Source organism: Lissotriton helveticus, chromosome 7 (assembly GCF_964261635.1).
Source record: "Lissotriton helveticus chromosome 7, aLisHel1.1, whole genome shotgun sequence".
Classification (NCBI taxonomy): Eukaryota; Metazoa; Chordata; class Amphibia; order Caudata; family Salamandridae; genus Lissotriton; species Lissotriton helveticus.
The window spans coordinates 425315446-426368899 of record NC_136068.1 but is presented as its reverse complement, the minus strand read 5'-3'; the positions used below and the strand labels follow the sequence as shown (position 1 = coordinate 426368899).

The 1053454-nt window shown below is 46.4% G+C and overlaps 1 protein-coding gene and 1 pseudogene across 1 annotated transcript; both read left to right on the top strand.

Annotated features, from left to right (window-relative positions):
* Positions 1-103173: 103173 nt before the first annotated feature.
* On the top strand, positions 103174-973865 carry MTCL2 (microtubule crosslinking factor 2). Its single transcript, XM_078652323.1, has 10 exons — positions 103174-103394; positions 271889-272047; positions 399261-399323; positions 478540-479775; positions 557898-558023; positions 622891-623121; positions 672345-672593; positions 819866-819936; positions 945641-947051; positions 973087-973865. Exons 1-10 carry the CDS (start codon positions 103197-103199, stop codon positions 973243-973245), a joined length of 3903 nt encoding a protein of 1300 aa, XP_078508449.1. The 5' UTR covers positions 103174-103196; the 3' UTR covers positions 973246-973865.
* Positions 973866-995489: 21624 nt separating this feature from the next.
* Positions 995490-996320, top strand: LOC144766803 (small ribosomal subunit protein uS5 pseudogene; annotated as a pseudogene).
* Positions 996321-1053454: the final 57134 nt, after the last annotated feature.

Sequence of the window (1053454 nt, the reverse complement as noted above, 5' to 3'; positions counted from 1 at the left end):
GGTACGAGCCCCGTCTCCTCTGCACTGTTGCTGTGTAGTCCGGAAAAAACATCACGTGGCTGTTGCCCACTTTGAGGTCACCCATCTTCCTCGTTTCACGGAGCACCATATCCCGGTCTCGGTAGTTGAGGAGTTTGAAAAGAAACGGACGGGGTCGAGTCACTGGTCTCTGGGCCTTCGCCGGCACCCTGTGCACCCTCTCCACCACAAAGTGCGCGGACAATGACCCGGTCGGTAGAAGTGACCGCAGCCACGTCTCCACGTAGCGCTCAGGGTCCTTCCCTTCTCCCTCCGGCAGGCCGACCACCCGGACGTTGTTGCGCCGAGAGCGCCCTTCTGCGTCCTCCGCTCGTCCTCCAGCGCGTGAACTCTGTCGACCAAATCTTGTAGTGCTGAGGCATGACTGTGCACTACAGGCTGTACTTCTTGGACCGACTGGCGCTGCGCGGCAACTGACTCCGATAACTTACGGTGGTCCGCATGCAGCAGCGTGAAGTCAGATGTGACTTTGTCAATCCTTGCTTCCAGAGAAGTCTTGGTTTGCGCTAAGGTGGCTCCAATGCGCTCCACCGCCGCCAGAACCGTGTCCATTTTGGCCGCCAGAGTGGCTGTTGGCTCCATGTCTTCTCGTCTTTCTTCCTGCGGGAGGCCTGGATTGCTTGACCCCTGCTGCTTCAGCTGGGATTTATCCCAGAGCCTGCCCATTATGAGCTGCTGTGCTGTGGGCATTAACGCATCTCCCCTGGCATCCAGCGTCGGGTGTATGGGACCCTTCCGTTTGGTCAGGCAACGTTGCAGGTGATTGAAGTAGGAACCAACTGGGCCGGCTCCCGTGTCACTCCGCTAATGGCAAGTGGGGGCGAAGGTCAGTGGGAGAGGGCAACTGCAGCAGGAGGCATCCGCTGCCCGGGGCCAGCCGACTCCTTAGTTGTGCAACTGTCTCTGGTCGAGGAGGGCGTGCGGAGGTTTGATCAGCAGCCGGGGCTCCACCACCGCTACGCTGCCATGTTGAATGCCCCCACAAAGGATACCAGGTTGTGAGTATCTGTGCGTATGCAGGGCGGCAGTCGGGTGACCTTCCGCTCACTGGCGGCACTGTTGGTAAATGGGGTATCTCGGTGGGCTGCGACAGGGATCAATGCCAGACTATCTGGCAGCGCACATCAGAATGTGCCATGGGCTGCCATGTTAGGGCCAGGCAAGGCGTAGATTGCGGGGCGAGGGCAGTCATGCGAGAGGAATCATCCACCTGCAGGGCTGCTCATAGGTAGGTCACCGCAGCAGTCAGCCAGACCTGTCCGTCCCAGACGTGTTTAGAGCCACTGCGTCAGACTCTGCGCAATCTCCGGTGCGGCCTCAGGCGGGTCGGGGTATCAGCGACATTTTGTGCTGAACGCGCGGGGGCCGCGAGGAATCTAGGCCGCAGGCAACACCAGGGCAGACTGAGTGACCCCCGCCACCCAGCCGGGGTAGCACGAGCAGGTAGGCGAACCTCTGACGTGGCGAGGACGATATTCCAGCGAGGCCCCTGTTCCGGGTTGAAGCCACGCAGGCCACCACTTTCTGCGGGGTTGCCGGCCACCTCCCACCGTCTCGTCTCACCGCGCCGTCTGTGCGCCTCTAGTCCCAAAAGTCACTTGTGGGCGTGTATGATCCCGCCAATGCACCGCCAGCCGCCTCCGTAGCCCCCACGGGGGCCGCTCCGCTTAGGCCTCCCCTGCTCCTCCAGGCGTGGCCGCAGGGCCCTGCCCGTTCTCTCCCTGGGCACCCCCGGGCACTCGCCACGCGCCGCCCGTCTCAACGTCACTCACCCCCACGTGGTGATTTCTCTCGTCCGGCCTCCGACTCACTGGAGCTCTGGACAGGGTTGTCCCCAACGCTCGGCACAAGCTCCGTTATGTCGCCAGGGGCTCCCAGGGGCGCCGAGCCCGCTGATGCCTTTCGCGCCTCCGGCCGGCCTCACAGCAGCACCGCAGCTCCGATCTCAGTTCACTACCGCTGCTGCCGGGATTCAGGCCGCTCCGTGTCCCAGCAACCACACTGCGCTTTTACACACCAGCTCCGCGCAGTCTGGCTTGCGAGGGAACACCTGCACAAGATAACTTTAGGATATTAAGGGCCCGTGGACAGAGCTCTACAAAGTCGCGTCTGCGATGTTGGGCTGCTGGCCACGCCGAGCCTGAAGAATCTCCCTTGTGGTCAAGGAGTGACCACCCTATGCAAACAGGTACCACCAGTAACTTGCCGGTTTGCTTTGTGTCCGCTCCCGACGGAACCCGACGACCTAGCGACGCAGCCTCTGGACTTCCAGACTTCTCTGACTCCGACCCACATCCACAGGAAAGCTGAGACCCGTGGCGGACACGAGAGACGTGGGACCGGACATCCTGCAGTACCCGCTTTTTGCTAACTGTGCAGCTTCTGAGGCGTCCTTGAAGTTGTGCATTGGGGTTTGAGAAGCCCCAACCCCGAGCAGTAAGTTCACCAAAGCTCAGCCCTCCACACTCCACGAGTGCCGCGTGGGGCCTGTGCCTGCATTTCTCCTCGACGCCTCTTCGCGGTTTCTAGCCTGTTGGCTAGTGGCCCTCCTGAAGACACCATTTTGAAACGCCACTTGCCCGGTTGCTCTGGGCTTGCTCCTGCTTTCCTGTAACGGGAAAGCTCCTCAGACCTTGCTAGTCTGAACAGAAGCCGATCTTCCCTTTCTGCGTGGGTTGCCTTTGCCAAGGCTTGTTGACTCCAATCCGGAAGCCGACACCGCCAACAGCGAGATCCTTCGTGGGACACTCCATATCCAGCTCCTGGTCGTCGTCGACGCCTCCCGGTCCACGTGGCTGCAGAGACCAGCTTCACAACATCACCTGATTGCATCTCGACATCGCCTGGTTCCTTCCTGGTTCCTTCCTGGTCACTGGCTAGTGACCCAGACTCTGTCCCCTCTGCTTTCAGGTTCTTCACATCTTCGATCCACCCTTGGATCCGCCCGGACATCTTCCTCCTAGTCACCTGCAGCATCTTCTTGCAGCTCTCCATAGGATTCGACGACGAAACCCGACACGACTTCACACCTATGCATCCGGCTTCCCTGGGTGAGGTAACTCGAGTACTCCGGTGCTCCCGTGGGTAACAACAATCCAAGTGTCCTAGTTTAATTGGGTTTTCCCTTAGTCCATCCGGAAGTGTTCTAAATCAACTACTTTGTGACTTTTACGTTCCCATTGACTTTCTATGGTAACACGCGTGTGTGTTAAGACACTGCACACGCATCCTGTGGGTCTCCTACTTCCAGTCCTTTGGTTGATCAGTGTAGCCCCAGCGATTCCCTAGGCCCTAGGCCTATTCACCTTTCCTGAAGTGGTTCTTATACCACTTCTTTAGTATATGGTTCGTGAGGCCCCTAGGGCAGAATTGTATTTGTGCAACTTATAGTATGCTTATTGAGTAACTTGTGCTGTATCTCGAAATCAGACCTCATAAAGAGTGCAGGGAGGTTGTGTTAGTGATAAATACATATATATTTGATATATACCTTGTGTGGTGTCCTTTCATCTGGTATTCAAGGGGTTATTATTGGTAAAACAATTGGCTTCTCTGAAGTGTTAGCCTAAGACTGCTTTGTCCATGCTACCACTAGGGTAGCTGGTCTATAAGGTTGACTTTACAACCATCACCATAAGGGTCGTTTGGACTAGTGCAAGGTGCTCACTAGAATAGTGAACATCATATACCTGGCCAACTTCTCACAACCAGTAACTACATGTCTTCTCCCTCTCGAAGGGTGGAATGCTACCCCCGCTGCCAGAACTGGCGGGGGGGGGGTTAGTAATCCAAAGTGTTTGACACCTTACATGACATGTTTTGATAAAGCCAAACCAAAGTTAGCATTAACCGCGAGAGTTATAATGGACTTAAGAATATATGGTATGGCTATATCATAGAACAGCTATAAGGAGATGGTTCAGAAAGCTGCAGAGGGCCTTAGCTCATGCTAGGGCACCCTCACACATAAAACCAAGCACTCTGCCTCCAGCATTGTTAAGGCCTGCCATAGGAGTGACTTATAGGTGCATATGTGTCTATATATATATATATATATATATATATATATTACCTACTGGCAGTCGCCAGTAGGTAGTTATAGTTAGGATTGATTTCCATAGGGAAATCGCAACATTCTATTGGGAATAACTTTGGCGCCGGTTGAGGAATGCCTGAATTTGTCAGCAACTTTGCCTCGCGGCTCTCCGCTCCTTCCCTGAAAGTTTGGGGGGGATTCGTCAAGCGGGGGCCGAGATAAAAGGGGGGTCCCAAAACGTGTTTTCCCCATGTTAATTTCCATAGGGCGGTCGGTCGCACTTTTAGCTCGAATGGCTGAATGGATTTTCACCAAACTTGGCAAAATTGTAGGGACTGGTAGCCCGATGTGCCTTTGCTATGTCTCAAGATATGTGCTCCAGAGGATTTTGAGTAATTTAGGTTAAAACATTTTTATATATCTATAGCCGCACCCCGTACGCGCACTGGGGAGCGCTCCGGGCGCGCCACGCGACTTGCGCACGGAAAGCTGATTGGCTCTCGGGTGTCTGTAAACATTCGAAACAGTCCGCAGCGGCCGCCATCTTGTGTCTCGGTAGGATTGAGACACAAGAGGTGGCAAAAAACAAAGGGTGAAATAACCAAAAGGGGGCAGGGTGGACCCCCCCTAACCCCCTAGGTTTGATGTGGGGGGCCATAAAATGGTCCCTCGGGTAAAAACAAAAAAATTATTTGTTTCGGTTTTCGCGGGGGGGAGCGCCCGGTACGCGCACCGGGGAGCATACCGGGGAGCGTACTTTGGTGAAAAATAGTTAAAATAATAGTGTAAAATTATCATTTTGAGTGATTACAGGTAGGGTAGCTCTGAAAAGAGCTTTTGGGTTCAAAAGAGCTTTTGAGTTCAGTGGCTGTTTTAGGTACCTACCAGTACGTCCCACACACACCCACACGCACACAACCCCACACCCCCACACCCACACACTCCCCACAGACACCTCACACACGCACACCTCCACCCACACCTAAACACCCGACACCCCCACACCGACACCTTACACATCCACACCCACACCCACACATTCCACACACCCACACTCATACACACACCTCACCACCCCCCAACACACACACACACACACGCACACACAGATACCTCACAGACACACCCCACACATTCCACAGACACACCTCTGCCCCCACACATACACACACACCCACACCTCACAGACACACCCACACATCCCCATACATACACACATATCTTACACACATAACCCCCACACCCACACACCCCCACACACACCTCACACACCCACACCCCCACCCACACCCACATACTCCATACACCTATACACTTCACCCCCCAGACACATACACACACACACACCTCACAGACACACCCCACCATCCTCCACACACACCACGCCCACAGACACACCTTACACACCCACACCCCGACCTACAGCCACTGACTCCCTATAAGTCACACACCCTGCATTACTTATCTTTCTTTGCTGTTTCACTCAAATCCATTCAGGTACTGTTTTCTTTACTCTCTTTGTCATTTCTCTTTGTCACTCCCCATGTCTTATCCTAATTCAATTTTTCACCCTCTTTCACCCCTCTTTACTTACACTAACTGGTCTTTTCTTACCCTCACTCACCGTTCTTCATTTATCCCGGTTACGCCACTACCCTTCATTGTCAATTTTTTACTGTCCTTTCTTTTTCTTTCAACACCCACTCACATTCTTCCACTATCTCTACTTTAGTCTTCTTCCTCCCTCTTCCCTTCTTTCGCTGCTTTAGTCATTTTACTTTCTCACTTTCACCCTATTACACCTTCTCTGTTTTTTACTATGTAATAAACAATCCCTCTGTGTTCATCCTGTAGCTCTCTTTCTCTTAACATTGTGTTCTTCCCTCATGCTAAGTCCTTCATTAAAAAAAAATTCTATTTTTGGGGGGGCGCCCCGGTACGCGTACCCTAAGAATTTTTTTTTGACAGAGATTCATTAAAAATATAGGTTTATTCTTATAAATGAAAGGTAGTTCTAAAAAGAACTGTTTTTTTCTTCTTTTTGTTGTTTTATATTTTTTTTAAATGTTTTTTTGAACATTTTGTACTTTTTTTGGCTTTTCAAAACAGTTTTATATTTTTTTTGTATTTTTTATGGGGAGAAACAAAAAACAGGGAATTGTAAATGGCTCAACAGGAGCAAAAAACAAAAAACGGAAAAAATTACTGTTTTTTGGGGCATTTGTGATTGTCACCAGCAAGGACGACGAGCTTCATGCTCTGTTCACCATAGGCGATGAGCTTGCCACATTGAATGCATGTGATTCTGAAATCAGCAAATCGTGGCTGAATACAAGGCATCGTCTCCGTTGTTTCTGGTCCCGATTGAGCGGGTTCCTTTCTTTTGGAGCTGGTCCGTGAACACTGGGGGAGGTGACTGGCCAGTTCCCTGATCTCTGCACGAGAATAGTTGTTAGGGTGCTTCCGGGTCATATGCCTAATCATGGTATTATTACCAAATGAATATTTTTTGTCTGGATTGCCCCTTGAGAGTTGTTCGCCACAGATTAGGCAAGTTACCTTGGCCGCATTCACTTTTTTCTTTCCCTCTGGGAGTGAAATAAACTCCCATACAACATGTTCTTTTGGTTTGTATGGGGTATTTTGTTCAGGCAGCCATCTTCTCCCCTCCTCCTCCTCTTCCTCCTCCTCCTCCTCCTTCTTCACCACCAATGTATTGTTGTGGTGGTCCTCTTGATGATGGTGGTGGTGGTGGTGGTGCAGATGCTCCAGCTGTTGCTGCAACAGTAGCCATTTCAAAGTACAAAAGAATTGTCTCTGTAGATGAAACAGGTCTTCCTCAGTCAAAGGACAAAGTCAGAATAAGGAAGAAAGGTGGGGTTTTCCATCATTTGGGGAAAAAAACTGTCCTGAACCAATCAGAAGTGTTATTTTCAGGTCACAAGACCTAGGGTTTACTCATTTGGGAAAAACAACTGTCCTGAACCAATCAGAAGTGTTATTTTCAGATCACAAGACCCAGGCGTTTACTCATTTGGAAACCAAAACTGTTCTGCACCAATGACCCGACGCGCTTACGCTATGCGCTATGCGCCCCGGGGCACGCCCGTAGTCGCGCTCCGGGGCGCGCGGCGTAAGCGCATCTAGACGTTCCGCGATCGAATGCGCACGCGTGCTTCCGGGTGCGCTTACGCTGTGCGTCATATGACGCATCACGCGTCTACGCGATACGTCACGATGTTGTTTTCGTTCGCGAGAATAGCGCTAACGGGACGCTCCCCGGTACGCGCCCCAAGTTAAACATAAAATATATTTTTTTTTTAAATTGACATAATTATACAATATAAAATTTGTTTTAAAATTTATTATTTTTTATACCTATAAAGATTTGCTTTTAAAAAACCATTGAAATTCACTGAAAAAGCCATAGGTTTCACACCAGTTATAGTTAGGAATTAGCATTAAAAAAAACTATTAAATTCACTGAAAAAACCATAGGTTTTACACCAGTTATAGTTCGCTGGAAGTTTTACTCGCATAAAACCATTGAAATTCCCACGTTCTAGTTAGTTGGACTCAATATAACTTGCGCGTGCAATGCACTGCTGATGACGTCACATATTACATCACTCATGACATGGTCAGTGACATCACTCATGACATCACTGATGACACCATCCTTGTGACAGAGTGACAGACCTCCTTTCAGTGTAATGTAACCCTTGAAACACATATTCAAAAAGAGAAATTAAAATTTTCAAAAAAATGGAGAGACCCATACCAGTTACAACAACCAATTCAGTAATTCCACCATCTATATACACATCCACTCATTCACCAACAGTTCTATGTAGTCACTCATACATATACTCCCTCATCATATGTAGTGATACCTCTATGCATCCTGTTACACACCGACAGTCATCCAAAAGATACTCTCACACATACTCACACATGCAAAAAAAACTATTGAACATCCATTTATTTGCATATACAGCTATACACACCCTAGCACCTTACGTCTAAGGAACCTTACACATACTTACTCTCTTAAACAATCACTTATAGAAACACATACTTATTTAAACAGGAACTCTTACAATCCCTTACTCTCACATATAGTCACTTATATACATGGAAATTCACATATACTACATTAAAACATATGTAGTTACTGGTAAAGACACTAGTGAGACAGTCATTCACTCACTAACATACACATATACACACTCATCCACCCATACAGTCCCGCACATGTGCTGTATTCAAAACACATACAAACAGAGTCTGTCATTCATGCATCTATGTGCTAAGTAATACCCCCACCAAACCATACAAAAACTAATACTGATACTAAGAAAAACATCTAATAACCCACATACCTACACATGTAGCTACTCACCAACCCATGCAGCCACTTATACACAAAGTGAAACATTAATACGTATATTTAAATATTTAAACATTACTCACTAATATTTATTTTTCAGAAAGGCACACATTCACTGTATGGTGTCATCAGTGATGTCATGAGTGATGTCACTGACCATGTCATGAGTGATGTAATATGTGACGTCATCAGCAGTGCATTGCACGCGCAAGTTATCGTGAGTCCAACTAACTATAACGTAGGAATTTCAATGGTTTTATGCGAGTAAAACTTCCAGCTAACTATAACTGGTGTAAAACCTATGTTTTTTTCAGTGAATATATGTGTATATATATATATATATAATATCTAAGTAAGGGGTGATTACACCACCTTGCCCAAGCTGCAATTGCAGCCCTGTGGTGTCAGTCTGGAGGACCAACCAGGGTGGAACAATACATGCTGCAGCCCCTGGTAGGCCTTGGGTGCACCTATGCTCTGGGTACCTATGGTACACTATACAGGGAGTCACAAGGGTGACCCAGTACCCAAACTGGTATGTACCTAAAGTACATGGTATCAATTTAGAGAGAGAATAGCTTTGGTGTGGGCCTGATTAGCAGGACCACAGCCATACTAAAGTCGAAAAACCAGTGAAGCACAGCAAAAAGTGGGGGTAACCATAGGAAGCAGACCCTACTCTCCAACACAACACCCCCCCCCCCCACGCAGGGACATTAAACTAACCTTGACCAGTTGAGTCTTCATGTTCTAAGTGGAAATATCTGGAGAGTCCAACTGCATTGCATGGTTACTCCCAGGTCTATGTTCCACTGTAAAGTCAATCCCCTGTAGGGAAATGGACCACCTGAGCAGTTTGTGATTTTCACCCTTCATCTGTTTTAGCCACAAGAGGGGCTTATGGTCTGTCTGAACTGTGAAGTGAGTACCAAACAAGTATGTCCTCAGCTTCTTCATGGCCTAATCCACAGCAAAGGCCTCCCTCTCAATGGCTGACCAACGTTTCTCTCTAGGGGTCAGCCTTCTGCTAATACAAGCTACTGGCTGGTCCTGACCTCCTTCATTCATTCAATTATGATAGCACAGCCCCTACCCCCAACTCAGAAGCATCTGTTTGAACAATGAATTCTTTGGAGTAGGTAAGACTTTGCAGAATGGGTGCAGTGCACCTGGCCGGCTTCAGGTCATCAAATGCCTTTTGACAGCTTACTGTCCACTGAACTTTCTTGGGAATTCTTTTAGAAGTTAAGTCATTCAAGGGTGTCACTATGGAAACCATACCCCTTGACAAATCTATAGTACCCAGTCAGGCCCAAGAAAGTTCTGACCTGAGTCTGGGTGGTTGGAGCAACCCAGTCCATTATGGTCTGGATTTTGCTCTGTAGTGGTTGAACCTGGCCTCCACCTACAAGGTGGCCCAGGTACACAACCTGACTCTGCCCTATCTGGCACTTAGTAGCCTTGATAGTTAGGCCTGCCTTCTGCAGGGCCTCCAAAACATTTTCCAGGTGGATCAGGTGATCTTCCCAGGTGGAGCTAAAGACAGCAATATCATCAAGATAAGCTGCACAGTAGTCATCCAGGCCTGAGAGTACTTTATTCACCAACCTTTGAAATGTGGCAGGTGCATTTTCCAGACCAAAGGGCATTACCACAAATTGATAATGTCCACCAGGGGTTGAAAATGCTGTCTTTCTTTATTTATTTATTTATAGTGTTTTATATAGCGCGGACAAGACCCGTGGGTATCAGAGCGCTTAACATAAAAAGATTACAGATTACAGATTGACATTATAGTAGCAATTATAACAACAAACATATATGAGGTAGTAGGCGATATGCTATCAGGGGTGATTAGATAAATATATTCCTAACGCCTGTGTCATTAGCATTAGGAGGTGCATAGGCTTAGCTTGTGTCATAGTCATATCGTCAGGCTCGGTGAGGTAGGGTTACATAGTATTATCAGTACAATTCCATGAGTAATTAGCAATAAGAGTTGAATAGGTTTAGCTTGTGGCAAGGATTAAATAGATAAACCAAGTATATCATTATGGGTGTGAGATACAGTGTAGAGATCACATATATATGAGGTAGCCTTAAAGTGTATAGCCGAGGTTTGATCGGGAATCAGTCATTTGTCTAATTGATCTGCAAATTATTCATGGTGAGTCCGATCTTCTTTGTCTTGAGTGTTCATACTAATGGTCGGTAGGTATCTCTATGTAGGGTATTTACTCATCAAGTGGTTCTTCAGTTCCCGTTTGAATGTTACAGTGTTTTGAATCACCCTGATGTTAGGAGGGAGTGAATTCCAGACTCTGGGGGCGGCTCCGGAGAATGCTCGGTCATAGGTCTTTTTCTTCCGGAAGAAGGCCGGTCGTAATAGCAACTCTTTAGCGCTTCTAGTTGGTCTGTTACCTCCCGATAGCTTAATTTTCTTGGCTAGATATGTAGGCGTGTTGTAGTGAACCGCTTTGTGGGTAATACAGGCCATCTTCATTTTAATTCTAGCTTCGTAGGGTAGCCAGTTTAGTGCCTTTAGGTGGGGAGATATGTGATCGAATTTCCTCGTTCCCGTGATGAGTCTTGCCGCAGCGTTGAGACAGGCTTTTAGTGGTGCAGTGGATGTTTTCGGTAGGCCAGCTAACGTGGTGCAGCCATATTCAATTCTCGAGATCACTAGTGATTGGATAGCCAGTTTTAGATCTGCTTCTGAGATAAAGGGTTTCAGTTTTCTTAGATAGTTCAGGTGGAAACGGGCGCTCTTGGCCATTGTGTTGATGTGGTCTTTCATGTCTTTGGCTTGGCATCATCAGCTAGCCTGATCTGCCAGTGGCCAGCTGTTAGATCAAATGTGCTCAGATATTTGACAGAGTCCCACTTATCTATGAGCTCATCTGCTCTTGGTATTGGATGAGCATCTGTCTTAGTGACAGCATTGAGTCCTCTGTAATCCACACAAAACCTCATCTCTCTCTTACCACCCTGGGTGTGAGGTTTTGGCACAAGGACTACTGGACTAGCCCAAGGGCTATCTGAAGGTTCAATCACTCTCAATTCCATCATTTTCTGGACTTCTGTCCTGATACAGTCCCTGACATGATCAGGTTGCCTGTAAATCCTATTTTTAACAGGCAGACTGTCCCCAGTGTCCACTTCATGAGTGCATCAGGTAGTCTGACCTGGAGTCAGTGAAAACATATGTCTGTATTGCTGCAGAACTTGTCTGCAGTCCATCTGCTGCTGATCAGTGAGGCTGCCTGACAAGGCTACAACATCAACTGACCCATCATCAGGGTTCTGAGAGAGCAGGTCTGGGAGAGGGTCACTCTCTTCCTCCTGTCCTTCATCAGTAGCCATGAGCAAGCCCATGTCTGCCCTGTCAACATATGGTTTCAGTCTGTTGACACGAAGCACCCTATAGGTGCTCCTGGGAGTTCCAAGATCTACCAAATAGGTGACCTCTCCCTTCTGCTCAACAATAGTGTGGGGTCCACTTCACTTGTCATGGAGAGCTGCTGGGGCCACAGGCTCCAACACCCACACCTTCTGCCCTGGCTGGTAAACAGTCAGTACATCATTTTGGTCATGCCAGGCTTTTTTCAATACCTGACTGGCCTCCAGGTTTTTAGTTGCCTTTTTCATATAGTCAGCCATCCTGGAGCGGAGACCAAGTACATAGTCCACAATATCCTGTTTGAGCGGTAACTCCCATCCCTCCTTTACCAGACAAAGTGGGCCTCTGACAGGGTGCCCAAACAAAAGTTTAAATGGGCTGTAGTCAACCCTTTTCTGTGGAACCTCCCTGTATGCAAACAAAAGGCAGGGCAGCAGGATATCCCATCTCCGCCTGAGCCTTTCTGGGAGACCCTTAATCATACCCTGTAAGGTCTTGTTGAACCTTTCAACTAGACCACTGCATTGTGGATGATAGGGTGTGCTGAACTTATAGTTCACTCCACACTCCTTCCACATTGCAGTTAAGTAACTAGACATAAAGTGTGCATCTCTGTCTGATGCAACCTCCTTAGCGAAGCCCATTCTTGAGAAAACTCCCAAGAGGGCTCTTGCCACAACAGTTGATGTAGTGGTCCTAAGGGGTATAGCTACTGGGTACCTGGTGGCATGATCCACAACGAACCAGGATAAACTTGTGCCCAGAGGCTGTTTGGGGATCCGTTGGTCCAACAACGTCAATCCCTACATGTTCAAAGTGAACCCCCGCCACAGGTTGTGGTATAAGGGGGCCTTTGTAGTGCCACCTGCTTTGCCACTTGCTTGGCAGGTTACACAGGAGCGACAAAACTCCTTAGTGTCTTCTGACATGTGAGGCCAGTGAAAATGAGGGACAATTCTGTCCCAAGTCTTGTTCTGGCCAAGATGCCCTGCAAGGGGAATATCATGGGCTAGTGTCAAAAGGAAGCCCCTAAATGCCAAAGGTATGACCAACCTCCCGGAAGCTCCAGGCTTGGGGTCTCTACTCTCTGGATACAGAAGCCCTTCATCCCAGTAAACCTTGTGGGTTCCACTAGCATTCCCTACAGCCTTAGCAGCAGCTTGCTGTCTGAGGGGTTCAAGAGAAGGGCAGTCCAACTGTGCATGCCTCAGATCTGCCCTGGAAGGTCCCCTTGTCCCAAGAAACTCATCCTGATCAGGTTCAAGTTCTTCTAAGACAGTTCCTTCTTCAGGCTCACAGTCAGCTTCCTCAGAAGGCTGATCCTCATCCTGAGGCAGGGGGGAAGGCACTGCCTTAACCCCACTGCTCCTTTTCCTGGTAGGCAACTGGTCCATTATTCCAGAATCCAGTGCCTGTTCAGTATTAGACTTATTGACCTGTGACCTAGTTACTGCAAGGTCATGTGCTGAGATTCCTAACATTTCTGCATGGGTCCTAAACGCCACTTCAGACCAGGCTGAAGTCTCTAGGTCATTGCCAAGCAAACATTCTACAGGGAGGTCTGAACTAACTGGAGGTGTTTGGCTCCGCGAGGTACGGGGTCGAATAGCGGGTTGGGTGGGACGAAAGGGCGGGTCCACGCCGTGACCTGATTCCCTTGGTTGTTTCTCTTCCTGCACCTCCCCCCCTTACCCCCCCCCCCCCCCCACGACTTAGTATTGACTCACTGGTGCCTCTCCACTCCTTTTCCCCTTCACTTTTGAAGTTTGACCACAAGGACTGATACGTGTCTTTCCTTTCTCCTTCACGCCTCGAGCACGAAACAACACCACGGATCCGTCCAACACGAAACCCCGGAGAAACCCAGGACGAACACCGAGGGAAGGAGGGGACTAGAGGAGGAGAAGGCCGAGGGAACGAAGCACTGACTATTTGTTATCTCAAATAAATCCTGCTATATCCAAGACTCGCATCTTGCCCTTTACTGCCACGCCACACCCGTTACACACATCTTGCCCCATGGTTTCTTTGGGCCTTCTTTCTTTTTAGATTGTTGGGAACCCCCACCATTAGAAGCTTTTTAGGGACCTTGTGAAGACTTCTGGTCTTTAGCTTTCTACCCAGCTTTTTGGTCTTGCTTCTTCTGGTCACCACCTTGGTTCTGTACCTTCTGCTTCACCCTGTTTCTGACCCATTTGTCTGCCCTCTTACCAAATTCTTGTGGAGAGGTCCAATCCGAGTCAACCAAGTGTGGATGCAACATCTGGTTCTGGCAATTATTAAGAATCTGTTCTCTCATTATAAGGTTATAAAATCCTGTATAGTCACTGACTTTACTGCCCAGCAACCAACCTTCCAGAGCCTTAGTAGCACAATCTACAAAGTCAGTCCAGTCCTGAGTCTGTGCCTTCTGGGTCTCTCTGAACAGCAACCTATACTGATAAGTGGTTAGGCCAAACCCATCTATCAGAGCACTCTTCAGGACATTTTAATTGTCAGCGTCCTCTTCTCTTACAGTGAGGAGCTTGTCTCTACCTTTGCCTGCAAAGGAGAGTCAAATGATTGTTGCCCACTGACTCTGGGGTACCTGCTGTACTTTGCAGGCCCTCTCCAAAGCAGTTATCCATTTGTGGATGTCATCCCCAGTCTGTTTTGGAGGGACAATCTTGCTAAGGTTTTTATGGTCATAAGACCTATCCCTACCAATGGGATCTTGCTGCCACCAGAGGGCTCTAGCCCTGCTAATCTTCTCTCTCTTGCAAAAGCTAGGGTCTCTTTCTCAAGGGCAATGTCTTGCCTCCTGATCCTAAGCTTGACTTCTTTCATTCTAGCTTCATGTTCCCTCTTCTCTGGAGAAGTTCTCCTCCTTTCAGTGGAAGTTCTCCTTCTCCTATGGGAAGAGGCAGAGGACCCTATTGATGAACTAGAATGGTGAGATTTTCCTGAGGAGGATCTTGCCCTTCTAGGTCCACCAGTAGGTCTACTTGAGTGGATAGACAAAGGCCCTTGGCCTACTTCCTCTTTAGGTAGCCCTGTATCTTCCAGGTTGAGACCATTGGCACCAGCCTGATCTGCATCCTCATCATCTTCCTCATCCTGGTGAGGTGCCCCACTAGGATCTTCTTCTGATGAAGGATGGCCCCCCTCCCTACTACCTTTGGTATCTGGATCTGATGCTTTTGCTAAGTCATCTGCCACTAAGATATCTATCAGGTGGTGGGTGGTTGGACTCTGTCCATGCTTCAATTTTCTCATGGCACATAAACCACTTAACTCCTGGAAGGAAAATGTGTCACATTTAGAGGGCAGCCTTGAGCTGTCCTCTAGCAGAGGCACACTAGGCCCTGCTTTTGAAGCCATGATTAATGAGGTGTGGTGTGTGCACCTACCTACACTACTTGTTTTCCTACTAGAACCTCTCTAGGACTTGTAGTCAGGGTGTGCTAAGCCCTTACCACCTACAACTTCTAAGTTCAGTAGAACTTATGTATTATAAGTCTTGATGCATAGGTACCTACTGGTACCTTAATGTGATTTTTCAAATGATATTCTCAAGATTATTTGGTAAAACAATGCAAGCTGTAATCCCACACGCTGCACACCAATGTGAGAAGTTGGCCTGGTATATGATGTCCACTAGTTCTAGTGGGCACCTTGCACCAGTCCAATCGACCCTTATTGATGATGGTTGTAAAGTCAACCTTATAGAAAGCTATCCTAGTGGTAGCTGTGGAGAGCAGCCTTCAGGCTAAGACTTGGAGGCGAGTTAAGCAAGTTGTTTTACCATGTATAATCTCTTGAGTACCAAATGAAAGCACACCACACAAGGTATATATCAAATATATATGTATTTATTCTAAACACAATCCCTCTGTACTCTTTATGAAGTCAGAGGTAAAAGTACAATACAAGGAACTTAATTAGCTGACGATAAGTTGCACAGTACACGTTTTGCCCTAGGGGCCTCACAAACCATAAACTAAAATAGTTGTATAAGAACCATGTGAGGGATAGAAAACAGGCCTAGGGCCTGTGGAATCGCTGGGGCTGCCTAGAACCACTAATGGATAGGGTGTGTTGGACTGCAAGCTTCCACTCCGGCCTGTGAGGCCTGCAAAACTAAAGTTACATTGCCAAACCAAGTCAACATGGCAGGTGGATTGCAACACTCAGCCCCGAACACACCGAGACAGCCCCCACCCTAACCCTGTGGCTAAAGCCATTTTCAAAAGATTGTTTGCGGCTGTATGGGACTGGTCACTGAACAATGAGACTCTGATATGGCATGCAAACAGGCCTCGAGTGGGAAGGCTGTGAGCAGTGCATGAACAATCCCCACTTCATCTGGTGTGCAAACTGACCTCGAGTGGGATGGCTAAGAGCGATGCATGGACAATACTCACCTGATATGATGAGCAAACTGGGCCTTGAGAGGGGATGCTGAGAACGTGTGTACATAATGTTTACCAAGGATGTTGATTTCACTGACCAGCTGGGCGGGCTTATGTTTTCAATTATATAAAATTGTGCGCTGAGGAGTAAAGCAGCAGCCTCCGTAGAATTGTCTGAGGACCATTCTGGGAGTCTGTATAACTAGAGTTATTTCTGTAGTAAACTTCCTTCTCCCTTCAGCTGGTGTCCCGCGTCTCTGATTTGATAATTGCGGGTCCTCTAGGAGGTCCAGGTAAACCCAAAGATTTAAGGTGAACCCTGCACCGCTGACCCGACCCTTCCTTGAGGAGGGACCTTTGGGGGTCGGATGGCAGCCCAACGTGGGGCTCCATCAGAGGTCTGTGTCAAGCCCGGCGCTCGTGAGGAATCCGCGGCTTGAATTATGAAGGAGGCGCCCCACACCGAGAAGACTGGTTTTTTTCATGGACCCGAGGTTTTCAGCCGTGCACTTCCTCCCTCTATTCCGGGCTAAGTGACTGTGACCCTGACTGGAGCCCCTGTTTCGGTTCCTTGTTTCTTGGTGATTGAGACACGGACCCCGACTGAGTGGAAGAACGATAAGTCAGGTAAGTGTGGGCTCGCTACCCACCGCTTAAATCAGTTTGTTTGTTTAGGCATATTCGATCTTTGCAAAGACCGAAGCCAGTGGGTAAAAGCAGGTTTTTGCTTTACAAATATTGGATATATGGGTAAGTGACCTTTTCACTTAAATATTTTTGGTACCCACTGATGATTGTTGTAAGTATTTGATCATGCCCGGGTTTAGTAAACTAAGGAAATGGTGTTGTTGTTGTTGCACACAGGACTCCCTCCTGGAGGAATCGTGTCCGGTTCCCCCAATAGGGACTCCGAATTTTGAAGTATATACCAAGTATGGGATAGGACCAATCATGTGGAATTCATTATGGCACAATTATACAGAAAGAAGTGGAGAATTACAATGGCAATTACATGGCACTTTTGATCAGAGAAGAATAGCCATAGTAGAAGAAAACCTATTTAAGAGAAAAGTTCGACCAGCCATGTTTGATGCATTACACACTTGGCAGAAAGAAACAAACAGATCAAAGCAGAAAAAGATGCAAGGTGCCACAGAAATAAGTCACTTACACATAAAGCCCAAATATACGATAAAGAAAAGGTCGAGAAAGATATAGAAGAGGAGGATAGGAGAGTCCGGGGGCAAAAGGAAGGATGCTATCCTACTCGAGACAGTCAAAAGAGAGAGGAAGCCGATGACAGTGACCCTTCAGTGCCTTCCATGTTGGAAGGCAGGTTGCCCCCATCTTATGCTCCCACGCCTCGAGTATACTCCGCCCTTCCCCAGCAAGATGCAAATGCAGGTGCGGTTGGAGGGGTACCTGCTACTGCGCCCGTCCAAGACCAGATACAGGTCCATGACTCATCTCCTCCCCCACCTACTCCATTGGTACCGCCACCAATTACCCCTACCCAGCATCCGTTTCTTCCCCCGGTAACGGTTACACCCTCCGCAATGGGAAGTATAGCCGCCCGGGTGGGAAGTTATCTTTATGCCTTAGGAAGAAGTGTATGGTCCGCCCGTAGGCTTTGAGGCAGACAGTTGAGACTTACATTTGAGAATACTGAAGAACATGAAATGATCGATTGGCAAGTTCACCGATGGATGGACAGCCCCGAGTATTCTGCCAATGACATCTGCCACGTAATGGCTCAATGGGACGCGTTGGTTCAGACCGATGCTTTCCTGGACATGTGCACATTGCTACCAGAAATATGGGATGACCTGACCGGTGAGGATGCCCCGGACCAAATACAAACCATGTATCAAAATGTCCGAATTGGTAATATCCAGGGCGATCAACTATATGAGTATGTGGTCACCCTGTGCACCTTTAGAGATAAACTATATGGTTCTGACCTCAATCGCAGGCCCCATCTTTGCAAACACCCTCGCCAACTCCCTATGAGAGAAGTGCCACCTGTTTTTCATCCAGGTGCAGATGCGGTCGTAGGAGATGCAACAGTTAACCCCCCTATTCTCGCTAGACCAGCCATACTGCCACATTATGCACAAATGTGGGTACATACACCATGGAAAAGATCAGAGGTCTTACAAATTAAGGCTCAATTGCCCGATCCTAGGAAAAATCTGGTAGCCTATTATAAGGAACTTATGCAAACAGCACGATCTTGTAATATGACTTTGGATGATCTAGACATGTTTTTCGGTACTGTTGCACCTAATGATGTATGGTCACAGGTGCGTAATAAGGAACATGCCGAGCTCGGAAACACCTGGGATGAAATAAATAATTTGGACAAGGAAAGGAAGGGAGGTGAGAAACCAAATGAACGAATATTAGGTCTTCCAAATCGCATTATCACCCTCATGCAGACAATGATACCCTCTTGTAGGGTTAATTGGGATAAATTGGCTGCTTGCCAACAAAAGAAAGATAAGGCAGTTTCTGATTTTTTTCACTAGATTCGAAAGCACTTTCCAAGACTTCAGTGGTCAGGACACCTCCACTGAAGGAGGCCTGCGGTTGTTTGTAGACCGTTTTGTAATTAATCTGCACACAGACATATCCACTAGGCTTAAAGCAGCCGAACGTTCCTGGTCTACTGCTTCTGCAGCCGCCATTTTGACTATGGCCCAATACTATGAAAATAGAGATAATGAGGACAAAGAAAAGGTAGAGCAGAAAAATAAGGATTTGAAAACAAAAGTACTATTACTTCAAGCATACCCGCAACAACCAAGAGGAAGAGATGGGCCCCGATTTCAATTCCTTGCCCCCAGACAGCCCCAGCAACAGATGAGAACCCTATTAGGTAGCAATCAGTGTGCCTATGGTGAAGAGGAGGGACACTGGCGCAGCGAGTGCCCCGTCCTCCAGAAAAATGCAGCAGGCAGAGGAAGAGAGGTCCCCAGAGGCCGAGAAAGAGGTATGCAACGCCCATCCCAGCAGCAAGGTCGTACCTTATCTTCCAATTATTTTGACAATACCACAGACAGGAGTTATTATAATGACGACTACGAGCCCGAAGAAGGAACAGGATATGGTTTCCAATAGGGTAGCCTAGGACAAGGGGAGGGACCTATACATATACCAGTGGATCAACAGGGACCATATGTCTTCACAAATCTCTGTGGAATGTCTAAAACATTTCTTGTGGACACATGAGCCACAAAAAGCTCTGTAGTACACTCCCAGGTCCCAGGGGCTCCCTTGTCTGGCGCTACGAATACTTTGGTTGGATTTCCCGGTATTCCGGTAGTCTGCCCCATTTCCAAGCCCTTACCTTTAACAGTAGGTCCCTATACTTTGAACACACCTCTGTACTGACATCTATGTGTGGAGAGAATTTGATGGGTTTAGACTTGCTTAAAAAGTTACATGCCACAATACATTGCTTCCCTGATGGTGTATATATTACTATGGGCCCGAAGGCAGTCTCTCACCAAATGTTGGTCAAAGATGGTTCCCTGCCACCCGAGTTAAATGATATTCCTGCATCGCTTTGAGCATCTAGTGATACTGATGTGGAACTTTTGCAGATAGCTCCCTATTCTATTCAGGTAAAGAAAAATGTTGTCCTACCCAGGATACCTCAATATAAGATACCTCATGCTGGCGAGAAGGCTCTTCTCTCCATCATCCAGGACTTAAAGAAAAAGGGTGTAGTAGAAGAGTCTAGAGGGAATGTATGTAATAGCCCCATACTTCCTGTGCTCAAGAAATCCTTGGATCCGTCACAACCCGATATTTATTGTTTTGTGATTGACCTTAGGGAAATAAACAAACTAGTGGTTCCCCAATTTCTAGTTGTCCCTGACATTACTGCACTCCTTACCATGATTCCATCCTCTGCCACACATTTCTCAGTCATAGACTTAAAGAATGCATTTTTTTTAGTATTCCCATACACCCCAATAGCAGACAACTTTTCGGATTCTCCATCTGTGGCCAAAGCTTCAGTTTCTGTCGCGCTCCCCAGGGGTACACTGAGAGCCCTAGTATCTATAGTCAGGCCTTGAAAACCCAATTAGACTCCTTGGTGATTCCTCCTGGTACTACACTGATTCAATATGTGGATGATCTGTTAATAGCCTCTGACTCTGAACAAGCATGTAAGGAGGGCACAAAGACACTTCTGTTACATCTCGCAGCACATAAACACAAAGTTTCTTTGAAGAAATTTCAGTATTGTCGACAGCAAGTGACCTATTTAGGTCATCTCCTATCAAAGAAGGGTAGACTCCTTACACCTGAACGCATTCTTGCCATTAGCAAAATGCGATGTCCCAAGACTCAGAAGGATGTTAGAGCCTTTATAGGCATCCCCTCATATTGTCGCCAATGGATACCTAACTTTTCCCTATTAATCAAACCCTTATTGACCCTTACTACCAAAGATGTCCCTACACCACTCCCTTGGACACCTGAGTGTCAGCAGTCTTTTTTAGCTCTGAAACAAGCACTGTGCTCAGACCCAGTTTTGGGTACCCCTTCCACCTTTATGCTTGTGAGCTTGATGGATGTGCTTTATCTGTATTAACTCAAATATTTGGCGGCAAGCACCGCCCTTGATCATATTTTTCTGCTGTCCTGGACCCAGTGGCCCAGGCCCTTCCCACTTGCTTGCGTGCAGTTGCAGCGGTAGCCGTGGCTATTCGTCAATCAGCTGGCCTTGTGCTGGACCATACCTTAACAGTCATGGTACCGCACGCAGTGAACACCCTTTTGAACAAAACAAATACACAACACTTGACTAGTGCACGACTGACAGGTTATAAATTGACACTACTAGCCAGTCGCATTACTATACAAAGATGTACTACACTGAACCCTGCTACACTTCTACCCATTCCTTGAGGAAATGTTCAAGAAGACCCCCGTGATTGCATTATACGTACTGAGGAAGAAATTAAGGGAAGAATAGATTTGACTGACGTACCCCTGAAAGAACCTCAAGGAACATTGTACGTAGATGGTTCATGTTTTAAACTTGCTGATGGAACAAGTACCACTGCATATGCTATCACCACCCTCCAGACGGTAGTAGAGAGTAAGGAAATACCATACCAGTCAGCCCAAGCTGCTGAATTAATGGCCCTGACCAGAGCCTGAGAGTTAAGTGATGGCCTAGATGTTAACCTATATACTGACAGCCAATACGCATTTGGAGTTGTGCACAACTTCGGACGCCTGTGGGCTATTCGAAATTTCCTTACTTCACACGGAACTAGAAGACAACATGGGCCCCTCATACACAGGTTACTGACGGCTTTGGCACTTCCTCGGACCATGGCCATCGTAAAGTGTAGCGCCCATAAAAAGGTGACTGATGATGTTGGCAGAGGCAATGCCTTTGCTGTCCAAACAGCCAAAGAGACAGCACAAGATATGTCGAACAGAATGTATATAGCAGGTCCAGCACGATGGGTCCCTGAAGGAGGGATGTGCAAAACTACAACGGAAAGCGTAAAAGAGATACAGTCCGAAGCGACAGTGAGGAATTGGCGGTATGGGAGGAGAGTACAGCAAGGTTAGATGAAACTGGATGTTGGACTGATTTGTCGGGACATCAGAGGTGGATGCTCCCCGATGCCTATGTCCTTCCTGTGGTAACAATGGCGCATGGTCCAGCCCACACTTTTAGCCCCTGTCTGGCACAATGACAATATCCCTTACACAGCTTAACAGTTAGATAAAACTTGCATGGGTTGCATGATGTATAACCCAGGGAAAGGCACTCCGACACCTGGGGGCAATTTTGCACCACCTTCCCATCCCTTTGAAGTACTCCAGATGGACTTTGTAGAATTAGAACGTTGTAACAATCTACGGTATGCACTAGTGGTGGTCTGCGCCTTCAGTAAATGGGTTGAGGCGTACCCCACCAGAGATTGCACTGCCCTCACCACTGCTAAAGTATTGATCAAGGAATACTTCCCCCGATTCGGGATTCCTAGGATCATTTGGAGTGACAACGGAAGTCATTTTATTGCCCAGATCATGCAGCGCTTGAGGGATTAGGAGTCAAACAAAAATTTCACGCTGCTAATCACACCCAGTCTGCGGGATTGGTAGAGAAATATAATGGAACACTAAAATTAAAGCTAGCAAAGATACAGGCTAGTACCGGACTGAAATGGCCAGATGCCCTTCCCCTAGCCCTACTGTCCACTAGAGCTACCGCCCACTCCTGTACTGGACTTTCTCCATACGAGATAGTGTTTGGACGACCAGCAAATATCTGGGGGGTACCGAGACCTAAGAAATATTCTGACATTGAATACCCCCTGCTTCTTGACTATTTGAATGAATTAACTAACAATTTACGTTCTATACACCAACAGGTCAGTGACATCCTGCCCCCCAAACCCAACAGCCCAGGTCACCCCATCCAGCCAGGCGATTGGGTACTCGTCCGAAACTTCCAGAGGAAAAAGAACCTGGAGCCCCGCTGGACAGAACCATGACCGGTCCTTTTGGCCACCAGGACAGCTGTGAAAGTCGCTGGGGAAAACGACCTGGATCCACACGGTACATTGCAAAAGAGTACCATTACCACTGCCCTACGACCAGTGGGTAAGAGAAGGAAAAGGGGATTTTGAGTGCGAAAAAGTACCCAGGCTTATTCCATTCAGTGATGCCAGACTGACCTGGACAAGCACAAAGGAAGAGGATAACCATGTCCTGAGAGAAGCAACCCCAGCTGAAGAACTGGCACTCTGGGAACCCTTGTTCTCTGATCACACCGTTCCCGGGTCTGCCAGATACAACCTTCGACCCAGAATAAAGGACTTAGTAAAAAGTAAAAATGTTCTCTACCCTCTACCTTGCTGGGCCTGACACTCGCTGCAGGGCTGTGATACTTGCGGCAGAGATATCTGACCGGTGCCGGTACAGCGGACTAGAGTGTGTCAATAGGACTGCTGGAATCACTGTCCGGTGAAGCGACACCAATCACAGGCAGTAACTAGGGAGGGCCGGGCAAGGTATGACGGGGACACAAGTCCGCACTGTGAAAGAAATAATAAAGAGCTGGACCATGAAGAAAACCCGGAGACTTGATGTGATATTTGGAAAAAAAACGTTGATATTGTTCCTATTGACTATGCTGATATTCCTTCTTTCTAGTGGAGGATATGTTTTACATCAATTTCCCCAGCCGGTTCCCACTCCTACCCCTGCGGAACACCGACACGTAACCATGCCAGACCACACGCTAAGCCGACGAACTGAATTTCGCAGCAATACCTTTGTTCAAGTACTCCACCAGCACCAGATGGCTATGAATGTGACCAACTGCTGGGTGTGCAGCCTCCTTTCACACTCGGCCAGTAGAGCTGTAACGTTCCTCCCATTGCCATTTACGTACAACGGCTCTTGCAGCGCCTGGTGGGAACTCAATAATGTTTGTGCATACAACACCTTTGCAGGCACCACTGGCTCCACTCAGCTCAGAATTTGTCTGTTCTCTCTATGCTGGCCGACAGAGAGTAGGGTCTATGGCAATAGCGAGGAGTGGGAAAATACAGTGATTATGCAAGAAAAAACAAGTTGTTGTCCTATTCTCGCCACACTAACAATGCCAATGTGGTCACCGCCCCATCGCCGTCTACAGATGTAAAGCGCCATTCTGTGTTCAAGGGGCAGGTATCACACTCATGGGGACAAGCAACTGCTCAACAGTGGTTAAGTTGAATTGTACCTATGCCCCTCTATTGACAGCCTCCCCAAACTCATACTTCATATGTGGGGACAAGGGATACACCTGGCTCCCTGAGGGCTGGGGAGGGACATGCTATGTGGCCTTTATCATCCCGCCCATATATAGTGCTGGTCCGATGCACCATGTCCAGAAGAGAGCAGCAGCGGTGGACCAGACTGACACTGCTGGAAAGATATTATCGGACATGGCGAAGGGGTTGTTGCCTTTCTGGAGTCCCATGATGAATAGTGGGGCCATCCGACACCTGACCCGAGTGGTCGAAGCCACAATCAACGTGACCGTTGGGGCCCTGAGTAATATCACTGCAGAACTCCAAGCGAACCGCCTTGTTACACTTCAGAACAGACTTGTGCTGGATATCATCCTATCGGGTCGCGGAGGAGTATGCAAATTGATCGGGACCAGCTGCTGTATATATGTTCCAGATTATGCTCCAACAGTTTATGATGCCATCCAGAAGTTGCACATCATATCCTCGGAAGTACACGAGGATAATGGGACATGGTCTGTCACTTCCTGGTTCTGGGGCCTGGTGTCTACATGGGGCTGGAAGGTCCTCCTATTCCTCTGCATTATTATTGGTATCATATTCTCTTACTGCCTTTGCATTCATTGTGGCCCTGCACTCTGTGGCCTCTGTGTTTCTGCTATGCTCCCGAAACCTACTAATGCTCACCAACAGAATGAGAGGGTAATGCTCCAACAACAAGTGGATGACCTGATGAGTATTGAAATAGACTGAGATAGTTGCCTTGGTATGGCAAAAGGAGGGACTGTTGGACGGCAAGTTTCCACTCCGGGCTGTGAGGCCTGCATAACTAAAGTTACATTGCCAAACCAAGTCAACATGGCAGACTGATTGCAACAATCAGCCCCGAACACACCGAGACAGCCCCCACCCTAACCCTGTGGCTAAAGCCGTTATCAAAGGATTGTTTGCGGCTGTCTGGGACTGGTCACTGAACAATAAAACTCGGATATGGCATGCAAACAGGCCTCGAGTGGGAAGGCTGAGAGCAGTACCTGGACAATCCCCACTTAATCTGGTGTGCAAACTGACCTCGAGTGGGAAGGCTGAGAGCAGTACGTGGACAATCCCCACTTAATCTGGTGTGCAAACTGACCTCGAGTGGGATGTCTAAGAGCGATGCATGGACAATACTCACCTGATATGATGAGCAAACTAGGCCTTGAGAGGGGATGCTGAGAACGTCTGTACATATTGTTTACCTAAGATGTTGATATCACTGACCAGCTGGGCGGGGCTTATGTTTTCAATTATATAAAATTGTGTGCTGCGGAGTAAAGCAGCAGCCTCCGTAGAATTGTCTGAGGACCATCTGGGACTCTGTATAACTCGAATTATTTCTGAAGTAAACTTCCTTCTCCCTTCAGCTGGTGTTCCGTGTCTCTGATTTGATAATTGCGGGTCCTCTAGGAGGTCCAGGTGAACCCGAAGATTTAAGGTGAGCCCTGCACCGCTGACCCGACCCTTCCTTGAGATGGGGCCCTTGGGGGGTCGGTTCTTCAGGTGCAGGAGGCCCATGGGAGTCGTGTGCAGTGACTAAACACAGCCGCGGGTTACCATTGACTTTCTATGGAAAACGAACAAGTTACAATTTTAAAGATTAAGGAAACTTCTAGGTTAACTACGATGAAACCCTTTTAGACTAGGACACTTGGAGGGCCAATACCCTCGCACTATGTGTTACCTCACCCACGGAAGCCGGGTGCATAGGTGTCTTTTGGTGTCGGGTTTCGTCATCAATTCCAACGGAGAGCTGCGAAGAAATGCTGCAGGCGACTAAAGGAAAAGTGTCTGGGTGGATCTAAGGGTGGATCGGAGATCTGAAGAACCTTAAAGCAGAGGAGACAAGAGTCTGGGCCACTAGCCAGTGACCAGGGTGGCGGTAGGAAGATGCCACCAGATGTCGGGTGATTTCAGGTGAAAAGGTGAAGCTTGTCTTTTCAGCCACAGGGACCAGGAGCCGTCGACGACAACCAGGAGCTGGATTCGAGCTGTCCCATGAAGGATCTAGTTGACTGCGGTGTCTGTATCCGGATTGGACCCAACAAGCCTTGGCAAACGCAATCCACGCAAGATGTCGAGATTGGCTTCGGGGCAGACCAGCAAGGTCTGAGGAACTTTTCCTTTGCAGGGAAGTTGGAGAAAGCCTGGAGCAACCAGGAAAGCAAGTTAGATTCAAAGGAAAGTCTTCGGGGGCTCACTAGCCAATGGACTAGGAACCGCAAAGACGCGTCAAGCTGAAATGCAAAAGTGGGGCCCATGGGACACTCGTGGAGTGTGGGCCTCTGAGCTTCGGTGCAAATGGTGCTCGGGGCTAGGGCTTCAAGCACCCCAATACACAACTTTGGGATACCTCGGGCAGTAGGTGCAGGTTGCAAAATGCAGGATGTCCAGGAGTTCCGGTCCCACGTCTCTCATGTCCGCCACAGGACTCAGCTTTGCTGGGAACGTAGAGCAGCGTCGGAGATGTCTGGAGGTCCATGTCCTGTGTCGCAGAGTCTTCAGGTTCCGGCGGGAGCCTCGACAATGCAGACCAGCAAAGATGCAGTTGGTGCCTGTTTGAACAGGGTGGTCACTCCTTGACCACAAGGGAGATTTTTTCCGTTTTCCAGTCAGTATGGAATGTCGAAGGTCCAAGATATATGTTGCAGAGTTTTGTCCAGGGTAATCTAAAGTCCTAGGGACTGGGGTTCTATTCTTATAGTAAAAATAGGGGATGGACTAACTCTATAGCCCCACCTATGGGAGGGCCAGGGGTGGGGGTGGTTACACCCCTTCCCCTTTGTCTAGTTCGCGCCAGAGCTGGGGCCGAGTGCCCCAGCAACCGGTTTGAACTGGGAAATGCATGGAGCACCTTGTGTGCCCAAGGCAGTGTCTGAAAAGCATTCACTGAATGCAACCCACCCTGCCCCAACGCACTAAAGCCTGTCTGGGGAGGTGCCAGCACCTCCCTGGACAGGAAACCTATTGTCTAGGCCTCCCCTGCCAGAGTGTTGTCCAGCAGCAGGAGGGCAGACTCGTGTCTGTGGTAGCAGCATCCATTTTGTGATGCTGTGGCTCTGTTTAACTTTAACCGGGTAAACCAGTAGCTACATGTCTTCTCCCTCTAGAAGGGTGGAATGCTACCCCCGCTGCCAGAACTGGCGGGGGGTAGTTGTAACCAGGGGGACCCTCTGCCCCAGCGAAGGAGGTCCCGTGTAACCCCTTTTGGGGACTCACCCAGTGACTCCCCCCTCTTGTTTCCACAGCAGCCCGAATGGTGGCGGAGCGGCGAACCGCGGTGTATACCGGACGAGGAAGAGGAGTACAGCCCCTTTAACTGGTCCGAGCTGGGAGAATGGGCAGAGCAGGACGTGCCGTCCAAAGCCGACGATCACAAGGAACAGGGGTGCTTGTACACCGGAGGCGATTGGAGGCGAGGAGGAGAGAAGGCGTTGGAAGAACCGCAGGAAGAGGACGGAACTGCTGGAGGAGTCGTGGGAGCAGCGGAACAGCCGAGAACCGAAGGAACATCTACGGAAGTCGGGACGCAGAGGAAGGAACCGTCGGTGGTCCTGGAGCCAGGAGGCCAACGACATCACGAGCCGCCCAGCCGCATGCCAGGAGGAGGTGTGTGGCTCCGCGAGGTACGAGACCGTATAGCGGGTTGGGTGGGACGTAAGGGCGAGTCTGTAACTTGACCACTTCCCTGAGTTGTTCCCCGGTGTTCCCTTCTCTTCCGGGAACTCCCCGACCCCGTGAGCACCTGACGCCGAGCTGAACCACGAATGGTGTCTCCCTCACTCCCTCCCCTTTAATCTGTATATTAGTGCACTCGGACTGATTCTTCTCACCTTTTTCCCCGCCTGGAGCGTGACCCTGCAACACGGAGACCATCGAGACGAGACCCAGGAGAAGTCCAGCCCGAATACAACCGGCAGACGGCGTTCCCAGGAGAGAAGGCTGACGGAAAGAAGCCGTTCCCTGAGGAGGGTGTCTTCCCGTAAAACCTGCACTGACTATCTGTTGTCACAAATAAATTTACCTGCAACCAAGACACGTCTCCTGCCCTTTCCTGCCGCTCCCGTTACAGTAGTATTCCAAAGCGTTTGACACCTTACGCGGCATGTTTTGATAAAGCCAAACCAAAGTTAGCATTAACCGTGAGAGTTATAATGCACTTAAGAGTATATGGTATGCCTATATCATAGAACAGCTATAAGAGATGGTTCCAAAAGCTGCAGAGGGGCTCAGCTCATGCTAGGGCACCCTCTCACATAAAACCAAGCACTCTGCCTCCAGGATTGTTAAGGCCTGCCATAGGAGTGACCTATAGGTAGATATATATATATATATATATATATATATATATATATATATATATATATATATATTCTAAGTAAGGGGTGATTACACCACCTTACCCAGGCTGCAATTGCAGACCTGTGGCGTCAGTCTGGAGGCCCAACCAGGGTGGCACAATACTCTGCAGCCCCTGGTAGGCCTAGGGTGCACCTATGCCCTGGGTACCTATGGTACACTATACAAGTACTCACAAGGGTGACCCAGTACCCAATCTGGTATGTACCTAAAGTACATGGTATCAATTTAGAGCGAGAAAAGCTAGGCTGGGGGCCTGATTAGCAGGACCTCAGCCATACTAAAGTCGAAAAAACAGTGAAGCGCAGCAAAAAGTGGGGGTAACCATAGGAAGCAGACCCCACTCTCCTACATAGGACCCATGCAGAAATGTTCGGAATCTCAGCACATGTCCTGCAGTGACTAGGTCTTATGTCGAAAAGTCTAACACTGAACAGGCACTGGATTTTGGAATATTGAAACAGTTGCCTACCAGGAAAAGGAGCAGTAGGGCAAAGGCAGTGCCTTCCCCCCTGCCTCAGGATGAGGATCAGCCTTCTGAGGAAGCTGATTGTGAGCCTGAAGAAGGAACTGTCCTAGAAGAACTTGAAGCTGATGTGGTTGAGTTTCTTGGGACAGTGGGACCTTCCAGGGCAGATCTGAGGCAGGCGCAGTTGGACTGCCCTTCTCTTGAACCCCTCAGACAGCAAGCTGCTGCTGAGGCAGCAGGGAATGCTAGTGGAATCCACACGGTTTACTGGGATGAAGGGCTCCTGTATTCAGAGAGTAGAGACCCCAAGCCTGGAGATTCCAGGAGGTTGGTCATACCTTTGGCATTCAGGGGCTTCCTTTTGACACTAGCCCATGATATTCCCCTTGCAGGACATCTTGGCCAGAACAAGACTTGGGACAGAATTATCCCTCATTTTCACTGGCCTCACATGTCAGAAGACACCAAGGAATTTTGTCGCTCCTGTGTAACCTGCCAAGCCAGTGGCAAAGCAGGTGGCACTACAAAGACCCCCCTGATACCACTACCTGTGGCGGGGGTTCCCTTTGAACGTGTAGGGATTGACATTGTTGGACCAATGGCTCCCCAAACAGCCTCTGGGCACAGGTTTATCCTGGTGATAGTGGATCATGCCACAAGGTACCCAGTAGCTATACCCCTTAGGACCACTACAGCACCTGTTGTGGCAAGAGCCCTCCTGGGAGTTTTCGCAAGAGTGCGCTTCCCTAAGGAGATTGTATCAGACAGAGGTGCAAACTTTATGTCTAGTTACTTAACTGCAATGTGGAAGGAGTGTGGAGTGAACTATAAGTTCACCACACCCTATCATCCACAATGCAATGGTCTAGTTGAAAGGTTCAACAAGACCTTAAAGGGTATGAAGGCTACAGCCCATTTGAACATCTGTTTGGGCACCCTGTCAGAGGCCCACTTTGTCTGGTAAAGCAGGGATGGGAGTTACCTCTTAAACTACCCTAACAGGATATTGTGGACTATGTACTTGGTCTCTGCTCCAGGATGGCTGTGTATATGAAAAAGGCAACCAAAAACCTGGAGTCCAGTCAGGAATTGCAAAAACCCTGGCATGACCAAAAGGCTGTACTGACTGTTTACCAGCCAGGGCAGATAGTGTGGGTGTTGGAGCCAGTGGCCCCAGCAGCTCTCCAAGACAAGTGGAGTGGACCCCACACTATTGTTGAACAGAAGGGAGAGGTCACCTATTTGGTAGATCTTGCAACTCCCATGAGCCCCCATAGGGTGCTTCATGTCAACAGACTGATCCGTATGTTGACAGGGCAGACATGGGCTTGCTCATGGCTACTGATGAAGGACATGAGGAAGAGAGTGACCATCTCCCAGTCCTGCTCTCTCAGAACCCTGATGATGCGTCAGTTGATGTGTAGCCTTGTCAGGCAGCCTCACTGATCAGCAGCAGATGGACTGCAGACAAGTTCAGCAGCAATACAGACATATGTTTTTACTGACTCCAAGTCAGACTACCTGGTGCACTCATGAAGTGGACACTTGGGACAGTCTGCCTGTTAAAAATAAGATTTACAGGCAACCTGATCACGTCAGGGACTGTATCAGGACAGAAGTCCAGAAAATGTTGGAATTGAGAGTGATTGAACCTTCATATAGCCCTTAGGCTTGTCCAGTAGCCCTTGTGCCAAAACCTCACACCCAGGGTGGTAAGAGAGAGATGAGGTTTTGTGTGGATTACAGAGGTCTCAATGCTGTCACTAAGACCGATGCCCATCCAATACCAAGAGCAGATGAGCTCTTAGATAAGTTGGCCTCTGCCAAAATATCTGTGCACATTTCATCTAACAGCTGGCTACTGGCAGATCAGGCTAGCTGATGGTTCCAAGCCAAAGACAGCATTTTCAACCCCTGGTGGACATTATCAATCTGTGGTAATGCCCTTTGGTCTGAAAAATGCACCTGCCACATTTCAAAGGTTGGTGAATAAAGTCCTCTCAGGCCTGGATGACTACTACGCAGCTTATCTTGATAATATTGCTGTCTTTAGCCCCACCTGGGAAGATCACCTGATCCACCTGAAAAATGTTTTGGAGGCCCTGCAAAAGGCAGGCCTAACTATCACGGCTACTATGTGCCAGATAGGGCAGAGTCAGGTTTTGTACCTGGGCCACCTTGTAGGTGGAGGCCAGGTTCAACCATTACAGAGCAAAATCCAGGCCATAACGGACTGGGTTGCTCCAACCACCCAGACTCAGGTCAGAGCTTTCTTGGGCCTGACTGGGTACTATAAGAGATCTGTCAAGGTGTATGGTTCCATAGTGACACCCCTGAATGACTTAACTTCTAAAAAAAATGATGCCCAAGAAAGTTCAGTGGACAGTAAACTGTCAAAAGGCATTTGATGACCTGAAGCAGGCCATGTGCACTGCACCCATTCTGCAAAGTCCTAACTACTCCAAATAATTCATTGTTCAAACAAATGCTTCTGAGTTGGGGGTAGGGGCTGTGCTATCACAATTGAATGAAGGAGGTCAGGACCAGCCAGTAGCTTTTGTTAGCAGAAGGCTGCCCCCTAGAGAGAAACGTTGGTCAGCTATTGAGTGGGAGGCCTTTGCTGTAGTTTGGGCCATGAAGAAGCTGAGGCCATACTTGTTTGGTACTCACTTCACAGTTCAGACAGACCATAAGCCCCTCATGTGGCTAAAACCGATGAAAGGTGAAAATCCCAAACTGCTCAGGTTGTCCATTTCCCTACAGAGGATGGATTTTACAGTGGAACATAGACCTGGGAGTAACCATTCCAATGCAGATGGACTCTCCAGATATTTTCACTTAGAACACGAAGACTCAACTGGTCAAGGTTAGTTTAATGTAGGCATTTGCTACACACTACCGACAATTTTATGAGGCGAGAAAACTGGGAACGCAAGACGCTGCTATGCGCTATATGGAACACTTAGAGCTTCCGAGACTGGTAGACAAAGACCTAGAAGATTTAGAGGCCCCAAATACACTCGAGGAAGTTAAGAAGGCCATAGCTAAGTTACTTACGGGGAAATCCCCTGGCCCGAATGGGTTTCCGGCAGAGTTCTTCAAGAAAACGAAGAACCCCCTGGCTCATCACCTACTAGGTCTGTTTGAAGGGGTGGCCCAAGAAGGTGAACTCCCTCCAGATTTGCGCATGGCTACGATCATCCCGATATTTAAGGAAGGCAAGTCGCCGGATGATTGCTCCTCCTACCGTCCTATATCTGTTAGAAGGCGACCTCAGGGGAGGGCAGGAAGTGTACCTGACCACCCTGGTTCCCACCTCCCTAGTTATAAAGACGACCACTGGCGGGAGACTACTCAGGGGGGAGAGTCTCAAATCTAGGGTCGTACACACTACACAAGCACCACACGACAAAGAAACACCACACCGTAGCTTCTTGAGAACGTTTCTTTATCTCGTGATTCAAAGGATCTTTATGATCGACAAAGGCAGGTAGTTGCAACTAGAGCCAGGGCTCAAAGAGTCTCGGTCAGGGTAGGGGGTAGCGGGACAGTCTTACGGGATCAGTGTCAATATCGGTGCGTAACCGGCGCACAGCTCTCGAGCCGGGGGATACGATGCGATCTTTGGGGTCCAGCCGGACCAGGAGAGTCAGGGAGCCGCAAGTCACTCAGCAGGGCTCGAGCACGAAGTCGGAGGTCTTACGATCTTCAGGGGAGCCGCGAGTCACTCAGCAGGGCTCAAGCACGATGTCGGAGGTCGTACGTTCTTCAGGGGAGCCGCGAGTCACTCAGCAGGGCTCAGGTACGGTGTCGGAGGTCTTACGCTCTTCAGGGGAGCCGCGAGTCACTCAGCAGGGCTCAGGTGTTCCAAAGTTGCAAAGGAGCCGCGAGTCACTCAGCAGGGCTCAGGTGGTTCCAGCAGAAGTCCTTCTCTGCCAAGCGAGCCGCGACCACGTCAGCAGGGCTCTCGTCGTTCCAGAATCGAATCTCCTGATAGTCCCGGAGCATCCCCAGTTATAGGACGACTCCTCTCTGATCTCCGGAGTTCTGGTATCCTGGGGTCTTAGCACCTGAGGGCCGCTTGTTGGGGTTTCCTGCCACGCGGCCCTTTGATCCATTCATGTCAGGTTCGGGAGGGGTCCCAGACACACAGCAGGCGTGGAGCTAGCCCTCAGGGTGGCCGGAGGGCGATTGAAACCCATCTCTCGGGGGGAGGTTGGAGGTGTGAGAGAAACTGTTCCTCCCTCTCTCACTCAAGGGGAGCGCGCTGTCCTCCAGCCAAGGTGTCGCCTCTCGGCCTAGGACGCGCTGGATCGGGCAGCCATCTTAGGGGCTGGGAAGTGGGCACAGACGGGGGAGTCTGGGGACGTGTGTGTGTAACATGGAGGGAAGGGTCAGCTAGGCTGGGGGACTCGGGGGTCTGTTGTGGTGTAAAGCTCGGAAGGGTGTTGCTACGGGTCAGGGAGGACCACGCCACGAGGCCGGGTCTAACATGCGTCCCCCCCAGCTGAAAGTCGGGGAGAACAACCCATCCTCTTGGGGGTTCTCTTCGCTGAGGCGGAAGAACCTGGAGAGGCCGTCAGCGTTGGCGTGATTGGTACCAGGGCGATACTCTACAGTGAAATCCATCCCCTGGAGGGAGATCGACCATCGCAGTAGTTTGGGGTACTCGCCCCTCATCTGCATCAACCACCGCAATGGTCGATGATCCGTCTGGACTCGGAAATGGGTTCCGAACAAGTAGGGCCGGAACTTCTTTAGGGCCCAGACTACTGCGAACGCTTCTCGTTCGATGGTGCTCCACCTCTGCTCTCTGGGGAGTAGCCTCCGGCTAAGGAAGACTACAGGCTGGTCTAGACCTTTCTCATTCAGTTGGGATAGCACGGCCCCAATGCCGTGTTCCGAAGCATCAGTCTGTACCACAAACTCTTTTGAGTAGTCAGGGGCTCGTAGCACGGGGGCAGTACACATGGCTTTCTTGAGGGCGTCGAACGCCTCTTGGCAGGCGGGGTCCACTGCACCTTCTTGGGCTGCTTTTTGGACATTAGTTCTGTGAGGGGACCTACGAGGCTGCCGTAACTCCTGATGAACCTCCGGTAGTAGCTGGTGAGGCCCAGGAAGGCTCGGACCTCTGTTTGGTTGGTTGGTGGTTCCCAGGTTAAGATGGCGTCGATCTTAGGCTGTAAAGGGGTGATTCGCCCGCTTCCTACCTGGTGTCCCAGGTAGACCACCGATCCTTGCCCAATCTGGCATTTGCTAGCTTTCACTGTGAGGCCTGCCTGGCGCAGGGCCATCAGCACCCTCCGGAGGTGCTCACTCCATTCCGAACTGAAAACCGCGATATCGTCCAGATATGCGGCACTGAACTCTTCCAACCCGGCCAGGACTCTGTTTACCAGTCTCTGAAAAGTGGCCTGGATATTTTTCATCCCGAAGGGCATCACGCGAAAGCGATAGTGCCCATCCGGGGTGGAGAAGGCGGACCGCTCCTTGGCTCCCTCTGTGAGCGCAATTTGCCAGTATCCGCAGGTCAAGTCAAAGGTGCTGAGAAAATGAGCAGACCAGAGACGGTCAATGAGCTCATCGGCGCGTGGGATAGGGTGAGCGTCGGCTCGGGTGATGGCATTGAGCCCCCGGTAGTCCACGCAGAATCTCAGTTCAGGGGCGACACCAGGGGCAGCGGCTTTCAGGACCAGCACCACTGGGCTGGCCCAGGGGCTGTCTGAGGGTTCGACCACTCCCAAGGACAACATCTTCGAGACCTCGGCCTGGATGCAGGACCGGACTCGATCGGGTACTCGGTAGGCTCGGTGTCGCACCGGCTGGCTGTCTCCGGTGTCCACGTCGTGGACACACCAGTCGGTGACCTTGGGGATGAGGGAAAACAGGTCAGGGAAATGCCCCAAGAGCTGGCGGCAGTCTTCGCGTTGCTGGAGAGTGAGGGAGGAGGAGAGGTTCACTCCTTCCACGGAGCCATCTTTCTCTTTGGTGCACAGGAGGTCAGGGAGAGGCTCAGTTTCCTCTTCCGCCCCGTCATCTGTGGCCAACAGTAGACTCGGCTCCGTCCGCACGAAGTGAGGCTTGAGGCGGTTCACGTGCAGGACCCGCAGGGGGTTCCGGGGGGACTGGACGTCCACCAAGTACGTGACTTGGCTTTTCCGCTCGATCACCTTGAAGGGCCCCGTCCACCTATCTTGGAGGGTGCAAGGTTTTACTGGGGCCATGACCCATACCTGCTGGCCCGGCTGGAACTCGACCAGAGTGGCATTCTGGTCGTACCAGCGCTTCATTTCTTCCTGGCTCGCCACCAGGTTGGCCTCTGCCAGCTCTCGGAACTTCTGAGTCTGGTTTCGGAGGGTCAGAATGTACCGGAACACCTCCTGAGGAGGGTCTCGGGGCGCCGTCTCCCAACCTTCTCTGACCAGGCTGAGGGGCCCCCGGACAGGGTGTCCTGTCCGTACAGTAATTCAAACGGGCTGAACCCCAAGGATTTCTGGGGGACTTCCCGGTAGGTGAACAAGAGGCAGGGGAGCAGGACGTCCCACTTACACCGGAGGGGCTCCTCTAGGCCCATGATCATCCCCTTTAGAGTCCGGTTAAACCGCTCTACTAGGCCATTTCCTTGGGGGTGGTACGGAGTGGTGAACCGATAGGACACTCCACATTGCTGCCAAAGGGACGTCATGTACCGGGAGATAAAGTTCGTCCCGCGGTCGCTCACGACCTCTCGGGGAAATCCTACACGGGAAAAGATTCCCATCAGCGCCCGGCCCACCACGGGGGCCGTGACGGTGCGTAGGGGGATGGCTTCAGGGTATCGATTGGCATGGTCCACTAGGACGAGGATGAAGCGGTGACCTTGAGCGATCTTGTGGTCCAGTGGCCCCACAATGTCAATTCCCACCCGCTCAAAGGAGGTACTGACGACGGGGAATGGTTGGAGGGGAGCCTTGCGCTTTCCTCCGCTTTTTCCACTGGCCTGGCATGTGGGACAGGACTTGCAGTGGGCCTCTACGTTTGCTTTCATATTGTGCCAATAGAAGTGTGTGACCAGGCGGCTATACGTCTTGTCTTGGCCCAAGTGGCCTGCTAGGGGTACATCGTGGGCCAAGCCCAGGAGGAAATCTCGGAAGCGTAGGGGTACCACCAGCACCCGGGCTGAACCTAGCTCCGCTGACTTCTGTTCGCTGTAAAGGAGGTCATTCTCCCAGTACAGCCAATGTGTTCCGGATTGGTCGCCCGCGGTCTGGGCTTCGGCCTATTGCCGGGGTGCGACCAGGGAAGGACAGGTAGCTTGCTCCCGGCAGAACTCCTCTCGGTGTCACGGAGGGCCTCCACTCAGTGGCCATTCACTGTTACTAACTGGCGGTACTTCTTGGTGTTGGTAGGCAGGGCTTTCCCAGGGACCATCTCCCTATCTCCCAGGGATACTAGGGTCATGGCAGTAGGTTCCCATTCCTCGGTGTCCTCAAACTCCTCCCCTAGAGCTACATTCGCTATCTGCCTAGGGGAGTTGTGGTAGGGATACGTGGGGCCATGGGACACTGGGGATCACTGGCGTAGTGCCCGGGCTTTTGACATCTAAAACATGTGATGGTCACTCTGTGCTGTCTACCTGGGGGACCGGCAGTAGCCCCAAGAGCTGACGGCAGTCTTCGCGTTGCTGGAGAGTGAGGGAGGAGGAGAGGTTCACTCCTTCCACGGAGCCATCTTTCTCTTTGGTGCACAGGAGAACAGGGAGAGGCTCCGTTTCCTCTTCCGCCCCGTCATCTGTGGCCAACAGTAGACTCGGCTCCGTCCGCACGAAGTGAGGCTTGAGGCGGTTCACGTGCAGGACCCGCAGGGGGTTCCGGGGGGACTGGACGTCCACCAAGTACGTGACTTGGCTTTTCCGCTCGATCACCTTGAAGGGCCCCGTCCACCTATCTTGGAGGGTGCAAGGTTTTACTGGGGCCATGACTCATACCTGCGGGCCCGGCTGGAACTCGACCAGAGTGGCATTCTGGTCGTACCAGCGCTTCATTTCTTCCTGGCTCGCCACCAGGTTGGCCTCGGCCAGCTCTCGGAACTTCTGAGTCTGGTTTCGGAGGGTCAGAATGTACCGGAACACCTCCTGAGGAGGGTCTCGGGGCGCCGTCTCCCAACCTTCTCTGACCAGGCTGAGGGGCCCCCGGACAGGGTGTCCGTACAGTAATTCAAACGGGCTGAACCCCAAGGATTTCTGGGGGACTTCCCGGTAGGTGAACAAGAGGCAGAGGAGCAGGACGTCCCACTTACACCGGAGGGGCTCCTCTAGGCCCATGATCATCCCCTTTAGAGTCCGGTTAAACCGCTCTACTAGGCCATTTCCGTGGGGGTGGTACGGAGTGGTGAACCGATAGGACACTCCACATTGCTGCCAAAGGGACGTCATGTACCGGGAGATAAAGTTCGTCCCGCGGTCGCTCACGACCTCTTGGGGAAATCCTACACGGGAAAAGATTCCCATCAGCGCCCGGCCCACCACGGGGGCCGTGACGGTGCGTAGGGGGATGGCTTCAGGGTATCGATTGCCATGGTCCACTAGGACGAGGATGAAGCGGTGACCTTGAGAGGTCTTGGGGTCCAGTGGCCCCACAATGTCAATTCCCACCCGCTCAAAGGGGGTACTGACGACGGGGAATGGTTGGAGGGGAGCCTTGCGCTTTCCTCCGCTTTTTCCACTGGCCTGGCATGTGGGACAGGACTTGCAGTGGGCCTCTACGTTTGCTTTCATATTGTGCCAATAGAAGTGCGTGACCAGGCGGCTATACGTCTTGTCTTGGCCCAAGTGGCCTGCTAGGGGTACATCGTGGGCCAAGCCCAGGAGGAAATCTCGGAAGCGTAGGGGTACCACCAGCACCCGGGCTGACCCTAGCTCCGCTGACTTCTGTTCGCTGTAAAGGAGGTCATTCTCCCAGTACAGCCAATGTGTTCCGGATTGGTCGCCCGTGGTCTGGGCTTCGGCCTATTGCCGGGGTGCGACCAGGGAAGGACAGGTAGCTTGCTCCCGGCAGAACTCCTCTCGGTGTCACGGAGGGACTCCACTCAGTGGCCATTCACTGTTACTAACTGGCGGTACTTCTTGGTGTTGGTAGGCAGGGCTTTCCCGGGGACCATCTCCCAGGGATACTAGGGTCATGGCAGTAGGTTCCCATTCCTCAGTGTCCTCAAACTCCTCCCCTAGAGCTACATTCGCTATCTGCCTAGGGGAGTTGTGGTAGGGATACGTGGGGCCATGGGACACTGGGCATCACTGGCGTAGTGCCCGGGCTTTTGACATCTAAAACATGTGATGGTCACTCTGTGCTGTCTACCTGGGGGACCGGCAGTAGCTGGTGGAGGTGCGGGGAAATTCGGCGGTGGGTTTCTCGGGGGGCTACGCTGGCGACCGGACTGGGATTCCCTGGGTCCTCCCTGGTTCCCCCCCCTCTCTGGTGGGGTGGTCCTTGACTGGTGCGGGAGTAGTCTCCTACGGGGCCCCGGGAGACCCGGGTGTTCACCCAGCGATCCGCCTCGACGGCCAGCTTCCTCGGAACTGCGAGCTTGCTGTCGAGCCGATGCTGGCGTAGTTCCACAAAACAATTCGCGGACAAATATTCCCACAGCATGAGGTCAGTTAGTTCTTCCACGGTGGTCACTTTGCTGCCCTTGACCCATCCTTCGAATGCTCTGCTAAAAAAGTTTACGTATTCTACCCAGGTGGTGCCAGGAATCTTTTTGCAGTCCCGGAACCGCTGGCGGTACATTTTTGGGGTGAGGCCGTATCTCGTCAGGAGGGCCTCCTTCATGTGGCTGTAGGAAGTCTGCACGGAGGACGGGAGATCGAGCAGGGTGTCTCTCCCCTCGCTCAGGAATTGACCCCACAATCCGGCCCCCCAATCTTTCTGTGGGACTCAGTGGGAGGTCATGGCAACTTCGTAGGCCTTGAACCATTGCTGGATGTCGTCATTTTTGTAATATTCTTTGACCACCTCTTTGGGGATGTGGACTTTCGGCTCTGCCGGGGGTCCGATCTCTCGGTTCCCTGGGGGCCGGTTCTCTTCGCTCCTCGCCTTGAGCTCGAGCTCCCTCAAGCTTCGCTCGTGCTCCAGCTGAAGTCTCTTCCCTTCCTGCTCCCGCTGGAGTTTCTTCTCTTCTCTTCTAATTCTCCTTGTACTTTCATTTGCTCGACCGCAAGTTTCTTTTCTGCCAATTTTATTTCGCCTTCGATCTTCAGTTTTGCCATCTCGAGCTCATGGGGGCGATTTCTTTCTCGATCCGCGAGCGTTTCCGGGGATAGGCCCACGTCTGGTACGATGCTTCGTACCTGGCAGCTGCTGCTTTCTGTCTGGGGGAGTCCCGGTACGTCTGGCTGCGCCGCCGCTCTTTCTGTGCGGTGGACTCCGGACTCCACCCAAGCTTTCAATGCTTTCTGCATGTCTTCCTTTGTTTTGAGGCCAGTGGTAGCGATTCCCAGTTCTTTGCAGAATTCCTTTAGTTCTTTGTGCGTGTACTCCTCCAGTTGTTCTACCCGGAATGCAGTACTCGCGTTGACTTCAATGGTACTCATGGTGGTTTCTTCTGTCGTCTTTGCTCGGTAGTGCGTTAGTCGTGTACTGTACGATCTCTAGATTGCGGCTCGTATCCCGTCGCTTGCCACCAATGTTAGAAGGCGACCTCAGGGGAGGGCAGGAAGTGTACCTGACCACCCTGGGACCCACCTCCCTAGTTTCAAAGACGAGCACTGGCGGGAGACTTCTCAGGGGGGAGAGTCTCGAATCTAGGGTCGTACACACTACACAAGCACCACACGACAAAGAGACACCACACCGTAGCTTCTTGACAACGTTTCTTTATCTCGTGATTCAAAGGATCTTTATGATCGACAAAGGCAGGTAGTTGCAACTAGAGCCAGGGCTCAAAGAGTCTCGGTCAGGGTAGGGGTAGCGGGACAGTCTTACGGGATCAGTGTCAATATTGGTGCGTAACCGGCGCACAGCTCTCAATCCTCGAGCCGGGGGATACGATGCGATCTTTGGGGGTCCAGCGGACCAGGAGAGTCAGGGAGCCGCGAGTCACTCAGCAGGGCTCGAGCACGATGTCGGAGATCTTACGATCTTCAAGGGAGCCGCGAGTCACTCAGCATGGCTCAAGCACGATGTCGGAGGTCTTACGTTCTTCAGGGGAGCCGCGAGTCACTCAGCAGGGCTCAGGTACGGTGTCGGAGGTCTTACGTTCTTATGGGGAGCCGCGAGTCACTCAGCAGGGCTCAGGTGTTCCAAAGTTGCAAGGGAGCCGCGATTCACTCAGCAGGGCTCAGGTGGTTCCAGCAGAAGTCCTTCTCTGCCAAGCGAGCCGCGACCACGTCAGCAGGGCTCTCGACGTTCCAGAATCAAATCTCCTGATAGTCCCGGAGCATCCCCAGTTATAGGAAGACTCCTCTCTGATCTCCGGAGTTCTGGTATCCTGGGGTCTTAGCACCTGAGGGCCGCTTGTTGGGGTTTCCTGCCACGCGGCCCTTTGATCCATTCATGTCAGGTTCGGGAGGGGTCCCAGACACACAGCAGGCGTGGAGCCAGCCCTCAGGGTGGCCGGAGGGCGATTCAAACCCATCTCTCGGGGGGAGGTTGGAGGTGTGAGAGAAACTGTTCCTCCCTCTCTCACTCAAGGGGAGCGCGCTGTCCTCCAGCAAAGGTGGCGCCTCTCGGCCTAGGCCGCGCTGGATCGGGCGGCCATCTTAGGGGCCACGGCACGGACGGGGGAGTCCGGGGACGTGTGTGTGTAACATGGAGGGAAGGGTCGGCTAGGCAGGGGGACTCAGGGGTCTGTTGTGGTGTAAAGCTCGGAAGGGTGTTGCTACGGGTCAGGGAGGACCACGCCACGTGGCCGGGTCTAACAATATCTCTTTTGAATATCGAGGTAAAGTTACTGGCAACTGTACTAGCACTCAGGCTACGAAGGGTGATCCCGGACTTGGTCCATTTGGACCAGATGGGTTTCTTACCGGGTAGGGCCACTAGGTTTAACCTAAGACGGACTCACAACTGGCTGCAGGAGGTGGGCAGTAGACGGGACCCGCACTGGTTCCTTTCGCTTGACGCGTAGAAAGCGTTCGATGCGGTGCACTGGCCGTTCCTAGAGGGGATCCTGGTCCGGCTAGGCTTTGGTCCAAAATACCGGTAGTGGATACGACTCTTGTACACGGATCTTGGGGCAAGAGTCAAAGTGAACAGGGTCCTGTCTTGGGATTTCCCAGTGCGGCGGGTAACAAGACAGGGGTGCCCTCTGTCCCCATTGCTCTTCACGGTGACAATCGAGGTGCTTGCAGTTAGACAGCATCCGGAGATAAGAGGCTTTAGGGTAGGGCCCCTAGAGGAAACAGAGGAAAAAATATCACTATACACGTAAGATGTCCTTCTATATGTGACACAACCGGAGACAACGGTACCGGTGCTCTTCTCAGAGCTAGAGCGTTACGGAGAGCATTCATGATATAAAATTAACTGGCATAAATCGGTCATATACGACCCTAGCGGCAGACAACAATGGACAAACCTCCCAGAGAGACTACAAAAGACAGTGGAGGGGATCGTCTATCTTGGAGTGTTTGTGACAACGGATAGGAAAAGTTCATACGATAAAAATGTCAGATGGATAGTGCGCAACTTTATAGAGGACGCGGCCAGGTGGACGCTACTGTCCCTAATGCTGCTGGATTGTGCGGCCATGTTCAAAAGGTAGAGAGGGCTCCACCCTGCTTCTCCCCCTCCCCGCCTCCCTGCACCATCGTAACTCCCTCCACGGCCCGCGGCTGCTTATATCTCACCCTCCCTAATACACATATTATATTATTTGCTAAGAAGGTCTCTTTGTGTTGGTTTAGGGCGTGCCCATACTTTAGTGTCTTAGATTTGAAGGAATCACATCAGCATACACCAGCTCTCTCTTCATGTGAACCGCATCAACTGTTGTGTATGTGTGTTCGGCAAAGCAATATAAAACCCGCCTCATGCCCAGAATTGGCAGAAGTTGCACTTATGTTATGAGTATGAAGTCGTGGAGATCAGACCTCATAACAATTCTGTATCGTGTTGTTCTTGAAACTTTAGCACTCGCTGTACAGATATAGTTTAACAAGCAAAGCAGATAGTAGAGCAATAACATATTATTCTCATGTAAACCACGATGAACTACTAGGTGGAAAGCTAAAGCAACAACTAAGTGTCGTGTGCAGAAGTTGCAAAAAAGGAAAAATGGCGTTTAAACCGGTAATGAGCCCATGCTAACTTAACACGGTGTAAAGATATCCAGGACCTAGATGACACCTCCCCATGATCCGGAAACGAACTGAATAAGATAATAGAAGTGCCATCTCATGAGAGCAGATTGCAAGTTTATATGTGGACGGTCCGCAAGGTAAAGCATTAAAAACTAGGAAAATTTAATGCTAAAGAAAAATAAAACAGCCAAGTACTTTATCGAGTCTTAAGCCAATAGGCAAGGTAAATAATAAAAACTTGACAAATAAGTCAATGAATTGTCAATGAAATGCTAGTACTCAGCATATCAAACATGAAAAAGGTCTATGACATAACTGTGTATGCAAAATAAGCTGCAACAGCCTCCAATAGGAAGTCACCGTCTTCATCCGAAAACAGTTCAGCCATCCAATTTAAAAGCGGAAAAGAACATACGTGCTCTCCCAGCACCGGATCCTCTATCACCATCAGAGGACAGCTCGGTGGGTTTTCAAGAAAGCTCTGTTCCAAGAAAGACTGTGCTGCCGCCAGTAAATTCCAGGGACCAAGTAGTCCATGCATCAATGCCACAGCCATAATCCTTTCGCCAGGACAAACCAACTCGTGAGTAATGATAGGAGTCATCAGCTGATTAAAGTCGACGTCAGGAGAAACCGGTCCGCAGAGACACAAATCAATGGCCCAATCGAAATCACAGGTCAGGCAGTGAAATACAGGCTGGACACAGGTGAAGTAGGAGAATCGAAAAGATAATCCATATGCCGTGCTTAATATCGCCAACGGCATTGTGCCATAATATTCTAGCATGCGATTGCGGAACAGTGTCAGCAGCTGCAGGGTGGGAGGTTGCATAGGAGGGACATCCATATTTAAAAATGTAAAAAAGCACAAGAGCGTCCGCTGGTAATGCAAGTAAAAATGCCAATCCACGAACCAGAGTGGAGAAAATAGAATGAAAGGAAGCAGGGATGACTCCAAAGATTTTCTCAAATGAAGTCACGAGACCACTGGTAACAACTTTAAAAAAGTGCGCCAGGGACTTTGTGGAGGATGCGTTAAAGATAGTCGGTAACATGTTGCTGAAATTGAAAGGCAAATCTTAATTGAAAAGGGTGTGCACCTCTGTACGGGTGTTCGCTATGTGAAGTACGAAAGTTTCACGGGCCGAACTCAAGGCCACCTCTCTCTGAGACAAAAGAGCTCTTATTCTTGCCATGCCGTTGAAACGTGTCCCAAGGTTGGTATTTGTGGCCAGATTGAAAACTCCCTATGTTCATGTGTGGGAGGAAATAGAACATTTCTGCAGCAAATAACCAGTTCACTTACTGTTACGATAAAAGGAATACTTTTAATTAACTCAGAACAATCTTCATTATTGAGCATCAAATAACTACCATTTTCCAACAACTTGAACGTGGGGATGATAGCAGGAACTGGCGTGCCTTGCAACACGCAAGCCATATTTGGTCGGTGTTTGTTGCATGAACCGTGTAACTGTATGTGCCTACACATTAGTGAATGATCTGGCGTCTCAGTGCATTCCTCTCCATTCAGATAAACTTCTTGATCATCTTTGAAACATCTGTATGTGTATGGAAGCGACCAGACCTCATGAAGAAAAGCACTACCTAAAGGTTCATAACGACCTATTGGTATATATTTCATACAATTTGAAAACTTATATAAAGCAAAAGGCAGCGTTATTAAACCGTGGATAAGGCATGTTGCCAAAAAACCCGCAATCCTCTGCTGATGATGTCACTGAGCATGTCATGAATGATGTAATATGTGACATCATCAGCAGTGGATTACGGGTAATAGTATCTCTAGTTTACTCCCCTATAGCTGTCTTTCTTTTAACATAAGTGTCTGTTTCCTTCCCTTATACTTACTGTTTTTGGTTCGCTTCCGGTTCGCGTACCGGCGAGCGAACTGGGAAGTGAACTAAGAGAAATAGAGGTTGGCACAGTTCCAAATATTGTACCAATTTTTTAATAACGGGGAGGTAGTTCTGAAAAGAACTTTTTTTTTTTTTTTTTCTGAACATTTTTTTACTGTTTTTGAATTTTTCGGAACAGTTTTATATTTTTTTGGGTTTTTCTTGGAGGGGGCAATGAAAACGATTCATTGTAAAGGGCTCAACAGGAGCAACAAAACAAAAAAAAGAAGTATTTATTATTTTGGGCGTTTCGTACAAACTTGCATATGATAGTCAATAGCTCTGTTGATCAGAGTGATGCTTTTTTCTCCGTAGGAAATGAATCCATCGCAAAATACGCAGATGTGTTTTACATCACCAAATCTCATTTGTATATTTGGCACCATCTCCCTGCCCTCTGGTCCCGTTACTTCCGGTACAACAGATCTTCTGGCCATAATAGGGAGATTATCTAGGTCGTTCCGAAACTGTGCAGCACTGTAGTTGTTAGGATGCCACCTAGTCATATGGCGATGCATTGTGTAGTTTCCGAAACTGTATTTTTTGTCGGTCCCTCTGGACAGTCTATCTTGACATATAAGGCAAGTTACGTATCTTGCATTTACTTTTTTCTGAACTTTGGGAATTTTAAAAAATTGCCAAATGAAGTTTTCTTTCCGGTGAGACGTCCTGGGCTGCTCAGGCAAAAACTGCCTCTCTTCGTGCTCGTCCTCCTGTTCCTCTTCTTCTTCTTCTTGTTGAATTATAACTTGAGCAGGTGGTCCACTCTTCCTTGGATGTGGTGGAGGTGGTGGGGAAGCACCAGCTGAAGCTACTAAAGAAGCCATTGCTCAGTGATCACAAAGGGTCTTTCTCTCACAATGATGAAAGTCAGAGTGAGGAAAGAAGGAGGGATTTTCATCATTTGGGAAAAACAAGAGTTCTCAACCAATCAAAAGTGTTCATTTTAGATTATATGACCTAGTCTTACATCATTAGGAAACCAAAAGTGAAATGAACCAATGAAAAGTGTTATTACCAAGTCACATGACTTGCTGTGTTTACGTTAAGCGCTTTGCAGGGCCTCCCGGTTTGCTTCCAGAAACCTGCGCTTTGCGACTCGCTTCGCGTACCAGTTCGCTAACGTAGTACGTCATATGACGTATCACGCGACAACGTGAAACGTCATGCGGACGGGAGGCGTCACGATGTTGTTTTGTAACGCGGCACTTGCGGTAAAGAAACGTTTACCGGCTCGCGGTCTATTTCGCGGCATCAAGGTCAGCTAACGGGAAGCTTCCCGATTTGCGAAGCGGGAACGAAGAAAAAAAAATATTTTAAAAAAAAATTATTCATAAACATATAAAATATATTTTTGGATTTAAAGAAGAATACATTTTACAGCTACAGATATTAGCTGTTAAAAAACCAATGAAATTCACAGAAAAAACCATAGGTTATGGACCATATATAGTTAGGAATTAGCATTTACAAAACCTTGAAAATTCACTGAAAAAACCATAGGTTATAGACCATATATAGTTAGGAATTAGCATTTACAAAACCTTGAAAATTCACTGAAAAAACCATAGGTTATAGACCATATATAGTTAGGAATTAGCATTTACAAAACCTTGAAAATTCACTGAAAAAACCATAGGTTATAGACCATATATAGTTAGGAATTAGCATTTAAAAAACCTTATTTTACTCACACAAAACCATTGAAATTCCATATATAGTTAGTTGCACTAACTATATATCGCGCACCCGCAATCCACTGCTGATCATGTCACATATTACATCATTCATGACATGGTCAGTGACATCACTGATGACATCACTGATGACATCTCAAATGACATCACTGATGAGATCACTGATGACATCTCAAATGACATCACTGATATCACTGATGACATCTCATTTGACATTACTGATCACATCACTGATGACATCATTCATGTGATAATACGATAAACCTCTTCAGACTCTAATATAACCTTTAGATACACTCAGTGTAAACAGACACTCATAGACTGTCACTCATCCATGGAGTTACTCAGACACTTAGTCAGTCATGCAAAGAATCAATCACACCTCCATTTCCTCAACTATACAGTTATACACACCTTACTTATTCAAACATATACTAAAACATATTTACTCACTTATACAATCCTGGATACAAGTTCACAATGATCCATACAGCCACTCACACATTCACTGGCTCTTATGCACAGTTATTTATATATGGTAACTCTCACATGTACTGTGTTTTACATATGTACTTACTTTGACATGTAGCACTGAGATATCCATTCACTCACCAATACACTCATGCACACAGTCATCCGCCCATACAGCTGTTTCCACATGCACTTTTGAACCCATACATCCAGTCAATCAACTGCTCACACATCTATGCAGAGAGTGATACACCTCCCAGCCACCCACACACACACTCAGTCTCCCATACAAATGCTTGGCAACCAATCAATAACCCATACAGTTAATCATATAGCTAATGATCAACACATGCAGCAGTTTACAGAACAACAGACATAATGATGCACAAATTAAGACAGTTTAGTCACTAACCCATGCACTCAGTGAGACACATTTAATCAGTCACTCATACAGTCAGCCATGCCCCTACTAAATCCTTCATCAAGACACTTATACATCCATTCATTCTTCAATATGTAAGACATATTTTAACTTTACAGAATTATACAGTCACTGGATGACGTCATCAGTGATCTCATCAGTGATGTCATTTGAGATGTCATCAGTGATGTCACTGACCATGTCATGAATGATGTAATATGTGACATGATCAGCAGTGGATTGCGGGTGCGCGATATATAGTTAGTGCAACTAACTATATATGGAATTTCAATGGTTTTGTGTGAGTAAAATAAGGTTTTTTAAATGCTAATTCCTAACTATATATGGTCTATAACCTATGTTTTTTTCAGTGAATTTTCAAGGTTTTGTAAATGCTAATTCCCAACTATATATGGTCTATAACCTATGGTTTTTTCAGTGAATATATATATAGATATATATATATATATATATATCTCCTCTGTGACACCAATCCGCATAACACAAGGAGACGGCACACCAGGAAACGGCACAAAAACTTTATTGTGCACTAATATGAAGGACAACGCTTTTCGGCGTTTGCCTTTTTCGAGTAACTTCCTGAACTTCCATCGCCCATAGAAATACATTGCAACAGTGTATAAACATAGAAAACACACTATGCATCAAATTCACGAAAATACGAACTATTTACATTTTCATTGTTCATAATTTCAGATAAAGGCAGTTATTGCTCCACCTATTTGTAGACATAAAAAGAGCATGATCAGATTGCAAAGGATGACAATTACGAATGAATTCATAGAGCAACATCAGTGTGAAGCTTACAATCGAAACTGAAAACAGACTACTGAAAAGAGAGAGAGACTCTATCAATTCTTCTCCATTAAGAGTTACATGATCTGCAATATTAGTTTCAGTGACATAGATGTTCCCCAATCGTGTGAAACACTGTATCAAGCTCTATTATTTCATTATACATCCAATGTGACACCAATACGGGCAGTACATTTCTTCATTCTGAAGTTCAGGTCGTTTCCTTATTCTAGTGCTGGGTTAGGGGGAAATTGATGTGACGGGAAACTGTGTGTTAGTGATTGATATTATATCAGTGTATAAGTGTTTAAGGTGGAAAAGAGATGTATTAGGAGAAAATGCGTGAAAACAGGGGTCAGTGTGGCCCCTATATATGAGACTCCACAATTGTGGTTTCTAACTCATGTATTTTCCAATTGGAAAAAGTTTCAACACATCGAGTTAACCTATTATGTACCATTTATCTCTTGTCCAAATTAAAAGTGAAAAATGACTATCAGGCATATGCATCAACAATCGGTAATACATGTCGGTAATAGCGAAAAATAACGAATCGCTATTAAGGACATGCAAACCGCGATGCATCAAAATAATCGTTAAAAATTACCGAATCGGTAAAAATCGCTATTAAATACCGAAAGTACGACAGCGAGAGTAGCAAATACCGAGTTAGCTAATGCCAAATCGGTATTTGTGAATCCGGTATTAGCGAAATCGGTAATAGCGAAAACTGTAAATTTACGCGACGCCTCGGAAGCAGGCTGATGACATCACAACCAGGAAGTAGGACAGCCACGCTGCATTCAGTGTTCGGAGTAGCACAGAGGAGGAGGCAGAGCACAGGATTTGAGGACCCTGACAGAACCAGTAGCAACCAGGACAAGGCAAGCAGGACAAGATGGAGAAGGAGGCCCCCCAGCAGGGAAAGGACACACCCCGAAAGCGAAAACGCAAGTTTTCAGATAAGGAGCTGGAAATCCTAATAGAGTGTGTGACCAGCAACAATGACCGACTGTTTGGGAAGTTGTCGCTGAAGGTGCCAGAGGCAGAAAAACGGAGGACAAGGTAAGAAGCATGGCAGCGTAACAATGCAGCGCGTACTAAGTCCCTGCCCAATCCCCCATGCCAGCCCCAGTGCACATGTAGCGTTGCCCTAAAACACATACCCTCACCACTGTGTTGCACCATGGGAGTTGTAGTCAATACATGAATGGGTGCATGCCAGAGCCCAGATATGAATATAGCAGCAAAGGGCAAAATGTCAGTCAGAAAAAGTAATTTATTGTGAGATGCCACAGCTATTGTGACATACTATACCATGCTAATAACTATGCACTGTTTCACACACAGATGCATCCCCCATCGATTCTGACGACAGTGCCCGCCTCGTCATCTCAGAGATGCCAGTGATGTCAGATGCAGAGTGCTCACAGGGAGCTGAAGCCATGTCATCCCCTTTACCACCACGGCGGACAACACCTCCACCATCCCTGCGGTCCAAGCCAACACCACCACCACCACCACGGTCCAAGACACCACCACCACCACCACCAGCACCACCAGTGCGGGCCACTCCGCAGAGCAGATGTTCCCTCCCTGCCCGTGATGGAGTCGGATCACAGTTCAGCACACCCAAATGTTCCACGCCAGGCTGTCGTCACTCCAACCAGCCAAACTGCAGCACGACAGCGCATCAGGCAGAGGGCTGTGCCCCCGGTTAGGGCTGCTGCAAGACCAGTCGATCTGTCCGAAGGGTACGGAGTTGTGGAGACCCGGATGCTGCGTGTCCAGCGCCTGCAGGGGAGACACATGGGTGCCATGAAACTCTCCATGACCAAACTTTGCAACAAACTAGGCAACATGACTGACGCTGTGCGTGAGCACACCACTGCCGTAGCTGCCGGCAATAATGAAATCAAGCTGTGCCTGCAAGAACTGACACGTGCCGTGGTCGCAGGCCAACGGAGTGAGCGCCTGCGCCACAGGCAGATCATGCTGGCAGTGAATACAACAAACAAGGCCATTAATAAGCTGTGCAACAGCACGGCTGTGCTGTCCCGCAGGTCCGTGTCCCTGCAAGTGGAGCTAGGTCATTATTGTGGGGATGTGGCAAAGGCCCTTGAGAGGGTGACCACTGCAGTGGAGCAACTGCAGCCTGGGTCAGCCAGTGTCAGCAGTCTGGGAGCGGAAGAGGGGAGTGAGGCAGCCTCCAGTGTTAGCAGCATCTCCCTGTCGGAGTCCAGCGGGAGGAGGCGCAGTGGCCGCAATGCAACTGCCACTGACTTCCATCGTGTAGAAGCCGAGGAGTCACAGGACAAGAGACTGGGGGTATGTGGCAAACGGAAGTGAACATGTGGCAAAGTCACACTGTCCTTGGTGACGTAACCAGGGTCAGACTGAGATGCCGCACGCATCACCCGTTCTGAGAAGGGACAATTTTAGTTACTTTAACTGCAGCAGCAGCAGCATGTTTGTGTTACGTATTTCTGCACCAGTCAGATGTCCATGCCCATTAAACCCTTGCAAACCTGCTCCTGTTGTCAAGTCACTCTCTTACCTGTCTCAGAAATGATTCCGTGTGATGTATGTCCGCCTCCTTTGCCCTTCAGCTGTGTTGGGCACATGCGCCTGTTGGTGTTGGGGGGGGGGGGTTGCTGTGCACGTAGTTCATCCTCTCCGTCCACCTCTATGGGTATCCCCCTGCGTGTGGCGATGTTGTGCAGGATGGCACACACAGCAATGATCTGGCAGCAGGTCACTGGGTCGTACTGCAAGGCACCTCCAGTCTTGTGCAGTATTCGGAAGCGGCTCTTGAGGATGCCAAATGTCCGCTCAACCACATTCCTGGTGCTAATGTGTGCTCTGTTGTAGCGCTGCTCTTGCGGTGTAGCTGGGTTGAGATAGGGAGTGAGGAGATATTCACGCAATGCATATGCGCTGTCACCTGCAGGATGGGGAGAGAATGGTAATCAGAATGAATGAAAATATACATGTGGGGATGGAGTGGTTGGAGAGCACGATGATGCATCTATATGTACCTAGTAGGTGTCCCTCTCCGAATTCACCGTTGATCAGGCGCCTGTGGAGGCCCCAGTGACGGAATATATAGGCGTCGTGTGTGCTCCCGGGGAATTGGGCTACAAGGTCCGTAATTATGTACTTGGCATTGCACACCACCTGCACATTGATAGAATGGTATGACTTCCGGTTACGGAATATGTATTCGGTGGCTGATGGAGGACAGATGGCGACATGCGTGCAGTCAACACACCCGATGACATGGGGGAATTGTGCCACCTGGTAGAATTCCCGTTTGGTGCGGGTCAGCTGCTGGGGTGTTGTGGGGAAGGTAATGTGGCGATTTATTAATGTCAGCATGGCCTCTAGGAACCAGTGGAAGAATGGTGATAAAGCACTTTGCGACACGCCTCCAGTCTCAGCTATTACCCCCTGGAAGCTTCCAGACGCAAGCAGGTGCAGGCAGCATAGGACCTGCACATGGGCTGGTATGGCGTTGGTCCTACGGGTCTCGTGCTGCAGTAATGGTTCCAGGTCTGCTATTAGGCGCATTATCATGGCACGGCTGAGTCTATACTTGTCGTACACCTGTTCCTCGATCTGCCCCAGCAAAGTTATGCGCACCCTGAAGATCCTGTCCTGTATCATCCTCCTGCGCTGGGCCTGGGCAGCCATTTTGGTTGACATGTTGGGTTTCCAAGGGCATTTATGAAGGGTTACTGATTGTCAGCACCTGCTGATGGGGTTGGAATTTTTTTTCTGTCCTTCAGTTAACTTTACCTCCTGATTGTGATTCCCCTTATTTTGCTCATGCTAAATAGCGATTTTAGGGATTTTCGGTATTAGCGACTTTTCATGCATAACATTGCGGTTCGTTAATAACGATTCGGTATTTCCGAGGTTTGATTTGGGGTTCGGTAATTCCGATTGTCTGTTTAGTGATTCGGTAATTTACCACGTGGGGTTTTAACGATTCTTTATTTTTTTCCGATTTATTGTTTGATGCATAGCATTTTCTGGTTTTGCGTTCGGTATCGGCCTGTTTTACCGATTCGGTGTTTTACCGGGAGGTATTTTCGTTGATGCATCTACCAGTAAATCGTTAAAATCTCAACAGGAACTATCTGACATGATGCACAATGTTAATGAGAGTAGTGGCAGCGTATTACAGGCCTATATGTGTTGCGAGCTCCTCCGCACAATTGAGCCCCTTTGGTATCTTACAGTCTAATTCCACAATAAGCCTGGATTCAAGAATCCTCAATTTCCTCTCCCTGTCCCCGCCTCTTACGTTCTTTGGTATTCTTTCTATTCCAAAGAAGCATAAGCTGCTGTTATGATAGTCTGAATAATGGCGCGCCACAGGATAATTATGATCACAATTTGTGATGGCGCGTAAGTGTTGTAGAATCCTCAGCTTTAGAAGGAGTTTGCTGCTGCCCACGTACTGGACGCCACATGGGCATTCCAGTACGTATACAGTATAATCACTGTTGCAGTTGATAACATGTTTAATTTGTCGTTTGTGCTTTGTGCCTTTATAGTATTCTTTACAGTGTTTTCCATTGTGATCTGCCTTACAGCTACCACACGTGGTGAAGCCATTAAGTGGTTTCAACCATTGTGATTGTACTGCTTCCTTTTGGTAGCTGTGGACCAGTCTATCGCGTATGGATCTTGCCCGCCGATAGGTTACTTGTGGTCTGTTGCCCACCAGATCACCAATTATGGGATCTTCCATCAATAAGTTCCAGTGCTTTTTCATCAGTTTTTCTAAAGCCCATGCTCCTCTACTAAACTGCGTTATCATTCTTGGAGGACTTGGTTTATTGAGGGTTTGATATATATATATATTCACTGAAAAAACCATAGGTTATAGACCATATATAGTTAGGAATTAGCATTTAAAAAACCTTATTTTACTCACACAAAACCATTGAAATTCCATATATAGTTAGTTGCACTAACTATATATCGCGCACCTGCAATCCACTGCTGATCATGTCACATATTACATCATTCATGACATGGTCAGTGACATCACTGATGACATCACTGATGACATCTCAAATGACATCACTGATGACATCACTGATGACAACATCCAGTGACTGTATGTTTCTGTAAAGTTAAAATATGTCTTACATATTGAAGAATGAGTGGATGTATAAGTGTCTGGATGAAGGATTTAGTAGGTGCGTGACTGACTGTATGAGTGAGTGATTAAATGTGTCTCACTGAATGCATGGGTTAGTGACTAAACTGTCTTAATTTGTGCATCATTATGTCTGTTGTTCTGTAAACTGCTGCATGTGTTGATCATTAGCTATACGAGAGGCTATATGTGTTATTAATTGGTTGCCCAAGTATTTCTATGGGAGATTGAGTTTGTGTGGGGGTGGCTGGAAGGTGTGTGACTCTATGCATAGATGTGTGAACAGTTTATTCACTAGGTGTATGAGTTCAAGAGTGCATGTGGAAACAGCTACATGGGCAGTTGACTGTGTGCATGAGTGTATTGATGAGTGAATGGATATCTCAATGCTACATGTCATAGTAAGTACATATGTAAAACACAGTACATGTGAGAGTTGGCATATATAAATAACTGTGCATGAGAGCCACCGAATGAGTGAGTGGTTGTATCGATCATTGTGAACTTGTATCAGGGATTGTATAAGAGAGTAAATATGTGTTAGTATATGTTTCAATAAGTAAGGTGTGTTTAACTGTATAGTTGAAGAAATGGAGATGAGATTGTTTCTTTGCATGACTGACTGGGTGTGTGAGTAACTCCATGGATGAGTGGCAGTGTGTGAGTGTCTGTATACACTGAGTGTATCTAAGGTTATATTAGAGTCTGAAGAGGTTTATCGTATTAGCACAAGAATGATGTCAAATGAGATGTCATCAGTGATGTCATCAGTGATGTCATTTGAGATGTCATCAGTGATGTCATCAGTGATGTCACTGACCATGTCATGAATGATGTAATATGTGACATGATCAGCAGTGGATTGCAGGTGCGCGATATATAGTTAGTGCAACTAACTATATATGGAATTTCAATGGTTTTGTGTGAGTAAAATAAGGTTTTTTAAATGCTAATTCCTAACTATATATGGTCTATAACCTATGGTTTTTTCAGTGAATTTTCAAGGTTTTGTAAATGCTAATTCCTAACTATATATGGTCTATAACCTATGGTTTTTTCAGTGAATTTCAATGGTTTTTTAATAGCAAATATCATAAGCTGTCGAATGTCAAGTACGTGGTAAGTGAAAACATTTTCGTGTTTATGCACACTGATCTGCTTTGAATGGTGCCCCCCCCCCTCATTTCTATTAGGAGTACTCTCTCTTTGCAGATAGTGAAAGGTAGTTAACGCAGGTCTTTGCCCCCATTGTAATCCGTCGTGCCTGCTTCTCTCTCCATTTGATTGATTGTTATCCAAGTATTTACTGTTTTAGAATTAGTTCTCTTTGGTTCATTCTCTATTTACAAACAAACACAGAGTCGCAATACTCTGTTTAGTCTTTGCAGATAACGAAAAATCGTGTAAAAAAAAAAGAAAAGGAATCGAGCAAAATCAGTAGGCCACTAATGGGATCTCTTTTTGACCTCGCTAAAATAGAAACATTAGGAACAACCCCTCATGACAAATACAAAACTAGTGAGATGAACTGAACTCCACACAATGATGGCTGCAAAACAGCTCGGCTCCGCCACCCACCCCGCCCAAAATAACGATAAAGAACGGCTGCCATGATTGGTTGCGGAATGACCACGACGGAGCTACGAAATGGTGCTGCTCTCATGCTAACCCCAGCTTCAGTCTGAAACATCCAGAAACACTGTAGACTACCAATTCGATCAGTTCCGGTAGCGCCCCAATGTAACCCGGTAGAGAAGAACTAGCTCTCCCCTCTTTGACTGATGGTTCTTGTTGCCTGTCCCTTCTGTTGTCATTTAACAGAACTATTTAGCCTGCTGAAAGGGGTTGTGTTCCGACCGCTGGTTGGTGGAGACATTTTGACTATATTCTGTACCTGCGTTGTCGCGTAATGCGTCATATGACGCGCCGCGTTAGCGCATCCGGAAGTCATCCGGGGCGCGCAGCGCGTAACGTAAGCATAACAAGTCATGTGACTTGTTAATAAAACTTTTCATTGGTTCATTTTACTTTTCTTATTGTAATGATGAAAGGCTTGGTCATATGACCTAAAAATTACGCTTTTCATTACTTCCGAACATTATTTTTTCTTAAATATATGTTATAATGTTCCAGGCTAATGTACTTTCCCGGAAATTTTACAACTGTCCTGCAAGTAAAATATATTCTTTTTTCGAGAAAAAGAGCGTTTCTTCGTCCCATGACGGAGCCGTTGAGCAAAAGAGGGTCGACCTGCTGTCTTAGTCGCCGATACGCCTGAATATTAGATTCTTATCGATCACTTTATGTTGCAGGAATAGAAAACACAACAGCCCTTGACCATTTATCTTTACTGCGTTCCTTCGTATTATACCTTTTACCCTTCATGTAATTGGTCTGCTTTATTTCACTTGCCTTTTAATGATTCTAAAACAGTCACTATTATTAAAAACTTTACCAATGTATATACTACTACCATGTTTTCTTTTAAAAACCTTTATTGTGAAAATTTCATTATACAAATACGAGCCTATAACCACGTGGGCCTGCCACAGAGCAAACTGTAATCGTATATGATGAATAGACATTTACACTGTAGAGGAACGTAACGGGCGGGCCATTAGGTTGCAAGAACTAAGGTGTCTAACAGTTACGGAATCGGTGGACGTACATTTTATAATTAAAATACGACAGGGCCAGTTACAATAAAATTATCTAGATATACATTTGCGGGCAAGTACCATGGGTGACGTTAATTCGAACTTTCAACAGTACAGTAATCAATAACACATCAGAACTTAATATCAATAGGGATGTCGAAATATTCAATCAATTCTCGTCCCCGCCCGCCATGTGCTTCAAAACTGCATACGTATCTCGTGATTTCAAGGTTCTGCAACCAGTACACAACAAGGAGTTACGAGTCCCATTTATTCCGGCGCCATTTTGGGCGAGGACGGGCAGGTCCAGGATATAGTCAAAATGTCTCTACCAACCATCGACTATGATGATGTTCATATGCTGTATTTATTAGAGTAACACTCATCTGTCCACATGAAATTAATTTGCCACAATCTAAACATGTCATTTTAATCTTTCCAAAGTTCTTCTAAATATTTGGGACCGTTTCCCTTGCCTCTGAAGCTCTCAGTGCCACTTCTTTGATGAATGTACTAGCAGGTCAGGGGTTCTCCTCCAAATCTCTCTTTTATGCAGCACTATAATTAATTGGTGCCACCTCTCCATATGACGATGCATGGTATAGTTACCACAACTATATTTTTTTTCGGTTCCTCTGGAGAGTTCATCGTGGCAGATGAAGCGTGTAACGTACCGGGCATTTACCTTTTTTTGCATGTACAGGAAAGGAAAAAAAAATCGAGCGTCCGAGTTCTAAGGTGTCCCAGGGCCATTTTGGTGGACCAGGCCCAAATCCAAAGAACAGCCATCTCACAGGCTAATGGGGCGACCCACGCCGAGTTTCAGCATTGTAGGATGACCACACAAGTACAGCAACTTGCTAGACATCACCTCGGTGCCATCCGGATCTCGGCGCCCCACTGCAGATGAAGTGCCTCTCAACTATGAAACCACCACGGTGACATCCGGATCTTGGCGCGTTGTGCTGCCTTCGGCCTATTCGCACATCGGTCCGCTACTGACGCCATCTCACAGGCTAATGGGGCGACCCACGCCGAGTTTCAGCATTGTAGGATGACCACACCAGTACAGCAACTTGCTAGACATCACCTCGGTGCCATCCGGATCTCGGCGCCCCACTGCAGATGAAGTGCCTCTCAACTATGAAACCACCACGGTGACATCCGGATCTTGGCGCGTTGTGCTGCCTTCGGCCTATTCGCACATCGGTCCGCTACTGACGCCATCTCACAGGCTAATGGGGCGACCCACGCCGAGTTTCAGCATTGTAGGATGACCACACCAACTTGCTAGACATCACCTCAGTGCCATCCGAATCTTGGCATCTCAACGCCTAGTGGTATCTTCCATACAAAAAATATTGTTACGCTGCCTTTGGCCCCATTCGCACATCAGTCCGCAACTTAGACATCACCTCGGTGCCATCCGGATCTTGGCATCTCAGCGCCTTGTGGTGTCAGTCAGAAAATATTGTTGCGCTGCCTTTGGCCCCATTCGCACATCGGTCCGCTACTGACGCCATCTCACAGGCCAACGGGGCGCCCCACGCCGACTTTCAACATTGTAGGATGGCCACAGAAGTGCGACAACTTACTAGACACCACCTCGGTGCCATCCGGATCTTGGCGCGTTGTGCTGCCTTCGGCCTATTCGCACATCGGTCCGCTACTGACGCAAACTCACAGGCCAACGGGGCGCCCCACGCCGACTTTCAGCATTGTAGGATGGCCACACCAGTGCTGCAACTTGCTGGACACCACCTCGGTGCCATCCGGATCTTGGCGCGTTGTATTGCCTTCGGCCTATTCGCACATCGGTCCGCTACTGACGCCGCCTCACGTGCCAACGTATTTTCTCCGCATTTTATACCCTATGCCGCATAACAGGTCATGTGACTTGTTTATAAAACTTTTCATTGGTTCATTTTACTTTTGGTTTCCGAATGATGGAAGGCTTGATCATATGACCTAAAAACAACACTTTTCATTGGATGAAAACTTTTTTTTTCCCCCAAACGATGAAAGCCCCACCTTGTTTCTGGATGTTTCAGACTAAACTGGCGTCAGCATGAGAGCACCACCATCTCGTAGCTCCGTCGTGGTCATTCCGCGAGCAATCATGGCAGCCGCTCCCCACCAGAAGCCTGCAGGAGTCGAGGCCCCCAAAACTTTTGATGAATTCTCAAGGCGGAGGGGACGCTTTCGAGAATGGGGTCCAAGACCTAGCAGACAAGCGTCCGATTTCCAAGGTGTCCCAGGGCCATTTCAGTGGACCACGCCCAAAAAGGAAAGAGCCTGCCGCCATTTTGAGAGTCCTGTGGCAGCCGCCTATCGCTGCACCGCAAGAGTGGGCGCAACTCAGCTGAATGGCGGATTTTGACACAGTGGACCAAAAGCGGACGGAATGGCAACTGAAACGGTAAAGGGGCGCCCCACTAAAACAGATGAGACTCCACCTGGAGAGGCCCGTTCACGCCGCCTCCCCCGGGGCGCTCCACGCCGTTATTCGGAGCAGCATTGTAGGATACCAAAACCAGTGCGGCAACTTACTGGACATCACCTTGGTGCCATCGTTCTGCTGCCTTGGAACTATTCGCACAACAGTTTGCTACTGATGACCCACCCCCTGCGACGCCCCACGCCGTTATTTGCTGGGTGGCAACTTACTAGACATCACTTTCGTGTCATCTAGATTTCGGCGCGTTCTGCTGCCTTGGAACTATTCGCACAACAGTTTGCTACTGATGACCCACCCCCCGCGACGCCCCACGCCGGAAATCTGGACGTTGTGCTGCGTTGGGACTATTCGCACAGCCGACCGCTACTTCGTTGTTTTTCCCTAAAAATGTTTATATGTTATTACTATTTTTGTTTTCTTGTATATATTTATAAATTATTAAAGTTTTATAATCTTACTACTTTGTCGGAGTGCTATATATTTTTAATGTGACACATAATTGTAAAAACTTTGATGTACAAAGAGTCATCCCTGGAATCTTCCGCTTCACGCTCGGTCCCCTCCCCAATCACAATACAGGATGGTTTTCAGATAATAGCAACGCTTCTGCTGTGACGGATCTCATCGAGTGTGGGCCTTGATCTACTATAACTCCTTTGAAGAGGGGTGATTCTTTACAGCTGTGGCCATAAACTACATCTGCAGGGCTAGCTGATAGCCTAGGACCGGCCTGGACAATCGGACACAGAGGAAAAGGAGTGTCAGAGGGTGCGGTAGTGAATAGGGCGAAAGGGAGGTGTCGGGCGGGCACAGGGTGTGATTCTCAGGGAAGAGCAGCGCAGATGGGGGGAGGTTTATTACCCATGCATAAGACAGAGAGCGGGGGTGACCACTGCCTGGGTGAGATGCTTGCGAGGGTGGGGAGCCATGCTAAGGATCGACAGCGTGCACAGAGTGGGTCTGGTCAAGGCATCTAAAATGGCTGCCGTGCACGACAAAAGTGTGGCATTTGAAAAAAGACAAGATGGCGCACACAATGTTTTTCAACAATTCCTGATTTCCTTCGAATCGAACGTTAACAGACGTTGGGGCATATTACCAAAGTTAAGCGATATTTATCCCTAACGATGCATTGCAAAGATTTTTTTACCGTCAGAAATTATCGCAGATAAACCTTGCTATTATCAAGGTTTATCGCAAATACGATAAAAAACGAGCGCAATGCATTAATATCGCTGAAAACTCCGCGATATTCATGCATTACCGAGCTAATGCTCTTAGCCATGTTATCCACCTCCCATTGGATAACATGGCTAAGAACTGCTCAGGGCAGCTGTTACTTTTTGGAGATATTCGCGCTTATCTCGAATATTTCCAAAAGTTGATAATAGGAGATAGCGATGTGAGCGACTGTTTCCAGTCGCTAACATCTTGGCATGCCCACTTTGCATGTCATTAGTGATAAATATCACTCACATGCAAAGTGGGACCCAAGATGGTCGCTATCTCCTACTAGCCGTCGCTAACTGGTGTTAGCAACAGCTAGGTAATACAGATATAATTTTATCTCCGCGAAGCGGAGCGCTGTTACAGATATATATCTTGTTTTTGAACGTTAATTTCTCAAAATGCACTGAAGCACATATATTGAGACATAGCAAAGGCACATCGGGCTACCAGTCCCTAATATTTTACCAAGTTTCGTGCAAATCCATTCAGCCGTTCGATTATTATTATTATTTTTTTTTTTTGCCCCGCGGGGCCCTTTTAAAACCTCCACATCAAACCTAGGGGGTCAGCGAGGATCTACTATGCCCCCTTATGGTCATTTGCCCCTTCGCTTTGGCCTCCTCTTGTCTCTCGATCCTACCGAGAGACAAGATGGCGGCCGCTACGTACTGTTTGGAATGTTTACAGACACCGGAGAGCCAATCAGCTTCGCTTCGCAAAGCTCCGTAACGCGAAAAGTACGCGAAGCGGTGCGCTGTTACAGATATATATCTTTTTTTGAACGTTAATTTCTCAAAATCCACTGAAGCACATATATTGAGACCTAGCAAAGGCACATCGGGCTACCAGTCCCTACAATTTTGCCAAGTTTCGTGCAAATCCATTCAGCCGTTCGATTATTATTATTATTTTTTTTTTTTGCCCCGCGGGGCCCTTTTAAAACCTCCACATCAAACCTAGGGGGTCAGCGAGGATCTACTATGCCCCCTTATAGTTATTTCCCCCTTTGTTTTGACCTCCTCTTGTCTCTCGATCCTACCGAGAGACAAGATGGCGGCCGCTACGGACTGTTTGGAATGTTGACAGACGCCGGAGAACCAATCAGCTTCGCTTCACAAAGCTCCGTTGCGCGAAAAGTCCGCGAACCAGAGCGCTGCCCGGTCCGCTGTTACAGATATATATCTTTTTTTAAACGTTAATTTCTCAAAATCCACTGGAGCACATATATTGAGACCTACAAAAGGCACATCGGGCTACCAGTCCCTACAATTTTGCCAAGTTTCGTGCAAATCCATTCAGCCGTTCGGGCTAAAAGTGAGGCCAACCGCCCTATGGAAAACTCAATGTTAAAAACACGTTTTGGGACCCCCCTTTTTTCTCGGCCCCCACTGGACGAACCCCCCCCCAAATTTTCAAGGGCTGCTCAGAAACAAAATGTGCCATTTTCCTGAAAATTTCAGCCAATTCCGTCCACAAACGCCAAAGTTATTAGACATAGAATTTTCAAAAAACCCATAGAGAAAAAATCCTAACTATATATACCTACTGGCGACCGCCAGTAGGTAATATATATATATATATATATATATATATATATATATATATATATATATATATATAGCGGACACACTTCCTTTATTTTAAGGCAACAACTTACCGTGACTCATTTCTCTGGTGTTGGGCGCTGAAGAAGGCCACGCCGAAATGCATTCGCCGCCACCAGACCTGTCAGGATGAAATAAAGCCTTTCCATTCAGTTCCCCTCAGGGCTTCTGCTTCGTTCTTTGAAGGGAGAGTTTCTGTTGATATATATATATATATCTATCTATATCTATATCGATCTATATCTATATCTATCTATCTATCTAAGTCACTCCTATGGCAGGCTTTAACAATCCTGGAGGCAGAGTGCTTGGTTTTATGTGAGAGGGTGCCCTAGCACGAGCTGAGCCCCTCTGCAATTTTCGGAACCATCTCCTTATTGATATAGCCATACCGTATACTATTAAGTGCATTATAACTCTTGCGGTTAATGCTAACTTTGGTTTGGCTTTATCAAAACATGTCGTGTAAGGTATCATATGCTTTGGAATCCTCCCCCCCCTCCCCCCCCCCGCCAGTTCTGTCTGCAGGGGTAGCATTCCACCCTTCTAGAGGGAGAAGACATGTAGTTACTGGTAAGCCCGGTTAAAGTTAAACTGAGCTTCGGCCTCACAAAGTGGATGCTGCTGCCACAGACACGAGTCTGCCCTCCTGCTGCTGGATGAAACTCTGGCAGTGGGTGTGAGAAGTTGGCCTGGTATATGATGTTCACTATTCTAGTGAGCACCTTGCACCAGTCCAAACAACCCTTATGGTGATGGTTGTTTAGTCAACCGTCTAGACCAGCTATCCAAGCACTCTTAGGCTAACACTTCAGAGAGCATGTGAAGCCAATTGTTTTACCAATAATAACCCTTGAATACCAGATGAAAGGACACCACACAAGGTATATATCAAATATATATGTATTTATTACTAACACAACCCCTCTGCACTCTTTATGAGGTCAAAGTTTGAGATACAGCACAAGTTACTCAATAAGCATACTATAAGTTGCACAAATACAATTCTGCCCTAGGGGCCTCACGAACCATACACTAAAGAAGTGGTATAAGAACCACTTCAGGAATTGTGAATAGGCCTAGGGAATCGCTGGGACTACACTGATCAACCAAAGGACTGGAAGTAGGAGTCCCACAGGATTCGTGTGCAGTGTCTAAACACACAAGCGTGTTACCATAGAAAGTCATTGGGAACATAAAAGTCACAAAGTAGTTGATTTAGGACACTTCCGGATGGACTACGGGAAAACCCAGTTAAACTAGGACACTTGGATAGTTGTTACCCATGGGAGCACCGGAGTACTCGAGTTACCTCACCCAGGGAAGCCGGGTGCATAGGTGTGAAGTCGTGTCGCGTTTCGTCGTCGAATCCTATGGAGAGCTGCAAGAAGATGCTGCAGGCGACCAGGAGGAAGATGTCCGGGTGGATCCAAGGGTGGATCGAAGAAGTGAAGAACCTGAAAGCAGAGGAGACAGAGTGTGGGTCACAAACCAGTGACCAGGAAGGAACCAGGCGATGTCGAGATGCAATCAGGTGATGTGGTGAAGCTTGTCTCTGCAGCCACGTGAACCAGGAGGCGTCGATGACCAGGAGCTGGATACGGACTGTCCCACGAAGGATCTCGCTGTTGGCGGTGTTGGCTTCCGGATTGATGTCAACAAGCCTTGGCAAAGGCAACCCACGCAGAAAGGAAAGATCGGCTTCTGTTCAGACCAGCAAGGTCTGAGGAGCTTCCCCGTTACAGGAAAGCAGGAGCAAACCCAGAGCAACCAGGCAAGCGGTGTTTTTTTCAAAATGGTGTCTTCAGGAGAGCCAGTAGCCAACGGACTAGCAACCGCGAAGACGTGTCGAGGAGAAATACAGGCACAGGCCCCACGCGGCACTCAATAAAAAGGTGTTATTTTATTGAACAGTCTTCTTTCTCATACAAGAGAAATGAATTGCTATAATTGCAATACTTATCATAAAGTAAAGTGCGTACAGTAAAAGTAGTATTATGAAATAATACTGTAAAAGCATTGATATGGTTTCTTAGCCATATGATACTTTAAAATGGATAAAATCTATACATACATAAAAACATTGACTAACAAACTCAACTGGTGCTTCTAAGATACGCCTACCCCAGTGTACCTGACCTAAGCCTAATATGTGGGAAGGAGTAAGTAAGTTGCAGCTTTAAGTTAAGTTTAAGTTTTGCCAAGTATCGGAATCAAGAATTCTCTTAAGGGTTTAGTCCGCTCCGTACCTTGGTTATAGAATGAAGGAGGTCTTGTATCTCGTTTCTCAGGACTCGATCTCCCAGCAACCCGCGAGAGTGACTTGGGAACACCGGAGCTGGATTTTCTCGGCTGGAGAAAAAGACAGCGTCTCTCTCAGTGCGTCAAAAGGGAGGGGCGGTTTCCTTCGGCTCCCCGCAACAGCTGGGCTCTCTGGCAAGTAGAACGTCGCTCTGCTCCCAACCACCGTGTGTTTGCTTAAGGCAACGTTGGTATATTTATACCTGAAAGGTGCCGGGTTTGACGTAAGGTTGGACATAAGACGTCAATAAAAGATGACACTAAGAACTGGCCGTTCTTTCAGTGCTCTCAGGAGTTCTAGGACAAATCAAAACAAATGCATGGGGGATTTCCCAGGTTGCTGGAGGTTTGGTTTGTTTAAAGAACGCATTGTACTTTCTAGGAGTCTAGTGAAGTAGCCTTGCCTAATTTGGACTGCAAGGGCTATGACTAAGTATGGATATGATTCTTATGCCTTTATAAGGATATTATTTATTATAGCCATGTAAGGGCATATATTGGAATATCGAATTAGGGTCCTAGATAGAAATACAACACCCACTCCACGTATGAATGTCCATCAGTACTAAATCTAAGCAATATCAAACATATAACGATGAATGTGTGTTAACCAACCCACCCCAAAATACATAATTTCGCATTTGTAATGGTGTATGGTAAATACACGAAAATGAGTATTGGTACTGTCGCTTTTCAAACAGTGTTATCGTTCAGTTAAATGCATATATATCTCAGCTGAATGAATTGCGAAAATTACACATGAAATGGCTCTGTATACAGAAAAGAAGGTCGAGACCATTTCATCACATATTAATACAAATGCTGTACATATGCTAGAGGCTGAGGTAAAATATTGTCTCTAGAGTTCCTAGATTAGAAGCTCTGTTCTCTAACAATAGTTCTACTTTAAGCAGATTACCATGGGCCAGAAATAAGGGTAAATATTATGGAAGTGAAAAAAATAATTTCGCTTTCAGGGGAGAAAAAAAAATAGTTCCAAATGTTTTCAGTAGCTATGTTTATCAAAAACTGAAGGCCGAATTCAGAGTTCAGGGAACGCTGTGTGCTTGTTGTTTTTAAAAGTTATTCTCGTTGTTCAGGGGAGAACATCATTTCAGACAGACTCACAAAAAATTGGTCTACAACATCGGGTGAAAGTTAAACCAAGTTTGAAAATACTGCAACTGTGCAGTTCTGTGCGTGATTGCTATCGTCGATGTTTGGATCAGCAATGCTCACAGAAGGTTGTACCTGCTTGGTGCTGCTTTCCTCTCGTACTTTACTGCCACATACTCGTAATGGTGAGGTCTCAATGAATGCCGTCATCAGAATAGGTAGCCGCTGGGGACAACACGTTGCATGAGTCGTTACAGGACAAAGCAAAGCGTCGATATCCATTGGTACTGCTGATGGTAGTGTAAGACAGACGTCCAACACGCATTCTTCTCCGCATAGCAGACATCGAAGCACAGGTAAAACGCAATCCTGCCAGATTGGTCTGAATGAAAGAAACCAGGTTGTATTCAGATCTCTTAGCCGGGCCAATCCGAGGACCTTAGTGATACGGTCTCGGTATCGTATTGCTAGGATCGTTTTTTCCATCGTTGCCGGAGTCTTGTCTGTGGATTGGCTTGCCATATCGGAGCAGAAGGAACAAAAATAAAATCCCTGCTGTGAGTCCCAAGATTAAGGGTAGGCCGCCAAAGACAGAGTGGCCAAAATTCGGGAAGATGCCCAGAACTGTTTCAAAGGGTGCTAACAGTCCCGAAAAAACTGTCTTAAATACATGTGCGATGCCACTGGTATCAGACATGTTCAAGATTTAGCTTAACATTTCTACGAAATGTACGGGGCAATTTGTTGATAAAAGGGTATGTATCTCTCCTGCTGTCCTTGTGACTTGCAGATCATAAGTTTTTTTGGACGAGGTCAAAGGCACAGTAGTCTGTAAAAGAATAGACTTCATTCTTCTTAAAGTATCAATTCGAATAGAATAGATATTCACGTGAGCCATATTGCCGCCTCCATGTCTGGATTGCTGTTTGGATACAATACTTGCATACATCAAACGACCCCGGAAGTAACAGTTACGAGATAGCATTCTCCTGGCACCATTCCACAACAGCTGTGGTCATTTATTAAAATATAGCTACCGTTAGAAAGTGGTTTGAAAAATGGCTCTATCTGTTTTGCTGGAGTGCCTTGCAGGTGACACGAAAGGTTATTCGAAGACCTTTCGCAAGCTCCATGCAAGTTAATACCTTGACACAGAAGTGTACCGCTTAGTGATTTTTTACAATTGTTACCACTAAGGAATACCTCCTTTTTCCTTTCACTATAACATTTGTGTGTGTAAGGTAAATCCCAGGTTGATTTTATGTATCCTTTACCCAACCTTTCATACTGACCTGCTGGTATATATTCTTGGCAATATTTAAACTGGAAAGTTGTTATCGGTATTGTGATTGTTCCGTGTATTATCCATTCAATGACAGGTCTCTCTGACATTGGCACAAAAAGGAGCAGACTATACGATTCTGAGCATTGAAAAACTCGAGAGATTACCATTGACAAACTGATTTGTTTATCAGTAAGGTTAAAGATAGAAAGTAATGACATTGTGTTGATTAAACGCCACGGCACGTAGCCTGAACGTAGGTTTTGCAACGTCCAGCCAAGCTGTACAATAGAACGCAATTGGGACTGACCATGTTGTAACATTAGCAAGTCCTGCTCTATTATGTCAAAGGCAGATGATACAATGCTGTCCAGTGAATATATTCCGGAGGACAGAGTTGTTAACCCATTGTCCACTACAGAAAGTGATTTTTCCAAATTTATACGATCAATTTCTCATATTTTCTCCGCAGTTTCAATTTGCATTACTTTCCAAGCTTCGTTGTATGCAGCGTATATACCGGCCGCTATGAAACGTTTTTGACGCTGTTTGCGAGGTCCCATTATGAAATCTCGCAAGTCCTTCTTTAAGTAAAGTCAAGTGTTGTTTAATTTCAGCCAGTGTGGATGTTTGTAGCCACTCAAGGCATAATCTCCCTACACTGTATGTTGTAACTATCCCTGGATGTTGTCTCTGGGAATATCTAGGGTCTGTCCTGTTCTGTTTAAACCCCTGTATTTTGTTCAGGAATCTATCTTGACAGTTATTTGTGTCCGTGGGCCAGATGAACCATTTTTTCCAATCTGGATGTGTTCTGTTTTGATATAAAATATAGGATACGTCTATCTCCACCTCTGTAGTGCTATTACTATCAGGTATGGGTTTCGGAATAGACGGTTTGTTTAAGTCTTTTATCTTAGCTAAGCCAAGACAAGTTGTTTGTTGAATTGTATCATTCAGGAATATTATTTGATCTGGGATCATGCAGGCTCTACATAATGATTCTAGACCTTGTACCTGCCAGTCTCTTGTGCCCCAGATGGTTTTTGTTTCAATGTTGTTTTTCCAGTAATCAAAACCAAATGTAGACATTTTGTCATAACAATTTTCAGAATAAATCAATTTAGTATTTGTCAACATTGTTTTCATTCCTGTCTTATTTACCATTTTAAAATAAAACTTTTCTGGATCACTATTATTAAACCCTGAGAAATATGGAAATTTCTCATAAAATGTTTTCGAGCTGCCTTTTGGCGGAGTTGGACAATGTTCCCATTGATTATAATTATAAACATTTCTAGGTTCTGCCGATTTATGCAAATAGTGATGTCCATAGTGATTGTAACAGTATAATTCTTCATAATTTGACGAACCCTGTAAGTAATCATGTTCTGTGAATTTAGCTGACATTACTAAATCTGACATCATATTGTTAATATTTTCAAAATCCCAATCATCAGAAAAAGAACTGGGTATCACAAAGTCACTTAAGGAAACTTTAAACTGGTGTGGATACTTCAAGAGCTCAATCGGGCCATAAATATCATAGTCAGTTCTGTCCCATGCTATACCACCAGGTATAGGCTTTGCTGTGATGTTCACTGATGAAAGTTCCCTTTTCTCGATGTGAGAGGATCTGTGAGACTTTAGGACCAGGTTGATGTTCTGGCTTGCTGTGTCCATTTTACTGTATTTTCCCTCAATGAATCTACCCAAGCATAAAACCATGATGAGCCAAAGGAGGAATAAAAGTACGCCTAACACAATCCATAGTTCAATCCAAGGGGAAATCAAATGTGTTTCTTTTAATTGGTGTAAAAGTTTGGTAATTTTCACTTTTAAAGTTTTTGTTGCTGGCTTGTCTCCATGTTCACTTGGATCATCGGAAAAGTCATCAAAGTTGATAAAATAGCCAGATGCAGTTCTGTCAATTGGTGGGATTGCTTCCGGATTTCCATTTGCTTTCGGATTTTTCTTTGTTTCATTAGCATAGTCCGAGGCTACATCGTTGTAGACTGGTGTTTCTTGACGAACTGTTGCAATTTGGGTTTCAAGAGGCACAAGTTCCATGGCTTCGTTGCATAGTCCTTTTTTTATTCACTGCAGGTTTATCAAATGTGATTAGTCTCTCAGTTTGAACCGGATGTATGACGTTACAACGCATACTTTTACCACGCATACCTTTACAACGCGGTTTTTACATCGCATACCATTACAACGCATAGTGCTTTGGGGCGCTGGATAGTGAATAGTTTAATTTACTATTCCAACTCCAGTCCCCGTGGACACTAGGGAAGGTTATTGGATAGTAAATTAACCTATTGCCTATCCTAGAGCGCCCCCAGCGCAATGCGTTGTAATAGTTTGCGTTGTAAAAGTTGCGTTGTAATGGTAGGTCGTTGTAAAAGTTTCCTTGTAAAGGTTGTATACCGTTTGAACCTCTTGTATTGTAGCAATATTTGGTCTTCTGCTACATCTTGGGAGTCCACTTGGCCTACTACTTATGATTGGCCACATGATTGTGGTTTAACCAGGTCGATGGATACAACTCGGTTCTCCTTTTTACCAGCAAGGGGCGGTAGTACTACTGATCTTGTTCCGTGTTGGCTAAGAAAGGTACTGCTTTTCTGTAGGAAGGCCCAAATTCCTTCTTCACCGCGATCTTCTCTCTGACCAGATCCCCAATCTTTGGAATCCAGACAGGTCTTGCTGGGACAGGTGGTTTTTCTTCAGTGGTTGTTGGCTTTAACTTAATATTACTCTGACTTTTTCTTGTTTCATTCAAGTCCTGCAAAACAGCCAAACGATCTTTGATATCAAAGGTTTTTTCTTTTACCACTGAAGTTTGACGATCCAGATCCTGGATAATCATTCTAGTACCAAACAAAAGTTCATACGGACTGATACCTCCTAGAGAATTTCTTGGCATATTGTTAAGACTACGTTGGACACTTATTAAATGTTTGACCCACCCATCACCTGAACCTAATACCCTCGCCGTTATAGATTGCTTTATGTCACAGTTTTTTCTTTCCACTACCGCATTTCCCTCAGGATGGAAGGGAGAAGAGTACCGCAATGCAATGCCCATGCTGTTCATGGCCTCTTTGTAAGCTCGAGAGCTAAAGGCAGGAACCTGGTCAGAATGTAGCATGCCAATTGCATATGTGCCGATAAAGACTCGCAAATCTTTTATAACAGTTCTGACGTCAGCCGAGTGCTGGCGGTCTATATTTTCAAGTGAGTTTTGTCTTAATAATTATGTGGACGCATTTCTCCTGCTGGATTTTTGCGTATAGATAGCCTGATGCTTTCTAATAAAAGTGTCCTGGCAATAGTCTGGTCCAGTTCACAACTGCGATCTCTGTTGCAGTCCTGACAGTCCATTGCAAATTTGTAAATTTGCACGCTCATCCCCGGCCACTAGTATTCTGATTGTAATTCTATTAGAGATTTCAAGATCTCTTGGTGCCTTGAACCCAGTCCCATGTGTGCGTTTTAAATCAAGAAAACTCTCCGGTTCGTGTTTGGAATTACTCTATCCCCCACTCCAGGGATTTGAGCAAAAGGAACGGAGTTTGCATCAATCATGTATGTATTACTGAGTGGATAGTTGAGAGGTAATGCTGCTTAATCGCCTTTTAAGGAGGCTTTTACTGCCAGCATGGTTTCCCCATCTATGTGTTTTTCTGAATGCTTTTTTCTTGCTACGGGAGCCGGTTGAACCGCTTCCGCTGTGGCTGTGTTAGCCAATGAATTCCCTGCAACGTGAACGCCATCACGTTGATGACTCAGTGTATATATCACGTGAGTCTTTTGTAGTTCTTTCTGTAAAAGAACTACTTGTTCCCAAAGCTGTTTATGCTTTATTGTGGTACCTGTGTCATCTCTGTAACCGTTTTGAATCCAGGTCTGCAAGCTCTTATTGTAAGACTGGACGCAGTAATGCGAATCGCACACTATCAGTGTGGGGAATTCGCGATCGGCATTTTCAAGCGCCATCTTTAATGATCTTATTTCAGCTCGTTCAGCTGAACAGTTTCTGAGTGATTCAGTTTTGGTAATCATGGGTCTGAATTTACCAGAGCGCCAGCGACCTTTAACAATCGCGCATGCTGCATTGTAGGATTTTTTATCTACATCGTAATGTTGTGCGAATCTGTCCATATAGATTACACAGGTATATTGTTCGAGAAGCAGAATTTTGATTGGCAGAGGACATTCCTGTTCGTATTCTAGATCATCTAGTTTTTTCAGTTTCGGGTCAAAATAGTATTTCACGTCTTCTGTAGCCAGGGAATTTTCCCCTTGTATCCATTTTGGATCTAATGCCACTTGCCAAATTGCGTGGACTTGTTAATGCCTCAAAGGCTGATTCTGCTGTAAAAACAGTTATCCTTTTGCCTTGCGCTAGGGCTCTTTCTCTTGCTACAGCAGTTTGAACCGCTGTCAGAATTTTCTCTGTAGAGCTGAATTTCATTTCAGCTTGAGTGTATAAATGTGATTTATAAGCTATTGGTACTTTTTCTCCCTCATTAGAGGTCAGGTACGTGAATCCGCATCTTCCTGGGATGACTTGGATTACAAGGTTGCGTGTGTTTTCGCGAGTTTGTAATTTTGTTTTAGCTAACATGTCTGTTTGCAATGATCTCAAAATTTCTGTGTGTTTTTGAGTCCAATTTATTGGTTTGAAATCAGGTTTTATTAATTCATAGAACGGTTTAACCCTCTCTGCGTAATTTAGAATGTATGTTCTTCCAAAATTCAGGAAGCCTAGTATTGATTGTAAGTTCCTCAGCGTTTTAGGTGCTTGGAATACCGCGCACTTCTCTAATAAGTTGTCAGCTAGGCTCTTGCCTTCACTTGATAATTCGTATCCTAAAAACAGTACAGTTAGATGGGCAATTCGTGACTTTTTAAAGTTGAATTTGTAACCCTCTGACGCGAACCCAAGTATTATGGTGTTCACTCTTTTCAAGTGAGTCTCCAGGTCATCATCTGTGAGGTATATGTCATCGACATAAGATAATGCTTCATCATCATATATTTGTAGTAACTCTGTTACTCTTGCTGAGAATAGTCCTGGGCTATTCTTGAATCCCTGTGGGAGTCGACAGAATTGTTTTTGTGATCCCATTATTGAGAAAGCGGTCAAATACCTGCTTTCAGGTGCAATATTCTGACAAAAGAATCCATTAGAGAGGTCTAATGTCGTTTTATATTTCTTGCGCACGATGTTATTCATTAGTGCTGCACTATGTTAGTTTTGTACTGCAAATGTCTTGCAGCAGGAGTTTAAATGTCTGTAGACCAAAACTAGGCGATATAAATCATCTGGCTTGGAGACAGGAAACAAAGGATTGTTCATTTGTGAGGTGCATGTTTCAATCACCCCCTGATATTCAAGTTGATCTAAGATCTCCCTGACTTTCTTTTTAGCTTCTTGTTTAACTGGGTACTGCCTTTGTGCAGTGGGCTGATTTTTTAACTGGATTTTGTGAGGAGGGGAGTCCTCATCCCATCCTACATGATTTTTATACAAAGCAGGGGCTTGAGCCACTGCCCATTTTCGTGCCAATGTGTATTTTTTATGAATTGGAATTTGATTTGAGAAGGCAGGCATAATCATTTCTTCGCCATGAGGGCACTCCCTGACAAACTCTGGTGGCCAGTCTTTTTCAGCTAACAGGATGTCATAGCCTTTAGAAAGTTTCTCCCAAAAGAGACCTTTTATTTTCCTAGTTTTATCTCCCTCTATACGTAATGTTATTTCATATAGTTTATGGGGCACACTAACTCGTGTGTCTGCAGTTTCCACCTGAATGTATTCATTTGTGTCCACTGTCTCCAGAGGATTCATCAGGATCTTGCGAGCTATGGTCACTTCTGCTGCGCTGTCTAGCACTGTCTGAGCCTACTCTCCGTTTTTCAGTTGTGTCCTCAGGATTCTCTGCATGTTTAAATTTAATACTTGCTACCTTCTTTCTGGGAAATTGTGATTTCTTATTTTGATGAGCAGGTTCCTTGTCTTTGGACTTGACGTGCTCTTCCTTGTGTTCTGACCGTCCTCTTCTTTCCGATTTCTGTGAGGAAGATCGAGAAAGATTGAGTGAGAAGGATCGAGAGGGACGTGTATCAATATCTTGATATCTGTCAGGTTTTTTCAATTTATCCCTATCTCTGAGATTATATCTCTTTTCTGAGGGTTCCCTTTGGGAAGACTTGCCTCCTCGGCCAGGAGATCTTTCTCTCCTTTGAGGAGACCTTCCTCTGGACTGGAATCGTTTTTCCTTGGGAGTGGATTGTTTATTACCATCCCAGCTCTTTTTTGGAGTATTCAGATTATTTTTAATAAATGTTTTTTCAGGATTTTCAATTAGTTGGGGTTTTACTGGTTTTTCACCCAAACTATCTCTTCCTAGCTCTTCATAGGATTTTTCTATGATTTTAGCAAGTTCAAATGGTTGTTCTGCTATATCTGTCCCCTTCAATTTCTGGAGGTATGTTATATCGTCCATTGCCAATTGAACTAATTCTCTATATGCCTTTGTTAATTCTTTTATTTTAGCTAAGAGTTCTTCGTTTGACATTTTATGAATGTCTGGATGTGGTGTGTAGCTGGCTAGAACCGGCCACGTGGCTCCTGGTCTACCTAGTGGACCTAGCCTGGTGATGTGATTTTGATGTTTTAGGGCGCCTTTAAACCAGAGCAGGTGCTCTTGGTAAGTTAGTGGTATTTCAACATCCTCAAAAGGAGCGTATTCCTCTGGAGGTTCCTCTATTTTGTAATAGTGGAAATTTTTTGTCACAGCGTGTGCTGCTGGAAAATGTATCCATGAATAGAATACCTCTGTCTGCCGATATTCATTTAAAACATTTTTTTTTCATTTATTGCAGACCTATATTGTACAACCAATTCGTGCAACAATCCAGCTGTCAGCCGTCGCAATACACAGTTCTATGAGTAAAGCATCACACGGCCATTTAGCCCACACCCCGGAGGTCGGGCGGCATTAGACAGAAGAATGCTCGGTGCTGGAAAGCAAGAATCAAAACAAGTACAGCCATTCCGCAGGAAGTTCTCATAGCTGCTTTTTTGTCCCTCTGACTGCCGATATTCATGTGCCTCTATCACGCATATGACCGTACCACCTCTTGGTGATAGTCCATTTTCTATAGTTTAAGCGTTGTGGTTCTTCTTACATTGCCCGGAATGAGTATAGCATTCGGGTCATTTTCTTGGATGGTTGTGTCATCCGCTAGGAGTTGAGCTGCTAATGCTTCTCTATCTCTTTCTTCTTCACTTTCTCCCATTTTACCGACAAAGTTTTGGTGCAGATCAAGTTTCAAGGAAACAAAGATTAGGTGCACAATATTTTGGAACACTGTATCCTTTAACGTTGACTAAACCAAGAACTAATACATAGGATTCCCATCCTACTAAGTTCCGGCGGATTTAACCTTTCACCCACTCCAGACGTCTATTGGAGTTTTTTATAGGAGAAAGGGGTCTGTGTGAAAAGCACGACTGAGTTACTCTAGTGTCTTGCGTTAGATTATCGCCTTACCAAACGTTGGGCGCCATGTAGTGTAGTTCCTATATTCCCAATAGGCTCTGCGCATTGGAATAATATAATCGGCAGTGTAGACGTAGGACTGAGGTCGACTAGGTCTCTACTGACTATATTAGACTGAATTAGTTTTGCCAGCTAGCTCAGAGGTCACTAGAAACTTTCTCGAATGAACCGGGAAGGGTTAACTTCCCTGACTCAGACAAGAAGGGATTAGCTTCTGACAACCATAGGACATGACCACTTTGCTCCCCCAGAATAAAGAGTGTATCTCTAGAGTCGTGTGAAAACAATAGACGGCTATTTTACTCAGTCAATCGTGCATGCTTAGTTCCACCAGAATGCAGAGAAATAGAGAGACGGGCGTTTTCAATAAAAAGGTGTTATTTTATTGAACAGTCTTCTTTCTCATACAAGAGAAATGAATTGCTATAATTGCAATACTTATCATAAAGTAAAGTGCGTACAGTAAAAGTAGTATTATGAAATAATACTGTAAAAGCATTGATATGATTTCTTAGCCATATGATACTTTAAAATGGATAAAATCTATACATACATAAAAACATAGACTAACAAACTCAACTGGTGCTTCTAAGATGCGCCTACCCCAGTGTACCTGACCTAAGCCTAATACGTGGGAAGGAGTAAGTAAGTTGCAGCTTTAAGTTAAGTTTAAGTTTTGTCAGGTATCGGAATCAAGAATTCTCTTAAGGGTTTAGTCAACTCCGTACCTTGGTTATAGAATGAAGGAGGTCTTGTATCTCGTTTCTCAGGACTCGATCTCCCAGCAACCCGCAAGGGAGACTTTGGAACACCGGAGCTGGATTTTCTCGGCTGGAGAAAAGACAGCGTCTCTCTCAGTGCGTCAAAAGGGAGGGGCAGTTTCCTTCGGCTCCCCGCAACAGCTGGGCTCTCGGGTAAGTAGAACATCGCTCTGCTCCCAACCACCGTGTGTTTGCTTAAGGCAACGTTTGTATATTTATACCTGAAAGGTGCCGGGTTTGACGTAAGGTTGGACATAAGACGTCAATAAAAGATGACACTAAGAACTGGCCGTTCTTTCAGTGCTCGCAGGAGTTCTAGGACAAATCAAAACAAATGCATGGGGGATTTCCCAGGTTGCTGGAGGTTTGGTTTGTTTAAAGAACGCGTTGTACTTTCTAGGAGTCTAGGGAAGTAGCCTTGCCTAATTTGGACTGCAAGGGCTATGACTAAATATGGATATGATTCTGATTCTTATGCCTTCATAAGGATATTATTTATTATAGCCATATAAGGGCATACATTGGAATATCGAATTAGGGTCCTAGATAGAAATACAACCTACTTGGGACACCAAGTTGGGAGCGGCCAGGTGGCGCCTCTGCAACCAAAGATTGAAACCATCCTAGCTTGGGAACCCCTCAAAACCCAGATAGAGGTGAGGGCCTTCTTAGGACTCACCGGGTACTACAGGAGGTTTGTCAAGGGGTATGGCCACATTGTTGCACCCTTGACAGAGCTGACTTCCGAGAAGCAACCAAAGAAAGTGGTTTTGGACTGACACCTGTCAGAAAGCTTTTGAGAACCTGAAGACTGCCATATGCACGGCGCCCGTGCTCCTGGCACTCAACTCCTCCAAAGAGTTCCTTGCGCAGACAGACGCTTCAGAGCATGGTATAGGGGCAGTTCTCTCACAGATGACTGAGGAGTGCTTTGACCAACCTGTAGCCTTCATCAGTAAAAGGTTACTTCCACGGGAACAGAGGTGGAGCATAATTGAGCGTGAGGCATTTGCTTTGGTCTGGGCACCGAAGAAGCTAAGACCCTACCTGTTTGGGACTCACTTCCGGGTTCAGACCGACCACAGGCCCCTCCGATGGCTGATGCAAATGAGGGGTGAGAATCCAAAGCTTTTGAGGTGGTCCATTTCCCTACAGGGTATGGATTTCACGGTGGAACATTGCCCTGGTACAGATCACGCCAATGCTGACGGTCTGTCCAGATTTTTCCGCCTTAGTGATGAGAACTCCCTGGGGTAGGGTATTTCTCCCCACATTTCAGCTGATGGGGACACGTGTTAGACCTGGCACCTTGGCGTGGGTCTCCCTTTCACTTTTTGTTTACTCTGCCTCATGTGTTTTGCTGGTGTTAGCTGTTCAGAGCACTGTGCCACAGCCAATCAGTGCCACAGTGCAAGTGCTCCTGTATAAAAGGTATATATTGATTGGATTCCATGATTGGCTTATTTGGTTTACTGTCAGACCTCAGTAAAGTACACCAGGAGTGCCCAGGGCTTGTAAATCCAAATGCTGCTAGTGGGCCTGCAGCACTGGTTGTGCCACCCACAGAACCAGCCTTGTAAAATGTGTCTAAGGTCTGCCATTGCAGAACCTGCGTGCAGTCTGGTACTGTCATGCTGACTGGGCAAGTGCACCCACTTGCCAGGCCCTAAACCTTCCCTTTACTTCATGTGAGTCACCCCTATGGTAGGCCCAAGGGCAGGGTGCATTGAAAGTATAAGGTAGGACAAGCCCTGATGTGTCTGGCATGTCCTAATAGTGAATTACAGCCATTTTCGTTTTTCACTATTGCAAGGCTACCTGTTCTCATAGGCCAGAATGGGCTGCTGGAATTGTTACATCCTATGATCATAACAGACTCACGGAACATGGTAGAAATTCGAGTTTAGTATGCCTGAACTCAGAATAATAAAATACATCTTTTAGTAAATTTTATTTTAATGTTCTGTGTTTGCAAATACCACTTTTAGAAAGTTGGTATTTGCTTGCCTGACCATTTCAGCCCGCCTCTGCTATAATGTGTATCTGCTGTCTGGTTTCTGTGAGTGACAGGGCTGGGGAATTCCAGGAGAAAGACTGGGGCAGCCAGGTGGTCAATAGGAAGATTACATCCAGATGGGTGGGAGGAGTGCACCTGGACTCTGAATAGGGCTGTGCTCTGCCACCTCCTGTGGAGAGTCTGATGTCTCTGCCCTGCAGACTGAAAGAAAAGGCCAGAGTCATGTAAACAAAGTACTCCAGAACTGGGCTGAACTAGGCAAGGGCACCCTGGCCTGACAGAACAAAAGAATTGTGGTATAAGTATTGGGACCCTGAGCCCAAGTAACCAGATCCTGCTCGACAAGAAGAAACCTCTGCCTGAGGAGAAGGAACCGGGAAAGCTGAAGGAGTACTGTCCCTGTCCGGGGGGATTGTCCTGCAGTGGTTGCCTTGCTACTGAATGAGGGGAAAAGACTACAAAGACTTTATTCCAAACTTGTGCTTAAAAGATCTCCAAGGGCTTGTAAGTGAGCTTGACCCCTGAACGAAGTCCCAGGACCAGTGGACTTCACCTGCCTTGAGAGGAGCTGCTGAAAACCGCCGTTCTCCCCGTAGCGTTGAAGCAGAGAGAAGTGTGCGCCTCGTAAGATCGACGTGTACACTGGAAGCCCGTGCCAAGCTGTAGCCCGAACAACACGACTTTGTGGCCCCCACGAGCCGTAGCTCGCAACGTGAAGGAAGGACTCGTCCGGCCCGAACAACGCGACTTTGTGGCCCCAACGAGCCATAGCTCGCAATGTAAAGGAAGTACCTCGCACCGCTACCCGCTTTTCTGAGCCGCACTGCTCACCGCGCACCCTGCCGCTGATGTGGAAAGGCAGCAGCGCGTAGAGCGGCTGGGTACGTCTCGCACCACCGCAGCGTACAGTCCACTTCAAACTGCGCTCAAAGGATTACCCGAGCACCTACTTTCAAGGTACAGCTCGTATGCGGCACCGGAACTCAAACGCACCGCACAAGGCACCGTCCCCTCGCACAACGCGACCCTGAAGTCTACGATCCGCACCCAGGACGTCTACGAGCTGGAGATTGCACCGTAAAAGGAGGACATCGCTGCCTGCAACGCTTCTGTTTTCCCACGCATCGTCCGTGTCGGACACAACAATCTAAGGTACTGTGAGACTCACACTGCATTGGTGTGCGCACCGGACCGTCCGCTGCACCTGCTTGACTCTTCCTAGGTACGTTTCATCACCAGGAGAGCCGGACAGACAGTGCGAAGCGCACAGAACGTTCAATTACGCATGGTTTAAGAACTCTTTTGCTAATAAGTATTGTGGACTATTTCTGACGTTTTTCTGTCTTGTGCTAAGCCTTTACATAAAGATTCACTATTTTTTATACAACCCTAGTGTGGTGTCCATTTGTGGTGTTGTCCCTGAGTTACTGTATGTGTTCACAAATGCTTAACCTATAACGCCTTTGAAAATAAGTCTTGTCTGCTCGCGCCAAGCTACCTAGAGGGTGAGCAGGGGTTATTTCAAGAGGGTGGTCCCCTTATCCTGACTAGAGGAGAGGGTTCCTGCTTGACACAATTAATTACCTGTGCCAACCAGAGACCCCCAAATCTAACACCCGGCCCCTAGTAATCCGGAAGAAGGCTACCCCCTCTTTCTTGGAACCCGTGCGCACAGAGTGACGGAGGGGACCCAGGGTGCAGAGGCGCCCGACCTCCTGGAGCCCTTGCTTGGATCGGGGAGGCAAATGGCACCTCATCAGGACTTCCAGGGAAGACCGGCCAGCTGGTCGCCCCATTGGAACGCATTCCGTGCGACCAGATGGCCGAGGGGGAAAGGTGCGACCAGATGGCCGGGACCGAAAGGACTTTCAGCTGCCCACCCCGAGCCTTCGTGGTAGGGCTCCAGGCCTGCCCACGCAGGGCAGGGCTCGGGGGCTCACCTTCCCGGGGGCTCGGGGACACTGGCTGAGCCTCTGGCACAGGAAGGACCACCGGAGCTCTCGGTCCTGGACGCCCAGGGGAGGACTGCCCTGAACCCATGGAGCCCGTCCCAGGCACTTTGCCACGCCGTTGGCCTGGAGGAGGGAGCCCCGGACGCCCAGGGAAGGACTGCCCGGGACTCATGGAGCCCGTCCTGGGCACTTTGCCATGCCGTTGGCCTGGAGGAGGGAGCCCCGGACGTCCGGGGGAGGACTGCCCGGTACCCATGGAGCCCGTCCCGGGCACTTTGCCATGCCGTTGGCCTGGAGGAGGGAACCCCGGACGCCCGGGACCCATGGAGCCCGTCCCGGGCACTTTGCCATGCCATTGGCCTGGAGGAGGGAGCCCCGGACGTCCGGGGGAGGACTGCCCGGGACCCATGGACCTAGTCGCTGGTACTTTGCCATGCACTTGGCCTGGAGGAGGGAGCCCTGGACGCCAAGGGGGAGGACTGCCCGGGACCCATGGAGCCCGTCCCAGGCCCGTGGGCGTTGTGGCTTCAATTTGCTGTGAGGAGCTCCGGGGTAGGCCCGACTCGTGCTGGTCACCGATCCACTCGCAAGGCCGCCAGCTGACGACGAGCCGTTGCGGCCCCCCAGGTGCCCCCCCGGCACAAGAACGTGAGGATTCTGACTCCCCCGCCCCTATGGATGAAGCGCTAGGGACCGGGGCTCGGTGGGGGTGTAAAGTCTGTCTGCAGCTGAGATGGGCTGTAGAGTTTCTCTTTTCACGTAAGCCAGCGGGGGGCGGCTAACACTCACCGCCTGCGCCCAGGCCGAGCGCGCAATATCCTGCAACTCTCTGGCCTCCGCCTCCTAGCCAGCACTTGGGGTGTCCGCCAAGTCCCTGTGACCTCCTGCCGCACGCACAGTGACGCACGGCGGCCTGATGCAGTGCCGTGGGTCGCGGCTCCGAGGCCCAGCCAATCCCAGGGCAGTCGCGACTGCCTATCACTGCCTCTCGGCTCTGGGATCCCTCTGGTCTGTCTCCGATAGTTGCCACAGCTGTCCCCGATCACGGGAGAGGGTCGAATCGCCACAGGGCACCGCTTTGATGCAGGATAATTTAGGATTTATAATGCTACTACGTGGAGCTCTAGGCTTAGGCGGCCATTACGGTCGCTGGCAAGCTCCGCCCCCCCACCCTCAGCGGCATATTCTTAACTTAGCAATTGAAGAAAAAATACCAAACCCCTCCCTGCCTACACCCCCCCGGTATTCCAACACCATGGCAATCCAAAAGTTACACCTCACAGTAAACTTTCCATCACATCATAAGACCATAAAGTTTAAAAAAAAACATTACAGCTAGCCAAATTATACTTCAGATTAAGTTTGCAATCACATAGAGAGACCATTAGCCACCCCCCTTGGCACCCCGCTCCGATGTGCTAGCTAAGACTCCTTGTCTCCTTTTAGCTCCACAAGGAATTCCTGGGAATTTACCTCAGAAAAGAACATTTTAACCCGCCCTTTATGAATAACCTTGAGCCGTGCCGGGAAGAGCAAAAAGGCTTCACAGCCCGCCCCTTGAAACAAAGATATCATTTGCCTAAGTCTCAATCTCCGCTCGACCCTTGTGTGGCTACAGTCCGGCCGAGCGAAGAAGGTGTGTCCTTCAAATGTTCGCTTTGAATCAGGTCTGGCCCGATCTATAATAGCCTGCCTTAACAAAAAATTGCCAATAAAGATAAGAGTGGCTCTCGGGCTCTCCCCTTGATTTTTCGACTGAGTTCTCCTGAACATTGGGAAGCGATGGACCCGTTGTACTTCCACCTCCCAGTTCCAGTGGGTAAGGTCCGGGAATGCTTCACCACGAAGGCCATGATGTCGTCTCCCTCTGCATTTTCCTCCACGCCGAGCAGCCGAACGTTGTTTCGACGCTGCCGATTTTCAAACTCCTCAAGCTTCCAGCATACATCTAATGTTTGTTTTTTCTGTGAAGCTTTAAATGATTGTAATTTCTCGACTTCCTTCTTCACAGCAGCGGTTCGTTCTTCCGCATGCGTAACTCGCTCAGCCATATCAGTGCACAGTTTGTTCGTTTTACGGATGGCCCCCTGCAGTTTCTTGGTGGCTTGTAACGATTGCTAACTCTCTTGTCTCGCCTCCCCCTGCATCTGTTTAAGCATCGTATACAGTAACTCCAGTGTTGGAGATGGAGTCATATGCCCAGAGTCATTGGCCCCCCCCCTGCACCACTGTGTGTTACATTTCCTAAATAGGGACCGCTACCGCTGCAGGTTGTCAGCGTGGAAGCAGAATAGTCCCATTCAAGCTTCCTACTAGTGGAATCCGAAGACCTAACTTTGTTCCTGGCCCGCCGCTTGGAGAGCATAGATCGACTTCGATGCGTCTTCTGTGTAGCCGACGATTCCCCCCGGAAACAGATTCTTGTTATGATTCTATCTCGCTAATCTCTGATGTCCCAGAGTCATCGTTCAGTGAGATGAATTTCCCTCCTTCCAGAGATTGCAGGGGAGCGCCAAGCCAGGAGGATATGGCCCCTTCTAAATACTGCTGGGGGTGCACAATTTAAAAAGTCCAGAGAAGCAAAAGGTATGTGAAAATAACTCTTCTTTATTCAATCAAGTTCCTCTGGATAAAAATTAAATTGCATCAAAAGATCAGCCAACGCGTTTCTCTCCCACACTGGGAGCTTCCTCAGGGCAAAATATAAATGAAACTTCAATCGGTCTGAACCGTTGCAAGCAATATCCAGATGTTGGATTAGAAATGTAGTAGACGGTGATAACGCCGATAGAAGTAGATACCAAATTAGTTCCAACGGTCCTATATATCATGTGCCATCAAGTCATATTACTGAGGCACATACTTTCCGAAGCAAAGATTCTATGATCACTGGTTCCAAACCTCAAAATATAGCTGGGTACTTCACGGGCAGAGATTCCGCCACGAGGTGGAATGTACGATCTCCAAGGTAGAATCGAATTCGGAGAATTCACAAGAAGAGTCCCAAAGTAGTTCTAGTCCGTGGTCCAAAGGGTATATGTATGTACAGCTACTTGTAACAGGCACGGCTTAGTATATTCCCGCTCTCAATCCACGGAAGGGGTAAAAGTATCAGAGACTTAATGTCTCACCTCGTCCAACAATCCGGACAGAAATCGTAAGGTGCAGCGTAGCGTGGTGTGTAGGACCGGTGCACATGGCCCCTTGATCATTCTGATCTTCTGATGCAGAGCTGCTACCTTCATTCTCCACCATATCTGGGGCTGTCGTTTCTAATTCTAAAACATTTAGATGATCTATCCTCCCGATGATTAGATCTAAGCTTTTATCTTTACTGTTACTGTTACTGTTACTAAGATTCTTATGTCCATTAGCAGTGGGCACTATAGGCACAGTGGGCGTAGTAACTATATTCTCGGGTTTGCCTCCTCCGAACCCCCCCTTGAACATGTCGTGGGGGTAACTCACCTACTCCATTTGTGTTGGGAGGACCTGCATCACTCTGTTCCAGACCGTCAGCTGAATTTCCTATCTTCTGAGATTTAGACTGAAGCTGGGGCACTGGCACTGGCTGGGGGATGGAACTACCAGACCCAGAATCCACCTGGGTGGCCATTGGAAAAGCATTACCTTGCACACCAGAAACTGTATCGTTTGCTGAGAGGAGTAAATTATCCGTATTGCCAAGCACTGCTGATGGAACTGAGACCAAATTGGGAGAGCCAGCAGCAAGGTCCGAAAAACTGAGTGTTGAGGATGTTACCCCAAACGCCTCCAAGACTGTTGGTTGCCGCATAGTGCTTTCCGTGATGGCAGTGGCTGCAGCACGTAACCTTGTGCCGCCCGCCACACCAACATCCTTCAGCTTGCTTTCCTCACCTTTCTTTTTAGAGGCAGCATGCCATGCTTGTCCAGAGTCAATATCCGTGCCATCTTTTAAAGCTTTAATTCCCTTAGCAGTCTCCTGCATCGCGTCCTTGACATCTTTACCATTCCTCGTGTCCTTTGCATCTTTTACTGCGTTTAGGTCTTTGACATTTTTGATTGCGCCATCTTATTCCAAATCTCAAGCTGAAGCAGCCACTCCTGGAGAGAAGCAGAAAGCCGCTGTAGGACCGCCGGGATCTGCAGCAGCTGAGGGAAAGCGCTGTGCCAAACACCATATGAACCGGAGCCGAGCCAGCCACCTCCAAAGCCACAGGGGTCCGCAGCGTCGAAAGTCCGGTGAGTCTGAATTTGAGCAATCTTGAGGTCAGTCCTGCTATGTAGCCAGCAAACCATTTCCCCTTTGATTAACCGCTCATTTTCCAAGAGGGTTCCTATCAGGGGAGAGAAGGGTCAGAGCTGCCCTCCACGAAGTTAGTCAGCGGCCATCTTGCCCGCTGCATCCAACTCACTGGAATTTCTAAGGGCAATTGAGCAGCTCCATGCTACGCCAAACTGTTCATGAAGAAATTTTAACAGGATCACATCTTATCCTTAGAGTACTGACACAATAATCCTGTAGCTTACCGGTAGTATACTGATGACCTATTCCTGTTATGGAAAGGTGCCAATGCAGAGCAAACAGAAGTCATTACCATTTTAAATTTTGTGAATAATCATTTAGAATTTGCACAAGAAACCAGTGAAAGTCAAATAACATTTTGTAGAAATAACTTTAAACAATATAAACACATTCATTTGAAACCCACTTATCGTAATAATTTGCTACACTTCGACAGCTTCCCTCAAAATGCCTTGAAAAAACACCTTCCCTATTGACAGCTATTGCGCATAAAAAGAATTATCTCGGACACAGAGAACATTTCACGATATTGGAAATGGTGAAAATTCAAAGTGACATGGATAACGTAAAAGAATTGTTACGTAAAGAGATCTACTGGATTAAAAGACAGGACACATTGGCACCAAAAGGGATATATTACCGGATGGAGTATAGCTGTTTTTTGTAAACCACTCATGAAAAGATAGACCACATAATTTACCATCTTAATGAAAGTCGCTACGACACAACTTAAACCAGTGGAATTCACATCCATTTATTACATTAAGAACTTTCAAATTAGTAATATGATTCTTAATATTTAGTTACAGTTTTCTTATTTGTCTTTTCGTGTACGCCTCCGATTGTAACGATTGTAATGATGGTTATATATTGAAATTCAAATTCACCTTTATTCGATTTTACAAACTTGAAAATCATAAAAGCACAGATTAAAAAGGTAATTTCATTTTGCTATGGTTTCACATTTAAAAAAAACATCACGATTCTATAGACAACATAGGTAACATGGGGATAGATAATCACATTGTGTTTCTAAATTTATTAACTGACTTTAATAAAGAGGAAACTGCCAATAAAATCAGTTGATTTTCTAAAATCTGTAGCTTCAAAAACGCTGTTTTACATTGTCTTAAGCCCATTTCCGTCAGAATCAGTTTAAAAAAGATTTTCCTGGGTTGTGTATAAAATTTACAAAATAGGACACTGTGTAACGTTGTTTGACTAGAAATATCATCGCACGGGCATAAGGGTAGATTTCTAGACCAGTCATTAACATTTGGAAAACGGAAACGGGTTAGGAGCATCCGACAGAAACTTTCCTGAGTCTGAATCAGATACGGTTGTATACCCCAAAATGTTAACATTAGTTGGTTCTCCATAAGTTTTTTTCTCTCTTTCTTTAAGCCAACGTTTGTTTTCCAGGTAAGTCAGGCAAACAGCTTTCAAAGATTTTCTAGAGATTGTTTCCATGTTCTCTGGAGCATCATAATATTCGGGGTGGCCAATGTCAATCGCAATTTCTGAGCCATGGAGCTTTAGCCACCTTCTCCAATTTAAGACAATCTTCAATTACATCACGACTAAAACCAGTCTCAGTTAATGGCCATACCTTATGCCAAAGTAAAAATGGATTTAAATTAATATTATCAGAAATGTAAGGGAGACCAAGTTCCATATGGCAATTAAAAGTAGCAGTAGAACCAGGAACCGCCAGGAGATAACGTATAAACGCGTTTTCACAACGTTGAATCTGGTCAGCCTCTACAAACCCCCAGATAACTGCGCCATAAGTCGCTGTGGACATACATTTTGCTTTGTAAATAGCTAGTAACTCAGGGACAGGTCTACAGCCTAGTTTCCTTGAGAAATTAGTAAATGCACCAAGGGCTCTAATGAACATCAGTTTTCTTGCCTGCATTGCCGCAGTCCAGGACCCAGACCGTTCAAACGTAATACCCAAATAGGAAAACTTATCTGTACTTCCTACACTACTGTTGTTAATAAAGATATCACATTTTTCCTTGTTTTTTCCCACAACTGATAGTAATTACTAGTATTACCTTTTAAACCCCTGTCATGCATAAAATTAACAAAGTTGGTGACTGTTCGTTGTAACCCCACCTGCGTCGCGCCATGATAACTGCGTCTTCTGCATAGAGTAGAATGGGAACTGGGGTATTCTTAATATTTGGGTAGTCCTGTCGATGCTCGATCAAATATTTACCCAAGCTGTTTATATATAAAGAGAAGAGGAAAGGTGCAAGTATACAACCTTGCCTCGCTCCCTTTTTTATACGAAATTTGGCTGAGCATTCCCCCTGCCTTCCATAACGGATCCTGGCACCTGCCTCCTTGTACAGTTCTTTGATAAATAAAAGCATGGATTGGGTCAATTTCCATGTCTTTAAGAACTCTCCACAATATTTCATGATTTACACAATCGAACGCTGAACTTAAGTCAACGAAGGACAGAAAAGTTTTCCTTCCTTAGCAACCATGTATTTACTTATAATCAACATTAAATTCAGACCTTGCTCAAACCGTGCCCAGCCCCACTCGGAACCCATATTGCAGGTTTGATAGGAGACCTGTCTCTTCGGCCCAAGATTGTAGTCTGTTAAGAATCACCCTCCCCACTACTTTCAGAAGGGAGTCTAGCAGGGAGATTGGGCGGTAGCAACTTGGTTCATTCCTATCTCCCTTTTTAGGTCTCGGCTAAAGACGCGCGGAAGCGCGTCTCCGCCGAGATCTTATGTTAGGGAGTGTGCTCCCCAGGAGACAGTTTGGGGCGCGCGCATCCCTGGAGCCGATTTGAAACGGGAACGCGCGCTGTGGCCAGGCGCTGTCTCCTGGGAAGCGCAAGCACCACACACGCATGCGCATACACACACAAGCACCCATGCACGCACGCACATACATACATACATACAGAGACACACCCCCCCTGACACATACGCGCGCACACACACAAGTGCACCGAGGCCCCCCCTCCCCCCTCCCCCGCCGTCACCGTCGCCGTCGCATACACACACGAGCATACACGCACACACACACACACAAGTGCACCAAGCCCCCCCAGCCTTTTGAAACTTACCTAGGCAATGTCGGGGACTCTTCTCTCAGCACGCGGTGCCCAACCTCCTGCTAGCGCGGCCCCGGGTCTCCACACCGCTCACAGGAGCCCCGGGCCGCGAGACGCATCGACTCCGCCTGCCTCCTCTTCCGGTCTGGACGTGGCCCCGCCCCCGTCACAGGCGACCGTGCCTGACTTCCGGGGCGGCCTCCGTGTATTCCGTCCGTGGATTCTTTCCGTCTTCTGTTTTTCTTGTTTATTGTCTAACGGGAAGCCATTGCACACGAGACGTCCCCAATTCGGTGGCAACAGTAACATCCTCGACCCAGCTGTGTGGACGCGGCAACCATTTTGAAACAATATGGCTCTCTGTCAGTGTTATTATCACACAAAGAGATATTTAGGCAATATATGTTTTAATCGTGTTATCCTTTCTTATGTGGCATCGTTTTACACCCCTAGGACAAGAGCAAAGGTAGCAGCCACGTTTTAAGGGAACATTTACGCTACCCAAGAAAGGGGTAACTGCTTCGAGCCCGGCAAGCAGAGATGCAAGCAGATATCGGGAGTGCGTGAGACAGCATCACCCCTCCGCCCTCTGGTCCCGCCGGCTCTCGCGTGCTCCGGTACATAAGTTTCAATTTTGAGAGCCTTTGCCTGGAAATGCATGGAGACCGTCACCCTCTCTGCTGCCCTATCTAGTGCCTCCGTTCATAGAGCGACTGCAAGCAGGTTGCTTCAGGTTTGGCAGCGCGCACCCCCCCCCCTATTTTCCCCCGATCGGCTCCGCTGAGCCAGCTTGTTGTCTACACTGGGATCACCGGGCAGATGCAATTGCATTTTCGCTGCAAAGCTGAAAATCTCCACGCTCTTTCTAGCAGTTGCTCCTAAGCGATAACTGCGCGCACCAAGAGCACTGAAGTCTCCTGCCACGGCGCCTTCAAAAAAAGTGGTTAATTGAGTCTAAGTGCATGCTGTGGTGGTTTATGAGTGTTTTTGTAATACTGTGTGAGTGGATTGCGCATGAAGCAGCGGGGTGTAATGTTTTTGTGAGCATATGTGTTGGATGCAAAAGTGTTTTTGGAGTAGTCAGGAGCAGGTTGGGGCGTGCGTGTGTGTGTGGATAGGTGTATGCGTGCATCGCGTGTCTGAGGCGGGTGTAAGTTTGCCCTTGTGTGCGCTTTTGCTCGTGTGTGTTTTTGCAATGTGGCCAGACCTGGACTCAAGTGGGTGTTTTGACAGTGAGATGATTGGTTAGCATGTGTGCTTTTGTGTGTGTGTGGGTGGGAGTGCGTTGTATTCCTTGCACTAGGAGGGCAGATGACGTCGCTGTGTGTGCATGGGACTGCTTTCTCTGGCCGCGTTGTTCAGGCAGAGGCTCGGTTTCTTTCATTCACGTGAGGCTGACGCTGGAATAACACAGATAATGGGTTTAGCTCTTTCATCTCGCAAAGCAGATGTGCGGGTCCCTGCACCTGCTGACGGGGTTGAAGTCTCTGCTTTGTCCTGCTGCTCACACACACACTCTTGTCCCCCGCCTCGGGAGACAGCCCATCTGGTGGGGACTGCCGGCTCTCTTTTGGGGTGTGCAGCCGGAGAGTGCCACCCCCAACCAGCATTGTCTGCCTCCACTCCTCGTGCTCCACGTGGGACCCACGTCCTCGAGCATGGATTAAAGGGACGGCGTCGCATTTAACTTGCTGCTCTAAAGGTAAAAAGATATTGGAGAGGAACAGCAGGAAACACTGGTTTTCAGGCTCAATGCACTGCTGTTCTGGCAGATAAGTGAAGCATTGCGCAGGGTGGGGATGTGCTGCCCAGGAGCGCACAAGTTTTAGTCGAGGCTGCCGAGATTAGAAGACAGGTCTGCTTGTTCCTACGTCAGCAACAAAGTCACTCAAGAGAGGCACGGAGTGCATGTCTAGGTGAATACGTGCTCTTGTGCCTACGGGCCGGATGTACTTTATTTTTTATTTTTTACAGTTTTATATAGCGCGAACTTGAGCCAAAGGTTTCAGAGCGCTTTACATGAGCACCAGTTGCGTGACAGTCGGACACATTAACTTCTAGGCCGGGGACGGGGAGATGAAGTGATTTGCCCAGAATCACAGGATGCTTGAGTCTCCCATCAGCCTTGAGCCTGGGCCCCAGCTTCAAAGTCGTCTGTTCTAGCTGTTAAGCCACATCCTTTCCCCTCCGAATATCCTGTCACAAAAATTGCGGAGCACTATAGTTGGAGGCTATCACAGGGATGGTGGCCTGGTCGGAAAAGCAGAACACCATGTCTGTTATTGACTTGCAGTAGAGTAGACTTGTTTTACTGCAGTCTGATGTACTTAAAAGAAAGAGGACTGCGTTTAAAATGAAAAGTTTACTTTTTGTTTGTTTCTTTAGTAGTTTTGTGGACCACTGCCTACCCTTTAATAGTTTTTTATAGCCCCCCTCCCCTTGCTGCCGCCCTCACCTACTCTTAAAAAAGCTTTTGCACGTTATTATTATTTTATTTACTTACCTATCCAACTTGGAGCGCTAAATAAGACAAAAGGTGCCGGCATAATTTACAGGACCATGCGTGTGTGGTGCACATGCCTACAAAACCACGTTTCAGTTGCATCATAGGCTATTTTGTATTCCTTTTTTTTGCCATGCTGCACAGCATGGCCAAAACCATTCACAATCCAAGAAGTCCCAGAGTTAAGATCTAGTGGCTTGGCCGCCAATGCTTCTTTCATCTCGTTATAGATAGAGACATAGCCATTTCACTAGCGCGGTACATTTTATCTTCATAAACCTGCTTTTGAAGGTCAATTGCCATATTCTTTGTACTCTAAATTATAGACTGTGTATTTTGGAAGGAATGAAAACTGATAATCATTGTCTAATGCAGATTTTTACTTATAAAGCCACAAAACAATTTAAGAAGAAGAAGGAAACGGCTTGCAAATGAAAAATATTAAATTATACATGCTGTCATTTTTTTTCCTTAGGAGATCAGGCAGTTGATTCTGTTAGCGCTTGATATATTCATGTTATGTATTTGTTTCCATTATTTAGTTAAATATTATTTTCTCCTTTTACATTTCAAACAATGTTCTTAAAATTCAAGGTGATTTGAAGACCAATTACATTTTAAATCAAGCATTGGCAAACTCAATCGGTCTGGCCCTGGAAACTGGTGTGATTTTTTTAAAATCTTTAATTTTTATTGCAAGCATACATAACTTAAAAAGAACAACAAACAAGCATTTGCTATGCAATAGGTCTCGCATTTACGCAAGTTTAAGCTATTGGCATTGTAAATGACAATGCCTTTTATTTATGTTTTAAAAACGAAAACGTAAATAAAAGGCATTGTTATTTGCAATGTCTCGCATTTGCGAGAGTTTAACCTTTTGGCATTGTAATTGACAATGCCTTTTATTTACGTTTTAAAACCCAAAACATAAATAAAAGGCAGTGCCATTTACAATGCCACTGGCTCAAACTCTAACAACTGCGAGACCTATTGCATTGCAAATGCTTGTTAAAAATGGTGATCACTATAGCATCCGACCATGTGGAAATAAAACCATAACGACTACATCTATTTAAAACATTAGTTAGGAGAGGGGCCCATAATTCAATATTACATTTATACACATCCACGGGGACGCCATCCAGTCCTGGTGCTTTACCAGAGGCACTCTCTTTTAAGGCCCTAGTGACCTCCTCCATAGAGATGCTAATATCTATGGGGAATACTTCCTTCTGCACTCTGTCGTTGGTGACCGCTACCAGTGAGGCTATCTTATTTTGTCCCGTATGATCATCATTATAAAGGCCCTCAAAGAATTAGACCCTCTTATCCTCAGTAATAGCGATATCTATCTTATCAGTATCACTCTGTGTGAAGAATGGGGCATTCACTGCTTTCCAGAAGGCGTAGTTATCTTTTCTTACACATGCCTCATGTAAAGTCTCCCATGCTTCTCTCTTCAATTGAATCTTTCTCCTTTTTAAGGCCTGTTGATTGGAATATCTTGCCTGTCTTATTTCCTCTCTAGATCTATTTGGGCTGTGCAATGCCTTCTTCAAGAGGGTATGGGCCTTGCTACAATCTTTGTCAAACCATCCCTCTGGCTTATGCAAACCCTGTTTCTGCTCCCTCGTCAGTAACTTTCGAGCCTTGCCTGAGATATTGAGAAAAGCATTTAAAACCTCTTTATCCTCATTACCCTCGGCCAAACATATTTCAAAATCATCCCAAGTACTGTTTATCAAATTATGTATAAAGGCCACTGGATCCACTTTTGCCCACTTTAGGGATTACCCATTACTACTAGCAAGATTGATCTTAAAATCATAGTTTGGCTGCTCTTGACTATTAGTTTTAACTGTCTCTCCAATTCAAGAGTCATGCTAACTGGATAATGATCACTCATTAAAAAAAAATCATGTGTTGTGAAGGAGAGAACTTTACGTTGATATCTTATTTGAAACTAGTATGTAGTCAATTATAGAGTCTTACAGTTGAAGCACACAATTCATTTGCGTAACCAAGGTCAAACTGAAACATGATTTCATTTAACAGGTCCCCCAATACACTGTGAGAAAAATGGGCAGATTGATCTTTTTTCTCTTTACCTAGACCACATAAACACAAAAAACAGTTAAAATCACCACCCCAAATAATCCACATATCACCAGACATTTTGTCGTCCAAGCTACATAGATTCTTGAGCATACTCATAGTCTGAGGTTTTGGAATGTTATTATAAAAGTTAATTAACACTGAACCATGTCCACCTATCTTGTTTATTAATAAAATCTGATAGTAGATACACTCACTTATAAATTTTGTATTACATACCCTTGCGGTTTTAGAAATATATGTACACAGGCCCCCTTTACTACGTCCGTGCTTGCTGCTAACTGCCGGTGTAAAAAAGGATTTGAAGCCAATAATGTGATGTTCCTTATTTGACGGGTTTCTTGTAGACAAATTATGGAGAAATGTTCTACAAAGGTTAGCCACTCAGGGTTATTAACTTTGGTGGACAGGCCCGCAATGTTCCAATAAAGTATTTCACATGCCTCATTGCTATATACCTTAGCTTGTCCCCCTCCTAACTCATGAGAGCACATATTTCCACTAGGAATATCCCCAATCGTATTAGATGTTACTACGATGTCAAGACTGGATTCAGAATTACCAACAGAGTTGGAATGATTATTAGTCGGCTCCATGCCCTCAGTAAGATATACCGAGAACAGATTTTGAACTATCCCACTCTCTCGTGGAGGAGTTTGAATACTCCCCAACCCTCGTAAGGGGGGCGCTAGGTGGCGCCAAACCAAGATGGCCGCACCGTAGTGAGGCTCTCGCCAGATCGAGCCACTTAACTATCCTTTTGACCATACTGACCGGGAAAAACTACCCAGTCACCTCGCCATTGTGTCTGCGACGCTTCACTGATCACAGCGGTGCCAAGAACGTCAAAATCGCCCAGCCGTAGGCGGAGATATCCATCAGCTTGTCTGGAGGCGGACTGAGGCGCCGGTCCGAGACCTGCCGATCCGAGGGTCAGCCTGCTGGGAAACTCCGGGGCTTTGCGGCCTCATCGGAACTGTGACACCATCTACCGACGGAAAATATCGGAGCCGCCAATAAACCTGTGCCAGTGTTTTGCTGTGTGAGGACCCTACTATATTTAAGGTGAGCCCTGCTTAACGGAGACGAGAGGTAAATAAAAGGAGGAAAACCAAAAAAGACAAAAGAGCGCGAACTTCAAATCCAAGGGCGGGGACCGCCAGCAAGCTTAACGAACCCGACAACTGCAACGTATAACGGCCGGCACTCCACTGCACACTTAATTATCGGCTGGGACGTTGCATGCGGAGTTCGGATCACAGTTTTCGCCGAGCGCTACGTGGCATTCTGCACAGCGGCGAACAGCGACCGAGCACGCCCGCTCACCAACCGCGACCTCCCCGCTGCCTGCGGATTGCCGGAAGCGGCCTGCGACCGTCCCGAGGCCTGGTGGCCCAGATATACTGCTTGTGGGGCCAGGGACGCAGAAAGTGCCACAACATTAATTAACACTCCGCATTGCCAAATAAGACAACGGGGCCCGTCTGCTCTCCTGCAGCGACCTTCCCGCCGCCTATTGCCCGCCGGCAACCGCCTGTGGTTTGGAGCCGCTCGGGCTCATCATTGTCATCGGCACCTGATTTAATTGACTAGGGGACGCGGCGGGCGGCTAGCGGCTAGCGGATCACCCACTTGCCTTAGGGAGGTTGTCTACCTGGCACGACGTGCCCCATCAGATCACTGCGCAGCTGCATGACCGCGAGATGCCGGGAGGAACCCGGGGACTGCTATTAGTATACACTCGAGCCACCTGGAATCACATGGTGACATACTAGCTACAGGTCGAGCAACTGCCGGCGGCTCCATCAGTCTGCAATATAACACCACCCTCATCTGTGTTGGCTCCCTCCACTCGTGGCACTACTTCCCCTTGTACTCACCTGCTGCTGCCTGGATCGTGGGGAACCTCACTGCGGCATTACCGTGAGCTCATATTTAACAGCGACGCTACAAGGAATAATCTGTCCCGCAGCCATCTCCTGCTCAAACTGAGGCTGGTGGGGGCGTACAGTTAGACCCACTGACCCCATTTACGTAGCGTGGGTTGCAGAACCAAATTGCGCCAAAAGAAGTCACGGCTGCTCTGAACTGTACTCCGAGTGCCACTCACTGGAGGATCGCTGTCCGCAGTCCCTCTCTGCCCCATCTACTCCCGGGCAGCTGGACAAGGAAACACTTCACTACACCCTGGCTGCTGCTGCCACATCGGCTTCGCGTACGCCAAGACGCGACATGGGCCGCAATGATGCCAAACAATCTAAAATACCGTTTGAAGCTAAGAAAAACCCTAGAGGTGCACAGGATCCCGAAGGTAGCCCTACCGCCCGAGGACCCCCTGACGAAGACTGGAAAGCCTTGCTGATAAGCATGCAAGAGAGCTTGACAAACATCGATTCCAAGATTGACACGATAAACACTCGCATGGACAGTGTGGTCACTAAGCTGGAACAACACGACACCAGAATTAAGGACGCGGAGGACCGGATCTCTGAATTGGAAGATGGCGCCACTTCTAATTGCAGACAAGTGACCCAAATGGACAGGCTCCTAAAAATCATTGCGGAAAAGAACGAGGATTTAGAAGCGAGGTCCCGACGCAACAACGTTCGCGTTCTGGGCCTTGCGGAGTCCACCAACACAGGGAAAATGGAGGTGTTTATCGAAAATTTGGTCATCGAACTTTTTGGTAAAGAATCATTCTCCTCGCACCTAATAGTAGAGCGTGCCCACAGATCCTTAGCCGCACGCCCACCACCAGGTGCCCAACCGCGCCCTATCATTGCGAGATTCCTAAATTACAGGGACCGAGACGCGGTGTTGAGACGAGCAAGAGAGATCGGCACCGTGGGATACTGTAATACTACACTCTCCTTTTTCCCGGACTACACCCCGGCGGTACAAGAAGCCAGGAGGAAATTCTCAGGTGTGAAAAAGAAGCTTCAAGATCAAGAGATGACGTACGCCATGCTATATCCGGCGAAATTAAAGGTTTCCTACCGGGGCAAGCAACACTTCTTGCAAAATCCTCAGCAGGTGGAGGACTTCCTCAAACACAAAAAAGACAAAACCAGAGAAGGTGCTGAAAGACATCGCTCCAGATCCCCCCTCGCCTATGAACCTGCAAGAATAGAACACTGCCACAACGGCTGCTACACCTACGATAGGTGGTGCCGAGCAAGACTCCAATCATCTGGTGAGGTACAATTTAACGCTGCTGCTTAACCTGGTCTATATACTTTTTGGGCTCGATCGCCCACCTCCGTCCCACGTAAAGAGACCAGGTACATGCCTGGCTCCAAGTGGGTGCAAGTAGGGAGGTGGATGGCAGGTTGGGTGCCCCTAGAACAGACCCCCGATGGGCGAGCCCCAATACCCCCCTTCTGTTCGTAGAATGGAGGGATTTGTGACATTAAGTCTGTTTTTAAGTTGGGGAGTGGGTGGGATAGTTGGGGTTGGGTGGGTTCCAAATGCCCGGCGAGTTGGGGTTGCCGGAGTGGGAGGGGAAGTGTTCCAACACGATGCTTGTATGAAAGGCCTGTTTATCATTCATTCTAGGTGTTGGGCATGCCAAGTGGGTAGTTGGGGATCACGTTCCATATTTGATACCAAAAGCTGTAAAAACATGGATGTTGTAGACCTTTGTTATACATATTTTCTGATGGAGATATGGGGGACGTAGCTGAACCGCAGTCAGCCTCGCAGTTCCAGGTGGCCTCCTGGAATATACGTGGGTTAAATAACCCTAGGAAGAAGAGACAGATTTTGGGGTATCTGGACAGACATGGGATATCCATTGCTATGTTGCAGGAGACACATCTGATTCCAGGCGGATCCCCCTCATTTGCTTCCAAATGGGCAACGTGCAAGGCGTTCTCATCTTACTCTAACTACGCTAGAGGGGTGGCAATTCTTGTGAGACGAGGAACACATTTCACTCCGGCTGGAACTGAGATAGACTCCGAGGGGCGGTTTTGTATGATCTGGGGGAAATTACACGCACATACAATATTGTTTGCATGTTATTATGGCCCTAACACAGATGACCCGACTGTCCTTCTCACACTGTGGGGGAAAATACAGGCCCTGGGGATAGCTCACGTGATACTAGGGGGAGACTTTAACACGGCTCTAATACCCGTACTGGACAGATCATGCCCGCAAGCCTCTCACTACACGAATACTCAACGCTCGCTATTGGGAATAGTGAATGAACACCACTTGGTAGATGCGTGGCGACACCTACACCCCACAGCCAGCAAGGCACCCATCACTCAGCATTCCACTCCACATGGGCCCGCCTAGACTATATATTTGTGTCAGCAGGACTGTCCCCATGGTTAACCAAGGCAAGTCATCTGGCGCGTACGTTTTCTGATCACTCACCGGTCCTTCTTTCCCTACAGATTCCCCTCAATATGGCCCCTTTCCTGAACTGGCGCCTGAACCCCGCACATCTTACAGATACTGCCTTTGCTGCTGAACTAGAACAGGAGATCACAGAGTTTTTTGAACGGAATGTTAATTCAGTTACTAGTCTCACTACGGTTTGGGAGGCCTTCAAAGTGACGATGAGAGGAAGTTGTATAGCCAAGGGAGGGGGAGTTCTCAAAGCATTGCGGGCAGACATACGCAAGCTAGAAATCGAGCTCCGACAGCTAGAGCGAGAGATAGCTCGAGGAGACAGGGACCGCGCGGCTCAGGCTCAGCTTAGAGAAAAACTAAACGAATACTCTGAATTGGCAGATAAAGAATGCAAATTTCTGGGAAGGTCCTTCACGGCTCGAGTATATGGAGAGGGAGACAGGCCGGGTAAAGCGCTTGCCACTGCAGTCAGAGCCCCTAGGTACCAAAATTACGTCCCTACTTTACTAGACAAACACGGCACACCACAACGAGATCTCAAGAAACAGCTCCAAGTGTTAACTGAACACTACACCTCACTTTACACCTCACATAGAACTGATGAACTCAACTTACAGGAATACCTGGATGACACCGCAATTGCCTGGTTGGGACCGACCCAGCAGAAATTCCTTCATCATGAGCTTGAACTCGATGAGATCAAGGATGCAATCATGTCCATGAAGTCTGGGAAGGCGCCGGGATCGGATGGCCTACCGATTGACTTTTATAAAACCTTTATACATGTGCTAGCACCCATACTGAAGCAAGTCTTTTACGCCGCGCTAGAGAAAGGCTCACTCCCGCTCACAATGCGAGAAGCACTAATAACGTCATTGCTGAAACCAGGTAAGCCACCAGACCATTGCGACTCCTTCCGGCCTCTCTCATTGTTAAATACAGACCGCAAGATTTTAGCAAAAGTTCTCGCTACGCGTCTCAATCTCCTTATGGAAAGGCTTGTTCTTCCAGACCAGGCAGGGTTCGTCCCGAACCACGCCACATCCCATAACCTGCGTACCTTACAAGCAGTGCTGCAAGATATTAATCCCAATTGTGAAGCAGCTGCTGTGTTCCTGGACGCCACAAAGGCGTTCGACTCCCTGGAGTGGGATTACCTTCTTACACTGCTCGAAAGGATGGGTGTCCCCTTTAACTTTTTAGACTGGATTCAGCTATTATATTGTAAACCCCAGGCTACGGTGTTGCTCAATGGAGCCCGCTCTGCTCCATTTGAGATTCAAAGGGGCACCCGGCAGGGCTGCCCATTGTCCCCGATACTTTTCGCGATCGCCATCGAACCCCTAGCCGCAAAACTCCGACAACAACACAAACCTCGCTCCCTCATCTACCCGGAACGGCAACTACTGATCGCATTATATGCAGATGACATGACCCTCTATGTGGACAAACCTCAAGAAAATCTAAATCCCTTGCTACGGGAGATAACCAAGTTCGGGGCAATAGCGGGGATACAGATAAACTGGGCAAAATCGGCTCTGTTCCCCTTGACTGACAGGACCGAGATGTTTCCTCTAGACTACCCCCTAGTGTGGGAATCTGAAGAAATAAAATATTTAGGAATCCGAATCACCAGAAACCGGAGGCCCTTATCAGAGCAAACTATGGAACGGCACTAGACAAACTGACAGACAACGTAACCAAGTGGATACACCTTCCACTGTCCATGGCAGGCCGCATTTCTCTTGTAAAAATGGTGGTTCTCCCCAAACTGTTATATCTTTTTACCAATATACCCTATAGCCCCGGCTCATGTTTCTTTCGCGCCCTCGACTCTCAGACATCGCGCCTTATCTGGGGAGGCAAACAGGCCAGACTCAGTTTGAAGACCCTAATGCTACCCTACCACCAAGGAGGGTTTGAAGTCCCAAACTTCAGAAAATACTATGATTGTGCCCAAGGACATTTCGCCTCCTACTGGTTCCATCCCCCTCCATTCGTGGCCCACCTGGCGGTTGAAGATGGATACATGAGGCCGGAAAAACCTTCGGGGTATCTTTACACTACAGTCAGTATGACAAACAGAGACCCAACTACAGTAGACTGTACTGTCAGGGCTTGGAAGCATATTGCAGAACATATGGAAGTGCAATTCCTTTACTCACCTTTGATGGTGTTGGCAAACGATCCCAGAGTGAGCGTCGCCCGTGAAGAAATAGGACGTAAATTCCTTGCCAAACTCGCTATTTACACCTGGCGAGATCTTTACCTCCAAGGCACTTTCCGCACGGCGGCTCAGCTTTTTGGAGACAGTTCCCCCACAATGATGGATACTTTCCTTTATGTTCGTCTCAGGCAAAGCATTAAATCCGTCACACCCAACTTCCCGGATGAGCCGGAACTTATGGCACCTCTGCATTCCCTGCTACAGGCAGATACCCCGAGACATGTGGTCTCTATGTTGTATAAACATGTTCAAGTAGCTCCATCTCCACCCCCCCTCAGAGCCAGGCAAGATTGGGACGCTGACTTAAACGATCCTATGACGGACGAGCAATGGGAGATGAGCTGTTCTCACACACACGCCGTAACAAGCAATGCTCGCCTTAGATTAGTACACTATAAATTCCTGCACCGGCTCTACTTCACACCTGCTAAATTGCACCGTCTGGGTCTCAGAGACAACGATCGCTGTCTCAGATGTGGCAGATCGGGCGCAGACTTCATACACCTAGCATGGAACTGCCGAGCAGTTGCCTCATACTGGATAGAAGTGTTTGAGGCTATATCGGTAATGATCGGAATACCCACGGACCCCTGTCCTAAAATAGCCTTACTTGGACTCACTAACCCTGCAATAAAAACACACTGCAAATTTTATGCATTAAGCCTCCTGTTGGCTAAGCGACTAGTGGCGTGTAGATGGGGCAGAGGACGGGCGCCTAAATTTAAGGACTGGCTTAGTAATATGTCTACTTGGCAGGAACAACTCCACAATTATGCTGACCTTTTACCACATAAGTCACGCCCCAAGGACCTATGGGGCCCCCTCACTACATACCTGCTTCAGTCACAAAATAATGATGAGTCCGATGAGGAGGATAGCGGAGGGATGAGTGACGGTAACCGCATCTCCGCCCCCTCACCCAGGCCCCACTCCCCTGCACAACGAAGCGATATAACCCCCGCACACACCCTCTAACTTTCCTCCCCCTTCTGGCAACTGCACGCCCTAGGACCTGCAAGAACGGACACACGATACACCGCCCTTGACACCCCTAAACGCGAGCCGCCAACTGCACGGGGGGAACGAATTGCGAGGCTGCTAGCACCCCCTTTAGGCTTTGCTTCGTTACGGCTTGTCTCAATCCGGGAAACACTCACTACAACACACCCATGGCATGGCACAACATCAGATTCTTTGACTGGTACGAAAAGTTATACCTTCCCTGACATTGAGTTATGTTTAAAGGATGTGTAACTGCACTACCGGGATTGCCCGGCACTACACACTGGTATAGGACAACAAATTTGCACTCCACACTACAAGCTCCATCACGTCACATACTCAGCATGGTGGCCTTCTTCGGGGAAGGAAAAGAGTATAATATGTTGTAAAGTTGATTGAAATGTTAAAAGTAACCTCAATGCTTTGTTGCTCACAAACTGCATTGTGATCATGTTGGTACGATAAAACTTCCTCTATGGCCCACGTCTAGATACATCGCGGCCGGCCCGAATGGGTTGTAGGCGGCATGCTGTGTTAGCTGTATGCCCCCACCAGAAACACGTGTACATCTTCATAAGAAATGTTATAGCTGCTGGCCTACAGATGTGGGTTGTAGGCATTAAGCAGTGTACCATGTGTTAATGACCAATAAAGGTTTTCCAAAAAAAAAAAAAAACCCTCGTAAGGGGACACCCACAGGCGAAGGAAGTTCCATCCTCACTTGGTCAACCGCCCCTGTGTGTTGCATTCTTGGTCAATCTAGATCTTCCAGAGTGGATAACAGAGCAAAACGGTTATGGAGCGGGACTTCAGTTGATCTCCTACTACCAACAGACGGGTACCTTACATATTTTTTAAAAGTCTTCTCCACAGGGGACAAATAAAAAGCACCAAGGGGTAAAACATTAATTCCTATATGATTAAAACATACATTTCCTATCCTCGTAAGTATTGCATGCACAAGCATGGGGTCGCTAAAGGTTAGGACAATACAATCTCCCTGAACGCTCTTTGGCCCTTACCCACCCAGGAAACCCGTCTTGCCATTTTGAAATTTTCAAAAAATGGGTCAGAGAGACAGTTTTTTTTTACCTAGCCATTGTAAAGATTTATTTAAAAGGCTCTCCCATGTTTCGTATTCTGCTTCATGCAAGGGGGGCATTTGCTAATATTAGTGCATAAAGTGTAGCCGCTGGTGGTAGGTCAAGGTATGTTGTAACTGGAGTTTCAGGGGGAGGTGCATGCCCAAAAGGAAGTCCCCCGGCTCTACTATTAATGCCATGCTGCTCTAGTGAGGGATGATTAGGAATACTGTGAGGAGGTAAATGATTGCAGTGCCATTAGATCTTTGAGAGGGCATACGAGTAGTATCATGCACAATATCTGACTTAGAGCTGTCTACGTTTGTAGTCCTAACAGGGGTCTGGAGGAGTGGGAGTCTACCTAGTCGGAGGTTATCCTTCTGTATAATGTTCATCCCCCTGTGGTAGCTCTAATATCTCCTCTCAGACACCCCTCTATATTAGCAACTCTATCTCCTAGTTTCCCTAGGGTTTCTACCACAAAGCTATGTAAATTATCGATCTTCCTCGCAATGTGGTCTAATTCCAGAGTTTGTCCTACAGTGTGCTTCCTCGCACTAGCTCTCCCAGCACAGGTGGAAGCACTTGCTCCCGCTATTTTGGAGTGATTACCCAGGGTCTTCTTTCTTTTGGGAAGTGGCTTTTTACCCTGCATCACCGGGCTTTTCTCAATATTGATATCCACCTGTACACCCTCCCTCGTTTCGGGGTTCTTACAAGGTTTTGGGGGTGGTTGGGGGACCTCTTCTAGATCGCTCTCATATAGAAGATCTGAGGTCACCTGAATACAACCGTTTTGTGCTCCCTGCACATTTTGCCCCCCACACATCAGCATAGCAGAGTTAATAGTTGAGCTCCCTCCAGTGTTACTTTCCACACTAAGGCCCAGCCGTCCTTGGGTAAGAGTCTCTACTACTGTGTGGATTTGCTCCTCGATGGCCCCCATCGCACAGGTCAAATAAGTCAATAAGGATTGTTGCCCTCCCAGCGTTCCTGCTGTGCTCGGTGTAGGGCCTGACTTTCTTTTACCCATGACTTTTTATAAATCTCACTCACAGTCTAGTCACAATAGGGTACAGGAACAAAAAGCCCCCAACAGACCTAGAAATGGCTAGATATCGGCACACCCACCATAAAGGGGTGGCCCAGCCCAGCCTCTGTCGGTCTAAGACGGGCCCGTCTTGGCCCGGTCTTCGCCCGGGCTGAGCCTGGGCACGCCCCGTGCGTTTCCCGCGCTGCGGGACCGCAAGCAGGCTTTTGTGGCGTCTCTCCCCCTCCAGGGGGTCGTCCCCAAAGTGCAGCGTGCTTCAGGGCTCAGGGACCAGGGATAGCAGCAAACTTTTCAGCAGCCTTCACCATCCTTCGGTCTCACGCGCTGCGGGACTGCAAGCAGGCTTTTGTGGCGTCTCTCCCCCTCCAGGGGTCGTCCCCAAAGTGCAGCGTGTGTCAGGGCTCAGGGACCAGGGATAGCAGCAAACTTTTCAGCAGCCTTCACCATCCTTCGGTCTCACGCGATGCGGGACTGCAAGCAGGCTTTTGTGGCGTCTCTCCCCCTCCAGCTGTCGTCCCCAAAGTGCAATGTGCATCAGGGACAAGGGATAGCAGCAAAGTTTTCAGCAGCCTTCACCAGCCTTCGGTCTCCCGTGCTGGGGGACCGCAAGCAGGCTTTTGTGGCGTCTCTCCCCCTCCAGGGGTCGTCCCCAAAGTGCAGCGTGCATCAGGGCTCGGGGACCAGGGATAGCAGCAAAGCTTACAGCAGCCTTCACCAGCCTTCGGTCTCCCGTGCTGGGGGACCGCAAGCAGGCTTTTGTGGCATCTCTCCCCCTCCAGGGGTCGTCCCCAAAGTGCAGGGTGCGTCAGGGTTCAGGGACCAGGGATAGCAGCAAAGTTTTCAGCAGCCTTCACCAGCCTTCGGATGGTTATATAAATGTGACCATTTTGTATTCGTATTTATACCATACTAACTTTTATTGGATGTTTTACACTTAGAAATATTGTTATATTTTTGGAAAAACACAGATTGGGACAAGTCTTTTGAGGTTTAACTACACAGAATCATACATTAATATATTCATTGGATGTGTCAAATCACTTCCTCGAATGGCACTTGGATACTTTTACACAGATGTATATGCAGTATGGGACCATTCCAAGACGGCATTTTTCTTAAACCTATTGTGCAGCAGGAGGATGGGGGGGTCGATTTGGGTTGGTGCACTGGAACGACTTCGCGGATGGGTGCAGGTCCGAGTGTTTCGTTTCTTGGATGTGCCGTGGTTCCGTTCATTGAGGTTGCTTTGTAAAGGAGCTGAACGTAATACACTTATAACCCGTGTGAATTGGCTGACGCTACATTGGAGCTTCGATTGGACGTTCTCATTTGTTTTGGATGTGTACAACAGGCTAGGAGGTTGCCTCGTCTATCTAGGATCCCCTGTCCTGTGGGCAGGTCCTTTAAGTACCCGTGTCCTGATGAAGCCTAAAGAAATATTTGGCAGAAACGCGACCGCGACTGCGTCGACACCATTCTAAGGAGTCCGCTTACATTGATTGTTGTGTTTCATTTCTGGCGCCTTCTTTCTTTTATATTATTGTACATAAAGAATTTATAACTTAGGCGCTGAGAGGACTTCCTTTGTAGCTTTATATCACTTGTAGATTTTGTGAATATAGTTGATTCCACATTATTTTTCTTTTTTGTAGGGTACACCAGGTTTGTTTATATGTAATGTATATAATGTACTTGTATGATGTATATAGATAAATATGTATAGCTTATTCATTATTTTTTCTTATGTTGTGTGCCACCTTGTCCTGTGATGCGTATATTTGTGTTTGTAAATTTGTGAAATTATATGCTGGACAAATAATTGTACACTACAAGATAATTAAATATATCTTGGGAGAGAAAAAAAGTTTCTTTGAATTTATCCCTCCACATCCCCTTTGTTCTATTTTTTCATCCCTGTGATGTACCTAGCCCAGGTTTTGGAGGGTCATTTGGGCAGAACCCCTACATAACTTTTTCAGGGTGCACTGGAACTAGCCGTGAAGAGACATTGCTAGAAACTAAAGCAGAGCTGTTTATTTGGGGCTGGAGGCAGAATCATGTAGCAGACGGTCAGTGCCTGCAAAATACTACGGGTGAAAGGGGGCTGGTGGCACCATTACCTACAACTGGTTGTTCACTTGATGTGGAAGTCTTTGATGTAGAAATGGGGAGGAGTTGGAAACTGAGTGGCATGCCACTGGTCACTAGGTAAGGGTTCTCAAATTTGAATAAAAATACTGCCTTCGTCATTAATGCTCACCCCAGTTTGGGGGGGGGGTTGGTTTAATGGGGATCCATATAGCAACTCCTGCTGCAGCGTTGATTCAAGTGAAGACTTTGCCATCATTAAATAAATACACATGGTGTCTTCAGCAAGGCCAGCTGTTAACCCCTTAGCTGCAGAGGTTTTTCCCCACCCCAGCAGGGTCAGCTAGTCCGCTATGGCGGAGAAGTGTTGCACCACTGCTTTTGAACAGTAAAGTAGGAAAAATAAATTGCTAATAATTTTAAGTTATTATCATTTAATGTTTCCTTTGTGGGTGGGTGGGGCTGCTCTGCTCACGGAGCAGGGCAGGAGTGGTTTGCCCACTCCTATGTGCGCAATGACTGTTTAGTCGGCCCTCTTGGGCGGTCTAAATCAGTCATGCGCACTTTCCCCGTTCTCCATTGAGGCTGCATTACCGCCTGCATGGAGAACATGCCCAGGCCCCCATTCCCTGGTTAAGCGTCGCACCAAGGGGCTCAAAAACAATCACAACGCTGCAATGCAGCGTTGTGATTGGTCAGTGGTGCCTTTTCTTTGCTTCCTGTGCCTCAGTCAGACGAGGATAGCAGGAGTAGAGACCCGGGACCGGCGTGGCAAGGTAAGTTTTGCTTTTTTTAAATGCTTTTTTTTCTTTACCATTTCCCCCTCTGCATGCCCTCACCCGCCTCGCCACCCATGACCTGGCTGTTGGAATAGACTCAGTTCATGCTAGTGCTTAGATACCCTTCAGGGTCATTAGCGCGCCATACAAAGCCTGATTGATTGATTTATTGATGGTGCGCAAAATAACGATGGACTGGGATGTGGCTGTTAGTAATTTCCATTGGCTGAGATTAATTCAAGCATTCTATCCAGCAGTTGTTTTGTATACTTTAGTGTCACCCATCTCAGGCTAGTAGTCACACAATGCTGGAAGACCTTACACAGCCTGCCCCTTGCAATGTCCCAGCTAAGCCAGCAGGCCTGGATGATAACTAAAAGTGCTCCTTCATCGATTGGTGCATTTGTGGTGTTTTGGAAGGGTGAATGCAGAAATAAGTGCCAGGATTCCCTTAGGAATGGGATTGTGAACCTTACAAATACACATAATATAGCATAACAATGAGTCAGAGGGTAGACAAAAGATGTAGGAGTGTAGTGTAGGGATAAGTGACTTAGTGCTTGGTGGTGAGCGATTAAGTGTAGAGATGGATGGATGAACGTCTAAGCATAGAATCAACCAGCACTTGCAATTAGAAGCCACGTCTGTTGGCTTTGCCCCTACTGTTTTTTGCAGTCTAGTGCTGCAGCTTTGATTTTCCATAGTGCCAGAATGCAAAGAAAATGAGGATAGGTGAGCTTCTCCTACTTAATATGAAATAAGCTGAGGTTTCTTCACCAGAGGTTTACAGCTGTTTTTTTTTAATCCCTTCTTGATTTTCCCATTTGAGAGTTCTACAGAGCAGAGTGGTAAATTTTGGGTCATTCTCTTTGTGTGCATTTATTCATTTACTAATTGTATGACTCTTATGTAATACAGTTTACTTCATTGGTGGTGTCCCTTAATTTGTTCACAGGACGAAATCGAGGAGGTGCGCTTTGAAATGCTGGAGATGAGGGATGTCTACACAGAGGAGGATGTTTATCAATTCCAGGAGCTGCGGCAGCAGCTAGATCATGCTAACAAGACCTGTCGCATCCTGCAGTACCGCCTCAGGAAGGCTGAGAGAAGAAGCTTAAGAGTAGCCCAGACAGGCCATGTGGATGGAGAACTCCTACACAGTCTTGAGCAGGATGTCAAGGTAAACAAAACATAATTTATCCAGTCTTGTCATGTTGATTTCAAAGCATACAGTGGAATGGCAGAAAATATAAGAAAGCTAGGTACAGATTTGTCTACTTACCTCTGCACTGGGGATGTAAGCACCGTCTAGTACCAGTCTGTACCTTGTGAACATGGGAAGGTAGGGCACACAATAATGGAAATATTGGGCATTAAAGTGAAAGTCTGTGTCCAGGACACAATTTTGGATTAATTTTTTATCTTTCTGGATGAATGTTTTAAGAAAAATTGTGGATTTATTGGGTTTGTTGTCAAAACACATATTGTTATAATGCTAAAGAGATCAAACCACCAGGGATTTTGATATGCTAGGTCTTGCTAGGCTAACTTTTGTGATGGTAAGAAAAAAATAAGAACCTCGGAAATTAGTTATCTTGCATGCTTCGGTATTGTGCTTTTCTACAATTTATATAGTCTTTTTTTTAAAAACATATTTTTATTGAAATCAATGCAGGGCACATGTTAATCAAGTAGCACAAACTCTGGGCATCACAGATTACAGTAGATCTTTGCGACATTTTACTCAGCAGTAGACTTAGTTGATTAAAAACCAGTAAAACAATAAAACAAACTCCTTCCCTTCAATACTACCTTGGATTCCCTCCCACTCCCCCACCCCATACTCAGTTCACCCTCCCCGTCTAGCGATGGCGTTTCACATAGATAACCTCTATATTTGTTCCAGGCCCCCCAGATTTTCTCCCATTTCCGGGGGCAACCCTGGTGCAGATAAACCACACTCTTTGCCATCATTGCTGCATCCAGGTCCGAGCACCAATCTGTAAGCGTCGGTACCTCCTCAGATCCCCAATACTTGGCAATATTTTGTTTAGCATACATTATATCCAGCGTCACCCAGTCCTGAGCGGGGTGTGTGAGATCATTCGGCTCCGAAAGGTTCAGGAGGCAACACCTCTGCTCCAGGAGAATGGACACTTCAACCACCTGGGACACCGTTCTCATGATTTTAGCCCAGTACACTGCAATTCGGGGGCATTGCCATATAGTGTGAAAGAATGATGTTCCCTCCTCCCCGCAATCCCTAAGGCAAAAGTGGTGCGCGGCCCTTCCTATGGTGTGAAGGGTGACCCTCGTTTAGTATACTCGGTGCAATATCTTTAGTTGTACTAATCTGAGCCTAGAGGGTAAAGCCACCTCCAACGGGGAGGACAGCGCTGTCTGCCAGTCCGCCTCGTCAAGTTCCACTAAATCCGTTGACCATTTGTGCTTCAATTTTAGTGTCGGGTCTGGTGTACTGTTGACTAATTTACGATAAGTAAAAGAAGTCGCCTTCTTGGGCATATTTTCAGTAAGCAATCTGTCCTCTAGTGGAGTGGCTTCAGGTACATCGGTGCCTGGTGGGAGAACTGATTCCAAGGCATGTTTGATCTGTATATATCTGTACTTTTCAGTGGGTGCTAATTCATATTGGGCCTGTAACTGGTCAAAGGATACCACCGCACCTTTCTTCCATAAATCACCCACCGTGGAGATGCCTATTAGGTCCCAGGCCCTGAATCCCTTACTATTGCGTAGTTTGCCCAGTTGCCGCGCTGTCCACAGTGGGGGTCATTTGAGTGATAGTGTCTTTACATTTCAGACGGGTCTGTGCCGCATACCAGATGCTCACTGTATGTGCTGTCAGTCCCACAAGGGAGGAGGAGCTACACCTATCAAACACCGGTTCAGCCTGAGGTGCATGCAACCACTGGTTAATTATTTTCAGTTGGGCTGCCCAATAGTATAACTGAGAATCAGGGAGGGCGATACCCCCATCATACCAGCTCCTGATCAATTTGCCCCTCGAAATACGTGCAGGTTTATTTACCCAGAGCAGGCCATAGACAATCGCTTCTATATTTTTTAAATATTTTAATGGGACTTGGAACGGGGTATTTTCCAGTACATACAGAAGTCGGGGGAGCGTCATCATTTTATAAAGGGCTGCCCTGCCCAGGAGAGTCAAAGGCAGGTTATGCCAGTGTTTCACATCCCGCCTAAATCGTTCCAGATGGGGCTCTAAACTTTTGACGAGGAAGGCGTCTGATCCAGGCGTTATCCAAATACCCAGGTATTTAAAAGAGTCTTCCGTAACCGTAAGTGGAAGGTCAGCCGGGAGCAGAGGGGGCGGGCCCTTGAGGACGAACAACACTGATTTGAACCAATTGATGGTATACCCTGATGCCCGACCGAAGATCTCACAGATATTTAAAAGCACTATTATTGAGCATCTCGGGGAAGACAGGTATAACAGCACGTCTATATATAGAGATATACGGTCTACCCAAGTCGCAGTCCAGTTAAGTCTCCGAATCATGGGGTCCCATCGGATCCAGGCCGCCAATGGCTCCAGCGCCAACGCAAACAGCAATGGAGACAAGGGACAGCCCTGGCGCATGCCCCGTCCCAACAGATATGACCATTCACCACCACGTGAGCGAGTGGACGTGAGTACAGTAATGTCACACATGCTCAGAATTTGGGGCCGAAGCCCAAATGTCTGAGAACTGCGAACATGTAAGGCAATTCCACCATATCGAACGCCATACGGGCGTCGAGAGAGAGGATAACTGCCGGCTCTTGGAGATATACCATACGCGCCATTACCGCCTGCACCCTTCTGAGATTAAGCGCCGTATTCCTATTGGGCATAAACCCGGACTGGTCTGAGTGAATCAGGGTTTCGAGGTGTAGGGTTAGTCGGGGGGCAATTAATTTAGCTAATATTTTTGCCTCAGCTTTGAGTAGAGCTATTGGGCGATACGATGAACGTTGGTCTGGGGGTTTACCAGGTTTAGGCACAGCAATTCTAGTAGACATTCGTTGATCACGTGGTAGCTCCCCCGCTTCTAAGCTATCTAAAAACATTGTCAGGAGATGCGGGGCAGTTAAGTCAGATGTGCGTTTGTAGAGCTCAATGGGAATTCCATTGGGTCCCACAGCTTTCCCTGACTGTAGGGAGTGAAAGGCAGTCAGCAGTTCGTCAATCGTAATATCGGCCTCCAGTGAAAGAGCCGCTTCAGCAGACAGGGCGGGCATTTTAATATCTTTAATATATATTTGCACCTCTTCTGTTGTCATGTGAGAGTTAGAAGTGTACACATGTTCAAAATACCCCGCCATGGTCTCTACTATGTCTTCAGGAGCGGTTACCACTTTGCCAGCCTGAGTACTAAGCTGCGCTATCGTTCTCTGTGTTCTTTCTTTCCTGTCCAACCACGCCAAAAGCTTGTCAGCTTCATCCCCCATTTCATATACTGTGTGTCGTGTAGTTTATATCCGCAGTTTAACCAGCTGATATTCCTTGAGTATGCTTTGCTTAATGCGAAGATTTTGTCCTGTTTCCGAGGTGGGATTCTCTTTGTGTCTGGCCTGAGACTCAGCCAGTTCCGCCTCCAGGGCCTCAAATTCCCCTTTCGCCTTTCACCTATTGCCAGTTATGGAGGCAATTGCCTGCCCTCTCACCACTGTTTTATATGCTTCCCACAGTATACTAGGGGATTGTACTGAGGACACGTTTTCATGGAAATAATGTTTTGTGACTGCTGTTATATCTTTCCGAATCTCAGGGACCTGAGGATAACCGGCAAATATGGGGGAAGCTTGCTTCCTCGCCCTAATGTGCATGTTGTAGGATAGGAAAATAGGAGAATGGTCCGAAATGCCACGTGAACGAATCTCAACTTCTGTTAAATGGGGCAGGCTGTCAGCTGAAAGGAAAAAATAGTCTATACGAGAGAGGCTATTATGCACTCCGGATTGGAAAGTGTAGCGCTGGGTACTGGGATGTCTGAATCTCCAAGCATCTGTGAGACCCAAGGCGTCTATGAACCCCCTCAAATGGGAACCACCCACGCCAGGTGTCTTACTTGGGTAGCGGTCCCTAGTACCATCTATGACTGTGTTAAAACGTTTCCCCTCCCACTGACTTGATCTAGCAGGAAAACGTCCCTGAGCGTCGGTCCAGGTGTGGTGTATTATCAGAGGGGACTGCTTACGTACCAGTATGCCCAACCCCCCCGAGCCTGAGGAGAACTCAGAGTGCACTACCATTTTGTAACCCCAACGATCCATTGCTCTACATGCCGAACCCACCAGATGCGTTTCTTGTAATATTGCCACCGCCGGTGCATTATGCCGTAAATACTGCAGCACCCACCCCCTTTTAATCTTATCTCCCAGACCATGTACATTCCAGGAAAGCAACGTTAGGGGGGCCACCGGGGACCTCGGAGGGTTAGTAGTACTCTCTCCAGAGCTGGACAACCGTGTCTCTACCGCCATGAGCAAAGCAGCAGTAGAAAGCGACCCCTATGTTGTGCGCCCACACAAAGATAACATGCACATTCTATAGTAATCATTGCCCTGAACATAAAAACAAGGAAACAAGAAACAATTTGAGTAAACGACCCTTCCCTTTCCACCCACCACCCGGCCTCCCTGCTCGACGGAATCAAAACTTCCCGCCACCCCAACAAAGCAGAGTGCTTAAAACCCTTTCCCAGTTCTGCAGCAAAGGGGGTAAGAGAAGACAGCCCCTGCTCCACTTTGGGCCATTACACCTGTGACTTCAGTAACCCAGAGCCCAATATTAAAGTCTGAAAACAGGGCCAGAGAGGAGTAGTCACCGCAAAGGTGTCCATATATCATCACTACAGGGCATCCCCCCAGTTTATAGCGTAAAGTACCTGTGAGCAGTAACCTTGAACTGTAGCAACATTATCACAGTGTATCATCAAGGGGGTGGGGAGGTAGAGAGAAGATCCTTTCAGTCTCCGTAGTTGACTCTTCTAATCACAAATGGGAAAGGATCACTTGTCCTGCTTAAACCATTAGGTTTCACAAGTCGAGGAAGTGGTATCTCCCAAATATAACTCTCATACACGTGTCATTTTGATGGTTCTTTCTCAGCGGTATATAGTGGGTACCCGCTATTTTACACGTGCGTGCGTAATCATCGAGTTATTTTTAGTATTGTGCACCCTCCACCAGGAGGTTTTGCCTTTGGTTTAAGGCAGTAGTGATCGTGAATAGTTGGGGAGGGGTTGTGGTGATGAAAAAGACTTAAAAAGTACCGGACAGCCAGACTTGGACAATTTTAATAGGTCTGGATTCGGACTTGGTTAAAAAATTAATGGTGCACTTTTAGAATTGATAAGGGATTCAAGTGCATTTCATGTCTAAAAAGAGGTCAACATGTTTCAGCCTTTGGTAGTCAGGAGATCTTAGGCTTTCGTCAGGACCAATGGGGGTGAATAAATAGTGAGAAAAGCAAACTTAGTGAGAAAGAAAAGGTAAATTGACCTGATCCTTCGGGTTTCAAGGTTTCATTGTACCTGAATGAATAAAAAACACACACAAACACACACAACAACAAATAGGGAGATGGGGTGCGGGAAAAAAACACATATTATGTACAGTAGTTCCTTATAGTTTGTTAGGAACTCGTAAATGGCAATGTAATATCTCATACTCATTTCAGGCGTCAACTCTTCCTTATTCATACTCCGATAGGTCGGGCTAGTACTGTATTTTGGTGCCCATAGTTCTAAATAGTACTCTCTCAGTGCGTGGTTTACGGTGAAAACTGAAGGTGTGGTCGGTCCGTGGTGGCTTTCATACCTCATACATACCATGCTCACTATCGCATATCACACGTGTGGTTATAAAATCAATATATATAAGCATGCTCGTTTTATTTTCAGCATACGTCTAACACTCGTCGTTGCGAAGTGAGTTGTGAAAGGCTATCGATGTGTCCCATGTGGAGCGTGCGCTAATGCATACCTTGTTAATGATGAAGAAATACTTCATCGGGGATGAGGGCTTGTCGAGCGAGGATTACTAGGAAAGTATTGGAAAAAGTAGTTACAAGACGCGGGGCATACTTGCGGTTTGTTTCCCGTGTTGCTGGCGGGATGCGCTACGCGTTACCTGTATTCCTTCTTACTCAGACTCAGCCGCATGTGCTGGCGCTGCCTCTCAGTCACCCGGAACTACCAGGAGGTGCGGTTCCGGGTGGAATTTAACCCAAGGACACTGGAAATGGAAGAGTTACTTTCCGCTTAACCTGGTTCTGATCAGATTTCGGGAACTATTTTCTAACTCTACCAAGAGGTATAAATGAAAAATTAAATAAATAGTTCTGATCAGATATTAGACGCAAATAATTTTTATGTGGGACGCTCAGTGATAGAGAAGGTCGGGTATTGACCTAATTCCGCCACAAAGGTTCTTGGTGGATTCAGAACCTCCATGATGGTCAAAGGTATGCTGTTCATGACGTAATATAATTTTCCCAATGGAAAAAAGGGTGGGCCTTGTTGAGGCACTGCTAATGCTTATTCCGAAGTGAGGGCATATTCGGACAGTTCCTTTAATGGGCATGGAGAGGCCAGTATTTTAACAGGCAATGAAGTGTTTATTTATACGACCTGAGTCAGTGGCCGGCTGGGTTTGATGCGGCCAATGATGTTTTCACTGTAGGTACTGTAGTGATGGGACTTTGGTTTATCTGCTAAGTGATAGCCACGGGACAGAATCGTTAAGGCCCTGGGTATCCGTTTTGAGCCTATGGACCCAGCGCTGCTCCTTCTCAAATAATATTCTGGTAGCATTCCTATCTACTGTGTCCAGGCTTTCTAGGATCACCCAGTGTAGGTCATTGGCAGTGTGTTGTTTCTCTTTGTAATGGGCCGACATCTTTGTCGTTGTTCTCTTGCAGTTCATGTTACTCCTGTGCTCACAGAGTCTCTGTTTCGCTTTTCGGCAGGTCATCCCGATGTATCGCATATCACAAGGGCATGTGATCATGTATATGATGTGGCTGGTATTGCAATTTGTGTGTTTTTTTAGTTTCCACAGAAAGTTTGGAAGAAGTTGTAGTTCTTTTGTCGGTTCTGTGGTTGCACACATGACACAGGTCCCACACGGATAATGTCCTGTGATTGGGGGATTGTTCCAGAGCCCTGGTTGTTGTTTTTTCTTTTTAGGAGGTGGTCGTGTGTGGACCAGGAGATCTTTTATATTGCTGCTCCTCTTGTTTGCAAATCTGGGTTTTGACCAGGTTAGAGTGTTGGATGTTATTATCTTCCAATTTCGATTAATAATCTTTTTCACCTGGTTAGTAATAGGACTGTATGTAGTGACACAAGTGGTCCTATCATCAGTCTGTTTTGGGTGACTTTCGAGGAGAGATTCTCTGGATTGGTTTCTTGCTCTTTTGGCACAGGAGTTGATGATTCTACTTGGGTAATCTCTGACTGTTAGTTTGGCACAGAGATCATCTGCTTGTACTTTGTAGTCTTTTATTGAACTGCAATTTCTCCTCAGTCGTAAAAATTGGCTGTATGGGAGATTTTCTCTCAAGGGGCGGGGGTGGAAGCTCTTGAAGGAAAGTAGGCTGTTTTTAGCAGTGGGTTTGAAATAGGTTTTTGTCTTGAGGGTATTCTCTTCAGCAAATATGGTTATGTCTAAGAAGTCAAGACTCTGGGCATCGGATGTGTAGGTGAAGTTGAGGCATTCATCTTGAGTGTTCAGCCATCTGTGAAAGTCCAAAAGGGATTCACTGTCTCCTTCCCAAATTAGCAGACGGGGCAACTTCAGGAACAAAAGAGGACAACAAAGAGGTCGTAGCAACCAATGGCGTCCCCCGTTCTACCACAACAATGGACAGGGCATGCCATTCCACCCATTCAACCCCCAGTTTCAAGGGTGGCCAAACCCATATTTTCCGATACCTATGAACCACCAAATGCCCCCACAAGGTGCCCAAAATTACCAACAAAGCCGTCCTTTTTTAGGGAATGGCCAGAACAATCGAAGGTCCAGACAGAAAGGCATAACCTGGTCCGATCAGACACGACAGGTCCAAACGAGAAGCGTCACCAAAGCCAACACGAACCAAGGCCCGACAGTCTAATAGTCAACCTTTCAGGGCAAGTTTTGACTGAGAATCAAACCAACGTACTGAATAAAGGACTGGGCTATGTGCCAACACCCAAAACGGACATTTTCAGAACAAAGTGCGAACTTGCCAATTTTTGTCGCACCCTCAAATTGAAGGCGTTTTTCAAAGGAGAACAGCAACCTCAAGAAGGAGATACATCTCTAAGAAACAAGTCCACGTTCTGCCCACTCAACTCACAGGTACCCATTGAGATCAGTACCTTCGAGCAAGCCATCTTGAAAGAAGTTGAAGACCTCAATCGACTAACCTCAAAACCTTTCCAGAACCTAACCAAAGCTGAAAATATCGCTTTAAATGAACTGAAGAACAACCATGATATAGTCATTAAGCCTGCGGACAAAGGCGGTGGCATAGTCCTACTATCAGCCGAAGGGTATGATGATCAATGCCTGACCTTATTGGCAGACCAAAAATTCTACCAAATCATCACGACTGAACCAACACCACGTCTTCAGAGGACAATAGCCTTAATGGTTGAAGAAGCAGAATGCAATAACTGGATATCCAAAAAAGAAGCGGACTATCTGAGAACAACAGAACCAGTTATACCATATTTCTACTCTCTCCCTAAGACCCACAAAAACAGAGTGCCCCCCCCGGGAAGACCAATTGTTTCTGGGATCAAGTCCATTTTGGAACCATTGTCTCAATTTGCAGACCAATATCTAAGACCACTGGTCCAAAGCACACCTACCTACTTGAAAGACACACGAGACCTCATTAACAAATTAGAGAATTTCGAGTACTCTACGACCAACATGCTCTTAGTAGGTTTAGACGTTGAGAGCCTCTATACCAGCTTACCACAACAGAAGACCTTGGAGACTCTAGAAACAATCCTGTTCAACAGCGATTGGCACCATCGAACTCCAAGACATTTTGTACTGGAGTGCTGCAGAATGGCCCTGATGGAAAACTTTTTTCAATACAAGGACACCCTCTATCTCCAGCAACATGGGACATCTATGGGGAGTGTCTTTGCCCCCAGTGTGGCAGGGCTCTACGTAAGCACTTTCGAACAGACTTACGTTCACAATGCACATAACCCTTACATTCGTCATATACTCTTTTGGAAAAGGTATATTGACGACATTCTGCTAATTTGGGAAGGAGACAGTGAATCCCTTTTGGACTTTCACAGATGGCTGAACACTCAAGATGAATGCCTCAACTTCACCTACACATCCGATGCCCAGAGTCTTGACTTCTTAGACATAACCATATTTGCTGAAGAGAATACCCTCAAGACAAAAACCTATTTCAAACCCACTGCTAAAAACAGCCTACTTTCCTTCAAGAGCTTCCACCCCCGCCCCTTGAGAGAAAATCTCCCATACAGCCAATTTTTACGACTGAGGAGAAATTGCAGTTCAATAAAAGACTACAAAGTACAAGCAGATGATCTCTGTGCCAAACTAACAGTCAGAGATTACCCAAGTAGAATCATCAACTCCTGTGCCAAAAGAGCAAGAAACCAATCCAGAGAATCTCTCCTCGAAAGTCACCCAAAACAGACTGATGATAGGACCACTTGTGTCACTACATACAGTCCTATTACTAACCAGGTGAAAAAGATTATTAATCGAAATTGGAAGATAATAACATCCAACACTCTAACCTGGTCAAAACCCAGATTTGCAAACAAGAGGAGCAGCAATATAAAAGATCTCCTGGTCCACACACGACCACCTCCTAAAAAGAAAAAACAACAACCAGGGCTCTGGAACAATCCCCCAATCACAGGACATTATCCGTGTGGGACCTGTGTCATGTGTGCAACCACAGAACCGACAAAAGAACTACAACTTCTTCCAAACTTTCTGTGGAAACTAAAAAAACACACAAATTGCAATACCAGCCACATCATATACATGATCACATGCCCTTGTGATATGCGATACATCGGGATGACCTGCCGAAAAGCGAAACAGAGACTCTGTGAGCACAGGAGTAACGTGAACTGCAAGAGAACAACGACAAAGATGTCGGCCCATTACAAAGAGAAACAACACACTGCCAATGACCTACACTGGGTGATCCTAGAAAGCCTGGACACAGTAGATAGGAATGCTACCAGAATATTATTTGAGAAGGAGCAGCGCTGGGTCCATAGGCTCAAAACGAATACCCAGGGCCTTAACGATTCTGTCCCGTGGCTATCACTTAGCAGATAAACCAAAGTCCCATCACTACAGTACCTACAGTGAAAACATCATTGGCCGCATCAAACCCAGCCGGCCACTGACTCAGGTCGTATAAATAAACACTTAATTGCCTGTTAAAATACTGGCCTCTCCATGCCCATTAAAGGAACTGTCCGAATATGCCCTCACTTCGGAATAAGCATTAGCAGTGCCTCAACAAGGCCCACCCTTTTTTCCATTGGGAAAATTATATTACGTCATGAACAGCATACCTTTGACCATCATGGAGGTTCTGAATCCACCAAGAACCTTTGTGGCGGAATTAGGTCAATACCCGACCTTCTCTATCACTGAGCGTCCCACATAAAAATTATTTGCGTCTAATATCTGATCAGAACTATTTATTTAATTTTTCATTTATACCTCTTGGTAGAGTTAGAAAATAGTTCCCGAAATCTGATCAGAACCAGGTTAAGCGGAAAGTAACTCTTCCATTTCCAGTGTCCTTGGGTTAAATTCCACCCGGAACCGCACCTCCTGGTAGTTCCGGGTGACTGAGAGGCAGCGCCAGCACATGCGGCTGAGTCTGAGTAAGAAGGAATACAGGTAACGCGTAGCGCATCCCGCCAGCAACACGGGAACCAAACCGCAAGTATGCCCCGCGTCTTGTAACTACTTTTTCCAATACTTTCCTAGTAATCCTCGCTCGACAAGCCCTCATCCCCGATGAAGTATTTCTTCATCATTAACAAGGTATGCATTAGCGCACGCTCCACATGGGACACATCGATAGCCTTTCACAACTCACTTCGCAACGACGAGTGTTAGACGTATGCTGAAAATAAAACGAGCATGCTTATATATATTGATTTTATAACCACACGTGTGATATGCGATAGTGAGCATGGTATGTATGAGGTATGAAAGCCACCACGGACCGACCACACCTTCAGTTTTCACCGTAAACCACGCACTGAGAGAGTACTATTTAGAACTATGGGCACCAAAATACAGTACTAGCCCGACCTATCGGAGTATGAATAAGGAAGAGTTGACGCCTGAAATGAGTATGAGATATTACATTGCCATTTACGAGTTCCTAACAAACTATAAGGAACTACTGTACATAATATGTGTTTTTTTCCCGCACCCCATCTCCCTATTTGTTGTTGTGTGTGTTTGTGTGTGTTTTTTCTTCATTCAGGTACAATGAAACCTTGAAACCCGAAGGATCAGGTCAATTTACCTTTTCTTTCTCACTAAGTTTGCTTTTCTCACTATTTATTCACCCCCATTGGTCCTGACGAAAGCCTAAGATCTCCTGACTACCAAAGGCTGAAACATGTTGACCTCTTTTTAGACATGAAATGCACTTGAATCCCTTATCAATTCTAAAAGTGCACCATTAATTTTTTAACCAAGTCCGAATCCAGACCTATTAAAATTGTCCAAGTCTGGCTGTCCGGTACTTTTTAAGTCTTTTTCATCACCACAACCCCTCCCCAACTATTCACGATCACTACTGCCTTAAACCAAAGGCAAAACCTCCTGGTGGAGGGTGCACAATACTAAAAATAACTCGATGATTACGCACGCACGTGTAAAATAGCGGGTACCCACTATATACCGCTGAGAAAGAACCATCAAAATGACACGTGTATGAGAGTTATATTTGGGAGATACCACTTCCTCGACTTGTGCAACATTATCACATTCAATTAGTACCCGAGACTTCGTTACCAAAGAAGATACAGTCCAAGGGAGGCCTGGGCGAAGCTCTCCCCCACAGCCGTCGAATCAGTCCGGGATGGACAGTTTATCTGCTGCTGAAGTGATGTTTATTCTTGCTCCATGTCTTCCTGTTGTTCGTTGCACCTCGCATCTCGATGCCCAGCACGGCCTGATCTTGCTGTCGTACGCCATCCATCCAACCAGTCCTGAGCCTCCTCTGGGGTGGAGAAGAACCACGCTTTGCCCTCCGCTTCTACTCTCAAAACTTGGCTGGAAATAGCATGGAGTATTTTAGTTCACGCCTCCGAAGCGCATTCTTCACCTCAAGGAATCCTCTGCGTTGTTTCGTAACTGCCGCAGTGTAGTCTGGGAAGATCGTGATTGTGGCGCTATCAATATGGATCAGAGGAGCCTGACGAGCAGCTTGTAGGTTTGCATCACGGTCCCTGAAGTTGAAGATACGCACAAGGATCGGTCGAGGGGGTGGCTCCTGGTTTCGGTCTACCGGGCCTCTTATGCCGGACAGTACTATAACTGTGGGTCCCGGCTCCCGTGTCTCAGTAGGCCGCCTGATGCCGCTCCTCGCCACAGTGTCTGGGAGTCCCACTGCCTCTCAGAGTTGGATGCAGATGATGCCAGCCAGCCTCCACCGCTTTCCCTCGAGTTTCTGGGCAGTTCAGGTAACTGATACGTTTACGGATAGACTGGGCCCGTTTATGGAGCTCGGAGCCTCTCTAGGCTGCAGCCATATTCATCGGCTGCTAGCCAAGCCACAATTTATATAGCCTTGTAGCCATTTCTGAACATGGCCACCCTTTGCTATTCTTGGACTCCCATTGAGAGTGGGAAAAGTGGTCTATTGGTAACTCATTTGGCAGTATTTTACAAAGTATGCAGGTGAATATTTTTGGATAGTGAACTGCAAGGTTTAAAAAAAAAAAATTATAACAGACATTCTTTATTGTAGTACAAGAAGACAGTACAGACAGTGTGTAATGACCAAGCCCCTAGGGACAAATCGTATGTAAGTGAAGACCTGCAAGGTTAGAATAGATTAATGTATTATTATTTTTTTTTGTAAATCTTTTTATTATTTTCAAGACAAAGAAAGAAATAGACATATCGGGTGTCATACATTCAGATACAATTATAAGGTGGACAGGTATGGAAACAGGATAGACACAGGCAATGCAAGAATAGTCGAGACGCCTACGCTAAACATTCAAGAAGCAGAATGTGCAACAGTACAATATATAATCCACGTTAAGCGCCAGTCCTCAGAGCCTGTCCACCCAAAAATCAGAATGATAATAGAAGCATGATCCCCAGATATTGGAAAACAATCAAAGTCAGGATGTTTCACCAACTATATTTATAAAGAAAGGTGAAGAGAAAGTCCAAAAAAAACTTCCACTTCGGTCGACCGGACCCTGTCACACAACCACAGCCGATGTTGTTCAACTGAAACCCGGCTGGGCCAGTACTCGAGACCCCGGCTTCCAAGCTGGTGTAGGCCGCAAACTGCCACACGACGTAACTTCGTCTACCAGACCGGTAGAAATCTCGGGGTCTCTCAAGTGGGGCCAACGTGTTTCGACCTTCTGTGTGGCACTTCTTTTTGTGAAGGTCTTCGTCAGGGAAGGTGGGTGTTCAAAACAGGACTTGTGTACCTAAGTGAGTTTAAAAACAAGGACAAATACTGACATATGTATCAGTGTTTTTAATGGGTATTATTTTTGAGGAGGAACTTGTCTCAGAGGGCTGGGAACCAAACACATACTGTGATACTTTGTTGGGGTCAAGTGGGATCTGGTTGTAAGATCCTTATGCTTCTTGGCTGTGGCGTAGGCTGGGAAAGAAGGGGAGGGGGCAAACGCAATAGTGTCAATTTGCTACGACATGTGAGCTATCCATCATGTTAAGTTCATGAGGTGGAATTCCTGTGTTAAAGCATGCAAGGGGCGGCGTGTTGCCAGACTTAGGATGTGTCACTCCCGATGGTGCATATGGGGCATGGTACACCAATGTGGCGGAGAAACCGGGGGAGGAAAAAGGATGGAAGGAGAGTCACAGATGTGTTGTATGCCGATTTTTGTGTATATCTCTCTCTACTCCGTAATCACCTTCACCCATAACGTGTTGGTTAACCATGCAGTGATTTTACAGGTGAAGGGCGATGCATGCGTGAAGACTATTCATAGCTTTTCATGGCATACCTCGTAGCTTCGTATTTCACTGCGGCCTGTTTTTCAACTTTAGAATGTCGCCATCATCCCTCAAGCTTCTCAAGGTGATGGTTGGTATGGCGCAGGGACCTCGATGCGTCCAGTACTTCCTCGTTCTCTTACGCGTCTCTTCTGCTGTGTATTCCAATAGCTTCTGCAGCTTTACCGTCCTACTTCTGTTTTTGCTCTCGAAGAATTGCGTCACGTCACTTCCTCTTTCTTGCGATGTGTACCTTCTTGCCTGACTATGTCTATCAGCCGGCCATCTTCAGTCAGGCATTTCGTAAAATGCCGTTGATTGGACGCGGCTTCGGTCATGTTGTCTTCTTGGATTTTTGTCATATTAACTGGCCCATTATGTGAATATAGTCCGTTTTAACAATTGTACGGACGGTCTGCTTTCTGAAATGCTCTTTACATAATGAGGTGAAAAAATGTATTTATGACGGACTTCAAAACTTGTATCCTGTTTTTCAGAGAATCTGTACTGTCCTCAAGATATATATTGATAATAATAATAAAACCATTTGTAAAGCGCCTGGTTACTCAAAACAGAGTGTCCCCGCGCTGAATACTGCAAAGAGGCTCAAGGGAAGGAACACGGGTACGCCAAACCTGGGCAAGGAAAGAGATCTGGATTAAGTACGTGGGAAAAGAAAAGTTTTAAGTTTTCCCCGAAACCTGATTTCAGAGGGTTCCATACGGAGCTCGAGTGGGAGCTCGTTCCAACACTTGGCAGCCAGGTATCTGAACGAACAACCACCCATCCTGGCTCTGGTGATTTTAGGGATTTTGAACAGCATCGTTCCAGAAGATCTCAGATTCCTGGTGGGGCGATGTATTGTAAGAAGGCATTGTAGATATCTAGGACCAGTGCCATGGGCGATACGGTGGGCAAAGCATAAGGACTTAAATTTAATACGTTCCTTGATGGGGAGCCAGTGGAGTTTGGACAAGGCATGATAATCATGACACAAGTTGTTAGGGTACATGCTGACTTTTTTCGACAGTGGGTCAACATGGGTGTTATAGGTGTCATATTATGTGGCTCATTTCATTCAACCCATTCTCAAATGTGCTGAGGTACATGATAGTTTTTGCCTCGAGTATTGCCAGAAGCGTGTCAATATTTTGGCCCATTACATGTTTCAATACAGTCCATTTTAGATCCTCAACGACATGGTGGTATTCCATGAAGTGTGGGACAATTGGTGCACTCAAGATTCCACATCTTATCCTGGATCGATGTTGTGTTATACGTTTCTTAATGGCCTGGGCGGTCTTGCCGATATATGCTTTTGGGCAAGGGCAGATGATTCCGTAAATAACATTCTGAGTGTTACAGTTTGTAAACTCTTCGTGTTTAACAAACTTGTTCCCGTAGGTGAAAATGGACCCTTCTATCATGCTAGCGCATGAAGAGCAGTTCCCACATCGTTTGTGACCTTTAATGAGTGGCAGTGAGAGAAGATTTCAGATTGGTTGGCTGCTCTTTTTCTTCATTGTGTCCGCTCTTACCAATCTGTCCCTTATGCTCCTGTTTTTCTTGAGTGCAAAAATAGGGACAGCAGCAAGTGGTTCCAATGATTTCACTGTGTTCCATATTTTTCTTATGATTTTCTTAATCGCATTGGTGCTGCCAGAGAACGTGGTCACACATACTAAGGGGAGCAATCTTTTTCATCTTTGGTGTAAGCAGGGACTCTCTCGGAGTGTACCACGCTCTCTTCATTGCTCGTTTAAGCAGTTTTCTCGGGTACTGGCGTTCTGCGAGTTTCTCCAGAAGTATTTTGGCATTGTGAAAATAGTCTGCTTTCAGGGTGCAGTTTCTTCTTGTCCTCAAGAATTGGCTAAATGGCAATTTTTCACGCAGGTTCCTCGGTTGAAAACTCGAAAAATTGAGTAAAGTGTTTTATCAGTTTTTTCGTGTACAAAGTTGTGTACAAGATGCCTTTTTCATGTTTGATTAGCAGGTCTAGGAAATTCATCTTCACATTGTTGACATTGATTGTGAATTGAATGTCTCTATTCCTATTATTGAGCCATTTTTGGAACTCCCAACAGTTGTTCATATGTCCCTGTCCACAACATGAAAATGTTGTCAATATAGCGGTACCACAGTTTTATGTGGCCGTCATATGGATTGCGACTGTAGATCCAGTTGTCTTCGAAGAGAGCCATGAACATGATTGCCATTTCTGGGGCAAATGGACAGCCCGTGGCTACTCCCTTGACTTGTAGGAACTGGTGTTCATTAAACTTGAAGAAATTGTATTTTAGGCAGATCCCTGCCAGCTGAAGTAAAAACAAGGTTGTTACATTGTGAGGTCTCTCCCTTCTGTCTAAAAAGAATTCCATTGATTCCAGACCAGCCTCTTGGGGAATGTTTGTATCAAGACTTGTGATGTCTAATGTTACCAAGTATTCTTCATCTTTATTAAAATTTTGACCCTCTAATAGAGTTATCGCCTGCATGGTGTCTTTTATATAGCTCATGGTTGTCCCTACTAATGGTTTTAGGAACGTGTCTACATATTTAGCTGGTCTTTCCAAAATCGAATTTACTCCTGAAATGATCGGCCTTCCCGGAGGATTTTGGGTATCTTTATGAATTTTCGGAAGAGTGTACAGGAGCGGTGTCCTGGGGTTGTCATTGATCATGTATTCTGCTTCCTTTTTGGATAGCCAACCCTCTGTAGTGCCCATTGATGTTAAATGTACCAATTTTTCTTTTATCAACTTCGTGAAGTCTTCATTAGATTTTCTGTAATACTCCTGATTGGATAATTGGCGTACTACTTCTGATTCATATAGATCCCTCTGTAGAATAACAATGGCTCCGCCTTTGTCCGCGGGCTTTATTATAATTTCATCATTTTTCATGAGTTGTTGTAATGCTCCATTTTCTGCTTTAGTCAGGTTCCACTTTGTATAGATTCTTTTGTTTTCCAATTTGTTGAGGTCCCTCATTACATTCTTCCCAAAAGTCAACAGTTCGATTGGCATTAGGTCAGTGGCAGGAACAAAAGTGGAAGGATTTTTAAGACCCGAGTAATTTTTGGATACTGTTACTTCTTTATCAGCGAAGAACACCTTTAACCGCATTTTTCTGAAAAGTTGTAGCATTTCCAGTTTGGTTTGACTGATATCAGGTTCAGTAGTTGGTATAAAGGATAACCCCTTTTGCAAAACTTTCATTTCCTCTTGCAATAGGACATAATTTGACAAATTATCAATTGGATTTTTCAGACCGTCTACCAGCGGTAGACTCTCCTCCTGGTGGTAATCTCTCCTTGATATTGTTGAGGTGGAGGTGAACCATTGTACCATTGTCTTGGTCTTGTTCTTCCAGTTGGTCTTCCCCAGCCTCTCTCTAAAAAAGGCCTTGGTTGGTAAAATTGTCTGGGTTGATTACCACTATTGCTGGTTGTTGGTCCCGAATCACTGGAATTATCAGAGTAGGAGGATGCGTCAGAAAAAGTTGTGTATTGTCTTCTGCTCCTACCACCGTAGAGGTGCGGAGCATGCCAGTATTGGCTGACTGTTTATAATAATCGTTGTTAAGATAAGGATAGGTCCTTTTTTCTGTGAAGTTGCTGAAATCTTTCTGAAGTTTTGATCTTTTTATATCTTTTGTGTTTTTAAATCTCGTTCTCTTTTTCTAGTTTTGTCAACAGTTCTTGTGCATTCTGTATCGCCGTATTGTTGAGAAAATCCGCTTCCAATTCTTTTATCAGATCCAGTTCCACTTGGCATAAACGTTCAGCTGTCTTTATTGAATGAAACATCCAATCCTTTGAGCATTTAGTTCCTATGTGGCTAAATCCATCCAAATATTCTGGTTGGTCTGTAAAAATCACAGGTACATTTTTGACCTGTAACCCAACTGGTATTGTACCTGCCCTAAGATGTTCGAGTAAAACTTTTCCCTGTAGAGCTGTACGTATTTGCTTCTTTTATAACCGGGTAATTTTCTCCAAATCTGATTGTTGACTTTTGTTCACTGATGTGTTGCCAGGATTTAACTTTGACGGGCGTTTCAAAAGTTCTTCAATTTCCTCCCTCTGATACTTAAGGTTTTTGGTTCTGTCATGAGAAAATCTGATGGACTAAACTAATCCAAAAATTACATGTGTGTTTTTAGTGTTTAGTTCCCGTGTTCCATCAAAATACTCCAGGAAAATTAAGGTAGCTAGCTTGGGGGAGATGGTGTGGTGGATTGGAGCTGTGCATAGCTAATGCATTGCTGATTGCATGAGTGCAGGGGTACTGTCTGGGGGATTAGAGGAGCGCATATGTAATGACTGGGTAATTGCATGATTGTAGGGGTAATGTCTAGCTGATTGCATGAGTGTAGGGGTAGTGCCTGGGTGATTTTATAAGTGCATAGGTACTGGTTGGGTCGTTACATGAGTACAGGGGGTAGTGCCTGGGTAATAGGATGAGTGCATGGGTAGTCCCTGGGTGATTGAAGGAGTGCTTGGGTAATGCCTGGGTGATTGCATGAGTGCAGGGATAATGTGTGAGTGTTCGGAGGAGTGCAGTAATGTCTGGGTGATTGCATGAGTGCAAGGGTAATATCTGGGGATTGGAGGAATGCATAGGTAATGCCTGGGTAATTGCATGAGTGCAGGGGTAATGTCTTTCTTATTGCAATTGATGATTTTATAAGTTCAAGGATTCTGGCTGGGTGATTGGAGGAGTACAGGGGTAGTGCCTGGGTGATTTTATAAGTGCACTGTACTGGCTGAGTGATTAGAGGAGTGCATAGATACTGCCTGGCTGATTGAAAGAATGCAAGGGTAGTGCCTGGGTTATTGCATGAGTGCAGGGGTAATGTTTGGGGATGGAGAAGTGTATAGGTAATACCTGGGTGATTGCAAGAGTGTATGGGTAATTTCAAGCTGATTGCATGAGTGTACGCGTAGTGCCTGGGTAATTGGAGGAGTACATAGGTAGTGTATGGGTGATTGGAGGAGTGTGGGAATAGTGCCTATCTGTATAGATGAGTGCATAGGTAGTGCTTAAAAAAAATGGATGAATGCAGTAAAAGCGGCTGTAAACATTAGTTCACATTATCGTGCTTATTACATTATTTCATCTTACCTTTTTTACTAAAGAAGATACAAAACTAAGTGGAACTATTTTACAGTAGTTTTGTTGTAAACTGAATTTAAAATCATTTCAAACTTTACCTTTACCTTCTGTAAAAATAAAGAAGAAAAACTGTTAATACATATAATATTATAGTTTTAAGAACGCAACATAATTTTTGAATTACATAACATATTCCGTTTCCCTTTTTTGCTGTTCTCAGAAATGTAGCCATACATAGTGATTTCAATGTAGATCATCATACAACAGCGGGGGGAAAAAACAATCAATGAGATTGTAAACAAAAAAAAACAAATCTGCGTTGAAAATATTTCCAAGTGTAACTATCTGTTTACCTATCTGCAGTTTATAAATTACATTAGTCAACTACATTAAGTCTTTTATTTCTCTCAAGTACTTTTTGTAAAATATACACTCTCATTTACATCGCATATAATATAAAGATCAAATATATAAACTACTTCTTTCAAACACAATTTTCCAAATGCTATATGAATTACCACATACAATAATCCAAACAGTAATTGTTCACATCTTCCCAATAGGCCGAATAATGTTTCCAAATCCATTTGCATTGAAAATATCTCAAATAAACTCTTTAATTTGTGTTCACATCTTACCAATAGGCCAAATTATATTTTCAAAACTTTGGCATCAAACATATCCAATATAAATTTGGTAATTCGTAAAGGAAACCTACATTTGAATTCCTATTCTACTTTCAATACACAGTATAGTATCTAGATGTTTTAGTACGTCCATCATGGAAAATAATAGCCACTGCTTTAGAAGTTCTTCCTGAAATTGATTCTTGACTTGCCACAACATTTTTAATTTTGGTTTCCAATTTTTTTCCATCCTCTGTACAACGTTGTAGCATTAAAATTACATACTGTCCAAATCTTTGTTATTTCTGATTTACAATGAGAACATTTCATATCTTGATGAGCTGTTTTTACTAATTTGTTAAAAGACCCTGATTTGCAATCTGGTATCGTCAAATATATGAATCGTTCAGTGTCTATTTCAGTGGTAGAAGAAAATGAACACTCTTCACATTTATAATACCATCTGTAACTTAGTCCAAACAAATTTTCAATTTCTATTCCTTCATCTTCCAATACTGCAAGCATAAACATAAGAAATTCTTGTGAATCTTGTGCATTCAATGTAAACTTCAATGATACAGTACATATATCCAAAAGATGCCGAATGCCAGAAGCAGTATGGATTTTAGTTCTATCAGTTACCAACTTTTGAAAAATATAATGTAGTAAAGAACAGAATCTTTTTTTGATTTTCCATAATTTCATGATGAGGATGCTCTAGATAAAACACAACATTCACAATTACATTAGCATAGCAGTTGATACCTCAACTATTTTCTAACTGGTATCCTACAATATCATCAACGGTGTCTGTTTTTATTTTCTTTGCAGTTTCATCATTCTCTTCAATTGTTTTCTTTTTTTGAATCTCAGTGTGATATTTGTCATATTTCCGTTTTGGACACTCTACACGTTTCTTATACACGGGATATTCACCTAAGTTAGGAGCATAAAGTCTTCTTAACCAATTGTACTCTCTTACACAATTTACATCACCACTAATCTTTTTCTCATCAAAATCAATCAAATACAAACCAGATAGTGTTCTTACTCGAGACAATGCAACATATGCCATGCCTTCTTAAACACTGTACTTCCAATATTTACTATAGCAATGTCAACACTTAAACCTTGAGATTCGTGAATGGTTACAGCATATGCTAAAGAAAGAGGAAACTGTTTTCTACGAACATACAAGTCTTTTTCAAGCAAAAAACGAACAATAAAATGTCCAATCTATTTTACCTCTTCAATCTGATCAAATTTAATCTTCAAAAATTCAATTCTTTCTCTGTTCTGTAAATTTACAAAATCAAGAACTTTTCCCATTGCTCCATTTACTAAACCTTCTTCTACATAAAAATTATGCCATAAAATTACTCGACAATTTACACATACATATAAAGTATATTCTAAACCTGCAGTCTTAGACACTGACTTTTCCAAATAATCCAATTTTTAACTGTAGTTTCTCTGAGAGAGGAATAGTAACTCCTTTGTTTTCCATTTTATGGATAGCTTCCATTTTCAGTATTGGTTGTTTTTCCAATTTCAAAAGTTCTTGATTGCATGTAGAACACTCTTGCAGTGTAGGCATTAGGCAAACTATAGACTTCTTTTTTCCAATTTTTTTGTATATTATTTCAGGTGCTATGTTTTCATTTGGAAACAAGTACGTTAAAAGCCGACTTTGTAAAGCTTCTTTCCATGTTTTGTTAAAACACCAATTCTTATATTTTGAAGAATATTTGTATAATGTTCATCACTTGCTGGTCACATATTCTTAATAAGTTCTTTATATTCAAAATGAGACCAAATGTTGACATTTCCTAATACTTTCCAAAAATGTCTTGGTGTCTTCATGGAAAAGTGTTTTAAAAACAGGTTACCCTTTTACAGGAGTAAAGTTGTAGCAGGTTGCCGAATAGAAATACATGTTTTCATCCAAATAGAACATCATATTCTGTTTTTAAAATCTGTTGCATTCTTAAATGTACGAGGCAAGTATTACGTTTGAGACCATGCTCACCTCATCAATGATTAAAAGTTTCATTATCTTGAGTATTCTTGAAACCTCATAACCAGCTTCTCCAGATAGCTTGTGATATTACAACTTATTTTTGTGTTCAACTGGTAGCATGAGCAATCGATGTAATGTAATCCCTTAAATGTTGTGTTCTGCTAACCCAGTTGGACCAGTTACAATACAAGATAAATGGGATTCAGTGGTTTTGTGTAGATAACTGGTCAAAACTTTAATTAAGAAACTTTTTCCTGTTTCAGCTTGCCTACTGATGTACATTCGAATAGGTTTAAATGATGTGCATTGGCATTCATTTTTTTATGCAGTAAACCATGCTGTATCGGTTGTCACTTGCTAATATACTTCTTTTTATTCAATATTTAGTTTTTGTTCTAAGTTTCCCAAATCAATAATAACGGTTGTGCTTGTTGCATTGTTGTTTCTACTTCATTCATGGCTATTGCTGCTTCATTTTCAAGAATTGGTTGTCTTGAGTATCTTGACTATCTTGAGAACTGCCTCTAGCTATTTCAGCTGCAATAGTAGTTTCTTGTTCAACCTCTTTATTTAACATTTGTAGATAAGTTGGAAAAATTGTGCATTGAATGCTATCATTACATGCATTAAAAGAATCCTCATGGCAGTAAAAATCTCCAAGTAATTCCATTTCACTACGCCAAGGCTTGAAGAGTTGCAAAAGTGCTAAATAAAAAAATTCCCTATTATCTGGAGTTTCACTACTGAGTTTCCTGTGGTTAATAAGATTTCCTTTGGCATGTTTTAACAAACATCCAAGTACTGCATATTTTTCTTCATTTATATTTTCTGTAACATTTCTCTTAAAACTGTAATGTTGCAGTGCTTCATAGAGATATATGTTTTCCAGATGTGGACTCCTTTTGGGATAGAACGTATCCAACATATTAGTTTAAACCATATTTGTACTTTCTGTTTCATTCAATGCTAAGTATTCAATTTCTTGTAGAGATTTCAATACTTGATTTTGTGTTGCAGCAAGACCTAGACTTACCCAAATGATTCCTCTTGACTTTGAATATAAACTCGCCGAGGTCAACCAATCCAAACATTCGTATGATACAATCTCTTGATGGGAAAGCATCTTCAAACTAAAGATGTACAATTTTTTACTAAGAGGCTTCTCTTGTGAAATTTCTTACCACATTTCTTTCAACTCCGTCTTTTTAGATGTGGTTATATATAACGTTACATAGCGAGCAACAGCAATCGAATTATGTGCAACATACTGGATATCCATGTTTGCATTCCACATTGTCAAAATCACTGGATTGTATTCACTAATATACTTTGAATCTTCAGTTCTTTTTTTGTTTTAAGTTTTTGTCAGGGATTTTCTAGCTATAGTACACCTTACTGCTGGCATGAAACTATTGACTTGCTTTTGAAATTACTGGACGTGGAAATCTAAAATGACATTTTGTATAAAAGTTTCCCTTTGACATGTATTTTCGTTGACAATATTTTCCACATCGATGACTTTAAAACAGTAAACGTGTTGTCTTAAGCTGTTTTCTCCTTCTTTTTTAGAATGGCACAGGTAACATAGTCTTCAATGAAAGATAAAACAGTTTCATCAGAATCAGTTCCAAATTTAGGTGCATTCGTGATCCATAATAGCATGTGTATATGAGGACCACATCTGGCTTTGTACTCCTTTCTCCAAAAGAAATCAGTACCTTCTCCAAGAGGTGGATTATTTTTATTTCAGATAAAAAACATCATAACTTGAAACCTATAACTAAAATATCTGCACACATTTCCAAGATCCAATGAATAGAGTTTGCCAGCTTCCTTCAATTCAAAGTTTTTTACATTTGAATTTGCTTGTCGTAGAAATTCAAGTAAATCGCCCCATGCGTATTCAACACAGCTAATCGTAACAAACCACGTAGGGGTTTCTAACTTACTTAACATACATTTAAGTTCTCTGTGACGATGATACCAATACTCATTAGTACATCGTTGACACACCATTAAATTAATTAACTGAGATTCTAAATGATTGTCTCTTTGTTGAACTTTGTCAAAAAATTCCTTTGCAGAAACATGTGTAAGATGAACTCCTATTTTTAATATGTGGTTCACTGCATATGAAATTCCAGACAAGTCACTATCAAAACAGAAGAGGAAATAAATATGGAATACACTGTCAAAATCTTGGATCTTCTGAGTACAATCTTGTCGTATGATATTCTGAAGCAGTAATTTGTACTGGTCATGAAACAACAAGCTTCTAAACTTTTTTCTCATACACTCATGGAAGTTCTCTTCGCTTTCTTTATTTGAAATAATTCAATAGTGCTTCCTATCACTTCTTTTGAATGTAGAGGTTGTATACTGTAATACTGTAATGTTCATGAGTTTCTTCACTCCGGGAGTTGGCCACTTTTTGTATTTGGCCTGTTAAAATTTCTCTTTCATCTTCTAAACATATTTCCTATTCTTCCATATTTACAGTTTATAATAAATATTGTTTTGTACAAAATATAATGTAGCCTTTTGAAGTTTGGTGACATCTACTAACTCTTGCCGTATTTTCCTACTCTTTGTTGGTACACCCTCAACTAGAATAACTACAGGCTAACTTTCCTCTCTCAACAGTTTCAATCTTTTTCTTAAAATCTAAAGGTAAATACACAACTCGTTCTTTTAAACCTCTTTGTAAATCTGTTGGAGGCAGCTTACCTGTTTTAGGCTCCATACGAACTATAGCCTGAAACAGGTGCACAGATTGAATGAGAATGGACTCATACATACTTAAATCTACCAGTCCGGAGGAATAGCTACCAACTCTAAGTTGTTATGTCTAGCTCTAGCTGGCCTTTTGTTCTCTTCTAGTTTGTTCTAACAATATTTACAAATACGTTGATCACTACCCAACTCAAAACGACCCTTCACCAACAGATAAGCACCAAATTGCTCCCACTTATCATTGTTTTCCTTTTCACTTTTTAATTATAGATCAACATTCCTTGTTTGACTTCTATAGTGAGTATGTCGACAACAAATACAAACAGTTTGGTTTTTCACAAGAAAGTACCTTAAACTTAGTAATTTCTTCTACAAACTTCTGAGTAGTACTATCTTCTACCTCTTCTTCAGCACCTACTTCCTTTTTAGGGCCAAAGAAACAAAACTGTATATGATCAGAAACTTTTTTTACATCCAATACTGAACCATGCAAAAGAGCTGTGTTTATTTTACTTAAAGATAATGCAGGGTGTTTCACATAGTACAATCTTCTTACTAACTTCCGCATTTCTGAATGATGTACTGCTAACATTCTTAAATGATGAAAAGTACTTTGACACAATTTTCTAGAAAGACAAGTCAGAGAATGACCCTGTATGTTCGCATATTTTCTCACTATACAAGGATTTAGTCCTTGCAACATCTTAATCTTCTGTTTAACACTTTTTTTTTACCATAATCTCATAAGAAATTTTGTAATATATCAATAGATTCCTGTCATATACTACAAATACTACTACAATCCCACTTATACACTGGAGCTTGTGTATATCTCCCTTGAACTTTTTCAGCTATACTTCTTCCACATTTCCAGGAACCATCTTTTCTTTTTCAGTTGGACAACCCTTTTTAACCTCATAGCAACGACCACTGGTATCAACTGCATGAACTAATGTATTTTGTTGCAAATAGCTTTCTTCGTTAAAAAAAGGTTCAGTACTAGAATTGTGCTGCCATTCACCCGATAAAAACTTGCAAAAGTTAATTCTATTAACCAGTCTTTTTCTTTTACTTTTCTCCTTCATAAAGTAAATTGTTTTATTCAATGTTTTCATTCTCTTCAATACTAATATAAACAATCTTCTTTTCAATTCAAAAGCCTTTTTGACTACACTTTCAATCTGTTCTTTTTTTTGTAAGAAGCCGATCTTTTATATTTTTTGTGACCTTTCAATACATTTTGTAGTACACTTTTATACATTCTCTTCCTAATGTCTTTATATTACTTCATTCTTCTTTCCACATAGATTGTTTTCCATTAACCTAATTTTCCATTAATTTGTTCTTTTTTTTCGTTTCGTTTTGATTGGTTGTACTACTTTTCTTTCTCTTTTCCCAATTCTGAAAATTCATTACTTTCTTTAAAAGTATTTTAACAAATTCATTAGTTCTCTTACCAGAAGTCTTTTTCTTCAATGCTTTTTTCTTTCCTTTAAATAGTACTGTTTTTTTTATCTTTTCATGCCTTACTCAATCTTTATTACTAATACTGGTGAATTTCTGAAAACAAAGAAAAGTTTACATAGTTTTGTTAAATAATTTATATTATTAAAATAATTAAATACAAATATTCTTATCTATAAATAAGGAAATATTTTAATTGCATTGCAAAACTGTCAGACACTGCACAATTCCTACAATTAGAAGACATCACAACCTTTACAAAAGAATCACAGAGCACAACTAAAAGATTTCTATACTGCTACCCAAATCAAATGTAAAGTGCAGTCTGTCAAGTTTTAAGGCATGTATTGTGTGGTGATTGAAGTATGTCCCTACTTGCACATGTATTCTCATGTGTCCTATACATTTGAAGATGCTTTACATATAAAACAGAAGTATACATATATTTGTATGCTTCTTTGATATATAGTACACTAGAAAAAAGTACAGACTCATGCATGCATGGTTTCAGAAAGATGGTGAAACTTACAGTAGAAACATGTAAAGGGTTGCTGCTTTGTTTTTGCCTATACTCAATACCTAACTTTTGCCCTTTTGTGTATTCTTCTTCCCTCTTTCTGCACCCCTCTTCCCGCCCTTCTCTTCACTCTTTCTGCACCCCATTTGAATGTTTCTGCACCACTTATGTCTGTTTCTGCAACTTTCTTGCCTCTTTCTTGCCTCTTCCTGTACTTTTCTTGCCTCTTTCTGCAGCTCTGTTGCTTCTTTCTGAACCCCTCTTGTCTCTTTCTCTACCCCTCTTGCTTCTTTCTGCACCTCTCTCGCTACTTTCTGTATCCCTGTTGCCTCTTTCTGCACCCTTCTTCCCGCACCCTTCTTCCCTCTTTGTACACATCTGTTGCCTCCTCCTACACCCTTCTTGCCTCTTTCTGCATCTCTGATGTTTATTTCCCCAATGTTCTGGCTTCTTTCTGCATATCTCTTATACATTTCTGTACCCATCTTGCCTACTTCTATACCTGTGTTGTTTCTTTCTGTACTGCTCTTCCTACTTTATGCACCTCTCTTGACTGTTTCTGCATCCCTCTTGCCTGTTTCTGCACCTTAGTTGCTTCTTTTTGTACTTCTCTTATTTCTTTCTGTACCTCTTTTGCTTCTTTTTGCATCCCTCTTGCCTCTTTCTGCACTGTTCTTCTCTTTCTTCCCTTTCTTGCCTCTTTCTACACCCCTGTTGCCTTTTTCTGCACCTCTCTTCCCTGTTTCTGCAACTCTCTTGCCTGTTTCTCTAGTTCTCTTCCTTCCTTTCGCACATCTGTTGCTTCTTTCTGCAAATCTCTTGTAAATTTCTGCACCCCTCTTGCCTCTTTCTGCACCTCTGTTGCTTCTTTTAACACTTCTCTTCTCTCTTTGTGCACCCCTCTTGTCTGTTTCTGCACCTCTGTTGATTCTTTCTGCACTCTGCTTCCTTCTTTTTCCACCTCTCTTATAAATTTTGGAACTCATCTTCCTTCTTTCAGAATACCTCTTTCTTCCTTCTGCACCTCTTTTCTTTTTTCCTCACTACTCTTACTTCTTTATACACTCCTCTTACCCCTTTCTGCTCCACTCTTCCCTCTTCCTGTATCTCTTGCCTCTTTCTGCACCTCTGTTGCTTCTTTCCACAGTTCTCTTGCCTGTGTCTCCGCCTCTCTTGTCTCTTTCTGCACCCATGTTCCCTTTTCTGCATCTCTCTTGTCTGTTTGTACACCTCTGTTGATTCTTTCTGCACTAGGCTTGCTTCTTTTTGCACGTCTTATAAATGTTGACACTCCTCTTGCTTCTTCCAGCATACCTCTTTCTCCCTTCTGCACATCTGTTGGTTCTTCCTGCACTACTCTTGCTTCTTTATACACCCCTAATGCTTCTTTTTGCACCCCTTTTCCCTCTTTCTGTACCTCCCTTGCCTCTTTCTGTACCTCTGTTGCTTCTTTCTGCACTTCTCTTGCTTCTTTCTGCACTTCTTTCTTCTTTCTACACTTCTGTTACTCCTTCTGCATCCCTCTTGTCTCTTTTTACATCCTTCTTCCCTCTTTCTGAACCTCTTACCTCTTTCTGCAAGCAACCCTCTTGCCTCTTTCTTCACCTCTGTTGCTTGTTTGTGCACTTCTCTTGCTTCTGTTTGTACTTCTCTTGCTTCTTTCTGTACCCCGTTGCCTCTTTCTACACCCTTCTTCCCTCTTTCTGCACCCTTCTTTCCTCTTTCTGCACCTCTGTTGCCTCTTTCTGCACCATTCTTGCCTCTTTCTGTACTTCCTTTGCTTCTTTCTGCAACTACTCCTACCTCCTCCTACAGCCTTCTAGCTCTTTCTGCATTTCAGTTGTTTCTTTCTGCAATGCTCTTGCTTCTTTCTGCACCTCTGTTGCTTCCTTCTGCTCTTCTCTAGCCTCTTTCTGTACCCACTTGCCTCTTTCTGCACGTCTCTTACTTCTTTCTCCATTACTCTTGCTTCTTTCTCCACTTCTGTTAATCCTTCTGTACCCTTCTTCCCTCTTTCTGCACTTCTCTTGCCTTTTTCTGTACCCCTGTTCCCTTTTTCTGCACCCCTCTTGCCTATTTCTGCAACTATCTTTCCTCTTTCTGCAGTTGTCTTTTTTCTCCTTCTGCACCTCTGTTGCTTCTTTCTACACCTCTCTTGCAAATTTCTACACCTATCTTGGCGCGTTCTGCACCCCTCTGCCGTCTTCTGCACCTCTGTTGGTTCTTTCTTCACTGCTCTTGGATCTTTCTGCACTTCTTTTGCCTGTTTGTGCACTTCTCTTGCCTGCTTCTGCACCTCTGTTACTTCTGTCTGCACTTCTCTTGTTTCTTACTTATTTATTTAGACTATGTTCAATACCTAACTACTAATAAAATGGTAAAGCAGCAGTACCAGAAAAGTAATGTGTAACATATGTTGGTGAGATTATGATACTTTGTAACACTCTCTGGAAAAGTTAATTTGAAGTGCACTAAATAAATCTAAGTGTCTCTTTGAAATATGAAGCACACTCTCTCAAGTTTTAAGAACTTCATGGTCTTCTGTTTGAGATATGTATGAACTTGCACATGTATTGTGATATGTCTTATACATCTGAACATACTACACATATAAAACACAGGTTTGCTAACAAAAGGTACAGACGTTGTGTAACTGTATGAAATCCGAAACATTTGAATTCGGGTCATGTCTTGCTCCAGTTAACTATATATAATTTGTTTTGCATAGTTTTATAATTCTATTAAGGGGTTTCAGCCTTCCAATGTGAAATTTGCTTGCACAACTAGTTACCATGATGTTACATTGTCTTATAACAGGTTTCTTTATTTCTGCCAAACCGTAGCTTTCTAATTAATTTCTGTGGGGTCCTAACATAAGACCCCTGAGATATCTTTGCTAAACTATTTGCTCTTTCTATTTATCCATGTAGCACGTGTATACAAAAAATTATCAGTTCTGGAACTTTTGGTCCACATATCTTTTTCTTTGCCTTGCTCTTCTGCTTTCTTTTTCAAAATATCCCTTACCACTCATCTTCCCCTTGGTTCTCTTATCATTCTTGGCACTTTGTTTTAAGGGGGAAGTCCGCCACTTTTTTTTTTTGTAAAACAATTTTTATTATTTTCCATTGTAACAAACATACACGTTGACATTCAACACGACCACAGTACAGTGCAGATTCAGATACACAGGCATCTACATACCGAGTTTCGAATTACATTACCATGTATGATATATCGCTGTTTATTTTACCTGGGTCACTAGCCCCTCAGTTACTGTCTCATTCTCCCTCCTCCTCCTCGTCTGAGCTTGTGACGTCATCCTTAGGCAATGGGTCTCATATTTCCCCTCCATATACATTCCAAGAAGTCCATACTTTGTTCCATTTGCGAGGGCAAGCCCTAGTGACATACACCGCCCGTTCTGTCAACATTAGTAGGTCCGTGTTCCTGCTCCACTGTACTAAGGTGGGCAATTCTGATGCGCCCCATTTTTGTGCTATATCTCTCTTTGCTACCATGATCGCCAACGTGCCCCATATCTGGCCATGTCTGGATAAATCATTCGGATTCCAAATATTCTAAATACATTTACGTGGCTCTGGTGTCAGGGAGACCTTAAGTGTTTGTGAAACAGTCGCATCACCTGTCGCCAGTATGCAGTTATGAATGGGCAGTCCCAGAGGGTATGGAGTAGTGTACCTTCTTCACCACAGCCGCGAAGACAATAGGGATGCGGTGCTCTTTGCAGTTTGTGTAGCGTGGTTCTAGTATAATATATCCAATGTAGGATTTTAAGCTGTACTAATCTGAACTTAGCCGAAATGCCTTCCTGTATCATCCATGTCACCCAGCTCCTCCACCCACCTCTCTCGTTATTTCAGTGTAGGGTCCGATAGGTTATTGAACAGCTTACGGTAGGTAAGCGAGGTTGCACTATGCTGCATGTAGTCAGTGAGTAATCTGTCTTCTAATGGTGAGTATTCTGGGACGTCGGTGTCTGTCGGTATTGCCTGTAATAATGCGGGCCTGATTTGCACGTACCTGTAGGTTTCATTCTGCCCTAGGTCATATTGCTGTTGGAGCAGGGTGAATGGGATAACGGTCCCCTTATCCCATAAGTCTCCCACTGTGGATATTCCAATGTTATCCCATTGTGTAAACCCTTTACTCCGTCTCAGGTGTCCCAGTGCCTTAGTGTCCCAGAGTGGGGTGAGCTTAGTGATCGTTCCCTTCTACCCCAATTTTGCCTGTGCCGCGTGCCATAACATGGCCGTATGCCTCGTGGGTCCCACCAATTTTGTCGCCTAGCTTCTGTTATAGAGCACTGATAGCATGCTGTCTGTGCCTAATTGCGCCCTGTCGGTTCTGAAGGCCGGGTCCACAACTTTGAGCTGTGCCACCCACTAGTACATCTGCAGGTTCGCCAGCCCAATCCCCCCTCGTACCAACTTCTGTTTAGTTTGATATGGGCAATGCGCGCCGGACGGTTACTCCACAATAGATTGGAAACTAGTGCCGTCACCTGTTGAAAGTATCGAGGTGAGACCGAGTATGGGGTGTTTTCCAGGGCGTACAGAAAGCTTGGAATAGCCATCATTTTGTAGAGCGCTGCTCTACCGAGTAGTGTTAGTGGCAAGGACGCCCAGTGTTTCATATCATTTCACAGACGTTCCAGGGTAGGTTTCAGATTTTTATCAAAGAACTCCGCCGAGTTGTCGGTGATATATATGCCAAGGTATTTGAAAGAACCCGAGGCCAGCATCAGCGGGCAGTCCACAGCCAGTGAGGGTTCCGGCCCCCTCAGAACGTATATTACGGATTTTGCCCAATTTAGAGTGTAGCCCGACGTTTTCCCGTGGGCATCACAGAGTGCAAGGAGTGCTGGGATGCTCCTGTCCAGATCCATTAAATACACCAACATATCATCGGCGTAGAGCGATACACGATCCTCCCACCCCTCCTTCCAGCCAATCCCTTTCAGTAATGGTGTTGCTCTAATCAGTGTCGCCAGTGGTTCCAATACCAGGGCAAATAGTAAGGGTGATAGGGGACATACCCGACGGGTCCCCCGTGCCAGCTGGATCGTGTGGGAGATGTGGCCGTTAGCAGTAATCTGGGCAACCGGATTGGCGTATAGGAGGCATATCCAAGCCATGTACTTAGGACCAAATCCCATATGGGACAGGACTGCGAATAGGTGTCCCCATTCTACCATGTCGAACGCCAATCTGGCATCCAAGGAAAGGATCACTGCCGGTTCAGATAATGACGGAGCTCGCGCCAGGACCCCATGCACACGCCAGAGATTGAGAGCAGTGCTCCTATTAGGCATGAAGCCCGATTTGGTCTGGGTGTATCAGCAGCGGGAGATGGGTCATTAGCCCATTGGCTAACAATTTCGCGAGAATTTTCGCTTCTGTATTGAGAAGGGAGATCGGGCGGTAAGATGAGCAGTCTACCGGTGGTTTACCGGGCTTCGGGATCGCTACTATCGTAGCGGTACGCTGATCCAGCGGGAGTTCTGCGCTCGCCAAGCTCTCCGTGTACATTGCCAGCAGTGGCGGGCTAAGCGTGTCAGACATGAGCTTGTACCATTCTACGGGGATCCCGTTTGGGCCCAGGGCTTTACCGGATTGTATCCCATGTATCGCCAGTTGTATTTCATCGATCGTAAGATCTGCTTCTAGGTCTCGGACTGCTTCCGGTGGAAGTGTCCTGATTAGTATGTGGCTGAGGGATTCTAATGCTTCACTTTCTGTGACTTTTCTCTCTGGGGTATAAACTGCTTGGAAGTGATCTGCCAGTGTGTTCACAGTTTCCTCTGGGCGTGTCTGTAGTATTCCCTCTCTTGTGTGCAACTGCTGTATGCCTCTGTTACCTCCCCTTCTCTTGTCCAACCAGGCTAGCATTTTCCCGGGCTTGTCCCCCACATCGTAAACTCTATGGGCTGTAGCCGAGATATTGTCTACTACCTGTAGTCTGAGATGTTCCTTATAATGCTGCTGGCGCATCTGTAGAGTGTGTGCAGATTCTGCCGTGGGATCCGCCATACGGGCCACGTTCGCCGTGTGTAATGATAGTTCCAACTCAGAAAGCTCCCTTTGGCGTGACTTCTTGTGCCCAGTAATGGAAGCTATTGCTTGTCCTTGAAGGACCGTCTTGTATGCTTCCCACAGGACCGAGGGAGAGGACACTGACTCTACGTTTTCATCAAAGTAATATTTAGTTGCTTTTTTGCGATCTGTCTTAATTTTGGGGATCTTCAGATAATTAGGGTATATGGGGTACATCCTTTTATGAGTCTTTTCCCAGCTGGAGAGCGTTAAGACCATCAGAGAATAGTCTGATATTCCCCTGGGCAGAATATCTATGGTATCTATGTTGTTCATTCCATTTCCAAGTGTCAAGAAATAGTCTATACGGGATAGACTGTTGTGTACTGGTGAGTGATAGGTGTATTGTTTCGTGGTGGGGTGTTTGTGCCTCCAAATATCTGCCAGGCCCATTGCTTCCAGGAATCCCTGGAAACTGGAAGGACCTGATGTGTGTGTCCGTATCGGGAACTTGTCTAATAATGGATCTATCACCGAATTAAAGTCTCCCCCAATGATGGTATCTCCTGTTGGGAGATTCAGTAGAAATTCTCCCAGTGCCGGCAGTGCAACCGTTTGAAGGGCTGGTGGTATATAAACTGATACTACGTTTAAAAGCCGGCCCTCCCACTGTCCATGGACCGCCGCAAAACGTCCTTGGTCATCCACCCTGTGTTGTATAAGAATGAACGGTGAGGTCTTCTTTACCAGGATGCCTGTCCCCCTTGATCCCGAGGTAAACTCAGAGTGCGTAGCCATTCTGTAGCCCCGCCTATCTAGCGCTTGGCAGGCCCTCCCTGTGAGATGCGTCTCTTGTAATAAAACCAGTGCTGGGCCTTGATGCTTGATAGCTTGCAGCACTAGCCCCCTCTTGATTTTGTCCCCCAGTCCTCTCACGTTCCACGTGAGTATTTGTAGGGGTGTAACCGCGGTTTGTTGCATTATGCCACTATGGGCAGTAGATTGTGAGTGTTGTGACATAGTAAGGTGTTTTGAATGCGCCCTTCCATTTCTCCTTCAGCAGTGCGATATATCTGCTGTCCTGTTGAGTGGTGTGTGCGTACTTATCGTCGTAATTGGCCGCAACGTGTGGAAACCTAACAACAACTATTGAACCCACCTCCCTGCCTCCCTGCTCCACGGACATAAAACCGCCCGCCTCCCCAACTTAGCAGAGTTCTCTTCCTCAGTCCCAAACCATTGCACTTGCTTGCGGGGGTAAGGAGTCTCTTGGTGGCAGCGGTCCCATTCGCCCTCCTTAGCTTCTCCCGGTCTAGAGTTCAAGGGCAGCACGCCCTACATAGAAGATGACAGCCGCTATGTCTGCCAGAGCCGGTCACTCAGCACTCCGTTCGCCGTCTTCGGAACCCACCTCCGACGGCTTTTCCAGATTGTCTCATCCCGTCGCCTGTGTGTCTGCGAGGACTTCGTTCTGCTGGTTCCGTTGGCCTCTGTTGGTGCGGCGAGGCGCTCCCACTTGTCGCCAACCCTCTAACCAGTCCTGTGCGGCCTCAGGCGTGTCGAAAAACCATGTCTTGTTGTTATCCACTACTCTCAGTCTTGCCAGGAACAGCATCGAGTAAGGCAGTTCTTTTTCTCTCAATGCTTTCTTGACCCCTGTGAAAGTTTTCCGACGACGGGCCACTTCCGCTGTGGAATCCGGGAAAAAGGCAAGTTTCAAATTTTGAATCTTGATTTGCGGCGAAACTCTTGCTGCTTGGAGTATTGCATCCCTATCTCTGAAATTGAACAATCTGGCCAGGACCGGTCGTGGCGTAGCACCCGGCTTTGCTGCACCGCCGGGCACCCTATGTGCTCTTTCTACGGAGAAAAAATGCGACAGTCCCTTGGGCTGCAACTTGGTTTTAATTAGTTCTTCGACATAGAGGTCCATTGCTCGTTTGCCTTCTGTCTCCGGCACTCCTAAAATTCGTACGTTGTTCCGTCTAGAGCGCCCTTCCTGATCATCCAGTTTCTCTTGAAGTTGTTTGTTCACGGCTTCCATACGCTCCATCGCCAACTGCAGCTCCGAGGTGTCTACCACTAGGGACTTCGTGACCACCTCCACTTGTGCAACCCGTTCCGTCATTTTGTGAAAGTCTGCTCGTAATGGGTTCACATCCGTGGAGATCGATCCCACCGTCGTCTGGACATTGGACAGTGTTTTCATTATGTCCTCCAACGTTACTTTCTTGGCCCCTTCTCCATCCAGGCTTTTACCCGTGGGGGTGCGTCCCTCTGTCTGCGGCTGATTGTTTTTATCATAGGAGTATTTGTCTAGCTTGGCTTGCGTCACAGTATTTCTCGGCCCCCTGCCCGCCATGGTGTTCATCTTCACGGAGTCGCAGAGCGCGGGCAACTCCTCCCCAGCACTTGTATTGTTCTCGGCACTCCTTGCTCCGAGTCGCTGTGACTTTCATTGCGCAGGGGCGCCCTTCAATGAGGTGCTGTTACCTCCGTATATAGTACACTGCCGCTGTATTCCGGGTCCCCAGAGACGTGTCAGCCTGTCACCTTCAGGGGTTGCTGTTATGTGCTCGCCGCAGGGAGGTACTCTCCTTTTATCGACTCTTACACTGGATATGTTATGTCTACTTTGCCTGATTCAGCATATATGCCGCGTTTTACACTGGGCCTCGCGCATTATCTCGTTTCCGTCTTACTAAGAGTCCGCAATCCGATGTTGTCCCTGAGCCCTTCTGCTGGTCTCTTCGAACTTCTGCACGAGCCGGTGCCCCACCCGGGCGCCCCGCACCTTCCCTGTGACCTGGTTGTGGAGTGCGGGCCCGAACTGCCTGGCACTATTAGTCGGATGGGTACTTCTTCCACTCTGCAGGGCCCCGGCACTCACCGGGCCTCCTGTGTGCTTCCAGTCAGCGGCCACGCTGCATCTGCTTACCGGCTGCCTTCCGAGGGGGAGGGAGAGATCGATGTGTGCGGCGGTTGTCCCGTGAGGAGGGATCAGTTGTTGTTCCACTCTCCGCTGGGAGGTCCGTCGGTCTAAATCGCGACGGCGGGGTTCGATCTTTGCCTCCGCCGCCTCTCATTGTTCCAGTGCCAGCTTGATGCCTCGATTACTTCCTGCGCAGTCTGCGCTGATATTGTGCCCCTGCTGTTACTCCGCTTCGGGTCGGGTCTCTTAGATCTTCCTCGCCACTGGAGTCCGGCTGGCTTCCAGTCGACACCCCCGCCTTTCCTTCACTTCCGCTCGGGCTGACGGCCACCTGGGTCCGGTGCTGCTGGATTGCGGGTAGGCCTCAATTAGATACTGTACGTCTTCTCTGGTTCCCGGCAGCGGATTTTCACCAGGGTTGCGCCGGACGGTGCCGCTCGGTCTCCGACCTCGGGATCTGCCTCCACAGGCAAACTGGTGCCGGATTAATGTACGGATTTATGAGATGGGGCCGCTTCGCTTACAGAGCTCCTCCGCTACACAGCCACCATGTTTGGCTGCTAGCCACGCCCCCGAAGTCCGCCACTTTTGACTCACTTCTGCGACCCTTGAGACCGGTATTTCAAGCGGTCTAGTCTTTTTAGAATGCACATCCCCGCCCCACGTCCACAGATAAGGAGGACACTTCGCTCTTGCTCCTTCCGTATCCGGTTTGAGCTTTTCTTTTCGGCAACTCGCGCAGCACCCGCAAGTAAGCGCTCTTGCTATATGGAATTTGACCGTCGCGTTATTTTTTTTCATCGGGCCATGCCATGTAATCCCTTCCATTAATCCTCCACCCTCCCTTTCTTTTAGCGCCACATTTACTCCGCAATTGACGGCTGTACCCGCCTGTCATTCACAAGGCTCCCTCCACTTTGGGACCTGATTTCACGTACCTTTCCTTGTTTGCGTTGGCCATTCTTTACCGATTAAATCCGTTCAGGACTGGGTTGGAATTAACACCGGTTCCCCGTTGAGTGTTGACATCCTTTTTTTCTTAAACTCACCTTAGTGTTTGTGTCAAGGTCAGTCTATAGCTCTGATTTTGTTCTCCCCTGATTCATTCATTCCACAGACCCCGTGCAGTTGGAATTTTATTCAGGTATTTCCTGCATTGCATCCGTTTAGACACAATTTTCCATGGCTTAACTTTTTACCGCCCCCTTCCTTTTTCCTTTCAGGTGCTCTTTCACCGCTATTTGTTCAGTCAATGTTAGGAGGGTGTTGTTTTGGCGGTTGAAAATTGAATTATTATTCAGGACATGTTGTGTTATCTATCTTTATCCAGTACAGCCTATTTGATATGCTTTTGTACACAATCTGAATTTTTTCTAACTCTAGATGCAGGAGTATCAGACATGTTTGCAGTTTTTACTCACCTTTTGGTACCTACTCCTTCAATCTGCTCATTCAAATTTTTTTTAATAGTACACTGATTTCCAGAATGTGCAACACCAATGTTTTTCCCCCTCTTTTTGTACAGGCTATTTATGTTGTTTGTCTCTTCATATACATCTTTTTTCTGAATTTTAGTGGTCTACGAGATGTGCATTCATTCTAAATTTCCCAGTATTGGTGTATGAATGTTATTGTAATATAAACTCGATTATTCATTTTATCTGGATGTCATCACCCACGTATCTCTGACTCTCATGTAACAGTAACCATTATTCTCAGATATCTCCAGCACTCCTTGATATTGTTATCCATTTTCGTTTTCACATATGAATTTCTCTTCTTACTTACCGTACTCACCTTCCCCCTTCTTCCCTTTTTTATCCCACTTCATCCCCGCTGTTTCTGTGTCATTTTTTTACAGATGAAATCCAGTTTCTTCACACACACTATGGGTACTATCTGCTGCTGTTTTGTTGTCACACATTTATTGTTCTGTCTACATTCTTATAGGGTTTCCACTCACCTGGAGGTGTTTTCCACGCCACATTTCTAGTCGTCTTTTGGCTAAGATTACCGTCATTATTGAAACCATATGCTGTACCATATTTTTTGTTTGTATCACCCCCAGCCCTGAAGAGTCACGGGTTACTACCCGTTGCAACATGACCAAGTCATTTTCCATGATGTCTATGGCAGAGGATACTATACTGTCTAAAGAATATATTTTGGACGACAGTCGTTAACCCATTATCAACTACAGAGAGAAATTTCTCTAAGTTAATACAATCAATTTCTCGTATTCGTTCTGCAGTCTCTACTTGCGTAATCTTTCATGCTTCATTATAAATGGCATAGATACCAGCGTATATAAAACGTTTATGACGCGGTTTTCTTGGTCCTAGCAAGAATTCCCTAAGATCAGCGCCAGATTTAAGTAAAGATAAGTGCTGTTTTACATCCTTGAGAGTAGATCAATGCAGCCATTCAAGACACAGTTTCCCTACACTGGATGCTGTCTCTGAACATATCTTGGATCGGGCCTAGTGAATGTGTACCCCCGTGTTTTATTCAGGAATGAGGCATACGAGGAGAGATGGAAAGCTACCTGAGGTCCTACAGGCTTGGGGGGTAATGTTTCAGGAACTGGTGGGACTAGATGCCCCTTTAACACAACACAGTATAGACCCCACAAACTCGGGCCAGGGGGAGGCCCAAACTCAGGGCGGTGTGGCGCGCGAGGACCCAACATAGAGACAGGGTGGCATTGACCCAATCTTTCGTGCAGGTTTTCCCCTTGTGGGTTTTTTTTTGTTTTCCTTTTCCTGGACCCGGCAGCATGAGGAGTTGGGGGGAGGGGGTTGGGGGAGGGGGTGGAGATAGGGGGAGCGGGGGGTGGGCAGGGGGGGAGTTCTTACACTGTCCAGTAGTGTTTTTATGGACGAGGTAACCAGACATATGGCGGTTGAAACGTACTTCAATATCCTTGCCGTCACTCAAGGGCTGGCCGCCTAATGGACTTTATATGCGGATTCTTATGCCTATCACGATTCTGGTGTGTACTGTTGACTACATTTGTATGCATACTCATGGTGCTCTGAATCGCTATACATGTGTAACCTTGCTATGCAACTTTGGTTAATAAAGGTTTTTAAATTTTTTTTTAAAAAAAAGGTGTTTGTGTCTGTTGCCCAGATTAACCATTTTTTCCAATCTGAATCTGTTCTGTTGTGATGCAAAATAGTATGTACGTCACCCTCCCCCTCTGAAGTGTTTTCACTATCAGGTTTAGGTGTAGGTATGGACGGATTGTTTAAACCTTTTATCTTGGCTTACCCAAGACAAGATGTCTGTTGGACAGTGTTATTCAAAAACATAACTTGCCCTGGGATGATACAGGCTCAAAACAAAGCTTCTATCCCCTGCACTTGCCAATCTTTTGTGCCCCAGACAATTTTCGTCTCAATGTTGTCTTTCCAAAAGTCAAAACCTAATGTAGACAGTTGAGCATAAAAGGCTGCAGAATAAATTTGCTTGGTATTTGCCAACATACTTTTCATTCCTGTTTTGTTTACATTTTTAAAGTAAAACTATTCTGGACTGGAAGTATTAAAACCTGAAAAGTATGGAAATTTTCCATAAAATGTTTTTGAGCTACCCTTTGGTCGCGAAGGACAATGTTCCCATTGATTATACAGTAATACATTTCTAGGATTTGTAGATTTGTGCAAGAAATGATGACCATAGTGATTATAACAATATATTTGTTCGTAATCTGATGAACCTTCTAAATATTCATGATTTGTAAATTTTGCAGACATTTCCAAGTCTGACATCATATTATTAACAGTCTTGAAGTCCCAATCATCACATAAGGTACTAGATGAAACAAAGTCATTCAAGGAAATCTTGAACTGGTGTGGAATCTTCAACAGCTCAGATGGGCCAAAAATGTCATAATCAGTTCTGTCCCAAGCTATACCCCCAGGTATATGAACGGCTGTGATGTTCACCAATGACAAGTCTCTTTGTTCACAATGAGATGATTTGTGTGGCTTAAGGAGTAAGTTGATGTTCTTACTTGCTGTGTCCTTTTTAACATATCTTCCATTTATCAGCATTCCCAAAGTTATTACCAGAGTCAACCAAAGTAGAAGAAAAAGCACACCCAACACAATCCAAAGTTCAATCCATGGTGAAACCAGATAAGTCTTTTCCAAGTGATGAAAAAGTTCTGTTGCTTGTTCTTTCAAAGTTCTTTTTACTGGCGTCGTTTCAGGTTCGCTGGGATCCTCGCAAAACGTATCAAAGTTAATGAAATAGCCAGAGGCAGTTCTGTCAATTGTAGGGATTGCATTAGGATTCGTTGAAATCGCTGGAACCACTTGATTACTTGTTACATTTGTATAGTCAGATGCTATTTCATTGTAGACAGGTGTTTCTTGACGAACTGTTATTTGGGTTTCAAGAGGTACAAGTTCCATAGCTTTGTTGCATAGTCCTTTATTTCGCACTGCAGATTCTTCAAAGGTGATGAGTCTCTCAGTTTGAACCTCTTGGATAGTAGCCAGATTCGGGCACCTGCTACATTGGCGGAGTCCACTTGGCCTACTGCTTATGATCGGCCACATGATGTGGTTTGACCAGGTCGATGAACCTGTTCTCCTTTTTACCAGCAAGGGGCGGCAGTAATACTGTTCTTGATCCGTGGATTGCTAGGACAAGTACTGGTTGTCTGTAAGAAGGCTCAAATTCCTTCTTGTCCGCGAGCGATCTTTTCTCTGACTAGATACCCAAGCTTTGGAATCCAGACAGGCCTTGCTGGGACGGTCGGTTTCTCTTCAGTGGTTGTTGGCTTCAGTAACACGTTACTTTGTTTCGTTCTTATGTCATTTAAGTCCTGCAAAACAGCAAAACGATCTTTGATATCAAAGGGTTTTTGTTCTACCACTGAAGTCTGACAATCGAGGTCCGATATTATCATTCTGGTCCCAAAAAGGACTTCATATGGAGTGATAACCCCTAGAGAACTTCTTGGCAGATTATTAAGACTACGTTGGACATTTATTAGATGTTTGACCCACCCGAGCCTAATACCCTAGCTGTTATAGATTGCTTTATGTCCCGTTTTTTTCTCTTCACTACCGAATTTCCCTCAGGATGGAATGGACTAGTGTGCCGCAATGCAACGCCCAATTTGGCCATGGCCTCCTTGGAAGCTCGAGAGCTAAACGCAGGACCCTGGTCAGAATGTAGCGTGCCGACTGCGTATGTGCCGATAAAGACTCACAAATCTTTTATAACAGTTTGAGCGTCAGCCGAGCGCTGAGGCCATATCCAAATGAATCTTGTCTTAACATTTGTGGGATTGCATTTGTCCATAGGGACGTCTGCGTGTAGATAGTCTAATGCTGTCTAACAATGGTGTCTGTACTGGGCTGGCTATGCTATAGTCCGGTATCTGGCGGCGTTCTGTCCTGAGATCTCTATTGCAGCCTATGCAGTCAATGACAAACATATGAATGTGAGCATTCATTCCTGGCCACCAGTACATCTCTTTTACCTTCAATATAGTTTTAGAGATCCCTTGATGTATCAGACCCTCTCCCAAATGTGCTTTGTATATCAAAGTTACTATAACTTTCCTGTTTGGAATCACTCTATTCAAACAAAAGGAACAGAGTTTTCATCAATTATGTATGAGTATTTGAGTGGAAACTTATTAGGTAACGCTGCACCGCTGCCTTTGCATGAAGCATTGACAGCTAGAATTATTTTACTGTCTATTTTCGTTTTTGAACGAGTGATTGCAGCAACGGAAGTCATTTGCACAGCTGCCTTTGCAGCTTCATCAGCCAGTTAACTCCTTTCAACGTGAACGCCATCACGTTGATGACTCATCGTATGTATCACGTGATTGTTTTGTAGTCCTTGTCGTAACTGAACTACTTGTTCCCAAAGCAACTTATGCTTGATTGTGCCACCTTTCCCATCTTTGAAACCATTTTGAATCCAGTTCTGCAAGTATTCATTGTAAGATTGAACACAATATTATATATCGCACACTAGGAGTGTGGGGAATTCGCGATCCGTATTCTCAAGCGCCATCTTGAATGCTTGTAGTTCAGCTCACTGAGCTGTACAATCTCCTAGAGATTGTGTTTTAGTGACCATTGGTCGGAATTTGCCATCTCGCCAACGACCTTTAACGATCGCGCATGCAGCACTATAAGCTTGTTTACCCCCAGTAGCGGGCTGTGCAGATCTGTCAGTATAAATTATACATCCATACTGTTCTAGAGGCAGAATTTCAGTAGGCAGAGGACATTCTTGTTCGTATTGTAGAAATGCTTGTGTTTTCAAATATGGGTCAAATACGTATTCAACGTCTGTTGCAGCAAGAGAATTAACCCTTTGTATCCATCTGGGATGCAATGCTTTGGCATTCGGAATGCTCGCTTTCAACACTGCCTCTAGGGCAGGTACAGGCGTTACGACCATAATGCGTTTACCCTGTGCGAGGGCTTTCTCTTTTGCTACTGTAGTTTGAACCGCTGTCAGAATTTTTTCTGTAGAAGTGAATTACATTTCTGCTTGTGTGTACAAGTGTGATTTGTAAGATATTGGTACTTTTTCTCCTTCGTTAAAGGTTAAGTACGTGAATCCGCATTGTCCTGGTATGATTCGGCTCACTAAGTTGCGTACGTTAACGGGTGTTTGTAAATGTTTAGTTGCTAACATGTCTGTTTGCAGTGAACACACAATTTCTGTGTGTTTTTGTGTCCAATTAACTGTTTTAAAATTGGGTTTGATTAATTCGTAGAGAGGTTTAACCCTTTCTGCGTAGTTTAGAATGTATGTTCTTCCGAAGTTTAAGAGTCCTAGAATTGATTGTAAGTTTTTCAGTGTTTTTGGAGGTTGGAGCAGCGCACATTCCTCTAGAAAGTTTGCTGCTAGGCTTTTGCCTTCACTTGATAACTCGTATCCAAGGAAAAGGACGTTCTAATTTTAAGAAATTCTCGATTTCTTAAAATTGAATTTGTACCCTCCAGAGGCGAAGCCAAGTATGATGGTGTTCACTTTGTTCAAGTGACAATCCAAGTCATCGTCTGTCAGATAGAGGTCATCCACATATGATAAAGCTTCAGCATCATATGTTTGTAGTAACTCTGTTACCCTTGCTGAAAATAACCCAGGACTATTCTTGAATCTCTGAGGGAGACGACAGAAGTGACGCTGTGTCCCCATAATTGAGAAAGCTGTCAAATACCTACTTTCATGTGCAATATTTTGACAGAAAAAAACGTTCGAAATATCTAATGTGGTTTTATATTTTTTACGCACAATGTTATTCATTAATGCTGCACTGTGTGCATTTTGTACTGCAAAAGTTTTGCAACAAGAGTTTAGATGTCTATAATCCAATACTAGACGATATGTATTGTCTGGTTTGGAGACAGGAAACAAAGGATTGTTCATTTACGAGGTGCATGTTTCAATCACCCCCTGGTATTCAAGTTGATCTAATATCTCCCTGACCTGTTTTTTAGCTTCTTGCTTAACTGGGCACTGCCTTTGTGCAGTCGGTTGATTTTTCAGTTGGATTTTATGGTGAGGAGAATCCTCATCCCATCCTACATGATTTTGTATAATGCTGGATCCTGGGCTACTGCCCATTGTGTGGCATAGGTATATTTTAGATGAATTGGAATGTGGCTCGAGGAGGCTGGCATAATGATGTCTTCGCCATGTGGGCACTCCCTGACAAATTGTGGTGGCCAGTCTTGTTCAGCTAGAAGAATGTCATACCCTGAGAGAGCCGCTCCCAAAAGAGTACTCTTATTTTCCTAGTTATATCTCCCTTCATCCGGAGTGTTACTTCATATAACTTATGTGGATTACTAACCCTAGTATCTGCAGTTTCAACTTGAATGTATTCATTCAAGTCCACTGTCTCCAGATGATCCTTCAAGTTCTTGCGAGCTATGGTGACTTCTGCTGCACTGTCCAAAATTGTCTGAGCCCATTCCCTGTTCGAGAGTTGTGTCCTCAAGATCCTCAGCATATCTGATTTTTAGACCTGCTACCTTCTTTTTGGTGAATTGAGTTTTCTTATTTTTCTGAACGTGTTGATTGTCTTTGTACTTCATGCGTTCTTCCTTGTTTTCTGACCATACTCTTCTTTCGGATTTCTGGGACGAAGTCTGAAAGGTACAAGAGGAACGTGTATCAGTATCTTGATCTATCCGGTTTTCTCAAATTATCCCTGTTCCTGAGATTATACCTCCTTTCAGAGGGCTCCTTTTGAGGGTTCCTACCTCTGGATTGAGAACGCTTCTCTTTAGAAGTTTGTTTAGTGTTCTCCCACTTCTTTTTAGGAGGAGTAGGAGTGTTTTTAGTTAAGACCTTTTCAGGACTTTCTGACAGTTGGGGTTTCTCTGGTTTCCCACCCAGATTGTCTCTGCCTAATTCTTCATGGGATTTTTAGTTCAAATCTATTTTTATTTTGAACACAGCGTTAAGCCTACAACCTCGTGCCGAGGCCGGCCGCGTATGTGATAGCTCTTGTGTTTCTGCGCCAGCTTGGACGGTAGAGGAGCCTTAACACAGCGCCTTGCCTACAACCCTCCAGGGAGGGCCGGCCGCGTGGCTTAGGAATGAGTTTCGCGGGGGCTAGTCACAAGCGAGCGTATATCCGCTTTGCAATGAGGATAACTGGCGGGCAACTAGCCCAACTGTCCAAACAGCCCAACAGGGCACAACTGTCTCATAGAGAGACGAAGGCGGGAGTGGCAAGTAGGAAGAAAGGAAGTAGGTGAGACACGGGAGCCTGAGAGTAGGCAGAGAGAGGGTGGTGGGTACGCGTGGCATGCCAGGAAGCAGGGTATAGGGGGGCGCGTGTGGTAGCAGCCGCATCTGTAGTGTGCATGGCATTCAAGGGCCTAGCCTGGCAGGGTCTGCAGTGACGATTGCGTCCTCAAAGAGGTGTAGAGCGCGGAGTCTAGGGGGCATATGGCGCACATATTCTGTAGAGCAGAGGTGCCGCACTAGGGGCTCCCAACCGCTTTGAAGCGTGTGTCCCGCGCCTGCAACCGTGCCGTGAGTAGTTCCATTGGCATGACCTGCCAAAGGCGCACAAACCAGGAAGCTATGGGCGGCGCCTCCGTTCGCTTCCAGTATAGGGCGATGAGTTGTTTAGCTGTACCCAGCATTTGGAGCGCAAGGATCCAGTCGCTGCGGGTGAGTGCCTTAAGTGCGGTAGGCCGAATGCCGAGTAGAACCGTGCTCACGGCCTCAGGCAGGGGGAAATGTAAATGTAAATGTACCCCTTTGATATGGCTAAGCACCTCCTTCCAGAAAACAGCCAGGGTCGGACACGTCCACCATATATGCACAAAGTACCCAGTCGCAGAGCCACATCTCCAGCATGTCGGCGAGGCATTGGGGAACATCTTGCTAAGGCGCAGTGGGGTGTAGTACCATTGAGTGAGCAATTTGTAGGCGTTTTCCCTCTGCGGGACACTGCGGTATATCTTGGGTATATCTCAACATAGTCTGGTCCATTGGGAGAGGTCCATGTCTGTGGCTGCCGCTGATTGCCATTGCCTCTGGTAGGGGTGTGCAGGCGTCGATGCAGGGTGCTGCAGTATATAGTATATTTGCGAGATTGGCCTCTTCCGCCCCCCAAGGGAGCACGCCAACTTCTCGAAGGGCGTGTAGGCCCGAGTGGCCGCTTGGTACATGTCATCTCCCGTAGTCCAGTGACGTAGCTGAGCGTGCTGTAAGCCAGCCGTCAGCGGTACCCTAAATTCCTCTCTGCAGTCCTTCCAAGTTTTGGACGAGCCCCCGAGGAAGAGGTCTCCAATAACTCTGCAGTCCCCTTGCGTCCAGGTGTCAAACACCCGAGACCGGTAAGCCGGGGGGAACTGTGGGTTCCCCGCTATCGGGGTGTGCGGGGATGGGAAGGTAGTGAGACCCCTAGACACAGCTACACTATCCCAGATATCTAAGACCGTTTTTGTGGGGACTGCCATGTACGCACTTCTGGAGCGTGCCGTCCGCGGGAGCCAGGGTAGGTCCCATATGGTGCGTCCTGTGACCGCCTGATCCATATGGATCCAATGTTTGTCGCTTTTGCGTGCGCCCCACTCCACCACGAAGCGGAGGTGTGCTGCCCAGTAATAGTGCACCAAATTGGGGCACGCCAGGCCGTCTCTATCCCTTGGCTCCATAAGAACCTTCTGCGAGAACCGGGGGCGCTTCCCGCCCCAGATGAAGGACGTGATTTCGCGCTGAAGGCTCCGAATGCAGTGGAGCGGGATAGGGGTGGGCAGACATTGGAATACGTATAGGATTCTAGGGAGGATCGACATTTTAACCGCGTTGAGGCGCCCCAGCCATGAGATCATCAGAGGCTTCCACTTCCGAAGGTCCTCCAGCACCGCTTTGCGGCACTCCGTCCAGTTTACCGAGGACCAGGAGTCTAAATGGGAGGTCAGGGTAAGGCCCAAATACTTGATGTGACTCTCTGCCCATTGGTAGGGCACAGCCTTCTTCAAGGTTGGGATTTCCTCCGCAGGTATAGTGAGGTTGAGCGCCCAAGATTTAGTGTGATTAATTTTAAGGCCCGACGCCTGTTCGTATAGGCAGAGCACCTCGTGGACCGCTGGTAGGGATTCACGAGGACGCGTGAGGGTGAGGATCAGGTCATCAGCGAATAGGGCCACCTTATTGTCTCTCCCCCCATGGGCTATGCCATGTATTCTAGGATCGCGCCTTATCATTGCCGCAAGTGGTTCCACTGCGAGGGCGAACAGGAGCGGCGAAAGCGGGCACCCCTGTCTCGTGCCTCTGTGTATCGTTAGCGGCGGTGTTAATTGGCCATTTACTCTGATTCCGGCTTGCGGCCCTAGATATGGGGCCATGATGCTCGCTATCATTTTGGGGCCTAGACCGAGCTTCTGGAGTACCTCTTTCAGGAAGGCCCAGTCTTACCCGATCAAAGGCCTTCTCCGCGTCGAGCGAGAGAAGACAAGCCGGGATGTCCCAATGCCACACCTTGCCTACTAGATGCGCCAGGCTGCGCACGTTGTCAGCCCCCTGCCGGTCCCGGATGAACCCCACCTGGTCCGGATTCACCAGCCCTGGCCTGTATGGGTCGAGTCGCTTAGCCAGTATCTTGGTATAGATCTTTAGGTCGGTGTTCAGGAGGGCGATAGGGCGGTAGGAGGCACATAGCGCAGGGTTCTTCCCTGGTTTCGGTATCAGTGCTATCTTCGCCATTCCCATATCAGGGGCCGGGCCAGATGCGTCCGAAAAAGAGTGGTACAGCCTCAGTAGATAGGGACGGAGTTGAGTCTGAAAGATTCGGTAAAAGGTTAGCGGCAAGCCATCTGGCCCCGGAGTTTTCCCCGCGGGGAGATCTTTAATAGCCGCAGAGACCTCATCTTCCAGTATGGGCTCTTCCAGCTCTGCCGCGCATGCCGGCGGCAACGGAGTCCCCTCATAGTCAGCGAGGACGGCCGCTCGTGCTTCCACTGATGTAGGTTCCCCCGCGTACAGGGAGGTATAGTAGGCCACAAAGGCGTCCTGTTTGGCTCTTTCAGTGACTGCACTAGAGCCATCCTGGCGTTGTATATTAACGATATGGGCTCTGGCTGCTCTCGCCCTCAGCCTTCCTGCTAGCAGGCGCCCCACCTTATCCCCTCCCTCATAGTATTTTTGCTTTAGTGCTAGTAGAGAGTGTTCCGCCTTGTTGGTGCGCAGGAGTCGAAGCTGTCCCCTAAGGTTAGCTAGCGTTCTCCTGGACGCCAGGGAAGGCCGGTCTCTGTCCTGCGTCTCTGCCTGTTTGATCTCGCCCGCTAGGTCAGTCTCCAGTTTATAGGCCGCCCATCTCCTCGCTATCGCCAGGGAGGTAATGTGACCCCGTATGGTGGCCTTAAAGGCATCCCACACTACCGGGAACGACGTTTCCGAGTTGTCGTTAATGGCGAAGTACGAGTCTATGGCTTCCCGGATGCTGTTAACATCCTCTTGGTCCCGAAGGACGCTCGGTGGGAGGGTCCATCGTCGTTCCCGGGGGGTGCGCGCTAACGGATCCTGTAGCAGTAGTTCCACATGTGCATGGTCCGAGAGCGAGATATCCGAGATGGCAACCCTCAGCATGTCTCGGGTCAGGTCAAGAGAGGTAAAGAGGTGGTCGATACGCGAGTAGGTGCGGTGTGAATGCGAGTAAAAAGTGTAGTCACGGACTCCTGGATTATGGTAACGCCACGCATCGACGAGCCCTAGGTCCGTAATTTGCGCCCTTAGCGTGGATGACATTGCGCCCGCGCCGCTAAACGCAGTCTCCCCGCGGTCTATTTCCGTGTCCCACACTAGATTGAAATCCCCACCCACGATTGTACGTGGTTCGCCGATCTTAAATTGTTCCCGCAGGAGCGACTGGAGATATTTATCTTGCGACTGGTTGGGTGCATATACGTTGCCTAGAGTGAACTGTATCCCTCCCACCTGAACCGTAGCTCGAAGGAAGCGTCCATCTCCACTCTTGTAGGGTTTTGTGGATCCCTGCCTAAAGCCAGCTCTACACAGGATTGCTACCCCCGCCGTTTTAGTGTCAGCCGATGCCCAGAATTGTGTGGGGTAGCTGGGATGCGCCATGCGTCTAGTGTCCCCCCGCAAAAGATGTGTCTCCTGAAGGAAAATGATGTCAGGGGAATGATGGAGAAGATAGCGCCATACCTGACTCCGCTTATTGGGGGAGTTAAGTCCTTTGACATTGAGAGTCAGGACCTTTAGGGGTTTGGGAACATTTACCGCCATGACGCTAAGGGGGTAAGAGCCGCCTCCTCGCCCATCACCCTCCACCCTGCGGAGTGAAGGGAAGTAACCACCCCCGCCCACCACTGTCGCGCAAATACCTGCAATAGTCTCCAGACCACCATACTACACAAAGGGAAAAGGACCCATGTACAGGGGAAGCTCAGGTGAGAAGTAGGAAAAGCAGAGCGAGCAGGGAAATGGAGAGTACGTAGAGGGTATACAACCATAACAGGCCAACAGGGCCATAGTATAATGTCCCAGGTTCCGGGCATCCTCTACCCGAGGGTTTGGATGGTCACAGGAATGTCACTTCCTATGGGACAAAGTGGGGGGTGTTCTACTGAAGATATGGGTCTCGGTTGCCCCGAGGCCCGTCTGCCCCGCTGCCCAGGTCGGGTTCGGGGGTAGTTAACTCAAGAGCATCGCAAAGGTAGGTGTGCCATATCAGTCAGCTCAGGAGCGTCAGGCTCCCGCGATGAGGAGTTAGTTCCTGAACGGAGAGGCCGCAGGCTCACGATCGCTGTCAAGGGAATAAGCGTACTCTATGGTGTCCTGCTTGACCTGGAGCGCGGGGCGGTCAGCGACCGATGGGGCACAGTGTCCACGGTCTCCGCCAAGGCGTATGACCCCCTAGGGGCGCAGGCAATCAGGAGTCGTTGTCCTCCCTTTCACGGGGCATAAGTCCGCGGGGTCGCCCTCCACGGTCACCTTCAGGGGAGCGAGTTCACTCCATGGCGTCCATCTCGGTCACGGACGTAGAGGACTTCGGACAGGGATTGCGGCGGCGTTCACCTCACCGGTCGCTGACCATCCAGAGCTGGGAGCTGTTCTGCTTCATGTCACGGAGTGGGAGGCCTCGAGGTGTGTCCCTCGCGATCACCTTCGAGGGAGCGGATGTGCTCTATGATGTCTTGCTTGGCCTGAGATGCGGAGCATTCATCCACTGGGGTGGTTCGGCGACGCCGATTTACCGTGGTCCAGTCCGGTCGGGCCGGGAGTCTCTCTTGGCGCCTGGGGCGGAGGGGCTGCGCTCTGGGGATTCCGAGAGTCGAAGCAGTGTTGCCGCCTCACGATAGGAGCTGATGACTCTGCGCTTGTCTTCCCAGCGAAAGATTAGGGCAAATGGATGTCCCCACTGGTAAGGAATGTCGAAAACCCGCAGCTTCTCCGTCACCGGGCGAAAGACTTTCCTTCTGTGCAGCGTGTTAGGGGCCAGGTCTTGGATCTTGTGCCCTCCGTAGCGTAGGTCCGGCTTGTCCGCTTTCAGTATGGCTTACCTCTCCGTGAAGTAGTGCACTCGGGTTATAATGTCCGGGAGGAGGCCCGACCTGCCTCCCGCCCCGAATACTCGATGGGCACGGTCCAAGAGCGGAGGGGGGGGCTTCTTCGTTGACCCACACCTCGTGTAGGAGTTGGGCCACATAGGCCATGGCGTCTGTCCCTTCCTCCCCGAGTGGCACGCCCCGGATACGGAGGTTGTTGCGGCGCCCCCTATTTTCAAGATCCTCCTGCTTGACCTGGAGCTCGATGTTTTGTTCCTCCAGGGTCGCCACTCGCTGCCACAGCTGCTCCAGATCCTCTGTGCGTGTATCAACAATTTTCTCGAGTCCATCAACCCTGTCTCCCAGCTCGGTCACCTCCTTACGCAGCTCTTTGACGCACGAGTGCACTTCCGATCTCAGGGACCCTATTTCCGATTTCAGGTCTGCCATGAAAGAGGACATGAAGGCCTGAGTCACCGGGGGGGAGTCAGCAGCAGGTGGCGGCACTTCTTCAGTTGGCGCTGATGCTCCCGCTTTGCCCCACATGGCAACTACCGATGTGCCCTTAGGCGCCGCCGCCGGGTCCGTCCTGCCCCGGGTCATCGTCGATCCGGAGCGCAACGTCCAGCCACCCGGTGTGTCACCCGTCGCCGTGGGCGCGGTTCCTCTATGTCGCTGCAGCAGTGTGGGGGGGATATTCAGTACACCACCGGCGGCCCTCTCCTCTCCCAAGCACCTCCTCGCTTGTGGATCCGCTCTGTCCGGCAAGTGGAGTTCAGGCCTGCGCCTTCGGGAGTCCTTGATATGCCACCAGTGCGTGAGGGATCTGCTATGATGGTCAGCCCTCTCCTAGAGCCCAGGAGGCTGCACCGCTCTGCCCCGCAGTGTGTGGCGGCTCCTCTCGAGGGCAGCGAAGTGCACCCCCGCTCCCTCACCACCATCGTTCCGTGTCTCTCAGGGGGCAAAGGGGCCACGCACAAGTCACCCCGGGGTTCCAAGGTAGAGGAAGGGGTACTCACACGTCTCCGGTAGCTTCTCCCCCCTGCTCCGGGTCAGCCAGCCAGGCTGTGGGGTGCAAACACCAGCGGGCGCAGCGGTTCACCCAGCCCGCCGACTACGATGTTCCCTCCAAATAGCCGGGTCACACACTGTCGAGTAGCCAGGCCCAGTCCGACCCACCGATGGGGGGGAAAGCGCTCAAGCCGTCTCCGCAATCTCCAGGGCAGTGTCGCCTACTCCGAAGTCCGAGGCGGTGGGAAGTGTTGCAGATCCAGCGTGGGTCCGCTGGCTAGGACAGCAGGGCTGGTTCACGATGTAGGGCCCAGGCTGATGTGTACCTCGCAAGGCAGGGCCCGCCTCCCCTCTCCAGGTCAACAGCGGCAGCAGGCAGGGCCAACTCTCCCTCACCCGGTTCCGCTCAAGCAGGCAGCCGATTCTCGCCGGGGCCCCCGATGATCAGCAGGGTCGGGCACCCGAGGTGAAGGTGCCGGTCGGAGAAGGCAAGATGGCGGACAAGGCCCAGTTCTCTCCGCAGGCGAAGGGGACAGCGCTCCAACCGCCTCTTCAGTCCTCCGGGCAGTGCCCCCCGCCCCGAAGCCGGGGTGCAGTGACCTCAGGCCCAGCTCAGTCCGGCGGTAATATAGGGACCAGCTATGGCTCTTAAGCCGGGGGTCCGGTCCCCCCCACCCCGGTGGCGGCGTGGGCTGGTGGGGCCGACTCCACCGCACCCGACTCCGCTTTATCAGGCGGACACCACCCGCCGGGGGCCGCAGTGCTCAGCTATGTCCCGTTGCAGCTCAGGAGGGCAGGCACCCGGGCGGAGGGCGTCAGGCGGGGGGGGGCAAGATTGCGGACAGTACCTTCAATGGGCCCAGTCGCGGCTCCGGAGTCCAGGGCGCATCCGTCGGCAGGCAGTTGGCGGGCACAGCGGGGACAGCTCACCAGGTCGTCTCTGCTACCGCTCGTGGTCCCGCAGCAGGGCCTCTCAGCAGCAGGCCAGCCGGCGGTCTTCCCGTGTCAAGTGCGGCCTTCCGTCTCCGCCAAAGCCGGGGCCTCTCGTAGGGTCCGCTGCCAGGCGTCTGCAACGCCCCTGCCCGGGGGCCGCCCCGGCGTCGGCTGCCCCGTCCCCTCCGGCCGCTGGTCCCCCGACGGGCAGGCGGTGGCTGGGGAATCCGCCTCAGGGGACCGCTTGTGCCTCCGGTCGCCGCCTCAGCTCTGGGAAGTGTCCTCCAGGAAAACGCGACCAGGGTGCCGGCCGCCGGGTGCCGTGGCAAAATGGCGGGAGCACCCTGGCAGGTGAGCGTCCAGATCTCTAGCTGGCCTCAGCTGGGTCTCCCGCACCGGAGCGGTCTCTCCGCAGGTCACCTCGTGTCCAGGGCGCAGTTAGCAGGTGGGGTCCCCCATGAAACCCCCCGAATTCCGTTTATGATGGCTTATTGAGGCAGCGGGGTGACGGAGCTCGCTCGAGATGCGCCCGTTCACATCGCCGCCTTGGCCACGCCCCCCTTCATAGGATTTTTCAATCATTCTGGCCAGTTCTTGTGGTTGCTCGATTACATCGATTTCCCTTAGCTTTTGGCGAATCGCCACGGATGCTGCTTCACCTTTAATATTAGCTAATATTATTGTTGAGACCTGTTTGAAATCCTTCAGTAACTTCATACCTAGATTTAAAGCAGGCTCTGCCCCTTATTCATTTTGAATCTGTTTCAGGACGTCTGGTATTACCGCCATAGACTGAACACTATGTGTTTTGGTGTAGATTGCAACAAAGACTGTACCCCAAGTGTCGCAGTCCCCCAGATGTGGTGCGATCCCCATTGGTAAATAGATTGTTAGCATTGTGTGTTTCTCATGGGGGTTAGTGTTAGGAAATACTACCTCAATTTGAGTAATTCTTTAGCTATCCAGAATGGAATTTATTCCCGTTTTGTGGGTAATTCACCAACGACTGAATGTAGAGTCTGTGGTGTAATTGTATTTGTATTCCCCTGGTAAGGACTGTAAGAGTCCGCCTGACATATTGAACCAATTGTCTATAGATTTTGATTAGCTCTTTGAGTTGAACTAATAGTTCTGCAACTGACATTTTTTTATTAGTGGCAGGATGTGGTGTATAACTGGCTAATACCGGCCATGTTTCTCCTGGTCTACCTAGTGGACCGAGCCTGGTAATGTGATTTATATGTTTTAGGGCACCTTTAAACCAGAGCGTAGGCTCTTGGTATGTTAGTGGAATTTCAATATCCTCGAAAGGAATGTATTCCTCTGGTGGATCATCTTCTTTGTAGAAGTGAAACATTTTAGTTGCTGGATTTGCTTCAGGGAAGATTATCCATGAATAGAATACCTCTGTCTGATGATATTCATGTGCCTCTATCACAAAAACTACCCTACCACCTCGCGGGAAGCGCTCTGGTGTGCGGCCTGCCCTGCCTTGCCTGTAGCTTGTACCGGCACAGTTGGGAGCCGTTACAGAGTTGCTGCAGGCACTGCGAATAGCAAAACCACAGCGGGCCGCGGCAGGAGTCACAGAGGCTGCTCAATCCCACAGAGGCTGCACAGACCACAGCAGAGCAGCGAGGTAGGCTGCAGGGGCTGCAGCAGGACTGTAGTGACCTGTTGCAAATCCAGGGGCTCTAAATTGGGGGAACTGCGAGGTCATCGGAAAATATTGGAAACCTTAACTATTACAACTACTACAATATTCTACAAACATTCCTTACCCCTCAGAAAATGATTCCAGAATTATAATGTGGGCACTGCAAGCCCCAGGGAGCCTGGAGTCTGGAAGATTTTTGCCAGTACCTGAGCCTGCTTGCCCGCATTTATTTAGCACCTCCCCGCTCCCGCTTCACGAAGCTTGGGCCAAGGGCGGCCCTGTTTGAACCCGCTAGAGACCAGAAGAGGTTGGGCTGGGCCCTCCCTTTAACTTCAGCGACAGCCAGGCTAGTTGCCCACTTATTACTTAGTACTGATATACTGAGGATACAAACTTCCTGGAAACTTTGAATTTATCGTGCCTGCTAAAATGAATGCCTGTGAGGGAAAGGGTAGATCTGCACTGACTGGGGGAAGTATCACTGGGACTCTGGACCAATTTTTATTCAGAGCCAGCTCGGTCCTAGCCCACGAGATTGCATTGACAGAGCGTCGACTTTCCCTAGACCCTTTGCAAACTAAGCAATCATCATTGGGTGGTTTGGTGTCTGCACGCGCTCCTGAGCGCCCCTTGGCCACAGACATTGACTCCCTTGATCTAGCAAGAGGCGCTAATGGAAATTACAACATTAATGGAGGCTCCAGTTAGTCCGCTACCTGCGGGGATGGCCAAAGAGGGCGCACCTTGTGGTATACCTCCACGCATTGCCACAAGGTTGGCACCCAAACCCTTAATTCCAACTGTGGACCTAACTCCGGACCCGGCTACGAAGAGGAAAAGGGGAGGGGGCCCTCTAAGGCATAAGAACGCAAAAATGCAAAAGACTAACAGGAATGGTGGGATCGTATCCACATTGTCATCAGTGCCTCCGTCCGCAACCTCTACCTCTGTTGCTTTAAATGTTGATTTACTGGGTGTTCTCCGGTCCAATGCCTATGAGGTTTTGTTGGATAAAGTGAGGGCTCTTATCTCGTCATCTTTGTCCCCAATCCTCAATAGACTGATATTGATAGCGGAAAGACTAACCAACTTTGAAAGGCTTGTATCATCTAGTTTTATCACTATTGAGGATACTTTCGGAACAATCAGTCGACCACCTGGATTCTTAATGAACGTTTTGTGTAACCCTAAATCCCCTTTCACCATTCGTTCATCATCTAACAGACCAAATGTAATTACTAATAGTGTGGGTAGTCATGTCTGATGCCAAACAATTGGGCCTCCTGTAGCTCTTCCAGGCTCTACATATGATACTCTCAGAATGTTGAGCCCCAATGTACCCAGAAATAATGGTAGGACACAGACACAGGCAGTGGCACAAGGTAGCCTCGAAAATATTGGTTATTTAAGGCCACAAGGTGAATCACAGACATCCATTAGTTTGACAGCTACTCGTCCACATAGAATTCCATCTGTTCCTCTAATTTGTCTGGAGGAAAAGTCAAATTCATCATGCTCAGAAATTAGTCTCTCAGCACCAAGATGATAGTGGCAACACCAAGTCAAGATTAGATCTCCCTCTAGCTGCTTGTCCATATGTTATAGTGCTAGCTAATATCCCAGAACTGAAATCAAATGTGACAGAAAATACGGAGCAGCTAATAAATAAATCCAAGCATTGGTTATCTAATTCCCTAGGGAAAAATGTTAATGCCCTCCATAACATCATTATGGCTAAGAGGGTCTCCTGGGTAGGACGAGCTCCTAAGAGTATCAAAGGAGACTGTATTGTGGAAAACTTTGATAACCATCATATAGTGGGTGAACTTTTATCTGTCTTACCTAATATGCCTTAATTTCACTCGCAGATCTTTGCTTTGCCTCTGGGTTTCTTCTATAAACCCCATTCTTTACAACAGCTGTCTACTGTTGGATCTAATGGTCTTTGGAGACCTTCACACCTCCCGTTAAATCTGCCATTTCCCTCCTCACTCCCATTGTTTCCCTTAAGGAACAGATTTGCTGCCTTAGAAGGCATGTCCGCCTGTGATTGACTGGAATTTGAGGCTATATTACCTAGTGGAGATGGTGTCTCAGATCTACAAAAGCTGTCTCCCCTGCACACTCTCTCTCCTATAAAAGCCAGTGTGACATTAGCCAGTCATCAAGACCGTTTAAACCCGCCAAAGATTCCACTACCTCGAGAGAATCTTTCAGAATCTATAGCAACTATGTCATGGAATATTGCTGGCTACAACCAAAAAAAGACTAATACTAATGGGTTGTCCCTGCTGACATTTATTGACATAGTGTGCCTTCAGGAGACCTGGGAAATAGATCCAATATTTTTAAATGGGTATCGCTCCTTTCATACTCCTGCTATACCGTCACCTGCTGGTCGGGCCAAGGGTGGTATGCTGACGCTGTTGTCTAATGCCTCTTCTTTTAAAACTGAAGTTATTTTTTAACAAGTCACCTTATTATCACATTATTTTAATTCATCATTGTGTGGATTACTACTGGCTCCTTATTAACTTCTATAATAAATTTGGAAGTAATCAAGCAGATGTGCTGCTCCCTTTGAAAAGGATATTAATGAGCTACAAGATAAATGTACCAAACCCTACAATATAATTTGGCTTGAGGATTTCAACATTCACCCATGTGATAAGATAAATGTGTTAGCTTGTGGAATACAGGATGATGATGGGGAGAGCGTTTTTCACTTTTGTCACACGGAGTAAGGTAATACCTTGAATAGATTATTAGTAATAAATAATCTTGTGTTTTTAAACAAGTCTGAAAAGTTAACTGGTCAGTTAGAATCTACTTTCTTAAATCATTTTTCTACTTCTACCCATGACTATGTGTTGGTCTCTGACTCAGTCAGTCAATTTCACTTTATTCGGTTTAAGTACAAACCATAAAAGCATACTATAAAACAATTTTACACAGTGAGTAAAAAGACATTGATTAAAAACAATACATAACATATGCATGTTTACAAATAAAACCATTCATGCTTATTTCATCTTAGAACTACGTTGCTAAAACATACATAATTTCATAGTATTAGTTCAATCTCTTTAGGGTTCTAACAGCAGCAGCAATGAAGTTGGCAATATTAAAAATTTCCCATACATTTGTCAGCATTTGGAGGTAAAGTAAGGCTGGCCTTGCTTGCATGAAACCCTTATTAGCTAGGATTGGAATGATAAAACGCTTCCTAATATCGGTAAGGTGATCACAGAAGAACATAAGGTGCAAGGTATCCTGGTCAGAAAAATTGTCACAGGAGCAGACCCCGAGGTCTTCAACCATCTTCCAGCCTGGCTTATCACCAATCAAACAATGAAGTTGGTTCAATCTAAATCTTGTCAATAGGAATCGGTGATTAGAATTTGTGACAATACCCAAATATGGTTCCATATGCGGTGTAGTTATCCGCAACTGGTGAGCCCTTACGGTTGCCTTACCCAGCTCTCTCTCTTCTCTATCTGTAATAGCAATACAGGGGTATGCATCCTTAGCCCATTTTATGTCGGCCTTGGATAATTTATCTGGGTGATTATAAAGTTCTGGTCTATAAAAGGTCTTTTTTCTCGTTTCGGGATTGTGTTCTATCCATTTAGTGATCACGCTGCAATAACCTTTTCCATGCAATCCGTAAAGAAAGTCGATTGTGCTTTTAAACGTCCTATAAACCCCGTAATTGCAAGAGAAAACTGAATTGTCCTAAGAAGGGAAAAAATAGACACTGTGAGTTTTTTGGCCAATCTAGTGTCTAACAGCCTTGCGGAGATAATGCTTTGCTTGGACCCAGTTTTACATGAGAGAACTATTTTAGATTTTGAGTAAATATTATCTGATGTTAAAAATAATTTAACTTGTGTTATTCGTAATGCCCGATGTAAAAAATATAGTTGGTTTGATGACGATTGTGATAAAACTCTGAAAAGTTTACATGTAGCTTTGAAGTCCTAACCCCGAGACACAATATTAGTTAAATGTCTACGTATAGCCTATAAAAAAGTAAGAATTACCAGGCTTAAAACCTTAAAATAAGAAGGGCGGGAAAACCTGCAGAAGGCGGCAAAACTAAAAAGCTCGCAAGCATTTTGGTCTTTGATCAATGCTCCGTTCTGAAAAGACGAACACGCTATGACCACAGATACCAACATAGATCAGGAAGATTGGGTGACCCACTTTGAAGTGCTTTTCGGAGTGGGTGATATGCCAATTCTACAATCTGATTCTCAATCTATAGAAAGTAATGAGACTCCTGCTAGTTTTACACTTGCTGAAACTAAGCATGCCCTAAACCAATGTAAACGAGCAAAAGCACCAGGACCAGATGGAGTCCCTATTGACCTGTTCCTAGATAATAAAGAACTGTGGGCCCCACTTCTTACAAATGTTTTTAATAAAATTGCCCAAACATGTTCACCACCATCGTGGAAGACAACCTTAATTGTCTCAATATATAAACAAGCATTTGCAATGCAATAGGTCTCGCATTAGGAAAGTTTGAGCTATTGGTATTGTAAATGACAATTTTTTTATTTATGTGTTGGTTTTGAAAATAGCAAAATTAATAGCTTTGTCATTTACAATGCCAATAGTTTTAACTTTCGCAAATGTGACACCTATAGCATTTGTAATGCAATGTGTTGTATTTACGTGACTTAGATGTATTGATATTACAAATAACAATGGCTTTTAATTTTTTTTAATAATTAATACTTAAATAAAAGTTATTGTAATTTATAATTGCAATGGCTTCAACTTTTGTAAATAACTTTTGTGTAGATTATGTTCAGTGTATTTTATTGTGACGAAAATCCAAAAACAGAAGTGAAATATTAACATCTTTTTGTGGCATTTGTAATAAAGGTTGAAACATTGAGAGAACATATTTGAACCAGTTGTTGTTGAATGGTTGCACAGATTGATGTTGTGGTGGCGCTGAGTGATGTTGTGGTGGCGACGAGTGATGCTGTGGCGTTCAGTGATGTTGTGGTAGCGCATAGTGATGATGTTGTGCCCTGAGTGATGCTGTGGTGGTGCGGAGTGATGCTGTGATGATGCGATAGATAGAGTGAGTGAGTGCGATAGATAGATAGAGGGCGATATATAGGTAGAGTGAGGGCGATAGATAGATTGATAGAGTGAGGGGCGATTGATAGAGTGAGGGGCGATAGATAGATTGATAGAGTGAGGGGCGATATATAGATAGATAGATTGAGGGCGATAGAGTGAGGGTGATAGATAGTGAGGGCGATAGATAGATGGATGGTTGTGTCTGTGGTTGTGTGTGGGGTTGTGTGTGTGGTGTTTGGGATGTGTGTGGGGTTGTGTGTGTGGTGTTTGGGATGTGTGTGGGGTTGTGTGTGTGGTTGTGTGTGAGCTTGTGGTTGTGTGTGTGGTGTGTGCGGGGGGTTTGTGGGTGTGTGGGGTTGTATGTGTGTGGGCTTGTGTGTGGGGGGGTTGTGTGTGGGGGGTTGTGTGTGGGGGATTAGTGTGTGGGCGAGTCTGGGGGTGTGTGTGTGGGGGGGGTGGGGTTGTGTGTGTGTGTGTGGTGTTTTGTGTGTGTGTGTGGTGTTTTGTGTGTGTGGTGTTTTGTGTGTGTGGTGTTTTGTGTGTGTGGTGTTTTGTGTGTGTGGTGTTTTGTGTGTGTGGTGTTTTGTGTGTGTGGTGTTTTGTGTGTGTGGTGTTTTGTGCGTGTGGTGTTCTGTGCGTGTGTTGTGTTTTGTGTGTGGTGTTCTGTGCGTGTGTGGTGTTCTGTGCGTGTGTGGGCTTGTGTGTGTGTGTGGGGTTGTGTGTGTGGGGTTGTGTGTGTGTGGGGGGGTTGTGTGTGTTGCCCATTAACGTTGGGCATCATAACTCAACTTAGACCCTTGTGTGTGTTCAAGGCACTCCCTTTCCTACATAGCAGTCATAGGAGTGAGAGAAACTATAAGAGAAAACAGAATGAAGCCAAGTAATGGCATTGTAAATGACAATGTCTTTTACCCCCTGTTGACCCCCGCAAAGCTCATCAGCATGTGGCCGCCACTGTTTGCAGCCCACCCAACAAATCCAGAATAGACAGCTGTTTCTCCCAGTGGAGCTATTTCATGATACTCACTAAAAGGCCATTCACATTGTATTTTAAGTGCTCGTTTACTGTATATTTGGACTAGTGGCTCAGCTATCAATAGTGCAGAGTGGAGGGAGCAATGAGGTGCGCACCTCATTCATTCAAATAATAGCAGTTTTTTGTTATATTATATTTTCTACTGCCAAACCATGGTTTCTGAACATTTTCTGTGCTTACGGTAGAACCCAGCCCTAATTAAGCACTGGTTGGTGAGAAGGAAGATGAGGAGGGTTTGTGTTCAGGTGATGACTGAGCGCACCATTATCTTTGTAAAGAGAAACGTCACACGTAAAAACGCACTAGGTGTTAATTTCTGTGAGAATCCAGCTCGAGCCAGTGAGCAGAGCCTCTTTCCGAAACCTAGGCACACGTCGCAGGGTAACGCCCCAAAGGCCATAATAGGGTTGTGCGCTTGTATAAATCCCCTGTTGGTCCTACTCTGTGGAAAAGCAAAATCATGGCGGAGCTGATGGCGTGGCACCGGTGTGTTTGTGTGTGTGGGAGATGGAATGGGTCAATGGGGTGTTAGGAACCAGCACAATTTAAACTTATTCACATACACTGAACAACAGAATAAAGGACACAGTGCTGCTGCTCCGGCTAAATTACAAAGCACAAAAACACGAGAGTGCACCGGATGAAACCAGATCAATATTTTTTGGGTATGGTTATAAAATCAAGCTCCGTTCCCCTACAAGATACGTCTCGAGGGTCGAAACACAGCGCTCACGCTAATCATAACCCTGCACGTTTTGATTGGCTGGGGAAATCAGGAGCCTAGGTGCTTCCTGGTTCCTGCTTTCCTGGAGCAAAAGGCGGTGAAGGTGGCGGACAGCCGGGTGGCCTGGCTGAAGGTAAGTGTTTTATTTTTTAATATATTATTTTACAACCCCTCCCCCTCAAGTACATAGTGGTCACCAATGTTCCAGATACTGTATAACTGAGTCTGTGTCATTACTTTAACTGTATGGGGGCTAGGGCCCTGACTCTTACAACTTATAGAAAACTTTGCCTCTAGACCGGACTAGGCTTCAGGGTTGAATAAGCTTATATCAAAGCTTGCCACACATCGCAGTTCCGGAAACTGAGCCTGCACCAACTTGTATGAAAGTGCGACCCAAGCATCAGGCTGGCACAGCCAGTCTGTACAACCTTCTAAATTCATAATGGGGCGTAGACCGTGTGAGCTCATTTTAAAGTGTCGCCCTCGGCACATTTGTGATCCGGGTCATACGTGGGCGTGCGGTGCCCACAAACAGCAGACTGCACCGCTGAGTCCGCACACACATATATCAGAGCGGGACACAGAGAAATATGCGTGGACATTGAGAACAGCACCAGCCAAGACACAGCTCTGGTGCAAGGGTGGCTCAATAAATCGCCTCACCACCCTACATCTATCAGATGCAACTGCACATCCGCTTCACAAATCATGTTCGCATTGCTCGAATCCACATTGTGTTGCATTCTGCTAAAATCCTGATAACGCGCAAAACCGCCGTGACTGTGATCTACAGTCAGCACTACAGCGAACCGTGTTTTACCAAATGTATGCAACATACCAATACTTATCACCAAGACTTATCACAGGCACAAATGGAAAAAACACTTGGCGCAAACAAAAACAACTGGAATCAGAAGGCAGAAATCCACCTTATAAAAGGCATGTAGGAACCCCTTTACTGCCACTACAAAACTCCAGCTTATTCGACACAGAGTGCTGCAACTAGTGAAACAAGCTTCGCGTGATGTGCCCGGCTCTAGCCACGCCTGTGCCCCTCACGTAGAAGAAAACAGCAAATTAAATAAATAACCAAGCGCGGCCTCTAAAGTGAGCAGTCCGTGCTGCAAATAAATTAAATAAATAAAAAAACGCGGCCGCTAAAGTGAAAGCGGACCACGCTACAAATAAAAAAATAACTAAATTAATTAGTACCGCAAATCACCGCCGTCACTGTGCCGGCCTGCGACCAGGAAGTCAGGCAGGCCGGCGCGACAACAGGAAACCGGAAGTAGGAGGGCGGGAGCCTACCCCGCCTCCAACGGAAGAGCCGCGATGGGAGCCGCGTTTCAAGCACCGGAGCTGGAGCCGCGTTTCAAGCACCGGAGCTGGCAGGAGCCTACCCTGCGGGTGCCAAAGGAGGGAAGAAGAGTCCTGCTGCCCTGCAGCTGAGGAGAGCCGCCGCAGGAATGAAGCCGGTGAGTGGGTTGCTGAGCGGGGGGCGGGGGGGGGAGAGCATGTGTGTGTGTGTGCGCGCGCGTGAGTGGGGGGGGCGGGCTGTGTATGTGTGTGTGCGTGCGTGTGTGTATGTGTCTGGAGTGCGTGTGTGTGCCTGTGGGGGAGGGGGGTGTTATGTTATGTTATGTTATGTTATAACAATTTATTATGCGCACAGCGACCCCAGCGAAGGAGCATCCCGGCGCAGTGATATGTGTGTGTGTGAGCGAGTGTCTGCCGTGTGCCTGCGTGTGCATGCGCTCGCCTGTGTGTGCGCATGCAGAGGGGTGGGGGCTGCCTATATGTGAAGCGCTCTGATACCTGATTCGGTTCGGGGCTGGGAAATAAAAAAATAAATAAATAAATAAATAAAAATAAATTGCTGAGTTACTCTGCGCATGCGCGGGTGAGACGCGCGCTCCCGCGGTGAAAACCGCGAAGGAAACGCTCGTCCACATCGGTGTCCACATTCCCATTAATGGGCAACAATAGTAGTCGAGCAGACACTCCGTCTGCTCGACCTAAAAAGGGGGACAGGTAAATTGGGAAAAACTATAGACCAATCTCTCTAATTGATTCGACCTAGGCCCCAAGTACCTCAACGACCGCCTGACCTTCTACACGCCCACCCGCCAGCTACGGTCTACTAGCCTCGCCTTCGCCGCCGTACCACGCATCCGAAGAGCCACAGCCGGAGGCAGATCCTTCTCCTACCTGGCGGCCAAGAAATGGAACTCCCTCCCCATCCACCTTCGGCTGACCCAGGACCACCTCGCCTTCAGGAGACAACTCAAGACCTGGCTGTTCGAGCAGTAGCAGACCCCTTCCCCCAAGCGCCTTGAGACCCTTCCGGGTGAGTAGTGCGCTATACAAGTGTTTGATTGATTGATTGATTGATTGATTGATTGATTCGACTGCAAAGGTAATGGGCCGTTTGATTTTAAATAGATTAGAGGACTGATCATGGAGGCCATGGGAATTGACCTGAATATCATTAATATTATTTGTGACCTGTATTCAGGAGCCACAGCATGTTAGTTATGGACGGGCCGGCGAGTGTACTAGATCCTTCAAAATTGCAAGAGGCGTAAGGCAGGGGTGCGTCCTTGCCCCCTTCTTATTTGCTCTTTATACCAACGGCGTACAATCCGCTGTCAGGTTCCACCCCGGATGTCCCTTATATAAACTTAGCGCAGGTGCCAATTTTATTGTATGCGGACGACGCAGTGCTTTTAGCTCGTACGGGCAACGCACTGCGCCGCCTAATTTTGGAGTATACCCAATTCATGAATAACCTAGATATGAAGGTTAATTATTTGAAATCTTTTATTTTAGTGGCAGGTGCTAAACAGTGAAGTTATTCACAAATTATTGCTGAAGGGGGCAACTGGGAGTTGTTGACTCCTTTAATTATTTAGGGATTACGTTTGATGCCCAAATTAACTGGCAAAAGATGATTAACAGAGGGACCCAGATGGAGAAAAGAATTGGGGCACTAACAAAATGTATTAAATAAACTGACCTAAAACCTATAGATATGATAAAAACAGTGTATCAAGCAAAGACTGTGTCTGCTGCCACCCATGGGGCAGCTCTTTGGGGAATAAGGGATTGTGTAAAACTGCAAATAATTGAAGATAATTTCTTAAAAACGGTTTTATCTTTACCAAACTCGAGATGAAATGTCGAAGGTCCAAGATGTATGTTGCAGAGTTTCGACCAGGGTAATCTAAAGTCCTAGGGACTGGGGTTTTATTCTTATAGTAAAAATAGGGGATGGACTAGCTCTATGGCCCCACATATGGGATGGCCAGGGGTGGGGGTGGTTACACACCTTCCCCTTTGTCCAGTTTTGTGCCGGAGCTGGAGCTGAGTGCCCCAGCAACCGGTTTGAACTGGGAAATGCATGGAGCACCTTGTGTCACCCAGGCAGTGTCTGAAAAGCATTCACTGAATGCAACCTACCCTGCCCCAATACACTAAAGCCTGTCTGGGGAGGTGCCAGCAACTCCCTGGACAGGAAACCTATTGTCCAGGCCTCCCCTGCCAGAGTTTCCTCCAGCAGCAGGAGGGCAGACTCGTGTCTGTGGCAGCAGCATCCATTTTGTGATGCTGAGGCTCTGTTTAACTTTAACCGGGTTTACCAGTAACTACATGTCTTCTCCCTCTAGAAGGGTGGAATGCTACCCCCGCCGCCAGAACTGGCAGGGGTAGTATTCCAAAGTGTTTGTCACCTTACACGACATTCACATTAACCGCGAGAGTCATAATGCACTTAAGAGTATATGGTATGGCTATATCATAGAACAACTATAAGGAGGTGGTTCCGAAAGCTGCAGAGGGGCTCAGCTCATGCTAGGGCATCCTCTCACATAAAACCAAGCACTCTGCCTCCAGGATTGTTAAGGCCTGCCATAGAAGTGACTTTTAGGTGCATATGTGTCTATATATATATATATATATATATATATATATATATATATATATATATATATATATATTACCTACTGGCGGTCGCCAGTAGGTATATATAGTTAGGATTTTTTCTCTATGGGTTTTTTGAAAATTCTATGTCTAATAACTTTGGCGTTTGTGGACGGAATTGGCTGAAATTTTCAGGAAAATGGCACATTTTGTTTCTGAGCAGCCCCTGAAAATTTTGGGGGGGGTTCGTCAAGGGGGGGCCGAGAAAAAAGGGGGGTCCCAAAACGCGTTTTTAACATTGAGTTTTCCATAGGGCGGTTGGCCTCACTTTTAGCCCGAACGGCTGAATGGATTTGCACGAAACTTGGCAAAATTGTAGGGACTGGTAGCCCGATGTGCCTTTTGTAGGTCTCAATATATGTGCTGCAGTGGATTTTGAGAAATTAACGTTTAAAAAAAGATATATATCTGTAACAGCGGACTGGGCAGCGGCCCAGGACGCGGACTTTTCGCGCAACGGAGCTTTGTGAAGCGAAGCTGATTGGTTCTCCGGCGTCTGTCAACATTCCAAATAGTCCGTAGCGGCCGCCATCTTGTCTCTCGGTAGGATCGAGAGACAAGAGGAGGCGAAAGCGAAGGGGCAAATGACCATAAGGGGGAATAGTAGATCCTCGCTGACCCCCTAGGTTTGATGTGGAGGTTTTAAAAGGGCCCCGCGGGGCAAAAAAATAAAATAATAATAATAATCGAACGGCTGAATGGATTTGCACGAAACTTGGTAAAATATTAGGGACTGGTAGCCCGATGTGCCTTTGCTAGGTCTCAATATATGTGCTCCAGTGGATTTTGAGAAATTAACGTTCAAAAAAAGATATATATCTGTAACAGCGCTCCGCTTAGCGTACTTTTCGCGTTACGGAGCTTTGCGAAGCTGATTGGTTCTCCGGCGTCTGTCAACATTCCAAACAGTCCGTAGCGGCCGCCATCTTGTCTCTCGGTAGGATTGAGAGACAAGAGGAGGCCAAAGCGAAGGGGGAAATGACCATAAGGGGGCATAGTAGATCCTTCCTGACCTCTTAGGTTTGATGTACCATTTTGCCAAGTTTGGTGTAATTCCGTTCAGCCATTCAGGCTGTAGACGTATGTAAATGTCCTATGGAAAATTGCATGGGGAAAACACATTTGAAAGTGTTGAAATTTAGAACCAATTAAAATGTTACTTTGGTTTTGTATTTGTGTGTGATGAAAGTTAATTGGTTATGTATATATGTCAAATGAGAGGAAACCACAGCCATTTTGTGATACTACTGTCTGAGGTACATTTGTGAGGAATTTTTGGTGGTGAATTTCTGGTGTTTGATTTACACAGTACTAACAGTTTTCCTACTTTTGAAAAGGTGAGTTGTTAATTTGTAAGGGGAACTATGTTGTACACTTGAAGATAATTTGAAAAATGTTTTCTGTTATTTATTTGCAGTCCTTCTGTTATACTAAATACTTGATAAAGTTAGTTTTATATTATGTATTACTAAAAACGATAAATGAAAGTGATTATTTTTTTCTGCAATTTACAGCAAGCAATTTCAAAATAAAATGGCTCACAATGAAGAGACCGTGGCAATTTCTTTTGAATTGTCCACTACATTGATTGAAATTGAGAGCACCAATAATGAAACATTGTCACAAGGAGGGCATGACTTGTATGATTCCATTAGATTGATTGAAATGGACAGCACCAAGAATGAAATATTGTCACAAGGAGATGACTTGAATGATTCCACTACGTTGATTGAAATTGAGAGCAGCAATAATGAAATATTGTCACAAGGAGGAGATGACTTGTATGATTCCATTAGATTGATTGAAATGGACAGCACCAATAATGAAATATTGTCACAAGGAGGAGATGACTTGAATGATTCCACTACATTGATTGAAATTGAGAGCACCAATAATGAAATATTGTCACGAGGAGATGACTTGAATGATTCCACTACATTGATTGAAATTGACAGCACCAATAATGAAATATTGTCAGAAGGAGGAGATGACTTGAATGATTTTTTTGATCAATCTCTTGATGGCGAATTTATCGAGTGTTTGGAGACGATAGAGTTAAAAGAATCATTATTGCAGACTTTTCATGAGGACATTGCTGATGAGGACATGTTACTAGTTCTTTCAAATTTAGAAAATTCTGAAGAATAAATTTATATTTAGAAATCAAAAATTGTTTGAGACATTATTCATTTTTATTTTTAATTCATGAGGTTGTAGCGAAGTGATTGTAGTATAAAATGAGACTTATAGTATAGAGTGCAACATTTTTATGTTACATGGTAAGTTTACTCATATTTACTTCCCTTCTGCCACTATATTATCTCCAATGTGTATTTGACATCTCTTCTTCATCTCCGGCCTCCTTTCTCTCACTGTGTGTCTCCGATGCATCTTATCGGTGCTATTTTGTGTAATTACAGAAGAGAGTAAAATAAAATAGTTCGGAACGTGAAAAGGGGGCAAAGTAGAGTACTCCTCACCCCCTAGGCCTTTTTAGGCGGTCCCAAAAGGATCAGTTTCTGCTTTCCTGAGAGATTATGGTATGAGTTCCATATACCACAATAACTTGCATTACAACATGCAAGATATCTATCTCCTATTACCAACTTTTGGAGATATTCGCGCTAAGCGCGAATATCTCCAAAAAGTAACACCTGCCCTGAGCAGTTCTTAGCCATGTTATCCAATGGGAGGTGGATAACATGGCTAAGAGCATTAGCTCGGTAATGTATGAATATCGCTGAGTTTTTAGCGATATTCATGCATTGCGGCCGTTTATTATCGCATTTGTGATAAACCTTGATAATAGCAAGGTTTATCTTTGATAATTTCTGACGATGCTTAGCGGTAAAAAATTCGTTGGTAAGCATCGTTAGCGATAAATATCGCTTAACTTTGGTAATATGCCCCAACGTCTGTTAACGTTCGATTCGAAGGAAATGAGGAAGTGTTGAAAAACATTGTCTGCGCCATCTTGCCTTTTTTGAAATGCCACACTTTTGTCGTGCACGGCAGCCATTTTAGATGTCTTGACCAGACCCACTCTCTGCACGCTGTCGATTCGTAGCATGGCTCCTCACCCTCGCAAGCATCTTCCCCAGGCACTGGTCACCCCCGCTCTCTGTCTTATGCATGGGCAATAAACCTCCCCCCATCTGCGCTGCTCTTCCCTGAGAATCACACACTGTGCCCGCCCGACACCTCCCTTTCGCCCTATTCACTACCGCACCCTCTGACACTCCTCTTCCTCTGTGTCCGATTGTCCAGGCTATCAGCTAGCCCTGCAGATGTAGTTTATGGCCTCAGCTGTAAAGAATCACCCCTCTTCAAAGGAGTTATAGTAGATCAAGGCCCACACCCGATGAGATCCGTCACACCACACGTGTTCCTACTATCTGAAAACTATCCTGTATTGTGATTGGGGAGGGGATCGAGCCTGAAGCGGAAGATTCCAGGAATGACTCTTTGTACATCAAAGTTTTTACAATTATGTCTCACATTAAAAATATATAGCACTCCAACAAAGTAGTAGGAATATAAAACTTTAATAACATATAAATATATACAACAAAACAAAAACAGTAAAAACATTTAAACAACGAAGAGACCGTGGCAATTTCTTTTGAATTATCCAATAGATTTATTGAAATTGACAGCACCAATAATGAAATATTCTTGTCAGTAGCGGTCTGTTGTGCGAATAGTTCCAAGGCAGCAGAACGCGCTGAAATCTAGATGGCACTAAAGTGATGTCTAGCAAGTTGCCGCCCAGCACATAACGGCGTGGGGCGCCGCGGGGGTGAGTGAGTCCAGTAGGCACCACAGCTATTCTTACCGGCATTGCAGAATTACTGCTGGGGACAATGCCTGTGCTGTAGCAGGGTCACAGCAGAAACAAAAAGGATTCTGTTGAAGATGTTGTTGGTTTTCAATTTGAAAACAGTTCTGGTGTCAACTGCTATGCTAATGTAGTGGTTAATGTTTTGTTTTCTCTAGAAAATGTAAAAGAGGGGGAGGCAGTCCAAAGTTCCGTTAAAAGGGCAAAGGAAAGGATCGGTGGTTTGAACTATCAGTCAAAAAGGGGAGGGGGTGCAACAATTTTTCCTACCGGGTCACACTGTGCTTTTACCGGAAGTGAGGTCTGCAGGATTCTAGTAATTCAAAGTGAGGCTGGCGCCGACGTCCCGCGAATACAGTTTCGTCACTCCACGGGTGATCATGGCAGTCATTCCCCATCGGGGGTCGGAGACTCCCGCGGCTCCTCTAGAATCTTCAAGGTCGTGGAGGACTACGGTGGTGGAGTCAACCAGTGACCGGGCCATTTCTTTATGCTGGGCCCGCTCTTGCAAGGTCGACCGCCATTTTGAGAGTTCGGTAGCTACTGGCGATCGCGGGGTCAAATGAGCGGACGGGCTCCACCCTGCCGGGCGAGACGTTGCAGCATGGCCACAGTGGAAGAACTCTTTTCCGGGCGCCTGGAGCGCTGAGGGTGCAGCTGGGAAGCCTCCACTGGGGAGGCGGGAGAGGCCTGTTCGCACCGTCTCTTCCTCCCAGTGCACCCCACGGCGTCTCGCTTGATATTTGTTATGGCCGGACCAGGCGATGAGGACGAGGGGGGGGGGGGGTCGGAGGCATGTGCAAGACATCCCCCCCCAGGGTTGTTGCAGCAATTATACAAGAAAGAAGAAGTGTCCCGTTCGTCTTCGGGCCGGGCTTCCGGTAGATGTCGGCCGGACGCCCCTGGCTCTGGCCCCATGAACGGGTTTCTTGGTTTATCGGCTGCAGCCGGATCCCGTCGGCCTCGGCCCCCCGACCGTTGGTGGCCGGACCGGAAGAGCATGTGGCGGGACTACCTGCAACTCTCAAGGGCCACCGCGGCCGGACTGGGAGAGAGAGGGGAGGGTCGAGGAGACATTTCCCCCCCCCCTGCAACTGTTCAGCGTTGTAAAGGCAATCCCCTGGCCGGGTCCCGCTGGTCTCGGCCTCTCCTCCGGCTACACCCTACGTTAGGATCTCCTGGCCGAGGCGTGGCAGCAGGACCTGCCTTATATGGGCTGCTCCCGGCTGGGCGTAGCCGGAACCCTGCTCCACCTTGGAAGTTTCCAGAGTGGGGGCGGATGTTCTACTGACTTGCATTTTCCCTAGTCTATCGATTTTTTTGGCGTGGCAGGCGGTGGGACAGCGAGGGGTGATTTGGTTTCTCTTACTGTTTTTCTGGTCTCTCACCAATGGCATATTTTAACGTTTTCTTGTTTCTAGGACATTAACAGGTTTTATCATTACGTTATGTTATCGTTTCTTTGTTCGTTGTTTAATAAAAGTTCATGTTCATCAGTGGCCTACTGATTTTCGTTTTCCTATTCTTTTCTTTCCAGGTTGTTTCATGCTAAAGTTTCTGTTAACAGGATACAGTGATCACTTCGTTATTATTGCATATGTCCTTTTCACTAGGGGTGCTCTCTGGTCGGGCCAGATGACGTATGTCTAGTAAATGGTCCGGGTGAAACAGGTGCATCAATCAGTGGGGAGTAGATAGGCATGACAGATTACAACGGGGGAGAAAGGTCCGCATTACGTACCCTTTCACTACTTGCAAAGATTTTCCTACGTTTATTTGCAAACAGGGAATACCTCCAAAAAGAACTAATTCCCAAACAGTCAATGTTCGGACAATCAATCAATCAATGAGGAATGAAATAGGTACGACGTGTTAAAGGCTTGCGTTACCTACCCTTCACTATCTGCAAAGGGAGAGAGAATATTCCTATTCTTCCTCGTTTGCAGGCAGAGAAGATTCTTAAGAGAATCAACTTCGAACAATTCAATGCTCGATTCAAACAATCAACAAGGGGTACTGTGAACACAAATGAACGCCGCTTATGTACATACGCATTGCTATTTTCAACAGGTTGTTCCTAATGTTTCTATTTTAGCGAGGTCAAAAAGAGATCCCATTAGTGGCCTACTGATTTTGCTAGATTCCTTTTGTTTTTTTACACGGTTTTTCGCTATCTGCAAAGACTAAACAGAGTATTGCGACTCTGTGCTTGTTTGTAAATAGAGAATGAACCAAAGAGAACAATCAATCAAATGGAGAGAGAAGCAGGCACGACGGATTACAAAAGGGGCAAAGGGCTGCGTTAACTACCCTTCACTATCTGCAAAGAGAGAGTACTCCTAATAGAAATGAGGGGTGGGGGGCAGCATTCAAAGCAGATCAGTGTGCATAAACACGAAAATGTTTTTACTTACCACGTACTTGACATTCGACAGCTTATGATATTTGCTATTAAAAAACCATTGAAATTCACTGAAAAAACCATAGGTTATAGACCATATATAGTTAGGAATTAGCATTTACAAAACCTTGAAAATTCACTGAAAAAACCATAGGTTATAGACCATATATAGTTAGGAATTAGCATTTACAAAACCTTGAAAATTCACTGAAAAAACCATAGGTTAGAGACCATATATAGTTAGCTGGACATTTTATTGACATAAAACCAATGAAATTCCATATATAGTTAGTTGCACTAACTATATATCGCGCACCCGCAATCCACTGCTGATGATGTCACATATTACATCATTCATGACATGGTCAGTGACATCACTGATGACATCACTGATGACCTCTCAAATGACATCACTGATGACATCTCATTTGACATCAATGACCACATCACTGATGATATCATTCATGTGACAATACAATGCATCTCCTCACATTTTAATATAACCTCTGTTTCACCCAGTGTTAAATACAGAGTATAATTTTTGAAACCATTGACACACCAATAGTAGTTACTACATACGTACTCACTGATTCCTACGTCTACACACACCTTCACTCATTCACCCATACAATCATTCATACATACAATCACTCATCTTTACAACACTATCATATGCACTCATACACCTATACAGACACTCACACTCTGCCACTCATCCATGGAGTTACTCACACACCTAGTCAGTCCTGTAAAGAATCAATCACACTTCCATTTTCTTGTCTATACAGTTAAACATAGAGCACCTTACATTTTCAAAAATATACTAACACATACTTACCTTCTTATACAATCATTGATACAAGTACACATTGATCTGCACAGAGTCACACACCTCCCAGCCAGCCACACACACACTCAGTCTCCCATACAAATACTTGGACAACCAATCAATAACCCATATAGTTACTCATATAGCTACTGATCAACACATGCAGCAGTTTACAGAACAACAGACATAATGATGCACAAATTAAGACAGTTTAGTCACTAACCCATGCACTCAGTGAGACACATTTAATCACTCACTCATACATTCAGTCATGCACCTACTAAATCCTTCGTCCAGACACGTATACATCTACTCATTCTTCAATATGTAAAACATATTTAAACTTTACAGAAACACACAGTCACTGGATGATGTCATCAGTGATGTCATTTGAGATGTCATCAGTGATGTCATCAGTGATGTCACTGACCATGTCATGAATGATGTAATATGTGACATCATCAGCAGTGGATTGCGGGTGCGCGATATATAGTTAGTGCAACTAACTATATATGGAATTTCATTGGTTTTATGTCAATAAAATGTCCAGCTAACTATATATGGTCTCTAACCTATGGTTTTTTCAGTGAATTTTCAAGGTTTTGTAAATGCTAATTCCTAACTATATATGGTCTATAACCTATGGTTTTTTCAGTGAATTTTCAAGGTTTTGTAAATGCTAATTCCTAACTATATATGGTCTATAACCTATGGTTTTTTCAGTGAATATATATATATATATATATATATTCACTGAAAAAACCATAGGTTATAGACCATATATAGTTAGGAATTAGCATTTACAAAACCTTATTTTACTCACACAAAACCATTGAAATTCCATATATAGTTAGTTGTACTAACTATATATCGCGCACCCGCAATCCACTGCTGATCATGTCACATATTACATCATTCATGACATGGTCAGTGACATCACTGATGACATCACTGATGACATCTCAAATGACATCACTGATGACATCACTGATGACAACATCCAGTGACTGTATGTTTCTGTAAAGTTAAAATATGTCTTACATATTGAAGAATGAGTGGATTTATAAGTGTCTGGATGAAGGATTTATTAGGTGCATGACTGACTGTATGAGTGACTGATTAAATGTGTCTCACTGAGTGCATGGGTTAGTGACTAAACTGTCTTAATTTGTGCATCATTATGTCTGTTGTTCTGTAAACTGCTGCATGTGTTGATCAGTACCTATATGAGTAACTATATGGGTTATTGGTTGATTGCCCAAGTATTTGTATGGGAGACTGAGTGTGTGTGTGGGTGGCTGGGAGGTGTATAACTCTGTGCATAGATGTGTGAGCAGTTGATTCACTAGATGTATGCGTTCAAAAGTGCATGTGGAAACACCTGTATGGGCGGTTGACTGTGTGCATGAGTGTATTGGTGAGTGAATGGATATCTCAGTGCTACATGTCAAAGTAAGTACATATGTAAAACAAAGTACATGTGAGAGTTGGCATATATAAATAACTGTGCATGAGAGCTAGTGAATGTGTGAGTGGCTGTATGGATCATTGTGAACTTGTATCAGGGATTGTATAAGAGAGTAAATATGTGTTAGTATATGTTTGAATAAGTAAGGTGTGTATAACTGTATAGTTGAGGAAATGGAGGTGTGATTGATTCTTTGCATGACTGACTAGGTGTGTGAGTAACTCCATGGATGAGTGACAGTCTATGAGTGTCTGTTTACACTGAGTGTATCTAAGGTTATATTAGAGTCTGAAGAGGTTCATCGTATTATCACATGAATGATGTCATCAGTGATGTGATCAGTAATGTCAAATGAGATGTCATCAGTGATGTCATCAGTGATGTCATTTGAGATGTCATCAGTGATGTCATCAGTGATGTCATCAGTGATGTCATCAGTGATGTCATCAGTGATGTCATCAGTGATGTCATCAGTGATGTCATCAGTGATGTCATTTGAAATGTCATCAGTGATGTCATCAGTGATGTCATTAGTGATGTCATTTGAGATGTCATTAGTGATGTCAAAAGTGATGTCATTTGAGATGTCATCAGTGATGTCATTTGAGATGTCATCAGTGATGTCATCAGTGATGTCACTGACCATGTCATGAATGATGTAATATGTGACATGATCAGCAGTGGATTGTGGGTGCGCGATATATAGTTAGTACAACTAACTATATATGGAATTTCAATGGTTTTGTGTGAGTAAAATAAGGCTTTGTAAATGCTAATTCCTAACTATATATGGTCTATAACCTATGGTTTTTTCAGGGAATTTTCAAGGTTTTGTAAATGCTAATTCCTAACTAAATATGGTCTATAACCTATGGTTTTTTCAGTGAATTTCATTGGTTTTTTAAAAGCTAATATCTATAGCTGTAAAATGTATTCTTCTTTAAATCAAAAAATATATTTTATATGTTTATTAATAATTTTTTTATTATTTTGTTTTGTTTCGCTCCCGGTCCGCGAACCGGGTCGCTTCCCGTTAGCTCAAAATGGTGCCGCGACCCGGTCCGCGAACCGGTAAACGTTCCGTTTGCGCAACTGCCGCGTTAGAAAACAACATCGTGACGCGTCGCGTCAGCGTGACGTATCGCGTTGTCGCGTGAAACGTGATATGATGCGCCGCGTTAGCGTACCCGGAAGTGAACCGGTACGCGAACGAGGCGCGAAGCGCAGCTTCCCGGAAGCGATCCGGGACGCGGCGCAAAGCGCGTAACGTAAACACAATAGGTCATGTGACTTGTTAATAACACTTTTCATTGGTTCATTTCACTTTTGGTTTCCTAATGATGTAAGACTAGGTCATGTGACCTAAAAGTAACACTTTTCATTGGTTTAGAAGTATTGTTTTTCCCAAATGATGAAAACCCCTCCTTCTTTCCTCACTCTGACTTTCATCTTTGTGAGAGGAAGACCCTTTGTGATCACTGAGCAATGGCTTCATTAGTAGCTTCAGCTGGTGCACCCCCACCACCTCCACCACCTTCAAGGAAGAGAGGACCACCTGCTGAAGTTATCATTCAGCAAGAGGAGGAAGAAGAAGAAGAAGAGGAACAGCAGGAAGAGAGGCATTTTTTGCCTGAGGAGCCCAGGAGGTCTCATCTGAAAGAAAACTTTATTTGGCAATTTTTTAAATATCCTCGGGGCCAAAAAAAAGTCAATGCACGGTACGTAACTTGCCTGATCTGTAAGAAGGATTTGTCCAGAGGGACAGATAAGAAGTACTGTTACGGGAATTATACTATGCATCGCCATATGGAGAGGTGGCATCCTATCAACTACAGTGCTGCACAGTTACGTGACCAGCAAGATAATCCCCCTTCTATGGCCAGAAGATCAGTTGTACAGGAAGTGACGGGACCAGAGGCGAGGGAGACGGTCCCAAATATACAGATGAGGTTCGGGGAAGTGAAACAAGTGTGCGTGCGTTGTAACCAATTAATTTGCTACAGAGAAAGTAGCATCACTCTGATCAACAGAGCTATCGACAATCATGATTGTCCAAAACGCCCCAGAGAATAAATTCTTTTTTTTTTTTGTTGCTCCTGTTGAGCCCTTTACAATGAATCGTTTTCGTTCCCCCCCCCCAAAAAAACCAAAAAAAATATAAAACCGTTCAAAAAATACAAAAAAAGTAAAAAAAGTTCAGAAAAATAATAAAAAAAAATATAAAACAAAAACAATAAAAAAAAAGTTCTTATCAGAACTACCTCCCCTTTATAAAAAAATTGGTAGAATATTTAGCAATCTGCCAACATGTATTTCTTTTGGTTCGCTTCCCGGTTCGCTCCCCGGTACGCGAACCGGGAGCGAACCAAAAAATTTTTTTTTTTTTAAAAAGAAGAGTAAGTATAAGGGAAGTAAACAGAGAGTAATGTTAAAAGAAAGACAGCTATAGGGACTAAACCAGAGATACTGTTTAATAGATTTATTTACCGAAGAAAAGATGGAAGAGGATATAATTGTGAAAAACAAAATAGATAAGGAAGTGAACGAAAAAAAGGAGAGTAGAAGAATAACAAAGAAGAGTTTCTTAGAGAATGTGAGTGAATGTTCAAAATAAGATTAAAACATGTGGAATAACAGAGAGAAAAAACAGAAAGCAGAAAAGAAGAAGTAACAGAAAAAGAATAATTGAAACAGCAAAGAAATCTAAATAACATAGGGGCATATTATCAACATAGGCAATAAAAGTTTTGAAGCTTTTATCGGCAGAAATGTGTCGCTAAAGCCGCTTTTGCGGCAGAAAACTGCCGCTAAAACCGCTGTTGCAGCAGTTTTCTGCCGATAAAAACAGCAATAATTTTATTGGCTGTGTTCATAATATGCCCCTTATTGTTCAACTACACAGAGAAAGCATAATGAACAAGTAGTGAAAGAGTGATCAGTCAGAGACACTAAGAGTAATAGAGACGGAGTGAGTGAACAAGAGTGAGGAACTATGAGAAGAGAGGGACTGAGAAAAGGAGTGGAAGTAGTAGAGTAAGTAAGTAATAGAGAAAGGAATGAGGGAAGTAGCAAAGGCAGGAAAGTGATGGTTAAAGAAATGAAGCAGTGGAACTAATAGTAGTTAAATGTGATAGAAATGTAACGAAAAGAGTACAAAACATTTACCTTATAATTGTCGTTAACTTAGTCACTTGTTATTTTTATACTTTCAATCTGTGAAAGAGAGAACAAACATTTGAAAAATATTAAAACATGTATTTAAAAATTAGAAAAGACAAGGGAAAAGATTGAAGGACAAACAGTTTTTCAACTTGGTTGTCCAAGTATTTGTATGGGAGACTGAGTGTGTGTGTGGCTGGCTGGGAGGTGTGTGACTCTGTGCAGATCAATGTGTACTTGTATCAATGATTGTATAAGAAGGTAAGTATGTGTTAGTATATTTTTGAAAATGTAAGGTGCTCTATGTTTAACTGTATAGACAAGAAAATGGAAGTGTGACACTTACAGAAGCTTCTGCTTCTTCAGGCCCCCTACACAGTCCTAAAGATATACATTTTAAACTAACAGTATCTTGATGCAGATGAAGTGAGGCCTATCTTGGAACATGGTGCATCTTTTGCACTGCTGTTGTCTCACAAAAGTGACGCAATGGCAGCGCAAAAGAGGTGCACAATCATCATAAAACTGTTCCTAACATTTTAAATGATTGTTTCAGGATGCCAATAAGGTGTGTCCTATCCAGACGTTGGTTTCAGGTGAGGCCTACTCAGGGTTGCAGATGAAATTTAGGCTTGTTGAAGAGTATAGAGGAGATAATACATGTGCAGGCCTAATAACGAAGTGAGTCATGTCCACTGCACTCTTGAACAAATGTCAGACCTCCTCTGTCTCCTGGAACAGGCCTAAACCTCATCTACACAATGTGATGTGTAATGTTAGGAAACACAGGTAATATAATTGAAAAACGTGCAATTTTTTTTGCTCATTCCACAATCGCATCACCTGTGTTTCCTTAGCTTAGGTATCTCATTGTGGAAATGTAGTCTATCATATGAAAGACTATGTAGAATGTGAGCACTGTATGCAACAACTTTGACACTTACAGAAGCCTCAGCTTCTCCATGTGTACTACACATTTCTAAATGTAGATCATAAGTACAAAAAGTACAGAATTAATTATACATGTTAAATGGTTTATTTTTGCTGTTCTCAGAATTTATCAAATTTCACTAAAAACAGTGACTTGAAGGTATTCATCATATAACAGCGGGGGAAAAAAAACACAATCAAAATGATAGTGTTAAAAAAACCCATATAACATAACCAATCAGAAATCAGAACTCCTCAAAAGTAACTTACTTTCCATGACGTCGAAGGATGTCCTATGAACAGCTTACACTCGGTTGTGCTGTTTTTATTTTCAGCCCGCCACTTTCTGAAAGAAAACCTCCATCGTTTTGAAAAATATGTTACATACAATAAATGACTTCTCGCTCTCTACCACATGTTTCCACAAGGCCAAATCATGTAAGAGCCATTTATAACTCTTGGAATTCTTGTAAGCAAATCCCGTCATTTTGTATTTCCGCAACTTTCAGAAAGAAAACGTTCAAGATCACTTTCACAATCCTGGACTAGTAATATCTTACCCTTCTTGCTCACTCATGTTCTACATTTCCTATGCCACTGATACTGCTTACTATGAAGCAGACTTACACTACCTCTATGACTACTACAATTATTTAATTGTCTACATCACTTTTAATCACAAAGCAATATAAAACAGTAGATAAAATTATATCAACCCCTAAAATCATTATACGCCAGTTACCTACCCTAAATTCTCTTTTCTGAAAACAGAAAGTAGGAATATTTTTAAATAAAAAGGCAACATTGTATCGTAGTCAAATGGGAATAATTTCCGAAACAGCAATTTTTTCTACATTTTCAATAAGCTGTGTAATAAGCGGATCTTGTCAAATGACCATCATGCCATATAATAGCTGCAGTTACAAATGTTCTTCCTAAAATCAACGACCGTGTAGCCACAACATTTGTAATTAAAGTTGAAGACTTACTTTCATCAGGTTTATATAGTTGGATTTTCAAAATGACATAATCAAAAGTTTGGACCAATAATCTAGACAGCATTGCAGACTTACATTCCCTCTACTCCATGTTTTGATTGGCTGCTTGAATTAGCTTATAAAAAGAAACAGTTTTTCTGAACTCATACAAAGTGCAGTTATTTTTCCATGACGTCAAGTGTTATGGTAAGAACACCGTTTGCTTTGGGAAATACTCTGTTGTCCTTCAACTAATCTCTGCCCACCACTTTCTGTAAGAAAATCTTCTTTTTTTCCAGGAACTATTTAAAACTCAAAAATAACTTTTGACTCTGTACTACACTTATCCTCAAGGCCAAATCGTGTAGGAGCCATTAGAACCTCTTGAAATTCCTCAGAGCAAATCCTGAGATTCCTTCCCTAAAATTTTGGTTTTAAAAACACCAGGTAAGAATTTTTAAGGTCAAAAGGCAATTTTTTTTTTAAAGTTAAAACAGAATCATTGCAGAATGACCAGCCATTTCTAGACTTTAAATAAGCTGTGTAATGTCCTGATGTTATTGAAGGACCGTCATGATATATAATTGCTGCAGTTACAAAAGTCCTTCCTGATATTGACAACTGTGAAGCCACAACATTTTTAATTAAAGTTGTCAATTTTGTTCCATCAGGCCTACATCGTTGGAAAATTAAAATGACATACTGGCCATATGTTCGTATAAATAATGTTGACAACATTTCAGACTTACATTGGCTACACTCCATGTTGTGATCAGCTGCTTTTACTACCTTATTAAAGGACACTGATTTACTGTCTGGCAAAGTTAAATATATAAATCTTTCTGAGTCTACACTAGTAGTACTTGATACCCTACAGTTCTCGCAGTCATGCTGCCATTGATAAGAAAGCCCAAACAGGTGATCTACATCTACACCTTCAGCATGCAATACATCAAGCATATACATTAAAAACTCCTGACAATCTTGCTGAATATTTTGAGAGAATTGTGTTTGACCTGAACATCTGTCTAACAGATTTCGAATTTCAGACACACTTTCTATTTTTGTTCTATCAGTGCTACATTTCTCTAACACAGAATTCAACAAACTGCAAAATCTCTGATCCGAATTGACCACAATCTCTTCTTTTACATTTTCTAGAGAAAACAAAACATTAACCACTACATTAGCATAGCAGTTGACACCAGAACTGTTTTCAAATTGAAAACCAACAACATCTTCAACAGAATCCTTTTTCTTTCTGCTTATAATTTCAGGTTCATCGACTTTTCGTCTTTTTGCTACAACCTCCCTAGTATTGGTCACATTTCTTCGTTTCCGGCCTACCACACGTTTCTCAAACAAAGGATATTGAGGCAAATGTGGCGCATACTCTCTTCTTAACCTATTGTATTCCTTAACACAATCTAGATCCGCACAAATGTTTGTGACATCACACTCAATCAAGTACAATCCCGATAAAGTTCTAACTCGTGACAATGCCACATATGCCATACCCTCCTTGACCACAGAACTGCCAATATTCACCAATGCACTGTCTACACTTAAACCTTGCGATTTATGGATTGTCACCGCATATGCCAAGCAAACAGGAAACTGCTTACGGCGAACATATAAGTCTTTTACAAGCAAAAATCTAGCAGAACAACGAGCAATTAGCTGTACTTCCTCAATGCCATCAAATTTAATTTTTAAAAATTCAATTCCATCTCTATTTCTGTATTTCACAAAATCAACAACATTACCCATTGATCCATTTACCAGACCTCTTTCAACATGTAAATTCCTTCTTAAAATTATACGGCAGTTTAAGCACACATTCAGAGTCTTTTCAAAACCCGCTGTTTTAGATATAGTCTTCTCTAATGAATCCAATTTTGTTTTCAAATTCTCAGACAACATAATTGTTGATCCCATATGCTCTACTCTGTCAATAGCTTCCAGTTTCACAATCTCTTGGTTTTCTAAATGCAACATTTTGTTGTTGAAGATGGCACATTCTGCAAGAGTTGGCATCAAACATATTCCAGATTTCTTCTCAGTAATTTTCTGAAAAATATTCTCAGGCACAACGTCTTGTTCTGGATATAAATTTGACAGTAATCGTGCATGTAAAGCTTCTTTCCCATGCTCGGTCACTTTTCCAATTCTAACATCTTGTAGAATATTCTTGTAATCTTCATCCTTTGCCTGACGCATATTTTCATGCAGTTCATGATAATTGAAGTTTAACCATATATTGACGTTGCCAATGCTCCCTAGGCACTTCCTGGTATCTTCATGTGTGAGCATTTTGAACACAGGTTGTCCTTTCACCGGTGTCAGCTGCAGAAGATCTCCGAAAACAATGATGTGTTTGCCACCAAATAACACATCATACTCTGTTTTAAGAACTTCTTGCATTCTCAAATGCACAAAGGCAAGCATGACATTGGAAAACATGCTTACTTCGTCAATGATAAGAAGTTTCATTTTCCTCAAGACTCTTGAAACTTCACAACAAGCATCTCCAGATAACTTGTGGTATTGTAATTTGTTATCATGCTCCACTGGCAGCATCAGTAGACGATGCAAAGTAATACCTTTAATGTTATGTGCTGCCAGTCCAGTTGGAGCGGTGACAACACAAGATAGCGATGACTCAGTCCTTTCCTGCAAATAACATGAAATTGCTTTAATGAGGAAACTTTTTCCAGTTCCCGCTTCTCCACTCACGTACAGTCGGACAGGCTTCAACGACGTACATGAGCACTCTTTCTTCTCATGACTTAATCCATGATCAATTTGCTTGGTAACTTCGTCATATATTTTCCTCTGCTCAACGTTGGGTTGTCTTTCCAAGTCTTCTAAGTTAACCACATCCTCCTGAGCATGTGCCATGGCTCTTTCCACTTCATTCATGGCAGTGGCAGCTTCATTTTCGATAACAGGTCCTCCTAGTGGATCCTGACTCAATGAAACAGAACTCTGACTGTCCTGAGAACTGTCTCTGGCAATCTCGGCTGCAATCGTTGCTTCCTGCTCGATTTCCGCATTCAACATTACAAGATATTTGGGAAAAGCAGGACATTCTATGGTCTCCTTGGCGGCAGTGAAAGAGTCTTCGTAACAGAGGAAATCTCCAAGCAGTTCCTCTTCTGCACGCCAAGGCTTAAAAAGTTGCAAAAGTGCTAAATAGAAAAACTCCTTTTTTTCAGGAGATTCGCCACTCAATTTTCGATGGTTTACCAAGTGGCATTTTCTTTGCTTGACCAGACATCCCTCACTTCCAATTACAGCATACACTCCTTTATCAATATCTTCGTTGATGTTCCTCTTGAATATGTAATTTTGTAGAACCTCATACAGACAAACATTCTCGAGGTGACTGCTTCGATTTGGATAATATGTATCCAACATGTTGGTCTTCAAAATATCGGTACTGTTTGGCTCCTTTTCCGCCAAATACTCAATTTCCCGCACAGGTTTCAGAACTCGATTACGCGTTGCAGCAAGTCCAAGACTCGCCCAAACGATACTCCTAGATTTGGCATAGAGACTTGCTGAAGACAACCGGTCAGAACATTCGTAAGCTCCGATTTCTCGATGCGACAACATCTTCAGACTGAAACTGTACAACTTCTTACTGAGGCTCTTTTCATGGGAAATGTCCTCCCACATATCCTTCAATTCTGTCTTTTCTTTTTTGGTGATGTAAGATGTCACATACCGAGCCACAGCCATACAGTTATCAGCCACAAACTGTATATCCATGTTAGCATTCCACATGGACAAAATCACTGGGTTGTAGTCGTTGATGTACTTGGACTCTTCGTTCCTTTTCAAATTGTATGTGTTTTTAGGTGATTTCTTCATCACATGTCGCAGCGAAGACATCAAACTGTTCACTCTTCCTTTAGAAATCACCGGTCGTGGAAAGGCGAAACGACATTTGGTGTAGAACTTGTCCTAGTTTCTGAATTTACGACGACAGTACTTTCCGCAACGATGGCTTTGGAAGCGTAGAACTTGTTCTCTTAGGCTTTTGTCCTCCTTTGCATTTGGAACAGCACATGTAGAATACTGTTCTATGAAACTCATCACTAAGTCTTCTGGATCCGTTCCAAATTTAGGTGCATCCTTGATCCACAGCAGCATATGTATATGAGGAGCACCTCTTGCTTGGTACTCCTTTCTCCAGAAGAAATCCAACACCTCTCCAAGAGGTGGATTTCTCTTGTTCATGATGAAAGACATCATAGCTTCAAATCTATGATTGAAGTACCTGCATACATTCACTGGATCCAAAGAGCACAGTTCTCCGGGTGTCTTGAATTCGATATTTTCAATGTTTCCATTTGCCTCTCGTAGAAATTCAAGTAAGTCTTCCCAGCCATACTCGGCACAGCTCAGAGTGAGGAACCATGTGGGAGTTCCTAAGTTCCTCAGCATACATTTTAAATCACCATGACGACGGTACCAGTACTCATTAGTACCACGCTGACACGCCATGAGATTAATCATGTGACAATCCAAAATACTGTCTTGCACATTGACTTTATCCATAAAGTCACTTGCAGAGATGTTTTGCATCTGTATACCACTTTTCAAGATGTGGTTCACTGCATATGACAGTCCAGACAGATCGCTTTCAAACAGGAGATGAAACCAATAGGGAATGCATTGTCGAAACCTAGCATCTTCTGCATACAATCGTAAAGTCCGGTATTCAGAAGCAGGAATTTGATGAGGTCGCTCATCATATCTTCCTCCTTGACCTGTTGGAAATAGCTGTGGGAAACACCGAGCTTCCAAACTTTCCTCCCAAACACTAATGGGACTCCCTTTGGCTTGTTTCATTTGAAACAACTCAATAGCATTCCCCATGACTTCCTTGGAATGCAAAGGATGAACACTATAATGTTCATATATTTCTTCACTTTTAGAGGGTTCTACTTTCTCAATTTGACCAGCACACAAATCGCTATCCTCTTCCTCACTTACTTCCTCTTCTGCAACATATACATTCTTATAGTACTTATTATTTTTTTTCAAATACAATGTTGCCTTTTTGACTTTCCTAACATCCACTAAATCTTGCCATATTTTCTTATTCTTTGTCGGAACCCCATTAACTAAGATAACCAGAGGTTCCTCTTCCACTTTTTCTACTCCAATTGTGTTAATGTTTTTCTTCAAATCTAGAGGCAAATAAACAACTCTTCCCTTTAATCCTCTCTGTAAATCTGATGGAGGCAATTTCCCTGTCTTTGGCTCCATTCTTACAATAGCCTGAAAGGGATGGATACTTTGAATCAAAATAGATTCATAAGTATTTAAATCCTTCAATTCAGAAGGAATCTCAACCAATTCCAAATTATTATGAACCGCCCTAGCAGGCATCTGGTTTTGATTTAATTTATTACAACAATAAGTACACACACGTTGATCCAATCCCAAATCAAAACAATTTTCTACCATCAAGTATGTTGCAAAATCCTTCCATTCACTATTATTTTCCCTTTCACTTTTTGCATATAAATCCACTAACTTAGTCTGATTCTTATAATAAGTGCGTCGACAACACACACAAGTGAAATTAGGCCTCTCACTTGATTTCACCTGAAACGTGGCAATTTCCTTCTGAAAATTATCTGTACTGGAAACCTGTACACTATCTTCCACATTACCCTCTTCTTGTGGGTCAATTTCAACATTCTCCTCTTTACTTCCAAAGTAACAAAACTCAATTTCTTCACACATATTCTTCACATCTATTTCAGAACCATGCAAAAGAGCAGCGCATAATTGTTTAAGCATAACTGCTGGACTCTTAGCATAATACAACATTCTAACTAATTTCCTCACTTTATTATGATGCACTGCTAGCATCCTGAAATGATGAAAAACACTCTGGCATACTCTCCTGGAAAGACAAGCCAGTGAATGACCATGCAAACCTGTCACTTCTCTCACTCTGCAAGGATCTAATTCTTGCAACAACATCATTTTCTGCTTCAAACTTTTCTTATTAAATGTCCGTACAAAATCACAAAGCAAATTGATGGAATCCTGTCGTACACTGCAAATACTACTACACTTCCAGGTGTACACAGGACCCTTAGGACGTCTTCCTAAAACCTCATTACCTAACACCTCTTCTGTCTCTGTTGTCACAAGTTTTTCTTTTTCAACTGGACAACCATCTTTCACCTCATAAGCTCGACCATTGGTGTCAACTGCATGCACCAAATCATTATCCTGGAAATAACTCTCCTCATTAAAAAATGCCTCACAACTTGAACTATGCATCCATTCTCCGGAAAAAACTTCACAAAAATTACTACGATTAACTATTCTCTTCCATCTACTATTTCTTTTGAAATCATAAATTGCCTTGTTTAGCTTCCTAATTCTATTGATTATCAAAATAAATAACTTTCGTTTAATTTCAAATGCCTGATCAATAACTTTCTCAACTTTTTTTTTCTCTTATAAAAAACCACTTTCTGTTGACCTTTCTTAATATTTTTTAACAAATTGCCAATTATCCTGTTGCGGAACATTCGTTTACGAATGTCCCTAAACTGTTGTTTCCTTCTACTATCATGCACAGAGTTATCTCTTGCTCTAGCAGTAACATTTTTGATTGGCCTTTCCTTTCCGTTTAAATTGCTTCTCTTTTTCTGGACTAAAACATTTTCTGTAGTACTACTTTTTTTTTTACAAATGTTTCTTATGAATGATTTCGTGGTCTTACCCGGTGCTTTCTTGGTGACTTGACGATTTTTTATTGTAGAGGACTGCTGCATTAATTGATGAACCTGCTGTCTTTGACGTTTTGTAGCCTTTCTGATTCTATCCTTAGACGGCATTCTCAAAATTTGAAATGATCTGCAGTTGAATCTGTGGTAAAATATAATAAAAAATGTTATTAACCACTATTACCAAACAGTAAATCAATAACAGTCATCAAAAACTTAACACACTACTTGACATTTTTACATAGAATATTTTTTAGTGCTTTGGCAAATTTAGAATACACAAATAGCAGAAAAGAAATGGAATTCTTCTTCATTTTACCTGTCCTGTTTTATATGTGAATCTGATCTAATTTTATGAGCATATTTTAATATTTTATTGAAGACACTACACATAACCTGTTTTTGAAGGTGTGTTTAATTTTAAATGAAACGGTTTACATTTTTACTTTTCATTTATTGTAAATTTTAAAAATAAATGTTTATAGTTCCATAGGCTCAAGCAGGTCAGCTTCCCACCCTATGTCATACAATTCTGACAAATCGGCATCCTCATCATGTTCTTCATCATCCTCAGGATTTAAATCATCCAAGGGATCTACTTCCACTGACGTTTCAATTACAAGTTCAATTATAAGGTCGAGATCAACTGATTGCTGATTGTCACTCATGGTTGATGTTGTCGTTATCTTTAAAGAAAGAGAACAACAATGAGATGTTGCAGAGTAAGAGACAAATCTCAGAGATTATAATAGTAAAATTGTTTAACAAGAGTAACATTTTGCAGCTATTATTTAGCCATGTCCAGCGATGCTGAGGAGGTGAGGCCTATGTCCAAGTTTTCAGTGAACAGGACTCATCTCTTCTTAACCTTGGATAAGCCTCACCGACTCTGTGTCCCCTGCTCATACTTAAATGTACAGGGGCAGATTTATGCTAAGTGGCGCATCCCCACGGATGCACCAGTTAATGTGCACCGCTGCTCTGCCACCCATAGTGTGCCGCATTTACAATGCAATTGGCTTGGTAGTTTGGTCTGCCCTGTTCCCCTGTTCCCATGATGCACTGGGCCAGGGACAGACTAATTTGCATATAGCCAGGTTCTGAGCTGGGATGGGGCAGTGAGCTAAATAACGGTGATGGATCAAGCCCTGATCTTTGGACTGGGTAAGAGTGGTCTGCTTAATTCAGACACTCTGTTCATCACCACCCCCTTGTCTGAATCGCATTTACAATGTGGAGCACCATTGAGCAAAAACAGCACAGATGCGTCACGCATCTGTGCCGCAAAAGCAGCACATTGCAGGAATCACGTCATAAGCGCGACATGTCTACTGCAATGCACAGGAGGAAGCCTCACATTGCATGGTGCATCACTTCTTATGCCTGTTTCAAACAGGCGTAAGGATTTGATTCAGCAATGCTATAAAGCTGACTCAGTGAAATCTTCTAAATTTCACTGTGTTAGTTTTACAGGGCTTTCATGCAAATTAATGCATACCTTGCAACAAAACACCTATATGAAAACTGACGCAGGTTTCATGTGGCATGGGACTTTACAGCATGACACATCTGCCTAGATGCATCAAGTTGGAAATATGTCGCCACATAGCAAATCTTTTGCACGGCCGCTGCGTCACAAAAGTGACGCACAGTGACGCAAAAGAGGCATACACCTATCATAAATCTGTCCCTAACATTTTAAATGATTGATTCAGGATGACGATAAGGTGTGGCCTATCCAGAGGTTTGTTTAAGGTGAGGCCTACTCAGGGTTGCAGATGAAATTTACGCTTGTTGAAGAGTACAGAGGAGATAATACATGTGAAAGCCTACCAATGAAGTAAGTCATGTCCACTTCACTCTTGAACAAAGGCCAGACCTCTTCTGTGTCCGTGGACAGGCCTAAACCTCATCTGCACAATGTCATTCGTAAACTTAGGAAACACAGGTGATGTAATTGAAAAATGTGGAGTTTCTTTTCCTCATTTCACAATCACATCACCTGTGTTTCCTTTGCTTAGGTATCTCATAGTGCAGATGGACTCTAGCATATCAAAGAGTACACATAAGTTGAGCAGTGTATACAACAATTTTGACATTTACAGAAGATTCAGCTTCTTATCTTGTTAGAGATGAAATGAGGCCTGTCTTGCAACATGGTGCATCTTTTGCATCACTGCTGCATCGGTTTCATGTGGCATGGGACTTTACAGCATGACACATCTGCCTAGATGCATCAAGTTGTAAATATGTCGCCACATAGCAAATCTTTTGCACCGCCGCTGCGTCACAAAAGTGACGCACAGTGACGCAAAAGAGTCATACACCTATCATAAATCTGTCCCTAACATTTTAAATGATTGATTCAGGATGACGATAAGGTGTGGCCTATCCAGAGGTTTGTTTAAGGTGAGGCCTACTCAGGGTTGCAGATGAAATTTACGCTTGTTGAAGAGTACAGAGGAGATAATACATGTGAAAGCCAACCAATGAAGTAAGTCATGTCCACTTCACTCTTGAACAAAGGCCAGACCTCTTCTGTGTCCGTGGACAGACCTAAACCTCATCTGCACAATGTCATTCGTAAACTTAGGAAACACAGGTGATGTAATTGAAAAATGTGGAGTTTCTTTTCCTCATTTCACAATCACACCACCTGTGTTTCCTGTGCTTAGGTATCTCATAGTGCAGATGGACTCTAGCATATCAAAGACTACGCAGAAGTTGAGCAGTGTATACAACAATTTTGACATTTACAGAAGATTCACCTTCTTATCTTGTTGGAGATGAAATGAGGCCTGTCTTGCAACATGGTGCATCTTTTGCATCACTGCTGCATCGGTTTCATGTGGCATGGGACTTTACAGCATGACACATCTGCCTAGATGCATCAAGTTGTAAATATGTCGCCACATAGCAAATCTTTTGCACCGCTGCTGCGTCACAAAAGTGACGCACAGTGACGCAAAAGAGTCATACACCTATCATAAATCTGTCCCTAACATTTTAAATGATTGATTCAGGATGACGATAAGGTGTGGCCTATCCAGAGGTTTGTTTAAGGTGAGGCCTACTCAGGGTTGCAGATGAAATTTACGCTTGTTGAAGAGTACAGAGGAGATGATACATGTGAAAGCCTACCAATGAAGTAAGTCATGTCCACTTCACTCTTGAACAAAGGCCAGACCTCTTCTGTGTCCAAGGACAGACCTAAACCTCATCTGCACAATGTCATTCGTAAACTTAGAAAACACAGGTGATGTAATTGAAAAATGTGGAGTTTCTTTTCCTCATTTCACAATCACATCACCTGTGTTTCCTGTGCTTAGGTATCTCATAGTGCAGATGGACTCTAGCATATCAAAGACTACGCAGAAGTTGAGCAGTGTATACAACAATTTTGACATTTACAGAAGATTCACCTTCTTATCTTGTTGGAGATGAAATGAGGCCTGTCTTGCAACATGGTGCATCTTTTGCATCACTGCTGCATCGGTTTCATGTGGCATGGGACTTTACAGCATGACACATCTGCCTAGATGCATCAAGTTGTAAATATGTCGCCACATAGCAAATCTTTTGCACCGCTGCTGCGTCACAAAAGTGACGCACAGTGACGCAAAAGAGTCATACACCTATCATAAATCTGTCCCTAACATTTTAAATGATTGATTCAGGATGACGATAAGGTGTGGCCTATCCAGAGGTTTGTTTAAGGTGAGGCCTACTCAGGGTTGCAGATGAAATTTACGCTTGTTGAAGAGTACAGAGGAGATAATACATGTGAAAGCCTACCAATGAAGTAAGTCATGTCCACTTCACTCTTGAACAAAGGCCAGACCTCTTCTGTGTCCGTGGACAGACCTAAACTTCATCTGCACAATGTCATTCGTAAACTTAGAAAACACAGGTGATGTAATTGAAAAATGTGGAGTTTTTTTTCCTCATTTCACAATCACATCACCTGTGTTTCCTTTGCTTAGGTATCTCATAGTGCAGATGGAGTCTAGCATATCAAAGACTACGCAGAAGGTGAGAACTGTATGGAACATGGCTATGTAAGTCAAATAATCAAAATCTAAATTTGCCAAGCACACATGGGGGCGTATTTACAAGGACCTTGCACCACAGGGAAAGGTCTTAAATTAAAATGGGAAAAATAACATCAGAGAGACACAAAGGCCTTATAAATATGCCCCAAGCAACCTATGAAGCTCTAGCATTACATATCAAGAAACCTAATTGATTTCAAAAATCGTTTATAAACACATCATCTAAATCAATTATATACCTACATTCATCGGGAAGTGACTTAAAATGCCCTAAGACACATGAAAGCATTTTTTTTAAGCCCTTGCTCCATTTATAGATCACTTTTAACATGGCTATGTAAGTCAAATAATCAAGATCTAAATTTGCCAAGCACAGATGGGGGCGTATTTACAAGGACCTTGCACCACAGGGAAAGGTCTTAAATTAAAATGGGAAAAATAACATCAGAGAGACACAAAGGCCTTATAAATATGCCCCAAGCAACCTATGAATCTCTAGCAGTACATATCAAGAAACCTAATTGTTTTTATAATTCGTTTTTAAACACATCTAAATCAATTATATACCTACATTCAAGGGGAAATGACTTAAAATGGCCTAAGACACATGAAAGCGTTTTTTTTAAGGCCCTTGCAACATTTTTGGGTCACTTTTAACATGGCTATGTTAGTCAAAGAATTAAAATCAAAATTTGCCAAGCACAGATGGGGGCATATTTACAAGGACCTTGCACCACAGAGAAAGGTCTTAAATAAAAATGTGAAAAATAACATCAGAGAGACTCAAAGGCCTTATAAATATGCCCCAAGCAACCTATGAATCTCTAGCAGTACATATCCAGAAACCTAATTGTTTTCTTAAATCGTTTTTAAACACAACATCTAAATCAATTATATACCTACATTCATGAGGAAGTGAGTTAAAATACCCTAAGACACATGAAAGCATTTTTGTAAGACCCTTGCACTATTTTAGCGTCACTTTTAACATGGCTATGTAACACAAAGAAACAAAATCTATTTGTAAAACACTTGACACAAATCAAAATTTTAAATACACAACTTTCTTCATAATGTTCTCCCTAAACCATACTATTCTCTATCTAAATTAAATGAATCTTTTCTCACCTTAGCAAATACTTTATGAGTTTCAAAACAGTCTCAGAAACACACCAAATTGTCTTTAGCAGAGCAAAAGGTATGCACTCCAGAGTCTGCAGCCATAAAAAGCACAGAAAAGCTGTAATTCATCACACATATCTCTCATGTCACCCAATCAAAACTCTTCCCTCACTTTTTTCAAATCAACACCCTTCCCCCCTCTGCCCTTTCTACCTTTTTTGTATAGCAACCACCTCCTGAAAGACCTCTCATGTTTGCAAGTTCACACAACAATGTTTCAATTGAACTCTGAACTCTCAGTACACCTGCATATCCAGTGCAATCTTTCATAAAATGATTTTTTTTGACCATTCAAATTACATCTTTCAAAGAACTCATCCATGCACCCTAACTTTCTGTTTTCAGCAATCAAAATCCACCAATCACTGCTACTGCTTCATACTTCATACTGCTTAACACAGAAACTCCACCGTTTTTTTCATTTTAAACTCTTATTTTTTCAACTCCCATTTCATTGCCACACTTCATCTGACTGCAGCAGAACCTCCTCTCACCATGTTTTCTGTCTGGATTGTTGGACATAGTTACATCTACTGGGCTCAGAGGTATGCTGATAACAGAAATTTACCTAACCTCAATTTACAAGATGTGGAAATTAAGTGGTTTGGCCACAGAGGATTAAAATGTCACCAATTGATACCATTGGTGAAAACCTTTATGCATTTGCCTAAACCTGACCTGTTAATTGTGCACTGTGGAGGAAATGACTTGGGCACTTTGACTGGGGTAGGTCTGGAAATGCTTTTAAAGGACACCTTTGAGCAATTGATGGCACTTTTTCCTCAAACTGCCTTGGTATATTCACATATATGCCAAAGACAGAAATGGAGATGGTCGAACCAATTTTGTCCACAAATTGAGAAATCGAGGAAGCTTGTAAACAAATCTGTTTCAGCTTACATGAGAGACCATGGAATGGGCTCCATCTACAACAATAACTTACGTTACTACATGCAAGATATCTACAGAGGAGATGGAGTTCACTTCTCAGATGAAGGGAACAGAATTTTCATTCTGAATTTAAAACTGTGCATTGGTACCTACTTATAAGTACCTAAATGTACCATAAACCCAAAAGCTCTACTCAGAGCTACCCTACATCTGATCACTCACAATTATTATTTTACTCTAACTTTTTTCACTAATTTTCAACAAAGTACGCTCCCCGGAGCGCTACCCGGTACGCGAACCGGAAGCTAACCGCGCGAATTTTTTCTAAAAAAATGATTTTTTTTTCACACATATGGGCCTCCTCAGCCACCCTCAGAAAACCTAGGGGGTCAAAATACGTCTTCCGTGCCCCCTTCTACCCATTCTGAACATTATTTGCCCTCCATCTTGTATCTTAATTCGACCGAAACACAAAATGGTGGACTCCCGTAACGCTGCCGGTTCGCATACCGGGGCGCTCACCGGGAAGCGCTCCATTAAAAAAGGTGGGAAAGTAATTTACAGAAGAAACTCTGGAGACACTTTCACCAAATATAGATTAGCTCATACTACATACCAATCCCTACCATTTTCACACATTTGGTTGGAATTCCATTTAGCCATTTAGCCTGTAGACCTCTCTAAATACCCTGAGGTAAATTACTTCACAAAACACATCACAAGTGTTGGAATTGACAACCAATTAAAATGTTACTTTCATTTTCTACTTTTTTTACCTGACATTTGATTGGTTATGTACCTGAATATATATAAAAAAAAGAGAGAGAAACAGCCATTTTGACTACTACTTCCTGAACTATATTGCAAGATCATTTTCACTCACAACTTAAACTTGTTTTTAAAAGGTAAGATATTATTTTATAAATTTGAAAACATTTTCAGATAGTTATATACTATCCCTCTGTAAGAGTTAGACATTGAGAAAGGCTTGTTTATTATAATTATGGATTGATTTAGGTTTCTGTGGTATTATTATGAATTTACATAGGCTTTCTCACAGGCACTTTTTAATAGTACTACTTCATGCCTCAAAAGTACCTGTCTGAACGTAAACCCAACAGTGCCCTATCTCTACTGATATATTTATTTTTTATTCAAATTTCAGTACAAAAATGCAAGGAGAACAGAACGTTTCCTTTGAAATTGTCCTAGACATGAATAATGAGGAAATAATTGAACCCATTGACTTGGAATTCATGGATGAATCACGAGACCATGAACTTCTACAATGTGTAGAATCTGTGGATCATTTACTTCATTATGATGACGGTCAAATGTGGGAAGTTATGTTCACTCAACAAGAGGACATATCGGACAGTCAAATGTTAGACGTTCTATTAAATTTTGAAAAAGAATCAGAAAAATAAAATTATATTTAATAATAAAAAATTGTTTGAGTCTTTAATCATTTTTATATGTAATTCATAAACTAGTACCAAATTGATTATAATGTAAAGTCAGACTTATAGTATACTGTGCACAATTCCAAAAATAAATTTATATTTAATAATCATAAATACTGCTACTTAAATAACAAAAAAAACAAAAAAAGACAACAAAAAGGACAATCAATAAACATACAATATTTCAAAATATCATAGTCTATCATTCTTTTTTCCTTATAGTACGCTCCCCGGACCGCTTCCCGGTGCGCGGACCGGGCGCTACCCACGAAAAAAAACAAAAAAAATTATTTATTTTTTTTGCCCCGTGGGGCCCTTTTAAAGCCTCCACATCAAACCTAGGGGGTCAGGAAGGATCTACTATGTCCCCTTATGGTCATTTCCCCCTTTGTTTTGGCCTCCTCTTGTCTCTCGATCCTACCGAGAGACAAGATGGTGGCCGCTCCGGACTGTTTAGAATGTTGACAGACACCGGAGAGCCAATCAGCTTTGCTTCGCGAAGTTCCGTTACGCGTCAGGTACGCGAACCGGGGCGCTGCCCGGAGCGCGCTTACAGATATATATATTTTTTTGAACGTTAATTTCTCAAAATCCGCTGGAGCACATATATTGAGACCTAGCAAAGGCACATCGGGCTACCAGTCCCTACAATTTTGCCAATTTTCGTGCAAATCCATTCAGCCGTTCGGGCTAAAAGTGAGGCCAACCGCCCTATGGAAATTAACATGGGAAAAACGCGTTTTGGGACCCCCCTTTTTTTCTCGGCCCCCCCTTGACGAACCCCCCCCAAATTTTCAGGGGCTGCTCAGAAACAAAATGTTCCATTTTCCTGAAAATTTCAGCCAATTCCGTCCACAAACGCCAAAGTTATTAGACATAGAATTTTCAAAAATCCCATAGAGAAAAAATCCTAACTATATATACCTACTGGCGACCGCCAGTAGGTAATATATATATATATATATATATATATATATATATATATATATAGAGATATAGATATATATATATAGATATAGATATATATATAGAGATATAGATATATATATATAGAGATATATATAGAGATATATTACCTACTGGCGGTCGCCAGTAGGTATATATAGTTAGGATTTTTTCTCTATGGGTTTTTTGAAAATTCTATGTCTAATAACTTTGGCGTTTGTGGACGGAATTGGCTGAAATTTTCAGGAAAATGGCACATTTTGTTTCTGAGCAGCCCTTGAAAATTTGGGGGGGGTTCGTCCAGTGGGGGCCGAGAAAAAAGGGGGGTCCCAAAACGTGTTTTTAACATTGAGTTTTCCATAGGGCGGTTGGCCTCACTTTTAGCCCGAACGGCTGAATGGATTTGCACGAAACTTGGCAAAATTGTAGGGACTGGTAGCCCGATGTGCCTTTTGTAGGTCTCAATATATGTGCTCCAGTGGATTTTGAGAAATTAACGTTTAAAAAAAGATATATATCTGTAACAGCGGACCGGGCAGCGGCCCAGGACGCGTACTTTTCGCGCAACGGAGCTTTGTGAAGCGAAGCTGATTGGTTCTCTGGCGTCTGTCAACATTCCAAACAGTCCGTAGCGGCCGCCATCTTGTCTCTCGGTAGGATCGAGAGACAAGAGGAGGCCAAAGCGAAGGGGCAAATGACCATAAGGGGGAATAGTAGATCCTCGCTGACCCCCTAGGTTTGATGTGGAGGTTTTAAAAGGGCCCCGCGGGGCAAAAAAAAATAAATAATAATAATAATCGAACGGCTGAATGGATTTGCACGAAACTTGGCAAAATTGTAGGGACTGGTAGCCCGATGTGCCTTTGCTAGGTCTCAATATATGTGCTTCAGTGGATTTTGAGAAATTAACGTTCAAAAAAAGATATATATCTGTAACAGCGCACCGCTTCGCGTACTTTTCGCGTTACGGAGCTTTGCGAAGCGAAGCTGATTGGCTCTCCGGTGTCTGTAAACATTCCAAACAGTACGTAGCGGCCGCCATCTTGTCTCTCGGTAGGATCGAGAGACAAGAGGAGGCCAAAGCGAAGGGGCAAATGACCATAAGGGGGCATAGTAGATCCTCGCTGACCCCCTAGGTTTGATGTGGAGGTTTTAAAAGGGCCCCGCGGGGCAAAAAAAAAAAATAATAATAATAATCGAACGGCTGAATGGATTTGCACGAAACTTGGTAAAATATTAGGGACTGGTAGCCCGATGTGCCTTTGCTATGTCTCAATATATGTGCTTCAGTGCATTTTGAGAAATTAACGTTCAAAAACAAGATATATATCTGTAACAGCGCTCCGCTTCGCGGAGATAAAATTATATCTGTATTACCTAGCTGTTGCTAACACCAGTTAGCGACGGCTAGTAGGAGATAGCGACCATCTTGGGTCCCACTTTGCATGTGAGTGATATTTATCACTAATGACATGCAAAGTGGGCATGCCAAGATAACATCGCTATCTCCTAGGGACTGGTAGCCCGATGTGCCTTTGCTATGTCTCAATATATGTGCTTCAGTGCATTTTGAGAAATTAACGTTCAAAAACAAGATATATATCTGTAACAGCGCTCCGCTTCGCGGAGATAAAATTATATCTGTATTACCTAGCTGTTGCTAACACCAGTTAGCGACGGCTAGTAGGAGATAGCGACCATCTTGGGTCCCACTTTGCATGTGAGTGATATTTATCACTAATGACATGCAAAGTGGGCATGCCAAGATGTTAGCGACTGGAAACAGTCGCTAACATCGCTATCTCCTATTATCAACTTTTGGAAATATTCGAGATAAGCGCGAATATCTCCAAAAAGTAACAGCTGCCCTGAGCAGTTCTTAGCCATGTTATCCAATGGGAGGTGGATAACATGGCTAAGAGCATTAGCTCGGTAATGCATGAATATCGCGGAGTTTTCAGCGATATTAATGCATTGCGCTCGTTTTTTATCGTATTTGCGATAAACCTTGATAATAGCAAGGTTTATCTGCGATAATTTCTGACGGTAAAAAAATCTTTGCAATGCATCGTTAGGGATAAATATCGCTTAACTTTGGTAATATGCCCCAACGTCTGTTAACGTTCGATTTGAAGGAAATCAGGAATTGTTGAAAAACATTGTGTGCGCCATCTTGTCTTTTTTCAAATGCCACACTTTTGTCGTGCACGGCAGCCATTTTAGATGCCTTGACCAGACCCACTCTGTGCACGCTGTCGATCCTTAGCATGGCTCCCCACCCTCGCAAGCATCTCACCCAGGCAGTGGTCACCCCCGCTCTCTGTCTTATGCATGGGTAATAAACCTCCCCCCATCTGCGCTGCTCTTCCCTGAGAATCACACCCTGTGCCCGCCCGACACCTCCCTTTCGCCCTATTCACTACCGCACCCTCTGACACTCCTTTTCCTCTGTGTCCGATTGTCCAGGCCGGTCCTAGGCTATCAGCTAGCCCTGCAGATGTAGTTTATGGCCACAGCTGTAAAGAATCACCCCTCTTCAAAGGAGTTATAGTAGATCAAGGCCCACACTCGATGAGATCCGTCACAGCAGAAGCGTTGCTATTATCTGAAAACCATCCTGTATTGTGATTGGGGAGGGGACCGAGCGTGAAGCGGAAGATTCCAGGGATGACTCTTTGTACATCAAAGTTTTTACAATTATGTGTCACATTAAAAATATATAGCACTCCGACAAAGTAGTAAGATTATAAAACTTTAATAATTTATAAATATATACAAGAAAACAAAAATAGTAATAACATATAAACATTTTTAGGGAAAAACAACGAAGTAGCGGTCGGCTGTGCGAATAGTCCCAACGCAGCACAACGTCCAGATTTCCGGCGTGGGGCGTCGCGGGGGGTGGGTCATCAGTAGCAAACTGTTGTGCGAATAGTTCCGAGGCAGCAGAACGCGCCGAAATCTAGATGACACGAAAGTGATGTCTAGTAAGTTGCCACCCAGCAAATAACGGCGTGGGGCGTCGCGGGGGGTGGGTCATCAGTAGCAAACTGTTGTGCGAATAGTTCCAAGGCAGCAGAACGATGGCACCAAGGTGATGTCCAGTAAGTTGCCGCACTGGTTTTGGTATCCTACAATGCTGCTCCGAATAACGGCGTGGGGCGCCCCGGGGGAGGCGGCGTGAACGGGCCTCTCCAGGTGGAGTCTCATCTGTTTTAGTGGGGCGCCCCTTTACCGTTTCAGTTGCCATTCCGTCCGCTTTTGGTCCACTGTGTCAAAATCCGCCATTCAGCTGAGTTGCGCCCACTCTTGCGGTGCAGCGATAGGCGGCTGCCACAGGACTCTCAAAATGGCGGCAGGCTCTTTCCTTTTTGGGCATGGTCCACTGAAATGGCCCTGGGACACCTTGGAAATCGGACGCTTGTCTGCTAGGTCTTGGACCCCATTCTCGAAAGCGTCCCCTCCGCCTTGAGAATTCATCAAAAGTTTTGGGGGCCCCGACTCCTGCAGGCTTCTGGTGGGGAGCGGCTGCCATGATTGCTCGCGGAATGACCACGACGGAGCTACGAGATGGTGGTGCTCTCATGCTGACGCCAGTTTAGTCTGAAACATCCAGAAACAAGGTGGGGCTTTCATCGTTTGGGGGGAAAAAAAAGTTTTCATCCAATGAAAAGTGTTGTTTTTAGGTCATATGATCAAGCCTTCCATCATTCGGAAACCAAAAGTAAAATGAACCAATGAAAAGTTTTATAAACAAGTCACATGACCTGTTATGCGGCATAGGGTATAAAATGCGGAGAAAATACGTTGGCACGTGAGGCGGCGTCAGTAGCGGACCGATGTGCGAATAGGCCGAAGGCAATACAACGCGCCAAGATCCGGATGGCACCGAGGTGGTGTCCAGCAAGTTGCAGCACTGGTGTGGCCATCCTACAATGCTGAAAGTCGGCGTGGGGCGCCCCGTTGGCCTGTGAGTTTGCGTCAGTAGCGGACCGATGTGCGAATAGGCCGAAGGCAGCACAACGCGCCAAGATCCGGATGGCACCGAGGTGGTGTCTAGTAAGTTGTCGCACTTCTGTGGCCATCCTACAATGTTGAAAGTCGGCGTGGGGCGCCCCGTTGGCCTGTGAGATGGCGTCAGTAGCGGACCGATGTGCGAATGGGGCCAAAGGCAGCGCAACAATATTTTCTGACTGACACCACAAGGCGCTGAGATGCCAAGATCCGGATGGCACCGAGGTGATGTCTAAGTTGCGGACTGATGTGCGAATGGGGCCAAAGGCAGCGTAACAATATTTTTTGTATGGAAGATACCACTAGGCGTTGAGATGCCAAGATTCGGATGGCACTGAGGTGATGTCTAGCAAGTTGGTGTGGTCATCCTACAATGCTGAAACTCGGCGTGGGTCGCCCCATTAGCCTGTGAGATGGCGTCAGTAGCGGACCGATGTGCGAATAGGCCGAAGGCAGCACAACGCGCCAAGATCCGGATGTCACCGTGGTGGTTTCATAGTTGAGAGGCACTTCATCTGCAGTGGGGCGCCGAGATCCGGATGGCACCGAGGTGATGTCTAGCAAGTTGCTGTACTGGTGTGGTCATCCTACAATGCTGAAACTCGGCGTGGGTCGCCCCATTAGCCTGTGAGATGGCGTCAGTAGCGGACCGATGTGCGAATAGGCCGAAGGCAGCACAACGCGCCAAGATCCGGATGTCACCGTGGTGGTTTCATAGTTGAGAGGCACTTCATCTGCAGTGGGGCGCCGAGATCCGGATGGCACCGAGGTGATGTCTAGCAAGTTGCTGTACTTGTGTGGTCATCCTACAATGCTGAAACTCGGCGTGGGTCGCCCCATTAGCCTGTGAGATGGCGTCAGTAGCGGACCGATGTGCGAATGGGGCCAAAGGCAGCGCAACAATATTTTCTGAAGAGAAGACACCAAAAGGTGCTGACATTCCAAGATCCGGATGGCACCGAGGTGGTGTCTAGCAAGCTATGCAGTTGAGTTGTGTGCGCACTTGCGGCGAATAGGTCGAAGGCAGCATAACAATGTTTTCTGAATAGGAGACACCACAAGGCGTTGAGATTCGGTTACCACCGAGGTGATGTCTAGCAAGTTGCCGCACTGGTGTGGCCATCCTACAATACTGCTCCGAATAACGGCGTGGGGTGCCCGAAGGGGGGGGGAGTCGGCGTGAATGGGCCTTCCTAGGTGGAGGCTCGTCTGCTGTAGTGGGGCGCCCCTTTACCGTTTCAGTTGCCATTCAGCTGAGTTTCGGCTGCTCTTGATGCTACAGCGACAGGCGGCTGCAAGAGGACTCTCAAAATGGCGGCCTGTTCTTTGGATTTGGGCCTGGTCCACTAAAATGGCCCTGGGACACCTTAGAACTCGGACGCTCGATTTTCTTTTCCTTTCCTGTACATGCAAAAAAAGGTAAATGCCCGGTACGTTACACGCTTCATCTGCCACGATGAACTCTCCAGAGGAACCGAAAAAAAATATAGTTGTGGTAACTATACCATGCATCGTCATATGGAGAGGTGGCACCAATTAATTATAGTGCTGCATAAAAGAGAGATTTGGAGGAGAACCCCTGACCTGCTAGTACATTCATCAAAGAAGTGGCACTGAGAGCTTCAGAGGCAAGGGAAACGGTCCCAAATATTTAGAAGAACTTTGGAAAGATTAAAATGACATGTTTAGATTGTGGCAAATTAATTTCATGTGGACAGATGAGTGTTACTCTAATAAATACAGCATATGAACATCATCATAGTCGATGGTTGGTAGAGACATTTTGACTATATCCTGGACCTGCCCGTCCTCGCCCAAAATGGCGCCGGAATAAATGGGACTCGTAACTCCTTGTTGTGTACTGGTTGCAGAACCTTGAAATCACGAGATACGTATGCAGTTTTGAAGCACATGGCGGGCGGGGACGAGAATTGATTGAATATTTCGACATCCCTATTGATATTAAGTTCTGATGTGTTATTGATTACTGTACTGTTGAAAGTTCGAATTAACGTCACCCATGGTACTTGCCCGCAAATGTATATCTAGATAATTTTATTGTAACTGGCCCTGTCGTATTTTAATTATAAAATGTACGTCCACCGATTCCGTAACTGTTAGACACCTTAGTTCTTGCAACCTAATGGCCCGCCCGTTACGTTCCTCTACAGTGTAAATGTCTATTCATCATATACGATTACAGTTTGCTCTGTGGCAGGCCCACGTGGTTATAGGCTCGTATTTGTATAATGAAATTTTCACAATAAAGGTTTTTAAAAGAAAACATGGTAGTAGTATATACATTGGTAAAGTTTTTAATAATAGTGACTGTTTTAGAATCATTAAAAGGCAAGTGAAATAAAGCAGACCAATTACATGAAGGGTAAAAGGTATAATACGAAGGAACGCAGTAAAGATAAATGGTCAAGGGCTGTTGTGTTTTCTATTCCTGCAACATAAAGTGATCGATAAGAATCTCATATTCAGGCGTATCGGCGACTAAGACAGCAGGTCGACCCTCTTTTGCTCAACGGCTCCGTCATGGGACGAAGAAACGCTCTTTTTCTCGAAAAAAGAATATATTTTACTTGCAGGACAGTTGTAAAATTTCCGGGAAAGTACATTAGCCTGGAACATTATAACATATATTTAAGAAAAAATAATGTTCGGAAGTAATGAAAAGCGTCATTTTTAGGTCATATGACCAAGCCTTTCATCATTACAATAAGAAAAGTAAAATGAACCAATGAAAAGTTTTATTAACAAGTCACGTGACTTGTTATGCTTACGTTACGCGCTGCGCGCCCCGGATGACTTCCGGATGCGCTAACGCGGCGCGTCATATGACGCATTACGCGACAACGTAGGTACAGAATATAGTCAAAATGTCTCCACCAACCAGCGGTCGGAACACAACCCCTTTCAGCAGGCTAAATAGTTCTGTTAAATGACAACAGAAGGGACAGGCAACAAGAACCATCAGTCAAAGAGGGGAGAGCTAGTTCTTCTCTACCGGGTTACATTGGGGCGCTACCGGAACTGATCGAATTGATAGTCTACAGTGTTTCTGGATGTTTCAGACTGAAGCTGGGGTTAGCATGAGAGCAGCACCATTTCGTAGCTCCGTCGTGGTCATTCCGCAACCAATCATGGCAGCCGTTCTTTATCGTTATTTTGGGCGGGGTGGGTGGCGGAGCCGAGCTGTTTTGCAGCCATCATTGTGTGGAGTTCAGTTCATCTCACTAGTTTTGTATTTGTCATGAGGGGTTGTTCCTAATGTTTCTATTTTAGCGAGGTCAAAAAGAGATCCCATTAGTGGCCTACTGATTTTGCTCGATTCCTTTTCTTTTTTTTTTTTACACGATTTTTCGTTATCTGCAAAGACTAAACAGAGTATTGCGACTCTGTGTTTGTTTGTAAATAGAGAATGAACCAAAGAGAACTAATTCTAAAACAGTAAATACTTGGATAACAATCAATCAAATGGAGAGAGAAGCAGTCACGACGGATTACAATGGGGGCAAAGACCTGCGTTAACTACCTTTCACTATCTGCAAAGAGAGAGTACTCCTAATAGAAATGAGGGGGGGGGGGGCACCATTCAAAGCAGATCAGTGTGCATAAACACGAAAATGTTTTCACTTACCACGTACTTGACATTCGACAGCTTATGATATTTGCTATTAAAAAACCATTGAAATTCACTGAAAAAACCATAGGTTATAGACCATATATAGTTAGGAATTAGCATTTACAAAACCTTGAAAATTCACTGAAAAAACCATAGGTTATAGACCATATATAGTTAGGAATTAGCATTTAAAAAACCTTATTTTACTCACACAAAACCATTGAAATTCCATATATAGTTAGTTGCACTAACTATATATCGCGCACCTGCAATCCACTGCTGATCATGTCACATATTACATCATTCATGACATGGTCAGTGACATCACTGATGACATCACTGATGACATCTCAAATGACATCACTGATGACATCACTGATGACATCTCATTTGACCTCATTCTTGTGCTAATACGATAAACCTCTTCAGACTCTAATATAACCTTAGATACACTCAGTGTATACAGACACTCACACACTGCCACTCATCCATGGAGTTACTCACACACCCAGTCAGTCATGCAAAGAAACAATCTCATCTCCATTTCTTCAACTATACAGTTAAACACACCTTACTTATTGAAACATATACTAACACATATTTACTCTCTTATACAATCCCTGATACAAGTTCACAATGATCGATACAACCACTCACTCATTCAGTGGCTCTCATGCACAGTTATTTATATATGCCAACTCTCACATGTACTGTGTTTTACATATGTACTTACTATGACATGTAGCATTGAGATATCCATTCACTCATCAATACACTCATGCACACAGTCAACTGCCCATGTAGCTGTTTCCACATGCACTCTTGAACTCATACACCTAGTGAATAAACTGTTCACACATCTATGCATAGAGTCACACACCTTCCAGCCACCCCCACACAAACTCAATCTCCCATAGAAATACTTGGGCAACCAATTAATAACACATATAGCCTCTCGTATAGCTAATGATCAACACATGCAGCAGTTTACAGAACAACAGACATAATGATGCACAAATTAAGACAGTTTAGTCACTAACCCATGCATTCAGTGAGACACATTTAATCACTCACTCATACAGTCAGTCACGCACCTACTAAATCCTTCATCCAGACACTTATACATCCACTCATTCTTCAATATGTAAGACATATTTTAACTTTACAGAAACATACAGTCACTGGATGTTGTCATCAGTGATGTCATCAGTGATGTCATTTGAGATGTCATCAGTGATGTCATCAGTGATGTCACTGACCATGTCATGAATGATGTAATATGTGACATGATCAGCAGTGGATTGCAGGTGCGCGATATATAGTTAGTGCAACTAACTATATATGGAATTTCAATGGTTTTGTGTGAGTAAAATAAGGTTTTTTAAATGCTAATTCCTAACTATATATGGTCTATAACCTATGGTTTTTTCAGTGAATATAGATATAGATAGATAGATAGAGGTGTACTATATCTAAGTAAGGGGTGATTACACCACCTTATTCAGGCTGCAATTGCAGACCTGTGGTGTCAGTCTGGAGGCCCAACCAGGGGTGGCACAATACATGCTGCAGCCCCTGGTAGGCCTTGGGTGCACCTATGCCCTGGACCCTATGGTACACTATACAGGGACTCACAAGGGTGAACCAGTACCCAATCTGGTATGTACCTAAAGTACATGGTATCAATTTAGAGAGAGAACAGCTAGGCTGTGGGCCTGATTAGCAGGACCACAGCCACACTAATGTCGAAAACCAGTGAAGCACAGCAAAAAGTGGGGGTAACCATAGGAAGCAGACCCTACCCTCCTACACTGACCTCCCATTTTGTCCATGTGATCAGCAATCTGCTCAGAATTACATACATTTTTTGTTTTTCTGTACATTTTATTGTGATGAAAGGAAACAATTTATTATCCCCATTATGCGTAAAATGAAGTTCAGACAGTGTTGTGTAGCCCTTTATTACATCCAATTATTACCTGACCCTTTTGTTTGTTGTTCTCGGGCGTACTTTTTACTATCTGCATTAAAAAAGAGACGTACAATTTGTTAAAATGATATACTGAACAATGAACTGATTTTATTGTATTGTGTAAATAATTATGAATTTGGATTTTTATATTACCATTTTTATATATTTTAACCGTACTGTAATGTTGTGAAACACTGTAAATGTCTTTTTTACTGTAGTATACTTTTTATGCCTATATTGTATTGGCGAAATAAAGTTATTCTGACTGACTGACAAATAGACACCTAAAATCATGTTAGATATATTTCAACCATACCTTTCAACAGACTCATACAAAATACCCTATTCACTAATTCTTCTGCCAAATTTTAAACCACAGTTTTGAGATACACAATTCTTCAACTACTTATGCTATTGGACCTACACAAATATAAACTAGCAACCCTTCACAAGTCGGCTGTAAGTCTCACCGTATTCCTAAAAGCATGCATGCATATGTCTGTACCTTTTGCTAGCAGCATCATATATAAAAGTAATATACATATAGATGTATACCTGTATTTTATACATTTATCATCTTCAGATGCATAACACGTGCCATAATACATATGCAAGTAGAGACATACCTCAGTCACAACACCATCCACAGCTTAAAACGTCACAGACTACACTTCAAATTTCAAGCAGACACTGAAAATGATGCAGTATATTTGAAACATAGCTTTCCACACACTCCTACAAACTACTCTAATAAATAATGTCTCTACAAACATATCTAAAACCTCACTTTTGTGCTGCTGCTTTACCATTCTACAACTACTTAGTGTTACACCTAGCCAAATACAAAGCAGGAACCCTTCACATGTCTGCTGTAAGTATCACCATACTCCTGAAAGCATGCATGCATATGTCTGTACCTTTTTCTAGCAGCACCATATATAAAAGAAATATACAAATAGATGCATACATGTGTTTTATACATCTAGCAGCTTCAGATACATAACACATATCAGAATATATACAGGAGTTAAAAAATATATTACAAATAATACCTCTATTTTTTAAGAACACACCACTTCTAAAGATAGTACTGACTTGGGAAATCTTACTTTAATAACATATAACTTATATATAAATTATAATTCCATACTTTAAAACCACAGATAACATTCAACCCTTCCCCCATTCTACTTAATCCCATTTTCCCTAGTAGCAGTTTATGTATCATTCAGCTGAAGAGGCAGGGCACAAGTTCACCATGTTTTCAAGTTCAGCACACAAGGTTACAAATGCAAACCACAGGTGTGGTTGACGTTTGCAAAATATGACCGTGTCCTATCTACTGTACCTTTCAAACTTTTTTTACTAACCAATAAGAAACATGCTTTTTAAAGAAAGTAACATGCACCCTTTTTTGGAGTGTACAATGTTCTTAAACAGCCAATCAATTCTCTACTTTTTTTAAAACAGCATCTTGTCCACCATTTTAGATACCTCTCATTCTACCAACTGACTACCTCAGCTACAGGCATCTTTTCATTACTTCCAGACATCACTTCAAGATGCTTACAGTATGGATTGTTGGGCACAGCTATGTTTTCTGGTGCAAAAGGAATGCTGAACACAGAGGTATTGACGAAGACCTAGCTTTGCAAAATGTGGATATCAAATGGATTGCACAGAGAGATTAAAGGGGCACCAATTGATGCCTTTGGTTAACACCTTTTGCACTCTCCAACCCCCTGACCTCATGATTGCACACTGTGGTGACAATTACCTTGGCACATTGACTGGGATAGGTCTGGAAATGATAATGAAGGACACCTTTGCACAATTAATGTTGCTTTTACCTCAAATTGTTGTTGTATACTCGCATATGCTAAATACAGAAATGAAAGTGGTCAAATCAATTCTGTCCACATATCGAGAAAGCTAGAAAAAATGTCAATAAAACTGTTTGTGCTTACCTCCGAGACCATAGGATGGGTTACATCTATAACAACAATCTACATTTTGACATGGATGACATCAACAGAAGTGATGGAGTACACTTCACAGATCAAAGAATCAGATTCTTTCCAACAAACTAAAGCTGGGCATCCAATGAGCTACAACAAACTCATAATTAAAACAAGGGCTCTTTTTAAAGCCACTCTTTAACACAATAGTGATTCACATTTTTTTTTACACATACATATTTTGTTTCATTTTTTGTTGCGTTGCACGCCCAACACGAATCTGCAAAAGCATGAATTCAGTGTACTACAACAGAATACACTTTTGAGGTTTAACTATTAATTTTTAATTTTATATTTGTTTACCAACTTGAACTTATTAACTTCAATCACACCACCTCTTTAAAACAATTTCACAAATGCAGCCCTACCCTCCAAATTCTATACTACCTAAATTATTTATTTGAGGTGAATTCGCGAATCCAATGCAACGTTACCCGGGTGCCGCGCTGAGAGCTGCATTAGGGTCTCGACTCCAAAATAGAACGAAATAGCCCCACTTCCATTATTCGGTATTCGCCCCAGGGACCATGCCCCGAGGCATTACCTCTCTTATTATTAATAATAAACTTTTGGCCCCGTAGATCCCATTCCCCAGAGCCTGGCCTCAACGGTGGAGACCACGGGGGAGCCCCAATGCCCCGTGGTCCCAGCTGGCTCCCCGCCTCCTGCAGGAGCGGGCATTGCTTTTGAACAAGAGGAGCTACTGACATGCAGCTCCTCTTGCCCAAAAGCAAGTGTGCTTTGCTTCTTGGAAGCAAGAGCAGTGTTTGCTATGGCAGGGTGGAAGCAGTGCTCCTGCCATAGCAAACGGCAGTGTCCCGGGGTGGGTACATCCGGGACATTGCAGGAGCCGTCCCTGGGGGGTGGTGGTCCGCAGGGAATTGGAGAGCTCCAAGAGGGGGGCCGCTGCCCCCCTCCCAACATGTAAATGGCCCCAGGCAGGTGGTGGTCCCGGGGCTTGGGAGGGCCTGCGAGGCCCATCAAACCCTAATTACTTAAAGCCCTGTGGAGGTGGTGGTCCCCGTGGCTTGGGGGTCCATGTGCACCCCGCATATAGTTAATAAGGTCCCGGGGAGGTGGCAGTCCCCGGGGCTGCAGGGGCTCCCATGGTCCCCGCATATAATTTCCACATAGCTCCCAGGACCTGGCCCACCAGGGGGCTCAAAGATGTCATCAGTGATGTCACTGACCATGACATGAGTGATATAATATGTGACGTCTTCAGCAGTGAATTACTGAGGCGCGAGTTATAGTTAGCTCAACTAACTATAATGGCCGAATTTCTCTGTTTTTGTACGAGTGAAATGTCCAACTAACTATAACATCCCTGTAACCTGTGGTTATTTCAGTAAATTTCGAAGGTTTTTCAAATTCCTTTTTTTTAATGCTAAGATGCTAAGTACGAACTAGAATGTCCGTGAAACCTATGGTTTTTCAATTAAATTCAAAGGTTATTTAAATGCTAATTTCTAACTATAAGGTAGTAGTCGTATTTGCAGAGTGGTGCTGAAAGGGGGCTGGGCCTCTGACCAGCGCTCATAAATTCCCCTGTGAAGGACTTACAGGATGTACCAGGAGGGCTTCTTGGCCGCCAAAGTCCCTCAGGAGTAAAGTGGACTTCATCCCCCAACCTGTAGTGTGCCAGGAAGTGCGTTTGCAGAGTGGTGGAGAAAGGGGGCGTTGCCTCGGAAGACCTCTATGCAATCCCACTGTGTGGGATGTACTGGAGATAACAGGAGGGATAGTTGGCCCCCAAAGAGAACCTTGGGGGCTAACTACTCCTCCTATTACCTCGAGTAAGTCCCGCACAGCAGCATTGGTAAGTTCTCATAGCAGGCCACGCCCCCTTTGCCCACTGGTCTGCAAACGAGCTCCCTGGCAATCTCTTGGAAGGGGATTAAAGCCCCTTCGATGCTGGGGGTCCTTAGGTGCCAACTAATCTACCTGATACCTCCAGTAAGCCGCAGATAGTGAAATTTCTGGGAGGTGGACACAGGCCACGCCTTCTTTTTCCACCACTCTGCAAACACGCCTCCAGGCACGCTCTTGGTTGGGGGATGAATTCCCCTTGCCTCCTGAGGGTCCCGGGGAGGCTAACTAGCCCTCCTCCTATCCCTTGTAAGCCCACACAGCTGGATTGCTGAGTGGTCTGAGGCCAACCACTTTTTCACACCAGTCTGCAAACGAGCCTCCTGGCGCACTGCTGCTCAGTGGATAAAGTCCTCTTTAGTCCTGGGATGCAGGGAGGCAGACTCTCTCCTCTGAGCATGATCCTTTGAACACAGCTGCACTGCCGTTATTGCCACTTTCTATCACCGTGCTGCTGGATTTCTATTTTGCAGGTCCCGGAGAGTTGAGGGACTTCAATTCCCAGCACCACTTGCACCAAGAGCATGCCACGGACGCTGAGGAGAGCGCCCGGAGGCGTTTAAATAACGTCCAGGGCTCCCGTAGCGTGGGAGCCTTTGAACACAGCTGCATTGCCGTTGTCATTTTCTACCACCGGGCTGCTGGATTTCTGATTTGCCGGTCCCGGAGAGTCGAGGGACTTCAATCCCCAGCACCTCTTGAGCTAATAGCACTCCGCGGATGCTGAGGATAACGCCAGGAGGCGTTTAAATAACAGCCAGGGTTCCGGCAGCACACGGGCGTGCCTGGGCAGCGTCCGGGCCAAGGGCGGGCTTGTCTGCACCCATCGCGACAGGAGGAGGCTGGGCTGGGCTACCCCTCTTGTTTGTGCCAAAGGATCCCAAGTAAGGCGCAATCTCGACTGCATTGTTATAATTGTGCCTTCCTCCACGTGAGGAAAATGGGTAAGAGGAAGTAACCACAATCCCTAGGGAAGTCAGTCCGATAATATGGCCATTATGAAATATTTAAAGGCAATAGTGGGAATGATTGATAATGAAATCGTCCTCGGGAAGGAACAATTGGCAGCGCGTTAGATGCGGCCCAAATGGCACCGGAACCAGAGGTTAGACAAGATCTATTGATACATGAGTCAATAGTAAATGAGAAGGCATCTAAGCTAGAGATAGTACCAGTTGGTAATACTGTAAATAAAAGGGACATGTCTAATAGTAGGGATAATCCATGTATTTTAACATCGCTACTGGAGATCTCAGAACTATCCGATAATACAGCCCTAGTCTCCCCGCCTGCGAAAAAATTAAACAACTGCCCAAAATGAAGATTAGTTCAGAAGAAATCAATGTGGTGAAGCAGAGACCAAAGCAGATGGTAAAGAAAGGTGGCAAACCTGTGGGAACGTCAAAGGGAGAGACATATGTAATTGATAGTCTACAAGGGATGCACAATTTTGAGACATTATTTTAAAAAGTACACTCAAAACTGGACAGCATTGAACGTCGAGTTATGTCAGAGATAAAACTGGTCCAAAAAGATGTAACTAATTTAACAGACTTGGTGTCGGGACTATTTGCCTCCAAAAACCAGAGTATTCCTACTATAGCTGATAAACCACTAATTAGGCCAAAGGAGGATGGTGGTAGCAGAATCGTAACCGAAACCAAACAAGGAAAGGTTTCTACCAAGCCTCCATTACGAGACAGAATGCCATCTACCCAAAGCAGAAGGTCGGCTAATGAACACAAAACACCCCCTAATGTAACGAAAGAAATTAATAAAATGGAGACATCAAGTAGGTCTATGATTTCAGGCAACACTACAGATGAACCTCTACATCTTCCGCCTCAGGCGACACCTTATGTCATCGTTCTTAAGAGTGCCCAGGTTGGAAAATAAGTCCTATGAACCCTATGAGAAACTAGAAAATCAAGTGACATACTGGCTCACTGTAAATATGAATACCAACATTAATGTATTACAACAAAACATTATAATGTTGAGGAGAGTGAGCTGGGTGGGCAGCTCCAGGAAATACTGTGCGAGAGATTGTGTAGTGGTGAACTTTCATAGTAGAGAGCTGGTAGAAGACTTGATGGAGATATTTACAAATATTAACATGTCCCTTGCAGGAGTGCACTGTTCGAATTGGCTCCAATGCCAGGGTTCTTTATCCACGTACTTTAAAAAGTGAACGTATGTATCTATGTTTAAACCTTCATTAAACCATCAGTACCTTCAAAAATCTCGATACACACACACAAGCCAAATTCATGTTCAAAAACGTCTCGTTTTTTACTTTAGTATTTCAAAGTACTATGATTATAGTATTTCAATATTTTTAGCTTTTTGTTAACATTTTACAAGGTATAGGAGCGGTGGAATGGATGCTGTTAAGGAGTCAGTACGAAGAATCACTAAGTGTTTTTTTACTGGAGATTTTACAATTTTGTCTCTATCACGGATATTTTTCATGGCAATCTCAGTTCTACTTACAGAAGACAGGTACATCCATGGGGTTTACGGGGGCGCCTACTTACGCAAATATTTTTATGGCCAAGTTTGAACACTCTCATATACTGGAGAATCCGGATTGGACCGAACATCTGAAATTGTATGTACGGTATATAGACGACATTTTGATCGTGTGGCAAGGATCTAAAATACAGTTGGAGAAGTCAATAGAGATTCTGAATGAATGTCATCCAAGGATTAAATTCCCCCACACTATTGATCAAAACACTATCAATTTCTTGGATATCACCATAACAAAGTTGGGAAATCAACTTAATACGAAATTATACTTTTTAAAGTACGTGGATAAAGAACCCTGGCATTGGAGCCAATTCGAACAGTGCACTCCTGCAAGGGACATAGTTGTGTCTGATGTTGCAGTTATCATTGGAACCTGACAGGGGTCAGTCAGGCAGCAGGTCTGCACCGATGGTCAAAAGTTAGAAACTTACTGTAAAATATAGGGTGTGCAGGTTACACAAATATTTTTTTGTATATAACTCTTACCCCCATTTGTGACCAGCACCCATAAAAAGGATTCGTAAGAATAGACAATCATTATGAATTTCGAAGAAATATCACATTTAACAGCCAATCAAGCTGAGGTGAAAGGTTACACAGATGATGAAGCTACTAGTATATATTCATTGATCAAGGAAACTAAGGCTTTTCAAGCAGCTCCAGGCTCTACTAGCAAAGCACTCAAGCAACTTCAATATACTCTCAGAAAAGAGGTAAACCAGAGGCTACATGCCTCTACGCTGATTCAGTACCACCGGGTAAAACGGATCCCACGAGGATTGAGGATCGCATTGAAACCGATGCTTTTTAAATTCAATAAACCATTCATGGTCAAATGGTATTCGATTCTCAACAAGTGCTCGCTTGACTTAATACTTTTAATAATAGAAGAACTAGCGGACATTTTGAAAGAATTGGCAACTGAAATTCAAGATTTGAAAACTGATTTGAATTCACGAATGACAAAGGAAGAGTTGGATCAAGCAATGAAAGACATTAATGAGACCATAGAGGCACATGAGAAAGAGGTTCATGAGAGGAAGTTGAGGAAATTTCGTAGAGATACGATTGACTATAAGTTGGATGAGGTGTATACATGGGCGGAGGTATACGCCCAGAGACGCCCGTTCAGAAAAACACAAGCTTCATCAGAGGAGAGTGTGGCGACTGAACAGGACACTCGACCCAACAGGCCTCCAGCACCGACGACGAGTCCCACTTCAATGACAGAGCATGGAGCATCCACCAGTGGAACTGACAGAGTCTTTTTTAGAGGCAGGCCAGAGAAGCGACCATCCACCTCAAGAGGACAGAACAAACAGAACAAGAGGGTCAGAAGGGGACAAGGCTCAACAAGAACAAAAAAAGCCCAAACTAAGGGGGAAAAACCGATAGGAGATTTGGTGGTAAACATCTCAAGCACAAATCTCACAGATAGTCAATTGATCATTCTTAATAAAGGAATGTCTTTCGTACCTACGTACAAGACCAACCCATTGGAAACTGAAATAGCATTGTACAAATTCACGAGGAAACTCCGACTCAGATGGTTCTTTCATAATTTACCTCAACTGCCAGAGAAGGAAACAACGACTAAAGTGTTTAAACCAAAAAGTACTTTCATTCCTCCTACGTCACACAAAACTTTGGACCTGTTTGAATTACTTGTGAAAAAGGATCTGGTAGATGTACATAAGAAGGAATCGAGGATCTCGAATTTGACCAAGAAAGTGTTGCAGGGTTTCCGTACTCACACAGAACTGTGCACAGAGGAGTGGAACCTCGGCAAATTAGGATGTCCCAAAACTTACCTTAGCAACCAACTCACCCCTTACCGAGCTAGCTACAGTGTCTCATTGGACATATCAAACACCCAATGTTTAGACAAACCAGAACATGAACTTACAGTACCTCAGGGTACGTGGGACTCATGAACACTCTTTCGTTATATTATCATTACAAACCAGAACATGGAGTAAAGAAGACACATGTGCATTTGAAATGTTTATTTACTAATGCCGTCTTCTCAGGCGCAGTATCTTTGATAATACAAGTATACTTATTATCAGTAGCAAAATTATCAGCATAGTTACTAAGACATAAAAAGCGAATGGTGACAGCATGTTAACATGCTGTAATGAATAAGAGTTAACAACACTTATATCTCACCCTCCCTAACACATATATTATATTATTAGCTAAGAAGGTCTCTTTGGGTTGTTTTAGGGCGGGCCCATACCTTAGTGTCCTAGCATGAAGGAATCACATCAGCATACACCAGCTCTCTCTGCATGTGCACCGCATCAAGTGTGTTAACAATTCTCGTGCAAAGCAATATCAATCCCGCCTCAAGCCCAAGTTGGCAAAGGCTGCACTTGTGTTATGACTATGAAGGCGTGGAGATCAGACCTCATAACAATTCCATATCGTGTTGCTCCTGAAACTTCAGCACTCTCCGTGCAGACATGGTTTATTAAACAAGACTGATATCAGAGCAATAACATATTATTCTCACATACACCACGGCAAACCACTAGGTTGAAAGCTAAGTCAACAATTAAGGGTCGTGTGCAGAAGTTGCAAGAAAGGAAAAATGGCGTTTAAATCTGAAATGTACCTATGCTAACTTAACACGATATAAGGATATATAGGAGCTATACAACACCCCCCCATGATCCGAGAACGGACTAAATACGGTAACAGAAGTGCCATCACATGAGAGCAGAATCCATTTGTAAACGAGCATGAATAAAAATTCAATTATAAAAACTAATGCTAAAAAATAGCCCACAAATATAATGTGGCTCAAGCCAATAGGCAAGCAAAAATAAAATGTCTTGACCAAAAGTCAATAAAATCAAGGAAATGCTATCAATCAGCACGTCAATTTGAGGCAGTGTCTATGATAAGACTGTATATGAAAAGTAAGCTGCAACAGCCTCCAGGAGGAAGTCACTGTCCTCATCCGAAAACAGTTCAGCCATCCAATTTAAAAGATGAAAGGAACATACGTGATCTTCCAGCACCGGATCCTCTATAACCATCAGAGGACAGCTCGGTGGGTTCTCAAGAAAACTTAGTTCCAAGAAATTTTGCGCTGCCGACAACACATCCCAGGGACCCATTAGTCCGTGTGCCACCGCCAAGGCCATAATCCTTTCGTCAGAACAAACCAACTCGTGAGCAATGATAGGACTCATCAGTTGATCAAAATCGACGTCAGAAGATGCTGGTCCGCAGAGACACAAATCAATGGCCCAAAGGAAATCGCAGGTCAGACAGCGAAATACAGGCTGGACACAGGTGAAATAGGAGAACCGAAAAGATAATCCAAACGCCGTGCTTAGAGTCGCTAACGGTAGTGTGCCATAGTAATCAAGCATGCGGTTGCGAAACCGCGTCAGTAGTAGCTGTTCGTGGTCTTGCACAGGAAGGGCATCCATATTTAAAAAGGCAGAAAACCACCAATGCGCCAGCCGCTAATGCAAGCAAAAACGGGAACCCTCCAAATAAGGATGAAAAAATAGAATGGAAGAAGGCAGGGATGACTCCAAATATCTTCTCAAAGGAAGTCACGAGACCACCGCTAACAACTTTAAAAAAATGTGCTAGGCCCGTTGTGGAGGATGCGTTAAAGATAGAACGGACCATGGCTCCGAAATGCAAAGGCAAATCAGTGTTTAATAGAGCCTGAACCTCCGTACGGGTGTTAGCAATGTGAAGCACGAAAGTTTCACGGGCCGAGCTCAAGGCCACCTCTTTCAGGGACAATAGAGCTCTTATTCTAGCCATGCCGCTGAATTCTGCTCCCAAGGTCGGTATCTGTGGCCAAATGGAAGACTCCCTATGTTCACGTGTGGGAGGATAAAGAACATTTCTGCAGCAAATAACTCGCTCACTAACCGTTACTATGAAAGCTATACCTTTAATTAAACCACAGCAGTTTTCATTATTGAGCATTAAATAACTACCATTCTCTAACAATTTAAACGTGGGGATGATAGCAGGAACTGGCGTGCCCTGTAAAACGCAAGCCATATTCGGTCGGTCCTTGTTACATGAACCGTGTAACTGTATGTGTCTGCACATTAAAGAATGATCTGGCGTCTCAGTACACTCATCCCCTGTTAGATAAACCTCTTGTTCATCCTTGAAACATCTGTATGTGTATGGGAGTGACCAGACTTCATGAAGAAAACCGCTACCTAAGGGTTCAAAACGACCTATTGGCACATACTTCATACAATTTGAAAACTTATATAAAGCAAAAGGCAGCGTTATTAAACCGTGGATAAGCCACGTAGCAGCAGTGGCTTCTGCCACAGAAAAAGGTAAAGATTCCAACCTTTCAATATGGAGCATAGAAAAGGAAGCATCACGCATTGAAAGCAAGCGTTGTTTGTCTGTCAAATTAAACGGTGCAAATAAAGAAGAAACATTCATGTATCCCCAGGGAACTTTACCCATTTTCAGAGTCTGAAGTGTCCATGCAAACTGCATGATTGAACGTAATTGATTTTGACCATGGTATAATACAGATACTTCATCATGTACAATATCAACAACAGACGACACAATATTATCTAATGTGTAAATTCTAGAGGAAAGCACGTTAATGCTATTGTCAACAACTGCAAGAACTTTCTCAAGATTTGCCTGATCAATAGCCCTAAGGCGTGAAGCAGCCTCAATCTGTGAGAGTTTCCAAATTTCATTGTAAACACCATATAACCAACGTTTCGACCTGCCACTAGCTGGGCCCTTAATGAAATCATTCAAATCCACGTCTGCATTCAGTTTGGAAAGGTGATACTTAACCGCAGGTAAAGTTGAATGTTTCAGCCAAGCTTGACACAACTTGCCCACTGAGTAAGAGGTGACAGTATGACTGAAATCAAAACGGGGATCAGATCTAACAGTCTTAAAACCGTCAGTTATATTTAAAAATCTCTTTTGGCAAGAATCAGCACTACGGTGCCAAAGCAGCCAACCCTTGGGATTCATACTGGAAATGTTAAAGGAGGAATTCAGAAGCAGAGCCTGTACATCTCTAATGGACAAATTAGTAAAATTACTCCAATTCTCATATTCCTCCAACTCCGGGAAAGACGGGGTGTTTAACCTTTTAGATGTAGCCAATCCAAAGCATGTGGTCTGGGAAATGGTTTCATTTGAAAACCACATATGATTTGGGATGAGACATGCACGGTGCAAAGCCTCAGTGCCTTGTACCTGCCAGGCCCTTGAGCCCCAAACTGATTTAAGATCTATGGTATCCTTCCATAACTCATACCCTCCAGTAACTAATTGATCCAGGAAGGCCTTTGAATATAACAATTTTGTATTTGTAAGTCGAACCTTGGACAGTGGCTGTTTGTGAAATTTAAAATAAAAGGACTCGGGATTGGACTGATTAAAGTCAGTGAAATAAGTATACTTTTTAAGAAACGTTTCTGAACTCCCTTGTGTTGGTGCTGGGCAATGTTCCCACTGAGTAAAATTAACCGCATCCCTTCGGGAAGATGTCTTGTGTAAGAAGTGATTGCCATAATGTTGGTAACAGAACAATTCACCATAATTAGCAGATTCTAAATATAAATCCTCAGCATCAAAAGCAGCATAATATTTCAAATCAGAAAACAAACTTTCCACAGCATTAACATCCCAATCATCAGAACGAATGTTTTGTTTCACCACATCCCCCATATTAACTCTTAGTACATTAGGGACATTAACGACTTCCGTTGGGCCATGAATCTGAAAACGAACTGCATCCCACGCGATTCCATCCAGAACAGGCCACGCAGTGATGTTAACCAAAGTCAAGTCTCTTTTTAATCTGTGTGTAGAATGTGAAGAGGAAAGTGGGGCCAAAGTTCCATTCAAATGAGTAATGCAAGTTCTCTCCTCGACATAGAGTCCATTCATAATCCGAAAAAAATAAAACACAAAACCAATTGACATAAAAAGGTAAACTGAAAAAAGGACCAGCCAAATGTATATCCAAGGAGGTATCAAAAAATGTTTTTTAAACAGGCTAGCATATACTGCAATTTTAGAGGGTTTTTTCGAGGCAAGGGAAGCAGAGTCAAATGAAAATCTGGATTCCGTGGCTAAACGAGCTTGCAGGTCAGGCATGGACAAATCAGTGGGGTATGTATAGTCTGTCTCATCAAGGTTAGTTCCTGGTAAATTATTCAATAAGGACTGGAAACAGCAGGTAATTCGATGGCCACCTCAGGTTCATTATTAGAAGCAGTGGGCATAATTGAATTTCTCACAATGGAAGGACAGGAAACAGCCGGTGTCATGCTAAGAAGAATCGGCCACTCTGTGTATCTTGACATTGTCAATAGAAATAAACCTGTTTTCCTTACGACCTGGAAGTGGTGGTAAAATGACTGTTCTTGTGCCCTTCACTCCAAGCACTGGGACCGGAGCTCGATAGGAGGGACCAAACTCTTTCTTGTTGTCGATCTTCTCTCGAACCAGTTCTCCAACTTGGGGTAGCCAGCCAACTACCGGGATCTGCAACGCATCATCCGATGTGGAGGGCAAATGTTCCTTTGCAAGAGTGTCTCTCGTCTTTTGTAGATTCTGTAAAACATTGCAATGTTCATCTGCGTCAAAGGAAGTGGCGCGAACCACCGAGTCTAGACCGTCAAGGTCAGGGACGAACATCTTGATGCCAAAGAGCATTTCGTATGGGGTCCGCCCACCCAGAGACCTTCTAGGGAGATTATTAAGAGCACGCTGCACGCCATAGAGGTGAGCCAGCCAGTTTCTGCCAGTGCCTATAACTCGGGCTGTCAAAGATTGCTTTAAATCACGGTTCATTCGTTCAACTACACTATTACCCTCAGGTCTGTAGGGTGACGAAAACTTGACTTGGACCCCCATCGAAGTCATGGCATCCTTATACGCCTTAGAGGCGAAAGCCGGACCCTGATCCGAATGGAAGGTACCACAGGCAAAAATCCCTATAAAGATACGCAAATCTCTGATGATAGTCCGTGAATCAGCGCTGCGATGTGGCCATACCCACACAAAGCGTGTGCATGAGTCAACTGCTACTAAGATGTATTTATACGCAGTATCAGATGAAAATGGACCGCAGTGGTCTAAGTAAACACAGCCTAGTGGTTTATTAGAAATGTACAACTGAGTCTGAGGCGGACGCGTAGCAGTTGAAGGTTTAATCTGCTGGCATATGTCACAAAGAAGGACATAATCACGCGTCTGTTTGTACAGTCCCCGCCACCAGAAACGTAATTGTAATTGAGTTACAGTGGCCGAGACGCCCGCATGCGCAGACGCCACACCTTCATGAGCCGCTGTAATCAAGTCTGCTCTGCGATCCGAGTTGGGAATCAGCCGTTCCCCAACATCAGGAATTGTCACAAAAGGAACCTTTTCGGGACTTAAGTGGTATTTATACTTCGAAGGGAACCCCGCAGGATGTTTACTTCCCTTCTCAGAGGCAGCAATCGCTGCCAAGATGTCGCTATCAATCTTGGTTTTAGACCTAGTAACTGCTGCAACTAAGTATGTAGATACTGCTGATTTCGCCGCTTCATCAGCAAGCGAGTTGCCAACAGCGTGAACTCCCACGCGCTGATGACCGAGAGTATGAATCACATAAACGAGTGGCAACATAGCCTTAAGCTCTGCCACTCGAACCCAGATCATTTTGTGTTTTATTGTGCTACCCTTGGAATCATGAAAATCATTTTGAATCCAAAAGAACAAGTTTTCATTGTAAGACTGGACACAGTAGTAAGAATCACTTACAATTAGAGTAGTAACACTTGGATCTGCGTACTCCAAAGCTAGTAAGAGAGCACGAAGCTCTGCCAATTGTGCGGTGCAATCGCCCAGGGGCAACGTGTGTACCTCCCTGGAAATGAACTCATCATTCAACATAGCACCGACCACAATGGCGCATGCGGAAACGTAGGCATGTTTAGAGCCATGCGCAACCTGCGCCGACCCATCAGTGTAAATGATGCAATGGAAGTCTTCCAAAGGTCGCATCGCCAGAGGAGCAGGATGAACGAATTCATACTGCAAGTACTCCTGCGACCGTAAGGAAGCGTCAAAAATAAACATGACATCTGCGGATGACAATGACGCAGCCCACTGAATCCACCTAGGGTGCAAAGCCTTTGAATTTGGTACACTGGCTTTCGTGACTGCCTCTAAATGAGGACAGGGTGTTACCACTAGCATGCGCTTCCCCTGTGACAGAGCACGTTCTTTTAGAATTGCCATCTGTACAGCAGTTAAAACCTTTTCCACTGTGGGAAACCGCATCTCAGCCGAAGTGTACAAGTGTGACTTGTAAGCAATAGGTACCGTGTCACCTTCATTAAAAGTGAGGTACGTGAAACCCACCGTCCCAGGAATTATTCTTATGACCAGGTTGGTGTGGTTATCACGAGTCAGTAAATATTTAGAAGCGAGCAGATCAGCCTGCAAAGATTGCAAAATGGCTGAATGCTCAGGCAGCCAGCATGATTTTGAGAAAGTTGGTTGTATCAAAGCATACAAAGGCTTGATACGTTGGGCATATTCCGGAATGTAAGTTCTGCCGAAATTCAAAAAGCCCAGTAAAGACTGTAATTTTTTCAGTGTCGTTGGTGCGCGCAATTGTGCGCACTTCTCTAAGAAGTGAGGAGCCAAACCTCTACCTTCATTGTTGAGCTCATAGCCCAAAAACAACACTGTGTGTTCAGCAATGTGCGATTTTGCAAAGTTGAATTTGTAACCTATGTCCGCGAAGTTGCAAACAAGAGAATTTACACGACACAGATGCTCCCAAATATCGTCGTCTGTGAGATATATGTCATCCACATAAGAAAAAGCATCAGGGTCTAGTGCCTCCAGAATAGAGACAATTCGAGCGGTAAATATACCAGGACTATTCTTGTAGCCCATTGGAAGACGCCGGAATTGCTTTTGGACTCCAGCGCTTGTAAAACTGGTCCATTGGGAGCTAAAGCTGTCCAATCTGTGGGCATAAAAACCATTGGATATGTCAAGCGTTGTCTTGAAACGCTTACGCACGAGACTATCCACTAGGGCAGAGCCGTGGGTATTCTGTACTGCACAGTTACGGCAATGCGAGTTTAAATGCCGGTAATCCAAAACCAAACGATATGATCCGTCAGGTTTATTCACAGTAAAAAGGGGATTATTCATCGGTGACACACACGTTTCAATAACTCCCTGATATTCCAATTGTTCAAGGATTTCCGCGACGGAAGATTTTGCTTCACGCCGAATGGGATATTGAGGTTGAGGCTGCGGCTGAGACCGCAACGGAATTTCGTGGCAAGGCGACAATTTATCCCAACCACATTGGTTATGGTACAGAGCCGGCGCGAGAGCCCGAGCCCACTCTTCTGCAAAATGCTGCGCATGCTCTTTCGAGACAGTGTTCGCGAAACTGGGTAGGATCACCTCCTCCCCTCGCGGCGCCGCGAGCACAAAAGGTGGGGGCCAGTCAGCCTCCGAAAGCAAAATATCATATGTAGAAGACAGATTCTCCCAAAATACACCTTTAACGGTACGCTGTATGTCACCTTCAATTAACAGGACAATTTCATATAGTCTTTCAGGGGGAGCAAGTCTCGTATCCGCTGTTTCTATCACAACGTAGACATCAGTCGCTGTCACCCTCAGTAGTGGACGCAGCGCCTCTCTGACTATGGTTATCTCCGCCGCGCTGTCCAGCAAGGTCAGAGCCCACGTCAGATTCCGAAGCCGCGTTCTCACTATCTGTGGCATATCGATGCGCTGTTAAGGCTGCGACTTTCTTTTTCGCAAACTGCGGACGCCTAGGCGTAGAATCCTCCTGCTTCACTGCGCCGTCCGTCTGGCGGGACTGACCACGTCCTTGTTGGCCACCACGTCCACGTCCACCCCCTCCTCCTCCACCGGTCTTCGGGGCCGATGTGTCCTGAAAGGAACGAGGAGAGCGTTGATCAGAACCCTGAAAACGATCAGGTGATTTAATCATCGCGCGGTCGCGCAAATCATAAACTTTTTCGGATGGCGCAGGAGCTTGTATTGCAGGAAAAGTACCCTGAGTCTGCACTGTCTGCTTCCCCTGTGTCTGTTTTTTAGGCCAATTCGATTTCTTGGACTTGGGCTGGGCATCTGTCACTGCAGATTGTCCCTGTGGTTGTTTTTTATCCTTCACTGGAAAATATTTCAGACCTCTACTTGTGCGGCCAATCGTTTTATAAGCGGCCACTACAATCTTTGCTAACTGGCGGGGTTTGTCGGCATCGGGCAGAGCAGCCAAAGCATTCGACACCTGAAAGTTAACTGCATCTCCTTTAACATTGGAGAGAATGAGATCACTTACAATCTCAAAAGAACCACACAGGCGCATACCCAATTCCACCGCTGCCTCTGGACCGTGATCATTCTGAACACGTCTAATGATTTCAGGCAGGGCATTCATAGACGGGGTGCCGAAGCACCTCGTATAAACTGCCGCAAAAGTTTTTCCCCAGCTTTCACAGTCAGCAAGTTCAGGAGTAATATCCTTCGGTAGAGTAATCGTCAACATTCTATGTTTATCAGCAGGAGTAGAATTCGGAAAAACCGCCTCCAGTTGATCAAACTTCTCCGCTAGCCAGAATGGGAAGTCATCGTTGTCAACAGGACGCGCACCAAAAACCGAATTTACCATCACTGGATTGAGACGCATTCCGCCTCGTTCCATGGGAGCGGCCGCACCCCCCTGGGGACCACCAGGAAGATGTCGACCAATGTATTGCACTAAAGCACGAATCACGGAAATGGAAACTACATGTAGCCTGCGAATTTCTGCCAGGGTACAAGCCCCGTGATTCGGGTGCGGGGTAAAGCCACCCAATGCAGGCCAATTCGTACCTGGAATCGAGAGTGGACCTAACCTCGCACGGGACAAAGAGTGGGGGAGGGCGCCATCAAACCAAACTCGATGCTGCCAATGATCAATAGGTATTTCCAATGCCCTGTATGGCGTATATTCAGCCGGGACATCCGAGGCGGTGTAGGAGTGGTACAAACCAGAATTAGCGTCCACAGCCGGAAACGTAACCCAAGAGTAAAACAACTCGTAAGGAAACGCCGGATCTGCACTTACCACGAAAATCACAGCCATCCCATCTACTGGGACCTGGTACGTCTGAAGATGGTTGCGTACCGCTACGCGACTATGCTGTGCAATAGCCACCGCTGCCGCCATCACAGAATTGGAAACAAGTAAACACAAAGAACACTTTGTAGCACAACTGGGTAGTAACTCAAAGAAACCGTTTAAGTAAGAATCAAGCTTGAATAAAGACCTATTTCAAAAAATAGGTAGGTTTCACCAACACCCCGTTTTCCGGAAACGGACGTGAAGGGGTTAAGGCATGAACGATAAACTACTCGAGTGTCATGATATAAGACCACCGAAACCGTTGGGCGCCATGTTGCAGGGTTTCCGTACTCACACAGAACTGTGCACAGAGGAGTGGAACCTCGGCAAATTAGGATGTCCCAAAACTTACCTTAGCAACCAACTCACCCCTTACCGAGCTAGCTACAGTGTCTCATTGGACATATCAAACACCCAATGTTTAGACAAACCAGAACATGAACTTACAGTACCTCAGGGTACGTGGGACTCATGAACACTCTTTCGTTATATTATCATTACAAACCAGAACATGGAGTAAAGAAGACACATGTGCATTTGAAATGTTTATTTACTAATGCCGTCTTCTCAGGCGCAGTATCTTTGATAATACAAGTATACTTATTATCAGTAGCAAAATTATCAGCATAGTTACTAAGACATAAAAAGCGAATGGTGACAGCATGTTAACATGCTGTAATGAATAAGAGTTAACAACACTTATATCTCACCCTCCCTAACACATATATTATATTATTAGCTAAGAAGGTCTCTTTGGGTTGTTTTAGGGCGGGCCCATACCTTAGTGTCCTAGCATGAAGGAATCACATCAGCATACACCAGCTCTCTCTGCATGTGCACCGCATCAAGTGTGTTAACAATTCTCGTGCAAAGCAATATCAATCCCGCCTCAAGCCCAAGTTGGCAAAGGCTGCACTTGTGTTATGACTATGAAGGCGTGGAGATCAGACCTCATAACAATTCCATATCGTGTTGCTCCTGAAACTTCAGCACTCTCCGTGCAGACATGGTTTATTAAACAAGACTGATATCAGAGCAATAACATATTATTCTCACATACACCACGGCAAACCACTAGGTTGAAAGCTAAGTCAACAATTAAGGGTCGTGTGCAGAAGTTGCAAGAAAGGAAAAATGGCGTTTAAATCTGAAATGTACCTATGCTAACTTAACACGATATAAGGATATATAGGAGCTATACAACAAAAGAATGGACAACATTAAAAGCATTGAGCGAGAATCAGGAGCTCACATTTCAAGCAGCAGACAAGGGAGGCGCCTTGGTGGTGATGGATACTGCTTATTACAATCGAAAAGTTTCAGCACATGTGGAGGACACCGACACCTATATCGCTCTGGATACAGACCCCACTGTGATGTTTCAAACTGTACTTATTGATATTCTGAAGAAAGCAAAGGATTTAGGATGGATCAACGAGAAGACCTACAGATATCTAGTCACCGAATATCCTAAAAGACCTCACATCTATATGCTGCCAAAACTGCACAAGAATGCGAGTGATCCACCTTTTCGTCCGATTGTGGCAGGATGTGGCTCGATCCACGAGCCAATAGGAACATTTCTAGATTACTATTTGCAGCCACTGGTGCAACAGTGGGTCTCCTATATCCAAGACACTACAGACTGTCTAAATAAACTGACTTGTTTACAAATGTCAAATGAAAGTGAAACTTGGTTGGCCACTATTGACGTAACTGCCCTCTACACGTCAATCCCCCATGGGGAAGGTATAGAAGCGGTGGAATGGATGCTGTTAAGGAGTCAGTACGAAGAATCACTAAGTGTTTTTTTACTGGAGATTTTACAATTTTGTCTCTATCAAGGATATTTTTCACGGCAATCTCAGTTCTACTTACAGAAGACAGGTACATCCATGGGGTTTACGGGGGCGCCTACTTACGCAAATATTTTTATGGCCAAGTTTGAACACTCTCATATACTGGAGAATCCGGATTGTGTGGTAAATAAATAATTAATTACCGGTACTATTTTTCTATGCATTAAATAAAACAGATAGCTCAATAAATAAGAGGCAGGATCCGGGGTATCTGAGTCGAACAGGCTTTAATCGGGCATAAGGGAAGGGACAGGATCGGAACAGCCTGAAATAGAATGGCATGGAATGGCAGCTGCAACGTTTCATTAACAGTACATGATATATATAGTAAAACAGTACAATTACATTGCATACAGTAGGCGTAACAAGTGACAAACGTAAGATAAGAACAAATGGGCGTAAAAAGAAGGCGTGCACAGGGCGTGCACGAAGACATGTGATGAGAACGTCACAGAAGTGTCATAAATGGGTGGATACATGGAGGGGGCTACCTGGGCAGCTGGAACCTTTAACCTAGTGGTGCGCGCAAACGGACCATGACGTGTAACTGGGGAGAGCTGGGGGCTCTGACTTCTGCACTAGAAGAGGAGACTAAAGTCTAAGATGTCAGGACGACATGTACCTATAGCATATCTGGTATCTGGTGTTTGGAGTACATGTTGATAGAATCTAGAAGCTATCAGGGCAAAGGCTACTTGACACTAAGGCTGGTGCATGCATATATTCTACGTGTATTGCGTGTGCTATGAATCTTCTATGGATACTAATTCAGTAATTCTCTTGCATGGAGACAGGAAGACTAGACTATAGCTGAAGATGTTTATGCGGTTCGTTAGCTTAGGAATGTGAAGACGGAAAGCTGAACTGATAACTAGAGGCATAACATATTCTTGGCAGACAGGCAGGCAGGCCAGGCCGGGCACCGCGCTGCGCGGCAAGAAGTAAGCGAAGGGTCAGGGATGCAGGTGGGGGCTGCATCGCTCCTCGGAGTGGGTTCAGGAGACTGGAGACTCGAATCTGGTGTCCGGGCCCTTATGAGGCCTAGAAACGGGGACAATTCGATGAATTAACGTGCACAATGTAAAACGTTGGCAACATAGGCCTAATACTCGTTTTCACGAGGACAGGAAACTAACATACTAACGTTGGACACAACTATAATTGCGTCTTTATTCAGTCAAGGGGGAACATATGCATATCGATCATGCACATATAACATATTATGGGGAACACGTAGGCACACATGACAAGGCAAAATTCAATTTTCCTCATTCCCTCCTTGTGCCCTACGTTTCCTTCAGGAAACATCAATATTCATGATACCATCTATCTGTTCATAGAGCATCATTTGCTCGTCTCGGATCTTCTTGGAACGGGACTTTGGACTTGGAATACAAGAGGTAGCGCACAAGCCGCAAATCGCAGGGCCACATTGTAAACATAGACAACAACTGAATATGATCATTACTACTATACCCAGGAATGACAGTACTTTCCATCCCCAGGCAGATATTATACTCCAGAGCCAACCGGACCATGTCCAGGTGCCTGGATTCTGGTGTAACTGATGGGCTATTTTATGAAGTCTGGTTATAGCTGAATAAACAGACGGTGCGTTATTAGGAATGAAAATGCAGCAACTAGATCCGATGACTCTACAAGCTCCGCCCCTATCGGCCAGTATGACGTCAAGAACGAGACGATTTTGGAGCACGACAAATCTCATAGCAGATTGTTCTTCGGTTAAGTTACCTAGAGCGGAAGTAGTCTCATTCACTACTGCTTCAAGGGTTCTGGTTAGCCTACGTATTAGCTTACTATTCTGGACAGGACCTATGAAGAAAAAGAAACCTTTATTGAAGTCTGTATACTGTTCTAAGGCAGTTTCAGTTTGATCGACAATTGGGGACTCGATCTCCCTTCTATGTCTAACGTGTACTAGATGTGTATTTCTGTGATAATCGGATGGGGCTAGGAAAACTGGTGGCAGTAGGAAGGCAATGTAACATGTTCCGTCCCAATCGAGAGGCAGACGAACATATGCGGTCTGACCACACACAAAGTAAAAATGACGTGAGGCTTTGAAATTAGATTTCCCACTGTCACTATACTCGACCACAGTATTACAATCACTATGTCCTAGATGTACTGAACCATTCTTTCTGACACATAATTCGCCTTTCACTGGTAGGACTGTAATAGCAGGTAAATCTGGAGTAGTTTCGGACTGAACATTCAAAACCATGAAATTTGAGGAATAATTACCTAGATCATATACTTCATTTTCTAGATCTAACCCTGTTCTATGGGAAAGACCTTCCTTGTCTGGGAAACATGTTCTATTCAGAAGGGACATATCGTTTGAGGATGACGTTAACGTGGACCATGCTCCACATGAACCATTGTGTGAAAACGGATAGGGAAAGAGTGGCAGAACTCCCTTTGGTGTCTGGAAAGGGGGGAGTCGACCACACACCCAACAATTTGTGGCATTGCTAGTCTGGTGTGAATAGTGTAACATACGGATAAAAGTATTATTGCGCATAGCAAGTCTATAGGATAACTCGTGAGGAGGTAGTTCACTAAAAGTGTGCTCTACTGTAACATTAGAGGAAAAATGTACATGTGAAACAGTAGGAGGAAAACATATATGTAAAACATAACTTATGCCTGTAATCGTAAGACTCAGAAATAACATAATTAATAGAGTAACAATGCATCGACTTCGAAGATTCTTTCGATAACGTGTTCTCTTAGAGTTTCGACTAACTCTCTCACTATGTGGGTCTATCTCATACATGTCAGGAACCTGTCTAACCGTTTCACCCGAGAGGGACTTAGACAATTAAACTGGCTGACTTACTAGACCTTAATTTTTCTTTATACTCCTGCTGCGGAGTGTTCTCTAACAGGGGAAGTTTAGAGTCAGTATCTGGGCAGTCCTTGAGAACGGGGCAGTCCTTGAGAAAAGTCTTTGGACGGAGTCCATGGAATCGTTTAACGTGACTGGAATGCAACCAGCCTTTGCGGCCCTCCACCTTGATCGCAGTCCTTGTTGTCATCAGAACGAGCTTTGGTTCTTTCCAACGGGGCTCCAGCGGACTTGAACGATCACAATTTCTTATCAACACCAAATCGCCTGGAACGACCTCGTGCGGTTTCACTTGCGTGTTGTCTGGAAAGGCAGCAGCGACCTGTGAACGACAAGAGAGTAGTGCAGACATCAAGGAAGCCAGGTAATCTGTCAGCATATTACTGTCAACATCAGTAATTGTACGTGATCTGGGTGTACGCCACATGTTTGGGGGACGACCAAAAACTACCTCGAAAGGTGAGAGACCTGAACGGGAGTGAGCAACCATTCTCATGTAAAAAAGGGCGACTGGCAGTGCTACCATCCAATCTACGCCTTTCTCTGCACATACCTTTGCAATGCGGATTTTCAGGGTCTGATTATGTCTCTCTACGAGACCAGCTGCTTCAGGATGTCGTACACAGTGGAACTTCCATTGGTACCCTAACAGTAGGGATACTTGTTTCATGAGTTCGGATGAGAATGGCTGGCCGTTATCTGAATACACGACCCTCGGTAATCCATAGCGAGGGAAAAATTCACGAACCAACTGCCTGGCAGTGGTCGCGGCAGTGTAATCTGGGACTGGATATGCTTCTGTCCATCTGGACAAAGCGCATACTACTACGAGGACATACTTGAAACCTCGGCATCGATCCATCTGAATATAATCCATCTGGAGGACTTCAAAAGGGTGGTCAGGAGGATGGAATCCACCTTGTTCCACCGGAACACCTTTACCTGGATTGAACTGACAACAGATCATGCAGGTACGCACTTTCTGTTTGGCTGCTGCTCGTAAATGCTTGTTAAACCAGAGGTTCTGAATACTGTCTAACATGGCTTTTTCTCCTAAATGTGCTGGACTATGTGCGGTGTTAATAATGACTTGAACCATAGAGTCGGGGAGAAACCATGTGGCTTTTCCCTTCGTCAACCATCCTTGATCTGTCTGGACCCCTCCTTGTTCAGACCATTTCTTGTTTTCGTCTGGGGTAGCATGTAACTGTATATCTAGTACGTCTTGTGTGGGGTCCTTAACTGTCATACAAGTAGTCTGATCTGGAATATCTGTCGTTGTCGTGTTAACTGGAATGTCTGGAGTCTGAGCTGTAAGCTTGGCTGTTCGATCTGCCAGGTCGTTACCCTGGGAAATGATGTCAGTGACTTTCGTATGTGCCTTGCACTTCATGATAGCGATAGCTGTCGGTAAATGTATTGCATCTAACAGAGCTTGAATGAGGGGGCCATGCTGAATCTTGGTTCCATGAGAAGTCATGAAACCTCTCTCTTGCCAGAGTACTCCAAAGTCGTGTACGACTCCGAACGCATAACGTGAATCTGTGTATATGTTTACTTTCAGGTTCTTGGCTCGTATGCAGGCTTGGGTCAGAGCGACGAGCTCTGCTGCTTGAGCAGACAGGGTGTCAATACGATGTGTTTCTATAACTTCGGTTTCAGTAGTCACTGCATATGCGGCTACTAACTCTCCTGTACTTGTCCTCATACATGAACCATCCACATAAAGTGTCAGGTCGGGATCAGGTAATGCAATGTCTGTCAAGTCTTGTCGTGGCTTTGTCATGGTGTTAACAACTTCCACACAGTCATGTGTGGCAGGATTTGAAGTAACTGAGGGTAACAGTGTAGCGGGATTTAAAATGTTGCAGCGTCTGATTTCTATGTGTGGCTGGAACAGTGTCAGTTCATAACCTGTTAAACGTGCAATTGTCAAGTGCTGAGTCTGTGTTCGGTTTAAAAGAACTTCCACGGAGTGTGGAACTTGTACTGTCAGGGAGTGTCCTAACACTATGGAATCACTTTGTCTGATAGCTAGGGCTGTGGCTGCAACTGACTTGAGGCACGCAGGCAGAGCCTGGGCCACCGGATCTAATGTGCTAGAAAAATAAGCACAAGGTTTGTGTTGTCCTGCTTGATCTTGTGTAAGAACAGATAATGCTGTACCATCACGTTCAGTGACAAAAAGTGTAAAAGACTTACTGTAGTTTGGTGTCGCTAGAACAGGTGCTTGGCATAAAGCTTTCTTTAACTCATTGAAAACAAGTGTATGTTCTTGGGTCCAGGGGAGGACAGTCAATGTGGCTGCCTCCTGTGTCGTTAACTGTATCAGTGGCTTGGCTAGATATGCGTACTGAGGAATCCATTGTCTGCAGTAAGAAGTGAGGCCGATAAAAGCTCGCACCTCCTTCTGAGTCTTGGGCTGTGGAAGATGTGCTATTAACTGGATACGGTCTGGTGTCAACTGTCTACCCCTCTTGGACAGTAAGTGTCCAAGGTACACCACTTGCTGGACACAAAATTGCAGTTTCGAAGGGGACACCTTGTGCCCCATCTCTGCCAGGAAATACAAGACTGTAAGCGACGCACGTTCGCAATCACGTTCAGAACGGGCTGTGATCAATAGATCATCGACATACTGGAGCAGGGCAGTGTCAGTTGGCATGTGAATACTGTCTAGTTGTCTTTTAAGTGCTTGACTGTAAATACTAGGACTTTCTGTGAAACCTTGAGGAGCTCGTGTGAATTTATAGCTTCTTCCATTTAAACAGAAACCGAAAAGGAATTGGCTGTCTGGATGAATGGGGATACTAAAGAATGCGTTCTTGAGATCAATAACAGTAAAGAACGTAGCTTCAGAATCAATGGCTGTCAATAGGGAAGAGATATCTGGAACCACTGGGTACTGGGGTATGATACATTTATTAAGTTCTCGAAGGTCGATCACTAATCGATAAACTGGAGGTGCATTGGGATCAGTACGTTTAAGAATCGGAATGATAGGAGAATTACATACATTGGAGTCAGTTTCTACAACCACCCCTTGAGCAATGAGCTCGTCAATAATTTTTGATAAGGCTGCTACAGCCTCAGGTGGCAATTTGTACTGTCGGATTCGTGGTAATACAACACCTTGCTTCAGAGTGACACGATAGGGTGTAATGTGCATATAACCTACATCAGTTGGACCTTGCGCCCATAAATGCTGAGGTACATTCAATAATCTTGGATCAAAATCACGTAATACATAATGACCTTTAAAATCACGTAAAAACAATCTCACACCTTCTGGGGAACAGCATATAACTGCTCCTAATTCTTTCAGGGTCTTAATACCTAGTAAATTTTCAGGACATGATTTCGTAAGTAACAAGTCTGTAGTTCGGGACAATGGACCAACTTCTAGGGAAACTGGTTTCGATATTTCATTAACAATAGGCTTTCCTGAAAATCCAAGGGAAACATTTCTTGAGCCTGAGAGTGGAGCCCCTGGAACCTCGTCATGACTGATGGTAGTCCTACTTGCCCCTGTATCAATCAGAAACTATATCTGTCTTTCCCTAATACTTGACTGTGTACATAGGGACCCTCTTGATCTACAGGAACCTCGATGAGAGGCAAGCCAACCTCCCTCTCTAGGCTGTTTCATGAATACTGCTGATATTCTGGATAATCTGACTGTGCATACTGGTACATCTGTTGTGTTACGTGTTGTGTGGCAGCTATAGGCTGCGGTACTGTAACTGTCTGTTGTGCGTTCTGCGGTGGCTGGGAATTCTGCGGAACATGTTCTTGTCTAGGAGGACGTGGTCTCTCTTTCGTCTTACCTGTAGCTATGTTGTGTTTCAGAACTGCACATTCGTTTATGTAATGACCTGGCTGTTTACAGTAATTGCAGGTCCCTTTAACAGGAGCTGTAGAATGACTAGTTTGACTCGGACCCCTCTTCTGACTGTCTTGTGGAACAGACTGTGCAACCAGTACTTTCATTTTCGTGTCTTGCATACGTCTCCTTTCGTGTTCTTGCTCTTCCCTGATTCGGTTCTGGTGATACTGTAGCATCTGGAGCATTTGTGATGGAGTATTAGCTTGCCAGGTACTTTTGACTTTCAATACTCTATTTTTAACTTGCGGTAAAGAATTCTCAACTAGTTTGGTAACAAAAAGATGTGGATACGATTCACTACTTGTTTTCAGGCCGCTATTTATAATGAAACATTTCTCAAATCTAGAATAAAAATCACTAGTGTCTTCATCTTGTTTCTGTTTACAGGCTGAGATGGCATCCCAATCTTCCTTTTTCGTGGCTAGTAATCTTGGCAAGACCTGTATTAACAGTTCGGGTAATTCTTTGGCTTTATCCCCAAGACCGGTACCTGGAACTCGTGTGTTATCTTCAGTCTCTAATGCGGTCCAATCTATCTTTTTCTCTCCCACCTCCCATTCTTTTTCTTTGAGTTTTTCATATATGCCCGCAGGCAACAGGACCTTTAACATTTTTATGATATCAGGATACGTGTATTCTCCCATACGGAGCATGTCCTTTAATTCACGATGGAACCCTGCTGGATCTTTATCGTGACAGGGTATTAACTTTTTCATTTCTAGAAGTTCTATTTTCGTGATAGGGGTGTAAACAAATACTCGTTCGAGATTTCCTCCCTCTCCCTTAACTGGATGTACTTCTCGCAACGGATTCTGTCTATGTAGAATGATTTTCTTACTGGGGGTGGAACAGGAACAAAATGTGGATTCAGGAACGTTCTGTATTTGTGGCGCTGTTCTAAAATGACGCTAATTAAATCGGTACCTAGACCTTTCCATCGGTTTAGGAGTAACTCGTTCAGTACATCATGTAAAGGACCTGGATCAGAATGCTGATCCTCATACAGTGTAATGAGGTGCTGGATCATATACATACCCACCAGACGCTGCTCGGCTGGGGGCAGCTTCAGAAACATTTGGGCCACTACTTCATCTGGAAACGTGGCAGAATCACTAGTCCATCGGACTGCTGATCGGGCTAGTTCTTGTTCATGCATGGTACTGAGTTCGCTGTAACCTATTCGTAATTTCAGAACTTTATCGGTAGCCTGGAATATTTGTTCAAGAGAACACTGTTCTGGTACGGAAGGAGGAAAAACTTCCTTGTAATCTAGGCGTGTGTGTCTGTCGGAAAATCTAGTTCTACCTACATACGCTATTCTGGCGGGATTCTCGCTGTCTACCTCTTCACTTGAAGAGTCATTCTCTTTCTCGGCTACTCTCTTTTCTTCCTCCTTCTTGTGTATACTTATTATTTCTTTACGAATCTTTTTATACATGGATTCTATACAATTTTGTGTTCTGTGTTTTCCTTCTGATATATTGTCACTCCATCTTGTCAGGACTTTCATATCTTCTTTGTTTTTATCAGGATAATCTTGTTCTCTTATTAAACAATTTATCAGAAATTGCAAAATCATGCCTTGAATCTCGACTTTCCTGTGTGCCATAGCTTCGTGAATACTTTCTGGATTCTCCCCTGTTTGAATAAAATGGTATATTCTGTCTAGATGTGGTTCCATATTCGATATGGTAACCAAGAAGCTTGCAACTCGACGTAAACGTATGGAATATATTAGCATGCTATCTTCTCCTGGCACTGGATCATATCTACAATCAGGTCCGCACTCTGTAAGATACTTTCGGAGGGCGTCATACGTAGCCAGTTTTGGCGTACGCTGTAACGCTACATCTCTGAGCGTCCGTCGCCTTGTTTGAGGCGGGGTGATAGGAGTAGCTCCCCCTGCTCTTCCTGAACTGGAATCGTCAACTAATGCTGAATGTGCGGGTGCTGGTAACGTGACTGGTACAGTAGGAGTACGTAATGTGGGTTGATCCTGGGGGACTGGCGCATGGACAGGACCAACGACTGGAGGCACAGGAATTACATTAACAGGAGGCTGGACTTGAACTTGGACTGGCGGAGTAGGATCTGTATTAGCATATTCTGGGACAGTGTCGTCTAAATAGGAAGAAAGAAAAATTTCAGCTGCAGTCGGTTTATGATGCAGTTTAGTCGGGACTAATGGTGGCGGTAAATTACAGGGTACTTCCGGGGTCGCCTTCGGCAAGCCCTCGGCGAGAAGAGGATACATACCTTTAATTAGGGCATTTCTCTGTCTGTCTGATTGTTCTGCTCTAACTCGTTCACCTTCTTCTAGAAGTTCCCTTTCTTGGGCTTTTCCTGAGGATTCTCTACTTAATTCTGCTTTTCTGAATTCTTTTTCGGTTCTTTTGTGAGATTCTTTGCGCCATAATTCTATGGCATCTTTCTGGGACTGTCTGGCTTTCTTTTTCCATAATGCTTCTTCTACTCGCATGATGCACTCGGCATCCCATGTACCTGATACAGGCCATCTATATTTCTCTTCAAGATTCTTTGTATAATCCACCCATAAGTCTAGATATAATATGGCATCTAAGCCATGCTTGTGATACATAAAGTGTCCAGGACTGTCCCTAGGAGGGACAGGAACTGATTCTTCGAGTAACCCTTTTCTGGTTTTTATCTGACGTAACTTTGAAAACAGAGGCATATTTGAGCCGTACTTGAACTTAAACTTAAACACAATACACGATAAATCACAGTAATGAAATGGCAAACAAATCACTCATACCACGACATAGAAATACATTAATAACAGTTCGAACAGAATACTACCTAATACACTGAAAAACATAACACTTGAATTTCTCGAGAACAGACTTACTAGAATTACTGGATGCACTGCTAAAACAGTACAGAACATACCGGTCTCATAAAGAGACACGTCATACCGTATCCACCTAGATGGACACGTCGGACTGGATCTGTGTACCCAAACCCATCGGACCGGAGACAAACTAATGACCCCGTCTAGATACTCCCCCAGCAACGGTACTCACCGGGAAGCAAAACTTGAAGGCCTCGGACTGGACTGGACTGCTACGACGTCTGGTTACTACGCATGCGCTTCGAACTTCGGGCTTCAGAAACAGGTGGGCCTCCGGATACCTCGGACCTTGCTCTCTCGGCTTGGGCTCTGGTCGGGACGAACCGCATTCCTCACCGCCTCGTCTGGATGCCGGACCGCAGTCTCCGTCTCCTCCGTGGGCCTGAGGGAGACTTGATGAAGCAGAAATATCTGCATGTGCACGGTAGAGTTCCGTCACGGCTGTAGAAGGGTCAGGGGGCCTGCGTTACATCGCCGGCGCGTGGGGAAAGGGCTCGTTCCTGTTCGGGCGCCATTATGTGGTAAATAAATAATTAATTACCGGTACTATTTTTCTATGCATTAAATAAAACAGATAGCTCAATAAATAAGAGGCAGGATCCGGGGTATCTGAGTCGAACAGGCTTTAATCAGGCATAAGGGAAGGGACAGGATCGGAACAGCCTGAAATAGAATGGCATGGAATGGCAGCTGCAACGTTTCATTAACAGTACATGATATATATAGTAAAACAGTACAATTACATTGCATACAGTAGGCGTAACAAGTGACAAACGTAAGATAAGAACAAATGGGCGTAAAAAGAAGGCGTGCACAGGGCGTGCACGAAGACATGTGATGAGAACGTCACAGAAGTGTCATAAATGGGTGGATACATGGAGGGGGCTACCTGGGCAGCTGGAACCTTTAACCTAGTGGTGCGCGCAAACGGACCATGACGTGTAACTGGGGAGAACTGGGGGCTCTGACTTCTGCACTAGAAGAGGAGACTAAAGTCTAAGATGTCAGGACGACATGTACCTATAGCATATCTGGTATCTGGTGTTTGGAGTACATGTTGATAGAATCTAGAAGCTATCAGGGCAAAGGCTACTTGACACTAAGGCTGGTGCATGCATATATTCTATGTGTATTGCGTGTGCTATGAATCTTCTATGGATACTAATTCAGTAATTCTCTTGCATGGAGACAGGAAGACTAGACTATAGCTGAAGATGTTTATGCGGTTCGTTAGCTTAGGAATGTGAAGACGGAGAGCTGAACTGATAACTAGAGGCATAACATATTCTTGGCAGACAGGCAGGCAGGCCAGGCCGGGCACCGCGCTGCGCGGCAAGAAGTAAGCGAAGGGTCAGGGATGCAGGTGGGGGCTGCATCGCTCCTCGGAGTGGGTTCAGGAGACTGGAGACTCTAATCTGGTGTCCGGGCCCTTATGAGGCCTAGAAACGGGGACAATTCGATGAATTAACGTGCACAATGTAAAACGTTGGCAACATAGGCCTAATACTCGTTGTTTTCACGAGGACAGGAAACTAACATACTAACGTTGGACACAACTATAATTGCGTCTTTATTCGGTCAAGGGGGAACATATGCATATCGATCATGCACATATAACATATTATGGGGAACACGTAGGCACACATGACAAGGCAAAATTCAATTTTCCTCAATTGGACCGAACATCTGAAATTGTATGTACGGTATATAGACGACATTTTGATCGTGTGGCAAGGATCTAAAATACAGTTGGAGAAGTCAATAGAGATTCTGAATGAATGTCATCCAAGGATTAAATTCACCCACACTATTGATCAAAACACTATCAATTTCTTGGATATCACCATAACAAAGTTGGGAAATCAACTTAATACGAAATTATTCAAGAAACCAACCGACAGAAACAATGCATTACACTATTCTAGTTTTCACTCACAGAATTTGAAGAACCATTTGCCATTCTCACAGTTTATCAGAATTAAAAGGATCAGTAGTGATGAAACACAGGCAATAGCAGACATAGAGGATTTGTCGCAACAATACAGTTGCAGAGGTTATCCAGAGCAAGTTCTAACTGAGGCAAAAATGAAAGTGTCATTGAAAACACGAGAAACTCTACTCGAAAAAGCACAGATAGCAACATCAAAAAGAGAGGTCTGTGTTTTGAAACAATCGACAATCACACCAAAGATTAAAAAATGCATACTGAGAAGATGGGAACTTATCGAGCAAGAAGAAGATTTTAAAACAGTTTTCTTTGAAACCCCAATTGTTGCACTGTCGAGATCAAAGAATCTCAAGGAGTTGTTAAAAAACAAGAAATCTAAGCCGGTGCAGGCGAAACCTAAAGGGATGCAGAAATGTTTTAACTGCGGTCATTGTGGTAATGTACTAGTGGGAGACATATTTACACACCCACACACAGGGAAACAGATTACACTGAGACACACTTCAGACTGTAATACTAGTTCTGTGATATATGCAATTAAATGCCCGTGTGGCCTAGTGTATGTGGGCCGCACCACGAGAAAAATTAAAATCAGGATTACCGAACATAAGTCAAACATTAGGCTTGGCAATGAGAAATCAAGCTTAGCGCAACACTGGAAAGAGAGGCAGCACACCATTCCTCAACTCAAATATACTGTACTAGAGCAGGTATTGGTTGAGCCCCATGTGGACCCCAATGTAAGAATTGCTCAAAGAGAAACTTTTTGGATGAGGTACCTCAATTCCGTGAAACCCGGGGGGCTGAACGACAAAATCGAATTTGCATGTTATTTATGAGTGCATAATAATCATACATCTTTCATCAAAATATAGATGTGTATTTGTGGTGATTAACAAGTTGTCAACACAGGATTGGATTTTTTTAAAAGCGCTACCAATGTTTGTGGATAAGATTATCATTACTTGCATTATATCACTTTTTTCTTTTTTGTTTCTTAGTTTTTTGTCTGTTGCATTGCACAGGGGTATCTGTGGTCATGGCCATAAGCTGTGGCTTGGTAATACACAACAAATGCGTAACTGGTAGCACGTAACCACCTGAGTTAAGGATGACAGTCGTGTTCTGGATTAGGTTTTAAATAAAGTTGCATTCGCGATAGTCCTCTTTCTATGCACACTGCGTGGTATGACAGCACTCGTAGGTACAGAAATCAACAAATACAATACATATAGTTTACGTATTTAAAACACTGCGATTCTATCATATCGAGGTGTAGTTGAAAATAACCTTGTTTAATTATGTTTGACGCGTAGAATATCAGGACGGCATGAGGCGGGTGGGAGGGGCACTAGTCCTACTTTTATGACGGACATTTAAAACACGTCCCGTCATGCACAGCTGATGCTCGGCTGACTTTCAGAGATCGGAGGAGAAGAGAATTACGGAGATTGTTGTAAGGTAAGGGTTAGTGTGAGGCTGTGTTATAGTGAGTACGCCGGTTGATAACTTGTGGAGTTAAAACTTGTGTTCTACTCTGCAGACGGTGCAGTTGTTACAGAAACGGATTTCGTGTGGTGTGCAACGCCATTTGGAAGTAAGCAGTGGGCTTATGTGAGGTGGAAAAGGTTTTTGGGTTATTAATACGACTGGATACATTTACGCTTATTTCTTTGTTTTTTTCGTCTTTTTTCTGCAGAAAGTGTTTGTCTAAAAAACGTACTTCAGGTACAATCTGTTTTGCGACAAGCTCACCATTAGTATATTCGACACATCATGGTTTGGTGTTGGTCACATGGGAGTCACGTTTGAGTAGGCAACAAACATGGGGTGCGCTTATCAGGAAATCGAATGGCATGTATAGGGAACACCACAGTAGTTTCACCATATTGCTTGAGTAGCCAGTAGGCTTGGACAATGTTAAATATTATCAATTGCATGAAATTTAGTAGCAGAGTTTTGATAAAGCATGTGATGTATGAACATAAATGTTGGGATTGAGATGAAATATGTTACGTTTCTGTTGGTCATGTTGTCTTACATTAAACATTTTTTCCATACAGTAATTCCCCTGACGAAGGTGCTTCGGCATCGAAATGCATCGGGAGGGAGTCGTCGCAAGTGTTGATACATTTGTTGCATTACATGTATATGATGTGAATAATGAATTCTGAAGAATCACATTAGATTGCATTATGTTCTCAATGAAAATGAATTGTGAATATGTTGTAAAATGTTAACAAAAAGCTAAAAATATTGAAATACTATAATCATAGTACTTTGAAATACTAAAGTAAAAAACGAGACGTTTTTGAACATGAATTTGGCTTGTGTGTGTGTATCGAGATTTTTGAAGGTACTGATGGTTTAATGAAGGTTTAAACATAGATACATACGTTCACTTTTTAAAGTACGTGGATAAAGAACCCTGGCATTGGAGCCAATTCGAACAGTGCACTCCTGCAAGGGACATAGTTGTGTCTGATGTTGCAGTTATCATTGGAACCTGACAGGGGTCAGTCAGGCAGCAGGTCTGCACCGATGGTCAAAAGTTAGAAACTTACTGTAAAATATAGGGTGTGCAGGTTACACAAATATTTTTTTGTATTTTTTTCAAATATTAACATGGAAACGAATTTCAATATGACTGAATATATAACTGCTGTCCCATTGCGCTATTTTTATAGGCCAAGCGACATAAATACAAAGGCAAATGGCCCTAATTTTCGTAGACCGTTTATAAATGTCCCTGTATATATCATGTATGAATTACTTAGACCTTGTAGTGAGATTGATTGAAATAGGGAAAATGTAGAAACTGTCTTGGATAGAAGATGCCCTTCCCTTTACCCTACGACCAATGGGTGCTTGACGGAGTCGGTGACTCTGAAACTGAGCAGGTGCCCCGTTTTGTTCCTATCTCGGATACCCAGCTGACGTGGGCACAAACGGAGGAAGAAAACAATGCAGTGTTGAACGAGGCAGTGCCTCCTGAGTTCAGGCCCACCCAGTCCGTTGGACCCTCTGTGTCTGAGCTCCTTTTCGCTGATCCCTCTGTCCCTGGAGTAGCTAGGTATAATCTGCTGCCCTTAAGGAGGAACAGTGCACCAAAGGAAAAGTCAAATTAGCCGGGATGGACTTGATAAGTCAGACAATAGTAGCATAGGAAGAGACGAGATTGGTGCATTGTTAGAACATTGGACAGGATTGATCGAGTGCGCACCCCTAGGAAGGGGGGTGCCTTATTGTGAATGACGTGGGATTCTTTAAGAAAAGAGCTGGTCCGACAGCTCCACCGCCTGTGCTCAACAGCGCAAATGATTGAAGAACAATAGGAGTCTGCCAGTAAGGCTCTGACGGACACTGGGAAAATTTGCCCCTTTTCTTGTCATTTTGTTAATGGCTCCATTGCATGTCCTTTCCTCTGGTTAAAATGTATCCATTTGGTCGCCCCATTATAGCGGAGGAACAGCCCTTTGCAGCCCCACGTTTGGGGCATAATGAGTCTGGTTGGTCCAGTTTGTCTACTAAGAGTAAAATAGTTTTCTTAGTAATTGTTCTGATCTCCCTGATAACAGTACTTGGAATAGTATGGTTCCTTGAGGAGAAAAATCCTGTGCACTCTTTGATTGGTACAACGCCTGTTCCCCTTAAACACGTTTGTTACTTTGGCCCCCCATAAAGGAGAACAAAGAAAACATATGTAGCCAATGTGTTTTTGCAAACACTCCACCAAGCCCATGATACATTGAATGTTAAAAACTTTTGGTTATGTGGACTGCTCCCTTCAGTTACACATAAGAGCGATAGCCTGTTACCGCTGCCTATGTCCTTTTTAGGCAGCTGTGAAGGACAGTTTGAATTGATCTCTATGGTATACATTCATTATCATTCTTGTACTATGAACATGACATCTGCTGGTTATCACACAGTGTTAAAATATATACATGTCCACCAAGGATTTACCCTGGGAGATCAAGGGACCCCTGATACATTATCCCCAATAGCCTGTATGACCGTAAATGAAAGAGAGAAAAATGTAACATGGCTTCAAAGTGAAATGTTGGATTTCCAGGGATTTAATGTAACTAAATACTTTCGATCATTTCAGATATTACTCAAGACGAGGCAATGCCCGTGCCAGTAGTCAACACAACAGCTGGATTTTGTTTTCAAGGGTTTGGGAAGGTGAACATGGGTGAGAGCAATTGCAACTATACATATACATTAAGCACAAGTAATAGCCCGACTTTGCTCCCACCGCATAATATTTACTTTGTATGTGGATCTCAAGCTTATGTTTGGGTTCCATGGGGATGGTCCGGTGTATGTTACCTCTTTTTCCTCCTTCACCCAGTGTACATAGCACCATCCAATTATCATAAGGACCATTGGTTGCAGCGTAGGAGTGCTCATCTGTCCCGAATTAGAAGGGGCATTAACACAGAAGACATAGACTAGACAGACACCACTCTGCAGCAGTTCACAGATGCTATGAAGGGTATTCTACCCTTTTGGGGCCATATGACCAATAGCCTTAACATTTGTCGAATCACCAGGGTTGTGGAAGGGGTCATTAATACCACAGCAGGGATTCTGACAAACATTCAGCTGAGCTACAGGTTACGAGGCTCGTTGCTCTTCAGAACAGGATGGTGTTAGATGTCATCCTTGCTGATCTGTGAGGGGCCTGCTGCATCATTGGCAGCAGTTGTTGTATGTACCTAACGGAAATAACCCTGAATGTATACACTGTTATACAGAAGTTACATAGGCTTGCATCTGATATCCACCAAGAGAATAGTACCTGGGCACTTCCTGGTTGGTTCTGAGGTTTAATAGCATCCTGGGTGGAAGATTCTTATCTTTCTGATAGCAATTGTAGGGTCATTTTCGCATGTTGCGTATGGGTGCATTGCCTTCCGGCTTGCTGTGCTTACTGTTTTGGAAAGTTGACAAACACACGAAGGCCCCAGTACATGATGCTAAGTCTTCGGCCATGATGATACAGGCTGTCCACGACCTAATGTCCATTGATGAGGGTATTTTTTAATATTGATAATGTGTGTATTGACATATAATAATAGTCCTCTTAATTTGCACGTAGTTAGGGTCTTTTGGACTGAAAATGTGTCTAGCTGACTCATTATAGCATTGTGCGAGTTAAGTTACCATTTGCGGCACCATTTTGTATTCAGCCGCTATTTTGTACCATGATTCAAATTAAGCTTCTATTTCATACTGCCTGCCTCAGCAGAAAACAGCCTCGATTTGTTTCTCTTTATTATTCAAGTTTGAGCTTCGTTGCACTAATGAATAGATCGTTCTGTTGTAGAGGTGGGCCTCAGCCAGGCCTACCAGTGCTAGGGGTTCGCCCTTCTCTGCACACAAGTCCTCAGACCAGTAAATAGAAGTTGGCACGGAAACTGAAATGTCAAAAGAGATATTTATTAAACCTCATGAGGTGGAACTACATTCACACAACACCCTTCGGTAGTGTATAAAGTAGCACAAGGAGTAGAAGAACCAGGGGTCTTTTATACCCACACAGGAGCTCAAAAGAAGGCAGTACAAGCACACATAGGAGAGTTGCATACATAGATGGTCATACAGAAATGCACAGTCAACAAAAAAGGAGGAGCTAACAGTTGCTGACTTTAGTAGAAACATCCTGACAGTAACAAACCTAAACACGTGCATGGGCAGCTACAATCTCAATTGAGCATGTGCAGGTTAGCAGAAACTAAGTATAGCCAATCCTTTGAGCAAGGCACAAGGGAAAACAGAGAAGGAAAGAGCACATGGCAGACAAAATGGCTGCCGGAAACAAGATGGCTTCAGCTAAATGCTAACACCGATCTCTGCCAAATTTCCACAGACGACCCTTTTAGCATTAGCTGAAGACATTCATACTCTAGAGGAGTCTAAATATAAGTCATGTACATCGATTTGCATCAATTGATCAATTTCTTTGTCTACTATGTGCTGGACATTCATTTGTGCAACATCACGTTTAGCAGGTGTACAAGCAGTAATACAGATGGAGCAAAGTATTGGGCCACATTGTATACATAGGCAGCATGTCAATAAAATTGCAAATAGTATACAGAGAATTGTTAACAGTTTTCAGCCCCAGGTAGTCAGTAATGTCCAAAAACAACTGGCCATGTGCCAGTATCAGGATGAATCTCAGCAGCAATCTTATGAAGAGATCGCATCAAAAACTGAAGGAGCATGATCCGGAATGAACACGCAGCAGCTGCTTCCGATAATGCGACATGCACCACCTCGATCAGCCAAAACCACATCTAGAACCATACAATATTGGAGCGCCACAATCCTTACAACTTGCAGTTCCACTGTGATGTTTCCTAGTGCCATGGCTGTCTGGTTGGTCACAGCTTCCAAGACACAAGCCAGACGCCTGATTTTCCTACTGTTTAAGGCAGCACCGACAAAGAAGAACAGCCCCAAATTGAAATGAATGTATTGCTGTAGTGCAGTGTCAGTTTGGTCCACCTCATCATTACTTATTGTTCTTTTGTATCTGTTCTTAGAAATGTCATTAAACAATTGATAGTCCTTGTGATATGATGAAGGTGCCAAAAAGACAGGAGGTTACAAAAAGGACACATAGCAGAGACCAGGCCATCCAACAGGCAGATGATAGTATCCCTTGTTCCCACAGATGAAATACGTATAATGAGAAGACGTAAAGCTGCTATTGTTGCTACCCTCAATGGTCAGAACCTGAGTACATTCGCTTCTTCCTACTGGAATTTTCCCACCACTGTTCACACACATCTGCTCGGGCTCTAGTGACATTACCCTTGGTAGTTTGAGCATGTGGGTAAACATAGTGTGTAGAAGCATTTCCTGGTCAGTACTCCTCCCATTCCCATTTAGTCCCTTTAGCTTGTGGATCACCTTCTTCATCAGGATAACACACTTTATTAAGATAATAGTTTATTCTCCCTACAGCCATATTAGTAATATTAGCCTCTTGGGAAGCCAATAGACGTGGAAACCAAGATTGGCAAGAGCCATTGTGGGAAAAGGGAAGAGGAATGAAAGGTGTTCCTCCCTTTTTAGGTCGAGCGTAGCGAACGGACCTCATGTATACTTTAGTATACTTTTGTAAATGGGACAGGGAGGTGCACGCGCTTTCCCTCGCGGATTTGACCTCGTGAGCGCGACTCTGGCATGCGCTTTGGAAAACGAAACCTAAGAGCCGCGCGACGTGAGCTGTCTACGGTAGAAGCTCACGCGCGCGGCTCTTAGGTTTCGTTTTGACTTCTCTTTTATATGGTAAAGAACAAAGAATGGAACAAAAAGAGCATTGTAAAAGTAAAGTATTCCTCCCTAACACTGGCAATGAAGTGCACCTATTTTGTGCCAGATCTATATTTGGGATCTGGCAAAATGCCAGAGAGAGCCAGTGGTCGAAGAGGATGATCAGTTACCCCACGCTGGGAAGGACAGAAGCTAAACGTGAAGGGCATTTGAACTAACCAATGGATGAAGAGGGCTGACCGAAATACCTTCTACGTATGTCTATGTGCATCATATATTTATTATTACTTCTTTTGATATATAAGGCTGGCAAACAGCAAAAGCTGTTTATTGGCCAGATCCAATAAGAGGGGTTGAAGTGCACTGGTGCACTTCTCAGGAGAAATGGCCCTGTCGAGATCACCTTGGTCCCAGGCCCGAAGCACTCAACGCGCCCGCGAGGAGTTACCTGTCCCCTCCAGTCACGAGCCAGACAATCTGACATGGGCGTGGCTCTGTAACAGAATCTCTACAAACACATGAATGACATTTGCACACCCAGGCCCTGCAGCACCGTGCAGTGGTTGCCAAGAAGCTGCACGCTGCTGCGCGCGCTGGGACGGGCCTGTTCTCCCACAGAATGGGAGCAGTCCCAGGCGGGAGCAATCTCAGGCGTGCTCTGGGGCCGCCTCAGCTGATGCTCTTTATGTGACACTGGCTGCTTGTTTGGTTGGCGCGCTCCAAGGCTGGCGCAGATGGCAGCCTTCCTTGGCGGGCTCCACGGGCTGGCGCAGCTGGCAACCTTCCCCAAGCTCCCGAAAGACTGAAGCAGCAGTCATTCCCTCCCTAGGGCCGACGGAGCGCTTCCCTTTTCTAAACTTCACGAATGTACTAGCATGTAATAGGAGTCTATGTAATCCACGACTAAGTGTTTTTCGCCCCTGCCCTTGATATTATTACATGATGCATTCTGGGAGTTGTAGTGTAGCTTCGGAACTATATGACGGAAATATTAGATTACAGTGATTTGTGAAAGGAAATGCCTGGACTGGAACTATAATGTCCCTGGTGAAATGGTGTCATATGGCAACACTATAAATAGTGAACAGCAGGGATTTCAGTTGCCAGGGAAGTCTTATTTGCTGTTATTAGTTGCCAACAAACTTCTATGGAGCCATAATTAGCGGTCTATGTTTGATGAGCCTGTATATCACGCACATGCTACATGGTGTGCTCTGCGCACATGGGCAGTGATATTTTTTGTGCACAATATAACACTATATTTAGTTCAGGTTTTTCTGACAACCACTGGTTGGTATTTGCCAGTCACTCTTATCCATAATTTGCTGATTATACACAGCAGGTTACCTGATTACTCGGTCGTGTGCTGAATTTAACAAAACAGAGTAACACTGCCTACAAATCATCTGATGTTATGACCAGAAAAGGGCAGTCTAGATACATTTTTAGGTCGAGCGTAGCGAACGGACCTCATGTATACTTTAGTATACTTTTGTAAATAGGACAGGGAGGTGCACGCGCTTTCCCTCGCGGATTTGACCTCGTGAGCGCGCGTGTGTGCGAGCGCGACTCTGGCATGCGCTTTGGAAAACGAAACCTAAGAGCCGCGTGACGTGAGCTGTCTACGGTAGAAGCTCACGCGCGCGGCTCTTAGGTTTCGTTTTGACTTCTCTTTTATATGGTCAATTCACTCCATCAAAGTAACTGGCTTGATTAGAGTTTTTTATCGAGTGACCGGGATAAAGTAAAGCTTAGATGTACAGAAATTACTGTAAATAACTACTGAATTTAATTGGCTCTATTGCTCACTAATTGTAGACTAGCTATGGAGTGTATGAATATCGTTTAAGGAGCTGCTGCCAAGCCTCGCCCAAGAAAGGCTAAAAAAAAAGAAGGCGTAGGAGCCTGTGACGTCAGCAGTCGAGGAGTGCGCTGAGCTTCTTTCACTCAGAGTTCAGCAGCAGTCAGAGTGTATGCATGCACGCTGCCAGACACAGGCGTCTACGCTTCCTCCCGCGTGCCTGGAGACAGCCACTTGCCGCAGAAGGTAGGGTTCTCCCGGCTCAGAGTTTACTGGAAAAAACCAGCAACAGGCGCCGTGTCTCACAAATGTTGGTTTCTGCAATATTTTGAATGTTTGGACTGAGACTGTACAGAAGGCTACAACTTTGGCAAATATGGTGACAATTATATGACTGATAACAATTACTAATGCTCCTATGTACAGGACGTTAGAACTTGAATTGCTAAGAGCTTGAAAGTTCTATAGTGCTAACTGTATTTGTGATTTTTTTCCAGCTTTTTAAGAACTGATTATTTGCGGAGCAGGAGTAGCTCGTGCTGAAGTGTGTAATGTCTTCTATCATCAATACTTATTTTGATTGGTATTATTAGTAGTAGTTTTCGAATTATTACAACAGTTATTATCCTTGTTCTTTTATTCTTGTTATTATTACTAATTATAATAATGAGAAGATGAAGATGAATAGTATTATGTCTAACAATAATAATCATATTACCGCACGTATAGGCTGTACGCTACAAACTGCGGTGTCCCAGGGCGCTGATAAGTGCGCTTGTGGAATGTTGTTACGTCCTGTTAGCGAGGTTGTTTATAGAAGAGTTGCGTGTTCGTTATTTTGTTAAAAGTCGGTTTTTGGCACGCAGTCAGGGCTGTGCAAAAGCGGATACCTATTCTCGTCTTTCCTTGTAGGTTGCTCGATAGTCCTGGCTCGGCCCAGGATGCCAAAGACTTCACTGTTTGGAAGTTTGAGTCGCGAGGACTGTTTGGTGTTCCCTCCCACGCGCTGGCACTCGCAGCTGAGCAACAGATTAGTGGAAGTAGCTTTCGACTCACTGATGGTCCCTGAGGGTTTCTTATGTACATAGAGGTGTATGGGTCCACGCTGGCAGCAGGGCTTGAGGGAAGATAAAAGCCTCGGCTGGCTTTAATAGACAGGCTACGTCAGTGCTCTGTGGTTTCCAAAAGTGCTGGAATGAGTTTCACAACAGGAGCGCTGGCCAGTGGCGCCGCTTCACTAAAGTTACATGAATTTTAAACACCCATAGTGTTATAGAACCAACACATTTAGAAAATGCCAGACCCTTTCCAAACGCCATTGTTATTTGTAATATCAATACATCTAAGTCATGTAAATACAAAACATATTGCATTACAAATGCTATAGGTATCACATTTGCGAAAGTTATAACTATTGGCATTGTAAATGACAAAGCTATTAATTTAGGTATTTAAAAAAAAAAACATAAATAAAAACTTTGCCATTTACAATACCAATAGCTCAAACTTTCCTAATGCGAGACCTATTGCATTGCAAATGCTTGTTCTGATGAGCTGGCCTCATTCAACCCACCCAACAGTCAGTAATGTTTGTAGCATTGTGCGTGTGGTGCAGCATCTGGATGAACGTGTTGTTCAGATAAGACTGTCTATGCTTCTGCTCATGATAAGGGAGAGTAAAATAGTGGTGTTCAATGGGTGCTGGAGTAGTGGCAGTCAGAACTTGTCGAGCAGGAGCCACTTCCTCTACAACCCAAGTTATCACTGCCATAGCAACCACAGTGACAATAAATCCAGTAATGCACATTATCTTCTTATCACAGATTCCTGCAGCAGTTGACGTTTTCTCCTTAGGCATATTCATCTCGTTGTCGAAGTAACGAAAATCGTTGGAGCTCTAAAGTCCTGGGCAACCGTTGGTTTCTTCACTGAGTGTTAAGACGGGTGTAACTACACAAAGGATCCCCCGCCCCTCCACCCCCCCTCGTCAGCTCAGTTTCTCACTAACCCAGGACGGTTGAGGGGGCGTGGCTGGCCGAGCAGCGAGATGGCCGCTGAATAAGCGAGCTCCGCCGACTTCGCTATTAATCCTGAAATAATCCTTCGGGATCGTGGGGCACATCATGGCTACTGGCACAGAGCGGTTGCAGAAGTCGAGAGGTACCTGCGGATACTCTTGGCAGACCATGGCGTGAAGGGACTGGCGGTCGCGTGCTCCGATTTCTGTCACCGGGACGAGGCTGCTGCGGAAGCTGTGGGCGGCGATATCCTAGCTGGGCACTTGAACCAAATTGAGCCCGGGGACGAACAGGCCGTGCTGGTGACACCGCCCCCCTGGCTAAGTGGAGGCTGCAAGGCGTGACCGGACTAGCGGGAGTGGAGCCGCCGCTCTGCGGGCCAACTGTAACCATCTCCTACGGTGTGTACTGCTTGAAAATGTTTTATAAAAACGGAGCTACGCCACTTATAGTGGGCGTCATCTTGGATTGGGCGGCACTGTAGTCCCGCGATCTGTGCTCCTTCACTGAAACCCCCGTCGCCGCATTGCTGGCTTGCATACATAGACCGCTGCCTATAATAGTCCAGAGACACTTTGCCTATCGCCGCTAGCAATATTGGAGCGACTCACGATGACCAGGGTGAACGCCGGACATCGCCGCTGTGCGTTTGAAATGGTGGCTCTGACTTAAGATGGCGGATACCTGCTGCAGGCGGGAGGAGGCGACTTACCGCTAGATCTGATTTATAAGCTCTGTGGAGGGTCCTGCGAATAGCGATACGAGCTTCATACCGCACGCCTCGCCTCCGTTCCACGAACCCGCGCCGGCGACCAGTTGCGGGGCCAGTGGGCTCCTGTGCCTACTTGGGTTGCCCCCCGGGTCCTTGGGAAGCACCTGATTCCTTACCGGGCCGCCTGCTCTCCCTGAGGCGCTGAGGTTTGGCTGGTGGAATCTCAAGATCGACAGTCATCGCAGCCACATTCCTATTTACAACCGCCTGCCTCACTGCCGACCGTCACACCCAAGTGCCGTGGCCCGGGAACCTTGTGTTCAGCTCCTTCTTTGGTCCTGTTTTGTAAGTGGCTTCAAGATATTACACAGAGCCTGTTGTAGACGAGGGGTTAGAGCTTGTCCAAGCTGGGAAGATGGGCAAGGGGGACCCCAGACAGTCGTGCCTCACCTTTGAACAGAAGCGCCAAAATAAGCAGCCATCTCAGGACTCCAGGGGTGCGGAATCGGAGGCACATGATGACGAACAGGACATAGATGTCAAGACATTGATGCTGGAGGTGCGTTCTAGCTTGCGGAGCATTGACACTAAGTTGGATTCAGTGACTGCTAGGCTTGAGGAGGTGAGAGCACAGGTCAACACGCATAAGACCAGGTTGGATGGCCTAGAAAATCGCAACACTGAATGCTGTGAATTCCAACACGACGCTAAGGTGCGATTAACCAACATGGAGAAGCAGATCGAAGATTTGCGCGCCAAAGCCGATGACCTGGAAGCACGTTCTCGGAGATGCAACGTTCGAATCACGGGGATTCCAGAAACCACGGCAATTGGGAAAATGGAGGTCTTCATAACCGACCTGTTGCAAGAACTCTTTGACCCTCACCTATCACCAGTGTTCACTGTGGAGTTTGCACATAGGGTGCTGGGGAAAAAAACGCCGGTTGGAGAAACGCCAAGGCCCATCCTCGTGAAGCTGCTGAACTATCAGGATAGAGATCTTATACTCCGGCTGGCGAGAGAGAAGGGTAAAAGAACACATAAAGGTAACAATCTCTCCTTCTACCCTGACTTCACGCCCCTGGTGCAGGCAGCTCAAAAAGAATTTGTACCGGCAAAGCGCCTACTGCTGCAAGCGGGTCTTCCCTATTCCCTCCTCTACCCTGCAAAACTACGAGTTGTCCATGAGGGGACTACTAATTACTTCACAGATGCCCGCTCCGCTCTAAAATTTGCGAAGCACGTAAGTGGTTCTAGGGCGAGGAAGAAGACTGTACCTGATGGAGAAGCTGAGGCAAGATTGAGTGACAATGACTGAATTCTAACAGCTCCTTGTCGTTATGTCTTCTACGACTGGGACTTTATTTCTTGCTAGGATGTAATGTTTCAGTGTGACTCCTGCTTCACCTTGCTGTGTATCACTGTTGTTGAGACTGTTCACCATGCCATGGTCTCCATTTGAATTATATTTCTGCTGTGTGGCTCTCCCACTATGCCATGATATGCTTTGATATTCTTTGTAAATAAGTGCCTTGGGTCTCACTTGCCCTAACGCAGTCACCCTGTGCAGACAGGGTTGTATGCTCGAGATGCCTAGCCCCCGAGGGGTGTCTCCCACTGTTTACTTGTTTAACTGTTTTTACGCCTTGTGCGCTTTGGGGGGGCCTTTGTCCCAACCTAATTGGGGGGTTGGTGTGGGAGGAGGTGGGTTGGGGCATTGGGTTGTTTGGCTGAAGGTCAGTACTTCAATACTGTGGCTGGCACTGCCGTTTTACGTGGTATTACTATGGCTGGGCTGGATTGTGCACACCATGGGTCAGATATGGGCAGATGGGGGTGACTAAGGAGTTAACATGGAACATCCGAGGGTTGCAGGACAGCAGGAAGGCGAGATTGCTGCATGGTTATTTGCAAAGACACAGCATTGACATATGCTTTTTGCAGGAAACGCATCTGAACACCTCGCCATCACCCAGACCTAAACATGCTAGATGGGGCCCTGTATACTCTGCTATATTTTCAAATTATGCTAGAGGTGTGGCGATATTGGTCAGGAGGGGCCTCGACTGGAGGGAACATTCAATCTCCTGCGACGCGGAGGGTCGTTACGTGGTGGTGCATGGAACTCTAATGGGTAAGCCGATTGTATTAGCGGTGATCTACGGCCCTAATGTAGACAACCCAGAGTTTTTCAGGAAGGTTTGGGCCCAGATTGCATTGTTGCATTGTCCGACAGTTATTTAGGGTGGAGATTTTAATGTAGTGCTTAATGACTCCCTAGATCGAAAAGGTGCCCCCAGACCCCTGCACCCGCACGCAAGCACGGCCCTAAATGACATTCTTAAGGATGGATCGTTGGTAGATATTTGGAGGGTGCGATACCCCGCAGTTCGGGAGGGCACTTGTCTTTCTAGTCACCATGGGGCCTGGTCCAGACTGGACTTCTGGTTGGTAACTTCAGATGTGGCTGCTTGGACGATCAGGGTGGAGGGTCTGGCCCGCTCGCTATCTGATCACGCCCCTTGCCTATTGGAAATGCAGATCCCTGATGCCCCCACACGTGCCTTTACCTGGCACCTGCCACCACATGCCTTGCTCGATGCTGCGTTCACAGAAGAAATACGGGCTGATATAACTAATTACTTTGATAATAATGTTGGTTCTGTGTCCACGGAATCTGTCCTATGGGATGCATTCAAAGTGGTAATCAGGGGGCAGTGCATAGCGCGTCAAGCAGGTGTTCTTAAGGCTATCAGGGGTACTCTAAGCGCGTTGGAAAGAGACCTAAAAGATCTTGAAAGAATGTTTTATGTAAACCCCACCCCCGAACTTGCGACGCAAATTAAAGCCAAGCTTTTAGATTACTCTGAGGAAGCGCAGCGCGAGCTTAAGTTCCTGGGCAAAGGAGCAGAGGCGCGCAGATATGGCGAAGGGGATAGGCCTAGCAAGACGCTTGCTAAACTCATTGCTACTGCCGCGGCCCCCGCCTACATACATACCATGCTTGACTCCGAGGGGAACGAGGTTATAGGCCAGAAGGAGATTCTGACAACTTTTGCCACCTTTTACTCTAAATTATATGAATCTACGCATGTGCTGACACAGGAATTGCTTGAGACCTATTTGAATTCCATCGCCCTAGTCTGGTTTAACGATGCCCATCGCAAATACATGGACCTCCCGGTCACTGTCCAAGACATCGCTAAGGTCATTAAAGGTCTCCCCCTGAATAAGGCCCCGGGCCCTGACGGGCTCACCACGGCCTTCTACAAAACATATGTGGATGAGTTGGCACCGAGGTTGCACGCTGTTTTTACCGAAACCCTGGTGATGGGGATACTGCCGGAGTCTATGAGAGAAGCCTTATTGTCACACTTTTGAAGCCGGACAAAGATAGCAAATCCCTGGACTCCTACAGTCCTCTATCTCTTATTAATGTCGACGTGAAGATATATGCGAAAATCCTTGCTGACCGCTTGCTGCCGCTGCTCCCAATGGTAGCCCTCCCCGACCAGTCGGGGTTCATCCCAGGCCGTGCAACCTCACATAACCTACGAACCGTTTTCTCAGTACTACACTACCTCCATCCAGATGTACAGCCTGCAGCGGTATTCTTAGATGCCACGAAGGCCTTCGATTCTCTTGAATGGCCCTATTTATTCAGTATTCTGGAGCGTATGGGGTTTAGCCCAATGTTTATAGCACTGATTCGTCCACTCTACACTGCCCCTAAAGCGCGGGTGAGAATTAATGGCCTAGTATCTGCACCTTTTTCCATCTCCCGGGGTACGCGACAAGGCTGCCCTTTATCTCCGCTCCTGTTTGCCATCGCGATGGAAGCGTTAGCGGCCAGAATCCGACAACACCACACTGCGCGAGGGCTAAGTTTTAGCACCCGCAGCCTATTGATTTCATTATATGCTGATGACGTCACCCTATATGTTTCGAAACCAGCTGAAAACTTGGACCCGCTGCTCCGCGAGTTTAAGTTCGCTGGGCTGTCGGGTATTTCAATTAATTGGACCAAATCGGTCGTCTTTCCACTAACCAACAACACCCTAGAGGTACGGTCCGAATTCCCCCTGAGATGGGAGGCAGATGCGGTCAAATATCTGGGAGTGTGGATAAGCCGCAAAATCCAAGACATCTGGACTCTCAATTTTGGTAGAGCCGTGGCCTGGCTCGAAGGGAAAGTAGCCATATGGACGAAACTGCCGCTATCTATTGCCGGCAGGATTGCCCTTGTGAAAATGGTGGTCCTGCCAAAATTCCTGTATCTTTTTGTTAATATCCCCATCCCTCTGACGAAACATTTCTTCGCCTGTTTGCGCTCCCATCTACTCACATTGGTATGGGCAGGCGGACAAGCTAGGCTGTCTTGGGCGCTCCTGACGATGCCATTGCGACAAGGAGGCATGGGTGCACCAGACATGCATCTCTATGCCCTGTGCGTGCAGGCCCAATTTGCGCACTTCTGGGCTTACCCCATGCCCTATCAACCACATGTGGCGGTGGAAATGGATTCAGTGTCTCCGCTTCCACTCATTGTCGCCCTCTATTGCAAAGCCCCGAGGCCATCGCTCGACATAGACACCGCGAGCATGCTGCGCTGGGTGTGAAGAGAGTTGCAAAGGCGTGCTGGTCTTTCTCTTTTATATGCGCCGGCAATTCCTCTCAGGCAAAACCCAATGTTAACGTGTCTGGAGGATAGTAAGGGAGACGTCTCCCTGGCAGGAGTGTCTTTACACATATTTGCTGATCTTTATCCCAATAGCATGTTCCGTGATATACAATTGGCGGAAGATGGTCCGGCCTCGTCCTTTACTGACAGGTTCATGCACCATAAACTGAAAGCCTCTTGTAAAGCTTTCGGTGACTGCTTTCCGGAGGAACCTCCACAACTTCAAGCTCTCCAAAACATTTTAGCCAGAGCTTCCCCGAAAAAGTTGATATCACGATTGTACAATGCAATGCAAGAGCAATCCCCCATTGTCACTCCAAACTCTATGCACATATGGAATGCTGAGCTTGACCCGCAACTGACCGAAGACCAATGGTCCTTCTGCTGCAGGCAGCTGTCTGAACTTTCCCCTAATTATAAACTCCGGCTAATACACTTCAAATTTTTGCATAGATTTTATCGAACCCCGGTTTCTCTCCACAGAATGGGTCTAAGAGAGGACAGTTTCTGTTGGAAATGTGGTGCTGAGAGTGCTCCTTCCTGCATGTGGCATGGAGCTGCCCATCCCTCAATAACTATTGGACAGCAGTCTTTGATGCAACGAACCAGATTCTAAAGAGAACTGACATGCCATCGCCGCTGCTGGGACTATTGGGGTGGTTGGCTGACACAGAACCCAAAAGTCGCAAACTGCACGCTCTATTGCTGTTATACTCCAGGCGTCAGGTGGCGATTCGCTGGGGACGCAGAACCCTCCCCAAATTTGCAGACTGGCTATTGGACGTGACCTATGGTCACACTCAACTTGGAACTTACTGGGAGTCCATGCCGACGGCCTCTCGCCCCCGGGACATCTGGGAACCGTTCCTCCAGTGGGTGCGAGACAGATGCGCTGCTGTCCCCCGGGCCCAATGCCACGTCACGTGATGGCATGGCTACCTAGGGGTGTAGTGCCGGTCTGGGCACAAAGGCGGGATTGTTCCTTCTAATATGCTGTTCGCCTTTGTGTTTTGCCTGTAGTACACACTGCTTGAGATTACCTTGCTTTCTCTGTTTTGTGCATGCATAAGATGCCTCCTGTCTTCTGATGCGAAAAAGAGAACAAGGGAAACCCTACTCACAACGGAACCAGGGTAATGCGTTTATCCAGAAAAACGATGGTTCCTGTGGCATATTACTTATCTGCTACTTAATGAAAATAACCGGCTTAATAGCAATTCAATCATTAGAGGGAGGGAGGCAAGGAAGAGAGAGACACAACCGTACCAGTTTAAAACACTTTCTTGTATTTCAAATGAAAACGAATAATACTGTAATTTGGCTGCGACATACATATATTGTACAAAGTGCAATGTGTCCCAAGTGATATAGTGAGCGAAACAAAAGACGTGTACAATTGAGTGAACTATACAAGTTTCAGCTGTGACTATTTACAAGAGAAGGAAACTTGACTCAAGGCAATTATTTCAACCAATTGTTAAACAAACGATCGGAGGCAGCGATTGAGCTGGATCATGAAAGCGCACAGGTAATTCCTGGATACACTGCGCAGCGACGGCACTGACCGCCATAATTTAAATAGGACGCGTTACCAGCTGTCATACACAGTGTGCCCGGTTGAGTTCACTGTAAGTAAATTTATTTTACTTTCTCACGCGCGGGTTACATACACCCCATTGCAAGACATCCCTCACTGCCCAGTCCTGACGAGACCCTCACTTTAAGGGTCGAAACGCCGTCGACGCACTAGGAAACGAACCAGACTAACACAGTGCCTATGATTGTATAGCCGCTCTTTAACAATTGGTTGAAATAATTGCCTTGAGTCAAGTTTCCTTCTCTTGTAAATAGTCACAGCTGAAACTTGTATAGTTCACTCAATTGTACACGTCTTTTGTTTCGCTCACTATATCACTTGGGACACATTGCACTTTGTACAGTATATGTATGTCGCAGCCGAATTACAGTATTATTCGTTTTCATTTGAAATACAAGAAAATGTTTTAAACTGGTACGGTTGAGTCTCTCTCTTCCTTGCCTCCCTCCCTCTAATGATTGAATTGCTATTAAGCCTGTTATATTCATTAATTAGCAGATAAGTAATATGCCACAGGAACCATTGTTTTTCTGGATAAACCCTGTCTTCTGATAGCACATATACGCCTTTGCCAGAGTTTTCTAAAAATTAGCCGAATGCCCCTCCATTGCTGCACTAGCCTGTAATGCCACGTTTCTGATGTACACAACATGTTTCATATATTTTGATATCTGGGGTACTGCCGATAGCCTACGTTGTTATGTTGTTTACTAAAAACTGGCATCCTTGTATGTAACATCGCAATTGTAAGGATTTTTCCGATAACGTTGAGTATGTTATATGTACATTATACAACTTGCTCTGTATGATACCATTATTCAAACAATAAAAAGAAATGTAAAAAAAAAAAACCAGGACGGTTGCTCAACCAGTCTTTTTTGACGATGGAGTTTCTTTCCGGGGTCGCAGTTGGTATCGGGATACACCAGGGATCGTGTGGTCCGGGAAGACTTCTGCAGGGGAAAGGCTTATTAGTGGAACGCTGCGCTCTACACTCTTTGTGCGCTGGAGCAAGCTTATCTGTAAGGTAGAGCGCGTTTTTTAAAATATCATCCCCGATTTGCTTATTTCATTTTAAAATTGTTTCTTAACCCCTGATTTTACTAGGACCACTTTCCACACACTTGCACTGTAATTGTGCCCCTCACCGCTGCCTTAGCGGGCTGACCTGTGGCTCCTCGCATTTTCCGCCATCTTGGGGGTAGCTGGGGAGGTCTGGTGGCGCCATTATGCTGAGCGCTCTAGTGCTCAGGCGTCCAGGTGAGGTGAGCTCCCTACTTAAACCTCCCATGCAGACGCGCAGCGGTGACGCGCAGCGGGCTCGCCTGACTCGCGCCGGAGTCGAGACAGAGTCCTGCCCGTCTGCGCCCGTCAGCGCCAAGGAGGCGGCAGAGGCGGGGGACTCTGCGCTGCTCCATGCCCCTCGTAACGGTAACGATATTTCAGGTATGTCTAGGGAGCTACTGTATTCCCATAACCTGCCTCATATGCATTGTCATGAGGTCTTAAACCCTGACAACTGGTATGGACCCGTGTGTTGTTGTGGTCAGTGTAAGTCTATGCTGACTCCAGAGTCTGCCCCGGAAGTGCCCTCACAATCTCCTGTGTTGCGAGGAGGACTTATTAATGCCCGATCACTCTGTAGAAATGCCCAAAGTATTAATGACCTGATTGTGGAGACTAATTTAGATTGGCTCCTGGTTACGGAAACATGGCTGAAACCTTGGTGTAACCCTGATTTAGCTGTAGCTCTTCCTCAGAACTTTCTGATACAGCGTCTGGATATGAGGGAACAACGGGGGGGGGGGCTGGCCATTATTTACCGCAACTCACTCAAATGTTCCACCTATGTAGCTGGTAGACATCAAAGGGGCAGAGGCCTTGGCCTTTTGTTTGGGTATCCATGACTCCTTCACCTTCTCTGGTGCCCTTATTTATCGCCCTCCTGGGTCTCCCACCGAGTTCCTAGAAAGTGTAGGAGATGCACTGAGAGATCCGGCGCTTAGATTCTCCCATTTTACGGTGTTAGGGGATCTGAATCTGCACCTAGACTCCCCTAAAGAGCCAGGAGTAGGTTGTTTTACAGACATCATCAATATTCTTGGCCTCACTCTCCTCAATCGAGAACCCACACATATAGCAGGACATTTATTGGATTGCATCTGCTCCAATTCGACTAGGTTAATAGTTAAACCCCCCTGTCCTCAAATCTGGTCCGATCATTATTTCATTCCGTTGAAATATAATGTCTCGGCAAATACTACAAAAAATAGAAGACCTGATGATAATCATAAACCTAATTGGAAGAAATTATCCAGTAGACCTGATCTCGTAGGAATGTTAAAAGAAAGCACGCCCGTTCTTACGGGCGATACTTCCACTGACAATCAGAAATTTTGTGATTGGATAGCAACTGCTGGCGTCTCATTAGGTCCAACTGGCAAGAATAATTCCGGTGTCACCAAAAGCAAAAGGAGTGCTCCATGGTTCTCGCCAGCCCTGAAATTAGAACTAGGGGAAGTGAGAACATTAGAGCGGAGGTGGCGCAGGAACTATGAGGTAGCCGCCCGCAATGTCTACAAATCGGCCAGAAGGCAATACCATGCAGGGATTAAGTTAGCCAAGAAAGCCCAATATTTGCAGGCTATATCTACTGCGGGTAACGGACAAAAAGAAATTTTCAAAATAGTAAATGTTTATACTAATCCATCAGCCCTTTCGCAGGAGATCCCTTCGTCTCAAAATCTTTGCAATACGATTGCTGACTATTTTGAACATAAGATTCTCGATATTGTGAAGATCTTTCCTCCGGTATCTTCTATTTCAGGGAATTTAGAACGGATAGAGGGGGAGAAGACATTAACTAGGTTTCCTCGCCTTGACTCATTCGCCCCTGTTTCCCTTGAGGATACCTTTAAAGCCATTCTGGTCAGTAAATCTGGATCCTCTTTTGTTCCTTGCCCACCTTTAGTTTTGCAGGCGTTAGTGGAGGTGGTTAACCCTACCATCAACAGCATCATAAACTCCTCGTTAGCCACGGCAGAAATCCCCAACGAATGGAAGCTCGCAGCAGTCAAGCCTCTCCAGAAAAACGCCCTATCTGACCCGACCACCCTCTCCAACCTGCGTCCTATCTCCCTGCTCCCACTGGTGTTAAAACTGGCGGAAAAGTTCGTTCATAGTCAACTCATGAACTTTCTGGAGGAGAATAATATCTTACACCCAAACCAGTCAGGGTTTCGGTCGAAACATTCCACCGAGTCTGCCCTGCTGTTCACAGCAGAGACCCTACAAATGGCCATGGACCAGGGAAAGAAGGCTGTCCTGATTTTACTTGACCTCTCGGCAGCCTTCGACACGGTCTCACATACCATCTTAGTGGACCGGCTGGTTACCGCAGGAATAGGAGGGGTGGCTCTGGCTTGGTTCAGAAATTTTCTTAACAACAGACGCCAAGTCATAGTTTTGGGCCCATTCCAGTCTGAAGCTAAAGTCATCAGCTCTGGGGTCCCTCAGGGCTCTAGGTTAAGCCCTGTACTCTTCAATCTATACATGGTACCCCTGATTGAGCTAATTGCGTCATTTCAGATTAGCACAATATCATATGCTGATGACACGCAGCTCATTCTGGTGCTGGATAGGGAACTGCCTGGTGCCGAGGAAAACCTGAAAAATTGCTTGACGGCTACGTTTGAATGGATGACCAGCAATCATCTCAAATGCAATTCCGGCAAGACGGAAATCCTGCCGTTCGGCAACCAAAATCTATTTTCCCCGAAACACTGGTGGCCTGATGATGCTGAAGCCCCCCCTAATACCATCTCGTCTGCCCGAAATTTGGGCATCAAATTTGATGACCAACTGTCTTTTAAACAGCAAGCGGTGGCCGTAGCTGGTATGTGCTTTCACATAATTAAATCTCTGAGGAAGTTCTTTGACCTTCTTCCTCTGTCAGCCAGGAAAACGGTTGCAGTCGCCTTAATAACCTCGAGGTTGGACTACTGTAATCGCCTATATGCTGGAGCTAATAAGTCCGTACTCCACAGGCTACAGATGGTCCAGCATGCAACTGCCCGGCTGGTGCTACGTTGGCCCCGCAAGTCATCTGCTTCGGCCGCGCTAAATGCGCTTCATTGGTTACCAATTGGCAAAAGGCTCCTATTTAAGATTCTTCTGATTACATTCAGAGCCTTTCAACAGCAAGGGCCCAAATATCTGTCCACTGGCTTTAAACGGTACCATCCTACCCGCTGTTTGAGGTCTGCTAGTCAGAACCTGCTAATAACCCCCAGATTTAGTCTGGCAACTAAAGGAGGGAAATCTCTTTTTGTTCTGGGTGTTAAGGCCTGGAACAAGCTTCCGCCGTACCTTCGGTCATTGTCCCATGAAAACCAGTTTAGGAAAGCCCTAAAAACCTGGGTGTTTTCCCTCACAGATGCCGCTTGCAGAGTACTAGTGTAAAGTATGTTCCACTGAGCTGCCTTCTTCCCTCCAATCTATTTCATCTGGATTGGTTGAGCGCCAAGATACTCCTTGGAGTGATAGGAACGCTATATAAGTGTTCATTACATTTACAGGTTCTTCAAGTGATATGACTTGGCCTTTCTCCGTGTCCCGAATGTCTCAATGGTCGATCAGGGAAGCAGGTTTCACCAGGGTAGACAGCACTCTTTTGCAATGGGTGGAATGAACCCAGTTTGTAGTGTAGTTCCTATTATCCCAATAGGCTCTGCGCATTGTAATAATATCTTCAATAGTATAGACGTAGGACAGAGGTTAACTAGGTCTTCTACTGTCGATATTAGACTTAAGTTTTGTGTGCCAGCTAGCTCAGAGTTCACTAGAAACTTTCTCGAATAGGCGAGGAGGAGTTTAACCTCCCTGGATAGACAAGAAGGGATTAAGGTTCTGACAACCATAGAACATGACAACTTTGCTCTCCCTAATCAAGAGTATATCTCCGGAGTCGTGTGAAAACAAAAGACAACTATTATACTCAGTCAGTACGTGCATACTTAGTTCCACCAGATTGTAGAGAAAGAAGAGATGGGCGTGTTCAATAAAAGGTGTTATTTATTGATCAGTCTCTTTTTCTCATACAAGAGAAATGAATCGCTACAGTAGCAATACTTAAGGTTAAGTAAAGTGCATACAGTAAAAGCAGGATTATAAAATAATACTGTAAAAGCATTGATATGGTTTCTTAGCCATATGATCCTTTAAAATGGATAAAAGATATACATACATATATACATTGACTAATCGTACTCAACTGGTGCTTCTAACTACGCCTACCCCGGTGTACCTGACCTGAGCCTAATACGTGGGAGGGAGTAAGTAAGTAGCAGTTTAAGTTAAGTTTGTTTTGCCAAGAATCTGACTCAAGAATTCTCTGTAAGGGGTTAGTCAGTTCAGTACCTGGGATTTAGAAGGCAGGAGGTCTGGTATCTCTGTCTCAGGACTCGGTATCCCAGTTACCCGCAAGGGCAAGTTGGAAACGCTGGAAGCTGGATTTCTCGGCAGGAGAAAAGGCAGCGTCTCTCTCAGCGCGTCAAGAGGGAGGGGCAGCGTCCGTGGGCTTCCTGCATCAGCTGGGCTCTCCGGCAAGTAGTCACTGCTCCAAGCTCATCACCACCGTGTCTTTGCTTAGGGCAGCATCGGTATATTTATACCTGAAAGGTGCCGGGTTTGACGTAAGGATGGACATAAGACGTCAATAAAAGATGTCATTAAGAACTGGTCGTTCTTACATTCTTTACAGGAGTTCTCGAACGAAATCAAAACAATAGCAGTGGGGATTTCCCAGGTTTGCTGGAGGCTTGGTTTGTTTAGAGAACTCGGTGAGCTTTCTAGGGGGCTGGAGGAATAGTGCTTGCTCAATGTGACAGCATGCGCTATGACTTAATCTGAAAACGGGTTTCTGTGCCGTTGTATGGACATTAGTGAATAATAACCGGACAAGGGTCAGAAAATAGGAGTATCGATACAGGTCCCTAGATAAACATACTAAAAGATTCTCCTTTTCGTCACTCGAACTGCAGTTCTCGTCGCGAGGAGTACTTGCTCTGGGCCCAGCCACCTGGGCTCCAAGCTGCTCGACCTCTGGAAGGATCGGACCATTACATGGTCCCCAGGCTGAAACCCATTGCTCTCACCTGCAGACCTGTCAAGAAGAGCTTCTCGAACCTGTTGATGAATAGAAATCAAACTGTCAGGCAAATGTGATAGGTAGTCACTCATCAAAACACATGGTACATCATGTATGGGGGATGGATTAGGAATTCCCCAAATATTCATAGGCCTTCCAAATACTACCTCATATGGTGTAAGACCAGATCGTGAATGTGGCACTGATCTAATGGACAACAATGCCAAGGGTAGTGCATCAGGCCATTTCAAGGATGTGGAAGCCTGAATTTTAGCTAGCTTCAGCTTGAAAATAGCACTGTAGCTCTCCACTAGCCCTGCTGATTGTGGATAGAAGGCACCATGAAACTTCTGCTTAATCCCTAATCCTTTCGGGACATATTCAACAATTTGCCCAAAAAAATGGGGTCCGTTATCACTCCATAAAAGTTTGCAAACACCGAATCTGGGGAAGAATTCTTTCAGAAACACCTCTGCTGTAGTAAAAGCTGTATTATCCTTCGTAGGGTACGCCTCTATCCACTTACTGAAGGCACATACCACTACTAGAACATACTTCAGATTATTGCAGCGTTCAAGCTGAATGTAATCCATTTGCAAAACTTCAAAAGGTGCAGTTGGTGTAGCAAACCCTCCTGTAGGAGTTCATGTCCCTTTACCAGGATTGTACTGGAGACAAATCAAGCAGGACTGTAATGTCTTTTTAGCTATGCCAGCAGTTTCTGGATGCTCAATAACTTGCATAAGCAATTTCGTTATCGAGGACGCTCCAACATGTGCCGGCCCATGTGCCATATGAATCATAGGTTGTAAATAGGCTGTGGGAAGTCTCCATTTGGTCATGTCTTTATTTCGCCAACAACCCTCATCATCCAATGTTCCTTCTTTAGACCATTGCTCAAGTCCTTCTGCAGAAACAGATCTCTGCATGTCTAGCACCTCCTGCCTAACATCATGCCAACGTTCACCCTCAGACCTCAATACGTACATGGATGTGGTGCTTCACTGCATTGCAGTTTCACTGGCTGTGTGACCTGCAAAGGCATTGATGTGAGAAGTTGGCCTGATATGTGATGTCCACTATTCTAGTGGGCACCCTGTATCAGTCCAAACAACCCTTATAAGATGGTTGTAAAGTCAACCTTATAGACCAGCTATCTTAGTGGTAGCATGGACAAAGCAGTCTTAGGCTAACACCTTAGAGAGCATGTGAAGCCAATTGTTTTACCAATAATAACCCCTTAAATACCAAATGAAAGGATACCACACCAGGTATATATAAAATATATATGTATTTATTACTAACACAACCCCTTTGCACTCTTTATGAGGTCAGAGTTCGAGATACAGCACAAGTGACTCAATAAGCATACTATAAGTTGCACAAATACAATTCTGCCCTAGGGGCCTCACGAACCATATACTAAATAAGTGGTATAAGAACCACTTCAGAACAGGTGAATAGGCCTAGGGCCTAGGGAATCGCTGGGACTACGCTGAACCACCACAGGGTAGGAAATAGGAGTCTCACAAGATGCGTGTGCAGTGTCTAAACACACACGCGAGTTCTCATAGACTTTTAATGGGAACATAAAAGTTAGAAACTAGTTGATTTTGGACAGTCCGGGTGGACTTGCGGGGAAACCCAGTTAGAACAGGACACTTGGATAGTTATTACCCACGGGAGCACCGGAGTACTCTAGTTACCTCACCCAGGGAAGCCGGGTGCATAGGTGTGAAGTCGTGTCGGGTTTCGTCGTCGATTCCTATGGAGAGCTGCAAGAAGATGCTGCAGGCGACCAGAAGGAAGATGTCCGGATGGATCCAAGGGTGGATCGGAGACGTGAAGAACCTGAAAGCAGAGGGGATAGAGTCTGGGTAACTAGCCAGTGACCAGGAAGGAACCAGGAAGGAACCAGTTGATGTCGAACTGCAAACAGGTGAAGAAGTGAAGCTTGTCTCTGCAGCCACGTGGACTAGGAGGCGTCGACGACGACCAGGAGCGGGATACGGACTGTCCCACGAAGGCTCACGCTGTTGGCGGTGTTGACTTCCGGATTGGAGTCAACAAGCTTTGACAAAGGCAATCCACGCAGGAAGTGAAGATCGGCTTCTTGTACAGACCATCAAGGTCTGTGGAGCTTCCCCTTTACAGGAAAGCAAGAGCAAGCCCAGAGCAACCAGGCAAGCAGTGTGGTTTCAAAATGGAGTCTTCAAGATGTCCACTAGCCAGGGGGCTAGCAACCGCGAAGACGCGTCGAGAGGAAATGCAAGAGCAGGCCCCACGCGGTACTCGTGGAGTGTGGAGGGCAGAGCTTTGGTGCACTTATGACTCGGTGTTGGGGCTTCTCAAGTCCCAATGCACAACTTCGAGGACGCCTCAGAAGCTGCACAATTTGCAAAGAGCAAAATGGCCAGGTGTCCGGTCCCACGTCTCTCGTGTCCGCCACGGGTCTCAGCATTGCTTGAGGGGTGGGTCGGGGTTGGAGAAGTCTGAAAGTCTAGTCCTGTGAAGCAGAGTCGTCGGGATCCTTCGGGAGCATCGACAAAGCAAACTGGCAATTCGCTAGGTGGTGCCTGTTTGCACAGGGTGGTCACTCTTTGACCACAAGGGAGATTCTTCAGTCTTCTAGTTGCAGTAGAATGTCGAAGGTCCAGAGTTTCCTTTCAGAGTTTCAGTTCAGGATAATCTAAAGTCTCTAGACTCAGCTCCTAGCTTTATACTGATTAAAGGGGCTGGATTACCTGCTAGGTCCCTCCTATGGGTGGGACCAGGGAAGGAGGTGGTTACACCCCTTTCCCTTTGTCCAGTTTCGCGCCAGAGCTGGGGCTGGAGTGCCCCAGCAACTGGTTTGAACCGGGCTATGCATGGAGCACCTTGTGTGCCCCAGGCAGTGTCTCATTTCATTCATCCCACCCTGCCCCAATACACTATAGCCTGTCTGGGGAGGTGCTAGCACCTCCCAAGGCAGGAAATCTATTGTCCAGGCCTCCCTCACTGGAAGGGCTCCCAGCTGCAGGAGGTCAGACTTGTGTCTGTGGCAGCAGCATCCATTTTGTGATGCTGAGGCTCTGTTTAACTTTAACCGGGTAAAGCTACAACTACATGTCTTCTCCCTCTAGAAGGGTGGAATGCTACCCCCGTCGCCAGAACTGGCGAGGGGGCAGTATACCAAAGCGTATGACACCTTACACGACATGTTTTGATAAAGACAAACCAAAGTTAGCATTAACCGCGAGGATTATAATGCACGTAAGAGTATATGGTATGGCTATATCATAGAACAGCTATAAGGACATGGTTCCGAAAGCTGCAGACAGGCTCAGCTCATGCCAGAGCACCATCTCACATAAAACCAAGCACTCTGCCTTCAGGATTGTTAAGGCCTGCCATAGGAGTGACTTATAGGTATATACGTGTCTATATGTAATGGTAGGTATAGGGATACTATACCTAAGCAAGGGGTGATTACACAGCCTTGCCCCAGTTGAGTGATCAGCCAGTTGTGTCAATGTGGATGGCCAGCCAGGGGTGGCATAATACATGCTGCAGCCCCTGGTAGGCTTTGGATGCACCTATGCCCTGGGTATCTATGGTACACTCTACAGGGGCTCACAAAGGTGACCCAATACCCAATTAGGTATGTACCTAAAGTACATGGTATGAATTTAGAGAGAGAACAGCTGGGCTGTGGGTCTGATTAGCAGGCCCACAGCCACACTAAAGTCGAGAAACCAGCATATCAGAGCAAAAAGTGGGGGTGACCATAGGAAGCAGATCCTACTCTCCTACAGATACACTAGCTCCTGCCTTTAAAACCATGACTAGTGAGGTGTGGTGTGCGCACCTACCTACACTACTTGGTTTCCTACTAGAACCTCTCTAAGGGTTGTAGTCAGGGTGTGCTAAGCCCTTACCACCTACAACTTCTAAGTTCAGTAGAACTTATGTATTATAAGTCTTGATTTATATGTACCTACTGGTACCTTGAAGTGAGTTTTCAAATGATATTCTCAAGATTATTTGCTAAAACAATGCAAGCTGTAATCCCACATGCTGCACACCAATGTGAGAAGTTGGCCTGATCTATGATGTCCACTATTCTAGTGGGCACCTTGCACCAGTCCAAACGACCCTTATTGATGGTAGGTTGTAAAGTAAACCTTATAGAAAGCTATCCTAGTGGTAGCTGTGGAGAGCAGCCTTCAGCCTAAGACTTAGAGGCGAGTTAAGCAAGTTGTTTTACCAATTATAATCTCTTGAATGATCAAATGAAAGCACACCACACAAGGTATATATCAAATATATATATATATGTATTTATTCTAAACACTCTAGACTCTTTATGAGGTCAGAGGTAAAAGTACAATACAAGGAACTTAATTAGTACACGATAAGTTGCACAGTATACGTTATGCCCTAGGGGCCTCACAAACCATATACTAAAATAGTGGTATAAGAACCACGTGTGGAATAGAAAGCAGGCCTAGGGCCTGTGGAATCGCTGGGGCTACCTAGAATCACCAAAGGGTAGGATGCAGGAGGCCCACAGGAGACCCGTGCAGTGTCTAAACACAGAAGCGGGTTACCATTGACTTTCTATGGAGAACAAACAAGTTACAAATGTACAGTTTAAGGACACTTTTAGGTTAACTACGATGGAACCCTTTTTAGACTGGGACACTTCGAGAGTCAAGACCCACGGGAGCATTGTAGTAGTTGTGTTACCTCACACAGGGAAACCGGGTGCATAGGTGTCTTTTGGTGTCTGGTTTCGTCGTTGATTCCAGTGGAGGGCTGCGAAGAAGTGCTGGAGGCGACCAGAGGAAAAGTGTCCGGTGGATCGAAGATCTGAAGAACCTGAAAGCAGAAGGGACAGTGTCTGGATCGCTAGCCAGTGACCAGGATGGCGATGGGAAGCTGCCAGCCAATGTCGGGTGATTTCAGGGGAAGAGGTGAAGCTTCTCTTCAGCCACGGGGTCCAGGAGGCGTCGATGATGACCAGGAGCTGGATTCGAGCTGTCCCACAAAGGATCTAGTTGACTGCGGTGTCGGAATCCAGATTGGACCCAACAAGCCTTGGCAAACACAATCCATGCAGAATGTCCAGATTGGCTTCGGTGCAGACCGGCAAGGTCTGGAGGACGCCTCCTTTGGAGAGAAGTGGGAGCACGCCTAGAGCAACCAGGAAAGCTCACTGAATCAAAGATTGGCCTTCGAGGGGGCTCACTAGCCAACGGACTAGGAACCGCGAAGGCGCGTTGAGCTGAAATGCACAAAGCGGGCCCACGGGACACTCGTGGAGTGTGAGCTTCAGTGCAAAAGGTGCTCGGGGCAGGGGCTTCAAATACCCCAGTGCACAACTTCGGAATACCTCGGGAAGTAGGGGCAGTTTGCAAAATGCAGGATGTCCAGGAGTTCTGGTCCCATGTCTCTCGTGTCAGCTACGGGTCTCAGCTTTGCTGGGAGCTCGGGTCAGCTTCAGAGATGTCTGGAAGTCCATGTCCTGTGTCGCAGATTCTTCGGCATCCGGCGGGAGCCTCGAAAAGGCAGACCGGCAAAGATGCAGTTGGTGCCTGTTTGAACAGGGTGGTCACTCCTTGATGCAAGAGCTGGGGCTGAGTGCCCCAGCAGCCGGTTTGAACTGGGAAATGCATGGAGCACCTAGTGTTCCCCAGGCAGTGTTTGAAAAGCATTCACTGAATGCAACCCACCCTACCCCAATACACTAAAGCCTGTCTCGGGGGTGCCAGCACCTCCCTGGACAGGAAACCTATTGTCCAGGCCTCCCCTGCCAGAGTTTCGTCCAGCAGCAGGACGGCAGACTTGTGTCTGTGGCAGCAGCATCCATTTTGTGATGCTGAGGCTCTGTTTAACTTTAACCAGGTTTACCAGTAACTACATGTCTTCTCCCTCTAGAAGGGTGGAATGCTACCCCCGCCTCCAGGACTGGCGGGAGTGGTAGTATTCCAAAGTGTTTGACACCTTACACAACATGTTTTGATAAAGCCAAACCAAAGTTAGCATTAACCGCAAGGATTATAATGCACTTAAGAGTATATGGTATGGCTATATCATAGAACAGCTATAAGGAGATGGTTCCGAAAGCTGCAGAGGGGCTCAGCTCATGCTAGGGCACCCTCTCACACAAAACTAAGCACTCTGCCTCCAGGATTGTCAAAGCCTGCCATAGGAGTGACTTGTAGGTTAATATGTGTCTATATATATATATATATATATATAAATAGATATATATATATATAGATAGATAGATAGATAGATAGATATAGGTATCCTATATCTAAGTAAGGGGTGATTACACCACCTTACCCAGGCTGCAGGTGCAGACCTGTGGTGTCTGTTTGGAAGGCTAATCTGGGGTGGTATAATACATGCTGCAGCCCCTGGTAGGCCTTGGTTGCACCTATGCCCTGGGTACCTAAGGTACCATATACAGGGGCTCACAAGGGTGGCCCAGTAACCAATCTGGTATGTACCTAAAGTACATGGAGTCCATTTTATAGAGAAAGCAGATAGACTGGGGCCCTGAATAGCAGGGTCCCAGTCCAACTAAGTCGAAAACCAGCAAAACACAAGGCAAAAAGTGGGGGTAACCATATAGTCAGATTCCACCTTCCTACAGTCACATCAGTGCTGGGACACCCGACTGCCCCTCTGACCCCCACAGCATCCAATTCACACATCTAAAACTTGTGAACTACTGCTACTCTGAGTGGTGTCTTCATGAGTGGCAGTCCACTTGTTGCAGGCTTCTCTGAACACCCCTGAAGGGGGATTGCTGCTCTTACTTCCCATGCACTCCCTCTTTCTTGTGGACCGCATTTTGCAGTATTTGGCAACGGTGGCCGCCATCTTAGTGTCAGGCACCCGGCTCTAAATCAGCCCTGCGCTGCATCTATGCCATTTAGGGTCCACCGTGGGGATACCAAATTATATATTAGGAGGACCCTCTATGCCAATGGGGTTCCCAGCCACAACAAGTGAGAGCTTCCTACCTGTAGCCTCCTCTGAGGGGTTGCGGGAGCAGCCTCCGGTCACGGGTCTGGGCAGCTCTTCGCTCCTTCTGTTGTCCTTTCCGCCGCTCCCGCAAATTGCCTCCTCCGCCTTGAGAACTCGGTGTGTGCCACCGCCCGCTGTTCCAAATTACACGGTTCCGCTGGTGCTCGATCGGCGCTGAACGAAAGCCCCGTGCGCCGCCGCTATTTTGAAGACTGGCCACTCCGCTCCGACTTCGATCTCAGGGGTGCGAAAAACATCCTGCGACTTCCAAATTATAAGTCACCAACTACTCCGTACCTCAGCCCTCTCACTCCGGATGAGTTTTGGGTCGAACTTGCACCTAGGAGCTCCGCAGACAGCCAAGGGACGACAGAGCTGAGGTGAATTACGTCCACCCTGCCATCTTGCCTGGCCACCTTGATTTTTATTCTTTACTTAAATTTGAGTTTTGTTTGCTATTCTGGGTAGGAAAACGATGGGGGAGTTACGCACATCGCACATTTGTGGGTTCTTCTGGATGTCTAGTTTCCAACAATATCTGTGTTTCACTAGATGGACGCCTAGCCCTGGAACAGAAATGCAGATGCCACCCTTGCAAAACCAGGTAGTTTTGCGATAGATAATTTTGATGTCTCCACAATAGGTTTTGAGCCCTTCCCTGTAGCACGCACTATGCCCACTCACATAAGTGAGGTACCATTTTTATCAGGAGACTTTGGGGTGGGGGAGGAATGCTGAGCGGGTGCAAGTTTCGGCTCCCCACAGGGTAACAGAACCTGGTGAGAGCCGTAGAAGTCAGCCCATTCTGGATTCTCTTGGTTGTCTAGGTTTAAAAAATGTAGGTTTCCCTAGGTGCCAGCTGAGCTAGGGCCCAAAATCGACAACTAGGCACTTTGCAAAAAAAAATTAATAATAAGATTTCACTGGAAACATATGATGTGTCCATGTTGCGTTTTGGCCAGTTTCCTGTCGCACACACTAGACCTACTCACACAAGTGAGGTACCATTTTTTTTAATAATCAATTTTATTGACTTTATGAAAAACAACAGAAAACAATACTAGCCATTGGTACAGTTGTCAGTGCAAAGAAAAGACAGGAGAATAGTACAACAGTGTACAGAATCCGACAGACAAGAAGAAGATAACATCGCACTCGCCCCAGTCCATAAGTGATCTTATGAGATTATCAAGCCTCTACCACCCCAACCCATTTGCCCCACATTCTACGAAACTTCTTTGGGCAGCCTCTGGCCTCATACATGGGCCGTTCCTGTGCAGCGCACCAATCCACCCCCCTGCGCCAACGCATCATGGTGGGTGCAGTCGAATTCAGCCAGTTGGCTGCAATATCTCTTTTGGCCACCATCATAGCTTTAGAAACAAAATGTCAGCTCTGGATCCATACATTCCCTCTGTAATACCCAGGAGCAAATTCATTGGGCTAAGGGGAACCACCTAACCCAGGACCTCAGTGAGCCCCCTGTTATTGACTCCCAATAGAGCGGGATTTCGGGACAAAGCCATACCATGTGATAAAAATCGGCCTGGGGGTATTCGCAGCAGCGACAGGATGCATCAGGTTGGAGCCCAGTGCAATGAAAACGCACCGGACCGGCGTGAGGTAGGCAACGTGCAGATAGTATATTTGGACTAGTCGGAGCCTTGCTGTGACTGTTTTAGGAGCCATTGATGCGTCTCTCCAATCAACATCATCCAGGGACCCAAGCCAGCCCTCCCATTTGCCCCTGAAGTGGGATAGGAAGTTGTGGGGGGTTATTTGTGAGGGAACAATAGATGCGGGAGATCCCACCCTTCCCCAAGTTGCCGGTCATGACCTGGGCTTCAGGCAAACTATATTCGGGCAGGGAGGTGTCCTCTGATATATGAGAGTGTAGGGCATGACGCACCTTCAGGTAGCGGTAAAACTGGTAAGCATGGATGGAGTACCGGATCTGCAGGTCCTGAAAGGTGCGTATATGGTTCCCGCCCCAGACATCCCTTGTGAAATCCCAATGAGATCCCATGCTCTAAAGCCTGAGGTACCATTTTTTATCAGGAAACTTGGGGGGGGGATGCTGGGTAGTTGGATGTTTGTGGCATAGATTCCAGAACTTTCTATCACAGAAATGTGAGGAAAATGTGTTTTTTGATTTTAGATACATTTTGAGGGTTGCAAGGGATTCTGGGTAACAGAACCTTGTGAGTGCCACACAAGACACCCCATCCTGGATTCTCCTGGTTGTCTAGGTTTAAAAAATGTACAGGTTTGCTAGGTTTTACTAGGTGCCGACTAAGCCTGGGCCCAAAATCCACAGCTAGGCACATTGCAAAAAAAAAAAATCTGATTTCAGTGGCAAAATGTGATGTGTCCATGTTGCATTTTGGGCTGGTTCCTGTTGCATGCACTAGGCCTACCCACACAAGTGAAGTACCATTTTTAACGTAAGACTTAGGGTAATACAGAATAGTAGAACAAGTGTTACCATTAGTCTTTCTATGCATAGATACCTTCTAAATGTAAGACAGTGTGAAGAAAAATAAGTCATTTTGAAAAATACCCTCTACTTCACATGCTTATATGGGTACAAATGCAGAGGTGCACACAACTGTTTCTAAACTCCATATCTTGTTGCCATTTTAGAAATACATAGGTTTCTTTGATACCTATTTTTCACTCTTCAGATTTTACCAAATAAATTGCTATATACCCGATATACAATGGAAAACAGTTGCAAAGTGCAACTCAGTATTTGGCTCTGGGTAAATTGGGTTCTTGATAAAGCTACAAACCTTATATATCCCCGCAATCAAAACGGCCCTCAGATGTAACTGTATATTGCTTTCAAAAATCTACCATTGTTAGAAGAAGTTACAGGTCAAAATGTAGGATCAAATGCCTGTGTTTTTCAATTCTGTTCCAATATCTTCTTATTTCCTGTTATTTTCTGTAAGAAAACCTTGAAGGATCTTGCTGAATTCAGAATGTCTACTTTTAAGAAAGGTATAGCTTTTCGGGAATCATTATTGGTTTCATACACATTTCTACCACTAACTGGAAGGACAATTAAAGCACCAAAAAACAGGGAAAATAGGCTATGTCCCAGTAAAATACCAATACTTTGTAGAAAATTGTGGTTTTCTGACAAAAGTCAGCCTGTTCCTGAAAGCTGGGAAGATGCGCCACAAATCCTTTGTTGTTGCCATTTGCAGAGAAAAACAGATGCTTTCTTCTGCAGCACTTTTTTTTACCAATTATCCCAAAAACCCAATAATCTATCTGTATTGTGGCTAATTTCTCATTACCCTCCAGGGGATTCCACCAAACCTGGATACCTTTAGAATCCTCAGGATGTTGGAACAGAAGGACGTGATTTTGGCTTGGATACCTTATTTGGACAAAATGTTATGGGGGCCTAAAAGCGAACTACCCTAAATAGCCCAAAACGGCGTGGCACCAGGGTGGGTGGCTGACAGCGAAAGTGTTAAACTAATTGATTGATAACTGTGTTTTTTATATTAACTTCAGTGTATATTTCATCTTTTTATCCTATTCATTTGTTTTCTTGCGCCTCCCATGTTAAAGTTGCACTTGCTGTTTTAATTAATTGATAACCAGCTCCATGTCTTTGCAGGTGGCGAAAGACGTGTCTGTTCGGCTTCACAATGAACTGGAGTTTGTGGAAAAGATGAAGGTTAAATTAGAGCAGGAGAACGAAGATCTCCGTCAGAGACTCATCGAGACAGAGGTGGCCAAGCAAGTGCTGCTTAACGAGATGGATAAACTTAAGGAGGTGAGATGAAGAATACTTCAGTAATGCGCAGCCCTATCAAGAAAATACAACTGTGCAGCATGCATTCTTGTGGATTTAGGTGAAGCAGCTCTGAGAAAAGAAGTGTGGAGACTGAATGTGCACTCATGAACAAGATTGATAATTTGTAGCTTGAAGATGATACAAACCAGACATGTAAAGCATGGACAGGGGATGTACACTGCTGGGGTTACAACATGTAGTGCAGGGAGAGGAAGTCTGGTCAGTGACATAGAGCTTAGTTCAACAAAAACCTGGAAAACCTTGAAATACCAGTAATCCAAGAGGTATCATTCTGCATTTAGTGGCCATAGTCCGATTATGGTTAACAAACAGTGTTTGGCTTCCTCCTGCCATTGATGTTCTGTGTACTTCACATTCGTGCAGCTGCCATGTGGCTTCTTGTGAGTGACATACGGTGCAACCAGCCAGTATGTGACATGCTTTTTCCTGCATCCTTTCTTGGTGACCTACTGCCTCCTTTTGCACCTCCACCCAATTGGTGCCCTTGCTGCATGTAACCTAGTCCTTCATGCCTTAACCTTGAATTACAAACTGCTTTCTTTTTCCTTTTGCTTGTTATGGCTGGCTTCCAGCAACCCCAGAGGGAGACGCTGTTTCTTGAACCCTCACAGTTGTCAAGGTTCAGGGTTGCCACCTGGCCAGTATTTTACTGACATGGTTGGCGTTTCATATAAAATACTGAGGAGGCTACCCAAAACTGTATTTTTCTCTTTGAAAATATTAACTTAAAAAGCAATTATATCAAGACCTTACTTCAAATGTGTTGTAGAACTGTCTAAACAATTTCCAAACATTTGTTAAAGAAAATAGAGGCCACATTGCCATGTTAAAAATTAATGCAGAAAATTGTGCACAAATTGTATTCTAGCTTTGGGTGCCGCCTTTTGCGTGATTGTTTATGACCTGTTGTTATGGACTCTCCGGCAAGTGACATACTGCTTCCTTCACTTTTCTGTGGATGGCTTGTTGCTTCCTGTGCCCTTGTGCAGGGGGGCATACTGCCCCCCCCCCCCCGGCATACTGCTTAATACACGTCAGGTCACATCCTTCCTCCTCCAAACCCCATCTGGTATGTGAGGGGTGCCCCCCCCCTTGAATGGACATGTTGCATCCTGTGCTCTCCGGCAGGTTACATTTCTCCGTTGTAGATTACATACTTCTACCTGCATGTTCATCTCTTGGCCTTTTCAAGCCATATGTGGGTCTTATATTTAAGTATAGACTTCCCTTAACATAAAAGGTTTGCATCAGATATTGAACTCTGATAACAAATTTAGTTAGTCTCATGTTACAAGGATAGGAGAGCATTCGGTTTGAATTGGCTAGGAAAGATAATGATCTATAAATCTGCGGGGGCATCATACAGCTAGCATTAAATAACTTGTGACTCCTCTTCTCACAGAACAGACAGTCTTAAAACCTTGCAGTCAGGAAGGACTTCGATCCAGCTACCCAAGGAGACCCACTAACCAGATCTATTGCTTGGTGTCTCTGCACAAATTATGTGGATTTTGTTCCATATTTGTCAAACCTATTGATTTAAGTGGGAGGCTACCTCTTTTGCTGCAGATCGACCACCTACCAATTCAGTTGTCCCTTCCTGTCCTCCTTCAAGATCTTGGCAGGATGCAAATCATTCCTGACACAATGCCGTGAAAAATAAACTATTCCTGGCTCAGCCTAACTGTAAGGAATGTATTGAAAGGTTTGGTTGTGTAGTACACTTACCAACCCCTTTAGGACTAGTAGGTTTCGTTTGTCAAACCTTCAGCTCAACCCTAGGTAGCTGTGGCTCTGAGCACCTTGGCATATACAAAGGGCCAAACGTAAAGCTTTTAACATCACCAAAACAACTGAAGAAGAATTCGACAAGACATTCAAGGAATATTTTATAAAAATAGACTGTATTTTTATGTATGTTTAGACACCACAACGAAAAAGGTCCACTGGAGGGTTCAGGAGATGTACAATTTACAGGGTATAGTAAATCAAAACATTTCACTCAACCGTGACCAAGAATTGCCAAATTCAATTAATTTAGCAGTTAGAAACTTTATCACCAAAAAGTTGGGCTGGTTGTATTGCGGTCACTTTAGGCAGCCAATTCTAGGAGGAAGTCAGTCAGGGTGACCAGCGAGATACTCAGAATCAGTTACCTTTACAGGTGACGCAGTTCCTGGCACTTTATCTCTTTTGGAATAGGTTCCCATGGAAATGGTCCTGATGCAAGGGATGAAGAACGCTGTAGATGGATGCGATGAGACATGCACTTCACTATATTCCAATTACACCCAGGGCATCACTACACTTCTGCGTAAGGGTCTGCAGCGGCATATGCAAGAGTACTATGCACTGAAAACAGCCCCTACGTGCTGGTAGCCGGGACACTACATAAGCCTGTGATATTAGCAGCAGTATACAGCCCCAATAATGATGGGCCTGGCTTCTCTGAAGTATAGCGGCTCATTTCCAGCCTTGACCCAGGGGCCATACTATTGGGAGGAGATTTCAATGTCGTGCTAAAAGACCAGGTGGACTGGTCAGGAACATCTAGGTGCCCACACCCTAACGCAGCACTGACCCTCAACACTATCATCCACGACAGCTACTGATAGGATGTTTGGCGACACACACGCATGGTGCACAGACTGTGTCATGGCAGGTCACAACGCATGGTTTAGGATCGATTATTGGTTGACCTCTTGCGGTGCCCTGACCTGGGTCACTAAAATATCACACCTACCCATCACACTTTCCGATCATGCCCCCCCCCCGTATTGATGGAGCTCATTATCCCTCAGTCAGATCCCCGCGCTTTCTCCTACTGCCTGCCCCGCAGGCACTGCAGGATTCGCTTTATCGTGAATAGATCTGCAAGGAAATATCTGAGTACTTTACACACTAAATGGATTCATAGAGTCTCCCTCCACACTCTAAGAAGCCTTCAAGGTGGTTATTCGTGACGCATATATTGCAAAGCAATTGCCCGTCTTAAAAATTATCCAAGGATGACTTGCCCTGCTGAAGTGGGAAATTTGGGTCCTCAAACTGGAGTATTTCTGTTCCAAAAATACTGCCTCAATGGCTCAATTCAAGATAAACTGGATTGCGAAACAACAGCCCATCGTTATGGGGAGGCCGATCGGTTAGGACTCTTGCGTTGCTGCTGCGCGGGCCACGGACTTCCACATGTCCTTCAATCCTCCCCTTAAGCCATACTTGACATCGTGACCTGCATCTACGCCAACCTCTACACTGCTACCTCGCTTGAATCAGATAGCTACCTGAAGGCATACCTAGAATATCTACAGCTCATCTGGCTAGACCGAGCCCCTCAGGACTATCTTTTTTTTATTTATAAATCTTTTTATTATTTTAAAACAAGAAAAAAGTAATAGACATATCCGGTGCCATACATACATATGTTGATAATAGGGTGAACAGGAGCGATAACAGGATAGACGTGGAGCAATAGAAGAATCTCTGAAGGGCCAGCGCGAAAGAATACGAAATAAGACTTGCAACATTACAATCGATAAGCAGTTTAAATGCGGACCCTCAAGACCTTCCCACCTATAAAATCAAAACAGCAGAAGAATCATGGCAACCAGACATTGGAATCGAAAAGACAGAACCAGGATATTTTGCCAATATTACTAGTAAAGGAAAAACTAAAAAGAGAGTGAAAAAAAGGGAAACCATATGAGCGATAACAAAAAGAAAACAAAAAACCCATCCCCCCCACCCGGCACCCCTGCAACGGCTATCGCCTAACCCCCACTAGCAGTGTGCCTGTCGCCCCAACTAACTAAATTCTAAAAATAGAAAAGAGAAACTGTGGAGGAGGGCATTTCCATATAAACTCCCGGTCCCCTCTCCCCCTGCCAGAGACCAGCACCCCCATGATGAAAAGTCAATAATATCTATAATCATCAATGGATAAATTAGGGGGAGCCGTAATGCACCGCCCAACCTCCCGTGAGACCAACAGCCACAAATTCTACATCCCTTGAGGTCTTAATACCAGCTACAGTCGATCACTCTCAGCCCTGGCCCTTCCGAACCATTAGTTTAGCAGGAGAATTAAAGTGAAGAAAGAGTCTGAATAAATGCAGTACAGTACAATTCAAAGTCAGCAAGTGGCCAAGAACTTCAGCAGCATAGGAACACTCCTTCACGGACGGAAAGTCCCAATATAGTTTTCTCCAAGATCGGAAAGTCACCAAAGAGGGAAGGAATAGTATAGAAGTCCAAGGACAATCACCCACAGGATTCTCCGGGAAGGGGACGCAAATCGATTTTCCCAAAGTCAGCGATGATGGTAGGTATGCCAATATGTTCAAAACACTGGGTTCAGGATTTTCCAGGAAACCAACCAAGGGCTGCTGCTCTTCTTGTCGCACGGGGTCCTCGTTCAGGATCAAGAGGGTCGTAGTTGAAATCGTAACTTGTGGTAATACCTGAGATGTAACAGGGTCCGGGTCCCCACACTCCATCGCCGATAAGCCCGTCATCATTTTGTGAATCAGGGCATTCACATGTGAATGCAATGCCCCGATGGCTGCCAATATCGTTTTTATCGACGGCTCACTCTCCATCCGGTCCATTTCTTCACGCTCAGCAACGGTATCGATCACCTCCCCCGGGGAACCGGTTACCTCGGGGGGAAACAGACAGGAGCGGACCGGACGGCGTCGGAGGAGACTGATCGATTTCTGCGGCAACAATATGTGTCTCGCTTCGTGAGCGAAGGCCCCGACTCACCGAACCCCGGCCGGGCCACACGGGGTCCGCGGGACAGGGACCTCCACCCCCGGTCACTGTCGTGCCACGTCACTCCTCCCTCAATGTTGGTCAGGCAAATTGAGCGCCGTCGTGATTGGGCGAAGAAAAAACCTCCACTACGGTGGACCGGACCCTGACTGCCACTCACGGCCGATGTTGTTCAACTACGACACGGCCAGGTCAAAACTCGAGGCCCTGGCTCTCCTGCTGGATTAGCCCGCAAACTTCAACTCGACGCAGCTCCGTCACCCAGGCAAATTAATTTTTCGGAGTTGCGCCATCGGAGTGAGCATCGGTTCATCTATGCGGAGGTCGGGCGTTAAATCAGCATTATTGACAGGATCTTCTGGCAGGATACGGAGGTCGGCGGAGCCGGGAGCCTAAGTGGCCATCTTGGTTGCTAGCGTAGCTCCTCCTCCTCCATCAGGACTATCTTGATTCCCCCATCACTCTAGAAGAACTTACGGGGGTTATCTGCAATCTCCCGGGTGATAAAGCACAGGGCCTATATAGTCTAACCAATGCGCTCTGTAAGGAGTACATATCCACCCTTGCACCTCATATGCTAGCAATGTTTTGAGAATCCTTAGCAAATGGCGCTCTACCTCTGTCCCTCTGCGAGGAAGTCATAGTGACATTTCTTAAGCCAGAGAAACCTGCACAACATTGTGACTCCTACTGCCATTATCTATGATCAACATAGACAACAAGATTTTTGCTAAGATTTTGGCAAGTCGTCTTCTCTTTTACCTAAAGTAATAAGACCGGATTCACCCCAGGCCACTCTGCTTCCCATAATTTGTGCACCAAATAAGAGGTCCTGCACCATTTAGACCCTCAGGTTTCAGCCGTGACCGTGTTACTTGACACCATCAAGACTTTCGATTCCCAAAAATGACCTTATCTCTTTCTATTACTAGGAGGAATGGGCCACGGCTCCCAATTCATTGGCCAGATAAAGCTCCTCTTTATCCAGCCAACCGCCCGTGTACAGCTTAATGGCATGTTGTCTGTCCCAGTTTCAATTAGCCATGGGACACAACAAGGTTGTCCACTGTCATCCATTTTATTTGCCATGGCTAACAAGCCCTTAGAGGCTAAACTCAGGCAATTTCATGCACATCGAGACCTTGACTTCGACACCAGTGGATTAGTTATCTCGATGTATGCTGTTGGCATCACTCTTTACATTCACAAACCACAGGTAAACCTGGCCCCATTGACTTGCAAGATCATCTGATTTGGCGGCTTCTCAGGTATACTAATCAACTAGTCAAAATCTATATTATTCCCTCTCATGGGCGATACCTTGTTTTTCCCTACATAATACCCGTTCAAATGGGCATCAAACTGGTCCGATGTCTAAGGATATGACTCAGCCTCAATCTTGACGAACTTTGGAGAGCTCACTATGGGCGTGTTATGTCTTGGCTCGAGGTCGAAATCCCATCCTTGTTTTGTCTGCCGCTGTCCATCTCTGGGCGGATAGCAAGAGCAAAAATAATCATCCCCCCACATTTCTATACCTCTTCCTCAACTTATCCATCCCCATCACCGCTCGATTTGTTTGCTGTTTGCGCTCCAGCTTCATTACACTAACATGAGTGGGTAGACAACCCAGCATCTCCTGGGAGATCCTAACTCTACCGCTTATTCGGGTGGTCTGGGCCCGCCAGACATGTTTCTCTATGCATTCGGTGCCTAGGCACAATACTTGTACTACTGGCTGCACCCAACACCTTCCAGCCGCACATGGTCATTGAGGCGGACCAGGTAGCGCCATAGCGTTTCACCACAGCTATCTATTTACTATACAAGGTATTTTGAACAGAAGTAGACATGGAGGCAGCATGAGATGGACCTGGGATAGTCCAAAACTCCACCATCTTTATTCCCCATCAGTCCCACTCGATCAAAACCCACAACTGCCTTTCCTTTCCGACGCGGGTCCTTCCACATGGTCATGATCTCACAGCATTCTCTGACCTTTATCCAGGAGATCAATTCATGCCACTCTTTGAGACCCACACAGCCTCACATCCAATGATATGGGAAATTATTTTATATCAGCTCCAGGCTACTTGCCATGCACTGCATAACACATTTTCGGCCCCTCCACTGACACTCCCAGTTCTTGACTTTACACTCACAAACACATCACCACGCTGGCTAGTATCCCAACCTTACTCCAGCATGCAGACCTCTGCACCGGCATCCATCCCACATGCTCACACTGCCTGGATGGCAGACAATGTCCCTCTCCTAACCGATGCACAATGGTTCTGTTGCTGTAACCAAACGACAACTCTCTCACCTAACAGGCTAAGATTGATGTATTTCAAATTCATGCACTGACTGTACCGCACCCCGCGCAACTACTTAAAATGAGGCCTACCAATGACGCACGATGTCTGAGATGCGCATCACCCAGGCAACTTTTTACATCTGGCATGGGGATGTCTGATGGTGGCAGAGTACTGGAGGAGCGTTCTCCTTTCGACTATACAAGCAATCACTGGCCACTGCCTACCCCGCACCCTCCTGGTGGCCCTCTTAGGCTATGTCAAAGATGTCCCGGGTTGTGACCGCTGACTTATTGCTATGCTCCTCCGATTAGCTAAGTGCAGAGTGGCCATGCACTGGGGCCAGCGTCCTGCTCCCTCATACAAACTTGGTTGCTAGACGCAGTGTGTTGTCAGGGGCAATTAACATACTATTGGGAATTGATGCCTGCATGGTCATGCCCCACAGACATTTGGGAACCGCTCCTCCCCCTCCTGTGCCATAGGAACTCCACCCACTCTTCTTCATAATATGCTAATTCTGGGGGGCGCTAGAGGGCACCAAGCAAGATGGCCACACTTGCGTAAGGCTCCTGCAGTTCGGGCGACCATCCTGTTGAAATCCTGGCCATCCAGACAATTTAATCTACAAAGCCGGCCACATATGACCTGATAACATATCAGAAGCTGCCCGGGCTCGGAATATCGACCATTCCCAACCTGCAGACGCACTATCTGCGGCCATCGGCCCTGGGCTCGCACTGCTCAAGATGAAGGCCGGACGGACTGCTTGAGGTGAAGCTACTGTGGGGAGGTGAAGCTACTGTGGGGAGGTCCGCCGCTGCTGCCAGGTGACCTGGCTGGGTCTTGCTGCTAAGCCAAAGACTTGCTGGACGCTGTGAGTGGGCCGGGGGCTGTCCCCCTCTGCCGGGCTGGTGCTGGTCCATGTGCCCCCGTTCTGCCGTGCTGTGCTTCTGCGGGCTGCCCGGCTGCTCCGGGTCTGGCTGCCGTGGCTGCCGTGGGGGGCGTGAGGCGGAGAGGAGAGGCTGCGTGGGAGCCACGGCATAGGGGGCGCCCCCCACCACTGTGTAAGAGGAGCGCTGTCCTGGCGAGCCTGCCGCGGCTAAGGAGGTGAGAGTCGGGCAGGATCCGGGCTACGGAGCCCCCGTGTGCGGAGCCTCCTCCCTGTGAACTGCTGTCCTCTGCAGCTGTACACTAGACCTGCTGCGCTCCTGACCGCCCGCTGCGGCAGAGACCGCGCTGCGGGCGGGGGGCAGAGTCGGTGTCGGGGGAGACTTGGAACAGATACTGTGCACTAGTCACACTTTTATGTCTGTACGTTACCTGCATGCCCTTACCACAATCCCCCCTTTGTTTCCTTTTCTTTCCACAGGTTTTAATCGAAACTAAACGGAGAGCAACACCTTTTTCACAAATCACCTGTTTGTGATTTTACTTGCACTTTAGGCTAGGACTGGATACACCTTAGCGTGTGTATACCACCCAGCCTAAGTTACACCTGGTCCTGACGAAAACCTCTATAATCACACGTAGGTTGAAACATGTAGACCTCCCTCCTTTTTAACACGTCTCTTTTGACACCACAGCCTACATAATTAGGCAAAGGTGCCCCATGTAAATACTACTGTTTATATTTTAATGGTTGTCCAACCACTCCAGAATAAAGTCTCTGAGTGGGCAGTGTTGAGGCAACTTTTAAACACACATTTCTACCCTTATCACATATAAAAACCAATAACCCGCTCCACTGTAATCCGGTGTCGCAGCACACCTGGATGGCATTCGGCTGTCCGGGTGGGACCCCGATGATGAAGAATGTCACCAACTAGGTTGGTGAGTGAGGGGTCTTCAAAGGACAAAGGATTGTCCCATACTGGGTCGCAGGGCATGCAACCCAAAATACCGTAATAATTATACAGGTATTCAGTACCGCTAGTGGTTACTCCTTCTTTTGTTTGACTGTTAGGTGCAACCCACCAGATATTAGGGAGAGAAGGCCCGCATCTGTGATCAACCGATCCCCCACGGTTCTCCGCGAAAGGGGCTGGCTTCTTATGACCGTGGGTCTTGGTGTGCTGGGGTTGCCTGGCCGCCCTCCGCGACCTGCGGCCCCCTCCCGCTGCCGATACTTGCTGACCACGCACACCCTTGAGCGCTCGCTGCAGCTGGGAGCGCTTTGCGAGCCGGTGGCAGCGGCATCTACGTAACAGCGCCGACGAGGAGGGGAGGCCGGACCTAGCGACACGGCCCACCAGCTATATTGCGACAGCCACATTGCCTGGCCCCTGGTCTGAAGTGCCTGCACCTACGGCCCGTGTGCCATCGCGCGTCCGCTACTTCGCGCCCTTTGGTGTCTACACAAACTGCATTTCGGGCGTGGCGGTATTACCCAGGAGTGGTGGGACACATTGGGGCCGGCTGAGATGCTGCTCGCTTCTGGGGCGGAGTAAGCACCCACAACTTGGCCTCGATAACATTGCGCCCACTCATAGTCTTTACCAACCGTGGCTGCTGGTCTGACGCGGAGCACCAGGAGAGGGAACGGGAGTGGGGCACACATATGGGGGCTGCGCCGAGGGACACGAGAAGCTAGACATACCCTCCAACCAGACAGGAACTACACGCGCAGGCGTCCACCCATCCTTCGCCCGCAGAATTAAACTAGCAGGAGAAGACACGGATCCCTCCGATCTCCCACTAGCCCGTAGACCCTCCTGCCGGCTGAGGATGGAGAAGCCAGACGGCAGGCAGCCGAAGCTCACCTTTGACACCAGGAAGACCCCCGGGCCCGGACGAGGAATAGGCCGACACTTCGACTCCCTCAACTGCTGATTTAAAGGATCTGCTGCTTTCGATGCAATCCAGCTCTATTGAATCTAAAATTGACTCCATGTCGATTAACGCATAGTGTCGAGAAGCACGATGATCGCTTGACTGAGGCGGAAAGGCGCATTTCTGACCTGGAGGACTCGACCAATGCTTCCAAAACTCGCACACTTGAAATGGATAGGGTGTTGAAGGTGATAGCCGCCAAAAATGAGGAGCTGGAATCGCGCTCAAGGAGAAGCAACCCCCGCATTTTAGGGATACCAGAATCCACCGCACGAATGGAGGAATATGTAGAGCGATTGCTTATAACTTTATTTGGTAGAGAGGAATTCTCGACGATCTTCGTAGACTAGAGAGCACATTGGTCGCTGACGAGCCGCCCTCCCCCTGGGACTCCTCCTCGTCCGATAATAGCTAAGATGCTAAACTATCGCGACAGAGACACTGCCCTCTGCCTCTCCAGAGAGAAAGGCCGCCTCTCTCACAAAGGGACAGAAATCTCCATATATCCGGATTTCACCATGGCTGTGCAGGAACAGAGACGCAAGTTTCTCCAAGTTAAAAAGAAACTCCAACAACTTGGTATCCCCTACGCTATGCTGTTCCCAGCTCGACTAAAAGTCCCTGCCCAAGGGAAACAACACTTCTTCACGAACCCGCAACACGCCCAAGACTTCATCAAAACCCTCCCCCGATCATCCGGAGGGCAGCAGTCCCCTATGAGACAAGACGCAGTTGACGGCGGCGCTTCGGACATTGAGTAACTGGCCTACACGTGACATGCTGTCGGGCCCCCGACTCGGCTGATCGCGCACTCTAAACAGAACTTCGGACTCCAAGTTGCAGTGGCGGGGGCCTCCCTTTCCAAGAAGCTACAGTCCTCATCACCACAGAAGCCCGGGACAAGGAACCTAAATGCGTGAGCCTCGACTCAGTGTCAATTTGGCACACCCCGAGCCCGGCCCTTCATGTCTGCCTTGTCCCCTAGCCTCGGATACTAATGTTTGATAAAACATGTTTAGGCTTCCGGGCCATTCCACTTCAACTGTCTGACTGGACCTAAGATTCTATTCCCGAACACCCTCGCACCCGCGAGGAGCACCTGGTTTGCCCTCTAGACGCCACCCACCAGGTGAACTCTAACACGAGACTCTGTGCAACGTGGTTGCAATGTTCTTCAATGTCCCCTGTTGGAACTGGGACTTGAGGGGTGGTTGGGATGGGGGGGGGGTCGATGCTGGTTGGGGATGCTGTTGTGGGAGGGGGGAGGGAATGGGGACTGTTTTTTATGTACTCTTTTTTTATGGCATTGTACGGCTCCACTACTTGTTGAATTCCCACACAATCACACACATCATGGCCTATTCCGATCTTCTCTATTACAAACATGACAGAGGCCCGTCCCATGGCGCTCAAATATTTCCTATCATGGAATGTGCGTGGCTTAGGTGATCCCCGTAAAGGCCGTCATATCCTTGCCTACCTGGATCGCCACAATATCCACTGCGCCATGCTGCAGGAAACACTACTCGTCTTATGCTCGGGGCACCTCAGTTTTGGTAAAACGCTCATTCCCTTACACTCCCATAGGATCCTATGCTGACCCGCAAGGGAGATACAACATATTGTGGGGAAGGCTAGCTGCACATTCCATCACAATGGTATCATGCTATGGACCAAATTCGGATGACCCAGAGTTTTTTTGGGTGGTGTGGGGTAAGATACGAGATATAGACACTACGCACCTGATATGGGGTGGAGACTTTAATGTCACAATTAACCCTAGCTTAGATAGGTCGCACCCGCAACTACATCACTACACAGCTGCACAGCGTGCCCTCAGGGACATTGTCGAGGACTTCGGCCTTGCGGACCCTTGGAGAACTCACTACCCAGATACACGCCAGGGATCCTGCTACTCTTCCGTTCATGCTTCATGGCTGCGAATTGATTACTGGCTAGTCGATAGGGGGTTGGCAACTTGGACATCACATACCTTTTCTTTACCACGCACATATTCGGATCACTCTCCTGTATTGCTGACTCTCACCCCGCCGCATGAGGAGCCTCCATACTTAGCTTGGGGCCTCAATCCGCAGTCTCTTCTAGATCCTGTTTTCAAAGATGAAGTGAAACAGGAAATATCGGACTTCTTCCTTCGTAATGTTGGATCCGTTCCTCTATACTCTACCATATGGGAGGCTTTTAAAGTCACAATACGGGGAATATGCCTGGTGAAAAGCGGCGGGGTGTTGAGAGATATCCGAAACACGCTACACAACTTAGAGGTAAAAATCAAACGTACTGAGTCCGATCTCCAGTCCACACCCTCTCCTACGTTACAGGCGCACCTACGCATACTGCTTGATGACTACCAAGAAACTGCAGGGCGGGAGTGTAAATTCAGGGGAAAATACCACAAAGCTCGTCAATACGGGGAAGGTGAGAGACGAAAGAGAGCGCTGGCCTCCACGGTCCGCTCTCCACGTCACACCAATACTGTGTTAGAAATAGAAGACGAGGATGGCCTGACACACAGGAACTCCTCGGACATACTAGCCGCATTCAAGCAATTTTATAAAAGGTTGTACTCTACTCATCGACACGCTCCAGTAGACTTTGAATCATTCTTTGAGGACACCGCCATAGCCTGGCTGGGGAATGGCCAAAGAGAATTCCTCCTAGCCCACCATGAGGATGATGAGATTGTCTCCGCTATAATGCAATTGCAGTCTGGTAAAGCTCCGGGGCCGGATGGCCTACCAGCTGAATTTTATAAATTATATAAACATCTCATCCTTCCGGTGCTGAGACACGTGCTTGAGGAGGCCCGTGAGAGCGGCATTCTACCACGTAAAATGCGTGAAGCCCACGCACCTAGATTCGTACAGGCCCCTCTCTCTTATAAATGTGGATGCTAAAATCCTCGCCAAACTCATTGCTAATCGTATCAGCCCCCTGATGACGGTGCTAGTCCTTCCGGACCAATCGGGATTTGTCCCGACCAGAAGCACAGCTCATAACTTGAGAACACTGTTGGCCCTGCTCCATGACATAGACCCTGAGGAAAACGCGGCTGCCATATTTCTCAATGCCACTAAGGCATTTGATTCCCTGGAATGGGATTATCTTTCCTTTGTCTTGGTACGCATGGGTTTTCCCCCCCATTTCTAGCATGGATCAACTTATTATACACAGGGCTCCGAGCCACTGTTATGGTGAACGGCCTACGCTCCTCCTCTTTCCCACTGGCGAGAGGTACCAGACAGGGATGTCGCCTCTCCCCTCTTTTATTTGCTTTGGCCATTGAGCCCCTAGCTGCGAAAATCAGGCAACACCATTGTGACCATGCCATCATCTACCCTGAACGGCAGATCCTAATATCTCTATACGCAGATGATATCACTCTATACCTGCGCCACCCTGACGTCAGCCTGAATCCCATACTGCGCTTATTTATTCTGTTCGGGCAACTCTCAGGGGTCAGTATCAACTGGACCAAATCTCAGATATACCCTCTCACTGAATCCACCACGAGATTTACCCCTGACTTTCCCCCCGTAAATGGTGCGACGACACTCTCACCTACTTGGGCATCACAGTGTCTCACGCTTGCGATGAACTCATGACCGCCAACTACGGGCGCGTATTGGACTCCATCACTGATAAAATCACAGGCTGGATAGCATTACCCATTTCCATGGGTGGGAGAGCAGCATTAATCAAAATGGTAATCCTGCCTAAACTACTATACTTATTTGTTAACATTCCATACGCTCCCAGCCGTCACTTTTTCTCTGCCATTAAGACTCAACTTATTCGACTGCTATGGGGAGGGAAACAAGCCAGGCTTAAATGGGACGTACTTACATGCCCCTTTAACGTGGGTGGGTTCTCAATACCAGACATTGAACTATATTTTAGCTGCGCACAGGCACACTATGCTGCATAATGGATGAAACCCCCCCTTCATGCCTCACCTGGCGATTGAAAATGGCTACATGCACCCCGTCACAAGCACAGACTATCTCAGCGTCCCAACGGTCCCCAGACACACTGCATCTACGACCGTGCAATATACTGTCAGAGCATGGCACGACCTGGCCAAATCAACTAACTGCACACTACTATACTCTCCTCTCCTGCCCCTTTTCGGACGGCAGGATCTCCCGGTCACACAGGAGGGCGGATGCCGCCAGCTCCTCTGCAAGCTATCTCTATACACTTGGGGGAACCTGTATACCAATAGGAAGTTTAGCACCAGCGACAAATTTTTTAAACATATAACACCCACTCCCTTAGAACGCTTTTATTACATTAGACTCCGACAGGACATTAAAGCCACCACACCCACTTTCCCCCTGGAACCTCCTGCGATGCCCCCACTACATGCTCTACTGCAACAAGAAGCCCCCGCACACGTACTTGAAATTATACAGAGTCGTACAAACGAACTGAGAATATGAACCACCAGCGGCCCAGAGCAAGTGGGAGGAGGAATTCGGCCACTCTATAACTGATGAACAGTGGACATATTGTTATATGCAGACCGGGAAAATTTCCGCTAGTAGTCAATTCCGAATTATACACTACAAATACATACATTGTTTATACTACTCACCTGCGCCACTGTATAAGTTAAAGCTGCGGCACAACGACCGGTGCGATCGCTGCAGACAGGAAGGGACCGACTTTAGACACTTAGCCTGGGATTTCCCACCTATACAACGCTATTGGGTGGAAGTACTCGCTGCCCTAGATCTCATGACAGGCCTGCATGTCCCCACAGACCCCTTCACTGCCTTGTTAGGCTACACTGAACCTATTGCTGCAAAAATGCAGAAATACACCTCCATAGCGCTACTACTCGCCAAAAGGAAAATTGCCTGTAAATGGGGAAGAGGGAGGGCGCCCAAATTTAAGGACTGGCTCCGAGATCTTACATATTGTCAAGAGCAGCTACATACCTATGCAGAACTTCAACCCCCCTCATCGCGCCCAAGAGATCTCTGGGGCCCGCTGCAAACTTATTTATTGGAACTCGCTAAAGACGGCAACACGGATGCCTCAGGAGCTGCACCATCTGCCCCCTGACGATGCCCCCCCCCTTAGGTCACGCACTTCTCGCCCATTGGTAGACACGGAGCGGTATGGGTCACAGCCTCTTTTATCCAAAGGCCAAGACTCCCCCCCCCCTAAATGTGGTCAAATTTTTTCACATAATGATACAGAAGTAGAACTGGTTCCTTATAGATGCCTCAGTTCTTTGTTAATGTTTAACTTACAACCTTTAACTGCAATGATATGTATGCCTTCACAATCAAACACTCCAACTGACGCGGCCGGCCCGGAAGGGTTGTAGGCGGCTTGCAGTGTATTTGCCTACCCCCTAATACACCTACTTTACTCACCCGCAATGTCGCTATGCCGGCCCGACAGTGGTTGTAGGCAGTAAGCTGCGATGTCTGTCTAATGTTGATTCTCAATAAAGGTTTTCCACAAAAAAAAAGATGCTAATTCTGGAGATTTCCCCTCATGTCCTGAATACCCCACCTCGCCACCCCTGACTCCTGCTAGGAATCCCGGCTATTCACGAAAGTCAAGACCGAGACCGACCAACTTGCCATTACCCTACCATTCTCTCTGAGGTTTGCATACAAGATCCACTGTAAATGGACACGTCCTGTTGTCACTGCTTGATTGGGATGGGGCATCTGGAAAGGATCTCTTCTATTATTGATAATGTATCATGTACCTATGTAACACCGTGCTCTCCTCCTTATCTCTTTCGCCCTTCTTCATCTCCTCCACTTTCCTACCCCTCACAGTTATGTCTGTTGTACCATGTTTGCTTTATCTTAAAATGGCAGTAAGAACAATAAAAATAAAATAAAAAATGCTGTAGATGCGATGCAGTTGATGGGGGTCTTCTTGCGGCTACTCCTCGATCCACGAAGGAGGCGAGGTGGCCCTGGCAACAGGGTTGGCATCCCTCAAAGCCCTCTCAGTGCTGGTAGTCCAGTCGCCACTGGGCTACCTGTTGCCAGGTATTGCATCACAGTCAAATCTGTAACTCGCCTTCTGGGCGACCAAGCTGCACTCCGACTCTTCAAGGCTCAGCAAACTAGGGTGCAACTTTTAGCATCTCGTACTGGTCTCTGGTGCTGCATGGCAGCTGTCTGAAGATTTTGGGCCACCACTTACCCCAGCAGGCTTTTCAGCTGTGGTGGCTCTGTACTGTGAACAGGAGGCCAACTAACTGACCTTGGAGTCTTGTATCTTTAGCTGGGTTCTGTGGATGACTTTTCAATAAGCAGGACATAGCAGGCACAGTCAGTCTTCTCTGCTAGCCACCAGCTACAGTCCACGCCTGTGCAGCCTCTATTTTCAGGTTCCACGGTGCAGCAGGGAAGTCCTTCGAGGGTCCTTCTTACAGTCCATTTGTGATCTGAGTTCTGGGTGCCAGGAGTCCCTATTTATGCTCAGAAAATGCCCTCAGAATAGGATGCAGTTGGCAGCCAATGGGCTACCAGGTTACCTCCCTCCCTCCTAATGACCACTTCCTGGGAAGGGTGGCATCTGGCTATCTCATGATGCACCATTCTGCCCTCTCCCAACATGGCAGATTCCATCTCTTGGCATCCAGAGATCCCTAACCTAACCCAGAGGTGTGGCTACCTAGGGGATTACATGCCCCTGAAAAGCCAGTTTGACAAAAGGTTTCCCCTCTTTTCACCGACTTCCAAATAGTCTGCCTAGAAAATGTGGCTACCATTCTCCCAAGTGTTTCCCATTTGCTGCTTAAAGATGACTTCATCATTCAAGCTCACCTTTTGGGCTAACACCCATGTGGCTTCTTGCAGGAAGGAAAGTAACCCCTCTGTCCAGTGCATGCCCCTATTGTCTACTTTGCTGGGAGTCATTAGCACGACTCCTTAAGAGGGCAGAAAGCTCTCTCTGGTTCAAGCTCCTTGTGTAGCTGTTAAGGGCACAGGAGATTGAAGGCAACAATGTGGCAACTTTATAAAAGTTACACACTGGTACTTGTTACGTTAATTTAGACTCAGTAATCAAGTTTGGCCTAATGTGATGATTTGTTGGATGCTTTGGGGTATCAACTTTGGTCGCACCATTTAGAAGGCAGCACAGCTGAGGGGGTCAGCGTGTAACCCTGTACTTGCCAGGGGCTCTAGAGGGCGCGCTGCGGTATGGCTGCACGATAGTGTTGCTCCGCCGGTCGGGGACAAAATCCATCAAGAAATGACTAATTTTGGCATTCTCTACATGCTTCAAGACACAAAATAATGAGTCAGAAATATGGTACAAGACGAAGCTGAGATTAAATATGCAAAAAAAACTGCTGCTGCAACGAAAACCAGCAAAAAAGTTGAGACTTCCTAAACGCTCATGTTCTCACAAAATGGTGGCGGCGAATGCGATGCATTAAAGGAAAACGAAACCAACCATACACCACCATGCCCGATCGTTACTGGAACTTCAGCGGACTGATCGTAACCTCGTAACACGGTAGCACATCATCTCAAGTGAACACAACCTACCTGTGATCAACGAGGGTGCGATCGCCACCTGTGAGACGCTGATCGGGGATGCGGAAAATGGCGATGGCGAGCGTGGGCTGATCCGCCACAGCATCTAACCAGCTGCACGGAGTCAATGCTGCCCAAACATCTACTGAGCCACAGAGTCATGGCTGATTATCGCCAATGCTTGGACCCGACATACGCAAAGTGAAGATCACACCATGCAGGCAAGTGCTGTCTCTTTATGGATCTGCGAGGCTCGGCGACCCTGACGACAGCATAACGCATTGCATATACCTACAGCACTGCGGCCAGAAATAAGAGTGGCCCTGTACTACCTACGCTAGCTGACAGTCACAGCAAGAAATCACTAACGGTGTGGGCATAGGAAGGCCCAAAGGGCACACTACTCGACCGGTGCATGCCCCAGCAAGCAGCGCCACGGACCATCGTCACAGAATAACTACAGAGGGGAAGTACATGTGGTGGGCCCGCCGAACAAGGCGCAGATCCACATTGTGGGAATAATAACCCCGGCATTTAAAGACAGTTTTACCAGCCAGCTATCTTTTGAAACTCACAAAATGTGAATAGTGCACTCCAGCACAATATACCAGTGGTCATAGAGGGCCGAGCTGTAATATGGTAAGCATATATACTGATTGCTGCATATGCCATACATACTGACCGAGCAATCCCCCCCCCCATCAGCACTGATGACAGAGATGTGAGACAAGCACACCCACCACCACGGAAACCAACAGTGTTGAATATAGACTGGGATATGGCCACACACTAAAGCTGCACAACGCATCCCCATATCGTCTAACAAAGAACGCAGAGGGAAACACGCTCAAACTTTAAAAAGTAAACTATAGCGGCATTCACTGCTCCCAACTGGACACCCCACCACAACAATATCCGTAACTACAGCTGCCAATAAACTATTTAACGATCAAACGAGTAGCATCACACGCATCACCTATAGCCGCTATTGCAAATTCGACAGTGTCATGGGTAAAATGGACAAACTACAAGTGAAACTATCGTTTGATACCTGCCACACTCCTAAAGTAACAACAGCGCACTCAGACACTGAAATAGACACGGCACATGCGACCAGCTCTACCATGGAAGCTACACTAGAGGTCATTCAGCAAAGCCTGCAAGCCATAAATGGTAAACTAGAAACAATCACTCAGAGTTGATAATATAGCCGCCAAACTAGATAAACAGGGTGAGAGATTGAACACAGCTGAAATACGCATATCAGCGGTGGAAGATGAATCCAGTTCAACAACAACAAAATGTGGTTGACCTAGAAAAGATCTTAGAACTTATAAAAAACAAAAATTAAGATTTGGAGGCGCGATCACACCGAAACAATGTACACATCATGGGGAGACCGGAGAGTACTAATACGGGAAGACTGGAAACGTACGTAGAAGATATGCTGCGTGACATTTTTGGGGCAGAAAATGTCTCTACTGTTCTAATTGTCGAACGCGCACACCGGTCGCTAGCGACTGCACCGCCCCCAGGCGCACCGCCGAGATCCATAATTTCCCACATTCTCAATTACAGAGATCGAGCTGTGATATTAAGACTGGCATGAGAAAAATGACAAATCACTTACCAAGGCAACAATCTTTCATTCTACCCGAACTTTACGGTAGCAGTGCAAACAGCACGGAAAGACTTCAACCCTGCAAAGCAAAAACTAAGGGAAATGGGTATTGAATATGCAATGCTCTACCCGGCGAGACTACGCGTAACACATAAGTGACGAGTGAAAATACTACCAACACCAAATGCACCCCAAGACTTAAAAAAAAATACACTTGCCAGCAGAAAGATACAAGGACATATGAACGCCGACCAGGATTCTGACCGAGATGGCTAAAGTAGGTGGTAATGTATACACCATGATTTGTACCCGCAGATACTGTAAGAGACTAAATTTGATTGCATAAGACTGTATTTAGAGATATAACATAAACCTTAATGATAGCAGAATAAGAATGTGGAGTATCACATGGAATGATACTGTGACTATATATATGCATATGAGTGTAAACCAACTATGTAAAGCATAAGGCTAATAGTTAACTGTGGCGGGAGGGACAAATATGTGCAGATCATACAAATTGTCAGAATCTCACAACTAGAAATGTGTTATACTGATGTAGTGAGACTGACGTATATAAAGACGGCAGGAACTATTGGAATATTGACCGGAAAAGGAAAACTGCTAAAATAATCCAGGGTTCCTCTAAATGCTAGTCGCAATTGTTGTATAGCTGGTATATAAGGCCAAGCTGCGAAACTAATACCCAACCGCATCTGTTTCTGCAGATGTAGATGCGAGCACTCAATGGCCCCACCGAGGGTGCTCCGCCTACCTGTTTAGTAAATGTTAATGTTGTTTCTAAGGGCATGTCTTTGACATGATTGGGATGTTAAAGTGGGTGGGGGGATTATGGGAATGTTTTTTGTTTCACACGGGCAGCCACAAACAAAGTACACTACAAAAATATATGCTATAAGTAACCTTTTGTATGCAACCATAATGCTGAGGTATATTGTATAGACTGTGCAAAGGAAAAGAAGATTAACACATTTGTGGTGAATAGACTAAAACCATTGTCAATTCGACTAATGTTCTGGAATATCTGAGGACTAAACAACCCCAAAAAAATATGACAGATATTTGCCTATCTTGACAGACACCGCATTGACATTGCCAAATGGGATTCCTGTAATAAAGTTAAGACAACCAAATGTACACTAGGTGGCAGGTGGGCTGAGACTGTTGTAACATCCTCATACTCCACAAACTCCAGAGGAGTAGTAATACTTGTGAAGAAGGGAACACAATTTCACTTAGATCATACCATAACAGATGACCTAGGCCATTATATTATTGTCACAGGCCATCTTAAAGGGCACTGCATTGGGCTGGTTAATGTCTATGGACCAAACGTAGATGATCTGGGTTTTTTCAGACCATATGGCAGAAACTAAGAGACCGGCCTGAAATGGAATTACTGTGGGGTGGCGATCTAAATTTGGCCCTAAATGAGGAATTTGCTAGATTAGGGATAACGAAGGAACCACACAAAAAGGCAGTGAAGGCGGTAATAGATGGCTTGACAGAAACTAAAATGGTGGACATATGGAGACTGCGTAATCCCCTCCAGATGGAAGCGACACATAATTCTACGATACATAACAGCTGGTCACGCATTGACTACTGGCTAGGGACTGAAGGTGCCGCTACATGGGAACGACACAAACAGCACTTGCCAAAAACACTGTTGGATCATAAAACAGGCCTCGGTGCACTTTGAGTCAAAAATCCAACAGCATCAGTCCATAAAAGAGGGGCTGACCATAGAAAAAGAGGCATGTCCTTACACTAAACAAGTCTAAACAAGACTGCTTTGATCTGGTATAAGCTGTTTCTTGCCAATGAGAGGCCATGATTGCAGAGCTAGAGGCTTGACAGTGACTCTTCCTCCCAAGGTTTCAGCCCTGATTAGGCCTCTCGTGCATAGGAGTGAGGCCTGGGGAAGTGACTGCTAAAATTTGGCAGTGAATGAAGGGTACGGGTGGAACACATCAAGTAGGTAAGTACCAGTGGATGTCGGAACCGTGGGTGGGGTCTGGTGGATAGCAGAACTTACGGGCTTCACTGCACCCTGGACAGTGAATACATTTTTGCCAGAAGCAGTGAGGCCACCTAGGCGCCACATCAGACAGGCACCAAGCTAAGTTGAATCTGAAACTGGTTATCTACTGACAAGAGGGTGGAAGTAGCATCCACCATACAAAACTTGAAAAGTGAACTCTCTTCCTGAGCCCTCACCCTTCTCCCTCATCAACCACACTCGAGTGCAAGCACGTCCTGCTATAGCACCTGAGAGAAAGATGTGGTTAAGGGCTGGACATGAGGAAAGGAGACAGAAGCATGGCATGGAATTAACAGAGGATGCAAAAGGAAAGTTTCAGAAAGCTGATTTGGGTGAAGAGGCAGAGAGAGGAGTTGAGGCAGACTGAGTTATTGTTTCATCTTTAGGTCAAAGTCAGTCAATTGAAACTTCCTGATGCGTGTGTAACCTCTCCTTGCAAAACACCTTTTAAGTACGGGCATCGGAGAAGATTTACAATGTATCCGCCCTGTTGTTGAGCCAGAAAATGGGCCTTGTGGGGAATTCTTTTTAGTTTCATGAAGGCCTGTGTATCTCCATGTGACTGACCTGAGGTAGCATTGCTGGATGAGTAATCTGTGCTAAAACCAAGGACAGATTGGACAACTAAAAACTCCCTGCTCACCTTCTTCATTTAGACTCCTAGCCTATGGTTTTCTTTAGAACCAGATCAGCACAAGGAACAGTCTGTCTTGTTCGCTGTCTTGATAGAGATCAGCGAGAGGCACATAGAATGGGAAAGCAGCATAATGTTGCTTTAGGGAGAAATCACATTTTAGTATACTCCAGTCTGACTCGGCTATACTCATGGAAAGGATCTGAGGGCTTGGCAGTGACTTGTGAGAGACAACTTAGTCCTAAATGACCTATCCCCGAATTGGGAATCACTTTCTCTTCTTCCTTGAGAAGGAAGAGATGGAGAGAGCGAGAGAGGAGGTTTGAAAGAGCGAGAGAGGGAGAAATGTGAAAGAGAAAAAATAATTTCTAGTTATTCCCCCTGCCCTCATATTCCTCAACGCCATGTGACTTGAAGCTCTTCTCACCTTCGCCTCACTACCAGCACCATTTGTCTTCAGCCCCTGTGAAGGGCAGACATATGCAAAGAGAGTAAAAGACAGCAGGATAGACAAACAAAATGCTCTGAAGTTGACTGTTTGAAATCTGGACTGTTACTAAAAGCAGTAACCCCCAGATGCATCAAGAACCCATTTTGCTATTCCTTAATAGCGAAAGATAACGATTCGCTATTAAGGAATAGCAAAATGCAATGCATGAAGAAATCACTAAAAAAATAGCGATTGCTTAAAATTCCTTAATTGCGACTCGCAAATTGCGATTCGCAATTAAGGAATACCTCCCTATTCATTCCTATGGGCCTAGAGGCCCATAGGAATGAATGGGAAGACATTCTCAAAATCAATTCGCAATTTGAGAATGCGATTTCAAGGGTGCAGGGGTGTCCAAAGGACACCCTGTTGCACCCCTGAAATTGATCTGTGCACATATGTTGCGCACACACATGCCCTTAGGGCATGTGTGTGCGCAACATGAAACTTTGATAAATGCACTTTAGTGCATTTTTCAAAGTTTTTGCAAATTACCATTAAGTTCAACTTCATGGTAATTTGCGAGCCCTATTAGCGAAATCGCTATTTTTTAAACTTTAATTCAATATATTTAAGGAATCTCAATTTGAGATTCCTTAAATGCAAGTAATCGCAATTTCGCGATTTCTTAATTTGCGATTTTTGCATTTGGGATGATGCATCCCAAATGCAAATATACTGGTCGCAAAGGGGCAGATTCTGAGAATCTGCCCGTTTGCGAGCGGATTCTAGCTTGATGCATCTGGGCCTTAGTCACTGTAAGGCCAGTGTGGCTAGGGCAGAGCAAGACAGATGGTAGATTTGTTCATAAAAGCCCAAAGAGGTTACACAAATGCCACCCACATCAATGGAACCAGACATGAAACATAGTCACCTTGATTGTTTCAGTGCTTTCAGGTCTAGGATGTTGGAAGTGAACGTAGATTTATTTTGAACTTGTGGAACTATGAAAAAAGAAGCACTTGGCATCCCGTGCCAGCCTCATGCCATGTCTCTTCATGCATGCCACCTCTAAGCACACACTACTGAGTTTATTTCTGTTGAGCTCAGGGTGCGGAATAATTGTCTTTGTTTGCCACTCTAGTGGTGGAATTGCATTGATTTTCCCTCCTATTCCTAGTTTACGAGTGACACGAGTTCCATATGAGTGAGTTAATCTTTCTGTGTGTAAAAGAACATTATACTGATTTACATTTTTAATCTTGTGTAGTCAGGTAGTTCATGTCGCTACTGATCCAGCACAACACCTAATCCGGGATCAATACTCGATAACACACAAATGGCCCATACTCATTCACCCAAATCCCTGATGCGCTGGAGGTCAAGTGTTAATGATGTGAAAGTTTATCTATATCACAGGTTCATTTAACATCTCTAATATAAGCTTCCTGGTTTGCCGAAGACCCAAGCTATACGCCTCTGTGGATTGATATTGAGAGATCCATCATGGGCAAGGCCCTGCTTTCTGCTGCACTCACAATGGACCTTTCACACCTTCCGCACTCTAAATACATTATGCTTAATACCAAGAGAGCCCTTTTACGTTTAGATCAAGTTCATAAAACTGGCCTGCAGATTCACAAATCTGCTTCTGCGTCCTTATGGCGCAATCCATTGATCAGAATTAGCGGTTCACCTCCCATATGGGACCATTGGTCAGACAAAGGTATCAATGTGGTTTCAGATCTCAGTGAGAATAACATGCCATTACCCTTCTCGACTCTACAGACTAGAGACTCCCTACTACCGATTGACTTCTATGCCTTCCTGAAACTCAAATCAGCTCTATCTACACGCACATTTAGATAAGCGACACCCTGGCTACAATCTATGCTGCCGCACTTCCAATCCTCGGGGCACTTCGTCTCAAAAATTTATAAATTACTTGCTCCAACGCCCAACAAAACAATGAGACGTAATGAAATAAAGTGGGAGACAGAACCGAATAACACCGGTATAGATATAGACTGGATCAGGATACACGCATCGGCACTTACACATAAGGTGTCACCGATACTCTCACAGACTAAGTATATGATACTTAACAGAACATTTTGGACCCCGCAGAGACTATTTAAGGCTGGCCTACGAGACACACCAACATGCTGGAACTGCTCAATAGGTACTGGAGACCTACCACACATGTTATTCAACTGTCCCATGCTTCACACATACTGGGGAAAAGTTTTTGATTACATCGAACACATTTTTGCCATACAACCCAAAAGAGAATTCATTTATATTATCCTGGGAGCCATAGACCCAATAGTGGGGGGAGACCATGACCGCCAGCTTCTGGACCTTTTACTAACACTGGCATGTAAGGTTGTATTATGCAACTGGAAGACAGCGACTGAGGTTTCCTTTAATGCTTGGAGAAAATGGCTGTCCTGCATTAGGGGCACTGACAATCCCGCTCTACATTAGTCACCGTGGCAGGTCACCAACAAAAAACTATAGTCATCCTTAGATGAGGCCTCCTTTACCTTTGATCCACCATGAGGTATTTATGTGCCTAAATCAACGCTTAATGAATGTGCAAAATAACTGTAGAATGACTGTACAGGATTGACAAGGTATCATATGGTATTACATGGGCTATTTCTGGTTGAAATACTTTTACGGAACTGCAAGATGAAGGAATAATGATAATTTGTTATCGTTTGGTTACTGGCGATCACCTCTTTATGGATCTTGAACGATGTTTATTGTATTGTTTATTTTCTCCTTTTATTTCATGTATCATTTCCTATGTATTGACCCATCTTTGTCTCGGCACTGTACCACTATGCTCATATGAATAATGATGCTGTATTGCCGCTCTCATTTCTGTTTTTCCAATAAAAATGATTTGAACACAAAAACATCTCTAATATACATAACAAATACCATATATCAACTCTCTTTCCTCTCGGTCGATGGGCCAATTAGTTGAGAAGTTGATGGTAATGTTAGTACTTATTTAACTAACTATCGAGCTAGCTAAATAACCACAGACTCTCTGTATGATTAATGAAGCTGTCTCTCAAATTGAAGTAAAATATTAATGCTCATTGCATACGGTCACAAATGCAAACAATGAAATTCACAAAAGGAGAGAAAAACAATCAGCAAATGCAAACAGTTTCATTCTCATCACAATTAACAATATGCACAATGAAGGAGTGGATCGATTAAGAGCCATAAGTCTCAGCAAATTAATGTGAAACAATATACATAATATCGTTTCAGAGACAAAAATACATTTGCAAATAATTATGCAAAGTACAAGTCAGAATAATACAAACCCAAAAGATCTGTGAAATACCACCCCCTTGGCTGAGGAGATGGTGGGGGCCCTCTAAAATAGTCAGGGAACAAACATTTCAGGACCCAGGAGCAGGACAAGGACAGGAACGGCTAGGCCTCTCAGCAAACTGATGAACAGTGACGCATCACCCCTCTCAGACAGCTGTCGGCTAAAGGCACACTTTACACCACACCCCTAAACACCCCCCCCGTTATACCATAAAACCTACATGTCCGTCTTACATCAGTTGAAACAATTCACAGGATTCAACAGCTTATTGTTGGGTTCAGGAGGTGGTCTGTCACACCACTGTGACTTCATTCATAATTTGTACGGGTCTATTGTACGACATCCTTTCCTATTACATCAATTCTGACTCATTCTTTTAATACAAGATCCAATACATTCACCTATATTCTCATGTGTTTCTTTTCCTGCGTCCACGGAAGAGGTCTTGGATCTAATGGCTAGTCACATCTCTTGGCAGGTGAACAATGCACTCTGTGCTGTGTAGTCTTGAACCTGTTCACTTTCTCTGCAGCGCTTCAGCACTTCCGTCTGTTTAGGTCATGTGTTCACTCTCGCTCATCTTTCAGCCCCTCATCTATCTGGCTAACTTAGAATAATAAAGGCCCATTTCGACTCAACATGGCAATTAAAACATAGACATTCATTAATTACGTAAAAAATTCACTTTTCACTGTTACCTCCCCCCTTTGCACTATTCCCTTTTAAATGTTTTCCTAGCAGAAGCTTAAGGCAAAAGCGGCATTATTTATTATTTTTGAAGCAAGATGTAAATTGTGGCCTAGTCATGCATTATTTCTCGTTTCTTTCAATGCACAGCGTAAATATGGTTTTAATTTTCATGCATTATTCTCACATTAGTGCATGCATTCGCAAAAGCAGTTTCCCTCGTGTTCATGTAATGTGTATGTTAGTCTTTACCGTACACTGTTAGTATGTATTAAGGGGGTGTTAATCCGAGCAGGTTTCTTTTTGCTAAATCCTGCTCCATCACTACTAAAATAGCTTTAATGTGGTCCGGGGGCAATAATGATTGCTAGCAATGTGGAAAGACCAGGGGCATCGTTGCTGATATCACCAGTGTAGATCACTTTACTTTGTCACCTTGCTGTGCTGGATTAGCATTGCAGCACTAAAACTTTCCTGTGCTGTATATACGCTAAAAGTGTGCCATTAAACTTGAAATGTGCATGTAGGAGTTTATCTCTTTTTTGGTCATTGTGCGCAGACTCCGGTGTTCACAGTCACCTGGAACTGTGACATACATTGATCTGCCTTCCCTCGGTCTCACCGCCTCGCCCTCCGCACCCAAACTTACAATGCCTGCGTGCTAGCACTTAGTACTTATTGTAGGAGCACCAGATAGTTAATTGAAATACTATATGATGATCACCAAGTGTACAATAATTTTTACAGAGAGATGTAGGAACTGTAGTGTTGATAAATACGATAGCTTTAAGGCAGTTGGCACTGGAGGAGTAGTTCACTGCAGATGAGCAGTTTAGAGCAACTAAAAGGTCATTGGCCTTTTCCAGTGCGGTAAAATAAAACTCTGGGGTGGCAGATTATTTAGAAATGTTTTAAACCCAAATCTGCTATGCCAGTTGTTACTTTGATGGCAGGGTGCATTTAATAATACTTACAAATTTTACATAAAAGGACCAGCTGGCTTTGCTGCCCCATGAGTTAGCACATCTGTTGCTCTTTTGTGCATTCGTTCTTGAGAACAGGAAGATATACCTGAAACCTTTGTTTGGCCTCAGGTCAGATCAGTGAAAATCATTGTGAGCTACTGAAGTCTAGGCAACTCACGCATTTTACCAGGCACCCACACACCCAGCTTCATTGACTTTAACCCTAATGTCCATGGGGCCAGATACTATGGTTTGAATAAAATACTTGGACTAGGGGCCCTATGACAGGGCTGCCACGTGAGTCAGTTGGAGTGTGGTCTTTGGAGATGTATGAACATGTGTGCGTAAGAATGGCATATACGTGTATGGGCGACTGAGAAGGTGTCATATGTACTTGAGGCACAGGACATACCTTTGGTCATGTGTTACTGTTACATGTACAACACAAACATTTTTATAATGGGAGAAATTTAAAGTGCAGAAAAATGTTTTGCAAAAAGTTTGTAACATGGAACATTTTACTGCACGTTAAATTTCTCCCACAAAAATAATGGCGCTGTTTTTCCGTTATAAATATGGCACAGTGTCTACCAGCATCTGTGAGCCAGATGCCTAGTGTGTGTGTGTGTGTAAAGGCAACTCTTTGAAATGGGAGAAAGTTAATCTGAAGAGTTAACTTTGTTTATATGGATTCCATTAAACTCCTCATTTACAGCTAGATTCATCAAAGACCCGTTTTGCGATTCTTTAATAGCGATTCATAAGGAATCGCTATTAAGGACTTGCAAAACGGGATTCATGTAGGAATTGCAAAACATATTGCGATTCCTACATCTTCCTTATTTGCGATTAGCAAATTGCTAATCGCAAATAAGGAATAACTCCCCATTCATTCCTATGGGCCTACAGGCCCATAGGAATGAATGGGGAGTTATTCCTTATTTGCGATTAGCAATTTGCTAATCGCAAATAAGGAAGATGTAGGAATCGCAATATTTTTAGGCCCATAGGAATGAATGGGGAGTTATTCCTTATTTGCGATTAGCAATTTGCTAATCGCAAATAAGGATGCGATTTCAAGGGTGCCAGGGTTGTCCAAAGGACACCCTGTAGCACCCCTGAAATGCAACATTACACAGGTGTAGCGCACACGCATGTCCAAAGGACGTGTGTGTGTAACATGCAACAGAGAATAATGCACTAAAGTGCTTTTTTCTATTTTTTTCGCTATTTACCACGAAGTATGACTTCGTGGTAAATAGCGGCCAAATATTGTGAATTCGCAATTCAAAATTGGTTAATGAATTGCATTTAAGGAATCTCAAATAGAGATTCCTTAAATGCAATTCCTCGCTAAAATGCGAATTCTGTAATAGCGATTTTTGCATTTGGGATGATGAATCCCAAATGCAAAAATTGCGCTCGCCAAGGGCCAGATTCTGAGAATCTGGCCCTTTGCGAGACTATTTTCCTTTCATGAATCTAGCTGTTAAATTGTATTGCAATTGCATTTATATATCGCTTTTTCGGCAAGTTGCACGCTACTCCTGAACCCATAAAGGATTATTGGTGAATAAGTTTAGTGAAATATGAAATTAATTTGAGCGGTGGATATGTTAGTCTGTTATTTGGATGGAGGAGGATAGTGGGAGGATAGAAGAAGGAAAATGTTTGCATTTATATAGCTCTTGCTAGCCCTGGTGAGGTGGTGAAGCGATTTTAGGTGAGTAGCACGCTACTCCAGAACCAAAAAAGGATTAGTGGTGAATTAGTCTGGGGAAATATGAAATTAATTTGAGCGGTGGATGTGTTAGTCTGGTATTTGGATCGAAAAGGATAGTGGAGGGATGGAAGAGGGAAGGGTTTGCATTTATATAGTGCTTTCTACCCCTGATGAAGTGTCAAAATGCTTTTTGGCAGGTGACACGCTACTCTGGAATGCACAGAGTATAAATGGGGGATTAGAATAGGGCGATAAGAATGTAATTTGAGTGGTGGACCTGTTAGTCTGTTATTTGTATTGAAAAGGAATAGTGGAGGATATCGAAGAGGGAACAGTCTAGAAAGTTGTTTTTTTGAAGTTCAGTGGAAGTAGGAGAGGGTTTGGGATGAGTAAAGGGGAGGTGGAGGGTGAGAAGAGTCGGAGAGAAGTTTTAGAAAGGCTTGTTTGGGAGATCTGAATAGTAAAAGAGGTATGCAATGAAGCAAGGAGGGCTAAGGGAGGGAAGAGTCTAGAAAGGGTTATTTTGGGGATCATAGTAGTGTTACAAGGTTTGGGATAAATGAGAGAGTGGAGGTAGAGGATATATTGATAAAGGGACAGGATGAGAAATAGGGTAGTGTATTGGAAAGAGTAGTAGAATGAGGTTTGAGATGAGAGAGTTGAGTTAAAGAATATATTTCGGGCGATATAGGGTGAGATATGGGGTAGTGCATTGGATATGCTGAATTAGAGCAAAGTAATTAATATAAAGACTCAGAAGTACATGGAAGGTATCTATCTATATATATCTATCTATATATATATTCACAGAAAAAACCATAGGTTATAGACCATATATAGTTAGGAATTAGCATTTACAAAACCTTGAAAATTCACTGAAAAAACCATAGGTTATAGACCATATATAGTTAGGAATTAGCATTTAGAAAACCTTATTTTACTCACACAAAACCATTGAAATTCCATATATAGTTAGTTGCACTAACTATATATCGCGCACCCGCAATCCACTGCTGATGATGTCACATATTACATCATTCATGACATGGTCAGTGACATCACTGATGACATCACTGATGACATCTCAAATGACATCACTGATGACATCACTGATGACATCTCATTTGACATCATTCTTGTGCTAATACGATAAACCTCTTCAGACTCTAATATAACCTTAGATACACTCAGTGTATACAGACACTCACACACTGTCACTCATCCATGGAGTTACTCACACACCTAGTCAGTCATGCAAAGAAACAATCTCACCTCCATTTCCTCAACTATACAGTTATACACACCTTACTTATTCAAACATATACTAACACATATTTACTCTCTTATACAATCCCTGATACAAGTTCACAATGATCCATACAGCCACTCACACATTCAGTGGCTCTCATGCACAGTTATTTATATATGCCAACTCTCACATGTACTGTGTTTTACATATGTACTTACTATGACATGTAGCATTGAGATATCCATTCACTCATCAATACACTCATGCACACAGTCAACCGCCCATGTAGCTTTTTCCACATGCACTCTTGAACTCATACACCTAGTGAATCAACTGCTCACACATCTATGCACAGAGTCACACACCTCCCAGCCACCCCCACACAAACTCAATCTCCCATAGAAATACTTGGGCAACCAATTAATAACACATATAGCCTCTCGTATAGCTAATGATCAACACATGCAGCAGTTTACATCACAACAGACATAATGATGCACAAATTAAGACAGTTTAGTCACTAACCCATGCATTCAGTGAGACACATTTAATCACTCACTCATACAGTCAGTCACGCACCTACTAAATCCTTCATCCAGACACTTATACATCCACTCATTCTTCAATATCTAAGACATATTTTAACTTTACAGAAACATACAGTCACTGGATGTTGTCATCAGTGATGTCATTTGAGATGTCATCAGTGATGTCATCAGTGATGTCACTGACCATGTCATGAATGATGTAATATGTGACATCATCAGCAGTGGATTGCGGGTGCGCGATATATAGTTAGTGCAACTAACTATATATGGAATTTCAATGGTTTTGTGTGAGTAAAATAAGGTTTTCTAAATGCTAATTCCTAACTATATATGGTCTATAACCTATGGTTTTTTCAGTGAATTTTCAAGGTTTTGTAAATGCTAATTCCTAACTATATATGGTCTATAACCTATGGTTTTTTCTGTGAATTTCATTGGTTTTTTAACAGCTAATATCTGTAGCTGTAAAATGTATTCTTCTTTAAATCCAAAAATATATTTTATATGTTTATGAATAATTTTTTTTTTAAATATTTTTTTTTCTTCGTTCCCGCTTCGCGAATCGGGAAGCTTCCCGTTAGCTGACCTTGATGCCGCGAAATAGACCGCGAGCCGGTAAACGTTTCTTTACCGCAAGTGCCGCGTTAGAAAACAACATCGTGACGCCTCCCGTCCGCATGACGTTCCACGTTGTCGCGTGATACGTCATATGACGTGCTACGTTAGCGAACTGGTACGCGAAGCGAGTGCCAAAGCGCAGGTTTCTGGAAGCAAACCGGGAGGCCCTGCAAAGCGCTTAACGTAAACACAGCAAGTCATGTGACTTGGTAATAACACTTTTCATTGGTTCATTTCACTTTTGGTTTCCTAATGATGTAAGACTAGGTCATATAATCTAAAATGAACACTTTTGATTGGTTGAGAACTCTTGTTTTTCCCAAATGATGAAAATCCCTCCTTCTTTCCTCACTCTGACTTTCATCATTGTGAGAGAAAGACCCTTTGTGATCACTGAGCAATGGCTTCTTTAGTAGCTTCAGCTGGTGCTTCCCCACCACCTCCACCACCTCCAAGGAAGAGAGGACCACCTGCTCAAGTTGTAATTCAACAAGAAGAAGAAGAAGAGGAACAGGAGGACGAGCACGAAGAGAGGCAGTTTTTGCCTGAGCAGCCCAAGACGTCTCACCGGAAAGAAAACTTCATTTGGCAATTTTTTAAAATTCCCAAAGGTCAGAAAAAAGTAAATGCAAGATACGTAACTTGCCTTATATGTCAAGATAGACTGTCCAGAGGGACCGACAAAAAATACAGTTTCGGAAACTACACAATGCATCGCCATATGACTAGGTGGCATCCTAACAACTACAGTGCTGCACAGTTTCGGAACGACCTAGATAATCTCCCTATTATGGCCAGAAGATCTGTTGTACCGGAAGTAACGGGACCAGAGGGCAGGGAGATGGTGCCAAATATACAAATGAGATTTGGTGAAGTAAAACACACCTGCGTATTTTGCGATGGATTCATTTCCTACGGAGAAAGAAGCATCACTCTGATCAACAGAGCTATTGACTATCATATGCAAGTTTGTCCGAAACGCCCAAAATAATAAATACTTCTTTTTTTTGTTTTGTTGCTCCTGTTGAGCCCTTTACAATGAATCGTTTTCATTGCCCCCTCCAAGAAAAACCCAAAAAAATATAAAACTGTTCCGAAAAATTCAAAAACATTAAAAAAATGTTCAGAAAAATAAAATAAAAAGTTCTTTTCAGAACTACCTCCCCGTTATTAAAAAATTGGTACAATATTTGGAACTGTGCCAACCTCTATTTCTCTTAGTTCGCTTCCTAGTTCGCTCGCTGGTACGCGAACTGGAAGCGAACCAAAAACAGTAAGTATAAGGGAAGGAAACACACACTTATGTTAAAAGAAAGACAGCTATAGGGGAGTAAACTAGAGATACTATTACCCATAATCCACTACTGATGATGTCACATATTACATCATTCATGACATGCTCAGTGACATCATCAGCAGAGGATTGCGGGTTTTTTGGCAACATGCCTTATCCACGGTTTAATAACGCTGCCTTTTGCTTTATATAAGTTTTCAAATTGTATGAAATATATACCAATAGGTCTTTATGAACCTTTAGGTAGTGCTTTTGTTCATGAGGTCTGGTCGCTTCCATACACATACAGATGTTTCAAAGATGATCAAGAAGTTTATCTGAATGGAGAGGAATGCACTGAGACGCCAGATCATTCACTAATGTGTAGGCACATACAGTTACACGATTCATGCAACAAACACCGACCAAATATGGCTTGCGTGTTGCAAGGCACGCCAGTTCCTGCTATCATCCCCACGTTCAAGTTGTTGGAAAATGGTAGTTATTTGATGCTCAATAATGAAGATTGTTCTGAGTTAATTAAAAGTATTCCTTTTATCGTAACAGTAAGTGAACGGGTTATTTGCTGCAGAAATGTTCTATTTCCTCCCACACATGAACATAGGGAGTTTTCAATCTGGCCACAAATACCAACCTTGGGACACGTTTCAACGGCATGACAAGAATAAGAGCTCTTTTGTCTCAGAGAGAGGTGGCCTTGAGTTCGGCCCGTGAAACTTTCGTACTTCACATAGCGAACACCCGTACACAGGTTTGCCTTTCAATTTCAGCAACATGTTTCCGACTATCTTTAACGCATCCTCCACAAAATCCCTGGCACACTTTTTTAAAGTTGTTACCAGTGGTCTCGTGACTTCATTTGAGAAAATCTTTGGAGTCATCCCTGCTCCCTTTCATTCCATTTTCTCCACTCTGGTTCGTGGATTGCATTTTTACTTGCATTACCAGCGGACGCTCTTGTGCTTTTTTACATTTTTAAATATGGATGTCCCTCCTATGCAACCTCCGACCCTGCAGCTGCTGACACTGTTCCGCAATCGCATGCTAGAATATTATGGCACAATGCCGTTGGCGATATTAAGCACGGCATATGGATTATCTTTTCGGTTCTCCTACTTCACCTGTGTCCAGCCTGTATTTCACTGCCTGACCTGTGATTTCGATTGGGCCATTGATTTGTGTCTCTGCGGACCGGTTTCTCCTGACGTCGACTTTAATCAGCTGATGACTCCTATCATTACTCACGAGTTGGTTTGTCCTGGCGAAAGGATTATGGCTGTGGCATTGATGCATGGACTACTTGGTCCCTGGAATTTACTGGCGGCAGCACAGTCTTTCTTGGAACACAGCTTTCTTGAAAACCCACCGAGCTGTCCTCTGATGGTGATAGAGGATCCGGTGCTGGGAGAGCACGTATGTTCTTTTCCGCTTTTAAATTGGATGGCTGAACTGTTTTCGGATGAAGACGGTGACTTCCTGTTGGAGGCTGTTGCAGCTTATTTTGCATACACAGTTATGTCATAGACCTTTTTCATGTTTCATATGCTGAGTACTAGCATTTCATTGACAATTCATTGACTTAATTGTCAAGTTTTTATTATTTACCTTGCCTATTGGCTTAAGACTCGATAAAGTACTTGGCTGTTTTATTTTTCTTTAGCATTGAATTTTCCTAGTTTTTAATGCTTTACCTTGCGGACCGTCCACATATAAACTTGCAATCTGCTCTCATGAGATGGCACTTCTATTATCTTATTCAGTTCGTTTCCGGATCATGGGGAGGTGTCATCTAGGTCCTGGATATCTTTACACCGTGTTAAGTTAGCATGGGCTCATTACCGGTTTAAACGCCATTTTTCCTTTTTTGCAACTTCTGCACACGACATTTAGTTGTTGCTTTAGCTTTCCACCTAGTAGTTCATCGTGGTTTACATGAGAATAATATGTTATTGGTCTACTATCTGCTTTACTTGTTAAACTATATCTGTACAGCGAGTGCTAAAGTTTCAAGAACAACACGATACAGAATTGTTATGAGGTCTGATCTCCACGACTTCATACTCATAACATAAGTGCAACTTCTGCCAATTCTGGGCATGAGGCGGGTTTTATATTGCTTTGCCGAACACACATACACAACAGTTGATGCGGTTCACATGAAGAGAGAGCTGGTGTATGCTGATGTGATTCCTTCAAATCTAAGACACTAAAGTATGGGCACGCCCTAAACCAACACAAAGAGACCTTCTTAGCAAATAATATAATATGTGTATTAGGGAGGGTGAGATATAAGCAGCCGCGGGCCGTGGAGGGAGTTACGGTGAGGCAGGGAGGCGGGGAGGGGGAGAAGCAGGGTGGAGCCCTCTCTACCTTGCCCCTCCCCCTCCCCGCCTCCCTGCCCCACCGTAACTCCCTCCACGGCCCGCGGCTGCTTATAAGTGTTGCTAACTCTTATTCATTTACAGCATGTTAACATACTGTCACCATTCGCTTTTTATGTACTAGTAACTATGCTGGTAATTTTGCTACTGATAATATGTGTACTTGTATTCTCCACCCTGCTTCTCCCCCTCCCCGCCTCCCTGCCTCACCGTAACTCCCTCCACGGCCCGCGGCTGCTTATAAGTGTTGCTAACTCTTATTCATTTACAGCATGTTAACATACTATCACCATTCACTTTTTATGTACTAGTAACTATGCTGGTAATTTTGCTACTGATAATATGTGTACTTTTATTATCTAAGGTACTACGCCTGAGAAGACGGCATTAGTAAATAAACATTTCAAATACACATGTGTTCTTCTTAACTCCATGTTCTGGTTTCTAAGAAATATATAACGACCGACTGTTCATGAGTTCCACGTATCCTGAGGTACTATAAGTTCATATTCTGGATTGTCTAAACATTGAGAGTTTGTTATATCCAATGTGACACTGTACCTAGCTTGCTAAATAGTTTTTGATTACTAACGTGAGTTTTGGGACACCCTAATTCGCCGAGGTTCCAATCCTCTGTCCACAGTTCTGTGTGAGAACAGAAACCCTGCGACAGGGGCACCCCCGACCCTTGCTGGAGCTTCATCACACTTGCGATACAACTCCAGCAATGCGCCACCTTTACGGCACAGATACATCACGCATCTGTGCTGTTTTTGCCCCGTGATGCGCCGCATTGTAAATGCAGCACACCATAGGTGACGGAACAGCGGCACAGAATGACTAACACATCCCTGGTGATGCGCCAGTCATCATAAATCTATCCCTATGCTTCTTATCTTGTTAGAGATGAACCGCCATATGTATCATCAAAGTTATTTGCATTTCCTAAATAGCGAACTTTAAGGAATAAATAGCGATTCTTTACCATTCCTAGTTTGCGATGAGCTATTTGCTAATTAGCCGAATGTAGCCCAATGAAGCCCAATGTAGCCCAATGTAGCCCAAAGATGGCCGCCAGACACACAAAAAAACAAATGTAGCCCAAATATCAGCCAGATGTAGCCCAACTATAGCCCAGTGACAGAATGACCAATCAGCTTCGCAAACCTCCGTTACGCGAAGCGGAGCGCTGTTACAGATATATATCTTTTTTTGAACGTTAATTTCTCAAAATCCACTGGAGCACATATATTGAGACCTAGCAAAGGCACATCGGGCTACCAGTCCCTAATATTTTGCCAAGTTTCGTGCAAATCCATTCAGCCGTTCGATTATTATTTTTATTATTTTTTTTTGCCCCGCGGGGCCCTTTTAAAACCTCCACATCAAACCTAGGGGGTCAGCGAGGATCTACTATGCCCCCTTATAGTTATTTCCCCCTTTGTTTTGACCTCCTCTTGTCTCTCGATCCTACCGAGAGACAAGATGGCGGCCGCTACGGACTGTTTGGAATGTTGACAGACGCCGGAGAACCAATCAGCTTCGCTTCACAAAGCTCCGTTGCGCGAAAAGTCCGCGAACCAGAGCGCTAACCGGTCCGCTGTTACAGATATATATCTTTTTTTAAACGTTAATTTCTCAAAATCCACTGGAGCACATATATTGAGACCTACAAAAGGCACATCGGGCTACCAGTCCCTACAATTTTGCCAAGTTTCGTGCAAATCCATTCAGCCGTTCGGGCTAAAAGTGAGGCCAACCGCCCTATGGAAAACTCAATGTTAAAAACACGTTTTGGGACCCCCCTTTTTTCTCGGCCCCCACTGGACGAACCCCCCCCAAATTTTCAAGGGCTGCTCAGAAACAAAATGTGCCATTTTCCTGAAAATTTCAGCCGATTCCGTCCACAAACGCCAAAGTTATTAGACATAGAATTTTCAAAAAACCCATAGAGAAAAAATCCTAACTATATATACCTACTGGCGACCGCCAGTAGGTAATATATATATATATATATATATATATTCGAAATCGGATTTCTTTTGTTTCATCAAAGAAGTCATCCGGCACTCGAACGTGGATATTTTCAAATTAGGCTTTTATTTAATAATGTTGTAGCATACATCAACGCGTTTCGGGAGTCATGCTCCCTTGATCACGATAATATATATATATTACCTACTGGCGGTCGCCAGTAGGTATATATAGTTAGGATTTTTTCTCTATGGGTTTTTTGAAAATTCTATGTCTAATAACTTTGGCGTTTGTGGACGGAATTGGCTGAAATTTTCAGGAAAATGGCACATTTTGTTTCTGAGCAGCCCTTGAAAATTTGGGGGGGGTTCGTCCAGTGGGGGCCGAGAAAAAAGGGGGGTCCCAAAACGTGTTTTTAACATTGAGTTTTCCATAGGGCGGTTGGCCTCACTTTTAGCCCGAACGGCTGAATGGATTTGCACGAAACTTGGCAAAATTGTAGGGACTGGTAGCCCGATGTGCCTTTTGTAGGTTTCAATATATGTGCTCCAGTGGATTTTGAGAAATTAACGTTTAAAAAAAGATATATATCTGTAACAGCGGACCGGGCAGCGGCCCAGGACGCGTACTTTTCGCGCAACGGAGCTTTGTGAAGCGAAGCTGATTGGTTCTCCGGCGTCTGTCAACATTCCAAACAGTCCGTAGCGGCCGCCATCTTGTCTCTCGGTAGGATCGAGAGACAAGAGGAGGTCAAAACAAAGGGGGAAATAACTATAAGGGGGCATAGTAGATCCTCGCTGACCCCCTAGGTTTGATGTGGAGGTTTTAAAAGGGCCCCGCGGGGCAAAAAAAATAATAATAATAATAATCGAACGGCTGAATGGATTTGCACGAAACTTGGCAAAATATTAGGGACTGGTAGCCCGATGTGCCTTTGCTAGGTCTCAATATATGTGCTCCAGTGGATTTTGAGAAATTAACGTTCAAAAAAAGATATATATCTGTAACAGCGCTCCGCTTCGCGTAACGGAGGTTTGCGAAGCTGATTGGTCATTCTGTCACTGGGCTATAGTTGGGCTACATCTGGCTGATATTTGGGCTACATTTTTTTTTTGTGTGTCTGGCGGCCATCTTTGGGCTACATTGGGCTACATTGGGCTTCATTGGGCTACATTGGGCTACATTTGGGCTCCAACATATATATAGGCCAATGTAGCCCAATATATATTTTTCAAAGTTAATTTTCGTAAAAACCACTGGAGCATATATCTTGAGACATAGCAAAGGCACATCGGGCTACCAGTCCCTACAATTTTGCCAAGTTTCGTGGAAATCCATTCAGCCGTTCGAGCTAAAAGTGAGTCCAACCGCCCTATGGAAATGAAGGAAATTAATGGGTAATTTGTAATTAGCAAATAGCTAATCGCAAACTAGGAATGGTAAAGAATCGCTATTTATTCCTTAAAGTTCGCTATTTAGGAAATGCAAAAAACTTTGATGATACATATGGCGGTTCATCTCTAACAAGATAAGAAGCATAGGGATACATTTATGATGACTGGCGCATCACCAGGGATGTGTTAGTCATTTTGTGCCGCTGTTCCGTCACCTATGGTGTGCTGCATTTACAATGCGGCGCATCATGGGGCAAAAACAGCACAGATGCGTGATGTATCTGTGCCGTAAAGGTGGCGCATTGCTGGAGTTGTATCGCAAGTGTGATGAAGCTCCAGCAAGGGTCGGGGGTGCCCCTGTCGCAGGGTTTCTGTTCTCACACAGAACTGTGGACAGAGGATTGGAACCTCGGCGAATTAGGGTGTCCCAAAACTCACGTTAGTAATCAAAAACTCCTTAGCAAGCTAGGTACAGTGTCACATTGGATATAACAAACTCTCAATGTTTAGACAATCCAGAATATGAACTTATAGTACCTCAGGATACGTGGAACTCATGAACAGTCGGTCGTTATATATTTCTTAGAAACCAGAACATGGAGTTAAGAAGAACACATGTGTATTTGAAATGTTTATTTACTAATGCCGTCTTCTCAGGCGTAGTATCTTAGATAATACAAGTACACATATTATCAGTAGCAAAATTACCAGCATAGTTACTAGTACATAAAAAGCGAATGGTGACAGTATGTTAACATGCTGTAAATGAATAAGAGTTAGCAACACTTATAAGCAGCCGCGGGCCGTGTAGGGAGTTACGGTGGGGCAGGGAGGCGGGGAGGGGGAGGGGCAAGGTAGAGAGGGCTCCACCCTGCTTCTCCCCCTCCCCGCCTCCCTGCCTCACCGTAACTCCCTCCACGGCCCGCGGCTGCTTATATCTCACCCTCCCTAATACACATATTATATTATTTGCTAAGAAGGTCTCTTTGTGTTGGTTTAGGGCGTGCCCATACTTTAGTGTCTTAGATTTGAAGGAATCACATCAGCATACACCAGCTCTCTCTTCATGTGAACCGCATCAACTGTTGTGTATGTGTGTTCGGCAAAGCAATATAAAACCCGCCTCATGCCCAGAATTGGCAGAAGTTGCACTTATGTTATGAGTATGAAGTCGTGGAGATCAGACCTCATAACAATTCTGTATCGTGTTGTTCTTGAAACTTTAGCACTCGCTGTACAGATATAGTTTAACAAGCAAAGCAGATAGATTCTCATGTAAACCACGATGAACTACTAGGTGGAAAGCTAAAGCAACAACTAAGTGTCGTGTGCAGAAGTTGCAAAAAAGGAAAAATGGCGTTTAAACCGGTAATGAGCCCATGCTAACTTAACACGGTGTAAAGATATCCAGGACCTAGATGACACCTCCCCATGATCCGGAAACGAACTGAATAAGATAATAGAAGTGCCATCTCATGAGAGCAGATTGCAAGTTTATATGTGGACGGTCCGCAAGGTAAAGCATTAAAAACTAGGAAAATTTAATGCTAAAGAAAAATAAAACAGCCAAGTACTTTATCGAGTCTTAAGCCAATAGGCAAGGTAAATAATAAAAACTTGACAAATAAGTCAATGAATTGTCAATGAAATGCTAGTACTCAGCATATCAAACATGAAAAAGGTCTATGACATAACTGTGTATGCAAAATAAGCTGCAACAGCCGCCAATAGGAAGTCACCGTCTTCATCCGAAAACAGTTCAGCCATCCAATTTAAAAGCGGAAAAGACCATACGTGCTCTCCCAGCACCGGATCCTCTATCACCATCAGAGGACAGCTCGGTGGGTTTTCAAGAAAGCTCTGTTCCAAGAAAGACTGTGCTGCCGCCAGTAAATTCCAGGGACCAAGTAGTCCATGCATCAATGCCACAGCCATAATCCTTTCGCCAGGACAAACCAACTCGTGAGTAATGATAGGAGTCATCAGCTGATTAAAGTCGACGTCAGGAGAAACCGGTCCGCAGAGACACAAATCAATGGCCCAATCGAAATCACAGGTCAGGCAGTGAAATACAGGCTGGACACAGGTGAAGTAGGAGAATCGAAAAGATAATCCATATGCCGTGCTTAATATCGCCAACGGCATTGTGCCATAATATTCTAGCATGCGATTGCGGAACAGTGTCAGCAGCTGCAGGGTGGGAGGTTGCATAGGAGGGACATCCATATTTAAAAATGTAAAAAAGCACAAGAGCGTCCGCTGGTAATGCAAGTAAAAATGCCAATCCACGAACCAGAGTGGAGAAAATAGAATGAAAGGAAGCAGGGATGACTCCAAAGATTTTCTCAAATGAAGTCACGAGACCACTGGTAACAACTTTAAAAAAGTGCGCCAGGGCCTTTGTGGAGGATGCGTTAAAGATAGTCGGAACCATCTTGCTGAAATTGAAAGGCAAATCTGAATTGAAAAGGGTCTGCACCTCTGTACTGGTGTTCGCTATGTGAAGCACGAAAGTTTCACGGGCCGAACTCAAGGCCACCTCTCTCTGAGACAAAAGAGCTCTTATTCTTGCCATGCCGTTGAAATCTGTCCCAAGGTTGGTATTTGTGGCCAGATTGAAAACTCCCTATGTTCATGTGTGGGAGGAAATAGAACATTTCTGCAGCAAATAACCCGTTCACTTACTGTTACGATAAAAGGAATACTTTTAATTAACTCAGAACAATCTTCATTATTGAGCATCAAATAACTACCATTTTCCAACAACTTGAACGTGGGGATGATAGCAGGAACTGGCGTGCCTTGCAACACGCAAGCCATATTTGGTCGGTGTTTGTTGCATGAACCGTGTAACTGTATGTGCCTACACATTAGTGAATGATCTGGCGTCTCAGTGCATTCCTCTCCATTCAGATAAACTTCTTGATCATCTTTGAAACATCTGTATGTGTATGGAAGCGACCAGACCTCATGAAGAAAAGCACTACCTAAAGGTTCATAACGACCTATTGGTATATATTTCATACAATTTGAAAACTTATATAAAGCAAAAGGCAGCGTTATTAAACCGTGGATAAGGCACGTTGCCAAAAAACCCGCAATCCTCTGCTGATGATGTCACTGAGCATGTCATGAATGATGTAATATGTGACATCATCAGCAGTGGATTACGGGTAATAGTATCTCTAGTTTACTCCCCTATAGCTGTCTTTCTTTTAACATAAGTGTCTGTTTCCTTCACTTATACTTACTGTTTTTGGTTCGCTTCCGGTTCGCGTACCGGCGAGCGAACTGGGAAGCGAACTAAGAGAAATAGAGGTTGGCACAGTTCCAAATATTGTACCAATTTTTTAATAACGGGGAGGTAGTTCTGAAAAGAACTTTTTTTTTATTGTTTTTGTTGTTTTATATTTTTTTTATTATTTTTCGGAACATTTTTTTACTTTTTTTGGATTTTTCTGAACAGTTTTATATTTTTTGGGGTTTTTCTTGGAGGGGGCAATGAAAACGATTCATTGTAAAGGGCTCAACAGGAGCAACAAAACAAAAAAAGAAGTATTTATTATTTTGGGCGTTTCGTACAAACTTGCATATGATAGTCAATAGCTCTGTTGATCAGAGTGATGCTTCTTTCTCCGTAGGAAATGAATCCATCGCAAAATACGCAGATGTGTTTTACTTCACCAAATTTCATTTGTATATTTGGCACCATCTCCCTGCCCTCTGGTCCCGTTACTTCCGGTACAACAGATCTTCTGGCCATAATAGGGAGATTATCTAGGTCGTTCCGAAACTGTGCAGCACTGTAGTTGTTAGGATGCCACCTAGTCATATGGCGATGCATTGTGTAGTTTCCGAAACTGTATTTTTTCTCGGTTCCTCTGGACAGTCTATCTTGACATATAAGGCAAGTTACGTATCTTGCATTTACTTTTTTCTGACCTTAGGGAATTTTAAAAAATTGCCAAATGAAGTTTTCTTTCCGGTGAGACGTCCTGGGCTGCTCAGGCAAAAACTGCCTCTCATCGTGCTCGTCGTCCTGTTCCTCTTCTTCCTCTTCTTGTTGAATTATAACTTGAGCAGGTGGTCCACTCTTCCTTGGATGTGGTGGAGGTGGTGGGGAAGCACCAGCTGAAGCTACTAAAGAAGCCATTGCTCAGTGATCACAAAGGGTCTTTCTCTCACAATGATGAAAGTCAGAGTGAGGAAAGAAGGAGGGATTTTCATCATTTGGGAAAAACAAGAGTTCTCAACCAATCAAAAGTGTTCATTTTAGATTATATGACCTAGTCTTACATCATTAGGAAACCAAAAGTGAAATGAACCAATGAAAAGTGTTATTACCAAGTCACATGACTTGCTGTGTTTACGTTAAGCGCTTTGCAGGGCCTCCCGGTTTGCTTCCAGAAACCTGCGCTTTGCGACTCGCTTCGCGTACCAGTTCGCTAACGTAGCACGTCATATGACGTATCACGCGAGAACGTGAAACGTCATGCGGACGGGAGGCGTCACGATGTTGTTTTCTAACGCGGCACTTGCGGTAAAGAAACGTTTACCGGCTCGCGGTCTATTTCGCGGCATCAAGGTCAGCTAACGGGAAGCTTCCCGATTCGCGAAGCGGGAACGAAGAAAAAAAAATATAAAAAAAAATAATTATTCATAAACATATAAAATATATTTTTGGATTTAAAGAAGAATACATTTTACAGCTACAGATATTAGCTGTTAAAAAACCAATGAAATTCACAGAAAAAACCATAGGTTATAGACCATATATAGTTAGGAATTAGCATTTACAAAACCTTGAAAATTCACTGAAAAAACCATAGGTTATAGACCATATATAGTTAGGAATTAGCATTTAGAAAACCTTATTTTACTCACACAAAACCATTGAAATTCCATATATAGTTAGTTGCACTAACTATATATCGCGCACCCGCAATCCACTGCTGATGATGTCACATATTACATCATTCATGACATGGTCAGTGACATCACTGATGACATCTCAAATGACATCACTGATGACATCATCTAGTGTCTGTGTGTTTTTGTAAAGTTTAAATACGTTTTACATATTGAAGAATGAGTGGATGTATGGAAGACTGAGTGTGTGTGTGGCTGGCTGGGAGGTGTGTGACTCTGTGCATATCAATGTGTACTTGTATCAGTGATTGTATAAGAGAGTAAGTATGTGTTAGTATATGTGTGAAAAGTATGGTGTTCTGTGTTTAACTATAGATGAGGAAATCGAAGTGTGATTGATTCTTCACAGGACTGACTAGGTGTATGAGTGCATATGATAGTGTTCTAATAATAACTGACTGTATGTATGAGTAATTGTATGGGTGAATGAGTGAATGTGTGTGTAGACGTACGAATCAGTGAGTGCGTATGTAGTAACTGGTATTGGTGTGTCATGATGTCATCAGTGATGTCATTTGAGATGTCATCAGTGATGTCATTTCAGATGTCATTAGTGATGTCATCAGTGATGTCACTGAAGTATGGTGTTCTGTGTTTAACTGTATAGATGAAGAAATGGAAGTGTGATTGATTCTTTACAGGACTGACTTGGTGTGTGAGTAACTCCATGGATGAGTGGCAGTGTGTGACTGTCTGCATAGGTGTATGAGTGCATATGATAGTGTTGTAATAATGAGTGACTGTATGTATGAGTGATTGTATGGGTGAATGAGTGAATGTGTGTGTAGACGTAGGAATCAGTGAGTGCGTATGTAGTAACTGGTATTGGTGTGTCATGATGTCATCTGTGATGTCATTTGAGATGTCATCAGTGATGTCATCAGTGATGTCATTTGAGATGTCATCAGTGATGTCATCAGTGATGTCACTGACCATGTCATGAATGATGTAATATGTGACATCATCAGCAGTGGATTGCGGGTGCGCGATATATAGTTAGTGCAACTAACTATATATGGAATTTCAATGGTTTTGTGTGAGTAAAATAAGGTTTTCTAAATGCTAATTCCTAACTATATATGGTCTATAACCTATGGTTTTTTCAGTGAATTTTCAAGGTTTTGTAAATGCTAATTCCTAACTATATATGGTCTATAACCTATGGTTTTTTCTGTGAATATATATATATATATATATATATATATATATATATATATATATATATATATATATATATATATTCCTTCGCACTCTGCCTCGTCGCAGGGGGAACACATTCACGCTGGTGCCACCATCGGGATCGAGGTCGTCTCCCGCTTTACATCCAACACAAGTTTTCAAAATTGATGGCACTCCACTCAGAGGTTGCTTTTCAAATTATTTAATAACAACAATTGAGATCGCCTACGCGTTTCGAACTGAAGCGTTCTTGATCACGGCATAATTTTAGACAGTCAGTCCTTCTTTGCTTTCCCATTAAATACACATGTGAGGAGCTGTGCATTGTGGGCCTTGTAGTGCAGCTATTTTACATGTGTGAATTTGAACAATTTAATTCATTGGACAAATCAGTGCATTAGCAATTATTTGATTTAAATACACTTGTTTTCTTAAGAACTAGGTTCTTGGGCTTAGTGCCCTTTATATATTTTTCTATTTACAGGTGTATTGTAGCAGATAAACAGATCTGAATATTTCTCCCTTTGCCTATGTGGCCTTGCGGCGAAATGCTTCCCATGCGCTCATATCAGTAGTTAGTGCATTATTCTCTGATATGCCCTTGTATGTTTAATCAGGGGTTATATTCATTATGAACAACTGTGTATATGTGTATATACTGATGTGATTGGGAGCATTAAAGATTCACGGGCTGAGTGCCCTTGTCACCGCAATTACTGGCCATAGGTCTATGGGAGTAGGCTGTAATGTGTTTGTCTTGGGGTGCAACAATTCGCAGTTTTAGCAAACAGTATTTATCAGCAGTTATATTTTGCAATAATGTCAGTAATTACAGATGTACATGTAGTTCAGCGTCTCCATTCAGTCCATGTGGTTGCATCGTTTTAAATCTCATGATGAGTCTCGATTCGAGTCGTCTCAAGTCCAATTTTCTATCCCCGCCACGTTCGTTTAGGGGTATCACCGCCAGGCCAGAGTATGTCATGTACTGCCATGATTTTCCAGGGTGAGTGGCCATGTGCTTTGCCATGGCATACGAGAAGTCTTTATTTTGGATCGCACGAGTATGCTCCAGGATTCGCTTTTTCAATGGACACGTGGTACTCCCTATATATTCTTTCCCGCATTTGCATTGTAATATGTATACCACAAAGGATGTTTCACATGTTATCACATCTCTTACTTCAAAGTTTTTCCCGGATGGATCACAAATATTTTTAAGATTTTTGCCAATCTGACATGCTTTACATACTAAGCATCTTGTAAATCCTCTTTGTTTGATTTCCAACCAGGATGGTTTTTTGCGTGTTTCAAAATGGCTATGTACCAGATGATCCGATAAATTTGGTGCTCTTTTATAGCTCACTAGCGGATTATCTCCTATGTCTCTGCCAATGTCACCATCCTTTTTTAGGACATGCCAGTATTTGGTTAATATTCTCTGTATTTTGTGACTCTCCTTTGTGTACCTCATTATTAATCTTGGTTGATCTTCTGATGTTGTTTCTTCCGTACGGGATGGTTGTTCATCTGTATTTACTGTTTCCGGTTGATTTCTTTTCCTTTTCTTTGGTAATGACCTTTTCATCTTTTCGCCAGATATCAGCATCTCGTCTCTGTGCATTTCCCTTGCTGCGTTTTCTCCTCTGACAACGTCCTTCATTTTATACCCCCTCTGCATGAAGCGAGTCTTTGTCTCCTTAAACTTCTGTTCCATTTCATTTGCTTCGGAACAATTTCTTTTCATGCGGAGCAGCTCTCCATATGGTATACTCCTTTTTAGACTTTCGGGGTGGAAGCTCTGTCCGTGGAGAATACTATTGGTGGCAGTTTTCTTGCGATGTACAGTTGTCTCCAGTTTGTTATTCCTCACATATACTTTTGTGTCCAGGAACTCTATCTCACTGGAACTTAGGTTGAATGTGAATTTAAGGCCAACTTCGTTGTTATTCAATGCCTCGAAGAACACAAGAAATTCCTGCTTAGTTCCCCTCCAAAGCAGAAACAGGTCGTCTATGAAGCGCAGCCACAACGCTACGTTGGCCATATGTTGGTCGTTTTCCTCTCCCCAAGCCACGCACCTCTCCCACCACCCCATCATGAGATTAGCGTAGCTTGGGGAGAAGGAAACTCCCATGGCCGTCCCGCAGCGCTGCATATACACCTTCTTGTTAAAGAGGAAGACGTTATTGTATAGGCACAGTCTTATCATTTCTAGTAGCATTTTTGAGTGCTCATATTGGCCAATTGGAAGTTGTTGAAAAAAATATTTGATTGCTTGGAGGCCAATTTCATGGTCAATTGAGGTGTATAACGAGATTACGTCAATCGTTATGAGTAGATAATTGGGTTGCCAGTCAGTATTGGAGATAATTCGGAGGAAATCCCCAGTGTCCTTTATGTATGACGTGAGTGTGGGGACAATCGGTGCTATGAAGTTGTCCACATAGTTTGAGATGTTTTCATACAGACTCCCACAACTCGATATTATTGGTCTCCCCGGTGGTTTGTTGAGTGTCTTATGCACTTTCGGGAGAAAGTATATAGTCGGTGTTCTGGGGTTATCCGTCATTAAGAATTTCCTCTCTTGTTCGGAGATTAGACCTTCGTTTTTCCATTTCTCCAGTTTGTTCCTTAAGTCCATTGTTAGCTCTTTTGTAGGATTTTTTGCAAGTTCAGTGTATTTGGTGGTGTCCTCCAGTTGTCTCATCGCCTCCCTCACATAGTCTTCTTTTTCTAGGATGACGATGTTGCCTCCTTTATCGGCGGGCTTTATTTCGATGGTTGTGTTTGCCTTCAATGTTTGTATCGCCAATCTTTCTTCTTTGCTAAGGTTTTCACGCTTATTATTGGTGACATTGGTCATTCTTTCTAGCTCTCCCAACACCAAGTCCTGAAAAACATCTATTTTGTTTCCTGGATATAGGGTTGGGCAAAATTTTGATTTGGCCTTGAACATTGTTTTGGGTCTTTTGTTGGTATCTATTCCCATTTCCGCCAGTATTTGTGTATCACCAAGTTGTGTACTTGATGTGTCATTGGCTAAGTCATGAGCAACCCGCAATTGCGGTATTTCCACCATTTTAAATACAGTGTTACTTGTCTTATTAGATTTATTTTTTTCTTCTTGTTCTGATGGTGTTAGGTCTGATTTTGGATATTTTTTGAAATGTTTTTTCAGTTTTAATTTCCGTACATATTTGTACAACTCAATTTTCGTTTCTATCATGTCTTGGTGAATTTCTGGACAGAATGACAGTCCTTTATTCAAGAGATTCCTTTCGTTCTTTGTCAGAGTGTATCTGGATAGATTGATGACCAGATCTGGGGTCTTTCTCTGTTTTCTCATCGCCTTCACTTCTTTGTTATCGTTCTGTTCCTTAGGTTGTATCCACCGCTTGTGTTTCCTGCTTCTCCTTGTTTTCCGGTTGGATTTTTTGATGCCTGGAATGATCCCCTGCCTCTTGCTCTGGTACGATTGTATCCCCCTCTTTGTGGTCTTCCTTTTGACGTTTGCTGCTCCTTGTGGAGTACCTGAAGTTCGTCTAAAAAACTCAGCTGTTGGCCACCAACTTGTCGTTGTTCCCCCTCGCTGGCTTCTGATTCTTCCTCGCTTGCTGATTTCTCTTCATTCCCAGCCGGGGTGCGCTTCCACTGTTTCTTGTAGGAGTCATATTTCTTTGCAAATGTCAGGATTGTTCCATAGAGGTAATCATCCTCGTCTCTCCTGAATTTTCTCTGTTTTCTATTCTGGATTTCTTCTTCATGTTTGTCCAGATTGATTTCCATTTCCATTCTCATTTTCTTCACATTTTCGGGATTTTCATTTTGCTCAGAAATGATTTTTTCCATTTCACCAATTGCCACATGTAATTCGTCAACCTCAATACGGGCATGTTTTATTATTATCAGTAGCATGTTTCTGGAGCAGGCCATATTGTTCCTGCCCCACTCTTCCAGCATTGCAGGTGTAGTGTCGGGATGATTGGGTAGCACAAAGATCCTCAGCCCTCTCGGGACCATGTCGCATTCGACATATTTTTCCAAAGTAATGATTTCCCATGAGCGAGAAATTTCCTTGCGTTGTAATTTCTCTAATTTGGCAAACTGTTGCTTTATATTTGTAATGGTTGTCGATGTGTTTTTGTTACTTTCATCCCTCCTTTTCGTGCCAGGAGCTGTCTTTTTAAATATATCCTCTGCTTTTGAGGCCCGTTTAGCGCTTCTTTCCTCCATTATTATTGCAAGATAAGCTGTAACTGTTTGTTATTTTGCTTTAACCTTCGACTTGCTTTTACAGTTCAGATGTTCAATTTCAGTTGTTAAACGAGCTGACTGTCTATTTTGAGGCACCAGTTAGCTGGTATTACCTAAATAACTGTGCCCGGAGTTTTTTCCTCCTAAGTCTCAATTGTTTATAAATCTCCGAGTGAGGTGTTGTCGTTTGTGGAATTATTATTCCAGACTTTTTGTTTCAGTGCAGCTGCTGTTAGCCTTAGTACTTTTTCACCTCGCTAACTTGTGTTGGATATATATATATATATATATATATATATATATATATATATATATATATATATATATATATATATATATATATATATATATATATATATATATATATATATATATATATATCCAATCCTGTGTTCAAGTTTTCCAAAAAGCAGGCACCGACTCCGTGGGATTTGTAATCAAGGGTCTTTATTTGCAAGAAAGACGATCAGACGCGTTTTGGCAGGCAGGTCCGCCTTGCTCACTACATATATATATATATATATATATATATATTAGCTTCCAAAACACCAGCCTGCTGCACTCTAGAATGGGTGCCTGCGTAACGGGGGTGTACCCGTCAACAATATCCAGCTCCAAACATCCTACAGGTCATAAACCTGTTAAAGACCGCAGCACTCACGGGGTGGTTTTCAACAGATATATTTTATTAGAAAACCGTCAGCACATCAAGACGCGTTTCGGCGTTTAGCCTTCGTCAATTGTTACACGGTAGGCGCCACGGCCATTAGTGATATTTAACTGTTGCATGTTTACCATTGACATCAAAAGAGGACACACCATGAACATTGTGGCTAGCCGCCATATTGTAACGGTCAAACCAATACTAGAAACGTTATATAACGTATGCCTGGACTGTAGGATTATATTCTATCATATGCGCACCATCACATTTAAAATAACCGAGGTTACAAAACAGATATAATATATCGCGATTCTAACCGCCTGAGTTTCTGTAGGCGATCTCCCCCTCTTACACTCGCGGGAATACTATCCAGGCACATATAGGACAATAGGTCCCTATTATGTCCATGTGCCTTGTTAAAGTGTCTCGTGACAGGGTAGGCTTCATCTACATTATTGATAGCTCGCATGTGTTCCTATATGCGCATTTTCACCGGATGGGTCGTGCTACCTATATATCTCAGTCCACAAGGACATGTCAGGCAGTAGATGCCATAAGGCGTGGAACATGTCACGAATTTCTGTATTTTCTTGGGTGTCGCTAGTCCCGGTACCTTATATGTCAGAGTACGTTTGCTGTATTTACAGGCTTTACAGCGACCACATGGGTAGAAACCGTTCAGTGGTTTCAGAGATGGTTGGACAGATTGTCCCTCGTGGTGGCTATGAACCAAATGGTCCTTAAGTGCCCTAGCTTTCTTAAAATTGACCAGAGGGTTCGAAGGCAGATCCTTTCTAATGATGTTATCTGTGAGCAGGATATTCCAGTTCTTACGTAATATCCTTTTAAGCTGTCCTGCATTATCAGAAAATGTGGTAACTAATCTAAACGATCCACCATTGGCTTTTTTACTCTTAGTGGTCAGTAGCTCGTCTCTCTGTATGTTGTTAACTTTCATTAGAGCTTGTGTCAGTACCCCATCACTGTAACCTCTTACTTTGAACCGTTGTATGCTCTGCTTTGCTGCCTTCTGAAACTCTTCATCACGCGTATTGTTTCTTTTAAGTCGTAACAGCTCCCAATAGAGTCTTTGTATCAGAGCGTCATGGTCTAACATGTCAAAGGCAGCTGAGAGGTCCAAGAGAAGTAGTGCAGCAACCCGGTTGTGGTCATCTGTGTTCTTAATGTCATCTCAGATGGCAACAGGGGCAGATTCTGGGATTCTTCCTGAACAGAATCACATTTGGAAGCCTGAAAGTATGGCATTATCTGCAATGAATTGTGACATCTTGGCGAATGCTGCTCTTTCTATCAGTTTGCCTAGGAAATGTCTAATTGTGATTGGTCAGCAGTTGTTTGGGTTCAGCAGGTCCAGGTTGGTTTACTTTAGTAATGGGCGTATGTATGACTTTTTTAGTTCTTCTGGAACTATTTCTGTAGTTAAGGAATTGTTACTGGTATGGCAGCAGAGGTTGTTAGAAGAATTCCCTTGAAGGTGTATGGTGAACACGGATCAGCAGGACTGCTGGCAGGCCTGCTTGCTTTGACCATAAATCTATTCTCATTTCAAAGTATCATGTTTACAAACAGCATGCATCTTGCTCCCAGTGGCCTATAGACATGGTGTCATATTTCTAACAAAAAATACAGCCATTTGTTTAAATGGTTGGAATTTTAAAGTGAAGAAACATGCTTCATAAAACATTAAGGTGTAATTGGCCTAAATGAAAGTGGAGAAAAACATTAACACTTAATTTTTCACAAAAATATTTTTCTTCACTTTAAATTTCTCCCATTTAAAAAAATAATAATACTGTATTGTTTAGTTATAAATATGGCATAGTGTCTACTGGCCACTGGGAACAAGTGGCCTGCTGTTTGTAAATGCAACACTTTGAAATGGGCAAAAATTAAAATGAAGAGTTAACTTAATCATTAAGGTAACTTTTCATTATAATGTTCTGCCATTTAAAAGCATTCATAAACATTTTGTTCTCATGGTCCAATATTGAGTTGATGAAGTGAGGGCTGTGCTCGAGCCACACACCTTCCTACCACACTCCTTCTTGAAAGGCTCTTTGCCCAACTGGCTGGAACATACCGGACCAATTGAAGACCGGCTGCCACTGAACAACAGATGTCATCTGATCAGGACCAAGAATCGGGCCTCAGCCCCCAAGTATGTGAAGCCCTTGTATTGTTTTCCTGCTACATGTTCTGTTTACACCATCCCAAACAATCCCTTCTGTGTCTTCGTGGCTCAAGGAAGTTCAAGAGTTTTCACCATTCATAGAGGCAGAAATACAGATATTGTCACAAGGTCCTCCTTCCTACCGGGGAGGTGGAGAGATGCACGCTGTAGGTGATCGGACGGAAATTGTTCCTCTTATCAGTTAATGGACTCAACCAGTGGAGAGTGATTAGTGATCACACCCACACAGTGGTACTACCAACAACGTTTGGTAAGATTGGAGCCCCTTTTTATTCTGGTCCTGACGAAAGCCACGTACCCACAGGGACAACTGGCAGAAACATGTTGACCTACCTCTTAAAATAATTCCACAGCAGTGACGGGATTATAGGATCCTTACTCACCGCTCTCTCCATTTTAATCCGACACAGGCTCCCTTTTCCATAAAGGATCTATGGGTGTACTGTGATGGCCTTTTAATTTTCACTAATTTTCACTTTTTGGGCCCCCACTCACTTAGAAGTGCATCCCTGTCTCCAGGTGCATGCCCGCCCTCCATCAAACGCGGTTTCTGGAGGGCGAGCACTGGCAGATGATGAAGCATGACACCAGGCGGTGTGTGATGCCAGTCTATCACTTTTTGTGAGATGCCTCATTATCACTAAGCACCTCACTGTAAATTTAATTTGGTCTATAGCTGGGAGCGGTCTCTATTGTGTTCACTACCTCCTTCCTACTAGACTACTTGCTGGACTTCTGTTTGTTTGCTTGGGTGGGATTACGTCCCGCAGCATTGTTCCTGCATGCTGCAGCAGTGTTTAAAAGTGATTTGAAACTCCTGCAGCACAGGACAACTTACCAGATTTCATGTTGTTGGCTGGGCTGGGACTACGTCCCACAGCATTCCTCCTTGATGCTGTATCAGAGCTTAGAAGCGCTTTGAAACTCTTGCAGCACCCGAATGAGATTGGGCCAGGCAACCGCTCTTGGCCTAGAGAATCCCAGGACTTGTATGAATCTGCACTAGCTTTGGCATATAGCTGGGGTGGGACTATGTCCCACAGCAGCCACCAAGGGGTGAGGACAGGCCAGCTCGGGAGATCTTATGGTCTTGTGACAGACTTTTGAACTTTGTTTTCTCTAATTCTTGATGTTGTACTTGTTGATTGATCTTACCTGTACCTTATGGGCAAGAGGAAGCATACTACTACCTCCACAGATAGTGCTGGGACATGGGATTTTTTTTATTGGGAGGTATGGGGGCATTGAACAAAGATCTATAGTGCTGAGGTTAAAATTGAGACCATCATCAAATCTGGCTCTACTTCATAGAGAGCACCCTAACTCTTCGGACCCAGGAAAAAACACTTTGGATCCTTCTTTTAAAGCTAGGGGCGTTGATGCAGATGGCGGTGCAATAGTCTGTGCCTAATCAGTTATCTTTGTATCTCCCCGCGGGTTCCTGGTCCACCTCTGTTAGATTTGGGGTTCTCTGGTTGGCACAGGTAGGTACTTGTGACAAACAGGGACCCTTTCCTCTAGTCAGGGAAAGAGGATTACACACCTAAAATAACCCCTGCTCACCCTCTAGGTTGCGTGGCGCGGGCAGTCAAGGCTTATTTCAGAGGCGTTGTAAGTTAAGCAGTTGTGACCACATACAGTAACCCAGTGGCAACACTAAAAATGGACACCACACAGGTTTTATATAAAAAAATAAGTAGACTTTATATAGAGTTACCACAAGACCATAAACAACAAAAATACACACTATGATTACTTTAAGATGGTAGATTTAAGCTTAGTTCAGTTCAGTTCTTAGATGCGACACTCTGCGTCAATGTACCTTAAGTTGCGTTGCGCTTCCACGACAAGCAATGTCGCAGCGATGGGAAATGTGGCAAAGTTCAGGTGCAAAGAAGGCGTGAAGATCTTCCAGATGCGGCACGCTTCTCGGTGATGCGAGAAACTCTCGGTTCGATGCGTGGACTGCAGCGGCGACACCCTTACGTTGCGACGGCAACAGCTCCAGCGGCGACGCTTTTCTCCACGATGTGTGACGCTTCCGCTCGATGCGACAACTACAGCAGCGACATTCAAGATGTGACGGCAGGAGCTCCGACGGCAGCGCGCTTCTCGGGGATATGAGGTGCTCTTGGTCGATGCGGTGCAATGCGACAGTTCCAGCTGCGACACCCTCCTTCTTTGGAGTTGCGACGGCAGGCACAGCGACGGCGAGACGCTCCGACCTCATTGCGAGATTCTTCTCCTGATGCGGTGCAGTGCGACAACCACAGCGGCGACACCCTCCTTCTTCGGAGTTGCGACAGCGACACGCTTCCTCTTCGTTGCGGCACGCTTCTCTCCGATGCGGTGCAGTGCGACAGTTCCAGCGGCGACACCCTCCTTTCTCCGGAGTTGCGACGGAAGGCACAGTGACGGCGACACGCTTCTCCTCGTTGAGTCGCGCTTCCAGCTCCTTGCGACACACAGTTCCTCAGAAGGGCTAAAACAGCAGCAGGCACTTCTACAAGAACTCTGGGGAGCTGGAGGGTGAAGTCTGTTGTCCCTGACACTACAGCAGGAGGCAAACTCTTTTCCAAGCCATTGGAGATCCTTCACAAGTTGAAAGCAAAGTACACACGGTTCCTTTCTCCTTCCTTTGGCAGTAAGGCAACCACTGCAGGCCAATCCCCCAAGCAGCACTTCAGCTTGGGAATAGTCTCTCCTCAGTTTCTTCAGGTTCCTCTCCTCTGTAAAGGTTTCTTCTTGTAGTCCAAAGTGATCATGGGATCAGGGTCCCAATATTTATACCCAGAAATCCTTTGTTCTCTGAGGGGAGAGGGTCTTTGCCTAGTCCAAACCAATTCCTGAGCACTTTATTTTCCAGACTTCTCCCCTCCTTTCACAGTGCAAGGCAGAAACATCAGACGCCCCACAGGAGGTGGAGCCAGCATTGTGGAAGGCAGGCACAGCCCTATTCAGAGTTCAGGTGCACTCCTCCCTCCCATCAAGATGCAGATCTCTCTATTCACCACTGGGTGACTCAGCCTGTCTCCTGGAATTCCCCAGCCCTGTCACTCACAGAAACCAGACATAGGAATACACAAACTAGCAGAGGCGGGTTTGAATGGTTAGACAAGCAAATACCTACTTTCTAAAAGTGGTATTTGCAAACACAGAATATTAAAATAAACTTTACTAAAAGATGTATTTTATTATTCTGAGTTCAGGCATACTAAACTCGAATTTCTACCATGTTCTCTGAGCCTGTTAGGATTATAAAGTGTAACAATTCTAACAGCCCATTCTGGCCTATGGAGAACAGGTAGCCTTGCAAGAGTGAAAAACGAAAATGGCTGTAATTCACTATTAGGACATGCCACACACATCAGGGCTTGTCCTACCTTATACTTACAATGCACCCTGCCCATGGGCCTACCATATGGGTGACTGATATGAAGAAAAGGGAAGGTTTAGGGACTGGGAAGTGGGTGCACTTACCCAGTTAGCATGACAGTACCAGACTGCACGTAGGCTCTGCAATGGTAGACCTTAGACACATTTTACAAGGCTGCTTCTGTGGGTGGCACAACCAGTGCTGCAGGCCACCGAGCAGCATTTGAATTACACGCCCTGGCACACTCAGTGCACTAGACTGGGGTCTGACAAGTAAACCAAATAGCCAAACATGGAACCACTGATCAATACATCAATTTACAGTAGGGAGCACTTGCACTGTGGCACTGAATAGCAGTGGCACAGTGCCCAAAGCATCTAATACCAGAAAAAAACACATGAGGCAACAGCAAAAGTGGAAGGGAGACCCACGCCAATGGTGCCAGGTCTAACACGTGTCCCCTCCAGCTGAAAAGTGGGGAGAACTACCCTAACTCCTGGGAGTTCTCTTCACTAAGGCGGAAAAATCTGGACAGACCATCATCATTGGCGTGTTCTGTACAAGGGTGGTGTTCCACCGTAAAGTCCATACCTTGTAGGGAGATGGACCACCTCAACAGCTTTGGATTCTCACCCCTCATCTGCATCAACCATCTGAGGAGTCTGTGGTCTGTCTGAACCCGGAAGTGAGTCCCAAACAGGTATGGTCTCAGCTTCTTCGGTGCCCAGACCACAGCGAATGCCTCACGCTCAATAGCACTCCACCTCTGTTCCCGTGGAAGTAACCTTCTACTGATAAAGGCTACAGGTTGAACTAGGCACTCCTCATTCATCTGTGACAGAACAACCCCCACACCATGCTCTGAAGCATCTGTTTGGACAATGAACTCTCTTGAGTAGTTGGGTGCCAGGAGCACGGGCGCCGTGCACATGGCAGCTTTCAGGGCCTCAAAAGCTTTCTGACAGGTGCCAGTCCAGATCACCTTTTTTGGCTGCTTCTTGGAAGTCCGCTCTGTCAAGGGTGCAACAATGTTGCCATAGTCCTTGACAAACCTCCTGTAATACCCTGTGAGACCTAGGAAGGCTCTCACCTCTGTCTGGGTTTTGGGCGGCTCCCAAGCCAGGATGGTTTCAATGTTGGGTTGTAGGGGCGCCACCTGTCCGCTCCCAACTTGGTGTCCCAAGTACACCACAGAACCCTGCCCGTTCTGGCACTTACTCGCCTTGATCGTGAGGCCTGCTTTCCGCAGCACCAACAACACTTCCCAGAGGTGGCGCAGATGTTCTTCCCAAGTGACACTGAACACTGCGATGTCATCCAGGTAGGCGGCACTGAATTCCTCCCGCCCAACCAACACCTGGTTCACCAACCTCTGAAAGGTGGCAGGGGCATTCTTCATCCCAAAAGGCATAACCCGGAACTGGAAATGCCGATCTGGTGTGGGGAATGCTGACCTCTCCTTTGCCCCATCAGTTAAGGCGATCTGCCAGTACCCAGACATCAAATCAAACGTGCTGAGGTACCGTGCAGCCCCTAGCCGATCAATGAGCTCATCAGCTCTGGGGATGGGGTGCGCGTCAGTCTTGGTGACTGAATTGAACCCTCTGTAGTCCACACAGAACCGGAGTTCGGGTGTGGCACCCGGCGCTGCAGCCTTCGGGACCAAGACCACTGGGCTGGCCCAAGGACTGCTAGATGACTCAATCACCCCAAGTGCAAGCATCTTTGAGACCTCCTCTTTAATGCAAGCCCTCGCCCTGTCAGTTAACCTGTAAGACTTGTGCTTCACAGGTAAGCTGTCTCCTGTGTCCACATCATGGACGCACCAATCTTTGACACTAGGAACCAGGGAGAACAGATCAGAAAACTGTCCCAGCAACTGGCGGCAGTCATTCTGTTGCTCAGGGGTCAGGGTGGAAGAGAGGTTAACACCATCCACTGACCCATCCTGCTCTGAGGCTGACAGGTGGTCAGGAAGAGGCTCAGTCTCCTCCTCCATCCCAGCATCTGTTGCCAAGAGCATGCCCACTTCAGACCTCTGTAAGTGGGGCTTAAGGCAGTTGACATGTAGGACCCTCAAGGGGTTCCTAGGAGACCGCAAGTCCACCAAATAGGTAACTGGACTCTTGTGCTCCACAACCTCAAAAGGTCCGGTCCACTTATCTTGGAGCGCGCAGGGCTCCACTGGGGCCATGACCCACACCTTCTGTCCAGGTTGAAGCTCTACCAGAGTTGCATTCTGGTCATACCAGCGCTTCATCTCCCCCTGGCTGGCCTCCAGATTCGCCTGAGCATGTTCACTGAAGTGCCTGGTCTGGTTCCTGAAGGCCAGCATGTAGCTATATACATTCTGGGGAGGTTTCCTGGGAGATTGCTCCCAGCCTTCCTTAACCAGACTCAGAGGTCCTCTGACTGGGTGTCCATAGAGAAGCTCAAAGGGACTGAACCCTAGAGATTTCTGTGGCACCTCAGGGTATGCAAAGAGCAGGCACGGTAAGAGGATATCCCACTTATGCCTCATGGGTTCCTCAAGACCCATTATCATGCCCTTCAGGGTCCGGTTTAACCTTTCAACCATCCCATTACCTTGGGAGTGGTAAGGAGTGGTGAACGTGTAAGTTACCCCACACTCCTGCCACAGGGACTTCATATACTTGGAAATGAAGTTGGTCCCCCGGTCAGACACTACCTCACGAGGGAATCCCACTCCGGAGAAAATTCCCATCAGTGCTCGTCCCACCACGGGGCCGTCACTGTCCTCAGAGGTATGGCTTCCGGGTACCGGGTGGCATGGTCCACCAAGATCAGGATGAACCTGTTGCCCAAGGCTGTCTTGGGGTCCAGTGGCCCCACAATGTCAATCCCCACCCGCTCAAAGGGTGTACTGACCACAGGGATTGGCTGGAGAGGAGCCTTGTGCTTCCTCCCACTCTTTCCACTTGCCTGGCAAGTCTGACAAGTCCTGCAATGAGTATCAGAACTCCTGCGGCCAATAAAAGTGGGTGACAAGCCTTTCAAAGGTTTTGTCCTGCCCCAAATGTCCTGCTAATGGCACATCATGAGCCAGCCCCAGTAGGAAGGCTCTGAACTTCTGGGGTACCACCAGCACAAGGGCTGACCCAGGTTCAGCAACCTTAGACTCACTATACAGGAGACCATTCTACCAGTAAATCAAGTGTGACCCCGACTGATCACCTGCTGCCTGGCTTGCAGCCTGTTGCCGCACGCTCACAAGAGAAGGGCACTCTCTCTGCTCCTTGCAGAGGTCTTCCCTGGAGGGAACTCCTTCTTGCTGCCAATGGGTCAGCTCAGGCAGATCTCCCAGTTCAGCTATCTGTTCCCCGGTAGGCTCCAGGGCATCCCCTCAGGGTCTACCTCCTCCTGGGCCGTGGGAACTTCGGGGGCCGGTTTCCCGCGCCCCCGCCACTTCTCTCTTTGACAGGGTCCTGGGCCTCCCTCTCAGGCTCCAAGTCCTCTTGAGAACCCCTACTGGCTGACATTGACTGGGTGGTCACACACGCCCAGTCAGGCAGTCCAACCATCTTCAAGTGAGTTGTCTTCTCCACCTTTTCCCAAGTGGAGCTCTCCAAATCATTTCCCAACAAACAGTCAACAGGCATGGCGGGCCTCACAGCTACCTGAAGAGTACCAGAGACCCCCCCGCCCCCACTCAAAGGGAACCTGAGCCATTGGACAATGACTCTCTGTGTTGTCGGCGTTAACAACTCGGCAAAATGCATGAGGGACAATCTGCTCTTGAGACACCAGGAGACACCTGACAGCTGTCACACTGGCACCTGTATCTTTAAGAGCCTCCACCTTTTGGCCATTGACGGTCACTCGCTGCCCATATTTCTTAGTGCCCCTGGGTAACTAAGCTTCAGAGACCATCTCACAGGCTCCTAAAGAGACAAGGGTCATCTGTGCGGGACCCCCCCCACCTTGGACTTCAATCTCCTCCCACAAGGCTACGCTAGCCATCTGCCGGGGCGGAGCACCAGGGGGTGCTTGTTTACCAAACAGGCGGCACCTCGGATCATTCGCCTTATGACCCAGATCACCACACTTGTAACATTTCAGGGGCCCCTGGGGAACAGGACTACCTGTCTGGGCCCCTTGCTTTCTCTCAGGGGGAGGCTGGGAACCTTTCACAGGGTTCCGTTGGGGATTACCTTAGGGCCCTTGAGGAACTCCTTTAGTTTAACCTTGTCCCCCCCACTCTTCTGCTGGGGACCCTGCCCACCTTTGGCTGAGTCTCCCATGTGACCCTTGTGGACCCTGGTACTGACCCAGCGGTCCGCCTCCTCAGCAAGCTTCCTAGGGTTAGTCAGCTTGCTATCTATCAGATGCTGGTACAGCTCTGGAAAACAATTATCGGACAAGTGCTCCCATGCAATCAAATCAAAGAGACCTTGAAAATCATTAACCTTGCTGCCCTTTACCCAACCATCCAGTGCTCTGCAAAAGAAAGTGACATATTCAACCCAAGTACTGTTTTCTAACTTTTTGCATTTCCTGAACCTCTGCCTATAGAGCTCAGGTGTCAAACCATATCTAGACATCAATGCATCTTTCATGTGGCTGTATGATTGTGGACATCATAAGGCAAGTCTAACAATGTATCCCGCCCCTCACTAAGGAACCTTCCCCACAACCCCGCTCCCCAATCTCTCTCAGGGACCCGGTGGGAAGACATGGCTACCTCTTAGGCTCTGAACCACTGACCAATATCATCATTTTTGTAAAAGTCTTTCACCACATCCTTGGGAATATACACTCTACTTTCTGTATGTACTGACGGTACGCTGCCACCAGAGGGAGTCATTTCCAAACTTTTAGCTTTTAACTCCAAATGCCTCAAAACTTTTTCATGCTCAAACTGTATTTTCTTTTCCTCAAGCTCTAACCTTCTATTTTCTATTTCTAGCTGCCTATTCACCTTGAACTTGGTCATTTCCATTTCATGCCTTCTTGATCTCTCTCTGTCCTCCAAGTCCTCTGGAGACAGACTTTTGTTAGAGCCAATGCTACCAGCAGGGGAAAGTGCCTTCCTTCCCCTTGAGCCCAATGGCTCTTCCTGTTGTACTTCTGCATCATCATCCTCCTCAATCACAGGAGTTTTCCTTGCTTCTACCCAGGCCCTCAGCGCCTTGTAGAATTCTTCCTTCACTTTAAATCCAGAAGTGGAAACATTAAATTTCTTGCAAAAGTACTTCATCTGCTTTACTGTGTAGCATTCCAGCCTCTCCTCTTCCCATTCGCAATTAAGGGAGGCTACAGATTCTGCTCTCTCTACTGAATTAGGCATCTTTCAAAAATAGGCAATCCAAAAATCAAAAAGTAATCTACCAAAAAGTATGCAGTATTGTTATGGTCTGCACTCACTAAGTAGTGTTCACTAGTCACTGTACATGAGTCACAAATGCAAATCCAGAATCCCTTCCACTGCCTACCAATGTTAGATTTGGGGTCTCTAGTTGGCACAGGTAGGTACTTGTGACAAACAGGGACCCTCTCCTCTAGTCGGAGAAAGGGGATTACACACCTAAAATAACCCCTGCTCACCCTCTAGGTTGCGTGGCCCGAGCAGTCGAGGCTTATTTCAGAGGCATTGTAAGTTAAGCAGTTGTGACCACATACAGTAACCCAGTGACAACACTACAAATGGACACCACACAGGTTTTATATAAAAAATAAGTAGACTTTATATAGAGTTATCATAAGACCATGAACAAAAATACAATATACGACGCTAGAAAAAGGGTCCTGGGGCTAGATTAACGACCCGAACAGACACATGCCCTGGTAACACTATGAAGACAAAAGTAGTGTCTGGGGGTCAAGAAATGCTGCAATTTTACTGTGCAAACGAAAGTAATGGTGCCAGGAGATGGACAGGAGTGAAACGAATGTTTACATATGTGTCATGCTGGACTTAATTCCTGAATTTGGAAGAAAGTGCCCATCAGTTCCCGTCCGGTTCCGCTCTATACATCATTTGGGCTCTCCTTACCCAGGAGGAGATGCAATCTGTCTTTAAGTGTAGTACTGACAGATAGACAACTCTACGAACAATCAAGAGTTGTGCAGTTGGTGGGACCGATATTCTGTATCAGGGTAACTGAATTGCAGTGCAAACAAATTGTGATGAAAACGTGGAGGTAATAAAATTAGGTAGTAATTGAGTAGATTGGAAAAATTATTTTAATAAATTCTCTCAATACTCCCAACATTAAAATATATATGTGAAAAAACAAGCAGATTTAACATAATATCTGCAAGTCAGTAGGGTCGACATGTTTCAGCAATTGTGACTCTGGATATATCACTGCTTTCTTCAGGACCTTGATGTTAAAAGCTACTGCAAAAAATTAGAAAGATATCACCTGTATGCTTCTAGGTGTTGCTCAGTCCTCTCCTCCGTAACTGAAAGAAAACAATGCACCAGAACAAACAAAAACACAGTAAATTCAGCATGTGGGCATAGACATTTAGTATAGCCAAATGATGTGAATATCACACCGTATATCCAAGGTATGGTCATAAATCACCATTATCTCAAATTTGAACATTTGGCCTTCTTACCTAATTGGTAGGAGGAAATGCGTCACCCTACCTGGCTACTGCTCAGGTATGAGGAGCACCGCTCTAGTGGAAACACAAGACAAAACAAAACACTTGAAATAACTCTTACATGACACACAGTTTCTACAATCCAAAAACAGTCTTAGTATGGTGTTTATAAACAAAACACAGCCAGCTCGAATTCAACGAGTTATGCTGTGCAGTAATCAACCACCAGCTCATGTTAGTCAGCCTTAGTGGTTTGTGGAAAATCTAACCACCTTAATAACCATGTGGGACCTAACGTATCTTAAATTTATACTTAATTTCACCGCGCATGCACAGGGAACTCAAGTTGCCATTCCTCATTAGTAAGCGTATTTTTTTATATCGGCCAAAATCCTCCTACGCATTTATTGAGCCATTTGGAGTGCAAAAAAACGATGGATTTAGGCCCAGATCCTTGTACTGGGGTGAATGTATGACATTGTTCTACATTCTGTCCATCAACTGTGTTTTTTGCAATTTTCACCCCGAGTGGGCTGGGTATGCTCAGACGTGAGCCCCAGGCTCTCCACACCACTGGAGTCAAGCTATCCAGGCTGATGAAGGCTGATAGCCAGAAACCGGTCCTTGGATGCTTGATTCCGGTCTGGGAAAGGCATGGCTTGGTAGTTCGGACTGGACTGTTCCCATGAGGCACAGGGTCCGAGCTGATTTGCATATAGCCAGTGTCTAGCCCAGGGTGGTGTGGAGTGCAAAAAAACGATGGATTTAGGCCCAGATCCTTGTACTGGGGTGAATGTATGACATTGTTCTACATTCTGTCCATCAACTGTGTTTTTTGCAATTTTCACCCCGAGTGGGCTGGGTATGCTCAGACGTGAGTCCCAGGCTCTCCACACCACTGGAGTCAAGCTATCCAGGCTGAATGAAGGCTGATAGCCAGAAACCGGTCCTTGGATGCTTGATTCCGGTCTGGGAAAGACATGGCTTGGTAGTTCGGACTGGACTGTTCCCATGAGGCACAGGGTCAGAGTTGATTTGCATATAGCCAGTGTCTAGCCCAGGGTGGTGTGGAGTGCAAAAAAAAGGATGGATTTAGGCCCAGATCCTTGTACTGGGGTGAATGTATGACATTGTTCTACATTCTGTCCATCAACTGATTTTTTAGCAATCCCCCAAGCAGCACTTCAGCTTGGGAATAGTCTCTCCACAGTTTCTTCAGGTTCCTCTCCTCAGTAAAGGTTTCTTCTTGTAGTCCAAAGTGATCTAATTTTATGGGATCAGGGTCCCAATATTTATACCCAGAACTCCTTTGTTCTCTGAGGGGAAAGGGGCCTTTGCCTAGTCCAAACCAGTTCCTGAGCACTTTGTTTTCCAGACTTCTCCTCTCCTTTCACAGTGCAAGGCAGAACCATCAGACGCCCCACAGGAGGTGGAGCCAACATTGTGGAAGTCAAGTACAGTCCTGGAGCACCCTGTTTACAGGACTCCTTCTCTTCTTTCAGTGTGCAGGGGAGAGACATCAGCCGCTCCCCAGGGGGTGGAGCCAGCATTGTAGAAGGCAGGCACAGCCCTATTCAGAGTTCAGGTGCACTCCACCCTCCCATCAAGATGCAGATCTCTCTATTCACCACTGGGTGACTCAGCCTGTCTCCTGGAATTCCCCAGCCCTGTCACGCACAGAAACCAGACATAAGAATACACAAACTAGCAGAGGCAGGTTTGAATGGTTAGACAAGCAAATACCTACTTTCTAAAAGTGGTATTTGCAAACACAGAATATTAAAATAAACTTTACTAAAATATGTATGTTATTATTCTGAGTTCAGGCATACTAAATTCGAATTTCTACCATGTTCTCTGAGCCTGTTAGGATTATAAAGTGTAACAATTCTAACAGCCCATTCTGGCCTATGGAGAACAGGTAGCCTTGCAATAGTGAAAAACGAAAAATGGCTGTAATTCACTATTAGGACAGGCCACACACATCAGGGCTTGTCCTACCTTATACTTACAATGCAACCTGCCCTTGGGCCTACCATAGGGGTGACTGATATGAAGAAAAGGGAAGGTTTAGGGACTGGGAAGTGGGTGCACTTACCCAGTTAGCATGACAGTACCAGACTGCACGCAGGCTCTGCAATGGCAGAGCTTAGACACATTTTACAAGGCTGCTTCTGTGGGTGGCACAACCAGTGCTGCAGGCCCACCAGCAGCATTTGGATTACACGCCCTGGCACACTCAGTGCACTAGACTAGGGTCTGACAAGTAAACCAAATAGCCAAACATGGAACCACTGATCAATACATCAATTTACAGTAAGGGGCACTTGCACTGTGGCACTGAATAGCAGTGGCACAGTGCCCAAAGCATCTAATACCAGAAAAAAACACATGAGGCAACAGGAAAAATGGAAGGGAGACCCACGCCAATGGTGCCAGGTCTAACAACCTCCTAAAAAGATACCAAAACCAGAGATGGTATGAGCCCAAACTATTAACCCGCCAATATCATCTGGCAGCTCCAGCCTTGAGACTCTGCTTAACCCGTATCTCCAGACCTTCCAAAAAGCGGTTGTTAAACAATGCCAGGCTTTGATTTCAGCCATGAAGCAGCGTATTACATTACAAACTATCTACCATCTCCACAAGTCTTTCCTCAGTTTAAACTCTCCTAGACACCTGTGTAGGCTGCCTGGGACTCTCAGTTAAGGTGCAGGATTTTAAATCCTGTAAGCTAATAGTATCATCCACCGAAAAATTGAACTGTGGAGGGGTTAAAAATTGAGCTTGGGTGGGGAATGCTCACTGTAACCCCACCTTAGAGTTCAGAATGGTACTTGGACTCTTTTAGATCAGGCAGCCTTTAACATTGGACTACACACCCCAACCTCACTAAGCCCCCGTCGATTAACCTGGACTTACCACCTGAGTCCACTCCCTACTTATTGGCGATGTTAGGGTTCCCCACTTCCAGGTAATAAACATGAATCATGAAGGGAGCTTAAATATAATGTATAAAATTGTTGGGGTGTAGGGTTGGCCTAACTTGTGCTATGTTTCAAAATGTGATAATGATCAGACATGTGAACTGGGTTGGTAGAGTAGAGAAAACATGAGGGGGATTGTTATTAATTTTGGTCAGCTTGCCTTGGTTGAGAACATTTTAAGTTAATTTTCTAGTGCCCATATACTGTCTAAGTCCATCATGGCTGTTCCCTTAGATTATTTCTATAGTACCCCCTATAATGGCTACTAGGGCTGGGCTGCGCAAACTGCGTAGTACCCTGTTCGCACTGTGCAAGATGCCGTTTTCAATGGTTGCAAAGTGGGGACATGCATCTGGCACTGCGCAATCATTGAAAACGGCATCTTGCACAGTGTGAGCTATAGTTTTCTGCCGCTCGAGTAGATTTTTACTCTAGCGGCAGCTTTCTCAACGCGGACTGGTAGTTTCTCATCGCGAGCATACACGACCACTCGCAATGAAAAAACAGTCTCGCTGGGATGTCATTTTGCTTGCACGCGGTCGCCAACTTGACGTTGAGGACCGCGAGCAAGCAAAAAATGACCGCTGCACTAAGCTACGCGTGTTTGCACTGTGCTACATGCAGTTTGCGAAGTAGCGCAAACTTCGCAAACTACACGAGCATAGCGTAGTGCTTTGCGCAGAGTTAATGGCTACCTCTTACGAAAATCAACACTCCTTCAGTCTAATGCCAGATACTGTTCACAAAACAAAGATAATGATTGGAAGAGGGGTAATCAGTCTGGCTGTCTGAGCGACCTTAATGGTTAGGACTGACTCCCTTCAAACAGGTTGTAGTGTGGCCGGGACTTTCCTCGCACTGTAGTCTAACCTATCCCTTTTTTCCGCACCTAATGTCCTACTCCAACTAATGCTGCTTTATCACCTCAAACATTTGTTAACTAACCCTGCTAAACATCTTAGCACTATGTGGGATTCAAACAAGATTGGAGTATTCTATCAAAATGTCATCATTTACAAGGCAAAGGTGAGGATGACCATTACCAAAAAGGGCACTTTTGTACACAACCCCCTCAAATGAAAGAGAACAAGACTAACCTTTCCCAAGAGAGTCCTCATCCTCTAAGTGGAAACACCTGGGAAGGCTATATGCATTTCTGCATTTGGTTCGGATGTGAATCGCAGCGCTTTGGTTCGACACTGTTTCTCGTGTTTCCCTCAATGTGCAATCCACTAGCCTCAACGGTATTGTTTCTCGATCGCGGATTGTTTTAACACAAGGTATTTGATCAGAAAACTCGTAGACCGGCGTTGGGCCTACCAGCGTCTGGCTCGCTAGAAGTTGATGGCACGGACTCCATTAAAACTTTGTCCCAGGTGTCGGGGTAAGTTTCTGCGCACCGTGTGCAATTTGTGTCTATCCCCAGAACACAACGAACAGGACTATGATGCGTGCCGATCATTTCGATCTAAGAAGACACTCCAAAGAGTTCCACGCTCAAGGACCTGAAGACGAAGCAAAAAACAGCACCGTGTCTAAGGCAGATTCCGACATGGAGGAGCAGGAGCAAGTAACACCGGGTCAGCGTACCGTAAGTACAGATACCCCCTTGCCCCAATACTTGACAAAGAAAAAGGCTCCGGCCCTTCCTCTGCCCTCGGGCCAAGGTCGGCACCAAGAAAAAGTGTTGGACGCACCGCCCTCGGGCCCGGCATCGAAACACAAGGCACTGCCTTCCGGCATGAGATCGAGTCGGCCCCATGCCGGTGTTGAACCGAGACCTTTGGCATCGAAACATGTCATTGTTGCCATCCCCTCGCTACCAAAGAGTAAATCTTCGGAGCTGAAAGTTTCGGAGTGTAAACTTTCAACGCCAAAAGCTACGGCGCCCAAAGAAAAAATTACTTTCCCATCAAAAGAGCCACGTTTCGATGTTCCACTGGCAAACACGGATCCGAAACAAAAATAACTGGTCATCCATCCAGACTCTGGCCATATTCACGCTAAACTACAAGAAAAGAGGAAAATCGACCTACAGGAGGACTACCACATTCCTTTAAAGCGCAAGAATGTGGGTACTAACCCTTCTCCTCCTCCTTACATTGCTCCTCCTTCACCCACTGACCCAAATTTGCTTAGCACGCCCACAAACTTTCCACAACCACCATCACCTGATCCACAAGATGAGGGGATGGGGATGAAGATAGGCAACAGGACATTAATGACCCACGGGAGGACTATGACACAGATCCGAACACTGACAATGATCTGGATCTATACCCTTCCAAACCCTCACCACCCGACGACAACATAGTGTATATAGAGCTACTTAATAGGGCTGCTCATTACCATGGGGTGGAATTACACAAGGAGGCTCTTGAAGAGGATTTCTTGTTCGAAACCTTAAGTTCCTCTCAGAGATCTACTCCAACATTACCTATGCTCAAGGTAATGCTTAACCATACGTATGAAATTTTTAAAGACCCAGTGCGGGCAAGAATTACTACGCCGATTGTAGAGAAAAAGTACAATCCAGCACCTACTGACCAAGCCTCTATTCTCAACCAACCATTGGATAAAGAACACCTCTTCGGCCCAACAGTGAAAACCTCCTTAGAGAAAATGAAGAAAGACACTGAGGTTGCAAAGTCCATGGGGGCATTTCAATTACCTTCCAAGAGATCCTTTTGTCGCTCCTTTTGCAGGGGTGGCTCCAAAAACATTTCACCAGAAAATCCCTCCTCCTCTTACAAGGGCAATAATGAATCGCCCTTATCAAGAGGTTACTTTAGAGGTGGATTTAGAGGCAACAACGGTAAGGGAAGAGGCAGAGGCAACTCAACACGCACTTCCCCTGCAAACACCAAACAGTGACTTCCTTCAGCTACTCCTGATCATTCCTCTCCAGTCAGGGGACTTCTCTCCCAATTTCTACCCGTCTGGAATACAATCACATCAGACAGATGGGTTCTACAAATTATCCAATATGGTTACTGCCTGGAACTTACAGACACACTCCCCAACATTCCTCCAAGGTCACATGCAAAGTCACAAGAACATCTCAACCTCCTCAAGCAAGAAGTACTCTCTCTGTTAGAAAAAAGGAGCTATAGAACCAGTGCCATTACTATATAAAGGGGCTGTTGTATACTCCCTGTATTTCCTAATTCCCAAGAAAGACGGCTCTTTCAGGCATATACTAAACCTCTGAGCCCTGAATCTATACATTCAATCGGCTCACTTTCATATGGTGACACTCCAACAAGTGCTTCCGCTCCTTCAGCAAGGTGACTTTTTATCCACTCTGGACTTGAAGGACACCTACTTCCACATCCCAATACACCCCGCTCACTGCAAATACCTCAGGTTTGTGATAGCTGGACAACATTATCAATTCAAAGTGCTCCCATTCTGAGTCACTACCGTACCCAGGGTTTTCACCAAATTCCCGGCAGCAGTCGCAGCTCATCTACGAAGACAACACATTCACGTCTTCCCGTACTTAGACGACTTGCTCATAAAAGCCACCTCGCAACAGAGCTGTATACGAGACACTGACATAACAGTGCAGCTGCTCCACTACCTTGGAGTCACAGTATATCTGTCCAAGTCCCATCTCCAACCCTCCAACTCACAAGCGTACTTGGGAGCTACTCTAAATACACAAAAAGCTCTGGCCTCCCCCAATCCGGCTAGAATCCGTATCATACAGACTCTGCTCTGTCAGTTCCAGCCTCAGCACTAATTGCCAGCTCGAGTGTTCATGCAGTTACCAGGGATGATGGTGTCTTGCAACCTAATAGTCCCTTACACAAGACTTCAAATGCGTCCCCTTCAGGAATACTTAGCACATCAGTGGAACCAGTCTCGGGGTCAGTTATCAGATCTAGTGTTGGTGGACGGCCGCACTCTTCGCTCTCTGCAGTGGTGAAATCCCAAAAACCTTTCCAAAAGGCGGCCCTTCATCGACCCTGTTCTACAGGCAGTGCTAACAGCAGACATCGCTCACTGGATAGGAAGCTCATGTCCAAACTCTCACAATTCAGGGCATGTAGAGCCTCCAGAAAAAGCAGCTTCACATAAATCATCTAGAGCTTCTAGCAATTTTTCTAGCGCTCAAAGCCTTTCAAGTTCATCTAGTAGGCAAAGCTGTCCTGACACGTACAGACAACATGACAGCAATGTACTACATATAGAAACGGGGGGGACACAATCTCTCCAGTTGTCACAACTAGCACAGACCATCTGGAGGTGGGCCATACGTCACAAAATGTATCTCCTCACAGAACACCTTCCAGGAGTAGACAATCAAATAGCAGATCTGCTCAGTCAACAAAGACAACAGATCCACGAGTGGGAACTCCACCCTCGAGTTCTCCTCCCATTCTTTCAGATGTGGGGCTTCCCGGACATAGATCTGTTCGCCACACACCTAAACGCAAAATGCAGAGGCTTCGCATTCAGGTATCGACACCCATTGTCCAGAGGCAATGCACTATGTCATTCCATAAGTGGTTCGAAAGCTCAGACAGGCGTCCCTGACACTAATCTTAGCTGCTTCCACATGGGCCTGTCAACCCTGATTCACCACCCAGTTGGAGCTCTCAGTAGTTCCTCACCAAAAACGACATCTACACCCAATCTTCTAACGCAATGCAGTGGAGAAAAACGACATCCAGATCCCAGTTATCTCAACCTTGTGATCTGGCACCTAAAGTCTTAGAGTTTGGCTATCTAAATCTTCTCCCAGGCTGCATAAACATTATCAATTCAATTCACAAAACTTTATTCGACAGTTAAGTCATAAAAGCACATCATACAATACAATTAAAACAGTTTTTTAAATTAGCTAAAAATATTAAAATACAATTAAACCATTCCTTAACCCTCGAATAAATAGTCGCACAGTCACCTTAAAACTATAATCTAAGAAATGTAAACATTTAATTCATTAAGCAAGTATGTTATTACTGAATTTACAGTCATAGGGAAACGAATAACGTGGTTGGATAGACGAAACTTCATGCAGACATAAGCCCAAAGAGGTTTAAAATGAAATAAGTATTCACTCATTAGAACCTGAATGCAATATACTCATCCGAATTCGCCAAGCCCACCCCAAGAACTTCGCAACGGCTATGGAGATTGGAGGCTCAGGATCAGAGCACAATATTCGCAAAGCAACTGCGTGCCTTCTAATTCCCATAGCTCTACAGATAGGCTTTAACCAAACTTTGCGGGGCACAGTGTACAAGGGGCAAAAGAATAATGCCCAACAGATTCAGATTAATCAATACACTTACAGCATTTATCATTACTCGCACCTCCCCATCTACAGGTGAATTCTCGAGTTGGTAGTGCACCCACCCTTAATTGAAAATAAAATTTGCGGTCATAAACTTTCTCGATCATGTCCCAATATCTTTAAAAAATTGGGTGAGACTTTAGTTCGAGAATGCGGCCTGTTAGGTGGGTTGAGAGGCCTTGAGAGGTTTCTACTGTGAATACCATTTCCCAATAGCGTTCTTTCAGTTTGTCCTTCGAGGGGAATATCGCATTAGATGGATCATTCCAAAGTTCTGGTAATCCAAGGTTCCCAGGAGGAGTCTAATTTAATTTAACGATTTTATTTTATGAGACAAGTCAGCTTTTATAACATCCATAAGACCGCTAGAGTAATGTGTGAGTTCCTCCGTACACCAAAGCCTCTGCCAATAAAGTAGGGGGCGAAGCTTCGCTAGGTGTTCCAGGGGCTTCTTACCAAGGTCAAGTAATAATGGTCTTAAGGGAGTGCTTTGGGGGAGGCTTGTTACTTTGCGTAAAAACGCATTCTCCAAAGCAGTCAGATACTTCAAATTTTCGAACCCCCATAGCTCTGCTCCGTAAAGGCATGAGCTTAAGGCTTTCATCCCGTAGATATCTAAAACTGGGCTAATGGGTTTTGTGAGGGAGGTTTTAAACGTAGTTAAAAGGATTCCTGCTTGCTGTTTGTTTGACAAAACGGCCCGATCAAGTTGGCAGTTCCATCGCATATCACTCTGTAACATAACGCCCAAGTATGTGAAAGAAGCAACCTGTTCCAGGGGCATATTATCCATAAATACATTGCCCTTGAACGACTTCGTTTTTGCGGTGTTAACCTCCAGACCACATAGCTTGCAGAATTCTTCAAAGAGCCGGAGGGCTTTTTGTAAGCCACTTGGCGTCTTGGAGATTATTAGGGTATCATCCGCAAACATGAGGATTGGGATGCGTGACCCTGCCAATCTCGGGGCATCCGTGGGGGACAGGGCGAGGAAATCGGCCACCCCGCTGACAAAGAGCGAAAACAAGGTAGGCGCCAGGAGGCACCCCTGTCTTACACCCCTGCCAACAGGGGAGTCTTCCGTCACCTCACCCACACCCCCCCACCGGACCCGGGCAAAGTTCCCCTCATGTAAACGGATGATTAGGGAGAGTAGTTCTGGGGCCATCCCCATTTCTCTGAAGACCTGCCATAATTTCCCTCGTGGTACTAGGTCGAAAGCTGCCCTTAAGTCGACAAATACCGCGAAAAGGGCTCCTCTATCTATAACCACCGTCCTCCAGTACAGATTGATAAAGCGGAATACTTGGTCTATCGTACTGGTGCGGCACCGGAAACCAGCCTGCACGGGGCTTAGGATATCATGGATCTCAATCCAAGTCTGGATCTTTTGTAAAACCAATCTACCCATCACCTTCTGCACAGAATCTATTAAGCTAATTCGTCTGTAATTAGCTGCTAGTGACATGTCGCCCTTTTTAAATACTGGGACGATCTCCGCTCCCTTCCAAGAAGGTGGGACGTCCGCTCCTTGAGCAATTGCGTTTGCAATATGCGCAATATAAAGACGCCACGTTTGTTTGTCATTAACGAAAAAAACATCTGCCGAGATACCATCTATACCCGGTGCCCTACCCTCAGTCACTGCGTCTAATGCCCTATCCACATCTGCTGAATTAAAAGTCGCCACTTCATAATATATGTGGGAGGGCGGATCACTAGACGCTTCGTCATCGCTCCTAGCATACTGTGGCTTAAAATAGTCAACCCAGGCGTTTTGAATCACGTTGTTCTGAGGGCGATCAGGACAACCCCCCCTATCCCATTTGACAACATCCCAGAATATTTTTGGGTTCTTTGCCGCACAAGCATCTTTGAGCTCCTTCCACATTTCTTCGTCCCGTTTTTTTTTTGCCTCTATCATTGTTTTCCATAGTAGGCACGAGCCTAGAGGCAATGCACTATGGTTGAACTGGTCCGGGCTATTTGCCTACGCTTTTCCGTCTCTCCCACTCATTCCATAAGTGGTTCGAAAGCTCAGACAGGCGTCCCTGACACTAATCTTAGTTGCTCCCACATGGGCCTGTCAACCCTGATTCACCACCCTGTTGGAGCTCTCAGTAGTTCCTCACCAAAAACGACATCTACACCCAATCTTCTCACGCAGAGCAGTGGAGAAAAACGACATCCAGATCCCAGTTATCTCAACCTTGTGATCTGGCACCTAAAGTCTTTTGAGTTTGGCTAGCTAAATCTGCTCCCAGACTGCATAAACATCATCAAAAAGGCTAGACGTCATACCACAAGGGCTGGCTATGCAACAAAGTGGAAGCAATTTGTAATTTATTGTAATAACAATCAAATCAACCCGCTTAATGTTTCAGTTCAAAACATTATATGCTATTTACTGTTCTACAGCGTTCAAATTTAGCGTACACATCCATAAGCTGCAATAGCTGCATACCTTAAAAATAGACAACATCTGTTTCTTTTCAGAGTGCCTGTCATTAAGGTGTTTATGGAACGACTTGAGTCATTCCCCCAAGACTTCCACCTGCTCCAGTCTGGAATCTCAATATTGTTGTCACCAGAATGATGGGTCCACCCTTTGAACCACTGCACAGATGTGAACTGCAATTTCTCACTTGAAAGATAGCTTTTCTCATAGCTATCACATTACTGAGGAGAGTAGGTGAGCTTCAGGCACTAACCATGGAGGAATCATTTTTACAAGTACACCAAAACAAAGTGGTTCTCCGGACTAACCCTACATTTCTACCCAAGTCGATTTCTGCCTTTTATATCAAGCAATCTGTTGAGTTGCCAGTGTTCTTCCCTCAACCAGATTCTGTGGTGTGCTCTACACACCTTAGATGTTAAAAGAGCATTACTCTATTACATAGAAAGGACAAAACATTTCTGTAAGACAAAACCACTCTTTTTGGCATTTGCTCCACCTCATAAAGGCAATCCCATATCAAAATCCGGTATTGCACTGTGGATAGTCAAATGCATTCAGACATGTTATGCAAAAGCAAAACGAACATTAACAATTCCCTCTAAAGCGCACTCAACCCGCAAACTAGGGGCTTCTATTGCTTTCTTAGGAAATATCCCCATAGATGACATCTGCAAAGCTGCAACATGGTCTACACCTCACACATTCATAAAACACTTTTGTGTAGATGTGTTAGCAAGACAGCAAGCTAGTGTGGGCCAAGCAGTTTTAAGTACACTATTTCAAACCACTGCAACAGCTACAGGTTAGCCACCGCTGGGAGATTACTACTATATAGTCTATTCAAAACATGTGATCTACGTCCCACATGCCACAAACGGAAAATGCTTCTTACCCATTATGTATCTGTTCTTGGCTAATAGAGCTGTAGATTCACATGCGCCCACTCGCCTCCCTGGGTACCTATACCTGTTACAGTGATATCTTACTTAGATACTGTCACGGGGGTCCTGTCTGTCCGGGGCAGGGCGAGGACTTTAATTCCTGTTCCTTATCACCCCGAGAACAGGACACATACGGTCCCTTTAATGCCGCTTGGACTGTACCAGGGGTGGAAACCTCGGCCGTGACGTCACCACCATTCAGCCAATCCAGGTCGGAGGAGGCGCTCAAACCCTCTACCAGGAAGAAGACGGCACGAAAGCCGACGGAGGAAGGGAAGCAGAGAAGACGGTGCCGACCAGCGTTTCTATCCAGGGGCCCAGGAAGGAGGACGAAGATACCGGAGACGGCCAGCCCAGCAGAATCAACACGCCAGGAGGCCACCGGCAACACGAGTCGCCCCACCGCACTTCTGGAGAAGTGTGGCTGGACAAGGTACGGGACCGCATATGGAGACTTGCTCTATCACGGGGTGGGACCGGGTAGGGGTGGGTGAGGGAGGTCACGGGACTGCGTGTGTGGGATATTTCACTCCTTCGTCCCCGAGCGCACCTCTAACGCTAATTCTTCCTTTGCTTGGCTGTATGCAAAAACCTGGTGTCAGTCCCTGGTGATCCCCTCACTCCCCGTTCCCCCTCTTCCAGAACCGGAACCCGGACACAAGCAGTAACCCCGAGGTTTCTTTATTTTTTTTTCATACCTTTATTGGAGAGCTGACGCGGACCCCCAGGGTGAAGCCCGAAGACAGAAAAGGGGATCCAGGAAGGACTTCTGGCCACGTCTTCCGAAACCCACGTTCCATATACTTCTCTTTGGTTTTCGTTATTCCCTTATTATTATTTCCTTATTGTTTACCTCTACAATAAATCCGCATTAGACGCTCTACAAGTGGTCACCCCTTATTTTCTCCAAGACCCCACCTTACATCCGAGCCGTCATCTGACACAAGATGGAGAATCTCATCCAGCAAATGAAGGAAGCTTGAGTGGGCTATAGTACAGACGTCCACACAAGCTGAAGCGGACCGCACAGCCTTCACCACTGCTATACAAAATCAATCTGATAACCTACTGAAACTAGGGAAGGTCAAACCCAACTCATGGTGGTCCTTGGGCAGGGAAGAACCAGTGCCCCCCCTCCGGGAACGGTCGTACCCCTACAGAAGTATACACCAGGGGACGACCCTTTAGCATTCTTTTTGAACTTTGAGAAGGCTGCTAGGGCCAGTGTTTGGCCCGGGGATAGATGACCCTTTTACCTCGCCCCTCTATTAACGGGTGAGGCGCAAGCTGCATACCAGATGGTGAATAAAGATGGCACTGCTAACTATGGGGTGGTGAAACAGTACATCCTAGACCGTCTGGGTGTCGATGAAGAAACTCACAGGTTGAAGTTTCGACAAGAACGGGGATCCCCAGGAGACCTCCCCAAAACACTTTTCTATAAATTAAAAGGAGCATCAGATTTGTGGCTCAAACCACAGGACTCAAACATGGAAGAGGTAATGAATAAAATATACCTTGAACAATTCTTGGAGGCCCTGCCTTACGGTACCCAATGCTGGCTCAAACAGCATGCAGGGTGGACTCTTGAACATGCTATTGAAATGGCTACCTGCTATGCCCGCGCCCAAGGTCGACCTCCCATAAAAGAACCTGGGAAAACCAACAGAAACCCACCCGGGAAACCAGACAAGAAATCCCCCAAGGCCCTAATAGAACCTCCACGACCTCGGTTGTCTAGACCGGACATTCCACCAACTTCATGCCCCCAATGTTATGACTGTGGGGAGTGGGGACACATAGCGCGGTATTGCCATACGAAAAAGAAGAGGAGCCTATGGATGTGAGCTACGCCCCTCGATCTCTCCTGTACGCCCAGGAAACTGGTCCTCTATTTTACGTGAGTGTGGTTATCAACGGGAGGGTGGTAAAAGCTTTGCTTGACTCTGGCTGTAAACATTCAGTAGTTAGACAGGAGTTAGTCATCCCTTCTTGCATTTTGCCAGGGAGAACCATTCATATTAGATGTGTACATGGGGACGTTAAGGAGTATCCCCTGGCCAAAATCACCCTTTGTAGTGCCTCAGGGAATGAGACAGAGGTGGTGGTTGGGGTTTTAGATACTCTTCCTGAACCAGTCATTATAGGAACAGATAATCCAGGTTTCATCTCCCTTATGTCTGACGCCATTAACCATACCCCATGTGACACCCTCCTGACATCAGAACCCTGGGCTCGGGATACACACTTCAGAACAGCCCAATAAAATGACGCCAGTCTCACCAACGCTTGGCAAACAGCTCGTTCTAATCAGGACCCTTTAACTAGGTCTTATCCTACTTTTATTGAAAGAAAGGGACTGTTGTACAGAACAACCAAACCTGATGGGGTTCCCCAGCTCCTGGCCCGACAGACTTCAGAGACAAAATACTTTTCTTTGCCCATGCGCATTTACTAGCGGGACACTCTTGTGCAGAAAAAACAGGGCAGGCCATCCTTCAACACTTCTTCTGGCAGGGAGTATACGCGCAAATACAGCGATACTGCCAGGAATGTCAAATCTGCCAGCGACGCAACCCCCATGTCCCTCCCACCGTGCCCCTGAATCCCCTGCCGATCATAGGAAAACCGTTTGATCGGTTGGGGATGGATCGAATAGGCCCATTGCCTAGGTCTGCTCGGGGGCACTAATACGCATTAGTCCTGGTAGATTATGCCACTCGCTACCCGGAGGCTTTTCTCCTCCAGGCCGCCACCTCCTCCGCCATTGCCAAAGATTAGTCGAGGTCTTCTCGCAAATGGGTTTTCCCCGAGAGATCATCACTGATCAAGGCACACCTTTCGTGTCTCGGTTAATGAGACAGGTCTGCAACCAACTATGGATCACCCATATCAAAACCTCAGTCTACCATCCCCAAATGGACGGGTTGGTCGAGCGCTACAATGGGAGCCTAAAGCTCACCCTAAAGAAACTTGTGTCTGGGGATGGCAAGAATTGGGATCAATTACTACCCTTGGCTCTTTTTGTCCTCCGCAGCCAAAAACAAGCCAGCCTAGGTACGTCTCCTTTCGAGCTATTGTTCAGACGAAGTCCAAGGACCTTACTGGAAATAACAAAAGACAGTTGGGAAAAAGAGGGAGCTCGGGAAGCCGAGGTTTTGTTGGATTACACCAGTCAGCTACAAACCAGGCTCCACAAACTAAGAACCTTGGCCCATGAACATCTAGCCATAGCCCAAACAAAACAAAAGACGTTCTATGATAAAGGCAAGAAATGGAGGGAACTGGATGTCTGTGATTGGGCATTGGTCCTCTTACCCACTTCTACCCATAAACTAAAAAAAGAATGGCAAGGCCCCTTTAAAATCGTTAGAAAAATAGGCAGAACCACCTAGATATTACAATTAACTGGAACCAAGACTCAAATGTACCATATCAACTTATTTAAAAAATGGCTGGGAAAACCCCCTCAAGCGATTCACACCCTTACCACCACCCCTCACACTGTTCATGACACCCCTATCAACCCCGACCTCACAGGCGTACAAAAAGAAGAGGTCTTATCCCTCTTACTCCGATACTCGGACGTCTTCTCAGACCAGCCAGGGAAAACACAGATAGCGGTACATTCCATTCCTACACCTCCAGGGGTTGTGGTCAAACAAAAACTCTACCGTATCCCCGAGGCCAGGCGACTTGCCTTCCAAGACAAAATCAACCGAATGTTAAGATCTGGGGTGATAGTCCCATCAAATAGCAACTGGTGTTCACCAGTAGTTCTTGTACCAAAACCGGATGGCAGCATCCGGTTTTGCATTGACTTTCGAGGAGTAAACAGGGTGTCCAAACAAGATGCATATCCACTTCCTCGAGTGGATGAATTACTAGAACGCCTTGGTGAGACTCGTTATATCACCACTATAGACCTCACCAAGGGATATTGGCAAATTCCCTTAGCCCCTGCCGACCAAGAGAAAACAGCCTTCTCTACCCCCTATGGACACTTCCACTTCACTGTCCTTCCTTTTGGATTGCATGGCGCACCTGCGACTTTCCAAAGGGCCATGGATACGGTATTGTCACCTCACCATCAATATTCTTCCGCTTACTTGGACGTTTTTGTTGTTTTTAGTAAGACGTGGGAAGACCACACCAAACACCTCGAGAACATCTTCTCTAGTCTCAGGGCCACAGGGTTTCACATAAATGCCAAAAAGACATGGGTTGCCTTAAGAAGGTGAAATACCTGGGATATGTACTGGGTGACGGGCTGATGGAACCCCAAACAGAAAAATTACGGCCATCATGAGTGTCCCTTATCCCAAAACTAAGAGAGATCTGAGAGCGTTTTTAGGTCTTGTGGGGTATTACCGGAGGTTTATCGCACAATTCGCTAATATAGCAGGACCCCTCACTGATCTGTTACGGAAATCGCAAACATCTTCCAGACTGCCAGCCCCCACTGACAAAGAAATGACTGCTTTTCAGACCTTAAAAACCATCCTCCCTTCCGCACTGGTATTGGTGTCCCCGGAGTTTCACAAGCCTTTCATCCTCCAAACAGATGCCTCGGGAGTTGGGATTGGGGCTGTACTTTCCCAGAAGGATGAGGAAGGTCTTGAAAGGCCCGTCCTCTACATCAGCAGAAAGTTGTTTCCCCAGGAGATGGCATACTCAACCATAGAAAAGGAGTGTCTAGCGGTTCGATGGGGGGTGGACAAGCTCAGATATTACCTCGAAGGCAGGCCCTTCATTTTATATACGGACCATGCCCCACTGACCTGGCTTCAGAGAAACCGTTTACACAATGAACGCATACTCCGATGGTTTCTGGCCCTCCAGCCACACCAAATTGAAGTCAGTCACAGGAAAGGCATGGATCAAGGAAATGCTGAATTTTTGTCCCGTTTTCCTCTTTCCCCCGATCGGGGAAATCCCGGGGGTGGGATGTGTCACGGGGGTCCTGTCTGTCTGGGGCAGGGCGAGGACTAATTCCTTTTCCTTTCCACCCCGAGAACAGGACGCATACGGTCCCTTTAATGCCGCTTGGACTGTACCGGGGTGGAAACCTCGGCCGTGACGTCACCACCATTCAGCCAATCCGGGTCGGAGGAGGCGCTCAAATCACTCCACCAGGAACAAGACGGCGCGAAAGCTGACGGAGGAAGGGAAGCAGAGAAGCTGGTGCCGACCAGCGTTCCAATCCAGGGGCCCAGGAAGGAGGACGAAGATACCGGAGACGGCCAGCCCAGCAGAATCAACACGCCAGGAGGCCACCGTCAACACGAGTCGCCCCGCCGCACTTCTGGAAAAGTATGGCTGGACAAGGTACGGGACCGCATACGGAGACTTGCTCTATCACGGGGTGGGACCGGGTAGGGGTGGGTGAGGGAGGTCACGGGATTGCGTGTGTGGGATATTTCACTCCTTCGTTCCCGAGCACACCTCTAGCGCTAATTCTTCATTAGCTTGGCGGTATGCAAAAACCTGGTCTCAGTCCCTTAGATCCCCTCACTCCCCCTTCTCCCTCTTCCAGAACCGGAACCCGGACACAAGCAGTAACCCCGAGGTTTCTTTCTTTTTTTTTTATACCTTTATTGGAGAGCGGACGCGGACCCCCAGGGTGAAGCCCGAAGACAGAAAAAGGGATCCAGGAAGGACTTCTGGCCACGTCTTCCGAAACCCACGTTCCATATACTTCTCTTTGGTTTTCGTTTCACCCCAGAGACGGATGTTATTTCCTTATTGTTTACCTCTACAATAAAACCGCATAAGAAGCTCTACCAGTGGTCACCCCTTATTTTCTCCAAGACCCCCCCTTACATCGGTCACAGATACATACACATGGTGTTAGAAGGGGCGATCCCAGGGGAGGCCAGAGTATGTACCTGACCACCCTGTGACCCACCTCTCCTAGGAACACAGCGGAGGACTGGCGGGAGACCCTTCAGGGAGATAGTCTCGAATCTAGGATCGCACGCGCTGAGCTAGCACCACTCGACAAAGGGACACCACACTGTAGATTTTCAGGAGAACGTATTCTTTATATCTCAAGTAAATGGATCTTTATGATCCACAGGATTCTTATGTACAAGTAGAGCAAGGGCTCAAAGAGTCTCGGTAGGGATTTGGGTAGCGGGACAGTCTTAATGTTCAAGATAGATGCAGGTGCGTATCCGGCGCACAGCTCTCAATCCTCGAGCTGGGGGATACGAGTAGATCTTGGGTCCAGCCGGACCAGGATAGTCTCGGAGCCCCGACCACGTCCGCAGGGCTCGAGCAAGGATGTGGCAGTTCTTACGGTCTTAGGGGAGCCGCGATCGAATCAGCAGGCTCAGGTGTTCTCAAGGTTGCGAGGGAGCCGCGACCACGTCTGCAGGGCTCAGATGGTTCCGGGCAGAAGTCCTTCTCTGCCGGGTAGGAGCCACGACGATGTCAGCAGGGCTCACATGGTTTCGGGCAGAAGTCCTTCTCTGCCGGGTAGGAGCTGCGACGATATCAGCAGGGCTCAGATGGTTTCGGGCAGAAGTCCTTCTCTGCCGAGTAGGAGCCGCGACGATGTCAGCAGGGCTCACATGGTTTCGGGCAGAAGTCCTTCTCTGCCGGGTAGGAGCCGCGACGATGTCAGCAGGGCTCTCGTAGTTCCAAGATTCAACTAACTTGATCGTCCCAGTGTACCCCTTGATATAGGACTGCTCCTCTTTGATGTCCGGAGTCCTCACAGGCAGAGGTCTTAGCACCTGGGGGCAGCTTGTTGGGGGTTCCTCCCACGCGGCCCCTTTCATCCCTTCAAGTTGGGTCTGGAGGGATCCCAGACACGCAGCAGGCTTGGAGCCAGCCCTCAGGGAGGCCGGAAGGGCAATCGAAACCCATCTCTCATGGGGAGGTGGGAGGTGTGATCGAACTACTCCTCCCTCTCTCGCTCATGGGGGCGCTCTACCCCCCAGCCGGGTATGGCGCGTGTAGGGCCGAGGTCGTGCTGGGCCGGGGCGGCCATCTTTGGTGCAGGGGAATGGGCACCGGGGGCCTTTGGGGCCTATAGGGTTTGGGTGCATCCGGTACCGGGAAGATGGAGGGGGAGGACGGGGAAGTCCAGTGTCGGTGTGTGGGTCATGGAGGGAATGGTCGGGTAGGCCGTGATAATTAGGGGCCTGGTGTGGTGCACGGGTCAGGGTTGGGTCCCTACGGGTCAGGGAGGACCACTCCACGAGACCGGGTCTAACACATGGACATCTCTATTCTACTACTCTTACTAATTCCATTATCACCCTCTGTGGGAAAACAATCTAACAATGGAGTAGGTGCCTGTGCTCATTATTACCGATAGGAGGAGTCACCTACCTCGTGACTGGGAAAGACTTCTTTGAAGAAAAAAAATGCAAACATCCGGACCCAACACCAGATGGCAGGCTATGAAAAGCATGTGATTCTACAGCTCTACATGCCAAGAACAGATGCATACTGGGTAAGTAGCATTTTTCATACCTTCTTCTCTCACTACCCCACAAAAACAAAACATAACGCGTACACCAATGCATCAACAACTCACACACACTTTCACCATACATCCCATCGCAAATTAGAAACATACACTTACTCCCATCCTCCTGATGACACAAATAATACCTGTCATTAAACCATCTTTACTCCCAAATATTCTCTCTTCTCCCACACCTAACACAAATAGTCCAACACAACAACTCTTATTCAATCCCCTCTTATCCATTGCATAATTCAGAGCCTTACAGCATGATCTTCATGCTCCACCACCACCTCAACTCATACACCTTCCACCTTAAACAGACGCAAACAAAACAACATGCCACTATTCTCAACTTTGCATCTCCATGTCTATTACACTACAATCCTACTCTATAAAAACACAGCTCACCAACTCACTCTCAACCACCATCTCCACCACCTACACACAGACCCATCAACATGCCTTCTAAGCCTGCTGGACGAGGAATACGATATAGAAAAACAACAATATTGCTATCCCATACAGCAAATAGCAGCACTAATAACAGACCTGCTACATGTTCCAAAAATGCTGCTCACTCTTCTACAAAACAGTCATAGCACCACCAAAAAACAATGTTTAAACTGCCTACTGATAAATGTTTGATCACTTTCTAAACCCAAGCACCACATCTACGACCCTCTCTGACACACAACCTGACTCACTCTTCATAACTGAATCATGGTTGGAAGATGACATGCCTCTAGTGTTGCATGAAGTCCTTCCTCTAGGCTCACACAAAATCATATAGGCAAAAGAGGAGGTGGACTAGCTGTTGTATTCAAGCAAATAATACATGTCACTAAAGCTGACAGCATTTCTATACAAGGTTGTGAGACCCTCTTCACCAGATGCAACCCTCCACCAACGTCCTCCTGTAACTTGGTTCTCCTTTACAGACCTCCAACTAGCAATGCAACATTCTCAGCCACATTTCTAGACACAATTTCAAACCCCATAACACTACATTTCAACATTTGTCTCCTTGGTGACCTAATCATGTGGTTTGACAAACCCAATATGCCCCATCCAAAAACTATCAGCACTGACCTAGACGCACTGAACCGAATCAGATCGTCCAGAAACCCATACATATCGGTAGGCACATCCTAGATGTCATTTTTGCAAATCCCAAACTAGTTACCATTAAAAGATTACCCCAGTCACATGGTCTGACCACTAATTGCTAGCTTTCCAACATGAAAAACACATCAGAAACACACACAAAACCACCTTACGTGCATCCACTATCATCCATGGAACAAACTCCATTGTGAATACTTAGAAACACAACTAACATCCAACAAAGAACTAGACTCAATATATTCACCTCAAATACTGAGGGGTTACGGGAAGGTTTTGATATCCTAATACCTGTCAGAACAACAAAAAAGGAATAAAGAAATCTAGCACCTTGGAGAAATACAGAACTAAAAGAAATAAAACAGCAAATTAGAAAGCTGCAACACACCTGGATCAAAACAAACAGCAATCAAGACAAGCCAACAATCAAAGAAGTTAACAAAGGTACAAGTCGGACAGAATTAAAAATGATAAATGTACAAATTAAGAATTTTACAAAATTCTCACAAACTTTCATAAACCTAAATTCACAGAAGAAAATTGCTATTACTCAAAAAGTCACTGGCAAATCATTAAACAACCAAAGCAGACACGCTGGACTTTAAAACAGAGGAAACGCTCCAGCACCAACCCATTTCCAAACATCCCCTCCACAAGTAAGTTATCCCATCCTCTACATTCCTTTTAACAAATATTGCAGAGTGAATTTATAGATCGGGTCAGTGCAAGCAGGCTAGCCGGCTGCCCTTCCGACCCTTGTCCACCACCAATATTTAAGAAAATTATTTTAACTACCTCGGCTGCCATGCTAGTACGAAGAATCATCACAAATTCTTTAACTATGGGAATTTTCCCTGAAAACCTGAAGAAGCATACATGCGCCCATTATTAAAGAAAACAAACCTGGACCCACATGACCCTAACAACTACAGACCGATTACAAATGGGCCTTTCCTGAGCAAACAGTTAGAAAGAGCAGCATTAGACCAGATGTCACAATCCATTGAAGATAACTGCATACTTTAAGACTACCAAACAGGATTCCACACTGGAAGAGGCACAGAATCTTCCCTCATCGCCATCTGGGATAACCTTAAAAACACAGTAGACCGCAACAGTTTCACTGCACTACTTTGTCTTGGACCTCTCAGCTGCCTTCGACAAGTTGACAATTTTTATTTATTCATTTATTTATAAAGTTTTATATAGCGCAAACAAGATCCCGAGGGATATCAGAGCGCTTTACAATAGGATGGAAGGAAGGACATAAATACAATATCGATATCAGGTAAGAATAGGAAACAAGGATGATCACATAATTACAGGACAATTGAATCAAAGAGAATAGTACATAAACCGGGTATATAGCGGACTACAAAGGGGGACACGTGATAGAGGAGAGCAGTATCAAATGTTGGTACAACGGTTGTAGGATCAATGACTTTGAGCAGGTGAACCTAGTCTAGTTAAGGTAAGAATTTATTCATTAAGAATCTTTTGGTTTCCAGTTTGAAAGCAGTTGTTGAGGAGATTCTGCGTACTTAGGATGGAAGAGAGTTCCATATCTTTGGGGCAGCGCCGGAGAAGGCTCGGTGACAAGTTCTCTTTTTGTTCAGAATGAGGGGTTTCAAGAAGAAAGTGTTTGCACTTCTTGAAGCTTTACCACCACAGGATAATTCAAGCTTTTGCGCTAGGTACCTGGGAGTTTTGAAATGAAGGGTTTTGTGCACCAGAACAGCAATTTTTAACTGAATTCGAGCTTCGAAGGGCAACCATTTAAGAGATTTTAGGGCTGGGGATATGTGCTCATTTCGTTTGGTGCCTTTATCCAGTCTAGCCGCAGTGTTCAGTGATACCCTTAATGGAGCCAGGGTGCATTTGGGAAGGCCACAGAGAGTAGCGCTGCCATAGTCTAGCCTCGGCAAGACAAGCGCTTGGACCACCTGCTTTAAATCAAATTGTGGAAGGAATAGTTTGATGTTTCTAAATGTCCTCATCAAGTGGGTAGCTCCCTTACATACATTGCTGATATGATTTTTCATATTCAGGTGCTGGTCCAGGGTGATTCTGAGAGATTTGCCCGAGTCTATGATGAGAGGAGTGCAGTTGAAAGCAGTGAGGGGATTCAGCAAAAGGACTAGCTTGGGGATGTGATTCGGAGGAGAGATGAACAGGAATTCAGTTTTTGAGGTGCTGAACAGGAGATGGTTCTCAGTTAACCAATTTTGAGTAGACGTCAGGGTAGTGTTGAGTGCGATGATGTTATCCGGGGATGAGATTTTCTAATAGAGTTGTGTATTGTCCGCATACATATGGAAGAGAATGTTTGTGGAATTTAATGAATTACCTAATGGTTCTAAGAAGAGGTTGAAGAGGATAGTAGATAGGGCGGGCCCTTGGGGGACACCCATGAGTACTGGAGAGGCCTGGGAGAGAGTGTAGTTTGCCTTGACTCTTTGTGATCTGTAGCAGAGGAAGGACAAGAACCATTGTAACACCTGACCAGAGAAACCCATCCTGTTCTTCAGGAGGGAAAGGAGGTTGTCGTGCTTAACCGTGTTGAATGCAGAGGAGAGGTCCAGGAGGATCAGTAGGCAGGATTCGTTTTGGTCAAGCATTCTCAAAATGTCATCAATAACGTGAGTAAGAGCCGATTCAATGCTGTGTCCCTTCCGAAAGCCGAATTGATGCTGGTCTAGGAGTTGGAAATTCTCTATGTGATCACAAAGTTGGGATTGTACAAATTTTTCTAGGAGTTTGGCTAGGGTGGGAATGTTGGAGATAGGGCGGGAGTTCTTGAGGTCTGCTTTGTCTGCGTTAGTTTTTGTTTAGTATAGGTGATACCTGAGCTGCTTTTAGGCAGTCGGGGATCGTACCTTGCAATAGAGAGGCGTTTACAATTTTAGTCCAGGTGGGGATGAGTACATTCTTGATTTCTTTGAAAATGGCCGGGGGCAACGGGTGGCTCAAATGGTTAGAGGGGTTGATATTCTTTAGAATCTTGTTGATGTCTTTTCCACTGAGTGGGGTAAAGGTGCCCCATGACGCATTGTTCTTGATGTTCAGGCTGTTAGGATTGCGCTTTACAAAGAGGTCAAGGGGTGCTGCGGGCCCGGAGGATGGCAGTAGAGCCTTCTTAGAGGGGAGGTCAATGGTGAGGAGTCTTGATTTCTCAGTGAAGAAAGCAGAATTTGCCCGCATGAGGGTGGGCTGCCTCCAGAGTCAGGGTGGTTGGACCTGCAATTGCTGTTTGACCAATTCGAAGAGTTTCTTGGGGCGGTTTGCAGCTTGATCAAGTTGATGTCTGAAGTAGTTTGCCTTCGCGCTCCTGATATGTTTGTTGTAGAGGTTCCTAGCATCTCTAAGAAGTTTTAGTTGGTCCGAGGAAGATTTGGATCTCCAGGAACGTTCAACTGCTCTAAGGTTGCAGCGGTCAGTGTTTAAATTGTCATTGTACCATGGATTGGATAGTTTTGTTGAGACATTGTTTTGTTGGCGTGGTGCAATGTCATCCATGATGTGGGAGATGGCCGAGTTGTAGGAGTCGGTGAGTGACTGAACCTCAACCATGCCCTCTTGGGAGGAGAGGGCAGATTCACAGCGGGCAGTTAGTTCATCTGAGTTTATTGATCTGAGGTCCCTTTTCTGGATATCTGCTTTTGTTGGTTGAACCTTCCTCATCAACACCTCCCTGTTAATATAAAAGAGGATGTAGTGGTGAGCGGTCCAATCGCAAAGGGTAATGGTATCCAAAGTGATGGTCTGTCCTTTCGAGATAATGAAGTCTAGAGTTTCTCCTTTATTATGAGTTGGTTGGTCACAATGCTGAACCAATTCTTGGTCATTTAAGAATGATTTAACCGTACTTAACAAAAGGAGTGGTCCCTCAAGGCTCTATCATCTCACCCATGCTTTTCAACATCTATATGAGTCTTTACCAGCAATGGTCAATTCATTTCAGCTCACATGTTATAACTATACAGATGACACACAAATAATCTGTAAACTGGAAAGCTTCCAAAGACATTGGAAACTCCAAAATCTACAGTTGCCCCAAGGCCATTGATCAGTGGATGACATGGAGCCATCGCAAATTGAATTCTTTTAAAACTGAAATACTAACATTGTGATTGGAAAAATTAGGACCCATTTGGCGCCTGGCCTGACGATTTGAGACCACCTCCTAAAGTATCTAAGGAAGTAAGACACCTTGGAATTGCCATGGACTACAAGCTATCAATGAATGCACAAGTGATAAATTAGCAAGATCACGTTTTTTTCCTATGAAAAGTGTGCAACGCATCTTACCCCACATGGGATTTCCACACAAGGTCCAGGCTACTATCTCTCTTGTACTGTCTAAGCTTGATTACCGCAGATCTTCTTTATCAACCAAAGACTAACACAGATTCAGAACTCTGCTGCCAGACTACTCCTATATGTAAAGCCACAAGCCCAAATCTCCCCTGCCTACATTGGTTACCTGTTGCCAGGCGATCCACATTCAAGCTGCTTTGTATCACACACAAAGCAATATGCGGAACATGACCAGATTGGCATCTCCGCTCAAAACCCCAGCATGCAAGAAAAAACCCATAAGTGGCACATCCTTCTCTGTTCAAGCAGCCAAACTAAGGAACCTGTTACCCCCAAGCATAAGATCCATGGATAACTATTTTATCTTCAGAAGACTACTCAAGAGTTGGCTCTTTCCTACATAACCACCATACTCAAACACAGATGTACAGCATATCCCAGTGTATATAAACCTTTAATTTAATTATATGTATGTATCTAGATATGTGTATTTCTTTGTATAAATATTTATAATAATTATGTTTTAAATATAAAGATATTCTTTAGGTCTGCTTGACAGATGTACATATAACTTGGTTACATATATTTAATTATTCTATGCTTAACATGTATATAGAATCCACAAAATGGGACAGGGTGGACCCTACAATGGAGGGGAGCACCCAGTGTGGTTTAAATACCCCTCACACACCAAAAGGGCCCTTGGTGTCATGCTTCATCATCGGGGTCTTCGCAAACCTCTACAGAATGCGGTGTGCTACGACTCACGGCTACGCAGGAGCACTTTAAGGTGAGCTATGTGTAAACGTGTGTGAGGGTAGGAAAATGTGAGTGAAGGTGAAGAGAAAGGTTTAAAAAATACCTGGCTCGTGGGCTAACACAAAAAATATTTTATTTAAACCCCGGCTGGTATTGTTAAAAAGTGCAAGGGTGGCGGCCTTTACTAGTTAGGGTAAGGCAACCTCACAAGTGCGTCGTCAACAGGTTTCGGAGTAAAGAACTCCTTCTTCAGGACAAGGATATGCACTAAGTATCCCCACCTTACTCACATGGATGTAGATTTAAAAGTGTGCTCTACAAAAATAAGTCTAGGTGTAATGTACCTATCAAATTGATACAAGTTTGTTGCGCCCAATTGGCGAGAAATAGGAACTTATGATCACAAGTTTAATAACCTCATGAGCCCGATGCGTGATATTGGGGGTCAGCTGTCCTGCCTACTGTGGCGACGGTTACAGCATAGCCTGCTCGACTTCCTTGTCCTGAAGAGGGAGTTCTTTACTCCGAAACATGTTGACGACGCACTTGTGAAGTTGCCTTACCCTAACTAGTAAAGGCCGCCACCCTTGCACTTTTTAACAATACCAGCCGGGGTTTAAATAAAATATTTTTTGTGTTAGCCCACGAGCCAGGTATTTTTTAAACCTTTCTCTTCACCTTCACTCACATTTTCCTACCCTCACACATGTTTACACATAGCTCACCTTAAAGTGCTCCTGCGTAGCCGTGAGTCGTAGCACGCCGCATTCCGTAGAGGTTTGCGAAGACCCCGATGATGAAGCATGACACCAAGGGGCCTTTTGGTGTGTGAGGGGTATTTAAACCACACTGGGTGCTCCCCTCCATTGTAGGGTCCACCCTGTCCCATTTTGTGGATTCTCTTTTGTTTATGCATAACGTTAGGAGAGACAGGATCCACTTCTCCTCTCCCTCCCTCCCTTGTTATTTGTATAACATGTATATAGGTCACTGCATAGTTTCATGTAAGTTACTTGATTAGATGTTTATGCTTCTCCGTTTATTTATCTATCACAATATGTAAATATTAGAACTATTTTATCTACAATTGCTTCACTTTTAAAATATTGGAAAAAGAATACACTAATAAATTAGCCTAAAGTACAGTAACGCTTGAAAGTCTGAGTTTATTAAATGCAACTTAAATCTTGATGTAGTCCTTCTTTATATATGTATACCCTCTATGTACTTGTGAATCTATATATTACTTTACTCTTACTGTGAAAAAAAACTGAGTTTCTCAAATGTACTACTCTATGCTTTACCCTATACCTCTCTCAATATATCCTCTACCTCCACTGTCTGATTCATCCCAACCCTCATTCTACTAGTATGATCTCCAAAATAATCCTTTCTAGACTATTCCCTCCTCATCCCTTCTTTAATCACCCCAAACTAAATGTTACCTCTATGAATGCCCAAACAACCCTTTCTAAATTCTTCCCTCATATATTCCTCCTTTAACTCTTCTCAAAACTAAGTTTACTACTATGATCGGGTGCCGCTCGTAGCTGAAAACATTTGCTGGGTTGCTGATAGTGGACTCCAAGGACCAGGAGCCCCGTAATCTTGTTCACCTGTGCCTGCCCGACCCGCCCACAAGCGCTACATAACTGATCGCGTCCCTCGCTTTGCGGGAGCCGCTCGTAGTTGAAAACTTTTGCTGGGTTGCTGATAGTGGACTCCAAGGACTAGGAGCCCCATAATCTTGTTCACCTGTGCCTGCCCGACCCGCCCACAAGCGCTACATAACTGCTCGCGGCCCCGCTTCGTGGAACGCAGGTGAGCGCGTACCGGGTGAAGCCCGGGAGAAGGGCGGGCCCGTTTGGGCCCGTTCGAGACTGAGAGGATGGGCTGGGCCCCCCCTCTGAGGCCTTCGATATCAACAGCCGGTTTGCCTTTCCAGTAAGTGGATACGATTGGTATCTGATCATATTTTTCTATTAAATTGAACTAAAAATGGCAGAACGTGAGGGAAGAGGGAGGAAAGCAGCTGGAGTTGGCTATGTCGCGAGAACTCTAGACCAATTCATACCGAGGGCTACATCTGTGCTTGCCCATGAGATAGCCATTACTGAGCGCAGACTCTCGATGGACCCCGTGTTTGTCAAACGGTCATCTTTGGGGGGTATAATGAATGTGCGCTCACCAGAAAGACATTCCCAGTCTGCCCCCTCTCCTGGCCCCCAGACTCCGAGCGCAAGTCTGCAGCAAGCTGTATTGTCCAATATCATTGATGAAGTCTCTTTACATCCCATCTCATTGCTGTGCGGCGCATTGCCAAATCCATCGAAGAGCACAGTTACGTGCACTGCAGAAGCCTATAAAGAGCCTACACAACCCATGGAACATGCACAGGGGGTTATTTTAAAGAGGAAACGAGGAGGGACACAGCAGAAGGGAAAGAAGCCTAAGATCTCTAAGCTAAGTAAATAGAGAGAGATTCCAAATGCAGACCCTCCAATCATTGAAGTCCCCCTGGAAATACTGCCTGCAGTAAACAGTGTGAAAAAGGTTGAAATTACAACTGGACTGCCGCAGATTGAGGATGCTTATTGGTTAAAAATAGGTGCTCCTATACCATCGTCTTTAGAGCCCCTAATAAAAAGACTTGTATTAGTTGAGAACAGGCTTGAGAAATTTGAAGATTTGATAATGTCCACTCTGGGAGGTATTGAGAACAAAAAAGTGAGTTGTGGTCAAGGTAATGAGCTGGTGAGGGAGGGAGGAAGGGATCCTGTGGCCTGCCCTGGCATTAATGTACCATCGACTGTGGGTTTGGGTGTGCAATCAACAGACCCTAATGAGTTAAGGGGCGAAATAATGAGTGGGAGAAATATAGTGGCCTTAGAGACACAGGGCGCCAGTCGTAGTAATCATGGGGCATTAGAGGGTCGGTCCCAGAAAGTTGGCCCAGTTTCGAGGGGGAACCCTCTTGGGAACGAGGCAAAGAATGTACACCACCATCTTGACCTACCCCCTGATTGCTCACTTTATGTTGTTGTTTTGACTGGTGTCCAGAATTGGAACATGGTAAAGCGGGATCTTATGATCAACTAAAAAATAAGACAATTAATTGGTTAAACAACAACAGACCACTTCCCGGAGAGGTACAGTCTAAGATTTTATTTGTGAGATGAGTGAGCTGGGTAGGCTGCAGACCAAAAAATACAGTAGGAGATTGTATTGTCATTAATTTTGAAGATCCTAAGGTGGTGGAACATATTTGTTGGGGCTCTCAGATATATTCACGATCTTTCATCCAGGCTAGGGATTTAAGTTACTTCTATATTCCGCCAGATTCTACGCCTAATTTTGGCCATCATGAGTGTTACAGGGGTAGGAACGTCCGGCCTGTTATGATGATCGGCAGGGCAAATGGGAAGTGTAGTGAGCAACTGTCAGCAGTACCCCTTAGTAATAGATTTAGTGTATTGGATCTGGTGGACTGACTGACAACCATTGATATTCACCAGGACATAACCCCTGAAGAATATGTTAATTTAGGGGAAACAGGGAGTTGGGGCTTAAATCAATATTTAAGGTTAAACAATGAAGTGGGGGATAATAATGATCCAACACCTAGTTTAGCTAAAAAAGTGGGGGAGTTGGAGAATACTATTGTCTCAAATACAATAAATTATGGCGGTGGCAAAGTTGACTACCGTTTAATGGAATCAGTGCCAACCTGCATTGGAATTTGTAGTCCTGGAGTGGTTGATAGATCTCAATCCGAGGGAAACTGTAGGACAAGTAAACAATTGACTCCTGGAGGCCCTAGAATTTTATCTTGGAATATTGCAGGCCTCATGTCTAAATTAGATCAATTGGACTGGGGGGACTATATTGACTCCCACGAGATTTGCTTACTCCAGGAAACCTGGGCGGTAGACCCCCAATATAGGGTAGGGTTTGAGGCATACTGTGAGGGTGCAGTGAAAGGTCCAAAGGGTAGATCATTGAGGGGGCTATGCATATGGGTAGCCACCCATTTAGGATGTAAGATTAAACGAGCAGAAACACACTCCCCGGATATCACGTGCATCCTCCTGACACATAATAAACTACCTAAATTAGCTATCATTAATATTTATTCTCGGCCAGTCCAGTATGGTGGGACATCCCCGACGCTAGATTGCTTACTAAACCTTCGTAACTCATTAGCAGGGAATATGTATTTTTTATTCTGCGGGGATTTTAACTGCCATTTTGAACCCCTTAATGGTATTATGCAACCCATTACCAGTGAGGAGGACGCTATTTGGTCAATTCCAGCACCTAACATGTACTCGATCAGGCGCTGGACTCCTTTGGTTCTTCAGCTAACCTCATTAACACTGACTTTTTCTTTAAGGGCTTGCAACGGACAATTCCCTGACGATAATCCTGGGTGCCCGACTTTTAAGAGGTTTGGACAGGCTACGGAAATTGATTATATTTTGACTAGCGAAGAGATCTGGCATAATGTGGCGGATTTTTGCGTTGAAGAACGCAGTGAAAGCGACCACAACCCCCTAGTTATGGTGTTGGATTCTCAGATGGGGGGTTTAGGTCGACTCCCTGAGGAGTTGCGCCAAAACAATTTGGTTGTTGCTAATGGAGGAGTCCGAATCCGTTGGTCTAAAATAAATCAATCGATGGAAACAATGTCAAAATTGTATGTGGGTATTACACCTCTGTTAGAGAGAGCAAGCCTTGTAGCAGAACATTTAACTAAGCCAGGTTTCGATAACGACCTAGGAAAAATCCATCAATAAATGGTCCTGGTACTGGCGGTTTTATCTTTAATAATGGCCCCATTAAACAAAAATCTGGTCGTGATAAAAAAATCCTGGTACTCGAAGAACTGTAGGGAAGCGAAACAAGTTTTGTTGACCTCATTAAAAGGGACAGCAGTCTCTGTATTAAGGAAGCTAGGGCGGCCTTTAAGAAAATAATTGCAAGGGCCAAATCTGAGTGGGAAACTGATAGGTGGCAGGCGATCAAGAAGGCTTTGGATTTAAAAGATAGTAGAAGCTTCTGGAATTTGGTCCACTCCGGGAAAGCGGAGGGTAGAACCACCCTTGATCTGAATATTGATGAAGACACCTGGCATTCATATTATAAGGAACTCTATTCAAGTTCTTTTGCTGATCCAAGTGTTAGTAAGATTCCAGAGTGTAATTTTAATTTTGAATCGTTATGGGATACACCCCCGTGTACTATGGAAGAGGTTGTATCTGCTTTAGCCAAATTACAACCTAATAAAGTCCCAGGATTGGACAGAATCCCGGGGGATCTGTTTAAAAATGAGCAGACAGTCTGGGCTCCATATCTATTATTACTATTTAATGCAATCTTACATGGTCTTCCAGCACCGCCCACGTGGGCTGGCGCTGAGATTGTTCCGATTTATAAAAAAGGGTCCCCGATCGAACCTTCGAACTATCGGCCAATTAGCCTTATCGATGTTTCTCAAAAAAAATTGGGGAGTTGGGAGGGTGTTATTAGGAAGAATACAGGAGTGGATGGAAGACCGTGATATATTAACGCCGTTGCAAGCTGGCTTTAGAGCCAAGATTTCAACTGTAGATCAGCTGTTTAGGCTGCAGTTAATATACTGGAAGCACGTGGTTTTGGAAGGTGGGAGTCTGTATCTTACCTTCGTGGATTTGAAATCTGCATTTGATACGGTTGACCGTGACCAGCTATGGACTATCCTGCTGGCCATGGGAGTTCCATCTTGCCTTTGTTTCCAACTCAAACACCTCCATTGGGGTACATACGCTAGAGTAAGATATGGCAAGAATGGCCAATTGACAGCCCCCTTCCCTGTTGGCAAGGGGGTGAGGCAGGTCTGTGCGCTCGCGCCCACCCTCTTTTCACTTTTTCTAAATGATCTAATTGAAGATCTACTTGCTGTGAAGGATTTGGATTTCCCTAAGATATCATCTCGCAAATTTCCTGCATTAATGTTTCTGGATGATACCCTGCTCCTCTCTAAGTCACCAATGGGGATGCAGCGAGCTTTAAAGGAATTCAGCCAGTTTTGCAAGAGGAGGAACCTTTTAGTTAATATTAAAAAAACAAAATACATGGTCTTTAATGCCAATTCTACTAATTGCCCACATCCAATAATGGACGATATGCCGCTTGAGCGGGTCCATATTTTTGAATATTTGGGCCTATCCCTAAACGATAAGATTGGTTGGGGCCCTCAGATTAACAAGGCTAATTTTAAGTTAACCCAGGCAATAGGGGGATTATTGAAAGTCTAGAAGAGCTGTGTGTCCAAGGTCATAAGCCCACCGCTAGAAATATACAGAGTACAAGCGCGGTCAGCCTCTCTATATGGGGCTGAACTTTGGGGGCATAGCTCAACAAAAGCATTGACCCTCACCGAAAATAAGTTCATTAGACACATTTTGGCTTTGCCAACAAATACACCCTTGGTACCCCTCAGGATGAATTTGGGTATCCTCCCAGTGGTGGACCTAATCTCGAGTCGACCATTGCTTTATTGGCGATGGTTATGGAGCACACCTGAGTTGAGACACTATAGGGAGGAACTAAAAGCAGTATTATCATCACTGGGGGCCGTGGTTAGTATACCTTGGTTGTCTTTCGTGTGGGACTCTTTTCGTGCTATGGGTAGGGAGGACTTAAGGGTTACCCCAGAAGAGTCCTGCTTAGCTATCCCCAAAAAACCCTAAAGCATTAAAAGACTTTAGATTGACTTGCCTAATCCAGGCAACTAGAGCAACGAGTTTAACGCATGGGTTTTTGGATTTTAAGTCACATTACCAATTTGAACAGGTGCTAGACTCAATACAGCCCGCACTAGCAAGGAAGTTGTTTCTCCAATTCAGATACGGGACCCTTCCACTTTTTGCAATAACTAATAAGTGGTCGGATGAAACCCATTACCTTTGTCCTGGATGCTTAGTGGAGCAGGAAACAGAAATTCATGTATTGTTCTCTGCCCAGCATATAAACAGGCTAGGTCTAAATGGGTTATACAATTGTGTAGAAACTTGGGTATTAGGGATTACTGTGTAAATTTCTACTAGCTATGTGGTTTAAACGAAGGCATTTGCTGAAAATTTATATTTAGCTAATTGTGACTGCCCAAATGTGTTACAATTATTTTGCATTAAGGTAGTGCAAGTTACCTTTGTGAGGAAGGTGGTCCACCTTTTTGTCACCTGGCTTACTAACAATGGATCTTTCTAAGGACTTTAGGATGCATTTAATAATGTTCTTAAAGCTTTTATCTTAAATTACATTTTTACAATCAATTTTTATTTGTATAATTTTACTATTAATGATGAAGTTCTCACTTGCTAAAATTAACGAAGTTTATGCATCCCTACACATGTATATACCAATGTTCCAACGAGATTCTACTGTATATGGTCCTGGGACATGTATTATTGTTTTGCAAATGTATATGTGCTTTTATGGCTGTAATAGCCGCAATAAAGTTATTGATGATGATGATTACTATGATCTCTCTGATCCACTTCTAGAGACTCTTCCCTCCTGTATCTCTCCTTTACCCATCCCAAACCTTCTCTTACTACTAAAATCTCCCAATAAACCCTTTCTAGACTCTTCCCTCTTCTATCCCTCCATTATATCCTTTTCAATCCAACTAATAGACTCACATGTCTACTGCTCAAATTAACTCATTTCCCTATGCTAATTCACCACTAATCCTTTTTGGGTTATGGAGTAGCGTGCTACTCGCCAAAAAGGGCTTAGACGCTTCATCAGGTAGTGTAAACACTATATAAGTACAATTATCATGGAACATATCAGGGCTAAACAAAAAGTTGGCTACGGTGACTAGATGGAATATATTTCAATATTTCAATATTTCACATTCTGTTTTCAAGAAACGTGGGCGCTGCAGGGAGGTCACATTCATCGGTATTCAATGTATTGTATTCCGGCTCAGCCTTCTCGCTCAAGAAGAGCGAAGGGGGATCTCTCAACATACATTATGAATACTTTTCCTGGGAAGGTGGATAAGTTTATTAATGCCCACCACTGCAAATTTGCCAACCAAGTTAGTGTTTGGGTTTGTTGATTCTAAAGAGGAGGATCTGACGCACTTCTTACATGACCACAATTGGAATACATTGAATAATCTATTAGTCAAGCATATTTTGATCATGACCAATGATATGGGATCAGCACTTACAAATATTGCTCCCACCTTTACGATAAATTTGTGCGCCTCAACTATTGATTTCATTTTGGTCTCAGAAACTGAGTAATTTTGACAGTGTTTTTTAGTCTAATTTCACCTATTATAGCGACCATGCAGCCCTAAAGTTGAGGGTGGGGATTGGAGCCTTGGCCAAATATGGTCCAAAGTTAGCTATAAACCGGTTCTGGCACAGAAAAACGATTTCACTATAAACTGGGCCAAGGTCAATACCACTAATCTTGTTTTATCTGTTATGCAACAAAAGCACTTGAAGGTGCAAGCAGAGGCCAATGAGAATATGCTAGCTTTTATAGAAATTGCAATGAATATTAGGTAGTCTTTAACTATCTCTAATAGACCTCCCTCACAAAAGCCATGTGGTTGGTTTGATAGCACCTGCACCAAAGCCTATACGTCTCTCCACATTGCACTTCATGTCAGACCTCGAGCTGTGGAGTTAATCAGGAAAGCGTGTGCATTTTATCCAATCAGCTTTGGTAGCAAGAAAAAGGCAGATCAAGGAGGATGACTGAAATGATTTCATATGGTCATATCTATTTTAGTGATCCTCGGGTCCTTCTGCAGAAGTTCATATTCCGGTTCACCAGTGGGTAGACCACTTTTCTAATATTTATTCTGCTCCGGAGTCCCTGGAGGATCAAGTAGATAATAGCCCAAGGGATCGTATACAGAATGCTAGCCCTCCCCATGTATTTGAGCATGCTGAGGTCTGTAGGGCACTGGCCGGAAGTAAGAAAGGCAAGCCACCAGGTCCAAAGGGAAGTTCCACTAAATGTCTTTACAAACCGGCTGGATCTGTGGGCCCCTTTACTTAACAATATGTTTAATGCAGTAGCTATGGTAGGCCCTCCTCCTACATGGAATAGATCAGTAATATTTCTGATTAATAAACAAGCATTTGTAATGCAATAAGTCTCACATTTGCGAGTGTTTAAGCTATTGGCATTGTAAATGACAATGCCTTTTATTTATCAGTTTTGATATTTAACCCATAAATAAAAGGCATTGTCATTTACAGTAATATTGAGAAAAAGAGGCGAACTGACGCCTCTGTCCGGGTGCACAGCGTTATTTACTTTCTCACAAAAGTGCCATACATTTTTCCAGTTTCTCAAAGTTTTTATTCACTTGTAATCCTTTTCTTTTCAATACAGCTTTATAGTTACTCCAATAACATGAGAGACACGTATACACTGTTTCCTTAATGCTGTCGGAATGCCCATCCAGGCCTTATTCTGAAGCATGGATTGTGCGTAAGTCATCCTCAAAGGTCAATCAATGTTTAACCAATGCATTTCGAGCCATACTTGGCTCTTCGTCTGGGCTTATCTACAAATTAAAACATTCCTGTTAGACTGTAATCAACCATACCGAAAAATATAATTTCAAAATGTTTAAAGAATACATCCTATTAAAAGTAACTCACTCTGCACTCAACGTCTGCCCTCTGAATTCGTTATTAACTTTTACCTGGGAACACTCTATCCCTAACTGCCACAGTACCACATGTTAATCATCTGCATATTCCCAAAAAAAAACCTATAATGCTCATTGGTAAGTTCGACAAACACTTCTTCAATACGTAAACCCTCCCGCATAAATTCTTCAAACAAGCACACACCTTAACAAACGGACCTGCCGGTACTTTCCACTCTTAATTGTTATCCTTCTTGTGCTTCGCCCTTCCCTCCACTTTAATACCTTTCTCCACTCCCCTCCCCTCCATGCTTAACCAATAAAACTTGCCGATTCTTCTGACATTCACTGACCTCCGTAGGCTGATTACAGCCTTGAGCACTTAACCATTTGTAAATGACTCCTTTCTCCCTCGGATTTCTATGTCTACCGTGTGAATCTACCCTCCTAATACAACTACCTAGTGTCCAGTGGAGTCAATTCAGCGTTATACCAACGTTTCCTTTAGTAAGAGCCAACCCTCCTAGTGCTCACTCCTACAAATCCCATAATGCATCACATGCCCCTGTCTCATCTCTCGCTCTGGTTCTTATCCTTGAATATTCTATACTTAAATCATCCACCGTAACTTTAATCTGTTCCAATATATTTACATGAATTCACCGCCCTCCCTTAGCTGCCATGCATGACGTAATGTTATTAATAAGTACAGTTAATCACTTATAACGTGAGCGCTTCACAAACATCATCTGTAAAACGGTAGATGTTTAAAACAGTCCTCCATATAGTTTCTCAAAACGTAGATTATGTCAATCACTCTGGGGAAATAGTTTTTTCGAAATCTCTCATGTGACTCTTTTTTTCAGAATTCATCACTGTCATCCGTGGGTGCAAGTCTCGATGGGCAAAAAAGTAATATGTCATTTGAATGGGGGGTGAGCGTGCACACCTGTTTTTTCACTTTTCATCCTTGGTATTCTTCAGAGGGCAGACGTTGAGTGCAGAGTGAGTTACTTTTAATAGGATGTATTCTTTAAACATTTTGAAATTATATTTTTCGGTATGGTTGATTACAGTCTAACAGAATGTTTTAATTTGTAGATAACCCCTGACGAAGAGCCAAGTACGGCTCGAAATGCATTTGGTAAACATTGATTGACCTTTGAGGATGACTTACGCACAATCCATGCTTCAGAATAAGGCCTGGGTGGGCATTTCGACAGCTTTAAGGAAACAGTGTATAAGTGTCTCTCATGTGATTGGAGTAACTATAAAGCTGTATTGAAAAAAAAAGGATTACAAGTGAATAAAAACTTTGAGAAACTGGAAAAATGTTTGGCACTTTTGTGAGAAAGTCAATAACGCTGTGCACCCGGACAGAGGCGTCAGTTCGCCTCTTTTTGTCAATATTTCTACAAAGCACGTGTTTGGGCAGATCACGAAAAAACGGGTTTGCACGCACATGGATGAAATGTGAAAAGAATACCAAGGATGAAAGGTGAAAAAACAGGTGTGCACGCTCACTCCCAGTTCAATTGTCATTTACAGTCCCAACAGCTGAAACTGTTTTAAATTTGTGACCTATTTCATTTCAGAGAAGGTGCCGCCGTTGTCCCGGCTGCTTGGAAAGTGAAAGCGTGCATGGTGCACTGAATGTTGCAGGAAAGCATGCCTGCCTGCTGTAGGAGAAACTCATTAAAGTAAAGAGTGCTTACAGACTAAATAAAACATACTGTGTAACAACAGAGGTAAGAGGGCCAGTCCTCATGGAAGGCTACAAATGGGACTAAAAAGCCTATTAAAGAATCAAAAGCCAGTGTTTACTAAGGACAATGACGCAAGGCAATGAAAAATATGGGCGGAGAGTGGACGGAGCCTCCACTCCACACTTGAATACAGCATGCCTCGCAGAGCAGCGCATGCTCTGACCAGGCTGGGCCTAAAATGGGATAAATCCCAGCCAAATATTTAGAAGCCCATATCCCTCTTAGGTGCTACTGTAAAGTTATGGGTTGTTGTGGCGACCAAGCATTGCTTCTACAATACGGTTTTAAGAAAGGTTTTGGCACTGCAGACCGATGACTAAACCTTAGCCTAGTCATAGGCAAACATACTGCTGTCAAAAGGGATCTATAGATTTGTCCTTTGCGAACTTCACAGCAGCCTTTGACTGTGTTTCACATTCTAAATTCTGGCCTGTAATGAGCAAGTTGGAAGTGGAGCATGGGAAAATGTCATTCATAAGACAATTGTATGTGGAAGCTTCTACTTGTGTCTGCTATGGTAAGGACGGAGACTGCGCTGACAATATTAGTATTAAAGGGGTAGTAAGGCAAGGATGCGTCCTTGCCCCCTTTTTATTTTCACTATATATTAACCAAGTTGAGATTTTTTTTTACATTGAGAGGACATACCTTATATCGGGACTCGTCCCCTCCCTATTCTCCTGTACTCAGATTATGCAGTTTTATTGGCAGGAACTGTTTGAGGGCTTCAAAATGCAATCAATGATTTTATTGTATTAAGGAATGAACTAGGTTTGATGGCAAATGAGACAAACATTTACAGTGATCTGTGGAGCAAGACCAGCTAAAAAAACACTTTCATATTTTTTTTTCTTTATTAAGGTATAAGTGGCTATTTCTTCCCATATCTAGGTATCCTAGTTGATGATAAATAGAACTGTAAACCAATGTTATTAAAAAAGAAAGCCCTATTTAAAAAATCTATTATTGGTTTGCAAGGTTTCTTTAAAAAGTTGAGCTCAAAATCCGTTAATGAGATCTCTGATTTATTCTACCAAATGTATGGCCATTGCAACCTATGAGGCAGGTGTCTGGGGCATGATTGACGTAACGTTGATTAAAAAAGTAGAAAGCAATTTTTGGAAAAATCTACTGGTGGACCTACGATGTTGTGCTAAAGCCATCTGTCACACTGAATTGGGTATCCCTGATATAGAGTACAGAATTAAATTATCCCCCCTCTTTTTGTGGTACTCTACCTGGGTAAAGGAGGAAACCGCACTCAATAAACTTATTATAAAGGATTGTTTCTGACTTCAATCTACCCTAGATATTCTGTGGCTTGCATATGTGAAAAGTGCCCATGAGATGATTAGCCAACCTGGTTTATTTACCACTCCAGAGTCTTGCCACCCCTTTGGAAAAAAGTACCTTAAAGCAACTATTCTATGATGAGGTCTCGCTGACAAGAGACTCTTTTGATATCTGTAAATCCAGGGTGTGTTCTTACAACCTGGTGCACATTCATGAGAGTCTTCAACAGTATCTTTCTTTTATCCTTAATAGACAGCAGCGATTTGTCCGCAACAGGTTTAATTTTAATTTTTTACTTCCTGATGGGTTTTCCTACTTATTGGTGCACCTCGTCGACCTGGAGATTTCATAGAGAACTTTGTCAGAAAGGTAATTCGCCGAGGCACTCTCTGGACAATTTGTGATCAAGAGAGCACACAGAATTCTTGAACCTGACACCCCCGGGGCTTGGGAGCAACCCGCCTTGCCAGCATTCTTACCTACAGGGACCGCTATGCCTTCCTTAGGGTGGCACAAACCAACACTCCTCTACAATGAGAGAACCTGACTATCATGAAACTGTGAAAGGGCACTGGGTGCAGTCGGGCGATAGCGCAGCTGGTGCCACAACTTGCGGAGAAGCTGAGGTGCGCCACACGAACTCGGTGCCAGGGCGGCTTGAGCCGAAGCTCATGGTGGCTGGTGGGCCCCCTGGGAGTGGTGGCAAGCAGGGCCGCGGTAAGAAGTTGAGTACAGCCGCCCCCCTTGTGAGTCTGGAAATATGAGGTCTTGCATGTGCGGAAGGCTGATTGTATGCAGACTCGCTGAGCAGTGCGGCCCGAAATGGCAAAGATGGCGACCCGCACGCTGTGAACGGAGAGCACCTGTGCAGCTGGAAGAGGTGCCTGGCGGATCTTCGGTCCGGAAATTGCAGAAGTGTCCCGAGAGCGAACACGCAAATGAGCGGCCTGTGCCTCCACTGACTGGGGACCTGAGATGCACTGTGCCGTTGCGGCGCCCGGCGCTGTGCCTGGCACATTAGAGGCCGGTGCTGGGGCTGCAGGGGGGTGCGGTGGCTGAGAAGAACCACATAGGCTACGGTAGAGGTGGTGCTGGCGGCAAGGTGCTAGTGTAGAGCCTTGAGACCTAATACGCTAGAGCTAGGCTGAGGCTCCCACGGGGCTCCTGGGGTGAGAAACTGCGGCCCTCAAAGTGCGGAAGATGTCCTCCAGCATAACGCTGCCCCCGTGGGCGGATGAGAGGTCTCTGCACAGATATCTCTGCGGTGAGGCCTGGGACCTGGTTTGCCTGACCCTAAAATGGCAGAGGTCAGGCGGACTCAGGCCTTGAAGGCGGCCTCTTCGCTGAGCATCAGACTGGGCTGGTTACTTTTGTTCGGTGCTGGGGGTCCCTCACTGTGCCCTGAGATCGACCCCCGGCGCACACTCACGCCCAGGAGCTCGGGCATTTAGTCCTCTCACAGTAGACGATCCAGGCACCTGCAGGTTCCCACGGTCAAGATGGCCGACATGTGAGGAGCTCTGGCCGGGAGCTCCCCGGCTAGGGATTCCTTTTGGCTCTAATCTCCTGTGTTCTACCCCCTCCTTGAGCCTTTGGACTCACCTGAGGTTATATTCAACTCTCCAATTCCCTTAATTTTGGTTTGTGATCTTACGATGGACCGTGAGTTTTGCTAACCGCGAAGCCCGAACAATCATGGCCGCTGCCCGTTGGAGCTGTTTTATCAGCTATAGAGGAGATTAGGCTCTGGTTCACCCCTTCTGCCATCATCTACCCAGGACATGGTTTCCCTCGTCTCTCCGCTGTGTCTCCTTTCCTCCCCCGCCCTCCGACAAATCCATCCGCTGAAATACTTTCCCCCCTGCCGGTCTGCCTGACCCGATCTGCTATCCCTACCCCTTTTTACCTTCCCCCCTCTTCCATCTATGCCCCTTAGGACGTGTGTCTTGGTTATGCTTTGCGCTAGTAACTCATGTTATTGTGTAACACTGTCTGTTTTCCCTATGTTATACTTGGCTCCTGTAACTGTTGGTAACTTTATTAACTTGTAACTCGCTGATCCTTCTGTAAAGCGCTCTGATACCTCCGGGTCTAGCCAGCGCTATATAAAACTCTACAACTAAATAAATAAATAAATCATGGTGTTCCCATACTTCACACAGGAAGTGCAGGCAAAATGGAGATCCTTTGAGAAGAGGAAGGCAGAGCTGAGAGGGACATTCAATACATGATGCTCTTCCCCACTAAACTAAAGATCATCTCAGCCTGGTGGAGCGGCAGCCGCTGGTTGATGCGGAGCCGGGGACCGTGGAGTTCTTCTGATACCCTTGGAGTGTCACCCTCCTGCAGAGCCAGGAAGCCTGAGAAGCTGTGTATAGTCAGCAAAAAGGAGCCACGAATCAAGAACAACCCCCACCCTGACTACCTTCTTTCCTTTTCTGTCTTCTTATTTCCACTTTTGTAGGTTTGTCAAATTGACATGTTACATGAAGGGAGGACGACAGACGCCTTATGAATTGGGGAGGCAGACAGTCTGCAGCGTAATGGGGCACTTAGATACATCATACAGCGCTTAAATGGTGGCACTCACGAGCATCTAGCCTTAAACATCCACACTTGGAATGATAATGGCCCCAGCCACAAGCTGAAGAGATGAATGATGGTCAGATACCTTAACAAACCGGCATCTTGACTTAATTGTGTTGCAGGAGACCCACCTCTTGGGCAACAACTGCGGGTTCACATGTAGGGGCCAATATAAAGTCCTGGCACACAATGGGTTTGCTTCCAGCTTTAGGGGAGTAGCCATTGAGATTCACAGCTCGCTCCCATTAACAATAGAATATGTCTGGACAGATAGAGAGGGCTGCTACACTGACATACAAGGGGAGTGGAAATGGGAAAAACTAGTGGTGGCCTCGATGAACTTCCCACTGGGAAGTCTACAGCCAATCATGTTGGGCCACATGGGGAGGTGGCTGGCACAGGCTCCCGTGGGACTGCTTCTACTGGGAGGTGACCTAAACCTGACACTGCAACAAAATCTCAACAGATTTACACTAACTGACACACAGGGGTGAGATGACACACACCTCCTACACTTCCTTACAGCACTGCGTCTCTTGGACATGTGAAGGGAAGCTCACCTCGAGAAGCGGGAATACTCATACATCGCCACCAATAGATGCTCCCTGTCTCGCCTCGATTATTTCTTTGCCCCAATCATTCAAGGTGGCAGATATGGGAACACTGGATTCCTACCCTATGGCATTTCTGATCATTCCCCACTCGTGAAACAAGAGGATAACTCATCGTTATTCAAACGGGCAAACATAGGGCTTGGAAGGAGTGGTTGCGGGCCTGGAACAGCAGCTTAGGCAGGAGGAACTAGAATAGAGCGAAGCCTTGGAAGGGGAACACCTGCACTGCTTAGAAATATTGAGGGAAGAGTGCTGACAGGTGGCAGAAGATAAGTCATGTGCTCACTCCTGCATCAAGCAATGCAACTTTTACGAGGCGGGTAACAAGGCAGGCAAACCACTGGCCCGATTGGCCCACAGGCAGAAGGGACAACGAAGGGTCTAGCACCTACGGCACCCCATCGGGGCCTCATTGAAACAGGGCCCAACATAGCAGAAGTATGTGAGAAGTTGGCCTGGCTTATGGTGTCCACTAGTTATAGTGGGCACCTTGCACCAGTCCAAACAACCCTTATTGGTGATAGGTTTAAGACAACCTTTAGTGAAAGCTATCCTAGTGGTAGCTATGGAGAGCAGCCTTCAGGCTAAGTCTTGAAGGAGTGTAAAGCAGCTTGGTTTACCAGATTATAACCCCTTGAATGACTAAATGAAAGGGGAACCACACAAGGTATATATAAAATATATGTATTTATTACTAAACACTCTCTAGTAATCTCTTTATGAGATTGCAGAGTAAAGTACACACTTTAAATGCAATAGAACTTCAGTAAATAGCACAATATACACTGGGCCCGGGGTGGGGGGCAAAACAACATATTAAGAAAGTGGTATAAGAACCACGACTTGACTAGACACAAGGCCTAGAGCCTGTACAATCGCTGGGACCACAAGGAACCACCCAAGGTAGTGACACAGGGGACCCACAGGGGACCCACGGGGGACGCATGCAGTGTGAGAACACAGCCGCAAGACACTGTTAGCTTCTATGGGGAAAGTTGCTGTTGGAATTTTAAAGAAAGGGACACTTAGGAGAGGACTTTGAGCAAACCCCTTTAGACTTAAGGGGTTCTAGGGCCAACACCCCCGGAAGCACCGGAGTACTCAAGCTAAAGTTGCCTTCTCAGGGACCCACAAGTCGACGGACCCTGGATCGCGAAGGTACCTGGAGCGAAAACACAAAGGGCCGGCTCACAGAACACTTGTGGAGTGTAGGCCAGCAATCTTCGGTGGAAAAGGTGCTCGGGGTCTGGGCTACAAGTAACCCAATGCACAGCCTCAAAGATAGTCGAGAAGCTGATGCACTTGCAAATGTGCACGGTGTCCAGGGGTTCTGGTTCCACGGTACCCAGGGGTTCTGGTTCCACGGTACCCACGAAGGCTATGGGTCTCAGCTTTGCTGGGGACTCGGGTCAGCCTCTGGGAAGTCTGTAAACCCACGTCCTGTGTTGCAAATACTTTGGAGTCTGGCAGGAGCTTCAGAGATGCAAACCGGTCAGATGCGTCTTTGGTGCCTGTCACGCAGGGGAGTAACTCCTTTACTCCAAGGGAGATTCTTCAGTCATCCAGCTTCGTGCTGATCGTCGAAGTTCCAGGATTCAGTATCAGAGTTTCGTCCAGGTGTAATCTAAAGTCCTGTTGCCAGGGGTTCCTATCTTATACCCAAGGAAGGGATGGGACAAACTCTGGGGACCCAATTATGGGAGGATTTGGAAAGAGGGGTGGCTACACCCATTTCCTTGGTCCAGTTTCGCACCAGAGCAGGGGCTGGTAGCCCCTACAACCGGTTTGAACTGGGCTATGCACAGGGGCACCAAATGTGCCCCCAGTGCTGACTTCAACGCACTCTTGGAGTGCACCCACCCAGCCCCAATACACTAAAACCTGTCTGTGAGGTGGTGACACCTCCCTGTGACAGGGAACCAATTGTCCAGGCCTCCCCTGCCAGAATTTCGTCCACCAGCAGGAGGCCAGACTCCCAGAGCCCAGGCTGTCCATTTTGTAATGCCAGGGTTCTTTTAAACTAGTACCAGGTGTACCGGTGTGTATATGTCTCTCCCAGCTCATGCCTCAGCACCTATGCACCTGGCTTCCCTGGTTTAGGTATCCTGGTTCCTGGGGTATTCACGGATGGGGTGGCTCTCCAACATTCCGTCATACACAGGGTTTCTTCAGGGTCCACTGGGAAGGGTCCTTCTTCTTTAAAATTGTTACAGCGACTTAACCATTGACTTGAATTGAGTACGCAGTCATGTTCCCATAGTGCGCACAACCTCCGTGGATTTCCTAGATACTCACCTTGGGTGGATCCTTGGGTCCCCGACTCTTCTTTGTCTTCTGGGTCCGCTTTTGACTTGAGTGGTGGTTCGCATTCCACTATTTTAGTATATGGTTTGGTCTCCCTTGGGGACCACTTTGTATTTGTGCTTCTAGCTTATTCTATTGACAAGTATTGTACATATATTTCCGGGTAGGAGATACTGCATAGTGTTAGTGAGTGTTAATCATAAATAGATATTTTTTATAACTACACTGTGTGGTTCTTTTTCACTTCCATACCATAAGATTAAGTGCTGTAAAACAGGCTGCTATACACTCCTTCTGAACTAAGCCTGGAGGCTGCTTTCCAAAGCTACCATTTAGAGAGCTTTCTATGGTTGTATAAGACCACTAAAATCACCGTAAGGGTTGTCTGGATGAGTGCAGGATGCTACACTTACATAAGTGAGTACCATGTAATAAGCCAGCCTCCTACAATGGTATATAGTTCAGAGATAAGTCGCCTTTCCCTTTTCTTTGAATTAGCCATTTTTCAAATGGGGACAAGGGCCGCTCTGCATGGGGCCGGATGGAGGGATGCAGTCCCCAATGATGTATTGGATGCGGTCCGCCTCCTCCAGGTCGTATTCTGTTTTTAGCTGATCAAAGAGAATCCTCCCTTGAGGGTAGAATAAGCAGCCAATCATTTTGCAGCCCCCTTCATACCATCACCGGAACCGATCAAGCTGGAGCTGTGGAGTTAACTCCGGGTTAGCAAAGATTGGCGTCCTTGATGAGGGGAAGGTTGTCAAGCCAGCCTTAACCACTATCATGTCCCAGACACAGAGCACCGAGATCATAACATGAAAGGCGTAGTGTCTCCAGGCCCTGTATCTCCTGGAAAGCCAGGGTTATTTCCAGATATGTGAATCAGCAACATCCTGGTCCATGAAACACCAATGTTTCTCGATGAGAGGTCTGCTCCATTCCACCAAGAATCGTAGTTGCGAGACTTAAAGTACAGCAGGAGGGAAGGCACTGCAAGGTCACCCTTGCGTGTTGGGTGGTAGAGAAGATGTGTGTGTGTAAGCTGGGCTTCCCCACCCCCAAACAAACCTGTTAATTCATACCTGCATTGAGTGGAGTGCATGCTTGGGTGAGGTCAGTGGTAGGGTTTGAAATAGAAAGAGAACGTGCAACAAAGTGGTAATTTTAATGGCCGCAACCCTGCCCAACTAGGAAAGGCCCATATGTTCCCAACTATGTATATCTGACCTATGTTGTTTGGTCAGTGCGCTTTAGCTGAAAGCAATGGTTTTAAGAATAGACTTTGCCAATTGGATCCTGATATAAAGAATGTAGTTAGAGGCCTAGTCAAATGGAAATTGGGCTCAGAACGAGGCTTCTGTCAGGGGAAAGACCGTAAGGTTCAGAATTTGTGATTTTTGCATGTTGACCTTAAAGCCAGAGAGGGTTTCTAAAATCTGAAGCTTCATAACTAAGGCACCAAAAGAGGTCAAAAGGTCTGAAATGGCTAAGATCACATTGTACGCATAGAGGCTGATTAAATGTTGTTACCTCCAAACATGCCGCCGGAGATATCTGGCTGCGCTCGTATGTGTTGGGAAAGCCGCTCCATGTCCCTCCAGAGTGATTTTCTGAGGCAGATATGACAATGAATTTTCAGAAGACCACTAATTTCAGTGCTTCCCAAAGAGAAATCAGTGTGACTTGACCGGTGGGGTTTGTCTGCGATAATCACCTATTGACTTCCGAATAGCTGTGACTGTGGAGGGTGATTGGAGTAGCTAGTCTCTAAGATGCAAACATGACGAATATGTTTGTTTCATGCTGATGCGTACGGTGATAGTGAGAGGGGCAGGTGTGTGCCAGGTAGAGAGTCGCGCCAGGGAGTAGCTCTTGGAGGAGCCCACAACAGCAGAGAATTTGCTTTCATCAGGTAGGCCTAGGAGTCGTCAGGCCTCTACTATCGACCGTATTTGGCGAAGTCAACCTATCAGCGGAAGATTGGTGGAAAGTGGTGTCCCCTCCCCACCCATAGGATACTTCTCTAGAGTGTAAAAAGTCAGTCAGTGGCTTGAATTCCTTTCAACGTTGAAAGGTAGAAAATGAAATGTCTTGGAAGAATAGTACTAATAATACTCTGAAGTTGATGGGTCGTTGAGATCTGGATGCTTTCTAGATGGCTTCCTTGATCTGAAAGATGTGAACTTAGGCCAGAATATCCACTGATGTCCTGTTCCTAGGTCAGTCGACCCAATGCCCCCTAGTCCAGGCGCAGCTCTGCAGTCTCATCCCATCCCAAAATGGAGCAAAAAAGTGCCTGTGTATATTCCCTTATGTCCGATCCTTCCACTCCATTTGGAACACCCCAAGGCATATCTTGTTCTAGCAGGATGTGTTTTCAAGATCTTCAGCATGCCCCCTCAGCTCGTCCTGTTGTTGAATGGAGACAAATGATTTCTTGCCTTAGGATCTCTGTCTTCCCCCCTTCGATGTCTCGTTGTCTTCCAGTGTAGCAACACGATCACCAAGTGAAGTCAAGTCCTGCCGCATGTCCCGTAGATCGCGTGAGAGTTATCTTTGGAGATCAACCTTAAGGGAGTTAAAGAGGGAAGCCAATAATCCCGGGTCACCAGGGCTTGATCCTCATCTGGTGGCCCTTCTGAATCAGAGTGCGTAGAGGGTTGATAAGTGTGCGAGGGATCTTTGGACAAAGCCGGTGTGGAGCGGGTAAACATGTCTCTGGCTGATTGGTCACATTTGAACTTAGAGGAGTCCATTGCGTGTTTCAGTACACTGTAGGAACTGAGGGCAGATGGTGCCTCCTAGGGTCTGCAGGTTATCACCAGGATGACTGTAAGGTAAGTCCCCCGGGTCGTTCTCCCACAATCTGCTCTGATATTTCTTAAGCGGGGAGGGAGCCCTCAGGTGTCACGGTCACATATTCCACCCTCCCGAAGCCAAGCTTCATCAGTGGGACATACAGCCTGTGCCTCGACTAACCCCCCACCCTAGTGGCTGGGCGGAGGTTACAAGGGACTCGAGGCTGCAAGTCGGGAGGGCTTAGTCACGGAAGCAGCAACAGGAACAGGAGATGCAAGCACAGTGAGGGGCGGAGGATGCGATGGACGCCAGGCCGCTGGCAAGGACGGCTCGGTCACCGAGACCATTGCAGGGAGAAGTGATGCTGGCAATATGAGGGGACCCAGTGCCCACCTTCTTCTCAGTCGGAGTCCAGGTTGTCACCTCCGGCTCTCCCAGATGACTCAGGCAGTCTACAGGCCCTCGGCTTGGGCATCATGGGCCAGAGCGCAGTTCCTCCGACACCGCAGCAGGTAAGTGCTTGTCAGTCTCTCAGGGGCAGCCAAATACTTAACAAAAAGGAAGGCGAAGATCTCTCCTCAGATACCCTTGGGGTGACAGCCGCGCATTATAAGTGAACCTTACTTTACATTACATTACATCTCCACAGTGGTGTCGGGATAGCAGCTCCGGGTGAGGCACAGTCCGCCGCTTGTATCTGCGCAGCCGCCATCTTGAGCCTTGCAGATTCAGTTCACTGTCAGTGATCCAAAACCATCCCTGCACCGAAAATCCAATGTCTGCCTCCGTAACACAGGACAGGTGTAGTGGCAGATAGGACACCTTAGATTACGAGAGGATGCCGGCGATGAGCCCCTCTGGATGCTATGTTGGCAGAATCGGGCTGTAGAGAGCCAGGATCCAAGTCCTACTCTGCCGCCATCTTGGCCACACACCCTGCTATTGCATTTTTAGTAGTGGGATTAGTTTGCTTTAGATACCTTCTTTGCTGACATATGTAGGAGGAGTGGATGCCATGTGTCCTGGTTAGGTCTGGTAGGAAACAGTGCCATTTTTCATGTAAACAGTTCTTTCCTAAAGTTGCCTTCAATTTGTTAGATCGATTTTTGACACATTTATATTTGTGACACAGGTTAGTTTCTTGAAAACACCGACCTAGCTAACACAGAGAACTTCGTGAGAACGCTATCACACTGCCTTGGCATTGTGTACAATGCCTTCACATGCGTGATGCAAATGTTTGTTATTACATCCATATGGCAACACAGCTATCTGTAGAATACAAACAATGGTAGCCTGATCACAATCTCTGCCCAAGGCAAGGATGCCTTTTTCTTTATATAACCTTTTGTTTCCAAATATAATCAGAAGAGATAATACTTCTGCTGACTCCGAGGGTCCGTACATGCTGAAGCTTTTGCGCAGCAGCTGACTGACATCTCCGAGAGGGGTGTCCAGTTTGTGACCAGGCGGGGTTCTATACTCTTACCAATGTGGTAATGGGGTTAGACCATCCAGAAGGAGCTAGCTTGGCACAACATACATTTGCACCCTAGACACGTAAGTTAGCGTCTGCATCGTACGAGTACACCTAATTGTTATATTGTTGCATAAGTTGTCTCAGCAAGATTGTGGAACTCTTTGTGTTATTCACTGTATTGACACTTACTATAGCTTTTGTCTTTTTCTGTCTATTGATCATTACATCTCATATTTTCTATATGAGAATCACTTTGGTTCAATAAATATTAAAAACTTCCCTTTGTGTATTCTTTGTATATTTGTCTGAGCGAAATGGAGAATGAGTGACTGAGCAAAAGGTTATAGGTCTGTCACCACGGTTCCTGAGGGAACAGAATTGTCATTTTCAGTAGTTGCCAGACTGTTCGCTCCATGGCACTGTGAGCTAGCTGGCCTAAGGTATAACATATCCTTGGGGGAATCAGTCTGGCACCATCCTAAGTTTGTTGTACACAAACGTGCGGTTTCTACTAATTAGTGGAAACTATACAACAGTCTCAGTTATCTCGCCTCCATGATGTTCATCTCATTTCATGTTTTCTTTTATTTGTAGTTACCCCTGACAAAGTTTCTTGCACCCGAAATACATTAGGTTACATTGTCAAAAACGTCAAACAACAATTTTGTGTATGGATATATCACTAATACTTCATCTACAAGTTTAGAGCAACCTATGTGTACTATCGTGAGACACGGTCTAGTGTCTCACTCTGATGTTAGTACACTAAACACCCACCCACCACCAGGCGTCATTGGTCAGATGACCCTGGCCAATAAAAGGGGCTGAGCGCACGTACTAAGGGCCTATTAGCTAACCCACTACCACTGTGTCCGCGTCTGATTTCTCATCAGCATAATGAGGGCCTAGCGCCCATCATCACATTGGCGACGAGGACGGAGCTGTGCCCAGCGTGCCACAGCTAAAGATTCGGGGGAAAAGGGGAGAGAAGTGCAGGGCGACGTCGTGCCCCCTCCCTCCCCCGCAGGATCGGCGCCGGCCGCCAAGAGGCCCGCGGGGCGTGTGCTGAGCCGATACGTTAATGAGACGCTGACCGGGAGCCCACCCCGCACCTCTCAAGCCTGCTGGACGAAGAGCGGACTGACCGGAGCCCACCCGCGTCGGCCGCGATGGAGTGAGCCCTGGCGTATGAGGAAATCCACGCGGAGCCCACGCGCGTGGATGAAGAGGCCCGCCGACATGAGGTGTGCCCCAGAGGGAATGCGGACCGACCGGAGCCTACCCGCATCGGCCGCAACAGCGTGAGCCCCGCCGGAGAGCTGCCCGCAGGCAAGAGGTCAGCTCGCGATAGTGAAGAGTGGCCCCCAAATAAAACAAGGCCCGCGCAGCCCACCCGCGTCTTGCCAGCAGTGACCCCTGTCCCCGCCGCGCATGTGAGGTGAAGCTGCGGTGGCGGGGTGAATATCCCTCAAGGAAGCGCCCGTAGCAGACTGAGAGCTGCTGGACACTCATACACCAAGCGGAGCCCACCTGCAACCACCGTGAGAGACTCTACCGAACTCCCCCGAACCCCCCCACGTGCGGCGAGAACTGGACTAGGCTGCTGCGGAAGGGAAGGGAAAGCGAAGCACGCGGCCTGCGGCCACCAGAAAAAGCGTCAGCCCCCACCCCCCCCGCCCCCCCCATGCGCGCGGCCCATGCAGTGAAAGGCCTGCCGCGTGGGGGATAGTGGAGGAAAGACTGTGAAGGCGCCACAGCGGGAGCCCACCCCGCTGCTTCCATCCGGCCCCGAAGTAAAGCAGCACCGTGTAGCACACTGAGACCCCCACCCTGCGCAGCGAGGGTATTGCAAGCTGCTGCCGCGGGTGCGGGAGGGGAAGGCACAGGAGGAGGTCTAGCGCCGCCAGCGCAACACCCCACGCAGCGTGTAGTCAGAAAAGCTGCGCAGGAGGGTGAGACACAAAACGGTGTCCCGGGGGTGCCTGCAAGCGGGTGTATTGCCCCAGGATACCTGCCGTGCACAGAGAGTAAAAAGACGCAGGAGAACAGAGTCTGCCCAGAGACCCCGCCAACGTCCAATATGCCCGAGCATGATGGCAGAAATGTAAGCGACTCACCGGTTGTGAAGCGGAGCCCTCCGGTGGTGCCTGCATGCGTGGGCCCCAATGAGCGTCCCGAGCAGCAGCCACCGGAAAAGGAGTCCCATCCACGAACCTGGAGAGCACAGCCAGCAGGACAGGAGCAGATCTCCACAAGCCCTACTGTTGGCCAGCAAGACATTCCACCAGTGAGGGAGAGGCCAATCCTGGAATGCACCTACACAAAAGCAACCAGAACCAGTAGAGACTCTGGGGCAGGAGGCGCGAGGCCCACAGCATTGAGAGCCTGCTGGGACTCGCGAGCTGTGAAAGAACGAGACACTCCAATTGAATACTCACTAGTGAGTGAGAGGCGCACTCAATTTACTCGCTATATACACTCTTAACTAAATTTATACAAGAGTGCTGCACTATAATCATGTGTTGGCTCCACATTAATATTTGTAATCAAGCCACGAACCGGATAGACCCGCTCTAGTGCGCACTGTGCCTGTTGAACTTTATGTTCACAATTTTCAGTCAATAATTGCTGTCAAACAATAACCATAATACCACAATGTTGATATATTGCATATCACTATTTACTCGTTATATCTTATTTTTTACAAATTGTTTGCTTTTTCATATTAATATTTCATTTATATGTTATCCCATCACATATATTTAACGATACAACTTCATGAAAAGTACTTCATCTCATTACAATACATAAGACATATTCAACTCTCAACTTTCAACGATGCTTCCAGAATTGCTACTGAACCATATTAAATCTCTGGCCCAATGCATTTCGGAACGCTTGTTCCTTCCTCAGGGGCAGTATTCGCTGTTGCAAAGAACCTCTTTCTTTCTAGAAACGAGGATACAGCGGGGAGTCTGCAGTAGCGGTCCCTAGGTTGAGCAGTTACCGAGAAGGGTTAAGCGACGCTGCATAACCGGATGATACAGAAAATAAGCCCCATATCTCGAGCACTTGATTCCTCGTAGGAAGTTTTACCGTACACAGGGACGACCGTTTCAGATACCTTAGGATTACTGATTCGTTCAACGTCTAATAAACACGCATACGGCGAAGAGACAGGTTCTTCTAATATTAATATGAAAAAGCATACAATTTGTAAAAAATATGATATAACGAGTAAATAGTGATATGCAATATATCACCATTGTGGTATTATGGTTATTGTTTGACAGCAATTATTGACTGAAAATTGTGAACATAAAGTTCAACAGGCACAGTGCGCACTAGAGCGGGTCTATCCGGTTCGTGGTTAAAGAACGAGACACTGCCATCTGGTGGCCGTATGGAGAAATTACAGGCAGGGAAAGGGTTCCAAGGAAAACGAACAAGCCTTGGACAAACCAACGTAAACAACTCAGTATAAGGCAAGCCTGCAGCAACGCATACTGGAGACTGCAGCCCACACCAGTTGCTAAAGCAAAACAGGGGACAGAGTGCAAGATAGGCACAGATGCATCCAATAAGGTACACTGGTGCTGGGCAAGTGACACAGAAACACAGCAGCTGTTGCAGCCAACAAGTGCCAAGTACACAGGGCACACAGTAACACAGGAAGAATAAAGTGATGCCACGCCATTAGAAGAGAAAGTGACCAAGAGCACGAGAGCACCAGTAGAAGGACGAGGGAGCAGTGGCACAGACCACCGGACGCACTGAGCCAAACGGAGACCTACCAAAGGCGGAGCGGCACCTGATGGCCACAGGTTGTCGTTGCACCGCAGGAAAAGAAACAGCAGCACCACAACAAGAGGCACGGTGGTTCCGGACCTGGCACTAGGCAAGAGCGACATAGTGACGAAGCGCGACAACCGCCGATACTGCTCCAGGGTCCCAGAAGGAAAGCAAGCACACCCCGTGAAGTAACGGAGAGCGACCTGAACACGAAGAAGCAAGAAGGAGTGGTGACGTAACTCTCTGCACCCAATGATGCACAGAAAGAGCGCGGACAGAAACGCGCCAACGCTACAGCACCGCAACAGAGTGAAGAGCGAGCACATGGAAGACGGCGAAGCATGAAGACTCACGCAGAAGGAGAAGCCGACCACCCAGATGGTCGCACCACGAAGCCGACCCCTCAAGCGGTCGCACGAAGAATTCTGACGGTCACACGATGTGACGCATCCAAGAAGCCGGCCAGCCAAGTGGCCACACCAAGAAACCGACCCACAAAAGGGTCGAGAACGGAGGTGACCAAAGCAAGGGCCAGCAAACAGTGACATGGCAAGAGGTCCAGCAGGAGGACCGAGGATGGCCTGCCAGCATCGGCAGAGTGGACCGGCAAGAGGTCCAAGAAGTTCGACCACCAAGACACAGTCCACGAACATGGACCAGCGAACGTCGACAACCACAGTTTAACATTCAGAGTTAAGAGAGAAGATCGCAACGACCGGTCCAGTCACAGACTAGAAGGAGACAGTGTCCAAGAACCAGGACAAGACCAGGGGGAAACAGGCGGATTGCACGCTGCCTGGAGAAGTCTGGTCAGGAAGACGAAGACAGCAAGTTGACCAGACCGCGTTGCGAAAAGGAAGATGGAGAAGTAGAGGCACGACACCAAAAAGGAAGAGGAGAGTGAATGGCATGACTCCTCAAAGGAAAAGAAAGGAGAAGAGGTCTGAGTGGCACGTTTGCCACCACCGAAGAAAAGAAAGGAGAAGAGGTCTGAGCAGCATGACGACAGGAAGACAAGAGAAAGGAGCAGAGCGAAGAGGAGTGTGGAACAAGACACTACAACACACCAGAAGGGGAAACACCGAGGAGAACATGAGAGGTGCACGACAGTCCACAAGCACGACCGGGACACATGTAACACCACTGGAAGCATGCATCCACGTGCGAACCCGACAGTCACCCAGGAATGACAGAAGCGAGCAGGCCGGTCTGTTGGCAACAACCACCTCTGGGATGGATGGACACAGGGCTGAGAAAATCCAGGGGCAGAGGCCTCAGGGACACCGGTGGCAGCGGATCCCACAACGAGAGACGGACTGGACTGTTGAAGCTCGCACTGAAGATCCTGGAGGACCGAAGGTCGCACACGACGGAACCAGTGCCAAGAACACCCTTTCAGGTGGAGCTTCGGACAAGGAGAGAGGACCCGTAGTGAAGTCCTTCAACACATTGGAGCGGCAAGGCGGCATGTCCTCCGGTCCAGTGGGAGCCTGGCAAAAAAGGGCCTCCGGGTCGTCCAGTGAGAGGGGACACCCTCGAGAGAGGGGTATCCGTGAGAGGGATAACCTGCAGCTGAAGATCCCATCAGGAACAGACACCAGTTTGAACCAAACACCTTGACCAGGACGGTCCAGCGGAAAGCAACACACTTGGGACCTGCTATTCTTACCTCGACACGTTCACAGGATGTGAAACAGAGCGAGAGAGACTGTACAGCCCACCTACAAGCTGCAAGTCTGCCAAGGCAAGAAGAGACACCATTGCCAGTATTTGACGTGACCAGCAGTGGAGAAGAGCACAATGGTACAGCACCCCACACAGTGTATCTTTTACAATAACATTAAATGCTTTCTTCCAAAAAACATTTCAGTAGGACTTGAGGTTCTTCTTTTTTTCTTTGCTTTTATTAACAATCTTCCAGTTTAAAAAGAAACGTAGCCAACGCGTTTCGTCCGTAGGACTTCTTCAGGGCGGGAGGTTTTTCTACGTATAAGTGGCCTTGCGAGGAAGGAACCTTTGGATCGAGGGAGACGGCAGACGCAGCGCTTAACCGTAAAAAGATGGGGTGTGGACAGTGAATAGATACGTCCTCAATGACCCGAGATCAGCACACATAGAAGGATTTGACTGCCATCCTTCCTCGCAAGGCCACTTATGCCTTATATATTCTTTGACGCTTAACAAACTAGAAATTAAAAGAAAAGAGATTTTTCTCAACAGCCACAAATGAAAAGGCTGTTAGTGATATTCAAAGCCGTACCGACAACTGCCTTATAATAAGCTCTGTGTGATAACTTTGAAATACGTAGAAAAACCTCCCGCCCTGAAGAAGTCCTACGGACGAAACGCGTTGGCTACGTTTCTTTTTAAACTGGGAGATTGTTCATAAAAGCAAAGAAAAAAAGAACCTCAAGTCCTACTGAAATGTTTTTTGGAAGAAAGCATTTAATGTTATTGTAAAAGATACACTGTGTGGGGTGCTGTACCATTGTGCTGTTTTGAATCATTGGGAGTCTAGGGGTATATGACTTCAGGTTAATAGCACCCACAACAAATCCACTGGACCACAATATATAGGATAAAGTGCAGATCGTTTGGCCCGATACCCCTGTTCTAGTGTTCTGTAGCAGTGGAGAAGACTACGTGGGAGTTGTCGTGTTTTAGTTATGGGTTTTGTGTGAACTATATTCTTTCCCACAGGTTGGACTTTAGTTAGTTTAATTTTCTTAACTAAGGTTGGGAGGGATGTACTATCGTAAGACACGGTCTAGTGTCTCACTCTGATGTCAGTACACTAAACACCCACCCACCACCAGGCGTCATTGGTCAGATGACCCTGGCCAATAAAAGGGGCTGAGCGCAACCGCTCAGGGCCCATTAGCTGACCCACTACCACTGTGTCTGTGTCTGATTTCTCATCAGCATAATGAGGTCCCAGCGCCCATCATCACACTATGCATTTTGCATCCAAAAGTTTGAACTTATTGTTCTTTGAATAAACTGTTTACAACAGATCATAAATAGTTCTTCAAGAAACTTTGAACTTTCACAAAAAGCAAAAAAGCCTTTGTTGTCAAAGCCCTTGGGTCTACAGTAGTGCCTTCTGGGTCGGGTTTACTTCATTGCTAAACAATCTATCTAAAGACTCTTACATGAGCACAGGCAATGCTCCTCCCCAAACTGCACACTATTACCTTCTTCGTTTTTGTATTTAATTTGTTATTATGATTCTATTTGTATAGATTGGTTAATGTTTGAGTGCATTATAACATTTCTTCTAAATGGCTGCCTTTTACATATTATTCAAAGCATGCGCTCTACAAGTTAACACAAAACGTGCAACCATTTAAAAATATCCTGCCTTTCACGTGTGCACAAGCACTTTTCAAGTCTTTGTAGTTACTGTTGCAGAGTTTAAGGTGAAATTGCCTTTCCCTGGTGCAAACATCTCTGCTGCCACACTGAATTTATTTATCTGTAAGCTTATCCTCTCTGTCTCAAATCCTCTTTATTTGCTTTGTTTTTGGCTTAACGTTTTCCTCTGCCTCCCGTTTTCGTTACTCTCTGTTCCATTCATTGGGTCTTTCCCTTCTCATTTCTTCAAGTTCCTGATGAGCTAAACCTTTCCCCTCTCAGGCTGTCTAATTTTTGCCTTTTTCTCAGGCTTAGCCTTCTGGAGCCCCAACTGCAAGTTCAGGGTCTCAATCAGACTGAACTCACCCAAGGGAATGACTCCTGGATTTGATGACAGTAGTAGCCATTAAATCAGGAGATGCAGGAGAAATGTCTCATAGAAATCACTACAGGCACATTTGGAGACACATTCCAAGAGAGCATGACTCCACAGCACTTCATTTGTGGATACCTAACATGGTACACTCCTTAGATTCCATCACAGTTCTTAACAACTTGTACAAGGATCTTTCCATCCTTGTTTCTGGGAGCCCTCCAACCACTCTCCAAGCACAGATCCCTATGCCAATCTAAGGACAGGGTCTTAAGTTTACCAACTTTGTATCTTCTGATTTAATGTGCACATAATACTGCGTTTAACCAGAACTTATGCTTCTGGTCAAGACAGTTAGACCTGGAAGTTATAGATCCTACACCACTTGCTGCCAATTGTCAGACACCTGTTCTTGGGCGTATAGGGGAGACAGGGCTGCTGGGCCACACAGGGGTCTGCCTACTATAGCTCTGCAACCGGGGCCAGGTATACCTATTTTGCAATCGGCTCTCAGGGTAGTGAGGGTGATCTGTCACAGGCTTCTCGGGTAGATAGTGTGGAGGGTAGAGACTTTTCATTCAGCTGTTAAACAAGACACAATAACATATTGGTCACCCCAGTACTTATCCTAGTAAACTAAAAGTATTTTAATATCACAGCAAAACAAAATACTATGCAGTTCAGGAGGGGTTCCGTTACAAGTTTGCGATCTCACGTGCGATGCCTAGTCAAATATAACACCCAATTCGGTGCCCTCTCCCGGTAGAAAGTTTTTTTAAATGTCTACGGTGACCTAAATAAGGGTACAGGCACAGGTCAAACACAGGTGCTGTTCACTAGTGATTACCCCACAGGATAAATTATAGATCAGTTCAAACCGTTCTTGCCAAAAGTGATCCCATTGACAACAGTTTTCATGACTGATAACCTGTGTGCAATCATTTCAGTCTTTCAGTTTTTCAAATTTAGCCTCTGGGAGACCCCTCATGAAATGTCTGCTCCAGCTATGCTCCCAGTAACTGTCAGCTGCTTTTATTTTGGTGTTTCTCATACTGGGAACATAGCTGGGCTCCTTCTGGACAGTCTCTACTCCTGCAGGGCCTGCACTCCTTCCCTTTCAGAGCATGCAGGTAAGTTTCTAGGGCCCCAAGCATATTTTCAGCTTCTCCATCAAGTTCTGCATACTTCCGATGACGTCCCCTCACCTCTGGGAGACTGACCTTCATGCAGACACCAGCCCTAGTCCCACAGTAACTCCTAAAGGTTTCTGTGGAGCACTTCCGTCCTTGGTAAAGATGAACTTGGAATTGGAACCACGTGGGGTTGTTTGTGTCTTACATTTATACTCCTTTTCGATGCAAGGATTGTTGATCCACTGTCTAAGGTTCTAGAAAGGTTTTTTTGTCATTTTTGTACTCTAGCGCAGACAACCTTTGTTTGGTGTGATGGCTCTCACTGGATACCTTCCTGATGCATGAATCAGGGAAAAACAAAAATTGCAGAGCTGCCTCAGAAACGTGCTCACCTTTAACAACTGATAACTGCTGACCCACCCCTATCCTCTACCATCTTCATGACAGAGCACAGGAAGATGTACCTGGCTGCCCATTGCTAAAAGGACCATAATGAAGGTGTCAGTCTGAAGTGAACCAATAAAGGTTTGTGGCCAAAAGAAGGCGTAAGCGTTCAGGAGTTTAACTTAAGAACTAAGGAATATAGAATCTGAGATTGCCGAGTTAGGAAAAGGTTTTTTCTCAACAGTCAGCCCAGGATTTGCTGAACTATTCTGAGACACAAAATTAAATGCATAGCTTTCTCTCTTCATGACTTCTTCCCACCAACTCCTCTAAACGTGCACCAATCAGGTTGCGCTGTCTCCTTGGAACAGGTAAACTCCCCTCTTTCCCAGCATCAAACAAAGGTACGCACAGCTGCAGGACCTTGAATGTATCATTGTTCCGGACTGCATGGTACAAGTGGAAACAAAACACATTTTTAATTGGTCCGATCTGCTCTAACATTCCTAAGAGCAACACAATGGGCTACTCTTAACTGATGTAGGTTATCTTGGTCCTGCAATGAAAAAGAGAATGTGAAGGCACATTCCAAAATCAACATCATGTTTAACAGTGTAAAAGCTTTTGAGCAACTGAGGCCTACTCGCAGTTAGGCCAATGTTAAAAATGCACATTTGGTTAAACAGAAAAATAATTCAAGGTAATAATTATACTTCAATTTACACAGTGTGGTTTCTTTATACGTTTATGGCCACACATTAACACATGGATTAACATATGATTAGTAAAATTATGGAAATGTGGAGAATGTTGGTTCTGTCGGGTACAGAATTTATTCTTGGTTTACTGAATAATAACAAATAGAAAACTGTACTCAAACCTTTCAGTGATCATCAATAAAAAGGAAATAGAAGAAAAGACAAAAAACACACAAAAAAAATAAATCAATCGAAACTTGTATTGAGGAATAAATCAATATATTTTTTTTACTTTTTTTGGTGTTGAAATAACATTAGAAGGCTGTCACTGTTCATGAACATACGATTTGTTCAACCGGCGCAAGTGATATGGTGAAAAAAGTGCGAAAAATGTGCTAAATGTGAACAAGATAAATACAGTGCTGTTCAAACTGGTCATTCAAATGGCATCCATCCCTGGTACATAAATCTCTGCACCTCTTGGGATTGAAATTTCCATCTCACGTGGGGCGGAGAGAGTAGGGTCAGGATTATCACAAGCACGTCGACGTTTTGACCCAGAGAAGTGCACGTAGTAGGCATAGCGAGTATTCCCCAGGACAAGGCGAACCAAGGGACAGCCCGAATTAAAGAAAGGAAGGTCTTCAGGGTATGGTCCACCGTAGGCTGGATTAAAAAAAGCAATGACTGAAGTGAGGTCCTTGATGGTAATGAATCGCATCAATGGGGCAGCACAGTTCTGTAGCTCTCTGGCGCTGTTCTGAGGGGCACTGGGTTACCCCATTATACTATATGTAGGAAAATTATGGAGCATTACATTTCACTGCTCCACCACCTTCTGCAGGCATGCAATCTCTATACTTCCACTGCCTGCCCAGGGAAGCTCCATCCACCCTCTGTCTTGTGCCATGCTAAACTATGGGCCATCCAAAATGATCCCACTGGCCCCAGCCCTCACCATACTCTGGATCTGGCTGCCATGCATTTGCAACTCAGCATGCCCACAGAGACTCAGCGCAAGGGGTCACACTAGAACTGAACTGTTCAAGGCATGTGGGCTGCTAAATTCATATCTGTAGCATAGATCGCCGCCTAGTGTTGGGTCTGGATCATTGCACATTGTTGTCCTGGAAGAGTCTTCGAAGTATCACGAGATAGGTGGCTCCTCCCCTGGACTACAGTGCGCATGGGCATCGACTCCATCCCCAGATTGTTTTTTTCCGCCATTGGGTTCGGATGTGATTTCGACGTCTCCTGTTCGGAATCGTAAAAGTACTTTATCTAGGCCTAAAGGCCTTCTCGGCACCGTCGGTATTGTTCGCGTTCGGTCCCGTCTCTCTTCCAGCTCGTAGAGTCGGATATCCGGGGGGTCGTGAGACTCTTCGGTGATCGGGGCCTAGTCGACGCAGCGAGACTTCGACGGCATGGAGCGGAGTCCATTCAAGAAATGTCCCGTGTGTGGGTCCAAGTACCCACACATCGACGTCCATCCTGTGTGCAACAAGTGCCTGTCGCCGGACCACGATGAGGCCAACTGTATGGCCTGTTCCAGATTTCGATCGAAAAAAACGATCAAGCTTCGGCGCGTGGCGCGCCTTGAGGCCCAGCGATCAGCTCCAGCACCGGTGGACATATTTGACGACCCCGGGGAAGACGAACAAGTGCGTCACCTGCAGATTTCCCCTACCCCGATGGAGGTCGAGTCCGAAGATGGAGCTGATGACCACAGTCCCGACATTGAAGAATTCGTCGAAGGTAGGGGACGACGACGAAGCATATGGGGCCATGGAAGATAGCTCGGAGGATGAGCTATGCCCCGTTCGTACTCTTACGAAGGCTCAGGTCACGGGATCGCCATGCGGCCTTACCCACGACCTTACACCTCGATCCACGGCCCCGCCTTCCGGCTCGGCTACGGACACCTCCGCGGAGCCGCCATTACAGAAAACGAAACCGAAACCCTCGGTACCGGTGAAAACAAAGATGACCGACACGCCATCGAAACCGAAGACGTCCGCTCCGGTACCGACGCCGTCGTCCTCGGGGGCCCCCAAACAGGCGCACGCTGCAGACCAGGCTAAGGTGCCGAAGGTGGTTGCGGAGCCAAGCTCGAAGAAGCCCATCGGGTCGGAGTCTACCAAGGGAGACAAGCCGACGCCCAAGAAGACTGCCGTTCCTGCATCGGGAAAGTCTGTCGCGCCGAAGACCAAGGGGCCCGTCGACGCGAAGTCGGTGAAGGCCGCAGAGCCGAGGTCTGGGGCCGTGACCCCTAAAGGGAAACCGATCGATCCGAAGCCATCGGCATCGACGTCTACGGTAGTGGACAGTGTAACGGACACACCGGTCACGAGTGCTCCTCGACCGGACAACCACAAGTCGGCCACGCTCGGGTCTTCCCCAGGGGGCGGACCACGGACATCAGTCGGATCGACGAAACCGTCAGCTTCCTTTACGAAGCAGGTCTCGGACTCCCTCAAGCACCTTAAGGTCAAGGCTTCAGCATCGGAACCGAAGACTCCTTCCGCGCCGAAGCTACAAGACGCACCGAAGACCTCATCGGCACCGCTCGTCTACACGTTGCCGCCTAAGGTGGCGCCAAAGGCCTTTGCACCGCGGTCGGTGCCCAAAGACACCGTGTCGACGTCCACTCCACCGGCTGGGACCGTGGGTCCTCGACAACCTTTGGTTGAAGAACGGTCGGAGCATTTCATCGATGCCGACACCGGCAAACTCACGCTCTACAAGAGGAAGATTACTTTGCAACCTTTGCAGTCCTTTACAATTCCTCTGAAACGTAAAAAGCCTGCAGCAGACACCCCCGTTCTGGTGGAACAGATTCTTCCTCAGCATAGGCGGAGTGCCACACCTTCACCCACGTACTCAGATGGGGATGGAGGGGACCAAGATGAGGAGTACAACTTCCCTGCTCATACAGAGCCTGATGAGCAGCAGGAATCATGGATGGATACTGGTGATCAAGGGGACCAGCAGACGGTCCAGGATCCACAGGTCTTTCACGTGAAACAGTCCCCCACTGAGGACTCTGCGGCGTTTAATGCCTTAATCGAAAGGGCAGCTACAAACCATAAGGTGGAGATGCATGCTGACCCCGTGGAAGTGGACTTCCTTTTTCACACTTTCTCTACTGCTGAAAAAACTGTCAAGACTCTCCCCATGTTGAAAGGGGTCCTTAAGCATGCGGCAGACATTTTCAAGGAACCCACAAGATCCCGGGTGGGAAACCCACGCATCGAGAAGAAATACAGACCGGCACCTGGCGACCCCACCTACATACGGGGCCAATTGCCTTTGGACTCTTTGGTGGTCTCTAATGCCCGCAAGAGGGCAAACTCCCAGACGACGGGTGAAGCTCCTCCCCCAGACAAAGAGTCAAAAGTGCTGGAGTCATCTGGGAAGAGGGTAGCAGCTCAGGCGGCCAACATATGGCGCATCTCAAACACGCAAGCTCTGTTGGCCAGATACGATAGGGCACACTACGACACCCTAGAGCAGCTGTTACAACACCTCCCAGACCAGTTTAAAGAGGGAGCTGAAATGCTTATCCAGGAGGGGAAGCTCATCTCCAACGCTGCTATAAAGTGTGCGCTAGATGTTGCAGACACAGCAGCGAGAGCGATGAACACTAGTGTGATGTTGAGGCGTCAGGCATGGCTCCGCATCTCGGGATTCAAGCCAGAGATACAAACTACTATCCTCAACCAACCCGTTAATCCAGACAGGTTGTTTGGCCCAGAGGTGGACACCACCCTGGAGAAGATCAAAAAAGATACCGAGACTGCCAAGTCCATGGGGAGCTCTCCAGTCACAACAATTTAGAGGGAACACTTTTCGTCGCTCAGGCACTCGAGGTGTTAACAGAGGGCACATGTCGCAGCAGACGCCATTCAATAAAAGTGGCGCACAATCCTCCTACAGCAAGCAGGGCAGAGGTGGATACAGAGGAAACAGTGCCAAGGGTAGAGGCAGAGGCAACAACAGTTCCCGTACCTCTGCCGCCAACAAACAGTGACTCCCTGTCACTGCCCCCTGACCATCCAACACCTGTCGGGGGGGGGGAGACTCCAACAGTTCCTGCCCGTCTGGAAGTCCATCACCACAGACAGGTGGGTCAGGAAACGTATCCAGTTCCTCTATTGTTTAGAACTGACATCCACCCCACCACCCATGCCCCCAAAACACCGTCCTATGTTAGCAGAGCACTTGCACTTATTGCTGCAGGAGGTTCTAGTGATGCTGCAAAAAGGCGCAATAGAGCTCGTGCCGGTGGAGGAGGAAGGCACAGGGGTTTATTCCCTGTACTTCTTAATCCCAAAGAAGGATGGCTCGCTCAGACCGATTCTGGACCTCCGCCCCTTAAACCAGTACATTCTTTCGGAACACTTTCACATGTTGACACTGCAGCAGGTTCTTCCCTTGTTACAACAGGGAGACTTCCTCGCAACCTTGGACCTCAAAGATGCTTACTTTCACATACCACTCCACCCCTCCCACAGAAAGTACCTCAGGTTCACCATCCAAAACAGGCATTACCAGTTCAAGGTGCTCCCCTTCGGAGTGACCACTGCTCCCAGAGTGTTCACAAAATGTCTGGCGACAGTGGCGGCACACCTTCGGAGACAGAGTATACATGTCTACCCTTATCTGGACGACTGGCTCGTGCACGCAAAGTCAGCCCAGCAGTGCGCCGCCGACATGACCCACACCATTCACCTCCTTCACAGTCTAGGATTTACACTGAACTACCCGAAGTCACACCTCCAGCCAGCCCATGTGCGGCAGTATTTAGGCGCGACTATCAATACTCTGGCTGCCACAGCTCAGCCAAACCCAGCGAGGATCGCCAACATCCAGTCGCTGATCCAAAAGTTCAGACCACAACACTCACTCCCAGCGAGAGTGTTCATGCAGTTGATCGGCATGATGGCCTCCTGCATCTTCATAGTCCCGCACGCGAGACTCCATATGCGTCCGCTCCAAGAATGCTTAGCGCATCAGTGAACTCAGGCTCAAGGACAACTAAACGACCTATTGTTGGTGACGGGTCGGGCATACAACTCTCTGCATTGGTGGAATCCACACAACCTTTGCAAGGGCCGACCGTTCCAGGAGCCTGTGCCACAGATTACTCTAACAACGGACGCGTCTCTCCTAGGATGGGGGGCTCATGTGCTCCACTATACGGTGCAGGGACTATGGACAACGCAACAAGGAAGATGCACATCAACTACTTGGAGCTGATGGCAATCTTCATGGCACTCAAGTCCTTCAAAGTACACCTGTGCAACAAAGTCGTGTTGATCCGGACGGACAACATGACAGCCATGTACTACATCCAAAAGCAGGGAGGTACGCACTCTCCACAGTTGTCTCATCTGGCTCAGAGCATGTGGAAGTGGGCCATTCAGAGGAACATCTTCCTCATGGCGGAACACCTCCCGGGCACGGACAATCAGATGGCGGATCTGCTCAGCAGGTACAGCCACCAGATGCACGAGTGGGAGTTACATCCATCAGTACTCCGCCCGTACTTCCAGCAGTGGGGTCATCCAGAGATAGACCTGTTTGCCACGGAGGAAAACGCAAAATGCCAAAGCTTTGCCGCCAGGTTCCCTCACCCACTATCGCAGGGCAATGCGATATGGATGAACTGGTCAGGCAGATTTGCGTACGCTTTTCCCCCAGCGCCTCTCATTCCGCTGGTGGCAAGAAAGCTAAGGCAACACTCGATGACGCTCATCCTAGTTGCTCCAACGTGGGCGCGACAACCGTGGTACACCACGTTCCTCGAACTCTCTGTGGTACCGCATCAAAGACTGCACCTCACACCCCGTCTCTTGACGCAGAACCGTGGAGACATTCAGCACCCAGATCCGCAGCAGCTCAATCTGGCGATCTGGCTCCTGAGGTCTTAGAGTTTGGCTACCTTGATTTGCCCCTTGAATGCATGGACATCATCCGGGAGGCAAGGAAGCCCACTACCAGAGCTTGCTATGCAGCAAAATGGAAGCGGTTTGTCATCTACTGTACGGAGCACGCTATTAACCCGCTCGATGCCTCCATTCCTAATATCATCTGCTATCTGTTGCATCTTTACAAATGCAATCTAGCATACGCTTCCATTCGGATACACTTATCCGCCATAGCGGCTTACCTCCAAAACAGGCAGCATCTCTCTGTCTTCAGGGTGCCTGCCATTAAAGCATTCCTGGAAGGGCTGAAGCGGGTCATCCCTCCCAGGACCCCGCCAGCTCCTGTGTGGAACCTCAATGTGGTGCTCACCAGATTGATGGGTCCCCCATTTGAACCTCTGCATTCATGTGAACTTCAGTTCCTCACATGGAAAGTGGCTTTTCTCATTGCCATAACGTCTCTACGACGTGTTAGTGAGCTACAGGCGCTCACCATCCAAGAGCCATTTATACAGATTCATTCAAACAGGGTGGTGCTGCGCACTAACCCCAAATTTCTCCCTAAGGTGGTGTCGCAGTTTCATGTCAATCAAACTATCGAACTGCCCGCATTCTTTCCCAACCCAGAAACGGTAGCAGAAAGGATGCTCCATACGCTTGATGTCAAAAGAGCGCTTATGTACTACATTGACAGAACACAACCTTTTAGAAAGACACAGCAACTCTTTGTTGCCTTCGCAGCTCAGCACAAAGGCAACCCCATTTCCAAAGCAGGAATAGCCAGGTGGATCGTTAAGTGTATTCAGATTTGCTATCAGAAGGCTAAGCGCACTTTAACGGTCCCCCCCAGGACACACTCCACACGCAAGTTGGGGGCCTCCATGGCATTCCTGGGTAACATTCCTTTGGAAGACATTTGTAGGGCAGCCACATGGTCTACACCACATACTTTTACCAAACATTACTGTGTGGATGTGCATTCCAAACAGCAGGCAGCTGTAGGACAGGCTGTTCTTAAAACACTTTTTCAGACTTCTGCAGCTGGCACGGGCGGCCGCCGTTAATGGAGGGACTGCTATGTATTCTATGCTACAGATATGAATTTAGCAGCCCACATGCCTCGAACTGAATATGCTACTTACCAGTATGCATCTGTTCTTGGCATGTAGGGCTGCTAACATTCATATCGCCCGCCCTCCTCCCCGGCGCCCGTAGCGGCTGCAGACTTTTTTCTTACACTTTATCTCTAGCATGGCCATCACTTTCACTGTTAAACTCCATCTTTGCCACAATGGCTAAAAACAATCTGGGGATGGAGTCGATGCCCATGCGCACTGTAGTCCAGGGGAGGAGCCACCTATCTCGTGATACTTCGAAGACTCTTCCAGGACAACAATGTGCAATCATCCGGACCCAACACTAGGCGGCGATCTATGCTACAGATATGAATGTTAGCAGCCCTACATGCCAAGAACAGATGCATACTGGTAAGTAGCATATTCATTACATGAGTGGGGTCAGTAGACAACACTCCTTTCCGACACAGGAGAAAGGTGTGTTCGGAGCTAATGAATCACTGACCTCTGTGTCCTGCCATCACCACTTGATGTGATCAGCCCAAGACATTGACAGAAGTGCCATATTGGTTGTGAGCATACGCTTGGTGCGTCCTCCATATCACAGGCGTAGGCCACACTGCACACTCTAAATAAGCATGTTGGCAGGGTCAACAATAAGTCAGGGTATCGGTTTCATATGCAGTTTGGTTAGTCCTATGAGGGGTACACACCTACATACCATGCAGGGAGCATTTCCACCTCAGTGATGATTTGATTTCCCTCCCTGTGAGCTTCTTACAATGTAGACTCCTAATCACCTTGTTGAAGGTTGCACTGTAGTACATGCAACAATATTGCATCCTTTATGAATGATTAATGTATTTATTATTCACGATCTACATAATGCCATTATGCCCACATTTTACTAAATTGACTGAATATGAACTGTCTTAATGTTTTGACTTAGAACTCCTTCAAGAAACGAGGAGGACGCCCTACGGGAAAATCTGAGAGGAAGTCTTTCCTGCAGGTAAATATTGTATTGTAGTATAATTGCTTTTATGTAGTGCTTACTACTCTGTTGAAACTATGAAGTACTTTATCATGAGTACCATGCAAACTCTATAACCACCAGTTAGTGCTTAATGTACGGATTTTCAGTTAGTCTGTTACTCTTGTATTCTCAGAAGAAACTAGCCCATGTTTTTGCCTAGTTTTTGTATTGAAATCAGGAGTGATATATGTGTGTTAGAAGCTACCTAGGTGTGCTCTATTAGCCATCGAAACTATCTGTCAGGAATACTACCTCATCCGAGTATTAAACTATATGCTCACAGCCGCCCTGTAGAGCACCTGAGAAGCGCTATCCATTGTTGTGCCCATCATGTTTGTCCAGACTGCTGACGGACGGTGTTTGGGTGCGGCTGAAAGGGGCCTAGTGCAGTGCGCCCTATTATTGGCGGCGGTGCGGCGACGCAAATTGCTGCTGCCTTGGACCCTGAGGTCTGGTCTGACCACCACCTGAGTGAGGAGCGTGCCCCCGACCCTGTCGGTAGGCTGTGGAGCGGGCGGCGCCTGACTCCTCGGCAGCCAGGCGGGACGCCGGCAAGCGGCCTGAATGAGGTGGCGTGGCCCTGCCTGGATCATGGGTGGCGGCCATGAGTCCTGGGGCCGGATCCATGCCCCCCTTGTGAGAGGGGGGTGAGTTCCCCGCCCAGCCAGCGACAGCGGTGAGATTTGAACCCAGTCCATCGGCAGCTGGGCGAGATACAGGAGTTCGGCCCAGAAGGATTGGCGCGGCCTTGCCCCGGCCGAGAACGCTGCCACGAGTAACCAGGGTGACGACTGTGGGGCATTTCTGCCGTAGCCCATCTGTCTCCCCTGCCGTGCTTGAAGCAGTGAGAGCCCTGCAGTACTGGCACCTCTGGCCTGGCAGCGAGTCGCGAGTTGAGGCCCGGTGCGAAGACCGGGGTCTGGTGAGTGCGCACATTGTCTGCTAGCGAGCAGATATGGGGCTTATTTGGACTGTGCTGCAGGATAAAGGGGAATTTATTGACGGCCCTATATTCGGAAGAATGCGTGGTGAGTGCCCATATCTATTATTTGGCCTGCTATAAACTGCTGTGCTCTCCTTGTGGTCTGTGGGTTGTCCTCCCCCCCCCCTTATTTTCCTACTTGATCTCCTGCTGTGTCACCACCTGCTGGCCCAGTCTATATAGAAGAATCCTGCCTTGCCCTGTGGTTTGAGCTGGAGTGCGGGGTGGATTGATCTGGGGCCCCTTGCTTACGAGCGCTGTTGGTTGCATGACTGGGAGGCTTGGGACAGCTGTAGTGCGACCTGATCTCTTTGAGACCATGGGCAAGGTGGATAAATCACAGCTAAGCTGCAGTTTGAGCAGTGCAAGTCGAGACATGAGGAGGTAGGTGCTGGCAAGACCCTTGAAGGGCAGAATTACACTGGTTTTTTTTATTTTAAGTTTTTATTTGTTTAAATAACAAACTTGCTGACAGCCAATGACATTTGTGATCTCAGTTTGTACAATTGGCAAGGTAGCAAAATTATTGACATAAGGTACACATTTACTGTACATTCCAACTTGTAAGACAGTAAAGCAAGACAAGAAATATCTTTTCCAAGCCGTTCATTTGATCCCACAGTAATGTGTGCAGTCTAGTCACTTAGATCTGGGTCTGAGGCCTCAACCGGGGGGGGGCGCAAGTGTAGCTGCGAAATGTATTCCATTTACCCCATATCTTCGCCCACTTCAGAATGACACTGTTGATGAGTCTGAAGGGTACATTCGCCGAATGTTGACGGCAATGCAGAACAGCTTATCTACCATTCATGGCAAAATTGACTCTCTGGCCTATCGGATAGACCACATGTTCGAGTGAATTTATAAGCATGCGGAGCACCTGGATATGGCGGAGAGGGGGGTGTCCGAAGTAGAGGATGCCCAGATGGAGAGAGCCAATGCCCAGAAACAGATGGGGAGGCTCCTAAGCGCTCTGCAGGACAAGGCGGAGGATTTTGAGGCTAGATCGAGAATATGTAATATCCGCCTCCCGGGCCTTCCTGAATTTACAGCTATGGGCAATATGGAGGCATTTGTCAAATAGCTCTCGGTGACACTCCTAGGTCGTGACACATTTCCTGCCATGTTTGTCGTCGAGTACGCCTATTCTGTCCCTCGGTCCTAGGCCCCCGCCGGGCGATCCCCCGTTTCCTGTGATTGATAAATTATTAAACTATAGGGACAGGGACGTCGCATTGAGGCGAGGTAGGGAGATACAGGACCTTCAGTTCAAGGGCTCTTCGCTCTCGCTTTTCCCTGACTTTACCATGAAGGTGCAGGAGACGAGGAGACAGTTTGCTCCTTTGAAACGTTGACTGCGGGAGCACAGGTTGGAGTATGCAATGCTGTACCCGGTCAGAATGAGCGTCATCATGAATGGCAAATCAAGGATATTCACGGACCCCAAGCCCCTATAGAAGGCCCTCAAGGAGTACATCAAAACTGATGAGCGGCAAGGAGATACGGAGGAGCTGGCTGGGGTGACTGGCCGCGACCTGGAGGAACAAGACTGATATTGTTGTACCTTAGTTCTCGTTCATTTATTTGAATAGGTATGTTGCAAAGGGTTTGTTGTTCGAGGTTTAATCAATGCTATGGTCAGTTCTGTTTGGGACAGACATTGTGACATTATGCACACCATTACTCTCTACTGGTTCACATCGACCTAGCCGGGAGCCCTTTAAGATGGCGGGCGGGGGACGTCCTCAAATTCTTTTGGGTCCAGTTACTCTCTGGATGTATAAATTGTGTTCTGATGGCTATGTCTTACTTCTGAGCTTGTAGGAATCTAAGTGGTGAGCTGGTAACATCCGCCCCTGTGTGTTACCCACTGTATGGCGTCATGCCAGAATTGTGTTTTTTTTTATGCTGTAATCTTTGTTGGAGTATTTATGAATATTGGGGGGGAGGGTGAAATTTCGACTATGCCATGTTGGGGATTGCATAGCATCATATTGTGTTTTGTTTTGTGATTGCAGTGTGTATATGGTACCTACTAATCTTTCGAACAATGCATGGCTTCCTGAGAGAGGGCTGGAGCAGCAGGACTGATCTAGATAGCGCTGACCTAGTTATTGTAGTCGGAATGCGGCAGGGCCAGGGTAGTTGAGTTCGCCTTTTAACATGGAACATCAGGGGCCTTAATGATTTTAGAGAGCTGTGAAAAGTGGTTGCTTATCTTACTCGACACAAGATTGATACTGCTCTACTGCAGGAGACCCATTTGCCCCTAGATAGTAAAATGCTCACACGTATGCAATTACACGGTCACTTTCATGGGGCAGGGTTCACTACACATGCCAGGGGGGTGCTCACCTGGGTTAATCCTAGATCAGGGATTATGTTGGAGATGCTTGGGGCGGACCCAGGAGGCAGGTACATCATTTCTAGATGCCGAGGGCGGGGAGTAGATCTGCTTATAGTAAATATTTACAGACCTAATTACGACAATCCGCAATTTTACCATGAGTTGCTTGGACGTTTGAGGGGGGAGACATCTCTGCTGCAGCTATGGGGTGGGGATCTGAACTGTGAGCTGGATCCGACTTTGGACCATTCCGGGGGCTCTGCACGGCGCCCTTGGTTTCTCTCATTACTCAGCCCTGTATGAGCTCCACACCAGAATCGATTATTATTTTGTCTTGATCTCTGTATCCTCAGATTTGCGCTTGCTCGTTTCTCTCCCACTCTTTTACCGACCACTCTCCAATAATGCTGGACATTGAGAGCCCACAGAAGAGGCCTGCTCCTTTCACATGGCGGTTTCCTCCATACTCTCTGCTGGACAGTGTTTTTAAGTCTGAAATGGCTGAGGCCCTAGAGCGTTTTTTTAAAAACGAATATTGGCTAGGTTTGTCAGTTTTCCATTGTATGGGAGACTTTTAAAGTCTGCTTCAGGGGGACAGCCATGGCTAAGCATTCTGGGGTCCTCCGTTCTATTAGAAGGAGATTGGCTAACCTTGAGGTTCGCCTGCTCAATCTGGAGCAAGCTGCTCGGCAGATGGTGATGCCCGGGCAGGGGAAGAATTGAAAAATACTTTAGAGGAATATCGCAAAACCTCTGACAGCGAGGTCAAACACTTGGAAAAGTGCAGTCGCCAAAACATATGGGGAAGGAGAGAGGCTGGGTTCAGTTCTGGTGGCTCTGCTGCAAGATAAGTGGGAATCGGGCTGTGTGACTGAGTTGTGCGCAGCGGGTGGTGAACTAATGAGGGATCCAACTGGAATAGCTGATAGGTTTAGTCAGTACTACTCTGACCTGTATCGCTTTAGAGCAGCAGCTGATGAGGCAGCAATCCAAGAATATTTATAGCACATTCATTCCTGTGGTTGACTCATGAACACAGGGAGCACCTAATGAGGCAGCTAGACTCCAGGGAGGTACTCCCTGCGCTAAATGCAATGCACATTGGAAGCCCCCCTGGGCAGGACGGCCTTAAGGTCGCTTTCTATAAGGAGTTTACGGAGTTGCTAATTCCACACCTGATTACACTTTTCGAGGAGATGGGGAGGATTGCAGGATACCCCTCTCATTGAGAGGGGACTTAATAGTTACATTATTGAAGCCAGGTAAACCCCCTAATGAATGTTAGTCTTTCAGGCCTCTGTCACTTCTTAATGTTGTGTAGGAAGGTGGATATCTGACTATATGGTTACCCCAACTTTTTGCCTAGTGTTTAGCTGGTTTTTGTCTTAGTTGGCCTGGGATCCTGCTATTCAGGGCCCCAGGCTATCTGCTCTCTCTGTAAAATGGACTCCATGTACTTTAGGTACATATCTAATTGGATATTGGGTCACCTTGTGAGCCCCTGTATAGTGTACCATAGGTACCCAGGGCTTAGGTGCATCCAAGGCCTGTCAGGGGCTGGAGCATGAATTATGCCACCCCTGGCTGGCCATCCAAACTGACACCACAGGCTGATCACCCAGTTCTGGCGGGGGGGGGGGTAGCATTCCACCCTTCTAAAGGGAGAAGACATGTTGGTTACTGCTTTACCCGGTTAAAGTTAAACAGAGCCTCAGCATCACATAATGAATGCTGCTGCCACAGACACGAGTGTGACCTCCTGCTGCTGGACGAAACTCCGGCAGGGGAGGCCTAGCACCTCACCAGACAGGCTTTTAGTGTATTGGGGCAGGGAGGGCTGAGAAATGAGACACTGCCTGGGGCCCACAAGGTGCTCCATGCATAGCCCGGTTCAAACCAGTTGCTGGGGCACTCCAGCCCCAGCTCTGGAGTGAAACTGGACAAAGGGAAAGGGGTGTAACCACCTGTGAGAAGATTGCCTGGTATATGATGTTCACTATTCTAGTGAGCACCTTGCACCAGTCCAAACAACCCTTATGGTGATGGTTGTAAAGTCAACCTTTATAGACCAGCTATCCTAGTGGTAGCATGGACGGAGCAGTCTTAGGCTAACACTCTAGAGAGCATGTGAAGCCAATTGTTTTACCAGCAACAATCCCTTGAATACCAAATGAAAGGACACCACACAAGGTATATATAAAATATATATGTATTTATTACTAACACAACCCCTTTGCACTCTTTATGAGGTCAGAGTTCGAGATACAGCACAAGTGACTCAATAAGCATACTATAAGTTGCACAATACAATTCTGCCCTAGGGGCCTCACGAACCATATACTAAATAAGTGGTATAAGAACCACTTCAGAACAGGTGAATAGGCCTAGGGCCTAGGGAATCGCTGGGACTACGCTGAACCACCACAGGGTAGGAAATAGGAGTCTCACAAGATGCGTCTGCACTCTTTATGAGGTCAGAGTTCGAGATACAGCACAAGTATATGTTAAGTTGCACAAATACAATTCTGCCCTAGGGGCCTCACAAACCATATACTAAAGAAGTGGTATAAGTACCACTGCAGGAATAGTGAACAGGCCTAGGAAATGGGTGGGGCTACACTGAATAACCACAGGTTAGGAAGCAGGAGTCCCACAGGATGCGTGTGCAGTGTCTAAACAAACGTGCGGGTTCTCATAGATTTAGAATGGGAACGTAAAGTTTAGAAACTAGTTGATTTCGGACAGTCCGGGTGGACTTCGAGGAAACCCAGTTAAATTAGGACACTTGGATAGTTATTACCCACGGGAGCACCGGAGTACTCGCGTTACCTCACCCAGGGAAGCCGGGTGCATAGGTGTGAAGTTGTGTCGGGTTTCGTCGTCGATTCCTATGGAGAGCTGCAAGAAGATGCTGCAGGCGACCAGGAGGAAGATGTCCGGATGGATCCAAGGGCGGATCGGAGAAGTGAAGAACCTGAAAGCAGAGGGGACAGAGTCTGGGTCACTAGCCAGTGACCAGGGTGGAACCAGGACGGAACCAGATGATGTCGAGCTGCGATCAGGTGAAGAAGTGAAGCTTGTCTCTGCAGCCACGTGGACCAGGAGGCGTCGATGATGACCAGGAGCTGGATACGGACTGTCCCACGAAGGCTCTCGCTGTTGGCGGTGTCGGCTTCCGGATCGGAGTCAACAAGCCTTGGCAAAGGCAACCCACGCAGCATACAAAGATTGGCTTCTTGTACAGACCAGCAAGGTCTGTGGAGCTTCCCTTTTACAGGAAAGCAGGAGCAAGCCCAGAGCAACCAGGCAAGCAGCATTGTTTCAAAATGGAGACTTCAAGATGGCCACTGGCCAACGGGCTAGCAACTGTGATGACGCATCAAGAAGAAATGCAGGCACAGGCCCCACGCGGCACTCGTGGAGTGTGGAGGGCTGAGCTTCGGAGCACTTACTGCTCTGGGTTTGGCCTTCTCAGGGTCCAATGCACAACTTCAAGGACGACTCAAAAGCTGCACAGTTAGCAAAAAGCAGGTACTGCAGGTTGTCCGGTCCCACGTCTCTCATGTCCGCCACGGGTCTCAGCTTTGCTGTGGATGTGGGTCGGGGTCAGAGAAGTCTGGAAGTCCAAAGGCTGCATCGCTAAGTCTTCGGGTTCCGGCGGGAGCGTCGACAAAGCAAACCGGCAAGTTACTGATGGTGCCTTTTTGCACAGGGTGGTCACTCCTTGACCACAAGGGAGATTCTTCAGTCTTCTAGTTTCAAATAGAATGTCGAAGGTCCAGAGTTTCGTTTCAGAGTTTCAGTTCAGGGTAATCTAAAGTCTCTAGACTCAGGTCCTACCTATATACTGATTTGAGGGGCTGGTAGGCCTTGGATGCACCTATGCCCTGGGTACCTATGGTACACTATGCATGGGCTCACAAGGTGACCCAATATCCAATTAGATATGTACCTAAAGTACATGGAGTCCATTTTACAGAGACAGCAGATAGCCTGGGGCCCTGAATAGCAGGGTCCCAGGCCAACTAAGTCAAAAACTAGCTAAACACTAGGCACAAAGTTGGGGTAACCATATAGTCAGATATCCATCTTCCTACACAATCCCCCCCCACCCCCCCCCCCCCCCCAACGAAAGGGTATAAGGCTATCCTTGGCCAGGTAAGCCTATATTGCCTAAGTAGTCATATAAGGAAGTACCTGCACTAGCATGGTTATCCCCTGTCTCATGGTCCACTAAGCAATCCCTCACCCTAGGGGTATCAGAGGGTCTCCACCATAGGGAATCTCTACCTGTGGTGTGTTTTGGCAAAGTAAAAGGCTGGTGTTGGGATGGAGTACTGAAGTGAGGCTCCTCTAGTGTAGGGCTCAGCTTCCGCCAATCACTTTCCACCTCATATGCCTTTCTTTGCAGGACTGAGTTGCACTGTGCTCCAGGGTCAACCTCTTGCTACCTACAACTGGAGGCTGGGTCCATTTTGTTGGCTTACTGGAGGGACAGGTCAGGTTTGGGGCATTTGGGTCCCTGGTTTGGCTGTGCCCAACAGAGTCCATCTGGGGGAGGTTCCTAACTAAAAGTAAGGGAGATCCCTCAGGAGTTTTTGGAATTTTCACCTTGCTAGGGCTGCTAGCTTTGGTGCCCCTGATCTGCTGATGGGGTGGTTCCTTTGGACAGGGGGCCCTTTGGGATCCACTGGCCTCCCTGACCTCTACCGCCCTGGGCTGACTGAGGCATGGTAGAGAGGGGCAGGTAACCTGCTCCAGACTGGGTTCCACCTTGGAAGGGTCCGATGACATCAGAGGCTCTGCCAGGCTAGGCCTGACTACCTCTGGGGCAGTTCCTTCACAAGGGGTAGGGTCAGTTCCCTGAGGAGGCTGACTCTCACCTAATGTCTGGTGGGAAGGAGACTTTTCTTCCTCCCGAATACTCTGTCTGAGTGGAGTGATCCATAGTTTCAGACTTCACAACACTAAAATCTGTTTGTGTTTGTGCTGTGACCATCACAGCCCTGCCAACCTTTTCAGGGAAGTCTGATTGAGCTTGGGCTGTGACCATCACAGCCCTTACAACCTTTTCAGGGAGGAAATCTGCTTGAGCTGGGGCTGCGACTATCACAGCCCCACTAACCTTTTCAGGAAGGCCTACCATTTTGGAATGGGTTTCTTGGTCCACCTCAGTCCAGGCTGAGATCTCTAGATCATTCCCCAGTAGACAATCTACAGGCAAGTTTGTAGACACTGCCACTCTCTTTGGGCCAGTGACACCTCCCCAGCTGATATTTACTACTGCCATGGGATGATCTTTCTGCACTCCATCAATATTGATCACCTGATAGGTGAACTCGGGTAAAAGTTGTCCTGAGGGGACTAGACTCTCAGTCACCATAGTGATGCTAGCCCCTGTGTCTCTATAGGCTTTGACTTTCTGGCCATTGCTTTGGGGCTCCTGTCTGTACTTGCCCAAAGTGTTGGGACAAGCAGTGAAATTGGCAAACCCCATGATATTCTCACAGACTAGAGTTGCTATGGTAGGGGACCTGGTTAGGCCAGAGTCCACCGAGTTCCCCAAGTAAACCCAGCCAAATTCTTGGGGGCACTCCCACCACCTGGGGGATTACTACTAATAGTAACAGGAGGTGTTGGAGTAGTACTTGGAGGGATATTTTCCGTATTGTTGGCTTTTGGGCAACTGCTGTCAGTTTTCCAGTGGCCAGGCTGCTTACAGACATGGCAATAAGGTTTCTTAGGGTTAGAGGAAGTGTTTTGGGACCCACCCCCACCATTGGAGTTTTGGGGCCCTGTAGGGGACTTGTCCTTGGATTTATCCCCAACTTTCTCTTGAGGCTTGGTAGAATCTTTCTTCTGGTCACCACCCTGATTATTAGGCCTAATTCTGGTTCTGACCCATTTGTCTGCCCTCTTACCCAATTCTTGTGGAGAGGTAAGATCAGAGTCCACCAGGTGCTGGTGTAGAAGCTGGTTTTGAAAATTACTAAGGATCTGCTCCCTCATAATCAAATTATACAATCCTGTATAGTCATGTACTTTGCTGCCCAATAACCAGCCCTCCAGAGCCTTAGTAGCACAATCTACAAAATCAGTCCAGTCCTGAGTCTGTCTCTTTTGGGTATCCCTGAACAGCAACCTATACTGTTCAGTGGTTAAGCCAAACCCACCAATCAGAGCACTCTTCAGGACTTTGTAGTTATTAGCATCCTCATCACTAACTGTGAGGAGCTTATCTCTACCTTTTTCTGAAAAGGAGAGCCATAGGATTGCTGCCCACTGACTATGGGGTACCTGCTGTACTTTTCAAGCTCTCTCCAAAGCAGTTATCCATTTGTGGATATCATCCCCAACTTTGTAGGGTGGGACAATCTTGCTTAGGTTTATATTATCATAGGACCTATCTTTATCCTTTGGGATATTGCTGCCACCAGTGGGTTCTAACCCACTTAACTTCTGCTCTCTTGCAAGAGCAAGTCTCTCTTTGGCTAGGGCAAGTTCTTGTCTCTCAATCCTCAGATTGACTTCTTTCATTCTGGCCTGATTTCTCTTCTCTCAGAGGAAGTCATTCTTCTAACAACATCTGACCCTACTGAGACACCAGAGTGGTGAGATTCCCTAGATAGGGATCTCCTCCTCCTGGGCTCAATGTTAAACCTGCTTGGGGGTCTGGAAGGTACTAGGCCCTCTCCATTCCCATGTAGGTTTAGGTTAGCCTGGCTAAGTTCTGCTACTCTGACCTGGCTATTAGCATCTCCATCAGAGTCCTCCTCTACCTCCTCATCATCAATTAGAGTAGGATCAGGGGAATCCTCTGCTGAGGGCTGTCCCTCATCTGCATTAACTGACAGGCCTGTATTAGAGGCTTTCTGAGCGTCATATTCTTCCATGAGCTCAATCAGGTGCTTGAGGGTAGGGTTGGAACCCTGTTTTAACCTCCTAATATTCAGATATCCACCTTCTTACACCACCCCCTTCCCAGGTTCCACCCATAGGAGGGACCTAGCAGGCAATCCAGCCCCTTAGTTTAGTATAAAGTTAGGAGCTGTGTCTAGAGACTTTAGATTTATCTTGGAAAGAAACTTTGAAACGAACTCTTGACCTTCGACGTTCCATATCGACTGGAAGACTGAAGACATCTCCCTTGTGGTCAAGGAGTGACCACGCTGTGCAAACAGGCACCAACAGTAACTTGCCGGTTTGCTTTGTCGACGCTCCCGCTGGAACCCGAAGACTTAGCGACGCAGGAAATGGACTTCCAGACTTCTCTGACTCAGACCCACATCCACAGCAAAGCTGAGACCTGTGGCGGACACGAGAGACTTGGGACCGGACATCCTGGACTACCTGCTTTTTGCTACCTGTGCAGCTCCTGAGGTACCCTCGAGGTTGTGCATTTGGGGTTGAGAAGCCCCAGACCCGAGCAGCATTTGCACCGAAGCTCGTCCCTCCACATTCCATGAGTGCCGCGTGGGGCCTGCGCCTTCATTTCAGCTCAACGCGTCTTCACGGTTGCTAGCCCGTTGGCTAGTTTGCCCTCTGAAGACATCTTTGTGAAACTACACCACTTGCCTGGGTGCTCCGAGCTTGCTCCAGCTTCTCTGCGAAGGAGAAGCTCCCCAGACCTTGCTGGTCTGAACTGAAGCCAATCTTCCCATCCTGAGTGGATTGCATTTGCCAAAGTTTGTTGGGTCCAATCCGGATACCGACACTGCCGACAGCTAGATCCATCATGAGACAGCTCGACTCCAGCTCCTGGTCATCGTCGACGCCTCCTGGTCCTCGTGGCTGCAGAGACAAGCTTCACCTCTTCACCTGATTGCATCTCGACATCGCCTGTTTCCTTCCTGGTTCCTTCCTGGTCACTGGCTAGTGACCCAGACTCTGTCCCCTCTGCTTTCAGGTTCTTCTCGACTCCGATCCACCCTTGGATCCACCCGGACACTTTTCTCCTGGTCGCCTGCAGCACTTTCTTGCAGCTCTCTATAGGAAACTAGGAAACAGTGACGAAACCCAACACGAAAGAACACCTATGCACCCGGCTTTCCTGGATGAGGTAACTCGAGTACTCTGGTGCTCCCGTGGGTTTCAGCTATCCAAGTGTCCTATTTTAACAGGGTTTTCCCGTAGTCCATCCGGAAGTGCCTAAAATCTACTACTTTGTAACTTTTATGTTCTTATTGAAACTTTATGGTAACTCGCGTGTGTGTTTAGACACTGCACACGCTTCCCGTGGGCCTCCTACTTCCAATCCTTTGGTTGTACAGTGTAGCCCCAGCGATTTCCTAGGCTGTAGGCCTACTCACCTTTCCTGAAGTGGTTCTTATACCACTTCTTTAGTATATGGTTTGTGAGGCCCCTAGGGCAGAATTGTATTTGTGCAACTTATAGTATGCTTATTAAGTAACTTGTGCGGTATCTCGAACTCTGGTTCAAAAGGGGGTGGTGATGGACGGAGCATCTGAACCAATCAAACACTCGCACCCAGTCAAAAGATCTGGGTTTGATCCATCACCGTTCTTTAGCCCACTCTGCCACCCCAGTTCAGACATGGCTATATGCAAATCAGTCTGACCCTGTGCCTCATGGGAACAGTCCAGCCCGAACTGCCATGCCATGCCTTCCCTGGACCGGAAACAAGCTTCCGAGGACCGGTTTCTGGCATTACAGTCGTCTTCAGCCCGGCTTGCTTGAATCCAGTGGCAAAGTGAGCAAGGGACTCACGTCTGAGCATACCCTGCCACACATATGGCGGCCAAAGCGGTTCAAAAGGGGGTGGTGATGGACGGAGCATCTGAACCAATCAAACACTCACACCCCGTCAACAGATCTGGATTTAATCCATCACCGTTCTTTAGCCCACTCAGCCACCCCAGTTCAGACATGGCCATATTCAAATCAGTCTGACCCTGTGCCTCCTGGGAACAGTCCAGCCCGAACTGCCAAGCCATGCCTTCCCTGGACCGGAAACAAGCTTCCAAGGACCGGTTTCTGGCATTTCAGCCGTCTTCAGCCCGGCTTGCTTGGATCCAGTGGCAAAGTGAGCATGGCCATGTCTGAACTGGGGTGGCGGAGTGAGCTAAAGAATGGTGATGGATTAAACCCAGATCAGTTGACTGGGGGTGAGTGTTTGATTTGCTCAAACGCTCCCTCCATCATCCCCTTCTGTATCGCTTTGTTCGCCCTAAGTGTGGCAGGGTATGCTCAGACGTGAGTCCCTTGCTTACTTTGCCACTGGATTCAAGATAGCCTGGCTGATGAGGATTATGAATCCGAAACCGGTCACAGGATGCTTGTTTCCGGTCCAGGGAAGATATGGTTTGGCAGTTCGGGCTGGACTGTTCCCATGAGGCACAGGGTCAGACTGATTTGCATATGGCCATGTCTGAACTGGGGTGGCGGAGTGAGCTAAAGAATGGTGATGGATTAAACCCAGATCAGTTGACTGGGGGTGAGTGTTTGATTTGCTCAAACGCTCCGTCCATCATCCCCTTTTGTATCTCGAACTCTGACCTCATAAAGAGTGCAGAGGGGTTGTGTTAGTAATAAATACATATATATTTGATATATACCTTGTGCGGTGTCCTTTCATTTGGTATTCAAGGGATTATATATGGTAAAACAGCTGGCTTCACATGCTCTCTGAAGTTTTAGCCTAAGACTGCTTTGTCCATGCTACCACTAGGATAGCTGGTCTATAAGGTTGACTTTACAACCATCACCATAAGGGTTGTTTGGACTGGTGCAAGGTGCCCACTAGAATAGTGGACATCATATGCCAGGCCAACTTCTCACAGTTGACACCAAACTTTTTTGCAAAAATCCTAGCTAATAGGCTGGTCTCGCTGGTTCCGTTCTTAGTTGGGCCAGAGCAGTCTGGGTTCGTGCCAGAGAGTAACTTGTCATACAATCTCAGGACTGTGTTTGGAGCAATACAGCATATTAGGCTGGAAATCAAAGCTACTGCTGTCTTTCTCGATGCAGAAAAGGCCTTTGACTGTTGAGTGGGCCGTCATGCAGGCAGTGTTGCGACGGATGGGTGTAGGAGAAGTTTTCCTACAGTTTGTGACTGTCCTATACAATTTCCCTACAGCCAGTGTAAGAGTTTGTGACATAGTCATTGCCCCTATCAACATCTCGAGGGGCACTCGTCAGGGCTGCCCATTATCACCTTTGCTATACACACTAGTGGCGGAGCCCCTGGCATGTGTATTAAGGGAATATCATGGCCATAGGGGGATCCGCTTTCCTAAATGCAATCTTATTGTGTCGTCCTGTGCTGATGATATGCTTCTGTATATCAGGGACCCAGTGTCCAATCTGTTCCCGGTGCTAGCTCCGAGGCCTTAAAATCAACTGGATTAAGTCAACTATTTTCACATTGTACCCGGCAGTGGAGCCTATTGAATTAGATTACCCCCTCTTGTGGAATTCTGAGCCCGTGCGCTACTTGGGCGCGCAAGTTCATACAGATTCCGAGTTGGCCCTTAGCGAGAACTATGGTAAAGTGAATGCTAAGCTAGAGGAGGATGTGGAACGCTCGATCAGTTTGCCCTTGTCTTTATTGGGTCGCATATCCCTCATGAAAATGGTGGTGCTCCCAAGATTTTTATTCTTGTTCTTTAATATTTCGATAGTGCTCCCTGCACACATTTTCAAGGTCATTCGTTCCTTATTAGTAAATGTAAATGTCATGGTACTTATAGAGCGCACTGTCACCAGACGGTCACCTATTCGGCTTCCTGGCGCTGATACTCATACCGCTGTGGAACCCCTTCTGGCTTTCCCTGTGAAGTGTTCACTCCTGGGCACCCCCAGGGTGAAGCCAGGCATCCTTAGCGCTGTTGGGGCCGGTGTGGAGGCTAAGCAAGCTATTGCCCAGAGTTGCAGCGTGGGGCCCGTGATTAGAATAGGCACCGAGGCGAGAATTAACTGGTCCGAGGAAATTGAGCCCGAGACCCCGCCGAGGCGGGAATCGAACCCTGGTCCCTGGCCAGAACTCTGCATCAGGGTCTGCCGCTCTAACCATTGAGCCACACTCCTCCTCCTCCTTAGTGAAGCTAGCCAAGGCCAGGAAACACAAGTGTGTCAAATGGGACACTCTCACACTACCCTATTCCATGAGGGGCCTCGGGACCCGGATCTAGAATTCTACTATTGTGTGGCGCAAAGTTCACATGCTTACTACTGGGTCCACGAGCAGGCTGGCCTCCCACATTTGCAGATTGGGAGAGTTGCGGCGGAGCCCTCTCCTTTCCGATCGCTGTTGTTTCATGCTCCATCTAGGCAGACTGGTATTTTGGATTCTGTTAATTCTACAACCCATGCATGGCAGAATCTGTTGCAGGCAGGCAGGCACGGTCCTGTCCTCCCCCTCGACTCCGGTGGAGTGGTGCCACTGGTTGTCGGCATGCAGAGAAAGGAAACTGGTCCATGCCCTAACGACAATTAACCTTACTAAAATTGGGGATCTGTTCTCTAAAGGCATGGCTCGCGGGTGGGCTGAGGTTGAGGATGAAGGGCCCACCTGTACTCCGCTTGCACAATTTCATTTTCACAGAGTGAGGCATGCCGTTCGTGAGATGCTCGGGGAGGATATGTTGGAGCCGCCTGAGTTAGCTTCCTTTTCTTTTCTGCGGTGTGCGAACTCCCCTAGTAAGCTAGTTTCCAGCATTTATAACATCACAGGATTACCGTAGGAATTATTTCACTAAGGCTTGGTTGGAATAGCAGAATGAACTTGGGGTGGCTCTCGATGACACCACATGGTGATATTGTTGTGAGATCACGCATCATTTCTCCTTGAATGGGCGACACAGTCTCATACATTTTAAATTTCTTAATAGAGTCTATTATATGCCGGAAAGGTTGCATCAATATGGCCTGCGAGATACCATAGAATGTGAGCGTCGCAGGGCCAGCCCGGCTGGGTTCTTGCATATCGCATGGTCGAGCCCAGCGATTCCGAAATACTTGGAACAAAATTTTCAAACGTTTTCGAATGCACGAGCTGCAACTTTATTGCACGGCAGTAGAGGATAACCATACTATATTTCATGGGATGCTGATAGCTTGGCATTTACAGCTGCATGTAACTGGAGGTACCTGAACATCATGCATCATAATTAAAACATAAGTACGTTTGTTAGGTCTCTCACCATTAGGTAGCTACATATATAATATCGGGCTGCTTTAGTGAATAATAAATACATGCACTATAATAAATTATTAAACCTCTATGCAAAAGTCTGTGTGAAACCAGAGAGCCACAGAATTAAATTGTGATTGGTGCAGTGGAGAATAGTGACTTGTGTATTTTTAGTGCTATGAAGCAACTGCCTGTGACAGAAAGCAATGTGAATATATGTCTTTATTTTATACTTGCATTACACACTGTATAAGATAGACCGCTACAAAATGAGCAAAATGTTTTATGATAAAATGGTGCTTCCAAAATATACAGGCTGCTTCCAAAATATAGGGGATTATTTAGAAGCCCCTTGCGTTGACGGTGTGTCATTTTTTATGATGCTCTAGTTGCGTAAAGTGCAGACTCATATCTACAAGGTCTTCTACTGCCCCCTCACCCCCACTTTTCAGTATGACTCCCCAGGTAATCTCTCCTTCTCTTTAGCCTCCCATGTTGGTTACATTTGATCACCAACCCCCAAAAAGTGTTTACTTTTTAGCCCATGAACTGCGTTCCTTGCACTGAGTTACATCTGCAGTGCTATGCCGTCGCCTTGTTATGCTTAAAGGGGTGTTTGGCGGTGGGGGCCATGGATGAATGGCTGCCCCCACCCCTTCTCCAATACACACTCATTGAAAAACGCACATCTCCTCGTGAGAATCAAACTGGATTGCCCTGATAGACCCTCACCTCCCCAAAAGAGCATTTGTGATGCCGCGCCTTCAGTTCGGGAGGAAATAGGTAGTTTTAAATGGCGTATTTGTGTGTATGTGTATCTATATATATATCGAACAACAGGAGAGGAAGGGAACAAAGAAACCACTCCTACTCCCCTCGAGCTAAGTACAAAAATCAACAAAGGAGTGTCTCATTAAAGTAAAGAGAGCAAGCATGTAACGATATTCACAGAATAGTGAATTAAATCACTTTTGGTTTTTCTGAAGGCCCTCACTCACCAACCTGGTTGGTGACATGCTTCATCATCGGGCCCCCCAGGAGTGGCCGAATGCCATCGTAGTGTGCTGCAACGTCAGATTACTGCGGAGCTGGTTCAGTGAATAGTGAAGAGTGATGAAAGTGAATTTAAAAATGCCCAATTGTTTCAAAAAAAATTCTTTATTAATTTTGCGAATTGAACATGGGTAAAAACAAAAGTGTGGGATAAAGGACCAAATTATAAGTCAATATTTATCCCAAGAGTGTTGTTCAACATGTTTCTGCCATGAATGAACAATTTGTCAGGCTTTCGTCAGGACCAGTGTAGTTTGTAGAGAACGCCGGCGGTATGGCCACGCTAAGGCCCACCCTAACCTGGGGTTGCTAGTGTTAAAAATTGTCAAAAAACACTAGAAGATTCCCTCAAATTTGGAGAGAAACCGAGTTTATTCTAAACAACGGGGGGACAGACAAACATATAAAAAGACAGAGAGAAAAAAAGAACCACATGGTTATTTCAATATGTCCGGATTGAATGTCCTTCAGAAAGTAACATGCTAGAGTGCTCAGCGAAGTGCTCTGGAGGCTCTAACAAGAGATACGAGTGTCAAAATTGGTGTACTCCTGCTCCTATTTAATTTAGAGATCCCATAACAGTTCACAGGATCTCAAAACCTCATCAGTTCAAGTGATGTGAGTGCTAAAGAAAATGAATCCAAATTGTGGGCAAAGCTGTGATTATCAATGCCCATTAAAAACTACTCATTTAAAACTACTGACTAATACGTGGACTACAGAAAATGCCGGTTCAAAATGGTGCTGTAACGGGCAAAATATAAGAAAATCAAGGTACACATTTCTTACAAAAGGTGCGAGCACTACGTGCACCATGGGTCTCGGGAGGGGGTGATGGCAACTTGGCACACCCTATGAGGCAAAAGACACAACAGAAGGAATTGACATTAGTAAATATCCCCGAGAGAATACTTATCTGCTGCGTGTATCGGGCGCCACTTACGCCCTTTCTGCCAAGCACCCGTTCGGAACCTGGACGTGACCTCTCTGACCGGACCCGAAAGTGTGTCCGCGGTGAAGAGAGCTGAGTTAATAAAGCTTACAGAAAGTGGAAAAACGCCGGTATGCTCGTGGAGCTCGAGGTGGGCGTGGCAAAGCACGTAGTGTAGCCTAACTCTGCTGCAAGCATCACCGGATTGGGTCGAAAGGTAAACAGAGCACCAGGGGCTGCACACATCACTGGCTGGACCGTCGCTCGGTGCAGCCAGAGAGATGTGTCTTACAGAGCCACTCATTGGCCTGTATCGAGTAAGATGTTAAAACTGCCAAACTCGTTGGTAGACAAGTGACTGCTGTGACATAAGCGTATAGAACAAAAGAGCGGAAGTGCTAATAATGTCCAAATATATTTAAGCGGAGCTTATAAGTATTGTCATATTTAAAAATGACAATCGAGCAAATCAACACAAGGGGTTGCTTTTTTATTATTGTGTTGTGTATCTATATATACACACTTTTTGGGCACTTGGTGCTGTAAGTAAGAACATCCCCTGTTTGCTTAATTTGTAGCAATGCTTTATATAGTCAGTTTTGACGCCCTCCCCATTTTACTCTTTTATTAACATTTGTGCTTCTTCCCACTCGCTCCCCACCATAAAACCGCCAACAATCTTTTCCGAGCATAACCAGGGGTTCTGCTTCCTGGGGTGCTCCTATCCCGATCTCCAAGCTCGGTATATGCCGGAGTTTTACAATGTGTGTTTCTTTCTTTTCTGTTAATTTGCTCATTACTTCACCCCATCATTGGTGCTCTTCGAGGACATGCGAGAAGAGCCGCCCTGTGCCCCTCTAGTTTTCTGACTTTAGATGCAGTTCACATGACCCCAACCCCCACAGAGATATACACAGAATCCTAGGTGGAAGGACATATTTTTAACTCGGACAGTGTTCAGCGCTTATTTGATATGGTGCATACCATCCACCCCGAGGTAGGGGATAGCAGTAACGTCATTACCTCTACGTCCCTCGTCCTCGACCCAGTCATCACTCATGAGGTATTCCACACGACAGGAAACAAAACAGGAAACGCTTTCTGACTCCACCCACCCTCCTCTCAGGTGCTATAATACACCCCACCACCAGAAACAAATTCTGTTTTGTTTCCTGTCGGTTGGATGCTGATGGGTGACGCTTGGGTGAGTGCCGGGCACTTACCTGCTTCGGTTGTCCTGTGGTGTTCCTCCTTTGCTGGGCCCTGGGGGTGCTCATGGACCTACGTGGGACCTTTTTGGAGGCAGGCTGCTGGGCTTCCTGCACTTCGCTCGTGGCGGGGACCCTGGGTTGCGGGGCTTCTCGGGTCCCCGTGGTTTTTGCCCCTGGATCCTGGACTCTTCCTTGTCTCCGCGCACGTTTGGGCTGTTGCCCTCGCGCCCTGACTTTGCCGGTCGCTGGGGTGTGGGCCATGTGGTGGAGCGCTCGCTTCCTGGACGGTTGGTGGCGGACTGGCTGCCCGCGTTCTCCGGTCCTTTCGGGCGGGGCGCGCTCACCTCCTGGCTCCGGTTCCGCCCCTCCCTTCGCTTGGCAGTGTGGGGGCCGTTTCTTCCTATGATTGAAGCCGCATTGTAGGGGCTGGACGCGGGATGCCGTTCTCGTCCTCGGAGCCTCATTTTTGCTTGAGCGGGCACCCGGGTGGGCTCCGGGTTCCCTGGCTTCCCTGGCTTCCTTCCTGGATTGGCTGCTCGGATCCTTGCGATGACGTCATCGTCTCCTTTCCGCATTGGTGACTCGGGGTGTTTTTCCTTCGTCGGTGCTCCTGGATGACTCGTTTTTCTGCTGCCTCCTTCTACATCCTCGGTTTCCAAGCGGCTGCAGCTGTGGGGTGAGTGTTTTCCTCCTATTTATGGCGGGATTTCGTTTTCTTTTCTTCAGTGCCACTTGTGGAGTTGCTGTGTTGCTTTGCTGGTTTGCTGTGTCTTTGCTGTTCATAATGGGGAAACACCATAGGAAGAGAAAGCATGTCTCTCCTGTTGGGTCATCCTCTTCCGACAGTGGTGATTCTGCCCCTGCTGGTCGGAGTGCTGGTCTGGGTGACTCGAAAAGGCTGAAGCTGTTGATTTTGGAGACGCTGTCCGAGCTCAAGGCTTCAAAGAAGGGTGCTGGGGGTCGCTCGGAGTCCCCTGCTCCCCTTTATTCTGATATCTCCTCCTCTGCTTCCTCTGATGAGTCCGCTTTGGGTGCGGTGGATCTGCAGGGCAAGTACGTTTCGAAGGAGCTGTTGCCTGATATTCTTGGTCATGTTAGGGAGAATATGGGCTTCCCTGAGGTCTCTGTGGCCAGTACCTCCCAGGATGCTGTTCTGCCGCAGTTTCGGAGGCCTGTGTCTTCTTCCATGCCCGTCCACCCCTTTGTTATGGATGTCCTTCTTAAGGAGTGGAAAGACCCGGACCATATTTCTTTGCCCAGGTTCATGTCTAAGCTGTATCCTTTGCAGGATTCGGAGGTTGCCCTGCCTGATTCGGTGCAGGTGGACTCTATTGTTGCTTCCCTGGTGGGTCGGCCTTCCATGGCTGATGATAATATCCTGAAGGATGGAGTTGATAAGAAAATTGACTCTGCGCTGAAGAAATCCTATGCTGGCTCTCACCTGGCTCTTCGGTCGGGTGTTTATGGTGCTTATGTTGCGCAGTCTTTGTTGGCTGACTTCAAGACTTTGTTTTCTACTATGCAGGAGGGGGGCACTTGTCCGGAGTTGCTGGAGTCTATGGAACGTCAATCGGAGTTCCTTTCAGACATTGCCTTTGACTCAGTCCGGGCTTCTGCTCTGTCTTGTGGTTCCTCTGTGGCTGCCCGTCGGAACTTGTTGCTGCGGGGTTGGAAGACGGATGCGGCGCAGCGTTCTATGGCCTTGCGGTTGCCATTTTCAGGTACTCTTCTTTTTGGGGACGCACTGGAGGACAAGCTCCATAAGGTTTTCAAGGAGAGGAAGCATTCTTTGTCCTTCCGTCCTGCCCCTTCTCATAAGGGATCCTCCTTTTCGAATGCGAGGTCCTTTCGCCAGCCTTCCAGGTTTCAGCAGTCCTCGTTTAGAGGCCAGCGTGGTGCTCGTGGGTCCTTTCCTCGGAGGTTCCAGAAGAAGCCCCAGCCGGATGGTGGGTCTGGCGCTCCTCGTTCCTGACTACGCCGCTCCGGTGCCCGTTCTCGCTGGTGGTCGGCCCGCGGTTGGTGGGAGACTGCGGCTGTTCCTCCCTGCTTAGTTGTTGACGACCTCCGACCAGTGGGTACTGGATGTTGTGTCCAGGGGTTACCGGATAGAGTTCCTGTCTCCCCCACCTCCCTCGGGTGTTGTGGTGACCCCATTGCCTTCGGATCCGTCTCGTCGTCTGGGGTTGTTGGAGGGTGTTCAGGTCCTGTTCGACAAACTGGCGATTGTCCCGGTCCCCCCCCTGGAACGTGGACTGGGGACTTATTCGGTTGTCTTTGTGGTCCCGAAGATCACGGGGGGTTTCCGTGTTGTCATCAATCTTCGGGCCCTGAACTTGTTTGTGCGCAAGATCACTTTCAAAATGGATACTTTGCAGAGGGTGATCCCATTGATCCAGGAGGGCTGGGTGTTCACCTCTCTGGATCTCCAGGATGCATACCTTCATGTTCCGATGGCGTTGGTGGATCAGCAGTTCCTGCGCTTCTGCCTGGAGGGTCGTCACTGGCAGTTTTGCGTCCGCCCCCAGGGTGTTCACCAAGGTGGCGGCTCCCTTGGTGGCTCATCTCCATCTCCTGGGGGTATCCGTTTTTCCTTACTTGGACGACTGGCTGCTGCAGGCTCCTTCTCCAGAGGTCATGTCTCGCCACCTTTCCTTGACCATGCGTACGCTCGAGGATCATGGGTTCCTGGTCAATCTGCCGAAGAGTCACCTGGAGCCTGCCACTCGGAGGACTTTCATTGGGGCCGTGTTCGACTCAGTTCTGGGCATGGTTTTTCTCCCGGAGTCCAGGATTCTGCGTCTTCAGTTGCTGTTGAGGAGGTTGCTTTCCCGGGATTCAGCTCCTCTGCTGCAGTGGCTGGTGGTTCAGGGCCACATGTCTGCCACCGTGTTCACGGTGCCCTGGGCCAGGGCTCATCTTCGACCTCTGTTGTGGCATGTTCAGAGTTGGGTCTCCTTTCCTGTCCAGGACTTCTCGATTCCTGTGCCTGTGACTCCGGAGTTGGTGTCTGCTCTCCAGTGGTGGCTGGACTCTTCGAATCTGTCGAGGGGCATGTGGTTCCATCCTCCAGCTCCCTTGGTGTTGACGACGGATGCCAGCGCTTTCGGTTGGGGTGCGACTCTGGGCCGTTGGTCGGTGCAGGCACGTTGGCTTCCTTCGGAGTCGCACCGCTCTTCCAATTGGAGGGAGCTGTCTGCGGTGGAGAGGGCTCTCCGCCTTCTCAAGGATCATCTTCTGGGGTGCAACGTGTTGGTGAGGTCGGACAACACTGTGACTGTGGCCTACATCAACCACCAGGGCAGTACCCGCTGCCTCTCCTTGAATTTGGTGGCCTGTGCAATTGCGAGTTGGGCCGAGTGTCATCTGGTGGCTCTCTCTGCTGTGCACATTCGGGGTGTGGACAACGTGGTTGCCGATTCCTTGAGTCGGAGGTTCCCGTCCTCTCTCTCCCTGTGCCTGGCCCCTCGGATTTTCCGGTTGCTCTGCCGGAGATTCGGGACTCCGGTTCTGGACCTGTTTGCCTCCCGGTCCGATGCCTTGCTTCCCCTGTTCTGCTCCAGGACCCCGGAGTCGGGGGCTTGGGGGGTGGATGCCTTGTCTGTCCTTTGGCCTCCTTGGTTTCTCTATGCGTTCCCCCCCTTTCCTCTGATCCCTGCTTTCCTGCTGAAGGTTCGTCGGGTGGGGGCTCAGGTGGTGGCTGTTCTTCCTTATTGGCCTCGCCGCTCCTGGTTTCCTCTGCTTCTGGGTCTGGCGGTGGGCCCTCCGTGGATCCTGCCCCGCTATCCCTCTCCGCTGTGTTCCCCGTCTCCCTCCCTGTTGGTTCCTCTCACCTTGGCGGTCTGGAGGTTGAACGGTTGTCTCTTGGAGTCCGGGGTCTGCCCGACCACCTCATCACTGTGATGCAGGCATCTCGTCGGAAGTCCACTCTGTCCTCCTATTCGAGACACTGGGCTTCTTTTTCTTCTTGGTGTGTTGCCCTGGATCTGTCTCCTACCTCTTGTGGTGTTTCTTCTATTCTGCAGTTTTTTTTGGAGGGTTTTCAAAAACACTATGCTTTGTCCACTTTGAAGGGTCAGTGGGCTGCTGTTCGGGCCTTTCGTGATCCGGCTTCTCTTCTTCCTTCGGACGGGTTGCTGGTTTCCTGTCTGTTTAAGAGTTTCTCTCTTTCTGCTCCTTCTGTCCGCTCACCGGTTCCTCCTTGGGATCTCTCTTTGGTTCTGGGTGCCTTGCAGTCCCCTCCCTTTGAGCCTTTGGAGTCGGTGGAGTTGAAATTCCTGTCTTTCAAAGTTGCTTTTTTGGTGGCTGTTACATCTGCTCGGAGATTGGGGGAGCTTACGGCTTTGCGTTGTTCACCCCCCTTTTTGAGGTTTCTGGACGACGCTGTGGTCCTTTCCTTGGACCCCGGTTTTATGCCGAAAGTTCGTTCCCGTTTCCATTCCTCCCAGGAGTTGGTTCTTCCTTCTCTCTGTCCTTCTCCTTCCTCTCCTTCTGATGTCTTGCTTCATTCTTTGGATGTGAGAAGGGCGTTGTCTGTTTATGTTGATCGTTCTGCTGGGTTTCGGTCTTCTGACTCCCTCTTCGTGACCTTTGGTTTGGCTGGTAGGGGTAAGGCTGCCTCTCGTCTTACTTTGGGTCGCTGGATCAAGGCTGTGATCTTGTTGGCTTACCAGGGCTCTGGTTTGCCTTGCCCGTCTGGGGTCCAGGCGAGATCTACCAGGGGTGTGTCTGCTTCCTGGGCTGCCTTCCATGGGGTTCCCCTTGAGGAGATCTGTAGGGCGGGTACCTGGGCGTCCGAGTCCACTTTTGTGCGACATTATCGATTGAATTGTGCTCTGTCTAGCCGCCCTAATTTTGGTTCTGGTGTGTTGCAAGCTGTGGGGATCCCCCCATCTGTTTGATTCTGTTTATTTCTGTTTTGTTAATAAACTGTGTCTTGCTGCACTCCTTGGTCTCTGTTCTGTTTCTGTTTGTGGTGTGCCAAAGGCCTTTGTGGGGTTGCTTTGGTATGCCTCATGAGTGATGACTGGGTCGAGGACGAGGGACGTAGAGGTAATGCTATGATTACGTACGGTAATCCCCATTACTCTTAGTCCTACTCGTCCTCGACCCAGTCATACGACCCGCCCGCCCTCCCTTTCCAGGCCTTTGGTGCTTGGTACATCAGGATTTGTTTCTGGTGGTGGGGTGTATTATAGCACCTGAGAGGAGGGTGGGTGGAGTCAGAAAGCGTTTCCTGTTTTGTTTCCTGTCGTGTGGAATACCTCATGAGTGATGACTGGGTCGAGGACGAGTAGGACTAAGAGTAATGGGGATTACCGTACGTAATCATAGCATTTCTTATCTAAAATGACCACCCCACCCCTTCTTTTGTGTGCTGGCATGTGTTGGGGTTGGGGGATTTAAAAATGCAATTGTTTCAGAAGCCTCCCCACAGGATAAGCCCCTCGCGAGTTGCATTACTTTCCCTTTTAACAACAAACCATAAAATGATTTCAAATGGTAAAGGCAGGGGAGGGCACAAGCTGTTCCTAACGCAGGCAATGGGCCGTTTTTGCCCATTTATAAAGAATGCTGTCTGAGTTGTTTCTATTTTATATGCCCGAAGATGCCCTCGCCCCACTGCTCCCCTCCCCAGGATACTCACACCAGGGTTGTGACAGAATCTTTTTTTTTTGCTTTTAAAGGAACAATGCTTAAATAAGCCTACCTCCTTCTCTATTTAAATTCTAAGCACTCTGCACCCCAATATTGTCCCGTTCTATAATGTTTCTTCTGATCACATTTCAAGTGCTATTTTTTTTTTTAAAATCCCTTTTCGCACATTCAATTTATAGAGCCCTCCTGGCCTCTTGAACGCATTGCACTACCACTCAAAAACGTCAAGTGATTTGATCAATTGAATGCAACTGCACTCTCCTGAGAAATAAAAGGCAGGCAGACATCCGAACACACCTTTCTAACAGTGTGCTGCTGGCCTAAAAGAAATGCAAATGTTCACAACGAGTTAATCTGCAAATCCTTTACATTTGCAGGTTAACTCATTGCACACATTTGCATTTCTTTCACAGGCCAGCAACACACTAGCAGAAAGGTGTCTTTAGCTGACTACGATTCCCCAGCACACGAGATCCCCAGAATTAAACGTCTGGGAAGTTTTCTTTTATAAAATGAAGAGTGCGACCCCCTTCCCATGCCTCCACGGCCCCCCTGGGGGTCGCGCCCCACAGATTGAAGACCACTGGTCTAGGGAGACGAATGCCCACCGATTTCAGGTGCGAAGAAGGGATGCTTGATTCTGCAGCCACAAGGACCAGGAGACATCGAGGATGACCAGGAGCTGGAGGTGAACTGTCCCATGAAGGATGTCGAGTGCTGAGGGGTCAGTGTCCGGCGGGAGCACTAACAAGCCTTGGCAAAAGCAACCCACACAGAAAGGTCAACAGGCTACTGTGTGGGCCAGCAAGGACCAGGAGACTCACCAAGAAATGGGGAGTCAGGGCACATCTGGTGCAACCAGGAAAGTCCAAGAACAATCCAGATGACCCTCAGGAGGACCCACAGGCCGAATGACCAGGAGTTGCGAGGGGACCTCTAGAAAGATTGCAAAGCACCAGCCCACGGAGCACACCGTGCGAGGAGGCCGGAGTTCTTTGGTGCAAATACTGCTCAGGGTCAGGACTATACGAAGTCCAATGCACAAGCTCAGGAAACACCAACAAGCATATGCATGTGCAAATGGACGCGGTGCATAGGGGTTCGGTTTACCAGCCCCCACGTGGGATACTGGCCGTAAACTTGGTGAGAGGGCAGATCGATCTCAGGGACCTCCAGGAACCCACCTGGTGCCTGCGAAGCAGGGGAGTGACTCCTTCACTCCAAGGGGGATTCTTCAGTTGTCTTAAGTGCACCACAGGTCCTGGACGGAGCCTGTATGGAGCAAAGGCACAAACTAAGCTTTGGTTCGAAAGGGGGACGAAGTCGAGCCCAGTCGAGGTCCAGCAAAGTCCAAGGTGTCCAGACGGTTAAAGGTCAGTGACTTCTTCTTTTTGAATCTTGTCCACATAAAATCTAAAGTCCTACAGCCAGTAAACCCTTTTGTACCCACAGGAGAGGGTTGGACAGGTTCAGGGGACCCTCTTAGAGGAGGGGCAGGACAGAGGGGTGGCTACACCCATGTCCTTCGTCCAGTTTTGTATCAGAGCAGGAGCCAGTGGCTCCCAGAACTGGTTTGAGCAGGACTATGCACAGGGACACCAAATGTGGCCAAAGTGCAGACTTTCAGGTACTCTCAGACTGCACCCACCCAGCTCCAATGCACTAAATCCTGTCTGGGAGGTGGTCACACCTCCCTGTGATAAGACGCCTATTGTGCTACCTTCCTCTGCTCGAGCTTGGCACAGCAGCAAAAGGGCAGAAATGTGTCTCTGGTCAGCAGAATCCATTTTGTGCTTTCCGGGTCGAGAAGGCTGGCACCGGTAAGACCAGTGACCCCAAGAAGCTCGCTTCAGAAGGGTGGAATCATGCCTCCCACGCCAGTTACTGATGTGGAGGTATGATTCCAAGGTGTTTGATACAAAACTCGATATAAAACTCGATATGTTTCTATGCAGCCGTTTTCTAGATAGAATTTACAGCGAGGTTATAATATGTCCGGCTGAGTCACAGGCTGCAACCGCGGTGTTCACGTACCTAACCCATATGATGTCTGTGTCAGATATGCTACTTCTCCTCTCCTCCCTCTAAGACTTCTGAGACTCTAAGGCTGACACGCCCCCTATGGGGTCATTTCTTAGGTCTCGCCTACACAGCGCGCATGTGCTGCATAGGATGGGGACCTCTTGGAATCGATCAGCTTTTTTGCCCAAAAACTTGCATGCTTGCATTGCTTTCAATTGCAACACAAGCACGTTTGGCGTTTCCCTTGCGGGAGCGAGCTTTGGCAACATCTGTTTGTAATTATCTTGCAAACAGATGGTGCCCCTGCTCGCTCCCGCAAAGGAAACACAGCGTGTGTCACAAAGCTTCACAGGAACCAGACCAGCTACGCCATATGAACAGCAGGCAGCCACAACACATCTCCCCCACTACTCTTTTCCTACCATTTTTTTTATCCCGTCCATGGTTTGTTCCTCATATGCTTCCTTCCAATATGCCCATATCTTTCCACACAACGTAAAGCACTTTCTATAACATCCTCCTGTCTCCTGTACCTTTTCTCTTCCCTCAAACACCTATTTCCCCTTAAACTCTCTATTTTTTTAAACAAAAACTCTCCAGTTCTCCTTTCTTGTTTGTTCTTATTCCCGCCACCCCCTTATGTTACAACTCCTTTTAATACGACACTAGCTCTTTAACTCTGTCTCTCTCACTCATTAACTCTCTCTCTCTAACTCTCTCTCTCACTATCTCTCTAACTCACACTAACTAACTCTCACTAACTAAATCTCTCACTCACTCTCTAACTAACTCATTCACTACCTCTCTCACTAACTACCTCACTTTCTCACTAACTAACTCTATCACTCTCAAAATAACTAACGAACTCACGTATTAACTAACTAATAACACAAATAATTATAACACTAAATTGTTCTACCATTTCAGCATACTACAAACTTAAACACACCACAGCGTAAAAACGTATGAAAAGTCATTAGCTATAGCTAAACACTTATAAGCTCCCAAAGGCGAGACCTATTGACTATGCCAATGCTTGTTATACTCTTAATTCTTGGCTGACTATACTAATAATGTTGTAGTTTCAGTAGAAACTCGCACTGTGATTGGTTAGCATAGATGACATGAGGGTCTCACCATCCTGTTCTCATTGGAAATCCAACCCATACCAGTTCTGACAATAGGGGCTTAATGCTAAGAACAATATACATAACATGTATCAGTAAGAACATTTCTTGCAACAAAATGTATCACTCAATTTCCTGTCTCTCTTTCACATAGCACACAAGGATGACACTTTCCCACAAATACTGGTACATTGGCACGATGACAGGAGTGTACAGTTCATTGGGCCTTGACCCGTGTGTCTTCACTTGAGGCACTTGGCAGTTCGTGCAGCTGGGAGAATCTTCTGTGCATGCGTCTCTAATTCAGCACACTGCTAACAATTCTTAGCCATGCTGGATTCCTAGGCAGCCATTTTTATGGTGGGCCCAAAACAAAAACAAACACAAAAGAATATTAATGTATTAAATAAAACCCATTATGTTTACCTCCCCCATACTAGTACCCTGTCTTAGTTATTATCTAGCAAAAGCTATTAGTTAAAAGCAGCTTTTCTATAATTTGTGCACAACATACAAAAATGTACAAAGACCAACATAGCATAAACATGCACCAGTTCACATTTTCAAAGCCCAGACAGTTAATACATACTCATAGCAACATGATCTAATGTTTTAGATAGCTATTCATGCAAGATGTGTTTGCCCCACATGTAGTGTTGGTGCATGGTTGATTATTTAAAACACATTATGATAAAGATGTATTATGAACTGAATATGCATTGTCTAAATATGAAACAAAGCCAAAGTCTCTTGAGACAGGAACAGGGAGTGTAGATTACAAGGAAAAGGAGCCGGGAGGAGAGAACACATTCCATGCTTATCTTCAAAGCTAAAAAGGAAACTGCAATCACGAGTTTCTCTACATTGCAAAAACACAGGTTAATTCAGCACAAGCATTTCAGACTGAAATAATTTTGACCAGGCCTCATTTCCTGTCTTTCACTTTGCATGCACCAAAAGTGCCACTTTCAAAAAGCATTTGACTAGGCCTCATTTCATGTTTCATGTGCCATTTGTTTTTACTTGCACCAAAATCTGATTGCCATTTTAAATGCAGTCTGTCTGAAACACAAAGCAGAGCGATGCTTAATCTTGATGAATTCTACTCTATCAGCAGGATCCCAGTCAGACTAGTCAAAAACAGTGAGACATCAAGCAAAAAAGTGGGGGTAACCATAAGAAGCAGATACAACTTTCCTACAACCACTGCATGTTTTGAAATTCTCTATGTAGTAGGCTCTGCTTGTAGTGTGTCGAACGCTGATGGATATATTTTCATGCACATATTATGCCCTTGGATGCATTGATGTATCTCAATATAACAGACTGGGTTAATGCTTTGTATCCATTTCATGACTGTATACACTGCTCAAAACTGATGTACCACTGTAATGATTTTTTTTTTGCCCTCAATAAAACTTTCATTTAAAAACACTGGGTTTTCGATGGGAAGGATTGTTCTTGCAAATGATTGGTGGGGTGAAAAGATAGAGTAGTTGAGTCTCGGTATTGTTAGATTGCAGGCAAGTGATTATCAAGTTTTGAGAAGGAAAGGGCTATGGTTAGAGGCGCAACCAATTCACACAGGTACATATAGAAACATTTCTCAGAGGGCATGCAATTTGTGTAGGAGAAGAAAATTACATTCAGTTTGAAATTTGAATTTAATAAGAGAAGTGGGCAATGCAGAGACGGGTAGGTATTTCATGGCCATTACCAAAGTCATTTTTGTTTGTGCAGGGTTAATGTAATAAATCAGCTGGAAGCCTGTAGAATTTCATACCTCATTTTGTGTTTTAAAGCAAGCATTGGCAAAGTCAGTAGGTTTTGCCTATGAGAGAGCTATTGACTTTAACAATGTCTTTCATCTGTGTTGCAGAGCTGCTTGACTAAAAGGTAGAAACATAGTGCTGGGTATCAGCATGTCTGTGAAAGCAGGGCATACATCACGAGATGCATACAGAAACTCTCAAAATGTTACTACTTGCAAAAAGATCAGCCATGCAAGAGTCTTCAGTTTTCCTCATCTGATCGGTTGAGAAGAGTTCTTCAAATGCAGTAAGTTCAGGAATGCCAGGGCTGATGGTCACACACTAGCTCATCAGGGCACAGGTTAAACCGCAGTAGGGGCAAGATGATGGGATTGCAGATGCTGAACATGAAGAGCGGGTGCCTGGCATGGAAAAGTGCCACATTTTACACACGATTAGGTCATTACTACGCTTGTAGGTAAGGTTTCTATCCCTTTAGTGAGAAAGGGCAGCCATGCACTGCTTTAATATAGTTTAAAAGGTAGAGTGCATCCAAACCTCCTTTGGGCTTTTATGCGTTTGGAAAAAATACCCGCTCTAACAGGCAGACAAATTGAGTCACCATGGTTGCTATGCTGTTATTTGGAAGTTACATTGCTTTTCGTAGCAGGTAAACTGTTTTTAATTTAACAGTACTGCTGCAACACAAATAAGGCGAGACTGAAGTGCTGCACAGAATATAGTACAAAAATCAGAATCATGTGCACTCCAGCATAGCCAAAGTAATGCCACTACACACTTTAACAAGAAAACAGCTGGTCCGGGCGGCTGCAAAGGAGCTGGACTTCCATATATTCCAGAGCATAGCTTGTACTGCAGCCTCCGCTCTCCCACATTACAAGAGCTACATTGAAGAGGAGGCGTCTCCTATGTACTTCAGGCCTCCGGCATACACAATTGCAACTCATGGCCCCTACTGTTGCCTTAAGTGCGCTGGCTAGAAATGCAGGTGCCCTTTCTGGGTGGGAAACGGTGCAGACAACTGCCTCTTCCCGGGAGCAACTCAGAAGAGAGCGGGGAATAGGGGTAGAGAGAAGCACAGATGGACTAGAGGAACACGGAAGCATATGGGTTAGCGAGGACAACAGGAATGCAGTTGGGGACCAATACGCACACAGGTTATAGCAACGCGAAGGGGGGGGGCAGGATCACCTGCGAGAGTTCCAATGGAAGACAAAAGCACGCTTGTAAGTGTGAGCAATGCTGAGAGGGGAGGCGGGCAGGAAGTGGTGTTGGAGAAGCCGATATGGGAGACCGCCTGAAACACAAGCCCTCACATGAAGTGCTTGAACTTAAAAAAAGGAAAAAAAACAGTAGCAGCTCTGAAAGCGGGAGCAGTGGAAGGATACAAGTAGTTGATCCATGCTCCTGGGGGTGCCCAAATAGAAGGATACCTGCATGTCTTCTTGACAAATGAGAAAAAAGCAAATGAGAACTAATCTGAAGCACACAGTTGACAAGCTGTGGGTGAGATTTAAGGCCACTGTATGTAAACAAAATGTTTAGCAGAGACAGCCCATGTGCTGTTTAGGTGAATACTAGAAAACGGGGGTTCAGCTATACAAAGAGAAATGGCGCATTCCCATCAACATTTGTGGAAAGCAACTTCAAAGTCTTTGAACCTTTGCATTGCGTCGGCAGGACTCCATAGTATGGATTTAAGTATCCCTCTATATATTTGTTACATTAATGTACCATTATTGTGAAGTAGGCGTGGAGCCACATTGCCATTGTTTTGCTCTTTGCACTACCACGACCAGTGGTTTCTTTTTTTGTGAAAACTTTTTGTTAAGAAATCAGGGCACTGGAAAATCACATGGCATTTACATTGATCACTGCGTACTGAAATAAATGCCAGCGACACTACACACATTAGTAATACATGTTGCAACATACATGTTTCTGTTGGCATCATGCTTAGCCCCGCCTCCCCACCCTCCCCCTCACTCAGACGCGTCGTCCATTTCCGGCATGGGCGGATCACAGATATAGCCCCTGAATTTGTTCCGTGCTCCCCACACCTTCTCCCATTTCCGGGGGCACCCTCGGTGAATGTACACCACCCTTTCCGCCATCATAGCCTCGTCCATATCTTTGCACCAGTCTCGGAGCGTCGGTGACTCCCCGGAACCCCATTTCCTGGCAGCATTATGTTTGGCAAACATCATCCCCAACGTTACCCAATCCTGAGCTGTGTGGGAAAGATCATTCGGTTCCCACAGATTTAAGAGACAACGCCTCGGTTCCGGCTCAAGTGACACCTCCATAACCTGTGACCTTGTTCTCATTACTTGGACCCAGTAAGCTGCAATTTGGGGCACTGCCATATGGTGTGATAGAAGGTGCCCTCCTCCCCGCATTCTCTTAAGCAAAACTGATGTGTGGCCCTCCCTATTTTATAGAGGGTCACTCTGGTGTAGTATGTACGGTGAAGTACATTTAGCTGCACTAAACGGAGCCTTATTGGTATGGGTACTTCCTGTGGAGACGACAGTGCTGTTTGCGAATCTGCATAGTCGAAATCTCCCAAGTCAGCAGACCATTTGTGTCAAAGTGGCAGCATCGGGTCAGGCAGGTTGTTGATTAGCTTACGATAGGTGAAGGAGGTGGCCTTTTTGGGCATATATTCAGTAAGCAGCCTGTCCTCTAAGGGGGTGGCTTCTGGTATGTCGTTACCAGGTGTGAGAACCGGTTGCAATGAATGCCTAATTTGCATTTATCTAAACATCTCAGTGGGTGCTAGCTCAAATTTGATCCTCAGCTGTTCGAACTAAACCATTTCACCGCTCTGCCATATATCCCCCACCGTGGAAATACCTATCATGTCCCATCCCTGGAATCCCTTACTGTTTTTAAGCTGCCCAAGCAGCTGTGAGGTCCAGAGTGGTGTCATCTGGATGATAACTCCCTTGCATTTTAGTCTGACCTGCGCCGCATACCATATGTGAACTGTGTGTGCTGTCGGTCCAATGAGGGAGGAGGATCTGCCTCCATCGTATAGTACAGACATGATTCCTGCTTCTCCCAGCCCCTGTTTGTCCGCCTGGAACTCTGGATCTGTGTGAGGTGCATGTATCCACTGATTGATTATTTTTAATTGGGCTGCCCAACAGTACAAATGTATATTTGGAAAAGCTATTCCGCCGTCGTACCAGCTCCTTACCAATTTTCCCTGTGCTATGCGCACCAATTTATGTCCCCAGAGTAGACTGGAAACAGCCGCTGCTATCATTTTGAAATATTTCAGTGGCACAACAAATGGAGTATTTTCCAAGACACATAAAAACCGGGGGAGTGTCATCATTTTAAAAAGTGCTGCCTTGCACAGCAAGGTCAGCGGCAGGTTATGCCAGTGCATCACGTCTCGCCTAAACTGTTTCAGGGGGGGGCAGCAGATTTTTCTGGATAAACTCCTCAGACCTGGGTGTTACATAAATGCCCAAGTATTTAAAGGTATCTTCCGTGATTTTTACTGGACAATCCTCTGGGAGCAGTGGGGATGGGCCCCACAAGACGGACAAGATCGATTTAGACCAATTAATAGTATAGCCTGACACCCGGCCGAAGATTTCGCAGATGTTTAAAAGCACCAAAATAGATCGTCTATGAGAGGTCAGGTATAGTAGCACATCATCCACATAAAAGGAGACGCGGGGGGCGTGGCTAAGATGGCGGCCTGAACGGACGTGTCCTGCGAGGCTCCCCGGCCCTGAACCCCGTATCGCCCCTTTAAAAGCATGCAATACCCCCTAAATTCACCGAAATCACGACCGGAGGTGCAGTACTCAACCCGGTGCTCCCCGATAGCCGAGCTACGCGGCACCGCCTGCAGAAGCAGTGGGCGTTTGGCAAGGACCCTCGCCGGTGGGAAGCGGCGTAATGGCGGCTGCGGGGACCTGGCGTTTGGGGTGATTTCGGTGCCCATGGGCCCTGTGCGAAGAGAGCGGCTGGTCGCCTGCGGAGGTCGAGAGCGGTGGACCGCCGGCGGCAGTCCCTGGGACAGCGGCTGGGTGGCCAAGACTTCCGACAACCGGGCCGCGGTCTGAGCGGGCCGCGGCGGTGTCTGGTGGCGGCCAGGCGGGCTGGAGCCCCCGGCTTTGGGCCTGCTCCGCGAGGGGGCAGTGACCGGGCTCCGGCTTCTGAGCCTGGCGACAGAGCGAGCTCATCTGGTGAACCGGCCAGTGCGGGGACAGCGGAGGAGACAGAGGACCGGGGCCCAGGCTGTGAGGAGCACCGGGGGCTCGCCGGAGGCCCGAGATCGCCGGAGGCCCGAGATCGGCGGGGGACTGCTTGCGCCGGGCACTGGGCCCCGGACCCCGGTGTCGTACCTACAGGGGTGCGCTCCGGTTGCCCCATAAGAGAGGGGAGAACATTACCATTCTTGCAGCGGGGTGACGGCGGCCGGCCCCACTGGAATTCTGCAGCGGCTGGTCCCTGGATGCTCGGCTGCTACACGTGGGGCCCCCTGCGCACATGTTGTGCCCGTGGTCCACTCCCCGGACCCCCCGCACATCCCAACAGGCCAGTCAAGTGAGTCCCCTACGAGGAACATACTGCTAACCGGCTGGAGCAGCTTCCGCCACCCTGCACCCTCGATTGGACGGGACTACGAGGTCTTTGGCTCATACATCAGGAGCACGGCAAATCTGGACCCGCGCTGGCCGACCCGGGGCCCTAGCAAGCCGGTGATAGCACATGCGGACATTCCGGCGACCTTGCCGCGCTGCCCTCCGGACCCCCAACATAGCTCACAAGCCTACCAGTTCTTATCCCCGGTTCCGCGGAGGTGCTCCCTGCGGCCTCGTCGACTACCCCCCTGGCCCCTCATCGGCTCTAGAGCTCTGACCTCATGGCCACGGGACGCAAAGGAAACCACAACATCGTGGACATGCTTCACAAAACTGCCACGAAAGGGGAGAAAGCCCCGGTGCCGTCGCCCCCTAAGACGCCAGTCGACACCTCAAGCCGAGATGACGAGTCGGCTCCCATCACGAGGGCCTTCCTTGCCTCCCTCTTCAACACTTTGAGGGACGACTTCCAGACCCTGAAGCAGGAACTGGCGGGAGAACAGCGGGAGCTGCGCCGAGACATAGATGGTCTGGGGGAACGCGTGGCAGCGGTGGAGGAGGCTGACTAGACCCCAGCATGGAGGTGGAACGGCTGCAGCAGGAGATCCTCCGCCTTCAGGATCAACAAGTGGATCTTCAGGCGCACTCGGAGGATGTTGAGAACCGTTCCCGGAGGAACAACATACTGGTCCGGGGAGTTCCGCTGAAATCGGAGGGGAACAGTATCGTCACCTACCTGCAGGAGCTGTTCCGGGAGATTCTTGGGGAGCCCGGCGAATTCGACATCCGTATTGACCGCGCACACAGGGTCGGACCGGCGCGCCGCGCACAGGCTCCCCCCTCCGGACATACTGGCTTTTCTCCCCGATTTCCCACTGAAGGAGCGCATCTTGAGGGAGGCCAGCTCGAAACAACCGATCACCTTCCGGGGGGACCCTGTGGCCTTCTTCCAGGAACTCTCCGCCATCACCCTGCAGAAGCGAAGGGCCTTCAAGGTAGCTACTGACTTCCTGAGGGACAAGGGAGTGCCATACACCTGGGGCCATCCGTTCCGCCTCATCTTCAAATTGAAGGGGACACTACATCAGCTCAGATCGCTCCGGGACACGTGTGCGGTGCTAGATATTGACCTCCCGGAGGAAGCTGGTTCGAGGGGGACCTCCCTGCGTCGATCGCCGGACAGGCCCACGCGTCGGAGACGACTGGCAGACTGTGCGGCGACGGCGATCCTCTAGGCCTCTTCCGAAGCCGGACCCCCTCGTGGCTGCTCAGGAACGAGAGGCAGCTGTGCAGGAGGTAGCTGACAACACAACGGCCAAACAGTAAGGTGTTTTTGTCAAGGGTTTTTCCCTCCTGTTACAGCTCCGTCCGGGGGGAGTTTATTACCCTCGTATAAGTAGAACTTGCTTCACCATCAAAGGGGCCGGAATTAATCAGTGACAAAACCCCTTAGATCTGACCGATCCCACATACTTTAGATCCTGCCGGAATGCCCAGCTGCGCGATAGCGATCATCTGCTAGGATCGGGGTGGGGGAAGATTGCTGCTGGGTCTGTGTTGGAACTAGCTTGAGGCGGGGATTCCAAGGATGTTTGACTATGCAATTAACTGATGCCATTAATATTTGACCATGTAATAAACTGACGGAAAAAACATACAAAAGGCCATGCCACAGAGATGCAGTTAGAGCACCTCCTGATAGCACCGGTGTCTGATGTGATGTGTCTCCTCTGGAGAAATAAACCTGTTCTTCGCCATCCAGTTACCAGCGCCTGCCTCGTTATTTTGATTGCTAATCTTAGGGTGAATTAGAGGTGGCTTGCACCAAGCGGCATCAAAAGTCTTGGGAGTCTCGCTGCTTTTCATCAATTGGCGCACCAACGTCGGGGGCCTATCAGCGACACGTGGGTCCGGTGAGAGGGAAGTGCACCTTCCTGAAAGAGACCCTCGTCTGGCGGCCGATCAACTGAACTTCACCGGTTCCGAACGGACCTCTCTCGATTTTTGGAGTGAGAGGACAAATGGGCGCTGGAAGGGGACAACGAAGAAACTGTCCGTAACGGTCCGGGTAAGGTCGTGATATACGACAAAATTGATTGTCTGATTGTATTGAAATTGTTTGCTCGAATACTAGTATTCCGTTCTTTGAAGTTATTGGTAGTAATTGAGACATTCCCTGCTTGCAAACCACGTAGAATAGGAATATTCCCTCTTTGTAGGCAGCGAAGGGCAGGTAGTGCGGACTGTTGTCCACAACCTATTGAGATTTTTTTTGTTGACCGCTTGTACGTCATGCTTGTCTTCTCAAAATTGTTTGATTGTTTTGGACCGGACCGTTTGTTAGAGGTCAGTCATCCAGCAGCGCTGGAAGGCACCCCTAACAAGGACATGTATGTTAAATATGGAGTAGCCATCGTTGCTTATAGCAAACTATGGCACAAATACACTAGAAAGGACTAGATAAAGAGATACGAAAAGCAGCTCACCAAACTTGTAAAAAGTTAGAAGAAGAGATAAAAGAAAGAGAAACTGATAAAAAAGAACAAGAATCAAAGATTTCGGGCCAGTGCCCTGGTAGAACGCCTTCGACTCTTTACCCTGAGTTACCAACTAAACAGAAAGTAGATGATGATTTGTTATTAGGTCCTCCGATCATCTACATGCCTCCTCCTTATGCCCCCACGCATCCTGTAATACAACGTCAGGAATCCCAAAGCGTATGCAGCACCATTGCCTTGACTCCCATAGCCTCAGCACCAACAGAGTCTCTTTTGCCCAATGCCTCATCAAAAGGCGGGTCAGTAGAAGTTGAATCAAAAGAGAAAGGGTTGCTGAGGATCCCACGATTAAGTAAAGACGAACGAGCAGGTATCGATAAAATAGTTAAAACGCTCGTAGATAGGAAAGAGACCGAAGAGTATATAACCGACATATGCAACTCCTATGTCGGAATCCACAAGCGACACTTCATTGTACGCCTGTGTTATCACACACTCACTGCTTACGAGGAAAAGTATAGAGAGGTAGGGCCCGAGCGACTAATGGCTCTCTATAGAAAGGTAGATACGGGAGATGAAAATAACTGTGATACCGCGGAACTCTTCTCGTACACACTAGAGGTATTCCGCCATCTCACAGAACAAGGACGGGTAGTTAAGGATAAGACATCTACAATTACAGGGCCCCCGATAAAAAAAATTGGATACCATGATGCCAATAAAAGAAGCTACCCCTTATTGGGTCCCCCATAGAGGACAAGGGAACAATGATGACATAAACCACCAGGATGCGAAAGGAAGGGTGGTCTACAATTGGGTATATCAGCCATGGGACAGACAGGACATCCTGACGTTCCGTAAATCTCTTCCAGATTTGCGAAAGAATCCCACCGCCTTTTACACAGAACTAGGTACACCACATATTCATGCAAAATTACATTGAAGGACTGCTGCCAGGGGTATCACAGAAGTTACAAACTAGCGAAAGTAGTTGGGCAGCCTCTAAACCAGCGGCCATCCTCCAGATGGCCCAGTACTATGAACACCAGAAAAATGAAATTGATAGAGCTACAGAAAAGAAGAAGAAAGATTTGAAGGAAAGGGTAATGATAGCACAGCTCCAAGGGGTGAATACAGGAAGAGAACAATATAAAGGAGGATACCAACAGAATGTCCCTAGAATACAGCCTCCTAGAAATGACTCATTGACACCATATGTACGGCGCCAGGACTTAGGACAGGATCAATGCGCATTTTGCAAAGAATACGGCCACTGGAAATCCGAATGCCCAAATGAACAGAGATGAAGAGGACGTGGGAGAGGGTACGCAAGTGAAGCTAGCAAAGGAAGGCCAGGAAGAGTGAACGCATTTGACCGCCCTAGACAGAACCAGTGTCAACAGACAGATTACGACAACATGTATGACTTTGCATAGGACAGCCAGAGGCAAGGGAGGGATCCAGTCGAGCACTATCTTGATCAGCAAGGCCCTTATGTTACGGCAAAGGTCCTGGACACAGAGTCGCCATTTTTGGTAGACACAGGAGCAACACGTAGTGCGCTATCCAAACGACTGATTCCAAGGGCACCCTTGTCTGGCTCACATATAACCTCAATAGGATTTGACGGTACACCCTCCACCAACCCTTTGTCCAAGCCGATCCCCTTCAAACTTGAAAACAATGTTATCGACATGACGTTCCTTCTCTCCTCCAACACTCCAGACGCCATTATGGGTCTCGATCTACTGAAGCATTTTCGTGCGACTATCAGATGTTCGCCAGACGGAGTACGAGTCATCTTATATGACAATCACCAACATCCGAGAGATAATCTATCCCAACACGTGTATCCCATTTCTGAGACAGACACATCCCTACTAGACGCTTTACCCTCGCATCTGTGGGCTAGGGCTGATTCAGACGTAGGACGAATGATGATTGGCCCAGTACACGTGACAATACGACAAGACGCAACCTTACCGAAAATACCCCAGTACAAGATATCGCCAGAGGGCGAGAAAGCCTTGACCCAAATCATACAGTCACTAGTAGAAGCAGGAGTGGTAGAAGAGGTAGTGAGCAATGTTTGTAATAGTCCCATTTTACCGATCATAAAGGGAGAGGGAGATGGAAAAGCCTACCGCTTCATCATCGACCTGCGGGAGATAAACTAAATAGTAGTACCACAGTACCCAGTAGTTTCTGACATCACCACCATCCTGACCCTAATTAATAATAATAATAATAATAATAATCCATATTTGTATAGCGCACAATCACCCGTAAGGGTCTCTAGGCGCTGGGGGGCCGTCGGGAAGATTAAGCAAGCTATTGCCCAGAGTCGCATGGTGCTTGGCTAACCTGCCGCCGGAGCCGGGGATCGAACCCTGATTCCCAGTTTCCAGCGTCAGTCGCCCTGGCCGCGGCGCCACACCTCTTCCGTCCACTGCTACCACTTTCACCGTTATTGATCTAAAAAATGCCTTCTTCTCCATACCCATTCACCAAGACAGTCGCTATCTTTTCGGATTCATTCTAAGATTCCGCTCATATAGATTTTGTCGAGCACCCCAGGGGTACACCGAGAGCCCGAGCATCTATAGCCAGGCGGTCAAAAGACAGTTAGATGCCGTTCAATTAACAGACGGGGTGGTGTTGCTACAGTATGTAGACGATATCCTTCTAGCAGCAGACACCACTCTACTAGCCGTCACAGCCACCATCCAACTCCTACACTTCCTTGCAGAAAATGGCCACAAAGTTTCTCGAAAGAAATTGCAGTTCTGCAAACCACAGGTAACATATTTAGGTCACCTCTTATTGAAAGAAGGGAGGAAACTCACACCCGACAGGATCCAGGAAATTCTAGACACTCCCGTTCCCAAGAATCAGAAGCAAGTCCGCTCTCTGATAGACCTCACCTCATTCTGCCGACAGTGGTTACCGAACTTTAGCCTCATTGTTAAACCCCTTCTCTCCCTCCTAGCCAAAGACACCCCCCTCACCTTTCCCCTGGACACCCGAATGCCAGTCAGAATTTAAAGAATTGCGAGATGCCCTTTGTTCGGCACCTGTTCTAGGAACCCCAGACTACTCCAAACCATTCTTCCTCTACACACATGAAAGAGAGGGATGTGCATTGTCTGTCTTAACGCAGTCAATTGGTCACAAGCATCGCCCATGTGCATATTTCTCTGCCACCCCCGACCGAGTAGCTAGAGCGTTGCCAGCGTGTTTGCACGCTGTGGAAGCTGCAGCAGTATCCATACGCCAGAGCGAAGGAATAGTGCTCTCCAATCCAATCACTGTGTTAGTACACCATGCAGTCGACACGCTATTAAACCAGACCAAAACACAACACTTGACTAGCGCGCGACTGACAGGTTACGAGTTGACCCTGCTAGCGCCACACATCACCTTGAAGCGATGCACCACTCTCAATCCAGCCACATTGTTACCTTTGCCCGAAACTGACCCTGGTGTGACTCCCTGCACGACTGTGTAACCCTCACTGACGAACAGACAAAGAGTAGAGTAGAAGCTTTGTATGCAGCGAGCGTTGGCTGTACCCTTGTGTGTGTGGGGATTTCCTTTATTTTAAATCTGGTTCGTGTTTGATTTTAAAAACTCTGAATCACTTCACTTCCTACCTTCTCCCTCGAAGGTCCGCTTCTCGCGCCGCACGCCTCCCGCTCCGATCCCAGTCCGCCGCAGCTGTTTGCTGTTTGAGTGGAGGGCGGACTGGGTAGAGCGAGACACACACCCCTGACACCTCCCCTCCGGGGTATTTGATCAACCCATGCCCAGGACGCGCAGCGGACGCGTCGGCGACGCGCCGAAGGCAAGCCCGTCTGCGCCCGGTCGGGACCAGGGGCCAGCCACTATGTCCATCTTACCTCCTACACCTCCTGTGAGCTCCATAAATTACAGGACAACTGGCCCATCAGCTCTAATACCAAGGCAGTCTTAAAAAAAGAAGGGATTCTGTGACCCAGACATACTCTCCCCGGCCTCCGTTCCCAGTGTATCGTTCCCTTGGGACCACCGATATCTACCACTCCCTGCCCCCTGGCAGCAAGCCCTCTTGCCATCATTTATTTAAACACCCGCTCGATGGTAAAGCACCAGCTTGATATTTTTCATTTACTAGACGCTGACAAATCTGACATCTTACTTCTGTCAGAAACATGGCTTACTGCCGACTCCAACCCCGATATCCTGGCAGCAATCCCCACAGGCTATTACATACTCCATGCTAATAGGGCATCGGGTAAGCCTGGGGGTGGAGTGGCAGCCATCATCCTACATAAACATAAATGCACTACCCTCCAGACAAACGCCCTACCTCATGTCGATAGCCTTATCTTAAAATTTGATTCCCCCAAATTCTCCTTTATCTGTGCCCTATTTTACCGACCCCCAGACCACATGCCTCTCTTTCCTCAACTTTTCGGCAATCTCATTTCCCAGCTAGTCATCAATCATGCTAGGATTATTATCCTTGGTGACTTCAATTACTAGCCCTCTGACACCCATGAAAGGCCCACTTCGGTTGAATTCACGGACTGTCTACACGGCATGAATCTCTTCCAACACGTGCACATGCCCACTCATGTCAAGGGGCATACCTTAGACCAAGTCTGGACCTCCAATTTAGAAATTACACCTCCTCTAGTCTTTCCCTGCACATGGTCCGACCACCACTGTATCTCCTTTACCCTAATTGATATTCCCCCCACTACGTCGCCTCCTACCAACAACCTCCTGGCCAGAAATTGGAAACGTGCCATCTTGGACGAGTTCCATGCAATCTTAACTGCCTCCCCCCCCTCCAGACCAGGCCCCCGTCGCCCTTCAAGTGTCTTAACGTTGACAGCTGGCTAGAAGCAGCCAGCAATAAGGTAGCTCCCCTGAGAAAAATCTCACTGAAACGACCCCATGACGCCCAACGTTGGTTCTCCGACGCCTTAAAAAAAGAAAAACTTGCCCTTAGGCAAGCAGAACGCCGTTTGCGCAGAGCCTATGCACCTGAGGAGAGAGTGACATATGCCGCCTTACAAAAAAGTTATAAAGATTCCATCCTTCAGGCTAAATCTGCCTACTTCTCCCAAAAAATCACAAACTCTTCAACGAAGGTTAAAGACATTTTCTCGATAGTTAATGAGCTCGCCCAACCCGATAGGGTCACTCAACAATCTGTGCCCTCACAATCTTTGTGATTCTTTAAACTAATTTTTTATCGATAAATTCACCCTTATAAAAAATAACATCCCTACTCCCACCTCCCCCTAAACCCTGCCTGTCATATGTAAAAATCCCCTCACATTTGATCAAATTCCTTTGATCTCTAGAGAAGAATTCCTGACCCTACTAAACAGAGTGGGATCTGGCTCCCCCAACAATCGTTGCCCTCCCCACATTCTGAAGGAGGCTTTCACCATCTGCCCGGACCCGCCGCTTTCGCTCCTGAACAACTCCCTCAAAACAGGCGTCGTCCCAGACATCTTCAAATGCGCTACTGTGCTCCCCATATTGAAAAAGCCCAATGTAGATCCTTCGATGTTAAGCAACTTTCGCCCCATCTCTCTGCTCCCCTACCTCAGTAAAATCCTAGAGGCTCATGTTACGAACTGCCTCAGCTCATTCATTGAGCATTCCTATTTCCTTGATCCCCGACAAGCGGGTTTCAGGCCCGCTCACTCCACAGAATCCGTCATTCTGGCAATTATGGACGAACTCAGGAGTGGAGCTGACAATAACATCTCCCAGGCCCTGGTGCTCCTGGATCTCTCTGCGGCTTTTGACACGGTCGATCATGAACTTCTGATTGACCGTGTCAGCAATGCCGGTGTCCAGGGTATGGCACGGAGGTGGATCATCTCCTTCCTCGACGGGCGCTCTCAGGCAGTCCGCCTAAACAACTTTCTGGCGAGTAAAACCAATCTGACCTGTGGGGTTCCCCAGGGCTCGCCCCTCCTTTTTAATTTATACATGCAGCCTCTTATTGTAGCCTTACGCAACAGCCCTGCCATTATCTTCAACTATGCTGAGGACCTCCAGTTGGTCTTCAACATAGATTCCTCTAATACATCCATCAGTAATTTTCAATCCACCATGACTTTCATCAGCGAATGGATGTATTCCAGTCAACTTAAACTCAACCCCGACAAAACTGAGCTGGTCCTAATCGAAGGTTCCACCAACCCCTTGAACCCTAGCTTCTGGCTGTCATCATTAGGCACCACTCCTCACCCTGTAAATTCTGAAAAGAGCCTCGGAGTCATCATCTGCAGCGATCTGTCCCTTAAGCCCCAAATCAATGCAGTAGTTTCCTCCTGTTTTTTCCACCTCCGCAGAATCCGTAAAATCTGCAGATTCCTTACCAAGGAAGCAGTCACCCTTGTCATCATGGCTCATGTCACCTCCCGTATCGACTACACGAACGTCTTGTATGTTGGCATCCCGGCATACCAACTCCACCGCCTGCAACTTGTGCAGAATCAGGCAGCCAGGCTCATCTTCCGCCAACCCAAACATCAACACATTAGTCCCTTGATGAAAAGCTTGCACTGGCTCCCGGTAGCCAAACGTTGTATTTTTAAACTTGGCTGCACCATCTTCAAAGCATTAGCCGCTCAAGCCCCTGCCTTGATCTCCTCCCGGATCCAACGTTATGCTCCGTCCCGTGAGCTCCGCTCCTCCCATCTTCACCTGCTCACCATTCCTACCTTCAGATGGAAAAAACATGGAGGTCTCCTGCCTAGCCCCCCGCTTCTGAAACTCCCTTCCTAATGAGCTGAGGCTGGTAACATGCTACACCAAATTCAGAACCCTACTGAAAACTCGCTTATTCTCACAAGCCTACGTTTAAAACTCCATTACGCTCATTGCTACAGTCCTTCTTTCCTCAGCGCCATGAATCCGCTTGATGTAAGAGCGCTTAAGAAATAATTTTAACATGACATAACAGAGTAGATCTCCGAGACACTGCCTTTCCAGAGCCAGATGGGGAACTATGGGTAGACGGCTCGTGCATCAAACTTCCCAATGGCACCACCTCAGCTGCATATGCCGTCACCACAGCCCAAACCATCCTAGAGACAGCCTGCATTGCCCAACGATCCGCCCAAGCAGCAGAGCTCATTGCCCTCACACGAGCATGTATTTTAGCAGCTGGTACGACAGTAAACATATACACTGATAGCCAGTACGCCTTCGGGGTGGTTCACCATTTTGGGCTCCTGTGGAGAGAATGAGGGTTCCTGACTTCACACGGCACACCCATCCTACATGGAGATCTAGTCTCTGCATTAACAGAATCAGTCCTCCTCCCCAAGCAGCTAGCAGTGATTAAATGCCAGGCACATAAGAAAGTGACCGACCTCATTGGACAGGGAAACGCATTAGCCGACATTACTGCCCGAACCACAGCCCAGGACAGAACGACGACACGAATGTACGTGACCAGGTCACAAGCAGAATAATGGACTGACGCTAGACCGACTGTAAGGGACATACAAATGACAGGCACACAGGACAAACTGACTGTTTGGGCTCGGGTGGGCCTGAGAGACGAGGAAGGCTGCTGGAGGACAAAAGACGGAAACAAATGGCTGCTACTTAATGCCTATCTGATCCCCATATTGACCATGGCACATTTACCAGCACACATGACCGAACTGATCACCAGAGTATGGCATAACAGCAAGATAGCAGAATCAGCAAAACGCCTAGTACAGCAATGCATAGTATGCCTGCAACACAACCCAGGGAAAGGGACCGTAATACCACGGGGAGGGTTTGGAGTCCCTGATCACCCCTTCGAAGTTCTCCAGATGTATTACATCCAGCTAGAGAGGTGCCATGGTCTAAAATACGTACTAGTAATCGTGTGCGCCTTTAGCAAATGGGTGGAGGACTACCATACCCGTGACAACACCGCCGTAGCTACTGCGAAGGTATTACTGAAAGAGTTCTTCCCGCGATATGGCCTTTGTAGAATTTTATGGAGCGACAATGGCCCCCATTTCGTAGCAGAAGTTATACAGAACATACTTTTTTTTTTTTTTTTTTTTTGGGTTAAAGACTTTTATTGAATGTTGCAAGTTAGCCCACAGCTATTTAGCCAACAACCCGGAGGCAGGCAGCATCAATAGGTACAGTTAGACCTCATCTTGCGGTCTCTTGTCTTATACACTTGCATACATTCTACGGCAATTCGCATGTGAAAGATTTAGAGAAGAAAAACAAAGAAACAAACCCTGTAAACTAAACCTAAAGCATCTGTGTTTTCAGTATGTTAGTCTTGTCGACCTATGGAGTCGCGTGTCAGTGGTTCTGGAGCAAGCTTGTAAGTTTTGTCCATTAAAAAAGAAAGGGAAGAGGGGGGGGGGGAGGAGCAGTGATCTGCTAGGTCTTCCACAGCAGGCAACCCCACCCTGCAACTAGTCGCAGTCATGGAGCTAGTGTCCACTCACATGCAAACACAACGTCCTCTGTTCCACGTCTCGCAGTCGTCACGGCACAATATCAGGCTCTCGCACTTCGGCCAACTAGTATCCCAACTGGTTCACGCCTCCACACTCTCCATACTCACTCATCCAACATGTTATCAGCCAGCAAGGACGCCAGGGGCTGCCAAATGTCAGCGGGTCTGGATCTCTGCGGTAGCAGTTCCCGGTAAGTAGTCAGCTGATCTCGACAATATAGTGCCGAGGTAATCCAACCCGTCACCCCAGGAGCGCCCTTTTGCTTCCAATGTAGTGCAATTTGTCTCTTCGCCAGTAGCAGCAACATAGCGATCAATTTTCTCGAAGCACATGGTATATCGGCCACCATTCCTAGAAGCGCCATCAGAGGATCTGGAGACAACCGCTCCCCTAACATTTGTCCCAACTTAGCGAACACCGCTGTCCAGTAGTGCTGTATTGGGGTGCACGTCCATGTCAGATGGAAGAAATCCGCATCCAGCGCACCACAGCGCCAGCATCGAGAATCAGCAATTAATCCTATTTTGAAGAGCTGCATCGGCGTACGGTACAGCCTGTGTAGAAAATTAAAGTGAATTAACCTTAGCCTGTAGTTGGGAGATAAGTGCTCCAACTGAGTGCAGCAAAACGTCCATTGCTTGTCCGTTATGCTTAGCCCTGTCTCCACTTCCCATTGTGCTTTCGAGCCAGGCTGTATCCACGGTGCAGTGTCTTGTGTTATTTTGTAGATCCTGGTAATTAATTTATTCGGAGATTTGTTCACTAGTATGTTTTCTAGTGCCGAAAGCGTGGGCGGCACCATCGGGAACATCGGGTATCTGGCCTTACACGCTGCTCTTAGCTGATAGTACAGGAGCAACTCGGATGCCGTAGGCACCTCCGCATTGCAGATGTCTCCCAGCTCCATGAATGCATCGTCCGGGTATAGATCGCCCGCGACCAAAAGCCCGCTCTTGCGTGCCCTTTCCGAAATCGCCGCATCTTGTAAGGGACTCAGTAACGGATTACCGCTCAGCGGCATGGAATGTGCATATAGTTCAGCAATGCCCGCCCGCTCCGCTCCGCTATGCGTTGCCAGGCTCATCGGGCTGTTTCAACTGTGTTTACATCTTCCGACGAACGTTTGTATTTGTGATAGACCGTCGTGTTTAAGGGAGTAGGGGACGATACGTCTGTCTCGATCGCTACATGAGGTTGATACGGGGTCGGGTGCTGCCAAAAATGCAGGTACTGAGCCTGGGCACAGTATGCATATAGCTCAAAATCTGGAGCCGCCAGCCCACCCTGTCGAAAGGGAAGCATCAGCACCTTCCATTGGATTCTGGGTTGTTTGCCCGCCCACACCAGGTGTAAAATCGCGGAGCGTATTCGCTTAAAAAAACATAGTGTAAGCGGCAGTGGTATGTTAGCAAATAAATATAAAAATTTTGGTAGTACAACCATTTTAGTTATGGCTATCCTGCCAGTCATTGACAGCGGTAACGTGACCCATTTCTTCACTTTTGTCTCGAGCCAGTCTACTGCCTTGCCGTAATTCAAAAGCCATAGGTCTTGTATCGAGCGGCTAATATGGATCCCCAGGTATTTCACCTCATCCGTCACCCAGGATATGGGGAATTCAGTATGGCAGTGTACCGTTCCGTCTGTCAGCGGCAGAATCGTAGATTTGGACCAGTTAATGGTAATGCCCGTCAAACCACCATAGCGCACCAATTCACGCATAAGGGGGGCGAAATTTTCTGCTGGGTCCTTCACAAATATTGTCATGTCGTCGGCTTATAGGGACACTAACAGCCCTCTGGAAGTGAATCCTATACTGCGCTGGGTGTGGTGTTGCCGCAATCTCGCCGCTAGGGGTTCCGTGGCGATGGCAAATAGCAGTGGCGAAAGGGGGCAGCCTTGCCTGGTCCCCCTAGAGATACTTATTGGCCGCGAAATCTGTCCATTTACCTTTACCCTCGCCGTTGGGCTATTGTATATGATACACATTTTTTGAATAAACAGCCTACTGAAGCCCATTCTTGTGAACAGTGCGTCGAGAAATTTCCATTCGAGGGAGTCAAACGCCTTGGTGGCGTCCAGCAAGGCAGCTATCTCTTGGACCTTCGGGTCTAAGTAGTGGAGCAGACCGAATAAAGTGCGTAGATTGTGCGAGGTCGATCGACCTGTCACAAACCCTGACTGATCTGACAGCGCTATTTGGGGAAGCATCGGTTTCAAACGCTCCGCCAACAATTTAGCGTAAATCTTGGCATCTAGGTTGATTAGCGAGAGCGGCCTGTACGAATCAGGGCTCATGGGATCTTTGTCTGGTTTTAAAAGTGTGATTATCATGGCTTCACGGAGCGAGGGGGGAAGGATCCCCGTTTCGATCGCTTCCATGTACATCCTATGTAACCTGGGGACAATGATGTCAGCGTATTCTTTATAGAAGGATGCCGTAAGCCCATCCGGTCCCGGCGCTTTGCCCGATGGCATGCCAGCTATGGTCGTCCGTATATCATCCTGTGTGATTGGCAGGTCCATGTATTCATGCGCCCCGTTGTTAAACCACGCCAGCGCAATTGTGTCAAGATATTCCGTTATCACCTCGTCCTCCGGTTGCAGCTTAGAGGCGTACAGGTCCTCATAATAGTCTGCCATAGCGTGTAAGATATCCGTCGGCTTCCTGACAGATTCGCCAGTCGCAACCGTAAGTTCCAAAATATAATCTGCACCCCTTGGCTTACGAAGCATCGCGGCTAGTGTCCTACCCGGGCGGTCTCCCTCCCCATATCTCCGAGCTTGGGCGTATTTATTTAAGAATTTCACCTCCCGGTCAGCTTCCTCCTGGTATTGAGTAAGTTTCGCCCTGAATGCAGCCTGGGTGGTAACGGTAGGTAATCTAGTAAGCTCAACCTCTAGAGCCGCCAATTCTCGTTCTAGCGTATCCAGTGTGTTTCTTATGGACCTTAAGACTCCCGTTTTTAGTGCCATGCAGTGCCCCCTCGTCACAGCCTTGCAGGCCTCCCATAGCGTGCCAGGCGATTCCACCGTGCCTTCATTGAGCTCAAAAAATTCCTCCATCTTAATTCTCAATTCTTCCTTGAACACCTGATCCAGTAGGGCCTGAGACGGAAATCGCCAGCTGAAGGTTTGTGCGTACGGCTCTGGAGTGGCCAATGTCACCACCACCGGTGCGTGGTCCGACAACGATTTCGGTAGGTGTACCGCAGTCACCACCAAGGTATGCAAATCTCTGGACAGCAACCAGTAGTCCAGCCGCGACCAGGCTGCCCTGTGGGCTGTAAAACAAGTGCCCGCCTGCGCATGGGGGTGCAATTGTCGCCAAGAGTCAACCAGGGACGCCTCCAGAATGATGCCTCCCAGTGCCTCTGCTGCCCTTGGGTGATGTTCCCGGGCAGTGCCCTGTCTATCTACCGCGTCAGACAGCACTACGTTGAAATCACCCGCCCATAAAATCGCTGCAGCACCAAATGTACGTATTTTATCCCACAGTGCCACATAGAAAGCAGGGTTATCATCATTCGGGCCATAGACATTCACCAGCAATACCTGCATTCCGCACATCATTCCCAAAATCAAAGTGTATCTTCCATCCGCATCTCTCATCACCCGCTGTGTCACCCAGTGTAGGCCTCGCCGGATCAAAACTGCCACCCCCTAGCGTAATTCGAGTAAGGGGCATGAAACACTTCTCCCCATCTAGAGTGTTTGAGTTGTGGGGCATCCGTGGAACTAAGGTGTGTTTCCTGGAGCATGCAAATATCCACATTCTTCCGAGATAAATAGGCATGTACTAGTCTCGCCTTCCTCCGGTCATTCATCCCTCTCACATTCCAAGACAAGCATGTTATGGACGACAATCTGGGCTCTACAGCTAGGGCAGTACGCTCCCCATTCGTTCCAGCGGCCATAGGGACAGTAAGAGGTGAGGGTGCAATCGACTTAGCATGGCTCTCGATACATTTTCGCCATAGCTCCAAAGCTCACAGGGTATCGCCACAGTGCTGGTGACCACCAAATGGAATATCTCCAGTGACACATTTAACACAATGCTTTTACAGGTTAACAGTGCAAACCAAACAGACCCAAGTCCCGTCCCTCCCGCCCCACCCGCTCCAACCCCCCAATCAGGTCGTGCAGTCATCCTCCCCAACCCCCACCCAACTGAGCCAGGTACCAACAGTGATAGATGGTCTAACCATAGTTTGGGATGCATCCCTCGGGGTACGCAGGTGTCTGCCTTCATACCCTGTACTTTTGACAGGGCGATCGAGTGCAACTCCGACTCTGTGCGCTATAGGGCCCAACACGCCCCCAATGCAAGCGAAGCAATGATTATCTAGCAACAAGGAACTGGTCAGGTCAACAGTAATGCCAACACCTCCCCGCTTAGGTGGTTAGCGCCCCCTCTCCCCCAGGGGCACGTTTACATTTCCCCACCCTCGAGTTAGTGTCCTAGCAGTGCCATATTCATAACATATGATATCATTTAACGTCACTTAGCTGGTCAGTGTCCCCACGCTTGTCGGTAGCAGTCTGCCTCCTCTGATCATTAGCAAGTTGTTTGGCATATTTCAACGCCGCTTTGGCGTCCGTGAAGAAGGTGGATTTGCCCGGCCCCTGCACCCTCAGCTTTGCCGGGTAGATCAAGGAGTATTTCGTGCCTGTTTGTTGGAACACCTTTTTCGCGGGCAAGAACTCCCGCCTGGCTGATTGAACCTGGAGCGTGAAGTCAGGGTACATTGCAATCCGGTTCCCTTTGTATTGCAGATCCGCCATGTTGCGTGCCAGTCGCAGTATCGTATCCCTGTCTCTATAGTTTAAAATGCGTGCAAGGATTGTCCGTGGCGGAGCTCCCGGCTTGGGCACAGGTCCCAGCGTACGGTGTGCCCTTTCCACCAGGAACATTGGGGATAATTCCTCTCCAAATAGATCTTTCATCTGCTCAACGTAGCGTTCCATATTCGCAATGTCCGTCGATTCCGCCACGCCCGTGACGCGTACATTGTTTCTTCTGGACCTAGCTTCTAAATCTTCATTCTTCATTTGGATCAGGGAGAGCACCTTGTCCATTCCCCGAAGCTTCTTGTCAAGGTCCGATTGGCATTCCTCCGTTTCTGTTACGCGCGTTTCTAGTACTTCGACAACTCCCTCCTGCTTGTCCATTCGTTTTGTCATACTATCCATTCTGGCAGCCAGAGCGTCCATCTTCCCATCTATGCCTTGCAGACTCGACTTGAGGTCTTGAAACATGGCTTTGATGTCGTCCGCCGGGAGTACAGGCCGGGCGTCCCCCGAAGACTCCTGATCCGGCGTTTCATTGCCTGACGGTTTCTTGGTCGTTTTTTCAAAAGCAATTTTGGGGTGTCGCTTGTCCGGCTTGCCCATGGCGTCGTCCAGCCCCGACACGCCTCCAATCGCTGTCCAGGAGTAGCGTGTGCCTAGCCCGGGCAACTTAAATAGCAGCGATCGTGGCCTTCTAAAGTTGTGTGTCTCGCTTCAGCGCCAGGTGTCTGCCACGTGTATCGGTGAAGGGGTCCACCGTACTCGTCAATAGGCAGCCGTAGCCCAAGCCCACCTCCCGACACCGTTGTTGTCTATCTCAGGGCTCTCAGGGCAGTGCATTCACAAAAATCAGCGCCCACCACACGCAAATAAGATGAAGGTGAAGCTATAGTCCGCTTCCAACTGTTGTAGCTGCAGTGTGTAGGATACTGGGCAAAATGGCGGTCCGCGCTTGCCAACCGCCACTAGCAGACCTAAGCAATGTCCATGGAGTTATGGCCAGGATTATCAGGCTTTGCAGGGTCTCCCGTCCCCCAGCGGGCATTCGCGCTAATGCAGCTCACCGGTTGTCTCGCCGTCTCTCCGGTGGCGTCCGGATGTCCCAGCCGCGCTCTCCGCCGTGTCCGCGCGCCTTTAATCCTGCGCAGTGCGGCCTCTCTCCAAGATCTCCTCGGTCGCTGATGTCTGCGCCGCAGGAGCGGGTGCGTGCAGCAACGCTTCTGGCCCCGGGCACCGTTTCCTGCAATCAGGCCAGGCTGACCAGATTACGATCCAGGCGGCACCTTCAGGATGGGCCAAGCCGGGCATCCACACACTTCCGGCCGGCCAGCTCCCACGCAAGCTCCCGGCGCCACACGCCGCAGCAGGCCCCACTACGCCGGCAAGTCGGGAAGCCAGTTCCCACCGCAAGTCGGGACGCGGTAGAATCAAACCCTCTAGTTTCAAAGCGGAGATGCCTCGCCTGCACCACGGGCACAAGACCCGAGCCCCAGAGTCAGTTATGGACGGATATTAGGCGGATTAATCAACTCGATCGGCGGAGCTCCTCACTTAGGCAGCCATCCCGCTCGGCAGTCAAGCCACGCCCCCATACAGAACATACTTAAAGGGTTGGGGGGTAAAACAAAAGTTCCATGCCGTTTTCCGCCCCCAGTCAGCGGGCCTGGTAGAAAGACACAATGCAACGCTAAAACTGAAGCTAGCCAAAATAGTCCCCATGACTGGGTTGAAATGGCCCGACGCCCTCCCACTGGCATTACTATCAATGCGCTCCACCCCGACCAGACACCAATTGACTCCTTACGAGGTTGTCTTCGGCAGACCAATGAACATTTGGGCGGCCCCAAACCCAACAGCCATTAATGATCTCCCGGACTTACTCATGTCCGACTATTTGCATAAATTGATGAGCGAACTAACTGTTATCTACCAACAGGTGCAGCAAGCCATACCAGACGTATCCAGGGGCCCCGGACACGATATCAAACCAGGGGACTTCGTGTTGATAAGGAACTTCCAGAGGTAGAAGAGTTTGGAACCCAGGTGGACGGGCCCCTGGCAAGTCTTGATCACCACCCGAACTGCACTACGAGTTGAGGGGAAGAAAAATTGGCTGCATGCCTACCACTACAAGCGGATAGCACCGGCACTGGCAACAGACGAAGACGTGGACGCCCAAGAAGAGCTGCTGACCAAAGACCGACCAGCCCTGAGTTGTTACCCAGAAACAGAGACACTTGAACTAACAGAGTTTCCAGACCCCACTGTGCCGTCCAAGAGAGGGTACAACTTGCGACGAAAGGAGAGTGCTCCGACGAAGCAGGCCACTAACTGAGTCAAAAGTCTCAGAACGGTAGCTAACAATACAAAGGCTACCCTGAGAAACGCTAGACGAAAGTATGTGGTCCTGCCAGTCATCAAGCCTCTTGAAGGTGATGGAAGAACCCGGACGACCGAAGAACAACCGCAACGACTCCAAACTTGCCAAATTGCACAGTACAAAGACAATAACCCTCATGGCAGCATCTCTCATCTACCTCTTGCTAAGGGTCACAGTTTGGATCATCGAAGAGAGTGCTCCCACTTACAGGACAATGTGACCCACCTTCTCCAGTATTGGGGTGTCTTTCATAGATTCACATGCTTGAATATTCCCCGTCGTCGAAGTGGGAGTCCAATGGTAAATATCATAGCAATAAGATGCTAATAACATAAGTATGTAAAAACATAACACATAAAATACACAGTAGAAATGCATAGAAATACCAAGACATAATTCCTACATAGGAATACATGGCAAAGAGAAAAAACACTTGCAACATCCATCCATGTCATTATGTTAGTCCAAACTGCAGCCAATCAGGCGCAAGCACCCCTCCAGAACCTTCTCCTCAGAGCTCAGTCCCTCAGATTTTCTACCGCACGTCGTGTGAAGGGAGTCTCCCTGAGCTCTGCTCAGTTTTTTCTCAACTTTTCTTCTGGTTTCCAGTGTTTGACATGTCTTCAAGTAAGAAGTCTTTATTTAGACCCTGTTCTTCCTGTGGGAAGCTGCGCTTATACTCTGAAGATCCCCACAGCAAGTGTATATATTGTCTTTACCCGGACAATGAGGTGAGCAAATTTAAATTTTGCAGGACCTGTTCTACTAAGACCCTTAAAGACAGGGAAGGTCGTCTCCTCCTCTGGTTGCAGAGACTTAAGGACAAGGATAACCCGCTTTCTGACGCAGACAGCCTTATGTCTAGTACTTCTAAAGCAGCCAGTAAGCGTAGCAGTGTGCAGGATTTGCAATTTCCATTTTTAAAGAAAAAGAAACTCTCTCTTTCAATGGCTCCTGCGGTGTCTTCACCTCCTCCTGCTACGCCCACGAGATAGGACTCTCAGGCGTCTTCTGCTTCTTCCAGTCATGTTTCCACCAAGAAACATGTTAAATCGTTGACGGGAGCGTTGACGATCGCCTCGACGACGAGACCTGCCGTCTCCGTCTCGTCGACGGCGACTGTGACGACATCTGCTGCTGGCTCGTCGACGACAGTTACGTCGACGTCATCTATGTCGACGAAGGTATCTATGGGCTCTAGACCTATCCTCTTGTCGACGAAAAAGAAACAAAAAATTCACTCGTCGTCGACGACATCTTCATCGACGAGAGCTGTTAAATCTTCCCCGTCGACGAGTGCTTCGTCGACGGCTGCATCTTCATCATCGTCGACGACTCCGTTGACGGCCACTTCGTCGTCGACGTTGAAGACCTCATCGACGCCAGACCCGTCGACGACAGCGCCGTCGACGGTGATACCGTCGACAACGGACTCCTCATCTGCCATTTCATCGACGCTTCTGTCGTCTTCATCAGCTAAGTCGACGACGACTTCGTCGACGGTGACTACCTCGTCTTTTGCATCGTTGCCATTGCTGCCACTTCCAACGTCAGGTTCTGGTCTTTCCAACTCCGGCCCACTACACCAACGTCGCCAGGTTCCGGTAGACCAGTTGTCTATTCAAGACGACAAGCAGCCACCTTCGCCATTGTTTGCCACTGGCTCTGAAGAGGACTCTGGTTCAGAAGAGGAAGACGGTGGCCCTTTTGGGGCGGCACACAGTCCTTCGGAATTAGTCATTAAGTGCCAGGACTATGGGGAGGAACCTGAAGGAAATTTTTTCAGGATGAAGAACAAGCGGTGCAGGTTCCAACAGCGACACTGCCTCTGTCTCTCCTTTCTAACCTACAATATATGTTGGAGGATAACAGGCGATTTTCCCCATCCAATCAGGGTTCGCCAGTACCAGCAGCACCTGTGCCTGTAGTACCTCCTCCTGTAGATCCGCTACCACCACCTTCTGCACCGTTCCCGCAAATCCAGACATCAGTTCGGATACACACTACTGTCTATGCCGATGACGAGGATTAAGTTTGCCCTGACCGTGAAGAGGGCGAAGTCCAGAATGATGACAACGACAACAACACCATGGCCGATTGGGACGACTACCAAATCCAGATGCCGTCCCCTCCTCCAGTGACACCTGGGGATTCCCCACCAGTGGACATTGCCAGCTTCCATCAGTTAATGGACAGAGCGGCTCAACGGTTTAAACTGCCACGAGTACAAAGAGAAGAGGACTGTTTTCTGTATGATTTTAAGAATCAGCCATTTAAGCAGGTCCATACAGTCCCCATTATTGATTTCATATGGAACGAAGGGTTGAAACTTATGCAGACACCAAATACCATCCCTGCACAAATGCCTCACCTAGAAAAGAAATATAAGGCACCCATTGGTTTCCCTGCGTGCCTGATTTCGCAGCCGAAGCCTGATTCGGTGGTCACTCAAGCTGCTCAGCGACGCTCAAGGAACCTAGCATCACCTATTACAGCTCCTCCAGATCTGGAGGGTCGTCGCCTGGACGCAATTGGGCGGAAATTTTCATCAATGGCCTCTACCACGGTGAGAGCAGCGAATGCTTTAGCTATTCTAGGGCGATACGATCGTCAGATGTGGTCTGATATGGCTGCCCTTGTAGCCCTCCAGGGCTGAAGCCTTGAAAATTTTGCAGGACGGAGAGAGAGCAGCTGAGGAGACTGCTCAGTAGACATCGTATCGACTGGTTTCCGACAGCTTGCAGGGGCAGCTGTGTTGCGGCGACAGGGATGGCTCCGCTCCACTTCATTTCGTCAAGAGGTACAGGCAAAGATCCTTGATATGCCGTACGATGGAGAGTCACTCTTTGGGGTACATGTTGATGAGGCTCTCCAAGCCATTAAAAAGGACACCAACACTGCTCGCTCTTTAGGGACCTTACAGTTCCGAAAACAACCTTTTCGTGGTGCACGTGGACGCGGCACCAACTCCAATTTTCGTGGAGGATCTCGTCAAACATACTCCTATAACCAGGGTAATCAGCGCTACTCTTCCCAGCAGCAGCAGTCCTCCCGTCAGCAGTCCTCCAAATCCTATCGAGGAAAGTCTGCATACAGAGGAGCTACCTCTAAACGACAATGACTTGCCTTGCCCCCCAAAAGTTGGAGGTCGAATCTCCCTGTTCTTTTCTCAATGGTCCTCCATCACCTCAGACCGTTGGGCTCTGGACATTGTAGCGAAGGGCCATGCTTTGGAGTTCGTCAAGATTCCTCCTCCCACTCCTCCATCCGGCCCGCCTCCACCCCACCTCAAGGAGTTGTTCCAACAAATTCGGATTATGATTACGAAGGGCGCCATCGAAGTGGTTTCAAAGTCTCAAAGAGGAAGGGTGTTCTATTCCCGTTTTTTTCTTATCCTCAAAAAATCAGGAGACTGGCGTCCGATTCTGGACTTACGAGCGCTGAACAAATATCTCAAATCCCAATCCTTTCGTATGCTCACGCTCATGGAGATTTTGCGTCTTCTCTCCCAAGACGACTATATGACCACCATCGACCTCCAGGATGCTTACTTTATGTGCCAATTCTTCCACATCACCGAAAGTACTTGCGCTTCCGAGTGGGACGGAAAGACTTCCAGGTCCGGGTGCTGCCTTTCGGCCTACGCTCTGCCTCTCGTGTCTTCACGAAAGTGTTAGCTCCTGTGATAGCCTACCTGCGGCTCCAGGGCGTCCAAATTTTTTCATACCTGGACGATTGCCTTCTCAAATCTCAATCTCGCATCCAGTTTTTTCGGGACACTCAACGCTGTCGGGAGGTCTTCCGCTCCCTCGGCCTCTCCATCAATGTCAAGCAGTCCCAGTTTGTCCCAGCTCTCTGCAGAACCTTTCTGGGCGCTACCTGTGGCTCGTATTTGCGCAAAACAGTCCTTTTCAGTCCGGATCTTGAAGTCCTTTCTGGGGATGGCATCGTCATGCATTTCTCTTATCCCGAACTGCAGATTGAAGACTCGCCCTATTCAGGAAGAACTGGGCGGGCAATGGCGTCAAGTCACCGGATCCTTCAACGACATAGTCTGTCACCTCTCGAATGAAAGCGGCTCTTCAGTGTTGGGCGCAACAGTCCAACATCGAGACAGGGGTTACTTTCCTGACCACCGCTCCGGAACTCGCGCTGACGACGGACGCATCCTTAGAAGGGTGGGGTGCTCACCTTCAAGGTCTGTCGATCAAGGGCAAATGGACTCTGCCTCAGCACTCTTGGCACATCAACTGGCTGGAACTGATGGCCATCTTTCTAGCCCTCAATTCGTTCCATCCTGCGATCAAGGGGGAGTCAGTCCTTATCCAAACGGACAACACGACCAGCATGCACTATGTCAACAAGCAGGCCGGAACCAAATCTCCTCTCTTGTCTCGTCTGGCACAGTCGACCTGGGATTGGGCAATCAGTCACCACGTCACCCTGACTGCCGTTCATCTGCCAGGAGTCTCCAACATCCTAGCGGATTCCCTCAGCAGATCCACGTCTTCCACCCATGAGTGGCAGTTACACCAACCAACACTCGACCTAGTCTTTCGACGGTGGGGTCATCCACCCTTGGATCTCTTTGCAACACCGGAGAACCGGAAATGCCCATCTTACACAAGTTGGCATCCCCACCCCGGATCGTGCGGGAATGCCCTTTTGATGAACTGGTGTGATCTATTCGCTTACGCTTTTCCTCCGATTCCACTAGTTCCTCGCGTGCTGTGGAAGATGCGGAGACAACCTTGCCACATACTCCTGATTGCTTCCAGATGGCCTCGACAAGCATGGTTCTCGGAGCTACTTCTCCTCTCCCAGTGCGAACCCATATTTCTGCATCCTCGAGCGGATCTCCTCACGATGGACAGGGTCAAGTATGTCATCCGAACCCCTCGTCTCTGAAATTATCGGCATGGAACCTGAGCACCTTGAATTTGCCCATTTAAATATTTCTCCAGCATGCAGGGACATTCTCGCTCAGGCAAGAGCTCCGTCTACAGTCAAAACCTACAAACTCAAGTGGAAGAGGTTTTGTCATTGGTGCGCAGATGGCAATATTCATCCTCTTCTTTCCACTCCGGATCAGCTTCTTCCGTTCTTTCTGCAACTGGCTCAATCAGGACTTTCACATTCCATTTTGAGAGTCTTCTTGGCGGCGATTTCCCGCTACCATCAAGATGGTTCCACCTCGCTCTGCTCCTCCAGAGTCATTCGCAAGTTTTTCAAGGGATTATTCCGGAAGTTTCCGCCCATTGGGCGTCCTCCTCCCACTTGGCATCTTAATGTTGTACTGGCTCAACTAATGAAAGCACCATTCGAGCCCATCCACAGAACGGACCTAAAATTTCTCACCTGGAAGGTAGCCCTTCTCCTTGCTCTGACATCCTCTCGAAGAGTAAGCGATATTCACCATGAAACTTCCATTTCTCCAATTCAAATCGGACTGTGTAGTGCTTTGCACCAACCCTACTTTCCTTCCTAAAGTACCTACTGACTTTCACATTAACGAACCTGTTTTCTTAAAAACTTGCTTTGCCAATCCTCAATCTCCGGCAGAGCAACGCCTACATTCCTTGGACATTAAAAGAAACTTCTCGCATCCACAGAAACAGAGCAGGTTGAAGAGCTTTCTCCTACATCGCAGCCAAGACCTGGAACGAGCTCCCAGCTAACATAAGACGCTCCCTGACCCTGCACACCTTCAGGAAGAACCTCAAGAGCTGGCTCTTCAACTGAACCGGAGCTGCACCCCACCTCCCCCCCTAGCGCCTTGAGACACTCACAGGTGAGTAGCGCACCTTATAAACCCCTGATTGATTGATTGATTGATTGTGCATAGGGGCACACTTTCTTCATGCTCTGCTTTCAGATCACATTGCCTCATTAGCTATCAACCAACATTTTCTTGCCATGGGTGTTGTACTCCAACTAGTTCAGACTCCTAATCTTAGCTTCAGACCAAAGACCAATTTTCCCCAGCCTCACTTCTGATACTCAATACCTTTTACCCATCTCTTTAGATGTGATGGGCTTCCAGAGCCTAGGCAGGCCTCACAGGGGGTCACTTCTGCCTACCCAGGCCACCAGGATGTAGTGTTACTATCTGGAACAGAAATAGGGTAACCCCAACTCGGTCTCAGACCTTCTCTCGACTCCCTTCTGTAGACTTCATTCTGCACCGCTTTTTTAACTCTATGAGACACTGTCCTCAGTCCCGACATCCTATTGGCACCACCTTGAATCCATCAATGTTGTTTGGGACATGCCCAGTATTCTCAGTTCTGAGTTGTGGGTCTCCTGAAAAATTAGCATTGTGCCCCCAATAGCTTCCAGCAGTGGCACAGGGGAAGGGGTGCAGATGGTCCGCATCCTGCCCCAATGGGCTCTAATTCATCAATGTTTTGGGTGTTCCTACATGCTGGAAGTCTTGTCACATATGGGTTGGCTCATATTTCTGTTAAATTTCACATGCAGTTGTCTCTGGCACACTGTGTTTCTTCTTACAGCACCCCTCACGTTATCAACAAACCTCTATTGCTAGAGTGACCCATCATCTATATTCACCCGGAGTAGAAGAATCTTCCCCGAATCCTCACAAAGAACCATTCTCGGGTGGGATACAAATATCGCTACATATCTTCCCACTCTGCCAAGTTCTCCGAGAGCTTTTCACATTTTCTCACTACTGTAATGTGAGTCCTCTGCTAAGTCACTTTCAGTCATATCACTTTCCCATGACCTTACCGTGAGCGCCTGGAACTAGAGCCAGTATACATAAGTGCTTTCTCAGGACCTGTGTCAAAGCTGTAAGTTTATGTGGGATCTTGCCCTACTTGGGACTTTGCAGCAAACCCAAGCAGGCATTATTTAATTGAGATCAATATGTTGCCAAAGTTTCAGACTGCTTATTTGTGACATTTTCATAGTTTCCTTGTACTTATGAGTGACATTCTGCGACTGAGTGGCACTTTCTCGCGAGCAAAATCAAGCAATTTAGGGGCATATGTAGGTAATTTCCAATTTACGATTCCCAAATAGTGATTTTTAAGGAATCGCTATTTGAGAATAGCAAAATGGAATGTAGGTAAAAATTCGCAATTTTTTGCGAATCTCTAGCATTCCTTAATTGCGATTCGCAAATTGCAAATCACAATTAAGGAATGAGTGTCCAATTCATTCCTATGGGCTAAGAGGCCCATAGGAATGAATGGGGATACATTCTCAAATTTCGATTTTCTATGACAAAATCGCAATTTGAGAATCGCAATTCCAAGGGTGCCAGGGTGTCCAAAGGACACCTGTTGCACCCCTGGAATGTGCCTGTAAGTACACGTGGCACACATACATGCCCTAAGTACATGTCTGTGCGCCACATGGCACTTTGAATTTTTTTTTAAAATGCATTTTTGAAGGAATTCGCAAAATACCATCTACTTTAAGTAGGTGGTATTTTGCAATTCCTTATGCAAAAATCGCAATTTTTAAAGCACCCCTACATAGCATTTAAGGAATCGCAAAATTGCGATTGCTTAAATGCTATAAGCAAAATAAGGAATCGCAATTTTTGCGATTCCTTATTTTGCTAACTGGCACCTACATATCAAAACGCCGTTTGCGATTCGCAAACGCCAAAATTCACCGACTTTCGGCGTTTGCGAATCGCAAACGGCTACCTACATATGCCCCTATGTCCATGGAAACAGTTAATTATCAGAAATTACACCTGTTTGAGCAACGAGAAACACTAAGATCTTGAAACTGCTGCAAAGGAGCTGAAATGGAAGGGAACCAACTTAGTGCCCTTGTTCATTAATTTTACTGTGAAACAATTGTGTAGCCATAATATTAAGCAATAAACAAGCAGGCAATATATTAATGCTATTTGTAGCTATGCAAAGAGACACAGTTAAATAAAATATAAAACAAATTACTGGATGTAAGAGATTGTCATTTCCATTATAAAATAAGTGATATACTATTAAAGTCCATATATACATACAGTCAAGACAGAGCTTCCCAACTGGACAAAACTATCAATGTCAAACAGCACAACATACATCACTGGCTCACTCTTTCAGAGCCGGCGTCATCACAGGAGGTGGCCCGTTTTTTGGCTGCTCCCAGGATCTCCTTTTTCATGGATTCCCTTATTTCCACCCTCCATCAGTGCCCTGTATCTCTTCATACCCCCTTTCTCACGTGCATTTAATTTGTTTTATAGCACTTCCAATTCCAGTGCAGAGTGTCTGAGAACTTTACATCTCACACACATTAAACAGAGACTATGAATAATTGGTGGGTAATTCGTTATAGAAATGTTATATAAAATAATGAGGATTACAAGGTGTAGGAATGAGTATCACATGTCATCCATACTAGTAGGCAGAACATTTTAAGCATGTCTGGTCTGGAGAAGGAGAAACTCGGTCTTTAAAACGTATCACCACAGTGGTTGATTTTACTAATAAGATAGCATTTGTACCCAAACTAACCCCTTTTAGAACAAGCATTTGCAATGTAATAGATTTCGCATTTGCAAGAGTTTGAGCTATTGGCATTGTAAATGACAATGCCTTTTATTTATGTGTTTTAAAAACCTGAAAGCAGTGTGTAAACACGCTCTTAAACACATAAATAAAAGGAATGTTCTTTTACAGTGCCAATAGCTTATCCTCTCGCAAATGCGAGACCTAGTGCATTGGCAATGCTTGTTGTTACTGGGGCCAGTTTTGCATCTTTCCAAAATAGAGCTTGCGTCTGCACCCTATAGCTGTTTTGCCCTTGTCATTCTTGATGTTATCTAGAAATTAATGGGCTTCTTCCATCCGAGAAAACACATAAGTTGTGTTCCCCCTGTACCACTCTTGGACAGGCCAGAGACAAAGAGAGAACCTAATAGCATAGTTCACAGAGTTCCTTTCGAGTTTACAGCGGTTTCTTCCTCCCGGCATACGTCCTATTACAAAGGTCTGGGAAAAGGAGTATGTGCAGAATCTGAATCTGTTGCTCATGTTTTAGGGTTGCGATGCTCAATAACTCATGCAAATGAGCACTGCAAAAGGTAACTATAACTGTGTCACCGATTGGTGATTCTCAGGCACCAGGGGATGTGGGGAGTAATGGATATTTCTTCAAAAGCATTATACACTAGCCACAGTTTTAAATAAAAATGGGCTGTATAAATATAATTGAATAGTGTTTCAAAATGAAAATATGAGATCCCTATGCTTAACATGACCAAATGAGCTGCACATTAGAGAAGTATCAAGACCTGTGTTGTCATAGAAAATTATTTATTATATGTATGGTAGATAAGATTTGTATGTAGTATGCATGTTTCTGGATAAGCGAAAATGTGATTTTATCAGAATTTACATTTTGTTTCCCTTGAAACCTGTGTTGAAGACATTTAGGATCTACTGCCGGGTCATATAATAGCAATATCCTTCCTGCATCGTCTGCAGCTTCCAATTCCTCGAGATGGTATCTAGGGTCTCTGTCCTTTTTTCCTGCCCCTTCATACCGCCCTTTAATTTAGTAGGATGTGCACTTTCCCTCCTTCTCGTCTGCTCCTTTAGGTTGAAAGAAGTATTGTGCATTCCATTTTTTTATGCTTTTCTGCCATCTCGAAGCACATTACCCGCGGTCCCTTTCTTTTGACACATCCAGAGCCTCTACTGTGGCTGCTATAATCTGTGACCCCTCCCTCAGAGACTTCAGCACCACTTACTTGTCCCTGAAGCAAGTGTGTGCCACGAGTTGGCGCCCTTCCTAGCTACACCAGCGTCCTCACAGAAAACTTAAGAAGGGCCCCAATCTCCGCTGGGTCGCTGCCACACTCCTGCATGTCCTATCACTGTCTGCAGCATGACTGACACCACCCTCGTCACTCGCCACCCACAGGGATATATGTCTCTTTTCCCGCAGCACCGCACTGCTACAGGCGTGCAGTTCTCCCTTGCTCTTCGCCTGACCAGCACAGCCTGCAGTGACCCTGGTTCTAACACTTGGCCCCGTCCCCCGTCACCAATGGCAGCGCGTGCAGAGTACAGAGAAGGGCGGACATGTTTGCTGCCCACTGCCTGGCGACAACAGAACTATTTGAGGAGCCCTGGACCTTGGAGCAATACAAATATAGTGGTGCCAGTGCTGCGGTACAGACAGTGTCTGAGCTTTCCTTCATTTAACATGTTTTTTTATTTTATTTCTTTATAATGCAAGCTTAGGCAGGACAGTAGATGGAAGTTCCTCACAGTGTTTGTTGGCAGGCATTAACTTGTTAAGTAGAGCACGTCACCAGTAAACCCAGATTCCAGTTGACTTTGTCAGTTTCAGTCTGACGATAAAAAGCGCTACTTTTTTCTTGGACAGTAAAACACGGTATTTCAGGAAGCGGAAAAGTGACTTCTGCCACGGATCCACATTTGGCTGTCAGCAGCAGACTTTGTAGCAATAACCAGAAACTTTATTTTTTTCTAGGAACAGGAACAACCTCGCTGTGTCGTTTCACTGCACTGCAATGTTGTGGCAATTTGCTACTGAAAGACGCTTGCTGTACTCTTTGTAAAAGTGGAAGTCATGTGGGGTCGAATCCCCCGACACTTGGCGCGGGGCTGAGATCGTTCCCATACTTAAAAAAGGCTGTCCCCTCACACCCTCCAACTATAGGCCGATCAGTTTAATTGATATCTCTAAAAAAAACCTCTTTGGCCGGGTGCTCTTGGACCGCCTTCAGGGTTGGCTGGAAGATGAGCAAATATTAAGTCCTTACCGCAACGGCTTCAGATCAAAAATGTCAACCGTTGACCAGATATTTAGACTACAACTACTGGTGCTGAGTGAGTTAGGGATTCCTCCATACCTCCTAAATGTCATTGAGAGGTTACACCTTGACAATTTCGCACAAGTACGCTTTGGAAGGCACAGGGAACTCACTTCATGTTTCCCTGTTTAAAAGGGGGTACGGCAGGGATGTGTTTTAGCCCCTACTTTATTTGATCTTTTTATTAATGGTCTTATCGACCATCTTAAAACAATTGAGGACAATCATGCTCCTAAGTTAGCTTCTGGGAAGGTCCCTGCGCTGATGTTCACAGATGATACTCTGCTCCTCTCAAAATCGCCTATGGGCATCCAGCGCATTTTAGATGGTTTTGAAATTTTTTGCAAGTTACGAGGGCTGGAGATCAATCTAGCAAAAACGAAATAAATGGTCTTCAACCCTCCCAAGACGACCCGGCCAAACCCTTCCCTACACGGTATTCCCTTAGAAAGAGTCAAGCTATTTGATGACCTGAGAGTTACCTTGGCAGAGAACTTTGAATGGGGTCCACAGTTAGACAAAGCAAGGCTTAGATTAACACAGACAATGGGTGGTGTAATGAAATTGTACAGAACTTCAGCTTTCAAACCAGCCGCCCCTGTGGTGGAAATCTATAAAGCCCAAGCGATGGGTGCCACACTTTATGGGGTGGAGTTGCGGGGGCATTGTCCTACTAGCAATTTGGTAAAGGTGGAGAATAATTTCATGCGCCAGCTATTAGGCTTACCCCGCAGCACCCCCCTCATCCCTCTCCGCATGGAGCTCGGAATGAGGCCGCCTGATGAAGAAATCACCTTGAGGCCCTTAACTTTTTGGCGGAGGATGTGGGTGACTCCAGAGGTGTCCGTCTATAGGGCTGAGCTATCTGAGCTTCTATCCATTTGCACCATAAAGAAAATTCCATAGCTCTGTCACATAAGAGATCTCACATTCAAGCTGGGCAAGCCGGATCTCTGGAGTACACCAGAGACATCGTGTGCCAAGATTTCGAGGTTGGACTTAGTTAATTCCTACAGAGTAGCTAAGCCAATGTCCATCCGAGAAAGTACCTCAAGTGGTCGTTTAACTTCAGAACTTCAGAATTTCTATTGGTAAAGGATGTATATAGCAGGGAAACCTTTTTAGAATTTGTTCAACCCCCACTGGCTAGCAAACTGTATATGCAACTGAGACTGGGGACCCTCCCATTAGCAGCATACACCAGCAAATGGGTGAGAGACCAAACTGGTGAATTTCCTGCATGTAAATACAAGGCGGAGTGTGAATTATATGTTTTGCTCCTCTGTCCTGCCTATCCGTTGCCGCACAAGCGTTGGTTAATCCAACTATCTAAGAATCTAGATTTTGTGCGCTCCATAGGGGCTTACAGAGTCCTAAAGTATGACACTCACCGACCAATTGTCTTTGCTGTATCGTGTATCTTAAATTGTATGTGGCAAAACTCGTCAGGCCTACCTCAAGTAGATCCAAGGGGGTTGAAGAATTGCATGAACCGACGAAGGGCGAGCAAGTATGTACTCGTGCCTCACGCCTCGCATCGCTGTTCCATAGTTCTATTTTAGCATAACATTTTATAACTGGTCTATTTTTTATACGGACGATTGTTTTAAAAAAAACTTTTATATGGACGGTTGTTTTAAATTGGTTTATATTATAGTACCTATTTCCACATCCCTGCTGTACCCTTGTATTGTGCGCTTTGTGCCTTTTATCTCCGGGTTGACTATTGATCCTTGTCAGTACTCATTGTTTTTAAACCAGGTGTGTATATTATTGTTTTATTTATGCACTTTAATGGCCCAAGAGGCTGAAATAAAGTATTCATGATGGTGGAAGTCATGTGAGTGACGCACAATTTTCCCGGAAATTGACGCATATTAGAGTGCACATTGGGCTACGCCTCATGTTTTGTTTCCACGTTTTAACACCTAGAAATGCGCTGGGTCAACTTTTGAAAGTTTGTCATTTTACTACATTAGAATGTGAATTTGTTTATTTATGTTTCGGTTGGGCGTCCAGGCAAAGTTATATTGCCAACAAAGAAGGTTTTTAAGATACAATTTGCCCTTGGGCTGAACTACCAGGGGCATAGTGTACAGACCGGGTTGAGCTCACGAGCACAGACCGGTATAGCATGCAGGTTTAACGGCTACAGGCCTGCCTCCTGCTGTAACCTGGGTAGGCGCAGGCTAATCAGAACCTCTGCGGAGCCTGACTCAACAAGGTGACGCGAGTTTTCTTCCGTGATTGCCAGGTGCTACAAGTAATAATAAACATGAGGGATGGGGTTAGACTTTGGCATCGACACCAGCAGCCCTTTTAAACAAGCGCGGTGAAAGTGGATAGGTCGGAGCAGCTTCGGGACTGCTTTCACGTTTAAAGCAAAACAAATGCAGCGTCCCTCGAGTGGTGGGAGTGTGTCTGTGTCTGAATGCGTATGCGTGCAACATTTTGTCCGTCTCTGAAGACCCAACAAGCACGCGTGCAAAAGAGACTACATGCGGTGTGCCCGCACATGAACTGAAAGCTAAGAGGAGACGCCATGCGCGTGCACATCGGCTGTCCGTGCACGCACATGGTTTGTCTCCCTTCGCTAGCAAAAGCCACAACAATAGGCTTGCCAAGGCCAATCAGCGCATGTGCTGCGTTTGCTAGGCGAGACCTAAAAATTAGGATAATGAAAGACTGGGGGGGCATAAGTCTATAACCTACAAATCTGCTTAGCGTTGAGCCTTTCAATTTATTTCAGGAATGCTCCCATGTGTGCTGCTACAGCTAACAAAATAAATTAAGAGCGAAGCTTGAGAAGCTTTAAAAAGGGCGTTTATCCAGCCTCTAGGGGTCCCCGTGCACACCCGATAGACACACACAAGCAAAGAGATCCTTCTTCAGTGTGTCGGTGTTTGATGTAGAGGTGGTACAGCACAATGACTTGTTCAGATCTGGTCGGCACGCTTTTTTTTAAATGTTTGCAATTAAAATAAATGGAGGAAAAGAAGCCACTTGAGATTTCATTTGTTGGGTATGCACCGGAGTCGCCTTGCAATGTCTGGCTGCGATAATTATATAATATTATTTTTATTATTCACATTTATTTATGGTTACACTACCTTTGCTGAAGGTGGAGCAGCTGCAGAATGCAGAGGATGGCTGCAGATGTAATCCTCAATGTAAAAAAACAGGCGCACCAGTGTGTCACACTTCTCAGGCCTAAAAATATTAAGTAAACCATAGCTCCAAACAAACAAGTTCTCAGGACGAAGAACTACAACCCAACTCTATAGCCTCCGAGCAAGGCACTCATGGGCCTTTCAAATGCATTGTGCCTGCCACTTGCACAGCCCACATGTCCCGCCGTAGCTGAATTTCATCAGTCAATGGGAAGTAGTAATAGATTTCTGATGATAATGACTACCTCTCAGGTTTGGAATTCAAAAGTGAGAGTGGGCATCTGATTGGCTTATTTCATCACCTTCTTGCAACCTGATTTGCATGGCAATCGGCCAATCAAAACATTTGTAATTCAACAGCAGTAAAAAGACTTACAGATTGCTGTGGCACCCACTTAGCCTTTTACTATATGCAGTAACCCACACCATAATAACTGCCATGATTCTGATGAGTAAACATGTTCAACTGTACCATGGTAGCACTCTGCCAGAGCGTGCTGCTTACTTGAGTTCTCCTATAGAAGGCAGCACTCCCATCACACTTGTGCCTGCCTCAGTCCCGATGGTGTCAGGAGGCGCTATAAATGTGTGACATGCATTTTAGTGATGTGATGCGGACCACCACACAAAAATGCGTTAGTCTAACCCTTGATGCGTGGTACTTGGCAGGGCTGATCTTGATACTTGAGTCGCCGCATTTTTATTACCACAAGCAGCCAAAATTTAGCAACTTGAGGTATCTATGGTGTAGGCAATTAAAATTTGTTATCCTAAACCTTTCAATACAAGACACACACTTTACCTGGGCGTGTGTCAGACTCTATTCCTCATCATCAATTAGTGAGTGTCTTTATCCTCCATTTGTTTAACCCTGACTAATGTTATTAGGGTCGAGGCTGTTAGAGCATGCCCTGGGCAATGCCTCTTCTTTGCGAGACACTATTGTATACAAAAAAAGACTTGGCGCCGGCCGGTTGCTCAATGTTATTTGACTTCTGTGTCACTTCTTTGGTGCCTCCTAATTGAACTGCACTGTTGTGACATCACTCCTGTTTCGTCTGAGCGCATGGACCAAGCACAGACTCTTATTGTATTTATTTTTTGTCCTCATTCTCCACCCAACTAGTTCCATTTTACCCTAGAGATATCCACACACTGCCTCAGTTTACTGGATATGTGGGCAACTGAAGAATATAGCCCTTGCCTACCAGTGTTACAGGATACTCAAAAAGGCTTAAATTGGGGACCCATGGGGAGCCGCCTTACCAGGTTTAGCCAACATATTGGTATCAGGGCACCACCTGATTTCACCAGAGATGTCTGCAGAAAATCAGGGCAGCGTAATCATAGGACCGGAGGAAAAAAAAAACAACCCCGTCCATCGTATCGAGGTTACCCCCACTGCAAAATTTTCCAGAAGGCTCGCTTTTTTTGAATGCCCGATCTCAAAAGGTCCAACCTAGAGACTTGTAGAACTGATGACTGCCAATCCGAAAATGAGGGAGATGCATGCTCCTTCCATTTTATAAATAACTCTCTTCTCGCCAGCAGAATTGCGTAGAAAAGGAGATGCTTAGCAAAACCTGTAACCCCCTCCAACAGGCCAAATATTACCAGCGAAAGATTAATTGTAATGGGGCAGTCAAGAGATATTGTTAATGATTTACCAATAGCGTCCCAGATGGAAGACAAAGCAGGACAGTCAAAAAACATATGAATGTCCGATGCGGCTATTGTCCCACACCTCATACAAGAAACGAGAGGGCCCTTTGAAAATGTTGAGAGTCTCTGAGGTGAATAGTAGGCCCTATGCAAAGTGAGAAGATGATTCCTATGGAGCCAAGCTGGTTTAACTACCTCCCAGAGTATTTTACAGGAGTTCAGCCACAGATGTTCGTTGTTTGGTCCGGTAGAGGACTGTCCCAAAGTTGACTAACCAGATGAAATTCACCCTCTACCTCTTCCAATATTGAATGGTACCAGAAGGAAACTTCCTTCTTTGCCGGGGCTTTGCTCATAAGCTGGAATTCTTGATGGTTTCCTCCTCCAACTGGGAATTTACTCTGGGAAACTGACTGAGCCCAACTAGTAATCTGCAGGTATTTAAACCTAGAGAGGCCAGAACCAACCCTCTCCCTAAGGGATTCCCACAGGATAAGGGTTCCTTCAACAAACAAAACTTCCACCCCAGCTTCCCTCAGGGGTAGGGCCAATCTGTCTTTAAGCCATCCCGGGCCTCCTGGTGTATCCCACAAAGGAGCCATGCTGGAAAAGTAACCTAATGCTACAGTGCTTCTCAACTTGGCCCAAGTTCTAGCTAGACCCTGTAATTCCTTAATTTAATTTTTTTGAAGAATTTAGATTCTCCAAATTTAAACAAGAAACCCTCCTGTGGTAACATGGCTCCGGTGAGCATGGTTCGATACATACACCCAACCACAACATTAGTGGGCATTTTCAGTAGCATGCGTGAATGGGAGAGTTGAAAAGCCCATGCATACAACTGAAGGTCCGGGGCAGCTAGGCCACCCTTCTCTTTTCGCCGCCTTAACTTCTTCCAGGCGATCCTAGGTGTGTGGTAAGCCCAAATGAATGAATTAATATCGCTCTGTAACTTAAGCAGTGGAACAGTCTCAAAGTGAAGGGGAATAGTGTTGAAAAGATAAGTAATTCTAGGCAGGATTGACATTTTTGCCAAATTTACCCTACCCAAAGCAGACAAGGGTAACAATGACCAGGCACCCATAAGTTTCCTACACTCCTTTGCCACAGCTGAGAGATTAAATTAATCTATTCTAGAGATATCTTGTAAGATGTTAATTTCAAGATACCTCATTATAGGGCTGAGCTGTACTTCTGGTTGAATCTCCCCCATGTTCCAAGCCATGATTTCTGTCTTAGATGCATTGATCTCATACCCAGAGACCTTTCCAAAATCCTGGGCTAGTTTAACATATGCAACTCAGAAGAAAAAATCAAAATGTCATCTGCGTACAGGGCTACCTTCCTCTCCCACTCTCCATACCTAAAAGGCTTGATCTTATGATCATCCCGCAATAGTTGGGCAAAAGGTTCAATATATAAGTTGATTAGGAGAGGGGAGAGTTGGCATCCCTGACGCGTGCCCCTCGTGATTTTCAGCGGGTCCGATAAGGCGCTATTCACCAGGAGACAAGCAGAAGGATTTTGGTATAGCAAAAGGAGAGGGGTTGGCCTAACGGCTAAGGCGTTCGACCTCGGGCCTAGGGATCTGGGTTCGAGTCTCGGTAACGACGCCAAAAAAAACCCTGTGATTCTGGGCAAATCACTTAATCTCCCCGTGCCTAAAATGAAAGTGTGTCCTCATGTAACGTAACTGGTGCTATGTAAAGCGCTCTGATAACTGATTCGGTTCGGTTCTAGTTCGCGCTATATAAAACTCTGCAAAAAAAAAAAACCCTATCGCTCGACGGAATTTGTCTCCGATATTGAACTTACCCAAGACTTCCGACAAGTACAACCAATTGACCCTGTCGAAGGCCTTGGTAGCATCGAGGGTCAAAACGGCCAAAGGAAGTGATTCGGCGGATGCAGCATCAATAGCACCGATCAAATCATATGTCAAATCACTTAATTGCCGACCCTTGACAAAGCCTCTCTGGTCCTGGTGCAAGATGTCACCTGCAACCAACCCCAGTCTTTTGGCCATAATAGATGAAAAGAGTTTATAGTCGGCATTAAGTATTGGTCTATAGGACCCGTAATTGGAGGCAACCTTGCCAGGTTTAAGAATCAAGGTTATAGATGCATTGTCCCATGAGACTGGGGGGGCTACACCCTCCTGAAGTATTTGATTAAAAAGAACTGTCAAAACAGGAACAATTTCCCCAGCCATAACCCTATAGATTTCCGAGGGGAGACCGTCTGGACCTGCCGCTTTCCCTTTTTTACAGCTTGCAATAGCCGCTTTAACTTCCTCCTGCGTTATCACCCGATCGAGGTGAGCCCGCTGATCTACAGTTAGGGAAGGTAACGAAATCTTACTCAACCAGGTCCCTATATAGGAGGAATTAATACGGCTATCTTCTTTATAAATCTCTTGAAAAAAGGACTGAAAGGCCCTTCGGATATCTTCATCAGAATTAAACATTGAATTGCCTTGTTTAATTGCCCCAATATTATTCCGAGCTTGGTCAGTCTTCACTTTCCAGGCGAGTAGCCTACCTACGCCTTCGCCGTACTCGAAATGGCCAATTTTACTCGCCTCCCACCTACGAAGTAGGCGTGTATTAAGCTCTGTTTCTAACTGACCTTTTGATCTTATTAGTTTATTTTGTATTTCGTTACGAATTTCAACAGAAGTACTATGGGTTGATCTAATTCAGCTTGCAATTTTTCAATTTCGGCCTCAATAGTAGAGATTTCTCTTCTTTTTGGACGAAACCCCTTTTGGTTTTCTCTAGTAAGAAACAGAGCACTATATTTAATCGACTTCTCATATCTTTCAATTTGCAGTGACATTGGCAACTTTCATAGCTTTCAAATCATTCGAAAGCTATGGAAGTTAGTTGCCAATGTCACGGCCAGTCGAATGCTAGGTCGGTGGTGAACACTTCTCGCCAACTTACGATTCTCGCTCACACACAGCCTTCTCTAGCTCCATCAACTCGCCCCAATGCCCCAGTGTGCAGCCAAAATACTTGCAGCGCACCAGAAACAACATAAGCATCGGGCGAAAAATGATAGGACTCTACACCATGTCCTTGAAGTTCATAGTGCTTGAATTTTCTTGTGCCAAGCGTGAGATGATGCTCAACCAGGTCTGCATTCTTTTGTTGTGTATTTTTTTTTTTTATTATGGCATTCAGGTACTTGCTAACTCTATTTAACAATGGAAAAAAAGAAAACTACAGGTACCAGAAAGAAACGAAAAAACAAAAATGGATAATCACCAACACATGGAAATTTAAGATCTGACATTTACACAGATTGTCCAGCTTAAGAAAGCACTTTGAGTTGAGCACTCGCTGCTGAGATCTTTGTCTGATTGCAGGTCACAGGCTTTCATCCTTATGAGGTCAATAAATGACATGCTGTCTAGTCTTAAAATGTGCAGAACAATATTATAACATAAGACACTATATAAATGACAAGTTATTATCATAGACGTAGGTGCTCTATAAATGATACGTTATTATTATGATTATATTGGTAGAGACTGACAAGTTCTTTATTTTGTGATGTCCTAACTCTGCATCGGAATAGTGCAATATGACTTGTTCCAATGTAAAATTATGTAGGAACAAGTTACCCTCTGAAAGTTCCTGCTGGGCTCCAACACACCCTCCCCCTGTCACTTATCCCAGCGTAATGTGCTCACCTGCTGGAGGAGTAATGTCACAGGCTGAGACTTTATCAGTCTCCTCCAATTAAACTGATATACGTACCTGCATGTTTACAGTCAAAGTTTCAAGCACAAAATGATGGACACATTCGAAATACTGGTTAATGAATGCTTTAAATTTCCAGAATGGAAAGTAACATTTTGAGGTCATTGGCAAATTATCCTAACATCACTTTTCAACCAGCTAGCAAGGGAGGGACATTGGTCATGATGGATAAATTGTATTACCGGAACAAAGTGACTCAACATGTTACACCAAAAAAAAGTAGCAATGGGTCAGAAAAAAGGCAAGCAACTAACTATGTATCTGTGCAAGAGAAGTGATCTCAACTAATAATATGAACTAGTGAAATCATGCCTAGGGTATTCCTTCTATGTGAAAAAATTCCCATCAGTCATCGACCGAAACCGCCCTTCATCATCTGGGCCCTTCACAATATTGAAGGCAAGATTGAATACCCACAGCAGATTGGCAGATGTATATGCCTAATCTGGCCTGTGGGGCCCAGTGATTGCTATGGTGTATGAGGGTGTAAGGTGACAAATGTCAAGCAGTGCAAAGAACGTGGAAAAAACAATAAGTGAAAAAGTGTGTATTCAACAGATAAAATTGGATAGTGAAGGGGTAAAAGGCTTTAATGTTCTCCTCTTCACTCCCAAACCAATAAAAGAGTGCGAAGATAGTAGTGTAAACAAATAACTACTATTGAGTGTGTTAGGTCAACATGTTTCTGCAGACTAGACGGAGCCAAAGGGTATCCTGCTGCTTCATCAGGACCATTAACGCTACTGCTCAGTAACAAATATAAAAGGTTTTTTATCACCTGAGTGTTATTTTCATCATCCTTCTCCTGACTATGTGGCAGGAGAGAAAAACTCCACCTCACCTGGCCCCAGCTCAGGTAATGGGAGCACCGCTCTTCCCGTCGGTACTCCAGATGTCCTTCTGGGCTGTCTTTGGGGAGGTGTTAGGCATGGATCTACCTGCATGCTATTGGATCAAGATCCCACTAAAGAGATGACATTGGTCCTCAATAACAACTTAGATAAGCCTTTGGAGTTGGAATGGATTAGTACTTATTCTAAATCTTTCTTCACTGTCATGAATCCACAAAGACCACAGCTATACATGCTGCCTAAAATTCATAAAAACAATCTGGATCCACCGTTTCGGCCCATAGTTTCTGAATGTAGCTCGGTTTTCTAAACTTTAGGCAAATATTTGTTTAGTTTCCGCAACCTTTTGTTTAAACATGAGTTCATATGTAAAAGACACCACAGATTTCTTATATTGGGTGCAGGCTCTTCCACCAAGAGGCACCAACCAAAGGTGTCTTTGTACGATAGACGTTGCAGCATTGTACACCGAGATTCTATGGAATCCATTGAGTGGGCATTACTTCAACAAGCGGATGTTAGAGCAGACAAAGCTCCTATTGGATATTTTGCACTTTTGCCTCTACCACAGTTATTTTCAAATGGGAAGAAGATTTTTTTCTACAACTGACAGGGATATCAGTGGGTTTTGGGTAAGCCGCTGCATATGCCAACATTTTATGCCAAAATGTGAGCACGTACATATCTTTCAAGATCCCACATGGCTTTAACACTTAACTGTTTTATTGATTACATTTTTCTCATTTGTAGTAGGATCAAATAGAGTTTGGAAAACAAGATTCCAGATTTGTACACACGGAATCCTAGGATCCAATTTACTCATGCCATCAGTAATACTCATATCTCATTTTATGACGTTTGGGTCGAAATGTTAGAAGCTGGAGTTAAGACAAAATTGAATAACAAACCCACAGACAGGAACAATGCGTTGCTGTATCAAAGTTTACACCCAACCAGGTTGATACAAAATTTGCCATACTCACAATTTTTTAGGAATAAAAGAATATGTTCGGATTCTAAAACATGCATGCATGCATACTATGCAAGAACAGAAGTAAAAGTATTTAACCACAGGATATCCCTGAGAGATTCTAGAGGAAGCAGAAGCGTGGGTACTGGCTGTGGATACAAACAATTTGCTATGTAAACAATCCAAACCTAAATCAGACTACAGTGTTTTTGTATCCAGATAATCAACCAGTTGAGTAGCAATCAGGAAAATTATCAACACACAAAGGAAGTTTCTATAGAGTGAACCAGATTTTCGTGGGATATTAAAGGACTAACCCTTGCATGCTTATATAAGATCCAAAGAGCTCTTGGCCCTCTCTGAGCCAACAAACACTATACCAGCTGACAGTACAAAGAAATCTTTTAATTGCATTAATTGCTATAATGTAACCAATGGATCCGTCTTCGCGCATCTCAGGACAAGAGAAGCAATGAAGTTGACTCACTCTGCAGACTGCAATTCCAGCAATTTGATTTATATCATCAAATGCCCATGCAGGCTTATGTTCATTGACTAACAGAACGAAAAATCAAGACCCGCATTACTGAACATAAAACCATATTTCAAACAAAAAAAAAGAATCCCAGTGTGGCGGTACATTGGACGGAATCATGACATACTAGTTCTCAAATGTGCTTTCAAATCATTGAAGTATTGAAGAATGTACTTGGTCAAAACATCACCAGATCATTGCTGCAGGGAGAAATATATTGGATCAAACTGTTTGATACTATGTCTCCAAAAGGTCTGAACGATAAAATCGACATTAGCTGTTATATTTAATTGACATGCAGCACATTCAAACGTACAGTTAACTCTTACAATAGTAGACTCATTAACCAATCAGCACTAGACACTCCATACAGTGAATACTTATACAAGTAAACAGATAAATAAATGAGTTTTTATTATCACGTTTGTTACATAGTCACAGTTCTCAGGGGCAGTTGTTACACAACCATTATAATGTAATAATTAGGATCTGACAAATGAAAGGACTGTTTTTATAATTCAGTACAAAATCTTTTTATTTTTATTTTTCATGGGCACACACGTTTAGTAATCCATTTGTTTGGTTTCACAGAAGATGTTTTTTTTATCTACATATTCTGCAGTTTCGATGGTCTTAGGTTGTGATTACACACCCGGTTTTGTCTACACAGAATGTTTATTTGAGTTAGAGTGTACTTGTATGTATTTGAAGGTTGCTTCTGATTTTCTTTTGACACACATTAGGATGCCTAATGCGTCTATATTGTAGAATATTTAGGAGCGGAGTCCAGGGATTTTTCCCGCATACGTATCTTTTTTCTTTTAGCATCATATGAAAATTCTCCAAGATCGCCCAGCCCAAGCACCACCATGGCAAACGATGCCCCCTCCTCCGTTGCCAGGTTAGGTGGAGACAGCTTGCCAGAATCCGAGGAGGTGTCCAGACCACTGGCATCATCCAGTTCTTCATACCAATCCATGTCTTGTGGTTGCAGGATTTCTATGGGATCCTGTTCCAGGCCTAACCCTTCAGAATAGCGCAGTTTGAATGGTATGGAGCCGTATGGCTCCTTTGGTGCTGGTCTCGGCATCCGAGGACGCCTCACCGGCTCCTTGTAGTTGGGAATGAGGAGTGGGGAGGCGCCACCAGTGGGTGCCGTTGACACCGAGGGCCTCTGCAGTGGAAGTGGCGCAGGGGAAGGCAGCTGCAGAGGTGTGACTGGCGCCGGTCCGGACCTGGAAACAGGACCAGTTGGAGGCCATGGCGCAGGGCTGCGTGGGGCAGAGGTTCCTCTGCCACATCACGAGAAGGGCATGGCAAAGTCGAAGCATGCGTCGACTTCTTGTATTTTTTATGGTACCTCTTACCTGACTTCGACTAAGAGGTCTTCGATTCATTGGAGCGGTTCTCAGACCTTCCTCTCAACCGAGACCTGGACTGGGATTAAGACCGATGAGGCAACCGATGAGCCCTCGGCGCCATGGCCCGACAATCAGGGCATCGACTTTGTGTCATGGTCGCAAACCAGGCACTAGAGACACACCAAGTGGGGGTCCCTGATACACACGGCATGGTGACAGGCGCTGCATGGTTTGAACCCCGAGGTGGCTTTACTGGACATCCTAGACTCCGAAAGGAGTCGCCAAAAGGTCAAAAAAGTCTGTCAAAAAATGACAGGGGGTAGCCCTCTTCAACGGATCTGTGTTTGCTGGCACGGAAAGAAAAGAACTGACGTCAGCTCGTGGAGTGGCAGTTATATTGACGATGCAGATGTCACGAAGAGGACAAACACGTTACACGGAGTCGACCGACACCACCTACTGGCGCGCAGTGGTACTGCAAGAAAAATCATCCGGATCGAGCCTGACGCCTGGAAGTTCAAAGGTAAGAAATCTGCTGCTAGATCATGTCTCTACCTGGGTTATATGATTTAACAACTACTACTTTAACAACGAATTCCTGAACCACGAATTCCAAACCACGAACAAAGCCAAACCACTACATTCTTAACAACGACTTCCTAAACTACGAATATTATTCAATTGGCTCATTCCCTGAATCTACCACTGGGTTCTTAAAAAACACGTATGTTTGAAACGCGGAAAAACATGTAATTAAATTAAACATGATTTTTATAATAAGCAATTTTAATTTAATAATCTTTAAAGTAACAAATTATCAATTAGATATTCATTTTTTACAGAGACGGGCGAATTACAATAAGACATTATTGTTTATACTCTTGTATTAGTTTTCATCATTATTTTCTTGAAATCTATGTACTGTTGCAATAACAACAAGGAGCAAAATGTTAATTTCTAGAATATTTTGAATAAATATCTAATTAGATTTCTGTATAAGAATCAATAGTTTTAAGATTATATTCTTGTATTTCATATATTCACACGCTGTGCGCACAGAGCCTAAGTGACCTTGAATACTTGGCCATATTCAGTTGGTATTCAGATTACGAATGCCGGCCAGCATACTATTCAGTGCAGCACGCACATGACAATCATTGTCACAGTTTAGCTATTCTGTACCCACAAGTAGTGCACAACATATCCTAATCATGTCCTTCGAATATTGCCATAGCTGAGAAAGGGCTTTTTGTGAAAGGCTTGCCTGGGCCTGTGTCACTCACCACACTGACTGTGGCTTGTAATCTTCACAAAACACTTCTCCCAAACCGCATCAATTTGCTGGGTTCTGTCATTCACATAAGGGTTGGGGTGACGGCTACGCTAACGTTGCACAGGAGAGGCAAGGGTGTGTTTTCTTGACCCTTAAATCTGTGTAATCATGGCTCACAGTGGAAGCCCGCAGTCTGCTGGCTCCACACTACATTTCACATGGCCTCCCTGGAAGTAGAGGTGGTCTAGTTGTCAATTATAACTCCAATACACTTGAACTTTAGTTCCAGCTTCACCTTTCTCAGATTACTGCAGTATAGTCCCCTATTAGATATCCGGGTGACACACACACAGTTTAGCTAGCGATCTTGTGTTCATTCTCCTTTCTGCTCTTTATTTCCAATGGTTTACTGGATATGCTTTTTACAATATAATTTTTATGTATTGCATGACATTTTTAGGTGAGGCTGTTATTTATGTGATTCTTGTACAAATACATTGTATCAGTTCACAGTTTATACTATGTATGGTTTTAGAATACTTTTTTGGTTTTATGCAGAAACTGAATAAAGTGTGTTTGATTGATTGATTACTGCAGTGATTGATCTTGGGCAAATTAATATTTCCATGTGACTTCTTTACCTTGTTACAGGGCGAGCACTTGGGTGCAGATGGCTGTAAATATTAATTTACTGGCAAGACAAAATACAATAGATTAACTAAATATAAAGATCAGGCAGTTGGGGCTAAGCAGAACAATACATAGATGATTTTTAGCCTGCATGAGCCATGCACTCTCGCTTGCTAGACCCAATTGTTTACAAAAAGGGCTTACCATTTGGCGGCTTTACTTTTTTTTAACCCTACTGCAACTTTCTCATCCCACCCACCACCTCTCTCTATTGCTGTACCCTGTCCCCCCTCTCCATCCTTGCACTTTCTTTGGGTAAATGGACGGAACACGACCACTCACCAATTCGTGCTGCAGGCTGAATGTCGGGGGATTCACATTCGGCTGACTATTCTCCGTCCTCCAAACCACACGGGCTTGTGTTATATTTTCCTCCAAAACAGCGCATTGAACTGGCCTGCTCCAGAGCAGTCAGATTCTGCCTTTTATCAGGTAAGTAAGCTCAGCCATAATTGATGTCCATCACATTGGATGGAAGGACTCTTGCCTATCGGTTCACTTTTCAAAACTGTTTTCTTTGCAGTTTCTTTCAAGCGCTCAGCAGGGGAAGTCCATTTGCAGGACTCGTTTGTCACTTGTGATTTTCATGTTACTTAGGGCTTTTCCGCCCTTAGTTTTAAGTTGTCCTTCATTTTTAAAACACTCTTTACTTTGTCCCTCTATGTGGCAGTGAACATAGGTAGCTTTCTTTAATAAAAAATTATAAATGGGGATGAAAGATTTTTTTTTTAATCAACTATTCTGAATCAGATGTTCCTAATTTATTTGTTTAGTTTATCTGAATCGATAATTCAGAAGTAACCCACAAAGTACTGATCACTGCAGCGGTTTCAACGACTGTTGATGAGCAGTACATGATGCATGATCTAATGCATTGTTGGCCTAGATATACTTTGAGTTTTTAATTGATAACGTGTTTTAGTTGAATAAAAGTAAAGTAGATACTGGTACTGGTTGTGCATGTGAGTAATGATGTTGCACCACTTATGCTAAGCACCCTATTTTGTCCATTCTCCTACCCACCCCACCCCATGTGTTGCTTTTTTCCTCATATGGCTTATTCCCTTCTCACCAACCTGTAGATTTTTCTTCTTCCCCTCATGTTGCTTCTGCACTAGCCACTTCATACACATTTGTAAATGTCCCAGTGATTGTTGGCCACCTTTGCCCGATTGGAGCCAATCGCTCCCCCATAGACAAAACCTATTGCCTTTGCCAATGCTTGTTTTTAATCTGCTTTCAAAGCCCTATACAATTCGGAAACATGTCTGCGTCTTTGTTCCATCTGCGGTATTAACTCTGGTATACAGAAGGAATGATACATTCTGGAAATCTGTCCAGATTTTCCTTTCTGACCTAGCCAACTTAGCATATTGCAGGCCCAACCAGAAACTCCTGCTGTGCTTTAAAAAAAAAAAGGAATTAAAGACTTCTAATGGATAAAGATCTCGAAGCGTAAGACAGGCCCCATTGCTCCAGCTGGTGAGCAACATATCTCGGCTAATGTGTTTGAATAGTTGAAGTACACACAATCGAGAGACCTGGGAAAGGGGACCCATTTGCCTCACAACATATGACTAATGTGACAGAATGATGGCTCCACTCATTAATACATCTGTAAATGATTCTGCCTGGGTAGAGATTTATCAGAGTTGTGTTCCTCTGAGTCCATTTCTTGGCTGCATATTTTAACTGGGAAGCTAAGTGCTAGAGCTCCATGTCAGCCAGGCCCAGACCTCCTATCTCAGGGTCTCAACTGGTTGACTTGGAAAGTGCTCTCTCTGTGAGCTAGGGAGATGGTGCTGAGCTGTGCATTGGTGGGCTGGAACATTTTCTTGGTAATCTGAAATGTACACCAGTAGTTTATATTGTAGAGTTTTTGTGTATTGTATTTCATGCCGGAAGCACCACTTTGACTAAATTAGATGTAAGTATTGTATATTCTTGCCCCTTGCATGGTATATTTTGGCCTGGAGAGGTGGAAGAAATTCCCTCTCTTAATGTTTTTTTGAATGTATTCTAAAATAAGTGCTAATCTGCTGAACCTCTGTCTTTTTAATCTTCAGGAGGACAGTGCTGATTTGAAATGCCAGCTCTGGTTTGCAAAAGAAGAATCCACTCTTATGTGCAGGAAACTAACCAAGCTGGCAAAAGATGCTGACAGCATGAGGGAAGAGTTATCGAAGTATAACTCACTGTATGGGGACTTGGACAGCACACTATCTGTTGAGGAGCTGGCGGACTCTCCCCACTCACGTGAGGCAGAATTAAAGGTCCACCTAAAACTGGTAGAAGAAGAAGCAAACATCTTAAGTCGGAGGATAGTGGAACTTGAAGTTGAAAATAGGGGTCTAAGGGCTGAGATGGATGACATGAAGGGACAAGGAGACAAAGACCTCATTGGTCCAGATGTTCTATTGAGCTTTTCAAGCACCAACTATGGAGAGTCTGGAGAGAAATATTTGGAATTGGGGAAGCATCTTCAGTTTGTCGAAGAAGAAGCAGAAGTCCTGAGGAGGTCGCTCATGGAGTCGGAGGACCAGAACAAACTACTTATGAATGAGTTGAACAAATACAAATCAGAACGGGACCAAGACATAACAATTTCGGAGGATAGCTGCTCTGTGATCAGTGAGCTTTCTCAGGAGGAACTTTATACAGCTAAGATTCAAATTAATGAGCTCAGTGGTAAAGTAAGGAAACTTCAGTACGAGAATCGTGTCCTGCTTACTAACCTCCAAAGCTATGATTTGGCATCCTGCCAAGCAACACGACCAGTGCTGGAGACCAGTGATGAGGCTGGAGATTCAGCACAGTGTATTCCAACGCCAGTTTGTAGGAAAGTACCTGCAGCTGGCGAAAACGGGACAGAAGGGTGTCAGGAGAAGACGAGCAGAAGTAGGACCATAAAGTGTCAAGATATCATTCACACCAGTCCATCCAATTTATTTAAAACAAAAGACTTCGAAAATCTCCTCCGTGTCCGAGACCAAGCAACTCTAGTTAATAACACTATTGAAGTATTGATTTGTGAGCAAAATGATATTAAACTTTGCATAGATAACGAATATGAAGACCTTTTATTGACTGATAAAGTTGATGATGAAAGGACCAACAACTCCAATATGAGCAACATCATTTTTGTACAACTAGGATTATTACAACAGGAATTACATTCTTTTATGAAGAGAATGGAGAGCGGTTTAAAAGGCAATGTTGACTCTTTAAACGTGCAACCAGCCTTGTTAACACCTTACTCAATAAAGGAATATTCATGCAAGGAGGAGGGCATGAGCTTACAGGTAAGATTGCTTTTCTCAGCTGCTTTAGCTGTACTAATTGCTTGCCTCCCTTTCCGATTTAATAATTTAACAAATACAAAATGTGATCCTTAATTCAACCCACTTATTCCCCTATGCATGATAGAAACACAATTAGGACTCAGTTAAAACACAGAGCACATGGGACTGATTTTCATCGAAACCATTTCATGTCAATGTGTATATAAAACGCTAGCTTCAGAAACAGTATGCTTTTCTAGTTTGCCTGATGTAAATACGCAAAGGGCAGCTTTTTCTAATCGAAACAAGCGTTTGTCCAACCCTTAGTGAAATAGAACACATTTTTAGGTCTCGCCTAGCGAAGTAGCGCCATGCGCCGCACGCGTAAGTGAGACTTATGGTTGCTGGGTAGCTTAACGAAGTGGGACAGGAGAGGTGCACAAGCTTGTAAACACATTGGAGACAATGGCTGTGACCGTGCGCTTTTGGAGACATGGGCTGTGAATGCACGCGTCTCTTCTCGCGCTCCCCCACGCTTTCACTTTCACGAGCGAAGGCGCCTGGACAGCCCATGTGCACGCTCACGGCGTCTTGTTTATTAAGTGACCAAGTCCATGTCCTGTTTTCACCGTATTTGAAGCTGTGAGTGCTGTAGTCAGGGGTGCTGCGAAGAGTGCCGTGAGAGCCGCAAGGTGAGCTCTGAGTGGTGAGCCCGGCCACCGAAGGACACCGATGGCAGCACTACTGCCGCCTCCGAGCAATGGGCGGACGGGTTGTTAGTGCTTTGCCCTCTGCTCTCGCAGGAGCTGCTACCGAGGCCTGAGGAGACACTGTTGAGCACAGAGCGAGGTGAGGAAGGCGGGGGAGCTGGACACCTGCAGTGTTTCCATTTGCCTTCCCCTCGCTCTGTCTTGCTTGTTTTATGTTGCTTCTGTGAAGGTATGGAGAAGTTCACATCCTACTCTCCTATGAGGTCACTTCCAGTGGCGGTTTCTGGCTAAAGGCGTTGGGGCTCCGCCCCCTTTACTTTCACCTTCGGTCAGCCATTCTCTTAACTATTCTAGTTTTAAATAAAAAGACATTGCTCACACACTGCTTGCAGCTTGCAAGTCAGTGAAAGCTTCCTGAATGTGCTGGCGCTGCCTGTGGGCAGGGCCACAGCCGAATATATTTGCCGGTCGGAGGATCCCACAGCCCTGAGGGTTGTGAGGTCATCAGCTCGGCAAATACTTTGCCTAAAAGACCAGTCTCCACCCCCTGAAGCCGTGCATGCAAAATTAGCCCCCGGCGTTTTATTCTTAAGCCCCGTAACACTGGGGATGCACGTCAGTCAGGGAGTGGAGGGATGGGTCACCTCACCCTTTGAGTTGGGAAAGGGTGTGGCAGGCTGCTGGCAGGCGGGAAGCAGAGACATCGAGTCTGCGCAGTCTGTCAGGACTTCTGAAGACCACTGCAAACTCGAGTTGTCTGCTTCCTGCGGCGCTGTTGTTGATGGCAGGGCCGTGATTTGGAGCCATTATTAGAGCTCCAGGTGATCCCTGTGTTTCAAACTGGCCGTCAAGAGCTGAGGAGCAGTGACAGCCCCGATGGCCCCCTAGTGCAGCTCCCAATCCAGTAAACTGATAAGGGCACGGCGGTAAGGAGTAAACAAAATAGCGTAGTAACTTAAGTTTACAGATACTGGCGTGCTGAATTCAGCTATAGTTACTCACTGAGTGTAAATATTCACAGCTGAGTCCTGGAAAACGCGAATGAATGAAGCTTGTGTTGTAAAGTTTACTCCACACTTACTGTGCTTGTACTGGCTGACCTTGGGTAACCCCAGTTCCATTGTTACAGGTCCCTCGAGAGAGTTCCAATTTTCCTTTCCGACTAATCTTTATAACTCATTGGAGCTGATCTATCGCTTTTAAAGATGTCTCTACAGTTTTCCTCTGCACTTCTGTTCTTTGTTCCCTCAAGTAAGCAATACACAATTAATTCACGGGAACTCTGTTAAAACCGGAGTCCGTAATCATAGTGAGAGATAATTGGTACCATTTCATTAGATGCTCTAAGGAAATGAGGCCTCTTGAAGTCAATCCTTCACTGTACTAACATTTAAAATCTACCACAAGACAGCGGTTCTACCAGTCACATGTCAAGCTGTCGCAAGACTGGTTCAATCCCAGCCCTTCTGGCCTCTATAGATCGCCCAGGCTGTGCGTGCAAATAGCATTTTAAACCTCCCCCACCCCTATTTATCCATCACTAGCTGCCCTCGAGATAATTTGGGCCGCAAATCACAATTTCCTGCAGTTTAAAAACTGTAATTTTGAACACCCCATTCATGCAGTCATGGATGTCAAGGTCACGCCTGTCTTCCCACTGAAGCACCAGCAAATTACTGCAGTATGTTCACAAGGCTGAAGAGTGGAGAGCCTGTCTGATTTTTTTAGCACTCCTGTAGGTCAAGGATGAGTGCCCCATGCTCCTGTCCCTCTGGCAATCATTTACTAAAAGTTCTGGAAAGTGTGGTATCAATAGAAATTAAAGACGCGTTCAAAGACACCCCACTCAGCCCATTTAAGAAGGAAATCACAGCATTTCACACGAGTTAGGGCACAATGAAAGGAGCACTTGTGTTACTGTTTATTCTATCTGTCGGCCATGCAGAGACCCCAGAGGTAAGACTCCAAACATAAAGACGTGATGACTATTTATTTATAAGTTCCTGCGTCATATGGTTGTATGTACAGAGCACCCTTGATGGAAATCCCAGCTGATGGCGGTTGCAGATTAGAGCTGATTTGTAATGTCAATAATTGTCTAATTAGTTGATGTTTAAATGTGCCTATTGGTTTCAGCTTTTTATTATTAACAAGTAGAACTTCCATAATGGGTTTTTTTCACAGTGGGCACATGCAGTAAAACGTTATTAAACCCATATGCCACAGGTAGGTCAGGAGAACCCATTTGTAACTTGTCAACTGGAATTTCCACAAGGGCTTTAACAAAAACTTTTTGGAAAATCATTAACACAGGATAGTTTCTTTCCATATTTAGAAAAGGGACTGGTTTGTAATAGACCCTCTACAGTGGCATAGAACGTGCAAATATTCTGTTCCTGGTGCTAAAACTGCATTGATTGTCACTCAGATTTTTTAATAGAAATCCTCTGACAAATGAAGTCATGTTTATTTATGTTTTTTTCATTGCTGGCTGCCAAATAGAAGTTCGCTCAAGACTGGGTTGCCTTTCACCTCGGAGGAGGAAAGTTTTATGATCAGGACATTTAGGCCTAATTACAGCCATGGTTCATGGGCTGGCTGAACAATTAACATTGAAGTGGTGGCGCAGACACACCATCTGCACGGGAGAAGCAGCTCTGCTTGATAAAAGTATCAGTGAATGAATCTGATTCGCGTCTATTTTTCGTTAGGCCACATTTTCGATTGCTGGTCCCTTCTTGCCGTTATACCAAATCCTGTCAACAAAGAGACAGCACACCGGCAGCAATGTGTAGTGTGTTTAGGAAATTAAAAGCGCCCAAAAGCCATCACTAAATTGCACATGTACAACACACATAAAACACATTCCGTGCTGTTTTACAAGAAATTAAGGGCCAGATGTAGGTAGCCAAATACCGGTCGGTAACACCGACCGGTATTTGAAAAATGAGATGTAGGAGTCAAAATAGTACCGAATCGGTAAATAAGAGTCGGTATTCTACTGATTCGGAAAATACCGAATCGGTAAATACCGATTCGGTAAATCCCATTCAACCCTATGGGCCTCCAAGACCATAGGGTTGAATGGGATTTACTGAATCTGTATTTTCTGATTCGGTATTTTCAGATTTGGTAAATACCGATTGGGAATTCCGAATGTTACCGAATCGGTAATTATTACCGATTTTTTTTTTACCTACATCCCGTTTTCCGATTCTGAAATACCGAATCAGTATGATTCGGTATTTAGGAATCGGTAAACTGGGATTACCTACATCTGGCCCAGAGTGTTTTGTTGTTATTCATCCACATTAAATTCGCAGTACCTCCGATTCACCCCCCCTAAGAAAAGAGCAAATGTTTAAAATGTTATCACCCTGCTTAAGTTTTAAACATGGATGAAAAATGAAACCCATAACTGCATAAAGTTGGTGCCTTTGCTGTAAATACATTTGTTTTAAAAATCCAGGCACAGATCAAAAGTAACCTGCCTCTGAGAGCTCCCTGCCTTCCTTGCTTGTCCCAGAATTCTCTAGTGCAGGTGCGTTTGCCAGGGGCTGTTACTGCCAGTGCAATTCACAGATGAGATGTTCCATTACTTATTACCCTATACACAACAGTGGTCAGGCCCTTTGGCAGGTCATTAAAGTCATATTAAGTGGGAAAAGCCAGCTCTCTCTCCCTGGTTCCATTTAGTTGCCCTTATAACTGCTCAGAGCTATGGAACAGCACGGTATTGCTAGGTAAATAGTTAAAAATTACTCTTGGAGGAAACATTTCTTAACTTATTCATAATTCAGGTGTTCTCCTGGAGTGAAACTACAGCTGGTGGTTGGTGCGCCTGTCACATCAGGGGTGCTGCATCACATTATCAGCTCGAGTGAATCCCCGTGTTGTTCATTACGTGCCCACAATGAGGCTCTGAAAGTTTATTTCCCTGACATGTGATGTGAAGGTGAATCAAGTAGTGAAGCCTGTTTGCTTCCGGCAGTCAGTGCACACTGCACACGCTGGAACTAATTTCCTTCATGTAGGACATTTCCGTAAACTCACTTTTGTTTTCTTACTGAGACCTAGAAGAGCAAAAAGCAGTGATTAGTTTGGAACACTCATATGTGTTGGTGTCGAAAATGGTTCTAAGGAGGCCACCACCCACTTTTAACCCCTGGTGTGGCTCACATTCGAATGGATCAATCAAACATGACAGCCTCATGAACGCAATAACCTCTTAGTCCACAAAGGCATGTGGCCATCCATCAAGACATGAAATAAATCAGAAGAAAACCTGCCACCTGCAAGGCTGTCTCTGTAGAACAAGCATCCGATGCAATATCAAACCATACATCGAGGTTATGTCAATGAGATTGTGAGAAAGATTTCTGATGCTTCTTTTCTGATTGATCCATTTAATGGGTTATTGCCCAAGGAGCTAGGGGGGGTTGATGCCAAATGCTGCTGTCTCAGCTGGTGATTTCTGTTTGAACAGCCTGTCGTCTGCTTTCTCTGCGAACTGATCCAGGATAAAACTATGAAGGAAAATTGAACATGAATTGTATTAAAGTGTGTACGATTTCCTTCAACAGTGTGCATAAGAAAGGACTAGGAGGTAACAACTGGCAAGGTTTTTTTTGGACATAGTGCAGGGTATTCCCACCTTAATTGGCTATATTCAAGGCCACTGGAATTATGCGACAGGGGAGGGCTAAATAATGCAGCTGGGTTAACTAAACTATGTGCCAAAAAAAGGCAAATTATGTGGCTTAATGTGGCACCTTGTCTGATAGTATTACTTCATACTGTTGTCATTTTATGCACATGTTAACACTGGGCGGAGGTTTGACCACATTAGTACCAGATTACACACAAATAGAGCAATAATCACCTGAAGGGTGACCAGTCAACGTTTGTGTGAATAGCTTTCAAGTGGGACGAGCAGTTTAAGTACGTTTCTTAGTAGTGTGGAAGCGCTCCAAGTATATACTTTTGTGCACTAAATAATAATGAATAATAATATTTTGATGTTACTATTGATTCTGAGTTTTGCTTTGGATTACCTTGACATGCTGATTTACTAGTGAGTTTTGTTGTACAATACTTACTATGATTGTGATTGTTATAAAAACAGAATGGAGCCTGAAACAGAACATCCTGATATTGTGACGAGCTGCTCTGTGGTGGTGTGATGTGTCTTATGATGTTACAAGTTGCCTTGAGCTCTGATGGGTTGCAGTGAGCTATGATGCGATGTAGTGGTGTCCCTTGAGTAGTGATATTGTATTGAGCTGTGATGTGTTCATATGCTTTGCTGGGTGCTATGTTCTGTCTTGTTGTGCTACATGGTGTCTAGCGATTTGTTTTATAGATTTGAGAATTGGCAAACATTTTTACTTGCAACCTTGAAATTTCTTGCTGAAAACTATAACTAGTGTGAAGCTTAAGAAGCTGTAAAGCTGAGCTTTTACATGTAAATCAGGACTTTGTGACTATGGTGTGTATAAGTGTATGTTTGATATGTAAACTCACTGATCACAGATGTCACTGCCATATTGATGGCCCTGCATAGGCCTCCAGCCAGACAAAGGATCCAGTTTAAGACCTGCTGCATCCGCATTAAGGTCCTGAATGGCATGGCTACTTGCTTTGTGGATAGGAGAGTCAAGAAATAAATCTCTAATCAGATTGGTAAAGAAAAGTAAAGGAGGCTGTAGCTTCTCTGTACAAGTTCCTGTCCTGTGGAACTCTCTCCCAGATCACTTATGCCACGTAGGAAATGTTATTCGCTTTAGGAAACACTTAAAAACAGTGCTCTTCAAATAAGCATTTCACTGTTTACCATCTACTTTGGCTCCGAAATGCTATATATGGATCCCCCTTTTTTCAACAATTTGCAGTAAATATGTGGTTTAAAACCCACCATATGAATGCATTTTTTTCAAAATTTTCTTGCGGGGCGAGAACCCCCCCCCCCCCCCCCCGCACCCTCCTTTTGCAGTGCGCGCTCGCTCGCTTGCTCGCTTATTACCTATGTGTACAACATTTTGTGCCTCACCACTTTCAAAATCCACCAGCCGCCACTGGTTATCATTAGGAAGATTTTGGCGAGTTCAATTGTATAAACCCCTAAGACGAGGAAGGAAAACACAAACCTTCCACTGTCAGTATATAGTAGGCAGGACTTGTAGAAAAATGCAGCAGTGGTTGAACAAACAAAGTTGCCCAAATGATAGGGCGGAAAAAAGCAAAAAGAATTTGCATAGAAAAGGATATTATGCAATATATGATGTGTATGAAGGCAAAATATTCGTCACGTTAAGTGATACTATTATTTAGTTGTTTTTACCAATTAACAGATGAATATAAAAGCAATTCCAAGCATGTGAAAAACACATATGCACCAGTTTATAAAGGTAAATTTGCACAGGAGTAAAACTACACGTGTAAATGTACTCTTACACTTTATAGTAAATTTACTCAGGGTGCACATCCGCACACAGGCTGTCTCTCTTTGTACCACATCCTTACAAGCATTTCTCATTCATACACGCATGTTCACACTCAGTCTCACGCCCAGCTCTCACGCAGAAACCGCACTCTCTTTGACACACACACACACAAACAGACAGTGACAGATACAAATGATAAGTGCACCTACACACTGTCACCAAAGACTTGGAAACTGCCCGTCCCTCCCTCTCCACCACACACATTCATACATGAACACAGACAGTCGCAAAGGGACACAATAAGATTTAATCACACTCAAAAAGATGCACACACTCCGCTCACATACAGCTCACACAGCTAAAACACATACACACACATATTATACAAATACATTTAGACAGGAACGCTCACTATCTATCTCATTCTCTCTCTCTCGCACGCACACACACTTTGCACAGGGTTTTAAGCGGGGCGGGTTGCAATAGGTCTGGCATTACTAAATGTTTGAGCTATTGGTGTTGCATTATTAATAGCAGTGCCAATAGCTCAAGCTTTTATAATGCGAGACCTATTGCAGTGCAAATGCTTGTTGCTGTTAGTATTCAGCATTGTTAAAATATATTATTACTTTTTATATATATATATATATATATATATTTTTCTTTGTTATTTGTTTTGCTTTTTTAGCTTATTTTCAAACTCCATATCTTGGTGCTTTCGATACTTCGTTAGGTCCCTTTTCAATTTTATATTCTTTTTCTCCGGGTCCGAGCGAACCATTTGCCCACCATGACCACCTGAATCCTCCTTCTGGCTACTTGGTTTAACGCTCCATGAACTGGACGGGGGGTGTTCCCGGATCTGGGCCATTAAATTGCCCATGACTTTCTGGCCTTATTCACGTGACTCTTTCAAAGCGATCGTATATGCCGACCTCATCAATACTTCACCGAGGACTGAGACACCTCACTTTGTTCCATCGAAGACCTTTCTATTCTCTCCTGCGATAGACACATTTGATCTTGAGGCCCAGCCACGCTAACAAAGGGGCTAGGCCCCAGATTTCTTCCGGAGGGCGGGGAGCCACATCACGACAGGTAAGAACGCCGAGTTGTTCGCTGTCCTGCCCCGGGCATTCTTTATTTTCTTTTTTTTCTGATCACGCCCATTTCCTCTGCACTACTCGATACCTGTATTGTTCCACTTTTCAGTGTGACAATATATTTGCGATACTGTATTCATGCTCTTTACGCCAGTATCCTAGGTTGTGCCCCATTTTTTATCACACCTTTTGGGGAGGCCGATGGTGGCTACGTACTCAGTGTGTACCATCTTCTGTGCTTATCCCTGGGCATCTCCTGTGAGCGCGACTTGTGCGTAAAGGGGATTTTTCCTGTTTTGTCTGGTTGCCCTCATTTTGTAGGAGCCCTCCCGTAGTGTAATCTATTTTGCTGTTCTCTTTTGCTAAGGCCTTTTGCGGCCACTATTGGTACTCGTCTTCTCTATCTACCGGATTGATCTCCCTCCTCGTGTGGAACAGGTACCCTACCTGCCCTGTCATCGAGTTACCCTTTCCTCACACACGTGGATGCTGTATTCCTCATTTCAAGGTAATATGTTAGGGCCCTCTCTTTCGGCTCATGACTTCTATTTCAGCTGTGGCATGATGTGTTCAGAAATGAGTTAGTCGCCTATGTTTACATTTTAAAAAAAATGTTTTTTTTGTTTTTTTTACTGTTTTTCAATTAGCCTGCCCCTGGATATCAGCCTTACAGCAAATACTGACCTCTTGATTCAGTTCGGACTGATCACGTAGAATCTAGATCCATCTCTTGTAAGTTATTTGTCGCTTGATGTATCTATCTTATCTGTTCGTTCTCCTTTATTCTTTTTGCTCACCATTTTTCAGGACATTGGCAGTAGGAATCTATCTCTGCTTAGACCTTGGTAACTTTCTCTGTGATTCTCCACATGTCACTATTAATTTGTTAATGTCAATTCTCTGACTGATCTGTTGCACGAGGTGGTCCATGGTTCACACACTTCAAGGCACTGGCGTGCTGGTATTGGAGATATTTATTAGCCTGTATTCTTTATACACTCACTTGGTTGGTTCTCTTACGGGGAGGACCAAGTATTTTTACTCTAAATATAATTTTTTCATGTTTCTTTGTTTAAAAGAACGGAGCCCTGGACTCTATTTCACCCTAGATGGAAAAAAAATCATTTTTTCCCCCAAACTTTACAGCTTATCCCCTGGTTTGCATCATAGTTGTGCCATGAACAAGGTGACGGCTAGACCTTAGCCCAACACCGAAACGCACGTCGGCACCATGACGGACGGGAACCACACAGTGGTACATGCAAAAGAACCACAAAGAACTTAGGATTGTAATGCAAAATTCATGCTTCAAAACTGATAATAAATTGTATATGATTTTTCACGACTAACAACGGTTGGTTTACTGTATTCCAACTACCTTGTGTATCTTCAATGCCTCACTGAGGCGCTCCTCTTAGATTCTTTTTCAATAATTGTGCATAATACCACATCGCTTTTCATTCAAGGTCCCTGTCTGTTTACTTATGCAATTCTTTTAAATGTATGACTGTTTATTTTATTTATTTATAAAGTTTTATATAGCGCAAACTTGACCCACGAGGGTATCATAGCTCTTTGCAGTATACAGTATAAAAACATCAGAAAAGAAAAGAAAAAAAAATGAGGCAGTATACAAACATTTGATATTTGTCATTACGTTCAGAAGGGGTGTATAGTAAACGAATAACGTAGATGACCGGTCTCCAGCAGGACATTGCCCTATATAGTTATTGAGCATTTGGTGGTTGTGATAATAAACATACTTATGATATTCTCCTTTGATCCACCCTAGCTATGAGGTCTATGGATAATGTAGGAGACCCGTGGCCAACAGAGCTTTACACTGACTATAGTTAATGAGCATCAAGTGGATGTGGTAATAAACATACATACAATATTCTCCTTCATTCCACCGGAGGTAGTGGACAGTCACAAGAGGATCGAATAGGTGACTCGATGTCAGCATAAAAATTAAGTCTTAGGACATGAATTTGTTCATTAGTAGTATTTTTACTTCTTTTTTTGAATGCTGTGAAGGAAGAGATTCCACGTACCACTGGAGGTAAGGAATTCCAAATCTTTGGAGCAATCCCTGAAAATGCTCTGCAGACAGTTCTCTTCTTATGGAAGGATTGTGGTTTCAGAAGTAAAGTACTCGCACTTCGTAGTTGTCTGCATCCTCCCGACCTTTCTAGCTTTAGCGCTAAGTAACTGGGCGTATTGTTATGTAGTGCTTTATGGGTCATGCAGGCAACCTTTAGGTGTATTCTTGCCTCATAGGGCAGCCAGTTCAGAGCTTTCAGGGTTGGAGACATGTGGGTATTTCTTTTAGTTCCTGATACCAGTCTTGCCGCGCATCAAGTGATGCCCTCAGCGGTGCCAGCTTGTTTTTGGGGAGACCGCAAAGATTGGTGCTTCCATAGTCTAATCTTGGTAGCACCAGGGCTTGCACTGACATTTATAGGTCGGCCTGGGGGAGGAAGGGTTTGAGTTTACTTAGCATACTCAACTTGTGATTAGCTCCCTTAGTGGCATTGGTGATGTGCGTCTGCATATTCAGGTGTTTGTCTACGGTGGCTCCTTGGGATTTTGCGGAGTCAATGATGAGGGGAGCACAGTTGAAAGAGGTTCGATGTATCAACCATAGATCTATCTTAGGTGTGTGATTGGTGGAGAGATGAGAATGAATTCAGTTTTTTTGATATTCAGCATGAGGTGGTTGTTAGTGAGCCAGCTTTGCGTGTTCTGTAGAATAGCGTTGAGGGAAATAAAGTCTTCAGGAGTGAAGATTTTCAAATACAGTTGGGTGTCGTCCGCATACAGGTGATATAAAATATTCTCTGATTTCAATGTGTTTGCCAGGGGTTCCATTAAAAGGTTGAAAAGAATAGGTGATATGGCTGATCCCTCTGGAACACCCAGGGTGACCACAGAAGGTTGAGAGAGTGAGTTTGTCTTCCTTTTTTTGTGTTCTGTTATTAGGAAGGAGGAGAACCATTGTAACACTGTCCCTGAGAGGCCCATCCTTTGTTCCAATAGTGACAAGAGGTTGTCATGCTTGACCGTATCGAAGGGGGAGGATAAGTCAAGGAGAATCATGGTCATCCATTATGTGTGTCAGTGCAGATTCTGTGCTATGACCTTGGCAGAAGCTGGATTGGTGATTGTCTAGGAGGTTGTAATTCTCTATATGGTTGCATAATTGAATTTGTACACATTTGTTGAGATCAGATGGGTTGGCGTCGGATTTCTTTAGTATAGGTGTGACCAGCCCTATTTTAAGACAGTCCGTTATGGAGCCTCATCTAAGAGAGGCGTTTACAATTTATGCCCATGTGGTAGGATAGTTGTTTTTAGCGTTTTAAATAGGGTAGGAGGCAGGGGGTCAGAGAAGTGATTGGAGGGGTTGATTGCTTAAAGAGTGTTAAAGATTTTTTGTTGAGAGATTGGCAAAAGGTGTGCCATGAGGCATTGTTTTTTGTGATTTCCCCTGGAGTATTAAAATGAGTCGTAGTACGAATGTGTTTACGGTGTGCCTCATTGTTTAGGTTGTGTTTCAATGCAACTAGTATGAGGATGTTTTAATTCTGTTGCCGCAATTCATCCTGTTGGGGGAGTCATATGTAATGTATATTTGTTCTTGTATGAATTTACTCGGACTTAATACATTAATGTTATTGTTAATTGCTTTGCTTTAATTTTCATGTACATTTAAAACAAGCACAATGCATAACATATTTCTGAAATTGTTGCATTCTGAACTCATTAAATCCTTTTTGTATCATTAACGGTGAGCGCGTTTATTAAGTACTTCTTTTGAAGTTTAGTTGTGCATTTGATTCCCCTCCCCGTATTAGAGACCCATCTTTAGCCATTGAGAGACGCTGTGCGCTCTTATCTATTCTTAGGCAGGTGACACTTTCCCCCTTCCTGTGGAGGGTTTTGTTTTCAGTGGATAACTCTTGATAACTGCTGTGCACCTCAGTAGACTGTTTCCTCATGTAAGTCTCCGTGCTAGCACACGGGTGACCAGTTTGCTAGTCTAAAAATTCTCAATTTGCTGCTACCGCTCTTCTGGATTTGAAGTCTCGTGACTGCGCAGGGTGAAAGACCTTGCCCTGCTGTCCGAAGCTGCTATCATAAGCACAGGTGGACTGTATATTTAATCTTTGTCGTCAGAACCCGGAATGGTATCACTTGATCTTGTCAGGTCACAAACCTTGCATTGTAATTACACATATGCAGTCTGACTCACGTATTTTGAATGCCCAAATCCAGGATTCTCATTGATTGTTACGGGAATATTTACTTCGGTGTAGATGCATATTTGAATAGTCTTTCTGTTATGTGTAGTCCTAACTTTTTAGCTAACACATTTTTCATGCTTGCATTTTGAATCCAAGTTTAGAGGAACTAGAATGCAATGTCTTTTTGGCTAAAGCCTGAACTGTTTGTAGGTGCCACCCATGATGCCAGGTGCATTTAGCAATAATGAGACTTCTTACAGGGAAATAGACTAATGCACTTTATCCACGGCCACCATTTCGATGTTGGAGGGTCCTATTACAATTCTTTGTGTTACCTTTGCATAAATATTTCTTACTAGCGGAATATTGTTTTCATTCATAGATACCCCTAGAATTATGTTCTTCTTAGCGGAAAGTATGAGATATCCAATGGCGCATGTATTTTACAAGCAGTTAGCTAATAATTTCTTTTCCCACCTTTGCCCTTAATTTACACTTACCTTGCAGTGCACCCCACAACTCCCTTATGATTAGAGTGTTTAGATCTTCTTCCCTACCAAACAGCACAGGTTGTAGAAAACCTATTGTGAGCTTAAAGTGGGCGTATGGCTCGCCCATTCCGTAACATTGCTTGGCTTTATTGTCTTTATTTACTGGCTTCTTATTCTATGGCTTGCCTTCCTCTTCTTGTGTGAACCCCTCCCCTGGAGTATAGCCTCTTTGAGAACTTTGCGACTGGCGTCCTTTTTTTATTCACTATTCCGTGTAGTGCATGAGTGTTTTAGCTCTTTTTCATGTGCTGCCCCTTGCACCCCAAATATCTGCCCCCACACACTGTTGCGGTGTTCCTCAACCCTCCCAGTTTGTCTGTAAGCGCACCAGCAAGAGGGATATTTTTGCTGGTATATAGCTGAAGTTCAGATTTTAGAGTTGGTGGTGTTTCCACATATTGCATGTTCACATACTTACAACCATAAAGGAGTCTGGTCCGTCAGCCGTCCCGTCCAGCCCAGAAAATGGCTGGCCTTAATCCAAGCATTTTGTACTAGTTGGGTATGTGGGGCTAGTCTGTCCCGTCTTCCCCGTCTATAAAGTACGCCTAGATAACCTTCTGCCCCCATTGTCCAGTGATCCACTCTATATGCCGGGTCATTCCTGTCTGCAAAGACCCAATCAATAATGACCATGAGTTGTGAGGCCCAGTAGTACTTTTGAAGGTCAGGTATGGCCAAACCCCCCTCGTACACCCCTATCTGCAGTTTGGCTAGTGCTATCCGTGCCCCTCCCCATCCCACAGTAACGTTCTTAACTCATTATCTGTGTCCCTAAAGAATTTCTCTGGTTCTTGACAGGGGGTAATTTGTAGGACATATAGTATCTGAGGTAGAGACATCATCTTGAAGAGCACTGCACGTCCCTCAGGGAGATTGGTAGTTTCCTCCAGTGCGCAACGTCTCTCTTCAAACGATCCAGCTGTGGCTTTAGATTCCCTATTATGAACGCTGCCGCAGATTTTTACATCAGAATGCCCAGGAATTTCAAAACTAGTCCTAGTCTGGAGTTTGGAGTCAGCGCCCAGGTCTGCCGGTGGCCCGTCCGACAGCATATATAAAAGGAACTTGTCCCAGTTAATCCGATACCCAGAGTACCCCTGGAACAACCCGAAAATCTGGATCATAAAAGAGGATGTCGTCTGCATACAATGATATCTTCTCCTCCCACTGGTTGCCCCCCGTATGCCTGATACAGTCGGATCCCCTCTGACCCACGCAGCCAAAAGGCTCGAGCGCCAGTGCAAACAGAATCGGCGAAAAGGGCATCCCTGTCTTGTGCCCTTTCGCAGAGTGAAGGAACGAGACACAGCGCCATTGACACAAACCCTTGCCATAGGTTGAGTATATAGCAACTGAATCCATGAGATGAACCGTGGTCCAAAGCCGAATCTCTTCAAGACCTGGAATAGATAGTTCCATTCTATGCTGTCAAACGCCCTCCGAGCGTCCAGTGACAGCAGGGCTGCCTCCACCCCCGTATTGGTTTTAACTAGATCCATGACCCCATACAGTCGTCGTAGGTTGAGTCTGGTGCTTCGGCGAGACATGAAGCCTGACTGATCCGGGTGGATCAGAGTCAGAATGGGCACCAGAAGTCTATTGACCAAAACTTTAGCCAGAATTTTGACTTCAAGGTTTAGCAACGAGATCTGTCGATACGAAACACACTGGTCCGTCGGCTTACCGGCTTTGGGGATCACAAGTGTCGTTGCAGTTCGCCGATCAAGTAGCTGCAACCCACCGTCCCTTGCCTTGTTGAACATGGCTAGGAGATATGGGGCTACCGTGTTGGCGGTGCATTTGAAAAGTTCCACAAGTGAGCCATTGGGCCCGGTGCCTTCCCCCCCCTGCACGTCCTGTATAGATTCCACTATTTCTTCTTTCGTGAGATCCCGATCTATCGACTCTATCATCGTCCGCTAGCACTGGGAGACGCATCTCCGCTAGAAGTTTCTTTACATTTTTTTAACAATACTTTAGAGACAAACAGTGGGAAAGCTACCTGATCTGCACAAACACTATAAAGGTGAGACCTATTGGTTTTGCCAGTGCTTGTTTAAAACGATCGACAGTGTCCTTCAAGGAGATAGCACAGGTCACACTTTTCGCCCAAGTCCTGTGAGAAACTGGTCTGGATCAGGGGTATATTTAATTCCAGAGTAAACAAGCACAATAACTGTTCCACTGCAGCTGACAGACCCTGGATCCACACTAGCCAGAGAGATATAGAAGACCTTGAGTTATGAGACAAGTACAATTGAAACAGAAGGACAGCATTCTGTATTTCTTAAAATAACTTGCCATACATTTCTTTCCGGGCAAAGCATTAGCTTTCATTAGGTCCTAACTGACAGAGGAAAACAGATTCTGCCTGGGTCAGATACAGGAGGAAGGATACCTCCAGGCAACAGAAGCCGGATGAGGAGATCCTGGGCTGTTCTTCCTCATGCAGCACCAGTATGAGGTGCCAGCGCGTAAGGTTGAACAAATTGGTATGAGAAATTGGATTTGGTACTAGGGGGTCTGTCAGATTCAGAGTCCTGGTAGCCATAACATTAGAAGTATTGGCATTTCACACTTTATGAATAATACTGTTGCTTACTCTCAACACTCAATCTTGTCAAAAGCCACAGAATGATCATCATTAATCTGTAGGATGCTGGGTTTCCAAAAAAGCAGTGGCCTACCACCTAAATGCAGGTTTGGCAAATATGGCTATGTAATGCATTTTGCTACTTTCTGTTGTATAGTTAAAATTTAAAAATATAGCATTGTAATAATGTAGGAGGCTGGATTAGTATATAGTGCACTCTAATTTAAGTGATGCACCTTACACTAATCCAGGCAACCATTATGGTGAGTTTAGGGGTTTTTGATAACCATAAAAAGCTCTCAAAGTGGTAGCTGTGGGAAGCTGACCTTAGTCAGAACCTATGTGATGAGGTCTCTGTATTTTTTGAAAATAAAATTGATTTAATTTATGAAAAAATTACTAAGGCATCAAATAATAGGGATGCCATCAACATCCCTAGCCATGAGTCAACGAAAAGTAGATTAAATAGATCCACTCTGACCACGATCCCAGAGATCAGTCTAACTGAAGTAAATACTTTACTCAACTTAATTAAATCAGGCTCACCTATTGACCTACTACCTGCCAAAAAGATAGCTCCCCTGGGTAGTATATTAGCGCCGAGCCTCAAAACACTCATTAATCTCTCTCTTAAAGAAGGAAAGATTCCCAAGGACTGGAAAAGGGCAGTAGTGAACCCAATACGCAAAAACACCGCGTTACCCTGGTCAGAACTTAGTAATTTACGACCTATATCCCTCCTACCCCAGCTGAGTAAGATGACTGAGAGACACTAACTCTCATCTTTCTAAATTCATCGAAGCAGCGGACGGCCTGGACCCTTCTCAATCTGGGTTCAGGCCAAATCATAGCACCGAGTCAGCCCTCCTCTCTGTGACCAATACCATCCGGATGGCACAGGATAGGGGAGGCTCAATGATTCTGGTGCTATTAGATTTGTCCGCTGCTTTCGACACGGTGTCTCATGACACCCTGGTAAGTCGTCTGGAGGGGATACGAGTGGATGGAATGGCCCTATCATGGCTAAAAAGTTTTATTTCCAATCGCCATCAAAATGTTCGCCTGGGCTCCCATTATTCCATCTTTAGGGAGCTCACAAAGGGGGTTCCACAGGGCTCATGCCTAAGCCCCACATTGTTTAATGTGTTTGTGGCCCCCCTGGCGAATATTGTTAGGGAATATGGGTTCACACCTATATCCTACACTGACGACACCCAGCTATTATTCCCATTCCAAAATATGACCCCTGCAGTTAAGAACTCTTTTGCTGCCGGAATGAGAGCGACAGCTGGATGGATGACCTCCAACTGCCTACAATGCAATGTGGGTAAGACGGAGGTCATGCTCTTTGGAGATGCCCCACTCCTCTGGTCACCTGAGTGGTGGCCTCCGGAACTGGGTATAGCTCCGTGTCCAAAGGAAAGCGTAAAAAATCTGGGTGTCAAACTTGACCAGTCATTGGTGCTTAAAGACCACGCCATACAGGTCACAGGGACCTGTTTGAGAGTGATCGGCCTACTCAGAAGGGTTTTTCCCTACCTAGCGGATCATCATCGGAAAACACTAGTGCAGATGCTGGTAATTAGCAGATTAGATTACTGTAATGGATTATTGGTGTCTGCTAATGAGGAACAGATAAGGAGGCTTCAGGTAGTACAAAATACAGCTGCCAGGCTAATTCTCAATGGGAACAGATAAGGAGGCTTCAGGTAGTACAAAATACAGCTGCCAGGCTAATTCTCAATGCCCCTGCCAGAACGCCCTCTCGCCCCTTACTAAATAAACTACACTGGCTCCCTATTCGTTTAAGGGTACAGTTTAAGATATGTTGTACCATCCATAAATGCCTGTATGGAATTGGTCCCAGATATCTGACTGAAATCTTTAAACTTTACCAACCTGGGAGAAACCTACGATCAGAAAACCAAGCTCTGCTTCAGATCCCTAGGATTAAAAGAGAAAGACAGGGAGGTCGAGCCCTTTCATATAAGGGCCCTGCCCTCTGGAATTCAATACCCACCACTCTCAGACTAAATCCCAATCTTTTTGCATTTAGGAAATGCCTGAAGACGTATCTATTCTCTACTCAGTAACTCTTGCATTTCCATACAGATACTTGGTTCTTGGCTCTACCAGCGGAAAAACAAAGCGCGGAGATATCTCCTTGGAGATCGAATTCCTGCGCTATACAAGCACCAAAATAAATAAATAAAGCAGGCTTATCTTAAAGGGGTATTAAGCAGCTTCTTCTACCAGTTTAATCTTGTCGTGTTTGTTAAAAAATAACCTAGGCAGTGTTTATAAAAATACTTCTATTTATTACACAACACTCACTAACACATTGGTATATCTCCTACCTGGAGACATCAACACAAACACACACAATTGCAATACGGAAGTAGCACAACATACTGTGGGTTCCAGGGAGAGAACAAACCATTTAATAAGAAAGTGGAATGTGAACTGCAGGAGAGGACAGGACTTGGACTAGAAGACGCAGAAGAGCTGGTGTGAGAAGTTAGCCTGATGTATGATGTTCACTATTCTAGTGAGCACCTTGTGTCAGTCCAAACAATCCCTTATGGTGGTGGTTGTAAAGTTAACCTTATAGACCAGCTATCCTAGGGGTAGCATGGACTAAGCAGTCTTGGGCTTAACTCAAGAGGGCATGTGAAGCCAGCTGTTTTACCATATGCAATCCTGTAATATCAAATGAAAGGACACCACACAAGTTATATATTATAAAAAATATATGTATTTATTACTAGAATAATCCTCTGTACTCTTTGAGATCAGAGGCACAAGTGTTTAAACAAAAGCACAGTTAAACATACAAAAGTTGCACAACAATGGATAGGGCTGGTGGCCACTCAAACCATATACTAAATAAGTGGTATAAGTATCACTTTACGAACAATGGTAAGGCCTAGGGCCTTGGGAATCGCTGGGACTACACTGGACTAACTGTAGTTAGGATGGGAGTAGCCCACGGGATTCGGGTGCAGTGCTGAAAGTTACTATTTTGGAAGTCTTCCGACTGCAATAGAATTAAGCCACTTTAAACTAGGACACTAGAGGTGTAAACCACTACAGGAGCACCGGTGTTTGATCGTTACCTCACCCACAGGAAGCGGGTGCATAGGTGCCAAAGTGTGTCCGGTTTCGTCGTGGAGATCTATGGAGCCTGGAGATAAAGATGCTGCAGGCGGCCAGGAGAGAAGAGTCCGGTTGGATCCAAGGGTGGATCGAAGATGTAGAGTACCTGAAAGCAGAGGGGACAGAGTCTGGGTCACTTGGCAGTGACCAGGATGGAACCAGGAAGGAACCAGGCGATGTCGGGCGCAATCAGGTAGTTGTCATGAAGCTTGTCTCCGCTGCCACGTGGACTTTGGGGCATCGAGGATGACCAGGAGTGGATCACGAGCTGTCCCACAAAGGCTTTCGCTGTCGGCGGTGTCTGCTTCCGGATCGGAGTTAACAGGCCTTGGCAAATGCAACCCACGCAGGATTTGAAGATCGCTTCTTACTCGGACCAGCAAGGTCAGAGAGGTGGCTCCTTTTCAGGGGAGCGAGGGCCAGTCTGGAGCAACCAGACTAGCAGAATAGTTTCAAAGATTCATCGTCGTACTGACCACTAGCCAACGGGCAAGTGACCAGACAGACGCGTTGAGCAGGAAAATGCAAAAGGGCCCCACGCAGCACTCGGTGAGTGTGGAGGGGTGATTTTTGGTGCACGAGCTGCTCGGGGCTGGGGCTTCTCAAACCCCAATGCACAGCTTCGAGGGTGCCTCAGGAGCTGCACGATCAGCACTTCGCAGTATTTTCAAGATGGCCGGACCCACGCCTCACGTCGCCTCCACGGATCTCAGCTTTGCTGGGACTGTGGATCGGGCTGTTGGAAGTCAGGGAAGCTGGTTCTTGTTGATCTCTGTTGCTCGAGCTCCGGCGGGAGCTGCAACAAAGCAAACCGTTGGGCGCTGTATGGTGCCTGTTTGTACAGGGTGGTCACTCCTTGACCACAAGGGAGAGTCTTCAGTCTTCCAATACGAGTGGGATGTCAAAGGGTCCAGAGTTTCATTTCAAAGTTTCAGTCAGGATTATCTGATGTGCATTGGCACAGCTCCTACCTTTATTCCAAATCAAGGGGCTGGATATCCTGCTAGGTCCCTCCTATGGGTGGGACCCAGAAAGGGGGTGGTTACACCCCTTTCCCTTTGTCCAGTTTCGCGCCATGATTGGGGCTGGAGTGCCCCAGCACCGTTTGAACTGGGCTATGCATGAGGAGCCTTGTGCGCCCCAGGCAGTGTCTAGTTTCACTCGCCCTGCCTGCCTCAATCCACTATCTCCTGTCTGGTGTGGTGTAACACCTCCCTGTGACAGGATACCTTTTGTCCAGGCCTCCCCTGCCGGAGTTTCGGTCAGCAGCAGGAGGCCAGACTTGTGTCGGGGCAGCAGCATCCATTTTGTGATGCTGGGGCTCTGGTTAGGATTAACCGCGTTTTAAGTAAAGTAACATGTCTTCTCCCTCTAGAAGGGTGGAATGCTACCCTCGTCGCCAGAACTGGCGAGGGGGTAGTATTCCAAAGTATATGACCTTACATGACATGTTTTGGTAAAGCCAAACCAAAGTTAGCAATAACCGCGAGGATTATAATGCACTTTAAGAGTATATGGTATGGCACTACCCTGGAACAGCTATAAGGAAATGGTTCCGAAAGCTGCAGACAGGCTCAGCTCATGCTAGAGCACCACCTCACATAAAACCAAGTACTCTACCTCCAGGATTGTTAAGGCCTGCCATAGGAGTGACTTATAGGTATATATGTGTCCAGATATAGGTTCAGATATAGGTATACTATATCTAAGCAAGGGGTGCTTTTACGACCTTGCCCCAGCTGAGTGATCAGCCAGTTGTGTCTGTTTGGATGGCCAGCCAGGGGTGGCAAAAGATATGCTGCAGCCCCTGGTAGGCCTTGGATGCACCTATGCCCTGGGTACTTATAGTACACTGTACAGGGGCTGATAAGGTGACCCAATACCCAATTGGTGATGTACCTATAGTACATGGTTATGAATTTAGAGAGAGAACAGCAGGCTGTGGGTCTGATTAGCAGGCCCACAGCCACATTAAGTCGAAAACCAGGGAAGCAAAAAGCAAAAATTGGGGTGACCATAGGAAAGCAGACCCTACTCTCCTACATACCCCCCCCCCCCAAACGCAGGGACATTAAACTTAACCTTGACCAGATAAGTCTTCATGTTCTAAGTGGAAGTACCTGGAGAGACCATCTGTATTGCCATTGTCAGTCGCTGGTCTGTGCTCCAACTGTAAAGTCCACCCCTTGTAGGGAAATGGACCACCTCAGCAGTTTGGGATTTTCACCCTTCATCTGATTTAGCCACAAGAGGGGCTTATGGTCTGTCTGAATCTTGAAGTGAGTGCCAAACAAGTATGGTCTCAACTTTTTCAGGGCCCAAACCACAGCAAAGGCCTCCCTCTCAATAGTTGACCAACGTTTCACTCTAGGGGTCAGCCTTCTGCCAATAAAAGCAATGGACTGGTCTTGACCATCTACATTAAGTTGTGAAAGCACAGCTCCCACCCCCAACTCAGAAGCATCTGTTTGGACAATGAACTATTTGGAGTAGTCAGGACTCTTTAGGATAGGTGCAGAGCACATGGCCTTCTTCAGGTCATCAAATGCCTTTTGACAGCTAACTGTCCACTGAACCTTTTTTGGCATCTTCTTGGATGTCAGATCATTTAATGGAGTCACAATGGATCCATAGTTCTTTACAAATTTCCTGTAGTACCCATACAGGCCCAAGAAGGCTCTGACTTTTGTCTGGGTAGTTGGAGGAGCCCAGTCCTGTATGGTCTGGATCTTGCTCTCCAATGGTTGAACCTGACCCCCCACCTACTAGTTGGCCCAGGTACACAACCTTGCTCTGCCCTATCTGGCACTTGGTAGCCTTGATAGTCAGGCCTGCCTTTTGCAGGGCCTGCAGAACTTTCTTCAGGTGGATCAGGTGATCCTCCCAGGTGGAGCTGAAGACAGCAATATCATCTAGATAAGCTGCACAAAAGTCATCCAACCCAGCAAGGACTTGATTCACCAACCTTTGGAAAGTGGCAGGTGCATTCTTCAAACCAAAGGGCATTACCACAAACTGATAATGTCCACTGGGGGTTGAGAATGCTGTTTTGGCCTTAGACTCCTCAGCTAACCTAATTTGCCAATAGCCAGCTGTCAAGTCAAATGTGCTCAGAAATTTGGCAGAAGCCAATTTATCTATGAGCTCATCTGCCCTTGGAATGGGATGAGCATCTGTCCTAGTGACAGCATTGAGACCTCTATAGTCCACACAGAACCTCATGTCTCTCGTTCCATCTTGGGTATGAGGTTTTGGCACAGGGACTACTGGGCTGGCGCAGGGGCTCTCTGATGGCTCAATCACTCCAAGTTCAAGCATTTTCTGCACCTCATTCTTTATACAATCCCTGACATGGTCAGGTTGCCTGTAGATTTTATTCTTCACAGGCAGACTGTCACCAGTGTCCACCTCATGGGTGCACCAATTAGTCTGACTGGGTGTGAGAGAAAACATATGACTGTGTGCTTGCAGAACTTGTCTGCATTCCAATTGCTGCTGGTCAGAGAGGCTGACTGCCAAGGCTACTCCATCCACTGAACCATCATCAGGGTTCTGGGATAACAAGTCTGGGAGAGGGCCACTCTCTTCCTCCTGTTCCCCATCTGTTGCCATGAGCAAGCCCATGTCTGCCCTGTCCACATATGCCTTCAATCTCCCTGTGGGGGCTCCTAGGGGTGCCAAGGTCCACCAAGTAGGTGACCTCTCCCTTTTTCTCCAGTATGGTGTGGGGTCCAGACCATTTGTCTTGGAGGGCTGCTGGGGCCACTGGCTCCAACACCCACACCTTCTGTCCTGGCTGGTACTCATTCAGCACAGCCTTTTGGTCATGCCAAGCTTTCTGTAATTCTTGACTGGCCTCAAGGTTTTTGGTTGCCTTCTCCATGTATTCAGCCATCCTGGAGCGGAGACCAAGTACATAGTCCACTATGTCAAGTTTAGGCTTTTTGAGAGGTAACTCCCATCTTTCCTTCACAAGGCACAAGGGACCCCTTACAGGGTGGCCAAACAAAAGTTCAAAAGGGCTGTAGCCAACCCCCTTCTGTGGGACCTCTCTGTAAGCAAAGAGTAGGCAGGGTAAAAGGATGTCCCATCTTCGCCTAAGCGTTTCAGGTAACCCTTTTATCATTCCCTTTAGGGTCTTGTTGAACCTTTCAACAAGCCCATTGCACTGTGGATGGTAGGGTGTGGTGAACTTATAGTTAACACCACACTCTTTCCACATTGCTTTCAAATATCCAGACATGAAGTTGGTACCTCTGTCTTAAAGTACGTCCTTTGGAAAGCCCACTCTGGAGAATACTCCAAGCAGGGCCCTTGCCACAACAGGAGCTGTTGTGGTCCTCCGGGGAATTGCCTCTGGGTACCTGGTGGCATGATCCACTACCACCAGGATAAATCTGTGCCCAGATGCTGTTTGGGGATCCATTGGTCCAACAATGTCTATCCCAACTCTCTCAAAGGGTACCCCCACCACAGGTAGTGGTATAAGGGGGGCCTTTGTGGTGCCACCTGATTTGCCACTGGCTTGGCAGATGTCACAGGAGCGACAAAACTCCTTTGTATTCTCTGACATGTGAGGCCAGTGAAAGTGTGGGGCAAGCCTGTCCCAAGTCTTGTTCTGGCCTAAGTGTCCTGCTAGGGGAATTTCGTGGGCCAAGGTGAGAAGGAAACCCCTAAATTGCAGAGGAATAGCCAGCCTCCTGGTAGCACCAGGCTTGGGGTCTCTAGCCTCTGAATAAAGGAGTCCATCATCCCAATATACTTTATGGGCACCTTGAGCATTCCCAGCAGCCTCAGCAGCAGCTAGCTGTCTGAGGGGTTCATGGGAAGGGCAAGTTAACTGAGCCTGCCCCAGATCTACCCTTGAGGGTCCCCCTGTCCCCAGAAACTCAACCTGATCAGGTTCAAGCTCTTCCAGGACAGTCTCCTCTTGGATCACAGAATCATCCTCCTGAGAGGGCTGATCCTCAACCTGGGGCAAGGTGGTGGAAGGCACTGCTTCACCCTCTTGCTCTTCCTCTTGGGTTGTGGTTGGTCTATAGTTTCAAGATCCGCCACAGGTTCAGGTAGGCACTTCTTGGCCTGGGACCTGGTTACAGCAAGGACATGTGCTGAAATACCTAACATCTCTGCATGAGTCCTATACTCCACTTCTGACCATACTGAGTTCTCTAGATCATTGCCCAAAAGACACTCAACTGGGAGGTCTGCACTTACCACAACCTTTTTGAGGCCAGTTACCCCTCCCAGGAGAAGTTAACAACAGCCACACTATGTGTAGTAGTGGCCTTGCTAGCATTGGTCACTGGGTAACTTTCACCTAGTACAACTTGTCCAGGGTCCACAAAGTTAGGTGTCACCATAGTGACACTGGCACAAGTGTCCCTGTAGGCCTGAGCCATCTTATCATTTATCAAAGGCGTCTGCCTGTACTTGCCCAAAGTATTGGGACTTATAGTAGTGGACATGGTCATGTCCACATCACAGATCAGAGTTGCCTGAGTAGGGATTCTGACTAGGCCAGACTCCATCTCAGTACCCATGGTTAACCCCACTATAATGTTGGTTGTTGCACTACCACTGCTAACTGTACTAGGGGGTGCAGGTGCCTTAGGGGCTGCAGTGGAAGGGGCTGGATTTTTTTTAGTGCACTCACTACCCCAGTGAGAAACTGATTTACAGGTATTGCACCAAGGTTTCTTTGGCCCATCATTCTTCTTCTTTTTCTTTCCAGTTTGTGACCCCCCTCATTAGAAGTATTTTGGGGGCCTGAAGAAGACTTCTGGTCTTTTTGTTTCTGATCTCCACCCTTCTGGTCTGCCTTTTTCTGATCACTTCCATGGTTCTGGGGTTTCTGATTAACCCTGGTTCTGACCCACTTGTCTGCCTTCTTTCCCAATTCTTGGGAGAGGTCAGATCTGAGTCAATCAGGTGTTGATGCAACAACTGGTTCTGGCAATTATTAAGGATCTGTTCTCTCATTATTAGATTGTACAATCCTGTATAGTCTGTGACTTTACTTCCCAGCAATCAACCCTCCAGAGCCTTAGTGGCACAATCAACAAAATCAGTCCAGTCCTGAGTCTGAGCTTTTTGGGTATCTCTGAACAACAACCTGTATTGCTCAGTGGTTAGGCCAAACCCATCAATAAGAGAACTCTTCAGGACAGTGTAGTTTTTAGCATCCCCAGGACTAACTGTGAGGAGCTTATCTCTCCCTTTCTCAGAAAAGGAGAGCCATAAGATTGCTGCCCACTGATCTTGGGGGGACCTGCTGTACCATGCAGGCCCTCTCCAGAGCATTTATCCATTTGTGGATGTCATCCCCTTCCCTATAGGGGGGCACAATCTTTGTCAGGTTTCTATGTTCATAGGGCCTGTCTTTCTCTTTAGGGATATTGCTGCCACCAGTGGATTCTAACCCACTCAATTTTTGTTCCCTTGCTAAAGCAAGTTTAGCTTGGGCCAGGGCTATCTCTTCCATCTCTATCTGGAGTTGGACAGCTTTCATCCTAGCCTTATGCTCTTTTCTCTGAGGGGAAGTCATTCCCATTTGAGAAGTTCTTGAGGCATTAGAATTGTTAGATTCCCTGGAAAGGGATCTCTCTCTTCTATTGCCTGGGAACAGTCTACTGTTAGGTCTGGAAAAGTGGTTCACCTCTCCATCCCCATGTATACTGACATTAGCCTGGCTAAGTCTTCTGGCCTGTACCTGGCTATCCCCCTGATCTGAATCTATATTCTCATCAACCTCCTCATCTTCTACTTCTGGGGTGATGGGATCATCAGCTATGGGGAGTGTTCCTTCTCCTGGATTACCTGAGAGGCCTGCTCTAGACTTCTCAAGATCATCTGTCTCTAAGATTCCTATTAGGATTGGGATGGTAGGGTTATGACCCTTTTCAGCCCCCTTGTAGTGCACAAGCTACTCAAGTCTCTGAAGCTGAATTTTTCATATCTGGAAGGTGCCTTGGTAAGGTCACCTGTCACAGGCAGAGAACTGGATTGTTCACCTGTGCCAGACATGATTCTAGTGAGGTGTAAGTGGTGCACTTACCTACACTATGTGTTTTCCTACTGGAACCTTGCTAGTGAGTTGTAGTCAGGGTGTGCTAAGCCCTTTGGTCTACAACTACTAAGTTCAGTAGAACTTAAGTATATTAAGCTTTGTTTATATGTACCTATGGTACTTAATGTGATCTGAAATCCCAACCGCTGCACACCAATGTGAGAAGTTGGCCTGATGTATGATGTTCACTATTCAAGTGAGCACCATGTATCAGTCCAAACAATCCCTTATGGTGGTGGTTGTAAAATCAACCTTATAGACCAGCTATCCCAGGGGTAGCATGGACTAAGCAGTCTAAGGCTTAACTCAAGAGGGCATGTGAAGCCAGCTGTTTTACTATATGCAATCCTGTAATATCAAATGAAAGGACACCACACGAGTTATATATTATAAAAATATATGTATTCATTACTAGCATAATCCTCTGTACTCTTTATGAGACCAGAGGCACAAGCGTTTAAACAAAAGCACAGTTAAACATACAAAAGTTGCACAATTATGGATAGGGCCGGTGGCCACTCAAACCATGTACTAAATAAGTGGTATAAGTATCACTTTACGAACAATGGTAAGGCCTAGGGCCTTGGGAATCGCTGGGACTACACTGGACTAACTGTAGTTAGGACGGGAGTAGCCCGTGGGATTCGGGTGCAGTGCTGAAAGCACACGCATACACCAATGCAAAGTCAATGGCGCTTAAAAGTTACAAAGTTACTGTTTTGGAAGTCTTCCGACTGGAATAGATTTAAGCCACTTTAAACTAGGACACTAGAGGTGTAAACCACTACAGGAGCACCAGTGTTTGATCGTTACCTCACCCACAGGAAGCGGGTGCATAGGTGCCAAAGTGTGTCAGGTTTCGTTGTGGAGATCTATGGAGCCTGGAGATGAATATGCTGCAGGCGGCCAGGAGAGAAGAGTCCGGTTGGATCCAAGGTTGGATCGAAGATGTAGAGTACCTGAAAGCAGAGGGGACAGAGTCTGGGTCACTTGGCAGTGACCAGGATGGAACCAGGAAGGAACCAGGCGATGTCGGGAGCAACCAGACTAGCAGAGTAGTTTCAAAGATTCGTCGTCGTAGGGACCACTAGCCAACGGGCAAGTGACCGGACAGACGAGTCGAGCAGGAAAATGCAAAAGGGCCCCACGCAGCACTCGGTGAGTGTGGAGGGGTGATCTTCGGTGCACGAGCTGCTCGAGGCTGGGGCTTCTCAAACCCCAATGCACAGCTTCGAGGGTGCCTCGGAAGCTGCACGGTCAGCACTTCGCAGTCTTTTCAAGATGGCCGGCCCCACACCTCACGTTGCCTCCACGGGTCTCAGCTTTGCTGGGACTGTGGATCGGGCTGTTGGAAGTCAGGGAAGCTGGTTCTTGTCGATCTCTGTTGCTCGAGCTTTGGCGGGAGCTGCAACAAAGCAAACAATTGGGCGCTGGATGGTGCCTGTTTGCACAGGGTGGTCACTCCTTGACCACTAGGGAGATTCTTCAGTCTTCCATGTCGAGTGGGATGTCGAAGGGTCCAGAGTTTAGTTTCAAAGTTTCAGGCAGGATTATCTGATGTGCATTAGCACAGCTCCTACCTTTATTCCAAATCAAGGGGCTGGATATCCTGCCAGGTCCCTCCTATGGGTGGGACCCAGGAAGGGGGTGGTTACACCCCTTTCCCTTTGTCCAGTTTCGCGCCCGGACTGGGGCTGGAGTGTCCCAGCACTGGTTTGAACTGGGCTATGCATGGGGAGCCTTGTGCACCCCAGGCAGTGTCTAGTTTCACTCGCCCTGCCTGCCTCAATCCACTATCTCCTGTCTGGGGTGGTGTAACACCTCCCTGTGACAGGATACCTTTTGTCCAGGCCTCCCCTGCCGGAGTGTCGGTCAGCAGCAGGAGACCCGACTTGTGTCGGGGCAGCAGCATCCATTTTGTGATGCTGGGGCTCTGGTTAGGATTAACCGCGTTTTAAGTAAAGTAACATGTATTCTCCCTCTAGAAGGGTGGAATGCTACCCTCGTCGCCAGAACTGGCGAGGGGGTAGTATTCCAAAGTATATGACCTTACATGACATGTTTTGGTAAAGCCAAACCAAAGTTAGCAATAACCGCGAGGATTATAATGCACTTTAAGAGTATATGGTATGGCACTACCCTGGAACAGCTATAAGGAAATGGTTCCGAAAGCTGCAGACAGGCTCAGCTCATGCTAGAGCACCACCTCACGTAAAACCAAGCACTCTACCTCCAGGATTGTTAAGGCCTGCCATAGGAGTGACTTATAGGTATATATGTGTCCAGATATAGGTTCAGATATAGGTATACTATATCTAAGCAAGGGGTGCTTTTACGACCTTGCCCCAGCTGAGTGATCAGCCAGTTGTGTCTGTTTGGATGGCCAGCCAGGGGTGGCAAAAGATATGCTGCAGCCCCTGGTAGGCCTTGGATGCACCTATGCCCTGGGTACTTATAGTACACTGTACAGGGGCTGATAAGGTGACCCAATACCCAATTGGTGATGTACCTATAGTACATGGTTATGAATTTAGAGAGAGAACAGCAGGCTGTGGGTCTGATTAGCAGGCCCACAGCCACATTAAGTCGAAAACCAGGGAAGCAAAAAGCAAAAATTGGGGTGACCATAGGAAAGCAGACCCTACTCTCCTACATACCCCCCCCCCAAACGCAGGGACATTAAACTTAACCTTGACCAGATAAGTCTTCATGTTCTAAGTGGAAGTACCTGGAGAGACCATCTGTATTGCCATGGTCAGTCGCTGGTCTGTGCTCCAACTGTAAAGTCCACCCCTTGTAGGGAAATGGACCACCTCAGCAGTTTGGGATTTTCACCCTTCATCTGATTTAGCCACAAGAGGGGCTTATGGTCTGTCTGAATCTTGAAGTGAGTGCCAAACAAGTATGGTCTCAACTTTTTCAGGGCCCAAACCACAGCAAAGGCCTCCCTCTCAATAGTTGACCAACGTTTCACTCTAGGGGTCAGCCTTCTGCCAATAAAAGCAATGGACTGGTCTTGACCATCTACATTAAGTTGTGAAAGCACAGCTCCCACCCCCAACTCAGAAGCATCTGTTTGGACAATGAACTATTTGGAGTAGTCAGGACTCTTTAGGATAGGTGCAGAGCACATGGCCTTCTTCAGGTCATCAAATGCCTTTTGACAGCTAACTGTCCACTGAACCTTTTTTGGCATCTTCTTGGATGTCAGATCATTTAATGGAGTCACAATGGATCCATAGTTCTTTACAAATTTCCTGTAGTACCCATACAGGCCCAAGAAGGCTCTGACTTTTGTCTGGGTAGTTGGAGGAGCCCAGTCCTGTATGGTCTGGATCTTGCTCTCCAATGGTTGAACCTGACCCCCCACCTACTAGTTGGCCCAGGTACACAACCTTGCTCTGCCCTATCTGGCACTTGGTAGCCTTGATAGTCAGGCCTGCCTTTTGCAGGGCCTGCAGAACTTTCTTCAGGTGGATCAGGTGATCCTCCCAGGTGGAGCTGAAGACAGCAATATCATCTAGATAAGCTGCACAAAAGTCATCCAACCCAGCAAGGACTTGATTCACCAACCTTTGGAAAGTGGCAGGTGCATTCTTCAAACCAAAGGGCATTACCACAAACTGATAATGTCCACTGGGGGTTGAGAATGCTGTTTTGGCCTTAGACTCCTCAGCTAACCTAATTTGCCAATAGCCAGCTGTCAAGTCAAATGTGCTCAGAAATTTGGCAGAAGCCAATTTATCTATGAGCTCATCTGCCCTTGGAATGGGATGAGCATCTGTCCTAGTGACAGCATTGAGACCTCTATAGTCCACACAGAACCTCATGTCTCTCGTTCCATCTTGGGTATGAGGTTTTGGCACAGGGACTACTGGGCTGGCGCAGGGGCTCTCTGATGGCTCAATCACTCCAAGTTCAAGCATTTTCTGCACCTCATTCTTTATACAATCCCTGACATGGTCAGGTTGCCTGTAGATTTTATCTTCACAGGCAGACTGTCACCAGTGTCCACCTCATGGGTGCACCAATTAGTCTGACTGGGTGTGAGAGAAAACATATGACTGTGTGCTTGCAGAACTTGTCTGCATTCCAATTGCTGCTGGTCAGAGAGGCTGACTGCCAAGGCTACTCCATCCACTGAACCATCATCAGGGTTCTGGGATAACAAGTCTGGGAGAGGGCCACTCTCTTCCTCCTGTTCCCCATCTGTTGCCATGAGCAAGCCCATGTCTGCCCTGTCCACATATGCCTTCAATCTCCCTGTGGGGGCTCCTAGGGGTGCCAAGGTCCACCAAGTAGGTGACCTCTCCCTTTTTCTCCAGTATGGTGTGGGGTCCAGACCATTTGTCTTGGAGGGCTGCTGGGGCCACTGGCTCCAACACCCACACCTTCTGTCCTGGCTGGTACTCATTCAGCACAGCCTTTTGGTCATGCCAAGCTTTCTGTAATTCTTGACTGGCCTCAAGATTTTTGGTTGCCTTCTCCATGTATTCAGCCATCCTGGAGCGGAGACCAAGTACATAGTCCACTATGTCAAGTTTAGGCTTTTTGAGAGGTAACTCCCATCTTTCCTTCACAAGGCACAAGGGACCCCTTACAGGGTGGCCAAACAAAAGTTCAAAAGGGCTGTAGCCAACCCCCTTCTGTGGGACCTCTCTGTAAGCAAAGAGTAGGCAGGGTAAAAGGATGTCCCATCTTCGCCTAAGCGTTTCAGGTAACCCTTTTATCATTCCCTTTAGGGTCTTGTTGAACCTTTCAACAAGCCCATTGCACTGTGGATGGTAGGGTGTGGTGAACTTATAGTTAACACCACACTCTTTCCACATTGCTTTCAAATATCCAGACATGAAGTTGGTACCTCTGTCTTAAAGTACGTCCTTTGGAAAGCCCACTCTGGAGAATACTCCAAGCAGGGCCCTTGCCACAACAGGAGCTGTTGTGGTCCTCCGGGGAATTGCCTCTGGGTACCTGGTGGCATGATCCACTACCACCAGGATAAATCTGTGCCCAGATGCTGTTTGGGGATCCATTGGTCCAACAATGTCTATCCCAACTCTCTCAAAGGGTACCCCCACCACAGGTAGTGGTATAAGGGGGGCCTTTGTGGTGCCACCTGATTTGCCACTGGCTTGGCAGATGTCACAGGAGCGACAAAACTCCTTTGTATTCTCTGACATGTGAGGCCAGTGAAAGTGTGGGGCAAGCCTGTCCCAAGTCTTGTTCTGGCCTAAGTGTCCTGCTAGGGGAATTTCGTGGGCCAAGGTGAGAAGGAAACCCCTAAATTGCAGAGGAATAGCCAGCCTCCTGGTAGCACCAGGCTTGGGGTCTCTAGCCTCTGAATAAAGGAGTCCATCATCCCAATATACTTTATGGGCACCTTGAGCATTCCCAGCAGCCTCAGCAGCAGCTAGCTGTCTGAGGGGTTCATGGGAAGGGCAAGTTAACTGAGCCTGCCCCAGATCTACCCTTGAGGGTCCCCCTGTCCCCAGAAACTCAACCTGATCAGGTTCAAGCTCTTCTAGGACAGTCTCCTCTTGGATCACAGAATCATCCTCCTGAGAGGGCTGATCCTCAACCTGGGGCAAGGTGGTGGAAGGCACTGCTTCACCCTCTTGCTCTTCCTCTTGGGTTGTGGTTGGTCTATAGTTTCAAGATCCGCCACAGGTTCAGGTAGGCACTTCTTGGCCTGGGACCTGGTTACAGCAAGGACATGTGCTGAAATACCTAATATCTCTGCATGAGTCCTATACTCCACTTCTGACCATACTGAGTTCTCTAGATCATTGCCCAAAAGACACTCAACTGGGAGGTCTGCACTTACCACAACCTTTTTGAGGCCAGTTACCCCTCCCAGGAGAAGTTAACAACAGCCACACTATGTGTAGTAGTGGCCTTGCTAGCATTGGTCACTGGGTAACTTTCACCTAGTACAACTTGTCCAGGGTCCACAAAGTTAGGTGTCACCATAGTGACACTGGCACAAGTGTCCCTGTAGGCCTGAGCCATCTTATCATTTATCAAAGGCGTCTGCCTGTACTTGCCCAAAGTATTGGGACTTATAGTAGTGGACATGGCCATGTCCACATCACAGATCAGAGTTGCCTGAGTAGGGATTCTGACTAGGCCAGACTCCATCTCAGTACCCATGGTTAACCCCACTATAATGTTGGTTGTTGCACTACCACTGCTAACTGTACTAGGGGGTGCAGGTGCCTTAGGGGCTGCAGTGGAAGGGGCTGGATTTTTTTTAGTGCACTCACTACCCCAGTGAGAAACTGATTTACAGGTATTGCACCAAGGTTTCTTTGGCCCATCATTCTTCTTCTTTTTCTTTCCAGTTTGTGACCCCCCCTCATTAGAAGTATTTTGGGGGCCTGAAGAAGACTTCTGGTCTTTTTGTTTCTGATCTCCACCCTTCTGGTCTGCCTTTTTCTGATCACTTCCATGGTTCTGGGGTTTCTGATTAACCCTGGTTCTGACCCACTTGTCTGCCTTCTTTCCCAATTCTTGGGAGAGGTCAGATCTGAGTCAATCAGGTGTTGATGCAACAACTGGTTCTGGCAATTATTAAGGATCTGTTCTCTCATTATTAGATTGTACAATCCTGTATAGTCTGTGACTTTACTTCCCAGCAACCAACCCTCCAGAGCCTTAGTGGCACAATCAACAAAATCAGTCCAGTCCTGAGTCTGAGCTTTTTGGGTATCTCTGAACAACAACCTGTATTGCTCAGTGGTTAGGCCAAACCCATCAATAAGAGAACTCTTCAGGACAGTGTAGTTTTTAGCATCCCCAGGACTAACTGTGAGGAGCTTATCTCTCCCTTTCTCAGAAAAGGAGAGCCATAAGATTGCTGCCCACTGATCTTGGGGGACCTACTGTACCATGCAGGCCCTCTCCAGAGCATTTATCCATTTGTGGATGTCATCCCCTTCCCTATAGGGGGGCACAATCTTTGTCAGGTTTCTATGTTCATAGGGCCTGTCTTTCTCTTTAGGGATATTGCTGCCACCAGTGGATTCTAACCCACTCAATTTTTGTTCCCTTGCTAAAGCAAGTTTAGCTTGGGTCAGGGCTATCTCTTCCATCTCTATCTGGAGTTGGACAGCTTTCATCCTAGCCTTATGCTCTTTTCTCTGAGGGGAAGTCATTCCCATTTGAGAAGTTCTTGAGGCATTAGAATTGTTAGATTCCCTGGAAAGGGATATCTCTCTTCTATTGCCTGGGAACAGTCTACTGTTGGGTCTGGAAAAGTGGTTCACCTCTCCATCCCCATGTATACTGACATTAGCCTGGCTAAGTCTTCTGGCCTGTACCTGGCTATCCCCCTGATCTGAATCTATATTCTCATCAACCTCCTCATCTTCTACTTCTGGGGTGATGGGATCATCAGCTATGGGGAGCGTTCCTTCTCCTGGATTACCTGAGAGGCCTGCTCTAGACTTCTCAAGATCATCTGTCTCTAAGATTCCTATCAGGATTGGGATGGTAGGGTTATGACCCTTTTCAGCCCCCTTGTAGTGCACAAGCTACTCAAGTCTCTGAAGCTGAATTTTTCATATCTGGAAGGTGCCTTGGTAAGGTCACCTGTCACAGGCAGAGAACTGGATTGTTCACCTGTGCCAGACATGATTCTAGTGAGGTGTAAGTGGTGCACTTACCTACATTATGTGTTTTCCTACTGGAACCTTGCTAGTGAGTTGTAGTCAGGGTGTGCTAAGCCCTTTGGTCTACAACTACTAAGTTCAGTAGAACTTAAGTATATTAAGCTTTGTTTATATGTACCTATGGTACTTAATGTGATCTGAAATCCCAACCGCTGCACACCAATGTGAAAAGTTGGCCTGATGTATGATGTTCACTATTCAAGTGAGCACCATGTATCAGTCCAAACAATCCCTTATGGTGGTGGTTGTAAAATCAACCTTATAGACCAGCTATCCCAGGGGTAGCATGGACTAAGCAGTCTAAGGCTTAACTCAAGAGGGCATGTGAAGCCAGCTGTTTTACTATATGCAATCCTGTAATATCAAATGAAAGGACACCACACGAGTTATATATTATAAAAATATATGTATTAATTACTAGAATAATCCTCTGTACTCTTTATGAGACCAGAGGCACAAGCGTTTAAACAAAAGCACAGTTAAACATACAAAAGTTGCACAATTATGGATAGGGCCGGTGGCCACTCAAACCAAGTGGTATAAGTATCACTTTACGAACAATGGTAAGGCCTAGGGCCTTGGGAATCGCTGGGACTACACTGGACTAACTGTAGTTAGGACGGGAGTAGCCCGTGGGATTCGGGTGCAGTGCTGAAAGCACACGCATACACCAATGCAAAGTCAATGGCGCTTAAAAGTTACAAAGTTACTGTTTTGGAAGTCTTCCGACTGGAATAGATTTAAGCCACTTTAAACTAGGACACTAGAGGTGTAAACCACTACAGGAGCACCGGTGTTTGATCGTTACCTCACCCACAGGAAGCGGGTGCATAGGTGCCAAAGTGTGTCAGGTTTCGTTGTGGAGATCTATGGAGCCTGGAGATGAAGATGCTGCAGGCGGCCAGGAGAGAAGAGTCCGGTTGGATCCAAGGTTGGATCGAAGATGTAGAGTACCTGAAAGCAGAGGGGACAGAGTCTGGGTCACTTGGCAGTGACCAGGATGGAACCAGGAAGGAACCAGGCGATGTCGGGAGCAACCAGACTAGCAGAGTAGTTTCAAAGATTCGTCGTCGTAGGGACCACTAGCCAACGGGCAAGTGACCGGACAGACGAGTCGAGCAGGAAAATGCAAAAGGGCCCCACGCAGCACTCGGTGAGTGTGGAGGGGTGATCTTCGGTGCACGAGCTGCTCGAGGCTGGGGCTTCTCAAACCCCAATGCACAGCTTCGAGGGTGCCTCGGAGCAGCACGGTCAGCACTTCGCAGTCTTTTCAAGATGGACGGCCCCACACCTCACGTCGCCTCCACGGGTCTCAGCTTTGCTGGGACTGTGGATCGGGCTGTTGGAAGTCAGGGGAGCTGGTTCTTGTCGATCTCTGTTGCTCGAGCTTTGGCGGGAGCTGCAACAAAGCAAACAATTGGGCGCTGGATGGTGCCTGTTTGCACAGGGTGGTCACTCCTTGACCACTAGGGAGATTCTTCAGTCTTCCATGTCGAGTGGGATGTCGAAGGGTCCAGAGTTTAGTTTCAAAGTTTCAGTCAGGATTATCTGATGTGCATTAGCACAGCTCCTACCTTTATTCCAAATCAAGGGGCTGGATATCCTGCCAGGTCCCTCCTATGGGTGGGACCCAGGAAGGGGGTGGTTACACCCCTTTCCCTTTGTCCAGTTTCGCGCCAGGACTGGGGCTGGAGTGTCCCAGCACTGGTTTGAACTGGGCTATGCATGGGGAGCCTTGTGCACCCCAGGCAGTGTCTAGTTTCACTCGCCCTGCCTGCCTCAATCCACTATCTCCTGTCTGGGGTGGTGTAACACCTCCCTGTGACAGGATACCTTTTGTCCAGGCCTCCCCTGCCGGAGTGTCGGTCAGCAGCAGGAGGCCCGACTTGTGTCGGGGCAGCAGCATCCATTTTGTGATGCTGGGGCTCTGGTTAGGATTAACCGCGTTTTAAGTAAAGTAACATGTCTTCTCCCTCTAGAAGGGTGGAATGCTACCCCCGTCTCCAGAACTGGCGAGGGGGTAGTATTCCAAAGTGTATGACACCTTACACGACATGTTTTGGTAAAGCCAAACCAAAGTTACCAATAACCGCGAGGATTATAATGCACTTTAAGAGTATATGGTATGGCACTACCCTGGAACAGCTATAAGGAAATGGTTCCGAAAGCTGCAGACAGGCTCAGCTCATGCTAGAGCACCACCACACATAAAACCAAGCACTCTGCCTCCAGGATTGTTAAGGCCTGCCATAGGAGTGACTTATAGGTATATATGTGTCCAGATATAGGTATACTATATCTAAGCAAGGGTGATTACACGACCTTGCCCCAGCTGAGTGATCAGCCAGTTGTGTCTGTTTGGATGGCCAGCCTGGGGTGGCAAAAGATATGCTGCAGCCCCTGGTAGGCCTTGGATGCACCTATGCCCTGGGTACTTATAGTACACTGTACAGGGGCTGATAAGGTGACCCAATACCCAATTGGTGATGTACCTATAGTACATGGTTATGAATCTAGAGAGAGAACAGCAGTCTGATTAGCAGGCCCACAGCCACATTAAGTCGAAAACCAGTGAAGCAAAAAGCAAAAATTGGGGTGACCATAGGAAAGCAGACCCTACTCTTCTACAGCTGGGTACCCAAGGAACCACCCTAGGCAAATACCCAGGAACCACAATGAGGCTGTGTGCAGAGTGGGAACACAGCTGAATGCCCAATGGAATTCAAAGGAGAAGTTGCGGTTGCAGTTTTGCAGAAGAAGGACCCTTCCGAGTGGACCCCGAAGAATTCCCTTGGAGGACTAAAGGTTGAAGAGCCACCCCACCTGTGGATGCCTCGAAGACCAGGTTACCTACATCAGGAAAGCCAGGTGCATAGGGGTGAAGAGATATCGTATACCTTCGTAGACGACAATGGAAGACTTGGAGAAAAGTGTCTCTGAAAAAGTAGATGAGAAGTCTGTTGGAATCCAAGTGTGGGTTCTGGAAGTGAAGCATCTGCAAGCAGAGGGGACAGAGTCTGTGCCGCACAGGAGTGACCAGGAGGCATGGAAGAGCAACGCCCACTGATGTTGGATGGTTAAGAACGAGTTGACGGTGACCTCGTCGCTGCAGCTGTTAGGGCCAGGCGATGTCGAGGAAGACCAGGAGCCGTGCACGTCGGATGTCGGTGACCAGGGCGTTGGCGTCCGGTGTGAGGCCCAACAAGCTGTGGTAGCCGCAACTGACGTGTAGACCACAAGCATGAGAGTCAGAGCAGGCAGGGAAGCCCACTGAAGAAGGAGAAGACCCGGCAGGAGGACCCATAGGCCGAAGGCTCAGGAGTCGCAAGAGGACTTCGAGTAGCTCACCAAGAAGGAAGGCAAACGGTGCAGACGATGTGGTGAGAACGCTGTACTTGACTGGATGAGATGCTGGAGCTTCTTGTAGCCCGAAGATCTCTGGAGTACAGAGCCAACAAGCCTTGGCAATGACAAGTCGACGTGGTGGGAAACAACCTTTACAACGCAACTTTTACAACGCACTACCATTACAACGAAACTTTTACAACGCAAAAACTTTTACAACGCATACCATTACAACGCATGTTTTTACAACGCAAGTACTTTTACAACGCATGCCATTACAACGTAAGTATTGGTAAGTATATAATTATATTTAATATTTTATGTTTTTTTTTTTTTTTACGTTTTCAGTTTTTGGGTAAAGGGGTATTTTTAGGGTTTAGGGTCAGTTTTCAGTTTTTGGGTAAAGGGGTATTTTTAGGGTTCAGGGTCAGTTTTCAGTTTTTGGGTAAAGGGGTATTTTTAGGGTTCAGGGTCAGTTTTCAGTTTTTGGGTAAAGGGGTATTTTTAGGGTTTAGGGTCAGTTTTCAGTTTTTGGGTAAAGGGGTATTTTTAGGGTTCAGGGTCAGTTTTCAGTTTTGGGGTAAAGGGGTATTTTTAGGGTTCAGGGTCAGTTTTCAGTTTTTGGGTAAAGGGGTATTTTTAGGGTTTAGGGTCAGTTTTCAGTTTTTGGGTAAAGGGGTATTTTTAGGGTTCAGGGTCAGTTTTCAGTTTTTGGGTAAAGGGGTATTTTTAGGGTTCATGGTCAGTTTTCAGTTTTTGGGTACAGGGGTATTTTTAGGGTTCAGGGTCAGTTTTCAGTTTTTGGGGTACAGGGGTATTTTAAGGGTTCAGGGACAGTTTTCAGTTTTTGGGGTACAGGGGTATTTTTAGGGTTCAGGGACAGTTTGGGGTTTTTGGGGTACAGGGGTATTTTTAGGGTTCTGGGTTAATTTGGGTTTTTGGGGTACAGGGGTACAGGGTAAAAAAAAAATTTAATTAATTAAATTATATTAATTACAATTAATAAAAAAAAAAATATTATATACTTACCAATACTTACGTTGTAATGGCATGCGTTGTTAAAGTGTTTGCGTTGTAAAAAATTTGTTGTAACGGTATGCGTTGTAAAAGTATGCGTTGTAACGTCATACATCCCGACTTGGTGCACAAGGGTTTAGTCCCAGCAGTTCAGACAAGGGATACAGGCCTCAAATTTGCAGCGGAGACGACAGGTCAGGCCTCGAGGGAGTTGCAGAACCACCACCTGTGTTACTGAGACTTTCGAAGTCTGTGGGACATCAAGAGCAGCAGACCGGTCAGCTTTTTTGCGGTGCCTGCAGATGCAGAGGAGCGACTCCTTCACTCCAAGGGAGATTACTTTGGGTGTCCTTGATGACCACAGGTCTGTCGAAGATCTTGGAAGAAGTACAGACCCAGACGACGAAGAAGACTTGAAGAACAGCAAGACAAGGAGCAGCAGGGGTTTTCCTTGATGCAGTCTCGGTTCCAAGTGTACAGACGGGCGAAGAGTGACGTGGTTTCAGGCTTGAGTCTCGTCCCATGACAAATCTAAGGAACCACCCACAGGTAAGCCCTTAGGTACCTTTGGGAAAGGTTTGGAATGACTCAAGGGTCCCTCTAAGAGGAGGGGCTGGATAGAGGGAAGTATACTTCCATGTCCTTCGTCCAGTTTCACGCCATAGCAGGAGCCAAAGGCTCTCTGAACTAGCTCAAACTGGAGTATGTAAGGAGGTCACCAAATGTGCCCTTCAAAGCAGTCTCTTGGCGCTGGCAATTGCCCCTACCCCAGCCCCATACACTAAGTCCTGTCTAGGAGGTGGTCACACACACCTCCCTGTGACAGAAAACCTATTGTTCTGCCCTTCCCCTGCTCGAGCTTGGCTCAGCAGCAGTAGGGCAGAATCGTGTTTGTGGTCAGCAGCAGCACATGCTTGCTGTTAGACCCTGAAAGACTGTTGCCAGTAGTACAGTGGGGTACCCCAAGTGAGCCCCTCAGTACATGGGATCATACTTCCAATACTGGAATGGGGGTTGGGGTATGATTCCAACATGTTTGATACCAAACATGAGCGGGTTCGGTGCAGCCTTATTATAGTTAGACATCTCGTAATGACGGGTGTTCAGTATATGTATTTGAATGGCTGACGTCACTTACAAAGGCAGGAGTATTTACTCTGGGGTTTGTAGGGGTGCCATGCTCATGCAGGGGCACCCTTACACTTCTAACCAAGCACCCTACCCTCAGGACTGAAGAGCATGCCGTAGGGGTGACTTATAGGTTTTAAGTACTGTGACCTCAGATATAAGGAAACATATATCCGTTGTGAGAGGTGCAAGCACCAACTCATAGATGCTGCAATGGCAGGCCTCTAGTCACAGTTTAAGTGGACTCCCATGGGTGGCAAAATACATGCTGCAGCCCATGGGAGACCCGGGGTGTACCTATGCCTTGGGTACCTTAGTACCATATACTTGGGGCTTACAAGGGTACACCAGTAGCCAATTGTGTATGTACAGAAGTACTTTTTCTTTTTTTTAAAACTTTATTTAGTATTTTCTTCATTACATCAAACAATGTCAAGCAATATGAGTATTCAGCCAATTACATCAAGAGAATTGTCATATGCCTTGTTATCTGGACGATCAATATATCACAGTCTTTCAATAAGGACTTGCATAGTGAATCAATTATTCTCATTGTGCCTTCTGCCTCACATTCAGTACTTTAGTAGCAACATTTCACATTATGACAGTTTCCACCATATTAAATCATGTAGTACATTACTCAATCAAAGACCTGGTAAGATGAGCAGTATAGTGCAAACAAGAGGGGTTCAGCGTGTATGCCTTTACATTTTACCTAATCCCTGTAGGTACAATACCCTGTTCTTGCTCCGTGGCCGGGTCAGCCTGTTGTGCGTTCAGTTAGCGTCTAAACGGTGCCCATATATCTTTGGGACTGGAGGCCGGAGGGGTCATGGCCGCATATAGCTCGCTGTTCATAGAACAAGGGGCTAGACTATTCAACCATCCCTTTTCTGTAGGGGCTTTCCTCCCACCCCAATGTATTGCCACTTCCCTTTTAGCTAACAATAAGCTAATAGCGGCAAATATACCGATATTTGGGGAAAATTGCGCAACCCAACAATGCGATTTCGGGTAGGGGTGACGTGTATGTTCACCATTTTGCTTGTAACGTTATGCACTAGCACCCAGAATGCAGATATGTGTGGGCAGGTCCATGCCAAATGGGCGAAATCTGCACCGGGGGCATTGCGTTTTGGGCAGCGATGTGATCTAGATTGATCAATTTTTTTTGTGTTGACATTTTTTATTGAATTATTCAATAAAATACATAGTAAGTATCAAAGTGATAAAATATCATAGTAATAAAAGTTAAAAAAATAATAAATACATGTAACAATAAACCTTATTCACAGGAAATCAAATGTAAGAAAAAATTAAAAAGTGATAAAATACCTTCCTAGTAGAAGAGAAAAAAATAAAAATTAACAGTACATATTCTATGACCTATTATGGAGTAACAATAGAAAAAGATATGGACTAAGCTTATCATGTAAAATCATAGTGGATGAAAAGAAAAGAGAAAAGAAAATATAGAAGCAGAAAGCAGGAAGAAAAAATAAGAAGAATGGAAGAGAAAAAGAAAAAGGAAGAAAGAAAGTAAGAAAGTACCAGAGTAACAGGAGAGGGAAAGGAGTAGGAGTAGGGAAAGGGAAAAGATAACCAGAGTAGAATAATGTAGGGGAAGTCAATGAAGGGATGAATTTAAGTAGATGTAGCGTATGTAGAAGAGGGAGTAAGTGTAGAATCATCATCTACCGTAGTTTCCAAAAATGGGGACGAGGTTTGAAGAAAAATGGCAGCTTGGTCCTGAAGATTGTAAATTGTGCGTTCGTGTAGGGCCGTTTGCATCATTGCTACAAATCATTCTTCCTGAGAAGGAGCTGAGGGAGATTTCCAGTGACGTAAAATGCAAATCTTGGCTGTGGCCAATGCAGTATGAAGAAGGGTAATTTGTGGCTTAGAACGTTTTGGGAAACCACGAAAATCATGTAGAATAATGTTGACAGGTGTAAGAGGCAAGGTTAATGACATTGTAGAGTTCAATGTCTTCCCCACAAAGAGCCAGAAGGATCTGGTACCTGAACATTCGCAAATGATGTGTGTTATGTCACAACCAGGAGCAGAGCATCTCCAGCAAGAAGTATGTGATAATAATTTAGCTTGATGTAACTTAACAGGAGACCAATGCCATTCATGAAGGATTTTAAAGATACCGAATTTAAGACGAGCTTCCCGAACACCTTTATGTAATCCCTCTAATATTTGATCCCATTGAGTGTTGGAATACATAATAGATAAACGGGATTGCCATTTAATCTGAAGGGAATGTGAGAGAGGCTCTGAGAAGAGAGGGTGTAAAAACGTTTTATGGAGACCAGAAGTCACTCCTTTGAAATTCCCCCACAATTGTAAATAAGATAAAATGGGAGATACCTCAAGCAACCAGGGAGGAGAACCTAGGTGTTTTTTAATATATTTTTGTTGAAGTTGGATGTGTTTAGAGGATTGCAAAAGTGGGAGCTGAAATTCCTCCCAGAGTTGTGGAAACATTTTGAAATCTCCATCATGCAGGAGCTGGTCTATGGAATAAATGCCAGCCTCCTTCCATAAAGGCTAAGACAAGGTACGGCCACCAATACGAATAGCTGAATTGTTCCACAGGGGAGCTTTAATGTGAATTCGCGAGTTAGAACTTAATATGCGATGACCTCTCTGCCAAGATTTATGCATTGCAGATAAGATAGGATTTTTAGGATCAGAATAACTAGTCCCAGTACCGTATAAAAGGGATAATCCCGGATCTTGAGTTAAAAGGCAACATTCAATTGCTACCCAGTGTGGAATATCTTTAGATTTGGGTAGAAAAAATGAGAGTTGAGAAATATGGAGGGCAAGTGAATAATGCTCAATAGAGGGAAGACCCATACACCCTTATAGCTGATGGGCTTTTAATTTAGCAACAGCAAGACGCGGTTTGGCTGTACCCCAAATAAAGAGCTTTATTTTGGAGTTAATGGATCTAAGAGTAGCTAAAGGAATGTGAAGAGGAAGCATACCTAAAACATAGAGGAATCTTGGTAAAGTGACCATCTTAACCGCCTGAACTCTTCCCCAAAGAGATAATCCCAAAGCTTTCCATTTGTCAAAGTCCCTCTGCATTTGGGTAAATAAAGGAGTCAAATTATCCATAATCATATTGTCCAAACCTCTATTGATCAATACTCCTAGGTACTTAAGGCGTGAGGGTTGCCAATGAAAAGGGAATCCAGAAATTGCTGACTTCGTAGTACCAATTGAAATGGGTAATGCTTCACTTTTATCCCAATTTATTTTATAACCTGAGAAGGAGGAGAAGTTAGTAATAATTTGAAGAAGGGCAGGAAGAGAACGGGGGAGATCAGTAAGAGTAAAAAGAATATCATCTGCATATAAGTAAATTTTGGAATAGCCAATTGGAAGAGGAACACCTACAACTTCATTAGATTGTCGAAATTGCCGCAGCCAGAGGTTCCATCGCCAAGAGAAAGAGAAGAGGGGACAACGGGCAACCTTGACGAGTACCTCTGCGAATAGGAAAGGAGGTAGATAAGAAGCCTCCACAAATGACTTGAGCTAGTGGACTATCATATAGTAAACATACTTTATTGATAAATTGGTCACCCAAGCCAAATCGTCGCATTATTGTAAAGAGATATTCCCATTCAATGCGATCAAATGCTTTTTCAGCATCAAGCGCGAGAGCCAGAGCATCTTCTGTCAGATGCTTAGCCGACCATAACGTGTGAGACAAAGTGCAGAGATGATTCCGGGATGAACGACCCGGAACAAAACCCACTTGAGAATTATGGATTAAAGAAGGTAAGGCTTTGCGAAGACGGGATGCAAGAATACTAGCTAGTATCTTGATATCAGAGTTCAAAAGAGATATAGGCCGGTAACTGCCACACAGCAGGGGATCTTTGCCAGGTTTGGGCAAGACAGCTATAATTGCTGTATTAGAAAGGGAGCCTAAAGAGGATTCTTTATCAGCTTCTAGAAACACAGCATGTAAAGTATCTATCATACTCTGACCGGTCCATCTATAAAATTCAGGAGGGAAACCATCCTCTCCTGGGGCCTTATGATACGGCAAGGCAGTAATAGCCGAAGAAATCTTGTCTCTCGTAATGTTGCCATCATCAGAAAGTCGTGGAAGAGTTACCTGATCTAAAAAGGTGGACATTTTATTCAGATCTAGTTGATCACTTGGGGAATAGAGAGATCTATAGAAGGAAGCAAATTCCTCAACTATTTCTTGAGGTCTGGTAAGTATTTTGTCGTGGATGGATTTAATAGCTGGGATTGCCATAGCAGCCTCCCTGTGACGCAATTGTGTAGCCAATAGTCAACCAGCTTTTTCTCCTTGTTCATAATCTCTCCCTTTCATCTTTTGCAAGGCATATTCGGCCATCGATGTAAAAAGACTATTAAGAGACATTCGTGCTTGTTCCAACAGTTTGCGATTCTGTAAGGTAGGATTAGATATATACAAGTGGGAATAATGTTGAATGTCTCGTTCGAATTATGTTTGCTTAGCAGCATTGTTTTTGTTAATAAGAGCAGCATCGCGCATTCATTGTCCTCTAATAGTAGCTTTAGCTGCTGCCCAGACTGTTCTCTTGGAAGAGATTGAATTCTCATTAATAGTAAGGTAATCTTGAAGATGAGATTGCAAAAGAAGTTTACCTCCAGGCGTCCTATATTTTTGCAAACTCATTCTCCATGGCTTTCGTCCAGGTCTACATAGACCCAAATCGAGAGACATAAGAACAGGAGAATGTTCGGAAGTGGCGGCTTCCAAGATTCTTGAATCTGTGACCAATTGGACTGCCTTGTGTGATAAAAGAAAATAATATAGACGAGAAAATGTGCCATGTAGGGAAGAAAAGAAAGTATACTCCTTATCCTGTGGATGACTAAGCCGCCAATGATCAGCTAGACTGTTGTCGGCGAGAATATCTTGCAAGATTGCTCTATCTGCAGCGTTGATGCTATCAAATGGGCCCGTTTTCTCAAGGATAGGGTCTTGAACCAAATTCCAGTCTCCTCCAATAAGGTACTGAGAAGCATTGATCTCTGTAAGAAGACGATTCAATGGAGAAAAAATTGTTTTATAGCACCAATTGGAGCGTATATGGAACCAAGACAAATGAAAGAGTTCCCAATTCATAATTTAGCAAAAACATAGCGACCATCCGGTTCAGACCATGTCTTGGAAATCGTGAAGGGAAGTGACTTTCGGACAAGAATGGCCACTTCACACTTACGCACAGGATTAGGGTTGGTGGGATCATTTTTGGAGATACTACTATGGATAACCTTCCCAACCCAATCTCTACTGAGTTTATTAGATTCAATGTCATCTAAGTGTGTTTCCTGTAGTAACGCTATGTCCACATGTTTGGAATGTAAGTATGAGAGAACTTTCTTTCTTTTAATATAATGAGTAAGACCGTGAACATTCCATGTAGCCACTGATAGAGAATGAGTATGAGACATGTTAAAAAAAAATAAAAAAGGAGTTCAAAGACAGAATAGAGAAAAGGAAGAGGAATAGGGGCACAGGGAAGAGTAGGGAGGGGTGTTACTCTGGTTATCAAGTGACAAAAGTATTGAAATTACAAGAAACTGATGGAATAGAAATAGAAAGGAAGAAGTAGGAAGAATAAAAGGGTGTGAGTAATTTAGGAAACGCAATGCAAACCTTACGTATAGGAAAGAATAAAAAATAGATAGAAGAAATATATAGGGTAGTGAAATTAGAAAAAGTGGATAGAAAAAGAAGATAGGAGGATAGTTAGGGAACCTAGGCTGTGAACCGCGGGCCTGGGCGTACTAAAGCAACGTCATGGGACAAGACCCCATCTGAGAGAAGAAAAGTATGGATCGTATAAGTAGAGAACAATATAGAATATATGAAAATGCCATAAATATCAAATATTCAGTGCAGTACTATAATAACCATAGTAAACTGTAGTGTAGTTCCTATATTCCCAATAGGCTCTGCGCATTGGAATAATATATGTCGACTTGGTCTTCCGAATATATTAGACTTAATTGTGAGTGCCAGCTAGCTCAGAGGTCACTAGAAACTTTCTCGAAAGTACAAGAAGGGATTAGTCTCTGACAACCATATAACATGACAACTTTGTTTCCCCAGAATGAAACGTATCTCTAAAGTCGCAGAAACAATAGACGGCTATTTCACTCAGTCAGATGTGCATGCTTCGTTTCACCAGAGTTGCTCAGAAATAGAGAGACGGGCGTTTTCAATAAAAGTATTTATTGAACAGTCTTATTTCTTAGACCCTTCGATGCTTGTGACGGAACCGTTCCGTCATCAGTCACGGCTGAGCTGTGCTGATGACGGAACGGTTCCGTCACGACCGCACCCTGTTCTGGAATGTCCAGCACAGGGGCGGAATCGGCACCGCACGGAAGCGGTTAAGGATAAGAAATGCACTGCTACAATTGAAATGCTAGTTAAGAAGTACAATGCATATAATACGAATAGTATTATAAAATAGTACTGTAAGAGCATGATATGGTTTCTAAGCCATAAACATAGAATACATAAAATGCATAAAATACATACAGTGATAAAATAGTGGCTAAAGGTACTCAACTGGTGCTTCTAAAATACGCCTACCCCTGTGTACCTAACCTAAGTCTAGTACGAGGGAGGAGTAAGGGTGGTGTAGCTTAAGTCTAGTAATTTTCTGCCAAGAATCTTCTGCTCCAAGAATTCTCCATGGGTCTAATCAGCTCTGTACCTTGGTTTTAGAATGATAGAGGTCTTGTATCTCTCTCTCAGGACTCGATCTCCCAGCAACCCGCAAGGGTAGCCTGGAAACACCGGAGCTGGATTTCTCGGCAAGAGAAAAGACAGCGTCTTCTCAGTGCGTCAGTTGGAAGGTCGGCTTCCTTCGGCACTTGCAGCAGCAGGGCGTCGGGCAAGTAGTTAGTCGATCTGCTCCTAAACCACCATGTGTTTGACTGGGCAAATGTAGGCATATTTATACTTTGAAGGTGCCGAGTTTGACGTAAGATTGGACATATCGTCACTAGTGCCTCAGTTCCTTGAAAACTCCAGGAGTTCTAGGATAAATTAGTATTCAAGCAGGGGGAAGTCCCTGACTGCTGAAGGCTGGTTATTCCAAGAAATCATTGTGGATTCGCGGAGTTTAGTGGAAGTAGCTATGCCGTATTTGGGCTCCACAGGCTAAGACTAAATAAGGCAATGGTTCCTATGCCTATATAAAGATTGGATGAATCATACCTATATATGGGCATGAATCGGGAAAATTACACTAGGGTCCTAGATTCCCACATAACAAAACCATAACGTACAACGTTGTATTGCAAATCAATGAAATAGGAACAATCAAAACTACAATATGATAAAACTATAATAAGATATTAAGAGAAGAGTGCAATAAGGGATGACAAAAGAATGAGAAATTGGGAGAGCAAAAGCGCATAACAGAAGAGGTATGAAGAAGAAAATGAACATCCATAAATAAACGAAGACAAAGGAATGAAATAAATTAGCAGCTGATAAACAAACTAAGACTAGAGAAGTATAAAATACAGTAATACAAGAAAATAGAACAGGTTGTAGAATGGAATAAAAAATGGGGATGGAGATTGAGGGGGGGAGGAAAACATGCATACTTATAAAATTATTGGACATATAAAGAAAGGGGATATCAAAACTTACCATAGGCATTAATCAATATAAAGTGGTAAGCGGTTTTCAGGAAAAGATAGAATTATTCTAATATCTCGCAAAGAAACTAATGACAAGAAGTAAACATACAAATTGTAAAGAAAGGGAGGGGGAATTATACATATTAATAACACTTGGACATATAAAGAAAGTGGATATCAATACTAACTACAATCCTTAAGATAACTGAGAGTGATAAAAATGCAGTACTAAATAAAATAATGCTAATACCTCTAAGGGAAGGGAACCGATAATGAAGGGAAAGCATGCGAGATGCTAGGTACTATGTCTAAACATGTAATAAACAATTTAGTATTAGGGAAACATGCATTTTTTAAAGTAGAAAATAGTGCTGATTATAAATTGCGTATTAACATTAGAGCAGATACTGCAATATGAGAAAGAAAGCAGAGTTAAATACAAGATATGATTAAAGATACAACAAAGCACAGAAGTAAACAATTGAACAATAAAGGATTATTCAGTGTAAATAGGAATAAAAGAATTCAATTGTCCCTAAAAGAAATGGAGGATGAAGAATAAACATGAAAGGTACTATAAACTATGTCTAAGCGTGCAACAAACAATTTGATAATAGGTAAATAAACATCTTTATAGCAGAAAAGCAAAACTGACAATACATTATCTAACAATATAAATAGATATAATAGCATGTAAAGGCAACCAAATTAATTCTAGTGGTAACATTGATGAAGAAATGTCTGGATTGAATACAAGATATAATAGAAGTACATCAAGTCACAAAAAATAGACCACTAAATAACATTGAATTATTCAGTCAGCATCCAAAGGAGTTTTAAGAGGTGACCTAGATTTGTCTCTCTGAGGATCCTTTGTGAGTGTAGAGACAGAATGTAAATGATAAAACTTCAGCCAAGTTTTATCATCCTGGGAACGATTGACTCTGTTCAAATCTCTACCTCGTCTACAATTACTAGATGATCGTGGGCCATGCACCAGCGATTGCGTTGAAAAGGAAGAAGATGGTTGGAGTTGTTCACAATGTGAAGACTGCGTTTCCATATCCTGTGAGTTGATGTCATTCAGGAATTTTTGCAGAAGATCAGGATCATGGATATCTTTTGATTCTCCATTTCTAGTGATCCGGAAGCGTGCAGGGTCAAATAATCCATATTTGATATCCAACTGACATAATTGAGGCCGCATGGATAAAAACGCCTTCCGTCGTTCATTCGTCTCCTTAGAAAAATCCGCTGCTATGTGAATGACATGACCTTTGAAAAGAAGAGAGCCTCGTGAACGAGTAGCATTCAATATTTGTCGGGCTTGCTCATGGCAAAGAAAACCGGCAATAATTGGTCTCGGACGTGCTGCAGGGCCTGCGTGTGGAGGGCCAATTCTGCGAGCTTGTTGAAGTTCAAGAGGTGGAGCAAAGGAGATGCCAGTCAAAATTGGAAGGGTATCACAGAGAAACATTTTAGTGTTATGCCCTTCAACATTCTCAGGAAAACCAAAAAAACGAACATTATCTCTTCTGCTGCGATCTTCTAAATCAATGATTTTGCTGTGCAGAAAGAAAAGATCTTGGTTGGAGCCTTGAACTAAATCCAGGCGATTTACCATGGCCATAATTTTAGAGTCAAGACTGTCAATTCTGGTATGAAAAGTTGTGAGGTCTGCCCTAATTGATTTAGTTTCTTCAGCCAGTGATGTAATTGTGATATCCATACCTTCCAAGCGACGATTAACCCCAGAAAGTTCCTGTAATATACGTTGCATAGTGTCCGTTAATACCTGGTCACTGTGAGAAGGCGAAGCTTGGGGCAGATTCGTGGAGGGCGACAAGTTCGCTTTCGTTGGCATAGTTGGAGACTGTTTCAAAACCTCTGTGAAGAGTGGTTGTTTAGGTATTTTACTCCCGTTCCGGTTAGTAGACATTTGTAAGCTGCGTTACATAGACACTTTACAGTAACGTATTGACGTAGGAACGTGGTAGGAAGCAATGTTGAAAAGCAATTGCACAATTTACAACAAAAAGCGAAAAGTAGCAATACAGTATATAAAACAGTATTGGAAACTGAACTTATCAAAGATATCATATGTGAAGACAATAAGAGAATTTCATAAGAAATACATGTTAAGGAAAGCATCAAAAGGTAAGCAACATTTGAATATTTCTCACTGAACAAGCTTATGTAGATTGTGCCAGGTTAATGATGCAAGAGCCTATGACTTTGAGGAGATTTCATTCATGAGAGAGTAAGGCTTAAATGCGTAGAATGTTCAAAGAGCGCATGGTAGTAGCTGTGACGGTAGTGAGTAGAGCCAGCTGATATGCCGCGCATAGAATAATGAAAGTATAACTCCAGCAGCAGTGAAGCCCGCAAAAAATTACCTGCGTGTTTAAGAGTCACTATCTATGAAAAAGGTAGCAAACTGACTGAAAAGAGGGTGGTGAAAGCACTCTGACGACACTACAGAGAGAACTGGCCCTGTCAGAAATATGGGGACACTCCCAGCAATGCAAGTCATTCCGTGCTATTAAAAGCAAATAAAGACTTAATACCCTCAGTGTTCAGCGATATTTGCAATTCCTCAATAAATAAATAAGGAAATAGTAGCATGCATAAATATATTGCAGACATTTGTAATCATAGGCAATGAAAGCATGAGTTGAAAGTTACGTGGAGAAGTCTTCTGTCTAAATGGTGTAAAAAATGAAAAACATATGTGGTATTATTATTGCCCATACATAACCACAATATGCAGCATTGTCAGGCTCCAGCTCATGTGAGGTGAGGGGCACAGCAACAAATATTAATGAGCATAGTATTGTGTGGTTGGTAAGCACAGTTCCAGTGAAGCAGAGAAAAACGGTGGGAAAAAGAAATGCTGCATGCCAAACAGAGAGCGCTGTTTAAGAAATGCCACTTATAATGAAAACGCTGAAGTGACGCCTGAAAAGCACCAGGAGGAGGCGTAATGTGAGCCGAGGAGTTTCCAATGTGCAAGGAAGCGCGGCCTTGTGGAGCAAAGAGGCGCGGCCCTGTGGAACAAAGAAGGCGCGGCCTAACGTCATGTGTGGAGCTGGAAGCGCGGCATACAGTGGAACTGCGCAGTCACCTCACCGGAAGACAGTGCGAGGAAACCGTCAGTACCAGCCACCACAAAACACCACCAGACCCCTCCTCATGTCGTCCGACAACAGTAGGGCAGGGAAGAAAAGCTCCGGCAATGCAGGTATGTGGAGGAATCCCGTCAGGGGTCCATCCCACGCAGAGCTCCGTCTTCAGGCGTCCATTTCCCTTCGTGGCCAGGCCACGCCCCCTCTAGATGGAGCAATTCTATGGACTTTAGCTGGAGTCATGTATGCCCTCCCTAAAAATTTAAAATGTATTAATTTATGATGGCTATTGATTGAGACTTTTTGGATGACAGAGCAGCAGAAAGACCATTGTACATCCGAAATCGGGGATCCTAAATCTTCTTCCCATGCACGTCGTATTTTATCATCTGCCACTGGGATAATCGCTGCACAAGTTCTGTAGAGCTTGGATATCAAGTGCATTCCTTTCTCACTTTCATATCACAATGGTAAGTGGAGAAAATGGCGGAGGTTCTAACGGGAAAGTGGGGGTGATAGTGCGCAGTGCAGATCGTATTCTCATGAGTGCAAACCTATCCATGAATGTAAGGTCGGTAAATCTGGATTTGTCACTTGGATCAAAAACATGACCATCTGGGAACAAGTCTCATATTTTTGTAATATTAAATTTGGATTAATGTTTCCCTCATAATAGGAAGCCATCTAGCGTTTGGGAGAGGCAATACTGAGGAATATAATGTAGCTGTGTAGGCGATACGACATAGTTTTTCCCATGCCCATCTGGTCGTGGATACTGGTTGGATATCCCTGGGGTCCCTGGGAAAACCTGTGGGTAAGACAGATTTCATTGGGTCTGGGCGGACCAAATCTGATTCTGGACGGAGATAGGGAATTCTGGTGTCAGGGTGATACCACGATTGAGCAAAGCTGCACTGGGCTACTAAATAATATAGTTTCAAGTCTGGTACACCGTATCCCCTCCCCCCCCCCCCCCCCCCCCCGGTCAGAGTAATGTCATAATCTGCCATCTAACCCTTGCATTTCCATTGCCCCAGACCAGTCGTGTTAAATGAGAATTTAGTGTTGCAAAAAAAGTATTTGTCAGGGGAATTGGAACATTGTTAAATAAATATAAAAATGTAGGTAGTACAACCATTTTGATAAGGGCCACTCTGCCTGCTAGTGACAAAGGGAGTTTGAGACATTTATCTATGTGTGTCTCTATTGTAGAACCGGCATGTCCGTAGTTCAGTCTGATAATTTGCACCGTGTCTAGATGTATATGTATTCCCAAATACTTCACTGATTCCGTGCACCATTCAAACGGGAACTCCAGATCCCATCTATTTGTACTTGCCGTAAGAGAACCTGCCAAAGCACAGAATTTCCCTAAGTAGAGGGTCAAGGTTGTTTTGTGGGTCGCGAACATACAGTATTGTATCATCTGCGTATGGCGATACCCGCAGAGGGCCTGTAGTGAATTGCATTCCCCGGTGTAGGTGTTTTTCTTGGAAATGGCGCATTAATGGGTCCATAGCTAGAATGAATAACCGGGGGGACAGTGGGCATCCCTGCCTTGTTCCTCGGAAAGGGTGAAGGGAGCAGTTAACGTGCTGTTCAGTCTCAAACGTATTGTAAATCACTATGGGGTAACTCAGTATCCCTCAGAACCTGGGCAGAACAGTTTAGTATATACAGTGGTTCTGTCGGGTATGTGAGCTGATTACTTCAAAAATGCATATCCATTTATTTCAAGATCGTTTCTTGGTTAAACATAGATTATTTTTAGGTTACTTTGTACAATCATTAAACAACAGCATTTATCAAAAAACAAAACAAAAAGCAAATCCCATACAAAGGAGAACAGAGTAACAATATACTTTTTAATCTCTGAATGAGTTTCATTCATGAATACTTTGTTTATGATACAGATAAATCAATCAAGACAATCCATCATTACTTAGTAACAAACGGCGCATATAAATAAAGTGCGTGCAATGTGACATAGTACACGCGTGAAAAAGTGAATTATATACAACAAGTGAGTGATGGGAAGGGGAAGGGGGATATTGTGATGTCTTCTATACACACTCACAGGTCAGTTTTCCTATTTAATTGTAAATCATTCAGTACGCCCTTTCACTTGGCCTTAGTAACTGAATGTTCTATACTGGTCTGCTGATGGAAATATCGTCGACGTTTCGACCCTAGGACGCCTTAATTCTGGGTCTGGGGCGGGTCTTCTTCAGGACTAAGGAGGATGGAGTAGTGAGTTAGTGCCTGTTGGTCAAAGGGAATAGGCCATCAGGATGGGATTTGCGTGAATGAATTCAAATTAAATTTAAAATTAAAAGCCACAGTGAGCACTCTAGTTAATACCGCACTCACCTATGGGCCCTTCTTGAATAGGAACCCAGTGGGTGTTCGGAGTAGTCACCCCTCAATTTGAGCCATCCGGCTTCTAAAAGGTTTGATTCTGTTGAATTGAATTAAGGAAGCATGATAAGCAATAATGCTTCAAACAAAATAATTCATTGAGTCAACCGTTTTTGGGATTACAAATTAATCCGACTGTTTAACATTAAGACAAGACTCACCCTGACGTTTAAAAATGGCGAATCCCTGTGTAGTCTTCACCGCTGGGCGTGTATTTAAACAGCATGCCGCCCGAATGTATCTGGGGCACTCCTTATTTAAAGAATCAGCCGCATTGATTCGAGCGATCTGAAAAAGATGGTGAAGGGGGCTATCAGTATGCCGTTCAAGATAGACATTAACAACACGCACTAATATCAGCATTCATAGAAGAGTCAGACTGCTGACTCGATGCGTGAAATGCAGCGGGGGATCTCACCTGGTATTCGAATAACAGCTTTAGATCGTTAAGTTGCAATCCGCACTGGATAACAATCCCTCTGTGCGCCGCACCCAAGCTCAGCAGTTCACGGAAGTGTTTGCCGGTTCCGGCCGGTATAACTTCCCTCGAGGACGCATTGACGCGGAACTCTCGTTGCTAAGCAACTGAAGGTCTCCGTGCACGTAAAGGAACGTCCTCGTCACTGAGGCGGCCACGCGTTCCTGGTTGCCTGGTTACACTCAGGTTTACTTCAGATTCAATTCCTGCAACACACGGAATGGTGTAAACTACCCTCAATCATTATGTCTTTGCATATAATACCCTCAGTGATTAGATCTAGGCCAATGTGAAAATGTATTATGTGCAGAAAATCAGACATTTCGAACGAGATTTAACATGATTTGGAATTGACAGAAATCACAACTCGGCACTTGTAAAAAGACACCGTGCATTTAGAATATACCTTATGTCATGTTATCACACTTCTAAAGTCACATGCCTGCATCATCTACAGACTAATGTGTTGTGTTTCTATCTAGGACCCTAATTCGATATTCCCGATTTATGCCCTTATATGGTTATAATAAATAGTATCCTTATAAAGGCATAAGAATCATATCCATATTTAGCAATAGCCCATGCAGTCCAAATACGGCAAGGCTACTCTCATAGACTCCTAGAAAGCACAACGTGTTCTTTAAACAAACCAAGCCTCCAGCAGCCCGGGAATTCCCCCTGCTTTTGTTTTGATTTGCACAAGAACTCCTGGAGTCCAGAAAGAACTGTTAGTTCTTAGTGACGTCTTATGTCCAACCTTACGTCAAACACGGCACCTTTCAGGTATAAATATACCAACGTTGCCTTAAGCAAACACACAGTGGTTTGGAGCAGAGCGGCTATCTACTTGCCCGACGCCCAGCTGATGCGAGAGCCGAAGGAAGACGACCCTCCCTTTTGACGCACTGAGAAAGACGCTGTCTTTTTCTCCAGCCGAGAAAATCCAGCTCCGGTGTTTCCAGTCACCCTTGCGGGTTGCTGGGAGATCGAGTCCTGAGAGAGATACAAGACCTCCTACATTCTATTACCAAGGTACGGAGCTGACTAAACCCTTAAGAGATTTCTTGATTCAGATTCTTGGCAAAAACCAACTTAACTTAAACTGCTACTTACTCCTTCCCACGTATTAGGCTTAGGTCAGGTGCACCGGGGTAGGTGTATATTAGAAGCACCAGTTAAGTAGGTTAGTCAATGTTTTTATGTATGTATATATTTTATCCATTTTAAAGTATCATATGGCTAAGAAACCATATCAATGCTTTTACAGTATTATTTCATAATACTCCTTTTACTGTACGTACTTTACTTCATGATAAGTATTGCAACTGTGGCAATTCATTTCTCTTGCATGAGAAAGAAGACTGCTCAATAAATAACACCTTTTATTGAAAACGCTCGTCTCTCTATTTCTCTGCACTCTGGTGAAACTAAGTACGCACGATTGACTGACTGAAATAGTTGTCTATTGTTTTCACACGACTCTAGAGATACACTCTTTATTCTGAGGGAGCAAAGTTGTCATGTTTATGCGGTTGTCAGAAGCTAATCCCTTCTTGTCTAAATCGGGAGAGTTAACTCTTTCCTAAACATTCGAGAAAGTTTCTAGTGACCTCTGAGCTAGCTGGCAAAACTAATTAAGTCCAATATAGTCAGTAGAGACCTAGTCGACCTCAGTCCTACGTCTACACTACTGTTTATATTATTCCAATGCGCAGAGCCTATTGGGAATATAGGAATCACACTACAAATGCTCGTACAACATAATTTACATGGTAGTATTTAACATACTGTTAGGGTAAAAAGTTTGACAGTTGAATTCATAACATCCATGCAAATTCCGATCTATCGAATGCTGGACTAGTAGTGTATAACGTCAGACCGTGCATGTTCTCTGTATCTATTACCTTACGCTGTAACAGGACTAACTGAAGATCCTAATGAACCAAGGGGGGATGGGGGGAGGACGGTTACAGTTGCCCCATTTGCCTGGCAGTCTCCTCCCTTTCGTTTAATCCTTCCTGTACTGTGTTCAGAGAGTGTATCCATCTACACTCTTTGTAATTGAGTGATCTCGAGATGGAACCGCCTCTTGCGCTAGGTATTATTTTCTCTAAGACCCTCCACTTGATATCTTCTGGCGCATGATTGTGAGTCTTAAAATGTTCAACCAGTTGTGCTCCCACAGTGTTGCAACGGATTCTACTCATATGTTGTAGAACCCGGGCTTTCACCTTTTGCTTTGTCTGTCCGATATAAATTAACGCACAGGGGCACGTGATGGCATAGATAACCTGTGCGCTATTACAATTCGTAAAGTGTGTAAGTTCGTACGTTTTGGTGTTGTGGGTGAACCTAGGCCCCTCCTGACAATACTCGCAGGCCTTACAGCTACCACATTTGTGATGACCATTCAGAGGTGGGAGGTTCAGCAAGTTTCTTAAATCAGGTTGTTTCGGGGGTTCTAGAAAGGCTTTTACCACTGTGTCTTTTATGTTTTTGCCCCTTTTGAAGGCAAGCAAAGGTTCTTGTGTCATCTGTAATTCACCTGAAACCAAGTTCCAATACTTTTTTACGATCTTTTTTATATCGTTGCTTCTAGTGTTGTACGTAGTGACGCACACGATGCCACTGTTCTTTTGACTTTTCCTTAGCCTCCAATAGGTCGTCCCTGGGTTGGTACCACGCACGCTTTTTGGCACGTTTCAATAGGCCACATTAAAGTTGTTGTGGCCACAAACCCGGTCGGCATTCCCATACGGTGCATAATAGAGATAATGAAAGGCCATGCCAAAGAATCAAATGCCTTTTCGGTGTCCAGAAGTATTGCAACTGCTGGTATCTCGGGGTTTATCCTGTGTAGGGTATTGAATAAGGTACGCAAGTTAAAGGCAGTTGAGCGGTGGGGTACTAAACCAGATTGTGCTGGTGATATTATGGACTCCATCAGTAGGGAAAGTCTAGTGGAGAGGACTTTAGCCAATATTTTGTAATCTAAGTTTAGTAGAGAGAGCGGGTGATATGACCCACACAACAGAGGATCTTTCCCAGGTTTGGGAAGTAGGATAATCACTGCCTCACGCAAGGTAGGGGGTAAGAGTTGTCTTTCTAATGCCTCAGCATAATCTGTAAGGCTTGAAGCTGATGTTGCCTCGGAAGTACCGCGGAAGTGATGCTCAGTCCACAACTTCCCCTAGCCGGTTCACCATATGCCAGAATAGAATAACTGGACACAAATAGTGATGCCCGCAAGGGGTAAACAGGGAAACAAAACAAGGTGAGTAGGGGAAACACAGGTTCTTCATACACAGTTGGAGTGGCTGTCAATCCTGGGGAACCAATGCACCTCTGTTAACCGTCTCCTAGATATGAGGACAAAGAACAGGCGTTAATGTAATCCTTGTTGGCTTGTAGGAGAAAATATAGGAAGAGTGATAAGTATGTGTACTGTTTGGTATGTAGAGGTTGGTATAGAAAGGAAAGGATGACTGGTCTGGTAACAGGAATGAAGTTACTCCGTGTGCCCTGCAATACCACAAGAATGGTTTTCCTCTCTGCTTGCAATTGACTAAACAATGTAAAGGGTATATCCCTTGGCCTACCTGTGTATGCGTAGGGTAGAACTTAGAAACTAGAATCGATACTCCTCTAGTTCCAAATAAAAAGGAAAGGGAGATAAAAGCTAGGACTAGAATCGATACTCCTCTAGTCCCAACTGAAATGAAAGGGAGAACGATCTTTTCTAATTACAAAAACAATACTAAACAATGGACAGAAAGTCCGTGGGGAATATAAAGTAGAAATCAGGAGAAATGCGAATCCCTTTAAGTATCAGGGATTAGCATCGGAAACTCGAATCTCATTAAGCGTCTCGAAGAAGAAACTGCCTTTGAATCACCAACCGCTATTAGCCAAAAGAAACAGACGAATGCTCAAGTCACGATCAAAGAAATTGAATACCTGGACTTTGGACATGGATAGAAAGCCTTCACTGTAACCAAACCGACGATAGCCGCAAACCCGACGGAACCCGCTGAACGCCACCACCGTGACCCGGACTCAGTAACAATCGACCCCGGAACCGGAAAGCAACGCGAAGCGTTCTTGGAACGGAAGGGAGGGACTAAATGCTGGGGAAGGCGCTCATACGCATGCTTAGATCTTCACGCGTGCGCAGCGTGCCTTGCCAACCAACTGGTTGCTGTTCTTGCCAACCACGACCCCGGCTGCAAGCACGACATAAACCTCTAATAGTTGCGGAATTAATACATCTTTGAAGGCTTTATGGAAGGCCCCTGTGAAGCCATCCAATCCAGGAGCTGATGATGGTTTTAAATCTGTAATGGCCTCATCAATATCGGTTGCTGATATTGCCTCCACAAGGAAGTATTGCATGTATTTTTCCAGGTACACAAGTGGCACTTCTGCGAGATAAGTTTCCTGGTCTGTCTTGTCCGAACCCACCTTGGAAGCGTATAATTTCTTAAAGTGTGTCAAAAATTCCCCCTGATTTTCTAACGGGTCTGTAATCCTATGTCCATAGTCCGTTTGTAATTGTGCTATGTATGCATTTTGATATGGAGGTCCAATCATCTGGGCCAAAATCCTTCCCGGGCGTTCACCTTCTCCATATTTCAAAGCTTTTTGATATTTCCCCATATATAGAATCTCTTTGTCAGCTGTGTCTCTATAGTCAGTAAGGATAACAGTCTCTGCTTGCTAGTTTCAGGGTTGGGCATTAGGAGTAGTCTGGCTTCCAGTGACACAAGTTCTTTTTCGATTGGTGTCAGTGTTCTATGTAAGTCTCGAAGTACCCCTGCGTGCTTAGATATACATACTCCTCTCATATAAGCTTTAAATCCTTCCCATAACATCGCCGCGGAGTCTACAGAACCTGTATTAAGTTCAAAATATTCTTCTATTGCTTCTCGAAGTTCATTGTGAAAGACTTCATCCTCTAATGCGCGATTTGGAAACCTCCATTGTCTCTCAAAGCCCTCTGGGCGTGGAATCTTCAGGGTTAGCACTACTGGTGAATGATCAGAATACGTACGTGGGAGCGTTTGGGTGGGGTTGCACCATCCGAGTATGTCTGGGGAAGCCAACCAGTAATCTATCCATATCCATGTACTGTGTAGACCTGTATAATGGGTGTAATCAGTGTGTTTAGGGTAGTGAATACGGCTGACGTCCATTAAGGAGAATTGATCCATAAGGGAGGTTAAGGCCTTGCGTGCTCGGGGTTTAGGGTCTGAAGCGTTAGATGTACTATCTAATGGTGGATCTTGTGTGACATTGAAATCACCCCCAATTAAAATGGAGACCTGGCCCAACGTTAATAGAAAAGAGAGCAGAGAGTAATAGAAATCAGGGGAATCTACATTAGGGACGTAAACTCAGACCAACACTATTTTGTTCCCCATTAACGTGCCAAGTACCACCATATATCTGCCTTCATTGTTTGCCTAACGTGCCAAGTACCACCATATATCTGCCTTCATTGTTTGCCAACTCGGAGTGGAAGCAGAAAGGAACTTTTTTGTGTATAAGTATGGCGGTACCCCTCGCATAATCACTAAAGTTTGCGAAGTATCTGTGCGTTCCCCAGCTGGAAGCAAAGCGATTCAGATCAATCTTGGATAAATGCGTTTCCTGTAGAAATGCCACGTCAATCCCATGTCGTATCAAATAGTGCAGTACTTGTCTTTTTTTACGAGTGTCATTTAGGCCTCTAATATTCCACGTCACCACAGACCGTACCAAGGGGGCAGAATTATGTCCTACTTGTGCCATATTAAATTGAACTTCTTATTTATGACTAGTGTTATTTGATCATTTCTATTTTTCCTGACCGTATTCCAGTGTGTAACTATCTGATTCACGCATCTCAACAACCAAAAAAACGCACCCCCGCTCCCAACCTCCTTGCCCTTCCTAGGGGGCAGACCCCACTTTGCTGAACGAAAACTGAACATATCGTACAGTATTATTACCAAAATTGTCTTCCGTAAAATGTGGTTAAACATAACATATATCATTCTTACGGTGATCACCAAGGGAGGGGCGACAATGCCCCGTCCGCCATTAGGCATTGTAAATTAAAATGAAGTGTACATTTTAGACCCATAGGTGCGAATAGTAGATGTAAGACAGCTCATCCATGGCCTGTTCCAGAGAAGAGTTCCATAATGGCGTATGACCCACTCAGCGGAGGGAGTTTCTGTGTTCCTCATTAGTGCGAGCATTGTTAGACTTAATTTTGTGGCAGAATTCTTGTGCTTCTGTAGGGTTATCAAAGATGCAGGTCCTCCCATTAGTGTCCACTCTGAGTCTGGCGGGGTATAACATGCCATATTTCAGTCCAAGTTTTTTTCTCAGGGTGGCCTTCACCCCGTTATATTTCTTCCTGGCTTCCTGCACCATGATAGTGAAGTCTGGGAATAGTGAAATTTTGGAACCCTGCCATATTGTTTTGCCTTGCTCTCGTACCATATGCAGTGCAGTGTCTCGGTCTCTAAAGTTCATGACGCAAGCTATTATCGGTCTTGGAGGGCATCCAGGATTTGGCCGAGGTCCAAGAGACCGGTGTGCCCTCTCTACCACAAAGTCTGCCATGAACACCTCCCTACCAAATAAGTCTATGAGGAACGTTTCTACGAAGGTGTCCATGCGGCCCGTGGCTGTTGATTTGGGCACACCAAGAATTCGTATGTTGTTGCGGCGGCTGCGGGATTCCAAATCTTTGTTCTTGATCGCCACATCTTTGAGAATTTTTTCAACCTGTGCTAGTCGTTTGAGTGTCTGCGCCGTACCGTCTTCAAGATCTGAGATTCTGGACTCAAATGCATCAAGGCGTCTATCATGTGCCTGTATTTTGACGCCCATATCTGCAATGTTTTTATCCAAGGCGTCAAAGCGAACATCCAGCGCCTTGAAACCAGCTCGCATCTCTTGCAGGAGGGCCCCTATCTGTGCTCCAGAGTCTTTGGGGGCCGACGTCTTCTGCCCACCTTCCGCCTTCTCGCTGGGCTGTTCTAGCACTGTGTCTGTTACTTTTTCAAACGGGTCTTTGCGGCCCATTCCTTGATTCGCCTGACTATTTAGGCCCAGGCTAATGCGTACAGAGCTGAGTGCAGTCGCCACAAATGTGTCTACAGGACCTCATAGGTTAAAGACACTGCCCACAGTTTTCGGCCATGCAGCGCTATTTCTCTTGCTCCCAGGCTCCGAGTTGCCAGGGCCAAACCCAGCTGAGTGTCCCCAGGTCAATGTCGCTAGTGCTTCCCACGTTTGTGTGCCCTTGTTTAATAGCTTGCACCCTGTAGTAGGGGAACAGGTCACTGTAGGAGTATCCACCTCATGTGGCAGTGGAGATCACTGTGTGGCTGCATGTAGAACATTATATGCCGAATCCACCTCCGGCATGAATGTATGTGATACGGGCGTCTTCAACATGGGGGGGGGGGGGGGGGGGGGGGTGGAGGGATCTGCAGGGGAGTGACACCGGCACCAAGTCTGTGTAGATTGAGCGCATATTCGCTCTCACAGACTGTATGTTTCCAGCGCTGATTTTAGCTGCGAGTATAGTCGTACATGCGGGTCCCGTCTCAGCGTCCCGATGCCAGGGTCAGCGCGCCGCACTGGAGTGTATATTTTCGGGCGGCTTATGGACCTCCCGCTAAAGTTCTTCAGTGCTTGCCGGCGTTTACTCCCTACGCGCACCAGTTCGCCCCTGTCCTCTCACCTCCCTGTATGTGATCCGAGGTCTGCCGATCACTCCGTGTCCTTTGTTCACTCTCCGGATTGTTTTCGGCAGTCGAACGCCGCCATTTTGTGGTTACGGGCTGTGCCGCCGCACTAGTCGAGTCTTATGTTCCAGACTGCACTTTCAGGCGATGAAGGGCTTCCGATGTTCAGGGTTCAGCCCGCAACTATTGACAGCATTTTCCGAGCCCTGGGGTCACTCCAACCTGCGGGTTTCAGGATGTTTGCCTATGTGGCCAGCGGATCTTCAGAGCAACGCAGCCATCTCTGCCTGCGGCTTGGCCACGCCCCCCTGTACAGAAGTACTTAGCACGGTCAATTTAAGGAGCAAGCACTGAGGTCCTGATTAGCAGGATCCCAGTCAGTCAAAAACATACTGACACCACGCAAAAAGAGAGGGTAACCATAAAAGCAGATCCTACTTTCCTACAGATAGTTTTACCCAAGTTGCACTATAAGCCCTCAATGCAAAAAAGATAAACTAATAAATTACTGAACATGGGCGATGTAAGATATAAATAATCAAAAATGCAATTGAAGTGTCTCACTGTCCCCTTCAGGGGTCTTCAGGCTGTGCACCTAGAGAGCCTTTCAAATCTCAAAAACCTACTATTGACCATTGAGTGGTACACATCTTTAGGATACTGGGCATCACAAGGTATAGAACTGAAGGGATTTTTTTTATCATATGCCTCTTTTATCCAATATGCTTAGGCTGTCCGGTTTTAGGTTTAAACATATTATAACTGTTGGACTTGGCCCTTCTGGCAGGTTCACCCCTGAACTTTTTGCCTGGTATTATTAAATAATTATAGTGATTTCTTGGTTTCTGCGCACTTTCACTGTGTCCCAGTGGAAAGTGCGTGCGCACTCTGAGTGCGTGTGGTGAGATTGGCCTGCCCTCCCATAGGAATGCATGGGGAATGTATGTGTCCCTAGTAGTTCCTGATGCAAGGGGTGTGCAGGCGCGAGTCTGGTATGTGCGGACTCGTGTGATTGAATGCTACGCAATGACGCGTGCAACGTGTTTGTGTCTAATATGGAAGCGCCACTTCTAGAAGTGTGCCTGTCTGTGCAGTGAATGTGCTGGCTTGTGATTGGCTGGAGCTGGATGGGGTGCCAGGCTCCATGAGTCATGATGGGTCTGCTCCGGTGGTGAGTGTTGAGATTTGTAGTGTAGTTCCTATCTTCCCAATAGGCTCTGCGCATTGGAATAGTACCTACGGCAGTAAAGGCCTAGACCAGACGTTAACTAGGTCTACTACTGTCGATACTAGACTTAATTTTTGGGTTTGCCAGCTAAGCTCAGAGTTCGCTAGAAACTTTCTCGAATGTTCAAGGAAGGATTAACTCCCCTGATTAGACAAGAAGGGATTTAGTTTCTGACAACCATAGAACATGACAACTTTGCTCTCCCCTAATCAAGAGTCAATCTCGAGAGTCGTGTGAGCACAAGGCAATTATTTTACTCAGTCAGTACGTGCATTCTTAGTCTCATCAGAATGTAGAGAAAAGGAAGAGACGGGCGTGTTCAATAAAAGATGTTATTTATTGATCAGTCTCTTTTCTCGTACAAGAGAAATGGATCGATATTATTGCAATACTTATAGTTAAGTAAAGTGCATACATTAGAAGCAATAGTATAAAATAATACTGTAAAAACATTGATATGGTTTCCGAGCCATATGATGTTTAAAATGATTAAAATATATTTACATACACATATACATTTGACTAAACGTACTCAACTGGTGTTTCTAAATACGCCTACCCCGTGTACCTGACCTAAGTCTAATGCGTGGGCGGGAATAGAAAGTTACAGTTTAGTTTAAGTTTGTTTTTGCCAAGTGAATAACTAAAGAATTCTCTAGGAGGGGTTATTCAGTTCTGTACCTGGAATTTAGGATGAATGAGGAATGGTATCTCTTTCTCTGCTCTCGATATTCCAGGCTGCCTGCGAGGGCTGCCCAGAAGCGCCGGTGCTGGGTCTCTCGGCTTGAGATAGCAGCGCGTCTCTCAGCGCGTCAGGAAGGCGGGGCTGCTGCCTGCGGGGTCTGCTTCTGCTCTCGGCTTCGGCAAGTATGGCTGCTCCGTCTTGTCACCACGCGTGTGTTTGCATAGGGCAAGGTCGGCAATATTTATACCTTAAAGGTGCCGAGATTGACGTAAGGATGGACATAGGTACGTCAATAAAGATGTCATACGACTTGCTCGTTAGCACATTCTTTACTAAAGTTCTCTGTGAAATCAAAACAATGGCCGCACGGATTATCCAGGTTGTCATAGGTTTGATTTGTTATGAGAACGTCGTATGCCTTATCAGGGGCTGGAGGAATGTCGCTTGTCTAATTAGATCTCAAGCGTTATGACCTAATCAGATAACACGTTCCTGTGCCGTAGTGTGACTGCGTCAGATAACGGTATCTGCATCATGGGGGATTTCTTGCCTCATGGGCTGACTGTTAGTTAACTAGCTAGTAAGTTTAACCAGAATAGGGTCAGGAATAGGGGGATCGAATCAGAACCTATAGAAATACACGACACCCACTCCACGCTAACTATGGTCATATCTACTAATCTATGCATAGTATAACATAGTACAACATACTATAGAGTATAGTGTATACCTTACCACCCCAAAATACATAAATGCATTTCGAAATTTTCAAATATACTGAAAAATTGCAGTCATATATATTGTATGCACTTAAGCTATGAATTAGATGCAAAAGTGAACACGCATTGTTATGCATTATTGATTGTTGGTATATGAGAAATACACATGAAATGGCTCTTAATATGGCTATACAGAAAAAAAGTCGAAACCATTTCATCACATAAAATCTATTGCGAACATACCAGCGGGCAGCTAAAGTCTATAAAGTCTATAAAGTATCTAAAATAGAAATCTTAGTTCTCTAGGAATAGTCTCTTACTTTAAGCAGAAAATCAGTGTCCCGGGAAAAAATATATAGAAAAATATTTTAGGGGCTTGCTGAAAAAAGTTGCTGTCCGTGAACTGGATTGTAATTGTTCATGTGACTTTATTTTTAAAGTTGAAGGCCGAATTCAGGGAACGCCGTGTGCGAGTTTACTCAAAAGTCTCTATTTCTGTTCCGGAGAGAACATCATATCATTCAGGCTTTCGAAAAAACTGTCAACAGCTTCATGGGAAAGTTCCTCTAAGTCGGAAATAGGGGTAACCATGCATTCATGCGCATGATTGTCTCCATTGACATTCTGATTTGCATTGCTGACAGAAGGTCGTACCTGTTCGATGCTGCTTTCATCTTGAACTTCACTACTCTTCAATCGCAGTGGTGAAGATTCCAGGAATGCCGTCATCAGAATTGGCAGCCTTTGAGGGCAGCACAGTGCGTGAACCTTGGTAGGAACCAACAGTGTATCTGCATCCACCGGCGCATCCGATTGTAGCGTCAGACAGGTGTCTAACACGCATTCTTCTCCGCATAGCAGACACCTTAGTACAGGTAAAACACACCTTTGCCACATTGGTCGAAATGATAGAAACCAAGTCATGTTTAGGTCTCTAAGCCGGGATAGTCCCAGGATTTTTGATATCCGGTCCCGGTATCCAATGGCTAGGATCGTATCTTCCATTGTCGCGAGAGTTTGATCTGTGACATGGGTTGCCATAACGAAAAATAAGGACTAGGAATAGGATTCCTGCAATTAGTCCTAGGATCAGGGGAAGTCCGCCAAAAATCGAATGGACGAAGTCTGGAAAAATACCCAGTATGGCTTTGAATGGTGTTAATGCCATCGAAAATACTGTCTTAAATACCTTTGAGACCCCAGTGGTATCAGAAATATTTAAGATTTCGCTCAGGATTTCCGCGAAATGTACGGGGGAATTAGTTGATAATAATGTATGTATCTCTGCAGTCGTCCTTGCGACTTGTAGATCATACGTTTCTTTAGATGACGTGAGCCTTGTAGGCGTCTGAAGAAGCACTGTTTTCATTCTGCTTAAAGTGTCTATTCGAATAGAAGTAATTTTCAAACTGGGCCATGCCCTTGCCTCCCTGTCTGGAAAGGAGCTGGGAAACAAAGAACGTCCACAGCACTTGACCTTCGCCGTCGTAGTGACGAGATAAGGAGTCCCGGGCATAAGACTACAGCATCTGCGGTCTACAATAAGAATGTAACTCCCATTATAGAGTCTTTGAAAGAATGGTTCTATTTCAGTTGCAGGTGCGCCTTGCTGGTGACATGAAAGGTTGTATGAATTCCCTTCACAGGCTCCGTGCAAACTAATACCGTTACACAGAAGCGTGCCGCTTAGTGACATAGCACAATTGTTGCCACTAAGAAACACTTTCTGTCCTTTGTTACTGACACATGCATGTGAATAGGGCAGGTTCCATGTTGTTTTAAGGTACCCCTTTCCCAATTTCTCGTACATGCCAGCCTGTATATATTTTTGGCAGTATTGAAACCTGAAGGTTGAGATTGGAATATTTATGATTCCGTGGATTATCCATTCACTGACAGGTCGTTCTGACATTGTCAACGGTAATCTTTCTAGTTTTTCAATGCTCAAGATTGTATAATCAGCACCCTTCTGAGCCATACCGATTTGTCTATCAGTAAGGTTAAAGATTTGGAATAGTGACGTTGTGTTGATTAAACGCCAAGGCACATAGCCTGAACGCAGATTTTGTAACGTCCAGCCAAGCTGTACAATAGAACGCAATTGTGACTGACCATGTTGTAATAACAGTAAGTCTTGCGATAATATATCGATTGCTGAAGACACAATGCTGTCCAATGAAAAAATTCTGGAGGACAGAGTCATTAACCCATTGTCCACTACAGAAAGTGATTTTTCCAAATTAATACGGTCAATTTCCCGTATTCTTTCTGCTGTTTCAATTTGAGTAACCTTCCAGGCCTCATTGTATGCTGCATATACAGAGGCTGCTATGAAACGCTTTTGACGCTGTTTGCGTGGTCCCATTATGAAATCACGCAAGTCAGCACCATCAGTAAGTAAAGTTAGGTGTTGCTTAATTTCAGGCAGTGTGGAAGTTTGTAGCCATTGAAGGCATAATTTGCCCACACTGTAGGTTGTTATTATCCCTGGGTGATGTCTTTGGGGATATCTAGGGTCTGGCCTGGACATTTTGAAACCCTGTGTTTTATTCAGGAATCTATCTTGACAGTTATTTGTATCTGTGGGCCAGATCAACCATTGTTTCCAATCAGGATGTGTTCTGTTTTGGTTAAGTATATGGTTTATGTCTATTTCTTCATCTGTTTCAGAGTTATTGCTAAACATTGTTGGCTTTGGAATAGACAGGTTATTTAAATCTTTGATTTTGGCTAAGCCAAGACAGGTGGTTTGTTGAACGGTGTCATTTAAAAATATCATTTGTTCTGGGATCATGCAGGCTCTAAACAAAGCTTCTAAACCCTGTACTTGCCATTCTTTTGTGCCCCAAACACTTTTCAAATCAACATGTTTGTCCCAATAATCAAATCCAAAAGTATTCATTTTTTCAAAGAAAGAATCTGAATATATCAATTTTGTGTTGGTTATCATGGTTTTCATCCCTGTCTTGTTTGACAATTTGTAATAAAATGTTTCAGCATTAGTTATGTTAAAACCTGAAAAATATGAATATTTGCCATACACGGTTCTAGAGCTCCCTTTTGGAGGTGTAGCACAATGTTCCCATTGATTAAAATTTAAAACATTTCTAGGTTGTGCAGATTTATACAAGAAATGGTTACCATAATGGTTATAGCAGTACATGCTGTCATAATTTGTAGAACCCTGCAAATAATCATGTTTTGTAAATTTAGCAGACATTACTAAGTCAGACATCATATTGTTTATACTTTCAAAGTCCCAATCATCAGCAAATGAGTTTGGTTTTGCAAAGTCACTCAAGGAGATCTTGATTTGGTGTGGATATTTCAGGATCTCGACCGGACCATAAATTTCATAGTCAGTGTTGTCCCAGGCTACCCCACCAGATATTGGAATTGCTGTGAAGTTGGCTGAAGAAAGTTCTGAAGAAAGTTCTCTTTTCTCGACGTGTGAAGATGTGTGTGGTTTGAGGACCAAGTTGATGTTCTGACTTGCTGTGTCCATTTTAGCATATTTTCCCTCAATGAAGCGTCCCAAGGTAAATACCATGATGAGCCAAAGTATGAGGATAAATGCACCAAAACCCACCCAAAATTCAATCCATGGAGAAACTAGATATGTTTCTTTCAGTTGTTTCAAAAGTTCCTTAGCTTTGTCTTTAAAGGATTTTGATGATGGCTGTGTCTTTTGTTCGCTGAAGCCGTCAGAGGAATCATCGAAGTTGATGAAGTAACCGGATGCAGTTCTGTCAATTGTTCCAATTGGTTCAGGATTTTTGTTTCTCGCATTTTCACTTGGTACTTCTGTATAGATTGGTGTGTCTCTGCTAAATGTCTTTATTTGGGTTTTCAGAGGTCTAAGTTCTATTACATTGTTGCATAGTCCTTGTTGTTCTTCCGTAGGCGTTTCGAATGTGATGAGCCTCTTTGATAGGACCTCTGTACTGGTAGCAAACCTTGGTGTTCTGCTACTTATTGGGAGTCCACTTGGCCTACTGTTTGTTATCGGCCACATGTTGTGGTTTTACCAGGTCGATGGATACAACTCGGTTCTCCTTTTTTCCAGCAAGTGGCGGTAGTACAACTGATCTTGTCCCGTTGACAGACAATACAGGAACTGCTTTTCTGTAAGAAGGCCCAAATTCCTTCTTTACCGCGATCTTCTCCCTGACTAGATCCCCGACTTTTGGAATCCAGACAGGTCTTGCTGGGACAGGTGGTGATTCTTCAGTGGTCGTTGGCTGTTCTTTCAACTGTATGTTGCTCAGGTCTTTTCTTGTTTTGTTTAAGTCCTGCAAAATAGCCAAACGGTCTTTGACATCAAAGCTTTTTTCTGTTACCACTGAAGTCTGACTATCAAGGTCAGAGATCAACATCCTAGTTCCGAATAATAATTCGTACGGACTGAATCCCTTCAGAGAATTTCTTGGCAAGTTATTTAGACTACGTTGGACACTTATTAGATGTTTGACCCACCCAGCTCCCGAACCTAATATCCTTTCTATTATAGATTGCTTTCTGTCTTGGTTTTTTCTTTACACCATCCCATACCCTCAGGAAGGAAGTGAGAAGATTCCCGCTGGGCTGTGCTCATTTGGCCATTCTTTCCCCCCCCAGGCTGGATTGCCTGAGAAAAGGAAAAAAAATTGGTCGAACGTAGCATGCTCTTAGCGTATATGCCATTTAGACTCGCAAATCTTGTATAACAGTCCGGACGTCAGCCGAGTGTTGTGGATCTACATTATAAGTGGGAACTAGCCTGTATATGTTAATCGCAAGCCATTCTTTTTAGTGGTGATGTTATCTGCCTTGATACGACGAGGTATTAAACTGCTTCTCTCCCCACTGCGATCTCTGTTGCAGTTTGGGCAGTTTTTTACAAACATGGTGTAGTGCAGGCTCATGCCTGGCCACCAGTACCGTGATTGTAATTCTTCCAGAGAATCCTTTAATTTAAGGTGTCTGAGACCCTCGCCCATGTGTGCGTCTGCGATTAACAAGTTTCTCCTGTCCATGTTTGGAATCACTCTATCCCCCACTCCAGGGATTCGAGCAAAAGGAATGGAGTTTGCATCTATGATGTATGTGTAATTGAGTGGATAGTTGATCGGTAACGCCGAGCAGTCGCCTTTTGATGACGTTTTTACTGCCAGCAATGTTTCGCCGTCAATGTATTTTAATGTACGCTTTTTTCGATCTACGGGAGCCGGTTTACTGGCTGCCGCTGCGGCTGTTTCAGCCAATGAATTCCCTACAACGTGAACGCCATCACGCTGGTGACTCAGTGAGTGTGTCACGTGAGTCTTTGGTAGTTCTTTTTTCAAAAGAGCTACCTGTTCCCAGAGCAGTCTCTGCTTTATTGGTGCATCCGTGTCATCTTTGTAATCGTTCTGAATCCAGGTCTGCAAATCCTTGTTATATGCTTTGACGCAGAAATATGAATCTGACACTATGAGCGTCGGGAATTCGCGATCCGCATTATCTAGCGCCATTTTCAAAGCTAATATTTCAGTTTGTAGTTCTGAATTAGTTTCTACTGAGTGTGATTTTGTTAATAGAGGTCTTAGTTTACCTCCGTGCCACACTTCTTTTGTAATCTCACATGTGGGATTGTATGCATGTTCTCCCCAAACGGAGGGTTGAGCATGTCCGTCTGTATAGATTACACAGGCGTAATGTCGTAGAGGCAGAATGTCGATTGGCAGAGGATACGTTTTTTCATATTTTAGATTTTTTAATTCTTCTAGTTCTTAAAAGACTGTTAACCAGGCAATACTTGATAATTCATATCCTCCGTACTGGATTTTCAGATGGGCAATTCTGGACTTTTTGAAGTTGAATTTGTAACCCTCTGCAGCGAAACCAAGTATTATGGTGTTCACTCTTTTCAAGTGAGTTTCCAAGTCATCATCTGTTAAGTAAATGTCATCGACATAAGATAATGCTTCATCATCATATAGTTGTAGTAATTCTGTTACTCTCGCTGAGAATACCCCCGGGCTGTTCTTGTACCCCTGGGCTAACCGACAGAATTGTTTTTGAGTGCCATTTACTGAGAATGCAGTTAAATATCTGCTCTCTGGTGCTATGTTTTGACAAAAGAATCCATTGGAGATGTCCAAGGTTGTTTTGTATTTTTTTGCGCACTATGTTATTCATTAGTGCAGCACTGTGTGAGTTTTGCACTGCAAAGGTTTTGCAACATGTGTTAAGGTGTCGGTAATCCAAAACTAGACGATATGAGTTGTCTGGTTTGGCGACCGGAAACAAAGGATTGTTCATTTGTGAGGTGCAAGTTTCAATCACCCCTTGGTATTCTAGCTGATCTAGTATTTCATTTACTTGTTTTTTAGCTTCTTGCTTAATTGGGTACTGCCTTTGTGCAGTAGGTTGTGATTTTAACTGGACTTTTTGAGGAGGAGAATCCTCATCCCATCCTACATGATTTTTATATAAAGCAGGTGCTAAGGCCACTGCCCACTTTCTAGCAAGTGTATATTTTTTATGAATCGGTATTTGATTCGAGAAGGCAGGCATAATTACTTCTTCGCCATGAGGGCACTCCCTGACAAACTCTGGTGGCCAGTCTTTTTCAGCTAGAAGGATGTCATAGCCCTTGGATAGGTTATCCCAAAATAGTCCCCTTATTTTCCTAGTCTTATCTCCCTCTATACGTAATGTTATCTCGTATATTTTGTGGGGCTTGCTAACTCTGGTATCTGCAGTTTCCACTTGAAGGTATTCATTCGTGTCCACTGTCTCCAGATGATTCATAAGGACTTTGCGAGCTATGCTCACCTCTGCTGCGCTGTCTAGCATTGTCTGAGCCCATTCTCCGTTTTTCAGTTGTGTCCTCAGTATTCTCGGCATTGTTAACTACCTTGATACTGGCTACCTTCTTTTTTGGAAATTGTGATTTCTTTTTCAGTTGAGCAGGTTCCTTGTCTTTGGACTTGGCGTGCTCTTCTGATCGTCCTCTTCTTTCCGATTTCTGCGAGGAATTCTGAAAAGATTGAGACGGACGTGTATCAATGTCTTGATATCTATCAGGTTTTTTAATATTATCCATATTTCTAAGGTTATATCTATTCCCAGAGGGTTCACTCTGAGGTGACCTTTGTCTCGGGTTTGGAGATTTCTCTCTTCGCCTAGGAGACCTTCCTCTGGACTGGAATTTCTTTTCTTTAGGATTGGATTGTTTATTTCCATCCCAGTTCTTTTTTGGTGAATTATTATTAAAAAATATTTTTTCTGGACTTGTAGTCAGTTGCGGTTTTACTGGTATTCCACCTAGACTATCTCTGCCTAGTTCTTCATAGGATTTTTCTATGATTCTGGCAATTTCAGCTGGTTGGTCTGCTATATCTGTCTCTTTTAACCTCTGGCGGATCGCCACGTTTGCTGCTTCACCCTTTATGTTGGCTAGTAATATAGCCGAGACCTGCTTGAAGTCTTTCAGTAATTTCATACCGAGAGTTAAAGCAGGTTCTGGACCGTATTCATCTTGAATTTGTTTTAGCACATCTGGTATCACCGAAATGGATGGAACACCGTGCGTTTTTGTATAGATGGAAGCAAAGACTGTACCCCAAGTGTCACAGTCCTCAATGTGTGGTGCGATTCCCATTGGGAGACATATAGTCAGAATCCTGTGTTTTTCTAATGGGGTGGTGTCAGGAAACACCGCCTCTATTTGGGTAATTTTCTGTGCCAACCAGAATGGTATTTGTTCCCGTTTAGCTGGAACTTTACCTAGGCAGGATTGGATGTTCTGTGGTGTGATTTTATTTGTGTTCCCCTGGTGAGGGGTCAGCTGTGGAATTTTAATCGCTGGCTGAATTGTTGAAGTCCGCATTACATACTGAACTAATTGTCTATGAATTTTTAGTAGTTGTTTTAGCTGTATTAATAGCTCTGCTGCAGGCATTCTTTCGATGTCTGGATGTGGTGTGTATCCGGCTAGGACCGGCCACGTTGCTCCTGGTCTTCCTAAAGGACCGAGCCTTGTAATGTGATTGTTATGTATTAGGGCGCCATCAAATAAGAGCAAATGCTCTTGGAATTTGAGTGGTACTTCCACCTCCTCGAAAGGAGTGTACGTTTCAGGAGGTTCCTCTACTTTGTAATAGTGGAAGTACTTTGTTACAGCATTTGCTGCTGGAAAATGTATCCATGTATAGTATACCTCTGTCTGCCGATATTCGTGTGCCTCAATTACGAATATGACTGTGCCACCTCTAGGTGTCAGTCCATTTTCTATAAGTTTTAAGGTTATAGATCTCCTTTTAATGACCGGAATAAGTATTATATCCGCGTCTGCTGCTTGCATGGTAGCATCAGCATCTGCTATTTCAGTAGCTAATCTAATTGCCTCTCTTTCTCCATCGCTGTCTCCCATTTTACTGACAGGATGGTATTATTTTTGTTTGCAGATCAGGTTTCTTTATGGAAACAGAGATTAGATGCACAATATTTTGGAACTGTTTTATCCTTCAACGTTGACTAGACCAAGAACCATACATAGGAGTTCCCTCCTGCGAGGTTTTGGAGGATATAATAACCTTTCACCCACTCCAGACGTCTTTGGAGTATTTGGGAAAAGGGGTCTGAGTGAGAAAGCACGACTGAGTTACTCTAAATGTCTTACGTTAGTTTTATCGCCCTTTCCAAACGCGTTGGGCGCCATGTATTGTAGTTCCTATCTTCCCAATAGGCTCTGCGCATTGGAATAGTACCTACGGCAGTAAAGGCCTAGACCAGACGTTAACTAGGTCTACTACTGTCGATACTAGACTTAATTTTTGGGTTTGCCAGCTAAGCTCAGAGTTCGCTAGAAACTTTCTCGAATGTTCAAGGAAGGATTAACTCCCCTGATTAGACAAGAAGGGATTTAGTTTCTGACAACCATAGAACATGACAACTTTGCTCTCCCCTAATCAAGAGTCAATCTCGAGAGTCGTGTGAGCACAAGGCAATTATTTTACTCAGTCAGTACGTGCATTCTTAGTCTCATCAGAATGTAGAGAAAAGGAAGAGACGGGCGTGTTCAATAAAAGATGTTATTTATTGATCAGTCTCTTTTCTCGTACAAGAGAAATGGATCGATATTATTGCAATACTTATAGTTAAGTAAAGTGCATACATTAGAAGCAATAGTATAAAATAATACTGTAAAAACATTGATATGGTTTCTGAGCCATATGATGTTTAAAATGATTAAAATATATTTACATACACATATACATTTGACTAAACGTACTCAACTGGTGTTTCTAAATACGCCTACCCCGTGTACCTGACCTAAGTCTAATGCGTGGGCGGGAATAGAAAGTTACAGTTTAGTTTAAGTTTGTTTTTGCCAAGTGAATAACTAAAGAATTCTCTAGGAGGGGTTATTCAGTTCTGTACCTGGAATTTAGGATGAATGAGGAATGGTATCTCTTTCTCTGCTCTCGATATTCCAGGCTGCCTGCGAGGGCTGCCCAGAAGCGCCGGTGCTGGGTCTCTCGGCTTGAGATAGCAGCGCGTCTCTCAGCGCGTCAGGAAGGCGGGGCTGCTGCCTGCGGGGTCTGCTTCTGCTCTCGGCTTCGGCAAGTATGGCTGCTCCGTCTTGTCACCACGCGTGTGTTTGCATAGGGCAAGGTCGGCAATATTTATACCTTAAAGGTGCCGAGATTGACGTAAGGATGGACATAGGTACGTCAATAAAGATGTCATACGACTTGCTCGTTAGCACATTCTTTACTAAAGTTCTCTGTGAAATCAAAACAATGGCCGCACGGATTATCCAGGTTGTCATAGGTTTGATTTGTTATGAGAACGTCGTATGCCTTATCAGGGGCTGGAGGAATGTCGCTTGTCTAATTAGATCTCAAGCGTTATGACCTAATCAGATAACACGTTCCTGTGCCGTAGTGTGACTGCGTCAGATAACGGTATCTGCATCATGGGGGATTTCTTGCCTCATGGGCTGACTGTTAGTTAACTAGCTAGTAAGTTTAACCAGAATAGGGTCAGGAATAGGGGGATCGAATCAGAACCTATAGAAATACACGACAGATTAGCATGTGTGATGTGAGGGAGTGGTGCACCTGGGACCTGAATAGGGCTGGGCTTTCCCCACACAATGCTGGCTCCGCCCCCTGTGGTGCGTCTAATGTCCCTAGCCTGGCCAGTGAAAAGAAAGGGTGGTTGAGCACATCACAGTGCTCCAAAACCAGCTGCGACTGGTTTTTCCCTAACCCTGCACCCTGAGACAAAGGAATTCACTGTATAAAAAGGGGCTGTGTCCCCTTACAAAATGTTCTTGTTTCTGACTGGAATCTACCAGGGGCGTGCTGCTGCTGGGGCCCAGGGGAAAGCTTGCCTCCCTGGGCCCTGCCCAGCCCCTGGATGCTGGAGGACTCTTTGGGACCCCTCTGTCTTTCCTAGGATCATTGGAGACTTTGCTTTACCCTGGAAACCTTGTCCTGTGTTGCTGGACCCTTCTTGCTATAGGGGTCATCTCTGGGGGGCCTGTTGGTGCTATCTATGCCCCCAGCGCCTTGAGAGCGCTGTATATTCCTTGCTGGGCAGAGCGCTGTCGTTTTCCCTAGGAGGGAAGCGCTCCTGCCCCTTTTATGCCCCTGAGTGCGCAGGTGCCCACCCTGCGTCATTATTTGCAACTTCTTATTATACGAGTGCCCACCTCTCTTCTACGTTTATTTTGCCTACTGAGGGTGCCCACCCCTCATTTGCCGATCTAGCAATCACCGGCCGGCGCGGCCCTCTCGTGCCGCAAACCGGAAGTCAGGCACTCTAGTGCCTGACGATGGGCGGGACTTCCGGTTTGCCGAAGGAAGTCCCGCCCGCTGCCGTGCTGTGATTGGCCGCCGCCGCTGGCAGGAAAGTGAAGCAGGCTGAGTGATGGCCGCCCGGGGCTCACATGAATTGGGGAGAACCCCGGGGCATCCCGCAAAGCGCAGCACCTGTGTTGCGGGGCTCCCATGTAATGGAGGGAGCCCCGGCCGAGGAGTCCGCCCAGAGCCACGAGGGCTCTGCCTCCCGAAGTCCCGGTCCCGAGATGGGGGAACGGGTGAAGCGTGGTGCACCCCCCTCGCCCCGGAGAAGCAGCTGGTGAGTAGAGCTGCATGGGAGGAGGGCGGGGGAGGAGAGAGCCCCAAATTGAGGCCCCACGCGCTGGAGTCCCTGTGTTCTTAAGCAGCCCCCGCTTGACAGTGGGGCTGCTCAACGATGGGGCATTTGTTTGTTTGAGGAGCAGGATGGTTCCAGAAGCGCCCCCCCCCCGTTATTTTGAGAGCCCGAGGGCTCACACATGCCCATGTTCGTTCCACATTCTTGGGGGGCATGTTTGTTTCAGGAGCCACGGTGGCTCCTCGCACTCCCCTAATTTGTTGAGAGCCTATAGGGCTCCGGTGTTTGAAGGGCCAGGTGTGTTTCCCGAGCCCAGGTGGCTCCAACGAGGCCCCAGTCGGTGTCAGAGCCTAGATGGCTCCCTGGAGTAAATTAGTTATTTATTTAGAGAGCCTAGGTAGCTCCAACATTGCCGCATTCCTGATAAAGGGTTCCAGAGGGGCCCATGTTTGTGCCCACACTTGTGCCTCATTATGCTTTCTGAGCCAGAGGGCTCCAGTGCCCCCATGCTTCTTCCAGAGGGCTCCAACCATTTGCGGGCATGTTTTGTGTCAGAGCCTGTGTGGCTCCAACATTTGGACGCAGTTTGGTTTCTGAGATCAGTGAGGGCCCTGTCGCAGTTTTGTTGTTTCCCAGCTGCCCAGCAAGTAGTGGGCAGCTGCACCGTTTAGGTCTTTCTTTCTAGGTACTTATTCTTTGGACTAGGAGTGAGACGCACTCCTTCGCCCCTACTTGGCCCTCCCCAGCTGCGCAGCACTTAGTGCCAGCTGCAGCGTTTAGGCCCTGTCTTGTCCCTCAGCTGCCCAGCAAGTAGTGGGCAGCTGCTACGGTTAGGTTTTTGGCGCAGTGGCGCAACCTGGACTTTGTTGTGAGTTATGTGCTTCTTAGGGTGCTAGGAAATGTACTGTGTGTATGTTTGGCGCACCCTGTGTTCTGGTACCTCTGAATGTGTTTTTATGCATCATGTACAAAGTTGCTTTCCTTACACCGCTGAATGTATGTTTATGCATCATGTGTTTTCTTCTCCTACACCTCTGAATGTTGTGATGCATCATGTGTAATGTTCTCATGTTTACACGCCTAAATGTATAGTGATACTTAGGTGGTTGTTCTTCCTAGTACAGGTGTTGCTAGTGAGGTCCTGGTTCCCTGCGCGACATTCTCCTAAGGTGGTTAGGGTTGCGTAGGTGGTACTTACCTCTTACCAGTGATTACTGGTTGTGTGCTACATGATTATTTGGTGCTTAACTATCTCCATGGGCTTGATACTGAGCTTGCCCCCTGACCAGAGTCCCAGGACCAGTGGACTCTATTGTGCCTTGCCTGACAAATTGCTGGGACTTGTCTGATCTCCTTGTGCCGCCGGGGCCTCGCCTGAAGTGTGCCTCGCTCACTTTCCTGTGGAGAAGTGTGTCTCAATGGTTAGAGCGGCAGAACCTGATGCAGAGGTCTAGCCCGGGACCAGGGTTCAATACCCCGCCTCGGCGGGTCTTGGGCTCAAAAATCCCACGGACCTGATAATTCTCGCGTCGGTGCCTATTCCAATCATGGAGTCCCACTCTGCAACTCTGGGCAATAGCTTGCTTAATCTCCACAACGGCCCCCACAACGCTAAGGATGCCTGGCCTCCAACTTGTGGGTGCCCAGGAGTGGACACCTCACAGGGAAAGCCAGGATGGGTTCCACAGCGGTATTCGTACAAGCGCCTTGAGACCCTTGCGGGTGAGTAGTGCGCTATACAAGTATCAATTTACATAACTCTATAACCAGCACCAACCGTTAAGAGAATTTCCTGCCTTGAGAAAGCCCTGGCTTTTTAGCCCCTGGGCTAAACACGTGTCGGCTGTCTTTCGTTTCCTGCACAGGACTTCAAATAAAAAAGAAAAGAATACCAAAAAATACCAAAGATGAGTTCTTATTTCCTCATTACATATGACTTAGAAAACTAAATTTGGGGATTCTATTACCCCTGAATTCTATATTCGGAAGAGTATAAAACCAATCACACAACACAAAACATGACAGCAGACTTTTGAAAAACATGGAATGCAGTGTCACTTGGAATGCTCTGCAAAAAAGGTTATTTCCAATTTCAACAAAGATTGGAGTGATATTGTTTGTATTTGCAGTGATTCAGCTACGTATATGAAAAAGTTGTGTGATGACCTTTCAAAATTGATACCTGAGCTGAAGTGCTAACCTGCAAGATATCCTTGCCACTTGTTAGATGGTATGCTGAAATCATCTTTACAAGCTTCAGAGTTAATGAGGAATGCTATTGACTTTTTAGTCCATTCTGGTGCACTGCTTTCCTATGCACAGGAACTAAAATGCAAATATGTATTATTTTGTGCTTTATGTGGCATCAAAGAAAGAGTCATCCCAACTGTGTCCCTTAGCTGATAGTTCTCAGTCCAAGGGGCTATGAATGCTATATCATCCTTGTGGCACCCATTTACAGAATCTTTGCTGAGTGATGATGCCAAAGGCAAGACATGTGAGGATCTTTGGTCACATATTAAAAGTGATGTGAAAAAAGTACACTCTACTGCATTCTTTGATTTTTACAGGAAAACATAACTGCTGTAATGGACATAATAAAAAATCTAGAGACTGAAAACACCCTTGTCTGCCAAGTGTTCAGCATAATTGGTGTAGATGTGAAACATCTCCTTGAGATTAGGCTGGGCGATACCTTTAGTGACTTTGGCACTGCAACATGTTCCATGTTAGAGGGCTTGCCACTTGGTAAGCAAAGCAATGATGAAGAGCAATTCAGGAACTTTTATTTTACAATGTATGAGAAATGGCTTGCAATGATGCAAAGAAATGCCCCTTCACCACAATGGCATATGGAGTCAATGAAAGCTCACGGTGGTACTCTGTTCTAGATCCCTTCCTTAAAAAGGAATTTCCTTCTTAATTTCAAAAGTACTGCTTTATTTTTAACAGCTTCAGTAACTTTGAGGGCATAAACGCCCAGAGCAGCTCAAATTCTGTTGAACCTGCCCTGAGAATCGCAATCTTCAAGTGAACCATGATTGACATGGAAAGCTATGTCAGTGGCCAGAGTTAACAAGTTGTGTATTGGCTGTTTTGGTGTTGCCCATCTCAAGTGCCAATGTTTAGAGGGCCTTTTCACAGACATTTACATGGTAAAGGAAAGAGCGAGCGCACATGACCAAAGACTCACTGAAGAAGTATTGTATGGTGTAATGCAATAAGTTTAATTTGCAAAAATCTATTTGGATTTCTTTTACACTATACTTTCACTGTCTATATACCATGCACTATCAGTGCAGAAAGCAAGCAATAATAAAAGCAAAACTTTCCATAAACACCAGAAAAACACTGTTTCTGTAGTTTTTAATGGCTCGAAAATGTGTAACCACTGATAACCAGTTTTTTTAAGGTATTGAAATCCCTTGAAAACACTGAAAAAAAAGCCCACCAGAATTTACCAAAAATAGAAACTGAAAACAGGAAAGCCTAAATATGCTTTAAGTTAAAGATTTCATATACTCTTATTATCCAATTTCAGTCACTCAGTGTTTCTTTGATCGCTGAAGAATAAAAGGCTGAGTTTATACCACTCAACCTTTTTTCATCCTGAGGTCTCTATAATTAATACAACTGAGTTGGATTATAATACACATCTATTATCAGAACCAAAAAACTGCCTTTCTGGCCTTCAAGGGTTGTACAAAAACTGTTATATTTTGTATATAATTAGTTGTTGTGGTGTTGTCTTACAATACGTTGTGGTTTGTTGGAGCTATGCCATTGCTTGCGTTTTTGTGCCATTCCCAATTTGCTGCCCTACCATTTCATGAATACTATGTTGGCAACTTTACCTATTTCCTGTTTTTTTCATTTGGTGACCAGATAAAGGAGCTGAAGATGGTCCTGTCTGAAACCAATGACCGCATTCAAGGGTTGCAGGAACAGCTGTCCCAAGAAAAACAGCTGAGGAAGGACGAGTCACAGGCTTTCAATCAGAAACTCATTCAGGTCAGTCAGACATGGTGGTGTGAGTAGCGGGGGATTGCAATGACTCCCACAGATTTACTGGGTAGCATAGTGGTACACATCTTTAGGATACTGGGGATCACAAGGTATTGAAATATAGGGATTTTTTTATCATATGCCTCTTGTTAAAGAATTTATATACTCTTACTATCCAATTTAAGTTACTACATGTTTCCTTGCTCTCTGAAGAACACAAGGCTGCGTTTATTCTGCCAAGATGTAAACCTGAGGCCTTAGAGGATGCAGCCACACCTATACAGCCCTTTACTCCCTAAGCTAAGGCTGTGTGGAGAGGCGGGAAGAAGCTGTGGTTGTTAAAATCTTTTCCCGCCTCCCTTGTTGCAGGAAGGAGTTTTGTGCCCACTGCCAGGGACATCATTGGGTGGCAATGGGGAGTTGGAAGACCTGCTCACAAATAAAGGAGAAACCTGTGGTCTGGTAGTGGAGTGAGGAGGGAGTAGGACCCCAGACTGCAGCAAAGCATAATTGTACCTCTTGACTGGGCACCTCAGGTGAGGGGATAGAGTACTGGTGTGAACCAGAATGCATCAAGGACATGAACGGGGGCATAGAAGTAAAGCGTTACAGCAACGACCAAATTAGCTATATGGGCCAAAACCTGAAACGCAACACCCGGCCATACCACCACATACTGAGATGTGAGGAAAACATTAACCTTGGCAGCATCTGACACTCTGCAAGCAATCGGAGAGGCTCGATGAGTGCTAGAAGACAATATAGGAGAAGTGCGGGATCGATGTAAACCTGTTCCGCCAGGACTTAAGAAAAGTAGCAAAAAGAGTCACAACTGCAGAAAAGAAGTTATAGAATCTTGAAAATGACATGGCTGGACCTAAGCTAAACCGCACAAAACTACAGGCTGTGTCTAAGATACTCGAGGACAGAGTGAAACAGGTGGATGAAAGAACCAAACAAAGTAATCTTAGAATGGTGTGTCTACTGAAGTGGAAGCAACTGATACAGTTCTTGAGAAATTACTTGGTTCACTTATGCCGCCTGGAGAACTTTTGTACTGTTTTGCTGTGGAAAGAGCCCTTGTGCAATGCCTACGGCTGGGAGCGGGCCCCAACTGATTGTCCTCAAAAGGCTCAAGTACAGGGACTGAGACATGGTTGTGGTTGTTGTTGGTTTTGTAGATGTTTGAGGTCTAAACTCAGAAGGGAGTAGCACATTGTTACTAGACCAGGGGTGTCCAATGGGTAGCTCAGGGGCTGCTAGTAACTCACCAGTACCCTGGAAGTACTTCCCTGAAATGCAGCCCAGCAGTTTGTGATTCAGAAGTTCTAGCCACACTGAAGAAGGCAGCACTATACATCTTCAGAATGCATACTGTGACAAACTGCAGGGCTTACAATATAACCACCTGTCTCTTCTTTCTAGTAACAAAGTTACATAGAGATTTGTGATATATCAAGCCTCACACTATCAGTCAAGCAGTGTGTGAAACAGACGTTTTTGCTGTGTTTTGTGTACTGTGAGAGAGTGATATGCTGATGTTTGAAAACAAAATGAATGAAATTCTTCAACATACTTCTTGGAATGATAATTCATGTGTGTTTGGGAGATTTATAGCTTTTGGTCTTTCCTTTGTGCCAGTGGGTTGCTGTGGGTAATATTTCATTAGTCATGTGGAGGCATTTTATTTTAATAAAGGTTTATTTAACATTACTGTTGGTAAACCCAACTTACTCTTGGGGGTGATTAATGTTCTATCATAATATTGAGTATCAAAATATTGTATCCAGAATATTGACAACCACAACATCATGAATGAAACTGTATATATGTAAGTTTAGTTTTATTTGTGACATACATCTGGGTGTTCACTGCTATAATCCTGCAAGGTGTGGTCACTATTCTAGTTGTATCTGATGTGGACACTGCTGCAACAAGGATCAAAGTCATTAGTAGCTCTGGACTATTTTCAGTGATCACAAGTAGCTCTCATAGAACAGGTCAGAGACCTCTGTACTGGACAGATGGGGGCATGGAGTGGAAAGGACGACAGATAGATTATATTCCTTGTCCACCTGCCTTTAGTAGAAACAAAGGAGGACCAGAAATTATTCCACTAGGAGACGGAACGGAAGCCAAATAGGAAATAATGATTTGGAATGTGAACGGACTAGACAACTAGATTTAGAGGTGAGTAGTAAGACAGTATCTGCGTAGGTCTTATGCCAGGAGACACATATGGGTTATGACTCTCTGGGACGCCTGCCTCAGCCGCTGACTCTCTGGGATACCTGCTCTTGCCACGGAACCACAGGGGCATTGCTGCTGACAGGCTCGAGGCGCCTGGGGTCCGCCATTGTTGCCCGCCCGCCCAGAACCAAAACACCCAGCATCCTGTGCGGAGCTGAAAACGGGGCCAGGGCTCCCGCAGCGGGCGGGCCCGTCCGCGCCTGTCATAGCCTGGAAGAGGCTGGGCTGGGTCACCCATTTATTATCTTGTCTTCTGGAAGAACATCGGTTGGATGCTGTTGCAGGAAGGTACTGTGCTCTGTGAAATCCCTCCACATTGTCATTTTGCTCCTTTGATTAACTAAGTTGCGCAGATAATTAACTGAGCACTTTAAGGAGATGGAGTAACGTAAGGGTGCAGTGGGGACATTAGTCGCTTTTTTGGTTAGGGCTGAGTCAATATTGATTCATGAGATTGAACTAACAGAGCGTCGATTATCTATGGACCCTTTATTATTAAGAGAATCTCAACTAGCGGGTACGGATTTGAGTGTAAATGGTGGTTTACTTATTAACTCCCCTACTATTCCTCCATCCTCGTCATGTTCCCCTTCTACTGTTTGTAACCGGGAATTGACGCCAGTAACGGCGGCGTGTAGAGTCACTAGGCCTAAGGGGCAAAAAAATGTGGCTGCCAAGGGAAAAGCTGCTGCCTCCGCAAGAGGGAAGCGGGTGGCGCCTGTAAGAAACACCAAACGTGGGGGGCTTCAGAGGTAACGGATAGTCTTGATATGGAATATGTCCCAAATAGATGTCAAACCTCTTCCATTTCTGTCGGTACACAGACAGACCCTGTGATCCTTGATGTAGGCGCAAATAATGTTAAGGTAGCTGCGACGGATGCCACTAGTAATGCCAGAATGTTATAAGTAATGGTTAATGAGATACAGGGTTTACTCAATAACGGTCTCACACAGCTATGGGATAAATTGAACAGTTTAGAAATAGTAGTAAAAAAATTTAGGGAGTAACAGAGAGGCCAGTTTGGCTGATGATTATACTGGGAGACACACTGAAAGGGTTGAAAGGGCGGATAGAACTACACAAAGAATTGCACATCAACCGATGGATGGAATTTAAGGTAGTACTACCCAGATCACGCAGATTAGTATAGGTGATAGAACCCAGGTGCCATCAACTGGGCCTGGATCACCAGCGACATTGAGGCACTGTACATCACTCCCTAAAGTGGATAGGATACACAATGCACGGATTTTGAGCAAAACTGCCAACACAGATATTTTAAACCTGCCCCCTGCTTCATGCCCATATACGATAATATTAGTTGGCGTCCCTACGCTTAGAACAAGTGAGAAAGAAAGCTGGGAAGATCTCCGGAATAAAACCATAGATTGGCTAGCTAAAAATAAGAACTTTCAATTAAGGGACATAAAGGAAATATTAATGGTCCGCAGGGTAAGCTAGCTTGGCTGTTCCCATAAAAATATAGAAGGGGATTGCATAGTGGTAAACGTTCGTCGACCATAGATGGTTCGCCATATTTTAAATAGAAGTAAGGAAATAAACTTGACGAATACTAATATCTGTGCACTTCCACTGGGTTTTTTTTATAGACCGCCGTCATGGAATTCAAAATCTAGGCAGTCTATAGTGCCACTCACAAACAGATACAATGCATTGTCAGACTTGGATGCCCAAGACTGACAATTATCAGTGCCAAGGGTAGAATCTTGTGCATTCCATCTGCAACCTCAGGAGGAAGGGTCTGCAATGGTTATTACCACCATTCTAAACATGGTTTCTGTTAGCAAAGTTAATTGTCGTAAAAATCATATTGAACCAGTCTGTGTATTAAGCATAGTAACAGGGTGTAGGAAAGAAAGTGAGGTAGGCAGCTTAAAGGAGATAGTATTGACCTTCTGGAACGTTGCAGGCCTTAAAAGGAATTTAGAAGATGTTGTATGGCAGGAATACATCGACCACAAAGATATAATTATGCTGCAAGAAACTTGGTCCGTAGAACCTCTACATAAAGTAGGTTACAAAACTTTTAGTAAATGTGCTATTTCTTCTGCTAGAGGGAGGCCTTCGGGAGTCCTCTGTATCTGGGTAAAGGATACTCTTGGTCTAGATGTTAAGCCGATATATGTTCAGAGGACATCCTGGGAGTAAAATTTCAAACACCCGACAAAAAGGAAGTCTATATAATAAATATATACTCTAGACCATATTTAACAAGTAAACAATTGACGGTAATTGAGCAGTTAGACAACTTTTTAAGCACTATCGAGGCAAGGGCATTGAAAATAGTGGGAGGGGATTTTAATTGCAATTTTGAACCTCTGGCGGGGTTAGAAAATATTTTTCATGAAGAAGATTCGGCCAATAATATTCCGTTCCTGGATAGCCAGTTAGTAGTACATTGTACAATAGCGGTTGCCCAGTTACTAAGAATTGTTTCAGGACACTGCTTGAGAGCTTATAATGGCCGTTTTCCATCTGATAGCCCAGCAGCCCACACATTCACTAGGAAGAATACAAAAAGCCATTTAGATTATATAATGATCTCAATTGAGCTTTGGCCTATGGCCTCTGACTTAAAAGTTGACACTAGTGTAGAGAGTGACCATTATCCACTATGCTTGTCGCTGTCAGCTCACCTTTTGAATTCTGCCACCTTAAGAAGGGGGGAATTTGTCAGTAGAATCATAGATCCACGTGTAACTAATAATAGGAGAGCTCTAAAATGGCCTTCGATAGAGAATAACCTAGTGGCTATTAAACAGATTTATGAAGCTCTTGTGGATAGGGCCTCCCCGTATGCAGATTTCCCTGTATTAGACATTCCAATAATGGATATTCATTACAATTTAGTCAAGGACTTGGAACCTATATTAAGTAAAATCCCGAAGGAAACTAAAAACGTGATTACAGTGGTGGCTGAGTTAAAAAAAAACATGGTACAACAAAGCATGCAGAACTGTACAAAATGCGCTCATTATGGCTTTTAAAGCTTAAAACGTAGTGGCTTTAAGGGAAAAAAGGATAGAGTACAAGCAATTGTTTTTTTTTTTATTTCCAAAACCTTTATTGTTTGCCATACAATAACACCGCTGTGCACCTACAACCCTGGGACCGGCAGTAATGTTGAAATGAACTTCTCTCTCAGAACACAGCCTGTGAGCCGACATCCCGGGGGCCCGGCAGCGGGTCTAGATTTGTATCATGAAAACTAATCGACTTGTGTTCAATTTGAATAACAAAGATAATCATTATTAATAAAAAAAATGTATTTATAAACTAATAAACTACTCTCGCCCCCGCTGCCATGTCATGAAGCAAATAGTTCTAGATCGAAACTGTTTTCAACTACCTGAGTACCTGCCATAGACCCCAACCGCACACTACCAAAGGAATCCATACCGCAACAAGTGAAGGGGATACACCAATCAATTAAATGCAAGCATTTCATGATGTTACCATAATCAGGAGCCATGTTTGATAGAGTGGTCCCTAATGTTGACCTGCACGAAGGTCAGAGCCCCCTTGCTCCAACCAGGTCATGAACGGCATCCAAATATCTAAGGGCCTAGAGCCGCTAGGCAATAACTCCCAGTAAGTCGACAGCCGGTCTTTGCAATATATGACCGTGTTTATCCATTCTGCTATAGAAGGTGGATTCGATTTCTTCCAATGAAGCGCCACCAGGCGTTTGGCAAGCAGTAGCAACATGGAGGACAATTTACGGGAACCCCTAGGCACATCCAGCGCAAAGCCCAGAAGAGCCACAAGTGGAATAGCCTGCAATTGTATACCTAAAATGTTTCCAACATGCCTAAAGATCTCCGCCCAGTATTGCGCTATTGGCCTGCAGAGCCATGCTAAATGGAAAAACGATGCCTCCAGTGCCCCACACCTCCAACAACTCGCATCTTGTTGTAGACCCATACGATATAATTGTATAGGCGTATGATAGGTTCTATGCAGATAATTAAAATGTATGAGTCACAACCTATAGTTTAGTGAGAGATGTTCCAATTGAGAGCAGCAAAATTGCCACTGCTTGTCTGTAATAGTAATATCAGCTTCCCTTTCCCATTCAGTTCTCGCTCTACTTAAAAAGATGGGGGATGATTCCTGTGTTACGTTGTAGATACACGTTATCAATTTCCGTGGGGAGTTATTGGATAAAATATTTCCCAACGCCAACAGGGAATTCAATACATCTCGCCCTGCACGCCGCCCATAGCTGATAATACAACAGCATGTCTGATGCTGAAGGTGCACCCGGGTCACACATCTTCTGTAGAGACAAGAACTCGTCATTTGGGTACAGATCACGTCCCACCAGTAAACCACGCCCCCTTGCGCGTTCAGTGATAGCTTTGTCCGTCAGTGGGCCTATTAACGGATTACTCCCCAGTGGCATAGGCGGAGCGTATAATTCTTTGTGGCCTGCCTGCTTAGCTATATTTCTCCACGCCCATCGTGTTGCTTCAACCGTATTTATGTCCGAGTAAGACCGCTTATAAGGATGGTACACTGCTGCATTTAATGGAGTGGGCGCAGTTATGTCTAATTCTATAGCTACATGTGGTTGGTATGGGTTTGGATGCTGCCAGTAGTATAATTACTGAGCTTGTGCGCTGGAGGCATACAGCTCAAAATCCGGAGCCCCGAGGCCGTCCTGGGAAAACGGAAGGGTCAACAATTTTTATGAGACTAGGGGTTGTTTTCCTGCCCATAGCAATTCCAGGACCCTCGTTCGGAGTCGATTAAAGTAATGTTTGTTTAACGGCATGGGTATATTTACAAATAATTACAAAAATTTGGGTAGGGTGACCATTTTCGTAATAGCAATACGCCCCGTTAAGGAGAGTGTCAGTTGTTTCCATCTCTGTATCTTTCCTTCCATCCAAGCAATCGCCTTCCCATAGTTGGCGAACCGTATTTCCTGTATGGATCTACTAATCCATATGCCAAGATATTTCGTTTCGCCTGACACCCACTGGTTAGGAAACTCCGTCTCACATTGGTCAGTGTTACCAGTGAGTGGCAGCAACATGGCTTTGGTCCAGTTGATCTGTATCCCTGTCTACCCACCATATCTAACCAGCTCACGCATCACTATATCAAAATTATCCTTGGGGTTAGTTAAGTAAATGGTCATGTCATCTGCATACATGGAGATTAGTAATCCTCTCAATGTAAAGCCAATACTGCGCTGTGTATGGTGTTGTCTAAGCCTTGCCGCCAAAGGCTCCGTAGCAATCGCAAATAATAGCGGCGAAAGCGGGCATCCCTGTCTTGTTCCCCTCAATATTCCAAAGGGGTCTGATATCTGCCCATTCACCTTCACCCTTGCGTTGGTGTAAATTATTTGTATTTGTCTAATGAATATGGGACTAAATCCCATCCTAGGCAGTAGGGAGAGAGGAACTTCCACTCGAGGGAGTCGAACGCTTTTGTAGCATCCAAAAACGCAGCTATCGCCTAGACATGTGGGGCTAAGTAATGTAATAACCTGAATATAACCCTGAGATTGTGCGACGTCGACCTGCCCGGAATAAATCTGGATTGATCAGGTAGCGCAATCTGTGGCAGCATAGGCTGCAATATATTAGCCAGGAGTTTGGTATAGATTTTGGCATCTAGATTGATCATTGATAGTGGGCGATAGGAATCCGGCTTCGTAGGATCTTTATCAGGTTTTAATAGGGTAATTACTGTGGCTTCTCCAAGAGTGGGGGGGATAACGCCTGTTTCCATTGCCTCCAGGTATACCTGCAGCAACCGGGGGGCTATTATATCTATATATTCCTTATAGAATGCAGCTGGGAGCCTGTCTGCCCCCGGAGACTTATCCGCCGGCATGCCAGATATCACCTGTCTAATATCCTCAACTGTAATGGGAAGTTCCATGTATTGTCTAGCACCATTATTGAACCATGCCAATGCCATAGTGTCTAAATATTCAGTAATATCCGTAGACGACGGGTTTGCGTGGAAGGTGTATAGCGACTGATAGAAGTGATTATAAAAAACGGTGATGGATCAAGCCCTGATCTGTTGACTGGGTAGGAGTGTTCTGCATTAATTCGGAATACTCTGTCCATCACCACCCCCTTTACTGTATCGTTTTGGCCACCATAAGCGTGGAAGGGTATACTCGGATGCGAGTCCCTTGCTCACTGCACCATCAGGATTCAAGCAAGCCGGGCCGAAGACGGCTGTAATGCCAGAAACCGGTCCCCGGAAGCTTGTTTTCCTTTCCAGTGAAAGAATTGGCTTGGTAGTTTGGTCTGCCCTGTTCCCATGATACACTGGGCCAGGGACAGACTAATTTGCATATAGCCAGGTTCTAGCCCTGATCTGTTGACTGGGTAGGAGTGTTCTGCATTAATTCGGAATACTCTGTCCATCACCACCCCCTTTACTGTATCGTTTTGGCCACCATAAGCGTGGAAGGGTATACTCGGATGCGAGTCCCTTGCTCACTGCACCATCAGGATTCAAGCAAGCCGGGCCGAAGACGGCTGTAATGTCAGAAACCGGTCCCCGGAAGCTTGTTTTCCTTTCCAGTGAAAGAATTGGCTTGATAGTTTGGTCTGCCCTGTTCCCATGATACACTGGGCCAGGGACAGACTAATTTGCATATAGCCAGGTTCTGAACTGGGATGGTGCAGTGAGCTAAAAAACGGTGATGGATCAAGCCCTGATCTGTTGACTGGGTAGGAGTGTTCTGCATTAATTCGGAATACTCTGTCCATCACCACCCCCTTTACTGTATCGACTGATAGAAGTGAGTCATGGTCTGAAGAATGCCCTGTGGAGTTCTGACCACCCCCTCAGTATCCACATGCAGCTCAGTTATATATTCAGATCCCCTCGGGGCGCGAAGGAGGTTAGCCAGTGTTTTCCCCGCCCTGTCTCCCTCGTCGTATCGCCGGGCCTGAGCATATTTGTGTAAGTATGCTGTTTCCCTCTCCGCCTCTTCCTGAAATTCGGTGTGCTTTGCCGGAAGTGCAGCCTGAGTGGTAGTGGATGGGTGTTCCCGTTGTTCCTTTTCCAAGTCTGCAATATCTCGTTTAAGTTGTCGTAACGTGTTTCGTATAGCTCTTAAGACCCCGGTCTTTAGCGCCATGCAGTGCTCCCTAGCAACCACCTTAAAAGCCTCCCACAACGTCCCAGGCGATGTCACTGACCCCGCTTTTAACTCAAAGTGTTCGACCTGTTTCTCCCTAAGTTCCTCACAAAAAACCTGATCTAGTAAAGCCCGTGATGGGAATCTCCAGCTGAAGGGCTGTATATACTGCGGTGGAATTTGCAGTTTCATTTGCGTGGATGCATGATCTGAAAATGTTCGTGGGAGGTGTGATGCCCCCGTGACCCAGGAGTGCAGATCCCGAGAGACCAGTCAATAATCCAGTCTTGACCAAGCATTTGTGTGTGGTGTCACGCACGTGCCTTCCCTAACAGCGGGGTGGAGAGTTCGCCATGTGTCTACCAACTGAAGGTCTTCCACAATGTCTAGAAGCATCGCTGTAGCATTAGGGTGATGGTCACGGGATGCACCCTGTCTGTCCAATGCAGGTGATAAAACTACATTAAAATCTCCCCCCCACAGTATCACCGCCTTCCCCGATGTCTGAAGTGTCTGCCAGATATGCCGAAATAACAATGGGCTATCCACATTCGGGCCATAGGTATTCACTATCACCATCGGAGTGTTACAGAGTGTACCTTGGAGTAATATGTATCTACCCTCTTTGTCAATTATGGAGGAATGGGTCTTCCATTGTAGATCTCTGCGGATCAGAATGGCCACGCCTCTAGAGTAATTTGAGAAATTGGCTTCTCCCACTCTCCCCCCCCATCTGTTGTGTCTGAGCATGTTGGTGAGTGCAGAACTTAAATGTGTCTCTTGCAATAAGTAGATGTCTACCTCGTGACAAATCAAATAAGAGTAAATCAGTCGCATCTTCCTACGGTCATTTAAACCCCTAACATTCCATGTAAGACATGTAATGGCCTTCACAGCTGCAGTGAACAATGGCAATATAAATACATGCTCCGTCTCTGTCTATTGACCAACATCAATGCAACAGGCAGTTCCCCCGATGGCCACCTGCGGCGGGGCAAAGGCCTGACGTAAAACTAATAGCTGGGTCATAGCAATCCAATCCAGGCAAACACAACTCGTCCGCACCAACAAAGGACATAGCAGGAATCTATGTATAGTAACAGCAAAGTGCATCATGACATGACTACCCCCCCAAGCGTACAACTGGTATGTACCTGTGCAGTCCAGGCACAGGTCACTCTCCAATTTCAACATGTGACATGGCAGGTTCAACAAACAGAACAAATCCCCCTCCCTCCCCTCTCCCACACCAACCCCCCAATCAGGTTGTGAGTACCCCTCTCCCTTCCCCATAAACAAATAACTTGCAGTCCTTAATGAGGAGCGTAAGGGAATCATCCCATGGGGTAACATGAGGTCGCTGGCATACTACTCCCACTCTTTGGTGGGGTGACCGAGACAGTAACACATAGCCGCAGTCTAGAACAATGAACTAATACATTATATAATAATAGTCCGTCAATATTATTCACTTTTTAAAACCTAATAAACTGGCCGCTCCCACACCTCCCCCCACAGTTCCATCAGTACAACGCGAAGAACGCTGATCACAAAACCAGTTGCCCATGTTGTGCACTTATCTGCGTTTCCAACGTATATGACTTGGTTCTTCAATCGTTGTCACTCATGGATCGTTCCGGCTGTGAATCATTTACCACACCCAAGTGCTTTTGATCTTTTGCCATTTGTTTGGGCAGCTTTAGCGTCCGTAAAAAAGGTAGGCTTTCCATGGCCTTGAACCCTCAGCTTGGCAAGATATATCAATGCATATCTAGTTCCGATCTGTTGGAATATTTTTTTTGCAGGAATAAATTCCCTGCGAGCCGCCTGAACCTGGAGTGTAAAGTCCGGATACAGTGCCAGATACCTTTTGTACTGGATTTCTCCTTTCTCGAGGATCGTGTCTCTGTCTCTATAATTAAGGACTCTTGCAATGACCGTCCTCGGCGGCGCCCCCGGTCTTGGTCTGGGATCCAGCGAGCGATGCGCCCGTTCAATGAGAAACATGGTGGACAGATCAGACCCAAAGAGGTCTCATCATCTCCTCAACGTATCTTTTCATGTTTTGAATGACTGTGGACTCCGCAATTCCCATAATGCGTACATTGTTCCTCCTAGACCTCGCTTCCAAATCCTCGTTCTTCTGTCTTATTAGCTGAAGTACTCCATCCATTCCTCTCAGTTTCTTTTCCATGTCGGTTTGACCTTCCTCCGTTTCTGTGATTCTGGTCTCCAGTACAATTACTCTGCCTTTTTGTTTCTCGACACGTTGCGTGATTCTATCCATCCTTTCTGCCAATGAATCCATCTTGGTGTCTATCCCTTGCAGGCTAGATTCTAGATCTTTGAACATTTCCCGTATGTCCTCGGCAGGGGGCTGGTCTGTGGCGCTATCTCCTGGCTGTTCCTGTTGACCAGCATCAGTTTCGGCAGCTTTGTTAGATTTTTTATCAAAGTTTATCTTTGGCTAGCGCGTTTCAGGCTTCCCCATCTTAGTGGCCGTCGCTGACTTGGCCAGTAGGTGCAGAACAGAGCGGCCCAGGTCCGATTACAGCCAGGCTCAATGGGCCTGTGCAGTGGCGCGTATCTTCTAGACACCGAAGCCTAGTATATCCACCACCTGCACCAGCTGTGGTTGACTGCTATCTCTGACCCTTGGGTTACTGCCCGACGGCGAAGTCCACTCAAGGGGACCGCAAATGAGCAGGTGACCTCCTCTCACCTCAACCTTTAATGCCCACTGCCCATGGCTGTAGCGATTGACCGCCGACCTCCTGCCCCCGGGTCATCACCAAAATGCGCAACCGGCGTGATGTAGGGTCATCAGTCTGACCACTGGCAGATCGGTAGTGAGGCCCGTGACCTACCATCCAGGCAAGTTGTACGCTCAATAGTAATTAAATAGCCTCACGGGCAGTCAGCTCGATGAAGGTCTCACCCTCGCCTCTTACTGGAGCACCTGCCCAGAAATCTCAGCTGTCCTCCAGTCCCTAGGCAAGTTGCCGTTATTGCTCAGTAGGGGGGCAAGTCACCACACAATGAGCACCACACAATCTCTGCGCAGAGCACAGGAGCTTCCCATGCTAGAGCGTGCTTTAATATACCACTGTACTCAGGGCCAGACTCTCACTCCAGCCGCCGCCGCCTTTCCAACGTCCGCACCTCCAGCATTCAATGGCAGCAGTGCGAACTACAACCGCTATTCTATCGTACCTGCTTCAAGTTTGCTGCACTCCAGTCCGCATAAACTACGGATTCAGGAGTGAACATCCAAGTCAGGCTCTCGTGCGTTCTCGCAGCGCACTGTTGCGGCAAGCACCCCCGGGTCAACCTTCTCACCGAATCGAACCGCCTCGACTAAAATGGCGGCAGCCCAATCTCCACCGGTTCGTGCGTCTCCACAGTTCAGGGCGACGAGCACATGCCCCGCAGATCCACTGCAATTGTTCTAGTTCGTCGGGTTCAGTTAATCCTGTCGGATTCCCGGCTTGCCCTTACGGGTCGCCAATGGCGCCGCAACCCTGGACCGGGCTCACCGCGCCATTATCTCCTCGCCGCAGCCTCGCAGCTTGCTTGTTGGTCCCTCCACTTTGGTGGGTCGAAGCTGCACCATCTACTCCACTCCACAATCCCTTGTTCTCCGGAAGGCCGATGTAAGGCGGTCTGCCATTCACCACTTTGCGATTGCCTATACAGGGGAGTGACACCAGAGTCTACGATCCAACGCCAGAAGCTGTCCCCAATCAAGCCCCCGGCACCACACAGCGGCACCGAAGGTAGGCCGCCGATCAGCGAGGCCAGCACAGGCTCTTTTACTTTCCGTCCTGCAGTGAAATCCCAGTCAGGGTTCCGAGGGCAGGAGCAGCGGCGTTCACGGTTCAGAATCTAGATGCCCAGTGCGTGTTGGGTGGATAAATACCGGATATTTAAGTCTCAGTCGGCGGAGCCGCTGTAATGTGCAGCCATTCCGCTGCTCAGCTTAGCCACGCCCCCGGGTACAAGAAATTGTTAACCTCAGCAAAGAAAGAATGGGAGGCGAACATTTGGGATGAATTATTACTAGCAGCGAAAGTAAAACATCAAATTGGTTTTTGGCTACTACTCTCAAAGGGCAATAAAAAAGGTAGATGTAGTAAGGACCTTTTTCTAGATGCTGAATCTTGGACAACACATTTTTCTAGTCTTTACTCCTCTTCCCCAAATGATATTGATTGCTGCCCCATGAGTTATGAAACAAAAATAAATGCTGTACCCCTATTTTTTAGTCTAAAGGAAACACTCACAACCATAGATGCACTAAAGCCAGGAAAGGCACCTGGTGCTGATAAAATGCCTGGTGATTTATGGAAGAATGATAAAGGTGTGTTGGGTCCGTGTGTAATTCTCTTGCATCAGGTGCACCATTACCTGAATCTTGGAAAGGGGCAGAGCTCAACACTATTTTTAAGAAGGGTGATCGGTATAACCCATCAAATTACCAACCATTTAGCCTTATTGATGTTCTGCAGACGGTATATGCCAGGCAAAATTTTAAATAGATTGAATGGATTGAGAAACATAATATTTTATCAAAGTATCAGGCAGGTTTTAGAGCGAAGACTGGCACGGTTGTCCAGGTTTTTGGATTCCTTTGTATGGCTTGGAAATATTTAATATTTAGGAAGGGGCATCTGTATATCACCTTTGTGGACCTAAAAGCAGCGTTCGACCTTGTCCCTAGAAATCTCCTGTGGAAGTCCTTAAAGGACCAAGGGGTCCCGGGGGTCATTCATTTACAGATTATGAGATTACATGAAGACAATTGGGCAAAGGTCAAATGGGGTCCACGAGGCTAACTCACTGAACCAATTTGGGTTATTAGGGGTGTAAGAGAGGGGTGCGTTCTAGCTCCAACTTTATTTTCTTTATATGTCAACGACATCCCTGATCATCTCTTGGGATGTGACCATGATTCCCCTAGGCAAGGAGGGCTGCCTGTACAGACACTCCTCTTTGCTGATGATATAATTTTGATTTCCCAAACACCGAAAGGGTTACAAAATTTAATAAATGCGTTTGGGGAATATTGCAAAGCCAAGGGGTTAGAAATAAATCGCAGTAAAACAAAATATATGTCAATTAACCCACACAAAACCTTTAGGAAAAACGTAACTGCGGACAATCAGACAATCGAGTTTGTGCATGATTTTAATTATATGGATATTACTTTGGATTCTAAATTGACCTGGAGGCCCCAGCTGGAAAAAAGCAGAACTATACTCCTCCAGAATACATTTCCATTAATAAGGAAAATAGAAAGTAGTACATCCAAAGCAATCTCACCCGCTCTTGAAGTGTACAAATACAAAGCACAGTTGGCTTCATTGTACGGGGCAGAGCTGTGGGGTCCCGCTGCAAATGAAACATTCAAGATGGGTGAAAATAAGTTTCTTTGAAAAATACTAAGTTTGCCCACACGGACACCACTGACTCCTGTATTGATGGATTTTAATCGTTTGAACGACCAGGCTAACCTTAGACCATTGTTGTTTTGGGTTAGCTTATGGAATATTGAAGAGCTTATCCACTATAGGGAGGGTCTAGAAGAAATTCTGGGATTAAAATGGTGTAGGTTTACCTTGGTTAAAGCACATTCACAATTGGTTGCTTAAATTGGGATTAAGGCACTACTGGGATGAGCCGTTCAATCTGACATTGGCCTCAAAAAAGCTTTTAAAGGAAAACTATTGGTCATTTATACACGACATGTCCCATTCCTCTAGGGTTGGGTCATTGACCACACGATTCCTTCAAATGAAAATAGATTGGAATTTCGAACCCTTAATAGATGAAATACAGCAACAATTGGCTAAGTCTTTATACCTTAAATATCGCTATGGTATCCTACAAATAAAGTCAAACACAGTAAAATGGGCACTGGGCAAGGAGGAAGGGGATAGATGTGTTTTGTGTGACTTAGATGTAATGGAGAGCGAGGCACACCTATTGTTCTTCTGTCCGGCCTATGCGCGCTGTAGGAATAAATGGATAAAAACTATTTGCCGTTTGCTTGGTACTAGATCCTGCTTTGAAGCAGAAAGACTACTACGTTCTGATACCAGGCAGACTGTGGTTTTTAGTGTTAGTCGATATTTGTTTGGTGTGAGTCCGATAAGGAAAAGGGAAGGTCTGAAACTCTAAGTTGAGAAAATGAATGGGACGTTACCACAAATCTGGCACGTGCACTTTACTAGAACAAAATGAAAAACATATTTATTTATATATTATGTAAAAAGTCTGTTTTATGAGAATATCCCTTTTAAAAAAATTATTTTATTGGTATTTATTTGTCTACACAGGTATTCTCTTTTAGAATGTCCTGAAAGAGGTGTTCCTCAAATCTGTTTTTACCAATATTTTATTAATTATTTAATATTTATGAAACTTGTAATACCACTAGAATATATCTAAAGTGGTTGGTCAGATCTAGGTTCACCTTATAATGAATTATGTAGCATTGTGTTTTTAATTCCCATAAGATGTATTGTAGAAATATTTGTATTGTTTTGTGTAATCTTTTATGTTTATTTTTTAACGAAATAAAGAATAAATGGTAAAATGGTTTATGAGGTAAATGGTTTATCCTAGACAAGGGAAATATGCTTTTCTTGCCCACTAAGGCAACAATCGAGGTTCAAGTGGGATAGCAGTGCTCCAGAAAAAAAAGCTCCCTTTCTATATAATGTGAAAATAGGAGAACCCCAGTGGTTGCAAAGACAGAGTGACGGGAAAATAGGGAAGACAAAAACTATGGATATATCCTCCCTCACTCCCCTCTGTTGCAGAGTACGGTGTAAAGCAGTTAAGCCAGATAATGTTGGAAATAGCTGAATCATTACAAATCAGAGCAGATGATTTAAATGACCTAATAGTCAGAGACAGGGATAGATCAAAGTGACCACATGGAAGCGGTAGTCTGGTGGAGGAGAATGGACACAGAAGAGATACAATTTTTAGAACTTGTCGGGGGCTCATAATATGTATTGCAGATTGGATTACATATTCATCCCCATGATGGTATGTCTTTGGGATAGTTGATTTAGGGTTCAAAGCAAAAAGTATATCTTGACTATTCACTGCTTATCTATACAGTACAGTTTAAATGGCAGGGGAAAGAGGCACCAGCATGTGGCACCAGCATGTGGAATCTTGGTGTCTGGGATTTCCCAGACACAAAGGTGAATGTTATATTGCGTGAGTCCACCAAGTTATACTTTGAAGAAAACAACGGTCAGTAGAGAAAGCTGAGACACTTTGGGTATGATACAAAGCAGTATTGAGGGACAGTTGATTGCTCAGACCACTTTAAGGAAAAAATGAAACTAGAAACAATGATAAACATAGAGCAGAATTAATACCTCAATCATCAACTTCACTTCCACCAACCCACCAGACAACTTCTCTCAGCATCACTCTTTCTCACAGCCTGCATCAACAGAAGCAGAACAAGAGGTCATTCATTCTCCTAACAAGCCGCCAAATCTTGGAACGACCGCCCTCAACACATCAGGGCCTTCAAATTTTTTTAATTCTGCAAGAAGCTGAAGATCTGGCTATTCAAGTAGTCTTCGTGCTATACCATCAAGACTGCCCTTATTCAGGCCCATCCTCACCACATGCCTACACTCATCTACTCAGCGCCTGGATACCCTCAAGGGTGACAATCAGCACTCTACAAATCTACCTTACATAATTCACAAAACCGCTGAAAGAGACTCACACCCTGAGCAGCGGCCCACTCATAATGAGACAAATTCAGTGCAAGAGAGAAGAATGTAAGTGCTTGGTAAATAAAACTTGTCGCACAACATTGGGTTTATAAATCGGGCTTTAAAGCTGGGAGGTTGGGTTTGCTTGGCTAAGTAGAAAGGAAGAGGCCTGAGATGAGTAGAAGCAGTCAAAAATAGTCGAGGACGAGAGTTTAGAGAGAACAAAGATACAGCCCAAACCTTTGCAGAATTTTATGCTGACTTAACAGTGATGAGGAGAACGTAACCGAGACTGACCCCGGAGCCCTGCTCCTTCACCTGGACATAAAAAAACTAACAAACTAGTCAGCTGTAGAATTGGACAACCATTTAGAGAAGAGTAAGGTAGAGCAGGCAATGCAAACAACTCTGGTTGAGGAAAGAGCCAGACCAAAATGACACACACTTGGCGAATTATGGAAGAGATTTGCCTTGTTTCTGACAAAACACGTTTGACACGTTTAAGGAAGCTAAGGTGGTAGTAATGCTCCCTCATGAGCTCCCAAAAGCATGGATTATGATGATACACATGCACAAGGAGAGCCTCGCAGGAAACGAATGTTCCTCCTACCGATCTATTTCCGCCCTAAATACTGAGACCAAAATATCAGCCAATATATTGGCAAATAGACTAGTGAGAGTTATATGTATACTGGCTCACTCAGATCAAATAGGAATGGTTAGGGAGAAGGGGAGGAACTAATAGCAATAGTATTGCTAAATGCCTAAAAGTCATTTTATACCTTTAAATTGGGATACCTTATCCAGGTAATTGAAAAGTTCTGCATAGGCTTGAAATATCAGTGGTAGTTGAAATGCCTGTATACCCACCCTGATACGGGATAAAGCCTGAATGGCATTCCATCCGGCAAGATAACTTCTCACAAGCATTTGCAGTGCAGTAGGTCTCGCATGTGTTCAAGTTAGAGCTGTTGGCGTTGAAAATAACAATGTTTTTTACTTTTTTTTCATGTGCAGTGGAGTTATTATATTTGCAAAGCCAAGACACCTCCGGGTATTCGTGTGCTCAATATGTTGGAATAACATAACATAGCACTATTGCCAATGGTATAAAAAAGCGAAAGTAAAAAAATTGTCATTTCAACACCAACAGCTCTCACTTTAACTAATGCGAGACCTATTGCCTATGAAATGCAATAGATCTTGCATTTGTTGGAATTAGAGTTACTGGCATTATAAAGGCCAATGTTTTTTATCTAAAGTCAAAGAACAGGCTGCTTGGACAAGGTGTGAACAACTAAACAGATGTACCTTGAATGTTTAAACAAATCATATTTTGACGCGCACACCTATTGTGCTACTTTAAAGTGTTCGAGGCATTGTTGTTAACAGTATGTTGCCTTGCGTGTTGCTGTGCATTGTACATGGTGATACGCACACCTTTGGGAATTAACCATACGGTAATGTGCACATTTTATTTCCTTACCTGTCACAACCTAGACTGCTATGTTTACTTATATTATATTGATTTGTACGTTTATATACGGTGATATGATAAACAAAGAATTCTAATACAAAACAATCACTCTTATCTCGCAATAGGTTCGTACAATCGTTGAAGCAAATATGTTTTTAAACAAGAACTTTCTTGAGATCTGTGATTGATCCACAGTTGTTACATGCCCAATGCATTTTGGGACATGTCGTCCCTTCGTCAGGGGCCAATCTGTAAAAGAAAAACACAAATGTACAGGGATAGCCAGCAAATATTCAACATGCTATTTTCAAAGAGACCACAATATTGTATAGAAAATCAAATGTTATGCCAGATGGGAGACGTTCTTTAGGACGAAGCCAGAATCACGCTGTGCCTTCACAGCGCCGGCAACTGAATGACTGCGTCTTTAGCACGCAATCGTTCTGTACCCAAGTTGTTTCAATGACTTGCTTTAGGGGGGTGGAGTGGTATTAAATTAAAGTCCTAAACCTTCCCTACTGTTGCACAGACTGGAGTTGAAATAGTAAATTAAACTATTCCAATATCCAGCGCCCCCTAAGGAAAGTCGTTAAACAACTTGCGTGCAGAACAAATGCGTGCTAAAGAACCGTTCATTCAAATTACAGAGTTCCTAAGGCATGTGTGAAAAATACATGTGGAATTCTGTCTATACATTCATGCCAGATACCCTGGTCAGGTATGGTATCCCGAACCACATTCCCCAGAGCCATAGTTACCTTAAACTTTGAATTGAGAGTGCTCTACATAAATACTGTGTGCTGTGTGAAAAAAATACCTTCCGTGCGTTTTCCACATGCTGGTAGTGAAAAGTATGCCAAAGTGAATCCTGAGCCCGCAACCAATCCTGCAACGAGCACACTGGTGACGTACTTACTGATGTCAATCGTGTGAAAACACAATCATTCAAAACAAAACGAATTACCAAATCTGAAAGGTTCTGAAGAAAGTAACCTCAACATCAATTCCAATTCTAAACTACCTGTGACAAGCCATTAACATGTTAGAGCTAAGCGGCATACCCCAACAGCTAGCACAATTTAATGTTTTTAGGTTGAGCCTGGGCAGGGCATGCATGCTGTACTAGGGTATCGACTTGAAGCTCCGCCCACTCTGTTTTTAATTTTATGTATTCCATTCTTTGATATGTGAGTGCTTTCCGTTCGTTGTCTTGCTCTGGTTGTCCATGTCAGTACGGCAATCTAGAGTGCTCTCAGTTGACGTTGGAGCTGGGCAGGAGCAGAGGCTGCTTTTATGTACCAGTGTTTCTACTGAAATAAAGCTCCTACTTAAGTTTACTCATGTCTGGGTCTGCTTTACACAGACACCGTTCATCTTTTCAATTGGCTCCTGTTGCTGTTCTTTATAAATGGCTGCTTCTAATTCATTAGCCGGCTTGTTAGTCCTGCCTTAGTAACGCCTTGTATACATTTGTAACCTCCCATCAGGACTGGACCCTTTGGGAGGGAGGGGTGGGGGGGGTGAGCAGACACCAAACCAAGATGAGTGTGAAAAAGGCCGCTTTATTGAAACAGGTGCATATTCACAACAGTACAAACTTGGCAAACGCCTTACAAAACTAAACCTCACTAATTAAACTTTCACCTTAAAACCCCAAACGTCAGGCCCGCCCCTAATACGTCACAAACCCCGCCCCCACCCTGCACAACATAATTACACTTCAACAATATAAAACCAGCGTAATCATTTACATTATCCCAACCCAAAGCATAACATCACATTCCCAAATTGTCCACCAACAACTTACGTTAACCAAAACAGTGTAACCACCTGTAGTGTTCAAGACACGGAGATAGATGGAGTGTTCAATAAGTATTTTATTAATCACAAGGGCCCGCGGTAGCGGGGAACAACTGATGTCAACAACGGCAGCTGTCATCTGTCAGCTAGCACAGATGACGTCACATAAATACATTCCTAACATTCCAATGTGACGTGTATGTGACGCTGCTAATAGAACTAGAGAACATACTAACGTAACATCGCCCCATACAGTATGATATACAACATCTCCCTTCCTCCATGAAAACAAAATCAGAAATTATTCCATAACATAGTCCTTCAGTCTGGTGGGCATTCTTATTACTCTGCCCGTTCTAGAAGTTCGCTCCCCCCCAGGGTGGTTGCCAACATCGCTCATACCGGCTACTGCATTTCCATTTCTCTCTGTTTCAATGTTTACCATTGAATCCTCCTGAGCAAAAGTAGCATCCTCCCTGGTAGAGGAGAGCCTGGTGAAGTTCTTATTAGTATCTAACATCTGTCCTCGACTTGCACTAGAATGTAACACCTCTGAGCAACTAGACACATCATCCCATTCTAGAATACTCTCATCAAGACCTCTGTCTCCCTCTTCAGCTTCTCTCATAATGATTTCCTCTTGGCCTGGTTTCAGTTTTACCATGTCATCTTTACTGCGCCATCCTTCTCCTTCAATGAACACCGCACCTCCTGACGCTTTATCAACCTTCATAGGTTTGCTGAGTCTCGACTCACCTTTGTTTGCTAACCCAGGCTTTTTCATTAGTACCCAATCACCTGGTGTGATGATCTTATCCTTAGCTCTGTTTACCTTGTCAGCATACGATTTATTCTGTGCTTGCTTGCATATTATGTTTTCCCTCACATTTAGTTCTTTGTCGCATATTTGTCTTGCCTCAACAGCTGTTTTCTCCCATACACCTATTTTTGGTGTCATTGCATTGTTGCATGACCTTCCCCTCATTAAGAAAAACGGGGTAAACCCCGTTGCTTCCTTTGGCGTATTGTTGTACGCATTGATTTTGGTTTTAATAAAGTCTTTCACATTCATGCCATTTGCCACAGCCATTTGAATTCCTTCTTTGAAAAACCTGTTTACCCTTTCTACCTGGCCATTGCTCTTGGGACTGTATAATGGAGTTTTTTCCTGTTTTATTCCGCGCTTATCCAGAAATTCGACCATAGCTCGTGATATCAACTGTGACCCATTATCAGATACAATGACCTTTGGTTGTCCTTCTCTTTCAAAAATCTTATCTAAGAACTTTATCACTACCTCTGTAGTAACTGCTTCCACGAATTTGTAACACACCCACTTGGTGTAGTAGTCTATTAGGACAATCAGATGTTTGCATTCATTTGTCAAAATGTTAAAAGGACCAGCAAAATCTATTGACACTTTGGCCCAGGGGCCATCTGGGATTTGTACCATCTGCAATTCATTTTTCTCCATTCTCCAGTGTTTGTCAGATCTCAAGCATTGCTCACATTTGTCAATAAGATTCCTGACTTCGCTGTCCACCCCCGGCCACCAATAGTGCATTCTCAGGACATTCCTAGTGGCCGTGGTGCCAGGGTGCCCTCTGTGAGCCATAAGAACAATTTTCTGTCTGAGCCCAAATGGTGGTATGAAGACTTCACCTCTCTTCAAAAACCCATTTTCAATGGTCAACTCATCGCTCACTTGTTGATAACTTCTCAGTTCATTGGGTATGTTTCTCACATGTGGCCATTTGGACTGCACATATTCTTTTACTTTCATCAACACATTATCTTCTTTCTCAGTATCTTCCCATTCCTTTTTACTTATTGATCCTTCGCACATTACCGTTGCATCGATGTGCGCAACTATGCACTCGTTGTCGTCATGTTCTTCATCTTTTACCTCTCTCACTGGCATTCTGGACAAGCAATCTGCTCTGCTGTTCTTTCCTCCCTTTATGTGCTCTATTTCGAAGTTGAATTCTTGAAGCTTCGACATTAGTCTGATTAGTCTGGAACTTGCATTGCCATTGCCTCGACCCTTGCCGTCCATCATGTGCACAAGTGGTTTATGATCAGTTACCAGTTTGAAACTTTTGCCCCATAGATAGTCTTTGAGCTTGTGTACAGCCCACACACAAGCCAACGTCTCCCTTTCAATAGTGCTGTAATGCCTCTCTGTTTCATTTAGTTGTCTTGAAATAAAAGCTATTGTGTTTTCTTCATGACCTTTCTTCTGACAAAACACAGCACCTATCCCTTCGTTGCTTGCATCCACAGTCACTATATTCTCCAGTTGTGGATCGTACAGTTTCAGCGCTGGCGCTCTGGCTATTTCTTCCTTGATCAATCTGAAAGCTTCAATCTGATCGTCATTCCATTCATATTTCATGTTTTTCTTGAGTAGCTTCCTGAGTGGACTCACCATTTCTGCGTACTTTTTGACGAACTTAGCATAATACTCACTCAGGCCAAGGAATGATCTGAGTGTATCCTTGTTCCTTGGTTCTGGAGCTTCCCTTATTGCCCGAACCAAATCATCCTTGGGCAAAATCCCATCGGCATTTAAGACGTGTCCCAGATATTCCACTTCTTTAGTCATGAATTTGCATTTGTCTCTAGCAACTGTCATGCCTTTGTCTCTCAAGATCCTCAGAACAGTTCCTATCAATTTTACGTGCTCACTTTCAGTTTTAGAATGTAATAAAATGTCATCTTGAAAGGCTTCTACCCCTTTCACCTTTCCAAACAAAACATCCATGAGTTTTTGAAAAACTCCTGAAGATGATGCCAGGCCAAATGGAAGTCTTACGTATCTAAATGCTCCAAACGGCGTGATGAAAGTTGTTAGTGATTTAGATTTCTCTGATAGGCACACCTGATGGTACGCGGCCCTCAAATCTATGAGTGAAAAATACTTTGACCCAGCTGTTGACTGAAGGATGTCCTGTATTTTTGGTAGGGGGTGACAATTTATTATAATGTTCTTATTGAGCGACCTCAGGTCCACACATATTCTGATGTCCCCTGTTTTCTTTTTCATGGACACCACAATAGCAGAAACCCATTCAGATTCCTCTGCTTCCTCAATCACACCTTCTACTTTTAATTTTTCTAGCGCCTCCCTTAGCTCATTTCTTACAGATAATGGCACTGTTCTTACCTTGTGCTTACACGGAATAGCATTCCCTTTCAATTTTATGTCGTGACTGAACCCCTTTACACATCCAATTACATTTTTGAACACATCCTCATACTTTTGAAAAACAGTATTTAAATCCATGTCTTCACTCTCCTCATTAATACTATTCACCCATTCTTCCCTCAATATTACAGGATCTTTTGCCCCCGGGACCAAAACCACTCCCAGTTGGGCTAAGTCTCTCCATCCCACCAGTATCCTTCCCTTTTCTGCAACATAGACCTTTGTCTCAATCACTCTCCCCTTGAAGGTTACCGTGTCGATGAAGTACCCCAACATATTTATGTCTTTTTCTCCAAATGCCTTCGGGTTCATGTCGGACTCTGTCAATTCCACACCCTTCCATTTGTCCTCAAAAAGGGTATCTGATATAGTAGTGATTGGGGCACCTGAATCAGCTGTAAATTTAAGTTCTACTTCCCCAATCTTTACATCGCTAATAGGACCCTTTATTTTACCATCTTCCATTTCTATGTATAAAACAATATTCGCACACATTTCCTCATCAAAATTTCCTACTGTGTTAATACTACTGTTACCGCTGCTCCTCTTAGTCTTACACAGTGTAGAATAATGGCCATATCTCTTGCATTTAATGCATTTCTTCCCTGTAGCAGGGCAATTTTTAAAATCTGCTAAATGGTCACTCGATCCACATCTAAAACAGCTTAGCTGCTTACCTCCCATTTTTCTCTCATTCATGTTCCTTTCAATAGTCTTACCATCACCCCTCTTCTTTTCCTGAAAATACAATACATTAGAATTATTTCCTGTAGAAGATATTTCTTTAGTGGAAGTCAAGGACCTCTCTATACCTCTAGCAATATCTATGACCTCCTGTAAAGTTGGTCTTTTGCATGCCAACAGTCTTTCTTGCACCTTTTTAGTGTAACAATAAAATACAATTTGATCTCTGATGTATATATCAGTCATTTCCTCATACTCGCATTCCACTGCCAAGACTCTTAAACATGCAACATAGTCTTCTACAGATTCTCCTTCTTGTTGTCTCCTCTGAGCAAACTTATGCCTTGCAACCATAATGTTGTTCTCCTCATCAAATTGCCTCTCCAATCTCTTTAATGCTTCCTGATATTCATTTAGGGGAATAAATGTTCCAGATGGACTTTCATATTCAGGCAGGCTATCAAAGATATCTTGACCTGCTTTGCCCAACAGTCCGAATAATAAAGAACATTTTCTTTCTGCATCAAAATTTTTCCCATCTATAGAGACAATGTAGTTTTCAAAAGCCCTCACCCATTTCTTCCACTTCATGTTGGGTTTTCCGGGCTCATCCAAGAAACGTGGAGGAGCACAAATATTATTGAATTCTGCCATGTTACTTATTTTTCAAAGGATATTCTCACTAGGTTTTTCACTTTAAATATGTCTTTACTGCTTCCGATTTATTAGTCTGTGGCTTACTTGTGTTATTTTCCACACGCTTCGTTATTTCCTTTCTTTCGCCTTATTGCGCGTGTGACAAATGCCTCAGCTGTTTTGCTCGAACGGTACTTTTTTTTTCCAAAATGGCCGCACGTTGTTTACGTCATGCAGCGCTCCAATCAGCGCTCTCCCGGCATGCTTCACGCGTCTCAGCTGAGGTAACAGACTGACGCCTCAGCTGAGCACTGCCATGGTAACGCGCGAAAACATTTTCGTCAAATTACACGCCGCCGCCGCCTGCTTTGTATCTTCTCCTTCGCGTCAGATCACACAGCGTGGCCGCTTACAATTAGCGCTGCACCTCAATATTATTTAGTTAAAGTTAGTTCCTTTGCTGCTTTACATTACATGCCGCCGCTTGCATATTCACGTGAGTTTTCCTTAAACTGCGCCTAAATCCAACGCTCAGTACTCACTCCGTGTAACTTCTGTTTGTCTCCCGCTTTCACTTTTCAAGGTTGACTCGATCCTCAATCATCGGTATTTCGTCAGTTACCTCCGCCGACCCTTGTGGTGACAAGACCCTCGTCGCCAATTGTAGTGTTCAAGACACGGAGATAGATGGAGTGTTCAATAAGTATTTTATTAATCACAAGGGCCCGCGGTAGCGGGGAACAACTGATGTCAACAACGGCAGCTGTCATCTGTCAGCTAGCACAGATGACGTCACATAAATACATTCCTAACATTCCAATGTGACGTGTATGTGACGCTGCTAATAGAACTAGAGAACATACTAACGTAACATCGCCCCATACAGTATGATATACAACACCACCCCACGAAACATCTCTTTAAACTTCTCCAGCCATAGCCCCATTTTAACAGAACCCAACAACCTTCATGTCCCTGCTGGCAAAGAACCCCCAATTTCCGCACCCAGAAACGAGGGGGGGGAAGAATTACACCCCTCTCTTTCCGCCCCCCAGAAACAACACAACTAATGACCGCTTAAACATCAACCAATAAAGTTCTGAATTTTCAAACACCTGGAAAGTACCTCTCTCAATTCTAACAAATACAAATCCATCCCCAGTCGAGACAGATGAACTCCATCGCCGCGAAAAAACTCCAAAGTGTCATAACGAATGTCTTTATGAGACACCCGCCCAAAACCTAAATCTCTGCAAAAACGGGAGACCTCCAAATTTAATTTTCTCCGCGCCTTGTCCACTGCCCTAGGCTTAATCGCACCCCTCCAAGATCTACGGGGGACCAATTCGGTCCACAAAACATGACAGCCTGACCACTGTTGTTTTATGAGGGAAAGATCCTTTTTCATAGTTCGCAAAAGAACCACCCCTTTTACCCCACAGAGATAGTTTTCACCAAGGTGTATAAGCAAAACATCCGGACAAATACCACCTACCAACCATGAATTCAAAGCAGGAATAAGCTCCCTCCAAATCATACCCCCCTTTCCTTTCCAAACAACATTAAACAATCGATGATTGAAACCAAGCGTAAGACCAAAATAACTCTGCTGAGCTTGAGCTGCCGCACGCCTTATGAAGGAATGCCCCACAATCCAGATCGTCATAACAGAAGAACGGGGGCCGGCCTCGGAACCTGAAAAAAGAAAAGCAGCATCAGACGTTAAGGAAACTTAGTAGACGCAGGCGCAGCACTAGGATCAGTCCGCACATAGCGCTGGAAACAGTTGGAAGACCATCACCCTAAAGACATAATATCCTGTTGCGACCAACCCCTATTGTGCGCTTCCGTCGCCGCCCCAATGCGGAAGGAATGAGTACCATAATGACTTTCATCTAAACCAAGAAAACGCAGGGCTTTCCGCAAAACCATGCGCAGTTGATATTCAGTCACCCTAGAACCATCCAAATGTTGAAAAACAGGGGCATCCCCAACCGTCCCTGAACAAGCCCTCCAACTCCTAGCCCACCTCAAAGGGCACGTCTCAGAAGGAGAAGATGCCTCTAGCCAAATACCCTTCCCTGTGCTTCTCTGATCAGTCTTCGCACGAGCCAACCAAATGTGCAACCCTCCCTCAGAAAATTGAACATCCCCCCCACCCCACCCCAGCAATAACTTTAGACCCCAACAATTCCGACACTCTAAAAGCGCCGAAAAACATCCACACCATGAGGGTTGAAAAAAGACAACCCTCAAGCTCATTCAAACAAACAGAGGGCAAAACCTGCAAAACTCGGGCCAAAGTCTGCCAAGACAAAGGTTGTCGAACCAACCGCTCCCTTCCCCGCTCCCTGGACCAACCTTCCAACATACGTTTACCAACTTCCCCCGCAGAAGGAGGATAGCCCCAAAGCAATTTGCCCATGAACGCAATACCAGCTAATTTACCTGAAATCGTCACACGAGACAGACCTTTATCCATCAATTGAAGAATAAACTGCACCACATCCTCAGAACGTCTCCAACCAGGTATGCGCCAGGAAGCTCCAGATTCTAAAAACTCTTTCCAGGCCAATTCATATGCCGACCTAGTAGAAACTGCCAAAGAACCTACCACCAACTGTAAGACCCTGTCTCGCCTACAGTCCACAGATGTTCCGGCATGGGGGTCGGCGTCCTGTCCGCCTCCGAGGCTAGCCCATGGAATCTCTCCCACTGTGAACGAGACAAAGCATCCGCAATGTCATTGTCCACACCAGGAATGTGCAAGGCCTTAAAACTGATGTCATATTTCAGGCACCCCAACACAAAAACCCTCAAGAGCTTCAAAATTTGTGCATCCCTGGCCGACTGTTTATTGATAATGTCCACCACAGCCTTATTATCAATACGAAACAAGACTTTTTTGTGAGCAAACTCATGACCCCACAAAGTCAAGGCAACCACCACCGGGAACAGCTCCAAAAAGGCAATACTCCTGCCACCATCCTTCCACGCAGCCGGCCACTGTTCTGCACACCATCTACCCTGCCAGTAAAGACCAAAACCAGCACTGCCGGCAGCATCAGAAAAAAATTGAACTTCCCAGACCCAATCTTCCTCCCTGGACAAAGGAATTCCATTGAAAGAATGTAAGAAGGCAACTCACATCCGCAGATCTTCTTTAACCCCTGCTGATAAGCGAACATGATGGTGAGGCAAATGGTGACCTGATAGAGCCCTACCTAAACGCCTGCAAAAAGTCCTACCTGCCCTAACCACTCTGCAAGCAAAATTCAGATGGCCTAACAGCACTTGAATTTCCTTGACCGTCACTTTTGACTTAATCAGCATGGAATGTACAAGCTCCAACATTTTAGCCTTTTTTTCCACAGGTAAACGTGCTTCCATAGTATGAGAATCTATCTCAATACCCAAAAAAGACATGGTCGCGCAAGGGCCCATTGTCTTTTCCGGAGCCAACGGTACACCTAAAAATTCCATCAGGGTCTGGAATGTCCACAAAGCCTTCTGACATGCCGAGGAGTTGGGAGCGCCCACAAAAAAGAAATCGTCCAAGTAATGTGTTACTAGCTGGTGTCCTGAACAATCAGTGAAAAACCATTGGAGAAAAGTGCTGAAAGTCTCAAACAGTGCGCAGGAGATGGAACAACCCATTGGTAAAGCCTTATCAACATACCATTTCCCATGAAACTGAATCCCCAAAAGGTTCCAATCCTCGGGATGTACCGGTAGCAAGCGAAATGCAGATTTAATATCGCATTTTGCCATTTCCGCATCAGGGCCGGCAGTCACGACCAGGGCCATGGCCACATCCACTGAAGAATACGACACTGAAGCAACTTCTTCATCAATGAAGTCATTAACCGAAGAGCCCTCCGGCCATGACAAGTGTTGAATTAAACGGAATTGCCCAGCCTCTTTCTTTGGGACCACACCAATGGGGGAAACAATGAGATTCATCAAAGGCCAATCATCAAAAGGACCTGCCATCCTCCCCTCTCGCACTTCTTTATCCAATTTGTCTTGCACTACAACTTTATGTTCATTGGCCGACAATAGATTTTTGGACCACCGCCGTAGCCGCGGTCCCGTATAGCCAAGCCAGAAACCCTCTTGAAAACCCTCCAACAACAACTTACAAGCAGCAGCATTCCCATAACCTCTCAGAGCCACTGCTAGCTGACTAACTTTAACCGGAGTACGAGCCTTTGGGCCCAACTCCTTGAGTGTTTTTTCCCCCCCTATGAGACTGAGGCTGTTGTGCAGGACCCGGGGCGTTGGCAGGCTGTTGCGACCATTGCTGACTCCCTGATACCCGAAGTCCCCAACATCTGGACAAAGCATGTTTCTGCCCACATTGAGAACATTCATGTCTGAACTTACAATATTCTCTGGGGCAGTAACCTCTGTTAAATTCCCAACAGGTCCCAGTGGCAGGTAGAGTGGACGTGGCTGTACCCACCCCTCCCCGGGTGGTCTTCCCCTGAAAGGGCCGGTAAATTAACGGCAAACCGCTAGCCGTAAAAATCGTTTTGCCACCAGCCGATGCACCCATAGTGTGTTGCCACAAGTCTGTGTCCAACTCCCCCCATTTAGCCTCAGGATCCCAAGCCAAACGTGCTCGGAATTCTTCGTCGTACTGCGCCCAAGCAAAACCACTCCCCGTTATCTGCGCTTTTCTAATTACATCCATATACTTAAAGATGGCAACGCAGCGCTCGGGGAATTTTTCGCAGTAGACACTAGCATATATCAAAAAGGCGGCTGTCCAATTTTCTATTGTCAAAGGAACCTTGGGGCGCTTGGCCAGCTCATACTCTTCCTCCTTAGACCCCTCTTTAGAGCGAACCTCCCTGTGTAAAAGTTTCAAAAGTTCGACATACTCCCCCTTCCAAATTCTCTCTTTAGTGGCTAACATTAAATGAGCGCCCAAAGGTTTCGTAACGCCTATGTAAGGTAATTTCTTTATCTTACGCTCTTTGCTATGAGGGGGATCTTTACCTACCTCTTTGGGCTCAGTACAAGTGCCGGAATCCACCTTTGAACTCAAATCCCCTTGACTCGTACCTACCCCTTGGTCTTGGACATAACGACCCTTGTGAAGTTTAACATCAGGACCCACAGCAACTGTTTCACTACCCGTCCCCACAGACACCATTGTCGGTTTGGCCCGTGGTACAGAACTCTCACCTGGTTGTAATAAAGGAACTTGAGCCGGCCGCGCTCTCCATGCCAGATGCTCCACCTCGACGACTGTCCGAGGAACCCTCGCTGAGGGGCCGCTCTCTCGAGCAGGTCTTGGAACCACAGGATTCGGGCGCACCACCACTGGTGCCTGTAAAACATTATCAGAAACGTGAAAATGCCCCCCCCTGGAACCCCCATCACGTAACTCGCCCTCCTCAGGGCTGTCATCATCATAATCCAGCACTAATGATTCTTCCAACCTAGGAGGGGCAAACACCACTGCCGGACTCTGAAAATCAACGTGGGCCTTACCAGCCCTGACTGAAACACGAGGCGGGGGAGCCGACTGGACCCGTCTGTACTCCCCCAAACGTTGACCACCTTTGTACAACTTATCCACTGACAAATTCCTGGTTGGGGCCAGCGAGGACGCGCCGGACCTGCTTCTGCCGACCCCGCCGCGAATTTGAGAAAAGGAAGTTGGGGCCAGCGAGGACGCGCCTGTCCTGCTTCTGCTGACCGCGCCGAAATCCTGAGGAAACGACGTTGGGGCCAACGAGGTCGCGCCAGACCCGCTGCTGCTGACCACGCCGAGATTCCGAGTGAAGGACGTTGGGGCCAACGAGGTCGCGCCGGACCTGCTTACGTTGACCGCGACGGGATCCCTCGCCGGTACGGGGTATGCCGCGCCAGGCTCCACCCTCCCTTCTACTCGGTGCCACTGGGTCGCACTACGCCCTACCGAGTCTGCCTCTCCCCGACACGCCGTGACCTGTGAAGAAAAAGGCTGGACTGATGTGCCGGGACCTTTACCACCAAAACTACCAAACATATCAATACCCTTAGCCACACTGAACCTAGACTCCTGAAAGTGAGTTGGACCAGCCTGACGAAAAGCAGACCCCTTAGACTGAACAGACCGAATCTGACAAGGAGGAGACTGTTCCACCACCTCATCACCACTACTCCAATCCAAGGCCTCTTGAATAATCCTAGACGCGGGACCTAAAACCTGCCCACCACGCTCCTCCTGCTGAGTATCAGACAAAGACTTTTCAACTCTCCCAGAAGGTCTACCCCCCACAGGCGAACCCGGAAATCTCAAAGTGCCCCCAAAACCACTGACCATGTCAGTCCCCTGGATAGGCGTAACACCACCCGCAGCACGAACCCCCTCCGACCAAGAAGGAAAAACATCCAGACCTTCCCAAGACCTAGCACCCACCTGTTTACTGCCAGTCCCTTGCACCGAGGAAACAACACCACCCCCCCCAACCGCAGGCTGAAAGAGCCCTGTACCAGACCCCAAAACATGAGAAGGAGTACTCAGCGTATCACGAACACCATCCAGGTCCTGAGAACCCTCCCCTGCCCTTCCTCCAACCTGTGCCCACTCCCCTTCCCCCACAGAGCCACTCAACACAGAAATCACCTCCCCACGAGTAGATGCCGGGGGGGAAAATAACAGGGGCTCACAGGTACAAAATCACCCCCAGCAAACATCTGGCCCGCCTGCACCTTCACAGTAGCATCGTGCTCCAAAAACAAGTGCGCCCTAGAGGCAGAAACCGGCGTAGAACACCGTTCTCCCCCAGTCCCCTCCCGCCTTGGCAACAATTCCACCATTTCACAAGCCCCATGAGCCTCAAACTCCGCCTGAACACCAAGGTTCCTAACCGGCCCTTGAACCGGCAACACAAAATCCCCACGCGCGTGCTGAGACAGTAAATGCGCATGCGCGCAACCGCCGGCGCACCAACCGCCGGCTCTTCCCGAACAAGAACGGAGGCAGAAGCAGAGCGCTTCCTGCCACCTCGTTTAGCGGTCCGCTTACCCCTTTCGGCGGGAACCGAAAACGAACGCACCGGCGGCACCACGGGGATAAGGGGAGCCGCTGCCCCTCCCTCCCCCACCTCCGCCACGTTCCCTAAAGCCGCACCAGCGTGCGTTGACACCACAGAACCAGGGGCCGCTCTCCGAGAGCGCGAGCGGCCCCTGTCACTTACCGGTTCGCGACGCGACCGTTTAGGCGACACACAAGCCGCGACCACCGCAGCAACACCAACTGAGGCCCGCCGCTGAGGACGCGACGGCCCAGCTGCATCACCAATCACCAAATCAAGGCGTCCCGCTTCACTTAAAAGGCGGATCGCCTCAAGCACGCGATAGTCCTCGCCTGCCATGCCTTCACAAAACGAAACCTACTCCTGACAAAAAAAAATTTCAACTAAGTACTCAGCTCCCGGCCACCAGGTCACCTAGCCTAAAATGGTGGCCGGGAGGAGGCGCCAGGAAATTATATATAATTGGGCTCCCCTAGTAGCATAAGGGGAGCCCAAAAGAAGCCCAAAAATAGCCCAACTGGCAGGTTCCCGCCCAGCTCTCCCCCCACGCGCCCCTCCCAAACAGCCCGGGGGGGGGGGACCTCCCTTCGGTCGGCTGCCCCCCCCAAGCCCCCCTTACCGTGTATTTACTGTTTAGCTTCCATTAGCCCTTCGGGAGAACTCTTTGCTCAATTTATCTAAAGAGCACGGATTGGACCCCAGCATTAGTAACGGGGGCACATTTTTTTTAAATTTGCAGCGCTCTATGCGCGCTTTCACTTTTACAATAGGGCCACACGCAGCGCCCAATCATATTTTTTTAACACACTCCCCCGCTCCACAGAGGTGTACATGGTATCTCTGTACGTTTTTTCTTTTAGCAACAGAGCGGCGTGCCGCAAGATTTATTTTTAAGAATGGCAGCCACACCCTTTCTTTTTCTTCAGCGTGGCAGCCCAAATATATTTTTTTAATATTAAATGCTTTATAAGCAGCGCTGTATGCCGTGCACCTCATCTTGAACAATGTGTGGTTGCCCAACACTGTTTTTTCACCCTTGTAGGTTTAAAAGTTCAACAGGCTCTTTCTTTAACAATGCCATATCCGAACCAGTTCAACAGTAGCAGCCACGCCCCTTTGGTTACTTTTGTGCAGCTGCCCAACTCCGTGTTTTTCAAACTTGTATTGTTAAAAACACAGCTGGCTATTTAACAATACTGTTACCGAACCGGTTCCACAATTGCAGCTGCTACCGTTTCTTAACTTTTGTGCTGCTGCCCAACTCTTTTTTTGCTAAACTTGTATTTTTAAAAATGTAAAACTGGAACCTGAACTGGGAGAGTTGGTGCTGGGAGCTCCAGGAAATGAAGTGGAAGGCAGATGAGTTCCGGGGCTGGCAGCCTGTGGGCCAAGTTCCCCACCACCCACGCATCCATAATCAATGCCTCTCTCGGTCACAGCCTAGCAATAAGCCTGCTTACTCCCCAGTTCCTTGTCGCTTTCAGTGCTTTCGCTTTAAGAGCTCCCTCCAGTGAAAGTCCCTTTCACTGGAGGAGAGCTCTTAAATAGGATATCTTCCCACCAGTAAATGGTGTGTAAGTGCTCTGTTTTCTTATTTCTACTCAGAAACAGACTAATTGCTGCTGATCTAGGAGGCAGCAGGAGCCATGTGTTTTCTTTCCCTTTCTCTTTATTTCAAATTATATGCATTTATTTATGATTCGGTTTGTTGTGGTGCACCCATACTTATGTTTTGTTTTACTGGGATTTTATATTTAGCGTGCGACTGTTGCTGTCATGCAGTATGGCATACTGTAATTTTCAGCCTCTGCGAACTTCTCTTCTACAAAGGTGAAGCCACAGAGGGCATTAAAGTTGGATGGTGCCATTTTAAAACTGATAAGTATTATCAGTCCTGAACTGGGCTCTCACTGGACGACTGGTGCCACCCTGAACTCAGTAGGGTAGCATAATGTGCGCACACTTTCCTATATAGTTCTGATTTGAAATGGCAAATATGGAACTATTGCTCTGTGCACTCCAAGGATTAAATGTGCAGTTTTCCGTCCCACTGACAGGCACAATAAGTAGTTCAGAATGCCTTCATCCTAATTTCCAAAGTTCTTAAATCTTGCCCCACCATGAACACTAATGCACGCCCTGAACCTTCAGGGCAGGTCGTCAATCTCGCTGGAGCTGTCTGCCCAATTCTCAGTTGTCCTGGTTATCCAGCGGTAATTTCACGGTAATTTCTCAATGCAAAACATCATTTACCTCTAGTTTACCGCTTTAAAAGTTATGGACCTCTGCCACCATGAAAAATCAGAATGCTATTAATATTTAAGCCAATAAAGAGAATTGTGAGTATTTTTAAAGGGTTTTATTTTAAAGGGTTTTATTTTCTAGTTAAGAGTTAAGGTTCTCTGACCCTTTATTCATTAGTCACATATCAATCAGGTTACAGAATTGAAAATAGGAAAAATAAAATGAATACAGAACATATTATAGATTGAATACAAGGCATTTCATAAAGGAAGGGAATGAGGTATCAAATGTCAGTCAGAATACTTTAAAGAGTTCAGGAAAATATAATTCGAGTGAGTTTTACAAGGCTAATCAATAATTAAAAATTGTCAAAAATCTCCCATAAAGAGAAATAAATGCATAAGACAAATCTCTTCAAAACTAGTTAGTCAAAGCATAAAATTAGAGTTTTAGCATCTAAATCTAAACCTGTTCTATCAGCTGCTCTCTCTGCCCTGGTCTGTACATCTGTCTCTCTCTGTCTCACACAGAGAGGCTGCCCTCCCTTCACAAGACCACAGAAGAATGTGATCTGCCTTGCCAAAAATATGACGTGCAAGGCTAGCCTATGCCTCTCTGAAAAAAATATGAGCAAGGCCCCCTCCACCCTCTCTCTCCTCGGACGCAATCTCCTCCCAGGCTGCCCCAGCGACGTTCACGTACCTAACCCATATTATGTCTGGTCAGATCTGCTCCCTCTTCTCATCTCTCCTCTAAGACTCTAAAGCTGACACGCCCCCTAAGGGATCATTATTTATACTCTAATTCTTGGCTGACTATACTAATAATGTTGCAGTTTCAATAGAAACTCGCACTGTAGTTGGTTAACAGGTGACATGAGGGTCTCATCATCCTGTTCTCATTGCAAATCCAGCTCATACCAGTTTTAGCAAAGGAAGCGTTAATGCTTAAAGCAGTCGTATGTTTCACCATCAATAATTATACAAATATTGCAACATTTAAGAGGAAAAATGTATCAGTCCATTTTCTTCTCGCTTTCACATCGCACGCAGGGATGACACACTCCCACAAACACTGGTACATTGGCACGATGACAGGAGTGTACACTTCATTGTGGCCTTGATCCATATGTCTTCACTTGAGGCACTTGGCAGTTCATGCAGCTGGCACAATCTTCTGCGTATGCGTCTCTCATTCAGCACACTGCTAACAATTCTAAGCCATGCTGGATTCCTAGGCAGCCAGTTTATTGTGGGCCCAAAATGTATACTAAAGTAAAACAAACACAAAAGAACATTAATTTATTAAGTAAATACCATTATGTTCACCTCCCCATACTAGTACCCTGTGTTAGTTATTACCTAGCAAAAGCTATTAGTTTAAAGCAGCTTTTCTATCATTTGTGCACAACATGCAAAAACGTGCAATGTACAACATAGTATAAAAATGCACCAGTGCACATTTTCAAAGCTCAAACAGTGAATACATACTCATAGCAACATGCTCTAATGTTTTAGATAGCGTTTCATGCAAAATGTGTTTGCCTCAGGTGTAGTGTTGGTATATGGTTGATTAAGTAATACACATTATGAGAAAGATGTACTATAAATTGAATATGCATTGTCTAAATATGCAACAAAGCCAAAGTCTCTTGACACAGGAACAGGGAGTGTAGATTACAAGGAAAAGGAGCTATGAGAAGAGTACACATTCCATGCTTATCTTCAAAGCTAAAAAGGCCACAGTGAGCCTTCTAAAGGAAACTGAAATCACAAGTTTTTCTACACTGCAAAAACACATGTTAATTTAGTACAAGCATTTCAGACTGAAAGCATTTTGACCAGGCCTCATTTCATGTCTTTCACTTTGCATGAACCAAAAGTGCCCCTTTTAAAAAGCGTTTGACTAGGCCTCATTTCATATTTCATGTGCCATGTGTTTTCACTTGCACCAAAATCTGCATGCCATTATAAATGCAGTCTATCTGAAACACAAATAGAGCAATGCTTAATGTTGATGAAATCTGGCTCCATCACTGGCGCTTTTCAGCCGCCATGCTCATCAGGATAAGCCATGGTTTTGCTAAAAGCATGGTGGTTGGGGTACTTTCTTTTCCTTACATGCATAAAAAATGTAAGAATGGATGCATTTATCTTTTATGTTTGTCACTTCAAACAGACTGCTGTTTTAGGAGGACACACAATTCCTTAACTCTCCTTACAGCCTGATTTATTGCTGTTTGGGTACAAGAATCGGGGAAGGAGGGGTAACATACATTTATTTCCTGGCTCTAAGTTGAGGCATTTTCATACATTATATTTAAGGATTAATGTTTTTACTTATGGGCGAGTAAAAGAATAATGTTTGGAAATCATTTTATTTCATGACCTTTTCTTGCATGTTCTTTTCGTTCCTATTTATAAGGCAGTAAAGCAAAAATGCCTTCTGCCTGCCATTTGTTTAATTAAGTGAGATGGTCTCGGGTTTGGTTTCTTCTATTTTAAAAGCATGGTGGTTGGGGCCCCTTAAATGCAGAAAATTGAAGCTTTTGGCACTTCAGCCGGCCTGCTGTTTTGTTTTTGGAGGACACATAATTCCTCAACTCTCCTTACAGAGTGAGTTATTACTGAAACTAGTTTTCTGTTCCTACCTCTTTATTTTAGAGTAATGGGGGACCTTAATTTGCCTCACACTGCTATTCTCCTCCTCATTCTCCTTCCTGATGCCTCATGCTTCTCTTCTCCTCACTCTTCGTCCTTGTGCCTCACGCTGCTCTACTCCTCCTCACTCTCCATCCTTGTGCCTCATTCTGCTCTTCTACTCACTTTCCGTTCTTGTACCGCACGCTCCTCTTCTCCTCTCGCTCTGTCCTTGTACCTCACGCTCCTCTTCTCCTGACTTTCCTTCCTTGTGTCTTACTCTCCTCTTCGCCTCACTCTCCTTTCTTGTTAATCATGCTGCTCTTCACCTCCTCACTCTCCTGCCTTATGTTTCATGCTGCTCCCCAAATAACAATTCCAATCCAACCCACTTAATTCCACTACATATACACACACATACTCCATAACACATGGGTAAAACACATTGCCATTTACAAAGCCAAAAGCTCAAAATCAAACAAATGCAAGACCTATTTCATTTCTAATGCTTGTTAACCTAGCCATGTTGCAGGGTGCAGTACCATAAGTGGCCAAAAGAGGTCCCATGGGACCCTGTTTTGGCCACATATAGTACTGCACCTTGTGGAGTTGGAGTTATTTGCATTATAAACGCCAGTGTTTTTTATGTAGCCATGTTGCAGGATGTAGTATTATATATGTGGCCAAAAGAGGTCCCAAGGGAACTCTTTTGCTCACATATGGTATTGTACCCCTCAAAAGATATGGTAAATCCACCCTACCCATAATGCATTGCATGAAAGACAATACCATGAGTACATTCAAATAGCTATGTCCATGTGCACAATTAGTATCTTTAAATGTGACAAAATAAATATTATATTAATTCCGGATTAGTTTGTACTCTGTGTGGAGCTGATGAAGGGAAATTTATAGAAGGTCTCATATAAATGTGAGATGGCTAGTGAGTAAAGTAACCACTGCCAGCTTTGCTTAGGACCAAGTGTGTCTTGCCTGGAGCCCTTTAAGAAAATAGTGCTCTGAGGCTGTAAATAAAACCTAGGGAGTAACAACACGTAACAGGGGCTGTCCTCATGAGAGGTTACAAGAAGTGACAAGGTGGTACTAAGGAGGGACTACTAAGCCTATTGGCCAATGAAAAGCCACCATGTAAAAAGGACAGGGACAGGAGCCGATTAAAAAGATGGGTAGGATGTGGGCTAAATGGCTGTGTATTAAGTTCAACGTTTAGGCCCCGGGAGGCGTGTATGTTAGAAAAAGTACTGTTATGTGTGCAGAACTATGTTTATCACGATTAAAATAAATAAAAAAATAAAAAATGAAAAAAGATGGGTAGCAGGGGTGCCCTGGACAAAATCAAGAATGGGCAATCCTCCAATATGCTAAGAGGGCCCATATCTACATACTTATGCTACAGGAAACGCATCTCATGGGATTGAAGGTGCTCTGCTTCCAGAGATATGGTTATACACAAGTGTTTCATGCCGGCTTTATACAAGGGTCACGGCGGGTGGCAATTTTAATTCACCGCCGCATCCTATACACCCACATTAAGACGTGGGTTGACGCCCATGGGTGTTATCTGTTTCTGCGGGGCACAATCAGGGAGAAACTAGTGATGTTGAAATGTGTTTATGCCCCCCTCCATTATCCTGGGTACTGGTTGAGCGGCTCATGGCCCTATGGGCGGATATGCCAGACGGCCTGTCCTTGATAGGGGGGGACTGGAACGATGTCTTGGACGTGGCCTTGGATCACTGGAGACCCGGGGAGGGCGCGATGGTTAACCATATCACAAAACTCTCCGCATTGGTATCTCGGCTTGACTGGGTAGATCCCTGGCATTGGATTTATGGCCGGGTCCAGGGTTACACATATCTCTCTGCGGTATACAATTCCTTCTCTCGTCTTGATTATCTTTTTGTTGCGCGCGCTGTTGCGGCTCGGGTGGTGTAGGCGGATATTCTTCCAAGGGGTCTGTCCGATCACTTGCCGATTACTCTTGCGCTGCAGATGGGTTGGGCAGGGCGGCCCTTCCGCTGGCGTATGTCGCCGTGGAATGTGCAGAAGACAGATTATAGTGAGTGCCTTGAGAGCGTGCTGGATCAATACTTGACGCTTAATGTGTGGTCGGTCTCGGAGGCTGAACCTATATGGGAGGCGATGAAGCCTTCCCTGCGGGGTGTGGACATCTTCTTCTGCGCGGCAGCACGTAAGGCTCGAAGGGAGGCCCTTCTGCAATTGAGATGAATATTGGTGACCTTGAGCATCGTAGCCGAAGCGGGGGGTACACCATATACGGCGGCAGTTGCTACTGCGCAACAGAATTATGCTGCCCTTCTCATGGATGAGGCCCGCCTTGCCGAGTTGGCCACACGCAGTCTAATCTATCAATGGGGGGATAAATCTAGTAAGATGCTCCACAGACTTTGCCAAGGGTTGTTTCATTCATCCTCTGCCTGGGATAGTGGGCCCAGATGGAAGGCCTCTTGCAGACTCCCTAGAGGTAGCCGAAAGCTTCTCTACATATTTCACTGAGCTGTACGCCCCAAAGAATGTCTCCATGAGGACGAGATTGGCCGGTTCCTGAATGACCTTCCAACTCGGGATTTATATGACGAAGTGAGCGCGGAGTTGGATCTCTTGCTCACTGAGGAGGAATTGGGAGCAGTCTTGGGAGACCTAAATTCGGTCAAGGCGCCGGGGCCTAATGGGTTCCCCTGTGAGATCTTTAAGAAATTCTTTTTGCAGCTAGGACCCCACTACCTTTTTTTTTGTGTTCAAACTACTTTTATTGAGTAATATAGACAGTACACAGCTTCTTAAGCCTCCAACCCGGAGGCTGGCAGCATGGTGTGCAACTTAGTGACGTAGTTGTAATAGGCATAACACAGCTGTAGAACCGGCATCCCGGGGCCCGGCAGGGTCAAGTAGCCCCCTATCATGAGTGTACAACAGCTAGTACTGGAGGCTGGAGCCTCAGGATTTACCGTAGCAGAACAGGGTGTTTTTTTTTTTTTTTTGTTTAACGTGTATTCCTAAGAAACAGTTCCCCAACTTGAAACAGAACAGTGAGGTCACACAGACACACTCAGAAGTAGAGTTCTAGGTCAACATATATAGCAGTATACATCCAGAGTCTTACAAGACAATATTTTGGCAAATGGAAGTCACAGTGGTGCACGTCCAGCTGAAGGATAGAAGTGTAGCGTAGTGCCATAGAGCAAAGTCGGGTCCGACAATAAAGGTGCATTGGAGTGACGGAGCAACTGAGAATACATGTCCGACAGGGGTCCGGCGACAATGCCTGCGTATGTAGTGTCAATGGATAATGTGCAGGGAGGTGCTATGTAGATGTGCAATCGGTGGAGCATCATGCGGGGTAGTATGTCAAGGTGATACACTGGGAGTGGTGTATGCATCTGCGGGGTAGCAGTCCGTGTCCCCAAAGGCTTATAAATCAGTTAATCATTATCAGTCCCTCCCTCAGGGATATCGTTTTCATCCGCCTGGGCAAGTAAATAGCCAACCAACGGGCTCCAGATATCCTTGGGTCGGCTAGGAATCGGTAGCAACTCAGCAAAGGTAAGGTGTTGTTCCTGACAGTAAACTATGTCTGCCATCCACTCTTTGAATTTAGGTGCCCTGCCTCTGCCCCAACGACATGCCACTCGACGCTTCGCTAAAAGCAATGCCATGTCTACAAATTTTCTGCTGGTTTTCGAGATGTGGGGCGTGTGTCCAAGTATAGCGAGGAGCGGCTCCGCTGCTACGGTTTCCTTAGTCATTGCAGTGAGAGCGTCCGTCACTTGTTGCCAGTAGAGCCGAACAGGGGGGCAATCCCAGGCCAGGTGCAGGAAGCCCGCGTGTTCGGCATGACAGCGCTCGCATCTGTCATCATCGGCCAGGTGGAATCTGTGTTTTTTTACTGGAGTATAATACAGTTGGTGCAAGAATTTGTAGTGTATCATCTTAAATCTGCTATTGGCCGATATTCGAGCCGTCAGGGCACAGCAGTATTGCCAGTTGTCGTCCGTGAGCTCTGTGACTAGATCAGAACTCCAGCGCGCTCGAGCTCTCGCCTCGGTTAGCGTGGTGACAGATCTGAGTTGGCGATAAAGGCCGGCAACCAGGTGTGTCCCGTCCTGCGAGCACAGCAGAAAGTGGAGTGGGAGAAAAGTCTCAGGTTCCTCGGGGAACATAGGTAGGATGTCCTTCATGCCCTGACGGAGGCGCAAGTAGTAGAAGACATCAAGCGGGGTACGGTCGTGGGAGGCGAAAAACATTTCCGCAGTTTTGAACTTACCGTCCACGAATAGCTCACCCCACGAGGTGATCCGCAGTCGTTCGCAAAGCAGCCGAAACCCTCGTTCTTGTAATAGGGCATGGTTAGGATGAAATGTCAAAGGCATTCTGGGGGAGTATGGTAGGCAGCAGGATATCCTCCTTGCTATGCGGCGCCAGGCATCCAAAGTGCAGGAGACTGAGGTGTTTGGTGTCTGTATTAGTGACTCTGGGCAGAGTAACAGGCCAATAAGCGGAATGGAATGTAGGATCCAATCCTCCACCGCCAGCTGCGGCATGCAGGGTGTCGGGGCTAGCCAGTGATATGCGTAATGCGCTTGTGCGCATAGATAATAGGCCTCGAAGTCAGGGACATCGAAGCCTCCGACCTCGCATGGTCAATGTGGACCACTTAAATCGTGGGTTCTTACCCCCCCCAGAATAACCTACAGAGTTCTGATTTAAAGGATTTAAAGAAGAACGCGCCCGGATAGTACGGGATGTTGAGGAAGAGATATAAGAACTGGGACAAAACCACCATTTTGATAAGGGACGCTCGACCGGCCATGGAGAGCGGCAATGTAAGCCAGCGGTCGACAGTTGCTGCAAGTTTCGTGATTGCTACTCCATAATTGGCACGGATCGTTTCATCTTTGTCGCGTGAGATCTGTATACCGAGGTAACGAGATCTGTCCGACACCACTCAAGCGGATAGTCAAGGGGGAAATCAGGCACTGCATCTGTGAGAGGAAAGAATTGTGACTTGGACCAATTTATGTGTATCCCCGACATCCTGCCAAATACTAAAAATTCCCGTAGCAAAGGATTGAGGTGAAGGTCTGGGTATTTAACATAAAGGGTAATGTCATCGGCGTATAAAGACACATCTATTTGTCGCTGGAGGCACTGTACCGCACCCGCTCGATGCAGCTGACGCAGTCTACAGGCCAGTGGTTCAACCGCTATGGCGAAGAGGAGGAGGGGGGAAAGAGGGCACCCCTGACGCGTTCCCCTTGTAATGGCTATGGAATGTGAAAGGCGACCGTTGATGAGGACCTTCGCGGTGGGTTGTGTGTAGAGTAACTGGACCCAAGAAATAAAGAGTCTAGGAAACCCCATGTTCGCCAGGACGGAAAACAGATAGGGCCATTCGACAGAGTCGAATGCCTTGGTGGCATCCAGGAAGACGGCGGCAACTGGTAAGTCAGGGTGGACTGTGCGAAGCAACGAAAACAGGGTGCGTAGGTTATGAGAGGTAGAGCGACCTGGAACAAATCCAGCCTGGTCGGGTAGAACAATCCTAGTCATAAGGAGGGACAGTCGAGTAGCTAAAACCTTCGCCAGAATCTTCACATCGCAATTGAGAAGTGAAAGCGGACGGTACGAACCACATGTGCTAGGATCTTTGCCTGGTTTCAAGAGTGAGGTGATGACTACTTCCCGCATAGAGCAGGGGAGTATGCCGTCAGCTAGCGACTCCTCGTATACCTCCCGGAGGACAGGGGCCATGATGTCAGAATAGGCTTTGTAGAACTCGGCGGGAATGCCATCTAAACCTGGTGCCTTACCGTTCCTTAAGGACATTATGGCATCGCGAATCTCATCTAGTTCAAAAGGGGCGGCAAGAAAGGCCCTATCCCCGTCGCTGAGCCAGCAGAGTGCTACATCTCCCAGGAAGTCAGCATATGGCGCAGCAGCCGTAGTGTCGGTGGTGTACAGCGTGCGGTAGTGAGTTGTAAAGGCATCGAGTAGTGCATCAGAGTCTCTAATGATTTGGTCCTGGTCATCGGTAAGTTCCAGGATAATGTTACGGTCCCGTGGGACACGTGTAAGGGCCGCAAGTGTTCTCCACGGTCTGTTCCCCTCGCAGTATTGCCTGGCCTGCCAGTGTTTCCCCCGGAATTGTGCCTCTCTATTAGCCTCTTCCTTGTACTTCGACAGCTTGTCTCTAAATTCTGCATGGATTTCGGGAGTATCCTCTTCAACCATGCGGAGTTCCAATGCCATGAGTTCCCTGTATAACGATAGGATAGTGTTTTGTATGTCACGCAAGACCCCGAAGCTTTTAGATATACAGTACCCCCTTACAGTGACTTTAAAGGCCTCCCAGATGCATTCAACTGAATCCACTGATCCCTTGTTTCTGGGAAAGAAGGCGGCGATTTCCTCCCCCAATTCAGCTCGGAACAGACTATCTAGTAGTGCCGCCGGCTGTAATCTCCAACGTGGCCAAGGGTTGTCCCACCCAGGAATACGTGTGTGTAGCAGCACAGGGCTGTGGTCAGAATATGTTCTCCGCAAGTGCGTAACCCCCAGGACCTCCGAGGTGACCCCTTTGGTGATGAGAAAGTAGTCCAACCGTGCCCATGTACCCATGTGCGATGTAAAGTGTGTGCCTTCCCTTCGGAGCGAGTGTAGGTGTCTCCATGCGTCCACGAGTCCGCCCTCAGCAAGGACACCCTCCAGGGCCTCCCTGGCCCTCGGCTTGTAATGATGTGCTCCATCTGATTGATCTAATGGAGGTATTAGTGCCAGATTAAAATCCCCTCCCCAGATGACATGGCTGGATCCCACCTCCATGACCTTGCCCCAAAGTGTGGTAAAAAAGGAAGGTGTATCTGAATTGGGGGCATAGCAATTGACGAGAGTAATAGTGTTGTGGCCCATGCGTCCCCATAGTAACGCATAGCGCCCCTCTCTGTCCAGTAAGTCTCCGTATTTATGGAAGGGCACTGCGCATTTAATCAGGATAGTTACCCCTCTGGTGTATGTGGAGTAGGAAGAAAATGTACGGAGTCCAGCCCATTTGCCTGCAAAAGTGGCTCTAACCAATGGTGACAGGTGAGTTTCCTGTAGCATGGCAATGTGAACATTATGTCTATTGAGATAAGCAATTACATCACGACATTTCCGAGCATTGTTTAGCCCTCTGACATTCCACGATATGCAGTTCAGCTGTGCATCTGACCCTAAGCCCTCCATAAGCAACTACATATCTGCACACCCCAGCTCAGAATTGGTAAGACAGCAGGTAGTTTACCATTTGAAGTAGATAGTCGACCGCAGTTTTTGGTGATTTGATTGTCATCCTCGTGTGTAACCTGTTTCTTCCGAGCAATCCCACCCCCCTTCCCACTACTGCATCCCAATCATGCCAGCAGTCGCCTATCCCCACCCTCTTCCCCCCCCCCTTTCCCGCAACTTGAACCTCCCAAGAGTGTGCATGGGGAATACCCGAAAGGGAAACAACAGCAAGGGCGCACAGCCACTTCTCCCGCCGGTCAACCTCCCAATCTGTACCGCCCTCGGTGGAGGTCGAGGCAGGGAGAGTGGTCCTTGGGATACATTACCATCGGTGAGTGTAAGTAGTCCAGATCAGTAGTGCAGGGTCTGCGTCTCCTACCCTCCCGAGGCGAGGGTCAACGGACACAGCGCTGGCGTGGAAATGGTCAGGACATGCCATGTTCATATGTTCACTGCTCCTCTGCTGCTAAGGACGGATCGTCATCCTCCAGATCTGCCTCAGCATTACGACCATTCCGCTGAGCCTTGCTGACTGATTTCAGAAAGTCTTCAGCTTTCTGGGGATTGGTGAAAAAACGAGGTTTCCCCCGGTGGGTGATTCGTAGTCTCGCTGGGTAGAGGAGGGCGTATTCCAGCTGAGCCTCTCTTAACTTCTTTTTGACAGGAAGGAACTTTCGTCTCTCTTCTTGTACTAAGGGGGTGAAATCAGGATAAATGGAGAATGCCACACCATTATATTGCAAGGCCTGTTGAGTCCGGGCTGCTCGGAGCGCGACATCACGGTCGCGATAGTTCAGCAATTTAGCAATGATTGGTCTAGGCGGCAATCCGGGCTTGGGGATAGGCGCCAATGATCTGTGCGCTCTCTCAACAATAAATTGCGGAGAGAACGCGTCTTCCCCTATCGAGCTTTTGAGGAGCTTTTCAATATATATTTCCATTCTGCCAGTGTCTGTGGACTCCGGAATGCCCGTGACGTGTATGTTGTTGCGTCTGCTACGGGCTTCCAAGTCCTCATTCTTAGCCGCTATAAGTCGGAGCAAGTTGTCCATGCGGGCCAATTGTGTGGAATGGGACGAGGTGATATCATCGTTGTCTGAAATCCGCTGTTCCGTGGCCGTGATTCGCTCCTCGTGCCGATCAACCTTGTGTACCAGGGCATCTAGTCTAGAAGTCATGCCATCCACCTTCTCCACTACGGTGGCGAACCCCTGTCTCATCTCCTGGAACAGGCTGTGCAGATCAATCTCTTTGGTGGGAGAAGCAATGGCCGATGATGTAGTGTCATGGGGCCCTGAATCTGCGGGCACCGACTTGGTACCTTTCTTGGCGCTATCAAAGCTAATTTTAGGTTGGCGATTTTCAGGGCGCACCATTCTGACCACTGAGCGTGTCCGCGCCGCCACCTCGTGTGTCATCGCCCCAGCCCTTGCAAGGTTGAGGCCGCTGGGTGGGTCGTCGATAGGAGGCAGGTAGTCTCAAAAGCAGTTATCGTAACGCCTACTCACCCAGCCCTGGCAGGGGGTAACGCTAGTTGGGGTAGAAGTCCTCAGCCCTCACCCGCACTGCAGAGGCAGGGAAGAACCGTGCAGAGGAAGGGCACTGGCGTTCCGTAATGGAGATCTGGCGGGTGCGAATTGCCGATCAGGAATATGGCCGCGGCAGGCACCAGACAGGGCTTTCCAGTGCATTCAACAGCCTATGATCCTCTCAGAGCGCTGCGGCAGCAGATTTTAGCTTGCGCCCCGGTACTGTGTTGTTTGCAGTATCCCTTGTGATGTGGGGTGATCGCCAGCGTGAGGATGCAGCAGGTGATTAGGCCCAGAGCCCCAATAACGTGCACCACTCTCTGCCCGAAGCAATGTTCCCAGCAGTACGGCTGGCAGAGGAGGGCGCGCAGCAAGTCCGAGTATCGAGACTCCTTACCCTGCGTTCAGCGTCGGCGGGTGCAATGAGCGTCCGGCACCTCCCGGAGTTCACGGGAGCCGCGGCTGCGGTTACAGCTTCCCTTCCGTAGCTCTCCCGTCCGCACCGAGAGTGCGGCAGCGCCTGCCGGCAGGAGCGATCACGAGCGCCGGATTTGGCACTCAGGGTGCAGCCGGCAGGTCGGGCAGCCCGCGGCTAGCAGAATCCTTCAGCAGTAGCGTCACTGAGGCTCGGGCCGACCGCGTCACAAGCGCCAAGTCCAAGTGTGCCGGTAGCTTGTCTCCTTTCTGGTGAAGAATTGGCTTGGTAGTTTGGTCTGCCCTGTTCCCATGATGCACTGGGCCAGGGACAGACTAATTTGCATATAGCCAGGTTCTGAGCTGGGATGGGGCAGTGAGATAAATAACGGTGATGGATCAAGCCCTGATCTTTGGACTGGGTAAGAGTGGTCTGCTTAATTCAGACACTCTGTTCATCACCACCCCCTTTTCTGAATCAAGTGTGCCGGTCCGGCCTGCTGCCTCGTGGCGAGCCCCGGCCTTGGGTGGTCTCCTGCGGCCGGCTCTCTCAAGGGGTACGTTCCGGGGTGGTCGCCGGCTAGGTGTCAGACGCCGGTCACAGTGATCTCGTCACCTCGAGAGGGCTGAGCTTCAGGTCGAGTGTCGGGGACCGACCACTGCACCAAATGGTAGTTGACTTCGTGAAATTACTCGCCGTTGGCAGCAGATAATTGCAGGATTATACACCAAGGAGCGGGAGCTGCTGAGCTAGGCAGCCATTCCACTTGTGCGCCAAGCCACGCCCCTAGGACCCCACTACCTTAGGGTGGTGGAGGAGTCTCATGAGCGGGGTTGCCTTCCACGGGATTGGAAACAATCTGAAGTGGTGGTATTCCATAAACCAGGCAGACCCCCGGACCGACATGCTTCCTACTGCCCCATCTCGCTCCTAATGTTGAAGCCAAAATATTGGACAAGGCGTTGGCTAACCGCCTGCAGACCCACATCACCACTCTTGTCCATCCCGATCAATCCGGGTTCATGCCACAGAGGGCGTCTCAGCACAGTATATGCCGTGTACAAGTGGCTATTGCGGCCGTTCGGGGTGGTGTGCCCAGGCGGCGTTGTTACTGGCAGATATGGACCGGGCATTCGACTCCCTTAGCTGGGTGTACCTCTTCGCTCTGCTACGCAGACTGAACTTCGACTTGCGCTTCATGTCCTACCTGTCTCTGCTCTACACTGATCTTACTGCATCGGTACGGGTCGCAGGCGGTGTTTCCTCCACCTTTTCCCTTGGGCGCGGCACCCGGCAGTGTTGCCCATTGTCTCCCTATCTGTTTGCGTTGGCGGTCGAACCATTGGCTGCCTGGGTATGTATGGATGCGCAAGTGACAGGCTTCGAGTGGGACCACGGTTTGTCAGACCGCATTGCATTGTATGCCGACGATGTGTTATTCTTTCTTACAAATGTGGATAGGACCGGTCCGCGACTGCTTCGCATTATGCACATGTTTGGGGAATCGTCTGGTCTTTATCTGAATCCAAGCATATCCACGCTATGGCTTCTTGGGAACACGTTGGGTGTGGGTGCTTGGGCTGACTCAGTCCGGGTGGTTACCAATGGACTGAAGTACCTTGGGGTATTCCTATCTGACTCTTCCGCGGTGGCTTGAGAGAGGAACCTGGCTCCGGTCTGGGAACGTGTCCGGGAGGATTTGAAAGTCTGGTCGCACATACCGTTGTCTATCTATGACCGGTCGGCCATATTTAAGATGGTCCCGCTTCCTCGCTTACTATACCAATTGCAGAATTACCCATACCCGATCCTCCCTCGATGGTTTAGGCAGGTGAATTCAGCATTGGGGCAATTTCTATGGGCAGGTGGTGTGATGAGAGTCGATCCGCGAACATGCTTCCTAGCTACGTATTGCATTGGCTTGGCAACCTCCGATATTGTGTCCTACTATATGGCCTCACATTTACTAAGTCCCAATTTTAAAAATACCTCCAATTTTGCCACGCCCTCTCTCCTAGTCTGGTGGGCCTAGAGTCACTGGCAGAATTCACTCCGGTGGAAGCCAAAGTATTTATGGGGGTTCTTCAGGACCACAAAATATCTAAGATGTATCAGTCCCTAGTAACACACAGCTCCCCCACATTGCAAAAACTTAGAGACTTGGGATTGGGATGTGGGTTTGCTAGATGAGGAGGCTCTGGCCTCCCCGCAGGTGGTGGCCATAGCGGTACCCCTACGTCTTATCCAATTCAAATATCTCCACCGGGTCTATTTCACAAGAGTCCGGTTGAGGAGGGCGGGTATGGTGGCTTCCCCGGTGTGCCTTAGATGTGAACAGGAGGAAGGGACCCTGATACATACGGTCTGGCATTGCCCTTCCTTGGTGCGGTTCTGGAGAGGGGTGATGTCCTGCCTTTCAGAGGTGTTGGGCTGGGACCTGCCCCGGTCACCAAAGTTAGTATTGCTACATGTAATGGAGGGGATTGGGGGCAACATCTATAAACGCCATCTTATGTTGTTGGGGTTCACATTGGCAAAGAGAGATATCGCCAGGGCTTAGAAGGCGCCGGTGCCACCTTTGGTGTCCCTGTGGAAGAGGGGCCAGGAGTTTTGTATGGGCTTAGAGCTCCCTCTTCACGGCAAGAGGGTGCCCCAGAAGCATATTAAAATTTGGAAGCAGTGGGCAGATTATCGGTGGCTGATGCTGGAGCCGGTTGCTGAGGGGGGTTTCCTTGATCCAGATTGATGTTGCCCCATCGGTGCTAATGGTATTTGATTGCATATATGAGAGTGTGAGTGCGGATGTTGGGGGGGGGGGGGTTCTAAAAGGTATTTTTATCTGTTTTGCACTTCTACATTCTTGCTCCATCTTTCATTTTTTTAAAAAGTCAAAGACATGATGTTGTCTATTGATTGTGCAGAGGCCTCTGGGGTACAGAGCCCTGCTCTATATATGTCATTTGAATAATAAAACCTGTTTATTAAAACAAAAGATAGGTAGATGTGGGCTGAGCTTTATGCCCATATCTGATTTGCATATGGCTGGGTTCAAACTGGAACGGCATGGTGAGCAAAAAAACGATGGATGTAGGCCCAGATCTCTGCACTGGGGTGAATGTATGACATTGTTCTGCATTCTGTACATCAACTGTTGTTTTTGCACATATCCTGATTACAGCATGTCTTGAAGAGCCTGCACAAGCGCTTCCTTGGCAAGACCTAAAAAAGGCACAAAACAAGGATGCCCCTTGTCCCGTCCTTTTTAACCTGTCAGTGGAGACCTTTGCTTGTTTGGTACAAGATTGTGGGGAGATTCATGGCTTCAGGCTGTGATATTGGAGGGAGAATAGAAAATCTCTTTACATGGACAGCATCATTCTTAACGACTATACCAGTTTTTATGGCTTTTGTCGAGTTTCAAATGATATCTGGATACAATTTATTAGGCATACATCTGCATTAATTATGACCCGAAATCAGCAACGAGGAGCTGACCACATCTAAAGGGAAATGGAAGATGGATTAAGATACCTTGGTATTTGGCTCACCACAGAATATTTCCAGGACAAGAATCTGAACCTTACCCTTGGATAGACTCCGGTAGGATACATCAAGCTGGCTTGTATGACCGCTGTTGCTGCTATGGAGAGTGACGCAGTTCAAAACAATCTTGCTGACACGCCTAGTCCATGTAACACAAAATATACCATTCTATCTGTTAACTTGTTCTTTAAGGAACTAGAGAGTGAGTGAAACTAACTGCTATGGGACAAAGGTAACCCACAAATTACACTGTCAACGCTATAGAACAACATTTATTGTCTAGGTTGCACTTCCCAATGTTCAGAACTACTTCTTGATCTCTCAGTTGGCAGTGGTCAACAGCTGTGCATTTCAGGTTCCGGAATACCTGTTCTTTAGACTTGATAGACAAATTGGAGATAAAAGCTTACTTGCATAATGGCATAGGTATGGGACACCTTCCATGTCCCGCCAGAAGAGTGATAAGAGTCAGGAAAATAACCACAGCAGCTATAGGGTAGGATAAAATTAAAAACACAGAATACCCCACTATGGAGGGGGAGGTGTCATACATCTATAGGAATTCAGTCTCTGGGACACAATAGGTATCTCAGAACTAGGTGACAGTTGGTATGGAAGGGATGAAAAGCTTTACACAGCTTCAAGAAGAATACAAAGTCTGCCCTCCTGCAGCAATATAAATACAACTGAATAACACCCTTCAAGCTCTGAACGAAGATTCTTGAGGTGTCCCCTCTAGAAAGAAGACTGCTAGGCGTATAGTTGGCTAAAGGGGCTATTCGCTAATCTACAGAACAATTCTTAATAACATCCCTGACAAACCTCACTGACAGCCAAAATGCCTCAGGGACAAATGGAAGAGAGACTTGGGAGAGAGAGACAATGACTACTGGGGGGATGCCATCTTGCCATTAGGTCAATCTTAAAACTGATTCAATTGAAAATCTTGTATAGGCAATATTTGCATTGGCGCCTTCTCTACAAGATCGAACTGTTCTTTTTGGCCTCTTATCTCGAATGTAACACAGAGAAAGGTACCCTCATGTATTGGCTATGAGAGGGTAGGAAAGTAGGATCTGCTTTGCATGGTTACGCACCTTTTTTGCTAAAGGTAATACTGTTTTTGACTAGTCTGACTGGGATCCTGCTAATCAGGACCCCAGTCTATCTTCTTTCTCCCTAAACTGTTATGTACTTCGGTACAATCCAGATTGGATACTAGTGTACCCTTTTCAGTCCCTAGTATATGTTACCCATGTACCCAGAGCATAGGTACCCCAGAGGCCTCCCATGGATTGAAGCATGTATTATGCCACCCATGGGAAGCCATGCAAAATGGAACTACAGGTCTGTCACTGCAGCCTGTGTAAGTTGGTGCCTGCACCACTTACTTTAGATATAGGTTTATTATATCTAAGGGTCACTCCACTTAAAACCTATCAGTCACCTCTATAGCAGGCGTTTACAATCCTGAAGGCAGGGTGTTTGGTTTTAAGTGAGAGGGTGCCACTGCATGAGCAAGACACCCCTACAGTCCATTCTCCCAGGTTGTCAGTGAAGCAGCCATATACGACATATAGAGGGGCATTATGCGACCGTGTGATGACAACTCTAAAGCGGCTGAGACAAACCCTAATGTGTTTGGTATCAAACATGTTGGGATCTTACCCCCACACCGATAAGCAGTAAGGAGGTATGATTCCACTCCTCGGAAGCTAGCTTCGTGGGGTCCCTGGTGTTCCCTGTACCAGCCTTCTAGTCCCGGACAGCAAAAAATGGTTGCTGTCGACCAGACACATTTCTTCCCTCCTGCTGCAGAGCCAAGCTCAAGCAGACGAAGGCAGAACAATAGGCATCCTGTCACAAGGAGGTGTGACCACCTCCCAGCAAGGATTTAGGGCTAGATGTAGGTAATTCTCGTTTACCGACTCTAGAATACCGAATTTTACCGATTCGGTATTCTAGATTCGGTAAATGAGATGTAGTTAAAAATTCGGTATTTTTTACCGAATCTGTAGGATTCTGTAATTACCGAATCGGTATTTACCGATTCGGTAATTGTCATTGATTCCTATGGGCCTTGAGGCCCATAGGAATCAATGTCAATTACCGAATCGGTAAATACCGATTCTGTAAAAATACCGATTTTGCAAGGGGGACAGGGTGTCACTTTGACACCCTGTTGCACCTCTGATACTGGCTTGTGTGCCATGTGGCACACATACATGCTCTAAGGGCATGTATGTTTGTCACATGGCACAGGTACATGCACAGATGTGCATGTACACAGGAATTCGTTATTTACCATGGAATAGTATTCCATGGTAAATAACGATTCGGTAAGGGCCTGTGGCACTGATTACAGTGCCACCTACATGTAGATTTACCGATTCTGTAAATATACCGATTCGGTAAATTTACAGAATCGGTAAATGTACCGATTTATCACATTTTCAGGCCCCTACATCTCCATCTGCAAATACCGGTCGGTAACGGCCGATATCGACCGTTACCGACCGGTATTTGCCTTCCTACATCTGGCCCTTAGTGTATTAGGGCTGGGTGGGTGCGCTTGCCAGCAACCAAAAGTCTGCATGAGGGGCACATTTGGCGTCCATGTGCATAGTCCAGTTCAAACCAGTCCTGCCATCTGTTGGCTCCCGCTCTGGTGCAAAACTGGACAAAGGACATGGAAGTAACCTCCCCCCTGTCCAGACCTCTCCTTGGAGGGTCCCCTGACTCTTTCCAACTCTCTCCCGTGGGTACTTAATGGCTCGCCTGGTTGAAGGGCCTTAGATTAGATGTGGACAAGATTCTGAACAAGAAACCACTGCACTTTGACCGTCTGGACACTGGACTTCCCTGGACTTCGTTTGGGCCCAACTTCATCTCCCTCTCAGTCTGTAGCATCGTCTGTGCCCGTGCACCATACAGGATCCGTGTAGGACCTGTGGAGCATCAAAGACAACCGAAGATAAGCTCCCTTGCAGTGAAGGAGTCACTCCCCTGCATTCGTAGGCACCTCATCGCTGCTGACCGGTCTTCTGATCCCGTGCTCCTATGGACTCCGAAGGATCCAGCAACTTAGAAGGTGGGTTTCTACGTTCCTTGAGGACTGAGCTGTCCTCTTACCGAGTTTGAGGACAGTATCCCTCGTGGAGGCTGCAGTATCCGAACCCCTGTGCACCGAACCCCTGTGCACCGTGTTCATTTGCAAGTGCATGTGCTTGTTGGCAATTCCTGAACAAGTGCATTGGGCTCCGAGTAGCCCCAACCTCTGGCACCATTTCCTAACAAGAACTTTGACCTCCTTGCACTGAGTGTTCCGTGGGCTGTTGTTTGGTGAAATCGCTCGAGGTCCTCTCAGAACTCCTGTGCCTCCGGCCTGTGGGTCCAATTGAGGGTCAGCTTTGCTGTTCTTGGGCTCTCCTCGTTGCTCCAGTCTCCTGGGCCTTGCTGGTCCGAATCGTACACTACCTTGACCTTCTGCATGGGTTGCTGTTGCTAAGGCTTGTTGGTGCTCCTGCCAGACACCAACCCCTCAGCACTGGACATCATTTGTGGGACAGCTTGCATCCGGCTCCTGGTCATCCATTGACGTCTCCTGGTCCCCGCAGCTGCAGAGTCAAGGACTCCATCAACCAACCTGAAGCACCCGACATCGCTGGTCATTCGTCTACCGAGCCCCTGTTCACTCCCAAGTGACCCAGACTCTGTCCCCTCTGCTTTCAGGTACTCCTCGACAAAAATCCACCTTTGGATTCCAGCGGACACTTTTCTTCCTTCCAGCAGCGGCTCTTCTTCGATGTCCTCCATTGGTTTCGACGGTGGTTTCCGACGCCACTTCAGACCTATGCACCAGGCTTCCCTGGGATAGTTAACTTGGGTACCTCGGTATCCACGGGTGGGGTGGCTCTCCAACCTTCTGTCTTCCACAGGGTTTCTTCGAAGTCCACTGAGAAGGGTCCTTAAACTCTAAAACGTCAACCGCGACTTCCCCATAGACTTGTACGAAGCACGCTGTCGTGTTCCCACACTGCACACACACTCCGTTGGGTTCCCTATCAACTCACCTTGGGAAGGTCCTTGGGGTCCCAGGAATTTTACATCCTCTTGACACTGTCTTGACTCGAGTCGTGGTTCTTATACCACTTATTTTGTATAGGGTTTGGTCCCCCACTGGGGTCCACTTTGTATTAGTGCTATGTCCTGTAATTTCTTTGCTCAAGTATTGTGTTCTTTGTAATAATCTCTGTGTAGGAGATACTGTGTCAAATAGTCTAACCACCGACACCGACAGGAGCAACTGGAAAGAAGCTCCCGGGCTTGGGATCACCTTCCTGGTGAAAATCCCTGATTATGCCCCCCCATCCATCCCGCTACCAGCTCCTTTAGAAAAAGGATAACGGCGGCAACTTTATCAACCCGGACAAGCACTGCTAAATAGTGTTTTCATACAGATTTTCTACCTGGATGCTCTCGACGCGACGACTGTTCCCCAGGACTGCCTCGGACCCAGGGCTGCTGGCTGAAGTGGACGCGGAGCACCGAGCTTGCTGTGAGCAGACCGGATTCTGGGAGACATCGATCTCGGGGTCTGGGGGACGAGCCCACTCCGATCTGTGAGCTCCGTGCCTCCTGAGCCTGTTTGTTTGTGCAGATGGTCGCCGCGCTGAGGCGTAGCCTTGGAACCTCGGTCTGGGGAGAGGGTGCGCTCGGGTTTCCGACCTCCGATCCTCCTGGAGCCTGCTTCTCTGGGGACGCGGAGTCCCGTGGTGGCCTTGATTCGTGCCTGATCGCGTCGAGCGGGCCGCTCTTCCCCCACCCCTCCGCGTTGGCTGAGTCTCCGGGAGCCTCTCGGAGGTTCTATTCAGACGCGGTATCACGTAACAGCCACTCGCCGGGCCGCAGGTCTTCTGAGGCAGAGCCCAACAGGAGCCGTGCGGAGAGTTTCCGTTGGGCCGACCCCTGATCGGATGAGCTGGTCTGCTTTCAACGTTTTCACGACCCGAAGGTTGGTCTCAGGCGAGACCGTCTGATTTGATTTGAATTACACATACCGAATCATTTACTGAGTGGGCTGAGTGCCCCATCAAGATAATAGACAGGGAGACCCCTCGACGTCCTGGCTCCAGGAGTCGGTCAGATTTTGGAATTTGTGACTGTACAGTACAGCTGTTGGTCGGTTGCACTGCGGTTTTTATTGCCCCCAGCCATTTTGAACACAAAACTGCTTCTCCATTCTGCCTCAAGCATACTCCCCGCGAAAATGGCAGCTACTGGTAATGGTAATAGAAACAGGACTGCACCAAAAAAACAAACAAGGGTCTACAGCAGCTCCCTGAGCCAGGCTCGACAAGGTGGCGGCCATCTTGGACTGGCTCTGACCCGGAACAGCAGTCAATGACCGATTTGTTGGATTTGAAAAAGCAGTGGACTGCAGTGTACTTCAAAGATGATGTCAATACTACAGGACCACCCCGGAGTTGTGCTTTTGAGAAGTTAGCCCGACATATGATGTCCACTAGCTCTAGTGGGCACCTTGCACCAATCTAATTCAACCCTTCTTGATGGTGGCTGTAAAGCCTACACTATAGATAGCTATCCTAGTGTACCCTAGACCAGCAATCAATAGGCTAAGACTTCAGATAGCATGTGAAGCCAGTTGTTTTACTACGTATAATCCCTTGATTACCAAATGAAAGGACACCACACAAGGTTTATACCATATCTATATGTATTTATTCTAAACACAACCCCTTTGCACTCTTTATGAGATCAGAGGTCCAGGTACATTGCTGGATTCTCAATTAGCATACCTTAAGTTGCACAAATACAGCTATGCCCTTGGGGCCTCACTAATCATATACTAAAAAATGGTATAAGAACCACGTCTGGAATACAAAGCTGGCATAGGGCCTAGTGAATTGCTGGGATTTCACTATACAACCAACGATTTGGAAGTAGAAAGCCCACAGGTGACACCTGTAGTATCTAAACACAGCAGCGGGTTACCATTGACTTATAATAGCGTAACCTTTGTGCGATATCTATGCAGCTTATACTGTATTTTCGCTGTTGTTTATTCTCTTTAGCCGACTCACTTACTTCCCATTTTTAGTTTACTGCACATATTTCTCAGTCCTATTATTTATCCTTGAATGCACTTTTTGACGTGTTCTATTATTTTTGTTTATTTTATATAATTTTGCTGTCTGTTGTTGTTTATTTGATCTGATTATGTTGTCCCCCCATTGGTTGTTCTCTTATTTTGCTCTCCCCCATTTCCTTGCAATTTTGCTTTGGTTTAATGTTTAATGTATCTCTTCCATAGTTCCGCCTTTCTATTTTCCTGTTCTGATTAATCTTATGGTTTAATCTGCATGCTTCCTCGCTCTCTCCATTCTCTCCTAGTCATGCCTCCCCTCTCTCTCTCTCTCCCCTTCTTCCTCAGTATCACCTATCTCGAAACTTGGCCACAATTCCTGGTCTATCCTCTACCCCTCCCACCTCACCAAGCATGGTAAGAAAAACTTCAAACACAAGCTCCTCAGTCTCCACCCTGAAATCTTATTTGCTGATTTCCATAATACACTTAACTCCTCCTTAATCACCAACTACATCTTCTTCTCCAAACGCCCTTCCAAATGGAAAAGCCTATTTCTTCAACACCTCCGATCACTAACTCTCGCAATATTCCGTACGGTCTAAAACTCTCCACCACCCCCTCCTCATCCTTTCCTGGAGAAATTGATATTTCCATCTTCAAATCTGGTAATATTCTCATCCAAGCGTCTGAAAATCACCTCTACATCTTCGAACTCCACTTTAGTGCCTTATCCCAATCCCCGCGATCAGTCCCTGAACCCCCCCTCCCACCCCTCATCCCCTAGTTCCACTATCTCCCCCCTGTCTCCTACCCCCTAACTCTTCTCTCGGATCTACCTACAACCTCTCCCAACTGTGACGTCTACTCCCAACCTACACTGTCTACTCGAACTCTCAATACCGTTACTATCATTGACACCCTACTCCCCCCAGCCCCACGTTCCCTCCTCTCTGATTCACCCACTCTTCCACCTAGCCCTGTTGTCCACACGCAACTGCAGCTGTCCCCCCTAGTTGACTGCTTTATTTCCAGCTTTGACTCCCTTCGCCCACGTTCCCCCTTATCTCTCCTTACTGTCTCCCCCTCCTCTTCCACTATCCATGATGTTCTCTCTCAATCACTACTAACCACCCCTACTCTTAACTGTATAAACGGTAATGACAACCTTATATCACAATCACCTAGTTTTTCTGCCTCTCACATCCACCTCCACCAATGATTCTCTCACCCCCTACCCCCCACTGTCCCTTCTCCACCCTCTTCCATCCTTGACTCCCACCCATACGTCCTCGCTCCCTCACCCCTCTATCCCTCAACTTCACCCTCTTCCATCCTTGACTCTCAACCCTACTTCCCTGCTCCCCCATACCTCAACACCCCAGAACCACCCTCTTCCTTCCTTGCCCCCCACCCCTACGCCCTGCCTCTACCTCCCTCAATTAGGGTCTACTTCACTCACTTCTCTTAAACCTTCTAACTTGTTTGATACTCCTGTTACCGACACGCCCACTCCTACTTCCCCTACAACCTCGCAGTCTTTAAGCTCTACCGAACACTCCACTCCTTGTAATCTCCCCCTGAACAAACCCCCTCCATCCTCCCCTTCTGACAACTCTCCCTCCTCTCCTCCAGCCTCTCTCACGGACCCCCCTATACCCCCTATTCTCAATAATACACCTTCGTCCATCTACCTCTCTACTTCTGACTCCCGCAACACCCACCCCGTGGATGCTCTATATCCTCTCCCCCCTCGTTTAATCACCCCCCATACTCCCCCAGCAACCCTCACATCTCCTCCGCTGACTATTCCCTCTCACACTCCCTTGATCTCTCCTGCAACCCTCATTACACCTACATCTACATCTTGTACTATCCCTCCACCTCATTTTACAAACGATCTTCTTAAACTCAATGCCCCAACCACTCCTATCTCCTTGTTCCCCCGCCCCAATACGAAACCTCCCACCCATCATAACTCCCTTCTCCTTCCCCCCCCCCCGGGTTACCCCCCCCCTTCTTCTCCCTAATCCTAACTCCTACTCTTCACCTCTCCCAAAAACTTTTGATCCACTCCACTCCTTACACTATCACTCCTTAATCTTGAACTTCTCCTTTCGTCCCTTGTTTTAGAACTCTCCTCCCTCAGATCCGATGTCTCACTCCTTACTAAAGCCCACTCTTCTGATCACGCACGCACATCTGTCCCTTCACCATACAGCATATCTTCACACATTAGCTCCCCTCTCACTTGTTCCAGCAACAGCTCCCCTATTACTGGTAACATCGATTACTTTTCTCATAGCTCACCCCTCCCTACAAACTCCCTGACCCCACCCAAACCCATCGATCCTACCAATGCACCCCAAACTCTCACAGCATCCATGATATCTACTCCTCAACATGTTGCATACCCAATATCCTTGGAGGTTAACTTATCCCCGAACCCTCCCCGTCTCCCCCTTCCCTCTCGTCCTCTAATCCCCCCTTCCCCCAGTCTACCATCCCAGTTCTCCTAGGAACGAGCCGACTCTCCCTTTACCCGACATCACCTAGACCCCCTCAAAAACTAACATCTATCCTCCCTGATCCCTTCTCTCAATACCCTGACTCCTCACCCCACTACTGCATGTTGATTAACTGCCGATCCGCATCTTGCCATGCGACTGATATTGCAGAAACCATTCTCAATGAAAACATAGACATTGCATTCCTTACTGAAACCTGGCTCCCCCCCCCACTCGACTCCTATCCTCGACTTACTCATTCCCCCTGGATTTTCCATCATTAGGGAAGACAGAATAAAGCAAATTGGTGGTGGCCTTGCCCTAATCTTGAAAAAGGAAATTAATCTCATGCTAGTTCATCTCCAGGACCCTTCTACCTTTGAATACCTTTGCGTTGATCTTACTGCTCCTGGCTCCCCCACCATTCGTTTACACACCATCTACCACCCCCCCCGGCAATCCCATCCCCTTTACCGAAGAGCTGTCTGATCTTATCACTCAATCTTTGCTCACCCACTCCAAGAATCTCTTTCTTGGCGACTATAACATCCACTGGAATACAAATGATGACTCGACTGTCATCCTCCTTAAAGATACCATGGACATTACTGACATGACACAACTCTGCCAATCCCCGACTCACTCTAAAGGCGCCACCCTTGATGCTATTATGACTAGCAAGGATCTGGCCTCTCTCTCAACGATTCTTTCAGACGACTGGTCTGATCATCACCTTATCCTCTTCACTTTGAACTGCTCTGTTACTCGCCCCACCCCTATCGGCACTTTACCCTTGAAACATACTCGTAATCTTCCCCTTATTCCCCCTGGCGAGTTGGAATCCTCTATCAAAACCCGCTTATTCCTCCCCCCCTCCTCTCACAGCACCAATGACCTAACTGAACATTACAATAATTCTATCCTTCAAGCGTTTGACCAAATTTCAAACTTAAACAACAACAAAAAATACCTCCCAAATCCTGGTTTAACTCCGACCTTAATAATGAAAGACGGGCCCTCAGACAGTCTGCACGTTCATGGAGGAATCATCACTCCCCTGATAACCTGATGTCCCTTAGAAATGCCAGAGCCAAATACAAGAAGCACATCCTCGCTGAAAAAGCATCCTTCCTCCGTTCACAACTTGACCAGGCTAAAAAACGTCACAGAGAACTCTTTAGCATTGTTAAAAAACAAACTTCCTCTGGTCTACTGTCCTTAACATCATTTCTAAACTCAATCCATCTTCACACACCAATGATCCTCTTCCCGCCCAATTGGTTCAGGAACTCAAACACATCATTGCCCCCAACTGGACCAATATCATCAATTCCTCCCTTGCCACTGGTTGTGTCCCAGCATCCCTTCAACTAGGTCAAATCTCCCCCATCCTCAAAAACCCCACCGCTGATCCTAATGATTTGAACAATCTACGTCCTATCTCGAATCTTCCCTTCCTCTCCAAAGCCCTTGAAAAATGTGTACTATCCCAGTTAGACAAACATATCACTTCCTTCAATCTCCTCGACGTTTTCCAATCTGGTTTTAGAAAAGGATGTATCACTGAAACTGCCAAGCTCAGTATCACTGATAACATTCATCGCTCTCTTGACAAAGGCAAATCCTCCCTCCTTATCCTCCTTGACCTCTCTGCAGCCTTTGATACTGTCCACCATCCCACCCTTCTTAATACTCTCAAAGACCGCTTTGGGTTTGAGGGCATTGTTCACCAATGGTTCACCTCCTATCTCCAAAATAGATCCCAACAAATTAAACTCAGTCACTGCCTCTCCAAACCCCAACCTGTCTCACTTGGGGTCCCACAAGGCTCTATCCTTTCCCCAACCCTATTTAATCTATTCATGGAACCACTCACCCTCATTCTCAAACAAGCTAATATCAGTTACCACCTCTACGCTGATGACACACAACTATATTACAAGATCAAGTCCCACCATGACATTCTTCTCCTCAATGATACCTTGAATAAAGTCCAAGCCTGGATCCATCTTAATCATCTCAAACTGAATCCCAAAAAAACTGAAATCATCCTTTTCACTCCCAAAAACAGTTATCTGCCTATTCAACTCTGGATCAATGATATCAAAGCACTCAACTGCTCCCTCTCCACCTCTAACTCTGTCAAATCCCTGGGCATCGGCATTGATAAGAATCTTTCTCTCATCCCTCACATTAAAAATGCTGCAAAAGGTGCTCTCTTCTCCCTTCTCCACCTTAAATAAATCAAACCTTTCATTCCAGCGGATGACTTCAAAATGGTTGTCCAATCTCTTATACTTTCCAGAATTGACTATGGCAACGCCACCCTTGTAGGCACCCCAAAAGTCCACCTTGCCCCGATTAAATCTGTTCTCAACCTGGCTGCCAGACTCATCTCTGATTGTAAACGATTTGAATACATTTCTCCTATCCTCAAAAACCTCAAATGGCTCCCGATTGAAGGTAGATCCACCTTCAATATGGCATGTATTACTCACAAAGCCCTTCACCAAAACACCCCCTCTTACCTCGCTGACAAACTACAAAAAGCTGGTTGCTCCAGGTCCTTGAGAAGCACTAACGCCCTTGTCCTCATCCCCCCGAAACTCAAATGTAAAAAGACTCAACCACGTGCTTTCTCTGGTAATGCCCCTACGATTTGGAACTCTCTCCCCAAAGATCTCCGCTGCAACCCCTCCTACCCTCTCTTCAAAAAAAGACTCAAGGTGCTTCTTCTCAACAAATATTGGGGTACCTAACGTTGCTATAATGATTCAGTCCTCTTTTTATTCTCCTCTTCCCACCCCTTCTCTCTCCCTTTCCTATTGTCTCTCCCCCTCTCCCTCTACCCTTTTCTCTCCTATCTTTCAACCGTCCCCATCTCCCTTAACTATCCCTTAATTACTCTCTTTTCTCAATTCCCTCGCCTAACTGAAATGCCTTATCCCATGCTAGTTTTTAGGTCGAGCCTAGACATGCATGCAAGCAAGCGAAGCTTGCTTGTGTCTGCTCGAAACCTATTGTCAGCCGTATTTGGGAATGTGGACAAGAGTCAGACGCGCGCTTTGCTATTCGCAGTTTTGACCACGGGAGCGCGCTACTTGCTTTGTGCGTCGTCAGTTTCGCTTTCGAGCCAGTGCCCCTGGGGAGCCTCGTGGGCTCTGGAGAGATGCCGGCACTATCGTTGGAGTCCCACACTGGGGACTCCAAATACCATGGCCCCCGCAGCCCTCAACATGCTCCGAGTACCTCCTGTCCCCAGTAATGCAAGCACGGAGCCCCACTCACCGGGACTTCTACTCCGCAGGACTCTTCCGGGGAGACAACGTGCCCAGTCAGGTCCCGCTCCGAGGCTGCTCCCTCCGGCGTCAACGGGCACAGGGACACTGGCACTCCGCTCCTTGGCTTCCCGGGCGGACGCCGGCTGCACACAGGGCTCTCCTCTCTCTGCACCGGAGCCTTGCGCCAGCCACTGCAGCCTGCCTCCTGGGAAGCTCCGGTCGCGCTCGACTTCCTGCTTCTGGTCAGGCCCCGCCTCTGTCTCGAGGAGGGCTGCCTGACTTCCGGTCTATTCATCATTCCCGGGAAGGTATTGGGAAAGAGTCTATTACCCAAGCGACTTGTGTTCCCTGCGGTTTGCAGAAGTGTTCGTATCTTTTGAAGAAAATCCCTAAAGGCCGAGAAGAACAGGGAGAGAAAGGGCGCTTTGATGGGTGCCAGAGAAGAGGATTAGCACAATGTTCAAAGTTTGATCACGCAGCTCGGATAACAGAGCCTGCAGTGTGAGGCCTGGAGCCCGACCCCTGTCACCTGTTGCTCGTCCTGCACCGCCCGCTGAGGCGCGCGGCCTCTTGGCCTAGCACAGCTTTTCCCAGCGCCTCATGCAGCAGGTTCCACCAAACAAACACGAGTTTACTCTGCGTGTGGTGGGAGTGGGAACTAAAGAACGGGAGGGACGGCTGTGGAGCCGAGCTGGCTGTGCTGCAGACAGTCTTGGGAGAGCAGGTCCGCCCCCGAAGAGACCCCCCAGAATGAATCACAGCTGCTTGGACCAATGTCAGTGAGTGACTCAAGCCCGCAAAATGTGTCTTGTTCATCTGCTAGCAAATTAAATACAGAAATAAACTTGCCTTTAATTGTTCTATTTCGGGGCTTAGGAAATAAAAAACATCATCTGTAATGGATTTTTTGATTGTTTCCTCCTGTCGACACTTTTTTCATCCCGCAGATGCTTCTCGTTGGTTGCATGTCCAAAGTGCAACATTATTGGAGTGGGGTGGGGAACCTCAGAGAGCGATATAACTCTAGAAAAGGCTATTTTTGTAATTTCATTAGCAGCAATGGAAAGTACACCGATTTGCCAGCCTGCAGCCCCATCTTTCTGAAGGCTGATATTACTGTTAGTCATATTTAAGCATGAAAACTCAGCCAATAACGGGCCATATCTGATGAAGTTCTGGTAACGGTTCGGCCAATCCTGTGACTGACTCGCAACACTATTTAGGAGCACAGGAACTAGTGGTAAGCTACACTGCACGTAAAGTGGTTGGTTGTGTGTGTTGATTCATTTTGACTAACTACACCCTTAAGTTATCGAACACATCTGCACTTGCTTGACTTCTATTTGGGTGCTGCAGAGCTCACAATGTTACCAACCTAGAGCAGCGCACCTACATATGGTTAAGGAATCCATACTGTATCTGTAAGAATCAAACAAACACCAGGGAACCAGCAGGACACAGGAACACAAGCATAAACTATAGCAATAAGGAAAGGTGATTTAAATTAAAAAAAACTCTCTCTCTCTACACTCCTCTCTCTCTACACCCCTCTCTCTCTACACCCCTCTCTCTACACACCCCTCTCTCTCTCTCTCTACACACCCCTCTCTCTCTCTACACCCCTCTCTCTCTACACCCCTCTCTCTCTACACCCCTCTCTCTCTACACACCCCTCTCTCTCTACACCCCTCTCTCTCTCTACACACCCCTCTCTCTCTCTACACCTCTACACACCCCTCCCTCTCTCTCTACACAACCCTCTCTCTCTCTCTCTACACACCCCTCTCTCTACACCTCTCTCTCTCTCTCTCTCTCTCTCTCTCTCTCTCTCTCTCTCTCTCTCTCTCTCTCTCTCTCTCTCTCTCTCTCTCTCTCTCTCTCTCTCTCTCTCTCCTCTCTCTCTCTCTCTCCCTCTCCCTCTCTCTCTCCCTCTCTCTCTCTACACAACCCTCTCTCTACACCCCTTCTGTTCTTGGATTTTCGTCACAATAAAATACACTGAACATAATATTCACAAAAGTTATTTACAAAAGTGTAAGATATTGCCATTATAAATTACAATAACTTTTATTTAAGTATTAATTATTAAAAAAAATAAGACATTGTTATTTGTAATATCAATACATCTAAGTCACTTAAATACAACTCATATTGCATTACAAGTGTCACATTTGTGAAAGTTAAAACTATTGGCATTGTAAATGACAAAGCTATTAATTTAGCTATTTTCAAAACCAACACATAAATACAAAATGTGTCATTTACAATACCAATAGCTCAAACTTTCCTAATGCGAGACCTATTGCATTGCAAATGCTTGTTTTTATTCCCTTTGTAATTTTGTTTCAAGATGTTTTACCTGTCTGTAAAGCTCTCTGATACTCCTGGGTCCAGTAGCGCTATATAAAACCTTTTAAATAAATAAATAAATACTAGATAGTGTTATATTAATAAATACATATTTTTATAACTACTGTGTGGTTCTTCTTTCATTTAACCAATATGTTCTGGTAAAACAAGCTGCTTAACATTCCTTCAAGACTAAGTCTGAAGGCTTCTCTCCCCAGCTACCAATGGGATAGCTTTCTAAAGGTTATCTTTGACCTCTTAAATCACCATAAGGGTTGTTTGGACTGGTGCAAGGTGCTCACTTTAATTTGTGGACAGCATATAACAGGCCAACTTCTCACAGTAACTATGTCAAGCAGTACTGGGGATGTATGGAAAGCGAGCTGAATGAAGTACTAGGAGTAACACTCCAGCTGGCACCTGAAAATTTCATATTGAGGATCCAAGTTACAAGAATTTTTTTCAGAACCTGGACTCAATGGCTGCGAACATTCCCAAAAATATGGGGATTATAAAGACAAATCGCTCTGCAAAATACAGTATGATAACTAATCCCTGTTGTATGGCTTCCAAAATGGAGCTAGTTTTGCTGCTTAAGCCTCTACCATGTTCTTAGGCTCAGTAACAACCTTGTTAAATGAATTAAAAATCGAGAAAATATGTTTTCATTATTTCAGTAACAGTAGCAGTCAAATTGGTCAGCAGACTTGGAGTGGCACAGGCTAGATGATCTAAACATGATGTGATACCATGTAGGCTAATTTGGTATAAAATGTCATGGCTCTGGGCACCCTAGGTAGAAAATGCTCAGTAAGGCCCAGGGGAGGCAGGTGGATTCATGGAAAGCAGGCACTTATACTAGTTCAGCTTGTTAGACTTCTGCTGTCCATGATAGTACCTCTTGACAGTAGTCTGCTATATTTTGCTTTAGGGATCTTGATGTTGATTGTCCTTTACCTCTTTATTCATAGCTGAATGAAGACCAACAGAAGGCCCTTCTCAGGCGTGATTTTGAACTGGAAAGCCTGAATCTGCTGAGGCGGCTGGAGCAGAAATTCTGGAGCCAGGAGAAGAACTTCTTGGTTCAGGAGTCACAACAATTTAAGCAGACCTTCCTTCTGCTCTTCATGAAGCTCAAGTGGTTTTTGAAGCGCTGGCGCTCTGGGAAGATCGCTCCCAATGAGGAAGACGACTTTCTAGAGGTAGGGTAACAGACTTTATGTAGTATACTCATGATCTCTGAGGAAGAAATCTTCTCCATTGAGGGAGCTTGTATAACATTAATGTTTGTGAGCAGGATCCTGACCACCTCATAAGAAAGAACAAAAAAGCTCTTTCTTGATAACTGTTTCAGGAACTTAAAAGGATCTTTGTTTGAGTGTAAACATATATGCATACCTACAGACAAATTTTCTTTTCATTTTGTTCTTAAAGATAATCGATTAAACTTAAACAAGGTGGAAGTATTTACGGCTATGGTTTGCGAAAGTTGTTTAAAAATATATATTTTATTGTGTTACCAACATTGCACATAAAATCAGACATGGCTATGCAGCAAAATATTTGTCAGTGGCTTGTGAGGTCGATACACCTGCAATTATTGTGTTACAATTACATTTTTGTTTGTCATTTCTTTAACTTGCCCTTCTAAATCCCATCTCCTGTAACGTGATTTGACCTTGTACCAGGGTGTCTGTATTCTTTTTCCTATTCACATTTTGTATAACACTCTTAAAATGTATTCTTTGGTTCTAGTCTTTAATGGCTGTCTAATGTCTGGTGAGCTGGTCAATTGTGCCAGAATTTCTGCTCATTGTGTCAAATCCTCTGTTAATTTGTCATCTTTCCTGGTGAGTTTCATATGCGTCTCAGCAGCTAGTGCCTACATTATTGGATCCCTTGTCCACTTATCTCATTTGGGTGCTACTGGTCTAACCAAATGAATGCCTAGGTGAATGTTGGCTAGAATGATACCCAGTGGTGCAAATTTATTTTTCATTTTATTACTCTTTTTATGTGAAAGAATTCCTAATAGACATTGCTTGATTACTTTGCCTGGTATTGCTCCTGTTGCCTTATGGCGCTTTCATTTTACTGCATCACAGAATATCAAGATGGTTGGGGAGATCTGTACCATGTATAGTAAGTCAGCAACAATTGCACTACAGCTGCTGAAGTCTGGGGACCTCCCTGGGTATATTTATGTCATTTTTAGGTGTGTTTTAGGTTTTATGGAGGTAATAAAATAGTGTATATCTTGCATTGGATGAAACTCTTCATTTGTTTGCAGGCCTTATTCCAGTCATTGTCTGTTAGTGGGTCAGGAAGAGTACAGCGGCCATCTCTCTCATGCTTGCGTCTCCTGCTCTGTCATGTTCTAGCACTGATGTATGAATTTGTTCCTAACTTTCTACTAGCTGTCAGGTTAAGTATCGTTGACATTGTGATGGTTGCTATATGCATGCCTGGGAACAATGTACACATTTCTCTAGTTGGATGTGCTGGAGGAATTGGTCTGGGCCATCCCAAACACTTCCCATGCCTCTTAGAATGTAAGGAATTTGTTTTTTCTGGTATAAACTCCTGTGAATTTATTATTGCTATCTCTTCCATCATAGTTTTCAAATGGTTTCATAGATCACAACAGCATATCTGATAAAACCATGGGCACTTAAACTTTCCTACTTCACCTTGCTCCTCTGCCCCTTCGTGCCACGACCCCTCTCTACCCCTCCCTACTCTACACCACCCTGACTCTATCTTTAAGGACACCCTTACCAAAAACAACGCCTCCTGGAATGAATTTTGTCCAGTATCTGAATCTACTGTCCTCAACATCATTTCTAAACTCAAACCATCTTCACACACCAATGATCCTCTTCCCGCCCAATTGGTTCAGGAACTCAAACACATCATTGCCCCCATCTGGACCAATATCATCAATTCCTCCCTTGCCACTGGTTGTGTCCCAACATCCCTTCAACTAGGTCAAATCTCCCCATCCTCAAAAACCCCACCGCTGACCCTAATGATTTGAACAATCTACGTCCTATCTCGAATCTTCCCTTCCTCTCCAAAGCCCTTGAAAAATGTGTACTATCCCAGTTAGACAAACATATCACTTCCTTCAATCTCCTCGACGTTTTCGAATCTGGTTTTAGGAAAGGATGCATCACTGAAACTGCTATGCTCAGTATCACTGATGGTTCGAGGCATGTGGGCTGCAGAATTCATATCTATGCATAGATCGCCGCCTAGTGTTGGGTCCGGATGATTGCACATTGTTGTCCTGGAAGAGTCTTCGAAGTATCACGAGATAGGTGGCTCCTCCCCTGGACTACAGTGCGCATGGGCATCCTCTCCATCCTCAGATTGTTTTTTTCCACCATTGGGTTCGGATGTACTTTCTTGACTCCAGTTCGGAATCGATATAAAACTTTTTTCATACGGCCAAAAGGCCTTCGGGGCATCGGTATTGTCTTTCGTTCGGTTCCACGTACTTTTTCCAGTTCTTCGAGCCGGACGTCGAAGGCCGCTTGCCTTTTTCGACACCAAAGGCCCCATCAACGGTCAATGGAACGGAGCCCGTTCAAACTGTGCCCCGTTTAAAACTCTAAATACCCTCACATCGATGTGCACCCGGTGTGTAATAAATGCCTATCACCGGACCACAACGAGGACAGCTGCATGGCCTGTTCTCGGTTCAGGTCGAAGAAAACACTTCGGCTTCGACGCGCCGCGAGACATTCGGTGCGGAAAACAGCACCCGACCCAGAGAACATCTTCGAGGCTGAAGACGACGAGGGCGTCGAACAAGAGGATCCTGAACAGCAGTCGGATCCTGCGTCGGAACAGAACTCTAACTATGATGACAACGAAGAAGAGGACTACGTCCATGATGAAGACGTCGTCGAGGTAGGAGACGACGCACAGGCCATCGGAGCCGTCTATGATGACTCAAGCGATGAGCAAGGCCCAACCGCAGTCGCGGGGCCCGATACTGACACTGTACCTTCAGAGGCTCAGGTCGAGGCATCGCCGAAAGGCCTTAGCCAAGATCTTAATCCACATTCTATAGCCCCGCATCAAGGCCCGGCTAAGAATATTTCGAAGGAGCCATCGGTCGATCAACCACAATCAGCGGTAAAATCGAAACCGAAACCAACAGATGCTAAATCGAAACCGAAGCTGCTAAAAACAGTCATCGGATCGACGGCCTCGGATTCATCGGATCCAAAAACATTGAAGAGTGTCATCGACCCCTCTGGGTCACAAGGAGGTGTCGACCCAAACATCGGGGCACCGAAGCCTGTATCTAAGGTCAAGCACGTCGCAATGACGCAGTCGACGTCAACATCCAAAGGTGGCGACACTAACAAGGGACTCAAGGCTCAGAAGACTCTCGATCCGAAGCTTCCAGCCTCCAAGCCACTGCTGGTCAAGGCCTTCGAGTCGAAGACAAAAGTCGGCCCGAAAGAGCATGTCAAGTCGAACCAAAAGAGCGTGCCTGCTGCGCACCAAGAGATCAAGTCAACACATGGCCACAAACAAGCTAGTGGTAAAACAAAGTCGGTCGGATCGAAGGCGGCGCCACCCTCGAAGCAGGTCGGTCCGTCTCCAATGCTTACGTCACCAATTAAGTACGGACTGCCCCCGACCGCACGCCCTAAGGCATTCCAGACACAAAAAAGCACCGACACAGCCACAAAGGTGTCGGTAGCCTCAAGTACTCAGCCCATAGAAGAGGACGTTGTGTTCCAAGCACCATCCTATGATAATCAGTCAAAACTATTCATCGACTCCGATTCTGGAAGACTCACTATTTATAAAAGAAAAATCATTCCAGAAAATCCTATGGAGTCATACAAAATCCCACTCAAAAAGAAAAGGGACTCTGCCACCTCACCTGTTCTTTTTGAACCTGTGGAGTCCTATGGACAGGAATACACCTATTCTCCCACACGTACCAATGAAGATGTGGGGGAAGGATACAATGAGGAAGAATTTACTTATCCTATTGACACATATCAAGAGGAGTCTCAACCCTGGACTGACCCTGTTGACCCTGGTGAGCCACACACCACGCCTGACACTCAGTCCTATACAGTCAAAACCTCGCCTACTGAAGATACTGCTGCGTTTAACGCATTGATTGAAAGGGCAGCTACTAACCATGATGTGGAAATGCATGCTGACCCGGTAGAAGAAGACTTTTTGTTTGACACTTTCTCAACTTCAGAAAGATCAGTGCGGACATTGCCTATGCTAAAGGGTGTCCTAAAACATGCTGGTGACATCTTCAAAGAAACCACAAGGGCAAGGGTGGTAAACCCACGAATTGAAAGGAAATACCGGCCTGCGCCTGTAGACCCTACGTATATCAAAGGCCAGCTCCCATTGGACTCCTTAGTGGTGGCTAATGCTCGTAAAAGAGCGAACTCTCAGACAAGTGGTGATGCTCCTCCTCCGGACAAAGAATCCAAAATCTTGGAAGCTTCTGGCAAACGAGTAGCGGCTCAAGCGGCAAATATTTGGAGAATCTCAAATACACAGGCCCTATTAGCCAGATATGATAGGGCTCATTACGACACGTTAGAGCAGCTACTACAACACCTGCCTGATGCTTATAAGGAGGGCGCAGAAATGCTGATACAAGAGGGGAAGCTGATTTCAAATGCATCCATTAAGTGTGCGCTAGATGCAGCAGACACAGCAGCTAGGGCCATCAACACAAGTGTGATGCTCAGACGGCATGCCTGGCTCCGCATCTCTGGTTTCAAGCCAGAGATCCAAACAACTATACTCAATCAGCCAGTTAACCCGGACTTTCTATTTGGTCCCGAGGTAGACACAACACTAGAAAAAATTAAAAAGGACACTGAGACAGCAAAGTCCATGGGAGCTCTGCAGTCACAACAGTTATGGGGCGGTTCCTTTCGTCGCTCCGGTAACAGGGGAGCCTCTAGAGGTCAAGCATCACAGCAGGCACAATACAACAAGGGAGGCACACAGACCACCTATAACAAAAACAATAGGGGTGGATACCGTGGAAACAGCACCAAGGGCAGAGTACGTGGAAATAATAATGCCCGGTCCTCAGCCACCAATAAACAGTGACGTCTTGTCACTGCCCCCAGACCATATAACACCGGTCTGGGGAAGACTTCAGCAGTTCCTGCCAGTCTGGGAAGGCATTACCACAGACAGGTGGGTAAGACAACTTATACAATATGGCTATTGTCTAGAGCTAACCTCCACTCCACCCAACATACCCCCAAGGCACCGTCCTATGTCCGCAGAGCACATGCACTTATTGCAGCAAGAAGTCATCTGTATGCTGCGAAAAGGGGCCATAGAACTCGTGCCTTTAGAACAACAGGGTACAGTGGTGTACTCACTGTACTTCTTAATCCCAAAAAAGGACGGATCTCTCAGGCCCATTCTAGACCTCAGACCCCTGAACCAATACATCTTGTCAGAACATTTTCACATGCTCACTTTGCAGCAAGTTCTACCATTGCTCAGTCAGGGAGATTTCCTAGCAACCCTAGACCTAAAGGACGCATATTTCCACATTCCAATTCACCCAGCACACAGGAAATATCTCAGGTTCACCATAAACAACCAGCATTACCAGTTCAAGGTCCTGCCTTTCGGGGTCACTACAGCCCCCAGAGTGTTTACCAAGTGCTTAGCGACAGTAGCTGCGCACCTTCGGAGACAACACATCCATGTCTATCCTTATCTGGACGACTGCAAGCGAAGTCAAACCAGCTATGTGCCAGCCACATGTCCCGCACCATTCACCTCCTACACAGTCTAGGATTTTCACTCAATTACCCAAAATCTCATCTTCAACCCGCGCATGTACAACAGTACCTAGTAGCGGAAATAAACACTCTGGCAGCAACAGCGCAGCCAAACTCAGCACGCATCAATAGCATGCAATTGCTGATTCAGAAATTCAAACCCCAACACTCACTCCCAGCGCAAGTGTTTATGTAGCTGATAGGCATAATGGCCTCCTGCATCTTCATAGTCCCTCACGCGAGGCTACACATGCGTCCGCTTCAGGAGTGCTTGGCACGACAGTGGAATCAGGCTCGAGGACATCTAAAAGACCAAGTGTTGGTGACCGGTCGTGCATACAACTCTCTGCATTGGTGGAACACACAAAACCTTTGCAGGTGACGACCGTTCCAAGAGCCTGTACCACAGATAGTGCTGACAACGGACGCATCTCTCCAGGGCTGGGGAGCGCATGTCCTCCATTATACAGTACAGGGACTCTGGACAACGGAGCAGCAGAAGATGCACATCAACCTGCTGGAACTGATGGCAATCTTCATGGCGATGAAGGCGTTCAAATTGCATTTGTGCAACAAAGTTGTGCTGATCCGGACGGACAACATGACTGCCATGTATTACATCCATAAGCAGGGAGGAACACACTCTCCACAGTTATCACACCTAGCCCAGAGCATGTGGAAGTGGGCCATTCAAAGAAACATGTTTCTCATGGCGGAACACCTCCCAGGCAAGGACAACCAAATAGCAGACCTGCTCAGCAGGCACAGCCATCAGATGCACGAGTAGGAGATACATCCCTCAGTGCTACAACCGTATTTCCAACAGTGGGGTCATCCAGAGATAGACCTATTCGCCACAAAGGAAAACGCAAAATGCCAAACCTTCGCCGCCAGGTTCCACACCCGCAGTCTCAGGGCAATGCGATATGGATGAACTGGTCAGGCAGATTTGCGTACTCTTTTCCTCCAGCACTGCTCATACAGCTGGTAGCACGCAAACTGCGGCAGCACTCAATGACACTCATCCTAGTTGCTCCAACATGGGCAAGGCAGGCATGGTACACCACGTTCCTAGAACTTTCAGTGGTGCCTCACCAACGACTGAAACTCACACCCAGTCTCCTCACTCAGAGCCATGGAGACATTCAGCACCCAAATCCGCAACAATTGAGCCTTGCAATATGGCTCCTGAGGTCATAGAGTTTGGCTACCTAAACCTGCCCCCTGACTGTATGAACATTATCAAGGAGGCTCGAAGACCTACAACAGGGCGTGCTATGCGGCAAAATGGAAGCGATTTGTCATTTATTGTTCCAGTAATAACATAAATCCGCTGGATGCATCAGCGCAAAACATTATATGTTATTTGTTACATCTACACAGATGCAATCTAGCATATAGTTCCATCAGGATACATTTAGCTGCAATGGCAGCTTATCTTCAAAACAGACAGCACCTTTCCCTTTTCAAAGTGCCTGCCATTAAAGCTTTTATGGAGGGACTCAAAAGAGTAATTCCTCCCAGACACCCGCCTTCACCAGTCTGGAATCTAAACATAGTTCTCACCAGACTAATGGGTCCACCTTTTGAACCTCTTCACTCATGTGACATACAATTTCTAACATGGCAAGTGGCTTTTCTCGTGGCGATCACATCGCTAAGAAGAGTTAGTGAGCTGCAAGCCCTAACTATTCAGGAGCCTTTCATACAGATTCATGCTAATAGGGTGGTGCTGCGTACCAACCCTAAATTCATGCCTAAAGTGGGGTCACAGTTCCACATTAACCAAACAATAGAACTGCCAGTATTCTTCCCAAATCCAGATTCAGTGGCAGACCGAGCACTACACACACTAGATGTTAAAAGAGCTTTCCCGTATTACATTAACAGGACAAAAGATTTCAGAATAACTAAGCAACTGTTTGTTGCCTTCTCTCCACAGCACAAAGGCAACCCCATTTCCAAATCAGGTATAGCCAGATGGATTGTTAAGTGCATACAAATCTGTTATCAAAAAGCTAAACGCACATTAACAGTTCCCCCAAGAGCGCATTCCACACGCAAGCTAGGGGCATCCATGGCTTTCCTAGGTAACATTCCTCTAGAGGATATCTGTAGAGCAGCCACATGGGCCACCATACATACATTCACCAAACACTACTGCGTGGATGTACACTCCAAACAACAAGCTGCTGTAGGTCAGGCTGTTCTCAGGACTCTTTTTCAGACTGCTGCAGCTGGCACGGGCTACCACCGCTGAGGACACTATTTATTCTATGCATAGATATGAATTCAGCAGCCCACATGCCTCGAACGGAATATGCTACTTACCAGTATGCATCTGTTCTTGGCATGTAGGGCTGCTGACATTCATATCGCCGCCCTCCTCCCCGGTGCCTGTCGCAGCTGTAGCACTCAGAATTATTCTCAGGCATGGTCATCACTTACTGTATCATAATCCATCTCTGCCACAATGGCGAAAAACAATCTGAGGATGGAGAGGATGCCCATGCGCACTGTAGTCCAGGGGAGGAGCCACCTATCTCGTGATACTACGAAGACTCTTCCAGGACAACAATGTGCAATCATCCGGACCCAACACTAGGCGGCGATCTATGCATAGATATGAATGTCAGCAGCCCTACATGCCAAGAACAGATGCATACTGGTAAGTAGCATATTCCATATTCATCACTCTCTTGACAAAGGCGAATCCTCCCTCCGTATCCTCCTTGACCTCTCTGCAGCCTTTGAAACTGTCCACCATCCCACCCTTCTTAATACTCTCAAAGACCGCTTTGGGTTTGAGGGCATTGTTCACCAATGGTTCACCTCATATCTCCAAAATAGATCCCAACAAATTAAACTCAGTCACTGCCTCTCAAAACCCCACCCTGTCTCACTTGGGGTCCCACAAGGCTCTATCCTTTCCCCAACCCTATTTAATCTATTCATGGAACCACTCACCCTTATTCTCAAACAAGCTAATATCAGTTACAACCTCTACGCTGACGACACACAACTATATTACAAGATCAAGTCCCACCATGACATTCTTCTCCTCAATGATACCTTGAATAAAGTCCAAGCCTGGTTCCATCTTAATCATCTCAAACTGAATCCCCAAAAAACTGAAATCATCCTTTTCACTCCCAAAAACAGTTCTCTGCCTATACAACTCTGGATCAATGATATCAACGCACTCAACTGCTCCCTCTCCACCTCTAACTCTGTCAAATCCCTGGGCATCAGCATTGATAAGAATCTTTCTCTCATCCCTCACATTAAAAATGCTGCAAAAGGTGCTTTCTTCTCCCTTCTCCACCTTAAAAAAATCAAACCTTTCATTCCAGCGGATGACTTCAAAATCGTTGTCCAATCTCTTGTACTTTCCTAGAATTGACTATGGCAACGCCACCCTTGTAGGCACTCCAAACGTCCACCTTGCCCCGATTAAATCTGTTCTCAACCTGGCTGCCAGACTTATCTTTGATTGTAAACGATTTGATCACATTTCTCCTATCCTCAAAAACCTCAACTGGCTCCCGATTGAAGGTAGATCCACCTTCAAGATGGCATGTATTACTCACAAAGCCCTTCACCAAAACACCCCCTCTTACCTCTTTGACAAACTACAAAAAGCTGGTTGCTCCAGGTCCTTGAGAAGCACTAAAGGCCTTGTCCTCATCCCCCGAGACTCAAATGTAAAAAGACTCAATCACGTGCTTTCTCTGGTAATGCCCCTATGATTTGGAACTCTCTCCCCAAAGATCTCCGCTGCAACCCCTCCTACCCTCTCTTCAAAAAAAGACTCAAGGTGCTTCTTCTCAACAAATATTGGGGTACCTAACGTTGCTATAATGATTCAGTCCTCTTTTTATTCTCCTCTTCCCACCCCATCTCTCTCCCTTTCCTATTGTCTCTCCCCTCTCCCTCTACCCTTTTCTCTCCTATCTTTCAACCGTCCCCATCTCCCTTAACTATCCCTTAATTACTCTCTTTCCTCAATTCCCTCGTCTAACTGAAATGCCTTATCCCCAGTTTCATAGATCACAACAGCATATCAGATAAAACCATGGGCACTTAAGCAGCATTTTGATTCAATTTTCCCATGCACAACACAAATGGAAAGGTTTTGGACACACTTTGTACTGTGGCTGGTGGATAGGTTCCCTTTAACAGGTGTTGGTCACAGTTAGGGTTTTTTGTTGAACTAGCTGACTCCATGCTATAATTGTCCCGGTATATTATAATAATTTAGGAAGTCACAACCCACCACTTGTCCCTGGAAGTTTCAATGCTACATTTTCTCATCCTTACCAATGTATTACAAAAGTGCTTCTAGTTCTTTAAAGAATTTCGAAAAAACCACTGGGCATGAAAGAGAAGCAGAGTAGCCCTTGATACATTAAGTTAGACCAGGAGGAGTGGCTGAGGTTTGACTAGCCAAGATGACTGTTGCTTCTTGCTAGAGCTCTGCACCACCAGCGCTAATATCTGCCATAATCTCATTCCTAGGTTCAGCAGTGGTAGGAATTACAATGGTAGGCAACAACTGCTGCAAGGGACGGCTTGCTAATTGGCCCCTCTTTTATGTTGGTGGCGCGGCTCTTCCGAGTCAGCGGGAGCTGCAGTGGCTGTGGCCTGCACTCATGGCCCGACTCAAGTGGTTTAGTGCTCAACACTTCGATGGATGAGGCCCTCCCGGGGGACAAAACAGACTGCTGCAAGGCAAAGTCCCCACATCCTCCTCCCTTTTGAAGCCAGAGCACAGCAGGAGGAGCAATGGGATCACGGAGAAGCCCTGGAACGCTGAGGGCCTCTGCTGGTGGTGGCGGATCAGGGGGGATCCCAGACCTGAGGAGACTGAGGAGTGGTACTGCTGGGACTGAGCTGGACCCACCCCACACTGAGACTGCTGCAGACCCAGCCCTGGGGCTCAACGGCCCACAGAGACTCTCACACCAAGGAGGTACCCATGACCTGTGTCTCCTCGACCAACCCACTATTGGACATAACTGTAGTCTTTCATAGAGGCCCCTTGGCCCACGCATTCTAAGGAGCATGCCGACGCCCACTGCCTGGAGCGGAAGTATTTAGCCTCTGCACCACTGAGTAGTGAGAGACCTCGTCTATGCCTGTTATCCCTGGTCACCATGCCTCTGGCAGCACAACAAACTTTGGGGCCACCTTAGCCTATGAACATCCGTTGCACACATGAGTGATGAAGACTACTGGAGGTGCACACGGTTAGGGGCTGATGCCGACTGACCAAGACCAGACGCCTATGACCAGACGTCCTTTACTTCAATGTCCTACCGATTACAGCATGTAACACGGGACGAATGAAGGTCCTGTATTGAAACGCCCTGAGGAAGCCCCAGGCCAGACGGACGCTTAAAGAGGATGAAACACATGTTGGCTGTTACCTTCACACTTTGTTTTATGGATCATTGATCCAGTATTTACTCTTGCATACAACTCTGAGTTCTGGAAAGAGTCCAGCCTCATAAAATACCTCAAAACACAACCTTATATTGGAATTTATTCTGGGAAAAGAGTGATGATCCTTACCTTCAAGCAAAGGGGCCATTTCTGCCTGCTCGCTGCCGGCATCGAGCACCCTGAGGCAGTGGGATTGAGGTCCGGCCCTTCCTGAGGGCGAACTAGACATCCTCAACCCTCCCTCCTCTCTGACCCACCCGCCAGGACTCCCAGGTCCCCAGCGATAGGCTGCTTGATATCGACCGGCTGATGCAGGCACCCAGGACGCTGACCCACTGATATTAGTGCCAGACACCCCTTTGTATGGAAACTTTCTGCACCCTTCAGCTCCCGCAGATGATAAGCTGGACATGGTGCTAGCAGCCATAGAAAGCTCACAAATCTCTATGGAAACCAAACTTGGCTCATTGGTGATGGAACTGGGACAGAGAGAAAGTGCTGGCTGCCCTGCAGCCGCAACCGACAGCTAGTCAACCTGCCATTCAGGACCGAATCTGGCTACGGGAGGGAAGAGCGGTGGATGCCGAAGGGCGCTTTTGTCATAAGATTTCGGAGGGGATTGAGGGCCTTTCTGAAGAACAATCTGTTGGCATTTCTGAAGAACCGGTTCAAGTCCTTTAATTCCCCTTCTGAATTTACTCCATTTGTCTTATTGAAAAGGGACCATAAGCTGCTGGCCCATTGGTCTGCCCCGGGGGCCCCGCCACACCAATGATGGCCAAACTTCTGCACTTTAAAGTTCTGGGTGTCATCCTGAATGATGACAGACTGAGCAAACCTCTGAAAATCGAGCATAAAACTGTAATGTTATTTCCAGACTACACTCAGGCGGTGCAATGTCAAAATGCCTCCTTCTTGGGGGTGAAAAAATGGCTCCAACAACTGGGTGTCCAATACTTCCACGCCTCAAAGTCCTCACAGTAGGCAAATCTTGTTTCTTCACAAAACCGGGAAGGCCTGGGCCGACAGCCACCAAGGTGGGTCACATGCTGGGACTATGGGGGATCTTCTTGCCCCTCTTTGAAGAGGCGCTGCCTGCCTCGGTGGGGCCCTTCTTCGATGTCCCCACCGACCAAGTCACCAGCCGTGGAGCAAATAATCGAAAAGCGCTGCTGGGCTCTCTGAGCGGCGCATCTCTGGTGGATACCACTGGCACCTGAGATGGCTAGAAGGGCCCACACATCTTCTCAGATGATGACGTCAACCTGATGGGCGACTCACACTGGGGCTCTCAATCCCCACCGCTGGTGACTCTGTTTTGATCCTGTAATTCTGCGTTTTTCCACTGCCATGGCAGCATCCCACTGCCTAGAGACTATGATACCTTGTGTGAGAAGTTAGCCTGGCATATGATGTCCACTATTCTAGTGGGCACCTTGCACCAGTCTAAACGACCCTTATTGATGGTGTTTGTAAAGTCAACCTTATAGACAAGCTATCCTAGTGGTAGCATGGACCAGCAGTCTTATGCTAAAACTTCAGAGAGCATGTAAAGCAAGCTGTTTTACCAATTATAATCCCTTGAGTACCAAATGAAAGGACACCACACAAGGTATATATCAAATATATATGTATTTATTTCTAACACAACCCCTCTGAACTCTTTGAGGTCAGAGATCGAAATACATCACAAGTTACTCATTAAGCATACTATAAGTTGCAAAAATACAGTTCTGCCCTAGGGGCCTCACAAACCATATACTAAGTAAGTGGTAAGGACCACTTCAGGAATAGTGAATAGGCCTAGGGAATCGCTGGGGCTACACTAGACAACCAAAGGTTAGGAAGTAGGAGACCCACGGGAGACGCGTGCAGTGTGGGAACACAGTCGCGAGTTACCATTGACTTATAATGGAGAACAAAGAAGTTACAAAGTTACTGATTTAGGGCACTTCCGGATGGACTACGACAAAACCCCTTTAAACTAGGACGCTTGGATAGTCAATACCCACAGGAGTACTCGAGTTACCTCACCCAGGGAAGCCGGGTGCATAGGTGTCTTTTCGTGTCGGGTTTCGCCGATGCTTTCAATGGAGATCTGCAAAAGAATTGCTGCAGGCGGCCAAAGGATGAGTGTCCGGGTGGATCCAAGGGTGGATCGAAGAACTGAAGAACCTGAAAGCAGAGGGGACAGAATCTGGGTCACTAGCCAGTGACCAGGAAGGAACCAGGCGATGTCGAGTTGATTTCAGGTGAAGGGGTGAAGCTTGTCTCTGCAGCCACGAGGACCAGGAGGTGTCGACGACGACCAGGAGCTGGATTCGAGCTGTCCCACGAAGGATCTAGTTGACTGCGGTGTAGGTATCCAGATTGGACCCAACAAGCCTTGGCAAACGCAATCCACGCAGGAAGTGAAGATTGGCTTCAGGTCAGACCAGCAAGGTCTGGGGAGCTTCTCCTTTGTACGGAAGCTGGAGCAAGCCTGGAGCAACCAGGCCAGCGGAGTAAATTCAAAGGTTAGTCTTCAGAGGGCTCACTAGCCAACAGACTAGCAACCGGGAAGAGGCGTCGAGCTGAAATGCAGGACTAGGCCCCACGTGGCACTCGTGGAGTGTGGAGGGCTGAGCTTTGGTGCACATGGCGCTCGGGTCTGGGGCTTCTCGTACCCCAATGTACAACTGTGAGGGTGCCTCTGTAGTTGCACAGTTAGCAAGATGCAGGTTGTCCAGGGTGTCCTGTCCCACGTCTCTCGTGTCTGCCACAGGTCTCAGCTTTGCTGTGGATGTGGGTCGGAGAAGTCTGAGAGTCCAGTTCCTGAGTCGCTGAGTCTTCGGGATCCATCGGGAGCGTCGACAAATCAGACTGGCAAGTTACTGGTGGTGCCTGTTTGCCCAGGGTGGTCACTCCTTGACCACAAGGGAGATGTCTTCAGTCTTATAGTCGGTATAGAATCTCGAAGGTCCAAGAGTTTCATTTAAGAGTTTCGTTCCAGGATAATCTAATGTCTCTAGACACAGCTCCTATCTTTATACTGATTTTAGGGGCTGGATTACCTGCTAGGTCCCTCCTATGGGTGGACCTGAGAAGGGGGTGGTTACACCCCTTTCCCTTTGTCCAGTTTCGTGCCAGAGCGGGGCTGGAGTGCCCCAGCAACTGGTTTGAACCGGGCTATGCATAGAGCACCTTGTGTGCCCCAGGCAGTGTCTGGAAAAGCATCTTTCCATTCAACCCACCCTGCCCCAATACACTACAGGCTGTCTGGGGAGGTGCTAGCCCCTCCCTCGACAGGAAACCTATTGTCCAGGCCTCCCATGCTGGAGGTCAGACTCATGTCTGTGGCAGCAGCATCCATTTTGTGATCCTGAGGCTCTGTTTAACTTTAACCGGGTAAAGTAGGAACATACATGTCTTTTCCCTCTAGAATGGTGGAATGCTACCCCCGCTGCCAGAATTGGCCGGGGGGGGGTAGTATTCCAAAGTGTTTGACACCTTACACAACATGTTTTGATGAAGCCAAACCAAAGTTAGCATTAACCGTGAGGATTATAATGCACTTAAGAGTATATGGTATGGCTAGATCATAGAACAGCTATAAGGAGATGGTTCCGAAAGCTGCAGAGGGCTCAGCTCATGCTAGGGCACCCTCTCACATAGAAACAAGCACTCTGCCTCCAGGATTGTTAATGCCTGCCATAGGAGTGACTTAGAGGTTACTATGTGTCTATATATAAGGTAGATATAGATATACTATATCTAAGTAAGGGGTGATTACACCACCTTACCCAAGCTGAGTGATCAGCCTGTGGTGTCAGTTTGGATGGCCAGCCAGTGGTGGCATAATACATGCTGCAGCTCTTGGTAGGCCTTGGATGCACCTATGCCCTGGGTACCTATGGAACACTATACAGGGGCTCACAGAGGTGACCCAATACCCAATCAGGTATGTACCTAAAGTACATGGTATCAATTTAGAGAGAAAACAGCCGGGCTTTGGGTCTGATTAGCAGGCCCACAGCCACACTAAAGTCGAAAAACCAGAGAATCAGAGCAAAAAGTGTGGGTGACCATAGGAAGCAGACCCTACTCTCCTACACCTTGGACCTCCAGTGCAGGTGGGTGGGGCGTTGGCCCGACCCAGCCACTCCGCTGCCTAAGTCAGCTTCATCAGATGTTGACATTCATGGCTGTCCTATGCTCATCCTTTGTTCTCCATTGCTCAACCACCACCCTATTTTACTCAGTGGTTTGATACTGTAGTCAGTTTGAGCGAGTCTCTGGTTGCAGCAGGATCTACAAGTTGGTATTCCTACCTATATCTATGTTCCTATATTTCCATACCCCACGTTTCGGCCAGGCAGGTAGGCTTCACTTACTTCACAGAGGTGGACTGTGGCACCATGGTGGCTGGAGGTGCTCTGTGGTGCGCCACTCACACAAACTAGGCACTAGGACCCTTTCACCTTATGGCTCCACCTTACTCAACTAGGTTTCTTACACTAAATGTACGCAGCATGCACATGGTTATATAGATCTACTCCTATCTAAAACGCCAGAGTGCGCACATAATGTTCTTTCAAGAAACACACACCATGGCTATGGAGATGCAGTGCTTGCAGAGGCTGTGGAGGGGTTCGATCTATGCCACTACTTACCCGGCTTTCGCCCACGGGGCACTGATCTGGATTCGGACAGGTGTCCCATTCCAGGTGCTCGACACAGTTCTAGACAGGGAGGTGATTAAGTATGAGCGCAAAATCCGTTACGCTCGCGGATTTTGCGAATTTTCGGTAAATTCGCGATCCGCGAATTTACCGCGAATTCGCAAATCCGCGAGCGGCGGATTCCGGGGGCAAAAGTTCAAGCCTTGCTGGCCTGTTGTAACTAATTTACGATGGCGCCGGCAAGCTGCCAGCGCCATCCTAAAATAGTTACTAAATTAGCTTCAACAGGAAGCTCTAATAGATAAGATAAAGCAGGTGCTCGAGCGCCTGCTTTATTAAGCAACCCTTATGGTGGTGGTTGTAAAGTCAACCTTATAGACAAGCTATCCTAGGGGTAGCATGGACATAAGCAGTCTTAGGCTTAACTCAAAAGGGCATGTGAAGCCAGCTGTTTTACCATATGCAATCCTTTTAATACCAAATGAAAGGACACCACACAAGTTATATATTATAAAAATATATGTATTTATTACTAGAATAATCCTCTGTACTCTTTATGAGACCAGAGGCACAAGCGTTTAAACAAAAGCACAGTTGAACATACAAAAGTTGCACAATTATGGATAGGCCCGGTGGCCACTAAAACCATATACTAAAATAGTGGTATAAGTACCAAGTGTCGAACAAAGGTAAGGCCTAGGGCCTTGGGAATCGCTGGGGCTACACTGGTCTAACAGTAGTTAGGACGGGAGAGGCCTGCGGGATTCGGGTGCAGCGCTAAAAGCACACGCATGCACAAATGCAAAGTCAATGGTGCGTAAAAGTTACAAAGTTACTGTTTTGGAAGTCTTCCGACTGGACTAGAATTTAGCCACTTAAACCTAGGACACTAGAGGTGTAAACCACTACAGGAGCACTGGTGTTTTATCGTTACCTCACCCACAGGAAGCGGGTGCATAGGTGCCAAAGTGTGTCGGGTTTCGTCGTGGAGTTCTATGGAGCCTGGAGATGAAGATGCTGCAGGCGGCCAGGAGAGAAGAGTCTGGTTGGATCGAAGATGTAGAGTACCTGAAAGCGAGGGGACAGAGTCTGGGTCACTTGGCAGTGATCAGGATGGAACCTGGAAGGAACCAGGCGATGTCGGGCGCAATCAGGTAGTTGCCGTGAAGCTTGTCTCTGATGCCACGTGGACCCGGGGGCATCGAGGATGACCAGGAGTGGATCACGGACTGTCCCACGAAGGCTCTCGCTGTTGGCGGTGTCGGCTTCCGGATTGGAGTCAACAGGCCTTGGCAAATGCAACCCTTGCAGGATTTGAAGGTCGCTTCTTACTCGGACCAGCAAGGTCAGAGGGGCCGCTCCTTTTCAGGGGAGTGAGGGCCAGTCTGGAGCAACCAGACCAGCGGTGTAAATTCAAATGTTCATCGTCGTGGGACCACTAGCCAACGGGCAAGTGACCGGACAGACGCGTCGAGCAGTAAAATGCAAAAGGGCCCCACGCATCACTCGGTGAGTGTGGACGGTTGATCTTCGGTGCACGAGCTGCTCGGGGCTGGGGCTTCTCAAACCCCAATGCACAGCTTCGAGGGTGCCTCGGGAGCTGCACTGTCAGCACTTTGCAGTCTTTTCAAGATGGCCGGTCCCACGTCTCACGTCGCCTCCACGAGTCTCAGCTTTGCTGTGGCTGTGGATCGGGCTGTTGGATGTCTGGGAATCCAGTTCTTGTCGATCTCTGTCGCTCGAACTCCGGCGGGAGCTGCAACAAATCAAACCGTTGGGCGCTGGATGGTGCCTGTTTGCACAGGGTGGTCACTCCTTGACCACAAGGGAGATTCTTCAGTCTTCCACGTCGAGTGGGATGTTGAAGGGTCCAGAGTTTCGTTTCAGAGTTTCAGTCCCGATTATCTAAAGTCTATGGGCACAGCTCCTACCTTTATTCCAAATAAAGGGGCTGGATATCCTGCTAGGTCCCTCCTATGGGTGGGACCCAGGAAGGGGGTGGTTACACCCCTTTCCCTTTGTCCAGTTTCGCGCCAGAGCTGGGGCTGGAGTGCCCCAGCACGGGTTTGAACTGGGCTATGCATGGGGAGCCTTGTGCGCCCCAGGCAGTGTCTAGTTTCACTCGCCCTGCCTGCCTCAATCCACTATCCCTGTCTGGGGTGGTGTAACACCTCCCTGTGACAGGATACCATTTGTCCAGACCTCCCCTGCCGGAGTTTCGGTCAGCAGCAGGAGGCCAGACTTGTGTCTGTGGCAGCAGCCTCCATTTTGTGATGCTGGGGTTCTGGTTAGTTTTAACCGCGTTTACTGTTACCTACATGTCTTCTCCCTCTAGAAGGGTAGAATGCTACCCCCGTCGCCAGAATTGGCGAGGGGAAAGTATTCCAAAACGTATGACACCTTACTCAACATGTTTTGATAAAGCCAAACCAAAGATAGTATCTAACCGCGAGGATTATAATGCACTTAAGAGTATATGGTATGGCAATACCCTGGAACAGCTATAAGGAAATGGTTCCGAAAGCTGCAGACAGGCTCAGCTCATGCTAGAGCACCATCTCGCATAAAACCAAGCACTCTGCCTCCAGGATTGTTAAGGCCTACCATAGGAGTGACTTATAGGTGTATATGTGTCCAGATATAGGTTTAGATATAGGTATACAATATCTAAGCAAGGGGTGATTACACCGACCTTGCCCCAGCTGAGTGATCTGCCAGTTGTGTCAGTTTGGATTTCCAGCCAGGGGTGGCAAAAGATATGCTGCAGCCCCTGGTAGGCCTTGGATTCACCTATGCCCTGGGTACCTATAGTATAACGTACAGGGGCTGATAAGGTGACCGAAACCAATTAGTTATGTACCTAAGGTATATGGAGTCCATTTTAAAGAGAGAGCAGATAGCCTGGGGCCCTGATTAGCAGGATCCCAGGCCAACTAAGTCGAAAACCAGCTAAACACAAGGCAAAACATCTGGGGTAAGCATAGTCAGGCATCCACCCTCCTACACTAGATGACCAAACACTCACATTTATGTATCTATTAATTCCACACCACACAACATGACCTCTATGTGAGCCTCAACCATATTCTATGTTCCAACTCTGTACTGGACATGGTCAAGCATGCTGACGTCTCAGACGCGTCGTCTCCGACCACGATGCTAACATCGTGGATGTGGCCTGGAGTACCCGATTATCCCCGATACCCACTTGGCATCCTTCCCGGGACTTCCTTGAAGACTCTGCATTGCACAAGTCCCAGGAGTCACAAATTAGGCACTTCTGCGTCGAAAATCACAATTCAGCGTACAACAGGATGCATAAATGAGACATCTTTAAGGTGTTCATGAGAGGGGCCTGCCTGCAGGAAGTGGCAGGGATCCGGTGGCTACAATAGAGGGCGGTCTGAGAGGCGGAACAACTCCTTCCCACTTTGGAAAGGGTTGTACAGCACGATAATACAAAGGGCCCTGTGCTGGTGAAGGCCAAGACTCACCACGCTGCTGTTCTGGTGCAACTGTGCCTCTTTAATGCCTACGTGGCAAAGACGCATCGAGAAAGAGACAAATCAGGACGCCTCTCACTTGGCTGATCTGGCTGGACTCTAGCATAGGAGCATTGTTTGAGTACTACTTCTCCATCTATAAAGCGTCTTCTCCCCTCTCATTCTGCCCCCCCAAATTGCTGACAACATCAGTGCTTTCATAACAGGACTTATCCTCCCTCGAGGAGCAGCAAGGGAAAGCTTGAATACTCTCGTTACACTCACTGAAATCAAGCAGGCCATTCAAGGCCTTGCCAGAAACAAAACCCTGGGCCTCAACTGGTTGCCAGGGGATTGCTACAGCACCTCAGCTTCAAGTCTGGCTTCTTGATTGGCTGAGGTGTTCAGTGAAGCCCTGCAAAATGGTCCCTATGGGAGTTCCTTCTGGTGTCTCTCCCGATAGGGACCCAACACATCTTTCGTCTTACAGGCCAATCACCATCCTAGGGGCCATCTGTAAGATTTTGGCGAAGATTCTAGCTGACATACATCCAAATCTTACCTAAGCTCATCCACCCTGACCAAAATGGTTTTGTTCCCGGTCACAGCACAACTCAAAACATCAAACACCTCTTTCATGTACAGGATCGGGCCCCTCTGAGGTTTCCTCATGCAGCCTGTGTGATATTGAATCTCGAAAAGGCAATTGACAAACTCACATGGGATTATATCTTTTGATTGCAAATCCAGATGGGGGTGGGCAAGTGCCTTCTAGCATACACACAATTGCTATATACTAATCCCACCTCCAAGATCCATCTGGGTTGGCTCATCTCCCAATCCTTCCCGTAGTAGACTGGAAGGGAGACAGGCCCAAATGAAGTCCAGCAAAGTCCAGAGTACCCAGACGGTAGAAGTGCAGTTGTTTCTGTTCTTAATCAGGTAAGCCCTTAAGTACTCTAGGGGAAAGGGTTAGGAAGATTCAGGGGACCCTCCCAAGGGAGGGTCTGGACAGGTGAGAAGGTTACTTCCATGTCCTTTGTCCAGTTTTGTGCCAGAGCAGGAGCCAATGGCTCCCAGGACTGGTTTGAACTGGACTATGCACAGGCACACCAAATGTGAACCTCATGCAGACTTTCAGGCTCTGGCAAGTGCAGCCACACCTCCCAGTGACAGGATGCCTATTGTTCTACCTTCCCCTACTTGAACTTGGCTCAGCAGCAGGAGGGCAGAAATGTGTCTCTGGTTGGCAGCAACCATTTTGTGCTGTCCGGGACTAGAAGTCTGGCACCGGGAACACTGAGAGCCTAACAGAGGGCTCTTCCAGTGCTTGAAATCATACCTGGTTTCATGATAAGATTAATTAGAGCCATTTTCAAGATGGCCATTACGTGATTATGCGGTGCCCCTCTATATAGTATATGGCTGCATCACTGACAACCCGGGAGACTGGACTCCGCGGCGTAGGATGTAGGGGTGTCCAGCTCATACAGGGGTACCCTCACACTTAGAACCGAGCACCCTGCCTTCAGGATTATAAAGGTCTGCTCTAGGTGTGACTCACAGGTTTTAAGTGCAGTGACCTTAGAAATAGGAAAACCTATATCTTTTGTAAGCGGTGCTAGCACCATCTTACACAGGCTGCAATGGCAGGCCTGTAGTTACAAATTGAGTGCTCTTCCATGAGTGGCATAATATATGCTTCAGCCCATGGGAACCCCTGGTGTACCTATGCCCTAGGTACCTTTGTACCATATACTATGGACTGATAAGTATACCCCAGTATCCAATCTGGGACGTACCTAATTACTCACCATACCAATTTAGGGGAGAAAGCACAGAGACTGGGGTCCTGATTAGCAGGATCCCAGGCAGACTAGTCAGAAACAGCATTACATCAAGCAAAAACATGGGGGTTACCATAAAAGCAAATCCTACTTTCCTATAAGCTTGCATATGAAAACACCAATGAAACAGAAGAAAAAAAAAGTTAGACCAGGAGGAGAGAGGCGTGGTACTACCTGACATAGAGCTGTATTTTTATGTGATGAAGCTACTGCGTGTGGTACAATGGGCGGCTGAGGGAGACAATTAGGAGAAACAACTGCTCAGTGGTACTTGTTGGGACCGTCCCCTAATGGAACTACTTATGAGGGGCTTGAGAGTCACGGGGGATCCGCAGGGTTGCACTGGTCGTAGCGGGTACCAGGCATTTCCTGGGAGGGCCGAAGGGGTGGGGGCCGGTTTTGTATCTGGGGGTCAGTTTTGCAGCAGTGCTGCAATATCGGCCCCATGTAACAAAATAAAGGCAGCAGCGGTGCTCACAATCTCAGTGCCACAAGCCCTCCCTCCCCCGGCTGGGCCAGTTTAGTGGAATTACCAGACCTGGTTTCTCTTTCCAGTCCGGCCGTGGGGATTACCCTTATGTGGTATGAAAGATGGCTGAAAAGGTGGCCGTTAGAGTGCTTAGACGGCCCCTCCTTTACAAAAGACTTAGACTTCTGGACGTTGCAGCCGTTTAAACATACTGGCATGTGTGAGAAGTTGGCCTGGTATATGATGTCCACTATTCTAGCGTGACACCTTGCACCAGTCCCAACGACCCTTATTGATGATGGTTGTCAAGTCAACCTTATAGAAAGCTATCCTAGTGGTAGCTGTGGAGAGTAGCCTTCAGGCTAAGATTTCGAGGCGAGTTAAGCAAGTTGTTTTACCATTTATAATCTCTTGAGTATCAAATGAAAGCACACCACACAAGGTATATATGAAATATATATGTATTTATTCTATACACAACCCCTCTGGACTCTTTATGAGGTCAGAGGTAAAAGTACAATACAAGGAACTTAATTAGTATACGATAAGTTGCACAGTATACATTTTGCCTTAGGGGCCTCACAAACCATATACTAAACTAGTGGTATAAAAACCATGTGAGGAATAGAAAGCAGGCCTAGGGCCTGTGGAATCGCGGGGGCTGTCTAGAACCACTAAAAGATAGGGTGCAGGAGGTCCACGGGAGACGCGTGCAGTGACTAAACACAGCCGCGGGTTACCATTGACTTTCTATGGGAAACAAACAAGTTACAATTTTAAAGATTAGGGACACTTCTAGGTTAACTACAATGACACCCTTTTAGACTAGGACACTTGGAGGGCCAATACCCTCGGCACTACCAGAGTACTGCGAAGAAGTGCTGCAGGCGACCAGAAGAAAAGTGTCCGGGTGGATCGGAGATCTGAAGAAACTGAAAGGAGTGGAGACAGAGTCTGGGCCACTAGCCAGTGACCAGGGCGGCGACAGGAAGAGGCCACCAGATGTCGGGTGATTTCAGGTGAAAAGGTGAAGCTTGTCTCTTCAGCCACGGGGACCAGGAGGCATCAACGACGACCAGGAGCTGGATTCGAGCTGTACCACAAAGGATCTAGTTGACTGCGGTTTCGTTATCCGGATTGGACCCAACAAGCCTTGGCAAATTCAATCCTCACAAGATGTCGAGATTGGCTTTGGTGCAGACCAACAAGGTCTGAAGACCTTCTCCTTTGTAGGGAAGTTGTAGCAAGCCTAGAGCAACCAGGAAAGCAAGTTGAGTCAAAGTTTTGTCTTCTTGGAGGCTCACTAGCCAATGGACTAGGACCCGCGAAGACGCGTTGAGCTGAAATGCACAAAGGGGGCCCACGGGACACTCGTGGAGTGTGGCCTCTGATCTTTGATGCAAATGGTGCTGTGGGCTGGGGCTTCAAGCTCCCCAATGCACAACTTCGGGATACCTCGGGAAGTAGGTGCAGCTTGCAAAATGTAGGATGTCCTGGAGTTCCAGTCCCACGTCTCTCGTGTCCGCCACAGGTCTCAGCTTTGCTGGGAATGTAGAGCAGCATCAGAAATGTCTGGAAGTCCATGTCCTGTGTCGCAGAGTCTTCCGGATCCGGCAGGACCATCGACAATGCAGACCGGCAAAGTTGGTGCATGTTTGAACAGGGTGGTCACTCCTCAAGGGAGATTTCTTCCATCTTCCAGTCGAAGGTCCAAGATATATGTTGCAGAGTTTCGTCCAGGGTAATCTAAAGTCCTAGGGACTGGGGTTCTATTGTTATAGTAAAAATAGGGGATGGACTAGCTCTATGGTCCCCCTATTGGATGGCCAGGGGTGGGGGTTGTTACACCCCTTCCCCTTTGTCCAGTTTCGCGCCAGAGCTGGGGCTGGGTGCCCCAGCAACCGGTTTGAACTGGGAAATGAATGGAGCACCTTGTGGGCCCAGGCAGTGTCTGAAAAGCATTCACTGAATGCAACCCACCCTGCCCCAAAACACTAAAGCCTGTCTGGGGAGGTGCTGGACAGGAAACCTATTGTCCAAGCCTCCCCTGCCAGAGTTTCGTCCAGCAGCAGGAGGGCAGACTCGGGTCTGTGGCAGCAGCATCCATGTTGTGATGCTGAGGCTCTGTTTAACTTTAACCGGGTTTACGAGTAACTACATGTCTTCTCCCTTTAGAAGGGTGGTGCTACCCCCGCCGCCAGAACTGGCGGGGGGTAGTATTCCAAAGTGTTTGACACCTTACATGACATGTTTTGATAAAGCCAAATCAAAGTTAGCATTAACCTCGAGAGTTATAATGAACTTAAGAGTGTATGGTATGGTTATATCATAGAACAGCTATAAGGAGATGGTTCCGAAAGCTGCAGAGGGGCTCAGCTCATGCTAGGGCACCCTCTCACATAAAACCAAGCACTCTGCCTCCAGGATTGATAAGGCCTGCCATAGAAGTGACTTATAGATGCATATGTGTCAATATATATATATAGAGATATAGGTATACTATATCTAAGTAAGGGGTGATTACACCACCTTACCCAGGCTGCAATTGCAGACCTGTGGGGTCAGTCTGGAGGCCCAACCAGGGGTGGCACAGTACATGCTGCAGCCCCTGGTAGGCCTTGGGTGCACCTATGCCCTGGGTACCTGTGGTACACTATACAGGGACTCACAAGGGTGACCTAGTACCCAATCTGGTATGTACCTAAAGTACATGGTATCAATTTAGAGAGAGAACAGCTAGGCTGTGGGCCTGATTAGCAGGACCAAAGACATACTAAAGTCGAAAAACCAGTGAAGCACAGCAAAAAGTGGGGGTAACCATAGGAAGCAGACCCTACTCTCCTACACAACACCCCCCTCCCAAACGCAGGGACATTAAACTAACATTGACCAGTTGAGTCTTCATGTTCTAAGTGGAAATACCTGGAGAGTCCATCTGCATTGGCATGGTTACTCCCAGGTCTATGTACCACTGTAAAGGCCATCCCCTGTAGGGAAATGGACCACCTGAGCAGTTTGGGATTTTCACCCTTCATCTGTTTTAGCCACAAGAGGGGCTTATGGTCTGTGTGAACTGTGAAGTGAGTACCAAACAAGTATGGCCTCAGCTTCTTCAGGGCCCAAACCACAGCAAAGGCCTACCCCTCAATAGCTGACAAACGTTTCTCTCTAGGGGTCAGCCTTCTGCTAGTAAAAGCTACTGGCTGGTCCTGACCTTCTTCATTCAATTGTGATAGCACAGCCCCTACCCCCAACTCAGAAGCATCTGTTTGAACAATGAATTATTTGGAGTAGTTAGGACTTTGCAGAATGGGTGCAGTGCACATGGCCTGCTTCAGGCCATCAAATGCCTTTTGACAGCTTACTATCCACTGAACTTTCTTGGGCATTCTTTTAGGAGTTAAGTCATTCAGGGGTGTCACTATGTAACCATACCCCTTGACAAATCTCCTATAGTACCCAGTCAGGCCCAAGAAATCTCTGACCTGAGTCTGGGTGGTTGGAGCAACCCAGTCCGTTATGGTCTGGATTTTTCTCCGAAATGGTTGAACCTGGCCTCCACCTACAAGGTGGCCCAGGTACACAACCTGACTCTGCCCTATCTTGCACTTAGTAGCCTTGATAGTTAGGCCTGCCTTCTGCAGGGCCTCGCAAAAAGATTTCAGGTGGATCAGGTGATCTTCCCAGGTAGGGCTAAAGACAGCAATATCATCAAGATAAGCTGCACAGTAGTCATCCAGGTCTGAGAGGACTTTATTCACCAACCTTTGAAACGTGGCCTGTGCAGTTTTCAGACCAAAGGGCATTACAACAAATTGATAATGTCCACCAGGGGTTGAAAATGCTGTCTTTGGCTTGGCATCATCAGCTAGCCTGATCTGCCAGTAGCCAGCTGTTAGATTAAATGTGCTCAAATATTTGGCAGAGGCCAACTTATCTATGAGCACATCTGCTCTTGGTATTGGATGGCATCTGTCTTAGTGACAGCATTGAGACCTCTGTAATCCACACAAAACCTAATCTCTCTCTTACCACCCTGGGTGTGAGGTGTTGGCACAAGGACCCCTGGACTAGCCCAAGGGCTTCTGAAGGTTCACTCACTCCCAATTACAACATTTTCTGGACTTCTGTCCTGATACAGTCCCTGACATGATCAGGAAGCCTGTAAATCTTATTTTTAACAGGCAGTCTGTCCCCAGTGTCCACTTCATGAGTGCATCAGGTAGTCTGACCTGGAGTCAGTGAAAACATATGTCTGTATTGCTGCAGAACTTGTCTGCAGTCCATCTGCTGCTGATAAGTGAGGCTGCCTGACAAGGCTACACCATCAACTGACCCATCATCAGGGTTCTGAGAGAGCAGGTCTGGGAGAGGGTCACTCTCTTCCTCATGTCCTTCATCAGTGGCCATGAGCAAGGCCATGTCTGCCCTGTCAGCATATGGTTTCAGTCTGTTGACATGAAGCACCCTATGGGGGCTCCTGGGAGGTCCAAGATCTACCAAATAGGTGACCTTTCCCTTCTGTTCAACAATAATGTGGGGTCCACTCCACTTGTCTTGGAGAGCTGCTGGGGCCACTGGCTCCAACATCCACACTTTCTGTCCTGACTGGTAAACAGTTAGTCCAGCCTTTTGGTCATGCCAGGCTTTTTGCAATTTCTGACTGGCCTCCAGGTTTTTAGTTGCCTTTTTAATATACTCAGCCATCCTGGAGCGGAGACCAAGTACATCGTTCACAATATCCTGTTTGGGAGGTTTGAGAGGTAACTCCCATCCTTCCTTCACCAGACAAAGTGGACCTCTGACAGTGTGCCCAAACAGAAGTTCAAATGGGCTGTAGCCAACCCTCTTCTGTGGGACCCCCCTGTATGCAAACAAAAGGCAGGGCAGTAGGATATCCCATCTCCGCCTGAGCTTTTCTGGGAGACCCTTAATCATACCCTTTAAGGTCTTGTTGAACCTTTCAACTAGACCATTGCATTGTGGGTGATAGGGTGTGGTGAACTTATAGTTCACTCCACACTCCTTCCACATTGCAGTTAAGTAACTAGACATAAAGTGTGCACCTCTGTCTGATACAACCTCCTTAGGGAAGACCACTCTTGAGAAAGCTCCCAGGATGGCTCTTGCCACAACAGGTGCTTTAGTGGCCCCAAGGGGTATTGCCGCTGGGCACCTGGTGGTATGATCCATTACCACCAGGATAAACCTGTGCCCAGAGGCTGTTTGGGGATCCGTTGGTCCAACAATGTCAATCCCTACACATTCAAAGGGAACCCCCACCACAGGTAGTGGTATAAGGGGGGCCTTTGTTGTGCCACCTGCTTTGCCACTGGTTTGGCATGTTACACAGGAGCGACAACACTCCTTGGTGTCTTCTGACATGTGAGGCCAGTGAAAATGAGGGACAATTCTGTCCCAAGTCTTGTTCTGGCCAAGATGCCCTGCAAGGGGAATATCATGGGCTAGTGTCAAAAGGAACCCCCTGAATGCCAAAGATATGACCAACCTTCTGGAAGCGCCAGGCTTGGGGTCTCTACTCTCTGAATACAGGAGCCCTTCATCCCAGTAAACCTAGTGGGTTCCACTAGCATTCCCTGCAGCCTCAGCAGCAGCTTGCTGTCTGAGGGGTTCAAGAGAAGGGCAGTTCAACTGCGCCTGCGTTAGATCTGCCCTGAAGGTCCCCCTGTCCCAAGAAACTCAACCTGATCAGGTTCAAGTTCTTCTAGGACAGTTCCTTCTTCATGCTCACTATCAGCTTCCTCAGAAGGCTGATCCTCATCCTGAGGCGGGGGAAGGCACTGTCTTAACCCTACTGCTCCTTTTCCTGGTAGGCAACAGGTCCATTATTCCAGAATCCAGTGCCTGTTCAGTATTAGACTTTTTTACATGTGACCTAGTCACTGCAAGGAGATGTGCTGAGATGCCTAACATTTCTACATGGGTCCTAAACTCCACTACAGACCAGGCTGAAGTCGCTAGGTCATTGCCAAGCAAACATTCTACAGGGAGGTCTGAACTAACAGCAACCTTCTTAAGTCCAGTTACCCCTCCCCAGGAGAAATTAACAACTGCCATCTCATGGGATGTTGTGACATTGCTAGCATTGGTCACTAGCTAAGTTTCACCTACTATGATCTGTCCAGGGTCCACAAAGTCAGGTATCACCATTGTGACACTAGCACCTGTGTCCCTGTAGGCCTGAGCCTTTTTCTCATTGACTAAAGGAGTTTGTACTTGCCCAGATTACTGGGACTCATAGAGGAGGTCATATCCATGCCTCCATCACAGATCAAAACAGCTTGAGTTGGCACTCTAACTAGGCCAGAGTCCATCTCAGTTCTCATGGTTAACCCTAATATACCCTTTTGTTGAGAACCACCACTTGGAACGGAACTAGGGTGAACAGTTGCCTTAGGGGCAATGGTGGCTGGAGCTGTCTCCTTCTTGGTGCAATCACTGGTCCAGTGAGTATTAACTTTACAAATCTTGCACCATGGTTTCTTTTGGCCTTCTTTCTTTTTGGATTGTTGGGAACCCCCACCAGTAGAAGCTTTTTGGGGACCTTGTGAAGACGTCTGGTCTTTAGCTTTCTCCCCACCCTTTTGGTCTTGCTTCTTCTGGTCACCACCTTGGTTCTCTACCTTCTGCTTCACCCTGGTTCTGACCCATTTGTCTGCCTTCTTACCCAATTCTTGGGGAGAGGCCAGATCAGAGTCAACCAAGTGCTGATGCAACAACTGGTTCTGACAATTATTAAGAATTTGTTCTCTCATTATAAGGTTATTGTTAGAAATGGGATCCCTGGCTGGCCAGGGCTTGCGCCAAAGTCAGTTAGAGACCACCACTTCCACGTCAGGGCAAGGGAGTTACTCGCCGAGATAACCCCTGCTCACCCCCTTGGTAACGTAGCACGAGCAGTAAGGCTAAATTCGGAGGCAATGTGAGTTAAGTGTTTGCGCACGCACCCCCAGCAACAACACCCAAGGCCCACCACAAAGGAAACTCCACACAAGGTTATATATAAAAATAGCCTTTGTATTACACCAAAACACATTAGATAAAAACACACAATTTACAATGTGCCAACAGGCACGGGCAGAATTTACAGGGGATATGTACAAGACAGGGCCACCTGGACCACTGTCAGGAATCAGCACTTTTAGAACTTAGCATTTGGTAGAATTAGTACTTAGAACATAGAATATAAATCACTGTAGCACAGAATAGAACATAAAGCACACAACCAGTAATTACTGGTAACCAGTAGTACCACCTACGCAACCCTAACCACCTTAGGAGAATGTCACGCATGGAACTAGGACCTCACTAGCACCACCTGTACTAGCAAGAACAACCACCGAAGTATCACAATACCTGTAGGGGTATAAGCAAATAACACATGATGCATAACATACATTCAGAGGTGTAAGGAACAAGGCACATGATGCATAAACAACACATTCAGAGGTGCTGGGACGGAAAACACATGATGCCTAAAAACATTCAGAGCTTTATCAAAGAACGCAATTGCGCCAAAATCACATTAGTCTGTGACTGTCCCTAGGCCAACTGGCCTCTCTAGGGCTAGGACGCCCTGTGTCCCAAAGTCAGGGGGGCTAAACGTGGCAGCTGCCCACGAAGTGCTGGGCAGCTGTGTAGGTTCTGAGGGCCAACGTTGGAGCCTTGTGGCCATAAACCAATACGATTCCCCGTGAATCCCTCAGGCTCTGAATACAAAATGGCCCCGTGAGGCTCGTGGGCTCTGAATAACTGTGACAGGGGAGCGGCCCTCTGGTGGAGCCTTGCAGGGCTCAAAACAAACAATGCCCCCACGAGCCTCTCTGGGCTCGCCAACACACGGGGACCGCCTGGAGCCTCTCTGGGCCCGTCACTACCGTTGGAGTCCATCCCAGGGGACTCGATCTCCTCAAGCTGCCCCTGGAGCCCTCGTGGCTCAGTAAAGAAAGAAATGCCCCCTTTACCGTTGGAGCGGCCCTCTGTCAACCGGGGCCGCTCTTGGAACCAAGGGAAATTGCCCCCGCACTGCACGTTGGAGTCCCCCTCCTCGGGACTCTGAAACGATGCCCCCGCGACTGCCCAGACGAAGCCCCACTCACCGGGACTCACGAGGCAGCTCCTCTGTCTCCCTGGGGCAGGCGCCGACAATACGCCTCGGGCCCCCTTGCTCTCACCTTCTCTCTGGTGCGGCCCAGCGCGGGGTGTACTCCCGCCTGGGTCTTGACTCACCGGATCTCCTGGTCAGCCGGTGCTCCTCTCTCGGGGCTCTCCCGGCACTCGGGGAGCCAGGCGGACGGCGGCAGTTCTCTGCCAACGCAGGAGCGCGGGGTAGGCTCTCGCTGCTCCTGCTTCCTGGTCCGGCGTCCTCTTCCTTTCAACGGAGCGCGGTATTGGCTCCCGTTCGCTTCCGGTTTTGGGGACAGCACTTCCGGGTCACGGCGGGCCCTTTCAGGCACTTGTAGGCTGGGGGATAATCAACCGAGGGGTAGGCTTCCTCGTTAATTTAATTAGTAAAACGGGGTGGCACCCATGATTTTAACAAATAAAACGGGGCTAAGCAACGATTAAAAGAAAGCGCTCGCAGGCCCCTGAGGAAAGCACTCCCAGCGCTAGAGCCCAATAAAGCGCTCCCAGGCGCTTAGGACCATAAACAGCGCTCCCAGGCGCTTGAAGGACGAGCAAGTTCAGGGCAAAGGTCCCAGTAAAAATACAGCGCTCCCCCCAGCGCTATAAGCAAGGTCCAGCAACAAAGTCCTGGCTAAGTTCAGGAAGGTAGGCGGGGGGGCAAGGCTGGGCCACTGGCCAGCTCACTGGGCCCTCCAGGCAGGAGGGCAGTCCCAAGTGGCGGTTCCTCCTGGCCTCCAGCAGCAGCAGCCCCCCCTCAGATAGGATCCTGGAAGAGAACAAATTGTAAGGGGACACAGCCCCTTTTTATACATTGAAAACCTTGGTCTGAGGTGCAGGGTGGGGGAGAAACCAGTCGCAGCTGGTTTTGGAGCACCCTTGATGTGCTTAACCGCCCTTTCTATTCACTAGGGAGGCTAGGGTCATTAGACGCACCACAGGGGGCGGAGCCAGCATTGTGTGGGGAAAGCCCAGCACTATTCAGGACCCAGGTGCACTCCTCCCCAGCCATCAGCATGCTAATCTCCACACTCACCACCGGGCAGACCCATCATGACTCATGGAGGCTGGCATCCCAGCCAGCTCCAGCCAATCACACGCCAGTACCTTTACAGCACACTCACAGCCATGTCTAGAAGTGGCACTTCCACACTAGACACCTACACGCCGCGCACATCATTTCGCAGCATTCAATCACACGAGTCCGCACATATCAGACTCGAGCCTGTACACCCCACGCATCAGGAACTACCAGGGACACAGACATTCCCCATGCATTCCTATGGGAGGGCAGGCCAACCTCACCACACGCACTCAGAGTGCGCACGCACGCACTTTCCACACAGTGAAAGTGCGCAGAACCCAAAAATCACCATCACCAGGTCACCATTAAAAGCAAAAAGTTTAGGGGTGAACCTGCCAGAAGAGCCAAGTCCAACAGTTATACAATCCTTTATAGTCACTTACTTTACTGCCTAGTAACCAGCCTTGCAGAGCCTTAGTAGCACAATCTACAAAGTCTGTCCAGTCCTGAGTCTGTGTCTTCTGGGTATCCCTGAACAGCAACTAATACTGCTCAGTGGTTAGGCCAAACCCATCTATTAGAGCACTCTTCAGGACATTGTAATTGTCAGCATCTTCTTCTCTTACAGTGAGGAGCGTATCTCTTCCTTTGTCTGCAAAGGAGAGCCACATGATTGCTGCCCACTGACTCTGGGGTACCTGCTGTACTTTGCAGGCCCTCTCCAAAGCAGTTATCCGTTTGTGGATGTCATCCCCAGTCTGATAGGGAGGGATAATCTTGCTTAGGTTTTTATGGTCATAAGACCTATCCCTACCACTAGGGATTCTGCTGCCACCAGAGGGCTCTAGCCCTGCTAATTTTCTCTCTCTCTCAAGAGCTAGGGTCTCTTTCGCAAGGGCACTTTCTTGCCTCCTGATTCTAAGCTTGACTTCTTTCATTCTAGCTTCATGTTCCCTCTTCTCAGGGGAAGTTCTCCTTCTCTCAGTGGCAGTTCTCCTCCTCCTATGAGAAGAGGCAGAGGACCCCATTGATGAACTAGAATGGTGAGATTCTCCTGAGGAGGATCTTGCCCTTCTAGGTCCACCAGTTGGTCTACTTGGGGGGCTGGAGGAAGGTCATCTTCCTCATCCTGGTGAGGTGCCCCACTAGGAACTTCTTCTGATGATGGATGTCCCCCCTCCCTACTACCTTGGTTATCTGGATCTGATGCTTTTGCTAAGTCAACTGCCACTATGATATCAGGTGTTGGGTAGTGGGACTCTGCCCTTGCTTTAATTTTCTCATGGCACACAAACCTCTTAACTCTTGAAAAGAGAAGGTGTCATATTTAGATGTCTGCAGATTACTGACATCTGGCAGAGAGGCACTACCTCCTGCCCCTCAAGCCATGACTAGTGAGGTGTGGTGCACCTACCTACACTACTTGTTTCCTACTAGAACCTCTCTAGGAGTTGTAGTTAGGGTGTGCTAAGCACTTACCACCTACAACTACTAAGTTCAGTAAAACTTATGTATTATATGTCTTGATTTATCTGTACCTACAGGTACCTTAATGTGATTTTCCAAATGATATTCTCAAGATTATTTGGTAAAACAATGCAAGCTGCAATCCCACTCGCTGCACTCCAATGTGAGAAGTTGGCCTGGTATATGATGTCCACTATTCTAGTGTGACACCTTGCACCAGTCCAAACGACCCTTATTGATGATGGTTGTAAAGTCAACCTTATAGAAAGTTATCCTAGTGGTAGTTGTGAAGAGCAGCCTTCAGGCTAAGACTGAGAGGCGAATTAAGCAAGTTGTTTTTACAATTTATAGTCTCTTGAGTCGCAAATGAAAGCACACCACACAAGGTATATTTCAAAAATATATGTTTGTATTCTAAACACAACCCCTCTGGACTCTTTATCAGGTCAGAGGTAAAAGTACAATACAAAGAACTTAATTAGCATACGATAAGTTGCACAGTATACGTTTTGCCCTAAGGGCCTCACAAACCATATACTAAAATAGTGGTATAAGAACCACGTGAGGAATAGAAAGCAGGCCCAGGACCTGTGGAATCGCTGGGGCTGTCTGGAACCACTAAAGGATAGGGTGCAGGAGGCCTACGGGAGAGGCGTGCAGTGACTAAACACAGACGCCGGTTACCATTGACTTTCTATGGGAAACGAACAAGTTACAATTTTAAAGATTAAGGACACTTTTAGGTTAACTACGATTAAACCCTTCTAGACTAGGACACTTGGAGGGCCAATACCCTCGGCACTACCAAAGTACTTGTGTTACCTCACCCACGGAAGCCGGGTGCATAGGTGTCTTTTAGTGTCGGGTTTCGTCGTCGATTCCAATGGAGAGCTGCGAAGAAGTGCTGCAGGCGACCAGAGGAAAAGTGTCCGGGTGGACCAAGGGTGGATCGGAGATCTGAAGAACCTGAAAGCAGAGGAGACAGAGTCTGGGCCACTAGCCAGTGACCAGGGCGGCGATAGGAAGATGCCACCAGATGTCGGGTGATTTCAGGTGAAAAGGTGAAGCTTGTCTCTTCAGCCACGGGGACCAGGAGGCGTCGACAACAACCAGGAGCTGGATTCGAGCTGTACCACAAAGGATCTAGTTGACTGCGGTTTCGTTATCCGGATTGGACCCAACAAGCCTTGGCAAATGCAATCAACACAAGATGTTGAGATTGGCTTCGGTGCAGACCAGCAAGGTCTGAAGAACTTCTCCTTTGTAGGGCAGTTGGAGCAAGCCTTGAGCAACAAGGAAAGCAAGTTGATTCAAAGGTTTGTCTTCTTGGGGGCTCACTAGCCAATGGACTAGGACCCGCAAAGACGCGTCGAGCTGAAATGCACAAATGGGGCCCACAGGACACCTGTGGAGTATGGGCCTCTGATCTTCGGTGCAAATGGTGCTCGGGACAGGGGCTTCAAGCACCCCAATGCACAACTTCGAGATACCTCGGGAAGTAGGTGCAGCTTGCAAAATGCAGGATGTCCAGGAGTTCTGGTCCCACGTCTCTCGTGTCCGCCACAGGTCTCAGCTTTGTTGGGAATGTAGAGCAGCATCAGAAATGTCTGGAAGCGCGTGTCCTGTGTCGCAGAGTCTTCGGGATCTGGCGGGAGCCTCGACAATGCAGACCGGCAAAGATCCAGTTGGTGCCTGTTTGAACAGGGTGGTCACTCCTTGACCACAAGGGAGATTTCTTCTGTCTTCCAGTCGATATGGAATGTCGAAGGTCCAAGATATATGTTGCAGAGTTTCGTCCAGGGTAATCTAAAGTCCTAGGGACTGGGGTTCTATTCTTATAGTAAAAATAGGGGATGGACTAGCTCTATGGCCCACCTATGGGAGGGCCAGGGGTTGGGGTGCTTACACCCCTTCCCCTTTGTCCAGTTTTGTGCCAGAGTTGGGGCTGATTGCCCCAGCAACCGTTTTGAACTGGGAAATGCATGGAGCACCTTGTGTGCCCCAGGCAGTGTCTGAAAAGCATTCACTGAATGCAACCCACCCTGCCCCAATACACTAAAGCCTGTCTGGGGAGGTGCTGGCACCTCACTGGACAGATAACCTATTGTCCAAGCCTCCCCTGCCAGAGTTTCGGCCAAAAGCAGGAGGGCAGACTCGTGTCTGTGGCAGCAGCATCCATTTTGTGATGCTGAGGCTCTGTTTAACTTTAACGGGGTTTACCAGTAACTACATGTCTTCTCCCTCGAGAAGGGTGGAATGCTACCCCCGTCGCCAGAACTGGTGGGGAGGGGGTATACCAAAGTATTTGACATCTTACACAACATGTTTTAATAAAGCCAAACCAAAGTTAGCATTAACCAAGAGGATTATAATGCACTTAAGAGTATATGGTATGGCTATATTATAGAACAGATATAAGGAGATGGTTCCGAAAGCTGCAGCGGGGCTCAGCTCATGCTAGGGCACCCTCTCACATAAAACCAAGCACTCTGCCTCCAGGATTGTTAAGGCCTGCCATAGGAGTGACTTATAGGTGCATACATGTCTATATATATATATATATATATATATATATATATATATATATATATATATATATATATATATATATATATATATATATATATATATATATAGATAGATAGATATAGGTATACTACATCTAAGTAAGAGGTGATTACACCTCCTTACCCAGGCTGTAATTGCAGACTTGGGGTGTCAGTCTGGAAGCCCAACCAGGGGTGGCACAATACATGCTGCAGCCCCTGGTAGGCCTTAGGTGCACCTATGCCCTGGGTACCTGTGGTAAACTATACAGGGACTCACAAGGGTGACCCAGTACCCAATCTGATATGAACCTAAAGTACATGATATCAATTTAGAGAGAGAACAGCCAGGTTGTGGGCCTGATTAGCAGGACCACAGCCATACTAAAGTCGAAGAACCAGTGAAGCACAGCAAAAAGTGGGGGAAACCATGGGAAGCAGACCCTACTCTCCTACAGCATGGATATGTTCGCTTCTAGATGGTGGGAGGGGAGCTGTAGGACACTGGGAGATCTGTACCCTTGGGAGTGGCTTATTTTGTTCACAGAGGCCTGTGAGGTGTTCTCATGGGGACTGGTCAGTCATTACAGTATGCTAAGCTTGCGGGAAAGGCCATAGAAATTTGGACTGAATTTCTGGAAATTCCTCCTCAAACGGAGACCCTGCTGACGGTGCTGGCAGTAGGTGCCTCCCAACACCTGGTGATGATATTTTATAAGGCTCTAAAAGGAGATAGGATTCGAAAGAGCCCTTAATCTAGACCGGTATGGAATGTCGAACCGAGGACCAGCTTACGGATGGAGAGTGGAGCATTTTTAGTGTGCTCATCTGAAGGGTATCATGAAATGCCAGGTTCAAACTGATACATTTCAAATATGTACACCGCACTTATTTGACTCTGATTAAGTGTAATGTATGCTGGAAAGGCTGCAACATGTCCGCGATGTGGAGTGGAAGGTGCTTCCTTATCTATACCTGGCGTGCATGTGTCCACACGTTCATACTTTTTGGGCGTCAGTAGCAATTACTGGCGTAACGAAAATTGAGGGGGCTTCCCTGCACGGTTTGAAGACGGGCCCGCGCCCCCTCCAGGCTCTAACAGGAGCTCTCTGGCCAGAGTGCAGTGCCGAGGGGGCCCCCTGGAGCTTGGGCCCCTCCCACACTGCGGAGGCCTTGTTACGCCCCCGGGGGCAGTGACTGGGATTACACTTGTGGTCGTCCTGCAACACTACCTTTTGAGCATAATAACAAAAACGCTAGTGAAAAAATACAATGGATATTTCCAGAAACTATGAGACGTATGGTCATGGGTTTTATTGGAGACAGTGACCCTTTGCTATATCTCTGAAGCAGTGACAAAGCTGAATGGGTGCTGGCAGAGGAGATTCGCTTCAGCTGTGCAGAAGAGGTGAGAGGGTGCTAGACGACCTGGACACCTGGGCTGCCAAACTTAGTGTGTTCCAGGAGACTGATGAGGGGGCCAAACACCCGGGAGAACAGACACAGGGATCTGAAAATGGAACACAATCACACTGGTTTTGGGAGGAAAGAGGAAAGACTGTGAGAAGGGGATGATGGGACCATACACCCGGGAGAACAGATACAGGGATCTGAAAATGGAACACAATCACACTGCTTCTGGGAAGATGGAGGAGAAGCTGGGAGGGATAGAGTGAGTGTTACGAGATAGAGAAATACTAGGTAAATCCATATACGCTAACCTTTCAAATAAAAATCACCAATAATTATACTTTCAGCGGTCTACTAATTTATAGACCACCAAACGCCAAAACACCTCTAATTGAGCTACTAAGCCCATTTCTAGAATCCAGTGTGACGTATAGCGACTATACAATTCTAGGAGATTATAATATACACCTGGAAAAAACATCAGACCCCAAGGTAAAGTCACCTAAAGACGAAATATCAAACTTTGGTTTAGAGCAGAAAGTATATACAGACACGCATTGCGCCGGCCACACCCTGGACGGAATTTTTACTTCATGTCAGAAGTTATATATAACTGATACGCTCTTAATTCCAGGGTCTGACCATAAGATGGTCTCCTTCTTCTTAGAAAATATGCAAGATACAGGAAGACAGGCAAAAGCCAAAAAAAACACATACCATGACTGGTCAAAAATCCAGCCCCAAATATTCATAGATACTCTATGTTCATCGTACCCAATTTTAAATGCAGACAGCAATAAAGCCTGTAAACAAATTAATACATGGCTAGAGAACGCAGTCCAAATTACAGTCCCACAGAAGAAAATTACTCTCAAAAGAAAGACCCCTTCACAGCCATGGTTCTCAGAAGCTCTGAAGAAAAAAAAAATGTAGAAGAGCAGAAAAGAAATGGAGAGCTAACTATGAGGCAGAGCAAATAATCGAATATAAAACAATACTTGCTAGCTACAAAAAATTAATAACATCAGAGAAAAGCAAATACTTTATCCCAAAAATTAATGCATCAAAAAACTCCAGTAAAACCCTTTTTTCCACGGTTAAAAAACTTTCCAAGATTGAAAATAGCATCCCAGAAGAAATGTCATCAGAATTTTGTAATACTCTGGGTGAATTCTTCGTAAAAAAAGTTTCATCAGTCTACGAATCTTTCAAAAATTACAAAACAGACAAAACTGATCAGAAAGATCCAATCAATGCTCAAACAATAATTTCAGAGGAACAACTAGTTCAACCTACAATGTTCCAATTTACCATCCCAACAACAGACCAAATTCAGAAAGAATTACTTAACATCAATTCAGGCATCCCAACAGACCCCATGTCCGCCCAAAATAATGCAAATCTGCTCAGAACAATTGAGCATTGTACTAGCAAAATTATTCGGTCAAATAATCGATACCAATACCTTTCCGAATGACTGGAAAAAGATTTCCATCAGACCACTACTAAAAAAAAACAATTTGATAGAGACGAGCCAAGCAATTATAGACCCATAGCCAGAATTCCTTTTGCCGCTAAAATACTGGAGAAACTTCTGAACAAGCAGCTATCTCGATATCTGATTGACGGCAACTGGCTGGACGACTCTCAGTTTGGCTTCCGTGAAGCACACGGAACAGAAACTGCATTAATCACAGCAGTAGAAGAACTCCGGAAAGTGATGGACAACGGAGCGAAGGCCGCCTTGATATTACTCGACTTATCGGCGGCCTTCGACACGGTCAGTCATGAAATTCTTTTAAATCGATTAAAAACAGCAGGAATACATGACTCAACATGTATCCTCATGGAATCCTATCTTTCCAATAGAACCTTTGCAGTGGAAGTAGAAGGAGCAAAATCTAAAGCCTTTTTTCTACCATGCGGAGTTCCGCAGGGATCATCGTTAAGTCCCACCCTTTTTAATTTTTATGTTGCCCCACTTGCAGAGATAATAAGAAATTGTGGTTTTACCCAATATCATACGCTGATGATACTCAAATTGTAGTGACCATCAATAAAGACATAGAAGAAACAGCGTAAAAATTCCAACATTGTATGATACAGGTCAGCCAATGGATGGAAAGGAATTGCCTGAAGCTCAATGGAGACAAGAGTGAAGTGATGATATTAGGAGGTGACACAAACATCTGGTCCCCCGCATGGTGGCCTAAGGATATGGGCAGATGTCCTAGATCATCAGAAAAAGTGAAGAATCTGGGCGTTACCCTTGATATGAAATTATCATTTGAAGCTCAAGCCAACAAACTGTCATCATCACTCTGGTACATTTAAAAAATGATAAAAAAACTATTTCCATATTTACCACAGGATTCTCGTAAAACAGTGGTAACAGCATTAGCATTAGCAAGACTGGACTACGGAAATGGTTTATATGCCGGAGCCAGAAAAAAGATCATAGATAAATTACAACGCCTGCAAAATGCTGCAGCGAGACTGGTTCTAGACATACCCAGGTTTGAGCCAATCAAACACAGACTGAAAAGTCTCCATTGGCTGCCAATTGAAAAGAGGGTTAAATTTAAATCACTCTGCCTAACCTATAAGGCACTACAGGGAAAAGGATCACAATTTTTGAGACACCATTTGAAACAGTATGAACCCATGAGATCTTTGAGATCGGGCCAGATGAAACTAATTGCTGTCCCCAGATTTAAAAGAACCAACTGGGGAGGGAGAAGGTTCCTGGTACATGCCGCACGTGCATGGAATCAACTGCCTCTTAATATAAAAACCTGCCCATCTCTGGAAACCTTTAGAAAGGAAGTAAAGACATGGCTTTTCTCCGATTAACACCTGACACTGCTACAGAGCTGGAAAGGACTTATCTTAGCGCCAAGACGCCCATGGGCAATCGCTGCGCTCTATAAATTGACAAATCAAATCAATCATACAATAGAAATAGTGTAGCTCAGCTCACAACCCTGCACTGGGGAAAGGAGGCACACACCTGGCATAGAACTGTCCAGTTGGAAAGATGTGAAAGAACACTGTGATGTTGTTGCGTATAGTATATGACTTTTGTTATATGTGTAATTGCAAAGTGAAAACATTTTTTTTTATAAATCCAAGACACCAATGATGGACCAAAGCCCATCTTAGCCAGAATATCAAATAAATATGGCTGCTCTGCTGAACCGAAAGCCCAGGCTGCGTCCAGGGAAAGACCTACTGTCTGTTCCTCCATTGTCTCTCTCTATTCTGTTAAACTGTAAGGCCTCCTGAGATTCAACCTAGTACTCTGCCCGATATGAATCCTGGCGCTCGGAATTGACCACAGTCTCCATAATTCAGAATCATTAACACCTTTGTTAGTATGTTCATCGCAAATTTCAGAAGTGAGATAGGCCTATAACAGTGATCTTCAAACTGGGGAGCGGGCCCCCCTAGGGGGGCCCCAACTGATCCCAGGGGGGGCGCCAGGCTCTGCCCAAAAGAAGCATTTAGCTGATAACAGTGCTTTGTTTTAAGCTGACAAAGAGCGTCACAAAGCTGCTCTGTAATGGCCCATCGCTAACATGTTTTGTCCTTTATATTCTAGCTGGGAGAAGTTGTCAAAAGGGAAGGGACTCCAAATATTCTTCAAACCCCTCACCCCCACTTCTAATAGTCACAATGCAGACACTGTACATGTACGATACGGTACAAGTAAGGCCTGCTTGGCCAGAATAGTATGTTTGGCAATCATGGATTTGATTGCATTTTTAAAACATTAAGAGAACGTAACTGCAATGTTTAAATATGTATAGACATATTTAAACATTGCCAATTTAATAAAATAGTTTTGAAAAATTATTAGGGAGTCCCGATCATTTTTTTCACCCATAGGGCATTAAAAAGTTTGAAGACCACTGGCCTATATGATGAACATCCATTTTGAGGTCTTCCTGCCTTATGTATGACTACTACCGTGGCCAAGCATAAATCTTGGGGTAGTCTGCCTTCGGCCCTTGCTCCATTGCATAAAAAATTGCTAAACATGGGCCATCAGTTCACTTGAAAATATTTTTGATCAACATGCCGTTCTTGCCATGAGGTTTTCCATTGCATCTGTGATTTCCTCCACCATTAGGTCAGCCTCAAGTATTTCTCAGTACTCTAACTAGAACCTTGGCATTGGCAGCTCATTTACAAAAACAATCTGATAGAAACATCTAGCTGCAGATTGCTTACTTTAGATTTAGTGTAGGCGCCAGACTGAATCGGGAAAATTTTGTACAGCAGTACATCCGCATGCTGGTCGAGGGCTTCGAGCGAGGCTGTAGCAAAGTCGTCCTCTAGATGTGACATTGATGGATTCCATAAAAGCCCTCCTCCGACATACTGACGTCAGTTTCTTCTTTTCCACGCTTACAACACGGTTCCGATGATCGGTTAATCTGGACATTTTTTTGCCTACCTCGATGATTTTGTTGAAAAGTACAGTGTGTGTTTTCTATGTCCTCAGAGTGCAGTCATATGCTAAAGGGGGGTTTGATATCCCCAATTTTGAGGCTTACTACCTCAGTGCCCAGGCACATTTTCTGTACCACTGGCTGCGACCCACCAACTATATGCCACAACTAGTGGCAGAGGACTGGATAGCGCGCCCGCCACCCCTAAATGGCATAGTTCATGGGCCGGCTGGCATCTTGAACATGCACCCTACGACGGTTTCCTGTACGATAGATGCGTGGCATAGAATAATCCGCAGATTACAACTCCCTTTGCTGTATGCACCACCCATGCCTATGACGTATCACCCACACTTGGCAGTGTTGTAGGAGACTGGTTTCCCACTCATGTGCAGACGACTGCAGAAGCCCACGTGGGGAGATGTGTTTCTCAATGGAATATTCTGCACTAGGGAGCAAATCTTTGGTGACATTGACCCCACTCCCCTTGAGGTTTTTTATTACGTGCGGCTTCGAGAAGGGATGAAAAACCTTTTATCCGAATATCCTAATGAACCTGAGGTCATCCCTCCGTTGGCCATACTACTTAACAGTACCGAAGGCACGCACCTGGTCTCTGGTTTATATGGAAGTATACGTGCACACACCTTAGAGGTTGGTGGAAAGGCGCGCAGCTACTGGGAACAGGACATAGGGGAGGCTATCCCTGATGAGACCTGGAAGTATTGTTTCGAATTGACAGGACGCATAACGTCCAGTTGCAGATTTAAAATTATCCACTATAAATTTCTACATCGCACCTACTATACCCCTGCACGGAAATATCGGTTTCGCTTGACAGACTCTGACCGGTGTGAGAGGTGTGGGCAACCAGGGGCCGATTTCTTCCACCTAGCTTGGCTTTGCCCACAGGTTGCGGTCTATTGGGAACAGATACACGGTGCATTGGAGAGTATGTTATCTATCAAACTGACTAGGGATCCATTGCTCTTTTTATTGGGACACACACCGCACATACCCAGAACATATAGGAAATTTATTGATACTTCTCTTCTGTTGGCTAAACGGATACTGGCGTGTCGATGGGGTAGGGGAAGAGCCCCGAAATTCAAGGAATGGCTCCAAGATATGTTGCACAGTCAGGACCAATACAGTTTATATGTTGAAACACAACCAATAAAATCTAGACCAGCAGATATCTGGGGACCACTACAGTCCTACACATTACAAAAGGAGACAGACGATGAGGGAGGTGGGTGCCAACTGGATGCTGGAACCCCCGGAGGGCCATAGGGGAGGGGAAGGAATGTAACCATCTTGAATGTTATTGTATACTGTGGTCACTTGAGTATATTGGGGTCGAATAATGTTTCACCGTGATGGGCCCTGAGTTTCGTGATAACGTTTAATAACTATTCTGTTGAACAACTACTGCTGTTATTGCAGATAACTGATTGACACACTGGTAAAATGTCACCCCATTGCACGAATCTGTATGTATGGGATAGTCCCTTCATTCGCTACCCTACTGTCTTGATTGAACGATTGTATACTGTAACAATGCAGTGCCTTGCGGATTGCCCATTTATTATGTATGAGAAAATGTTATAAATAAGCGTTTAAAAAAAATTTAAACCGTCCTCTGCTACCAGAAAACTGATCCAGCTCTACACTTTATCAGGGATCTATACTCATCAATATTTCACACAAATGGCCCATACACATTCACCCATCTCATTAATCCCTGCTTCGCTGGGAGTCAAGTTTTAATGACGTGATAAATTGTTTCCTTCACAGGTTCATGCCTAACATTTCTAAATACATAACTAAACCTGTATATCAACTCTCTTTCCTCTCTGTCGATGGACCAATTAGTTGAGAAGTTGATGTTAATAATAGTACTATCTAACTAGCTAAATAATCACAGACTGTCTGTAAGATTAATACATTTTATCTCAACTGAATTAATTCTCATTGCATACAGGTTACAAATGCAAACAAATGACCTCACAAAGGGAGAGAAAAACAATCAGCAAATGCAAACAGTGTCATACTCATCAGCAATTAACAATATGCATATGAAGAAGTGGATAGATAAAGAGACATAAGTTTCAGCAAAATAATGCGAAACAATATACATATGACGGAGTGGATAGATAAAAAGACATAAATCAGGAATAGGACAGGAACAGCTAGGCCTCTCTGCAAACCGACGGACAGCAACGCATCACCCCTCTCTCCTCTCCTTCCAACCTAAACGAGAGCTACTGGTAACCACACCCTCAAAGGCACCCAACTTATACACTAAAACCTACATGTCCAACCCACATTAGTTAAAAGATTTCACAGAATTCGACTGCTCATTGGAGGGTTTGGGAGGTGGTGTATCACACCACTGTGATTTCATTCATAATTTCTGCATGCTCATTGTTCTACATCCTTTCTCATTACATAATATTTTGACTAGGTTATTCAATTTACTACTTGTTACATTACATTATTTTCACATACATTTCTCATCCACGTCCACAGAAGAAGTCTTGGGGTCCCACAGCCAGTATCATCTCTTGGCAGGCGAACAATGTTCTTTGAACTAAACAACCTTGGACTTTTGGTCCCCCTTTGCAGCGCTCAGCTCTTCTGTCTGTCTTGTCGGTCATTCTTACTCATTTTCCAGCCCGTCATCTATCCAGTCAATTTAAGAAATTGCAGGCCTATTCGGTTTACTAGGACAAATGGAAACATATACATCTATTAATTACATGGAAATGCACTTTTCACGGTTTACCACCCACCTTTGCACTTATCCCCTGTTAATATTTCTCAGTAGAAACTTAAAGCAAAAGCGGCATTATTTATTATTATTTTTAAAGCAAGATGCAATATGCAGCCTAGACATGCAGTAGAGTTTGTTTCTCTCGAGACACAATGTTATATGCGGCCTAGTTCTTTCTTGCATTAGTTCACATTAGTGCACGCATGCGCAAATCGTTTTCCCACGTGTTCATGTGATTTGCATGTTCATTTTCCACTTTTTGTATGTATTATGGGGCTGTTAATCCCAGCAGGTTTCTTTTTGCGAAATTCTGCTCCATCAGGTGCAACCAGATAAAATAATTTGTTTTCTTCCTTTTGATTCTGTAGCCCCCGGTAATGTGCAAAGATCTCGAACACTCTCTCCTGCGAGCCTATGTTTGTATCAACAATTAACATAATATCATGCGAATATAATTTTATTTTCCCCATCTGTGATAGAGACGAACAGATGTTGGCACTATCCCTAATAGCTATTGCCAAAGGCTCAATGAAGAATCCACTGTTTGGATATTATATTTTGTGTGTATGAGAATTGTACAAAGATATTTGGCTGTATTCTGCAACTTAAAATTGCCAGCACATGTACATGGTGTTTTTAAATATGGTGCCTAATCTTTGTGTTAGTATATACAAAAGTGATTACTTTTTTTGTTAATCATCTCTGTATGCCCTCCACAAAATGCCCTTTCCTTTGAGCTCTGTGGATTTAATATGCCACTTCTTCTGGTCTGTTCCACCAATGGCTCCAAGTACTGTGCCCCTATTTAATACATTCCACTTCTCAATGACGCCCCTCTAACCATAGCTTCCCATGCATATCCGCACTGTCACCTCCTATTTGACATCTAACCGTTCTTATATTGGTCTCTCACATACCTCATGTCCTCTTAGACCATGTACAATCCATCTGGCCATGACCCAACCCCCACTTGCTCTATTATGTGCTCCACAAATGTTCTTTGCATGTATCACAGTTAGCACTTTTTGATGTTCCCTCACCTCAGATTGCCCCCTTCTATTCCCCAAATGCCCCCTGCCACTAATTCACAGCTTTACATACCAAGCCCTCCTCCATCATAGCTTCTGTGACATCTCTGTGTCCCAGTTGTCCAGCCTTCCCTCCCGATGTGCTCCAGAGATCTGCGTTTTTTAATGTACTCACTTTCTTGAAACTGTGACATTTTAACTGTTGGTAAATGGCATTTCTGTTTTAAGTGCATGGTATTTGGATCCCTTAGTCTTCATAAAGACCTATCAATCAATCAATCAACCAGGGAATTGTAAGCGCGCTACTCACCCGTGAGGGTTTCAGGGTGTTGATGAGGGGTCCGCAGATCTGTTTAGCCGAAGAGCCAGGTCTTGAGGGTCTTCCTGAAGGTGTTCAGGGAGGGGGCGCGTCTGATGTCTGCCACTAGCTCGTTCCAGGTTTTGGCTGCAATGTGAGAGAAGGATCTTCCTCCTGCTCTTGCTCTGTGGATATGCGGGGTTTCGGCCAGTGCGAGGTTGGAAGATAGGAGGTTTCTTTTGGGTTCATGGAAGGTGATTCTTTCGTTGAGGTATTTGGGTCCATTGTTGTGTAGGCATTTGTAGGCATGAGTGAGGATTTTGAAAGGGACTTTTCTCCACGGGGAGCCAGTGGAGACTTCGTAGGTGTTCACTGATGGGTTTGTGGCGGGGTATGCCGAGGACGAGTCTGCCGGCGGTGTTCTGTATTGTCTGTAGTTTGCGGAGTAGGGACTTATGATGCCGGCGTAGAGTGCGTTTCCATAGTCCAGTCTGCTGGTGATGAGTGCGTGGGTGACTGTCTTCCTTGACTCAGGGGGAATCCACTTGAAGGTCTTGCGGAGGGTGTTGAAGCAGCCGGAGGTGACGGCGTTGACCTGTCGGTTCATGGTGAGTGATGAGTTGAGTACGATGCCAAGGTTCTTGGAGGGGGGTAGGTGGGCTTCCGAGTATGGTCGGCCAACAGGTGCTGTCCCATGCAAACGAGGACTTCTGTCTTCTCAGCTTTGAGCTTCAGGCAGCTGTTGGTCATCCAGACTGTGATGTCTTGCATTGCTTTCTGGAAGTTGAGTTTGGCAGTGGTGGGGTCTTTGGAGAGGGAGAGGATGAGCTGGGTGTCGTCGGCGTAGGGTACGATGTTGAGGCCGTGTTGTCGGATGATGGCTGTGAGGGGGGGCCATGTAGATGTTAAAGAGGCTGGGGCTCAGGGATAAACCCTGTGGGACGCCGCAGATGATTTTCGTGCGGTCAGAGAGGAAAGGTGGGAGTCTGATCCTTTGGCTTCTTCCGGTGAGGAATTATAGGATCCAGTCCAGGGCTGTTCCTTGTATGCCTGCTTTATGTAGTCTGGTGACTAGTGTGCGGTGGGAGTCAGTTTCGAAGTCCGCTGATAGGTCGAGTAGGATGAGGGCTAAGAAGTGGCCTTGGTCCAGGAGGGTGTGGATGTCGTCTGTGGCGGTGAGTAGGGCGGTCTCTGTGCTGTGGTTGCTTAGGAATCCAGATTGGGACGGGTCCAGGACTGCATTCTCTTCAATGAATCGTGTCAGTTTCCTGTTGACTGTTTTCTTTGCAACTTTGGCTGCTAAGGAGAGGAGCGAGATGGGGCGATAGTTCTTGAGGTCAGTGGGGTCAGCTGTGGGCTTCTTGAGCTGAGGTCTGACTTTTGCGCCTTACAGTCATCTGGGAAGGTGCCTGTTTTGAAGGTGGTGTTGATGGTGCTTTGTAGTTCGGGTGCGATGGCGGCTGCGGCTCTGTGGTAGATGTGAGGGGGCAGGGGTCGGTGGGGACCCCCGAGTGGATGCTTTTCATGGTCGAGGCGGTATCTTCGGCTGTGATCGGTGTCCAGTTGGAGATAGTGGGCTGGCTGGGGTTTCTGGTGGCATCTGTGGCACCTGGTGGTTGGTCGATGAAATTGTCGTAGAGGTTTTTGATCTTTAGGTGGAAATAGGTTCCAAGCTTGTACCAGAGGTCTTAGGATGGGGTGATGTCTGTGGCTTCGCAGCTAGGGTTTGTGAATTCTTGAGTGACACTAAAAAGCTCCTTGGAGTTGGTGGAGTTGGCCATGATTTTGTTGTGGATGCAGTTTCTATTGGTGGCTCTGATCTGGTTGTGGTAGTCTGTCATGGTGTCCTTGTAGGTGGTGTGGTTTTCGGTGTTCTTGGTGTTTTTCCAGTTCTTCTCCAGGCGTCTGCAGGTGCATCTAGCTTCTTGGAGAGTCTTGGTGAACCAGGCGGCTTTCCTTGGGTGTTGTCGGTCGGGGTTGCGTAGCGGGGGAGCTCGTCAGCGCAGTCGCAGAGCCAGGTGTGGAGTTCTCTGGCTACATCGTTTGCGTCGGGTGCCCAGGTGTGGTTGTCTCGGGTGAGGGTGGAGTGAAGTCGCTCATCAGTAATCTTGCTCCAGTTCCTTCGAGGGGCTGGTTTGGGTCCCTTGGATTTGTTGATGGCGAAGTGTATTGCAGTGGTGGTCGGTCCATGGCGGCTGCGTTGTGTGTCTGAATTGGACGCTGTTTCCTGCTGCGAAGATAGGGTCGAGGGTGTGTTCTGCTCTGTGGGTCGGTGTGTTGATGAGTTGTTTAAGTCCGATGCTGGCAAGGTTGTCACGAAGGATAGTGGAGTTGTGGTCGCTGGGGTTGTCGAGGTGGAAGTGCAGGTCTCCAATGAGTATGTAGTATGTTGAGGCGATATGTTATGATAATATGTGGTTTGGCTTACATTTGTTTGTTTACCAAGTAAAGATGTGTGAGACATATAGGTTTTCGTAATGATAAACCAAAAATAATCTACTGTACAGCATTTTGCTGTGTAAGCATTTTAAGATCACCAATTACAAAGCAAGCTTTATCTTCGAACTCCTTTTCGTAATACTCTCCCTTTTTGATGCATTCTGTTCAGCAAGGGGGAACATTACGAGCTTTCATATAGTAATTCAAGATGTTGCTTAGTTATGGGATTTTCTTTCTAGGACTGTTGGAGATAACACAGTCGCATAACAATTATCAACTAACGTCACTATCCAAAATGCTTGTTTTATAGGGTTAGCCATTTCATGTTCTAAGTACCATGGTTTATCACTCCCTCGCTGCTCTAGTGCTACCTCTCCATACCCTCTACCTCGATCTGCCCTTTCGAAGTGTCCCAAGGTACAACCTCTCACATTGTGCCCAGCTGTACACTTGGCATGGCCCTACCTCCATTTGCAAACCTAGTGCCTCCCTTTGAGCTTCTAGCGCCCCCTATCTCAGTCTACTCAACACCAATGGTCTCCATTCAGCTTTCTATCCCTCTGTCTCTGATGCCACTTGTATTTGTCTCTTATTTCCAATTACCTGACCCTCAGACACCTGTTCTCTTGGTTCCCCAGCAGGCTCCTTTCCATGCTCTCCTGTGTTTACCATAAGTACCCCAGATTCTTTGTCCTAAATGCCACCTCTCCTTTCCCTCCACTGGTGCTGCTTTGCAAGAGCCAATACCTTTGTGCCTCAGAAACAACATGCCTGGGCCCCCAACTGCATTCTTTTCTGGTGCCACGGGCACATTCTACATCTTGGGCCAGATTCTCCTTCTCTTTACCCCCAAATCAGAGTTCACTACATACCTACATAAACACTCAATAACCTCTCTACAAGCCCCAGGCGCTACTCAAGCTCTATATATACCCTTTCCCATACCACCTGCCAACAGTTTCCATCGTATGCCCATATTGTTATGCCTCAAATGTCTCTACTCTATTCCTCCACATAATTAGCCTCTAAAATTGACCCCTGTGCTGTTCACCAAACCCAATCATCTCTTTTTGGTTTCCTCCCTCAGTGCTGCACATTACCCATTTAGGTCCGTCCAGATAATGATATGATTACCTTTGAGCCACTAGTGACCCTTAAGACCAGTCATCCTTTAGAGTGCGTCCAGATGCTCTGTCCCTCCCAGATCCTCACTGTCAGTGCCCAGACCTCTTAAACTTGGAGGTCTCCAAATTGCACTCTTACTTTGAGATTAAATAGTCATGCCCCCCCTTAACTATACTGGAAAAACTCTGTCTGTAAACCAGATGCTTACCATATGGTCTCCTGACATACATTTCTCCCCTTTCTATGTACTCAAGAGCAGTGGCATAATGCAAAATGATGGGTTCCCCCTGCAGAATGTGAAGAGGTGCCACTTACTGTCCCATATCTCACAGATATTGATTGGCCTTGGGCAGATATGGGGGCCCTTGACAGGTTAGGTGGGCTGAAAGGTTGGGGCTTTACGCCCCTGCTCCAGGAACTGCAGGGGCTCTATTTGTGTGCCCCAGTCCTCAATCATCCTTTGACGAGCTACAGCAATTTCCCTATCTAAGCCATCTCTCCATTCCCCTACACCAAGTTGCCCTCTGCACACTAATGCCAAATGTCTTGTATCAGTGGCCCCCCCTCCATCTGTTTTAATTTTAATTCTAAATTCTGCAACTTCCAGAATTAATAAATCAGATTTCTATTCAAAGGGTTTTTCTTGTTTTGAAATAAACGTAATAACTTATTCCTCCAGACCATGGCCTGTTCTATGTAAAATATCTGTCTGCAGCAATTGTGTTCTGGGAAATATTTGAATCAGTTGGTAGTAAATATGTGATATGGGATGTGTGCAGTGTGAAGATTAAAAAGTGCAATTATTTAAAGTGGAGTTACTCATTTCCCAGTATCTGACTTCAATAGTACAATGTGTTTAGTATTATTATTATTTTTCAAGTTATAAAAGTCTGGTTTTCACCGACTAGCTTTAATGGTATTACTATTGTTAGTAACCTTTCTACTCTCACTGATTTTTTTTTTTTACATTCATTCAATCCATGCCATCCCTATGTTTCAGCAAATGGACTGTGGCAAGCCGATGTTGGACAAAGCTTCATCAGACCTCAAGTCTGCTCTAATGCAGGAAAAGGAGGATCACCAGCATTTACTCGCGGAGTCACATGGTGCCGTCATGGACCTCACGAAGCAGCTGCAGATTAGCCAGAAGAACTGGGAGCAGGAGAAGGTGGAACTCCTCCAGCGATTCAGAGATGAGCAGATCCAGTCTGATCAGCTCGTAATGGAACTCCAGAATAAGATGACCCAGGTGAGGAGCCAGATGGCATGTAAAGGAGCTGCAGAATAAAGCGCCACAGATTGAGAGTAAAATGGTACTAGGCTATGGTACCTTGGTTAATAAAACCCCTGCAGAATAAAATGGCCCATGCCAGGGTACCGAAGCTAATAAGGACGCAGCAGAATAAAGTGCCCCAAGTTAGCGTATCGGAGCTAATCAGGGGCTGTAGCATAAAATTGCTCACTTTAAGGTACCAAAGGAAGTTAGAGTACCAAAATAAATAAGATGATGATCCAGCTCAGCTCTAAATAAAATCCGCAAACCATCACCACACTCCCTAGGAGCTAATCATACATTACTCGTCAGTGGGGCCCATTACACCGCGAGTCATTCATTCACTCATTCATTCACCCTGCTCCCAGGATTGGTGATAACCAGAGGAGAGCTGCTGGATTTTAGCGGAGTGTCTTATTTCATACTAAAAGTTTATACACTATATACATCTGCAGTTTGTCGATTTTACCATGGTTTTATTCTTAAAGAACACTAAAACACCCCACCATTTGGTCAATGGATCTGCTAGTAAAAGTTAATGTATGGATAACAAGACCAGCTTAATTCTCCATTTATTTAATTTTTATTTAAAGGTTTTTAATCTCCTAGCATGACCTGACTTTATTCACCTTATTTAAAAATCATTTAAACATTTAATAACCTAGAGAAAAAAAAGAAATTAACTACAAACATTCATATTTATAAGCATAACAGTTCAGAAGAAATAAGTCAAAGTAATATTACCATGATTTCAGGACACGGACATCAGAGCAAGGACAACATAGTTCCCAAAAACCACCTTTCTATTCTGTCTTGATGTTCACCTCCCATCCAGACTCTGCACTCATCAAAATTTAAAGTAAAAAATGTCAAAGTCTTTGCACCATAACAATAGTTCATCAGTCCGGCAGCATGTCGTGGTGCTAAAAGAAATTTAAAAGCAAGCTTTTTTCTTACTTCCAAACGTCCTCTTTTATACCCTTTTACCCTAACTTATCTATCTAAAACTTGCAACCTTTGGGGTCCTCGCTTATTGCCATTGGTCGAAATAAGGGGTGGATGAGCATAACCTCATCTCCTTATTGTCCACGTTTCCACAAAATCATCGTTTTAATAAAGTCTCAATTGTCCTTTCATAGTTTTTTCAAATTTGTACTTTAAATTGTTAGTTCAGACTAGTTTCTCAGGCTCACGATGCGGACATACAGGATTTTGGCATCCGATTCAGGATCAGGCCACACTGACCTTGACCCACGCTGTACAGGCACAAGCTGCTTGCACTTCTCTTGAGCCCAGTGGCACATGCGCAGATTATCACAATCTCAGAGTCTTTCGATCCTCCTTTTTCTAAATAGGCCTCATGGGCGTTTCTGGGAACTATTACAGAAACAAACACAATTAAACGTTAGATTTTGAAATATAGCACTTCTGTTTACCTCCCCCCCCCCATTCTAAGGTAACCCTGTTAGTTTTTACCTAACAGTTTTGCCACAAATATGCATGGTTTACTTACCATTCTCCATCATTTCTGCCATAAAAGACATACAAAAGCTTACATGCTCAGGTTTTTCATTAGATTGACATTTACGTTTCGCATAAGTAGAACAAATTCACTTAATTAGTATGTTATAGTCTGCAACACAAGCATATTAGTATCCCATGCGCATTTGTGTATGTACATTCTGTTCTACGTTGGTTAATTTCAAAACCACACGATTAGGCCTGGGCAAAGCACTACGTTTGCGTAGTTTGCGAAGTTTGCGCAACTTCGCAGTACGCGAACTGCATGTAGCACAGTACGAACACGCGTAGTGCAGCGCTCATTTTTTGCTTGCTCGCGCTCCTCAACGTCAAGTTGGCGACCTCGAGCAAGCAAAATGACATCCTGGCGAGACTTTTTCCTCGTTCGTGATCAGCAACATCAAGTTGCCGATCGCGAGGGGGCGTGGTTTGCCGCGCAATGGAGGCAGCCGTGGCAGGGTAGAGCTTCGATCTGAGCTCCCCTTCCCCGGGCCGATTCGCCGACCCAGATATCCTGACAAGGCTGTAGCTACCGGTAGAACCGGAGGAGAAGCTTGCCCACCTGACATTTCATTTTGGGGCTGACAGCTTGTTGGGCTCCGCACCGGTGCAGTCGAGGAGATCGCCGCCGCCCCAGACGCTGCTGTCCCGGCGGGCTCGCCTACGCGAGGTCGCGGCTCCACCCGGGCTGCTGGGCCTGAACCGGCGGCCGACACGACGCCCTGTCGGAACCAGCGGCGGCAGCGGATGGCTACCGGGAGGCTTCCCCCCCACTCGCAGATTGCATCACTGAGGCCCCACTCACCCCCTGCACGACTTAACCCCGGCTGGACTACGTCCCTGAGAGCCCCTACCGGAGGACTGACGGAACGGGGCGGACCCACGTACCGAGCGGCGCCGAATCCTGTGGTTGCTGTGGCTGGGAAGAGAGAAGGTGAGCCATGCTCGGACACTGCGCCGCTGGCTGTGCGGGAGGAGGACCCAGAAGCGCCAGAGAGCGGATCGCAGTCGTCAGCGTCCCGACAGACTTTGTGCCAGGGGGAACACACACCACGTGGAACGCTGCGGCCACTCTGATCACCGCCGACCCGGAGTGCCCGGCGGCGCGAGGCCGCGGCTCCTGCCTGTATCCTGGGCCACGAGCTATGACCTGCATAGCACATAGTTGGGGTTCGGGCCGTCCACGGGAAAGGGCGCGGTGACTTCCCCTGCCTCCGGGAGCAGTGCCCTTGCACCGGAAGCTACGGGGCGCTGAGCGGCTGCCGTGCTCTGGCCTCGTGAGAGACTGCTGCGGTGCTGTGGCGGCAGGACGATTAGGACCGCCGAACGGAGACCGCCAGTGGCCGCGCTCAAGGGAGACTGCAGGGGTGAAGGACATGATAGGCCGTAACAGGCTCTTGCAACGGCGGCTGGACTGCGCGTGAGGCCGGGTACGCAGATACATCACCAACACCACCTCCCCATAACAACAGGGCCAACAGCGGAGCGGGGGCACCTGCGGGCTCTGGAGCTGTGCGGACTCGCTGCTGGCCCCTGGGAGTGAGGCCGCCGTGGACCCGGAGCGGCACCTGGCTGGGCGACGGCACACGAGAGCGAGGCCCACAACACTGACAGCACCGGGACCCTGAGTGATGGACGGTTGGGGGGTCGACAGCTCCTGTGCTGCACCGGGATATCCCCAGCCCTAATCCATATCCTGCTCTGGAGAGAGGGACTCCACGTGCTTGATGGCTGGCGAGGCCCCCCCAACGGCTGAAGCCCCCAGCACTGACTACCCCCCGACCGTTGCCGAGGAACTCGGAGAGACCAGGCGTGGTGAGACAAGCCCCCCCTCGGGAGATAGACACGGCGTACCCCCCGGCTAGACATTCGCTCGCCGGGGAGCGCTGCACTGGCGGAGAGGAGCGGCGAGCACCAGACGGAGGAGCACGTATCGAGACGCCTACGCCCCGGCCGGCTCACCGGAGCCTCTTCTGTGAGCCGTGATCACTCACACACACTGGACAAGAATACGGGATTGAGAAAACCTTCGACCTATGCTCCTCCTCTCGCCGGCATACCAGCTAAAGTCATCACTTTTGAGAATGCTGCTGAAAATGATATGCGTCTCCTCTTTCGGTCACAGACAAATTCTTTTGTCAATTTACCAAAGATAGAACAAGATGCTCTTCGCAGCCTTACCTCTAATGAGAGAATTATAATAAAACCGGCGGATAAAGGTGGGGCCATTGTCTTGCAGGATAACATCGCGTACCACAAAGAATGCATGTGTCAATTGCAAGATACCAAATCCTACGTTCCTTTACTAATTGATCCAACTGAGCGATTAACAAACATGATTGGCCATCTGGTTGAAGAGACGGCTACCGAAGGCTGGATGACCCCACAAGAAGCATCATTTCTAAGGAATACCCATCCCACAATACCTTATTTTTACACCTTACCTAAGGTACACAAACCCCAAAGACCACCACCAGGACGCCCAATAATATCGGGAATCGGGTCTCTTCTAGAACCCCTCTCGACTTTCGTGGACCATTTCCTTAATCCGATGGTCAAAAAGATGCCAACGTTTCTGCAGGACAACAAAGATGTTCTTAGACTTTTGCCCGAAGTAGAATTCGATCTCTCTACTGACATCTTGGTTTCCTTTGATGTGGAATCATTATATACATCTATTCCACAAAACGAAACCTTGGAAGTAGTCAGAGCACTTCTCGAACAAAATGAATTGGAATCCATCACTCCTGTTTCTTTCATCATGAGCTTGGCAGAAATTGCCATGAAAGAGAACTATTTTAAATTCGAAGATACACTATACCTCCAAATTGCTGGGACCAGCATGGGCAGCGTTTTCGCGCCGAGTTTAGCAATTTGTATGTACATAACTTCGAACAGGAGGTAGTGTTAACATCTGGGAACCCCTTTCAACATTCGCTTCACATTTGGAAGCGTTACATCGATGACGTCCTGGTAGTGTGGCGTGGGGCAGTGGAGGACCTCCTTCTTTTCCATCAGTGGTTAAACAGACAAAATCAATTCCCGCGGTTTACCATTGAATACAGCAAGATTCAATTACCTTTTCTTGACCTTTTGATTCTGGCAACATCTACTGGGCTTGAGTCTGAACTGTATACGAAGCCAATGGCCCGTAACTCGCTTCTCAGTTATGAGAGTTGCCATCCGCGGTCATTAAGGAACAATTTACCCTTTGGCCAATTTCTTAGGATTCAACGGAATTGTTCAAATAAAACAACTTTTGTAAAACATGCCTCCAATCTTGAAAAACAACTGCAGAATAGAGGATACCCCAAAAAGATCATTCGGCAGGCCAAAAAACGTGCCTCGAATAACAACCGCGAGGCTCTTTTGGAATCACGTACTGAAAAAGAAAAGCAGGACCAAATTACTTGTGTTAACACTTTCAACACAAAATCCAACTTAGTACAGAAGATCGTACTAAAACACTGGTCTATCCTGAACACCGGAGGTGACCAGATACAGCGTCCTCTATTTGCCTTTAAAAGAGGTCCTAACTTGAGAGACAAGTTAGTACATACGCTGCCTAGAAATAAGACTCCTCGCCAGATTGGGACCCTGTGGGACTTACCTGCAGTGGAAGGCCATCATCCTTGTGGGACATGTGCGGCTTGTCCACAAACCTCAAAATTTTGTCTGTGGACATTGGTACAAATAGAGCATGGCAGCAGCGAAAATTTACAAACTGTAATAGCAACAACCTCATCTATTTAATCACGTGCCTTTGCCAGCTGCACTATGTTGGCATGAACACCCGGAAAATAAAACGAAGAATATCTGAGCATAAAAGCACGATACGTTGCCGTAAACAGGCAACCCGATTAACAGCGCATTTTCTGGAGGTGGGTCATGGTCCTAATGATTTCAATTTGACTGTCCTCGAACAACCTAACATTCCGGAACATGTAGCAGACATCGCAAGATATCTATTCAAGAAAGAACAAAAATGGATCTATAAAATGAATAGTGATAAAGCGGGCTTGAATGAAGATTTTCCGTGGATGTCTCTCTAACTGGGTGCATGTCCAACTATATGGAACCTCTTCATCAGAAAGGCTTTACAGAATACTTTCTAAATGACATAAAGCGTACAGTAAGACTAATAACATATCTGTAGGTTATAAGTAGTTTTCTGTGGGTTGCTTTCTTATCCCATCAGCGCCTAAAAACATGTTAATATCCACGAGATTTTAGCGCCTTTGAAAATCTATATGCACGTGAATATGGCATTTATCTTTCATCCGATACTGCCCCAATAGAAGAGAAGTGTAATTTTCAAAACAAACTGCATCACATTCCAACAGCGCCTAAAAATATGCACTTTGGCGTTGTTTATAACTTTTTATGTACATAAATAAGCATTTAATCCCTTGTTTAACATTGCCCCAAAGAAAAAGACTATTCTCATAAAAAAGTAAAAAAACTACAATTCCCATCAAGTTGGTGGTTTTGTAGTTTTATGGTCATGTGACCATTAAGGTACAATGTCACTCTCTGTAATAACGTCAATAGACACTTTCTAGAATTTGTGTACCACCGGATAGACCTGTCCCCATTAAAAAATCGATCTCACAGTGAACATTATTGATTTTAAGCCAATAATAATCCCTGAAAATGTAATCGAATGTCAGGAAATTGTAGACTTGAATAAATACTCTCTTTACGAAAAAATGACTGAGTAGGATTTGGCTGCATAAAAAATGGACATGTTCTTAAATAAACTACGATTCCCATGTTTCCTGGGGTTTTGTAGTTTTTTTGCTCATGTGGTACCGTTAGTCACGCGGTATCACTGTGACTTGATCAACAATAAAGATGGCCGATACGCAAACACCGGCGCCCCCCCAGCCAGCACAGAGGGACGCCCGGTGTACCGACGGAGAGGTTAGTCCTTTCCGAATAATGATTGCGTTCACATGCATCACTGGGGTAAGATTCGTCTCGAGTTTCACTCCCGCTAAGATCGGAGTTAGAAACAATGATCCTTTCTAAATATGTGATGTTGCTCTAGTACAAGACTCGACATCAGGGCAGGGCAACTTCCTGGCTCAATACGATCTGCGGGCATTTGACAAATTTAAGAAAAGTTGATAGATAGCAGTAGTTTACAAAAGATATACCGCATAAGTGTACTTAACAGCCGGCTGGCAGTAAATTGCACTAATAACCATATCCCTCTCTGACCGAGTTCATTCTTAACATCTGATATGGCAATGCATATTAAGAACCATATTGAGAGCTACGCAGACCATGATTTGGTCTTTACCTGTGAAATGTCTGTGAGTCTTTTTTTTGTTTTGTCTTGTTACCAGAGCGGTGCTCCACACACCTGAGCTGCTGCCAGGTGGGGTGATGATCTTTCCTCCTACCAATTAGGTAAGCGAGTGTGAGCTGGGATAATGGAAATTTCACCATATTCACTTAAGATTGCACTTGATTGGCATTTATGATTTGGACAAATTAATATTGTTCATTTCTGTGTAACGCTGATGTGTTGTTTGTGCTTGGTACAATTTTATTTTTAACAGGTTGGAGAAGAACAAGGAATATCCCTAAATCATTCAGGTATTCTTTTGCCTTTATTGCAGTAGCTGTATAAACCTAGGTCCTGATGAAAGCAGTGACGTATTTATAGCCACCGATGCTGAAACATGTTGACCCTACTTGCAGGTGGATATTTTGTTAAATCTGCCAGTTAATTCACATTTATATATTTTTAATATTGGGAGAGTTGAGAGAAACTATTAAAATTAATTCCCTTCTACTCAATCTCTACCTAATTTTAACACACTTCACGTTCGTTTATTCTCATTTATGCACTGCAAAACAGTTACCCATATTTACTCCAATAATAACAATTTTGGTTCCACCCATCACATAATTCATGTACCATCTACATTGAGTTTAATAGTCACAACATCATTGAGTGACTTATATAAACAAAAAAACTTTCTCCTGGGTAAGGAGAGCCCTGATGATGACTAGGGCGAACCGTTTGGGAATTGATGGGCACTTTTTCCCAATTGTGGGATTGTGTTGTTTTGTTGCACTTATTACACTTTTGTCCAACCTAACTCTATTGTACCTTCCATTACACACATCAGTATTCCACTTCGACCCTCAGACATTCTTTATGTTGTTTATGCATAGTATTGGGGCATATGTCTGATAGGGTCGTTAATCTAGCCTCTGGACCCTCTTTCTAAATGTTTGTTTTTTGGCACTCACACACACTGCCTTGCCCATGTCTGGAGGGGTGAGGATGCGTACTGGTACCGGCAACACATCTGCGAAAGGGAAACAGGCCAAACCGCTACCTACAATGGATACCAAATTGGACAGTGTCTTAGCTGTGATGGAACGCTTGGAGGAGTCCCTCCAACAGACACGCACCTCCCTAGAAAACAAGATCGACAGTGTGGCAATTGATCAGACCCATCTCAAGGCCGATCACACGAAATTGCAAGACCGCAACACCACGCTGGAAACCACAGTGACTGATCTGGGACCACGCGTCACTCAAGCGGACAAACATATACGCGACCTCCTCAACAGAGTTGAATTCCTGGAGGAGCGCGCTGAGGACGCAGAAGGGCGGGCGCGAAGAAACAACATCAGGCTGGTTGGCATACAGGAAAAATGGGAGGGGACGGACCCTACGCGCCACGTCGAGGATTGGCTGAGGGATCTCTTACCGGAGGGGACACTATCGCAGCACTTTGTGGTGGAGCGAGCCCACAGGGTACCCACTAGGCCCCTCCCCCCGGGATCTAACCCCAGACCGCTGATCTTTTGCATCCTTAACTATAGAGACCGTGACGCCATCCTGCGCGAATCCAGGAAATTAGGAGATGTACGAATAGACAATGCCACGGTGATGTTTTTCCCGGATTACACCATCCAGGTACAACGACAACGACATTCCTGTTTGGCGGTGAAACGCAGGCTGCGACAAGCGGGCCTCAAGTACTCACTCCTCTTCCCCGCACGTCTACGAGTGGTGGCGCAGGATAACACTCACTTTTTTACCAACCCTGAGGAGGTTGAAGCCTGGCTGGATGGCGGAGCGGGACACCCCGACAAGCGCGGGGCACTCAACACGCTCCCGGGGATCGAGACGAAGGCGCAGGCGCAAATCACCTGCGCCTCACACCTCGCAGGAAACGGTGACCCGCCCACCGCGAGCGGACCTATTTTTGCAGGAACAACAAGATGCGCTTCGCAGGGTCACGGAAATTAGCAGCTCTCCAGTGCCGTCCTCTGCCCCACACGCCAGTCCGCGCACTTTTCCCAGCGACGATGAAGCAATCTACGGCTTACCGGACTCTCAACAATCTGCAGATCTACCTGATGTCACACCGCAAACAGTGGATCTACTTGGCTGAGGAGAACCCCCTTGGGATCTTCGGAACATTCACACTGTAATGACTATTGTGCGCTCACGCCCCCTGCTCGACATGGGACACAGATTATTTGGGCGGCGGAGGCCGAGGGGGGATCCCCCCTTCCTCTACAAGGGGTGGAACCGCTGAAACACAGTGAGTACCACCTTACAGACATTGCAACTGCTAGACCTGTATCATTGCGGCGCCTTCCCGCCCCTTACCATACTTGCTACTGAGCTAACGATCCCGGCCTGACCTTGCCAGAGGTGTGCGTGTTCGCACGGACTTCCTTTCCAATCACTGCAACGGACGGACGCTCTCCCACTACGTTGCATTTGCTGACTCCTGGTTCGGCCTGTTAGATATGACCCGTAACCCTAGGGCCCTGGATGGGACACCACCCCCCTTTGAAAACAATACTGTTGTGTCGCTATTGTGCCAATTGCCCACCACCCCCTAGAACTGAATAGTTAGAAGCTTATTTTGACTCACTTGAGTGTTTGGACGGCAGCATGTTGCGCAGCCGACCTTTTGGTATTTTTTATTGTGTTGCCTCTTTTAGGCTCCATGTTTTCCATTTTACCCCCACCCTTTGGGAACTGTCTGGGTTGTTCCTTAATGTGAAAGTAGCTGTGTCTGGTCCGGAAAAATAGAGGGTGCCGGGGGATCAATGGAGGGCCACACTCAGGGGATTGGGACTGGAGGATAAAGGTGACTCCTACACAAGTGACGATAATGGCTGAAATTAGGATATATACATGGAATGTCAGGGGCATGCATACACCAGCGCGACGTTACCAGATTTACTCTTATTTGAAGCGCCATAAATTTCACGTAGCACTGTTACAAGACACACATCTAAATAAAGCGGAGGTGTGCGCTCTGCACCGCAGATGGCGCGGACAACTCTATGCCACTGAGTATTCCTCCTTCGCCCGCGGGACGCTTCTGTGGGTCCGGCCTGGAACCCCATGGGCAGTCATGGACACACATGTAGACCCAGACGGCAGGTACGTGATAGCCCGGGTAGACTGGATGGACAGCCCATAGTACTGGCTTCACTGTATTCCCCAAACACTGACCAGGGTAGTTTCTTTACCCACCTCTCGGCGGTGCTGGCGACCTGGCATGGGGACCCGTGGATCCTGGGGGGTGACTACAACTGCGTCCTAGATGCGACTCTAGATAGATCTTCTCCACTCACGACCAGTGCACCGACACACGTTGCCACGAAAGCATTAATCAGCTGGGCTACACAGTGGAACCTACACAACGCATGGAGGACGCGTAGCCCGACAACACGGACGTATTCCTACTGGTCGGGCGCGCATGCTCTACATGTGCGTTTAGACAGTTTCATGGTAACCGCCGACCTCCTCCCACTGGTTGCAGACACACAATATATGGGCCGCACACATTCAGACCACAACCCGCACACTCTGGCCATCGCATTGGAGTGTCCACACCCGCCCATTCCCACCTGGCGACTCCAGCCGGACCTCTTGCTAGACGCGGCTTTCCGCGACTCCTTCCTCACACAAACTGCCCAATACTTTGAAGATAATGCTGGTACGGCGTCCTCCCCCCAGATCGAATGGGACGCATTCAAGGTGGTAATCCGGGGACACTGCTTAGGCACACAGGGCCACATGCGACGACAGCTGGAGGGTGACCTGACGCGATTAGAAACTGAACTGCTGGACCATGAGCGAGACGCAGTGGGAGGCGCAAGTGACCCCTGACGGAAGCAAAAACAGAACATGAACGCCTCCTAGAAGGTTTGCGTAGTCTCAACTTCTCTGCACACTCTGCTCGCACACATCGCCAGGGCGACAGACCTGGCAAACTGTTAGCCTGGCTGATTGCAGGGGAAGACCGCATGACCCCAATATCGGCGATACAAGTAGAAGGGAGAGGGTTACTCTACACACAACGCCACATGCATGAAGCGTTCATAACTCACTACACAGATTTATATCGCTCCCGGCTCAGCGACCCACACCTGACATAGCTGAATATCTCTCACCCCTGCAGCTACCTAATTTAACGGCTACGCAACAGGACGACCTCAGAGCACCACTTGCTCCTGAGGAACTCCGTGACGCCATCTTCAACCTGTCAAACGGCAAATCTCCTGGCCCAGACGGCTTATCCGCTGAATTTTATAAGGCTGGCTCGGACATACTCATCCCCCAGCTGTTAAAGATGTATGCTGTTGCTACGGAAGACTTCTCCCTCCCCAACGCTAAATGAGGCTACCCTCATTTCCTTACTTAAGCCCGGCAGAGATGGCGAGCAATTGGGCTCTTACCATCCCCTGGCCCTCCTCAATACTGTTTATAAAATCCTTGCTTCCGCTCTGGCCCGGAGACTGGCCTCCCTGGTACCGACCTTGGTACACCATGATCAAAATGGATTCGTACCAACGCGCCACACCTCCTATAACATCCGCCGCCTATATCGTTGTACGCGGATGATCTCCTCCTCTATGTCAGAGACTTGACAAATGTCCCGGAGTCCCTCGCCGACATTTTTCGCACCTTTGAGGAGATGTCGGGCTTGAGAGTCAACTGGGCTAAATCTGGGGCCTATTCCTTTGACCCGGACGTACCTGAGAGCGACATATACATCGGTGGCGAAAGGCTACAATGGTATCCCACGACGTTCAGGTACCTAGGAATCCACATCTACCGTAACCCTACGGATATCTTGGAGGGGAACCTGATGCGAGCGCTCGCATCCATCCGGGCACAAATTGGATTTTGGAGGACTTTGCCTCTGAATGTGCCCAGCCGAGTAACACTGGCAAAAATGATAGTCTTACCGAGACACTTGTACTACTTTGCCAATATCCCGTCCTAAGTCCCCAACAGGGTATTCCGGGACCTCGAGGTCCTGCTCCGCGGCTTAATATGGAATGCGGGCCGACCGCGTGTGGCGCTGACAAAGTTGTACATGCCCACTGACTCGGGGGGGGGGGGGGGGGGGGAGGGGGTCTAGCGGTTCCCAACATGGAGCTATATTATCTAGCGGCGCAGATGCAGTGGGTGTCGGGATGGCTCAGTGGTAAATACCTAGGGGACGCCGCCATGGACGTCACCACCTGGTCTCAATTACAAGTGTGCGCCCTGTTTCATCTGCTGACCCGAGCTCCTCGTCCCCCGCAGATATACCTAGCAGTGGCGCACAGGTGTTTTCTGCGATGCCTACGACTTACCCGAACGACGATACCGTATGCCCCGATACTCCCTCTGCTGGGCACCCCCATGGCAACTGGAGTACTGACGGACACACTGCTGGAGAGCTGGTCCAACGCGGGCGTGGAAACACTAGGAGACCTATATACTGACGGTGCTCTCCTCCCCTTTGCGAACCTCGCGGAAGATACGACCCTCCCGAATGGACAATTCCTATTGCACGCGTCCCTCATCCGCACGTTGACTGCCGCCTGGGGTGACATGTCCGAGGAGCTAACGACACATTACTTCATGCAATACCTCCATGTTATGGGCAATAGTTCCCACATAGTGCATTGGCTAGCGCAGGCCCTCCTGATTCACACACAACCCTCTACCTCGCAGTTGAGAGAGAAGTGGGCGGCGGACAGAGGGAGGGATTGGACGGACAAGGAGTGGGCGATGGTGCTGACTGGGCCGGTTAACATCCCGCGCAACCCCCGATTCAAAATCATACAACTCTACATATTACACCGTGCCTATCTCACACCGGACAAGAAAAACAGATACTTTTCAGTCACAGATACTGCCTGCAGACGCTGCTCCCTGGTAGGTGCAGACCTCTTACACATGCTCTGGCTGTGCCCCAACATCCAACAATATTGGGATGAGGTAACAGCGCTGCTTACACACTGCACTAAAGAACACGTGCCGAGAACTTGGAAAGCCTGCATCCTCGGTCTATACAAACGCACAAAGCTAAACAAGGTGCCGGCCTGGTACTGGGACCTCGGGCTGATCACGGCCAAGCGACGGCTCACCAAGCGGTGGAAGGCCAACACACCCCCAGATATACGGCACTGGTACATGTCCCTCACCAACTGGGCACGAGCGGAAGACACAGTCTTACGACGGGAAGAGACGGCAGGACTTAGGAAATTACCCATTGCACAATACTGGGACTACATCCTCCAATCCTTCCAGCAGAAATGCCTGGAACAGAGGATCACTTGAAGGATCCGTATCCAACCTCCACATATACACAAGGGACACTGCGGAGTACGCTTGCGCCCACTGCTCCCCCCGTCTCCTCCCTTCCCCCCCCCCCCCCCCCCCTCTGGCAGGGTAATACGAGCCGGGACCCACGCCTCTATATATCTGCCATACTGCGAACAATGCACTGCGCCTCGCCTGCGCACCACCCACACTCCGGAATGCCTAAAACACGTGCCCTACTTTCAGCGATAAAGCGCTTATTGCACCACCCCCACCTCCCCATATCAGGCCCTCACTATGCAACCTGGCCGTGGCCGCCCCACCGGCTGCACTTTAAAGACGTCATCAATGTGCCCCTGTGGTGGAACACCCCCCCCAATGCAAACACGCTAATTACATGATGCATCCCACTCCCCGACCGCTAGACCTACACTGACGCTGCAACGCTGCCCCCCTATCCCTCAAACGCATAGGTACACCCACCCACACTTTGTCTCCCCTATGCACATACCCCCCATGTTAAGGTTTAGATGCTTATTGATGCACTGGTTTTGTTCCCTGACCAGGCTCTCTTAATTTTGTTACCGAAGACATTGTACGCGCTGCACAGATAACTTTGGACACCATATTCTGGCCAACATGTCGGGCCCCTCTCCTTTCCCAGAGCCGATAAAACACAGCAACACTAGAACGCGGCCAGAGGGAAATGACTGCCGCGCGCACTACCTGAGAACGGGCAGATGGATCCGGGTTGTGTTTCACAATACCGGCTATCTCGCTCGAACCGCCGCTACTGAGAGACGCCACAAACATAGGTCCACTAGGAGTAACAGCCATGACCATGGCGGTTGCTGCCGCCAACACGAGCTTCTCCTACTAGGAATAGTAAGCTGCATAGACGCTCGTCCATTAACGCACTTGCGGTATTGCGTAGAACGACTCTTCAACTTCAATGCCCCACATCCCCATGGGAGAAGAAACTTACTGACACACTCACCCATAATATTCACTCATGGGAGCGGGCTGCTATCCAACTGACGATAATGACGAAACACCACCATTGCTCTACAAACAGATAAAACCTTACAGACCTGTTTACTCATTGAGATATGTGGTTTACTAAAAGTAAGTGCTGCAAAAACACTTTACGCCGCCGAACCTCAGGGTCGTCGGCCATACGGCTGTGTTCACCTGACAATATTCTATATGGTTATTGATCCACGCAGCTGGCCCCGAGGGGTTGTAAGCTGTGTAAGATGCTTTTTGTACAATAAAGGTCTTTTAAAAAAAAAAAAAAAGTTGCCGATCGCGAACATGGAAAATAAACCTCCCGGCGAGATTCTCAACGCAGGGAGGTCAGGTTTCTCATTGCGAGTGGTCGCGTATTCTAGCGACCGCTCGCGATGAGAAACTACCAGTCCGCGTTGAGAAAGCTGCTGCTCGAGTAAAAATCTGCTGGAGCGGCAGAAAACTACAGCTCGCACTGTGCATGATACCGTTTTCAATGATTGCACAGTGCCGTCCGCAGATGCTTGTCCGCACTGTGCAATCATTGAAAACGGCTTCTTGTACAGTGCGAACAGGGTACTACGCAGTTCGCGTAGTGCTACGCGTAGTTCGCGAAGTGCACTTCGGGTAGCTATGCGTAGCGCTACTTCGCAAACTATGCCCAGGCTTACACACGATTAGTACATATTACTGTTATGGGGAAGAAACTTCACGAGAGGTGCACAAAAATTTTTGTTTTCACCCTCGCTCCATCAACTCCCCCCATTTGGTGATTTATCACCAAATATACCCAAAATTTCGAAAATTGTATCTCAACATGTTTCAAATTCTTTCAATTAGTACGAGTTATACTCTAGTTTCTTCTAGTTTCTTTCTATCTTGATAAAGTTTCCCTTTGAACTCTTCCATTTGAATGTCACCTTTTTCACGTTCTCTTTCTTATTTTTCTTCAAATGCTTTCTTTATTGACCGTTTAATATTTCTCCTTTTTCTCAGTTTACAACCTAATATAAAAAACAAAACTACTATTATTATTATTGTCACTGGAATTAGTATTTTCCATATTATTGATCTACCTATTTCATAAAACCAATTTCTAACTGCTGAAAAACTTCTATCACGTTTCTCAAGAACACCGTCAACCTCCAGTGGTTCACTTTCCTTATGCAACTCTGTAAGATTTGTAATATATCTTTCAATGTTTTGACTTTTGTCTGGAATGTATGTACAGCAATGTTGTACTTTCAAAATTCCAGACTCCTCCTTCTTTTGCCAAAATGATATCAAGAGCAAGTCGTTTTAGCATCACCATAGCTCTCATAGCAACCATTTCAGTATTTACCATTAGAAATCCTCCTTCAGTATCAGTTGACAAATGATCTACTACCGTTGATCATTTTCGAATTTGGTTTGCATTAAAGGATATACCCACTGCTGGTATTAATGCTCCAAAAACATCACCTATTATTTCTATTACACTTTCTCTTCTTCTACGACTTAAAGGTTTACCTATCTCATGAATTCTATTAATTCCTCTATCTACATGGAACATTGTAGGAAAGACCAGGCCTACATAGCAAGACCCATACCAATGATCAGGCAATCTATAATAAGCTTTGTTCCCACATAGAAAATAGAACCCAGGTAAAACTGGATAATTACCTCCTTTAAATCCCCAACCCCCTTTTATAATGTATGTATCTTCACATTGACTTGCTCCCACAAAATAGTTATCATACACAGTGTTATCTCTTCGAATACATAATTTCCCTAATAATGGCGTATCTATACTTATAGCCACATTCACATTATGTCATTCCATATTATCATCCTCAAATGTCCACATTGTAGATTTAGATTGTTTTGCTTTTTCTTTTCTTTTATACTGATTCCTTCTTTCTTCTACCATATCTAAAAAGGATTTTTCTTCATTTCTCATTTTACAAGTCAAATTATGTTTAAACGCATAATCATGAGTCAACTCTTGTGTTTCCCAAAAATATTCTCCAAAATGTTTTGCAGGTTTGATTTGATTCAATTCAGCTACAATTTTCAGTTTCACAAAAACAACATCAGAATTAGAATAATAATACTCTAATTTACCTGTTTTGTAAAACGAACTAGGTAACACACTACATGTAACACAATAGGTTAATGGAGGATGAAGGTAGGTCACACCCTCCAAAACACATGCTGGTAATTTTACACAGACATAACAGTCACTGGCATCCATAGTTCTCATATTTTCAGACAAAAGCTTTGAAAACGTATTACGAGAAAAGTCACTGATTGAGTTAGCTAGATGTACTTCAGGTTTATACACATGTAACATTTCACTTTTTGTTTCATGGTTCTTTTCATTTACACTCTCATTTGCCTTTGCTTTTTCAAAATCAGGTTTCAAAGGAATTATAATAGCTAAGATCAACCACACTAACATTAATAATCCAGTACATATTAACCACATTCTACACCATTTTCTAAATATAGTGCATTTAGTTTTTGTTACATTATTTTTTTTTTACTTCAAACAGCAATTTTTCACAATGCTTTCTGCCCGTATATTGTCTCTTTTAATCCAATCTTTTTTTTTCTGCACTTAAAGTGTCCTTATCATCAGAATTTTGACAATTCTTGTTCGTTCACCTTTTTACCCTTCCACAGTTTCCCAAATTAGGTACTTCTTCCCTTTCTTTTGAGTTATAATTCACTCACTTTCTTTTTCTCCACTTTGGTAACTCAAATTTTCTTGGCTGCTTTTAACTTCGCTTATTAGAGCCAAAATCATGTAAGTCCACTCAGGTGACTTATATTTTAGATTTGGTCTTCTCACTCTTTTTGGCCTTTGCACAACTTCTATCTTTCTTCTCAATGAATCTCTTTGACTGGTTATTTCATTTACTAGATCATGAGCTGGATGTTTTTCTTTCGAGTTTGCCTCAGTTCCCACCTGATGGAACACAGAAGTTACCACGTCAGACAGGTTTTTGTAGTAATCCAGTATGATATCATCATTAATAGTCAATGGTTTATCAACTGGCACAAATGCTTGTCTCATCACTCTTCCCATCAGAATTTCATGAGGACTCAGTCCTGTCTTTTTGTTAGGTATGCTTCTTAGGGTCATCCGGACAAGGGGCAATGCATCAGGCCATTTCAATCCAGTAGCCAAACACATTTTTGCAATTCTGTATTTTATGGTTCCATTTACTTGCTCAACTACCCCAGAAGCCTCAGGTCTGTAAGGACAATGTAATTTCTGACGAATGTCCAGTGCTTCACAAATTATTTGAACAAGTTCATTTTGAAAATGTGTGCCTCGGTCTGATTCAATCGTTACTTGGAAACCATACCGTGAAATAATTTCTCTCAACAAAAGTTTGGCCACAGTCAGTCCATAATTTTTTCTTGTAGGGAAAGCCTGGACCCACCGGGAAAATAAACAGATTATTACAAGTACATATTTCAACCTGTTACAAGGTGGTAGCTCTATGAAGTCTAACTGCATCCTGGTAAAAGAACCTCCCTCCCGTCCTATGGTTCCCAGACTCACAACAGTTTTTCTTCTTGGATTCAGTTGTTGACAAACAAGACATCGCTGACAAAGGCTTTCAGCGATCATTCTGAACTTTAGGTTATACCATGTCTGTCTAAACATACGAATCATAGCATCTCTACCAATATGGGCTTGACCATGGTTCATTCGGACCATATTTGAAATCATGTTATCAGGCATTACTGGTCTTTCATCTTTGTAAACCCAAATTTCATCCTCTTCTCTTTGTCTACATCCTGATTTTAACCAAATATTTTTCTCTTCCTCACTTGCTTCTTCTTGCATTAGTGTCACTTCCTGCCAAGTCTCAACTACTGTTGTTGGCATTAAAGGACTTGAAACATGTTCAGTTTTTCTGTTCCGATTTATAGATGCAAGATTTTTGGCACAGTATTTTGCAATTGAGTCAACAAAACGATTACCTCTGGTGACATAATCATCTCCTTTCTTGTGAGCTGCACATTTAACAACAGCAATTTTATCAGGTAATTGGATTGCATCAATCAACATTTTCCCAAATTCAGCATTTCTGATGGGGGATCGTGCAGAAGTTAAGTAACCTCTTTGGGACCACAATTGACCATAATCATGGACAAACCCATACGGACTGTCAGTCACTATGGTGACCCTTATCTCTTTTCCCAGTTCACATGCTTGAATCAAAGCAATCAATTCCGCTATTTGAGCAGAACGAATTCCTTTCAGACAAGATGCTTCCAGGACATCTGCCACTGTACAGACAGCATATGCAGCACTTAGGGCACCCTCATTTGTTCTCAGACATGAACCACCCACAAACATTACATAATCAGATTCAGGCAATGGCTCATCTTTAATGTCAGGTCTTGGTTTGGTACAGTATTCAAGAACATCCAAACACTTATGATCTACTTCATCTCTCACCTCAACATCCATAACGTTAGGGTAACAGTGTAGATGCGTTTACATTCACACATCGTGAAATTGTCACATTATCTGCACCTAAAATTGTCTTCTCATATTTTGTCATCCTGTTATTAGTGAGGTACTGAGTTTTTGTTCTGGTAAGAAGAATCTCCACTGAATGAGGTACATATACTCTCAAAGGGAACCCCATCACTATACCTTCACTTTGTTCCAAACTCACACTTGTAGCAGCTACTGCTTTTAAGCATCCTGGCAATGCTTTTGCAACTGGATCCAAAACAGCTGAGAAATATGCAATTGGCTTTCTCATTTTTCCATGTCTCTGAATTAGAACTGATAATGCACATCCTTCTCGTTCACTGCAATATAGTTCAAACTCTTTTTCATAGTCTGGCATTCCTAATGCTGGTGCTTCACATAGACTAGTTTTTAGTCGTTCAAAAGCTTCCATTTCAGTTTTATTCATCACTATGGGATCTTTTACATCTGCTCTCTCTCGTCAATCTTTGCAATGGTTTGGCTATTAGTGAAAATCCACTAATCCATTGTCAACAGTAACCCACAATTCCTAAGAACATTCTCACTTGTCTCTGAGTTTTTGGAGGTTGCATTCCCTGTATCATTTTGATCCTTTCTATACTGACTTGTCTGATTCCTTTATAGCTATTTTGTGACCTAAGTAATGTACTTCTTTCTGACAAAACTGTAACTTTGATGGGGGCACCTTATGTCCTCCGTCTGCCAAATGGTTTTGTAACGCAATAGTGTCTGTAACACATGCATCTTTTGTTCTTGATGCCACCAATAGGTCATCAATATATTGAACCAGTACTGATTTTCCAAGCATGTTAAAATTCTCCAATGATTTCTTTAACAACTGATTAAAGATGGAAGGACTCTCAGTATACCCCTGAGGAATTCGGCACCATGCCAAAATACGATCTCCAAGCCGGAAAGGAAATATTGGCTGGCTATCTGGGTGTAATGGAACTGTAAAGAACGCATTACATAGATCAAAGACTGTGTACCATTCTGCATCATGTGGAATTTGATATAGGATCACTGCTGGATTTGGTACAATTGGACAATATGGGACAACAATTTTATTAATTCTTCTCAAATCCTGCACTATCCTAAATGTTCCATTAGGCTTTTTCAATCTCATTATAGGTGAATTACATGGACGCTTAGTATTTCTCTTAGAATTTCTTGTTCAATCATTTTATTTATCACTGGAGTTATCCTTCAATTATTTCTGCTGTCATTTTGTATTGGGGAATGTTTGGGTAGCTCACTCCTTTTACAGAAATTTTCACAGGATCTACACATTTCATTAATCCTATATCTTCTGCTGTGAAATCCCACACTTATTCTTTAACTAATTCTTTCAGCTCATCAGGTATTTTCTCTCTGTCAAATACAGGAAACATACTACTTCGTTCTGAGTCTATCAGTGACATTTTCATTTTATACAAGCTATCTTCATCCGGGCTTTGAAGCTCATTGCCATCTGGTGAACAGTAAATAGCACAATTCATTTTACATAATATGTCCCTGCCAAGAAGGTTAACAGGACTACTGTCTCATATTACAAATCGATGCATATCTTTGAAATTTCCAATTTCCACTTCAATTGGTTCTGTTAGGGATGTTTTGATCTGTCTATTCGCTACACCTACAACTTGAATGCTTTCTCCAGAGAGAGGAAGATTTTGGACTTCTAATGATCTGACAGTAGAACTGGTAGCACCTGTGTCCATTAGGAAAGTCACATTTACATCATTCACCTTTCCATTCACAAAAGGATCAGATTGATCTACCTCTAGAGTTGCGCTAAGTACGCACTCTTCTCCCTCTCTTAGGCACCGTCAGAAACTGTCATCCGACTCACTCCCATCTTCCTTCAACCAATACTGCGAACTCACATTTACTCTAGGCGATCTTATTACCTGTTCTCCTTCGCAGTATCCTGTCTCTGCACTGTATTTATGTAGATTTACATTGTTTGGAAGTGGTGGTTGTGGCACCTGACTCTGTTGAGTAACTACCTTCTGTTGTGGCGATGACTGTTGAATTACCTCATTCTGCACCTGCGGATTCAATGATGTATTTTCGGGATTAACTCTTGGTGAATACTTACACTCTTTCTTCCAATGCCCTATCCTGCCGCAGTTGTGAAAAGGGAACTTTTTCTTAGCCTCATCCAAATTTCCCATTACTTTCATTTTATTAAAATTTCCTTTCACTTTCATCTGACCTCCTTCAGAATGTTTACTCTCTAATTGAGCTACTTGATGTTCAGCCACTTTACTTGTGCCCACATTGATTTTTCTTTAAGCTTTCCTTATTTAACCTCAATCTCATCACTGCAGTATTTCGCATGTCTCAAAACTTCATCCACTGAACATGATTGCCATCCCATCAAATTATACTTAATCATGTCTCCTATTTCTGGTCTTAATCCAAACACAAAACGATACACAAAATGACTCATGTCTTTTTCATTTAACTCTTCTTATCCACTGTATTGTTTAAACACTAGCAACAGTCTCTCATAAAATGCATGTACTGATTCTTTTGGTTCTTGCAATGTCCTGTCGATTGGTCTCTTTTGGCGGGATTTTATTTTTCAAAAACACTATTACTAGTTCATACTTCCGCACTACTTCAGGCCCAGGTACACCCGTTCTAGAATCTCGAGGATATTCAGTTTTTGGCCAATCTACCGTTATTTTGCAATCAGACCATAAGTCTGCTGGTACTACTATGTCAAACAATCCATCTAAAACCCCCCATAGTACCTTTGAAACCTTTACAAATCGATCCACCTGTCGATACCATTCCACTGGTTTTTCTCTTAATCTTGGGAAATCATTTCTGAATGACAATATATCCTGTCTTGTCCAGGGAACATGTACATACCCTCCTCCCGGTATTTCTCTCATAGGCAATTAAATTGCTACAGGTTCTTTTTCTCTAACTGGGAACACTAATGTTGTTTTATCATTGCTTTCTTCCCTTTTCTTTATCCATTTAGCCTTCCACTTTTCCACATCTCCCCATTTTCTCAGTAACATAATTAACTCTTTTATCTGTGTTAGTCTTCCAGCCGTATTCATATTGTCGATATCCTTCTCTGTAAAATCTACTCTATAAGGCTTTTGTAATACTTTCTGCTTTGCAAAATCTATATTGAGTTCACTCGTCAAACCTTCTAAATGATCATGTAGGTTTTTCGCTCTCCATGTAATGCTTTTACACATAAACATTAATTCATCATTTTGGTATGCTTTTAATCTATCTATTCCAATTGTTCAAATTATTAATTCTAACATATCATTTTTCAGCCTAACCACATCTAATACATTGGGTCCTTGGTCTCTTACTTTTAATGTTTTAAACAAATCACTTAATTCCTGTTCTGTTGGTCCTACCGGAGTTTGTGACAAATCGATTTTCTCTATACTTTTCTCAAGAGTTGCAGAATCAGATTCCGCACCCGCTGGAAACTTATACGGGAGACTTTGATTGAAAGTCAAATCAGGCGCTGTCATTTGACTAGTATGCCTAACCTCGGACAAATCTGCATAGACTTTTTCTCTAACTTTTTGTAAACTTTGATTCAAAGGAATTGTTAATGATGGTTCTTTTATTTTTTGGTTTTCGAACACTGGAATTACAGGACCTATTGTTACTGGGACAGTTAGAGCTTCTATATTTTTAGTAAGCTCCTGTATCTTTTAAGTCAATTCATTAGTAGATCTTATATATTCAGAGGTACTTTGTCGTTCTTCAATTCTCCTCTCTTCTCTAGCTACACTTCCACTTCTTTCATCATTTTGTCTGGGAGTACCAGTAAGTCTAGTTTCTATTAACGGTGCATTAGAATCATATCTCATTTCGTCTCTTTCTGGAAGGTTTCTAAAATGTTAAAATTGTTTCGGGGTACCGGTAAATCTATCTTCTATTGGTGGAGTATTTGGAGTCACGGTTACAGAACTTGGTTGGTATGGAGGTGGTCTTCTATTTAATATCTTCTCCAGCACTACATCCTCTGTTTCACAATCCTCATAACCTCTCCTTTCTGACTCCACATTATTTCTTTTCTCCGTACATTTTCGTCCTACCATTTCACTAACTGTCCCTACCGGATACATTCCAAAACAAACATCAGCTTTTCTCCATCTCCGCATTCTACTCTCATGAGTCGTTCCCCATAATCCTCGCAATCTGCCTCTAGGTCCTCTAAACCCTTCAAATCTTTCTCGCTCCAATTCATGCATCTCATCTTCCCCCTCGGCTAATGCTTCAAATTGAGTCGGTCTAGGTCTTGGTTCAAGCTTTGTCATTTTTTCTCTCAAATTTTGCAATACAGCAAGGTTAAAATAACCTACTTCTGGAAATGCTAATGTACCATCATTTTTAGTATATCGAGCCCAATTTTCTAACCATATACATGTATGCTAGCCATATTTTGTCATCATGTACGATGCAGGCGTTTTAGTTGGAGGAAGCAATTTTCCCTCTCTTGTGACTACTTCCTTGTCCTTTTTAAACATATTCTTCAATTTCTTAAACCATGAAGGTTTTTCTTATTCCTCTCCATAATAAAACTCCATTCTTCCAACGATTTCTTGACTTTCAACACAATCGAACACTCTTCCGCAAACTGCTTCGCTACACCAACCTCTCACCGTGCGATTCACACTAACGCACCAATCAGAATAAGATACGCTTCATTCACTTTCCACCAATGCTGGTACAGCCTTGGTTAGCACACCAATCAGTGTTACTTTGCTCTAGTCACGTAGACCAATCCCAGCACAAAACTTTTGACGTCAGCCCTACTGCAGCTTCTGCTGACCCCTTGTAGTGGGCTGGTCCCACATGTTCAGGAGTCACAAGTGGACGCTGTAGACGAGGCCAGGTAGAAATAGATGTGATTTATTAAGCTCTTAGATGTAGATACAATAAGCCCCACCAGGAGCAGCCTACTAGCTGCTCAGCCCATCTCCCAACTGACAACACTCACACACAGGCACTCAAGCATTCCACTCACACTAACATTCTAACTGGAACATTCACACTGGCTGAGCAGCTAGGTACAGAGAACAGAATGACATAACCTGAGGATATTACATATCCTATCCCTTTTATACTGAAAAATAAAAAGAACCAAACTAAAATGAAAACAACAATACACACTAATGAACAAGAGATGTAAATAGTCCGTAAACACAGGGATGATGATGTAACACACCACGACAGGGAAAACAGACACACAAAGGAGGTAAGAAGGATGAAAGAATAGAAAATACACTAACACCATCCTCCTCCTGTTATACTGAACAAAGAAAAATTTAAGAAGAAAAATAAGAAAAGGCTAAAACTTAACCCAGACTATGATACAATAGGTAGAACAACACCCAAGGAAGTACTTCTCATGTGAGAAATCTGTGGCGAAAACACAAAACGCCACCCCTCTTGTGAGGAACACTGTGGGACTAAGACCCAAGTAAAAAAAAAACAATGTTTGGGACTGACACCCAAATGTACAGAATAAGTCACATGGGACTAACCCCCAAGGACTTGTGCAGCATGGCAAAACAGATGCAGCACAGTGTGGCATCAAAAGATGAAATCCTACACACAAGACAACATACATCAAATTGAAGGAATTAACACCCAAAACCAACATAACAAAGGTGGGACTAACACCCCCTTAGACTAGTAACAAGGAAATGGGGCTGATACCCATCCCAAATGTAAAGTGTGAACATGGGGTCATGGGACTGAAAACCCACTCCCATCCCTAGTAAGGGATAACATATTTTAAAAGGAAATGGGACTAAACCCCACTCCTATCCCCTAGGTAGGGATAACAATATCAGAAAGTGTGAACATGGGGTCATGGGACTGAAAACCCACTCCCATCCCTAGTAAGGGATAACTTATTTTATTTATTTAAACAAAAAAATATTTTTATTAATTTTTTTACCACATTTTATGCAAGAAAGGTAGAGTAGAAACACAACACATATTACATAAAACAGAAAAATAGATTGTTATACTGCAAGGATAAAAAAAAGAAAAAAGCTTGTACACTGAACAAAGAAGAGAAGAGACAAGAAAAAATCAGGCAATTTCCCTTATATCCAGTCCATGACTGGGGTCCAAATCTTAGTAACAGTGGACATCTTTTTCCGACCCTTAATCCTCTACAAGGCCAGTTCAAGATTATACATTGCTAAAAGACGAGCACGCCATGTGACAAAAGAGGGGGGTCGGGATTAATCCAATCGTGCGTGATACATGCGCGCACTAGCGCCATACAAATGAATACAAAGCATTTTATGTGCTCAGACAAGGGATTAAGACATACGTCTAACATTACACCTAACACAACCAATTCCCATTTATAATTACGGGTATACCCAATTATAATCCCAAAAATTGTTCATTAGAAAAAAAAATCAGCTAGCTTTAGACAAGCAAAAAACATATGCACAGCATCAGCAGCAACTTCACCACATCTACTGCACGTAGTCCCAACCATTTTTCCCCCTTTAGCTATCTTGCTAGGCGTGTAATATAGATCATATAAAGCCATGTAATGTTGAGTGCGCATCCTTCCTGTTATCAGAACCCTATTTGCTAGACCTATTGATTCCTCCATATTCACTATGTTCATACCGAGCTTTGTTGCCCATTTATTTTGATAATACTCTAAATCATCAGGGAGTGTTATAATAAGTTGTGAATAAAATTTACCTATTGGTGTTTTTCTAAACATACTCTCAATAAGTGGAATTCTCCTCAATTGAAATTCCCCCTGGGGTCGTAAGTGGAGAAGCGTGGCTCAGTGGTTAGAGGCGGCAGACCCGGAAGCTGAGATCGACTGTGGACCAGGGTTCGATTCCCCGCCTCGGCAGGTCTCGGGCTCAAAATTCCACACACGACAATTCTCGCTCTGGTGCCTACTCAACTCACGGGGTCACACTCTGCGACTCGGGGCAATAGCTTGCTTAATCTCCACTATGGCCCCTCGCGGCGGGATGCCTGGCTTTCACCTAGTGGATACCCTGCCAGGGTTTCTCACAGGGGAATACCAGGACGGGTTCCCTAAGCAAGCGCCGGGACGCTCACGGGCAGCTGTGCGCTTTACAAGTCCAACACATTTACATTTACATGTAGCTGCGAATCTGTAGAAACTTAAAAAAATCACATTTTGGCAACCCAAATTTATTTTGCAACTCACGAAAAGAGGCAAAATGTCCGTCTTGCAGTAAATCCAGTACAAAAGGGGGTGGTGATGGACGGAGCATCTGAACCAATCAAACACTCACACCCAGTCAAAAGATCTGGGTTTGATCCATCACCGTTTTTTAGCCCACTCTGCCACCCCAGTTCAGACATGGCTATATGCAAATCAGTCTGACCCTGTGCCTCATGGGAACAGTCCAGCCCGAACTGCCAAGCCATGTCTTCCCTGGACCGGAAACAAGCTACCGAGGACCGGTTTCTGGCATTCCAGCCGTCTTCAGCCCGGCTTGCTTGAATCCAGTGGCAAAGTGAGCAAGGGACTCACGTCTGAGCATACCCTGCCACACTTATGGCGGCCAAAAGCGGTACAAAAGGGGGTGGTGATGGACGGAGCATCTGAACCAATCAAACACTCACACCCAGTCAAAAGATCTGGGTTTGATCCATCACCGTTTTTTAGCCCACTCTGCCACCCCAGTAAATCCAGGCACTGAATTCCATGAAGGCGCCACCTGCGCATAATAGGCTCTCGAAATATTACAGGAAGTATATCTGGTGCTGCAAAAGGTGTATAAGCAGTAATCTTTGAGAGGCCAAGCTGGTGTTTAATATGTTTCCATGCCACGTAGGCGGATTTCAAATTCTTCAATTTAGTTTTTTTGAAATAGCTGGGTTCTATGATTTTGACCAAACAACCCCTACACGCTTCTCCAAGTCCAAACTCATAAATGGAGGGAGAATGACCCAGCAAGGTTCGGGCCCTCTCACCAATCACCAATGGATTAATAAACTGCAAGACGGACGCCAAATAATAGAAAATAAAATGCGGTATACCCCAACCACCCCGTTCCTTCGGTAATATCATCTTTTTATATGCCCGTCTCTGACGTCTATAGCCCCACAAAAATCTGTCTGACATCCTTTCTAACTGCTTAAAGCAGCTAGGTGGGAACTCAAGCGGTATAGTTCGGAACATATAAAGAAGCTTGGGTAATACAGTCCTTTTTAATACATTTGCGCGTCCATAAAGAGATAAATGAAGATGGTCTATTCTCTCCAACATTAAATTTGCTTTTTTCAGGACCATATTTATATTTCGATCAGAGATATTAGAGAGAGCCAGTGATATTTTAATACCTAAATAGGTGACTTCTGAATCAGTTCTAATATAAGCCGGGGAGTCCTGACCTACATGAAAGATTTGAGTCTTATAAAGATTCAATTTGTACCCTGAGTTGGATCCAAACTGAACTGCTACATCCTCTATCGCTGGAACTGCGGTATTGATATCCGTAGTTAATACAACGATATCATCCGCGTAAGCGAGAGCTCTATAATCCCTGTAGGAAACTTGAACTGGTTTGATTTTTTCAGAGTGGTTTAACTTATTCAAAAACAAATCAATATATAATGCAAACAAAAGCGGGGAACATGGACACCCTTGCCGTGTTCCATGAAAAATTAAAAAAGGGGCAGATTCCTGGCCGGCCAACCTGATAGAGGCTGTTGGAGAAAAATAAAGAGCCTTCAATGCAGAGATGATTTTTGGACCGAAACCCTTCTGATTTAGCAAATCCCACATATATGGCCAAGCTACCCTGTCGAATGCCTTTTCGGCATCCAACAGGGTAACTCCCATTGTAGTCTCAGTTGCCAGAGCCCAGTCCACAAGAGCAATAAGACGACGCACATGATCAGTGGTGTTGCGATTCAGAATAAATCTGTGTTGAAACTGGGACACAATAGATGGGATTATGCCAGATATCCGTGCAGCTACAAATTTTGAATAAATCTTGCTATCAGCATTAATTAATGATATGGGCCGATAAGAGGCTGGCAACAAAGGTGGGTTTTTTTAAAAAAAAGCTATAATCGTCGAGTGTCCCCAGGATACCGGGGCATTACCCTTCTGTGCTTCAAAAAAGGCTAACCTCAGATCTTCCTTTAGCAAGTGTCGAAACATCCTGAAGAACTCCAGGGGAATGACATCTGGGCCCACCGCTTTACCTGACGCAAGTGAGAGAATAGCAGCCTCAGTTTCTTCCCATGTTATATCTCTCGCTAGATCTGTAAGCTGGTCTAAGGTTAACATGGACATTCCAATACTGGCACTAAAATCCAGAAAAGAATCAGAGGTATAACCTATTATGTCATCCTTGTATAGTTTGCTATAGTATTGACGAAAAACTTCCAAAACTTCATCTGCATTCTCGTGAATTTGCCCTGCCTCATCCTTAATACCATCAGTACGATTAGCCGCCTCTTTTTGTCGTATGTTTTTGGCCAATATACGGCCCGTGTTTTCTCCCACCTTATATACTTGTGAACAATATACTGCTATTTGTGCTGCTAGTTTCTTAGCGAAAGTCTCATAAAGCCTTCACTTTTGAATGGCCATCTCTATCGATACTTGTTCTATATTTTGGCCAGAGATGACAGCCGTCATGAGTTTGGATTCAAATTCCTGCAATTTCTTGAGCTCAGCTTCCAATAGCTCTCAAGTTTTCCACTGTTTATTAATTGAATAAGACAGCGTCTCCCCCCGTACCCCTGATTTAAAAGCAACCCATACGACGCCTGCAGGGGCAGATCCTCGGTTAAAATGAAAGAAATCAACAATCCACTTCCCCATATGTTCAATATACAGTGAGTCAGCTAATAGTTTCCGCTCAAATGTCCAGGCGCGAGGGGGAGGGATAAACCTTAAATCTAATTCTAACATGATAGGGTTATGGTCCGATATTATTTTAGGGAGAATATCATGTTTAGAATCCTTAAGATACCCAGTGGTGATGAAAAAATAATCTAATCGAACACATTTCTGGTGCGGGCAGAGAAAAAGGTATAGCCAGGAGTGCCCAAGCCTTTAACAAAACCTAAATCTGCTAAATCAAACTCTTTAATTAGCCCTCTCATAGCTTTGTAAACTTTATTTTTTTTTCCTTGATACAAAAGATCGCTGGTTATATCAAACTGGCCATCCAGATGAAGATTAAAGTCTCCACATAATATTAGTGGAGAGGGCCATCCAGCAAGTTCAATGCTGAGGTGGTTCAGCATCTCAGGGTCATCTAAATTAGGACTGTACGCAGCACAAATAGTCCAAGAAGAGCCTTCGAAAAAGATTTCACAGATCACCCAGCGACCATATGAGTCAACCTTTAAGCGTTTACAGGTCCCTCTACCCCGTCTTTTCAAGATTGCAACACCTCTTGTTGTTGTTCCTTGACGCGTACACCCCACAGTTTCCATACCTAGACCGTTAAGCCAGTGCCTGTTATTCCAGGATAGATGTGTTTCTTGCAGACATACTAAATCCAGCTTCATAGAGTAGAGAATTTGGGCCGCTATCCCTCTTTTCTTTTTGTCGTTCAGCCCACAGATATTCCATGAACAAACCCTTAATTTAGCCATTATCAACTATCAGGAGACATCCTAAAGCTGAGATGTGATACATAATAATTTTACTTGGCGCATTTCTTATTGAAAAAAATATATTCGCAAGTGCAGTAAGAAAACATTTAATTGATAGGTTCCAAAATTTCCTTACATTTGAAAAAACTACTCTGCTCTTTCTTGCCCCTAACCACCCCCAACACAACCCGCCCCCCTCCTCCCCTGCCCCTCCCAAGGATAACTTATTTTAAAAGGAAATGGGACTAAAACCCACTCCTATCCCCTCGGTAGGGATAACAATAGCAGAAAGTGTGAACATGGTATCATGGGACTGAAAACCCACTCCCATCCCTAGAAAGGGATAAATATTTGAAAAAGAAATGGGACTAAAACCCACTCCTATGCTAACAAAACACCTATAAAGTACGCATTTAGCGATGTTAGCATGCTGTAAAAATACACTGAAAATACATAAACTTCAATTGCCTGTGAAAGAAAATATATCTGCGTTAAAACTTTTTTACACAACAAACTTGTACTACGAAAATGACCATGGTGTGCCGGTCACCGCGATAATGAGAAACAGGCTTTCAACAACTCCAAAATAATATAAAATGTCACTAGGTGGCAGCATATTACAGAACATTGAATACTAGAATGCAAGAAAACAAGTTTTCACAAATTATCGACACTTTGTATTTACACCTTTATACAACTAAAATCGGTTAGTAACGACATAAAACATCTCCATTTGTCGGTTTCGCTAAAACCAAAGGGATAGTTTCCTCAATCACACAAGTATTCTGTATTTCCAGTAGACAGCGCTTACCTCTTCTCTACCACAGAATTTTTGTTTCGCCGATAAAGTAGCACATCCCTCTACCTTACCCTTCTCTCAAGCTCAGGTTAAGACCATATTACTCTCCTAGCAATAAGTTTTAGCCGGAAAATCCATATCTTTGCTTAAAACCAAGATTTTAAAGGCTTCCTTAGCTATACATTCACCACTTTTACACGTAAAGGTCCCTAACTTGTTACATACGATGATGTCACCACTTTGAAACAGACTATGTGATGAGTGATCTACATGCCACATGTGTGCGACTTACATGCCACACTTCCTCTGCCTGCAGACAGAGTTACCAGCTTCCTACTTCCCAGAAGCCTCAATTCCGGACTACATATAACGTGATACATACTCAACATATAGTGTTAGTTGTAAATCCTGTACATCAAAATTCTATACACATTGCCCTATTTTTCTATACATTACTTATCCAAATTAACCTATAGCAACCAATGCTCTGCTACCAAGAAATACTGATACAGCGCAGCTCTAAATAAAACCCGCAAATCACAACACTCCCTAGGAGCTAATCATACATTACTCGCCATTGGGGTCCATTACACCGCGAGTCATTCATTCACTCATTCATTCACCCTGCTCCCAGGATTGGTGATAACCAGAGGAGAGGCACTGGATTTTAGCAGAGTGTCTTATTTCATACTAAAAGTTTATACACTATATACATCTGCAGTTTATCGATTTTACCTTGGTTGTATTCTTAAAGAACACTAAAACACCCCACCATTTGGTCAATGGATCTGCTAGTAAAAGTTAATGTATGGATAACAAGACCAGCTTAATTCTCCATTTATTTAATTTTTATTTAAAGATTTGAGTCTCCTAGCATGACCTGACTTTATTCACCTTATTTAAAAATCATTTAAACATTTAATAACCTAGAGAAAAAAAAGAAATTAACTTCAAACATTCATATTTATTAGCATAACAGTTCAGAAGAAATAAGTCAAAGTAATATTACCATGATTTCAGGACACGGACATCAGAGCAAGGACAGCATAGTTCCCAAAAACCACCTTTCTATTCTGTCTTGATGTTCACCTCCCATCCAGACTCTGCACTCATCAAAATTTAAAGTAAAAAATGTCAGTCTTTGCACCATAACAATAGTTCGTCAGTCCGGCAGCATGTCGTGGTGCTAAAAGAAATTTAAAAGCAAGCTTTTTTCTTACTTCCAAACGTCCTCTTTTACACCCTTTTACCCTAGCTTATCTATCTAAAACTTGCAACCTTTGGGGTCCTCGCTTATTTCCATTGGTCGAATTAAGGGGTGGATGAGCCATAACCTCATCTCCTTATTGTCCACGTTTCCGCAAAGTCATCGTTTTAATAAAGTCTCAATTGTCCATTCATAGTTTTTTCAAATTTGTCCTTTAAATTGTTAGTTCAGACTAGTTTCTCAAGCTCACGACGCGGACATTCAGGATTTTGGCATCCGATTCAGGATCAGGCCACGCTGACCTTGCTCCTCGCTGTACAGGCACAAGCTGCTTGCACTTCTCTTGAGCCCAGTCGCACATGCGCAGATTATCACAATCTCGAAGTCTTTCGATCCTCCATTTTCTAACTAGGCCTCATGGGCCTTTCTGGGAACTATTACAGACACAAACACTATTAAATGTTAGATTTTGAAATATAGCCCTTCTGTTTACCTCCCCCCATTCTAAGGTAACCCTGTTAGTTTTTCCCTAGCAGTTTTGCCACAAATAAGCATGGTTTACTTACCATTCTCCATCATTTCTGCCACAAAAGACGTACAAAAGCTTACATGCACAGGTTTTTCATTAGATTATGACATTTATGTTTTGCATAAGTAGAACAAATTCACTTAATTAGTATGTTATAGTCTGCAACACAAGCATATTAGTATCCCACGTGTATTTGTGTATGTGCGTTCTATTCTGCGTTGGTTAATATCAAAACCATACAATTAGTACATATTACTGTTATGGGGAAGAAACTTCCAAGAGGTATACAAAAATGTTTGTTTTCACCCTCGCTCCATCAGTGACCCAAAGGAACTGCACAACTGTTAAAGGAGCTTCAGATTAAGACGACCAAGGCAAAACAGTACAAGCTTATTTTGTTGTTTGTATGAAAATCCATGGCATCTTAAGGTCGCTTAAAAGCACTAGCTGTTGGGGGAGGTAGGGCGGGACATGGTAGCAAGAGAGATGAAGAAGGGGGCGTGGCTTGGCCGTTGAACATGGCGGTCGTGTAGAGCCTGTGCTCCGACCAGCCTAATCGTATCCTGCTCAGATATCCTTGCCCTGGGTTTCCGCGGGGCTCCTGGACACAGATCCCTGCTGCTGGCCCGGTGTGCTACACTCGGTAGCGAGATCGGCCGAATTGAGGCACCGGAGATGCTGACACCGATCCGGACGCGCCGCCGGTCCCGAACGAGTTGGAGGGGCCTGCGCAGCCGGGGCCTCGATTTTGGCAACGCCCGGTCCGGGCGCGCTGTGGGCGGCGGTGCTGAGTGGAGCTGGGAACCTTCCTGGCGCAGTGGTTGGCAGGTTGGATCCCGGCGGAGGCTCTGTCCGGGTGCTTCGTGGTGGAGAGGGCACACCGGGCACTGACGCAGAAACCTCCGGTAGGAGAGCGCCCGAGACCGATGATCGCCAAATTCTTGAATTATGCAGATTGGGACACAATTCTACGACAGGCGAGGCTTAAGGACACTCTTACTTACGATAACTCTACCATCATGATCTTCCCGGACTATACGAGACTGGTACAGCAGCAGCGCCAATCCTTCCACGCGGCCAAGGCCTGTCTACGGGATCTGAAGCTTCAGTATGCGCTACTATTCCCGGCGCGGCTGCGAGTCATCTATAAGTCCCGCTCCTTGTTCTTTGACACGCCGGAGGAAGTGTTTCGGTGGACAGACGAAACGGTCAAAATTTGGATGAACACTGCCGGGGAGGGGGAGTCGGACTCTTCCTCGAGTGGTTTCGCCAGGGAGGGCTTGCGGAGCCAGCATCAACGCCATAGAGGATCGCGATCAAGAAGGGGCTCGCGCACGGGCTCGGCCAACCAGCCACGGGACCAGCAATCTGATGTGCCTTGACGATAAGGGACCATACTGCTGCTAAATGAATATGTTCTTAGCGGGAACCCAGGTGCACAGTAACTATAGGCTGGAGGCCCGTCCTATTCAACCTGGTAGGGTGGGAGTGATGGCCTAGTTCTCATGGGTAATTATTTGGGGATCCATTGGAGGATGCGGTACTTGCTCCCCTGTTGGGAGCCTGGCCGCCGTCCGTCCGCGACAGGTACTTCCATGTTTGGGAGGTGCGGGGTGGGGGGAGGTTGGGGGGGCTGGGAGTTCGTGGGAAGTTGGGGAGGGGGGGGGCCTTGCTTGCGTGTGCTATGTTGCCTAATGACTGCCATGTACCATGCCGACTGGATGCTGGAATTGCTAGTCCTAAACTTGTGATATGGCTCAGATGTCTATTGGTAGGGAGGCGGGGTGGGTAGGCCCTGGGTCACTGCGGGTCATGAGCTGGAATGTGAGATGGATGCTTGACAAAATCAAGCGGGGCGCGATCTTCCAATATGCCGGGAGGGTGGGGGTGGATGTTCTCCTGTTGCAGGAGACCCACTTGCTCGGCACCAAAACACTATGTCTACAGCGCTCAGGCTATACAGTCGTTCCACTCCGGCTTCACGAGGGGCTCTAGGGGGGTCGCGGTCCTTATACACCACAGAGTGCCATACACTCACACACGCACCTGGACAGACACGCATGGTAGGTACGTGGTGGTGCAGGGGGAGATCAGCCTTGGAGGTGGTGATCTTTGGTAGTGTGTATGCCCCTCCACCGCTCCAGTGGCCCCTGGTTGAAAGGCTCATGTCCCTATGGGGCGAAATTCCTGACTCTTTGTCCATTGTAGGGGGGGATTGGAATGATGTAGTGGACAATCATTTGGACAGGTGGCGGAGTGGGGCGGTTGACCAGGTTCTGGGAAGTGAGGGCGCTGCTACCAAGCTATCTGCATTGATCACTGGGCTGGACTGGTTGGACACTTGGCGGTACAAACACGGCGCACGTAGGGAATACACTTATTTCTCGGCGGCACGAGGCTCATTCTCCCGGCTGGATTATGTGCTAGTCTCCAGGGGGTCAGCATCTCGTATAGCCTCAGCTGAAATCTTACCGCGAGCTCTGTCAGACCACTCACCGGTGTTGGTTGTGCTGCGTGTGGGCCCGGCTAAACAGCCGTTCCGGTGGCGGATGTCGACTTGGCACCTGCACCAAGGCAAATATGCAGCGCACCTTACAGTAGAGATCGACCATTATTTGACTGCCAATACGGGGTCCGTTGAATCGCCATCCACTCTCTGGGAGGCCTTGAAGCCTACGGTGAGAGGAGTAGACATCTCCTGGTGCACGGCGGAAAAAAAAGAGAAACGTTGGGACTTAGCGCAACGGGAGGCAGACCTGGTAGCCCTGGAACGCAGAGCCCAGGAGGCAGATGGGGGGCTGGCGCGACGACAGCTGGCCCTGCTGCAGCAGCAACACACGTCGGTCTTGCTAGATGAGGCGCGGCAGGCCTGGTTGGCGACCCGTAGTCGAGTGTACCAGTGGGGCAATAAGTCCTGCAAAATGCTGCACCGCCTCTGTCAAGGCATCATGCATGCCCAGCCATTGCCCAGGATAACTACCCCGGTAGGGGAACCGATGCTGGACCCTGTGGAGATTGCGGAGAGCTTCGCCGGGTACTACGAGGCCCTTTATGCCCCCAGGGAATGCTTAGAGGCAGACGCAGTCCAGCGGTTTATAGATGATCTCCCGCCCAAAACAGTCTCAGATGAGGTTCGCGAACTGCTCGATCAGCCCTTGACAGATATAGAACTGGATGCTGCTCTGGGCGAATTGAACCCGGGCAAGGCGCCGGGTCCGAATGGATTCCCGAGTGAATTCTTCAGAAAATTCTCGACTTAGCTGGGCCCGCTTCTTCGGCCAGTGGTTGAGAAGTCGCGCGAGAGCGGGTCGCTTCCCCCGGATTGGCGTCACGCTGAGGTGGTGGTATTCCTGAAACCCGGGAGGCCCCCGGAGAGCCACCCGTCCTCCCGCCCGATATCGCTCCTGAACACTGAAGTCAAAAATCTGGCGAAGGCGCTGGCCTCCAGACTCAGGCCCCACATATCGGATCTAATACATCCAGATCAGGCTGGGTTCATGCCGCAGCGGGCCACCCGTCATAACATCAGACGGGCTCAGGTGGCGGTGTCGGCCTGGAGGGGCCTGGGGGAGCCGGCCGCACTGTTCTTGGCAGACATGGACAGGGCCTTTGATTCCCTCAGCTGGACGTACCTATTCTTGAATCTGGGCTTGAATCTGGGCCCGCGATTTTTGGCGTACGTACGCCTGCTGTACACGGGTCTCACGGCATCGGTGCGTGTTGGGGGCGCGGCATCTCGCTCGTTCCCGGTCCGGAGGGGGACCCAACAGGGCTGCCCCCTTTCCCCATACCTGTTTGCGCTCGCCATGGAGCCCTGTACGCTGACGATGTCCTATTCTTTCTTACCACTCTGGATCGCTCGGGCCCACGACTACTGCGCATCATTCAGATTTTTGGCGAGACCTCTGGCCTATACATGAATCCGGGCAAATCCACGCTGTGGGTGCTGGGCGACCAGCGGTGCGTTGGAGACTGGGCGTTGGGACTCCGGCTAGTGACAGAGGGTATGAAGTACCTGGGAGTCTTCCTATCGGAAGATGCGGATCTGTCCCGGGAGCGCAACATCACCCCGGTGTGGGATCGGGTACATGAGGACCTGAAGGTCTGGGCGTGGATGCCGCTGTCTATACATGGACGGTCTGCAATTTTTAAAATGGTGGTGCTCCCGCGCCTGATGTACCAATTACAGAACCATCCACATGTGATTTCCCCTCGCTGGTTTCGGCAGCTTAACTCAGCTCTGAGCGGGTTCCTGTGGGAGGGGGGAGTGGCTCGCGTGGCTCTACGGACGTGTTTTTTGTCAACTCACACAGGTAGCCTGGCTACCTCAGATGTACTCTCGTACTTTCAGGCGGTGCATCTCCTGGTGCTGAACGACTGGTGGTACGGCGACCGGGGGGACCCGGCCTACGCCGTCGAACGACACTTAATGGGCTCGGCGTCCATACATACGCTGCTGTATGCGGCACCTCTCCGGAGGTCCCTCCCGTCGGCCACACAAGTGGTCTTCCAGGTGTGGAGGCAGGCGCTGAGGAGGACAGGATGGTGGAATGTCCTCACACGGGAGACCCCACTCTGGCGTAATGGACGGCTTCCGCAGTTGGACGCTCTGATGGGCTTTAGGGGCTGGGACGCCATTGGCATTTCCACCCTGGTGACGTGTTGTCCGGCGACACCCTCAAGTCCTTTGCGAACTTACAGGAGGACTTTGGGATGCCGCGCACCCAATTTTATAAATACCTTCAATTCCGCCACGCTCTGGCGCCCTCCTTGGCCGGCCTGGAACAGATTCCCGACTTCAGTCCAATAGAAGCGAAAATTTTTATGGGGGAGCTGCCAGATAAAAAGTTATCGCGTATCTACCAAACGCTGGTGCGCCATTGTTCCACAGATTTGAGTGGCCTTAGAGCCCACTGGGAACGGATTGGGTTGGGTTGAGGCTCTTGAGAGTACCAGGGGGGCGGCCATATCCACGCGCCTGCGCCTCATTCAGTTTAGATACTTGCACCGCACATACTACACTAGACAGCGGCTGTGGAAGGCGGGCATGGTGGTATCTCCCGACTGCCTTCGCTGTGGGTCAGAGGTGGGTACACTGTTACACACGGTGTGGGACTGTGTATCGTTGCAGAGGTTTTGGAATGGGGTCCACCGATGCCTGGCTGAAGCCTTAGCCTGGAAACTGTAGAGGGACCCCAAACTGGCGTTGCTGCATGTAATGGTGGGGGTCGGGGGAAACAAGTATAAACGCCACTTACTGTTGTTGGGATTCACGCTGGCGAAGCGTGATATTGCAAAAGCGTGGAAGGCCCCCCAGGCTCCATCACTTACAGCTTGGAAGAATGGAATGGACTACTGCATGGGCCTGGAACAGCCGGTGTTCCTAGCGAGGGACTGCCCCCAGAAACATTGTAAATTTGGAAATGCTGGGTGGACTATCGGGGTCTGGATCTAGATCCACCGCCCGAGGAGGACTCCCTCCCAATGATTTGAGGTCATGGACTATGGACGGTGGCAGTTGGTATGGACTACTCATGGCATACAATGTTTGGTTACCTTATACGTCAGATGGGCGGACTAGCACGCAGGAGGGGCACGGGAGGGGGGACGGGGGTACACGTTGATTTTATTCTGTAGCTTACTCTCAGCGGGGGGGGAATTGTTCTAAACTCTTATTTTCTACATGTGACCATAGAACGTTGGTGGTGCATTGATGGTGGCATTTGTCTCTGGATGTCAGAGCTATGCATAACATGTGAGTTCACACAATAAAATTTGTTTAAAAAAAAAAAAAAAAGAGAGATGAAGAAGGTAGACCAGGCAAAGTAAAGGAAGGAGCCTTGTGTGGAGTGGGTACAAGTGATACCTTAGATGATGCCAAAATGAAGGCTTTAGGTTTTGCCGTTCCTGACAGTTCTGGAAGAAGTGCTTCTTTTTCTGTGTTTTGTCTTTGCTGGTAACTTGCAGAAATATACTATGCTGTTATCCACACTCACAACACATGCACCGACATCACTATGCAGCTAGAACTCCAAGCCCACCTCTTTTTCCACAGAGCCCCTCTCATGGAGCGCTATAGCATGAAGCAAAGAGAGGCTCACACTTATTTCGCCTAGGTGTAGGAATGCAGCTCTGGATTTAGGCTAGGCTTGTGCTTACCCTCGGCGGAGTGTTTGTGTCCTGGCAAGCAACTGTGGCATGGTTAGATGGGAGGTTCTTACTGAGATATGAGAAGACAGCATTGGAATGTATGTCAAAATTACTGGCCGACTGAAGAATATTGTGGCACTAAAGGCCAGTTTTCAAAAAGTAACACAAAACACTTACGCTCCTGAGAAATATCCAGGCATCTTGCATCTACGAAGGCCTGTAAGTGAATGAAGAGAGTTCAATACCCGAAAGAGCTTCTAACAGGCTTAGAGGGTTGGGGGTGATATGCACAGCATGCCTTTAGGAAAATGGAAAAACATTAGGGCCTGGTGTGGTGTTTCTAAAAGTCTGTTAGGACTTGACCCTCAAGTGGGCCTGCAGGTTAGTGGGCAGGTTTAATGGCTCAATGGGGCTTCTGGAAGGTCTGGGACTGAATCAACATACAGGTAGACTTATAGGAAAGTGGAGACCGATGCAGACATATTGGGTACTCTCAAAGTCATGGAAATTATGCGGTGGCTATGAAAGGTCAATTAAGAAAGGGGTAAAGTCAGACCATATTGTTTTATGAGCTATTTTCTTGATTATTTATAAAGGGATTTATATTACTGTACGGTCTCCTCAGTGTGCTGAAGAAGAGTCTAGATAAAGACTTACAGCCAATAAGAACAACTAATAAAAGACTTTTAGAATAAGATGACGTGAAGTCTTGGCAGGACAGTTTTCAATTGGAGTCCAGAATATAGTTAACCAAGTGAGGAGGCGAGCACTTAATAATGTTACACATGTTAGATGAGAATTGCAAAAGACTGTGATGGTAGCCATGTCCAGGATGTAGTCTCAACATCTGAGGAGCTTGTGTCCAACCTGTTAACACTGTCTGGGGGATGAGAAGGCATGATTACTGGGCCCGATTCACAGAACTGACTTAAGACAAAATCCTAAACTTACTACCATTTTGGTATTCACAGAAGGCACTTACTCATTTTGATATTCACAGAAGGCACTTACTCATTTCGGTATTCACAGAAGTGGGGAGTCCTAACTTTAGGACTCCTAAAATCCTTCTGTGAATACTGAAAGTCTTAAAAATAGGATTTTTCTCAATTTAGTAGTAGTAAAGTTAGGACTCCTAACTTTAGGACTACTAAATGCCTTCTACGAATACCGAAAGTCTTAAAATTAGGATTTTTCTCAGTTTAATAGTAGTAGTTAGGACTCCTAACTTTAGGACTCCTAAATGCCTTCTGTGGATACCGAAAATCTTAATATTAGGATTTTTCTCAGTTTAGTAGTAGTCAAGTTAGGACTCCTAACTTTAGGACTCCTAAATGCCTTCTGTGAATACCGAAAGGCTTAAAATTAGGATTTTTCTCAGTTTAGGAGTCCTAAAGTTAGTTTTCAAAACGAGTACGCACCTGAGTTCAGCTGCTGTGTGTAAAGTTTCAGGGAGATTTATCAAGCGGGGCCCAAAAAAAGGGGCAGTCCCAAAACGCATTTTCCCCATGCAATTCCCAATAGGGATTTTAGACGCAACTACAGCTCAAACCGCTGAACGGATTTACACAACATTTGTCAGAAAGATAGCTCTTGTTCCAGAAAGAGTCCTTTTGTGATCTGGTGTAAATCTTTTCAGTAGTTTTGGAGTTATTAAAGAAAAAAGAAATATAGATATCTAGGGATGCGAACCCTCTGCCGAGCCAACAGATCTCATGCTGAGATCCGATTGGCTGCCAACACTTCAATCAGCAAGTGTTGGCAGCCATTTTGGACTCAGACTCAGCAGAGTGTAAAACAAAGTCAAAAACAAAAAACAAAGAGAAGGGGGCAGGTTAGAAATACATTCACCTCTAGGTTTGGTGATGGGGTCCCCCAGGGACCACGCCAGGGACAAAAAGTATTTTAATAAAAAAGAAAATCCTCAATATTCGCGGTGGATCTGTGAATCTTGTGGATTGTTTTAAAAAAGCAAGCGTGGTCTCCCACGCTTATTTTCACCTCTGCCCCCAGGTGGGCAGGTCCCGGGGGCATAATGTAATAATTATCATGGAGAAGGAGGGGCATGTGCCCCCCCAAGCTCCTATGGCCGATTTTGGCCCTGGGGACTGCAACCTCCCAGAGGCAGGTCAGTAATAAGTGGGGGAGGGGCCATCATTAACAGCCCTTGGGACTGCCAGCTCCCTGGGGCAAGGCCTATGTTTTAGAGTGAAGGGGGGCTGTGCAGACATCCCTCCTGGACACTTTATTGCCCCGGGGACCAGCACTTCCCCGGGGCCAGACCAATTTAGAAAAAGGGGGACCACGCCGCCCCCCTCTGGACCATTTGTGGACCTGAGGACCGCCACCTCTCCTGGGCTAGGCCTAATTTAACATGGGGGAAGGGGCTGGGGAACCCCTGTCCTAGGCCATCGATTTTTTTGCCCCAGGGAGCACCCTGGGACAGGCCCTTCAAATAGAAAGTAGGATGGCCACATGTCCTCCCTCAGTGAGCCATTATTTGCCTTGTGACTGGCCATTTCCCAGGGCCCGCTCCCTATGTCCAAGGTGTTTGCTTTTGCTTGCCTGGAGTTGGCAGGAAAAAAGATTGTTTTGCTGCTCCCTGCATGCAGGAGCAATGCTGGCTCCTAATGGAACATCAAAACAAATGGCCAGGTAGATTGTTTGTAGGAACTTAATCAAGCGCCACTTACCCAATAGATCTAAGCGGACACACTTTTCATTAAGTATTTTTACTTGCTTAGTTTTTCATCTTCACAAAAACATTTCATATATGTCCAAACATCGACACCATCTCAATAACAAAATTCACATGTAGTGCAATATTCACAACACAAATTTTACAAACACTTTAGATGAGACATATTTACAATTACACCATATATACAAAAACACAGACAGAAGATGCCTATCTTCACTGAATGTTTAAGGCACCAGTCCTGATATAGAACAAACAAACAAGAGGCCGTTCAATTTTTTTAGCTGGCCTGCTTGCTTGATTGTGCTGGAACCTTCTAAGTACAAGGGTCAAAAGCTCAGGTCAACTTTATCTGAATTTGCAGTCCTGATATGCCCTTCCTGAATCTCGTTCCAACACAGAGTCAACGCGTTTCATTTTTTTTTAAATGTATTTTTTATTTTCAAAAGTTAGTCGCACTTTATACATTATACATTGTTCCACATTCAATTAGTATCTTATATCAGATATAAAGCAAAGATATACTGTAACCAACATTTCTGTTCCTTGTATTTCCTTGTATTTCTTCATTTATAATGCCAGTATTTTATCAAAAGCAAAATCAAAGCAGAATCAAGCAACTTATTTGGTCAACCTATTCCCTCCTTCCATCTTAGAATAGGATCCCAAATCCTCAATCCCATCAGTCTCCCTCTTTTTCCTTTACGAGCATAGATATTTTTCTCTATGTTGTAAGATGCTAATAAATTAGCCAACCAACACTGTAGCGTTGGTGGGTTCTTATCTAGCCAGGCCCTGGCTATCATTAATCTGTAAACCGCCATCGCCACGAAAATAAATTCCTGCTGGGTCCCGTCATTAACCCTGCCTACTCCTAGTAAGATCCAAGATGGGGTAAGCTTTATCCGAATCCCTAATGTGTTGTCCATAAACCTTTCTATATCTTTGAGGAGCGTGTGGAGTTGGGGACATGTGGCAAATATATGTATGCTATCTGCCTCGGCGGCATTACATCTCGAGCAGGACGTTCCCTCAGTCCCTCCCCATTGTGCAATCCTGGAAGGAGTAATATAGAGCAGATAAATCGTTTTATAGTGTTGGGATTGAAGGGAGGATGCACACAATAATGAGCGACCTAGATCCAATGACTCCTGGAACCAACCACTTTCTCCCTGTAATTTTGCCTCCCATTTATTGCTGTATTTTTCTAAATCATCAGATTTCTCTTTTATCAAACTTGCGTATATTGATCGAATCGAGCGATCCCCTGCTAATCTTATTTTTTCCAAAATTTCATTCTTGTTAAAACCTCCTGGTCCTCCTTGTTTACCACCTAAGAAGCTTCTAATCTGGAGGTATTTAAAAAAGTCTCTATTGCTCAAGTCAAATTTCTTTCTTAAATCCTCAAATTGTAGCATTCCCTCTGATCCCAAGACATCGCCAATTTGTACAATCCCCTTTTCCACCCAATTCGACATAGTTTGATCCCCAAATATCTCCGGGGGGAATTACTTGTTTTTGTACAATCTTACGTATCGATTATATCTCCCCAATTTACACTTTTTACAAAATGCATTCCATATTTTAACAGCAGCCAGTAGTGTCTTGAATCTCGTTCTTTTAAAGTAACCATAGTTTATACAATTTAATAAACAGTTTCCCACCTCCTCCCCTGCTACCGATGTATATATTTTCGTAGAAAAACATCTTATCCTTGGGTCGCCATCATTCCCACCAATTAATCCCTGCATATATTGGAGTGCCGCAGCCATATAATACAACCTGAAATCCGGAGCGCCCCATCCCCCCGCTCTCTAGGTAAGGTCATAAATCTATAGGCTCTACGTGTCTTACCGTGAGCCCAAATAAACTTATTGCAGATTGCCTCCAGAGTATTAAACCACGTAGCCTCAAAAAATAAAGGAATTGATCTAAAAAGGTAGAGAAACTTAGGTAAAATTAACATTTTTATGACGTTTGTACACCCCACCAATGACAAATGCAGGTTATTCATTCTTTCCAAATCCCCTATTACTTGCGTAATTAACGGTGTCATATTGTTCCCCACCACTGAGTCTAAATTTGCCGTTATTGAGACCCCCAGATATACTGCGGAGTTAACAACTCTATTGTCATGGCAAGTGGCGCAACTATTCACCACAATCTGGGTTTTACTATTATTTAGGCTATACCCTGAAACCAGCCCAAAGCACTGTGCTTCCTCCTCCACCTTCTTGATAGCCGCTCCGGGATCAGGTGTTAATATGGCTACGTCGTCTGCGTACGCCAGTGTTTTAACGTCGCTGCTATTTAAATTCATTGCCGGAATATCCGGATTACGCTCTAGCCTTCGCAGATAAGGGTCCAAATATAGGGCAAATAGCAAGGGAGATGAGGGGCATCCCTGTCTTGTTCCTCTCTTTATTATAACTTCTTCAGAGTACCCTCTATTAACTTTTATCTTGGCTGACGGGTTCATGTAGAGAGTTTGCATGGCCTTAATAAAACTGTCGCCTATTCCACTCCACCTCATAACTGACCATAAATACTCCCAGGAGACCCTATCGAATGCCTTTTCAGCATCTAGGAATATCGCGGCCATAGGGTCTCCTAGGGTATTTGCTGCATCCAGCATCGTTATGACCTGCCTTATGTGTTGTGTTGAGCCTTTCCCTGGAATAAAGCCATGCTGGGAGGGGCAGACCATACTTTCGATCACCCTAGATAACCTTTTGGCCAGTATTTTGGAATACATTTTTACGTCTGAGTTCATCAGAGTAATTGGCCGGTACGAGCTTGTGTTGAACGTAGGTTTTCCTTTCTTTGCAATTACAATAATAACTGCCCCACCCCATGATTCCGGTATCGACTCTCCTTTCTGTGCCTGCCGCATTATATTGAACATGTCCCCCTCCAGAGTTTCTTTAAAAGTTTTGTAGAACTCCAGCGGTATCTGATCTGGGCCTGCGGCTTTCCCTGCCGGGAGTTCTCCTAATGCTATCCCAAACTCCTCAAGGTGGATAACCTCCTCAAGGTAAGCCTTATCCTCTATTGATAACGCTGGATTTGGTATGTCTCTCAGGTATCTTTCTACCTCCTTTGATCCTGCTGCATCGCCCGTATCGTAAAGGCCTGAGTAGTACTGCTTAAATACCTCTCTTATCTGAGCTGAATTATTAACCATATTCCCTTGGGTGTCTTTGATCTCCCTGATGTCTAGTGTGGACCCTCTCTGCCTTATTCGAACAGCCAAAATGTGCCCAACCCGTTCACTAAGTTCATAAACACTCTCTTTTCTTGCCAGATATTTCTCTACTGTCCTTTTAGCAATCCCTTCAATAGCCTCTGCCTTTAATGCTATGCCTTTTAGTAGTATCTGGTCTAGTGGGGATTGATGTCTAATAGCCATCTCTAACTCACCGTCTACTCTCAAGATGTTTCTATTTATTTCTTCTATTTTCAGTTTTTCCCTTTTTTGTCTCGAGAAGACATAACTCATTGTCTCCTCCCGTACTCCCGCCTTAAATGTATCCCAGACTATGCCTGGGGGTGCGGTATTTCGATTTATCCCCCAGAAACTCCTAATCCAATTTGTCATGACCATTCTATATTCAGGATCCTGCAGCAAAGCTCTTTCGAAGGTCCACTGTGACTCTTTTCTTTGGGATTGCCCTAATTTAATCGTTAGTACTAGTGGGCTATGATCTGATATGATACGTGGGTGTTTTTCTATTTCCGACCCTGTTACCAAGCTGTTTGAAATAAGGAAGTAATCAAGCCTGACTAAAACCTGGTGTGGGGCCGAAAAGAAGGTACTTCCATCCAAATTCGGGTGCCATTTTAACCATGGATCCAACAATGCGTTGTTTGTTACCATATCTGACAGGGCTTTGTAAGTTTTTTTCTTTCTACCTTGGTACTGAAACCCTAGTTGTGTAAACGAGCTGCCAGGATCATGTAAGTTAAAGTCGCCGCAACATATAATTGGTTCCTGCCATTGTGCTAGTTCTACATCCAGGTATTGAAAAATATCCGGATCATCATCAGTAGACCCGTACACTGAGACCAACGTTATTGTCTCTCCTTTAAATGCAAGCTCCAAAATCACCCATCTTCCCCATTGATCTTCCTTTTTCCTCTTTACCTCAGTGTCCTTCTTTCTACCCAACACTACCACCCCTCTAGTCTTTGTCCCTTGATTAGTTTTTGCCAACACCGCGAACCCCAGCTGTTCCATAAGAGATGCATTTTTACCTTCTATGTGTGTTTCTTGTAAACATACCAAATCTAATTTCAAAGTATTTAACAATGCAGCTACTCTGTGTCTTTTATTTATGTCATTCAACCCACACACATTTATTGATCCTATCCTACATGACATTGGATTTTAGCTTTATTACCATTCCCAGTGGGTACCTCTATGTATTTGCTTAACCGTGAAGGTGCTGCAACTATAACTGCTAAGTGTAACTGTTTATTATGTATATCTTGTCCAGCTTGAATGTCATACAAGTATTTCATCATGTCTCCTCCTATCCCAGTGCGCTGTGCCAAACTTAAAGCTTCCATCCTTCGAGCCTCTTTTCTTCCCCCCCTTTACCCTCCCCAATCCTTCCCTCCCTCCCCCCTTTTATCTCCCCCCACCCTCCCACCCCTTTACAGGGAGTCAACGCGTTTCAAACCCATATGTTTGTTAAAGGGTTCTCCTCAGGACCTGAATGGAAACTGTCCTGTACTGTGAAATATAAAAAATAATAAAATTGGTGTGAAAACAACTGATCCCTTTTTCTACACTGACTGTTCACATCCACCTCTACTTGAAGTACCTGAATTATAGCCTTGGCGGAGCGGCTGTCTGATTTCTTTCAGGGGCACTATAGTTCTGTATTTCTGTGGGTACACAAAGAATGTATAAGCAATTCCCACATTCGCTACAAAGTACCTAATGAGAAGCTCGGTCAACAACAAAAACCACTGTGCGTGATTTAGCGTCCTACCTTGCGGTAGCAGTGTCCTCAGATGGTTATGATTATTTAATGATGATGCCCGGTGCTGTGAAAGACAAGTGGGCATTAGTTTCATTTTCCTATATTCAGTGTACAACTGGTTCGCAACTGTGCTGGAACACGGCTGACTCCTACCTTGCACGCGGGGCTAGCGCGTTGAAATCAAGATTTCCAGTTAGATGTCAAATCGTAATTGAGCCTGTTGGATCTGTGAACATAACAAGAAGCACACATTGAGGCGTGTGGTCCACCAGCTTTCTCAGTTCATGAACTAGGTTTCACAGCGTTGAGCTTGTCACTTACGTCTCTCCGATGTTTAGCACTCGCTGTAACTCTCCGCACTCGGCTTCCGTGTTAGTCGTCAGGAACCGGTGCGGGGCGTGTCTATGTTTTAAAGAGGCCGACCCGTCAGCGTTACTCCCCAAGGCACTTGGTCTTTGTAGTGCTGTAATTCGCGATGCCCCAACTTTGGCTGAATAGTATGTAAACACGAGGATTTGGCCACGGGCTCAACTATTATCTTAAGTTGCTCAATTCAGACAGTTTGTTCAGACCATTGTCTGTTGTATTAAATTTCAGAATCAGGAAGGCTTCCCTCCGTGATAGTTGCAAGTCGGGGTCTCCTCCAGATCCCGGGGCGATCCTGATTGTTGACAGAATGGTCCATTTAAATTCGTTTGGGCCATGGTTCCTTTCCAAAAAATGAGCCACTAGTGGGGCAGACAGCATCTTACATTTCAACCTAGACCGGTGCTGAATGATCCTTTGTCGCGCTTCCTGTGTTGTTTTGCCAATGTAGATTAGCTGGCACTTGCACGTAATGGCGTAAATCACATATTTCGATTTGCAGTTTGTAAACACATTGTGTCTCCAAAATGTTTTGCCATCACTAAATAATGTACCTTCTTCAGTAGTGTCACATGCCAAGCAGGTTCCACACTTGTGATGTCCTTTAACTGGGCCCGACCCAAAAATTGTACTCTGGGTAGTTTTTTTAATTGGAGGACGTGTTGACATAATTTGTTGCCCAATACTGCGGTTCTTCTTCAGTGCAAACAGGGGTTTTCCCACCTGGGGGATGGCGTTCTCCACCAAATGCCAATGATTGCGGATGATTTTCTGCACTGATTGTGTATTGGGTCCAAATGTAGAGACACATACCATCCGTTCTGTGGGCGGTTTGTACTTCTTTTGCAGCAAATGGTCTCTTGGTGTCCAACGTGCCCTCTTCATTGAGTGTTGAAAGCCGAGTGCGGAGAGTTACAGCGAGTGCTAAACATCGGAGAGACGTAAGTGACAAGCTCTTAACGCTGTGAAACCTAGTTCATGAACTGAGAAAGCTGGTGGACCACACGCCTTAATGTGTGCTTCTTGTTATGTTCACAGATCCAACAGGCTCAATTACGATTTGACTTCTAACTGACAATCTTGATTTCAATGTGCTAGCCCCGCGTGCAAGGTAGGAGTCAGCCGTGTTCCAGCACAGTTGCGAACCAGTTGTACACTGAATATAGGAAAATGTAAACTAATGCCCACTTGTCTTTCACAGCACCGGGCATCATCATTAAATAATCAAAAAAATCAAAATCAAAAAAAGTCTTTATTCGATTTTCATCCTAAAAGACATGCTAGCATACAGATAATACAACTTCATTAATAAAAACATCCCAATTATATTATCACCATAAAATCCATTCAATAAAATCCGATGCTAGAGATGTACATATTGATAGAATTCATAAATATGTAAACATAGATAAAAAAGTATTTAATTCAGAAAAGACTTTACAATGTATATTAATAAAAACAGATGACACGATAGTGCTAGGGAGAAAAACTATTCTCCACCCGGGGCACAAGGGAACATTATCGTGCAACCCTACCCCGGATGATCCATGCTCAACTAATGTATTTGGCTACCCCAGTCACTACTACATTGGAAGTGTCAGTTTTTAAGATTCTACTTGCTGTTAGAGCAGATCTAGTACCCAACAGACCGCATACTGGACGCAGCCACTTCCGCCTCGGAGCACAATACAACGGGCAAACAAAGAGGAAATGGTCTAGTGTTTCATCCTGGTCAAGACAAGACAGGCATTTGCTACTGCTACTGTAGAACCAACAGCCACACTAGAGTGGCGTCTGCATGTTATCCACTTCCAGTATTGTTCTTTCATTACCTTTTTAGGGGGGAATATCGCAGTTTCGGGATTAAACCACAACTCTCTCAACCCCATTCCAAGTAACAATGATTTGACTCCATCGAGCCACACGATCTTATAAGAGCCCCTTAGATTTAAAATCTCTAACAGACCCTTTGCGTACAACGACAATTCAGGTACAGTCCACAAGCGTCGCCAAAACGGCAGCGGTCTGTACTGAATTATGTCCTCTACAGGCTAACAACCTACGTCATATAACATGGGTATACGGGGGGAGGATTGTGGTAAACCCACTGCCGATCTTAAAAATTTGTTTTGGCCAATTTTCAGGGCGTCCACATTACTAAAACCCCACAACTCTGCTCCATACAATACTGCTGGTAAAATTTTTGAGCTATAAATTTTAATAAGTGGCGCCAATGGTTTCGTGAGGGATCTTTTGTGCTCCCTAAGTATGGCCCCTCCTAATTGGGAGTGTTTAAGCAAAAACAGGTCAATTTGGGGCTTCCAGCTCAATGTCTCACTAAAAGTCACACCCAGATAAGTGAAGATAGGTGTTTGTTCGAGAGAGGTGCCTCCCATAAATACCCTTGCTTTTATTGGTCTTGTCCCCCTCAACACCATAAAATTTGTCTTCCCCACATTGACCTCCAGCTCATGCTCGCGGCAGAACAGCTCAAACTGCGCCAGGGCCTTCTGCAGCCCCTGGCGAGTTTTGGATATTAAGAGCGTATCGTCCGCGAACATGAGCAGTGGTATCTTCATTCCCGCTAAGGAGGGGGCATCAGTTGGGTTATTAATAAAATAGTTCATAACACCATTAATAAATAGGGAAAATAACGTGGGGGCCAGGACACACCCCTGTCTTACTCCCTTTAACACCTCAAACCTGGCTGTCACTTCCCCTGGCTTACCCCATCGGACCTGTGCATTGGTATGTTCATGTAATTTTACTAACACCCTCACCAGACCTGCTGGCATCCCCATTTTTAATAAGGTTTCCCATAATTTGGCCCTAGGGACCAAATCAAAGACGGACCGAAGGTCCACAAAGGCAGCAAAAAGCCGCCCCCCACCTAGGAAAACCTCCTTCCAAAACAACATAACAAACCTAAATGCCTGGTCAAGCGTCCCCATACAAGTACGAAACCTGGCTGCAGGGGTGTCAGGATGTCATTATCTATAATCCAACCCTGGATCCTACCAAGAACTAGACGCGCAATGATCTTTTGAACAGCGTCGATCAGGCTGATCGGCCTGTAGTTGCCTGGGGCCATTCTATCGCCCTTCTTATAAATTGGCTAATTTGACATCTAACTGGAAATCTTGATTTCAACGCGCTAGCCCCGCGTGCAAGGTAGGAGTCAGCCGTGTTCCAGCACAGTTGCGAACCAGTTGTACACTGAATATAGGAAAATGTAAACTAATGCCCACTTGTCTTTCACAGCACCGGGCATCATCATTAAATAATCATAACCATCTGAGGACACTGCTACCGCAAGGTAGGACGCTAAATCACGCACAGTGGTTTTTGTTGTTGACCGAGCTTCTCATTAGATACTTTGTAGCGAATGTGGAAATTGCTTATACATTCTTTGTGTACCCACAGCAATACAGAACTACAGTGCCCCTGAAAGAAATCAGACAGCCGCTCCGCCAAGGCTATAATTCAGATACTTCACGTAGAGGTGGATGTGAACAGTCAGTGTAGAAAAAGGGATCAGTTGTTCTCACACCAATTTTATTATTTTTTATATTTCACAGTACAGGACAGTTTCCAGTCCAGGTCCTGAGGAGAACCCTTTAACAAACATATGAGTTCGAAACGCGTTGACTCTGTGTTGGAACGAGATTCAGGAAGGGCATATCAGGACTGCAAATTCAGATAAAGTCGACCTGAGCTTTTGACCCTTGTACTTAGAAGGTTCCAGCACAATCAAGCAAGCAGGCCAGCTAAAAAAAATGAACGGCCCTTTGTTTGTTTGTTCTATATCAGGACTGGTGCCTTAAACATTCAGTGAAGATAGGCATCTTCTGTCTGTGTTTTTGTATATATGGTGTAATTGTAAATATGTCTCATCTAAAGTGTTTGTAAAATTTGTTTTGTGAATATTGCACTACATGTAAATTTTGTTATTGAGATGGTGTCGATGTTTGGACATATATGAAATGTTTTTGTGAAGATGAAAAACTAAGCAAGTAAAAATACTTAATGAAAAGTGTGTCCGCTTAGATCTATTGGGTAAGTGGCGCTTGATTAAGTTCCTACAAACATTCTACCTGGCCATTTGTTTTGATATTTTATTTGAGAGTGGTCTAGGCCAGTTAGTACATAGACCCAAGCCTTTTCTGGTTTCCCGGCTCCTAATGGAGGCAGGGAGCCATCAGGGTTCATGGGGGCATTGAGCCTCCCACTGTGGTCTTCAACAGTGGACACTGAGTGCTCTGGGTAGGGCCCGACCACCCAAGATGAAATGGCCGGGCCCCAGGGGATGTGGTTCCGGGGCCCGAAAGTGGCCTGGTGAGGGGTGCAGCCCACTTCCTCCTTTCACTAATTGGCTGGGCCCAGAGGATGGGGACACCAGGGTGGTAATTGGCATTGGAGGAGGCTGCGTGACCCCTCCAAGCACGGCCAAAGGGTTGGATTAACGTACGGTAATTAAATATGACTTAACATGGAAAAAACAAAGGTTACAGGGACATTATAGTTAAGAAACAGAATGAAAATAGCTTAGAAATTCATTGAAAGAAACAAAGTTTACAGGGACATTACAGTTAGGTTAATATTTTACACACACAAAACCTTAGAAAGTCAACAGTTATAGTTTTACTTATCGCAATAAACTATAACTTGTATCCTAAGGTAACTATAACTCCCACCTTAGCAATGCACTGCTACATCCCCCACATATTACATCAGTGATGACATCTTGTATGACATTCATTTCAAAAACTTTATTTCGATTTCATATAGAAACCATAAAAGTATACATAACAAATTTTAAAAAAACAATAAAATTAATCAGACATTGTACATGTTGACATACTTTTTCTTAAAACCAAATGCCATCAATATCTATTTCGAATCACCAGAGCTGATCTGATAAAATTTAAGACGGCATTACAAATATGTGCAGTTGACAGGGATAACAAATAATCATACGCTTCTTTATAATAACGTGTTTGAAATGATGCCAATAAAGGTTTAAGGAAAGTGTTTCTTGGTACTTTATACAAGGTACAGAAAAACAAAAGGTGGACAGTATTCTGTGAAACCCTATTGTTACAGGGGCAGCGGGGTAACTTTTCCCACCAGCCCCCCTGCTTTGGGAAAGCGAATAAAAAATGTAGGGTACCAAGGCGAAATCTTGTTAGATAGAAACGCCATTGCGTGTTCATAATATATGACAAATAAAACTGGCGAACTGGCTTTCCCCGTGCGCTCAGTGCATGGTCATTTGTCCTAAAAGAACCCAAACTAGTTTTAAAAGCGTTTTTAATAATCTCCTTGGCATCCCTACCAAGTAGTTCCGGGTTTGTAAACATTTTACCTAAGCCAATGTTAAAAAAAGTCTCTCTAACGTATCTTAGCCACGGGATTTGGGTATAATAATCAAGTTTAAGACAATCTTGGATGATATCTTTTGTTAGTTTCAGGTCTTCAGATTGCCAAACCTTTGCCCATAATATTAGAGGGGCAACGTGAATGATGTCACTTATAAACTCGATACCAACTTCTCCATGGCAGAAAATATTAGATGTACCCATTGGGACAGATAACAAACGCTTAACAAACTTATTTTCCACAATTTGTATTTTTTCACATTTATCCGAACCCCACACCCCTGAACCATAGGTCAAAACGGAAACACACTTGGCCTTATATAATGATATAATTTCTGCTACACGCCGCTGGCCTAATTTACTAGAAAAGCGGAAAAGAGCTTCGGTTAATTGTGCAACCTTCTGAACCCGTGCTGTCAGCAATGGTTCCCAACTCAGTTTTTTATTAAAGAGGTTACCCAAATAACAGAAGTTATCCACTTTCTCAATGGTAGCATTCTTTACCGTATATTTCCGTATTTTAACATTTTTTGGACCGCAAGTCATGGCAAAAGATTTAGTAAAATTAACACCTAATTCTAAATTGCCCATGAAAGTATCAAAAGCATTCAGAGAAATCTGCATGCTGTTAGGGGTAAGTGCCATTAAAACAGTGTCATCAGCATAAGACAACATTGGGATTCTTTTTCCGTTTATCTTTGGAAAATCAGCAGATGTTTCTAACAAAAAACCCTCCAAGCCATTTGTGTAAACCAAGAATAAGAAAGGTGCTAAAATACATCCTTGTCGGACGCCTTCAGTAGATAAAATTGGTTGTGATTTTTCTCCACCACGGCCATATCTGACCCTGACCGTTGTAGCAGTGTGTAGCCTGCGGAGCAGGGTAACCAGTGGTTCTTCAAAACCCATGGAGTCCATCATACGCCATAATTTTTCCCTGCACACTGTATCAAAGGCGCTGGACAAGTCCATGAATGCCAAGTGTATAGAACCATTCTTGGCACCCATGTACTTGCCCATAATCAAAGCAAGGTTCAAACACTGCTCGGTGGTTCCTTTCCCTTTCCTAAAACCATATTGCGATTCTACAATTACCCCTGATGACTCAGCCCATGTTTCCAACCGTGCCAATATCACCCGACCCATCAACTTACATGTTGAGTCTATTAGCGATATTGGCCTATAGCATCTTGGATCATACTTGTCGCCTTTTTTAAAAATTGGGACCAAAACGGCCTCTTTCCATGAGGTCGGAATGGGGCCAGTTATTATTGCCTTAAATACATTCATCAGTAGAGGAGACCAAAACTCTTGATTAGATTTAAAAAGATCTAGAGGTACTAAATCAGGGCCTGGGGCCTTTGAAGCTGCCCCCAAAGTCAAAGTTAACTTTACTTCGGCAAGCGTTATCGATTCGCTGAACTTCTTAGCTGAGTCCATATTAACATAACGGGAATCATCCTCCTCCAGGGCAGCAGTATATAATTTCTCTTTGGGATTGAAAATTTTGTTATAATGAGTTACCCAAGTTCCCTCTGATAGGTGAACTCGGATAGTATTTTCGTCCCCAGATTTTAAAAAGGGCCTATTTATAACTTCCCAAAAGAGTCTGTTATCCCTTAAGTCAGATGCCTTATCTAAATCTTCCCATGCTTTAGTTTTCAATTCATTTTTCCTTTTTTTAATTGCCTGCCTATATTGTTTCCTTGCTAGTATTACCATGTTTCCATCTCTGGGTTTTTTACGCAGTGCTTTAGCTAAGGTAGTTTGAGCTGCAGAACATTCTGCGTTAAACCATTTGGGCCCATGATCTTGATTCTTCCCCCCTACCTTTACTAGTAAATGTGTAGCTACATTTTCCATTAGCTTCTCGAAGCTCCTAATTATATGAACGGGGTCGGGATCAGATGATAGACATATGTCTATCTGAGCCACATTTTCTTTAAAGATATCCTTTTCCAGTTCCCCCACGGCTACTTTATTCCATTTTACAGTAATACCCTGATTCTTATTATATGCTACTGGATATTCCTGAAACCTTTTTGAGTCAGCAGCAATAGTCAAACTCAGGGTTAGGGGGTTATGACATTCATAATATAATTGCAAAATTTGCACTAAAATTAATGATGAGAAAACTGTGCATGGTGGGGGTGGGAGTTATACTTACCTTAGGGCACGAGTTATAGTTCCTTGAGGTTAGTATAACCATAACTGAATTTCTATGGTTTTGTGCGTATATAATTTGAACCTAACTAAGTCCCTGTAACCTTTGTTTTTTCACTCGTACAAAACCAGAGAAATTTGATCGTTATAGTTAGTAGAGCTAAGTATAACTCGTACCCCCACAATGCACTGCTGATGACGTCACATATTACATCACTCATGACATGGTCAGTGACATCACTGATGACATCACTGATGACAGCTCAAATGACATCACTGATGACATCATCCAGTGAATGTGTGTTTCTGTAAAGGAGGGGTCGTCCATCGGGGGTCTCCATATTTGGCTAAGCATTTCTCTAAACTGGAAAACCACCATGCTTATTACTCCATCAAACAACATTTTACACCTGTCTGTGAAAGGTTCTCCTAATAGTCCCAATGTGGAAATTTTTAATGTGTATGCCAGAGGGTCACCCGGGAACCAACCAACAGCTACCATAGCAGAATTGGAGTCCGTACTGTCTACCATCCCTCCCAACTCTGTCATCATCGTGGTGGGAGAGGTTAACTGTACCTTCGAACCGCTGAGTGGGGAGGATGTTTTGGGTATTGGGGAGCAGGATAGCAAATTAGTTATTCCGCCGCTCAGTTTAGCCCCAATTAAAAAGTGAACTCAAAGGGCCATCCAATTGAACGCCCTAACCGCGAAGTACAATCTAAGAGCGGTGAATGGTAGAACACGTTATGATCTGAAAGGGTCCAATACATACAATAGGTCTTGCTGCCCCTCACGGATTGATTACATCTTGCTGGACATTCGGCTCTGGGGTGACCTTTTGGATATGGAAGTGAAGGCAACCCAGGATAGTGACCACAATCCCCTTTGTATGCAATTAAGAAACAACTGGGCCGTCTCTAAGTCCTCCAATTCAGTGAGGATGCCAACAAAAGAGGTAGTACCCTCCAATTGTAACCACCGTCTTAAATGGAATGAGGTTGCATATCAGGAGGATAAATTGATAGTATAAGAGAACTTGTTGAGCATTGTTAGAAAGGCGATCCCAGGGGAGACAGAAGATGTCTGACTGACCACCCCGAGACCCACCTCTCCGTATGGAATTGGCCGAGCGCCGTCGAGAAGCCTCCTTGGCGAGGCTCCTCTCCTACTATCGTAACAGCCGAGCAATCACACCACTACAGAGGGACACCACACGAGAGTAGATTTAAGAGTCTTTATATAAAGAATAAAGGCAAGTTTCCGCAGCAATATGTACAGGGGGATCGGGAGATCCTCAAAAGTCTCAGTATCAGGGGGAAGGGGGTAGCGGGACAGTCTTGGTACCAACTGGTACTAGGGTACCCTGCGCATAGCTCTCAATCCTCGAGCTGGGGGGTGCAAGGAGCCGCGACGTCGTCAGCAGGACTCTGAGGATGGTTCAGCTTGGTCGGGCCGCGACAGCGTCAGCAGGGCTCCGAAGGTGGTTCAGCTTGGTCGAGCCGCGACAGCGACAGCAGGGCTCAGAGGATGGTTCAGCTTGGTGGAGCCGCGACAGCGTCAGCAGGGCTCAGAGGATGGTTCAACTTGCTCGGGCCGCGACAGCGTCAGCAGGGCTCCGAAGGTGGTTCAGCTTGGTCGAGCCGCGACAGCATCAGCAGGGCTCAGAGGTTCCAGGTTCCAGGCACAAGAGTTCTTATCAGGATCAGCCGCAACAAGGTCAGCAGGGCTTCGACTCCCAGATACAACTGGCGTCCTGATCCAGGGCTGGCCCAGATATAGGACTGGAGTCCTTTGATGTCCGGACCCTCACGCCTAGGGGGCAGGGGGGCCGGGATGAAGGTGTCCAGACACCCAGCAGGGGGGTAGAGCCAGCGCCCAGGGAGGCCGGAGGGCGATCGATACCAGGCGTCCGGGGACGGCTGGAGGGCCATCGAAACTCCTCTCCTCCGGGATCCGTCAAGTGGCCACTTTACCACCTGGGTTGATCTTGGAGCCACGATGTTGGGGTTTCGCTGGGGCCGCGGCCGGGGTCGGTTTGAGGCCACGTGCTCGGGACGTGATGGGCCCAAGTTGGAGTCGGGCCTGAAATGGTGGCCCGGGGTGGTGACCGGACCAGCAGAGTTGGGGCGAGCCGGGTTCCAGGGGGGAGAGCTGGTGGTTGCCAGGGGGGCTGCCCTCGGCGAGGGTTCGTTGAGGGTGGTGTCCGGGGGGCGACAGCGGGTCGATGGAGGGCCGATGTCGTCCAGGGCCCGCCATGCGGGGAAGAGTAGGACCACGCCACGAGGCCGGGTCCAACACACGTCCCCTCCAGCTGAAGGCGGGGAGAGTCACCCATCTTCTTGGGGGTTCTCCTCGTCGAGGCGGAAGAAGCAGGACAGGCCATCAGCGTTGGCGTGGTCGTTGCCAGGGCGATGCTCCACAGTGAAGTCCATCCCTTGCAGGGAGATGGACCATCGCAGCAGCTTTGGGTTCTCGCCACGCATCTGCATCAGCCACCGCAGGGGCCGGTGGTCGGTCTGGACCCGGAAGTGGGTGCCGAAGAGGTAGGGCCGGAGTTTCTTTAGGGCCCACACGACGGCGAAGGCTTCTCTTTCGATGGTGCTCCACCGTTGTTCTCGAGCCAGGTTGGTCAACCCCCTCGGGGTTGACTTGCGTCAGGACCGCCCCGATGCCGTGCTCCGAGGCGTCGGTTTGGACCACAAACTCTCGGCTATAGTCGGGGGCTTGGAGCACAGGGGCGGTGCACATGGCAGCCTCGAAGGCCGTCTGACACTCGGGGGTCCAGTGTCCTGTGGTTGCCTTTTGGAGGTCAGTTCAGTGAGGGGCCCTACAATGCTCCCATAGTCTTTTATGTAGCGGCGGTAATACCCAGTGAGCCCTAGGAAGGCTCGGACTGCTGTCTGGTTGACCGGGGGCTCCCAGGCCACGATGGCGTCAATCTTGGGTTGGAGGGGAGCCACATGGCCGCTCCCCACTTGGTGCCCCAGATAGGTCACAGACCCTTGGCCTATCTGGCACTTGCTCGCTTTCACTGTTAGTCGGCCCATCGGAGGGCCGTCTGGACCTCCCAGAGGTGCCTCGAGTGCTCGTCCCAGTGGAGGCTGTACACCGCAATATCGTCCAGGTATGCGGCACTGAACTCTTCTAACCCCGCTAGCACCCTATTCACCAGTCTCTGGAAGGTAGCAGGGGCGTTTTTCATGCCGAAGGGGGATCACCTTGAAATGGAAGTGGCCATCGGGGGTCGAGAAGGCAGATCGCTCTTGGGCACCAGGGGTGAGTCCGATCTGCCAATATCCGGCCGTGAGGTCGAAGGTGCTGAGGTATCTGGCGGCCCCCAGGCGATCGATCAGTTTATCATCACGGGGGATGGGATGGCGTCGGTCCTGGTGACGGCATTCAGTCCCCGGTAGTCGACACAAAACCGGAGTTCTGGAGGGGCGCCGGGGGCGGCGGCTTTAGGGACCAGGACAACTGGACTGGCCCAGGGACTGTCTGAGGGCTCGACCACTCCCAGGGCTAGCATCTTGGCAACTTCGGACTGGATGCAGGCCCGGACTCGGTCGGGAACTCGGTAGGCCCGGTGTCGCACGGGCGGGCTGTCCCCGGTGTCGACATCGTGGACACACCACTGTGTGACCCCGGGAGTGAGCGAAAACAGGTCCGCAAACTGCCCCAACAGCTCTTGGCAGTCCTGGCGCTGTTCGGAGGTCAGGGCGGAGGAGAGGGGGACTCCCTCGACGGAGCCATCTTTTTCAGAGTACTTCAGGAGGTCGGGCAGGGGCTCGGAGTCGTCTTCGGCTCCGTCACCCGTAGCTAGCAGCAGGCTCAGCTCCGTGCGGGCAAAGTGCGGCTTGAGCCGGTTGGCGTGCAGAACCCGGAGGGGGTTCCTGGGGGACTCCATGTCCAACAGATAGGTGACGGGGCTCTTGCGCTCCACCACTTTGAAGGGCCCCGTCCATTTGTCCTGGAGGGCACAGGGTTCGACCGGGGACATGACCCAGACTTGTTGGCCCGGTTCGAACTCGATGGACGAGGCGTTCTGGTCATACCAGCGTTTCATCTCCTCCTGACTGGCCTCCAGGTTGGCCTCGGCAAGTTCCCGGAACTTCCGAGTCTGGTTCCGGAGGGTCAGGAGGTACCGGTAGACATCTGGCGGGGCATCTCGGACTGTAGTCTCCCAGCCTTCTTTGACCAGGCTGAGGGAACCTCGGACAGGGTGTCCGTACAATAGTTCAAAGGGGCTGAACCCCAGGGACTTCTGAGGTACCTCCCAATAGGCAAACAGGAGGCAGGGTAGTAGGACGTCCCATTTGCGGCGGAGGGGTTCTTCTAGGCCCTTGATCATCCCCTTGAGTGTTCTGTTAAACCGCTCCACAAGTCCATTCCCTTGGGGGTGATACGGGGTGGTGAACTTATATGTGAACCCGCACTGTTGCCACAGGGACCGCATATATTTTGATATAAAGTTTGTGCCCCGATCACTCACGACCTCTCGGGGGAATCCCACTCGGGAGAAGATTCCCATTAGTGCTCGGCCCACCACGGGGCCGTTATGGTCCGGAGGGGGATGGCTTCTGGGTAGCGGGTGGCATGGTCGACGAGGATGAAGCAGTGTCCCTGAGAGGTGCTGGGGTCCAGGGGCCCCACGATATCGATCCCCACTCGCTCGAAGGGGGTTGTCACCACGGGAAAGGGTTGGGGCGGGGCCTTGACTTTTCTCCCGCTCTTCTCGCTAGCTTGACAGGTCGGACAGGTCCTGCAGTGATTGCTCACATCGTTACGCATTTTGGGCCAGTAGAAATGGGTCACCAGGCGGCTGTAGGTTTTGTCCTGGCCCAGGTGCCCTGCGAGGGGCACGTCGTGTGCCAGGTTTAAAAGGAAGTCTGAATCGTAGGGGGACCACCAACACTCGGCTGGCCCCCAGTTCGGCAATTTTCTGTTCACTGTATAGGAGGTCGTGGTCCCAGTAGACCCAGTGGGACCCCAACGTGTCCCCGGCGGCTTGAGCTGCGGCTTGCTGCCGGGTCCCCTCGAGGGAGGGACAGGTCTTCTGTTCCTGCCGGAATTGTTCTCGGGTGGGACCACCTTACTGGCGCCATTGGCCTAGTTCAGGGATGTCGCCGAGCTCGGCGATGTCTTCGCGGTTGGGCCCCGGTGGCCCGGACTCAAGGCCGGTTTCTTCATCGACGGCGGCCGGCGGAGGCGCGGGACACTCCTGTTCTTCGGTCGGGGCGGCCTCGGTCGGCGCCGGGGCCCGGGCTGCCATGGATCGGGTTGTCGTGCAAACCCACTCGTGTAGTCCCAGCATCCCCAGATGCTCTCTCCGCTCGACTTGGGCCCAGGGGGAACTCTCGAGGTCGTTTCCGAGGAGGCAGTCCACGGGGGCGTCATCCCGGACGGTCACCTTTAGCATGCCCGACACCCCTCCCCACTCGAAGGGGATTCGGGCCATCTGGCACAGGGTCTCGGAATTGTCGGCGGCCAGCACGGGGCACAGCACATTTGGTAGGATCTGTTCGGGGGTCACCAAGTGGCAGCGGACGGCTGTCACACTGGCTCCAGTGTCACGGAGTGCTTCGGCCCGGCGCCCATTAATGTTGACCCACTGACGGTACTTTTGGGTGTTGCTCGGGAGTGGAGCCCGGGGGATCATGTCTCTCTCGCCCAGACAGACTAGGGCCATGGCGGCTGGCTCCCACTCGGTCTGGTCCTCGTTGTAGACCTCTTCTTCATCCTCCCCTCCTTCTCCCAGGGCTGCGGCAGCGATCTGGCGGGTCGGAGGTCCGGCGATGCCGGTACGCTGGTTCATTGGGCAGTGGGGGTCACTGGCAAAGTGACCTGGCCGCTGGCATCTGTGGCAGGTAACGTTCGGGCGGGGCCCTGGCCGTGCTGGGGGGGCCCCTCTTCTAGTCAGGGATGGCGAAGTGTTGTTCTGGGGCGACCCCCGGGGCGGACTCCGGGGCAGTGCAGGCGGGAAGTCTCGGCTCCGGTTCTGGCCTCCTCCGCCGCCGCGCTGGCGGGGGTGCCCCTGTGTGTTCCGTCCGGATTCTCCTATTGGGGTCCGGGGGACCCGGGTGCTCACCCATCGATCGGCCTCGACGGCGAGTTTCCGTGGCTCGGTCAGTTTGCTGTCGAGTAGATGCTGTCTGAGCTCGACAAAGCAGTTGTTGGAGAGGTGCTCCCATACGATGAGGTCGAACAGCTGCTCGTAGGTGGTCACTTTGCTGCCCTTGATCCACCCTTCCAGCGCCCTGCTATAAAAGTTCACGTACTCGACCCATGTAGTACCGGGGATCTTTTTACAGTCTCTGAATCTCTGCCGGTACATCTCAGGGGTGAGTCCATACCGGGTGAGCAGGGCGTCCTTCATGTGATCATAGGAGGACATCACGTCGTCGGCCAGTTCCAGCAGGGTGTCTCTTCCTTCGCTGATGAATTTCCCCCATAAGCCGGCACCCCAATCTTTTCGGGGTATGCGGTGCGCGGCCATGGCGACTTCGAAGGCCTTAAACCACTGCTGGATGTCGTCATTTTTATAGTACTCTTTGACGACATCCTTGGGAATGTGGACCTTCGTGTCGGCAGGAGGCGGGGGTTTCGGATCACAGCGGTGCCAGCTTCTTCGCTCTTGGCCTTGATCTCCAGTTCTTTGAGGCCACGCTCGTGCTCGAACGTGAGTTTCTTTTCTTTCAATTCTCTCTGCCTCCGTCTCTCCTCCAGGTCTCCTTGCAGCCGTAGTTGCTCAATGGCTTTTTTCTTTTTTGCTAGTTGGAGTTCTCCGTCCAGCCAGAGTCGGGCGAGCTCCAACTCGTGGAGCCGGCTTCTCTCTCGTTCTCGGGCGTCTTCGTGGGAGAGGCCCGTGTCTCTGTTGGTGTTTCTTTCCTCTGCGGGGGCTGCTGAGGTCTCCTGGTGCACGTCTGGGACCGTGTCACCTTCGGTTGGGGGTGGTGTCTCTCGGGCCTCCACCCATGTTTGCAGCGCTTCTTTAAAATCTTCTTTGGTACTTAGTCCGGTGGTATCGATACCTAAGTTATTGCAAAATTGTTTGAGTTCTTAATGTGTGTACTCCTCCAATAGTTCCTTCTGGAACTCTGCGGTCGTTCCGGCTTCCTTAGCGCTCATGGTTGCTGTGGGTCTCCGTTAGTAGTGGGCGAGTTACTCGCTGTACGATATGCGTCGGCTCGGATCCCACCGCTGCCACCAATGTTAGAAAGGCGATCCCAGGGGAGACAGAAGATGTCTGACTGACCACCCCGAGACCCACCTCTCCGTATGGAATTGGCCGAGCGCCGTCGAGAGGCCTCCTTGGCAAGGCTCCTCTCCTACTATCGTAACAGCCGAGCAATCACACCACTACAGAGGGACACCACACGAGAGTAGATTTAAGAGTCTTTATATAAAGAATAAAGGCAAGTTTCCGCAGCAATATGTACAGGGGGATCGGGAGATCCTCAAAAGTCTCAGTATCAGGGGGAAGGGGGTAGCGGGACAGTCTTGGTACCAACTGGTACTAGGGTACCCTGCGCACAGCTCTCAATCCTCGAGCTGGGGGGTGCAAGGAGCCGCGACGTCGTCAGCAGGGCTCTGAGGATGGTTCAGCTTGGTCGGGCCGCGACAGCAGGGCTCTGAAGAGGGTTCAACTTGGTCGGGCCGCGACAGCGTCAGCAGGGCTCCGAAGCTGGTTCAGCTTGGTCGAGCCGCGACAGCGTCAGCAGAGCTCAGAGGATGGTTCAGCTTGGTGGAGGCGCGACAGCGTCAGCAGGGCTCAGAGGATGGTTCAGCTTGGTGGAGCCGCGACAGCGTCAGCAGGGCTCAGAGGATGGTTCAACTTGGTCGGGCCGCGACAGCGTCAGCAGGGCTCCGAAGGTGGTTCAGCTTGGTCGAGCCGCGACAGCGTCAGCAGGGCTCAGAGGTTCCAGGTTCCAGGCACAAGAGTTCTTATCAGGATCAGCCGTGACGAGGTCAGCAGGGCTTCGACTCCCAGATACAACTGGCGTCCTGATCCAGGGCTGGCCCAGATATAGGACTGGAGTCCTTTGATGTCCGGACCCTCACGCCTAGGGGGCAGGGGGGCCGGGATGAAGGTGTCCAGACACCCAGCAGGGGGGTGGAGCCAGCGCCCAGGGAGGCCGGAGGGCGATCGATACCAGGCGTCCGGGGACGGCTGGAGGGCCATCGAAACTCCTCTCCTCCGGGACCCGTCAAGTGGCCACTTTACCACCTGGGTTGATCTTGGTGCCACGATGTCGGGGTTTCGCTGGGGCCGCGGCCGGGGTCGCGCCGAGGCCACGTGCTCGGGACGTGATGGACCCAAGATGGAGTCGGGCCTGAAATGGTGGCCCGGGGTGGTGACCGGACCTGCAGAGTTGGGGCGAGCCGGGTTCCAGGGGGGAGAGCTGGTGGTTGCCAGGGGGGCTGCCCTCGTCGAGGGTTCGTTGAGGGTGGTGTCTGGGGGGCGACAGCGGGTCGATGGAGGGCCGATGTCGTCCAGGGCCCGCCATGCGGGGAAGGGTAGGACCACGCCACGAGGCCGGGTCCAACAAGCATAAGACCATAGAGTTGGTGTCAATTAGTGATGCCGCAGAGGATATAGAGAATTCCCCACCGCCTGAATTCTATCAAAAGATGATAGACGGATTGGGAATGTTCTTTGCCATTCCAGACCCTAGCAATCAGAGTACCAAAAAAAACATCTCCCCAGGCCTTCTAACCTGTGGTACTCAGACATTTGCAGGGAAAAGAGGCGTAGTCTTTCTTTGGCACTACAAAGTAACATCCCCTCTCTGGTTAGAATAGCTAGGAAAGAGTACTCTCGGGCAGTAGAGCTAGCTAAGCGCAATTGGGAAGAATTGCATTGGCAGGAACTTAAAGTTGCCTCCCAATTGAAAGACACCGCTGTATTTTGGGAAATACTCAACAAAGGCATCCGAAGGTATCCGATCCAATCCCTAACCACATCACAGAACATGAATGGTATGCCCATTTTCTTGGTCTATATTGTGATGTTGGAACTATCACCAATCTATAATGAGAACCTCTCACTACCAGCTGGGGGACTTACATCCGATGATGCACATGAGGACTCTAAACTATTTGAACTTTTTAACCTCAAATAAGTTGCTTCTGCTATAGCCGGGCTAGTCGCAGGAAAGGCGGCGGGTCCGGATGGCCTCCCTGGTGACCTCTTGCTACGCGAAGCAAAAGTGTGGGCTGACTTCATTCTGCTTTTAATGAACCTGATAGCTAGAGGCAATCCAGTCCTTGACTCTTGGAACGGTGCAGAGGTAGTGGCAATATATAAAAAGGGCAATAGGGAGGATCCTGCCAACTACAGACCGATTAGTTTAATCAACGTAACACAGAAGGTGGTTGGCAGGGTCCTCCTAATGAGGATAAGGTCATGGATGGATGACGGCGACGTCCTTTCGCACTTCTAAGCAGGGTTTAGACAGAAAGTCGGCACAATGGACTAGTGTTTAGATTTTGCATGCTACATTGGAAAGTAGTGACCATCGGGAAAGGCAGTTTATATCTAGCCTTTATCGACCTCAAGACTGAATAGCCAGAAACCGGTCCTTGGATGCTTGATTCCGGTCCAGGAAAGACATGGCTTGGCAGTTCGGCCTGGACTGTTCCCATGAGGCACAGGGTCAAAGCTGATTTGCATATGGCCATGTCTGACCTGGAGTGGTGTGGAGTTCAAAAAAACGATGGATTTAGGCCCAGATCTCTGTACTGGGGTGAATGTATGACAATGTTCTGCATTCTGTCCATCAATTGTTGTTTTTGGGTTGAAGATTAGGTACATGACTATCTGTATGGGTTACTTATTGGTTGCATGAGTATCTGTATAGGTGCCTCAGTGTTGGTGGTGCTGGGTGGTGTGTGACTTTCTGCCTACATGTGTGAGTGGATAATTTACTGGGTGTATGGGTTCAATAGTGCATGTGGAAATAGCCGTATAGGTGAGTGAGTGTGTGTATCAGTGTGTTAGTGAGTGAATGCATGTCTCACTGGTATGTGTGAGTAACTACATATGTGAAAGGCAGTATATTTGAGTGTTGGAGTACATAAATGACTATATGTGAGAGTGAGTAATTGTGAGCGTGGCAGTATAAATGAGTGTGTGCTTGTGTCAGTAATTGTATAAGAGAGTAAGTATATGTTAGTATCTGTATGAATAGGTTAGATAGTGAATGTATAACTGTATAGGTGAGTAAATGGCAGTGTTATGATCCTTTACATGTCTAGCTAGGTTTGTCAATAACTCTATGGATGACTGTGTATGAGTGTTTGTATAGGTGTATGAGTACATATAATAGTGCTGTATTGATGAGTGACTGCATGTATGAGTAACTCTATGGTTGAATGAATGAATGTGCATGTATAGTTAGGAATTAGTCAGTGGGTATATAGTAACTGCTATTGATTTGTCTATGGTTTCGAAAATCGTAGCCTGTATTTTAGAGTGGGTGTATCAAAGGTTATATTAGGGTGGGAGGAGGTGCATCATATTATCACGTGGATGATGTCACCAGTGACATCATCAGTGATGTCATTTGAGATGTCATAAGTGATGTCATCAGTGATGTCACTGACCATGTCATGAGTGATGTAATATGTGACATCATCAGCAGTGCATTGCGGGGGTGCGAGTTATAGTTAGCTCTAACTGTAACATTCGACTTTCTCTGGTTTTGTACGAGTGAAATGTCCAACTAACTATAACGTCCCTGAAACCTATGGTTTTTTCAGTGAATTTCTAAGGTTTTTTTAGTGCTAATTTCTAATTATAATGTTCATTAAACCTATAGTGTTTTCAGTGATTTTAAATTATCATTCCATTCTCAACCTGGTGAAAACAGCTGATGTCGCTAGTTTTCCAGCAATAGCTTCTGCAAAAAAACAATCGCCACAAATGAGATTAACAGCTAACGCTAATAATATGCAGAGTAGGCGTTCCTGTGCAAAAATAACATGAAAACACCACTTCCCGATATTTTCAACGAGCAGCCAAATGTGCGGTGCGGTCCAAAAACAGACTATAAGCTGCGTTTGAAGTCGGAATGTAACATCTGCCTTTTACTAGTGTAAAGTAGGACGACTACCTATAGTGTGAAAAGGAGCCCAGCCCACAATCACATCTGAAGACCAACACATGTCATAGAGCTACTGATCATGCACCTCCGACCCCCAAGAAGGCCACAAAACCCACTGCCACCACCCTCAGGACCTCCCCCCGGACCTGCCGCCACTACAACCAAGGCAGCGCACAACAGGACAGCGGACTTTTAAAAAACGGCGTGGACCCTCAGCCACACAATAGCTGAATGTTTCGAGATGTGGCAACCAAACATGTGTGAAGGACGCAAGTCACCCACTAACAATAATGCACACAGTACCAAGTGTAGCGGTGATGTGCTGGACAGACCTCACAATGCAGAGCACAAACCTCTCCATGTGTACATATACTGCTGGAGCTTGTAGTGCTGTGGACAGTGGACGCAACCATGTTACCTCAGGCAGTGGGGAAGATCTTGGTCATGTACCTGTGCCGTCGTCCCCTGTAAGTGGAAGAGCAGTGGGCTGATCAACGTACGCCACTCCAGCGTAGAAGTGTCAATAAATAGGCCGGAGCTCTGGGCGTGGTTCACTTGTATGAATGCCAACCCATCTGCCAGAGCGGCGGCCCTCACCCTGCCATGTGGCTGCTGCCATGACCACAGGCCTCCTCGACACAGGCCCCCTGCGAACACAGTGGTACAGCACCGCAGACTTATGTCTGTACAGACTACTGCCTTTGATCTACACTGCGGACAGCAGGGCTCACAATTCAGATTATTCGACAGTCATAAAAGCGAAATACAAAACATGTTACTAAAAAGATATTCATTATCAATGTACAAAATAGCTAAACTTGATTGAGAGACTATTTTAAAAATGCAATTGGATCATCATAACCTTTTAAAAAACCATAAAAATTGTGGTAAAAAAGCCTTAATAGCTATCGCTAAGAACAACCATTAAAAGCACGCACCATTATAAATCTCTTCTACAAGGTATTAAGCTTTAGTCCTAACATGTAGGGCCGGCATTACAAAGCTAGATACATTTTAATCAAGGTGTAGTTATGGATCTCCAAATACAGGTGCAAAATAGCATTTGTTAGGTGGAAAGGGAGTGTGACTTTATGGCCCGTGACCAACCTAACAATTTTGCTACAGCTGTAATTATTGGGATAGAATTATTTGTACGTAAAATTCTTCCCGCTTCTTGTGGTTCCGAGTAATTTACAAATTGGCACAAGCCATGCCCGACGAGGAGCAGCATAAGCTGGGCAGACAAACAGCACATGTGCCACCGACCCCTCTTGGGTCTGACATAAAGGACACATATTGTCACATGATTTAGACCACATAGCAGTAAAAACTCTAGTGGGCAATGAACCCACCCTAAACTGAAAATATAATTTTCTGTTGTGTGGTTTAGCTATTATGCCCCAATATGGTTCTAAGCTCGGGGTCAATTTGACTTCTAAAAAAGTTCCTGCTAGTGTCATACAGTAGGGGACACACTGGTGTGCTTTGGGGGAGGGTTGTGACGTTGCGCATAAACCTATATTAGAATTTTAGAAGAGAGGTAGTGTAGAGGTAGAGGAGTAGAAGAGAGGTAGTGGGGTAGTAGAGGGGTAGAAGAGGGGTAGATTGGTAGAAGGTGGGTAGAAGGGTAGAAGAGTACAAGAGGGTTAGAGGGGTAGAAGAGGGGTAGTAGAGAGGTAGAGGGATAGTGGAGGGCTGGTAGAGAGGTAGTAGAGGGGTAGAGGGCTAGTATAGGGGTTGAGGGTAGAAGAGTAGATGATGGGTAGAAGAGTAGATGATGGGTAGTAAAGGGGTAGAGGTGTAGAGGGGTAGAAGAGGGATTGTTGGGTAGTAGAGAGGTAGTAGAGCACTAGTTGAAGGGTAGAGGGGTAGTAGAGCGGTAAAGGGGTAGTAAAGGGGTAGAAGAGGTAGAGGGATAGAAGAGGGGTTGAGGGGTAGAAGAGAGGTAGAGGGGTAGAAGAGAGGTAGAGGGGTAGACGAGAGGGAGGGTAGAGGTAGAGGGGTAGAAGAGGGGTAGAGGGATAGAGGGGTAGTAGATAGGTAGAGGGGTAGTAGAGGGGTAGAAGAAGGGTGGCGCTGAGTGACGCTGTTGTGCTGAGTGATGCTGTGGTGGTGTTGAATGATGCTGTGTTGGCGTTGAGTGATGCTGTGGTGGTGCTGAGTGATGCTGTGGTGGCGCTGAGTGATGCTGTGGTGGCGTTGAGTGATGCTGTGGTGGCGTTGAGTGATGCTGTGGTGGTGTTGAGTGATTCTGTGTTGGCCCTGAGTGATGCTGTGGTGGCGCTGTTTGATGCTGTGGTGTCGCTGAGTGATGCTGTGGTGTCGCTGAGTGATGCTGTGGTGTCGCTGAGTGATGCTGTGTTGGCGCTGAGTGATGCTGTGTTGGCGCTGAGTGATGCTGTGTTGGCGCTGAGTGATGCTGTGTTGGCGCTGAGTGATGCTGTGTTGGCGCTGAGTGATGCTGTGTTGGCGCTGAGTGATGCTGTGTTGGCGCTGAGTGATGCTGTGTTGGCGCTGAGTGATGCTGTTGTGGCGCTGAGTGATGCTGTTGTGGCGCTGAGTGATGCTGTTGTGGCGCTGAGTGATGCTGTTGTGGCGCTGAGTAATGCTGTTGTGGCGCTGAGTGATGCTGTTGTGGCGCTGAGTGATGCTGTGGTGGTGTTGAGTGATGCTGTGTTGGCCCTGAGGGATGCTCTGGTGTCGCTGAGGGATGTTGTGGTGTCGCTGAGTGATGTTGTGGTGTCGCTGAGTGATGTTGTGGTGGCGCTGAGTGATGTTGTGGTGGCGCTGAGTGATGCTGTGGTGGCGCTGAGTGATGCTGTGGTGTCGCTGAGTGATGCTGTGGTGTCGCTGAGTGATGCTGTGGTGGCGCTGAGTGATGCTGTGGTGGCGCTGAGTGATGCTGTGGTGGCGCTGAGTGATACTGTGGTGTCGCTGAGTGATGCTGTGGTGTCGCTGAGTGATGCTGTGGTGTCGCTGAGTGATGCTGTGGTGTTGCTGAGTGATGCTGTGGTGTTGCTGAGTGATGCTGTGGTGTCGCTGCTTGATGCTGTGGTGGCGCTGAGTAATGCTGTGGTGGCGCTGAGTGATGCTGTGGTGGCGCTGAGTGATGCTGTGGTGGTGCTGAGTGATGCTGTGGTGGCGCTGAGTGATGCTGTGGTGGCGCTGAGTGATGCTGTGGTGGCGCTGAGTGATGCTGTGGTGGTGCTGAGTGATGCGCTGAGTGATGCTGTGGTGGCGCTGAGTGATGCTGTGGTGGCGCTGAGTGATGCTGCTGTGACACAGTATCTTTGCTAGTTACAGTGGGTAGAAGAGGGATAGAGGGTTAGAAGAGGGGTAGAATTGGGGTAGAGGGGTAGAATTGGGGTAGAGGGGTAGGGGTGGTAGAGAGGTAGAATAGGAGTGGTAGAGGGGGTGAAGGGTAGAAAAGTGGTAGAGGGGTAGACGAGTAGTAGAGGGGTAGTAGAGGGGTAGTAGAGGGCTAGACTGGTAGAAGAGTAGAGGGGTAGTAGAGGGTTAGAAGAGTGGTAGAAGAGGGTAGAGGGGTAGAAGGGTAGAAGAGGGGTAGAAAAGGGGTAGAGGGGTAGAATAGTAGAGGGGTAGTGGATGTGTAGAGGGGTAGAAGAGGGGTAGACGGGTAAAAGGGTAGAAGAGGGGTAGAAGAAGGGTAGTAAAAGGGTAGAGGGGTGGTAGAGGGGTAGTAGGGGGTAGAGGGGTAGTAGAGGGGTAGAGGGATAGTAGAGGGATTGAGGGGTAGTAGAGGTAGAAGAGGGGTAGTAGAGAGGTAGTGGGGTAGTAGAGGGGTAGTGGGGTAGTAGAGGGGTAGTAGGGTGGAGGGGTAGTAGAGGGGCAGAGGTGTAGAGGGGTAGTAGAGGGGTAGAGAGGTAGAAGAGGGATAGAGGAGTAGAAGAGGGGTAGTAGAGGGGTTGAGGGGCAGTAGAGGGGATAGAAGAGGGGTAGAGGGGCTAGAGGCGTGGTAGAGGGGTAGAATAGGGGTAGAACAGGGATGTTAGAGGGTTAGTAGAGGGGTTGAGGTGTAGTAGAGGGGTGGTAGAGGGGTAGAAGAGGGGTAGAAGAGAGGTAGAGGGGTAGAAGAGGGGTTGAGGAGTAGGAGAGAGGTAGAGTAGAGGTAGAGGGGTAGAAGAGGGGTTGAGGAGTAGAAGAGAGGTAGAGGGGTAGAAGAGAAGTAGAGGGGTAGAAGAGGGGTAGTAGAGAGGTAGAGGGGTAGAAGGGTAGTAGAGGGGTAAAAGAAGGGTAGAGAGGTAATAATACAGCAGCTTTTAAAGCGCAACAGCTACCTCCAACGGGGGTGTCCCAGCGCTAAGGCAATAGGTTAAAAAGGGAGAACAGAGTGGCGCCCAAGAAGAGAAATAACAGTGTAACAGCCCAGATATTCACCCCCAAAGAGGCAAGTCTTTAGGACCTTTCTAAAACCGGTTTCTGACCAAGCTTGTCTCAAAGACCTTGGTAGAGCATTCCACAGTGAGGCTGTTCTAACGTGAACGATCTCCCGCCTAAACGGGCTTTCGTGTAGCGGGGGTTGCATATCAGATTGTAGGAATTAGATCCAACACATGATTTTGCTTGTAAGGGCATAGTCTATCCTTCAGATAGACGGGACATTTTCCATTAAGGGCCCGGTAAGCCAGAGTCAAGGCCTTAAATTTGATTCTTTTCTCCACCGGGAGCCAGTGGAGTTTTTGCGAATGCGAAGAGACATGGTGTCGGAAAGGAATATGGCAAACCAGTCTCGCAGCCGCATTTTGAATCAGCTGAAGGCGATAGATAGCATATTTGGGAAGACCCAAGTAGAGGCCATTTGCATAATCTAGTCTGGAGGTAACTGTGGCATGTACAACTGATTTTCGGCAGTCTTCTGGCAGGAAGTGTAAAAATTTCCTGAGGTTTTTCAATTTACTGAAACACACTGTCGAAACCTGCTGTATTTGGGCTAAGAGAGAAAGATCAGCCTCCGATCTAACCCCTAGATTTCGAATCCACACAGCCGGGGTTAGAGGTTGCCCCATTTCGGGAGGCCACCATAAATCTGAGTCTGGCACTGGGCCTTTTCCAAAGAACAGAACCTCTGTCTTCCCAGCAATGAGTTTTAACTTATTCGAGTTCATGCATTGTGCTATATCGCCCATACAGCCTTTGAAATTTTTGAAGGCATCCACTGTCTGCTTCTTGAAAGGGAAGACCAACTGGGTGTCATCAGCATAGGAAATTGCTTTCACACCCCAGTTGGCTATCAAGGTAAACAGTGGAGCAAGGTAAAGATTAAAAACTAATGGACTCAATGCACTTGGGTACGATGTCAGCCAGGACAACACTTTCCCTCCACAGCCCGCCTCTTGCAATCTTAGTCCTAGGATGGAGTGGTCGACAGTGTTGAATGCCGCAGACAGATCCAGGAGCACCACTAGTGCTGATGCTCCTGAATCCAGTGACCATCTAACTGATTCTGCTACTTCAAGGTGAGCAGTCTCCGTACTGAATCCTGCCTGGAAACCAGATTGTGTATCGTGCAAAGCGCCCCTTTGCTCGATAAAGGTGGTCAGTTGGCGCTGGACCAGCTTCTCCAGCATTGTACCCTGGGCGGGAAGCAAGGAGATGGGCCAAAGATTATTAAGGTCTCCTGGATCTCCATTTGGTTTCTTTCTCAGGGGGAGAAGAGTTGCATGTTTCCATTTATCCGGGAAAATCCCTGTATCTAGAGAGGTGTTCCATAAATGAAGTAGGCCATCTAACAGGGAATCAGAAAGCATTGTCCAAAGTTTAGGGGGACAATTTGGTATTTGGTATTTGGTAAATTTATAAAGCGCGAATTGTTGCCCGCGGGCGTCCAAGCGCTGAGGAACCAACAGAGGTGGCCTGGTGGGGTAGCTAAACAGAAAAATTACTGAGGGGGGTGGAATAGGAATGTTTTTAACTGCTTGCGGAATGAGGAGAGGTTGGGGTTGGCTCTGAGATGAAGGGGGAGGGTGTTCCAGGTCATGGATGCATTGTAGGTGAACGTCCTGCCGCCAGACCTAGTCTTTTTTATTCTTGGGGCCAAGGCCTTAAAGGCCTGGCTAGAGCGGAGGTTTCTGCTGGGATGGTAGTGGGTGACTAAATCACGAGTGATCATAGGACCTATGTCCCAGAAGGCCTGATGGGCAATGCACATGGCCTTGAAGAGGATTCGCTGACGCACTGGCAACCAATGAAGGCTGACTAGTCCAGCTTTTACTGATTGCCTGCGAGGAAGCTGAAGCAGTGTGCGAGCCGCACAGTTCTGCACTGTCTGAAGTCTGCGTAGGGTGTAATCAGGAGCGCCGAGATAGAGAACGTTGTTAAAATCTAGGCGGGACTGTATCAGACCCTGAATGACTACCTGCTTAGCTTCCATAGGTAGAAGGGGAAGAATTTTTTTTAACATTCTAAGAAGGCCAAAACAGGTAGCCGAGAGTTTTATGGCTTGGATGTTGAATGAAAGGGATCTATCCAGCCACACCCCAAGGCTCTTGATGTTATCCTTAGGTGCCGGAGGGGTGCCTAGACTGGGGGGCCACAGCGAGTTGAAGAAACTGGGGTCGGAGGGGCCCAGGAGCATCAGCTCCGTTTTGTCTCCATTTAGTTTGAGAGATGATGAGGACATCCATCTCTTTACCTCCTCTAGGCACTCTCTAAGTCCGCCTGACATTGGCGTTTCGACCTCTTGTGCCAATGAGACCACCAGCTGAGTGTCGTCCGCGTAAGAAATAATCTTGACCCCAAATGGACGGACGACCTCGGCCAATGGCCTCTTATAGACGTTGAAAAGTGCAGGGCTTTTAAAGAGGAGCCCTGTGGGACCCCGCACTCAGTGGTCTACTAGTGGACGCTGACTCCCCATCAAAGACTCGAAAGGAACGGTCCTTCAGAAAGGATTTGAACCAAAGCCAGGCCTTATCTTTGATTCCGACACTAGACAGACAAGGATCATCGGGGCACCTGAACGGCATTTTTCAATTACGCCTAAAGCATCCTTGGATGAAATCTGTGCGAAGTTCATCAGTCGAGGAGCCTCCCTCACAATCACGGACTTATCCTCCTCCTTTGTCGCCACAGGCGCCGAGAAGGAGTCATAGACCTTTAAGATTTTATTATCAAAGTAGCTGGCGATTTTATCACACGTAGCTAGGGACTGTATCACTTCGGTTTCTATCGCCTTAGGTTTAAAAAACGATTGAACTACTTTAAAAATCTCTTTACTGGAATGATCAGCATTCTGGATACGTGACACAATATAATCTCGTCTGGCTATTTTTAAGGCCTTATGTAGGTCTTTTAAGGCTTTTTTTATAGAGTCCCTTAGCTAGAGGGCAATAGTTCAGCCTCCATTTGCGTTCCAGTTTTTTTGCCTCTGCTTTTTTTTCTTTGAGGGAGTTTGAAAACCAAGGTGCAGAAGGGGAGGATCTAATAGATTTCACTACTCTGGCCGGCGCGGCTGAATCCACCACCGTAGCAATCCATTGGTGTATAGCTTCAGCATCAATATTAGGATCAGAGGATAGGTAATTTTTCTGGAGAATAGGGCTTAGAACGTCTACGGTCAAATTATTCCAGTTCCTTTTTAAAGTGGGTCGGGAGCCCTTCGCTTGCCCTGCATTGGCCAGAGTAATTACAAAAGGGATAAAAAATGATCCGACCAAACCACCGGTCGCGTAGTCTCCATATTGATGGTGGAAAAGTTGTGTGCCCTGCTGAGTGGGTCGGTAAGGACACCCATTGTCTGAGATTAGCACCTGCTAAGGTTGAGACCATTTGAACTGCTTGAGCACACTGCAAATCATCCACGTGCAAATTAAAATCACCCAAGGCCAAAAAATTGGTGTAACCAAGTGATTTTTTAACAATAATATTGCACAGGGTTTGCGCTGCAATAGCTGCGCAGTCAGGAGGTCTATAAATAAGAATGCCCGCAAGGGTGATCGTGGGGTTGAGTTGTAAGCAGAAATTGAGACCCTTAACACCTTGAGCATTGAAAGGGGCAGAGAACTCAAGTTTCCAGGAATCTTTAAATATAATAGCCAGCCTCCCCCCTTTTGTCGTCATTGCGATTGGCGTAACACATTTTAAAACCTGGGGGGTAGATTAGGGGTAGAGGGGTAGAAGAGTAGAAGAGGGGTGGTAGAGGGGTAGTAGAGGAGTAGAAGAGGGATAGAAGAGGGGTAGAAAAGTGGAAGAGGGGTAGAGGGGTAGTAGAGAGGTATAGGGGTAGTAGAGGGGTAGAGTGGTAGTAGAGGGGTAGAGTGGTAGTAGAGGGGTAGAGGCCTAGTAGAGGGGTTGAGGGGTAGTAGAGGGGTACAAGAGTAGAAGAGGGATAGAGGGGTAGAAGAGGGGTAGTAGAGAGGTAGTGGGGTGATAGAGGGGTAGAAGAGGGGTAGTAGAGTGGTAGAGCAATAGAGGGGTAGTAGAGGGGTTGAGGGGTAGTAGAGAGGAAAAGAGAAGTAGAGGTGGTAGACATAGTAGTGGGGTAGAGTGGTAGTAGAGGGGTCGAGGGGTAGTAGAGGAGTGGTAGAGGGGTAATGTGATAGAAGAGGGGTAGAAGAGAGGTAGAGGGGTAGTAGAGGGGTAAAATAGGGGTAGAAGAGGGGTTGAGGAGTAGAAGAGAGGTAGAGTAGAGGTAGAGCAGTAGAAGAGAGGTAGAGTAGAGGTAGAGGGGTAGAAGAGGTGTAGTAGAGAGGTAGTAGAGCTGTAGAGGGGTAGTAGAGCGGTGGTAGAGGGGTAGTAGAGGGGTTGAGGGGTAGTAGAGGGGTGATAGAGGGGTAGAAGAGGGGTAATGTGTTAGAAGATGGGGTAGAAGAGAGGTAGTGGGATAGAAGAGAGGTAGAGTCGAGGGGTAGAAGAGAGGTAGAGGGGTGGTAGAGGGGTAGAAGAGGGGTAATGTGGTAGAAGAGAGGTAGAGGGGTAGAAGAGGGATTGAGGAGTAGAAGGGAGGTAGAGTAGAGGTAGAGGGGTAGAAGAGAGATAGAGGGGTAGAAAAGAGGTAGAGGGGTAGAAGAGAGGTAGAGGGGTAGAAGAGAAGTAGAGGGGTAGAAAAGAGGTAGAGGGGTAGAAGAGAGGTAGAGTAGAGGTAGAGGGGTAGAAGAGAAGCAGAGGGGTAGAGGAGGGGTAGTAGAGGGGTAGTAGAGCGGTAGAGGGGTAGTAGAACGGTAGAGGGGTAGTAGAGGGGTTGAGGGGTGATAGAGGGGGTAGAGGGGTTGTAGAGGGGTGGTAGATGGGTAGAAGAGGGGTAATGTGGTAAAAGAGAGGTAGAGGGGTAGTAGATGGGTAGAAGAGAGGTAGAGTGGAGGGGTAGAAGAGGGGTGGTAGAGGGGTAGATGAGGGGTATTGTGGTAGAAGAGGGGTTGAGGAGTAGAAGAGAGGTAGAGTGGTAGAAGTAGAGGGATAGAAGAGAAGTAGAGGGGTAGTAAAGGGGCAGAGGGGTAGAAGGGTAGTAGAGGGGTAGAAGAGGGGTAGATGGGGTAAATGAGGTGTAGAATGGGGTAGAATGGGGGTAGAAGTTTAAAAGAGGGGTAGAGGGGTAGAAGAGAGGTAGAGGGGTAGAATAGAGGTAGAGTAGAAGTAGAGGGGTAGAAGAGAAGTAGAGGGGTAGAAGAGGGGTAGAGGGTTAGAGGGGTAGAAGAGGGCTAGAAGGGGTAAATGAGGGGTAGAATAGGGTTAGTAGTGTAGAGGAGGGGTAGGGGTAGAAGAGGGCTAATAGAAGGGTAGAGGGGTAGTAGAGGGGTAGAAGAGGGATAGAAGGGGGATAGAGGGGTAGAAGGCGTAGAAGAGGGGTAGAAAAGTGGTAGAGGGGTAGAAGAGGGGTTGAGGGGTAGTAGAGGGGTAGAAGATGGGAGAGGTGTAGATGGGTCGAGGGGTAGAAGAGGGGTAGTGGGGTGATAGAGGGGTAGAACAGGGGATGAGGGGTAGAAGATGGGTAGTAGAGGGGTTGTGGGGGTAGAAGAGGGGTAGAAGAGAGGTAGATTAGCAGAAGAGGGGTAGAAGAGAGGTAGAGGGGTAGAAGAGAGGTAGAGGGGTAGAAGAGAGGTAGAGGGGTAGAAGAGAGGTAGAGGGGTAGAAGAGAGGTAGAGGGGTAGAAGAGAGGTAGAGGGGTAGAAGAGAGGTAGAGGGGTAGAAGAGAGGTAGAGGGGTAGAAGAGAGGTAGAGGGGTAGAAAAGAGGTAGAGGGGTAGAAGAGAGGTAGAGGGGTAGTAGAGGGCTAGAAGAGGGGTAGAGGGGTAGTAGAGAGGTAAAGAAGTTGGAAGGGTAGTAGATGGGTAAAAGAGGGGTAGAGGGGTAGAAGGTTAGAGGAGGGGTAGAGGGATAGAGGGGTAGTAGAAGGGTAGAGGGGTAGTAGAAAGGTAGAGGGTTAGTAGAGTACAAGAGGGGTAGTAGAGAGGTAGAGGGGGTATAAAGGGGTAGTAGGGGGGTAATAGGGTAGAGGGGTAGTAAGAGGGGTAGAAGGTTAGAAGAGGGGTTGAGGAGTAGGAGTGTAGAAGAGGGGTAGTAGAGGAGTAGAGGGATAGTAGAGGGGTAGTAGAAGGGTAGAAGAGGGTTAGAATAGTAGAAGAGGGGTAGTAGAGAGGTAGAGGGGATATAGAGGGGTAGTAGGGAAGAGGGGTAGAGTGGTAGAAGAGGAGTAGAGGGGTAGTAGTGGGGTAGAGGTATAGAGGGGGAGAGGTGTAGAAGAGGGGTAGAGGGGTAGATGGGGAGAGGTGTAGAAGAGGGGTAGTAGTTGGGTAGAAGAGGGGTAGAGAGTTATAAGAGGGGTTGTAGAGGGGTATATGGGTAGAAGAGGGGTAGAAGTGAGATAGAGAGGTAGAGGGGTAGAAGAGAGGTAGAAGAGAGGGGTAATAGAGGGGTAGAAGGGTAGAGGAGGGGTAGTAGAGGGGTAGATGGGTAGAAATGGGGTAGTAGAGGGGTAGAAGAGGGTTAGAGGTGTAGAGAGGTAGAAGAGTAGACGAGAGGTAGAGGGGTAGAAGAGAGGCAGAGGGATAGAAGAGAGATAGAGTAGATGTAGAGGGGTAGAAGAGAGGTAGAGGGGTGGTAGAGGGGTAGAAGAGAGGTAGAGGGGTAGTAGTGGGGTAGAGGGTATAAGAGGGGTAGTAGAGGTATAGAGGGGTAAAAGAGGGGTAAAGGGGTAGAAGAGAGGTAGAGGGGTGGTAGAGGGGTAGAAGAGAGGTAGAGGGGTAGTAGTGGGGTAGAGGGTTATAAGAGGGGTAGTAGAGGTATAGAGGGGTAAAAGAGGGGTAAAGGGGTAGAAGAGAGGTAGAGGGATAGAAGAGAGGTAGAGGGGTAGTAGTGGGGTAGAGGGTTATAAGAGGGGTAGTAGAGGGGTAAAGGGGTAGAAGAGAGGTAGAGGGGTAGAAGAGAGGTAGAGGGTAGAAGAAAGATAGAAGGGTATAAGAGGGGTAGAGAGGTAGAAGAGAGATAGAGTGGTCGAAGATGGGTTGAGGGGTAGAAGAGAGGTAGAGGGGTAGATGAGGGGTAGAGGCGTAGTAGAGGGGTGGAAGAGGGGCAGAAGGGTAGTAGAGGGGTAGAAGAGAGGTAGAGGGGTAGAAGAGAAGTTGTAGTGTAGTTCCTATATGCCCAATAGGCTCTGCGCATTGGAATAGTATATCCTGTAGTTTAGACGTTGGACTGAAGTCAACTAGGTCTCTACCGAATATACTAGACTTAATTGTGTGTGTGCCAGCTAGCTCAGAGGTCACTAGAAACTTTCTCGAATGATCAAGAAGGGATTAGTTTCTGACCATTGCTAAAAACATGACAACTTTGTTTCCCAAGAATAAAAAATATATCTCTAGAGTTGCAGAAACAATAGATAGTTATTTCACTCAGTCACTCGTGCATGCTTCGTTTCACCAGAGGTGCAGAGAAATAGAGGGACGGGCGTTTTCAGTCTTCTTTCTCAAGCATAGGAAATGAACTGCTGCAATCGTAATACTTGTGGTAAAGTACAAAGCGTACAGTATGAAGAGTATTATAAAATAATATTGTAAAAGCATGATATGGTTTCTAAGCCATAAAATACCTAAAATGCATAAAATACATACAGTGATAAATAATGACTAAAAGTACTCAACTGGTGCTTCTAAAATACGCCTACCCCGGTGTACCTAACCTAGGTCTAGTACAAGAGAAGAAGTAAGTAAGGTGTAGCCTAGTTTTAGTACTCTTTGCCAAGAATCTATTCCAAGAATTCTCTTAGGGTCTAATCAGCTCCGTACCTTGGTTTAGAATGAAGGAGGTCTTGTATATCTCTCTCAGGACTCAATTTCCCACGAACCCGCAAGGGTAGCCTGGAAACACTGGAGCTGGATTTCTCGGCTGGAGAAAGTACAGCGTCTCTCAGTGTGTCAGCTGGAGGGTCGGCTTCCTTCGGCACGTGCTGCAGCAGGGCGCGTCGGGCAAGTAGATAGTCGAACTGCTCCAAACCACTGTGTGTTTGTTTGGACAAGTGTGGGCATATTTATACCTTGAAGGTAAATGTAAATGTACAGGAATTTTTATAGCGCAAATCACCAAGCGGTTTCTAAGCGCTTGCTTAGGGAACCCGTCCTGGTATTCCCCTGTGAGATAACCCCGGCAGGGTATCCGCAAGGTGAAAGCCAGGCATCCCGCCGCGAGGGGCCGTTCTGGAGATTAAGCAAGCTATTGCCCAGAGTCGCAGAGTGTGAACCCGTGGATCGAGTAGGCACCGGAGCGAGAATTGTCGAGTCCATGGACATTTTAGGACTCAAGACCCCGCCGAGCCGGGAATTGAACCCTGGTCCCGGGCTGACCTCTGCTTCCAGGTCTGCCTCCTCTAACCAGTGAGCCACACTTCTCCACTGGTGCCAAGTTTGACGTAAGATTGGACATAATAACGTCATTAGAGACTTAATTTTCTGAAAACTCCATGATTTCTTGGATAAAATAATATTCATGCAGGGGGAAGTCCCTGACTGCTGAAGGAGAGTTTTTCCAAGAAATCTTGTAGATTTTCGGAACTAGTGGAAGTAGCTAAGCCGTATTAGGACTACTTGAGCTGTGTCTTAATATTGTTATGATTTCTATGCCTATATAAGGATACCATATTTTATACCTATATAAGGGCATGAATCGGGAAAATTACACTAGGGTCCTAAAACACTATACAACAAAGTAGAGGGGTAGAAGAGAGTAGAGTAGAGGTAGAGGATTAGAAGAGAGGTAGAGTGGAGGGGTAGAAGAGAGGTAGAGGGGTAATAGAGGGGTAGAGGAGGGGTAGGTGGGTAGAAGAGGGATAGTAGCGGGGTAGACAAGGGGCATAAGAGGGGTAGAGGTGTAGAGGGGTAAAAGAGAGATAGAGGGGTAGAAGAGAGGTAGAGGGGTAGAAGAGAGGTAGAGTAGATGTAGAGGGGTAGAAGAGAGGTAGAGGGGTAGAGAGGTAGAGGGATAGAAATGGGGTTGAGGGGTAGAAGAGAGGTAGAGGGGTAGTAGTGGGGTAGAAGAGGGGTAGAGGGTTATAAGAGGGGTAGTAGAGGTGTAGAGGGGTAGAAGACAGATAGAGAGGTAGAAGGGTAGAAGAGAGGTAGAAGAGAGGTAGAGGGATAGGAGAGAGGTAGAGTAGAGGTAGAGGGGTTGAAAAGAGGTAGAGGGGTAGAAGAAGGGTAGAGAGGTAGAAGAGAGATAGAAGGGTCGAAGAGGGGTTGAGGGGTAGAATAGAGGTAGAGGGATAGAAGAGGGGTAGTAGAGGGGTAGAAGTGGGGTAGAAGGGTAGTAGAGGGGCAGAAGAGAGGTAGAGGGGTAGAAGAGAACTAGAGGTATAGAAGAGAGGTAGTGTAGAGGTAGAGGGGTAAAAGGGTAGTAGAGGGGTAGAAGAGGGGTAAAGGGGTAGAGGGGTAGGAGGGGAGTAGAAGGGGTAGATGAGGGGTAGAAGGGGTAGAATAGGGGTAGAAGAGTAGATGAGGGTAGAGGGGTAGTAGAAGGGTAGATGGGTAGTGGGGTAGTAGAGGGGTAGAAGAGGGGTAGAGAGGTAGAGGGGTAGTAGAAGGGATAGAAGGGGGTAGAAGAGGGATAGAAAAGTAGAAGAGGGGTAGAGGTGTGGTAGGGGGTAGTAGATGGGTAGAGGGCTAGTAGAGAGGTTCAGGGGTAGTAGAGAGGTAGAGGGGTAGAAGAGTACAAGAGGGGTAGAGGGGAAGAAGAAGGGTAGTTGAGGGGTAGTAGAGGGGTAGAGCGGTGGTAGAGGGGTAGTAGAGGGGTTGAGGGGTAGTAGAGGTGTGGAAGAGGGGTAGTATGTTAGAGGGGTAGTAGAGAGGTGGAAGAAGGGTAGAGGGGTAGTAGTGGGATAGAGGGGTAGAAGAGGGGTAGTAGAGGGGTAGAAGAGTGGTAGAGTAGAGGTAGAGGGGTAGTAGAGAGGTAGAAGGGTAGAAGAGAGGTAGAGGGGTAGAATAGAGTAGAGTAGAGGTAGAGGGTTAGAAGAGCGGTAGAAGGGTAGAAGAGAGGTAGAGGGGTAATTGAGGGGTAGTAGGGTAGCGGAGGGGTAGATGGGTAGAAGAGGGGTAGTAGAGGGGTATAAGATGGGTAGAGGGGTAGTAAAGGGATAGAGGGGTAGTAGAGGTGTGGAAGAGGGGTAGTATGTTAGAGGGGTAGTAGAGATGTGGAAGAAGGGTAGAAGAGGGGTAGAGGGGTAGTAGTGGGATAGAGGGGTAGAAGAGGGGTAGTAGATGGGTGGAAGAGTGGTAGAAGAGGGGTAGAGGGGTAGAAGAGAGGTAGAGTAGAGGTAGAGGGGTAGAAGAGAGGTAGAGGGATAGAAGAGAGTAGAGTAGAGGTAGAGAGTTAGAAGAGAGGTAGAGTAGAGGAGTAGAAGAGAGGTAGAGGGGTAGAAGAGTAGAAGAGGTAGAGGGGTAGAAGAGAGGTAGAGGGGTAGAAGAGTAGAAGAGAGGTAGAAGAGAGGTAAAGGGATAGGAGAGAGGGCAGAGGGATAGACGTGAGGAGAGGTAGGGATATATAGGCAAATGAAAAGGAAGCTATCAACTTCAGGAATGTGAAAGAAAGCTCTCCTATCTTGAAAGCTGATTACAAGCATCTCCTGAGAAACGCGGCGAAGCTTTCAAACCACAGAGTCATTTGAAAGTTTTGCCACGTTTCTCAGGAGATGCTTGTAAACACAAATAACATGATTCATTTAATTTAACAGTTGGCTCTGCCCAGGATTGCTTAGTAACGCAAATGGCAAGGAAGCTATCGACTTCTGGAATGTGAAAGAAAGCTCTCGTGTCTTGAAAGCTGATGACCCATGACGAGAGAGGAAAGCCAGATGGCGCCTCTGCTCGTAAGCGCTCGCTCGCGCGCGTAACCGCAAGCTCTAGGTCACAGTGGTAGCATTTTCTGAATCCCTTACTTTTTTTTAAATTTATTTTTATTAAATTAAATGCAACAAACAAAAGGAAAGACATTAGGGGACCCAGTGCAGCATAATATTGAACATTAACAGTAATTACATACCATCAAAATATTGTACGGATAGAACATTGAATGGATCAAGGGGACATGTGCGCTTCAATTTCCTCGGGCCTTGTCGGGGGGTACAGATATCCCCTCTATAGTGATTCCAGGACTCGCAGATCTTACTCCACTTTCCCGGGCAGCCCCTGGTGGTATACACTGCCCTTTCCCTGAACATACACCAGTCCAAATCCTCCCTCCACTTTTCCACCCTAGGCGGCTGGCGAGCCCCCATAGTTGCGCGATATTGCGCTTCGCAATCATGAATGCCAGTGTCACCCATTGCTTCTTGTACGAATTAAGGTTGGTTGGTGCCCATATATTCAGAATACACCTGTGGGCTTCCCACTGCATTTCCATGCCTAGGACTGTGCCCAACGTGTGATGGGCCTTACCCCAATACTCCTGCACTCTCGTACAATGCCACAGGATATGCATAAAGGTCCCCAGTTCCCCATACCCCCTCCTGCATTCCCCAGTGTCTGAGTGGCCCATATGGATCAATCGGGGACCCGTGACATACGATCTATGTAAGATCTTTAGTTGCACCAGACTGAGCCGCATCGAAATTGCCACAACCTTCGGGGACGACACCGCCTCCTGCCAATCCTCATCATCAAGCTTTATGCCATCGTCCTGCCAGTGCTGCCTTAGATATACCAGCGGGTTCTCCATATTATTAACAAGCTTCTTGTATATCAAGGAGATAGACGGCCATCTCCCTGAGAGGGCTAACACTCTGTCCTCAAGGGGGGAGGCCTCAGGCAGTGCCGTGCCCCCAGGGATGTGAGTAAGCAATGCATGCTGTACCTGCAAAAACGGAAATATTCCCCGTCACTCAGGTGATATTGTGGCTTAAGGGGAGCAAAGGGGAGTATCGCGCCTTCCCCCCAGATATACCGCACCTGCGTAATTCCAATAAGGTCCCACTTGTCAGAGCCTTTCGACTTCCACAAACTACCCAACATCTCTGAGTTCCATAATGGAGTGGCGAGCGTTATCCTCCCCTACCATTTAAGGTGCCCGTTAGCTGCGTGCCATACCTGGACGGCATGCGCCGTAGGCCCCGTAAAGGGGAATCTGTGGGGTTTAGCATAGAGTGCCCTAGTATAGTCACCTCCTGGCATTAACCAGCAGTCCATGGCGTATCCAGGATCATTCAAAGCGCCATAGATCCCGTGATTTACTGCTGCCAGCTGCGATGCCCAATAGTATTTCCTGAGGTCTGGCAAGCCTATGCCCCCGTCATACCAGGGAAGGGTAAGTTTACGAAACGCAATGCGGGGTATACCATCTCCCTGAAATAAGCTGTTGGAACAGGGTCCATAGCATTCTGCAGTGCGTACAAGAACCGGGGCAAGGCCAACATTTTAAAGAGCATCGCCCTCCCTAGGAGGGAAAGTGGGAGCGCCTTCCATCGTGCCACATCATTCCTGAATCGAATGAGCGGGGGAGTCAGGTTCCGGGCATAACGGAGTTTAGGATCTAAGGTGATACAGATCCCAAGATAACTGAAACCCTCCTTGGCAACCTCTATCGGACAAGCGCTCGGAACCTCATTTCCGGGCCCCGGTAAGGACAAAGAAGTCCGACTTAGACCAATTGATGGCAAAGCCCGAGTATCATCCAAATAAAGCTAGCACATCCAAGAAACAGCTCAGGGACTACTTTGGGTTGGTGAGGTAAAGAAGGATATCGTCAGCGTAGAGTGAAACTTTATACTCCCACCCCAAGGACCATCTCATCCCACGTATTGAAAGGTCCTGCCGGACCCATGCCGCCAATGGCTCAAGGGCCAACGCGAATAAAAGTGGAGACAGGGGGCATCCCTGCCTGGTCCCCCTGCTTAAAGCAAAATCGGGAGACTTGCGATTGTTCACCACTACACGGGCCAATGGGGTAGAGTACAAAAGGCACACCCAATTAATAAAATCCGGTCCGAAGCCAAGTTTCTCAAGGACAGCAAAAAGATAGGGCCATTCTACTCTATCGAATGCCATTGTGGCGTCTAGGGACACCAGCGCCGCCGGCTCCTGAATTGTTATAACACGGCCCAAGACCCCATGAAGTCGACGCAGATTAAGGGCAGTATTGCTCTGCGGCATAAAGCCCAACTGATCTGGGTGCACCAAGGTGGCGATAACCTTGGTATGTGTCGTAGCCAATAACTTCGCCTGAACCTTGGGTTCTACGTTCAGCAGCGAGATAGGCCTGTAGGACGAACAGCACTCTCTGGGTTTACCCTCCTTATGGATGACCACAATGTTGGCAATGCGTTGGTCATATGGAAGCTGCCCCTTTTCTCTACCCTCATTATACTTCGAGCGGAGGAATGGAGCAAGTCTGTTGGAGTTCAACTTATAGAGCTCAATAGGGATCTCATTCGGTCCCGTGGCCTTGCCAGAGTGCACTCCCCTAATAGCCTGCGCTACCTCATCATTCGTGAGCGGGGAGTCAAGATATTTACGGTCGTCCTCAGAGGGCGTGGGCAGTTGAATGTCCCTAATCATTGCCTTATTGTCGTCCTCTGTGTAAATCCCCTCCAAGCGGTATTCTTCCCCGTAATAGGTCGTAAACCTATCGGCAATGGCCTGTGGGTCAGTGATCACACCAGAGTCATCCCCCTGAAGTTCAGGTACCAGCCGCGACGCCCACTCCCTCCTCTCCAGCCACGCAATTAACTTCCCCGCCTTGTCTCGGAGCTTATATATCCTACTCTGGGACTCTCCATGTTGCACCCTGGCTCTCTCCCTTGCGAGGCTCCGGAACTCGTCCTGACGTAACCGAAGAAGATGGATACCCTCAGGAGTAACCGCCCGCGATACTTCCGAATCCAGAGTCTGTACCGCCTCCTCCGCCCTCACGAAGTCCGCCTGCCGCTCCCTCTTTTTCTGCACTATCAGGGACAGAACCTCACCCCTCACCACAGTTTTAAACGCCTCCCACAAAGTCTGTGCCAAATCCACTGTGCCCTGGTTGTCATGCAAATACCTATCCATTGCCTTGACTATATCTTTCTTGACGGTGGGGTCTCTCAAATGCCATGGGCTGATGGGAGCAATCCTGCTGGCCGGGACAAGGTCAAAGTCCAGCTGTAACCACACCAGTGAATGGTCCGACATGCCCCTTCCAAGGTGCTGGACCTCCCGGACCGCACCAACCTGGACATGCTGTGGTTTGCGGCAGACACGTGTGTATATTGCACGCCTCTTAAATTGTACCTCAGCCAACTATCAACCAGGCCGGTAGTGTCCAGATAATCAAGAAGCCACCTCTGCGCCGGTCTCGGCGTTCTAGCCGGGTGCCAGTCCTTTTCACCATCTACCACAGCATTAAAATCGCCTCCCAGAGCTAGAATACCCAAAGGCAACATCAAGAAAATTTCACCCAAATCCCGAAATGTATCTGCCTGTAAACCTGGTGGAACATAAATGGAAATAAAAGTGACGACCTTCCCTTCCCATTGACCCGAGATGCTCACATACCTACCCCGCTGATCAGACCTGGTAGCTTGAATAGTCAGGGGGAAGGAATTTTTCAATAAAATGCCGACCCCCCCTCGACCTAGACGTGAACCCTGCATGTGCCACCAGTTTGTAGCCTCCCTTGTGGAGGGCCATACACCTATGCCCGATGAGATGTGTTTCCTGCTACAACACCACGTCCGGGGAGTGACGTCGAATGAACTGGCTGACCATCCCTTTTTTGATTTTGTCACCCAGCCCGTTTACGTTCCAGCTGAGCACTTTAATCCCCTCCTATCACTTGACATTAAGCTGGCATGAAAGCACTGTCAAAGTATCCCCTGATGCTACAAACGTAAAACAATCTCCGTCACCTGATATGAGATTAACTGAAACAAACGCAAACAGACCCACAAATCCCCGAGCCCTCGAACCTCCCAACCCCCATTCCCCCTCCCTGCACCCCTGCTCATGGCTTCCCCCATCCCCAACTAGCAGTGCGCCTGTCGCCCCAAATCCAACTACTGACTAAGTAGAAGTAGAAAAGAGGAGGAGATCAGAGCCCCGTTCCCCCCAGTCCCGTTTCAGAAACAGCCCCACCCTCTGCCTGCACCAACTCTTAGTCCACAGGGTCAAGTCAGACAAGGTACTCGTGGGTGAGACCACTACCTGACAGACTCGATAGTCATATGTGCAGTGATTTCCATAATTCCTGTTCCTGTATGCCGTCACCACCCTCTCGATCATGTCTCTCTAGCCCACTCGGGGGGAGGCTGTCCAACTAGTCCGCTGCCACCTCCGGATTGTCGAAAAACCAAGCTCTCCCCTCGGCCTCCACTCTCAACCGGGCCGGAAACATCATTGCATATTTTAGACCTCTGTCTTGGAGCTTCTTCTTCACGCCAAGGAAGCTCTGGCGCTGCCTCCGAACGGCCTGCGTGAAGTCTGGAAAAAAGGAAAGAATAGCGTTTTCATATTTCAAGGAGCCCCCGGAACGGTAGGCCTGCAGGATAGCGTCCCGGTCCCTAAAGTTCAGCACCCCTGCAATCATTGGGCGGGGGGGCTCCAGGCCTGGGTCTCCTCCCCGGCACCCTGTGTGCTCGTTCGACCGTGAAGAAGTTGCTTAGTCCCTTGGGCTTGAGATGATTGAGAATAATGTCTTCAACAAATAAATCTGGGGCCGGGCCTTCAGCCTTCTCGGGAACGCCAATGATACGAACGTTGTTCCATCGGGCCCTCCCTTCATACTCATCCAGTTTCTGAACGGTGAGGTCAGTGGCAGCCCTGAGGTCACGTACCTCCTGCTGAAGCAAAGCCACATCATCTGTTAAACTCGCCGTCTTGATGTCTAGAGACTTAACTTTCTCACTTGCCTTCATGAGGTCTGCACGGATGAGATTGACCTCGATGGTGACCGTGTCTAGTTTATTATCCAGCAATTCCATCTTCTGTCCAAGGGAAGACTTGACGCCATCGATAGCCGCCATCAGTGGAGCAACTTTGGTTCAGCCATTGGATCGGTTGAGTCCCCTCCTCCCCCTAGCGACTGAATCTTCCTCGGCTCCGGCGGAGACCCCCTGGGCATCGTGTAGCAGTCCAACTTGTTGGTTTGGATATGTTTAGACCCCTTGACAGTCCTCGAATGCTGCTTGTCCGAGTCGGGTTTGGTCGCCATCAGAAATGCCTCTTCAGGGGCCCACGGGCCTTTCCTGCTCACCAAAGCGCCACGGCGTCACACTGTCAATCCAAAAATGGCCACATCGAGTGTCCAGTCAACACACTCAATGACTTGAGCGCAGGGCAAGGCACCGAACTAGATCAGCCCCGGAGGCCACAGACGCCTGGGAGCAGCCGGACCACCGAGGCGAAGTACAGACAGAACCCACCACGGGAGAGCCGCAGATACAGCCGGTCACTGCCAAACCCCGGCCACACAGTCTCCTGGGGAAGGGACCAAGGGCGCCTGTCTGAAATCACGAATTGCACAGGGTGTGTCACCGAAAGTCCACCAACGACACTAAAGCAACCGGCCAGCCACCCAGAACGGGACTCCCCTCGGTGTCAAGCAAACAAAGGGTCCGTGCACCCCTTAACGTGCTTCCCTACAGAGGAGAAAGTTCCGCAAATGGAGCCAAGCAGGAAGGCGTGACAGGGTTTCACCTCCACACAGCAAGTTGTCAGCCAAAGTCTACGATTCCCTGTCACCACACAACAGCAATCCGGCCAACCTTCCAGGCGAGTGAGGACGTAACAGAAACACAAGCCCCACAACATAATAGTTCTGCTTGAAAGATGAACACTGGGGGGGGGGGGGAGCTGAGAGTATTGTTCCAGGAGCTATGGGACAAACAATAAGTGAAGATTTGGCTCGAGATGAGTCTGTTACTACACTTTTGCAGCAGATGCAAATTGAGATTGGAAAACTAAAAATGGAAAATGCTAATCTCAGACAGGATTTGGAACGTTAAAAGCCTCGAGAGAATCCTTGGGGAACAACGTTTTCTTCCACTTTTAGAGAATCCTCTGAATCTAATTCCAGACTTAAAGACTCTAGTCAGAATCCTTCCCCCGTAGAAATTACGGTAAATGTGCCTAATGCAGTGCCTGAGCGCTTTTATTGAGACAGTAATAAGTTTCATGTTTTTCTAAATCAGTGTCAATTACACTTTCTTTGTAAGCCACAGCAGTTTCCTAATGATGCTACCAAGGTAGCTTTCGTGCTATCCTATTTAGGAGGTACAGCAGCCAATTGGTCTATTCCATATGTGGATAGAGATGATGCTATTCTTCATAATTTGATACTCTTTAAGAGAATGATGACTCGTCTTTTTGCTAAACATACTCACATGCAGGCTAGTGATAATGAGCTTTTAAACCTCAAACAGGGCAATAAAGATGTATTGACCTATCTTACAGGGTTCAATCGTTTACTTACTGAAACGCAATGGCCGGAGGAAAAACGCACTTCTTTGTTCTACAAGGGGTTGCGTGATGCCTTAAAAGATGCTCTTGCCCACATAGTAGATCTTCCTGAAGATTAGTCAGACTTTGTAGATCTAGTTGTCAAGTTAGATCACAGACTAGGAGAAAGGAAAGGTTATAGGTCTAGAATGGACACAAGGTTAACGGTTCTTAAACATGACAAAAAGGAAGTAGAGTGTAAGTTTCCAGAACCCGAGCCCATGCAGATTGGAACTATCAAGGGGCCGTTATCTAAAGAGGAAAAGGACAGAAGAAGGAAACTTCAGTTGTGTCTTTATTGTGGTCGGTCATGGCATTTCTCTAAAGACTGTCCTGTAAAACCCAAAACGCTTACAAAAGTGAATGCCTTGTCTATTGATTCTCTTGAACAGAAAAACGAATAGCCTCAACAGGCACAGGGGTCCCTTGTTTGAGGAGAAGTATTACTCAGACCTCAAAACTCGCCTCTTATACGGTACCACATAGTCCAAGACGTTTTTTTATCCAAGTTGTTTTAATTGTGACCACGCAATTAGGACATTCTCTTCCAGTCCTACTTGATTCCGGTGCCACTGGAAATTTTGTGGATAATAAATTGGCAAAAACATTAGGTCTTCCCATCAAAAATAAGGAGTGTCCAGAAACCGTGTGTGCTGTAGATGGTTCAGAATTATCAGAATTAACCTCTGGGTTTAATTACTCAACAGACAAGTCCTATCACCATGGTATGTCAAAATGGGCATACTGAGAGTATATGTTTTGATTTGATAGATACCCCTACTTTGGTTTGATTTTAGGAGTACCATGACTCGTGACCCATAACCCAAAAATAAATTGGGTAACCAGAACTGTCACACTAGACTCTTCTTTTTGTAGAGCTGCTTGTTATCAGGAGGCAGTAGGTGAACAATTGACTGTAGTGCATTGTGCTAGTGTTAATCCAGTGGAATTAACAATCCCTCCTGAGTATAAACATTTTAAAGACGTCTTTGATCCAATAAAAGCAAGTGTCCTGCATCCACATAGAACATATGACTGTAGGATAGACCTTATACCTGGAGCACCATTACCAAATAGCAGAATGTATGCTCTTACCGAAGAAGTGACAAAATACCTAAGAACTTATTTAGATGACTTGTTACAATCTGGCTTCATTCGTCATTCTACTTCTCCAGTGTCCTTGACACTTTTTTTTATACCAAAACCTGATGGCTCTTTGTGCGCCTGCATCGATTATTGGGGAACTTAATAAGGCGACAATAAAAAACAAATATCCACTCCCTTTAATACCGGTACTTCTAGATCAATTGCGACATTCCACCATATATACTAAATTGGATCTAAGGGGTGCTTACCACTTAGTAAGGGTAAAAGAACATGATGAGTGGAAAACTGCTTTTAAAACCAAATGTGGATTGTCTGAATATACGGTTATGCCGTTTGGTTTATGCAACGCACCAGCAGCTTTTCTATTTTTTTATCAAGGAGGTCTTGCACGAATTCTTGGATATTTGCGTCATTGTTTATGTAGACGATATTTAAATCTATTCAAAACACCAACAGGATCATGTTCAGCATGTTAGAGCTGTGTTAGCAAGATTGAAAGAACATCATCTTTTTGCAAAACTAGAAAAGTGTTTTTTCAATACAGATACAGTCTACTTTTTGGGTTATTGTTTGTCACCAAAAGGTATCACCATGGACATGAAGAAAGTAAGTGCTATCAATGATTGGCCTGAACCCACTTCAGTAAAAGAGGTACAAAAATTCCTAGGTTTTGCAAATTTTTATAGGAGATTCATTACTCATTTTGCAGACACTATGGCACCTATTACCAAATTATTACAAAAAGGTCAGCCCTTTGTTTGGGATTCTCAAGCTGCTCAAGCATTCCAACTTCTGAAACAGAAATTCACATCAGCTCCGGTCCTAAAACACCCAGATCCGATTCTCCCGTTTTACGTAGAAGCAGATGCTTCGCAGGTGGCCTTAGGGGGAGTACTCTCGCAACGGGATCCTGTGGATGGACAATTACATCCTATTGCTTTTTATTCCAAAAAACTGCTACCTGCCGAAAAAAATTACACCGTGGCAGAGAGAGAACAGTTGGCCATAAAGATAGCCTTCATAGAATGGAGGCATCATCTGCTAGGTGCTAGATTCCCAGTCACAATTTTCAGTGATCATAAGAATTTGCAATTCTTCAGTTCCATAAAAGCCTTAACTCCACGTCAGATGTGTTGGCTTAATTTATTTAGCACATTTGACTTTGTAATCACTTATAGGCCAGGTATGCAGCAGATCCAATCGGATGTTTGATCCAGGTATGGTCATACAACTGAGACTAAGCAAATCAAAAAAGGTTTACCCATCATAGCACCTCAGAATATCCTGACACCAACACTTCAGAATGATTTCATTAACAAAGTGTACACTGAACATTTAAAGATACAACCACAAGATTGCTTAAAAGATTCACACAACACGATTCAACAAGGGTTGTTGTATCACAATTCCTTGCTCTATATACCAACCACAGACTTACAAACACAGATAATGACTTGGCACCATACATCAGCATTAGCAGGGCATCCAGGTTGGGAGAAAACTTTAGAAAACATACGCAAACAATTTTGGTGGTCCTCCATGAATGATGACATGAAAGCTTATGTATATGCTTGTCCAATATGTGCTCGACAAAAAACATTACACAAGGCCCCAGCAGGGTTTTTACAACCCTTGCCAACTCCTGCCGCTCCATGGCATACTGTTAGTGTTGACTTTGTTAGGTTTACCTGCTGTAAACAAATGTACTACAATTTTAGTGATAATTGATTATTTGTCAAAAATGGCACATTTTGTTCCTTTACAAAAACTACCCACAGCAGCTGAATTTGCAGATATTTTCATCAAAGAAGTCGTACATTTACATGGACTGCCAAATAAGATAATCTCAGACAGAGGTAGTCAATTCAAATCCAAATTTTGGAAAAAATTATGTGAAAAGTTGAAATTAGAAGTTGCCCTTTCATCAACTTTCCATCCAGAAACAGATGGGCAAACAGAAAGACTGAACCAAACCTTACTCCAAACATTAAGGTGTTTAATGGCGGAATTTACTAGCAATTGAGTTGAAGCACTATCTGTTGCAGAGTTTGTTTATAACAATACCAATCATTCAGCTACTCATTGCACTCCATTTTATTTCATGCAAGGCTATCACCCAAGGGCTATACAAATTGTATTAGATTCCTCTCTTCTCCCAAAAGTCACAGAACGTCTTAAATTTTTATCCGAAGTACAAGAAAAAGCTAAGAAATATCTGTCTGGTTATAAAATATACATGAAAAAACAAGTGGATAAGCACAGAACAGAGGCTCCCATTTATCAAGTAGGGGGTAAGGTATGGCTCTCCACAAAGAATTTGAATATAGAGGGCCCCCGAAAATTGCAACCCAGATTCATTGGGCCGTTCTGTATCACATCAATCATAAATCCTGTAGCAGTAAAATTAGAATTGCCTATTGAATACCCAGTACACCCTACATTCCATGTTTCGTTACTTAAGCCTTATAATCCTCAAACTAGACCCGAACCACCCCCTCCACCTATTCCAGTTAAAGGGCATTTAGAGTATGAAGTCCAACGTGTTTTGGATGCTAAAAGAATTAGGGGTTGCCTACACTACCTAATTGCTTGTCAAGGGTATGATGACACAGAAAATTCTTGGGAACCAGCATCATATGTACATGCCCCTAGATTAATCAAACAATTTTATTGAATTAACCCAGGAAAACCACGACCTGTAGGGGGCCTTTGAGAGGAGCGACTGTTAGGATATGTTCCATACAGAGGGCCTGTCCACTTTCCCTCCACTAGCTATTGGTTATTGTCAGTCTGTCCGCTCTTCTTGCAATGGCTGAATTCTGATTGACAGGTTATTGGGTCCTGATATATGTGAAGGACTTCTTGTATGCCAAGGTTTGTTGTATTCTTTATGCTGGCTTGTGGTGGCTCAAAGACTATTGTATTGTTGAGCATGGCCCCCATGATTGCTCTAAAACTGTTCACATCATTGTTAAATACCTTCTACAGTAAAATGGAGTTGCTGCACGTGTGAACTGTAAAAAAACGTTTTTGAAATGAACACGTGTTGGCACTCTAAGACCCCACCCAATGCTGCCTATTAAAGAAAGTTGGGAACACGAGCGGCCGCTTGTGTTCGTTAGTCTTGTCCTCCTCACCTGAAGACCCGACTCACCGATCCTGCGCTCCTGAATCCTGAAGTCATCATCTCTTCTCCTCGGCGGCTCTTCTTCCTGGAACCTTGTCCATCGTCGAGATTCGTCCCCTTCCCTTCTGGTTTCCGGCGATCCTCGGTCCTACAGGAAATCTCGTCCGTTCTGAAACAAAAATGAAACAAAGAAAGGGGTAAATACATTCACGATCGCACCAGAACGCGAGTAAGTACATTTTTTGGCTTAATTTAAAGGGAAAACAATGCGCATTGAGGTACCTTTATAAATCAAGTTCTGGAAAAGAAAGCTGGCTACTATTTGTTTGACTTTGGAAACCCTAAACAATCACAACAGAGTTTCTTGTTTAATCACGTTCTTTCATCTATATTCTATGCAAAAAACGTACGCAGTTTATGCCAACAGAAAATATACTTGATACATAAAACGCAGTTGGCTCAATATACAAAGGAGCATGTTAATGACTTATATAATCGGCGAAAAGACTGATATATATGTTGGTAATGTGAATACTTTGGCAAAACTTGCTTTTAGAGTTTTGGAATTATTGGATATATAACTTGAGGACATTCTATGATTTAAGGACAAAGAACAAAGAAACAGAGTAAGCAATAAATCCCAAAAGGTCATTAGGGATACATATTGTGTGTATTTAGATTGGATGTATATTTATGTTGTTTATTCTTCCCTTAAGAATGTTATAGGTTGCAACATCACTTCAAAAGAGTTAAAGCCCATTTCAGGTGAATTATCTGGTGAAATAGGAAACGCCAGAACAGAGAGGTATATTAAGTTTTTTAGTGCTAATATGCTGACATAGATAACTGAAAGGTAAATAGATAACAAGTAACGAGGATGTTACTTACTTCTTGTCGAAGATGTATCAACCAAAGACAAGCTCCAGATCGACAAGTTGAGAAGTCCAGAGGAGCAGTGTTTCTCTCTTTTGTTATTTTATCCACTTCCCCCTTCCCTTGGAATTCTTTTCTTCACGCATTGTTCTTTAAGACGGTGGTGCAAGATTAGAGGTTTGATAGAGGGTGTGAACAGTCTTCAATTCTTTACAGCAGAACTACCTGGATTTTCAGGTGAGTGAGGACGTAACACGCCATTCCCCCCCCCCCACCGCAGGAGGACGGCTGACGACTGGGGAGTCCCGTCGCAGTCACAATGGTCCCGCCACCCAGGCAATGCTGGCGGGCCCCATCAACAGCGTGGCTTACCGGGGGCGGTCAATACGCAGTTCTACTGCCGCCCCCGAGCCCCGCTCGCGCACGAGCGCCGCCCGCGTTCCCACCACGAGCGCTGCTCCTCTGTTAAATATCCGCTCCTCGTCCTGGCGGCGGGGATCACACAGCAGCACTACCAGCCACGACACGCCGCGGCGAGTGTTTCAATAGCTCCGGGGCCCGGCCGGCAACCCGGTGTTGACGCACTTGCGGCCGGCTCCTGCAGAAATCTAGCCCCAGGCTCCAAAAAAGCAGCAGGCCTCTGATGACGGATGGTATATCTCCGGCCCCCGATGGCACAGCGGGGCTGGAGTCGCGTTTATGATCACCGCTACACCTCAGCTGATCAGCAGCAGGCTCAGGTGACAGGATGAGTTGCAGGATGTTAGGGCAGGGGGTCAGGTCCGGCGGAGCCGAGCACTCACACGGCCATCTTGGACCGGCTGAAGCCCTTACTAAACGTCTTGCTAGAGCAGTGCATGCGCTGGTTCAGGCAAGACCTAAAAACTAATGGTGGGTGATCAAAACACAGCAGAATAGGCAAAGGTGGGCCAGGTTTGTTGTATACCGAGCAATAAAGGTCCAAAGTATTCACGAAAATGTCCAAAATAAATGTATCCACGAGTGTACGTTTTCTTCTTTTATTTCTCAAAACAGCATTCAATTAGATCCTAGCCTCAGGGCAATGCTATCACAAGGCGTTTCCATAGGTCAAAGTTCAATAACCACACTATATTGTAGACGCCGCGTTTTGGAGCTCTTCACTTTCGATCACGACACGGATCTCAGGATTGTGAGGTCAGTCCCTTTTTACACGGGGCGATTTTCTGTGAATACGCGTTACACAGAAGTCCATTGGATGTTTGATGTTGACTTTATTGAACTTTTCCTTTTAAAATGTACTGACTTCTCCTTGAAGCCCTGTATGATACACTACAATATATAGTGTGGTTATTGAACGTTGACTTATGGAAACACCTTGTGATAGCATTGCCCTGAGGAAGTCTATGGCGTATTTCGCTGAAAGACGAAACACATGTTGGCTAGGATCTAATTGAATGCTGTTTTGAGAAATAAAAGATGAAAACGTACACTCGTGGATACATTTATTTTGGACATTTTCGTGAATACTTTGGACCTTTATTGCTCGGGATACAACAAACCTGGCTTTAACTGTGTGGACTTGCTCTACACATTTGGTGATGGTTGGATGGACATCATCTTTAGCCCTATGAGCATCCTGATACTGTGAAATTTACTACTTCCAACTCAGCGCAAGTTAATACCCAATCATCCTTTTCTGTTACTTTGACTAGGCAAAGGTGGGGTTTGAAACAGGCAGAGAGACCGTAAACTTAAAACAGCAACACTGCACAAATGTTAATTCTTTCATTTATTTGGACGTTTTGTATGCCACGCAGATCAGAAGTCATGTGCAGGAACGTACTAAATACCCTAAACAAGTCGGTTGAGGTATTGTGTTTGCCATCTACAGTTCAAGTAGTATATCTTAATATGCCTCGTCACCATCAGATTAAGTTTATTCGAGGGTTTTATCCCTTTAAAACTGCTTATAAAACAATACCATTCATTAACATATATACAACAATAGATACATAACAGGAAATAATATAAAATTCATTTAAAATGTTTCTCTGACATCCAATTAAAAGAGGAAAAGTATTGAAACCCCCTAATGATCTGCCTTTATTTCTGCATCCGTTTTCAAGATTCATTTTGCACATAAAAACGTTGCTAAACTGAAGACCGCTTTACACCAAGTAGCCTACATACTGGGAGTATCCACAGCTTTTGAAGGCGCTGGTAAGCTTTACAAAAGAAAAACAAGTGCAACACAATTTCCTTTTTTCTTAGGAAGCTGAGCTTTCATCTATAACCATGCTCAAATTACACCATTTTGAAACTGTTAAAGGGAGAGTTCCACATCTAAATTGGATTTACAATTTCCTCACAGAAGGGGTGGTGATAAAATGCATAATGGTTCAAAACAATGGCCCAGTTTAAAATTCAGAAAGGGGGGCGTGGCCATGATGGCGACGTGAGCAGTCGGAGTTTTCCCGTGCTCCCGCCGACGGCTGTGAAAGCAGCTAACCCCGGCTTCCCCGGGGTGCTTAGCTTGGGTACCCGGGAGCTGCGGGGGCTCCAGCGGTCCGGGGGTGCCACCGCTGCTGCCGACGCGACGTTCCTGAGTCGCTGGACGGCAGTGTGCGGTGCGGTGCGGTGATACTGCGGCCTGTCTGGGGCAGTCGGAGGGGAGAGCCAGGCGGCGGACGGAGCAGTTGAGAGGCGCCGGAGCACCCAGAAGCCTACTCCAGTGTGTGCCCTTGATTGCGGCGCCCGGCGGAATCCACTGTTGTTGGATGCCGGTCCAGCTGCGAAGTGGAGGACGGAGGAGTACGGGCCCGGGGACTGCGAGGAAGGTGCCGGCTGCCATCTTGGATCAGGCGGAGCGGCGGTCCCGGCGGCAGGCGAGTGAGGCGGACCGGGGTGCCCCGGTGGACTCTGGGGTCTCCTAGCAGCCGGGTCGGGCCCTGGGGGCCACGGAGGCTTTGGGGTACCGAAGGGCAGCAGAGCTGGGAGCAGTGGTGCGGAGATCTACTTCGGGGCTCCACCACGTGGTGCGGAGAGCAGTGCAGGGCCTACGAGGGAGCAGGGCGGCATCCACGGACCCAGGCCGGTCTGGCCCCCAGGTGCTGGGACACAGGAGAGGAGGCGGTGGAAAGGTGTACCACTGCACCGCGAGGACCGCCGGAGGCCCTTGGCGGCCGGGGGACGCAGGAGTGACCACTGACTGCCCCTCTGGACCGGCTGGAGCTTGTAGTGATAGCGAGGAGTCGGCTGGGGCCGCCCCGCCAGGTTGGATGAGCGCCTGAAGCACGGTGAGGAGTAAGGGGGCCCCGTTGGCAGACTTTGAGCGGCGCGGCAGTGGGAGTACATAGCGACGGCCGCCCGGGCCTGGAGACTTGCGGGGCAAGAGCCTGGTGCAGTGCTTTAGCGGTGGCAGGTGCGGACAGCTGGGACACTGAGGGGGCAGTGAATGACAGCCCCTTGTAGTCTCCAATTTTGAGGTGGCCGAAAGGGACTTGTATGACGAGGTGGATTGGAGACTGGCTGGGTGTCTGGTGAAGGAGTGCCTCTCCGGTGTATAAGAACTGCCTGAGAACGAAGAGATGGTGGAGGAGACTGGGGACTGTGACCCGGCCGCCTGGTGAGGATCGCAACGCCATCTTGAAGGCGCCTGTGAGTCACTACGCTGCGCGCGGCCTAGCGAACGGAGCCTGCGAGCCGCGCTCCGGCAGAGAGGGAGCCGGATGACCAGCGGAATCAAGGAACAGGAGTGCGAGGCCCGAGCCGGGAGGCTATGATGAGGTGAGGGGGACACTGCTGGATTAGCGGCCGGGGTTGGGGAGGTGTAGACAGAGCTCACGACGCCGCTGCGGACCTGAGCAGCACCACAAAGACAGCAGGAAGGGGTCCCTGGCCTAGAGTACAGAGCTTGTCCGTGCTTGGCTGGCCGGGGGAACGGAGGGGTCTGCCGGAGTCGGAGTGGATAGTCGCCACGGGGATGTCCTCTACCAGAGGCCCACGAGGCAAGACAGTGAAGGAACTATTTGCGAAAACGAAGGCCGCCCAGACCAAGGACACTGCGGCGCCAAGTTCGAGGAAGATGGGGCCGGAAGCAGAGGGGGGCTCAGAGCCCATTACGAAGGCGTTTTTGGAGTCCCTCTTCACATCCATGAGGGAAGACATTCAAACCTTAAAGGCTGATTTTGCTAGCGAAATCAAGGAGGTGCGGCGGGAGATGGACGGGATAGGGGAGCGAGTGGCGGACCTGGAGTCCAAAAGTGATAACAAAGACACTGAACTTGCGGCCCTGCAGCAGGAAATCATCCGCCTCCATGATCAACAGGTGGATCTTCAGCTGCATATGGAGGATCTAGAGAACCGCTCCAGAAGACATAACATACGTATTTGAAATGCCGCTATGTCCGAGGCCACCAGGGACACGAGGGCATCGCCGGCGCCCCCCCCCCCCGGACATCCTGGTCTGCGTCCAAGACTACCGCACTAAGGAGTACATCCTGCAGAAGGCGTGGCAGATGCACCCACTTACGTTTCAGGGAACGTCGCCGCTGCTGTTCCAGGATCTGGCGGCTCTCACGTTGCACAAGCGTCGTCTCTTCAAGCCCATCACGTCTTATCTGCAACAGAAGAACATTCCCTACAGTCGGGGACACCCCTTCCGCCTGATCTTTAAGATGGAGAACAAACAGTTCCAGCTGCGGTCGGTCTCCGAGGCCTGCCGTTTGCTGGGAATTGAGCCACCCGAGGAGGGAGCGGAGGACCAGAGGGCTCCAGCGGAGACGGAAGAGCTCAGGCCCCAATGGCGCCAGCAGCGGAGGCCGCGGCGGGTGAAGAAACCCCCAGCGACAGATTGCAGCGGGCCAACGGGCGGCGGTGGAAGCTGTTGCCACAGATGGTGGTGCGGATCCTACGGGGTGAGGGGCCTGGAGCTTCATGGTGGCCCTGAATGCCTGGATTGGATGCGAGGCCGTCAGCGGGAGGGAGCTCGCGGATAGACTCGTTGGATTACCCCGTGCTAATCTTTTCCTTTCGTCTCTGGATGAAGGACTATTGGTGTGTTAAGTTCAGGGGGGGGGTTGGGGGTCGGGAGGGGGGGGAGGTATGGTCCATGGTTCACTCATTGTGTGGGATTGTGTTTGGCCCTGTGATTCGGAGCTCGTAGGGGTGGTGGGGTTAGGATATGCTGGAGCAGGGGTCCTTTGGGATGCTGCGATGGATAGAAGATGGTTACACCAGTTAGATGGCGCAAGATGATTTCATTGTCCTAAGGGGTCTGAATAATCCAGTCAAGCGTAAAGCGATCCTGCTTAGCTTACAGCAGTCTCAAGCAGACATTTGCCTCCTCCAGGAGACACATCTCCTCACTAAAGATTGTCAGCGTATTCGTTCCTATAAGATCCCCCTCCAATTTTTCTCCTCGTGCCCCACTAAAAAGGCGGGGGTGGCACTTTTGGTGGCTCGCAAGCTCAGGGGCAAGGTATTAGGTAAAGTTGCTGAAATTAAGGGGAGGCTGCTGGTGTACAGGTTTGCAATGGGATACACTACTTACACGATTGGCACAATCTATGGGCCCAAAGAGGGTAAAGAAAAGTTTTTGCATAGGGTTCTCACTGAAATCACAGACACAACTGACCACTACATCCTGCTGGGTGGAGATTTGAACTTAGTTTTTGACAACGTACTGGATAGGTCTTGTCAGCATACCTCGCAGGTGGGGGCTCTCACACCGGAGGGCTTGGCCCACTTGTCGGACTTGGGCCTCACGGACTTGTGGCGCATGTTCCACCCAGGGGAGAGGGAATACACGTACTTCTCTGCTGCACATAAAACGTGCGCGCGCTTGGACTACCTGCTTGTCTCTACACCCACTCAGGCGCACGTCACTAGTGTTGACATAGGCACGGCCTCTCTTTCCGACCATGCACCAGTTACGGCGGTCCTCTCTGTGCTGGCAGTGCAGCGCTCACGTAGGGTCTGGCGGTTACGGGAGTCATTGCTGTATAGGAAAGAGGTGGTCTTGAAAATTCAGCACGCAATAGCGGACTACCTTTCCCACAACAGCAACGCTGAAACTACGCTGGCTACGCAATGGGCCGCTCTGAAGGCAGTTCATCTCCATCTCGACGGCGGAGAACGTGGAACGTCTGGCTAAACGAGACGAGCTCACACGACAGACCAGGGAGTTGGAACAAATACATAGGAGGACAGGGGCCCCGAGGATATGGAGGCAACTGAAAGCGGTGCGCCAGCAACTCGCGGCGTTAGACTTAGACCGGGCAGAATTCGCGGCCTTGCGGTTGCGTCATGCATACTATACCGGCGGGGACAGATGCGGGCACCTATTGGCGCATAAACTACGAGAAGTCACACGGCGACGGGAGGTTCAAGAGATCGGCAGGAAAGATGGCACTCCGGCTACTGCGGATCATGCTATAGCTAGTGCCTTTAGCTCATTTTATGCAGAGGTATACTCTGCCGACCCCCCGGTGCCCGAGGCAGAGGCGGACTTTCTGGCTCCTGTTCCCCTGCCAGCACTGTCACAGGATCAGATGGAGTGTCTGAAGAGAGACATTCGACCGGAGGAGGTTATCTCTCGCCTCAAGATAGCTAAAGCTCCTGGGCCGGACGGCTTTCCGGCAAGCTTTTACAAGACCTTCTGTGCCCAGGTGGCCCCGCTGCTTGTTCGACTCTTCACCTCCTTTTCGGAGGAGGGGGCGGTAACAGGCGACCTGCTAGAGGCATCTATCGCCGTGATACTCAAACCGGGCAAGGATCATACCGAGTGTGGAGCGTATAGACCTATCTCTCTCCTAAACGTGGATCTTAAGCTTTATACCGGGATCCTCGCCTCACGTTTGGGTCCGTACATGGGTGGGCTGGTTGACCCGGACCAGTCTGGGTTCATCGCGGAACGCCAGACTTCTGATAATACCAAAAGGGCCTTCCACCTACTGGAAAAGGCCGCTCGGAAGGCGAATATATGATGCTGTCCATCGATGCTGAGAAGGCATTCGATAGGGTACACTGGCCCTACCTGGAGAGGGTTCTAGAGAAGGCGGGGGTGGGCCCGAAATTTTGGACTCGGGTGATGAATTGCTGTAAATCCCCCTCGGCCACGGTCCAGGACAACGGATGTACGTCGCCCCGATTTGCGATCGAAGGGGGTACCAGACAGGGATGCCCGTTGTCCCCCCCTACTGTTCGCCCTCTATATGGAACCTCTTGCACAGCTACTGAAGTTGGACTCGAATGTGCAGGGAATCAGGTTCGGGAGCGATGTCCATACCATAAGTCTGTATGCCGATGACTTACTGATCTCGCTTTCCAACCCCAGGGACTCCCTCCCTGCGTGCTTTGAAGACCTCGCGAAGTTCGGACGGGTCTCGGGCTTCAAAGTTAACATGACCAAATCGGTGGCTCTTGACCTGTCACTGGAGGCGACCACTCGCGCTGATCTGCAGGCGGCATTCCCCATTCAGTGGGCCTCAGAGGCGGTGCCGTACCTTGGGATACCACTGGCTCCTTCCCTCGCGACCTCGGTAGATATTAACTATTCCCAATTACGACAGAAAATTAGGCGCGAGTTGGGGCAGTGGAAATATTACCCGCTGTCCTGGCTGGGTAGGGTCGCGGCTGTCAAGATGACCGTCCTCCCTCAAATTTTATACCTCTTCCACGCGATTCCCCTTGGGCCCCCGCGGGACTGGATAAAACTGATGCAATCTGAGTTGTCGCAGTTCATATGGAATGGGAGGAAGCCGCGCCTGAAGATGCGGATAGCGATGTTGGCCCCGGAGCAAGACGGGATAGGGATCCACGGATCTGGCCACATACTTTCCAACTGCGCTTCCTGGTGTAGTGGACTAGGTGGGAGTCCGGGAAACACTAGTTGTTCCAGGACCAAGCCATCGTGGGGAGAACCCTGCAGGAGATCCCCTTCATGCGTCGGGAACACAGGCCCCCTAATCTATATGCTTCCTTCATAACACGGGTGCCATTGGAGGTCTGAGATCGAGTGGGGGTTAGCCACGACCTCACTACTCTCCCATCGCCCCTTACCCCCATTGTGGGGAACCCGGGCTTCCAGCCGGGAATGGACGAACGGGCGTTTGCACGCTGGAAGCTTGCCGGCTGCCGCGCTCTCTATGGCCCGGAGGGCGTCATCCCCTTCCTGCAGTTCCGTCAGGAGTTCGGACTGCCAGAATCGGAAAGACTCAGGAACTGCAGGTGAGGCGCTGGGCGCTCAATGACGGTGTGAGGTCCTCGGCGGACAGACGCTTGACACCGTTCGAACGATGGCTGATTACTCGCACCACAGATAGACAGCTGATCTCGGATCTTTATAAAATGCTCATGCACAAACACAGGTACACCTATAACGCATGCAGGGTACGATGGGAGTGGGATCTGGGGAGGTCCCTTACACACAAGGAATGGGAGGGGATATACTATAGGGCGCGACATTCGGCATACCACATGGGGCTCACTGACACCCTCACGAAGGTGGCGACCTACTGGTATTATACCCCTGTGCGCCTGTACGTGATGGACCGTGCTAACGACCCCCTGTGTTGGCGCGGCTGCGGTCAAGTTGGCACACTAGTTCACATACTCTGGGAGTGTACGTTCCTACAGGAATACTGGAGTCAGATCCTAACGGATATAGATACCCACTTCGACACGGAGATCCCACGCTTTCCCTCTATGTCCTCCTGCGGCTTCCTAATGCACTAACCTACCCATTGAGGTCTCGGAGGGGTCGCCTGCTAGCTATCACGTTGGGGTCCGAAATGCAGAACATACTGGCACATTGGCGCTCGGCGCAGATTCCCACATACCAGGGCTGGCTTCATCGCCTTTGGAAGATTCTTGGCATAGAAAAGCTTTCGTTATCTAGAATGGGAGAGGGAGCAAAATAAGCAGAATTGTGGAGGCCCTTCTTGTCCTTGCTGGTGTCTGAGTTCATTGAGGTGACATGTCCTAAATACCTCCGATTATTGAGGTTGACGGAAGTGGAGGAGGAAGGGAGGGAGACAGGTGCGGCTCCGAAGGAAGGGAAAGGACAATAGGGGGGGTGGGCGAGGACCATCGACCATGGGGAAGGGAGAGGGTGAGGGTGAGGGTGGGGGTTTGTTGGGTTTCGGGTGGGAAGGGGGTTTGTTTTGGGGGGTTCCTTTTCTTTGTTCACTTCAACAGGCAGAGGTGCAACTTAGCTCAGGCTGGTTGGAAGGTGGTACAGCAGCAGTGCTGTTTCGAGGGGGCGGCTGGATAGCCCCTTGGGGTTTGGTGGGGGTGACTGGCCTGCACCTGCCCAGGGATGCTAGACTGACGACACACCTGTGGGGACTTCTAGTGTATTCAACTGGCTTATGACGCGGCCGGTCCATGCTGTGTTGTAGGCGGCTTGCTGTGTTTAACGATGGTTCCCCCTGATTTGCAAACTGAATGTGCACTGTCCCCTCCATGCCGGCCCGTTGGGTTGTAGGCGGAATGGACAGCGGTCATTTTTCTAGCTCTCTTCCTTTTTGGTCAATAAAAACATTTAATACTAAAATTCAGAAAGACTCTCGAGAGTCATCTAGCAATGCAATATAAACATTTTCAGAGGCAACCTGCCACTACTTGTCTGAGAGCCGCTTTTGTCACATTTTGTACACTCCCCAGATTATCCCATAGCTCTCTTAGCCCCAGAGAGGATATCTGTGAACTGACAGAAGTAAGGTTTAGTGATCTTATGGGAAGTATCCAAAGTATGATCTCTTCTAGTGCTATTCAGAAGTCTGATAATTCTTCAGTACACCATAGTTGGCTCTATAAAAACAATACCCTTAGGTCAGCTTTGTGGGCAATGGGTTTAATGCCTGAATAAATGTGGAGGGATATTGATGGGATGATGTGTTGTAAGCCCACTAGTTTACTCAAAAGAACATTTTCAACCAATGTTAACTGCATCAGTTTTTTTATATCCCCATAACCCTATGCCAAAAAGGACCCCTCCCAATGCTTGAAAGTTAGACTTGGATAGCCGGTGAAAAAGACCTGGAGGACTCAGATTTGTAAAATCTAAGGGGCATATGTACAAAAACAGGCGAAAAATATCGCTAAAGTTCGTTATGTGCATTGAGGGGGACCTTACGGCACATACACATTCTTGCACACAACTCAGACAGACGTACACAATGGTGCATGTGTGCTGACATCGGTGGGGGCATGCTCACTTGTGCACATCATCTGTTGCATTCACAGTGCATCCTCGTTTTGTTGTCAAAGAGATGCAGCCCTGTGCAGACAATTGTATGTGCGTGGTGTTGAGCCAAGAGGGATATTTTGCCAGCCTGCCGCATCTCCAGGCAATGTTTCCCTTTTCCATGTTAATTAGATGCAGCCCTGTGTACACCAAGTGAGAAAGCATGTAGTGAGTCTGCATAACATGAACACTTGTATTGTCACAACATAGTGATCATGCGGCCTACTGTCTAAAAGGTGCATATCCCACAATGCATACGTTCAGCACAGTTGAGTCAAAATGTCATGTCATGCCATAAGCAGGAGGGATATGCCTTCAACAGTACAGTGCATGGACTATGCATATCAGGAATGTGTCCCCATAATGTTTAACTACATGTCTTTTCTGTGTACCATAATCACAGAAGTCAAAGATTCCCTGTTAGACCTGGTACCATTGGCGTGATTCTCCCTTCCATTTTTCGCTGTTGTCTTCTCTGTTTTTGATATGTTTTTGCTGGTTCGATGCTTTGGGCACTATGCCACTGCTATTTAGTGCCACAGTGCAAGTGCTCCCGATTGTAAATTATTGTAATGGATTAGTTACTCCATGATTGGCTTATTTGATTTACCTGTCAGACCCTAGTACAGTGCACCATGTGTGCCCAGTGCCTGTGGATCAAATGCTGCTAGTGGGCTTGCAGCACTGGTTGTGCCACCCACAGAAGCAGCTTGTAAAGTGCGTTTCAGGCCTGCCATTGCAGAGCTTGTGTGCAGTGTAGTACTGCCATGCCGACTTGGTAAGTGCACCCACTTACCAGTCTCTAAACCTTCCCTTTTCTACATGTTAGCCACCCCTAAGGTAGGCCCTATAGCAGGGTGCATTGTATGTCAAAGATAGGACATACCCTGAAGTGTGTGTCATGTCCTAACAGTGAATTACGGCCAATTTCGTTTTTCACTATTGCAAGGCTACCTGTCCCTATAGGCCAGAATGGGCAGTTTGATTGTAACATCTTATAATCCTAACTGACCCAGGGAAAATGGTAGAAAAACGAATTTAGTATGCCTGAACGATAAAATACATATTTTAGTGATGTTGGTTTTAACATTCTGTGTTTGAAAATACCACTTTTAGAAAGTAGGAATTTTCTTGCCTAACCATCCAAGCCTGCCTGTGCTAGGTTGTGTATTCCAGTCTGGTTTGTGAGTGACAGGGGCTGAGGGGGGTCCAGGAGACCAGGCTGAATAGACCTATCTGCATTGGGAGTGGTGGGAGGAGTAGCACCTGGGCCTGAATAGGGCTGTGCCTGCCTTCCACAATGCTGGCTCCACCTCCTGTGGTGTGTCTGATGACCCCGGCCCACACTGACAAAGGAAGAAGTTGTGCACTGGCACAATGCACCCAGAACTGGTTTGGACTATGTACAGACACTCTCTGCCTTCAGAGACAAAGGATTTGTGTGTATAAAAAGGGGGACCCAGACCCCAGAACTTTAGATCACTTCTAGACATCAAGATGGACCTTTTGCCAAGGAGAAGAACCAGAGAATCTGCAGTTTTGACCTCCCCTGTGCCAGTTGTAATTGCTGGGGTTGGCCTGCAGTGGTTTATTTATTGCTAAGGAAAGGAGAAATACTTTAATGTATACTTTCATTACCTTGAAGAAGAATCTCCAAGGGCTTTAACTGTGCTTACCTCCTGCTGAAGTCTCAGGGATACAAGTCTTCACCACCAGCTCCCCCCTGAATTTCCTTGCTGGGAATTCTGTCTGCAGAAGCCTGCGTGGTGTTGGGAGCTGGAAGCACGACTTAACGACAAGGAGCGTGTCGCATCCGCAGCGGTCGCCGTCGCATTATCGGAGAAGGGTGTCGCCACCGCAAGGGTCGCCCTCGCATCACCGGAGAAGCGTGTCCCAGGGCCTGTTATGACTCTGCACGGCCGCCGGGCGTGCACGCATCGTCTTCACTTTGTTACCTTGCATCAAGGGTGCCATCTTCTCGCATTGCACCGGATCGTCGCAGAGCATCAAGGTGCCATCTTGTCACATCGCAACCAGGACGCACTCGAGATAGTCGCATCACCTCCTCTCCGGTTTGGAACAGACACATCACCTACTTTGCACAAGCACTGAGGAACAGACGCATCGCCTCCCCGGAAGCAAGGAACCAACACATCGTTCCCCCTGCAAACCTTTTGTTTATCTTGCGTGACGCATCCAAAGGTACTTTATGAGAAACGTGTCGCATTTACCATCCAAAGTGAAGTCTCCTTTGTTAGAAATTACACTTTTACCCTGATTTTATTCCTGCAATCCCTGCCACACATACTTGCACATTAAAATCTTAAAAAGCACCGCGTTTGGAGCGGGTCCCTCCTCCCAGCTGCATTACATCACACCGCCAGAACGGCGGACATCTTGGGTGAGGGTTTGACGATCGGGGCGGTCTAGTGGTCACAAGGACGCTAGACGGGTACTTAAGCAGGTCATGCTGACGCACAGCGGGCACGCGCGGCGGGCTCGCCGGAGCATCGCCGGAGTCACGCCAGAGTCCAGCCCGTCCGCGCACAGACGGGCGCAGGGGCTGGGACCACTGGCCAGCGGCGCTTGTACTCCATGGGGGAGCTATATACCCTGAACAGAGGTGAGCCGCTTGTAGATCAGGCAGTCCTACTGACGCTTAAAAAGTATGCTATATTGCACCCCGATAAGGTTACTCCCCCCCCCCCCCCCGGGTCAGTACCCTGTATTAAAAATAGCCAGCCTTAACACTCGATCGCTCCACTGCCATCATTTGGAGGTTTACAGCATGCTTCAGGACAATGACATCGATGTCCTGACTCTTTCGGAGACCTGGACGGGCGAGAACTCGATGCCTGATATCATCGCCGCCCTCCCAAGCGGATATGATGTAATGTGCAACAACCGCCCAGGGGGCTCACGGGGGGAGGGGTAGCTATTTTCTATAGGAAGACTATGATAGTTGAAAAGTTGTTATCAGAGACAATTGACCTGACTGATTTGCTTGGGGTAAAGGTCACTGTGCACAATGTGTGCTGGGTGATTTTGTCAGTCTATCGCCCACCTAATTCAACTCCACTCTTCCATGATTTATTCTGCCCTATTATATCTGACCTATGCTCCAGATACACGAAAATCCTGGTAACAGGAGATTTCAACTTACACTGGGATAAGCCCAACTGGGACCTGCCCACGCGCCAGCTTGACATCTTAATGTCTGCGGTGGGCTTTAAACAAATTGTGGATGTCCCCACACATGAAAAAGGCCACACTCTTGACCTTGTGTGGACCACAGACGCTAGTCTAACCCTTAAAGATGTAGCGCCTTCATTTGGTCTGATCACCATTTGGTATCCTGTGAGGCCTCCTTAAAGGCTGCATTACTAGCTGAACGCTTGGCATCAGGAAAACCCGGAAATGGGCTGAGGTTGACCTAGCGTCCCTGACTAAGGTGCTCCCGGTAGCACCCCAGGTCGTAGATCTGGGACGTAGCCTGGACCGTGAATACTCTGACTTAACGAGGAGCATGACCCGGGCCATTGACCAAATAGCCCCGGTGAGAACACAGCGAATAAAGGGATCCGGAAAAGGGGTCCCCTGGTTTACGCCACCCTTAAGGGAAGCAAAAAGAAAGCTTAGAGCTTTGGAAAGAGTGTGGAGGAAAACCAAGCAGGACACTGACAGGAAACTTTATAGAGCCTCCCTTCACCAATATAAAAATCTTATGACCCAAGCTAAAGCGGAATACCTTGAGTCCCGCCTAAGTAAGGCAGCGAATATTCAGAAAGAGACCTTTAAAATACTGGCAGAGTTGAGTAACAAACCAGATAACTCCAAGGTTCCTATTGACTGTAACACCTTTCAGGCTTACTTTTTGGAGAAGGTGAAGATCATCATCCAGGAGATAAAGAACGGGGTGGCAATGGGGACTGCTATAATATCAGCATCTGAGAACGTGATTGACTGCTCCCTTGAAGTGTTTCCAGAGATGGATGCCTTGACTCTGGAACAGCTGATGGGTAAAATTAAATCTGGTTCCCCAGCTGATCCATGCCCACCTGAGATCTTCCGTGTTGCGCGCCCCTTATTGGAGGAATGTATCATCTCCCTCCTCAATAGATCATTAGATACGGGGCACCTACCGGTTGAACTTAAGGAGGCGCGTGTAAGACCCCTATTGAAAAAACCTGGGTCGGACCCTGCGTTGTTAAAGAATTACAGACCTATTTCCCAGCTGCCTTTTCTCTCAAAAATTCTTGAGCAGCATGTGTTAAAATCCCTGTCCCTCTATCTGGAATCCCATCATCTACTCCATGAGCGACAGGCAGGTTTCCGAGCTCATCACAGCACCGAGTTGGTGATGCTCTCGGTGTTGGATGAACTAAGAGGCATGGCTGACTGCAAGAAACCGAGCGCCCTGATTTTGTTGGACCTATCAGCGGCGTTCGATACTGTCAGCCATGCCTTGCTTTTGGAAAGACTGAAGGATTTTGGGATTAAGGGCTTGGCCTTTCAATGGTTGCAATCATTCCTTATAGGAAGGACCCAAAAGATACAACTGGGGGACGAAACATCTGAGATGGGGATCTTAGAGTGCGGGGTACCACAGGGGTCTGCCCTGTCCCCCCGCTTCTATTTAATCTCTACTTGCAACCGTTGATTGCTTCTTTGGCCACCATGGGCTGTAAAGTCTTTAACTACGCGGACGACACGCAATTGTTGTTAAGTGTCAATGACACTACGGCCACACAACTCCAAGCTCAGAACATCTTGCGGTTCACAGTGCAATGGATGACGGATAACCTGCTAAAAATTAATCCAGACAAGACTGAGGTATTAGTGATTTCATCCACTACCTCACCTTGGTGTGATCTCTATTGGCCCATGGAGTTAGGCCCTGCTCCAAAACCAGCAAACACAACAATGATGGACAGAATGTGGATCAATGTCACACATTCACCCCAGTCCAAAGATCTGGGCCCAAATCCATCGTTTTTCCACTCCACACCACCCTGGGTTAGACAATGGCGATATGCAAATCAGCGCTGACCCTGTGCCCCATGGGAACATGGGAACAGTCCAGTCCGAACTACAAAAGCCATGTCCTTCCCAGAACGGAAACAAGCATCCGAGGACCGGACCGGTTTCGAGGTAACACCTCTCTTCAGCCCGGCTAGCTTGATTCCAGTGGTGTGGAGTGACTGGGACTCACGTCTGAGCATCCCCAGTACACTTAGAGTGGTAACTGCAAACACAACAATGATGGACAGAATGTGGATCAATGTCACACATTCACCCCAGTCCAAAGATCTGGGCCCAAATCCATCGTTTTTCCACTCCACACCACCCTGGGTTAGACAATGGCGATATGCAAATCAGCGCTGACCCTGTGCCCCATGGGAACATGGGAACAGTCCAGTCCGAACTACAAAAGCCATGTCCTTCCCAGAACGGAAACAAGCATCCGAGGACCGGACCGGTTTCGAGGTAACACCTCTCTTCAGCCCGGCTAGCTTGATTCCAGTGGTGTGGAGTGACTGGGACTCACGTCTGAGCATCCCCAGTACACTTGGAGTGGTAACTGCAAACACAACAATGATGGACAGAATGTGGATCAATGTCACACATTCACCCCAGTCCAAAGATCTGGGCCCAAATCCATCGTTTTTCCACTCCACACCACCCTGGGTTAGACAATGGCGATATGCAAATCAGCGCTGACCCTGTGCCCCATGGGAACATGGGAACAGTCCAGTCCGAACTACAAAAGCCATGTCCTTCCCAGAACGGAAACCGGTCCGGTCCTCGGATGCTTGATTCCGGTCTGGGAAAGATATGGCTGTTGTAGTTCGGACTGGACTGTTCCCATGGGGCAACAGGGTCAGAGCTGATTTGCATAAAGCCATTATCTGACCCAGGGTGGTGTGGAGTGCAAAAAAACGATGGATTTGGGCCCAGATCTTTTGACTGGGGGAGTGTGTGACATTGATCCACATTCAGTCCATCACTTGTTGTTTTTTGCAATTGCCGCCCTAAGTGCGCTGGGGATGCCCAGACGTGGGTCCCAGGCACTCCACACCACTTGGAGTCAAGCTAGCCGGGCTGAAGAGAGGTGTTACCTCGAAACCGGTCCGGTCCTCGGATGCTTGATTCCGGTCTGGGAAAGATATGGCTGTTGTAGTTCGGACTGGACTGTTCCCATGGGGCAACAGGGTCAGAGCTGATTTGCATAAAGCCATTATCTGACCCAGGGTGGTGTGGAGTGCAAAAAAACGATGGATTTGGGCCCAGATCTTTTGACTGGGGGAGTGTGTGACATTGATCCACATTCAGTCCATCACTTGTTGTTTTTTGCAATTGCCGCCCTAAGTGCGCTGGGGATGCCCAGACGTGGGTCCCAGGCACTCCACACCACTTGGAGTCAAGCTAGCCGGGCTGAAGAGAGGTGTTACCTCGAAACCGGTCCGGTCCTCGGATGCTTGATTCCGGTCTGGGAAAGATATGGCTGTTGTAGTTCGGACTGGACTGTTCCCATGGGGCAACAGGGTCAGAGCTGATTTGCATAAAGCCATTATCTGACCCAGGGTGGTGTGGAGTGCAAAAAAACGATGGATTTGGGCCCAGATCTTTTGACTGGGGGAGTGTGTGACATTGATCCACATTCAGTCCATCACTTGTTGTTTTTTGCAGCTGCTCCAAAACCAAGCCCGTTTGTAAAGAGCTTGGGGATCAAGCTGGATGGTGACCTGTCAATGGCCCCTCAGATCTCTTCGGTCGTGGGAAGCTGTACAAACATCATTCGGCAACTGCGGAAGCTAACTCCTGTTCTCTCACAATCCATGATGCGATCAATAGTAGCAGCCACCATTATCTCCAGAATTGATTATGGTAATGCCCTTTACCTTGGCTTACCTAAAACTCTGACCAGTAGGCTTCAGGTCATAATGAATGACGCTGCTCGGTTGATCTTCAGACTCCCGAGGAGATCTAAAGCCACTCCCCTACTACAAAGTTTGCATTGGCTCCCCATTAAAGAAAGAGTGGAATTCAAGAACTTATGTACGGCCCATAGGGCAATCTATGGCAAGGCCCCAGCCTACATTAAAGATCGTTTGCAGCTGTATTGCCCTATGAGAACACTCCGATCCTCAGACTCCCAGCTACTGGTCTGCCCTCGCTACAGGTTAGTGACTAAGGGAGGGAGAGCCTTTTCAGTGTTAGTCCCCCAGTTATGGAACAGGCTGCCTGGGGTGCTGCGTGGGGAAGGGAATCTATTACGATTTAGAAAGAGCCTAAAAACACTACTGTTCAGTAAAAGCATGAGCACGGTATAATCTAGCTACGGCCTCAGCTTCCACCTTGCCAAGTTATTGTCTGTTACCATCTTTCCAAGCGCTTAGAGACCTGCAGGTGATTAGGTGCGATATAAAACCATAATAACAATAACAAGTGAGTTATTTCTACCATCTGAAAGTCATTTTCTTATTACTGTATTGTGGATATTTGTCATCTGTGTCTTGTGTTGAGTCTTTATAAAGAATACCTATTTTTAAAAACCTGTGTTGTGTCCATCTGTAGTGTTTTCACTGTATTACTGTATGCTTTACACACTGCCTCTGAGATAAGCCTTCCTGCTTGTGCCAAGCTACCACAGAGTTGAGCAGGGGTTATTTTAAAAGTGTAGCCCCCTTACTCCGACTAGAAGCAAGGGTTCCTATTTGGACAAAGGTGCAAGCCATTGCCAACTAGAGACCCCCAGTACTAACAGTCCCTATAAAGAAGTATGATCGTTCCCCTTAGCTCAAAAAGCACTCCTATACTCACAAGTGCACACATGTGCCATACCTAAAACTGTACCATACATTAGTCCTGGTGTGACTTGCCCATCACACATTGATGTGCATGTAAACAAGTATTTTGGGAAAGTCAACAGTGTCAGTGAACAAATATACAGTCAGGACTGTTATTACTTGCACACAAACACTGACAGCAAAAATTCCGAAATAGTACAGCATGTATCATCCATGTCAGCATCTGCATACAATATTCACAAACACACATCACCGTGCCAATCGCACATGATGTGATGTGGGTGTGGGGTGATAGGGCCCAAGCAGCACAAATGAGTATTTCTGAATACACAGCCCTGAAATCCAGGCCCACCTACACACTACATGTGGTGTCAACATGGAGGGTAATGGGTGTTGTAACTGTCTGTTCAGCTGGCAACAACAACAGAAAGTCACGCTGCACCAGTCTCACAACGGTTAAGCCAACAGGAGGGCAGAAAGCAATGCATGCATGGAAAAATATGCATGACGCCATGCACACATGAGAAATCACAAGACCCAAAGCTATTTGTATGTACATGTGCACTGAATTGAGCAGCACACGTGAAAAAAGGCAACATTGATGCAAAATTATGCATTTTTCCTTGGTTTGCTATATCCTTAGAACAGTTTATACCTGGTCTTCATTTTTGCACGGTCCCCTATGTACGCCACACTTGTACATAGGGGGCAGTGTAAAAATGAATTGGTGTTGCAGTGGAACAACCACCGCAACACCCACTGCCCACCCCTTTCACGTTCCGCATAATGTGAAAGGGGGCCTTATGTACAAGGCAAAGTTAAGACACCTTAGATGGCTTAACGCTGTCTTGTACATAAGGAGCAGCCCCAATTGTCACCACAACTTCAACATAGGTGACGTCGTTGTGGCAATAGGTCCTTGTACATATGCACATACAGTGCATGATCATAAGATAAACACACATACAAATGCATCTCCCCTTTACATTGCTGTGTGAGAAAAATCACCTCCTATACAGCAGCATGTCCCACTCCTCAATGATGAATAGGAAGACCTAGTAACCATCGACCAGGACACACTCCAACGTCGGCTCGACTCAATTAGCACCCTATCTCCGGAAGCAGGGCGATCCAGCAGTGTTGTGGAAACTATTGCCCCTGCACAAACAACCCAGCAGCAAGCACCGACCACCACAACTGTCTCCCATGACATTGAGGACCCACTTCTGGCATTTCAACATCGTGCGGTAGAGGTCCAGCAGGAGATGGCTGGTCAGGGGAGGTTTGACAGCCTGGCTGCCAAATTAGATGGGTTACGTGGGTGTCTCAGTCTCATTCGGGACCACCTACTGACCATCACAGACACCACAGTCCACTCCATGCTCTCCAGCATTCCATGGCTGACATTGCTGGAGTACTGACTCAGAGACTAGAACAACTGTCCAGTCTGAGTGGCTCCAGTAATGTCAGCAAGGAGTTGCATCACATATGAATGGGCATGGAGAACATGGAGCGGATGCGAGCCTTGCTAATGGGCCACGGTTGAACACCACATTGCTGGAATCCTTCATGCCCAGCAGCTGCTCATCACAGCAGTGCTGCATCAAGGTGTGGCACAAATGTATGCTGCTGCTGCTTCAACATCCACATCTTCGCCACCTGATGTGTCAGTGCTTCACAGTGCAGCTGACAATCTACCACCACACACACTGGAGGCACATGACACTTCAGAGAATGAAGATGTTGATGATTCTGCAATATTGCTAAGAAGAAAGCGGTAGAATTCATCCTTGCCAAACTGTCAGTTTTGCCTAGGATCTGTGCTTAGCATTATGCCACGTAATGTCCTCTTCCAATGTCCTCTGCTACACACTGTGGCACTCACCATGGACCGCAATATGGACTGCCATAATTTGGCTTCTACCCAAAGACACTGCAATCAGCCTACTATTTGAACTCTGCCTCTTCCTCTGGACATGTTCCACACAAAGGACCCTGTCATGCCCTACTCTGGGCATCTATGAAATGTGGGGGTTGTTTGACCAGGTACTGTGGCATTCTTCACCAAAGCCAATGTACATGCTAATTAAAACCTAAAATGTACATAGATGTGTGTTTATCATGACCATTCAGGCATAGAAGTCTCCAATAATGTTTGAGCAGTGAATCCATCCAAATCTACACAGAGTGACACGTGATAAATGTTCATGTTAAACTGTGTCACAGATAGGTAGTGAGATGACTGGGCATGTGAGATCTAGCCATGCCTTCATTGATCAAATATGACCTACTAGCAATATCCCAACATTTCCCTCCGTACGTGAAGGCAATAGGCATGTGTGGAAATAGGTACAAGTCTGCTGCATACCACAAGTAGTTTCTCCATTTAGCATTGATAACAAGTCTCACTTGGCAGATCTACTTACACTCTACGGGGTGGACAAAGCTTGTTGTGAATGGGGGTCACTGCATGTAACATTCCAAGATAGAGCACACCACATGTACATAGATGTCGATTCGTTATGGCACATATCACCCACCTGCTATTGGAATCACAATGTCCATTTCAGTGAAGCTGTGTTGGCAATAGGAACTTAGCCTTAAGTGCAAGTCCACTGTCAGCCACTTACCGTGGCTCACCAATGCCTTGGAAACAAGGAACCCTCTCGTGCTGTGCGCATTGCAAAAGGAGAGGTCAATGTGTCCAGGGATGTGTAGTGCACTGCAATTAGCAAATAGTCAGATGCTGTATCACCATTTCAAGTGTGGCAGCACTATGAGGCAATAACAAAAATAACAGCGTGCAAAAGTGTGTAATGACACTGGCAGTACAGGGAGCAATGCTACATTTCCCTTCCTGTTTGCTGCAGAACTATGTTTGGCCTTGTGCCATGCACATTTGACCATCTAATTTACAACATTGTGCATGGGCGTGAGGGTGAGCAACCAGCCACAGGAACAACCAATGTCCATAATGATGACACACTTTCACCACGCAGCAAGTGTGCCATAAGCAGTTCATTTCTTTCTAGCTCGCAATCTGTAGCGCAGGGACACCCCCGATGGGGGTAGCTGTGCGCTTTATAAGCTTCTTAAATAATAATAATAATATGTCTGTGCATGTTAGATGGACTCGGCGCCAGGCGCTAAGGATAAGAAGGGTGTGGACGTAATCTGTGGAACACAGTGCAGACATCCATCATCATGATGGACAAGAGTTGCAATGTCATGTTCCAACACTGTGTTGCAAATGCGCATCAATGTGCATTCCAACTCTGTGAGTCACACATGAGATGTTCAACTATACAAAAGTGTCCCCAGCCTAGGCCATGACTCCAACTTGCCAGACTGTAATGCATGCAAGTTCACTGTGCTCAAATCAAAAGGATCCTGACACTATCCGTCCAGCTAAGTAACCTGTAATGACCACATATACACATTCAGAGGATTGTCCTGAGATTGAATAAGTGGGAAACAAGGTAAAAAGCAACACACCACCAAACCATTTCAGGCATAAATGCTAACTGAAATCCGAACAGCATGAATTTATTAACATTTAACCAAATAAACTACCCTAAACTGACACTAAGCAGTACTACAACTACTACAAGGATTAGTGTAAACAATGCACTAATGTATGCTTTCTGCGTGGGCTTAATGTAGGTTACTGCTGGGGTTCAGCCCAATGAACTTGTTTGTTATATGGGAGTCTCAGGCCCCTCTCCACATTTGTCAGGGGTTGGGGAGGGTATCATTTTGTGTTGCACCACTGGTTTACTGTTATGTATTGATCAAACGGTTGCTATTTAGACTGTAACTAGTGTGACTGTGTAGCACTGTAAAGTTGATGTAGTAAATGAGCATTTGCGATACCAATTTGCAGGCACAAGTCGAGGGTGCACGCATTGCCCCACTGGTATATTTGCCTCCTGCCCCCAACCAAATGTGAGCAAAACTAAACAAGCAAGTAAGCACCATCTTTATGTTTTGCAATAAATCTGCCCGTGGCAGTCAGTCAGCCCTCAGCCGAACTGAGCGGCCGATGCGGGTCCCAAGCCAGTGTAGGCGGGCCTGAAGGGTGTGCGGCTGAAGTTGCTTGACAGACGCATTGACACCCTGAAGTCACACACACACACACACACACACACTTGTCGGTCGTGTGTGTATTTTGGGCTGGCAGGCTGTCCTTCTCCGGCCTGCCTGACATGCGCAGTAGAGGCACCTCTACCTACCCATTACTGCGTGACTCAAAGCGGCATCTCCCGGTCTCAGAAATGAGTGGTGAAGCCGCCTGTCCGAGCCAATTTGGTGCCTCTGTAATATCAGGAGCAGTTCCAGGATTGGCTTAGAGAGTGAGATCAGGGTCACCAGGGGCCCGCGAAGGTAGTGTGGGGTCGCTATTTCCCCATCTCCTCGAGCGGCCCAGCACGAAGTGAGAAGTTCTGGCATCCTGCGCGGGCAGGGCAGCACTGCTCACACCGCTACCCTGTGCCGTGGTTTGGAGACTGCAAGGGTCTGGAGACAGGGTATTTAAGGATCTGCTGCTAAGACAAACATCGCAGTATCAAGTGAAATGTTTTGTTCATATGGGCCTCTTTGACAGATGCCAATTCATCACTTATATATTCTCATACAGTTTTAAAGAAACCTATAAAAACACTTAACTAGCAAAGAGTTTATCAGTGAATCTGCAACATCGTCAGCATCTAGGTGCATACTTTTGGCTGCCATCTGTCCTTATCTGCTTGCTTTACAATAGGGAACGTTGAACTTCATCAGAACCGATTTGAAAATCACCAAATATTTATTTGTAATCTAAGTATGTATGCATTCTTCCTACTCAGCAGCAACATTGCGAATGCGCCAAAACACTTTTATTCACAGTTTCTTCTCTGAGGTAAAGGTTGGTCGCACCAATAAAAGGAGCCTGGTTATTTATTGCTGACTTTTTCCTTTCAAGCAAAGCATATTCAAAGGCAGAACCGAACATGTCGCTGATCAAAATTTTAAGCAGCGTTGCACATTCTGAAAAGACTGAATAATTTTGTTACTTATTTCCACTAGATTTAGCACATTTGGTGTGCGGTTTAACATGCTTTTCAGAATTATCCTATTAATTATTTTAATAAGCTTCTGAAGTTCAGACTGCTACAACCCAAATGCACTATGAAGACAAATTATTTCTTGTTTGTCGAAGAGTTCCTATTTCAGTGACCGCGTGAGTAAACAGTGTATACGTACACATTGCAAGGGTATAATTACATAAAATCTCTATTTGTATCTCTGTTTCCCGATTTGATTCACCCATGAAGACACGGGTTCAAGGGAGCGATCGGTGAGGTGAGGTGGGGTGAGGGGAATGGAAGGCAGGTAGGGGCTGTGAGGGTAGCAGGTCTGGCTCTGGGATGTGGGATCTTGGGGCTGGGAGGCATGAGCATGGATGGGGTTCCTTAGCGTTTCCCCTGATGTGAGTGAGGGTTAGCTCCGTTTACACATGGAGTACTTCCTCTTTTACTGCAAAACATTGGCTTTATTCAGCATTGTTGTTGTATAATATTTTTATTCAGTTCCACATTACAAGATCTTAGCCTAATACCACAAGATTCTATAAATGAACACATAGATTTGACATGAACCATCTGTAAGTAATGTATATATACACATGCACGCATAAACAAAAAAACTATTTGTGTACTGTTTAAATTTAGTATAGTACTTAAAACCTGACCTCAGTAAAGCACATATCTGAAAGAGACATGTTAGTGATAGATTCCTTACTTTAGAATATCCCCAGGCGTCAGACTGTATCCGGAATGTTTCGCTTAGCAGTACCCTTGTGCGTCAGTAGGTGGCATCCTGCGGCTCCGCATCCGTCACTGGCGTCGTCAGTGCCGAGATGACGTCACGGAGAGTACTTAGGTGCCACCAATGCGCGCTGATGTCATTTCTTTCTTTTTCCGCGCCAGTAAGCGCAGATCCAGATTGAGCACGTACCTTGGTCTCTTTTTTGACCACTATTTTGAGACTTTTGTCTCCCTATTTTTAGGTCTCGTAGAGAGACCTTTTCCAAACCATCCACTTTTTTATGATGAGGATTCTCAATAGTTCACGTGACCACAAGCTCCTTCGTGCACGAGGTTGCATTTCCCCACAGGCTTCCCCCTGCCAGCAGCATTTGCCACATCAAAGGATTCAGCTGCCCCGCCCCCCGCCGTCACTTATTCACGGCCGCAGGCCGTCCTAATTGCATTTTTTTCAGCCTGGCTACTTCAAAGGGTTCGGCTGCCCCGCCCCCTGCAATGCCGAGAGCTTCTTTTGATGCTCTGTTCAACAGCCGCATGGATGGGCTTCCTTGTTTTAGCAGCGAGGAGTATTTAAAATTAGATAGCCCATCTGCTTTAATAAACTTTCAGTCACGACTAGCATTCTGTTCTATTAATCATTCCCATACATTTGCTGCCATCTACTGGCCATAGATTCACTGCCGAGCTCTGTGAGACTGTGTGTGAGTGTCATTTAAACAGAATCCTGTCTGCGCAGACTCCGAGTCCTGGCCCTAGATGCAGTCTTGCTTTTCAGAAGGGAATTTTGTACATAATTATCTTCCATGATAGCTGTCATCTAACCCCTAAACCATTCCTCTTTTCTGTTCCGTCTATCCTCCTTCTCTCTACTTCTTCCCACTCGCACCGCTTTCTATTCCTGCTCTCCCTTTTCTCACCTTTCTTTGCTTTCCTCTCAGCCTCTCCTCCCCGCCCCCCTCCATCTGCTGTTGCCCTGTAATCCCCCCTTCATGTAGGCACAAGGCAGGCTCAATGAGCCCCTTTGTGGATGGGGCCGGACTGCGGAGATACAGCGTGGATTACAAATAATTTACATTTTCACATAAACTCGGCTTGTTTGGTAGGTCACCCCTAGGGTGGCAGTCGTAATCCCCTTTATTGCTATATACAAATTACAGCGCACAACCACTTATATGTATAGTAACTGACCCACCAGTCTGCTGCTCCCGGCTGGCCACAGCATGAACACTCCTCCCCCTCCTGCCTAAACCTGCTCTCCAGGTTGTGCTCTTGCAGTGTGTATTTACACCTCCCCGCCTCCCGCCCATTAACATTTTTCTCAGATTATCTCGTGCTCCTGCTGTTGTTTTTAGGGCTCGTCCCTTTTCTATTTAGCAGAAATAGAACAGGGGGAGTCCTTATGTCGCTGATCCACTTCTTTCCCCAAAGGCTCTCTTCAGGCAGCTGATTGGCTCTCTTCAAGGAGGATTCCCAACAGTTCACAAGCTCCTGGACGAGCTTGCCTGATCCTTCCCCTTGCCAGCAGCATTTGGCACATCAAAGGCTTTGCTGCCCCGCCCCCTGCTTCACGGCCATGCCTCCCTTCTACTTCCCCAGCTAAAGGCTTCCGCTGCCCGGCCCCCCGCCGTTTCTTATTCACGGCCGCAGCTTGTCTAGACAGCCAGTTGCTTGCCTTTATGTTTGCACATTTGTGATGTGTGCTTGAGCGCGGCTGTTTTCAGACCCCGTCCGTCTATACTTCAGCTGTGAATAACTCCCCGTGTGAGCTTGCCTGTCTCTCGTCTCTACTCACACACAGCGCCGCTGCCTGTCTTGTCTTTCTGCCTGTGTTTCTGCACCTTTGGGCCGGTTTCTGCGCTGTTTTACATACGTGCATTTAGTTTTCGCTTTTTGCTGCTTGTTTGTATAGGTATACGTAGGACTCGTTTATTTCAAACCCTTTGCCGAGCTTTACAGTTGCTGAACATCTTTTATTATTCGTTATGGGGTAATACTGCCACGTCCACAGCACTTTGTCATGTCTCTTTCTCGTGTTATTTTGATTCACCGTATATTTACTCTTGCCTGACATTCCACGGGCTTCATTTTGGCTCTCATCAGAAGCTGATTCTTCACTGGCCATAGACTGCTCAGCTCATTGTATTATCACAATTGTCTGCTTATAGTTTGTATTTTACTGATCCACAGTCTGCCACCTTTGTGTTGTGTGCATAACGCGTTAATTGGCCTTCCGGCATTTGGCAGACCAAGCCTTCAAATTCACACGTAGCTGCTATCCAGAAAGCGCTGCCCCGACCAGCTCCATTAACACGTGAACTCCTGTCTTGAACAAAACGTGCAGCTTTACACTGCAGCATTTCTTCCTGGAACGAAATGACCCACTGAGTTTTAAATGACATCTTGAAATGCGCCTAATGCTTGGTCTGCTGTTGAATCTCTACAGATTAACCCTTCCTTGTCTCTGTCATGTCCTGTCACCTGCCGTTCTCAGACCTGTAGTCACATTTGTGTTTCATTGCACCAATAAGATTAGTGTTTTGTTTCTTGTAACTGTCAGCGTACACTCTTTTTTAGTACATAGACTGACAACAATGTAACTCACGGGGATCCATTTGTAAATAAGATAAAAAACTATTAATAATTGTAACAGACAAATGTTTTTATAGGAAGGCCACTGCTGCCGCCGTCGAATACTTACATTTAAACACCAGGATTAGTCTTGATTCCCGCACATGCCACTTTGTCCCACGGCCTGCGCTTACTGCCTGTAGTCCACTCTTACAGCTTCATTTTCATTCCTGCTTTCTTATCTTTCTCCTAGTCTTTACTTATCTTGTTTCTTCCCTTTCTCTCGCTTGATGTAAATCAAAGTGTAATGTTGAAATATACATTCTGATCTCTAACAGCGATAGCCTGAGCCTACACTTGCAAACACCGGCACAAATTAAGCAGCGAATGCTGGTAGCTAGTTATGCATTCCCTTCTTTCATTGCTCTTTCATTTGTGTTTTCTTTCCCGTAGAGTTCTGCCCTCCCACAACCTCCTTTTCTATTCAACTTCACACGACTAGAAACAAAAGCTAGCAGTCTCGTCACCCTTGTTTAAATGTGGTGTACCGTTCGGGTGTTCATGCGGCGCTTTGAAGCTTGTATGCAAAGAAATTCTCAAGGACGTGCACCTATAATCTGGCCCTTGATGGGTTTTACACTTCTGGTCTTTTGACAGCAGCGATGTGACTGTGTTGCAAGAGATGAAAGCCACGAGTTTCTTTACCGCAATTGTAACACAATATTTATTTCCCGTTTTCTTTCCGGGAAACTATAAGTGCCGAGGCTTCCCCATTTGGAACTGGTACGGATTTAGCCTCTATTTTAAGTATCTGCATTCGCATTGGGTTGGCCTGTTGGGTTCACCTTCGAACATACCGTGTCAAAGGATTACTGACAGTCATATAGTACAGACATCTTGATGCGGATGTTTGTGTTAGAAGCAAAACGTATTCCCTCCAGAATAGTAGAGGTACGTCTTATAAAAGGACCAACATACATACATGCGCACAGACAAACAGGCACCCTTGCACACGGACCAACAAACATACATGCGCACAGACACACAAGCTCCCTTTCACACCGACTAACAACCATACATGCGCACAGACACAACAGACACACAGGCACCCTTGTTTTCCGTCTGTCTGTTGGTTCCCCTTGTCTCTCCCCCTTCTTCCCTGCATAAAGCACAGCGTGGTACAAGCCTCCGTTTCTGGAAGTAGTAGTGAACATGTATTTAAATTCGACCCGTAGCTGTGTATCCTAGTTAAGGTCTGTAACTCAAAACCAAACTGTGTGGCGCCTCCACGGCCTTTGTATTACTAATCTACTTAATTGCAGCCATTGAGTTGCTGGCCTAAATGACTAAGCCAGGGGAAGCAAGTTATAGTACCGTAAAAATACAGTGCTGTTACTTGCTGCGCTGCTTCCCTTTGCACTAAACTTTACTTTGCTAGACTGCCTTACTGGTTTCCAAATATACATGTTTTGCTCATTTGGCACTATAACATTTTACAAACTTTTTTTAGAAATATAGTTGTAATATACTAAAGGGGAATTTCAGAAAGCCCTCCTCATCTATTGGTGTCTTGTAATTCAGGGTTTCTCCCGACCACTACAGCGCACAACATGGGGCAATGGGTCAGCCCATTTTAGCAATTAGCTGACTTGTCTGTGAGGGATAGCACTCTGCCATTTCAGAAGGAGCATATTTGCTTCCAAAGAAGTTTCTTTTGTGTTAGGGACAACTGTGGCAATATCTGCTCTTTAAGACAAAACAATATATTTAGCTGTTAGCCACTTTTTGATTTGATTGTTGACGGCACAGCAGCTTCCCCAACAATACAGCTTTACAAAGAGCATGACAAAGCAAAGTATTGACAAAGCCAAACATCCTCCTGGAATCATTTATTGGGTTACATATATCGAATTATTCCCCATTGCAAAGTCCTGCAGATTAATTGCATCAGATGTATTTTCTTTTGGGGATCTTTACTAATACGAAATTTCTTTTTTGGGAGGGTATGAGGTACTATCCCGCGCGCTCTCTCTCCACTGACTCTGCTGGAGGTCTCTCTATCACTGTCTGTCACCCCCTCCCACCTCGCGCTCTCTCTCCTCTGCAGCCAGTCTCTGCCCCGCTCCCCATGCCGCAGTCTCTCCCTTTATCTTTCATTTATTTATGGCCGAGGCGCCGCCAGCCAGAACCAAAACAAACCGCAGAAATATTTCCTGTTTCTGTCTCTCCTCCTCTTTCTCTCTCTTTCGCCGCTCTTTCTCCTCTAATATATCTGCCTCTCTTGTGCCCTCTTTTCCACTGTCTATCGCTCTCTTTCTCTGTGCCTTTGCTTCTCTATCTTTTCCACTGAGCCTGTCTCTGCCTCTCTCTTTTCAGCTGTCGCTATCTGCCTCTCTCTGTGCCTCAGTCTGCGCCCCTCTTTTCCACTGTCATTCTTCGCTTCTCTCTATCTTTGCCCCTGAATGTCTGTCTTTTCAATTGTGTCTGTCTCTGTATCTATCTTTCCACAGTCCGCCTCTGCCTTGCTCTGTGTATCAGCCTCCCTGTCTCTGTGATTTCCACTTTGTCTGTCTCTGCCCCTCTATCGTTTCCCCTGTATTTCCCTCCCGCTCTGATCCGCTCTCTGTTTCTGCTGCTTCTCTTTCTTTGTCAATGTGTCTCTCTGCCCCTCTTTCTCTCTTCCCTGCCTGTCCCTGCCTCTCTCTCTTCCACTGTCTGTACCAGCCTCTCTCTCTGACTGCCCGTCTCTCTCTTTTCTACTTTGCCTCTCTCACTTTCCACGTTCTATCTCTGCCCCGCTCTCTCTTTTTGACTTGCTCTCTCTGCCTGTTTCATTGTTTCTTGCCCTGACTGTCTCACACTTTCTCTCTTTGAATGCCTGTCTCCATTTCTCTTCTGTTGACTCTGTCTGCCTGCCTTTTCTACTTTGCCTCTCTCCTTTCTCTCTTGTGCTTCTATCTGACTCCACTGCCCATCTCTGCCTCTCTCTCACTATCCACTGCCTGCCTTTGCCTCTCTCTGTGACTGCCTCTCTCACCCTCTCTTGTTTTTCGTGCCTTCTTCTCCCCTGATTGCACTCGTTTTTCGTGCCTTCTTCTCCCCTGATTGCACTCGTTTTTCGTGCCTTCTGCTCCCCTGATTGTACTCATTTTTTGTGCCTTCTCCTCCTCTGATTGTACTCGTTTTTTTCATGCCTTCTGCTCCCCTGATTTTCTTGCCTTCTGCTTCCCTGATTGTACTCGTTGTTTCTTGCCTTCGGCTCCCCCACTCCATCCATCCATCCCCCCACTCCATCCATCCCCCCCCTCCATCCATCCCCCCCACTCCATCCATCCCCCCCACTCCATCCATCCATCCCACTCCATCCATCCATCCCACTCCATCCATCCATCCATCCACTCCATCCATCCATCCCACTCCATCCATCCATCCCACTCCATCCATCCCACTCCATCCATCCATCCCACTCCATCCATCCATCCCCCCACTCCATCCATCCCCCCACTCCATCCATCCCCCCACTCCATCCATCCATCCCCCCACTCCATCCATCCCCCCACTCCATCCATCCCCCCACTCCATCCATCCATCCCCCCACTCCATCCATCCATCCCTGCACTCCATCATCCATCCCCGCACTCCATCCATCCATCCATCCATCCCCCCCACTCCATCCATCCCCCCACTCCATCCATCCCCCCCACTCCATCCATCCCCCCCACTCCATCCATCCCCCCACTCCATCCATCCTTCCCCCCACTCCATCCATCCATCCATCCCACTCCATCCATCCATCCATCCCACTCCATCCATCCATCCATCCATTCCACTCCAGCCAGCCATCCACCCCCCACTCCATCCATCCATCCCCCCACTCCATCCATCCATCCATCCCACTCCATCCATCCCCCCACTCCACCATCCCCCCACTCCACCATCCCCCCACTCCATCCATCCATTCCCACACTCCATCCATCCATCCCGCACTCCATCCATCCATCCATCCCCCCACTCCATCCATCCCCCACTCCATCCATCCTTCCCCCACTCCATCCATCCATCCCCCCACTCCATCCATCCCCCACTCCATCCATCCATCCCCCACTCCATCCATCCTTCCCCCCACTCCATCCATCCTTCCCCCCACTCCATCCATCCATCCCACTCCATCCATCCATCCATCCCACTCCATCCATCAATCCATCCATCCATCCCACTCCATCCATCCATCCATCCACCCCCCACTCCATCCATCCATCCATCCCCCCACTCCATCCATCCATCCCACTCCATCCATCCCACTCCATCCATCCCACTCCATCCATCCCACTCCATCCATCCCACTCCATCCATCCATCTCCATCCATCCCACTCCATCCATCCATCCCCCACTCCATCCATCCATCCCCCACTCCATCCATCCATCCATCCATCCATCCCACTCCATCCATCCATCCCACTCCCATCCATCCATCCATCCCACTCCCATCCATCCATCCCCCCACTCCCATCCATCCATCCCCCCACTCCATCCATCTATCCCCCCACTCCATCCATCTATCCCCCCACTCCATTCATCCATCCCTGCACTCCATCCATCCATCCCCGCACTCCATGCATCCATCCATTCCCCCGACTCCATCCCTCCCCGCCCCACACTCCATCCCTCCCCCGCCCCACACTCCATCCCTCCCCCGCCCCACACTCCATCCCTCCCCCGCCCCACACTCCATCCCTCCCCCGCCCCACACTCCATCCCTCCCCCGCCACACACTCCATCCCTCCCCTGCCCCACACTCCATCCCTCGCCCACACTCCATCCCTCACCCACACTCCATCCCTCACACTCTTGCCCTGCCTCTATCTCTCACCCTGCCTCTATCTCTCACCCTGCCTCTATCTATCTTTCGCCCTCCCTCTATCTATCTTTCGCCCTCCCTCTATCTATCTTTCGCCCTCCCTCTATCTATCTTTCGCCCTCCCTCTATCTATCTTTCGCCCTCCCTCTATCTATCTATCACCCTCACTATCCATCGCATCACCACAGCATCACTCAGGGGCACCACAACATCACTATGCGCTAACACAGCATCACTGAACGCCACAGCATCACTCGTTGCCGCCACAACATCATTCAGAGCCACCACAGCATCAATCTGTGCAACCATTCAACAACAACTGATTCAAATATGTTCTCTCACTGTTTCAAACTTTATTACCAATGTCACAAAAAATTTTAATATTTCACTTCTGTTCTTGTATTTTCATCACAATAAAATACACTAAACATAATCTTCCAAAAAGTTATTTGAAAAAGTTTAAGCTATTGCCATTATAAATTACAACTTTTACTTCAGTATTAATTATTGAAAAAAATACAACCCATTGTTATTTTTAATATTAATACATCTAAGTCATGTAAATACAACACATATTGCATTACAAATGCTATAGGTGTCACGTTTGCAAAAGTTAACACTATTGGCATTGTAAATGACAAAGTTATTAATTTCGCTATTTTCAAAACAAAAACATAATTAAAAAATGTGTCATTTACAATACTAATACCTCTAACTTTACTAATGCGAGCCCTATTGCATTGCAAATGCTTGTTCTTCTTTTCATTCCGCCGGGAATCTGACAGCCATTCATCCTTGACCTGGGCAGACGCAATGCAAGGAAATTGGATTCAAATGGAATGCGCAATCCTAGATAAAACACACAGGCAGCAGCATGCAGACAAGCAGCCCACTCACTGCTACGCCGGGAGGTGACAACTTGCAGGCAAAGTGGCGCAGTTTGCTCTAGCTGTTGTAAACAAATACATTTTTTCCTCACTAGTTCTAAACTCTCGCCACCCCGGGCCCTAATTTTGCCAAGGTGCTCTCCTCTCCGCCCTCCTTTTTATGGCCCGCACACACAGATGGGGAAAGATAACCATCACTCGGGGTGGAGTCCTAGGCTCGGGGCACGTTCCTCGTTATGCTTTTCCCGCCCTCTTCCTTCCATCATAATGTCCCTACATTTTCTGAAGATGGTGCTCATACTAAGGAATCCCGGGCTGTAAGCCGAGAGCCGTGGCACCGTCTACACAGGCACTCGGGGTGCTTTTTAAAATTTTACTTCTATTCCTCCCTTGACAACAAAATGCCTCCATTGACTTTAATCAAATACCCTGCTTTTCAGAACTTTGTCTCTCCTCCCTCCCTGGCTCTGCCCACCTTGGGTTTCCCCTTCAGCCATCAAATGCCGCGAAGCCCAGGAGGCAGGAGCTGGGGAGCAGCGAGGTGCTGTAGATACCCCGGAACAGGAGCTGGTGAGCTGCAAGGCACGGTTCATAACCCTGGGCAGGAGCTGGTAAGCAGTGAGGGGCTGTAGAAACGGTGGGGCAGGAGCGGGTGAGCAATGAGGGGCTCTCTGCCTCAATTATTGTGCCCCCTACTGTTGTCACCTCTGCCCCACTCGTCTCTGTCCATCCTGTGCTTCGATACTGCTTCCGCTCTGTTTACCCATAGTCTTCTGTCCTTTGTGCTCTCCCTCTCCAGCCACGTTCAGTTCTACCTCTCAATTTTCTGTGCTCTCTGCCCTATCCTAACTTCTGACAGTACTCTCATGCTCACTGCCCTTGTGCTACCTGCCCTTTATCCTTTGTGCGCCCTCTGCGACTTGTTTCTAGTGCTATGTAAAAAACACACAATACCTGAGGTTTGGACAAAAAGGGCACACACACACACCCTAAGCGGGTCCTAAAAGATTGTCTCTAGACGTCCTGTGGTTAACAATGCTCAGCTGATTACCACAACTGTACTTAGCCTCCAATACTTTCCACAAATCAGTAGAAATCTTTAACGTGTAATATACATTGATGCAATCTTCAATTTGAAGAAATAAACTCCAAAGCGTTTGATATACAGACGAGTGTTCCGATTTCAAAGCTGGCAGTACATCTGCTTTTATCTTTTTAAAAAAAAATGTAAAATATCAGTTAAAAGTCCACTGTGGGATTCATAAATCAGGAAAAAAAATCGCTACAGCCCAGTCATCCAACCCACTACAAACCTTGTGGACTTCTTCTGTTGCAGTTTTTTTAATTGATGTTTCCTGCACATGGTGCACATATTGGTTGATTCACTTTTCCGCCACTCATTGTCGAGTGTTAATCAGGAGGTCAGCACATCAGGGTTTGGGAGAATATCACCCTCACACCCCCTCACACACCCTCACTCCCCCTCACTCACTCACCCTCATACACCCTCATCAGCATAGCATAACAAAACATAGCATGGCATAACAAAAAAAGCATAGGATACACAACCTCACAACCCTCTCACCCTCACCCTCGCTCTAACACACTCACCCACCCACCCTCACCCACCCACCCTCACCCACCCACCCTCACTCACCCACCCTCACTCACCAGCATAGCATAACAAAACATAGCATAGCATAACAAAACAAAGCATAGGATAGGAAAACATAGCATAACAAAGCATAGCATAACAAAACACAACAAAACATACCATAGCATAACAAAACATAGCATAACAAAACAAAGCATAGCAAAACAAAACATAGAATAGTATAACAAAGCATAGCATAGCAAAACAAAACATAGCAAAACACAACAAAGCATAGCATAACAAAACATAGCATAACACAACAAACCATAGCATACATAACAAAACATAGCATAGCATAACAAAACACAACAAAGCATAACAAAGCATAGCATAGCATAACAAAACACAACATAGCAAAACAAAGCTTAGCATAGCATAACAAAACATAGCATAACAAAGCACAGCATAACAAAGCATAGCATAACAAAACATAGCATAACAAAACAAAGCATAGCATAACATAGCAAAACACAACAAACCATAGCATAACAAAACATAGCATAACAAAACATAGCAAAACACAACTAACCATAGCATAACAAAACATAGCATACATAACAAAATATAGCATAGCAAAACATAGCATAGCATAACAAAACACAACATAGCATAGCATAACAAAACACAACACAACATAGCATAACAAAACACAACACAACATAGCATAACAAAACAAAGCTTAGCATAACAAAACATAGCATAGCATAATAAAACACAACAAAACATAGCAGAGCATAACAAAGCATAGCAGAGCAAAACAGCATAGCATAAAAAAACATAGCATAGCAAAACATAATATAGCATAACAAAACAAAGCAAAACAAAGCATAGCATAACAAAACATAGCATAGCATAACAAAACATAGCATAACAAAACATAGCATAACAAAACATAGCATAACACAATACAACAACACATAGCATAACAAAACACAACAAAACAGCATAGCTTAACAAAACACAACAAAACATAGCATGGCTTAACAAAACATAACAAAACATATAGCATAGCAAAACACAGCATAGCATACCAAACACAGCAAAACATAGCATAGCATAACAAAACAAAGCATAGCATAATAAAACACAACAAAGCATAGCATAAAAAAATAGCATAACAAAGCATAGCAGAGCAAAACATAGCATAGCATAACAAAACATAGCATAGCATAAAGCATAGCCTAGCAAAACACAACAAAACATAGCATAGCATAACAAAACACAACAAAACATAGCATAACAAAACAAAGCATAGGATAGCAAAACTAAACCTAGCATAGCATAACAAAACAAAGCATAGGATAGCAAAACAAAACATAGCATAGCATAACAAAACATAGCATAACAAAACATAGCATAACATAACAAAACATAGCATAACAAAACACAACAAAACAGCATAGCTTAACAAAACAAAACATAGCATGGCTGAACAAAACATAACAAAACATAATAGCATAGCAAAACACAGCATAGCATACCAACACAACAAAACATAGCATAGCATAGCAAAACAAAGCATAGCATAATAAAACACAACAAAACATAGCATAGCATAACAAAGCAGAGCAAAACATAGCATAGCATAACATAGCATAGCATAGCAAAACATAGCATAGCATAGCAAAACATAGCATAGCATAACAAAACAGCATAGCATAACAAAACAAAACATAGGATAGCAAAACAAAACATAGAATAGCATACAGCATCACTCAGCACCACCGCAGCATCACTCAGTGGCACCACAACATCACTGAGCTCCACCACAGCATCAATCTGTGCAACCATTCAACAACAACTGGTTCAAATATGTTATCTCAATGTTTCAAGCTTTATTACAAATGTAACAAAAAGATGTTCATATTTGACATATGTTCTTGGATTTTCGTCACAATAAAATACACTGAACATAATCTTCACAAATGTTATTTACAAAAGTTTAAGCTATTGCCATTATAAATTACAATAACTTTTATTTAAGTATTAATTATTAAAAAAAATTAAAAAACATTGTTATTTGTAATATCAATACATGTAAGTCACGTAAATACAACACATATTGCATTACAAATGCTATAGGTGTCACATTTGCGAGAGTTATAACTATTGGCATTGTAAATGACAAAGCTATTAATTTCGCTATTTTCAAAAACAAAACCTAAATAAAAAATGTGTCATTTACAATACCAATAGCTCTAACTTTCCTAATACGAGACCTATTGCATTGCAAATGCGTGTTCTTTTAGTGCACGCAGGGATGCCCGGCTTTAAGTCCTGTGGGACCTGTCACCATAACATGTTGGTGGCGGACCCCAACTATGTTTGCCTCTACTGCCTGGAGGCCGACCACGACTCCCGGGACTGCCGTGCCATGGCCCCCAAGGCCTTGCGGGAGCGGCGTCGGAAGTTGCTGGAGGTCCAGCATTTGTCGCGTCGCCGTTAGCCAGTCTAGGGGCCGCTCCCGGGACCGCTCGCGGGACCGGAGATGTCGCTCCTCGGACTCCAAGTCTTCGCCTTCGAATTCCGGTAAGCGTCGCCATAAAAAGAAGTTGAAGAAGCGTGTTCGCTCTCCGACGTCCCCTCGTCGGTCCTCGGAGGCAGACGAGGGGGACAGGGGCCTCGCCCCTTTGGCTCCTCTGGAGTCGGAGAGTCCCGCGGCCTACCTGCCATACCTGGGTCCGTCGGCCACTCCCGAACAAATGCAAGAATTCCTTGCTGCTTTGGACCGCATTTACAGGCCTCGGGCTCCCGCCGGCGCGCCTTCGGGCCCTGCAGACCCGTGTCCAGATCCTGCTGGCCCGGCGGCTTTGCCACCGGATCCGGCCCCGGCGCCACAGGATCTTGCGCTTCAGTCCCGGCGCCACGAGGTGCGGCGTTGCCGGCTCTGTCCCTAGCGCCACCCTCAGCTCCAGCCCCGGCGCTACCCTCGGCTCCGCCCCTGGCACCGCACTGGGTGCCGTTTATTCCACCCTTGCCCCGGTTCCCAGACCATTTTGTTCCGGCCTGGGATCCGCCTTGGGAGCCGGCGCCGGTCCGGCCCCGGCAGGCACCGTTCACGGCGCCATTCCAGATGCCGTTCGTCCCATCTCCGGCTCCGGCTCTGCCGCCGCGACAGGCCCCCTCTACGCCAGAGGCGGACGGCGGCTGGGAAGGCTCCGAGGACCCGCTTGCTCGGCAATGTGACTCCGAACTCGATTGGGTGGATGATTTGAAGGATGCAGGCGACCTCGATGTCTCTTCTGACCCGAGGTTCGCCTCTCCCCCGCCCGCCTACCGTTGACTGCGGTTCACGGTAGACCAGGAGCATTTTCATTTTACCGTGCTCCCCTTCGGCCTTACCAGTGCTCCTCAGGTGTTCATGAAAGTGATGGCGGTGGTCGCAGCTCATATGCGCAGGTCAGGGGTATCAGTCTTCCCCTACCTCGACGACTGGTTGTTAAAGGCGGGCTCGCCCCAGGCAGTCGTCACCCACCTTCAGCCTACGGCCGACCTCCTGCATTTGCTGGGGTTCTCCATCAATGTGCCGAAGTCGCACCGGAGTCCCTCTCAGAATCTTCCCTTTATCGGAGCGGTTCTGGATTCGACGCGGTTCGGGTTTATCCTCCTGAGCAGCAAGTGCGGGATATTCAGGCTCTGATTCCGATCTTTCAGCCTCTATCCCGGGTTTCAGTCAGGATGACCTTCCGGCTCCTGGGCCTGATGGCCTCCTGCATCCTGCTGGTGCAACATGCCAGATGGCATATGCGGGCTCTGCAATGGAACCTGAAGTTCCAGTGGGCACAGGGATCTGGACGTGATGCTACTTTGTGGTCCCCAAAAAGGACGGAGGCCTTTGTTCTATTCTAGACCTACAGGCTCTCAACTACTTTGTCCAGAAAGAGAAGTTCAAGATGCTCATGTTAGCTCAGGTCCTGTCTGTTCCGGACCCACAAACAGGATGGTGGCTTTGGAATTGCAGGACGCTTGTTTCCACATTCTCATCATGTCTGCCCACTGGAATTACCTATGGTTTACAGTAGGATAAGAGCATTTTCACTTCACTGTGCTCCCTTTTGGCCTTACCAGCGCCCCTCTGGTTTTCACCAAGGTGATAGCAGCGTATCTGCAGAGATCAGGGGTACCAGTCTTATCTTATCTTGACACAACTGGCTGTTAAAGTGAGACTCGCCCCTGGCTGTTGTCCCCCATCGCCAAACTACGTCAAACCTCCTTCATTCGCTGGGGTTCATGATCAACATGTCAAAGTCCCACCTGACTCCTTCTCAGACACTTTCTTTCATTAGAGCTGTTCTGGACACAGTACAATTTCTGGCTTATCCTCCGGAGCGGCGAGTGCAGGATACTCAGGGTGTGAAATTGATGTTTCAGCCTATATCCTGGATTTTGGTGAGGCAGACCCGGAGCTGTTGGGAGTCATGGCCTCCTGCATCCTGCTGGTAATTTGTGCCCCATGGTATTTGCGGGCTCTGCAGTGGGACCTGAAGTTTCAATGGGCACAGCATCAGGAAAACCTCTCCAACATTGTCCAGATCTCAGAGGAAACTCAGAAAGATGTGCAGTAGTGGCTACCGAACCGCGATTGGGTCAGAGACAGACCCCTCTCCCTTCCCCCACCAGATCTCACAGTAGTGACAGATGTCACTTCTGGAATGGGGTGGCTATCTGGAAGTGGTGGAGATCAGAGGACTCGGGTCTCCGGCGGAATCCAGACTCCTCCTTAACCTGCTGGAGCTCTGTGTGACCCAACTGGCATTGCAAGCCTTTCTACCCTCCATCAAGGGAAGGCTATTGCAAGTGTTCAAGGACAAAACCACCGCCATGTGGTTCTGCAATAAACAGGGCAGGGTGGGATTGTGGACCCTTTGTCTGGAGGCCCTGTGCCTCTGGACATGGCTGGAACAGCAAAGCATATTTCTCGTGGTTCAACACCTGGCAGGCTCTGTGAACGCCAGAGCAGGCTAACTCAGCCCCCAATGTCTAGCGGATCACTAATGGCGTTTCCACCTGGAGTTGCTGCAAGTTTTTTTTCAAGACTAGGGGGAGCCTTGGTTAGAGCTGTTCGCCACCATTGTGAACGTACAATCTCAGCAATTTTGCGCGCTAGAATTTCCAAGGCAGCTCTCACTCTGAGACGCTTTTCGTCTCGAGTGGAGCACAGTCCTCCTGTACTCCTTTCCACCTGTACCACTTTCCACCCGTACAACTTTCCACCCGTACCACTCCTGCCTAGAGTTCCCAAGAAGGACCGGACCCAAGTCATCCTTGAGGCTCCGGGATGGGCACTGAGAGTCTGTTATCCCGAGCTACTAAGCATGGCCATTGATCCTCCAATCAGACTGCCCCTTCGGGAGGATCTTCTGTCACAGCAGGAGGGGAGGGTCCTCCAACCGAAACTGTCCAGTCTCAGCCTTTTTGCTTGGAGATAAATTGGCACCAGTTGACCATTTTGGACCTTCCTCCTAAAGTCTGCAATGTCATATTGGCAGCAAGGTGTCCCTCCACCAAGACAGCGTACACCTGTCGTTAGAAAAAAATATGGCATGGTGTGCAGAAAAAGACATTGACCCCCTTTCTGTTCCTCATTCTGAAGTTCTACTTTTCATTAGTTCCCTTCCCCAGCAGGGATCTGCTCTGGGCACTACTAGGGCATATTTTTCTGCTTTTTCTGTGGTTGCCTGATCAACCCTTCTCTTTTCAAATCCCCTATTGTACATAGGTTTTCGAAAGGTCTTGTTCATCTTTTCCCTCGTCACCATTTATCAAGTTCAGACATGGCTATATGCAAATCAGTCTGACCCTGTGCCTCAAGGGAACAGTCCAGCCCGAACTGCCAAGCCATGCCTTCCCTGGACCGGAAACAAGCTTCCGAGGACCGGTTTCTGGCATTACAGCCGTCTTCAGCCCGGCTTGCTTGAATCCAGTGGCAAAGTGAGCAAGGGACTCACGCCTGATCATACCCTGCCACACTTATGGCGGCCAAAGCGGTACAAAAGGGGGTGGTGATGGATGGAGCATCTGAACCAATCAAACACTCACACCCAGTCAAAAGATCTGGGTTTAATCCATCACCGTTCTTTAGCCCACTCTGCCACCCCAGTTCAGACATGGCTATATGCAAATCAGTCTGACCCTGTGCCTCATGGGAACAGTCCAGCCCGAACTGCCAAGCCATGCCTTCCCTGGACCGGAAACAAGCTTCCGAGGACCGGTTTCTGGCATTACAGCCGTCTTCAGCCCGGCTTGCTTGAATCCAGTGGCAAAGTGAGCAAGGGACTCACGTCTGAGCATACCCTGCCACACTTATGGCGGCCAAAGCGGTACAAAAGGGGGTGGTGATGGACGAAGCATCTGAACCAATCAAACACTCGCACCCAGTCAAAAGATCTGGGTTTAATCCATCACCGTTCTTTAGCCCACTCTGCCACCCCAGTTCAGACATGGCTATATGCAAATCAGTCTGACCCTGTGCCTCATGGGAACAGTCCAGCCCGAACTGCCAAGCCATGCCTTCCCTGGACTGGAAACAAGCTTCCGAGGACCGGTTTCTGGCATTACAGCCGTCTTCAGCCCGGCTTGCTTGAATCCAGTGGCAAAGTGAGCAAGGGACTCACGCCTGATCATACCCTGCCACACTTATGGAGGCCAAAGCGGTACAAAAGGGGGTGGTGATGGACGGAGCATCTGAACCAATCAAACACTCACACCCAGTCAAAAGATCTGGGTTTAATCCATCACCATTCTTTAGCCCACTCTGCCACCCCAGTTCAGACATGGCTATATGCAAATCAGTCTGACCCTGTGCCTCATGGGAACAGTCCAGCCCGAACTGCCAAGCCATGCCTTCCCTGGACCGGAAACAAGCTTCCGAGGACCGGTTTCCAGCATTACAGCCGTCTTCAGCCCGGCTTGCTTGAATCCACTGGCAAAGTGAGCAAGGGACTCACGTCTGAGCATACCCTGCCACACTTATGGCGGCCAAAGCGGTACAAAAGGGGGTGGTGATGGACGGAGCATCTGAACCAATCAAACACTCACACCCAGTCAAAAGATCTGGGTTTAATCCATCTACGTTCTTTAGCCCACTCTGCCACCCCAGTTCAGACATGGCTATATGCAAATCAGTCTGACCCTGTGCCTCATGGGAACAGTCCAGCCCGAACTGCCAAGCCATGCCTTCCCTGGACCGGAAACAAGCTTCCGAGGACCGGTTACTGGCATTACAGCCGTCTTCAGCCCGGCTGGCTTGAATCCAGTGGCAAAGTGAGCAAGGGACTCACGTCTGAGCATACCCTGCCACACTTATGGCGGCCAAAGCGGTACAAAAGGGGGTGGTGATGGACGGAGCATCTGAACTAATCAAACACTCACACCCAGTCAAAAGATCTGGGTTTAATCCATCACCGTTCTTTAGCCCACTCTGCCACCCCAGTTCAGACATGGCTTGCTTGAATCCAGTGGCAAAGTGAGCAAGGGACTCACGTCTGAGCATACCCTGCCACACTTATGGCGGCCAAAGCGGTACAAAAGGGGGTGGTGATGGACGGAGCATCTGAACCAATCAAACACTCACACCCAGTCAAAAGATCTGGGTTTAATCCATCACCGTTCTTTAGCCCACTCTGCCATGCCAGTTCAGACATGGCTATATGTAAATCAGTCTGACCCTGTGCCTCATGGGAACAGTCCAGCCTGAACTGCCAAGCCATGCCTTCCCTGGACCGGAAACAAGCTTCCGAGGACCGGTTTCTGGCATTACAGCCGTCTTCAGCCCGGCTATCCTGGCTGAAGACGGCTGATAGCCAGAAACCGGTCCTAGGATGCTTGATTCCGGTCCAGGAAAGACATGGCTTGGCAGTTCGGGCTGGACTGTTCCCATGAGGCACAGGGTCAAGACTGATTTGCATATGGCCATGTCTGAACTGGGGTGGTGTGGAGTGCAAAAAAACGATCTAGGCCCAGATCTCTGTACTGGGGTGAATGTATGACATTGTTCTGCATTCTGTCCATCAACTGTTGTTTTGCATTTGTCACCCCGAGTGGGATTGGTATGCTCAGACGTGAGTCCCATGCTCTCCACACCACTGGAGTCAAGCTATCCTGGCTGAAGACGGCTGATAGCCAGAAACCGGTCCTAGGATGCTTGATTCCGGTCCAGGAAAGACATGGCTTGGCAGTTCGGGCTGGACTATTCCCATGAGGCACAGGGTCAAGGCTGATTTGCATATGACCATGTCTGAACTGGGGTGGTGTTGAGTGCAAAAAAACGATGGATTTAGGCCCAGATCTCTGTACTGGGGTGAATGTATGACATTGTTCTGCATTCTGTCCATCAACTGTTGGTTTGCGTTTGTCACCCCGAGTGGGATTGGTATGCTCAGACGTGAGTCCCATGCTCTCCACACCACTGGAGTCAAGCTATCCTAGCTGAAGACGGCTGATAGCCAGAAACCGGTCCTAGGATGCTTGATTCCTGTCCAGGAAAGACATGGCTTGGCAGTTCGGGCTGGACTGTTCCCATGAGGCACAGGGTCAAGGCTGATTTGCATATGACCATGTCTGAACTGGGGTGGTGTGGAGTGCAAAAAAACGATGGATTTAGGCCCAGATCTCTATACTGGGGTGAATGTATGACATTCTTCTGCATTCTGTCCATCAACTGTTGTTTTGCATTTGTCACCCCGAGTGGGATAGGTATGTTCAGACGTGAGTCCCATGCTCTCCACACCACTGGAGTCAAGCTATCCTGGCTGAAGACGGCTGATAGCCAGAAACCGGTCCTAGGATGCTTGATTCCGGTCCAGGAAAGACATGGCTTGGTAGTTCGGGCTGGACTGTTCCCATGAGGCACGGGGTCAAGGCTGATTTGCATATGGCCATGTCTGAACTGGGGTGGTGTGGAGTGCAAAAAAACGATGGATTTAGGCCCAGATCTCTGTACTGGGGTGAATGTATGACATTGTTCTGCATTCTGTCCATCAACTGTTGTTTTGCATTCAGGATTGTTAAGGCCTGCCATAGGAGTGACTTATAGGTGCATATGTGTCCAGATTATAAGATTAGACATAGGTATACTATATCTTAGCAAGGGGTGATTACACAACCTTGCCCCAACTGAGTGATCAGCCAGTTGTGTCAGTTTGGATGGCCAGCCAGAGTGGCAAAAGATATGCTGCAGCCCCTGGTAGGCCTTGGTTGCACCTATGCCCTGGGGACCTATAGTACACTGAACAGGGGCTCATAAGGTGACCCAATCCCAATTGGTGATGTACCTAAAGTACATGGTTGTGAATTTAGAGAGAGAACAGCAGGGCTGTGGGTCTGATTAGCAGGACCACAGCCACATTAAGTCGAAAACCAGTGAAGCAAAAAGCATTTGCAATGCAATAGGTCTCGCATTAGAAAGGTTTGGGCTATTGGTATTGTAATTGACATTTTTTATTTATGGGTTTTTTTAAATAGCGAAATTAATAGTTTGTCATTTACAATCCCAATAGTTATAACTTTTGCAAATCTGACACCTATAGAATTTGTAATGCAATATGTGTTGTATTTACGTGACTTAGATGTATTAGTATTACAAATAACAATGTCTTTTACTTTTTTAAATAATTAATACTTAAATAAAAGTTATTGCAATTTATAATGGCAATAGCTTAAACTTTTGTAAATAACTTTTGTGAAGATTATGTTCAGTGTATTTTATTGTGACGAAAATCCAAGAACAGAAGTGAAATATTAACATCTTTTTGTTACATTTGTAATAAAGCTTCAAACATTGAGAGAACATATTTGAACCAGTTTTTGTTGAATGGTTGCACGGATTGATGCTTTGGTGGCGCTGAGTGATGTTGTGATGGCGAACGAGTGATGCTGTGGCGTTCAGTGATGCTGTGGTAGCGCATAGTGATGTTGGAGTGCCCCTGAGTGATGCTGTGGTGTGTTGAGTGATGCTGTATGCTATGCTATGTTTTGTTTTGCTATCCTATGTTTTGTTTTGTTATGCTATGCTATGTTTTGCTATCCCGTTTTGATTTGTTATGCTATGCTATGCTGTGTTTTGTTATGCTATGTTTTGTTTTGCTATGCTATGTTTTGTTTTGCTATCCTATGCTTTGTTTTGTTATGCTATGCTATGTTTTGCTATCCTATGCTTTTTTTGTTATGCTATGCTGTGTTTTGTTATGCTATGCTATGTTTTGTTATGCTATGCTATGTTTTGTTATGCTATGCTGTTGAGGGTGAGTGAGGGTGTGGGGGGGTGAGGGTGAGGGTGTGTGAGGGTGAGGGTGTGTGAGGGTGAGGATGTTTGAGGGTGAGGATGTTTGAGGGTGAGGATGTTTGAGGGTGAGGGTGTTTGAGGGTGAGGGGTTGTGAGGGTGAGGGGTTGTGAGGGTGAGGAGGTGTGAGGGAGTGGGTGTGGGTGTGAGGGTGTGTGATGGTGAGGGGGTGTGATGGTGTGATGGTGAGGGGGTGTGATGGCGAGGGGATGTGAGGGTGAGGGGGTGTGAGGGTGAGGGGGTGTGAGGGTGAGGGGGGTGTGAGGGTAAGGGTGTGCGGGTGTGTGAGGGTGAGGGATGGTGTGTGAACGTGAGGGAGGGTGTGTGAACATGAGGGAGGGTGTGTGAACGTGGGTGAGGGGGGGTGAGGGCGAGGGTGAAGGGGGTGGGGGTGAGGGGGGTGTGAGAGAGGGTGAGGGTGACATGGTTGAGGGCAACAGGGGTGAGGGTGATGGGATGTGAGGGTGAGGGTGGGTGAGGGGGTGTGAGGGTGAGGGGGATTGAGGGTGAGTAGGTGTGAGGGTGAGGGGGTGTGAAGGCGAGAGGGTGAGAGTGTGTGAGGGTCAGGGTGTGTGAGGGTGTGTGTGAGGGTGAGGGTGTGTGTGAGGGTGAGGGTGAGGGGGTGTGTGAGGGTGAGGGGCTGTGTGAGGGTGAGAGGGTGTGTGAGGGGGTGGATGAGGGGGAGGGTGAGGGGGTGTGAGGGTGTGGGGTTGTGAGGGTGAGGGGGGTGAGGTTGAGGGCGTGTGAGGTTGAGGGTGTGTGAGGGTGACGGGGTGAGGGGGTGTGTGAGGGTGTCTTTCATAAGACATAGAAACAAAGAGGTGTGCGTTGAAGCAAGGGAGCCTTCAGTATACACAGCCTTGTATTTGCAAGTCAAAAAGTATATACCATGGCTCAGAGGCACTAATGAGAAGCTTGTGGGAGAGAAGGGAGGTAGAATAAGGAGGAAACAAGGGGAAATAAGGAGTGATGGAGGGAAGGAATAGGGACTGTGACTGGCTGGAGAAAGAGCAAGGTACATGGGAAAAAGCGCCAGGGAAGGTGAATGAGGGGCTTTTGCAGGTTGGGTAGCGAAAAGCACGGAGGGGAAGAGACGACGGCAATAGGGAGGGAATAGAGGGGGCAGGGGGCATAAGAAAAACAAGGCACAAAACGGATAATTAAATACTCCAGTCAATCAACACAAGAGGAGTTTGACAATATCGCACATCAATGGATGAAGGCTACAGAGCAAAAGAAACCAACAGGTTAAGGCCGATCGCCTAAAGCAAGTATAGAACACGTTTGATGTGAATAGCACAAACATCGCACATGTCCCACCAAAAAGCAGTTCATTCCCTAACCAGTGACAACATACATATGGCTCAAATGGATTAAACTGCGTTTCCAAAACCAAGCAAAAAAAATATGTGAATGACACAACAACAGACCGTTGAATGGAGAGAGCTGGCCGAAAACTCCTGTAAGTATATTGCGTATATAATTTTAGTAACATCAGAAGATATTGGATAACGCCAGAATAAAAAAAAAAAACACTTTTAGTGAATGGAAAGATATGGCAAGCCCCTCTAAAAATTCAACGTTCTAAAATCGCCAAAGTGTATGGAACTCCCAGACAGAAGATGTTTTAAGTTTTCGTTTCATATAAAAAATACATATATTGTTAGCCATCAGCCACTCACTCCGTTTTCCAGTCAGAAGTGCTCCAGCCTCTTGTGTGGCACACAGGGCCACTCTGCCATCGCTCAGCACCACAGCCACATGGCGCAGGCTGCAGCTCACCTGACGAATACCACTGAACTCCAGGGGACACCGGCTCAGCTGGCATTCCCCAGCCGAATAGAACCACAGAGATGAGGAGGGCAGATTGGAAAGCGCGCCCGCTGCCAGCGCACCGCTCCCCGAAGGTCTCTTCTTACCCATGCCGAGGACCGCAATACCAAGTGCGCAGAACGACTGCTGATATTATATACACTGTTGCGGGACAGTTCAGTTTCGTTTCCGGAGACGGCGGTGACATCAGCCCTCGAGGCGAACCCTGTCTCTGCATATCTAGGAGCAGAAAGGAAACCGAAAGCAGGGCCCCGAGATTGGAAATGAAAACCTGAGTAGGAAGGGAAAACGTGAATAAAAGGATTTCACGATCTAATTTCCGAGCCTCAAACCCGACGCAGTCAGTATAGTACCATTACGAACTTGAGAGTGCACAAGAAAAGAAAGAAAAGGCGCGAGAGCGTCATATTAAAGACAAAGCGCAGTTTTAAACAAGCCAGCAAAAAAAAAAAATACAGAAGAGGGTCTTTGAAGTATGTCTGGAGCAACATCAGCGATTACTAAAACGATGTGGTTGATGTGGGCCAGGGGCAGAGTGTTTTAACAGCTACGGGTGAGGGAAAGGACATAACAGAAAGCGAAAGCGCTCGCACACATTCACAGCAAACTGCCAGCAGCAAAAGCGCGCTCACAAGGACAAATCTGACACTGAAAAAGCGCGCGTCCGACTCGTGTCCACATTCAAGTAAGCAATAGGTATACTAAAGTATACAAGAGGTCTCGAATGCTCGACCTAAAAAGCAAAAAAATGGGGTGACCGTAGGATAGGAGACCCTACTCTCCTACAAGCCTCTGCTCTCAAGACTGCACATGTCGTGGAGACTAGGTAGGACGAGTTTGTGCCTGTTTTCTTTATTTCTTCTTGCATTTTGGTGTTTTTTTCCAGATTGGTGTTGTTTTTCTGGCCTTTATTTTTTATTGGTTGTCAGCTGGTTTTGGTTTTCCTCCATATAAGGGGGTGCTGGAGGGTTGCTTCTCCATTCTGTTGCAAAGGAACAACCTAGTGTCTTCTTCCTCCTTTTCCTCTCCTGATGGTTCTCCTGTTCCCCCTAAACACCCTAGGAGCCAGGGCCTTTCCAGGGGTTACATGCCTCTCATGTCCAAGGAGGAGGTACAGGGCATGATTGAGGCTGCTGTGACTAGACCTCTGCAGGCTCGTCCAGTGCCTTCTGGTCCTTCTGGTCCTTGTGCTTTGCATCCTGTGGGCGATTTATCCCTTTTGAATGGTGAGGGTCCCTCTACCGGCAAATATGTCTCCAGGGGAGGACATTTGGGATGTTCTGGCTCATGTACTGGACAATTTGAGGTTCCCTCCATTCCAGCTTGTACAGGCTGGTGGAAATCTTTTTCCTCAGTATACTACACCCTCCTGGTTGGGCATGCCCATGCAGGGCCCTGTGAAGGAGATGGTGCTCAGGGAATGGTTTGAGGTGGACAAGTTGCAGATCCCTCGTTTCCTCCAGTAACATTACCTATGAATTAATGCATATTTAATTTATAGAGCGCTAAACTTAGCCCAAGGCACTATTACGGACCTGATAGGCAGACAGAATGGCATGCTTATACTGAAATCTGTGGAAAAAGCCAGGTCTTCAAGGCTTTGCGAAAGAGAGAGTGTGACAACTGACCAGAAAGCTCTTCCGGGAGGGAGTTCCACAACTTGGCAGCAGCAGTCGAGAAGGTCGGCCTTCCCATCTAGCCTTATTAAACCATGGAACTGTTAGCAGATTCTTATCTGCAGACCGAAGCGGTCTAGTTGGAACATAGCGATTAAATATTGCCTTAATACCCTCCAGGCCTGAGCCGTAGAAGGCACTATGCTTTGGGCAGAGTGTTTTGAAGAGGATCATGTCCTAAGAGAGGCTGAAACTGAGTGAAATTTTGGAAGACTCATCACCAGTCTGGCCGCAACATTCTGCACCCGCTGCAGACGTCGCACCAGACCTTTATTAATGCCCAAATACAGGGCATTACAATAGTCCAATCTGGACATTACCAAGGCAATAACCGCCTGTTTGCGCGAGTCGAATGAAAGAAAATTAGAAATTTTTCTGAGGATCCTGATAATCCCAAAACAAGTGGAAACTGTCCTACTGACCTGCCTACTCAGGGAAAGTGAATTATCCACTATGATCCCTAAGTTTTTCCCATGGGATACCGGGTAGGGACAGGCGCCAAGCATGTCCGGCCACCAATCGCTGGACCAGATGTCCAATTTGCTGCCGAAGATCAAGACCTCAGTCTTTTTCCCGTTCAATTTCATGAAGTTAGCCTTCATCCAGGAGGAGACAGCCTGCATGCAATTCCTGAAGTTATGGGCAGAATCTTTGATGTTATGAGTAATGGACACCATTATTTGGGTGTCGTCCGCATAGGACAACACCTCCAGCCCAAAGGATCTCACCATCTTAGCAAGTGGGGCAACATAAATATTAAGGAGTGTTGGGCTCAGGGAGGAACCCTGAGAAACACCACAAGACATGGAATTAGAGGCCGAGTAGAATTGGCGAAATTTCACAGTCTGTGCCCGGTCACTAAGAAATGAAGCAAGAAGCCCCAGAGCCGAGCCCATGATCCCTATTGCTCTGAGACGTTCAACCAGCCTCAGAGGAGGTATGGTATCAAAAGCTGCTGTGAAGTCCAGTAGAACTAGCAGGGTAGTGTGCCCTGAGTCCACATGAGTATGGATGTTATTAAATACGGCAGTTAAGGCAGTTTCCATACTGTAATGACTTCTAAAACCAAGTTGTGAGCCATCCAGTAATTGGTGATCTTTTAAGTAGGCGCTAAGATGGGAATTTAGATAGGTTTCCAAGATCTTGGCTGGGACAGGAAGCAATGAGAACGGGCAATCGTTTTTCAGTTCTGAAGGGTCCAAAGAAGGCTTCTTTAAAAGTGGCTTTACCACTGCTGTCTTACACAAAGTAGGGTACTGTCCCTCTGAGATAGCTACATTCAATGCAGCAGTAAGGTGTGGAATAATGACTTCTCAACCAGTTTTTAGCACCTTGAGGGGACAGGAATCCAATGGAGAACCAGATTTAACTCCTTCAAGAAGCCGATCAGTAATGCCAGGCGCTAAACAAGGAAAAGTAAGTGGCATGGGGGAGTCCTCAATAAAAGCATCTCCGTTAAGGGGGGAGGTAGACTGGGCTGGTGACCCCGCTTTGGAGGCTTCAAGCGAGTCAGCACCCCTTGCCTCACAATGTGAAGTTGGACTCTATCCTGGCCACGCTGATTGGCAAGATGGCTATTCAGCCTGAGGATTATACCCTGGTTGATGTTACTAATAAGAAGGTATTTTGCTGCTGGGAACTTGGCACTGAGGGCTAGCCTTTTCTCTGCTTATTCTGCGCAGTCTTTCGTGCAGGATTTCGAGAAGTTAGCGGCGGCTGTTCAGGAGGGCTCTGACCTTCTGGCTGCGATGGAACAGCAGGCTAAGCTGTCGGCTGACATTTCGTCTGACGTTATTAAGTCATCAGCTATGTCCACTGGGGCATTTGTGGCAGCGTGTCGTCCCCTTTGGCTCTGGAACTGAAAGGCTGATCCTGGGGAGAAGGCAGCTTTGTTGAAGTTGCCCTTTGATGGCCAGGCTCTGTTTAGGGACCAATTGCCGGCCATGATTTCTAAGGCTTTCAAGGAGCAGAAACATGCTTTACCCTATAAATGGGGTTGAGCTCCTTCTGGTAAGCCTTGAACAAGGGACCCACGGCCTTCCCCGAAGCGCGAGTCTCTTCAGTTTTGTACAGCAGAGGCGTTTTCAGACCCGTTTTTCTCCCAAAAACACTGCCTCCACACCAAAGGGCTTGGCCAAGAAGGGGCCGTGACAACTACTGTCTGGGCGGTTCACTGCTGGTTGGAGCTCGACTTCGGCATTTTCCTCCTCAGTGGCAGCGGGGCGTTTCGGATTGGCTGAGTCCTGAGCACTGTGGCTCATGGTTATGTGTTCGACTGTTGGCATGTTCCACCGGATACTGGGGTTCGACTGATTCCAGTGCCTGTTTCTGTTCCACGCAGAGTGACTCTGCTGGACGGGGTGTCCAGTTAACTTGCCAAGAAGGCCATCTGCCGAGTTCCTGATGAGGACATCCGTACCGGGGTCTACACCTTTATGTTCCGGGTGCAGAAGTTGACCGGCAGTTTTGGGTCTGTACTGGATCTCAAGTGGGACAGTCGGACAGTTCACTTCCGTATGTTAACCCTTCAGGCGATCATTCCGCTGGTTCAACCAGGATAGTTTTTGGCCTCCATGGATCTCGAAAACGTCTATCTACATGCCCCTGTTCCCACTTCTTTTCAGCGTTTCCTGAGGTTCGCTGTGGGGGACGCCATTTACAATTTTGCGTTCTTCCCTTCAGCCTCAAGTCTTAACCCAGGGTCTTCACGAAGGTCCTGGCGCCCCTCATGGCTCTCCTTCATTCGGAAGGGGTATTCATTTATCCTTGTGTGGACAACCTCTTACTGCAGAGGAGTCTTGTTTGGTCGCTCAGGTCGGGAGGGCCTTGGAGGTTCTTCAGGGACACGGCTTTTTGGTGAACTGGGGAAAATCTTCTTTGGGCCCCTCTCGAGACATGGTGTTCATTGGGGCTCGTTTTCAGACTCTGGTCAGCCATGTTACTCTGTCCGACAACCACCTGGTGTCTCTTCAGTGGCAGGTTCAGGCCTTGATCCCGGGAGGCTCCGCCGACGGTGCAGTGGCTGAGGGTGCAGGGGCATTTGGCTTCTGTGGTGTTTCTGGTTCCCTGGGCTCGTTTTCACCTTCTTCACCTGGCCAACTGAATCCTGTTGAGTTGGTCTCCGGGGTCTCAGAGTCTGTTGTCTCCACTACCCATGACTGTCCAGATCCAGCTGGAGCTCTCCTGGTGGCTGTGCTGGCGTCATCTTCTGTCAGGGATTTCCTTGGCTCCTCCAGCTCTGCTTGTGGTGAATTTGGACGCCAGCCAGTCTGGGTGGGGGGCTTGGCTAGGGTCGGGTCAGGTTCAGGGGTGCTGGTCCCTGCTGGACTCCCAGAGGTCTTCGAACTGGCGGAAGGTGAGGGCAATTTGGCTGGTCCTGGTTCATTTTCAGGACTCTCTGCTGTGCCATTGGGTGATGGTTCAGACGGACAATCTGGTGGCGAAGTCCTATGTCAATCTTCAGGGGGATTTCAGGTCCTGGTCCTTGAACTTGATTGCCAGCGACATATTTCTGCGGGCTCAGATCTGGTTGCTAAGTCTGTCTGCTCTCTACATTCGAGGTTGAACAATGTGCATGCAGATCGTTTGCATCCATGCACACTATATCGTTTTTGCGTGTGAGTATATCGATACACTCCCTTGTTCATGCATTTGTGACTAGATTCCATCATAACCAAGGAGAAATGAATTTGGTCCAATTTTTCTTTCTTTTATTAAATATAGTTTAATATGTCACAACTGATATGTTATAATGTAGGCAACTTTGTACTATAAATGTTCCCTTTCCATTATCTAAAATCCCGATGTACTCTAGGGTCCCTGATTTTAACCCTCATAATTTTTCATAATTCTCTGGTCCAAGATATACAAGGAACTGAACTGAAATGACATGCTAAAGATTGTGTTTATGTTGAAAACTTTTTTGATGATTAGAGGAGGATATTAAGCTACCTGCTGAGATGTGTATATTCTTCTTTCTTTTTTAAAAAAATGTATCATTTGTGTATCATTTGTATGTATCTGTTCTTATTGTTGTTTTTTGTAAATTTATTTGTAGAATATACGTGGCCCCTCCAGAAGAAGGCGCTGGTCGCCGAAACGCGCGTCGAGAAATATTGTGCCACCTTTTTTAGGAATTTATTTTATGAACATTTATTAATTTATGTATTGTATTTAGTTGATTATCTATAGGGATTAACTGATTTTTTCATTGTTTCAGTTTATGTATATGAACTTTGTCTTTTTATATGTTTTTTTAATATAAATATGAATACAAATTAAAAATTGAATCCACTGGTAGCCCTCTTTTCACTAATGGTTTCATTTTAATATGTATTTTTAATTATGACTGCCTAGGTTGTTTTTTTGTCGATTGATCGTTTGAGCAGGGACATCCCCTCGTTCCTGAATTTCTCCTTCCTTCCCAGTTTGTTCGACCAGTTGGTGGGTCGGTGGGGCCTCCCTGTGGTGGACCTGTTTGCGGACCCGGACAATGCCCAGGTGGGCTTGTTTTGTTCTTTTCGCCGGTGTCCTGAGGCTCTGGGGGTCGACTTCTTGACCTCTCTTTGGCCTCGGGGTCTTCTATATACCTCCCCCCCCCTTTCTGCTGCTCCAGGCCTTTCTGGTTTGGGTTCAGAGGGACTGTGCTCAGTTGGTGTTGGTTGTGCCCCGTTGGCCTCGAGCAAATTGGTTTCCTCTCCTGTCCGGGTTGTTTTGCGACCGGGAGTGGCTCCTTCCTGTGGTTCTGTCTCCTCTGGTGTTTCCGGCCCTTCCCCTGAGCTCCTTGCAGAGGTTACATGTGACGGACTGGTGGTTGAGAGGCGGGGCATAACTGTTTTGGGGGTCCCTGATCATCTGGCTGTTACTTTGCAGGCTTCTCGGAGGTCCTCCACCATTCAGTCCTATACTAGGCATTTTCGGCCTGGTGTGCGGTTAAGGAGGTTGATCCCACGGTGGGGGACCTCTTTTTGGCGATGCAGTTCCTTCAGGATAGGGCTCATCTGGGGTTGTCGATGGCTTCTCTGCAGGTGCAGTGGGCGGCCATTCAGGCTTTTCCGGGCTCCTGGAGTAATTTGAGGGATGACGGAGGCCTGATGCCTCACTTTTTTTCAGGGTCTGTTAAATTGAGTTCCTCGCCCTGTCTGTTCCTTCCCTTGTGTTGGATGTCCTTTCCAGTTCTCCCTTTGAACCCCTTGAGGATCTCGACTTGAAGCTCTTGACTTTTAAAACTTGTTTTTTGGTGGCCGTCACCTTGGCTCGACGCTTGGGTGAATTGAGGGCTTTGTCTTGTAAGTATCCCTTCTGCAAGATCTTTTTGGATCGAGTGGTTTTGGTACCAATTCCGTCCTTTGTCCCAAAGGTCAATTTGGCGTTTCATCTCAGTCAGGAGGTGACTTTGCCTGAGTTCTGTCCTGCTCCTTCCTCGGCTGAGGAATCTCATTTGCACTGTCTGAATCTGCAATGTACTTTGCTGTGATACCTGCAGGTTGTGGAGTCCTTCCGGAAGGGGGACACTTTGTTAATTTTGGTCCTGCTAAGAAAGATGTGAAACCTTCCACGGCGATGTTGAGTTGTTGGATTCGGTCAATGGGTTTGCTGGCTTCAAGCTGCATTGAGTGGATCCCCAGGTTGGGGTTCATGGCCGTTCTACTCGCAGTATGGCTGCTACAGTTGATGAGTTGCAGGGTACCTCTGTGGTGGAGACCTGTAGGGTTGTGACCTGGTCTTCCCCTTCTACGTTTGTCCATCACTATCGGATTGCTGGTCTGGAGCGTTTGGATACTGTTCTGGGCCACAGGGTCTTGTCCTCTATGAGGGACTAATGATGTTGATCTGCTGTGTTTAGGGCATGTTATTAAATGTTGGTGTTCTTTATCACTCAGTTGTCCGTCTTTGTTTTCTTCTGCTTGCTATGTCATCACTTGTGCTGAAGGAAGGCAAGGGAGGGAAGGGAGGTAATGTGGCCATTACTATTGATTATGGCATTACTCCTAGTCCTACTCCCTCGCCTTCCTTCTAGGTCCCTCCTTCCCTCCCGGTGCGGTACATCTGAGTGCCAGCTCGGCTTGTTTACATACAGGTGGCGGTGGGGCAGGGCAGAGTTTTTATGGGTTGGGGGTAGGTCTGGGAGAGGCGGGCCTCACGTTTGCTGAAGGAAGGCAAGGGAGTAGGACTTGGAGTAATGCCATTATCAATAGTAATGGATGTATTTCTTTAACCTACATTCCAAGACTCTGATTCAGGAACTGGCATCTAGAGGATGCCGCTCTGCAACTATACCAGTGACAGACAATTGCTGCTTTTCCTGGATGACACTTTGGCACCCCAACTCAAATTTCAAGGCACCATTGCAATCAATTGTAGACTGGATGCGCTATAACCACGTAACATACGGATTGTTATTTTAAATGATTAAATCAACCTTTGAATCAGTGATATGGGGTTGCAGAAATGGGACCTGCACCTGAACTAAAAGAAATGGACAAAAGCCTGGGAGTTCTAGTATACAGCAATCTGACTATGAAACCACAGATAGGATCTGTGAGGCATATTAACCTTGGAAATACACAGTAAAATAGTACCAATTCTAACCCGAAGAACGGCTCATGGTGTTTTTTATTGCCAGGTTGGATTACTCTAAACCCCATCCACTCAGGGCTACCCAAATCTATTTTATAGAGACTTCAAGACATTCTAAGTGAAGCAGTGAGACTGATTCACCCTACTTCCAAGATGCACTCATACTCCCCCCCCCCCCCCCCCAACTAATGCACAAGCTACATTGGTTACCCGTAAAAAACAACACTTTCTTTTTAAAACCTTATTTATTGTATTCAAGAGCCTACATAACTCTGCTTCTCAGTTCGTAATCGGAAAGGTAAAAAAACATACTCCCACCTCAAAACTTGAGATCTGTAAAATTCAAATTTCGTCTTAGATTGTGGAAGAGCAAATCAAGAGGACATAGTTTTGCAGTTAAAACTGTGTCCGTAGGGAATTCACTCCCTGACAATATTCACCATGATTTGATCTCAAGAAATGTAAAAAAAAAAAAAAAACTTAAACGTGGCTTTTCAGACCTGCATTCGCAATTTGAGCTCACCTTTTGCTGGTCATATATCTCTTCCTTTCTCTGTTCAGCGCCAAGAAACTTATTGTGAATTTATGCTTTATAAATATAACATAAATACAGAAGAGAAGTACCGTATTTTTACTGAAAGTGGTCAAAGCATAAAACTTGAAATGCAAAAAGTAGAGAATAGCGGTATAACTTGTGTAAATAGATGATAAATAACACATACTCAAGAACCTATGGAAAGAGTGGAGTCATAGTATAACACGTCCATATCTAGTCTTGAGCCCTACGGCAGTCAATGAAATACAGATAACAACGTGCCAGACTACATGAAGAGCTTACTGTTGGCTACAGGGATATGTCAGTTCAGAAGCAGTTGTTTCAATAATTTTTTTAAAGCAAGAAAAATTGCAGAAACAGTTGATAAGTAATTGAAACGTTTGGGTTAGCAAACAGGAAATTAATGAATCAATATACCAATATATGTTTTTATTGAAAGCTTCAGACTTGAGGACAAGAGTATCAGAGCTGCATTGTTGGTGAGACCCCCCCTGAAATCTTCAGTTTCCTAGCCAGGTTGTGAGAAGAGTCAGAGCAATGGAGTTTCTGTACTAAATACACAGGTGTTAATCTGCTCTGAATGGGAATACAGTGTAATGTGATTGAAGCTATCACTCCCGTAGTTTGTTTGTGACACGAGTAGTGACTTTTAAGAGGGCTGAGTAATATATGTAAGTATAAGTCAGCATACAATACCATAAACATAGAAGAGAAACATTGATTCATGAACCTCAAGCAATTGTTAGATGAGGGTACTGTAAAACTTGAAACATTGTGTTGTGTGGAAATGTCTTACACTGCAACAATCTTCTTTTTATGTGGGCGTAAAATAAACTGCTTTGTGAATTCTGTTTCAGGCTCTCAATGAAAAGGTGCATGACAAAGATGGCGATTCTGAAGCAGATGTTAAAGACATCACACTAAAAAGGTATGAGAAATCCAACGTTGGCATTGGAAATGAAACTGGGGGAACCAAATCACCCTGCTGCATAATTTGCCTGTTTTGTAGTGAGAATTGCTTGACGTCTGTCAGAGATTTTAGGTCACAAAAAATGTAACTGCTGAAGTAAAGTAACTTATGACCTAAAATTATAATTAACAAAGATTATGCCTTCACCGTGGTAGAAGATATCATCAAGATTTGAACCAATGTATACTCCACTTAGTGAGATTTTCAACATGTTGGCTTGATTGTATATTATTTTGTTAGTTTATGTTTTCAGTATAGTGCAATCTTTGCTCTAAGGAGCAACAGAGAGTTGTACAGATAACATTTTTATTGAAGCAGAAGCATCCCAACCACAAGGTGCTTTCCGTAAAAGATGTTGTGTGTGGGGCGGTTGAAACTATTTCACAAACAAGGATGCGAGGTTGAAGGGCAGGTGCTAACATTTAACTGGGACATTAATAGAAAGCCTATTTTTAAATATCACGTTTGTGCAAATTTGTTATATGCTCAATCGTGTTAATAACAAAAAACAGTAAAAGTCTAGTGTTGTTTCGTTTGACCCACTAAATGTATTGTCTAAAAACTTAACAGCCTTATAGAGTTTGGCAGATTGGGTACCCTGTCAAAATGTAACCCCTGATAAATGTGTTAACACTAAATTAGGCCGAGCTGAGTGTGTTTGCTGTGTCGAGCATTAAGTGATCAAATGTATAGAAAATGGCAACACTATGAGTTACAGCAGGATAATTAACCAATGTTGGACTTGGCCCTTTTTTGCAGGGTCATCCCTAAACTTTTTGCCTTTCTCCTAGCCTTTTTTCTGACATGGTGTTGGTGGTTTTAGGACTCTGGGCACTTTAGCACTGCAGTTCAGTGTAAAGTGCGTTTGCTCTGTGATAAATCTGGTAAGATTGGTCTACACCTGTTTGGCCTATTTAATTTACCTGTCAGTCCCTTGTAAAGTGGTATCTCGTATATCCAGAACTGGTGAATTAAAGCTACTGGTGGGCTTGCAGCGCTGATTGCACCACCCACCAAAGTAGCCTTTCAAACCTATCCCAGGCCTCTGCCATTGCAGGGCCTGTGTGCGCAGTGTTACTGCCACTGTGACGTGGCACCTAAAGTGTGTGCCATGTCTGTGACCCCCCGTTTACTGCATGTCAGTCACCCCTAGGGTAGGCCCTAGCTAGCCCTATGGGCAGGGTGCATTGTAGGTAAAAGCTATGACCTGTACTTTAAGTGTGTGACATGTCCTGGTAGTGACAAACAGCCATTTTGGTTTCTCACTACTGTGAGGCTGCCCTCCCATAGGAATGCAGTGGGGATTCCCTGATAAGTCTTTCAGTGGTAATTCCTGATATGAGAGGCGCAGCGTGCTCAGGTTTGGTATATATGGAATAGTGATAATAAATGTCGTGCAATGGTGTGCGCAGATATGTTATAACTATTTTAGAAATGCCACTTTTAGAAGTTGTCATTTCTGTGTGCTATGTGCCTGCCTGCCTGATGTGAATTGCATGTCTGGCTTTTGAGTGACAGGGGCTGGTGAGGTGTGTGTGGCTCCAGGAGGGGCAGAGTGAGTCAGCACTAGGCTGAATGGGACATCTGTATTTGGAGTAGTGGGAGGAATAGTCTCTGTTCCCTGAATAGGATGGTACCTGCCTTAGTGAATGCTGGCTCCGCCCCCCCTGTAGTGTGTCTGATGACGAGCCCCCACCTAACAATGGAGAAGAGGAGCCCTGTCAACAGAGTTCTCCAAACCCCCCCAGAACCAGTTGGGACTGGTTTCCCCAAAGCCCTGTACTGCAGACAAAGAGAAAATGTGTATAAATACTGGGGCTGTGACCCCATGAAAAGGGTGCTGTCCCTGTGCTACTGGGGTGTGCTTCTGCTGGGGGCCCAGGAGGAGCTGCCATGGGGGCTTGCCTCCCTACTGGAGGACCCTGTGTGCGGGCCTCCCTGGGCCCAGCTGTGCCCCTTGGACCTATTCCCTGAATTTTCCAGGACCTTAAGCACTCCTAACTGCCAAAGAGAAAGGAGCACGAGGGATCCGCAGCGCTGAGCTGCGATATTTCCAGAGGGAATCCCGATGTGGGGATTCCCCCTAATTGAGGGGCGAGGAGCGGGGGCCCACCCTGCATTTGACCAAACCGAGCAGGAGCCTACCCCGCTTTATGAAAACAAAGTCCTGTGCACACGTTTGAGGAAATCAATTCAACTGGACCACATGTTTTGGCAGTTTCATTCATAAAACAGAAAACAGGGAGAAAGTTCGACAACAGGTAGTAGTTTTTCTTTGTTTTATGTGATAACTGGTCCTCCTTCCAGAGGAGACACCAAGAAAAGACCATCCGACACGTGTTTCGTCAAATGGGGTAGTGACCCGTGACTCTTCAGGGCTAAAAAAAAAAGCCAATCTATGCTGGACCAGGGAACCTCATCGCCATCGACAATTCTGCACATGCAGCATTAACGATGTTGACGGCTGTACCCGCCCATCATTTTCCTGCTCCCGTATAAGGGGGGTCTTTCAGTTTATCTCCATTTCGCCATCAGTGGCCCCTTTTGTCCACATGTTATACCCGTTACAGAACCGGGTTGGAATTATCACCGGTTCCCGATCCAGCGTAGATTGGCTTTTTTTCAGGCCTGAAGAGTCACGGGTCACTACCCGCTTGATGAAACACGTGTCGGCTGGTCTTTTCTTGGTGTCTCCTCTGGAAGGAGGACCAGTTATTACATAAAACAAAGAAAAACTACTACCTGTTGACGACTCTGCTCTGTTTTCTGTTTTATGACTGAAACTGCCGAAACATGTGGTCCAGTTGAATTGATTGCCTCAAACGTGTGTACAGGGTTGGCTTTTGCCCACTCTATTTCGGGAGTTTTGGGGTGTCCCTTGACCTAGTAGCAACGTTCTACACTATTTTTTTACTCCTACTCTCGCCATTAACTGTTTTGTGCGCTAATTTTTCCTGTATACTTAAAACCCTACGCAGAAATTCTCCTACCCCGCTTTATGCTTATTGTAAAGGCGGGTGCCCACCCCGCATATGCCCGGTTCTGGTTAGCGGGTGCCCACACCGCATTTTGTGCTTGCTGGCAGGAGCCCACCCCGCTTACGCACTCATTTTTAACGAGCGGTTGCCCACCCAGCACTTGTTGAGAAAAGAAGAGAGGAGTCGCCAGCCGTCGCTATTGTGCGGCGAACCGGATGTCAGGCAAAGCTGCCTGATGTTAGGCAGAGCTAAGGCCCAGCCGAGCGGGGCTCCCATGAGCTGTTGGGAACCCCGGTGCCCAGGTCAAGCGGAAGACAGGCAAGAGCCAAGCCTGGTCGTGGGTGGGGCTCTCGTGAGCTGGAGAGAGCCCCGCATGCTGCCTGAGAGGGAGGCCCACTAGGACCGGAGGGAAACGGCGGTGCCAGGTGATCAGAGGCCTAGATCGGGCTGTTCGACCCCGCCGGGATGAGGCTTAACCCAAGGCACAGGTGAACGTACTGTGCAGCGGAGCTGGGGAAGAAGCTGCTCTGGAGGCCGGAAGTCAGGCACAGCCTATGCCTGATTGTGGGAGGGACCAGGGAGGATCGTGCTCCTACCCGCGAGGTAGAGGAGAGGAACACCGGAGTCTGCCCCATCGGTGTAGAGACGGGTACAGTGCCAGCCACTTGAAATCGCTCAACCCCCCCAAAGAATGGTGAGTGGGGCTGAGCTTTGCCGCAGAAAACTCCAGTCGTTGTCAGGGCGGGAGAGTCCTTTGTTTCTAGTCAAGGGAGAGGACTGCCCGAGTCACTTTTTATGCTGCCCCGAGGTTGGGGCAAGAGTTGGTGTACGCAGCTGGGCCACCAGATCGCGGGCAGCTGCTTGAAGAACCCATAAGTAGGCAGAGTCTTTTCCTTTGGAAACGCGGCATTGCGGGGGGAGCCCAGGACAGGGCCCCCGCCTGAGAATCTCCTGGTAATGGGGACCTGCTGATGATGTGCAGGGAGGGTGCATTGGTATCCAGATGTATTGGCATAAGAGGTTACAATGGTGCCTTGCTAATTCAGTAATAATGATATGGTACACTGCGGCGATGGTGTATGCCTAATATGATGACACATAAGGTGTTTCTGCCCATTATTTAGGCCTAATGTGTTTGTTTAATGAGAATATGCAATGTGTTTATGCTTGAGATGATCCCTAATGTCATGCTATGAGGTTATTGCATAATGTGTTTATGTTGGTGACACCGAATGCATAAAGTGTTTATGCGTAGGAGGTTATTGCATACTGTGTTTATGCTGGTGGTGCCTATTGCATAATGTGTTTGTGCTAATGAGGTTTGGACCTAATGTGATTTATTGCCTAATGTCATGGTATGATTTTTTAGGATGGTGTCTAATGCTAATGTGATAACGCTTAGGTCATTATGGTACCAGTAGTTACTGGTTGTGTTTTAAATTTACTTACCTATTCTGATGGTTCTGACCATAGCCCACTTGGCCTGGTCATGTATATAATCCCCTGTGAATATTGCCTATTGCCAGTTGGCACAGTGTACATGTTTTATTACGTTTCTAATGTGTTTATGATAACACAAAGGCTATTTTTTATATAACCTTGTGTGGAGTTCTATTTTGTGGTGTGTCTAGTGTGTTGCTGCTGTGTGAGTGTGTTTTGCGCAAACGCTTCACACATTGCCTCTGGGATAAGCCTGACTGCTAGTGCCAAGCTACCAAGGGGGTGAGCAGGGGTTATCTTCAGCGTGTAACGTCCTTGCCCTGACTAGAGTAGTGGTTTCTACCTGGCTTTGGCGCAAGCCTTAGCCAACCAGAAATCCCATTTTTAACAACCAAGAATCTCAAGATTTTTAGTTAATTTTGTTTGCATGGTTTAAAGCTCATGTGCCTAGAAAGGAAGGTGTAAGCAACTAGATTAATTATTCTACAACCCAACTTGTGTGAACTAATGGAAATAAATGAAGATAAACTTGTAGAAGAGGAAGTAGCTTTATTCAAAGCCTCAGCCACCGGATAATTCTCTCAACTGACTCCTGGCTTTTAGATACATTCCAGAATCTCTCTCCAGGTCAGAATGCTGACATTGAGAGCTCTAATATATTAAAGGAACAGATACATGACAATACCACATATCTCCCTCCTAACTAAAGTAAAGACAACAACATTAAAACTGTAAAAGCGAGAGCTAAACTTCATATTACTGTTACTAAACATTAGTGAGGACAATAACATTAAAACTGTAAAAGTGAGAGTAAAACTTCATTTTATCGTTACTAAACATTTGAAAAGACATGAGTTATGATACATAGTCTTACTGTTACTAAACATTTGAAAAGACATCAGCTATGATATATAGTCTCTTAAATAACTGGGAGGTCTACGTATTCTTTGGCTCCTAACAGAAGCTGAGGATAAATTTGTATTATCAGCAAAACTGGGAGTAGAGGAAAGTAGTCTTTGTCTTCCACTCAAAGATTCACGTAAGGGAATTCTCGACTTAACTACAACCACTCTGCTCTTGTTCCAAATTCTCCCATCCTCTGTCTTAACAGCATTTCTAAACACTTTTACTACCGCTCTCACCTCAGTGTATTTTGACCAAGTTCTGCAGCCAACTGGAGCTTTTATTCGAACTAGATCACCAACTAATATTTTCTGTTCATTTACACAATTTCTTTTATCAAAGTAAATTTTTCTTTCATTCAACTTCCTTTCTTCTTTCTCACGCCACTCACCAATTGTATTATCAACCAAACCCTTGTTGAGATCCATCCAACTAGGACATAACCAAGTGTTGGGAGCCCTCCCTTTGAACAAAACAAATGGAGATTTCCCAGTTGTCGAATGGGGTGCAAAGCGATAAGCAGATATTCTTTCCTGTAATACTGACTTCCAATTCAAATTAGATGATCTAGCTAATTGTATAGCCTCCTTTAAAGTTTTATTAACCCTCTCAACTGCACCATTTGTCTCGGGATGATACAAAGAACATCTTTTATGCAGTATTCCAGACTTCTTCATATATTCCTCAAAAATCCTAGAACAAAATTGTGGTCCATTGTCAGAAAGAAGACTATTTGGAAAGCTCTCTTTCTTAAAAAGAGCATCTAGAAATTTTATTACCTCTTCTGAAGTAATCTCTCTAACAGCTGACACCTCTATCCATCTGGAGTATAAATCCATTAAAACTAAAAGATAAGGGGTATCACTCACACCTGATAAAGGGCCAACTATGTCGATAGCTATTTCATCCCAAGGATGACTTGGTAACTTTCTCTTAACCATAGGCATCTGTTTGGTTTTCAAAATCTTATCACTTGCACAGCACTCTGGGCAATCCCTCACTAATCTCTCAATCTCCAAGTCCATGCCAGGCCACCAAAACTGCATACGTAAAATTTCTTTGGTCTTAACAATACCAAGATGACCAGAATGAGCGTGATACAATAGTTTCTTTCTAATACCTAAAGGCGGTACCATCTTTGTACCACGAGTCAAAAATCCTGAATTTGTAGAAAGTTCATCAGAAACTAAAGACCAGGGTTTCTCTAAGTGTGAATTATTACTCATAGATAACATAACCCTTTTTATCTCCTCATCCTTCTCAAGTTCATCTCTCCATTCTTTCTCTTCAATGGCTCCTTCTGTTATCTCACATACATTTATGAATTCATTTGAACAATCAGATTCATCTTCTTCTACAAAATTTTCCTTATCTACCATTCTTGATAAACAATCTGCTGATTTGTTTGATAATCCAGGAATATAATCAACAGAGAATTCAAGTTCTTGTAAGGATACTATCCATTTTCTAATTCTTGAGGAGATCGCATCCAGACCCTTCTTATCAAAAACTTCTTTCAATGGTTTATGATCTGAAAGAACAGATACCTTAGTTCCCCAGATCAGGTTCTTTAATTTCCTTAGTGCCCAATAGATGGCAAGAGCCTCCCTCTCTATTACAGAATAGTTTAATTCTGAACCCCTCAAACACCTGGAAGAGCAGCAAATTAAACAATCTTTTCCTTCTCTTTTTTGAATTAAAACAGCACCGAGACCTTTTTCACTAGCATCTGTGAATAACACAGTGGGCAACCCTGGCATGAATGCCTGAAGAGAAGGGGCCTTATTCAATTCAGATTTAACATCATTAAATTCTTTCTTACACTGATCAGACCATATATATTCAACATTTCGTGCTGTCAATCTCCTCAACGATTGAGTTTTATCCGCAAAATTACAAATAAATTTACCATAAAACTCCACCATGCCAAGGAAGGAAATTAACTCTTCTTTATTCACTGGTTCTTTAACCTTATTAATAGTCTCCACTAATTCTCTTTTTGGAAAAATACCTCTATCAGTTATTCTATGGCCCAAGTAATTTACCTCATTTACCCCAAATTTACACTTGCTTCTTTTAAGTGTCATACCCGCAACTTCCAAGCGTCTAAGTACAGCACACACACGCCCATAGTGTTCCTCCATGCTGTTGCCATAAACAAGTAAGTCATCTTGATAACATCTGATACCTGGTAACCCTTTTAAAATTTTAGCCATAATTCTTTGGAACACCGAGGCTGCTGATATAAGGCCAAATGGCATCCTTTTATATTTGTAAGTGCCCATGGGAGTAATGAATGCTGTTAATTCTTGAGAATGTTCATCCAAGACAACCTGGTGATAGGCTGATGCCAAATCTAAAGTGGTGAAAAATCTAGCTCCTTCTAATGTACTCACCATTTCATCTATGTTTGGAAGAGGGAATCTGTCAACTACTACCTCTTTATTTAGCGCTCTGAGATCAACACAGAGTCTGATCTCACCAGTTGTTTTCTTGACCACCACAACAGGAGCTAACCACTCAGTAGCCTCTACTTGTTCAATCACACCATTCTTCAACAACTTTTCAATTTCCTCTTTCACCTTCTCTTGTTCCATTAATGGTATTCTTCTTACTTTTGCTACAATGGGAATGGCACCATCTCTTAATTTGATGCAATGTTTGTAACCTTTTAAACAGCCTAAGCCTTCTCTAAACACATCAGGAAATTTATTTGTCAAATCTTCACCAAGATCTTTTCCCGCATCTTTAATGTCTACTGTGTCTATCTGATGAATCTGAACTTGAGGATTGGCATTGGGATTTAGAGTTACACCAAGTTGACCTTGATGTACCCAACCTAATAAAGTATCACCCTTCTTTGCAACATAAATTTTTCCCACAATGGTCCTGCACCCAAGTTCTATCTCAGCCATGAAACAACCAACCATACTAATGGGATTGTCTGAATATCCAAGTGGTCTCACATCAGATTTCATCATTCTTACCTTCCCCGCAAAATGTGTTTTAAATAATTCCTCATCTATCAAAGTTATACGAGAACATGAATCAAATTTAAAGTTAATTATAACATTTCCTACTTTCACATCATGTTTTGGATGATCAGATATTTCACATTTTATCTCAAAAGTAATGGTTCTAACTTGAGGATGTGATTGACTCCAACGTTTCTTCGTTAAATCTGGTCTAAATACTTTTGTTCTACAACATTTTCCATTATGTCCCCTCTTCCCACATACATTACATGAAATCTTTAATGCAGGACAAATTGGAGAGTTGGCTAGGTGTCCTATTTGACCACACCTGAAACATGAAAACCTGTTACCCTGTTGTATAAAATTGTTTTGATTTGTCGATCCTGAAGCCAAGTTCTCTTTTCCAAAACTATTTTGAGTACCATCAATCTTCTTAACTTGACAAACAATTTCTTCCACTTTTGTTTCTTCTTTTTTTTCATTTAGAGGCCCTTTATCTTTCTCTTTCTTTAATTCGCCTACACACTTTGTCATGTGTTCCACCTGTTTTGCTATGGCCAATACTTCTTCCAGAGGTGGTTCATCTTTTAACCACAGTTCTTTTCTAATCTCATCATGTGCACATCTAAGTACAAACTGATCCCTTATTCTTTCATCAAGGGAGAAGCCAAAATTACAAGAGGACGCCAACTTTCTCAATGAAGAAACATAGTCTTCCACAGTCTCATCTCCTTTCTGCTCTCTCAAACCAAAATGGTAACGTTCCATTATAGTACTGATCCTTGGAAGATAATGTTTATCAAGCTGAACAATCGCAATTTCATACTCATTTAAGTTGCGTTGTTCTCCAGCAGATAAATCAGGAAGATGTTCCAGTACATCCTGTCCTTCCCCTCCCAAACAATGGAGAAGAAGAGAAAGTTTTCTTTCCGCACTCAAGTTAGTTCCGCATACCCTTGCATAGTTAGCAAAAATCTTTTTCCATTTTTTCCATTTAATGTTTGGTTCTCCTGGGGTATTTAAAAAGAAAGCAGGCTGAGTCACATTCTGCATTTTCCCTTTTTTTTTTTTTTTTTTTTTTTTTTTTGGACTTATTCAAAGTATTCTTGTACTAGGCCCTTTGAAATTAAGCTCTTTGAAAGTAATTATGATGCAGATCTTGTTTTGTGATGTCACACAGAATCTTCAGTTCATGTAAAAATATATAGAAGAATGTTTCCTCTGATGAGTATTCCTTTAGTGCTTGATCCTGCTTTGTGATGTCAAACAGAACCTTTAGTTTATGTAAAAATAAAGAAGAATGTTTCCTCTGGTGAGTGTTCCTTTAGTGCTCACAGATGTTAATTAACGTTCTTGGAGCTCTTTAACAAAGAAATAGAATGTCATCCACTGATGGATTCTTTTGACTTCTGTTCAGTCAGAGTTCAGCGCGAGTAATGAACACACCAGCGCGAGTCTGATTTCATTATTAGCGGTGACAGCTTCAGCGCGAGTGAAGTCTCAGCGCGAGCAGGCACCGCGTGTGTATTTAAGCTGTCAGCGCGAGTGAAGTCTCAGCGCGAGCAGGCACCGCGCGTCTATTTAAAGCTGAGCGCGAGAGGCATCTGTTGTCTAGCTCAAATCCTTCTGTCCCTTTACATAAATTTATAGTTAATCCGCCCGCCAAACTCCTCACCGCAATTATTCCTGAGAGTAATACTGCCGCTGGGAAGTCTCCGCTTCCTTTCACTTTTATGTAATTACCACAGCCGCTGGAGGAGAGCGCGAGTCGACTTTTCTTTTCCTTTTTCCGTGTTGAGGCAAAGCTTTGGGTTCACCCGATCGTCGCCAATATAATGTTGTGTGAACTAATGGAAATAAATGAAGATAAACTTGTAGAAGAGGAAGTAGCTTTATTCAAAGCCTCAGCCACAGGATAATTCTCTCAACTGACTCCTGGCTTTTAGATACATTCCAGAATCTCTCTCCAGGTCAGAATGCTGACATTGAGAGCTCTAATATATTAAAGGAACAGATACATGACAATACCACACAGGGGTTATCTTCAGCGTGTAACGTCCTTGCCCTGACTAGAGTAGTGGTTTCTACCTGGCTTTGGCGCAAGCCTTAGCCAACCAGAAATCCCATTTTTAACAACCAAGAATCTCAAGATTTTTAGTTAATTTTGTTTGCATGGTTTAAAGCTCATGTGCCTAGAAAGGAAGGTGTAAGCAACTAGATTAATTATTCTACAACCCAACAGATTATGAAAACCCTGTAAACGGGGGGTTCTCAGTTTCACTCTAAAGCTATTTCGTGGGCTAACTCGACTGGAATAAAAAATATAATACAACCTTTGAGAAGATTTTCCAAAGGCAAAACAATCTTTCTTGCTTGCTGAACACAAAGAAACATGGCATTGATTCCACACGTTCACCCTCTCATGCACTGTAAAGACACTCCACTTCCATCGCCAGCTTAGTTAAACTGGGCTGCCCTTAACTGAGTCAGATTCTGAATTTGATTCTTATACAGTTCTCCGCCATCATCAAATATCATGTGTTATAAACGTGCTAATCCTGACTTCTCGTCATGGCAATTCTCTTTAATCTCACCATACTCTGCAACCACTCCACCTACCCTTGTAAACAACATTCAGCTTCAGCACCCTAATGACCTCAAATGTTACCTTCCCATTTGTTGCTTGTGGAACGAACTTGTAGCATTCCCCTAATCCAAGCCAGCATCAATTGCAAGGATGGTGCTGTCCATTGTGATGTAATGAAATCACTGAAGCATCCCCTACGCTTCAGGGTAATGTTTTTTAAGCAATGCACCATTCATCCTTGAATAGTCGCTCATCTCTGTAAATGTTGGTTTGACCTCAATTTCTGTCATGTGTTCACTTGCTTAACTTTATCTCTTCCACAACGCATCCAAAAATCTTAATACTGCCATAGCAGATATGTCAGTAGTGACACATGTTTCTGACAAACACTAACAGTCAGTTAGCCCTGTATCATGCAGGGTTCTTCACTATGCACATATAACATTCTTAAAAACGTCCTTAGGCTGTGGAATGACAACTCTGAAGCCTGGCAGAACAACATCAATTCTGAAATGTGCTTTGTACAGAGCTAACTTTTGACAGTAGTTCTTTTGAAACGTCTGATGAAAACTATAACAAATGATGGGTGGAGTGCACACAAACGTCTCAGCTGATACCAGTCTCTCAAGACACTTTGTGTTATTTTGTTGCCCATTTTGCATATCCAGCTAGGTAACCACCATATTTAACGTGTAGTGGAAATATCAGTTCACCATTCACTTGTTCCATGTGCTCTTTGTTGCATGGTATGGATTACCATATACTATGTTAACAGGTTTCTAGTCGTTTCAATGGACAGTGCTCTGATATCGTTGGGTAATGTTTGCGTTTTAGAAAACTCTGAAAATACTACAAAATGAATCATCTTAGGCTTGCTCTAGTGAGAACAGCCCTGCCCGATCTGTTAAGTCACACCACTCTAAAGGAAACATAGGCGACCTAATATCCGGGGGATGCGACCATGGCAGTTTAGGGTGAAAATATTCCGTTTGTGCAGGACTAAGACTGATTTGAATAAGATAGCTCCCTGTGTAGAGAACCTCGGTGAGGAAAAAAAATGTTTGACTGGAGCGCGGCCCAGAGCCATTATCAGTCGTTGAGATAAATTCAAACATTCTAAACAGTCCCCTTTACAGGTGAGGAAAAATCTCGTTTGTCTTGAGTTCTGGTGATTACACGTATTCAGGCTTTGTACAAGGTAACTCACTTGGCCCGCAAGGGGACCATGGTAAGAGGGTGGTTTAAAGATGCAATGAAAAAGCCTTTTTAAAGAGGTTTTTCATCCTTTGTTTTCTTGAACACTACCAAACTTTGAGTAGTCCTGTGCTCTGATCACAAATAGTTCCAAAGATGCACGATCAGAACTGAGATGAACTGTCCTCCCTACCACTTGCATTTGAATATAGCCTAGTAAAGGGTGAAAATTAAGTATAGAAGGTATCGGGGCAAAGGCCACTGTGCTTTAAAGGTGGTGTAGGGTAGCTAGAATCGTATTGTGTGCACTACTGGTAACCTGTAAATGTCTTCAACGTCCGAGACATGTGGTCTGAAACTAGAGGCAAAGACAGGTTGCCACAATTTTCGGCATGAGCAGTTTTAAAATCTATTCAATTTGGGCTCCAGAATAGATGATAATGCCGGTGCTGGGTTTTGATACCACCAGTGCTCTAATCAGTTCAGTGCAATGTGGTAACTAGAGCCGCGTGAAGATCCTTCTCCGTAACATGATATAGAAGTTGGTGTTTTTAGTCACTGGGATAATTTGATGTTCAAAAGAAAATTCTTGTTGAACCAGCTTCATCGTCTTTCTCTGAATGGGGATGAGATGGCACTTTCAGTCTAGAACAGCAAGCTGTTAGCTGAAAGTTTTCCACTACTCGAACAATGTCAGTATTGGTGCCATTCAGTACGAGATAATAGCTCTCCTTCATCAAAAGATGTTTGTTTTTCAGGCATGCTTTGTTCTGTTCTTCATGGTTGCTCAGATGGATATGTAATTAGATGCCCCCTACATGTGAATCTGTTTTTCACGTTGAGATATAACCTGAGCTATTGGCCTCTGTACATAAGAAACAGAAAGGGGTATGTGGCATCTTAAGGTTCTACACCTGTTGCCAGGTGCTTAAGAATGTTATGATGTGAACATCTAGGCCAGCAGTTGAAGCCTGGTTTTCACCCTTGCAACAGCTCTGATGTGGATGGGATTCACTTTTATGGAATAAACCTATTTCAACTTAACCAAAGCTGATTTATCTTATTCTTACAATTGGCGACAGAGGATGGCTTGACCCTAATGGAAGAATCCCAACACTACTTTTATTCATGAATGGACTTAACAGCGAGATTCTCTTCAGATGTGAGGGACTGTCTTTCATTCATCTTTTACTTTGGATTCACATATATAGTACCTCTAACAAGGACAGAGAAGTTTCCACACCAGTTTTGACATTTTAATCACTGAGCTGAGTCCTTTCAACTCATATTATACACCGGTTTGCTGGGAGGAACTGACATTTTACATTTAACTGATTAATGGTATATTTGTAAGGATTTGTCCAAAGGTTTAGCTCCTCGGCTTTTCTGTGAGTGTCTGCTGACTATTCGACTGGGGGGCTGCATGCGCAAAACTCTTTTCCAGCGTAAACCATATCCCAGTCAGTGTTGCCAGATTTTTAGACCCAGCCCAAGCCCAAAGCCGCTCAAATATAAGCCCAAAATAAGCCCAAAAACCAGCCCAAATTAGCAAGTCTGAAATTAAGGACAAATATACATTGTGTTCAATATACAGATGGTGGGAGGGCATTAACTGGGCACCTGCCTTAATGCTTCTAAATTTTAAGACCAGTCCTTACTGTGGCTGGGCCGAGGCTGGGGGCTGGGCCTGGCGTGGTTGGGTGCTGGCGTGGCTGGTCCTGGGCTGAGGCTGGTGCTGGGCCTGCCTGAGGCTGGGGCCTGGGCCTGGCTGGTGCTGAGGCTGGGTGCTGGGCCTGGGCTCAGGGCGGAGGCTGGGTGATGGTCCTGTCTGGGGCTGGGGGCTGGGCCTGGCTTGGCTGGGCCTGGCTTGGCTGGGCCAGGGCTGAGGCTGGGTGCTGGGCCTGCCTGAGGCTGGGGTGGCTGGGCCTGGCGTGGCTGTTGGGACTAGGTTGAGGCTCACACTGCATCACACCGATGTTATCCACTCTCCGCTGGCTTCCCATCGACCCTAGAGCTATCTACAAGACTGCCTGTATCATCCACAAAGCCTTGCACCCCTCCTCTCCTCACTACCTGGCGAATAAACTGAAACTCTCTGGAGGCTCTAGACCATCACGTAATGCGGAAAGTTGACTGCTTGAACCTCCCACTTTCAAGAAGGAAAGATCGATGGCCCAATCCTTTTCAGGCAACGCGGTAAAAATCTGGAACTCCCTTCCGCCTCCGCTCTGGACCACCACCTCCTCCCAGGCCTTCAAAACGGAGCTCAAAGTTCTCCTCCTCCAAAGGCACCTCCAAAAGTAATTCACACCCTCTCTCTTATCTGAAGGAAGACCTTCCATTATAGAAAATTCTATTCTCCATGACTATGGAAGTGCCTTCCCAGTGTGTTCGTGTGGTTGGAGTGTTTCCCATTTATTGCAGTATTATCCTTCTACCTGTGTTTGGTACTCGTTTGTAACATGCACACGTCACTTTTCTCTTGTAACACACAGTTTGCTACCTCTCACATTTTGTTTGCTTTTGATACTTGCACAAGTGCCACCATTGCCAATGTAACGTTTGTTCTTGTGCCTGAGTGTCTAGCTTATATTGCAGTATTATACCTCTAATTGTACTTTGTTTTCTCTTGTAACCTGCACACTTGTCACTTTTTCCTCCTGTTATGCACTGTTTGCTACCTCATGTATTTTGTTTGCTCACAATTGTCACTTTTACCTCATGTAACTTAACGTCTGCTTTTGTAATTTGTTCACTTGTAATGTTCTCCTCATGTATCATCACTGCTCTTATTGTGAAGCGCTCTGACGCCTTCAGGTACAGTCCGCGCTATATAAAAACACATACAAAAATAAAAAATAAAAAAATAAATGAGAGGAGTGTCACATCAGGTCTGAGACTGCAGGTCTTTGGTGACAGGTGGCTGGCACTAAGGACGTGTGACTGCAGTGGTGTCACTGTAGATTAAGGTGCTAGGCCTGGGACAGCAGATACCTGACTGCGCATGGGTGACTGGGGGGGTGGGGGGCCTGGGCTGTCACTACAGCCCGGCCCCAGCTCGGGGACAGACCCGCGCTCTCCTCGATCACGTGACTGCGGAGATCTCAGCGCTCCTGGTCTCTGCTCTCACCACTTACGGTTCATCACTTTGTTAATATGGCTGAGTAAAAGCTTCTGCTAATAAGCAACCCCCACCCTCAGGAGGATGGGGAGGAAGGACGCCAGCAGGGCCGGGCAGGATAGGCATGCAAAGAGAACTTTCACACTCTTAACCGCTCTACAGAACCCCCCAAGCTCCTCCCCGGGGCTGCGGCCGCTCAGCCTGCAGTGGGATGCACAGAAGATACAGTGTGCCTTTATGCACAATCTGCACTGTTTCCGCTGTAGCGCTCACGTCTTGAGGGCACTCACCCAGCCAGCATAAGTCTGCTGTTTGACATCCCGGTCTCGGCGAGTCCTAGAGTTGCAGATGCCCAGGGCCTGCCCTAGCCCAGTGCCCAGGTACCGAGGGGTGCGGCGCAGTATCCTGGAGTGCCAGCACCTTCCCCCGCGCAGTGCCTCACTCACACAGCTCCAACCCTCACAAGTCCCGGCCGGGTAAAGTTCGGCTCACGTCAGCCCCCCGCATATATGGGAAGCGCGCGGGGGCCGCCCAACAACTGCTGCCCAGGGCCGTCATTGGTAGCGTTTTCGCGCGCTACACGAATGACGGCCCTGGGGGACCCCCACATTAGCAGGCCACAATCAGTGATGGATGCCAGTGCCAGACGGAGACGGTACAGACCTGGGAGAGCCAGAGGCAGGCCCATCAATCATCGGACCTCCAGGCTCCAATTACTGACTGCTGTGCACGTAGCGCTCTGAGAGGTGTGTGTTATTGTGGGCGCCCGCCAAAGCCACTTTTTTGCGCACAAGAACGCAAAAGTAGCCCCCCGCCAGGCATGGGTTTTTCCCGCATAACTGGGAAAAAAGTCGCCCAATTGTGCGGGAAATAGCCCAATCTGGCAACCTTGAATTCCTAGTTGGTTTGGTACGCTGGTGACGTGTGTGACGTGTGTTACCTGACGTGCCTCGTCATCACGTTTTGGAAGTCTCGTCCTCACGCTTGGGAAGTCCTAGCTGCAGCCATCTTTCACGTTGCTTAGCAACCCTTGCAAGCATCGTTTTTTTATTATTGCCAATTTTGTGGGCAAAAGATACATTTTCAAGAAAGCAAAAAGGAACATCACAATTTTTTTATTGTTGGTTTCTTCTTCAACGTTGGAACACAATTTCTAAGCATTTTTCTTCGTGTATCTTTTCAGTGATACACACACTTGACTGCCTAAGGTAATTTACGGTGTGCTGAAGCAGTGGCACACACACTATTTTTGTGTATCTTTTCAGTGATTCACACACTTGACTGCCGCAGGTAATTTATGGTGTGTTGGAACAGTGGCACACACACTCTATTGAGACTTTAAACCTACGACAGTGACACACACACTCTCGTGTGTCACAATTTAGTTAAGTTAAGAGCTCCCTTGTGCCACAGTGACACACGCACTCTTATGTCTTTGTGCAAGTGCATTGTATTAAGGTGTGTTTTCAATAGATATTTTTCTTGTATTTTGGCTATGTCATTGTGAAATGCTCGCACAATTTAGTGTTTATTTTCATTATTTAACTTGCACTTTCTTCAAGTTATGCTATTTCTTAAATTTTACAAGTATGCAAAATGTGACTGCACCTCTGTTCTTTTTGTCATCACCAGTAGATCCAGCTACTATGTGGCAAAAATAGCAAAAAGTGTTTGAAAGATACGCAAGAGTATGCGGATCTTCATTAAGTGCAGAAAGGAAAACAGCCTTGCTTCTACACTGTTTGGGATCAGAAGGTCAGGAAGTTTTTGACCATCTTCCTGACCTTGATGATTGTGATCTTAATGAATATGAAATTTGTATTGCCAAATTGGACAAGCACTACCTACCCAAGGTCGGTACTATCCTTGAAAGGTATCATTTTGGCCGTAGCACTCAATTGGAAGATGAGAGTATAGAAAATTACTTAACATCTCTCAGAAAGTTAGCCTCATCATGTAAATTTGCTGCACTCTAGATTAGAGAATAAGAGATCAGTTCATGTTGGGTTGCAGTATTGAACGAGTCAGGAAAGAGTTGTGGCAAATGGATGAGACAACTTTAGAGGATGTTATTGTAATTGCAAAAAGAATTGACATTCCCTGCAATGTGTGGTTGTAAAAACTAAATGGTGAAAGTAAAGAGAAAAGCTCTATTCACGTTAAAACTATTCCTAAAGAAATTGTAAGTCATACAGAAATCCAAAAGAAGGGCGTCTCTAATGAAACTTCTAACAAGTTTAATCTTTCACAAGTCAAATGTTTCCGTTGTGGCAAGATGGGTCATTTTGCTAATGACAGACTATGTCCATGATGGAAGACCATTTACAGTAAATGTAAGAGACAGGGGCATTTCGCTGCTATATGTAAAGGTAAGAATTACAAAGGGAAAATTAGTGAAGTTTATTATGATGTTGATGACGCATATGAATACCAAGAAGGGGTGGATTGTGGTCAAATTCAGGTATAAGTAATCCAAAATGGGGAAGGGAAAAATTGTCCCACTGATGAGATTCTGGTTGAAGGAAAGCCTACTAAGGTCCTTTTCGATTCGGGTGCCATAATCTCGAACGAGTTTTACATTAACCCTTTCACCGCGGCGGAAATTCCGCCGCGGTGCGGGTGATTTATAGCCTGGGCGTGGTTCGGACTGTCCCCCGGCCGTCGTCCGCACACGCCCACCGTGACGTCGGACGGCCGCCGTCCGACGCACGCAAGGGGTTAAACAAATGAAAGATAAGACTAAAGTTTTTCGCCCTGATATAAAACCATTTGCATATGGTGGAGAACCTATAAAGTTGTTTAGGTATTTTTGGGGTTTAATTGATTATAAGAAGAGGTTAACCAACGCAAAAATGTACATTTCACAAAAGGGTGACCGCATATTGAGTTGGTTTCACCAAAGGGATTGTGTGTTCTGTGGCGCCTGAGCTTTTAGCGCTAGGTGTAAACAGAATGGTCAAATGAGAATGGTGCAACACGGTCAGAGGAGACCCCAAACCTCTGTAAACGGTGGCAAGGGCCCACCCAATGGCTCAAATGAAAGTCCTGTGCACACGTTAGGACGAGTAATAAATAGTTGTATTCAAAAGCAAATGGCAATTTGTATTCAATGAGACAAGGTAGACTTAGATGTAAGGGTTAAAAAAACATTTGCAATGTATTAGGCCTTCCTTTTCATGGAAGGTTGACATCAAAGAAAGAAGCTACCAGCCGACACGGGTTTAGTCAGACGGGCATTAGACCCGTAACTCTTCAGGGCTGGAGGGAGAGTAAAGAAACATAGTACAGTGTGGAAGAATATATGTAAAAATATACACAAGGCGTTGATGGTTTTAAAGGTGAAAAGCGCAGGAAAAAAGACCTTGTGTGAGTGAAAACCCTATATATGTGAAAACAGGCATCATATACATCTGGTCAAGGTGGCAACACACAAATAGGATAGAAATACCTGTGCGTATGAATAAAAAATTATTAAAACAGAAGAAACATTCAGTAAAGAGAGAAATAAATCTATATCAGAATTAAAAAGATTTCAAAAGCGTCTTTCCAATGAAAATTACAATATGTTTAGCATGGTACTGGTGCATGATAAGGAATAGGATATTTAATGAAACAAGTGACGTGACGCGTGAGTGGAAGATAAATATACGATCGGCGACATCCTGTTGCAATTACACTCCGTGTTGTGAGTTTAGTTGTCTTAGTTGGAAATAAACATCTGATTGGTGACATCCTATTATAATAGTAACTGGAGATGCAAAATAGACTGACTAAGTTGAGTAATAGTGAAAACGACACTAAAAGCAGATCTAATAAATATTATCAGTCAAATCTCATCAAAGTGTTATGCAGAAGGAGACTAGTTAGTTGATACACTACACGTTGCTAAAAGAACAGTGTTACAGGGCGCAGGTCTCTTAAAATAATTAGCGATATTGTTAAACAGGAGGTGAGTCATGGTGAAAGACAATTAGATTTATCATTATATCAAAGCGGGATAATTTTGTTAGAAGTTTGTACTCCGGAAGAAAACTAAACATCGAGGGCTGCTATCCAAGTGATTCTTAGGTTGATAAGTACATTTCACCATTATATCAAAGCGGGATAGTTATCTCTGTAAATTGTACTCCTGAAGAGAACTGAACCTCAAGGGCTACTTTCAAAATAATTCAATTGAAACAATCACGTGAGTATAGAAAAGTGAGAGAGTAGTAGTTTTAGCAATTTCGGTAAAGGAAAGAAAGAACTGCTAGGAGGAATATCGCTTCGCTCAGGTGAAAGCACGTAAATACCTGTATGTAGTTTAAAGTAAACGATTCTGTGGGTAGGAAAAAATTAGTATGTGTAAGTAGTAAGTCAAAATAATACGGTATATATTCCACAAAGCTAAGTAAAGCGAACCAAATAATGTTAAGGTCAGGCATCAGAATGACTCATGTGTAGCCGGTGATAATTCCAACCCGGCATAAAAGCGGGTAAAAAACGGGAGTGTAAATCACATGGGATTTACGTGTATGTGAAGGCGAGGACGGGCGGGTACATCCGTCTTTGTGGCGATCTAAATCAAAGAGAAGGGGGAGGGGGGCACGGAGTTATGAGGCTGCGAATAGAAGCCAGCCACCCAATCCTCCAAGTCAGCATGTACGGGGAGGAGTGGGCTTACCTGTATGAAGGCCAGTGTAGATAGACCGGTGTGGTCTCTCTTCTGTAGTAGGAGAAGTGAGACGGAGCCCTCTACGCACTCAAGTAGTGGAGAGGGCGGGAAGATCAAAGTGCAAGGAATGCGAGCACTAGAGCGTAAACCCTACTTCCGAGCCCGGAAGTGGAAAAACAGAATTCCCGGGTAGGCGTCGGTTCGTTGTTTAAGCCATTGGGTGGGCCCTTGCCACCGTTCACAGAGGTTTGGGGTCTCCTCTGACCGTGTTGCACAGTTCTCATTTGACCATTCTGTTTACACCTACCGCTACAAGCTCAGGCGCCAATCTTCCTGTATACTCGTAAACCCTCCACAGAACCCACAGCACCTTGCTCCAGGAAGGGCAGCCGCAGCGGTCTAATCTAGAAGTTACTAACCGCCCGAATTTACCAGGAATGGATAGAGACATGGTGGCCTTTGAACTCTTTGATAATCTAGCTAAGGGTATCCGCACCACAACACCCTCTACAAGTGCAAACTCTCAACGTAAAGAAAGTTTGAAAGAGAAATTTGTCAAACTAGAAAGACTAAAAAAAAACGAAAACTCAAGATGGTGGGACAGTGCAACACTTAACCAATACATCAGGTTGAACCAGGTCCCAAGAGGACTTCGCTCACAAATATTTCCAACTTTCGATGATCTCGACGATGATTTGTTAGGCAAGTGGGAGGAAACACTCACGAACAACTCCACCACACTCATACATATTCTAATAGAGAACGCCGAACGCAAAGCAACCAAATTACAAACCGAAATCACAACATTAGAGAGAGAGGTTGAGGCCTTAGATCTGAAGGATGCAACAGAAAAAAACGATGTCATTTTAAACGAGATCCTGACGGAACACCAAAACGACATAAAGGAACGCAAAACCAGACAACTCAAACGTAACGAGGCCAACTACCGTGAAGGCCGCGTCTTCACGTTCGCTAGGAAGTACGATAAACTAATGCATAATAAGCAACGTCTTGACAAATCTGCCAGACCAGATAGTGTTTCTATCTCCTCTAGCTCCACATCTCTGAGCAGCATTGATACTAGTGAAAGCAATATAGAAACCCAGGGTGGTGCAGCACAAGATCAGGTACCCCGCACGTCAAATTTTTTACGCGAAATCCAGACGATAAGACGCGAAAATCGGACTCAAGAAAGGATAAATCCAACAGACGCAGAACCCCCCGAGGCAAGAGAGCTGGCCAAGGAGGAATACAAAAAGAAGTTGAGATCCGGAGACGGGAAGAAATTCTAACCACTGGTCAAGAAGTCCAGGTAGTTAATCTCTCCTCCAAACCTTTGACAAACGATATGATCACTCTCCTAAGCAAAGGATTGAATTTCAATCCACATGAACAAGGGGACTCGTGCAGAGCTAAAATAGACTTGTTTCGAATTATCAGGGGCCTCAAACTAAAAATACACTTCTGTGGGGCACCCTCAACCAGTAACACCTTAATGAATATTCGAGAGGAAAATTCTAGTAACTTCATAAGCATTAACGATCTCAAAGACACACACTTACTCCAATCCCTAGTGCACAGCGACGACCCCACCAACACCCTAGAAGACCTCTTTCACAACTTCGATATAGACACCAATCAAACCATAGCTGGTCGACTCAAAATGAAGTCCAAATGGACGCCCACTCTACCGGGTGGGAATCCAATTCACATTTTGTACAACTTGGTGCTTGAGGACATGGAAAAACATGACAACAAACACAGCGCCAACAAACGTAGAGGACGGGACACCTTGTCAAGACAAGAACGGATAGCCCTAAACATCTTGAGCAGTGACTCTGAAATCATTATCAGGGAGGCGGACAAGGGTGGGAATGTGGTAGTCATGGACAGGACTGACTACCACAATGAGATCCTCACCCAACTTCAGGACATCTCTTGCTATGAGCCACTAGGCTATAATCCCATGGGCCCACTGACCATTCTCGTTAACAGACACCTGACTGAATGGCACACACTAGGAATTATTGACGATGACGAGGCTATGTACATGAAAGTATCCAGATCCACATTCCCGTGGATGTACACCCTCCCTAAAATCCACAATCAATCTGATTTCCCACCAGGCAGACCCATAATATCCGGTATGGGGGGTCCCACTGAGAAACTCTCACAGTACGTTGACCTATTTCTAAAACCTGTGGTCCAGAACCTCCCATCCTTTATACAGGATGTAGGAGAGTAGGGTCTGCTTCCTACGTTCACCCCCACTTTTTGCTCTGATCCACTGGTTTTTCGACTCTAGTGTGGCTGTGGGCCTGCTAATCAGACCCACAGCCCAGCTGTTCTCTCTCTAAATGCATACCATGTACTATAGATACATATCCAATTGGGTATTGGGTCACCTTTGTGAGCCCCTGTATAGTGTACCATAGGTACCCATGGCATAGGTGCATCCAAGGCCTACCAGGGGCTGCAGCATGAATTATGCCACCCCTGGCTGGCCTTACAAATTGACACAACTGGCTGAACACTCAACTGGGGCAAGGTCGTGTAATCACCCCTTGCTTAGGTACAGTATTCCCAAACCTACCATTATATATAGACACATATATACCTATAAGTCACTCCTATGGCAGGCCTTAACAATCCTGGAGGCAGAGTGCTTGGTTTTATGTGAGATGGTGCTCTAGAATGAGCTGAGCCTGTCTGCAGCTTTCGAAACCATGTCCTTATAGCTGTTCTATGATATAGCCATACCATATACTCTTAAGTGCATTATAATCCTCACGTTATTGCTAACTTTGGTTTGGCTTTATCAAAACATGTCGTGTAAGGTGTCATACGCTTTGGAATACTGCCCCCCCCCCCCCGGGCAGTTCTGGCAGCGGGGGTAGCATTCAACCCTTCTAGAGGGAGAAGACATGTAGTTGTAGCTTTACCCGGTTAAAATTAAACAGAGCCTCAGCATCACAAAATGGATGCTGCTGCCACAGACACAAGTCTGACCTCCTGCAGCTGGGAGCCCTTCCAGCGAGGGAGGCCTGGACAATAGGTTTCCTGCCTTGGGAGGTGCTAGCACCTCCCCAGACAGGCTATAGTGTATTGGGGCAGGGTGGGTTGAAAGGAAAGAGACACTGCCTGGGGCACACAAGGTGCTCCATGCATAGTCTGGTTCAAACCAGTTGCTGGGGCACTCCAGCCCCAGCTCTGGCACGAAACTGGACAAAGGGAAAGGGGTGTAACCACCCCCTTCCCTGGTCCCACCCATTGGAGGGTCCTAGCAAGTAATCCAGCCCCTTTAATTCGTATAAAGCTAGGAGCTGAGTCTAGAGACTTTAGATTATCCTGAACTGAAACTCTGACATGAAACTCTGGACCTTCGACATTCTACTGCAACTAGAAGACTGAAGAATCTCCCTTGTGGTCAAGGAGTGACCACCCTGTGTAAACAGGCACCACCTAGCGAATTGCCAGTTTGCTTTGTTGTCGCTCCCGAAGGATCCCGACGACCCTGCTTCACAGGACTGGACTTCCAGACTTCTCTGACCCCGACCCACACCTCCAGCAAAGCTGAGACCCGTGGCGGACACGAGAGACGTGGGACCGGACACCTGGACATTTTGCTCTTTGCTAAATTGTGCAGCTTCTGAGGCGTCCTCGAAGTTGTGCATTGGGACTTGAGAAGCCCCAACACTGAGTCGTAAGTGCACCGAAGCTCAGCCCCCCACAGTCCACGAGTGCCGCGTGGGGCCTGCTCTTGCATTTCCTCTCGACGCGTCTTTGCTCCTGCTGTCCTTTAAAAGGGAAGCTCCACAGACCTTGCTGGTCTGTACCAGAAGCCGATCTTTGTATCCTGCGTGGGTTGCCTTTGCCAAGGCTTGTTGACTCCGATCTGGAAGCCAACACCGCCAACAGCGAGAGCCTTCGTGGGACAGCCCGTATCCAGCTCCTGGTCTTCGTCGACACCTCCTGGTCCACTTGGCTGCGGAGACAAGCTTCACTTTTTCACCTGATTGCAGCTCGACATCATCTGGTTCCGTCCTGGTTCCATCCTGGTCACTGGCTAGTGACCCAGACGCTGTCCCTTCTGCTTTCAGGTTCTTCACTTCTCCGATACGCCCTTGGATCCATCCGGACATCTTCCTCCTGGTCGCCTGCAGCATCTTTTTGCAGCTCTCCATAGGAATCGACGACGAACCCCGACACAACTTCGCACCTATGCACCCGGCTTCCCTGGGTGAGGTAACTCGAGTACTCCTGTGCTTCCGTGGGTAATAACTATCCAAGTGTCCTAATTTAACTGGGTTTCCTCGAAGTCCACCCGGACTGTCCGAAATCAACTAGTTTCTAAGGGACGGATCGAGCTTATGTTCTAAGAACATTCCTGACAGAGATGAAGTATTTATCTGTGCAAGATGTTTTTGTCGGACTGAGAGCCAGTATAAATCTTTAAAGGCTTTTTTCTAGGGGAAGCAATTGTTTACTGGATCAGACCACAAACACTTAAACCCATATCTGCTAGTAGCAATCTTACTTTTTTGAACCAGGGATGGTTGCCCGAGCCCACAACAGATCTAACATCCATGATTTCTTTAGCAAAAAGAGCCAGTTCTGGAGTAGTCCAGATCCTCCTCCATAAGGCCACCGGTTTAAACCGTGCCACATCATCAATTGAGTGGCAGCCAAAGTCCATTAAAAGCGGCTTCAGTGGGCTAGACCGGGGGAGGCCTATTACATTTCTTTCCATTTGGGTTAGGTCCGCGAAACTCCAGAGGTCCGCTCCGTACAGGATCGCTGAACTAATCCTGGAGTTAATTTATCTTTAAAGCAGGACCTATCCTTTTTGTTAATGAGGACCTCTGCTCTTTAACTAGACACCCCGAAAGCTGGGCAAACTTAAGTGAGAGAGTATCAATCTGGGGCTTCCAGCTAAGCTTGTTCTCAAGAACTACCCCCAGATAAGTCATGACGTTGGTCTATTCAAGCGGGATACCATTCATTGTGACATGTCCCACCACTGATTTAGTTTTTGTGAGTATCATAAATTTAGTTTTTGCTACGTTCACCTCTAGGTCATTAATTTGACAAAATACCTCAAATTTGTTTAGGGCCGCCTGCAAGCCCTGCTGGGTTTTTGATATTATAAGCGTGTCATCCGCAAACATAAGTAACGGAAACTTAGTACCACCCAACGTTGGAGCATCAGTAGGGAACGTTAGGAAGTACTGCACAACCCTGTTGATAAACAATAAAAACAATGTTGGAGCCAGAACGCACCCTTGGTGCACACCCAGAGACACGGGGAATCTCTTGGTGACCTGGCCCTGCTTTCCCCAGCGCACCTGAGCAAATTTGTCATTATGCAGCTTAATCATTAAATCCAAGAGCTCCTGGGGCATCCCCATACTAAGTGCCACCCATAGCTTTTCCCTAGGAACCAAGTCGAATGCAGACTTGAGGTCCACGAAGGCGGCATAGATAGTACCACCTCCCAGGCTAACAACTCGCCAATAGATCATAATAAAACGGAACACCTATTCGATGGTACTTATACAGGACCTAAAACTAGCCTGTAATGATTAAAAAATGGATACAACATTGGAGACTGATATTTACAGAAAAAAGACCGACAAAAACAACCTATTACAGTTTCCAAGTTACCATCAAACATCACTCAAAGAACATCTTCCAACATCTCAAATGTGGAGAATCAAAAGTATAGTATCGGATCCAGCACAGTCTAATTTCAGAGTCCAGGAAATGGCTGAAAGATTCAAGGACCGAGGTTACCCGAAACAAACTATAGATAAAGCCATTAATAAATGTGCATCTATTCCGCGTGAAAAAGCATTGACACAGAAAGCAAAGAAAGAAAACACCAGAATTGTGGTTGTTTCAAAATGTTCTACTTCTAGTAACACACTGAAAAAGATTATTCGGAAACATTAGCCGATACTAACCATGGAGCCAGACTTTAAGGAATCATTTACACAATGTCCTATATTTGCATACACTCGCCATAAAAATATGGGAGAAATTTTGAAACAAAAACAACCACCTATTTTAGTACATAGTGGCACCAAACCATGCTTTAACTGTCAAAACTGCAATAATATCATCCAAGGAACAACAATAAATCATCCTATGAAAGGCAATAGAATCAAAGTAAGAGTTACAGCCACTTGTGAAACATCAAATGTGGTGTATTTACTAAAATGTCCCTGCGGTAATGTTTACGTAGGGACGACAGAGAGAAAAATACGCCTGAGGATTAATGAACATAAGTCCAACATTAGAACCAAAAATATTAAATCTACAGTGGCCATCCACTTCATGGAACAACACAACGTTTCACAACTAAAATTCATGGTACTTGAGAAAATAGACAAAATTTGAAGGACGTGATAACAATAAACAACTGCTACACAGAGAAAATTATTGGATGGTGAAGCTACAATCACAAAAACCGTTTGGACTGAATGAAAGAGTGGAATATGCCTGTTACCTCTAGTACCAGGCATTACCAGTTTTGCACGACTGAACTGTTCTGGGATGCTCCATACCAGATTTTTCATCGTTGTTTTACATTTTATTATGTGTTAAAAGTTGTTCATTTTTTCCTTCTTTACATATATAGAATTATTTTTCATGTACACTATTTCACTTTTCATCTTTAGATAGTGTTACACACTGCACACTTTTAATTTCCCTGAGTTTACCGCTTTCGTACACTCCAATATGTATGCCGTTCTCCTTATGAGAACTAGTCCACTTTTAGTGTTTACTTTTTCTAAACGTCACGTGACACACTACATTGTATAGACGAACTTACACTCGATCAGAGCGAATTGCCGGATGGTACAGACTTCCACACGAGAGTTAGGGACTTGGTTTTCAAGTAAGTGGACTTTTTTAACAATCCTAAAGCGCTCCGCTGCTATGGGAGAGCGTGTTAATAGACCCCGGAGCTACCTTTACGCATAGCGTATACAACTTTATTGACAACCGCAGTAGCGCTTAGTTTTGAGACTCTTTGAATAGCTCTGGTTTAATGGGTGACCTTAATCTTATCCGTTCAGATTTTTTTCACAGAACCTTCCCCGTGAGGCATCTATCTTATTCACACACCCGTGAGTATTAACTCGAGTGAAAAGTTCTACATTCATTAGTTTACACTAAGGCATGTTACACCAGCATGATTCACTACGCACCTTATTTATTTTTGAGCCACTGTGAGTTTTTATAATGTGTTTATTTTCAATGGAATGTATCAGTAAGCCAGCATTCATTCTCATTTTCATAGGATTTTCTCCCTGATGGAGAGCAAATTTTGCTCGAAATGCATTGGAGACCGAGTTAAAGACACGTTAAAACTGAAAGAATGAGTTTATTTACTGCTTCAACCAAAAAGGAAATCTTTATATGAAATAATAAAATTCAAACAAAGAACTTTACGCAACATTTTCTTGTATGAACGTTATTTTTGAAACATCAAGTGAAATTCAAACAAAACACATTTGTTTTCAGGAGTGCCCCACAGGGGGATGCAACCAGGCTTTATGGAAGCACGAATATAAAATTGAATTTAAAGATGTTCCGGGATGGAAACGTCACCCCAGGGTGAACCCATTTAATTGTAAACACTTTTAGTGATTAACCATTCAAATTTCAACTTCTAAAAAATTTAGGCTGTGCGCTATATCCATCCACTTCAGAACTTGTAGTTAACCCCACACTCTTTCCACATAGCAGTCAAGTATCCAGACATAAAGTTTGCACCTCTGTCTGAGACAACCTCCTTCAGAAAACCCACTCTTGAGAAAACTCCCAGGAGGGCTCTTGCCACAACAGGTGCTGTTGTGGTCCTTAGGGGAATAGCTTCTGGGTATCCGGTGGCATGATCCACTACCACCAGAATAAACCTGTACCCAGATGCTGTTTGGGGATCCATTGGTCCAACAATGTCTATCCCAACTCTTTCAAAGGGAACCCCCACCACAGGTAGTGGTATTAGGGGGGCCTTTGTGGTGCCACCTGATTTGCCACTGCCTTGGCAGGTGACACAGGAGCGACAAAACTCCTTGGTATCTTCTGTCATGTGGGGCCAGTGAAAGTGAGGGACAAGCCTGTACCAAGTCTTGTTCTGGCCAAGATGTCCTGCTAAGGGAATATCATGGGCTAAGGTAAGAAGGAAGCCCCTGAATGCCAAAGGTATGACCAACCTCCTGGAAGCACCAGGCTTGGGGTCTTTAGCCTCTGAATAAAGGAGCCCTTCATCCCAGTACACTCTATGGGTACCTGTAGCATTCCCAGCAGCCTCAGCAGCAGCTTGCTGTCTGAGGGGTTCAAAAGAGGGGCAGTCCAACTGCGCCTGCCTCAGATCTGCCTTGAAGGTCCCCCTGTCCCAATAAACTCAACCTGATCAGGCTCAAGCTCTTCTAGGATAGTTCCTTCTTGGGTCTCACAGTCAGCTTCCTTGGAAGACGGATCCTCATCTTGAGGCAAGGGGGAAGGCACTGCCTTAACCCTACTACTCTTTCTCTTGGTAGGCAACTGGTCCATAGTTTCAGGATTCAGGGCCTGTTCAGTTTTGCACTTTTTGGCCTGTGACCTGGTCACAGCAAGGACATGTGCGGATATACCGAACATCTCTGCATGGGTCCTATACTCCACTTCAGACCAGACTGAAGATTCCAGATCATTGCCAAGCAGACATTCTACAGGGAGGTCTGAACTAACAACAACTCTTTTGAGGCCAGTTACCCCTCCCCAGGAGAAATTAAAAATTGCCATACTATGGGTGGTAGTGACATTGCTAGCATTGGTCACTAGGTAATTTTCACCTAGTATGAACTGTCCTGGGTCCACAAAGTTAGGTGTCACCATGGTGACACTGGCACATGTGTCCCTGTAGGGCTGAGCCACTTTATTGTTAATTAAAGGAGTCTGTCTGTACTCGCCCAAGTTACTGGGGCTCACAGTAGAGGACATAGCCATGTCCACATCACAGACAAGAACAGCTTGAGTTGGTATTCTGACTAGGCCAGAATCCATCTCAGTTCCCAGGGTTAACCCTACTACACCCTTCTGTTGAGAACCACCAGTATTAGCTGAACTAGGGGGAACAGTTGCCTTAGGGGCAATGGTGGCTCGAGCTGCCTCCTTCTTGGTGCAATCACTGGTCCAGTGAGTTCTACTTTTACCAAAGTTACACCATGGTTTCTTTAGACCTTCTTTCTTTTTGGATTTCTTGGAACCCCCCTCAGTAGAAACTTTTTGGGGACCTGGTGAAGACATCTGGTCTTTTGCTTTCTCCCCACCCTTTTGGTCTTGCTTCTTCTGATCACCACCTTGGTTCTGGACCTTCTGCTTCATCCTGGTTCTGACCCATTTGTCTATCCTTCTTTCCCAATTCTTGGGGAGAGGTCAGATCAGAGTCAATCAGGTGCTGGTGCAAAAACTTGTTCTGACAACTATTAAGAATTGGTCCTGTCATAATCAAATTATACAATCTTGTATAGTCTTTGACCTTACTGCCCAGTAACCAGCCTTCCAGAGCCTTAGTGGCACAATCTACAAAGTCAGTCCAGTCCTGAGTCTGTGTCTTCTGGGTGTCTCTGAACAGAAACCTATACTGCTCAGTGGTTAAGCCAAACCCATCTATCAGAGCACTCTTCAGGACAGTGTAGTTGTTAGCATCCTCATCACTAACTGTGAGGAGCTTGTCTCTACCTTTTTTGAAAAGGAAAGCCATAAGATTGCGGCCCACTGACTTTGGGGTACCTGCTGTACTTTGCAGGCCCTCTCCAAAGCAGTTATCCACTTGTGGATGTCATCCCCACTACGGCGGCCACACGCTTGACTACGTCTTCTCATCCAGCAAGCACATCTCCTTCAGCCACTCCACCGGACTTCATTGGACTGACCACAGCTGCGTCCACTTCAGCTTCAGAAGAACCACGACCCACCACCACCCGCAACAGATTCCTCGCCGGAGCTGGAGCACAATCACCGCCGAGCAGCTCACCACCTCCCTCAGCCAGAACCCTACCGCCAGCACAACGGACCCCAGCGAAGCAGCCAGCAACCTCACACAGTGGCTGACCGCATGCGCCGACGACCTCGCACTACTGAAGAACCCTCCCAGCAGGCCCGGCAGCAAGAAAGCCCACTGGTTCACCGACGAACTCAAGGACTCCAAGAAGAACTACCGCACCCTCGAGAAAGCCTGGCGCCACGACCAGACCACAGACAACATGACCGCCCTCAAGCACGCCACCCGCAAGCACCACCAGCTGATCCGCACCACCAAGAAGACAGCATTCAAAGAAAGACTGGACAACAATGCCCACAACAGCAAGGAACTCTTCAGCATCGTCAAAGAGCTCTCCAACCCCAGCGCCAGAAACAACGACATCACTCCTTCACAAGACCTCTGCAACTCACTCGCCTCGTTCTTCCACCACAAGATCGCCGACATACACAACAGCTTCGGTGCACCAACCACGCACCCAACCGCCGAACCAACGCCCCCCACCACCACCCTCTGCGCCTGGACCCCAGTCAGCACCGAAGACACCACCCGCACGATGAACACCATCCACTCCGGATCACCAACCGACCCCTGACCCCACCACGTCTTCAACAAGGCAGACTCCTTCATCGCACCCCAACTCCGGGACATCATCAACACCTCCTTCCACACCGCCACCTTTCCGGAAAGCTGGAAGCACGCCGAGCTCAGCGCCCTCCTGAAGAAACCAACAGCGGACCCCACCGACCTCAAGAACTTCCGCCCCATCTCGCTCCTCCCTTTTCCTGCCAAAGTCATCGAGAAGACCGTCAAAAGCTTCCTTGAGACGAACTGATCCCTCGACCCCTCGCAGTCCGGTTTTCGAGCCAACCACAGCACCGAGACCGCACTGATCGCAGCCACCGATGACATCAGATCCCTGCTCGACAACGGGGAAACAGCGGCCCTCATCCTCCTGGACCTCTCTGCAGCATTCGACACTCTCTGCCACCGCACCCTAGTACAACACCTCAGCAACATCGGGATCCAAGAGAAGGCACTGAAGTGGATCATCTCGTTCCTCGCCGGAAGAACTCAGAGAGTCCGCCTCCCCCCGTTCAGATCCGAGGCCACCGAAGTCATCTGCGGCGTACCACAAGGATCATCACTCCGCCCAACCCTCTTCAACGTCTACATGCGCCCCCTCGCAGCCATCGCACGCCAACACCACCTCAATATCATCTCCTACGCCGACAACACCCAGCTGATCCTCTCCCTCACCAACGACCCCGCTACCGCCAGAACCAGCCTCCAGGAAGGGATAAAAGACGTCGCCGAATGGATGAAGAACAGCCGCCTGAAACTGAACTCAGACAAGACGGAAGTCCTCATCCTGGGATCATCGCCCTCCGCCTGGGACGACTCCTGGTGGCCCCCTGCCCTGGGCACCACTCCCAAGCCAACGGACCACGCACGCAACCTTGGCTTCATCCTGGACTCCTCCCTCTCGATGACCAGACAAGTCAACGCCGTCTCATCATCCTGCTTCAACACCCTGCGCATGCTCCGTAAGATCTTCCGATGGATCCCCACCGAAACCAGGAAGACGGTCACCCAGGCGCTCGTCACCAGCCGACTGGACGACGGGAACACCCTCTACGCCGGAACCACAGCCAAATTTCAGAAAAGACTCCAACGCATCCAGAACGCCTCCGCACGACTCGTCCTAGACATCCCCCGACACAGCCACATCTCCGGCCACCTGAGAGACCTGCACTGGCTCCCCGTCAGCAAGAGGATCACGTTCAGGTTCCTCAACAACCACCTGACCTTCTACACGCCCACCCGCCAGCTACGATCGACCAGCCTCGCCCTCGCCACCGTACCACGCATCCGCAGAGCTACCGCCGGAGGAAGATCCTTCTCCTACCTGGCAGCCAAGACTTGGAACTCCCTCCCCATCCACCTTCGGCTGACCTAGGGCCATCTCCCCTTCAGGAAGCAACTCAAGACCTGGCTCTTCGAGCAGCAGCGGACCTCTTTCCCCCAGCGCCTTGAGACCCTTCCGGGTGAGTAGCGCGCTATACAAATGCTATGATTGATTGATTGATTGGTAGGGAGGGACAATCTTACTTAGGTTTCTATGGTCATTTGACCTTTCCCTATCTCTAGGGATGTTACTGCCACCAGTGGGTACTAACCCACTCGATTTTCTCTCTCTCTCAAGAGCCAGGGTCTCTTTTTCAAGGGCAATTTCTTGCCTCCTGATTCTAAGCTTGGTTTCCCTCATCCTAGCCTTATGCTCTCTTCTCTCAGGGGAAGGCATTCTCCCTAGAGCTGAGGCATGGGACCCTATTGAGTTCTCAGAATGGTTGGAACCACTGGAAAGTGATCTTCTCCTTCTGGGCTCAGTGTTAAGCCTACTTGGGGGTCTGGTTTCGATTCTCTTCCCTCCAGCCCCTTGTAGCCTTAGGTTGACCTGGTTAAGTTCTCCAACTTGGACCTGATAATCATCCTCTTCATCATCAGCACCCCCTAGATTGTCATCATGGGAATCTTCTGTTAAGGGATGCCCCCCCCCTCCACTACCTGTCTGATCTGGGGTTGCTGCCTTTTCTGCATCATACTCCACTAACAGATCTATTAGGTGTCTCAAGGTTGGACTCTGTCCTTGTCTCGGTCTCCTGAGTGAACACAAACTTCTAGGTTCATTAAAAGTAAATGTGTCATAGTTAGAAGGTGCCCTGGGAGGGTCAACTTCTGTGGGAAGAGATACACTAGGCTCTCCTCTTAAGGACATTTTCTAGTGAGGTGTGGTGTGTGTACCTACCTACACTAAGTGTTATCTACTAGAACCTCTCTAGGAGTTGTAGTCAGGGTGTGCTAGGCCCTTTCCTCTACAACAACTAAGTTCAGTAGAACTTAAGTATTATAAGAACTTGATTTATATGTACCTTCAGGTACCTTAATGTGATCTTTCAAATTATATCTTAAGATTATATGGTAAAACAACAGAAAGCTCTTATCCCACCCGCTGCACACCAATGTGAGAAGTTAGCCTGGCATATGATGTCCACTATTCTAGTGGGCACCTTGCACCAGTCTAAACGACCCTTATTGATGGTGGTTGTAAAGTCAACCTTATAGGCAAGCTATCCTAGTGGTAGCATGGACCAGCAGTCTTAGGCTAAAACTTCAGAGAGCATGTGAAGCCAGCTGTTTTACCATATATAATCCCTTGAATACCAAATGAAAGGACACCACACAAAGTATATATTAAAAAGTATGTATTTATTACTAATACAACCCCTCTGCACTCTTTATGAGGTCAGAGTTCGAGATACGTTACAAGCTACTCATTAAGCATACTATAAGTTGCACAAATACAATTTTTCCCTAGGGGCCTCACAAACCATATACTAAGTAAGTGGTATAATGACCACTTCAGGAATGATGAATAGGCCTAGGGAATCGCTGGGGCTACACTACAGAACCAAAGGTTAGGAAGTAAGAGACCCACGGGAGACGTGTGCAGTGTGGGAACACAGTCGCGAGTTACCATAGAGTTATAATGGGAACATAAAAGTTACAAAGTAGTAGATTAAGGACACTTCCGGATGGACTACAGTACAACCCTTTTAAACTAGGACACTTTGAGAGTCAACACCCACGGGAGCACCGGAGTACTCGAGTTACCTCACCCAGGGAAGCCGGTGCATAGGTGTCTTTTCATGTCGGGTTTTGTCGCTGTTTCCTATGGAGAGCTGCAAAGAAGTGCTGCAGGTGACCAGGAGAAGAGTGTCCGGGTGGATCCAAGGGTGGATCGAAGATGTGAAGAACCTGAAAGCAGAGGGGACAGAGTCTGGGTCACTAGCCAGTGACCAGGAAGGAACCAGGCGATGTCGAGATGCAATCAGGTGAAGAGGTGAAGCTTGTCTCTGCAGCCACGAGGACCAGGAGGCGTCAACGATGACCATGAGCTGGTTACGAGCTGTCCCACGAAGGATCTAGCTGACTGCGGCGTTGGTATCCGGATTGGACCCAACAAGCCGTGGCAAACGCAATCCACGCAGGAAGGGAAGAGGGGCTTCAGTTCAGACCAGCAAGGTCTGGGGAGCTTCTCCTCCGCTGGGAAGCTGGAGCAAGCCTGGAGCAACCAGGAAAGCGGTGTAGTTTCAAAAGAAAGTTTTCAGAGGGCTAACTAGCAACCGGGAAAACACGTAGAGCTGAAATGCAAAGGCAGGCCCCACGCAGTGCTCGTAGAGTGCGGAGGGCTGGACTTTGGTGCAAATGGTGCTCGGGTCTGGGGCTTCTCATCATACCCCAATGCACAACTGCGAGGGTGCCTCGGTAGTTGCACTGTTAGCAAAGTACAGGTAGTCCAGGATGTCCGGTCCCACGTCTCTCGTGTCTGCCAAGGGTCTCAGCTTTGCTGTGGACGTGGATCAGAGTCTGAGAAGTCTGGAAGTCCAGTTCCTGAGTCGCTGAGTCTTCGGGTTCCGGCAGGAGCATCGACAAAGCAAACCGGCAAGTTACTGGTGGTGCCTGTTTGCACAGGGTGGTCACTCCTTGACCACAAGGGAGATGTCTTCAGTCTTCTAGTCGGTATAGAACGTCGAAGGTCCGAGAGTTCCGTTTCAGTCCAGGATAATCTAATGTCTCTAGACACAGATCCTATCTTTATACTGATTCTAGGGGCTGGATTACCTGCTAGGTCCCTCCTATGGGTGGACCCTGAGAAGGGGGTGGTTACACCCCTTTCTCTTTGTCCAGTTTCGCTGCCAGAGCGGGGCTGGAGTGCCCCAGCAACTGGTTTGAACCGGGCTATGCATGGAGCACCTTGTGTGCCCCAGGCAGTGTCTGGAAAAGCATCTTTCCATTCAACCCATCCTGCCCCAATATACTACAGGCTGTCTGGGGAGGTGCTGGCACCTCCCTCAACAGGAAACCTATTGTCGAAGCCTCCCTTGCTGGAGTTTCATCCAGCTTCAGGAGGTCAGACTCGTGTCTGTGGCAGCAGCATCCATTTTGTGATGCTGAGGCTCTGTTTAACTTTAACCGGGTAAAGCAGTAACTACATGTCTTCTCCCTCTAGAAGGGTGGAATGCTACCCCCACCGCCAGAACCAGATCGGGTGGTCTTGACGATGAGTAGACCTACCATGTCCAATACTCATACAATATCTTACCCAGCATTCAGTGATTTCTCAAAATTGTGCATTGTCAGAAGATGTATGTAGATATGATGTAAGAGGTCCGCTCTCTGGGCGAAAGTCGGCTACTCATAGCACTGTAAAAACAATAGAAGGCAGTATCCTCACTTCGAAAGCCCAATGGGTCCGTTGGGTGATGCAGTAAGCAAGCATAGATGCCAAAGTGTTTGGAACACACTCTGGAAGGGTAGCAGTGGCCTCCAAAGCATTCTGCCTCGGAGCACACCTGGAGGACTTAATGCGGGAAGCCGACTTGTCCAAGGACTCAGTGGAGGAGGGTGCGTCTTATGCAATGGTGGTACAGGGGGCGGCTGAGGTCCTTGACCTTCAGTTGCCCTCAGTGGCAGTCAAGACTAACGCCTTCACAAAGGAGCGGCAACTGGGAGTCCTCGCCTCAGAACTGCTACTCCCATTCAATGATGCCATCAATGACATCCTTTTGGGTACTTGGTCCAAACCCAACACAGGGGCTCCTGTGAATAGGACGATCGTCTGCCGCTTCCACCCCACCCCAGGGGACTCCAACTTCCTCAACTCAACACCCTACCCCGAAGAGTTTAGGGGTCAAAGCCTTGACATCCCAAGGCGCATTCTCTACTGCTCCCAGCCTGGCATTGCGGTCCATGAATACCACGTGCCTTTTGGCCTGTTATTCCCATGCTCTGTGGGACACAGTTGCCAGGTGCTGCCAGCGGTCCCAGAGGAGGAAGGGGACAAAATCTCTCAGGCGGTTGCAAATGGGAGAGATGCAGTGAAGTTCACTATCTGTTGTGGTCTTGACACTACTGACTCTCTGGGCACATCGGTTTAATTGATGGTGATCTTAAGGTGCCATGACTGGTTGAGGATTACTGGCTTTTTGGAGCATGTCCAATCCTCTCTTATGGTCATGCACTTTGATGGCACCCATCTATTCAGAGACAAGGCTGATTCGATGGTGGAGAACTTGAAGGACAGTCGGGCTACAGCCTGCTCCTTGGGCCTTTCTATGGCCCAATGTTGCCTAAATCTGCCTTTTGGTCTTTTTGTGGCTACAGAAGCGAATTCCTGCCACGCCAGTTCACTTCCAACCAACGAACTGCGCATTCTCCCCAGCAACTGCAGGGCTGAGCGCACAGTACCCAGAGACCTCGTAGGGCAGTCAGCCAGCAGTGGGGTCAGTCCACCACCCCATGGCAGCAGCAGCCTCCAAACCCTCCTAATATGCCCCATTACCAGCATGGGCATCCAGTTGGTGGCAGGATTCGTGATCACCTCCCCCATTGCCATTCCCTAACATCAGACAAGTTGATTCGCAATTGTCGGAAAGGGCTACTACCTCCCCCTTCTCGACAACCCCTCCCTCCATGCCACCATCTCATAACCGGCTGACGGAGCATTCTCTATCCCTTCTCCCCAAGGAAGTCAAGGCTCTCTTGGCCAAGTGTACCATAGAGAGGGTGCTTGTGCCAGAATAGGGCTGTGGTGGCTATTCGCGCGTGTTTTTGGTCCCCAAAAAGGACAGAGGCCTCTACCCAAACCTGTCCAGTGTCCACCTTCTTGCATGTCAATATGCCGCAGTCACACCTGACTTCCCCTCAGATGCTTCCTTTATTGGAGCTTCTCTGGACATAGTTTCCGTTTTATACTCCTGATCGGCGAGCCCAGAATATTCAGTGTATGATAACAATGTTTCAGCCTTTATCCAGGATTTCGGTGAGGCAGACCCTGAGGCTGCTTGGACTCATTGTCTCCTGCTGGTGACTCCTGCTCGATGGCGTATTCTGGCTCTGCAGTGGGACCTGAAGTTTCAATGGGCACAGCATCAGGGGAACCATTCCAACATGGTCCAGATCTCATAGGGAACTGCAAAAGATCTGCAGTGGTGGCTCACAAAAAGAGATTGGATCACAGGCAGACCCATCTTCCCTACCCAACCAGATATCACAGTAGTGACAGATGCATCACTCCTGGGATGAGGCGGCCATCTGGGAGAGGTGGCGATAAGAGGACTCTGGTCTCCAGCGAAATCCAGACTCCACATCAACCTACTGGAGCTCCATGTGATCCAAATGGTATTGAAAACCTTTATACCGTCCACCAAGGGAAGTCTAGTAAAGGTGTGCACAGACAACACCACCACCATGTGGTACTGCAACAAATGGGGTGAGGTGGGGTCGTGGACCCTTTGTCAAGAGAGCATGTGTCTATGGACATGGCTGAAACAACAGGGCATATGTCTGGTGGGTCAACAACTGGTGGGCACCCTTAACTCTAGAGCAGACAAACTCAGCCGTCCTTGCCTAGCGGATCACAAATGGCATCTCCAACTGGAGCTGGATAAGGTGTCGTTCAACAGTGGGGAGAGCCTTGTTTTCTTCCGCCGAGAATGTGCAATGTCAGCAGTTTTGCGCATTGGAGTTTTGAAGGTGGCTCTCGCTCGGAGACTTTTTTCATCCTAAGTGGAGCACAGGCCTCCGTTCCGCACATAGCACTCCAGCCCAGAGATCTCAAGAAGATCAAGAATGACTGAGCCCAAGTCCTCTTTGTGTCTCCGGATTGGACAAGCATAGTCTGAAATTCGTGCTACTGAGCATGGCCATTGATCCTTCCATCAGGCTGCCCCTTCGGGAGGATCTGCTGTTGTAGCCGCAAGGGGTAGGTCCACTACCCAAACCTGTCCAGTCTCCACCTTCTTGCATGTCAATATGCCGCAGTCACACCTGACTCCCTCTCAGATGCTTCCTTTTATTGGAGCTGCTCTGGACACAGTGCAGTTCCGTCTTATACTCCTGAGCGGCGAGCCCAGAATATTCAGTGTATGATAACAATGTTTCAGCCTTTATCCAGGATTTCGGTGAGGCAGACCCTCAGGCTGCTGGGACTCATTGTCTCCTGCTGGTGACTCCTGCTCGATGGCGTATTCTGGCTCTGCAGTGGGACCTGAAGTTTCAATGGGCACAGCATCAGTGGAATCATTCCAACATGGTCCAGATCTCATAGGGAACTGCAAAAGATCTGCAGTGGTGGCTCACAAAAAGAGATTGGATCACAGGCAGACCCCTCTTCCCTACCCAACCAGATATCACAGTAGTGACAGATGCATCACTCCTGGGATGGGGCGGCCACCTGGGCGAGGTGGAGATAAGAGGACTGTGGTCTTCAGCGAAATCCAGACTCCACATCAACCTACTGGAGCTCCATGTGATCTGAATGGTATTAAAAACCTTTCTACCGTCCATCAAGGGAAGTCTAGTAAAGGTGTGCACAGACAACACCACCGCCATGTGGTACTGCAACAAATGGGGTGAGGTGGGGTCGTAGACCCTTTGTCAAGAGACCACATGTCTATGGACAAGGCTGAAACAGCAGGGCATATGTCTGGTGGGTCAACAACTGGTGGGCACCCTTAACTCGAGAGCAGACAAACTCAGCCGTCCTTGCCTAGCGGATCACGAATGGTATCTCCAACCGGAGGTGGCACAAGGTGTCGTTCAACAGTGGGGAGAGCCTTGTTTGCCTCGGCCGCGAATGTGCAATGTCAGCAGTTTTGCGCATTGAAGTTTCAAAGGTGGCTCTCACTCTGACACTTTTTTCATCCTGAGTGGAGCACAGGCCTCCTTTCCGCACATAGCACTCCAGCCCAGATTTCTCAGGAAGATCAAGAATGACTGGGCCCAAGTCCTCTTTGTGTCTCCGGATTGGGCATGCATAGTCTGAAATTCCGTGCTACTGAGCATGGCCATTGATCCTTCCATCAGGCTGCCCCTTCGGGAGGATCTGCTGTTGTAGCCGCAAGGGGTGGGTCCTCTACCCAAACCTGTCCAGTCTCCACCTTCTTGCATGGAGATTGAGCGGTGCCAGTTGACAGCCTTCAACCTTCCTCTAGAAGTCTGTAACGTTATCTGGGCAGCCAGGAATCCCTCCTCCCAGACGATATGTTTCTACCATTGGTAAAAAAATTGGCATGGTGTGCAGAAAAATACATTGATCCACTTTTTGCCCCCTTTCTATGGTTGAAATGTGTTTATTGTTACAGCAATTCACATAGACATGTAAGAAAAGCGAACTTAACAGGATGTTCATATTTCCAGCATGTGTATTTCGGCCGTGAAGCGTAACATTTTATTAACAGCCTTCGTCTTCCCCAGTCCACCCTCCCTTCTCCCTGGGTATCCACAACTACATAAACACAAGAGAAAGTTAGTAAAACTATGCATGATTTAGGTAAGGCCTCCTGGTCTCCCACCTGGGCAGGTGCCGTCAAACAGAGTAATCGCAAGTAATGGGAGCATGTCAGTTCCCGAAACTCCTGGACTACCAAGGTTATGTATTGTTGCCACAGGTTTCGATGTACGCAATCTTGAGCTGACAGGGTAAGGGTTAACATTTCATGCCCAGGACATGCCAAAGGCGGTGAAGCCACCCCAGGTGTGTCAGTGTTGTGTCTGTGCTCCACAGTGTCAGAATGGTCTGGTGTGCCGCCCGAGTGCTATACTGATATGTCTTTCCCTATGCAAAGTGAGTAGAAACATGAGGGCGTTGGAAAGACCTAGGATGGTGTAGGACGTGAATCAGGGGATTTGAGTCTAGAGATAAGTGTCGATATAGTTTAACACAGTGTCTCGGAATGAGGTCAACTTGGGACATTCCCAAAGAATGTACATAACAGTGCCTTTAGCCCCACAATGCCGCCAGCATTCATCACTGGGGGCTGAGTCACCCCTATGGATTTTAACGGGAGTCAAGTACCAATAAGTGGTTATTTTCCTATCTGTTTCTACACTACTTATGTTATGTGCGGAGAGCTGCACTCTGTAGTATATGTCTTGACATTATTTATTGGTTAGTTGACTTCCCAATTCAGCTTCCCAACAGAGTTGTGCGAGGAGAACTGTGGTCATCCATTGAAGGGAGTAGCAATGCATAGAGTTCCGAGACGAAGTGCTTGCCCGTCCATTTAGTGAGAAGCCATTTTTCAAACTCCGTCAAGGGTCTCTGAGCCCCGTTCCTCACCGATGGGTGCATAACTCAGTGCCTAATCTGTAGGTACTGGAATCTTTCAGCCTCAGGGATAGCAAAGTCATTCCGATAGTCATCAAAAGGAATAGGACCCTCCTCATCAAAGTGCTCAACAGCTCGGCAACCGGTCTCTTGCCAGACCTGAAAGGAGGGCCTCAGTCCCTGGGTGAACACTGGGTTATCCACCACTGGGGTCAGGGGGGAGGGGGAAGTAGAAAGCCCCACTTTGACAGCCCGATTGTCCCAAACTCACAGAAGTGAGCCTGGTACTGTGGATATATAGACTCAGGGCCCTATGCGCGTGAGGCAAGAATGGAATCTTCCCCAATGAGGTCCCAGCGATTGCCGATCCATGTACAACCATGGTTTCTCTGACTCCATCCTGGACCATTCAACCAGGTAGCAGAGTTGTGCCGCCTGACAGTAATATCGCTAGTAAGCTGTGGACTTCCAAACCCCCACTGCATGTGGGTGCCAGGTTAACTCTGTCCGCACGGAAAGGCGTTTTCCTACCCAGATCAAATGTTGTAGGATGCCCTATAGTGAAGCGATAATGCCTGATAGAGACGTCAGAGAAATAGTCTAGAAAAAGAAGAGGATTTTAGGGAGGATCGTCATCTTTAGTGCTGCATTGCAGCCCAGCAGAGACTATGGATACGGTCGCCAACGGGCCAGATCATCCGCACCCGCTTCAATAAGTCTAGATAGTTAGGAGTTCTCATTTTCTCTAGCTTTAAAGCCAGTTGCACCTCTAGATTTGGGATGGAGGCAGTCGCCCACTGGAGTGGGTAATTCTTTGTTAAATAGGCCTTTTTGTCCAACGAAAATGATACATTGAGGGCCTGTGACTTGCAGAAGTTCATGCAAAAGCCAGACACCTCCCCGAACTCTTCAATCTCGCCCAGGGAATACGGTAGTTTGACCCGAGGGTCATCCAAAGCAAGCAGAATATCATCCACATACAGGCTTATAAGATTCACTCCCCCCTCCCCAAAAGCACCCCCTTGATTTGAGTGTGATCCCTCACTCTCTCTGCAAATGGCTCCATATAGAGCGCAAATAAGAGGGCTGACAGAGGGCCTCTTCGTATCGGTAAGAATGAAGAAGTTTGTTCGTTCTCCCTCACTGTGGCTTTCGGTGTCCCATAATTACTCAGGGTCAGTGTCACCTCCAAGTAAGGCCAATACACGAGATAAAAGGATTTCTCTGCGTCTACCAAGAGTAGCATGGTTTCCTATTTGATTCGATTGGCCTTGTCGATAATGTGTATGAATCGTTTCATATTGTCAGCGCATTGTTTCTGGGGAACGAAGCCCGTCCTATCTGGAGCCACCAGCCCCTGCATAAAGGGATTAAGTAGGGCCGCCAGGATGCCAGGTAAATAGTTTCAAAAACAACAGTTGATGGACAGAATGCAGAACAAGGTCATACATTCTCCCCAGTACAGAGATCTGGGCCTAAATCCATCGTTTATTTGTTCCCCATGCCATTCCAGTTTGAACCCAGCCATATGCAAATCAGTCTTGACCCTGTGCCCCATGGGAATAATCGAGCCCGAACTTCCAAGCCAGGTCCATCCTGGACTGGAAACAAGCAACCTAGGACCAGTTTCGGGCTTTCAGCCCTCATCAGCCAGGATAGCTTGATTCCAGTGGCATGGAGAGCACGGGACTCACGTCTGAGCATACCCGTCCCACTCAGGGTGACAAATGCAAAAACAACAGTTGATGGACAGAATGCAGAACAATGTCATACATTCACCCCAGTACAGACATCTGGGCCTAAATCCATTGTTTTTTATGCTCACCATGACTTTCCAGTTTGAACCCAGCCATATGCAAATCAGTCTTGACCCTGTGCCCCATGGGAATAATCCAGCCCGAACTGCCAAGCCAGGACCTCCCTGGACTGGAAACAAGCATCCTAGGACCGGTTTCGGGCTATCAGCCAGGATAGCTGGATTCCAGTGGCATGGAGAGCACAGGACTCACGTCTGAGCATACCTGTCCCACTTGGGGTGACAAATGCAAAAACAACAGTTAAAGACAGAATGCAGAACAATGTCATACATTCACCCCAGTACAGAGATATGGGCCTAAATCCATTGTTTTTTTGCTCACCATGCCATTCCAGTTTAAACCCAGCCATATGCAAATCAGTCTTGACCCTGTGCCCCATGGGAACAGTCAAGCCCGGACTGCCAAGCCAGGTCCTCCCTGGACTGGAAACAAGCATCCTAGGTCCGGTTTCGGGCTTTCAGCCCTCCTCAGCCAGGAAGCTCGATTCCAGTGGCATGGAGAGCATGGAGTCAATAGTTTGGCATCAAGATGTAGCATTGAAATGGGTCTGTAATTCGCACACCGTCAATGATCCTTACCAGGCTTGTGGATGGCAACAACTGTGGCCTCTGGCATCGAAGGCGGAACAGAGACTGAGCCCATGATAGAGTTGAAGAGTCTTGTATGGATGGAGGCTGTAGGAAAGTAGGATCGGCTTTTATGGTTACGCTCACTTTTTACCTAGTGCTATGCTATTTCTGACTAGACTGACTGGGATCCTGCTAATCAGGACACCAGTCTCTGTTCTTTCTCCCCTAAATTGGTATGGTAAGTACTTAGGTCCAACCCAGATTGGACAATGGTGTACCCTTATCAGTCCCTAGTATATGGTACTAAGGTACCCAGGGCATAGGTACACCAGGGGTCCACCATGGGCTGAAGCCTTCTTATCACAGACCTCCTATCAGTAGGTCTACATCAGTTAGTCACTTCCCCCACCCACAGACCGGGCCATACACTGGATGGTCTTTTTACCAACAACAGCAAAATCTCTCTTTCTTCGGTTATACCCTTGATCTGGACAGAACATTCTGCAATATTCTGCTCCATTCAGATTATGAAACCCAACCCTGGGGGTAAGGGATCTCACATCTCAAAATATATTCGGGCATGGAATAACATTGATGCTCAAATCTTGCAAGAATCTCTTTCCTCCTCCCAATATGGACCCTCAAAAGACCCCGAAATAGCATCTAACAACTATTCCACCTGGCTACATGACACCTTTTCTAATTTAGCACCACCTAAAAAGGTTTCCACTAATAGACCGGTCCATTCTGCACCGTGGTTCTCAGAGGAATTAAGATTGGAGAGACAACACTGCAGAAACTTAGAGAGAGAGATTGGCGTAAAGACTACAACAGCACAGCCAAAGCACTAGGTAAAGAGGCAATGACAAAATATAAATATCTTATTGTCATAGAAAAAAGTAAACACTATCTTACACAAATAAAACTTGCCCAAAATTCCACCAAGGAATTATTTCAGGTAGTAACCAAACTTTCCACACCCCTAACTGGTACCTCTGCTGAAATCTCTCAAAATGTAAGCAACTCTCTTGCTAATTTCTTTAAAGAGAAGGTCAGTCACATTTATTCAAATTTTGCAAACCAGGCCAATTTAGAATCGCCTATGTCTAACAATTAATTCAACATTCCCTTCACCGCCGTATTCTCAGAATTTGCTCAGGTTTCATTTGAGTAGGTACGAGAGCTTGTTCTCGCTATCAAATCTGGTTTCCCCCCTGGACCCCTCTTCCCCCCTTCATTCTCAAACTAATTCCAGATCATATTGCCAGAATCCTTGGTGATCTTTGTAATCTAATGTTCCACACCGGTGTCTATCCATCAGCTTGGAAAAAAACTATTATCAAACCCTTACTCAAGAAATATAATCTTGATCCGTTAGAACCCAAAAATTATAGATCTATAGCCTGCCTCCCTTTTCCATCTAAAATTATTGAAAAGATAATGAACTCACAACTAGCCCAATTCATCGAGAAACAACAATCTGCTTGATGATACTCAATTCGGATTTAGGAAAGGGCAAGGGACGGAGACAGCCCTTATTAAGGCTTCTGACGGGATCAGGATGATCTTGGATAAGGGTGGAGCGGCTGTGTTGATCCTGCTGGATCTGTCCGTGGCTTTTCACACAGTCGATCGTGCCATCCTGATCGACCGTGTCTCTGTTATTGGCATCGAGAAAAAGGCGAGAGCTTAATTAACCTCATTCCTTGCTGATCGCACTCAGTCTGTTAAGTTGGGTGAATTCTGTTTTCCTATTTTTTCTCTCCCATGCGGGGTGCCTCAGGGATCCTCCCTAAGTCCGACCTTATTTAATATCTACATGTCAGACCTGGCCAGGATCATTAAGTCCCATGGGATGAGGTTAACTTCCTACGCCGATGACACTCAGATCGTGTTGGCAGTCCACAATGATGGACTCGAAGTGGCAGCAAACTTTCAAGAGGGGATGCGAGACATCAGTTCCTGGATGTCACAGAACTGCCTTAAGTTGAACTCCGATAAGACAAAGGTAATGACTTTTGGCAGTGTATCCCCCAGTTGGTCCCCAACTTGGTGGCCAACTGAGATGGGTCTCCCTCCACAACCAGTCACTAAGGTTAGGAACTTGGGAGTGATGTTTGATGATAAGCTCTCGTTTAAACACCATGCAAACGCATTGGTGTCTTCATCTTTCTTCACCCTAAGAATGATTAGGCAACTCCTCCCTTTTCTCCCTCTTAGCGCAGGAAAAATCCTTATGTGTACACTGGTCTTATCTAAGATCGATTATTGCAATGGCCTCCTCCTAAATGCTCAGGGGAAAGTTTTGAACAAGCTTCAATTGGTTCAAAACTCAGCAGCCAGAATACTTTTAGGCACACCCAAGTTTAAATCCATCTCTCCATCCATACGCCAACTTCATTGGCTATCGGTCAGGAACCGAATACAATTTAAGACTCTCTGCATTGCATACAGGGCAACTAACAACATTGGTCCTGAGTTTTTGAGAAGATCATTATGCCTTTACATCCCTAACAGATCCTTGTGCTCCTACTCAGCTTGCCTCCTAACCGTTCCTCGTACAAAGAAATCAACATGGGGTGACAGACGCTTCTCAGTTGCGGCAGCAAAATTATTAGCCCTTCACATTAGGGCCAGCCCCTCCCTTCCTATTTTTAGGAGGTTGGTGAAAACGTGTCTTTTCAACCAGTAATCAATCATTCCAACAGTTAGCTCTACTGTCTTTACAGCGCCGAGACACCTTCGGGTATTTGCGGGCTTTACAAATTGCACAAATAAATAAAATAAATTATGCCACCCATGGGGATCACTCAAACTTTAACTACAGGCCTGCCATTGCAGCTTGTGTAAGCTGGTGCTAGCACCACTTACAACAGATATAGGTTCCCCTATTTCTGAGGTCACTGCACTTAAAACCTATAACACACTCCTAAAGCAGGCCTTTCAATCCTGAAGGCAGGGATCAGGACACCTGTACAACCTTCGGTGTCCCTTATCCCAGGTTGTAAGTGCATCAACCATTATGATACATAGAGTGGCCATGCATCATTAAGCAATGACCAGCTCTAAACTGGCTGTAATGAACCCTGTGATGTTTGGTATCAAACATGATGGAATCATACCTCCACACCGTAAATGTAGTGGTAAGTATGTTTCCATGCACTGTAAAGCTCCTCCGGGAAACCCTCAGTGTTCCTGGTACCAATTTTCCAGACATAGAAAGAACAACATGGCTGCTTCCGACCAGAGACATGATTCTGCCCTCCTGCTGCTGAGCTAAGCTCGAACAGGGGAAGGCAGAACAATAGGTATCCTGTCACAGGGAGATCTGACCACCTCCCAGACAGGGTTTAGTGTATTGGGGCCGGGTGTGAGCACTTGCCAGCACCACTCGGTCTGCTTAAAGGGCACATTTGGTGCCCTTCTTGCATAGTCCAGTACAAACCAACTCAGGGAGCCGTTGGCTCCCTCTCCGGTGCGAAACTGGACAAAGGACATGGGAGTATCCTCCCCACTGTCCGGACCCTCCCCTGGGAGGGAACGAGATTCATTTCAAGATGCCACTTCTACTTCGACCGTCTGGGCACTCTGGACTACACTGGACTTCGCTCTGGGCACCAAGGCTGCACTTGGGAAGACTCCTGCTGCTCCTGATCTCGTCACCCTGCTTGTCTGCTGCAATGTCCATGTGTGTGCTCCATACAAGAACCTTCCAAGGCCTGTGGGCATCCAAGACACCTGAAGGAATCTCCCTTCAAGTGAAGGAGTGACGTCCCTGCATCTGCAGGCACCACAACTAAGCTGACCGGTCTGCTGATCCTGGGCTCCCACGGACTCTGAAAGGCTTAGTAACACAGGTGGTGGTTCTTCATCTGGGAGTGACCCTCTCTATAGTGCTATTCCCTTTAATTGAAGCCCTTACAGATGTCCTCTTCTTAATCTGGTCCCAGCACAGGAGCTCCATGGGAATAGTATCATTGCCCCCGCCTCCGCTCTCCCCCGGGGGATCCCAATTTCCTCATGCAGCACCCTGCCCCGGAGAGCTTGGTGATCCAAGCCTCTACCTCCCATGTAAATCCTGGTGCATTCCCTACCTCCCCACTGGATAGGGAGTCAAAGAGGCTGAGCACCTTAGGGAAGAAGATGTTTTCTTTTACCAGCCTGCCACTGCAGACCATGAACACCACATGCCTTTTGGTCTGTTACTTCCATGCTCTGTGAACTCAGTTGGGCAAGTGCGGCCCCTGGTCCTGGGGAAGGCTCAGGCCATGCTCTCCTAGGTTGTTGCTGATTGGAGAGATGCAGCTAAGTACACCATCAGATGTGTACTGGATACCACCGACTGGAGTGGTTCCATTGACGGTGGCCTTATGGCGCCACTCTTGCCTGAAAACAACTAGCTTTTCAGGGGATGTTCACGAATCACTTATGGACATGCCGTTTGATGGCTCCCGTCTCTTCTGAGACAAGGTGGACTCACCACTAGAAGGCTTTAAGGACAGTAGGAGTACAGCCAGGTCCTTGGGACTTTCATTAGCCCCTCCCCCAATCATGTCTTTTGTTCCTTTCATGTCCATGGAAGGAGCTTCCAGCTCCATCTATACCCTCCCAGCCACCACAGCACGCAAGTTCCCTAGACTCATTGTAGCCGAGGGTATGGTACCCAGAGACTCCTTGGGTCCGGTAGCCAGAGGTTGGGCCAGTCCACCCATGCCTGGTATCTGTAGCCTCTAAATCTTTATAGTTTGCCCTCTTACCATCATGGGCATCCAGTGGGAGTGCAGGATCCACTGAAGGTCTATAACATCAGACCGATGGGTTCTCCAAATTGTCTGGATGGTATGCTCCCTCCCCTTCATATCTACTCCTCCAAACACGCCACCTGCTTGCGAGAGGCTGACGGAGGACAGTAGGAAAATAGGATCTGTTTCTTATGGTTACCCCTACTTTTTGCTTGATGTTACACTGTTTTTGACTAGTCTAGCTGGGATCCTGCTAATCAGAACCCCAGTCTATCTGATTTCTCCCTTAAATTGTCATACATGTACTTTGGTACACTCCAGATTGGATACGGGGGTACCCTTATAAGTCCATAGTATATGGTACCCATGTACCCAGGGCATAGGTACCCCAGAGGCCTCCCATGGGCTGAATCATATATTATACCACCCATAAGAGACGATGCAAATTGGAACCCCAGGTCTGCTACAGCAGCCTGTGTAAGATGGTGCTTTCACCACTTACTTTATATATAGGTTAACTATATCTATAGGTTACTACACTTAACACTTATAAGTCACCCCTAGAGCAGGAGGAGGCTTCGCAATCATCCACAGAGACAATATTTCAGTGACGGAAACAGACTCCTCCAACTACAGCACATTTGAGTGCCTAACTGTCAACATCAACACTTGCAACAAAAAAAACATTAACCTGCCACCTTAACTATTAGATCCACAGGCAGTAGAAGAATTGGAGAAAACAGCTGACTTTTTTATTGAAAACCAAACTGACACATCAAAACAAAATATCTGGGACACATATAAAGCGGTTATTAGAGGCAAATTATTAAGTCTGGGCTCACATAGAGCCAGGACTGCAAAATTGGAAATATGGAAAAGGATATTAAGGATCTTGATCTTAAGATAATGGTGAATGCTACTCCAGAAATAAAAGAATCGTTAGAGAAACAAAGGCAAGAACTAAAGGAAAGTTTAGTAAATCTCCTGGAAAATAAAGTAAAGTCTCGATGGGAAGCCAGTAAGCTATCTAATCATGAATATGGAGAAGGATGCGGAAAACTGTTGGCCTGGAAGACGAAAAAAGAGCAAACTAGAAACAAAATAATCTGCATTCAACGAGATAATATAAACGAAACTGAGGACTCCATAATAATGCAGGAATTTGTGAAATTTTTCTCTAATTTATATAAGGAAGATGTAAATCCTTCAGAGGAACAGATCCACAAATACCTAGAGCATATACCCTTCCCACAACTAACCGAAATAGAAAAAGAAGAGCTAAATAAAGATATCACAATAGAAGAGGTTAGAACCATCATAAAAGGCCTAAAAAAAGGTAAAGCAGCTGGCCCGGATACCTTACCAAATGAGTTCTACCAGATTCTAAGAGACTCTCTGTCGTCACCATTAACAGAATTACTAAATCTAACGTATAAAAAAGGAGATAAAATCCCAGATTCCTGGAATGACGCAACAATTAGCATTATTTTAAAGCCAGGAAAAAATCCAGCAATATGTGAGTCATACAGACCCATCTCACTGCTTAATTGTGATTACAAAATTTATATGCAGGTCATGGCGAAAAGATTAGCAGTGATAATGACAAAACTGATAAATCCTGATCAAAAAGGCTTCATAAAGGGTAGGCAAATACAAGAAATCACTCATGAACTCTTTGCCGCAATAGATATAGCCATCGCAGAAAAAATACCATTAACCATAATCACTTTCGACGCTGCCAAAGCGTTTGACAGAGTAAACTGGTCATTCCTTAACAAAGTCATCGATAAATACAACCTAGGTGAGCACTTCGGAAACATGGTGGCAGAGATATATACCAAACCAAGGGCTAAAATATTAGTCAACGGGAATCTCACAAACAACATTGACATACAAAGAGGGACAAGGCAAGGATGCCCACTGTCGCCCCTGCTTTTTAACTTGTATATTGAAGCCCTCGCAGTCTCATTAAGAAATCATGCCACAATAACCCCATTCCAGCATCAGGATTGGTCGAAAAAAGTGGCATTATATGCCGATGACCTAATGATTTTTACAAATGACTATAATAGTTCTTCGGACGCAATAGAGTCTACAATAATCAAATTCGGAAAAGTATCAGGATATCTTACAAATCAAGAAAAAACCGAGGCAATGAGCTGGAACACAAATGTCAACAACCCATATACAAAAGAGAAAATAAAATACCTAGGAATCACACTGGTGAAAGACATTGAAAAAATACCAGAGATAAATCTGAATAGAATCGCCATTGAAACCACGAAACTACTCAAAGTATGGGATGGGCTACCTCTTAGTTTCCTGGGGGAGATCAAATATAGTTAAAATGTCTATTGTGCCTAAATTCACCTATCTATTTAATACAATTGCACTAAGTTTCAAGAGAGACGCCTTGAAGAAGATACATATCTTGGAAAAAACTAAGGAGACGAAAACATGAAGGGGGAATAGCAAGTCCTGATCTAATCGAATATTGTAAGGCTTTCCAATTTAAAAATATGAGACCACTTCTTAAGACCTCCCAGTTTCTCCCTGAATTTATGCAAATTATGACGGACAGGTGCGATCATTTCCTATATAAATTTGGACACCCAAAATACTTCAAGAAAATAAAACTGAAGATATTAACTAATGCAGTAAAAACATGGTATCAAGTTAGAAGCACCTTAAACATACCATACTATAGTTCACATGCCCCTATCTGGGATTCACCAGGCACCCCAGAATGTTTAAAAGACTCCTTGGCCCTCCCTTTAAAGGAAAATGGAATTGTGAAATGGGGTCAACTGATGACAGGAAGCATCATAATCCCCTGGAACCAGTTAGCTATGAATACAAACGAAACAGTGTCCAAATTTAAGTACTATCAATTGTCAAGCTGGGCAAAATCGATCACAGATAAAAAAGAAGGAAATTAAAATATGGAGAAAGAAATGCTGAAATCCTCCCCAATAAAAAAGGCTCCACCACTTTCACCGAACACCTGTCTGACCTAATTGCCCACTGCTCACTACGAGATGCGAACAACCTTATTCTGGGCGACCTCAACCTACACTGGAACGAAGATAACAATCTGCTAATCCAAAACCTGAGTGAGTTACTATGCCATAACAACCTCACTCAACACTGCGAAGAAACAACTCACAACAAAGGAGCAACCCTAGATGCCATCATAGCCAATCGTGACACAGTGACGATAAACCACACCCTGCCCGTAGATTGGTCCGACCACTCTACGGGCAGGGTTAATTATCTTCCACCAGCCTCAACCACCCACTATACAACCCCCCACCCAAGAACAGCCCAAATTGACCAGAAATCTCACTCAGATCAACATGACCGACCTGGAGGAGAAAGTCAACTCTCTCCTCACTACCTCCTCGGATGATATATCCACGATAGAACTCACTGACCACTACAACAACGCATCCCGGACATCCATTCTAGACTAGATAGCCCCTCTGAAACTAAACAAAAACAGGAACATCCCATCCAGATCCTGGTTCAATACGGACATCAAGAACAAAAGGAGACGACTTAGAGCCATAGAAAGACTCTGGAGAAACAACCCCTCCGCTAGCCTTCTTGAACAACTCAATCTTTCTGCTTGCTAACCTATTGAAGTCTGGGTTGCCATTCTGACTCCGCTCACTGCCTGGGGAGAATTGCGACATCCGTGGACCCTCCACCACTTGTCTCCCGCCGCCCTTCGCTCTCCTGTCATCAGAGCGGGGCCGCCGAGTGGAGACGAGCGAGGACTGAACCACAACCCCCAGAAGCCCCAGCGCTCTGCTGCGTCACCTGCTAGCGCCAGGAGGCGCTCAAAAGCAGCATCACCGTGATCGAGCGGGGGAAATCTTTCTGCTTGCTAACCTATTGAAGTCTGGGTTGCCATTCTGACTCCGCTCACTGCCTGGGGAGAATTGCGACATCCGTGGACCCTCCACCGCTTGTCTCCCGCCGCCCTTCGCTCTCCTGTCATCAGAGCGGGGCCGCCGAGTGGAGACGAGCGAGGACTGAACCACAGCCCCCAGAAGCCCCAGCGCTCTGCTGCGTCACCTGCTAGCGCCAGGAGGCGCTCAAAAGCAGCATCACCGCCGTCGAGCGGGACGCGAGCGGGACGCCGGGCGAAAGACTGGACTGGGCCACCCCATTGACATTTCACTTATTCCCCTTTCATGTGTTATATTATTTGTTAATTCATTTCTGCGTCCTGGTGTCTGTCATTGGACATTAGATCTTAGTTCACTTTTACTACAATTATGTCATCTAGAACCACCAGAAGCAGCAAACCATCTCACGCTGACCAAAAAATAGGCCCTATTGACCAGTTCATTGCAAAAGCAAATGACGCCATAAATCAAGGCGTCCTCTTGCTAGAGAGGAGGGTCTCTCAAGATCTAGCCACTGCTAAGCGTTCCTCTTTGGGACTATTGGCAGCTGCTAAAACCCCACTACGCAATTTAGAACCCGGCGCATTATTAGTTACCAACATGGCCCCGGGCACTGTGGACTTATCAGTATCCATTGACATGTCAGCCACGCAACTATCACACCCCTCCCCACTCCACTCACCCCTATCAATTGAGAGAACTCCGTCTCTTTTTACAAATCTAACTCAGGAGGATTTTCTTTCTCCCAATACTAGGGGGCAGAGGGAAGGAGCTATACCAAAAAACAGAAATGAGCATAACGGGAAAAAGAAATCACCCCAAACTATCTGCCAGACCCAATTTAGCGTCCAGTCTCTAATTGCTGAACAAGGTACAAGTCAACCATCGTTACCCCAGCAACAGGCCACTGCTATACCGACAGATATTATAAATCTTTCACCTGACGCCTTTAATCCCACCCCTACCGGTATTGTGGCCAATGGGCAGGACCCTTGCACTCATGATACTCACATATTGGTTTCCTTAGAGACATTAATTAAATTATACATGAAACCCATTGAGCTATCTTTGCTTTAGATAGAAAAAACATTAGCATCATTAGTATCTGATTTAAATAACAAGAAGAGTTCAACTCCAGCTCCTACTCTTCCAGTGGCCCAAACATTTAACTCAAAAGCAAATAAAGTAGGGCCAATAACAACCCAACAATCACTCCAAGCACGTAAATCTGTAACTACCATAGTGGAAGTCCACCAAAAACCACCAAGTCCAACCGTGCAACAAACGTTACCTACTATCGCTGCAAAAGGGAGTCTCGCTATTCCATCCCCCTTAGCTCAGCCCTCGCCACTAGTGCCTACTAAAACGCTGTCTTATGCAACGAATCCAACAAAAACACCCGTAATCAAAAACGCTGCTTATAACACCAAAAACGCTGCTTATAACACCAAACGAAATGGTCCACGCTCTGCCCACCTCCCGCCAGAAGCAACCCCATTTGTCATTATTATGACCGGGGTTCCTGTGTTGCATTTAAACTCAGAGGAACCAGGATGGTCCTTAAAAAACAAAGTGCTACACTGGCTATCAACCAATAGGCCCCTTCCCCCATATGCCAATAACAGAGTTACATCAGTTCGTAGGGCTCCCTGGGTGGGGAAAGAGTTCAAAACCATTCCCGGAGATTGTGTAATAATAACTTTTGAAGATCCCCAAACGGTCGAATATATTTCCTCCTCTGAGGGTTCATTAACATCCTTAGAAGGAATAGGCACGAAAAGACTGTCCTTCTTTTATCCCCCAGCTAAACGCTATGTTCCAGGTCCTGAGTGGAACTGGACTCAGGTAGGAAATTGGAATAGGAAACCAGATTGGGGTTGCTGGACGGGCCAAGGAGACAGAGACACTAGGTCATCTTATGATTGGAGGGGTATTCCCACGTACAACAGATTTGACTGTTTAGAGATGGTGGATTGACCACGATCGGCCAACAATCAGGATAACAGGAATCCTCCTATTTTAGGTCTTTCACCACCTTCGCCATCCACACCTTTATTATCTTTGAGTCCACCTATTCGACTAGAGTTACCATCTTCCATCATAGAGTTAACGGCCATAACAGATGTACATTTACAACAAAGTGTTGAGATTCTGCCCCATCCCGATAATGCAGACAATCAGACTTCCTTTTACACTGCACCTCAATCAGGAAGACTAGTACCTAACACTATAACACCATCGACCTTGCAAGTATCCGTATTATTCTGGAATGTAGCAGGTCTTCGATCAAAGATCTTACTTGAACCATGGCTGAAATTTGTATCTACTTACCAGATAATCTGTTTGCAAGAGACTTGGACAGTTAACCCGCTACACATACAAGGCTATAAAACATTTCATTGCCCAGCTAGCCCATCCACCCACGGTAGACCCATGGGCGGCTTAGCAATATATGTTTCAAATAGCCTGGCAGTAAGAAATATTTCCATTCTGCATATTACTTTGAATTACCAAATATTATTGGTTATTTTTAACAATGGTACGTCATATTGTTTTATTAATTTTTATAATAATTTATCTCCAGTAGAATGTGTAAAAATTGTTTCTGCACTCTGTCTGTTTATAAAAGAACAACGCTTTAAGAAAATATCATCTGCCTATAATATAGTATGGGGAGGGGACTTCAATGTCCCATTGTGTCCATCCTATACAAATGGCAATTGTGGCCTTTTAGATGAAAAGGACTGCCCAATGACCCATTTTACTCATTCCCCCATAGGTGATTCGTTGAACGATAGTATTATGTCATTAGAACTGATGTATGCTAATGAACTTGTAGACCCTCCTGTGGAATTCAAACCCACTTTCCACGGTAGGGATTGCTCTAGCACTATAGATTTTATATTGTGTTCCTACTTTTTAAAGGGTATACTTCTCCAGTTTACCACAGGTTCAGAAATTTCAGGCGATCATTTTCCCAATAGCATTACTTTTAAGCTGACCTCTACCGACTCCTATCCTATTAGGATGAGCCAATTGACCCAGAAATCCTTGACCATGGACAGAACTAACGGTTTTTCTGTCAAATGGTCAAAGATTGACCCTATAACAACTACCAACAAAGTTGTATCAAAGGCATTCCCATGGATTAATAATTGTTTGGCAGAGGATTCTCCCCCTGAGGTAACTATATCCAGCCTTAGGGAGATCCTAAAAGTAATTCAGGCCGAACTATTTTGTAATCACAAACTAGGTAACCAGTCAGCACCCAGATGGTTTAACAGTGCATGTCGAAAAGCGTTAAACGCTCTAAAAAAGGCACTACATAATCAACCCAGAGACAAAAATGAAGTAGCTAAACTTAGATCTGAGTACAAACAGGCCCAAATTAACTGTAAAAAAGATCACAAGAAAAAACTGTGGGCCCAATTACATGAGAGCATCCGCAACAAGGACAGCTACCAATTTTGGCAGGTAGTTAAATCCCCTTTTCTTGCCGAAGAGAATTCTCATCAGCATTTGGATGTGGCTATTACTGCAGACGAGTGGGTGACTCATTTTTCAAAGATCTTTAGTGATCCCCCCTCGGACTGCCTTGCTCAGGTTGAATCGATAGTTGACACCCCTAAAACAGAGATATATCCAATAGATCTCCATTTCACTCTTAGTGAGATCACGCACGCCCTATCCTCCTCAGAAACCGGAAAGGCTCCCGGCCCTGACGGCGTCCCCCTTGATATATTTGTTGCTAACATTGATTTATGGTCCCCAATAGTCACCCAGGTGATGGCGGCAGTTTTAAAAACTGGCCTTTTGGATTCTTGGTCCTCCTCCATACTCCTCCCAATTTTCAAAAAGGGCGACAGAAATAACCCAGCCTGCTACAGGCCCATTTCCCTCCTGGATTCATTGGGGAAGGTTGCGGGTCGCCTAATCCTGGAACGTCTCCAGGATTGGGCGACGGAGAAGAACATCATCACTGATCTCCAGTATGGTTTCCAGGAGGGTCTGGGTACTGTCGAACAGGCTTTAAATTTAACCCTTCTAATAGGAAAGTATGTGAAAGTAAAACGGGGCAATTTATATTTGGTCTACGTCGATCTCAGCGCGGCGTTTGACTGTGTGATACACGCCAGGTTGTGGTCTATTTTGGAAGGGATGGGTGTTGACCCTCCGCTCATCAAATTCCTGCGCGAGCTTTATACTGATGCTTCAGCTTGCATGAGGTACGGGATGGGAGGAGAATTGTCATCCTCATTCCCTATCACACGAGGAGTCAGACAGGGCTGTGTCCTGGCCCCCTTCTTGTTTAATCTATATACTAACGGGCTGGAAACAGCCATGTTAGAAGGGAGCCAGGACCTTCCTACCATCAACCACCGCCCTATTCCAGCACTACTATATGCTGACGACTCTGTTATACTTGCCAGAACCCTAGTACAGCTCCAAAAACAACTGGATAAATACTGTAAGTACATGCTTTCACTGGGCCTAAAAGTAAACAAAGGTAAGACCTTCATCATGTATACGGGCCCCAAGGTAAAAAGTTCTAAACATCTTGTCATCGAACAAACCAAACTGGAACGAACTAGGGAATATCCCTACCTAGGTATTTTAATAGATGACCAGCTAACCTGGAAAAGGGCGATGGCAAGTAGGAAATTACTCTTTCAGAGAGCGACCTCAGCTCTCGTTTCCTTCTCCAGAAAATTGGGCAAACCAGCCCCATCTGAGTTGCTCAAAATTTACCAAGCAAAGTGCCACACCATCGCAACTTATGGAGCGGGTGTCTGGGGTTATATAAATACTGAAGACCTGCAAAAAATACAAAATGGCTTTACAAAATATCTACTGGCACTCCCACAGAGTGCGCCAATATGCGGTTGCCATATCGAGCTTGGTATTGACTATCTTTCGGATAACATCAAATGTCAACCAATTCTCCTATGGCACCGTATTTGGACTAAGCCACAATGTCACTTAACCCGTGCACTGATCTCTGACTGTTTAAAAATGCCGTCCTGGAAGAAAATTCCATGGTTAATGTATGCTGTCAATTTTTTGAAGGACCTGAACCTCATCCATTACTTCACTGAACCATCCTCTCTAGTTGAAATAAGTAGAAAAGAATTAAAAAATCAATGTCTTAATCACTTAAGAGAATTGCGTCTCTCCAGTGAAGCACACAAGCCAGCAAATGTTCATGTATTGATGGTCCAGGTGTCCTTAGGTATCCAGCCCTACCTCACATTTTTTATATCGAATCATGAAAAATACCTATTAACTAGGTTCCGTTTCAATTTGTTTTTTCGTCTTGTTACCTTCCCAACAGTATCAAATTGGTCTCATGACCTAATTACTTGCCCGTGCGATCATGTCTCTCCTCATACGACTATTCACGTTGTTTTGTTTTGTCGTTACTACGACCAAGCACGCAAACGTTGGATCATTCCACTGTTGCGTCAAATGGGGTTGAGGACATGTCGTCCGGCCATGTTAGCACTTCAACAGCTAGACACTCAATATGTGGCAAAGAATGTAGCGCTGTTTTTGAAATCATGTTTAATGGTTCGTAAAACTATGGTGATAACGTCTAAATGAATCCTTGTTCATTTGAACCAATTTTGTACATATTCTTTTTATATTGTAATGTAATAATGTGTTTTTATGCAAATGTACTTAATTTTCTATGATGTACTTTTTATGATTATCAAAACGATTAATCGAATAAAAGATTTTGAATTGAATTGAACAACTCAAAGCAGCTTGGAGAAAATACAAAAAACACATCCGTAACGAAAAAAACAACTTCTGCTCCGCCCTGGACAATGCAAAAAACAAGCCCAATGAACTATTTAAAATCATCAAGCAACAAACCACCAAGCCCCCTGTACCCTCAACCCAGGCCTCCAAGGAACTGTGCGAAAACTTTGCCATCTTCTTTGAAGAAAAAACCTCCAAGATAGAACACTCACTAGACACCAGCAACGATCCTGCCTGCGAAAGCATGCCCACAGCTCAAATAGAAAGCACATGCCTACACCACACAATTACATGGAAGTCCTTCAATCTCATCACGGAAGCCAAGATTGTCAAGCTAATCTCCACCTCCAAACCCGCTTCTCACGCCCTGGACCCTATACCCACTCAATTGACCAAAAAACTCAAACTCTCCATAGCCCCGTTCTGGTGCAGAATCATCAACAGCTCCCTGAGATCCGCCATCATACCTGAATGCCTTAAAGTCGGCCAAGTAACGCCACTACTAAAAAAAACAGGCCTTGACTGCATGGACCGGAACAATTTCAGACCCGTCTCCAATCTCCCCCTCCTATCCAAAATCCTCAAGAAATGCGTCCTTTCACAACTGACTCAACACATGGACAACTTCAACCTTTTTGAACCCCACCAGTCGGGATTCAGAAAAGGTTACAGCACTGAGACTGCGATCCTCAATATCACAGACTACATCCATAACTCACTGGACTCCGATCACTGCTGCCTTCTCATTCTCCTCGACCTATCAGCAGCTTTTGAAACGGTAGATCACCAACTTCTCATCAAGGCCCTACAAGAAAGGGTTGGTGCTGATGAGAAGATCCTCCGCAGGTTCACCTCTTTCCTCCAGAACCGCTCGCAAATGATAAAAATCAAAAACATTACCTCCACCCCGTCAGCAGAGGTGTGCCCAAAGGCTCAGTGCTCTCACCACAACTGTTCAACATATACATGGAACCCCTCACCACCATACTTAAAAAGGGGAATATCCCCTTCCACCTATATGGCGATGACACCCAGATCTATCTAGAAACCTCCTCCCCAAACGACATCCTCTGACTTAACAACACTCTAAAAGAAATTCAACGCTGGCTATCCCAAAATCACCTTAAACTCAATCAGGACAAAATGGAGATCCTCCTCATCTCCAACAAAGAAGAGAACCCACAAATCGCAGAATGGCTTAAAGCTATGGCTTCTCTAAACGGAAATCTCACCCTGGCTAAATCCGTAAAATCCCTAGGAATCACCCTAGACCCTAAACTGGACATGACCACCACATCAAAAACTCTGCAAAGGCTGCCTTCCTCAACCTAAAGCTTCTCTGCACAATTAAACCATTCATCCCTACTAAAGACCTTAAACAAGCCACCCAATCACTTGGTGCTATCCAGACTCGACTATAGCAACACAACCTTAACCGGCACTACAAAATACCACCTAGCTCCCCTCAAAACAACCCTCAACGCAGCAGCCAGAATGGTCACTGGAATCAGGAAATATGACCACATTTCACCAGCACTAAGGGAACTAAAATGGCTCCCAGTTGAACAGCGAGCTAATTTCAGAACGGCCTGCCTCACGCACAAAGCCGGAATCCCGGACTATCTGGTCGCCAAACTCAAGAGGGCCGGGCAGACAGGAAACCTCAAGAGCTCGTACTCCATCCTTCTCATCCCCTTGAGAACAACCAAACATAAAACAGCCGCAAGGTAATTTGCTGGAAATGCGCCAAAAATCTGGAACTCCATCCCAGCAGATATCAGAATTATCCCGTCCTTCACAAAATTCAAAAAACGCCTAAAAGCCCTCCTCCTCAACCGCTCCCTCCTGAATGGATAGCCACTGCCCTCACGCTATCCCTGACGCCGGTGCTCTCCGACTCTACACTGCTCAGATCCACCTCAGCTCGCTTCAAGACAAATGTGCAATAAAATTAAGCTGCCTCAAGATTTTCGGACTACCTCAATAAAGCATTCAACGGGGGTACCTCAGGACTCAACCACTTCCTCAAGAAGCATCAGCACTCTTGGACTGCCGAACTTTATGTATAAGACTGCTCTACTATGTTAACTATCATGAAACACTGTTGTAAAGCACTCCGATACCCCCGGGTCAGGTCAGCGCTATAAAAAACTCCAAAAATAAAATAAATATAAATAAACGTACTTTAGATATAGGTTAACTATATCTATAGGTTACTACACTTAATACTTATAAGTCACCCCTACCCTTATCAATCCTGAAGGCAGGGTGCTGGGTTTTAGTGAGAGGGTGCCCCTGCATGAGCAGAGCCCCTCTGCAGCCTTCGGAGACCATTCTCCCGGGTTGTCTGTAACTCACCCGGACATACAGGTAGAGTTGCATTATAACCTCGCGGTAAATGCTCTCACGAAAACAGCTGCTTAGAAACATATCTTGTTTGGTATCAAACACCTTAGAATCATACCTTCACACTGGTAACCGGTGTGGGAGGTACAATTCCACCCTTTAGAAGCAAGCTTTGTGTGGTCACTGGTCTTACCGGTGCCAGCCTTCTCAACCCGGACAGCTCAAAATGAATGCTGCCCACCAGAGACACATTTCTGCCCTCCTGCTGCTGAGCTTAGCTCGAGCAGAGGAAGGCAGCACAATAGGCATCCTGTCACAGGGAGGTGTGACCACGTCCCAGACAGGGTTTAGTGTGTTGGGGCTGGGTGGGTGCACTCTGAGAGTGCCTGAAAGTCTGCACTGGGGGCACATTTGGTGTCCCTGTGCATAGTCCAGCTCAAACCAGTTCTGAGAGCCACTGGCGCCTGTTCTGGCGCGAAATTGGACAAAGGACATTGGTGTAACCATCCCTCTGTCCTGACGCTCCCCTAGGAGGGTCCCCCAAATCTGTCCATCCATTTCCAGTGGTTACAAAAGGGCTTACCTGGCTGTAAAACCTTGGATTTTACGTGGACAAGATTCTACAAGAAGAAACCACTGACCTTTGACTGTCTGGACACGCTGGACTTCGTTGGACTTCGACTGTGCCAGACTTTGTCTCCTTCTCTGTCCAGAGCTTTGTTCGTGCCCTTGCTCCATACAGGCTCTGTGCAGGACCTGTGGTGCACTAGGGACAACTGAAGAATCTCCCTTGGAGAAGGAGTCCCTCCCCTGCAATTGCAGGCACCGTAACGCAACTGACCGCTCTGCTGCTCCTGAGCTCCCACAGACTCCTACGTTTTCACCAACACAGGAGGTGGGTTTTCGAAGGTCCCTGAGGTCCATATGCCCTCTCAGCAAGTTTGAGGCAGCATCCCTCGTGGGGACTGCATAACCCGGACACCTGTGCACCTCGTCCATTTGCAGTTGCATATGCTTGTTGGTGATTCCTGAGCTTGTGCATTGGACTCCGTGTAGTCCTGACCCTGAGCAGTATTTGCACCAAAGAACTCCAGCCTCTTTGCACCAAGTTATCCGTGGGCTGGTGCTTTGCAATCTTGCTCGAGGTCCCCTCGCAACTCCTGGGGCCTCATTTATGAAAAGTGACGCATCCTTGCGCAGGCGCAGAGATGCGTCACAGTTCCGTACAATACGCTGCGTCACTATTTTGCGACGCCGATGCGTCAAATAAATGCAATGGCGCATCATGTCGCAAGTGACGCCGAAAGTAGAAAAAAAGTGACGCAGACGCTGCCGTCTTGACGTAACGAAAAGTCACGCAACTGCCGGAAAAGTGCCGTAAGTCAGAATCACGGTTCTGACGCAAGGCTACGTCGCCCTGCACCACTTTCACGTTGCGTCAGATTCCGGTAAAACGACAAAAATACACGCATCCATCTCCTAATTTTCCCGCAAAGCGAAAAATAGCTACCATGGAGCATGAAGGAGACAGCAGCAGTCAAGGGAACCTCCCACATGGCAGCCAGGATGCCCAGCCTGAAACACAGGGAAAGAGGAAAAGGAAAGTAAATTTCAGTGGTGAGGAGAACGACATATTCATCAATGAGGTGACAGTCCACCAACACCAGCTTTTTGCAAGTTCGAAGTTGCCATTATCAAAAAAAGAGGCCATTTGGCAGTCCATATTGAGAAAGGTCAACTGTGTGGCCCAATCAAAGAGGACAGTGATTGACATTAAGAAACGCTGGAATGACATCAAGCGCAGGACAAAAGAAAAAATGGCGCAAAATCGCAAGGAAGCAATGCTGACAGGAGGAGGCAGCCCAGCACAACAGGAAGAGCTGGATGCCCTTGAGGAGCGGGTTGCGGTGGTCATCCCAGATGAGTTGGTGGTAGGAATTGCAGGACAGGACAGTGCACAGCATGAGGAACCACAAGACACACAGGGTAAGTTCCTACAAGGGGCAATGTTGCAAACAAGGTAATGTTGTGCAGTGCATAAACTAAGGTGGCTGGCTGAATTACTGACGTGTTGTGGAAAGAGAAGTCATGCATGTCAGTAACTGTGAAGTGTCTCTCAAATGTATTGTACCTTGGACATGCAGATGTCTAATTTTTAAAACATATACCCATGTAAAACTAAAAACATGTTTCAAAAGTGTAGTCCTAGCCCACTGGCACACCTAACAGTTGCCACACGCAGGTGCAAATATAAAACAACCCTTATGAAATACCAATCACACAACACCCTGCAACAGACCGAGTTTAACACATTTATAACCTGGACTGCCACCACTGTGCTGCCAGGATGTAACTGTGATTATGTACTGGTGGCACAATGTGCCACAGGCACAATAATAGGCCAGAGACAGCCATGTTACATAGTACAACATATTATGTAATTGGCATCATTCCCACATTAAAGTGTGAGAAAGTGGAATTCCATGGCTGTTGCTGGGGGTGTACCCAGAAACATCCATGTCCAATTGACAATGCCCAATAGCAAAGTCAAACGGTAACTATTACGCTGCGCAACAAACATATGCATCCCCAGGGTCTTTGTAAGGCATGCACAACCTGAAAAAATATTATCTGTTCCCTCTTCGCTATCCCCTACATATATGTGTTGCATCCAAGTGGACACATAGAAAGAGGAAAAATCATCTGAAGACTGCTTCATGCAGGAATGTGTCCCTTCCATGCACACAAACAATGATCCCTTGCACCGCAGGACTCCCTGCAACATGGTGCAAGTTTGCCTGGGTAGGCGCATGGCAAGCATTGTGCACCTATGTTGTTGCGAAGGACAGGTGAGCCCAATAATGAGCCCCTACTGATAGTTACCCCATGCTGGCCCCAAATCTTTTATTGTTGTACTTTGTGCATGATGGTTTCAGCTACATTATCTGCATATGTAAAGGTAAGTACTCAGGAATGTTAGTGAGCATGTGAAGCCCTGTGCCACATTATACATGCATCATGCATCATGCATAACGTATGCAGGGTGGGTCTGCACATCCAATAAAAAGACTTAGTAGTGGTGCTGTGCAATCCATCTAATTTCTGTAAATAAAATAGCATCTGGCAAGTCTGTCAGTACCTCACACCTGCATCATGGCAGGTGTAAGGGTGAGGCAGTGCCACAGGGAGAGGCTCGCACCAAGGCTTGCTGTACTTGAATGATGCTCCTGACATGACTGCATCAATGCATAACTAAAGCACTGACCAGCTACGTCTGGATGAATGACGTATATAACATGAATAGCAACATGTAGTGTCACACAGTGAATAGAGCACATCCATGTTGTCACGAGAATGGCCAAAACATAAGTGTACCAATGGTGTTGTTGCAGTGATACAACACCTAACATCAATAGTGTGCAGGAATGTGCACCATCTCATCGATGGACTCCATTCATGCCCTGTACCTATGCTTGCACTGCAGCACACCTATATTGCAAGTGGCGCAGTCCAGCTGCAAAACATTCAGCAAATATTCACCATAGTGCATTATACAAATGGATCCTCAGCGACTCTGCAGCACTGTTTGTCCATCTAAAGTGCCAATAATGTATTCTCACATTAGCAAGCTGTAGCATACAGATGAGAGCAACTGCTTAGGAGTGATAGCAACTTGTATGTCAATGGCCTTGCATGTTCCAACAAAATTATGGCAATGACATGCAAGGTAGGCGTTCCATATCAAAATAATGCTAACAATCTAACTAACTGCACCTCGCAAGATTAGCAAGGCTGTCACGGACATGCAAAGAAGCAAGCACACTCACGCTAATGCACATTAGCTGCTGGAATGTAAGGCCAGAACATACCTGTCCCTAAGGAAGGTGACAATTTGTGGTACAACATCTATGCATGGGCCTGGTACTGGACAGTGCTGCAAACAAGGTTTCAGGGTTGCCCTGTGACAAAGATACACTGTAGGAATGTGCACCAACAACAATATTGTGTGCATTCCTATGCCCCAACCATGAAAAGTGTTGCTGCAAGAAGACAGTGAGGCAACACTTCTCACCATGTCCCCCCTTGCAATAGCATGGATGTACAGTACTCACTGGACATTGCTCCATGAGGCAAGTAATGACTGATCCATCTGAAATCATTATGTATGTGTATGCACAACCATGACGCAACTCCAGCAATGCATTGTGGCAGCCTATCCCAATGGCACTGCCCCACCTTCATGCCTGCCATGAGTCAGGGGGAAAGTACTGACGCAAGTACATTCATGAGGGGTGTAGAAATGATGGTGACATTTGAGATCCTAACAGTGGTAGTTGTGTGCTGTAGTGTCACAAGTATTTAAGCATTGGTGGACTGTCATTGCACAAGGAGTTGATGAGATGTCATGCAGTATCCTTGCTCCAGCTGCAAGAGGGTGCAAGGATGGCGGTGGTGTCTGCTGGTCAAGTCCCATATGTCATGCATCCAATGATGGTAGTGCCAGGAGAGTCTGAAGTCTAGCCTGAATCAGAAGTACCTGCTGCCGTAGTACATGTACTTAACCGTGTCCTGTTCAGTGATATGTTGAGGTCCCTTCATGCTTGTGTCTGATGTCAGTGAATTTACCCAGGAGGTGTTGGTGGTCTGGTAACTTTTCCTGCTGAGGTGGAACTTGAGGTCACCAAGAGGGATGCGGTCTGTGGATGTCAGACACTGGGGTGCAATGAGTTCTACAATGGTGTTGGAGAATGGGGCACATGGCCTGGGTGTCTTGCACATGAGTGTGCTGCTGAGTGTGGCCATGGGCCTGGTCAGGATAATGTAGTTGCCGTAGTACATGGTCATCCTTGGCACATTAGAGTGCCTGCTCATTCTGAGTGTACCAGTGTATGGGTTTTCAATGCCTCTTCCATGATTGTCGTGCTGCCTTCTGCAGGTGACACAGAAGTTGTCAGTGACAGTGATGGCGATGTCTGGAGCAGAGGTTGGTCCTGGCAGGTGAGGTGGCGTACAGGGTTGATGGCGAGGAGGTTGCTGACATTGTATTGTTGCAGTGTCCAAGAGGAATAATCCTTGGTGTGTGCATTAGTCTCAAATCTGACTCCATTGTGTGTGTCGTGGTTGCTCATAAAGGATTGTCATGCTTCATGTCTGGGTGTGTGGTGACAAGGATAGTTTGGGGATGCACTCACTTAAGTTTGAACAGTGTACTTAAAGTCTCCGATGTGCAACACCTACTCTACAGTTGCAACATGCCTAGTATTAAAAAATTTTATTCAATGGAATGTGATGTCATGGCATGTTTTGCTAATATGTATGTGCCTTTGGCACAAGAGTGGTACACCTGCTCTGCATGGGGGCACAGTGGCAAACATTGACAATTGCAGGGGTGGACAGCTGTGAGTTTGGAAATACAGGAAATAACAATGAATGTCGTATGGATGCGGGATGTGTGTGTGAGCGGGTGCTGCAAAACATATATTGAGGGAAGTCTTACCTCAAAGCTGTGTCCCATGTCTCTGGAGCTTATGCAACCCTGCCTTTGTGTCACGGAAAAGGAATTAGGCAGCCAGGATCCCTACCCTGAGTCAATCACAACGCTGTGAAGTGCTGGTGTGACTGGTAATTGGCAATGGGATAAGTCATGCAGCCGCATGCTGGAGTGTTGGGCATGTTTGGCATGCAGGCTGAAATGCAGCCTGCCTAGCAAACATGGAAGTGGGTATTACTGCTCTGGTCATCATGGGTGGCACCTGAGTCATCTTGCCAATCTGCACATGCCCCACCTCATATTAGAGATGTCCTACCCACCCTCCCATGCCTTGAGGAGACATAGCATGATCACATCAGTCACTCATCCCTTGTGTCTTCATTAGAAGTTAGTTCATTGCTCTCATCTGAGCCCACACTCCACATATTTTAAATATTCTACCACTAAGGCCCCCACCCCTGTCTTCATGTGTTCCGGCATCACAAAATATTGTACCTCACACTTACCCTACTCAATGTCAGCCGCTGTGCAAGCGCACAGCAGACGCATGCACATGGTGTGCTGAAGGAACGCCTAAGGCAAGTCTGTATGCGCACATCCGTGTCCCAAACACAAGCCTTTCCAGTAACAACTGATCTAGAGTCACTCACTGATGCAGCTCTGCCACCCTCCATGCACTTACACATGGAAAACATCGGAGACTGACAACAGGCCTTGGCAAACATGACCCACAGCCATATCACCTGCCTACACTGCTGACAAAGCTCAACCACCACCCTGGTCTCAAACACAGCCAACGCCAGCGTTTCAGCAAGTGAACTTCACACCTGGATACACAACTGCGCATACCAGCCCTCCACCCTCCGCAAGCCTGACAAACAGCACTACAGGGACGCCGCATGGTACAGCACTGATCTCTAATAAGCAAGACGCACCAGCAGATACCTTGGGAAGAACTGGATAAACACCAAGACACCTGAAATGTCCAACACATACATGGACGCAATGACGGACTACCACAAATAAATACTCTAAGAATCGGAAAATTCCTGCAAATTCGTCAAGGTCAAGCATGAATACAACAACCTATGCAGCAAAGCTACAGACATCACCCTGGCACTACAGCCCTGTGATAAGTGTGCAACAAAGTTCCACCTAAAGTTAAAAAATACACAACAACAACTTTGCCGTACACACAAGATGCCACAGGCAGCACCACGCAAACTCCTCCCAACACAACAGCCATACTACCATCCCCACTGGGACACCAGTCACAGCTGAATGCACCCCCTCGACCATGAGATACATCGACTTGTGGGATCACATAGAGCCCTGCCTTTATCACATCAACAACAGCACCAAGATCACCCTATTCACAGCCACAGATGACATCCGCACCCTCCGGGACCAAGAGCCCTGAGTGGGCTCCGACACAGACTCACACCACACAGTATTTGCGACACTACATGATGCTGGATTACAAGGAACACCGCTTGACTGGATCATTCATCCCAGCAAGAGGTCAAAGGATCAGACTGACAACCTTCCTCTCCAAAAACACGTAAATCCAATGCTGAATGCCAGAGGGTCTATCAATGTGCCTGACCCTCTTCAACATTAACAGGGCTGCCTCAGCGCCATTTGAAACCAACACGGCCTCAACATCGTATCCATTGCTGATGAGACACAGCTCACCCTCTCTCACACCTAAGACTACACCACCCCCAGACTTGAAATACATTGAGGAATGTATGACGTCGCAGTCTGCATGAACCACAGCTGCAGGAAGACAAATTCAGAGAATACAGAAGTCCGTGTCCTTGGAACCACTCCTTCAGCATGCAACAACACCTGTTGGATCTCCCACTCTGATGGGAGGGGGCTGCCGCTACCGCTCAAAGAGACAGGTCTTGAGGAGTCTTCTGAATGCGAGTAGGTCCTGGGTCTGCCGTAGGTGGGCTGGGAGGGTGTGCCAGGTCTTGGCAGCGAGGTAGGACAAGGATCTGCTGCTGGAGGTTGGTCATAGGATGCGGTGGACAGTGGTGAGGGGTAGGCTGGTGGAGCGGAGCTGGCGTGTGGGGGTGTAGAAGCTGAGTCTGCTGTACAGGTAGGCTGGTCCGGCCTAGTGGAGTGCTTTGTGTGGGTGGGTCATGAGCTTGAAGGTGATCCACTTGCTGATGGGGAACCAGTGTAGGTCTCACATTTGGGGGATGATGTGGCTGCGGTGGGGGACGTTGACAATCATTTTGCCGTATGTGTATTGGATGCGTTGCAGTCGTTGTAGGTGTTTGGCTGGGAATCCTGCGTAGAGTGCGTTGTCGTAGTCCAGTCTGCTGCTGCTGAGTGCCTGTGTCACCGTTCTTTTTGTTTGGGGTGGGGATCCACTTGTAGATCTTGCATAGCATGCGGAGGCTGTTGTAGCAGGAGGAGGAGATGGCGTTGACCTGCTCAGACATGGAGAGGGAGGAGTAGTGGATGTATCGTAGGTTGCGTGCATGGTCAGTGGGTGTTGCTGCTGTTCCCAGTGTGGTTGCCCACCAGGAGTCGTCCCAGGCTGAGGGTGTGGGTCCGAGGATGAGGACCTCTGTCTTGTCCAAGTTCAGCTTCAGACCGCTGCTCCTCATCCAGTTGGTGAGGAACTTCATTCCCTTGTGGAGGTTTGTTTTGGCTGTGTGTGGGTCCCTGGTGAGAAAGAGGATGAGCTGGGTGTCGTCGGTGTAGGAGATGATGTAGAGGTTGTGATGGCGGGCCACTTGTGAGAGGGGGACATGTACATGTTAAACAGCGTCGGGCTGAGGGATGACCCCTGGGGGACGCTGCAGATGATGTTGTTGGCGTTGGATTTGAAGGATGGGATTTTGACGCTCTGGGTTCTGCCGGAGAGTAAGGACGTGGTCCAGTCTAGGGCCTTCTATTGGATTCTGGATTCTTGGAGGTGTGTCTTCAGAGTGTGATAGCATACCGTGTCAAAGGCGGTTGACAGGTCCAGGAGCAAGGGGGCTGATGTCTCGCCGTCGGCTAGTTGGCGCCTGATGTTGTCTGTGGTGGAGATGAGGACTGTCTTGCTGCTGTATGTACGTCTGAATCCGGACTGGGACGGGTCCAAGATGTTGGTGTCTTCCAGCTCGCGGCCCAATTGCATGTTGATGATTTTCTAGATGACCTTCGTTGGGAACGTGAGCAGGGAGATGGGCTGTGAGTCCTTGAGGGCCTTGGGGTCTGCCTTGTGCCTCTTGAGGAGGGCATTGCTTTTGGCGTGCTTCCATCTTTCCAGGAATGTTGCTGCATCGAAGATGTTGATGAACTTGCGTAGTTGGTGTCTGATGGCTGCGTCTGCTTCGTACAATATGTGGTGTGGTCACGGTACTGCTGGTGATCCAGAGTGTATGGAGTTAATGACCTTGTGTGTTGCGTCCTCGTTGACGTTGTACCAGGAGGCGAGGCGGTTAGCGCTGGTGGTCCTCGCAGGGGAGGTGGAGTCTGGCATAGTTGGGGCGGTTGTGGTGTTGAAGCTGTCGTGGATGTCACCAAACTTGCGCTGGGAGAAGATGGACAGTGAGTCGCACAGTTTTTGTGAGGGTGGGATGTTGTTGGCGTTGGCGCAGGGGTTTGAGAGTTCTTTAACAATGCTGAAGAGCTCTTTGCTGTTGTGCGCATTGGTATCCAGGCGGGCTCTGAAGGAGGATCTCTTGGCCAATCTGGTGAGGTGGTGATGTATACAGGTGGCGTCCTTGTGGACTGTGTGGTTGTCCGGTGTGTGTCCGTGGAGCCATTTCTACTCCAGTTTCCGGCATGCGCGTTGGTAGGTCTGGAGGCCGTCGGTGAACCAGGTGGCTCTGTTGCAGGAGTGGCTGTTGGAGGGTAACTTGAGTGGGGCAAAGGTGTGGGTGCATTCCTAGATACACTGTCAGAGGTTTTGGGCTGTGGCGTCTAGGTTGGTGGGGTTGTTGTTTGGGTTCTGGGCAAGGGGGGTGACCAGCTGGTCTTCGTTGACTTTGACCCAGCATTGGCGAGTCAGCTGTTGGTTGCGGTGGGTTGTGGTTGATTTCTTGAAGGTGAAATTGATGCAGCGGTGGTCGTTCCAGTGGAGTTCAGTGGTGTGGTTGGAGGCGACGTGGGTGCCTGTTGAGAAGACGGGGTCCAGCTTGTGGCCGGTGGCGTGGGTGCGGTGCCGAGTTGTCTGAGGCAGGGTCTGGTGAGGTTGTTGATCAGTATGGCAGATTTGGCGTTGTTGTTGTTCTTGAGGTGTAAGTTCAGGTCCCACAGGATGATGTAGTGCGTGGAGGCGAGTACTTGGGTGCTGGCGAGGTCATCGATGGAGTTGCAGAACTGAGCACAGGGTCCGGGGTGCTGTAGACGAGTGTTCCTCTGAGGGTGGTGTTGGGGGTCGGTGTGGATCTTGAAGTGCAGGTGGTCGGCGGTGTTGAGGGTGTCATCTGCATGGGTGCCGACCTTGAGGGTGGACTTGTGGTCGATGGCGATTCATCCACCAATTCAGTCAGCGCAATCCCTGCGGGTGATCTTGTAGCTGTCTGGGATGTCTATGGTGATGTTGTTCACAGAGAAGTCGTTCCACCAGGTCACGGTTAAGAAGCACACGTCTGGGGCGGAGGTGTCGAGCAGATGCCAGAGCCAAATGGGGTGTTTGCGTGCGGAGTGGGTGTTGTGGATTATGCATTGGAGGTGGCTGGGTCCAGTCCATGGAGGTTTGGTGGCTCAGTCGCATGTGAAGCTGCATGTGCGGCAGGAGAAGGGTCCCGTGTGTCTGTTTTTGTGGCGGCCTGGAAGCAAGTGTGGTTTTGGCCGGCATTGAGTGCGTGGAGGGTACAGGCATAGTACTGGAGTCTGGTGTAGTGGCATTTGTGGCCTCAAGGGGTCCTGGCGCTGGGCACAGTCCAGGCGCGGATGGCCGCATACTGGCTTGCTTAAGGTGTGCCTTTGGTGCGCCAGCCGCACAGCCGCGCAACGTCTGGCATATATGGGGATGTGGGAGGGAGGGGCAGCTGGTAGGCGGGAGCAGCAAGTGTGCATGGGGTGGTGAAACAGTGGCACAGAAAGCAAAATGGTGGGCAAAGAGGGGGGAAAACAGTTGCACAGAGGGCACAAACGGGACACAGAAATGGTGGTTGAGCACACCTACCAGTGTGTACTCGGCAGCAGGGTCACACAGGCGGAGCTGCGTGTAGGTTGAGCAACATACCAGGAGCAATCTGTATCATTCCAATATAACGTCATTAGCATGAAAACACAAGAAATGGGTCACACACAAACAACACAGCCGTGATGGCTATTACAGGTGGGATGATGTGAGATGTTAAGAAATCCATGTGCCAATTCATCAGTAATTGTGGACTGATACCTGTTACACACATACAGAGTGCATAATGCCACTTGGACTTGCTACTGTGTTGGAATGTGTCTTCAATATCCACCAACAATACAGCCATCAGGACATGCACTCAAGCTGAATGGTGCAAGTGTGCATGCACTGTCTGGCCATGTGCCATGTGATAGGAAACACTTTTTGAATGCATCAATTTAATCATGCCATGTCATTTTTTGTTACATAAGTGATAATGTGTAGCTTTAACTTTGACATGTTGACACACATCAAAGTTCAAAAGTCAAGATAACTCAAAATTGTGAATCTGTAGACCAGATGTCAGACATGAGCATAAACCTACATCTTGTTACATTTCAAGGCATGCAACACCTACTCATGAGCAGGAACCTTTGTTTGAAGCAGATGATGAGGACGGTGACAGTGTACCAAGCATGGACATAGGCCTCTTCCAGGGCCAGTTACAATGAATTCAAACACCCTCTCCCCGCACAAGAACGCAAAGCAGCATAGTGGGATCTCCACTTGACCAACATGGAAGCACTGGTATGCCACCTCCCACAACATCTCACCCTCACCACTCGCAGGACACGCTAAATGTATTTGAACAACGTGCTGTTGATGTACAGGGTCAGTTGGCACAGGAGGTGCGTAAAGGGATAGAGAGCATGGCAGCCACCCTAGAGGGAGTCCTCCGTTGTCTAAGATCCGGTTGTGGCAGTGCGGAAAATGGAAGCAGCAACGATGCTCCACCACGTGGTTTGTTTTAGGCCCTGAATGACATATCTGAAGTCATGCAGCAGAGGCACAAACAAATGCCCAACACAAGTGCCAGCCTTGAAGTTGCCAACAGGCTGAGGGCCATTCAGGACATACTTGAAGTAATGAATCAAAAACAGGATGCATACCTTACCAACTTGGCTGCCTACCAACCGGATGTTGCAGCAGTGCTGGTAAACCAGCAAGTCATGCTCAGTGCATTTATGCGTTACCTGATGGGCAAGGAACATGATGCAGGAACACTCCCTTCAACATCAGCAGTCCCTGATGTGTGTATGCCTCCTATGTCGACTGCACCAGTGATGACACCATCAGCTAAGACAACACATACATCTGCTGTAGACGATTTTGATGAATGTCCAGTCATCCGCAAAACTGCACGTTAGCATCACCTATTGTACGAGGACCCTAAATATACACTGTCTGGTGCTCATCCTACTGACAGTGTACCCCAGTAATGAAGAAATAACAATTACTGATAGTCAATGGATTTACAAGTAATTATCTGTGGCCTTCCTCCATGAGGTGAACGTATGATGTAAACACTCCCTTTCCACTCAATAAAACCTACTCACACATAAATGTCACAAATGTCATGTTATTGTATGGACTGTGCATGTACATCCTCAACCCTACTGTATGTGTCCCTTGATTAGTAGAGTTCCGTCATACCTTGCTACTTGCTAAGTTGTGTCACCTAAATTATTTTGCAAGCACAACATGCAATGTCCAACTGGCAACGTTCATAAAGTGACTAGTAACGTGTGTAGTACAGGATTGGAAATGTCTAAGATAGCACATGATGACACAAGTTGGTATGACAAACAGTACAATTTTTACAAGGAGGGTGTGAATGGTAAAAGCAAATCTGCTTGCAAGCTAGCATTAATGTGGGTCAGTCCAAGGTGTATGTATGTGATGATGAAAAATCTGACATACCACATGTATGTATACATGTGAAACATCTGCACGTGGCTGGCATCAAAGGCACATCCTAACGTAAGATAAGTAGCAGACAAAGCAATTAGCTTAAGCATAGGAATAGGGACATGCATCACACCAGTGCCTGCAACCACATCCCTTATCACTCAAATGGTGTCTCATGTATGAAGTCCTACAAACACTTTAGTGTTGCTGCAAAGACAGTGGGCCTCATTCCTTAAAGCCTTGTGGCACCGAAGCGTCACTTTTTCACATGTCAAAAGTGAAGCAAGGCTGTCATAGATGAGGCTCAGTGTGCCTGATGTATGTTGACACACTGATGCACAAAACTGGCCGTGGAATTAGTCATGGCAAGATAACTGCCATGACATGTCAGAATTGAGATGTCCAAATACATCTGTAAATCTGAGCGAATGGCAAAGCCTCGGCACACCACTGATCCTTGAGCACTGTTACACTTTTCATTTGGAGAAGTGACAACGTGACAGATTTCAAGGTTGGAGTCTGTTTGAAAATCGGCTAAAATGCAATGTGAGATTGAGTCAGCTTGCATACATCCACAATAACTACTCATGTACAGGCCTGTCACACAGATTATTGTACAACAACAGACCAGAAATGTCATTGCCCAATTGAAATGCCCCACTAGACTCGTGGTACGCTCCGTACCACTAGTACAATGTAGATTGCCAATGAGCCCATTTGCCTGTGGCACCATGGTCTGTCTGTGCCTTGTTCACTGTTTTGTGCCCTTGTTGTGTGTGTCTGCTTTTCCTGCTAGTGCTAATTTAGGCTGTCTGTTGTGTATCCCCTGTTTTTCTCTGTATTCACACTGCCTTTTACTTGCCACTTCCACTGCAGTTACCTGTCCATCCAGCACCCACACACGTCCATGCTCCTGCCTTCAAGCTGCTCTCCCTACCCACGACCCCAGCTCAATGGCGGATGATGTATATAGGTACCATTGTTGTGCTGAGTTCAAGCACATCAATGAACATACACAACATGAGCAAGACCAGCTCAAGTTACCCTGGTCGTTAAAACCACCCCCACTACAAATGCAGCACTCCATGCATGCAACCTTGTAAGATAATACAACTGACAGATCTCAACACCGTGCAACTTACAAGCAACAGTCTCATGTTCACACTGCTGAAGCACCTTACCCCGTCTCCAGACAATGACAGCTATGGCCAGCCAGCTGTATGCCAATGCACAGTAATGGCTGAGCTGCATCCTCCTACACACGTCCTCTGCACAGACATGCCATGTAAATGTGTGAGGCCATCAACACCCTCTTGCACAAGTTACGTTGCCTAGCTCTCATCTGCAACCGACATTGCCTACGCAATCCACAACTTGTACAAGATCATGCATAAATACGGCCACAAGCACCATGGAGGAATGCCTTGCCATCATCTCCAGGAACTGCCTCCAACAGACTAACGCCATTATGATCAACTCATTGCACAGTACTGAACATGTCCACTACTGTATCACAGTCAACGACAGGACAACTCCATGTTGTTCCCTCTCATACAGACATCCTTGATGTGCCACAACATTTGCCAACTCCAATGCAGATCACAGAGCGCACAACAACCTTGAATACACGGACTATGTACAGCTCAGACACCAGTATAACACATTGCCAAACTCTGCCAATTTAACTCTACCGCACTCCTAGAGGTGGGACACACCCTTGAACACATTTTCATCCAAGGTAACAACATTTTCCTTGGCCATCCCACACATCCTCCCTGATCCAAGCCCCAATGCATCCTCTCCTCATTCACAAAATACACCGTACACATGTCAAGGCCACATTCCCTGTGCAGACACTGGTGCAACATCAACACAGACCCCCTTGCCTCAGCAATGATACACACTCCTCCATCCACCATGTGCCACACAAACTCAGCTCATAACGAAATACAGATGTAGGACTACATATGCACATACATGCCTGCTCACCTCCTAGAAGCACAACATACAACACACCACCAATGTCACATGTGTATCCACGGACATACAATAATCAATGCTCATGTGCAGGCTACTGGAGTTAGCTTTGAGGGTCAACCAAACCCCAGGAAATACACTCCGCCTACAGGGCCAACATCACAGCAAAATGTCAAACTCATCTCATCCACACAAATGCAAATTCATCAAGGGCACAATCCTCTACACATCCTGCCAATCCATGGAAATCATCAACTCCATACAAAATTTCACACTATGACCCAGCCAAAGCTCAGGGCTCACTCACTCCACGGACATTTGCAAGACACTTGGATCAGTCTCCTACCACTAGATCAGCAAAGTGAATGTCAACTTTGATGAACATAACCAAGGCATCCCACACAACACCTTCGCCCAAGTAAGCCACACTACACACCATCCTCTGCTGGCCCCATGTCAACATGTTTGACACCGCAAACACCTTGATGGCAATAGATTAAGGAGCACCCACACACCCCTGCCCACAGCACATCTTCCACAGGGCTGCAACCCCCATTGCACACGAACAGTGGCAGTAATATGAACTCCACCATTGGAACATGCACCTCCACAATGAATGCAAATGGTGAGAGCTAAATGACATTACCAATGATACCCCTGCTGAGCAAACAGACCGCAAGACCCACAGGCACATCTCTCCACTCACATTTGCAGACGAATTCACAAACTAGAGGGTCAACATGCACCCAGTGAAGTTCATTGTAACATACAACATCCCCAATCCTGCTCCATGACAAACAACAGCATCAAGAGGTCCCTCCTACACGCCACTGCAACATCCACACAAACTCCTCAAAGTAGGCCACACTGCCACTCCCAGTGAAGTTCATTGTAACATACAACATCCCCAATCCTGCTCCATGACAAACAACAGCATCAAGAGGTCCATCCTACACGCCACTGCAACATCCACACACTCCTCAAAGTAGGCCACACTGCCACTCCATATACACAATACATCTCATCATTTCAAGAAACAATGTTCCACAACACACTAGCAGCCAGACTCCACTATGGCATGACGCAAGGTAATACACCACACTGGATTGTCTCCTCCCTTGCAGACCGGAGCTGATGATTCAGCCTAATACATTTCACATCAAAACACACGGAGTACCGATGCTGAGTTCCCCAGGGATTGTCCCTCAGTACCTTTGTCTACTACGTCTACATGGCCCCACTTGCTGACATCATCATTGAACTTGGACTCAGCATAGTACCCTACGCCTAATACACCCAGCTCTGCCTCTCCCTCCCCAAGGTACCCAACATCACAGGACACAACTAACCACAATGGATGCAACATGTGGCAACATGTATGTGCCTCAGCTGGTCAAATCTCTATATGTTGTCAAAACAGGTCATCATCCTCACAACCACCCCTGCCACATGGGACTATACCTGGTGGTCCCCTGAGCTGGGTAACCACTCATATGTGGCACGCAAACTCAACATTGTACCGAACTCATCCCTCACCATGTCATGACAGATAATAGCAGTATCCTCACCATACTTCTTCACCCTCCGCATACTCTGCAAGAGCATCAAATTGATTGGCACAGAATTCATTAATTACATCAGCCACACATCCATCATCATCAGCCTGTTCAATGTGATAGCCCTCAATATCAGTATCACAAATTCTCAAAGGAGCAAAATGATGAATGTCCAGACCACCGTAGGTAGGCGTTCCCTGTGGGTCCCATGACAATACCACTTCAGCCAGCACATACAGGAGCTCTACTGCCTCCACACCCATACAGATATACTGACACTCAAGGTGCTCACACACGCCTCCGGAGTCAGCCACAACCCTGGACCACCAAACCTCTACAAATGAATCTACTTCTACGCCCACAAGACATACCTCTGCAATACAGACCTAGCCATGGTCAAATTTCCATGCATCTACTTAGCCAGACTGTGATGCAGATTTATTTTCTACTTGCAGACAAGACCTGGGACATACTCCCCCTCAGCATTGGGCCAACACTGCAAGCATTGAGCTACAGTCTCAATACCAGGTGGCCTCATTTCTGACGCCCCTTGCGCCATCTGACCCTCACTTGTTGTGACGTCCTGTGACGCAGAACCCTGCCTAATACTGATCAGCCATCACCAAGGCCCATAGTCCTTGGATAATGCTGCATGAAAAAAATCCGGCCCTTTAACGCAGTGTTCTGCGTTACAGGCACGTGCAATGGGTATTGCTGGGTGCATTGCCAGCAACATCCATGGGCTTTTGACACTGCCCCAGATTTAATAGGAACATGAAATCTGAGGCACTGGACAATAATTACACATACCCAGGGCAGGCATGAGGAAGGCACAATGGTGAGAAATATCTTCATTTCTCCTCGTCTTCCCTTTTCCACACAATGCAGCACATATAGTAAGAGGAAGAGGCTGTTGTGATGATTATTTAACTGAGAGGTGTCCGTTCCTGTACAAGAATAATGTTCCCCGCAAGGCAGCCACCCTTGCACCATTGTGCAAAGGTGCCTGCGTTTGCGCAGGACAGCCCATTGTGCACCGGTGCTGGTGAAAACGACAGGACTGCGCACTATCTTACGGATACGGCACGGTCCTGCCCTTTATCCTGCAAAAGGGTAGCACAACAGGAAGGTCTGCTGTGCTTCACTACGGCAATACATTATAAATGAGGTCCCACGATCTTTTCACATGATTGTTGATCACATGAGCTCACCTGTCACACAATACCTTAAGTCCCTCAAGGGTGAGTAGTGGCCTCTATGAATTAGTGATAGTGTAATGAAAATTTGGCTTACAATACCTAACATTTAACGATAATCTCAGATATAAGATCATTGATGACATTCCTTGGACAGCAAGTGTAAGGCTCACACTAAGCTGATTTCACCACTTCATATGCCTACAAGTCAGACATTTTGTAAATGTAAAACAGATTTTATTTTCAAACAAGTTAACACAAATAAAATGCAATGGTCACCTACACTACACTTATGAAACATTTAAAGATAATTCCTACACTAAGCTAATCTAAGGCACTAACATCTACACTTATACTTACTTACTGTACCTAAACCTACCTCACACATACACCACAACACACAGATGACCCCCCACCCCCTATTCAACAATCACAAATCAGGCATACATACACTTAATCTAAACACATACTAATTAACCTACCTAACTAAACAAAGATATATATATATATATATATTTATTTTTTTATTTTCATCTTAAAATACATTTAACATTCACTATACATCAACCCCCCACCCACTCCTAATAACTTAACACTTATCCTAAAACTATTCCTAACTACTACAACTATCCTAACGGCTATCTAACTATAAAAGAGGTAAAAAATAACATTGTCTGAAACTTTGCATGTGAAATGACATGTCAGGGACACAGACCACAGTTGTAATGCCGTTGTTGAGTGAGTGGCTATTGCTGCTCATCCATTTGGGTAATGCTGGCATTTAAGTCTGCAACCATGCTCAACAGGGTGGCCAGCTGGAGTTGTATGCCCGCCATCTTCAAAGTCAGGTCCTGTTGGCCCTTTTCAAGTTTGTCAATTTTGGCCATCAGTAGGCCAACATCGAGCTCTGGGGGAGCAGCTGCAGGTCCAGTTGTGGGATGTGTGTATTCCGCATGGGGCAGTACAGGAGACGCTACTGCTGATTGATCAGTGTTAGTTGCAGGGGGCGGAGCAGAGGTGGGTCCAGATGGTGGAGCAGTGGTGGTCACAGGGGTCAGAGCAGAGGGATGTCTGGAAGTGGGATCTGTTGATGATCCGGACTCAAGATTAGCTGGGGGTGCAGATGAGCCTGATGTTGATGGTGCAGAGGTGGGTAGGCTTGAGGGTCCACTCTGTTTTGGGGATGCGGTGCCAATTTGTGGAGAATGTTGTTGCCATGATTCAGCTCCTGTTCCGGTGTCCACGGCAGCTGTGTTTCCCTTTTGCTTCCGGATCCGCGTGTTGGATGGTGGAGTAGGAGTTGGTACTCTCCAGGCTCCAGCAGCACGTGTCTGGTCATGTCTGCGTCCCATCTGCCTGAAGGCACGTCCAACATTGCGGATGTGGCAGTATCTTTCTAGACGAATCCTAAACTGCCTCTCCTCATCTTGTGACATGTTTTCTGCAGTGGAGCAATAACATCCACATCAGTCTGCACTTACACATTGACACCTGTAGACATGCACATTCATGCAATTTAAGGCACATTTTGTCAAGGGCCTATTGCTAACAGGGCATCAATTTTGACGCATGGTGGCATCATCATTGATGCTCAGACACAGGGATGCTAAGTAATGTTGAGTAATTTCTAACACTATGACAATTCTAGATGACATGAAAGGCCTCAAGACACATGAGACGGTGCATTCAAATGCATTTGGCCTGCGCATGAACCCAATGCTCTGCATGCACAAATGCAGGCCCCTCTTCAACATGATGCCAGTGCATCTGTGTGCAGGCAAGGTTTGTTTATGCATTGAAAGTTGACACTTCATACACAGATACAATGCAAGTTTCACGGAACATCATCCCTGTATGCTGCACAAGGCAACACACATGTTAAATGCACTATTGACATAAAACATGGCAATTTTGGTTGTGTTGCTAGAAAACGCACAGGTGTGCCCTGCTATTCATTTTGGCACCGCCTCCTATTTCTGTTACACTTCTACATGGGGTGCTGCTTCAGAGTAAATACGTGCAACATTTTGACACACAACGCAACACACACTGCACAACACTTTCATGGTAGACACATCTTGACAGGGGGCGTCAATTCATGGCCAGCATTAAGGCCTGGTATGTGGATTGACTATGCCTGGTAAATGATGCAAGTACCATTTAGACACAAGTACATCATTGCATATGAAGTAGTGATGTCAATAGGGAATTCTGCAGGTGACCCTTTCAGTTGCATAGGTAACTGCATACATTTTGTGCATAATTAATGAAGGACTTGCAGTGTTGTTGCATCACTCTAACAATGGTAGGTACTGACTCACGTGGGGCACAAGGAATTAATACATATAGGACGTATATCTTTGTTGTACTACAATTAGCATGTGTCATGTAGGCATTGTTTAAATACACTGACTCTCACGTACCCCAAGGCTCCTCGCTCAGCCCAACACTCTTGAACATCTACATGAGCACCCTCGCCGCCATTGCATGCACACACAACCTCAACATCATCTCCTATGCCAATGACACCCAGCTGGTACTCTCCCTCACCAAAGACCCAGCCCCCACCAAAATCAAGCTCCATGAAGGAATGAAATACGCTGCAGAATGGATGAAGCTCAGTCAGCTGAAACTGAACTTAGACAATACGGAGGTCCTCATCCTTGGAAAATTCCCATCCGTCTGGGACAACTCCTGGTGGTCCACAACGTTGGTCAGTGCAACAACACCCACGGACCATACATGCAACTTGGGATTCATCCAGGTCTCCTCACTCACGACGAACAAACAAGTCAACGTCATCTTATCCTCATGCTTCAACACCCTGCGCATGCTCTGATAGATATTCTGGTGGATCACCACCGGAACGTGAAAGACGGTCACCCAGGCCCTCATCACCAGCCAACTGGACCACGGTAACGCCCTATACACAGGAACCACCGCCAGACTTCAGAAACGACTACAACCCATACAAAACGCCTCTGCACGACTCATCCACGACAGCCCTCACCACAGCAACATATCTACCGACCAGATAAACCGGCACTGGGTCACCGTCAACAAAAGGATCACGTTCAGGCTCCTCACCCACACACACACAGAGCTCCATGACATGGGCCCAGAATAACTCATCATCTGCCTCTCGTTCTAAAATCCTACCCGCCACCTCCGCTCCGCCAGCCTCGCCCTCGCCACCGTCCCAAGGATTCACTGATCCACCACCGGAGGTAGATCATCCTCCTACCTGGCCGCCAAGACATGAAACTCCCTTACCGCATACCTACGACTGACCCAGGACCATCTTACCTTCATTAAACAACTCAAGACCTGGCTATTTCAGCAGTAGCAGCACACCCCCTCCCTTCAGCGCCTTGAGGCCCTCACGCCTGAGTATGGTGCTCTATGAAGGTATAGATTTATTGTTTGAATGTGGTCTCCATTTATGTAGTAGATACACACAGCAGCACAAGATGTGTTAATGTGGCACTCGCACACAGTAACACCTCATACATGTGACCCTTATCTTTGACATTATGCATAAGCACATAGTGCCAATGAGTCCTTGACACTTCCATGCACATGTGATGTGTAAACATGCTGCATGCAAGGATGATGCTTCTGGACTGTCTGCATACAAGGCATGCATGAGGAGACATTGTAAGCATACAGACAAAGATTGAAATGATTTCACACTCACCAGTGGCCTTTGGATTCTTGAGCGTCTCCACCTCATCCTTTGTGTATGGGGGTGGACCACCTACAAGGGAAAAACAATAGACAAAATGATCAGGGTATGTTGCACATTTCAACACAGTACAGATATTTCATGAGAGTCGCTGGTATCTTCACCAGGGGCTTACGTTGCGTCCCATGAGGCTACCTGATTCATAAAACATGCTCTGCCTAAGTGCTTCACATGGGAAGCACACTCTTCCACTGCATGTGTAACACACATGTGCTCTCTTGTTTGTGGTGTCACATTGAGATGGCATTTGCAAAATACATGCACACTTGCCCCATGTTGCAAATATGTGCATTTATGGACGACTTTTGTACAATGGTGAATGTGAACATCTGAGAATTCACAGATGTGCCTGCTGAATTATGCGTCAGACACCAACAAAAAGCAAGTATCCGCCATATGTATTCAACCATTCGTGGTATTTAATTAGCCATTTAGAGGAGTTTGACCTCCCTAATGCACACATGGCTTAGCATTTGTTTATTGATCATTCCCAGATGTACTGGGACACTTAGATTTGTGAGTGTGTCAGCTTCATTGATATGTGCATTGTGACAACAACTGCAAGCAACATGCAATTACACACATACACATTGATCTGTGTGCAAGTAGACCATGTACACGTGTACATGGGATTCACATTACATACACTTTTCCTGGCCTTGTAGATGTGTGCCTCTTTCCCACGTGACTAACCACGATAGTGGCCTATCATTTGTGTTGATGTTGTTGTTTAAACACAACAAACATGTGACTGGACGTAATCCCAGCTGTATGAGGAATCCTATGTTTGGGTATGCAACCAAACCTTAGTTAGCCCATGGTATGCCATCATGTATGCACATTGATGCACAAATGTCTTTCGTTCTTCATTTTGTTGTGCAATCTGCACTGCATTCAACGTCACAACTAGTTAGTGTACATCCAGTCATTGTGAGGAATTCTTGCAATTAAATGTGATCCTTCCTGCACACAGCCATGATGAATGAATGAAGGCATTGAATGCTTTGCACTCAGTTGACACTTGTGCATCTTCGCTGCATACAGATGGGAATGTAGCACATTGTGTATAGTAAAATACACAGACATACACGTTTGTGTAGAGATCTTGAAGCACTACAAGGTTACTTGCGATGCTGGCAGACATATACTCCTCTGAGGTGATGTCCCTGGAGATTAGTTCAGTATGTACAGGGCCTCCAATGTGTGATGAAGGGGGGACCATGAAGTTTGCATCAAAGTTGCTGTCAATGTTATGCACTACTTTGGATGTTTTGGCCCATTATTTATGGAATATTGTCAGTGCGTGAAGAATTATTTTCCCGATCCATGATGCATACATATGATATACCATGATGGAACATGTTGTTCCCTTAAGGTTGCATCTTTGTGCCTTTCCCTGGCCTTGCCACAAACTGCTGTCATGCACTAGCACAAAACCTTTAGCACCATGATGCAAGGGTGGCTGTGTTGCGTGGAAGATGTTTTTTGTACCGTAAGGGATACCTTCCTGTACATAAATGGTCAGAAACTGCATTGACATTTTTCGCTGTGTGCTGCACAATGCAGCAGCACACAGGGAAAACGGAAATACAAGGATACATGAAGAATTTACTTCCCGTTGCGCCTCCCCTGGGCAGGCATGAGCTTTTTGCGCTGCCTCAGACTCATACATCTGGAGCAGTGACAAAAGGCCATGGATGTTGGTGGACGAACCCCAAACAACACCCATTGCACGCCCCTTTGACACAGAACAATGCATTGAAATGGCTGATATTTATCAGGCAGCATTATGCCTCAATAAGTGGCATAGTCCGGCATGATAAATATCCCTCAGGCTTCTGCGTTACCAGAACGTCACAAAAGGTGATGTTACGGCGGCGCAAGGGACTCGTCAATGAGGCCCCTGTTGTTTCAAAATTGAATTGCGTTACCTTAGAAAACATCTATTAATACATGACATTAATGTAAGTTGACTTACCAATTGTTCAGTCGACTTCAATGCCAAGGTGTTCCAGGAGATCCTGCTCACGGTTGATAATGTCAGCCCACCGATGTTTATACTGTCTCAGGGTCCTGTCCACTCCAAAGATTCTAGCCATCTGGTACCGCACCCTCTCCCACCTCATCTTTCTTTCTTGGGTTGGGTACCCCTGCAGTACCCTGCCTCCACTCCCAATCATATTTGGGAGGTAGTGGGCTATCAGCCACATTAGCCACCCAAACTCCTGCTCAGTCAGGTTCCTGGACCTGCCTGACATTGTGACACAGCACAAGCCACACTTTGTAAAAGCTACAAAGAGAATGTTTACTTAACACTAATCCCCCTATTACTAAGAATTAAAACCCCTAAACAGACAGACACCCCTTTACAGACAACAGACAGCTACACAATACACAACAGTACAGAGACAATTTAGAGACCGTAAGCAAGACACACACAGAAAAACAACTTCAGAACAGGACACAACACTCAAGCAATTGCCAAACACACTCCTTCACCTGCCAGAGACTACAAAGGAGTGAAATAGAAAGTGAAAGTTGGAATTAACTTCCTGTTTGTGAGCATGGCAGGCTGGTTACATCATTTCCTGTTGCGATGCAACTCGTTTCCGACGATGCGTCATTATTGGCATGCGAAAAAATCCTTATTATGTCGCATCGTTGATTTGAAGCATGGCAGACTGATTACATATTTCCCCTTACGGTGCGACCAGTTATCGCCGATGCGTCATTATTGGCATGCGAAGAAATCATTATGTCGCATCGTTAATTTGAAGCATGGCAGACTGATTACATATTTCCCCTTAAGGTGCGACCAGTTTTCGCAGATGCTACATTATTGGCATGCGTCACAATCTTCATTAATGGCGCATCGCTCTTTTTATCTGTGAATGTACAGTTGCGGAAACTTACTGCTGTATTTTGGACGCAGGGCACAAGATGTGTGGTTTACGCTTGTCATGAAAGTGTCTCAACAGGCACACTAAATGTTTGTGCGTAAATTTGTGGTGTTAGTATATTCAGCTAAGTCAGATTATGACATATGATGACCAAAGTCACTTTTGGGCCTTGAGTAACGTCACTTTTGTGCCTAGAGTCAGGAATGCATGGGTCAGATTCTGATGTAGGCAGACCTAACGTCACATTTGTGCCTAGAGTCCGGAATGCATGGTATCAATACGTCACATAAGTGCCTAGAGTCAGGAATGCATGGGATCAATACGTCACTTTTGTGCCTAGAGTCAGGAATGCATGGGTCAGATTCTGACGTATGCAGACCTAACGTCACATTTGTGCCTAGAGTCAGGAATGCATGGGATCAATACGTCACATTTGTGCCTAGAGTCAGGAATGCATGGGCCAGATTCTGACGTATGCTGACCTAACGTCACATTTGTGCCTAGAGTCAGGAATGCATGGGATCAATACGTCACATTTGTGCCTAGTCAGGAATGCATAGGATCAATACATCACTTTTGTGCCTAGAGTCAGGAATGCATGGGTCAGATTCTGACGTATGCAGACCTAACATCACATTTGTGCCTAGAGTCAGGAATGCATGGTATCAATACGTCACATTTGTGCCTAGAGTCAGGAATGCATGGGATCAATACGTCACTTTTGTGCCTAGTGTCAGGAATGCATTGGTCAGATTCTGACGTATGCAGACCTAACGTCACATTTGTGCCTAGAGTCAGGAATGCATGGAATCAATACGTCACTTTTGTACCTAGAGTCAGGAATGCATGGGTCAGATTCGGACGTATGCAGACCTAACGTCACATTTGTGCCTAGAGTCAGGAATGCATGGGTCAGATTCTGACGTATGCAGACCTAACTTCACATTTGTGCCTAGAGTCAGGAATGCATAGGTCACATTCTGACGTATGCAGACCTAACGTCACTTTTGTGCCTAGAGTCAGGAATGCATGGGTCAGATTCTGACGTATGCAGACCTAACGTCACTTTTGTGCCTAGAGTCAGGAATGCATGGGATCAATACGTCACATTTGTGCCTAGAGTCAGGAATGCATGGGTCAGATTCTGACGTATGCTGACCTAACGTCACATTTGTGCCTAGAGTCAGGAATGCATGGGATCAATACGTCACATTTGTGCCTAGAGTCAGGAATGCATGGGATCAATACGTCACTTTTGTGCCTAGAGTCAGGAATGCATGGCTCAGATTCTGACGTATGCTGACCTAACGTCACGTTTGTGCCTAGAGTCAGGAATGCATGGGTCCGATTCTGACGTATGCAGACCTAACATCACATTTGTGCCTAGAGTCAGGAATGCATGGGTCAGATTGTGACGTATGCTGACCTAACGTCACATTGGTGCCTAGAGTCAGGAATGCATGGGTCAGATTGAGACGTATGATGACCTAACATCACATTTGTGCCTAGAGTCAGGAATGCATGGGATCAATACGTCACTTTTGTGCCTAGAGTCAGGAATGCATGGGTCAGATTCTGACGTATGCTGACCTAACGTCACAATTTTGCCTAGAGTCAGGAATGCATGGGTCAGATTCTGACGTATGCAGACCTAACATCACATTTGTGCCTAGAGTCAGGAATGCATGGTATCAATACGTCACATTTGTGCCTAGAGTCAGGAATGCATGGGATCAATACGTCACTTTTGTGCCTAGAGTCAGGAATGCATGGGTCAGATTCTGACGTATGCAGACCTAACGTCACATTTGTGCCTAGAGTCAGGAATGCATGGGATCAATACGTCACTTTTGTACCTAGAGTCAGGAATGCATGGGTCAGATTCTGACGTATGCAGACCTAACGTCACATTTGTGCCTAGAGTCAGGAATGCATGGGTCAGATTCTGACGTATGCAGACCTAACTTCACATTTGTGCCTAGAGTCAGGAATGCATGGGTCAGATTCTGACGTATGCAGACCTAACGTCACTTTTGTGCCTAGAGTCAGGAATGCATGGGATCAATACGTCACATTTGTGCCTAGAGTCAGGAATGCATAGGTCACATTCTGACGTATGCAGACCTAACGTCACTTTTGTGCCTAGAGTCAGGAATGCATGGGTCAGATTCTGACGTATGCAGACCTAACGTCACTTTTGTGCCTAGAGTCAGGAATGCATGGGATCAATACGTCACATTTGTGCCTAGAGTCAGGAATGCATGGGTCAGATTCTGACGTATGCTGACCTAACGTCACATTTCTGCCTAGAGTCAGGAATGCATGGGATCAATACGTCACATTTGTGCCTAGAGTCAGGAATGCATGGGATCAATACGTCACTTTTGTGCCTAGAGTCAGGAATGCATGGCTCAGATTCTGACGTATGCTGACCTAACGTCACGTTTGTGCCTAGAGTCAGGAATGCATGGATCCGATTCTGACGTATGCAGACATAACATCACATTTGTGCCTAGAGTCAGCAATGCATGGGTCAGATTGTGACGTATGCTGACCTAACGTCACATTGGTGCCTAGAGTCAGGAATGCATGGGTCAGATTGTGACGTATGCTGACCTAACATCACATTTGTGCCTAGAGTCAGGAATGCATGGTATCAATATGTCACATTTGTGCCTAGAGTCAGGAATGCATGGGTCAGATTCTGACGTATGCAGACCTAACGTCACATTTGTGCCTAGAGTCAGGAATGCATGGGATTAATACGTCACTTTTGTGCCTAGAGTCAGGAATGCATGGGTCAGATTCTGACGTATGCAGACCTAACGTCACATTTGTGCCTAGAGTCAGGAATGTATGGGTCAGATTCTGACGTATGATACACAAACTTCATTTATGTGCCTGCCCCATATTTGGAACTATGCAAACTTGGGTGAGCACTGAGAGCAACTTTTTCATGGATGGTGATATTTTGTCAGACAACCACTGTGTAACATATTTATAAATTTAATGTTTGGCCTGTTATTTCTTTTGGTTCAACAGGACTTTACAACATACAAGTATATTTTTATTGTTTGTCCTGCTGTGTGAGATTTCATTATGTGGGCTCATCTTCACCTGTGCATTTTTCATATTGTGAACCCCAAAATCTTAATGCAAAATGTTGATTATTGACAAATGTGGATTTTTAACCTCATTTATGATGTTTTGCCGTGGGAAAGTACAGCATGCATTCCTGCTGCACTTCCCTACAGCAAGCAAATAGGGTGGGAAGGTGCTGTATCTATGAGATACAGCAGATTCCTGTCCTTTTCATCTGCGCTGACGCACAATGGCCGGCCTGCCAGCCTGCACTATGGTTGCTGGGTTGCATGGAGGTATATTTTTGTACAGGAAGGGTCACCTTCATACACATATGCATTCCTACCCTGCACACAGACACACATGCTCTAGGGTACCAAGGTACCTGTGTTGGCCAGACACTGCTAAGTGTGGCCATTGCAGGTGGAATAGCAAGGCAGTACAATGTAAATTGATGTGTTGGCTGATGTATGTCTGATGCCAGCCTCCAGACATGAGAGTCAATTTAATGTATATACTCCACATATGAGTTTCTCATGCAACTTGCAGTGTACATTTTTTATGTTATATACATACACAGGCAAGAAAAGGTTTGATGATGTATTTTTATTTGTGTGAACAAAAATCAAGATGCATGATGATAATGTTATTTTTCACATTTTGAAAAAAAATTACGCACTATGTTGGCACGTCTGCGGATGCCTGCTGCGGTGTTTTGGTTTGCTGGAGCATGGCCATCCTCCTGGTCATCCTCCACCATTTGCTGATTTATTTCAGGCTCCTCATCCCAGGGGACTTTTGTCAGCACACATATGTTGTGCAGTATTGCACATGCCAATATGATTTTACAGACTGTTTGCGGTGAGTACAACATACGTCCACCAGACATGTCCAAGCGTCTAAACCTGGCCTTCAGCAGTCCAAATGTTCGTTCAACAATGTTTCTTGTCCTGCAATGTGCCTGGTTGTAGGCTATTTCCTGTGGCAACTGTGGGTTTCCGTGAGGTGTCATGACCCACGGCTGGATGCCATATCCCTAGTCAGCTGAAATGAAAAAAATGAAAAGGTACAATTAAATGTTTGAAATGGTTCAGGTAAACTACAGGCCATGTGTTGTGTGCAATATTTCATATGGCAGTGTCCATAGGGCATCGATGTTGCAGAGAACACACCCAGTAACACACATCCAAGAAACCTTTTGCACATATTTATGCATGAAAATGGACACATATTTTGAAGGACATGGATTGACACCCTATGTGGCTCTACATGACCTTATATTTATGTATATGTATATACTAGTACAACATTATTCCATCCATGACCTCATTAATGGGTCATTCAAGCAATATTACCAGTATGGCAGCATGAATGGTGCATTGTATCATACTCTTTTGCTTACCTACAAGTAGGCCATTGCCATACTGGCCATTCTTGAAGCGGTCATTAATGATGCAGATCCGGAATATGAAGGTATCATGTACACTGCCAGGGTATTTTGCCAGCACATTTGTAAATAGTCCACGGTGATCCACAATGGCCTGTACATGGATGGAATAAGTATGTTTTCGATTTATGTACAGATGTCCAGTTGCTGCTGGAGGTACTAATTGCACATGTGTACAGTCCATGGCACCCAGCACATGTGGGAAGCCTGCTATATCATAGAAACCTTGCTTGATCTCCATCTGCTGTTGTGGGTTGTTGGGGAAACGGAGGTAGCGGGGTGTCAGATGGATGATGGCATCCAGGACAGTGGGTAGGAATGCTGAGAAAGCTGGCTGGGATATTCCTGCCACTTTGGCAACTGTTGTTTGGAAGGAGCCTGACGCTAGCATATGCAACACAGCCAAGAGCTTTGCCTGTGGAGGTATGTTGGTAGGCCTGTTGGTTGTGACCTCTAGCCTTGGTCCTATGAGTCGGAGGAGGTGTTCTATGGTCCACTTCTTGAGGCGAAATAGACTTATGACCACCTCATCCCTGAGGCGTCTCAGGACGCTCCTTTGACGGAATAATCGCTTCTTTCTCCGGCGTTGCCTTTGGGGGGGGGGGGTGATTTTGTGGGGAGGGGGGTTGTGGTGGGGTTCCTGGTGCTGGTCGTCTCCGTCTGGCTGCTAGTCGCAGCATTACCACCTCCATGGTGTAGGGATAGTTGCAGCAATGTCCACTCTAACCTCTCCTCTTTATATGTGTCAATGCGTCATTTCCTACGCGTTCGTTTTGCAGGCGCACCAATTCTGACGCAACCGCAACACTGCGCCATTTCAGCTACGGATGCGTCAAAAGTGGGAAAAGTCATAAATGTGGATGTGTCACTTTTGCGCAGGTTTTTCCGAAGTAACGCCCACCTTGCATAATTTAATACTTACGTGTCGCAGGGCATTTTGACGCAGTGGTTTTTCCGACGCAGAGGGTTGAAAGTGACACATCGTCGGAGATGCGTCACTTCATTAATATGGCGCATGACTTGCGCCGACGATGCGTCATTATTTTTGACGCATTGACGGCGCCAGCTCTTCATAAATAAGCCCCCTGGTCATTTGGCCTGTGGGTCCTCCTGAGGGCCATCTTGATTTCTGTTGGGCTTTCCTGGTTGCTCTAGACGTGCCCTGCCTCCCCATTGCTTGGTGAGTCCCCTGGACCTTAATGGTCCACACCGTAACCTGCTTGACCTTCCAGCATTGGTTGCTTTTGCCAAGGCTTGTTGGTGCTCCAGTCGGACACCGACCCCTCAGCACGAGACATCCTTCGTGGGACAGCTCACTTCCGGCTCCTGGTCATCCTCGACGTGTCCTGGTCCTCGTGCCTGCAGAGTCAATCATCCCTTCTTCGCACCTGAAACACCCGACATCAGTGGGCATTTGTCTACCGGGCCCCTTGTCACTCTGAAGTGACCAGGACTCTGTTCCCTCTGCTTTCAGGTTCCTTCCTTCCAGAATCCAGGCTTGGATTCCTCCGGACCCTTTTCACCTTCAAGGCAGCAGTACTTCTTCACAGCCTCCCACAGGGAACGACTGCAGTTTCCGATACCACTCAAGACCTATGTTCCCTGGGAAAGGTAACTCTGGTACTACGGTATCCACAGGTAGGGTGGCTCTCCAACCTCTCATGTTTCAAAGGGCTTGCTCGAAGTCCTCCTAGGAGGGTCCTTAAACTTTAAAACTGTTACTGCGACTTTCCCTTAGAATTGTATGGAGCCCGCGGTCATGTTAGCACACTGCACCCGTCCTCCATGCGATCCCTATCTACTCACCTTGGGTGGTTCCTGTGGGTCCCAGCGATTCTACGTGCTCTAGACTGTGTCTTGATCCAAGTTGTGATTGTTATACCACTATTTTAGTATATGGTTTGGTCTCCCCCTGGAGCCCACTGTGTATTGTGCTACTTACAACTGTTTTGTGGTCTATCCTCGTGTAGCGGGTACTAGAGAATGTTAAATACATATTTTTATATAACTACTGTGTGGTTCTCCTTTCATTTTATCAATATAGGAGGTGATATTCATGTTAAAATAAGCAGTTTTACATTCCTTCAAAATTAAGCCTGAAGGCTGCTCTCCACAGCTACCACTAGGATGGCTTTCTAAAGGTTATCTTTGACCTCATACATCATGAGGGTAGTTTGGACTGGTGCAAGGTGCCCACTTTAACTAGTGGACAGCATATACCAGCCAAATTCTCACAAGGACCATCTCTTCTTGCTCCACAAGGAAGTAGTGACAGCTCCTATGGCCAAGGCAGCCATTGAGAGAGTGCCGACGCCTGAAATAGGTCATGGTTGCTATTCCTGCTATTTTCTGGTGACCAAGAAGGACGGAGACCTTCGTCAACCAATCAATCAACCAGGGGATTTGTAAAGTGCGCTACTTACCCGTGAGGGTCTCAAGGCGCTGAGGGTGGGGGTGGGGGGATCGACGCTACTGTTCGAAGAGCCAGGTCTTGAGAAGTTTTCTGAAGGCGAGTAGGTCTTTGGTCTGACATAGGTGGGTAGGAAGGGTGTTCCAGGTCTTGGCAGCGAGGTAGGAGAAGGATCTGCCGCCGGAGGTAGTTCGTTGTATGTGGGGGACGGTGACGAGGGCGAGGTTGGCGGAGCGGAGCTGGCGGGTGGGGGTGTGGAAGTTGAGTTGGCTATTCAGGTAGGCTGGTCCGGCATTGTGGAGTGCTTTGTGTGCGTGGGTGAGGAGTTTGAAGGTGATCCTCTTGTCGACGGGGAGCCAGTGTAGGTTCCTCAGGTGAGGCGTGATGTGGCAGCGGCGGGGTGCATTGACGATCAGTCGGGCGGAGGCATTTTGGATGCGCTGGAGTCGTCGTAGGTGTTTGGCTGGGATTCCGGCGTAGAGTGCGTTGCCGTAGTCCAGCCTGCTGCTGACGAGGGCCTGTGTCACCGTTCTTCTTGTTTCGGCTGGGATCCATTTGTAGATCCTGCGAAGGGTGCGGATGGTGTTGTAGCAGGAGGAGGAGACGGCGTTGACCTGTTTGGACATGGAGAGGGTGGAGTCGATGATGAATCCGAGGTTGCGTGCGTGGTCGGTGGGTGTCGGTGCTGTCCCCAGAGTGGTAGGCCACCAGGAGTCGTCCCAGGCTGAGAGGTTGGGCCCGAGGATGAGGACCTCCGTCTTGTCCGAGTTCAGTTTCAGACGGCTGCTCCTCATCCAGTCGTCCTATCCGAGAACAGCGCCCTCTCAGTTTCTTCATCAAGATGTTCAAAATGCTCACGCTCGCTCAAGTCCTGCCTGCCCTGCACCCGGTAGACTGGATGGTAAGTTGGATGTGCAGGACGCATATTTCCACATTCCCGTTTTGCCTGCCCACAGGCCTTACCTGCAGTTCTCAGTAGACCATGAGCACTTTCAGTTTGCTGTGCTCTCTTTTGGCTCTACCTGCACCCCTCAGGTGTTCACCAAGCAGTTGGTGGTGGTAGAAGCTCATCTGCAGGGAAACGGGAGCCATAGTTCCCCTATGTCGAAGAATAGCTATTGAAGGTTGGTTTGACCCGCGGCTGCCATCTCCCCCTCCAGCCTATGGCGGACCTCCTGCATTCGCTGGGGTTCACTATCAATGTGGTGAATACGGGGGCGTGGCTAAGCCAGCCACGATGGCGGACGCGCTCTGCTGAGGCTCCGCTACCGGGCGACCCAAAAGTCAGCACCAACTCGTTGACCCTGGCGATAAGCCGCTGTTTCTAGAATCGGTACCGAAGCTGCACCCGAGGAGCTTTCGGTAGCCTTGCGCACTACATCGCCGACGAAGATAGCGGCATAGATATTGATCCCGGGCCCGGAACCAACATGGCGACCACCCGCCCCTACCCAAGACTAACGCTGGAACAGCTTACCGGGCCCGTCGGGAGGACCGGGTGACACCTGTGAGTTTGGGCGGAGTGAGGCGCAGACGTGTCTCGCCCCAGAGCTCCAGATCACGGACTGGCGGATTAACGGGAGCAGCGGGAGACCGGAGACAGTGCCATAACGCCGGGGAATTCACCTCCACGGCCGGCGCCGGTATTGATACCGGGGACACTCATCCTACTGCACGGGGGACTGATCCTGAGGCCGAAAAGAACGGGGGAACCCGCCCACAACATCTCCCCCGTGACTGCCCCCGTGCCAAATACCGCCTGACCCCAAGATGGCGCAGACGATCTGATCGCTCCCGCGCCCACCGACCGGATCATCCAAGGCTTCAGGTGCGAGCTGCTCCAGGAGGTGTGCGATAAGATCATTGCCTTCAGCTGACCCTGCAACCCCCTCCCCCCTTGCCCGCCACAACGATCCAGGGGTTGAGACTGCCCACGCTTAACCTTAACATTGCGCCCGCAGGGACAGCCCAGGCACCATTCCCCAAACTCCACTAATTTCCTACAGCGCCCCCAGCCCTACGAGGGCGCGCTTTGATCACCTCGGCCCCACACACTGTAGATTGGACTACCAGCGGGCAACAGAACTCACCTCCCCCCGCAGCTACCCCGGTGATTACCAGACCGCAGATACGATGATCGCGACGAGCCCCCACACGGGAAAGTAGGGCGACACCTACCGCGAGGGGCAAATACCACAGTGAGGCCCTCACTGCGAATACGACTGGCGGTGCGACAGGACAGGCCCCGCTGGGGCGCAGGCGACCTGCGAACGCACTACGCCCCCTATACCAAGCGGTCTACAAACGGAGCGGTGGACTCACGGGGGCGCTCTAACCGGACCCAATCCCCACTGCTTGCACCACCAGACGAGAGTCTGAACACCCAGCGCGGCAGCATGGGAAAGCCCAGGACCACGCAGCAGACATCGGTCCCAGAAACGGCGCCGGAAAATCAACCTCGCACCAGCACACTAACCAAAGCGCCCACGACCCAGCCAGACCCGACCATTTCGGACAAATTAGACCAAGTCCTGGCGGCCATTGAACTCTCTCGGGCCTCCATGGAGGAACGACTAGGTACCCTGACTACGGACATAAGCCTTATCCGCGACGACCACCGGAAGCTGGCAGACAAGGTGAGGGAGGGGGAAAAATCCCTTGCAGACCTGCAACCTGCCCTTACTGCACAACAACAATCGATCCGTGCAGTTATGGGGCGCCTGACTACAGTGGAGGAGCGCATGGACGACTTGGAGGGACGCTCCCGGCGCTGTAACATACGCGTGCTAGGCCTGCCGAAGGGAATTGAGGGGACACATCCAATCGAATATATGGAGTCGTGGGTCAAATCCTTCACCCCAGCCAAAGACCGCACCACTTTCTTCTCCATAGAGCGGGCCCACCGGGTACCTGCCGGCAAACCACCACCCGGCAACGCTCAGCCTCCACTGTTAGCAAAATACCTCAATTTTCAAGACTGTGATGAGGTGCTCCGGGCCGCCAGACGCACAGGTCCACTGCAGGTAGAAAATGAACACAACATGATCTTCCCGGACTACGCGAGGGCGGTGCAGAAGCTAAGATCATCCTTCCTAGAGGTGAAACGCCGATTGCGTGCAAATAACATTCAATATTGCCTGTTGTATCCAGCCCGCCTCAAGGTAATTCACGCAGGTACCACGCACTTCTTCGTCACTGCCGCGGATGCATGCGATTGGGCGGACCACCACTGCACACTGGACCCTACAACGGAAGCACCGCGTGGGCGCACCCAAAGGCCAGCACGCAACAGCAAACGCGCCACGCAGCCACCACAAACGCAGAGAAGTCAGAGCAGGAGGGAGTCCACGGGGCGCCACACGATTGATTCCCCCTGACCTGGAACAAATCATACAAGAACGTCGCAAGGCCCTCCAGGCAGTAACTGATTTAGGGACCCCCCCCCACTCGAAGAGGACGTCGAGGGGATCCCCCACATTTTCTCTACCGAGAGCGAAGATGACAGCAATGAAGCCCGCTCCTCGGCTAACTCCATCACCTTGCCCCCGGCTATTCCACGAACTGGTGACACCATACCCTGAGGGAAAAAACAAAGGAAGCCAAGCACTACTCCACCTACAAAGACAAATGGGAGCAGCCCTCCCCAAACAACGGCGGCCTCCGTCTAACACCGCAAGATGAACGACGCACTAAAATCAATGTCAATGTCAAATGATCTTTATTCGGAATAAAAACATCCATAAAAGTACATACAAAATACAATAAAAACAATATGATACAATAATGACATCTGGAAAACAAGTCTAAGAACAATCAAGCATAATCAAATTTCAATTTCATATCTACACGCAAATTTGTCCCTTCATATTATAATAAAAACAGCTTTATACACAATTTAAAAATATGCAACTAAGAGATTCTCTAAAGCGCATAAAAAGAAGTGCAGTGTGCAATTATTCTACCTCAATATTTAAAGTGGCTCGTGATCTGACGGCAGCTTTAAGGAAGCAGCTCACCCTGAATATAACTTCATCTGATCCCAGTAGTAAAAAAGACCTCAATGCTAATTTAAAATTAGTCAATTCATGTTTTCTACAATAAGGCATTAAATAATGGACGGAAAGTTTTTTTATAAAAACCACAAAAGAACAAGAAATGCATAAGGCTCTGTTTCATATTAGGGTTACATGGACAATTTAGAGTTTCTAGATGTTTATTGTAACCCAAAGGGAAATTTAGTAAATTTACTATACTCCCATCTCGGAAACGAAACAGTAAACCCCTATTCCACCTGCCAAGGTGCAGACGCAAGTACCTATATGGTGGGCCAGGATGTTTAATGTGGGGTTCAGAATAGCCCATATATTTTGTAACAGTGCATTTAGTCAAGTTCTTCCTTTCCCGCTCCTCTCTATACAAATCATATAGTGCCCTAAGAATAATGGTCTTATGGGAACGATTTATTAAACTTGGTATAGTAAACAGAGAACCCTGCCCTACACTTTCAAGGCAATCTTTTACCGCTTTTAACCATGGTATACAGAGTGCCCTATCGCATTTTAAGCAATCTAAAATTATTTCACGGGTCAGGATGGCAGCCGGGTTATTCCATATCCTTAGCCAGAAGAGTGCTGGTCTGGATCTTACAAAGTCCTCTATGTATGAGATGTTTAATTCGTTATGGCACACATAGTTAGGGGAACAAATGACCCCACCCAGCACCTTCCGGCAGAACCTATTTTCTTCCATTTGGATATGGGAGCAGTTTGTGTAACCCCAGACCTCCGCGCCATAAGTGCCAGTTGGCATGCATTGGGTTTGATAGATCTTAACTAGTGGTGTAATTACGTCTGCGTAGTTGGGTTGTCTCAAAGAGATAACACAATTTATGGCTTTACCCAACTTATTCCTAGCATAAGATACATGTGCATGCCACGAACCAGTGTTTGAAAATAGCAACCCCAAATAGGGGAAAGTACTGGTACTTTTCAAGACATTTGACCCTGATTTAATCTCGGCGATTTTATAATTTTTAGGGCCACAACTCATGATTAAGGATTTTTTAAAATTAGTTGTCAGGCCTAAATCGGCCATAAAAAGAACAAATCCTGAAATTAGAGTGCGGAGTGCCTTGGGGGTGCGGCCCATCAGGACCGCATCATCAGCGTAAAGAAGGGTAGGTATAGGGACTCCATTTACGTGGGGTACATCTTTTGTTAAAATACCCAGAGAGCCGCTTAAATTATTAATATACACAATAAACAGGAGGGGGGCCAGCACACACCCTTGTCTGACCCCCCTACCAATGCTGATATCGTCAGAAACTTCACCAGATTGATTTATACGCACACGTGCTTTTAAATCACGATGTAAAAAAGCTAAAAAGTGGACCAAATAATCATCTAAACCATACTCAAGGAGGGTGGACCATAGGCGGGAACGATTAACAAAATCAAAAGCGGAACTCAAATCCATAAAGCCAAAATATAAAGGGGATTTCTTAGCAGTGTTATATTTCGCCATAATCAGGCTCAGGTTTAAGCATTGTTCCACCGTTCCAACGCTACTGCGGAAACCAAGCTGGCTGGGATGTAGGATCTTACTCTCATCTGCCCAAGTTCTAATCCTTTTAAATATAACCCGCCCCAAAACTTTCAAAGTGTTATCAATTAACGAAATGGGGCGGTAACACCCCGGATCCAGCCTATCACCCTTCTTAAAAATGGGAACGATTATGCTGCCCGTTTGTTAAATTATTAAAAACATTACATAATAGTGGCGCCCAAAAATCGGGCTCACACTTCAACTGGTCAATCGAGAGCCCATCAGGACCGGGCGCTTTATTTCCAGCACTTTCTGATATGGCATCCTCAACCTCAGATACAGAAATATTAAGTGGGTTTAGGGGGAGTAGAGTCAAAGGAGGGTTGTCTGGTGTTGCATAGATTTTAGCAAAATGTTCAACCCAGATAGGACCGGTGATGTTACAATTAATTTCCGTTAAATTAGAGCCTATAGATCTTATCTCCTTTACCTCCTTCCAAAACCCAGTAGTATCTTTCAATTCGGCTGAGCGTGCCAAGGAACCCCAGTGAGTTTTAAGCAGTTCATTTGATCTAGTGCGTAGGGTACATTTGTACTCTGCTCTGAGCAGCCTTATTTGTGGTATATCCCTAGGTTCGGCTTTTAGGGCAGCTCTCAACTTCCTGTTTGCTTTTGAACAAAGGGCATCAAACCATCTAGGTGTTTCCTCAGCTTTACTAGTAGCTGGTCTGGAAATTTCGCCTTTTATTACAGAGCAGAGTTCTGAGAATGATGTAATTATTTTAACCCCATAGTCATCAGAACTCAGACAGTTTTCGATCAGAACTGGATGTTTTTTAATAGTTTCAGCTAGGATTCCCCTATTGTCTGCGCCCTTCCAGATTACCCTCAATTTATCAGTTGAGACCTTCAAGTTTTTAGCACCTATTTCGTTTCGTAGACACTTGCCCCTCACAAGTGATAGGTGAATGACAATCGGGTGATGGTCGCTATAAATTTTACATACCACTTCAGCCCTTATTAGAGCATTAGCGACTGGAGGTGAAACGAAAACATAATCAATTGTAGTGCCGCCCCCATGGCCAATGAAAGTGGGAAATGGGGCGGCGCTGTTTTCCATACCTACATATTCCATACAATTTACAAGGTCTCTAGTTGCGAGAAGATTTGACAGTTCTGTACCTCTTTTGCATGGGGGATTTCTTGGATGTATATGAGCATTAAAGTCCCCTCCTAGGCAGATGCCATCAAATTTCCCGTATTTCTGTCCATCCATAATTTCGTCAATAAAATCAAATAAAATAATAAAATTATGATTAGGTTGGGACAAAAAGTCATTGTTATAGAAATTGATCAGACATAACCTTGTCCTCTGGGTATAAGATAATGCCATGAAGCTGGGACAATTGGTTAGTAGTGTATCAACTTTAACTTCCGCAGTAATTTTTATCCAAATAGATAATCCACCGCTTGGACGACCAAACGGGGGGGCTAAGACAGTCCTATTATGGCAGCTGTACCCCTCAAATAACAAGTCATCGGTACACCAGGTTTCCTGGAACATTAGTACATCATGACAGTTGACCCAGTCCTTCCAAGAAGTGATTTCCATCTTGGCCTTCAGACCGGCAATATTCCAGCTAAGAATTTTTAAAATATTATCTAGACTCGAACAAGGGCCCTGATCAGATCCTGAAACAAGATTTACTATAGTATGCCCCTGTTGTTCACATGGTGTACTAAGTAAAAAAGTATTTGGTGTTAACAGAAATGCCTCAGGAAGTATTTCCACTGACTGGCCAATAGCAGAACACACAGAAACCGGTTCAGTGGTAGTGGAGGGCAGTCAATCCAATGTTTCCAGATCGTGGAATATTGCAAACCTATTATGTAACGGAAAAACTGGTGGGGGCTGCATCATTTTGTGTGGGGGACGGTAGAAGTAATTTAGCGGTAAGGGGGTCACCACTGTAGATATACCATGTCGAGCAAAGTTTTTATTCAGCAAGAATTTTGCAGTGCCCGGGTTTCTAAAGTTAATTACAATACAGTCCCCATTAATGTTTTGGAAAAGAGGACCAACCCAGGTTACTCGCCTTGTAGATAAGATCTCTTTAGATATGTCATAACCCACCCCCTTATGCTTCGTTAGCCAGTCTATACACTTGTTGTGCAATTGAACCCACGATTCTCCTTGTCCTTCCCTAAGGGGTGGAATACCGGCCAGAACTAGAACATAAGGACAAGCCTCAGGTAAAAGATGTAAGGCAGGGCCTTGATGTTTAACAGGCCTAGTGTCTTCATGTGAGATCTTATTATAGCGCTGGCTAGAATTCAAGGGGGCCTTCTCCACTGTATTAGTGCATGTCGCTAAATTACTCTTATTGTTTTTCATTAATGTTCCATTTGCAGCGGTAGAGGGAGCAGAAGATTTAGTCGAGGAATCAGAAACACTGGTAACGTTACTTGGAGGCAAAAGGGGTTTGGTTGACGAGTCAGGCGGGTTACTACCTCTTATGCTTTTGCTTTTAGTGACCGCAGATGTAGTAGACGGTGATAGAATAGTAGCAGCCTGTCGTTCCTTAACCATATTATTGCCATAATCTCCACCAGTAAGAACACGGGTGGTGGATTCCAAATCCTTTAGCAGACGTTCTACTCTTATTTTGTCCAAGCTCACAATGCCTTTTCTCTTGGCATCATCATTTTTAATTAGGTTTTCCAGTCTGTCAAGTCTTCTAAAAATATTATTAAATTGTTTGTTCATTTGACCTTCAAGCTGTTTAAAAATAGTATCTGCAATAGTCTCAATGAGATTCCCCTCTGATTTGGAATGGTAACTGTTGATATTGGGGAGTTCAGTCTGGGTGGAAATTGACATAGAATTTAAGTCCTCGTTATTTATGACTACGACATCACCCAGATGAGATTGTTCCTGCACAGATACATTATGTTGAATCAACTTATGTTTCTTCCCCCTATTCCACATACTTTGTGGTGTTGGTTGGTTTACGCTCCTTAATGGCTGCTTCCTTTTGTTATGTGACAGTTTTACAGGGCCCCTCTTTCTCTTAGCTACAACGTTCTCAGACGCCTTAATAGTAGCCTCTGTAGATGTTAATAACGGGGTAGGGTCAGGAGCTACATCTGAGGCTGTGTATGTAACAGTGTTTATATCGTCCAGAACAATGGGCACAGTAACAACAGGATGTGATGGTTTAACCACAATAACTTCCGGAATTACATGAGTGTTGGCGTTTAAACAACTCGTGGCATTTTGTTTGTTGATATTCATTGGACCCATAGAGAACCTCCTTTCAGTTTCGACAATCTCATTAAACGCGGTATCTATCAATGTCTCAAAGGATGATATCAATGATACAGAGGTCTCTAAGTCCTGAGTGATTGCATCAGCAGTTGTACTAATGACATTGTGGTCACACATTATATTAACCAGATAGGGAACTGACCTTACGAGGGAAATGTTAGTGGGGTAGCCCGCCCGACCACTTAGACCTCTGAGGGCCTCAGAGGGCCCACCCTTTGCCCGGGCTTAGCCCCGGGCGTCCCGCACGCGTCCCGCTACGAGGAGGGGGCGTTACTGTTTTAATCGCCTCCGGGCGCCTGCTTGCGCGTCACACCGGCGCGCCCCCGCAAAGGCTCCTGGGGGTTAGAGTCCCCCCGCTCTGCAGCCGCGTCGATGGTAGAAAGTGGCGGCGGGGGGGGCTCTACTCCTGCTGGTGCTCCTTCGTTCGTCCTACTGGCAGACTCGTTCTCCGCCTAGCTCCCAACAGCGTTTCACTCCTTCAGGCTTGTCAACTAAGAAAAGGGCTCCACTACAATCTCAAACGACGATCAATGATCCTTCCAACACCCCAGCGGTCCCAGCCTCGCAGGTGCGAACTACCACCCCCACACATTGACTGTTCGCTCTCAGGTTCCATGAGAGCTCATTTGGACGTGTCGGTCCCGCCGATACGTCTCAGGTATTGGGACAGTTTCCCCACCCAGTTACATGTTATGTTTACCCGATCTCCTTCTACCCTAAGCCACATGGGGGGCACAACTTTCAGAGCTACCAGCACAACTAGGTGGGTGAAGATGTCAGCCATCTGCGAAAACCAAAGGGCTAGACCGCTACTGACACATCTGTCTTCACCATTCAGCGTCACACTGCGGGGCGCAGGCAGTGATTCTCAGATTTCCCAATGCCAAGCGCGGACGTTAGTATCTTAACCCTGAACACAAGGGGTCTCCACACGCCACACAAGAGATACACTACATATGCCTATATTAAACGCCAACAAGCACACATTGCACTCCTACAGGAGACACATATCACAGCGCCAGAAATTGACAAACTGCGAACCCGGTGGCGAGGTACCATATGTGCCACGTCATACTCAGCTTTCGCACGGGGTACGTTGATTTGGATTCGCCCAGGCACTCCATTTATGGAAACGCGTAGGGTAGCAGACAAGGAGGGCAGATACGCCCGGTTAGAGGGGTTACTAGATGGCCAATCCGTCCTGCTAGGCAGCATATACGTGCCAAATATAGACCAAGACAGGTTCTGGGATTCCCAATTTACATCCTTCCCGTGGATCCTGGGGGGTGATTATAACTGCCCGCTTGACACTACTCTAGACAGGTTGCACCCTCCCCCGCTCACTCTCCTGCCCTCAAACAGACAGAGCGCTTCCGCCACTGGGTCAATCATTGGGCGCTGGAAGACGCGTGGAGAGCGCACCATCCTCAAAACGACTTTACTCATTTCACTCCATTCCCCACAACTTACGAGTCCACTTAGAAAGATTATTATGCACCCCGTCACTGATCCCTAAAGTCCAACACACGGATTATCTGAGCCGCGTCCTCTCTGGCCATGATGCACACATATTGCTCGTACAGTGGAAGCCTCCCCACCCTCCGGTACCTACATGGTGCCTCCCCAGGGACTGTCTGAGACTGTCTGACGGACCAGGTATTCTGAACTGGGATGGTGCAGTGAGCTAAAAAACGGTGATGGATCAAGCCCTGATCTGTGGACTGGGTAGGAGTGTTCTGCTTAATTCAGAATACTCTGTCCATCACCACCCCCTTTGTAAATAACAGTAGCCCAAGTAGCAGAGGCCAAAACACAATACTCTACTGCTCTAGCGGACTTGCGCAAATATAACTTTAGGGCCTACGCCGCTCGCATGCACAAAGAACGGGACAGTCAGGCACACTCCTTGCGTGGTTAGCAAAGCAAGATACGGACACCAAACCCATCACTGAGATTATAACTCCCTCCGGGGTCCTAGTGCGCTCCCAAACAGACATCCTGACTGCTTTCCAGAGCCATTACACCACAGTCTATTGCACTCCGCCACATCTCCGTCAGGAGACGATAAGTCATTTCCTAGACCCGCTACCAATCCCGAACATCACGGACGCGGACAAGGCCACACTAGATGCAAAAATAACGGCAGCTGACATATCATGCGCGGTCCGCGCGTTAGCTCGAAATAAGGCGCCAGGACTGGACGGTCTACCCCTCGAGTGCTACAGTACTTTTTCCACCCTATTGATCCCTCGACTGACAGAAACAATTGCGGAGGCTTTTGAGCAAGTTGAACTCCCAAGCTCCCTGCGCGAATCGGCCATAGTGACGTTTCTTAAGCCACTCCTAGACCCACAACAATTGTCGTCTTACGGCCCCATAACGCTCCTCACCGCGGACTGCAAAATCTTGGGGAAACTTCTTGCAAACCGGTACGAACAAATTCTATGCCCCTTGATCCACCCGGACCAATGCGGGTTTGTCCCCGGCAGGAACACATCCCAAAACATTCGACGGATATGTCATATTCAAGATCAGGTCATGGACTTGTACCCCCATGCGGCCTGTATAATCCTCGACCTTGAAAAAGCCTTTGACACCTTAACGTGTCTTTGCTGTCCTACAACGTGCAGGAATAGGTCCAACTCTCCTTCGATATACGCATCTGCTGTATACCAACCTCAAATCTCGGGTCAGACTCGGCCGATACATCTCGTCTCCATTCCGCATAGAGAGGGGTACTAGTTGCCCCTAATCTTTACCCTGGCAGTGGAACCCCTGGCGGTCCGTTTGCGTCGGGAGGGAACTACATGGGGCATACCCATAGCTGACACTATCCTCTGCGTGTCCCTATACACGGACGACCTCCTCCTGTACATCCGAGACATTACTATGGACCTGACCCTCATATGGACGGCCCTGACGGAGTTCGCGGGGCCTTCCGGGTTGCGGGTGAATTGGGATAAATCCACGGTGTACCCGTTGCACCAGTCCCTTACACCACGGGTGATCCGGATAGGCACACAGACCCTACCCTGGAGCGCGGGCGCTCCCCGATACCTCGGTGTTCGTCTGTATCACTCCCCAGCTGAAATATATGAGGGCAATAATCGCAAAGTGTTAGCAGGAATCAGGGTGTCGATAGGCTTCTGGAAGAACTTCCCATTAGCCCCGATCGGTCGGGTAGCAATAGCCAAGATGATCATCGTTCCCCGATTATTGTACTACTTTACGAATTTACCGGTTATTCCACCCAGGACTTTCTTTCGTGAACTCGACACACTCCTTCGAACACTCATATGGGCGGCTGGTCGACATAGGATAGCTCTCACCAAACTGCAACTTCCCACCACACAGGGGGGTCTAGGTGCCCCGGCATTCGAGTCATACTTCCTGGCGGTGCAGCTCTAATGGCTATCGTATTGGACGGCGAGTAGACCCACCGAGGAAACACACACCACACAGGGGCCGGTTCCTACTCCTGAACTCTGCCGTTTGCTGCTCCCGGGTACCAAACCGCGACAGACATACCCATTGCAGGTGACGGTGGTTCGCCGATGTATGCAAAGAATCCATCGCATAGCGCCGACGACCCCATGTTACTCCCCTCGGCTGCCGCTAGTCGGCTGGCCTAAGCGAGAGACCTACTTCACGCTTGCCACACTTCGTGCCTGGACGGAATGCGAGCTAACGGAGGCAGAGGGGCTATTTGTGGACGGGCAACTTCGTCGCTACGACCAGCTTATGGAAGACTATAACCTCCCCTGGGACAATTTTTAACACACCGACAGCTCATACACATCTTTCGCCCGCACTGTGACTTCTCAGCTGGCGAGCCAGCAACACACCCAGTCGTTCACACCATTCTGTACATGGGTGCCGGGCGTCACCTGGCCACCTGGCTCTATAAATCCATTAGGGAACTTGCAAACAAACCACTGCTTGACCTTAGAGCCACCTGGGAGGATGAATTCGGGCGACAATTACATGACAGGGAGTGGTTCAGAGCGTTGGAATTCTCGAAGAAAGTGTCCAGGAATGCACGCTTTAAAAACAGACAATTCTACATCTTGCATAGGGCATACCAGGCCCCAGCGCGCCTCCAGCGGTTCTACCCAGACACACTGTTCCTTTGCCCCAGGTGTCACTCCCCCGATGCGCACTTCCTCCACATGTTCTGGAGCTGCTCCGCCTTACGACACTTCTGGACCACCATCCTTGACGCAGTCCAAACACTCACAGGTCTCACGGAGCTACACTCCTGGGAAGCGGTGGCTCTTGGCATATTCCGTCGGCCAAAAACACACAAAGTGCATATCCGCTTTCAGCTCTATCCCTACTCTTGGCCAAGAGGAACATTGCCATGCACTGGCGAGCAGCGTCAGGGCCCCCAATGGAGGCATGAGTGGGTGCGGTGCAGAAATGGGCGAAAGCCGAGGAGGAAACTCTGAGAGAAGAGGTGAGAGGGCAGTGGAAACATCCCATATCAATGGAATGGGCCATGTTACTCCATCAGTTTCAACAAACACACACACGTACGACCCCAGACACCCCTCACAACGCTCCTACAATCCCGACTACGCAAACCTCACAATGGAGCATACATACTGCAACCTCCCCTGGGTCCCCCAAGTCATCAAGTGCAATGTAAATATGCTTAGGTGTGCTATTGACCCCCCGGTGGGACCCGTGACACCCCTAATCAGATAGTATATATATATTACCTACTGGCGGTCGCCAGTAGGTATATGTAGTTAGGATTTTTTCTCTATGGGATTTTTGAAAATTCTATGTCTAATAACTTTGGCGTTTGTGGACGGAATTGGCTGAAATTTTCAGGAAAATGGCACATTTTGTTTCTGAGCAGCCCTTGAAAATTTGGGGGGGGTTCGTCAAGGGGGGGCCGAGAAAAAAGGGGGGTCCCAAAACGTGTTTTTAACATTGAGTTTTCCATAGGGCGGTTGGCCTCACTTTTAGCCCGAACGGCTGAATGGATTTGCACGAAACTTGGCAAAATTGTAGGGACTGGTAGCCCGATGTGCCTTTTGTAGGTCTCAATATATGTGCTCCAGTGGATTTTGAGAAATTAACGTTTAAAAAAAGATATATATCTGTAACAGCGGACCTGGCAGCGTCCCAGGACGCGTACTTTACGCGCAACGGAGCTTTGTGAAGCGAAGCTGATTGGTTCTCCGGCGTCTGTCAACATTCCAAAAAGTCCGTAGCGGCCGCCATCTTGTCTCTCGGTAGGATCGAGAGACAAGAGGAGGTCAAAACAAAGGGGGAAATAACTATAAGGGGGCATAGCAGATCCTCGCTGACCCCCTAGGTTTGATGTGGAGGTTTTAAAAGGGCCCCGCGGGGCAAAAAAAATAATAATAATAATAATCGAACGGCTGAATGGATTTGCACGAAACTTGGCAAAATATTAGGGACTGGTAGCCCGATGTGCCTTTGCTAGGTCTCAATATATGTGCTCCAGTGGATTTTGAGAAATTAACGTTCAAAAAAAGATATATATCTGTAACAGCGCTCCGCTTCGCGTAACGGAGGTTTGCGAAGCTGATTGGTCATTCTGTCACTGGGCTATAGTTGGGCTACATCTGGCTGATATTTGGGCTACATTTGTTTTTTTGTGTGTCTGGCGGCCATCTTTGGGCTACATTGGGCTACATTGGGCTTCATTGGGCTACATTGGGCTACATTTGGGCTCCAACATATATATAGGCCAATGTAGCCCAATATATATTTTTCAAAGTTAATTTTCGTAAAAACCACTGGAGCATATATCTTGAGACATAGCAAAGGCACATCGGGCTACCAGTCCCTACAATTTTGCCAAGTTTCGTGGAAATCCATTCAGCCGTTCGAGCTAAAAGTGAGTCCAACCGCCCTATGGAAATGAAGGAAATGAATGGGTAATTTGTAATTAGCAAATAGCTAATCGCAAACTAGGAATGGTAAAGAATCGCTATTTATTCCTTAAAGTTCGCTATTTAGGAAATGCAAAAAACTTTGATGATACATATGGCGGTTCATCTCTAACAATATAAGAAGCATAGGGATACATTTATGATGACTGGCGCATCACCAGGGATGTGTTAGTCATTCTGTGCCGCTGTTCCGTCACCTATGGTGTGCTGCATTTACAATGCGGCGCATCATGGGGCAAAAACAGCACAGATGCGTGATGTATCTGTGCCGTAAAGGTGGCGCATTGCTGGAGTTGTATCGCAAGTGTGATGAAGCTCCAGCAAGGGTCGGGGGTGCCCCTGTCGCAGGGTTTCTGTTCTCACACAGAACTGTGGACAGAGGATTGGAACCTCGGCGAATTAGGGTGTCCCAAAACTCACGTTAGTAATCAAAAACTCCTTAGCAAGCTAGGTACAGTGTCACATTGGATATAACAAACTCTCAATGTTTAGACAATCCAGAATATGAACTTATAGTACCTCAGGATACGTGGAACTCATGAACAGTCGGTCGTTATATATTTCTTAGAAACCAGAACATGGAGTTAAGAAGAACACATGTGTATTTGAAATGTTTATTTACTAATGCCGTCTTCTCAGGCGTAGTATCTTAGATAATACAAGTACACATATTATCAGTAGCAAAATTACCAGCATAGTTACTAGTACATAAAAAGCAAATGGTGATAGTATGTTAACATGCTGTAAATGAATAAGAGTTAGCAACACTTATAAGCAGCCACGGGCCGTGGAGGGAGTTACGGTGAGGCAGGGAGGCGGGGAGGGGGAGAAGCAGGGTGGAGAATACAAGTACACATATTATCAGTAGCAAAATTACCAGCATAGTTACTAGTACATAAAAAGCGAATGGTGACAGTATGTTAACATGCTGTAAATGAATAAGAGTTAGCAACACTTATAAGCAGCCGCGGGCCGTGGAGGGAGTTACGGTGGGGCAGGGAGGCGGGGAGGGGGAGGGGCAAGGTAGAGAGGGCTCCACCCTGCTTCTCCCCCTCCCCGCCTCCCTGCCTCACCGTAACTCCCTCCACGGCCCGCGGCTGCTTATATCTCACCCTCCCTAATACACATATTATATTATTTGCTAAGAAGGTCTCTTTGTGTTGGTTTAGGGCGTGCCCATACTTTAGTGTCTTAGATTTGAAGGAATCACATCAGCATACACCAGCTCTCTCTTCATGTGAACCGCATCAACTGTTGTGTATGTGTGTTCGGCAAAGCAATATAAAACCCGCCTCATGCCCAGAATTGGCAGAAGTTGCACTTATGTTATGAGTATGAAGTCGTGGAGATCAGACCTCATAACAATTCTGTATCGTGTTGTTCTTGAAACTTTAGCACTCGCTGTACAGATATAGTTTAACAAGCAAAGCAGATAGTAGAGCAATAACATATTATTCTCATGTAAACCACGATGAACTACTAGGTGGAAAGCTAAAGCAACAACTAAGTGTCGTGTGCAGAAGTTGCAAAAAAGGAAAAATGGCGTTTAAACCGGTAATGAGCCCATGCTAACTTAACACGGTGTAAAGATATCCAGGACCTAGATGACACCTCCCCATGATCCGGAAACGAACTGAATAAGATAATAGAAGTGCCATCTCATGAGAGCAGATTGCAAGTTTATATGTGGACGGTCCGCAAGGTAAAGCATTAAAAACTAGGAAAATTTAATGCTAAAGAAAAATAAAACAGCCAAGTACTTTATCGAGTCTTAAGCCAATAGGCAAGGTAAATAATAAAAACTTGACAAATAAGTCAATGAATTGTCAATGAAATGCTAGTACTCAGCATATCAAACATGAAAAAGGTCTATGACATAACTGTGTATGCAAAATAAGCTGCAACAGCCTCCAATAGGAAGTCACCGTCTTCATCCGAAAACAGTTCAGCCATCCAATTTAAAAGCGGAAAAGAACATACGTGCTCTCCCAGCACCGGATCCTCTATCACCATCAGAGGACAGCTCGGTGGGTTTTCAAGAAAGCTCTGTTCCAAGAAAGACTGTGCTGCCGCCAGTAAATTCCAGGGACCAAGTAGTCCATGCATCAATGCCACAGCCATAATCCTTTCGCCAGGACAAACCAACTCGTGAGTAATGATAGGAGTCATCAGCTGATTAAAGTCGACGTCAGGAGAAACCGGTCCGCAGAGACACAAATCAATGGCCCAATCGAAATCACAGGTCAGGCAGTGAAATACAGGCTGGACACAGGTGAAGTAGGAGAATCGAAAAGATAATCCATATGCCGTGCTTAATATCGCCAACGGCATTGTGCCATAATATTCTAGCATGCGATTGCGGAACAGTGTCAGCAGCTGCAGGGTGGGAGGTTGCATAGGAGGGACATCCATATTTAAAAATGTAAAAAAGCACAAGAGCGTCCGCTGGTAATGCAAGTAAAAATGCCAATCCACGAACCAGAGTGGAGAAAATAGAATGAAAGGAAGCAGGGATGACTCCAAAGATTTTCTCAAATGAAGTCACGAGACCACTGGTAACAACTTTAAAAAAGTGCGCCAGGGTCTTTGTGGAGGATGCGTTAAAGATAGTCGGAACCATCTTGCTGAAATTGAAAGGCAAATCTGAATTGAAAAGGGTCTGCACCTCTGTACGGGTGTTCGCTATGTGAAGCACGAAAGTTTCACGGGCCGAACTCAAGGCCACCTCTCTCTGAGACAAAAGAGCTCTTATTCTTGCCATGCCGTTGAAATCTGTCCCAAGGTTGGTATTTGTGGCCAGATTGAAAACTCCCTATGTTCATGTGTGGGAGGAAATAGAACATTTCTGCAGCAAATAACCCGTTCACTTACTGTTACGATAAAAGGAATACTTTTAATTAACTCAGAACAATCTTCATTATTGAGCATCAAATAACTACCATTTTCCAACAACTTGAACGTGGGGATGATAGCAGGAACTGGCGTGCCTTGCAACACGCAAGCCATATTTGGTCGGTGTTTGTTGCATGAACCGTGTAACTGTATGTGCCTACACATTAGTGAATGATCTGGCGTCTCAGTGCATTCCTCTCCATTCAGATAAACTTCTTGATCATCTTTGAAACATCTGTATGTGTATGGAAGCGACCAGACCTCATGAAGAAAAGCACTACCTAAAGGTTCATAACGACCTATTGGTATATATTTCATACAATTTGAAAACTTATATAAAGCAAAAGGCAGCGTTATTAAACCGTGGATAAGGCACGTTGCCAAAAAACCCGCAATCCTCTGCTGATGATGTCACTGAGCATGTCATGAATGATGTAATATGTGACATCATCAGCAGTGGATTACGGGTAATAGTATCTCTAGTTTACTCCCCTATAGCTGTCTTTCTTTTAACATAAGTGTCTGTTTCCTTCCCTTATACTTACTGTTTTTGGTTCGCTTCTGGTTCGCGTACCGGCGAGCGAACTGGGAAGCGAACTAAGAGAAATAGAGGTTGGCACAGTTCCAAATATTGTACCAATTTTTTAATAACGGGGAGGTAGTTGTGAAAAGAACTTTTTTTTTTATTGTTTTTGTTGTTTTATATTTTTTTTATTGTTTTTGGGAACATTTTTTTACTTTTTTTGAATTTTTCTGAACAGTTTTATATTTTTTGGGGTTTTTCTTGGAGGGGGCAATGAAAACGATTCATTGTAAAGGGCTCAACAGGAGCAACAAAACAAAAAAAGAAGTATTTATTATTTTGAGCGTTTCGTACAAACTTGCATATGATAGTCAATAGCTCTGTTGATCAGAGTGATGCTTTTTTCTCCGTAGGAAATGAATCCATCGCAAAATACGCAGATGTGTTTTACTTCACCAAATTTCATTTGTATATTTGGCACCATCTCCCTGCCCTCTGGTCCCGTTACTTCCGGTACAACAGATCTTCTGGCCATAATAGGGAGATTATCTAGGTCGTTCCGAAACTGTGCAGCACTGTAGTTGTTAGGATGCCACCTAGTCATATGGCGATGCATTGTGTAGTTTCCGAAACTGTATTTTTTCTCGGTTCCTCTGGACAGTCTATCTTGACATATAAGGCAAGTTACGTATCTTGCATTTACTTTTTTCTGACCTTTGGGAATTTAAAAAAATTGCCAAATGAAGTTTTCTTTCCGGTGAGACGTCCTGGGCTGCTCAGGCAAAAACTGCCTCTCTTCGTGCTCGTCGTCCTGTTCCTCTTCTTCCTCTTCTTGTTGAATTATAACTTGAGCAGGTGGTCCACTCTTCCTTGGATGTGGTGGAGGTGGTGGGGAAGCACCAGCTGAAGCTACTAAAGAAGCCATTGCTCAGTGATCACAAAGGGTCTTTCTCTCACAATGATGAAAGTCAGAGTGAGGAAAGAAGGAGGGATTTTCATCATTTGGGAAAAACAAGAGTTCTCAACCAATCAAAAGTGTTCATTTTAGATTATATGACCTAGTCTTACATCATTAGGAAACCAAAAGTGAAATGAACCAATGAAAAGTGTTATTACCAAGTCACATGACTTGCTGTGTTTACGTTAAGCGCTTTGCAGGGCCTCCCGGTTTGCTTCCAGAAACCTGCGCTTTGCGACTCGCTTCGCGTACCAGTTCGCTAACGTAGCACGTCATATGACGTATCACGCGACAACGTGAAACGTCATGCGGACGGGAGGCGTCACGATGTTGTTTTCTAACGCGGCACTTGCGGTAAAGAAACGTTTACCGGCTCGCGGTCTATTTCGCGGCATCAAGGTCAGCTAACGGGAAGCTTCCCGATTCGCGAAGCGGGAACGAAGAAAAAAAAATATTAAAAAAAAAAATTTATTCATAAACATATAAAATATATTTTTGGATTTAAAGAAGAATACATTTTACAGCTACAGATATTAGCTGTTAAAAAACCAATGAAATTCACAGAAAAAACCATAGGTTATAGACCATATATAGTTAGGAATTAGCATTTACAAAACCTTGAAAATTCACTGAAAAAACCATAGGTTATAGACCATATATAGTTAGGAATTAGCATTTAGAAAACCTTATTTTACTCACACAATACCATTGAAATTCCATATATAGTTAGTTGCACTAACTATATATCGCGCACCCGCAATCCACTGCTGATGATGTCACATATTACATCATTCATGACATGGTCAGTGACATCACTGATGACATCACTGATGACATCTCAAATGACATCACTGATGACATCATCTAGTGTCTGTGTGTTTTTGTAAAGTTTAAATACGTTTTACATATTGAAGAATGAGTGGATGTATGGAAGACTGAGTGTGTGTGTGGCTGGCTGGGAGGTGTGTGACTCTGCATATCAATGTGTACTTGTATCAGTGATTGTATAAGAGAGTAAGTATGTGTTAGTATATGTGTGAAAAGTATGGTGTTCTGTGTTTAACTATAGATGAGGAAATCGAAGTGTGATTGATTCTTCACAGGACTGACTAGGTGTATGAGTGCATATGATAGTGTTCTAATAATAACTGACTGTATGTATGAGTAATTGTATGGGTGAATGAGTGAATGTGTGTGTAGACGTACGAATCAGTGAGTGCGTATGTAGTAACTGGTATTGGTGTGTCATGATGTCATCAGTGATGTCATTTGAGATGTCATCAGTGATGTCATTTCAGATGTCATTAGTGATGTCATCAGTGATGTCACTGAAGTATGGTGTTCTCTGTTTAACTGTATAGATGAAGAAATGGAAGTGTGATTGATTCTTTACAGGACTGACTTGGTGTGTGAGTAACTCCATGGATGAGTGGCAGTGTGTGACTGTCTGCATAGGTGTATGAGTGCATATGATAGTGTTGTAATAATGAGTGACTGTATGTATGAGTGATTGTATGGGTGAATGAGTGAATGTGTGTGTAGACGTAGGAATCAGTGAGTGCGTATGTTGTAACTGGTATTGGTGTGTCATGATGTCATCAGTGATGTCATTTGAGATGTCATCAGTGATGTCACTGACCATGTCATGAATGATGTAATATGTGACATCATCAGCAGTGGATTGCGGGTGCGCGATATATAGTTAGTGCAACTAACTATATATGGAATTTCAATGGTTTTGTGTGAGTAAAATAAGGTTTTCTAAATGCTAATTCCTAACTATATATGGTCTATAACCTATGGTTTTTTCAGTGAATTTTCAAGGTTTTGTAAATGCTAATTCCTAACTATATATGGTCTATAACCTATGGTTTTTTCTGTGAATATATATATATATGTATATATATATATATATATATATGTATATATATATATATCTGTGCAGTACTCCTACTGGTCGGCACTGGACACCGACTCCCCAAACGTAGGTACAGACCACAAAACAGCGCTCGGATTATTTCAAAAGTGGTTTAATGTTCATCTGTCCCCAGCATGACGCGTTTCGGCTGCGACACGGCAGCCTTGATCACATGACCCCAAGAACCAATAGGTGCATTATATACTGTGTGTATCCCACTTAAAGAAACGTCAGCATAGCATGGACATAAAGAGAATACTGCATGATAGGAGATATTACATGAAACCACATATCTATCGGTCTATATACAGAAGGAACAGGTAAAGTGATATATTTACAAAAAACTTTTTTTACAAAATATCATACATTATATTTTACACCTAGGCACTGATTATAATAATACAGCCATTTTATCCTCCTTTCTCCTGCTTATCAACGGTAAGCATATTATCACTCTCCATAATCTGACTATAATACAAGTCAATACAAGTATATATATATATATATAATACAGCACCACACTGATAGATAGTTGCTGACACGATCCACATATCCTCCACGAGTTCCACTCCTCCCCTCCCGTTCCCCCTCCACATTACATCCCGGTTTATCACCCCTAGTTCCCCCCTAAACTCGCATTACAGCAAGGACAAGCGAATAAGTGATTCGAGTACTTCTGCTTGATACAAGCGGTGTGTCCGCTGGTCGACTACCCAATTCTCTTGTTGCTTAAATAGACATGTCGTAATGTAATGTGAGCATATTTGAAAAATGTTAATAAAAATATTTAAAAAATTAAAAAATCAACGTGGTGAAGTCACTCTTGACTCCTACTCAGACGCTCCCTTTCATCAGAGCTGTTCTTGTTACGGTGCAGTTTCTTGCTTATCGTCCCGAACAGCAAGTCTGGGATATTCAGGCTATAATACGGATGTTTCAGCCTCTATCCTGGATTTCAGTGAGAATGACTCTGAGGCTGCTGAGCCTCATGGCCTTCTGCTTCTTGCTTGTGACACATGCCCGTTGGTATATGGAGGCTCGGCAGCAGGGCCTGAAATTCCAGTTGGCACAGCATCCAACCATATTTCACAGTGGTGCTAGATGCCTCACTCCTGAGCTTGGGTAGCCATCTGGAGAGATAAAGATCAGAGGCCTCTGGTCTCTGTACTCCACGTCAATCTTCTGGAGCTCCTGATGATCTGGCTGGCTTTAAAAGCCTTTCTATCCTCCATCAAGGAAAGGCTAGTGCAGGTGGTCACGGACAGCACTACTGCAATGTGGTACTGCAACAAACAGGGTTGGGTCAAGAGGCCCAGCATCTCTGGAAATGGCTGGAACGTTAAAGGAAGCTGGCTCTGTATATACTATACCAAAGTGAGGTATAGTGTGCACAGAGTCTAGTGGAACCCAAAAGGTATGCAGAGGTACAGTAGATAGCACCTCACTCTCTATTTGTGGTAGTGTGGTCGAGCAGTAAGGCTTTATCAAAGGTCAGTGTTAAGCATTTGTTGTACACACTCAGTCAGCAAATTAATTCACACACTCAAAGACTGAACTTCAGACCAATTGTTTTTGTGTAAAATTATTCTTTTAGTTATTTAATTTTCTAGAACCAAGCAAGCCTGGCACAGGTAAGTGATAAATACTTTGCAGTAAATATACAGTTGTAATACAGTTTGGATTGTAATTGTATATGTACTTTCTTTTGACTTACATTATTGTTATTGAGAAATGCAATGCTTTGTAAATACAGTACAAATACTTTGAATAGAACTTTTTCTCAAATTACAGGTAAGTTACTTTTGAGATTACTTTTCTTACACAGTGCAGTGTGCCTGGATACTGCACTGGGACATTTCCTGTAAACAGGTAAGTAAAAGCATTTTTGTTAGTACAATTTTAAAGAATTTCTTTAGGTTTTCCAACTTCACACTTAGAAACTTTTCACAAAAAACAGTCAATATTATCCTATGGAGGTACTTTGTTGTGGAAGTTGGTGTTCTGGGGTTAGACTCAGGGGTCCAGCAGGGTCAAAGATACATTCTTCTTACACCCTCGGCGGCACTAGGCTGCGGGGTGCAGAGTGCTGAGGCCCAATGTTATCCAACGGGGGATAGGGGGCCTCCGGTTGGTGGCTACTGACGAGCAGGCCACTTGGTTGTGGGAGCAAAGGTCCTAGACTTTAGCTCAGGGCAAATGGGGAAACAAAGTAGCACCACGGGTGCACCCTCAGCGGCACTAGGGCGTCCGGGTGCAGGGTGCTGTTTCGACGTTGGGCGCCCCGTTGTTTGCAATGGGGAACCACTCGGTTTGCAAAGGCACTGAAGGTCTTCTGGGTGCAACAACCACTTTGAGAGGTAAGTTGGGATGTTGGGGGTTGGTTAGGGACCATCGGTTTGGCCACCCAAGGCCGTGGGGCGTCTGGTGCAGGGGTGCCTTTTAGGGTCGGATCTTCCTACCAGCTCCTGGTCGCGGTTGGGGGTGCCTTCCGGATTCAGGCTGCAGGTGTCAGCTAGAGGCTTGAGGCAGGTCCGGGGTCACTGGATCTTGGGTCAGGATCGCTGGGGTGAGCTCTTCGTGGTGTTTGCCCACTCGAGCTCGGGCCATGGACGGCGGGGGCAGACTGTTGCAGATTCGCGGTGTCCCGCCGGAGCCAGAGGTTGGAGATGAACAAATCCGGTGTTCACGGGAGACACAGTCTTTGTGGTTGAAGGCAGGCAGGTCCCCTGAGGTTTTTGAGGTTGCTGGATGCAGGACACACCTTGATTTTGCAGGAGCAGGTTTGGGGTGGAGACAGGGTGGTAGGTCTGGGAAAAGTCAGTGGGCGTCTTCCTCTTGTTAGCTTTGACATGGCTGTTTGGTCCTTTTTCTTTTCTTGTAGTTTCTTCTGGTCTGCAGAAGCAAGGTTCAGGGGTACCCATAAATATTAGGTTTAGGGGCATTACAGGTAGGTAACAGGTTGGGACCAATGGGTCCCTTCCCTGGGGTGGGTACACCCCCATTATACCACCCTCCAGTGGGAGGGGGGCATGAGCCTATCCCTGGTTGGCTGAGTCCCCCCATCTGCAAGATTGCGGGGATTGAGAGTTGTGCTTCACCTCGCCTCCCCCACCGGGAGTTGGCAGAGGTGGGCACTCCTCTCCTCCTCAATTGTTTTTCCTGCCGGTTCTCCCGCCCAAAGTGGGGGTCAGAAACAGTGTGGACCAGTTGCTGAAAGCAGAAAATGCCTGGTGAAGCTCACAAAGTCAGCAACCCTTTGAAGCTTCACCTTCATGGACCCTGCCGATAATGGGGGAGGAGGCTTGGCACCTCGTCCCAGGACGTGCATTGTTTGGCTCTCGACCCTGGGGTCCAGAGCCATGTCTGGTGGTGGCAGCTGAAAGCCTTGACACTAGTGGTAGGTTAGTTTTCAGGGGGCATCTCCAAGATGCCCTCTGTCTGCATCAGTGTGGGTTTAATGTGCTGAGAAGTTTGATACCAAACTTCTCAGTTTTCAGTGTAGCCATTATGGTGCTGTGGAGTTCGTAATGACAAACTCCCACCACCATATACTCTTAATGGCAGCATTGCACTTACAATGTCTAGGAATGGACTTAGACACTGTAGGGGTACAGGGCTCATGCACCTTTACCCTCACCACTGGTATAGTGCACCCAGCTAGAGCGGTGACTGGCCTATGCGAGGCAGTGGGTTGTAGGCATGGCACACAAGGATGTGTGCCACGTCGACTCTTCACTTTGTTCCGCACCAAAGCATGCATCTTGCAAAGGCAGTGTGTGTTTGTGAAGGTACAGGACCTCTAAGGGTGGTACAATAAGTGCTGCAACCCTTAGAGACCTTCTCTGGTTACAGTGCCCTGGGTACCTGTGGTACCATTTACCGGTGGCTGACCTGTGGCCAGAGATGTCTATTGGTTTTAGGGTTCAATGCAGTTTTAGGGAAAGAACATAGGCCCTGGGTACCTGATTAGCAGGAGCCCTGGTCACACTCATTCAAAGCACATCAGCAATTCAGCAAAAAGTGTGGGCAACCAAGCAGAAAGAGTGCACTTTCTCACAAATGTCAGGGCATTTTCCTGTTGGTTCAACACCTGGCAAGCTCTCTAAATGCCAGGGCCGACAAACTCAGCCAACGATGCCTAGCTGATCATAAACAGCATCTCCATCCGGAGGTGGTGGTGCAAGGTCTTTTTCAGCAGTGGGGGGAGCCTTTGTTGGATCTGTTCGCCACTGCTGAGAAATGCACAATATCAGCAGTTATGCGCACTGAGTTTCCAAGGCGGCACTCACTCAGAGACGCTTTTCATCTCGATGGGGAGCTCAAGCCTCCTGTAGGTCTTTCAGCCCATACCACTCTTGCCTAGAGTTCGCAAGAAGATCAGGAACGACGAGGCCCAAATCATCCTTGTGGCTCTGTGCTGCGCTAGGAGAGTTTGATATCACGATCTGTTGAGCATGGCCATAGGTCCTCCAATCAGGCTGCCTCTTAGGAGGATCTTTTGTCTCAGCAGCAGGGGAGGGTTCACCACCTGAACCTGTCAATGATTCACCTTCTTGTGTGGAGAGCCAGAAATCTGCAATGTTATTTTGATAGCCAGGGGTCCCTCCGCCAAAGCGGTATACGTCTGTTGTTGTGGCAAGTTTGTGGCATGTCATGCCGAAAAACAGGTTGATCCCCTTTGTGCTTCCCTTTCTCAGGTTCTTCTGTTCATTCTTTCCCTTGCCCATCAGGGCTCAGCTCTGGGCACCTGAAAGGGCTGCTTCTCTGCTATATCAGCCTTTCTGTGGTTGCCTGACCAGCCATCTCTCTTCAAATCCCCTATTGTACATAGGTTATTGTAAGGTTTGCAACATTTGTTTCCTCCTGCTCCCTTCGTCGTTCCTCAGTGGGATCTTAATCAAGTCCTGATGTTCCCGAGGTGCACTCCCTTTGAACAACTGTCCTCTCAGGCTTATTACATGAAGATGGCCTTCCTCGTGGCAGGAACATCTGCCCGTAAGGTTAGTGAGCTTCAGGCTTTGTCATCCAAGCCTCCATACTTTAACATTTACCCAAAAAAGATAGTTCTACAAACTAGAGCATCCTTTCTGCAGAAAGTGGTCACTCCCTTTCATGTAGCCCATCAACCTGCCTGCTTTAAACGCTCCACCACAACCCTCTTAAGAAGAGGAGTGACTTTACCGACTAGACCCCAAAAGAGTGTTGTCGCTCTACCTTGACAGCACAAGAGAATTCCGGGTGGACAATCAATTCTTTGTGGGGTGTGTCAGAGTGAAGAAGGGAAAGGCTGTGCAGAAGCAGACCATCTCCCAATGGATCATGGTCTGCATTAAAATCCACTAGTCATCGGTCAAGAAACAACCTCCTGAGGCTTTTTGTGCTTATTCCACCAGAGTTCAGGATGCAACCACTGCATTAGCATGTGGTGTCCCGAACCTGGACATCTGCCAGGCAGCAACGTGGGCCTGTCTGCATACGTTAACAAAACACTACTCTGCCGGGATAGGCACTTTGCCCATTCAAACCTTAAGTACTTTTTTGCTTGAAAGTGTTTTGCAGGCCCACCTCCAGGGAGGTATTGCTTAGGAAGCTATTCTAAGGTAAAGGTTCTATGGCTAGAAGTGTCCATCAGATGATAAAGTTGCTTACTTTCGGTACTGCCTTATCTGGTAGGGACTCTGTCTAGCCACAGATTACTTACCGAGACACCCATCCTCCCACCTCTGCAAAGGGATTTCTACGGACAGGGCTTTCCCCTTTGAGGGCCCTAGTTTTCCACAACAGTGGTCAGTGTTCTTTGTGGCTCTGTGCTCCTGACGTAGAAAGCTGCAAAAAGAAAATGATGTCAGCGCCTATATAGTCATGTCACTTCTGGCATGGACGATGTCACGCGGAGCTGATACGCCACCTAGAAGCGGTCAGGGGTAGCTGGTGAAAAAAAATACCTATCCAGTGTGACACTAGGGATAAATCTATGGTAAGGAATATGTAGCCAGATAGTCTCTACCAGATAAGGCAAGTAACTTGTTTGTCAGTTCCACTCCCCCCCCACGCTAGATGTATATCCCCTATCAAGTGTAGTCTTTTTATCACTATCACTGGTCAGCATTGCATTTATAGAGCGGGTCATCTACCACTCTGGTGCTGAGTGAGATTGGAAGTGTCTCTCACCTCCCGGGGATGAGGCTTCATCACTTTCTAAACCATCCATTCTGCTATTCATGCTGGAGCTGCGATGTAGTGTTTTTATTTCTATTGTTTCACTTGTAGCCACTACTGTAACCCTCTGCTACCTGCAGGCCTGCTCTGAGTTGGGGCACTTTAGGATTTGTGACTGCATGCGTTGTCTTCCTCATCATTTTGGTCTCAACAGTTGACTGTGATGCAGATTACCTTGATTCTAATCCTTACCCATCTTCCCAGTCCAGTGTATCTGTAGCATCATCAAAGAAGTGGGACACTGATTTTAATTTTGAGGCACATAGAAAGCATCAACATGTACTTTAGTCCTGCATTCACTGATTTGATCGGGCCCTGTGTTCTTCATCACTGTAGTATAGTCAAGGAACAACATGACTTTGGCAGAACCAATCCGGATGGAACATCCCACAATAGCACAGTTTCAGCCTTCTTCCCAGCTACCACACAATGGAGTCTCTGCTGCATGCCTTTCAGCGGTATTTTGTAGTGGGATGATACAATTTGGTCAGCGTGTTCTTTCTCACAGTTGCTGGGTTCTTTAGTCATCTCTCCAATCAACATACACTGATAAACATTCACACTGAAAATAAGTATTAAATAAATTTTAATTAACATGGACTCGTGTTTCTTGGTTCCTGAAATAATAGAAAGGAAAAATACACAGCATACAGAAAAGTATTTCAACTTAACACAAGCCTTTTTAAGTTGAGGCAAGCAATAACTACAGTCAACTATATTGAGAAAATTACACCTTGTATATGGTTAGGTATGGTGCAGATTAATGCAAAGTGTAAGATAATCAAAAAGCACCTTCAACCCCCCCTGATGACTTACTGTCATCACACAATACATTCATAAGTCAGCTGAAGACTATACTTCAAATACCAGTCATTGACTTTTGCTGTTTAAATCTAAACTCCACCAAATCCCTTAACTCATCATAAATATAACTCATCGTAAATATGACTCTGCAATTCCACCCCTTCTCTCTTTCATTTTCTCTCATTCACCCTTTTCACTGGTTCTCCTCCCTTACATTGTGATCCACTGTTTGAAGTCATCGGTTTAATCCCTTTTATCAAAAGTAATAAACATATCAGAAACATTGCAATTATTAGTATGGGGTTCAAGTGTTCCTGATAGTCCATTTCTAATGCCACTAAGCCATCTAACAACTTCAGAAAAAACAAAAAAAATTCTATGTTGTTTTCAAGGTGCCTATCTCTTCCAACTACTTGACATCTTTAGAAATGTATGAGATATTAGTTACACGTATATTAATCTCACTGCTCTTGTAAGGCTTGTAAGTGCAGCTCTGCTTGATGCGTAACATGGGGCAGACTCTGCCTTCTTTTGTGCTTAAGATATTTAAAGCAAGCCTATTCTGCAAAACCATTGCCCTAATTGCCACAAGGTCTGTATTATTACGTGTAAGGTCCACAGCAGTATTGGTGGCAAAATGACCAACCAATGTAGATATCTTTCTACTCTTCGAACCCTTTAAAACTACTCCTACTAAAGGAATCATAGCACCAAATCTGTCACCTCCTACTTGTGAAGATCTATGATTAGTTCTTCCATGAAGCACTACTCCCATATCGTACACCTTGAAGAACACCAAAGCAAGGCAACAGCTGCCTATTCAATTTACAGGAAGCTGAAAATAAGCCTTCTTCCTGCACACACAATAATCTCTAGGAAGAACCGGATCCTTCCCAGCAAATATCTGCAAGCCCATAACTTAAAAACTCTGTGCACACTCACTCTGTTGTGAACGTATCTAGGACCCTATTTAAATATTCCCGATTCATGCCCTCATGTGGTTATAACAAATCATATCCTTATAAAGGCATAAGAATCATATCCATATTTAGTCATAGCCAATGCAGTCCAAATACGGCAAGGCTACTCCCATAGACTCCTAGAAAGTACAACGCGTTCTTTAAACAAACCAAGCCTCCAGCAGCCCGGGAATTCCCCCTGCTTTTGTTTTGATTTGTCCAAGAACTCCTGGAGTCCTGAAAGAACTGTAAGTTCTTAGTGATGTCTTTTGTCCAACCTTACGTCAAACCCGGCACCTTCGAGGTATAAATATACCAGCATCTGCCTTAGCAAACACACAGTGGTTTGGAGCAGATCGGCTATCTACTTGCCCGGCGCCCAGCTGATGCGAGTGCTGAAGGAAGCCGAGCCTCCCATTGACGCACTGAGAGAGACGCTGTCTTTTCTCCTGCCGAGAAATCCAGCTCCAGTGTTTCCAGTCACCCTTGCGGGTTGCTGGGAGATCGAGTCCTGAGAAAGAGATACAAGACCTCCTTCATTCTATAACCAAGGTACGTAGCTGATTAGATCCTTTGAGAATTCTTGATTCAGATTCTTGCAAAAACTATCTTAACTAAAACTATATCTCACTTACTCCTTCCCACATACTAGGCTTAGGTTAGGTACACCGGGGTAGGCGTATTTTAGAAACACCAGTTGAGTACGTTTAGTCAACTTTTATCATTGTATGTATTTTATCCGTTTTAAGTATCTTATGGCTTAGAAACCATATAAATGCTTTTACAGTATTATTTCATAATACTCTTTTTACTGTACGCACTTTACTTTATGACAAGTATTGCAATTGTGGCAATTCACTTCTCTTGCATGAGTAAGAAGACTGCTCAATAAATAACCACTTTTATTGAAAACGCTCGTCTCTCTATTTCTCTGCACATCTGGTGAAACAAAGCATGCACGATTGACTGAGTAAAATAGTTATCTATTATTTCCGCGACTCTGGAGATATACTCCTTATTCTGGAGGGAGCAAAGTTGTCATGTTTACCCCTTACCCCTCTTCCCTCTAAAATCCGGAGCTACCTTCCCCCCTTCCTCTCCCCTTCTTTAGCTCTTCATTGCTCTCCTGTCTTCCCCTGCCCTTCTTCTTCTGGTTGACACTGATTGGCACATCTTTGTTGAAGGTCGGCTGTTAATGAAAATGTTATTGATTGCTGATTTTTTTTAACTGTGGGTGGGAATGACTCGCAACAATCTTGGGATGTGGATGTGGTAGGGGGTTGGAACAGGGAAAGGTTTGTTGTTTAAGTACTCTGCAGCATAACACAATATATGTCACAGAGTCCCTATACATTAAACAGCATAACCATATAGACATACTGAATGACATCAACAGCCCCGCCCGTTGCTCTAGAAACAGCGACATACACATACCTAATAGACAGGGTACACGCGACAAGACATTCTGGCAAGATGAATAAGCCTGGTGCTGCACCCGCGATACGCTTATTGACTTGGAAAATTAGCGGGATGGGAGATCCACGAAAGCGCAGGCAAAAACTAGCATACTTTGACAGGCACTCAATCCAGACTGCGATGCTCCAGGAAACCCACCTAGATCCTAAGCGATCGCAGAGGTTCGCTACCAGATGGGCAGGATACAGTAGTTTTGTATCCTACTCCACCAACTCGTGAGGCACGGCCATACTAGTCCATAAAAACACTCCATACAAGCCAGCGGGCATGTTTTCAGACCCACATATGTGTGTGTGTGTGTGTGTGTGTGTGCATATGTGTGTATATATATATATATATATATATTTCTCCTTTCTTTCTGTGGTTTCATTCCTCTTTTCATTGGCCGAAGTTTGTTCTGTTCAATGTTCTAATGTTAAGTGGAGTGTAATTTGTTTTGCTTGCATATATTATCATTGACATAGATAAATATCAATAATTAATACATAGAAAATGTTGCTGAATTAGTGTAGGCTACGAAGATCACTTGTATGATCGGCTTACGAACATCACTTGTAGGAATGCAGGAATTATAGCCGACAACAAGCTAGAGATAAACATTACAAAAAGCAAAACAATGCTGATCAGCAGACATCAAAAAGCTAAACAGCAATTCCAGTTAGAGGGAAAAAAGTTAGAAGTAGTATCTAACTACAAGTATCTAGTGTTCTATATCAACAACAGGCACAACCACCGGGAGCAAAAAGCTTACATGACTCAGAGAACAAACGCCTTATCATTTGCCTTCAGGTCCTTATCAAAAAATCTTAAGGGGCCATCATTTAAACCCTTACTAGCAGTAATAAAAGCCAAAACACTACCAACACTATCATATGGCAGACGGCTTTACACGGGAAAGACGCCGACCTGCAAAACAAATCTCAAGTTACAATCTACAAAAGAGTCTTCAAATTCATCAGGCAGCATCCCCAGCACGGGTTAGACTAGAATTTGGGGTAACCAACGAAACGCTGGCGAGAATGTATGCAACCATCAAGCATTGGTACAGCGTGAAGCAAAATAATGTAGACTCAGAATAGAACAAGGCTCTGTGGGACGAATTAGAGAAAGATGAAAAGTCTCCATACAATCAATATCTAAAATAGACTAGAATTTGGGGTAACCAACGAAACGCTGGGAGAAGGTATGCAACCATCAAGCATTGGTACAGCCTGAAGCTAAATACTGTAGACTCGGAATAGAACAAGGCTCTGTGGGACGAATTAGAGAAAGATGAAAAGTCTCCATACAATCAATATCTAAAATAGGCATTATTAGAAACATGTACAGGTGAGCTGTGGGAAACCAACCTGCCCTACTCAGCCTTTAAGCAAACCATAAATAAATCGGCAAAACTTCACTTGTTGCTAGTTGATCAAAATACTTTCAGTACGAGCAAACATGCTTGGATGGTAATGACTAATTATAAGACACTCAGCCCAGTGCCATATTTAAATATCACGTTCTCGGCCTACAGAAAGCTACAACTAATGGCCTTGCATCTAGGCAAACTGCTGTCCATTGTAAACCAGCCAACTTGGGTCTACAAAGGGACGAAATAATGTAGACTATGTGGGAGCAGCAAAGAGGACCTTGTACACCTAGTCTGCGCCTTTCCTAAATTATCACAAGCACAAGCCTCTTTATTAAAACACGCCATGAACATTAGAGGTATAAGGACTTGCAGATCGGCAATTATAGCGGGATTGGATCCAACAGACACTTCATTGAACTGCCAACTATTAAAGTTCCTCTCCATGCATGTGCAAGCATAAAAAAAAAGAATTTTGTGTGTTGTTCCCTAACATCAAATAAGACGGACTGGTCAGAGGCAGATCGTGTTTTCCATACACAAGGGAGATCAATGCAAGAACACTGGGAGAGACATTTTCAATTTTTACATAGCGGATTTTGTGTCAGTTAATGCCCGGATTTACTAACTGCAAACTATGTACTTTGAATACGTCTGCACTTTATTAATAATTAAATCGACTGAACTATGATATTTCTATATAAACTTGAGTGTTAATAACATTAGCCAGACATCTTAGAGAGACCCCCCATTTTTTTCATCCCACTTAATGCTTGGGTACTTCTGTCATGTCAGCTGGTATTTGAAGAGCAATATATGGGACCTGAGTGCTCTACCTTGTTTGGGAGCGCACAGGGTGCAAGAGTGGTTGAAGGGAGTGTGGGGAGAATCGTTTGGTGTGGTGGGCAAGTATTGTAGTGGTCATGCCTGCTCGGGTAGTGGTTCTACTACATCTGAAGGTCCTGTGTTGACGTAAAAGGAGTGAGACCTCTGCGGTTGCAGTTCTCTCATGGGACATGGTTGGGTGAGATGCATAGAGTCAGAGGCGAGCTCTGCTTGCTTTGACCTACAATACGTCCGTGCTGTAGTATCCTTCTCTGCACTACTCAGATCACCTACCTGGGAGGAAGATGGGCGCTGGATGGTTCTACCAGGCGAGCAGAAATGCTGGCTTGTAATTGGACAGTAACTGACCCCTGAAGAAAGGCACTCCCCAAGATGCAATCAGGGAAATGTTTTTGAGCACTATGATGTCATGGGTTTTATCACAGAAAGGAATGGATGCATACACAGTGAGTAGAGATATTTGTAAAGCTACTCAACAGGAGACACTTATGTACGACAGCAGCGTGCACAGAGCCGTCATCACCAGTAACATCCTGCATCTATTTTAGAGTTCGCCTTGTATCTGAGAAATGCCACAGTCCTCTCCCCCCTCATCTTACAGGCACTGACAGCCCTATAGTCACAGCCCATCCCACACCTCAGAGGCACAGACTGGCCTTCTCTAAGCCCTCCCTCATCTCTGAGGCACAGGCAGTCCTTCTCTCATCCCTCCCCTCATCTCCGAGACACAGACATGCCTACCTCCTCAGCCCTTCCCGCATCATAGTACTTTGTCTCTCCATTTCTCTTCCTTCTTCCCCTTCCCCTTCCCAACTTCTGGCCTGGGGCAAGCTTTTTAGCCATTTTTGCAAGTTACTAATTTGGAGACTGTTCTTGGCATTGTTAAAGCAAAAACTCAACATCCTATAATGCACATGCTGTTAGCCTAAAAACCCATTGCGGTCTGTGTCACACATCTGATTTGTTGTCTGTAATTCTTCATCTGTGTCTGTGGAGGCGGCTGTCATTGTAGTCCCTTTTCTATGTCCATGACAGCTGTCAAATAGTCCTACTTTTATATCGCTGGTTACTGCAAACTAGTCCTACTTCTTTGTCTATGAACAGTCCCAGTTTTTTGTTTTGAAAACATCGTCACTATAAGTTAGAGGGCCACAGAGTGAGATCAATTATGCCCTCCCCCCCTCACAGGGAGTTCTGCCATGATTCTTATTTCATGAATGTTACTTAGCTATATGTGGTGAATGTGTTACCTTTAATTAATTAATTATTATAAGTTTAAATAAAATAACACTATGCCGTCTTTCATCAGGAGATCGTGGTTCTCCAAATCCACTCATCTTTTTTCCCTTTTTTGAGATTTGTTTCCCTGCCTTGTTTCCACAAGCTCGCACATCTTTGAATTATGTGGTCTTGCATAACCCAGATGTTAGGCATTCACATTTTAACATGGTCAGGACCATGAATCTCATAACTCATATATGGAATTAGAGAAACGGGCAATGTGATAATTAGTACTCCCACTGTCAGTTTAAAAACCCCTATATCCAACACTGTTAGCGCATGCATTGATAGCTCCCTCATCCATTGTCCCTGCACGTTTCACCGGAGGCGAGACTGGTTAATCTGTTTTTTCCAGGCCTGCACCAATTAAGAAAGTTGCATGATTACTACTTGGGCCACCCACATGCATTGTGCTTCCTTTCAAAGGAATGCTTCCTCTCTTAAAGGAGTGCATGTTTGTACAAGAGTTCCTACAAAGTATACTTGTCATTGGCAGCTCGAAGGTGCCCATTCTCTTTATCCTTTCTGTTTTCTTCTTGCTGTAGAATCTACCCATTAGTTTGTCCATGGGACAGAGTCCTGATGGTAACTTCTTTATACCTCATTTGCAGGCTATCCATTATTCCTAACACCATTCTGCTTACTCCTCTGCCATCTTTCAGAATTATTGCATTAGGCTTTATTTATGAGTTTACCCGGGGTGCAATCTTACTTGGGGGAGGTGGAGCGGGAGGTGTCCGCATGCACACATAATATTATCCAATACATGTAGCCCTCATTTTTAACAGATTTAACAAGTAGCTTCTGGTCCTTCACCTAGGTGCCAGGTTATACACAGGTTTGGTGCTGGAAAGATCCTACTAACTAGGAGTAGCAGAGTCTTCATAAAGGTAACTTTTTCATTCTGCATCAGTTGTTAGCGCGACAGAACAATAAATAACATGCAGCGTATGTTGCATAACTGAGCAGAAAGTGGCCGTAGTCCCTTTATTGAGAAAAACAGTGAAAAAAGTGCATTCGTGGTATTACAGCTCAGTTCTCTTATGTCAGAAATTTTAAAGTGGCTGGGTTACTGCGTCACTTGATGGTAATTCGATAATAAATTACTGCCAGCAAAGGACTTGTGGGGAAAACATTCACAATTTACATAGTTAATGTAGTAATTTGTTACTGCTAATTATTTATTCCCTGTTTTTTCCTATGGGCACCGGACATTGTGTTTCGAATAAAACTTAAAGATGGATCACATATGCTGTAACCGTGCAAAACCAACTGACTAAGACATGTTTTGGAAATGCAGATTAAAACACTTTTCCTTTTTCTAATTAGCTTAAATAAGTGTTGCTTAGTTTTAACTCAGCTGCTGGAAACATCCTAATCATATTTGTCAAGGGAGTATATGCTTCTCTACGGGAGAGTTATTTTTACAGGTAAGTACCAATTCTGTATTCTCATTATAAGCAACCAATTGCAAGAGAATGCCCATGTTTTCTTTCTTGGTATGTAGCAATATCACTACAACTTCCTCATAATGGTTTATGTTTCTCTTCTATCACCCCTACCTCTTAGAACAAAGTCTTTTCCTTCGATGTCAAAGTTTGAAAATGTGACTGAAGCTTCCCCTTACCTGCCTGGCAGGAATGGACCAATTGTAAATGAAAATCTTAGAGCTGCACGGTTTGTGGCCAATGACCTGGTCGATTCATCGGAGCTAAACCAAAAAAACGGTTTCTACATGAATAATGACAAAGCTCTGACAGAGCATCTGACTAAAGATAATCTAGGCATTTCTTCCTGGGACTACACTTTGACAAACACCTCCAGGCAAATGACTACCCAGAAACAGATGCAAAGGAGCTACACAGCACCAGACAAGACAGGCATTCGTATCTACTACAGTCCCCCAGTTGTCCGAAGACTTGAGACTTCGTTACCTAAAAATGAGGAAGGAAAGAACATGATTGAACCTGGCTTTCTGTTCACCATGGCCACACCTAGAGACATGAGCAGATCTGATAATTTGTCAGAAAACACGTACAGTAGATGGCTACAGAACGTCTCGAGACATCAACATGAAATTCTGGACACAAGAAATGTCAAGGAGTCAGCGGCTTCAGTTCCTTTATTCCCATCGGCACTGGGTGACTTTGACATTTCTGGAAATATGAGTGATGACATGAAAGAGATCACCAACTGTGTTAGGCAAGCCATCAGATCCAGTTCATTGGAAAGGAAAGTGAAAAACACTTCTAGTCAGACTGTTGGATTATCAGATGTAGGCACACAGACAATCAGAATGGTGAGCATTGGCCTGCAAACTGAAACCCTCAGGGGAAGTGTTCATGTCAAGAGCTGGTCAACACGAAGCTCTTCTTTAATCTCTGCTCGCAATAAACAGCTTTCATCATCATTGGATAAGGTCCACTCTCGAATTGAAAGGCCTTGTTGCACACCCAAATATGGTTCTCCAAAGCTTCAGAGACGATCTTCCTCCAGGCTGGATGGTTCCAAAGAACGAAGCTTGTGTAGTCTCAATCAGAGTAAATTAAATGGATCTGCATGGGCTAGGTCTACCACGACCAGGGACAGCCCTGTGCTGAGCAACATCAATGATGGCTTGTCTAGCTTGTTCAGTGTTGTCGAGCATTCAGGAAGCACAGAATCACTTTGGAAGCCTGGTGCTCAAGAAAGTCCAGCAAAGCCAGATGACCCTAAGTATGGCATAGTACAGGAGTTCTTAAGAAATGTGTGTGGTAGATCTCAAAGTCTCACCACCAGAGCTGAGAAGAAAGACCGAATAGAAGACGTCTTAAAAAAACAAGACATTGTATCCACTGTGCCTCCTCAGTTGGATATTGCTCCAAAAACCCTACATAAGAGAATTTTGAAACAAACAGACAGCGATGAGGAAAAGCCACTGCCTTCAGTTCAAAGCAGAAAGGATGGAAACCTTTGCGATGCAGATGTAATATCAACTGAGGTAATTGTTGACATTCTTTCTATTAACATACAAGGTTTACTTCTGAACAGCTTGAAATGTATACATAGTTCACAGTTGCAGCACACACATTATTTTGTTAGGCAACCTTTGTAACATCCTGATATTCAGTGGTAAGAGAGTTGTGACGTGTAGCTTAGAGTGCAACATTTCAAATTAGACAGTATTCCCTTCTTGAATCCATTCTTTCAAATTCTCTTCTGTCAAACTCCTGAGGCACTTACGTGGTCTTTTCTTGGGTATTGTGGCAGTCGAGGTTACTGTGCAGTACATTTACCATTGTTGTACAAGGGCCTTTGTACTATTGTATTTCAATTGATAACCAAGTTATTAAGGCTTTCTCACTTGACTTTCTCAAGTAAGAGAGGACGAGCTGCAGATTTTAGTCTGTGGTGGTGTGGGTTACAAACTGAAATACAGCATGACTCAATAAATGACACTTCTTGGCTTCAGTGTCCTATCTGCTCTTTGTCTGAAAGAAAAAAATACTTATATTGAAAGGAACTAGATAGATGAGTTACATGTAGGGTTCACACAGAAATCTGGGCCAAGATACAGCTACTAATGTTAGAATATCTAGGTTAGCCCTATAGCCAATTGTATTGTTGGGAGCTGTTCTTCGGTCATCTTGGGGATCTTCAGAAATACTCCTGTCTCTAGCATTCAACCACAGGCTTTTACCTGGTCCAAATTGAGTACTTGGCTAAACTAGGGTACCGACCTGCACACTTTTCAGCTGCTGAGTTTCCAGTGCCCAGAATAAATGAATAGCATAATAATCTCCTGCCGAAAAACCCACTCCCAATGAGATTCATAATTTGAGCTGTCCTAGTGGGGAAGTTAATTATTATGCTACCCCAGATGGTAGAGCAGTGCCCACTGACCACATTAGGGTCATGGTAGAGAGATTAAGCTCTCCTCGTTGAGGAGTGGGCAGAGTCTAATCTTGATAATTGTCACAGCACTTCCCTGTCCAGTAGCTAGTTAGATGTTCCCTTTTGGGACAAAGGAAGGACTAGTAGACCTCTGCCACCACAAATTATAAGCGGCATCTTTGAAGTTTTGGATGGAAAACCCCAAGCCTGGGTGGGCAGAACTTGGCTAAGAGAGAGAGATGTGCTAGAGGTTTGTTCCTAGCCACTGTCTTGGATTATTTTTTCATTTTCATGGTACTGTGCAAGGTGTTGGAAAGCCAGTGTACTGATCCTTGGAAGTGGCAGTTGGGGCGCAGGGGGTGGTGTGCCCTCACTGGATTGGGTAAGTGGTCACCATGTTCTGGAACTCTCCACCCCTATTTTAAACCCTTCACAGGGAAAACAGTTGAGAATAGTAGGAACAAATGTGCGCTGCTGATAATGAAGTCATGTTTGGCATGTGAAGGAGCCTTCTTTGGATTTCTGTTACTGAACTACTAAGCACTCTATCTCCAGGGGCAGTGGTGCTAGCTCTTTCACAGGACCAGTAGATGGTATTCTTGCAGGGGATCTTGAAGGGATGGGGTCACCTTGAACCTTTGTGGTCTGCTCCTGTAGTGGGAGCCTCAGGAGCAGGAGTTACAAGATCCTGTTGGACACACAGGCAGCCTGCACGTGACCAGAAGCCCTGTCTATTTGGGGAGCATACGTTGTTGTGTTCCCCTTCAAAAGGGAGCCTCCCCGCTGGACCAATGGCACATGGGTTCCTGCTCTCCTTCCTAGGAGTGTGCCTGCAGCGAAACGCTGACTGTATCAAGGGGAAGTGGTTGGCATGCAAAGTGAAAGAGAGCAGGCAGGAAGTTATCACCTCATAATGTGCTCACAGCATTCTGCTACACAGACTGAAGAGAGTCTGTTGGGTGTTCAATTAAAGGGCAAGGTACCCATGTCTGAATGTTGACAGCAAAGTGGCCTGCTTTAGAAGTTAACAAAAAATAAAGATAACAAAAGTAAAGATTTGAAGCAGTGGTAGTCACATGGAGCAAAAGCTTTTTGGGCAAAGGAATGTGCCATCAGCCCCCCCGAGGTTTTGTAAAATGTGTATATTTTCCAGGGTCCTCTTCTCAAAGACTCTGGACAATATGGTAACCTTGTTAGTTTCTAGAAAATATGCTATGCTTGTTAGTTCCTTCCTGTTTTGGGGCCACTAAAAGTTACTGTGTGCTCCCACAGTCTCCTTTGTAAGAAACAAATTTCAACTGCCCCGTACTTACAGGGAGAGGAATTTGTAATGCTATTTGTATCTTGAATGATTGCTTGGCATCAGGGTGTACAACAAGAAATCTGCATTTTTTCCTGAATTGTTCATTTTTTGTTGACATGCAACAAAACCCATAGGTCTGATTTGTTAAAAATATTGTAGCAAAGTCAATAGGCTTTAGGTTTGAAATGGTACATGTTTTATTAAAGCTGTAGATCAAATTTTAATGATGTGAACATCTTTGACAAAACTAGCAGGTCTTATATTTCATAAGTGCATATCATAATATGGTTTGCAATAGGCACTTACAGGGGTAGTATTATGGTTAAAGGGTTTTGAATCTGCAGGTTCATGAATGGTAAAATTGTCTCAAAACTATGGGGCTTAAGAGGTTTGAGATTGAGGTACTGGGTTTTTCAGAACCGGTAACCCAGCGGTGCCAGGGTACACCCAAAGACCTCGGGTACTTTCCTGATTCAGACCACAGAAACTCAGAGTCTTCTAGGTGAAGTCAAGGATCGATTTTATTGGCTGCAACCAAGAAACAAGCGTCCTAGAAGTACAACACACGGGATGTATATTCTCAGGAGACTGCTCAAACTTACAAAGTCAGGCTTCTCTTTTTATACAAAATATTGTGCTTTAGGCAAACATTCCTCGAATTTTAGTATACCGTTCAAATATTTTCGCTACAAAGGAAAAGCAGAGTCATGATGACAGCCCACATTTTAGTTCGTCCAGCCCACAACAAATCACCCGGCAAGTCCCAACATTTCATCAGATATCGGTGGACCCCCAATAAAAATGGGCACCTCCCCATCATAAAGCAAGTGAGAGGAAAAAGAGCAGGGACAGGTGTGAGCAAGATTCGGCAGGGTGTGTGCGATGAAATGGGTTTATGGCCTGTTGTGCCTTGATGCTATCTCATTCGGCCACTGGGAGAGGAACTGACCAAACAGGTTCGGCCTGGGGCAATGGTTCCAACTTGCCCAGGTCACAGGAAAGTCAATTAAGGTGTATGTGTCCTTTGGAATCGAATTTAGCTGTATCATAAGCCTATGTAAAGGGCAACTCACAAAATGGCTGCCGCATACAAAATGGAAGCCAAGGGTTCAAGACGAAAATGACGATTTCGAGGTGAAATCGTCACTCGAATATGACGAAAATGCTTGTACATAGTGTACTAGCCATTCTCGGTATTTTGATATGAAAATCGTCATGCTATGATGAAGTTTAATTCTCGAGTCCAGAATTTTCGGAACTACAAACCCTCCTTTTGCCCTTACATAGGCAATTTAACCTAATCTCATGCTAATCTGAGTCCAGGTCTATATTCCTAAAGTCATTGAGATGTTGCTGTAACATCATTCTAGTACTTAGCTCGTCTCTTGATACAGGTTTCCTTACACATGATGTAGCACAGAGGCCACATATTGCAGGAGCACACTGCACGCACAGACAGAACAGGAAAAGAATGGCTAAGACCATCCCAATGACCATCAGAATTTTCCATCCCCAGCCGGATATCAGTTCCCAGAACCATTCCATAAACGACCAATCTCCTTTATCCACATGAATAGATTCGGAAATCTTATGCAGTTTAGAGATGGCCTGGTACACTGTTGGAGCATTATCTGGAATAAAAACACAGCAACTCGATTGGATCAATCTACATACCCCACCTCGGTCTGCAAGTATGACATCTAAGGCGACCCTGTTCTGAAGGGTCATAAGTCGATCCGACTGGAGCTCAGCAGTCAAGTTACTAAGGGCACCAGCAGTTTCAACCACGGTGGATTCAACCACCCTTGTCAATTGCCTTAGGTTCCTGCTGTTAGCCATCGGTCCCCAGAACGGCTGTTAGCCATCGGTCCCCAGAACGGCAGAAAACCCTTTACGAAGTCCCCAAATTCTTGTCCTGCAGTGTCTTCTTTGCTCAAGACACCTCTAACTATCCTTGTCTTGTGGTAATCTGCCGCTGCTGTGTAGGTGGGAGGCAACAGGAACGAAACAAAACATGAGCCCGAAAAGTCAGGGGGCAACCATGTATAGGCTCTATCATGGCAGATGAAATAGGTACCCTTAGCTGCTAAAAACGAAGGGGAAGTCTGGGCTGCAAAAACATACGTTTTAGTGCAGATACTCTTCCCTAACTGAGCTCTGGGATTCGTGCCATTACCTTGCAGACACAGATGACCCTGATGGGGTACAATCCAAATCGGGGAAGATCTCTTAGCTTGCTGTTTTTCACTCAGAGTAGCTCCATATCTGGTTACGTTCCATCCTATGTATACTAGTGTCTCATCTCTCGGGATAGTCTCATAAGAAATATCTTCCTTAATCATGTCTACTATACCCTTAACTAGAGCACTATTCTTAGGATTGTCTGTTACTGAACGTAGGGGGTAGACTTCATGTGCATATATGAACATTGTTCTGTATGCCCACACAGAACCATTGTGGCTGAAAGGCAGGACCAGATAGGGGATACCTTTATCCGTTGTGTGAGGCATAAGACCACACACCCAACAGTTAGTTGTGTTCATTACTAGTTGGTGTTGGTGCAGGAGCTGAACAAAGGAGTTATTAATAAACTCTAATCTCCTAGCTGATTCGTGTTTAGGAAGGGGTTGAAAAGAGTGTGGGGAAACAGCAGGAGGAGGAGGTATAGGCGATGTTGTGGGTGCAAATGTTACTCGAAAAGAGAATAACACATAACTTATTAAAAATATCATCACACTGAATAACATAAAAATGCAAAACATCAAAAAGCTTTTCTTTGTCATTATTTTACATATTTTGGTTTTAAAGTTCATGGTTTTGGCAGGTCTCTCCATCTCGGAAAACTCCATCCTCTCTAAAGTGCTGTCCGCGATGGGAGGTTGTTTCTGCTAAGGAATGCTTCTGTCAGTCCAGGGCAACTCCCTTAGACCAACCAGAACTGCCGACCTAACGTCGTCAGCTGCACCCCAAAGACTTTGGGCAATCGCGGCCCTAGCAGCGGAACCCGGATGGCGGTTCGAAAAACAAAAATAAGCAAGTTTCTCAGATGGGAGAGCTGCACTTTCAAAAATAGTACTTGGAGGGAAAAAAAACACTTTTATTAGTTCGTATTTCTCGGCCTCAAATTATACCGTTGTTTTCCTGGTATTGTATTATCTTGGAAAAGGAGTTCAGGTTCTGAAGTGTCCAATCGAACTGATGGTTGCAAAATTGTATCACTCTCTTGTTCGGTAACTGTTCCTTTTACACGTGCATCACTGAAAGGCAGAAAACGTGGCACAGCTTCAGTCTCTGAGTCAGCTACACCCTCCTGGACCCACCGGTCATATGGCAGAGGCAGAGGGATCCGCTTGCAGTGGATCCCGTGGATCCAGGATTTCTTCCCCTCCACTCGAACAGCTGATCTTGTGGAAAGAAGGACGAGGTGCGGTCCGGTCCACCTGGGCTGGTCGTTCTTGGTTCGCTGGAATTTCTTGGCCAGCACCCAGGATCCAGGGTCGATCTGATGTCCTGGAGCTTCAGAGACTTGAGGCAGTGTATCATGCACCTGTTGGTGTAAAACACGCAATTTAGCCGTCAATTCGTACAGATAATCAAGTAAAACAGGGTGTTCAATTTCACTGAACTTGGTGGGTCTTGGCACTCCCCATATGTTGGCCAGGCGGCCAAAGACTATTTCATAGGGACTAAGTTTCACTCGCGAATGCACAGTCATTCTGGTGGATAGGAGTGCTAAGGGTAGAGCATCAGGCCATTTAAGACCTGTGCTCGCTTGAATTTTGGCCAGTTTTAACTTAAGCGTGCCATTGTAACATTCTACTAATCCAGCTGATTGGGGGTGATTTGCAGCGTGGAACTTTTGCTGAATGCCTAGCCCTTCACATACTCTCTTCATCACACGACCCACAAATTCACTCCCATTGTCACTCCAGACCAATCTAGGCATTCCGAATCTGGGGAAGTACTCTTTCACAAGGGCTTTAGCTGTGGATAAGGCAGTGTTGTCTTTTAGGGGATAGGCTTCCACCCATCTTGAAAAGGCACAAACAACAACGAGTAAGCATTTTAAATTGTTGCACCTCTCCATGTGGATGAAATCTAGCTGCAAAACCTCGAACGGATACGTAGGAGGTGCAAAATGACCAGCTGAAGTTGGGGTTCCCCTGCCAGGATTGTGTTTCAGTTTTTTGAGACAAGGGAAACCCGAAGGAATAGCACTAGGGTCCTTGGGCGGTAATATGTTGTACAAGACAGGGGTCCCTAGTTATTTAGGATCTTTGGAAAAATTAGAGATATACTGAATAGTATATAGCCTCTGTCCAGCCGGACAGGAATTTATTAATTATATTGTTGGTAATAGTTCCTTTTTTCACATTGATACAAAAAGTGGGCACGACCTGTGACCCACAGAAAGCAAGACAAAACAAGTGACAAAGGTTCATGTGGAAAGCGCACAAGGCGGTCTGTACTATTACTCAGTAATACAGACTCAGATTCATTTCTAGCAACCCATTGTTAGCGACGTTATTGTAAATTCATAACAACATATGGTGCTTTAAAGTCGACGACGTTTCGATGCAATTCAAAGATACATGCATCATCTTCAGGACAAAGTCATTTAAGTCATGTTTGTCTTAGAGTTAATTGGTACATTTTACATAACCACTTTTGCGATTCACATAAATGTAAGGGGAGAAAAAGGAAAAAACATACAAACATAAACTGAAAAATTTCCATTAGAAAGCTAGGCATGACTTGATATATAATGTGGTGCTAATATCCGAATTTTCGAAGTGACAAGCTTATTTATTTCAAAAAACAATGGTGACAGTTGTTTCGAAAGTGGCATGCGTGCACATTAGAAAAGTGCCGTCTATAAATGAGAGCGAGTGATCTTCCCTGATTTAAAAAAACCATTCAGGCCGGTTGCCTCTTTTTAAGAACACTGGTGGTGTTTGGCGTGGTTTGTGGCGTTTGGAAATAGAGGATTTTCCAGAGAGCGTGCATGCATGCATGTTTAACCGAGTTGTAAATATTACTAGGCATTTTTTGAAAAATTCCTGCTCGCAGGTAAAGCTATACATCAGTCCATTACAGTTTCCGAGCAAGGGCATAAAATAAATATCTTAAGTCAGCAACGAAGTGAAAATAAAATCGGCGCAGTGAGCAGTAGAGCTATGTATGTAACCTTGGCATCTTCTGAATAAAGACATAGACTATTTGATCGGTGAACGGCGCAGTGAACATTAAAACGGCGCAGTGAGCTGGGTGGAAAGGGAATTGAGAGTGGCCTCGGGAGTTTTGCGGCATCTAAATATCAGGGAAATTAATTAACATTACTTTAAACCATTCCATTTAAAGTGACCCGAGTCCGTGAAAAGAATGGCCAAAATACTCACTTAGTGGCGGTCAGCACGGGGAATAAACTGCAAACTATGGAGTAAATGGAGGGGTGGTTATAAAAACGGTATTCGAGGCTGGGCGGTAAACTCAAAAGTTAGATTTAAGGCTTACTTGATGGCTAGCATGGCTAGTACTGCAACGCGGTGCTGCCGGGCTTCCGAAATTGGAACGCTGGGAAGGCAAGAGGCGTAGTTAGCAATGGGTGGGAACCGGGGTGTATCATGAGGTCAAAGTCAGAGGGGCTCTAGCTCGAGCATCTGGGGTAACTTACTGTAGCTGGTCCTGCTCGATGGCCGGCCGAATGGGGTTCTGGCGGTGATCGCTAGCCAGTTGAGGGAGGGACTGGGATTAGAAGGTATTAGAGATAGAGAAGGGACTAGTAAGTCCGTTAGCTGGCGGACATCTTGGAGTGGTGTGGGATCGCCAGGTATCAGAGAAGGAGAAGGGACTGATGAGCCCAAGAATAGGGCGGACATTTTGGAAAGGTGACAAAGATATTTGGAGAAAATTTAAAAAGAGGGTGAACAGAAGTGCTCTTGTGACATATGGTGATTCATACATGCTATTTCTAAAACCATATTCAAGGACCTTCATAACAGTTCGATAAATTTCCGAAAGGAAACAGGTCATAGTAAGGAAGTCCAGTCCTCAATCCTGTTGAGCCCTTTCCTTATACTGTCTGTCTTCAAGATCCAATGCAGCTCCTCCTTGTTTAGGATCTGTGAAATGTCTGCTCCTCGTGGGGGGGCTTTGATCTGTGTTATGACTGTCCAAGTGAAGTCATTTTCCGTGTGTCGCATTTCTTTGAAGTGTTCCACCAGGGGTGCGTTGGCTGTTTGGCACCGGATTCTGCTCCTGTGCTGGCCTATTCGTAGCTTGACCTTCTGACTTGTTTGTCCTATATATAGTAACATACATGGACAAATGATCGCATAAATCACATTATTGGAATTACAGTTTGTGAAATACTGTCTGTTATACTTAATTGTTCCGTAGGAGAAGGTCTTGCCCTCAATGGTAGAATTACAAGAGACACACTGGCCACATTTGGCATGGCCCTTGAGGGCTGGTAATTCCCACATATCGTCTAGTGTGGATCTTATGTCAGGCTGAGGAAGTGAAGCTCTTACCAGGTGATCCTTTATGTTTCTCGCTCTTTTAAAGGCGAACATTGGTCGTTCTAAGTTAAGAATCCCCGCATTAAGTACTGGCCAGTGCTTTACAACACTCTTCCTAATTGCATTGGAAGCAGGCGAGAACGTAGTGACACATGTGATTCTCTCTGAGTTATTTCTTATGCGTGGTTCTAGCAATGTCTCTCTCGGACAATACCATGCTCTTTTAAGGGAGCGGCGCACCAATTTGCGTGGATAGCCTCGTTGTCTTAGTTTTTGGCTCAGTGTCCTTGCCTCTGTGAAGTAGTCTTGTTTAAAATAGCAGTTTCTGCGGATACGTAGAAACTGCGAATAGGGTAGAGAGTCTCTTAGGGCACGGGGGTGATGACTACTGTAATTTAGTAACGTGTTTCTTTCCGTTGGCTTTCTATGAAGGCTGGTGATTAGATGTCCCTCACAGTGTTTGATCTCGATGTCAAGGAATGGCAGGGATTCTTTGCTAGTGTTTAAGGTATATTTCAGGCCACCACTGTTGTTATTCAGCCAGTGTAGGAATTGGTTAAGTAAATCTTCCGAATCTGTCCATATCATAAAGATGTCATCGATGTACCTTTTCCACAGGGCAATGCCGCTGTGGAAAGGGTTTGATGCATCTAGAATGGTAAGGTTCTCCAAGTGGTCCATATACAGTATGGCCAAGTTGGGGGCAAAAATAGCCCCCATGGATGTACCACGGACTTGCCCATAAAATTGCCCCTCAAACAGAAAAAGAATTGTCACTTGTTTTGTCTTGCTTTCTGTGGGTCACAGGTCGTGCCCACTTTTTGTATCAATGTGAAAAAAGGAACTATTACCAACAATATAATTAATAAATTCCTGTCCGGCTGGACAGAGGCTATATACTATTCAGTATATCAGTATTCAGTATATCTCTAATTTTTCCAAAGATCCTAAATAACTAGGGTCCCCTGTCTTGTACAACAGGATTGTGTTTCAGACACACCATGCAATTCTTGACGACATTCTCTGCACACTTGGGAATTCCTGAATTTTGCCATACTGGAGCCAACAACTTGCAAATCCCTTTCACGCTGATATGAGCCATTCCATGAGCCATTGTAACCACTGCAAGCACATATGCATCGGGTAACAACCATCTCTGATGCTCTGACAATTCAACCCAACAACCATTTGCATCCATTCTACCCGTACTTTCTCTCCACATGCTCAACTCTTTCTCTGTAGCCTCAGCTTGAATAGACTTCACACTCTCTATCGTGTCCTCACACATTCCAACATCACCAACCCATCTTGCAGGGCCTGCAACATACATTCGGCTCATCACATTCCTTGCAGTTTCTTTCGCGATTTCGTCAGCAAATGCATTTCCAAGACCAACATCATCGGTCACCTTCTTGTGAGCACTACATTTCACAAACGCCACTTGCAGAGGCATGGTCAGTGATTCAAGAAGCTCATTCACCAACTGACCATGCTGAATCTTATCTCCATGCGAAGTCAGGAACCCACGTTCTTTCCACAATCGTCCAAAACTGTGAGCCACCCCAAACGCATACTGACTATCGGTATAGATAGTCACTTTCATTCCTTTTGACAACACACATACTCTCGTAAGTGCAATCAATTCTGCTGCTTGAGCTGAATTATGTGGAATACGTGCAGCTTCAACAATTGTATGCAAAGTCGTGACAGCATATGCTGCAGTCGTGTCACCATTCGGAAGCTTGAAGCATGAACCATCCACCCATAATGTACCATCACACTTTGCAAGAGGAGTGTCCTGGGGGTCTACTCTCCCTTTCGTTTCTTCTTCTGTTCTAAGAAAACAATCATGCTGTTCTGAAGCATCTAATTCCTCTACAATTGGCAACAACGTAGCTGGGTTTAGAGTGTTGCATCTTTTTATATGCACATGACTCGCTAACAATGTCAATTCGTAACCTGACAATCGAGCACTAGTTAAGTGCTGTGTCTTGGTTCTGTTCAACAACGTGTACACTGCATGTGGAACCATCACGACTAACATATTATTCATCACTAGACCAGCAGACTGTCGAATAGAAACAGCTGCTGCTGCTGTTGCTCTTAAACAACTCGGCAATGCTTTAGCTACCGGATCCAATGTCGACGAAAAATATGCACATGGACGCTGCTTGTCTCCAAACAACTGAGTCAAAACTGACAATGCACAACCTTGTTTCTCATGGACATACAATGTAAAGGGCTTACTGTAGTTGGGGGTACCCAACACAGGAGCCGAACATAATGCTGTGCGCAATTCAGAAAAACTTCTCTGACACTCTTCAGACCAAGGAACGGGATTGGGTGTATCTTTACACGTTAATGCCACCAAAGGTTTGGCTAATAACGAAAGATTTGGTATCCATTGCCTGCAATATGATGTAATACCCAAGAAAGCACGCACTTCTCTCTGTGTTCTTGGCACACTCAATTTCGCTATTGCCTGAATTCTTTCTGGGGGCAGTTTCCTTCCCTCCTTCGATAAGAGATGACCTAAGTAGGTCACTTCTTGTCGACAATATTGCAATTTTGAGAGAGACACTTTGTGATGCAAATCACACAAATGACGCAACAATGACAACGTGGCTTCTTTACAGATTTCCTCAGTATCTGCAGCAATAAGCAAATCATCTACATACTGAATGAGGGTAGCGCCATCAGGTAAAACAATCGTATCAAGCTGTGTTTTTAAAGCTTGACTATATATTGATGGACTTTCACAGTAGCCCTGGGGAGCGCGTTTAAAGCGGAAGCTGGGACCTCCTAAACTGAAACCAAAAATATCCCTACTCTCCTCAGCAATCGGGATGCTGAAGAAAGCATTGTTCAAGTCAATCACCGAAAACCAGGTGGCAGAAGCTGGAATCATAGTCAATAGAGCAGTAATGTCAGGGACAACTGGAAACTGTGGCACAACTATTTTATTCACCTCTCTAAGATCAATCACGAATCTGTAAACAGGTGGCTGGGAAGGGTCAGTTCGCTTAAAAACAGGCAGAACAGGACTATTGCAAACGTTGCCTCTTGTCTCTTCAATGACATCTTTTTCAATTAGATCGTAAACGATCGCTAGCAAAGCTTTTTCACCTTCACTAGAAATTCTATATTGGGGAATTCGTGGTATTTTAACATTGGCTTTCAATGTTACAACATATGGCGGTATTTCCAAAAGACCTACATCATTAGGACCAGTAGCCCAAAGAATATTAGGGAGAGATGACAATTCTGTTGGAAGTTTGTCTCTCGACAAATACATTGGAGAAACCACTTTCTTACGCAGTGTAAGTTGTACTCCAGAAGGAGAATAGTACAAAGTCGCATACAATCTTTTTAGCAAATCTAATCCTATCAAGTTTTCACCACAACCTGTTGTTAGAATAAGGGGTGCTTCGAATTCACAAGGTCCAACAGAAAGGGACAAAGGGTCAGAAATCGGATTTCTAACTGGGGCGCCAGAAAAACCCACTGATACATTCATTTCGCCAGACAAACGTGCGCCAGGGAGTTTGGAGTGCATAATAGAACTCTTTGTAGCACCAGTATCCAACAGAAAAGGCTCTGACACACCTGATGTAATCACCTCAACGTAAGGTCCACTCTGATCTACTGGAACTGAAACAACTCCCTCTCTTTGTCTATGGCTGTCCTAGCCATCATTACCTTCCCAATGCTCATCTTCTGTATAGTAATCATCAGCATAGTACTGAGCTGTCCTACCAGATGCGTTATTCTGCTGATCGAACCTATTCATAGAATTTTGAGGTGGAAGAGACTGTGTGTTCTGGGGGAAATCTCCATGTCCTCTACCTCTAGACGCTTGTTGAACACCTCGACCTCTTACACCAGAAGCACCATTTGCACGCTGTAATAAAATAGGACAACTATACTTGAAATGACCCTCTTCCTTACAATATGAACACTGATTGGGGCCTACAGGGACACGTGGTTGAGTATACTCGACTCTTTGCGAGTTCCTCTGATACTGTTGAGGCTGCTGATAATTATTCTGATAGTTACTCTGACCACTATTATTTTGACCACCACTATTCTGGCCACCACCACCACGTGGCGGATATGCTTGCTGTAACAAAACCTTCGTTTTCAACTCTTTAGTTTTCTTCTCTGTTCTATCTTTCTCATCTTTGTCTCGATTTTCATAGTACTGTGCAGTAGCCAATATCTGTGCTGAAGAGGAAACTGCCCAAGAACTCTGAGTCTTTTAAGTTTTTACACAACTCTGGAAGCAGATTGTGCACAAATTTATCGACGAACAAACGCTGACCACCTTCTGTGCTCATATCTTGACCACTGTGGTCGACAAAAGTCTCTTCAAACCTGGTGAAGAATCTTTCTTCTGCTTACATGCAGACAATTTATCCCAATTTATTCGCATGGCAGGCATTAAAGTCTTCATGTAATTATTAATGCTACCAGGGAGGTCTGCTACTAAAGGCTCGGGTTTAGCACCACCAACCTGTCGGCCATCTGCAGCAGTAATATTATCCCATGAGTCACCTAACTCCTGATCATCATCTGCATGACGAATCTTTCCCCATAGAGGCTGTGGAACAACGTTCCCAAACAACATGTCTATGTCTGCTAAATTCATGATGCATGACCCAGCAGTTTGTGACAACTCTTTTTAATACCCTGCGGGATTTTTACGGGGATCAGGCAATGTCTGTTTAAGGGCCAAAACTTCAGCTCGCTTCCAAGGAACATGTACCCACACATGCTGAAAATGTGCTGGCACAAGTGGTGGAACATTACCAGGACCAGCTGCTACTTCTTCCTTCCATACTGGAGGGACTTCCCTCATGGGGTACTGTCACGCCTTTTTCCTACCGGATGCGTCATGCTCAAATAGTGATTGAGAAGTGCCCCCCTTACTCCGATATGACAACAATTTCTCAACCGCTCTCTCGACATCGGGACCTACGATCATGCCCTCTGCGAACTCGAACTGCACACGACACAACTTGGGCGGGTTGTATTCCAGATCATAGTCTTCCAAATCCTCACAGAGAAAAACACACATTTGTTCAAAAACATATCTCTGCTTCGGTGCTTCCCATTGACGGAAGACTTCCATGACAGACTCTACATCATACCTTACAGCGTCGATAACCCATTTATACGCTAAACGATTCAGTAAATCTCTCTCTCTCGATAGTCAGGCAGTTAACTCCGCAACTGTCTTCGTTCTGTGTTAGGGGTCGTATTAGGCGACCCGAAGAAAGGTGAGAAAAGAATAGTAACAGTGTTGGCCATTCTCTGTCGAACGGAAGGAGAAACTGACGGAAGAACGGGCGGAAAAACAGGGTGAGATAAGGCAGGAGCAGAGGCAATAGCAGAGGGATCATTAGGAGAAATAGAAGGTGCACTAGGCAAAGTCGTAGAAAGCACAGGTGTAGCAGATGTGATCGGTGGGCCTTGAGGAGGCTGCACCAAAGGAGCAGGAGCCAGCGGAAGAACAGCTGGTGGGTGCTGTGGAGGAGCAGGAGGCACAGGTTGCACAATTAAAGGTTGCGGAGGTGCCGTGGCATTTTGCGCATAGGGGGGTGGCAAACTTAATAAATGCGCCATTAACGGATCTTTTCCAAGCTCTTTTGCTGCATCTTGCTGAAGAGGCGGCAAAACTGGATAGCATTTATCTATTACCATTTTACGTTGCCTGTGCAACTGCTCACTCATCTGTTCTTCTTCATTGTCTTTAAACTGCATAGCAGCTTGCATTATCGAAATTCCCCCTTCTCTCTTATTTTTCTTCGCTAATTTAATTTCCTTCTGTTTGGCTTCTTTACGCCATAGGCGGAAAGAGTCAAACATCGCCGGCCGGGCTTTCTTCTTGAAAAGTTTAACTTCGAGGTTATCTAAGATTTTTGTATCAAAGCTACCATATTGGGGCCATTTTAAAACACCATCTTTTCTGGTGTATTTGATCCACACTTCATTATATGTGATGGGGCCCACGCCATGTTTTACATATAATTCATAAGTTGGAGTTCCACGAGTCCTTCAATCGGGAGTCCCTATTATTACAACCAAGACAAAACAAATTTCCAAGTCTGCTAAGACCAGGCATCTTCGCTCACTAGTCTAGCTTCAAACTTCAAAGGATTATCGATTACGATATTTCTCGTGAATACACGAGTCCTTTGGCTTTGGCACTTGCAAGTTCCAAAAATGATCCCAAATGGAATACCCAAACTAAGACCAACTAAGGACTGGGAGACGCTCCACTTATACTTAACTGAGATATCGATGACGTCACCAGAAGACTCGTCTTATCGTTTCGCTCTACCAAACCTCAAGGGTCCAAATCAGGGCGATAGCCAGGGCAGCAGTCCTTTGTAGCCGTCGGGAAGCGGGGAACCTCGCAGCAAAGACTTTCGGACCACGTCGGCATGCAGGGGTCGATGAAGTGGATGGCCTTCCTCCAGAATTTTCACACGAAGCTGCTCACGAACCTCTGGCTGGACCGGTACCGCTGGTATCGCCCCAAACGTTGGGCGCCAACTGAGGTACTGGGTTTTTCAGAACCGGTACCGAACCGGTAACCCAGCGGTGCCAGGGTACACCCAAAGACCTCGGGTACTTTCCTGATTCAGACCACAGAAACTCAGAGTCTTCTAGGTGAAGTCAAGGATCGATTTTATTGGCTGCAACCAAGAAACCAGCGTCCTAGAAGTACAACACACGGGATGTATATTCTCAGGAGGCTGCTCAAATTACAAAGTCAGGCTTCTCTTTTTATACAAAATATTGTGCTTTAGGCAAACATTCCTCGAATTTTAGTATACCATTCAAATATTTTCGCTACAAAGGAAAAGCAGAGTCATAATGACAGCCCACATTTCAGTTTGTCCAGCCCACAACAAATCACCCGGCATGGCCCAACAATTCATCAGATATCGGTGGACCCCCAATAAAAATGGGCACCTCCCCATCATAAAGCAAGTGAGAGGAAAAAGAGCAGGGACAGGTGTTAGCAAGATTCGGCAGGGTGTGTGCAATGAAATGGGTTTATGGCCTGTTGTGCCTTGATGCTATCTCATTCGGCCACTGGGAGAGGAACTGACCAAACAGGTTCGGCCTGGGGCAATGGTTCCAACTTGCCCAGGTCACAGGAAAGTCAATTAAGGTGTATGTGTCCTTTGGAATCGAATTTAGCTGTATCATAAGCCTATGTAAAGGGCAACTCACAAAATGGCTGCCGTATACAAAATGGAAGCCAAGGGTTCAAGAGGAAAATGACGATTTCGAGGTGAAATCGTCACTCGAATATGACGAAAATGCTTGTACATCGTGTACTAGCCATTCTCGGTATTTTGATATGAAAATCGTCATGCTATGATGAAGTTTAATTCTCGAGTCCAGAATTTTCGGAACTACAAGACTGAGAGAGCGATCAGATGCGTTTAGTAAAAGGGGAGCAATCAAGGAGTATGGAAGTAGCGAGAGGCCAACAGGCTCCAACTGGTCAGGGTAAGGAGAGTGAAGGGGGAAGTGACTGGCAAGTGCCCAAGAGGGATGCATGATCCAGTGAAGTGGACGGTTCTGAGCCAAGCTGCACTCCTGCCAAGACCAGAAAGCCAGGTCGAGATGCAGACGACGGCTTCTAACCTAACACCAACACCTCTGACTAGTCACCTGTAGGAGTGTGTGTGTGTGTGTGTGTGTGGGTGTGGGTGTGTGTGTGTGCGTGTACGTGTATGATATTTTTGTAGCACAAACATATTCAAGAAGTAGCAAGCACTGTATTGGGACAAAGACACCCTTAAAGTCAACAAGTGATAATATAGGTAATTGGGTTGTGGCCAGTTAATACATTGTGATGTACAGTTTTTAAAGAGAGAGTCTTCCACTCTTTATAAAATTGAGGCAATATTGGGGCAGTCCTGGTGGATACAGGGATGTTGTTCGAGATCCTTGGTGCCTAGATGGAAAAGCCTTGCTATGTTGTTTAATTCTTTAGTACACTTCATACTCTGCAGCTCGATGGCATCCTGGCTCTGGGTGTACCAAGAACTACCAGAGATTGTGAGTTTGTCTGCAAGATAAGGAGGGTGCTTGTCCGGATGGTTTTATAGATGATGTAGCTTGTTTTTAAGTTGAGACAAGCAAGGGGAGCCAGTGGAGTTCTATCTGTTTTTCAGGATGCACTTGATAAGACATACTTTTTAGGATTGGTTTAAAGTGTGCCATTGTGAAGTCTGGGAGGCCATAGAGCAGGACCACCATTTACAGTCCATTAAGAAGAATAGGGCTTTAACAGCAGTTCTGAAGTAACTTTCTGGAAGAAACTGTTTCACTTTCTTTGGAAGACAGTGCTGGTACCAGGCCATCTTTGTGTATTTTGGCAGTTTGTTCCTTGAGTGGGTGAGGTTGGTGTCCAGAGTTGATCCATGTGACGTGACATTTTGAGGAAGTTCGAAGCTGTGTGTCCCTTACCACTATTGTTCTGGCATAGAACCATAGCTTAAGGCAAATAATTGTGGGGTGGTGGGCAGCCAAAAGGTAGGGCTTGTAACGGGCACAGAGAATAAACTTTGAGGGAACCACAGTGGTAAAGACTAATGGTGTGGCTTTAAAAAGGAGAGTTAAAGGACCAAGTACAGAAGAGTAACGATCAACAAGCACTGTGGCAGGGATCAGTGATATCGTGCACCTGGGAGGTGGTAGTGCTTGAAAAAATATAAGGCATTAGCCTTTTCTAAGAAATTGTTTTTATTTTCTGAGAGAACTGCATGGAAGACTATTCTGAAGGTTACCATCCACTGACAGAAGACAAAACTGAAGGGAACTGTGGAACAGGGAGCAAAGAAGCATTACTGTTAAAATTTACTTCTAAGTTTCAGAGACATTTGGGTTTTTATTTCTGAGGGGTACTTTTAACCACTGATTCCTCACCTTTAGAATATTCACCAGGCATCAGAATGAATCCAGAAACTTAAAAGCAGTACTGCTGTTCACCCATAGGTGGCGTCCTGCGGCTCTGCATTGATTCAGCGGAGCCTACCAACAGCCTTTAATATTCATCTCACCCAACCCAGGAGCAATACCACTTTACTCATCGGTGGGGCCCATAACACTGTGAGTCACACACACATTCACACAATTACTCCTGAATTCAGGGACAAAGAAGGCAAGCTGCTGGTTAGTGGGGTACCTAAATTCTAATACCATATATACATTATATACATTTGCAACAAAATGCTATCATGTTATCTGAAATCTCTACATCAAGGTACTCCACTTTTTGGTCAATGGATCGTCTAGTAGAAGTGTAGTTGATGGAGACTAAGACCAGCTTAATCGTAGTAAACCTATAACCTTAGCATTTAATTTGTCATGACATTTCTTAAAATAAAAACAGAACTCGAGTTTAAATTTTATATTAAATTTATCTAGCTCATTTAAGGAATGAAGATTTACGATTTATTTAGACAAGCAAGAATAACATTTATTTAATACATGTTAAAAGTAAAGGAATTAAGAAAAATACATTACCCTCCATTGTAAAGAAACAACAGAAACAAACAGGTTCTCAATCTCTCTCTCTCTATTCTCCTCATAGCCTCCCATCAAGAATCAAGACTCTGTATTCAGTCATCTAATTTTGCTCCGTAAAAGTTCAAAGTCTTTAGCACCATAAAAAGAGTTCAAACCAACAGCATGTCGTGGTGCAATTAAGTCCGTGGAGCAAGCGCCTTTTTTCACTTTTTGAGCACACTCTTTTATACCCTTTATCACTAACTATCGAATTCGCAATTGTAACTTTAGGGTCCATATTTCATTCTGATTGGTCCATTCGAGGGGTGGTGAAGATCACCTCATTCATTTCTGCTCAAACCAGTTTATTTTAGCAAAGTCATACTCACCAGGTTCCCAAGACATTAATTTCCAAAATTATGCTTGTCACTTTCTTTCCATCACTGTTCCGTTCTCACGATGTCACAGAGGTGAACATCCCTTGGCACAGTTCAAACTTTAGGCCGGCTGGCCTTGACATCACTCGCTTCGCGCTCAAGCCATTCTGCTTACTTGGCTTTCCTTTCTTGCGCATGCGTAGAGGTTTCATTCACGGACCAATGCCAATGTTTCAGTCATCGGACATTTTTCAGCATACATGCAGGCAGACTGCGTAGGCCTCAATTGAGAACTAACGTAAAACAAACACAACAGAAGTTAGGTTTAGAAATATAGCCCTTATGTTTACCTCCCACCATTCTAATGTTCCCAGTTAGTGATTACCTAGCATAAGCAAACGTAAAAGCATCATTTTACTTGCCAATTGTATTTTTCTTTGCGACAACATATATTTACTCTCTAAAAGCATAAATACATGCTTATTTACTTGCGTATTATCTTAGCTCTATATTAATAGGACTCGTTCACAATTTTTAGTATATTATTTTCGCAAATAGCCATTAGTTTCCCGTGTGTAATGTAATATGTCTACGTGCATTCTCGTTGGTTAGTTTATACATGCTTCACACTGTTAATTCCATTACAGTTATGGGGTGTGATTTTGAAGGGGGTACACAAAAAATGTTGTCTCTCCCCTGCTCCATCAGCTTCAACGTCGTTCTCCTCTGAAACTGATGGCTGGAGCTGCATATTAGCCAGTCTTTGCATTGACATTGGTTCCTTTCTTTTCACGCCTTCAGAAGTGGATACGAAGCATCTCCTTGGTCTTTTAGACCTTTTTCATCAAAGATTTTCCAGAATGCAAGGGAAAATGTTGCCATTTAAAATAACAAGGCCCAAAGCATATAGGGTCTGTCACTAACAAATATCTGTGATGGACTCTTTTGAAGTATGTCTTTACTGCTGCCTGGGGTGAGAGCACGACTCCACGAACTATGGCGACTGCGCCCAGATGAATCAAATCCAAAGAACATACAGGATCATGAGTTGAACCTTTATGTTGCCAAACATAAGAAGACTCCACAGGATGACCAGTCAAAGTTCAAAGGAAGTTCCCTTTCACACAGCAGATCATCATTGTAGTCAAAGTCGTCAGGAAGTCTAAGAAAAAGCATTAGAAGTTGAAGGGGGAATCTGCCCCTTCTCGCCACTCTAGGCTCCAAAGAGGACATTAGGGTGCTACAGAGGATTGATCCTGAACTCCATCGAAGAGTCTCACTACAACCCAGTTTTCTGAGTCCTTCAGCGTTGTTGCAACAAGAGGCCATGCTGCACATTTTTAGCACTTTACCGCTTCCCTCTGGCGCACCTTTGGGCACCAAGGATAATACCCTCTTGGGTAAAACCATGTTTGTGATCAACAGTTAATAGGCAGGTCACTCGCAGCCATCGTCCAGTGCCTGGAGACCCAGAAATTATTACATAACCCACTAGGGCAGTGAGCTTTGCAGGCGTCCACCACTAAGGTATATCCCATTATCTTCTCTACCACCCCACCTGATCGGGAGTAAAAAAGTATAAGGCATTAGGCAAGCAATTTTTTTTCTTCACAAGCCTTTCTCTGAGGTCAGTGAATGCCACTGCAGGCAAAAATGACGAATGCTCTGGACCGTCTGACAGCGCTGGAAAAGCACGCGGAGGATGCCGAAAGTAGAAACCGGCGGAACAACATCCGCGTAGTGGGTTTGCCCGAAAAAGCGGAAGGGCGGGACATGGTAGGCTACCTAGAGAATTGGCTGAAGTCAGCGGTGGCTCCGGAAGGTCTGCCCTCATTCTACACGCTGGAGAGGGCGCACAGGGTGCCGGGGAGGCCGCTGCAACAGGGGCAGCCCCCTCGACCGGTGGTGGCACGCCTGCTGCATTTCCAGGACAGAGATCTGCTCCTTCAAAAGGCACGCACTGATGGACCCTTTTATGTGGGGAATAGTAAGGTCAACCTGTTCCCGGACTACACCTTTGAGATTATTATTATTATTATTATGTAATTTTATAAAGCCCGCAGCTGCCCCAGCAAAGGGGCGTCCCGGCGCTAGCGGCAATGAGCAGAGACAGTGACTCAATTAACAAGGGAATAAAAAAGTTTTGATGGCTTTACGAAAGGAAAACAAATCATCCAAATGGCGGATCTGGGCAGGAAAGGAGTTCCAGAGCCTCGCGGCCATAAAGCAGAAGGACCTCCCCCCAGCTCTAGCACGTTTCACACGGGGGACCACGGCCAACAGCTGCTCAGCCGAACGAAGCTGGCGGTTGGTGATGTAAGGGATCAACAATTTCGCTAGAATCTCAGGGGCGGAAAATTTGAACATTTTAAACGCTAGGCAAAGTGCTTTAAATTCGATCCTTTTCTGCACTGGCAGCCAATGGAGTCGCCTGATGGCACCCGAAGTGGAGCAGAATCTAGGGAGCCTAAGCAGGACCCGCGCCGCAACCTTCTGGACTCTCTGTAAGCAAAGTACGTCCGCCTTATTAGCCCCTAACAGAAGGGAGTTTGCATAATCTATGCGTGACAAGATAGTGGCCTGAACTATCAACTGGCGCGTGGCAGAATAAAAAATAAAAAAAATGGGCCTAAGGCCACGTAGGAGACCAAAACAGGTGCCAGCCACCTTTTTAGTATGATCCTGAAACCCCAAGGTGGAATCAAGCCAAATCCCCAGATTCTTTAACACTGGCCTCGGGGTTGGCGCATGACCCATAGATGACGGCCACCACTGCAAGCTCCAAAGGTCCTTGTTTCTACCCACCAACAACACTTCAGATTTACTAGCATTAAGTTGTAAGCAGTTAGTGGTCATCCACTCAGAAATCGCCTCAAGCCCAGTCCGGAACTGCACGGGGCCACAGACCCCGCCATCAGAAAGGGCTACCACCAATTGGGTGTCGTCGGCATATGACACCAAGGTCAGGCCGACTTCATGCGCTATTCTCGCCAGAGGCTGGACATAGATGTTGAACAAGCAGGGGCTCAAGGCCGAGCCCTGAGGAACCCCCTGCTTGCTCAGATGGACCTGAGAGAGAAAGGGGGGCGATGTGACCTGAAACGACCTGTCTGCAAGAAAGGAGCGTAACCAGTCCAAGGCCCGGCCCACTACCCCCGCCTCCTCCAGGCGGCGCAATAGGATCTGATGGGAGACGGTATCAAACGCGGCGCTGAGATCGAGCAGAATCAGCGCCGCAGTTTGACCCTCATCCAGAATGGACCGCAGATGTTCGCACACAGCCAGGAGTGCGGTCTCAGTACTATGTCCTGGGCGAAAGCCCGTCTGGGAGGGATCCAAAATGCTATTACTATTCAGAAAGCACGCAAGGGTGTTGTTAATGTGAGCCACCGCCACTTTAGCGGCCCAGGGCAGGAGAGATAATGCCTTTTTCCGGATCTACGCTTGCTGGTGCGGAAAAAAGAAGAACTGACGTCAGCGCGCGAGGGCGGCGTCTAAGTACTCCGACTAAGTCGTCCCTGCTCCAGCGACGGACGCGGAGCCGCAGACGACGCCTACCGACGCGCAGGGGTACTGTTACGCAAAACTTTCCGGATCCAGTCTGACGCCTGGGGATATTCTAAGGTAAGGAATCTAACACTAACCTGTTTCTTTCAGATTTGCAGTACGGGATCTGCCACCTAATGTGAAAGCTGATGGAGTTTGACATTAAGAAATGCTCGTTGACCCGCACATATGTCACATTTTTTGTGTGGACGCACCGGATATTTAAATATTTTTATACAGATTTACGCATTGTCGTTGTAGAGAAAGCAAACATTCATTTATCACAACTGCACTATGTCTTTTGAGGCATGTTTTGTTTGATGTATAATTTAATTTAATTTAATTTAATTGTGGGTTTATATAGCGCTAGGAATCGACTCCCGGAGGAGTATCTCCACGCTTCGACTGCTGGGGAACCCGTCCTGGCTCACCCTGAGAGATGGTCCCTGATGGGTATCTCTAAGGTGCGACCAAGCATCCCCGGCGGTCTGGGGGGGCCGTTGTGAAGATGAGGCAAGCTGATGCCCAGAGTTGCCGAGTGTGGTTTCTGACTAGAGTAGGCACCGAGGTGAGAATTATCGAGTCCGCTGACCCTGGTCCACGACCCTGCCGCGTTGGGAATCGAACCCTGGTCCCAGGCCGTTCTCTGCTTACGGATCTGCCGCCTCTAACCAGTGAGCCACACTTCTCCACCACTTCTCCATGTCAATTAGTTAGATTGCGGTTGTGCATCGTCATGGTAGAAGACGCATATGTGCTTCTAATATATCTGCATAATGTCCATTGTAGGTAGGTAAAATACATTACCCTTTACAATGCCAATAGTCTAACTCGAAAAAAATTGAGACCTTTCGAATACAACGCTTTGTATTCCTTCCCATGAGGATATCATATGTAAGGTGTTGTTATCCTTGATCCCAAACACGTTACATTCAGTGCTAGTGAAGTGTGAGACAGACTTCACCTACATCATGACAGACCTTGGAAGCTATCATGACTTTCAGCTGATTGAAACACAACACTGACACCAACAGGCATCTTCAGTGAGCTTGCAGCTAAGAGACCACTGAACACTAGATATTTAAGTGCCTCGGATGTTCCTGGGAGTAGCAGCTAGTCAGTGAACTCAGCTAGTTCTTCTGCAATCTGCAGTCTATTCAGTTAGCTAGCACAGAAGTAACTTGCACTTGCATCTGTTAGATTTTTTTCTTCAATTGATTGACCCTGCAGAGCACTCTTCTGTTTTTCTGCTACGTTTGTGTTATACAAATGCCACATGCGAATATAAATTAATATATTTGTGTAGCATGGCAGATAACCTAATATGTTTTTCTGGTGCTTAGGACAAATGAGAAAGCTGACAATGGAACTGATCCACATTTTTTCCTAAAGAGTAATCAATTGGAATAGGATCTAAGGTGTAGAGAGAGTTCATTCCAGAGCTTTGAAGCAATGATTTCCCACCTAGATGGGACTATTAATTCTAGAGATCATAATCGTGTGTCCTTTAGCTGAGCAGGGAGTGTGAGTTGGCGATAAAGGGTGATGTATGTCCTAATGCTTAAAGGTCCTTTGCCTGAAAGAGCTTTCTTGAAAATACAGAAAGCTTTAAAAGCTGAGCACTTCTGTACTAGGAGCTAGTGTAGTTTTTGAATTTGTCCAGAGTTAGGGCTACAGAGCGGAATACAGAGGAAGACTCTGCCTACACTGTTTTAAATCACCCGAAGCTTATTTGAGGGATTTTTAGGGAGACCAAGATAGACTGAGTTGCAAGTGTCCACTCTTGAGACAACAAATGATTTCCATTCCTTTAGCCATGCCTGGAAACACACATATCATCTTGTGATTGTGGTAATCCCTGAAGTCAGTAAGGGAACAACTGTTCATTCATAGATCAATTCGTTTTTTTAATGTGTTATGTCAGGTCAGGACCAGCTTCAATTTGCTTAGTCAGCTTGTCACATTTGCTGACCTTTAATTCCACTCATCTGAGCAAGAGACTGAATGGAGGAGGTAATTGTATATAAGCCAGAGGGGGAGGTAGGGAGAAAGCAGTAAGAGAAAGAAACAGAGGGCGAAACAGACAAATTGGACTGTGAGGCGGAACAGCAAGCCAAAGTGGTTTTACCACATTCAAGCAGAAGTGGCTTTTTTCTTGACACATCATGAGTCCCTGCCCCATAATGCTCATCCAAGTCTAGTGAGTGAGATTGCTGTTTTTGTTTTTGAACTCAAAATATATTGGTTGTAAATATATCTTAAAGTCAAGCTGTCCCGTTCTTCAACATGGCCAACTTATTAGGTTGGCCAACATAAGGTCAGTCTTGTACCTAAATCCTGATAAAAGCATTAATAAAATGTTTTTTATAGTTGAAAAAGCACAAATGACTGCTTGTGTTTAAACCCATGGGTGTGTTATAGAAGCAATGTGGCCAAAATTGGGATGATTTGGTGTATATTTCAGATGTAAAATAACCCCTCATACTTTGCAATGGGAGGACCCACTGGCACGGTGGAGTAAAACCTAAGTAACCAGTAGCATCAGGTCAGAGATGTTTACTCTTCTGGGATTAGCCAAGATGTGTTTGGCAGTCTCAAGCCACTGGCTGAAAGAAGCTGACGCAAAGCACACACACTGTAAATTGGAAACAATAGGTCTTGCAGACAGCTGCTTTGTCAAGCTATACTTAACAAGCATTGGCATAGCCAATAGGTCTCGCCTTTGGGACCTTATAAGTGTTTAGCCATGCAACGGTTGATCCAAGGATATTGTGCTGCATAACTAAATACTTATAAGGTCCCAAAAGTGCGACCTATTGGCTATGCCAATGCTTGGTTTTAGGTAGTGTTTAATGTTATTGTTAACGTTGGTCTATTTCAGAACGCCCAGTTTTCCCTCTCTCTCTGCTTTACGTTTCACAGGCAGGGGATGTGATTTGCCTGGAAAGACAACTTCAATTATGTGCGAACCTAGGACTAGAAATCGGTTTTCAGAACCAATAGTCAAATAGGTAGGCAGACACTAGACCACTCTTCTGCCCACTATGAACGGCAGAAATCCCACAATAAGGGACCCAAAGGCTGGTGCAGTGATTTTTGTCAAGGAATAACGGTACAACCCTGTGTATGTCATTCATAGTGTTGAGTCAAAGGCTGCACCTGTTGATATGTATACTCTTAGTGAGGAATTTACACTTTTAGCTGCAGCGATTACAAGCGGAAGAGCTGAGTGATGCCATTATCTAAGATGACGGCCCCATGAATTCGATTTCAGACTCTTTCCGCCATGTACAATCAGGCACATTCATCTTTAAGACCGGCCGAGTTGGTGATTTCTAGATTTCACTGGCACCTTTCCAAGAGGTCCCTCCTAAGCAGCGCTTGCACGCTGCGTAGGCGAGACCAAAAAAAGCACTTAGTGGCAAAGAGCCTTGTCCATATGGGATGCATGCTATTGAACAAGATGAATTAGCATGTACAGCTCTGCATAAAAAATTACAAGTCATGTTTTGAAGATGTATTTTGTGTTGAATGTGTACTCTGCTCTTGTTTCTCCTGGTTGAATGACTTCAGCACCCTGTACAGTACACATTATACACTCCAATGTTTGAAGGGCACGATTTTACCTAATTTCAAATGTGTTGCATCTAATTAACCTTTCGCTTGTGGCGAGTCCCTGTACCACACCACTCGTGGATTGTTAAGAGCTGGGTTTTTACATGGAAGATCAGTAGGGCTACAGTGTGTGTATGTCTGTGTTTTGAAGTGCTGGATTTGATGTGTACTGTTTACACTGGCGTAGTTTCCTAACTTTCCTCACTAAGTGTGTCTACGTGTTAACATCCTTTCTTTTTCCCACAGGAAGCAGCCTGCAACTGTAGCTCTCAGTCACTCACCTCTTGCGTTGCTCGACCTTCTCGATCGACTGGACGTCAATCTCCTGCCAAGGCCAAGTATCACCCCTCTGATCAGGCTCAGTCAGCGAATGAGCCTCTGCTGAATGTGCACCAGTATTTGTAAACAGCCTCTGAAACTCCCAGGGAGGCTTCTACGTACCCTCTTTGAGATCTGCCAAATTTACGGAAGGTGACCAGGACCAAGTATCGTGACTGAATTTCCCTTACTTGCGTGCATAAACCCGTGGGTATTCATGCATTGCAAAAGGATTACTATGCTCCCATATAAGTCTGAAGGCGTCTACAACTCTAATAATCAGAAGTCATGGGGTGTTTAACTGTTAGCTGTCCTTTTTTTAGCACCTCAGGGAACCTGTTAAAATGATTTTGGGTAATACAAGTGTTTGTAATTGTCGTGGGCCATGGTAACAATTCAAAGTAGAGCTCTTGGACCGGGCTATAAACTCAGTCATTTAAGGTAGGTGATATGGGTGTCTGCTCCATACATCTTAGGGAGGTAAGCACATATGTTATTGAAAAAACTGTCAAGGTAGCGTGGTTGGAGATGGACGGACATGGCTGATTTGAGGTGAGGGGAACGATAGCAATTATTACATAAACCACATTCGCTATTTAAATGTTTGCACATTGTTAGAAAATGTTTGTTGATGTACTTCTAAAATGAAATCTACCCTCACTCTGCACACTTACAATAAAAGACTTTAATGTGTTGTGTAAAATAAATCGTTCATAGATGTGTCTGCACACTTCCCTCTGTTTCCACGCTCACTCTTTTACTGTGACTGTAATCTGGAGAAATCCTTACTTGGGCAATATGGACACAAACGTTTGTAGGATTTAATGCCCTAATGATGATTCAAGCGCCATTTACCCCCTCTCTTCCACTCTCCCTCAGTGTGTTGTCTTTCTGTCTGATAAGTTATCTAAAATGTCTTTTCTTTCTAGGGTGGAGGGTTAGTGACGTTTGCAGAGCAGACATGTTTAAGAATAAAGTTGGCTGTGAGACCTGTAATCACACAGAGGCGTGTGTCAGAGTTAAGCTTGTGTGCTTCTTTTCTCCCAGGTGTCTGTCCCAATGACTTAGTAAAGACCTGTGTGTGGGTCTCTCTGTTCCAGTGTAATTTTACACCTGTTAAAACTGTTCTTAATTTCTGATGCAGTGTCCAGCATTTTTACCTTTTCTGAATTTTGTGACTAACCAATGCTTTCCAAGTCCACTCTCATGTAGGATTCCCATAGGTTGACCCCAGACATCAGTTGTGTAAATGTTATACAGTTAGTGTCTTGGCATGATAATTTAATTTAGGATCAAACCAGGTTATTGAAAGTTTATCAGAAGTATAACATATCAGTACCATACTTTCACATAGTTATATTTCGCATTCTTGTTTCAACCAATAGCAAAATATTACTAGTTTAATTTAAACAAACCAACCTCCTCCCTTCCCCACCGCTACAACCCCTTCCTTGTCTGCAGCTTTAACAGAGTCATATGTGGTCCCTTGTTCATGCTCCGGGGCCTCCTAATCATCAGTGAGGTCTTCCCTTGTCGCCTGTGCGAGTTCCAAAACCAAGTATCTTAGAAAGGGCTAAAAGTTTAACCCAAAAGCCGTGGCTTTCCTCTCTAGAAACCAAGTAACGGTCTTTATTCCCAGAATGTACCAGATTCGCTGTCTCCATCCCTCCACCTCCGAAAGCCTAGTGTTACCATATAATGCTGTGATCTTTTGTCTCACTGTGCACAATCAATGCCAGTGAAATCCGTATACCCCTCAGGGAGTGAAGGAAGAATGTCTGTTTACTGGAGAATCCCTAAAGGAAGTACATTGGGAACCTAGGTATTGTCAGGCTTCGAGTTGATGGTATCTAAAATAACTGTTCAAAAAGAGTTGAGCTTAAGGCAATGCAACAGAACGTGGGCTAGCATAACCTCACCATCATCAATCTGACCTATCCAAGTCCCATTTATGAAAATTATATATTGAAAGTGACTAATGTAACATGATTTTTTTTTTTATCAGTGCAGTGTTATGGGCCTAAGTGAAAAAGTCTCCTTATTTGTCTTCAGAAACACGTACCAACACTTCCACCACCCAACATTTCTGTCCTAGGGAGTATGATTGTTTCATTGGGGTGGTCAGCTTTGAGAGACGTGTGGCCTAACGGTAGAGTACTACACCTGGTGCCTAATAAGAGTCCATCTGGGGGAGTTTCTTACACAAGGGTAACGGAGATCCCTCAGAGTGTTGAGTAATTTTCACCTGGGTAGGGCTACTAGACTGGGTGCCCCTAATCTGCTGATGGGGGGGGGTTCCTCTGGACTGGGGCTCTTTGGGGTCCACTGGTTTCTATGATCTCTGCAGCCCTGGGCTGACTGAGGCAGGGTAGAGAGGGGCAGGTTACCTGCTCCAGACTGGATACCACCTTGGAAGGGTTCACTGACATCAGGGGCTCTGCCAGGCCAGGCCTGACTAGCTCTGGGGCAGTTCCTTCACAAGGGGTAGGGTCAGTTCCCTGAGGAGGCTGACCCTCACCTAATGACTGGTGGGAGGGAGACTTTTCTTCCTCCCCAATGCTCTCTGTCTGAGTGGAGTGATCCATAGTTTCAGGCTTCACAACACAAAAATCTGTTTGAGTTTGGGCTGTGACCATCACAGCCCTACCAACCTATGCCCCCTGGTTAGGCCAGAGTCCACCGGAGTTCCCCAAGTAAACCGAGCCAAATTGTTGGGGGCACTCCCACCACCTGGGGGTTTACTAATAGTAGTAAGAGGAGGTGTTTGAGTATTACTTGGAGGAATATTTTCCTTATTGTTGGCTTTTGGGCAACTGCTGTCAGTTTTCCAATGGCCAGGTTGCTTACATATGACAATAAGATTTCTTAACATTAGAGGGAGGAGTTTGGGACCCAACCCCCTCAGAGGGTTTTTGGGGCCCTGTAGTGGATTTTTCCTTAGATTTATCCCCACCTTTCTCTTGAGGTTTGGTAGAATCTTTCTTCTGGTCACCACCCTGATTTTTAGGCCTCACCCTAGTTCTGACCCATTTGTCTGCCTTCTTTCCCAATTCTTGGGGAGAGGTCAGATCAGAGTCCACCAGGTGCTGATGTAGAAGCTGGTTTTGATAATGTTTAAGGATCCCCTCATAATCAAATTATACAATCCTGTATAGTCTTGTACTTTGCTGCCCAATAACGAGCCCTCCAGAGCCTTAGTAGCACAATCTACAAAATCAGTCCAGTCCTGAGTCTGTGTCTTCTGGGTATCTCTGAACAGCAACCTGTACTGTTCAGTGGTTAAGCCAAACCCATCTATCAGAGCACTCTTCAGGACAGTGTAGTTGTCAGCATCCTGTTCACTAACTGTCAGGAGCTTATCTCTGTCTTTGTCTGCAAAGGAGAGCCACAAGATTGCTGCCCACTGCTCCTTGCGGACCTTTTGCACTTTGCAGGCCCTTTCCAAAGCAGTTATCCACTTGTGGATGCCATCCCCAACCTGATAGGGAGGGACAATCTTGGCCAGGTTCCTATTGTCATAAGACCTTTCCCTATCTCTAGGTATATTGCTGCAACCAGTGGGTTCTAACGCACTTAACTTTTTCTCTCTTTCAAGAGCCAGGGTCTTTTTTGCAAGGGCAATTTCTTGCCTCTTGATCCTAAGATTTACTTCCTTCATCCTAGCTTTGTGGTCTCTCCTCTGAGGGGAAGTCATCCTCCTTAGAGCAGAGGCATCAGACCCTACTGAGTCATGAGAATGCTCAGAGCCACTGAACAGTGACCTGTGCCTTCTGTGTCTCCTGTTAGGCCTACTTGGAAAGTTAGGAGGGGGCCCACCAAGGCCCTCTCTACCCCCAGATAGTCCTGTGTTGCCCAGGATAGGTTCAGCAACCTCATCCTGTTCAGCATCCACCTCCTCATCAGATAGTGCTGGATCTTCCCCAACATTCTCTTCTGTGGATGGATGGCCCCCCTCTCTGCTACCTTGGGTATCTATGTCTGATGCATTTTCTGTATCATGAGCCGCTAAGATATCTACCAAGTGATTAACCACTTCCATGCTCATGACAAGGTCAGCTCGTCATGCAGTACACTGGAGCTGTGCTAATGACGAGCTGACCTTGTCATGAACAATGGGAATCCACAATCTGCAGCACCCAGCGGGAATTGCCTTAGCATCCAAGATGTTAAAGGTTGGACTCTGTCTTTGTCTCAGTTTTCTGACTGCACACTCAATAAAGGTGAATGAGTCATAATTATAGGGCACCCTCTGGGTGTCTTTTTGAAGAGGTCCACTAGGGCCTGCTTCCAATGACATTTTCTAGCGAGGTGTGGTGTGTGCACCTACCTACACTAAATGGTTTCCTACTAGAACCTCTGTAGGAGTTGTAGTCAGGGTGTGCTAAGCCCTTTCCTCTACAACTGCTAAGTTCAGTAGAACTTAAAGTATTATAAGAACTTGATTTATATGTACCTACAGGTACCTTAATGTGATCTTTCAAATGATATCTCAAGATTATATGGTAAAACAACAGGAAGCTCTTATCCCATCCGCTGCACACCAATGTGAGAAGTTAGCCTGGCATATGATGTCCACTATTCTAGTGGGCACCTTGCACCAGTCTAAACGACCCTTATTGATGGTGGTTGTAAAGTCAACCTTATCGACAAGCTATCCTAGTGGTAGCATGGACCAGCAGTCTTAAGCTAAAACTTCAGAGAGCATGTAAAGCAAGCGGTTTTACCAATTATAATCCCTTGAATACCAAATGAAAGGACACCACACACTGTATATATCAAATATATATGTATTTATTTCTAACACAAACCCTCTGCACTCTTTATGGGGTCAGAGATCGAAGTACATCACAAGTTACTCAATTAGCATACGATAAGTTGCACAAATAAAGTTATGCCCTGGGGGCCTCACAAACCATATACTAAGTAAGTGGTATAAGAACCACTTCAAGAATAGTGAATAGGCCTAGGGCCTAGGGAATCGCTGGGGCTACACTGAACAACCAAAGGTTAGGAAGTAGGAGACCCACGGGAGATGCGTGCAGTGTCTAAACAGTCGCGAGTTACCATTGACTTATAATGGAGAATGAAAAGTTACAAAGTTACTGTTTTAGGGCACTTCCGGAAGGACTACGACAAAACCCCTTTAAACTAGGACACTTGGAGAGTCAATACCCACGGGAGCACCGGAGTACTCGAGTTACCTCACCCAGGAAAGGCCGGGTGCATAGGTGTCTTTTTGTGTCGGATTTCGTCGATGCTTTCAATGGAGATCTGCAAAATAAGTGCTGCAGGCGGCCAAAGGAAGAATGTCCGGGTGGATCCAAGGGTGGATCGAAGAACTGAAGAACCTGGAAGCAGAGGGGACAGAGTCTGGGTGACTAGCCAGTGACCAGGAAGGAACCAGGCGATGTTGAGATGCAATCAGGTGAAGAGGTGAAGCTTGTCTCTGCAGCCACGAGGACCAGGAGGTGTCAACAACGACCAGGAGCTGGATTTGAGCTGTCCAACAAAGGATCTTGTTGACTGCGGTGTCGGTATCTGGATTGGACCCAACAAGCCTTGGCAAACGCAATCCACGCAGGAAGTGAAGATTGGCTTCAAGTCAGACCAGCAAGGTCTGGGGAGCTTCTCCTTTGCAGGGAAGCTGGAGCAGGCCTGGAGCAACCAGGAAAGCAGTTTAGTTTCAAAGGTTCGTCTTCAGAGGGCTAGCAACCGGGAAGACGCGTTGAGCTAAAATGCAAGAGCGGGCCCCACGCGGCACTCGTGGAATCTGGAGGGCTGAGCTTCGGTGCAAATGGTGCTCGGGTCTGGCGGTTCTCGTACCCCAATGCACAATTGCAAGGTTGCCTCAGTAGTTGCACAGTTAGCAAAATGCAGGATGTCCAGGGTGTCCGGTCCCACGTCTCTCGTGTCCACCACGGGTCTCAGCTTTGCTGTGGATGTGGGTCGGAGTCAGAGAAGTCTGAGAGTCCAGTTCCTGAGTGGCTGAGTCTTTGGGATCCGTTGGGAGCGTCGACAAAGCAGACCGGCAAGTTACTGGTGGTGCCTGTTTGCACAGGGTGGTCACTCCTTGACCACAAGGGAGATGCCTACAGTCTTCTAGGGCCAGATGTAGGAAGGCCATTACCGGTCCGTAACGGCCTAAATCGGCTGTTACCGACCGGTAATAGGCTTTTCCTATGTAGGTGGCAAATTTACCGATTCGGTAAATACCGAATCGGTATTTACCGATTAGGTATTTATCGAATTATCATTTACTGATTCAGTATTTACCGAATCGGTAAATGAAATGTAGGAAGCACTTTGAAGAGTGCTTCTGTGCTTACAGGATTCCTTATTTACCACCAACTATTAGTTGGTGGTAAATAACGAATACCTCTGTAAATGCAAATCTGCATTTACACCTGTGCCATTTGGCAGACTTACATGCCCTAAGGGCATGCATGTGTGCCACATGTGACACAAGCACTATTCAGGGGTGCAACAGGGTGTCAAAGTGCCACCCTTGACTCTTTCCCTATTTTACCGAATTGGTAATTACCGATTCGGTAATTTACATTCATTCCTATGAGCCTCCAGGCCCATAGGAATGAATGGCAATTACCGAATCGGTAATTACCGAATCTTAACGATTCAGTAATTTTGACCGATTTTTTATCTACATAGCATTTACCGATTCGAAAATACAGAATCGGTAAAATTCGGTATTTTCAAATCGGTAAATTTAAATTACCTACATCTAGACCCTAGTCGGTATAGAATGTCGAAGGTCCAAGAGTTTCGTTCCAGGATAATCTAAAGTCCTGGGGCACAGCACCTTTCTTTATACCAACAAAATGGGCTGGATTACCTGCTAGGTCCCTCCTATGGGTGGACCTGGGAAGGGGGTGGTTACACCCCTTTCCCTTTGTCCAGTTTCACGCCAGAGCGGGGCTTGAGTGCCCTAGCAACTGGTTTGAACCGGGCTATGCATGGAGCACCTTCTGTGCCCCAGGCAGAGTCTGGAAAAGCATCTTTCGATTCAACCCACCCTGCCACAATACACTACAGGCTGTCTGGGGAGGTGCTAGCACCTCCCTCGACAGGAAACCTATTGTCCAGGCCTCCCTTGCTGGAGTTTAATCCAGCAGCAGGAGGTCAGACTCATGTCTGTGGCAGCACCATCCATTTTGTGATGCTGAGGCTCTGTTTAACTTTAACCGGGTAAAGCAGTAACATACATGTCTTTTCCCTCTAGAAGGGTGGAATGCTACCCCCGCCGCCAGAATTGGCCGGGGGGTAGTATTCTAAAGTATTTGACACCTTATATGACATGTTTTGATAAAGCCAAACTGAAGTTAGCATTAACCGCGAGGATTATACTGCACTTAAGAGTATATGGTATGGCTATATCATAGACCAGCTATAAGGACATGCTTCCGAAAGCTGCAGAGTCGCTCAGCTCATGCTAGGGCACCCTCTCACATAAAACCAAGCACTCTGCCTCCAGGATTGTTGAGGCCTACCATAGGAGTGACTTATAGGTGCATATATGTGTCTATATATAAAGGTAGATATAGGTATACTATATACTATACTATTATTACACCACCTTACCCAAGCTTGTGGTGTCAGTTTGGACGGCCAGCCAGGGGTGGCATGATGCATGCTGCAGCCCCTGGTAGGCCTTGGCTGCACCTATGCCCTGGGTACCTATGGTACACTATACAGGGGCTCACAGAGGTGACCCAATATCCAATTTGTTAAGTACCTAAAGTACATGGAGTTCATTTTATAGAGAGAGCAGATAAGCTAGGGCCCTGAATAGCAGGATCCCAGGCCAACTAAGTCGAAAACCACCAAAACACAAGGCAAAAAGTTGGGGTAACCATATAGTCAGAGATCCACCTTCCTACAGTAAAACAACAGCAGGCTCTTATCCCATCCGCTGCACCCCAATGTGAGAAGTTAGCCTGACATATGATGTCCACTATTCTAGTGGTCACCTTGCACCAGTCTAAACGACCCTTATTGATGGTGGTTGTAAAGTCAACCTTATAGATCAGCTGTCCTAGTGGTAGCATGGACCAGCAGTCATAGGCTAAGACTTCAGAGAGCATGTGTAGCAAGCTGTTTTACCAATTATAATCCCTTGAATACCAAATGAAAGGACACCCCAAAAGGTATATATCAAATATATATGTATTTATTTCTAACACAACCCCTCTGAACTCTTTATGAGGTCAGAGATCGAAGTATGTTACAAGTTACTCAATTAGCATACGATAAGTTGCACAAATACAGTTATGCCTTAGGGGCCTCACAAACCATATACTAAGTAAGTGGTATAAGGACCACTTCAGGAATAGTGAATAGGCCTAGGGAATCGCTGGGGCTACACTAAACAACCAAAGGTTAGGAAGTAGGAGACCCACGGGAGACGCGTGCAGTGTGGGAACACAGTCGCGAGTTACCATAGAGTTATAATGGGAACGTAAAAGTTACAAAGTAGTAGATTAAGGACACTTCCGGATGGACTACGGTAAAACCCTTTAAAACTAGGACACTCCGAGAATCAACACCCACGGGAGCACCGGAGTACTCCAGTTATCTCACCCAGGGAAGCCGGGTGCATAGGTGTCTTTTCCTGTCGGGTTTCGTCGCTATTTCCTATGGAGAGCTGCAATGAAGTGCTGCAGGCGACCAGGAGAAAAGTGTCCGGGTGGATCCGAGGGTGGATCGAACATGAGAAGAACCTGAAAGCAGAGGGGACAGAGTCTGGGTCACTAGCCAGTGACCAGGAAGGAACCAGGCGATGTCGAGATGCAATCAGGTGAAGAGGTAAAGCTTGTCTCTGCAGCCACGAGGACCAGGAGGCATCGTGGATGACCAGGAGCTGGATTCGAGCTGTCCCACAAAGGGTCTAGATGTCTGCGGTGTCGGTATCCGGCTTGGACCGAACACACCTTGGCAAACGCAATCCACGCAGGAAGGGAAGATTGGCTTCAGGTCAGACCAGCAAGGTCTGGGGAGCCTCTCCTTCGCAGGGAGGCTGGAGCAAGCCCGGAGCAACCAGGCAAGTGGTGTAGTTTCAGAAGGAAGTCTTCGGAGGGCTGACTAACCAACGGGCTAGCAACCCGGAAGACACGTTGAGCTGAAATGCAAGAGCAGGTCCCACGCGGCACTCATGGAGTGTGGAGGGCTAAGCTTCGGTGCAAATGGCGCTCGGGTCTGGGGCTTCTCAAACCCCAATGCACAACTTCAAGGGTGCCTCAGAAGCTGCATGGTTTAGCAAAGAGCAGGTAGTCCAGGGTGTCTGGTCCCACGTCTCTCATGTCCGCCACGGGTCTCAGCTTTGCTGTGGTTGTGGATCGGTGTCGGAGAAGTCTGGAAGTCCAGTTCCTGAGTCGCTGAATCTTTGGGTTCCGGCAGGAGCATCGACAAAGCAAACCAGCAAGTTACTGGTGCTGCCCGTTTGCAGGGTGGTCACTCCTTACCCACAAGGGAGATGTCTTCAGTTTTCTAGTCGGTATAGAACGTCGAAGGTCCAAGAGTTCTGTTTCAGCGTTTCAGTCCAGGATAATCTAATGTCTCTAGACACAGCTCCTATCTTTATACTAATCTAAGGGGCTGTATTACCTGCTAGGTCCCTCCTATGGGTGGACCCTGAGAAGGGGGTGGTTACACCCCTTTTTATTTGTCCAGTTTCGCGCCAGAGCTGGGCTGGAGTGCCCCTGCAACTGGTTTGAACCGGGCTATGCATGGAGCACCTTGTGTGCCCCTGGCAGTGTCTCATTTTGCAGCCCTCCCTGCCCCAATACACTAAAAGCCTGTCTGGTGTCTATATATAAGGTAGATACAGATATACTATATCTAAGTAAGGGGTGATTACCCCACCTTACCCAAGCTGAGTGATCAGCCTGTGGTGTCAGTTTGGATGGCCAGCCAGGGGTGGCATATTACATGCTGCAGCCCCTGGTAAGCCTTGGATGCACCTATGCCCTGGGTACCTCTGGTACACTAGACAGGGGCTCACAAAGGTGACCCATTACCCAATCAGGTATGTACCTAAAGTACATGGAGTCCATTTTACAGAGAGAGCAGATAGCCTGGGGCCCTGAATAGCAGTATCCCAGGCCAACTAAGTCAAAAACCAGCTAAACACTTGGCAAAAAGTTGGGGTAACCATATAGTCAGATATCCACCTTCTACAGTAGGGGATCTCTGTGTATAGTCATAATCTAGAGAATAGTCCCGCTCATAAGCGTGGACCCCGGGCCAATCAAAAATAATCTCTTAAGCGGTCTAAAAATGCACAGATTGCACAGACACTTAAGAGAGAATTTAAAGACATATAATGCAGCCTATATCCACAAGCTACACTGTCCAGTACTTCAACTAGACATTCCACCAAAACCACACACAGCACAGCCTGCCAAGTTTTCCTCATAGAGAAAAACTTCCCCTTTAACCACAAAAGCCTCTGGAATGATAGAGAGGAAGGGAAGGACCGACAAGCCCCATAGGCTGCCATTATGTGGCTCAAAAAGGGATACCGTGCCTTTAAGAAAAGTTTCTAGAACTTTCTCAGTATCCCAGAATGCCCAGCAGGTCCCATTTACTTTCAGTTCTTTTTTCCGGCTCCTGCTAGCAGGACCCTGGAGCATTGAGCTCTCCCTTTTTTGGGTTTGTGATAGAATTTTTGCACTTTTAAAGTGTGTGAGTGTTTACACTCGACGTGTTTTGGTGCCCTCTTCCTTTTCTAATACTCTGAGCACTCATTTTTGTCGAAAAATGCCAGCATTATTTGATAAATGCCCAGAGTGCTCCATGAAGAAGGCCAAGTCTGACCCACACCCTGTGTGCATCTTGTGCCTCCCTTCTACTCATCTTCCAGAGAAGTGTGAGATTTGCTAAACCTTCTCCTCAAGTACTGGAAGTAAGAAGGCTGCAGAGTCAAGGTGGGTCTGGACAAGCTGGATCTGCTTCCTCTGCCCATGCCCATGCTGAGGCCTCTGGGGGGCTCCCCAGCGTCAAGAAGGCCAGAAAGCGTCGCCGTTCTCCGTCAACGTCGATACCATCGACGACGGCGTCGAGAGGCATGACGGCGGTCTGCTCCCTGTCTCCCCAGGGCTCTGGGGCGACGTAGATGTTCGGCGTCGAGGGGGCTGTCGAGGCCGCCGTCGAGGTCGCCGTCGAAGACTTCGTCATCGTCGGCGTCAGCATCTTCGACGTCGTCGTCGACACCGCCGGTCGACGTCGTCTCGGCGCTCGCCGTCGAGGCGACGCTGCCGTTCGATGTCGGCTCGGTGTTAGACTTCGAGGAGGACCCGTTCGACGTCAAGGCACAGACCTTCAGCGTCGAGGAGGTGAAGTCCATCGTCGAGGCATAGGTCGACGCCGAGATGACGTTCGTCGATGTCGAGGAGGCGTTCTTCGACGCCGAAGAGGCGCTCGACGCCTAAGAGGAAGACATCACCCTCCAGGAGGCGTTTTGGAGCCAGGAGTCCTTCTTGGTCCTCAGGGGCATGATGGCGACGTCGGTCTCCTACGCTAAGGAAGAAGATGAGGGAGTCACCGGGCTCGGTGTACTCTGTGGTGTACTCTCCTCCCAAGCAGAAGTCGCCTACTCCTCCTCCACCTCCGAAGGAGCCGCCGCCGCGCACTCCTTCGCCACCACCTCCTCCTGTTCCTCCACATGCGCCGCCACGGCGTCCGAGGTCGGTTTCACTGCCGCAGCTCCCTACGCCGCCTAAGCGGGCACCTCGGCCGAGTTCCCCGGTCAGGCTGCCACCGCAGGCTCCGCCGCAGGCACCCGCAAAACCGCAGGCGCCGCCACAAGCACCCGCGGAACGTCCAAGGCCTAGGAGGACCAGATCTCGCTCCAGACGGAAAGGGAGATCCAGGAGTCGCCATCGCTCATCTATAAGATCAAGAAGACGCCATAGGAGGGGTCGATCTCGATACAGCACGGAGTCATCCAGTGCAAGGGATTATTCACTGACTCTGTTAGGATCACCTCGGACGAGGGTATCCCCTGTGGACGATGTGGTCTCCTTTTAGGAAGTCTTGTTGAGAGGTGCGAGCAAGCTGGGCATCCAACTGACAGTGCCCACGCCTACGACCTCCCTAATCTTTGAGACTCTCCACAAGAGGCCTCTGTTGCCTTTGGTTCCGGGATTAGTGGAGCCCGCTTTGGAGCTCTTCCTCACTCCGGCGGTGACGAAAGCAGCTCCCTCCAGGCTGCAAAAGACGTACAAGGCGCCTGATGCGGACCCAGCCCTCCTCCGAATGGATCCACCTCCTGATTTCGTCATTGTGACGGCGGCAAGGAAGCAACACGCCACCACTCCATCCTCCAATGTGCAAAGGAGAGTCACTGGTTGGACTCAGCGGGCAGGAAGGTGTGCGGGACGGCCGCTACCTCTATGAAAGCTGCCAGTGCATTTGCGCTGTTGGGGCGCTATGACCGGGCGCTTTGGGAGCCCCTGCAACAGTTCGCTGACCTCCTCCCACGGGAAAAGAAGGAGGATTTTATGGAGATCTTGAATGAGGGGTTGCTGGTGTCGAACCAGCTGATCAGCGCTGCTGCAGACTCGTCGCTCCTGGCAGCCCACGGGTACTGCCATGGAGTTAATCAGAGGCGCCACGCTTGGCTCAGATTGACATCCATGAAACCTGAAGCCCAGCAGAGGGTGGCCAACCTGCCCTTCTCGGACGAGACCCTATTTGGGAAACACGCCGACGATGAGATGGCCCGCATGAAGGCGGAGGCCGAGACTCTGACGGCGGTGGGCTTGGGGAAGCCCAAGGACCAGAAGAAGAACTACCGCCCGTTCCAGAGAGGGTACGGGTGGCAGGGCAGAGGGTGAGGTCAACAGTCTGGACAGCAGCAACAGCAGCATCAGTTCCAGAGGAAGCCCTTCCAGAAACATCAAAGGGGCAGGGGTGGTCAGCAGTCTGCCACCGCGACCAAAGGCCCGGCCGGGTCTAGGCCCTGAGCGATTACTTCCCCGTCATCCGTTACCCACTCCGGTGGGGGGAAGCGTTCAATATTTTCTGGCAGAGTGGAGAAAAATTACTCAGGACAAATGGGTGCTGAATATTGTTTTCAATGGATACAGTCTTCGGTTCACCAGCCTGCCACCAGCAATTCCACCGGTTTGCTCACAGTTTCAGCTGCGCGAGCTCCAGGCGGAGGCCGATATCCTGTTAAGGAAACGGGCGATAGAAGACGTTCCTCTGTCCCAAAGGGGAAGAGTTCTGTACTCACGGTTCTTTCTAGTCTGAAAAAAGGACAAGAACGAGTGCAGGCCTATTCTGGATTTGCGACAAGCAAACAAGTGGATTCGCAGAGAAAAGTTTTGCATGCTGTCTTTGCACCAGATTTACCCTCAGCTGCAAAGGGGACACTGGCTGTGCACAATAGACCTACAGGATGCGTACTTCCACGTGCTCATTGCACAGAAACACCGGAAGTTCCTGCGATTCCAAGTTGGCGCCAATCACTATCAATACACAGTGTTGCCGTTCGGGCTGAAGTCAGCGCCCCGGACGTTTTCCAAATGCATGGCAGTGGTGGCGGCACACCTGATAAAGAACAAGGTGTTTGTCTACCCGTACCTGGACGATTGGTTGATCAAGGCATCCTCCTTCTCGGAAGCTCAAGCGCACTTCCAGAAGACATCCGTTCTTTTGAACAAGCTGGGGTCGCACATCAACATGTCCAAGTCGGTCTGGAATCCGGTCCAATGTCTACAGTACTTGGGAGCCACCATCAATACGCTGTCTGCAAGCGTTTCTCCTTCGGAGGAAAGACGTTTATCACTCCTTCAGAAGGCTCAGGCTCTTATGACCGCTCCATCTCCGACAGTGAGGACGGTGTCTTCTCTACTGGGATCGATGGCCTCCTGTATCTTCCTCACGCCACCCGCACGGCTTCACATGAGACCGCTGCAGGAGTGTCTGGAAGATCAGTGGGACCAGAGGAGAGGCAACTGGGAGGACAAGATACGACTGTCTCTGCATGCTCTACAGTCTCTGAAATGGTGGTGTTCAGCGGAGAATATCCTCAAATGGGTTCCCTTCCACAAGGACATTCCCACTCAGACTATCGTGACGGATGCTTCTCTCTACGGCTGGGGAGCGCATTCCGGGGAGTTGCAGATCCAGGGAACGTGGTCTCAGACGGAGTCCACGTATCACATCAATTTTCTGGAACTCAGAGCTGTTCACTTGGCATTGAAGGCCTTTCATCCGTCCTTCCAGACAAACTCTCTGCTTGTACAGACTGACAATACGACCACGATGTATTACCTCAACAAGCAGGGGGGCTTGAGATTGCGCACCCTGTCACAGGAGGCGCAGGCGATCTGGCACTGGCTTCTTGCCAGAGGACTGACGATAACGGCTACTCATCTACCAGGTGTGCAGAATGTTCAGGCAAATGCACTGAGCAGACTGATCCAGGAAAACCACAAATGGGTCATAAACGACGAAGTGCTCGGAGACGTCTTCGATAGGTGAGGCACTCCAGATGTGGAACTGTTCGCCACCGCTGAAAACAGCAGATTCCGAAGCTTCGCATCCAGGTACTACCAGCAGGGAACGCTGGGGAATGCGTTATGGATCGACTGGTCGAACAGCTTTCTGTACGCTTTTCCACCCATTCCCCTGATTCCGGCGGTGCTCATCAAGCTGGCCCAGTCCAGGCAGTGGTGGTTCACGGACCTGCTTCACCGGTCTCTCCTTCCTCACATTCGGCTGCCGTGCCGGCAGGACCTTCTCACGAAGTTCGGGGGGCAGATGGTGCACCCCATCTCTCGTCTTTGAGTTTGGCGGCATGGCTCCTGAGATAGTGCAATATGGCCATTTGAATCTCCCTGCAGATTGTATGGACATACTGAAGGAAGCCAAGAGACCTTCCACTAGGACTTCTTATGCGTACAAGTGGAAGAGGTTTTGCATCTGGTGCAAGTCCAAGAACTATGATCCAACGACATGTAAGGAAGATGTCATCCTTCCATACCTTTTACATTTGGCACAGTCTGGCCTTAATTTTCATTCCATTAAGGTTCATCTCGCTACGCTGACTGCCTACAGGAATTGCCCTTCACAGACCACCTCCTTCCAGATCCCTGTGATCAATGATTTTTTGGAAGGCTTGACGAAAGTGTTTCCTCCTGTCCGGCTTCCTTTGCCTTCATGGGAATTGAATGAGGTGCTGTCCAGATTGATGAAGGAACCTTTTGAACCTATTCACAAGGCTTCGTTGCAGCACTTGTCCTGGAAGGCGGCGTTCCTCGTGGCCATTACATCGGCCCTTCAGGGTGAGTGAAATTCAGGCGTTGTGTTGCTAAGAACCTTATACTGTATTTCATGCTGCTAAGGTTGTTATGCGTACTCACCCTAAATTTCTTCCTAAGGTTATTTCTGATTTCCATGTTAACCAGACCATAACTTTGCCTAGGTTTTTTCAGAATCCTTCCTCTCCAGCGGAAAGGGCTCTACATTCCCTGGATGTCAGGAGGGTGTTGAAATTGTAACTGGATAAAACCAAGGATATGCGTACGTCAGACCAATTGTGTATCAATTATGGATCAGTCAGGACAGGTCTTGCTACCTCAAACCAATCCATTTCCAGGTGGATTGTGGATTGTGTCCTGTATACAGTTGTGTTATCAAAAGGCTAATAAGACCTTAGGGGGTAAACCTAAGGCTCATTCCACCAGGGGCAAAGCTGCCACGACTGCTTTGTTGCGTAATGTTCCCATTGCAGAAATCTGCAGGGCGGCCACTTGGAAGTCAGTCCATACCTTTGCTAAGCATTACTGTCTGGACACTGATTCCAGGGCAGACGCTCAGGTTGGGCAGGCTTCGCTGCGAAATCTGTTCGCACAGTAGTGGTGTTGTACTTATTTTCTCTCCACCGCTGCTTTGGTGTGGAGATGGGCTTGCCATTCTATTCACTAGATTATGACTATACACAGAGATCCCCTACTACAGAAGGAGTAGTTTCTGTCTGTAACTCCAGTTCTGTAGTAGGGGTATCTCTGTTATAGTCATAAGTGCCCGCCCTCCTCCCCGGTGGAGACAGATGTTTATCTACGGAATGCTACAGGACTGGCGTTATACGCCTTCAAAAAGAACTGAAAGTAAAAGGGACCTGCTGGGCATTCTGGGATACTGAGAAAGTTCTAGAAAGTTTTCTAAAAGGCACGGTATCCCTTTTTGAGCCACATAATGGCAGCCTATGGGGCTTGTCTGTCCTTCCCTTCCTCTCTATCATTCCAGGGTCTTTTGTGGTTATAGGGGAAGTTTCTCTCTATGAGGAAAACTTGGCAGGCTGAGCTGTGTGTGGTTTTTGTGGAATGTCTAGTTGAAGTACTGGACAGTGTAGCCTGTGGATATAGGCTGCATTATATGTCTTTAAATTCTCTCTTAAGTGTCTGTGCAAGACTGCATTTTTAGACAGCTTAAGAGATTATTTTTGATTGCTCCGGGGTCCACGCTCATGAGCGGGACTATTCACTAGATTATGACTATAACAGTGATACCCCTACTACAGAACTGGAGTTACAGGACAGAAACTACTCCATCCTACACTGTGACCTTTGGAAGAGACGTGTTTTTTCTGGCTCCCCGAACTCAAGCAGCATATTTCCGGTCTCCAGTGGCACCAAATGCAGCATTTCCAAGCGTTTTGAGCCCTGCTGCCAAATCTGTGCCTCTACCCTGAAAACCGGGCAAACCGCTGTGGACCTGCATAGAGACGCACACTTATGGAGTTTTCGACAGGAGTAATTTGTCCAAGTCCTTACAGCTTGAGACCTTTGAGCCCCTTTGGAAGAGTCATGTGGTTTTTCTGGCTCCTTTAACTCAGGCAGCACGTTTCCGGGCTACAGGGCTGCCAAATGCAGCATTTCCCAGCGTTTTGAGCCCTGCTGCCAAGTCTGTGTCTCGACCCCGAAAACCGGGCAAACCGCTGTGGACCTGTGTAAAAATGCACACTTATGGAGCCTCTGGTTGGAGGAATTTGACCACTTCCTTCAGGTTGACCTTTGAGCCCCTGGGAGCGTCCTGTGACCTGTGGAAGAGTCATGTGGTTTTTCTGGCTCCCCGAAGTCAGGCAGCACGTTTCTAGGCTCCAGGCCGCCAAAAGGAGCATTTCCCAGCGTTTTGAGCCCTGCTGCCAAGTCTGTGTCTCGACCCCGAAAAACGGGCAAACCGCATTGGACCTGTGTAAAAATGCAGCCTTTTTGACCACTTCCCCACAGCTTGAGACCTTTGAGCCCCTGGGAGCATCCTATGACTGTGGAAGAGTCATGTGGTTTTTCCGGCTCCACAGTGTCAGGCAGCATGTTTCCGGACTCCAGGGCCGCAAAACCAGCATTTCCAAGCGCTTTGAGCCCAGCTGCCAAGTCTGTGTCTCGACCCTGGACACCGGGCAAACCGCAGTGGACCTGCATAAAAACGCACACTTTTGGAGCCTCTGACTGGAGGAATTTGACCACTTCCTTCAGCTTGACCTTTGAGCCCCTGGGAGCGTCCTGTGGATAAGTCATGTGGTTTTTCTGGCTTCCCGGAGTCAGGCAGCACGTTTCTGGGCTCCTGGGCCACCAAAAGCAGCATTTCCCAGTGTTTTTATCCCGGCTGCCAAGCCTGTGTCTCAACCCCGAAAACCGGGCAAAACGGTTTGGACCTGTGTAAAAAGGCACACTTTTGGAGCCTTTGGCAGGGGGAATTTGATCACGTCCTTACAGCTTGAGACCTTTGAGCCCCTAGTGACCTTGGAAGAGTCATGCGGTTTTTCTGGCTCCCTGGAGTCAGGCAGCAAGTTTCCGAGCTCCAGGGCCACCAAAAGCAGTACTTCCCAGCGTTTTGAGCCCTGCTGCCAAGTCTGTGTCTCGATCCCGAAAACCGGGCAAAACGCAGTGGCCCTACGTAAAACACACACTTTTGGAGCCTCTGGCTGGAGGAATGTGACCACTTCCTTCAGCTTGACCTTTGAGCCCCTGGGAGCGTCCTGTGACCTGTGGAAGAGTCATGTGTTTTTTTTGGCTCCCCAGAGTCAGGCTCCAGGACCGCCAAAACCAGCATTTCCCTGCGTTTTGAGCTCAGCTGCCTATGTGTCTCTGTAGGAGAGTAGGGTCTGCTTCCTATGGTCACCCCCACTTTTTGCTGTGATTCTCAGGTTTTTCGACTTTAGTGTGGCTGTGGGCCTGCTAATCAGACCCACAGCCCAGCTGTTCTCTCTCTAAATTGATACCATGCACTTTAGGTACATACCTGATTGGGTATTGGGTCACCTTTGTGAGCCCCTGTATAGTGTACCATAGGTACCCAGGGTATAGGTGCATCCAAGGCCTACCAGGGGCTGCAACATGTATTATGCCACCCCTGGCTGGCCATCCAAACTGACACCACAGGCTGATCACTCAGCTTGGGTAAGGTGGTGTAATCACCCCTTACTTAGATATAGTATATGTATCTACCTTATATATAGGCACATAGTAACCTAAAAGTCACTCCTATGGCAGGCCTTAACAATCCTGAAGGCAGAGTGCTTGGTTTTGTGTGAGAGGGTGCCCTAGCATGAGCTGAGCCCCTCTGCAGCTTTCGGAACCATGTCCTTATAGCTGTTCTATGATATAGCCATACCATATACTCTTAAGTGCATTATAATCCTTGCGGTTAATGCTAACTTTGGTTTGGCTTTATCGAAACATGTTGTGTAAGGTGTCAAACACTTTGGAATACTACCCCCCGCCCCTGCCAATTCTGGCGGCGGGGGTAGCATTCCACCCTTCTAGATGGAAAAGACCTGTATCTTACTGCTTTACCCGGTTAAAGCTAAACAGAGCCTCAGCATCACAAAATTGATGCTGCTGCCACAGACACGAATCTGACCTCCTGCAGCTGGGGGAAACTCCAGCAAGGGAGGCCTGGACAATAGGTTTCCTGTCGAGGGAGGTGCTAGCACCTCCCCAGACAGCCTGTACTGTATTGGGGTAGGGTGGGTTGAATGGAAAGATGCTTTTCCAGACACTGCCTGGGGCACACAAGGTGCTCCATTCATAGCCCGGTTCAAACCAGTTGCTGGGGCACTCCAGCCCCGCTCTGGCACGAAACTGGACAAAGGGAATGGGAAAGGAGTGTAACCATCCCCTTCTCAGGTCCACCCATAGGAGGGACCTAGCAGGTAATCCAGCCCCTAAAATCAGTATGAAGATAGGAGCTGTGTCTAGAGACTTTAGATTATCCTGGAACAAACTCTGAAACGAAACTCTAGGACCTTCGACATTCTATACCGACTAGAAGACTGAAGACATCTCCCTTGTGGTCAAGGAGTGACCACCCTGTGCAAAAAGACACCACCAGTAACTTGCCGGTCTGCTTTGTCGACGCTCCAGACGGATCCCAAAGACTCAGGAACTCAGGAACTGGACTCTCAGACTTCTCTGACTCCAACCCACATCTACAGCAGAGCTGAGACCCATAGCGGACACGAGAGACGTGGGACCGAACACCCTGGACATCCTGCATCTTGCTAACTGTGCAACTACCGAGGCTCCCTTGCAGTTGTGCATTGGGGTACGAGAAGCCCCAGACCGAGCGCCATTTGCACCAAAGCTCAGCCCTCCACGAGTGCCGCCTGGGGCCTGCTCCTGCATTTCAGCTCGACGCGTCTTCCCGGTTGCTAGCCGGTTGGCTAGTAAGCCCTCTGAAGACGAACCTTTGAATTAACACCGCTGGCCTGGTTGCTCCAGGCTTGCTCCAGCTTCCTTACAAAGGAGAAGGTCCCTAGACCTTGCTGGTCTGACCTGAAGCCAATCTTCGCTTCCTGCGTGGATTGCGTTTGCCAAGGCTTGTTGGGTCCAATGCGGATAACTAGATCCCTCGTGGGACAGCTCGAATCCAGCTCCAGGTCGTCGTCGACACCTCCTGGTCCTCATGGCTGCAGAGACAAGCTTCACCTCTTCACCTGATTGCATCACGACATTGCCTGGTTCTTTCCTGGTTCCTTCCTGGTCACTGGCTAGTGACCCAGACTCTGTCCCCTCTGCTTTCAGGTTCTTCGATCCACCCTTGGATCCACCTGGAAACTCTTCCTTTGGCAGCCTGCAGCACTTCTTTTGCAGATCTCCATTGAAAGCATTGACGAAACCCGACACGAAAAGACACCTAGGCACCCAGCTTCCCTGGATGAGGTATCTCGAGTACTCCGGTGCTCCCGTGGGTATTGACTATCCAAGTGTCCTAGTTTAAAGGGGTTTTGTCGTAGTCCGTCTGGAAGTCCCCTAAATCAGTAACTTTGTAACTTCTTCTTCTCCATTATAAGTCGATGGTAACTCGCGACTGTGTTCCCACACTGCACGCGTCTCCCGTGGGTTTCCTACTTCCTAACCTTTAGCTGTTTAGTGTAGCCCCAGCGATTCCCTAGGCCCTAGGTCTATTCACTATTCCTGAAGTGGTTCTTATACCACTTACTTAGTGTATGGTTTGTGAGGACCCTAGAGCAAAACTGTATTTGTGCAACTTATCGTATGATTAATGAGTAACTTGTGATGTGCTTCGATCTCTGATCTCATAAAGAGTTCAGAGGGGTTGTGTTAGAAATAAATGAATATATATTTGATATATACCTTGTGTGGTGTCCTTTCATTTGGTACTCAAGGGATTATAATTGGTAAAACAGCTTGCTTTACATGCTCTCTGAAGTTTTAGCCTAAGACTGCTGATACAAGCTACCACTAGGATAGCTTGTCTATAAGGTTGACTTTACAACCACCATCAATAAGGGTCGTTTAGACTGGTACAAAGTGCCCACTAGAATAGTGGACATCATATGCCAGGCTAACTTCTCACAGCTAGCATCATAACGCCGAAGATGACGCTGACGACGTCAAGCGGTGCCGACCGACACCACCTACCGGCGCTCAAGGGTATTGCTTGAAGAAAAATCTTCTGGATCCAGTCTGAGGCCTGGGAAACTCAAAGGTAAGGAATCTGAGGCTAGATGTCTCTATCATATACAGACAAGCAAGAACGATACCATCATCCATGGAGCAGGTGAGTCAGTTGGTGGTCTTTACAGTGGCAGAATCTCAGCCACTTTATCCTGTACTGAGCTAAAGTGAAAGACGTCCTGGCAGGCCCTCACATTTCTACAGGCAAGCAAAGAGTAGCTTCTCAGGAACATAGAACTTCAGCAGAGTAATGTATGAAAGGTAAAATATTCCCTTTCTCCATTTAGAGATATTTACACTGGGAAGGTGTATGTGATTGAAGCTGGGGATTTCGTCAATATGTTGCATCTCTTGTCGTCTCAGACGCATGCATACAGCCTGTGAGTCTGTGGTGTGACTAGAACAGGCAGAGGGATCACCGGCTCATCTGTAGGCAACTGCACATCACAGATCAGCCTTGTGACTACACATACCTATCTCCTTGAGACCTTACAAGGGTTATTGTAGGAGGTATTTTGTTCAGAGAAGTCAAACCATGAAACTATGATATCTACAAATGTTAATTATTCACCACCCGAGATAGTAAGCGAGTACTGCAATCATTAAAGCATTAGCACACACAAACAAATTAAAGAATGAAAAGAAATACTGCCCATCTTATAAATATAATCTAACAGAATCCTGTTTTATAATCTGATTTTCTGTGGAAATGCACCAAACACCTTTTTCATTCTGTGAGCGCTGACCTCACTTTTGTTACAAATCTTTGGTCTAAGAAATGTAGTGCTCATCCGCAAGAATGCCTCTTGGCACTGTAATTCTATCGCGCTACAAGCTCAAATGTGGACTTTTAATACTGTATTACACAGAATAAACGTGTGCATAGACATTACTTAGTTCCTTAGATGTTCAAAGACTAAGATGTGAAAATTGTACATGAAGAACTAAAATACTCCGCAATGATAATTATATTGTCCATAAGGCCTACACATACAATAAGCAAATATTTCTCAAATGACTGCACCAACTGCATGTGGAAAGTTGCCACTGACTACAATTATGGCATAGCTGGAGATACTATGCAAGTCAGAATGAAGCAGGAAATTACAAAGCTTATCAGAGCAGAAGTAGTCAGCTACTACCCAAACTAGCTGCCAGTTAAACGAGAGCTAACTAACCTCATTAGCACTTCAAATCCACTAGTTGAATCTCTATAAAGATATTAAAATACTTTTTTTCTTATCTATTCAAATCAGAGATAGAACTTTGGCAAATAAGTTGATGAACTACAGTAACAAAGTTAATGGGGAAACCACTGGCCCGAAGTTCTCAATCTTCATCTAAAGCCACATATACAGAAATTAGTTTGTTAAAGATCACCAAATGGCGGACAACGCCAGTGAAAACAGGGGAGGCTTCCGAGGCGGCTTTGGCAGCAGGGGCCGCGGCCGTGGAAGAGGACGGGGTCGCGCATGAGGCCGCAGGAAAGCAGATGAAAAAGAGTGGGTGCCGGTGACTAAACTAGGTCGGCTGGTCAAGGACATGAAGATCAAGTCTCTGGAGGAGATTTATCTTTTTTCGCTTCCAATCAAGGAGTCCGAGATCATTGGCTTCTTCCTGGCCTCCTCTCTGAAGGATGAGGTTCTGAAGATCATGCCGGTCCAGAAGCAGACCAGAGCCGGTCAGCGTACCAGGTTCAAGGCGTTTGTAGCCATCGGAGACTACAATGGCCATGTTGGGCTGGGTGTGAAGTGCTCCAAGGAGGTCGCTACTGCTATTCGTGGAGCTATCATTCTCACCAGGTTGTCCATTGTACCTGTGCGACGAGGTTACTGGGGTAATAAGATTGGCAAACCCCATACAGTGCCATGTAAGGCGACTCGATGCTGTGGTTCTGTTGTGCATCTGATTCCTGCAACCCGCGGTACTGGCATTGTACCTGCGCCGGTCCCCAAGAAGCTGCTGATGATGGTTGTTATCGATGACTGTTACACCTCAGCTAGGGGCTGCACAGCCACGCTAGGCAACTTTGCAAAGGCCACCTTTGATGCTATCTCAAAGGCCTACAGCTACTTGAACCCAGATCTCTGGAAGGAGACAGTCTTTACCAAGTCTCCATACCAGGAATACACCGATCACTTGGCCAAGACTCACACCAGAGTGTCTGTGCAGAACACCCAAGCAGCAGCTGTTCCTGGCGCAACCCCCACATAACATGTTCTGCTGTAAAATAAAGTAGTTGGAACTGTTAAAAAAAATAATACTGTAAAATAAGCCAATAGTACAGCCCTCTATATCCCGTGCCAAATCCATATACCAATTTTAACTATCCCTTTTGGACCACCAGTCTTCTTAACCAGGAAACTACGTATCTGTAAGTATTTTAAAAAAAAATCTTTCCGGCAAACCCCATAACTATCTTGTATCTTGGTTAATGCCTTAAATCCACTTCACTAAACAAATCCCGACCTTCTCCACCCCTAAATCCATCCATCGTTTCATTAAGCTGTCAAGAAAAACTGATGGAAAAGAAGATTCAAATAGAGTGGAATATGCTAATTCTTTCTTCCTATCCCCATCTTTCTCTTCAAGGTTCCCCACAGCCGAAAAGCGCCAGAAGGATCTTAAACTTTACCTTGTGATAATAGCATGAGTTTGCTAAACTTCGGAAGTAAATTTTTAGCTTCTTTCCCTACCAGTAGTTCATAATTATCAGGTACTCTCCCACTATTCCAGGGATCCAAGAGGTTTTCCCCAATTAGCCCACACATATATTGAAGGGCTGTGGCAAGTCCAGCCAGCTCTCTCCCTGGGGAGAGACATGTATTTCAGGGCACACCTGGTCTTTCCGTGTGTTACTTTCTCAGTTGTTGACTCTTCTATTGCTGCTTTGGCCAAAGCAAGCTTATCCACTATGTTCTCTAAGGGCAACGCAGCTCCAATTGCGACAACTAATTCTTCTATAGTCATTAGTGTTGTAGACTAAAACTCATAGTCTCCCCCGTATACTAGCCTTAAAGGCATCCCGCACCATACCCATCTGGGCTCTACCTCTATTTCTCTACATAAATTCCTCTGTCCATTTCTTAATGTGAGAGATATAACCCTCATTAGCGAATAGAACCCTTTCAAATGTCCAGTTTTGTGATATACGCCCCCGCCCCATCAGTGTTATTCTTAATGTGAGGGGGTTATGGTCAGACATAACTCGAGGTAACCCTTCAATATAAGTGGGCAACTGTCCTATGTGGTGCTGAAAAATATGTACTTTGAGTCTGATAGCTTGAGATGCGGCGAAACATCTTTCAACCCATTGCCATGGATCAGGTGGGTAAGGGCTCTATAAACCTTGGGCTTGCAGCCTGTGTATCTTCCTGTGCTATTACCTCATAATCCCTCAATTCCATTAATATTCATATCTCTGCACATTATAATTGTAGCTGGCCAGCTCCTGTTTTAAGAACTCGAATAGCTCAGGATCATCCCCTGTTGGACCATATACAGAGCATATAGTAAAGGAAAGTGTGGCATTATGTAGTTCACCCATGGCCCATCAACCGTATCTATCAGTCCACTGCCTTGTATATACAATGTATTTATTTCGGGTTAGAATGTTCACCCCACTTGTTCTCATACCCTACGTGGTGTAGGCCAGAAAATGATACCCTAATTTGAGCACCCTTTTATTTGAGCCCTCGATATGTGTTTCCTGGGAACAAACAATATCGGACCGCAGTATTTTTAAGTCCTCTACCACCTTCTGCCGTTTGGCGGGGGTCATTTATGCCACAAACATTTATTGTTGCAATTCGTAAATTAGTCACGATTCGCTAATGCTATCTTCAAATCATGCTTCCCCCCCCCCTTTATTAGATACCCATGCCCCATATTCTCGGTGAGTCTTCGCTATGCTATTTTAGAATCCCCTAAATCTCCAAACTCTCGTCGCGCCCCAATTTTCCCCCCTAATCTCTCACCTGCCCCACCTCGCTCCCCCCAAAAACTCTCACCACACCACCCTTCTCCCACGCCCCCATTTCCACCCTTCCACCCATATAGTGAAGCAGACAGACCCAAAAGAGGTCTGGGTGATGGAGCTTGTGCCATTGCCCCCCATCACTCGGTGCCCCCTACGTAATTAAATCAATCTTTTATACATAGAGAAGGAGCAGCACTGATGGCTACATTAAACATTGCCCCCACAGGCTCATAAGTCGTGAGTTGTAAGCTCAGTTAGACGTTCTTAGTCAGACTCTACTTTCAACTTTCATCCATGTATTCCTTCGCCTTTATGTCTGATGTAAAAACTCATCTATGACCCTCCATGACACCCCTCGAAATTAGAACTTCTCGAGACACATAATGCCTAACACTACAGACCTACCTTGAACATATTTTACAGAAGTCTCTCTTAACGTGCCCATGTAACAATACTGTGAGTCAATGGCTTATATTTTATATTTTATTTTATTTATGGTATTATACTTTTTTTTTTATTATTGAAGCCAAGATTGATAACAAAACATATACATAACACAGTATTAGAACATCACAGTTAATAAATCACGTAAGGTCATAGTCTCTGTTTACATCTTCATAAAAATAGCAGATCACGTATAAAAGCAACGTATTCCCATAGAAAAAGCCTCATGTGAACATTTACACAATAAATAAATAAATAAATATATAAATAACCATTTAACGGAGTAATGATTCGCAATCAAGCCCTTCAACAAATACACTAACCAACAGATCCTTCCCTTTTATTTTAATCAAATCTCGTGCCCCATATTTTATTAAATTTAGTAAGTCTCCCATTTCTTTCGGCAAAGATAAATTCACTTTTCTTAACCCTTCTCATCTTACGCCCCATTCCAAAGCTGACGGGATTGAGTCGAATCGCCAGTTTTGAAGAATCAGTGATCTCGCAATTGCCATAGCTATATAAAGGAATCTAGTTACTGGATCAGCAAACTGAAGGTCCGGATCAAATCCAAATAGTATTTACCTGTCGTTAACTTCCAACTGCAAATTACATTCTTTTTCTAGATAGATAAAAACCTCTGCCCAGAATGCACTAATCTTTGGACAGCGGAGCATAATATGAGTCCAATTCGCAACAGGGAAATTCATACATCTAAAACAATGGGAAGACTGATTGGGGTACATTTTAGCCAGGGCAGCTGGGGTTCTGTACAAAAGCCATTTACTAAAGAATAACATCCTACGCCAATTTGCCCCTCTTAGGGAGGTGAATGGTATTTTACTTCTACTTTATTTTACTGTACTTGTCCATTCATTAATCTTTTTGTTACTGATGCACTCTGTGTTAATTATGTACCTTGTACTTTTTACTACTTAGGTGCATTGGTTGCGCTCTCTGTTTTACTTTTCAAAAATTTTCAATAACAATTATTTGAAATAAAAAACTCTAACTTTGTTGTTATATATTATCTTCAGGCGAGCTGGATTTAATAAATAAGCTTTAGTGTCTTGTGCTTGACATGGCTGTATCAATTGCCTTAGACGCCAGCGTCTTTCAACTATTACATGGCAAAAATCGGGACGTGTAAAAAAGATTGCCCCTCATAAAACCGCTTAGAATCAGGTTGTGCCTTCCTTAACACTGCCTGCTGAAGTAGAAAATTACCAAAGTAAACTATCATGGCTCTCGGCTGTTGCATACCACCTAAATGGGCTTGTCAGGGTTTTTTTAAGTGTTAATGGGTAGTGGTGAACCTGCTGGATTTCAATGTCCCAATTCCACTGCTTAAGATCGAGAAAGGATATCTGCATCAGCCTCAGAACATAGGCTCTGATATCGCCCTCCTGCTACCCCTTCTTCAATACCTAGAATTCTCAGATTGTTGCTTAGGAGCCGATTTTCATAGTCCTCGAGTTTCCACTCCACATCCATGATTTGCGATCCTTGAGCCTCAATCTGATTCTGACTTCTTGCAACATCGTCTTCCAGTCCTGCCGTTCGCTCTTCTTCTGCGGTTAGTCTTTCATTGATTTCGGTACAGGCTTTGACCACTTTTCTAACAGCCCCTTGGAGTTTCTTTGTCGCCAATAGTTTTTTTTACCATCCAGGTACATCAGTCTCTTCTTGATGTTGTTTAATTGACTCGTTTATCAGCTTCAAGGTTAGTTCCTCAGTCATGTCCACCTTGAGCCCCTTTGGTCACCTTGTCGCGGGTCTACATGTTTTTTTGTGCTGAGTAGTCCCATTTTACGGTGGAATTTGGATGTTTCTTTGTGGCTTCTTTCGTCTGCCCCAGTGGGGCCCCCTCCTTACTGCGCCTGGTGTTTTTCCTCCTCCCCACCACTGTGTCAAACCCATCATATTGGCTGCTAGGGCCTGAGCTGGAGGACAGTGAGGCACTTTCCCCCTAAGATGAAGCAGAACTCATATTGGAGCCATCAGTGGGTGAAAATAATGTGTCCACTAACGCCAGAGAGTCTTCTGGGTACCTGCACCCCTTAGCCCCCTCTATTAAGTCCTTTGTTTTCATTTGTCCCCCTGAGTAGGGCGTGGAAGGTCCCACTCCACCAGCTCGACCTTTCTATGTTAAATGACCTGCACCCCTTCCGGGGTATCATTCTGTTCCTGCTCAGCCTGCGGGCCAGATGAATCAGATCTTCCAGATGTGCAGCCACGGGTTCAGCATGGCTCAGGAGGTCTACCACTGGGGCCCTCTCCTCCAAATGTACTGGACTATTGGGCCATGAAACCACACCCTTATTTGGAGGGGTAGTGTGCGTTTGGCTAACCCCCTCTTCCCCTCCTGCCACAATGCAGGAGATCAAATGCGATCCTCCAGCATCTGTGAGGGGGGGGAAGAAATGTGTGATAGCCTGCTGTGAAGGTATGGCCACTTTTGTCCCCGTTACCTCCTTCTCTCCGCTCACAGTATTTTTGTCAAGGACAGCCTCTGTGCCTTGCTCCCCTTCATAGCTGCCTTAGTTCCTGAGCTTGATGCCGATTCCAATCCCCTATTGCGCCTGGGTGGGATAGAATCGACGGAGGGAGCAGCTGTAGTTGTCTCCACTACAGTCAACATCACCTCTGCGCTTCAATCACAGGAAGAACGAGACGACTTGGGTGGCATTCCAGATTTGATGCAAAATTGGGCCGCAAGCCTCCTGGGCTAACCAGCACGCTCAGTCAGCAATCTGGAAACAGCGGAGAGAGAGGCCCCACAGGCTGCCTGTGAGGATTGTAGCGCTGTAAGAGCTGCGCAGACAGTCAAGACCGCAGAGTCAAGAGAGACGACCATGGGCTCCAGATAAGTAATCACCATATTATCTGGGGTGCAGCCATATTTCCGATACTAGCTGCTTCTTTTTCTCAAAGGACGCCAGCAGCGGGAGAGAGACCACCGCGGTCTCTTACACAGGCGCCATCTTGCTATAAGACTCATAGGTTTTAAATGTAGTAACCTCAGATATAAGGAAACCTATCTGTTGTAAGTGGTGCTAGAACCAGCCTACACAGGCTGCCACGGCAGACCTGTAGTCACAGTTTGAGTGGTCTCTCATGGGTGGCATAATACATGCTGCAGCCCACAGGAGAACACTGGTGTACCTATGCAGTGGGTATCTCAGTACCCTATACTAAGGACTTACACGGGTACACCAGTAGCCAATTGTGTAAAAGTACTTACCATGACTAATTTCCGGAGGAAGCAGTGACTGGGGTCCTGATTAGCAGGATACCAGTCAGACTAGTCAAAAAAACATACTGACACCAGCAAATACTGGGGGTAACCATGAAAGCAGATCCTACTTTCCTACAAGAAGCTTCTGTACATGGGCCACCAGCTGTGGTAAAGGCCTGGAGTGTCATAATGCAGTAAGCATCACTGTTGAAACTTTTGTTACAGAACTCCTAATGAATAAATATTAATTTAAAAAAATGACACCCAGAAGACAGCTTGATTTTGAGGAGTCCTGGAAAGAACATTGAAAATAAGCTATATTGTACATGAACTCTATAAAACTCTACGAACTCTAACACTGCATGTGGAGGTCATGAAATAACATAAGAAACCTGTGCGGCAGTCACTGCTAGACTCGGCATTGTTGCATCCTCTATTAATGAGCTGCCTCGCATGATAAGAGCATGAGGAACAAGTTACTTACCTTCTGTAACGCTCTTTTTGCTGGATACTTTATTCAACCACATATTCCTCATCTTGTGAATATCCCCAGGCACTACACTTGATCGTAAACTCAAAAAGCAATTCTCTTTTGCACTGGTAGGTGGAATCATGTGGCTCCAAGCCAACTTCGTTCCACTCCAGCACTGACGAAAGGAGCCACAAATACACACTACCCAAGCATGCTGATATCAGTTTCTCTCGTAGGCCTGTCTGCACCCTCAGGCGCTGAGCCCATCAGCAAAGCAGTAGGATGAATGTGCAAATTCATAAAATTGGACTTCTTTAGATGGAAAAGAGACCACTCCAAAAAATAGAGAGGTGGGAGGAATCTGACGTTAGATAGAGTATCCTAGAGTAACCAGAAAGAGCGTTACTGAACATAAGTAACAAATTCCTCTGATGGGTTCTTCTAACCACAAACTCCTCACCTTGTGACTAGATACTGAAGTATTTCCCAACGTTGTGGGCCTGTGGAATGGCTCAGATCAAAAGGTCAAAGCAGGCAAAATGCCCTTACCCACAGACCCAACTGTCAAGACAATAGTGATTTTTGAAAGTGTGCACTGATGCCCACATAGCAGTCTCACAGATATCCAGGACATGCACTCTGCATGCTAAGTCCGTAATAGCAGCCTTGGCTCTGGTGGAATGAGCACTCAAACCTTTGCAACGCCGTTTCTTAGTCAAGTGTAACAGATTTAATACAGATGACTATCCTTTCTAATATGGTCCACTTCAGCACTGCATTAACTTTCTTTGCTCTAGACAGCCTGCAAAGAGCTAATTGCCTCCCTAATGGTCTATGGTACAATCGATGAAAGAGCTTAGTGTTCATTTGGAGTTCAAGCAATTAAGTGTGTCTTCCTCTTTCAAGGGGGGAGGCAAAGGAAAGATTGTTAGGACAATGATAGCTTATCCGACATGAAAAGGTTTCATATGTTCAGTAGAAATGCAAGTCAACTTCTCAGTGCGCCAAGAAATGGGTGGTATAAGGTGGCTGGACCAAGAGGACCTAAACTTTACCCACATGAAAAACTGATGTTATCGCAACTAGAAAGAGAGTTCTCAAGTTAAAGGATCATAATGGAAAACTGCATTTGCTGAAAAGGGGTACACATTAAGAAAGTGAGAACTAAATTCATGTTTGACTGTGGCATTACAAAGGATTTTGTCGGAAAGATATTTTCCAAAACTTTAAGAAATCTCATCACAAAAGGTAGAATGGTCTGACAAGTAATATCTAAAAGTGCCACTGCAAGTCCTTGCTGGACCAAAGAGAAACCAAACAACAAGACATTCAACAGTTTAGCCTGCAACGGGTACGTCTGGCAGGTGTTGCACCAAGTCACAAAAATATCCCAATGCAAATCAATTTTGTGGGAAGGCGTCTGGCAGCCAAGATCGCATCAACAACTTTGGTATGAAGATTGGAGGAAGTCTGCTGCCACTCAATCTCTGCCCATTGAGGTCCAAACTGTGCAGACCTGGGTGCAAGACCAGTCTTGATGCCGGGACAGAAGGTCTGGGTACCGCATTCTCTTGGCCCAATCCGAAGCCACTAAGATGAGGTGGGCCCATTAGTTCCTGATCTTCTTCAGTACTTAGGAAAGGAGAGGTAACGGTGGGAAGACACACTGTTGTGTCATGCCCCACTCTTCGAGGACTGCCTCTCCAAGAGAGACCTTTCTTGGGAAATCCAATGTGCAAAAGTGTTGACATTACTCATTCTCAGCAGTGGCAAAGAGATAGAGCCAGGGTTCTCCTGTTTGCTGGAATGCACCCTGTGCCACCTCCAGGTATAGCTGCCATTCATGATGCACTAAGCATTGAAGACTGGCTTAATCTACCTTGGCATTCAAAGATACCGCCAGGTGAATCACGACTATCGCAATGCCCTGACCCAGCCAGTTACAAAAGCACAAAGCCTCTTGGCACAAGATCCAACCCTGCCCTGCTAGCTGCAGCACCTTGCTGATCCAGAGGGAAGGGCCAAAAGCGCACTTTGTTCAGGATGCTCACATGAAAGGGAGTCTCTGCCGAGAAGTCCAGTGTGACTTCAGCAGGTCAATCATCTATCCCAGAAATACAAGGAGGTTTACAGTCATCTGGTCCATGGCTAACTGTGGCAAACCTACCTTTAACAGCCAGCCATCAAGGTAGGAGAACACTACTACATTCAACCACTGAGAGAGAGGATGGGCACAGACTACCGCCATTACCTTTCTGAACATAATGGGACACTGATGAGTCTGAATGGGAATACAGCAAACTGAAAATGCTCGTGACCCACCTTGAACAACAGGTAGCACCAGCAGGACAGAGAATATGGAATTAGGCATCCTGCAGGTCCAGTGCACAATCCACTCCCATGAATCCAGTATAGACAGAACACAGGCCAGCTTGAGCATCATGAATTTGCTTTTTCACAAGCAGGCATTTAGGGAGCAAAGATCCAAAATAGGACGAAGGCCTCTGCCTTTCCTCTGCAAAAAGAAGTAGTGGGAGTAATATCCAGTCACTGCTTTTGATGCCAGTACACTCCCTGTGGTTCTTTTGGACAAAAGAGCCAGAAGCTCCTTTAGCAAAATGAACAGTTGGTCTTTTGAAAGCCGCTCTGATGTAGGTGGGAGGTGAATTGGGACGAAAAGGTATGGTAGGGCAATTGGGCGATTTGAAGGACCAATTTGTAGGACATGATGCTCCGACACTCCTGAAGGAAATGGTGAATCCAGCATCTCACAGGCTGGTGGTGGCCACCAAAAGTGTACTAAAGATGTTTTGAGGTTGTTGTTGCAGGGGACTTAAACGTGCGCTGTACCTGATGACCTGGGCATTGTCTGTTGGTGCCATGGCCCCCAACCTTGAAAGCGCTGGCAGGCCTGTCTTGTGGAAGGCAGAGCCTGAGACTGCCGATAGGCCAAGCCTCCAGCATATCCTGAGAAGGACACAACTGTTGGGAAGATTGCTGAACTGATGCCGAAAGAGCATGCTATGGCACAGCTCTCCTTAAAAATGCTCAAGGGCTGAATCAGATTTTTCATCAAACAGGCATGATCCACCAAAAGGCATGTCTATTAGAGATGCCAGGATAACTCCAGAGAAGCCAGCGGACTTCATACACGCATGGCGTTGAAGCACTACACATGTAACAGTTTCCAGTCCTAAACAATGTAACAGTTTCCAGTCCTAAACAATTAGTGGTTTCTAGGCCTGATCAGATGACAAATGTGGGTGCATCCTGTCTATCTTGAATGGTTTAGGCTAGGAAATTTGGGGTCTTCTGGGACAGTTGGTAAGATATCACCAACTATGCCACAGAGTGAATGGGTGCAGCTCCCTAGGAGGCAGCTGGCACTGACTGACCTCAAGGCAAGGCTGGCTGATGAAAGCATTATTTTCCTAAACTAATCCATATGATTGGACTCGGAGTCTGGGGATTATCCAGAAAGGGGTTCCTATGCTCCCTGCTGGTGCATGCCTTCACCACTAAACTCTCAGGCGTTGGATGCAGGGTTTAAAAAAAAAAAACAGTCAAAGTCACCTGGAACTGGACTATGACAATGTGAGACTTGGGCATTGACTTGAGGGAAAGGATGTAGTTTCACCCATGTGCCCAATAGCGTGTCAGTGGGGGCCTTATTGAAGGGCAGAAGAGATTTGGTTGGTGCCTTTCCAGGCCGTAGGACCTCAGTGAGGAGATTAGTTTTTACCTCAATAGTGGGGCGGTGCAAATCAAGAACTTCAGCTGCTCTCCTGATGACCATGGCAAAAGATGCGCTTTCCTCAGTTGCTAGTCCACGGGGTAAGGATCAGGTTAAGAATAGACATACACTAGATAGTTGGTATGTCCTTTGTCCAGCCGGACAGGAATTTATTAGAAAATACACAAAGTAAATGAGAATCTTAAGGTAATGTCAAGTGGGCACAGCCTGTGACCCACAGGGAACAAAACAAAACAAAAGATTTTAGGCAAAAACGAACAAGGCAGTCTGTGTACTATTAATCAGTGAATCACAAATTGGTACAAAGTTCCCCAGAGGAGCGATAAAACGTATGCGTGTGCTACTGACCGAGTGAGGTTGTATGTGTCTCCTTTTATATTCACTGTGTAGTACTGAGCACTTGAGGTCCTGAAGAATTGCCAGTTGGCAAGAAACATGTCGACCTATCTAGAGGGTTGAGTTAGTCAGCTGTACCCCTTACAGCCCCTACCTCCCCTCTCACCACGCGAATAAATAGCCTTGTGGACTGATCCACCTTCTTTTAACCACATCGATGCTATGCATTTTCCCGCTGTGTGCTGGAAGCAACAAAAACACATGTTACATGACGAGCTGGGCTCGTCATGAGCGTAGCAGGAGGCTACCTCATGACGAGCCCAGCTCGTCATGAGTGTGGAAGGGGTTAATATCACCACCCTGTCACGACTACACCTTACCCAGACCCCTCACACGCACTCAACCATTGGCTGGAACAAAAGAACTCCAACAAAGAGCGCCTTTTTGGCGCCCGTCGGACATTGCAGCGCCAGTCTGACGAGGAGCAGGAGACCAATGATGAAGCATAACACCTGACTGTTTGGGTGTGTGAGGTCTTCTAGTTCCAATAAGGGAACATCTTGTCCCCTGCCTTGGTCCTCCTCCTTAGCACACGCATACGTTTTATCGCTCCTCTGGGGAACTTTGTACCAATTTGCGATTTGGTAGACTGGACATGTACACTGGACCCCTTTAAATATTGTCCATAAGTGGTTCCCACTTTTGTACTTTACTATTAATCAGTGAACAGACATGATTTCATTCTAGTGTACCATTGTACAGAGCATTGAGACATTTAGGGACATATGGTACTATTGTGTCGACGACGGTTTGATGCCGCACACTAGGATACATGGCATCATCTTCAGGACAGTTATATCATTCATGTTTGTCTTGAATAGTAATAATTTCAATTGCCTATCATACGTGGCAATTGTGTTGGGGGACCATCAGATATGAGGTTAAGGTTGCGAGGGGTACTTGGCGCTGATGGAACACCCATTAATGGCGGGTTCCAGGGGGATCACCGCGAGGCATGTATGAAAAGCGATTCTGCTTTCGTCAGCAACTGAAGTGCCGCCATTGACCCGGCCCCCAGAAAGTAAGACGCGGGACCTCCCTGAAGCATGCCAAAGGGAGCTGGAAGCATACCAAACATGGTGAGCCTGGACTCCCTAAAAGCTCTGATCTGCTGAGCCGCTCCCTTTGACCCTGAAAAATCTGGTTGCATCAGGACAAGATTTGTAATCAGCTCATTGGCGGAATGGGAGCGAGATCAAAAGGCACATGTTTGTACATTCTCTAGTGATAGAGAGTGGCAGTCCTGCTTAAACTTCTTATATTTTTTCTTGGACTGACCTAAATAATTTGACTGCGATAAAAACATTTCAAGGGAGTAAATCCGCACTCTCGACTTTGACCGTCTTGAGGTGTTTTGCCACGGTGTTTCACCTTAGCTTTTTGCATGGCCTTCGAGTTCATTTGGATGCAATATTCGCAGGCCTTTAAGTTATGCACCAAACCCAAACAATGGCTCAGTTAGTCGCTTCCAAGGTGGAACGAAGTTGGCGTGGAGGTGCACAATGCCATCTACCGGCAAGCAGAAGCACTGCTTTTCGAGTTTCTGGATCCAGTCTGGGGATATCCTTAGGGTGCACAATCTGCATTTTTTTTAATTTTTTATATTTCTTTTTATTGAAACTTTTAGCAACATAAACAAGAAAAAATAACAAGGCAATACAATCAATCGAATGGCGAAGCGTCCTGCGGGGGGGAAGGCATAAGATCATAATACAAACATTGACATTACAGGATGGGAGGAAAGAGGGATATAGCAAGTCCGGAGACAATCCAAGCAACACAATAGGAGGAATGTCGGGTCAAGGGGAAGGAGGATCAGCCACTAAGTGTGAGAAGGGAGGTGTACAGATGTCTCCCCGGTAGGAGTTCCATCGACCCCAAATCTTGCCCCACTTGCGGGGCCTGCCACGTGCAACATACACCGTCTTCTCTCTGAACATGCACCAGTCCATATTTTCCTTCCAGGCCAAGACTTTGGGCGGCCTCTGAGAGCCCCACAACTGGGCGATATCCCTCTTTGCGATCATATTACCAAGGGTCACCCACTGGGTCTGGGCCAAGTCATAGTCACTGGGTTCCCAAACATTCAACAAATATCGTCTAGCTTCAGGCAACAACCCAACACCTGTGACCTCTTCCATCACTGCATGCACTCGATTCCAGAAACGAACAACCTCCGGGCATTCCCAGAGTATATGGAAAAAAGTGCCCAAGAGGCCGCAACCACGCCTGCACAGCCCATCCGAAGCATAACCCATACTGACCAATCGTGGGCCGGTAACATAGATCCCATGAAGAATCTTAAGCTGTACAAACCGGAGGCGAGCCGGAATTGCAACCTCTTTCGGCGAGGATATGGCCGACTGCCAGTCCTCGTCATCTAACTCCAAGCCATCACCGGTCCAAGCTTCTCTGAGGCGCTGTAGGAGGTCGGCCTTGTTGTTTATCAACTTCTTGTACATAAGCGAAATCGTACTGTCGGGAACATGTCCGTCAAGCACCCGATCCTCAAGCGGCGAAGCCTCCGGAACAATAGTGCCCGAAGAAAAAAACGCCGTCAACGCGTGTCGGATCTGAGCATATCTAAAAAACTCCTTGTCACTCAAGTCATACTCCAGTCTCAATTCCTCAAAGGTTTTAACCCGATCCCTGGTCCATACAGCGTTCACCCTGCTTATACCAATAACATCCCCTCTATCAAAACCTTTCGTCTTCCACAGGGAGCCTAGCTTCTCGGAAGCGTAAAGAGGGGTTGCGCGTGTGAGTCTATCCTTCCATCCCATTGCATCGTTGGCACGATGCCATACCTGTACAGCTATTTTGGTAGGGCCAGTAAGCATCCTCCCAGCGGATTTCGTATAAAGCGCCCTGTTGTAGTCTCCACCGGGCAGCAACCATCTGTCCATTTCAAACGCAGGATTCGACGCAGTGCCGTACATACCGTGGTTAATCGCCCCCAGCTGGGAGGCCCAATAGTAGCGCTTAATATCCGGGAGAGCGATTCCACCGTCATACCAAGGAAGTGTTAACTTGGCAAGGGCTATGCGGGACCGCCCTCCCCACATCAGTTGTCTCTGCAAGCCTTCTACCTCTCGAAAGTAACTGGCCGGGATGGTATCAAAAGTATTCTGGAAGGCATAGAGAAATCAGGGCAGCGACATCATCTTGAATAAAGCCGCCCGTCCGAGGGGGGACAACGGAAGTCTACCCCATGCCTCAACATCAGACCGCAGGCGCCGAAGCGGGGGCAGCAAGTTACGTTCGAAGCGAACAACAGGATCCAGGGTGATAAATACCCCCAAGTATTTGAAACCTGCCTGTATTGGGCACCCACGCGGCAAGAGAGGAGAATCTCCCGAGAGAACGTACACGCAGGACTTGGACCAATTGATCACAAGGCCAGAGTTTTTACCGAAGGAAGTCAATACATCGAATAGCACTATTAACGACTTCCGAGGAGACATGAGGTATAGCAGGATGTCGTCAGCATAGAGCGACACTCTGTCCTCGAAGTCGGGGGTCCAACGTATACCCTTCATCGTCGGTTCCCACCTCAGCCAAGCCGCCAAGGGTTCCAAAGCAAGGGCCAAAAGAAGCGGGGACAACGGGCACCCCTGGCGAGTACCCCTCCCGAGAGAAAACGAGCCAGAGACACGACCATTAACGACCACCTGAGCCAAGGGGTCATGCTATAGTAACTTCACCCAATTGATGAAAACAGGGCCAAAACCAAACTTGGCGAGGGCAGCCCAAAGATATGGCCATTCCTGCGTATCAAACGCCAGTGTGGCGTCCAAAGAGGCCAAAATGGCCGATTCACGCAGCGAGGACGCTCTCGCAAGGGCGCCATGCAGACGCCGAAGGTTAAGTGCCGTATTACGGTGCGGAATGTACCCGGACTGATCCGGATGGATCAGGTCGCAGACAACTGTTATCAAGCGATTCGCAAGTACTTTTGCGAGGATCTTAGGCTCGGCGTTCAAGAGCGAGATGGGCCTGTACGACGCGCAGCAATCCCGTGGCTTTCCCTCCTTGTGGATCACAACGATAGATGCAAGTCGTTGATCGTAAGGGAGGGTACCAGCTTCTAGCGATTCTAAAAACATAGAGCGAAGATGCGCTGCTATTTTATCTGGACGTAGCTTATAAAGTTCGATGGGAAGACCATTCGGACCCGTAGCCTTCCCGGATCTCACAGAGCGAACCGCGTCCGCGACCTCCTCAACGGAGAGTGTCACGTCCATCAGCTCCCTATCCAGATCCGACAAGCAGGGCAAAGCAATATCCCTAAGAAGCTGATGCGAGTCCTGTTCCGGTCTATCCGATACTGGGGAGTAAACGGTTTGGAAATACTCAGAAAAACACTCCACAATCTCAACTGGGTCAGTCACTCTCACACCATCCGCCTTCTCAATCAAAGGAACCACACGACTAGCCCTCTCCCTCTTGTCCAACCAAGCAATCAACTTTCCGGCCTTATCACCCACGTCATACAAACGGCCTGCTGCTCCCTACTCATCACCTTAGCGGCATCAGTGACCAGTGCTCTATAGTCAGTTTGTTTGAGGCTGAGAAGGTGCAACTTGTCCTGAGTAACATCAGATTCCAGGTCTCTTTCTATGTCTGATATCTCAGTTTCAAGTCGGACCACTGCCTCGCACTTGCGCTTCTTAGCGTTATTAATTAACGATAAGGCGTGACTGCGGATGACGGTCTTATAGGCTTCCTATAGCAAGACAGACAATGACACAGACCCCACATTATACACAAAATAATGGTCGAGTGATTTGATCAGCTCCGTTCGGATCTTAGGGTCACGGAGATACCAATGGTTTATCGGGGCTACCCGGCCCTCAGTTCCCGGCCCAGTTTCCATTACAAGCCATAAGGGGGAGTGATCTGAGATACCCCTACCCAAGTGTCTGATTTCTTTAACCAACGGGGCCTGTGTTGCTGGCATCAGGATATAATCTAGTCTCGAGAGGCTACCGTGTGCACCAAAGTGGAAGGTGTATTGCAATTGTCCAGGGTGGAGCATCCTCCAGCAGTCTATCAATCCCAGAGTGTCACAAAAGCCACCCAGCCAAGACTGGGACCTCCCAAGATCCCTAGGTGGGTAGCGATCGCTATGCCCGGAGACCACTGAGTTGAACCACAAGAATGCCTTCTGGGAGCCCCAGTATCACCTTCCCCAGATCAGCAAAGGTCGTAGCCTGAAGGCCAGGTGGGACGTAAACGGAGAGCAGAGAGATGACTTTCCCCTCCCACCGTCCAGCAATGGCGGCGTAGCGCCTTCTGTCGTCAGGAATGACGGCATCGATCTCGAGGGGGAGGGAGGCCCTGACCAGGATACCCGCCCCCCTAGAGCCAGTGGTGAAGCCGGAGTGTGCAAGAAGACGGTAGCCCCTTCGATTCATAGCATGACATGTATTGCCTATCAAGTGTGTCTCTTGCAACAGCACAATATCAGGGGAGAGACGTCTCAAAAGTTGGAACATTACACCACGTTTTATCCTGTCCCCCAACCCGTTAACATTCCAGCATAGCAATTTTAGCCCCCTACCCCCCATCCCGAACATGGTCGCAGCATCCACCCCACATTAGTCGCAACAGCCAAGTCCAAAAGTCCATCAATATAGTGCCTTGAAATGAACCAAACAAAAAATAACTTCCCCCCCTCCTCCCCCCAATCTACCCAAGAAACAATACCCCCCACCCTGCACCCCTGCGTTAGACTCAAAGGCCCCCCCCAACTTGCAGTGTGCCTGTCGCCCTAGCAAATAACTAATCTACGAAAAGAACCCCTGAGGAGGAAGAGACCCACGTCCTCCGCCATCCCTGGAAAACCAGCTCAATTAAATCGAATTAAAGGATCCGCAAACCACGGCTGAAAGGTCTATACGAAGTCCAGCGAACCAAGTCCCATTACTATTCCTGCTCCATCGGGCCACCCCCGGCTCCACCAGAGTGTTCAGGATGTTCCTGCCCCCTGGGCAGCGTGTCGATCCAGTCACTTGCAGCCTCAGGGTGATCAAAGAAGAACGTCCGATCTCCATGTACCACACGTAGCCGGGCTGGAAATAGCATTGCGTATTTCATGTCCCTGCCTCTCAATCGTCTCTTCACTCCCTGAAACCCCATCCTCTGTTTTTGCATCAGCTGAGTGAAGTCTGGGTAGAAACTCACCGTCGTATTCTCAAATTTCGTGGGGCCACCCAATCGCGATGCTTGCAGGATAGCATCCCGATCACGGAAAATGAATATCCTGGCAATTATGGGCCGCGGGGTAGCACCCAGCTTAGGTTTACCACCCGGCACTCTGTGCGCCCGCTCCACCGCAAAGAGTTTACTCAGGCCTTTGGGTGCCAGATGGTTGACAATGAGGTCTTCCACGATGAGGTCAACATTTAAGTTGTCGGAATTCTCAGGGACACCCACAATACGGACGTTGTTCCGCCTAGCACGGCTTTCAAAATCCTCCAGACGGCGGGAGAAGGAATCATTAGAGGACCGTAAATTACGGACCTCCGTCTGTAGGTCGAATACATCCGTCGTGAGGCTAGAAGTCTTCAAGTCCAGGGATTTAACTTTTTCATTTGTTTTAGCTAAATCCGCCCTTATCAAGTTGACATCAATCGCCACTGTGTCCAGTTTTTGAGCCAGGGTTTCATACTGCACACCGATGGAGGTCTTCATACTTGCAATGGCGCCATTAAAAAAGTGCAGAGTCAGGTAGTCTTCCACCGTGGAATCATCTCCCTTGTCCACCGGATGCTTGCCCGTTCCACCGGGGGATCCCTTAGGATGGGTGTATCGATCCATGACATTAGATTGTATGGAGCCCCCCCGGTGAACAGACTTGGTCTTTGGCTTCTCAACCTCGGGCTTGCCGGCCATCTTGGAAGCTATGTCCCCGAGGGGACACTAAGATCTGGTGAAATTGGCTACGTCAAAGTCACTCACAGATGCTTATCCAAAGGACAATGTGTCTCACGTCACACACCAAGCGATGATGTACGGTCCCGGCCCTGGAGTAGGACCACGAAGTACAGCAGTCCCCAGGCAGCGGGATCAAATCCGTGGCGTAGAAGGATCCGGACCAAAAACGAAACCGAAAGCCACTTCCAGGGTCGAGAATCGGATCAGGGGCAACCACTGTTGTTCAATTACCGCCCAGGCAGATATCAACTCGAGCCCGGGCCATATCCGTGGAGCAGGCCAGAAAAGTTCAGATTGTCATAAAATCGGTTCCCTTAGACCAAATCAATTTTTGAAAGCAGCTGGCAGATCAGCCGGGTTGCATCTTCAATGATCCGTCGTCAGAACCAGGATTATAGTCAGGATAAGTGCCGGAGGTGGCGAAGGTCCGGGAGCCCTGTGCTCACGCGACCATCCTGGTTGCGCGCGAAGCTCCTCCCCTTCAATCTGCATTTCTAAGTATCTATCATAGCAAAAACTTCCAGTCACAATTTACAACAAAAGTTAAACAAATTGAAAAGGATGTAGCATCCATTGGAATCATCTACTTATTCATTAGATATACAAATACATGGAAATGACGGTTAAATACTAGTAGAAGCAGTTAGAATAGTAGTTATTTTTACTTGCATAAAGAATACAGCTGATGAAGCTAAAGTTTTAAATGCACATGAATCAGAGCATCCTTGCTGAGATAAACATTTGAATAAATCATTTTTCCAAAATAAAATCTTTAAATGTGAAACAAGTTGGCAGTTTCTGTATTTACACATAATAAACCTTTTCATAGATTCATGATGTACGCAGATTAAAATATAGTTTTCAAGAGTGTTACACATGATCGCCATTTCCTTTTTCAAAAAACATATTGTGTTGCTATTTTAGGGGGCATGTTCACTTCTATATTGGCAGCTGCTTCAGACATACAGAAGAAACAACTCAAATGATTGATCAATCTTTAAAAAGTCTTTTGGAGCTGGTGGATTCATGACTGTGAGTCCTCTTCACCATAATCACTGTCCTCATCAACCCAGCTGGCTTTCATTGGAGTAAGTTCTGGGGCCACCACATCACCATCCTGTAAATCATTGCAGTAATTGATTTAAGAAATCATAAAAGTCTCATTTTTGGGTCTTTTCCTACAGATTAGAGGTTTGCATTATATAGACAAATATCTTAATAATTGAGATTATGAAATGTTTGATCACTCTTTTAGAAGCTAAACAAATAAAACGCAAATTCAAAAACATGCAGACATATTGTGCCATTTCACCACATGGTATAAACTTGGCTCACCAAATTCTAAAGGTTTTACACAACAATGCTTTGATGCTAGATATGGCAAGCCGTAGTGCATAAACAAAAAAAGAATTCAATGTCATCGTCATCATCATAAATCTTTTATTTGGAAGCATATAGCATCCATAAAGTACATACACATAAAAAACTTTAAAAGTACAAATATTAGTATTATAAGACAGTACATCATTACAACAGTTCCATCACATAAAAATAATCAAAGGGGCAGATTTATGAAGGCCTTGCGCCGCCGGTGCGTCACTTTTTCCCATGTTAAAAATGACGCACCGGCGGCGCAAGGCCTTCATAAATCTGCCCCAAAGTGCATAGTGCTTCGAGAGCAGAAGGCAGATTTAACAAAGACCATACATAAAAACAGCATTAATTGTTTGCCAGCTATTGAAGATAATACAAAGATAATATACATTGTCGTATATTGCACTTCTTGTTATACGGAATTAAGCATTGTCTAGTACATTTCAAATAAAACTAACACAAAAAGAAAAAGTGTAGCAGGGACAGAGTGGACATGACATCACAAGGGCAAGGACAGGCCTTAGCAGCTTGAAAGTGACGACCCATCGGAAAATATAAGAAATCCACAACAGTACCAGCTCTAAAATGAAACAAAAGTGATCTTTCCTATCTACCATGTGTAATAATCAAACAGTCCTCAAAGGCATGAGATGGTCTCAGACAAAAATAGGCTGAGCGAAAAGATGTATTAACCTCACAAGATAAGCTGTGAGCATGTGCATGGATTAACAACTAATCTATCAATAACTTTTTATCCAGCCCACAGCAAGAACTACGGTCATCAAATAGTTGCGGCTTGCCCAGGCCATTAAGAATGTCCATGACACGGGCAAGCCAATGGATGCTGAGACCCTTATTGCGTGCTAAGCAATCTTTGATGATACGTTACTTCAGAGCTGCTTTGGAATCAACAGAAAAATAGGCTTAGTTTCATTATAATCTTCTATATAACTGAATATTAATCTTTTATATAACTGAGTATGAGCTCATGTGATATATATAATGAGGGGAGCTCGAAGGGATAGACTGAAGCTTTCTGCAAAAAGTATTCTCTTCCACCTGTATGGCAGTACCATTTGCAAATCTGAGCTCCATATGTTGTGATTGGGAAACATTGAGTTTTACAGATTTGCAAGAGTAGAGTGGCAACCGAGAGCTCTCCTGGTAAGAGCAGGATGTTACAAAGTGACCCAACTGCCCGAGAAAATTTTAGCCTTTTAGACACGTTATTAGGTGCCCAAGAGCCCGAAAAATCAACCATGTTCCCCAGGTAGGGAAAGCTGTTGGTTCTTTCCAAACGATTATCATCCACTACCACCATTGAAGAATCATTAACCGCATCGCTGCGGTGGCTGGGGGGGTGGGGCGGGCGCGCGGCGGGCGCATGCTGGTGACGGAACCACTCCGTCAACAGCCGCAGTTGGGCTGTGCTCATGACAGAGCGGTTCAGTCATGGCCCTGCCCGCTCAATAGAACGCCCAGCGCAGGGCGCGGAATCTGCGCTGCGCAGGCGCGGAGGCCGGGCCATGACGGAACCGCTCCGTCATCAGCACAGCGCCACCGCAGCTGATGACGGAGCGGTTCTGTCATCAGCATCGAAAGGGTTAATTCTTTCACAGCCACGTGCCATGATGTATGATTTCATGAAATAGGACCAGAGTTCTAAGTCGACCATGAACTTAATAAAAGCAATCACCAACTTGCGGAATGCTCTAGGCGTACGGGCCAAGAAGGTCATCATCCGCGTAAAAGAAAGTTGCCACTAGTGCTCCTTCAAGCCTAGGAATATCTATACACGCTTCAATTAGGTGAGGGTTTAACTTGTTAATGAACAAGTTACTTACCTTTGGTAACGATATATCTGTAAGAGACATAGGTTAGTTATAGATTCCTCACCTTAGAATTACCCACCAGGCATCAGACTGGATCTGGAGAATTTTTCTCTCAGCAGTACCTCTGTGCGTCAATAGATGGCGTCTGTCGACTTTGCGTTCGTCGTTGACGTCGTGGTCACTGGAATGACGTAGCGGTTTCTACTAAGACACCGCCCTCGCGTGCTGCCGTCTAATCTTACACGACATTCCACGCCAGAAGCACAGAGCCATGTAAGACACTGACCACTGGTGCAAAAAAATAGGGCCCTGAAAGAGGAGTCCCTTACCCTAGAAATCCGTGTACAGAATCGGGATGATGGGTGAGGCGGTGAGGAATCCATAACTAACTTACGTCTCTGACAGGTATATCGTTACCAAAGGTAAGTAATTTGTTCATCTGGATTCCTCACCTTAGAATAGATACCCCAGCAATACCAACTCCGGTGGTGGGTCTGCGTACGAAGTTCACACCAGAAGGTCCTGGAGAACTGAACGGCCGAAGAAGTCGTCCCTCCGGACTTGGCTGTCCAGGCAATAGTGTTTGGTAAACGTCTGCAGTGAAACCCACGTAGCTGCCTGGCAGATGTAAAGAAGGGGGACTCCATGTCCCAAAGCAGTAGTGGCTGTCGTTGCCCTGGTAGAATGGGCACGCAACCCAACTGGAGGTTCCTTTTTCGCCAAGGAGTAGCAGATTTTGATGCAAAGAACGACCCATTAGGAGATGGTTCGCTTTTGCACGGCTCGACCTTTCTTGGCGCCCACATAACCTACAAAGAGCTGGTCATCCTCCCAAGATTGTTTCTGCGATCCACATAGAAGGAAAGCACAAGTATTGGATCCAGAAGATGGAGCCTCTCTTCTTCTTTAGAAGGATGCGGAAATAAGGTAGGCCTAGTGCGAAGGACATCCTTGTCTAGATAAACAGCCAGGAAAGGAGGCTTAGAAGAAAGGGCCTGTAGCTCACTCACCCTGCGAGCAGAGGTGATGGCAACCAGAAAGGAAGATTGGAGGGTTAAAAGTGTGAGAGGACAGTTATGTAGCGGCTCGAAAGGAGCACACATCAAATAAGTAAGAACCAGGTTCAAGTTCCACTGGGGCATCACGAAAGGAGTAGGAGGAAACAAGTGAGTAATGCCCTTAAGGAAGCAATTTACAATAAGGGACTTGAAAAGAGAAGGCTGGTCAGGCAGCTGTAGGAAGGTCGAAATGGCCAAAAGATAGTCTTTGAGAGTTCCCAGAGCAGAGCCCTGCAGGGCCAAAGAAAGAATGAAGAGGAGAACCTCTAAAAGGGGGGCAGAAAGGGGATCCACAGCCTTTGCTGTGCACCATGCCACAAATTTGTTCCATCTATAGGTGTATACCGTTTTAGTGGAGGGACGTCTGGCTGCCAAGATAACATTACAGACTTCTGAGAGGGGATAAGGTGTGACTTCGGCACATGGATGGTGAACCCCAGTGAATGCAGGTGGTCGGCCGTAGTCTGGAGGTGGGTGATGACAGCCTGGGGCAAGCCCGCCTTCAACAGCCAGTAGTCGAGATAGGGGAAGACTAGAATCCCTGATCTGTGCAGTTGAGCTGCCACCACTGCCATCACTTTCGTGAACATCTGAGGGGCACTGGTAAGGGCAAAGGGGAGCACGGTAAACTGAAAGTGCTCAGCCATTCGTAAACCGTAGGTAACACCGGTGGGCCAGCAGGACGGGGATGTGAAAATAAGCGTCCCTCAAGTCCAACGCTACCATCTGAGCCATTGTCAACATCTTAAAGTCCTCCTTCCGGAGGAAGCGGTTGACATCCCTGAGATCCAAGATAGTACCCAGGCCCTTGACTTCTTGGGCACCAGAAAGTAGTGGGAATAACAACCACGGCCGACTTCTGGGGCAGGAATGGGCTCGATGGCTCCCTTGGCTAAGAGAGCCATGACTTCCTGTTGGAGAAGGGCCAGCTGATCCTCCGACATGCAATGGAATTGAGGTGGCATGGATGGAGGGATAGTCTTGGAAAAACCCACCTATCTGACATGATGTTGGAGGAGGTGATGGCAAATCCCGCTGCCCACTGGCAATTGATTGTCCTGAAAGGTTGGACTAGGAGGGTTTGGAGGCTGCTGCAGAGGGGGCGCTGGTGGACTGGCCCGCCCACTGACCCCCGACCCACGGTGGTGGGATCCACGTCCCCGTCCGCACAGAGGCTGGACAGCTTGCGCAGGCCTGTGGCTCCTGGCAGAACGTGGCTGAGCACCCCTTACGTAGCCACCAAAAGGGCAAAAAGCAGACTGCGCTGGGCGGTAGGTGGAAGTGAGCCCTGAGGATCTGGCCGTAGCCCTAGAATCCTTAAAGCGCTCGAGCACGTTGTCTGCCTTGTCGCTAAACAGGCGATGTCCATCAAAGGTGTTGCTTGGACATGCCCCGAAAAGCCAGTGGACCTCAACCAGGAGTAGAGTCTCAATGCTACCGACCTGGAAATCATCATGCCCAGCGAGGTGCAGCTCACACCGGAAGGTGAACTTTGTTGCGTCTCTCCGTTCGGCAACAGCATGGAAGAGCACGGCCCGGGCCTCCTCCAGGTACTGTGGCAGCACCTGCGCAACTGTGCTCCACACCGAGTGGGAGTAACGGCCCAATAGACATGCGGTGTTCACTGACCGCAGCCCCAAGCTGGAGGAAGAAAACCAAGGTGGTCCAGCTTCTTCAATTCCCCATCAGGTGGTGCCGTAGGGAATTGTAGGAGGGTGGATGCCTGACTATGGTTACCCCAGATTTTTTGCCTTGTGTTTAGCTGGTTTTTTACTTAGTTGGCCTGGGATCCTGCTAATCAGGGCCCCAGGCTATCTGCTCTCTCTTTAAAATGGACTCCATGTACCCTAGGTACATAACTAATTGGATTGGGTCACCTTATCAGCCCCTGTACAGTGTACTATAGGTACCCAGGGCATAGGTGCATGCAAGGCCTAACAGGGGCTGCAGCATATCTTTTGCCACCCCTGGCTGGCCATCCAAACTGACACAACTGGCTGATCACTCAGCTGGGGCAAGGTTGTGTAATCACCCCTTGCTTGGATATCGTATACCTATGTCTAAACCTATATCTGGACACATATACACCTATAAGTCACTCCTATGGCAGGCCTTAACAATCCTGGAGGTAGAGTGCTTGGTTTTATGTGAGATGGTGCTCTAGCATGAGCTGAGCCTGTCTGCAGCTTTCGGAACCATGTCCTTATAGCTGTTCCAGGGTATTGCCATACCATATACTCTTAAATGCATTATAATCCTGCGGTTATCGCTAACTTTGGTTTGGCTTTATCAAAACATGTCGTGTAAGGTGTCATACACTTTGGAATACTACCCTTTTGCCAGTTCTGGCGACGGGGGTAGCATTCCCCCCTTCCAGAGGGAGAAGACATGTTACTTTACTTAAATGCGGTTAAAACTAACCAGAGCCTCAGTATCACAAAATGTATGCTGCTGCCACAGACACAAGTCTGGCCTCCTGCTGCTGACCGAAACTCCGGCAGGGGAGGCCTGGACAAATGGTATCCTGTCACATGGAGGTGTTACACCACCCCAGACAGGAGATAGTGGATTGAGGCAGGCAGGGCGAGTGAAACTAGACACTGCCTGGGGCGCACAAGGCTCCCCATGCATAGCCTAGTTCAAACTGGTACTGGGGCACTCCAGCCCCAGCTCTGGCGTGAAACTGGACAAAGGGAAAGGGGTGTAAACACCCCCTTCCTGGGTCCCACCCATAGGAGGGACCTAGGAGGATATCCAGCCCCTTGATTTGGAATAAAGGTAGGAGCTGTCCCCATAGACTTTAGATAATCCGGACTGAAACTCTGAAACAAAACTCTGGACCCTTCGACATCCCACTCGACGTGGAAGACTGAAGAATCTCCCTTGTGGGCAAGGAGTGACCACCCTGTGCAAACAGGCACCATCCAGCGCCCAACGGTTTGCTTTGTTGCAGCTCCCACCGGAGCTCGAGTGACAGAGATCGACAAGAACCGGATTCCCAGACATCCAACAGCCCGATCCACAGCAAAGCTGAGACCCGTGGAGGCGACGTGAGACGTGGGACCGGCCATCTTGAAAAGACTGCGAAGTGCTGACAGTGCAGCTCCCAGGCACCCTCGACACTGTGCATTGGGGTTTGAGAAGCCCCAGCCCCGAGCAGCTCGTGCACCAAAGATCACCCCTCCACTCTCACCAAGTGCTGCGTGGGGCCCTTTTGCATTTTTCTGCTCGACGTGTCTGTCCGGTCACTTGCCCATTGGCTAGTGGTCACTACGACGACGAACCTTTGAATTTACACCGCTGGTCTGGTTGCTCCAGACTGGCCCTCGCTCCCCTGAAAAGGACCTTGCTGGTCCGAGTAAGAAGCGATCTTCAAATCCTGCGTGGGTTGCATTTGCCAAGGCCTGTTGACTCCAATCTGGAAGCCGACACCGCCAACAGCGAGAGCCTTCGTGGGACAGTCCGTGATCCACTCCTGGTCATCCTCGATGCCCCGAGTCCACGTGGCAGCGAAGACAATTTATTTATTTATTTGCGGGTTTATAACGCTCTTGAATAAACTCCCGAAGGAGTATCTCCGCGCTCCAGAAACACCAGTGGCAAAAGAGGGGCAGTTAATCCTAAACAGAGATTCATATTTGATAAATCTCGGCCTAGCCGGTTAGGCCTGAAACTAGAGTGTTTTGAGGTTTTTTCTAAAGGCAAAGTGGTCCGAGCACTGTCTAAGCAGAAGAGGAAGTTTGTTCCATAATGTTGGGCCCACCACTGACAATGCTTTACCTCCCTGTCTGGCCCTTTTAATCATGGGCACCCTCAAAAGGAGCTGATTACTTGACCTTAGGGTGCGTGTGGGGACATATGGAACAAATTTCTCTGCCAGATAAGAGGGTCCTAAGTCATGTAGTCCCTTGTGTACTATACAACATATCTTGAACTTAACTGTTTGGCGGACAGATAGCCAGTGGAGTTTTCTAGCAGAGGTTTAGAAGGGGATCTGGGAGGAGCATTAAGGACCAATCTGGCCGCAGTGTTCTGTACCACTTGAAGTCGGTCCAGTACCTCTTCATTTGCAGATGCCAGAAGGCCATTGCAATAATCGAGCCGACTGAGCACTAAGGCCTGGACCAGAGTCTTTCTAGTGGAGTCAGGGAGGAGTGGAAATACCTTGCGAAGGAGTCCTATCACATGAAAACAGGACCCCACTGTAATATTTCCATGTTGTTTCAAGGATAACTCCTGTTCAAGGCGGACCCCAAGGTTCTTGATCACTTGCTTTGGTTCAGGAACTGGTCCCAGATCTAGTGGCCACCAGTCAGGGGACCATAGTATCTTGGCCTCACCGAAAAGCATAACCTCAGTCTTACCAACATTACACTGAAGAAAGTTGGAAGACATCCACTGGGAGACCGCATTCATCCCTTCGGAGAAAGATCGCTTAACCTCCGAGGTCAGAGATTTAAATGGGGAAAAGCAGCTGGGTGTCATCAGCATATGACACTGGACAGAAACCAAAGGCTCTCATAATTTTTGCGAGGGGGGCCACATAGATGTTAAAAAGGGTCGGGCTCAGACAGGAGCCCTGTGGCACCCCCTTGGTGAAGTTAACCTCAACCGCCCGGAACTCACCCATGGTGACACATTGAGTGCGGTCGGAGAGAAAGCTCTTTAGCCAAGCCAGTGCCATGTCCCCCAGTCCACTCTCAGCCAGTCGTTCGATCAAGATCTTGTGTGATATAGTATCGAACGCTGCCGATAAAGTCCAACAGCACCAGGACAGCTGAAATACCCCTGTCCTGGTACATACGGAGATTGTCTGTTACCGACAGCAAGGCCGATTCTGTACTATATTTCGGCCTAAAACCGGACTGAGAGGGATCCAGGCTTCCAGATAGTTCCAGGAAGTTAGAAAGATGTTTATTAACGTGCTTTTCGATGAGTTTACCCAAGAAAGGGAGCAGGGAGATTGGTCTAAGATTGGACAGATTGGTCCATAGGACGGAGGTGTTCTTCCGAATGGGTCTTACCAGAGCCTTTTCCCACTCTCGTGGGACACAGCCCGTGCTAAGCGAGAGGTTGACAAGGTTCTGGATTTCAGGACCAAGTGCCTTGCCCACCACTCCCATAATTCTTGCTGGTATCTGATCTGATGGACACCCGCTCTTGATATTGTCAATCAGCCCCTCCACTTCCAACCGGGTGATATTAGGAAATTTGAGAAGTGTATCTGGATTAGCATCTACTCTCACCTGCATGTGAACTGTATGTATACTTGTAGGTAGGATGGACGCCCTGATTTTTCCATAGATAATGTCAATCGTATCAGTGAAGAAGCCTGAAATGTCGTCGCATAGTTGTTGCGATGACATATCCATACTTTCACACGCCACCGGTTTTAAGAAGGTGTTTAAAATCTGATATAATATTTAAGGAGCTTTGCCTGCCGCCTCAAGTTGCAAAGTAATGTGATTCTTACGGGCAACTCTGATGGCTTTGTGGTAAATACTCAAAGCCGTCTGGTAACTGGATTTATCCACCTCCAGGTGCGACTTTCTCCAGGCTTTCTCAAGTTTCCTGGCGGTTCGTTTAAGAGCCCGCAGCTCTTCAGAAAACCAGACTTCCTGTTTTTTGGCAGGTCGATTTTTAAATAATTTAAGTGTGGCAATACGTTCTACCGCTGTATGTATGGCATGCTCATATTTAGCGGAATCAATATTTTCCGTGGGCGGAAAGTTCGGCGCAATATATATCTCCTTGAAGGCTTCATGGGATATTTTATGCCATTGTCTTCGCCGTACCGGAATCTGCAGAGAACGACTAAGAGGTACATCAATTTTGGGCATGGAAAACTCTAAAATAAAATGATCTGTCCAATTAGCCTGTATTGGTATGTAACACTTAATTGAAGGAGAATTAGAAAGGATCAGATCTAAGGTGTGCCCTGCCTGATGGGTGGGCCCGGTGTTACACTGCTTCAGACCTAGCAGGGAGAGGTAATTCAAGAAGGACTGAGCCTCCAAGTTATCCTTTAGCTCGCTGTGGATGTTAAAGTCTCCGAGCAATAGGAAGTCTTTGTCCATATTGACATACGGAGCCAATACTTCCACCAAGGAGCCAGAGACTTTTTTGTAGGGCCTGGAGGACGATACACTAATGCTCCCTTCCTGCAATACTTAGCAGAAGTACCAATTTTAAAAATCATCATTTCAAAATCAGAATTACAACATTGATCTAGAATGGAAACGGCTATGCTACATTTATGAACAATAGCTATGCCCCCTCCTGCTTTAGTAGGCCGATCTAATCTGATGATCTTGTACCCTTCCGGAATCCCAAGGGTAATAACAGGGACCGAGTGAGGTTTAAGCCATGTCTCAGTGAGGAAACAGAGGTCAGGTTCATAGGTAGAAATGAGATCCCAGACCTCAGTATAATGTTTGGGCAAAGATCTTACATTGCACAACAGATTCCTCCCTCCCTGTGTAGTTTCGACGGTGATTCCTGCAGTCGTATATTGGGGGTGTTCTGTGTTACATGGAATTGGATCGTCTAGTGCCTGAAAGTGACAGCGCCTACATGAAAACGGCCCCTCTGGAGGGGTTCGTTCTTCTGTCCCACATGTAATCCGTGGAGTTCCCCTTATGTGCATCAGAGCTTGGGAGGAATAACTCACCCTTTCCTTAGGTGCGCCACTTCCCTTTAAGGATGTTAGTGCCATGGCCCCTGGCCCCGTCCTGTCACGGACGGGCGCAGACGGGCTTCTCTTAGGCTTGTCTTTGGCGCGTCCTTTGGCGCTCCCCTGCGCCCGACCGCTGCACGCTCGGTAAGATAGGAGGGCTAAATAGCCCTGTCGGGCAAAGAGCTAGAGCGCTAACCGCTTGTGTGCTGAGAGCTCCCTGGCTCTGCCTGTCCCGCCCTCCGCTCTACGGTACTAGTTACCGAGTCGGACCGGGGCGGGCAGGCTGAAAAGACGAGCACAGGCTGCTTCAGGTGAAATGAACCCCCAGTGACCCCTCAAAGAACGATATCAGGATGTCAGGATTACTAGATTTACAATACCATCAGAGAATGTGCACACAATTAAAATGCGGCGAAAATGTTTAAAAGCACTTGAATAATAAAAATGATTAAGAATTTCTACAGGACATTCGATTTGCACAAAATGATCAATGAACGGAGTAACGCTCCAATATGAATACCACTGGCCTCAGAAGCGGGTCAGGAAGACACTGCCACCGTCCTCCCTACTGACAAGCTTCACGACAACTACCTGATTGCGCCTGGTTCCTTCCTGGTCACTGCCAAGTGACCCAGAATCTGTCCCCTCTGCTTTCAGGTACTCTACATCTTCGATCTACCCTTGGATCCAATCGGACTCTTCTCTCCTGGCCGCCTGTAGCATCTTCATCTCCAGGCTCCATAGAACTCAACGACGAAACCCGACACACTTTGACATCTATGCACCCGCTTCCTGTGGGTGAGGTAACGAGAGTACTCCGGTGCTTCTGTAGTGGTTAACACCTCTAGTGTCCTAGTTTAAAGTGGTTAAGTTCTAGTCCAGTCGGAAGACTTCTAAATCTGCAACTTTGTAACTTTTATGTGCCATTGACTTTGCATTGGTGCATGCTTGTGCTTTAGGCACTGCACCCGAATCCCACGGGCCTCTCCCGTCCTAACTACTGTTAGACCAGTGTAGCCCCAGCGATTCCCAAGGCCCTAGGCCTTACCACTGTTCGAGAGGTGGTACTTATACCACTATTTTAGTATATGGTTTTAGCGGCCACCGGGCCTATCCATAATTGTGCAACTTTTGTATGTTTAACTGTGCTTTTGTTTAAACGCTTGTGCCTCTGGTCTCATAAAGAGTACAGAGGATTATTCTAGTAATAAATACATATATTTTTTATAATATATAACTTGTGTGGTGTCCTTTCATTTGGTATTAAAAGGATTGCATATGGTAAAACAGCTGGCTTCACATGCCCACTTGAGTTAAGCCTAAGACTGCTTGTGTCCATGCTACCCCTAGGATAGCTTGTCTATAAGGTTGACTTTACAACCACCACCATAAGGGTTGTTTGGACTGATACAAGGTGCTCACTAGAATAGTGAACATCATACATCAGGCCAACTTCTCACAGGAATGTATCCTTGGACTTTGAGGCTTGAACTACCAAGCTCTCATGGGTTTGATGGGATGAGAGGAAAATGGAGTCGCCTGGAGGCACGTGGTGGCGACGGGCAATCATCCTGTCCACAGGAGTCCCTGTGTTGGGCCTGGACCATGTGCCCAAAAGAGCCTTTTCGTAAGTCCGTAAGAGCCTTTTTGAGCGGCAGCAAGGGCAACGAGGAGGCCGCTGCCGGTTGAATCACTTGTTAAGAGGTTAATCTTGACCGCCACCGTAGGACGCTCGAGGTTTAGTGCCTCAGCTGCCCTACGCAATACCACTGCTTACAATGCACTCTCCTCCGCAGCCATAGTAGGAGGAGCTAGCATGCCAAGGTCTGAGGGGTATCCAGACCTGTTGTATGCCGATTTAGATTCCGAATTAATTTCCCAATTCATGTCCTTATATAGGTATAATTCACATTACCCTTATATAGACATAGAAATCCAGTCCTTATTTAGGTTTAGTCCATGCTACCCAAATACAGGCATGGCTACTTCCATCCGTTTATCTACGTCACAACGAGTTCTTGGAAAACCAGACTCTTAAGCTGCTAGGGACTTCCCCTTGCCTGGATATTGATTTCTCCAAGAACTCATTTATTATACATGAACAACTATTCCTTAGGGGTTCATTCATGACGTTCATATGCCCGACTTTACGTCAAAGCTGGCATTCCTAAAACACCTTCAAGGTACCTTCACTTGCTATCGCAAAGCACGGTGTGGTTTGGTGCAGTTTGACTACCTACTTACCCGATGCAGCTCGCCACAGCAAGTGACGAAGGAAGCCGACTCTCCAGCTGACGCACTGAACAGCAGCTGACATACTCCTGCCGAGAATCCAGCTCCAGTGTTTCTGACCCCCCTTGCGGGTGTTGGGAAATCGAGTCCCGAGACAGAGATACCAACCTGGAGATGATTAGAACCTAGAGAAACCTTTGGCAATTTTTTCGCAAAACCGAACGTAAGCTAAAAGACAGCACCTACTTCTTCCCTGGTACTAGACCTAGGTTAGGTACATTGGGGCCGGCGTATTTTAGAAGCACCAGTTGAGTATTTTAGCCTGTGTTATTTATGTATATATTTTTATATGTCACGTGGAGAAGCGTGGCTCAATGGTTAGAGCGGCAGACCCTGATGCACAGGTCTGGCCCGGGACCAGGGTTCAATTCCCGCCTCGGCGGCTCTTGGACTCAATTTCCCCGGACCTGATAATTCTCGCCACGGTGCCTAGTCTAATCATGGGTCCCACTCTGTGACTCTGGGAAATAGCGTGCTTAATCTCCACAATGGCCCCAGCAGCGCTGTGGATGCCTGGCTTCACTTTGGAGGTGCCCAGGAGTGGACATTTCACAGGAAAGCCAGGATGGGTTCCACAGCGGTATGAATACAGCGCTACGAGGCCTCCGGGTATAAGTGTGCTATATAAATACTCTACATTACATTACATAGCAAACAGACAATGCTATTAGAGTATTATTTTATATTACTGTGTGCGCTGTACGCATTATACTTCGCATTCTAACGATTGTAGCAGTTCATATCTCTTGCATGAGAAATAAGACTGTTCAATAAACCCTTTTATTGAAAAGACCCGTCTCACTATTTCTCTGCAACTCTGTAGAAACGAAGCATGCTCGATTGACTGAGTAAAATAGTTATCTATTGTTTCCAAGACTCTGAAGATTGTTCCAATATCAGGGGAAACAAAGTTGTCATGTTTATGCGGTTGTCAGAGACTAATCCCTTCTTGTTTATTCAAGAAAGTTTCTAGTGACCTCTGAGTTATTCGGCACACTAACTTAAGTTTAATATACTCGATAGAGACATACTGACCTCAGTCCTATGTCAAATCTACAGTGTATATTCTTCCAATGCGCAGAGCCTACTGGGAATATGGGAACTACAGTACATGGCGCCCAAAGTTTGGTAAAAACGATTCAAAAAGGGGGGGGGGTGATGGACAGAGTACCTGAATTAAGCAGAACACTCATACCCAGTCAAAAGATCAGGGCTTGATCCATCACCGTTTTTTAGCTCACTGCACCATCCCAGCTCAGAACCTGGCTATATGCAAATTAGTCTGACCCTGGCCCAGTGCATCATGGGAACAGAGCAGACCAAACTACCAAGCCAATTCTTTACTGGAAAGGAAACAAGCTTCCGGGGACCGGTTTCTGGCATTACAGCCGTCTTCGGCCCGGCTTGCTTGAATCCTGATGGTGCAGTGAGCAAGGGACTCATGTCTGAGCATACCCTTCCACACTTGTTTGGTAAGGCACTAATTTAAAGCTAGATACTAAAGTAACTCAGTTGTGCTTTTCTCAGAGACCGTTTTCGCGTAATACTCCAATAGACGTCTGGAGTGGGTTAAAGGATAATATATGCCATAGCTGAGTAGGACTAAAATCCTAAGTATTAGTTTTTGATTTGTTCAACGTTGAAGGATACAGTGTTCCAAAATATTGTGCACCTTATCTTTGTTTCCTTGAAAACTTGCTCTGTAAAAATGTCATTAAACAATGTTGAATAACGATAACAACACCGAAACCAGTGGAGCTGAGGCTGGCCAGTTTTTAACTATTCAGGTTTCCAAGAAACTGACGAGGATGCTATAGCCATACCTCTAAATTTAAGAAAAGCCATCACTATAAAACGTATAAAACATGGCCTAACATCGAGAGGTGGTAGGGCAGTTTTTGTTATAGAGGCACATGAATATCACCAGACAGAGGTATTCTATTCATGGATAGTCTTCCCGGAAGCAAATCGAGTAACACATGTGTTTCACTTCTACAAAGAAGATGGACCACTAGAGGAATACATTCCTTTCGAGGATATTGAAATTCCACTTACATACCAGGAGCATGAACTCTGGTTTGAAGGTGTCCTAAAACATTTAAATCACATTACCAGGCTCGGTCCAGTAGGTAGGCCAGGAGCAACATGGTCGGCTATAGCCGGCTACACACCTGACCCTGACATTGAAGCAATGTCGGATGATGAATTACTTAGTAATATACAAAGATTAGTAGAATTATACAGTTAAACCCCAACTGTCTGAAAGTGCTGAAAAGGTCTTTACTAAAAACACTCCTACTACTCCTGAAAAGAAGTGGGAGACTAGTAAACAAACTTCTAAAGGGAAGCGTTCTCAATCCAGAGGTAGGTCACCTCAAAAGAAGCCCTCTGAAAGGAGGTATAACTTCAGGAATAGGGATAATTTGCGAAAACCTGACAGATAAAAGATACAGATACACGTTCCTCTCGTACCTTTCAGACTTCGTCACAGAAATCCAAAAGAAGAGGACGGTCAGAAAACAAGGAAGAACGCGTGAAGTTCATAGACGATCATCACGTTCAGAAAAACAAGAAACCTCAATTTACCACAAAGAAGGTAGCAGGTCTAAAAATCAGAAATGCAGAGGATCTTGAGTACACAACTCAAGAACGGAGAATGGGCTCAGACAATGTTGGACAGCGCTGCAGAAGTCACAATAGCTCGCCAGAACCTGAAGGGTCTTCTGGAGACAGTGGACTTGAATGAAGACATTGAAGTTGAAACTGCAGATACCAGGGTTAGCTCTCCACATAGGTTATATGAAATAACACTCCAGATGGAGGGAGACATATCAAGAAAAGTGAAAGCACTCTTTTGGGAGCGACTTTCGAGGGGTTATGACATACGTCTAGCTGAAAAAGACTGGCCACCACAATTTGTCAGGGAGTGCCCACATGGCGAACACATCATTATGCTAGCCTTCTCTAATCACATTCCAATTCATTTAAAGTATACATGTGCTAGAAAATGGGCAGTGGGCCCAAACTCCAGAATTATACAAAAATCATGTAGGATGGGATGGGGACTCTCCTCACCATAAAATCCAGTTGAAAAAATCAACCAAATGCGCAAAAGCAGTACCCAGTTGAGCAAGAAGCTAAAAATCAGGTCAGGGAGATATTAGATCAACTTGAATACCAAGGGCTGATTGAAAAATGCACCTCGCCAATGAACAATCCTTTGTTTCCTGTCTCCAAACCAGACAATACATATTGTCTAGTATTGGATTACAGACATTTAAACTCTTGTTGCAAAACATTTGCAGTGCAAAATTCACACAGTACAGCTTTAATGAATAACATTGTGTGTAAAAAATATAAAACGACATTAGATATTTCTAACGGTTTCTTTTGTCAAAATATAGCACCAGAAAGTAGGTATTTGACCGCTTTCTCAATTATGGCGACACAGCATCACTTCTGTCGTCTTCCTCAGGGATTCAAGAATAGTCCTGGGTTATTCTCAGCAAGAGTAACAGAGTTACTACAAACTTATGATGATGAAGTATGGTCATATGTGGATGACATCTATCTGACAGACGATGACTTGGACAGACACTTGAACGGGGTGAACACCATTATACTTGGCTTCGCTTCTGAGGGGTATAAATTCGAGAATTGCCCATCTCAACGTCCTATTTCTAGGTTATGAGTTATCAAGTAAAGGAAAAAGCCTGGCAGCAAACTTATTAGAAAAGTGTGCGCTGCTCCAAACTCCAAAAACGCTGAAAAACTTAGTCAATTCTAGGTTTCCTGAACTTTGGAAGAACTTACATTCTAAATTACGCCGAGAAGGTTAAACCTCTCTACGAATTAATCAAACCTGATTTTAAAACAGTAAATTGGAAAACAAAAACACACAGAAATGTTGCGTTCATTACAAAAAGACATGTTAGCAACTAAACATTTACAAACACGCGTAAACGTACGCAACTTAGTGATCCGAATCATTCCAGGACAATGCAGATTCACGTACTTAATTTTAATGAAGGTGAAAAAGTACCAATAGCTTACAAATCACATTTGAATACACAAGCAGAAATGAAATTTACTTCAACAGAAAAATTTCTGACAGCTGTTCGGACCACTGTAGCAAAAGAAAGTGCCCTGGCACAGGGAAACGCTCACTCACTCAAATACTTTATTCGGTTTGCAAGTATGAAAACCATAAAAGTTACACAATTCATTCATAAAAATATAAAAACCACAAATGTACATATCAGAAAAACATATTACACAAATTCCAGTTACATAAAAGAAAAAATTCAATAATTTTATAGAAGGAGGAAGGGATAATCAACGGCACAATGTTATTAAAAAGTTACTTGATAAAATACAGTAGCCACATTATTCAGGGGTCCACATTCTTTCTGTACCTAAAGCAAGATTTCAAAAAAGCAACCACAAATGGGATACATTCCGGCTTTAGCAATTGCATAAAATAGAGAGCGGGCGCACCTGCTTACAATGTTACTTTTTTAAAAGTGGCTTTAAAAAGAACCTCCGAGGGGCATCATAGCTGCAAAAGAACATGAAATGCAGCAGTTCCTGAGGAGACAAATTATCGCAGCCACAGGATGCTAGAACTTGCCCTTTATGACACCCTCCAGAACGGCCAGTAAAAGATGGAAATAGTCCAGTCGGAACCTAATTAATAAAAACCGCTCGTGTGCCGACAACGGCCACGATAGATACTTTTTTTACATAATTTCGAGTGCTGTTTTTGGACAATTCCATTCCATCTCGGTTTAATTTTTTACTCATAATAAAATATTGCTTCACAAAGGCCACATCTTTTCTGGTTATGCAATCTGGTCTTAAAAAAAGGTCCGGGCGACCCAGCTCTCCAAAACTACCCTTTAGATATTTCATCCAAGGTATCTGGATCATATGATCCTGGCTCATGGTTTCTTTCATCAGGGGAAACGCATTATGGTCGTAACTCCTGTACCTGCCTTAGAGGCAGTGACAAAGGCAAGCATTCCTAATGCTAAAGCTTTACATCTGAGATGGATACAATGGGTTAACACTCTTGATGCAACAGATGTTGAATATGTTTTTGATCCATATTTGAAAACACAAGCCCATCCCCTATTCTGCTCTGTTGTGCCGCTGCTGTGCGAAACGCCGGACGCACGTCTGTCATCAACCGTAGCAGTAGCCCAGCCCCCACGCCCATACGTCAAGCGTCAGGCAAGCGCCAGCACCAGTCGAGTGCCGCGCCGACGCCAACACTGACGAAGTGGGAAGTGAGAAGGAGAGAAGGAAACGTGCAGAGCCGAGCCGGCTGGCAGCGGCTGTAAAGCGCTGAATGCGTCGAATGTAACAGCCCACCATGATTTGGAGTGACAGGGGCACGAGGCTTGGGGGCGGGAGCGGCTATTTCGCAGCGTGGAGGTTTGCTGTCGCATTTTGGAACCCTTGTGCTGTCCCTCTGACTCTGGGCTCTGTCAAACTCACGTGGGGCTCTCACCTGCTTTTTTGACCTTGGGGGCTTGTCGAGCGACGCCTGAACAGCGGAGGTGGACTCCAAGTCCCAGGGTTCCCTCACTGAGCACACCTGGGTGGGAAGGAGCAACGCCCACTCCCCCTGCTGCTATAACTGACCTTGCCGCACCCGCTCCGCGGTGCCGCAGCGTGGAGGTTTGCTGTCGCATTTTGGAACCCTTGTGCTGTCCCTCTGACTCTGGGCTCTATGAAACTGACGTGGGGCTCTCACCTGCTTTTTTGACCTTGGGGGCTTGTCGAGCGACGCCTGAACAGCGGAGGCGGACTCCAAGTCCCAGGGTTCCCTCACTGAGCACACCAGGGCTGGGAACGAGCAACGCCCTCTAACGACATTACTATAAAATCACTTCAGTATCTCCGCATCGCGGGAGCGTCCGGGAGAAGCCTGGGACAAGGGCGGGCCGTCTGTGGCCGTCCGGGGCTTACCAAGGCTGGGCTGGGCCATCCCTCCAACCTTTGTAGTAACCCATGGTCACCCATTAGGTACTTGGTTGATTTGTTTTGTATTTCGCATCTAATTATTTATTTGTTTTTCCTGGTTCTCCGTGCCATACTAGGGAAGTGTATTGCTGATGCCTATGACAACTCGATCTGGAAAGGGAAAGCGGGTGGGGGGGGTGAGAAGTTGGCCTGATATATGATGCTCACTAATTCTAGTGATCACCTTGTATCAGTCCAAACAACCCCTTATGGTGATTGGTTGTAAGTCAACCTGATAGACCAGCTATCCTAGTAGCGTGGACAAAAGCAGTCTTTAGGCTAAACTCTTTTGGCATGTGAAGCCAGCTGTTTTACCACAATATAACCCCTTGAAAACCAGATGAAAGGACACCACACAGGTTGTTATGAAAATAAACAATATATTTATTAATAACAACACCTCTGAACTCTTTATGAGGTCAGAGGGCTAAGCACATGACAATACTACAAAAGGAATACGAGTTCGCACAATATCTATACAAGTGCCTTAGGGGCACGACAAACCATATACTCAAAACAATGGAATGCGAGGAAGGAAAATACTGTAAGGAGATCCAGAGGCTGGAGGATCGGTGGGACTACGCTACAAACTAGGTAAGTTCGGAGCAGGAGGCCCACAGGACTCACGTGCAGAGTGGAAACTCTCACGCTGGATGCGTACCAACGTCTATGGATGCTACAGTTTACAAAGTTACGGATTCCGGACGAACCCGGCTGGATGGAGGGAACCTTGACACTAGGATAGTGGACCCAGACTTCAGCACCTAGAAGCTTTAGTTACCTAACCCACAGGCTGCGGGTGCATAGGGCTGAAGTTGCGTCTGGTTTGCAGTTGATCCCGGTGATGCCTGAAACAAGAAGTTGCTGGCAGGCAGCCAGATGGAGGAGTCCGGTGGTTCCAAGGATGGAACTGGGAAGAAGGAAGTCCTGAAAAGGAAGGGGACAGAGTCTTAGTCACTAGCCAGTGACGGTGCTGGAGCCAGGAGGGAACCAGGAGCTGTTGCCGCGTTCAGGTGGAAGAAGGGTCGCTTCTCTCTGTAGCTGCGCGGACCAGGAGCTGTTCTTCACGACCAGGCTGGAGGCACGAGCTGTCCCACGTAGTCTGCTGCTGTTGGCGGTGTCGGATCGTGGATCTGGACAACAGGCCTTGGCTAATGCAAGCCACGCGGTGGAACAAAGATGGCGTCTGGTGTGGACAAGGAGGGTCCGGGGTGCTTCTCTTTTACAAGGAAGCAAGGGCCAGTCTGGGGGACCAGACTAGCAGTGTCGAAATCTTCGGGTCGTCGTCTCAGAGGTCACTAGCCAGCCGGCAAGTGACCAGACAACAGGAAGGGCAGCAACCAGGCAAAAGGGCCCCACGCAGATCACGGGGATGCTGGGGGGATGGTCTTTGGTGCAGGAGCTGCGTCGGTGTGGGGCTTCTCAGTCCCCAGTGCACTCACTCGAAGAACCCACAGGGGTCGTGCTGGAAGCGCTGTGCAGGTTTCTTCAAGATGGCCGTCTCCACGTTGCTCGTCGCACCCACGGGTCCCAGCTGTGCTGTGGATGTGGGTAGAGGTCAGAGAGGTCTGGAGGTCCGGGTCTTGTCGAGCTGGGTCGTCGGATTCCGGGATGGAAGGACTTTGCAGCAAACCGCACAGGAGCTTGATGGTGCCTGCGAAGCAGGATGGTCACTCCCTGACAATAGGGGAGATTCTTCAGTCTTCTGGTGTCCAGGAGGTCGAAGGTCAAGAGTTCTTCGTGGAAGTTGTCAAGAGTAATCTAATCTGGAATGGGGCCAGCTCCTACCTTTATTCAGCTAAAGGGGGCTGCACTACGACTAGGTCCCTCCCCTGGGTGGGACCAGGAAGGGGGGTGGTTACACCCCCTATCCTTTGTCCGGTTTCCCGCCAGAGCTGGGGCTGGAGTGCCCCAGCAACTGGTTGGAACCAGTGTATGCACAGGGCACCTTGTGTGCCCCAGGCATGTCTCATCCCTTTCAGCCTTGACCTACCTAATACACAAAATCCCGTCTGGGGTGGTGCTAGCACCTCCCAAGGCAGGAAACCCTTTGTCTGAGTCGCCCTTGCTGGAAGGACTCCCAGCAGCAGGAGGTCAGACTTGTGTCTGTGGTGGCAGCATCCATTTTGTGATGCTGAGGCTCGAGTTAACTTTAACCGGGGTTTACAGTTACATACATGTGGTGTCCCTCTAGAAGGGTGGAATGCTAACCCCGTCGCCAGAATTGGCGAGGGGTTAGTATTCCAATTCATATGACACCTTACTCGACATGTTTTGATAATGCTATGCCAAAGTTAGCATTTAACCGCGAGGATTATAATGCACTTAAGAGTATATGGTATAGCGTTATCAAGGAACAGCTATAAGGACTTGGTTCCGCAAGCTGCAAACGGGCTCAGCTCATGCCAGAGCACCATCTTACATAATTCCAAGCACTTTGCCTTCAGGATTGATAAGGCCTGCCATAGGAGTGACTGATAGGAATATATGTGTCCATTTTAGGGTTAGATATAGGAATACTATATCTAAAGCAAAGGGTGATTACACCACCTTGCCCCAGCTGTCGTGCATCCAGTTGTGTCAGATTTGGGTGGCCAGCCAGGGGTGGCATAATACATGCTGCAGCCCCTGGTAGGCCCTGGGTACACCTATGCCCTGGATACCTAAGGTATACTGTACAGGGACTGATAAGGTGGCCCAGTACCAATTGGTAAATGCACCTAGGGTACATGATTGTAATTTAGAGAGAGAACAGCTAGGCTGTGGGTCTGATTAGCAGGCCCACAGCCAGGGAAAGTCGTAAACCAGTGAAGCAAAAAGCTAAAATCTGGGGTGGCCATGGGATTGCAGACCCCACTCTCCTACATAACCCCCCCCAAACTTAGGGACATTAAACTAACCTTGACCAGGTGACTCTTCTTGCTCTAAGTGGAAGTACCTGGAGAGACCATCTGCATTACCATGGTCAGTCCCTGGGCGGTGCTCCACTGTAAAGTCCATCCCCTGTAGGGAAATGGACCACCTAAGAAGTTTTGGGTTTTCACCCTTCATTTGATTTAGCCATAAGAGGGGCTTATGGTCGGTCTGAATCTTGAAGTGAGTACCAAACAAGTATGGCCTCAACTTCTTAAGGGCCCAAACCACAGCAAAGGCCTCCCTCTCAATAGCTGACCAACGTTTCTCTCTAGGGGTCAGGGTTCTACTTATAAAAGCAATGGGCTGGTCATGACCATCAATATTCAGCTGAGATAGAACAGCTCCCACACCCAACTCAGAAGCATCTGTTTGGACAATGAAAAGTTTGGAGTAGTCTGGACTCTTGAGAATAGGTGCAGTGCACATGGCCTGCTTTAGGTCATCGAATGCCTTCTGACAGCTAACTGTCCACTGAACTTTCTTTGGCATTTTCTTACTTGTCAGGTCATTAAGTGGAGTCACAATGGTTCCATAATTTCTGACAAATTTCCTGTAATAACCAGACAAGCCCAAGAAAGCTCTGACCTGTGTCTGGGTGGTTGGAGGAGCCCAGTCCTTTATGGCCTGTATCTTGCTCTCCAGAGGTTGAACTTGGCCTCCACCTACAAGGTGGCCCAAGTATTCAACTTGACTCTGCCCTATCTGGCACTTAGTAGCCTTGATAGTGAGGCCTGCCTTTTGCAGGGCCTCTAAAACGTTCCTTAGGTGAATCAGGTGATCCTCCCAGGTGGAGCTAAAGACAGCAATATCATCAAGATATGCTGCACAGAAGTCATCCAACCCAGTGAGAACTTGGTTCACCAACCTTTGAAAAGTGGCAGGTGCATTTTTCAAACCAAAGGGCATCACCACAAATTGGTAATGACCTCCTGGGGTAGAAAATGCTGCCTTGGCATCCTCAGCTAACCTGATTTGCCAATAACCAGCTGTCAGGTCAAATGTACTTAAGAAAGTTGCAGAAGCCAACTTGTCTATCAGTTCATCTGCCCTAGGTATTGGATGGGCATCTGTCTTAGTGACAGCATTGAGACCCCTGTAGTCTACACAAAACCTCATCTCTCTCTTACCATCCTGGGTGTGAGGTTTAGGCACTAGAACTACAGGACTAGCCCAAGGGCTCTCTGAGGGTTCAATGACTCCCAATTCCAACATCTTTTGTACTTCAGTTTTTATGCAGTCCCTGACATGGTCAGGTTGCCTGTAGATTTTACTCTTTATAGGCAGACTGTCTCCAGTGTCCACCTCATGTGTGCACCAGTTTGTCTGACTGGGGGTCAGAGAAAACATTTGTCTGAAGGATTGAAGGACTTGCTTACAATCCTTTTGTTGATGCTCAGTGAGGCTGTCAGAAAAGACTACACCATCTACTGACCCATCATCAGGGTTCTGAGTGAGCAGGTCTGGGAGAGGGTCACTCTCTTCCTCCTGTCCCTCATCTGTGGCCATGAGCAAGCCCATGTCCTCCCTGTCAACAAATGCTTTGAGCCTATTCACATGAAGTACTCTGTGAGGGCTCCTGGGAGTTCCCATGTCCACCAAGTAGGTGACTTCTCCCTTTTTCTCAATGATGATGTGGGGCCCAGACCATTTGTCTTGGAGAGCTGCTGGGGCCACTGGCTCCAACACCCACACCTTCTGTCCTGCATGGTAAACAGTTAGGACAGCCTTTTGGTCATGCCAAGCTTTTTGAAGTTCTTGGCTGGCCTCCAGGTTTTTAGATGCCTTCTCCATGTACTCTGCCATCCTGGAGCGAAGACCAGGTACATAGTCGACCCTTTGTGCCGCTCTTGACTCTGTTGCTCCTTTTGGTCCTCTCACCTCTGCCAGATCACGCCCCTCTGCTCCTTGGTTCTCTCCTCTGCTTCGTGAGGAGAAAAGCAAGTGTAAGCAGTTGGAACGTAAATGGAGACTGAATTATGACCCTCTAGCCAAACTGGCATATAAATCGGCCCGGAATCACTTTCACAAACTGAAACGCTCCTCTATGAGAACTTATTTTTCGACTCTCATTTTACAGGCGCACAATTCCTCCAAAACTCTCTTTTCTATTGTGAAGGACTTTGTCAATCCCCCGGCCTCAAAATCCCAATGTATCCCCTCTCAAGATTTGTGTAATGGTCTCTCTGATTACTTTCAGGAGAAAATAGTCAAACTCTCCTCCTCTTTTGCCCCGGTATCCTCTAACTCCCCTGAAGATCATTCATGTTCTTCTCCCTGTTCTTTTAATTCCTTTAATGAGTTGACTCCAGACCTCGCGCTGTCCTTGTTACACAGCGTTAAGTCTGGTTCTCCCCTGGACCCTGTCCCGGCAAAGGTCATGGGCGTTCTTGCCCCCGTTCTAGTAAATCCTTTCCTTTCCATTTGGAATACCTCCCTATCCTGCGGACAGTTTCCTTCAGTGTGGAAGCAGGCCAGGCTAATTCCCATACTGAAGAAACCTGGTGCTGACCCCTTGCAATTTAGCAACTATCGGCCAATTTCGCTCCTGCCCAAACCTGCTAAAATCTTGGAGAAGGTGGTACAGAAACAGCTGGCGCAGTATCTAGAATCTAACCAGCTCCTACATGACTCCCAGTCCGGCTTCAGAACCGGTTACAGCACGGAGACGGCGCTGGTAGAAGTCTCTGAGATCATTAGGGAATCAGTGGATAGGGGCGAGGAGGCCATGTTGGTCCTCCTCGACCTATCCGCTGCATTTGATACTGTATCCCATACCATACTTGCCACCCGCCTGCAACAGTTAGGGGTAGGAGGTACAGTGCTGGCCTGGACTAAATCTTTCTTGTCCAGTCGTTCCCAGAGGGTTTCGCTGCACCCTTTTGAATCTGAGGACAAGCCTCTCTTATGCGGTGTCCCCCAGGGTTCGGCCTTGAGCCCTTTACTGTTTAACGCCTATGTGGCTCCTCTTGCCGGGGTAGTTGAGTCCTGGGGTGTCAGAGTGGTCTCTTATGCTGATGATACTCAGCTTGTTTTTTCCTTTAGAGACCACTCTGACTCCTCCTTTTCTAACTTCAGAAACTGCCTTGGCAATATTTGCACATGGATGGCATTAAATCATCTTGCCATGAACACTGATAAAACGGAGGTTCTCTTTTTTGGCAAGAAGTCTCCCCCCCCTGCAAATCTCTGGTGGCCCACCGTTTTGAATCCTCCCCCCTCTCCTGTTCAAGCAGCCCGTAACCTTGGTTTTACCTTTGACAACTCGTTGTCTGGAAAGGCTCAGGTCAACAAAGTGGTAGGTGCTTGTTTCTCCAAAATGCGAATGATCAGAAAAATTTTCCCCTACCTCCCTCTATCATCTCGCAAAACAGTCATCCAAGCACTTATTACCACTCATCTAGACTATGCGAATAGTCTATATGCAGGTTCCCCTCAATATCTAATTGACCGCCTGCAAATCGTCCAGAACGCGGCAGCCCGGCTTATTGGTAACATTCCCGCCCGTACCTCGGTTAAGACCTACCGGGCTGATCTCCACTGGCTCCCTATAGCCCGTCGCATTGATTTTAAAATTCTGACCCTGACATTCCGAGCCATCCATGGAATTGGCCCTCTCTATCTGAGAAAACGTCTTATGATCTCTTCGTCAGTCAGACACCTGAGATCTAATAGCCTGCGTCTTCTTACGGTGCCAAGATTTAGGCTTTCTCGTGGTGGCGGCAGATCTTTCACCGTCACTGCTGCCAGGCTCTGGAATAGCCTTCCTCTTGATCTCAGGTTTTCTGATTCTGAACCAGCCTTTCGACGCCAACTTAAGACCTGGTTGTTTACTGTTCATTAGGGTTGAAGTTCTCTTAGGCTCAGTATCTCCTTTTCTGTCTGTGATGCTCCTTGGTCTACTTTTTTGGGGACTCCCTTGTAATCTTAGCGCCGGGACACTTCCGCCGGAGGTAGCCGTGCGCTTTATAAGCTTCAAATAAATAAATAAATAGTCCACTATGTCAAGTTTAGGCTTTTTGAGAGGTAACTCCCATCCTTCCTTCACAAGACATAGGGGTCCTCTTACAGGATGTCCAAACAAAAGCTCAAAAGGGCTGTAACCAACCCCCTTCTGTGGGACCTCTCTGTAAGCAAACAGAAGGCAGGGTAAAAGGATGTCCCATCTTCGCCTAAGCTTTTCAGGTAACCCTTTTATCATCCCTTTGAGGGTCCTGTTGAATCTTTCAACAAGTCCATTGCATTGTGGGTGATAGGGTGTGGTAAATTTGTAATTTACACCACACTCCTTCCACATAGCAGTCAAGTATCCTGACATGAAGTGTGCACCTCTGTCAGAGACAACCTCCTTAGGAAACCCCACTCTGGAGAAAACTCCAACCAGGGCCCTGGCCACAACAGGAGCTGTAGTGGTCCTAAGGGGAATAGCTTCTGGATACCTGGTGGCATGATCCACTACCACCAGTATAAATCTGTGCCCAAATGCTGTTGGGGGGTCCATTGGTCCAACAATGTCAATCCCCACTCTTTCAAAGGGAACCCCCACCACAGGTAGTGGTATAAGGGGGGCCTTTGTTGTGCCACCTGATTTGCCACTGGCTTGGCAGGTGATACATGAGCGACAAAACTCTTTAGAGTCCTCAGACATATGAGGCCAGTGAAAGTGTGGGGCAAACCTGTCCCAAGTCTTGTTCTGGCCTAAGTGACCTGCAAGGGGAATTTCATGGGCTAAGGTGAGAAGGAAACCTCTAAGAGACAAGGGGATGACCAGCCTCCTGGTAGCACCAGGCTTGGTGTCTCTTGCCTCAGAGTATAGGAGTCCATCGTCCCAATAAACCTTATGGGCACCTGTAGCATTCCCTGCAGCCTCGGCAGCAGCCTGCTGTCTGAGGGGTTCAAGAGAGGAACAGTCTATCCATGTCCCCAGTACAAACAAGAACAGCCTGAGTAGGTGTCCTGACTAAGTCAGAGCCCGCCTCAGTTCCCAGGGTTAACCCCACTATAGCCTTGGGAGGATTACTACCACTACTTACTGTACTAGGGGTGCAGGTGCCTTAGGGGCAGTAGTGGTAGGAGTTGGGCCTTTCTTGGTGCACTCACTAAACCAGTGAGTATTACTTTTACAGTACTGGCACCATGGTTTCTTCTGACCATTCTTCTTCTTCTTCTGGGAATTTTGGGAATTCTGGGACCCACCCTCTTTAGATTGTTGGGGCCCTGTTGAAGACTTCTGGTCATTTTGCTTATTCTCATTACCCTTGAGGTCTGCTTTCTTTTGGCCACCACCCTGGTTCTGGTTCTGCTGCTTGACCCTTGTCCTGACCCATCTGTCTGCCTTCTTTCCCAATGCTTGGGGAGAGGTCAGATCCGAGTCAATAAGGTGCTGATGCAACAACTGATTCTGACAATTACTTAAGATTTGTTCTCTCATAATTAGATTATACAATCCTGTGTAATCAGTAACTTTACTTCCCAGTAACCAGCCTTCAAAAGCCTTAGTGGCACAATCTACAAAGTCAGCCCAATCCTGAGACTGAATTTTCTGGGTGTCTCTGAACAGCAACCTGTACTGTTCAGTTGTTAAGCCAAACCCATCAATCAGTGTATTCTTCAGGACTTGGTAATTGTTAGCATCCTCAGCTCTAGTAGTGAGGAGCTTATCTCTACCTTTACCTTCAAAGGAGAGCCACAATATAGCTGCCCACTGACTCTGGGGGATGCACTGGACAGTGCAGGCCCTCTCCAAAGCAGTCATCCATTTGTGGATGTCATCCCCTTGTTTAAAGGGGGGCACTATCTTACTCAGGTGTCTAGTATCAAAACTCCTGTCTTTATCCTTAGGATATTGCTGCCACCAGTGGGAGCTACCCCACTCAACTGTTGCTCTCTAGCAAATGCAAGCTTCTCCTTGGCAAGGGCAAGTTCTTCCCTCTGGATCCTCAGATTAGCCTGTTTCATCCTTGCTTCATGTTCTCTTCTCTGAGGGGAAGTCATTCTCCTCTGGGGAGAAGTCATTCTCCTCTGAGCAGAGGCCTGAGAGTGCACAGATCTATTGGAGTCCCTAGAATGAGACCTATCTCTTCTAACTCCAAAGTTAGGCCTGCTTAGGGTCAGTACTGGGGGTCCCCCAGATCCTTCCCTATGTAGGTCTAAGTTGGCCCTAGTAAGTCTGCTGACTAGCTCAGGACCATTGTCTGCCTCATCCTCAGAAAGAACCTCTTCATCCTCCTCCTCCTCTACTTCTTCAGTTTCAGGGAGGTCAGGATCACCAAGGGTACCTTCTAAGGCTGGCATGCTCCCATCTGTATGAGTAGCTTTTCTAGGATCATATGTCTCTAAGAGACCTAACAGAAAAGGAGTGGTAGGGTTAGAACCCTGTTTCAATTTCCTGGAGGTACACAAGTGTCTCATCTCCTGGAAACTGAGAGCTGCATATCTGGAAAGGACCTGTGGAGGGTCACTAGCCACTAGGGGAGTCTCTGTGGACTCTCCATGGGTAGACATGCTTCTAGTGTGGTATAAGTGATGCACCTACCTACACTATGGGTTTACCTACTGATCCCTTGCTAGAGTTGTAGTCAAGGTGTGCTAAGCCCTGTTACACTACAACAGCTGGTTCAGTAGAACTCAGAGTATTTCTAAGCTTGTTATATGTACCTTATGTGATCTTTCAAATGATATCTCAAGATTATACGTGGTAAAACAACAGCAAGCTCAAATCCCAACCGCTGCACACCAATGTGAGAAGTTGGCCTGATATATGATGCTCACTAATTCTAGTGATGACCTTGTATCAGTCCAAACAACCCCTTATGGTGATTGGTTGTAAGTCAACCTGATAGACCAGCTATCCTAGTAGCGTGGACAAAAGCAGTCTTTAGGCTAAACTCTTTTGGCATGTGAAGCCAGCTGTTTTACCACAATATAACCCCTTGAATACCAGATGAAAGGACACCACACAGGTTGTTATGAAAATAAACAATATATTTATTAATAACAACACCTCTGAACTCTTTATGAGGTCAGAGGGCTAAGCACATGACAATACTACAAAAGGAATACGAGTTCGCACAATATCCATACAAGTGCCATAGGGGCACGACAAACCATATACTCAAAACAATGGAATGCGAGGAAGGAAAATACTGTAAGGAGATCCAGAGGCTGGAGGATCGGTGGGACTACGCTACAAACTAGGTAAGTTCGGAGCAGGAGGCCCACGGGACTCACGTGCAGAGTGGAAACTCTCACGCGGATGCGTACCAACGTCTATGGATGCTACAGTTTACAAAGTTACGGATTCCGGACGAACCCGGCTGGATGGAGGGAAAACAACAGTGGACCTGGACACTAGGATAATGGACCCAGACTTCAGCACCTAGAAGCTTTAGTTACCTAGCCCACAGGCTGCGGGTGCATAGGGCTGAAGTTGCGTCGGGTTTGCTGTGTTGATCCCGGTGATGCCTGAAACAAGAAGTTGCTGGCAGGCAGCCAGATGGAGGAGTCCGGTGGTTCCAAGGATGGAACTGGGAAGAAGGAAGTCCTGAAAAGGAAAGGGACAGAGACTTAGTCACTAGCCAGTGACGGTGCTGGAGCCAGGAGGGAACCAGGAGCTGTCGCCGCGTTCAGGTGGAAGAAGGGTCGCTTCTCTCTGTAGCTGCGCGGACCAGGAGCTGTTCTTCACGACCAGGCTGGAGGCACGAGCTGTCCCACGTAGTCTGCTGCTGTTGGCGGTGTCGGATCGTCGATCTGGACAACAGGCCTTGGCTAATGCAAGCCACGCGGTGGAACAAAGATGGCGTCTGGTGTGGACCAGGAGGGTCCGGGGTGCTTCTCTTTTACAAGGAAGCAAGGGCCAGTCTGGGGGACCAGACTAGCAGTGTCGAAATCTTCGGGTCGTCGTCTCAGAGGTCACTAGCCAGCCGGCAAGTGACCAGACAACAGGAAGGGCAGCAACCAGGCAAAAGGGCCCCACGCAGATCACGGGGATGCTGGGGGGCTGGTCTTTGGTGCAGGAGCTGCGTCGGTGTGGGGCTTTTCAGTCCCCAATGCACTCACTCGAGGAACCCTCAGGGGTCGTGCTGGAAGCGCTGTACAGGTTTCTTCAAGATGGCCGTCTCCACGTTGCTCCTCGCACCCACGGGTCCCAGCTGTGCTGTGGATGTGGGTAGAGGTCAGAGAGGTCTGGAGGTACGGGTCTTGTCGAGCTGGGTCATCGGATTCCGGGATGGAAGGACTTTGCAGCAAACCGCACAGGAGCTTGATGGTGCCTGCGAAGCAGGATGGTCACTCCCTGACCATAGGGGAGATTTTTCAGTCTTCTGGTGTCCAGGAGGTCGAAGGTCAAGAGTTCTTCGTGGAAGTTGTCAAGAGTAATCTAATCTGGAATGGGACCAGCTCCTACCTTTATTCAGCTAAAGGGGGCTGCACTACGACTAGGTCCCTCCCCTGGGTGGGACCAGGAAGGGGGGTGGTTACACCCCCTATCCTTTGTCCGGTTTCCCGCCAGAGCTGGGGCTGGAGTGCCCCAGCAACTGGTTGGAACCGGTGTATGCACAGGGCACCTTGTGTGCCCCAGGCATGTCTCATCCCTTTCAGCCTTGGCCTACCTAATACACAAAATCCCGTCTGGGGTGTGGTGCTAGCACCTCCCAAGGCAGGAAACCCTTTGTCTGAGTCTCCCTTGCTGGAAGGACTCCCAGCAGCAGGAGGTCAGACTTGTGTCTGTGGTGGCAGCATCCATTTTGTGATGCTGAGGCTCGAGTTAACTTTAACCGGGGTTTACAGTTACATACATATCGTGTCCCTCTAGAAGGGTGGAATGCTAACCCCATCGCCAGAATTGGCGAGGGGTTAGTATTCCAATTCGTATGACACCTTACTCGACATGTTTTGATAATGCTATGCCAAAGTTAGCATTTAACCGCGAGGATTATAATGCACTTAAGAGTATATGGTATAGAGTTATCAAGGAACAGCTATAAGGACTTGGTTCCGCAAGCTTCAAACGGCTCAGCTCATGCCAGAGCACCATCTCACATAATTCCAAGCACTCTGCCTTCAGGATTGATAAGGCCTGCCATAGGAGTCACTGATAGGAATATATGTGTCCATTTTAGGGTTAGATATAGGAATACTATATCTAAAGCAAAGGGTGATTACACCACCTTGCCCCAGCTGTCGTGCAGCCAGTTGTGTCAGATTTGGGTGGCCAGCCAGGGGTGGCATAATACATGCTGCAGCCCCTGGTAGGCCCTGGGTACACCTATGCCCTGGATACCTAAGGTATAATGTACAGGGACTGATAAGGTGGCCCAGTACCAATTGGTAAATGCACCTAGGGTACATGGTTGTAATTTAGAGAGAGAACAGCTAGGCTGTGGGTCTGATTAGCAGGACCACAGCCAGGGAAAGTCGTAAACCAGTGAAGCAAAAAGCAAAAATCTGGGGTGGCCATGGGATTGCAGACCCCACTCTCCTACAGGGGGAGGCTATGTTAGTGGTACTCTTGACCAGTTTATCACCCAAACTTATACGGTCCTCGAAAAGGAAATTGCCCTTACCGAGCGCCGGGACTCACTTGAGCCCTTCAATCACAAGCGTTCTTCTCTCGGGCCACTAGCACAGTTGTTTTCCCCTGTTAATGCTGCTAATGTCAATGAAGGTGCTATCCCTGGTAAATCACTTCCAATTTAAACGACTATAAGGGCTAGCCTGGAGAGGCTTAATGCCTTAGAATTTCCCAGGCAACTGGCCACCCCGTTGGTATTAGGGCCTGCCATACCCATTGAGGATAACGCACCTACCATTGGCGACCCTATAATTCCTGAGAGCTCTTCCGTGCAAACAGAGTTAGTGACTATTGTAGGTGCTAGATTAGCTCCCGCCAAAAGGAAAAGAGCTATAAGCAGATAAGGGGTGGATTTCCTAAAACTGTTAAGAAGTTTAAGGCAAAAATTCCCATGAGAAGTGTGAAGGCATCGGGGTTGGGGAGGCAAGAGAAACTCATATTAACCAGAGGAGGAGGACATTTCTTGACCAGGGGTCAGTCACCTGGAACCCGAAGCGAGCTGGAGAACGTTAGCCCCAAGCCAAACTCTCCCATTGGCACCCTGTCCCAGATCCCTCTGATTGTCCAGATAAAGAAAATTGTAAAATCCTTGATACTCCCTGTACTCGAGAGGGTGAAGGTATCGACAGAGAGGGTGGACAGATTTGAGCAAGCCTCTCTTGATAATTTCTTTTCGCTCAGTTCATTAATTAAATTACAGTCTAAGACTATGAAGGATGTGTGTGATCCAAAGGAAAATCCATTGGTTGATCTCACATCCTTAGAGACAAGGGTATCAATTGCGCCTGATGTAGTAGTTGGGCCTATGCCAGGACTGAATGCTGTAGTACCAGTCGCACCTGTAAATTGTACCCGGCAAACGGGCCTAAGTTCTAAAACTAGTTTGGCATAAGGACAGACAGGTCCCAGTCACGGTGTACCCACGCAGAGGCAGGAAACTGATAAGAGCGTGACCAAAAGTGGGGGACCTAGTTGTAATTCATATGCAATAGCCTAAAAGCCTACCCCGGTTACAAATGGAGTTACCAACTTACCCCGTATTAATTTACCGCTAGAATGTCTGCCTTACGTAGTCGTGCTTACTGGGGTGCCACAGCTCAAGGTCGGTAGACCTGAATCATATGATGAGCCTAAAAACAAAACTATGTATTGGCTAAACGAAAACAGACCTCTTCCAAGCCAGCTTGACGGTCAGGTTCTCCATGTTAGAAGGGTCAGCTGGGTTGGTAACAGGACTAAAGATACGCTGGGAGATTGTATTGTGGTCAATTTTAGGGACGCTAGTGTCGCAGGGTATATTTGCAACCAATATTATGGTCATAGTTGTGCTGGTATTAGCACATACGATCTAAGTCATTTTGACCAGCAACCAGAACGCCCTTTGTATGCTTGCCATCAGTCCTGGGGGGGAAGGCAAACCGGTTCCTATTCCAACAACCACCATTCCCATATGGCCCCGGCTCCATGTGTAGGCTCTGATGTCCATGGGATGGCATGTGGCTGCTGACATGAAGTTCATCATACTGCCAATAGGTCAGCATCCATAGTGGAATTATCGAGGTCTAGAGAGTTGAGTAGGTCTAACATCCCACTAAAACCTACCCACTCATCAGACAGTCTTTCTTCATCTAACGTTTTTTTTCCATTGAACACGACGGCTTCTCCGATTCAGTACAACCATAGGTCTGTTGAGCTAGCGGGCACGCTAATGGAGACCCATTTTGGGTCGAGCACGGTTGCTGTACACTCCCTCCTAGCACCAGCTGTAGCCAATACTGATATCAGGATTCTCAGCTGGAATTTAGCAGGTATTTCTAGGAAGTTAGATCTTCCTGAATGGAACACTCTGAGTCTTTTGAGATATGCGTATTTCAAGAGACCTGGAGTGTCGAGCCGTGCCATAAGGTAGGCTATACCACCTTTTTTGTTCCTGCAGTTCCCCCCCTTATGGGGAGAGGTCGTCCTTCGGGTGGACTTCTCATCTGGGTCAGTATATCTCTGGGTTGCCAAATTGTGCAAAAAGAAACCAACTCCCTTGCTACCTTCATTTTGCTCCCTTGTTTTCCTCGTTTTTTTCCCTCCTCGCGCTTCTCCACAGGGCGACCCAGCCGCCGCTGAGCCGCCCGCTGCCCTCCTTCCCGCCACTGCCACCCGGCGACCCCGCCCCCCTCCTTCCCATTCGCCGCCCCGCTCCCGCCACCCAGATGCTCCTCCCTCCCGGCTCCTTCTTATGTCGCCCCCACGTACGCGCACCGTTGACGCGCAGCGGGCGCGCCGATTGTGCACCGAAGGCGCGCCAAAGGCAAGCCCGTCTGCGCCCGTCCGCGCCTGGCCCGCGCCAGGACCCCTGGCCCCCACCGATGCAACCCGAGACGCATCCACGGACCCTTCACCTGCAAATTCACCTGCCTCCGAACCTGCACTGCACCCGCCAAGCCCAGCACCAGCAGCAACCACCTCAAGTGCATCCTGCTCAACACCCGCTCCGTCCACAGACACGCCGTGGAACTCTGGAACCTCCTCGACGCAACATCACCAGACGTCGCCTTCCTCACGGAAACCTGGATGAACGTCTCCTCAGCCCCCGACATCGCCATCGCCATCGCCATCCCGGACGGGTACAAGATCATCAGGAGGGACCGCGTCAACCAGACCGGAGGAGGCATCACGATCCGCATCACGACCGACTCCAACGACACCTTCGCTGCAGCCGAGCATCTCCACTTCCAGATTCACACCGACCCAAAGACGACCCTCAGAGGCACCCTCGTCTACAGACCCCCGGGACCACACACACAATTCAGCGAAGAGATCACGGTCTTCATCAGCCCGCACGTCCTCCCCTCCGCTGACTACATCCTCCTTGGAGACCTCAACTTCCACCTGGAGAACAACAAGGACCGCAACACCGCCGCCCTACTGGACAACCTCGCCAACCTCGGACTCAAGCAACTGGTCAACACCCCCACCCACTACGCCGGCCACATGCTTGACCCCGTCTTCTCATCCAGCAAGCACATCACCTTCAGACACTCCACCAGACCGACCACAGCTGCGTCCACTTCAGCTTCAGAAGAACCACGACTCACCACCACCCGCTCCAGGTTCCCCACAGAAGCTGGAGTAAGATCACCACCGACCAGCTCACCACCTCCCTCAGCCAGAACCCACCCGCCAGCGCAACGGACCCCAACGAAGCAGCCCGCAACCTCACGCAGTGGCTGGCCACCTGCGCCGACGACCTCGCACCACTGAAGAACCCTCCCAGCAGACCCAGAAGCAAGAAGGCATCCTGGTTCACCGACGAACTCACGGACTCCAAGAAGACCTGCCGCACCCTTGAGAAAGCCTGGCTCCTCGACCAGACCACCGACAACATGACCGCCCTCAAACACGCCACCCGCAAGCACCACCAGCTTATCCGCACCACCAAGAAGAAATCCCTGAAGGAACGATTGGTCCTCCAGCCCCAGCACCGGCAGCAACGACATCACTCCGTCACAAGACCTCTGCGACTCCCTCGCCTCGTTCTTCCACCACAAGATCGCCGACATCCACAACAGCTTCAGCGCACCATCCACGCACCCCACCGTCGAACCAACGCCCCCCACCACCACCCTCCGCACCTGGACCACGGTGACCACCGAGGACACAGTCCGCACGATGAACACCATCTACTCCGGATCACCGACCGACCCCTGCCCACACCACGTCTTCAACAAGGCCGACTCCACCATCGCACCCCAACTCCGGAACATCATCAACACCTCCTTCAACACCGCCACCTTCCCGGAGAGCTGGAAGCACGCCGAGCTCAGCGCCCTACTGAAGAAACCAACAGCGGACCCCACCGACCTCAAAAACTTCCGCCCCATCTCGCTCCTCCCTTTTCCTGCTAAAGTCATCGAGAAGATCGTTAACAGACAGCTGGCCGCCTTCCTCGAGACGAACGGAACCCTCGACCCCTCGCAGTCCGGTTTCAGAGCCAACCACAGCACCGAGACCGCCCTCATCGCAGCCACCGACGACATCCGAGCCCTGCTCGACAACGGGGAAACTGCTGCCCTCATCCTCCTGGACCTCTCCGCAGCGTTCGACACTGTCTGCCACCGCACCCTAGTTCAACGCCTCAGCAACATCAGCATCCAAGAGAAGGCACTGGAGTGGATCACCTCGTTCCTCGCCGGAAGAACACAGAGAGTCCGCCTCCCCCGTTTCGATCCGAGGCTACCGAAGTCATCTGCGGCGTTCCGCAAGGATCTTCACTCAGCCCCACCCTCTTCAACGTCTACATGAGACCTCTTGCAGCCATCGCACGCCAACACAACCTCAACATCATCTCCTATGCCGACGACACCCAGCTGATCCTCTCCCTCACCAGAGACTCCGACACCGCCAGAACCTGCCTACACGAAGGGATGAAAGACGTCGCCGAGTGGATGAAGAACAGCCACCTGAAACTGAACTCAGACAAGACGGAAGTCCTCATCCTGGGACCATCGCCCTCCGCCTGGGACGACTCCTGGTGGCCCCCCGCCCTGGGCACCGCACCCAAGCCAACCGACCATGCACGCAACCTGGGCTTCATCCTGGACTCTTCCCTCTCGATGACCAGACAAGTCAACGCCATCTCCTCATCGTGCTTCAACACCCTGCGTATGCTCCGAAAGATCTTCCGATGGATCCCGACCGAAACCAGGAAGACGGTCACCCAGGCCCTCGTCACCAGCCGGCTGGACTACGGAAACACCCTCTATGCAGGAACCACAGCCAAGCTACAGAAAAAACTCCAACGCCTCCACCGGACTCATCCTGGACATCCCCCGACGCAGCCACATCTCCGGCCACCTGAAAGACCTGCACTGGCTCCCCGTCAACAAGAGGATCACGTTCTGGCTCCTCACCCACGCACACAAGTCTCTCCACGACCTGGGCCCCAAGTACCTCAACGACCGCCTGACCTTCTACACGCCCACCCGCCAGCTACGGTCCACCAGCCTCGCCCTCGCCGCCGTACCACGTATCCGAAGAGCCACCGCCGGAGGAAGATCCTTCTCCTACCTGGCTGCCAAGACATGGAACTCCCTCCCCATCCACCTTCGGCTGACCCAGGACCATCTCGCCTTCAGGAGACAACTCAAGACCTGGCTGTTCGAGCAGTAGCAACCCCCTTCTCCCAAGCGCCTTGAGACCCTCCCGGGTGAGTAGTGCGCTATACAAGTGTTATGATTGATTGATTGATTGATTGATTGACTCCCCAGACATACTAAGAATCTCAGCTAGGGGGCCCCGAAGAGGTCGCACTCTGGAAATATTTAATATCTACGCTAGTGGTACCAAAGGCGGGTCTCCATCTCCCATTGTCACCATCTTAGAAGACGAACTCAGGGAGTGTCCCGATAGCATGCATGTCCTGGTTGCATGGGACTTTAACTGTACATTCGAGCCCCTTGCGGCTGAGGACATCCTGGACATTTTTGATGAAGATGCGAGGAGAGGGATACCGCTATTAACAATCCAATCCATAAAGAGGTGGTCCCAACGAGCCATCCAACTAAACACTTTATCCATGGAATTTGGATTAAGAGCAGTCAACCAACGGCAGAACCATCGCGGATCCCCTAGGAGCCCATACGTTCAATAGGGTAGATCACTCCTCAAGGATAGATTATATCCTTCTGGACTTCAAGCTCTGGAAACTTATGCACGATATGGAAGTTCTGCCTACTGTGGACAGTGACCGCAATCCGCTCGCCTTGACCTTGCACCCTTTGTGGTCGCGTGTAATTGGTCCAGCATCTCCTAACAAAATATTGGAAACCTTAGATGTTTGTCCATCAAATTGTGGGAGGCGCCTCAAATGGTGCAAAGTTGCTCTGAATGAAGGGAAAGTTCAGAAGATTGGGGCTGTGCTGACAGGGGCTCAGACCAAGTTGGATACTAGTACTCTGGATCCCCCTGAGGTTTCTGTATTTTTTTGTTATATCATCGAAGAACTGGGTAATTTATTCCTAGTCCAGAGTAGGGATTACTCCCAAAGGGAGTGACAGAGACCTAAGGGTAACACGGGCTGGTACTCTAAAAAATCTGCACTCATTAAAGCAGTTAAAGGCAATTCCCCCGAGCTGATCCGGATTGCTCGGAAAGCATATAATCTGTCCGTTAGTGATGCCAAGAAAGACTGGGAGGACCAGTACTGGCACGACCTAAAGATAGCTAATGAGGGGAGGGACTCGAGTGGGTTTTGGAACCTTGTGAGGGCTAGGAACAGTCCCGATAATACCCTTATTACATGTAACATCACCGGCCAAATGTGGTTTGATCACTTTGCGACTCTCTATACTTCCCACCCAGATGAAAGAGGAGGGCCGTTTATATCAAGTTCTTTGGACCCCACAGGGGAGTGCGAAGCTCATTCCTTTACACCTAAGGAAGTGGAAATTGTGATTAAATCTATAGTGCCACTCAAAGCAGCAGGCCCTGATGGGATACCGGGTGATTTGCTCCGCCTTAACTATATCAAATGAGGGAGGCTCATCTCACTCTTACTTAATGCCATCACTAATGGAGCGGCAATCCCTGACTCTTGGAAGGGGCAGAGGTCGTCCCTATTTTTAAGAAAGGGCGTCGGGACGACCCTGCCAATTACCGCCCAATAAGTTTAATGGATTCTACGCAGAAGGTTGTTGGAAAGGTAGTTCTTGGAAGAGTGTTACAGTGGGTTGATGATAACAAAATTCTTTCGGACTTCCAAGCAGGTTTTAGATCCGGCACAGGGACCATCGAGCAGGCGTTTAGATTATTGCTCATATATTGGAAGGTGGTCGTTTTAGGCAAAGGCAGTCTCTACCTTGCTTTTATTGACCTTAAGACTGCCTTTGACCTAGTGCCTCGGGACCGGCTGTGGGGGGTATTGTCCGAAATGGGGATGCCTGTGTATATTTTGTCACTATTGATAAAGCTCCACACTGGAAACTTTGCACAGGTGAGGTGGGGTACGCAAGGCCAGAAGTCTGAAAAAATCCCAGTGAATAGGGGTGTCCGCCAGGATTGTGTCCTTGCCCCCACTCTGTTCTCACTTTATGTGAACGGAGTGGTGGAGTACTTATTGAAAAATCCATCTGATGCACCCTCCCTGGCGGGCAGGCGAATACCAACTCTCCTATTCGCTGACGATACCCTCCTCATTTCCAAGTCCCCTATGGGATTACAGAGTCTTTTGGACAGTTTTCAGTCCTTCTGTACTTGTAGAGGGCTCATAATTAACACAGATAAGACCAAATATCTGGTGCTGAACCCCCCCAAAAAAATTAGATGACCACTGGTCTTGAACCTTGTGCCCTTGGAAAGGGTTGCTGAATTTGACTATTTGGGTATCCGCATATCAGACACAATGCAGTGGAAACCGCACCTACAGAAGATGCTATTAGGCCACAAAAGGGTAGTGAGGGGTCTTCTTAGGGAACACCACTCCTCTTCAACTAAACCTATTGCCCCGGTTATAGACATCTACAAGGCTAGAGGAGTTAGCGCGGCCCTTTACGGGGCTGAATTGTAGGGTACAAGTAATTTAGACCAGCTATCTAGATCAGAGAATAAATTCCTGAAGAACTTGATGCCCTCCCACAGAGTACCCCCACGCTGCCCCTGCTCCTAGACATGGGGTGCCATTCAATTAAGGACCAGGCACAAATCCGTCCGCTATTATTATGGGCTCGTTTATGGCGAGTCCCAGAGTTAGCTAATTACGCGGACGGGTTGTTGGAAGTACTGTCGATGTCTGGCTGGTCCAAAATTGGGTGGCTTATTGATGTTAAATTCCTGCTAGGGGACTTGGGGCTTGGGGAAGCCTGGGTATCTAGATGTGTTCCCCCCAAAGCCGTCCTTAAGAACCTTTATTGGAGCTGGGTAGTTAGCAAAAGCAGTTCTGACTCGAATCAGGGCAGACTAACTGCCGAGTTTCTTAGGATAAAGGACGTGGCAGTTTGGGAACCCTACCTTGATATCATCTTGAAGCCAAGTGATCGGGCATTGTATTTTAAATTCAGGGTAGGAACCCTCCCAGTAGGTGAACTGACTGCACGTTGGAAAGTTCCCTTTCAAACTTCACCTTTTTGCCCAATTTGCACAACCAGAGTTGAGTCTGTTGCTCATATTCTATTCGAATGTCCAGCATACAAATCCCCGAGAAACAGCTGGATAAAACCATTATGTAGAGAACTAGGCACCAAACATCATTTTGTAGCACTGCGAATCTTGATGTCAGATACTCGGCCTTTGTATGTTTGTGGAATGGCAACATTTTTAAGATGGGCTTGGTCCATCAGAATCAAAAGGCTTAATGATATAGTTTAATTAGTGTTTTATGTATTCTTTTAAGCAC

Coding starts and splice junctions, on each gene's coding strand:
- MTCL2 (XM_078652323.1), top strand. CDS start 103,197: ATGCTGGAGATGAGGGATGTCTACACAGAGGAGGATGTTTATCAATTC. Junction 558,024..622,890: donor TCAATCAGAAACTCATTCAG/GTCAGTCAGACA, acceptor CTTTATTCATAG/CTGAATGAAGACCAACAGAA. Junction 947,052..973,086: donor CAGATGTAATATCAACTGAG/GTAATTGTTGAC, acceptor TTTTTCCCACAG/GAAGCAGCCTGCAACTGTAG.